This window comes from Microcebus murinus, chromosome 25 (assembly GCF_040939455.1).
Source record: "Microcebus murinus isolate Inina chromosome 25, M.murinus_Inina_mat1.0, whole genome shotgun sequence".
In the NCBI taxonomy this organism is placed as follows: domain Eukaryota; kingdom Metazoa; phylum Chordata; class Mammalia; order Primates; family Cheirogaleidae; genus Microcebus; species Microcebus murinus.
The window spans coordinates 13,958,863-15,082,846 of NC_134128.1; the positions used below are offsets into that span (position 1 = coordinate 13,958,863).

At 45.0% G+C, this 1,123,984-nt stretch overlaps 7 protein-coding genes, 1 long non-coding RNA gene and 1 pseudogene across 29 annotated transcripts; 5 read left to right on the plus strand and 4 right to left on the minus strand.

The window, feature by feature from the left end:
• Positions 1–8,148: 8,148 nt before the first annotated feature.
• On the plus strand, positions 8,149–195,673 carry FAM107B (family with sequence similarity 107 member B). Of its 7 annotated transcripts, XM_012738003.3 has the most exons (5): positions 8,149–8,562; positions 81,708–81,765; positions 185,293–185,476; positions 192,189–192,339; positions 192,885–195,673. In XM_012738003.3, the coding sequence occupies exons 1-5, from the start codon at positions 8,149–8,151 to the stop codon at positions 192,999–193,001; spliced, it is 924 nt and encodes a 307-aa protein (XP_012593457.2). In that variant the 3' UTR covers positions 193,002–195,673. The 7 variants fall into 7 exon arrangements, with proteins under 7 accessions (XP_012593457.2, XP_075853580.1, XP_020139667.1 ...); XM_075997465.1 differs by lacking the exons at positions 8,149–8,562; positions 81,708–81,765 and adding an exon at positions 127,810–127,830; XM_020284078.2 differs by lacking the exons at positions 8,149–8,562; positions 81,708–81,765 and adding an exon at positions 128,447–128,623.
• A 115,668-nt stretch (positions 195,674–311,341) lies between these two features.
• FRMD4A (FERM domain containing 4A) lies at positions 311,342–862,813 on the plus strand. 9 transcript variants are annotated; one of them, XM_020284197.2, is made up of 24 exons: positions 311,342–311,425; positions 312,091–312,216; positions 690,558–690,623; positions 730,683–730,777; positions 742,879–742,971; positions 750,126–750,210; positions 763,347–763,403; positions 764,331–764,353; positions 776,760–776,843; positions 779,761–779,826; positions 780,079–780,136; positions 783,608–783,694; positions 810,093–810,169; positions 814,816–814,954; positions 820,734–820,875; positions 834,792–834,925; positions 839,185–839,307; positions 842,954–843,182; positions 845,285–845,341; positions 849,179–849,416; positions 850,234–850,401; positions 851,645–852,534; positions 854,595–854,691; positions 859,394–862,813. In XM_020284197.2, the coding sequence occupies exons 2-24, from the start codon at positions 312,172–312,174 to the stop codon at positions 859,494–859,496; spliced, it is 3,156 nt and encodes a 1,051-aa protein (XP_020139786.2). In that variant the 5' UTR covers positions 311,342–311,425; positions 312,091–312,171; the 3' UTR covers positions 859,497–862,813. The 9 variants fall into 9 exon arrangements, with proteins under 9 accessions (XP_020139786.2, XP_020139785.2, XP_020139789.2 ...); XM_020284196.2 differs by lacking the exon at positions 311,342–311,425 and adding an exon at positions 311,437–311,666; XM_020284200.2 differs by lacking the exons at positions 311,342–311,425; positions 312,091–312,216 and adding an exon at positions 436,647–447,661.
• A 3,046-nt stretch (positions 862,814–865,859) lies between these two features.
• On the minus strand, positions 865,860–909,098 carry PRPF18 (pre-mRNA processing factor 18). Of its 2 annotated transcripts, XM_012738009.3 has the most exons (11): positions 908,876–909,098; positions 900,241–900,318; positions 900,099–900,125; positions 897,526–897,630; positions 892,455–892,568; positions 888,999–889,145; positions 887,513–887,581; positions 885,983–886,123; positions 885,785–885,856; positions 882,949–883,104; positions 865,860–869,916 (listed from the first exon to the last, which is right to left on the minus strand). In XM_012738009.3, exons 1-11 carry the CDS (start codon positions 908,939–908,941, stop codon positions 869,836–869,838), a joined length of 1,056 nt encoding a protein of 351 aa, XP_012593463.1. In that variant the 5' UTR covers positions 908,942–909,098; the 3' UTR covers positions 865,860–869,835. The 2 variants fall into 2 exon arrangements, with proteins under 2 accessions (XP_012593463.1, XP_012593464.1); XM_012738010.3 differs by lacking the exon at positions 900,099–900,125 and having other exon boundaries at positions 908,876–909,096.
• A 33,560-nt stretch (positions 909,099–942,658) lies between these two features.
• On the plus strand, positions 942,659–1,008,456 carry BEND7 (BEN domain containing 7). Of its 7 annotated transcripts, none has more exons than XM_020284082.2 (9): positions 942,659–942,789; positions 944,991–945,074; positions 964,938–965,240; positions 968,025–968,147; positions 971,335–971,600; positions 976,128–976,353; positions 998,266–998,385; positions 1,002,447–1,002,500; positions 1,004,195–1,008,456. In XM_020284082.2, exons 1-9 carry the CDS (start codon positions 942,729–942,731, stop codon positions 1,004,221–1,004,223), a joined length of 1,266 nt encoding a protein of 421 aa, XP_020139671.1. In that variant the 5' UTR covers positions 942,659–942,728; the 3' UTR covers positions 1,004,224–1,008,456. The 7 variants fall into 7 exon arrangements, with proteins under 7 accessions (XP_020139671.1, XP_020139670.1, XP_020139672.1 ...); XM_020284081.2 differs by having other exon boundaries at positions 1,006,093–1,008,456; XM_020284083.2 differs by having other exon boundaries at positions 1,002,450–1,002,500.
• Positions 1,008,457–1,022,106: 13,650 nt separating this feature from the next.
• Positions 1,022,107–1,031,834, minus strand: LOC105872003 (uncharacterized). The gene is made up of 3 exons (XR_012914908.1): positions 1,031,495–1,031,834; positions 1,025,484–1,025,603; positions 1,022,107–1,023,326 (listed from the first exon to the last, which is right to left on the minus strand). It is a non-coding gene; the product is annotated as an uncharacterized LOC105872003 (long non-coding RNA).
• A 7,566-nt stretch (positions 1,031,835–1,039,400) lies between these two features.
• Positions 1,039,401–1,040,190, minus strand: LOC109730031 (small ribosomal subunit protein uS12-like; annotated as a pseudogene).
• Positions 1,040,191–1,047,122: 6,932 nt separating this feature from the next.
• On the minus strand, positions 1,047,123–1,047,607 carry LOC105872011 (small nuclear ribonucleoprotein E-like). The gene has a single exon (XM_075997699.1). It carries the CDS (start codon positions 1,047,574–1,047,576, stop codon positions 1,047,298–1,047,300), a length of 279 nt encoding a protein of 92 aa, XP_075853814.1. The 5' UTR covers positions 1,047,577–1,047,607; the 3' UTR covers positions 1,047,123–1,047,297.
• Positions 1,047,608–1,059,166: 11,559 nt separating this feature from the next.
• Positions 1,059,167–1,086,377, plus strand: SEPHS1 (selenophosphate synthetase 1). The gene is made up of 9 exons (XM_012765712.2): positions 1,059,167–1,059,457; positions 1,062,008–1,062,275; positions 1,068,458–1,068,561; positions 1,070,913–1,071,020; positions 1,072,071–1,072,225; positions 1,075,316–1,075,406; positions 1,078,253–1,078,352; positions 1,081,983–1,082,195; positions 1,084,438–1,086,377. The coding sequence occupies exons 2-9, from the start codon at positions 1,062,083–1,062,085 to the stop codon at positions 1,084,650–1,084,652; spliced, it is 1,179 nt and encodes a 392-aa protein (XP_012621166.1). The 5' UTR covers positions 1,059,167–1,059,457; positions 1,062,008–1,062,082; the 3' UTR covers positions 1,084,653–1,086,377.
• A 5,224-nt stretch (positions 1,086,378–1,091,601) lies between these two features.
• On the plus strand, positions 1,091,602–1,108,474 carry PHYH (phytanoyl-CoA 2-hydroxylase). Its single transcript, XM_012765706.3, has 9 exons — positions 1,091,602–1,091,780; positions 1,093,145–1,093,203; positions 1,095,581–1,095,691; positions 1,096,614–1,096,785; positions 1,098,655–1,098,736; positions 1,100,273–1,100,454; positions 1,103,050–1,103,199; positions 1,106,687–1,106,818; positions 1,108,292–1,108,474. Exons 1-9 carry the CDS (start codon positions 1,091,706–1,091,708, stop codon positions 1,108,343–1,108,345), a joined length of 1,017 nt encoding a protein of 338 aa, XP_012621160.1. The 5' UTR covers positions 1,091,602–1,091,705; the 3' UTR covers positions 1,108,346–1,108,474.
• The last annotated feature ends 15,510 nt before the right edge of the window (positions 1,108,475–1,123,984 follow it).

A 1,123,984-nucleotide genomic window follows, 5' to 3' on the forward strand; every position in this document is an offset into this window, starting at 1 on the left:
TAGATTTTAACCAATTTAAATTTAAGATTTAATAGCCGCATGTGGCTAGCAGCTACCATACTGTGTTGTGCAAAGTCAGAGGGCAATTTGTGCCTTTAAATGTATTTATAAGAAAATAAATCTGATGAGTTTGATCACTTTAAAAAAAAAAAAAAGAAAATAAAGAAAGGTTGGGGAAAATGAGCTTATGTTTAGTTGGCAAAAGCAACAGTGCAGACCCCTTTCCCGATAGAGATAAGGGCAGAAATCAAGAATGACAACAATAAAGAAGATGAACAAAATCAAAAGTGAATTATTTGAATAGATTAATAAGATGGAGGCCGGGCGTGGTGGCTCACACCTGTAATCATAGCACTTTGGGAGACTGAGACAGGAGGATAGCTTGAGGTCAGGAGTTCGAGACCAGCCTGAACAAGAGTGAGACCCCCATCTCTACAAAAAGTAGAAAAATTAGCCGGGCATGGTGGCATGATGCCTTTAGTCCCAGTTACTCAGGAGGCTGAGGCAGGAGGATCACTTGAGCCCAGGAGTTAGAGGTTGCAGTGAGCTATGATGACACCACTGCACTCCAGCCTGGGTGACACAGCGAAACGCTGTCTCAAAAATAAATAAATAAATAAATAAAGGGATTCCAACAAAAGAGGATGTGAATAAACAAAATCTAGAAATACTAGAATAAAGAGCCATAGAGCAGCAATGGCAGCAGACAGAGGCCGGTGTGGTTGGACCCTTGAATATCACTGTCCTTTATGTAGTCCATTGTTGGCTGAAATGTCATTACGCAGAGCATGAGTGTACACGTGGCGGGAGAGAGAGGATGTGAAACTAAACAATGACACCTTTGCTGGCCTTACCTAGACGACAGCTGTGTTTTTGGGTCTTATACCCAGGTCCCTTATTTTCTGCCTCTTCCCTGGCCCTCCTGTCTTGGGTAGGCGACCTTCTTTCCTCCCACTTAGAAAGGAATGGCTCTTCCTGCTACTGCTGTTACGTGTGCTGTCTTGCTGGGACCAGGACTGTGGCAGGGGGGGAAGGGGACAGCCTCCTGTGGGGCAGAGGCTGTTCCCAGCACGACTCACCCAGGAGCAGGAAATGACTAGAATGTTGACTCTCAGGAGAGAGAGGGAACTCAGGGTCTTGTCTCTTTTTTTTTTTTTTTTTTTTTGAGACAGAGTCTCACTCTGTTGCCCGGGCTAGAGTGCTGTGGTGTCAGCCTAGCTCACAGCAACCTCAAACTCCTGGGCTCAAGCGATCCTTCTGCCTCAGCCTCCTGAGTAGCTGGGACTACAGGCATGTGCCACCATGCCCGGCTAATTTTTTATATATTTTTTTTAGTTGGCCAATTAATTTCTTTCTATTTTTAGTAGAGACGGGTCTCACTCTTGCTCAGGCTGGTCTTGAACTCCTGACCTGGAGGGATCCACCCACCTTGGCCTCCCAGAGTGCTAGGACCACAGGCGTGAGCCACTGCACCTGGCCTATTCCTTTTTTTAAAAATTGGATTAGGTAATACTTGCCCATGATTTAAATATAAGAGTTTATAATTGGAGGAATCATCTTCTGCCTCACCTATAGCCTTACTTATTAAAGGCAAGCTCTTACAAGTCTTTGTCTTTAGTTTATCTGCTGAATAACACCATAAGTAACATGTTTATACTTCTGTTTCTTAATTTATCAACTGAAAATAGTACCTTTTGAAATTCGATGAGGATTTATCCCACTAATTAATATGCTTATGCTTCTATTTATCTATCTATCAATTTCAGACATGATTTATTGATGTTCCAATAAGATAGGTGAGCTGCTCATTCCACCTATGCCCTCCCAATAGTATTCCATCTCTATTTGCAATTCCCCCCCGCCTCTTGTCACCTCTGCAACCTCAAACACCATACTTAAGACTCTATTTCTTTCTGTACCAACCATAAGGAACATCTTTTGACTTTGAAATATACGAATATTAGCAAACCCAAACCTTCCCCGTACTTATATCACTCCATCCACATTGACCTTTCTATCTTTCAAAATAGCTCAGCTGTCCCTTTGTTTTTCCATTGTCAAGGCTGATAACATTTTCATTCTGTTCTGTAACCATAACGAAGCCTTCTGCGATCTGCTGACATATGTGAGTCACCTACTGATCAGGACTCTTTTCTCGTAGCAAGTGACAGAAAATTCAACTGAAAGCAAATGAAGCAGGAAAGGAAATTTATTTGCTCACAACACAAACAGCCAGGTGTAGGGTTAGGTCCAGCCTCGGGTAAAGATTCATTTGAAAGTGTTATCAGAAGCTGATTTCTCTCGCTCTAGCTCTTAAATTCTGCTTCGTATTGGCTCCGGCCTGGGTGAGCTCATCCTTTGGGGGAGGAGGGGACAAGATGATGGCAGCTGCTCCATCCTTTTCCTTTCTCAGGTTTAAACCCAGCAAATGCAGTGGGAAGAAAAGAAAGTTTCTTCCAAGTAGTCAAATTCTGGGATTTATTCTGATTGGAACAACATGGGAGCAGGCCTGGAGCCTCGCTTATAGCACAGAAGGGGTTTCCCAAGAGGAAATCAGAGTGCTGTTGTCAAAAGAACAGGCAAGGCCAGGCGCGGTGGCTCACGCCTGCAATCCTAGCACTCTGGGAGGCTGAGGCGGGAGGATCACTCAAGGTCAGGAGTTTGAAACCAGCCTGAGCAAAAGCAAGACTCCCATCTCTACTAAAAATAGAAAGAAATTAATTGGCAAACTAATATATACATAAAAAATTATCCAGGCATGGTGGCACATGTCTGTAGTCCCAGCTACTTGGGAGGCTGAGGCAGGAGGATTGCTTGAGCCCAGGAGTTTGAGGTTGCTGTGAGTTAGGCTGATGCCACGGCACTCACTCTAGCCTGGGCAACAAAGCAAAACTCTGTCTCAAAAAAAAAGAAGAAGAAGAAAAAAAAGAACAGGCAAAGGGTGCTGGGCACCAAAAATAATAAATATCCACCCTACCCACCCTAGACAACAAACTCTAACAATGCCTTCAGGATTCTGTTCACATAAATTCGTGAACTGCCCCAGTGAAAGCTACAGAGAATGACTATCACTGTGGTCTAACAGTTGTGCAATCATTTTTTTCAAATGTCTTTAGCCAAATAAAATCTATCTGGAGGCAGAATTTTTCTTGGGAGTCAAGTATGCAACTATTGGTCTTGTATCTGTTCGTCCTGAAAGTTGAAAAAATGTGAATAGCATTTATATTAGTATGGCTATGTCAATGGTTTTTGACGGCAGTGTGAATTAATGTTTTGAAATTCTCTATGATCCCCAGTGTGGTGCACTCAATGAGAATATTCCTTGTATCAAATTGCCAAGATTCACCCCTCCTTATGTTTCCTCCGGGATCTTTGCTCACAACCAAGCTGCATTGTAGCTGACTCCACACTTGCACCAGACTTTAGATGTTTCTTATATATTAAGAGTGGCAGAGCCTGTTGCCTACCCAACTATCATTTCCTTCCTCCTTGCTAGGGTCTTTTCTTTTATTTACCTTGGTTGTTGTCATGTTCGTTGCAGTTCCTCTAAACTGTCTTGTGATGTCCTAAGATCCATTTGTATTTTTACATGAGAGAGGAGTGCGAAGATTGACTGGAAACTCTGTGGATGTTCGTGGGATTTGGCAACTGATAGGTTTAAGGTAGTTGGTAGAGAGCTATCTATTACGGCAGGGCCCTAAATACCAGAACGAGGGGGTCTTTGTTCTTGGATTCCAACATCCATGCTAGCTATGCTCACTAGTTCATAAGACTAGTCACGAAATAATTTTAGATAAGATTGACCTCCCCCCTGCCTTAATATTTTTTTATTTACTTAGGACTGGAGGGTAAATACCAGTTCGTATGCTGTCTGCAGATAGGCAAGGGTTTAGGAAACATTTGTCTTCCATAATGAGAACTTCAGTTAATTCCCTGTTTTCAGACTTTCTTGTAAGTCCCCTTGCTGCTGTTCTAGTCTATGGCTTCTATGGGGCTGTGCTCAGCATGCCGGCTTTTTGACTTTTTTTGTTTTCATTAATTAATAATATATCACCTGATTTTTGTTTTATAGAAATTGGTTGAGTTTTCTTATATGGTAATGACCCTCTTCCTATTCTCTTTAGTGTTGTGAATTTAAGCCTTCAAAAGAATTCCATTAGTGTTGTCTTCATTGTTTCTTAGAAGAAGATATAAATATACATGCTTAACCAACATGCCTTATTCAACCTGATATCCCCCACATCTTTCTTTTTCACAGCTGCATAATATTCAATTGTTTGGATGTTTTCTTATATATTAACTGTCTTCTATGGATTAACAATTATTTTTGTGATTATAGACACAGGTGCTATAAACATTCTTAGATACACCTCTATGCATAGGGTATATCTACAGAATAAGCTCTTTTTTTTTTTTTTTTTTTTTTTTTTTTGAGACAGAGTCTCACTCTGTTGCCCGGGCTAGAGTGCCTTGGCATCAGCCTAGCTCACACCAGCTTCAAACTCCTGGGCTCAAGCAATCCTTCTGCCTCTGCCTCCCAAGTAGCTGGGACTACAGGCATGCACCACCATGCATGGCTAATTTTTTCTATAATTTTTAGTTGGCCAATTAATTTCTTCCTATTTTTAGTAGAGACGGGGTCTCACTCTTGCTCAGGCTGGTTTTGAACTCCTGACCTTGAGAGATCCTCCCACCTCAACCTCCCAGAGTGCTAGGATCACAGGTGTGAGCCATCGCGCCCGGCCCAGAATAAACTCTTAGAGGCAGAGTGTTAGATTAAAGGCTACTGGAAAGTTCCTCTTTTGAGTGGGTATGTATGTTTCTTTGGAAAGAAGTGTTGGATACTGATAAAAGCATGAGCTCTGGGGCCAGGCTGCTTGGGCTCATAGCCCTGCCTTTCTTCCTTAGTAGTGCTGTGACCTTGGGCAAGTTACTTAAGTTTCTCTGTCTTCTAATGGATAAGCACAGGAAAAATAATATCACCTTTCTCCTAGGTTGATGGGGATCAAATGAATTACTTTTGCTAGGATTCATGTCTGATACTAAACACTCAATAACCATTGTCTATTAATGTTATTATTCTAGGACGGAATTAGCAACCATACGAGTCAAAAAAGCCACTGTGCTCAGTGGGCCAGTGCTGGGATTCCAGTTAGTTCAGTCATGCTACTCTAAGCAGCCCCCTTGAGGGAGGTAAGATGATCCATCCCCACAGTGGGGGCGGTAAGCCTGGGGCCTCAGCAGACGGGAGCGAGGGGCTCTGAGCTTTCTTACCCAGTGGTCTACTGAATGTACCAACTTGCAAGCTGCATAGTTGTTTTTTTTCTTTTTTTCAGTTTATTTTTCATTTGTATATATTCATGAGGTACAAGTGTGATTTTGCTACATGGATGTATTATTGCATTGTGGTAAAGTCAGAGCCTTTAATACACATGTCACTGAAGCAGCACACATTGTACCCAGCAAGCAACTTCGCACCATCCAGCCCCCATGCACCACCCCACCCCTCCACGTCTCCCCTGTGCCCCATTCCACACTCTGCTTCCACATTCTTCAGCTGCCACTTGTGAGAATATGCAGTGTTTGTCTTTCTATGTCTGAGTTGTTTCACTTAAGATAATTTAAGAGGGAACTTCTAGTTCCATCCACGTTGCTGCAAAAGACATGATTTCGTTCTTTTTTATAGCGTGATAGTATTCCATTGTGTATATAGACCACATTTTCTTTATCCAATCCTCCATTGATGGATACCTGGGTTGATCCCATATCTTGGCTATTGTGAATAGTGCAAGCCGCATTGTTAACTGCTGCCTCTCTAGTTCCAGACAAGGTTTGGCACGTAGTTGAACGAATTCGTAGTTGAACGAATAAATGAATGAGTGAATGAAACCAGGTTTAAGAACTGATTTTGCTTTAATGCCATCTTATTAGCTCCAAGCTTCCAATAATGTCTTGTGACCTGTCGCAGCCTAGCTTTACTTTGAGCACTCTTGGTGAGACACAGCATGGGGGACTCTGCCTGAGTGGACAGGAGCAACCAGGGTGGGCAGAGACAAAATGCAGTTCTGAGGGGTCCCCAGGAACCTGGTAGAAGCCTGGGATTCCTGCTCCCTTGTGGGTGGGGAATTGGGACTTCTTGCACCTGGGCGTTGAAAGGAGCCTGCTCTTCCAACCCCAGGCACAGGGCCTGCTACAGGGTAACCTCTCAATAAATGGCAGCTTTCTGTAGTCTCCTTCTAACTTTTGGCAGAGACTAAGATGCCGTGTGCATTTGACACCACATGCAGTCTTTTGCAAGTAGTGTATGCAACCCTGTGTCGTGGATGTGACTGCCCATTTAGAGCCATCTTTCTAGTAGGGCTGTGACGTCAGTAAGGTGACTGTCAGACTGAATGAGACTCAGAGCCCAGATAGGACAGCAGGGCTCTTGGACTTCTAACCAGCCTTTCTCAGTGGCACAATCTTGCCTAAGTCACCTGAAATTTCAAAGAATCTGTTTCTGCCTCTGTAAAATGGAGACCAGCACCATAATAATTAACACCTGCCTGGTCTGGGGACTACATCTTGACATTAAATTAAAAGAGAGAGCAAACAGATAACTTAGACTGGGTAACACGCCCTGAAATCTTGACCCAGAAGTCACTATTAATGGTAAAACCATTACAGTGTTATGTTTCTCTAACATTCCTATGAAAAGTTTGGCTAAGGAAAAAAAAATCTTGATTTTGAATTGTGTTAGAGTATGATTTTAATTTCTTCTTCTTTTTTTTTTTTTTACCATTCACATATTCATGCATTGAGAAATAGAAGAGCTATGTTCAAAAACATGTTAGTTTCTGAAATTAGGTAATATATACTGCAGATAGATAGACCACTCCTTCACACATACATGATTCCATCGCAAATAATAAGGTAACGCATAATGATAATTGTTTTTTTTGTTGTTTTTTGGGGGACAGAGTCTCACTCTGTTGCCCAGGCTAGAGTGCCATGGTGTCAGCCTAGCTCATAGCAACCTCAAACTCCTGGGCTCAAGCGATCCTCCTGCCTCAGCCTCCCGAGTAGCTGGGACTACAGGCATGTGCCACCGTGCCTGGCTAATTTTTTTCCTATATATTTTTAGTTTGCCAATTAATTTCTTTCTATTTTAAGTAGAGACAGGGTCTTGCTCTTGTCTTGCTCAGGCTGGTTTTGAACTCCTGACCTCAAGCGATCCTCCCGCCTCAACCTCCCAGAGTGCCAGGATCACAGGCGTGAGCCACTGTGCCAGGCCCATAATGATAATTGTTAAAGTGGGGCTCTTGTTTTTGTTTCTTGGTGTGGTTGAAAACTAATCAAGAACTTAGCACGCATAGTAAAAAAAAAAATAAAATAAAATAACAAAGACCCATGTATGGTTATCAGACTGGGCAATATGGACTCTGAAACCAGGAAGCTTGTTTGTGGGGAGGATTCAGGAAAGTTCTGGGACATCGAACTCAAACAGGGATATCGCTCCAGATGAGAGATTCAAGTCTACCACCTATTTTAATAATGAAACAACTGCTAGGGTCGTGGCCCCCTCTCTAGGGGTCTTCATTTGTGATGGGGAACTGGGTGGATTTTGTTTTGTGTGGGGGAATAAATATTTGAATGGGGTAACCAAAGAAGGTTTTGCAGCCGTTATGATGTTATTGATACACAGGCCGGCGCTATTATGGCGGATGCTATCATGCTACATTATCTTTATGCCTCCAAGGTAACCTGAAGCAACCGTCTATTGACTTGGCACTACCTTACACAGAAGCGTCTGCCCTGCCTGGGGACCGTAACCCGAGCCAGCCACTGTCCCTCCCAGACAGCTTTCTGCAGCCACTGACAGCATTGAGAAAGGAAGAGCGCGAAATTGCCCGGGATGGGTGCTTGGAAAGGAGACCATGCTGCTGAGTGATTCTTGGGTGGGTGGTCTTGCAACTCCTCGACTTCTATTTTGGGGTTCCTTCTCTTGAGGCAAGCAAGTTGTTTCTCTAAGGGAACTGGAGGTGATCGGGAAAAATTGGAATCTTGGAATCCAAGACTGGATTGGATTGGAATCGGATTGGAATCCAATTGGAATCTTGGAAAAATTTCCTTTTCCCCCTTGCGCTTTGCAATGCTCCGCTGCAGGCCATGTCCACGTGGAAAGCCAGGCTCGCCAAGACCCTGAAGGCACCGCCGTCTAGAAGGATGCATCCGTTTCCCTGCTCAGCTCTGCTCGCCTGCTTTGGGAACACAAGGGAGAATGCGCCCTTCGATCAGCCCAGCACGGCTGACACGCATTCCACCGTCTATGTGCAGCCCGTGGCCAAAGCGGGCAGACACCCGAGTCGCCCGAGAGCAGAAGGAGCTCCAGAGAAAAGGCGAGATTCCAGCGCCCCTGCAGAGAGAAATGGCCGGGCGAATCGGAATGCAAGTGACCACGCTGCCGACCAGCCTGCTGAGACGCCTGAGGACCTGCCCGGGTCCCTGGATGATGAAGGGGACCGTGAAGCAGTTACTTTTCAGACTTCCATCCCCAGACCGTCCATTATTGACATCCCAAAGGTGAGTGAGTCTTCCCCATGCTGTCATAGACGGGGTGGAGGTGGAGGAGAGGTCTGGCCCCTGGGAAGATGCTTCAACAAACAGACTCGGTTAACCTTATTGTTGAACAAGACATTGTGAGGAATTCTCACTAGTGAGAGGAAGTGTAGAAAGCCTTTCTCATTCTTGGAATGTTCTAGAAAGATGTGGAGGGAGACAACCACAATTAGCACTGGAGACAGAGCAATGGTCAAAATTGACCTTGAATTAACTGGACGTGGTGCCTCAGAGCCAACAATGGTTCAGTAAAAGATTAGGAGTAATATAGTCTGGGAAAGCATTTTTTTCTTTTCTTTTTTCTTCTTCTTCTTCTTCTTTTTTTTTTTTGACTGATCTGTAAATTTATATATATGAAAATCCACAATAGGAAAAATTGGATTATAGAATTTAAGAAATTGCCTCTACTTAAAATGAATCACATGGAAAAATTTGGAAATGCTGATCAGTGTATGCACGGTGGTACAGAAAGGAACTGACCTATAAAACTATTTATAATATGTGTTTTTGTGATAATTTTCTGAGAATTGAAGGCAAGAGGAGGAAGTTATTTGAAAAAATGATGCCCCTGCTTTAAAAGGTAGCATCTTGGATTATTTATTTATCTATTTCTTTTCTCTCTTTTTTGGCATTACTGATTTATAATTATTGAATATTTCTATTGGCTTGAGACACACAGTTATTTCAAAGTTCCTTGTAATCCCAACTTAGAGAGACATTGTACTCTGAAGATAGAAGATATCCCTTTAGCCGTTTTTTGGTTTTTGTTTTTGTTTTTTGTTAGCCTGGCCAAGTAGCTTAGGACCAGACTTAAAAAGCTGAGAGATTTTGGGGGAATCACTTACTAAGATATTCTGATTTTTTAAAAATAGTTTTTTCTCATCTCGTTTAACAAATCATTTTTGGGTCTGACTTGCTGACTTGAATCTAAGAGGCCTCATTAGCAATGAAAACTGCCAAACAGTAAGGATAGGGTTAAAACATAACTTAAAAGATAGTTTCTTTTGATACTCTGCAGGTTGATATTAAATGATTGAAACTCAGCTCTGTTATCTGTATCTTTCTAAAATTAGGCAGAGGTTTTCACCACGTCCTCTGTTAGAGCAATAACTAATTTTTTTTTGCACCACCAAATCAAAGCCCCAAACCAACCAACAAAACCCAAAACATTAGCTGTTTGATTTTCAGTGTACACAACTATATCCACATTAAGATCTTTTTAGTAGTACTGTAGTTAGCTGATTAGAATTCATGGCCAAGTTTACATTTGTTGGATATTCAAGGAACCAGTAATGATATAGCATTTTAATGAGCCGGAAGACTTTCTGTTGGGTAGACATTCCAGCAACCCAAGACCAACCTCATATTACTGAGGAGAGCAGCAAGGACGAAGGGTTGACTTGATGTTATCTTTCTGTTTTAGAGGCGTAGGTGACTCAGGGCTCAAGGCAAGGAAGGACATGTATTCAAATAGAACCAGTGACACATACAGGGGCAACGTCCGTGGTCACTGTTCACTTGGCAGGAGCCAAGCCCCGGTGGGCTAGAGCGTAGGATGGATTAGAGTCAGGAAGGCTGGAATGGAGAAGCCATTGGAACAATCCAGACAGAAACAGCAGGGGTCCCTAGCCATTCTTCTAAGTGCTTTCCATGGCATATGTCATCAAATCCTGGTGACAGTGAGGGGCATAGTCTTATGATGCCACTTTACAGAAGGGGACATTGACACTTAGAGAGGGTAAGACACTTGCCCAAGGCCACAAAGACAGGGTGTGGCAGAGACAGGATTGGCAGACCAGTTCTGTTTGATTCCAAAGTCCAGCCTCTGAATTATAATGTGCTTCTACTAATAATTAATTGTGTAGTGTTTGAGCATTTACAGTCAAATATTCCTACGTGATCTCGCTTGATATGCAATCAAACTTAAATTCCATATATATTTGTGTGTATCTATTTATATGTAAGTGTATATATGTATATAATTATCCTTTGGTATTTATTCATTCGCTTAACCTTTTCCTACCATAGCATGGTAGTGTAGAACAACACAGACAGGGGTACTTTCCATTTTGCATCCTACTAAGGGCAAAGCTTTGTTGATAACAGCATGGGAGTGGCTTTGAGATCTTGTGATCTAAAGTGCCAGAGGACAGCCTAGATTTTGCATTTCCAAGTAATTCTGCAGTGTCCCTTAGCAGATGATGGATGACATGCTTTTATTACAATCTTACCTGGTGGCAAAAATATTTCCCTTTCGGATGTACTGATTTTCATCATTTAAGCTGCCTTGGTAGAGCCCACACATAATATCTTTTTTTTTTTTTTTTTTTTTTTAAGTTCAGCCTCAGAACATAATGATAGTTAAGAAGTAGGGACAAATTTTAGTTACCTGGTATTCAGAAAAGACCACAGCTCATTTAAATGTGAAATAACAGCTGGTGGGAGAGGGAAAGTTCCAGGTAATGAAGCCGAGTGAACTAAGTAAAAATGAAATATTTTTGTTTTGTAGAAATACAGGTGCACTTGTCTGTACTTAAAAAGTGATACCAATTAGTCTTTCATATTTTTGTGGTCATTTCTTCCCTGCTTGAGGCCTGAATTCAAGGTGATAACAACCCTAAAATGGGCATGTGTTTTATCATTGCTAGTACCGTTTATACTTTTTTTTCCTACTTAGCAATCGTGCAATGGAAGCGTCTTATAATTGGTGGAATTGTAGAGTCAATGAAATACAATAGTATTGCTGTTTATTTTATTTTAGTTTATTTTTTTAACAATAATACTGTGCTTTTACTTGGTGAGGACAGCACTGGCCCGGGGAAAACACTGGATAATTGAGGTTCTTTACATTCTAGCGCAAGACACAATTGGGTAAATTGGCAATATCAATGCAGTTTGAGAAGGCTTATGGGTTAGCAATGGATGTCATATGAACACAGGAGGCTGCCTGCTCAGCCTTGGGAAGACAGAGGAGGCTGAAATATACGGAGAAAGGGTTTTGACCTTATTCTATTATAATTACATATCCAGCCCAGCACTGCACCCTTCTTAGTTGAGTGGTTCTGTTTTCTCCTTTCTCTCTCTCTCAATGATGTAGCAGTGTGAGAAAGATACAGTTCACACACTGGTAGTTTGAGAAAGTCTTCCTACAGCAGTTGTAAGTTTTCATCTAGTTCTTACTCCAACTGAGAGTAGCCAGCTAGATGCAGAAGGGGAGAGGAATTGTGGTTTGGGAAATCATTCCTGGGTATTGTAACAAAAAGGCAATTGTACAAAAATGAAGGGGAACGGGGCCCATCTTGGAGTTGACAACTGCATTGCTTTTTGCAATGGACTGGTTTTGCAATTAGGCAGGGACGTGGTAATCAAGCCATCCCTGCCACCCCAACAGTGGCCTTGGTGAAGATGCACAGGCTCAGCTGGTCACTGCTTTCTAGGGCCTAGGCCTTAGCATTACTGTCCAGAAACACAGTATGACAGTCATCTTTCTGCGAGAGATAGTCTCTTGACACCCAAACTTACAAGAGCCTGACGTGTAACTCAGAATGACTGTGTAGTGGGAAGCTCAGAGAACCAACTGACTGAGCCATGTATTCTCCCCATTAGAAAATCACAAGTTGGTCTTTGACATATTTTGAGTTAATTTTTGTATACGGCACAAAGTAAGTGTCCAACTGCATTCGTTTGTATGTAGATATCCAATTTTCCTAACATCATTTCTTGAAAACATCCTTTTCCCTATTGATTGGTCTTGGCACACTTGTTGAAAATCATTTGACCATGTATGCACTGGTTCATTTCTGGGTTCTCTATTCTGTCCCTGTGGTCTATAGTCTGTCTGCCTTTGTGCCAGTACCACACTGTTTTGATTACTGTTGCTTTGTGGTCTGTTTTGAAATCTGGAAATGTGAGACCTTTAACTTTGTTCTTTTCTTGCAAGATTGTTTTGATTATTTGGGGTTTCTTGGCACTCTATATGAATTTTAGGATGCATTGTTCTATTTCTGAAAAAAAAGCATTAGAATTTTGATAAGGGTTTCATTGAATATATATATGGCTTTAGGTAGTATTGACATTTAACAATATTAAGTCTTCTAATCTATGAACATATGTCTTTCCATTATTTGCGTGTTAATTTCTTTCAGTAATGTTTTTTAGTTTACAATGTATACTTCTTTTGCCTCCTAGGTTAAACTTATTCATAAATATTTTATTCTTTTGATGCTATTGTAAATGGAATTGTTTTATTAATAATAATTTCCTTTCAGATTGTTAATTGTTAGTGTATAGAAATGTAGCTGATTTTTATGCAGGGGTTTTGTATTCTACCATTTTGCTGAATTCATTTCTTTGTTTTAACCTTTTTTTTTTTGGTGTATGTGTAATCTTTAGGATTGTATACATGTAAGGTCATGTCATGAACAAGCAGAGATAATTTTACTTCTTCGTTTCCAATTTGGATGCCCTTTATTTCTTTTTCCTGCCTAATTGCTGTGGCCAGAACTCCCAATCCTTTGTTGAATAGAAGTGGCAAGAGTGAGCATCCTTATCGTGTTCTGGATCTTAGAGTAAAAGCTTTCAGTTGTTCATCATTGAATATGATACTAGCTGTGGGCTTTTAAAATTTTTATTTATTTATTTATTTTTGAGATGAGTCTCACTCTGTTGCCCAGGCTGGAGTGCCGTGGCATCAGCCTAGCTCACAGCAACCTCAAACTCCTGGGCTCAAGAAGCGATCCTTCTGCCTCACTCTCCCAAGTAGCAGGGACTACAGGCATGAGCCACCATGCACGGCTAATTTTTCTATATATTTTTTAGTTAGCCAATTAATTTCTTTCTATTTTTAGTAGAGACGGGGTCTCGCTCTTGCTCAGGCTGGTTTTGAACTCCTGACCTTGAGCAATCTGCCCACCTTGGCCTCCCAGAGTGCTAGGATTACAGGCGTGAGCCACGGCACCCGGCCCTAGCTGTGAGTTTTTAAAAATATGATCTTTATTCTGTTGATGTAGTTTCCTTTTATTCCTATCCATATTTTTTATTATGTAAAAGTGTTGAATTTTGTTAAGGGTTTTTTTCTGCATCAATTGACATGATCATCTGTATTTTCTTTCCTTCATTCTGTTGATGCAGTATGTTACATTGATTGATTTTTCTATGTTGAACCATCATTACATTCCAGAAAGAAATTCCACTTGGTCATGGTTTGATCTTTTTATTTTTTTTAATTTAATTTATTTTATTTTATTTTTGAGACAGAGTCTCGCTTTGTTACCCAAGCTAGAGTGAGTGCCGTGGCATCAGCCTAGCTCACAGCAACCTCAAACTCCTGGGCTCAGTCAATCCTCCTGCCTTAGCCTCCTGAGTGGCTGGGACTACAGGCATGTGCCACCATCCTTGGCTAATTTTTTCTGTATATATTAGTTGGCCAATTGATTTCTTTCTCTTTATAGTAGAGATGGGGGTCTCACTCTTGCGCAGGCTGGTTTCAAACTCCTGACCTTGAGTGATCCGCCCACCTTGGCCTCCCAGAGTGCTAGGATTACAGGTGTGAGCCACTGCGCCCGACCGGTTTGATCTTTTTAATATGCTGTGGAATTCTGTTTGTTAGTATTTTGTTGAGGATTTTTGCATTAATATGTTTTAGGGATATTGGTCTATAGTTTTCTTATAGTGTCTTCATCGGACTTTGGTATCAGGGTAATACTGGCCTCGTAGAGTGAATTAGGAAGTGTTCTCACCTCTTCAATTCTTTAGAAAGAGTTTGAGAAGGATTGGTGTTAATTCTTCTTTACACATTTGATAGAATTCACCAGTGAAGCCATGTAGTCCAACGCTTTTGTTCTTTTTTGGACAGTGCTTATTAAAAACTATAGATCTAATCCCCTTCCTAGTTATGGATCTATTCAGATTTTCAATATCTTCCTGATTCAGTCTTGGTAAAGAGGGGCTACTTTGATAGCATCACTGAGCTATGGTAATTACAATCATAACTGCCACTCATGGAGCACTATTCATAGACAAGGCATGGTGTTAAGTGCTTTACACGGGTTAGGTCATTGGATTTTTCTAATCCTCTTACAATGTTGCTTCCTAATAATCTCAACCACTCCTCTGCTCAAAACACTCCCATGGCTCCCATTTCCCTTGGAATAAAAGTCAAGTCAACACCTAAGTGGACATATAGGAGTAATATTTATGGGGTGTCAGGAGGGTGGGAGGGGGGAGGAGGGGATGGGTGTGTATACAACCACAACGAGTAAGATGTGCAACGTTTGGGGGATGGACATGCTTGAAGCTCTTACTCGAGGGGGAGGGGGGCATGGGCAATATAAGTAACCTTAACACTTGTACCCCCATAATACGCTAAAATAAAAAAATAAGTCAAGTCCACATATCCTATGCTAAGTATCTCCCATTGCTTCCCTGTACTCACCTGCTGCTGTTCTGAATGACGGGGAAGCTAGGGCTCAGTGGGGTTAAGCATTTGATCCATTACCACTCTAAGGATAACCCTCCCAGCAGCCTGGGAAGCCAGATCAGCTGGTCAGAGAATGAGTTCCACAGGCAGTGCAGAACTCATGCTTCAAATAGCTAAATAGGCTCTTATTTGCTGTCCTTGTCTAGGCTCCATGCCTGTCCTTCCTCTTTTCTTGGCACAATCTTTGTCAACACTTGGGGAATCATTCAATAAACTGAGTTTCAGCTTCCTTGGTCCAAACCCGATTCCAGCCCTGCTGTCCTAAAGAGCTCTAGCAAGGCCATATTCATTGGAACTTGGTGTTGGAGAGACTCCCAGGATACTTATTAGCAGAAGAGCTCTTGGAGGTGTTCATCTCTGTAGGCAACTGATCTCATTCAACATATTGATTTTTATTTTCAACGTCTTGAAGTTATCTTGCAGCCAAGACTTGGGGGTACCATCTGTAGGTGGCAGTGCTGCTTAGAAACTCATGTATTATCATCATTCTCCCTTATCCTACCTGCATCCTACATCCCCCTAATTTAATGGCATCCCTGGGGGCAGCTCTGCTGAGCCACATTTCCATTTTCTAATGCAAACTAATTTTTCCTGCATTTCTTTAGCATGAAATCTTCCTCTTATTTTCCATGGGCCCAAATGGAAAACAACAGAATTCTAGCCTACCTATAAAAACAATTACCCTATTGGCAAAGCTCTCTGCTGACCAGATGATTTGACATAAATATTTTTTAATAGAAAGCAACTTATAAATCCATGCAGTCAAATGTTAGTTTTCTAGTTCCTTGTTATGCTCCCGAACAAAATCATTATACATCCCTCCCTCCTCAAGCAAGGAGGATATCTGAATGAGCTAGTGAGAATCCGGTCTCATTCTCTGTAAGCCCTGATCATTTTTTATTCCAGGTTTCTATTTCCAAAAGACGTTAAGCATAGCGACATGATCGTGCATGATATACCCTGTATCCTCAGTCGGGAATTTTCCAAGCTGGATATTCAGTTGCATCCCAACCAGAAAGGAGAGAGGCAGCTTCTTGGCTTCTCTTAGAATGAAATAAAATGAACAGACCTCATAAAACCATGAAAATTTACATCGTACAGCTTTGGCTATTGGAAACCATCCATGAAAGACTGCAGACAGGATGGCACAAAAATGCAGCATTTTCAGATAAATCAGCATTCAGGCACGTATACCATATTCCAAACTAAGAAATAAAAGGTGGGTGTGTAATTTAATCAAATTTTAAAGCACCATTTTTCAAGTGAGGTTACCACTGCATTTATCGTTCAGTTAGAAATGATAAATATTCTCTAAGTAGGTATTAATACGTTGCAGGGAGAAAGGTACAAAGAGAAGATATTGGCCCATATATTTGAGCAGTACCTACTCCCAGCTCATCATAGAGAATCAAGCAATCTGCCTGTGACCTAGTTGTTCCTTTGCCCTCAATTTTCACAGATAGTGAATAAAAGAGCAGGGTTTACTTTGTTCATAGGCAATGGCCTAGAGTGTCTAACCAAAGAGCCACCCAAGGCATTCCATCCAATTCATTGGCAAAGACCCACTTCCCCAAAATACCTGCGTTTGTATAGTTGGAATTTCTGTTCTCTTGATGAAATAGCCTGTAGAGTTGTGTTTCAGTTTAAAAAGATAATTTCACTATTCTACTTGCTGGGTATGCTGGAAACTTTAAAATTTCTTATGTTCCAGGAACTACAGGGGCTGGATGAATAGATGTGCTATATCGATCATGGGAAATTAGATTTTTTTTTCCCAGCCAAGGACATAGTTAACCTGATCTGAACTGCCTTGAGTTTTCCACTCATAGTTCCTCCTGTCCAAAGAAAATATGGCTCAGCAAGTTAACACTTTTTCCAATATGAGGTTGACACACTTGGTTTTGTAATTCCGCACCAGGGGAGGTGAGAGGCCGGAAATTTTTAGGCAATTAGAGGAAGGAGGATCCTCCACAAACAGCATTGAACCTGCCATGGGAGGTGTTTATGATCTTATTGTGGAAATTTGGTTTGCATGTATCCATTTTTCCATTCAGTTAAATGAAAAAAATGACAAGTCAGGTAATTGTTAGAGCCTGAGCCGGTAGGCATGACTTGATTATCCATTGTAATGGGGAAATTTCCCCTCAAATGAGCTACCTGCAGGGGGAGAGTCAGGTCCTGCAACTTAAAACATCATATCTCAACAAAAAAGGGATAGCAAGGCGTGTCTTATGTAATGTATTATTCATTGTAATGAATGTGATGCAATTTGCAAATGATGACCTAGCTTAAAAAACGTAAAAGTTTTCTTTGTGATATAAAACAATGCATGGTCTTGTACAAGTTCAGACGTTTTAGATGGATACTTAGAGTTGATTTAACATTATCTCTTTTGTAAAATCACTCTTATCGATTGATCCGCTTTCTGGTGTCCTAACTCAAGGCGGGAAGACAGGAGGCAGTAGAGATGGGGAGGTGCTGGCCACCAGGAACTGCGCGCCATGTTTCTGCTCATGAATTGTGGCGTGAGAAAAATCACGTATACAGAGGTGGAATAAAGGGGAATCCTGTCTAAAGATGCTCTTAAATAGGAGCAGCTACATGTATACCCCTAACCAGTAATAATTCTTCTCTTATCTGGAAATTGTTTTCCTTTTTGACCAAGCTGGACTCCTCAAAGGGTTCACCCATGATGGAACAAGAAGACCAGTCGAAGAGTCCCTTGCACATAGTGAGGTGATGGGTTGCCCAGATGCCTCTCACTCCTGGGCCTTTCCCGAGGATTCCAGAAGTCCTGTCTGTAGGAAGGACAGTCCTTTTGACACAGCGTCTGCCAGAACCCATGTAACTAGGATGCATAGGACTTGAGTGTCTGTAGGGAGAAGTAAGTTGGTGTAGTGGCATATTAACCTGAGTTATTCTGACCATTTCAGACTGTCCAGGAAACATTGGTGGTCTCCAGGAATTAGAGGCTCATGAGTGCTGCATGTCTGCCCACCCGTAGCTTGCTCCCTGGTGATACATTACAATAAAAAATGTCTCATGTGAATTCTGCCACAAGCACAAACATCTGGTGGCAAGCCAGATCAGAAAGAGTCATATTCGCTGGTCCCGAGTAGTGGAAGAAGTCACGAGATCCTGTCCTTTTAAATAGCAGCCCGTTGCCTGAATAATAGACAGGAACACAACAATATTCTAATGGTGAAACCAGCAAGCCATCCAGTCAAATGGGTAAAGGATCCCTCTCTTAAATGTGGCTTCAGGACCAAATGCAATTCAAGATCCAGAGTGTTTGTGTAAAGGAGTTGGACTTCTGCGCTGGCCACATTCTTATCCTTCATTTTGCAATGGCAAAGACGCCAGTCTGTCCTGTCCTTTGAATACCATTCATTGCACAAATGCAAAAATTATGTCCCACATCTCTCATGCTAACTCACACAAGCCCTCCTGGTCAGACTTGGCTAGGCTCGTTGGAAGTACTTGCTGTAGCCGCCTCCGCCTACAGACTACTGATTAGGGGCGTTCAAACACTAACCACCGACGAGTGTAGACTCCAAAATTTTCTTTGCTCTCAAGAAGGAACACAAGGCAGAATGTGCTCGAATTTGGCCCTTGCAATTTGTTGAGTGAGGATGAGATACTGGATGCTACAGTCACCATCCCATGAGCATGAGAACACAAGCCTGCAAATAAAAACAATCTAGAGGTGACAGGAGAAGGCAAAAAAGAGCCTGGGTCTTGGATGATGGCATGGAACCACTTCAAGTACAACTAACTATCCTTTGTGGATAGATGCTCATTGTGCTTACACTTAAGTGTTTTAATTAGCTCAAAACTATCAGAACAAGTTTATGTTTTCCAAGGATAGACCCAGCTATCCCTGGGAAATCTCTAGGTGATTTCTTGCCCATCACAAATTCAATGTATTCAAAAATGAATTATCTTTCCTCCCAAACCTCCTCTTTGTATCACTTAGGATGCTTTTTTTTTTTTTTTTTTTTTTTTGAGACAATCTCACTCTGTTGCCCAGGCTAGAGTGCCGTGGCATCTGCCTAGCTCACAGGAACCTCAAACTCCTGGGCTCAAGCAATCCTCCTGCCTCAGCCTCCTGAGTAGCTGGGACTACAGGCATGTGCCACCATACCTGGTTAATTTTTACTATATATTTTTAGTTGGCCAATTAATTTCTTTCTATTTTTTAGTAGAGGCAGGGTCTTGCTCTTGCTCAGGCTGCTTTCGAACTCCTGATCTTGAGCGATCTACCTGCCTCGGCCTCCCAGAGTGCTAGGATTACAGGCGTGAGCCACCGCACCCGTCTGAGTATCACTTAGGATGCTTTTAGCTGCAAAACCCAGAAAATCTTACTCAAATTACAACAATATGCAGGTGTATTATCTCGCTTAAAAATAAGCCCCGATGTAGGAAAAATAACTGTGTATAATTTTATAAAAGCTTTTAACAATAAGCCACAGAGATGAGATAAATATAACAATGCCATCTTAGCATTTATTCCCTTATATTGCAGCTGCTTGTGAGCCTGGCTCTTGTAGCCAGTCAAAGGCAAAACCAGGGCTTTTATCATTGTAGCACCCCAAGCACCTAAAACAACACGTTTTAGGCCCCCATCAAAGTTTGGTGACTTAAGACATGCATTCCCACTCTAAAACTTCAAAGTTGGACTTCACACTAATTACTGAGTAAGCACAAAAGAAATAACCTGCTAAACATTTTATTTGAAGCTATGCATTCCTCATTAAATCAAATTGTGTTTTTCTCATTAAACACCCTCCAGCTTAACTATAATATATGTCTTTGGCTTTGCTCTCAGATTTAGAAAGTAACCCATTAAGTGCAAAATCATATCCTTCATACTTAAATCAGATCACTTAAAAACATTTTTGAGATATTGAGCTCTCTGTAAATCAGAAAAAAAAAAATCAAAAGTGTTACAAAGGCAGAATTGTGAAAATATGTAAAACCATTCCTGGCAATGTCCTTAATATAGCTAGGTGTCTCATTAATGTGAACAACATCATTTATATGCTTCTCCACATGCTATTAAAGTCACAGAGAATAATGAGGTGTATGTTTCCCTTTGTTTTCTTCTGTTCCTACTTTAATGGTATCATTATTTGTGTTATTAATATTTTATATTTTCTCCTGTAATGCTTAAAGTTCTATATAAGAAATCATTCTTTCCAGTACAGTACTAGAATCATAAAAGCTATTATCCTGATTTTGCAAATAGAAAAACTGAAGCATAAAGAGGTTAGATATTTGTCATGCAAGACATTTCAGTGAGAGACCAGATGCAGTAGCTATAATCCTAGCACTCTGGGAGACCAAGGCGGGAGGATCGTTTGAGGTCAGGAGTTCAAGACCAGCCTGAGCAAGAGCCAGACCCTGTCTCTACTAAAAACAGAAAAATTAGCCTGGTGTGGTGGGGAGCACCTGTAGTTCCAGCCACGTGGGAGGCTGAGGCAGGAGGATCGGTTGAGCCCAGGAGTTGGGGGTTGCTGTGAGCTAGGGTGATGCCTCTGCCCTCTAGCTGGGGGAACAGAGCGATACTCTGTCTCAAAAAAAAAAAAAAAAAAAAAAATTGAAAATGGGTGAGGAGGACAAGTGAAAGGAAATTGCTTCCTCTGGCTAAGTTCACTTGAAAATAAAATTTCCTGGGTCTTCTGTCTCAAATCTGAGTAATACACAGTTCATTCTTTAAGGAAAAAAGATTATCTTGGACTATACCCCCTGGTGTGGTCTTAAATTATCTCCACCAAGTTTTAGAATAATGCATGAAACCCAAAGATATTGGTGGTACTAAGCAAAGATTCAATGATAAGAATACATGGAGGCTCCATGCCGTAAACTCCTCCCCTGATTTTGAACATCCTTTCATTTATTCAGTACACATTTATTAAGTGCCTTCTCTGTGTCAGGCATTGTTCTAGGAGCCAATCGTAATAGACAAAAAGACAAAAGGAGCTAGTGGAAGAGCCGGGCTCAGAAACAGATCTATGGTAGTGCAGTGTATTGAGTGCTTCAACCGAGGTGAGCCCCAATTTCCAGGTGCGTCCAGGAGAGGGCGCCAAACCAGAATTGGGTGCTGGGGATGGTGTCAGAAAAGGGTGACATCGCAGGGGACAGGGCGGCAGCTATATGAGTAGGAACAAAGACTGCGAGTGTTGACATGAAAGCATTTAAAGAACAAATAATTTTTTTTAAAAATCCATTTGCTGGCATTGTTTGTCCTGTTTTCCTTTCACCTAATTGAGAATGCCTGTGAGCAGCCTGGCTGAGACTTTCCACGTCAGGTGACAGTTTCCTCCTCCTGGGTTCCTTAGGGGCTGGCTCACTGCTCCACACGGGGATGCCCTCTGGGCATCTAAGGCAGCCGGGGCCACGCTCCCTTCCCACCCCCTGCAGACCGCTGAACCCCTGCCCTGCTCTTGGGGGTGCTCCATAATCACTTGGGGAGCTTTTAAAAAAATTGCTAACAATATTGCTAATACCCCAGAAATCGGCATTGAATTGATCAGAGATGGGACTGTAGCGGCAGCATCTTTATAAAGCTCCCTCCAGAGTTTCTAATGTGCAACCAAGATTGAGAACCGCCAATCCGCCCCACGGGGAACAGGAGAATTTGTGAACCCCGGGAACTGAGAACTGGCTGACGTGGTGCTGTGAAAACTCCCACTCAACTCTACATGGCAGCTCCCTGATTGTTCTTCTATCCCCAACATTTTCTAAGATCCTTAAGGAAAACAGTTCCCACCACCAGGTGTGAAGGATGCCTGCCCATTGTGCTGTCCAGTCAATGGCAGAACAAAGTTAAGAAGGGAAGAGGAAGTTTCCATGACGCACTGAGGGTTTTTGAATGACTCTTTCGCAATCCGTAAGTCATGCCTTGTCAAATCTCCTTTGAAACTTAAAACAAAAATGGCCCCACCTGTCAGCACTGTGGGTAGATTTATTTTTTCCCTCCTACTGTGCAAATAGAATCAGTGGCACCCTTCAGATATTAGTCTGGATAGCATAGTTATGTTTAATACTTGGCGACTCAGTGGAAATCTCTCAAATCTCACCTTCAGGCTCCATGGCTTGCTTCCCCAAGAAAGTAAAACTCAGATGGTTTTGTATAGATAATAAAGAAGAAAAGGGTAGGAGGGTTTTATCCGTCTTTCCCTGGAGTTGATTCCAACCAAATGATTTCAGCTGGAGACCTTGTTTTTCCTTTACACTGGACATTATCAGGAAAAGACTCTGCTTACTTTGAGAAACCCTCAAAGGTGACTTTTTTTTTTCCTTTGGCTACTGGATATTGCTTCTCGGGATTCACTATATGACATTGCAGTTCTGAGGTCTCATTTGCACCTCACCACCTCCCTGTAGAAGTCACCGGGCAGTGGTTTCTTGCAGCCCAGAGATTGCCCTTTCAATCTGTCAGCTTTCATCAGGGAAATTTTGGACCAGCTCTGTGTGGCTCATTGAATAGTTTATCCAGCCAGGATCTCCCAAGAAACAGCATCAACAGAGTGTGTGTGTGTCGAAAGAGGGAGAGAGAGATTTTAAGGAATTGACTCATGCGATTGTTGGGCCTATATCTCCTTTATTTAAAGTCAACTCATTGTGGATGTGAACCACCTCTACAAAACACTTTCTCAGCAACACCCAGATTAGCATTTGATTAAATATCTGGGTACTATGGCGTAGCCAAGTTTGCACTGAAGAATACTTATCACAGTTTGATGGAATTAAATTATTTCCAAAAATTTCTAGGATAATGAATGAACCACAAAAATATTCGCAATACTAAATGAAGATTAAATGATATGAATGTATAAATGCTCCAAACCATAAAGCTCTCCCCTGATTTTGATTTTGTTGATTCATCCTTTCATTTATTCAATAAACATTTATTAAGTGCCTTCTATGTGCCAGGCATTGTTCTAGGTGCTAATCATAATAGATAAAAGAAAAAGAGCCCCTGTCCTTAAATTCCTCATAGTCTAGTGGGAGAGTGAGTCACATTAACAAATATATTTTGGATTTTGGAGTCAGAAGACCTGAGCTCTACTCTCTCACCAACTTATTAAGTGGGTCTTGAGCTCCTCTCTTTAAACTTTTAGAGCCTAATTTTACTCTTCTGGACATTTGGGGATGGGATATGGATAAGACATTTCTAAGGTAGTGATGTCCCATTTGACTCTAAAATTCTGAGTCTTTCAAGATAATTCAGTATCCTGAATGCTTGTCTTCCTCATCTTAAAAATATGAACATCCTGTGGTTAAGGATTTTGTGCTAGAGAGTTTCAGTAGTGAAAAGGTGTTCTCTGGGGAGGAATGGATGAAAAAGGAATTGATGGTGAGATTTCTAGAGAGAGCAGTTATAAGGGAATTGATCAAAAGGATTTTTGAGGATGACACCATAGCTTTGTGACTACAGAGCCTTTGCTTGGGGGATCTGAGTTACTTTTGATTCTTTTGCTGGTAGCTCTACCCTCTTGGACCCGACCCTGGCCTCTTACCTAGCGTGACTTGCTCATGCCCAAAATAAATTTCTCCAGGACCTTGGTTAACATTTTAAGCTTAATTTTGACCCTCGTTGGTGTTAAACACTCTGTAGAAGTGTCAAGTCATGAAACCTATATGTTTGCTGACTTTGTTCAGACAGTTGGTTTCCAAGTTTCTATTCTTCTAAAACATGCTTTCCCCTGGCAGTGAAAATGTTGTTAGATACATTAAACTGCCACCAAAATAGCTCCTCTACTCATGTCCTGGCACTCAAAGCAGAGATGACCTCAGATCTGTAGTTAGGAATCAAACCCAAGCTTTGGTGTTAAGAAGCATTTTTCATTTTCCCCAGATCTGTATTTCATCTTTGATTGAATAATTTTAAAAGGAAAGAGGTTTGTCATTTTTCAGTGTATAATGGATTGTTGTAAGAGAAATAAAGTTATCTGTATGGTTGCAGAGATTTGGCAAACACGTTGTACCTGGCAAGGTGCATTTGTACCTTAGTGGCAGATGTCACAACTCAAACCATCAAGGAAAGTACAGGTTTATTACTGAAAAGTCCAGAGTCAGTGGCTTGATATGGTGGCTTGAAGGTGGCACCAAAGACCTTTCCATGTGATCTTTGCTTTCATGGTGTCAGCTCGTTGTAGAAGCGACATGAGCTACCAGTAGTTCTTTATGGCTTTGGGTGTTCACATCCTTGTTCAGCTGCGAGAGAGAGAATTTCCTTTCCAACCACAAAACAAGTTGTGGACTTTCTCTAATTTTCCTATGTCCAAGGAAATGAGACAACATCTGCTTGGAGTAATCAAGCCCAGAGCCTACTCCAGCTGGGAGCAAGACAGTCCTGCCCACAGTACATTGCTTTTTAGCAGGAGTGGGGCATGGGGGGTTCAGGGGATACTCAATGACCCATTCATATGGATTTCAAAAGTTACTTGCATCCATTTTTCCTTTAAAAAATTTTCATCTGTGCTATAAAAAGTTGGTTAGTTGGCCGGGCGCGGTGACTCACGCCTGTAATCCTAGCACTCTGGGAGGCTGAGGCAGGTGGATTGTTCAAGGTCAGGAGTTCGAAACCAGCCTGAGCAAGAGCGAGACCCCGTCTCTACTATAAATAGAAACAAATTAATTGGCCAACTAATATATATACAAAAAATTAGCCGGGCATGGTGGCGCATGCCTGTAGTCCCAGCTACTTGGGAGGCTGAGGCAGCAGGATTATTTGAGCCCAGGAGATTGAGGTTGCTGTGAGCTAGGCTGACGCCATGGGACTCTAGCCTGGGCAACAGAGTGAGACTCCATCTCAAAACAAAAACAAAAACAAAAACAAAAACAAAGCAAAGAGAGATCCTTTAGAAATTCGCATTGGTGGGTTTGTGTTGGAGCATTCTCTTTGAGGAGGCCACCAGGGTGGGGTCTTTGTGTCCCGACTCAGCCTCTCCCCAGGGACCCTGAGAAGGAAGGGAGGACGCAGGTGTGCAGAGCCCATCTGCCCGGCTGGGGCCGCCCTCATTACCTAGCGGATGGCAGTGGCAGATGGGGCCAGTCTGTTCACACAGATGTGCTGACGCAGAAGCAAGGCCTTAGGCTGACCCGCTCTGAGTAGCAGTGGGACTGGAGCAAGACTGAAAAAGCCAAAGGTTTGTGCCACCCCCAACTCTGCCTGGCACCTTGAGGGGCCCATGTTCCCTGCAGCCTGCAGGTCCCCTCTCTGTCCCATCCCTCCCCAAAGAGCTATACCCCTTGAGCCCCCTTCCTGGCTAGAGGTGGGTACACCTGCAGGGGTCCACCAGGAGCACAGACCCCAGGAAGGAGGCCCCACCTGGGGGGGGGGGTTGATCAGGGAATCACTGGATCTCTAGCACGTGGAACTGGGTCTACAAGGGACAGAGGTGCTGGTTTGGCATGTCCCCCTGGGCTTGAGGATGCTCTGAGTGGGGTTCTCTCGAGCAAAGTGCTGTGGACAGAGGCCCTGGTGGCCTGGGTCTAAGGACTAGATTTGGAGTCCTACAGCTCCACGATGTCCACGATTCAATGTCAGTGAAATAGCATGCTATGTTTGTACATTTCATAGATCTGCATATTTTTGCCATTGATGGCTTTGCAGTGCTTTAAAAATGCATTTCTAGGGAATTCCATTGTTATGTCTCCCTAGTATGATGGTGGCTCCCTTGGTCCCCAAGAAACCCTGTGTCCCAGGTCTTGGCTCTGACCACAGTCAGTACTCATCTGGGGAGGATAAGAAGACGTTTGTGAATGGCAGGACTTGGGGATGCTACCAGTGGGTTTCGTTCTAGCTTGGCCTCGCCCCAGGTGGTTTTTCCTACATGTTCTCCTCGCTGGAGCTGCCCACTCCCTTCTCCTGGAGTTCCCGGGTGCCTTAAACCCCGGCCCTGGAGTCCCTCCGCCATGATGGGCTTCCTGGTGTTCCCAGTTGGGATTGGACCTGCCTTTCCTCCCCTCTTCCCTATATTAGGGTCCATCTCCTTGAGTTCTAGTCTCTGTGGATGTGTCCCTGACCGTTCTCGATTCCCCCTGGGAACACATTGGCATTGGAGTAACATGGTTTTGGAATTATGCCTTATCTCAAAGGACATGGATGCTGGCAATTTCAGGGACTTCAGCAGGACAGGAGGGAGGATGCTATTGGGAGGAGCGGGCTCTCAGTGGGTGTCTCTGCTGCCTGGGACGGAAGAAGCCCGTGGCGACACACGGTCCAGATGAAGTTATGTGCCTTGTAGCAACTCTGTCCTGCTCGCTCGCTTTGCATCTTGGTGAAGACCTCGCTGTGGCTGAGATGCAAACTTTGGCCATGCCTCGGTTCTAATAAAGCTGTTACATTATTCATTTGACCAGGGAGTAAAGATGCTGGAGCCAGGGGACATTATTATGAGATGAAGTATGTGTTTTGCTAAACAGATGAACTCGCTCACGGCCCAGCTTTGATGTGCAGAGTAGATTTGAACCAGGAAGAAAGGAGGAGGCGCTGGTGTCTCGATGCCAGGTTGATCGCGAGGGGCCGGGAGGGAGGACCTCGCTGGGGGTGCAGAGCCAGCAGCACGTTGGAGCACGTGGGAGGGAAAGTGCAGACACCCCCACCACCAGCCACCCTTCGGAGTGTCCCTCAAACTCCAGGGCCTTAGACAAGCTGGCTTTCAAGAGCCTGGCAGATCACACAGTCTGGGCTTTTGTTTCTTCTTCATGGCATCGTTCCCTGGCTTGCAAAACACAGCCATTCCACCTCGGCGATTCATCCTTTCCAGAAAGGCTGGACCACGTGGCAGCTCTCTCCCCGCCCTTTAACACATCTCATCTGTTGCTGAACTCTGAGCACATCACAGAACACACGGGCTGGGGCTCTGTGACCACCATTCCTGAATTTTTTTTTTTTTTTTTGTCTTAAAGGAAAGTTACTCTAGATCCCAAAGGTATAATCAGATCTATTCTTACACCCTGCTTGGAGAAAGGACAGGGGTAAAAATCCAGGCCAGTTGGCACTCAGCAAGCAGGCCACATGGTCCCGTTTGGGACTGCTGAGGCTTTGAGGGCCCTGGAATTTTACCTGGTTTTCATTGTGCTACATCTCGGTTAAATGCTGTACCTTTCAAACCTCTGGGGACCGGTCAGGGTTTGTAGTTGCAAGCAGCAGACGCTGCAGCCAGATCCTCTGATTCTGCTAGTGGGGGACACTCAGACCTCTCCTGTTGCTGGCCCAGGAATGTGAATTGGCTTAACTGGCCATTGTTTCCAGTTGCTCTGCCTTAAATTGCTGGCTTCCCATTCAGTGTTCCGGGAGGGCATGCCTCTGGCTGTAGGAATTCAGGTTACAGCCATTGCCACAGATGCAAGAACGATGGGGACAGAGTACTGATGTCTTTAGCACCTGCAGAAGGAGGTATTCTCTGCCTCCAAGTCCAAGTGAGCAGTTTCCTTGACATCAGAAGAAAGTTCAGATATGGAGTGGCCAAAGAAAAATGACAGATGGCCACTACACTCTATTAGATCTCATCTTGACCTTCATGTACCAGTTCCTAGCTTGGGGACATTCATTCATTCAATAAACATTTACTGAGCATTTATTAAGACCCAGATACTGTGATTATATCTTGGAATATAGGTATAAGAGACAATGACCTTTTTCTCAAGTAGCCCACAATCTAGTTGGGAAGGTAGACAGGTAAACAGAATGAGAATAATATAGTAAGTGCTTTGACAGAAGTATGCATTGAGCTACCTCATCAGAGAAGGTGACATGCAAATTCAATCTTGAAGGTTAAGTAGGAATCGCTGGAGGCAGAGGATGGTGAGTGGCTTTCAGGAAGAAGGACTTCACTGTGGCTACATGTGGTTGCAACAAGGGACCTGCTGGGGCTTAGGGATAAAGGGACAGGAGGACAAATTGTAAAAGCTTTGCATGCCTTACTGAGGAGTTAGCATTTTATACTGGAGATTGTGGAGAATCATTGGGGAAATTTAAGGCAAATCATTTTAGAAATGTCACTTTATCATGGGAAATAAATTGCATGGGACAAGATTGAAGATAAGGAGACCAGTTAGGAAGTTAACTATAGGAATCTAGGGGAGAAATAATGACAGAGAGATTCAACAATGATATAATTTAAGAGACATTTTGGAGATAGAGTTGGCAGCATGTGGTAACTGATGAAGTGTGGGATTTATAAGAGCCGGAGAAGTTGCAGATGAGTTCTAGCTTAACAGCTTGGGCAAATAAGTGGAAAGTGATGTCATAGATTTGGAGGAGAAAAGATGTGTTTGATTTTGGAAATATTGAGTTTGAGGGACTGCGAGGCATTGGAGTGGAGACAGCTGGGGCAGAGGGACATGAAGATCTGAATCTCAGAAAAGTTCTGTAAGCTGGAGATAGAGGTTGGAGACCGTCAACATCTTGGCCATCCTCAAAGTCCTGGAAGTGGCTGAAATCACTTAGGGAGGCTCTGTAGTGCAATCGGAGGACAGAGGTCCAAGGACACTACATAGGCTTGAGTCACGGGCATTTAAAGAACAGAGTCAAGGGACCTGTGACAGAAGGGTCATAGCAGAGGCAGGAAGAAGCCCAGAAGCATGTGAAAGCCAAAGGAAGAGAGGACTTTAAGGAGGAGGAAGTAGAATGATCAAGAAACACAGAGACTAAGAAGTGTGCATTTGATATCAGCAGAAAGACGTCATCGGTGACCTTTATGAAACTGTTTCAACAGAGTGGTGACCCAGAGGAGTACAGTGAGTGGAAAAGCAAGGGAAGGTTCTACAGTGGAGATAAGGAGTGTAGGCTGTTCTTCGGGGAGTTTGGTTATCAAGAAGAAGGAATGAGATAGAGCAGGAGCTAAGGGGTGATAGTGCATCCATGGCAGAATTGCTAAAACCTGGCCAGCCTGTCATAACTAGGGCAGATACCTACCTTTGAATGCATGCAGTCTACTGCTCCTTTTCTCTTTCTCTTTCCTTATATCAGCCAAGGAGGAAAAGAGAAAGAACTTATCCAGCATTTAGCAAATATCTAGCGAGCATCTACCATATTCCAGGCACTGTTTTCAGTTCATTAGTGAACAAAAAAGGCAAGGATTGCTGATGCCATTCAGCTCAAATTCTGTGAGGGGCGGGGCTGTAATAAATAAATAAATTGTGTCGTATGCTATTGACAAAATGCCAAGGAATAAAGGAAGAAGGAGGGCACGAAGGGAGACTGGGGATACCAATTAGGTGACATGCGATTGACGTATTAAATGGTCTGGCTGGAGTGGGCTTCACTGAGAGGTGACATGGGAGCAAAGCCTTAAAGATGAATCTAGTTCAGGTTAGCTTTTCTTAACCCTCGCTAGACAGGTAGCAGAAGTTAAAGAAAGAGTGGACACTCAAGATGCCAGCACTCCCCCCTGGTTCAAAGAAGGACACCATGGCCAAGGGGGCTTCTCTTTGTTCCTAAATCTTAGGAGCAATGTGTCTTTATTCGTCTTCTTTGTCTTGGGCAGTGGTTTTCATGGCTTTTTAAGGAAAATCAGTGGAACCCCCTTTTCAAAGGAAATCTTATTCAGAAGCCCAATACAGAAAGCAGATAAAACAACATCACTCCCGGGGCTCAGAGCTCCTCATCACCCTCTGAAGGTCCCTGGGAAACCCCTCCGAATGCTTGGTTCTTAAATTTGAAAAGCTTCTAGAACTTTCTCTCGTTCTGTTAAGCTATAGCTTCATTTCGAATTATCCTGCCCGCCTTACTCTGTTCTATCGGGTACGTGTGGCTTTATATTTCTTGGGCTTGGCTTTTTTTTTTTTTGCATGGGGGAGGGGATTGGTAGGCTGTTTCACCTAGCTGTCTCAACATGACCGTCCACTCATTAAACCAAAGCCAAGGAAAAGAGGGTGAGTTTGGTTGCTTAGCAAGAGTGTTCTTAATTATGAATACAAGCAGCATCGATAATGCACTTTGTTGGCATTGTGTGGCGCCAAACTATGCACAGAGCCCAGTGCTGATTGGCAGGCCTTTTTGGAGAAGCAGTTGCGACATTACCTGCAAACAATTCTGTAGAGCTTGTTAATTCACAGGCAAAATGCATTCAGAAAGTTGGGGGGTTAAGCGAGGAAAGGAGGGGGAAAGGAAGAATAATAACACCATCTTGTCACGTGCAAACATTAGAAAAAAAAATGGCGCTGGCGACTGAGTTTGAAGGAATTGATGATTTTTTTCAAGAATAGTATTTAAAACAGACTCTTCTTAGGGCTCAGACCTGGATTCTGGGGTTGGCGGGGCAGGGGGTGCCCTCTGAGCCTTCTGGAGATGCGGAGATTCCCACCTTTCCCCAGTCAGTGCCCCTTCCCCTCAGAGATGTCCTTGGAGGCCAGTGCAGCGATCTCAGAGGATGCTCGGTGCAGCCTAAAACGTGGGGCTCCTCTCCTGCCCTCCTCCCTCCTTGCTCTCAGTGGGGCCACAATCCCTGTTTGCAGGGTCACTCTGCCTCGCTCCCAGACGGCGGGCTTTAAGCATCACTAGGCTGACACTCCGAGCGTTAGCCCTCTCTTGCTATCTGGTGTTGCCTTGTTCCCTGGGCCAGATTGTCTTGACAATCTGTTCAGTACCTCAGCCTCTGCCTCGTTCCTTCCCTTCCCCTTTCTCTAGCCCAGAGTCCTCCCTCCAGACCCTCACCTGGTACCTCCATCCTGGCTGCCATATTGCCTGCCGCGCCTCTGACTACCAAAGCCACGAGGAGCCCCATCCTAGCTCTGCCTGCTACAATAACCCCTTGTGGATTATTCTCAGGGCTTAATGAGTCCTGTTGTAGTCTTCACATGTCATTTCCCAGCCACCAAACTAGATTTCCTCTCAAGGGCTCTCAGGACATTTTTGATCACAAGGCCCAGAAAATGAACAAAAGCTTGCTTAAGCTTAAAATAGAATGCGTTGACTTGCAGGTGGATATTCCAGGGGACAGACTCTTTTTTAGTCCCCGCTGTATGATGAATGATGTCATCAGGACTCTGTCTAGCTCTTTTTTAATAGACTCTATTTTTCAGAGAGTTTTCAGATTTACAGGAAAATTGGGTGGAAAATACAGAAAGTCCCCATATATTCCTACACTCCATCCCCCTCCCCCTTCAGTTTTCCCTATTTTTAATATCTTGTATTGGTGTGGTACATTTGTCACAATTGATGAACCAGTACTGCTACAGTGTTATTGACTAAAGCCCATAGCTTACATTGGGGTTCATTCTCTGTATTGTATAGTTTCTATAGGTTTCCACAAATGCATAATGTCATGTATCTACCACTACAATATCCTACAGAACAGTTCCATTGCCCTAAAAATCTTTTATGCCCCACTTCCTCTTGAACTTATGGTAACCACAGCTCATTTTATTGTCTGTAGAGTTTTGTGTTTTCCAGAATGTCATATACTTGGAATCAAATAGTATGGAGCCCTTTCAGACTGGCTTCTAATTCACTTAGCAGTATGCATTTGGGGTTCCTTCATGTCTTTTTATGCCTTGATAGCTCATTTATCAAATCCGAATGATAGTCCACTGTCTGGACATACCACAATATGTTTAAATAATCATTTATTGAAAGACATCTTGGTTGCTTCCAAGTTTTGGTGATTATGCATAAAGCCGCTATAAACATTCATGTGCAAGTTTTTGTGTGAATGTGAGTTTTCAGCTCATTTGGGTAAGTATCAAGGAGCATGATTGCTGGACCATGTGGTGAGCCTATATCTAGCTTTGTAAGAAATGACCAGGCTGTGTTCCAAAGTGGCTGTACCGCTTTGCATTCCCACACGCAATGAATGAGAGTTCCTGTTGCTCCACATCCTCACTAGCATTTGATGTTGTCTGTGTTTGGATTTTTGCTATTTAGCTGACTGGTCCAGTGGACAGACTCACTTTAGGCACAGGTGGATGTCAAATGGTGTCATCAGGACTCTGTCTTGCTGTTTTCACCTCTCAGCTTTCCTTTCCCCTGGACTAGCTTTAGTCTCTTGCGAGGCTTTACCTCATGGTGTTTCTCATCAGCTCTGGCGTTGCATGCCCATGACTCCAAGATTGGCATAAGGAGAGTATCTCTTTCTGGTTGTTCTAGCAAAAATCCTACAATTTCAATCATGTATCCATCCCTGAAAAAATCCTCGTGGCCTGGGATGAGATATTTTTTATTTATTAAGTACTTAATTCATTTATTCACAGAGAACACCTGCTACATGGTGGGCATGGATAATGATTGATCAGGCCCAAGCCATGGGCTCGTGGGGTAAAATTGACCTCTACCCAAACCCCACGGACCGTGGGCTGAGGAAGTAAGGTTCCCTGGGGTGCTGTTAGCAGAAGGAAGCTGAATGGATCATGGTTGCTGGGCAGGAAAAACCAACTTGTCCTTCCCTTACAACTGCGGAGTCTGCCCACAGAGCAGACCCTACCCAGAGGATGGGTATAGTCTAAGTCCTGGATCATTCCAATTTCCCCAAATCCAGCAGTTCACTGGGCCCTTTCTGGCCAGGTCCTGAGGTCGGGCACCATGGCAGATTAACACTCCTGTCCCTGCCTCCCCCCTTGTGAATCAAGGCCACTCTGTGATTGCTTGGCATGACAGAGTATAATAAAAAAAATTGCTCTTCTACTTCTGGGGCCAGCCTCCAAGAGGGCAAAGAGCTTTTACTTTTGGTCTTTTAGGATCCATCCAGCATGTTCAGACTACGCTGAAACTAGCATGCTGGGAAAGTTCTAAAGCGCAAGGAGTGTCCCCCAGGGATGAGATGCCACGTGGAGACAGGCTCCAGGTGTGCAGATGAGGAAGCCATGGTGAAAGGTACTGTCAGCCCAGGCCACCCCAGCCGAAGCACATGGATCCAACTTAACCCTTTGCACTCGGATGTCGAGTGTGGATAATGTCGAGTGGATAATGAGAAAAAAGCAAGCGAGTGCAAAGGGTTAAACAGCCCAGCCAAGACCTTTCCAAATTCCTGGTCCACAAATGGCTAGCAAAATAAAATAGTTGCTTTAAGCCACTAGTTTTGGGGTTGTTCATTACCCAGGACAGACGGCAATTGGTATTAGGATATAATCAACCGAAACTTAGCACCCCAGCCCAACAGGCCCAGTTCTTTTGTTAGTTGTAACAGCTGGACACCTGGATTCCACTGGTCGTACAGGTGCACCCACAGGTACTGCTGACCCCATTTTGTGTTCTCTCCTCTAACCTCCTTTTTTGGATGGCGTGTGACGCGTGACACACTGTAAGCTACCCAGAAATAGGTTAGCGCTGAGAGTCCTAAGGGAATCTCTTGGAGCTCGAGGGGCCCTGGGAGACCATCTCATTTTACAGCTAAGATTTAAAGAGACCCAAGGAGGCTTGAGATGTGGCTGTGGTTGGGAGGAAGCCTGGCCAGCAGCTAGCTACACGACTTTCCAGTCAACAGCCGGTTCTCTGTGTCATTGGATGGGCGCAGCGGGTGTCGTGGATAATTCCAAGTTTTCTCCAAACTCTGCCTTACCTTTTCCCTACCTCCCACCCCCAACAGATTCCCTACTCTGATTGCTTTCTCTTATCTCATTTAAGAGATATTTTATTTTATTTTAAGACAATCTTTTATTTTATTTGTCCTAAAATATTTTATTTTAATATAATTAATATTTTAATATAAAAATATTTTAATAAAATATTTTATTTTAAGACAATCTTGGCTCTGGAGTCAAGTGTGGCTTTGGGTCCCAATTTAGCCATTTGCAACCTTGGGGAAGTTACTTACATTTTCCTGAATTTAAGCTTTCTTAGCAATAGGGAGAATAGGGAGAAAGAATAGGGAAGTGTTCCCCCATGCATGGTTGCTATACATTCGTGCATAATATTGCTAAATTCCAATGAGATCAGGCATGCAGGTTGGTCTTTGCAAGGCCAATGTCCCACGATGGTGACATTAGCTACAGCTGTGTCCCGGGAATGACATGCCTAGAGACAGGGCTTTTGTGCACGAGTAGGTTTTGCTCCCAGCTCACCACCCATCAGGGGGATAAACTGCATTTTCAGATGGAGAAAAAAACAAATAAATAAATTGAGGCACGGAGCTGGTGGTGGTCATTCCAAGTTTAGCCAACGAGCTAGTTTAGAGAGAGCAGCACCCCCTAGGACGGGCTGCGAACTTGGGAAGCGTTTTCAGAGATAAAAATTTATCTCTGGGCATTTCCCCGTGGAAATGAAATTCTTTTTCTGTCGAAAGGAAATGCCTTTCTTCATTCTTTCTCCCCTCTCCGGTCTCTCTTCCTACTTCCTTATCCCAGCCTCTATCATCCCGGCTCCGGCTGTGTGATTTATGAAAAACCAGAGAGACCAGATGAGCAGAACAAGGGCCACTTCTGGAAAGCAACGACACATGGAGTCTCTCTGCTTTTTTCTCAGAGGGTTTGACAAGATCTCTGGCCCCGTGGTCTTCTGAGAATTCCTCTTGCCTCACTTGTTTTTCGCTTCCTTTCTTCCTTGTCCTTCTGCGGGTTCCCAGACCTTCACATGTCTCTCTCGTGCTCAGACAGTGAAGTCTGGTGGGTGGCCTTTCCCCAGCAAGGCCATCTGGCATGGAGCGCTGGGGGACGTGGTCACCACGGCTGCGGGTGGGTCCCCCCGCAGCTGTGAGCCACGGCATTCCCGTTGGCAGTATTTCATGTTGCGGTCATCGCGAGTCTATTTTTAGATAACCCCTTCCAAATTCCAGCATTGACTCTTCTGAAGTCATATTGCATGCTGGCGAGTGGAAATACATCCCAGTAATATTTATCTCTGGCTGGAGCTCAAATAAATTTTTGGAAATGACCAGTTAATGATTTATGATGTTTGTACTTAAGTGAAGGCTCTTTGAGTATATCTTGGACTTAGAAGATAGCATTGATTTATGGAGCCAGTGGAGGAGGAATGAGTGATAATGTATTTTGGGGGTGGGGTAGCAGACTCACTATGCTTATATAAGGGATTATTCACTTTAGTGCAATAGGAAGTTGAAGAGTATACAAATGGATGGGGTCTTCATTGTGAATCTATAAGAAAGCTGTTACAGACAGCTTAGTTTGTCCCTCATGTCCTTAGAGACCTGCTAAAAAAATAGGATGACAAGTTGCCATCAAGATACTGTTTCTTTTAAATTTCACAAACACCACGGTAGAACATCAGTTTTGGACTCTACCTGTGTTTTTTTCTTTGGCTCTGCCTCTCTCTTGATATTGGCCTGATATTTTTCCCTCTATGGGCATGCTTCTTCACCTGAAAATGAGAAAATAAACCTGGGGACCCCTCAGGTCCCTTTCAATTTGTCCATTTTAAGGCTGGCTGTCACGATAGCGTCTCGCCGCATGTGCTATTCCAGAGGCTTTGCCAAACACGGGACATTTTTCTTTGGGAACCGTCACCTTTGTCACCTGCCCTCTCCCCCTCCCCCCAGGTACCATAAATGCAACCTCTTATGGTGTTTTATTGCATTTAACCTATAATCACATCCTATTGTCCTCATGGGTTTCCTGTAACAATAAAATATGATAATATTAATACATATATAATAGCACTTTGGGAAATTTTAGAGTTATACCCCCAAATTCGATGTTAACATTGTTACGTTTTCTAGAGAGGGACTCTAAGTTCACTTAGTAATGAAGCTAGGCGGTCACAGGCTCGTGGAAGTTGGCTAGGAAGGGCATCGCAGGCTCCGCTCTGGCTCGGAGAAGCTTGGCAGAACACCGGCCTCTCTTTTGCTTTAAATTCTTAAAGAAAAAGCCTTCCCAATCTCATAGAATAATGCATCCCAGGGCCTCACCCCCTTGCAGCTGGGGAATTCTTCCTGGACTCACTCTAAAGCACGTCATCTTTTGCCCCACATTTTCTCGCTAATCTTTTAATGATGAATTTCAGCAAAATGAATCTGGCACTTAAGCTCCTTCTCCTTTACTGGGTACATAGACATCCTCTTGCTTGGGCTTGCAAGGCTTCCCCCCAGAATAGCTCCAACAGATGACAAACTGGCCTGTCACAAAAGGCCATCAAGGGCCGGGCGCTGTGGCTCACGCCTGTAATCCTAGCTCTTGGGAGGCCGAGGCGGGCGGATTGCTCAAGGTCAGGAGTTCAAAACCACCCTGAGCAAGAGCGAGACCCCGTCTCTACTATAAATAGAAAGAAATTAATTGGCCAACTGATATATATATAAAAAATTAGCCGGGCATGGTGGCGCATGCCTGTAGTCCCAGCTACTCGGGAGGCTGAGGCAGAAGGATCACTCAAGCCCAGGAGTTTGAGGTTGCTGTGAGCTAGGCTGACGCCACGGCACTCACTCTAGCCTGGACAACAAAGCGAGACTCTGTCTCAAAAAAAAAAAAAAAAAAAAAGGCCATCAAGTCTTGGAGGACAAATACTACTTTTCGGGATGCACAGGACTTCAGAATGACCGAGCACTGAAATATAACCCAATTTTGCACTAGAAGCCTGGGGACGGCAGGTGGGTGACATCTTGCTGGACACCAGCACGTGGGGCAGCTGATGCCTGGCTGGCTCGAGACGCCACCGACTTGGCAGATTAGCATGCAACAGATGGGCCTGTGTGAGCCACAAGAGGAGATTACATGTATTAATTTGTTTTCTTCCAGGGATTTATACGACTGTGCTCACTGCATTTCACTACCAAGGTACCACTTGACAAATGAACTATTTGAAAGCGCCAGGCTGTAAGGAAACGCCAAGAGCAATGTTAAATGTATGGACCCAGATTGTCACTCAACCTGAGCAATGGAGACAGGTCCGAAGCTTTGGAGCACAAGTCCTGCTCATTCTTAGTAATCACTTTTACAATCATTTAGTAGATGCTTCTAGCTCCCTATAGGTCAGGAAGGGCCAATACAGGCGAAGCATAACCGAGCTGTAGTTTGTGACCGGCAGCCTTGGAGCTCAGCATTCATTACCGGGGAGAATCTTCAGCTTGCCTTTCAATTCACCGTCTCCCCACGGCTTACTAAGCCATGATACAATGGCTCTTTGATGGTGTGTGTGGCAGGACATTTATTCCCCTTGTTATCTTAACATTTTAATCTCATTGCAAATTGACTAGTGTTATTTTCAGCGGAGAGGCCTCTATTGAAGGAAGTCTGAGTGTGTGAGCTTAAACCAATCGAGCCCCACGTTTATGTGGGGGGTGGCTAGCAGTCCATTCACCAGATTCAGTGGCTTAAGCCATGGCCACATTGGTTGGGTCCCAATTGTCGTCCCAAACCCCTCTCCAAACACCAGGAAACCAGAAACTCATTGAAAGGACATTCACCAAAATGACTTCCAAAAGGCTTATGCAGTTAAAATTAAAAAATCTGTTGAAGCAAATGACAAGCAGCAGCGTGGTTTTTCTGGAAAGAATACAAACTCTGGAGTCAGACAGACTTGGAGTTGAATCTTGCCTTGGCTGCTTACTTTCTGTGTGACTGTGGGCAAGTTGCATAGCCTATTTGAGCTGCAGATTTCTTCTTGTTGAATGGGAATGATAAACTCACCTCTCAGGGTTGTGAGATAAATTAATTAGTTTATAGGAGCTGAATTAACCATAGTCGACCTTATCGCTATTGTGGACAGCCTCTTCCCAGTTCTGTGGGTAACTATTCTAACATTGAAGAGCCCTGTGATGTAACATTTGCCAGTGTGATTTCCCGGTTGTGACAAGCAGACTGTTGTCACTCTACCCTGCATTTAGGAACTAGCTTGTCATCATGGGTAAAACAAGACCATCTTGCTAGATATCATTTCTGCTTAACATACAACTTCAGTCCGGTTTGCATGAAACTTGGTGGCATTTTATTAACCAAATACCTCAGTAACCTTTGCATCGTGCTAACAAAATTGAAATAAAACATGATATCTGCTGATGAAACTGAATCAGATACGTTATAATGACTCTTGGGCTATTTGATTTTGAAAAGTTCTGGGAGGTTGGTTGCATAGATTACAGCTTATATTTTTTTCTGTTACAGAAGTTACAGTGATGGCCAAGAAAATTCAAATGCTTTATGTGATTTGAATAATTTATTTGGTTTCTGAATATCTAATATTTTATTATACATAATGCTATGCTATATATTATATAAAATATATTATTAAATGTTATATGTTTAGCAATATTATTAAATAACATTATTAATAGTATAATAGTATTATCATATACATGTCTTCTAAATATTTGTACTTTACACACATTGTGTGTTTCCATCAGCAAGAGTCATATTTTGAATTAGCTATAACAGTGATAATATGAAATATCAGGTGTATTCTATTTTCATATTTAGAATATCTTACATTTTGTTTGGCACTTCACAGCTTAGAAATACTTTCACATACGTTTGCTTCTCAAAACACCCCTCTAAAATAGTCCAGACGGATATAATTATTCCCATTTGAAGATAAGGCCACTTATTGGGGACCACTAAGTGAAACGATATCTAGTAAATGGCCAAGCACCATTGCAAACAGCTCTTTCTTTGGATTCCTGGCCGAATCAATACTTCCCCGCTACCCAGCACGGCCTCCCTGACAAGTTGATTAATTGTGGATCTCTGGGAGAGGCTGGTTTATAGAGTGGAGAAGTAGATTCGTTTCATTCCCCTGCTCTTGCTCGTGGGATGTTGGGAATGCAGTCGATACCTGCTGAGCGATAATGTCCGCACGGAGAGATAGCGGCTGTAGGAAAATGAACACAGAAAATCAATGGAGTGATGGAGGTGGTATAGAGAGGGTGGTTATAGTTAGGTCATTACATACTCACCGTAGAAACTGGGCCGCTCCTGACAGTGGGAGGTGCTGTGATGATTAATGACATGGGTACAGCAGGTCTAAGCTGGTACTTTTCCAGCGAAAGCACATGTTTGGTCATCCAATAAGTAGTAGCATTACAGGAGAACAAGTGGCGGAAACAGAGAAATATAGTCATGCATCGTTTAATGAGAGGGACACATTCTGAGAAATGTGTTGGTAGGCAATTCCACTGTGTAAACATCACAGAATGAGCTCACACACACCAGACCAGGGGTCCTCAAACTTTTTAAACAGGGGGCCAGTTCACTGTCCCTCAGACCGTTGGAGGGCCGGACTATAGTTTAAAAAAAAAAAAAACTATGAACAAATTCCTATGCACACTGCACATATCTTATTTTGAAGTGAAAAAACAAACGGGCAAAAACACCTGCATGTGGCCCACGGGGCCGTAGTTTGAGGACGCCTGCAACAGACAATAGAGCCTCCTATATGCCTGGGCTACGTGGGATGGCCTTTTGCTCCTAGGTTCCAAACCTGGACAGTGGGTTACTGTACTGAATACTGCAGGCAACTGCAATGCAACAGTACGCATTTGTGTATCTAAACATAGAAAATGTATAGTAAAAAAAACACAACTGTATTATAATCTTACGAGGCCACCATCATCCCTGCGGTCCATCATTGACCCGAATGTCATTAATCAGGACATGACTGTATATATGCTGGGAAGTTAAAAAAAATTCTTGTCAAATTATTGATTGAATCCCTCTCCCTCACTGAACTGAGAGCTCCTGAAGGGTAAGCACCTCCTCTGTCTCGTTTTATCAGCACCTGGCACCTAATAGGTGCTCAATAAATCAATCAGTGCATTGACTAATATTTGGGTACTGTTATCCACATTTTGGATTTTTGCTTAGATACATCAAAGTGGGCAGGTTCAAAACAAAGCCTGTGCTACCTGCCTGTGCACACTGAAACCCCTCCCCCTCCAATGTCCCAGCCAAGGTGACAGTAGCCATCCACCAGAAACAGGCAATCGGCCTCTCCCTCCTCTTCCTCACCGCTCAAGTCAATTCTTTCCCCCTCATCTCTAAAATCTGTCCACTTTGCTCCATTTGTGCCACCACAGTGGTAGCCTAGGTAGGGTGACCAACTGTCCTGGTTTGCCCAGGATTGAGGAGTCACTCAGGACGTGGGACTTTCGGTGCTAAAATCAGAACATTCCCAGGCAAGCTGGGGAGGTCGGTCACACTGGGTCTCGGTCATATAATTTCTTACCTGGTCTACTGCGGTAGCCTTTCCATGGCCAGCTTGTCCCCAGCAATCCATCCCACATTGATGCCACATCATCTTTGTAGACACGAACCAGGTCATGTTACTGGTCAAAATCTTTCAATGACTACAAATCTTCAACCTGCCACCTTGTTGATCTGGTCACCCACCACCCCACCCTCCAAACTTATCCTTGTGTTCTCTCCTAGGTCCCCCAGTTCTTCCCACACCCCATATTCTCTGGGCCTTCATAATGCTGTCATCCCTGTGTGAATTGACCTGAGACCTATATATGCCTATAGCTCCGAGCTTAGCCTTTAAAACTCAGCCCAGGAATGTCATCTCCGGTGACAGTCACTGGGTCTGGGTGGCTTCACCATAGATCAGCAGTTCTCAGCCATTGCTTCACTCACCTGGGAGAACTTCCAAAAATCCTGATGCCCATGCCACGTGTCGGACCAAGTCGATGCCCATCTCTAGATATGGAACCAGGGTTCATAGTCTAAAAAGCTCTGCAGGTGAGTCTGCAGAGGACTGAGAAGTGCTGGTCTGTGGCGAAGCTTGCCTGCTCCTGTGACTCTTCCTACTCCCGGTGGCCTGTGTGGATCCTTGTCACTGCCAGCTTCACCTCTATGTACCTTTGATGCTCATCACACTGCTGTCAGGGTGGGGACTCTGGCTGGTCCATATTGGTTGGCATCCCCAGTGCCCTGTACAAAGCCTGGCTCATAGCTCAGGTTTAATGCATGTCAGTTGTATGTAGCAATGACCTTGGGCAACTTACGTATCCTTTCTGGATGTCATTCTTTTCTCTGCAAAATGAGGGTAAACATATCTACTTGGAGGAGTTGAGGATTGGACGATTGATGTGGAGCACCTCGCTTGTGGTTTACTTGCTGTTATAATAGATTGGTGGCAGATTCACTGCGGTGACCATTCCTGCCATTTCCCCTGAGTCTGAGCTTACTTTTAGCAAAATATGAGGGAAAATGTGCCCAGAATGAATGCCCACGTACTCTATCTCACAGGTAGGCTGAATAAGATCATGGCTTAAACGTGTTGAGAGATGGTTGAGAGGTGAATATAAAAATAGCATTAGGATGATGGCCGGACACTTGGGAAGAATCTGTGCCCTCCCCAGCTTATTGCTATGCAAGCCTGTCTGTGACTCGGAGTTTTGCAAATAAATCACCATGCAGTAAGAGGGGAGCAACATGACCTTCCAACCCAACATTATCATCTATAAGGACACATCGGGGACTGCTGAGTCACTTGGACAGGGGGTGGGGTGTGGGTCTCTTCTGCTTCCCCTTCACTTCTATTTAGTGTGTTCTGTCTTTATATTTCCCATTGGCTTTACTTTCAAAAATTATAACTTCTACCACTAGCAGAAAAAAAAGAAAAACCTACATACACACACACACAATCAAAGAAATCAATATTAATAATAGAAAAAGGGAGAAAGATAATTGTTGGCTGGTTTTCAAGAAAGTTGATGGATGACAGTGAGTTTTGATCAATGGAAAAACTTGGGCTATAAAACAATGCAAATGCAATTGATCTTAAAGATTTAAATAATGACCCAAGCCATGGCTTTGACCCCAGATCTCAGGCCACCCACAAACTCACAAACATTGTGTTGGCCAGACGTTCCATTTTACTTTGTAGGTTACTCAATGGGCTTTTAAACACCATAAATATAAGAGGGTATGGGTGGCAGTAAATGAGAGAGAGAGAGAGAGAGAGAGAGAGAGAGAGAGAGAGAGAGAGAGAGAGAGAGAGACAGAGATTGATTATGATAATAGGTGTTACCAATCATTGGCATACTTAGCCAAGTCCTTCTTCCTGTGTTTGGAATTTAAGAGTTTGCTACTAGGATATATTTCAGGTTTTTTTTTTTTTTCATCTGTTTAGAGCTTTTCTGTTTACCCCGAATGTTCTGAAATCATATTTTAAATTTTCTTACTTAAGATTAGGAAGTGAGGTGGGCTATTAAAGCATGGAAATGTAGCTAAGCATTTCGGTGTCTGTTTTAGCGTGGGCTTTCCCAGAAGCCCCAGTGTGGAGGTGACCTAAGGAAGGGAAGTCTGTTATTAAGTCAGTCACCACAGGAGACACCTGGAGAGTGACCCCGTGGGGAAACTCTGGGGAGCATGTGAAACACGTGTTTCACTGTGCCGGAGGGTGAGGGAGCTGGGGTATTTACACACCAACTCCCAAGAGGCATCAGTGGAGGGCTTCTCATGGGAGGTGTCAACTGAGTGGCACTTCCAGCCTTCTGAGTCCCAGGCTACCATCTTCCTTGGCTCCAGAACAAGCCCTATGACACGGCCATGCATCTGCTGATGGCTGAAGTCCAGGCTGGAACACACTGTATGGTTAAGATCCGAGAGCTGTGGCTCAGTCAGTGTGACCAAAGCCCAACCATGACTGTGCTATTTCTAGAACAAGACATGCCTGCTTTTGAAGACAAAAGTCAGAGTTTCAAGGACCATTAACGGGGGCAGGCACAAGGAGGGCAACTGATAATTTGAGAAATATGGAAAAGTCATTTCATCTGCCCTGATAAGTTGGGGCAGGACTTCCTATGCAGGATCAAGACATTTGCAGAAATTCAGCTGCATGGATTTCAAGTTGCCATGTGGCTCAACATGGTTTCCATGGGGAAGCATGACACTACTGTTCTTAATCTTGGAATATTACCCCCCAAAATTTAGTCCTGGAGATCTGACAAATGCCTGTCTTTCAAGTCTGGCTCCATGTTGCCCTAGGCTATGGCTTTGGTCCTTTCTTCCTTCAAGCCTGATGTAGATGTCCTATCTTGCTGCATCTGTCCTGCTTCACTCTGAAGCAGGTACACAAACTACACCAGGAGATGCCTCCCACTTACCATTTTCATGTGTTCACTTTGCCCCAGTCTTGAATGTTTTTGTCTTCCCAAAATTCACATGTTGAAGCCCTCACCCCCAATGTGATGGCATTAGGAAGTGGGGAGTTTGGGAGGTTATGAGATTTAGATGAGGTCATAAAGGTAGAAACCCCATGATGGGATTTGTCCTTATAAGAAGAGACATGTGACGATGCAAAAAGAAGGTGGCCACCTGGAAACCAGGAAGAGGATCTTCAGTAGGCACTGGATCTGCCACTGCTTTGATCTTGAACTTCCCACCTCCAGCACTCTGAGAAAGAAAAATTTGTTGTTTGAGCCACCCAGCCTATGGTATATTTGATATAGCAGCCCAAAATGACTAAGCTAGGAGCTTCGAGTGAGCATGAAATCCAGAATAAAAGACATTTTTTGGTTCATAAACCTTGCCTTTTGAGGGGACATCTCAATCTCTTTCTCCATTCCCCTTCCCTCTTCCGCCACCTCCCCCATTCTCATTAAGAGACCCCTAAGTGTCTCTGATTGCAAGTAGAGGTTCCCTGGAAAACTTAGCCAAGCTTCATAAACCAGTCCAATGAGCCTGGCTCTGCAGGGAGGCAGGAGGATGCTGAGAGGTCTGGAGAGGCTCAACGCTTCCTGTAGGCAGTTTACAAACGCAAAGCTCCACCCAAGGGCATCTGGCCCTCAGGTGCTGTTTCTCTTCTCCCTTTGGAGCTGGGTTTATTTTCTTGGAAATCTAAATCATATGTTTCTGTTTCATTTACACCAAATTCAAAGCAATGCTGTTTCCTTGCAGCCTTTTGAAGTTATGGGAGCCTTATGGATTGAATCTGCAAATGTTTACTTTTGAGCTTTCATTCTCAAATGAGCTTTAGAAATGTCCCTGCTTCACTTTCTTACAGCCGGGGGTCCTGTAAGGGAAGAGACAAGAGTCTACTTCTTTAGGACACTTGTGTTTGGGCCCTGGGGACTTCTCCACTCTTCAGATGTGGATGAACTTCTGTCATCCCTGTCTTCAACCTTCTTTCTGACCCCACTATTACTGTACTCCTGGGAATTTGTGTGAAGGCCGTTTGGGGACTGATTTTTTTTTCCTTCTGGGAGGGTTCTGGTCTAAGTTTCTCCTCCTAGAGAATGTTCTCCTCTTGGAAATGAAAATGTGAGCACATGCTCCAGAAAATTGCTAGTTGATCCATAAGTTTCCCAGTAGAGCTGTGGTTCTGTGTCGTGCTAGTAGATAGACCATTGGAATATATGGAATATCTGCAAAACCAGGCTAGCAGCTCTCTGTAAGCCCTGAAAGCTGAAGATCACATCTTAAAAATAAATGCTGAACTGTCAAATGTTTAATAAGATGGAAGTTTATTTCTCACTCATGTAACAATACTGGTAGGCAAAGAAGTCTGTGAGGCAGCTTCCTACCCATAGTTGCTTAGATATTCAGGGTGATGGAGGCTTCGTCATCTTCAACACGAAGCTGCCAAGATCTTCCTGGGAGTCATGTATATTCCCCAGCCAAGAGAGAAGAAGAACACGGAGAAGTTTTATGAGCAACCCACGCAGTGGAATCACTTTTCTGGACACTTCATTGGCTTAAACTCAGTCACATGGCAGCGCTCAACTACATAGAATTGGGTCTTTGGCTGCAAAGCCACATCTCAGTGACAGCTCTCTCTATAGGAAGGGAGCATGAATCTTGAAGAACAACAATCTGTCTTTGCCACAAAAGCCAAAAAAGTCCACCCAGAATTCCAAAAAAGAGATGGTGAGGTAGGTTCCCACTTCCAGCCTTAAGAACGCATAGGAGTTCTTATGGGGATGAATTATCCCAGGCGGGGACAGCACACCTTCCCCCCTGCACCTCCAACTGTGCAAACACTGTCCAGCAGCAGTAAACATGAGAGTCCCTCTCAGGAAACTTGTGTAAATGTGTGAGAGGAGCTGTTCATAAAATCTTCACTGAGAAATCTGTTGTTAGACTAATGGGTTTTCCTTTGTATGTTAGTTGTTGCTTTTGTCTTGCACCTTATAGAATTTTCTACCTCATTTTGACTTTGGGCAGCTTGTTGACTGTGGGTCTTGTAGATATCCTATTTGCTATGAATCTTCCCAGTGTTTGATGACCATCTTATATCTGGATATCTCAATCCCTGTTGATATATGGGAAGTTCTCCTCATTCCCTCAAATAGATTTTCCATGCTTTCTGCTTTTTCTTCTTCTCCCTCTGGGATTCCTATAATTATTATATTATCTCATTTCACATAGTACATATTTCTCTGCATGATTGTTTATTCTTCTTTATTCTTTTTTCTGCATCTTTGACTGACTAGGGTATTTCAAAAGCTGTGTCTTCAAGCTCTGAGATTCTTTCTTCTGCTAGGTCTCAACTGTTCTTGAGGCTTTCTGTTGTATTTTGTAGTTTCCTAAATGACTCTTTCATTTCTTGAAGTTCTGTTATAACGTTTCTTATGTTGTCTATCTCTTTATCAAGTTTTTCATATTTTTCATTCATGTCCTAAAATATTTTTTTGGTTTCTTTGTGTTGGTTTCAACTTTCTCTTCAATTTGATTCATCTTGTTTGCCATCCATGTTCTTACTTTCATTTCTGACATTTCAACAATTTCCTTTTTGTTTGGGTACATTGCTGTAGATCTATTGTCATCCTTTGGAGGTGTTGACCTAGCTTGTTTTTTCATGTTGCCAGAATTTTTTTGCTGGTTTCTTTTTATCTGAAATCTCTTCTCTTAGCTCAGGGCTGACAGGTTAGCAGGGCAACTATTCCCTTTTGCTAGGAAGTCTCCTACTTAGTGAGAAGGAGGAGAGGTCCCTAGATAATGATTTTGTGTCCTATTCCAGAGGACTGACCTGGCAGGAGAGGGGTGGGTGCACTGAGAACCTGTAACACTTGCTGTTCCCCTGTGTTGTCTCAATCCCCTGAGGTTGTCACAGTCTAAGCTGGTGCTGGGGATATTCACTGGGACTAGTGGTTTGGTCCCCAGGCCACTGTTGAAAGCTTGGGCAGGGGGCTGTGAAAGTCCCTGTCCACTGACATGGGTGTTATGGGAGATTGCTCTGTCCAGGTCTCCTCATGGTGGTGGCAGTAGCTATTTGGTGAGGCTATCTGGGCATTGGCCACAGGTGTCAGGGTATAGGCATTTGCTCTATCCAGGTCTAAGTATAAGGCAGTATGTGGTGAGGGGCAGCTTGTAGACCTTCACTTGGTACCCAGGTCTGCAGACACTCACGGGCTCTGGGGCTTGTTTCTCTGGTCAGCATGCAGGGCCATGGGGGCTGGGCTGCTGGATGGGTGGGACTGTCTCCTCACACATGTCCCACTGAGGCTGCTACCATGGAACCCCTTGAACTCTGCTCTCATTCCCTTGTGGTGGTGGTGGTGGTGATGGGGCACCCAGCTCCCAGTCACCAGCATGTGAGAGCATCTGCTCTCCCTGCTCCCTCCCCAACCTGGCAAGGGGCGATATAGAGACAGCTGCAGTGAAGTTGATCCCTGTGTAGACCTGGGAGCTCTGGACATGAGAGCTCAGAATGACATCAGCTGGGCAACCCAGGACCCACTGAGGCCAGTGGGTCCCTGTTGGGCCTGGTCTCTGATACAACCTCACTCCGAGCAGTTCCCAAATCAGCACGAAGGCCTGCAATGGTGGTGCCCCTACCCCCCACAGCTGGAGTCATGGTGTCTGCATGTGGGGAGTGTGTGGTCCTGGGGCTCCCTCGTTTATTCCTTCCCCATGTGCAGGGGCCTCCCCCAGGTTCCTTCAGATCTTGGTGACTGGAACTCTCTGTCCCGTCTCCTTGATGCCAAGTGTCTCCTGTTCTCTAATGATCTACCATGTTCTCTCTAAGAGGGTCCGTCTATAGGTGGGCATCTACTTGCAGTTTTCGATCGTCTCCTAGAGAGTGGCATGCGTGGGCTGCTTCTATTAGATTCCACCATCTTGGCCTCCATCTCTAATTTAATTTAAAAATGTCTATCTCTTCCCTGAGGACAGTCCAATGAAGTAGGCCAGGATTCTTATTTTAGAGGCAAGAAAATAGGGCCAAGAGAGAATTTGTCTCTCTGGCTGAAACTCTGAGGCCTGAGTGTATATCAGTTGGGTGGCCTTAGTCTGGAGAACCCCAAATCAGTTGCTCTGACCCCCTCATGTGACAGCTGAAGCCCATGTGCCTGTGAAGACTCATCCCATCCCATCACTGGCTAAGTGCATCTGATGGGCTGGTGATGGAGCAGCCCTAGATCCCAAGAGGGCCTGAACAAACAAGTCTTAGTTCTGGTCTTAGTTCTGCACAAACAAGTACGATCTCAGGACTTCACCTGAGTCTCCTGATTCTGTATCTGTAGATGTAGGAATACCAATTTGACTCTTCCAATCTCTCAAGGTCATTGAGGATCAACAACAGTAATGGCCATGGAAAGTCAGAAGGTAAACACCAACCCAGGTGAACATTATTAATAACATAGTCCATCTACTGCAATAATGAAAACCAACATTGCTGCAGAAAGCTGCACAGCTTTCCCATGTCTTGCATAGCTGATTTCACAAAAGCCAGGGAGATATAACAGAGATGCACGTCTTGTACTGAAGGGTGGATGGAAATAGTTAGGGTCCTATTTAGTCCAGAGTGCCAGTCTTGTTGGCTGAGTTTTGACTCCAGGGTGGTGGATGCCTTCTTCCTACCGTTCGCTAACTCATGCTGTTATTCACTCTGCTGTGAGGTTGGGGATTCAAATCTATTTCTTCTCCTGGGTGTCCCAAGAACTAAAAACCAAAACATGACCTTTTGTGCAGCTGAAAAGTTTCACAGATAAATCCATGAAACACGTATTGCAGAAGACTTCTCTAGGCTATACACAGAATACCCATCGTCATTCAGAAATGAAAATGCCATGCGTTCCAATTGTGTAACTGTCTGTTTCTGAGATTGTTTGGAGAGGGGGGGTTTGCTGGTTTTTCTGAGTTCTGGTTTGGGCCTCAGGCAGGACATCAGAGCAAACCACATACTCTCCATCTTACTCAAAGGCGTCTCAATATTAGCAATAATATCTGTGATTTATTGGGCACTTACTGTGTACAAGTCGCTTTAAACAGTTGACTCTCAACAAAACTCTGCACAATGGCAATATCATCCCCATGTTATGGGTAAGGAAACTGAAGTGAAGTTAAATAATTTGCTTGAGGAGGGGCCAAGATTCAAACCCACGATCCTTTGACACCAGATCCTGTTCTCTCTCCGCCTCACCACACCACTGCCTGGCACCACTATGGGTCATCTCGTTACTGTCAACCCTTTCTAGCTCCCTCTGTCATCTCTTTGAGCCAGACTTAGGGACTCACTTCTATCAATAGACTGTGATGGAAGTGTCAATGCATTATTTCAGAAATGCCTGGCTACTTTCTTCTTGCTCTCTCTCTCTGTTGCATCACTTGCTCTGGGGGAAGCCAGCTGCCATGCCATGGGGACACTCAGGCAGCCTTGTGGCAAGGTCCGCATGACAAGGAACTGTGCTTCCTGCCAGCACGCAGCGAGAAACTTCCCTGTGAGGAGCCATCTTGGGAATGCATCTGCAACCCTACAGAGTATCTAGTTGACTGTGGTCATGGCCAGGTCTTGACCACAACCTCAGGCAGGCCCCAAGCCAGAAGCACTCAGCTAGATGCTGGGCTAACTGCAAAGGCTGCATGGGATAATAAATGTTTATTCTTGGTTTACACCACTGTATTAAGGTTTTCCGGAGAAACACATAGAGGGTGTATCTATATAAACGTATGTATGTAGATACATAAGAGGGAATTTATCATGGGAATTGGTTCAGGTGATTGTGGAGGACAGGAAGGTGCATGATCTGCCACGTACAAGCTGGAGAACTAGGAAGGATGGTGTTGTGTTTCATTTTGAGTCTAAATGCCTGAGAACCAGAGAAGTGGATGGTGTAACCCACAGTCCAAACTCAAAGGCCTAAGAACCAGGAGATGCTCATGTAAATCCTGGAGTATGAGGCCCCAAAACCAGAGTGCTGAGGTCCAAGAGCAGGCAAAGATGGATGTCCCAGCTCCAGAAGAATGAGTGAATTCCCCATTCCTCCACTTTTTTGTGGGTGCTCAGTGGTGGGTAATGCCTGCCCACATTGGTGAGGATGGATCTTCATTACTGAGTCTTCTGATGCAAACACTAATCTCTTCCAGAAACACCCTCCCAGGCACACCCAGAAATAACATTTTACCAGCTACCTGGGCATCCCTTAGCCCAGTCAAGCTGACACATAGCATTAACCACCACAGCCACTAAGCATTGAGGCAATTTGTTACAGAGCGATCAATAACTAATACAAACTCCTAATCATCTTCTATGTTTCTATCTTACTGATCTTCCTCTGTCTTTTTGTTTTATTTCTTGGGGGCCTTCCTTGACTTTGACTTCCATCCTCTTTTAATCTCAACTGTCATAGTTTTATTTCTAAAGGTTCTTTGTTGAGCTCTGATGGATTCTGTTTTGCATATGATCTGTCCTTGCCTTTAAGGGTCTTCTCCTTTCTCCCCGAAGATGCTAATGATTTTTTTTTTTAATATTCTCCCCCTACTCTTTCTTTGATTCTTCTGAGTTCTTTTTTTTTCCTCCTTTTTCTTTCTTGCGCTAGAAGCTCTTCTCAAATATCTGCTGACACCCACTTGTCCATTCACACTTGGAAGAAAGGGGGTTGGAAATTCTTGTTCTGAAGGCTGGAGTTTGCCAATTAGCGATTTCACTATGGGATGATGGGTGGGCTACAGCTCCCCACTGTCAACACCCAAACATCCATATCTTCTGGCTTTCCCTCTGGTCTGTGAAGGAGGGTCCTCCAACCTTCTGTATTAAGGATAAACCTGACTATATGTATGATAAATGTAGTGGGTGTGAACATTTAACACAGCACTACTCAGATGAACCAATAAACATAGTTTGTTTTTCGTCATTGATCTAATCCTGCTTCTTTGGCCTCCATCACTATTTTAGGATGAAAATAAAAATTCTCCCAGGAAAGATAGTCCTTTTAAGGTCAGTTTCCTTGGACAAATGTTGAGTTTTCCAAGTTTCTTCCCCCCATCCTCAGCTCCCTCCTGAGATTGAGTTGGAATATCTATGGGGCAGTGGTAAAAGGATTTGGGTCCACATGCCACCATCTGTGCCCTCATCACCCTCTAATGAAGAGTGCAGGTCTGGATTTGTCCCGGGTCCTGCTGTTTGCTGGGGTGTGGCAGTCTCTTAGGGCCTTTTGAGTCCATATGTGGCTCCTACTACTGGATGTCATGGTTCCAGCCATTTGCATCCTGTCGTGGGTCCCAGCACACTGTCCCCTCTGTGTCCTGAGCCAAGGTCTCCACCAGTCCACCATCCTCTGTGCCCACACTGAGGCTCACAGAGACACACAAAGTCCTTGAGCTCACAGAGGCTGGGGGGATCCATGAACATGGCCTTGGGGTCCTCTGGCCAGCTCCCTCCTCCCACCAAAGCTACTCCAGCCTTGCATTGGACTAGGCTGAGTAAGAACCTTCTCCCTGACATCTGCAGGAGCCCCCAAGCTAGGAAATCATGAACCCTGATGTTTTCTTTCCTCTCAACTCATTTAACACCCTCTGTTCCAAAATTTTGATGCAGAACAGGGAAAAAGAGAATACTAGCGTCTGACTATTTCCTCCCCCAGCTGAGTTCTCCACTCCCTTCCCCCACCTCTAGAAATGGCAAGAGATTTACACTATTTCTTCCTGATCAAAGACTGTCCCTGGGTCACAGATTCTTCCCCGTCTCGATGGCATTCCATCTCCCTTCATCTTGGAGCCATAATGGGGAGGGGTTACAAGGAGCTTTTTGTCTGAGGACCTGTCACATATTTTTAAAACGTTTTCTGCGTAACAGTACCCATGCTGTAAAGTGAGCGTCCTTACAGGTAAAGCGTCAGTGGCATTTACGGAATGGCTGGGTCCAGGGACATGAGCGACACGGAGGCTTTTGATGCATATTGTCAATTGTCGAGGGAGGTAACCTAATAACCCATTATCCTCCATTGCAACAACGTGGTCTATTTAATCTGATTAGCCAGAAGAGAGCATGGATTTGAGTGAGATTCCAAACCCGTCCAGTAGAACAAATCATGGCAAGGAGTCTGGTGCTAGGAGAGGGGAGGGAAGAAGACCCAGTAAGCAAGGACTGGACTGCAGCAGAAACCTGGAGTGTAGGAAGAAAAGTTCAAAAAGGAGACATGAGGCCCCAAAGTGAAAAGAGCATACATTTTTAAGTTTTTGTCGCCATCAAGGAAATTGTTAGAAACTAGAGCCCAAGGCAAATATGAATTTTGGACTCGTGTTCTAAAATAAAGCCCTTCCCGGAGAGTTCCAAGAAAAGGAAATTGAAGAAAGAAAGAAAAACAAAACACACTTCATCTGAATCTCTGACCATTTTGTTTCTTAAGCCTTTTTCCCAGCAATGGTTTTGTAACTCACTAAGCCTTAGACTCACTGTACCAATGGTTTTGGATTTCATCCATTTATCCCAACTTCTGTATTAATAAATCTGTTTTTTTTTTTTTTCTTAAGTGATGCTGACTGGTTAGGGTTGAAAGTACTGTCTTCTTTACTTTGTAAAACCTGGGGGATTTCTTGCTGTTTTAAGAACCTGTGGATTTAAGCCTCAGACTATTGCATAGAAGCACACATGTACCACTGAATGCTAATTACAGTCGTGCATCACTTAACAATAGGGATACATTCTGAGAAATGCATCGTTAGGCCATTTTGTCATTGTGTGAACATCATAATGCATTTACACAAACCTAGACGGTAGCACCTGCTACGCACGCAGGCTCTATGGCATAGCCTAATTGCTCTTAGAATACACACCTGTATAGAGTGTGACTGAATACCGTTGCCAATTGTAACACAATGGCAAGTATTTGTGTATCCCAAAGGAGAAAAGGCACAGAAAAATATGGTATAAAAGATAACAAATGGTACGCCTGCATAGGGCACTTAGACCATGAGTGGAGCTTGCAGGACTAGAAGTTGCTCTGGGTGAGTCAGTGAGTAAGAGGTGAGTGAATGTGAAGGCCTAGACAGGTGTCCTCCAACTACGGCCCGCGGGCCACATGCGGCCCGCCGAGGACATTTATCTGCCCTGCCAGGTGTTCTTGCCGCCGCTGCCTGTCGTGCTTAGCAGCCGACTCGTCCCAGGCCCACAGTGCGCATGTGTGGAATGTGTGCTGCACTCTCCAATGGGGCTGAGGGACAGTGGACTGGCCCCCTGTTTGAAAAGTTTGAGGACCCCTGCTAGGACATTCACTATACACTACTATAGACTTTATAAACCAGGTGTCCTCAAACTGCGGCCCGCAGGCCACATGTGGGTGTTTTTGCCCATTTGTTTTTTTACTTCAAAATAAGATATGTGCAGTGTGCATAGGAATTTGTTCATAGTTTTTTTTTAAACTATAGTCTGGCCCTCCAACGGTCTGAGGGCCAGTGAACTGGCCCCCTGTTTAAAAAGTTTGAGGACCCCTGTTATAAACACTGTGCATGTAGGCTATACTAAACTTATAAAAATTTTTCTTTTTTTAATAATAAATCTTAGCTTACTATAACTTTTTAGTTTATAAACTTAGTTTAAAACACAAACACATTGTTCAGCTGTATAAAAATATTTCCTTTGTTTATATCCTTATTCTATAATCCTCTTTCTATTTATATTTATTTTTATTTTTTTACTTTTTTGTTAAAAACTAAGAAACATACACATTAGCATAGGCCTACACAGGGTGAGGACCATCAGGACATCACTAGGTGATAGGAATTTTTCAGCTGCATTATAATATGAGGCCACTGTTGCATATGTGGTCTGTCATTGACCCAAAGGTCATTAGGTGGCATATAACTGTAAATCAGTATCTCTGGGTTGGGGTCTAAGTATTTTTTAAGCATTTCCCAATGTGTATTTTTTAATTGATAGACTTTATTATTTTTAATAGTTTTAGGTTTATAGAAAAATTGAGCAGAAATGTACAGAGAGTTCCCATATACCTCCCTTCCTCCTTTCTATCGTTATTAACATCTTGCATTAGTGTGGTACACTGGTAACAATTGCTGCTGAGCCAATACTGGCACATTATTATTACCTAAAGTTCATAGTCTACATTAGCGATCACTCTTGGTGCTGTACATTCTGTGGGTTTGGACAAATGTATAATAATGCATATCCACCATCATAGTGTCACACAACACAGTTTCACTGTCCTAAAAGTCCCTGTGCTCTGCTCATTCTATTCTTCCCTTTCTTTCCCCTTATCTCTGGAAACTGCTATTTTTTTCTGTCTCCATAGTTTCGCCTTTTCTCTAAAATGTCAATATAGTTTGAATCATATAGTATATAATCCTTTTTGGATTTTTAAAATTTCACATAGCAGAGGGCCGGGCATGGTGGCTCACACCTGTAATCCTAGCACTCTGGGAGGCCGAGGTGGGCGGATTGCTAGAGGTCAGGAGTTCAAAACCAGCCTGAGCAAGAGCGAGACCCCATCTCTACTAAAAATAGAAAGAAATTAATTGGCCAACTAATATGTATAGAAAAAATTAGCCGGGCATGGTGGCGCATGCCTGTAGTCCCAGCTACTCGGGAGGCTGAGACAGGAGGATTGCTTGAGCCCAGGAATTTGAGGTTGCTGTGAGCTAGGCTGATGCCACAGCACTCACTCTAGGTTGGGCAACAAAGTGAGACTCTGTCTCAAAAAAAAAAAAAAAAAAAAAAAAATTTCACATAGCAGTATGCATTTCATGTTCTTCCATGTCTTATCTTGGCTTGATAGCTCATTTCTTTTTATTACTGAATAAAATTTGATTGGACATACCACGATTTTATCCATTCACTTGTGGAAGGACATTCTGGTTGCTTCCAGGTTTTAGCAATTATGAATAAAGCTTCCCATGCAGTTTCTTGGGTAGACGTAAGCTTCCTCTCATTTGGGAAAATACCAAGGAGCATGATTTTTGGATCATGTGGTAAGAGTATGTTTAGCTTTGTGAGAAACTGCCAAACTGTCTCCCAAAGCAGCTGTACCATTTTGCAATCCACCAGTAATGGGTGAGAGTTCCCGTTGCTCCACAACCTGGACAGCATTTGGTGTTGTCATTGTCTTGGATTTCAAACTTTCTAATAGTCATGTACTTGTATCTTATTGTTATTTTAAGTTGTAATTCCATAATGAGTATCTTTTCAAATGCTTATTTGCCATCTGTGTATTTCTTTTTTTTGGAGAGATGGTGTCTCACTCTTGTCACCCAGACTGGAGTACGGTGGTAGGATCATAGTTCATGGCAGCCTCAAACTCCTGGGCTCAAGTGATCCTCCCACCTCAGCCTCCCTGATAGCTGGGACCATAGGTGCAAACCACTGTGCCTGGCACAATCTATACATTCTCTTCTAAGAAGCATCTGTTCAGATCTTTTGCAATTTTTAAATTGGATAGTTTGTTTTTTTTTATTGTTGAGTTTTAAGAGTTCTTTGCATATTCGAATATCAGTCCTTTATCAGCTACGTGCTTTGCAAATATTTTCTTCCAGTCTGAGGCTCATCTTTTCATTCTCTTAACAATGTCTTTTGCAGATCGGAAGTTATTCATTTCAATGAAGTCCAAGTTACCAATTTTTTTTTTTTTTCAAACATACTACTGGGTAGAGATGCAATGCTCAAAGCAAAGAGTCAATCTGTCCCCACTGCATGTTTGCCTTCCCATTGATCTCAAAGTGTTTCCCAGGGGAATTTGGCTTCCTGGACCCTGAGTGATAAACTCCGCATCATGTCCTCGTTGTTGCTGTCTGTCTGATATGCACACAAAGTCATGAGAAAGGTGGATGGTCAGGTTGATCTGAGGTTTGAACCTCTTAAGGTGAAGCGACTAGGCAGGGCCAGAAACAGAAGGGTGGGAGCATTTATCAATATAGCTTGGAGCTGAAGGCTGGGCCATTTGTAGCTATTTCAGCATGCGCTGTGCCTCCCACACCCTGGTCTGAATTTGTATTTTTTTTTCCCTTATAAGCTTTCTGTCTCCTCCACAAGCTGGGATTCATTGAGAGACTCATGACTTCTATTTAAAGTGCTTTTTGCAAATTCCAAAACATATGCATGTTTTATTAGTATGATCAAGTGGGAGTAGGGTGCCGTGTTTATGGGTGGAAAAAGCAAAGTGATATGAACAGAATGAAGCATGCAAAAGAAAAAGAGAACAAATACTTGGGCCCTCCCACTGAAGGCAGTAATGGGGCGCCTTAATCTATCCCAGCTGCCACTGCTCTCGGGGGGCGTGTCATAGGTGTCCCCGTGAGACCTGTGTAAGTTGCAGTAGACGCCCACAGAGATCTCCTCTGCAGTTCCGATTCACCTCTCTTCCATCTCAAACATCCTGCTGGGAGATCATCATTCTTTTTGTTCTGGTGACTCCATTCCTACTAGAGCTCTCTGGGAGGTACCTGGGCTTACAAACTCTCTGAGCTGCTGGGAGTGATGATCCAGTCACTGTCTGTGTCTTTGAGGAGAATCTCATTGTGGGAACACAATGGGTGTGAAGTAGATGAAAGATTACGACAGCCGGTGAACTCCCCTAGGAGGTGGCTGTGATTGAATCAGCGCTAGCCCACATGAAACCATCTTTACTCTGTTTCCTTTTGTTGCAGTGGTGGTAAAATACACATAACATGGAATTTACCATCATAACCATTTTTAAGTGTACAGTTCAGTGTGTCATCCAAAAGACCACCAGGATGGCTAAATAATAGAAAGGAGAGTTTTATCGGGGATACTAGTTGGCAAACCAGGAAGAGACAGTCTCACTTACAGACTGAGGTGCTCTCTCTTCAAAGAGGCAAAAGGCAGGTTGGGTTTTATGCCTCACAGGGTCTGATTATATAATAGAGCCATACATATTCATAAGGTTGGGGGCGAAGCTATACATATCGATGAAGGGGTTGAGGACATGGGCAATGGGTAAACATATATGTAATATACATCCCATGTTCACTTTGGAGCAGGGTTTTGGCATTAAAATGAGGTGGAATTTGGGTCTTTACATCATAAGGTAACAAAGATAGTTTGTGTGCAGTCTCTATAACGTGGCTGAAATGGGCTTAAGGTCTACAGTTAGCTTATCAGAAAAGAATGTTGGTAAGGTCGGTTCTCTATCCAATGAGAGTTGTAGTATAACTCAGAGTTAGGAGGGGTGTGATAATTATTCTTCTTGGTGAATTTGTCTGGTCTTTATGTAGATAGAGGAAAAGCCTCTTTCAGTATCTGCTGATTTCTAAGGGCTTTTAATTCAAAATAATCATTATACCAGGGAGCCATGTTTTGGGGTGAAATTCCCTGAGCTCCTTCAACCCAAACCTTACTCTATTGTGGGAGAGCTAGTCTTCCTGCTGGGAAGCACCAAATGCTGGCTTTCTACCTGCATTTTAAGAAAAATGATACATTTAGGCCGGGCGCGGTGGCTCACGCCTGTAATCCTAGCTCTCTGGGAGGCCGAGGCGGGCGGATTGCTCGAGGTCAGGAGTTCGAAACCAGCCTGAGCAAGAGCGAGACCCCGTCTCTACTATAAATAGAAAGAAACTAATTGGCCAACTAATATATATAGAAAAATATTAGCCGGGCATGGTGGCACATGCCTGTAGTCCCAGCTACTTGGGAGGCTGAAGCAGGAGGATTGCTTGAGCCCAGGAGTTTGAGGTTGCTGTGAGCTAGGCTGACGCCATGGCACTCACTCTAGCCTAGGCAACAAAGCGAGACTCTGTCTCAAAAAAAAAAAAAAAAAAAAAAAATGATACATTTGATTATTAAGTCAAAAACTTTATGGAAATGAGCAACAACATTCCAACAAAAGGTTAACTGAGTCATATTTGTCTAATAAAAATGTTGAGCATAAGATAGTCCTTAGATACACACATACACATATTACATCTACATATAATATTGTGTATGTATATAAGTAAGCCATGTAATTCTCTTTTTTCCATTAATGATTTCATGGAATCATTAATGGAAAAAACAAATTCTATAAAACAATGTAAAGAAATTTATTCTGAGCCAATGTGAGTGACCATGGCCTAGGTGTATACAAGTATGCAAGGTGTATACAAGTCCAAGAAGCCTTGAATAAGTGGGTGGCTGGGTTACAGTTCGGTTTTATACATTTTAGGGAGACAGGAATTGCAGATAAAATCATAAATCAATTCAATGGGAGGTATATACTGGTTTGGCCTGAAAAGGCAAGATATCTCAAATCCAGGGGCTTACAGGTTATAGGTGGGTTCAGAGATTCTTTGATTTGTAATTGGTTAAAGAAATAAAGCTTTGTTTAAAGGCTTGGAGTCAGTAGAAAGAAATAACTAAGTTAGGATAAGGAAGTCTGCTAGTTATAGAGCAAGCCACAATATAGGACTCAAGGTGATCTGTTAAGCAAATCAATGGCCTGCAAGTGTGACTTAACCTTTGCCTTGCGTGACCTTAGGTCTTGTTTATAATTTAGTGTCTTATTTCCACAAAGAGTCTGTCTGGTTGGTCTTGTGGTCTCTATTTTAACATTAATGCTGGTCAGTTGTTGTGTCTAAATTCCAAAAGGGAGGGGTATAAAGAGGCGTGTCCAACCTCCCTTCCCTGCATGGCTAGGAACTCAGTTTTCAAGTTTTTCTGGGATCCCCTTGGCCAAGAGGGGATCTACTCCGTTGGTGGGGGAATTTAGGCTTTTATTTTTAGTTTACACAATGCTCTTAGTGGTGGAACAAATTAATTGTCATAATTTCTGCATTTACTTATCAGTGTATTTTCTGTTCTTCATCTGAAAAGAAGAAATATAAGAATTTTTATTTCTGTAATGTGTCTTTGGGGTGGGTAGCTCTTGCCAGCAGCAGGAATCCTGAACCTCTGAGAGTTTGTTTTCAAACACTGCTACAGTTACACTGATGGTTTTGTTATGCCTGTTTGCTGAAAAGTAAATTTGAATGTGCTTAACTGCTGTGGAATCTCTTCAAACCCTCTTCAGGCTCTAGGGCCACCCTTGCTGATTTCAAAGGCCAGCAGCATTTTGCAAAGAGTTAGTGTTCCCAAGGGTTACCACTCTGACACCACACAATTTCTACTTGCTTCGTTATTTTTGTTGGAAAAAAGAAAAAATCTTTGCCTAGGGCCAGTCATTTCATCTTTCTGGTCTCTGTTTCCCGAGGTGTAACTAACACAAGACAGTTGCTTTGGATGACCTGCCTGTGCATTGTTTTGGTTTCCACATTCAACGATCCTACGAGAGACAGGCAAATTTTCTTGGAGCTGCTGTGACGATTTAAAATGAAGGGCTTTGCCTGGCATGAGGCTTTTAAAAAAAAATAAATCTATTACAGGGAATTAAATGAGATTAGCCTTGTCCCTGCCAGTGTCAGGGAACGTGATGAGGTGAAATTAGGACGTTAAAGAATGGTTTAATAGAAGTGGCTTGAAATCCGATGATGAACTCAATGCCTCCATAAGGAAGCAGTGGTAGAGAGAGAGAGTTTTCCAAGGAAAACATAACTGGGCTTCACTTCTGGTCCTTGTCTTGGCATCAAGAAGAAGCTCTTGCTGGCCTACAGCACCCCAGGGCCACGTCCGGGGCAGGGCGTGATGTGTGTGTGTGTCCCACGTGTTGGTCACTGTCCTGATGCCTTCCAGGAAGGCCGATTAAGGTCACGAGTGAGCACAGCTCAACTTGTGCGCTCACCCCTCCTGCCATGTTCTCCCCCCTGCAGTCCGCATGCAAGTGACCAGCTGGGCCTATAGTCCGTCCAGGGCTGGTGCGATTTTAAATAACTCGGGCTGTCCGCGTTGCCAGTGGAAGGTGGTCATTTAGTCTATTTCAACAGCACGAGGGAGAGCGTCATTGTTGTTCGTGGCAGAAAAGGGCTGGCCTGGGAGCCGCAGCAGGACACACAGCGCGGGTCTAGCTCAGAATGCAGAGAGCAGCACCGCCCCCCCCCGCCCCCGCCCCCGCCCCGATCTTATTGTCATTTCTGAATCAGGACATTCATCTCGTTATTGGATCTCATCTGGTGTTGGTGCACTAATTACTCTCCCTGCGTTAAATTCTATGCGAACACTGAAATGCCCTCAAGGGTTCCAGATGGAAGAAAACCACCAGCTGCATTTTTCTTGAGTTTGGAAAGTTACAAGTCGGGGAGCCAGGGCCCCTGTCAACCCCCAAAGCGCCCTAGGAGATGCCAGGCTCCATGGCTGTTCATTGTGATTGTGTTTTCCTTGGGCTCCGCACATGATCCAAATGGCTCATCGTCGAAGAGCAGTCTGTCTACTGGGGGTTATTTCTGGACTCTTTGCAGATCTTCTTCTGGGTTGTGCTTGTCCCTGTTTACTTGGCTACTCTCCCTGCATCACAGATGTCACTACCGCTTTTTATTAAAGGGACTCCCCGCTGTTCCCTGTGCTCTCCACTCGCCAATCCGGCTGCACACTGTTGCCAGACCGGCCTTCAGGAGGGGCATCTTTTTGCTCCATTGCACGCTTCCCACTGCCTTGAAAATTAGGTGAAAACCTTTACCGTGACGCTCAAACACTGTAGGATGCGTGTGATGGTTAATTTTAGGAGTCAACTTGACTGGGCTAAGGGATGCCCAGATAGCTGGTGAAACATTATTTCTGGGGGTGTCTATGAGTGCGTCTCTGGAAGAGATTAGTGTTTAAGTCAGGAGACTGAGTACAACAGGTCACCGCCACCAATGCGGGTGGGCATCCACCCATTGGATAGATGAACTGGATAGAGCAAAAAGGTAGGGAAAAGGCAAATTTGTTCTCTCTGTTGAGCTGAGCCTTCACCTGCCCTTGGGCATCAGTGCCCTTGGTTCTCGGACTTTCAGACTTGGCCTGGGACTTACGCCCTCGGACTTCTGCTTCCATTCCCTGGGGCTTGCACTGGGACTACCCCACTGCCTCTCCTGGGTCTCTAGCTTTCAGATGGCAGCTTGTGGGACTTCTCGGCCTCCATAATTATGTGAGCCAATCCCTCGTAATAAATCTCCATCTGTATCAATATATCTATATATCTCTACCTCTATCTCTCTATGTCCTGTTGGTTCTGCTCCCCTCGAAAGAACCAGGGGAACCCACTACAGTGTAGTTCAGCCTATTTCTCCCTGCTCTACAAACGCCCTCTCTACAGCCAGAATCTGTCACTTCGTAATATCATCTGGCACCAGATTTGTCTTGCCTTTGCTCACACTGTCCCTTAGTTTTCAATGTCCCCCCTGCTCTCCCAACTCTCAAACCTATTTCTATCATCATGATTGTCTTCGTGTCCTCAGAACCCCAACAGCCTGTAGAACGTGCCTGTGTCTCGTGTATGGCACACACCTGCTTTGGGTGGAGAGTTGTTTGTGCATATGTCTCAACCTGAAAGAGGACAGGGCGAAGCTTTCTCATCTGTAGTTTCCCTGAAAAGCCGACGTCTAGCGTGCATAAGGTCAACCCGAGCGAGTTAGCGGGGATATGGCGGAATGAACACCAGGTAGAATATCAGGCAGGTCCGGAGCTGAGTATTAGCACGTGATCTTGGCCAAGTCACGTGTGCTGTTGAACCCTACCATGCACAGGTGTAACATGAGTACCCCTCAAAGGGCTGCTACATAGCTCATGTGAGATAATATATGTGAAATGTCTTTTCAAATTATTAAGTATCATGCACCTATGTGTAAACAGTAACTATCTGGGTAATTAAATTTTAAAGTTTGCAAATGGTTTCCAAAAATCTCTAGGGCACAGGTATTCAGATAACCCTGTTGGTGTTCTATGAGCTCCGCCCACACTTGTCAGTGCATTTCTTTCTCCTTTTGCTCAAATAGCTCTTTCAATTGGGCCTTTGATCCCTGCACTAAAAAGAAACAGGGAACAGCACTCAGTAGATTTTTACCTCCCTCCTACCAAAGCCAGGATGATTTAAGTTGGCTTAGGGGTACTGCTGCATGAATGATTTGTTCTTGTGCATTTTGAAATTACCATGGACATACATTATTTTCAATCTTGGTATTCATGTTTCGAGATGGAAAGTTGGATTAGGGTTGGGTCAATGTGTGTCAAGTGGTCCCACAGCAATAAAGGTACAAAATTGTAGACCCAGTCTAGGTAGAGCCCCCGTTGAGACCTAGGGTGTCAGGAACTCTGCACACACAGAAAATAGACAGTGGCTGTGATAGTGGGCAGATAATGGCTGCCTAAGCGCCCCAGGAAATGCATCTTGCAGAGGAATGAAATAGCTTCCAAGGTCACCTTTATTTCTCCTAGAAGTGAAGCCTTCGGAAAGTGGTTATTTCTATTTGCTCCATCCCCGTTTCTCTAACATTGCTGTAAGAAGAAGGAAGACAGATTCTGGAACACAGTAGTTTACAAATTGTTTGCAGCCAAATTCAGCTTTGGCCTGTGATTAATTCCTGCTAGCGTGGCAAACTTTCCTATTACACAAACGCAGAGCCCTGCGTTATTTCAAAAACACATGGTACTGGATCTGGAAATGATTCCAGATTCCAGACCATGGCAAATCTGCAGGAACTGCCCACTGCCGTTTCTGGGACTTGGTCAGGTTTGGAGAAGGCTGGGCTGGGGGGAGGGGGTCTCAGGCTGAGGGGAGAGGAGGAAAGAAGCTTTGGCTACAAGCTGATGAAGGGGCAGAGAGAAGGAGGCAGCCCTTTCCAGCTCCTTTTCTAAGGCGCTGAGATAATTACATCCTTTCAGTCCATAGTCTCAGCTAGAGGCCCAAGCACAGGACTGGCTCCCTGTCCAGGCTTTGGGCCAAATATCATGTGCTTTGGTGACTCTTTCTTTCTCCCTGTGCCTCCCCACCCTATTCTCTCTCTAGACTGTCAAGTTTTCAGGCATCATCTGGATAAAATTGTTGGGCCTTGTTGAGTAGTGGGGTTTGGGGACACAGTTGACTGAGGCCAAGAGTCAATAGAATGTAGAGGAGCAGACCTTTGACACTCTTTAGAGACACTAGAGGAACAAGTCACTGAAATCCAAGCACAGTGGCCCTGGGCATAGCCAATGGGCCCTCAGGCCCTGATCCCCCCACACCACCCTTCTCTGTGTAGTCAGATGGTTGAGTTGGCAAACACAATCCACGTTCAGAAACGTCTGCTGAATTTAAGTCAGACATTCTACAAACTAAGGCGGTTTGTTAACAGGGGACTGAGATCGCTGGATATTTTGTTATTGTAAGCACATGCAAATACCAAAATTGTAATAAAAATTTTCCCAACAAAGAAGAGCCCAGGACCAGATGGCACCATGGCTGGATTCTACCAGATATTCCAAGAAGGATTAATACCAATACTTCTTAAACTCTTCCAAAAAAAAAAGAGCTAGGAGGAATGATTCCAAACATATTTTATGAGGCTATCATTGCCCTGGTAGCTAAGCTAGACAAAGACATCACAAGAAGAGAAAACTACAGGCCAATATCACTGATGAATGTTGATGCAAAAATCCTCAATAAAATATTAGCAAACTGAATCCAGCAACACACCAAAAAGATTTTACATCATGATCAAGTGAGATTTATTCCTGGCATACAAGCCAGGTTTAACACATGCAAATCAGCCAATGTGATACATCACATTAACGGAATGAAAGATTAAAAAACACATGATTATCCCAACTGAGACAGAAAAAGCATTCAACAAAGTTCAACATTCTTTCTAGATACAATGTCTCAATAGTTTAGGTACAGAAGGAAAGTTCTTCAACGTAATAAAGGCCATTTATGAAAAAACCATAGCTAATAATATAATTAATGACCAATAAAAGAGAGTGTTTTCACTAAGATCTGATATAAAACAAGGCTGCCTACTCTCACCACATCCAATCAACACAGTACTAGAAGTACTAGCAAGAGCAATTATACAAGAAAAAGAAAGAACACACATCCAAATTGGAAGGGAAGAAATCAAAATTATCTCTATTTGCAGATGACATGATCCTATATGTAGAAAGCCCCAAAGATTCCACAAAAAAACTGTTAAAACTAATAAATAAATTCATAAAATTGCATGATACAAAATCAACATACAAAACCAGTGGCATTTCTATGCACCAGCAACAACCTAGCTGAAAAAAAAATCAAGAAAACAATTCCACGTATGACAGCATAAAAAAAATACTTAGGAATCAATGAAACCAAGGAGTTGAAAGATCTGTATACTGAAGACTATCAAACATTGATGAAAGAAATTGAAGAAGACTCAAATAAATGGAGAGGTATCCCAGGCTCATGGATTAGAAGAATTAATATTGTCAAAATGTTCATACTTCTCAAAGCAATATGCAGATTCATTGTAATCCCTATCATACTCTGAATTGCATTCTTCACAGAAATAGAATAAACAACCCTAATACTTGTATGTAATCACAAATGATCTCAAATAGCCAAAGCAATCTTGAGAAAAAAGAACTGGAGGTATATTACTTCCTGATTTAAAATTCTATTACAAAAATACAGTAGTTAAAACAGCATGGTACTAGCACACATAGGCCAGTGGGACAGAATGAAGAGCCCAGAAATAAATCAAAACATATATAGTCAACTAATTTTTGACAAGGGCACCTAGATGACACAATGGGGGAAAGAGTAGTCTCTTGAATAAATGGTGCTGGCAAAATCGGATTTCCACATGCAAAAGAATGAAATTGTACTCTTATCTTATACAATACATAAAAATCAACTCAAATTGGATAAAAGACCTAAATGTAAGACCTGAGACCATAAAATCCTTGGAAGAGAACACAGAGGGAAAGTTCCATGACGTTAGCCTTGGCAATGATTTTTTGGATATTACACCAAAAGCTCAGGCTACAAAAGTAAAACTAAACAAATGGGACAACATCCAACTAAGAAGCTTTTGTGCAGCAAAGGAAACAATCAACAAAATGAAAGGACAATCTAGGAATTGGGAAAATATTTGCAAACTATGCAACTGATAAGGGGTTAATATCCAAAATATATAAAGAACTCAGATAACTCAAGAAGAAAAAAACAACCTGATTTTAAAAATGGGCAAAGGACCCAAATAAATACATCTCCAAAGAAGATATAAAAATGGCCAACATATGACCAAGCAATCTCTATTCTGGGCATAAACTCAAAGAAAATAAAATCACACTTGGTAAAGACATCTGCACTTCCATGTTCATTGTAGCATTATTCATAATAGCCAAGGTATGGAAACAGCTGAAGTGTCCACTAACAGATGAATGGATAGAGAAACTGTGGGAGATATATACATTGTGGAATATTACTCGGCCTTGAAAAAGAAAATCTTGCCATTTGCAACAGCTTGGATGAAACTGGAGGATATTATGCTCAGTGAAATAGACCAGACTCAAAGAAAACTATCACAGATCTCACTTATATGTGAAATCCCTCCCCCCCAAAATGGCAAATACTGAATATAGAGATTAAAGAATAAAATAGTGGTCACCAGGTGTGACAGGAGTGGGGGAGGGGGAGGAAATAAGAGCATATAGTCAGTGGATACAAGGTAGCAGATATGTAGGATGAACAAATCTATCCATCTAATGTACAACATGATGACTATAGTTAATAAAATTGTATTTTGTTGGGGATTCCTGCTAAATGAGTGAATTTTAGCTGCTCTTGCCACAAACAAAAGCAACAATCCACAAAAAAAGGGTAACTATGTGAGATGATGGATATGTTAATTTGCTTCACTATAGTAACCATTTTAATATCTATATGTATCCTGTAACATCCTGTTGTATACCTTGAATAGTCACAATACAATTCGTGTTTAAAAACACACACACACGAACATAAGCAGACTGATTGGAAGTTAGAATTCCACTTGATTAAAAGCTTAAGTCCCTGAGACATCAGCTCTCTGTGCTGTAGTTCACCATTTTGGGGTTGATTTGCTAAATTTCTCCAAGAAAACAGAGGACCCGAGTGAAGACTGACTACGTCACCAGGGTTTTTGTATGGCCCTTCAGTGGCCTGTGCACCAAATGATCTCCTGAGGTTGTTTCTAGCTCTAAGATCAATAACTCCATGAATTACCTTTATTTGTTATGGCTCGTAAAAGTCACTGGCTGCATATTTTGTTCATAAAATATGGCACATAAAGGATCAGAGAGGTTAATTGAATAACTCAGACCCATGCAGCAAGACCACATTCGGCCTGCAACCAGACTTGGGCTATTTGAAGCTCAGAGACCCACTGCTTCACCCTTCCTTTGTTGATCAATTACATACAACACAGGGAGGGTGATCATTAATCTTCCAAATCGACACTTTGGGGAGTAAACCGGGACGCCATTAATATTCATGCTGAGATGACAGGCGTAAACCATGACATATGGGTACTTAAGCCTAGCGGGAGAGAGTAAGGTAGTTTTTTTTTTATGAAGGTATCAACGAGTCTTAAATTTGAATTCTGCAGAATTTATGGGGTACTTGAAATTTACAAGCATTTGTATTGCCTGCCACTCATAAAAACCCTCCTGTGTGATTAGCTTGGCTGTTCTTGTGCCCGAAGCCAGCATATAGTGAATCTCAAGTAGAACAGCCACAAATTCCGAACGTGTTTAATTCCCTTCTTAAACACATACCCCAATCTCTGCCACTGTCTCAAAGCAATAATTAGTAGATAGTTCAAAGGGAAAAGAGTGTCCACAGAAGCTAATCTTTGGTGTGCCCCTGGGGTGCACCTTGTTCCGCTTGCCCCTCTACTTTCTGTCTAATCCCAGAGCAAATTGTTAGCTGAGGTCTGATTCAACCCCGGGGAATCTGAGGGGGGTCCCCTTTTAGGTTGCTTCCCCAGCCTGTTTCTTACTGTGTAGACATAATCACAGGGATTAAACCAAAATTGCAGGATAGCCCTTTGCTTCCAAACCTATAATTGTCTCTTATTCTCCAAACACGCTTTGGTCTTGGCCAAAGCGGACTGTCTATTCTTGGGAGAGATGAAGCCATGGCACGGTCTAGAGTGGGGGTCTTGGGTGCAGACTCCGGTGCCAACCCAGCTGCTGTCTGCTCCTAGCTGTTTCATGTTTTAAGCCTCCATTTTTCTCTTCTGCAAAACAAGGAAGACAGCACCTTCATAGGGTTGTCATGAAGAATATTTAATACTGGGTGTAAAGCTTTCAGCTCACTGCCTGGCTTGCACCGAGGCTTTGTGATTTAGGAAAAGTTGGATCCCAAAGCTTTGGTCTCACTACTCAGCAGGTGAGGGAGTTTGACCCAGTGTGTGACCCACAGAACGCAGATCTGGTACTGATTGGGTCTGAGATTTCTTCCACTTGCTCTTTTACTGACGTGGACTTTGGAGACCTGAGCTAGACGAGATTGTACCCTCTGGGAATACAATCCCATCTCTCTCATTCTCCCATCACCCATAGCTATGGAGACTATATTTGCTGAACCTCAAATTAAAATATTACTATATGCTCTGAAACTAAAAAGGGATGTTGTAACTAACACTGTCTCAGAAAAGCCAGGAAGTGTGGGTTCCTTACCCACTGTCCTTTTCATGTCGTTGGCCATTGGTCAATAAATACCCGTGGAACGAATGAATGGACCAATCAGATATCATCACTACGGTCGCTGGCACAGATGCGGTTTTTGCATCCTGCCCTCCTCATTGTGTTTGCTGTATCAGTCAAAGTCCCTACAGGAAGTGGATGGCCCTGAAATGAGAATGATTCAAGGAGAGCTTAATAAAGGGACTATTTATGAAAGGGCAGGTGGGGCGTAATGAACTGCGAGGGACACTAGTAAGTGGGAGAGCAGTTAGCACTCCTGGGCCCAGAGGGATGAGGGGAGGAAGTAGAAACAGGAACCTAAGACAAAGAGCCTTTCATAGAGAGGACTGCCTTGCTGGGAGCCTTGGCCGTCAGTGACCTCAAGGTGAGAGCCAGTGGGTTAAGCACCTTGACCTTGCTCACATCTGCTTGTGATTCCCATGGAGACTGGACCCAACGAGACACCAGAGGGCAAGCGAACCCCTGATGTAATCCATCAACAGGCAGGAGCAGAAGGATGGGGCACATGAATATGGCGGGTACATGTGCTATCTCTGAGATGCAAGGTGTATTTCTTGGTTTTTGAGACAGAGTCTCGCTCTGTTGCCCTGGCTAGAGTGCAGTGGCATCATCATAGCTCACTGCAACCTCACACTTCTGGCTCAAGCGATCCTCCTGCCTCAGCCTCCTGGGTGGCTGGGACTACAGGTGCATGCACCACACCTGGATAATTTTTCTATTTTTTTGTACAGACAGGGTCTTGCTCTTGCTCTGATCTTGAACTCCTGGCCTCAAGCGATCCTCCCGCCTTGGCCTCCCAGGGTGCTAGGATTACATGCATGAGCCACTGTGCTCAGCCTGTATATTTTTTAAAGAAGGAATTAAAAGAGAAAAATATTATCAGAGGATTTGTTTCCTTATGAACCTCCCTACCTGGAAGCTAAGTGGGTACAAAGAAGATGGCGCATGTCACCCCCTCCACCTTCCCGGCACGTGCCATCTTCCCTGAGACGTCTTCCTCGTACTCTCCTCTCATCACCTTCAGACAAGAAGGTGTCCCTCCTCTGTACTCCTGGTCACCTTACCCTTCAGTCTACCCTAGCACTTCCCAGTTTGTAATGATTGGTTTCCTTCTCTGGGAGCTTCTTTTTTTTTTTTTTTTTTGAGACAGAGTCTCACTTTGTCGCCCAGGCTAGAGTGAGTGCCGTGGCGTCAGCCTAGCTCACAGCAACCTCAAACTCCTGGGCTCAAGCGATCCTCCTGCCTCAGCCTCCCGAGTAGCTGGGACTACAGGCATGCGCCACCATGCCCGGCTCATTTTTTCTATATATATTAGTTGGCCAATTAATTTCTTTCTATTTATAGTAGAGATGGGCTCTCACTCTTGCTCAGGCTGGTTTTGAACTCCTGACCTTGAGCAATCCGCCTGCCTCGGCCTCCCAGAGTGCTAGGATTACAGGTGTGAGCCACCGCGCCCGGCCTCTGGGAGCTTCTTGAGGACAAGGACTGCGTGTTGGTCCCCTGGTCTCTCCCACACTAGCCCAGTGGCATGCACATAGCAGGTGCTCAGCCACTGCTTGCTGAATGGCCGATGTTTCCCAGGGAATGGAGGAATGCTTGCTGTTGGATGGCAACAAAGTTCTCCCTCGGTTTTCTAAAGCTCAGAGTCGACCTCCTTCCCCAGTAAATCTCTCTCCTCCCCCTCAGAGCAGTAGGCGTGTTCAGACCCACAGAAAGAGGTCAAAGGGCACTGATGGGTTTGGACGTCTGGATGGAGTTAGCAGTGGCTGTGGGAAGCAGCAAGCTAGCAGGAAGGTGTGGGTGGGGAGGGTGGTCAGACTGTGGAATGATGTCTGGAAAGAGGAGACTCCCTTTATTAATTTCTTGTAAAGGCACCTTGGGCATGACTTAAATTTACTGAAATTCCCAGCAACACCCCCTCCCTTTCTGGAAGCTCTGAAAAAAAGAGAGATTGCAACAAATGGCACGTCTCCTGCTATAGAGATCAGAGGTAGCAACAGGAGGCGTGGGAAGGCTGAGCAATTGAGAATCTCTTCAGCAGACTTGCTGGTTGTTGTTTTCTTCACTTTTGGTTTGCTGCACGAATGTGTATTTGAGTGTGTACCTGCATGTGTGTGTATGCGTGTTTGTGTGTATTTGTGTGTGTATGCATGTATGTGTGTATATGTTTGAGTGTGTGTGTGCGTATGTTTATTAGGTGTGTTTGTGCATGTGAGTTACCCCAATCTTTAGTTCTAGAATAGTTCTATCAGACTCTATCCAGGAGTTAAGAATTGGACAGAGAAACATTTACAGGCAGAAAAGGAATGAAAATGGAAGTAAGTAACTCTTGGAAGTACTTTTCATTATAACCCATCCTTCTCCACCTCCACCTTCTCATTCCCTGGGTGGATTTTCCTGGGTGCTTCATGCAGACTTGAAACGCTCTGTAAGGGTGAGGTTAGTCCACTAACAAGAAATATCTGCTACATGATCGCTGTGCGCAAGGTGACCGGGATTCTATTCATTGTGTTGATTTTGTATTTGTCCAGAAATGCCTGGGTTCTGTTGAAGCCAAGAGATAAATACTGACCTTTATAATTATCTCCTTCCAAATAACAAGAGTGTTGAGCCTTCTGTTGTTCCAAAGAGCTCAGGATACGGTTCATGCTTCCTCTCTTCTTTCATCCGTAGCTATATTTGACCACGAGGCTGCAAAGAGCTGTTGTTCTTTCCTTTTTGTTAAGGATAAAATGAAGCCCCAGGATGTGTGAACTTGGTCAGGTTCACGTAATTATGTTAGACTGGAGTGTGGGTCTCCTGGCTCTCATTTTCCATGAGATAACTGTCTTTCTAAAATGAGGTCAACAAGGATTAATGGAAAGAACATCATTTTTTACAAAAATTATTTTATTACCAATAGCCTGAAAGGTGAGAGCTATATACTCACCCAAGGAAATCCTTAATCCCCTTATGAGGCTTTGCCAGGTTTGCTGAACATAAGTTTTCTTGAAATTCCTAAAAAGCAATGAGTTGCATGGCATGACTATAATTAAAAGAGCTGGCATAATTATATTCAAAAATAACATTGTTTTAAAAATTGCATTAAGAGATATGCTTCATCAGGGCTCTGTGTATTAGTGGGGCCTGGAAGACGGCTGGTTCTCTCCCTCTCTCTATTTCTGATTCTTTAGTCGGCATTGGACAACCCTAGTTTAGCATTTCTTCCCAGGATGAATTCAGACTGTATTTTCAGTTCACATGGGCAATTTGTGAATAGTATTTTGTTTCAACTCAAGCTTCAGGCAAGGAGCTTGGGTGTTGGAATTGAAGTCTACACTTCTTTACCATAACTCTAGCTTCAGCAAGGGCTAGGAAAATTTAGGGAAAAAAAATCACCACCAAGCTTCCATTTGTTCTGGAAGGTTCTAGAAGAAACCAAAAGCATGGTTGAATATCACTGCCTAGGGCTGTGGACTTCTGCTGGAAGACACAATTCCAGCTTCCACAAACACCAAGGCTTAGAATAAGTTCCGAGAGGAAGATTGATCAGGATATGGAAGCTGGAACTCAGAAATAGTCTCCAGGATTCTCACGAAAGCTCCAAGGATATGCTCATCCTGGGGCAGTTTGAGGCTCCTGATAGCTCGTCTCCTACTACTCTCTGCCTGAACTTTGAGGGAGCAACAGGTGCCCACTGGAGACTATCCCACTGTGCTCCCCCAGTGATGTGTGAGCAGGGGGGCCCGTCTTGCCTTTCTTTACTCGTGTGTGGTTGTGGGGTTCAAATTCCTCCTGTGGAAACTGGGGACAACCTGCTCTTTCCATGACACAAAGTTATTGAAGCAGTCAAAGGAGATCATGGATTAAGTAGCACCTTATAAATGGAGAGGTACCCAATAGATATGAGGTATTACTAATTTTGTGAACCAATGTGGAGACAGAATAAAAAATGGTGCCCCAGTTTCCAGCAAAAACCCTCATTCTCTCATGCACGATGTGTTTATGAAATCCTTTTGGCACCGTACTGTAGTCTGAATGGTTTTTTTTGTCCCCCAAAATGCATATGTTGAACTCCTAAGCCCCAAGGTGATGGTATTAGGAGGTGAGGCCTTTGGAAAGTGATGAGGTTATAAGGATAGAGCATCCATGAATGGAATTAAGTTCTTTTTAAAATTTTTATTTCAAACTATTATGGGGGTACAAATGTTTTCAGTTACATGGATTGCTTTCGTAATGCTTGAGTCAGAGTTAAAAGTGTGCCTGTGACCCAGATGGTGGGGTAGGTACCCGTTAGGTAGGTTTTCTCCCATCCCCTCCTCCCCCTCCCTTCTGCTTGATCTCAAATTAATGCTATTTTAAAAGAGACCCAAGGGAGCTTATTCACTCCTTCTTACATGCAAGGATACAACTGAGAAGGCACCATCTGTGAACAAGGAGGGCGGCTCTCCCCAGACACTGAATCTGCCATTGCCTTGATCTTGGACTTCCCAGCCCCTAGAACCATGAGAAATAAGTTTCTGTTGTTTATAAGTCACCCAGTCTACAGTATTCTGTTAGCAGCCCAAATAGACTAAAACAGACATCTCTCTAAAACTGTGCATTGTTTTCCAGGGATATGTAGCAGTGTGCCCTAAAGCACTTGAAGCCATGTGGTACGCGTGCATAGCTTCCTAGATCTTCAGTTTTACACAAAAAGATTTTTGGGAGAAATGTATTTCTTTAAAACAAACATAGTTCATTCATTTATTTATCTATTCATTCAATAAGTGTTTACAGAATGCCTGCAGAGTAGAATGAGATGCTATAAGTAGCCGAAGAGCCACGATTCTCTCTTGTCACTCACTCATGGTCTATAACACATACACTCCATGCAATATATTTAATTTTCAGCTTATCGCTAAAGGCAACAAGTCTCACTTCTTCTATTCTCCAGGAATTTGAGAAGAGTTTACTTTAATTCAGATAATTTTTGCAATCGTTGTGGAACTTTGGACTTCAGAGTAGGAGGTTGAATTACAGCCAAAAGATTGTGTCAAACTTCCCTATGCAACTGGGTATGAAATTTCCACCATGTGATCAATGTTGTTTTGCTCCTGTGGTTTTCTTGGCGTGGAGCTCTCTAACCCTCAAAACACACAATAGTCTGTCTTTGTAAAGGCCTCTCCTAACAGTGAAGAACAGTCCCTCATTCCTTTGCAGAACTGTGCCACCTACACTCTTCCTTACCTTGAAGTTCTGTTCAGTTAATCCTTCCACTAAGAAGAGCTATTCAACAACTTTGCTTTTCTTCCCACTGAAGATTAAATTTTTCAAACATCAAAATAACACTACCAAGGAGCTAACATTAAGGAAGGCAGTGTGATATTGATGAAGGAGCAGGTGCTTTGAGCCAGGCAGATGGCATGAATTCTTGCTCCACTTAAAAAGCATGTACTCTTAGACAAAAGTCATCACCCCTCTGGTCCCTCTTCTGTATAATGGGGGCACAAATGTCTACACTGCAGTTGCTCAGATAGTGCTTTTCAATCTTTGCTATAGGAGTGCTTTGTATGTCAGAGATCCCATGTCCAAACTTCCTTGACATTTCCTGTTTATTCTACACATTTGTACCTATTCTATATACCCTTCTGCACTGGAGTCAGTCTTGTTTCAATGTACAAACAATGTTCCCCCCCCCCCCAAATCTTTGAGTAAAATCGATGCTCCCATAAGAGATCTTGCATAACTCCAGCACATGACAGCATAACTCTAGGATATACGTATATTCTAGAAGTATGGTTATTAAGATGATGCTCAAGGCTGAAAATTCTCAACAGGTGTGCATCTGTAAGAACATATTGGCTGTTAAAATATTCAATCTATTTGTTTCCACTCATAAAATTGGTGCTTCCCGGGCCCTTGAGTGATGCCCATTTCCTGTATCACCCCCCCTCCCTGGACCCCTGAACTCTGCATGGTCCAGGGACTAATGTGTTAAGGTCTGTACCCCAGAAACTCCGGGAACCACCCTGTTCCCACTAGCCTGTGCCATTCATGCTGTTAAATGTTTTGAATGCCATCCCATATTACATGAAACCTGTATGAAGCCCCTGGGATAAGCAAGTCACTAAATAAACAGGAGATATCTTTAGTCTCATGGGGGTGATTAGAATTCAGTCTGCTTGGGAGTAAACCATTGTGTTGTGCATGTTTATTTATTTTTTTATTTATTTGAGACAGAGTCTTACTTTTGTTGCCCAGGCTAGAATGCCATGGCGTCAACCTAGCTCACAGCAACCTCAAACTCCTGGGCACAAGCAATCATTCTGCCTCAGCCTCCTGAGTAGCTGGGACTACAGGCATGCACCACCATGGTTGGCATATATATATTTATATATATTTTGTAGTTGTCCAGCTAATTGCTTTCTATTTTTAGTAGAGATGGGGTCTCACTCTTGCTCAGGCTGGTCTCGAACTCCTGAGCTCAAACGATCCGCCCACCTCAGCCTCCCAGAGTGCTAGGATTACTGGCGTGAGCTACTGCGCCCAGCCGTGTTGTGCATGTTTAGAACAGCACTGTGGCCTGTGGCCGGCGTCCCTTGCTCCTCTGCTTTCGGAGACAGTCTTCTTTCCCTTGGAGAGCTTTGCCTTCCCCATTCCATGAGGTTCTGGGAGGCTTCCAATCACAGCACCCCCTTTCTCCCTCCAGGGGCTCTGGAAATGGGCAGTGATTTGGTTCTGGAAAATCAAAGCCCCCACCAACTCCCCACTACTGGGAGTAGTGATGGGCATGTGCCTGTGGCTCAGGGTACATGTGTGACCCAAGATGGACCAGTCAGAGTCTTGTCCTGGAACTCTGTCTATGGATGTAGGGACTGAGAAGCTCCTTGTCCCCCTTTGAAACATGAGCCAAAAGGATGTGACCCCAGAGCTCCTGGTGACTTTGACCGTCCTATAAAGGAGAAAGGCTTCTTGGAGGAACTGCTCCAAGAAGTACCTAGAGTGACATGTTTGAATTTTTATTTTGGGATGTGTTATTATGTTGGGCATTAAACACAGATATGAAGTAGGGGAACAACTGAATTCATCCAACAGTTGTTTGGTAAGTTTGGTAAACACCTATTTAGGGAGAGGATAGACCCTGAATGCAGCTTGAAAGAGGAAGCCCAGGCTCTGCTCTGGAAGAACCTATAATTTAGTGGGATAGAAAGGGCTTAGATATGGGATTCCATCAAAAATTAAACATATTTTTATTAGTCACAATGCAACACAGTAAGAGAGACTCTTGGCGTTAGAATGGTGGGTGTTGGATATCAGTTTCTAAAATGATTTCCAATAAGAGACTCTTCATATCCATCAAAATGTGGAATTAGCTGCTACTAGAGAGGTCGTAATAAAACTTTCAGACTTTAACACATTAACTGGCTGAAACATTTTTGGGGATAATTTTGAATCTGCATCAAAGGCCTCAAAGCTACTTGTGGTCTTTGATCCACAATCCTACCCTTGAAATGCTAATCTAAAATTATTTGAAATGAGAAAAAAAAATATTAAGTAAAAAGCTACACACCAAAAGATGTTCTTTGTAGTATAGCTCATCATAGAGAGAACTTGAAAATTGCTTAAGTATTTGGTGATAGGGAAATAATTATTTAAAATTAAAATTCAATCTTCTTAGAAAGGAATGAGTCATGTTTGGACCCATTTTCCAAATGGAGGAAGTTGAGGCCAAGAATCAGTTACAGACTTGGTACAAAGGGTGGAGCCAGATAGAACCAGGTGATGTCAGGAATATGGAGGAATAGAAAGTTCCTGACCCTTCTCCACCCACAGATGCACCAAATAAACATCTGCCCATGGACTGATTCCCTCTGCGAGAAAGTCAGAGACCAGTTGAGAGGCTCCTACGCACCGGGAAACTGAGAAAACATTCACAGTGAGTGGGTAGGAAAAGCTGAGGGACACTTGGGCATGGATCCCTCCCTGGGCACTGTACCATCAAATTGGGAAAGGAATTCCCAATGCCCAGCTTTTGGGTGAAGGTCTGGGCCCCACATACAGGGCCCTAACCCTAAAATTTTCCCATAGCTTGACACTTAATTCACCAACCTTGACAGTGGAGGGAATTACATGCATGTTTGTCTCCCTAGACTGTAGAGGGGAAAATAGTTTACTATGGGCATGTAAGAACTTTCAGGGACTTTATACCCCTGGGATCAGTGCAGAGAAGGAGATTAAAAGCACACACACAGTACTTTCTTTTTTTAAATAAAACACACCTTCAGAGGCTATCTGATGGGCTGGATTCTAACTAACTTGCACGGAAGAATTATAGAGAGTCAATTATTAACCCACCAGCAGTCAGGAAGGAGTTTGCACTCACACCAAGAGCCTCAACCCTTATAACATCTACCTAAAAGACTGAACACCCTAAATCTCCTAGCTCAGGGAGCAGAAAGGACAGGCAAACACATGTCTTTCTAGATTGCAGGGGAAAAAAAGCAGTCCTTTTTTTATATACCAGTGTGCAAGCTCTTCAAAGCTGTGGTCCCCAACCCGTGGGCTGCAGCGCTGTACAAGTCTGTGGCTTGTTACGAACCGGGCCACACATCACTGCCTGAACTCTGCCCCTTCCATCCATGGAAAAAAATGTCTTCCATGAAACTTGGAAACTGGGCTATGCAGCAGGAGGTGAGTGGCAGGCAAGTGAGTGAAGCTTCATCTGTATGTACAGCTGCTTCCCATTGCTCATAACACCACCTGAGCCCACCACTCCCCCAGACCATGGAAAAATTCTCTTCTATGTAACTGGTCCCTGGTGCCAAAAAGGTTGGGGACTGCTGCTTTCAAGGATTCCATCCCCTACAGAGTACTGCCTAGAAGGGGCCTAAAAATTAGAGCCCCTTGTATATTCTGGATATTAACGCCCTGGTGGATGAATACCTTGCAAATAATTTCTCCCACTCTGTATGTTGTTGCTTCACTTTGTTGATTGTTTTCTTTGCTATGAAGAAATCTTTTAGTTTAATATCATTCCATTTGTCTATTTCCACTTTTGTTCTGCTGTGTTTTTGAGATATCCATAAAATCTTTGTCAGGAACAATGTCCTGAAACATTTCTCCTATGTTTACTTCTAGTAGTTTCATAGTTTGGGGTCTTATATTTAAGTCTTTAATGCATTCTGTGGTGATTTTTGTATATAATGAGAGAGAGGGGTCGAATTTCATTCTTCTGCATATGCATAGCCACTTTTCCCAGCACCATTTATTGCATAGAGTCTCCATACTAAAACAACTCAACAGCAAAAAAACCAAATAATCCAATTAAAAAATAGGCAAATGATCTGAATAGACATTTCTCAAAATAAAACATACACAATAAATAAATCATACAAGTGACCAACAAATATATGAAAAAATTCTCAACATCACTAATCATCAGGGAAATGGAAATCAAAACCACAATGAACCAGTTAGAATAGTTATTATCGCCGGGCGCGGTGGCTCACGCCTGTAATCCTAGCTCTCTGGGAGGCCGAGGCGGGCGGATTGCTCAAGGTCAGGAGTTCAAAACCAGCCTGAGCAAGAGCGAGACCCCGTCTCTACTATAAATAGAAAGAAACTAATTGGCCAACTGATATATATATATAAAAATTAGCCGGGCATGGTGGCTCATGCCTGTAGTCCCAGCTACTCGGGAGGCTGAGACAGAAGGATCGCTCGAGCCCAGGAGTTTGAGGTTGCTGTGAGCTAGGCTGACGCCACGGCACTCACTCTAGCCTGGGCAACAAAGCAAGACTCTGTCTCAAAAAAAAAAAAAAAAAAAAAAAAAAAGAATAGTTATTATCAAAAAGATAAAAAAAATAACAAATGCTGGTGAGGGTGCGGAGAAGGGAAACTCTTATACACTGTTGGTGGTAGTGCAAGTTAGTATAGCCACTATGAAAAACACTATGGAGGTTCTCAAAAAACTAAAAATAGAACTACCATATGATCCAGCAATCCAATTATACAAAGGAAAGGAAATCAGTCTGTCAAAGAGATATCCGCACCCCCATGTTTATTGCAGCACCATTCACAATAGCCAAGATATGAAATCAACCTAAGTGTCCATCAATAGATGAATGGATAAAGAAAATGTGGTATAAATGCACAATGGAATATTAGTCACACATAACAAAGAATGAAACCCTATCATTTACAGCTATATGGATGGAACTGCAGGTCATTATGATTAGTGAAATAAGCCAGGCACAGAAAGACAAATATCACATGTTCTGACTCATGTACGGAGCTAAAAAAGTTGATCTCATAGAAGTAGAGAATAGAATAGTGGTTCCCAGAGGCTGGGGAAGGGTAAGGAGAGAGGAGGAGAGAGAGAAGTTAACTAATAAGTACAAAATTATAGTTAGACAGGAGGAATAAGTTCCAGTGTTCTATAATATAGTAGGGTGACTATAGTTAACAGTAATTTATTTTGTATTTCAAAATAGCTAGAAGAGAGGATTTTGAATGTTTTCACCACAAAGAAAAGATATTTGAGGTGATGAATATGCCAATTATCCTGATTTGATCATTACTTGCTTATACATGGATTGAAATGTCACATGTACCCTGTAAATATGTGTAATTATTATGTGTCAATTTAAAAAAATGGAACCATGCCTCCTTAATCCTTGGTCAGGATTTCTATCTCTTTCTCACACAAACTACCTACTTGCTTCTAAACCCGCTTCCCTGGAGTGAAATGCTGATTGCCAGTATTGCCAAACTATGAGGCCAAAGTAAAATGAATTATTGTTAGTGATTTATATTAGTGAAATTATTTTGTTCATGTTTTTGAAAGGTTTTTTTTCCTTTTCTGTTTTCTTTTCTTTTTTTAAACACAATGTCCAACCAGGTGAATCATAGGAAAAGGAACTAATGTGTATCAAAATCATACCTTGAACTCACTAGGTGTAAACTCAGGTGTGGGTTAGTGTTGGCCTTTCAATCAAACACCTTGGGATTAGTTCTCAAAGGAGATATAGTCATGTACCACATAACATGTTGGTCAACGATGGACCCCAATACCACACCATTCCCATAAGACTATATAATGCTGTGTTTTTACTGTACCTTTTCTATGTTTAGATATGTTTAGATGCACGAATACCTACCACTATTTTACACTTGCCTACAGGGTTTAGTACAGAAATATGCTGTACAGGTTTGCAGCCTAAGAGTGACATGCTGTACCATATAGTCTAGGTGTGCAGTAGGCTATATCACAAGAGTTGTGTAAATACACTCTAGGATGTTCACACAATGGCAAAATTGCCTAATGATGCGTTTCTCAGAATATATCTCCATTGTTAAGGGACAGATGATAGTAGATGAAAAGTCCAATTTTTTGATAAACTTTAATAGTACCCTCTTGGTACATTATTACGGTCACATTCAATTTAGTGGCACTGCAAAGCGTGATGGAATGTGAGGTACACAACCAAAGATCCGCACACCTGACTCCTGGCTTCCCAGAGCTCGTGTTCTTACATTGACAAATCAGCTAGGACTTGTTCTGTTAGAAGGGACAGAAAATCTGATAGAAATTAGTTTGATTAAAAAAAGAAATATATACATTTAAAAATAAAAGGAACATATTAGCTGACTTATGCTGAAAAGCCCAGGATGAAGCCTGCATCAGGCATGGCTGCACTGGGGGCTCAATGGATGTCACCAGGACAAAATATCAGTCCATCTCTTGGCTCTGTCTACTGTGTGGGCTTCAGTCTCAGCCCCACGTGACAGCAATTTGGTGGCAACAGCCACAGCTACAACTTCTACAGTTGTCTCTGGTCTCCAGTGTAAGAATAGGAGCCATATTCCCAGAAGTCTGGGTCACATGACCGCTCTGTACCAATCAGAGGGAGGTGGGCGTAGGCCTGGGTCACAGGCTCCACCCCTGCAGTGGGGGGCAGGGAGCATGGGGCCAGTTTCATGGACCACAGGAAACCACAGAAGACCACAGTTCCTTAAGAGTGGGATGAGATGGCTTTAAAGAGGAAATCAGGACACACTTACTAGACAGAGAGTGAGTGAATGCCCAGCAGTGAAATCAAGAGATGTCTGCTACAGTTGGACTGTTGTCATTTTATTCTAGCCTTGCTGGGAAAAAGCTACTAAGAACAAATTCAGCAAATCACAGACTTTCACTGAAGGGAAGAGACACAAGGATCTGAGGAGCTCAGCCTCTTTTCTTTAAATAGAAAATAGTTTATGCTATCGAAGACAGATGTTTGTTGATCCTGTGCTGAGAGCTCTCCAGCCAGGAGGATTCCAGACACTCTTCCCCCTACAGATTGTCTCGGGGCTTTGAAACTCTTACTAAAGAGAAACCTCGGGATGGGGCTATTTAAAATAGAGTAATAAATATGTTTGGAAGAAGGCTAAGGGCTGTTCTTTCACAATTCTGGAATTCAGAGCAATAAAAAAGTAAACAGTCTTATTGGCTCAAAGGGGAGAATCTTTTCATCTCTGAAACAACTTTATTTGGATTATTTTGACATCTCAAGAGACTGTCCCCGTGGCTGTGTTATAAAATAACTCCTCGTGTTTTTATCGTACACTGTTCTGTTGGGCCTTGTGAAACAAGAAATTACTTCCTGCATTTAGTTGCTGTGTGGTGGGGGCTTTTCTATAATTTATGTGTCCTTTGGTATACTATTAATTCACACCCTTTTTAAAACATGTAACTTTAGAAGCAGGTTGCATTAAAATTTCTTATAAGAAATAAATTTGAGATAATTGGACTGAAGCCTTGTTTACCCAAATTGCCCATGCCAACACTATTACTTCATGGGTTTTAAAAGTAGGACAAATTTCTGGAATTGGTCTTTGACGATGACCATTTATTTGGAGATGATTTTTGATCATCTGGAAAAACATTTTTTCCCAACACAGGTAAAATTAATTCCCTTATGAGCTGATTCTGACAGGTGTTTAATGAAACTACTCTTTATAAATTGAAGATGACATCTCTTTAAAATTTTTTTTTATTGATACATAATATTTGTACATATTTATGGGGTACATGTTATATTTTGTTGTGTTCATAGGATGTGTAATGATCAAGTTAGGGTATTTAAGACACCCGTGACTTTATTTGTCATTTCTATGTGTTGGGAACATTCCAGGTCCTCTTCCTTAGCTATTTTGATACAATACAGTGTTGTTAACTGTAGTCACCTACTCTGCTATTGAACATTAGAACTTACTCCTTTTACCTAAGTGTGTGTTTGTACCCATTAACCCTTTGCACTCGGATGTCGAATGTGGATAATGTCAAGTGGATAAAAAGAAAAAAAGCAAACGAGTGCAAAGGGTTAACCAACCTTGTCTCATCAACCTCCTACCCTTCCCAGATTCTGCTATCATCTCTACTCCCATGAGATCAATTTTTTTAGCTCCTACATAGGAGTGAGAACATGTGATATTTGTCTTTCTGTGCCTGGCTTATTTTTTGTAACCCAATGACCTCCCGTTCTATCCATGTTGCTGCAAATGACAGAATTTCATTCTTTGTTATGTCTGAATAGTTTTCCATCGTGTAAATATACCACATTTTCTTCAGCCATCTTTTGATGAACACGTAGGTTGATTTCATGTCTTTGCTATTGTAAGTAGTGCTGTAATAAACATGGGAGTACATGTTTATTTGTACTAATGATTTCCTTTGAAAAGGACATTTTTTAAAAAGCTTCATAACTGAGCTCAAGAATCTGGTGGTTTCTGATCCAGATCAGATATTACCTAAGAACTAGCAAATTTTGAGCAAATTTGGGAGTGTTTCTATCATAGCAAATATCAGTTTTTGAGTTCAATTGTTCCACTCTGGTTACAGAATAGCCCCAGTTTTATTTATTTATTTATTTAGAGACAGAGTCTCACTCTGTTACCCTGGCTAGAGTGCCATGGCATCAGCCTAGCTCACGGCAACCTCAAACTCCTGGGCTCAAGCAATCCTCCTGCCTCAGCCTCTCAAGTAGCTGGGACTACAGGCATGCGCCATCATGCCCAGCTAATTTTTTCTATATTTTTAGTTGGCCAATTAATTTCTTTCTATTTTTTGTAGAGGTTGGGTCTCACTCTTGCTCAGGCTGGTTTCAAACTCCTGACCTTGAGCGATCCTCCCACCTCAGCCTCCCAGAGTGCTAGGATTACAGGCATGAGCCACCGCGCCCGGCTCCCCAGTTTTTATTGATGGAACCTCACATCCATGTGCTTTACTATGGCCTAGAATATCTTCTATTGAGTTAATTTCTTAGAAAGAACAAAGTATGCACAGAAAGCCTGTCAGGCTAGGAAAGAAGCCGAGTAGGCAACCCTCTGCAGTGTAATTCAAGAGTTGTTAGACAGGATCTTGCTTAAAGATTAAGATCCCTTTGAGATAGCTCATAACAGGCACTCAACAAATATCTGTTCAGTGAAGGGAAAAATAAAAGAATGAATCAGCATAAAGTCATCTTGTAGACAAGTTAGAAAAGTATCATTTAGACATTCCTCTTCATTTACTTCCCTCACTTCTAACAAGGTCCACTTTTATCAGTGTTTTAGCAGTGACAATTGTCATCAAAGAATATTATGCCAGGACTGAGAAAAGAATGTGTATACTCACCTTCCCAGAGATAAAAATAACTGTGGACAGTGAGAGAACTTTCAAAAGTACATGAATCAGCTCCTTGAATTGCGAAAAATAAAACTTTCTTTGTTCCACCGTACTGGCAGAACTTCTATGTCATAGAGAGACACACCACCATGATGCTAAGTGATGAGGGCCCCCAAATGTGTTAGTCGTAGGGGGACCCTGGGTTTTACTACTCCAATGACAATATTCATAGACACTACCATGTGAATGGTACCCTGGAATTGTGTAACCTGACATCCCCATAGTTACTCTGCTTGAAACCTGTTGTTGGATTTGTAGCTTGTCCAAAACCTCAGTTCTTTAGGGCTTGGTCTAATTTTTTTCAGGTCTTGATCTCTTAGGAATTAGAAAGTTTGCAGAAAGTATTATTGCTTTAAATTAATGCATTATTTTTACTTTCTCCTGTTTTTCTGGTTTGTGGGGCTGGAATCTAGGAAGAAGGATTTCAAGAAGAACCTAAACGCCTCGAGTCAGAACAGAAGATGACCTCAGGTAGAGTAATTCAGTGTGATTTCCACCTTTTCTGGGCTGCTCTTGCTGACAGCATGTCTCAGAGGCTCTGCAGATCGCAGAGGAAAATCTGCATGTTCCAAATGATTGGAAACACGACTAGAAATGTCACATGTGATGGATTCCAGGCGCAACATCTGGGCAATCTGCTCATGGTGCAGAAAATAGCTTGTTCTCGTCTTTGTCTTCTTTCTTTTATTGATTACAGTTCTTGATGAACAAACGCTTACAAAGAAGTAGATGATGATAATGAAGAAGAAATTTCATATTCAATAACGCTAAAATAAGGAGTGCAGTTATTTCTTGAAATATTTATGATTATCTTGGAAAATGTTATTTGGATAAGTTTGCGGGGGTTTTTTGATGTTCGTGGATAAAGTATGCAGCTTTGCTAAAGTGATTTCCCCCATAATAGGACTTCCTATGAGATAATGTGAAAGGAAACAAATGGCGAGTGAGTTTATAACTTAGTTTATGGCTAGGATCGGTAATGATAATGAGATGTAACGGTCATAAAAATAAACAGCAGTAGAATGGACCTAATCATCATGAAAGCTAAATCTTAATACTCTCAGCCTCTATTTTCCATTGGCTTTTAGTTTGGTGTTTTCTATGATTCAGTGTTAGAGGATAACTCCAGATGTGTTTGGTGCTGGCTGAAGCGCATGTTCTTACAATTTAATGAAAATGAAGAAGCAGAATTAAGAAACTGGAAATGGTGGATGAACAGACTATGCAAAGTGAGGGTGGAAGTGGCTCCCTGCTCTGGTAGAGGTGGAAGAGAGAGAGTTAGCAATTAACCAGCTCCACCATTGCCTTCCACACCTGTCCCCTCCCACATTGCCTAGGGGTGGGCAACTTGTGCCTTGGAGCCACATTTGGCCTTCTGGATCCCTGAGTACAGCCTTTTGACTGAACCCAAATTTTACAGGACAAATCCTTTTTTTTTTTTTTTCGAGACAGAGTCCTACTCTGTTGCCCAGGCTAGAGTGCCGTGACATCAGCCTAACTCACAGCAACCTCACACTCCTGGGCTCAAGCAATCCTCCTGCCTCAGCCTCCCGAGTACCTGGGACTACAGGCACGTGCCTCAATGCCTAGCTACTAATTTTTCTATTTTTCAGTAGAGACAGGGGTCTCTCTTTTGCTCAGGCTGGTCTTGAACTCCTGAGCTCAAGTGATCCTCCCGCCTCAGCCTCCCAAGTATGCTAGGATTATAGGCGTGAGTCACTGCGCCCTGCTGACAAATCTTTTTTTTTTTTTTTTATTTTTATTTTTTTTTTTTTTTTATTTTCATGGAACATCACAGAACTGAATTTTTTCTTTTTTTTTTTTATTTTTTTTTTTTTATTTTGACAAATCTTTTAATAGAGGGATTTGCTCTGTGAAGTTTGGATTTAGTTGAGGGGAGACACTTGGGGATCTGGAGGGCCGCATGTGGCCTTGAGGCTACAGGTTCCCCACCCCTGTGACACATTTTCATATGTTTCATAATGCTTTTATTCCAATCCAAAATCCTCTTTCTGTTGATCTGTGGTTTATTAACTTATTGTCTCCTAGAGAGCAAGGACGTTGCCTGTCTTGTTTAAGGGCACCCCTAGCACCTTGGACAGTGCCCGGCACATAGTAGTCATTCAGGAAATTCTTAAGTGGCTCACTCGTGTCCACCATGGGCAAAGCACTCTCTTCCTCTCTGTAATGGGGACACAGCTGGGGTGGGTCTGATAGGGGCCAACTCTATGCCCATTTTAGATTTCTGGGATATGAAAAAGAATATGACATGGCACTTGCCCTCAAGACAACAAATTATGTTTGCAATGTGAGAAATAAATGGAAAAGATTGATAGAATCGAAGAGCTGTTGGGAGCACCGAGGAAGGGGCGATGTAATTTGCACCGGGAAGTAGGATCAAAGAAGGTGCCTTGGGGTTGATGGTGCTTGTAATGAAGTTTGAGAGTAGAGGAATGGCAGGGGCAGAGCTCTGGAGCTTGCATCTCATCCCTCTGAAAATTGTTCTGGGCACCACTTTTGCACACTTAGCTTTGATTTTCAGTTCCTCAGCAGGTTAAGAAGGCTGGGAGGATGGGCGGTCATGACTGTGTCAATGCAAATTCAACCACGCCAGAGAGTGTCCCAGCTGTTGTTATACATGATTTTATTTGCTGTCTTGGCATAGCACCTACTATGGGGCAGGATACAGGGTGTGCTGAAATGGAGACAAAAGCAGAGGCTTGGGAGCGCCAGAGAGGGGAGAGAAACTCCATTTTGGGGGGATCCAAGATGTTTTCCAAGAGAATGTTGCATATGAGCTGGACCTTGAAAGATACAGATGAAATTCTTTTGTAAAGAGAGACACAGTAGCCAGGGTATTTATAAAGTGAAAAGCAAATGCTGTAAATGTAAATCGAATCCGAAGTGGTACCTGTTTGGAGTTCAGCCTGTATATTGGGAGGGCATCACTCCTCGCCAAGCGTTTGACTCTAAGACGTGAGTTGACCCCGCTGAGTTCTCCCATGACATCTCAGGGTGAGAAATGAGACATCCCATTCTCAAAAGTCTGCTCAGGTTCCCAGATCTTTAGACCCTCAGAGCATATTATTAGACATCCTGCAAAGCTGTATAGATTTCCCTTAGCAAATGCATTTGTAGTTAGACATCCCTGTGAACAATATTTCTGCAGAAAAGGAGAAACAAGGATTAGTTAGAAATCAAGAATCCCAACTTCTTTGTGATCAACTGGTATGGTTTTAGATTTTGGACATGTGAAAAAAGGGCTTGTTTCCCTGATTTCTTCAAAAAACATATAATAATCCTCTTCTCTAAGCGGACGTTTCAAGCAGAAAATGCAGTTTCTCGCTATTTCTAAAAAAAATGCTGAGGTCAGCCGCCCTGGGAGCTTGCTATAGAGTCCCTCTTCTTTATTCGGGATTTATTCCCACATGTGTGTCTTTGCATTGTGCCTTTCCTTAGTGCACTTGTCCCATATATATTAAACATTCTTTGAAATCCTGTTAGGTATAAGTTGTGTCTACTAAATTCTTTGAAAAGTATGAACATATTTTCACGCAAGTAATCTTTACTGAGTATCCACTTCGTGCTAGATACTTTGGTAGGAATTATGCTATATAGTCATGCATTGCTTAATGACAGATTCATGTTCTGAGAAAACACATCATTAGGCAATGTTGTCGTTGTGCTAACATCAGAATGTATTTACACAAACCTAGATGGTAGAGCCTGCTACGCACCTGGGCTATATGGTGCAGTGTCTATTGCTTCTTGGCTACAAACCTGGACAGCATATTACTGTACTGAATACTGTAGGCAATTGTAACACAGTAAGTATTTGTGTATCTAAACATATCTAGGTGCAGTAAAAGGTGCAGTAAAAAAATCGGTATTATAATCTTATGGAACCATGATTGTGAATGTGGTCTGTTGTTGACCAAAATGTCATTATGGGGCACATGGTTGTATATATAGTGGCAAATATAATAGGCATGACTCAACACCTCGTGGAGCTTAAGGAAATGAGAAATGCATCCATTAAACAAATCAAAAGAAAACCTAAGTTATAGAGGAATGATAGCCTTTAAACAGATATAAGGTGAATGTCAGAGGAGAGGGAGTTAGGCAGTCTTGCCTTAGCTGACCATTCAACAGGGTTTGCAAAACATGAACACACAAGGCTAAGACCAAAGGCAGGATATAGGACATGTTGAAACAGAGCCATGAACAGGAAGCTCGGGGCACTAGAGAGGTGATAGGGAACCCAATTTGGGAGGATCCAGGAAGTTTTTTGAAAGAAGGTGGTCTATGAGCTGGGCCTTGAAGGATAGATATGAAATCGATTTGTGCACAGAGACACATTAGCTGGAGTATCCATAAAGTCAAAACCAAACACTGGAAATTGAATCCAAAGTGATACCTGTTTGGAGTTCAGCCCATTTTTTTTTTTTTGGCTGGTGACCTAATCTTTAGGCATCTGACACTTTATCCTGAGGTCTATAATTTATACTGGCAGGGGCCACCCCGGGGGCAAAAACAGACTAATTAGGAGTGTGTGTGATCTTTTGTGGCACTGTTACCTACCTCCTGCCCTCTAATAATTCAGTCTATATACCTTCAAGGGTTTTCTCAGTGGGTGACTTGTCTGTAATAGATAGAACCCTAATGCCCATTTGAACTCAGGTGGCATCTCCCCTCCACTCCACGGATATATCCGTTCCATGGATATATTAGCCTATTTATGACAAGTCCCTCCTAATGTGATACAGTGTCAGTTGCCATCAATGGGTGCCCTGTTTCAGCTAGAGAAGCACTGGGAAGTTTCTGCAAGTAGATGGAGTTGACCTTTGTCCCCACCTGCCCTTTCTGTGTCCTGCTTCTCCTCAGTGGGACCCCCACCCTCACCACCTGCGGTTCCAGTTTCTCTCCCATCAGAAGGGCACGACTAGGCATGAACACTTTGGCTACATGGTGTCACACTAGTGTTGTGATTCTAGTCCAAGTCCCAAGGCCTGAGACCAGGGAGCTGATGGTGTAAGTCCTAGACCAAGGTCGGGGGGAAACTGATGCTCCAGCTCAAACCATCAGGCAGGAAGAAAAAGGGGTAATTCTTCCTTCTTCCACCTGTTGTTCTATTGAGACCTTCAACAAAGTAGATGCTGCCTACTGAACACTAGGGAGGGTAGTCAACTTTACATAGCCCACTGACTCAAATGCTAATCTCATCCAGAAACACCCTCACAGACACACCCAGAAATGTTTAATCTGGGCACCCCATAGCCCAGTCAAGTTGACACATAGAATTAACCATCACACTTACCCTGGGTAGCCTCACTTTCTCCTTTTTGCCCTTCCACTGAACATGGTTCTTTCCCAGAACCTTCTACAGTTGCTCTGCCTTTTTTTTATCTCAGACAGAACATTTTAAGATGAGGTTCCATTTAATCTCTTGGAACAACAAGCCAAGCACCATGCATATATACAACAGCTTACAAAACTAACTAAAGATTAAACTTGGACATTTCTTTTTTAGTACAAAGACTCAGATTTATAGCTAACCTGCAGAAACTACAGATGCTGCCCTTACTAACTTTATTTGTAGCTTAATGAGTAGAAAGGAGGTTGTATCACTTTTCTAAAAAGAGGGAGATGAGTAGTCTTCCAGAGGTGGCACATCCTAACTTTATTCATGCATTCATTCCCTCATGGGCAGGGAGACAGCTGAATGGGCCAACCATGCTTTCTTGAGAGAATTCTTTTTGTAAATGAATTGCATCCTTTCTTGTGGCTATGTCTAAAAACAAAACCAAACTAAAATGTGTTTGCAAAATGTGGGCACTGTCTTGCCGTTATTCTTGCTCAGGCATTGCTTTAGAGACAGGCTGAGTAGTTTTGAATGCTGAAGCAACTTTCAAATGTGTGTCAAATTCAACAAGACCTTGTGGCACCATTATCTTTAAAAGGTTACACTCACCCTGGGCTGCCAGGGCCTCAAAGATGACAACACTTGGTCACATGAAGGGAGAAACCTGCAAGTTGGAGCTCTTTGAAAACAGTCCTGGGGTTTCAGCAGAACACCCCCCCTTTTTATTTTTTTTGGCTAAAGTTCACTTAGAGCTGAGTGGGGCCCAGCACGTTTGGAGGGTTGGCTGTCTCTGTTATCTGCAGTTAGTTAAGTTTCATTTCCTGTGGTTTGCAGGTTTCTTAAGTGTGAAGTAACGAACCCCAAACGATTAAAATCCTTCAGCTAAAAATGGATGCAATGATGAAAAAATATATATATGTATTTTTGTAACTTCTGTGGGGAAGTGAGACCAACGGTCCCTGGTGCAGTCCCTTGTGGCTGCACTTATGAGACCAGCCCCTCTAGGGGACATCCATGTGCTTGGGGGTCAGGCCTTCTTGATAGGCGAGGCAGCTCAGGAGGTGGAAATGTGAAACCCATTTTCTGATCATTCAGACAAATAAAGTGTCTGCTTTTAGTTTCATGTCATGGGAGACCAGTCAAAAGTGAGGTTGTCGCCAGAACCAACTATATTTCAATCAGACTCTTCTTTGATTTTGCAGAAAAGTTAACTTATCTTCCACAAAGACTTCTGAGGCTCTGGCCAAGGAATGAATCGAAAACTGTTCAGCTAGGGAGCTTAGGAAAAAGAGAAAGAGTATATTTCCTTTATCCTGAGTTTTCTTTCTTTCTCTTAACCTTACGACAGATGGTCTGAAGGTTTGTGGGAGGCTGTTTATTAGGGAAAATGCTACAGGGGTGGTGGATGTCTGTCAGTGAAGACCTTGTCCCTAAACTCCTTTTTTTTTTTTTTTTTTTTCATTTGAGACAGAGTCTCACTCTGCTGCCCCGGCTAGAGTGCCATCGCATCAGCCTAGCTCACGCAACCTCAAACTCCTGGGCTCAAGCGATCCTGCTGCCTCAGCCTCCCGAGTAGCTGGGACTACAGGCATGCACCACCATGCCTGGCTAATTTTTTCTATATATTTTTAGTTGTCCAGCTAATTTCTTTCTATTTTTTTTTTAAATAGAGACGGGGTCTCGCTCTTGCTCAGGCTGGTCTCTAACTTCTGAGCTCAAACAATCTGCCTGCCTTGGCCTCCCAGAGTGCTAGGATTGTGGGTGTGAGCCACTGCTCCCTTTATACGACTCCTTTATACGACTTTTTGGTCTGCAGTTCACTTGCTTTTTGTTGGTTTTCCCCTTCCAAAAGGAAAGCGCCGTGGAGACAGGGCTATTTGACCATTTCGTGTCTTGCTGCACACGTAAAGAATGACTAGAGTAGAGCCTGAGGTTGTAGCCAGTGCTCAGTACACAGTCATCGAATGAGGAATGAATGCCTTTTCTTTTTAAACTCCTGCTGAAACAATTAAATGAGTTAGAAGCTGAACACTGCGTCTTTTTCTCTTTGTATTTTTCTCCCAGCTCCTAGCACAATGCTTGCCATATATAAGAACTCAAAATTAACAGTTGTTTGACTGAAGTATGGGTACATGACTGAAGCATCACGTCTGATTTACAACCCAACTTGTGATATAAAAACTGTTGTTCATTTGGGTATTTAAGAAACACGAAGCAAACCATGACTCCGTGGGGGATCAAAGATGATTCAGACGTGGGGCTTGCCTTCAAGAAGCTAAAAATACTTTCTTTTTTTTCTGAGTTTACTATCTTTCCATTCCCTTAACCCTAGGACAGACACTTCTGATGGTTCGTGGGAGGCCTTTTATTAGAGAAATGCTACTGGGAGTTGTAGGCGACTTTTAGCAAAGACTTGATCCCTGGCCTCTTTTATGAGACTTAATTATCATACCTGTATTTTAATCTAAAGAATCTTACTATTTTGTCTCTGTTTCAAATAACAGTGACTGGATTTTCATTAAATATAATTAATTAATAATCAATTATTAATAATTAATAATATTAATAGCACTTAATAATGATATTATTATATAATTATTATTATTATTTTAAATTCTTCTCAAGAAGGGAAGGTGACAACATCCCTCTCACTGGAGATTTACTTAAGGAACACAGGCTTGTGAAGGTGATACAGTCCCTATTGCAAGAATTTAAAACACTACTGGAGGCCATGGGCTCTCATATATATTACTGAGTAAAGAGAAGGTGTTTCTAGAATGTACTTATAGGCCTTCTGTTATCAAGTGTGAGTAGCAGGAGAAAGTTGTTTGGTTGTTGTTGTTGTTTTTTTTTGCCTAGATTTTTTTCTACCTGTTCAATCATTTGGATTTAGAATGCAAGGAGATGTTTCTCTGGTGACCAGGGGCAGCGTAATGTCTGTCGTTGGCAGGAGAAGGCAGCCATGGTTTGCTCAGTGTCTGAGGCAGAGGGAGACTTCCTGGCCTGCCTATGAGGGAGGCACCAGTCTGCCATTTTGCATTGAGAAGGTGTCAGGCTGATGAAATAGGGTTCCCGTGTTCTCAGCACTCTCTTGGGCCCACTGTGTTAAGCGATGTCACCACCCATGGCTCTGAAGCTACAGCATCTGTCCCCCCTCAGGGTCATCTGGAGAGCAGCCCCTGTGCTTTGCCCTCTCGCCATGGGCAGAGAGCTAATTGTTCCCAGAATTTCTTAAATTCAGGAAATTCAACAGAGCCCTGACTGTTCCTAAATGGAACGGGAAAATACAAATATCAATGAAAAGGAGATTTCAGTTTAGTCCTCTGTGTTTGAGATACACCTGTTATGCCGTGGATTGGCTGGACACCTGTCCCTTAAAGGAAAGCTGGGCTGCACCTGAGTAGTGAGCTGTTCAGTCTTGACCTTGTGCCCACACGCCCACGGGACACCTTGGTAGTCCTTTTAGCATGGCAGACTCGTCTGCATCCAATCCTGTGTTCTCTTAGCACAGTGGAAGTGGAGAAATGGAACTTTCTAGAACTGTACCCGAGCTTCAAGGTGCATTGGTTATCAGGAATGAAATTTTCAGTGTGGTAACACTTGCAGCAGAATTGCCTGTTCTGTTTGTTTGTTTTTTGTGCCACAAGATGGGTTTCTACCCAATTTCACTTTCCTTTAATATTATCTTATGTGTTTAAAATTTAATGTTGGCCCTTAGTAAACATTTTTTAGAGGAAGAAGAATTGTGAAGGTAGCATTAACATTCAAAATCAGAAGTAAAGCGATGGCCTAAATGTTTCCACCCTGGAGGAATCTCTCTACCCACTTCCTCCTTCTCACTTCCTTCCCCCAAAGATGAATAAAAAGGCAGAACTGGTGTTGCGTGCCATGAACTTGGACGTGCAACCAGCCCTCTCCTTGGAGTGCACCTGTCCTCCCATTCTCGGGGCGTGGAAGGCAGAAGTCATCATCTAGAGATTCCAGCTGATGTTCTTAAGAGACAAAACCTGAAGTTTGCAAATCTTCAAGGTTGTTGGTGTCAGCATTGTTTTTGCTATTTATGCGTGTTTCTCTGCACATCTTTAAATGAAGTGACAGTTTTGGTCCTAGAAGTCCCCTGTGATGTCAGCTTCCTTATTTCCCCCAACTCTCCATACTCAGGTTCAACTTTGCTTAGTGGCCACCACACCTTACTCTATGCCACCTCATGTCCTGGTCAGTCAGTCACTGCTCCAGAATTTGCATGCAGGAGGGGCACAGGGCCAGCAACACGATTGAAAAGACATTAAGGGACTAATGTCGTAAAGTCGTTCTTGCACAGCACTTTGTGTAATACTGGGAAAACGTCAATTGTCATGTCAAGGATTGGGGGGCTGATGAAGTTGGGATGTGTGGCTGACACTCAGCACCCCAAATTGTCCCCTTGTCCTTCAGCTTGGTGCGCACTGGCCCTACTTCCTGCACCTGCATGTCTCTCCCTTAAGCCTTTCCCTTACCTACCCCAGAGCCTGCCTCAGCCCCTGGGGACCAGCCCTCACCCAATCCCCGATGGGACTTGGTGACTAAATACTGACACCTGCTTGCCCCAGAGTTGGTAGCTGTGGCGCATGCTCCGTGCCGGCTCCCAGGGCTTCCCCTCCCGGGTCCCCACTGGAGTCGTTGGCTGGGTAAACCCTGTCCCAGTGCCCATCCCTCCTCCTGCTTCCTTCACCTTCCACAAAACGGCTTCCATCTCAATCTGCATCTCAGCGTCTGCTTCCGGGGGAACCCGAACTAAAAGAGGGTCCCATGGGGCAGTCACTGTGTTGAACACAATCACAATACATTGAAAAGCGTCAGTGAACCTGATGGAGATAGCACATGCACACAAAACTGTCAAAAAGAATTAAAACACTAAATACAAAATAGCTTCTTTGGCCACTTACTTAATGCCTCACTAACCAGTCAAACTGATGGCATTCCCAAGCTTCTTAAAATTCACTGACCTTTTTCTGAATGCAGTGTTTTATCCTGTGTGTCCATTGGGGGGAGGTTTCATGATTAAAGGGGACATGATTTTTCCATCTTGAAGTTCATCATCGCAAAGCGTATCTGCCTACTTACTGCCATATTGCAACTCAATTCGAACATGCTTGATTTGAGTTTAAGAGTGGGTTTGAATCACAAGATCATTTATTTTTGAGCCCCCAAATGTGGGCCCTAATGTTCAGCCTAGTTGTTGACTGTTCTGTGTGAGCTTAAATACGTAATCACACACTGTTTTGAGCCTTTGTTTTGTTGCTGTTGTTATTTTAAAAACAGCTTAGAAAAGAACACCTCTGATGTCTTATTATTCATCACAGAGAGATGACGAGAGAAAGGAATAATATTTTGCATCTTTCAGCTGGCACCTCCCCGTCCTGCCTGGCTTCACCTGCAGGCATTTGAAATTTCAACACCGGGCTTATGCCATAAGGAAAAATTTGAGAAAAAAAGGAAGGGACACAAACAAATGATAAACCTTACGATTTTCAGGCAAGGAGAAACTCTTCCTCGCGTGTTTATAGTTTTATGAACAGTGTGGTGTTTTAGCTACTTTATCAGAAATCTCTTCTTTGGCTGTGGTTTGAGTAGCAGGTAAGAGTGTGTGTGTGTACCATCGCCATGGAAACAGGAAGAAACACTTAGCATCACGATGCTTACCTGGGCGGGTGATCTTTGCACCCAAACTTTCCTGCAGTTACATTTTACTCTGTGTAAGAGGCTAATACCATACTATTAGGGACTTTTCGTGATTTGGGCAATAGAAGATTACAAAACATTTTGCAATGGCTGGGTGTGGCTGAACAGCTAGACAGTTCTAGCTTGTACCATCTTGGCACAGGTAGTTGATGTCTCAGGGAAAGTTCCAGAACCCTGAGCTTCTCCCCTAAGCCTTCTCCTTTAAGAAAACTTAGAGGCCTCTGTGCTCCTGAGAGGACTGGGATAAACAACAGCTTGTGGCCGGGCTCACGCCTGTAATCCTAGCATTCTGGGAGGCTGAGGTGGGCGAATTGCTCAAGGTCAGGAGTTCGAAACCAGCCTGAGCAAGAGCGAGAACCCCGTCTCTAGCATAAATAGAAAGAAATTAATTGGCCAACTAACATATATATAGAAAAAATTAGCCGGGCATGGTGGTGTATGCCTGTAGTCCCAAGCTATTTGGGAGGCTGAGGCAGCAGGATTGCTTGAGCCCAGGAGTTTGAGGTTGCTGTGAGCTAGGCTGATGCCACGGCACTCACTCTAGCCTGGGCAACAAAGCAAGACTGTCTCAAAAAAAAAAAAACAAAAAACAGCTTGTGCTCCAGCTCAGCAAGGCTGATGAGGTAAAATTGCCTTTGTGAGCATTTGCTCGTCTGCCCGTGTGCCCTTTTAGATGGATTTTGATCAAGCATCACTCCCATGAAGCCACGGAAGCAGAACAGATCAAAGATTCAAACAGTCAGGGCACGTTTTGCAAAGGCCCAATTCTAGTATTTGGCCTTAATTATAAATACCGTGGCATTGGTCCATTCAATCACAAGTTTAATTTGCCCATGTGGTTGGTTGAGCATTTATGGAGTCTTCTCTCTGTGCAGGCCACTAAGATAGGGCTGGAAGTTTTGCCTTCTTGCTTTTATGTTCAGTCAGAGCCAGTTACCGCTTTCAACCCTGATGGTCAGGTTTCCAGAAGTTGACACCTTATGATTTCCCCTGTGCCTGAATTCTTTTCGTGACTACCCTGCTATAAGTAGGTTCACCATATATAGTTTCCTCCAACAACTTGAAAAGGGTCTGATTGTGTCCTGAGTTCATCTGGTCCAGCTGCCATGTTAGATTGGAGCACATTCAGGATCATATTATCTTAGTTGGTCTTTTCTCACAACTGAACACGAGACATCTGGTGTCTGCACTTGCTTTGATACTATAGTAATAACAATAGCTGATATTTATTAAGTACTGTACTTGCAATGCAAGGGCCACCCCACTAAGAGCTTTACATGGATTTCTTATTAATCCTCTTAACAGCCCTATGAAGTAGTACTATCTTATCCCTACTTTGCAGACAAGAAAGTTAAAAAGCTAATTTATCCAGGGTCGCACACCAAGGAAGGGCTGGAGCCAGGACTCAGCCCAGTCCTGGTTGAGTCTAAAGTCCAAAATGATGAGTCTTCATCGGTTGATTTTATATCCGTCTGATTTGAGAGAGTTTATCAGCAGGGATCTCAGATCTACTACCCTTTAAAAAGCCTAACCCTCCTGGTTTCCTGAAATGGGGAAGGTCTGGGGTAGGGTGAGTTCTTGGAATTTCCCCTGAGCATATAAAATCATGTTTTGATTGAGATAAAGTATAGAAATGAGAGTCATGACCTAAAAAAAAATTTTTTTTAGATATGGTGAAGTTGAGTAAATGCTTTAAATTTTACTCCCTTTTTTAGGATACCATATTTTAAATAGATAGAATCAATGAAAAAATAAATATCCCCTGAACTTGGCTCTTCTCTCTGTACCACTTCTGTTCATGGTGCCACCATCCATCCTGGCTGCCAGCTTCAAGATTGTGTTAGATTCCTTTTTTTCCACTTAACCTCTACATCAATGTCATTGAGTTCCTTTGCAGTATTTCTCATACCTATTCCAAATCTCCAATCTTGGTGCCACACTCTAGGTCATTATTCTCTTATACCCAAACCCTCCTTTATCATTTATTAACTGGTCTTTCTGTGCATGCTTTGCCTAGTCTTATAAATCCCACACACCACTGCCAGAGTAGCTCTTCACTTAGTAAAATCACACCTAGACTTGAAGGTCCAAGTCAAATTCTGTAGTCTCCGTGAAATAATGAAGTACCTATGAAAAAGTGATCTCTCCAGTACCTCTCTCTCTTATGGCCCATAATTTACAGTGATGTGAGGCTATGTTTTATCTCCCATGGCAGAGATGGCCAGGATATTGTTTACCTAATATTTATGTTCTCTTCCTTAGCTACAGATCTTGATATGGTTGGGTGCAACTCTAAAACTATACTTCCCAATAGTGCCCTCCCCCACCACCTCATAGATGGGGTACATATCTGGCCAACGATATATGAGTTTGAAGTTGTTAAGGGGTGTCTTCATTCGGTTCCCCCCGAAGTAGATCCTGAGATAAGGCTTCTAGTACGGCTTGTTTATTTTGGAGATTGTTTCAGGAAACACAAGTAGTGGAAAGCAAGAAAACAGCATAAAGAAGACAGCCAGTAAAGCATTGCTTTTTTCCAGAAAAGAATCACTTTTAATGATTAGAGTTTCATCCTACTGGGGAACTCCAGGATGTATCTCAGGTTCTAGAAGTTTCCACCACTATCATTAACGCTTAACACCCAACTTGTCTTTAAGTTGGGGTGGTGTGCACTGAAGGGGTGAGAGCAAGAGAATATGCTGGTTTTTTTTTTTTAAATTTCATTTTTACTATGAGCATATATTAAATTTAGTAAAGTGGCCAGGTGTGATGGCTCATGCCTATAATCCTAGCACTCTGGGAGGCTAGGAGGATCACTTGAAGCCAGGAGTTTGAGACCAGCCTGAGCAAGAGTGAGACTCCATCTCTACAAAAAATAGAAAAGTTAGCCAGGTGTGGTCCCAGTTACTCAGGAGGCTGAGGCAGGAGGATGGCTTGAGCCCAGATTGAGGTTGCTGTGAGCTAGGCTAACGCCACAGCACTCACTCTAGCCTGGGCAACAAAGTGAGACTCTGTCTCAAAAAAAAAAATGGAACAAAAGCTAATGATTTCATGCTGTGTGGAAAAAAGTAGCATAAAAAATTGTTTACTGTAGTTATAAGTACAGAACACAGCAACTGATGCATAGCTTTACAAATTGAGGAAATAAATCAGAATGCTCACCGCAGTTGCTCACCTTTGCAGCGCTGGCTCCCAGCACAATACGTATGCAATAAGTATTTGTTGTTCTTAAAGTACTGAGATTAGGCATGAACACATTTATCTTCCAGATTTGCAGTATGAAATTCTATAACCTTCATAATGACAAAAAAAAAAGGAACTATATACAAATAAGATTGACTTTACAACCCAAAACAACACCACGGGCAAAGAGGCCTTAATGTTGTTGCTAGAAAGACTTCAGACATAGCATCTACTACAGTGGGGCTTCTGGAAAGCTCTGTCCAGGGAGCACACCCTTCCTCCTTCTTCCTGTCTGGAACACTGACAAGATATTATGGCAGTCACCTTGGACCAGGTGGTGATGTCGAAGATGAAACCCACGTCAAGGATAGTGGAAGGAGAATACCAGGAGAAGGCTGGGTCTCTGATGACCAGGAGCCACAAAACCGACTCTGGACTGCCTACCTGCAGGCACCTCTTATGTGTAAGAACCAAAAAAAATGCGACCTTCCATCTTGTTGGCGCCACTGTTACTTGTGTTACTATTGTTGGTAGCCAACCTAATCTGCACTTGTGTTTCTCTTGTAAGATGTCGAAGCTTCTTCAGGGCAAGATTATCTTTGTGTATTTCTGCCTGCATCCCCACTCCTGCACCGTGCACCTAGTCCTCCATAGACCTTTCTGGAAGGACGGAGTTGAACTCAGTGAACCTGGAGAACCACGTGTAACACAGTTTGCTGGGTGGTGTGGGGTCTGAAGACGAAGGAATGAAACTGTGTGCGGGTGTGTCACTGTTTGTCACCAGCACACACTTGGATAGGAAAAGGCAGGAGGGCTCAGTCTTCCATGTCCCTGAATAAAAACAAGATGCCCGTTCACGTCTGGTTCTCCTCTGGCCCCATGGGCCCCGTGGTGTCTGCTGGGAAAGCAGGGCTTTGCCTGGGGTTACCATGACGTCTGAGCTCTGAGAGCCGTTGTCCCCTCCCCCGCCCCGCCACCCCCAAGTCGGGGAGAGATTATTCCAGCAACATCTGAACAGCTAGAGTTAGCTGTGTATGAACACAGAGGAAGTGGTTCCCTAGCAACAGGCACCTCTGAAAGCCTCTTAGCGCTCAGCACTTCTCCAGCTTTTTGTTTCCCCTCCTCCGTGTCGCCTGTCAGCAAATGTCCGAGTGATTGCACCTGCTCTGAATAGGGGCGGGACAGTTCAACCCCAGCCGTTGGGTTTTACTCAGTCAAAGCGCCCTCTCTGTTCCTCTCATGGCCGCCTGTCCCTGTGAGGGGTCTGGGGCCTCTTTTGCAACCTGGTCAGACCATAGTCACCTCAGACCAGACTTCCTTCTTTGTTGTTGAGATGTTGGCCAGAAATAGAAAAAACTGAAGTGACTGAAGAAAATCTTAATTGAATTGTTTAAATAATGCTATTTTTTGGGGGGTGGGGGGGCACATGTTTGCATATGTGCTAAATCTCCTAAGAAAATGTTTTATTTTAGTAATCCTTTCCCCCCGCCCCCACTTTGGAAAATGGATTCTCACCCCATTCTTACCTTCAGCGTTTTCCACAGAAAACAGCACAAATTCTTCAGTCCTCAAATATGCCAGCATCTGAATCCATATTTGAATATGTGAGATGGTTGGGGCACTACCAAAGTTTCTTCTTAGAGTGTGTTTGCCGCACTACCTAGGGTTCTAGAGACAGTCCTACCTGGGGGCATTGGTCCATTTGTACGGACCATAGCACATAAGACTGGCATAGGTCCAGAACTGCTGACTGGAAGTGCCGTGTTTCCTTTTCCAACAGCAATCTGTGTGAGAACAGCAATCTCACAGGAGACGTTATGCATCTGTGCCTACCAGTTGACTAGCATCGATATGTAGCATTGAAAACCTGGCCAAGATTGCCAGTGATGAACGACTGCATGCAGCTAAATTATAATGGAGCCTAACAGCCTCCAGAATTCTTGTCATCCATATACCTTCGAAAATGTTTTTGTGTGTTCATTCAACCCACAGATATTTGTTGTTGGGTGTCTCCTATGTGGAAGACGCCATGTTGTGTCTCATGGGAAAAAAACATGAATGGCTGGTCTGTAGCCTTAGGGAGATCTCAATTTACAAGAGGAGGTAAGATATATACCAGCATAGCTAGTAGCTATCAGGCAAGATCGTAGCCCCAAGCAAGGTACGGCCTGCATTATAGACATTCTCTTGAATCTTTTCTTCCTCTGAGACCAGGAGTGGTGGTTTAGGGTGAATCCACCTTTCAGAGGAAGAAGGAGAGCTGAGGAGCTTGTGTCTGTTCTGTAAATAAACAGAGGGCTTGGTTTCCAAGACTGTTAGTCCAGTTCTTTTTATTAACCTTTCATTTATTAAAGTAACAAAACAGTAAAATCCCACTACTGCATCACGATATTCTGTTTCCACCCAAATGGGCTATTTTTAATCAAAGCTAAGAGCTTGACATATGTCAGCCAGAAGTGACGTAAAACAGAAATCTGGAAGAGAATTTATCTGGAAGCTGGGAAAAGTAAAAAAATCAATAAATATATAAACCCTCGTTTAAGGGCCATTTGAATTGCCACTGTTTATCTCATTTTCCTCCCAGTCGTTATGTTCAACGAGTAAATGAGAAAGGAAGAAAAATCTGTCTCGGTAGCCAAACCCTCTGGGAGCGAGGCTGTCTCTTTAACAGCCATGTCCCCAACAAGTAGAGGCGTCTCTCTGGGGTGGCGTGCTCACTTATAACCATGGTCACGGTGAACCGGAAAAAAAAAAAATGAGTTATAAATGAATGGAGATGCGGGGGAAGAAAGGAGCCACTAAATCAGACAGCCACGGTGTGTGCTTTCTCAGGCTCGCTTAGACTAGCAGGGAGCAGAAATCTGAAAGCCATTCTTCACGTACACAGGTGACAACCCTTTGGGGAATCATTCCGGATTTACTAAAACAGCCACTGCCTTCTGTGCTGTTGTCACCTCTTGAAGATTTATGAAGTGGAGGAATGGGAGACAGGCAATAAAGGAGCTTTTTGTAGCCCAATAAGTGATTTGCACCCTCGGGCAGAAAGGACAGTGATGTGTCACCCCTGAAAAGAACCCGAATTTCCCCAAAGACATGCCCTGAATCATGAGGCTAGAGCTCTGATGCAACTCAGTGGTTCCTAAGGCAGAGTTCCTTCGTCCCAACACACTCAGCATTTTCAGTTTTGAATCTGATCACTTATAAGAAAGATCATGGCTGGTGATTAGTTATACTGCAGATGGATTTCCCGTGACCCTGGGTGGGCAGGTGGGTACCAGGCTGTGCCTACTATGCCCGTTCACACGAAGCAAGGAAATTAACATCTATCTAACACCTACTAGACCAGACATTCTACGTAGATCCTTTCTTATAATTAGGAAGTAATTTATTAATAGCTCCTGCTTTGCACGGGTGGGCAGGAAGATGATGAGTTAGAGGAAGACTATAAGAAAGGCCTCTTCTATCTGCCACGCAAGAAGAAGGTTTCTGTGTTTTGTAGCAAGCATGATCATACCAACATCCACATATGTATAACATTCTTCATAACGCTTTCAGAATCATTTTATCTTCACCTGTCATTAAAATACTCAACGCAGAATGGGACAGATACAATTTTTACTTTACAGGTAAAGAAACTGAGTCCCAGAGAAATTAAGTGACACGCTTAAGGTCATATGGAGAATTAGAAGCAAAACCAAAATGAGATCCTCACGTGTTCTGACTTCCAGCCTAGAGAAGTGTATCGACCATATTTGTATTAATTATTTCTGCTCACGTGCATGGTCCTCATGGGTCTTAGCAGGGATGGGCAACATAGTGTGAAAGAACATGGGCTCCCTGGTCAGACACGCTGTACACAAATCCCAGCTCAACTTCTGGTTTGTCATCTGACTTTGTGACATTTCCTTAACAGTAATATAGGATAATAAGACCTACTTCCTAAGCTAGGTGTGAGGATGACACAATATGCTATGTAGAATGTACAATGCCAGTTATAGTAAAGGATTGAATAGTGAATGAGAAGAGTGCTTGGAACATGGTGAGCATTCGATGAATGTCAGCCTTCATCATTACTATTGTTATATCATTGTAGAAACTCAATATATATTGCTGTTCCCCCTACAAGTCTAGTATTTTACTGCACTAACAGGATTAAGTACACAGAGGAAGAGAGAATAAAAATATGAAGAAGGAGAGGAAATACCATTCATTCTCATACTTGGTTTCTCCTTCTCAATTACTGGTATCATTAGGTAATTTCTAAATAAATGATACAACAACAGCTTTAAAAAAAAATCTTAAATGGGGCAGTTGTTTTCTTCTGTCTTTTCCCAAAGTGACATCATTTAAATTACCCTCTGGGATTATTTCCTGGAAACCTGCGGTGGCTGCTGAGTACTGAGGCCATGCCCCTGAGGATCAGTATAATGGTTAATTTTGTATGTCAACTTGACTGGGCCATAGGGTGCCCAGACATCCGGTCAAATGTTATTCTGAGTATGTCTGTGAAGATGTTTCTGAATGAGATTCATGCTTGAATCAGTAGCTGAATAAAATACACTGACCTCCCTAATGTGGGTGGGGCTCAACCAGCCCACTGAAGACTTGAATAGAACAAAAAGGGTAAGGAAGAGGAAACTCCTCTTGCCTCACTGCTTGAGCTGGGACATTGGTCCTTTCCAACCTTTAGAAGCAGACTAAAATGCTGTCTCTTCTTGGGTCCTGAGCCTGCCAGCTCAAGATGGACCGGAACTTCACCATAAGCAGCGATTATACTTCCTAATCCCATGAACTAATTCCTTAGTATCTACCTATCGTCTACCTATCTATCCATATATCACCAATCAGTTCTGTTTCTCTGAAGAACCTTGATATCAATTTTGAAACCAAGTAGTGGGAAGGTGCTATCACAGATACCTAAAATGTGGAAATGACCTTGGAACTGGGTCATGGGTAGAGGCTAGAAGAATTTTGAGGTGCGTACTAGAAATATGAACATTAAAGGTGATTCCGGTGAGGTCCCAGGCAGGAGCGAGGGTGGTGTTATTGGAAACTGGAGGAAAGGTAATCCTTGTTGTAAAGTGATGAAGAACTGGGCTGAATTGTGGTCTCGTGTTTTGTGGAAGGTAGAACGTGGAAGTGATGAAACTGGATATTTAACTGAGGTGATTTCTAAGTAGTGTTGAAGGAGTGGCTTGGTTCCTCCTGGCTGTTTATAGTAAAACGTGGAAGGACAGAGATGAATTGAAGGAGGAATTGTGAAGCCAAAAGGAATCAGAATTTGAAGACTTAGAAAATTCTCAGTCTATCCATATTGCAAAACAACAAGAAAGCATGTTCCAAAGAGAACACTGAGGGTGTGGCTGGGCTACCACTCAGCGATGAATTTGTAGGATTATATGAGCAGAAACACTGCCAGTTTGAACTGAAAGGGGTTGAGAGGGGACAAAATGAAGGAAGACTGTTGGACTTCTTGGATTTGGCAGGTCATTAGGGTTATTTGGCTGCAAATGTGCGTTATTCTGCAGGAAGAGGAAAAAATGATCTAAAGCAATTCAGAGAGCATCAGGGCCATGACCTTGGGTCTAACAGGATGAACAGCCTCTACCTGGAACCCTGGGGACAGAATCTGCCAACAAGATCCAGCACCTGGAAGAGCCACAGGGGCAGGACCCCTGCCTAGAGCCATGGGAGTGACGCTACTACCCCAGTGGGCCTGGACGGTGGGACATTGAGCCTAAGAGGATGATTCTTCAGACTTAAGATCTGATGGAACTTGCCTTGCTAGGTTTTGGGCTTGCTTGGGGCCTGTCACTCCTTTCTTCTTTGCAATTTTCCCCTTTTGGAATGGGAACATCTGTCCTGTGCCTGTCCTACCATCGTATTTTGGCAGCTCATAACTTGTCTGGTTTCACAGGTTCATGGCTGGACAGGACTTTTGCCTCGAGATGAATTGCACTTCAAGTTTCATCCATATATGATTTAGATGATATTTAAATGACTTTGGAATTTGGACTTTAGCACTGATGCTGGAACAAGCTGATATTCTTTGGGCTGCTGAGATGGAGTGAACGTATCTCACTCCATGCAAGAAGGATATGAATTTTGTGGGGATGGGGTGGAATGTTATGGACTGAATTGTGTCTCCCCTGCCCCAAAATTCATATGCTGAAGCTCTAATCCTCCATATGGTGGTATCTGGAGGTGGGGCCTTTGGGAGACAATTAGGTTTAGATGAGGTCATGAAGATGGGGCCCTCATAATAGGATTAGTGTCCCTAGGATAAGAGACACCAGAGAGCATTCTCTCTCTCTCCCTTCCTCCCTCCCTCCATTTCTCCCTCCCTTTCTCTCTCTCTTTTTCTCTCCACCCCCACCCCATGTGAGGACACAACAAGAAGGCAGCCATCTGCAAGCCAGGAAAAGAGTCCTCACCAGAAACTGACCATGCTGGCTCCTGGATCTTGGACTTCCAGCCTTTAGGACTGTGAGAAAATAAATTTCTGTTGTGTAAGCCACCCAGACTATGGATTTTGTTATGGCAGCCCGAGCTAAGATATACAGTCACCTTAAACTGGCCAAACTTTGGTTTGGCATCTATTTGTCTAACTTAAGTACTATGCTCAATGCAGCCATTTATACTTTCCCAAGCCTATGTTGGCTCAAATTATTCAGAATTCTCACATGCCAGAGGACCCTGAACTCTTGAAATGTGTTTTATGTATTTATCTATAAAGATTGGTAGTTATCATAAGCTTGGTGATTATAACGATTAGGAATGGAAAGTACCGACTTGGTTATTTTATCTTCCTAAAAAGAAACTACAGAGGGTAGTACGGCTTTGTTGATGATCAATTATATTATTTAAGCAAACACATTTGGATAAAGCACATTTCCCCTTCTGCTAAAGCTGCTGGTAAGGAAAGCAAAGCAGTCTCTTCATTTGTGAGACAAAAGAACATTCATCTGGTAGGATGTTATAGAACCACCATAAATCCTTTGAATCTAATCCAACTTGGATGTGGAAGCCATAGATAATTATGTTAGGTAAAGGGTGAAACAATTAAGTCTAGATTAAGACTCCTTTAATGCAAGTTTTTTTCTTTAAAAAAATGGGGGGAAAATGTCAGAATTGGGCATTGCCCTTGAAGGAAAAGGATGTGCCAATAGATTTTGGAGTATTTTGTCCCCTTTGGACTCTGGCCCAGGAATCACTAACTAGCTGCGTAACCATGGGCAGTTTGACTGTTTTGCTGTTATGAGCCGCAGTTTCCGTGGCACTAGAGTAAGGAGTTGGAGTGCATCATCTGTAAGGTCCTTCCAGCTCTGAAATCTCCATGATGCTAGCTAGGATTTCTGCAGGGTGCTATGCTAGGAAGTCAACAAGCAAAAATAAAACACACTGGTTTTATTTCACTTGCGGGAGAGCACCTGTGTATTGGCCAGTATCTGCCACTCAGCTAGGTCATATTGGGCTCATGTTGGAGCTCTGTTGATCCAGGGTTGGCCAGTCCTCTGCTTTTCTTCCAAGAGAACTAGAGCAAATGAGAACCTTCCTTGAGAGATGAGAACCAAAGAGAGTTTGCTTTGGATGTGCTAATGGGAGCAATGAAGGCATATGGGAACGAAGAGTTGATCACCACCTACCATTCTGGAGAAATCGTCCATGTGTGCACACATTTATTTCACCAACACTTATTGGGAGGCAGTATGGTACATGGCTAATGGTTCTGGCTCTGGAATTATTCATAGATGCCCTGAGTTCAAATCTCAACTTGTGTGCTTTGTGGCCTTGAGCAAATACCACATTTCTCATTCCCTTCTTCTGTAGTCTTCATGTCAGAGGCTTGTTGCAAGGGTTAAATGAGTTCATGCATGCAAAATATTTGTAACAGTGCCTCACAGATAGAAATCATTCAGTGGATGTCATGTGTTGCCATGGCCAGCTCTGCGTTAGATACATATGGGAACTGAGAGATGGCGCTGTGGACAAGACTGCAATTGATGTACAAAGAAGGAAGTGGGTGGCAGTCAGGGAAAGCCTCGTAGCAGAGGTAATTCCATCCGAATCTCAAAGTTGAGGTTGAGATAAGCCTTTGTCAGACAAAGAAAGGTTACTCCAAGTCGCAGAGGCAGTGTTTGCTGAAGGAGGAGGTACACATTCTGTGTATGTTCAGATAACCGTGTTGGGTATGGCTAGAGTTAAGGGGGAGGGGAAAGGTAGGTGGGAGGTGAGGCTGAAAGAGGAAGTGATTTCATGGAGGGCTTCATGGGGATGGCAATCTATGTCCCATGGAAGCCACTGAAGTCATTTTAAGATGGAAAATGCCATAACCAGGAAACCCACAGGTTTAGAGCGAGGCTGGAATGGGAATGAGAAGGGAAGTCAAAGAATGGGGTTGGGCTTGGATCCAGGCTCTGGTGGATCTTGAAGGTAGGCTTGGGGGACATGTTCTCTCCAAAGGGGCATCACTCAGTGAGATGCTTTTGAGCAGCTGTGATTTAAAGTCAGTTGCTTGTTCCTGCAAATGGGCACTTCTATTGCCTGTGCTCCCTCATCTCTGTCCTCTGCTTGTCAGACGCTCAGTGCCTCTGCCACCCACTGCATCTCTCCTTCCCTTTCTCTTTTGTACCTACCCTTTCCTGGAGAAAAAGTTACTCTTGGATTTACTTTACTTAATAATTCTTGCATGCAGATTTCTGAATCCTATGGGAGGATTCCAATGATGCCAATGGCTCAGGATCCTGCACCTTTCTACACTGGCTACAACCTGTGCAGCCCTACCGGGACCTGCCCTTGGAAGAGCCCTCACTTGACTTCATCCTCTGCTCTCACCCTCTGGAAATGCTAAATCATCTTTTCACAAAGGACCACATATTTTCATTTTGCATGGGAGCTCATAACCCATGGAGCCAGCCCTGCGTTAGAGAGAAATGCTCACGGGGTTGTGATTCATTGTGGAGCAAAAGGGAAGAATCAGGGCTGATGCTGAAGTCAGTGGGGTGAGGTCAAGGAGGCCAGAGGAGATGGGAGGAGGGCCTCTTTCTCCTTGGAAATGTCTTTACATTGCAGGGCCACGTTTGGGGGACACGGTGGCAGACTTCCTGTAAATCAATCAGGGAAATGTCTATATGATCACAGTCAATTCTGATCTGCTCCTGAGGAACCTCTGCCAGTTTCCAAAGAAAGAAGCTGTCTCTAAAAATAGATGGATTCTACAAGTCATTTTGTGGAATTTGCATACTGGTCCATCTCTTGCATCTAAACAGGTAACTGAATATAAAAGGATAGACAAGATTATTTTCCAGGAAAGCGATGAGCAAAAACATGTCCTGAGATGGCACTTTCTATGGATTTTGGTTATAAGGAGATTTTATCCGGGGGGGTCAGGAGAGACATCCTAGGAGACTAAACCAGGAAGAGGACTGTGATATAGACCTGTCGAAGCAGAGTAGGATGGTACCCGGGCAGAGGATGGGGAAAAACATCGAGACTCATATGTGAGAAGGAAACAAAAGAAAACGTGAGATAATTACAAACTGTTCTGGGGAAAAAAAATGTCTATGTTGATCCTAAGAGGAAGGTCTTTGTATTGACCAGTACAATAGAAAGAGAGGCAGGGTTTAGATTACAGATTCATGCCTTTCTGTTTGCTTTGTGCTCAGTGCTTTGTTGGCTCTCAATAAATGTAAAATAATAATAAAAGTCCATTAGGTAACCATTTCAAACAGACTCAATCCCATTATAATTCATAGAATTCAAACAACAGCATTTGAAGGTCCTTTACTGATGTTCTTTTTATAAAAAAAAAAAAAAATACACAAAATTGACTGCCCTTAAAGAGAATTAATTTCAAAACATGGGTTTGAAAAGGGGAAGCTAATGTAATATATATACATATGTATGTCAAATCCAGCTTTGCCTAAATGCATTGTTTTATTTATTTTTTGTTGGAATTTTTTGGGAGCATTTGTAGGCAATTCTATATTTTGCTAATGATCACTATGGTAAATCTTGCAATTCAGCTATTTTTTTTTCCTGCAATTCTATTTCCATTGTTTCTTATAGCACCAGGGGAGAAGTAAGGCCTAGTAAACTTAACAATCATGTCTTAAACATCGTGTATGGGCCTAAAGTGTTTATGTTATAGCCAATAGCTGAAGTGAGCAAGAGAAGTATATTTTGTAAGTTTTCTTGAAAACCTTGATTATTGTACTGACATTTAAGTATGAAGAACAAGAAATTCTTCAGTGAAGGAAACCCCTAGCATCCTGTGAAAGGGGATAAAGTTCCATAAAAGTTTTACCATGCATGATAAATATTGTCCATTTATTGTATAACCTCAAAGAAGATACATACATTTTTCATGTGTCTTAGGTGGAAAGATAGTTTACACTTTTGTAACTTATGTGTTTTTTTTAATATTAACATTTGATTTTAAAAAGTAAATTTAAAAATCATGATTTTTCCTTAAGTTTATAAATGTTATACTATAATAATGCTAACAAACTTAAATAATTACTTTTATGTCCTTCATTAATATTTGGTACCACTTATAAAGCTAAACTCCTTCAAACATTTTTAAATTACATTCATATTTATAGAATTTATATATTTAGCTTTCTTCCTAAGTCCTTCAATTTTTTAACACCAAGATTTTTCCAGACTTGTAAAATAAAGCTAACACAGATTAATAGTATTTACATTTATATAACTTTAAATTCTCCTAAGCTTTTCAATACTGTTTACAAATGTAGTTTTACTGTGTCAGCTTAAAAGCATGAGTCTAAATCTGTTAATCATGCCAAATTGTTTTAGATAATATTAATACAAACACTTAAAATGTAAGGCACATGCAAATATTCCCCATCTTCATACCAAAATTATTAACACTATGAGTGTTATTTATTTAATCATCTTTAGACTTGGTTTTAAGCTTGTGTGGGGTTAAAATACATACACCTACCAAGGAACCAATTATAGTACCCCAGACATTCATTCCATTTGTCTTTCCAAGGAATTGGGGAATATTCTTCCAAGGAAGTTGGGGTTTCCATTCCAAGGCACTGGGGTTACCTTCTCGGAGCCTGAGTCGTGCATGCCTAGAAAGACTGGCCTGGCTCTGAAACGTAGAGCCTCAGACTTCCAGCATCAATTTTCTTACCAACAGACTGCTGTATTGGCCTTTGGACCGTAATGGCTTGCACAAACTGTGGACTCCAGGTCAATGTCCTATACCCTAGGCCCCCTCAATTCATTCTCATCCTTTGTAATTACTCTAAATTGTGTCCTGTGATTAGAGCAAACGATATCATGTAACTTTCCCTCCAAAATCCAATGCTAATCTCCCTCTTTGCTTCACTTCCTGATTGGATTCAACCCCTCTGTTTAATGCTTATTTCTACTTGAAATTCTTTTTCCATTCCTTCTATCCAGCAGGGCTATTATGTTAACAGATACGTGCATGATTTTAACAGATATTTGCATGGCAACCCTTTAGATTTTGTCTCCTCCTGCCTGTTTATCCATAGGGTCAGTTTCTAAAGTCATCCTAATGATAATATTCTAAACTTAACGTTACAGAGATTGAGACATAGAAAATTAGGACTGTGATAAAAGTATGTTTTGGTAGAATCAGATTACAGTACTTTAGGAATTAATACTATTCATTTAGGAAATTTTCCTTTTTAATCCTATGACCACAATTTAGACTTTGCTGTTCAAGCAATGGCAATTTTCCTAAATTGCCCAGTGGTAATTGGGACCGGGAAGGGGCTCGGCCACCCGTGTTTTTCTTGTAAGTATCCTGTCTGAAACTCACCTTCAGGCCATGGTCATATCTAATTAGGAGCATCCTGAGAGGGGAGAGAGGTTGATGAGAACAGGGAACAGAGCCAATGGGTGCAGAAAAAAATCTGTATAATAAATGAAGATTTATAAAGGATGGCCAAAAGATGGGATGAAGTACAAACAGAGCTTGCAGGCATAGATGGGAGGCTAATTCAGAGGCTGGTGACCACATTTCTCAGTGGTGCTTTTTATGCAGGGCCCAAAGAGCTTTGCTGAGATGCACAGAGATTCTTACAGAAACCAAGCAGAGTAAGGTAAGACACCTAAAGCTGTAAAACGATCCATCTCAAATGCCAAAATGTGTTTCCATAAAAGTCAGATCCTGTGATAACTGGGAACCCCAAATGAGAAACCAAATAGCAGAAGCGTTGTGGGAGAAGATGCTCTTTTGCACTTAAATTCCAAGATTTCCAGCTCTTCAACCATTGCACAATTGAAAACTCCCAATTGCCATCCAAGGATAAAACAGCATTGTTTTGATTGTTTCTCTAATGAATTGTATATTGAAGACAGAGGAGAGGGGAGGGACCTCAGTTAATTCATGCTACATGAAGAGAGGCTTCTGTCACTCTGAGGCCACCCAGGGGCTGGCGGTGACCAGCAGTGAGCAGCCCTCAACAAAGCAAATAAAATCATCACCATAACAGGAGATGGTTTTTCTCTTCCCTTCTGCTTTGCCAGCTTCAAAACAACCACTGTCTTAAAAGAGCCCCAAGTGTACCTTGGGGGGACACCATGTCCTGAGCCTCCTGCAGCCCTAATGAGGGAGGGGGATGTGCTTTGCTTTGATGTACAGCTGCATGTTTTCTAACGATGCAGGCAAGAGATCAGATTCCATTAGGACTTCTCCTTTTAAGCTTTGATTATTCAGCAGCCCTGTTGAAATTAGCTGTTCATTTATCCACAAGCAGCTGCATGGAGGGTTGGGTGGTTTCGCTTGTAGTGTCAAACCGAGTGGGTCTGGGCTAAAGCACTCTTGAATATTTATTTAATTCAATTATGCTTCTGTGCTGCTTTTCTTTTTTACCCTTCTAAGCCATAGCACTAGATTCTGCAAGCACTAGAATTGCACCATAGAACAAGACCAAGAAATTTGATCTGGATTGTAAAATGCAGCTCAGTTCTCATATGAGACAAATAATTTCTGTCCCTTCCGCCTGTTTCTCCTGCACGCGACATTAATGCCTATTTTGGCACGGCATGTCACAGCTGCAAAGCAGAGCTGGTCCCTCCTGTTTCCCTATTCTGATGAGCTCCCGCAGGGCTGCCAGAACAGTCGTGCTTATGACTCTCGGGCATTGGCTGGAGCAGTTACAAAGTCCTCATCCCAGAGCAGGGGCCAGGCTTTGCTCACTGCCCTGGGGACGTGTCTGGGATTAGATGGGGCTTTGTCAGGGAGTCGAAGAAGAAGAAATGAAGGATGACTCTGGGGCAGGGCAGAGATTTAGTGCCAGCTTGGACAACTGGCAGGGTGGGAAGGGATTATCACAAACACACACACATACACATGCATATACACATATACACATGTATGTGCATATACATACAAGCGACATTCTGATCAGCAGAGCTATTGTCATACATTTAGATCAGTGGACTTCTAGGAGTACAGGAGTTTCTTACTCTTGAATATTTACTGATCAACATACATAAACTTTATTATGTATGCACTTTTTATCAGACCTCTGTATTATTGATTTAATAATTCCACCCACCGTGTTCTTTTATCCCCATTTGCCAGCTGTTTCTGTTATTATATCGCATTTGTCCTAAGGACAGCTTGTTGTGCCCAAATAAGGAAAACTGCTCAGGAACATTCAAATTCCTTGGGAGTTGACCCCCAAGTTCTTTTGACTTTGAGATGAAGGAGGGTAGACTAAGTCTTGGCCATTTCTTGTCCAGTTTTTCAACCAACACTGGGGCAGCTTCTACATGTCTCACATCTTCTGATGGGTTTCATGGTCTTATTTCTTGCTCTGATGGCTACTACATTTTGTGTATTGTCGATAGATCTCTTTCAGGGCTTCTTTCTAGTGGTTTTTGAATGGCCCTCCATGTGTTTTGTGAATCAGGCCCCAGCTTCCCTCACCTGCCTCTGCGCTGTCTTACCTGAGCTAGGAACCATTTAGGGGTGAGTACCTCGGTTGTTAATGACACGAGCAACTGATATCTTAGGATGCTCCATTCGTCAGAAGAATATTTTATAACTGATATTGGCAAGTTCATTAAAAAAATGGTGTCTTCACCAATGTTTAGTGCTAATGTTGAGAAAGGTGACTTTGACATTTTCATTGAACAACAGAAAAATTAAAGAAAATGGGCCATCTTATATGCCTTACAGTGATCAGCTGTGAGATCTTTAGCTTGAAGCCTGAGCCTGTCCCCTTGTTCTCTCATCTATTTGTGCTTCTTCTGTGCCCATCTCATGTCTCTGTGTTGGTCACCCTCCTTTGCACATCTGTGCTTCTTCTTAGTACATGTTCTTTTAACAGATCTCTGCTCAGCCACCACCCAGATCAACTGTCCCCTAAATCCAGGACCTGCTGGACTCTTGCAAGATGGACTATTCCCCATACACTTCTGCTCCTACTGGTCGAGTTGTTTGCTTACAAAGAATAAGGTGTGTTTGCTTCAAACTTGTTTGTGCTACTTGTACTTGTTATTGTCATACTGACATATAATTAAACATTAAGTCATAGGAGCAGAAAAAGAAAGAGGATTGTGATGATAAAAATCAAGTCAAATGTTTGCAAGAGGGAGCTGTGTAGGATGAATTGCTATTCAGTTAGGTGTGGGCAAGAGAAATGTATCAGACTGATGAACTAGCATCCATCAAGAAGGATTCTTGACTCAGATGGCTTTGCAATTCTCTCCCCACCCTTTAAAGAAACAGACATGAAATGATGTAGTTGATGCATTATGGGGAAGGAAAGAAATGCAGGAAAGAAAACAGGGAACTCCAATTAGAAGGCTTACATTTAAAGAAAAACCCAGAGCCTGCAATCAACTAAAGTGGGAAACAAATGCCCAGTAGGTTTACATTAAATTAAGTGTTTAAGGCATACATTATGTTTCTATAAATTCCTGTTCTGATTAACTGACCATCTACCTGAACCAAAACAGCTGGCATGAGGGTTTCTAGTGTCTGGAATCTTTAATACAGTGCTCAGATGCAATCTCCTCCAGGAAGCTTTCTGACCCCTCTCCAGCCTGGGTTACAATCCCCCGTGCCGGCTCCCAGGTGTTTGTTCATCACAAGCATTTTATTGCATCGTCTGTGTTTGCTCTGTTGTCTTTCTCCTCTGCTGGGCTGTGAGCTTGCTGAGAGCAATGACCTCATTTTTTTTTTATCATCTCTATATTCTTAGGTCCCCAAACATTGCTTGCACCCCAGTGTGGATGCGTCGATATTCAGTGAAGGAATGTTGAAAGATGGACGTTATTAAAGGTGTTGATGGAAAAGCCAATATATTAAAAAAAAAACAGGTCTGTTACTTTATGGACAGACTGAAAACAAAAAGGCTTTGTTGGTATCGTAAGGGGGTCATTTTTCTGGTATTTAACATGTGTATGATTAATTTCAAGAGAAAAGATATAGGGATCACAGAGAAACTTGAATATGTTTTATTGTTTAGCGTTCATTGTCTTGGCAGATTTTCTCTTAACTGCAAGATATTTTTGTATGTCTTTTTTACCCCGAAGAATTTTTCCTGACTTTTCATTTTGCTTTCCATGTGTTATACTCTGTCTCTAGCAGCCAGCAGGCAAGCCGGGCAACAGGGCTGGGACCACCCCGCATGGGCTGGGAAGGCCTCAAAAAAATCTGAATCCTTCTGTTTCAAATCTTGTTTATGCTCCTTCCTCTCTTCCCCAACCTCAAATCAACAGATGCTTCTATTCTGGAAACCCAGGGGAGTTCTGAAGGCCATGTATCCTGTTTCTTTTAATAGCGTTATAGCCTAACTAAGGTAAGAATTAGCTTCTCTTCTGACCTTTAGATTCCTTAATTCCTTGGTCTTGACTCTTTAATCAAATGTCTTGCTTTAATTTTTCCTTGCCCCGGAGCGTTTGGTTTATGTCTAGCCACAAAATGTTCCATTTTGTATACATTTTAAAAAGTGGACCACAGGAGGAAACATTCTAGCCAAGGGGAACATTGTAGTTTGAACCACTTAAGAGCTCAGAAGGAAATAGTCTGCAGTAGGAGTCAATCACAAAACACAAATAACACAGGCACGGTTTAACAGAAAAATTTAAAAATGAAGCCGTGTAATATAAACAGCAGTTAAATGCGTGTTTTCGAGGTTATTAGATAGGAAACTGAATCTCATTCCCCTCACTGGCAGCAGGCATGCTCCCTACCCTTGAGTTCTCTGAAAGGAATGGCAAATTTTTAAAAATAGAGAATCTAAGAAATATTAATAAAATGGTCTTCACTACAAATGGCACTAGAGTCTACCTTAAAAATCCCAAGGGATTATTTAAAAAACTACTACAAACTAATATGTGACTTTGTCAAGTTCATTAGATACAAGGTCAGTAGAAGGGAATCAACTGCATTTCTATATATTAGCAATAAATAGTTGGAAATTGAAATTTTAAAAACGTATCATTTACGATAGCAACAAACCAAGAAATACTTAGAGTTAACTTTAACAAAATATGTGCAAGGTTTTCATGCTAAAAAATACAAAACATTGGTGAGAGAAGTCTAAGAAGACCTACACATGTGGAAAGATATACCATGTTTATGGATTAGAAAACTAGATACTGTTATGACATTGGTTCTTCCCAAATTGATCTATAGATTTAATATAGTTTCAATTAAAGCCCAGTAAGTATTTTGTAAAGATCAACATGTTATTCTAAAATGTATATGTATAAAAAGCAATGAACCTGGCACAACCAAAATAATTTTAGAGAACAACAAAGTTAGATGACTCACACAGCCTGATTTTTAGACTTACTGTAAACCAAGACAAATGAGACAGTGTGGAGTTGATGAAAAGGAATAGATATATAGACACACTGAACAGAATAATAAGTCCAGAAATAGATCCACACTTACACAGTCAATTGACTTCCAGTAAAACTACCAGGATAATCAATGTATAAAACATAGTCCTTTCAACAAATGGAGCTGGAACAATTGAACAGCTGTGTGCTTAAAAAACCAAACTCAACCCTTACCTAGCACCATATGAAAATATTAACTTGAAATAGATCATAGACAGAAGTTTAAAAGCAAAAACTATAAAACTTCTAGAAGAAAATATAAGAGAAATTATTTGAAACCTTCGCGTGGGCAAAGGTTTGTTTAGCTAGGACACAAAAACACAAGCTGTAAAAGAAAATATGGATAAATATAATCATCACATTTAAAGTTTTTTATTTTTTTCTCCAAGACACATTGTTTACAGAATAAAAAAAAAAAAAGAAGTCACAGATGGGGAGAAAATGCTTGCAAAACACACATCTGATAAAGGATAAAAGAACTTTTACAACTAATTAATTAAGAAAACACACACAACCAGTAAAAACTAGATGAAAGACTTGAACAGAGGCTTCACTAAAGATACATGGTTGCCAAATCGCATATGAAAAGATGCTCAACATCATTAACCATTAGGAAAATAAAAATTAAAACTACTATACATCTATTAGAATGGCTAACGTCAAAAATACTGATATTTAAGCAGAATCTTGGAGGTAAAAAAAATAAAAATTAAAATTAAAATAAAACACTGATAATACCAAGTGTTGGCAGAGGCCCCATGCATTGCTCGTGGGAATGTAAATACAGGCACTTTGGAAAACAGTTTGGCAGCTCCCTACTATGTGAGATATACACTTACCTTGAGCATTATTTTCCTAGAGTTGCTGTAACAGTGTAGCACAAAGTGGGTGGCTTAAAACAACAGAAATGTATGGCTCACACATCTGGTGGCTGGAATTGTGAGATGAAGGCGTCTACAGGACTGTGCCCCCTTTGAAGCTTAGGAGGAGACGATTCTTTGCATCTTCTGGCTTCTGGTGCTTGCCTGCAATCCTTGGCATTCCTTGGCTTGAAGATAGATCACTCCAATCGCTGCCTGTATTGTCACATGGCCATATTCTTCCTGTGTGTGCCTGAGTCTCTTCTCCCCTTCTTATGAGGACACTCGTCACATCGGATTAAGGGCTCCCCCTGCTCTAATATGACCTCATCTTAATTAATTACATCTGCAATGACTTTTTTCCCAAAGAAGGTCACATTCTGAGGTCCCGTGGATTAGGGCTTCCATATTTCTTTTTGGAGGGAGGGACAGACACAATTCAACCCATACCACTATCCAACCCACCCCAAGGTATTTATTTACCCAAGAGAAATGAAAACATACGTTCTCACAAAGACCTGATAGCAGCTTCACTCATCGTCACCCCAAACTGGAAACAAGCCAATCGTTCAATTAACTGGAAATGGATGAATTGGGGAACATCCATCCAACGGACTACTTGGAAATAAAAAGAACAAACTACTCATGCATCCAAGAACACAGCCGAATCTCAGAAGCATTATGGGAAGTGAAAGAAGCCCTACGGAAAAGACTGTAAACTGCATAATGTCATTTCTTCCACCTTCTGGAAAGGGCAAGACTATGGAGCAAAAAATCAGAGTGGGATTGCAGTGGGTCAGGGGAAGAGTGTTCAGCACCAAAGGGATTCAACTTTTTCAGGGGGTGAAATGTTCTCTGTCTTCATTGTGCCGATAGTTATACAACTCTATTACATTTGTCAACAATCATAGAATGGCACATTAAAAAGAGTAAATTTTACTGTATGTAAATTACACCTCAAGAAAACATTCACAAAAATCCTTAAATACTACGATTTGAAAATGAAAAGTGCTTAAAAAAAAAAAAGACCCAAGATTCTCTGAGATTCAAAGAATGAATGAATATCAAGATTTGCTATAGGCAATCTATATGTAAACTATTCTAATTTGAGGAATTATAGTTCCTAAAAACGATTGTTAGACATATTAGGGTTAACTGAAATTCATAAAAAAACAAATCAAGAAATAAAATATAAGAAAGAATATAAAAGGAAAGTGAAAAATACAAAAAAAAAGAAAGAAAAACAAGGAAAAATGCAGGAAATCTCCAAAGAGGCAGGATCTGCAGGTTGAGAATGGTCCTTTGGTGACTATAGGCAATAGCCCTAAGGACAAGCTCAGGTCTGGGAGCAGCAGCTAGGCTCCCAGCTCTGGTTCATATGCATAAGTCAGGCGATGTCTTTGGCATCTATTTAAATTGTTCCCTAGTTCTCTACTCCTCACAGCCCTTTCCTAGACCTGGCTGTGTTCTGCCTTCCCTCCCAGGACAGCTGGCTCTTGGATTACAACTGTCTGTGGCTCTGGGCTCACAGTCTGACTTTTGTCTGAACTCAAATGTATACAGCTACTTCCACGTTTCAATAATTCGAAGAAGCCATCAGCAGAGAAGTCATGATCTCTTAAGCTTCAAATGCTAGAATGTACAGTGTTATATTAAATCATACTCAGTTTATACCATTTATACCATCCTCCCCAGGAATCTAAGCCAGAAAGGGCCCCATCCTTCAGGGGCAAACTCCTTCTCTTTGCAGATACTCTTATCTTATACACAACAATCGCTAGCAAGGTGCATAACAAGAATTATCCACATGCCTCAACAGGAAGGTTTGTTTCCTGAGTCTTTAATTCACAGTGAAAACCAGAGCACGACCTTCCACAAATATCTGAAAATATCCCACTTTGGCTAATTTCCTTTTCCTTCCCTCCTACCCCATTCTTGTCTATGATTAGGTCTTCCTCTTCATCTTTTTTCTTCTTTTTCCTCTTTTTCTCTTATTGGTCCTTCTTCTCTTCCTCATCCTGCTCTTATTTACCCACCTGCCTGCTTTATTTTTATTTTTATTTTATTTTTTACTTTCTTTACTCCCATTAGCTGACTGTCACAATGGCTCATGCATCTTTCATTACCACTGTTCTTATTCAAAAAAGTTTTGTGTTCTCCGATAAGACTAGAAGAAAGTCTGCCACAAACTTGCCAACAATATACTCATGAGGTCTTTCCATTTTTTTTTTTTATACCAGGCTGACCTAGGCAATGGAACAATACCTTTTATCGGCGTCTTGGTGTGATTCCAGCTCATGCATATTCATTTTGTACCTCATTAGTAGTCCCCTGGGCTTACTTTATGTCACTGAGAGAGTGGTGGAAATCTCAGTAAAAACAATGTCTCCTGTCTTTTCCTTTGCCATGGTATTTTTTGAAGCTTGAGTTTCTAATAGCTCCAATGAACTGCTAATCAGATTGTTTTCCTGTACATAAAACTTGAGTCTTAAGAACAGTCTCTCTGTCAAATGTCCAGCATGCCCTAAGTTCAGCTTGATCAAAATGTCCCATAAAGACACACAGTTCTGCCATCCACAGGCAGATCAGAATCATTTTTGAAAAACCCTGCCCTTAAGGATTTTTATTGAACCCAACAAGCAAATATCTAACCTCTTTTAGAACGTTTTAAAATAATCGTCATAAAAATGTTTGAGGGAATAAAATATTAAGCTAAGCTTTTGTGATTGTTTCATGTAATTGAGAAGTAGTAGAATGATACCTTAAGTAATTCCACTGTGCTGAATTTTAATATAATTCAATGAATATCTACCCAGCTCCCAGGATGAACCTCTCATGGTGCTAAATGCTGAGAAGATTAAAACATTAGCTCCTGCCTGCTTTCAAGATGTACAGGGTAATTAGGGGAAAAGAAAAACATATGTACAAAAAATTATTTTATAGGACAGATATGTTTGTTAGCTTCTTGAGTATAGAGACTGGCTAGAATACAAAAGTTAGGGAAGGCCTGGTGGCAGAAGTTCAGACTTGAGCAGAAACTTGATGTATGGGGAGAACTTTTGCATTTCTGCTGGAGGGAACATCAGGAATAGAGAATGCGAGGAGGGAGGAAGCGTGTTCATGCCAAACTGAGGGAAAGTGGCTGAAGCAGAGGTTCACTTCAGTGAGGCCACAGTTGAATGTCTAGAAGACCAGAAAGGATATTCATGCATCCTCTCTCTGCAAGGTCATTTCAGCTTGCAGACAATTATTCATTTCTCCCATTTGTGGTACCGTATTTCCCTTAATCTATTACCCTTGGCAAATGTGGTGCTATTAGCAGCATCCAATTCTTCTCTTGCAATCCTTTCTTGAAACCATCCTGGCCAGGCCTCCCTCTCCCCACCCTGTGACTCTCTGGTTGGTACGTAGTCCCTTTCTCGTGTGCCCTGGTGGTTGCTTTGACAAAAGTGGCCACATTCTCCTGCTTGAAACCCAGCCCTGCCTGGCTCCCAGGCCCCAGGCTTCCTTGTTCCATTCTCCCTCACCTGCCACTCCTTCTCAGTCTCTTTTTCTTGTCCCCAGCAGCTCCCTGACCCCTATATGACAGGGTGGCCCCCAGGGCGCAGTGCTCTGTCCCTCCCTTGTTAGTTTACACACAGGCCCTGGCTGTCAACGTCCCACACACGCTGATGAGCCCTGAGTTTGGAGCTCCAGCCTAGACCTCCTGCCCAGCTCCTAACCCATATCCAACTGTTTCCTTGTTTTCCTTTTCATTTGGGTGACCGATGGCATCTCAGACCCAACATTCTCAAACCTGGACTTCTTTCCCACGGTGGCTTCTCTCTCAGCCTCTTCCTTCTTTAGAAGAGGAGACTTCATCCTTCCAAGCCCTCAGCCCAAAAACATTGGAGTTGCCCTTGACTGTTTTTTTTTATCTCCATTGCACCTCTGATCCATGAGCAAATCCTGCTGGTTCTCCCTTCCAAATATCTATCACATGATCATTTCTCAACTCACCCCCTCCCTCTCTGGCTGGTCTCTCTGCCCCCACCTGTGTGCCCCTAGAGTCTATTTTCAATGACAGCCAGGTGGTCCTCTTAAAATGTCCATCAGACCAGATTTCTCTTCTGTTCCAAACCTTCCAACAGCTTCCGATCTTGCTGAGTGTAAAAGCCAGAGTCCCTAAGAGCCCACAGGGTGCTCTGTGCTCTGTGGCCCTCGTGCCCGCTCCAGGGCTGACCCCAGCATCTGGCCTCTGTCCCTTCTGGCTGCTGTCCCTTGAACTCAGAGGGTGTGCTCCCCGCAAGACCTCTGCGCTTGCTATTCCAGCTGTCTGGAAAGCTTTTCCTCCAGGTATCTGCACAGTTGACTCCTTTGCCTTCTTCAGGCGTCTGCTCAAATGTCACTTTCTCGGGGAAACTGTCCCTTGACACCCTATTTAAAATGACACCCCTCCCACTTTCTCTCCCTATAGCGTAGCAATAGTGAATACTATCTGACATCCCGTAAGTATTTCTCCTTTTCTTATTTCTTTTCTTCTTCCTTCCTGCCATTCCTTTTCCTTTTGGACTTGCCTTTTGGACTCTGTCTTCTAGATGTACCTCCCATACTGGCAGGGATTTTTTTTCTGTTTTGTTCCCTGCTGTGTCCTCAGGGACCACAATGGTGCCTGGCACAAAGAACGTGCTTGCTAAATATCATTTGTTAAAATAAATAAATAAATGCACAAATCTCCATTTTGCTGATGGGAAAACTGAGTCTTAGAGAAATTGAACAACTTAAGGTTACTCAGCTGATAAGGGGGGAATATGGCACATAAGCTCGTATCCTTTGGTCAGTGGACCTAATCACTATACTATCTGGCCCCTCTAATAGGCAAAGCAAGCTTTCTTTCCTTTCTTTTTTTAATGACAGGGTCTGGCTCTGTCACCCAGGGTGGTGGAGTGCAGTGGCCTGATCATAGCTCACAGTAACCTCAAACTCCTTGACTCAAGCGATCCTCCTGCCTCAGCCTCCCAAGTAGCTGGGATGACAGGTGCGTGCCACCACAACTGGCTAATTTTCTTTCCTTTATCTTACACAGATATGGTGTTATCCTCCAAGGCATTTTTAATTATATTATCTGATGACTTCTCTATAACTTGAAAAATGTATGATTTTTTTCCCCATTATTGAGCGTCACAACTTGCTCAAAAATAAATAAGGGCGATAAAAGAACATATGAATTCCAAATCCACATGTTACTTTATAGATTACTAAAGGTTTTATTTGGGGATTCATTTCTAATTTGAGAAGACAGAAAAAAATCAGTAATTGAATTAAATTCATTATCCTAAGTAGTAAAGCAGATCAGAAAAATTTCATGAAAGTGGTGTTCAGAGTCTTCATGACTTGGCTTGTCTATTTTTATCCTAAATTTATAGAGAAAATAGCTAATTGGGGAAGAATGATCTAGACATATGTTTTGATAATTGTTCATAAGACCCAGGTCTTTCTAAGTCATTACAGAAGATACTATTTCTGAAGAAGTATAAAGTTTTTCTTTGAAAGTGATCATTCTGACCAGTCACTATAATTCATGAGAAAATGCATTATTCTGAGAGTGAAATTCTCCTTCCTCTGTGTATTTTCTCAATTGTCCTCTCAGCTGAACTCATTTGCATTGGTTCCTTAGGACAACTGTTTAGGGGAAAAGAAAACCATTTCTATCTTTCTTTCTTTTTCCTTTGTTGTTGTTGTTTGGTTGATTTTTTATGTCCTTTTTTTTCTCCATTTATTTTTTATTGTAGATATTCATGGGGTACAAGTGCAATTTTGCTACATTGATACATTATATTGTGATGAAGTCAGGGCCTTCAGTGCAAACGTCATTGAAGCCACACACATTGTACCCACCAGGCCACATCCCATCATCCACCCCCCTCCCACCCCACCTCTCCAAGACTCCATTGTCCATTGTTCCACACTCTGCTTCTATGTGTGCATGTTATTTAGCCCCTACTTATAAGTGATGGAAAGCCCTTTCTTTAAAAAAGAAGCAACTCTGCATTTTAATAAAAGAGAAGCCAATGGTCTGGCTTTGAGGGGGAAGCATTTTGTCATTTGTTTTACTAGCTTAGCCGAGCTGATGTGGCCTCCTTGGGAGATGGCTTGAGTCATAGTGTCTACTGCGTGGGGCAGATGGAAGCAAAGCTGTAGTAGGCAACAGGCACTCAGTGAGGATTATGTGTGTGTGGGCCAGGTGGAATTTGATGGAGAGAGAGAGGAAAATGTGAATGTGGGAGAAATGATAGAGAAAACAATAGCTTGGCTTTGTCACCAAGGTAGATGCGGGGGCCTGAGAGAGGAAATGAAGATTATCTTGAAGTTTGTGCAGCAAAGAAACCGTCAGGGTGTTCTCGATAAGGGACTACAGGGGTAAGTAGGGAAATGAAGAGTGAAAAGAGGCTGGGCACAATGGCTCACACCTGTAATCCCAGCATTTTGGGAGGCGGAGGCGGGAGGATCGCTTGAGCCCAGGAGTTTGAGACCAGCCTGGATAACATAGCGAGACACCTGTCTCTAAAAAGTTAAAAAAAAAAAAAATAGCTCAGCATGGTGGCGCATGCCTGTAGTCCCAGCTACTCGGGAGGCTGAGGCAGGAGGATCGCTTGAGCCCAGGAGGTGGAGGCTGCAGTGAGCTGTGATAACACCACTGCACTCCAGCCTGGGCAACAGAGCAAGACCCTGTCCCCTCCGCCCCCCCCCCAAAAAAAAGAGTGAAAAGAGAAGTTCTGCTTTTGATTAGTCACACTGATAAACTGTCTCTTACAAGACTATCAATCTTTCCGACCAAGCTAGGAATTTTTATGAGCAAACCATTACTAAAATCAACATTCATAGCACTAGGTTCCGCCTATTCTGCGAGAAAATTTTAATTTCCAGTCCAATTTGTTGAAAGTTTATGGCACTCTCTAAGTTACCTATTTCATCCTAAGTCACTTGTAGCAGGCTGTATTTTTCTAAGAATTCTTTTAAACTTTCCAAGAAAGTTGTTCATAGTGATTTTGTATTCTCGCTTCAGTTTGGGGTATCTACAGTTATGTCTCCATTTGCATTTCTAGTATTTTTTGATTTGTTCTTTGTGTTCTATTGTCTCTCAGCCTCTTTTGTCCCTGTGTCTCATCATTTTGGACAGAGGTCTGTCAACTATTGGGGGCTGTGGAAGATAAAGATGGTGTCTAGCATATCTTCCCATTTCCTTCTTTCTTTTATCCTTCTGAGTAGTTGTGTATGAAGTGGTGTGGATGACAGCAAATGGCTCCCACAGTTGTTGTAAAGAGAAATGAGCTGGCGAAACAGGTGCCTGTCAAAGTACAGTGTCCTGCAGTGTGTTTCAGCTGTTGACTTAGAAAAGCGAGGTCACCGGGGCAAGTTGGAATCCGAGGACAGGGCAGGTTGTTCAGAGACCTGGTGGTGACTGTCTGAGAGGGCAAGAGGGAGAACAGGGAAATGTTGCCAGAAACTGCCCTCAACTGCACCAAAAGCACTCTGCCCGCCTGTCTGTCTTTCTCTCTCTCTTTCTTTCTTTCTCTCTCTCTTTCTTTCTTTCTCTCTCTCTCTCTCTCTTTCTCTCTCTCTCTCTCTTTCTTTCTTTTTTTCTTTCTTTCTTTCTTTCTTTCTTTCTTTCTCTCTCTCTCTTCTTTCTTCTCTCTCTTTCTCTTTCTTTCTTTCTTTCTTTCTCTCTCTCTCTCTTTCTTTCTCTCTCTCTTTCTTTCTTTCTCTCTCTCTCTCTTTCTTTCTCTCTCCCTCTCTTCTTTCTTTCTTCTTTCTTTCTTTCTTTCTTTCTTTCTTTCTTTCTTTCTTTCTCTCTCTCTCCTTTCTTCTTTCTCTTTCTCTTTCTTTCTTTCTCTCTCTTTCTTTCTTTCTTTCTTTCTTTCTTTCTTTCTTTCTTTCTTTCTTTCTTTCTTTCTTTCTTCCTTCCTTCCTTCCTTCCTTCCTTCCTTCCTTCCTTCCTTCCTTCCTTCCTTCCTTCCTTCCTTCCTCCCTCCCTCCCTCCCTCCCTCCCTCCCTCCCTCCCTCCCTCCCTCCTTCCTTCCTTCCTTCCTTCCTTCCTTCCTTCCTTCCTTTTCTCTCTCTCTCTTTCTCACTCTCTCTTTCTTTCTTATAAAATTCAAACATTCATTAATATTAACATTATCTGGCTGTTGCTAACATTTTATTGTTAGTTATGATAACATCATCTGGCTGTTGCTAACAATTCATGCTAACATGAATTTTAGTTCATGTTCAATTTTGTGTTGTCACTTGAAATGCAGTTTTAAAAGTCCACTAATCATTAGCCGTTCAAATGTGTGGGTGGCACGCTTCTATAAGCGGAGTTAATAAGCAAACCTCCTCTGGCAAGATTTAACCCTAGCTGCAGTTTGGACTTTACTGGCAGGCTCCGAGCGGGTCAGACAGGCCCTCTTTCTAGCCAAGTCTGGGAGGCAACACTGCTAGTGCCACACTTTTTATACATACGAGGACTAATACATAAATAAATAAATAAGCTACAAAAATCACTTACCATGAAGTCCAGAAGAAACTGAAGGCTACAGTGAGTTAAGTATCTTATCCGAGTTCACCAAGCAGATCTCTTTGGTCCTAGCCTAGTCTTCATTCCATTGCTCCATGCACTTACTTTATTACAATGAATAAAAGGCAGGTGAATATATAAAAATGATGTTCAAGTAGTTATTACTAATCCAAGCATTCCATGAGGTACTTCATGAGCTAATGGAAATGTGTGTATCAGGAGTAAATAGCAGAAAGGAGAAGTTGGAGCACATTCTAGAACATTCTCAGTAAAATGGGCATTTGTATTACATGTTAGTTATTTGAATTAAATACATAAGAATTATCTTTATTGTTTTTAAATACAGAGATGGTTTGTTTGCTCATTAATGTCCACTAGTAAGATATCTTCATATTTTTGGGAGGCTGAGCATTTGAGGATTTTTTTCCTCTCTCTGCTTTGTAGAGATTTTAGTTTTAATATGCAGGAAGACTCTCAGGAAATCCTTTTCATCTGCTTGTGGATTCATGGACAGAAAAAGACATAAAACTCAGATCTTTGCATCCTGCACAGTTTATGTGACTAACAGCAGTTACAAATGAGAATCACCATTTTACAGAGTCCCTTTAATTTTAACATTGTAAACAACAAAGAGCAAGTGTTCTGCCAAAACCCAATTAAGCATTGTAGGCAATACATATATTAAAGGTTTTGAGATTAAAACTCTCCTGAATTATAAACTCTCTAGAAGTGGCAAAGTATTCGGCCACATTATGAGATACAGCTCTGTCTGGTAGAGCTTGCGAAATGCTTTGTGTATAACTATTGCACGACAGACTATCCATCTTTATTACTGGCATGATTAGCATATTTAATGAAATGATTCCACTACTTTGCTCACGAATGCTCATGCTCAGAGGCATGAGCATTTTAATGTAACAGCTTTTCGTCTAGTTTATAACACAGCCATTCAGATTTGAGTGTATCATTTGGATCCCTTTTAAGTGCTTCTATTTTTAAAAGGTAGATAATGTGCTATATGCACTCACCAAACCACACATGTTTTCACAAAAAATTTTCCGCGAATGAGTTCTAGAAATCTCTTCATTGAAAAGCATCATCCTTCTGGGCTAGGGAGCTTTACATTAATGCTACGGAATAACCGTGCAATCTAGTTAAGCAAAATAAAGGAAACGCTATTATATTCATATTATTATGCTATTTAAGTGATGAAATGAGGGTGTCCTAGTCTTAACTTTGTTTTACTTTCCGTATTTTTTGAGCATTCGGATTGCCAGAGTTCAGCGAAGACTGGACTATCCATGAAGCTGTGCAGGAGCTTGGTTATTACTCATTAAGAATTCCTTCTGGCTCTTGGCTTAGCTGAATAACCGCTGGGCTCTGTATGCAATGCCTCTGCAAGGCTCTTACCTTCTGCCTGCCCTCACATTCTACAAGTTTTATTCTAAAGAGGATCTGTCTGTCTGCCTATTCATCCATCTGTTGTAGAATTCTGAGACAGCCTCCATGATTTCTGGCGCCTGGTATACACACACTTTCTCTAGTTATTCAAACATGTATTAATACTAATCTAGGTATTGCTATGAAGGGATTTTGCAGATGTAATGAAGGACTCAAATTAGTTGACTATAAGATAGGAAGATGATCTGGGTGGGGCCTGACCTGATCACATGAACATTTCAAATCTGAGTCCAGAGGAAGTCAGAGACTGGAAGCCCAGAAGGATTTGTCGAGCCATTGCTCATGGGGAAGACCACACAGTGAGGTATGTGGGCAGCCTGTGACAGCTGACAGTGGCTACCAGTTGATAGCTAGGAAACTGAGACCTTAGTCCTAGAAGCACAAAGAAAGAATTGAATTCTGCTAGCAATCTGAATGAACTTAGAAGAGACCTTGAGCTACAGATGAAGTGAACCACGAACCCTGCCAAGATCCTGATTTTGGCTTCAGCAGAGAACCCAGCCATGCCATGCCTGGATTAACAATGAGCTAATTAATACATGAGGATTATGTTAAGCCACCAAATACATGGTAAGTTGTTAAGCAGCAATAGCTGTCTAATGCACCATTTTAGAACCTGGTCTACTTTAGTTCCATTAGAGTCCTAAAGCCTTTCTTCTTTTTTCTTTCCCTGCTCCTCATTCTTATTTTAAATCAAAGACAAAAAAATCAGAAATTAATTATTTTCTTTGATCTATCAATTCAGGACATGAACACCAATTTATCGAATCTGTTCTTACAGGTGTTATGTTCAACGGCAAAGGGCTTTTGTCTTGTTTATAATCAGAGAGATTTCCCTTGAGACTATTTTAGCAGCTGTTACTGTCACCCTCCACTATTAGTTCCTCATGTCTGATTCAGGGGAAGATTATTTGCAAAGAGGGCCACACCAATTCCTCCTATCCCAGGACTGTACTCAGGTTCCTTTGCAATGTGACTACTGCTTCTCCCATCAAGGGATGGAATCTATGTCCCCAATGCTTGGATTTGGGCTGGCTTTGTGATGTTCTGGAATGAACAAATGCAGCACAATGACCTTGAAGCTAGAACCTCACCACTTCCTCTTTCACCCACATGGACCTGGCTGCCACGTGGGGAGGTCTCAGCCATCTTGCTGAGGAGGCCCTGGCTAGGGGATCTGAGATGCCAATGCCAATAGCTGCAGTCACCTTCTGGACTTTGAGGCCACCAGGACAAGCCAGTCCTCTGGCCAACCTCCCAATTGACTGCAAATGCAAGACAAAGCCATGCTAAGGCCACGTGGAGCAGAAACACGATGTCCCAGCAAAGCCTTGTCCAAACCACCAGCCCACAGTATTGGGAGCAAATCATGCACTCTAGTTTTAAGCCATTAAGTTTTGAGGGGATTTTTTAATCCAATAATAGATAATGGGTACAGATATTAAATGACATGGCTTAAAATACATGATTTTAAAATTAAAACTTTATTTCTGTTTGAATGTATTATTGCCTATCCAAATGTCCCTGTACACAGTGCAAAATTTAAGACACAAAGCATACCTGTAATAACAAATCTCCCTCCTCTAGGACATTGTTAAGCTTTTCTCATCTCTTTGGAGCTTTTCAGGATGATGGTTAGAGCATAAAGCAACAAGATTATGTATAGGGAAGATGATCAAAGTGGAAGATAAAAAAAAAAACAACATATCTTATTCCAAATTGATTTGCTTTGCTCCATTTTATGTCCCCAAATGCTCATTTCTGCTTTCATCAATTTTCCTTAGGAATCAACATAAAAGACACCCCCATTGTCAAAGCAAAAGGATGAGGTTAGCAGGGTTAGCAGGCTAAGATGGAAAATTGTTCTGTAGTTTTCCAGTAATGTGAGATTAGAGATCGATGGGTTAAATGACTCAGACACCCTCCAGAGGAGTATTTTCTTTGCATTGTATTTGGAGGAAGGAAGTCACTAAAGGCCCTGCCTGCCACCTGATAAATGGTGTCAGCCCAGAAATAAAAACCTAAGCACAGCACAGCAGGTTCCTAGGCCACCGGTGCCCGTGACCTTTTGCAGAGTGCTGTCCACATGCAGGATGTGGAATCTACAGGACATGAGACTCTGGTTTCCCTGGAGTAGCCCTGGGAAGTCCAGCTGTGTCCTGGAATGCCAGGCTTCCTCATTCAACGGACACCTACCACACACAGAGTGATATGTTGCAGGTGTTGTCATAGATGGTATGGGCACAAATATAGTAAATATCACCCTAGTCCATAACCTTGAAGTTCTTATTTCTGGGGTCTACCCACAGTGGCTCTAGGGGTCCCAAATCAAATTGGATACTTGATCTTACCTGGATCAAAATCCCCCTAAGATTCCCCTAGGGATGTGAAATAGCCCCAAAGAGTGGATTTAATAAATTGGTGTTGGCCTCCTGTCTTTTAATAAAGCTTTGAATTGGGAAATTCAAAGTAAATATTTGCTCTCCACTTATTTGTTTTTGGTTTAAGAGAAACTGTGGTTATCAGTGCAGGGGGTAAGGTCATGACTTCCAGCCTGTAGGCTTTTGGCCCCCAGACCATGGAACAAGCTTCATTTATTTCTTCCAGAGGACAGGAAAAAGACTGTGTGGTCACTTATCACACACAGACTCTCTGCCCCGTGGCTTGGTGTCACAGACGTTTGTCCAGGCTGTGTTTTGCAGACAAGTCATGCTCAATGGTGGGTGAGTGCTTCACCAAGGTTGGAATCTAGAATCTAATGCACGCTTCTTATATCAGTCTGATGGGGCTGCCATGAGACAGAACAGCACAGGCCCGGTGGCTTAAGCAAGACGCTTTATTTTCTCACAGCTCTGGAGGCTGGAAGTCCTGAAAGTTCTGGAAATCCCAGATCAAGGTGCCAGCAAGGTTGGTTTCTCGTGAGGCCTCTCTTTGTGGCTTGCAGACAGCCACCTCCTTGTTGTGTCCTCACATGGCCTCTTCTCTGTGTGTGCACAAAGACTGGAAGAGCTTTGGTGTCTCTTCTTCTTTTGATAAGGTCACCAGACCTATGGGCTTAGGGCCTCACCGTTATGACCTTATTTAGCCTTAATTACCTTCCTACAGGTCTAGTCTTCAAATACAGTTGTATTGGGGCTTGGGACTTCAATATATGAATTGTAGGAGGGCAGGTAACGCAATTCAGTCCATAACATTCCTTATATGCCAGATATTGCATTAGGCACAGAGTTGTAAAGATATGTATATATGTCCAGCACAAACTCTGTGTTCAAAGGGGCATATATTTATACCTTGCAATAATGACAATATTATGCTAGGGATGGAAGGGGCAGAAAAGACTCATTCAGTGAGCAGGTCAGGGAAGGCTTTTCGGAAAAGCCTGAGTCTTAGAGAGGAGCTGAGCTTTTGGTGGTGGAAGGTGGGGTAAAGGTATGTTAGGTAGAAGTGGAGGGACCTTAGAAGAACATAAGGAGTTGACATACTCAGTAGGCCAGCCAGTCGTCATCATCACATCAAAGAGCAGGGCCATTTAGCAAATGTGGCACTCTGGCTGGTTGGGGGGTGGGGCCTGGGAGGGTTGGGGGATTGTTTAGGAAATGTAGGAAGAACTCACAGAAGTGGTCAAGGTGGTATCAGAGAAGTAAGCTGTACTATGGGCCATTACTGTCCTAAGGAGCTAGGACTGGATCCCGTAGCAAGAATTGGGCACTCATTAAAGAGTATTAAGCAGGGGAAGGAGCTGAGCAATTTGCACTTGCAAAGTTCACTGGGGAAGCAGTTGGGAGGAAAGGAGTGAGTGAGATCAGAGGCTGGGCCAGTTAGGAACCCCTGGGACAGTGTGGTGACAGGGTCACAAAGCAACTGTGGCAGCGCGGGTGGACGGGGGAGAGGCAATGCCAGGCATCTTGTACAATGCACGGGACTTGGAGTGGACACCAGTGTGGGGAGGGAGAGGGAAATTCTAAATCGGATGCTGTTACTAGGTTCTGGTTTGGTGACTGATGGACCATTGTCAAGAACAGACACACAGGGCAAGGATGGGGAGAGAGGGAAGAATCGTGGGAGACACCATAGATAAGTTCACATCTCAGCTTCTTGGCTGGGAAGGAGCTTCTCTCTCCAAATCTTGTGACAGATGACCCCACCTTTTGGGGGCTTCAGGGACCTGGCAATGGCCAGCCCCTGTGGGGCTGTGGCTTAGGGTGTTGTGTATGGTAGATATCCTCAGAATAAGTAATTTGTTTACGAAAATCCATGGCGGATACGACTTTTCTGTATGACTGTGGCCCGAGCTGTTTTAGTCAGAAAAGTTTCCCAATAAATAAACCCTTAGTCATCCGTTGCCAAGACAATGAAAAAGCTTCTGATCTAAATTCCGCGAACCTGTTGCCCTTTTGGCTGCTCTGAAACAGACACCGATTCAGGTCCTGGTTTTGTGCCTGCTGCGATTCAGGTAGATGGTAATCGCACGCAGAGCCCTGGGCTTGGCCAGGGAAGCAATCTGCCCTAAGAGAGCCGGAGAAAATGCAAAGCAGAGAGAAAAAGAGGTAAGAGAAACCCTTTCTCCCTCGCGCACACATTTAAATCTCTAATTACCCTTTGATGAAGGGAGTCGGTGGAACCTGAGTCAAGGTCACTGGGTTTTGAGTCCTTGCTTGGCATTGGATTCGTGCAATTACAACAAATCTGCTTCCTTTTGAGTTTTCTTCCCAGACGTGTTGGCAGGATTTCAGTGGGGACAGGAGCACCAGACACCAGGTGGCCGAACACTCCTGAGAATGAGAGAGAGACAGAGGGAGGTAGAGAGGGGAGAGAGGGGAGAGAGAGAGAGAGAGAAAGGGGGGTAGAAAGAGAGAGAGAGAGAGAGAGAGAGGGAACGTGAGCATGAGGGCGCGCAGGGCTTTGATTGTGACTGTGAACTTGTGCCTGTCACCGTCCCATTTGCCTTCTCTCCTGGTGACGCTCGGTGCTTTCCTGCACCCGTTCCCTGCCCCCTCCCGCGAGGCCCCGAAGCCAACCGCACCGAGGCGACCCGGCGCCCCCGCGTCTCTCCGGGGCCGCGCGGCGCACGCGGGCGGGCGGGGCGCAAGGAAGGCGGGGGCGGGGCGCGGTGGGCGTGGCCGGGGCGTGGCCTCCCCGGGCTCGCCCCGCCCCCCGGCCCGCCCCGCCGCTTAATTCGGACGCGCGGGGCCGCGGGGTGCGAGAGCCGCCCTGAGCCGGACGGGCTTGCGGGCCTGGCCGCCGCGGAGCCGCCCTCGCCGCCGCCGCCCAGCCGCACCGCCGGGGCCGCCGCGGGGCCGGGAGCCGCGGAGGGAGCCGCGCGCCTTTGTGCGCGCCGAGGTGGGTCCGCCGCCCGCACTTACTTTGCACACAAAGGCGAGGGGCGCGGGAGGCGGGCTGCCCGCGGGGAGGCTGCGCGGGGCGCCCGGCCCGGCCCGGGACCCTCCCTGCGGGCGGCCGGCGAGGGGCGGAGGGGCCGGGGTCCCTGGCGCGCGGGCGTGCGGGGCGCGTGCGGGGCGCGTGCGGGGGGCCGTCACTCCGCGCCGCGCCCGGGCCGGGCGGTGGCCCCGGCCGGGGTGCCCCGGGGGCCGCTGTCAGGGACGGGGGCCCGGCGGCCGCGCGGCTCGTCGTCGCGCCCTCGGCCCTGCACGCGGAGCCCCTTTCCGGAGCGGGGCGCCTGCCGGCCTGGAGCCCCGGGTGCGCGGCGCGGCGCCGGCCCCTGCCCGGCAGACAAAGGCGGGGCCGCGGGGGTGCCCGGCGCGCGGGGTGGCCGCGACACCGCGTCCGGTCTGCGAGCAACTTTTCCCCTTTCGGCTCTGCTCGGTCGCCACGACTCCGGGGAGCCCGGCGTGTGGGTGGCGTCTGCACAGCTGAAGTCCTAACGTTTTGGGTCCCATCATTTCCCTCCAAGCATCCTCGGGTCCCCGGGAGGTGGCACTGATGCGTAGGCCCAAGTTTTAACGTCCTGCGTAGGGCATGGTGTCAACCAACCCCTTGTGACATTCGAAGAGAAATCCTACTGAGAGGATAAATTGCAGACCTTAACTCTGCAGCAAAGTGCCCACCGTACCTTTCTTTCCTTGGTGGGGAGGATTTTAGTCAGTGACAGAGCAAAGTTGCTTGCTTGGAATGGGTGAGAAGGGGACATTCAGAAAAGCAGAATGAGGCCTGCTAGCCTTTGCGTTCCTAGACTTGAGATTTCTTCCCAACAGGTACATCAGATCTCTCCTCTGGCCACGTCCCCTCTCCTCCCCCTCCAGCCTTAACTTTGGAAATTTTAGCTGATGACCGAGTTACTTTAAATTGATAGGTAATGTCTGGAGTTGCCTGTCTAGAGATTTCTTCCTGCTGGTAGTTTCAAGTTTAAAACTGCTAAGTATAAGATTATATTTAAAATTGTAAAAAATACAGAGAAAAGATCACCCATGTGCCCATCACCCAAACACTCCCGAGGATGAAAGCATCTTTGCTGGATTTGTGGTTTGGGGCATGGTGTGTTTGTGTAGATAGAGACAGACACGGAGACTCAAGGAAGGTGTTACCCATCCTTACCTGTACCTGTCACATCTTTAATAATGATAGCTCTACAATAATGGTTTGTCACTTTCACACATGATTAATAACTGACAAGTTGTTTTGAAATATATTTTCTTATAGGCTTGCAAATAACCACCTGTACAGAAGGGAGCGGGAAGATACAGGAAAAACAATGTAACTTCCACTTTATTTAGAAGATTGAGTTGACAAAAAACTTTGATGGGCTGTAGTCTTTGGGTTTCAGGAGTAATTTGGGATTGACTTCTTTTTTAAAATGAAAATGCATTTTTCAGCTTTTAAAATATTTAGAAAGTAAAATTGTGTTCTGATGCATGAGAAATAATGTGGTGAAAAGGAATTCTTTTTTGGAGATCAAGGAATGGCTATTCCGTACAAGGAATCTACGGCTGGCTGCATGCTCGCTTCTGAAAGACTTTATACTGAGAAACTAAAATAAGGGCTCCCTGTGAATAGTGAGTAGTGCTGAGTGACTGTGTTTGGTGCAAACAGATTTGGCCACTGAGCACTTTTGTCATCACATACTTTTATTTTCCCTTTGTAAAATCTTCAGACATTTGAATTCTCTAATATGCAAAGTAAGAAGAGGTCCTTGAAGGGGCCAGGCGCTGTGGCTCGCCTGTAATCCTAGCACTCTGGGAGGCTAAGGCGGGGTGATCCCTTGAGGTCAGGAGTTTGAGACCAGCCTGGGCAAGAACAAGACCCCGTCTCTACCAAAAATGGAAAAAATTAATCTGGCCAAGTGGCGTGCAGCTATGCTGATATCACTGCACTCTATCCAGAGTGACAGAGTGCACTCTATCCAGAGTGACAGAGTGCGGCCCTGTCTCAAAAAAATAAAATATAAAAAGAGGTCTTTGAGACAGCAGCCCTTTAGAAGTAGGCTGATTATTAGGATGATGCAGTACTTTTTACTTTTGTAAATTAGGAGAATGTACAAGAAGGAAGTTGCGGTTATGTACTATCAGGTGCATTTTTACCGGTCCTGACACTTGGGGCTGATCTGCATGCACGCCTAGGGCGGTGTGGCAGTGTGGGCGACCTGTGACTGAAGGAGTCGAGCGTGTCGTCTGCTGTAAGGATCAGCATTCCTTCAGGAGCCATGGTACCTTTCTCCATATAAAAGTCAAAAGGAAATGTCAGAATCTCCTACCCTGGGAGACTGGAGAGTCCATTCTTGGGATGGTTCAACGTGAATTTGGTTTGTACTGCGGAGAAGTGATATGCAAGAACTTGTTCCTGAATTGTGGGAGGATGGATGCTGTCATTCATTCATTCATTCATTCATTCCCATGATTTTTTTAATTTAAAATATCACAAGTAAAGGTGGAAAAGATTTTCACTGATTTTCTTTGGGATTGGTTGAGGGGTAGAAGACTATTTTTTTCCCCCACTGAAAGAGGGAACACAGAAGATTAGTAATGTGGTTTAATGTCACCACTAACGTCCCATCTGCCCCTTCCTTCCGGAGTTCTGTGTGCAAGTGTTTTGAGAAAGTGGGTCAGGGAGTTTGGTTAGGTAAGATCTAGACTTCGAGCATTTGTAGAAGCACCTGGATTTGCTGGAGATAGTTGTCACCCTTTAAGTCCCTTTAAGCTATCTATTCAGCCATAGATTTGGCCACTGGACACTTTTGTCATTGCATGGTTTTATTTTCCCCTACCAAAGATGTGGGTTAAGCACACCTTAATAGTAAAGCAGGATGTATGGTCTGTGCTTTATAGTGGCGGCATAGGTGTGTGTGTGTGTGTGTGTGTCACGTGATTTGGTGACAGTAACGTTCCCTCCATACAGCGAAGTCTTGGAGTTCTGGGCTGTGGCAGTAAGAGAGCTGGGGTGTAAGCAAAGCTCCCCTTAGAGGCCATGGGAGGCCAAGCCTTGCTTGGGGTGCTCTTCTCGAAGGGCTGCCGGAGAAGTCCTTAGCAGCGTGAGACTTAGAATCTGTCTTTAAATGGGAGGGACACTGAGCCTTGGGAACCTTCTGGGTTAAGTTCGTGTTGTCAAGTCTTCTCGAACAAGGTTGAAAAAAAATGCAAGGTGCAGACCATCGTGGCCATTGGGGGTACCTGTGGCTGGAGGATTCTCTCTCCTTCCTCTGTTCTCCTTTCTGTTATCAGTGCCACCTTGAGTTATCCGGGAACATCCATGCGTCACAGCCCTGCTTGGCCATGGCTCTGGGCCCACAGAGGAGTGGGCTTATAGAGTAAGGCAAGGTTCTTCATTTGGGGTAGAGGAGAGGCTTGGAGCTTTGAGTCAGGCACATCGGAGTTGGAATCCAGGCACTAGCTTTGCGACCTCCGGCAAGTCAGGTGAGGCAGCGGTCTCATCGGTGAGGCCAACTTGGTGGTGTCTCCCTCCCACGGCATGGCAAGGACACATGTGAGGTCGTGAAGTCCCAGCACATGGTCCCAGACTTGACAGGTGGTGGGTGTTTATGCTGCTGTGTCAGTTCCCAAAGCCTTTTAAAAATGTTCCTTTAAAAATGTTATTATGGAGAGAACACTTAACAAGAGATCCACCCTCTTGACAAATTTTTAAGTGTGCTTGGTAGCATTGGCGACTGCAGGTACAATTCTGTACGGCAGATCTCTAGGCATTGTTAATCTTGCTTAATTGAAATTTTGTGCCTGTTGATCAGTAACTCTCTATTTCCCCCTTATCCCAGACAACCACCATTCTACTCTTTGAGTCTGTGAGTTTAACTATTTAAATACTTCATGTAAGTGGAACCACATACTATCTGTTTTTCTGTGCTTGGCTTATTTCACTTGCATAATGTCCTCTAGGTTCATCCATGTTGTTGCGTATGGCAAAATTTCTTTTTTTTTTTTTAAAAAAAATAAGTCTGCATAGTATTCCATTTTATGTCTTTACCACATTTACCCGTTCATTTGTGGGTGGACTGTTAGGGTGATATCCACAAAACTCTTAGAAGAAATCACAGGGCAAGACCTTCAAGACATTGGCCTTGGCAGTGATTACATGGCCATGACAACAGCAGCACAGGCAACAAAACCCAAAGTAAACAAACAGGAGGGCATCAAACTGAAAAGCCTCTGCACAGCGAAGGAAGCAATTGATTGAAAAGCAGCCTAAGGGATGCGAGATGATATTTGCAAACCATGTGTCTGAAAAGGGATTAATATCCAAAATATAGAAGGAACTCCTACAACTCACTAGTAAAAAAAAAAACAAAAAACAAAAAACAAAAAACACTAATAACCTGATTCAAAATGGGCAAAAGACTTAAATAGACATTTTGCCCATAGCATTTCAACTCAGATTTTAGATACAGCCGGCATTGATGTTGAGATGCTGGCATAGGGACACTTGGGAAGGCGACAGGCTTTGTTCTTTGTCCTCACCTGGCTCCTCAGGGTGTCTTCATGCTTTCAGGAGAGTTTTTTTGAGACAGAGTCTCACTCTGTTGCCCAGGCTAGAGTGTGGTGGCGTCTGCTTAGCTCACAGCAACCTCAAACTCCTGGGCTCAAGCAATCCTCCTGCCTCAGCCTCCCGAGTAGCTGGGACTATAGGCATGCACCACCATAACCACCTGGCTAATTTTTTCTATATATTTTTAGTTGGCCAATTAATTCTTTCTATTTTTAGTAGAGACAGGGGTCTCACTCTTGCTCAGGCTGGTCTCGAACTCCTGACCTTGAGCGATCTGCCCCCCTCGGCCTCCCAGAGTTTTCAGGAGAGTTTTAAAGATAACCTGGTTTCGATATTAGAAATAGCATGTTTTATTTTGTTCTTGGACACAAGTTGTGACATTTTTCCTAAAGTGTTATAGGAGGAGGGCTGTGACACCGTGTCTCTGTGTCATCAATAATATATGAAACAACTTACTTTGTGAGGGTTAAAGTTAAAATTCATGCTTCAGGGCGGGCACGGTGGCTCACGCCTATAACCCTAGCACTCTGGGAGGCTGATGCGGGAGGATCTTTTGAACTCAGTAGTTCGAGACCAGCCTGAGCAAGAGCGAGACCCCATCTCTACCAAAAATAGAAAAAAATTAGCCAGGCATGGTGGCGCATGCCTGTAGTCCCAGCTACTCGGGAGGCTGAGGCAGCAGGATCGCTTGAATCCAGGAGTTTGAGGTTGCTGTGAGCTAGGCTGACGCCACGGCACTCTAGCCTGGGCAACAGAGTGAGACTCTGTCTCAAAAATTAAAAGAAAATATACATATAAAAAAATTCATACTTCAGCCAGGTTTGAAGGCATCTGGGCCTGATGGATGCTAATGACTTTACAAAAACCATCATGTTATATTATAAAATCCTATAAAGTCATATTATAGAGTCCAGCGGTATAATCAGAAGTCATTTATGAATGTCTAATACAGATGGATTAAAATCCCCATGTCCTGGAGGAAGTTGAGAAGGTTATTGTGGATATGTGTAGGTGGAGGGACTTATAAAACTCTTTTCCTTATGACTTGATACCATTTGAAATAGGTAAAACTGTGGTCAGGGTTCTTTTTTCTTCTTTTCTTTCTGTGGATGCTCAGAGTAGTCTAGTGCATTGGAAAGAGAGAGGCCTAGACTTTTACAATTTTCAGAATCTTAAACCTAAGCTCACCATGAATTAGTATTTGATCTTGGAGCAGGTCCTTATTTCTGTTTCCCAGCATTCTCCTCTATAAAAACAGAGAGAATCACACGTACCTACCTCTTAGAGGTGTCTGGAAGGTGAGATGGAAGCCTGCGTGCACTATACCTGGTTGGCCTTCTCGGCACAATTCCGGTGCTCTGGGATTCCGATAACATGTGGGCCACTGTCTCGCACGGGTGAGAGGAGGCAGGGCCCAGAATGGACAGAGAAGCGGCCGTATCATCTTTTAGGTTCCTGCTATGATGAGTCCGTCTTGTTAGTCTGTGCTCATGGGTTGTAGGCGTTGTAGGAGTAATAGACAGTTCAAGTTTGACCTCTCAGGGCTCCCATATTCTTACCTGTGAAGTACAACAATGATAATGGCAATATTTTTATTACCAACTAGCAGTTCTTGAGCACTTCCTATGCGGCCAGCCATAGTGTTAAGTGCTTTATGACATTTCATTCGTTCAGCAAATATTTAACGAATGCGACTGTGTTCCAGGCACTGTTCCAGGCTCTGGGATCTGAGGCTAGGATGATGGCGAGGACAGACAGAATCCTCGTCTGCGTGGAGTTCTTATGCTAGTGGGGTGACAGACAGTAAACAACTGCATGGATAAGGTGATTCCTGTGATCGGCACTATTAAGAACACTAGGTCAGGCCAGGGGGCTGGAGTCTAGTGGGAAAGCAGGTAGTGTTTGTAATAGGGTGAGACCCCTCAGAGGAGGGGACTTTGAGATCTGGGTGAAGCAAGGGGGCGAGCCTTGCGCCAGTCTGTCTGTGCAGAGCAAGTGCCAATAACAGCCCAGGGCCCGCAGGAGCCTGGGGCGGAAGGAATGGGGAGAAGGCTGGCATGGAGGGAGCCAGGTGGGCAGGGTGGGGAGAGGAATGTGAGGTGGCTTCTTGCAGGCCATGGGCAGGACTTGGTGGATGGGGAGGCTGTGTGGGAGGGTTCTGAGCAGGGCCTGGGATAGATTGGCCTTGCATTTTACAGATGTCTCCCTGGCTGCGGAGGGCAGCAGGGACTGCAGAGGGCAGGGTGCAGGCGGGAAGATCACTGGGCTTGGAGCTGGTCCCATGGATGAATGCTGATGGCTTATGTTTGAGACAGAAAGGAACTGTGAGTGACGCCAGCCACTGGTGAAAGATGGTGCCATTTACTGCTGGGAAGTACTGGTGGTGGATTATCTACATGGTACTCACCACTGCCTCTTGACGTATTGTTTTATTCCCATTTTACAGACCTGGAAACCAAGAGTGAGAGAATTAAAAAGTTTGCCCTAGGAAGAAGTTGAGCCAGGATTAGGATCCGAATCTGATTCGGGCCCAAGCTTTTCATTTTCTACCATTCTGCCATGCTCTGTAACTATCCAAATTTATGATCATGCCAGATTAATGTGAGCATACCTGTGCAGACACTTTGGAAATGCAGCTACTTGGTTTTTTTGTTTTGTTTTGTTTTTGTTTAGCTTTATTGAGGTATAACATATTTCCTGCAATTCACCCATTTTAAGTGTACAGTTCCGTAATTTTTAGTAAATTTGTAAGGTTGGGCAACCTCCCCACTGTTCAGGTTTAGACTTTGCAGTCTCTTCCGCCTCCGATTCCCAGATCTTTTTTTTTGTCTTTAGAGTTTTGCCTTTTCTAGAAGTTTCCTACAAATGGAATCACATGACATGGCCTCTTGTGTCTGGCATTGTTGGTTTGGCATCATGTTTTTGAGGTTCATCTGTTGTTGCATAACACATCTGCTTTTGAAGAACGTCCCTGGCCTTTGTCAGAAAGAGGTACTCTTTGCTAATGAGAAAAACCTTCCAGTGAGATGTGCCTTGAGATGATAAAAATAACGCTAGCTAACATTTACTGAGCATTTATTATATGCCAGGCATGGTTACCTTCATTATCTTCTGTGGTCTTCCAAGCAACTCAATGGGTGCCATTATCTGTGTTTCACAAATGGGGAAGCTAAAAGCATTGAGAGGTTGAAAAGTTTGCCCAGGGTTTTAAGAGCTGAGATCAAACTTGGGTCTCCTCTCTGCAGAACTGCCTCTCGAACACTCCTTGGTGTTCCCTTAATTGTGTATTTAGAGCTTGTGGCGTCTTAGCTTCAGAAAGGGATTGGAATCCCAGTTGGAATAGTGCACTTGCCAGGTAAATCTAAAACTGTAGTTTTAGGGAGAGTCGTTGTACTGCATTTTTATTGTAACATTACCATATGGAAATTGGAGTGTCTTGGAGGGAGTGATCCATTTGTGAAGTAGTTTTCTTATACGAAGTGTCAGGATGGCGCCAAATTAAAAATCATGTCATTATAACCTCTGAATGTCGTCTATTTTATAAAAAAAAAAAAAAAAAGAAAAAGAAAAAAAAATCATATCATTAGGCAGAGCTTGTGCGTTTGAGTTGTGTTTTAAATATTGTGTTTACCAGAAATGCCATTTTTGTACAAAGTATCCCAAGGCTGTTACCTTATTAATGCATGGAATTTAATTAGGCATCATGCATTTTTCAAAATGTTTATATAATTGTATTACATATTAATACATTTTACCCTCCCTCTAACAATTCTATAATTAAACAGTATTTTATTCCTATCCACATATAGTCTGTATTGGAAAATTTCTTATTATATATTGCAGAGAGATTCTTCCTAATTTTTTTCTCCTTCCTAACTTTCTAAAATGGAATTGTGCCATTGTTTAACTATTCAGATGTAGTACATCTTCCACTTTGGAGGACTTTTCATTATAATCCCAGTTTACTAGTTCAAAATAGCAAACAAAAAAAGCCGCTTTTTATTTTAGAAAACCTGGTTTTAAGTATAAAGATATTAATAATTAGTAATACTAAATTTTAATTTTAAAAGATTTCCATCAGATCTTTGTTAATCTCTCTCTATGTTTGGAACCACAGAGAGTCTACCATTTTTTAAAAAGAAGATTAAGTGGTGAAATGCTAGGCTTTTTGAAACAGGTGGAAGAGGACAGTCATTGTTCCATACCTGTTGGACGGTTCTGGGCAGGTTCAAGCTAGAAGCTTGGGGGAAAGTGGGATTTGGGGGCAGAGGTGGCGACTTAAATGGTGCAGTAAAGAAGCTGTTGTTATCTTGTAGTTGCTGCCGGACATGGTTCAGCTTTAATCTCTGTGCCCTGGCTGGACAGCGTATGTCAGCTGCTCGGGCCACCAGCACCAGCATGCAGGTCACAGACGGTGGAAGCAGGTCCCAACCTGTTTCTTTTTCCATTCCCGACTGGCTGCTGATGGCACATGTCTGCAAGGGAAGGGATACTCGACATTGCAGAACCAAACCAAACAAAACTGACATTGCAGGGAGTAAAAATTGGACTCTGCATGTCCATGCATGTGCTTTATGCAAGTTATGTCACTTAAGTGTCCAAAAAAAGGTAAGACAAAAAGCAAAACAAAAACCACAAAACCTCCAGGCGTAGAGGTGCCGGGGCGGTGCCCTGTTAAGGTTGCAAAATCAAAACTGCCACTTTGATGGTGTGCGTCTCTTTTTCTCCTCTCCCACTTCGTAGGTACCTTGCTTGCTTCCAGTGCTGGTTTCTCTGCTCAGAGTGGTGACTTTGTGCTTTTTACATGAGTGGCTTTTTTTTGGGGGGGGGGGGTGGCTGGATGTGCAGTTTGGGAAAACACAGGGCCAGGGAGGAGGGAAGCCCAGGAGTCTGTTGAATTCTCACCTCCCATGTTGATTTTACCCCTTATTAGCTTAAAAATGGCTTTTCACAGTTGGTTTCTTCAACCTAGAATCCTAACAAAGTCCATGCCGTGCATTTGATTATCATACCTCTTAAAGCTTTGTACATCTAGAACAGTCCTCCTTCCTCAAGCCTTTTTTTGGCCATGTCATTGATTTGTGGAAGAAATCAGGTCACTTGTCTAGTAGTAGAATGTCCCACATTCTGGATTTCGCTGCTAGTTTTCTTTTAAAACTTGTCCCACTAGACCCCGTGTTTCGGTAAACTGGAAGTCGGCCTTCAAGCTTGATTAGATTCATGTTTGGCTTTTCGGCAGGAGTCATTTGTTGGTGGCATCATCTACTTCATGTTGCATCATCTTGGGAAAATGTCTGGCTGTCTTCACTTGCAGGGATACTGAAATTGATCACTGGGGTCCTGTGGTGGCAGCTTGATCTTTTCATTGTGAATTTCCCTACTGACATCTCTCCCAGTGCCATTGGCATCCATTGATAAACTGTTGCTTAATTATTTCATTGGCGATTGTTAATTCTTCTCTCTTAATGAGTCGGGAGTGAGTGTGAGATGAGATTTAAACTGGCCGGGATGTGAGGGGAAACTGTCAATGTTGATGCAGCTTAGGGGCATCTAAAGAATTAATAGGAAAAAAACAAAGATTGGCTTGGTTCTTATAGTCATTGTGAGTACTACCTATCACTAATGCTAATTACTATTTACACAATCTTCTATAAATGTTGTGTCAGGTTAATTTTATTGTAAATCTTGTTTAATAGCACTATTAGAGTCTTTGCACTTATGCTAATTCTGTCGTTTATATAACTTTAGGGGCCTGCTCGCCGCCTAAATGAGATCATGACCTAGGTTTATGAGATACAGTTCCATGGGATGGTACAGACCATGTGACAGATGATCTTTTTCAATCATCATTTAAAATTTTCTGACACGTAAGGACATTTACGGTCAGTCTTTTCTTAGAAAAAGGTCAGTCACTGGTGAGAGGAGAGTGATAAATCTGAAACAGTTTTGTCTTCTGCTAAAGTGTAAGAGACAGACCTCTAATGGCAACCTTCGACTTCATTGTTAAGAGTGTTTGGAAAGGCTGGATGATTGCATTGTTTCCAGTAGGAAGTAATTGAGAGTTCCTTTTAAAAGAGCGTGGTCATAACAAGTGAATATAATTTATGTATGCTGCATCACTACCAGGCCACATCTGTGAAATACTACAGCAGCAGTCTGACTCGGGGGACAACCTCGATATCTGAAGTCCCCCGGAATGGAAATACATCGAGTCCTTCTATCATAGGCAATGCCTTCCTTTTGCTACATTGTGTTCCTTGTGTGAAAAGGATTGTCATGAAGTAGGTGCTAGGATTCACAGCGTCATCGTCTCATAAGTTGGAGTTGTGCTTTTGAACATACACTTGGTATCCAATAAATCATGGCTGTGACCATTAAGTCATAAAAGAAAGATGAAAGCTGGAAACCTAAAAGACTTTGAAATTGCAAACGATGGTGTGTCGTCAGAGAGAGGCTTGAGCTTGGAGAAGCCATAGAAATCAAGAGATCATCTAATCACAACTTCTCATTTTTTGTGAATAAACCGGCACTTAGGTGTGTTAAATAGCTTGCCCAAGACCACACAGCTAATGATGGGTAGAGTTGGAATCCAAACTCATCGCAGAATAATGACCATTAATACTTGAATGTTTCTCATGCACATGGTAAATGCTTTTTACATGCATCATTTTTTTTTGATCCTCACAACAGCCCTGTGATGTGGGACTATAATTGGGTGTATTTTCTGGGGAGGACACTGAGGCATAGACACATTCAGTAACTTACCCAAGATCACGTGGACTGAGATGTATTCACTACAGAAAATATGCTCCTGTCCCCCCTGTGGTACTGCCTTCAGGTTCATTCATTTTTTCATTTGTTCCTTTTTATTGTTATTTTTAAAACTTCATTATTCCTTATTAAAGAAATGCCTTATTCTTTGGCCCATAAGCATTGCTTTTCAAGGGCCTTTCATATACTCATAAGATCTATTTTTTAAAAAGCACACTGGCTCTATTTTGTAAATGTGGTCAGTGGAAAGTGAGGCACTAGCTGTAATAAATATTATTTAAACAATTAGTAGTTTTGCTTGGCTTGTTTAGCATTTGAAAGAGCTTTTGCTGACAGATGGTTTAGGACTCTTAAAATATATCCAGGTAGGTTTGAACTAATACCTTCTTTCTTTTGATAAGTGCCCTTTGCCAACCCAGAGCTTTAAAAGTAATTCCTTTGATCATTCTCAAAAACACCACCACCACCAACAACAAAATCAGCACTTATCCTTCAGATACTTGAAAACATCACCAAGGAATTGACTTGATGGGTCTGGAACCCTCACTGTCTCTTCTTTCTCCTCCTCCTCTTCAGCGATATCCCAGCCTGTCCTAAGGCTGAGATTTCATAAAGATCAGGTGGACTTTTTGGGAGATAGTGTGTGCGGTGGTGGGTGGGGAGGAATGAGGTGAGAAGTCACCCTGTGGCCATGGGACAGGGTGTTTGGTGTTGATATCAGAGTGTCAGCCTCTTTGTCGTAAGATGGTTTGGTAGACTCTCCCTATCCCTGTCTATGCTGCCCACTGAGATCCCAGCGTGGGTGTTTATTAGTCTCGGCTACCTGTGTTAGGCAAGCACACAGGCAGGGGGCGGATGGGAGACCCTGGTAATGTCCGGGGAAGTGTCCACTTACACCGGGTTTGTACTCTGATCCATTGGTGACTTTAAACCATCTGTGACCAGATAACACAATTGGCTTTGCAGCTATCCATATGTATGCCTGGAGTAGCTTTGTTTGTTTTGTCTCTTTTAAATGCTTCTAAATTGCAGTTCTTCATGAGCTTCCTATTTCATACTTACAGTTGAAATATGTGATAATTGACTCTACCAAGACTGTTCCCCCCCACCCACCCCCCTTCTCCATTTGTGCTAGAAAGAAAGCAGCTTGCACGTACCGTCTGGAACATGCTGCATGCATGTGCTTCTTGGTGTGGACCATAGCACATAGCTGACTAATTTCAAAAACTGCCTATTTATAGCCTCTTTAGAATCATTGTCAGACATTAGGCACTGTGTCTACTAACATCATGTTCCTTAACGTGGCTTTGTAAGTGGAGGCAAATTGTATTTCACTCACGGATGAGTCATTGGATAGTCTTCTTTAAATGCACACCCCACCAGTGCTCTAAAATGTGTCACCCTGGTAATCGGCCCATGCTGGGGTTTTCAGCAGTCGTCATAGGATTGAATGAGGGACAAGGCCTTAGAAAACACGTGAAACCTTCTTATTGTACAGATGTAATTGCAGCCCAGGGCTGCTTAGTTCCCCAGAAAACAAAGGCCCTTAGTGCATATCTAGGACTCCTGCAATGTCCCCTTGACTTCTAATTTGGTTTCCTTTGCTGTCACCCTACCTACCCCATGCACCGGCATCTGCCACCGTAAAAGAAGTAAAACAAGAATAGGAAACAGAACTTCCTAGTGACCGAGATGATGGCCATGATTTTATTGCAGGAAAAAAAATAATAATGTTTAAAATTCTCTCATCCTAAAAAAACTGTCTTTTTGTTTTTTATGTGTAAGACAGGTTCTTATTCATACTAACAGAAAGTCTTAAAAACATTAAAAATAGTTATTCATACCATAAACAAAACTTTTCTACACCTGAAGGACCAGTTTTGTAAGCGGTGGTAGAACAGAGAGGTGAGTTAGGAAGCTTGTCGGGCTGGAGGTCCCGACTGGAGCTCTGGGGTCTAATTGGAGAGTGGAGGGGAGACCCCGGGCTCAAAAGTGTGGATGGGCTGGGCGCCTGTAATCCTAGCACTCTGGGAGGCCGAGGCAGGAGGGAGGATTGCTGAAGGTCAGGAGTTTGAGACCAGCCTGAGCAAGAAGGAGACCTCATCTCTACTAAAACTAGAAAAAAATTAATTGGCCAACTATAAATATATAGAAAAAGTTAGCCGGGCATGGTGGCGCATGCCTGTAGTCCCAGCTACTCAGGAGGCTGAGGCAGGAGGATTGCTTGAGCCCAGGAGTTTGAGGTTGCTGTGAGCTAGGCTAACACCAAGGCACTCTAGCCCGGGCAACAGAGTGAGACTCTGTCTCAAAAAAAAAAAAAAATGTGTGGATGGCTGCTAGTCTGGGCTGCTGTAACAAATGCAACAGACTGTGTGGCTTAAGCAGTTGACATTTATTTCTCCTCACAGTTCTGGAGGCTGGGAAGTCCCAGATTAAGGCGTTGGCAAGTTCAGTGTCTGGCGAGGGTCCATTTCCTGGTTTGCAAAAGGATGCACCTTCTTGCTGTCTCCTCACTTCAGGGGTCCTCAAACTACGCCCTCGGGCCACATGTGACCCCCCTCCCCCCACATGTATCCGGCCCGCCAGGTGTTTTTGCCGTGCTGCCTGTCCTGCTTAGCAGCCTACTCGTCCCGGGCCCGCAGTGCGCATGCGTGGAATGTGCCCCCCACTCTCCAACGGGCTGAGGGACGGTGCACTGGCCCCTGTTTAAAAAGTTTGAGGACCCCTGCCTCACAGGGTAGAGAGAGGGATCGTCTCGCTCATGTCTCTCTTCTATAGGCTGTGTCCTTGTGACTTAATTACCTTCCTACAGCCCCGCTTCCAGATGCCATCACATTGGGGGCGAGGACCGAAGGGGTGTGAGGGAGTGGACCCGGGTCCGGGGTGCCCTCTCAGTGCTGTTAATAATTGTGGGGAGACTGTTTCTTACTCCCTTTGGGCCTGGGTTCTCTGTGCCTTTTGGGAAGAGTTGATGTACTTCCTTGAACTTCCGCACCAGCCGTTTTGTTTGGATACCGTCCTCTTACAGGCGGTTGTCATGTTTTGGGGCTCCCTCGTGGTGAAACGGAAGGAAAGACGGCGAGTGCTGAGAGCTGTAGGATGAGAAAGCACCCTTCCCATCTGCACTGGGACCAGGGACGTGCCCGTCCACCTTCGGGATTTTTCTGCGGTCACTTGCATATGTGTACTGTGCCTTTTCCATATCTGGTTGGGAACTCTGCGGAAAGGGGCCGTGGCATCCTCATCTCGGTGTCCCCTGTAGGGTCCTGCAGAGAGTAAGCACTTCCTCCCAAGTACTCGCTGCTGTCCTGAGGAACCCACGGGACTCAGATCCCAGATGTAGCTGTTTCTTTAGGTGGGCTGGGCTGGGTGTCGTGAAGTCCTGTCCTGCTTGGCCGCCCCGGTCAGTCTCCGTTTCTGATTCAGAGTGCGTCAGCGTGTGGATCTGCAGGAGCAGCTGGAAATTCCTGTTAAAAGACAAGAGTTTCGTATCATTTTAGTTCCACATTTCCTAAGGACTTTCCGTGAAACACCGACGGGGACAGGAACAAGTCCCTTTGGGGGGCAAGCATCGTCTTGTGCTTTGCATTGTGTCCCAGGGCCTGGATCCTGAGAGGTGGCCTTGGGGACATCCAGGAGATTGTCCCTGCAATGTCGGGATACAGGAGATTCTGCCGGTGAGTGGACGAAAGACTGTGGGTCTGTGCGGTGGTTTCTTTCCCTTCTCCCCCCTCTCGCTTTCTGCCGGTGTGAACTTTTCCCCTTCCTGCATCGTGGCAGATGCTGGCAAGCAAGTGCCCAGGTTGGCTGGGCAGAGCCCTGTCTTCTTCTGTCCCCACCCACCCTATCTTTATGACTCGGGTGGGGCGGCGTGTCCGGCCACAACTTCCGTGACCCTGTTTTTAAAAAATAAAACAAGTGGAGAGCCATGCCACGTGCCTGTGATCTCCGGCAGGTGCAAGAATATATTCAGATGTAAAAGGAGGACGGCCGACAGTGAGTGGCTGGTTGTGGCCCGGCGAGGGGAGCTCGCGTCCTGTGTTCAGAGTTCCGTGGTCTCTGCTGTGCTTCTGCGTTTTGTGTCACTTGTCACTAATGAGCACTAGATTCTTCCCCTGCAGGATATTTAGCTCCGGGTTACATAGATCTCCCCTCCAGGATCTTGACTCTGGATCTTATATAAGACATTGACTTACTCTCTTATTAGCCAACTGGAAAAGGATGTGATGTCTTTTCCTCTCTTCCTGGGTAACTTTTGCCAGATGGACGATTTTTCTGTTTCCAGTTTCTTTAAACCGAGAAGCAGTATGAATCGACAGGCTTTGGCATTAGACTGCTTGGGCCCACCTTCCGGGTCTGCAGTTTACGAGCGTTGTGATCTTGGGCAAGGGAATTACCTGCCTTGAATTTCAGCTTTCTAATCAGTGAAACGGGGTTAATAATAGTGGCTCCTTCAAAGAGTTTCACAGTAATAAAGTTACTGCATTAGCAGTGGGCCTGCATGCAGTAAGCACCCAATAATATGCTAAAAAATGTGGGTGTGCTTTTGATAACATACCTCGATGAAGCTCTGGCCCTGTGTTAAGAAGGACTGTTATTTGCCTCCTAGAGAGGTGGTCACGATTTATTCTGTAATCATGATCAGAATGAATTGTTTGAGAACCACGTGTGCATTTATGGGGATGGCAAAGAAGGGTATCCGAAATTGGGGGTGTCGCAGAAAACCTGGATCCCTGTGGTAACCCATGGCCAACAGGGTGATGATAATATTCTTTATGGTTGGAGACAGGATTTTACTCTAACGTACCATTAACGGTGAGTATTAACTATTGTCACCAAGAATGTGTCAACAGCATGCCAAAATTGATACTCTTAACCTGGGGGAGCATCCTGCACAGTTTTAAACGATAAGGCTAAATGCCCAGGTGTGTCTCTGTATGTTAAATGGGCATTGAATTTTTAACACTACTCCTGGTGCAGACACCTGCAGGTGACACCAGTCAGAGTTAGATGTCCCCCAGGAGCATCCCAATGGCTTGGTGAGGTTGTGGCAGGGATGGCCTCGAACATCTTTCAGGCCAGTTGATTTCCTATAGCCAGTGGCCTGGAACTGAGACCTGCATCAGCCGTTCCTCGAATCATGGAAGGGAATTTGGAGCCTGGCTTGCCCGCCACCTCCATGACCCTCTGCCACCTCCCTGACCCTCCACTCTGCTGCAGCCCCACTGGCCTCTTGGCTGTTTTCCCTAAGCGGCCAAGCACAGGCTCACCCAGGGCCTCTGGGGCTCTCCACACCCCTCTCTGGAGAAAGTTCGTACCAGACGTGCTGCAGAGACCTCCCCGGGCCTCCCTCTTGCCCTGCTCGTTTTCTTCCTACCACTGCATCAGTCCCATCGCAGATACTCCTGTGCTCATCTGTGTGTCACCTGCCTTCCTGCCCCCCTGGCCCTGCTGCTGCAACGTGAGTCCCACGGATTCGGTGTTTGGTACTTGCCATATCCAGCAACAGAGACTCGCGTTAGTTCCTGCCGTGGTTTGCCGCGACTTTAGATGCCCTTTGCCCGGGTGAGATGCTTCTCATACTTGGCCGAAGTGACACAGAGCATGAGCCCTTTAGGTTTGAGTCTCTGAGGATAACTGGCTCGTCTGTCTTCTCGACTAGCTGGCAGAAGGAAACGGTGTCTGGGAAGAACATTCTGCAGAATACATTAAATTCCGTCTTGGTCAGGATCCTGGGAGGCCAAGTGTGAGAATCCTGTTAGCATTTTCTTTCAGTGGATTGAAATGGATTAGGGGCTAGTGTATGGAAGGCCAGGCATAAGCCTGTGCCTTTGGCCTTTAGCAGTGGGTTTTAAATAGAAAAGGGCCATGTGTTCAGTGTGCTTTTATTTCTGCGTGAAAGAATAGAGGATATTGTCCATACTGTTGCTCGTTGTCCCTTATTTAAGGTTGCATCTGGAAAACTTCTTCTAGACTATCATGCCATGATATTCTTTTCTTTCCCTTGAGAAGATGGATACTAATTTTTTTCTAGTAATGAAAAGTATGTAACTTTTTTTCAAGTGGGTGTAGGGGTCCTGGCCTCTAGGAAACTCAAAACCACATTCAGTACCCAAATCTGGAACTTATATTATCCTTAGGATGTTAACCCTTTTGCTGTCTCTTCTGTAGGGTGGCCTTGACTTTCTAATTATTTACCTACTTGCATCTGTGACTTTCATTTTAAGGTGCCCAGATCTTCTTTGGGAAGAACTGGGGAATGACGAAACAGTTTTATTCCTCTTTCATCTCCCGCTGTGTGGTATTGAGTAGCTCACTTGGTTTTGAAATTCTGTTGCTTTTGTGTGTCTTTACTTGGGTAATGCTACTGACAGAAATTTCTGTATTTGCTTAGTGGAATTTCCATTTCTTTGGCCCAGGCTAGCAATTTTGGGGTAGTTGCCAGCTGGTTGAAGAGGTAGGAACTTGTAAATAATCAGAGTTTAGTTTTGCGGTGAATCTTTCACTGGTTTTGCTTGTTTTATTCCAATGGTGAGATTTTGGTTATTTTGCACTAAAAGGCTTTTAAATAGGCAGTGTTTTAGGGAAACTGGGTAACTGGCTTCTGAATATTAAAATGCAATTTCTTCTGTATTACAGTTTCAAAAGGACTGAAGTTTTTCTCACTTAGCGCCTTCCTGTGTTCCAAGAATTCCATTAGTTCACGCGGATGTTTACAAAGGATGCTTCAGTTGGGCTGAAGCTACTTTGGAGAAGCTTACGTTTTTGTAAATGCGTTTTCAAAACGGGTGTGTCAAATGGGTAACTATTTCAGAAGCAAATTAAGAAAACATCCTAGAAAATCAGTTTACTTAACCGACTTGAGGCTTAATGCTTCATACGAAGAATGGGCCTTTTCTTAGCTGTTTGTTACCAGGAGTTTTCCTGAGAGGCCTGTGCACATTAATAGAAAATGGGTGTGTTTCTTTTTCTCTTTTGTTATGATTTTGGTAAAGGCTTAAAGTGCAACATGTGAACAAGGCTCTCATTTTTCGTCTGCCTTTGAATGAAAACATTCTATTACTCGTCAGAGAGTCTGAGCAAGCATTACTCAAAGTAGTGATAAACCACAGTTGAATTAAATCGCTGCATTCTTTAGATTAAAATTTGATTGTGTCATTGTTAGTTTCAACAGTGATCTGTCAGGCACAATGTGCCCTAATTCTCTTCTGCCCCCTTCTCCCTCATTTTAATCTCTTCTGAACTAGTCCTGGCTTTCTTTTGTTGAACAAGAATTCACAAGTAAATGATTTCTTTCTCGTGACTGGGGGTTACAGTGTGTGACGTTTTCTCGCCTGCTGAATGGCCAGTAGCTGCTTTCTGTCTATAGGAAGTATGTCCTCAAGGAAGACTGCTATTATTTACTATATAAACAGGACCAGAAAGGGAACACTTTGGCAAGATCCTGTCTCTGGGCAAGTCTGAGATGGATTTTTTTTTTTTTCCCCAGTGAGGACTTGTCATATTTATAAGTCAGTGATGTTATTTCAAAAACTTAAAAGGAACTGCGTATCTGTGATAGGGAAGGAAATTGTTTATTCTAGATTTTTCTTCACTGTGTTTCTAGCATTGAGAAAATTACTCAGAGAGGTTTGGCAAAGACGACAGATGAATAAAATTGGATTGAGTTTGTGGAATTGCATTAATTCAGCTGATACTGATTAAGCTCCTGATGAAGGCCCCAACATCCTGAACCCAAATAAGTGTACAGGATATCTATCCTTAGGGAACTTACATATCATCGGGGAGACTAGCTCCATCGTATAGTTAACAAAAGTGTTAAGACGAAGAAGTCACTCATTGTGCTTGGAAGTGAAGTTGTTGCCATTTTGTTTAATGAACTTTTCCTAATTGAAAGACAGATTTGTACCCCCCCATCCCCACACGCTCCCTGGCTTTGGCCCTAAAGCCCTGGGAAGCCTTAAGCATTTAAGATAGGGTTAGCTTTGGAACTGAGTTCAGTTCAGCCATTTTTAGGTGTTATTAATGATAGTATTTTTAGTAAAACGTGGTTTAACTCAATGTATTTCCTGGCCTGCTGCAGTCACAAAAATATTAACTCTCTCAAAATGTATATTTTGGAGAAAAATTGACTTTAATGTTGGAGAGGCATGTGAATAGAAAACTTACAGATTTTAGGTAAATACTTTTATTCACATTTGTAGTTAACAACATTGGTTCTCCTTAAACAGAGTCACCAATGGGGACGTGTGTTGTCATGTTATAAGTAGAGGTTTATAGATCTAAGTTTAAAGGGCCTGACACTTGGGAAAGTGGACCCAAGATTAGGGAAAAAGAACAAGGCCTCTCCTGCCATCTTGGGAACTTAAATCCTAGGGTCTCAACCTAAAAACCCAAGGGCAGACACTGTGATGTTAATCAGCATACCTTTGGAAATAAAAGGAGTTTAATAAAAGCAGCAGTTTTTTTAATTAAAAAAAAAGCCTTGCATGATTATATCTTCTGTTTGAAATCAGTGTTTAATTTCTTTTTCCTGGTTTGTTTAATAGAGGCAACACGTTACTGATCCCAACATACTTTGGGAAGATTTATTCTAATGAAATGCCCTTTCTCTATTCAGTGATCTGATCATTTCTGTTCTTCTTAATAACTAAGTTTACATAGTGTTCTCAATGTTGCTGTCGACAACACTTGTGTGTGTGTGTGTTTGTGTGTGTGTGTGTGTCTGTCTGTCTGCATCAGGTTAGTAAAATGTTTCTTTTTTAGCAATGGCTGTCAGAAAAGTTTGGAAACCACGCCCTAAAGGTCCTAGACATTGGGGTTTCCCGGGCCCCCTTGCTTGTGTGCACCTGCGTGAGCCCCCTTGTGGTGTGTGGTGTCCCCTGGTGCCCAGGTTGTCAAACGGAGCCCTCGCTTCGCCATGTTTGTGTCCTCTCCAATGAAAAGCAGCTGCCTAGCATGTGATACCTCGTATAGGGAAGTATGAACCACTTCAACTTTTAAAAAATACACCTTCTGCTTCATTCAAAGCAAGAAGCTCAAGCCCTTTAGTGCCTATTATTGATTCATACAGATAACTTAGTTTTATGAGCTACTTATCTCAGAGGTCAGCAAAGTCAGCGTTTTTATTAAAGGTAAGCATGAAAGACCATGCTCATAAAGGGCGTCATATTTTTTTTCCTAGTGTTGTCCGATAAGATACAATCTAGTGTAGAGTATCAGGATATTCGGAGTAAAACAAACCGGAATTCAAACATCCTGTTCCTTACTAGCTGTGACTAATTATACACAAATTAGGAAGAGATTCCACCATCTTTATGCAGAATTTATGGGACCATCTGTGACTTGTTTTGGAGGTGGACGTGCACTAGGGAAATGTGTGATAGAATGTTATTAAAAATTTATAGTATTTGATTTCCTATACTTCTTGCTAACTAAGAATATAATTTCCTAATTCCTTTTCTATGAGTTGACTAAACTGTACTAATAATCTGTAAGAGATCCATACACTAAGTTTTTTTCTTATTCCTCTGTCTTTGCCAGTTTTAGTCTATGGGATAAAAACAGTAGTGTCTGGCTGACTAGTCTGATTGTCTGCCAAGAGCTGGACCATTGTGGTCACCTGTACCTGTTTTGTTATGGGGACGTGATGGCAGTAACTCTTGATTGGTAGGATCTCAGAATAGGAATTCTGCAAGTATAGGTGGGAGCAGTGTTTCCCAAATGATGTTGGTCAAAGGCACATTTTTTTTTACCAGTCTGCAAAATGTCCTGCGGAAGATTCTCCTTAAAAATGAGTGGATTAAAACAACAACAACAACAACAACAAAAACCGTAGCTCACTTTTGAGATATTGTATAAATTGCATCCCCATGCATACATACTTTTAATGGCTCATGGTACAGAATTTAGAGAGTAACAGTTTGTTCTTACAGATTCAGCTGGAAATAACTGTGTTAGGATGTCTGAGAAAAATATTAACCTGTTATCCATTTATTAAATACTAATTAAAGATTTGGGGGAAGGGGTTTGCATATTCAGTTGTGTGTGTGTTATATAATACTAAACCCTGTTCTCAATGAATTGATTTTTTTTTTTTTTACATTTTTTATAAGCATAGTGGAGTTAAACTCTTCAAGTATGTACCTCTTAATGTGACAGTTTTCACATTGAGAGCTATGCAGTGTTTCCTGTGTCGTGGGAAGGGCAGACTATGAAAGAAGGAGCAGGAAAAGCAGATAAACTCTGGGGACCTAGTGGTGTGTGTGTTTTTTTTGTTTTTTAGTATTACATATCCACAGTGATCACTTAGAAGGAGTCCAAGTAAATCAAATGTGAGCCAGTCAGCATTGTTTGTGGACAGTGTTTTACTCCATTCTGTGCTGCTATAACAGAATATCACACACTGGGTATTTTATAAAGTAGATGAGTTTATTTCTTACAGTTCTAGAGGCTGGGAAGTCCAAGGTCAGGGGCCTGCATCTGCAAAGGGCCTTCGTGCTGGGTCTTCCTAAGGTGGAAGGTGAGGGGGCAAAAGAAGGGGGCCTGAGCACCTCCTTTTTACCAGGAACCCACTCTGGGGATAACTAGCCCCCTCCCACTATAATGGCATCAGTCCCTTCTAGCTTACCTCTTAAAGATCCCACCTCTCAACATCCTTGCATTGGGGATTAAATTTCAACACGTGAACTTTGGGGGACACATTAAAGCCATAGCCGACATTTCAATGGCTTTCCATAGAGCTGCTCTGTCCCCACGGTGGCCTGAGCTGTGTCACTGGGCGCTGCTTGGCATCTGTTGTGCCTTGGGCTGGATGTGGGAGTTTAAAAATACCTGTGAGGCCGGGCGCGGTGGCTCACGCCTGTAATCCTAGCACTCTGGGAGGCTGAGGTGGGTGGATTGCTCGAGGTCAGAAGTTCGAAACCAACCTGAGCAAGAGCGAGACCCTGTCTCTACTAAAAATAGAAAGAAATTAATTGGCCAACTAATATATATAGAAAAAATTAGCTGGGCATGGTGGCGCATGCCTGTAGTCCCAGCTACTCGGGAGGCTGAGGCAGGAGGATCGCTTGAACCTAGGAGTTTGAGGTTGCTGTGAGTGAATGCCTGATGCCACGGCACTCGGCACTCACTCTACCTGGGCAACAAAGTGGGACTCTGTCTCAAAAAAAAAAAACAAAAAAAACCTGTAGACCAGACGCCACCAAACAGATGTCTATGTGTGTCTCTGCAATCGATTTCACACTCTTTGCTTTGATGTGGATTTGATATCTCCTAATAATTTAGTAATAATCTAAAACTAGAAGGAAACCACCTTGTTTTAGAGAGGGTGACCCTCAGCCCAGAGGTCATGCATATATTTCTTCTGCTGGTGATTTTTTCCACCTTATTAACCACCCCCCACCCCCTCCAGGAGAAAACTCTGAGCACATTTTGTAAGTGAACTCTGATGCCATGCATCACAGCCCTTAGGAGTGCAGTTCTGATTTGTCCTAAAGTCTCTGTGCTGTAGGTATCATGGTGATGTTACAGCAAGTATGAAAACGCAGCCTCCTCTGGTCGGATAGTTGGCTCAGACGGGTTTCCTTCCGACGGTTAGCTTGGGCGAATGTTGGGATGGGGATGGTGGCTGTCCAGGGCTGGGGAGACCCAAGTGTGTATTTGCTTTCAAGTAGAGGAGCTGGTTTTTTAACATACAGGTAGTTTTCCTTGTGATTCCACCCTGTTTTTGTTGGTTTGGAAGGTCAGTTACCGGTCCCAGAGTTGGTACAGTTTGTTTTTCATTGTTTGCTCTAGTTTCTGTGTTATGTGAGGTCATTCGGTTACACACAGTTCCTGCTTTCAGAAGTTACTAGAGTGTCTTCCTTTGAACTCCAACTGTGACTTTTTTGATTTCCAGAAAGAGAGCTTTTTGCGGGTGGTGGTGAATTCTTGTTTTGGGTGTTTTCTTCACCGCTCTAGGGATCTGCCGCAGTTGGGAGGTGCCTTCTCCCCGTGATCTTGTCTTTTGTTGTCTTGGATGAGGAGCCTGCTGCTATCTAAAGAGGTGAGTTCAGTCTCGGCAACTGTTGGTCACTTGTGCCTTGGTGGATGGTAGGGATGGGACCATTTTCTGGGCAAACTCTTCGCTTGCTAAAGGATGATTTTTTTCACAACCTTGAATGCTCGTGATTAGAGCATAAACAGGAAAATATGCACCTGCAGTAAGGAATAAACGCTGGGATCTTGCTGTGGTCTGTCGAATGATCTAGTCCTTCTCTAGAGAATGTGTGAACGTAGACTTGTGGGCTAACAGAGCAGCACACGCCTATGAGATGAAATAAAAGTTACGCATTGTTACAGTGAGTGGTGTTGGGTGTCCTGTCTGTGCCAGGAAGAGAGCTGAATAATATGCTGTCTCATTTGCAGTCACGAACCATATGTTTTTTTTTTTCCCCTAAGATGTCTTCAGATACTCAACCATGTCTTGTCAAACTCTGGACAAGTTGCCCTTTGCTTACCTTTGAAAAAAGTCTTTTTATGTTCAGTAACTTTTATCTCCATCATTTTATCCATGCTCTGTTAAGGGGTCTGGGATCTTGATGACTAAACTGTGCATTTTTTTTTTTTTTTTTTTTTTTTTGAGACAGAGTCACGCTTTCTTGCCTAGGCTAGAGTGAGTGCCGTGGCATCAGCCTAGCTCACAGCAACCTCAAACTCCTGGACTCAAGCGATCCTCCTGCCTCAGCCTCCTGAGTAGCTGGGACTATAGGCACAAGCCACCATGCCCCGCTGATTTTTTATATATATATATATTAGTTGGCTAATTAATTTCTATTTTTATGGTAGAGACGGGGTCTCACTCTTGCTCAGGCTGGTTTTGAACTCCTGACCTTGAGCAATCCGCCCGCCTCGGCCTCCCAGAGTGCTAGGATTACAGGCGTGAGCCACCGCGCCCGGCCTAAACTGTGCATTTTATTTGAAGATATCCATTTACAGTAAAATATGACTATCTGGTGAGGAATAGTGGGACTGATAGATATTTTGGGGTGTTTTGTTATGGTCTGAATATTTGTCCCCCACCCCTCCCCCAAAATTCATATGTTGAAATTCTGAGCCCTAATGGGATGGTTTTAGGAGGTGGGGCCTTTGTGAGGAGATTAGATTAAGTCATGCGAGCAGAGCTCCCATGAATGGGATTAGTGTCCCTATAACAAGAGACAGAAGGGCCCGTTCTCTGTCCCTCTGCTCTCTGCCATCAAACCAGAAAGAGGGCCCTCACTAGGCACCATGCAGGCACCTTGATCTTGGACTTCCCAGCGTCCACAATGGGGAGAAATAGGGCCGGGCGTGGTGGCTCATACCTGTAATCCTAGCACTTTGGGAGGCTGAGGCTTCTTATTCTTTGGTTGGGATTAGGAGAGAGTTTCTTGGGTGCCTACTCTGTTCGTATTTCCAGCCCCCGATCCTGTCTAAAGAGATTTAAATGCTCTCCTTCCTCTTGGTGTAGTCATCTTCACAGTGGCCTTGGCTGGCCTTGCTACTTACCCTGCTTAACCACCCTGTCCTGTCCTGCCTGACCTGGGTGTGCACAAATATGAGTGGAACATCTAATGGGTGTGAAAATCTAATATTGACCTAGACAAATGGCTTGTACACACACACACACACACACATTTTCTTTTTTTCCATGGGTACCTTTGCAGTATCTTTTCATTTGGGAAAATATACAGGCTACCCTTACATGAGTTAGCATAGGGCACTCACCTACCTTGTACACATTCACATTTATTTCTGTAAAATAGGATTTTTCAATAGGGGTGGTCAGTGCCATCCTGAGTAGAACTCACTTAACATTTGATAGCTTCGAAAAGTATTCTCTTTCTGTAGTTAACGAAAATGATTTACACATGTCTATTTGTTGGTGACTGTAGAAAATGAATTTAGTGGGCGTTTCTGCATTCTGCTGTCTGAGGAGCCTCTGGGCTTGCCCGGGACTGAGACTGGGGAAGGTGCCCAACTCTGTCGACATCTGTGGGGCTCTCTGGTCACCTTGCAGTAGGGCCCAGAGTTCCAGTTCTGGTTTGGAGAAGCATAGCCTTGCATTGAAGGGGGCGGGGGGAGAGACAGAGAGAACTCAGCTGCATGGGAAAGGAGGCAGAGGGCCCTTGGTTTCCCTCCACGACCCAAGTATCGAGAACCTGTCACTTCTCCTGGGGCCCTGTGAACCTACTGAGTGTTAGGGCCCCACACCCCCCCCCAGGCCTGGCCTCACTATTTCCATCTTCCCCAAAACTTGAGAGGAAGGTTAGACTGAACAAAAAAAAGTATACGAGTTGTTTTGGAGTTGAGGGATGTTTTTTCTGCATATATCTTTTTTCTAAATCATGCTAAAGGGTTTTTGCTGAAACAATATGTTTTATTGTTGAGTCTGTCCAGGCTCCAGGGGACTTAACTCACCAGATGGTATAATATCACGTAACACACGTGTGCGTGCGTGCACTTGCACACGCACACATGCGGACACACACTGTGCAAGGGACAGCTCACCACGACACAGCACTCACCCTCCCCTTCCAAGAGGATGCAATGACCTGCATCCATTTGGCTTTTGTTGTCAAGAAGCGCTTTTACTCTGTATGTCTGTGTTGGTTATTGGCGGTTACATCTGCAGATCAAGAGGACGCTCTGGATCCTGTTAACCAGCAGGCATATCGTTGGTGAGATGGGACTTCAGGGGACCTTGGCATAGATTTGAATAAATATCAGAGTGAGGTTGATGATTTGTGAAACAGACATCTGAGAATTGAGTTCCAAGAGGAAAGGACTTTGAGACAGGGACCGAAAGGAACCCCATTCTGGAGCCCAGAAAATTCCAAACCTTTTCCCTTCAGGATGAGTATATAATGTCTTTACGCCAAACGGCGATCTCAGTGTGTTGAAACGCGCCGGTTCCTTGTGCCCCTCAGACGCCGTTGGTCACCAGCTCCCCTGTGGCCGCCACTCCCTATGTCACTGAGGATTTATTTGGGGGTTCAGGGTCCCACAGATCACCTGGGGTGTGGCTCTCTCCCCCATGTCCCATGCCCTCTCCATCCTCATCCCTCCGGCCCCTGGGACTGTGCTCCCAGGACTGCTTTGTCCTTCTCCTCTGACGCCACCCCTCCTCCCTCTCTGTCACAGTCTGCCACCGTGTGCTCTGCTCCTGCCCTGTGGTCAGCCAGCTCTCGTCCCTTGCCTCCCCCTTGTGTGGAGACTGCATCTTCTCCCACCCCCGGGTGCTTTGGGGTGTGGAGGCAGGAGCCGGGGACCCTGCCCGCATGGCCGCTTTCAGATCATGCCCCTTCCCCTCCCTGCTCCTTGGAGGCTCATCACAATCATTTCTGCCTTCCACCCTCAGTGCTGTCGCTCACCTGATGGCAGTTTCTGCTGCAGGCATGAGTGTTTGGTAAAGCTCACCAGTGGCTCCAGGAGAGCCGCAGGCCGGGTTAGCCTGGGACTGGGATGATGGCTGGAGCTTTCTGGGATGGGGACATTCAGTCTCGGGGCTGAGGAATTTCCCAGGATACAGGAGTGGGTCACCTGAAAGAGTCTAGACCTTGTTAATTCCAGGACCTGCTTCTGAGCGGGAATTCAGAGATCCCACTCGCCGGCCAGAACCTTCTGTCCTTCTGTTCATCTGCCAGATTATCTCAGGGCACATCAGGTTTTTCCCTTCCGGGTCCTTTTCCAAACCCTTTGCTCCTGCCCGAGGCTGCCTCTGCTCTTGGAATCCCAGCATTTCCGCCGTGCACTTAGCAGCGGCCCCTGAAATCCCCTCTGTGTCTGCTGTCTTGGCGGATTGGGCAGCCCTCCGTGCCTGGCCCTGGACTTCGAGTTCTGCCAGAGAAAGGAACGCAGATGCCTCTGTACGATCCCGGTCCCCCCTGACGGCAGCCTCAGCGCTGCCTGGAAATGAAACGTTTTCCTCATCAGCCCTCTCCCACTCCATGATGACTTTTCCAACCTTCCCCACGTTTCTCAAATCTCCGGTTTCATCCTCAGCCCCGTCCTCCCCTCTGGTCTGCCCTTCTCAGCACGTGTCTTTCCGCTGCTAATAGGACAGTCTTGGGAAGGCCGTTCTCCCGTCTCCCCGCTGCCCCTGTGTACATCCGCCTGCTCCTGGACCTGTCCTTTCCTCATCTTTCTGTCTATAGTGAAAGAGGAATCCTTCCCACTTTATGAAAATCAGTTTCTCCTCTGCCATCCTCTCCCACCTCCCATTGCGACTCCTGTCCTGGTGTTTCCTACTCCGGAGCAGTTAAAAGGGCTCAGGTCTTTCGCATCTTAGGACAAAAACACAACAGAATGGACACTGTCAACCCAAACCTTTCCTCTGCTCTGTTTTTTTCGGCTGCCACTTTCTGTCTCCGTCCCTAGATTAAATTTCTGGAGAGGGTCTTCTCACTTACATTTGTCACCCATTGCTGCATAACATAGGATCATACATGTAGTGACTTAAATGGTGCCCGTCATTGTCTCGGTTTCTGTGTGTTGGGAGTCCAGGCACAGCTCAGCAGGGTTCTGTGCTTGAGCAGGGTCCTGCAGCCCCCGTGTGCACCAGAGCTGCGGTTTCATCAGAGGCTTGACTGGGGGAGAATCTGCTTCCAAGTTCATGCAGGTGATTGGCAGAATTCATTTCCCCCAGCAGTGGTAGGACTTGGGTCGCTTGCAGTTCCCTGCTACATGTAGGCTAATAGCATCCTCACAGGTGACAAGGCAGGGAGAGGGACTTCACCATGATGTCATCACCTTTGCCGTATTCTGTGGTTAGAAGCAGGTGACACGTGAGCAGCAAGGGAAGAGGAACTGGGGTCCACTTTAAAGTCCGTGTGCCACCTACCTGTTTGCTCTTTCCCCATTCACACATCAAACCTCTGCATTCCGTTTTTTATCTCTACCGCTTTCCTGAAACTGATACCGGAGAGGCAGGATTGGCTACAGAATTGGCCGGGCCCAGTGCAAAATTGAAAACAGTGGGCTCTTTGTCAAAAAATTAAGCAACTTCAAGATGGCAGCAGGAAAGCATTAAACCAAGTGCGGGGCCATCTGAGCCCGGGGGCTTCGAAGGTCCCACGCCCACCACCCATGAAGCCACCAGCCTGTCCTCCCCGCCACTAGATGCAGAGGGCCGCTGTACGCCACCTGTCTGCTCGCCAGGTACATAACCACTGTGGCCACTTCTTCCTTTTTGAGACATTCCCCTGTCTCTGAGCTCTGGAGACACTCTGCTCTTCTGGGTTTCCTTCTCCCTCTGGACACCCTCTTCAGCCCCTTTTGCAGGCTCCTCTTCCTCTACCTTTATGCCTGGGCATTTTGGGGGCATTTTAATCATCCTGCCTGCTGAAAGATATCAGCAGTCTCAGTAGCTTCCTTTGGTTGTAGGTTTTTGGCTTTCACATCTACGTATCCAGCCTGTACCTGACTCCTGAGCTCACGCACCTGTGTCCAGTGCTTTCTTTATATGTTCACTTGCGTGTTTCATAGGTCTATAAAGTGCAACGTGTCTAAGACCTATTTTCTTATTTTCTCTGAGCCACCAAACTCGGTTCCCCTCCGTGTCTTGCATTGCGGCAAATGCCCCACTCTCTACCCAGGGGCGTTTGGATTTCTGCCTGTGCTCCACTCCTGCTCTTTTTTTTTTTTTTTTTTTTTTTTTGAGGCAGAGTCTCACTTTGTTGCCCAGGCTAGAGTGAGTGCTGTGGCGTCAGCCTGGCTCACAGCAACCTCAAACTCCTGGGCTCAAGCGATCCTCCTGCCTCAGCCTCTCAAGTAGCTGGGACTACAGGCACGCGCCACCATGCCTGGCTAATTTTTTTCTATATATATTAGTTGGCCAATTAATTTCTTTCTATTTATAGTAGAGACAGGTCTTGCTCTTGCTCAGGCTGGTTTCGAACTCCTTACCTTGAGCAATCCTCCCGCTTTGGCCTCCCAGAGTGCTAGGATTACAGGCGTGAGCCACCGTGCCTGGCCCACTCCTGCTCTTGAACTGGCTCGTCTTACTTATTCTCGGAGTCTGTGCTGAGGGTCCTCCCCTTGGACTGTATTTCGTCGGGATGATCTCCCTGGACTTCCGTGGTCTGTTCTCATGGTGACTTGGGCTTCCCCTGTTGAAACCCGGCACACTTCCTAGCTACTCCTTTGTTAAATGTCTGCTTCCTGCATTAAAAATAAGTTGCTATCATGAGTGCATGATAAGCAGAGATAAGTGCATTTCAGGTACCATCATCTGAATTACTCTATTCTTACCCCCACTGTAGTTTGATAATATTTTTATTTTATATTCTTTAAGCAATAAGGGTTGAGGTAGCTATGGTTAGAGATCTACATCTCTAATTCTCGGAGGCCCTGTTTCCCCATGAGCCTGCAGGATCTTCTTTGAAAAAGCATTTGGGCATAAAATGATGAAATGTGTTAAGTACTTGGGGGCCTGATCATTCGGGGACTAAATGTGGGCCAGAAGAGGAATGATTCTACCCAAGGAAGATGCTACTAATCTGCAGTAGAGAAGGTCTTGGAGCAGCCTCATTTTAAGCAGAAGTCAGTAGTAACAAGCAAACTAAATAGTAAATGGATGTATTTATCTGTTAAAGAAACTATTTTATAACCTGCTGGGTCTCAAACTTTTGATCTCAGGAGTCTTCTAAACCCTCTAATGGGGTGTAAGGGCCCCATTAAAAAGTATTTGAGGATCCCAAATAACTTTTTTTTTAGGTTGTATCTATTTATATTTAAAATATTAGAAATTAAAACTGAGAAATTTAAAAATTCATCTAAAAAATAACAAACATAACAATAATTTCATTACATAGTAACAAAAAGATCATTTGTAATGAAAAATACACTTTATAAAACATAAAAAGGTGAGAGGCAAGTGTTTGTCATTATTTTATTATGCACATCTCTTCAATGATTTTTTTTTTAAGGAAAACTATTTTCCAAGCCAAAAAAAATATTTAGTGAGAAGAGTGGCATTGTTTTCCGTTTTTGTAAATAAATCTGTTTCATAACTGGCTTTAATAGAAAATAACTAGGTTTTCTGTTTCTGTAATCAGTCTGTTGTGATAGGTTGTTTTTTGTTTGCAGTATATGCAGAAAATCCAGCTTCATGCAGAGATGTGATTGGGATAGGTAAGGGTATTGAAATCACCTTTTTAGATAATTATAGATATTCTTCCTGAATAACACACCAAGATTTAACAAGTGGCACTGTCTTAAAAGCTAGTGACAATGTGGATTCTGAAGCCATAACAGTGAAATGTAACTTTGTTACATTAAAATTCCTGAGTCTGTCTTGCATTTTGAATAGTGCAATAGAGGAATAGTTAAGTCAGTTATAATACACTCATATAATGACATATTTTGCAGCCATATTGAAACAGTATTTTATCACAGATGAAATGCTTAGAAATGTAATACATTAACTATTCACCATGATCCTAGTTTTGCTAAAAGATGAAAAGAGGTGTATATTTTTATTAATTGAAAGGAAATATATCACAGTATTGGTTTGTTTAATGATATGTTTGTTCATGGGTGATATTTTATTTTCTTTATACTTTTCTGTATTTCCAAAATGTTGTATGATCATCACATTGCTTTTAAAATCCGAGGAAAAATTAAGTCTTTTTTTTTTAAGGAGAGAAATAAGTATGTCTGTTAAAACTGTTACCCTTATCTGTAGGTTGCCTTTTACATGTAAAACCCCAGTATTTCCACTTGGAATGTAACAAAGATCAGCCTCACATGTTTTTATTTGTTTAATAGATTAATGTAACCTTTCTATGGCTATTTTAAGCTTTACAAGTTTTCCTCTTTTATTTTAATAGCAATCCATTGATTTAGTAGAGAAACTTATAAGAGTTGTTCAAGAAAAGTAGGGTAAATTGACCTTTTACATATAGCAAAGACATAATTTGCTTTTTCTCAATTTCCGTTATAGCTCAGGCAAGCACTATTTCTTATCCAAGGAAAATGGCAAAAACGTCTTGTCCTACAGTGATAATAGTTGAGAAATAACCTGGAAATTAGCATGTAGTCGACTTCTGGGTCCACGTGTCCGAGTTGTTTGCCAGAGGTGTGACCATTGCATATTTCCCTTCCCGGTTTCATGGCTGGAAGTTGAGGTGGCTTCAGAAGTACAAAGGGCAGCTCACATCTGGGGATTAGTCCCCTGCCTGCCCCTGGATTTAGAAAGGATGCTCGCCAGCTATTAATGTGACTGACGTGGCATTGTCATAAAGGATTGCCACTTCCAGGCTTTTGTCCTCTCTCTGTGGACGGGAATCCAAATTCGATGATGGTCTGTTTTCCGGAAAATGGAGGATTCCATCGTGTTTGTGTATTTCTTTGTTTTATGTTTCTCCTGATGTGAGTAAGTGATTATTAAGATGTCTATTGAAGCTACAAAGAATCCACAAAGCAGAAAATGGGCAAGCAGCTGTGCATCCACCGCTCACGTTAAAGCTGAGAACATTATTGCTTTGGCATTTCCAGGCGAGTACACGGTTCCACCAAGGCTTTAGCTAAAGTGGCTTTACGCAAAGTGTCAGTGACTCTTAGGGTTTGGAATCTCTCCCAAGACCATTCACAAAGACACGTCTCCCTTTGTAGTGTAAACTCTGATGGAAAATTACTACTTAATTGCGTAGTCTAATATTGCTTTGCATTAAAAGATCATTCTGTCCTCTGCTTAAAACAATCGAGGATAATTATCCTTGAGGGCATCCCTTAATAGTTAAAATGTCATCATTACATTTGGAAATAGTCTAAGCCAATTTCCATCAGATTTTATGGAATGAACATTTTTTGGGGGGAAGAAAGTGTGCTCCACGTATACCTAGTGGTTTCTTCTTTGTATTGTTGAAACCACTGTTTACATCGAATTATTTCTTGGGTCTCTCAGTGTCTTTTATGCATCAGATGGGGGGGGGTTGCTGGAAGGATTTGCAGATTCTAGATTGGGAATGAGGAGCGTTGTTGTTATTGTATTGCCACATTCACCAACTGCAGGGGCCGGTTACCCTGGCCTTCCTGTGGTGCTGAGACTAAAATCGGGACTCCTTTTTACCATAATTTGGTTCCTGACTGCGTTGTCTATTTTCCTTCCCTGCCACCGTCTTCACTGGGCCTCCTTGCTCTTCCCAGCTTGACCCAGGTCTCTGTGTTTGCTGCTCACTCTGCCCGAAGCTCCTTCCCTCCTTAGCCCCTGGCTCGCTCCCTCACTTCCTTCAGATCTCTGCTCAAATCCCCTGCAAGTGTCTGCTCTCTGCTCAGCCAGGTCTTCTGTGAGTAGCCCAAACGGCACAGCCTGCCTCTGTTTCCTCCCACGTATGTTTCCCCCGTAGTACTGATCACCGCCTGGTGCTACATTTCAATTTCTTCTGTCTGGTGACTGCCTGCCCCAGGAACGTAGGCTTCCCGAGGGCAGGGGCTCCATCCCCTTTGCTGCTCAGTCCACGTTGTTTGGAACGGTGCCTGACACTGAACAGACGTGGACTAAAATGCTTGATGAACTAACGGAAGAATGACTTCGCCAGATCTCTCCCGTGGGCGGCTGTATACATACAGGTCGGCATTTGATCTCCAGGTGTTAAACCTCCTTTGAAAGGCGAGGGGATGGCTTGTTCTGCTGTGGCTCGACTGGGACAGCACCACACACTGTGCCTGACATCTGGCAGTCAGATGTTTGCAGAACAAAACTATAATTGGACGGCCAGATCATTGGCTATGTATGCTTGTTGGCTCCCAGAACAGAAAGATGCTCTGTAGGTGAAGAAATTGGAGACATAGAAAGCCCAGGGGGGTTGGCGAGAAGTAGTTTTGAACTTCGAACTCGTAAACACTGGGACTGTGGCATACTTCGACATGGCTTTGATGATAGAAATGGAAGTAGTGTGAACAACCATGATTAGGTTCCCCATGGAGAATATTGGTGTGTCAGGCATTTATCATAGGTGGAATCAGAGGGTTAATGGTAGGTGTTTTTATTTTTATTATTATTATTATCATTATTAATCCACGTGCCTAAACAGTTTCCCTCATGCCTGTGTCACTGAGGAACATGTCACAGGTGAACCACGTCTGATTTCAGAGCCCTGCCTTCGTTGCTCATTTTACCTCTTCGGCCTTATTTCCTGTTCTTACCTGGTGAGTCCTCCATGATTCAGTTAGGCGGTTTCTCCCTCGTTTCCTCCGTCTGGGGCCGCTGTGCTCTGTCACATGTCCTGGGTCATTGCTGGCCACAGCCTCGTTCCCAGGCTTGCCTCAGTGGAGCTTTCACACTTTGGGGTATTTTCCCTACTGCTTTATCCAGCTGGGTTCCGAATTAGGATATGATATTTGGTGATACATCTTATATATCTTGGTTTAGTTTTTGCAAACAGACCAAGCACTCTTAAAAAGGGATCTGGGAGTTCTTCTTGGGCATCTTTCATACCCCCTAAGCCTGTGATGGACATTTGTTCCAAATGGAAAAAAAAACAAAAAGAAGAGGAGAAAAAATAAGAGACGCAGAGTGCTGGAGCGCAGGGAGTGAGGTGGGGCAGAGACCGGCGTGGGTGTGAGAAGCAGGCCCAGGTCAGGGAGGGAGGGAGGGGCGGCCGCTGCCAGGGCTTTGGGGAAGCTATGCAGTGGACCTGACAAATGCAATGGAAGAAAGTCAGTTCTTAGTGCATGCTTCCTTCTTTGACGTTTTTCTATCCAGTAATGAAAGCGTGGGCACCACTTTTGTTTTAGTCATGGAACTGTTAGTAGCTGGGTACGTTTGAGCAGTGGCAGTGCCGACCGAGGTGACCTTCTGAATTCTTCCCTTGCACAGTTGCATTGCAGGCTGGGCCGTGAAGCCAGGCGTGGCCCGCGGCCCAGATGGCATCGTGCAGCGTGAGGGGCGATGGCACGGAGCACACAGTAGGCTGCCCGTCAAGTCTGGCAGTTGCTCGCGGCTTTGTGTTGTCCGGAGCAGAGCTCTCGTTAGGTTGGGGCTGGGACAGACGTGAATATTACAACCCGGGCCAGTGTCTGGCATGCTGAGTGCTGACGGATGTGTTTGCTTTTTCAACCCCAGAATCCTGGCCAAGTTCTGAACAATCCAGAAACTCTGAGATCAGCACTTCTAGATCCTCTGTGCATTTGGGAAGAGTTACCATGGCTGCCTTTATCAGTTGTGCATTTCAACTTGCTAGCCTTCAAATCAGTCAGTTCTGATGACAGGAAGGAAGGACTAGGGCTCTTTGGAAGGTCATTTTAAACTTATCGTTGTTAGTCACTTAGCTTTCCTTTTTTTTTACTGAGTATTGAGAAAAGAATGCAATGCTCTGTGGCTGCAACGTGCCTTCTCTTTGTGTTTGGTCACCTCCAGGTCCTGAGAGCCCCAGACCAAAGGCATTGCAGCCACAAGCTTTAATGTGATTTCCTGTGAGTCGTAGATCTCTTACGGGTCACCCTGTTATTTTGTATTATAGCTGCAAATGGGCAAAGAAGAGATTTCTCACGTTTCCTTTTTGGAGACTGTGTGTGGGTTTGGAAGGCTTGTCCCACATGGCCTGATGGCGCTGCCCAGTGTAGTGGGTGAGAGTGTGTGTTTTAAGTCTGCTGGTTTGGAATCAGACTGTCCCGGCTAGTGTGGACCTCTGATCTGCCTAGTCCAGGGCTCAGGTGAGGACATGTTGACCCCAAGGAGTGAAGTTACTTCCTGAAGACGCAGAGCCTGTGAGTTGGCAGAGCTGGGATTGTGCCTGGCATTTCTGACACCTGAATCTGTGCTCTTTGACAAAGCCATGCCTGTGCCATTTAGTTAACTGTAAAGAAAAGGGTTGAGCGACAGATGTAATGAGGAAACAAAAATCACCCAGTTATTCCAAGTCACTGAATTGAATCTTTTTCTTTCTGCCGTGAACAATTTAAGAGAAAACAAATTTGTGTCTTGCTAATGGGGTAGAAACAGAACTTATTTTTAGAAGATAAGAATGAGCAAGATAAAACTAGGTTAAAGTTAGAAATAAAATGTTAGTCTAGGGTATTTTGTATGTTTGTTTTATAATCAGGCTTTAAATTATGATGTTAGTGGGAGTATAATTCCAAGTTCATAATGTCATCAATATGTAATTAAAATAATAGGTATATTTGTAAATCTGCTTTTGTTAGGTAATGTTATTTAATCTAATAGTTTTATAATCAACTTTCTTCCTTGAGATAAAAAAACATTGTATCTCTTCAAATTATTAAATACCTTTGTAATAACAGTGTCCTGTTTCCTAAACATTTATAAATTCAATTTATATCATTTAGGTTTATGGGTGCCTTTTTTCCAAGTCAAGATTATAGTTTTGGTCATAAATCCCTCTGGTTTGAGAAAGTAGTGATTTCTTAATACTTGGAAGATAGTTTTGTACTAATTATTGGTGTATGTGTAATGCAAAAGCAAATAGCTCAACTGCTTAATACCAATCTGAAAAGGCATTGTTGTCCACTGTTGCTGTGACAACTAACACTTTAAGTCTAATTTGTAGCTAACTTGTTATATACCATAGGAGCACACATACAGATTTATTCTATACTTGCTTTAAAACATGCCTTGCTTCAGTCATTAGGTGATGTTGTATTACTGGCATGTCTTTCATCTATTTGGTTAAATGAACTTGGTTATGCACTTTGGTTAATTACATTTACCAGTCTGTCACTGCCTCTGTTTACCCGCTGTTTTTGGTGAAGGATTGGAGAGGATGGGATGGCAACTGTTAACTAATACAGGAAAGAAAGGGACAGGGTAACCCTCTTTTGAAAAATTCTGTCGAAACTTATTAGCTACTTGGTACTGGTACTTCCTGTTTCCAAAACCAATGTTTATGTAATTCTGCGCTCCACTGAGAGATTGTTTATTGCCTGGAGCTGAATTCCTGGCATATTTGAGGCCCTGCCCCTCTGATTTCTGCCAAATCTCCAAGCCACAACTGGCCCGATCACATCCCTCTCACACCAGCAGTACCTGCCTCCGGGTGCCTCAGTGGTAAAGACCTTGTTGGGTAAATAAGTTTAACCCTGATGGGTGTTGCTGAGCATTCCTGCTGCCTAATCTGAGTCCTGGCCCTTTTGGCTCTCTGCATGACATTGTCTTGGCTTTGAATTAAGCCTGACAAATTTGCCCCATCTGACCCATGTTAGAAACCCACCTCCCTTCCTTTAGTAAATATACTAATGATGGGTATCGTATTACTCACACCCACAGCACTGATGAACTGGTCATATTACCTAAGGTCGGTGAAAAGTATTCACACGGGGGAGGTGTGTTTGAGGGGTGCAGGTTGTGGCAGGGTGGAGGGAAAAAAGACAAAGCCTGTTCCCGACTCTGAACAGGTGAGGCCAGCTTACCTGTGATGATATTATCTAATATATACGACACGTGTATGGTTATGAGCCTTATGTGACAGGCCAGGGTTGTCAGTCCAGACTGCAAGTCTGGGAGGTGAAGACAAGGTGCTCAGCTCAGAAGGCAGCATGAACCCGAAAAAGAGTTTTGAAATGAGCCAGCCTGTGTTTGAATCTTGGCTTTCCCATGATTAGTTGTATAAAATTGGCAAGTTTCTTAGCCCTTCTGGCTCTCAGAACCTACCTCGCAGTGTTGCTATAAAAATTCGTGAGCTAATGGATATGGGCAGGCAGGACTGTGCAGCCCACAGCTAATATTTATCGAGCAATTATTTTCCTTGCTTTTATGGTTGAACTCAGGTTAGCTACTACGTGGCATAGCTGGGCTGCTGAGCTGCTCAGACTGCAAGGCTGAGGCTCTTCTGTTCCTCACTGTCACTGTTGGCCCATCTGTTTTTGCCAGGAAGAAAAACAGATCGATTCTTCGTGTCTCCCCGACCTTTTCTCACCCCATGTCCTGTGTGGTGGGGACAACTGGCCGTTGACTGTTTGGTTCCTGGTACCTGGGCCTTGAGAACTTCCTTCTACCCATTGTCAACTCTGGCTAAGGGTGTGGAATTTTGTTCAGCTTATTAAAAAACTATACAAAGAGAATTATTGTTTTGGCATTAAGAAGCTTATTAAGTGTTGTTTTTTTTTAAAGGCAAATGCAGTTGAAGCTGATTTTAAATATTTGGATGTACTATATTAATTTATTTGTGGATAGAGAAACTACTGCAGCTGCTTTTAAAAATTAGTTTAATAAATGGGGAACCCCCCACCCCTACTATTTTAGTCATCTTTATTCCTCAGCTTCTATCACAGCAGGGAAAAAAACGTACCTAATCATAAATAAATATAATTCTTGAAGTAATCTTTAATTTGAATTCCCTCCCTCATTTACACAGATAAAGGGATTTGAGGTTATTCTTTAATGATTGGAGTAGGGATAGTTTAGAAATTAGGCAGAAGAGAAGATGATGTACCAGTATCAGTGATACTAACCCAGATAAAACTTCTTCAGGGTGTCCCATTTGGAAGGGACGGTGGCAGCTGGCATGCAACAGCTCATCCCGTTGACATTTCTGTTGGATGTCTTCACGTGGTTTTGCTTTGCTCATCTTAAGAGACCTGCCAGATGATCATGGCAAGTAAATGAATTAGGACAGGCTCTTTCAAGCTGCAAATAGGTCCATTAGTGGGTCGTGAAATCAGCTTAGTGGGTCACAACGGCATTACAAAAAAGTGAAAGTGAAATAATGAACATATCAGGGTATACAGTGTTGTAAATGCTGTTCGTATTGCTTCTGAAAACTTTTGCTTCATCTATTCTCATTGTGTGTGGAGGGTGTGTATACTTATTGTATATACACTCTATGTAACTCACTGTGTATAAAGTGGGTTATAGGAAGAAAAATTTAAAAGCCACTGATCTGGGATGTTTTAGAAAATTTATCCAAGTTCTTTAGAGTGAGTCTAATTGTACACAGAAGGAAAGAGCTTATAACTGAATCTTAACTATCTTTCCATCCGAGTGGATTCATTGTGACCCTTCTAGGGTTTAGGACTTTGGTCATCACAATGGCATTGTTTTGCAGCATATCTCTGACTTCTGTGGTTCCCACTATGATCATCCCAAGCATGGTGTCTAGATGTGAGAGTCACACTCAGCCAAGCCAGTTGTCACAAACACAATTACACAGAGTAGATATGCCCACATAAACTAATTTTCAAATTAAAAATGTGTTTTTGTTTCCCTTGAAGTTGTCATTTTTCATCTCTCTACACCAAATCCATATCCTTTACAATAGAACCACACTGTATATATCACAGAAGGGAAGCCTCCAAGGAGGCTGTGTGTGGCAGAAGTGGGCAGAAAGGGAGGACAGTCCAACCTCTGTAGGGTTGAAATATGAGAAACTAGCTTCTCAGCCCACCAAGAAGACTCCAAAGCACAGGGGAGCTTTGGGAGAATTTGGTAAAGCAAAGAAAGCTAGAAATAACGACTGCTGTTGAGACTGGCATATCAGAGGATTAAACTATAGAAGAAAAACAAGAGATTCCTTAACATTGGCAATAATATATTGCTATCAGGCATAATAATTTTTAGTAATGGTAATACAGAGATTTTTTTTCCAGAGCTAATACATTTTATAAATGGAAAGTAAGTTTTATGACTTCAATTCTGAAGATTCATAGATGAAATTAGGAAAATAGAGGCCTTCCTAAGCGAACATGCCATGTGTACCATTTTGTTTTTCTAATATAATTTAATATAAATGTATTTTCTAATATAAACCCAACTTTAAAATCTTAGATAAATTGTACTCACAAATACTTGGGATATTATTTAGTTTGACATTTATAAGATTACAAATGGAAATAGAATTTATTTCCAGATTTTGTTCTTTGAACTCTGAATCATCTTGAAAAACTTTTAAAAGAATTGTCTCATTTTTCATGGCCCTTCTGCAACATTTTACTTAAAGTGCTTAATCCGTTTAAAAAAAATAAAACTATCCTACTGTAATTAAGCTTTTCAGATTCATTTTTTACAAAAGGAGTAAGGGAAGTAGTTAGCTATCATGATACATTTCTAATTTCGTATTAGAGAATTATAATTGTTCTTCCAGAAGTGATTAATGGTTTCCTTTATAACCAGCTGTCAGTAAAAGACAAGTTTTCATTATGAATATATAGACATGTCATTTGTCCTTGTCCTTTTCATTTAATTAAAGTGACCAGTAGCCCCTATTAGTGTGAATTAAAAAATAGGTACTATTCAAATAAAGTTCTAATCTTTGTGACAGGAACCGTGAGAGAAGTGAAAGCTGATGGGAAGTTTCTGGATGCTGAGTTCTTGGGTAATGAATCTGGTTGCAACAAAAGAAATGAAAACATTTACAGCTTGTGTAACTACAGGGAGAGAAGCAGAGTTCATTTCATGTGGACCCGGTATCAGGCAGAGCATTTACTTAAGAGTTGCCACCCTGTTCCATTCTTTCACTTGATCATTATTGCTACTGTAGGATTGAAGTCTCTTGATGATGTGTTGACACTCTGGGAAAACAGTATTTGACCATAGAATTATTAGGTAGTAACAGATTTGACTGAAATGCCGTGACTTGCTGATGAAGGGATATGTTGGTATTTGGGGCAAAAGTCATACCACCTGGTGGCTGTGGACTTGGGGAGCTGTAGACTCAGAGATAGGTAGTTGCTGTTCTCACGTGCTTGCATAAGGGGAGGAAGCAGTGACTATTTAGACTTTATTTTGAGAGAGAGAGAGAGAACTTACCTGAGGATGGAAGCTACCAAGTAAAGATGAGTCTGATCACTCAACTTCTGTAGGATCTGGATTATAACTGATGTATCCGTTCCCTATCATTATAACTAAGTGATTACTTCTCTAAGACCTCTTTTAACTCCAGAATTATATGAATCTTTGAAATATTGAGTATTATCTAAAACAATGAGCCCTTTCTAATTCCCATAAGAATAAAGGTTGTTATGCTTTATAGACATCGTGGCACCTGCTGTCTGCTTGTTCACGTCAGCTCCTTGTTTTCAGGCTTTCATTATTGTTTGTTTCTTGTTGGCCAAGTACGGTTCTGGCATTTTTCCCCATTCTAATTTTGAAGGTTTTCCTGTGCCTGTTACTGTCCATACAGATAGTGTAAGGCTTCAGCTTAGCCCCTTGGGGAGATCACTTCCAGTTTCTGGATTTGGATGGCTGAGATAACTGTTTATGGTAACTGGTTTCATGGAGCTGGAGTTGCCTTTTTTTTTTTTTTTTTTTACCCCATGACTCTGTAAGGCAGCCTGTGGGAAAATGGTAAGGCCTGGAGTTTTGGAACAACAAGCTTCCAGAGGGAGTTGAATTAATGTGGAGAGTTCAAGCAAAGAAGGGTTGAGCTGGTGTAGTTGACTCTCTTGTTCCGGTGCCTACGCCCACTACAAATGTGTTTGTGTTTGAACTTTTGCCCAAACCCCCTTCGTTTAAAAAGGGAGGTTTTGAATAGATGGAAAAGCTAAGGCTGAAAGGGCTTCCATTAGCAAGTCTCCCATCTTTGTTACTCTTTACAGCTTTCATTATAGATGTTGTGATTACTAAACACTTCTAAGAAATTATCATTGCTGTTGTTTCCCCTTCAGTGTGTAGCTGAGATCCAGAGTAGCCAAATGAGGGGCCCCGTGATCCCCTTGTCGGGAGACTGGCATGCTTTTGAAGGCAGTTGAATTTATTGTGTACCTTAGTCTGTACAGGCTGCCATAACAAAATACCATAGACTGAGTGGCTTCAACAATAGGTATTTATTTTTCAGTTCTGGAGGCTGAAAGTCCCAGTGGAAGGTGCCAGCAGATTTGGTTCCTGGGGAGGCCTCTCTTCCTGGCTTGTGGATGGCAGCCTTCTCCCTTCTCACTGTGCCCTGGCGTGGCAGGACATGGGGCAGGGGCAGGAACATTGAGAGAGCCAGTGAGCTCTGGTCTCTCTTCCTCTCCTTACAAGGACACTAATCCCATCATGGGGGCTCCAGCCTCATGAGTTCATCTAAACCTTACTACCTTCCAAAAGCCCCACCTTCACTTTAGGGCTTCAACACACGGACGCCAAAGGTCACAACTTTCAGCCCCTGTCAACCTGTGTGGGGCACAATTGATTGACTGCCAACAGCCATTGCTGCTTCCTCTTAACTGGTGACAGTGCCAGACCACGTTTTCCCAGCGGTCTTTGTTGCCGCATGGTCACGTGGCGCCGTTCTGGCCAATGAGGTGAAAGCAGCCCCCCACCTGACCCCGGGGGCCTCTGGGAGTGCCCTCTCGGCCAGCTGCCTAGAACAACTATGGCGGCCATCTCTGCCGTCTCCTCCAGTGTATTGGGGAGCTGCTGAGGCGGGGCCAGACAGTGAGGAGAGCCCAGTTCTCAGGGAACACCCGCACCTCTGAAGCATCTGTGGACTGACCGCAGCGGACCTAGTCTACCAGGGAGGACCCTTTTCTACCTGGAGCTGGCGGGAGGTGCCTGCACCCCACCCCCTCGGCGTCCGTGTCACAGGGTTGTCGCCGCTCTCGCTGTGTTGTGTGTGCCCGTCCTATCCACTGAACTGCGAGCTCCCTGCACATCGGGGACCCTGTCTCGTTCCCTCCAGATCTTTAGGGCCTACCCTGTCCTCACAGGGCTCCCTTGGCTCCTGCTCTTGTCGACAGCTGCAGGTTTTCTCTCCCTGTCTTGCTTTCGGCGTCCTCTGTAAGAAGTCCGGCTGTTTGTTGTTCACAGAAAGCCCATGAGGTACCCCGAAGGGAGGTAAGTGGGAAAACAGACTTTAATTAAAAGTACCTGGGCTGTGTAAGTAGCTGCTCTCCGGGGTTTAGTTAGAGACAGACAATTCTCCAAAGACCGAGACGTAGACATGCTCCACTCCTCACACTCGTTTTTCACTGTGCAAGCAGAAATCAAATAAGAGCTGACTTACGTTCTTCTAACTATGAAACATTTGAACCATGCAGAAAAAATACCTGGTAACCATTGTTTCTGGCATGAAGGTCTCTCTTTTAAGAGTGGAAAATTAAGCTTTCCAGACAAACACTTAACTGTGCAGTATTTTAAATTGAAATGCAGATTGGGCATCCCAAATCTGATATCCAGAATGCTCCAAAATCCAGAACTTTTTGAGCTCTGACATGATGCTTAAGTCAGATTTTCAGAAATATTTGCAAATATTCCAAAGTTTGGGGAAAAATCTAAAATCGTAAACACTTCTGGTCCCAAGCATTTCGGTTTTTGTTTTTTTCCAGGAGTCCATGGAAAGACATAGTCCCAAACATTACAGATAAGGAATACTCAGTCTGTAGTAAGTGAGTGGTTGGAACTCAGAAAACATTCTTCCATAGAAACAAACCTGTTTAACCCACAATATGGCAGACATACAGAGATTTGACATGAAAAGTTGTAAAATGATAGGATTCCTGGCTGTCATTTTACCAGTAAGGAAACAAACCCAGAGAACTGGTAAGTCAGGATTTAGGTTTGTGGACCTTTTATTTAAGGTTCTTTCTACTCTACCATATGTAACTTAAGACAAAAATGTCGAATTTCATCAGCCAAAACCCATGAGGAACATGTGCAGTTGTATAGAAGTTGGCTTCATTGAGCTTGCTTCAGCAGGGGCAAGTGTATCCAGAAGAACCTTGGGATTATCTGGGAAAGGCAGTTTGGGGTTGTGCTTGGACTGAGTGATTGGAAGGTGGGATTAGGGAATTGGAGCCAGATCTGGGTCAGACATGGCCGGGAATCACAATTCAGTGATTGGGTATCTTAACGATTTTTATCTAGTGGAATTAGAGTGGCTGTTTAGTAAAGAATTAGCAATCACACACGTTAGTGAATAAAAAGGGGTTGGTTGGTCCTTCTTAGAGTGATAGTATGATCCCTTCTGTTTCTCATTGTGAGCATTTATTGTGTTCTGTTGGGAATACTGGGATTGAGTTGTCAGTAAAGCTGATCTTCCATGGTTGTTGGTGGGGCTTATTTCTCATTTGTTTAATATTTTATTTAATTTTATCCTGAATGCTGATTCTTAAGGAAGGTTAAGTTTTCAGGGTCTCACTTTATCACCCAGGCTAGAGTGCAGTGGCGCAATCACAGCAATCCTCAAGTGATCCTCCTATGTTGGCTTCCCAGTGTGCTGGGATTACAGGAATGAGCCACTGTGCACAGCCAGGAAGGGTAGTTTTAATAGGAGAAAAATGAGATGGTAAGTAGGCAGTTAGAGGATGTCTAAATGACTGTGTCTGAGTGGTCACTATTTTTTAACATTGTAATTGCTCAGTGGTAACATCTCAAATTTTAAGAAAGGCAAATGGGTGGTTTTCAACCTTGAGAGGCTTTAAAAAAAATTATCACAAAATGACTTTGTACTGTCCTGAAATTTGGCAGGACACAGAGGCAAATAACTGTGGTGCTATTGTAAAGTTTAATTTAAACATTTTTGTAGTCATCAAAAATGCCATACAGTTATTGATCAAGAGGTAATGTTAATTGCAGTGTTATTGATAGTCTCAAAAATACCCCCAAGACACTAGAAAATGTGGAAAATCAATTTAGAAAATTAAGAAAGCAGTTGGACGTGGGAGCAGCAGTGTGGGCTAGTGAAAGAATGGACCAAAGCCAGCTCTTGGTCTTAATGTTCAGGCTTTGCCACCTTGTGGTCCAGAAAGGCTTTGAACTTGGACATTTCATCTCTCTGGGCCTCAGTTTCTTTATCTGTAATAATGAGGAAGTAGAACAAATGGTCTCTGTGTTCCTTCTACAGTTTCTGTCAGTAAGTCCTTTTGAAGATAGAGTCTCTTCTGTTGAAAATAGTAGTTTGTTTGGTCATTTGGGCCAGGTTATACATTTTATTACTATTCAGCTCTTAAAGACAGGAATATTTAAGGCTTTGAAAGCTAGTCCAGCAGGAAGTTTTTTCTGGTCTCTTTAGTTTCCTTCCTCTCAGGAATGACTTGGCCTAAATCAGCCATCTTCCCCGTCCATCCCCTTTGTAGTTTCCTGAAATGAATAACCGAAGTGTTTCCTCCTCAGAAAATAACATACAAGAAAAACGCCAAGGGTGTTTATTCAGGAATTTGCAGTTTAGGAATAAAGTGTACTATATTTTGCAAAGTTTGATTTTGTGAATATAAAATAACATAAATATTTAAGTACTGGCATTACATGCAAATCTTGAAATAATGCAGAAACCAAAAAAGTAAAAGAAATTCATCATTTCAAAGATGGTAGGCCAAGTTGTTTGGAAATTGTGTTTATGGGTTTGCTACATGGCCACCCCACGCTAGCAGGCTGTGGCAATGCCTTACTTGTTCAGCATGTCATGTCCCATGCTGTCGCTGGTTGTATTCAAATTTCTGCTAATGTGGGCTGGTATTTCATGTGCACTCGGATCTAAGCATCTTTTTATAGTCTTCAATGATGTCAGCCAAGTATTAATCAAGAGATTTGTTAATGATGCTTCTAGTGATAGTGCCAAAACACCCTCCAATCACAATAGCACTTTGTAACAGAAGTGGTCAGCCTCTGTGAAGATCAAACAACAGGTGGGATGCATCATGCATCATGCATTTAGAGAAAGAGCACAGAGCACACTTCCAAATATGAGAGTTAATAGAGAGAGGCACTGTTGCAAAGTAGTTCAGAGAGTGGACTCGGGAGCTAGCTGCGTGACGCTGCCATTTGCTAGCTTTGTAGACTTAAGCAAGTTACCTAGCCTCTCTGGGCCTCAATTTCCCCATCTGTACAATGGGGTGAATTTAATATCTATCTCAAAGGTTGTGGGGCACATAGTAATCATTATGAAGACAGAGATTCCAATCTGGTAGATCTCAGGTAGGGCATTTGCATTTAACAAATTCTGTGGTAGTGCTGATGTTGCTGGGCCTGGGACAACACTTTGAAGGTAACTGTGCTGTGCATTTCTTTTTTTATATACACAAATGCACATGTTGGCATTTGCTTTGCCAAGAAAAACAACAAGCAAAAAAATGGTATACTGTGTTGGTACCTGATATTTTTCTCCTACTTAATGCATTGTGAATATTCCCTTTTATTTATTTATTCTAATATGTATTAATATGATTTTAAACTGCATTGTAGGCTGGGTGTGGTGGCTCACGCCTGTAATCCTAGCACTCTGGGAGGCCGAGGCAGGAGGATCGCTCAAGATCAGGAGTTTGAAACCAGCCTGAGCAAGAGTTGAGACCCTCGTCTCTATTAAAAAAAAAAAAAAAAGAGTAGAAGGAAATTAATTGGCCAACTAAAAGTATATAGAAAAAAATTAGCTGTGCATGGTGGCGCATGCCTGTAGTCCCAGCTACTTGGGAGGCTGAGGCAAAAGGATTACTTGAGCCCAGAACTTTGAGGTTGCTGTGAGCTAGGCTGATGCCATGGCACTCTAGTCAAGGCAACAGAATGAGACTCTGTCTCAAAATAAATAAATAAACAAATAAATAAATAAACTGCATTGTATTCATTATTAGGTATTTAGGTGATTTCCAATTTTTTCACTATATAGATCATGCTGGAACAAATACTCTTATACATACACACTTTTGTCTATGTCTCTCTATATCTCTTTGGGGTAAATTCCTACAAGTGGAATCACCAGGCTCAAGGGTGTTCATGTTAAGGCCTCCTGCCACACACTGCCAATAAATTCTTTGGAAAAGAAGTAGTAGAAACTTGTGTTCTTATAAGTCATCTATGAGAGTAGATACTGGAGGAGAAAAGACCTTGTCATTAACTTTTTCCATGTGTATTTGGACTCTGTGGGAATTGTAAGAAGAATATCTGTGGATTTAGACTAGGCAAAGATACTCCAGGAGAACTAGGGGAGGAGGACTAGGGCTGAACTGTGCTTTGAGTTCAGGGAGTTTCTGGGGGATTCAGGTGAATTAATTTAATGATGCTGTAATATATGTTTGATATGGGTGATTTTATGCAAAGAGGAATAAACATTGCTTTATTTTTATTTATCATATATGGTATATGTAATTACTGCTGCTAGTCCAAGGGTCTCGATTTTTACAAAAAGTGTTTCTTGACTATGATACCTAGGAGCACCTTTGGTTTCATGTGGTGTGTTCCACTCTCCATTCCTGTGTGAGCCTGCCTGGCCCTAGGCCGGGCAGCCTAGGCTCTTCTAGGGGAACTTGGAATGAGGCTGGATGCAGCTGGGGAAATTCAGCATCATTCCCCCCAAACCCACTGACAGCAGGTTTCATGTGGTGAAGTCAGGGATTCTTGGGAACAGGGGTGTGTAGAAGTGGAGGCCAATGTGGGTTTATGTGGAATCCAAGGGGAGCCCCCTCCGCAGGTCAGGCTGGCCCTCACCGTGGGGCTGGAGCTCCACAGCCTTTGATTGTAAGATAAGCTGAGATCTTCATTATCACAACATTTAACAGGTAAGGGATCTCAGGGGTCATCTGGCCCAGCCTTCTCTTTTTACTGATAAGGAGGTTAAATAATTTATGATTTTTAGTGCAGCTTCACCATATAAGAAGTTTTTTTTTGTTGTTAAATTTTTAGAATATAATAGCGAGCCTTGGAACAGAGTTGGCTGCTTTTATTTCCTTTTTCTGGATGAGCTGAGGTTTTCAGAACTGAAGCAGCCACGTGGTGGACAGGCAAAGCAGGAAGGACAGACAGGGACACAGAGAGCGAGGTACCCTGTGGTCTTCTCACCCAGCCTGGGGATGGAGTTAATTTCAGGTCCACTTGTGCTGCTCCCAAGGCAGGGGTCCTGCACCCCCATGCCTCTCTCCCAGGGCAGGCCGAGCTCAGAGCTGCACAGTCCTTCCTATAAGGTCCCCAAAGGCTTCAGAATGACCTTGGAGGACAAGCAGCTCTCTTCTGAGCCAGTCTCGCCTTTCTTATTGCGATTCAAAAAATTTTCATCATTTCCTTTTAGTAAAGAAACACTTGTGACAATTCCTTCTTTAAAAAGCAGTAGCTGCCCTGAACACAAACTGTGCCTTTTACCACTGGGTGACACTGTTAGACCTCAGAACACTCACTCTTCAGTGGTAGAATCAAGAGTCCTAGAACTTCAGATTTCAACAAGCTCTTTTATGTAGAAGACAGAAAAAATCCAAATCACTTAATAGTCATCTGTCAAATGTTATTTGATAAGTATAATTTATCAGTCTAAGGCAATCTTAAGGCCATTGAGTTTAAGGCAGTCAGTTATTAAAGGAATCCATTAATTGGACATCATTTCGATTGCTTAGAGGTTTATGCAGATTAATGTGCTGCATTTCAATGAACTAATAATTTCATGAGAATATTTACGCAAGTCAATGTATTAGTATTTATTTCCAACCAGATAAAAATCTGGGTTATCTTTCTAAGGCAAAAGACTCATTGTTTTGCTACATAGCAATTAACCTTACGGATTTTCAGGGGGATTTTATTGAACCATTTTATTCAAGACAAGGTATAATCTGCTAGTTAGAAAAATGGGCGTTTGGTTCCTGGTACTGATCTGTATCAAGAAGAATGTGTCCCTAACTAGTTCTGGGCTCCTTCAAGGTCACATGAGGACAGAGAATTTGTTCAAAGCATGAGTTGACCTTGCCTCCCCTGTTTTTGGCTCCTGTAACTCTGAGGTCTACGCTTCCCAGGTTTGACCTGAGCATTAACTGGTCAAATTCAGGTGAACAGTATGTGACTGAGATGTTTCTGAGGATTAGAAATGAGTAAGAGGCTTTCCCTTTGCGGGCTTAACAAAAAGGATAAGAAAACTTCAGATTTGATCTTAATAGCAGCAGACTCTAGTATCCTAAGAGAAGTATTAATAGTGTCCCATAGGGATGTAAAGGAGGAACACGAAGAGGAATCAGGACAGACTTGGTGGAGTGAGCTCCTCCATGTGGGCATGAATCCTTCAGCATTTGCTCTGTTCAGTCAATACACTGTATAAAGCACCCATGGTGTGAAACGCCACCCGGGGCTGGGGAGTGCGATTGGAGTAAGACCAGAGGTGGTGTGGGTCCCCATGCAGCCCAGCCAAAGGCATCGGTGGCTCCAGGTTTCTACTCGTCACCATGTGGCTGCTTCTACTTTGTATGGCTTCTGTACAAGGCCTTGTGCCAGAGCTGTCAGGGAGATGATGGGTCTCACTCTGCAGGCTCTTATTTTCTTCAGAGATTCGCATCTGTACCCTTGCAGGGGGACAACACAGAAACACAGATCAAACGAGAGGAGATGGCTCCTGAGGAGGGGGCGTGGAGGAGTCGCCGAGAGGCAGCTGCAAGCGAGGTCTTTGCTGGCCTGGAGCTCCAGGGAAAGAGGGACAGAGGTGGAGTAGTTGGGAATGTGTGTGGTGGCCAGGTGGGACGGAGGCCAGGGAGCCAAGGGCGGGCTTCTGAGAACGAGAAATGAACATGTGAACTCGGGTTCTAACAGTGGTGATGGGGGGGGGGAGTTCAAGTACATTTATGAAAAGGAATCGATGATTGATTGATCTTCAAAGCTGAGGACATTGTCAGAAATAAGTTAGATTTGAAACCCCTGGTGGGTCATGGAAACTTTCAGAAAAAGTAGTCAGGGGAAGGTAGTGAGGGATTATTTCAGTGAGAAGTTGGTGTGTGTGGCGTCTTCTCTGTTGCTTTTTGAAAAACAGTAGCTTCACCTTAGATTTGCCTGTACTACAGTGTGAGCTTCGGGCGGGGGGCGGGTGTCTGGTCTGTCCTGGGTCTTCCTCACCACCTGGTGCCCCAGAGGCCCTCAGGAAATGGGCAGGTGAGGTGGAGCTCAGCGTGGCACATGCTCATTCTGAGGTGGACTATCCAGGAGGCAGTGGGAATTTTGGAGCCAGAGCTCTTCGTATACATTTAAGAAATGGCTCACATAGTGGAAGGGGTAAGAATGTCTGAGGTCTCCGGAGGCAAGGCAGAGAGAAGAGAACAGGGAGGTGGACCTATTCCTGGTCAGCTGTTGGTAGTGAGGGGCAGGAAGGGAAGAGGAATCTTGGGCAGAAAGCTGGGGGGAGGACAAGGAGAGGGTGCTCCCAGGTGCTGGCCTTCAAACCAAGGAGAGGGACAACAGCTTTAAATGCAGGGAGAGGCTGAGGAGGATGTCACTGAAGAAAAAGCCCCCTGGACGTGGGCTGTTATTGCGGAGAGGAACATACTGCTGTAAATGTTTGAAGAATGGCATTTGTTTTCTGTTAGTGACCATGGTGGCTGTTTGTCCTTGGCTGCCTCACGGATCACAGCCCATAGGGACAGACCTTGAGGGCCAGAAGCATGGGCACCTCTTATCTGAAAGAACATCTGCCTGGCCCAGTGATACAGCCAGCTCCTAGATAACAGTTGGTCAGGAGGATATTTGCCAAAGCCCTTCTCAGGGTGAGATTTCTCTAGATTAGTTCTCAGTGCCATTCATTTTCCTGGAATAAGCACTGGTTTGGATGATAAGCCACTCTGTACTTTCTGGACTTCAGATGGGACTAAGCAGGCGGGGGCGTGCAGAACTGCGGAGCTGAGCAGGCTCTGACTTGCAGCCCTGGTGTAGCTGTGCCATGTGTCACCTATGCACGGGGTGGATGCCAAACCTCTGGACACCTTTCTCACTTCTGGCATGGGTGTGCTGCTGTAGGCCAAGGCTTAGGAGCACTTCTCCCTCCCATCATGCACTACTCACAGAAGTAGGGTAGTTCCACAACCTACCAGGGAATTCTAGAATCTGCACTGGAGTGGAGGAAGTGAGTGTGCAGAATTGTGTCTTATCTTAAATCCTAGGACTTGTTTAGGGAACTGAAAAAAATCCCCAAGGATCAACCTCTTGCCCCAGGGCAAGGGGATGTTATAGTTGGCTCAGGCCCCATGAGAAATTTTACTCACCTCTTAAATCATTTTCATTTCCTCCCTTGACCCACAACTTAATGAGTCCTTATTTATTTTATATTAGTTTTGTTCTTTCTAGAGACTTATTTTCTTATACCTGAGTGTTTTTCATTTCTCTTTATGTTTTGTCTTCAGACGTTTCTAAGTTAGTTTGAAATCCAACTTTCTAGCAAAACTGGACTATTCGGGAACTACTTTGTGTTTTTAACTTTTACTTTGGCTTTAATCATGATATAATTGGGTGATGCAGAAAACACCTCTTTTGGGAAATTGTTGGACTTTGGGGAGCTAGAAGGCAGAAGGAATTTAGTTGCAGGAGCATTTTGCTAGTTTCCATGGAAAGCAACCCAAACTTTGGTTGGTTGACCCTCAGCCTTGCTTTCTGATCCTGCAGCAGCAGAGTTTTGGGTGCCCAACTTTGGCATAAGTCTCCCTGAGATCAGCTTCAGTCATTATGCTTTCTGAACAACCATTGTATTTGTATGAGTAATTTTTTGTTGAGTGTGAATGTAAATGAATTGTTAATAGTACAGAAGCCTGATTTTAAACGTGCAGGAATAGTAAACTGTATGTCAGATGCAATAGAACAAGGTGTAGAAAAGTAAACTATTATAGTACATTGTAGGATATTTTTGTTATCTGTCCCCAGCCCCTTGCTTTTCCACAGGGTTTGACTGAAAATTATGCAAAACATGCCTCTAAAAGGATCTCACTTAATTTCTGGTAGGGCTTTTCTGTGACATTGTTCTCTATCAGCAGGTGATTAGTTCAGATTCCAGGATGGACATGGGAAGGAAGAGTTAAACTCTTTATATCAGGCTGAACTAAGAGATGTTACGTTTTTGTAGATCCCTCCTATTTATGTATATAATTGCTCTGCGCTCAAGATAGTTATTCACGACAGATTACCGAGAAATCTGAGAGGAATGGCCATCCCACCTTACCGGTGAGAGGACTGAAGTATTGAGACTGGGAAATGATGGGGTTTTCGAGGCTGCCGGCCCCACCCTGTGGTTTGGCCTTGCCTGTCAGGGATTTTCTCTTCTCCCCCAACACTTCCTCCTTGTACCCTCTCTGTCACCATTCCATGTCCAGATTGAAAAAATGAACAGAGGCCAGGATTGGGATTGTCCATTAAGATTCTTTGTCGAAACTAGTATACTACTAGTATTTGGTCCTCCATTTTCATGTATGTGGGACATGAATTAGTGGAGAGTTAGAGTAATGAATTAGTATGTTAGGACTATTTACCTGTCCAGTTTGTTGAGCATCTGCCAGGTAGGCAGGTGCTGTGTAGGGTAGATGTTTTCCCTGAGTTTTCTTTAATGCTTAGAACAACACTGCAAATACAGGTATGCTAGCTCCAATTTCCATTTGAGGAAATCAAGCCTCAAGTTAGGTAATTTGTATACAGTCAAATAACTGATAAGTGACCTAATCCAGCATTCTAAGATAGGACTGGTAGTCTTCAAACATGATGCTCTTTTGCGTTATACCATGTATCTTCTCATGGTCTGAGCAGGGTTTAAGATGTCTCCATCTTAACATTATGTTAAAAAAATTGTAACAGTGTTGCAGCAATGAAATAATTTCTAGATAGTAATTTTAATAGCTGTTTAGTATGTACTGTGTTTATCGAGGTATAATATGCATACAGAGAAGAGCATGCATCAAGAAAGTGTACTGAGTGATAAATTTTCAGAGTGAACACCCCTGGGTAACCAGAATCCATATCAGGAAACAACATTATCCAGACCCCAGGAGCCCCTGTTTTTACTGCCATCGACTCAGTAACCCCGCCCCAAATAACCGTTACCTGACATGTAACACTAGAGATTGGTTTTGCCTGATTTTGAACATTATATACAGGGAATCATCTTTTGCATCTGGCCTATTTTGCTCAATATTGTGTTTGTGAGATTCCGCCATGCTATTGCTTATAGTTGCTGTTATTTTTCATTGCTGCATAGTATTCCATTGGATCAACACTCTATGATGTATTTATGCATCCTACTGTTACTAGACATTTGGGTTGCTTTCAGTTTTTGGCTATTATGAACAGTACTGCCATGAACATTCTTATAAAAAAATTATATCTTTTAATGAAAATGTATCTTTTCTGCCTTCTGTCTCACTTCAATGTCATCCTTTGCAAAATGTTTTCTGTTTGGGATTGTAAAGCTATGATGTTAAAAAGTTTCTAGAATCTTGTTGAGAGATGGAAGAAATTGTCTTGTTAAAGTCAGACCTGGTTCTTCCATTCATCCATGGAATGATTAAGAGCTTCCCTCTGGAATCAGACAAACTCAAGTTCAAATTTTGGTCCTGCCCTTTAGTAGCTACGTAAACCTTGAGCAGCAGTGAAAGCGTTATTGTTACCAATTTTTTCTTCATTGTTAGTGAGTACACTAATAACTATGTTCTAGGCACTTCTGCATTTCTTTTATTCTTTATAACAACCCTATGAGATCATCTATCATTCCTTTTTCTTTCTTTTTGTTTTGAATAGGCAAGGGCACTTGTCCAAGATCATAGTTACAGTAAGTGTCAGCCTGATCTGGAGCCCATGGCCTCGAAGGTGTCAGCTTTTTTCTTTTTTTTTTTTTAAGACTCTGGGGAATAATGACTCCTATCTCCCAGGGCCGTATGAGGACTAAATGATGGGAAGCAGCTTACATAACATCTAGTGCACACACACAGACTCCAAAACGGATTCCTTTCATCGCACATCTCTAAATGGCAAAATGCTTTCAGTGCGTACTTTGGCTGACGGTGCTGGGGTCAGGGTGCGTCATGGCTGCTCTGCCCTGGCTGTCCTCAGGGAAGCAGACCTGGCATTCCGACTCTGGGCGCCTCTTGTTACTTGTGGAGCCATCGCCACCTACTGGTTGGTTCCACCTCACAAGGGCCAGCCTATCCATACTGGCTTGTGTTCCGTCTGCCTGCCCGATGTTTCCTGCCTGCCTCAGTCGTCTGTCCTTCCTCCTTTCCTCTTTTCTAAATATAAAATCTGTGCCTTATTTGTAAGAATACATTTTTGAGGGATAAAAAAACTTATGAGAAAATGAGTTTGATATTTTCCCAGGAGCGTCACTGTTTGGCATTTGTACAGCAGCACATTGGCAGCAAATTTGTTCTGAGTTCGTTGTTGTTTTAAATGACCGGCTTGGGAAGCTGCAGAGAACTTTCCTTCAGCAGCAGTGGAGCTTGGCAGACTATGAAAAAATGACATTTCTGCACTTATGTAGATTACTCCAGTGGGACATGCTCTCTAAGCCTTGGTGTCTCAGGTTTGTGGCCACAGAGGTTCTCCGGGTACTTGTCTGCTGCCTTTGGGTACTGGAGGATGTCACTATCCCCTGGTCCAAGACTGAAATTTTAGACTGGCCGTAGGGGCAGGCAAGCCAGGAGTTTGTCAGATAAAATCAATTGCCATTGGGAGAAATTCTTATCTGAACTCCCTCTCCTGCCTGCCTGGGAACTGTGGGTGCTTTGGATCCCAGAGGTGCCTTTCCTTTTTCAGGGTGACCCAGGGCTGGAATTTGCCAGCCTGCCGTCTTAAGTGACTCTTGGATTTCTCAAGATATTGCTGGAGGGGAGCCCAGAGTCCCTTAGAGACCGCCTGGGAAATAGATTCTCTGAGGAATACCTTGGAATTACTTTTAACTTTCTAGAAGTTGTTGGAGCAGTTCAAAAGTTGAATTGTTCACTTTTGATTGGCTGTGATACACCTGTAAACTGTATACATTGCCGTGTTCTGGGTGCTTATTTTAAAAAGGATTCAAGTATTAGTGCTTCTAGATAGAATTAGATTTAAAGTATTTAGGTACACATGAGACTTAGCATAATCTCTAAATTCCGATTTTTAAATCTCACAGGATTAGTTGTGAATTTTATCTGTTTGATGTAGAAGTATGCAAATGTGAAGCCAAAATAGTGTGAAAGGGAAACTCAGCTACGATAAATGTCTATTTTATTTGCCCAGTTCTGAAAGCTTTCAGTGCGAATAGTCATTGACCTCTGGGAAAGAGTCAACACAAAATACCTGGCACGGGCATGGAGCTGGGCCCAGAGTGAACCTTTGAAAGAGAAAAAAATGAAAAGCAAAGACTCCAAATCCATCTCTATGGATGGGATTTCCTTATCCTCTGGGATGGTGGGGTTTGATGATGATTTCTACTTGTTGATTAGCAGAAATGAAAGGCAGGAGTCTCATCAGGCGACATTTTTCAGTGTGTACTGTATCTGTCTAAAATGCAATTCTCTGTTATTACTCAACTGCTTAAAACCTTTTAGTGAGTCCCCTCCAGACAGGGCAGCATAAAAGGCCCTTAAAAGACCCCCATCACCAGGCCCGTCTGTGTCTTGCCTCACCCCTGCACTCTACTAGAGCCATTCAGAACTCCGTGTAGCACCTTGTCGGTGGGATAGACCTTTGTATACTTTCCAGACGGTTCTTATGTTTATAGCCTGAATGAGTCTTAGAGTCATTGCATATCATGAGAGAGAAAGTCTGTGGGCCATTCAGTTGAACTCCTGTTTTCAAAGAAACCGAGGCCATGCCCAGCCTCCCATCAAGGCAACCAGACCTTCTGAGTCACGCAGGCCACACACCCCTGAGTTATCCTTGATCCCTCTCTGTGCCTTTCACCCTCGTTTCCGGTCCTTCAGGAAGGAAATCCTAAGGATTTCCCTTCAAACCGTGTCTCGAATTGGGCTGTCTGCCCCTGTGCCCTGCAGCCTCCTGGGCTGAACCATCTGCCCTAGATTATACCCGCTGCCACCTGATTCTACTAGGTGCTGAAGTGGTCTAACACATGCGTCAGATCTTGTCATTTGTCTGCTGGAAGCCCTGCCGTGGCTCCCATGTCCCTCAGGGCAAAGACCAGAGTCCTCACGCTGGCCTTCGAGTTCCCACACTCTGCTTGACCACCCTGGCCTCTTAGCCATTCCCCATCCTCCCAGGCACGTTCCTGCCGGCCTGTCTAGAGTGCTGGCCTGGCCTGCACGCCCGTCTCTCTCACTCCTGCAAGCCTCCGCCCCTACTGCGACAGAGACCTTGGGAGGCAGTCCTCTGTTAGGATGCGTCGTCATCACAGAGATTACCTGAGGTTTAGGGCAGAGAAACAGGTCCTTTTATGGAAGTGTGCGGCCTCCTTGTCTACTGATTAACTGCTAGAATGAAACGGCTGCTGGCTTTTAAGAGATTGTGACCGAGTAGAGGTGTGTATAGTGCATTTAAGACTTCAGCCAAGGAGCACATTTTTCCACGGGGCAGCGTGTTGAAGTCAGGCTGGCTGCGATGGGTTCACTGACTCGCCCCGTGCAAGGTTTGTCATTCTCAATTTGATTAAGGTTACTGGTGTTATTTTAAAATATCAATGCAGATATCGTCTGAGGGATATTTGGTGTAGTTTGTTGCATATGCCTTATCGTTCAGCAGTTTTGAATCTTAATCATGCAGCAATACTTAAGATATTTAAACAAATGGTGCAGCTATGATTTTTCTATTTTAGTTGACTTTTTGGATTTTAATTCTCTTTATTTTCGTATTGATTTTCAAGAGGTATTGCTTTAAAAATGTTAGGCATCATAGTTTGGTGGATAGAACAATAAGAAAGGGAAGTGCTGGGGGTGGGATTAGATTTTTTTTTCTAGCAGGGTGGCCAGGAGGTCAGGCCTCCCTGAGAAGGTAACATATGAGAAAAGACTTGAAAAGATATGAGCAGGATGAATCCCACAGGGCGCTCAGGGAGAGAGAGAAATCACTGTTAGACTCATTCTCGGCCAAGTTTGTCCCGAAGTAGGTTCCGTGAGGCACAGCATATGTACATTTTCTAACAGGCACAGAAGGTGGGGAAGTGGGTAGTGAGTGAGGCAGCAGCTGCATTCTTGCGATTCTGACTGGTGCTCAGCGACACCATACGTAAGATAAGGTAAATATGGTAAATATGTGGCTGAGTGCGGGGGAGAAAGCTTAGGGACTGGTGGAGACTAACTCCATGTCTTTGTTCTACATCTGATAAAGGTTTATAACTAGTACCTGTCAGTGAAATATTTAACAAACTCCAGTTACATAGGGAAAAGTTCAGCTTTAGCTGATAGGCCCAGGTTTTATTACACATGCACCCAGCCGCAGCCATCGTAGGGCACTGCTAAAATTTTTTTTTTTTTTTGGGGGGGGTGATTTTTCCATTTTCTGAACATGCCTGAGTGCTCGCTGTGAGGCTGGTGTTAAGACATGGCAGCAGGAAGCATTGTGTATGCCTGGAACTCGGGGCAGTGAGGGGTAGGGGCTGGGGTCAGGTCACAGGCTGCTGGTCTTGTGATGCCCCAAAGTGGGCCCAGGAAGACAACATGTCTTAGCACGAGCTACCAAGCACAACTGTGTGCATCTCTGCATTTGTGAGCGACGTCTTAGCAGGAAAAGACCGCAAATGAGTATTTCCCATCTTCTGTTTCAGACGGCCCACTTGAAGATACTGACCCTAAGGACTCATATCTCATTCCAATAAACATCATGGCTGAGCCGGACTATATAGAGGATGACAATCCCGAACTAATTAGGCCTCAGAAACTGATCAATCCTGTCAAAAACTCGCGGAACCATCAGGATCTTCACAGAGAACTTCTTATGAATCAGAAAAGGTAAGATGGTTCCTTGAACACAGTTTTTCTTAGAGAATTTCTAAGATAGTGAAGTTTGATTTTTATTGTGTTTACAAAGGCTTTAAAGAGCCCTTCTTTTCTTGCCCTTACCTGAGGTTGGCTTATTCCCTGTTACATCCTAGAGCCAGGCTGTCCCTCTGTGCAGCATGGTCTCTGTAGGCAGCTGCTGCCACGGTGGCCTGAGTCCTTCCAGACTCCTGCAGTCCTGGGCCCCCTTCTCAAATGGATGCATATTTTAAAATTCTGATGGAAGGGGCTGGATTAAGGATAGAAGAAAGTGTCCTAAGTTGAAGAGAAATATATTAACTTCTTAAATTTCAAATCTCTGAATTTTCCCTTTTCACTGGGGAAAGAGGAATCAGACGTAAACGCTGCCTACTCTAAGTAGGTGGGAGGGAAGTGGCAAGGAAAAGTGGCAGGGAAAAGTCTCTAGAGCTACATTAGACTTAATAGGTAAGGATACTTTTTCTTGGGTTTTTGTTTTTAAGTAGCATTTTAAGTTATTATCATTTTTATTATTTATTTTTTTGGAGGGGAGCAAAACACTTTATGTCTTCTTTGCAAAAGCATTTGTTAGCTCCATCTGTGCCATAAAAAATCTTAGATGTTGGGCTGATGTATTCTGCTTTTTAAGTAACTTTGGGCAGGTCCAGGAGACAGGGAGAACTGAGGATGCAAGGTTACTTTATTTAAGAACCAGTAAGCTTCAACTAGGTCTATTTTCAGATCTTGTAAGACTATAGATCATTCATTCACCGACTCTTTGCTAAGCCCTGGTGAAGGGTCTACCATTGGACTTAAAGATATGCAGACAAAGTTAAGCATTTGGGTGATTTTTGGAGGGAGGCCAAATTGCAAAAATTTTTAAGTGTTTTAAAAAGGGCCACGGGGGCATTTTTATGGCAGTTCTCCTACCTAAGAACTGTACCTGAGTACATTCCTGTCAGAACTAATGACTCTTGTCCCAGGAATTCTTTGTAAATTCTCCCTCTTGATTATAGGAATGTGGCTTATTCCCTTTTTGTCCCCAGTATATACTAGGGTGCTATTGGACCAGTGTTTATTAAATTGAGTATAAGTTTGATCATTTTTTAATAGGTGTTTAGCTTCTACCTGCCTTTGTCACACAATAGAAGACAGAAAATATGGATTTGGTATCATCATGCCCAAAGCAAAACAATCTTAAGTTTCTAAATAGACCATAGGATTTGGAAGCAATCCTGCCTGGGAAATTATGTCTGCATTTTGGTGGAAAGATAATCAGTTTAGTAGACCAAAAGCAGAGTGACAGCAGTCACTTACTGGTTTTCCGATTGTCTTTACCTCTTGGGGCTCAGTCCCTTACCTGTATAATGAGGGTGGGGACTTAATAAAAAATGTTTTAGCTCACACTTTTTTTCTATGAAATCTATAAAAGGGCTCCAAGTTAGAATAGAGGCAAAAGTAAAACCAAAATTTACAGAATAAATGTTCTCTTAATTATAGGCTACAAATTATTCTGCAAAAATGTATTTAGTAGCCTGTGTCACATTGCTATGAAACATACAGATTTGTACAATTGAGTCTGTTTCTAAATTTTTTAGAGAATCCACCTCCCTTCTATCTATCTTTCTCTGGCCTGGTCTTTCTTTTCCTTGTCAACACAGCTGACTCTTTAGGCTGGCCCAGCTGAACTAATTTGGGAGAATGTTGATTTTCCCTTGGGCGGCATGGTGTAGATAAGATGTGGGCTTTGAGATCAGAAAGAAGTGATATGAATCCTGGTTTGCTGTTTAACTTGACCTACCTTATGATCTTAGCTAAGATATTCCCTCTTGAGATCTGTTTCTTCATCTTTAAAGTGGGGCATAATATCTTTCTCACAAAAAATAAATAATAGCATTTATTGCAATACCTACCAAACTGCCTGGCATATCATAAGTGATCAGTTTTAGTCCCATTCATCGTTACTTCCCATGTGGCATCACTGGAAACTTCTTGCCCCCTTTCCTCTTTTTTTGAAGGATTCTGGTCTGGCTGGAAGTACATTAAAAAAAAAGAAAAGAAAAGGCAGGTTTAAAAACCCAATGAATATATCTTGTCGTATGTCTTCAGGTTTTTTAAGGTAATATCTTAGTTGGGTAAACACTTATTATTTATACACTGGTTTCAGAGTGAAAACATCTCAAGCAGTTTCTCTCTGTTTATTCATCTTTTATTTAATATACTTTTTAGAGACTGTAGGATTTTTATTTCTAAATTTTAGTGCCAAATAATAGAAAGCATCAAACTGATAATATATATGTTTGCTTAAGGGATAGCTACTTAATTACTGATTTGTACTGTAATGAAAGTCTGCTTACTTTACTATAATTTATAAAGGATCTTTCTGCATTTCATCTTATCCAGTGACCTTTCTAATAACCCTGTGTGTATCTTGAGATTAGCCCACTTTTTTTTTTTTTGAGTCAGAGTCTCACTCTGTTGCTGGGACTGGAGTGCCGTGGAGTCAGCCTAGCTCACAGCAACCTCAAACTCTTGGGCTCAAGCAATCCTACTGCCTCAGCCTTCTGAGTAGCTGGGACTACAGGCATGCGCCACCATGCCGGCTAATTTTTTCTATATATTTTTAGTGGGCCAATTAATTTCTTTCTATTTTTAATAGAGACAGGGTCTTGCTCTTGCTAGAGTTGGTTTCGAACTCCTGACCTTGAGCGATCCTCCTGCCTCGGCCTCCCAGAGTGCTAGGATTATAGGCATCAGCCACTGTGCCTGGCTGGAGAGTAGCCAGAGATACTTTGACATGTGAGTAAAACTCAGAGTAACAGGTTAAAGAATCTTCTCAAGATCACACAATTGTTTTTTTGGAATAGTTTTTAGAAACAGACATAGGATTTGAGGCAGTTTGTAGAGATAAATGTAGTAATATAAATTAGAAAAAGAAGTGAGAAAATGAGAGGGAGCCAGAGTGAGATCAGCGCAAAGCAACTTATGCAGAGACTTGGGCCTTTGTTCTACATGCCACAAACAGGGCTCATGACTCTGTAGCAGCCATTTCATGTAGTTTTTCAAGTTACGTTTTAGGGATCTTAAGTTAAAAGCAAAGTCACTGCTTAGGGGAACTAACACCCATTGATCTTCTAACTCTGAAACTATGCTGTTTCAATTACATATTGCCACTCCCCCCTGTTTACCATCTTTTGGACCCAGCTAAGTTCCAGGTTAAAAGTCTTTAGGCCACTAAGTCTGATTGTTAAGACTGTATCAGGTTCTCAGCATCCACAGGTATTTTTAGCAAAGGCAGATTTCAAAGGGCATCATAAAGGCATTATTTTTATAGTTGAAAGATGAGTATTGAAGAGGTCTTAAACAATAAGAGTATTTCTAATATAATTTAGAGAGATTCTGTCTTCTACAAGAGTACTTTTGGAGGGCCAGTAGGTCAGTTATTTAAACATATCCCTAAAATTGGTAATTATGGCTTTTATGTTTCTAAGTCAGTGGTTTCTAGTTCCCTGTTTTTAGTTGATCTTCTTTTGGCATGCTTTGCTGGGCACACAGTTCCTCAATAAATACTTGCTGCTGTACAACATGGGAAAAAATATGGGAAGTTCTAGTGAATCAGGATAGAAGTACTTGCGTTTGAGTCCACACAGGTAAAAATGGCTAAAGCAGAAATGCAGATGAGGCAAGCCAAACCAGAAGGTCCCAAGATTAAAGATCAGGGGCTGAGATCCAAAGGCAACCTTTCCCTCTATCCCAAGGGGAAAAAAAAAAAAAAAAAACAGGCCAGGAGCTGTTTGACCAAGTGGGCAGGCAAGCATGTTCTGTGGTGGTGTGAGCCCCAGATCCTGTCGTCTGCGTAAGAGCCCCCCCCCCAGGTGAGAAGGTGCCTTCATTTATGTGGGTGTGTTGCGTTCAGGTGGAGGTGGCATGGATGTGGACAGTGGACATCCCTACCTGCCCCTGAACCTGCTCAGTAGTTCATGTGAAGTGTGAAACATACCTTTCAAAGTTGTCTGTATCTTTCATGCAATGGGAAGGAAGATAAATCATTGTGGCCTTTTTGGAGGGCTGTTTGGCAGAGCTCATCAAAATATAAAATATGCAGGTGCTTAGCCAGCACTTCTATTTGTGTGACTCTAGCCAACAGGAACGCTTATGTAGGAATGCAGCTATAAATGCACACGGAGGTTCATTGCCTCATTGTTTTTAATAGTGGACAATTGGAAACCAACTACATGGCTGTCAGTTCGGGTGTGGCAATGGCAATAGGGGTGTGACAAAACTATGACACTTCTGTACTGTGATGTGTTATGCAGATGTCGAGATGTTTATACAGGTATAGAAAATATGGAGGAACATAGACCAAACCTTCAGTAACTGTTCTCTCGGGATGCAGGAGTAGGTAAGGGTTGATGGGGGGCAGGGCTTCTAGCTTGTGTAATTTAGGGAACCACAATTCACATAGAATACAGCGTAAATGGTGCTTACAAACAAACAAACAAACAAATGGTTTGTTTCACGAGGGGGGCTTGGGTGTGCTTTCACTTTATTTTACATATATGGATATGTTACCTGACCTTTTTGGTGTGTGTATGAGAGCACTTAATAATTTCATAATTTTTTAAATTGGCTTTGCCCACTGTAATAGTGTCAGGTAGCTCCATGACCAGGAAGCAGACTTGGGAATTATTGTTGGTCTGGGCTGATACAAAGCCTTGATCAGCCATCATAAACAGATTGAAAGTACTTGTTAGCTGTATATGTCAGAACTGATTAAAGAAAACCAGCTGTTCTCATGCAAGGAATGATATTGTATATAATTAATTATGAAATTTGGAGAAACTCATTTCTGTCTGTCAGCACTATCTTTGCAGTCTGATCCATATTAGACTTAGAGAATTGTACAGGCAGTGCTTGACTTTCTCTTTCAGAACGAAAGTTAAGTGATCCACTGTGATAAAATATTAACTAACTTTACATGACTTTTGGACTGCCATAAGTGCAGAATATTTATCATGTAAGCACCATCTCCCTGAATTTTCTGTTACTAAATATTTTATCTTACTGTCACCATTGTGTAAAATTTTTGAACAGAAAATGAATACTGTATAAGAGTTCAGCCCATTCATATGTTGCAATAGGCTGTCACCCTAATGTGTCATACATCAAGTTTGTTCAGCAGCTTTTGCATAATCCAGAAGAATTTAGTAATAGTTGAAATGAATTTTGCCAGTGAAATATAGGGAAGGAAAAGTGTTTGAAATTATAATTACTGAGATAGCTAGTCTTAATCCTAAAATTTAAATCCTTTAATTCTGTTTGTTGTGTCATACCAAGACAAGATTTTTTAATAAGTCAAAACTGAGTGGGTCTTTATTGTGGTTATTTAAAAATAATTTTAAATTTTCCTGTGGTTAATGACACCTTTATTCTGAACTATTAGAATACTCATACTCTATTGTGCTGGTTAAAGATTTAATTTCCAGAATATTCTGTCTATACTTTTTCCCCCTCAGATAGTCTTGATAACTATGAAAGAAACCATAATTAAATCACAAAAGTAACCTATCTCTTTTGTTTCATTGGAAATTTGGCCAAATTTCATTTTCTTTTTGTTTTTTTAACCAAAAGTTCTGGTAATGAAAATTGGGAAAGTGGAGACATATATATTATTTTGACTGTGTCTTTTATTATCAGAGATGGACTATCCCGATTTTTACTCTGTACAAAACAACTTTGAAAACATTTTTCTTGTGATGTAAAAAATATCTAGATAGAAGAGTTACCAGAATTTTTAAACATTTAAAATCAACAAGGAAGTGTGAAATTGAAGATTAGTTTACAGATGTGATTCTTTGAACTTGAAAGGGATTGAGGTGGGTATGCTGGTTGACTTTCTCTGACCAGAGCACACTTTTCTGAAATTGTTATTTGATTTAATAGTGATTCAGGTGACTCTTAGTCAGTTAGTCTAGTTAGTTGATTGGAGTTCTTAAGAGAACAAACCTGTGACAGGCACCCCTGATCTACAGGTAAGTTGCCAGCAGCAAGACAAGTGTGTGGGAAGGTGCATAGGTCCATGCTAGAGTTCAAGGTCATCTGAAATGGTTTAGGTACAGGAGCACTGGACTGGGAGTTCTATCAGGTTCTGGGTGGCCATGTCCCTCAGTAACCATATAATCTTGGAAATGCCTTTGGATGTACGAAAATGCTCTCAGCTCTGACAAGTGAAGGGTGGGAAGGTTTCCAGGGCCGTTTTGCTGTGTAAATTTCTGTGCCAGCCTGTCTCTGGGTTGCATTTAGTGCATGAAAGTGAGGCTAGATCTTGGGAAGCCTCACCTGAGACTCCAGGTGGAGTCACTTCATCTCTTGGGTGTCTCCGTCCCCATCATGGGTCCCCGTCATATGGGCATCCCCACCCGTTCCCACCCTCCTTTGCATAGCCTGTGTCTTGTGCACAGTAGGTGTTCAACACACTTTTATTGAGTGAATGGATTTTGCGTACTCTTTAGAAGATGCTCTTGCCCTTACTTTCATGCTGGTGAATTTCTGAAATCACCAGCATTGCCTGTTAGTAGTAGGTATCATGATCATGCTGATTTCTTGGACCTCTTTTCTGTGGCTTATCCCTTAAATGAAATTTCTAGTCCTGAAAGATGTATCCATTAGATTATCATTTTTTATTTGTGTTAATGCTTTTTTGCAGAGGTCTTGCACCTCAGAATAAACCAGAACTGCAGAAGGTGATGGAAAAGAGAAAACGAGACCAGGTAATAAAGCAGAAGGAGGAAGAAGCACAAAAGAAGAAATCTGACTTGGAAATAGAACTATTGAAACGGCAGCAGAAGTTGGAGCAGGTATGAGTGATTGGGTAAAAGCTGTCTTTTTTGTCTTGGAGAATAAGTGTTAGAACAGGCAGAATTTAGTAGACATGTCAGGTGTCCATGTTTCTACCATGAAAGAAAAATAGGACAGTGGGGTCAAATACATTCAAGGCAGGGCACAAGGATCCTATTGAGAACCTAAAAGAGATCCAGGAGGCAAAAATAAAACAGGGAAATAGCACTGACTTCACATGGAATATTGCAGTAATTTAATGAAATTGGCCCTCACTGAGAGTCCAGAGGAACTGTATATTGATCTCAGGATTTTGTTTTCCTAGCCTTGTCTCCCTACAATTCCTGTCATCTCTTGGTGTTGCTTGCAGTAACAACCAGTTGCTGCTTCTGTGCAGAATTACCCCGGACCTACATACATACCTTTTTAATTTCTTTAAGTGGGGGATTAGGAGAGACTTTCTTCCATTGGGAATAAAGTTCTTAGGGACTTGGAAAAGAGAGAGGGGTGGTTTAAAAAGCCTGTTGGTTTGTAAATAATTTTCCTATTTCTGAATTTGGTTTAGCTTGAACTTGAGAAGCAGAAATTGCAAGAAGAGCAGGAGAATGCCCCAGAGTTTGTGAAGGTGAAAGGCAATCTCAGGAGAACAGGCCAAGAAGTTGCCCAAGCCCAGGAGTCCTAGGCAGAAGCTGTACCAAGACCTCATGTGTCCTGTTCCCGCTCTTCACCGCACAGAGTTGTGTCTGTAGGTGCCTCCTCAGCACTTAACCTCAGGGCAGAAGCCCCTGGAGAGAGTTCCAGCCAGCAGAGACGTTTGACTTTAAAAAGGATTCGGTTTGATTTTCCTACAATCTGGGTGGCTAAATTGCCTTTGAAACAGTTGCAGTTCCTATTCGCCAAATGAGGGGCATTGCCCAGCACATTAGTTGAAATAATAGACCTGCGTTCGGAGACTTCAAAAAAACAAGACAAATAAACAAGAAAATGAAACAAGCAAAAAGAAAAAAGGAAGAGGACACTGGAATAAACTCTTTAGAGTTGCACTACTTGGTTTTTCTTCCATTCCAAGTTTAGTGGGGGCACAGAGCCTTTTTCCTCTTAAAAGCTGAAAAAGAAATGTTTCTTTTGTTTTTTGTTATCTGTTAGATAATTTAGATCACATAGAAATGCATTTAATCTGTTACATCCAGTATTTGTAAATTTTATTTTGAGGACCCCAAATTTCTTGTTTAATTTATGCTTTCATCCATGTTAGGATTAGCACCAGAAAATGTTAATGTTGAGCACAGCCATGACCTTCGTTGGCACTAAGATTTAGAAATAGGGTACAGAAGGTTAAAAAACATGTAAACATCCATCTTGATCTTATTTTAATTCCTTTTGGTTCTCTGTAATAATGGTATGCTCCATATCAACATTCCAGTTCCAAGAGGGCATATCATGTAAATTCATTCATTACTTTGATAACTAGTAGGGTTTTTGTTCAATTCTGTTTTGAAATTTCTTGCTGAGCTAGTTTTTTGTTAGACGAAATCATCTCCTGATCCTTTGGAGAGTGGAACTAGTCCATATAACCTAGCTTCAGTGTCAAAATCTTCAGGGTCCAAAATCTTTGCATTTTTTCTCTGAGAGGAGTGTGGAGAACATTCCCGTGAGGATCTGGACAGTGAGGACTTGTTTAGGTATTTTGATGTGAAACAAGTGTAGATGGGGTCTCAAGGAACCTTCGTTGGAAGACTTATAGGATTTGAATATCTAATGATAATGAATATCATTAGAATCCATGCTTTGAAAATTTCTGATTAATGATCATATATTATTACTTTTCCCCTTTTTTTCATAGCAAAGAAAGACTATTTCACGACTATCTCAGTGATGATGCTGTTGCTAATGATGTCGATGACTACTACGTTGCATCTCTCAGGAAAAGCTGAGACGAAAAGAGGGCCCAGCCTCAGTTTCCTCATTCTAGCTAGCATGCTATTCAAAGAGAAGCCCAGTTACAAGTAATAGCAACATTCTCATGCAAAATCAATTTTATACTGCTGGTATGAACATAGGTACCTTCGATTTGGGGTGATACGGAAGGATTTTTGTGGATTTAGTATGTTCTCCATAAAGACAATTCAGCCAGTAATTTCTACATTGGAGACTCTTACACTTTCTTTAAAGACTCACAGAAAACTGGATCCAGAGCTTTTGAATCCTTAACTAGCATAGTAGAAATCCGCTTTCTATGGGAATGCTTTAGTTCCAGTAGTTGGCAATTAGGCCCATATTCAATCCTGATGTGAACAAAAGTAAATGTGATGATGACATACTGCTAGTTAGAGAAACATGTTAGTTGATTACACCTGAAACGGATTATTTATCTCATCAGCAAGTATTATTTGAATAAAATAAGAGATGCTTAAGATAAAATGTTGCTCTATAATAGTTTGCTTTTGAAGAATGGAGTGATAACTTTTTCCCATCATTCTTCCTTTTGAGACAAGAAAGTATGATAACAGATCATCTTGAAAAGTACATTTCAGATTGCACATTGACTTGAGCTCTTTCTTGTGTATATGGACTAATGATGCTGTTTGTAAAATGAAGATTTGGGACTGGCTCATATCTTTTTATCTAACTAGATATTAGATCCTTAGATCTGTATCCTCAAAGCAATTCTGCCACTTGGTACAATTCTCAAGGGCCCTGACAGGTTCCCTTCAGGAATTCTAGGAATTCTGTTCCTAGAACTTAACTAGAATTCATTCTTCACTGGGAAAAAGTTAATTAAAAGGCTTTTCTTTCTTAATCTCACTGAAATTCCGCAGAATTATTTGTAGTTAGTAATACAAGATCTGGCCAAAAGAAGACTTGTAAATAGCGTGGAGTGGTGTCTTATGCTACAGTGTACAGGTAGGGAAGCTCCTGGAAGTTGTCAGGTCAGCTGGGCTCACAAGCCGCAGTCTCCCCTCCTACCTTAATACCATACAGTCCAAACCCTTAGGACTCTCCAACAGCTGAGCAATTTTGTGCTTTGAGCCGCTTTTTGACAGAAATGGCTCCATTTTTCCACTCTGTGGTTTTCTTAAAATAGTTCTGTGTTTTATAGTCTCATAGTCGTAAAGGAGTGTTGCTTTCTAAGCTACAACAGTTGACTTTATTCTTCTACTCTGAAAAATCTTGACTTGTTTGAGTGTATATAATATATATAAAGGGAGCCTTAATGGATTTGTTTTCATAATTTAATATTTTTTGTATTTGCTCTTGTATAATTGTTTTTAATGGAAAGTATTACAGAATTGAGGGTGGAATTCTTAGAACCAAAGTTATTCTTAATAAAAATCACCACATGCTTGGACCATGCGACGTGTTTGTCTGATCTCTTTAGTGGACATCTGGGTAGGAAGAGGATTGTGTTCAGTTCAAGGGTGAGAAGGTGGCTCCAGGGTCTCCCTTTGGTGACTGTCCTCTTCGACAGTCTTCCTTTCTAAAATCAGTTATGTCCTTTCGCCCTGTGTGAGTCAAGGCTGAGAGTTTGTTATGTCAGATAGATTCACGCTAAGGAACTGATGACACTGTAAATGACACTTTGCACAGAACATACGGCAAGCGCTATAGCAGCAGCCATCAGTCCTCAGCTCACAGTATTCTGAATTTTTGGTAGCTTGATAGAATGGTGGGAGGCATAGTTTGGGAAGGGCCAGTTTTTAGTGCTTGTGAGCTAGTACATAGGGCATGTCTAAAGTGATTTTGAATTTTTTTTGTTTATTCGGCTAAATTCATGTTATCCTCAAAGAAGTTACTTTGGGAAGCTATACACTTGATTGCATTATACTACTGGTTAAAATATTAATAGTTTAGAGGTTCAAGTTTCTTTATGCCTTTATTTTCCAACCACAAATTATTACTTAGCTTGATCACCCAACTTTTAGTGTCTTTGGACTCTTTTCAAAAAGTTATATCTGGCCAGGTGTGGTGGCTCACGCCTGTAATCCTAGCACTCTGGGAGTCCGAGGTGGGAGGATCGGTCAAGGTCAGGAGTTTGAAACCAGCCTGAGCAAATCGAGACCCCGTCTCTACTAAAAATAGAAAGAAATTAATTGGCCAACTAAAAATATATAGAAAAAATTAGCCGGGCATGGTGTCATATGCCTGTAGTCCATGCTACTCGGAAGGCTGAGGCAGAAGGATTGCTTGAGCCTAGGAGTTTGAGGTTTCTGTGAGTTAGGCTGATGCCACGGCACTCTAGCCCTGGCAACAGAGTGAGAATCTGACTCAAAAAAAAAAAAAATGTTATATCTAAGTTATATCTACACAAGAGAGTAAGATTTGCTATCTGTAAGATTATACCATGAGCTATAAAGCCAGTGCAAAAGATGGATTCCAAAAATGATTTGAGCAGTAGCTGCACTCTTGGAATAACTAGACAGTTTGCCAAGGTGACAATTTTAAGGCTGTCAATCCATTTAATTGGACCACTGTATATGTGTTTGTGTGTGTGTTATAGTAGTGGTAATAGATTTGAAAGAAGACAAGACAAAGTGTTTGAGAAGATTTAAAATGCTGTAGTACAGCTAAAAGCATTAATGCTATCAGGCCTAACATTTACTAGTATAACAAGCAATGAAGTATTTTATTTCTAAAGTCTTAGGATAAATAAAATCTTTATGAGCTAGCTTCACAATTCAATTTCTATTTATTTATTTATTTTTTTGCCTCATGAGAAAATGTCGTCTGATTGTCAATTGGGGGAATATTTTGAATATCTTCTCACTCATTCCTGGATTTTCTAGCAAGATGGTAATTACCAACTGAAGTCTAGCAGAAGGGACACTTGGTTACTGATGGAAAGTTATGTTCATTGTTACTGGGGTGTTGCTGCTCCCAAACTCTATATGTATGTGTGTGTATAGGGGTAAATACTTATGTGCACATTTGCACTGATACTTACTTTTATATCTGTATTTATTGAATATCATTAATTCACATCAGTGTCCCCAGTTCCAACCCAGTAGCACCTTCCACCCTTCCATGTTTGTCACTCCCTTCTCTGGCAGTGAAAACCCCAGCTTGCCAGCCCTTCTGTACTTGTCTTCTCAGTCCTCCTGGGTGTAACCAATCCTCTGACCCTCCTCAGCCTCTTTTGTCACTCAGGACTGCCTAGTGGCTTTTTGACTGACTTAGGAAACAAGAAAGGAAACACCAAATTTCCTTGAGCATTTAAACATTTATTGTACATTAAGTTAATTAATTAAATTGCCACACACAACCTAAACTGCAACTACAGATTTAGTATGCCTGATTGTTTGGAATCTTTCACACTCCATAAACATTCTAGGAACCGTAGTGGATACAATTAATACATTTAAAAATGACATAGGTAAACCTACTTTAAAAATCAAGCTTCATGTCCATTATTTTTACACTTTAAAAAATAGTTTCCTAGTACTATGGCCATGTTTATTTTCGTATCCTCCTAGGGATTCAGTTGTTCCTGGGCTTGTAGTAATTTTACCAAGCCTAAAAGAAAAGGGAGTAGTACCCCCTCAGACTAACTGAGGGGGCAACATCTGGGTTGGTGACTGATTCTCACTTAGCAGAGTCCAAGGTGATGGAACCAGGAGCCTGTAGACTAAGTCCTTTTTTATAATTAACTCCTACTTGCTTTGTCATGGAATTTTTAATACCTTGCCATTTGTTTTACTTGAACTTTTGGAAACTTGGTGTCTTTCCCAGAGATGGTGTGTGCTTTCATTTTTCATGGCCAGCATGACCTCCTCATTGTCCTACCTTTGTGATCTATTGATCTTGTCCATTAGCATTATTGAAAACCTAACATGTGCCTTACCAATACCTCATATAATTAGTAGGGTCGTTTTGAGATTTTTGTCTACTGAAAGTCATCAAGTCTGTGTGGTGAATTCTTTGGGATGTTTGGCTATGGTCTGGTACATACTGCTGGGTCTTCTTTAATTTATTGTATATGATCAACTAGACTTCTTTTCTACTTGGTTATTATATGTGGCCACTGGTGGTGGTCAAGTCTTGTCTTTTCCTTGTACTGCATTTTTCTAGTTTATCTTAAGATATCCTTTATCCTTTCCTGCGTGCATAGCTAGAAGCAAGCGCATGCCTGTGCTTTTGTGAAAATGTATGTTCCTCACTGAACAAACAAAATGCCCACATGTGACTATTCACATAAACATATCCTATAATCTTTATTTTGTATTACAACTCCTTTTTCTCTTTGTATCATTATGAACCTGTGGCCCTTTATAGACTCAACTTATAATTTTCATTTTCTTTTTTGGATACTTAGAATGTTATAGATTGGCCAGTGAAAGCCCTTCAAGCTTACTTCATTGTTTTTGTGTTTTGTTTTCCTTTAAAAGTATTGTTTCTGACAGTTAGGACAGCATCCTTTGTTACAACAATAGAATGTTTTGGGCCATCATATTTTTTTTGCCAACACAAGACTAATAGAAAAATTAGCCAGGTGTGGTGGTGCACACCTATAGTTACAGCTACTTCAGAGGCTGAGGCAGGAGGATCCCTGGAGCCCAGGAGTTTGAGGTTGCTGTGAGCTGTGATGACGCCACTGTACTCCAGCCTGGGACAGAGCGAGACCCTGTCTCAAAAAAAAAAAAAAAAAAAAGTATAAAAGCAAAGAAAAACTTGTGAAACAAGTGTGCTTAATACAAACTTACTTAAAATTTGAATGTGATTAATTTCACAATTATTGGTGTATACAGTACATGTACAGTGAGAGATCGCAACAGAATAGTCCAATGTTCTAAAAACACACAGACCTGTAATTGACATAGTCATAGGGAAAAAAGGCCCAGTGCAAGAAATAAAGAGAAGTTTGGACTCCGGAATGGCAGTGACGAACTTTCCCTTTGTTGACCCCATATGGCTACAACAGAGACCTCAGCCAGGGCTTCTCAGAAAGATTCGAGTGGTGTAGGCTCCATCATGGAAACAGCATCGCCCTTTAAATTTTTCCTCTGCTATTGGAATGTAAGGTAATGTGGTTTTTCCTGCTGTGGTTTTTGTTGGCTGGGGTCAAGGCTGATTTGGAACGTGAGGCAATGGCAGGTCCGTAATGAAATACCGGCTCTCTCTCTGTGCAGGGCCTTGGGGCAGCTTTAGGTTGGCCAAGCAAGGTCTTCCTGGCAGAGGTCCTCTCTTGGATGATGGCGAAACTTCCATTTACCTTCTCCCTTGATTCCAGGTGGAGCCTTCATCATATTACTAAGACTACATGTATTACTCTTAGTGCTCCTTCTGGTTGAATACTTGACATACAAACTTGGAAAAGGAGCTAGCCAAGAACTGGAGAAATGCTGACTCCTGGCCCTTTACGAGGCCGGGTAGAAGCTCTATCAGAGGCTGGCTTAGGACAGAATTAACAGCAGAGAATAGCAGCTGCAGCTCCTCTGTTCTGACTTCCCGATGAAAGCTTGAGGTGCAATCACCTGGGTACCTCTGTTGCCATTTGCCCCCAGCTATTTATTCACTCAATAGGTTTCAAGAAGCAGTTGCACCTGTTAGCAAGAGGCCCTCCCCCCCAAAGAGGGAATGCAATGGGATTAAAAACATCTACAGCTACCCACAGGGGCATTGATCTTGCTATTATTGATCTTACACGATGGGCTTGTAAACCAGAACCAGGGTTTCTAGGCAGCCTCCTGAGAGCGGATCACCACCCAGGACCGCGACGAGGAGAATGCTCACTGGGTCAACTCAGATGAGCGAAGGGAATGTTTTGGCCGCTGCAACTTGGCTTTAATTTGGTGAGTTGGTACTCTTGTTATCTGGAGCGGCTGTCCCGGTTAGCGTTAGCGCTTTTTCTTCCCGTTCCCTCTTCTTTCCTTAGTGATTTCAGTGTTTCTCGGAGATAAGCCTCATTTCAATTGAGTACAGGCGCTCACCCAGTATGTTTACAAGATACCTTGCTAGGAACCAGTTCCAGCCCTTAAGGTGTTTATAATCTTGTTCAGAGATAAGGCGTTGCACAAGACGTAATGAATGATAACAGATATTAAATAAAAGGTCACATGGATACTTGGAAGATAGGAGCAAATTAAGACAACAAAATACACACACTAAATCGAATGGTTTTATGGCTAGATAGATGCTCATATTAATGTTCTCCAGGGGAGGCAGTGGAAGTTAACGGTTCAAATGATGTTTTGAATTAAATGTGAATTTTGTTTATTCTTGATCTTCCTCTCTGCTTCCCAGACTGTTCTTCAAAAAATACGACGGAGCAGTTTGAAAACACAGGTTCTTAAAGGAGCAGTAATGGGGCACAGGGGGGTAGATAAAGCAAGAAAAAGAAACAGGAAATGAGCCTCCAGCTTGCAGGTTGCTAGGTAACACCTGTCGTTTGTTTCCAAAGAACTTCCTGAAGTGCAGGGCGTTAGGCTATGGGTGAGTTTTGACTTGTTTCCTGGCAGTGAAATCTGAAGCCCTGTGTGGTTTGCTGTGGCGTAGGCAGTAACAAGCAAACGGCAGGCTGTCCCCGTCACGGGTCTGTGGTCACAGGGATGAGTGGGGCACTAGGGAAGCATGCATTTCCTGTCCAGCCTGTGTGCTTGTCCATTTTTATCACAATGCTCAGCACTGGGAATACCACGGGGAGCAAAACTACGTTCATTCCCTGCCTTTTTGGAGCTTAAAATCTAGTGAGGAGGCAAACATCATTCAAAGAATCATGCAAATGAATATATAAAATGACAAATGCGGCGAGTGGCACGAAAGAGGAGGACCGGCGCTTATGAGAGCAGGTGACTTTGCAGATGCTCAGAGCACCTGTCGCCAGCCACCACTGCTCTCCGCGTGCTCAGGGGGATCTACTGTAGCTCTCGCCATGTAGTTCACAGATTGGAAGAATTGATATTGTTAAAATGCCCTTAGTACGCAAAGCAATCTACGGATTCAGTGCAATATCCATTAAAATTCCAATTTCATTTATTTATCTATTTTTATTATTTTATTTTTGCAATTTAAATTATTTTAGTATCTGCGTGAAAAAAGTAAAAAGAAACAGGTACAGTTAATTTTAATAATATGTTATTTAATGTAACATATTCTAAGCATTATCGCTTCCACATGTAACCAAACTGAAAAATTATAGAAATGAGATACTTTACATTCTTTTAAAAATATATAATCTTCAAAATTTGGCGTGTATTTTGCATTTATGGCATATCTTAATTTGAACTTTATGAAAAGTGCTCAACAGACAAGTGCAGCTAGTGGCTGCTGTGTAAACAGCACAGGTCTACATGATATATCATAGTATGATATATCATTTTCATTTCATTTTTTTTTAAATCAAAATTGAGAAAACAATCCTAAAATTCACATGAAACCACAAAAGACCCCCAGATAGCCAAGGCAATCATGAGCAAAAAGAACAAAGCTAGAGGCATCGCATTCTCTGATTTCAAACTATACTACAAAACTATAGTAATTAAAACAACACGGTGATGGCAAAATAATAGACATATTGACCAATGGAAAAGAATAAAGAGCCCAGAAATGAACCCATGTATGTGCATAATAAAAATAATGCAGTTAATTCCATTCTGATTGGATCACCAGCAGGCCGAGTTCATTGGTTTAATAATAGCCCACGATCAATGAATTGACCTAAAGTATTAAGGATGTGAATTTGTATGATCAAGTTTTTGCAGGAAAAAAAAATTATTTTCTCTTGTTGAGATACATTGTTTCCTCCAAGAAAACGAATATCAACTCTGGGGTATTGACTTCCTGCTAAAGGGGGTTTGGAGGCAGTTGTCTTTCCCCAGTAAAAAAAAAATATCTAGGCTTGAATTGTTTCAACAAGCTCAAAGCACTCCAATTAGACACTACAGATACTTAAGGGTACATACAGCACTTAAAAGTAAAATGTATCTACTCTGGGAACTGGTAAGTGGTTATTTTGCATTGCAAACATGCCATAAATCTTGTTATCTATCTATGTGCTAGAAGACACCACCTGTGACCTTAGAATTCCATCCCTGAGTTCTCTCTGTGGATTGCTATGGGGTTCATGAAGCCCCTAAGCCCCTCAAAGAAGAAGGAACCGGCAGGGCGCAGTAGCTCACACCTGTAATCCTAGCACTCTGGGAGGCTGAGGAGGAAGGATTGCTCAAGGTCAGGAGTTCGAAACCAGCCTGAGCAAGAGCAAGACCGAGACCCCGTCTCTACTAAAAATAGAAAGAAATTGATTGGCCAACTAAAAATATATATAAAAATCAGCCGGGCATGGTGGCACATTCCTGCAGTCCCAGCTACTCGGGAAGCTGAGGCAAGAGGATTGCTTGAGCCCAGGAGTTTGAGGTTGCTGTGAGCTAGGCTGATGCCAGGGCAACAGAGTGAGACTCTGTCTTAAAAAAATAAAGAAGAAGGGGGAGCCCAGGTGTGAGGGGGAACCCACACGGCAAGTCATGCAACAATCCAGCCAAGCAGATACCACTAGACACCACAGCCAAGGTCATGGCCAAGTCTGGGTGGCACAAAATGGAATGCACATCATTGCCCGTTCTTGTCCACATTTCATTTTTCAGGCAAGAGAATTTAATATGTAAGGACTTGGCTGATCTTAAGAGCAGGCTATTTATTTACTGTTATTGATAAGCCATCAGTCTTAAGGATAAGTCCCCCCTCCCGTCATCCTCAACACAGCTCCTCGACTTTCCCTCCCTCCATCCTTTCTCTTTCTCCTCCTGTCTCTCCTCCTCACAGAGTGAAACAAAAGAGATGTCTTAGCTGCTCATCATAAATTGCTATTCAGCCAGGCGAGTCCTTTTTTGCAAACGCTAAGGAATCACCGTTCTGCCTCGGACAGTTTATTCCTGTATTCTGTGTGATGGTCTCTGTTTCTTACCCAAGACCCCACGGCAGTTCAACAAAGCCCCGAATTCCTCCGGGCCGGGCTGGCGGTTTCCCTCCTACCTGACTGTACGCCCGGTGGCTTTGGCTCTGGATGGGCACTGTCACCTCGCTCTCCCTGTGACCGAGCAGTGACGCAGGACAGATCTCGAGCCCCTGGGGGAAGCCCGGGAACAGCCAGGCCAAGGAACAGATGCCCGGGGAGCGCAAGGGTGGAGAGAAGACCGTCCTCTCCTCTCCCTAGTTGTGCTCACACTTTATTTTGTGTCACTTAACGTTTCTTGAGCCCCTGTCTCGTGCCGGTCCGCATGAGGATGGAGAGAGACTAGCGTAGAGCCCCCGCCTGTGGGCTCCTCTGCCTTGGGAAGCCCCACGGGCAAATGACTGTCCCCAACATGCAAGGGGCTGCCTCGTAGGTCGACCTTGACAAAAAGTGGGTGCAGAAGAGTCATCAGGCCCGTGACAGTGCAATTCAGATTCTCCTAAGAGTATGAGGGGAAAGCCAAATCCAGTTGTCACAAGGCAGTGCCACGGTCTTGTCTGTGTCACCATGCGGACACACCTAGAGGCTCTCTCTCTCTCTCTCACACACACATACTCTTTTTCTTTTTAAGCTAATCCCATGACAGATTAAATGCACGTGTTTTAAGAGCAAAATGCAATGAGCCCAAAGCACGAGCCACTCCCAGTTATCCGTGGCTTCCTCTCTCCCTCTGTCGGACTGATTCTCACTGGCTGATGGCATGAAGCCAGGGGGAATCTGGGGCTGGTCTCCTGTGACAGTAGGAGTGTGTGTGTGTGTGTGTGTGTGTGTAGGGGAGGGGCTGCTGCTTTCCATAGCTAAGGTCCGGTGGAATCCACCCTGGATGTTGGTTTGGATTTCTGGGAAAAATCGAGTGGGCCACAGAGTAAGGTTAAGGAGCTCAGACTCAGGAATCAGACAACTTGGGTTTGAATCTTAGCGCCACCACTTTTCAGCTCTGTGATCCCGAGAAAATAAATTCTCTGGCCTCAGTTTCCTCATCTGCAAAATGGGCATAGTGATTGCGTCTGCCTCGCTGAGTTTTTGTAGGAGTTGAAGGAGTTAATCCATGTGAAGTGCTTCCTAGACTTTCGTGATGATTATTGCCGTTGCTGTTTTATTTATATTTGCTATCTGTATGTTGTATCTATGAGGTTCGAGCAAGTGAAGGCTCAGAACCCTGTGGGGCACAGACTGCCCACATACCCAGGGTCCTCCTGGGTGTAGACGCTTCACCACGTGGTATGATATGAAGCCATGATGTCTCCCTGCCCCCAAATTCCTCTTCCGAAAGCCTGCAGCATTAACCTGTGAGGTCCCAGCCACAGTTTCGATCTGTTAAAGTTCCAACGTGCCGTTGCCTGGGAAAGACGATGCATTTACCCTTTGCACATGGCAGAGACACCCTGATGCATCCTCGAGCACTGGGTGCAGCCGGGACAACCGCTTTTGGCTTGGGGAGGGAGGAGACAAGATTAGGCCATGAGCAGTCCGGCGTGGGGAAGCCAACCAGGAGCCCCATGAGCCTGGCACAGAGGAGGGATGGTGACAGAGCATGTGAGGATGAGGCATGCGGGATTAGACATTGGTGTTTGTGGCATTAGTCCTGGCACATAGTAGGTGCTCAATAAACATTTGCCACTAAATGGGAGGCCCTGGAAAGAGGGGGCTTGTGCACTGGCGGGCGTGGCCTGTCACCCGTGTGCCCAGGGCTGGCTCAGCCCAGCTGGAGTCAGGTTCCAGCAAGGAGGCAGATGGCACGTGGTACCAGCCTGTTCTGAGACCAGGGGAAGCCTATGTCTGTTGCAAGAATCGATAGTTAAGAGGCTTCTAGAAATCGAGGCTTCTCCTAAGGGGCTTCTTCAGCCTCGAGGCAGCAGACACGGGTCCCCAGAGAAGGAAAGAAACCTGTTCCCATGCTGGTTCCGTTGGTGACATCAGGATTCAGCAACTTGGGATTTGATCCCTTCTGGGATTTGATCCTTCCTGCCAGGATGTTTAAATCTGCAGTAATGAGCGGTTGGGAGGCTTGAATGAAATAATATTTAAGAAAATCCAGTGCCCGCCTATTGCCTGGTCTCTACAGACCTCCAGGGTCGCGGCTGCTGCGCCCGCTGTCCCTAAAATGATGCGCGATGCTGCCATCTAGTGAGCGTCAGCAGAACTTCTTAATTTTTAATTTAGAATTGCGATTCGTTTATGGGTTTTTTGTTATTGCTGCTGTTGTTGTTGTTAGTATTTATTATATTGGTCTTAGCTTGCCTCCCCCAAACCCTAATCTGTTCTTGATCTGAGAGGAACCAATGTAAACAATGATTTGTAAGTATTATGATTAAACCCGTTGGTTTGATATGATGGGTTCCGGCACCAAGAGTAAAGAGTGTCCTTTTCTGGTCCCCGTGCTGGGACAGTGGGACAGTCAGGAGGCTCCTGATGTTCAGTGTTCTGAATCTGTAGAATGGGCTAACCATCCTGTTCCCGTCCCCAGCTGAGGACTGTGGTGACGATGGCAGCTCCACCCATTCATTCTCCCTGCAAACGGGTGCTGGGCACGGGAGCCCGAGGGGAGTAAGGAAGTCAGGGATCCTGCCATCGGGGAGGTGGCTTTCTGCAGAGGACTAGATCACACTCACACACACACTTGCACGCTCACACGTGTGCACACATTCACACGTGTGCACACACTCACGGGACAAAGCAATAAACCATTCGTCGCATTGACTATTATAAGGCTCACTTTCTTCATTCCTTGCATCCTATCTTTCTCCTCTTGTGACATGCCAGCTCTATCCTGAAACACAAATCAGAGCATATTTATTACTGCCTTGCTCAGAAACTTATCTCTTGTCTACATCATAAAGTCCAATCGATTGATCGTGGCGACTGTAGTCCCAATGGTACTGTCCAGCTGCCTCAAGCTCCTTGTGGTTCTCTGAAATAATACGTGCTTTGCTCAGTGCTTTATCAGTTCATCTTTACAACAACCTTATGAGCTGTTTCCTCTTCCTGTTTATTTCCATGGAAATCCAGGCAGAGAGAGGTTAAAGGAACACACCTAAGGTCACACGGCTAGTACACAACAGTCTAGAACTCAAACCCCGGTCCCTGTCACTGCGCCCTTGCCCACTGGGCAACACTGCCCTACTGGTACCGGCTTCATGCCTGCTACGTCTTCTCTCTTCCCTCCCCTGGCATCTGGGGTGCTGCCTGGCCTTTCGATTGCCTCCTGGTGAAATCGCAGCAGCTGCACACAACCCGGCCCACCAGGACGCTCCTGACACCCACACGACACACGTGCCCTCCGGCTCCCAGCTCCGGAAGACTTGTCGCCCTGTCGTGCATGGCAGAGGCTGTATACCTGCTTATCTTTTTTGCTCACGGTGAGGGTCTTGTAAACATCTGCCACAGTCGGAACTAAGTAAAGGTTTGCTGAATGGTAGCAAATGAAACAGCACAGGAGAAAGTGCTTTGGAAACCGCAAAACATGAGAGAAGCATGAGCCAGCAGACGCTCTTAAAAGTTCTTCGTAAAATGTAAACAGATTTGGAATATGGAGTATTCATTTGTGCATGAGCATTTTCTGCTTTTTGATTTTAGGTCACTTTCCAGACCAACTGAGGATAGCTTTTGCCCTTTTAACTAGAGGTCACTGTATGGGCCGATGTTCCTGTTATTTGCTGAGAGAGAGAGAGATTTGAAGCTGTCCATCTGCAGACTTTGCACAAAAGCAAGCTTGTCCCTCCTGAAAGAGCTTTAAAAAAGCATCAGTTCAGTGGCTCCATTGGAGGAAACTCTCTCAAGGTCATGCAACCTGGCCTGAGGGTCAGGCTCTTCATTCTGGCTGCAGCACATTGAACTTGGAGGAATGAAGGAGCCACAAAGTGATTTCTGGGGTCCCTTCCAATCCCCAGGTTCTTATATTTGAATCTAGACTCTGCAGCCTCATTACTTGGAGCCACTTAATTGATTTTGGAAATCAATTTCCATGCTTATAAATTGAGCTGGCCTAACTGATCAGAACATTGTGAGCATTGCAGAGAAATACGAATGCAAATTGCTCATGCAAGTTAAAAATCTAGTAAGTGCAGGGAAGCACAAAGGAACCTAGTGTTGCCCAGAGGTTAAGTGAAAAAGGACGGCTCTCTAGCCTAGTGGTGGAAGTTCTCTGGTTTTGGTAGATGAGTTAGGTAGGTGGGGGCCTGAAATCCATTCTTCTTTGGGATGATAAACTGAGATTTACACAATCTGTCACTAGAAACTATGTTCCTTGTTCTCTAAGAAGGCTGTTCTCTGCTTTTCTCTGAACAATAGTTCTAGACTAAAATGCTAGCAATCATAACACCTTCCAATAGAAAACTGGGTTGAAACATGTGAACAAATATTGCACAAAAGAAAGGAAACTCAGCAGCCACAAAACATATGCAGAGATGGTCAGCTTTATTGGAAATGACAAAAAAGCAACTAAAACTATAGTGTAATGAATACCATAGAGTTTCTGGCCTGCCCATGGCCGCCTGTGCTATTTCCCAGCACTGTTTTCTTCGTCTACTTTTATGATCTTTGGTTGTTCCGGTGGGAGTTGGAGAGGAAAAGGATGTCCCAGCCACAAAGAACAGTGGTGATCTGGCACCTCTTGTATTACCCTGGATGGAGCTGGAGCCCATTCTACTAAGTGAAGTATCCCAAGAATAGAAAACAAACACCACATGTACTCACCAGCAAAATGGTACTAACAGATCAACACTTATGTGCACATGTAATAATAACATTCATCAGGTGTCAGGCGGGTGTCGGGCGGGTGGGAGGGGAAGGGGGATGGGTATATTCACACCTAATGGGTGCGGTGCGCACCATCTGGGGGATGGACACGCTTGCAGCTCTGACTTGGGTGGGGCAGAGGCAACATATGTAACCTAAACATTTGTACCCCCAGCATATGCTGAAATTTAAAAAATTATTTCCAAGATAGCAAAAAAAAAAAAAAAAAAAAAGAAAAAAGGATATAAATAGAAATCTGAAGGTGATTCTAAAAGGAGAATTCCAAACAGGCAGCCTCATTATACTAAATGTGCTCTGATTACTTGGAGGATAAAAACACTCATGTGGGCATGCCAAGTCTGTGACTATACATTTGCTAAGAAGGGAAGCCCCTTCGTCTGAGCATAGCAAGCACGCTTCCCCAGGGCCTTTGCACGGCTCTTCCCACTGCTGGGCTGGGTCCTCCCATAGCTCATCCCTCTCTTCCCTCGGGTCTTGGCTCACCTGTCCCCTCCTCAGAGGGACCATTCCTGAACACCCTCTACCCACCCATTGCCGACTCCCACTTGCCTTGCATTATTTTTATTTATTTTTTTTAGCACTTACCAGTCCTTGACATTGTATTCTGTACTTATGTTTGCTTTTTGACTTTGCCCTCAACAGGAACAAACTCCAAGAGGACAGGGACTTTGTTAACATCTCTTCCCTCAGCTCCCAGACCAGTGTCTAGCACACGGGAGCACTCTGTCCATATTTGCTGAACGTAAGGCCACGGTTTCCTTTCACTCACCATCTGTGACAGTGGAGACAGGTGACAGGTTAGGCTCAGTGAGCGTAACCACATCCTCTCTTCACTTTCTGTCGTGTCAGATTCACAAATCAACTTCCTTAGCCTTTTAGTAGTTTGTCATTATTGAATAATAATAATAATAAAAATCCCTTGCATTTTCTTGTATGGTGCTGAATGGACATTCTGGTTGACACATCAGCCCTCTACGGTATTGAGTTGCAAAAGCTGGAGATGTAACCGTGTCCAAAGCCGAAACAGAGCTGTCAGTCTTCTGGGTGTCTAGGGTGATTCTCTGAGTACAACCTGATGTTTGTGAGCACATAGCTCCGACCCGCCAGCCGGACGATTGTTCAGAGATGATAATGCAATCCAATGGTTCCCAGTGGCTGGGTTGGGTTGGTCCTGTCCTCGGCTGACATGATTTTATTAATCACAGCAATCGCTCCTTGCCAGTCTGTTATTTCCCAGTGTGATTAATGGTGAGAGTGCACGGATGGAGGGAGCTTTACAATAGCAAACGATCGGTTCAGTTCTGCTTTGAGTACCGCCAGCTGCCTGTTCAAGTAGAAACTAAGTGCTCAAGGTGGAAAGTGCTCAAGGTGCAGCAATTGCTGCGTGGAGAATTTAAGTACCAAGAAATATTAAGGTGGGAAAAGAAGGCTTCCAGGGGGACCAGGCAGACCTGTGTATGGCAGTGTGACCTTCTGCAAAGCCGTTTGGGCAACCAGAAGGGTTATCCGGTCTCACCAGCCTTCAGTCTGCTGGTACTGAAATTCCTCCAGGGCAGAGGCATAAGCGTCAATAAATAACAGTTGTAAGGAAGGAAGGAGGGAACAGAAGGGGTAGAGAGGAGAAAAAAGAGAAGGAATTGTTTTTGTTGGGAAGTAATAGACTATCACAACCATAGCATTCCCTCACGGACCTCAGTACAAGGTCTTCTATCTAAAAACACTTAGGGATTCTTCCCAACTAGAGTTAAAAAAAAAATAAATAAAAACACTTAGGGAGCGGGGCAAGAATCCGTTTTCAATTTGCCATTGACTTCCGGAGATAATGACACAGAAGTCAATGGGGAATCGCCACAAAGTGCTTTGATGTTGCCCAAATTGCCCTGGACATTTTGCTCTCCAAGCAGCGTTTCAGGGCTTCCGATTATAAGCAAAGCTGGTGCCAATGGGCAGATATCATGAACATTCTGGTGACTGCTCCCGGAATCCCTCCTTTGCCCTTTACCAACGGCGAGTCTTGAGTTACTGTCGAGAAGCCGGAATCTACCCTGGCTTCCAGAATGACTGGGATGTCTTACAGACCTCACGATGCCAGCTGCCACGTTGGAGCAGATCATGGGTACGGATTAAGACTGGCCCAAGGGGAATGTTTTCATAAAAACCACGTTAAAGAATAAAACCCCTTTCTCACTGAACGTTTCACAATTCCCTCTTGGTTACGTGCCCTTTGTTGGCACCAAACCCTGCTGCTATAATGACTGATGGGATATGATCAGAGAAGATGGATGCAATGTCACAGTGCAAGTTCCGCCTCCATTTGGCCTTGACGCTGTCTTGTGTTCTTCTGGAACTCTCCACCATTATAGCACAGAGCACTTTCCAGACTTCAGTTAACATTGGCGAGAAAGATATCACTTGAATCTTGCCCCTTACCCATGTCCAGTAGTAAAATCTCAGCCACATAACACCGTGGCATGAATTCTAGCACAAGTGTAGATCACCAACAAGGGGTTAATGAGAAGAAAATAGAAGATTGTAAAGACGTGGGCTTGGGGGTCCTGAAAAGTCCACGAGCTCCTACTTCGTAGTTGTGTGAACTTTGGCCAATTACCAAGCCCCGGGAGCCTCCATTTCTTCATCTGTTAAGAGGGGAGCCCCTCTCATAAGGGACCCCACGTAAATCTCTCCATACCAGGCCTTGCATGTTCTAAATGCACAGCAAAGATCTGCCATGTGGTGGTTACCACCATTTTCATTCGTTTGAGAGGATAATGGGGAGACATCGTAACCAAAACAGAATTTACTCCAGGTCTTCCCCAGTTGGGAGAATTCCCCAAAATGGAATTCAAGAATCCCTCTGTGGTTGCAATTGCAGTCACTGCAGAGGGGACTGTTGTCCCTCCTTCATGCAGTCACCTGTTGGTGTTTAAAAAAGTGAAAATCGGCCGGGCCACAGTGGCTCACGCCTATAATCCTAGCACTCTGGGAGGCCGAGGCGGGCGGATTGCTCGAGGTCAGGAGTTCGAAACCAGCCTGAGCGAGACCCCGTCTCTACTATAAATAGAAAGAAATTAATTGGCCAACTAAAAATATATATACAAAAAATTAGCCGGGCATGGTGGCGCATGCCTGTAGTCCCAGCTACTCAGGAGGTTGAGGCAGCAGGATCGCTGAGCCCAGGAGTTTGAGGTTGCTGTGAGCTAGGCTGACGCCACGGCACTCACTCTAGCCTGGGCAACAAAGTGAGACTCTGTCTCAAAAAAAAAATAAAAATAAAAAAGTGAAAATCTCTCTATGTTACTTCCTGTCCTCTTCTCCAGAGTCCTGTCAAAAGGCCTATAGATCTCTTGACGGGGGGACCCAAAGGACCCAAAGGACCCTCTTGGCCACCCCCATTTCTATAGGTCTTGCCTTCAGGAGAGACTCGAACTCTAGCTGGACACTGGTCAGATGGAATCTCTTGCATGGAGCCCGTCGAGGACTGCCTCCCCCCAAGGCATCCTCCTCTTCCTCTCTCACGTCTCCTCTCCATTCTAGGTACCTCTATTCAGCCTTTAAGGCCGGCCCTTGGCTCGGACATAGCCAGCCACTCTCCCCGCTGCGCTCGGATCCTGGCGTAGCTCCCGCTGTCTCATCTCGCCGTCCCATGGGTGGCTGCTTACCTGTCTCTCTCCCGCTAGACGGCAAGTTCTGGAGGGGTTCAGACCACCTCGTGCTCACCGTGGTGGCCTCCATGCATGCCCTAGGTCCTGGTGACAGAGGTGCCTGGAAAGTTAGTTGAATGAGGTGACTCATGACAATCGGTGCCACAGGGAAGAAACTGGCCGCACCTCTGTGTGCGACCCCCGTTTCCCATGGATGCCCCACGGGAAACCCAACTTCAGCCAGACCGAGCAAAGCCAGTGCTTCCCTGGCTCCTCCTTGTTCAGGCTTTTAAACTCCTTGGTCTGGAACCTTCTTCCACCTCCTGCCCATCTTTGAAGCCTCAGCTAGAAGTGATGTGTGTTTGAATATCTCTGAGTGTTGGTCATAATGTGTCTGCTTCCTCAGGTGGCCTCTGGTCCCCCAAGGATGTACCTGTACATCTACGTCTTTGCCCCGTGTCATTTAGGGCCTAGTCAAGTGCCTGGAATGTGGGATTTGCCCCGTCGATGTTGGCTGAGGACAGAAATGACAGGTTAGACGTGGGACATCCTCGCTGCCCATTTGGGACTTACTTACTGCTGGTATTTTGGTCGTCTTTTCATATCCTAGACCTCTTGAAATTACTATTAGTACCTATCTCAAGGCCAAAGATTTAATAGGCCCTTAATAAATATTTGTTGGTTGCTTAAGACTTTTCCTTAATCTTGTATGCTACAGCCTGTGTGTGGCCATTCTTAAATTTCTTAAAGTTGTCCCGGAAGTGAAAGAAAACTGCTTCCTTTAGACATTTAAATCACGAATTTCTAAGAGAAGCAGTGGTGTGTCGTCACAGACAAATAGGCAGTATTGCTGGGTGGCAGAAAAACGTCTCAACACTAGAGGTCCCTCTCCCCATAGGATGCAGCGGCTCTGCCCGGCACTGTCGCCAGCTGCTGACTTGGAACAAAAACTGAGGAGTAGAGGGAATCTGAACCAGTGAATTAATTCGTGGTGGCCTCGCAAATGAGATCTCAGATCTCAAGGCCGCATCGCCGGAGCTCTCAGGCAGCCACAAAAAAGGGCTGTTTTCTTCCCCCAAATCCTAGCTCTAGTTTCATGTTATTCTATTTCTATCTGGTTCTTGAGTTAGCCATGTGACTTTATTCAAATTCTTTGATCTCATCCCCATCTGGGAAGAAATCTGGGTTGGGTTGGGAGTTTTACACTGAAATATCTCCGCAGCGTATGAGCAGGGAATAGAGTCCCCCTGTCCCACCCCCCAACCCCTCAGAGGGGCAGGAGGGATCTGGGAGTAAACTCGAGGGTTAAGTGGGCGGTGGGCTCATCTGTGACTTCTCCAGGGCCGGCCTCACAGCCGCAGGGACAGGGCTCCTGCCAGCCTTGAAGCGCCTTTCATTACTCGCATGACACGTGAGCACGAGAGGAGAACCCAGGCAGGGTGCGCTGTTTTTGATTTTTTTTTTTCCACCAAGGGTCATAAGAAAAGAAATCAGAGGCCGGGCACGGTGGCTCACGCCTGTAATCCTAGCACTCTGGGAGGCCAAGGCGGGCGGATTGCTCAAGGTCAGGAGTTCCAAACCAGCCTGAGCAAGAGCGAGACCCCGTCTCTACCATAAATAGAAAGAAATTAATTGGCCAACTAATATATATGGAAAAAATTAGTGGGGCATGGTGGTGCATGCCTGTAGTCCCAGCTACTTGGGAGGCTGAGGCAGGAGGATTGCTTGAGCCCAGGAGTCTGAGGTTGCTGTGAGCTAGGCTGACGCCACAGCACTCACTCTAGCCTGGGCAAGAAAGCGAGACTCTGACTCAAAAAAAAAAAAAAAAAAGAAAACAGACACACAAAAGGGACCATGACAAGGTTAAAGTGTGTTTCTGAAACGGGACACAGAAAGTGCCACTTATGCTAGAAAAGAAAGAACAGAGGATGAAATAGGAACGCAAGGGTTCTGCTCGTGGTCTTAGTGGTGAGGACACGGAGAAGAAGAGGCGTGAGACGTGGCGGGTTCTCCCGTGGCCTCCTGGTGGCCGAAGGCTTCATCTTATGTGACCTCCAAGGAGTGGTGCAGCAGGGCCGGGGACACAGGCTGTCCCCACCCCCCCCCACCTGCACACACACCTCTGGGCAGCCTTTGTGCCCCAGGCGATGCTTGTGGGGAGCACAGGCCACTCCGCAGAGCACAGAGTGGGGACAAAGCCAGTGGTGGCCCTGGGAGCGGTCACCAGGCCATGGAACCAGGGACTTGCAGGGGCTGAACGTGGAGGCAGGAGCTCCGGGATTTGGGGTCATCTGCTTGGCTGAGGAGCCCCCCCTGCCTACCCTGAGGGGCTCTGCTGGAGAAAGACCAGCCCAGCGCCCAGCGCCTGAACCTGGCTGCTCAGGTATGGGGGTGGCACTGGTGCCCCCCAGGTCTCTGTTCTCAGTTCGTTTGTCTTCTGATCCCACGCCCGGGGCTCCTGGGGTTAGAGCCTTCCCAACCTAGGCCCAAGGAATACCCTGTGACTAACCCAGCCAGAGCTGCTTTGAGGATTTTTGCCAAACCCAGTGGCTTTGCAGTTGGCCCAAGCTGTGTGCAGCAAAGGAAATTCGAGGCAGCAAATGCTCAGGGGACGAGAAGCAACTTCTGATGGAGAGTTTGGACCCAGTTTGTTAGTGGCGGGAAATAGCACAGGCGATCGGCGCAATCCGGCAGTCCTCACTGGTGCCCTGACCCGCCCCACGTGGATCACGCAAAGGGACGCGATCACACACTTGGGGACCCTGTAAAACCAATGGGTTTTGGAGCCATCAGGCTCCCCGATGACGGCCACTGTCCCCCTTGCTTTCCCAGACCCATCCCTGCTTCCGGAAATTTCTGACGCCTCAGTTTCAAAAGCCTCATGTCAGATCACAGACATGTTAGTTTGCCACCCTGGAATTCCGTTCGAGGTTTCTGGCAGAGCCTTCCGTCTGGCTGTGACATGGCCACAAATTGGAAGGAAATTAATGTGTTTCACATGCTATTGGCAACCCAGGGCCCACCCAGAGCAGTGAAATAATCCAAGACATTCCTTAGCTGACTCCTTCCTGCTTTCAGTTTCCCTACAAAGAGACACAACTCAGAGGCCCCCCAAGATCCCCAAATATCAAGAACAGCAACACCTGTTTGTGGCTAGTGGCTTGAAACTTTGGGGAAAGTCAGACCCTGACAATGGCATTCTTGTTCATTTAGGGATAGGCAAAGTGCCACTTTGAGCCCCGGGGCGGGGATGGAATTTTCTGAGCAGCTTGCACCCTGTTTTGCTATGAGCCTGTACCACGTCCTGTGGGGTGCACCGGTCCTGAAATGGAATCCAATTAACCCTTAGCCGGGTTGCAGCTGGGAGGTTGGAGGGCACGTTTGTTTCGCCTAATTCTGCAGTTGTCACGATGCTAATAGATGATAGCACTCAGGGACCTCATAGTCGTTGCATTTTTATAGCCTGACAATTAACTTTTCTGTTTTTATAGCAGCCAGCGAGGCTGGGACGTTGCAGGCAGGGTTCTCGGTGCTGCTCTGCTTCCTTCTGAGGTGCCAGACGGGTGTTTTCTCTGCAGGTGCCGGGAAAGCCTCCCCCACCCCTACCCTGACCCCCACCCCGACCCCCACCCCGACCCCCACTCCAATATCCTCTCCAACGTGGGATGACAGCAAAGCAATAATGAACGTCAGGAAGAAGAATGCAGGTTTCAAAACATTCCGATCACTTTTCTACAGGAAATGCATTTCCGCGGAAGTTATAGAACCTCGATTTGTGCTGGTAATTTAAAAAGATAAATATTTCTGGAAGATCGGTTATTATGGTTCCAAATCCCTAAGTAGTCCATTACCCCAAAGCTTTAGTGGCTTAAAACACTATTCTCTTGGTGTCATTGCATTTGTTTGCTATAGGTGGCGTAACCGAGCACAGCAGACTGGGTGGCTCAGACAACAGGAATTTGTTTTCTCAGAATTGCGGAGGTTATAAGTGTGAGGTCGAGGTGGTGGCAGGGTTGGTTTCTTCCATCCTCTCTTAGCTTCTAGATGGCTGCCTCCTTCCTGCGTCTCCGCGTGGTCCCACGGAACTTTGCACCTGTCCGTGTCCTGATCCCGTCTCATGAGGGCACCGGTCAGATTAGGTTAGACCCACCCTAATGGCCTCATTTAACTTAACTCCCTCTTTAGTGTCCCCATGTTCAAATACAGTCATGTTCTGTTTTACGGGGGGTGGCGGGGTGGGGACTTCAGCATATACATTTTGGGGAGGACCCAGTTTTGCCCCTGGCAGTCCTGGATGTACAATTTGGGCAGAGAGGCCGGCAGGGGACGACCCAGCTTTGCGCCATGACACCTGGGACCTCAGCTGGAACGATCGGAACAGCTGGAGGCTGGAACAGACAGCTCGGGACCCCTGGGCCCTTCTCGCTCTCTCTCCTGTGGTCTCTCCGTGGTCTCTGCAGGTGCTGTCGCCAGCGCTGGCTGTCCAGGGGAGGCAGACGTCTCACATGCTGGGGCACGATCCGAGAAACCGAGGCAGAGGCTGCAGGGGCTTTTGCGACCCAGCCTTAGAAGCCGTTGTTGTCTGTCCCCATTTATTTTGTGGGTCACCCAGCCCCGAGGCAACATGGGGGAGAAGCAGCAAGCGTGACAGTGCAGGATCCTCGGGGCCCTCCGTGGAGGCTGGCCACCATGAGGAGAACGTGAGCGTGGCACACAAGGCCGACAGGGGACACGTTTGCGACTGCTGCTGATTCCCAGCCGCTCCGTGACACAGAACGGTGAGGCCATGCGTGTCCCCCGGCTCTCTGCCCCGGAGACGACGATCTCAGCGTCAGGGCTTCCTGGCTTTGCAAGAGGGACTGCAATAAGCAACACGATGCACCGACACCCTTAAGGCGACATCTGCACCCGGGTGACCAGGACAGGGAACAGAGAGTCTAGAGCCCTGGCACACCCTGCAGACAGATACTCGTGCCTAGCCCGGGAGTTGGCACTAAGAGTCCAGAGACATTTATTGCAATTGGACAGAGCAGTTGAAAGCTGTTGGGCTTAATATTTGTAAATGTGGTTTATTTTTATGCATATGCAGGTTTTTTCCTCCCACCCTGAGTCACAGCCCCCCGTCTTCCCTTGCTTGGTTTATTGAGTTGTTTCTGCCCCAGAATGTACCACTGCCTTCTCCATTCCCTTCTGGGCTTTTCTGCCTTGTCTGGACTATTCTTGCCATGCGCCTCGGGACTGGCTCTGGGCCCCCACTTCCCAGTGCAACTCCCCACCTACTTGGTCAGTTCCGCCAACATTTCTAGAACAATCCTCATAGGCCGGGCACGGTGCTGGGTGCCAGGGATGCACGGATGGTCTCTGTCTATGCGGGCTCAGGGTGCAGGAGTGACAGGGACAGAGAGTTTCTGCGGGATTAGTGGAGAGCCAGGTGGATGGGGGAGGGGGAAGAGCTTTCGTGGACTGTCGCAGTGTGGACAGGTAAGAGGTGACAGCTGTGGGGTTTCTGGATGGAGGGGGAGGTGGCAGATGTCCAGCCTGCAGAAGACCCAGCTGGGCAGCCGCAAAAGCTGCCTGAGGATGTGCAGCCAATGAAAGGTTTTTAGACGGGACACAAAACAGTTTATTTTGCTTTTGCACGCATTGCCCTGGGGTTGAGTGAGGGGTTGGAGGGGGACTCCAGGGGGAGGGGGACCTGCTGGGAGACCCTTGCAAGAGTGAACTAGGGCAGTGGGCTCAGCAACAGGAAGGACGGAGGGGTCTGAGGGATGGTTTAGAGTTAGAATTGGCAGGGCTTGGCCGCTGGCTTTGGGGTGAGGGGTGGGAGTGTGTGTGTGTATGTGTGTGTGTGTGTGTGTGTGTGTATGTATGTGTGTGTGTGTGTGTATGTATGTGTGTGTGTGTAGTTCTAACACGCTTCTACTGTTTCCCCCACGCCCAGCCAGCTGTCCTCTTGAGCGTCAGACTCTTTCTGGAAGGTTCTCTCTGGCCCAGGATGCAATTCTCTCCCGCTCCGCTGAAACCTCCCCTCTGCAGGGCACCTGTCCTAACGTCACAGAGCGCTGAGGTGGGCCCCCTTCGACAGAGAGTCTCTCTTCACCAGAGTTCCCACTCATTTAATTAGCCATCTGATAGACTTAAATTACAATCATCTGTGTGTGTGAATAAAAGGCTTTTTGTGTGTGTGAGAGAGAAAACTCATTCCATGTGTTTTTTTGGAGGGTGAGGGTGTGCATTGCTGGTTTTTTTTTTTTAAATAACCTTTTTATTTTGGAATAATTCTGGATTTACAGCAAAGTTGCAAAGCCAGTGCAGAGAGTTCCCGTGTATCCCGCACCCGTTTTTAGTGTCCTCTAAGGTCACGTCCCATTACTGCGGTGGCACATTTTTCCGAGCCAAGAGATCGCGACAGGGGCACGTCACTACTAGCTCAGCTCCGGGCTGTGTTTGGCATCTACCCGCTTTGTCTCTACCGTCCTTTTCCGATCCACAGTCGGGTCCAATCCAGGCTACCGCATCGTGCCTGGTTGTCACTCTTCAGTCCCTCCTGGCCGGGGACCGTGCTTAGTCGCTCCTTATTTCCCACGACTTGACAGCGCTGGGGAGCGCCGGGCAGGTGTTTTGGAGAAGGCCCCCCAGTTCGGGCTTGTCTGCTGCTTGTCCTGCTGAGCTGGGGCTGTGGGTCTCTGGGAGGAAGACCACAGAGGGGAAGGGCCCCTCCGTCCCACGGTGGCAGGGTACGGGGCATCCGAGTGGCAGGTGGCTTTGCAGATGATGTGGGCTTCGGTCCTTGGATCAGGGGTTCGCCAGGTGTCTCCGCCGTAAAGCTATGCCTTCCCCTTGCCCTACCCCATTTCTCGGAAGTGATGCGATGGGTTTTTAATGCATGAATTTAAAAAATGCCGGACATGTATTCTTCCTTCCGTCTGTTGGACTTTTGTGCCGAGCTTGGTGCCAACTGCCGCTTAAGCAGTTGCACTCCTGGAGTCTCAGCTATTAAGCGGATTGAGGGTCATTGCAGCATCTGTGGACTCAGGTCGTTCGTACCCGGCCACAGAGTCACGGGCGGCTACCTACCTGGAAGCAACGACGCATGCAATATGAGCCTTGCAGTCGGACCTGGCTTCGAATCCCAGCTTCCTCGTTAGTTGCTGTGTGACCTAGACCAAATTACTTGACCTCTCTGATCAGCTTTCTTCTCTTTCAAATAGGATGAGCTCAACCTTTGAGGGTGTGCCAATTAGGGCGTCACCTCTGAATTGGGGGACCATTCTTCGTTCCTCATCACTTCAGTAGAAGAAGCAACTTTGGGGCACAGCGATTTTCCTTAATGTTTCTTCCCTATTGCTGCCTGGACACTTGCATTTCCGTGTGTTTAAAACAGACACTCCTCACGATAACCTACAACACAGTCTGTCTTTGAATATTTTGCCTTCATGTTCCCCCCTGCGTGACATAAAGGTTTTGGGATCTCCATCTGACTGGGAAAATAACAAAGGATCGCAACGACTGAGTGTGGCAGGTTGACACAGAGCGCCCTCTTGAGGAAAGAGAAGGTATCTCCTGGGACCGATGTCGCTCAGCTGGGGGCAGTTTCTGAAAGTAAGAGCCTGTGTGTCCCTAATCTCCCCATATCAGGTTCTCCAACCCTCCCAAACACAGGACCTGGGCTGCCCATGTCGGGGTAGGACTGAAACCATGAGGGGATTGTGGAATGAGAGAGGAGTTTGCTTTTTCACGGACGAGGAGTCTTGGCCAGAATGTTCCTAGGGAAGTCCCCATCCCATGCTACGGTTTCCATGATGTCCAGCTGACATGGTATCCACGCAACCTCCTTGGAACACCTGGAGCCAGATCGGTTTTAGCCTTTAAATACCCATGGGACCCCAGAAGTCTCAAGATATATTGAAAAGAATCTTGGTGCTATATAACAATGACCACTTAGCAGGGTTTTCAAGAGGATTCCATGGGGCTTGTTATATTTATAGGAAGGATCTCGTACCTGCTAAGTGATCCACCAAAGTTCTTTTCTTTCCCTTCATGCTTTTTGTTTATGGTCTTAAAAAAAATAATTTCTTATCAAAGTAAGATTTTAAAATAGTCACTTCACTGCCCTAGCAATTTCAGACAGTTTATTTTAGGTGCAGGCACAGTTTATACAACTCTATATTCTAGAAGAACCAGCAAACTACCATTTAGCAGGGGGTTAAGGCATCACCATCACCCCAAAGGTATTTGAAAACTAACTTGTGAAAATCCTTTTCACAATCACAGCAACTGTGTTTTTTGAGTCGGGTGGAAAACGCGTTACAAGCAAGTGAGTAAAACGGGATCCCGGAGAGATGATAAAATCCATAGGGAAGGACATCAAGAGGCCGGTCTCCTGCCTGCCACCCAAAAAAAGAATAAACACGACAGTCTGCCTGGAATCCGAAGCACGGCTTTTGGAAAAATAAAGATTTACGATCTGGGTCTCGACGGTGATGAATCGCTCAGCGCTACATGTTTTCTGGCGCAAGTTGTCAAAAGTAACGAGCCGTGGTCTGTTCTAGAGTTCATCTGGTTGTAATGTTCCCTGTAAAATATGGAATATAGCGGGACGCAATTTGTCTGCGTCTTCGCACAGCTCTCCTCCAACTGCTGAGCTGCTGCCCCTGTCCCCAGGGAGAATAAATGGGCTGATAATTACAGCCTCAGACGCTCTTGGAGCCTGCATTTCCCCAAGCTAAGCCCGCCTGCACGTCTAATGGGGTCACATTATGAGTTGTAACTCAAATTTTATTGTCTCTTACCAAGGCCCCCTTGACCCTTGGCGCCCTCCAGTGACCGTGATTTCATTGCATCTCCGAATCTCCCTGGGGAATGCTTTCCTCGCCCTTGAGTAGACTGGCTCCTTGGCTGTGAGCAGGGCGTTGGATATGCCCAACTACCTTTTGCTGGGCTTTGTGATCGTCCAATGACACCATCACAGCTTTCTCTGGGCATTGCCCCTAATTCACTGGGATGCCCCTGGAACTAAAACAACGTGGTGGTCTGCAGCAGGACGGAGGAAAACCAACACCTCTCTCTTTGTGTTCCTCTATGATGTGGGAGTGTGGGCACACACGTGTGTCTCTGTGTGTGTGTATGCAACCCGTGACGCATGCACCAGGAAGTCTTCCAAATCTTTTAATGAAACAGCCTTTCTGCTTTGACTCGTAGCCTTCTTTCTCTCCACCACCCAAGGAAGAGTCCACCCGCCCCACCACCTGCTTTCCGGACTTGCTGTTTCTCCCCCTGGAAAGAAGTTCTCCCAGGAAACGCCTCGGTCCTCAGTGCAAATAGTGGGTCTGTCCCACCCACTTGCTGGACAAGTTCAACACACATAAAGCCCAGCTGGGGCTCAAGCAGGGACCTGCGTTATGTTTTCCTTTGAATGAAAGATTTGCAGTCCTTTGGCCAAGGTTTTCCATGGTTACCCACGAATCCCTTCTTGGAAGGTGGAGGAATGGACTGGCTGGTGCCCAGGGCATTGGGACACTCCCCCGCCTCATCCGTGTCACCCCCGGGCATGCCTGAGTGTTCCCAGGAGACCTTGACCCTGGCTGTGTTGACCCTGGTGTCCAGCAGACAGCTGACCCCTGCCCTTCTATGTCCAGCTGGCTCTGTTAGGGCTGGTGTCTATTTCCTAGGAAAAGCCACTCTGAGCTATCACAGATGCATTTGGAGGAAATGTGAGGGCGGAACATCGACTTCACATGTTCTGATTTATTTTGCTTTTTTTTTTTTTTTCTCTCATTGTGATTGGAATATTTTGCTTTTTAACGTTATTTATGTATCTAACTTCAACGGACAGTCTTTTTAAAAAAGAATGATGGATGGGGAAATTGAGCAAAAAATCCAGGAAGTTTAAAAACTCTGAGCCTTGCCAGGGTATCTTTCTTACGATCTTCAGTAACCCTCCCCGCCCCCCACTCGGTGATAAATTCGCAAACGAGGTTGAAAACGGAGAAGACATTAGCACTAAACTAAGACCGATGCCTGTTTCCTTCTGAAGTTCGGGCCCCGTTCCAGGATTTCCGCACCCACTGTCTGTCCCCTGCCAGGATGACTTCACATCACACCCCTGGTTTTCACGAGCCATGAAGGACACAAGCCCAGGTCACAGATGGCTGGTCACCACCATGAATGCTTCCAAGTTCCAAGATCTCACTCTGTGAGGATGATTGATGGGTGGTTAGGGAAAACTGCACTTAACCTTTGCAGAGGTCACCATGGAACCAGCTAAACCAAGCGAAGCTCTAAGAAAAACAACATGGGAACAACTATCATAGCAATGGCATACTATCATAGCAGTAACAAGAGATTTGTGTGTCGTTTTTTTAAAAAAATGCACCCAGAATCTCAATATCTTAATAAATATTTTGGGTTTTTTTTTCTGTGTTCACTTCTAGCACAAGAAGTGAAAACAAAAGAAGAAAGAGAAGGAGCTTGAGACTTTGAGATAATCCATGTACTAAATTGACCAGCTAAACATACATGTAAGTATGTTTACTACTTGAGTAAAAAGCTATAGTTGATATCAGATACTCCTAATTTTATTTATTCAAAGGGATTTTTAAAAACTGACATGGGAAAAATCTGTATTTTCACCCATCCTGGTTGAGTTCCTTTTTGTCTGAAAGGAAGAGGTATCTTAATTCATTTCATTTTTAAAGGGAAACAACCAGCTTATTGCTTATTAAGAACTTTTTTCCTAATTATAAAGTAATAAGCACTTATGGTAGAAAATCAGTAAAAATAAAGAGAAGAAAATAAAAATAACTTGTGATTTTACTACCTGGCATGACAGTTATGTTTTGTTTATTTTTTTATAGTATCTTCTCTGTGCATGAGTTCATTAAAAACTAAATTTGATTATACTCTAATGATAATGTTTATTTCTGCCCTTTTTCCTTTTGTTATTTCCATAGCATTTCCTCAATGCCCTTAAATATCATTTAAGGGCATCATTTTAAATGGCTATATAATATTTCACCACACCAACAGGGATTCTCCTCTTGCCGAACATTTGATTCCAATGTTTGTTGTCATAAATATCACTACAGTAAATAAGTTTGTACATTCACTTTTGCCTGAGTTTCAGATAAATTCTTTAGGGAAGGTTCTTAAAAGACATTGATATTGCTGTTCTTTTTTTATGCATTCTTTTTTTTTTTTTCTTTTTTTTTTGAAGTTTATATCACGTTGGTATATGCATTCTTTTTATTATTATTTCAATGGTTATCTTCAGTTTTACAAGGTCATCCCTGACTTCTCAAAGCCTAGTTTTACCTGGTACTTTCACTTCTTTTTGCATAAGTTCAGGTCCTTATAACACTTTTCTAAATTTAACCCCTTTCTAACTCATATGCCATCATTGCTCAATATTTTAATTCTCTGTTTATATTTTATATCCACAAATGGCTATTCAAAGCTCCACTGGTTTTCCCATTTTCCAGTGAAGTCTCTAACTGTATCTACCCAGATCCTTGCTCTGCCTATTTCTAGACTTAGCAGATGCCCAGTGAGGAACGTGGCCGCTGGTCTCTGGTCACCTAGGAAGGGCTCAACACTTAGTTCCTATAGACCTCTTTGCACTCATAGGAACCCAATGTCTTTAAAAAACAAGTGACATTTTAGCTTATCTACTTTCCCCCTAGTCACTTTAGCAGGTGTGTTGGTCCAACATGAGCTTTTACACACTACCTAGAGGCTAGGAGCCTGTGCTTACTCTTCCAGTCCCTACACGCCCATTCCCTCCTGACCCACGGGACTCTGGCATCTGTTTCCACCACTTCCTTGGCATTATATTCCATAAGGTGGCCCCATATCCAACTGTCCAGAGGTTTCCTCCAAGCATGCATCTAAAATATTTGACATCATTCATTCCCCCCCCCTTTTTTTTTTTTTTTTGAGACAGAGTCTCACTTTGTTGCCCAGGCTAGAGTGAGTGCCGTGGCTTCAGCCTAGCTCACAGCAACCTCAATCTCCTGGGCTCAAGCAATCCTCCTGCCTCAGCCTCCCGAGTAGCTGGGACTACAGGCATGCGCCACCATGCCCGGCTATTTTTATATATATATATTAGTTGGGCAATGAATTTCTTTCTATTTATAGTAGAGACGGGGTCTCAGTCTTGCTCAGGCTGGTTTCGAGCTCCTGACCTTGAGCAATCCGCCCGCCTCAGCCTCCCTGAGTGCTAGGATTACAGGCGTGAGCCACCGCGCCCGGCCCACCACTCCCTTTTTAATCTCTTTCCTTATTTTGCTTTAACCAGCACAAAGTATCTCTCTGCTGATTAGTCTTGTACTTCTGTAACCAGTCCTATCCTTCAACATTTTATTTGGATGTGTCTTTAGTGTGCATTTTTATCAAGGCCTAGTTCTTGACTTTCTCATCTTTTTGCTTATATTAGTGCTTTAAAAATCTCTTTTGGGGTGTGTTGGGGGGTGGTGGACAGGGTAGTCATAGACTCTTATGAAGGTTAGGGGTTCTCTTTTCAGACAAACACACACAGAATTTTATGCATTGGTTCAAAGGGCTCAGAGTTGTCTTGAAGGATTTCCCAGTTAAGAAGCCAGAGGGTGGCCGGGCAAGGTGGCTCACACCTGTAATCCCAGCACTCTGGGAGGCTGAGGCAGGAGGATCGCTCAAGGTCAAGAGTTTGAAACCAACCTGAGCAAGACCAAGACCCTGTCTCTACTAACAATAGAAAGAAATTAACTGGCCAACTAAAAATATATAGAAAAAATTAGCTGGGCATGGTGGCACATGCCTGTAGTCCCAGCTACTCGGGAGGCTGAGGCAGGAGGATCGCTTAAGCCCAGGAGTTTGAGGTTGCTGTGAGCTAGGCTGATGCCATGGCACTCACTCTAGCCTGGGCAACAGAGTAAGACTGTGTCTCAAACACAAAGAGGCCAGAGAGTCTTCTATCCCACCACAGCCAATAGGCACCATCCTCCTCCCAACACCAGGAGCAAAACTGTATTTTATTGCCTTACCTGAAATTATTTATCCACCTGTGTCTTGAATGTCAACTCTTATTGTTTTTTTTTTTTTTCTTTTCCTGCCTTAAAATCAAACCTAGTGAAATACCATTCTTGATGGCAATGTCTTTGATGCCTCTATCTTTGTCTATCTGCTTTAAGTGGTGGGTCAGTTTCTGGCTGGGTCCTTTCCCAGCCTCATATGTATTTAGGGAAGACTGTCAGGGGGCAACCTCGGATAACTAAAAGCAGAAAGTGTGAGGCCCAAACCACAGCTGGCATTATCAAAGCGGGTCACAGCCCTGGTTGATCTCAGCTCTGATGTGTTCCAGATTCTCAAAATACCACTTGCTTTATTTTCCTCCAGTTCCACCAGCCGTGTCTGACCTTCAGAGCGACAGAGAAAAGCAGCACACTCTCAAGAAGGGAAAGGTGTGACCTCAAGTCTCACTGTTGCTTTTTATCCCTCGCGGGCAGCATGGGACATTTGTCTGAAAACCACATCGGTGCTTATCTTAGCCATGATTTTCCCCAAATTTCACAACTATTAAGGCCCTGGAAGTACAAAAATGCCCTCAAATTTAGGGTAGGCACAGCCTGACTTCTGCTCTTATTCGTGCTTGATGAAATATCAGGCTGCCCAAAATGTCAATAGAAATGAAAGGAAGAAAACACAAGTGAGAGCAATTGGCATTTTTTTCTTCTGCTTCCTTTTTCTCAAAAATTATTTTCAACAGAATATACCCAGCAGCTAGAAGTGACCAAGTGGGAGCCAAGAACACAGAGGGGTGGTTGGAGAGGCTTGGCCACACCCCAGGAAGTACAGTCTGATGGAGTCTGCAGAACTGCGCTGGTCCTGCCCACACTTCGTTCTCTGTGTGGACTGGCACATTCACTCCTGGCCTCTAGTGAGTGCTTGGGGCCTGCCTGCAGAGTGGAGCCGGTCTTAATGACATATGATGGAAATAGGCCACCATTGGGGTGTCTGTCCCTCCACCCCCAGGACTGGGACCTTGGTTCTGGTTTCCGTCTTGTTCTCCATTGTTCCCTGTTAACTGATTTGAGTGTAATCTGCACCTGGGACAAGTGTACTGCCAATGTCATCTTCTGTCTCCATTCTGCTAGCTGCCCTGCAGCCAGGCATGGCCTCACACCAGGTGTTGGGATCCAATGATCCTTCCTTCCTCCCTTCATTCACCCAACCGGATTATTTTAAATGTAAATATTCAGAAAACTTCTATCTCTTCTAAAGTTTAACATGCATCAAACACTTCCAGAGTTACTCTCTCCTTAAAATTAGAGCTATTTGATCTGGAAAATAAAATGAAATAAATTACTTCCTTCCACGTGTTACAACTTACAATGCTCCATTGAAAAGGAAATAAAAACAACAGAGTAGATTTTAAAAATATTATTGATGCGTTGGCTCCTATTATAACCAGGAAAATAAAATTATATTAATTATAAATCCTGTTTGAGGAATAAAGACATTATTTAAACTTAAAATAATGTGAGTTTTCATACATATCCACTGTTCAATTTTTCAATATTTTGAACTACTTTAATGATCTAAAAAAAATGTTACCATTAAAAATTTACATAAAACCTATATAGGGAGGTGCACAGTTTTCCTTCAGCCTCTGGCACCATTGTAACGTGGCATGGAACTGCTGTGTCCTGTCTTTACATAAAATTTTGGTGTTTTGTTTATCATGATCATGTTTGCCTTAAATTCAGTTTTTTTTTTTTTTTTTTTTTTTGAGACAGAGTCTCGCTTTGTTGCCCAGGCTAGAGTGAGTGCCGTGGCATCAGCCTAGCTCACAGCAACCTCAAACTCCTGGGCTCAGGCGATCCTCCTGCCTCAGCCTCCCGAGTAGCTGGGACCACAGGCATGCGCCACCATGCCCGGCTGATTTTTTCTATATATATTAGTTGGCCAATTAATTTCTTTCTATTTATAGTAGAGACGGGGTCTCGCTCTTGCTCAGGCTGGTTTCAAACCCCTGACCTCGAGCGATCCGCCCAGCTCGGCCTCCCAGAGTGCTAGGATTACAGGCATGAGCCACAGCGCCTTAAATTAGGTTTTAAAAACAATGTTGCATTGAAATATTATTTGTCTCGATTGCTGCGTGTCTCAATACCCTTTTATACTTTGCGTCCTGGGTGAGCCTCTCACAGGCACCAGCCTGTGGGGGACCAGGGTTTGGTGAGACTGTTGCAGCAGCAGCCCAGGTGACAGGGACAGTGGCTTAGGCCAGGTGGTGGAAGTGGGGCCAGGGAACACTTTGGAAAGGGAAAATTAGTGTCGCCCCATCGGCTGGTGGCACTAGAGTCATTTCTTGCTAGAGGATGCTGATTACTGCTTCTGCCTTTGCCTTCTCTGGCCACGTGGAGCAAGGACTCAGGCTGGCTTCAGTGTTAGGGTTTGGTGAAAGCTGAACTTGGATACCCCACATCCATTTTAAACTTAGGCCAGCTCTTTACACCCACAAATTTCTCTGCTTTTGTTCAACGTTCTGGATGTTGGAATAAATAGGAAAGCAACGTCGTCTCCAGGCGATGCTCTTTCACGGTCAAGCAATGCAGAGCTAACAAACGTGCAGTCAAAGGCAGCTGATCACAGTCACGACAAGGACCTAATCCAGCCCATTAAAAAGCCCTGTGCCGTCAATAAACCAGCGTGCTCCTGTCGTCTTGCGGGCGTTGTTTCCCATCCGAGATTCAAAAGCAGATGTAAACACAGCCGTGGTGATTACTACACGGGTATGATGAGTGATTTTTATTAAATCTGCTAAAATTTAAAGAGCGGCGGGTGAGAGGTACACAATAATAATGATTCTGTGCACAGGCTACCCACGGACATGGTCATCTGGACATGGATCAGGGCGTTTCTGGGTGATGTTTTCTCTTCTGAATGTCTCATTAATTTTTTTCCTTTCATTTTCCTTTTTATTATTTTTTTAAAGGAAGCGTATTCTAGTTTAAATAACATGCTCCTGCGGAAAGAGCATGTGCACATTATCTTTCGTTAGAAGCAAAAGGTCATGGCATCAAATGCTTTTCTGCCATCGGGTTTCGAAGAGTCCATTCACTCCTCTGGGCAGAGAAAGAACTGGCTTTCGATGAACTGTGCATTGAAGATTAAAACGTAATTTTTAGAGGAAAGATCTTTTGGGTACCTTACCTTTCAGGCACAGGTGGGCCAGGGCTGCCAGTTTTTTCCTTCTCGGTCCAGGTGCTGCTATTGGCCGAATCCTTAGTATGTATCAAATTTCAGGCTCCCCCATGGCAGTTTTCAAATTGATGGTGACTTTATCATTGGAAACTTCCACTCTCCTTTGAGATTCCGTTTTGGAGCTTAAGAACTATAAATTCCCCAAGGCCACTGTGTCTCAGGAAAACCGGTGACACCAAACTCTTGTCTTTTTCTTAATGACATTTATTTAACAGACATTCATCACGTGCCCACGGTATGCCATGCTTAGTGCTAAGGCTGCAGGTGCAAGACTTACTTAAAGGAATGTTTTGGGAAGCACCTGTGGATTTAAAGCCTAAGGGTGCACTTTTTGAGGGGATCTATCAGATTGTGCTTTGTAGAGAGAATACTGATGTCACAGACAGGTGACTCCCAGTGCTGGGACTCACTTGAAGTGCAAGTGGGCGCTTGGCTTCGCACAGGAAAGAATTCAGGAGCCAGCCAAGAGTGTGAAGTGAAAGCGAGTTGTATTCAGAAGAGCTACTCCACAGACAGAGTGGAGGAGAACAGCCCCAGGTTCCTCTAGTTAAGCAGTGCCTTAATTGTAGGCTAAACAGGGGGAGGAATATTCATATTAAAGGGGCGGGGCTTTACTGGAATTAGGGAAATGCCCGCCTTTTGACTAAATATGGTCAAACCGGAAGAGTCGTGGGGTCAGGTGCATGCTGGGAGTGGGAGGTTTCCTCAGAAAGCTGACGGGAGTGAGCGTGTGGTGAGGAGGCCCTGGCTTTGTCTGCCATCTTGGTTCTAACGGATTTGCTCGTCCTGAGGTGTGAGTCCAGCTGGCCAGGTGTGAGTCCCAGCCCTGCCACCTGTCAAGAGAGTGGCCTCAGGTAAGTCACTTCCCCATTTCAAACCTCACATTCCCGTTTGTAAGATGGAGAAAGTAGGACCTACTGGGAGGAGTTGTTTCTGGAATTTACGATTCTAACCTCTGTGAGAATGTCAGTTACAACCTCTGTGAGATTTCCCTAGAGGCAGTGACTCACCATTCACTAATTCAGAGTCTGTGGTGGCTTCGTGGAATGTGACCACCATGAATGACCAGGATGGACTCTGTCCCCAAATGCCGAGCTGGCCTGGGACCCTGCCGGTTGTCCCCTCCCAACTTGGAGGGGCATGTGAGGAACACAGCTGGACGGGCCTCGGACCTGTGCCCCGGAGGCCCCCAGCAGCACCCCTGCACCCTGTGCTGGGTCTGCACGGTGGCAGGGCCACCTAGTGTGGTGGGAAGTGATGCCAGTCCAGCCAGTCGGGTGGGCGGCTCCGCTTGCTGGAGGGTCAGAAAATCCCTTTCCTTCCTGAAGAACCTGCACACGGGAGGGCTCAGCTGAACCAGATCACCCATTTCTACTCATGACTTTAGGATCTTGGGCTCAGAAACTCCTCTGGGTTTGAGTCTTTTCTGTTCCTTTATGGATTATGACCATTTGAGCATTAAATGTCACTGTGTGTCTTTGTGCACGTGTGTGTATGTATGTGTATGCATGTGTGTATGTTTGTATCTGTGCACGTGTGTATGTGTGGGTGTATGTGCATGAGTGTATTGTGTATGCATGTGCGTGCATGTATGTAGCTGTGTACATGTGTATTTGTGTATATATGTGCACGTGTATACATGTGTTTCTGTATGCATGTGCATGTGTGTGAGTGTGCACGTGTATTTGTGTATGCATGTTTGTGCGTATGTGTACATATGTATATGCATTATGTATGTGCGTGTGTGTATGCTTGTGCATGAGTGTGTGCATATGTGTATATGCATGTTTTGTGTATGTGTTTATGTGCATGCAACTGTTTATGTGCACATAGTGTATATTGTGTATGTGTGTATGTGCATGGATGTGTACGTATGCACACATGTATTTGTGTGTTTGTGGATGATTGTATGCATGTGTGTGTGTGCACTTGTGTGTTTATGTGTGTACATGCATGCACATGTGTATCTTGTGTGCACGTGTACATGTGGTTGTGTGTATGTGCGTGTGTGTTGGAGGTGGGGTGTTAGGTGGGAGGGGAAGGCAACCAGTAAACGTGGAGAGTTCATAGGCATGAGAGAGACGGGGACTTCCTCAGCGAGGCAGCTCTTGCAGCTGGGACTGACTCACGAGCTGATGTCAAAGGCCCTTCACAGCCCTGCGTCTGCCCCGGCGCCCAGATGGCTTCTGGTGATCAAAGGAGAGCTCTGCCTCCTCCCGCCCTCCCCTGCCACAGTCCTCCCTCTTCTTTCTTCCGCCCTCCTTCCCCTCCTCCTCACTGGCTCTGCTTTGTCCCCCGTCCTTCCCTGCTCCTCCCTAGTACCCCCCCAACCCAACTGGATTTCTCTGTCGCTGTTTGTGGCCTTAAAGCCAGCTCCTGTCACAAGTCTTGCCTGTGCCCAGCTCACATCCTATTTCCTTTGTAGAGAAGGGGACCGAGTGGCATCCAGGGCCTCCCTGATCCCCTTCCCCGCCCTGGTTCTTGGACCTGCCACGAAAAGCCAAATGCACAGGAGAAAGTGGGTGGCAGAGAGGGACACAGCGAATGCACACCTTCAGCCCCTGCACGGCGCAGGGCAGTGAGGGCGGGAGCGCGGCTCCGAGGCCAGAGCAGGCGGATCGTGGACCGGCCAGGACGGCCGTGGGCAGGGGCTGGTCCTTGAGGTCCTTGTGGCCGCGGTGACCTCGGGCCTGCCTCGGGGTGCCACCTCCAGCAGACAGGGAGGGAGCAAATGGGAGGACACCTGCCTCAACCTCACAGTGCGAGAGACAGGTGGGGCGTCGCACTCTAATGTTTGTTCATTCAGTCGAGAGGGGACAGACCGGCCTAAGCGGGTCTAGGGTGTAGACCCTAGTGGAGAATTTGGTGTTTGGTAGTGTTGCCCCTTCAGTATGCATTCATTTGTTCAGTTCTTTGTTCGTGCCAGATGATCACTGAGTGCCTACTGGGTGCCAGGCGCTGTTCTCGGTGCTGGGGACCCTGGACCCTCCCTGACATTGCCACCTGGGGAAATTACCAACAGTCCTTGGAAAAAGTGGCTTTGTGTTGGGAAGGAAAAAACACTGTACCATTTGGTGTCCAGCCTGATGGCTTGGACAGCCTCTGACTCCCTCCCTGGCACTTTCAGCAACCTTCAAGGTCAGGAAGGGTCTGTGGGCTGCCAGGGCTATGGGTGTGGCCGTCTGTCCCCCAGTGCCAGGGAGGGGACTGAGCTGACTGTCCCCAGATCTTCCACACTCAGGCCAGAGTCACTCAACTTCTGACTGTTTTATTCAGGCGTCCTCAAACTATGGCCCTCGGGCCACATGCGGCCTGCCGAGGACATTTATCCGGCCCACCGGGTGTTTTTGCCGCCGCTGCCTGTCCTGCTTATCAGCCGACTTGTCCAGGGCCCACAGTGCGCATGTGTGGAATGTGCACCACACTCTCCAACTGTCTGAGGGACAGTGCACTGGCCCCCTGTTTAAAAAGTTTGAGGACCTCTGGTTTTATTGGTCAATAATTTGTGCGACTTTATCATGCAAAGAGTTTTTTTAAAAATTGAAAATCTGCTATGTCCTACTGAATCAGCCTTGGTTTAGGAAGGCGACTTGAATGCGATTTTCTAACCCTGAGTCAACATCTAACCCATGGCAAGTCCCCTCACTTGTAACTGCCTCTTGTATTTTATCTGGGTGATGAGTTAACAATAATTAGTAACAGCTTACATACATAAAGCTATCTCTTTCTATAGTCAAAATAATTTTATACACAGTAAGTTATTGAATGCACATTTTCTCACGGTTATATTAACAATAGACAAAAGAGTTTTTGGAAGAAAGCAAGGGTAGGAAGCACTTCCAGAAGACAGTTTCTTTGTAGTGACAGAGTAGGCTCCAAGAACATATTTTTCTATAGGGCACAGTCACATTATTAAGAAAAAAAGCCCATATACATTTGGGCCCCCAACATTTCAATAATTAAACGGCGTCATGGAATAAATATTGCAGCAGTCTCCCCTCCCCTTCTTCCTTTCCATGTGGGCACTTTGACATTTTGTGCTGCCGGAATGCCTGACAAATTTGTTTACCACTGAGAAATAAACTGCCTCTCTAACCCAAAGGGGTGCCAAACAGCGTCTGCTCTTGTGAGAAGACGTCAGATATGTGCTTTGATTAAAAGAAAATGTCAACTAGGGGAAAGCTTGGGCTTTCTTCTTGACTGCAGCCGGTAGCCCTAAGGCAAAGGTTGAGACAATGAGAAATTAAAAGCAGTGTCCAGAAAAAGGCTACCCAACCCCCTGACGCAGCATAACACAATGTTCTGTTGGTATATTTTCAACAGAAGCAAAACCTAAATTTTTTAGAGCAGAACTCTAAATTCCGTAGCTGTTCATTTCGTCTTCATTTTTTAAAAATATTTTTGTTTCTTAATTTTACAGTGATTACGATCTAGTTCTCATGTAAAAACATCTATATTACATGTATTTAACGTATGAAGAGATGATTAATAGTCATGTATTCATCATCTGGCTTCAGAATACAGCTAGTACTTTATGGTCTCTGAAATTTATCCCCAGGGATAAACAGTATCCTAATTTTTGTGCTCAGTGTTTTCTTATTTTTTTATTACAGTTTCATTACCTAAGTATGAATCCTTAGATACATTAGTTTTTGTATATTTTTGATCCTTATATGAATAAACTATCATATTGCTTTTATTCTGTGACTTTTTTCATTCCATGTCCCATAGATGCATTCTTTAAAAAAAATATAGTGATCTATGTAATTGTAATTAATTTTAATTATTCTATAATATTCATGGACCACATAGAATTAATGGACCACAATTTATCTGTTTTGCTATGGAAGGGCACTCAGTCCAGCTGAGGTTTTATTTTATTTTATTTTTTTCCATTACAAATAGTGCTGTTCTGAACATTCTCGATGAGCATATTCCCTAGAGCTCCAGTGCAAGGTTTTCTTGAGGGTATGCTTCCTAGGAGTGGAATTGCAGGCTCATATAGCACGTGCGTCTTCAACTTTAATACATAACGTCAAATTGCTTTCCAAAGCGATTGTTAACAATTCACACTCTCAGTTGCAATGCGTAAAAGCTCCCAATTCTAATTCTCCACGAGCTTCCTAACATTGGGTATTGTTTTTTTTAACCTTTTGAATTTTTGTCTCTCTCCTATAGTGATTTTGATTTTCACTTCCTGTCTTCCTGTTGAGGTTAAAATATCTCTTTGTCCTCAACTAGGTGCCATTTGCGTTTCCATTTCTAGGAAAATGTGTGTTCATACCTTTGTCCATTTTTCTGTTCGTTGTCTCTTTATTAATATGCTGGGGGCATCATCTTTTGCCGGTTATATGTGTTGCATATCTTCTGGTTTGTGGCTTGGTTTTTAACATCTTTAGATCGTTGGTGGATGAAGAGAAGGTCTTAGTTTATAACGTCAAAATCGTCAGTGTTTACGGTATGGTCCACTGTCTATGCATTTTGTGCCAGCATGCCTTTCTTACCATAGCTGTGAAGATATTTGCATGTAAAAAAATTTTAAAGTTTTGCTTTTTCCGGTGTTCTCAGTTCCACCTGGAATTACTTAGTTTTTGTGTATACTGTGATGTATATGTCAAATGTTACGCCCAGAATGATGGCAGGTGTTCCATCCTGTTTGCATAGCCCATTCTCTCCCCATGTCTGCAATATCATGTCTGGGCTTTCTGTTATATTGCACTGGGTGAAAGACTTCTCCCTTCATACTCAGGCACCGAGGGTGAAGCTAATCATTGTGTCACTCAGTTAATGGTGATTATTATTATCAGTTGTGCAAGCTCTGCTATTATCACCTCTCCTCCTCCCTCTCCCTTCCTTCTCTTCCTTCCTTCCTTTCTTTCCCTTTTGCTTGCATTTCTCCAATTTGCGTCTGCTTCCCATAGGCAATCTTTCCGCAGTATAAGGTGTATATCCTTTTGCTTTTGTTCATGTGTTCTTTATACATACATATATATACACATACACATATATTTAACTTTTTTCTTCATTTCAAAAGTATTTTATCTATGCTAGGTCTTTGCATTGCATGTAACTTGCAGAATCAACTTGAAAATATCTAAAAAAAAAATAAATAAAAGGCTTTTGGGATTTTAATAATACGTCTTTCCATCTGTGAAATGGTATATCTCTCCACTTATTCAGGTTTTCTTAATTTTTTTCTCAGCAAAGTTTTTCAGTTTTCAGTGTAAATTCACTTCCTAATTTCCAATTGTTTATTGATAATATATAGAATTGCAGTTGGCTTTTGTATCTTGCAGCCTTACTATAAACCCGTTTGTAAGTTCTAGTAGCTTTTTTTATAGATTACTTAGAATTAGATCATGCTATTTGTGTCAAAAAAGATAGTTTTCTTTCTTTTTCTCCAACTCTGCTCTTTTATTAAACTGGCTAGATACAATATTGAATAGAAGTGGTAGGATGGACATTCTTTCATTATTCCTAAAATGAACACATTCCTTTTTTCATAACTAGGCAGCTAACATTAGTTAGCTGTAGATTTTTAGAAGATGTATTTTATCAAATTGAAAAAGTCCCATTGGCAGAGAGTTTGTTTCTTTCATAAGTAGGTGTTGAATTTTGTCAAATGCTTAATTGGAGATGATCAGATAGCTTTTCTTTTTAAATTTGTTACTATGGTTAATTACATTGATTGGTTTTTTAAAAATGTTAAACAAATCTTCAATTTCTGGAATAAACTTTGCTTTTCATGATATCATTTTTATAAATTTCTGGATTTGGTTTGCTAAAATTTTGTTGAGGTTTCATACAATCATGTTGTGTCAGTTTCCTGGTGCTCCTGTAACAAATTGTTGTACATTTAATGGCTTGAGACAATACAAATTTATTCTCTTATAGTTCTGGAGGTCAGAAGTCCTAAAGCTGTTTCAGTGGGATAAAGTCAAGTTGTTGATGGGGCCAGTCAGTTCCTTCTCGATTCTCCGGGGGGAGAATCCATTTCCTTAATATCTTCGGCTTCTTGTGGACCCTTCCCCCATACTCAGAGCACACCGCTCCAATCTCTGCTCTTGTCACCACCCTGCCTTCTCCTGAGTCTGACTCCTCCTTCGTCCCTCATGGAAAGACTGTTGTGGTTGTATCAGTTCCAACTGGATAACCTAGGATAATCTCAAAACCCTTAATGTAATCACGTCTGCAAAGTCCTTTTTGCCATATAAGGTAACATTCACAGGTTCCAAGATGAGGACAAGGCCATATTTGGGGGGGGGGCATTATTCCACCTACCATACATGTTCATGAGGGTCTCTAGTTATCTTGTAAAGTTTTATAAAGTTTTGATATCATGGTAATGTTGACCTCATAAAACTAGTTGAGAAGTGGTCTGTCCTATTTTCTGAAAGTGTGTGTGTTGAAGTGGCATAATGTCTTTCTTAAGTTCTTGGTAGAATAATTCATCAGTGAAGCCATCTGTGTCCCCACCCGGGTATAAGCAGAGAGTGTGTGTCTCTTCCACCGATAAATCTCCAGGGCCTACCACTGTACCTGGCACATGTTAGTTACTCAGCATATATTTTTTTAGTGAATGAATGAATGAATGAATGAAAAACTACATTCCTGTCCCTTGAGTTACGCCTGTAATCTTTTAATAAATTCTCTCTTCCCTCTTGTATGATTATGCCGGCTCAAGTTGGTTTCTCTTTCTAGCATCTGAAAGTGACTTAGAAATTGTCAGAGGAAGGCTGGTACTTTGAAGAAGGGTGAGGCTGATATTGTGAGTCCAGTGAAATCTAGACAGTGAGGAGGCTCCAGTAGCCTGAGATGGATGGGGAAGTGCCTGGGAGGAAGCAGACAAGTCGCGTGCTTTTTGCTGCATTCATTCCACTTAGTCGGGCTCAGAACACAGGGGCTGCCCTGAAGCTGCCCTCCTGGGCATGCCAGTGAGCAAGGCCACAGGAGGAGCATATCAGGGATGTTGAGCAGGAAGGAGAAGAAGTTGGGACCAAGGCAGTCTGCAGGCTAGATTCCTGTAGACATTCCCATCTCTTCAACCTTGCTTCTTTCTGTAAGTCCATGCATTGCTCTCCTCTATCACCCTAACTTGTCTTCTTCCTTTCCTAAAGACAGACAGACATACATGCACATGTACAGACACTCACACACGCCTCCAACTTTGCAAGCGCACTTTCAAACGCAATAGATTCAGTGGCAAGAAAGAAGGTCTCTACTGTTTATGTCACCAAAGCGTATTAAAACATAAAGAAAGGAGGATCCGCTCAGACAGATCTGTTACTTTCAATTTAATTATTTTCTCTGTAGAAATTCATGTATAGCCTCAATTCCCCCAACTAGGCGTGCTCAGGATGGTTACAGTGTACAGAGAATGTCTGCTGGTTTTTGCGGTCAGACTCGCCCGACTCATTGCTGCTGTCCTGAGAGAAGCCATCAACTACCAGATCTTGACAATTTGCAGGGAATTGAAAAATCTTGTGAAAAGTCAAGGAAAATAAATGTGTCCTCAGATGCCCTTTGCTCACTCAATCTGACAAGCATAGATTATGTTGTTTGAAATACTTTGCACTCTGCTGGGGGGGAAGTGTCCCCTAGTGGAGTCGATGAAGGGAATAAAGTCTTTGTATTGTCACACACTGCTCTGCTACTTATGAGATGACATGGATTTGAAATGCGAGACTTATTAAGTCATCTGCTCTACTCTGCCAGGACAGCCGTCTTTCCATCTAGTACTTCTCCATTTGTCCTGTAATGTTTGGGCATTTTAGTGTCCACTAGAGTTGCCCAGGGCCAAGATAGAGTCCAGTTCATCTTTAAATCTGCAGTACCTAGCTCAGGGAAAGGCACCCTGTGGATGCTTAATTAATATTTGTTGGGTGGAATTACATTGATATTTTATCTAAAGCCAAGTCTTTGGCATATCAAATATTTTCTACTTTGTTTATTGAATTGACATTTATTATCTATGATATATGAAAGACTGGGTTTTCAAAAAAAGTTTTTTTGATGTATGTATAAAAAATGTATCCATCTTAACAAATAATTAAGATGAAACACATGATACAATTGAATGCTTAGTAATGGACTTCTTGCTGACTAGGTAAAAAAAAAAAAATAGAATCAACTGTCTTTTAAAAAGGAGAGAGAAATATGTAAAGAAGGTGTCACCTTGTTCTTGTATCCTGTTTTTCCTAAAAGCAAGTCCTAATAAACCTCACAAACAAACAAAAAAGAATAACGAGAAACTGTGAAAAATGCTGCACTTAAAAAGTGCTCTTTATACTGTAATATTGATGCAGAGCATGTCCCAGTGAAGGGAGGAGGGGCCCTTGAACTGGCCAAGTGGGTTCTTGGCTTCTCATGGGAAAGAATTCAAGAGTGAACCAGCTGGTGACAGAAAGTTTATCGAGAGACGGATGATAGACTTATGGGGCAATGGAAACGTTTTTAAATGTTCAAAAACCCTGTTAGGAGACAGCTGTATGTGACCAGCATTGTCTTGTGAACAGTTCATAATGGTTAATCATAAACTGCTGTGACAAAGTAAGTGCAAACAGTTTATAAGGCTTAGTAATTCATCCATCTGCAGGTTGGTGACTTCCTTGTCCAGGAAGGTCGGGGTCTGGTAGCTGCCAAAATGGCTGCACTCGGGCTCTCTGGACCTTCCTTTTTTACCTTATCCCTACATGGATATGACAAATCTTAGAAAATACATAACAGTGTATTCACAAAGGAGAGATCGAGATAACCAAGGGATTTTAATTTTGTACTCTACATATGTCTACATCATTGCTCAATATTTTACCAATGGAAAAAAAAAGATCTCTTTTAAAAATAAATACATAAAAATGGTCCATGTGCAAGATATCTAGAAACAAATGCTGCAGTTAGATACAGTACTCTGATTCTCAAAGACTAACCTTAAAAGGGATTACTGAAAGGCGACTTCAGTGTGCTTTGTATATTTGTTCATCTCTGGCGACTGCAAGAGGAAGCAGTAGAGATCTTTGTCAGGCAATATGGAAGGAGGCATGTGGGAGAATTAAAAATTGCAAAAGCAGAGACTTGACCACCTATTAAACATCCCAGAGCTGTTCAGCATTCCTTGGTGGTGGTACAATTTGGTGCCTTTAGGTTTAAAGAGAATTCCTTTTTTTGCATGAATGGCTTTCCTTAGTGAGTCTACAAGAACTACAGCCTCCCGATTCTCCCAGAACCACTTCCCTCTTCGCTCATTAGAACTCAGCTGGTCCAGTCCATAGCCTTAGCCCTTTTCACACTTGCTGTGATACCTTTCGAAATCTTTGCTGATATCTGATCCCATCCCTTGGTATTAGTTAGCAGCACTTGGGAAATCCAGATCCTTAAATCATATCATCATGTCCTACTACGTTTTTCCTTGGAGTCCGCATTTTTGATTCCGCCACCGTCATGTTTTTATTTGCCGTAAGAAATGCTAAGTGAGAAGTTGCCTTCTTGTATCACCATGCGCGGCTGCCTTCCCGGACCACATTCCCCAGGAGTTCTTTGACTGCTCTGCCGTTGCTGGCTTGAAATTCCTAATACTTACTGAACAAGGGATCCACGTTTTCATTTTGTACTGAGTTCTTCCTCTCAACACCGCCCCCATCCATTTCTTAAGACAAGCAGAAAGCTGGAATTGGATGAAACACTAGAAAAACCCGCACTGATGTGGCTGAGGGCACAGCCTGGATTTGTGCTGTGTTTGTTCATATTTGCTGAACAGAGCATCTCTGGGTAATCTCGGTTCTTGCTGGGAAATGGATATGGGGGTCCCTCGAGCTATTGGCTGTTATTCCTTACAATGTACCTGAAGTCTAGTGCATGTTGCAGGCAGCTTGAAAGAAAGAGAAAAGATAGAGAGATGCACACGGAAGCTGCTTCCTGGCCTGCTCAAGCTGTTCATGTTGCCACACTGCTTTCCGACATTTCACTACCCCAGAGCACAGAGTATAGCCGGCCATTTCGCCCCACTCTGTGTTAAATTCTGACATACAAAGGTAAATTCCATCCATATGTTTCTGAATCAGTTATACCTAACTCCTCAAAATATTATTCTTAGAGAACTTTGGGGGTTCTGAGAAAAATCTCAGAAGTGCATAAAAGTTTTCATGACCTCTTGTCATTAAAAGTAAGAAAAGAAAATTGAGGACCACACCAGATATGTGAAAAAAGGAAGCTATAGAATGTGGTTTGGGACTCAAAATGTGGTCGACAGTTGTAGCTTTGCTGAGGTATTGGACCTCCCCTCTGCCCCCCCCCCCCCCCCCCCGCCCAGCCCATCATTCTGCCAATTCCTGCACAAACAGGGCAGCTCCTTCTAACTCTGGTCGACTCCCACTGTGTGCAAACCAGGATAAACCAATCCTTCAAGGTTGTTTTCTGTCCCTAACACCACCACGATGGATCTAAACAGAGAGAATAAGATATGGTCTCTGAAGATCAGGTGGCAGACACTGGGCATTCCATTCCTGTCTCTGGAGTTTTGGTGACTTTGGGTGGGTCTTAGCCTTTTAGGACATTGGTTCTCAGGGCCAGGATTAAATGACACTTCTTGCCAAGCCACCTGCCTTTTGCTCTTTGTTTCCCATGTTGTTCCCCATGGTGCACACATTTGAACCACAGAGGGCTTTTATTTAGTGAAAGGTTGAGTCACAACGCTGTACTCTGTTTAGTGGACGTTCCATCAGTAGTATGGCGTTGCCCAACCATCGTAACATAAAGACGATAATTTTTCCCTTTGAAACCATGGCGTGGGTGGCACCCACCAAAGGTCGCCCATTGGCAGATATGTCTCACACACGTTTACACCCCCTCATGCTGCTTAGCACAATCGCTTACTGAGGAAAATCTCTCCATGTATATTTCTGATATGGATAAAGTGCTCTCAGTACCATGAGTGGAAGCAGAGATGGTATTTTTTAGTGGCAATCTCTAAAATTTGTGAAAACTCTGTTCTTTTTTTTTTTGTGTGTGAGACAGAGTCTCCCTCTGTTGCCCCGGCTAGAGTGACATGGCGTCAGCCTAGCTCACAGCAACCTCAAATTCCTGGGTTCAAGCAATCCTGCTGCCTCAGCCTCCCGAGTATCTGGGACTACAGGCATTTGCCACCATGCCTGTGCCACTATATTTAGTTGTTCAGCTAATTTCTTTCTATTTTTTTTAGTACAGACAGGGTCTCGCTCTTGCTCAGGCTGGTCTTGAACTCATGAGCTCAAAGGATCCGCCTGTCTCGGCCTCCCAGAGTGCTAGGATTATAGGCATGAACCACCGCGCCGGGCCAAAAACTCTTTTGTAACCCTTGACACTGTCATAAAATTTTACACTCAACAGAAATAGGTAGGTCAAATCATCAAAGAGCATCTAGAATCCTATTTCAGAATGTCCTCCAGAAAGGAAGGATTGTTGTCTGTTGTGATTTTCAATGTATTTCAAGAGTCTAGAACAGTGCCTGGCATGTATAGGTTCGAAATTAAAAAATATGTTGGATGATTGTCACTAGGAACACGTGGTAGATGTTTCTAGAAGCCGTGACTCCTCACTAAGGGCGAAAACTGAGACTCACCACCTATCTTAATCCCGTTTCCTCTCACCCCATATAAAAAGAAACCCTCAGAATAAAAATATTCCTCTGTTGCAGACCACCAAAATTAAGTCAAATGTGCAGTTTAATAGCTTTGGAAAATGTTACAATTAACAGTAAAACACAATTACTTGAATTCACAGCCATTTATAGGCAAGTGCAATAGTGAGCAGATTGAGGCTTTGGAAATACATTTTATTTTTCAATAGGGCCCAAATTATTTTTTTTTTCTGATACACATTTTCATTCATGTCTGAATCAGCCTGTCCTGAACATCATACAGAGACAGTCACTGTGGTGTCGGGGTAACACACACACTTTACCACGCAATGTATGTGGTTATGGGGGGAGATTTCTTTTGCAGTCTTTTGACTTCAACCTCACTATTAGCCTTTTCATTTGTTTTCCCAACTAGGAAATTTCACAATTCAGAACAGAATCACAGGACCAGCAAGAGCGCGATTGAATTTTCTCCCTACGTTCTTACTGGTTTTGTTAATCTTAAGATAAATATTATGTCGCATTTCTGATCAGATGCTTTAGATAGAGGTTCATCTAAATATGAATTTTGTCCCCAAAATTCGATCACTGCAGATTGTGTTTGAGGAGGCAGGGCAGCAGTGGCCCAGGATTTAGGGTGAGGACGTATCAGTCCTGGCTCGCAGGTGTCCCCTCCCTTCCCGAGTCTGTGCACACGATGTCCTGAGGTCCCCCTCGGTGGCTTGTGGCCTCAGAATCCTCAAAATCGTGCTGAGGTTTTCCACCCAGTGACTGGAGTTGGCTGTTTGACATCCTCGGCTTAGACTCTTTTCAAAATGCCACTTTGGAGGACACATTGTTGAAAGTAGTTTTTTGTATGTTTAGGCTCAGGTTTAGTGGCGGCAGAGCAGATTAGGGCCATTCAGCAGATGTTCTGGTTTGAGACTGGAGTATCCGGAAGCTCTCTGACACAAAAGCCTTCTTGAAAACACTCCCCCCGTGTCTTTTCCGTTCAAGTAGGTTGGTATGCTGCACGATGATGAACCAAGGCCAGCTACTGGTGGCACGGTTGGTGTTTACTAAATGTCACATTGGCTCTGTTGTGCTCCCCAGGCTATACGATCTTGCAATTAGGTTGGGCCATGTCAGTCATCCTGGCCATTGCACTATGTCACCTCTGGGCTAGGACAGTCGAGAGCCACTCCTTTCTTCTTCTAGTTCAGTGGCCTTGTCACCATTGTTGAGATGGCAGCATCGTAAAACAGAGGCATCTTAATCCCTGAGCCCACCGCCAGGTGGAAAAGAGTCCCCAGCAGCCTGCATGGGACCATTACTGTGCTAACTCATTAAGCCTCTACTTCATCTGTTGATGCCACTAACATTAATACACTGCGTGGCGAAATGTCACAAGTATAGGAATGGGAAAGATTGACCCTAAGGTTAATGTCAGGCTGAACTTTACCTGCTAGGTGAACCTATCAAAAGCCGGGAACATGAACCCATATTGTCTGCCTTAAAAATAAAGAACAGAGGCCATATGCCCCAAAGAAGTGAAAGCAGGGACTTGAAGAGATGTTTGTACAGCCATGTTCAGCAGCGTCATTCACAACAGCCAAAAGATGCAAACCACTGACGCGTCCATCAGTAGGTAAATGGACAAACAAAATACAGGATGGGCAGTCCCCGGATTACAGAGGACCCGACTTACGGCATTCCGTACTTTTGAATGGGCTCTCAAGGCTCCCTGTGAGGATAATTTATAAATAAATTAATTATTTAATATATAATTTAATTATATAATTATATTTAAATTAATTAAAGTTAATAATTTGGGAACTAGTTTCTTCCACGCATGTGAGCAAACTCGCACGGCGTGAGCGGCTCTTTGGCATGGCATCTTTACATTGGCAGCTAGGCTCGTGGATGGAGAAGCAGCGATCGAAACACAGGAACAGTAAGAACCAGGGGATCCCCAGCCAAGAAAGTTTATGCCAAAAGAACAGGCTAAAGCCTTTCATATCATCAAAGTAGGATTTGCTAAGTGTGAGGAGCAAGATCCTAACACTGAGAGGTTCATAAAGGCTTCCTGTGCAGTTGGTGAGAACGTCAGCTGCTACGAGGCCATTTATGGTGGAAAAAAAGAACGAGGCTTTGTGCAAACAACCCTAGATACCTGTTTCAAGAAACCCACTTCCGTGGTGAGGTCCCCTCCTCCAGCAACAATCGCATCCTGCTTCTACAGCTCCGTCTCACCCTCTCCGACGCCATGTCCACCATCATCTCCCGATCAACGTTAGCCCGACTTCAAAAATGCCCCTTCCAGTAAGCAAGACATTGATGCTACAGTAGCTGAGTGTTAATCTTCAATGTTCTTTCTTGAAATTTCTTCTATCGCCTATCTAAACTTTTTATGAGTTTGTTTTTATGTTCTGTTTATTTGAATTCAAAGAATAAGCACAATAGTTTCTGTAACTTTTTATTACAGTACAGGGGTATTATAATTATTGTTACAGTATTATACTGTGTTGTTATTACCACATATGGGCCATTATAGTATTGTTACAATTATTATTATTACTATTTTCATTGTGTATGCGCTGTTCATTAGGAATCCGAGTTACACACAAATCTGACCTAAGGACGTTTTCAGGAACATAGCTTATCTGTAATCTGGGGACCCTGAATCTGCATACAATTGAATATGATTTAGCCATAAAACGAAATGGAATTCTGATACAAGCTAGTGCATACATGAACCCTGACAACATTATGCCAAGTTCAATGAGCCAGACACGAAAGGACAAGTATTTTATGATTCCATGTGGACGAGGCACCTAGAATAGTCAAACATGATAGAGGCAGAAGGTAGGATGGCAGTTTCCAGGGTGGGGGGGAGGCAGGAATGAGGGTGGCGGTTTCTAAAATGACCATGAGCTGCTTGCTTAGCGGTAGCACATTAACTCTGGAGATGGCTCTGGAGATGTTAATTAATATTTCTTAAGAGCCAGCGAGGTGTACTCAGCTTGGTGCAAGGCAACAGAGAAAGACGTTCTTTGCTTCTAATATTTGTGGAACCTTCATCCCATGAGAACTCAGTCATTTCCACTGTTGAATTGCTAAATGAAAGCTAAACCATTTTGATATAGACGGAAAGCGAAAGGAAAAAGATTCCTTCGTGGTATTATTCTTTTCAATCAAGCTGAAGACTTTGGAAGTGCTGCTAACACAACTAAAGCTCTTTCACTGAAACACAGAACGATAGAGTTGGCTGTGACCTTAGATCTAATTGTAGCCTCTTGTGTTTTGGGGAGTTGAAGCTTCAGTAAAGTGGCCACCTGACCAGTCCAAAGTCACATGGTAAAGGGGGCTCCATCCCTAATAGCACCTTTGCAGGTGACGATGGTCTGAAGCTGTTGGGTGCTCTCTAGGTAGAGGAGAAGGTTGCTAGGCAAGAGGGCCTGTCAGTATTGCAAACTGGAGAGGTTGTTATCACATTATTTTTGGTGCTTCCTTAATTAGATACCTTGGTTAGGATTCTAAGAACGCTGGACAGTGACCAACTTTGTATTATTTTTGCAAAATCACATTCCAGCGTGTCTAAATGTGTTTGGCAATTGATGTGCTTACATTACGTCCTTTTCGGTTTTTATTTTGTAGTTCCAAGTTTGTTTTTGTTTTGTTTTTCTAGGAAAGCAAAACAAATTCAAACAGTTACCTGGGACTATAAATCATTTAAGCAAGAGCTAACCAGAAATAGGACCCATGTATGTAACTAACGAAATAGCAAATGAAGAAAGGGTCCCCAAAAAACAAAAGTAGAGGAAAGGCCTCCTGAATGGGGAACAAAATAGATTTTAACATAGGTCAGAAGCATTATACTATAGTCATCTACTTTGTTTTTTTAATAGAGAATATTCTAAAAACAAGTACATACAATTGACTAATCTTAAGTGTTCATCCGGATGCATCTGTGTGTACGTCCATATATATATTCACGTGACTGCTCCCCAGATCAACACTGCCAGCATCTCATGCAGGCATTTCTTTCCACCGCTGTACCCTGTCTACTGTTCTGACTGGTAGCATCACTGTAGAATGATGTTTTATACTCAAAAGGAATTGAAATTTTAAACCAAGAGAGTCTCATAAGCCGTTTGCTATTCATTCATTTAACAAATACTTACCGATTGCTCTACCCTATAGTAAGCTTCACACAGGCACTGGTGACTCAGTAGTGAACCAAAAGCATTTCTCATCACCATAAATAATGCTGGGATCCTTCTTACTTGTGTTTCAGAAGTCTTTATTTACTTCAATTTTATTTTAATAAAATTATGCATCCTTTATTCTAATAAAATTGTGCATCCTTGTAAAATACATTGTAAATATCAATTGATTTATCTTTTATAGTTTTCATGATGGCTTTGAATTTTTTTTTTTTTTTTTTTGAGTTATAACAGACTTCCAAGGTAGAGAGGATTAACGAGAACAAGAGAATGCAACTGTTCCTCTGTGAACTTGTTGGGGACTCCGGCTGTCAGCACCAAGCAGCAAAAGCTGTAGCACGGTTATTAGCCCAGGGCGGCACATGCCAGCTGAAGGCAGAGTGTCCAGAGGGGGAAAAGTGTGAGTCCTTGTTGTGAGCTGTGCTGTGAGTTGCTGAGGTGTAGGAAGAGAGTGGCCTGAGCAGGTTGCAGGGAGATGAAGATGGAATGTCACAGGGGAACTCTGCTCGGGCAGAGACTCCTGTGGGTGGAAATACGTCTCCACACCTCATTTCAGTTTTGAAATAGATTAGGTTTACTCTGCGGGTCACGCAGGCAGGTAGGCTGTGACTGTTGTTGAGACGCTTCCCTGCGATCCCGTAGCCAAATGGTGACTGGCTGCCTGCTGAGTGGATTTCCCAAGAAAGGAAGAAACTCCAAAGGTAACTGTTAATTCCAGGTACTATCCTGGGCTGGTGCTCTTGGAGCCTTCAGCCCTATCCCAGGCAGTCAACTTACAACTTTCCTAAATTAAAACTGAATCTAGATGCCGTTGTTCTTAGAAATGAGAAATGTACTTTTCAGTTTTTTACCAAAAGAAAGAGAGACGTCTACTCTCTTTCTAATACTCAATGGGCATGTTTGAAAGAAAAAAAAAATCTATTTCCATAGGAAATGGCTTCTGGAAAGTGGGGCTTGGTCTATATGGATTTATGGGAGCACCACAAAAAAAAAAAAAAAAAGCAATCACTAGACTGACCATTTACCATTTACCAAAAAGGTTTGGAAAGGAAGCAGTGGACGAATTTGCAGATCAACATCCCGAGGGGCTGTTGAGAGTTTCCTGTCTCTTATCTTCTTAGAAGGAATGGTGAGGTTCCCAAATGAACACTTACTGCAGACAATTAAATAGAAGGACTCATGATTGACATGTTTTCATGTTATTCTTTCTTGGTTTGACATAGAGAATCTACTGGAATGGGGCTAATTTACAAATGAAGGGGTTTATTTTCTCTTTGGTTTGTGGACATAATTGTCTCCATTAACTTAAATGGGAGCTTCAGGGGCTGGGGCAGAAGCAGGAATGGGCGTCATTGTCATGTGGCTGCGAGCTCCGTGTTATTAAATCCATGGAGAAGAAATGCAGTGTACATTTCAGCACCCAATTCCTGCACTGTGAAGAAAATAGAAGCGGTTTGAAAACATTCACATTTCCCTTTTATCAATGCCTTACAAAGAAATAAAATGAAAGCCCTGTGTACACAAGAACAGTTTTATGTGGCCATTGAAAAGATTAAGGGTTGTCTTAAAAACATTGTGAACGTTTCGTGTTGAGTAATGGGGTTGTGAAAGCAATAAGCGCACACCAGCAACAGGGAGGCTAACTTCTTGTCACCAATGAGAGGCTGTTCCCAAAAGGTCAGGTTGGCCAATAAAGACATCCATAAAATTCAGAGGGTGGCAACCTAATCTCCTGGGAAATGAATATGAGATATTATCAGGGAGGTATTTCACAATGAGGGTCTCTGTTTTGCTCTTTCTGAGAATGTTCATCAAAAGTGCTATAGGCATTTGGATAAGATAATGAAGCTCACATTCAATTATGAAGCCAGCTTAATTAATGAATTAAGCATCACATGGCGTTATGTACTCTGTGAAGATGACAAAAGGGCTCTGGGTGAACGAAACTCTACTTAGGATTTATTTCATTTCTACAAATGTTAATTGTCTCGTTCACTGTCTAGCACATATTGGGCACGCAGCAGCATTTGTTGAATGAAAGAATAAATGACTGAGTGCTTTTATGACATGATCAAGAGAGTCAAATATGGCCCTTGATTTCAAGGAACCACAATGTAAGAGCTACACTTGCAAAACTACACAGTCCTTTTTTCAGCTTTATTGTTTTAAATCCAAATACAAAGCATATTGTGTGGTATTTTTTTTTTTTTAAGTATAAGCCAGATATAATGGGACGATATAGAATGGGATGACAAAATTCAGTCTGAATAGTTCCGGGAAGGCTTCATAGAGGAAACAGTGGTTGACCTAGGTGTCTGATAAAAACAAAAAGGAAGGGATGAGTAGAGAATCCTAGGTGTGGAGGTGCACATGCTTCTCAAAGAGTCTAGTCTTCACTAACTAGTCTTCACTAAAGCTAGTTGATTGTGTTTGGGAAGACAATGTAGATAGCCAAGAGGTAGAGGTGCGAGTTCTAATCAAATCGTGAAGGATCTTAAATATCGTCTGCAGGACTTGGATGCATTTTATTTTTTTAAACGATGGAATAACTGATTTAAAAAATAAAATAGGGTGATTCCATGATTCAATGTGAGTTTTAAAAGGGACTCTTACATCCATGTAGAGAATATGCTACGAGGAAGAAAAACGATTGTAGACAGTGATGTTCATGTAGAGACCATTGTGATAACTTGCTGAGATCATCAACATTATCACTTAAGAGTAGGACTAGTGGTTGGGTTAGGGGCGTAGTCTTCTCAGCCATGCCTCTATCTACCTACCCATCCATGCCCCATCCATTTACTCAATCAACAAATCTCTATGAAGTTCTGCACCCAACACCAGTGCTTCCTCAGCAGTTATTTTGTGTGTTTTATTTTTCTAACAAACCTTGATTTCTTTCTGATACCGAGTAGCCACGTACTGTTGGAGAAACTAGACTCTTCCTCAGTCCCAGGCAGTTGGTCTCCATTCAACTATTCACTCATTTATTCAGCCCTTATCGAGCATGTTCTAGGTCATAGGCATTGTTTTGGGAAAACCAAGGATATAGAAGTGGGATGAATCATTGTGACTCCGCTGATTCAGATGCTCACACCCTCCTGTTGGGGACACTGACTTGTACGGAGCTACATCAGAATTAATTGCAGCCAGGCTTGCAATGCTCCCCAATATCTTAAGCTTTTCTCCTAGGCACAGACTCTCCCTTTGCAGTCAGACAGGACCAAAGAGCCCATTTCTGGCTGACGGGCAGTGGATGTAAGTGACGGCATTAATTCCGGGCTAGTGTTCTCCTCCCCTGCTGTTGGGAATGGGTAGGCCTCACATTGCAGACGGTGCAGTTATGAGCCCCATTGTCAGGCTGGATCTCTAAGTCAGCGTAGAGGGTGGGTGCCCTGCAGAATCGGCGTCACTCGAGTAGGCTTGGCTTGAAATAGAAATCAGCCTTTGCTTACACGGTAATGGAGACTTTTGGTGATGACTGTTACTGCAGCATAACCTAGCCTAAACTGACTGATACGGTGGTGAATGTCAGTGTGTCGGTGTGAGCTAAGTGCTGTAGGAGCCCAGGGAAAGGAGAAACAGTGGAAGGGTGTCCAAAAGAAAGAGGACTTTGAAGATGACACTCGAGCTGGGTCATGAAAAATGAGTTAGCTCAGCACACAGGCAATGGGGAGGCTTCACTGTAGCCTGGGCAAAAGCTTGGGGGGCTTGAAGTGGCCTGATGTGTTGAGGGAACCAGGCAGGGATTTCTTGGGCTGCAAGTAGAATGTGTGGCCGGGAGAATGGCTTTTGTCACACCAAGAGTTCAGCCCATTATAGCCGAGCCCTTCCCAGCATGCTCATTGTGGATGGTGGAAGACAGCAAGACTTCCAAGTAAAAGGAACAAATCAGATGTCAGGGCTTCTACTTAATCACGATAATTAGCGGTAGAATTAAGGGTTTCCTTTCCACTTTAGGCTTTCGGCCTTTGCTGTCACTAAATACCATCAAATGAAGTGATACAACCTATTAGGGTCTTTCAGACTATTCCCCCCGGGGCCCCATGGAGGTCTCTTTGGAAAGATTAAAACTTTGGAACCAGTGGTGTAAACAGAAATTATCCAGGCAGAATTTACAAGAGTGGGCGGATGCCATTCGAGTTGTGTATATTGAGAGTCTAAAAAAGGAAACCTAAAAATACCCTTGGAGCAGTGACATGTTTTGTGGCAGATTTAGTCCTGTAGAGAGGGACAATTACACCATTTACCAGGCATAATTATTTTTAAGATGTCTTCCCTATGGCTCACAAACTTTATAATAAAGAAGTACATGCTGTCATGGAACTCATTTGATGTCTTACGGAAATTAATAGGCTAGAAAATGCCCTTTGGCTACCTTGCAGAACTAAAGAAAATTTTGCTTTTTCCCTTTATTTGTTGACATTTCTTAAAGAAAAAAGTAATTAATAAGCGACTTCCTCACACTCAAGACAATAAACTCTTCTATTTGAAGGCAGAAGTCTGCTAGTTATTTTTATATTTCTCCTGAAGCCTGTAGTGCAAGCCAACAAGAGAAATGAATTTATTCAATCTCACAACAAGTATTTACCAAGTACCTCCTGTGAGCCAAGGAGTGTTCTGGGTGCTGGGGAGACACAGTGGTCAGCAAAATAGGCAGATTTTCTGCCTCAAGAAACTTGCATTTGAGTGAGGGAAAGACATAAGCAAAGTAATGAGAATTAATTAATATATAATATCAGATGTTATTAAGTGCTATGGAAAAATATATATATACCAGGGAAGGAACAGGCAGCATTGTGGGTTGTTTGCTACTATATGATACAGGGAGGGTTTGGGGAGGACCTTACCTTAACGAAGGGATATTTGTGCAGAGACCTCAAGGAAATGAGGTAGAGACCATGTGGATGTCTGAGAAAGAGAGACCCAGGCAGAAGGAGCAGGCAGTGCAAAGACCCTGATGTGAGGTGTGCTTGGCACGATTTGGGGACAGCAGTGATGGAAGAGGGTGGGAAGAGAATTGAGAGAATATAAGGTCAGAGTTGTCACGGGAACTGACCCTGCAGGGCTGGCGGGGAACTCTAGGAGCCTTGGCTTTTATTCCAACTGAAAGGTTTCAAGAGGGCTGGGTGGTCTGACTGTTATGGGCTCAACTGCATCCCCCGAAATTTATATGCTGAAGTGCTCACCCCCAGTTCCTTGGAATGTGACTGTATTTGGAGACAGTGCCTTTAAAGAGGTAATTTTGGTGAGAAGAAGCCATATGCAGGGACTGCGACCCAGGCAGTCTGGGGAGATGGGGACACAGACGCCTGCCCACTCCGAGGAAAGACCATGTGAGGACAGAGGAAGGAGGTGGCCAGCCACACCCCTTGTTCTTAGGCATGCAGCTTCAGAACAAAATCAACCTTGAAAATACCTTGACCTTGGTCTTCCAGCTTCCAGAGCTGCGAGAAAGTAAATTTCTATTGTTTAAGCCACCCAGACTGTTGTGCTGTGCTAAGGCAGCTCTAGCACACTGAGACGCTGACCTTCCTCTTAAAGCAGGTCATTCCAGACTCTGTGTGTGGGGTGGGGGTGGGGGGGGAAGCTGGAAACCCAGGTAGAGGCTGTTTTGATAATCCAGGTGAGACTGGATGGCCTCCCCAGAGGGAGAAGTGGAGATGGTGAGAAAGGGCCAGATTTGGGATATATTTTGAGGGTAGAACAGACAGAATTTGCTCTTGAATTAGATGCTGGGTGTGAGACAGGGGAGTGAGGACTGTCTCCAGGGTTTTGGGTTTGAGCAACTAGAAAAACAAAATTGCCATTTACTGAGATGGGAAAGACAGAATGAGGAGTAGACTTGGGAGGGGGCACGGGAACCAAGGAAGGGTTTGATCTATGCACGTGGATGGGACGTGCCTGTTACAGAGCCGGGAATGACTATCGGAGGCCAAGTATTCAGAAATAGAAGGGCTCTGAGAGCCTTTGTCTGCAGAGTCCTTGCAGGTTCCTGTGCATGCTGCTGAATGAAGGAGCGAATGCATTAGAAAAGGAAAACTTTGGCTTTGCTCTTTTTGACTTTGGGAAAAGCATATTATCTCTCTGCATCTGAAAAAATTATAAATATCTGCAAAAATTTAAATGCAACTGAAGAGCTCTCTTGCTTTAAGCTAGTATGGTCTTTTTACAGATTATAATGTGATAGCAGGTCATGGGCTCACATTATAAAAAATATGTGCTGCATTTTTGGGAGGGAATGTTCCGAATGAATTAAAATAGGACAGATAAATCAAACAACAAAGTGTTTGATGTTCTATAACCTTTCTGGAACAGTTCTTGGTCCTTCCCTCCCTATAAATTATTTAGCAGACCATGTTCCTTGAGGTCTGTCTATAGCGAGACCTCCTAGAGAAGCACCCTTCAAGGCCATACCCTATGTTGACTTGGCTCACAGTGGCCACTCCAGTGACTGTGTCCAAATATAATGAATATCTGCTCCACGATGATGTGCAGTGTCCTCTGGAGCGGATCCAGCAGGCTAGAGAAATTTTAAAATTCCTCCCAGCTCACATGCCGTGACACTAATAAATACTTGTGGATTAAATTTTTTTCCAGCTGTGATTTTTTTTCCTTGATATTAATATTATTTTGATAATATTTTAAATTTACAAAAAGGCTCAAGGTAGCACAAAGAACTCCTGGATTCCCTTTACCCAGAGTCACCAGTTGTTTATATTTTGGCCTACTCTCTGTGTGACTATATATATACACAAACACACACACACACATACATATACGCATGTGCATTTATTTTTTTCCAAATTATATGAGATAGTTGGAGACATCATACCCCTTTACCCCTGAATACTTTGGTAAACATTTCCGTAAAACGTGAATATTCAATTTTTTAATTAACTATGGTTATAAAATATCAGAAAATTTCACATCAATATAATACAGTCTTATTATTTAATCCACAGTTCAACCATATTCAATTTTTGCCAGTGGTGACAATAATGTCCTTTATAGCCATTTTTTCCTAGTCTGTGATTCAATCCAAGATCACAGATTGCCATTATTTGTCATAGCTTGTTTTCCCTTAATTTGGAATAGTTCCTCAGCCTCGATCTTGATGTTTTTTGAAAAGGAAAGGCCATTTATTTTGTAGACTGTCTCTGTATTTGGTTTTTCTGGTATTTCTTCATAACTAGATTCAGGTTGTGTGTTTTGGGTAGGAATAGCACAGACAGGATGTTGTGTCCTCCTCAGGGCCTCATGTCCGGGGCACATGCCTCTTTGTCCCAATACTGGTGATGACAGCTTTGCTCACTTGGTTAAGGTGGCATCTACCAGGTGTAAAGTCGCTATTGCTCCCTTTGTAGTAAACGAGTAATTGTGGGGAGATGCCATCAGACAGAGATAACCTGTTCCTCATCAAAGTTTCACCTGCTTATTTTAATATCTGTTCACAAGTTCCTGTCTTCCAGCTGATTGACTTACATTGACTATAAACTAAAGAATTCTCTTCCACAGTTTTTGATGAAAGCTTATGGCATCTATTGAAGCGAACACAGGTAGGATGATTCCTTTCCAGGTCCATCTGTAGAGCCCCGTGGGTCATGACAAAGGCACTCATGGCTTGCCTTGGTATCCATACCTTGACTAATTAGTGCTCTGGCAAGGTTCTCATAAAGCTTATGGACCTCCTGGGAAGCTGAAAGTGTTTGTTTCAGCCAGTATTTAATATTTGAAGACCATCTTCTATAGATTACAGTTCTCTATATGCAGAATTTGCACCGTCTCGTACACTTCCAGACATCATAAGTGTTATAAAATCAATCCCTGATATGAAATTTGGTTTATTTTCATTTGCATTTTGTTTTGAAAAGTATACCATAGCAATCTTCCAGTTATTTGAAATTTCATTTATGTTCTCATAAATTGAAGTATCGCTTAGCTAAATGTAAAAATGTACTTTTAAGCAATTTTAAGAATCTTTCTTTTAATAGCATAGAAGTATATACTGTCACCCATATATATATACACACACACACATACATATGTATATGTATATATGATGCCCTTTTCTTCTTGTTTCATAAACCTTATAGTGAACATGTATTACACTTCTTCCCTCAGCTTTTCATAAGTAACAACTATGCAGTATCAGGCAAACCAAATTAAGGTACAAGTAATTTATGTGTTTAAATGATAATCCATATCAAACAGTGAATATCCTTGACCCAAGAACATTGGATTAATTCATAAATGATAAAATTATTTTTAAAATAGTCACCGAAGTAGAAAACAAGATGCTCTCAGACGTTCTCCATTCCCCTGTACAACTCAATGGCTCCCAGATCACCAGGTTTTCTCAGGTGCACTATAATATTTAAAGATAAGTTCTTCATGGGCTTGGGTCAGGCTAAGTCTGGAGCAACCCTGGCCTGGCCCACTCAAGACTCTGTTGACCAGTAACTGGCCCCTTCCTAGACTCTTCAACCTCCTGCAGGCACGAGAGGGCTCGAGTGAGAGGTGTGAATGAATTAAAGAACAGCAATAGCACTTACCAACATGGGTGCATCAGAACACTCTCATCTTGTCATTTGCTAAGGGCTTTCTGCAGGACCACATGCTGAGCGAGGTAGGATGGGGTTTCTGTTTGTGTGGTGTCGTAGGGTTTGTAAGCGAGCCTCAAGCATTGCTTCCAGTGAGGAATGTGAGAGCCTTGGAATTTTTAATGTGCTCTTATATTGCAAGATCGAACTGCAATATAAGTCTGCTCAGAGACAGCGAGGGGCAAGTATTAAACTCTGAACTTGGCTGTATGTGTTCAAAATGAGAACTCCTGGGCTACGGTTGGATTATTGCGGCAATGATGGGAATGTAGAAACCTACTGGGGTGGAGGAACATTTCATTAGGCTGGCAGCCCAGGGTTATATCTTTTTATCAGATGTGAGATCCAGAAGATCTTCAAGGGGGTTTGAGCTGGGGTTACCATCTTAAAGAACCCCTAGTTTCCTGGATGTTATTCCATCACAAAAGGCTTCCCTTCCGATGTGTTTCTGGCTGTGCTTTGTTTATGGGAGTAGCGTATCCAGCATAGGTGGTTTAATTGTTTCGTGATGTTTGAAGTATGGCTAGGATATTGAGGAGTCTTCTGAGATGAATATGTTCTTTTTACGTCTGTGTATCCATACTTGCTAAAACTTTCAGTAGTGCCTTTGATGCTTTTGAATAGTCACTGCTATTTGGAAGAACTAAGTTATAGTTCAATCGCTCAGTAATTTCTTTATGCAAAACCACACAAGGCATCTATAGATCCGAAGTGAAATCTTTACCCTCTTTGGGAGATTGTTCATGGATTGTCTGGCTGCCTCGCATTGGCTGTCCCCACGGCTACTGCTTCCTTGAATGCTTGTTTATTGAACTCGTGGGCTAACAGGCCACTGTTTTATTAAGTGGAAGGGTTTATGGGAGGCTGGTTGGTCAATAACATTGACCATTCATAAATCAAATAATTAAGTCAAATGAAGTCTACATGAGGTAGGCTGACCATTGCATATAAAGTAACTTCCCAAGGGCACTTGGATTGGTGCGATTCATTTTGCTAGACTCCAGGTTTGCTGGTAGTGGCAGCTGTGGGATCTGGGAATGTGTAGTAGTAATTCACACATCACAGACATGACTGGGCATCTGTCTTGGTTTCCCACACTTGGGAGAAATGGGACAGTCATGTTTACTGAGCTGCTCGTTCCCCCGAGGGTATGCCACGAGTGCTCTGAGTCTGCCAGGACTCAGACAAGAAAACTGAAATCACCACACACAGTGATTCTTAAAACCTTTTATTACCTTTTATCCATGGCCATATGAAAAGCAGGAAATCAAGGAAACAAAAGAACCCCCATTTAACTCAGTGGCATCTTTAGCTTTTAGAAATCACAGTGATGATACTGTTATTTACCATTCACAAAGAGCCGGTAATGTACCAAGTCTTGCACTGTCATCCTTACACACATTCACTTAGTGCCTTAAAACACCTTTGCAGGACAGGGACTGTCCTTGTTGCACAGATTAGCTAGGCTTGCAATAGAAACCCCTGAGGCTGGGGTTCCATTGCCCTGGATCCAATTGCCCTCAACAGATTTGGGATGGATGCATAGGCCAAGGCCAGATGACTCCGAAGTCAGAGTGATGCAACTTCACTGCAACACACATTTCTAAGGTTTAAGCTGGAGCTGGGAGGGTGAAAAGAGGACACTTAGAGTGTGAGGACATATCAGCCTCACAGACCTCTGTGGTCCCAAGAAGACAATAGCTATTATTCATGTAGTGTTTATAGTATATGCCGGTCGGTGCTCCAAGCTCTAGTGCATATAATTATGCAATTGACCCTCACCATGACCCTATGAGACAGGTGCAGTAGGTCCTCCCTTAAGTTGTCATCAGTAGGTTCTTGGAAACTGTGACTTTAAGTGAAACAATGTACAGAGCAAGTCCCTGAATAACACAAACTGTGTCCTTCAACAGCTTTCCTTATAACGATGAGAAAAAAAATTGGCTTTGCTTAAAGTCACAGTTTCCAAGAGCCTACTGGTGACATTAAGTGGGGACTTTCTCTGCTGATAGGAGTCCCCGTACATCTTCCTAGGTAGCCAGCAGTTGCTATAGTACCCAAGTCTTTGTCCCAGCTTTATTGAGGTATAGTTGACAAATGAAAATTGTATCTATTTCGTTTAAGGTGTACAATGTGATGATTTGATATACATATACTTTGTGAAATGGTTATTACAAACCAGCTAACTAACCTGTCTATCACCTCACAGTTCTCCTTCCCTCCCTCCCTCCCCACCCTCTGTCTTTTGTGGTGAGAACACTTATAATCTTACTCTTTGAACAAATTTCAAGTATACAATGCAATATTTTGAACTACAGCCCGCATGCTGTACGTGAGATCTCCAGAACTTATTTGTCTTATAACTGAAAGTTTGTATCCTTTGACCAAAACCTTCCTATTTCCCCCTTTCCCTTTCTCCAGCTCCTGGTAACCACCATTCTGCTCTCTGCTTCCATGAGTTCACTTTTTTAGATTGCACATGTAAGTGAGATCATGCAGTATTTGTCTTTCGGTGTCTGGCTTATTTCACTTAATATAAGGTCCTCTAGGTTCATCCATGTTGTTGTAAGGGCAGGATTTCCTTCCTTTGTAAGGCTGAATAATATTCCTCTGTGTGTGTGTGTGTGTGTGTGTACACATACACCACAGTTTTTTTATCTGTTGACGGATGCTTAGCTGTTTCTGCATCTTGTTTGTGAATAGAACTGCACACGGTGCTCTAAATCTTTACGCTATGGCTGAAGCTCACTGAAATCTGCCAGGAGTAAAAACAACAGCTTTTTATGTTCATTGTCACTATAAAATTCCATTTGTTGTAATGCTTTTGGGTCAGTATGTACATTGCCTAATAAAATCTATGACAGCTGTCTCCCACACTGCTTTTGACTTTTTTTTAAACATTTGTTTTAACTACAATGATGATTTTTAAAAAACTAAAGTTATTTTTAAAAAGTATTTTCTACCCAAAGGCTTTTCAATGGGAGGGCATGGAATCTTAGAAAATCCTCATTCTTTGACTAAATCAGATTGTTCAGCAGAAATTGAAGGAAGCCACTACATCTCAGCTGCCTGATGCTTGAATTACTGAATAGAGGGGGTCATTGCTGTAAATGGAACTTGTAGAACACAGACCTTTAAAGTGAACTTGTTCCCTTCCAAAGGGAACAAGCAGGTACTCCAAAAACTGTTGATAAAAACTGTGATTGTATTTCTGAGTTACACGGTAATGTGGTAACACACCTACAGGATTTCTTAGGAAGATTAAGTAGCCTGTAGTAGTTCATCTGTCACTAGATATAACTATCAAGTTATTAATTTACATACAATAATGTATACCTCTGAGTAGAACAGTGGTAAAAATATCACAAACTATACCTTCCTATGCTGTCAGTAAAAAAAAAAAAAAAAAATCACAAACATGTATCACCCCCCAAAATAAGATATTATAAAAACTTTCAGAGAATTATTTGCAGTTTTCTTACTCTTTGAGTAACACAGGTCTCTTTAGAAAGAAATTAGAAAATTCAAATAAACAGGAATATTTTTTAAATTGTCCATAATCCCATGACTCAGAAAGAATCTTTGATGGTGGTTGTTTTTCATGGTTTTATTTCCAGGGACATCTGTGTTTTTCTGACACAGATCAGCGACTGTGTGATTCTGCTTTGGCTAATTACTATGGTGACTCAGGAACTGTCCTGATTTCTAGTCACTTCCAACAACCGCCCTGCTGAAGGTGGCTCAGCAGAAGGTGGGATGATTGTACTGTTTTTGGCCAAATGGTACGAATGGAAATGAGAATAATAAAATGTGTTGGTACTTAAAGATGAGCCAGTTGAGTGACAGATAAGCTGTTGCCTATAAAGTGACACCACAGATCAAGGACAAAGCCAGGACAAAGCCAAAGTCTGACACTTTCAATGTTTGATGATTCATTCTCCACCCTCTTGGATGGCATCAGGGATTTTGGCAATGACGTATTCTCCAATGTGGCGTGATTTCTTTGTCTTCACCTCAACTTGAAGCAGTCACTTCTCATTTCTTGTCCCAGATCCTCAGATGAATGAATTGGTTCTGCTTAGCAACCTCTCTACTTACTTAGATATTTGGTGTTATAAGTGAAGAGTTTTGGGTCAAGATAGAACTAGTGTTTATGTTTCAGCTTTTGGTGTCCTTTTTAGCTTAATTCTCCTAGTAACAAGTGGAGGAGGTAGGGGGCATGTGAAGAAAAGAACTGGTAGAGGTAGGCAAAAAAACCAGAGTCTGGAAGAGGCAGGCAAAAAAACAGAGTCAGCCACAGGAGGTCAGAGAGGTCACAGGCCATGGCTAGGGTGTAAGCAGCGTTCACAGGGGTGGTGTGAGGGTAGAAACACCGAGAAGACGACCCACAGGCTGAAACAAAAGGGAATCAAGAAGGCAAATCACAGCCTGAGCAAGAGCGAGACCCCGTCTCTACTAAAAATAGAAAAATTAGCCTGGCGCCTGTAGTCCTAGCTACTCAGGAGGCTGAGGCAGGAGGATCACTTGAGCCCAAGAGTTAGAGGTTGAAATGAGCTATGCTCATGCCACTGCACTCTATCCAGGGTGACGGAATGAGACTCTGTCTCAAAAAAAAAAAAAAAAAAAGTCAAATGAGAGGGTCTGGACTCCAGGGAATTCAGGACAAGACATTTCTTCCATTTAGTTTTACAACTTAAAAATAGTAGTAGAGTATTGATTTTTATTGAGATGTAATTTCTTCTATTTTATTTAGACCTGCCAAAGACGGCCCATTGCCGTCTCCCTCATCAACTCATAGTGAGTTGTCTAAATGTCCTATGATTTTTGTAGTCTTCAAGCTTGTTCCATACAGTGTTACTATATTCAATAATAAATATCCTTATTTTATACCAATCTGCAGAAATAGGCTAACACCTTAGAATTCAGTGGGGTTGTGTCAAGAGTGGAAAATGTTTTCCGTTAATAAAAAAAAGGAGTCCTTGGTCAAACGACTGTTAAAATATAAATAAGAATGGAATGAAAAATAATCCAGAGAGGGTTATAAAATGTACTGGGTTGGCAATGATGCTAGTTAGGATTTTGTTGGCCAGGAAAAAATTATAGTGTTTCCCATGTCGTCTAAGAGCTAATATCACGATTTATAGACCACATAAAATGTTTTATTCAAACTCCTGGGAAATTTCAAAACTATATATACCAAGATAATACTTGAGAAAATAAATAATTCTATGAGATGGTGTAAAAGTTATTTACTTGAGGGAGTTCATAGCTCTCTGCTCCCCCCATTCCTGTGTCTTCTCCAATCCTGCCTTTTTGGAGGAAAACAAAGACGTATACTACATGAGTGGATTCTTGTAGGAAAAAACCAAAAAATATATACGTGTGTGTGTGTGTTTATAGCATGTGCCATGGAGAAGAGAGAGAACTAGGGCAAAAAAGTGGGACCAGGATGGGGTGAGAGGAAGGTTTTGATTAGAGCAAGAGTGAGCAAGCCTTGGGAAATTTGGGAGCCAGAGAAGGATAAAGGGGTTGGCAGGGGGAAGGAGAAAAAAATCTTAATATGAGTTGCACGGACTCAGTCTCTGACCTGCTTTACGTATTTGAATGAGGAGTGACCACTAAAATTTCTACCTGGGCTGTTCTTCTTTCGCTGTGACGCTGACCCACAGCTCCACGGTGAGGGCTGGGCTAGGTAAGGACTGTTAAAGCGAAGTGACAGGAGACTCGCTCCCCCTACGCTGCATCCGTGTCGGAGGACACAAGCTGCTGGTGCCAAGCTTTCCCTTCCTTGTCTTCTTTAACCCTCGTAGCAACCGAATACTGCTACTGTTAATCTCATCAACAGGTAGGGAAAACTGAGATGTGGACAGTTGTACGAGTTCACCACCTGCTGATAGCTAGTGTCCCATAGCCAGTATCCAAAGCCAGGCTGACCCCTGCCCTTTGCTTGACTTGTAAACAAACTTGAAATCAGTCTCCATTTCTTTGGAAATGTGTGGGTCCAATGACAAGTCTTTTCCTTGTCTCCCCCAGTAATGTTGGGCAGAAAAGGGTGATGAAATGCCAGTCGTATGTGTGGCTTTGCTAAGTGACTTGGTGGACCTCGGGGGGCTTAAAATCTGCCTCAGACTGTTAGGTCTGGCGGAGGGTAAACAAGTGGCTAGTTAGCGGCTGTGGGCAGAGAGCGAGAACCGAATTGTAGCTAGGAACCAAACTGCAGCTAGGAATAGTTCCCTGGCGGGAACATACACGTTAAAAGTTCCTAGCAACCTTTAACTGACCTGGAACTCATTACTACCTAATTAGCATAACATGGATGGAGCTTCATGAAGGATTCTGGGGAGGACGCATGCGCAGAAAGTGAACCGGTTACATAACCTGATGTGTAACCTGTTCTATAACCCCAACATGTCTGTCACCCGAAAGGACAGGGAACAACAACCAATCCCGCCAGGGGGAAGGCGGAACAAACTCGTGGCTTATAAAAGGTAGTGTGTGCTCAGAATTCGGAGTCTTTACCCACTGGTGGAGATTGAGCCGCTCCGCTTTCGTATAGTGTATTTTCACTGTGTGTGGCTTCCTTTGTTACTTTCATTTTTTCTTTTATGTGATAAACTGCTTGGATAAAATTGCTCTGTGTCTGTGATCACTCTGTCATCAGCTGGACTCAGTACCAGTGCTCATTCTTGACACTGGGAACCGGGGGACCAGGGGACACGCACACAGACGAACCTAACGAGACTTTCCCAAATGAAAAGCAGAAATCAAAATGTTCTTAGTCTCACAGAGAGTTTAAAGATACATAACTCAAGGCTGCTGTACAGCCCCTTTGGAGAAAAGCTCTTAGAATCAGCAAGAATCATTGTCCATTCCTGGGTCATCCAACGCTTTCCTGCTCCTCTTGTAGATGATGCCTCGCAGGTCAAAACCCGATCAAGACTCTGGTTCTGTTGCCGAGACAGAGTTCAGGGACTGAGTTGAGCTTCTGCTAGGAGAGCGCTGAAGGTCAGAACGGATGGGCCCAGAAATCCTCTCCCACATGCCTGTCTAGCAGGCTCGGTTCTTTGAGTCGGCACCACGGCATGCGGACTGGAGCGTCAGGCCCTGCAGAAGAAACCCTGTGCAAACACAGACGCGTGAATGCATGGGCCCCGTAGGGACACCTGCTTTATTACACACACCAGCAGTCCTTTCTTAGCCTGCCCTGTCTGGGGTAAACGGCAGTGGCAGTAATATGGATTTAAAGTGTAGGCCTCTAATCAAACAAATTCAGTATGAACTCTCTTGCCCATATTGATTTCAGAATAAACACATCCAGGGGAGGGGCAGTTCTTCCTTTGGGAGCCTCCCTGTAACTCTGGGATTGCGTGGAGGGTAGTTATTCCTTTGATGCCAGGAATTATTCAGAACTCATCCCAAGAATAAGAGAAGTCAAAATATCTGACAGGGGTGAGGACACCGGACATCAGATCTTGTCATGTCTTTGTGATCAGGCAGCATCATGATGGCAGACCACCTAACTCTCCAACAGCCGTCTGAGACTAAGAAACTCTGATAACAAAATAACTCCGAGAGAGTAACAGTGGTTTTTGAAAGAAGCTCCCTTTCTGTTAGAGCTGATCCATGGCTAATGGGATCCAAAGGAAAGGATGATTGACTTGGGGTCCTCTCGCTGAGTGCAGGGGCATTATGAGGGTGACCTACCAAGCACTCTAGCCAAGTTTCTAGTATTTCAGCAAAAGACAAAGCAAAACGATGCACCCCAGAATCCTGGTGAGATCCCAGTGGGCAGTCCTGGGCATTCTGTCCTCTTATGGGAAAAAAGTTCATTTCAATCAGCAGGTCCTTTCTTCAAGGCTCTAGAAACTCTTTAAAGGGCTTCTTCCTCTCCTAGGCAAGTAACCTTTTACCCTTTGCAGACCCTAAGAAAATGAGAACATTGATGGCAAGTTCAGTGTCTCCTTAAATTCCCCCCTTTATTTAAGCATTAAATGTTGTGCTGTTATTTTGAAACCAGAATTCTTATCCATCTTTACACCACCTACTTTGGGCATCCACCGTGAGACAAGGAGCAGAGACAGAAATTAATGTTGGCTGTGGATTTCTAGATGGATGCACAGGGTCTAAGAATCCTGATGTGCTCTAAGGATTATGTGTTGCCTATATAATATGACACAAACATATATGATGTTCATGAGTTTTACTGTAATAAACTTGTTTATAAACATTATTAAATTCATAGTAGCCTTTTCTTATTCAGTGTGTCCTAAAGGTACGGTAATTACCATGATCTATTTTTTTAAAAGCACCCAAGGATTTTAATAGTGGAAGAGGGTAGACATTAGCAGCACAGAAGAATAAGACTTGGGGCAGCAATCACATTTCAGACCTTGCGTCTCTTTATTTGGTTCCTGAGGTTAGAACCTGTTTTCCTTCCAGGAACCAGCAAGGATGGATGGTGGAACTGCATGGCTTGGGTTTGAGTCCCAGCTTTGCTCTTCCGTTTCTTGCTATGTTACCCTGGCCAAGATCCTCAGTTTTCTCATCTATACTATGGGAACAATAACAGACCTATTTAAAGTGTTTACCAGAAAGCGTGGAATGCAGTTAATATTCAACAAATAATAGCTATTTTTTTGTTTTTTAGTATAACAGCTGCAACTTTTCTTTAGGAGGCCAAGAAGGTGCAATTTCAAGTTGATTAGACAGAACCCTGTTAGGGTCAAGGGTGCTCACTGAGGTTGCCTTGCCTGACGGGAATTGTGTGGGAAAAGCCCGCCTTCCCACAATGATTGAAGACACTAAAAATGATCCCGGGGAAATGAGGCTGATGAAAATGTGTCGTCTTGGTTATGATCAAACAAACCCAGCTTGTGTTGATTAGTTCCTTTATTTTTTAAAATATAAAGGGCAACTGGAGAAACCAAAGGCTTCCGGGTAGACCTGCCTGGCAGTGTGGGGCGGCCGCGACCAAGAGTGGCCGCCAAGTGTCCAGCCTGCAGGCTCCCTCGGGCTGCCTGCCTGTGTCCCCAAACCTTGACGGCAGGTTCTGCAGACAACCTGGCAGCCCTCGCGGCCCATTAAGACAACAGACGCAGACACGCCCGGGAGCCAAGCGCTGAGATCGGGGTCATTCCAGCCGCCTCCTGCTCTCGTCCCCTCCTGGCCTGTGCCATCTTGACCCAGAACTTCGTGAGGTCGGGTCACAGCAAAACTCCCGCCGATGGACGTTTCTCAGCAGGGCACGGCTGAAGAAATGCAAAGCTGGGCGGCCGCAGAGTTTGCGTTCAGAGGAGAAATTGCCAGTCTGTCTCCAGGAGAGTGAAGCGGGCTGGAGCATTGGAAGTAGGCGCCGATGCATGCGCAGAAGTGGAGTCGGGTATATAGGAAGCGCCCCCCCCCCAATCTGTGTTCATTTCCTGGAAGATGCCATTGTTTCAGGAACAGTGGACTTAATTGGGTGATGTGATTGGAGTTTCCATGAAACAATGCAGTCTGTTTGCATTTTGCCATCAAGGCAGTGCAGTCACCCGCCAGACGACAGCAGTCTGGTTTAGGATCATTTATCTTCTTTTTCTACGTTCTGTCTTGCTTCCTTAGCTACCCAAGTGTGTACTCAGCATGGAGAAATTTCACTGTTAGGCTCTCTTTTGTGATTCAGAATCAAAGTGATCTGAAGTTACCTTTGGGGAAGATGAAAGAAATTGAAGGTTGCTGTATTTATGGTAATAATGACTCGGCCCCTTCCCCTCAGGGAAAATGCCTTTCTGTTCCTGTGCTAGAGAGAAGGACCATGCTTTTCCTCTCCCACCATTAAATTGCAGATGACTGGCCCAGCGATATGGCTCAAGCCTGTAATCTTAGCACTCTGGGAGGCCGAGGCAGGCAGATCGTTTGAGCTCAGGAATTCGAGACCAGCCTGAGCAAGAGCGAGACCCCATCTCTACTAAAAAAGACAGAAATTAGGTGGACAACTGAAAAGTATATAGAAAAATTAGCCGGGCATGGTGGCACATGCCTGTAGTCCCAGCTACTCGGGAGGCTGAGGCAGGAGGATCGGTTGAGCCCAGGAGTCAGAGGTTGCTGTGAGCTAGGCTGACACCACAGCAATCTAGCCCTGGCAACAGAGTGAGACTCTGTCTCAAAAAAAAAAAAAAAAAAAAAAAAATTTTTTCAGATGACTGTGTTCGTCCAGTGGGCAAGTCCTCTGCCCACCCTCTCTCTAATCCTAGCTGGTATCTCTCCTCCTCTCTCCCCTCTTTTCCCAGCACCCAGTTCAGTGCAGCACAACAAATGGCCACGTGCACCTGCTGGAGGCGGGGCACCAGGCTAAGCAGCTAAGCATGGGGTCTTTGAGATAAAGAAGTCTGGTCCCTGCCCCTAAGGAGACTACAGTCTAGGAGCAGAGGACTTGCCTGCCTGCAGAGGGGCAGGGCACACCAAAGAGAGTAGCAGAGTCCTAAGCAAATGCTCTGTTAACCTAGGACGTACCCTAGGCTCATTTGAGTGCATGGATGAGTGTGAAAGGTGAATGGAAGTTAACCAGACATTTTCAGGCATGGTGGTTCAGGTGGCAGTCGGTGCTGCTGTGGTTAAGAGCACACAAGCTTTGGAAATTATACAAGCCTGGCTTGGAATCTTGGCCCTGACATTCATTGCTGTGTGACCTTGAAAAATAAGCTTACCCTCTCTGATCATCAATTTCTGTATATACCAAAATGGGATAACGACAAGTCCTTGATAGGGTTGTCAAATGAGATGTAGTATGAAGTGCCTTGCAAAGTGGCCGGCATATAGCAGGTACTTAATAAATGGTGGCTATTACAATTTTCTGGTTATTTATGTTTGTGAGTGAGTTCATTCATGTCTGTGTGAACGGTCGGGCTGTGGCCCTGGGAGGAGAAGACAGCTGGCACGGTGACGCATGAGCCCAGCGTGGGTGCCCAGGAGTCAAGGTGGGTGCGAGGAGGTTGCAGAGCAAAGACAACATCTTTGCTTTGGCAGCAGCTGGGGTTCCTCTTACGGAAAGGAAATGTCATGTTTATCCAGCCAGATAACCAGGTTGCCTCCGTCAGAGAGCTTCTAAACGGAGCTTTGCAAATGTGTTCTGCGCGGCCTGCGGTAATGAGATTCATGCTTCTTCGCCGGTAATCCTCCACTAGACAGCATTTGAAGTCTTTTTCCTATTTGGTGCACCGAACTGAGGTCCAGGAAATACATATTTCCAAGTGTCGTTTTTAATTTACTGCTTGATTGAGCACATTACCACTGGCACAGCTAAATAGTTAAACCAGAATCCATCAATTTGTCCCGAACTGTTGACATGCAGGGTAACGCCATGGTTAAATTTAAATATAAGAAAGAGAGGCAGCTTGGTTTCCTTGGCAGCCCTGGGGCCTGTCTGGCTGCAGGGGGAGGCGACATTTTAAAATACGAGGTGCGTGTCTGGCCGCCCCTCAGTGTGGCTCTGGGAATGTGCCGATTTGCTTGCGTTCCTGCTCGTTTTCCCCGGCTGAGTGGCGAAGCAGACCAGGTGTCTGGGTCTGGCAGAGGTACAGCGTGGAGATGAGAAGGAAAATCACCGTCCTTGGGAAAAACTTGGTTTGCAAATCGTAACATTTCAGAAGAACAGATCTGGGAGACCCCCCTCCCCCAAACGTCTGAGTCGGGGAGATGGGCCAGAGAGCCTTGGTCCGGCCCAGAGAGGTCAGGCGACCTGCCCCAGGACCTCTGGGACCAGCGCCTGGCGCTCGGACTCAGAGAGTGTCGCCAACTCTGCATTTCTCACGCGTGAGTCAAAGACGTGGCCGAGTGGTGTTACCGCCGCTCACTCCTGTAAGAACCCCAGCAAGTAGGAGAATCACTCTGTGCTCCGTTCGCTTGTCTGCAAACCAGAGATAACGGGAGCTGTCTCACGGATTAAATGAGTACACTGGATGTGAATTGATTAGGGCCCTATATGGTGCTTGGTGAGCGTTCAGTGAGTCTTAAATTGTTCTTGTTGTAATAGTTAAAAATAGCTTATTTTTATTATTGACCCAGTGTTTGCTTAGAATCGTTTTTCCAGGCATGGGGGCACCCCGGGGTCCCCTGGGTCCTCTGGTGATTCCTTGTGGGCAGTGCCCCGCAGTCCGAAGGTGGCCTGAGCATCAGTCTCCGGGGGCTGCCGTCACCGATTACCCCAGGGTTGGCATTTGGGGTGTTCAGACAGTAGATGCTTCGCTTTCACAGTTTGGGAGGCTACAAGTTTAAAGTCAAGGTGTTGTCTGAGCCATGAGACTCTAGAGGAGGGTCGTTCTTTGCCTCTTACAGCTTCCTGAGGCCCCGGTGTTCCTCGGCTCGATCCTACCTTGCTCCAGTCTCTGCCGCCACCTCCACCTGGCTTCTCCTCCGTGCGTCTGTCCTCTGCGTGTCTCCTCTAAAGACATTTGTCACTGGGTGCAGGGCACACTCAGATGCTCCAGGACCTTGACTCATCTCTGATCTCATCGTGAGAAACTTAATTCTTGTTTTTTCCAAATAAGGTTACATTCACAGTTCTAGGACATAGACATACCTTTTTTTTTTTACGGGGGGGGGGGGGGAGGAGGTGGTCACCATTCAACTCACCTCAGCCGGCCATCGTTGGGGTGAGAGGTGGGTGTCGGAAATAGAACAAAACTAGAAGGAATTGAATCCACAGACTTGGCTTTGGTTGAACTTTGTCCTAACCTGCCATAGTCTCTGGTACGTGGGCAAAAATGGTAGAAAGAGAAACATGTGAGTGGGAAGATTTATTATTCAACCGATCAAAAAGAAACATGGATTGTGACTGGTGAAGAAGGTGGATCCTCATTCATTCATTCATTCACTCACTCACTCAACAATCACTGAGAGCCTACGATGTCCTGGCATAACCGTGTGCTACATGCCAGAGACACAAGGATGACCGGGGCCCCCTTTCCTACCCCGATGGAGCCCGTAGTCTAGGGAGGAACAGATGTGTAAATAAAAAAATTATAATACGATGCAATGAGTGCAGAATTTGTGCTCTTCTCAAAGAATTACAAGTGCAGAGAGGAATTACGCCACCTGGTCAGGTGGGGTGCAGGGAAGGAGAGGGGGTGAATGGCGTATGCAGTCAGGCTTCCTGGGGGAGGTGATGCTGAGCAAATCTGAGAGGGAAAGGGCTTCCCGGACTCGGGGGACTGACCACACGAGCAAAGGCACAGGGCGAATCAGCACGCGTGGGGACGTAGGGGAGCCCTACACGCCACGCTAAGCACAGAGCACGGCTCCTAACCGACAGGGAGTCTTGCAGGGTCCGAAGTGTTTTAAGCATCTGTAGAGAGTCAGATCCATGTTTCTGTCCTAGTTTCTAGTGGTGGCACATGGTCCGTGGAGTCCCTTGGCTTGTGGACATATCACTCCAGGTTCTGCCTCTGTCCTCACAAGCCATTCTCCCTGCACCTGTCTCTGTGTCTCTTCTGCTCTCATAGGGACACCGGTCACATTGGATTTAGGGCTCATCCTACTCCATAAGACTTCATCATAACTAACTACATCTTCAAAGACCCCATTTCCAAGTAAGGTCACAGTCTAGATTCCAGGAAGCCTTTTGGAAGGGACTCTGTTCAGCCAAGACAACGCTGATGTGGTATTTAAAGCAATGGGAGTAGGGAAGGTCATTCAAGGGCTGGGGTAACTCAACGAGGACGAAACACCGGCATTAGGAGACAGCACAGACAGAGGAGCCAGGGAATGAGAGGAGAGGCGGGGGACAGAACCAGGACAGGGTGCACGACAGAAATGGAAAGGGGGAGTTTCAGGAGACAGATGGGAGGGGAATGCTGAGTTTGTAAGTGGAAGAGACAGAATCTGGAAATGTCATTTAGGGGAAAGGGAGCCAGCCGACCAGCATCAGGCCAGAGACATTGGCAAGGCTGAGGACCCTTTTCAGGTGTAGACCATGACTTTGTGGACATGCTATGCAGTTTTCATCATTGTGAACTTTTTTCTTCCGTGTTCAGAAGCAAAGAAGGTGGAACATAGTACTGACTCAGGAACAAGGTCTTGGTAGGTGAATGGCAAGAGGGACGGGGTGCAAGAGAATGGGGTGGAAGAGGGCGGAGACGCTAAGCTGACCATCACGGAGTTGAGGCTGGTGAGAGAGGAGAAGGACCAGGAGACGCTGACAACAGACAGGGCGAGAAAGGTAGCGATTGATGATATTGTGGGATGTGGCAAAGAGAGCTGCCTCCAAACATGGGACGTCATGTAGTTAGTTATTAACAAGAACTTGTGTCTTCTCATTTTAACCAAGATAACTTCACATTGAGCCAACTGAGGGTGTCACGGTTAAAGAGATGTTGCTAAAAGGAAATTTAGTGGAACGAGGAATGGACGTGAATCCAGAGGATTACCGATGTCTCCTAAAACCTTTTCTTGGAGCTGAATTGACTTATCCAAAGTCACACCAGATAATTAGTGGCAGAGCAGAGGCTGGAATGAGGGCAACGTTGATGTCAACCACCTCGGCTCGTACATGGACCAGCAGCAAACCCTAGTGATGTCAACCACCTTGCCTCGCACATGGACCAGCAGCAAACCCTAGTGACTGTCCCTTCTCAATGCACCTTGTCCCTCATTCCTTCCTTTCCTTCCCGTCACCCACACCTCAGTTCACAACCTCCTCTCCTTTTGTGGGACTTGACGAGGAAACATCCAGGTGCTGCCCACACTGCTGGTTCCTTCTCTGCCCTGGTTCACATGCCATAGAATCATAGAGTTTCCAGAGAAGAATAATGAGGACTTTGATGGATTAGAATGTTTCTGTAGATCTTACACCTTCACCCCGTTCAAATCTCTTTATGGCTTTCCATTTCTACAAGGCAGAATCCACATTCCTAGCCTGTCCCATCCAACTTCATGTCACCTTTGTCAGATTATTCTCCTACAAGTTGTTCTTTATAGCCAGACTGGCCCAAAGCATTCCCTTCCACCTCAAAACCCCTCTAACTATATTTTCATATGATGGAATTACCTACTTCTCTCCAACGATAATTTATTCCATACATTTTTAAGCTCCAGCTCATGTCCTATATCCTCTGTGAATTCTTCCCTCACCATTCCAGCCTTCCACCAATTTTTTTTTCTTCTGACTTACTTTGGCTTTTATTGACTGTGCTGTTGTTATATAATACTTTGCATGAGTTATTTTTTGCATTTCTTCTCCTCCTTGATAGATTCAAAAACATCTTGGGGTTTTTGACATGGTAGCAAGTCCTAAAGACAGATTAAGAGAGCCTAAATTATAAACCTGGTATCCCACGTTATTAATTCTATGGTTTTGAGTTAACTCACAGGGCACCTGCTGTTGTCTCTGTTTATTACGTAAGACTCACACTGGTCTCTTGGGCCTTCATCATGAACTTGGGAAAATCAAATGAAGTAACATACAAGAAGCAACATGCTGCACTGGTTAAGCACTTTCGCATTCTTGGTGCTCAGTATCTGATTGAAGCTTTATTCAGACATTCCCCTTTGGTAATTATAACATTCTAGACATGCAGAGGCTAGGGGCCACTTCTATTTTCCATGTGCCTTAGGAATGCAAGGGCCCACAAAGATGGCCTGTTTTAAAATTTAAAAAACTCAAATAGATTCAATTTGTTTCGTTACTGATTTTTTTCTTCCTTGTAGTACCTGCTGCCAGAGTAACCTCGTACCTTATGTACCTTAAATAGGAAAAGGAAGGTCCAGTTGCACATTTTCATTAAAAGGAACAACAATGTTTGCTAGGGTCCCTGGAGTTTTCAAATCCAGGCTCCTTTGAGACTGTCTTAGAAGAGAGGACATTATTTGATTTGGGCCAGAAACTATATTCAATTTCCTGCTTTCAGAGTTGCTTGGCTTTACAGATTTTGTCTCTTTTGAAGCTCAAACTCCATGGGCCAGAGAAAAAGGAAGGAGAGGCCAGTGGACAGCTGGTGGCCCCGCTGAGCCTGCTGGTTGGAGTATTCAGGGCAAGGGAGGCAGCCAGCCCTGGCGTGACATTTTCAGCCCTGCAGCTGTGGGCCCTGGCAGGCTCGAGCTTGGTGGTGGCCTTCCAGCCACCAAATAGCTTTTGATTAGGATGAGATGCCCAGCAGATGAGTCAGATTTAAACCAGGCTGCCTATGGTCAGGAGCTGCCGGTTTTATCATTGTCGTATGGATGGAGATTTAAGCACCCCCTAAGATCTCTTTAATTATTTTGGCTTCTGACCTTTAAGATGACAATCACATTTGGTGAGATTTTGACACTTTTCTTTTTATAGTCACCATTTCCCCAGACCTATGCCCTTGACTCCTCTCTGGAATTAGACAGGACCATTGACGGCATCAGTTCTAGGACTGATTTCGCTGTAATTCTGGAAGCTGATTTCCGTACCCTGTTCCTCTTATGGTACAAGAACCTGGAGTGTTCTGGATCCGAGAGGGAATTTCGAAACAGCAGAGGCAACTAATAAAACCGTGATCTAGGGTGGTAGAGAGGAAATTGATGCATCCAATAAGACAGTGGTAGCACACTGGGTCTCCTGAAGTGACCTCAAGGTCACCAGGATGTCCACTCACGGCCATCAGGTCGATGAGTCCTGAAACTTTACCAACAGAAAATCATTCTTTTGACGTAAGCCTGTCTTTTCATTGATGAGCAAGTGCTGCTGGGAGGGGTATAGCCCATTCACCTGTTTTCGGATGTGTGTGAGTTTGTCGCATCACTTCCTGAGGTTAGGTGGTGTTGGGTGGCCGAGAGAGAGCGGAGGAGGACCCTGGACACCTGAGCGTGCGAGGAGTCAGGAGAGGGACAGCCGGTGAGGGAGGGCAGAGAGAGAGGGAGGCTCGCTTCGCACATTTTCCTAGGCCTGGCTCTGCCCAGGAACAGAATGATGGAAAGTCAGGACAATTTGGATGACTGGGACAGAGGGAATGAAGGGCACGGTTAGAATTCTGCTTTCATAGAGACAGGCCTCTAGTTTAAAATACAGCAGTGGATTGATTAAGGTCCAGATGCACATCTAATATGAATACAATTTATTCTGTGCATAAAACAGGCAGCCTAATACTCTTCCAAACATTCTCCCTCTCCCTACTCCTCCCACCCCAACAGAGCATTTCATAGACCATGGTCCCCTTTCTCAGCTCTGTTGATACCCTATGAAAGCACAAGGACTTCCCGCTGAGTCACACTCAAGAGGGTTAATTCATGGAAAATATAATATGGCACCTTTATTAAAAATAACAACTATGAACTGCCCTATATCCCTTGGAGTATAAATATTACTCTGTTTCCCTTATTTTTCCAAATTAAATTAAAGCTAGTTGCCCAAGTGCAAATAAAGAATGATAAACAAAATCATATTATTATAGTCTTGGTCACAACTAGAGAAAAATAAGCTTATGAGGGCTTTGATGGGGTCAAATCTTGAAATAGAATAAATTTTGAGTTGATAAAACTAAGAACTCAAAGTGCAAGGCTAAGTAATTACATATCTCACCAGGATTCAAGAAAGATTAAGTTAAGCAGTGCTTATATTTGGTGGCCAATAAAGTACAATGTTCAAGTAACCCTCAGCCAAAGGAGGAAACCTTGGGGAAAGTTGGAAGCGGGGAGTGGGTTGAGAGAGAGAGACAGAGAGAGAAATTGATTCTGGGAATGGGCTCACATGCTCACAGAGGCTAAGAAGTCCCAGGAGCTGTCATCCTTAATCCGAAGATCCAGGAAGACCTGGTGGGGCGATTCAGTCTGAGCCCAAAGACCTGAGAACTTGGGGATCATGAGAGTCCCAGGCCTGAGACAGGTCTGATCACAGGAGAGTTTGCACGTCTCAGCTCAAGAGGACAACATGGATTTTTTTTTCTCACTTTTTTTGTCCTGGTCTGGCCCTCAAAAGAGTGGATGATGCCTGCCCACCTTGGGTGAGGGTGATCGTTTTTTTTTTTACCCAAACAACTCACATGCTAATTTCTTCTGGAAATGCTTTTACAGACCCATCCAGAAATAATGTTTTAGCAGCTATCTGGGCATCCCTTAGTCCAGTCAAGTTGACACAAAAAATTAACCGTCACAACCAGAGAGTTATGGAGTCTAAAATGAGGTCTGTCAAACCTTGTTCTTAATCCTGCATGACAGTACTGTACTGCCAGAACCTAAGACCTTGATACCTGGTCTTGTGGCTGCCGTTGATCAGACAGGGGGTGCTGAGGAACTGCATATAGTCCCCCCTAAATCAGTCATGACAGCCTCACTGAACTCAGTGAGGTTAACATGGGTGAATGGGCCATTTGCCCATCCGCATTCAACTGGGACTCTGATTCATTTTACATACATAAATGTAGGAAGCCAAGGTTGTATAAAGCAGATAGGGCATTCTTTATAATCACCCAGCATGCTTATGGATACCATGTTCTGTATCATTGGCATAAGTTTAGCCTAGTAAATTGTTTGTTTGTGCATATGTCTAAGAGAAAGGGGTGGAGTGAGCAAAGATTCCTTTAGGATTTCTATGGTCCTTAGGATTCAATATCACTCACACAATTCTGAATGCACATTCTCAGTTCTTGAATAATATCTTTCTGGTTTACCAAATAAATGCATAAGTGATCATTTCTGTAAGTAAGATCTTAATTTTCTCAAGGGGGTCCAGTTCAGCAAACCAATTATATCAATAAACTCGAGATTGCCTTGGGGTGCTGAAGATGTTCTAAATTGGAGACATGTGCATTTGAACATGCATTAAAGTTGAGGTTTTGGCTTATGGTCTTCAAATGAGTGTTCTCATCAAACTCTTTCAAGGTCATCATCACCATCCAGTCAAGGTTCCAGTTAGCCACACCACCCCCCTTCCAGAATTGATCACAACTCTTCCCCGAGGAAGGAGAGAACTAAGAGGCAATATAAACGATCCCACCTGGAGCTGCCCTCCTGTGAGCCTCTGTCCCAGCCCTGCTTCTCCAAACACCCCCTTCTTATGTGGCAGTGTGGGCCCCTGAGCTTGGAGAAAGAGGTTCCACTCAGATGTAGGGACATCATGCCTCCAAAAGCTGTGAAGACCATTAGGGGGAGGGGGGAGCCCTATCTATTACACACAAGCTCAAAATTTCCAAAGCCTTGTGTGGGAACTGCTGTTATAAATCTTGCTATCTGTTAATGGGATTTGGGCCTAAAACACCCACATGCTGCTTTGAAATTTTCCTCCATCTGTTCATCTCTGCAGAGCTTATTTATTTATTTAGGGCGGGCGACGTAGCCTACTGGTGTCTCCAGCTGAACAATTTGGGATTGTAGATCTGTGGAGAAAATAGAAACACTGCTCGCTGGGGGCTTCTTGGTGTGTGTCATCTTATGGCCACTCCGCTGGCGTCTTCAGTTGAGAAGGTTCTGGTAGAAGTGCCATAGGAGGAGCCGTGAGCAATACTGTGTAGACTGGACAAGAGGTGTCCACTCAGCCATGGAAAATAAGATCAGATAAACACTGGAGAGACTCATTTGGGAGTTGACCCGACTTAGACCTAGTTTAGGAAGAACCTGGTTCCTTAATTCATCTTTGTAAAATCTCACCATAAACATAGGCATATATGGTACTAAGTCTTACAGTTATTTCATAATTATAAAGCACTTCTTAGAACTTAACAACAAACATTTCCCGAGGCCTGGAATGCACCCGCACACTGGTGGTCTCTGGGGTTACAGAGGTAAGAAGATAGAACTCTAAGGGTTTTGCCTCCAAGGAGCTTACAGTCAAGTGGAAGAACCTAAGTGAAGCAAATATATGTATGCACATATTTTCCAGTTGTGATATAAGTGTGATAAAGAAAAGTGCTGTAAAAGGTTCAGACTGGAGAACTCAAGATGGAGGGCTTCCCAGAGGAGGTGATTTTTGGCATGAAAGGCATTATTTCTCTATTATGTTTTCCATTAAGGCCATGATTGAGAATTAAAAGAACAACAAAAGTTCCTGTTACTTTAAAAACAAATTGGGTGTGTGTGTGCGGGGTGAGGGTCGGGGTTTGCTTTCCATCCCTCTCCCCTTTGGAGCTTGATTGATCTATTATTTCTAAACCACGTTTTCAGTGTCCAAGGAATGCATTGGAAAAGCGCTGGGTTCATAGCTCTTCAGATCAGCCTTGTCCACAAAGGTGATGGGGTCTCAGGGGAAGGAGTGGGATGGGTGGAGAGGACAGGAGGAAGACGATGCTGACATTGAGGCCCCATTGTGACAATGAAGGGACCCTTCTCCCCGCTGACCTGCGGAGGTGGGGAGTTGATGGAGAGGAGAGGAACTGCTTGGGGACCTACCAAGGAATGCTTTGAGATTTGCTCCTTGGGAACCTCAGCCCTAGATGAGTGTTTCTCTAAGACTAAGTGAAAAGGGGGCAAGCCCTGGGTGGGAGCCAAATGACACCATCTATATTTTACAAATTGGGATGCGCCCAGGAATCTGTATTTCCATCTAGTTCCCAGGTGACGTAGGTGCTGAGAATTCCACAAGCCACCTCCATGATCTCTCTCCTAGTTTCTCTCTGTTCCCCTCGAATTTTTCACTTCCCATGTGGACACTTCCTCCACCCACACCTCTTGTCATTATTCCTCCTTTCTATAACTGCTCGGACCCAGCTTCCATGTCAGCTCACAATTGGGTCATTTCTGAAATGAGTAAAACAAAGACAATGTGTTTTCTTTGAAAGCCCCATAACACTGTCAGTGCAGGGCTTAGGAGAGAAAATAGGGTTAGTCAATATCTAAAACTGATACCATTTTTTTTCTTGTCTTTTTTTGTCTCTATCAAAATTGTTTCAGCCTTATAGATTTCCATTGTTGAAGATGGAAGCTGAAGTTGTTTTTCTTTCTCACACACAGTTTTAACCTAAACCACACTGGTTATGAAACAAAATTGCCTAACGTCTACCCAGGTGCCCGTTCACAGTGCATTTTCATCATAGTGAGATTCACTTTAATGAAAGTTTTCTGGATTTGACAGTGAGTTTGGAGAACTCAAAAAAGGATGTAGAAGCGATGATTTATGCATTATAATCTGACTTGTAGCTGAACTTCAGGACTAGTAAGGGCATAGAATGGCGCTGTCCATAATGCAAGTCACATGTGTAATGTTAAAATTTATAGTAGACACATTAACAAATAAAAAGAAATGGGTCAAATGACTTTAATAGTGCATTTTATTTAACCTAAAATATCCAAAATATTATTTCAAAATGTAATCATCATAAAAAATTATTAATAAGAAATGTACATTTTTTTGGGTAATATGTCTTTGAAATCCAGCATGCGTTCCGTACTTACAGCACATCTCAGTTTGAATGGGCCGCTCAGTAGCCACATGTGGTTAGTGGCTTCTGACTTAGACAGCATGGAGATAGAGCATTGCTCTCTATTTCCTCTTTGGCTGCTCAGTTTTAAATAACGTTGCTATAAAGCTAATACAGTCTTCAATGTCGTTTAGCCCAAGTCTCATATCTTACGGATACGAGAATTGTCTCTGGGAGAGGATGGTGACTTGGCGGAGTGCACAGTGAGCTGAGCATATAGTGGCTCTGGGTCCACGTCTGCGGCTCCCTGGCCAGGGCTCTTTCCAGGCCAGGCTGTGTCCCTTGGGTGTGGTGGCTCATGATACTTGTCTAGACAGGGAACCAGCCAATCTTTGCCAATGCTGCATTCTGTGCTCTGCCTCTGATTTGAGATAGGATCTGTTTCAAATTCTTCTCCTGACAAATTCACTCATTCGCTGGTTCATTGATTCATCCATCCATCCATTTGTTCCTTTGACAACCTACTGCCTCCTAGATGCTAGGAATGCAAATAATACACCTGGGAGAAACCAAGTCTGTGGGACACAGACAGGCACTGCAGCATTCATTGCAGCATTACCAGACAGTGTGTTAAAGTGTTCGACCGGAATGTGCGTACGTTTCAAATAGCTCTGAGACCGACAATGGAGGGAGTCACCGAAAGCACATTCTGTGAAATGGCAGGAGTGCAGGGGGATCTAACAGAATAGACGAGCACCAGTGACAACAGGCTGAATTCAGACCTTGATCATTCATGCAGTTAATGTTTATTGAGCTTGTATTAGGCACATTAGGGAAGTGCAGTGACAAGCAAGACACCCGATTTGCATATCAAAGAAGGTTGCCATCTAGGGGGGGAACATACCAAAATCACTGTATTAAAATGAATAAATAAGCTACAAACTATGGAGAGAGTACAAGAAACAACATGGTTGGGTGGAGCATGATGGAAGGGCCCAGCTTTTCGACACTGGTGGACACAGAAGACCCCTGTCTGATGTTTGTGTTAGAGTACAACTAGATGCTTTAACCCTAATAGGAATTACCCCAAAATGTATAATAGCTCAAAGACAAGTTTTGATCTCATTCATGCAAAATCCAAAGTGAACTTTGCCTGGCCAGTAGGCGGCTCTTTTCCATGCGGTGATTCAGAGGGACCCAGGTTCCTTCCATCTTGTGGCTCTCCAGTTTTTCACATGGGCCTTCCATGAGCACTTGTGCATGAGCTCTTGTGCATCGGGGTTCTTTTCCCAGAGTGAGTAGCAAGCCTGGAAGTGATGCCCGTGATTTTTGCTCACCGTCGCTGGACACATCTATGTGCAAGGGAGGCCGGGAAGGAGGACCAGGTGTGCCAAGGAAAATAGGTGTGTCCAGGTATGAAAGGAAACCGCTTGGTGCACGTCTAGCTACTCTGCCACAGATTCAAAGGATTAGAATAACTTGTCCCCGTAGAGAATAGAGGAACAAATGTTTTCAACAGAGGAAGTGATATGTGCAAAGCTTTTGAGGCACAAATGAATGTGGCATGTTTGAAGGGCTGAAATATTAATGAAAACAAGGGTGGCTGAAGTGTGGAGGGCAAGGGACAGAGGAATAAGAGAGAATAGTAAAGAAATGGGAGGGGCCAGGCAGGAGCAGGGTTTGGGAGCTTTAAATTTTTTATTGTGGTAAAGTATATATAACACCCAGTTTGCTATCTTATTCTTAAGTGTACAATTCAGTGGCAATAAGGACATTCACACAGTTGTGTGACCATTGCCACCATCCATCTCTGGAACTGTTTCATCATCCCAAACTGAAACTCTGTGCCCATTAAACACTTAACTCTTCATCCTTCCCTCTCCTGAGCCCTGGTAACCTCTATTTTATTTTCTGTCTCTCTGAATTTGACTATTCCAGGAAAATCATATAAGGAATTATACAGTATGTGTTCGTTTGTATCTGGCTTGTTCCACTTAGCATAATGTCTTCAAGACTTATCCATGTTGTAGCCCGTGTTAGAATTTCCTTCCTCTTTGGGGCTGAATAATATCCCCTTGTGTGTATGCACTACATTTTGTTTAACCATTGGTTCCTCCACTGGTGTATGTTTTGGCTGTTTCCACCTTTTGACTATTGTGAGCAATGCTGCCGTGATCTTAAACGTGTACCTATTTGAGTCCCTGATTTCAATTCTTTTGGGAATATACCCAGAAATGGAATTGCTGGCTCACATAGTATGTCTACGCTTAATTTTTTGAGGAACTGGCATGCATGCAGTTTTCCTTAGCAGTTGTACCATTTTATATTCCCATCAGTGGTTCACAAGGAAGCCCCGTTCAGATGCAGTTTCAATAACACAGGTAAGCAGGGGATGGCTGATGGGATCAGGATGTAGCAGGTGAAGGTGGTAACAAGTGGTCAAGTGGTAGAATTTTGGAGATACGTTGCAGGAAGAACCAACAGAACTGACTATATTTTAGACATGATGCAGGGGAGAGAGGATCAAGATTGACTCCAAGATTTTTGACCTGCGCACCCAGAGAGACAGAGTTGCCATCACCCCGGACGGGGAAATCAGTAGAAGCCTCAGGCCCGTGGTCTAGCTGCATGCCCAGGGAAAAGGAAAGCAAGTTATAGGATGTAAAAGAAAACCGCTAAATCCTAACCCCTAAACAGAGCTGATGTTTATATTTTCATGTTTTCATGATTCTTTCCGTTCCTTATTCATCTCCATTCATATCTTGCAGATAGTAATAATTAATGTTGAGTGGCTAATGTATGACAGGCGCTGTGAAAAGCATTTCATGTGTATTATCTCATCGGATCTTGGCAACAGCCCAGGATCAAGATGATAAAATCTGAGACAGGTTAGGTAACACCCGCTAGTAATTAGAGGAGGTGGAACTTTCTCCCAGACTTTCTGACTTCAAAAACCTGAATTGTTTCCTACCACACCACATATTTTTGCATTCCTTAAAAAAAAAAAAAAGATCTCTGTGTAGCCCAGTGATTTCTAAGTCTTACAGCTTTGGGGATCAGTCCTCACCTTCTACACTAGTCCTGTGTATGTTTGCCGATGACTTTCCTGAAATATCTGATGCAATAAAGCCAGAGAGACCACAGAGTGAGGTTTATAACAAGGGCAGTTGCTCCACGAGTCCCCAGAGGGACTCCTCAAGTAAGGGGAACACAAAGTTCTTCTGGGGCTTGGAGAAATGATGGGCTTTCACTAAAATTTCCAATGAAGCAGTGTTGTGATGTGCGCAAAGCAAAGCAGGGCCGTGTGTACAGGAATGAACATCAGGTGGGCCCGGGGAGCTGACTCAGGGTTCCGTTTCCTTGGAAACCAGAGGGTTACGAGAAATGTAGAATGTTGTGCCCCCTGCCCCCTTATCGGAAGCTCTGCACCTGGCTTGGAAATCCAGGCAGCGTCTCTGTGTCAAAGAGACCTCAGATCCCCCAGGCAGGAATGCGATTATCTATTCTTACCGAGATGATTTTTGAACACGAGCGTGTCAGGAGGTCTATAATTTTCGAGAATAAGGTTTCTCAAGGCTGCGTCTCTTTGCTCACGCACAAAGGAAGTTTTGTACAGCTTCCCAGGATGGATCTGGGTCCACTGTGCCTGGCCCTTACTCCTGCAGCTGCTGTTTTTCTTGCCAGCCGTGGGTTGCCCAGCGGTGGCCCGCTGTCTGCTCACCCCCAAAGTTCCGCTGACATCAGGCTGCTGGGTTGCAGAGCTGGCTTGAGTGTGTCCGGTCCTGGCATGGGATTTAAGTGCAGTGGAAATTAGTTAACAACGTACGTTATTCAGGAGATAGAGCCCCTATAAAGCTCTGACTTGACTGCTCTACAATCTATGCGTGTAGCAAAATTGCACAGCTACCCTACCAATTTGTGCAAATAACAACGTATAGTGGAGATGACATGGCAAGGTTGGGATGTTAAGATGAGACTGTCTTAAAGAGCATTACCCGCCTACACGACATTGCTCCTTGGCCGGGTCCTGCTTGCTGCCGTTTTCTCAGGTTTTCTCTCCTCCCCATGGTCTTCTCCTCCCAGCTCTCTCCCTCTCCCCCCGCCCTCATTTTGAGGCTTCTTTCTTGTTCCTTTTGAAGTAGGTAGACTAAAGATGGCTTCTGTAGATCTAAAATGGAGTCAGTCTTGCTTCAACTATTAGTAAAAAGTCCCGACTGTGTAGGAAAGTTCCCAGAGAAAGTTCCCAGAGGAGGGAGGAGGGAGTCGAGGAGGCCTGTTCCCAAAAAGAATAGAGAGGTCCTGTTCGAGGAAAGTCCCTTGTCCCTTAGTGTACCTTTCCATTGTTTGCTTAACAGCTAACTGTTAATTAACAGCTAACTGCACAGTTCTGCTTCTGTGATTGCTCACTTGCATAGCTGCCAGCCCCCAGGGTATAAGAAAAATGCAAAGGCTTTGTTGGGGCTGCTTCTCCCTCCTTGCATGGAGTGGTGCCAGGCCCTGCACAGGTATCAATAAACTAATTTGGCTGATCGGATTCTGGTGCCCGAGTCCCCTTGATCCACTGGTTTACAACACTTTCAACAACATATTCTCAGATACACCCCACTGTCCTGTCCAGAGCAGTTCCGCTATTTCTTTTTTCTCTTCTTTTCTTTTCTTTTCTTTTCTTTTTTTTTTTTTTTGAGACAGTCTCACTTTGTTTCCCAGGCTAGAGTGAGTGCCCTGGCATCAGCCTAACTCATAGCAACCTCAAACTCCTGGGCTCAAGCAATCCTCCTGCCTCAGCCTCCCGAGTAGCTGGGACTACAGGCATGCGCCACCATGCCCGGCTACTTTTTTCTATATATATTAGTTGCCAATTAATTTCTTTCTCTTTATAGTAGAGGCAGGGTCTCACTCTTGCTCAGGCTGGTTTTGAACTCCTGACCTCCAGCAATCCGCCCGCCTTGGCCTCCCAGAGTGCTAGGATTACAGGCGTGAGCCACCGCGCCCGGCCGTTCCGCTATTTCTGTCCCTTCTCCTTCCAGATCAGGACCTGCTGGCGGGTGTCTCCCTCACCTCCCACAGGTAAAGCAGCTTATCGAGGTGGAGGGGTGTGTGACAGGTCGCCATTAGGATCATCTCTGCAGATGCCAGAGCAGGTGGGGCATAGTTGTATTAATATTTAGAATACAGGTGTTTTTCTTAGAGTTGCAATAGCATTGCATCAAAAAGATAAACCTGAATTGGGATCGATGGGCCCAGAGTGAGTAGCCGGCATCTTTTATCTTAAAGACAGGTTCATGAGGAGCAGATTGAAGAGCTGGCTCAAGCAGTGGTGTCACCAGTACCTGGACAGGGACCCAGAACCTCACAGGCTTGGCTCCTGCCTTCAGTAACAGAAGAAGTCAAACTGGGCTGCAGGGTCCACGTCATCTAAGCAGGGGAACAAGTACTGAGCTTGTTTCAGAGTTCTTACTCATTGAACACATTCTTTTATCAACTACTTCCTTTGGTCAGGTACTATGCAAGGCTATGGATAGAAAGATAAATAAAACGTAGACATGCCTTCAAAGAACATAACTTAGTGGGAGAGACAGACAAGGAAACAAACAGTGCAAATAAAATGCACAATTAAAGCAAAGCGAGAAGGACTTTAGTGGCAGGGTGTCCAGAGACAACTGGACAGCAATCAGAGAAGGAACGTAACTTATTCTGGACGAAAACTGCGTGCCACCAGGAGGTGCAGTTTGGACTGAGGCTTTAAGACATAGAGGGGGAGGGGGGCAGTGATCGGAATATTCTGGTGGTTTCCACATCAGCGGCAGCTGGGGAAGGATGGACATGGGGAGTGGCCGGGAAGGAGGGTGGAGGAACGGAACAAGCGGGGGCCGTCTGTGCAAGAACGTTTGCAAACTGAAGACCCCTCGATTGCCAGGGAGCCACTGACGCGTGTGAGCTGCCCTCCTTGGGGATGGGGTGTCTCCCGCTCCCCTTTCTCCGTCGTCAGGCCTCACTGAGCGAAGTGGCCCATTTGTCCTGCAGGAAGATCGTCCTGGACGCACGTGGACAAGGAGCCGGAGGCAGGAAGACCAGTCAGGAGGTGACTCCGGCAGTCGGGGCTGCGTGTGCGAGAGCTGAGCTGAGAACAGAGAGGAAGGAGGACCTAAAACCCCAACAACAGCACACACACACACATACACACACATGAGGAGCTAAGCGTGGCCTCTAGGGAAACACGCCGTGGGGCGTCCAGGGCCTCCATGAGAACAGGAGCCCGGAGAGGGAAGAGCCCGGTCCTCAGACTGTGAAGATGGGAGCAGAGACAAGTGAGCAGGGCCGGGTCCCAGGGGGCCACTATGAGACACTCCCAGCCACCCACGTCGGAGCCGGCTCGGGCACGGGAGGGACGATTGCCGGTGGTTTCTGTCTTGTCGGGCGTATGTGTCTGACTTGGTAGGTGGGCCGGGCGGGTTATTTCTCCCTCATTTCCCATTTCTGCGTCAGCCGCCAAGTGGACGTGCCCATCGATGGGGCACCGGTGCTCTCTCTTGGGCCACCGGGGCTGCAAGGGCGTGTGTGGCTGTGTCACTCGTGACTGCTGACGGCCTCATTGCAACACACACGCGACAGTAAACCAGCATCTCGGTCTCCGCAACACGAACCAGGGGCACCGTTTAATGAGATGCTGGAAGGACTCAGAGAAATGCCTGTGATGGAGGTTGACAGTGGCTTTTCTCAGGTGCCGGGGTCACTTGCTCATTCGGTGACAGCTCGCGGAGCACCTCCTGTGTGCCAGGCGCTGGGCACTGGGAAAGTGGCACAGAGAGCGGGGAGCGGAGTCCTGCTCCGATCATGCCCACACCGAGCACAGAAGGCGGACAATGAACGCGTAGCCAGTAAACAAGCGAGACAATTAGATTGTGGCACATTTAACAGAGTGAACCGGGCAGCACGATGGAGCGTGTCAGGCAGGTGGTCAGGGCAGGACCTCGGGATGAAGGGACCCTGAGCCCAGAAGGATGAGCAGCTGTCACCCCGTGAAGAGCCGGTGGACGAGGCGCCCAGACAGAGAACTACCTTACTGAAAAGATGACGTGGAAATCCTAGTTGTGGATGTTCTTATTGTTACAATTGATATTAACAAATTCTGCAAGCATGGATTAAAGGAACAGAAGTCATTAAATTTCATCTTCCATTACATTAGAAAGGATTGGTTGGTTTTAGAAGTTTTTATTCTGTTTCCATAATCAAACATCATGGCCCCAAGGAAACAAATTATTTTCTAGCGTGGCAGTGAACGTGTTGAACAAGCTTCAGAGCAGACAGCAAAATCTGACTTCATCTGAGTAACCAGTTCAGACCTGACTGTGGCTTTGGATCGAGCCGTGGAAGGCTTGGTTGGAAGCTCCAGTGTTCTGGGTTTCAGGCCACTGTGATCTGGAATGTCGTCGGAGCTCAGAGTCATCTTTTCCTTGCTTTGTTCCCAGTCCCTGCATTGCCCAGGCATACGGGTTGCCTCCGCCTTGATGAGTCACGGGCATCTTGAAAGACTCCAGACTGTATCTGGTATGACGCCCTCATTATCAGCCAGGGAAATGGACGAAAGAGTCGCACGACCTCCCCAGGCCTCCTGGCTACCATGGGAGGAGGCCACGAGGGCTTTGGACCTCTCACCCCGGCTTCTTCCTACTCCAGCTGCAGACCCTGAACTGCCCATTAGAAAATCCTTTTCCGGCAGCATCCTAGGGCCTCATGGTTGTGTTGACAGCCTCTGTAATCTTCTCGCTCGTCGTCTTTTTCCTGCAACAGTATGCCCTGGAGAGAAATTATACCTAGGACTGGAGAGTTTATTATTTTATAGCCTTTCTAAAAAGGCCACATGGCAGCCAGCATCAAAAGTACACAAAATCAAAGATATATGTATGCGCATGTGCATATAGAAATATAGACCATTTATACATATTTCTGAATGTATATACATGTATATATGAAAAAGGATGATAAAAGATATTAACCATTAGGTTACCATAGAAGTTAAATAGTTTTCAAATGACTGTCCTATGGCCTTGTTGTCAAATATAAACCAACTAGGCAAGCGTGGCTTTGGTGGAAGGGCACATGCTGTGTGCTCACAGCTTGAGCTACAGTGACCAGGTGTTCCGGTTGCACCCAGCTGACCAGGCCTGAGTTCACCTCCAGGCTCGTGACATAGGTCCGTGTCAGCTGCGTCTCATGCAGGGGATGAGGCCAGTGGGCTCCAGGGAGGTCAGATCACCCTCTGAATGGAACACAGGACATTACAGACTTTGAGCACAGGAGCCACCTGGTCAGACTTAGCTGGGGAAGCATCACGGTGGCCCCTGCATTCAGGATGCAAGAGCGGGAAAGCGGTGGGATCAGCTGGGAGCTTGCGGCCACAGTCCAGGTGGAAAGTGACTTGACAAGATGCTGCAAAGAAACACAGAAAAAGGATTTGGGGACCCTGAAGACAAGAAGTGCCACCTTCTTCATAACTTTGTGCCCGATTTTGCCTACTCTGCCCCCTCAGGACACACCTGGCTTTAGAATCACCTGTGAGCCATTGGTGGGGTCACCCGCTCACCCTGCTGTATCAGGTCCTGGGCGTGGGCCAGTCCACCCCGCCACCCTGCATGTCCTCGGGCAGCAGCCGTGACTTGCAGAGATCTCGCCGCCTCATGCACAGGTGTGTGGCACTTTGGGCTTATTTGTGACAGGTTGAAGACACCAACTGTCCTCTAGTCCTTGATAGTTCTGGTTTCCGTGTGACCGTGGATATGCTGCTTGCTCCACATAGAAGCTCCCCAAAGACTAGCTTTTGTGGGATGGAGGATGTTTGAGCTACTGGTTTAGGTGCCTGTCCAGGCGGGTGGCAGGAACTCGGAAGGGTCCCGGTGCCTTGGGCTATGGCCCCGTCCCAGCACATTTGCTGAGGTCCAGAGAGCCAGCTTCCATCTGTCCCCCTCCCCACCGGAGGACAGGAGGCCACAGATGGCCTAGCAATTTGCTATGCCGTTTTCAGCACTCCCAGAGTGGAACATGAAACTGAATTGCATGCTTCCAGGAAAGTGCCTCCAATGTGAGAAATTTGTCATTTCATCTCTAGCTCCATTAAAAAGCTTTGTAGTGGTACAAACCCCAGGCAGAAATGGCCTTTCTGTAAATGCCAAGAAAATCACTGGGTTGAGATGCACTGTGTTTGTAAAAAGAGCAAAGCTGCAGTGATTTCTCACACCTGGTGCCCACCCTAATCCACTTCGGATGTGACAAAACATTCTGGTGACAATGAGAAGATTTGCCCTGATTATCCTCAGGGTCTATCTCCTTAAAAGAGATTGTTTTTTAAATGCTCAGAAGATAACCACCTTCAGATTAGGTGCTTTTTCATTAAAGTTTAGGAATGCCATGCCACAGTAGCTACCAAAATGACAAATCCATTTACACTTGCATGCAGAAATCCCACTTTTGGAGTTTATTTTATAGATTCACTTCCTTGCATATGAGGTGGTATCTTCAGCATTGTTTGTAATGACAAAGAGAGGACCTGTTTAAAAAAGCCATGTCCCATCTGTACACGCAATGGCGTACCTTGCCCCCAGAAAGGGCGATGAGGAAGTTCTCTTTTTACTGGTGTGGTGAGGTTGCTAGGATATGTTGTTCAGTAGAAAAAAGCAAAAAACAGAAATGCAGGAAAATAAGCATATATTCATATTTGTACATGCATAAAGAATCACTGGAAGATAGAAAAGAAACTAATAAAAATAGCTCCTTTGGGAGACAAGAGCAATAAAGTAGATGAAGATGGATTCAAAACCACATGGTGTTTTCCTTTATTAGAGTTTTGGCACTAAAGTCTTGTAAGTGTGCTCTCCCCACAAAAAATTATTTTATAAAAGGAAAGACACCCTCCATCTTGTCTGGACCTCAGTGACTCACAGCTTGGCTTCTGACAGTGGTGCAAAGAATTTTGATAATCACATAGTTTTCAAACAACTGCCTGGTTAGGCAGGAGCTGGGGGTGGGGTGCGGAGGAAAAGAGAAGATGACAACCCAGGACCTGCCCCAGAGGTGCTTGCAGCCTGGCAGAGGACACTGGTGAGCAAATGACTAGTGTCTTAGTTTGTTTCGTGCTGCTATAACAGAATACCCGAGACTGGGTAATCTATAAAGAACAGAAATTTATTTCTCATGGTTCTAGAGGCTGGGAAGTCCAAGGTCAAGGCGCCAGCACATTTGGTGTCTGGAGAAGGTGTTGCTGCATCCTCCAGAGGAGAGAAACTCTGTGCCCCCACGTGGTGAACGCTGTGTTGAAATGGAGACAGAATCACAGAGTAGCTCAAAAATGTCATGCCAAATTGCCAGGATTTAAATCCTGTCACTCACCAGCTGGGTGACCTAAGTTATCTATTCTCAATAAGGCTCAATGTCCCCATCTTTAAAATGAAGACACTAACAGTCCTTCACAGCCTTGTTGAGAGGATCAGCTGATTAATGCATGAAAAGCAGTTAGCACAGGGCTTGGGGCACTGCCCACAGCTGCTACGCAATCTATGGTCTTCCCCTTTTGGGACACTCTCAGAACATTTGAAACATAGTCTCATCAATCGTCAAAATCCCCACCCAAGTCATGTCAGTAAATTGTATTTATCCTCTCTATATATAGGTGTACAAAAGGTGAAATTGTATTTCCTGCAAAGCCTGAACAAAAGTAGAGCCAGGTGACTTATGTTCCAAGATTAAAGATAACACATGTGAAAGGGTATGGTTGGTTATTCAGAGATTTGTAAAGGGAAGATCTTGGTGTTGTTTCCTTTCCCTTGTTTCATCTAAATGGTAACAGGCAGGCACCGTAGCGCTTATCCTTTACTCTTGTAATGCTATCACTGTCCACCGCCTTCTTATCTGACCCCATGGATGACGGAAGCATTGCTGGAGGGTAGAGGAGGGCCCCCCCCCTCGGCTACCACCATCACCGGTTACTGAGTCCCCCCAATCAACACTGGTACAAAAAAATGGAGAAAATGGTTTCTTTTAGCCGGGCATGGTGGCGCATGCCTGTAGTCCCAGCTACTTGGGAGGCTGAGGCAGGAGGATTGCCTGAGCCCAGGAGTTTGAGGTTGCTGTGAGCTAGGCTGATGCCACGGCACTCACTCTAGCCTGGGCAACAAAAGCGAGACTCTCTGTCTCAAAAAAAAAAGAAAAAAAAGAAAAGAAAATGGTTTCTTTGGGTGTGTGTTCTCTTTGGCAAAAAGAACAAGGTGAGAATGAAATGTTCAAGATAGAATTGTGTGCATGGACATGTCTCAGGGCTGACATGCGGGGCTCCCAAATAAATGGCTCAGGAGATGCATGTTGGATTTTGCATCTGTTACCCCTGAACTTAGCGACACTGTGATGAAGACTTGGAGTTGTAGCGTGCGACTGCTTGGATCCAGATTCCTGCTCTGCCACTCCCTTTCCGTGTGAATTTGGGCAAGTGACTGACCTCATCTATAAGTAGGGTTGACAGTCCTGCCCCCACAGAGCGAAGGTGACCCCAGGAGAGGCGCCAGTCCTAAGGCATGTGCTTGGCACAGCACCTGGTCCCTGTTAAACATGTGATGGATGTTTGCTGGGTGGGAGAAAGTGATGTCCTTCAGGGACAATGGACGATGCCCTTCCATGAGGACTTCTCCAAGTACTTAGCCCTCGTTGGACTCTTAGCTTCAATCTGTGTGTTTCTTTATACGCACAAGTCTCTCTGCACAACTAGATTATGGGTCCTGTAGCTCCTTTCTTTTATTAATCTCAGGATTTCTCTGCAAAGCCTAGGATGGCACCAGTATCAGGTAGCTTTTGCTGTGTAACAAACCATTTAAAACTTGGTGAATTAAAACAACTGTATTTAGCTCATCATTTTGCAGGTTGGCACTTTGGGCTGGGCTTGGCTGGGTTCTGGAGGTCTCAGCTGGGCTGGCTCATGTATCTGTGGTCAGTGGGAGGCCAGCTGGGAGGGCTGGCTTGTCAGGGGCTCATCTCGGACAGCTGGGTGGCTGCATCCTTTTTCTAAATGACCTCTTGTTCTCCAGAAGGCTGGCCGGGGCTTGCTGATGATGTGCTGATAGCAGAGTCCCGAGGTGCAGGCGCTGTTTAAGTCCCCACTTCTGCCACATGTATCGAGTGTCCTATTATCCCAAACAAGTCACATGGCCGAGCCCAGAACCAGCGTGGTAGGGGACACCCAAGGACATGAGTACTGGGAGCTGTAAGTTGGGGCCGTTCCTGCACTAGCCTTCTGTAGCACGTCATAGTAGTTTCTTCACGACTGTTTGCCATTTGAACAGTTACAATTTGGCCCCCTGTCCAAGCTGGGGAGCTGTTAGAAAGCACTGGGTCCCCACTTGATTTTCTGAGACCAGAGTCCTGGTCAGCTGTCCTCAGCGCCATGAGCTTCACACTGGCAGCCAGGTGTGGCATGTCTGTGCCTCTTGTTGGCTCCACCTAAGAGGACAAGTTGTGTCCCCTTCTTCACGGAGATGTCCACGGATCTATGGTTCAAGATTGTGGGTGTGCCATCACTTAGTTGTTTGGGTTAATGCACTCCCCTAATTGTGCAGTGCATAGCCTGTGCAACCGTAAGTGCCAGTGCTGAGACTCTGCAAGTAAAGAGTCCCGCTCTGGTGACTGCGAATGGTTTCCACCCCTCCTCCCCCCCCCCCCCCCCCCCCGGGGAGCTACGCGACTGTCAGGCAAGAGAGAAGGGGAGAGTTTGCACAGCCACAGATTCTTCTGTGTTTTAGGAGGAGGTTGTTCTCTAGTGTGGTCTTCACCATCTATAAACTGAGCAACTCGCACCAGAAAGTCTCAGTAAGTTCCCTTCCAGCTCCAACCTTCTCAGTGGTTCACCAAACAGAAAACGCTCATCAACACCACGCTAGTTGAGGGGAAGGAATGGAAGGGAACTAGAATTTACACGAGCCCAATTCAGTGCCAGGCGGTTTATATATATATTTATATATATTATCTCCTTTCACGCTCACACCAAAAACTCTGTGAGATGGGAATGATTAGCCTTGGTTTTGCAGAAGAGGAAGCAATTCAGAGAGGTTAAGTAACTTGCCTGAGGTCACACAGATGGTAAATGACAGGACTGGGATTTGAACTCCGGTCTGCTTGGCTGGTGCCAAAGCATTTCTGCTGTGCTAGGCTGCAGCAGAGCCCAGGTGAGCAGCAAACAACCTGTCCATAGCACTCCCCGCGAGAATTCTCCTGACGCTGCCGCTTGCCCGAGGGGAGGAGCATCTTCATCTTCACGTCAGTCCTGGCCCGGAACGCGGCCACGGCAGGTGACGGAGCACCCGGTACAGCTGATCGCCCAGGCCGTGGGGCATTCATCGTGGGCTGAATGCCGGCGCAGGGGAAAAGCGGCTGTTTACGGGAGATAATAAAGCAGGAAATATCTCAGCATTTAGGGATATGAGTTTTGGCAGGGAGAGGTTTGACGGCGGGATGATGAGCGCCGGGGGCTAATTTGAAAACAGCAGAGATCTCCATCTATAACTAAAATAGTAGGCTGAGCTATTAAAACGAAGCACGCCGACAGGCCTGGAGACAGCATTATTTAAATTGGATGGGACGGAGGATGCTCAGTGCCAGGTGACGGCTTTGATTTCTGTTTAGGATTGATGACTGGTGCCAGGTCTTTTCGGGCTATACAGCAGGCGGGGGCAGGGGGGGCACCTCCTGCAGCCTCTGGAGACTGGAGGGGCTGCTGAGCCCGGTGGAGGAGCCGGAGTGATCAGCTCCAGGTGACCTGCTAACCCCTGCATGCCTCCTTTCCTAACCCGCCTCCGGGACCCCCCCCCCCCCCCAGCCACCTCTCAGGGTCCCGAGCTGCAGCTGATTCGACGTCTCCAGCCCAGCCGCTGGTCTCCCAGGCTGGGCGTGGTGCTGGGAGGGCGAAGACGGAATCAGCACCCATCCTCCTGCCCCCCCCACCATGGTCTGGTGTATCGGAGGAAGGGGAACAGACGGCGTCGGTGTGACAAGCAAAGTGACTGGGTAGAGCCCTGCGTGGAGCGCAGCAGATGGGGGTGGTGGTCCAACAGGTGTCACGCTGTGCGGCATCCTGGGGAAGGTGTAGTTCCCGTGGGTAGGCAGGTGGCAGCGAGTGGTGGGGACCTTGGGCATTTGTCTACCAGGGGTCCAGAATCATCCCCAGGGCAATCCTCTTCCTTGAACCATCGAGCTCACTCTGGCTAAAGTGGCTCTCGGGGACAGGAAGCCCAGGGCAGTTGGGTGGAGCCACGCGGTGAGCCCAGGCTGCAGCTCTTTACCAAGCGGACGGTGTCGCAGTCCTGGGCTTTGGTCTTTTAGGACATCCCAACCGTACCTTGTGTGCAGGTTCAAGGTCAGGAGGAAGCAGCATCTGGCCCTCCTGGGGCACTGGGGAAGGCTTCTCTCGGGAGAGCAGACAGACAACAAAGGAGAGTGAGCCTGTTCCAGGAGGAGCGACCAGCTGGTGCAGTGGCACCGGGCTGGAGGAGGACCATGATTAGTGGGGGGTGAGGGGAGAGGCGCTGAGGACATAGTAGGCACAGCTGGGCCACCTTGAGTGCTGCTGGAAGGAGCCCGGACACTTTCTCTAGGTGCTGGCATGCACTCTGAGGGTTCTAAGTAGCCATCAATAATCTTAATAGTTGCCGCTTAATGAGTACTGACTATGCGCTGTACAGCACACTAAGTGCTTTGCAGACCCGCTTCATTTGGGAAATAAGCTCATAGTTGAGAATTATCGTCCTCCATTTTACAAGGGAGAAAACCACAGCACCGATAAGTCAACTTTCCACAGGTTGTGCAGGTCGTGCATAGAAGCACCAGGGTTCTTACCCAGCTCTGGCTCCGGAACCCACACACGTAACCCATTTCCTGTGCTAGCTCCAGTAGCAAAGGGCTGAGCCCAGACACGCTGCCTGCGGGGTGAGTGGGGAATTTAAGGTGGGCGGGATCGGACGCTGCTGTCCACTGAGCCCTGCGCCCGCATACAGTAGGTACTCATGAGATGTTCATTCAGTGAAGACACCACTGCAGGTGGGGCCGGTTACAAGGCGACTACCTGGAGGAGAGTCTTGGCACCTAGACAGATGTGAAAGGTTAATAGGTGGCATCTCTCGGGCCCTGATTACAGAGCGGTTTAAGAAGGGAAACTGTTGGCCACTTGAAGCTGAGCTGGGATGTCCATCCTCTTCGCCTCATGGACACCTGAGCTCCTGGTTGTCAGGCCTTGGGACCCCACGACTTACGCACATACACGCACTTGTTCTCAGGCATTTGGACTTGGACCGAATGACACCCCTAGTGGGGTGGGACTTCTTGACCTCCATAATCATGGGAGCCAATTCAATCAATCTCTCTCTGTATGCATATTATATTTTCTTTCTTTCTTTCTTTCTTTCTTTCTTTCTTTCTTTCTTTCTTTCTTTCTTTCTTTCTTTCTTTTTCTCTTTCTCTCTTTCTCTCTTTCTCTCTCTTTCTCTCTTTCTCTTCTTTCTCTCTTTCTCTCTTTCTCTCTTTCTCTCTTTCTCTCTTTCTCTCTTTCTTTTCTCTCTCTCTCTCTCTCTCTCTCTCTTTCTCTCTCTCTCTCTCTTTCTCTCTCTCTTTCTCTCTCTTTCTCTCTCTCTCTCTCTTTCTCTCTCTCTCTTTCTCTCTTTCTCTCTCTTTCTCTCTCTTTCTCTCTCTCTTTCTCTCTCTCTCTCTCTCTTTCTCTCTCTTTCTCTCTCTCTTTCTCTTTCTTTCTTTCTTTCTTTCTTTCTTTCTTTCTTTCTCTCTTTCTTTCTTCTCTCTTTCTTTCTCTCTTTCTCTCTCTCTCTCTCTCTTTCTCTCTCTCTTTCTCTCCCCCTCTCTCCCCTCTCTCTCTCTCCCCCTCTCTCCTCTCTCTCCCCCTCTCTCCCTCTCTCTCTCCCTCTCTCCCTCTCCCCTCACACCTTGATATCCATGGGGGATTGGTATCAAGACTCCTACAGATACCAAAATCCCCAAGTGCTCAAGTCCCTGGTGCAGAATGGTGTAGAATTTGCATATAACCTACACACATCCTCCTGTACACTTTAAATCATCTCCAGATTATTTATAATACCTAATACAATGCAAATGTTATGCAAGTAGCTATTATAATGTATTTTTATTTGTATTATATTTATCACTGCATTGTCATTTATTATTAATATTTTCAAGTCCATGGTTGGTTGAATCCATGCACACAGCACCCTGGGGTAAGCAGTGCCAACCCTATATGGATTTCCCTCTTGCTTAATGTAGGTTCTTTAGACATCCTAAGAATCTCATTCTCTCTCTTTCTCTCTCATGTGGCAAAAGGGTTTATGTGTGTATGTGTGTTTGAAGGGAAAGCTTGGTGGGTAGCATATCATTTAGGCTCAGTTGCAAGAAAACCAGAAACTTTTCTGACTAAGCAGAAAGAGATTTGATATAAAACTGTAGGCAGCTCACAAAAAATATTTGGGAGGCGCAGAGGAGCAGACAGTATGCTAAGCCCATCTTGGGGTCATGCTGCCTCTGCAGAGACCGGGGATGTCATTGCTTCTGCCGCAGGATAAACGTGAGCCAGGAAGCCCCTGCGGAGCCCTCCTGCCGCTGCCTCGGTTTGAACCCTCTGCCTCCTGTCTCCCCTCCAAACTGGCTCTGCATTTCTGCCTGGCAGGGGCGCACCGGGTTGGTTGAACCTAAATCACACCCAGAACTCTGGATGCAGCAGGACAGTCTGAGAAATGGTGTCATTTTTTTTTTTTTTTTTGACATTTGAATCTCTGCAATGCAGCAAAACACACAAAGAAGCAGGCATGGATGTCACATGAGTCAGACTGTAGCACCCACCAGGGGTGGGAGGACATTTCTCTACTGCTGTGGTCTTTGTCAAGAGGAGAAAGCCCTCCAGGTGAATCCAAAGAGATGTCCCCATTGCTCGAAACCTCTCCATCCTTCCTCCTTTTGGAGTACTATGGTGATCTGCTACTTCTCCCTCTAACAGTCTTGAATTTCGAGAGTTAACTCTTTCCTGCCCTTTCCTTTGAGAAGGTTACATTAGCACGCTGGCTTAAAAAGCCCTGGCAATGCATTGTAGCTATTTCCCGATCTACAAGAGAAACTACCAGACGGTTGGTTGCTCTGTCCTCCCAGCGTGTTAGGGGCAAAAGGCAATTCTCTAAATCTCCAAGCACCACACCCCTCTGCTACGACCTTTGTTCTTGCACTTTGATTCCGGGGCCAGGCTGCAGGGCTGTCTAGCAATGACGCCACATGGCAGTCCACCTCCATACGTACCTCCGATTGGTTCCCCATCCCCCTCGGCCCTGGTGCAGCTGACTGTCGGGTCCTTTTGAAATAGGATCAACAACACATGCTGCTAATTGGCACCGACACACACTCACACATATGTAATGTGTGTGGTCTGGCCACCCTCCGCCACTATTGCAGCTGGGCACAGGCCTTCCCAGATGGCCCCCACACAGCCCTCGGCAGCCAGTGGGGTGGATGAGAAAGGGCTCTGGCGACAGCCCCGTGTGTGATCTGGTGTGGAAGAGCGTGAGGTGGTGGCGGTGCCCAAACCCAGCAGCCAAGCGTGAAGATGGCAGGCGGGCTGAGCTTACCTTGCCTTCGCATTGCTCTGGAGTGACGTGAGGAGCTGGGGGCCTCAGTGCACCCCTTGACTGCTGGCTCCAGGTCTCCTGAAGAGCAAGAAAGCTGCACAGAAAGCTGCCCTCTGGCCTTCCTGAGCTCTTGGCCAAACACAGATGTGCAACTGCTCAGATCATATCGAATCTCGGGAGAAGCACATGCATTGGACGGCAGGGTGTGATGGGTGCGTCACACTGGCCGTTGGTTTTTTGGTGACTCAACCTGAGTTTGTTTTTACTAAAGGTATCACTCAGGGTGCCAGCTGGAAACAGATGGAATACTCCAAGGGAGTAACTGCAGAGAGTTCATTAAAGGGACTCTATTTATTTTTAAGATGGCTAAGGAAGATTGTATTCAAGTCGGGGGCAGTCTTCCGCAATGAGTTTTGCAGTAGGGCAGAAAAATCGAACTCGGCTCCAAACACGACAAGGACAAATGGAGATGTTTAGCCAAGGGTGGGGCCAGGGGAATGGGAAGTTACTAGAGGAGACATCTAGGGCAGGAGACTTCTTGCTGCAGGGAGGCCAGGGGGATCAGATATCAAGGGTGGGGATTTTTGCTAAACTGACCCAGCAGGATTGTTGCTAAATAAAACTGGACCAAACAGGTCAAGGTCAGAGCCCAAGTGCAGGGACCTTTGAGGGCTTAGAGGACCCTAACTAGAGTTAGGTCAAGGAGAGAGTCTTTGTCAGTCACCCCCCCCCCCATTCAAGGAGAGGAGAGATTCTCTTTTTTCCTTTGGACAATGCGAGTCCATTTTCTTGTCCTGGTGCCCTCGGTTCATTGAGGATCCGCTAACCAACGTGTTGAGAGTTGGTGGTAGATGATATTCTCTGGATGGTGTGGGCCATCCGGCATTGGATCTTGTACTTCAGTGGACCACCCTTCGGAGCACTGGTTCACGAGTCAGATTCACAGATGGATTTCCGATCAGTCCCAGGAGTGAAGCCAAGGCTTCAAAGGTGTGCACTAGGCTCTGAGAGAGAGAGATCTGGGGACCCAGCAATGACCCTGGTCCTATCCAAGCCAGGGGTGCCATGACTATTAAAAAATTTCTCATGGTACTTATTACAGATAGGAAGGAAGACTTTGCTCAAGGGAGGCCACTGTATTGGGGTTTTGTAGTAGGGAAGTGAGATCGGGGTAAACTCCCAGTTGGACTTTCTATAAAGCGAGGAGGAGGGATTTAGCAATACCAGCAAGAGGCAGCGAAGTGCCCTGCAATGAACTGAAGCTGTTACCTCCCCTGAAGGGCCAACCCAGTCAGAAACCAGGGGACAGGGAGCCATGTGCACCCTGCATAGCTCAGCCTCCGGGGGCGTCAAGGGACGGGAGAAAGTAGATGTGGAAAAACAAGTAGAAAGTCACCAGCAGCAATGGTAGGAATAAATTTGCCCCACTATGCCTGGGCACAAGAAATGCTGCATTGTCTTATTTTTTCTAAATCAAGCTAAAACTGGCTCAAGGTGCCATTGTCATCGTATTAAATAATTCATAAAACAAACATCTACCATCAGAAGTTCCCCCTATTTGACACTGGGTCACATAAAAAGCCCAGATCTCATGTGAGTATGGAAAAAATCAGAAGGGGTGTTTCCCTAAGTTCATGGTGGTCACCATCTGTCGTGGACACCTGTGTTTTTGCCAGCATGCTCCCTTCTTGTAGCAAACAGTCCCTCCCGTTCCTCTGGGTACGTACAGAAAGCTTGGTAGGCCTGGCAGTTAAGTGTCCTGCCCTTCCTGGGCCGATATTTGGGTGACCAACCCAGCCAAGCCAATCCCATTATATTCTGGGAGTTTGAATTGTAGCTGAGTTCCAGACACCTGGAGAGAAAACAGGTGGAAGCTCATGTCCCCTCCCAGTGGATGCCCCCCAAGGGAGTGGACATGGCTGGTTATCTACCTCTCCTGAATTGCTCTGGTTGCTTTCTCTTCTGAGGCCCCATTTTCAGTTTTCTCCTTGATTCTGAGATTCTCCTTATCCTTTTTGGTGGCCAGCGTGGTTTGCTTAGCACCCTGGCAGGTAAACCATTGTTGCCATGGCTGCGTCTGCTACGTGATACTGTCTTTGTTGCCCTGATCTCTCGATGCTGAACTGGCTGCAGGAAGCTCCACACAGAGACCTTGCCTGGAACGCAGGCTGGGCTGGGGGGGACCCTTGCTGAAGCTCGTAATGCTGCAGGCCTGGTGTCCAGCCCCCCAGCCATCTCTAGGGAGCCTCATGGAGACAGAGGACAAGTCCTCACCACTTGTGGGGCACACTCTCCCTTTCCCTCCTTCCTGTCTTGGGGAATTCCTACCATCTTCTAGGGTGGGCCAGTTCCCTCTCTTTCAGTCCTCAGAGCTCTCCTCTTTCTGTACAAGTCACCTCTTTTCCCTTGGAAGCCTACATTTTTGAAAACAGAATCTGTTCATTCCACCCAGGCAAGATAAGTCCTGATTTCTAGGGCTCAAGGGCCTGGGACTGTGTTCTTAAATGGTGGGGTGTTGGGAAGAGAAACATCACTGTTGGGAGGAAACTTGAGCACAAGAAGAAAACCAAACGAAACCAAAACATAGTTATTTTCTTAACTGTATTATCCTATAACATGACATTCCATAGCTTTTGACAGAAGAGAGCTAAACCTACATGTACGAGTATCTGTGGGATTTCCTTTCTCTTTCTCTTCTGTGCATGGTGTGTATGGGATTGTAATACATTCATGATACAAATATGTATATCATGCATATAATTTACTAAGCTATAAGGGGTTTTTGTGCATGTAAAATAGATTGTATTTATCCATAATTATATATAAATAATATTTCTCTTACAAAGGCTGGCAAAATGAATGAAATAATATCTGTAATAAATGAATCCCTACTAACTTTCCGGCATTGATCTTTAAGGATTTTAATCAACATAATTGAGTGAAAATAATTGAGACTGAGGCTGGCTGCTTTTCTGCTTTTCTCATCCTGCCCATCTGTCTTCACCCACTCACCTGGCTATGGAACTCAGCCCTCCTTCTTCCCTATCCCTCCCCGTAAGCCTCTCTTTTTGCCTGGGTGACCTCCATCTGGTCAGCCTTTCGCCCTTCCCTTATGTTTCCTGTCTAAGTTCTATCTCACTGCCTGTAAGACACTTTCCAGAATCGACTGGAATTTTGCCTTGATGCAATATGACTCCAAATACATGTTCGCCCTCTCTCCTCCTCTTGTGTACTTGTGTTTCTCTGTCTACCTTGCCACCTGTCATCTATCACCTCTATACTTATACAAGTGGAGAATTTATTAATGTGCTAAAAGCTAATCGTGAATAAGATCCCATATATAACAACATGGCAAAGGAGGAAGCTTGGAGAAGAGTGATTCATTCCCACAGAAAGAGCATCTACAGGGTCCTGATGTCAATTGCCTGCATGGAACCTAGAGAGCATTGGAGCCCAAGGGCAGGAACATCACGGGAGCCATGGACACAGACTGCCCTTGGCATGACTTTGCTTAGGATAGGCGCTGTGGATGAGTCAGGGTTCCCCAGGGAAGCAGAACTGATAGGACAGGTGCAGTTGGCCCTTCCTATCTGTGGATTCTGCATCTGTAGATTCAACTGAGCATGGATCAGAAATATTCAGGGGGGAAAAAAGGCAATAAAAATAACAGTGCAAGAATTAAAAGTTGCAAATAAAAAGCAATACAGTATAACAGCAATTTACATAGCATCAACATTGTATTTGGTTATAAGTGGTCTAGAGATGGTTTAAAGTATACAAGAGGATGTACGGAGGTCATATACAAATGCTACACCATTTTGTATCGGGGACTTGAGCGCTTGGGGATTTTGGTATCCGTAGGAGTCCTGATACCAATCTCCGATGGATATCAAGGGATAAGTTAGATAGATGGATGGATAGATTGATTGACTGATATATAGGGTATATAAGCTATACATATGTATATATATATATATAGAGAGAGAGAGATTGATCGACTGATTATGGGGATTGGCTCACATGATTATGGAGGATGGTGAAGTCCCAGCATCTTCGAGCTGGAGAACCAAGAAAGCCAGGGGTGTCATTCAGTCTGAGTCCAAAGGCCAGAGAACAACTGCGTGTATGTGTGCAAGTCCTGGGGTCCCAAGGCCTGAGAACCAGGAGCTCAGGTGTCCATGAGACGAAGAAGATGGACATCCCAGCTCAAGAACAGGAAGAGAATTCGCCCTCCTCTAATCTATTGCTCTACTGGGCCTTCAACAGATGGATGAGGGCGGATCTTCTCTACTCAGTCTTCTGATTCGAATGCTAATCCCTCCTGGAGACACCCTCTCAGACACACCCAGAGATAATGGGCATTTCTTTCTTTTTTCTTTTATTTCGGCATATTATGGGGGTACAAATTTTAAGGTTTCAAAAAATGCCCTTTCCCCCTCCCCCCACAAGTCTGAGTTTCCAGCATGACCATCCCCCAGATGAGAGACAGATATCTTTAAAATAAAATGTAACCAGTTTACATTCCCACCAAAAGTGTGCAAGGGTTCTCTTTTCTCCACACACTCTCCAGCACTTGTTATCTTTTTTCTTTTTGTCATCCTAACAGGGGTGAGATACTCTCTCACTGTGGTTTTGATTTGCATTTCTCTGATGAGTAGTGATGTTGACCATTTCTTCATATACCTGTTGGCCAGATAATGGGCATTTCTACTAACCAGCGATCTGGGCATTTCTTAGCCCAGGCAAGTTGACACAGAAAAAATGAACCATCATGGCCTGTGTACAAAATCACAGATGGAATAGGAACTGGTTGTGAACACATGGCCTGGCATTTTAAAGCTGGCCTCCCTGGATGGGTCTTCATGGAAACTCTGTATGATGCTGGAGCTTTGGAGTCCAGAGGTGGGGTGTTCGCAGCGTCTGACGTGTCTGGTTGGCAGTTTCCTCCATGGCCTCTCTTGCTCTACAGGCCCTTTCCCTTCCTTTAAGAACCTTCTCGAATTCGCCTTGAGGACACTGGTGCTACTTCTGCCTCCTAGGCTTGTTCTCCCCGTTTTAAGATGTCAGTGGACCCGCCAGCCGGGCAGCTGGGAAAGTTCAGCAGCCTCATGTATCTCTTTCACTTCTGCTCATTGGTCCCAACTCAGTTTACAGATATTTCAGCTAATTTCACCTTCTGTGCAGTGTGTATGCCCCTAGAATTTCCCTGTCACTCCAAGGGTCCAACCAAAAAAAGAAAGAAAAAAAAAAGGGGAGGGGGAGGCAGAGTGGGGAAGCAAATTAAAAAAAAATTGTAATATATTACATTTCTAATAAGCTCACTGTCTGTTAGATGTCTACTAGGGCATCAGTGGCTTTTAAATCCTGGGCCTTTAGGCCTTAGGCCCAGATCCCTTTATATTTGGGTTAAGGAGTTGGTTTCGGATACTAGGAATAGGAAGGGACTGAAGCACAGCACTGGTTGTTGCAATTGCTAAAAGGATGCTGCCTGCATTTCCACTCTCCTGGGCAGGACTCATGACTCAGCATCTGTTTTTTTTCTTTCTTATGGATGCAATTGGTCCTCTGTCTTTACAAGGTCAAAATGCAGGAAACCACAGTGGACTCAGTGCCCGGCTGGCAGTCCTGTCCCCTGTCCCCAGTGCAAGGCTGTGCAGAGGGATCTGTCCCAGGCAGCGAGCCCGCGCACCCCCACGCTGGCACTTGTCCCTGCCCAGAGCCCTTTAGCTCTCTCCCCACACAGAATGGCCCTGGTGTTCCTGGGAAGAAGCTGGTCCCATGACCCACTATGTAAATGAAGTCCTTGGAATGGACTTTCGAGGCTTTGTAGGTTCTCAAACGAGGGCTAATCTTGTTTATAAAACTCCTTGGAAAGTGTGTGAGCCTGGGAATGGCTTTAAAAGGGCCTTTTAAAGCAGATAATTGGGACATAATAAGTCGTGTTTGGACACTTTGGGGGAAAAATGAGAGGGCGAGATAGATATGATTGAAAATTAGTCTTAATCACATTCTATCTACATACTTAATACCTATCCCCAACTGTCGCTATAAACTAAATGGACAAAACTCTAGTAATTAAAGTAGAATTCCCAGCACATGTATTCTCTCTCACTCTATGTGAACAAATAGGAGCATTAATATTTAACATAACAGCATGGCTAAGACTATTTCACAATAAATGACTAGAGGAGCCTGAAAGTTACCGTCTAGTTATTGACCTTTTGGGCATTTGGTATTAATTATTTTATGTTGAACATTCTCTGCATTTTTTTCAGGGTCTAATTAGGCTGCGTTTACGTTGCCTTCTGGGAAACCTAATGAGGAGAGGGAGAGGGATCTGCCTTTGGCCACTCTGTAATTAATTCCTTTTTCTTATTCTAGCTGTCCTTTCCTCAACTGTCTTTCAGTCTTGCCTTGGGACAGGGTCAAGTTCTCCCAGGTCCCTCTTGTTAGCCAGCCAAGAGCAGTGAGGTGCTGGCTGCCAGCAGCCGCCTCCTCGGTTTCTCAAGTAGAAAGATGACATTTGACTTCCAGGTTAGGAAAAAATGGAGGACTAATGGTGGCCTTCCGGCTCACTGCTCCCAGGGTAGGAGGTCAAGAACGCGCACGGCTGGCTATGCATGAATGGCTCGTGTACCCACTGTCAAATTGGTACCAATTGATCAGCACTCAGGCGCACATATGGAAGTAACATCCATCGGTGTAGAGCCGATGGGAGAGGGGAGGAGGGGACAGGTATATTCATACCTAATGGGTGAGGTGTGCACTGTCTGGGGGATGGACATGCTTGTAGCTCTGACTTGGGGAGTGCAAAGGTGATATATGTAACCTAAACATTTGTACCCCTGTAATATTCTGAAATTAAAAAAAAAAAAAGTTCTGTTTTGTTTTTTTAAAAAAACAGTAACTATTGCAAAAATGTTCTTCTGGCAGTAATAGCATTAAATCTGAAGTAGCATACAAAAAAAAAAAAACTCCACACATTTCATGTTATCAGTTAAATTATTACTATGGATGCAATCTATTTTTGATTCATTGTGATTCCTGTTTTAGTGAGCGAATATTTTTATCATGAGTGATCTCATAGCTGCTAGAAAGAGAAGATAGTTGTTATTAAGCTTTCTTTGATCACTGTACAATGTGTGATTCTTCACACAATGAACTTAGAATTCTTCATTAATACCCCAGATAAACTTTAATGGAAAATCGCTCATTTTACTTTGGTAAAATTAGTCAAATCCCCTGCTTTGGTCCACAGTCATGTAATTTTTCTGATCTCCAGTGGGACCTGATGGGAGAGGCAAAAATTCATCAGAAATGCATAAATGAACAAATATAGTAAGCAAATAAGCAGTATATAATGACAAAAATAAAAAATAAATAAATTCCAGGTTAACACTGGGCTTGCCTATGGGCAACCCTAGGACACATCATTACTGAGATGGGGATTAACGGATGAAAGGACAAGTGACAAATGTGGAAATAACACGCTCATGGCTGCTAGTTCATGAAGTGGTGTAATATTTAGGAGAGAATCAGGAAAGCAATGTTAGATTTTTTTTTCTCTTGGATTGTTTAGATTTTTTTGTGCTTATATTTTTTAATATAAATAATATTTTTTAAAGTTCCCACCACCCCCCATACCATGTGACTTGAGTAATTTTGTTTTAAAAAAATAGTCTGCAAGAGAAAGTTTTCCTATATTATATATATGGTTAACTTATTAACTAGTTTCCCTTTTAATATTTTTAGTATCATAAGTAAACTTCTTTTGAGACCTTTAGTACAAATATCACATTCAGTGCATTCTTATGAAATGCTAATATTGCTACCTTTTTACATTAGTGAATATTGCAAATATTTAAAATATAAAAAACTCTCTTAAATAGGAAGTCAGTGGAGGTTTCGCTTATGGTCATAAAAGCTAGAACTTTGGAAATAACTCCTGAGGTTCCTTCCCAACCCCTACCCCTGCACCTTCTTGTATATTAACGCACCTTGCTAGGGGACGTCTGGTCCTGGTGCTCCCGTGAGGGGCAAGTTGGGGGTAAACCCTGAAAGATACAGACTTGGACAGTCACACTTTGGGAATTTGTCTTCCTAACTTCACAGTGGTGCTGAGCTACATACCCCAAACTTTCTTTGCTCTCCGCTCTTTGCTTGATGTTTCCATCTTGACACTAGCTCGGGGTGATGAGTTAAAAATGCTGATTTCTTGTTTGGGGTCTTATGTGTTTAGTTTGTCAGCCCTTTAGCACCTACAAGATGGGGATGGATTTATCATCAGTTGGCAAGTGCAGGAAGTTTTCCTTCTGGCTGGGGCTCCTCTTCTGGTGGTGCAAGTGGACCCACCATGCTCTGATCTTTGTGGTGGTTATTTAGGGGGCTGACAGCTGTTTTCTAGGGTGATCTGTGGTTTGACATCCAAACTACTGCATAGTTTTCTATTTGTAGAGCTCTGCACGGCTTTAAGAAAACATACCGGACAAAAATCAAGATGTATGAAGAGAAAAATTCAATACATGAAGTGTTTAACAAAATTCAGCACCAGTTCCTAACCTAAGCCCTGAAAGGTAGGAATAAAAACATTCTTCCTCAATATGATAAAAAAAAAGATCTACTTGATATCATAGATAAAAATCATACTGAGCTTAGATATTTCCAAGTGACTCACCCTCAACCTTATTTGAGAGATGTGCTTTCATTCAATACAGTTATTTATTGAGCATCTATTTTTTTCTTTTTCTTTTCTTTTCTTTCTTTTTTCTTTTTTTAGAGATAGAGTCTCACTCTGTTGCCTGGGCTAGAGTGCCAGGCAGCAACCTCAAACTCCTGGGCTCAAGCGATCCTCCTGTTTTAGTCTCCCGAGTAGCTAGGAATATAGGTGAGGACCACCACACCCAGCTATTATTTTCTGTTTTTAGTACTTCTGGGGTAATTTTTCTATTTTTTTTTTTTTTTTTTAGTAGAGACAGGGTCTCACTTTTGCTCAGGCTGGTCTCAAACTCCTGACTTCAAGCGATCCTCTTGCCTTGGTATCCCAGAGTGCTAGGATTACAGGCACAAGCCACCACACCCAGCCAAGCATCTATTTTCTAATGCTGAGGATACAGTAATGAGAGAAACAGGGAGAAATCCTTGCTTTCTGAAGCTTATACTTGAGTTTGGTGGTGTGTGTGTGCAAAGAAGATAGAGAGATGAGAAATAAATACATACATAGAATGTGAGGTGGTGAAAAGTGCAGGGAAAAAGAAATGGAACAAGACAGACATAAGGAGCAAGAAGGAGGAGGATGCAAGTTTAAGTTGGGGAGTCAAGGGAGGCTTCACTGAGAATCTGATATTTGAGCAAATGCCTGGAGCGGGGAGGGGGTGGGGGGGGATGGGCTGCACAGATACCTGGGGGAAAAGGCTTTCTAGGCGGAGAAAGCAGCAAGTGCAAAGGCCCTGGGGTAGGGGTATGTTCAGGGAATACCAAGGAATCTCCTGTGTCTAGAAAGAAGTGAATGAGGGGCATAAAGTAGGGTATAAAGTGAGACAGGTGGAGGCGGCAGACCCTAGGACTTTGTAAGGGACTGCAGGGACTTTAGGGGTTTTTGAGCAAAAGTGTGATAATATCGGACCTAAGTTCTCAGAGGTCTCACCAGCTGTTCTTTCAGATTGTGAATTGGAGGCCAGTGTGTAATCCACATGAGTGGATGGGGCTGAGAGCAGGCTGGGGAAGGGGGAGATGGCCAGAAGGGGTATGATTCTGGAACTTTCCTGAAGGGGGAGCCAGCAAGTTTTTGCCGGCAGGTCAAACGTGGGATGGGAGTTTCTTTTTGGCATGAACAACAGGAAGGATGGAGGGAGAACTTCCAAATGACTATTTTATAGAGATTTATATTTTCTTATCTGCATAATCAACTATGCCAAAGAAATAAGATTTAAAAAGAACATTATAAGAAGACTCTATGATCTTTCACCTAGAGGAGTTAAAGAAATCAACCAAAGTAACAGTGAAGAATTAATTGCTGGTCAAAAATTACAATTAATACAGATTAGTCTAATACTCAAAGCCTTTATTGGACAGCTAAAAATATTATAATAAAAGACTTCCAATTTATAATAGCCACAAATTGAATTATGGCTTAATTAAACTTGTATAAGGTTTTATAATACCTATCCAAAAAAGTCTACAAAATTTTAATGGAGAAAAAAGGCTTAAATACGTAGAGAAATATATCCTACTCCTAGATAGGAAGACCAAATGGATGTGGCAATTAATTCTGGTTTAATTTGTAGTTTTAATATAACTTCAGTTAAAATACCAATGATATCATTGACACTTTATGGAATTCAGAATGATCAATTCTGCAGTTTTCTGGGAAAGATAGGCAAGAATATTAGAGCACTAGCAAAGGAATAATAATTATCTCACAAAATAAACTGCTTTACAAAACAACAATAACTGAAGCAATGTAATGCTGGATTAAAAAGAGAAATATAGTCCATAAAGAGAACATGTATTCACAACTTTAAGTACATATGAAAACATAATATATGACAAATGGGTATAATAAAATTATAAAGAACATAATTATTTTATACATCCTGCTGGAATAACTTTACTTCAATATAGCAAAAAACAAATTTACTTTAAAGAATTACACTAAAAAATTAAATCATCTACAAAGAGATAGTTTATTTAACCAAATAGGGGAACCAGCTTTTTAGATTATCAAAGATGTTATGAAGAAAAGATAATAAAAGGTGTTTAAATAAAATTCAAACACTTGTACAATTAAAATAAAGCCAATAGTAGTAAAATAAAATATTTTTAAAGTAATTATAGGAAGTCCAAGTATCATATGGGCACTGTTACTAAATATTATTTAGAATTTCTGATATTTTCCTAGTCTGCTAATGTAACAGATGGAAATTTAATATATAAAATAAAGAGCTTATAAAATTTTACACACAAGCAAGTCATACAAAAAAGAAAAAATACTTAACATCATTTGTAAGGAAAGAAATGTGAATAAAATTAGTTCTGAAGGAAATTACATGCCTATTAAGTAAGCCTAAATCTGGGGGAAGTACTGATAAATCTTAAAGGAACAGGGTCTTCTGCAGTAGAAATGACAGTATTAATGGGTTCAATACTACAACAGGACAATATTTCAGGCAGTGTTAAAATATTTTTAGTTTTATTCTGGGAAACAATTTTGGGGAAGTTTTTATATGAAAATAATTTTAAAGAAGATAAATACTACTTGTACAAAGATGCATTATATTAACAGTAGCACTGTGCTACCTGTAACAGTGAACAAGAGCTAGAAACCAAATAAATGTTTAACAACTGGAGAATGATGAAGTGATCTATAGTGTAATAATTGGATGCATAAATCAGATTCATGTTTGCTATGTTTTCATCTGTATGAATTCATATTTAGTATGAATCTGAGGTAGGAAAATATTTATCACATAACGATTACAGGGAAAAAAACAGAATGCAAAATTTTTACCATGATCCAAACATAGGAAATGTTTACCTATGGTAAAGATGGAAGATATCACTGAGAAAGGTAGTTGAGTCTAGATGAAGAAATTGGGGAATGTAATTTATGTAAAATCTCAAAAGGCAAGATTAAGGAATTAATGCAAACATCCACATACCATGTTAATGGACCAGCTGGAGAGAGGTTTAGATATTGCAAGAAATGTATCAAGTTGTCATTTTCTATGCTTCGACTTCCTTAAGTGGTGGTGCTCATTTCAGTTTGGAACTGGTCATTTTCAAGTCTGTGGACACCTTCTTTCTGTGGGCGCTTGGGACAGGACAGTCATGGGGTGGGTGGGACTGGGGCAGTTGACCAGGGCTGCTGTGCTGCGTGCGAGGCACTTGAGCCACAAGACTCCAGGTCTTGGGGGAGCGGCCAAGCTGAGCTTGACTCTGGCAGGTGTTGCCATCTGAAGACAGGTCCTTGGCCAGCAGGACAATGGTCACTGGTGGTGGTGGGGGGAGTCTGGTGGAGAGAACAAGGACAGAAGAGCGTGCAGCCTGCCAGAAGAGGCAAGAGTTCTCCAGAGTTTGGGGACAGGACTGGAGTCTGGCAGGACTGGAGCGCTTGGTAGAGGACAAGAGCACAAACACTGTATGACTCTAGCTGCCCTAGCAGGGGTGTGGCCAACAAAGGCTGCAGGGACCAGGTCCCCTGGGGATAATACAAGATAACAGTGGGCCCCACACTGGGGTGTAGACTGACTCTGAGCTGAAAAGGGCTGCGTGTGCTGGCGGCAGACAGCCATAGCCCTCCGGGGAGGCCCAGCAGAGGCCAAGGTGAGCTCCCATGGACAGTTCTACTTCTGTGGGGCAGGCAGAGGCCTGGTATCTGAGCCTGGGGCTGGGCTGCAGCAGGACAGGTCAAGCTCTGGTCTGGGCCTGGGAGAGACATAGAGAGAGTGCCCAGGGAATCTTGGACCAACCCAGGCCTTGGATTGGGCGTGGGGGATCAGACCTTCCCTTGGCTCCCAGGGCCCTGGGCGTGCAGGGCAGGTTCCAACCAGCAGTGTGGTGGCTGCTTCTGCATCTGCTCTGGAACCCTCTGCAGTCCTGTTAGGCAGCAACTCCGAGGGAGGGGCCTGGCATGGGGGCAGGTGCTGGAGGGCATGAGCCATCGCTCTGGGACCTGCAGCTCCCAAGGCACACTGTCATCACGGTGCAGGCAGAAGAGAGCGTGCAGAAACATGCAGACCTCTGCTGAGGTCAAGATTCTTGAACGAAGGTACCCTCAAGTCCCTCCCTCCCAGATTAAAATATGTCTGTTTGCACCCTTCCATGTTTTCTCGACAGTTCTCTGCAATTTCACCTTTCTTTTCCTTTCTTCTCATCTCATGGCAATAGGCAACCTTCTTCCCTAGGAAAAATAATTTCTCTGCTTGAGATTCCACTTTCCTTTGCCTCCTTCAGGATTTATGGAACCTTTTTCTTTTCATCTTACCAGCTTCTTGTGATGTGCCTTAAATATACCTGGGGCTCTTCTGCCTTCCACAGCAACAACAACAACAACAATGGCATCTTCTCTAGACTCTACTAGTTTTCCAAGCCTTATTTCTTAAGTTTAAGTTGTAAACTATTTCTAAACACATTGAAAATATAATGTAACAACAAGTTAAAAAACTTAAGAAATCTACTCTTAATCCCTTCATTCTAACAAAACAGATACAAAATTTTGTATCTTAAGTACAAAATTTTTTTTTGTACTTAAGATACCATTCATGTGTCTTAAAAATAAAACAGCTTTACTGAGGTTGAATTGACATATAAAATCTGCACATATTTAAAGTGTGGCATTTGATAGGTTTTGACACGTGTATGTACCCAAGGAACCATTGCCACGATCAAGATGGGGAACATAGTCATCACCCCAGAGGTTTCCCCGTTGTAATTTTTCCCTCCTGCCCCATGCTACATGTTCTCCTTTTCTTACCCTGTCCCTTAGTCCCCAGGCAGCTACTGGGGACTGCTCTCTGTCACCATGGATTAGTTTGAATTGTCTAGAATTTTATATAAATGGAGTCGCACCATATGTATTCTCTTTTTGTCTGGCTTCTTGCAGTCTGCATAATTATTTTGAGATCCATCCAAGTTGTTGACTGTTATCAAAAATTCATTCATTTTCATAAAAACCCCAGCTTTTTAAAGGTGTAATTTACATCTTGTAAAATGTATCCATTGTACGTGTTCAATTCGATTTATTTATGGCAAATTTGCAGAACTGTGCAACCATCACCACAATGCAATTTTGGAAAACTTTCACCACTCCCCAAAGACCATCTGTGCCCATTTGCAGTCACTCCCTGTTCTCACCTTTGGATACAGGCAGCCATCACCTGCCTCTATAGGTTCGTCCTTTTGGGACATTTGATATAAATGGAATAAGCAAGCTACTGTCATTTGTATCTACCTTTTTCCATTTCGCTTAATGTTCTTGAGTTCATCTGTGTGGTAGCATCTACCAGTGCTTCGTTCCTTATTATTGCTGGATAGGGTTCCGTTATATGGATATAGGACTTGTTTATACATTTACCGTTGATGGGCATTTGGGTTGTTTCCAGGTTTTGACTATTACAAATAAAACTGACACAAACATTCACAGACAAGTCTCAATGTGGACGTAAGTTTTCCTTTTCCTGCAATAGCTAGATTATAAGGTAGGTGTATGTTTGACTTTTTAAAAAACTGCCACACCGTTTTTCAGATTGCCACATGCGGTCTAACACTTGTTGAGGCCAGTCTTTTTCATTGTAGCCATCAAAGAGGTGTGCTGCGGCATCTTGCCGAATGAGTTTAATTTGTTTTTCAGATTTGTTAGGAAGATTTGGGTCAGTGAGCAATCCATGGCCAATTATTTCTTACCATGAAGTCAAGAGCCTCCTGAATATTCTAATAATGTGTCCTCATTGCATTGTGATGTCCTCCAGTCTCGCTGGTGTGAACGTCACTATCCCTGGCCCTGGGTGAACGCCGGTCACCATTCCTTCTAATCCTTTTACCTGGGTCTTTCCCCAGCCTTGAGTGGCTTCCCCGTGTGCATGTGGCGATCAGTACTCGGCTGAATGGATGGTCAAGGGCAGTCTGCAGATCTCTGAAGTTCTGTCTTTCTGTACCTTTCCCCTCTTTGGTGCTCTGCCTTGTAAACTCTGGCCATCTTCATCCTCCCTGACTCTCAACTCTGTCTGCTCAATTTAGGAAGAACCCTTGATTCCATCTGGTTCTCCTCTCTGTTCTGCAGCCCGGAAGCACTCTTAATTCATTAATCTGGGACAATCGTGTAAGGCTTATCTCATTTGTTTCTTTCCTCTCATGAGTCACTGTCATTTGTCGTTTTATAGCCATTGTCTTGCAAAGTGTTGTTTCGTATATTTTGTTCATTTTTGTTTGTTTGTTTTATTTCAAGGGTAAATTTGGTCCCTTTTCACCCTCTTAGCTAGAAGCAGAAGTTCCCTCATATTTTCTTAAAATACAAACATTTACATCATTGCTGTTAGAGTATATGTACCATTTTACAGTCAAATCATCATTATATCTCTGCCATTTGTGATACTTCTAAATAGTTTCCTAATTGCAATTTTAATAGCTGCACAATATTTCACAGGGTGCCAAATTTGAGAGCAGTTTATATGTTAAAGAATGATTTATGCCCCATCTTCTCTTTGCAAAAAGGAATTTCAGATGGCTTGCTGACTAAAAGGCCTGCTCCATAAGAGGAATACAGTATGAATTAAAAGGAAAAACAATGTTGAGAAAAATGAATAATAATGCCAACTATGATAATATCTGCTGTAATTGAAAGTAAAATTAGATTCTGGGCATTCTGGCAGTCAAATGTGCCAACTGTGATTAGTTACATCATTCTCATTATCACAATGAAAAGGGGACTAACGATTATTGAATGCCTACTATGTGCAACTTAACAAAAGTGTGTATATATATATATTTTTTTTTTTTTTTTTTTTTTTTTTGAGACAGAGTCTCACTTTGTTGCCCAGGCTAGAGTGAGTGCCGTGGCATCAGCTTAGCTCACAGCAACCTCAATCTCCTGGGCTCAAGCGATCCTCCTGCCTCAGCCTCCCGAGTAGCTGGGACTACAGGCATGCGCCACCATGCCCGGCTAATTTTTTGTATATACATTTTTAGTTGGTCAATTAGTTTCTTTTGATTTTTTTAGTAGAGATGTGGTCTCGCTGAGGCTGGTTTCAAACTCCTGACCTCAAGCAATCCGCCCGCCTCAGCCTCCCAGAGTGCTAGGATTACAGGCGTGAGCCACCACGCCCAGTCAACAAAAGGTATAATCGATAACATTTTCTTTGAGTTTCACCTCACCCTCGTGATACTTGCCCTGGATTGTAAAGCAAATGACAGGACAGGAATTCAGATTTCTCACATTAAATTTGCCCAGCAGATTTTCAGAGGCCAAAGCCACGTACTGCACAGGCTAGCTCAGGACGGCAGACATTTCCTTCTACAAAATTCCCAGAGAAATTTCTCACGTGAGGCAATGTACACAGATGGTGGTGAGTGATCTCATGATCAGAGCTGAACAACAGCTTCATGCTCGATACAGAAGGGGTTTTTAAGGGCTATTTTTTTGTCATGCCTTTTGGTGAGTGTGACATGAACCCATCCTTCACTTGAGGACTTTTGAGGATGAGCAACGTGGAAATGGATTACGCGCATTGCTTTCCTGGCAGGCAGGAGTAGCCGAGGATGGAACTTGGGGACTTAGCGGACAGAATTGCTGTGCAAGGTGCTTCTGTGACCTTGAACAAGTTTTTGAAAGGACCCAGAGAGCTCATATTTCACTGCTTTTGGAGGAGGGTCTATATAATATGACTGAATGCCTCTTCCTTGCAAACTGCTCCATAATCCCTTGCAATTTGATTTCCACGTCAATAACTCTACTGAAATTCCCCACTCCCAAGCCATCATTGTGGAATGACATTGTCACTTGAATTCTGAGGCTCTCCTTTCCCCCCTGACAGACAGCTCCTTCTCTGTCACCCCGTTACTTCTCACAAACTCCCCATGTTCTACACCCGTCTTGGGGTGCTGTCATTGCCTCCCTCCTCTTTTTGCTTAACTTTTTGGCATCTCCATCAGAGCCTAATTTAATATTATTGACTACCGATTGCTATTTGAGCTTGATGCGTAGAGCTACAACAGTAAACAAAGATGAACAAAACATCGTTCTGACCTTAGGTTTCCCCTCCTAGAGAGAGGAAAGAGGATAAACAGAAGTGAATAACTATCAGTTTTTGGAGGAAAAAAAAAAAGTAACCAAAAGGCTCTACCAACAAAGCCCATTTGAATGCCCGAATAGAAGAATCAGGAAAAATTTCATAGACTTTTGACATTGAAAGTTGTGTAAATACATATATACTTTCATCAGACTCAGTTTATGTATTTCTAAGATTTATGTGCTCCCCTCCGCCACCCCCCTGGTATGTAGCCACTTGCTCGCAGGGGGGCCCAGCTGCCGTCATTGTCATTTCAACCCCTAGCACTGCCCGCCGTCCCCACCTCCTCCAGGGCCCCGGCAGGCTTTGGGATGGCTTCCATCACATGAACTGAGGGAAGAGTGGCATCACCCCGAAACCCAGGTCCCATCTCCTGACTCACAAAGGCTATGGCTTCTCCTTCCTCTCTGGGTTCAGATGCTACGCCTTTTACGGCTGCCTGGAGGAGCCGGTATAATGGTATAACCCAGAGGGACAAGAGAGTTAATGTCTGATGGGGTCGGTCTGACCAACAAGGGTCAGCAAGAGGGCAGCGCTGGGCTGCTGGCTCCCTCTGCCTTCTTCTCCTTGATGCACTACCCCAGTGAGTGGAGGTTCCACGCCGGTCTGGAAGCCTTTCCCTATGACTCAGTCACTGTACTATGGCTGGCTTGGTGGACACCCACTTGCACCTGCTCTCATTCCACCCCTGCCTCTCTCACCTGCTCCCTCCCTGTGTCACTCTGTGATTGCACCTCCATCCAGATGGCGTCGCCACACACAGGTTTGCAGCAGGCTGTTTCCTAGAGAATCTGGACTGTGCTTCCGGCAGACGTAGGATGAGACTCTCTAGGCAAAGGAACCATGACCGAAATACTGAGAGAGGAGGGCAGGGGTGCTGAGGGCCAGGCCCACCCCTCCCACCTGAGTGTGTCCTGGACTCCTCTCCCCTCCCTTCCCCTGCAGGTCTCTCCGCAGGGTACGCCTCCCTCTGCCCATATCCACCCGTTGAAGTAGCTCCAATGTCAGCTTTTCCTCTTATGCTTTTAGTATTTTTCAAACACATGTGGAATCAGAAAACATCATGGAAGAGATGTCCTGCCATTCCTCAGGTTCTAGTTCAAGGACTATATCATGCCTTTGAAGCCAGAAGTAAACTCTTCCTACTCCGTGCTATTCAAACTATTTTTTTTAGCAATTGTAATATCTTGCCTGGTATCAGCAATGATTCCACCAGATTAAAAGTTCCTTGAGTGCAGAGGTACAAAGTGGCATTTCTGCAAATACCAGCTGAATACGTTTAGAAATCTGTGTGCAGTTAGGCTAAGATAAGGTCCCTTAAATCATTATGATACACGTGCTTCTTAAATCATCATCATCGTTACTATTTTTGAACACTAGTATAAATACTGGTTTTGAATATTATTTTTGAAGCCACCAGTAGCTCTGACAGCTCTGTGCAGGGACATGCTCATGTGATTCCAGACCGTGCCTTGAATCGCTGGGCACTGAGAGCAGGAAGTGAGTGATTCCCTCGGGGGTTCCAGAGATCAATGACATCGGAATCCAATCACACAACCTGGAATACGGTTCTCAAGCTCACTCGGCCATCAGAGGAGAAACAAGTAGGGGAGGACTCTGCATTCATTTAATGACTATTATTGTAGCGCTTATTCTGTGCCAACCTTTTCAGATACTTTGAAAAGTATAAGTTAGATAGGAACAACATCTATCCTTGTGCATAGGAATGTTTGAAAGTTATTAATTTCTTCCCCGTAGTTTCTCATTTAGAAAGCTGGTCTCCATGTGTGTACGTTTCACACTGTCCAGTTAATTTCAAGGAATTTTTGGAGCCATAATGCAGGGGCTGGGGGTGGGAGGTGAGTGAAGGAAGAAATCAGAAAAGGACATGAAATCTACCATGAGCAGTGTTAGCAATCACCGTTTTTAGTTGAATGCGTGGACTCCTTAAGAGGATATAAGCTTGGCAGTGCTCATAAAAAAGATGCCTAATTTTCTTAAATCCGCGACTCTGGGAAGCCCCTTTGAGCCTCTTGTTATATAACAAGACCGGCAGGCTTCTTTCTTCTTTTTTTTTTTATTGTATTTCCATTGACATCTTCCAGGGAAGATGCTGCATAGTGTGATTTTTTTTTTTTAAAGGCTGATTTGCCTTTTTGTCTGAAGCAGTGTCCCTTGCTACAAATTAGCCTCCTGTGCCTTCCTGAGCTAAGGAGTCTCCTTCAAAATTCCTAACAGGCAGCCCTGTGGAGACATGGGAGGGGAAGCAAGGGAGGGAGGGCGGGAGGGAGGGAGGGAGGGAGAGAGAGGTAGAGGGTGTCTGTATGCGGCGTACATGTGGTGCAGGCTGGGAGACCAGAACGCTCACAGAACAGGCAGTGTAATTTCCATGTTCCTCGTAAGTATGTTAGCCCTGCAGGGGAACTGAGCTTGCCAGTCTACTTGCAGAGGAAAAGTAGATTTGGAAGGGGTCAGTTCATAAGTGACTTCCCCCTCCATGATAAGGGCATCTGCTAGTCGCCAGTGACTGCCTTGGTGTCTCATGGGCACACCCGGCTGGCTCTCACTCCCAGATATTTGATTTTGCGAAAGGGACACACCTATCTGCAGGAAAGAAGACACTGGCCAGATTGCAAGCGGTAGGTTGTGACATTCAGCATGTTTATGCAGCAGAATTGCTGAGAGAGGCAGAGAGATGGGGGTTGCTCGGGCTGGTTGATTTATCTGCAACAGGGAATGTTTTATTTTAATTGTCAGCTGAAAGAAGAAGAATTGCTGCCTAGGCTAAGGTAGCAGTGAAAAATTCTGTGTTTTAAGCGTTTACATTTGTGTTGGATGTGATGTCTGTGTTTGTGCAGCTTAGCGAAACCAGGGAGGGCTCACCTTTAAATAACCTGCAGGTTCCTATTTTCCTCCCTTTTTTTTTTTTTCCTCCCTAAGCACAGTCCCCACCCATCCTCCCAACGTCCTCCTGTCCTCTGCCCCACCCCATGTGAAATGTGGCCTATCTTTACCCCGAGCCTTTTGCACCCTAAGTCTGGATTTCTGGCTGGTTTGCTGTAGGTGCTTGTGGATGCTTTGCAGCTACCCGGGGCCCAGGCGGACTGACTCTGCAGGAGCGTTTGTGCATGGGAATTGGAGACCATGGCAGTGCAGCTGGTGCCCGACTCTGCTCTCAGCCTGCTGATGGTGAGTTTCTCTGGCTTGGGGAGGAGGTGGGGCTGCAGCCACCCCTGCACCACCGCTGCTGCTGCTGCTGCTGCTGTGGCTGCTGCAGACACACTCTATGTTGCTCTGCTTCCTCCTGCAGGCCCTTTGGAAATGATTTCTTGGGTCAGAGCATCAGCATGACAAAGCATTCCCAGGGAAAAGAAGCCCTGGGTTAGGTTTGCCATTGCAGAAACTTGTTGCTGAATGCTATTTTGAGAGACAGTGCTTGCAAACAGGTGCCCAGAGCCCCTCGAAATAGATTGCTAGGATGCTGCCGCCCCCAGCTCAAAGCATCATTTCCCCCCTTTTGAATGTAAATCCAGCGGATCATGTTTGTTTGTTTTTTTTATATCTTCTCGTGGCAACTGTGAGATTTTCTGCCCACAGGGTGATTGAATAAGATCTCTCTGGGCGCCCACATTATAGGGGCGGCCGAGGGGGGTTGCTGTGACCTTAGTGGCACTTGGTTACTGAGTTGGGGGGAGCCCTCGACGGGGAGACCTTGCAGGCCTCGTCCAGGGGTTTACCTATGTGTGAGCTGCTCACCCACTCTGCGGCCCTCTAGGATTTTCATGATGTTAAGGAAGCTGTCGCTGTTAGTATATTAAAGCAAACGGGGACAGCTGCACTGTCCTGTTTTACCTGGCTCGATTTGTTGTTTGACATTGGGTTTGGAGTTTGTTCTTGCCGTGGTTTCTTGTCCCCCGCCCCCCGCTGGGGAGCCCACACGCCAGAGTTAACGCTGTCGTCGAGTAGCTTGTGCCAGGCTTGGTGTGGAACGGGTTCCAGCATTTACACGGGAGAGTCTCTGAATGAGGCATAAGTCCTTCTCCTCCGTGTACTGATCTGTGCCTTCTGACTGAGGATGGGAAACGCAGCTTTGCAAGGCCCGATTAGTCTGGAGGCTGCTTGGAAGAAGAACCGGCAGCCAGCCCGCCCAAGTTAAGAGGGACAGGTGATCTTGGTTCTTTGTTGCCTAAAGTGTCATTGGGTCCATAGATTGAGTTGAATTGCCTGAGAGCTCATGAGCCTCTGCTGACTTCTGATTTCACTGGGGAGAAGGATTAGAAGGAATGAAAGTTGTTTTAATGGAGAAATGACCTTTACCTGTCTTCCTTCTCATTCCAATTCCGGGATCTAATGATACTTTCTCCCCCATCGTCTGTCTTTGGTCAAATAAGTGGATAAAAAAGGCTATGGATATTTGTGACAGTGGCTGGTACTAAGATGTAGTATCCACAAGGACCAGGGGACTTCTGGGAACCTGGGAGTCTGGGGTTTGCGAAGAAAAATACAGGCGCACATACACATGCATAGTGTGTAGTATGGCTCAGTAGTAATCAATCCTGCATTGTGTTAATATAGAGGAAAAAAGTTTTCTTGAAGAAACAGCTTTGAGGAGAGCTAGAGCTGCTTGCTCCGTCTTCTGCTTGGAACTGTCCCCTGTGCTTAGATACGTGTCTGTTTTACTCCAAGGTCCTAAGGGTAAATCCTTGATACCCAAATCTACTGGAGCTCAGCACCGGCTCAGCTGTTCCTGCCATGCACAAACACTCACACACACACACACACACACACACACACACACACACACATGCACACCCTCACAGACACACATGTACACATTCATACATGCACACATATGCACATGTGCACACACACACATACACACAGTCACACACACTCAGGCTCTCCTGTCCCTGGGCCCCCCAGACTTTATGGCTGTTGTCCTGGTATCTGCAGCCCAGACTTTATCCTGCCTTTGTCAGCGGCCTCTGCCCTTAGATCGCTCCCTAGCTCTCACCTCCTGGCCGGATTAAAGGATTGTGTCCCTGTCTCTCTGGGAAGCTGGGGGAAATAGCTCTCGACACCCTGATGCACCCTTAGATTAGAGCATCCTGGAGCTCCGTGTGTAATCAGAGTCCGGGCACATTTTCTGGTCGGTGTTCAGTTCAGGGAAATTTTCCCCTATGGACTTTGGTGCATTTTTTCTTTTTTAAAGGGTAAACCCCAAAGTAATTGCTTTTCTGACATGTTGGGCCATGAGTCTTAAAATTTATAAGCAAGCCAAGGAGAAGAGAAAGGAGGAGAAGAGGCCATTTAGCAGAGCTGATTTGGCTGTGAGTTCAGGAAGGAAGCTGTATACAGTATTATTTATTAGCTCGTCAATCAGCCAATCAGTTCACAGGTTTTATCGAGTGTCTGCTGACGGCAGAAAGTAGCATGGTAGGATGGCAAGAGCCAGAGCCTGTATACACACGGTTTGGGGAGGTCGATACCAGGCTGGCTGATGGCAGTTCTGATCTGTGCTGGGGAGTCCGTGGGCTGCAGGGACACCGGGGACATTATTTGGCCATGCCCCTTGCTTTGGGGTAAGGAGGCAGCCAGAGGTTAGGTTCAGTTTAGATGCTATATGGTTCAGGGCAGAGCATGTTTATTTGGTTACAGAAGCAGCCACCAAGTCTGGAGGGTGGGGCAGCCCCGGGCTCTGTTCCCAGCTCTGCCGCTCAATGGGTGACCTTGGGGATGTCACTTCCTCTCTCATTTAGTTTTATACCATTTGCTAACTGATCTCCAGGGTCCCTTCCAGTTCTGTTAAGCACAATTTAAGGTCCCTAGGAAGGGTGTCCAGAACAGCGCCAACTCGAGCGCTTTATTCAGAATCATGTCTTTACTTCCAACCTTGCACTCGAACAGTGTTGCCGTGGGAATGGTGGAATCTGTGCCCACCCCTATGGCTTTTATACCAGGGCAAGTATGTTTCATATTATCAGCTGAAATGCATGGTCATGCATTTCAGGTTTTGTCATACTCTGTCGTTAGGAGTCCTACCCCACAGGAACCTAATTTAGTCTGTCGGACAAAAGCCAGTGACTTTTGGACAGTGCCCTGAAGGCCTTTCCGAGCTGGTGCTGGTCTTAGTCTTCTGCAAGGGTGCCCGGTTGTGAGGATGGCCTGACCATCGTGAGGTTGGAGGATGTCACTGATTCCTTCCATGGGAACCTCACAGTGGGGAGTGATGTGTGTCCATGAGAGCTGGAACCCCTCAAATGACCGAGGAAGGGGGGAGCTGGAACATGGGTGCTGGTGGTGGAGATGGCCTCACGTGCCCTTGCAAAACTGCCTCCCCAGCTTTGCAAGCATCTCAGGAAGCAAAAGAACATACTGCTGTGATCACCAAACTGTTAGGAGCCTTCAGACTGATGCGACTAATTGCAGAGTAGGAAGCTCTCAGCTATGTGTCATTTGTTGAAGTCATGGGAGTTCAGGGAAACTTGCAAGGACGGCCAGAGCCAGGGGTTGTTGGTCATTTCCTTAAAGCCAGGATGAGGATGCATAACTGTCAGGCTACAGACGTGGTATTATGTCATTTTGTTCTTAGATTCTGAAAGCTCACACCTTAGGGACACCTAAATTAAAATAGTTTTTAATGTTAAGTTTGCCAGCTAGGTAATAAATAATGCAAAGTATGCTTTTCTGGAAACAAAGCATCTTTACTTGTATTATCTCATTTACTCCCTTCCACAAACCAATTTTTAAGACAAAAAACATAATAGTCAGAATTTGGGAATCTATCAATGGTTGCACAACTGAAATTGATGAGACAAAGTCTCAAAGTCTAGGTCCTCTGAGTTTCAATCCAGTGCATTCTCTGATACCATCTCCAAGCTCGAGAACTTCACTCCAGAACCTTCTAACACTTTGGATTAATTCCTCAAGAAGGTCTCACCTCTGAGCCAGTCTACATTTTTCATGTTTCTAGGTGGGTACTCCTGGCTTCCTGTTTATCATCTGTTCTTTTACATGTTGCAGTATAATATAAAAAAGTGATATCATAAGTCCAGCTCAAGATGCCTGGTTTGACTCTAGCAGGAAGAAATATTTTTATATCCACAAAACACTTACTATGTTTTCAGGGTCCCATTCTCTTGAACTCTATTTCTAGGAAATTATTAAGTGTCATGTTTTAAGATAGGAAAATCTAATATGTGAAATCTCTAATTCACCAGTCAGAGAAATGAATGAGTGATTGTTCACAATGAATGTAGGATGGGCATTTGATTACCCTGAAGGTTCTTTCCATTCCAGAAATTTGACTGCAGATTTCTGGGCTTCTTCTGAATAGATGAGTTCCCTGGTCTATTTTGAATAGATTTTGTTGACAACCTGCTGTTCTATAACTTTTTCTCCCAGATTTCATTATAAATTCTTCTTTTTATTTCAACCATTTTCTTCCTCTGGACATATTCCTCTTTTAACTAGGCAACAAATATTTGCTGAGTATCTATTCTGTACAAGAATAATATAAGCCAGTCACTGGCTTTAGCAAACTTACAATGTAACTGGAAAGGCAGGCTAGAGATACACCAGAATTATAACAATGAGAAATTTACAGGACACCTTCAGAGAATCACATAAGAACTGTAACAAGATAGTGCAGAACTCATCACCAGGTGAGCGCCAGAGAGCGCTGGTCGTCAGAGTGGAGGAACTGTTCTCGAAGTTTAGGTACGATGTTGAGTGATGGATGCGTTGAGAGTTGATTTTGAGGTGAGAGTATGGTTGAATCACAATGGAATCTCCATTGTGTTTGGGAGATGGTTAGTAGACTGGTTTGGACAGAGTTCTTGCAGGTTGCAAAGGGTTACAAGGTCAGAAGGGCAGGTTGGGGGGTGTGACCAAGGTCCTAGTTGTATTACTATAACCTAAACTTCCTCTATGTCGGGCCTGTGACATTCAGAATCTCTAATGTGACCACGGATTGTCACCAGACCCCAACTGGCCAAAGGGATTGAATGAAATTGGATTCTGTCTTGAGGACTTTTACTCTTGAGTTAATAATGACAGTCCTTATGTTTTTCCTAAACGTTTGTTCATGAGCGTTTGTGTCTGTCATCTCACCAGATGTCTTCACCTCTCCAGGCATGTCAGGTGCTGTATCTTCATATCACGTGATGCACCTGAGGTCCAGAGAACTTACAGGGCTTGCCCAAGATGACTCAGATAATTTGCGATGAAATTGAGATATCACCCAGGTTTTCATGATGGTTCACGCATAAGTTTTAAAAAGTCATATTGATAACCTTTAGGGAAACTTAGAGAATAATAATTATGTGATAATACGGTATAGCTGCTTAAAGCACTGTACACAGTATCGGGCCCAGAGTGGGAGCCCTGGATGTTTAGGTCTGAGGGAGGGACTGATTCTTAGTGTCATTTATCTTTCTGGTTTATTTACAGCAGGATAAGTGTCCAAAAGTCTCTGGGAAATGGTCGTCGTGGTTAACGTCTAAGTCAGTAGCTAAAATCCCTCTGAAACTCAATTATCCACCTTCTAAGGTGCAATTTCCCAGTGGGTATTTCTGAAATCTCGATGTTAATAATTTTTTTCGTTAGTGTTGAATGTACAAATGTATCTGTGTCAAAGGGTGAAATTTGAAGTCAATGACAGTAAAACAAACTCTCTCGGATCATTTTTGGCTAAATACATTTCTATTTCCTTTTCTGTCAAACCCAACAGAGGCTAACTCAGACTGCTAGCATTAGCTAAAAGGGACACTGATGCACCGATGAAACTGGGCAGTCCCAGGGATGAAACAGCTCCAGGAGAAGCTGGATGGAGGATTTTGAATGATGGCATCGGAACCCTGTTTATCTGGCTCTGCCGTGTCGTGGCCTTGGCTTCTGTGTTGACCTTTCCCCAGAAGCTCTAGGGTCCTTTGCCCTTAGAGTTAGTGAATGCAGATAAACGAGCAAGTCACTCGTTACATGGTCATCTCTTACACGCTCTCTTTGGCCCTCTTGGATAATAGGCTAATCTCGGACCAGTTACTGGGTCCAGGGATGGGACTTCCTGACTACGCAGGCTAGTTTATGTGTCTAGACTGGTGGGGAGGAAGGAAGGGAGTCAATTGACTGATAACTCCGCCTGAATCACATGGAGTGGGAAAGGGAGGTCCCAGAAGGAGAAGAACTATTTTATCAGAAGGGGATACCAGCAAGGCAAAAACCACAGATGTCCATGACAATGGTCCGTGCACCTTGCACACCATTATGGGGCTCCTACACAGCCAGTCAGGGAGGTAGGGCATTGGCGAATTCCAAATTATGGCTTCGGTTTCCCTCAAAATAAATATAAATGGAGAAACACAATTGTCTAAATATTTTATGCTAGGTTGAACAGGTCTCACCATCTGCAAAATGGGATAATAATAGCTACCACCTAAGATTTGGGATAATTCAATGAGATGTGCATGGAAAGCCTTTAAGTGCTATTCTTGGCCCAAAGCGTATGCACAGTACATATTGATAGTCGCTTGCTTTATCTTTAAATGATATGAAATGACCTCATCTCATTGGACTCTTGCATGAACCAAGGTCAGTCTTAAAAAAAAAAAAAGTTTCCCAAATCCCTCTGCATCCCAGTCTCTGGACAAAAAGTGACCACTTCTGTTAACTAGCTGAGGATTTTAGAAAAACAGATGTTCCCATGGTCACAGGAACCATTCTCGTCATGAGCGAGTTTAAATTTGCAATCCTGTCTTGAAGAACTAACGAAATTTTCTTACCCTCTGAAGGGAGATGACTAAAATATGGGCTGCAATATGTTCTCTCTGGCAGAGGCAAAGTGCGCGCCTGTCAGGCCTGCTGCACATGATGGGGCAACTGTGAGTGCGTCTCTGCTAAAAATTAATTGTACGGCAGCTTTGCAAAGCTTAATGGCGGTTTCGAGAACATATGTTGCTGGTGCAGGTAGCGGTTTCTCGTTGGATTCCATGCCAGAATTGGAAGTCTAATGGAACATATGGGATTTAGCCTGGTCCTAATCAAAGGTCCTGGAAACACTCTTGGCTAAGGCCACATAGTTCATATCGAGTGGGGAGACTGGATTCCAATGTCAAGGTAATACTGGCCTCCAACTCATGCTGCGCCATAATGAGTTCTCTTTATAACCCTGGATGTTGAAATCGTAGTCTCACAGTCTAGATCAGGGGTCCTCAAACTCTGTGGGATGAGTCGGCTGCTAAACAGGACAGGCAGCAGTGGCAAAAACAACCGGCGGGTCAGATAAATGTCCTCGGCAGGCCGCATGTTGCCCGCAGGCTGTGGTTTGAGGACGCCTGGTCTAGATCTAAAGAAGCCATTTCCTAAGTGGTAGATCCAGCTCATCTTTCCAAGCAGCTCATCCGTGTACACCTGTAGTTTGAGCTGTCATCTGTGCTCTGGTGACTCCCAAATCCTGTCTTTAGATTGGGCCTCGATTCAGGCTCCTACTGACGGTAAATCCAAATGCTGCTCAGATTTGCCCGCCTGTTGTCCCATGGCTACTGCAGCTCAACACAAACAGAGGATTTATGATCTTCTCCCTGGTCTCTATCTACCGTGGTTGGTGGCAGCACCGTTGAGCCTCTCATCCTGGGAGTCCCTTCTTTCATGCGCCTTGTCTGGTTAGTCATGGGCCATGCTGCTTCTGCTGCCTCAGTTTCTCTCTGATCTGGTCCCCACCCCCACCCCCACCCCATCCCCTGCCTTAGTCCAGGCCTCCCATCTCCCACCCCTGGGCCACCTGCGTAGCCTCTTACCTGGCCTTCCTGTTCCTCGTCTCTTTTCACTCCGTCTGTCCTCTGCACTTTTTCTAGAGTGGTACTTATAAAATGAAGGTCTCATTTCTCTACCTAAAACCCTCCAGTTGTACCTGATTTTACATAGGATAACGCTCAAGCTTATTAATAGACCACATTCATCACCTAAAGATCTGGAGTCTCAGAATCTGGAAGAATTTGCTTTAAAGAAAACAATCTGTGCTCTGCCTACCTGGCCAGACTCATGCCCTGCTGTTCCCTTGCCATGCCTTCAAGTTCATACTCTAGCAGCACTGGACTACATCTGTCCCCCACAAATGACATGCGGGCTCAAACTTATGCACTATTGAAGGTACTCTTTCTGCTAGTTGGATTGCAATTCTTTCTACCTTCTTCACTTTCTCCTTTGTCTCATACATATGTATTAACTGTTTCTATTATTTCACTCATTGTTGCACGATATTTGACACTTGTGTCTGCTTTCACTAGTAGATTGCAAGTGCCTCGTGAGTACAGAGCATTTCTCATCCATTCACTCGACTCACACTTACCAAGCACCTGCTGATTTCTGCACACCGTTTTAATGGGATGAACAAGACAGACAGGGTTTCTGCTTCCGTCAAGCTCGTATTCTCCTGGGGAAAGACAAAAAAAAATAAACACATTAAAAATTAGAAGTACAGGTGCCCTATAGTGAATTAAAAATGATGATTTGGAGACAGTGCTTGGACGACAGCTTCGGAGTGGGTGATGGAGGAAGCCTTCTTGGAGGAAGTGGCATGTGAATTGAAGGGTGCATTGCAAGAAGGAGTCAATGGTAGAAAAGTTGTGGGTAGCAGTTTCTGACCTGAGCAAAGGCCCTGGGGCAGGAAGGAGTTTAGCAGACTCCAGTGCCTTGTGCTGTACTCAATATATTTGGTAAATTAAGGTATTGACTGATTTCCTGAGAGTTTAGCACTGGAAGAGGCTCTGGGAGGAATTTTTGGTTAAGTTCAGGGCATGGCTTATAGCTCATTAGAGCAACCAGAAGCCACAGAAAGTGTTTAGGTTACACTGCATGATAGGAAACGGTCCCGCATTGAAGGGTGCGGTGCTCACTAAGCACGTGCGGGGAGAGATCAGGGAGCAGAGGCAGGGGAGCAGGGTCTGGAGAGCTGGGCCAGACAGTCTGTGGAAAGAAGGTGGCCTGGAGCCATTTAGAAGAGTGCTGTCTTATTGATGGGAGAGGGGAGGGAAAGAGCAGCTTCCCAGCAGAGGAACAAACTCGAAAACCCGGGGGAATTCAGGAGGAATGAGGATGAACAGCCGAGGGTAGGGGTGGGGCGAGGGCAGCAGCTGAAGGTCTGGTCGGAGGGATATTGGGCTGGAGGAGGGAGAGGCACCGTGTCTTGGAGGAGGCGGATTGCTGGCTAAATGATGCGGGCAGATGTTGCAGACGCACCTGGGAGGACCTGGGTTGGAGCCTCCAGGTTCTAGGATGGACTGATGGCACGGGCCAGGGGCCTGGCAAGTTCGACTGGGGGATTAGAGGGTTGGGCTGCAGGGTGCCCTGTGGCGCCCGGAGGGAGAGCCTCAGATTAGAGCCAGTTCCAAAAATTCTGGTGGGAGGTGAAAAGGCAGCAGTGGGGCGGGGGGTTGGCGGTGAGACAAGAGGGAGGTTAATTCTGGAACGTTCCGAAGGGACAGTCATCAGGACAAGACAGTGGATGAGTGTTGGCTGTCCGAGTCACGGCGGCCATGACACATACAAACCACTTTTGGGTGGGAAACACCCTTTGAAGGTTAGGCTGCCATTGACCCAGGGCTACCATGCTGCAGGCACTGCTGGTGTGACAGCGAGATTGGCCGGCAGAGGTCGGAGGTGAAGGCTGGGTTAGGTCAGCGGCTCAATCTAGGTTGGGGGCAGACCCAGGAGTCTAGAAGCACACGCTAGAAGCACAGGAATCCCGTGTCGCCAAGGCAAGGCCGAGCGTGAGAGGCGTGTTCTGACAGCTGTGGTTAGAAAGCATTTGTATCACCTCATGGTGCAAGGTGGAGTTTGGATCAGATCAATGTTACCTTGACTTCGGAATTAATTTTCCTCACATTGAATGTACCACATGGACTGACTGAAGCAGCTTGGAGCTTTTTAGCTAGATGCAGGTTAAATGCAGTTCCATCAGAGGATGCCATCTCTTCGCGGATTTCTGTAGGGCGTGATGAGCTAGAAGCATACATGAGCAAACTGTTACTAACCTCCCCAAAGCAACTGCTTGTATCTGTTGTGCGTGCAATGGTGTGTGTGTGAGAGAGAGATCTAGTTACCACTGTGCATAATAACAAACTACCGCACGCTCTGTACTTTTTGAAGCCAAACAACCATTTTGTTATGCCCACCAAGTCTAGGGTGAGGAATTCCAGTGGGATACAGTGGGGATGGCTTGTCTCTGTGCCACGACAGTCTCATCTGGGAAGACTCAGTGGCTGGGGTGACTGGAGTCAGCTGGAGTCTGGAATCTTCTGGAGGCGTCTTCACTCACATGTACGGTGGCAGATGGTGCTGTCAGGTGGGCCACAGTTGGTTCTGGGGACCACAGCATTTACTAGAGCCTCTCCGCGTGGTGTGGGCTTCCTCCTAACATGGCTACTTCAAGGTAACTGGATTTACATGGCGGTCCAGGGTCCAACACTGAGTCTGTGAGCTAGCAAGGCAGAACTGCGTGACCTTTCGTGACCTAGCCTCAGACGTCATGCAGACTTGGTTCTGTTGCGTTTTTCTGGGTTACAAACAAGTCTCTTAGGCTAGATTCAAAGCAAGAGAATGTAGATGCCTCTTGATGAAAGGGTGTCAGCGTAGTTTAGGACGTGTTTAAAGCTATCACAGTGCGTGTTCATTCTGTGTAACTTGATTTCATGTTCCTTGAAGGTCTTTTCCTTTTTGAATTACTCGAAGCCTGTCTATGAGATTTTTCTCAGAGGAAGCAATCTGTAAATGTTAATTGATTAAATGATTGAATGCTACATTGATATCTGAAGCCAATTTTTTTTTTTTGTCTGCTAACAAAGAGTTGCTTTTGAGTTTTCAGATTTTCATCCACACTCTCAACATCTGGAGGCAACATGTGTTCCGTGCATGTCCTGCCTTCAAAGAACACCCAGAGGGTGTATAAATCCTAAGAAATGGTCTGGTCCGGCTGCTCTGTGACCCCTGAGGTCCCGGGTTTAGTTCTCATTGATGATTGGGAGCTGATAAAGCCATAGCATCGCTTCTTTTACTTGCTTGGTCTTTGGACTAATAACTTGTTTTGTGTCTTTATTGCCTATGTGTCAAGGTAAAAGAAGGGACGTAGCTTGGTATTAGGACCGAAACGCTTTTATTTTTTTTTCCTTGTGAGGCGTGTGAGCGTAATTGAGCCGTAATGAACATGGCTGGGGTCATTTCCCAGGGATTAATGAACAGGAGAACGTGTTTGTAGCCTGAGGCTGAGTCTTTGGTCATTAACCTCGTTGGTCATTAATATTGTCCTGGAATGCTTTATGTTAGACCATTACAACTAGCGCCATATGCTGCTACAATTGGGAAACACGAACATTACCTGTATCAACAACTATTTGTTTTCTCTCCCTCCTGCAGCACTCGTGAGTGTGGCAGCCTTTGCAACACACAACCGGAAGGCAGGAAGCATGGGGGAGGCGTATTTGAGGCTGAGTCCCTTTGAAGTGTGCATCCTCTTCTACATTTATTTATTTATTTTTTATTTTTCTGGCAAAGAATTCCTTTAAAACTCAGACTCTGTATCTAGATGGAGCAGTTAGTTATGTGGTCTTTTTCAGAGTGAAATCTGTGATTATTTTGTGCCCTGCTTCAGCCATCTTCTTTCTCCCCAGGGAGCAGGCACTGGCGTTCTTCCTTTTCCTTTCTTAAAATTTTAAAGTGTCTTAAAATTTTTCCTTTTCTTCTCCTCTCCTCTCCCCTCTCCTTCCCTTCTCTTTTTAAAAACACTGGTGGAGGGTCTCAGAGACATTGTGGAAAATACTGAGGATATGTAAGTATATCTATAAATACCACCTGGTCCCTGCTTGCAAGAAGTTTACAGTTTAGGTGGAAAGGCCAAAAACAAAACAGACAGGCAAACAATTCCCACACGATGAGGTCAAAGTCATGGCAGAGAAACAGTACAAGGATGAGCAGGGACCTTGAGAGTGGAGCTGATGTTTTTGGTGAGTTTTGGAGAATCCTCCAAGGGTGAGAGTGGGTGATGGTGGGGAGTAGTTCTAGGTATAGGGAACAGCAAACCAAAATGCCAATGGGAGAGTCGCATGTTCCCGAAAATATGTGACGTTTAGGTATGGGGAAGGCAAAAGAGAATGCAGGAAGAGCGACCAAAATCCTGGCTGGGGGCAGACATAAAATATCTTCTGAACAAATGGTAAGGAGTGTGAACTTTGTCTTGAATTCTGCAAATGGTTGTTGATGATTTCAGGCAGGAAAGGGCACTATCGGAGTTGAGATGTAGAAATATCATGCTGGAAGTAATACGGAGAATGGGTTGAAAGAAGGGGTGAGGCATGGGAATTTGGATAGGAAGATGTTGCAGGTGTCCAATTGAGCAAACAGTGGCTTGAACTGGTGCCGGCCAGTGGGAGTGGGGGGGAGAGGGCATATTCATGAGCTGCATGTGGGACTGCAGGTGGGTGTCACGTGTTGACTGCCACTAATAACTAACGTAAACCCCCGCTGGGAATGGCTTTAACCCAGGGAACTTCTCTCGTTCATGTATTAGGTGCGGAAGTGGGGTCGTTTCCGGGCTCTAGCTCCACCCGCCCTCTTCCGTCAGATCTTGTGTCTCTGTTCACGTCTGTGAGCATTGTCTTCTGGCTGTCTTTCCTCCTGTGGTCCTAAGATCACTGTCAGCAGCAACTGTTTAATACTTTTCCTTGTTAAAACCCAGAAGAGAATAAATATTTTGTTTCTCAAAATGGGAACAGTACATTCTTTCTTTCCTTTGAGAGGGCCAACTCAGGTCATTTGCCCAACCTAGGAGTCAAGTGCTGACTGGCTTAAGCCTGGTTTCTTAGTCTGTTTTGTGCTGCTGTAACAAAACACCACAGACTGGGCAATTTGTAATGAGCAGACGTTTATTTTCCCATGGTCCTAGGGGCCGGGAAGTCCGAGGTCGGGGGGCTGGGCTGCATCTGGTGAGGACCTTCTTGCTGCACCATCCCATGATGGACGGTGGTGGGACAGGAGAGCAAGAGGGGGCTGAACTTGTCCTTTTATACAAAGACACCAATTCCACCCATGAGAATAGAGTCCTTATCACCTCTTAAAGACACTACTTCTTAACACTGTTACAATGGCAATTAAATTTCAACATGAGTTTTGGAGGAGACAAACATTCAAACCATAGCACCTGGGCTCCTGAGCTGGTCACTGGCCCAGAGACGTGGAATCACCATGATTGGCTTCGATACATCGGTATCTACTGCTGCAGCTAGGAGTGGGGCCAATTCCCACTGTCTCACATAAAAGGGAAGGAAGAAGGTGGGTGTGGTTGCTACGTAAATAACCAACAGTGTCTCTTACTAGAGCACAGAGGACACCCAACCCACCCAGGAGAGAACTGGAGGAAGAGGAAGGTCAGCGTGTGGATGGTAACTCTCCTGAGAGCTGGGACCACCTCTCACCCACCACTGATCCTTTTGCTTTTAGCTCAGTGCCTGAAACATGGTAGATGCTCCATAAACATCTGCGGAATGAGTAAAGGCATCTAAGAAGAGGTAGTACCTGAACTTGAAGGTACAGACCAGGTGATGAAGTAGAGCAAGTTTCAGGCATTACTAAAAGTATCAGTGAAAGCAAAGAATCATACAGTTTCGTGACACATTTCAGAAAACTCGAAAAGCTTAGAGACAAAAAGCTTACGGACAAAAATCCCAGGCAGGGAGAGACAGAGGATGGGGTTAGAGGGATTAGGGAGGACAGTAGTCTGCTGAGGAGCTTCGTCCATGTCCTGCAAATAATGGGAAACATTTGGTAAGTTTTAGGCAGGAGAACAAAATAGTCACATTTGCATTTTGGCTAGATCACTCTCCCGTGACATTTAGAAAACTGCTGCAGGAACACAGGTGAGAAATGATTAGGAGAAATCAGCAGTTGATTAGCTTTGATTAGGTATGCGAGGCAGCGGGGGGAGTGAAGGATGACGTCAGATCTTCATGTCGGGCGAGGAAGCAGGTGGAGATGGCAGGAGGGACAGATTTCGGAGCACTAAGGATACCTTTGGACATGTTCATTTTGGGGCCTATGAGACATTCTAGTGGGCACGTTTAGCTGTGGTTAGATGCACATGTGTGAAACCAGGGAAGACTCCTGAACTGGACACACATAGTCAGGGTCATCAGTATTCAGGTGATGGTTAGAACAGTGAGAAAGGGTGGAAACCACCTGGAGACTGTGTCCTGGGAGGAGCCGTGAGCCACAGATGGGGCATTGAAGGAAGTGGAGGGGAAGGAGGGCCCACGTGAGAGGCAAAGAAAAGATACTTACCAGAACTTACCCCTTTTACGTTCTAGTATTCAGTAGCACGGCAGGGAAATCATAGCTAACTATAATTTATTGCACATTTCAAAATAGCTAGAAGAGAAGAAATGTGACGCTCCCAATACAAAGAAAAGGTGATATCTGAGGTGATGGGTATCCCAATTACCCTGATTTCATCATTACATATGGTGTACATGTATGTACCCTGAAAATACGTACAACTATGATACATCAATAAAAATATACAGCAGGAAAGGAAAGAAAGAAAACAGAAAGATAAAAAGTCCAGGAGAGTATATCGTCTTGGATAAAAAGGGAGTAGAGACTTTCAAGAAAGACAAAAATGAAGTGATCAAGACTTAAGTGCAGCAGAGAGGTTAAGGAAAATAAAAACTAAATAATACTTACTGGGTTTGCCAATCAGTTGGTGGTGGAGCTTACGGCGAGATGGTTCATGTGTGTGACAGACTGAGAGCCAGGTTGCAAGTGAATGAAGAGGGAATAGAAGGTACGTGAGTAAATGCAGTGAGATGACATTTCTAAGAGATGGGAGGAGAGAGATTGGATGGTGGCCTGAGGAAGAGGAGGAAACAAGGGAAGGATTTTAGAGAAGGGGAAATCGAGTGCATTATTGCAGAATCAAGAAAGGGGTTCAGAGAGATCGAAAGATGAAAGTCTGAGTTGAGGGGGCAGAGTATTGGCAGTGTTTCTCCTCATGGCACCAAGATGGCTGCAGCAGCTCCAAGCATCGTGTCTCTTGTATCTGTGTCCAAAAGCAGAAATTAAAGGAACAGTAAGGGAAGCTTTTCTTGTGGCTCCCTACTTTTATCAAAGAGGAGAATCTCTTCTAGAACACTGTCCTTTATGTTTCACTGGCCAAAACAGGGCCATTTATGTGACATGTTGCAGGTTAGCACACTGAGACCCCTCCTGTAGCCCCTGGCCAGAATGCCTTCCTAAGCTATAGAGGCCGGGGCTCTAAAAAATGCATTCCCCAGCCTCTCTTGCACCTCGGGTTCTGCATGTGGTCCGGCCCCTGCCATGCAAGCTAACTGGCGCCGGATGTGGAGAGGTAAGGTGAGCCACTTGAAGTGGCAGTTGCAGGTCGGGTTTTCTTGCAGAAACGTTAGGTTCTTCTGGACCAGCTCTTGTGGAAGTGCCAGTGTCTGCTCTCTAGTGTCCAAGGTGGTGGCTCAGTGGCAGCAGTGCCACCTCTGCTGTAACAGTCCTGAGGAGTGGCTGGGCGTTTCTCTTGGCTGCATGGAAATCATGCCTGGTTATCTGGGTTTCCCATATGTTCTTAAACTGTCCAATACCTCATACAAAGTCCTTTTTTGCTTAAACTAATTAGAGTGTTTTTTTTGTTTTTTGGCTGCAACTAAGAACCCTGAACGATACACAAGGCCACTGCGGCTATCATGGGAACTGGGGAAGACAGTAGCTGGTATTTTTAGGGTCTTCCAGCAGGGAAGAAGGTATAGGGTAATGGTTGCTGTGTGGACGACCAAAAGGGTTTTTACAGATAAGTGTGGACATATGTCTATGAACAGAACAGATGACGTGAGTGTCGTCTTGGTACATGAGTTTCTTAGGGAGGTATCAAAATATTTAAAATATAGCCATCATCCCATAAACCTAGGCTGTGTGGAAGAGCTATTCGCACAAAACCTAAACCTATTTCATCTCTGCTCACATCACTGACACCAGCCAAACCACCGTCCAAATCTGAGGGATGACAGTTACAAAATAGTTGGCATTTGATGAGCTAAAAGAAAACAAAAGGAAATAAAAAGACATGGCGTCTTATAAATAAGTATTATAATTTCAATTATGATTAGGTAGACAGACACTATGGTGAAGATGTATCTACACTCTTGGTGTAGATATTTAGTCATTCCAATCTTGGATCCAAATCTTTTCACCTACTATTACCTTTTATTTTTGCAAATTAATTTTGTTAGTTTTAAAAAATAATACTTTTACATGGCAAAGAAAATTAGAAAGGCAAAGGGATATACAAGGAAAACAGGTTTGCTTGCCACCTTAGGTTCTCAGTTCTTTGATTTTTTTTGTGTGTCCTTCTGGAAAATTCTCTACACACACGCAACACCTTTCCTTGTCAATTCCTGTAATGCTACCTCATTCTTTTTTAAAGGGTTTCCAAGTATTGTATGAATGACTCATAATTTATTTAATAAATCCCTTATTGACAAACATTTAGGGAATTTTCAATATTTTTTAATTACAAACCATTCCGCAGGGAGCATTTGTGTGCCTACATCTTTGTACAGATGGCTTGAGTATACTGTAGGATAAATTCTTAAATAATCCTGGGGCAAGGGTATAGCATTTTCAATTTGTATAGATATAGTTAAATTACTATCTTCAAAAGGCCACCGTGCACATTTGTTTTTTAAAACTCTATTTTTGAAGCTCTAGGAAAATAAGAATCAATTCTTACCGGCTAGTAGGAAGCGTGTGAAAAGTGAGCTATTCTCCAAAGGGCGTTTAGAATCTTACTGTATAAACAATCACAGCATTAAATGTCTGCAAAATTCAAGTGGCAAATGAGCAGTGAATATCAATTACACATCTGCTGCATCTCAAAGGCAGATGGCCTTTTAATTTTATATCCCCAAAATTATCCCCAAATTTCATTCCCTTCCTCAGAATGCTCCCCCTTCTTTCTTACTTTCACTGAGAAAATGGTTTATTACACTCTTCAAATATCAAATTAATTTTAACCTGAAGCACAAAGAAACTATCTAGCACATTTTGCTAAGCAGAGATCCAGGATGGGGATTTAATCCATGAATACATATCGAGCCCTGATAATGGTTTAGCACCAGGGAATTCCATATGGGAAAAGCTGTAAGACATGGTCCCTACCTTCCATGACCTGACCATCTAGGTTGAGAAACCAACACACCGTATAAAACTTAAATGGTGAAAGGCAAAATGAAAAGGCGTATCTAAGTGCTAAGCTGCATAATTTACCTGCCGTGCTTGAAAATAAAAAGAAGAAGATTGCTTTGAGCAGGAGCTGCTGGAGACCCCCAGAAGACCCCCAGGAGACAGATGGGTGTTGGCTTGGCTTTTGTGGCAAACGGAATTGAATGAGGCTGGGCTGGAAGGGAGCTGACAGTGGAGCAGGGACAGAGAGTGTGCACGATGACTGAAGCAGCTTTGGGTGGGTGTGGGGAGCCACGTAGCAGAAAGCCATACTTGGCAGGAGCACTATAAAAAATACTATAAAATAAGTGGGATATACTGGAAAGGATGTTTGGGGGAAAGATGACATGCATTGTATGCAGGAGGGTCCTGTAGCACCAAGAAAGATCACGTTCTGGGCTCTCACACTTGGCTATTTGAATTGGCATTGGAATGTTCTTTGTGTTCCACAACATTCCAAGGCTTTGTGAATTTCTCTACGCTTGTCGAGCCTGCAGAGTTCGAGATAGCTGTTTCCCAGGACTTGGAGAGATGTTCAAGAAGCATTTCTTCAACTAGAGAGTGGGGTGGGAGGAGGAGCAGGTGTATGTCGGGGAGACAGGCGGCGGGGGGGGGGGGGGGGGGGCTCGTGCTAGATCCCAGGTGTGGGCCACAGAGAGCTGTGCTGGGGGTGTACTGGTGGAGACGGGGGGATGCACGAAGGGCTTCCAAGCCTGGGACCACAACCTTGGTGACAGGTGGAAAAGGTGCAGGGAGGGTCCATGAGGCAGTCTAGCAGGTATTCTCGGAGGGTCTGCTGTGTTTGAGCCCCACACTAGGTGCTGGAGGGGCGTGAACAGCTGCCCAGGAGAGCCCCTTCATGCCAGGAGTTACAGTTCTGAGCAAATTGAAGGACAGCGAAGGGGAAGTTGGGTGTGTAAAGAAAGGAATGACAAAACCAAATAAGTGAGAGCCCAGGAGGGTTTCAAAGAAGAAAGAGATCCCATCCCAGCTGGCTTCAGAGTCAGGTTGACACCCAAGGTGGGGGACCTCAAGGATGTGTTAAACTTGAACTTGCAGGGTTGGAGAAGAGGGACTGGGAGTGCAGCCCCCTGCGTAGAGCAGGGAGGGTGCAGGGCATGGGGAGGAAATCAGGCCAGGGCTTTACTGGGAAGAGGAGATGGTGGTGGGCTGACCAGTCAGGACATGGTCACAGGAGTTCAGAGAGGCGTCAGGAACCGAGTGGTGAACCAGTGTACCCGCTGTTAGCCACTGAGCCAGGCGAGGCGCTGGGGGCTGGAGTTCCAAATGCCAGCTTGCTAGAGTGGACTTGGGCTACCTGGGGGCTTCTCAGAACTTAGATAGCCCCAGAACCACCTTGGGAGTTCATTGAAAATCCAACTTTCAGGACTTAACCCCTGAGAGTCTAATTCTCTGGGTCAGGATGCCTCCAAACATGTGTGATTTTAAAAAAAAAAAAAACCACTTCAGGTGATTCTGTGACAGGTGCCCCAAGGATCTCACGTTGAGAAATAATTCTCTGTCCCCTAACGTGGATGTGTGAACCAACTATGATTTGTAGCAAGTCTTGCATAAAGTGCTGTTTTGTTTTGCTTTGTTTCGTTTTTAAGGAAAAATGAGATGGAAAGAATGGCAAGTCGGAGAGGAAACACTACTGAATCCTTGAACAACTCTTCAGACACATAAATGTGTACATCTGCTTAATGAATTTTCACACTTGTTCCCCATATTAGCCGTGGCCTGTGGCCTGCAGACCATGCCTGGTAGGATGACTAATCAGTGGGTTAGTTGATAGGTCGTATTTTCAATTTTTGTGAAAACAATTCGACTCCTTCCTCAATGCCATCCTGATTTTGTCAGTACCCTGTGATTATGTGGTGGTGGGTTTTTCACCTATATCTCTACCAGGAAGACAATAGGGTATCTGTGTATTGTTTCCTAACGACATGCTTCCCTTCAATGCTTGAACCTCTCTGAAGAATGCCCTTGTCATTAAGCCTGAAAATAAACTCAAAAGAGGTATAGTAACTACTCAGAAGTAAAAGACTTGTGCAGAAGGGGAAATTTTTTGAGTTTAAAAAAGAGTGAGCTCTATCCTATGAAAGCAGGCTGTATCTTCCCCTCAATCTGCTCCTGCATAATTTTAGTCACTTTTTCTAATTACGGTAACAGAACAAGAAAAATCCAGACTTCTGTTCTCATTCTCACTATGTTGCTCAAGGAAAAAATAATAATAATAAATTGGTAGCCAGTATCTATGGCAGAGAAGATGAAACAAAGACGAGATGTCGATTTCCTTTGTGCGAGTTATCTCCGGCACGTTTGCTCTCCCTTCACTTCCCAACGTCATTTAAAAGAGTGCTGTTCAAGACCAATTAAAGGGATTTGGATGAGAAGCATTGCATTTATAGTTGGTATCAATCAACAGTGCAATTGAGTCATACATAGGTTTTGAAATGCTCTTCAAAAATGGCCTCGTTTAACTACAGTTAAAGGATTAGGGAGGAAATCTCATTGAGCCGGTTCTCCTTTGTTTGGAAGACTGAGCTTCGGAGCCCTGAAAATCAGTATTTCCCTTTATTGTGTGTGTTTCAGAAGTTGTTGATTTGGTGAGAAGAAACTGTGTCTGTTGGGCCTTAGAATCTTTGGCACATAGGTTTTGCCACCAACTTTCACCAGCACGTCTCATAATGAATCCAGGGAAGAGAGGAAGAGGATGGTGAAGGTAGGGAGTGAGAAATTGGAGGGAGGACTCCAGTAAAGACCTAGGACCCAAGACTAGAGTTGATTCTAAGATGAAGGCAAACATCTCTTCCCTCCCTAGTGTGCCTGTAACTTAAGACTCCATGAAAACTACCTTCTGAGAGTGGATGCTCAAAAAGGCAAATAAATGTTTCTGGACAGAAACTGTCCTTGGGGGTTTCTCAGCCTCTTCCCTTTATTTCTAAAAGACCCCAGTGGAATCCGATTATTCCTATCACATAAGTTGTCACCCAGGGAAGGGACCACTTTTGTTTCTCTCCCCCTTAGGTTTCCTTCTGCAGTTAGCAGAACATGAGTAGCCAGGGAGAGAGCTGTTCCAACAGGAAGGAGAAAGTTTAGGTTCGTAGTTTAGGCTCTGCAAGGTGGGGAACTAAAAGGAAACAGAGGTTTAGCATTGGCTCTTCAAGATAGATTTTGAAGGCATTGTGTAAATGTCACAAGTGACAACCTCAAGCCAGGACAAGTAGGACGTGTCATGGGCTCATATTCTTTTTGTTCTCATGGCTCATTTTGGGGGAGGGTGACACCTCACCTAGGGACATTCTCCTCGATTAGCTCACAGGGCTTCCTGCAAAGCCCTTCGCTTTCCTGAGGTGTCAATTTTCTTCTCTGTGTGATTTTCTCTGATTCATCCTTCGGTGCTGAATTAGTAGCTTTCCTAACACATATTTTGTTTCTAGTGACAAATGAGAGCAAATGTTTTTATCAAAGGGAAGTGTCAAAAGTCAGAAACCAACAATCAACCGTGTTGGTTGCCTTTTACCAACATGGTTGCATTACAAAATATTTTGCATTTTCCTTTCTCCTATGTTATTTATAGGAGTATGGTCTTATTGGAAGCTAAAGAATGTTCCTTTCTAGGGTCATGAATTTGCCCAATGTTGTGATCACTCTTGTTGGTTCCTCTGCCTTCTCTCCCCCTCCCTTCTCCCCCACCCTACATACTAAAATTGCTTTAGGTTCAGCGTTTCAGGTGTATAAAGTAAAATCATGGCTTTTGAATAATGGACAAATCATTTTACCTTTTCAAGAGCTGGAGAAATTTAAAATAAAATTTTTAGCCCCCACCCCTTAGGAGACTTCGCTAAATGTTTACGGGGCCATTACCCCTACATTTCTTCTTTTTCATAACTAGCACGTACCCTTCAGGGGCATAAGTTCAAATTATGCACTGAAAATATCAAAACAGGCTCCCTTAGCTCTTTTCCGTGGGGAAAATGAGCAGATGCCTGGTAGAGACGGCCTCTGTCCCCATGTACTTAAAATTCAGAGTCACTCGGAGCCTGCTATTGTCATGTCCATAACCTTGAAACAGAGCATTGGAAAGATCCGGTGTCATCTCAGTTTGCTCAGCTGTTTGCCGTATGATAAGCATTAACCGGTTACTATTTCTGCCTCCTGTTTGGACCAGTCCGTGGGCTTCTCTTGGGTAAACTCTTACTTTCCCATGAGGAAACAGCTCTGGGTTGGGAAAAGACATTTCCTAATGTCTTTTTTCCTTATCCTTTTTTTCATTTTGAACTTGGCTACTATTTAATGTTCACTCTGCTGCTTTGAAACATGTATGTAATTCCCTACAGGAAAAGCTTTTGTGAATTGCTTTCCACAATCTCACTTTCTGTTGGACAGTGAAGACCAGGTTTTTGTGAAGGTCCAGCCAACCTCCAAAGGGAGCCCAGCAGAGACAACATCTGGCATTCAGGGTCACCTGAATTCAGCAAGCGTACCACCTCATTACAAGCATTAAACTCTTTTAAAGATGTTTCCTCGGCATGAAAGATATATGGACTCTATTAATAATACATGTTACGTTTTTATGCTGGGGACTCAAGTATTTTTGACAGCAAAGGGTCCAAACCATATTACTTACATATATAAACTGCTTTGCTATTTCTCAGCAATTTCGTGTGTGCAGTGTGCTACCTAGAGGTATCCTATAACTAGAAGGGGGCGTGTGAGTCACAGGAATCTCCCTCAGGCACAAGCATATTTTAGGAAAATGCAAATAATAGCTTAAGGGAAAAGCACAGGCTCTCCTGAGCATTTTTACGGCTCTCAAACTTTTTTCCACGAACTGTTTTGCACGCTGATCAAGACCAGGCACCTGTTAATGGTGAGTATTTGTAGTTGAAAGAAGTGCATTATCGTCTGTATCGATTTGGGGTCCCCCAGAAGCAGACCGGAAGAGAAGGATTCGGTGTGTGTAGTTTGTTTAGGAGGTGGTCCCAGCAAACGCTTGTAGGGAAGTTGGGAAGTGAGGTGGGGGAAAAAAGACAACCACAAAAAGGAGGCGTCATCAAACCAGTTTCCACTGTGAGTGTCTGCCAATCTCTGGAGCACTGTGGGAGACAGTGTAGGATATACCCCGGAGTTTGGGCAGCTGGGATAATCATCCACCAGCTTTCCAAAGCCATCGGTTGAAGGGGCTGTGGGACCATTCATTCCCTGGCACTGGTAACACGCTCTCTGGGGAAAGAGGATTCTCCCACTGCCTGGCAACACAGCCCCCGGGCAGTCAGTTTTTAAGCTGTAGCGTGATGGAGGAGGAAATCTGGTGGGACACGGGCAGTCCCTACCGCAGGATCAATGAACACTGCAGTCACTCTGAGTGTGGCCAGACTCCAGGTGCTCCCAGGCCACGAGGGAGAAATGGTTGGTTCAAGCATTCTGCAACCTAACTGGAGACTAAGACTAACGTTCATGATGGGCCTGGCAGGTAGCACAAGAGAGCATATGATGAAGTAGTGAATCCTGAGATGCTGTCTATAAATGAGATTATCCATTTTTTTTTCTTTTTTTTTTTTTTAACCAAATCTGCTCTCAGCATCACTAATCATTAGGGAAATTCAAATCAAAACCAAAATGAGATCCCATTAAGATGGCAATGATCAAAGAAGAAGAAGAAGAAGAAGAAAAAAACATGGAAAATAGCAAGTATTGGCAAGGATGTGAAGCTAGAACCCTTGTGCGCTGTCGGTGGGAATGCAAAACGGTGCAGCTGCTATGGAAAACAGGATGGCAGCCCCTCAAAAAATTTAAAATAGAATTACTGTGTGATCCAACAATTCCACTTTGGGGTATGTACCCAGAAGAATTAAAAGGCTGGGTCTTGAAGAGACATTTTTATACCCATGGTCATAGCAGCATTATTCATGGCAGCCAAAAGGTAGAAGCAACCCAAGTTTCCATCAGTGGATGAATGGGTGAGGAAGACGGACATCTAAGGGAATGTTATTCAACAATAAAAAAGAAAGGAAATTCTGACATATCTGCAACATGGATGGACCTGGAGGTCATCCTGCTAAGTGAAATAAGCCATCTACAAAAGAACAAATACTGTATGATTCTACTTACATGAGGGACTAGAATAACACAAGTCGTAGAAACAGAAAGCAGAATGATGGTGGCTGGGGGCTGGGAGTGAATGGAGAAGGGAAAATGCTGCTGCTACCACATACCTGATTCCCCTACCCCCTCTCATTTTCAATCTTAGGTCCTTTCATCCTGGCTGCAGATGCTGCCCATGCCAGCCCATTTCTGCTGCCCTGTCCCTAGCAGGGGACTTCCCCACCTACCCCTGTGCTCAACTTCATGCCTGCCCCAGAGTCCTGAGAAGGGCGCAATGCATTTTAGTGCTTCTTCCTTCTTGTCCAGTAGAGTTTAGGATTGAGGCACTTTTCCCAATCCAGGGACCTGGTAACCAAGTTGCAATGACTTAGCGCCCACTTCTGGCTTCTCTCCAGACACCGCCTGTGCCACCAGCCCTGGCGCCCACGGTCTGCTGACCAGCTGCTGCAGCGGCGCCAAGGCACTTGTTGGAAGTGCAGAATCTTGGGTCTCGCCCTGACCTACTAAATCAGAATCTGCATTGCAGCAAGAAGCCCTGGTGACTCCTGTGCATGGTAGAATTTGAGAAGCAGTTGGGTGCTGTGGTTCTCAACCTAGAAATGAGGGCCTGGAGGAAGCTTTTAAAAATTGGCAGTTCTCAAATTTCTAACTGGTGGATCATGGCATTGGTCTTTTTATAAGCTTTCTGGGGGATTCTGTTGCACAACCAAGACTGCGCTCCACTGTAATAGGGAAAATGTTGGCACCTTGGGTCAGCCCTGTTTAAAGACTAGGATTGCTGCCTGGGCCATCCTTCTTTTCCATGTCTGATCTCCCTGTTCCTCCTCCTCCGAGATTAAAGTCATCTTCCTCAGTCATCCTGCTGCTTTGGAGAGTCCTCTCTCTGGACTTGGTGCCTTGACACAGGGCTTATCCCTGACCAGGTTCTGTCCTTGGGGACAATGTCCTGGGATGGTGACCACCTGCCCACCAGTAGTCGAGATTCACAGGTACTGACTGACGCCCAACTGCTGAGAGGATATCCTGATATTAACAGCTTCTGGAATTAGGATTTAAACTGTTGTGACATATTTGGATGACACAATTACTCCAGTATCTGACTGAATAGAGAATGGTGTCTTTAGCCCACCAGTCTCTGTCATCCTAATAACAATGATACTAATATCTTTTGTGCAATTATGTGCTAAACAGTGTTCTAAGAAGTCTGTATGTGTTGACAGTTTTAAACCTCACTACCATTATCTCCATCATGCATTGGAGGGTGTTGAAGCACAGAAAAGTTCAGCAACTTGCTCAAGGTTGCACAGCTGGTTCATGGCAGAGTTGGAATCTGGAGTCTGACTCCAGAGCCCATGATCTTAACCACGATGCTGTTTCTGAACAAAGTTCCTCTAACACAAAGTGAGAAGACCTTGGTCAACATATTTTATGGAGTCAGCAGGGTTTACTGCATAGCTTTTTTTTTTTTTTTTTTTTTTTTGCCAAATCCATCTTGACATTGCATAATGTATAAGTTTGGTTTTTAATAGTTGAAACTTGTATTTTTTCCCCCAACCCAGCTAGTGCAGCCTACAGTAGTCAAGATTTGTCAGCGTCTTAGAATTGGCTTCAGGCAAGTGGGTAGAGAAAGGAGTCCTAGAGTGAAACCTGTATCTAAGGACAGGACTAGAGACGTTAAGAAATCCATGAAGGGGCTTAAGAAGAATGGCCACCTCATGCACTATATAAAGATCAGAGCCTTTCCATTTTGATGAGGTCTATTCCATAGCTTTGGACCTTGAGGTGTTGGTTTCAGAGTTGTCTTTCCCAAGATTTGTCTGCAAACTCCCCTTGAAATGACTCTCCTCTCTCAAGCCTTTTCTACCTGGCTTCCCTGGGCCACTCCATGTCCTGCTTTCTGCTTCGCTACTCACTGAGTTCCTCCAACCTGTACTGGACCATCCAGGGTTATGCCTCCCACTCTCCCGTAACCTTTTTTTGTAAAATCACTGGTTCAATTTCCTCTTCTTGAATTGCATTGTCAAATTATGCTGCCTATAAATCTTTTCTGATCCTGTGTAAATTAGCATTTCTGAACATGGCAAACATGTTTTCTTATAGGAAAGTAAGAACTATACCTAAAGCATAGTTTTATTTATAGGTCTTGAAATTATAGGAAAAAGATCATGTAGAAGAAAAAAACAGGAATGATTAGATGCTGCATTTTTTTTTTATAATAGCCAATATACAGTCAATTGAATAAAAGAGCGAAGCTTGGAGTTATATTCAGAAAACAATTATTTCTATTGAGAGAAAACTGGTGCAATGCTAAAAGTAAAAGAGAAGGCATATGTCTCACACCCTGCCCTTTGCCTAGGAGTCTTTTCCTCTTTCAGCACTTGTGAGAATGCAGAGAGACAGTCCTCACTGGAGACCATCCCACTTCTGACACCAGTTGCAAGTTTGGGGTGTGGAGCTCCCCAAACCACCCTCCTCCAATTCAATTACATTCTAGAAGGACTCACAGAACTCACTAAAATACAGGGAAAGGATAAGGATTAACATCAGCCAAGGGAAGAAGCACATTGGGCAGAGTCCAGGAAAGGTACAAAACGTAAAACCCCATTGTTCTCTCCATGAAATCATGAGAGTGTTACTTTCCTGATGTTGACAAGTGACAATATACACAGTATTGCCAACCAGGGAATCTCACCTGAGCCTTTGGTGTCTAGAGTTTTTATTGGGGGCTTGGTCACCTGCTTCCTACATGGCTGGCCTTTAGTCTCCAACCCTTCTGGAGGTTGGTGAACTAATACAACATGGCCCATAGCTCCCATCATAAATCACGTCACTAGACTTTTCGGTGGCCAAAACCCTCAGGCCAACAAAGATACTGTTATCTAACATGATGTTCCAGGAGCCCAGACATCACCATCTAGTAGCTAAGGGAAGAAGTGAGACCTCTCTCTGAGTAATGTTCATTTTTCCTCATATCTCCTACCTAGCGTTAGAGTCTTAGTTTCACCTTCCTTTCCTCGAGGAAGCCCTTCTGTCTCCTTGGATGGAGCTGTCCTCTTGTTTTAAGGCATCCTAAACATGACATTCTTTACCTTCATGGTATTTCACACATTTTACATCAATGCTCTGTGTAAGTATCGCTTTAATGTCCACCTCCCTCATTGGATTATACATCCCATGGGGGCAAGGACGAAGCCTCCGTTGGTCAGCTTTTAGCCCAGTGCTTGGCTTGCAAAATTACCTTAAGAAACAAATAAGTATACAATGGGGCCTGAATTAAAAAAAAAAGTACTCGCAGACTCGCTAACCACTTACGTGATCTTGGGCAAGTGAATGAGGAATGAGATGTTTATGCAAGGCTTGGTGCAGAGCCTGGCATGGTGACGTTAGCCCCCCACACCACCAAGCCTGCTCTCTCTCGGGTAATTAGAATTGACTCTAGATAGAACGAAGCAGTTCAGTGCCAGATGTGAGAGACCTGGGGGAGCCTGGAGAGACATGGCAAGGACCTCGAATTTCATACTTGGCTAAGGAAATACATCCTACCTGGGAAAAGGTAAAACAGAGTTATTGGGCTGTTATGCATGGACTTAGTGTGCCTAGACTGAGTTACTCTCTGGATTCCTGGGCGCAGTTTGTTCCTTGGGAGATCATTCTCCAGCATTCCCTTTGCACTTCCTCTTTCTCATGTCCTGCTCCCAGCTTTGCTTCCTGGGCTTAGCGAGCCGAGAGCCCACACATTCTTCACCGACTTTGTTCTCTCACGCTCCTCCCTGGCCCCAGCCTCCCCCTCCCCGTGTCTCAGCTTAGCCAAACTATACATATTGAATTCTTCTAATCTTTCCTGACAGATCAATCCTTCTCGGCCCTTAATTATTCATGTGGCTCTCCTCTGAATTCCCTTCAGGCTCCCGGGCTCCTTTCTGGCAGTGGAAGCTCTGGCAGTGGAAGCGTCTTGTCTGAGGCGGCTCATTTAGTTCCCAGGAGGGGGGCGTCCGTGCTTGTGGCCGGAGCCCGCAAGAGGGCAGAGGAGCGAGGACTGTGCAGTTGGAGGAGGTGAGGCGTGCTGCAGGCGTGGAGGTTACAGTGACCCTCCGTTTACATGCTGCCTCCCATACCTCGTAGCTGTGTGACTGCAGGCAAGTGTCTCAACCTCTGCAGCTACCTCAGTTGCAACATGGGGTGAAAACAGTACTTTGTTTTTAAGAGTTATTATATGCATTAACTGAAATACCAGGTTATAGCAAGTGCTCCCTCCGTGGGAGGCTTTAATAGTATCAGCAGCAGCGAGCTGCCCTTCCTGCCCCCAACGGCGGCTCCTCACCAATAGCTGCCCCTCGCTGGCCGGACGTATGGCCACGTTCCTGCCACTCAATCAGTACAGGCCTTCGGGATGAGGTTTCACAGCCGGAAGGTCATGGTTAAAATGCATCGGGAACAAAGCAAAGCAGGTATTCCCTTCCACAGAAATGTGGACAGGAAGTTTTCCATCAGAACAGAATGGGATAAAGACTCCTCGGCTTAGCAATCTTGTCGTCTTCTATGTGGACAACAGGAATAGCTTCCTGACACGTCTTCTTATCTCAGTGAGGCTGGCCAAATGTCCCATTTTCCAAGGATTGTCCCAATTTGAGCACTTCACACATCCTGTGACCAAGGAAATGGCTCAGTCTCAGGCAAATGGGCACCTTTGGTCGTCCTACAGTGAACTCCCCCTTTTCCCAAAACGATAGGTAACTCCGCCATGAAATTGGTCTCAAGGAGACTTCTTTCTCCTTGCTTCCATCTGGCAATCGGAGCCAGCCCGAGATAGCCCCCTTGCCTCCCGCCTCTGAGACATCCTCATACCCCCACACTTTGCTCTTAGAACTCCTCCCTGTTCTCATGCCCTTCCATCTGTGGGCCTTCATCCCACTCTGTTCTGAAGGCTTTTCCCTGGCAGGTCTACTGACACAAACCCAGCCAAGCAGCCAAGAGTTAATCCAGAGATCACAAAGTAGTGGTCATAAGGCACTCGTGCCTTGCGGACAGTTTAATTAATTCCTAAATAGACTGAGAATTTATATTTTCAAATGGAGAGTTGTCACATAAAAATCTATATTTCCAGCTTCTCTAGAAAACATAGACCCCAACTGCCCCAGGTCCCGCCCAGAGCCTGCAGGTCAGCCGCATTCTTCATTGCGCTTTGCTTCCAGTGAGAAATAGCCCTCTCTATTCACGTTTCTATGGAAACTGGGAAGATGTAAACTAGACCAAGAGGATTTTTCTTACACCTGTCCTGCTTCACTGATGAATGTCACTTGTCTGATGCATACAGCATTTGAACTTGGGACTTGTGATATAGTGCAGGGGTTGGCATATTTTTTTTCTGTAAAGGGCCAGATAGTAAATATTTTAGGTGTTGTGGGACACAAAGTTACTGTCGCAACTACTCAACTCTATCTCAGTAGTGTGAGAGCAAACTTAGGTAAGTGTGTGAACATGGCTGTGTTCCAATAAAACTTTATTTATAACAACAGGCATTGGGCTGGGTTTGGCCCTTAGGGCATACTGACTTCTGATCTAGTTCTCCCTCATTTTACAGATGAGAAAACCCAGAAAGATCATATTGGTTGCTTCTTTGTGGCAGAACTGATGCTGAGATCTTAGCTTTTCAACTCTCAAAAGCCCAGCACAAACACCACCACTTCGTGTTCCCTTTCATGGATGCCCTAGTCTCCCATCACCATGAAGCTCTCCCTCCCTGGAGTCCCAGAAGCTCATCCCTGGGAAACTCACCTGGGCCCTCAGTCACAGACAGTCTTGTATCTTACCTCTATTGCCATGTCATAAGTCCTTTGCCCTATATATTTTTCACATCATCCCACACTGCTTTACAAAAAGTGTCTCACATAGAGTAGATTCTTATTAAACACATGCAGAAACTTGAAAGGGGGCTGGGGTCCAGTCACAGGGACACAAAATACCTGGAATGGGTTAGAGTGGGTGTGGACAAGGTGGGGGGCATAAAGATAATCTTTGTCCACATCACAAATTAAGTTTCCTGGACCATAATAATGATGATTCCATCTCTGACTTCACTACTGGGTCAATCTCCCTCCTGAGAATTTATCCCCTCCCTGCTGGACACAGTGATATGATTGGAGCTGCAAGAATTAGAATGGAAGGTAGAGGCAATGGAATTTAGCAAAACATACAATTAGGTGCTTTTCTGCCCTAGTCTGTAATGACTTGACTATGATGTGCCTTAGAGGTACAATACCCATCACTTTTGCTCCAAGTATGATTTCCTGAAATGGTAGCCTGAGTGATATGCACATTCCTCTTTTATATCTTCTTGACCTTTCCAAGAAAAAAAACATTTAGAGAAAGAATATCTCAAAAGAGTCCATGGAGAGAGTTGACATTCTCTGGATGTGATGGAACTGTAGTTAGTAGGAGATGACAAATAGGTTTTACCTTGTAAGCTATTTCTGTTCATTTGTCCCTGATGCCTGCAGCACTGTGATGAGAAGTCCTGAGCAGCTGTATCCTGGCTCAGAGGGCTCTGTGATTGACTAGCAATGTCTGCCCTGGTGCAGAAATAAGGAAATGGGCGTGGAGGCAACATAGTTGGCATCACTAAGGTAGGACAAGAAGATAACTGGGAAACAAAGGAGTCGTATTAGCTTTCTTTCCCTTTGCCATTCCTCCCAGGGATGACAATGAAGACAAGGATATAAGGAAGGAGGATCCTGTGATAGAGAGATACCCATCAGGGGACTGAGGAGTGGGGGAGTGGCTGTAATTTATGCCACGTAATGACTCAAGATTATAAATGAGAAAGTAGGAATTCGTGAATGGATCCCCTTTTGGCAGGAAGTACTTGATCTCTCTTTTTCTCATTTAATTTCCAATTAGCATTTTTACATTAACAAGGAAGCATAGGTACTGACCCACTTCACTGGTGTGTCTGGCATCACACGAGTGTTTCAGACACTGGCCGCCTCTTTCTCTCTGCGTGTTCCTGCCCGTGAGCGGCCTTGTCGGGTCAGGCTGGGATTGTATTGCTTTGGTCAATGGCCTTTGCAGGAAATATCCTTGCCCAGCAAAGTGCTTGTGACTTTACATACATCACTCAAGAACAGTCCCTCTTGGCTCTATTTTTCTTTGGGTGGGAGCAGGAGGTGAGTTAAGATTATGGGAACCCTCCCCCCACGCCCCTGCCATGCCAGGTGATTCATTTTTGCATTGTCTCTTTTAACTATGAAGGCACTTCTTGTTAAGTGATTTAAAAGGTGGACACAGTAATAGGAAAAACGTTTTCTTGATGCAGTGCTTAGGTAAACAGAGCTGTATAACATGTCGTGGCACTTCCAAAAAGATCATTTCGCTGTTTTGTTTTGACCCAGTTTAGTCTGCTGCATCTCAATCCCTGGAATTATTTTTGAGATAATTGGAATAGCTATTTGGAATAATTAGCTATTTGGAAAGCTTGCCATATTGAATGTATGTTCACTTTAGTACATGCAGAGATTTCTTTTTTCTCATTAGGCAATAAAATGTATCTTTTAAAATGTGAATTAGACAAAAAAAATTCTGTAACCCCAGCGCCCCCTCCCAAACTCAGTGGAAGGGAGAGCTGGCTACCCACGTCACCACGCGCTGCACCGTGTCTTACATGTTCTGTGTGTTGCGTGTGCTCCCAGCGCCTCTCACCACGGCCCCCTGGACAAGGGGTAGCCCGGAGTTTAGACAGTGCCTTTGGCGTAGGACTCTGACAGCTGGCCGTAAAATATGAGCTGAGTGCAGCAGATTCCTTGGTCTGGAATTGGGAATTGGGAGACAAGGAGAGACCGAGTCAGCAGAGTGAAACAGAAAGTTCAAGAAGTTCATGGGGACAGAGTGACCACTACACACCTCTTCTTTGCATCCAAACAAGCAAAACAGAAATGACACTGCCCACACTTTTCTCTTATAGTTTTTAAATTACTTTATATATATAGAATTATTTTTGCCTCCACTATATCTTGGAATGGGATCCCTTTTACTTTTTGTCACACCAGAGTGAATTAGATCTGTAGCGGAAGTTGGGTATTTTGTCAGCTCTTGTAACTCCTCCCAGGAAACTAGAGCATCACAGAGAGGCATGTGTGTGTCCCACGACAGGAGGCAGCCGTCCCACGTGCCTAGTGCAGCTCAAAGGGGCTTACCCACGAGGTAGCCGGGGAGGTTTGCAAAGCCCTATGTCCTATGGTGTGTGGGTTCCCTCGCTTTTCTACTCTACGCAAAATTATGCCAAAGCCTGAGTTCATGGAGCCTGACCCTTTTTGGAATCACTACTTTAAGGAGGGAGAGGATTAATTTCATTACTCATAATACTGTGTCTCCGTGTCTGGCTTTATTTTCCCCACTCACAAAAAGCAGGACTCCCGGCTTCCCCCCATCCTCGCGGTACGGGTGGGACAGGCTGCACATTCGCCTGCGGCTGCGGAGTGGGTGCTGAGTGATTCCGCGGGCAGACGCCATGCAAATGCAAGACGCAATAATAGCCACGCTCCGCACACCTGAGCCCGCCGTAACCTTTGCATGGCCTTCTCAGAAATAAGACGAGAGCTGATATTTAATAAAGCTTGTGTTTTTGAGGAGACCGTGGTAGCGAATCGTGCCGAGTGGATTTAGACTTTGGTGACCTTTCTATGCCATTACAAATCGTGTCAGAGGGTTAACGCGATGCAGAACGTGCTCACTGTTGTAGAGAAAAAACCTTTATGTCTTTATTAGGCTCTTTTTTTTTTTTTTAAGGATACAACAGACTTCCATTTCACTGCTTTGTCCATTTGAATCTGCTGAATTGGGGGCCGGTTTATGCTACGCATGAAGGGAACACGATAATCACGCCCATATCAAGGGTCAGTGAACTATGGATTGCAATCCTTTGCAGAGATATTGCATTTACTGCAAAGCCAAGAGGCATGGCCTTATTATTTTATCTACCTCCAGCCATGCGGACGTGGAAGAAAGCTAATATGCTTGTTTACTTGTTTCTGTTTTATTAGCCCACGTTAAGCCATTTGCACCCCTGACCTGTGAGACCCTGCCTTTCAGCATCACTGGTGGCTTAAAGCAAAACCTGGTCATTTCTTTTATTAAAAAGTAGGGAATACATCATACACACAATATATCAAACCTATGTGCAATTTAAAGAAGAAGAATAAGATAAACATGTACGTACCAGTCTGGTTGGGAAAGATCAGCAGTATTTAGAACTCCCTGGACCACACACACTCCCACCCCACCTGGAGGTATCGACCAGCCTATACTTTGCATTCCATTGCTTTTCTTGGCAGTTTTATTCTATAGTTATTTCCAAATAATACATTTAGTTTTACGTATTTTTGAACTTTATATAACTGGAATTGACGTGTATATATTCCTTTCTTCTTTAACTTAACATTATCTTTGAGGTTCCTTCGCATTGTTATGATGTTCCATGGTGAATCTATTTATTTATTCAATGTATTCATTCTGCTGTTGGTGAGCGTCTGGGTTGTTTACAGATTTTTGCTAGTATGACAATGCTGCGTGCACATTCTTGAATTATGTTTCTTAATGCAAGAGTTTCTCCAAGGTTATTTTACCAAGGAGTCGAATTGCTGAATCTTAGCATAAACACAACCTGAGTAATGCCAGAATGTTTCTCAAGAGGTTGTGCTAATTTAATGTCTAACCAGCAGTAGACAAGCATTGCCTGTTTTCTTTTCTGTAGCTTCATCAAAACTTAGAACTGCCAACCTGATATTGTGAAATGATAATACAACTGCAAGTGTGAGGTGACTTTTGTTATTTGTGTAATTGTCAGTGCAGTAGGGTATTTTTGTTTATAGGACCTTTGTACTTCCACTTCTGTAAAATTCCAGTTGTTGTCTGTCTTAGTTTGTTTTGTGTTGCTAGAACAGAATATACGAGACTAGGTAATGTATAAGCAATAGAAATTTATTGGGCTCACAGTTCTGGAGGCTGGAAAGTCCAACAGCATGGTGCCAACATCTGGTGAGGACCTTCGTGCTGCATCATCTCATGGCAGAAGGCAGAAGGGCAAGAAGGACAAGAGAGCACAAGAACACGAGACTGGAGAGGGCCAAAAAAAGCCCACTCTCATGATAACTCACTCACTCACATGATAGATAATGACATTAATGCATTAGTCTTTGTTCTCATGATCTAATCACCTCTTATTAGGCCCCATCTCCCAAAACTGCTGCATTGGGTATTAAGTTTCTAACATATGAATTTTGGGGGGATACATTTAAACCATAGCATTGTCTTTTGCACATTTTTCTATCAGTTATTTTTCTTCTTAATTTTTATCAGTTTTTTACACATGCATGATACCTATCCTTTGTCAGTTATAAATGTAATGTCTTCATTTGGTGATTTGTATTTTCACTCTTCTTAAGATAACAGCATTTGGTGAACAGAAATTCTTGATTCTGATATAGTCAAACTTAGAAATATTTTCTTTATGGATTATACATTTGTGTGTTGTTTAAGAAATTCTACCTAGAGGTCATAAAGATAAAATCCTATTCTTCCTAATTTTTTTTTTCCATTTTTCCTATTGAATTTGATAAAAACTCACCAGGGAATTATTTTTTGTAGTGTGTAAAGAAGATACGGCATTAAATTCTTTTTCACATGGAGAGATGTCACTGCATCATCCATTTGTGTATCATTTCCCTGCTGATATGTAATGCCCTTCTGTGATAAAACAAATCTCTATATAAGCATAGGCATATTTTTGAGCATTCTGTTCCATTGGCCATTTTCTCATACCCATGATAACTTCTCACTGTCTTTACTACTATAGCTTCATCAAAAGTGTGACAAGTCCTCCTTCCAAGTTATGTCCACATATAAACCAGAGGATCAGCTCATCCAATTCCACAAAATATCCCTTTTGGGATTTTTAATGGAATTTCATTGCATACATGAATTTCTTTGGAGAAAATTAACACTTTTACTATTTTAGTCTCCTTATTCATGAATTATTTATTTAGGTCTTTCTGTAGTCCTTCATTAAAGTTTTCTCATTTTCTTTGGAATGCACCTATATGTAGTTAGATTTATTCCTTAGAAATATGTGTGCACGTAAGACTCTTATGATGCCTTAACAGATAATGTTTTTAAATGATTAAATTTGAAAACTTATTTAGATTAATATTTTTAAACTCACCTATTAATCATTTATCCACAGACTGGAGTTTTATATCAATGGTAAATGATGAGAGTTTGTATTTTTTTAAATTCCATTCCTATGTATGTATATGGTTTTTATCTTACTCTGTTCACTAGGACCACCAGTAGGTATAGTGATGGCGGGAATTCTTAGCTTTTCCCTGCTCTTAAATAAAATGTTTTTAACATTTCACCATTAAATATGTTATTTTCTAAAGTTTTTATATAAATATACTTTATAAAGCTATTTGGGTAATGAAGTTCCCTTATATTCCTAATTAGCTTAGATTATTTTTATCATGACTAGTGGTCATATTTTGTGGCATTATTTATATTATTTTATATCTATGGAAGTGATAAGATGGTATTTATCCTTTAAATTGTTAAGGAAACTATTAGGTCAACTTTTCATTCTTGGCATAAAACCAAGAAAAACATGATGAAGAGCCATTTTTATACATTGTAGTACATTAGAAAGTTCTAGACCCTGAGTCAGAATATTTATATTTCATTCTCCCTCTTGCTCACTCCTTTTATAACAAAACCCATGTGGTATTGTTAGGTGACCAGACTTTAATTTAATACATAAGTTTCCTTCTTATTTATCACCCTCTTATGTTCATTTTCCTCATTTGTTAAAAAAATTTGAAAGTCATTAAAATTTTTAGATGGTATTACAAATGTATGAATTTATAATATTTTTTATTATTTCCATTATTCTGGATATATGTTCAGAAAAAGTAAATGTTCTCTGTTCTTCTTATCTTGATACAAGTTGAAAATAGCAAGAAAATAACTGGTTTAACTTCAGTCTTCCCTTTCTTCATGGTATCACTCTCTGGATATAAAGGTTGAGTGACAAATAATCATAGTATGGGTTTTTTCGTTTTGTTTTTCTTCCTAAGTTGCTATAGATAAATCTGACATTCCTAAAGTGTTAATTAATTACAATAGGGTAAAAAAAAAAACAATTTCAGTAGGGAGTAATAGACATCTTTCTTAAGTTCCCATGTGCCAGACAGTAAGTCATTTTTCATGTATTTTACATATTTTGGAACCCAAGATATGTGAGGTGTAGGTATCATTATTCCCATGTTATAGATGAAACTGGGTTTAAAAGAGGTTGAGTATTCTTTGCTTGCAGAAGCTTTTTAGTTTGATGTAGTCAACTTGGTTAATTTTGCTTTTGTTGCTCGTGCTTTGAGCATCATATCCAAGAAATCATTGCCAAGCCCATTGTCATGAAGCATTTCCCTTATGTTGCCTACTAGGATTTTTATAGTTCTAGGTCTTGAATTTAAAACTTGAGTCCATTTTTGAGTTTACTTTTGTGTGTGTCTGATAAGGTCCCAATTTTATTCTTTTGCATATTCAGTTTTCCTAACATCATTTATTGAGAAGACTTTCCTTTCCCCATTGTGCATTCTTGGCACCATTGTTGAAGATAAATTGTGTGTACATGTGTGGATTTATTTCTGGGCTCTCTGTTCTCTTCCATTGGTCTATATGTCTGTTTCTTTAATGTTTGTACCATGCTGGTTTAACTTATAGCCTTGTAATATAGTTTGAAATCAAGAGGTATGATGCCTCCAGTTTTGTTCTTCTTTCTTAAGATTGCTTTGGCTATTTAGGGTCTGTTGTGGTTCTATCTAACTTTTAGAATGTTTTTTTTTCCTATTTCCATAAAAAATTCCACTAGGATTTAGATAGGTATTACATAAAATCTATGGATTGCTTTGGGTAATATGGACATTTTAATAATATTAACTCTTATAGCCCATGAACATAGAATGCTTTTCCATTTATTTGTGCCACCTTAAATTTTTTTTCATTAATTATTTATAGTTTTCAGTGTACAAGTCTTTCACCTCCTTTGTTACTTTTATTCCTAAGCATTTTATTCTTTTTGATGCAATTATAAATGTGATTTTTTGTTTTGTTTTGTTTTCGAATAGTGCATTGCCAGTATATAGAAACACTGATTTTTGTATGCTGATTTTGTACCTTGAAATTTTCCTGTATTTATTAGTCCTAAGATTATTTTTGTGAAATCTTTAGAATTTTCTATGTATACGAGTGTGTCATCTGAAAACAGATAATCTAACTGCTTCCTTTCTGAATTGGATGCCTTTTATTTCTTTTTCTTGCCTAATTTCTCTGGTTAGGACTTTCAGTATGACATTTGATAAAAGTGGTGAGGGTGGGCATCCTGCCTTTTTCTTGCTCTTAGGAGAAAAGCATGCAGTTTTCATCATTGAGTGCGATATTACCTATGAGCATTTCATATATGGACTTAATTGTGTTGAGGTAAATTCCTTCCATTACTAGTTTGTTGTGAAAAGGCAAGCTATAGAATTGGAGAAAGTATTTGCAAGCCATATATCTGATAAAGGATTAATATCCCAAATATACAAGGAATTCCTACAATTGAATTGTAAAACAAAAAAAGAAATAGACATTTCTCCAAAGAAGACATACAAATGGCCAACAGGTATATGAAAAGATGTTCAGCGTCACTAATCATCACTGAAATGCATATCAAAACCATAATAAAATATCACTTCATACCTGCTAAGATGACTGTTATTTTTAAAAAAGATAATAAGTGTTGGTGGGGATATAGAAAAGTTGGAATCTTTGTATATAGTTGGTAAAATTGTGTAATTGCTATGAAAAACAGTATGGTGGGTTTTCAAAAAATTAAAAATAGAATTATCATATAACTCAGCAATCCTAGTTCTGTATATACCCAAAAGAATTGAGATCAAGATCTTGAAGAGATATTCTCACGTTCATTGCAGCATTATTCACAGTAGTCAAGATAGAGAAACAACCAAAATGTCCATTAAAAGATGAATGAAGAAAATGTGACATAGACATATAATGGAATATTATCCAGCCTTTTAAAAAGAAAGAAATTTTGTTATATGCAGCAACTTGGGTGAACCTGGAAGACATTATGTTAAATGAAATAAGCCAGTCAGAGGAGGACAAATACTGCATAATCACAAGTTACGTGAGAAATCTAAGATGGCTGAACTCATGCAAACAGAGAGTAGAATGGTGACTGCCAGAGGGCTGGAAGGGAGGGGGAAGCAGGAAGTTGTGTTCGATGGGTATAAAGTTTTAGTTATGCAAAAATAAGTTCTAGAGACCTGCTGCACATTGTTGTGCTTATAGTTAACAGCTATATTGGTAACATGTGACAATATTGTACACTTAAACAGGGTAGATCTCATGTTAAGTGTTCCTACCACAATGAAAAATTTAAAAATCAATACTTTTTTTTAGAAAGATTACATAAATTGCTTAAAATCCTACAAGATGAAGCCATGCAAAAGTACTCTCCTTCCACACTACAATGCTGCATCCCTCAGTCTAATGGGAAATTATTAACCCACGGTGATGATGTGTTTAGACTGCAGAAAGTCTAAATTCCCAGTGCACTGTTGCACATATTTCCTTTTGTATGCTGAGTTGCAATTTCAGGTAAGCAAATCAGTCTCCCTTTCTCCCTTCCCCCTAACTCCAGGCAAACCACATCAGTACATTCCGAGAGGGCCAGAGTCTCACTTTCAAGTAGGATCTCACCATTTCTGTTTGGGAGCAACGCAGCGTCCTATCGCTTCTCTGTTGGGAAGTTGGATGGTGAGCTTTGTTACGACTCTCCCCGTTCTTGAGTACCTGGGTAAACACTCCAGGTCATACATTTCTTGAAAATGAAGATGAAAGATGAAACAGCTGATGAAAGGGAACGAGTTGGCGGAAGTCTTTCTTCTCAGGGCCGGTGTCTGTTCACCCTCATTTCTTCACTGCAGAAAGCCATTTCCACCTGGAGGATCCATTTTCTCTGAAAATGGAAGATAAACACCCTGCTTCTCCACGGGAGTGTAGGAAGACGTCCTGCGGTTAGTGCGTGAGCTTTTTAGGGCTGTTATGTCATTTCTGAAGTTAAAAATTATTGTTCTAACGTGCTATTTCTCTCAAACCTGGCATTTATCATTCTTCCATTTGCTAGGTCGCTGCCAAAAAAAAAAAAAAAAAAAAAAAAGACCTCAGGGACTGGCAGACAGGAAAGTTAAATAACAAGGCAGAGGTGGGGAGAGACCTTGTTTCCTTACTGGGGAAAAGACAAATATTTTCACAATGGGAACCGTCTTATTGATAAGACTTGGTGGTGGCTGTCAGTACTTTTGGGTCTGAGAAGGTGTTGATTGGGGTCTCCTGCCTCCACTGAGTCACATCTCACTCCCAGGATCCTAAAGGATTTGTGGTCCTTTGTCTTCTCTCAAAATATTAAGGTGTTATCACCTAATATCCTGATTAATGTATTCAGCTCGTTTTTTAAAAATATATTCAGTAATTACTAAGGGCCGAAATCCATAGTAAGGTCAGGGGGTACAGAAAAGGAAGGAAACAGCCTTTCCTCCTAAGGACCTTGCAGGCTGGCGTGGTACACATGAGAGAGCTGCCATACCAGTCAGCAGGGGGACCAGTGCCTGCGCACAAAACGTGCACCGTTTCTATAGAAACACAGAAGGGGGACGTCACAATGGCCAGTCTACACCATCAGTCTATACCTGATGACCATCTGAGAGTGTGAATGGGTCACAGGGAGGGAGGCCTGTTTCAAAGGATAAGGTGGCAGCAAGAAGGAATACTGGGACCCTAGCAGGGGATGTTATGAGATAAACTTTGCCTGTCTTGCAACATTATTAAAGATCAACCCTAGCAGTACTGAAGTGCAGAGCTCCCAGAACAACTTGAAATATACTCTCTGTGAGAATGTGCGTGTATTATTCCTCCCATTTAACAGGAGGCCAAGTGACCACTGCCATATCACGTCTTTCTGTGGCCCCACCAGTAGCGGTGACCAGATTCCCATGCCTCCATAGTCTGTCCTGACAAGGAAGCCTCCTAGTGTAGACTTAGTCTCCCTCCACCTCCTCCTTTCGCCTGATCCCTGCCTCCGAATCAAATGGATTTTTTTGAAGGGTGAATTTTTTAGGCTTACTTTACACTGAGAAGATTAAGGGTTTTCCATATTCCCCGTGTTGGGCAAAGATGATGGCATTTGCAACAAGGCAAAGGACGCATTTGCAGCAATGAAAGTGACTTCCGGAATCCGAAGCAGGTGTGTGCTCACAGCCTCTTGCTGGAAAACGCAGGTGTTTGACTTCTGGGCTGTCATTAGCTACACAGACTCACTGAGGAGTCGGGAGGTTTGTTTCTTTTCATGAAGCTCTTTTCCCTTGTTGGTTTTCCTGGTACATTGTTTCTCAAGCCATTCCTTAAGAGACAGCAGCAGCCTGAGTATGAATAATGCAATTTGAGCAAAAACTTGTAAAGGCAAGAATCCAAGACACCAAAGCTGGCTCAGCCCAGGGCAGTGTTGCTGAGGAACACAGGAGGGTCTTGTCCTTCCTGGGCTTTGATTTAAGAGACAGACTAAGAAATCATTAAGCAAGAATAGATTCAAAAGCTATAATATCCTTTCTTTCTCTTTTTGACCAAGTTTCCCAAAGTTGAGAGGATGAGAGGAGGAATATCTATGGAGCATTTGCAATTCCTTTTCTCAGCCAGCCAAATACAAATCCATTTACTGAGTCCAAGAATAGGAGTTTAAATGAGAATGCCAGTGCTTTGAAAATCAAAATAAGTAAGGACAATTTCTGGTCTTAAATTAGCACCGTAATACATGAGGAGAATTCTAATGGTCCGCATGTGTTGCGCGGCTGTCCTATTTTAAGAACTCGGAAGTTCTTTCACAGATTCACCATTTTGCATTTTACGGATCTGCCATTTTGTGCTTTATGGATCCGCCATTTTGTGTTTATGACTAGATGTGTAGCAAACGAGTGTCTCCCAACCCTACCTGTTGGGGTCAAAACATTATTACATTTGATTAGTTACATCAACATTAGTTACATTACATCATTTGATTAGTTTACCAAGCCTTAAGGCAATTTGAGAATATGATCTATTGGTTGACTGATCTAAGACTTTGAACCACGAATTGGATTACTTCAGAGAGAAAGCTAGTGTTGGGGAAAGGAGGATAGTAGGAAATTAATATTTATTGAGCATACTCAGTGCTAGGTGTTTTATATAATCCTCACAACAACCTTGAGATGTATTAATATGATTCTACCCCTTTTACAGATGGTCAGATAAGTTCACGCATTCAGTTGGAGTCTCATAGGCAGCACGTGTAGAACAAGGGACAAACCAGTGTCCCTCTCAAGCTGCTCTTTCCACGACACCAAAGCAGGGACAGGAAACACCAAGGGCTGCTGGGATTCTGCCTTCCATCCTTCCATCCTTCTGTCGCTGTGGGCGGGAGCTGTCCCCATCATGGAATCTTATAAAATTCCATTCAGGTTACGGGGGGAGCCTGCCTCAAAGCCCCTGGCGGTGCCCAAGTTGGAACCTTGCTGCCCAGGCTAGTGTTCTCCACCTTCAACTGTTCTCTTGCCTGTAACTGGACAGCTGCTGGGGTGGTGTGCTGCTCGTTGACGCAACGCAACCAGGAACCCCAGAGAGGGGTTTGTGAAGGCCAGGGTTGGGATAAGACCCGGGATTGTGACTATGGAAACCAAGCCAGGGGAGGTGGAGGAGCCCTGCCGAGTGGATTCCCTTTGGGAGGTCTGTGGTGTGCTTTCTTCTGCTCTGTGTGTGGCTCTCGCTCTCGGCATGCTGGGCGGTGGCATCACTACTCTGATGTGGAAAGTCTGATGACTGTTAAAGGACTTTGTAACACTTCCATATTAAACCCAACTCTGTATACCTCAGAGAGTCAGGCTGTTAGAAATTCAAAATCACGCATTGAAGGTGTTCTTGCAACAGATAAACAATTATTGTACACCTTCTAGGTATCTGGCCCTATGTTGCACCTGGGCATCAGACACTTCCTAGGATGCAGACCGTACTCTGGACTCCCATCTAGTGGAAGTTTATGCTAGTACAGAGGAGAGGGCCTCTCCTTTCTCCTGTGGGCTTAAGAAACAGCATTTGAGTGGGATCTTGAAGGATGAATAGGAGTTTTCCGGGAAGGTAAGACAGAAATGAGGACTGGAGATATGTTTTTACCACACAAGCATATAGAATAAGTACTACACAAGTGTATATAGCACTACACAAGTTTTACAGTCACTGCACTTAGATTTTATTGCTGAGAAATCCTAATGTGTTTAGCCGGTAGCAATGTTTTTCATTTGTTTTTTCTTGGTACAAATTCCATTTACAACCATCACTATCTAAAAGTGTTATTTGGCATACCTACATTAAGCTCTTGTCAATAGAGTCTATTCAATGGTAATATGCATCCTGACAATCTCGGCTACCTTAGGAAGGTGAACAATATTAGCAACCTAGTATATTTTGAGTCCCCACTGTGTACCACCCTCTGCAGTATTGGTTACATTTGTAATCTCATTTACATTTTACAATAACCCTATGAGTTGAGTATTTCCGCTCCTGTTTTGCAGTTGACAAGACAGAAAAGTAACATAGGGTAGTTGGACCAACTCCTTATCAGCTAGCTGACCATGAGCAAATTACTTAATTCCTCCAAGTATCATTTTCCTCATTAGCAAACTTGGAGTAACAACAGCATATTTAACAAAGAGTTGTCAAAAGATCAATTGAGATGATCTATGTTTGCCCTCTAGCCCTGTGCCTGGCTCTATTATAAGTCTCAATGAAGGATAGATATTTTAAATTATTATCATCACAGGGGTTCAGAAACTTGTCCAGTGTTGATTACTGTTCTGTCTGACCCCAAAGCATATGTGGGTATTTTAAAACCAGAGCTCAGATTGAATAAGCCACAGGCAAATTTGCAAAATAAATGAAATTGTTGAAAAATAGCACATATTATAAATAAATAGGTGAAGGTCAACCTTACACACAATCAAAGGAATTCTTGTAATTATGAAGTGATGAGTAAATGGGTCTGAACAGAAGAAAATATAAATACTCAAGAGTTTTGAATACCAGTACATGGAGTCAATCCACAACTTTCCTTTTCTTGGATTTTTTTCATGGTTGGTTTTACCTGTTTTGTTTTTATTCCCTCGCTCTCTCTTTTGCATCTTCACCATGAATATAGGGATATATAGAGCAGAGGGATAAAATAAGTCAGTAATGAGGTCTGTTATGTTATTTCTTTTACACTCAGCCTTCCGTCTTTTCGATGTCAACTTTGCAACCATTGCCAATTTGCACTCTGCCAATTTAACAATTACAAAATCCAGGGGAAGTCTTTCTACCTTGAAACCATTTGAACCCCGAATTCTTACTAAATTAAAGTTAGCTTCTACTAGGAATCCAAATCTGAGTTTGAGAGATTCAGCTGAGAATTATCGTTGAAGGAGCATCTCAATGACATTTAGCAAATGCCGTTCTCTGGTGACACTGTTTCTTGAAAATCCCTTCAAATTGGTGCGTTTGAGCTTCAGGCTCACTCTTGACACTCACAAGAGACACCAGCGTTCCTTGAAGACACAGCTCTTAAGTGTCCGGAGGCGATGTTATTTTGACTTCAGCTTTCACAGTCCTTTCTAGAGGGATATACTTCAATGTCATTTCCAGCCTAAGGAACCACTTTTTCTGGTTGTAGCTAAGACTGAAGCAGAGAGTCTCCAAACTCAATCTAGGAAGAAGAGGACAGGAGGCTCTGCCAGTCTGTGTGATCAGAGGTCTCCAAGAGCAATAGGCAGAAGGAAGAAGGTTGTTTGTGTAAGTTTGTGCTTGTAGGACCCTGATTTTAAATTCCCAACACAGTTAAATGATCAATCACATGGCAAACAAACTCGTACCGATCCCTTTTCAGATGTGTTCTTACCAAAAATGTATCTTCCCAGTTGCAAAGTTCCTTGATAACCTGGAGTCTGAGCTCTGTTGGTTTCTCAGTTTCTCTGCTGTTGGTCCTGGAAGGTCCTGTTGATCCTGGAAGGTCCCCACAGCCCTGGAAGGTCCCCACACTGTTTCAGACTGTGGTCAGCTCCAGTTAGTATGAGGATAATGAAAGAGAAACTCCCGTAGGAGCTTGTGACAGGGCTGTATTAGAATGTATTTGTTTCCTTCCGTCTCCTACCTATACTTAACCTGCTGAGCTGTTGTTGCTTCCTCATGGCTAAAGCAAAGGCAATTACTCATTTTATTAGCGTACATGACTGGAGACGACGGAGCCTTCTAGAAGGATAGATGAGTCGCGATTGCCAGTTTTTCTTGTCTGCGAGCAGTAGAGTTGACTCAGTGGACTGTGAGCTGCTTGGTCTGAATCAGAGTCTAGAGTCTAGACCGGGCGTCCTCAAACTACAGGCCACATGCTGCCCGCCTAGCACATTTATCTGGCCCACCGGGTGTTTTTGCCACCGCTGCCTGTCCTGCTTAGCAGCTGACTTGTCCCAGGCCTAGAGTGTGCACTCTCTAATGGTCTGAGGGACAGTGAACTGGCCCCCTGTTTAAAAAGTTTGAGGACCCCTGGTCTAGACCAAGCCCCCGTACCATTTGAAAGGGCACTTACCAGCCTCTAATAAATACCCCCACATAGTTCCCTTAGTGTATTGATTATGAGTTTGTCACTACATGTCCACATACGAATTTGCCCCATCCGGGCTTAAATGGGGAGGTGCTGTTTAATGGGTACAGAGTTTCAATTGCAGAAAAGGGAAAAGTTCTGGAGAGAGAGGGGCGGTGCTAATGGTGGCACAACAGTGTGAGTGCACTTAATGTCCCAGAACTGTCCACTTAAAACTGGTTAAGTGGTAAAATTTATGTTATATCTATGTTGCCACAGTTGTATCTGTTTGCTGGGGGTGACCTCATGACGTTCCACACACTGGGTGGCTCACACAACACGGATCCATTTTCTCCCAGTCCTGGGGCTGCAAGTCTGAAATCCAAGTGTTGCCACGGTTGGTTTGTCCCAAACCCTCCCTCCTAGGCTCGTGGGCAGCCATCTTCCCTGTGCCTTCTCCCGGTCGTCTGTCTGTGCCCTAATTTCTTCTTCCTAACAGGAAACCAGTCAGTTTGGATTCCGGCCCACCTGCATGACCCCATTTTAATACCATCTCCTCTTTAAAGGATCTTTCTCTAAATACGGCCACATCATGAGGTCTGGGGTCTAGGGCTTGAGTGTATGGATTTTGAGGGAACACAACTGAATTCACAAGAACAACAATCACAAAAGGGTAGCTTGGACTTGGTTAGTAGAAGAAGCCAAACACTTCAGACTTTTAACTCAGTGGTTTCTCAGAGGAAGCGTGAGAATGGCCTTTGAGCTTTTTCAGAACTCACAGGTCTGCAGAGTCTCCATGCATAGACCTGGGTGTTCTGAAATACCTTCCTGGGAGGGTAGTCAGGCAGGACAGCAGGGTGGCAGAAGGGACCCCAGTCACGTTTACAGCTGAAACTCGAGCTGTTAGTCCGTGGAATCTGTTTGGGAGTGATAATCGTCTCTCATCTTTAAAAATTGATTTGTGTAAATGTAGATTATGTTGTCTCTACCCACAAATCACTCACATGGCCCTTGGTCGGTCTGAGAGAGGAAGGATTTTATGATGTGGTTGAGCTAGGTCAAGGTAGAATAAAGCCAACGCCCCCGCACCCCCAGTGGGGGAATCGCTGGGAATCTTTTCCACCTGGCTGAGGCTTCAGGGAGGTGGGCTTCTCCCTCCCTGCCCCCGTCCACCCTGCCCACTGCCACATGGCCCTACCCTGCCCCAGCCAGTGCTGTCCTTAAAAAGTAAATAGTCAATTGTGTCCTGGGCGAGCCACATTCTGCTCAAGGTGGGTAAAGAATTGCCCTTTACCCCAACTTTTCATCCATCATCCTGTCCCGCAGCATGGCATAGTGGAACAGGGAGGAAATAGAAGGCAGGAGCCCTGGCCTGGGCTACTCACTCTACCACTAGTTAACGTGGTGACCCCTCTGAACCTCGGTTTCTTCATTTATAAAATGTGGAACGTGTGCTAGACGACAGTAACGTGCAGTGGTTACAGATGCAGGCTTGAGTCAGAGTGCCCTGCAAGACTCGTCATCTTGGATAAGTTATTTAGTTTTTGACCCTCAATTTCTTTGAAATGGGGAAAATAATAGACCCCCTTTCATAGAGTTGTCGTGTGGATTAAATGGGATCATGTGTGCAAACGCTAGCCTAGAGTAAGGACCCGGTACTATCGCCAAAGTCATTCTAAGTTCCCAATTCTGCTGCTAGCTCAGGACACCCTTGCTCTAGGATTCTAAATCATAATTAAGAGAATCTGATCTCGTTAGGTGAGCAATGGTCTTTCTTGGAAGAAGCATGAAGAAAGAAGTATGAGTAGATATATAGACTCTTTCCCCGAGTTTTATAAAAGCTAGAAAATGTCATTTCCTCAGTGAAATAGTTTGCTTTGATAGTGGGTTTGGGTTGACCCTACTGCGTGCTTTTTGAATACCCACAGATCAATGTCAGAAGGTTCCCTGAGACAGAGTCTAGGACAGGTGGTCAACATTGCCTGAAATGGCAATTGCCTAAAATGGCCTTGGAGAAAAGAAATATCCATCCCTTTTCCAGGTGATGAGCCAAGGACACCAAAGTACTGAAGGAGAGAGGGGAAGGGTTACAACAGCACAGCTGAGATTAACTAGAAGAAAGAAATCCATACATTTCCTTCTGAGAACACAAAATTAAAAGCAGAAAATAAAAAGATCGCCCTCTCACTTTCCTAGCTGCTGCTCTCCTTGCAACATTTGTCAGACAAGAAGAATCGATGACTTCATTAGACCAGGCACAAAGCTCGGGAGATGTAGAGTGTCCGCAGCCTGTTTCTCATGGTCAACTGGAAAACGCACGCCCCATTGACACGCTAAAGCCTGGGCAGGCGGGATCCTTTTCCCATCCTATCCATAGAACTGCTCAACACGGGCCACTTCTTTGGGCTTTTGTTTCTGTTTCTAAGAAAGTGGAGTCTGGCCCTAGTTACTTATTTCAACAAAGGGTTGCAAAAATAAATGTCTTCAGAGCTGTGTAGAGGAGTGGCTGGAAGGTGGACTTCTGGGGAAGTGGGGAGATTGCCGAATTTTCATGTTAAATCATGCTGACCTTAGATAAGTAGCTTCAAACTATTAGGAAGAAGTAAATAAGTGATTGCATTTAAAGCCACATTGAGAGCCTTAGTCTCAATAGCCCAGCTGGGGATCTTGGGGACCCAGATGGAAGTTGGGGACAGTAATGCGGGGAAGAAATTCAATCTTGTTTTTGGAAATGATGTGTAAGTTAGGGAAACAAGGGAAGGGTAGAAAAGGGAATCTAGAAATAAGTTATTTAGCCAGTAGCTGCTCAATCCTTGTGAGTTTCAAGAAAGGGCTACTCCTTGGACTCAGCTACTGAGCGATTTGAGATTCAACAGGGTTGCCCAGGGGGGAGTACCCAATTTCAAAGCCAGAGAGCCCCCCAACTGGATTTGAAATATATCCTCCCAAAGCGTGAAAGAGGCCCAGAGCACCAGGAGGGGTGGCTGACACTGTGGGGTGGAGGAGGGCTGTTGCTGGGAGCTGGGCTGGTAGCACAGGCCAGGTGTCAGTGGGGGACACATACTGGGATGACTGGACAACATCCAAAACATGACAAGTCATGGCCCAGTCCCTCGGTGTTGGGTTTAAACTGCCACATTCACAACCAAACTCACAACCAAACAGCCTCGCTCATAAAAGGGGCTTCAACCACTCACTGGGAGGACATGACCTTGAGAAATCAGAAAGTGCCTGAGCCCCCCTGTCCTTGTGCCCTGCTGGGCTGGGCCCCCTTTCCCTGGCAGGCAAAGAACTTAAGAATCAACACAGAGAGTCCTCAGGAGGCATTTGGGTGTGAGGGCCAGTGAGGCAGAAAGGGAGATGAGAGAGAAGGGAGAGTGTCTATGGGAAGGGCTGTCCTCAGGCTCAAGACCTGACTTCTCTGCCTTGGTCTGTTCAGGCTGCTGTAACAAAATGCCATACACTGGTGGCTTAAACAGCATGAGTTTATTGCTCACGGTTCTGGAGGCTGGGAAGTCCAAGATCCAGGCACCAGCGTATTTGGGGTCTGGCAAGGGTAGGCTTTCAGGCTCACAGATGGCACCTTCTGGCTGCATCCTCCTATGGTGGAAGGGGTGGGAAGCTCCCTGGGGCCCCCTTTTAGGAAGGCACTCACCCCATCCCTGGGGGCCCCACCCTCATGACCTATTCTCACCTTTCAAAGGCCCCACTTCCCAATACCATCACCTTGGGGGTTAGGATTTTGACTTATGGAATTTGGGATGCAGGGGAACACATACATTCAGACCATAAACCCTGCATCCTTCCCAGGGCTGAGATTCAGGCTCAGACCTATGTTTCCAACAGTTGTGAGGGCTCCTCCTGAGAACCTCGTTTGGTTGGGAGAGCAGGACACCATGAGCAACCGAGGGGAACAGGCACTCCACTGAAGGGGACCTTAAACCCCCCCCCCCCCCGCAGAGAAGCAAACAAGTAAATAAGAAGGAAACAAATCCCCCTCTGGCTCTGGTAACGTGAGAGTTCTCTTTTGTCTTTTCCTCCTGCCTGTCGGGACTGGTGACCCAGGGGCCAGCTTTTCTCACACAATTGCATCCAACTTTGTTTGGGCTGCCCTGGGCAGGAGCGGAAGGAAGCCAGGGGCAGAGGGCCAAAGTGGCAGGTCATACCTTGAAATGAGGACACGGAGTTCCTGTGCTGAAAGGCCACATGACCGGGGCCTTCTCACTGAGACCTTCTGAAGGGAGCTCTCTCCCTGAATGGGTTTCCCGAGAGGCGGGAGGGAGGCAAGCCGTGTTGTGGGGTTTGTGCCAAGTGGCTCTCTGGGTGGTCTTGGGCAGGCTGCACAGAGAAAATCTCCAAGTTAAGTCAGAACGGTACCAAATTGTGAAGTGGGTCACACTGAGCTTCTTCCCACCTGCTCCTCTCTGGCTGTCAAAACACCTAGTGCCCATGATGGCCAATGTCACCGGCCGTCTCTGACAGTCATAGCACCAAGGCACTAATTTCAGCAGGACTTTTAGAGCTTCAAGGGTCCTTACAGGCTAATTAATAAAAAATACCTGTTTTCCAGTGGGAACAAAATACCCCCTAGCAGTCGTGCAATTAGGCCAATGTCACACACCAGCGGGGCCAAGACCAGAGTCAGGTGCCTTAATCTGGTCTGCCATTTTGTATTTTTAAAGACAGGAGTAGAATCCCCAGTGGGAAAAGGCTTAACCCTTTACCTAAATGTAGAGATATTTGCATTTAATGACCTGATTATCTAATGACAGTGTGGCCGTGCATAAGAAAAGGCAAAACTTCAAAATGATCCAAAACAACTTAATGCCATCTGAACGTGCAAACTGGCTTTATTCACTGCTCTCGGCCACTTTTCTTGGTCCTTCCTTTGCACTGCCTGCCATCTTTGCATAGTCTCAAAAGGTTCAAATGGCCCCCAACCACACGGGTGCTTAGGGAAATACAAGTTGTATCCGAACATTTTGGTTAAAAAGAAAGACAAAATTTCTTGTCTTCTGCCCACCTCTACCATATAACAGTGCAGTGTGGATATTCTTCTAATTCGTTTTAAGTGGATTTTGTAATGTTTAATTTTGCACGGGAGAAGCTGAGATTCTGGCAACCACTGTGGCTGTTTTTCAGTCAGCCTGCTTGCTGTGTCCTGACCGTAAGTCATTGGGGGTCAGCGTCCAGGACAGGACCCTGTGTGGTCTTCACATGCCTGGGTTGGGGCAGAGAGCCTGGAACCCAGGAGGACTCAGGCCATCCCTCGTGGGGACAGGGAGGGACAGATCGCACCGCCAGTAGCTGATGTCAGAGTTCGGGTTGTGTAGGGTTGACCAGTGCAGGAAGTGCCTACCAGAGACTGTTGGAAACAGGGCAGACCTGCTAGAACAGTCTGAGGCCAAGCTATGAGTGAGAAATAGGGGTCACCCTGGGAACTAAAATCGCAATGCCAAGACCAGAGGGCAGGAATAAGAACTGATTCAGGATTCAGGGACCAAACTAAGATAGACCTAGAAAATGAAGGGCTAGGCGACTCCTGGGGCCAGCATGGTGCCCTCCTGTCCCGCCAGCTCAGCTAGTGCCAGCATGGCATGGAGTTGGGCTGGACAGAGACACTGGTCACATGTCAGTTATTAAGTCTCTAAGGGGTGGGAGGGCATTATTCTCCTCTGTCCCTTTCTTTCTCCAAATCCCTCCTTCAGTACCCCTGTTTGAGGCTCAGCCCTTGTTTTTCCAGCTGCAGAGAGAAGTATTGAGGGTCCTGGTACAGTCTGCATCTTTGGCTGCAGCCAGATTGTGGCGGTGGCTCTGATGACTTAGAACATTTGGGCTTTTCAAGGGCCTGCCTGGGCTCTCCTTTCCCCTTCTCTGAGCTTCAGGGTCTCCCGCCAGCCTCTCCTTCCCTCAGAGAGAAGCATACCTCTCCTAAGGGGAAGTGGAAGAATGGATGAGAGACCTGGCTCTAGCACTGTGTGGCCCGAGGCGAGTTACCGCACCTCTCTGTGCTCTACTTTCCTTAGCCATAAAGCAGATTCAGGCATGTGAAGTGCTTAGAGCCAAGGTCAGTCTTCACGAATGTTTGCGGTGGTCACACTCTGCAGAGATGGGGTGGAACTGTGCCCCGGGTCCCATCTGCCCCTCCAGGAAGCAGCTCATGTGGGTGGCCACCCTGGCCTGAGCTGGGGGCCCCCTCCTGTCTTATAACCCACAGCCAGCCCTTGGGGGGGCACCTGACACCGCTCCCCAGGCAGGACACCTGTCCTTTGTCCTTGACTCTGCAGGGGACGTTCCCTGTGCGTGCACAGCGCCTCCCTTGGCGTTCTCTGCGTGAGCGCCATCTTTATTTTCTCCACGGTGCTCAGCATAGTTCATAACTATTTTATTGGAGTTTATGTGACTGTCCCACCAGCCCCAGCATCATCTTTCTCACTAGCCTCTAACCTTCAAAGGTCATTAGGGAGGATGTTTTCCTCTTCATTGTTGCAAAGCAGATTCCAGCACAATGCCCGGCATTAGCAAGTGCTCAAAGGCATTTGTTGAATGACTGAATAAATCTTAGCTTCTCTATGAGACAGTCTCAATCTTGATATCTGTCAATTTCATCAAAGGACCCAAAGTCCCCTCCCTACCCTTCACAGGGGACATACCCTGGAGCCCACTTTGACCACCCAGAGACCCAAGCTGTAGGCGTATGAAGATAAGATCCCATCGTGTGTCTCTTGCTGTGTCTGTCTTGTGCTTGCATCTAGAAGAATCTATGAAAAGCTTAGAGTTCACTTCTGTCTCAATCCACACCATATTTCAATTTGAAAAGGTGAGCAGGGAAGATTACTAATTTGCTTAAAAAGAAATCACCAGCTTACCTGAGCTGGTATGTTTATTGTACCAATTTGACTATTCCATTTGGAAAAATAATGTTTTAGAGTTTGGTAGGAAGCAAGTGTTATGACTAAGAGACAAAGGTTGAATATTTAAACAAAGATCAACAGAGTATAGGGGCGTCTTTAACCTGGAGAACTGGCATTTCTCAGTCTGGCCGTGTGACTTCAAATCACCAAAGGTCTCCACGGTGGCAGAACTAGTTATTTTATTGCCCCCCCACCCCCCCCCACCCCCGCAGAAAACGATACATTTTTAAAAGGCAACAGGAAGGTGTTTCAAATACTGAGAGATACTCTAAGGAATGTGTTTGCAAAGTAAATGGATTCAAATATTGACCTCAAACATATCTGAGAAAGTGGAACTCAAGCCCCTTTGTGGAGCATGAGCTAGAAGCAAGTCAATGTCACCAACCACCCTCAAGGAAAACCAGACAAAAACACATGATGTGGCTTCAAAGTGTCCCATCACTGAAACTGCCGTGACTTTCATGGAAATCAGTTGTACTGGCTAACCTTGAGAGACTTGGGCTTAGAGAGGAAAAATGGTCCTACCTTCAGAAAATTCTGGAGCTGCAAAATGTCGCACTAACGGGCATTAGGATGGAGAGTGTCTTGGTTAATTCAGCTACGATCACTCCTATGTCCACTTAGTCATTGTCCACAATGAGATTAAGGCGAAAAAGTGGCAGTGACAAGCAGCCTTCACCAAATGACCATGTGCACCCCTGGGTCACCCAGACACCTCTGGACTCAAGTTAAGGTCACGTGACCATTTCCAGCCAATGGTCATGAGGGCAAGGGACATGTGTCCCTTTCCAGTGTGGGTAGTTAAGAACTGGCATGCCCTCTCCACCTCTTTCCTCTCGGCCGGCCAACTGTACCTTCCTGGGGGCATAGCTACAAGGTGGGGTAAGGTTTCCTGAGCTGCATTGGGCTTTGCCTGAGGAAAAAAAAATAAACCTTTATTTTATTAGAGTTTTTGAGATATCAGGATTTATTTATTGCTATAGCATAGCCTGTCCCAACCTGATCAATATAATGGGTTTTGGTAAAGTAACCAAAAAATATAATTATTAATTAAATTCAATTAGTAAAATTAATTATAAATGTACTAATTAAGCTAACTATTAGGTAACAGGTATAAGAGTTCCGCCAACAAGACTTTGTCAGTGCCATGGCATTGGCCAATCTGCAATTTCCAAGAGCCCTGCAAGTTAATTTTATCCAAGCCCAGTGCTTATAAAATGCATTTTTTTTTTTAAATGCAGATCATGCCACGGGTCACCTGGAAAATGCCTCAGTGCCTTCCCCAGTTAGCTTTACATTTTTCTACAGAGGCTGGTCATTAAATAAGAAAGTTATTTAATGCAAAGTTATCTCCAAATCCAGCATGGTAAGATGCAGTTCTTAAGAATGACAATGGTAGTAATAGAACATAGCGGCACAGTGGGTCTCTGGACAACATCGTTTTTGTTCAATGTCATTTTGTTATAATGTTGATGAGAGAAAAAAATCACTGTCCGTGTAGAGTTGGCACCTTCTCCCCATGTTTCCTTGGGGTTCTTCCCATGTCCCCAAACTGTGCATATGAGGTTCTTTGGTGTGTCTGAAGCGTCCCAGTGTAGGTGAGTTGGGGGGGGGGGTGAGTGAGCCCCACGATGGGATGGCAGTCTGGCCAGGTGGCTTCCTGCCTTGCGCCCTGAGCTGCTGGGACAGGCTCCGGCTACCCAAGACCCTGAACTGGAATAATTGGGTAAATAATTACCTTCCTTTTAAAAAAAAAAAATCTTCTTTAAATGTATATATAGCTCACATTTATTTCAGCATTTAGTTTTAGAAGCGTTTTGGCCTTTATTTAGAAGTTTGGTGATGTTCTTGTAACCAGAAATGTGCTCTCTGTAGGAACTTAACTCTTGTTTCTGTCGATTTGCCTATAGGAAAATCGGTTGTCATATGTCATTTTGCTCAAAGTCACAGTTTTCAAGAACCTGTCCATGACATTAAGTGGGGACTTACTGCACTTTAATGGTTGTCATAATGGCATCTGTCCTCAGAATCTTGAGCGTCTGTTATGTAAATGATTAATGACAACAGTAGGTTCTCAGGGCTAATACGCAGCAGGTAAAATCGCTTCTGCAGTTACGGTCTAAGTGCAGATGGCTCACGGCAGTGGGTGGGAGGAATTCTCCATTAAAGTAGGTGGATGGGTAAAGGATTTGGAAAACTCCAGATCACAGACCATTGTGTAGATGGGACAATGGCCTCCCAAAGATGCCTTTGCCCTAAACTCCACGCTCTGTGACTATGTTACCTTCCATGGCAAAAGGGACTGTTTCAAAGTTCTCAGAGAGAAAGAACTGACAGCGTATATACTGAGAGCTCTGAGAAGGAACTTACTAGGGAAATTGCTCACCCGACTGTAGGGGCTGAGATACCCCAGGACCGGCCATCTGCAGGAGGAAGGAAGCCCGTAATGTGGCCACTCTAAGTCCAAGGGCATCAGAACCGGGGAAGCCAATGGTGTGACTCTCAGCCTGAGGCCAAAGGCCCGAGAGCCTGAGGGGCCGCTGGTGTGAGTCCCAGAGTCCAAAAGCCAGGGGACCTGGAGTTCTGAGGTCCAAGGGCAGGAGGAGAAGGGGGCTCCAGCTCTGGAAGAGAGAGAAGCAAGAATTTGTCCTTCCTCGACCTTTCTGTTCCCTCTGGGCCCCCAGACGGCTGGGTGGCTCCCACCCACATCGAGGGCAGATCTTCCCCCGTCTCCATCTGCTGACTCACCTGCCCATCTCCTCTGGAAACGCCCTCGCAGACACACCTGGGGCAGCCCAGCCATTCTAATAAAACGCCAAACCACTTGGGGTCCCCTTTCGGCATAAGAGGTACTGGCTCAGTCCTACTGAAGCACTGAGAATAATTAATGCAGTGACTGAGAATAAATAACTCCCTTAATGATTATCACCTAATTCCATCAGTTGACACCCAAAATTCACTGTTCATAGGGGCTTTGCAAATGTGATTAAGGTTGAGAATCTGGACATGGGAGAGTAGCCTAGATTATGCACGTGGACTCAGTCTGATCACATCAATGCTTAGAAGTGGAGACCTTTTCCCGGTTGGGGACAGAAAAAAAGATGTGGCAATGGCAGTAGGGGCAGAGAGATGCCGCGCTGCCGGCTTGGGAGATGGGGGAGGGGCCACGAGCCAAGGAATGCAGGTGGCCTCCAGAAGCTGGAAATGGCAAGAAAACAGATCCTCTCCTAGAGCCTCCAGAAAGGAACACAGCCCTATTGAGAGCTTAATTTTAGCCCCACGAGGGCCATGCCAGACGTCTGACCTAGAGAATTATAAGACAATATGTTCAAGTTGTTAAGCTGCTAAATTCGTTACAGCAGCAATAGAAAATGAATACAACCGTGGAAGAGGCTGCTATTTCTAGCATATTCAGGAGCCCGGGAGTAGAGTGGCGTTTGTGATGTCGCCTATACAGTTACCCTCACCCCTTCAGAAATAGCCACTACCCCACCCACGGCTTTGCCCAACCAATGGCATCCCGGAGCAATTGTGTGACTTCATGAGACTCTGTATAGAATCTTCTAAATACAAAGAGAAATGTATCAGGTCCTCCATTCCTCCCCTAGTTATTTTTCCCAAACCTGAGAAAGTTTTGTCACTGGCTGCCTGTTGTGAGCTTTTATCCCAAAGGGATATACTTTGTGGACAACCATTACCCAATGGTTGCTTCAAATATGGGGCTATTTTTTTTTTTTTAATGCAATTGGCATTTAGTTTGGAGCATTTGCAAATTGAGGATAAGCACAAACTATATCGAAACTCTGAAAACTTAGCCTCAGCTCCCTGGGTAGTTTGACCTTGCAGGAAATGCTGGCTTCCCTCGATTGGCTATTGGCTTAGCTCAGGCAGAACATCGCCTCGGACTGTCCCATGCACGCACACGCATTGCAGACGGAGAGTCCCTCAAGCTTTGCACTTCCATAGGGATATGCTTTAGATTTCATAGTACATCAAATATTTCAGGCTTAAAGTGGCTTTCTCAAAATATTAGTTAATCTTCACTAGTGTGTTGGAGCCCTTGACAGGTAGGTAGCGTGTGAAGAACTACAGCTATTTCGCTGCTATATGTTTTTTATGAAGATGAATGAAAAAATAAATAAATTGAGGGATTCTTACAGTATATCACATTTGTAGTGTTTAGTGCTATTCACAGAAAATAAATAGATCTGCGGCTGAAGCAGTGTGGTTGAAGGTCATCCAGTGTGTCCATTGATTAGACTGAAGACATATGCAAAAAGAAATCATGTTCAATGATCTGTCCGGGATATTGTCATTGATAGCTCAAGTGGCCTATGGCATTGGGAAAAGCTGCCCTTTGTTATATGACCTTTTTATGGAAAAGTATTATTTGTTTCTTAGTTTATAATGCCATGAGTTAACAGTTTTTGGATTTGAAGCAAAAAACAAAACACATATATAGAGAACATAGTAATGATTTTTTCCCTTTTTTAGCCAGTAAGCTTACATACACATTTAAGTAATAATAATGTAATAATCACACACATTTTCTCAAGAACTCTGACATATATTATCCCATATGATATCCACAACAGAATCATGGCACAGGTGAAATAAGTACTATTTTACAAATCATAAAGCCCAGATGGGTTGCCCACGAATAAATGACTAGACTCGAGCTGGATTTAAGATACAGGTAACTTCTGTTTAATGTTAGGTTGTATTCTAACATTTATAATTCAGTTACTTAGAATCCAGAATGCATTATTTCCTATAAAAACAACCCCCTTTGGTGATTAGGTATCTAGGCTTGGTCACCAAAGTTTATTTATGTCATAATATGGCATTTGCATCTCCCAAAAGCAAAGTGACATTTTCCAGGACGCATAGCTGTTAAACAAAGGAGCCAGGTCTCTCTACTCTAAAATTCAGAAAACATGCTTATCTATGTACATTTATTTACTCTAACCTGTACCTGATTTATAAGTGTTGAACCAAGAGGTGTTGTAATTTTAAAAGAGGTTGTTAACCTAAAGGAATTCCTGATCGGCTGAATTGCAGACGCTGAACGAAAATGAAGCGTGTGGTCCATTCTGGATATAAAATAGATACATTCTGGCCAGGGAGGCTACTGCCAAGAGGCTTATTAGTGAGCGGAGGATCTTGAGATTTGACAGACCTGAGTTTAAGCTGGGGTGTCTTTACTTCCTCACTTGACATGGGACAAGTTACTCCTGGGCCTGTAAGTATCTTAATCTTTACAATGGAGCCATAATGCCTCGTTAGCAGGGATATTAGGAAGATGACATGAGATGACAGATGGAGATGCCCCCTCTGGGCTGAGTCTGTTTTCCTTTGTTTCTTGTCTTCCTTCTTTTAAACCCCCAGACGTGTGTTCACAAGAACCAACCCCCGCACGCACAGAGCCTCAGTTGTCTGAAAAAAACGTGATTTATAAAATAATGACTTTAAAAAATCCCAAGGTCTTGACCTTATACCTTTCTTAACCTCCCTTTCTCTCTTCAGCCATAGACTTTATTGGTAGGATTCAAGCCTATTTATGCCTTCTTTGTGTGCATTTATTAACTGTGCCTATCTGCCTGCCCCAGGCACTGCTTCTCTCCAATAAAATCTGTTCTGTCGATACACAGCACTGGCAACACTAAAACTTAAATGCTTCTTAGGAATTCCAAAGAAGAAACAATTCTTGATCATTTCCGTGATGCAGTGTGGGAACTCATTATATTTATGCTAGCTCAGTGATACAAATCGTATATTGACTCCCACATGTATTTTTATACACATCCATTCACCCTAATTCTCCTGCTGTTCCCCAGAGAGTAGTAAAAGGATATAATTTATAATAGTATGATTAACTTTTAACTATATTTGCAATTGCGTTTCTTGGAGTATCTTCATGCTAAGAAAGAAAATAAAGGCAGTTCCATGAATGTGTACTCCGAAGTATGAAAATATGGGTTTTTCCCCTCCTTCCTCATTTTTTCTCTTTTATGAGTGTACTCTATGTATGTCATTAATCTTTTGGGGCACATCTTTCAAACAGATCTTTCTGCTTTATGCTTTTCTGAGTGTTTGTGTAAAACAACCCTATGTAGCCCCCAACACACACACACACACACACACACACGCACACACACAGAGCACAACACATACCAAGAATTTTAAACATCCAATGAAGCAGACATAAGATCATTTTATTCAATGGCATTTTATCAGAAAATATTATTAATAATTTTAAGACATGCTCCCAAACTGCATCTGACTTTGAGAAAAATGTACTTAAGGGATAAACAGTGTTTTTGTAATTGGAGGCTATTTTGTGTACCTCCACCCCAAGACATTTGTCAGTATCTGGAGAGATTCGGGGTTGTTGCAGTGAGGGAGTACTACTGGCACCTTGTTAGTAAAGATGGGGATGCTACTTAACACCCTACAATGTACAGAACAGAGCCCCCACCAGGACAAATAATTAACCAGCCTAAAAGGTCGGTAGTGCCAAGGTTGAGAAACCTGCGCAAAACCTACAGCCAGTTCAGTTCATTGGTTCCAGCGACCCCACGGTATTTACACTGGAGATCTTCAGTGTGTTGTCTTTGCTTCCAAGTCTTGAGTCTGCCTCCCCCAAACTGCTGCTGTTGTTCTGGTTGGCACCTTGATCATTCATTCTCAGTGACTGTATGTGGCCAGCTCTGTTATTCATGATGAGGCTGGATAAATAAATACTCCTGTTGAAAGAATAGGCGGATACAGACATGGCTCACTTAATAAGGCATTGTTATCATGGCTTTGGGGCCGGGAGGGATGATGCCTTTGTACAGCATGAGGAAGGCGTGACGAGGCTGCACCAGGAGGGGTTTATTACGAATGGGTCCCTCTCCCTTCCTGGCTGCTCTGGCGTCACATCCAGGTGAGGTCACGTTCCCAACCTGGCTGGCAGGAGCTGACTTGGGATTTTTTTTTTTTTTTAATTTTTTTTTAGACAGAGTCTCACTCTCTTTCCCAGCCTAGTGTGCCATGGCGTCACCGTAGCTCACAGCAACCTCAAACTCCTGGGCTCAAGCAATCCTCCTGCCTCAGCCTCCGAGTTGCTGGGACTGCAGGCATGTGCCACCATGCCTGGCTAATTTTTCTATTTTTGGTAGAAAAGGGATCTCACTCTTTCTCAGGCTGGTCTTGAACTCCTGAGCTCAAACAATCCACCCGCCTTGGCCTCCCAGAGTGCTAAGGTTACAGGCGTGAGCCACCGCACCCAGCCACTTTTGATATGCAGATCTGAGATATCTCTACTCCCTAGAATTCCATAACTACATCCTGTTGCTTAGAACCATTCCTGTCTCCTTCTCCTGTTGATAAATGGGCCACACAGTTTCAATCCCAGTGGGATTATCAGAAATCCCCACAGAAATAACCAGTTTTGCTCTTCTACCCTCTGAATCCACTAAATTTTGAAAATAATTTATATTCTCATTGTTGCTATTAATAGCTTCTACAAACTTGTGTCTGTGAGTCCTTGTTCCAAAATTTTCATGCATTACTTCTTAAAATTTTAATACAAGAAGTCATGGGTTTTTCAGTCTAGAGCATAAATGTGTCAAATCTTTATGGAAACTTTCCGGTTCAAAAAAAAAAAGCAAAACAAAAATCTTATTACTATGATCCTAGAGATAGAGCCCAAGATAAGACATTATCTCATTTTAATTAGGCATAACCTTAAACGAAGGGCATTGAATGAGAAAGTTTAAAAAAAAAGGAACCATGATAATAACGAAAATTAACATATTTTGTTATAATTATATAGAGCTTTAAAATTTAGTGGTTTACATTTATTTTGTGATTGTTATGGGTTAGGCATACAAAACCCACATAAAATGTGGGTCATTTCATTTAATCCTCACCACCATCCTATGAAACACTACTGCTCTTCTTCTGTTTGGGGAACGGAGAAATTGGGGCCCTGGAGCTGCTAAATGTGTCATTGCGGGAGTGACAGTGGGGAATTGGAGCTCAGACCCACGTGATCATGTTCTGGATCTGAACCAGGTGGTTCCCCTGGCCCGTCCCACCGGACTAGGCAGGGCCTGGCGTCGGGAATGTCTACCCCACAACACATGTCTGGGCGGACCACCTTCCTTGCATCCCTCTGTTTTCTTCCTAACATATGAGCATCCGGTCTCTCCTACCTTGACCTTGACATGTGCTTGGTGCCGCAGGGCAGTGACGTCTATGCGAGTTGGCACCTTTGATCTGTGCGCCTCTAACTCCAGCCCTGATTCTTTCAGAAGTGCTGGCTCAGATCGCCCCCAAAATCAGAGCTATGACATGAGAGATTCCCAACGTCACCACGCTGTACTCCCTGTGCCCTTCACGGTGGTCAGGCGGCTGAAGGAAGGGCACCGCTAGACATTTCCCGAAGGTCAAGTCCTTGCGCTTACTCCATAATCTGGTCCTGCTTATTTTATGAGAAAATTAATATTTTAAATGACTTACCAGGTAGCTTACTTAACTTCTGTCTGCCAAATCTTTGGCAACGACCAACATCCTAGGAAGTCGCCCCACGGTTCTCCTACCACCTTGGCGGGAGGAGCCAGGCTCCCCTGAGGACTGCCTGGTCCCCTTTAGGTATGGAAGGGAGAAACGCCTGCTTGTCCCAACAGCTAACAGAAGCGGCCGCAGGAAAAAGTTCAAAGCCATTCATGGGCAAAAGGCTCCTTTCTTTTCTAAGACGTGGGCTGATGTTGATGGATGACAGTGTTAAACAATGAGCTCTTTCTTGTATCCATGAAGTCTAGAGGAAGCACAAGTTGGCGTCAAAGGGAATATAAAACAATAGGTATTTTAATTAAATAGTCTATAGGAATTCCCTGTATTTAGGTTAATAAGTGGCCTTACAACAAAATCAAAGGGACAGCCACGTTATTTTTTTCACATTAAGTTAGCACTGTGTGCAGTGCATGGTTTGCAGTATAGCAAGGCATTTGATAAAATCTGTTGCTCCAATTAATTCATTGTTTTGGTTATAAAATGGGCCATCCGCTAGAGTCCAGCAAGAGTTCACTTACAAAACAGTAACTTTTTTTGGTTTTTAGTAATGACTCCTTTAAAGGGGAATTAATCAGCAGTTGCGTAGAATGAGGATCCGGTTCATCTGCCTTCCACCCTCTTCAGGGATGCTCTCTCAATACGGAAGGTGGGAGAAAAGGAAAAACAGAAATATTGCAGCCCAAAGACCCGAGCGCTGCCCTGCAGAGCAAGAAAGGGCTGTGCCAGGCCCAGGGATTTCAGGCAGTTGCTTTCTCTCTGCCCACTTGCCCCATCTCTGAACTGGGCATCATACTAATTACCAGCTTCACGGGAGAGCAGGTGGATTAATGAGCTAATCTTGTAAAGTGCTTGGCAGGTGAAAAGTTCTCGAGAGGTGCTATGATTGCGCTCATTAGTTTCCGTAGACAATCCGGGAGCGAATCTTAGCGAGGAGACGTGTAATTAATGCAGCAGCTCTCTGCGGTGAGCAGGATGCTCGGTCACGGAGCGGAGCCTGCTGCCGCTTTTGCTGGTGGTGGCTTCTCTCTCTCTCTCAGTGACTTCTCATTCCCCGGCTCCCGTCCAGCCCGAGTGCCCTCCTCTGGGTTGCCTTTGCTGGCAACTGACCCAGCTGCTGGAGTGTTTTTGTCAGCAATGAAAACTAAGTCCCCGAGAGGTAATCTGATGACTCAGAGAACCTTCTGGAATGTTGTCCACACTCTTCCCATGCCCTAAGTCTGCCACAGTAAGGCGCTTTAGAGAGTCCAACTCCGGGATCCGAGGATCCCATCTTTGACTGTGACACCTCTGTTATTGCCCCTGCAGTGTCTTCTTGGGGCAGTGGGAAGACACTTGGTCATGGCAGAACAGATTCGGGAAGCTCAGAGCCGATCCATGGTGGGCAAGAATGACTTTCTGGTGATGGGTGAAGGTGATTTACAATGAACAACATGGATATTTTTCAGGTTCCAAAGCACGTGGAATAGGTACACTTATTAAAATTAAAAAAAAAAAATACAGCTCATGAAACAAAGGACGATGATGGAAATTTGGGGCGATTCTTAGCAGCAAGTCTGGCCGGCAGCCGTGCAAGTGATGTATGTGGCCTGTCCCCTTCCGCCTCTGGCGCTGGCTGAAATCAAGGCCATATGTCCCGCTTCTGTGCGGGGACCTCGGCTCCACCAAGCAGGCCCTGCACTCGGACGGGGCTGGCAGGGAGGGAACCAAGCTGGGCCACCAGGCTGTCGCGCCAGCTCCTAAAAGTGGGTGTTGGCTTCCTGCTTTCTAGAATGAGGTCGGTCCAGACCTTACGGCTCCGTTTCCTTTCGTGGTTTCGTCAGGAAATAGCACGTGGGTCCCTTCCACAGGCCGTTTTTTTTTTTTTTTTCCTGAAAGAAAATGTCTGAGCAAGTTTGGGAACGGATCCCAGCCCGCAGAACTCTGGGCTGGTTTATTTACCCCTCTGGCCCTCGCTGACGGACAGAATGAGAGCAGTGTGGACTGCAGTCATTGTTTGCAGTTTTGTGGCTGGCTTTCAGGTTCCTCTCAGGAACTGGGGACTATTCAGTACGCTCACTTATTTAATTTACTTGTAAAAGGAGATGTTCTCTAAGACAGGCATGAATTGTACAGCACCACGCTGAGCACTCCCAGGTCTCGGTGAACCAGCACAGTGGTCTGAGACCTCAGGTTCGAGGTGTTCTGTCTGTATTTCCTACCATTACTGTGGCACTGTCATTTGTCTCTCAAGCTCCCCAAGAAAGGCAAGGGGCACAAACTCCAAACTCCTTCTCCTCACCACAAGGAGCTTTTTGCACATCTTTTTTTTTTTTTTTTTTCAAAACAACCCCATGAAGTGGGAATATATATATTTTTTTATTTTGGCATATTGTGGGGGTACAAATTTTAACGTTTCAAAAAATGCCCTTTCCTCCCTCCCCCCACAAGTCTGAGTTTCCAGTGTGACCATCCCCCAGATGGTGCACATCTCTCTCATTATGTATGTATATACCCCCCCCACCTGCCCAATACCCAATTACTGTAGTACCTATGTGACCATGTAGGTGCTGCTCAGTTAATACCAGTTTGCTAATGAGTATATGTGGTGTTTGTTTTTCCATTCTTGGGATACTTCTCTTAGTAGTATGGGTTCCAGCTCCAACCAGGAAAATATAAGATGTGCTATATCACCGTTGTTTCTTAGAGCTGAATAGTACTCCATGGTATACATATACCACATTTTATTAATCCATTCTTGGATTGATCGGCACTTGGGCTGTTTCCACAGCCTTAATTCAAGGGTAAGGGTGACCTGGCCCCACAAGGTAAGAACACTCATCCTTGACCTCCTAATGCCCATCTGATTGAGCTGACAGAACCACATCTCCTTGCATTTCAGAACCTTCTAGATATGTCTCATCACCCCAGACAGGTTATTAATATCATTACTAATATTTGTGTATAGTCATTACCAAGAATTTACCAAATACTGCAATTTTAACACCGTACGACAACCTCACGAGGTGAGTATTTTTGCCCCATCTTCCGGAACCAGGATTCAGAGAAGGTAGCTAACTTGCCTCGGGTTACCTAGTCAGTGTTCAGAGCCGACAGAAGAGATGGGCCGGCTAGGTAGCTGATGGAAAGCATATTTCCACCCAGTGTTCATGGAGAAATTTGGAGAAAGCCATAGATCAAAATATGACATCTGTCTGCATTTCGTGATTTGCTACTTGAAGGTGGGTTTTCTCTAGAACTCTTTACATTTCTGCATCAAAGATTACTCTTCAAATTTTGGAATTACATGGAGGGGGAGGAAGCATGTCAAGAAAAGATGAAAAGACATAGAGAAAGAGACAGGTTGCCCTCCTTCTTAATGTGGGTAGCCCCCGTTCAACCAGATGAAGGGCCTGAAAGGACAAAAATGCCAATTGTCCCCCGAACAGCAGGGAACGTCCCCTGTCTGAGTGCCTTCAGCTGGGACATCAGTGTTTGCTGCAGTCACACATCCGGTTGGTTCTGCTTCTCTGGAGAACTCCGGCTTACACACCGAGCTTCCCGTTCCCAGCGTGCCGTAGTGGGGTTAGTTTCTCTCAGAAATAGGGGGAGTGGATGCTCCCTAAGAGTTTTGATGGTTTCATGACTGTACACATATATCGAAAATCTTCAAAAATTGGACACTTGCTGTCTCACTCAGCTTCATACCCTATACCCCACCCCGCCCTGGGTCCTGGAGGAGCCAAAAGCAAAAAAAAATGAGTGGAAGGAGAAGGAAAAGAAGAAACAAGATACAGGAAGAGTGAAACACACCAACACACTCTGTTCCCACCCTCCATCCCTGCCCCCTGCCGTGCTCCGCTACAGGTCTGGGAAGGAGAGAAGCCGTTCATCGAATGAGTGGTTGACATTTTTATTTCTACCGGAGCTGGACTTTTGGAAGCCTCATAATGAGATTCTTCTGATACCAGGAAGGACTGGTAAAGCTATTGGATCTGCCCAAGGTTGGGGAAAAGAATTAGACAATTTATTTAAGGGAAGTAGTTTTGAAAAGAAAAGTTGGTTTCCCTCTTTGCACCCTCTGACATCAGTCTCCTTGCTGTACAAATTACACTTGCACAAAAATATATCTAAAAAGATAATCATGTTGGAGATTTTTGCCAAACTACTGGTAAAATATCGGACTAAAACCAGGTGTCTTAAATTCTTAGGAGAGATGTTCACTATTTATCTTGACTGTTTCTTGCTGTCATGTTCTGGGGGAATGATTAATAAGGATGCCAACCCCATTTCTCAGTCTTTAGTGGTGCTAACCTTGACCAGAGCATGGACAAAGACAAACAACAATTTTCAATGTGAGCAGAATCTCTGCTCTAATAAAAGAAAATATGCCTATGTCTTTTAGAGATGAATATATTTTTTCTTGATCAATGAGTGTTATCAAAGGAATATGACTCAAAGCTTTTCAGATTTATATTTGATTTTGACACAATTTATATATAGCAAAAAGACTGTAACTTACTGAATAAAATAGGAATCACGAAGGAAGGAAGGAAGGAAGAGCTTTTCCTTATATGTAGTAGCATACTAACTGAAGAATGAATGATGGAATTAGGAAAACACCATTTGAAGGAAGGAAGGAAAGAAGGAAGGAGGGAGGGAGGGAGGGCGGGCTTTTTCTTATACGTGGAAGAATACTAACGGAAGGAAGGAGGAAGGAAGGAAGGAAAGGAAGAGCTTTTCTTTATATGTAGTAGAATACTAAAGAATAAATGATGGAATTAGGACACCGCCATTTGCCAACCAGCATAGTAATAATTGGTTATAACACAGTAGATAAAATTTTGAGGACAAAAGGATATTTACATGATCTCAAAGTGTATCCCCATCAGGTACTTTTTGTTACAAAGGGTAAAAAGTAGCATTACAGTAGAGAGATGTGGCGCATACCAGCTTGACCAAGGATCAAAGTTAACATCACCAGAAGTGGCATGATGGACAGCCTGGGCCTCCTGATACAGTGCACCGAGGAGAACTCACCCTCACTCTGGGGGCATTTCTGCCAAAGAGGCATAACCTGAATCTAATTGTGAGTAAACATTGAGCAATCCCAAATTGAGTAATATTCCCCAAATACCTGGCCTGTACTCTTCAAGAATATCAATATCATAAAAATATTTAAAAAAAGAGTCAAGAACTGTTAAAGATTAAACGGGTTAAAGAGGCAGGATCCCTGAGTGTAGAACATGATATTGGATTTTCTTTTGCCGTAAATGATATTTTTAGGGCCATTGACAAAAATCTTAAAAAGATCTGTAAAGTTGATAATAACACCTCAGTGTTCATATCGCTATTTTGATGATTTTCTGTGGTTATGAAAGAAAATTTCTTGTTTTATTGGAAAGATACACTGGAGTGTTTCTGAGTGCATTTTTCGTTTAATCAATCTAAAAATAAAATAGGAGCAAAAAAGAGAAAGAGAAGGCTGATGAAAATGTGATAAAATGTTGACATTTAAGGGATTTAGGATAAGGGCATTTGCAATTCTTTTTTCTGTTCTTGCAACTTTTCTGTAAATCTGAAATTTGTTCAAACAAAATATAAGCAATAAAATTGTAAAAATTAAAAAATATATAAAAATACAAAATATACTGATGTCGTGTTCTCTATTATGTTTTAATAATCATCATAATCACATATACAGCATTTACACTCTCCCAGGCACTGCTTTAAGTTGTGTGCATGTGTGTGTGTGTGTGTGTGTGTGTGTGTGTGTGTGTGTGTGTGTACACATACTCATTGGACCTTCCTCTTACAAGCTTAGCAGTATTATTATTTCCATTTTCAGACCAGGAAATAAAGGGACAGAGAAGTTAGGTAAATTGTCTGTAGTTCATGCTTCTCAGTGTTGGAGCTGGGATAGGAAGTCCCAGGAATTTGGGTCCAAAGCCCATGGAAGGACTAAGTGAATCAAAGAGAATTCTTATTTTTAAACTCCTCACTACCACCTGGAACTCCTTTTTAGAAGTTTTTTATTTGGAGTCTGTATTCATTATCTATTTATTCTGCATAACACATTACCCCAACACTTACTGGCTTGAAACAACAGACACTTAGCATCTCACAGTTACTAGGGATGGGAATTTGGGTGCAGTTTGGCTGGTTACCTCCAGCTTAAGACCTTGCACGAGGTTGCCGGGAAGCTGTTGGCTGGGGCTGCGGTCTCATCTGAAGGCTAGACTGGTGGGCACTTGCTTCCAAGATCTCTCACATGATTGTCGGCAGGCCTGGGTCCCTCCCGACAGGAGCCTTCCACAGAGCTGCCTCATGACACAGCAGCTGCATTGCCCCAAGTTTGCGATGCAAGAAACAGTGAGCGAGAGCATGCCCAAGGCAGAAGCTGCAGTCTTTTTATCATCGAATCTCAGAAGTGACAGCCCACCACTTCTGTTGTGTTTTATTTATTAGAATCAAAACAGTAAGTCCACCCTGCTCTCAAAGGATGGCACTCAGGAGTAAATACCAGGAAGTGTGAGGGTCATTCGGGGCCATCTTAGAGGCTGCCTGTGCAGAGATTAAGTACTAGTTGTGTGCCTATTTTGTCTATTCTTCGTGGGCACTGTGATCCCTTGAAATAGGCCAGTATTTGAATGCAGCTAGAAACCATGTAACTAGAGCACAGAATGCTAACTGTCTAAGAGGCTGCTTTGCTTCTACCTGGCAACGAATACAAATTGGCCCCATGACACCTTTTTCAAGCCAATACCATTAGCCCTGTGGGCACTGGACATCACTCCCAGAGACCAGCAAGTGACCAGCCCCACTGGGGCCCCAGACAGCGCCCGTTCCCACCCTGCTAACTGTGCCCGTATCTTCATCAGCACGCCCGTGCTGGACTCCAGGACTCCCTGGGAGTAAGGAATGTGTCGTTTTTGCTAAATCTGTCACTTTCCACCTACCATTACCCCGAAGCCAGGGACCAGATTTCTCTAGGAGAGCTTGTTTGATCATTGGCCCCAGCAGAGGATGTGACATGTGGCCAAGTGGTTTACACACTTTGCTGGTTCTATTACAGAAGACAGGCTATTATACCTAGGCAGTTAGTTGTAAGGGAGAGACCAGACAGATTATGGGCTTGATAACATCCCAGGATTACAACCTTAATCTTGTTCTCTTAATTGGAAAATCCTTTTGCAGGGCAACACCTTTGTAAAGAGTAGAGTAGGCAACAGCTTAGACAACAAGACACTTTTTACCACTAGTTATTTCTCCTGCCATTCGTTGCTGCTTCTCTCTTTGGCCCCTAATTCTCACTGTTGGAGTTATTCCTTTGGAAGGGACACGGTTTTGTGTTTTTTTTTTTTATATATATATTTTTTATTTATTTTGAGGAGGGTAAACAGAACAGTAAAAAATAAGAAAATAATTGTATTCAATTCCATCACCCGAGATTAGCGAAATCATTAAGTTGTCATGCTTCTCTCTGGCCTTTTTGACACACGTATACTTTTCTTAGAGAATAAAGTAAAACGAGAATCATATTATACAACCTCTCATTTTTTTCCACTTATGATTTCACAAATATTAAGCTTGGCTGCTTAGTATTCCATTGTGTGCATTTAGCTTAGTTTGATGCATTCCCCGTTGTGCATGTTTAGTTTGCTTCCAAGTTTTTACCCTTAAAATTAATACTCTCATGAATATCCTTGTGCTAAATCATTTTCAGGATTTTCTTCAGAGAAATTCCTGTAGGTGAAATTTCTGGGTCAGAGGAGGAAATGGAAGCCAAGAGCAGCAGGAAAGTTCTGGAAAGGGAGGTGGCCGCAGAAGTGGACAGGAGGCGAGGGCCACATCAGGAAAGCATGGGCAGTGCAGTCTGGTGGCTCAACGCTTGGGCCCTAGAGTAAGACAGTTGTGGCCTCTGGTCCCAGCTTCATCTCATTCGAACACTAGCTCTTTGATTTTAGGAAAGTTACTTCAACTTCTGAACCTCAGTTTTATCATCTGCAAAATGGGCTTAACGTTTCATGTAAGTCAGAACATAGTTCCAGTGTATTTTGCCCAGCAAAGGCATTTCCGAACATAGGGATCCTCATCGAGTGTCTCAAATCGTGGGATGCTCTCTCAGTTGCTTTACGCAGTTGAAAACGCAGCATTGTCAGAGGCAAATACACTGGCCTGAAATGACTTCAATCAGGGCTTGCTTGGGATGCGTGCTGCGGTTTCCTAACAGAATTAGCAAACAGAAGGGAGGCAGATGAATTGAACACAGATTTGGCAATTATTTCTGGGAATGCAACCTCGTGAATGCAAGTATTGGATGCCATCGTAAGCAAGCCTTCTGAGGGGTCCTCTTAAAGGCAGTAAGGCACCTGGCTATAGTGTGGACCTCATAAACACACACCTGTGGCTTGAGCAAGTAAAACAACTGTCCCCATGTTACATGAGCGCTTATTCATTCACAGCTTGAGATAAAATTTCCAGTGACAGAGTGCTGTATCTCAGACAATTGACATGGAAATGAAGACGATGTGTCCTGGAAAAAAAAATGAATTGAACGACTCTAAAATTGGTTCCAGAGACAACGAGCACATTGACGAATAAAATTATGTAATGAGAAGATGGCGGACGAATAACACGGCCAGACAGAGGGTCTCTGCAGAAAAGACCGATTCTAGCAGAAACTAGAGGAAAGAAGCAAGAAGATGAGCATACAGCGGACAAGGGCCGGAAGGAGGGGTACCTGAGACCCCGGGAGACTCCACGGGAGGAGGCTGCGGAGGAGAACTGGAGGCTGAGACCACCGGAGCAGCCCGGAGACCAGCGGCAAGGGTAGGTGGATTCGCTGTTTCCCCTCCCCTGCATTCGGGACTGCTGGTGGGCTCCCAAGCGGGTGGAGAGACCTGCGGACATCAGCCCAGAGACTGCCGCTGCCTGCCAACGGTGAGCCTGTAGCAGACGTGGCACCAGGTTCCCAACTTCCTCTGGGCACCTCCGTGTGCACGGAGAGCCGCGCGGCAGGCGCCATATTGCCTCCTCCTCCCCTCCGCCGACCCTACCCGCGGCTGCCCAGAGAGACAATACAGCCACCAGCCGGAGGCACCTCCAGGGAACGGGACCTTCCCGTTTGGGACCCCGCCCGCCCTCCCAGGTGCTGCTGGCACCGTGTTCCCAGGAAAACGGTGCCGACTCAGAGGCTGAGAGACATAGACCCAGCTTGGGCTCCCTGTGGGTGAATTAGGACCGGAAACCCTCTCCCTGGTGGGAATACAGTTTGAACTCTGGGACCCAGAGGTCGGACCTGCAGACCAGATCCCCTGCACCGAGGGCTAGCATTGCCCGGGGCACAGAAGGATTATACGTGAACAGCCTACTGAGGTCTGTGTGCCTCCAGGGGCGGATCGGAGTCCTAGAGGGCAACCCTCCTCCCAGGAGGAGGCCGTGCGCCCAACCCAGGTGGCGTTCCTGTGCAGGGAACCTCCCCGCCGGCATCACAGTCCGGGGAGGCCTGGTGGCTTGTGGTCTGGCCTGCTGGCAGAGGCCCAGGAGTAGCTGCGGAGTTGGGGAGGGTGGAAAGAAGTGAGGCCTGCTGCAGACTGTGGGTCTCAGACAGCCCCACCCCCACACCCAGACTTTCTGGCTGAGCGGGACCATTCCAGCCCCGCCCTGACAGCAGAGAACAGAACTTTGACCCCTGCTAACGGCCTGAGGGCAGGCTTACCCAACCCAGCTCCGCCCAGAACGAGAGCTGATAACAGGACTCAAAATCAACACCATAGCCTGTTCCTCCAAGCAAACGCCACCTACTGACAGGGACGGCATCTTGCACAGCCTTTCCACGGCACCCACTGACTCAATATACAGGGAGTGGTCCAATTTCACCCACAGGCACCACCTAACGCCTCAGAAACTAAACAAGGTGTGTGAATACCCAAACAATAACCTAAGGAAAGAAACAACAACTGATCGACATGGGAAGAAATCAGCGAAAGAACTCAGGAAATATGAAGAACCAAACGGAAAACACACCCCCAAGGAGGAGCACCAGCCCCCTAGAAACGGACACCGACCAAAATCAGGCAACCAATATGACAGAAAAGGAATTTCGTATGTGGATCATAAGAACACTCACCCAGCTGCAACAACAACTCAATAACCAACACAAAGAAAACACAAAAAACCTCCAAGAAATGGAACAAAGGTTCAACAAAGAGATTGACACAGTGAAGAAAACTTTAACCGAAGTCCTGGAGATGAAGAATCAACTCAGAGAACTACAAAATACTGTGGAAAGTCTCAAGAACAGGGTAGATCAAGCAGAAGAAAGAATCTCAGAGCTTGAAGATAACACCTTCCAATTAAATAAATCAGTCACAGAAATAGAGCAGAGAAACAAGAGAAAAGAGCAAAGTCTACAAGAGCTGTGGGATTATGTGAAAAAACCTAACGTGAGGGTCATAGGTTTAGCCGAAGGGGAGGAAGACAACACTCAAGGGCTGGACAAGCTTTTTGAAGATATAATAGAGGAAAATTTCCCAGGCCTTGCTCAAAATCTCGATATACAAGTTCAAGAAGCCCAGAGGACCCCTGGGAGATTCAATGCAAACAGGAAGACGTCACGTCATGCAGTCATCAGACTGACCAAAGTATCAACTAAAGAGGCCCTTCTAAGAGCTGTAAGACAAAAGAAGCAAGTGACATACAAGGGAAAGCCAATTCGAATAACATCAGACTTCTCTAATGAGACTTTACAAGCAAGGAGAGACTGGGGCCCCATTCTCACTCTTTTGAAACAAAACAATGCCCAGCCTAGAATATTATTCCCTGCAAAACTAAGCTTCATATATGAAGGAGAAATAAAAACATTCGCAGACAAGCAAAGGCTCAGAGAATTCACCAAGACAAGACCAGCCCTACAAGAAGTACTTAAAACAGCGTTATGCACGGAACATCATAATAATAATCCACGGATATAAAAACAACCAAAACCCAAAGATATTAAAGGCCAGATATTACAATGGCTCAAGACAGAAATCATAGCAACAACATCCAACCCAACAGAATGATCAGTAATCTACCTTACCTATCAGTTCTCTCAATAAATGTGAATGGCTTAAACTCTCCACTCAAGAGACATAGGCTGGCTGAATGGATAAGAAAATACAGGCCAAGTATATGCTGTCTTCAGGAAACACATTTAACCTGCAAGGATGCACATAGACTAAAAATAAAAGGGTGGAGATCAATATTCCAAGCAAATAGAAGCCAAAAGAAGGCTGGTGTGGCAGTTCTAATTTCAGATGATTTAGTTTTTAAACCAACAAAAGTAGTAAAAGACAAAGAGGGTCATTATATAATGGTGAAGGGCACAGTCCAACAAGAAGAGATAACAATTTTAAATATATATGCACCCAACTTAGGTGCACCCAGATTCATAAAGCAAACCTTACTGGAGCTAAGCAAATGGATTAATAGCAACTCCATAATCGCCGGGGATTTCAACACCCCACTGACGGCACGAGACAGATCCTCCAAACAGAAAATTAATAAAGAAATAATGGACTTAAACAAAACTCTAGAACAATTGAGTCTGACAGACATCTACAGAACATTCTACCCAAAATCCACTGAATATACGTTCTTCTCATCAGCTCACGGGACATTCTCTAAGATTGACCATATCCTAGGACACAAAGAAAATCTCAAGAAATTTAAAAAAATAGAAATCATACCATGTACCTTCTCAGATCACAGTGGAATAAAACTAGAAATCAACCCTAACAGAAACTCACATTTCTACACAAAAACGTGGAAATTAAACAACCTCCTACTAAATGATTACTTCGTAAATGAAGAAATCAAGACGGAAATAAATAACTTCTATGAAGAAAACGACAATGGAGAGACAAGTTATCAACTCCTCTGGGACACAGCTAAAGCAGTTCTGAGAGGAAAGTTTATCTCCATAAATGCCTATAACCAAAAGGCAAGAAGATCACAAATAGACAATCTAATGAAACGACTCAAAGAGCTGGAAAAAGAAGAACAGACCAACCCCAAACCCAGCAGAAGAAGTGAAATCAACAAGATCAAATCAGAACTAAACGAAATTGAAAACAGGAAAGCTATTCAGGAGATTAATAAAACAAAAAGTTGGTTCTTTGAAAAAATAAACAAGATTGACACGCCGTTGGCTAAGCTAACGAAAAGCAGAAAAGAGAAATCTCTAATAAGCTCCATCAGGAATAAAAAAGGAGATATCACAACTGATCCCAAAGAGATACAAGATACAATTTATGAATACTACAAAAATCTTTATGCACACAAACTGGAAAATGTGGAGGAAATGGACAAATTTCTAGAAACACACAGCCTCCCTAGGCTCAACCAGGAAGAAATAGATTCCCTGAACAGACCAATCTCAACAGCTGAAATAGAAACAGCAATTAAAAATCTCCCTAAAAAGAAAAGTCCCGGTCCAGATGGCTTCACACCTGAATTTTACCATACTTACAAAGAAGAACTAGTACCTATCTTGCAGAAACTATTCCACAACATCGAGAAGAACGGAAACCTCCCCGACACCTTTTATGAAGCGAATATTACTCTGATACCAAAACCAGGAAAGGATGCAACAAAAAAAGAAAACTACAGACCAATATCCCTAATGAATATAGATGCAAAAATTTTCAACAAAATCTTAGCTAACCGAATCCAGACACTTATCAAAAAAATAATCCACCACGACCAAGTGGGCTTCATCCCAGGGATGCAGGGATGGTTCAACATACGTAAATCTATAAATGCAATTCACCACATAAACAGAAGCAAAAACAAAGACCACATGATCCTTTCAATAGATGCAGAAAAAGCTTTTGACAAAATTCAACACCCTTTCATGATACGAACACTTAAGAAAATAGGCATAGAAGGGACATACCTAAAAATGATACAAGCCATATATGACAGACCCATAGCCAACATCATACTGAATGGGGAAAGATTGAAATCATTCCCACTTAGAACTGGAACCAGACAAGGCTGCCCACTATCTCCACTTCTGTTCAACATAGTGCTGGAAGTCTTGGCTACAGCAATCAGACAAGAACATGGAATCAAAGGTATCCCAATAGGGGCAGAAGAGATCAAACTTTCACTGTTTGCTGATGATATGATATTGTATCTAGAAAACCCCAAGGATTCAACCAAGAAACTCCTGGAACTGATCAATGAATTTAGTAAAGTCTCAGGATACAAAATTAATACACAGAAATCAGAGGCATTCATATATGCCAACAACAATCTAATTGAGAACCAAATCAAAGACTCAATTCCCTTCACAATAGCAACAAAGAAATTAAAGTACCTAGGAATATATTTAACCAAAGAGGTAAAAGACCTCTACAGGGAGAACTATGAAACACTGAGGAAGGAAATAGCAGAGGATGTAAACAGATGGAAATCCATACCATGCTCGTGGATCGGCAGACTCAATATCATCAAAATGTCTATACTACCCAAACTGATCTACAGATTCAATGCAATACCTATTAAAATCCCATCAGCATTCTTCACAGATATAGAAAAAATAATTTTACGCTTCGTATGGAACCAAAGAAGACCCCGAATATCAAGAGCAATTCTAGGCAACAAAGACAAAATGGGAGGCATTAATATGCCAGATATCAAACTATACTACAAAGCTGTAGTAATTAAAACAATATGGTATTGGCACAAAAACAGGAATATTGACCAGTGGAACAGATGTGAGAATCCTGATATAAAACCATCCTCATATAGCCATCTCATCTTTGACAAAGCAGACAAAAACATACACTGGGGAAAAGAATCCCTCTTCAATAAATGGTGCTGGGAAAACTGGATAGCCACCTGTAGAAGGCTAAAACAGGACCCACACCTTTCACCTCTCACAAAAACCAACTCACGCTGGATAACAGACTTAAACCTAAGATATGAAACTATTAGAACTCTAGAGGAAAAAGTTGGAAACACTCTCCTCGACATCGGCCTGGGCAAAGAGTTTATGAAGAAGTCCCCAAAGGCAATCACAGCAGCAACAAAAATAAATAAATGGGACATGATCAAACTACAAAGCTTCTGCACAGCCAAAGAAATAGTCATGAAAGTAAACAGACAGCCTACAGAATGGGAGAAAATTTTTGCATCCTATGCATCCGATAAGGGACTGATAACTAGAATATACTTAGAACTCACGAAAATTAGGAAGAAAAAATCAAATAACCCCATTAAAAAGTGGGCAAAGGACTTGAACAGAAATTTTTCTAAAGAAGACAGAAGAATGGCCAACAAACATATGAAGAAATGCTCAACATCTCTAATCATCAGGGAAATGCAAATCAAAACCACAATGAGATATCACTTAACCCCAGTGAGAATGGCCTTTATCAAAAAATCTCCAAACAATAAATGCTGGCGTGGTTGCGGAGAGAGAGGAACACTCCTACACTGCTGGTGGGACTGCAAACTAGTTCAACCTCTGTGGAAAGCAATATGGAGATACCTTAAAGCGATACAAGTGAATCTACCATTTGATCCAGCAATCCCATTGCTGGGCATCTACCCAAATGATCCAGTGACACTCTACAAAAAAGACACCTGCACTCGAATGTTTATAGCAGCACAATTCATAATTGCAAGGCTGTGGAAACAGCCCAAGTGCCCATCAATCAAAGAATGGATTAATAAAATGTGGTATATGTACACCATGGAGTACTATTCAGCTCTAAGAAACAATGGTGATATAGCACACCTTATATTTTCCTGGTTAGAGCTGGAACCCATACTACTAAGTGAAGTATCCCAAGAATGGAAAAACAAGCACCAGATATATTCTCCAGCAAACTGGTATTAACTGAGTAGCACCTAAGTAGACACATAGGTGCTACAGTAATAGGGTATTGGGCAGGTGGGAGGGGGGAGGGGGGCGGGTATATACATACATAGTGAGTGAGATGTGCACCATCTGGGGGATGGTCATGATGGAGACTCAGACTTTTGGGGGGAGGGGGGAATGGGCATTTATTGAAACCTTAAAATCTGTACCCCCATAATATGCCAAAATAAAAAAAAAATAAAATAAAAAAAAAAATAAAATAAAAAAAAAAATTATGTAATGATATGTAAGGCTGGCAAAAGGCAATATTTCTGCAGTAATGTATTATTTAAATAGTATGTGGTTTTAAATCTGCACATGTAACTGAATTAATAAATTTTCTAAGTCATATTTGTTTTGTTTACATCCCTAGGAGTTTATACAGTCAACTGGATTAAAAAAGTATTGATGAGGGATAGTCTCATTGGGCAAGATGGGTCTCATTGGGCAAGATGGGTCTCCTTGCGTCTGGACAGATTGGTTAGTTATTTAGCGCGTGACATTGTACGAGAATAGAAGTGTGATGTTAGTAGGTGCTTAGTCCTCTGTCTAGCATACAGCAAGTACTCAATTAATGCTAGCTCATGTTACCTGGGGAGTCAGACAGCTGCAGAAGTGATGGATGAGTGAACACCCACAGAGGTGCTCGGGGTTGGGGGCCAGCAAGAAGGTTCTAGAACAAGAAAACAACCTTTGCTTATTTTTTAGTTTGTTTTGGGACAGGACTTGGCCGTGTACTGTCACCTGTTTCCAATTTTTTTTGTTGTTGTTGTTTTTAACTGATGAAAATGCTATTTTGTATGAGGGTCCGACAGCGCTCCCTGACTTTTATACAATGCCTGGAAGCATTTTAAAAATTACAACCAAGATACCCTATTCACTCACAACAAATAGGAAGTGAGGCTTGGGCCAAGGCTGAGGCGTCCAACGATCAGAGACCCATCTTTTCCTTCTCCTCCCTCTTCTTCATGTGAACTTTCCTAAGTGGAGCTAATTTCTCCAAGCCATTTTGAAAGGAAGAGAATTAAATGTGTTTTTTGTGCCGGCTTCCTCTGCCAGGTTTTGACATATGGATCTTTGGGCCACACTCCAGGAAACTGACTGTGGAGTTGAGAAAGAGAGAGACAGAGAAACAGAGAGACAGAGAGGGGGAGAGGGGGAGAGAGAGAGAAAAAGAAGGAAAGTGCCTATCTGCATGTTCACCTACCTAGTGTAGCAGAAAAAAAGAAATGGCAAGAATTTTAATGTGATCTTACTTCTGACAGGTGGCATGAGCTGCATTTTCAATTTGCCCTTCTTCTGGGCGCCATGTAAACGTCTGTATCCCAGGGCCTGAGGCCTGAACACAGTCCTTTGGGCGCCGTGCTTAGCAGCCGGGACTGTTTGGGATATAACGGATGGATGTCTCGCTCCAGGTGTGTAGTTGGCAAGCTCGCTTCCGCCAGGACAGAAGTGAGGTGACTCTGGGCATGGCCATCAGCCTCCCAGGGGTGTTTGGGTCACTAGCCCCTCCGTGTGGCCAGTAATTTCCAAATGTGGATGCCAGCAAGGTGGAGCTAAGAAGCGGTTTATATTATGCCCCAACCCAAAAGAGCTTGAATGTCCCACCTGCACACAAAGGGAAACAGAGAACTATCTAGAGCATCCAGAAAAGCCTCCTTTGCATGAAAGGTTCCCAGAGCTTGAGATGTCCCTAAAAGCGGCCCAAACCTTCTCTCTAACTGTGTCCATGTTCACACCACACAGCTGTTCTTCCTGGTAACCGCACTTCTTCTTCCCGGGTGCCTTTCTCTTCCTTCCATCCTCTTCCTCCCCTGCTGCCCGAAGCCAAATCTTTCCTCTCCCTTAAGTTTTTAGTCTCCCACATTTTCCCTCTTTTCCCTATTTCCCTTGAGGGAGGGTCCTTACCTCCCTCTCTTGCTTTTTGAAGCCACCACATTCTTTGGGAATGGTGTTGAGCACTTTTGCCTAGTGGACTTGGTGTTATGTCAGAGTAACTGAATTACTCACAGCTCATTGTATCCGTGGCATAAAGGGTGTATGCGTGTGCACATGTATGTGTGTATGTCATATGTGCGCATACATCTTGGAGCATTGTATGATGGGGGGGGTGTGTGTGCATGTGGATGTATGTTTTCTTGTTTCTCAACTACCACTTCTTGGGCCTGTGTAGGTGCTTGAAAAGTATTTTCCTGATGCTAGTAACATTCCTTAGGTTTTACGTTTAGTTGCAGTATGAGGTTTTCTCTCGATAAATTGATTTTGCCTCCATCTCTCCGTAATATTCTTAAATTGAAGAGGTAGCTCTTGAATTAGACCTGGGAAATCTCTGGTGAGTCAACAGGAAACCGAGCATCAGTAAGGAGCTTCTCCAGCAGGTGACTGCTGAGCCCGGGGCCATCTTGGTCTCTGGGAGCCCCTGGCAGTGGTGGATCAGACAGCCCTTGAGGCCTCCTTTGCCTCAGTTTACAGGATCCTTGCGGCAAAGACAGAGGAGAGTGGGAGGTGATTCGTGGCTGACGGGCTGCCGTGCCCTACTGCAGCCGTGTGGCAAAGCCCAGCTCGGCTGTCCAGCCTCAGTGTCTGATGAGGGGGTTCAGAGTCGCTCTGACCGTGGCAGTCGGTGGGGGCCTGTATCAGACTGCTCAGGCTGCCGTAACAAAGTTCTGCAGACCGGGCGGGTTAAACAACAGGAAGTTATTATCTCACTGTTCTGGAGACCAGAAGTCCAAGGTCAAGGTGTCAGCAGGGTGGCTTCCTTCGGAGGCCTCTCTCCTTGGCTTGTATTCATGGATACCCATCTTTTCTGTGGCACCATTCAGCCCATAGCAGGGCTCAAGCAGCTTCCAGAAAGCACTTTCCTCTCTTCTAATGCCACAAGCACTCCAGATGCCCCTCTCTGACTTATTCCCGGGGAGTGTCGTATAGGTGTGAACTAATTTCCTCTACCTAGCAATCCCTTGGGACGGGTCCCTTGGGGGGCATCCTTATTTACCTGAGGGGAAATTGCAAAGAGGACAAACAACCTACCTGTGCCTAAGAGCTCCTACCTGGCCAATGAACCCCAGAGGCCTGAGGCCAGCTGCCCAGAACCCCCGGCACGTCCACCTTCCTCACCGCTGCCGATGCAACCTCAGCAGCCGGCGCAGGGTCCCATGGTCACTTGCTCTTCGGGACCCAAGCGTAAATCTGACGCTGCAACGTCTGCGCACAAGCTTGTGATAAGAACGAGCATTAGAGTCGTTAGCACTGTCATTTTACCGCTTGGCTACCAGGAGGTTGAGGCTTTCATGCAAGATGCTGTACTCAAGGGATCCAAGAGCTCAGAAGGTCTCTGCTGACCAAAGATCATTCTTCGGGAAAGACTGTGCCTATCCAGAGGCTAATAAAGTGAGGCAGAGAAACCGCTTTTTCCCTTTTGGGCAGAAAGAACACTACAACCATTTAAAAGAGACAGAAAATGACTCATGATGGGTTTCAGTAGTCAGACTAAACATGAGCATTAAAAGAAACTCCGTATCCTGGTGTGAAGAGCACAGGCCTGGGAGTCAGATGCATTTGCATTTGATGTAAGTGCTGCCTTCCTGGGTGTGATGTTTTACCCTCAATTGCTTCATCTGAGAAATGGGCACATAATATCTCCTTACACGGTCATTGCAGGATTATAGCTTATATACCTGAGGTTCCCACTTCAATGTTTTGGTTGGTTTTTATTTTGTTTTTGTAGTAAAATTAGGCCAGTCATCAGGCTCCACCTAACCACGACGGGGCCACGAAGGGCAAACATTCCTAGCCCCTAGAGGGGGGAGGCCGGGAGAGGTTGGTGGACAGCAGTAAGGACACTCCCCTAGCTCGGAGGAGGTGTTCGGGGAATGGTAACAATAATCAGCTCACCCTGCCTTTTCTTAAAGCAATTGGGTTCTGTTCCATCTGATCTCGTTAACAAGACTTACTTCATGCTAGTTAACTGGGCTGACTGATTTGGTCACGTGTCCTCTTGCCCCCTTCCCTTTGCGGGAAATTGTCTCCGAATATCCCAGAGTCGGTTGTCACTCTCTGAGCTGTCGAGGTGGAGCTGTGTCGTTTCCTTGGTAACGAGGAGGCGTTTGACCACAGCTTGAGGTGAAGAGTGTATGCATGTGTGAAGTGTCGCAGGCAGGAATGGAATGAAACTCAGAGATGGGCACTTGTATCCTAGGTGTCCAACTGAGGGTCCCACTGCTTTTTGGCGCTCACTTGAATGTAATTAAATGGCAGGGTGGTTTTATTTTTTTTTAAATTGTGGTAATATATGCATTACACAAAAATGTACCCTTCTAACCATTTTTAAGTGTTCAGTTTAGTGGCATTAAGTACATACATGATGTTGTGCAACCATCCCCTCTATCCGTTTTCAGAACTTTTTTATCTTCTCCAGCTGGGTTCTGTAGCCATTACACAAGTCTGCACCCCTCCTCCCCCAGCCCCTGGGAACCACCATGCTGTTTTCTGTCTCCGTGAATTTGACTACTCCAGATACCTCATATAAGTGGAATCATATGGTATTTGTCCTTATTTTTTCAGGCTAATCTCACTTAGCATAATGTCCTCAAGGTCCACCCGGGTTGTAGCATGGGTCCGAATTTGCTTCTTTGTTCAGGCTGCATAATATTCCAACGTGTGTATATCTATATATTTATATACCACATCACGTGTGCCCACCCACCTACAGTAGGTATGTGGTTTGCTTCTACCTTTTAGCTTTTAGGAATCATGCTGCCATGAACACGGCTGCCTCGAAATATCTATTGGAAACCTCACTTTCAATTTCTTCAGACATATACCCAGAAGTGGCATTGCAGGATGCTATGGTAATTCTATGTTTAATTGTTTGAGGAACCTCCACGCTGTTTTCCACAGCGAATGCACCGTTTTACGTACTCACCGGCAAGACCCTTTTGACTTTTAACTCCCCATCTGACCTCCCTGTGGAGCTTGGGAGCATTAGCTGCTTATTTGCCATGGTTTGTACAAAGGACAGAGTCCCTCTTGGATCCTATCTGTCTTGGCTTAATTTGGCATTTATTGCCTCCTTACTCTTGTTGCACTTTGTAATTTTGCTCAGAGGTCATATGTTAGAGGCATAGGTCACACTTTAAATCCTTACAAAGAACATGTGAATGTGGATGTTATCCTTTGTATGTCTTTATTGGACTTTTGTCATTTTTTATTACTACTTATATACTACCTATACCTGTGGGCTACTTTTCACTGCATTTCTCCAACATCCTTAGCAACGGCGTGCAAGAAATATCTGCAAAATAGAATAATGCAGTCCCTTTGAGATTTGTGAGAATAAAATTAACTTGCAGAATGCTTTTGGTTTCCGTTAGCGTCTGACTTTTAGGTGTACTACATGTATCTAACGACATGTTGCTATATTGGAAAAGAACACATGGGGAATGGAGGAACGAAAAGAATCTTCCAAAAGTTCTCCTTCCTCTCTCCACCCTCTCTCTGACTCCTCATGGCAGTAAATATCCGATCGCTGGAATCTGTGTTTTCTCTGTATCGTCTTTCTCCTTTCGCTTTTGGAAGGATGACTTTTTTCCCCCCATATTGCTTAGGTCCCAAGCCCAAGGGGATTTTAATTTCCTAAGGTTGTGTTCTTAGCTTGCGACTGCAGGTACAAATGCTTTGAGGAGTGAGGATGGAGCTAACAGCGGCAAGACCTCCTGCAGTCTGAGATCCAGTAGTGCGGTCGTCTGGCTGTTCTCATCAGTGTTGTCTAAGAGAACAGCAGTCCCCTCCTGCCCCTGTGCTCAGCATCCTTAGCAAAGCACCTTGGTGGTGGTACAAGCTTAGGAGAACAAACTATATATCCTCAGGATGGCCTGATTCTTCCTAAATCACCCCCCAAATCCCTAGCCAATATGGCCTTAGGGTCCCCAGAAAGCCACTCTTCCCATCCTCCGAGGCAGAGATAGACATGCAAACACCTCGACAGCTCTTCTGTTCCTTGTATCTTCATCATTTCTGTTCCTTACAACAACTCTATTTAATTCCCAGTTGCCTTTTATTTAGAAGGAAAAAACAAATTCCCTCCAATACTCTGTGGAAGGGGATTAGAATCACTGTGGAATTCTGTGTTGCCTAATTAAGTGATTTGAATGTGAATTATATAAACTCTGAAGATAAGTGTCTGAACACACAGGTGTCCTTCAAGCCAGTGCACTTCCGCTTTGCAGGAATAGATGCCTTTTTTTTTTTTTTTAAGAAACCAAGACTTAAAAATAAACCCATAAGTGAAATCTCTCTTACGCTAAATGGAAATCTTAATTATTGTTGAATAGTCAGCCTCCCCTGAATGCAAGGTTGTCCTAACATTGCTGACAATCGCAAAAAAAGATTCTAGTAGTTATTTCAAATAACAGGGTCAGATAGTTGTAACTGAGTTGCTGTTGAGTTGTTTTATGCAAAGAACTCAGGTCAAAGCGGATCTTGCTTGGTATTCATTCTATTTTCTCTGAATGCGGACCGACTGGCTATTCTTTAAGTATGGCGACAGGAATTATGTTTTATATTAGCTGGGCTATTTTATCATAAGCTGTTTTTATAGGCTCTTTTTAATGAAGGCTATTTTATTATATGCTTTGGAAGCACTGGATTTTGGTGGAAGATATTCAGCGCTCATTAAGCCAGCAGAAACCTACGTAGACTGAATTTAATAGCCAGGAGAACAGAGGTAACTGCTTCTTCATGTACAGAATGCTGGTCTATTAAGAGAGATCAATCAGGAGACAGTGGTGTGAGGCGCCAGCACAGACATTTCCCGCGTGGTTCTGTTGGTGCATCTGAATGCAAAATAGTCCAGGATTTTTTTTTTTTGAAGTGCATTAAAATGAAAAGGATACCAGCAGGGGCTTCAAAAGGATTTTTTTTCCCCCTTCTGTTTTTACTTTTTATTTTTATGCCGGTCTCCGTAGTTTGAAAACCATTTTGAAGTTAATGTTATGAATATTAAGTGGGGAAAGGAATGAAGCCAAGCTGTTACCTTACAATAAAAATCAGTTGCTAACCCTTTCCCACTGCCTGTGTGGAGGGTGTGATAGCTTCAGAATGGCAGTTTGGATCTTGTCAAATGGGCACATGGAGTAATAAGGGTTAAAGCTTGCACAGGTGCAAGGGAGATTGTAACTGGGGTGGGTTTGGGAGGGGATGCTAGTGTCCAGGGCGTAAACTTGGACCTCCTTCAGGAGACCAAAGATGTCCTGTAGCCACTGAGTTAAACTAAACATGCTGATGTTGCCCATAACAACAGTTGCTAGGCGACCTTTTGCCAGGATGTGGAGGGTGGGAATCACAGCAGATCATGGCACTATTTACCATCATGCACCAGCAGTCTTGTTTAGGGTAAAGTCTGACACATGCGTTGAGTGTGCCACATGACAGAAATGGCATCCACACGCTGGGAAAGGGAAGCATTTGGGGGGAAGGTCTGAAAAATCATACACTGTCACGCAGCTGCCTGTGTGATTTCTCACCAAAACTTCCAACAGGGCCTTCCAGTTGCAGGATAGCATCAGATTTACTATGTGACCATCCTGTCTCTTTTCGGGGAGGTCGGAGAGGAAGGGAAGAGAGCGTAGGAAAGAAATAATGAAGATGTCATTGCTACATCAGTATTAGGATTGTGACTCTATCAGCTACCAACATAGGACCGTATACTATCAATATGCAGCCCAAGGGAGCACAAATTCAGAGCATCCTCGAAATCTATGATGAAATAGATGATCTGATTTGCAGTTCACCAAATATCTCCTGGTGTAAAATTCACTTTCTGGGGTCCAAAGGACTCTGCAGCATGACTATTTTTTTTTTTAAGGTGTTATGTAGATTCCCACGAAAAATGTCACCACGATTCTTTAAATAGATTGGCTGAAAGTTATCAGATCCTAAGTGGGTATTTCCAGAAAAAAATCACACCACTCTGAGATGAGCAAATGCTCAGACAGCTTCTTTTTTTTTCTTTTTTCTTCCCATTCTTCATGCCACTTGGCCAATCTGTGCAGCTCAGCAGTTGGGCTGCAGTTGATGTAGTCTGGGTGGTTAGATTTCAGATCAATAGAAACCTGCCTGCCCCACTGGCTTTTGCCAGTTTTAAAGGAACAATTCTCAAGACATGTTGTTTTTGCCAATTAAAAAGGTGTTTTTAATTAGAGCAAATTAAGAAGGTTCATAAATTTATTAAGCCTCGTGCAGTTACACGACCTAAGCGGCATTTTTGTTTCCAAGACTTCGACTCTTAGGTGATCTAGCCGTATCACACAGATGAGAAGAAAAGACGGGCATCTCTAAGACATTTTTCCAGGAATGTGACAGATAATTACAATGACAGCAGCTTTGGGGTAAATGCCATGCCTAACTTCCCGTGTTCTCAATATTAGAACTGTATTTATAAGACACTTTTTATAAGTCATGAGGAAGGAAAAGTGGGAATAAATCAATAATTTTTAAAAAGTACTTCTTGCACCAAAAAAAAAAAAAAAAAAGGGAAGGGGAGGGGAATAGAATAGATATTTAAAAGGTCCTTTGGAGGAATGATGAGGCCAAGTATGGAGTTATTTTCCTAAGGAAGAAATGAAGTTGGTGACAATCCGATGTCTTGGCGGAACATCACACAGTGGTTACGATTCTGGCTCTGGGATCAGGCCTGGACTCATATGTTGTTTCCAGCATTTAGTGCTGAGGCATTGTAGACGAGTTATTTAATCTAAATAAGCCTCCACTTCTCCTATATATTGGGAACATAATGATATCTACCTGGCAGAGTTATTATGTGAACTAGATGGCATGCAGTATATGAGGCACTTAGTCCAGAGCCCTGGCACACTGTAAGGTGGGAACAGTCGTTAGTGAAGTGTAGCTGGTGCCTTGTTGTTACTGTTCCATTGCTGGGGAAAGTTCCTAGGCAGAACTCCAGGAGGGAGCCTGGGTGGCATTTGACCTCAGGGGTGGCACTGACCCTGAAATCGGGACGTTAACACCCTCCGGAGCAACCCCAAGCCGAGCCGGAAGGGGAGTCGGTGGATAAAGGGGTCGGTGTCCCGTCCTTGAGGGGACAGTTTTAAGATATGTTCTACCAGGCTCCTTAGAGGGTCCCAGCGATCCTGGCCCCACCTGCCCATGGCGGTCCTCAGCGCAGTTGCAAACCTTTTTCTTGTTGGGTTTCCTTCCTTCCCCGCCCCACTTTCATGCCCACTCCCTGCTGACCCTTGGGGACTTGCCCCCAGATAAATGGCTCACACCTTGCACTCAGGAGACCCAGACAAAAGACCGTTTTGCAAACCTTCAACAAAGAAGCTCCAAAATCAAGGTGAGGCTTCTATAATCAAGCAGGACAAAGGCCAAAATGTTAGGAAAGTGCCAGTTTCATATTCACAGCTAATCATCTTGCAGATTTTGTAAGGGAGAAAAAAAAGGTATTCCCTGGGGATCCAAAATTCAACAAGGCGAAAGGGAGACCTGCTTTTGCTGTGGGTTGTTGAATGGGTTTGCCTTCCCTGGGGCAAACATGGGTTCCCAGAGACCCACGTGGCCCGGGTCCCTGTGGATTCGCCGTCCCTTGACTGTGGTCCGTCCCAAATGCAGCGGCCACTGCAGCACAGCCCAGAGCCCCTTTCTGCTCCCATAGAGCCAAGGCCCTTTGCGGGATTCACACGGAATTGTAAGGCTGGTTCTTCCCTCTCTTCTGCTCTTGGGAATCCCGCCACAGAGCGCTGTGTGGAAGGGCAGTGAGGGTGCGTGGCTGTTTGGAGAGGGCTGAGCTCCTAGATCCGGCCACGGCTCCTAGGTTCGTTTCTCAGTGGGCTGAGCGTGGGCGAGAACACCCAGGCTGGAGTCCAGTCTCCTCTCCCTGACTGCTGTGTGGACACAGGCAAGTCACCTGTGCTCCAGAAGAGAAGTTATGATGCTGAAGACACAGGTAGACCTCATGGGTTTGTAGGCGCAAAGTAGAGATAAATGTGAAAGGACTCAGAAAACTAAAGGGTACTAAATAAAATTAGTTAATTTCTAGGAGAAAGGAGAAAAAGTGGGAAGAAGAAAGGTAACAAGACTCCTGCCTAGAAAGTTCCATCCCCTCAGCATGCTGCTACCTCTGCCTCACCACTCATGTCCCCTCTGCTGCCAGGTTTGCCTGGATCACTCCGCCCTTCCTTCGAGTCTCAGCTTAGAGGTCACCTCCTCCAGGAAGCCAGCTCTGACCACCCCTCCGCTAAGTCTCTTTGTGCCCTCGTTCCACCCTGACCTTGACCTGTGTCACAGCCCCTCCTCCCACACGGAGCTGTGGTTTGTCTGTGTTCTCTGCAGCACCATGAAGACAATGCCCGCATCACCACAGGGTCTCTCCCAGTACCTGGCCCAGGGCTTAGCACGTAGCGTGTGCCCCAAAATATAACTATCTTTGATAAATGACTAATACATGAATGGCCTGTGTTCTTCAAATCACTCCATAGTTGAGAATTTTGAGGCATAACATACTTGGTCTGAATCATCTTCACCTTACTAGTAATTCAATCCTATAGTAACCAAAATGTCAGGAGGCAACAACCACTGGATACATTAATAATATTTTTCTAGTAGAGGAACTCATCATTTTACATGTGAATATGCATAAAAGTTGCTTCATCCGAGTTCACGGTGAGGACCCAGCCTTCCCTGAAGGGTAGGCAGCTCTGAATATCACAGTCCCGGAGATTTGATCCATAGCGTAAACTCTGCCCATTGAAGACATGTCCACGTACAAAACCAATGCCATCGGTGGCTTTTCATATCAACATGCTATGTAGGAAACTTTAAGAAAGGAAATAAGGTTCCCCTCCATCTAATTTCACCTAGTGGGAGAAGTATTTGTCTCTCTTTAGTGCTGAAGTCACAGGAAGCATTATGACAACGAGTAGATAGAATCTTGGGGAAATGTTGGTGCTTATGTAATGTACATCTTTAAAAAATATCTTACCATTTAAGTGTCAGAAATGATACCGCTCTGTACTTAGCAACTACATCTTTTCATCAATCAATCAATCAATCAATCAACTCATCGCATTTTCCTTAGGGCAAATCATGCTTAGTGAAGTTCCAGTCCAACGGTGGTGACCGCGGTGGCTTCACACACGTGTATGTCTTCCTGGGCTTTGCCATTTGTAGCTCATCTGAGCGGTAATGAGTATGCGAACTACTACTAATAGCTCCGTGACAGCTATTGATCTCTCCTGCCAGATCAAGTGACAGAGAATAAGAAGGGCGTGAGACAAGCCTCTCATGTCAGGTCACGGTGGATGGGTGCTGCTACAGCTTGGGAGGGCTCTGAGCCCTGGAGGTGGCAGAGGCCTGCCAACCACATCTATGTGGTGACGAAGCCTACGGTTGGATGGACCCATCCAGAGCTCCTGAGAGAGGCCCAGGACAGAGAAATGGGATCTGGGCCACAGCAGCACGCCCCTGCCTCTGAGAGCCGCAGGCGGGAGCGTGGCTGGAGAGGGGAGGAGTCTCCGTGAGGCGCTGCAGCGTTCAGCAGTGACCAGGTGCCCCTGATGTGCTCTGTCTGGGACCACGGGGCTCCTCCTCGGTGCAGAAGGGGCCAACTGCAGTGTCTCTCTGGTCTTGGAGAGGGTGGTTGCCAACCTTAAGCCAGACATGGTAGTCGGCGTTGCTACCACGGAGCCTTCTTTGTAGAGTCCCCGCCAGGACCAGCAGGGTTGCTGTTCCCTGGGTCTCACCTGCATCTGCTCCTGGAAAGGGAGGTCTCTGAAGCCTTCCAGAGAACGCTGTGGAGAACCTGCTCCATCTCAGACACACTGGGCCGGGGCCGCCTGCACTGGGAGGAAAGCCAGCCGGAGACTAGCAGAGGTGGCCCATGTTCCAGCAGCAGTGCCAGGCATCCAGTGGCGTGGGCTCCGCAGCCACGTCCTAACTGTGACTCTGGGGACCTCAGCTGTCCCCTCTGCCACCAAGACCCCAGTTCCAGCTCATCCTCTGACCCTCTAGTCCTCTAGTCTCACTCTCAGTTCAGCGAGTCCCTCAAATCCTTCTAACAACACCTCTGTTGCTGGAATCAACCAGAATTGTTCTCTAGGGTGACAACCAAGAGCCCTTCATCCACACCGCTGAGAAATCCAGCCGCATTCTACTGACAGGGGTCGGCCCAGGGAAAGATGTCCCCCTGGAGACCTGCAAACAGGGCTGGGAGTGAGGGCCAGGGTCTACTCTGCCATCGCGGGTGAAGGCAAGTGTGGCAAGGAGAGCGCGGCTTCCTGAACATCCTGGAGGATGTGACAGATAGACTCACAGAGGACAATCGTGGGTGAGGCTGGCTGGAGTCTCTTCTGTTTCACCTTCTCCTGGCCCAGCCAAATTCTTCCTATGGGATTTGGTGAGACGTAGTCTCTCTTTTGGCCTGGGTCAGGGGTGGGGAACTTGGGGCCATCAGGCCACATGTGGCCTTCTAGGTCCTTAAATGCCACCTTATGACCAAATCCAAATTTTACAGAACAAAGACTCTTATTTTTATTAATACATTTTTTAATTATTATTATTAATACATCTTTGCTTGTTGTTTTATTTTAAAAATGAACGTATTTAAAATACCAAAGAATAAAATAAGTCTTAACAAAATAATCTTCCCAGATTGACCGGCACAATTAGAACATTAGGAAGACATAAGGGCTAAATTGGCAGCTGCTACGTTCATGGTTTAGTTCTAACTTCCCCCACCTGACTGGCACTACCCCGCACAGGCTTGTTGTCGAGAGTTTGTGGGGGTCAAGCCTGCCAGTCTGTCATCAGCCTTTGAAAACAATGCACTGTGTATCTGTTTGAGGTGGGAGTTGTGAATAGTTGCACAGCTCGACAGTGTTTCTTAATTCTGTCTGCTTAACCACTTCGGTACGGCACTCCCCGGCTGTGAAACCTTGTCCACAGCCGGCACTCACAGTCCGCACGATAGTCTGTGCTGTGCATTGACGACGAATCCGTTTTGCTCTTGTGTGATGAGGAAAGCTTTAAAGCACTGAAAGCTTATTTTACTTTACAGGCAGCTTTACTTGTCATGTAAATCAGAATAGGTAGCATATACATATATGTTTTCATTATGTTATTTTTAAATGTTCACAATTTTATTTTGATAAACGAAAAATTAGAAAAGTCATATCACAGCTGTCGGCTAAAGTCGATGCTCGGCTGGGCGTGTTCATCTGTGGCTGTCGACTACAGTCGACGCTCGTACTGAAGTGTTTAACAGCCCGTCATGTCAAAGAAGACCAAGAGAACACTGAAGAAAGAAAATAGATTTTTTTCATGAGGACTGGGAATTGCAATATTATCTTGTTTTTGCTAAAGATAATACTATTTGCTTGCTTCATTATACTGCAATATCAACATGAAAGAAATTCAATGCTCATCAGCATTATAACACTCGTAAGAACCACAAATATTTTAAATTAGAGGGAGAGGTGCAAAAGGTTGTATTGCAGAAATTAAAAGACGAAAAGCAAAGACAATTCTTTCAATAATACTTGGAAATAATGCCATTGAAACAACTTATAAAGTAGTTTATACAGTTTGGGGGAAAAGGGAAGCCATTCAGTGACATAGAAATTGTGAAAGAGTGCATTGTCAAAGTTGTAGTATACTTAGACCCTGATAATCTTTCAAAGTACAAACAACTGCCTCTTTCAAGGAGAACCAATAACTGAGCAGCATCATGCATTAGCCTTCAACTTTACAACTTCATGCAATACTTCAAAAGGAAAAAATATATTATTCAGTATATCAATTGATACTACTGACTTGGCACAGGTTTTATGCTTCAATCTGGTCATAACAGAAGGGTTTCTTTGCTATGAAGAGTTACTCACTTTGGGCACTTTTGCAAACAGAAAATGGGAGAATAAATGTCTTCAATAACTTTCAAGATGAATGTCATGAAGTTGGACTGAATTTGGTAAATTTAGTGAGTGTCTGTACAGACGGTGCACCTTCCATGACAGGAAAACAAGAAGGGTTTATTGCACAGATTAAAAAGGTATTAACAGATCAAGATGTTCTCATTTCTTTTCATTGTATCTTACATCAGCAAAATCTCTGTGCTTAAACCTACTATTTCAAGTGACACTTTGGAACAAGTTATGTGTTGTTAACTATATTCTTGCAAATGCAACACGACATCATTTCATAAACATGCTAAAGTTGAATTATGAGGTATTCCAAAGTGCATTGGCTATCACAGGGACAGGTATTAGTCAAAATTTTATCTCAGTGAGAACAGGTAAATTTTATGAAGAACAGAATCAGCAATGTGAATTATTGAAAGAAGATTTCTATAGGGAGGCAGCATTTCTGTGTGATGCCATGTCAAATCAAAATGACTTGAATATTTCTTTGCAAGGTAAAATTAAGTCTGTATAAGATATGTGGCAGAAAATGCAAGCATTTTGAAAAAAGCTCTCTTTTTTCAAAACACTTCTTCAAAAGGAAATTTCGGATGAACACTTTCACCAGTTAGCAAAGGCCATTGATGATCAGAATAGTATATGCAAATCATTTAAAGAATACACAGCTGTTATAGACCTGTTAATTGGAGAATGCAATGAGAGATTCACTGTCTTTGAGGATCATGACATCACACTCAAATTAGCATTGCAGCCTCACCCAGTTGATATCACCAAGGCACCTAAAGAACTGCAGATGGAATTGATTGAGCTCTCAGCAGATGACATTTTAAAGTCATTGTTTGATGCTAAGAAAGATCCAATTTTACTATGGAAAAATGCAGTAGAATACTCACACCTTTGGTAACATCCCTGAAAATTGCTTTCTTGCTTTTCAGCCGCTTACTGCTGCGAATCTGCATTCTCCTACCTAACCCGAATCAAGATGCCCCTAAGGTCACAAATGACTGATACCCGTTTAGAGGATCAACTGAAACTGCAGCCCTTCATGCTGCAACCACGATTTCAAATACTTTGTACCACAAAGCAGACACAACCAAGTTAATAAAAACATTAGTTAACTTTAAAATTAACAAATCATTTTCATTTTTCGAAATTAAGTACATAGTCGTTAGATTTTTATAAAACGATGTACATTTTAATTGGAATTTCTCGAATGCAACCTTATTTGATTACAGCTAAATTAATGTGGCCCTCTAGCATGAAAACGGTTCCCCACCCCTGGCCTGGGTTATTGCATCTTTAAATGTCAAAGGTTGGATTTGCTGCCTGATTCTTGGAAAAACCATGGGTGAATATAATTTGGAATGGGGATTATTATGATCTGGGCTTATTCTATGTAGTACTTAGGAAATCATGGCTGCTCAATCCTGATGATTTCCTTTGCCTAGCCGGCGGCAGTACCAACAAATATTCCCAAGGACAGAAGATACTCTGCTGTACTTTCAGATTCTCTACTCGTTTCTGTAAGTGCTGCGACGGCACGGCTGGCTCAGACCAACCAGAGAGTCGAGGGGAAGCTCGCCTGCTAGACACGTGGCAGTGGCTGATTCTGTAACACACATGGTAACAGGCATAAGGAATGCTCAGTAACAGTGGCCCACTACAGCAACAAATGAACAGGTGCTAATGTTGGTCTGCAAGATTCTAACGTGATACAGTAATCATCGTAAAGGAGAACACTTCCTAGCAATGTAGAGGCGAGTGTATACGGAAGAATGGTGGGGGCAAGGGGTGCTGTCCAAAAGACAGATTAGGTTACCCCCCTTCCCCGCCCTGTTGACACAGCACAGACCCAGAAAATGTGTCGTGCCAGCACAAACGACTACAGGTGGACTAATTCTAGAACTGGGAAAGAACTACCCCTTCCGCCTCTGCATGTATCTACATAGTAGCAAGAAAAAAAAAAAAAAAGAAAGAAAAAAGTAACGAGAGCTACAAAAGTACAGTTGCTAAAGATAAATGCTTGAAAGCCAGAGCTTGGAGCAATTTTAGTGTGATGCTAAAAATTCTCTGTCATCCGTGGCTCCTGCATGAGACATGGAAGAGACTGATCTAACGCAGAGCCACAGGGGCTGTTAGGAGATGTGGGGCGGTGAGGATGTGGCATCTGATTATGAAAGGGGAAGATCTGAATGCCCCGCATAGAGACATCTCCCCAGCTGCTCTTGGCTGAAAGTGTCAGCCATGTTAATAAGGCAGAGTTGGTCTTTAGCATCAAGCACACACTGTAGTTACCATGTTCTGTTTCCAGAACGAGGCCAGCGCTTTGCTAACTCTGGCCCACATTACAAATCCACAGAGCATAGCCACATGAGACGGTCTTTGGCATTAAATGCGCATTTAGAACACTCAATCCCAGCCCTCTGTGGCATTCCAAAATAGAGTCCCAAAGAGCTGGGATTGGGCGTTTCAAGGCACATTGGAGCCACCTTATACCAGGATACTCAGACACAAGTCTGGGCATCCCAGCGTAAATCCGGCTGGTGGCTGCCTATGAGAAACTCTCTTCTGCCTCATTTCTCATCAGTCCCAGCATCCCTGAGACCCACTGGACCAAAGGAAGAGAGAAAGTTGCTGATAAGAACTTTATGAAAGCAGAAACATACAAGAGTTGGTCTCTGATGTTTTGATCAATGTCATGGGCTGCCTCAGAACTTACAGACGTTTCACCAGGGACTGACACAAACCAGTCCAGAGTTGCAGTGGTTGGCTCATCCATTGCTGCATTCCCCCCGCCACTCCTTCCCTGAAGTCCTAGCGAATAGGGAATCAATAGACTAGATGCTGATCTTCAGAGATGCTGTGTCAAGAGTTCAGACAAGAAAGATGCCATTTCATTTATCTGCTCGTCTGCGGCCGAGCGCGGGGAGAGGGCGTGCTCCCTGCTTCGTCTTGGGAGGGAATACATTAGTTTTCTATGCCATCCGCCTGGGATTTCTTTCTTAGTCCTTTATCTTGGCGCAACAGAAAAGAAGAGATATTTAAATTTTCAGCAGCGGCAAAATGTTGCCCATTTAGAATCTTTTCCCTGTGTCATGTTGATTTATTATTGCAGACTCACTTTCAAAAACATGTCTCCAGCCTCTGAAATGCTGAATTAGAGTCTGAAGCGGATTCCGATTCTGACTTCAGCTCTCCAAATTGCAAAAACCAGTCAGCTATGTGGCTGTGCAGACTAATTGCAGCTGCCTCCACTGTGCTGAGCACATCTTTTGTGGATGGGAAAGCAAAGCCAGCCAGTCTTTCTCAGCTTGCCTGTTTTTATTCTTTTCTAGACTGTTCTTACTTGTGAATTTCCAAAGCTCTCACATCTTATACTGACTAGGGCCATAAAAGTGCCCCAGGATTGTTGATTTTTGTATAAAGAGAATTGCATGGAATCAGATGGCTCCGTGGATATGTTTTTGCTCCTCCGTGGCAGAAGATGAACTAGAATGTCAATAGGGGCCATTTAATGACTTCTTGCTCTCTCCCAGGTACCTTCATATTCATTACCTTTAGTTCACAATGATCTTGTAGAGTGGATATTATTCCCATTTTACAGATAAGGAAACTGAGTCTTAGAGGGATTAAAGAAATGCCAGACAGTCATGTCACTACTACTGTGAGTCAGAACTGGGTTGGGATACAGACCTGTCTGATCATAAAGTGTGTGTGTGTGTGTGTGTGTGTGTGTGTGTGTGTGTGTGTTGTACTATATGCTCTCTCTGTACAACTAAAATTACTGTCTGGGTTTAGGAGTGTCAGAGATAGCTGTTGTGAGAAGCAACAAACACTGACACAACAATAACAAAAGACAATAATAATAACCTCATATTGATTGAGCAGCAACCACATCCCAGGACCTTTACCCGCATTATTTTCATAATCCTCCCAATACTTTTGTGATTGAGAGATTATTTTTATTATCCCTATTTTAGCAACAAGGAGGCTGAGCCTAGAATAAGCTAGTGAAATGTGCTCAGGACACACAACTTGTAGTTGGTGGAGTTGATTCTTAGACCCAGGTCTATGGGATCTGGAATCTGAGTTCATAACCATTCCTCGGAGGTGACAACCACTGGCAAAAGCGTCCCTAAATTAGGTGTTTTTGTCCCAGGATGCCTGGGGGAATGAGGATTCCATGTTTCTGACTTAGGGAACGAGCAACTGTAGTGAACCTCTGTACATCGTGAAGAAGGGGGGCATGCCTTCACTTGTGTTTCATTCCGAGAGGGGCACACGGTGCTGCCATTACAAAGAAGGGCCGTGACTACTTACAGGAAGCTCCGAGAGCAGCTGAGGTCTGAAACCTCTCTCACAATTAAATCAGCCTGCCTCTGTAGACAGAGATGGAAAGGAGCAAATTGGATTTTCCACCAATTCTCAAAGGGCATGAACTCAACTTTTATAGTTCATAGGACAATTCAAGTTTTGATGTGGGTAGAATGACCCCATGGAGTGAGGACAGGCTAGCTGGATTGTATCAGCCTTCAGCTTCATTTCAATGCGGTAGCTTTGGGGAGTCAGAATTTTAGTTCTATGTGTTATGTAGAACTTGTTGATGTTAAATGGCTTGGTTTGGAAATAAAAATGTGTGTGTGTGGTGGGGGGGATATATTAGGACAGCCATGTGTCCTAAATAAAAGCATGTTGCATTAAAAAAAAAAAACAAGATATTGAAATTTATTTTGTAAAAGTACCTAAGTTGCTTTGATTACCGTACCTCCACACCTGGCTTTAGTTTTAAAAGTGGGGCTAAAGAAGTGCAGTGTTTTGAATAGCATGAGTTTAAATGATAGTGTAGACATGTGCAACCCATATATCCACCCACGCAACCAACCTGGCTTTAAATACTGTGTTTAAATCCTGTGTCGATGCTTATGTAGCGAGTCTTCAGGTTATTACCTTTATTAGAATCCATTTTTTTGAGTGTGCTTTTAAATTTTGAACTATTTTAGTGAAAAGATGAGAAAGTAATCTTATCCTGGAAATGAATCCAGGCTCTCTCTCCCAGTCCCATCTTTCCAAAGGCCCAATTTTAGCATCATAAAAACATTTCTCCAGTCTTAGTGCAGCTAAGAGGGAAACAAAGGCAAGGAAAATCCACATGAAGGGATCATCCCAGCAGGGCTTGCATTAGACCGTGGGGCGTACTCGAATGCTTCTGTCATGCCATGGTTAAACTGGTATTTTGGGAATACTCAGCACTCAAAACCACACAAGAATGTAACCTTGGGCAATCCCACACAGAGGCTCTAGAAAACGGACCTGTATCCCCTCTCAGCTGTCTGCTTTTGCACAGTGAGGGCTTGGCCATAATTTTTCTTAATATAAGAAATTAATTGGAAATATTTTTCAATTACTAAACAAACAAGCAAATAGAAATCAGTGATTTGTATTAATCCAGAACCTAATCTACTTTAACTCAATTACTCCAGCTACACGAATTCCCCGCTGGGTTGGTTGCAAGTTGAATCAAATTCATTGTTTCATTTTTGCTTTAAGTCCAAAGTCTGAATCTTACAAACCTTAGCTTGTTTCTAAGGCCCCATTTCCTCAAATAAACTTCATTGTGCATTTTGGATAATAGCTCTTTACTTTCTTCTAAGAAAGCAGGCTTAGCAAAGTGGCGTTTTCATCTACAAAATTAAAAATTTGTAAACTGGCTTACGAGGAGGTGACCATGTAATTAATCATCCAGAGCAGAACACTTGTGAGAATCAACAGGAACATTATTAATAATTGTGCTCAGGCAATAGGCAATGTTGTTTTAGAACATTGGCATGCAAGGAAGGAGTATATAGCAAAACGGGGATACCAATAGAATGAGAGACCCATCACCCTGCCAGAGGCCAGCCCTGGCTTCCCTTTGGGTTAACAAATTGCCTCTTTGAGATGGTCTTAGAACACACTCCGAGATTCCAGTGCACACAAAATTTATGAGAGACAATAGCTAGAACCCAAACACCAAATTATTAATTTCTAATGGGAAGTAGAACTGGTGGGTGGAACAGATACACATGTCTAACTAGCTTCTTCTATCACATAACAGAATAGCTACAGAGGGAAACGAATGATCAGAAGGTTGTTTGGTGCACATGGAATGAGAACAAGGAAGCTGGGTTAATGATGTGAATTTGTAATGAGATCAGCCTCCAGTAAGCCTGATCCAGGGGCGACTGCCCCCACCGGCTATCCGCTGGCTGCCCTCTGCCCCGGCCCGGGTTCGGAGGCCCTGCCAACTTTTATCTCTGCAACTTTCCTATTATTGTGTCTCCATGGATGCTCTACCCCATGGCAACAAAGGCACAGTTTGCCTTTGGAATATTAATATCTTCGATCAGATTAAAGACTCCTCTGGCTACCGTAGAACCCATTCATCTTCTGTGAAATAATTCTGTCTCTCTCTGCTTTAATCCATTATGTGTTGGTTTTAAAGTTTCTTTTTCCTTATTTCCACATTCCTGCCCTTGGGGGTGGAGATGAGGATTGGGGATAAGGCCTCACTGTATTTCTCTTTCAAATGTCTTGAAGAGATATAAATTTCATATTTCAAAGGTACCATTTTGGTCACGATTATTTTAGCTTACACATTTTTTGGTGCTTTTTCTTTTAAGATGTTGATTTGTAAAATATGACTAACCTACTACCATTGGGTTTATACCTACCCTCTCTCTCTTTCCTACTAATTCTAACAAGAATGCCAAGTTTCTTTGTAGTCAGGTGACACTCCCACTTTTAGGACGTTTTAGAATTCAGGTGATAATAGTATTGTGATGGGAGAGACAGTGCCCGTTTATTTAAGGTTTGCCATTGCATTTCTTTGAGACCTCTTGAATTTTTTCCTTCACCTTATTAAACAGATGAATAATTATTTCCCCTGGGGTTGATTTTCACTAGTTGGGAGTTGAACTTACAAGTTGAGAAAACTTGAGGGCTTTGTCCTCATAGCTCCAGGCCAGTGAAATTAAATCAGCCAAGTCTCTCAACACAGTCTGTCACCTAAATTCACGTGCCCCAAGGAGACAAATGGGTGGCTTTTAAGCTTCCTCTCTTATCTTTTGTTGCTTCCAGATTACATACAATCTGTGCGGGGCCCCAAATGATTGAAATTTACAGTTGAAATTTTATCCACATAGGCTGATTTGCAAGATGTGCTGATACTTTAAAACTCTTCCCAGGAGAAATATTTCAAAACTTAATCAAGGCACAAACCAATTTCAACAAAACTTCCCTGGTAGTGTTATTAACTAGTCTTTTAAGTGACTCGAACCAAAAAGTCTTTCTTCCTGGTCTGAGCAGGGGTGAAGGTGTGGGAAGAAAGACCAAGTGAAATAAACACAGCCATGCTCTGAAAGGGCCCCCACCTGGCGGGGAGGTGGCTGCATCACTGTGGCACGTGCTCTAGGGGGCTAGGAAGGACATGCTACAGCAGAATGGGACGGGTGGGGAGATCTGCTTGGAGGATGGCGGCAAATCTGCAGGTGTCTGCAACACTTTTAGAAACAAGAACCTTGATTCCTAAGACGTTTCTCAGAAACTAGGTTATTTTTGTGGATTTGGCTTTCTGCAGTCTTTTGTTTTCTTTTTTGGCAGAGAAGGGACGTGGATTTGAAAGAGGAGCTAGTTCTTTCCATCAGATGGGGCCCAGCAGCCCTGTCCTATGTGTGAGAAGAACAGGGCTTCTCCCCTGAGCAGAACCATGCACGAGGACAGGCCCCAGGCACAAAGGCAGCTTTTCAAAGGGAGAGATTGGAAGGAACACAGGGCAGAGCTCCCGACTGCTGCAGATTATCCATTTTAGAAAGGGGTCCCCTAAAATCTTTTCAGCTAGCCCCATGGCAGAGATGAAGCCATGGGGTGGGTGGTGCAGAGTCCATGCCACAGCTGAGTTGCAGGGGAGAATCCAACCACAGGGAGAGTTGCCGGGATGTCTCTTGCCAGTCACGATCAATCGCCTCTGCCCATATATCGCATTTGGCTCTTTTTGAGCCAAGAGCCCCAAAGAAAATGCAGGGGAGCCCATGGTAGTGCAGTCTGTCGCCTTCCAGAGAGCAGCTCTTCCCAGACAAAAGTCTTTCCTTAATCCTCTTGCTCCTTCCTACAGTCAGTACGATAAGGTTGCTGCTCCTCACTCCAGTCAATACGGTAAGATGACTGCATTTGGCCTGCAGACTGGGTGTGGGGAAAGAGAGGAGGAAGTTTCTCCTTGCTCACACGGTAAGGCGGGGCAGGTGTTCCTGGTCCCGATGCAGAAAAGGTGGTGCCAGGCAGAGGGCATCAGCTGAGCTCCCCGAGAAGTTGCACCTGCTTCATCCAGAGGTGTGGACCCCGGAAGTCTTCATTTCAGGGGAAGCGAGAATCATTACAGCAGTGGCAGTCACTGATTTATTCATTTCAGAGCCCATTGCAGTCACCAAGAGCCAAAAGTGCTGCTCAAAATCAATAAGGAAGCAATACAAAAATGTTTATCTTTTCAGGGTGATTTCATTCCAGTTATCTCCTACTCAGTGCCACAGTCTAATTCTGCAGTGGGAAGGAGAGAGAGGGGGAGAGACCCCAGTGGAATGGGAAGTGGTCATATGCAATGAGAATCACACTTCGAATGTCATTATAAGAAGTTGCTTCTGATTTCTAAGTATTTGTTCCTGTTCTCAATTTAGAATATCTGCTGTTACAGATGGCTTAGTCTCTCTCTCTCTCTCTCTCTCTCTCTCTCTCTCTCTCTCTCTCTCTCTCTCTCTCTCTCTCTCTCTCTCTCTCTCTCTCTCTCTCTCTCTTTCTGTCTCTCTCTTTCTCTCTAATCAAATCAGGCCTTCAGATCTTCTCTCCAAAGATGATTCTGATTACTCGACCACTGGATAGCTGCCACTTACCTTTTCTAGGTATGCTCAGCCATGGACACCCGCTTAGCTATGCATTTTCACATGCCCAGAACACCTCCACTTCCCAGTTCAAAGCTGTGTTCTCATTGAACAAGGAGACCTTTTGCTAAGCGAGGCTTACTGAGGTTTGTTGATAATTATTCCGCACTGCCGACAAAGAGCCCAAACACACAGGAGTTTCAAATGATTTCACAGCTGATTTATATGCACAAAGAATAATTAGCATCGTGTAGTTTGCCTTGCCAGATTGAGTCTCATTTGAATATCGAAAGATATGTCATTTAAAAATAATTTCATACTTGGCTGATGAACTAAAATTGAGACGTCGGACACATATGGCATGTGTGTGCCAGTGGGCAAGCTTGCTGCCATTTCCCCTCCCAGGAAGGCAGGGACAGCGTCACCCACAAGCAGTCATTACCTGCCTTCCAGGGAAGCAACCTCCCATCATCGTGAAGCTGTCCCTCACTACTCAGTACCCAGCTGTGGCCCCTCCGGTAACACAGATGACTTCAGAAGCAAAATCGTTGACATAAAAACTCCACAGATTGGCCAGGCGTGGTGGCTCACGCCTGCAATCCTAGCACTCTGAGAGGCCGAGGCAGGCGGATCGCTCAAGGTCAGGAGTTCGAAACCGGCCTGAGCAAGAGTGAGACCCTGTCTCTACTATAAATAGAAAGAAATTAATTGGCCAACTAAAAATATATATAGAAAAAATTAGCCGGGCATGGTGGCACATGCCTGTAGTCCCAGCTACTCGGGAGGCTGAGACATGAGGATCGCTTGAGCCCAGGAATTTGAGGTTGCTGTGAGCTAGGCTGACGCCACGGCACTCACTTTAGCCTGGGCAACAGAATGAGAGACTGTCTCAAAAAATAAAAAATAAAAAAAGCTCCACAAATTAAGAAATATAGATATAGTAGAGTTTTCCCTAATCTGGAAAGTAATGGTGCTAGGGCTGTAGCAAACACATTTAGTTTTGAAGAAAGCCAAGTGCTGCCCTTCCCTTCTCCAGTTCACACCCCCCAAGGCCAGCCCTAACACATCGGGGTGACAGAGCCTGTCTTTGGTGTCTGCCCCGTCCCACTCCCTCCCAGGCTCCCTTCTCCACGCTTCTCCAGACTGTGCAAGTAGGCCTCCATCTGCACCAAGGCTCCCCGAGTGGCTCCCTTCCCCCAGACCTCTCTGCCCCCATAGATGGAGGGAGGCCTCTTCCTGGCCCACAGCAGCAGGTGCTGAGCCAGCCTCCTACAACCGTGCTGACCTAGGCCAGAGGAGTTAAGGCGCCTCTGGTCACTAGGGCAGCACCCACAGCCCCAGATCCGCTGGCTTCTGCTCTGCTCCGCCTAGGAGGAGCCTGAGTTTGCACCTCACCTCGCTTCCCTGAGCCCAAGCCTTGCCACCATGGGCTGTATGATCTCCACAGTTATTCAGGAAGTTTTCCCTTAATCCCCTTGCTCCTCCCTCCAGTTAATACGGTAAGATTATTGCTCCTCTTTTCAGTCAATACGGTAAGGTTCCAGCTCCCTGACTTCACCATGTACACAGGGCCCCAGCCCTTGCCATCTGTCTCTGAGCCCCGGGAGCCCCCAGACAGCTCAGCCAGTTCCTCTGGCTGCCTCTTGTGGGCCAGGGGCTGCTAAGCCTCCCCCAGGCCCCATCCCTGGGGTGATGGTCCTGTAGGGCAGCAATCCCCAACCTTTTTGGCACTTGAGACCAGTTTTTATAGAAGACAGTCTTCCACAGATGGGGGGCAGGGATGGTTTTGGGGTGATTCAAGTACATTATATTTATTGTGCAGACAAACCTCTCTGCTAATGATAATCTGTATTTTCAGCCACTCCCCAGCGCTAGCCTCACCGCCTCAGCTCCACTTCTGATCATCAGGCATTGGATTCTCACAAGGACACACTACCTAGATCCTGCGCATATGCACAGTTTACAGTGGGGTCCGGCTCCTGTGAGATTCTAACGCCATGCTCCTGTCACATGACAGGGGGTGGAGCTCAGGCGGTGAGGCCAGCTATGGGGAGCGGCTGTAAATACAGAGGAAGCTTCCCTGGCTCACCCGCCGCTCACCTCCCACTGTGCCGCCCAGTTCCTAACAGGCCACGGACCAGTACTTGGCTTTGGGGACCGCAGCCTTATGGGGTGACTCTGGTCTGACGTTGCCACTCCTCACTTGAGGTCAGAGAGTTTAAAAGTCACTTCCTGCAGAATCAGAATGCTTTCGAGATAACTGGACTTCTTCTAATTGGTGGGATTTCAGAGAGTATGGCAATGTGAAAAAATTTAGGAGTTCAAACGCACACAAATTCCATTCAGTTATTGGCATTGATGGTGGGGGTGGAGATGGGGCCACCCTGGCACCCCCTTGGCAGCATGGAGGGAGGTGACTAATGGGGCCCTTCGCTTCCCTAGAAGTCAAACTCGCCCTGCCCTGCCCACAGGGGGCTTACAAGCGTTCATGTCTCAAAGACATTCACAGAGGCAACTGAGTTTATTTTTGGTTGGACTTGACAAATCAGTAATATTAGCAATGTGCCTAGCTAACTTTGCTTCCTGGGCTGGGGCAGTAGAAACAGGGCACTTTGAGGCTGGACTTGGCGGAGGTGACTCACACTGACATGGTGTTTGTGGGCCCCTTTGGAATGAGGATGATGAACTGCAGTTAGTCACTGCTGGGCAGCTTTGTCACTTAGAAGGACAAGAGTGAACTGACGTGAATCTCTAGAACAGAAGTGCTGGGATGACAGCAGAGGAAAACCAAGACCCAGGATTGTCAGGGCCACATGGTCACATAGGCAGTAGACAGCCGGGCTTGAAAACTGCTCTTTAGCTTTTACATAGTCTCTGGGGTGCAATTCATTCATTCTAGGAATCTCCACATCTCCTCTCTCTACTTGAAATCAGGGTAAAAATACTTTTATCACTCTCGATAACAGAAACCTCAGGGTTTCAGGCAGACTAATCACTATAGCTCGTGATGAAGCATCTCAAAAAATCAGGCCTCCACCAAAAACATCCTTTCTCCTCCCTGTCACCTGCCTGTGTCCCCTAAATGAGTCTGGACCGACGGTGCCCACAGGTGCCCTCCACTTTCCCTGGACATTTCTGAAGTTCTCTAGCCCCTCTCTGAAGGTATTGCACTGGGCTCAGCTGTCTCTGTGTCCTCTCATGTCTTGAAAACCAAAGCCTATTCCTTGGGGACAGTCAGGATCCGCCTTGGTGGGGAGAGCAAAGGTTTGCAGCTCTAGACCTGATGGACTCCGAGGTCAGCCTCACCTGGGACTGTGACCTCACATTGCTGCCTCGCCAGCTCCGAGCACCGTTTCCTCCTTTGTGAATTAGGAGGAGGAGTATTCACTTTGCAAATCTGTGGGAGCATCAGAATGTGCTGTCGCATAAGTAGTAGGTGCTCAGTGACTGTTTGTGGAAGGTTGTGGATTAGCTAGTTTCACGTGTCAGTCCTTGTCAAAGGCATCAGGGAGAGAGGACAGAAGGGATGTCCTCAGAGAAGAATGGCTGCTTCTAAGGCAGGCACCAGGGACTCAAGGTGCCAAGGGTCACAAAGAGAACTCACCCTAGTGCTCAGACAATGCAAAATAAAATGGAAACACTAGCTTATTGTGTTTGTTTCCCTTGCTCACACAGACTGAGCAACATATGCCTGGCTGTCTCGAGATCATCTCTCTCCCCTGCTTTCTTTTCACTTCCTACCTTCCAGGTCTCTTTTCCTATCCTCTTCTTTCTCTCATTAGCAACTCCATAGCCAAGATGCATCTTAATCCAGCCCTGTGGCCTCCTGCCGTTTAGGGGAATCACCTGAGATGACACGAGATTCTATGAACAAAAGAACTCTGTGAACTAAAATATTATACAAAGGTAAGGGATTATGAAGATTCTTCTGAATGCAAGCCCATGGGCTCATCCCGTGGATGATCACTCAGCAGTTTTGAGTCCCAATCTGGGGCAGATAATGAGCATTTAAACAACTACGCCTACTGGGTGAAAGAAGAAATTAGTCCAACTACACGATTAAATTCTCTGCTGGTGTGAATGGGCAGATGGATAAAAAGGAGATGAGTGTGTATAATCTTTAGGAAAATCTTCAACTGCATTTCACACCCATTTAAACAAAGTGAATCATCATGGAATTGGGAAGTGTTTGGATGTAGAACGCAAAAGAAAAGGAGACAGTGGAAATAAGTGATTGCTATCTTCCTAGTCTACACGGCGCCCTTACAAGAATGTTCAAAATGGTGGTCCTTCCTTCGGGTAGAAAGATCCCTGTCCCAGGAGAAGGGGGCCCAGGTGGCAGAGAGCCAGCCCCATGCCTGGCTCCCTCGTGTGGGTCACCACCTCTCTACCCTGCTGGGTGGTCCAGAGTGGAAAGTGACCTCCAAGGATCCATATTTGGGACTATTTCATTTGACATCTTTTAAAATTGTTTACAGGAGAGTGTGCATATTCATTTGGAAACTTATTCTGTGGAGTAAAAATGTTTCAACCAAAAAAGATGACTGAATCAGGTACAATGACAGAGGAGTGAGGAAGTGAAGATGACACTTGAGTGAGTCACGTGGGGTCGATGCCCATCCGTCTGCCAGCTGTCAGGAGGACATCCCAGCATGTCCCTGTGTCCTTGGCAGCCACATTTTAGGGACAAGGTAGACACTTAGGAAACATATGTGAGAAAACTAAAGGAAGCATGGAAAATCAGAAAAAGGAGAAAATTAAAGAAAGAGGTTCTGGAGAAAAAGAGTTTAAGGATTTGGTCCCTGTCTTGGAAATATTAAAATCTCACCAAGGAGAAGGACTTTCTGGATGATAGGTGGTTGGTACAAGACTGAAAATTTGTATTCTTGTTTGAAGACCTTTTCCAGGGCCCAGAGATGTTTTAGACAAAACCAACAGTCCCTTCTGCTTTTGAGCAAACCCAGCTCCTATACTACTTGGAAATGCAAGTGTGATTCCTGTTACTATATCTCAAGAAGATAAATCAAGAGGGAGCCCTAAAATACTGGGGTGCTTAGGAAGAGAGGAGAGACATTGGAATTGAGTTCGAGAAGGTTTAGAGTCAGTACAAACAGGAATGGTAAGGACGGGGTGAATGAGGCTGACTTAGCAAATCTCAAGACTGCTGGAGCGAATTTTGGAATAATCATGGTTTATGCAAAGCTTGTGGGATTTCAGACACTCAAACATAGAGTGCCTGTCCCAAAGCAGCAGAACATGGCCTTAGGTGCCACCCACAGAAAGCATCGTTGAACTTCTTTTCCCAGTGGAGACTGCAGTCACAGCCCACAGGATTTTAAAGAGGGAAGCAAATCAAAGTGGTTTCATTTTCCTTTCAAGAAGAAAATGGAACGACTTGTTTAGGACAGTAAATTCCCCACCCCCACCCCTACCCCACCTTTGGGATACAAGGCAGCTGTGAAGCAAGGACAGTAGCCACTGAGACTCCCATGACAAAGTCCTTTAGAAGTGTGAAATGGTTAATTTCACGGTAGGCTTTCCTTGTTCTTGGGTTAAACTTGGTGAATTTACTGGCTGATTAGTTAATATAGACCATCCCTCATATGTGTGTACTATTCTTTTTAGGTTTCCCTGAGCTCCTCAAATAGAACCTCTAAGAAAAGCTTTCAGAATGAGTGGGAGAAATAGCTGAACACCTTGCCATCGTATTCTGTAGGGAATCGTGTCATTACACGCAATTTTATTCAATTTGCTTTTCCCCCACTTACTTAATGTTCTTTTTCTCTAAAAGAGGGAAAGCCTGAACAGTATAAAATCACTTTTGTTACTTTTAGTTTATGAAGTTAAAAAAATGACATAAAGAAAAGAAAGCTGTTCTTTCATGCCTTGGCAAAGATTAAGCCTTCCATGGTCCTGATAATTATATTTGGGTGTTAAATTAATTTTTTAACCATACCTTGCAATTCAAGTAGCAGAAGGCAAAGAAACCAAATTGCACATGTTATTTCATTTTTTTTATGAGTAAGAAATATTGGGTCCTTTCGATCCCTGAGTAGTGCATATTGATGGCTTTAATTATTTTAGGACCTGGCTTGTTTTTTGCTTAAGTATACACGTGGAATTTAAAATAACTTTTGAACCCCTGGAATGTATTTATTTTCCATGTCTTTTCTGTTAAAGTCAAGACAATGGCTTCTAGAGTTGATGGCATCTACCTATTTTTCCTACTTAACTGGCTGCCATTTCAATAGTCCAACTGTAGTTGTTTTAAAATTTTGTATGTCTTATCTTAAATCTAATCTGACTAAATGACCCAGTTCATCATGCTTGCTCTAATTCAGTCTCAATACTAAGTTGCAAAATAATTGGGATAATGTGCTTTCTTGCCCATGCCTGTTAGCTTTATTGGTGCAATTCATTCTTATAGATTATGATGTTAAAGTGTAAATTAGCAAGGAGGCTATTACTTAGATAGTTCTTCGTTTACATGTAGGTGCAACACAAAGCAGATTTTTAAAAATCACAGTAGGCCAGGCGCGGTGGCTCACGCCTGTAATCCTAGCACTCTGGGAGGCCGAGGCGGGCGGATTGCTCAAGGTCAGGAGTTCAAAACCAGCCTGAGCGAGACCCCGTCTCTACCATAAAAATAGAAAGAAACTAATTGGCCAACTAATATATATAATATAAAAAATCAGCCGGGCATGGTGGCTCGTGCCTGTAGTCCCAGCTACTCGGGAGGCTGAGGCAGGAGGATTGCTTGAGCCCAGGAGTTTGAGGTTGCTGTGAGCTAGGCTGACGCCATGGCACTCACTCTAGCCTAGGCAAGAAAGCGAGACTCTGTCTCAAAAAATAAATAAATAAATAAATAAAAATCACAGTAGGTTTCCTTCCTTTCTATTTTTCTCAGAATGCTACAATTTTTGTTCTAACTATGTGGCAACATGATGGTAGATTTCTAGGCACATGGAAAATATGTCAATTACAAGCTTATCTGTGCATGGTGGGACTCTAACCACCCCCAAATCAATAAGTTATTTATTGAGAATCTAGAGTTCTTGCGTGAAAGAAACTCACCATTTATAGAAAAATATGATAGAAATGGAGATACATGGAAATAATAATGTTGTGCAAGGTAATATATAAATACTAAGTATAAATATTTTGAGTTAAAATGAGGCTGGTTATAGGATTTTAGAGTTTACCAGAACTTTAGACTCACTTAGTTCTATTTCCTTATTTCCCAGGGAGAAAACTGAGGTTCAGAAAGATAAAGTAACTTGTCTAGATCATTCAGCTTGTATGGGGCAGAGTCAAAGCTAATGTCTACTAACTCTCCTACTGTGACTTCTTGAACCACGACTGCCCAGACATGGGACTTGGGTTTGGCTCTGAAGACCACATTTAGGATCTCCAAGTAGAGTTGTGTAGGTTGGGCGCTGCATGACAACTCCAGTAGGTGCCATTCCCATGGACTCCCATGACCACCATCTGACATGCCAAATGAGAGTGGCATTTAAACAAACAGAGAACAAGCTGGTGCATTGGGATGCTCTGGCTCTCCTGTTTCCTGGGGTGCTTTTGTTTGTGTAGACCACCTTGACCTGGGGCTATCCCGCGGGGCAACTGGTCATATCAGGATGGGTCACTTCGAGAATCATAGGTGTTGGTGAAAGCTTGACCAGAGCTTGAATACAGCTCCAGTGCCTCCTGTTTGTGTGACTTGGCGCAAGCTACTTACCCTCTCTGAGTGCTAGGATAATCATAGCACCTACTTCACAGGGGTGTTGCAGAAATTGAGATTGGACTCAAAGCAATTACCAGAGCACCATGTGTTCTCTAGAACACATGAAATAAATGTTCACAATTTCAACGACAAGGACTCTGCTCCACTATAGATTTCTGTAAACAGCCCCTGGTTTGCCCTGAACATCTCCTCTGAGTACTTCGTGGCCTTGGGGAACATCTACTCCACTTTCTTCTTCATGGCAGCGAAGTTAAAGGCAGAAAACAAAACACAGTAAATCTGTACCAAGGTGAAGAATGGATTCCTGAGCAAAGCCCTTCTAGCATCTCCCCATCAGCTACCATAAAGCACTTAAATAATTCGTTCTGATGGCACTAAAGCAGTTACAGTTATCAAATTTTACAATACCTTCTTTAAAAACAGCTCATTTGTTAGCCGGGCATGGAGGCACACACCTGTAGTCCCAGCTACTCGGGAGGCTGAGGCAGGAGGATCACTTGAGCCCAGGAGTCTGAGGTTGCTGTGAGCTAGGCTGATGCCACTGCACTCACTCTAGCCTGGGCAACAGAGCAAGACTCTGTCTCAAAAAAAATAAATAGACAGCTCATTTATTGCCCACAACAAGTACTGGTCACAAAAATTACCAAGAGTCATCCTCCTGGTCTCCTACTCTGGCTTGAAGGCATCTTCATGTACTTTAAGATAAACTGTATCTGTATCATTCCCCTCCACCCCCACTCCCCGCCGCCATGTATCCGGTTTCTAGAGCAGGAGAGCTGGGCTCCTGGCTGGCATCACAGAGACTAAGGACCGTCAGTGTCGGGAGGGAAGATGGGTTTTTCCATTATTGGGGGGAAACCGGATCACTGGATGCAGGGAGCTCCGAGCAAACATCTGATTCCGCCCCTCTCTCCTGCGACAAGCCTGAGGCGGAGGGGAGGCGGTGGGGAGGTCATTCAGATGAGGCTGAAGGGACAAAGGGAGCTGTCCTACTGCTCCCTGGAAACAAAAGGTCTACAGAGGCCAGGGATGATGATGCGCCATCTCTCGTCAGGGATGTTCTCCCGTGGCTTTCTTCCTGTGCTGCTAATGCAAAGGCCCCGCTGCCTCCGGACTGTGGTGTAGACGCCGCTGCGCAGCCCCTTGTTAGCGGGACCCCATGGGGAGTGAGAGGGGTGGGTGCCTCTGAGAAGCACCTTGCTCCCTCTCTCCCCCCGGGAGAGGACGTCCAATTTGGAGCACTGCTTCCTCGGCCCCAGCAGAGACGTATTGTCTGGAAGCATCAAAGGGGATGTCTGTTCATACCCCAGGCGTCATCTGGGAGCTCGGTGTGACTTCATTATGCAGCACAGGTTTCCAGTAAAGAGAGGATGAGAAAACCCGTTTCCCCGAGCTAAGGCATCATCGAGAGGTGGCCGGGCTTTTAAGCCCTTCCAACTTAAATCTCTGTCATGCAGCCCCTTCTGCAACTGCCATTAGGAAATGAGTTTATAATGTGCTATAATGGGTGACAGTTTTTCACACTCATTTGAATCGTTCTTGTGATTCTTACTTAACTGTTAGATCCCAGGCCCAAACCCATCAAGGGCTTTGGAACTTCGAAATACATTACTACCCAGCCTGGCACGCAAAAGACACTCCATTGTCATTTGCTCTGTCGGAAATAATGGGTTAAGCTGCAGGGGACCTGGGACAAGTGGAGCACAATCTTTGGCCCCTAAAGATCTTATCCCAGCAGGGGAGAGGAGGGGGGATTTAAAAGAGATAGTAACTGGCTCTTTACAAACAGTATGCACAATTTGGCTGCTAGCATAGCTCTGAGAAGTAGCTGAACCTCTGTGTTCTTGCAGGTGCAATAGGCATTGATCCCTTAAGAGGCTGTTGTAGGGCTCAGTAATTAAAAGCACAGGCCCCCAAAGCAGACCACGTGAGCACAAATCTCAGAACTGCCTCTCACTCGATTGGGACCCTGCACAAGTTACCTCACTTTCCCAAGCTTCAGTTTTCCCACCTGTCCACTGGGGTTTATACCAGCACCTGCCTTATGGGGTTGCGGGAAGGATTAAATGGACTGGAATAGATTGAGTACAGTGTAAGCTTTTGCTACAAATTAGATGTTAATATTATTCATCTTCTCCAACATTATAAATTAATGCATCTGACTAATACTAACATACTAGGGAAGTGTGGCAGGGGCAGGAACTCAGTTCTTTTAAACTAAAAATCCCTTTTTCTGTCCCCTCTGCAATAACACTTCCCTGACATCTGAATAGCCACGGGCGAGGCCCAGCCTGAGTGCCCCAGTGCCGTTGGGGACAAATGAGCCTCCTTGGGAGCTGGGACCCTGCCCCAGCCATCTGTGTATCTTTAGCACTGACCACAGCGGCTGACGCATAGTGTGTGCTCAGTAAATGGTAGTTAAGGGCAGTACTGTGCTGTTGAGTTTGAGCAAATACAAGAAAGCAGAAGGTTCCAGGATGTGTTCAGGGGCCTTATTCTATGACGTCTGGAATGTAGGGGTGGCGTTTGTTTGCTAGGGCCATGTCTTAATCTATGTGGGGTGCCATAACAAAATACCACGCACTAGGTATTCTGCTTATAAACAGCAGAAATTCCTCATGGTTCCAGAGGCTGGGAAGTCCAAGGTCAAGGCACCAGCGGATTCAGTGTTGGGACCCGCTTTCTGGTTCACAGATGGCACCTTCTCGCTCTGTCCTCATGTGGTAGAACGGGCAAAAGAGCTCCATGTTTTATAATGGGACTAATCACCTCCCAAAGTCCCCATCTCCTGATACCATCACTTTGGGGAGTCAGGGTTTCAACATGTGAATCTTGGGGAGATGCAAACATTCAGACTATAGCAAATTGTCACAAACTAGCACCCACTTGGTGGCTGACAACAACAGAAATGTACTCTCTTGCAGTCACAGGGTCCATAAGTATAAAATCAAGAGGTCTGTAGGGTTGGTCCCTCCAGGAGGCTCCACGGAAGAGCCCTTCCTTGCCTCTTGCCCACGTTCCTAATGCATATGGCCCCATCACTCCAACCTCTGCCTCGGTCCTCTGTGGTGTCTTCTTCCCTACACTTCTCTGATAAGGACACCTGTCATTGGATGTAGGGCCCAGCTTCCTGCAGGGTGATCTCATCATGAGGTGTTGCATGTAATTGCATCTGCAGAGTCCTTCTCCAAATAAGGGCATGTTCACAAGTTCCAGGTAGACCTATCTTTTCAGGACCCACCACTCAATCCACTGCGTGGATATTAAAATGTCTCACATACAGCCTCCCAGCCCGGGCTGTGACCCATTCACTCATTTGCTGGTACAGTCATTCATTCAGTCAGTCCTCATCACGCATACAGCGGAGCCTGCAGTGGAAAAATCAGCCCAGAAGGTACACAGATGAGGAACCCATGTTCCTTCCTGTCCACCAGGGGATGACCACACAGGGGTGCCTTACCAGTGTCACAGGGCCACCTCCCTGGATGGCCCAAATCCCCTGCCCTCTCTGATGGGGTGCGGGGTGGGCAGGGGTCCAGCCACCAGCACAGGCACTGGCCAATCCCACAGCTCTGATGCCCACAGTGCTGGCCCAGAGTCCTGGAGGAGGGGGTTCAGGCAAGGGGTGGGGACACAGGATGGCAGCTCTTTTTGATCCACTCTGGGAGTATTTCAATATTCTAACACCAATTCCAGCATTCCCTCGTGTGCTGGCCGAATGTCAACCTGCTGCAGGTCTCAGTTCACCTCCCTGCAAAGGGAGACCTCGGCTTCAGGGACGGCCAGGGGCAGAGGGCCACTGGCCTGCAGGAACACGAAGGCCAAGGTCAGGGGAAAGTGCAGCAGTGAGTGGCTTCCCTTCAGCCCAGTTAGGAGGATCGTGGAGACACCTCTTAGTCTTCCCCAAGGCAGGAGTTACTGCCATGAGCTTTAGGCTGTTGGGCTCTTGGAACTAACTAGGGTGTCACTCTCTCTGCAGTGGCCACAGGTAGATAACATGAGAGTGAGTGAGTAGGAGTCGGAGTGACCGAGGCCTGGGGTGGCCTGAGCCCTGGGAGGCCTGAGCATTTCTTACTCTTTGGCGTTTATGACCAGGACGCTGGCAGGTGACCACCTTGAGACAGTATGTAGTCTTTAAGCAATAGCTTTATCATACTAAGGTAAGGTTTGTAGTGCCTTCCTCTGATTACAGAAGCAATACACACGCGTTGTATAACCTGCAAAATTCAATCAGCATAAGGAAGGAGACTAAAAGAAGAAAATAAAAACCACTAATGAGCTATTGTCTACTGATAGGTTTATGTGTTTTTCTAGTTGTGCACGTGTGTGTGTGTGTGTATTGTGTCACATATGACAATAGCTGGCATTTATGGCTCTCCTACCAGTATGAAGCACTGTGCTAAGCAATTTACAAGGTTTATTTTATTTAACTCCTGCAGAAAATCTAAAAATAAATAAACAAACAAAGGAAGGGCAGTACGATTAATAGCATTTTACGGATCAGAAGACTGGGTCCTGAGTTGAGGTCACATTTTATGTACAGGATTCTATCGAGCTTCGGACACTAAATATAATAACATGAGCATCTTTCATGGCATTAATTTATCTTCCAAAGCATGATCCCTAAAAGTGGTGTGACATTCCAGAGTCTAAACATAATGTTCATCTAACCACTTCCCTCTTTGGAGCATTTCAAGTCTCCTCGCCAGCTGCGTAGCTTTGTAAATAATCCTGTGACGAACCCCGTTGGGCAGGAACCCTGTTCCCTAGAGGTGGACACATTGGTCCAAGGCTATCAGGGACTTTAAAGCCATTGACTGGTCTGGATGAAACTGTTTCCCAGAGATGCTGCGCCATGTTGTTTTCCCATCACTGGGGCATCAGCCTGTTGACCTCACTTCCAGTATTTCAATCAATTTTCACAAAATATTTTCTCTCTCTTTTTTAAACATTAGGTTTTGAAATAACATTTTCATTTGGAATGTTTGGGTCTACACCTAAGAGACAGTGACAAGAAATAAGAATTAAAAGAGGCAACAGAGCAGACAGTGGTTGAAAATATATTAAAATTCAAAACACAAGCTTCCGATGTAAAGACAGTGGCTGGAATCTTTTTTTTTTTTTTTAACCTATAAGTGGTAGATTCTTCTGTTGATTAATTTTTGCCCCAACTTAAGTGCTGGCTGGTTGTCCGTTTGTTGGTGGGATGGAAAGAGGACGTGTGCACATTGAGTTGGGAGGGTGTGAGAGCCTTGGGCGTCCCTGTGATTATGTGAGTGTCTGTTCGATGATTCCAAATATGGAGCTTTGAAAATAACGTAACAGCCAATGAATGAATTGCTGGGCTTCTAGTGGCAGTAGGGGCACATGCCTAGAGCACACGGAGAGGCAGATTGGTCACTGCCAAGAGGGTTGGCCCCTGGGAAATCCAGCCAAGAGCCAGCTTTTGTGTCTGAAACCACTCCCTCCAGAAGACACTGTGTATCACAGCAACAGGTCTCAGGAAGTGAGACTCTTACTACAGTGAGATGGGGATTGGAGGACACCACTTTACAGATTAGGAAGAGAAGTATTCTCTCGTCCCCAAACCAAGCAGGGGACTAGAAACCTGCAAGACTGAACCCAACAATCACCCAGGCCCTGGGGAATTCCTGGTCTCTTAGTACACATTCAGGAAGCAGGTTAAACAAACTATCAGAATGTCAGCAAGCTCCTAGGAATACCAGTGCATTTGCATACTGGAAGCTAACTTCTGTAACCCTATCATGGCCTAGAAAACTTTCTACGATGATGGAAACGTTCTATGTCAGAGCTGGCCAATATAGTAGCCACTAGCCATGTGTAGCTATTGAGTCATTGAACTGTGGCTAGAACAACTGAGAAATTACATTTTAAATCTTATTTTATTCTAATTAATTTTAACTTAAATAGACATCTGTGGCTATTGGCTACTATACCGGATAGCACAGAGATTCCAGAAAAATAAAATGCTCTTTTTTGTTTCAATGGCTAACATTGTCGAAAGCCCAAGTCCTGGTTTAGGGAAACTTTTGATGTATACAGTCTGGAAGAAGGAAAGCAAAAGAGAAGAATGAGAGCTAGAACATTGGTAAGGAAGGGTTGGGGCAAGATGCTTAACTCGGGATGGGGGGGACCACATCAAGGAATTTGGCTGAAATGCACCCCGAGTCTGTGTGACGCTCCATGTTTGCTGAGGCACTGGTTCCCCTCCTTGCTGGTTGGAGCGGTTATTTTGGTGGCTCAATGCTTTCGTGTTCAATAGGCTTGATTTTCCACACAGCTGAGTTATGAGTATGAAAGCTCCCTGCTTAATCTTCCCGATTTCTCCCTTCTCGTTCCGCCTGCACAGATGCTAGCGTGATGCCTTCATCTCTTTCTCCAGGCTCTGATCAAGTCTGACAGTTTCCCTGATGTGCCCACATAGAGAAATAAACAAATCACAACTTTCGGAAGGAAAAAAGAGAACCCTGCAAAAGGCACCTAGCGGCCCCAAGTCTTGTTTACCTTTCTTATTCCTTAGGGACAGACGTGGGTCCCAGTTTGTTCATCATGTAGGTTTGAGGAAAGGAATGAACTCCGACTATGGCAATTCACTCATCATTTAGTCTGTTGTGACTTTCCACTCTTGTGTAAAACCCATTTATCCTAATTAAGAATTACTGATGGATAGATCAGTGATAGTTTTGAGTGAGTCTCTCCTTTATCCTTTTCAGGAATTTTTCAAAGCAACTGGTGCCTGATTAAATAAGCAGGTCGAGTGGCTTTCCTAATGCCTATTAAATGAAGGACTAAAGATCTTCTGTGATTTCAGTGAAGGCCCTTCCAATGGCACTGAGCCACTTGGTACCCACAAGGCTGGTGAGAGCTGAGGGTCAGACGACCATCGGCAAGTGGCTCTTGTTCAAGAGGAAGAATGATTCAGTAAGATAATCCCTCAGGCCACCTGTATTGACCTTGGATACAACTAAAATAAATGTTTTCCGAGGAGGAGAGTTTTAAAAGTTAAGGGAAATTCTAATCAGACAGCAATTCAGGATAAGGCATTCCCATCCTCAGAATCATACTGACTATAAATGCAGAAATGGGAGAAAGGGAAAACCACAAGGGTTTCTAATTATGATGGAAGAGAGTCAGATGACAAGATGACAAACAAGGTGACCCCCGTGGGAAGCACTTAATGATTCAAAAACCAAATAGTGAAGAGTATAGGAGAATAAGAGTAAATGTAGCTGAGTTAATATCTGTTCTTTATGTTTGTCAGAGGGGGGCAAAAGCCACTTGACATTGCTGATGTTAGTTAACTAACATCCTCACCACCTACTTCCTAGTGAGTAGTCTAGATGCTTTCTAGAATCTCGTGTTAACTTACATCAGATGTTTATCGGATGTCCTCCATCATGCAAGCGACATTGCAGAAACATTCTACATTAGCCCCAGCAAGATGGCCAATGTCATCATTAGGCTCACTTTAGGAAAACCCATCTCTACCAAATGTCGAGATGAAAAATGGGAAAATAATGACGTTGGTTGTGTCAATTTCTTCTACGTTATGTCAAATGTTCAAAGACCTGGTTGCTTTATTTTAAAAATGTATACATGCTACAATACACTTTTAAATTTGCTTTGCTTTCTTTGAGGCAAGAGGAAGGTAAGGGAAGCAGCCAGTTCATGTGTCATATGCCACCATGGTTCTGCATGCCCTGGAAGTGCCAGGCATGAACTTGACTCTGCAATATTTAACAGCCACAGCAAAGAGAAAACATCCCCTTATGAGAGGCATGGTGGACCATGAAGTCAAAACTAACCACGTGCTTGGGATGAGGACAGCTGTTCCCATTCAGATACTCCAGAGAGCTTTACTGTGTCTTCTCCTACCTGAAGGGACATCTCCACCTTCTGCGTCCTCACCAACATCAGGCCAGGGCACAGACAGGCAGGTGTCTGCCTGGTTATACGCTCCTGTCTGCCACTGTCTTGCAGGACATCATTGACTTGATTTGCTAAAATCCAGTGGCCCTAAGTGGATTTTAAAAACATGAAGGTCCTCATCGATGGAACGGTTAGTTTCTGAAATGTTAGGAAGCAACCCACTGCCATGTGGCCCTGTGCCACCGGTCTAGAGAGACCCAGACCCACAGCTTTGGGGAAGCATGAACCCACGGGTCTCCCCCGTTTCTCAGAGTGAGGCATTCTGAAGGATGGGTTGGGTAACAGCTGAGGGCAAGAGTAGCAGCTTCCTCGGTTTGGTGAAGGTTCTCTCCTCTCAGACCACACTCTTTGCTGGACATTATGAAACATAAGTTAGGCAACAGAAGCTAAAGGGAATGGAAGAGGGAAGGCGGTATTAACACAACTCAGACATGGCAGTGTTCTTACGAGAAGCCTGTCTGATTTCCCCCCAGCTAACCCCGAAGCAGCACTCAGACGTGCTCTGCATTCTCTCCAGAAGCAAATCCACTTTTTAGGCCTTAGTAAACACATCAATCAGGGTCCAGTTGGGAGACCGAACCCATGCCAGTTATTTCAACAGGAAGAATTTGACAAAAAGAATTGTGAACTAGGTAACGCAAAGAGCAGAGAGCTCTAGGGAAGAAGCAGAGAGGCCGCCGTTACAGGAAAGCAGCTCCCACTTTCAGGGCTGGGGCTTCGCAGGGCAGGGGCTGGAATTACGAAAACAGAGGGGTTTAAGGGAAGAGCCCCCCAGAGCTGGGACTCGACCTTCTGGGGAGGGGTGCTGCGGGCTGGCAGCTAACTGTGGTTATCAGGGAGTGAGATGAAGCTGGTTCTGCCCACGGCGTTGCAGAAACTGCAAAGTGGGGTCAGCTGTGCTGCTGCTGCTGCTACTGCTGCTGCTGGGAGGAATTGCCCCTGGCAGGTGGCAGCAGCCAGATGGCCTTGGCTAGACAGGAACTGGCCCCAAACAGGAAGACACTGGTGCTCAGCCTGGCAGCCTCCCTCTGGCGCCCCCTATAGGCGGAGCCCGCAGAGGAGTCACAGAGGAGGCTGTTCACACTGCCCTGAGCTCCACGTGTTTTCAGATTCCTGCCCTCTCCGCATGAATCCCCCCTGCACATCTCTCTCCCTTGGCACCTCTGCTGGGCATCCTTTGCTGTGGTCCTCATCCCTTTCCCAAATGAAACCATGTTATCTGTTCTACTCTTGCAACTCCAGGCCCATCCCCTGTCAGTAAAAAATTGTCAGAATACACTTTCACTGTTTTTACCAAGAAAAAAAAAAAAAGATGTGCAAGGTGATGGTTGTGTTAATTAGCTTGATTGAATCATTCCACAGTGTAAACAAATACTAAAACATCACATGTACACCATAAATATATCATATATGCAATTATTATTTGTCAATCAAAAACAGATTTTTGAAAAGGTAAAAATAATTTAAAAATTGTATCTTCCTTAGAAGGTAAAGGAAAATATAAAATATATTTTTATGTCAAAATTAATATCTTTTATTCACAGCAGCATAAGAAAAAGAATAAAAGGTTAAGATTAAGATGAAACATTGTAATGAGATATAAGGAAGTTAAAAGGAAGAAAGGGAAATGTCTACAAATAGGAATATTAAACCTCTAATAAACACTAATGTAAAATGATAAAGAATGAATGACAGAGAAAAGCATTAAAACAATAACTAGAACACAAATGAGATTGACAGTTTTTAAAATGAAACTTAATGCAGGAAAATTTTTAAATCAACCAATAATCCTTTAACATAAAGCCAGTAAAATACAAATATTGCTTTTTGGATAAGAAGGGGAGATTCAGTGGATAGAGAAATTAAATTAATTTTAAGGCAAGAAGAAGACATGGAAAGGTAAGACCAAAACAAAGAGCTCAAATGTAACAGCAAATAATAGTTAACTACCATCTGCTAAGCATTCAATGAGTGACTCTGTGTTAAGTGTATTTAATGTAGTGTCTCATTTAAACCTCACTTCAACCCCACAAGACAGATACTATTATTCCCACTTTTCATAGAAGAGAAAGCTGAGCATTTTATGAGCATTCTCACAGCTCATAAAATTACAGAATTGTAATTTAAATTCAGCCAGACCTGCCTAGATGCTGCAGACCTCAAGTGTTTTAGGAAAACTACAAGATAATGGAAAGTAGCAACAGGAAAAGACAAACTCAAGATAACCAAGCCTGTGTTATGTCAACAAGATCCCAAACTCATACCGCAATACTGATTTATTCAACAGAACATATCTGTGATAAGATAAAATGAGGGAAAAATCAGAAAAGAGGATAAGGGGGATATGGAAGGAAACAAAACCACAAAACTCAAGGATCTGGGGGATTAATGAAGCCCCCGTGACCCCGGCTTGCTCCTGGAGTCTTTGCTTTCCTGTCATGCAGTCCCCTGGCCACCAAGGGCCTTGTGCATTTCCTCTGCCCTTTGCCTCTTCCTCAATGAGATGGCCCAGGCCCCATCATCTCGCCTTGCGTCTGTCCCGCGTGCACAAGAGGATAATTGCATGGCAGTTGCCTCCAGCGTCCTAGGTCTCTCCAGCCTAACATCTGAATGAGGTCATGTTGACATGAATGCCCACATCTCTCTTGCCCCAAGACCCCGGGCTCACGTGAGAAATGCAGTCCTTGTAGAGGTCTGCTCCTCTGTTATACCTGGGAATGCCAGAGACGGGATCTCCTGGGTGGCCAAGCAGCTGCTTCCGCTGGTACCTACTGCTGTGAGCTGTGCCCCCATGTCAACTCTTATGCTTTGGGAGAGCGGTTTGAGAGTCTGGGCATCCCAGGAAACTCAGCAGGCATGTTTCCTAATGGCATGTGCTTTGCTGCGTGGAAGGTGAGCATTGGAAAGCACCCAGTGGGCCTGGTCTGTCCTGCAGACGCTCACTTCACCAAAGGGCCAGAGTGGAAACTTCAGGACACAAGTTTGAGCTGGCATGATGCACGGTGGGTAATGCATAAGTAGGACTTTTCTGTCTCTTGGAAATGGTTTCAGGATGTTTATTTCTCAAGGATTGCATACATGATGTGCTTGTTTTCTAGGGTTTAACAAGCGATGGATAATTTGTTAGGTAATAACGTGAAGTTGGCATTTTGGGCACCAAAGTTCACATGTATGTTTGCATGCAGAACAAGTTCTGGGCAATATAATGGTATAAAATAATAATAATACAATAAGCCTTGTCCTAACTAGAGTGATCACGTATCTTGTTTACCCTGAATAACGTTGGTTTATGTCTTGTACTTCAACATTATTATACATAGTATCTCATTTTGCCCTTAAAAATTTTCATGTGGTCGGGCCGCAGTGGCTCACCCCTGTAATCCTAGTACTCTGGGAGGCAGAAATGGGAGGATGGCTTGAGCTCAGGAGTTAGAGACCAGCCTGAGCAAGAATGAGACCCCATCTCTCCTAAAAATAGGAAAAATTAGCTGGGCATGGTGGCGCATGCCTCTAGTCCCAGCTACTCAGGAGGCTGAGGCAGGAGGATCGCTTGAGCCCAGAAGTCTGAGGTTGAAGTGAGCTATGATGACACCACTGCACTGTAGCCCAGGCAACAGAGCAAAACCCTGTCTTGAAAAAGAAAAAAATTGTTCATGGTCATCGTAGCCATAACACAGTAAGTGGGGTTCCAATTTATAAATCATATAAAAATGTGGGGTTCACTCATTGTGAGGTTAATGCATTGAACAAGCGAACTTCCAGCCAGCTAGGAATTTCAGGGTCGGGCTGCTTGCCCAGCCTTATTGTGGCGCCACCTGGTGGCAAGTTTCTGAGCTGTCTTAAATATCCATAGAGGTCATTGTAAGTCTGCAAGCTGGCAAGGACTTTGAGGACATTGGTATTCTGGGATTCTCTCAGTTAGTTGCTTTCCAATGCATGGAGATAGGGCTGGCAGACTGCTGAGATCTCACCGATCCGTCCCAGACTGACTGGGTTACCTGTCTTCTCCTGCCTGACCTTGGCCTTCCTTCTACATCACTCCCCAAGATAAGAACTTTAGCCCACCCCATTTAAAGGACTAGGGCTGGACACAGAAGATGCCAATGCATCATCGCCTAGCACTTTATATTTCAATTCAAGTTATCCCAGTTACCACCAGTAATCCCAGTAACAGCTAACATTTATTGAGTGATTTCTGTGGGACAGCAATTTACATTAAGAGAGGCATTTCTCATCAAACATCAAATACACATAAATAAAGTACACCGCACACTCTGTTGTGGCACACTTTCTACAACCACACTGCGGTTGACATGCATCCGTATCTAAGAATGACACAAAAAATAGTATTTTTGCTTTGGGCTTAAATTCTTCTTCTATAAAAATAAAGCCTTCACATTTTTATTTGAATTGAAATTTAGCCTTTGATTTGAATCACTTATGTTCTTCAGGTGCCCCAAAGCTGTTTGATGACCAGGTACGTTTTCATGTTTTACAGTCGGTCTGGAACTCTTGCAGCTTGGGCTGCTGGTCTGTGCGTGAACGTCAGCCTGGCCGGAGACCCTGGGAGTTAGCCTTGGAGGGGAGATCAAGGTTGAGCCCATCTTAACAGCTGGTCTTAGCCAGCCTCAGCTATCTCAAGTTCCTATAAGTGGGATTTATGCCCTAGTTCATGACTGTGCATGTATACGGATGCGTGTGTGAGTGTACATGTGTGTGTGTGTGTGCCACTACATGCTTGTGGTTATACGGGAGAGGGTATAGTATGGGACCCAGAATCTGTTTTTGCAGTTCCTGGCCATCGCAACCAACTTGTCTTCCCTGGGAAAGTCTTTGTTGACACTGCCTCCCCTGATACTCCACGAAAAGCTAATAAAGAGACACAATCGCCGCTCCGTAAATATGCTGTAGGAGAAATTTCAGGCTGGCTCTCTTGCACCATGGATAGCACGTTGGACTTCTAGTGCCAAAAAATTTCACCATGTCACAAAGTGGTAACAAACAACCTGGTTTGGATTCCTAGTTTGTTCGTGTTTTATGTGGGCACAAGAAACTATGACAGTACACACAGCAGCCACCTTCTGAATGACATTTTCTGAGCCCTTTGCACGCAGGGGTCTTTGATGCACTTAAGCCAAGGAGCTGCTGCTATTAATTTTCTAATGGGACCCGTCCTCAGTACAGGGGCTGGTTTCACAGCGGGCTTTTGCAGTCATGAATGTTAGCACCTTCCTGCTGGCAGTCACGTAAGGAATTGATTAGTCCCAGCTTGCGTCCTTCTGCAACAGGGAACGCCTGGAGATCTCACCGCATGAAGAGTCAGATTCGCAGAACTGAGCAAGTTTATTTATTACCCGAGGAGAGAATGGCATAAATGCAGAAGCTTAAGGAAATAACTTTTCAAGGTAGTTTTCAGTCTCTAACTGCAGCCCCATCTCTTTGCTATTTCCTGATGGCAGCTGGTTTTTTTTTTATTATTATTCAAGAAAACACAGGGGAGACAATTTACTTTTGTCAGAAAGATTTACTATCTGATGCAGATACAGTTCTCTCCCAGGTCTGTTTAGTTTTTTGGTTTTCTTTTTTTTTTCTTTTTTTTAATTTCACCAATTTCCTGAGCCCAGATTTGGTTTCTAGTTCATGCTCCATGTCTAATTTATGGGATAATATTACAGGTAATATCCGTAACTCCGCTGGGCCTATGTCTGCTCAAGCAAGAATAAGAATTAGGACATCTAGCCTCCAGAAAAGGGAATGGCAAGGGAATGTGATAGATTATTTTTGATGCTTTGAGAGAAAGAAATAGAATATACTACTAATAATAATTCCCACTGTTCTATTTAAACCTGCCCTGAGAATAAGAATTGCTATTTAACTTTTAAGGAGTGAAGGAAAAATACAAGTGAGCAGAGAGATGTTCATTTCGTGCTTTGACGGATCTGAAGTGACATAGGGGACACTTCTTCTCCAAGACCTGCATGTGGTCCATGATTTTTGGCTAACAGTATCTGAAAAATCAGATGGGCTATTTTTCAAACGGCATTTGAAATATTAAATAGAACAATTTTCTTTTAGAACAAAAAGCTCTTACATTTTTTTAAGGAGATAAAAAAGAGTTGTAAGATAGGAACTTTCAGAAACTTCTTTCCCCTGACATCTCAGAAATTAAAAGTTCCCGAAGGTAGACATAAGTGAATATTCCGGCATCATCCGAATGCTTTGTGGTTCGTTTGTTTTTGTTTTTACTTGTTGTTGTTATAGTAGTTCATTGTAGGAAATTTGAAACATGGAGATAATTTAATTTAATTTAAATTTAAATCACAGAGGAAACTCCCCGGGGTCTTCATTTGCGGCTTTGCATCTTTGCCAATGTATATAGCTAGTTATGTAAATCTCAGTCACAAAAATTCTATTTCTTAAAGCCTAATCTTCAAGGAATGGCAGAAGAAAGGGAATTTCCATAGCGTGTGTGTATCAACGTTGATTCAGGGAAGATTTCAGATAAGCGAAGAACACGGGTCAGAGTGGATCAGTGTTCACAGCAGAACCAAACTGAGAAAAGGACCAGGAAGTCTTGGATAGACATCAGACATTTCCCTCAACCTCACCAAACTAAGAAGTGCACCAGTGTCTTAATAAGAGGGGCCTGGAGCTGACACTAAAACTTCACAGTGATATCTCTAAGCGTACATGTTTGTTCAAAAAACTACAAATAAAATGGCAATCTAACTGTGTAGCATATCATTTCATATCTATAACACATATAAATACATACAGACACACACATGTATATACATACCCATGTATATATACACACATATATGTCATTTTTAGTTTATTGCATGTGTGCTCGTGTTTCACATAACTGGTTAGCTAAATTTACATTATTCGTTCCATAGTATCCCATTTTTGCCTACGAATCATTTTTGCCTTTATAAAGCAGGCTTGAAAAATCCCTTTAATGATTGTAGAAGAAACAGACTAGAAGCATAGAGATCTAAGTGGCAGTTGTGGACAAGCACTACCCCCGTGCAGTGGTCCTGAGGATCAGTTGGCCCTGGCTGCACCTGCTGGGACTCTTGCCTGCATAGAGCTGTCCTTTGAGGCCACCCACTGTGTCTCCCACTAGTCTGTGTCTCCCTCTTGCGTCTCCAGATTCTGCCTGTTTGGAAAAATCCACCCAGGACCCTTGAAGTCTTTCTCGGTGCTTCCCATTTTAACTGATCTCTTGTCGTCTGCATCCCGACAGCCCTGCTGTCTCTACGCCATCCTCTTTGCATGGCTTCACGGGCCATCTTTTAATACGTGGGAATGGTTTCTGGTGTCTTCTCTATCCAACTAAACGATAAGCCCCCTTGAAGACTGGTCTCCGTCTTGTTCTGAATTCATCCCTATGGTTTCTCATTGACTCTACCAGTTTCCACTAAGACACTGGTAAGACATAGTAAGACACTGAGGGTTAAAAAGCAATGCAAGGTGACACTTCTGATTTCTAGGAGTTCAGTTTCTAGTTGATGAGAAAACGTCTGCAGACCTGAAAGTGTTAAGTAAAAATGTCAGCAAAGGCTCCCCCAGGCCCACAGTGTCCCAATGTAGGGGACATCACTTGGTGCATTATTTTTGGTTGATAGATTGATTAATGAAGAGACAACCTATTACAGGGGGGAAAAAGGTATGGTACTGTTCACTGGTTTCCAGACAGTTAAGTGTGTTTAAAAACCATCTGAAGTAGGAGTGTGTTCTTCCCAAGATCGTGTTTGCCAGAAATCCTATTCACACAAAAAACAAAATTAGCCGTGGTTGGCCCAGAGTGGAATTTTCTGAAAACAGTATTTAACTTGACCCAGATATTGACAAGGATAACAGGGCAGTCCTTGATATTGAAGTCTGCAAACACAGGCTGTTATTCTTTCTTTCTTTTTGTGGAGTTACTGTCTGTGCAAATATATTTAGTGCACGCCGCTGTGTACACAGCTCCGACAACTGCAGCCTATCGGGGCGATTACAAATGCAATAGGGACTACAAGCATCATCCCTTGGTGACCCCCGGAAGAAAACGTCGACTCGAAAATGCTGGAAAACTCTTCCAAGGAATTCATTATGATTTTAAATTCAGTAACCTGGAGGAGTGATGCTAGTGAGTTACCGGAAACTCACAGAATAAAAGTCACACCTTGGTTATGCCATGCGCGTTGATGGACTTGAGCTTACTGTCTAAGGCCGTGGTGAGAACAAGAAGGCTCTTCTTTGGAGAGGTTTAAAGAGGAGAATAAAATAAATAAGTCCAAGAGATCCTGAAACTCTCTTAAGGAAAGAGGTTCAAAGGAGAAGCCTCTTACACACAGCGGAAGATTTGAAGAGGCTCGTGCTAGGTGAATTAAAAGAATATGGAGGAGACTTACCACACAGCAGCGTCCTAACTTACCACGTTTCTTTTAGCAGAATTTCATTGTGTGAATTTATATTTCCTGATATATATATTTACTGTTTCCCATTTTTTCTTCCAAGCTCACTAGGTTATAGGAGTTGTTATTTTTAACACAATGATCAGTCTCTTTTAACATCTTTCCAATAAGATACACAAAATATCTGTGACTATGTGTGTGTGCATACCCACTTACGTTCAGAATGGTATGCACAGAGCGAAACAATCCTACCAGAATTCTGACAAAGTGGAAAATGATGTATCTGTTATTCTAGAGCCATAGAATGATTTTATACAAAACCTGGAAGTGTCATTAAATTAGAATCACCTTGAATAATAACGGGATGGCAACTTCAGAGATTTTAAAAAAGAAAGAAGCCCATGGGAAGTAACTATGCACTTTTGGCTGAGGCTTCGAACTGTTGGTTATTAGCAGCTGAGACTTCAAGCGTGATCAGTTAAGACCAGTGGAAATTAACACTCAGATGAAACGTCAACTAGGGATGTGAAAAGTGTAATCTGGTGGAAGAAGAGATAGGCAGTGAGTGAGAAAATAATTTTAATTATAGAATAAAGAGAACATAGGAAGCAAGAACGAAGGAACATCTAGGAAGTAAGAAAAGTATAGAGAGAGTTGCAATCACTCATCAGGAGATGGAGCGTTTACCAGGAAGGGGAAAAAAAATATCTACCCAGTTGAGTTGAAAAATCCCATCTAAATATGAAAGCAGGGAATGTATGCTGAGGCTGGAAATATTCGTCAATGTGTTAAATGTCACACATTCTAAAAATACGAGATAGATTTCAACAGCCCTATAGTTAAAGACCGATGATTGGGATTTTGCTTTTATGATGCCATTGAGATTCAGTTGGTTCTTGGGTCTCCATAGCAACCGCCCGGTACTACTTCTCCTTCTCTTTGTAGTCACGTGATGCCGGATACAGGCATAGGACACATAGAGAAGCAGGCGGTTGTATTTCCTAATTGGTGACACAGAGACCAGGGCCACTGGGGAGGACTTTTATAGCATTCCCTGAATGACCTTTCTTCTGGGAGCTGGCTCTTGTGCTGGGTGTTAACCTTGCCTTGATTAGCTGCGGCTTTGTATCAACAGTGTTGCTGTTTTATGAGTTGTACATCCACTGAGATGAAATTCCTTCAAGCAGAGGACCCCTATAACTTATGATGCCAAATTGTCTTAGGAGTTACCACCAAGGTCCAGGGTGAGCAACAGACTCATCTACTAGGGCAGGGGCATACTGTCGAGTCGTGAAACGTTTAGACAAGTCGCCGTAGTGATCTGTTCCTCGATTTCCCCATCTGTGAAATGGGAGCCTAACCAAAGCCTTTTTCTTGCTCAAAGGGTAATGTCTGCAAAACATTCAGAGAAGTTTTGTCAGACATGTTTTGGAATGTGATGTGTGTGTCTAGAGAACCCAAGTGCCTTAGGTTTATGTGTGAGAGGTGTCAGGGTGCTGCGTGTCTGAACCTAGGGCCAGGGAGCGCAACATGGAGTTTGTAAGCATAAGTAAGACAGACAGAAATCTCTCCTGAACTCTCATTACATTTACAAGGCTTTTCTTACCGAGGCAGACTCAAGCTCCCAACACTTGTACCATCATTCTCATTCGCGAGTGTCAGGCTGAGTTAAGGTCCATCCAAACTCACCTTGACTTTGGGTGTTTTTCAGGGGGAGTCAGAAGCTGATAGGCTCTAGTTCCAAGTGATGGCACTAACATTTGTTACCCTGACTGGACCAATTCACTCTTTTGTTTTACTTTTTTTTTTTTTTTTTTTAATGAGAGGATGTTTCCATAAGAACAAAGAATGTCACCTTGTCCTTAGAAGGAAGTCAATAAGTATTTTTATCTTTCTCTTTTCTCCACCTAAAATTTTTGCATTTCTGGTGTTTTGCCATGGAGATTGAAAAGGTGAGCCAGCGGTGTAAGCATGTTTGGATCTAAGAATGACATCATAGTGATGCTCCAACAGCATCATCGGTGTCAGGTATTAAGCTCCTACTGTCTACGGGGTACGATATGTTGTGATGGAAATACAAAAAAGTTATGAGACCGTGTGCTTGAGGGTTCAAATACAGTTAAAAGCTAAAAGACAACAATCACACCAGGTAACCTAAGCTAAATGTCAAACAGGCAGCTTAGATAAGCAGAGGTGAGCTAGATTGTTTCAGGGAAGGTTTCCTGGGAGGAAGACCGGTTGATGTGGACTTGGAAGAGAGCTGATATCTCCTGAGTGCTTGTTAAGTAATGGACGTTGGCCCTCTGCCTGCTCCATCTCACTGATTGAAGGTTAGATTCTTGATAAGGGAATACAGATGGAAATGTGGGATTGGCGGGCTAGAAGTGGAAACGATTGAATAGTGAGTTTGGCAGGAGGGGAGGCAAGTAGGAAAAAAGATGGCAGATGATTCTAAAAGCCAACGTAAGGAGTTTGGGGAATGAGAAGCCACCCTAGATTGTCGCGTCGGGAATGTTGTGTGTCCCAGTGTACGATTTCAGAGGAAAGCACTCAAGGTGCCAGAAAGCACCCAGCCCACTGCAATAGCCCAGGCATTAGGTCACAGGACCTCAGTGAAGGAGGAGAGGCGGAAGTCACGTAAGGGTGACCGGAGCGTCAAGTAATTTTTGATTGGATTCCAGGCATTTTGTGTAAAGAGTCCAGTCAATAATTAAATAAACCCTTTTTGCATCAAAAAATGAAAAAGGTTGACTGGAAGAATGATTTCACGTCGAGGATAGCTCTTGGAAAAGTACGAGGAGGGAGCTCACTTGGGGAAAGAAGGCTGGAGTTGGGTTTTGGATGCATTCAATGTGAAGGGACTGTGTGCAGGTGGCGACATCTTCCCTACGGGATGCGGGAGATGGAAATTTACACTGTGAGGGATGCTGGAATACAGCCCTCTCACCCTCTGCAGGGGACAGCTGGAAAGCCCATGGCCCCAAGGCCCATGAGGCTAATGGCATATCTTATATCTCTTTTTATATCTTTCTTTTCCCCTAGAGAGTTACAGAACCAAATAAAAACCAAATTCTCCAACGCTACTTCTAACCCCTAAAATACACCTTTCAGCAAGTATTTATTGAGTCCCTACTCTTTGACAGGCCCATGTCACTCCCAGCCGCCATACCTGGCTGGTTTTTTTTTTTTTTTTTTTTTTTAATGTACATTTGGGGGTGGGTGGAGAAATGCATTGGGTGCAGATCAAAGCAAATGTCCAAGGCTGAGCTTTCTAAGTCATTCCACCATCATGGCTTGGTTTCCTTTATTTAATGTAAAGGACATATGCAGCCGACAGTATGTTGAAGGAGAAAGAACATCATATTAGGAGGGCTGAGGACTTGTGTAATCTTAGGAAAGTCAATGAACTCTCTGGGACTCGATTTACTTGTCTGTGAAATGAGTGGATAGATGAGTTGATATATAAGTTGACTTTCACGTCCGATGGTTTGATGTCATGTAGTTAGGGCTTCTAATGCCTTTAAGAGCAGCATCATTGCGCTCATAGAATGTAGGCTGTTTCTTGTTGTAAGTATTATCAGAGTATTCTTTAAGGCCGCAGTCCCCAACCCCAGGGCCGTGGCCCGATACTGGTCTGTGGCCTGTTAGGCACCGGGCCGCACAGCAGGAGGGGAGTGGCAGGTGACCGGGGAAGCTTCGTCTGTATTTCCAGCCGCTCCCCATAGCTCTCATCACTGCCTGAACTCCGCCCTCTCTCAGATCAGCGGCGGCGGCATTATACTCTCATAGGGACACAAACCCTGCCGCAAACTGCACGTGCGAAGGACCTAGGTAGTGTGTCCTTATGAGAATCTGATGATCTGGGGTGAGCTGAGGCGGTGATGCTAGTGCTGGGGAGCAGCTGCAAATGTAATAAATGTGATGTGCTTGAATCATCCTGAAACCATCCCCCTTACCCCTGTCCATGGAAAAATTGTCTTCCATGAAACCCGTCCCTGGTGCCAAAAATGTTGTGCACTGCTGCTTTAAGAGTACACCTTGCGTCGGGGTCACCTAGAGCAGTCAAAGGCCACAGACTCCTTTGCTGGGTCCCCTGGCAAAAACACCTGGGGCTCACTCAACAGCTGCATCCACCGAGGCTGGGTAACTCTCTCCTATCATAAGGATGTGAAGACAGTTAAGAGGGAAGACGACGCACAGTCTATTCCCTGGGTCTCACGTGGGTGAGAGTGAACACAAGAGCAGCAGGGTCCCCGGACCGCCGCCCTGTCCCCATCACTCTAACACCTGGACCCCAGCCTGCACCCCTGCCCATTCCTGCGCTCCACTGACCACGGCCCCTGTGCAGCTGACCCTCTCGGCTTGCTCCTTCCTTTACCTGCAACACAGATATGGTTCTGCTCTGGCCGCATTGGTGCCTGCTGTTCTCTTTGGGGCTGCTACTAGGTCTGTCTCTGCCCTACTGCCATCGTCTCTGTATCCCGCTCTATAGGGAACCTGGCCACCGTTTCCTCTGCCACATCCCGCCCTGCTCAGCCCTGCTCCTTCCAGGACTGTCCTACCGCGTGTCCCCGTTGCTTCGGCTGGTGCCAGCCTTCTCACCTGCTGCCACCACCACTTCCCGCTGGCACTGCTGAAGATGTCCCCCTGCCTGACATTGCTAGGCTGACACCGCTGTCGTGATACTGCTGGCTGCCTGCACTCTCACCTGACACCACAGCCACCTCGCCCCTGTGCTGTGACCTCACTGATAGACACTATGACATCAAGCCAAGGCCACTGCAATCGGCTCCACCCATAGAGCTAACAGCTGTCCCCAAAGTTTCTCACCCATGAGATACTTTTCATCCCCAAACATTGTACCTATTTTTTTTTTTCCTACCAGCAGATGGCTTTGAGTTTTTGGTGAGGTAGTTCTATGCTTCCACAGACTGAGACTAACCTCCAGAGGTTAACTTGGATCAGGAAAACTGCACCACGTGGCTGGACTTGCTAGGACCCGGGGCACCTGCTTCTGCTGCAGTCCCCTCATCTTCAGTAGCTCCTCCTGTGCTTGGATGCTACCTTTTTTTCCCCAAGAACATTCTACAGACGTTGGGGTCAAGGCACACGTATCTCTCCTGTGGATGTCTAGAACTAAATGGAAGAATGAAAAGACCATCTCTAAATCCTTCTGGTAGGGTCTCTCAGGAAGCAAGAGCCTCGTGCGAACGGTCTCCAGGCTCCACGACATAGACACGCAAAGCCGACCCCCCAGTTCCGCCGTATTAGACACACTATAGGCAGAGTGGGATGGAAGGTTCTTTCTGAGCTGTAAGCCTCGGAAAAACCTGTCCAGACACAGACTCTGGCATAATCCGCGTATGGAACGGCCTTGGTTTGGTTTAACAGAGAGAAAGTAAGCAAAGTCAAGGCCCAGGGGCGCGGATTCAAAGCATTCCTTTCTCCTGGGCATTGTTTTCTTTCATTCCAAGCTCTCTGGTTATGTAACTGTCCAAACAAATCCAGACATGAAAGGGAAATACCCTAAGCCACTGAAGCGGTGCTGCTTGTTTACGCTCCGGCGTACCCGCGGTGGCATCTTGGCAGAGTTCGCACGAGCACATGGCAAGGAAATCCAGCACTTCCTTAGACAGAGGGAAAAAAAGAAAAAGAGAAAACACGCCTTCTCCTCTTTCATTTCTGACACTGAGCCCACGTGCCGCACATCTGGGCTCCTCTGAAAGGAAGCGCTAGGAGAGATTTATTTCATCGAGAGAGGACACACAAGCTATGCCTTGTCCAGCCTGGACATGTGCTTCTGTGACAAGGGGACCGCTCAGGACATGGGCACAGTGCCTTGAGTGAAACACTTCCTTCTTTGTTGAGCAAATGAATTTCCTTAAGTTGGAGGCAGGGCGGGAATCTAGCTTTCTTAACATTTGAGAAGTAGCAGTTTTCCCATTTTTAAATCTGACGGAATAGAAAGTTGCTAAGAGAAGCTAAGGTAAATAACCGAGATCACTCAGCAAGCCAGGTACAGAAAACACGGGTCCAGACATAAGAGCTCTGGTGACCTGGTTCTAAAAGGCCCCAACCTCTCTTCCCAGGCCTCAGCCCGGTAAAACATCCTCGGAAACCATAGCAGAGTTTTCCAAGTTTTCATTTCTTCTGCAGTGTGCACCAGATCTCGTAATTTCTCTCGGTTCTTACGATTAATTACCGTTACGTTTAAAGCCAATGCTATTCACAAAGTTTGGTTTCTCAGGTTCATGCAGAGGTTCTCAGAAAAATCACGTCTTCTTAGAATTGAGGTAGAAATATTCCTCCTGTCTGATCAAAATGCCAACTGACTTTGTGACCTCAGGCGTCATTGTCTCTTTTTCTGTTTGTGGGGGGCAAAAAAAAAAGAGGTGGTAGTTTTGCTTCTAAGGAACATACTTAAGATATCACAGTTAAGATTTCAGTTTGCAAAACAGAATGCATTTCCAGGTTTGGGGATAAAAGATGCCTATCGGTATCCATCATTCATTTCATTTATTTTGACACTGTGAGAAATTGAATCAAGCAATTATTTTCCTTTGTGCCTCAGGTTGAAACTGGCCAAGGAAATTTAACATACAGGAATTGATTTGAAAATCTCCTCAGAGCTATGAAAATAACACACATTTGTGGTTTGAAATGTCACATGCTAAACATCATTCCATTATTGGGCGATCCCACTCCTGTTAATTACAGGGACCTTCAAGTACTGTGCAAGTGTGGCCCATTCCAACTTGTAAAATTAAGTAACTTTCATAAAAGAATTTCCTGTAGATTTTTAAATACATGAACATGCAGCATTTCAAGACACCACTAACGGCATAAAGGGAACTCTGCCTGCATATGATGTCATTTGTGCATGGCATATAAATGTTTCCAAAGAAAGTGAGGTGCAAATTAAGAAAAATAAAGCCTGACACCGTATAACCTGGAGATCACTCTGTAAACTTCAGGGTTCTTCCTTTTGCCCTCAAATATATTATTTTCTGACTCTGTGCTTTTCGCGTATGTGATGGTCTTCCTGCCGGAAATCCTCTCTCAACTGTGACATTGCTCCACCTTCATCCCGCCGGTGACAGTCCTGTGCCCCAACGCAGCAACCTCCTCGAAGTGGTTGAAACCAGCTTCAAACCCTCTGTGAACCCTTAATCAGCAATCCCAGGTGAAACCAGCACCTCCCCCAACCTTTGGTTCCACTTTAATTGTTCAACTCTCATGCGAGTTCCCACTCAGCAGAATTCGGATTATTTAAGCGACCACCACGTCTAGTCCTTGGAGTGCTTCCAGAGCAGTTCCCGTGTTCCTCGTCCTGGTAACCTCAGGGCAGAGCCTGTGGCTGGGTCTGCCATGACCCCGTAGGTTCTCAGCACATCTATGTGCCTTGAAGGAACCCCCACGCACCCCAATACCAAACTTAGATGACTGCAGTGGTTAATGAGGTGCGTTTAGGGAAGAAGACGGAGTTTCTTTCACACCCCCAGAGAGCAGGGCAGGCCCATTGGAGAAACTAAATTCGCATTCTGTCTCTACAGCTTGAGGATTCAAAGATGCCTCAGAAGCACAAACCGTGTAGACTCTTATCTCCAGAGGCGGCCATTTTTCTTCCCTCCCAGCCGAGGTTTTGACAAACACTTAGGAGGCAATTTGGTACAAGTGTTGGGGTTGCTTCTTAGAAAAAAACATACAAATGAACAAACAAAACTTTTGAAAGCAATCTGTCCGAGGCCTGACACATCCTGAACGTTTCGAGAGAAATAGCAAGAAAAAAAATGTTTCCATGGTGATCGTTTCACAATGTATACATATATCAGAATATCATGTTTTCTACCCCAAATATATACAAATTTTGTCAAAAGTTAAAACCAAATGAATGTTTCCATACATAATTTCCTTCAGCACAATTCCTTATTTGGGAGCTTTGAAGTAACTACCCCGACAGGAGCAGGAGGTGTTAAAACGCTTCCCAACATGCTAGCTTTGCAGGAATGTCCAATTGCTTCTCTCTCTGTGAGGACGAGAAGGAAGGGGACATTCCTTCCACCCGGGTGCCTGGCTCTGAGCTTTCTCTTCATCTCTGCTCCCGAAGGTCTTCTCAGCAAACACAGGGGCAATGATCTGAGTCCACACCAGCTGTCGGTTTTCTTCTCCCTCTTAACAAAAGCATTTAAACCAAAAGCCTTAATGAAAAGAGAGAAAGAAAAAGTAATGCAAATACCTCTTTTCAAACACTACCAAATAGCACCACTCTGTTCTCTATGTGTATTTATAAAACATAAGGACAGGTAGAGACCCATTTCCAGCTAAAGTGTTTATGATAATAAAAAAAAAGAGCAATTTTATTTTTTTTCCCCCACTGTGTGGTACTTTTTCAGAAAGACAAGAACTGCTGAAGGAAGAAGTCTCCCAGGGCTAGATTCTAATTAACTTCTGTACCAATTGCTGATAACGTAGGCAATCACTGTTCTTTAGAAAATGGGGCAGAGAGTCTAAAAGATCATAAAGACAAGATGACTAATCAGCTAAGACATAGAACCTAATGTCTCTGTTTCCGCCAGTCTGCCACAATTTTAGAGAATGGCAAACAAAATATAGTAGATCCTGTATTTGATATTCAGTAACATAAAAGTGCTGGTGTATGTGTCTTGGAGCCGAGACATTGATCTGGAGGTATGGAAAATACTAATCCTGCAGTCCATTACTCTGCGCAGCCAGCTGCAGAACTGTGGTAGAGTCAGAAGAACTTGAAATTTGGAGTGAGAAGACGTGAGTTGGGGGTTCCAGTTCTGGCTCTCTTATTTAGGAACTCTGTGATTTTGGATCAGTTATTGTATCCATCAGCTGCATGAAAACCACAATGCCAGGTACCATGTAACAGGAAACCTCAGTTTCTCAGAAGTTTGCAGAGTTTCGCTGATCTAGGCTGGGCTCGGCTGATCTTGGCTGGTCTTGCTCATTTGTGATTCCCTGGCTTGCCCTAAGTCTATAAGCGAGGTTGGCTTTTTGCCTCCTGCTGGGATCAGCCTGGGTGTGTCTTTCCCATGGACATTTTCAAGCTTCTGTTTGCACCATATCTGTTAGCATTCTATTGGTCAAAACAAGTCACATAACCAAACCCTGAGAAAATGACAGAGAGTGACAAAGTTACCATGGAAAATGGCATGGATAACGAAGTGCATGGATAATTGGGACCAGATGATGCCATCTACCACCACACTTAATTCTGTCGATCTCAGGCCATCATCTATTAAATGGGAATAATAAAACACCTTTGAAAATTAAATGAGATGGTACTTAAAAGTACCTAGCTCAACACCTGGAAAAAAAAAAAAAGCTGATGCTCAATAAATACTACTTTCTTTCTATTCACCTCTCCAACCTTGTAAAATGGAAATTAATACCTGCCACACTCAATGGGATTATTGTGGGGTGCTTAAAAGGGTTAAACACGGGTGAAAACACTTTGAATGAGTGACAATAGCTCTATAGCATTTGTACTGCCATCGCTTCCAGAATGTTCATCTTTACACAGACACAAAGAAGTTCCAGCTCTTGGACGTTAAATCACAATATTCATTGAGCACTTGTTTAGCATGGAGTCAGTGGAAATTTTCTCTGTGCTGCGTTCTGATTTTTGTATTATAAATCAAAGCAAATATGTATGGCTTAGGATAAGGGTCAGAGAAAAAGGGGAAAGAAGGTTTGTAGTGTTAAGTTTCAGTAACTCCCTTAGTGTTACCCAGGAACTGGTTTAGGAAGAAGGACTTTTCTAGCTGTTATTACCGTAAAGCCTAAGTCTTGATGGTGATGTTTCCAGACAAGAAGTAAAGAGTGATGAGGAGGTCACAGAGGGTGAAACCTCAGCGGTTCTCGGGTAACAATCCTCTTACCTTAATAAATCAAGAACTGTTTATGACACAAGGCAATACAATCCTCGGATAATAAACCTTAATTGTGTGGCTCGCTGTGGTCCCCCGAGGCTCCTAGGGGCCTAGAGAAATTAACCTCAGAAAAGGCAGAGATGTGGCAAAGAAAAAGTCAGTGTCTTCGTGCAAGAGAGATGGAAAACCTGAGTCTCTGACCGTGACGTACCTAATGGCCTTCGTGACATTTACAAGTGCTCATAGTTTAGAGAAGTTTATTATGAGGTTATTATTTCTCTCTTTTTTAAAAACATGGAAATGGAGAAGAGAGTAGCTCAAAGGACAGGGCATTAGCTAAGAGAGGCTCCGTGGTGCAGGGACATTCCCTCTGGAGGTCAGAACCCTCCCCTGCCTCCCCCAGCACAGAAAGGAACTTCCTTCGCTCAGAGTTTCAGCTGAGATGAGTTTTCCCTTGCAGGGCAAACAATTGATATTTTACCAGTTTCTACATATTGGATATTTATTGACTTTTTTCCCCCTAAGGTTGGCTTAACCCCAGATCATAAGTTCTGCCCTTTTGGAGGCTAAAGGACCTTTCTTTGGACATGAAGTTGCAGGGAGAGAGTGCCCCAATTCAAAGAAATCTGGGAGGGGGAGACGTGAATTGCTGTTCCCACTTCTGAGTATTTTGGCGACAATGATCCTAGTCAAGAATATCAGGATGCCTAATGATCTAATGATCATTCTTCACTGACATCACACATTTATTGCCTAGGTTAAAACATTTCCTAAACCCCCCTGCCCCTCCCCGCCACCTCTCCCCTCAAAAAGTATCTAATTAATGACTTCATACATACACATAAAAGATGGAGTCATCAGTAAAGGACTTGGAAATGACAGGTAAAAAGTTTGGCAGGTGTGTTCCATTTTATAAATAACTATCTTTGATAAACACAGGACTTTGTGTTTGACGAGTCCCTCCTACAGTACCTGTCTTGAAGTAGATGGTCAATGAATATTGGTTTTCTAAATAAATTACTGAAAGTTAATGTAATAATAGCCTAATAATATGGTTTTGGTTGCTTATTTGGCAGCTGCTAATATAGAACAGAAACTTAAATATGTTTTTAACTTTTTATATGTCTTATGTCAGTGGTGTTTTTTGTTTGTTTGTTTGTTTGTTTGTTTGTTTGTTTAGTGAAGTAAGATGAAACAGATACAGTGCACTAGTAGAACTCATGAAACTAAATGCAGGCCCTTGTGTGGAAAATAGCAATGAGACTAGAACCTCCCTTGTGAGGGAGGGGCTTAAGGAGATCGTATGAGCTAAAGCAGGATAATCACATAGGTCAGTACCCAGCATCAGGTAAGTGTTTACCAGCCATCGTCATCTTCATCTTTATCATCAACATCACCATCACCTCAAGAGCTAATCAACAGTCTCTGGCTCCTCTTGGTTCCCAGGGGTTTGGTTTAGTCGGGAACCTCTTAGACTATTATGGAAATATGGTGAAAGCCCCAGAATCCAGGGATTGGAGGGCTCTTTGTAAACAACTGGAAGAGTTACACTTTCCTAAGGGGTATGATATTCAAAATTCACAGGATATTCAAAATTCCTTCCTAAAGTACCTTCCTTTGGCTCAGGAGGGCTGTTCTGGTTCCAAGACGTATGCTTGGAGTTCATCAGAAACTGACCAGCCTTAAACATGTAGTCAGTCTAGTGCTTTAAAATCTTTACACAGTCCCCCCTCTGTTCTACCCACTTTAAACAGATGCTTTGAGGGGGCGGGGTGGTGTCAGGGTCAGAGAGAGTACCAGGAGGTGAGTGGGTGATCAGTTGTGCCAAAGACAAAAAAGAAGAAAAAAAGATGAAGGAGAAAACTCTTGAGAAGGAGGAATAACTAGGAATTCTGGTAAGGAGATGTGTGGCATTAGGAAGGGGCCAAGGACAAAACAGAATGCTTCAGAAAAGAGTAGCTGAAAGTGAAACAGCAAATAATGAATGTAGCTTGCTCTGATCATTGAAGAATCGGTCAGGATGAAAGTCAAATGTAGGGCATGAAATGAGCAATATCTCAACCATGAATGGATAGCAAGCCCATTTTAATGTTCCAGGACCAATAACTGGGGGAGGTGAGGAGAAGCAGCTCTGTCTTGAATAAGCAAGAGAGGTTTCCCTCCCATTCCTCCCCCCCCCCCAAATAAAGCCCTTGAGAAGATAGAGAGTAAGGTTTGGGGGAAGAGGAGAAAAGAGAGACTTAAAGATGGAGGTAGAGGAATGCAATTCTTGGTTTTTAGTTTCATTGGAGAAAGTTGATAACAAGCTACAGGTAGGAGAAGAGTCACCGAGACAGAGTGAAGGTAGACTGGAAGTGGAAATCATGTCGGGGGGGTTACAGTCCAAGAGAGAACCCCAGTAACGTGGAGGCAGGTTGATAGAAATAGAGAGAGGACAGAGGGAGGGGCTCAGTGAGTTGGCTGAGTTTTGTGTCAAACCTGCTAGAGAATATAAGGGCCAAGGGGACAAAAGCTCTGTGTACCCTCTCTTCCACTGTGTCGTCAGAGACTAGAGCAGGTTCTAGCACATAGCAGGTGCATTACAACTGTTTGTTGAATGACCGAATGAGTGAAAGAAAAGATGAGGGCACCCCAAGCACTAGGATACTGGATAAATAAGTAATGTTTAAGACACTAACAAAGGAAATAAGGCCCAGATGTCCCCAGAAATAGCAAGAATCTTTTCTATAAGGGCAGGGCGTTGCACTCAATATGTTGGGGCTACTGAATATTAGTCGGGATGTTAAGACTCTGGTCCGAAGATGTGTCTGGTTAGGTGAGAATGAAATTGCTGCCATGCATGTAAGGTGAAGCACACAAAGGTTAAGAATTCGAGACTAGCCAAGGGGGTGAATGCCGGTGTAGCTGGCGTGGATTCTGAAGTTCTTTAGAATGCAGATGTGTGAACTGCAGGAGAAAAAGCAGGTTAATGAAGGATGAAAACATCCATAAAAGAGGAGGCAGGCTGGGGGGCAGGCTGTGACTCCATCTGGAAGACAGTGTGTGGATCACTCCTCCTTGAAGGTGTATTGGGTGTACTCGAGCCACGGATGGGAAGAGGAACGTGCTCCATCCCAGGGACAAGGCGCCGTGGACATCGGCCTTAAATAGACTTGACCAGTTCACATATGGCGTTTGGGTGTGTCACGTATATGATGCGAACTTGTCCTCGCACCTTGGTATTGGCATAGCTGTGCTTAGCGATAATTAAGGACTCGCCAGTTGAAGTAGAGAGATCGAATTATTTCCACAGAGAGGATTCCTCAAGCACAAGGAAGTTCGGGAGAATCTCATCTTTTCAACTTCACGTCTTTGCCATTTTTCTTTCATTGTCTGTTTTTTTCCAAGTGACCAGCCACGCTGAATGAAATCAGTCAATCCTGATTTATTTGGAGTCCTGGACACACACAAACCCACACACACTCATGCTTACTACTTAATGTTCAACTGTTCGGGAATGGAGTCCAGAAATCTGGTTTTGAAACTTTGTCTAAGAAGGGGCTATGTGTTTCTAAACATCTGTTCAAGCTGCAAAAAAAAAAAAAAGAAAAGAAAAGAAAAGAAAATCCATTTAACTATCCAGATGTTACATCTACACTGGGCTAAACATGGATATTTAGAAATATCCAAGCAGTGGAATTTCTTGCTCAGCTTTCTGCACACAAGTCAAAAAATCAGCTGAGTAATGGTGTCAACCGGACCCATTCCTATGAAGGGTCCCATTTCTTAAAAGAGGAATGAATGAATGAATGAATGAATGAATGCATGCGGCACTGGCAGCTCTAGAGAGAACAAGCAGTGGGTGCTCAGGCACAGCTCAGCCCCCGTCGCCTGCTGTCCTGGGCGAGCTGCTGCCCCGGGGGTGGCTTCAGATCACTTTCCTTGGCTCAAATGTGTTACCTAAGACGGGATCATTTGTCAAGTGAGCAGGGTACACAGAGAGCTGCAGGCAGATTATGGAAAGAGAGAGGGAGGAGAGGGAGGGAGGAGAGCGAGCGCGGGAGAGGGAGAAAGAGAAGGGGGACCAGGGCGAGGACAGGAGCCGCCGGCTGCTCCCCGAGCAGCAGCGCTTTGCTTGCGCTGGGGATTCAAGTTAGACCCGGTGGCAGGCGGTGGAGGCGCCACCCGGGAGAGCGGAGCCCCTGGCGGCTCCGACATGGCTCTTTTCATGTGGGATGCTTAAGGACACCGCAGCAGAGAGAGTAACTTGCAGAACAGAGAAACTGGCATGAGGATTCCGCCAAAATGGAAGGGCTCCTGTCTCCGATGAGGACGAAGGTAAGGGGGGTGGATCTCGATTTCTCTCCCTTCCTCTCCCTTCTGCTTGGAGGCTTAGAAACGGCTCCGTGCACGGGGAGGCTCAGGCAGCTTTTGTCTCATTTCAGAACTAGGCTGGCCGCGATTGCAACTGTGGCTCTCTCAAAGAATAGGCTTGCCTCCCAGGCAGCGATCTGGGCAAGGGGAGAGGCGAGGGGGCGCGAGCCATCTGTCAGCGTGGACAATGGGCGTCTTAGTAAATGAGTTCGCCTCTCGCCTGATTAGACAGCCATATTTTAGCAGGATTTCCAATCACTCTCGACTCGGGGCCGTGCAACCCCGGGAGCTGTGCGTTTGCAGGAAGTGCCAATTTCTCAGGTTGCATTGCCGTGTAGCAGGAAGAGTAACACGTTAGAGGCAGAGAGCATGCCCAGCTCCCACTTGAAATATCCTCCTTCCTCCTCCTCGCCTTCAGAGCGGGAGGACCGGGGAACCCTCTCGGTGGAAAGTAGGTTAATGCATTCTGGAGGCCGGCGTGTTCTCGGAAAACTAGCAGACCAACCGAAAGGGTTTCAGAGCGCTGCACACTAATCTGACATCTTGAACTTGGTCCTGTAACATTGAGAAATGCTCGCGGGGAACTGCGCATAGTCTCCTGAAGACTCCTTGGCTGGAGTTTGCTTTTCCACTTGACACAGGGATGCTTTAAACATGGGAGTTTTCCATTGTAAGCTCAGATGATGAGGGGGCTATTTGGTATCTGCTAGATCCACATATAACTCTAAATGGGTGGGTCAAAAGTTTTGAATGCTGCTGGACATAAGACTTTTCTTAATCAGAAATTTCCCTCCCCCCCCAAAAAAAAAAAACGTGGGCAAATACCTCTCTACAGCATTAGTGTTAGAGCCAAGAGGATAAAGCTTTGATTACCTTTATCCCTTTGATGTTCTGATTAGTGATTTGGACACAAATAGACTCTTTTGTCATTGGAGATTTCTTTTTTCTTGCTAGTTAATGAGCACGACCACGATGCTTTCTGGGAACGTTAGAACTAGATCTTGTGTTTGGGAGAATTCCCTGTCTTTCTGTCGTGTTCACCAATGGTCTGGGAGTCATTCATGGGAAGGACAGCCTCAACTGAGAGTTTGTTACAAAGGTTCTAACTCCAGCCCCTCGCTCGGCCGGCCACCTGCCTGGTCTTCTTGGAGACTCCCTTGGCGACCCATTTGTTCTTGCTGAACGTGTAGCTGGAGTCCTGTCACTTGCAGGCAGCACCCTTCCACCCAAGGTGCTGTGGAAACAGCAGGTGCTATTCCCATAACCCCTACCGCAGCACAGGAAATGGCAAATGGCACCGGCCTCCTAGCTCCTCTCATTGGCAGGATGAGGTTTGAATGCTTCAAGGGATGGCGTTATGATCTGTCATCTGACCAGCTTTTGAAATGACTGCCGCAGACAAACTAGCCTGGTATTGTGCACAGATGCCTGACAGACCTATGGATCTGAGCTCGTGACCTCACACAAGTGCATCTCTCATAGACTTCGAGAGGAGTTCCCTAGGCAAGTAAATCAGGACCCAGGAGCTGCGTAAATCACACGATGAGCCGATTAAAGTGCCGTGCTCTAGAAGGGGGGGGGGCATAGATGTCAGTGGGTCAGACTGCTCGTATATTATTAGGTTTATCTTCGGTTTCATTCCTATCTTGGCTTGTTCCTTGATCACCGTGTCATCTAACGAACATTGAAACTTATAGGGGTTTGGGTTCTACCAAAGTTCAAACATAAAACCTCTACGTAGCAAATCGACTCATTCAAAGCCTTTGATTCTGAGGTTTCGAAGGGTTTGTGTGTGTGTATGTGTGTGTTTTAAATTGCTTCTGTGAATTCTTTTTTAATCTCTTTATTTCTGATGCTGGAAATGGATTTTCCACATTGGAAATTCAAATCGCATTTGAATTCAGTAACCTACAAGATCATTATGACTCAGGCAATGAGACCCGACAGGGTGAGACTGCAAGAGGAGAATCCCATTGACGAGAAGCAGCTTTAGTTCCTGTTGCTGTCCTACGCTGTCGAAATTACCCGGTGTTATTTTTAATTTATCCAAAGGCATATATCAGTGACAATCTGTTGCCATTCTTCAACTTTGATCACATTATGCCTCGTTAGGTCTATTCTGGAATATTTCCTCCCTTTAGTGAGGATTTAGCTTGAAGTTTCTGATATCATAGTATCATGATGGGTTAGACAAAGAAAGTCTCCTAGAGCTACATTTTGGTGTGTTATGGTTACTTAGTAACTCACAGACAGTTTAAAGCAAGTGTTGAGGTAAATTGGACATCACACGGTAATTTCATTATGCCATGTAATGGACTTAACCAGTCTAAATCATGGGTGCTTAATGCATTTTTATCATGGGATTTGCATAATTGGCACATAAATATGCATGAGATTAACTGGAAGTGGCAAAATGGGGTGAGCACAATGTTCATGAGCATTGAAATTAAGGCGGCTGCAAACAGGACACCTGAACAGGCTCTGTCTCCTGGGTGGGCGGCCACACTTGACGTACCTAGAAACAGACAGGGTGGCAGGTGGCCTCCCCAATCACAGTGTATTGTCAGCGATACGCAGCCTTAGCACAGCTTTGGCTTCTGGCTGGATTCACTTGGGCACACTACTGATTCTTTTTTTATACATACAGTGCAATCTAAAAGCATCGCTAGGCTGATGGATATACTTCTCCTGGCCTCCTGGCAGGCCGTGACACAGGTCTTGGAATCGCAACCGTAACAAATGATGTTTGCAGAGGCAGGTGGAAAAAAAGAAAAGAAAAGAAAAGGAAAGTAGGGGAAAAAAAAGAAAGAAAGAGAAGCCGATTGAGTCATTTCTCCTGTAAGGGTCAAGGCAATAATTTTATAATTGATCATCTTTGCCCACTTTTTAAATGTGCCTCTTTTTTTAATTGGATTTTTTAATCCTTCGACCTCTGTAATTCTACCTAATCCTCTGAGCGCTGCCTCCAGTGAATGAGGCGGGTAGGAGATTCTTCTCGTGTTCAGCCTGGAGGTCCATCTTTTAATATCCAGACAAGATTATAGCTATGTGTTACCAAATGTTTGTGCAGTTGAGAGTGGATTGAAATTAACCTCTAAAAAGGATAAAGTCCTAACTTTTAAAAAGTTTAATAACTTTCCATGTGCTGATTAGAGTTTTTAGAGTATTCCTATACTCTTGCCTTTAATACCTGCTCTCAGTTTACAATCACTTACCTCCCCGGGGACGGTGTCTTTTTCTTGTCTGTCTGAACCTGTTTCATTTCTGCCATAAAGACATTGTATCCCTTACTGCACTTTAGTTACTTTGTTCAGCGAGCAGCTTCTGATTTGTAGCATTAAGTAACCTTTCTAAAGGAAATCTTCTGAGAGGGTCAGGCCATTTTGTGAAAGGGGGAATTGAAAGGGGAGGTGGAAACTGATCTTATAAAGAAAGAGCATTTGAAATTAGCACAAGAATTGCATTCAGTCCCACTCTTATGTCCCCAGAGATAACTCACTGCCGCATGTAGCTAGAATTAGTTCGAGAACGGTCCTTATCGAGACCACTCTGCAATTTTGGAAACACTTTAGATACAGATGTAAGATGTCAAAATTCTGAAATTACAGGCAATATAGATAGCAAAAGAATCAAACAAGTAAAAAGGCTCGATGGCTCTTTAGAACAATTATCACACAATATATGAAAGCTTAAAGTCACTTTAAAATTACGCTAAATCTGCTTGAAACTTTGCCAAGACTCCATGAGGAACAGCACCTGGAATGATCCATTGTGTTCTACCTACTTGATACGTGGATTTGGATAAGAAAATATTGGAATCACTCTTTTAGAGAACTCTGTGAACCAAAAATCACTAAAGGTTAAGGAATGGTTTAGCCTGAGTAGGGTCAGATTGTGGAGGGCTTGACAATTACTTTCAAATACACTAAACACCACGCAAGATTACACCCAAGCCGACGACAGCCTATGTTTTATATTAATGGAGACTTAATAAGAGGAGATGTTCTGTCGCTGAAGAATGGCAGGTGTAGATTAAATTCAAGGAAATGTTTCCTGATATCAAAATGTCTTACTAAGAAAGTTTGAGGCCACCTGGAGGCCTCTGAGATAGGTAAGGTGCCAGTCATCCTACCTGAAAATATATGACCCTACCTAGGAAGCCAGGGGAAGCTGATGTAGACATTCCATGTCTTTATGGTGCTGTGACCCTTTTAACCATAAAGCCAATAAAACCAGAAATAGGTTTGCGTATGAAGCATGTGTCAGATGCCCTTACAGACAGCTACGATGATGCATTTATTGAACTGCTGTACTCAGTTGGGTGCAAACAGAAAATGACTTTATTCTTTTTCAAAATGACCCTTCTCAAGGTATCTGTGAACTGTGGAAAGTTGAGGGCTGTGGGGCAATTTATTAGGTTAATAAAAAGGAAATGGAAGAGGTACCATGGCCTATTGCAATCAGACTACCTGGTTCAGATTCTAGCTCAGGCACTTACTAAGGTGTAACTTTTCTAAGCCTCAGTTTCCTCTTGTGCAAAATGCATATCGTAATAGGACCTATGTCTCAGGTCATTGTGAGAAGTAAATCTGTTCCTACCTGTAAGGTCTTGACACACCATAATAAATGTTAGCGATTGCTAGGATGACTGTATTAACAAATATAGGAATAAATACATGCAGAAATGCAAATCTCATGACAACTGTTTGCAACGCATTGTCATTGTCATGAATGTAAGTGGGAAAAGCAGGCAGTCTGTCCCCAGGACAATGCTGTTAGCAGAAACATAGAAGGAAGTTTCTATTGCCTGCAAGATCTCTATGAGATTAGGGTGCAAGTTTCCTGTCAAGGTGCAGCTCGAAGAGATCGGAATAAAACAGATGCCTTTGTAGAATAAATCAGCCATCATTACAATAAGGCCTTTCACAACACACAGTTATCATAGGTGGATTGTTTAGAAGAAAAGATTCAGTGTAAGCCAAAAGGTAGCTCCTCAAAAAAGTAATAACAATCTCTGTGCTTTAGATCTTACACAATTGGACATACATTATCTCATGTGATCATCATCAGTTTTACAACCTAAAAATCAGCAAACTGCAAATCACCCCACCCCAACTCCCAGCCCAGAGCCCATTGTTGAGCATTTACCAGCACGCCACTGCCTGTGACCCTCATGAGAAGGTCTGAGTGTCTCCCTGGACCTCTAGGCTATTCATGATCTGATCTTCACCCACCCTCTCTGCCTTATCTCTCCCGGTTCTCCCCCCCGACATTCTACACTCGTGGTTCAGGCTGCAGTTGAGGCTTCAAATCTATGAATGTGTTTAAAAGTGCAGTTCCCCCAGGCCTCTCTTCCAGAGATCCTGATTCACTACATGGGAGATGGGGCCCAAGGACCTGCATGTATTTATTTGCTGCCTTTTGCTATGGTCTGTGAGCCTGACAAAAGCAGACTTCACTGTGTCTTGTTTTTATTTCTTTATTTTTATTGACACATGTTATTAATAGATGTATATATTTTCCAGGTACATGTGATCATTTGATACATTCATATAATCAAATCAAGGTAACTAGGATATCCATCACCTTAAATGCTTATCTTTTCTTCATGCTAGGAACATTCAATTTATTCTCTTCTAGCTATTTTGAAATATATAATCAATTAATGTTAATTATAATCCACCCTATTGATCTACTGAGCACCAGATCTTATTTCTTCTGTCGAAGTGTATGTTTGTCACACTGTATCTTGTTCATCCTTGTCTGCCTAGCATGTGGCGTGGTGCAGAAACATTGTAGGTCCTCCGTACCTATGTATTGACTAAGCACATGAACACGGAGCACCTATGGGCTCCCTAAGGGCTCATGGGGTATTGATAAATAAAGGCCAAAGTAGCTGTTTCGATCCCATGTGGAACTAACTCCATCCACAAAGTAGGATAGGCAAATTCCCCAGTATGAGACCAGCATGCAGAATATTCAGGGGCAAATAATGGGCAGGTCATTGTTTTCCTTTTCCTGTCCCATCTTTTTGGGCTATTAATAATAATTTACCGAGTGTTTGACTGACTGCCAGGGTTAAGAGACTACAGTGGAGACACCACAACCAAAGGTGAACACTGACTTCAGTTTGGGTTTCTGTGTTATCCCTCACTTGTATTCAGAACCTTAAATTTAGAAATGTTTTAGTGACTTTACTCTCACTGAAAAAGCAAATGACTATTTTCCAGATAAAATAAGGCTATAACTTATAAGGCTGTAACTCCAGGCAAGTTGGAACAAATGCTGGCTTTATTTTTTCTTTTACTTCTAATGTATCTCAATAGGGCAGGCGTCCTCAAACTACGGCCTGCGGGCCACATGCGGGTGTTTTTGCCCATTTTTTTTTTTACTTCAAAATAAGATATGTGCAGTGTGCATAGGAAATAGGAATTTGTTCATAGTTTTGTAAACTATAGTCCGGCCCTCCAACGGTCTGAGGGATAGTGAATTGATCCCCTGTTTAAAAAGTTTGAGGACCCCTGCAATAGAGAGAGGAAATTAGGTAAAAATAGTAAAACAAGTTAGTTTCTTGCATGATTACAAAACAATATTAATCCATACTTTAACTGAGTATTAACAACAATAATATACTAGTACACTCTAATAATATGTAAATTGTTATAATAGCTATAATATTGATATTTAATATGTGTTAAGTTTTATATTAGATTAGTATATTTATAAAGCACATTAATATATTAGTATATAATATTGGTGTTGGTGAGATAATATAGTAAAATATTAATTGAATATTTTGATATACTAGTAATAAAATATAGTATTTTTAGATATTTTAATAATTACAGTAATTGCCATATATTGAACATTTACTATAAATCCAAGTCTTTAAAAATATCTAATTATAAGAATTTTGGAAAGTAGGTAATTTTGATTTTATTTTATCAATAAGAGAGCATGGCTCCAAGAGCTCAGTCCTAACATCTGCAGAAATGGAGGGTAGAGAACATGGTATTTGAACCCAAAGTTCTCTGCTCCTTTTCTTCCCAATGCCAAGTACTCCCTGGGCCAACTCAGAAGTGAAGGCTTAGAAGGAAGCAGCCGAATGCCCCTCACTCTCCTGGAGGCATGGGGTGGGCAAGGATAGAGACCAGGCATGGGGACCAGGCACAGAGACCTGACACAGGCACCAGGGACAGGGACAGACCAGAGACAGAGGCCAGGCACAGGCACCAGGAACAGGGACAAGGGACAGACCAGAGACAGAGGCTAGGCACAGGCACCAGGGACAGGGACCAGGGACAGACCAGAGACAGAGGCCAGGCACAGGCACCAGGAACAGGGACAAGGGACAGACCAGAGACAGAGGCCAGGCACAGGCACCAGGGACAGGGACCAGGGACAGACCAGAGACAGAGGCCAGGCACAGGCACCAGGGACAGGGACCAGGGACAGACCAGAGACAGAGGCCAGGCACAGGCACCAGGGACAGGGACCAGGGACAGACCAGAGACAGAGGCCAGGCACAGGCACCAGGGACAGGGACCAGATACTGGGACCAGAACCAGGGGCCAGGGACAGAGATCAAGATAGGGGCGAGGCAGAGGCACCAGGGACAGACACCAGGCACAGGGACCAGCACAGGTGCCAGGACACCGCTGCCAGGTCTCCCAGCAGAGCGCTCGCCTGCCTCCCAACAGTGCTGCAGACCACGTCTGGGCAGATACAGGACGCCAGCCCCACGCCCCGGGAGGCAGATGAAAGACCTGGAAACCGACCACGAACGCCAGCAGGTGCTGCTGGGCTTCCAAAGCCATGGCTGGTTTACAGGCTTTTCCACCACCGGCCAACAGCCGCCCTGTGGGCCAGGAGACCCTGTGAAGTCTGCGGGGGCTGCCTCGATGGCCCTGTGCAAGGAGAAAAGACACGGGCCATCGGCTCCATCAGAGGGGGAAACCGAGCCCGGGCAGCCTGTCCCGGGGGCGGGCAGACCAGGCTGCACTTGCGGCGCGAGATGTTCATTCAACGGGGGAAAAGGAGATGGCTGAGAGGCCCGAGCCAGTGACCCCGCAATGTATAATTCAGCTGGAATGGAGTGTAGCAGGAAGAAGGGAACATGCCTGGGGGGCGGAGGGAGGGGGGATGAGGATGTCTGGGGATTTCTACTGTCTCTAATTTGGAGCATTGATTTATTTGTAGCAATTCTGTTCATTTTGCGGTCAGACCTGTTTGCTACATCCCAAGCTGGGGAGGCATCAGGAAGCTGCTGAGAAAAGTATCTTGGAGTTTCTCCTATCTCATTTCCTTATGCATCCAACTAGGATTTATTAAGTGCTGGTATTGAGTGCCAGGCAATAAACACGTCTCCCTCCATCAGGATTGTACAAACAAAAGGGAAAGTGTGAACACGAATCCACAAACGAGACAAAGCCAGCCAGTGAGTTTCTCTTGAAGACACATCAGAGCGTGAGCTCTAGAAGCTGCAGACAGGAGATGGTTTTTCCAAAAGCTGCATTACTTTTCCCTAAGTGTGATGCAGAAAAGAACTTTTAATACAAGAGGGTGATAGCAGTTGGGCAAATGAACTCCACATTGATATTCAAAGGGAATTATGTTAATGGTAATAACTTAGCATCTTCAAAGGGATAAAAATGCCTTCAGGAGGATCCTATTAAGCCCCCAAAAGTCTCCTTTATCTTACACAAAGAGCGTGAACTCGGACATATTTTGTAAGTGGAGAAACTGAAATGTAGTCATTTCTTCTAAAATTTCAAAGTAAAGCACTGTCATTAACACTCGAGAAATCGGTTTAGAAAATACAGTGCAGGATACCGTGAAACTTGACAAAGATTAAAGCCTGACTTTTTAAAAATGAGCTTTGAGAACTAGAATACCCGCCAAGTACATACATGGACTTTCCATCATTCTTTGGTCTCCGTAGATTTTTGGCTGGAGATTCCTATTTAGCCTGTGTGGGTAGCTGTCATTCAATGTCAAAATTAATGCCCATGAAGGAGATTCTAAGAGAGATGCCAGTGTGTGTGGTGAGAATGGGGGGGGGTTTGCATGTGGCCCTATAGGCTCTAAAGCAACTTTTAATTTATTTTGTAGGTCGAGTGAATCATGGCTACCTCTTGGGGAAGGCTCTTGCGAGAGTCTGTATGGGTAGATTTGAAACATACTAACATTGACTCTAAGCTGAGCATGCTTCTACCTAGTGCCCCAGAACCTGCAGCAACTAGCTAAAGAAAATCCCAACAGGAATGCAGTAAAGTAAAGGAGAAATCTGATGCAACACTGCAAAGGGAAAAAAAAACAAACAAAAAATCCAGAAACTCAAGGTGAATATTAAATGGGCTGGAAGGAAGAGGTGTGGTAATGGGTCAAGTTCACGGGTTAGTTCAGCTCTGTTCTCCTTGTCCCATGCGGCCCCTTCCACCTCACCCTGCATCCCTCCTGCACAACCAGAGCGCTGAGCTCATCCGTTCTTTGCATGTGACCCTCAGCTCCCTCCATGGAGGTCAAAGCACTTTGGGCCTTTATCCCACCAAATATGCTTGTCCCAGAGGTCCCAGGCTGTGCCAAAATCCCAATTACAAAGTAGCACCCACTGGGGAGTGACTACACTGTCAAAATAAGCTATTTAGAGTAGCCATTGTAATTTACCAGCGTTAGACAAATCCCAGCTTTGTGACTGCTATCGTTGGGCCAGTAAATCAGCGCTTCCCTGTCTAGTCCAGTGGACACTAACCGCATGTGGCTATTGAGCACTTGAAATGTGGCCAGTCTGAGTTGAGATGTGCTGTAAGCATAAAATGCACACTAGACTCTGAAAACATAGTGTAAAAAATGTATAAAATATCTTAATAATTTGTATATTGATTATATGGTAATATAATATTGGATATATGTGGCAAAATAAATTATATAAAATATATAATATTCAAATATAAATATAATTTATATAAATATACTATTAGAATTATTTTTGCCTTTTTTGTGTTTTGTATTTTTCATTAATACACAATATTTTTACATATTTATGGTATATATGTGATATTTTGATGCATACATACAATGTACAATGATCAAATTAGGGCATTTGGGATATCCATCAGCTCAAGCGTTTATCGTTTCTTTGTGTTGAGAATATTTTAAATTTTTCTCTTCTAGCTATCTTGAAAGAAATACACAGTATTTATTATATTGTTTTTAATTATATTGTTAACTGTTGTCACCCGACCACGTATCAAACGCTAGAAATTATTTTTTCTATCTAACCATATGTTTGTACCCATTAACCAACCTCTCTTCATCCCTCTTCCCCACACGCCCTTCCCAACCTCTGCTATCTAATTGTTCTGCTCTCTACCTCTATAAGACCAGCTTTTTTAGCTCCTACATATGAGCGGGGATGTGCAATATTTGTCTTTCTGTGCCTGGCTTGTTTTATTTAACATAGTAATCTCCAGTTTCACCAGTGTTGCTGCAAATGGCAGGATTCCATTCTTTTTATGGCTGAATAGTATTTCGTTGAGTATATATACACCACATTTCCTTTATCCATTTTTTAATATATTTTTTTAATTTTAGCGTATTATAGGGGTACGAGTGTTACGGTTACATATATTGCCCAGGCCCTCCTCCCCTCCTTGAGTAAGAGCTTCAAGTGTGACCATCCCCCAAACGTAGCACATCTTACTCGATGTGGTTGTATATACCCTGTTGATGAACACTTAGGTTGATTCCATTTCTTTGATATTGATGATAGTGTTGAAATAAGCATGGGGGGCTGGGTATCCGTTTGATTTACTTATTTCCTTTCCTTTGGATAAATGCTCACTAGTGGGATTGCTGGATGGAATGGGAGTTCTATTTTTAGTTTTTTTCGAGAAATCTCCATACTGTTTTCCATAATGGCCGCACTAATTTACATTTCCACCAAGAATATATAAGAGTTCCTTTTACTCTGTGTTCTTGCCAGCATTTGTCATTTTTTGTCTTTTTGATAATAGCCGCTCTAACTGGGATGGGATGGTATCTCATTATGGTTTTCATTTGCATTTCCCTAATGAGTAGTGATGTTGAACATTTTTTCATATACCTGTCGTCCATATGTATGTCTTCTTATGAGAATTGTCTATTCGTATCCTTTGCTCGCTTTTTAATGGGATCATTTGGGTTTTTTTGCTATTGAATTGATCGAGTTTCTTCTATATTCTGTATATTAGTCTGTTGTCAGAGGAATCGTTTGCAAATATTTTCTCCCATTCAGCAGATTGTATCTTCACTCTGTTGATTGTTTCCTTTGTTGTGCAGAAGGTTTTCAGTTTTTTTGTCGTCCTTTTTGTCTATTTTTGTTTTTGTTGCCTGTGCTTTTGAGGTCTTAGCCATAAAACTTTTACCTAGACCAATGTCTTGCAGTATTTCCCCTGTGGTTTCTTCTAGTAGTTTTATAGTTTTGAGGTCTTACATTTAAGTTTTTAATCCATTTTGAGTGGATTTTTATATAAGGTAAAAGATAATTTCATTCTTTTTTTTTTTTTTTTTTTTTTTTTTTGAGACAAGAGTCTCACTCTGTTGCCCCGGCTAGAGTGCCATGGCATCAGCCTAGCTTACAGCAACCTCAAACTCCTCGGCTCAAGCAATCCTTCAGCTTCAGCCTCCCATGTAGCTGGGACTATAAGCATGCACCACCATGCCCGGCTAATTTTTTCTATATTTTTAATTAGCTTAATAATTTCTTTCTATTTTTAGTAGAGACGGGGTTTCACTCTTGCTCAGGCTGGTTTCAAACTTCTGACCTTGAGGAATCCACCCACCTCAGCCTCCCAGAGTGCTAGGATTACAAGCGTAAGCCACCGCACCCGGCCCAGTTTCATTCTTCTACATATGGATATCCAGTTTTCCTAGCATCGTTTATTAAAAAGGGTGTCCTTTCCAAAATGTATGTTCTTGTCACCTTTATGGAAAATCAGGTGGCTGTAAACAAATGGATTTATTTATATCTGGGTTCTCTATTCTCTTCCATTGGTCTATGTGTCTGTTTCTATACCAATACCATGATGTTTGGGTTACTATGGCTTTGTATTAATAGTATATTTCTGGCCGGGCACGGTGGCTCACGCCTGTAATCCTAGCACTCTGGGAGGCCGAAGCGGGCAGATAGTTCGAGGTCAGGAGTTTGAAACCAGCCTGAGCAAGAGCGAGACCCCGTCTCTACTATAAATAGAAAGAAATTAATTGGCCAACTAATATATATATATAAAAATTAGCCGGGCATGGTGGCACATGCCTGTAGTCCCAGCTACTTGGGAGGCTAAGGCAGAAGGATTACTTGAGCCCAGGAGTTTGAGGTTGCTATGAGCTAGGCTGACGCCATGGCACTTGCTATAGCCTGGGCAACGAGCGAGACTCTGTCTCAAAAAAAAAAAATAAATAAATAAAATAGTATATTTCGAAGCTGTGGTGTGATGCCTCTAGCTTTGTTCTTTTTGCTCAGTATTGCTTTGGCTATTCAGGCTTTTTTTGAGTTCCTTATAAATTTTAGGATTTTTTAAAATTTATTTCTGTGAAGAATGTCATTGGTATTTTGATAGGGATTATATTGAATATGTAGATTGCTTGGGGCAGTAAGGTCATTTTAACAATATTAATTCTTTCGATCCATGAGCCACGGATGTCTTTCCATTTGTTTGTGTGCTCTTCAATTTCATCAGTGTTTTGTAGTTTTACTTATAGAGGTCTTTCACCTCCTTGGTTAAATTTATTTCTAGTTATTTTATATGTTTATAGCTATTGTAAATGGGATTGCTTTCTTGATTTCTTTTTCAGCTGTTATTGGTGTATAGAAATGCTACTGAAGGTAGCTATTAGAAAAATTAAATTAGAAGTGTGGTTTGCATTGTAACTTGAATCATATTTCTTTGGCACAGCCCTGAGCTACAACAGAACATTTACTCTCCCACGTTTCCTGGCTAGACACCCAAGTAGTTTGTGGCTTTTGTTTTTGTGTCTTCCAGCAACCCCCTGGTTGCTCCAGAGACACTTTTTAACTTACTGTAAGTGTGACCTCGTCATGTGCCCCCCTCAAGCTGCTCCTTTCCACGTCCCTGGTCTCACTGAAGGGCAGCCCACTCCATCCAGGCACCCAAGCCAGAGGCCTGGCTCTACACGCTTGCCTTTCCCCTTCCTGTCCACATTCAGTCAGTCTCCACACCCCGTTACTTCAACTCTTAAGGATATCACATGTCTGTCCCTTCCACTTCAGCGACGTGGGTGACCTTCAGGAGCAAGAGGCCACCTTCTGATTGGATTATCACCTCCCCACTGGGCTTCTTGTCTCCAAGGCTCCCTCCTCCTACCTGCTACCTGGTGATCCATCACCGATAGAGCTGCTGTTCTGAGACACAAATGTGATCATGCCATTTGTCTTCTCAACGTTGTTCTCGAGCTGCTCTCATTGCCTATGGGAGGAAACGTCTCTCTCTGAGGTGACATTCAAGGCCCTGTGTGACGAGGCCCTTGCCTGTCCTTCCAGTCCCAGCTCCTGCCACTGCTTTCGGGAGGTCACGCTCTGGCACGGATGCTTCGCCGGAAGGGCTTGGTTTCCGTGCCCTCATGCCTCTGCCCACGCTGAAGCTTGTAACAGGGTTCCACTCTTCTCTTTGTCGGCCTGAAAATCCCATCGTCCCCCAAAGGTAACTCACCTTTTTCCAGGAATGTTTCCCCGGCTTGAACAGCAGACTTAGGGTCTCATCTTCACTGTCGTACCCACTACCCTCTGTACATACGTGTTACCCGCAAGCAGGTATTCAATGGACACTTGCTGAAAAAATTAAAACTGTCACCTGAAGATTAAGTTCTCAGGCTTGTCAGTTTCATGCATTAGGTGTGTGGCTTGTGTCCTATGTGTGCTATATAATAGAACACTGAAATTCACCCACAGATATGTGAGCACCAGATGCTGAGACCAGGTGGCTGTCCCCTCAGCCAGAGCAGCGAGGATCACTGGCAACAAAGGCCATGGCAGCACTGGAGCTGGCTGGACTCCCGGGCAGTGGGGACAGTGGTGCCGTTTGCTGAGTTCTGTCCATGGCTATCAGTGCACGAGTTAGATGTTACCATCCTCCTTCTAAAACTGATGAACCTGACACTCAGAAAGTGAAGTAACCTGCCCAAGACCCTGCAGCCAGTGAGGGGTAGAGCCAGGATCTGAGCCCTCGTGTGCCTGCCAATCCTACACGCTGTCTACTGAATCAAATGCCTCCTGCATTCGTGTTGTGGTTGGTGGCATTCACACTACGATATAGAAGTGACGGTGATCTAATTCCTCAGGAAGAAAGATGCAGGAGCGACCAGAGAGCAGGATGTCGTGGGCTCCACTTGGGCGCAGAGATGGACAAAGAGCCAGGGCGGAGACTCGGAGGCTTTCTGCATGAGGTCCAGGTCCCACAGCCTGGAAGCAACCGGCGTGTGACCTGGCGGTAGACTGCCCTTAGGGAGCACAGGAGGAGTTGATTTGCATCTTAGTTTTAGATCCAGTCTAGACTTTAGCTGCAGCTTTCAGAACTGAACCCCTCCCAGGCTCCAAGGGGCGGGGAGTTGGAAACATATGTGTCCCTCTGCTCTGACCTCAGGGGCTGTTCTTCTACCAAACAAATGAACTGCCACCACAATAAAAGCAAGCCCTTTGAACAAGGGTGCATCTACTTAAAAAATTAAAATTGTCTAGATTGTTGTAAAGCAGCCATCCCTGACCTTTTTGGCACCAGGGACCAGTTTCACAGAGGACAATTTTTCTGTGGGCCAGGGATTAGGGGACAGGGGAGGGGTAAGGCAGAGCTCGGGCAGTGATGCAAGCAATGGGGGACCGGCTATAAACACAGGAGACAGCCAGCTGCTGCTCACCTCCTGCTGTGCAGCCCAGTTCCTCACAGGCCACAGATGGGGCCAGGGGCTTGGGGACTGCAGCTGGAAGGTATATTTTGCCTTACTGACTCATGCTTTCATGAAGAGAGACTTGACAGAGTCCCAAGGGATAAAAAAAAAAAGCCTCTTTGATGGAGAAACGCAATGAGGTCATCGAGGCAGAGTTGCACTCGGGTTTATAAGCTGTGTCTCAGGGCCATCCAGGAGTCCATGGAAGCATCAGATGTTTCCATTAATGTGTTTTCCAAGCAGAGTTGAGTTGTACAGAAAATGACTAATTTATTAGAATGTTTTATTTATCGTGACTTATTTCAGGTATACCAGAACATACAAAGGATGCAGACGTACATGGGTATCACCCAGCTTAAGAAATAAAATGTTGCTGCTGGAGTAGAAGTGTTCTAAGTGTCTGACTCTTCTCGACGTGTTGACTTCACCCAGTGGTTTGTGTGTGAGAGTTACCAACATATGGGGGTGGATAGTCGTAGCTCATTCATTTTCTCTGCTGAACGAATTGCTGGGGTACAAAGTTGCACAAATATAGCACAAGTCATATATATCCATTGTCTTGTGGATGGATATTTCTTATCTTTTCTAAGCATTTATTATCACTCATATATACATCTCCTTGAGCTCATGGGCAGAAGCTTCCCAGTGTCTGTACCTGCAAGAGGAATTGCTGGGGTGGGAGGTAAGGGAGACCTAACATTTGCTAAATTGCTCTCCGAAGGCAGTGAGCATTAAAACATGTTTAATGTTTCCTTCAATGACACCTGTATCTTTACTGTGTTCTGTGACATGTGTATCTGGGCTCAATTAAGGATGATGTCGAAAAAGGAATGGTGTGTTTCTATGCGCAGCATATTTGTTATACTTGTTACGTTGTATCCTGAATGCGAAACTAAAGAGAGACATTTGATTGCTTCCCTCCAAAAACCTCCATCCACTATCATCCTCCCCTAACGTTTACTGTCGTTATCATCATCCCCGTCTCTCAGAGCCTTCTCTGTTAATCCTTGGAGTTTTAATTCCTTCTTCCAGAGGATTCCTCATCATTTATCGCCACCAGTGCCCAGGCGGGTCTCAGGGTCACTCTTGCTGGCACTGTCTCTCTAGATAGATAGAGAGGGCCTCTATGAGAACATTTGTTTTTTGTTTTCAGCACAATAATCTTTTTTAAACATTTGCAGAATATTACAGAGGTACAAATGTTTTGGTGACATAAATTGCTTTTGTATCATTTGAGTCAAAGTTATAAGTGTGCCCATAGTGTGCGCTCTACTCATTAGGTGTGAATTTACCCATCCCCTTCTCCCCTCACCCACCTTCTTGATTTCCATTAAGTTTTAATTTCATACGTGCACATAAGTGTTGATCAATTAGTTCCAATTTAGTGGTGAGTACGTGTGGTGTTTGTTTTTCCATTCTTGTGACACTTGACTTAGAATAATAGTCTCCAGCTCCATCCAGGTTAATACAAGAGGTGTTAACTCACCATTGCTTTTTATGGCTGAGTGGAACTCCATGGTATACATATACCATGTTTTATTAATCCACTCATGTGTTGATGGACACTTGGGTTGTTTCCACATCTTTGCAGTTGTGAATTGTGCTGCAATAAACATTTGAGTGCAGGTGAGCTTTTTTTATAGAATATCTTTTTTTCCTTTGGGTGAATACCCAGTAGTAGGATTGCTGGATCAAACGGTAGTTCTACTTTTAGTTTTCTGAGATATCTCTGTACTACTTTGCATAGAGGTTGTACTAGTTTACGGTCCCACCAGCAGTGTATGAGTGTTCCTATCTCTCCACATCCACAGCAGTATCTGTTGTTTTGGGACTTTTTGGTCAAGGCCATTCTCACTGGAGATAAGTGAGTTTTTGATTTGTGGTTTTGATTTGCTTTTCCCTGATGATTACAGATGCTGAGCATTTTTTCATATGTTTGTTGGTCATTAGTCTGTCTTCTTTTGAAAAGTTTCTGTTGATGACTTTTGCCCATTTTTTAATGGAGTTGGTTGATTTATTTTTTATTTTTTTTACCGATTTGCTTGAGTAAAGGCACAAGGAGTACAAGAGGATTGTGAAGCATCTGATGACCACTTCATAGTCGAGTGCTGGTCTGGGATTACACAGACCACCCTGTTTCTTTCAGGCTAATGAGAGAAGAATGGAGATTTTCTTAATAACAAATGATGTGGGTGAGCCAAATGCAGGCCCAGGGCATCTCCCTATGTTAGTCAGTGTTTTTCAGAAGTTTGAGTGGGGAAAAAATTGATACAAGTATGGACTCCTCACTCAGTATATGTTAACACAGAACCCACAGAATGGGTGTCAGAAACATATTCGTGCTAAGAGCATCAATTTCATGTCAGCCAAAAAGAAGCAACACCAGGCTAATGCAATGCTGTTAATTTGAATTTAATGCACTTTATGTATTTTTGCATTTAGAATTTCATTTGACTTTATAGTTATGCAAGAACTCTAAGCATAAGGAGATAACATTTTTCATTGTTTTAGACACATTTAAGGAACTAAAGATAAAAATAAGTCTGGGGGTTTGGAAGTAGGTTGTCCTTGAAAGGGATCCATACATTTCTAAAGTGAAAGCAAATGTCTCCATGTAGCTGAGACCCAGCTGAAGCATTTAAATAAGGCTGTCTAAAACCTCAGTGACAGCAAAAAGGGAAACAGATTTGCAATGGTGATCTTAATTACGAGGGTAACTCACTCATCTTCAGCTTTGGGTCCTCGTGCGGCCTACTGCTTGACCCCTTCTTTGGCAGAGACCCTCGGTCTTCATCACCCCACAGCTCCCTCAAAGCTGAGATAGGCTCTCAAAATCCATGCCCTAGACCTTGAAGCCGAGAGATCGACAGAACTTCCCTGCCTAACCTATCGGGGGTCATTGCCGGATACTTCCCAGCCAGGTGGTTCCAACACAGATCATTCAAGATGGGGAATGGGTTGCCCAGATGCTGGAAGAGCTAAGAGGGCAAGCAGGGGGCGGTGGGGCCACAGCAGGAAGCCACGACCCCCTTAAAGCCACAGGGACACAGCCAGGAGGGGAGGCTACCCAAGCACAGAAGTTGGAGCCATCTGTCAGGAGTTAGAATTGCAGCAGGGACCGCTGGTAGGAGCTAAGCCTGGGAGGGAGAGACAGTCCAGAGTGGGTGCGGAGCCATGAGAAGCAAAGAGAACGGCTCCCCCTTCTCTTGTTCTCTGATCTTCCATCAGCATTTCTCATTGATGAAACCAATTGGCAACAGAGCCTGGGAGATGCACTTCCTGTGATACAGAGCAAAGCTAGGGAGCAGAGGGGGACTGGCACATGAAGACAGGCCCCCCAAATTCTGTCTTCTTGCCTGGTGACTCTCCACTCGTCTCTGATAACTCTCACTGGGAATGAGCTCTGGCGGATGGCTCCGCATGCTGCACACTGCTATAGCCTCACCCTGTGGCAGGAAAGGCAAATCGAATGCCTATTGTGTACCAGTTCCAATTGGTTGCCGTGGCCCCTGGAGCCAGGTGCTGAAGTTCTTGTGGCTCCATCTTTGTGTGTGGAGTTAGGAAAAATGATTGATTGATTAATGATGTCTGCCATGAGTGCAGAAAGGGAGTACCAGCATCCATATTTGGTATAGAACATCCCTGTCTTCTGACTTCATCAGAAAAATCATTCAGGAGGCAACATACAAAAGTAAGCATCATCTATGGACCTGGTGTGAATCTTAATGCATCCTCAAACCCGGGTGTCCAAGAATCCCCATTTCTTTATTTTCTTAAATTGAATGAATTTGAATCTAAGTCATCATTGCTCTGCACAAGCAGGGATTTCAATCTCGTCACGCTTTTTATTTTTGTGGGAAATGGGAAAGATGTGTGCATGGCAACACATCATGGTCCCTGAGGACAGCTCAATGTCAAGGCCACATGACGGACATTGGGTAGCTCTCTGCCCCCCTGTGCGGGGAGGCAGAGTCTTTGCCTAGGGTTGTGGCCCCAGTGCTCCGTGTCCAGCATTCCCGGGGACCCCCTTGGGTCTTGTGTCCTCTCCAGGGCTCTGCCAGAGAGTGGGACAAGGATCTCTACTGCTCATGGAAGCCTGGGCTCTGTCCGCGTCCCAGGCTGGGGGGTCCTCTCTTCTCTCACCTCCTAAATATAGAGGCTCCACAAAGGGGCTCGGGAAGCAGAACGTTTGTCCCCTGGTGTCCCCTTCGTCAGTGCCGCCAACATGCCAGTCAGGTATTTTCACTGTAATTTTATCCTAGCTGAGTGACTATCTTTAGACTTTTCCTGTGGAAGTATGTCAGCATATCCTGGCATGGCTACATTCTTACTTACTTGCCAGCAAATTCTGGTCTATTGAGACAGACGACAAGATCCATGGCGTCACCTTCCCTTCACGCTGCGTAAAGTCCCACCCACTCTTCGCCTTCTCCCCCCGGGAAGCCTGGCAGCAAACACCTTCTCCAGGAGCTTGGTTTTAGGAGACTAGACGTTGGGATAGAAAGTGTCCCGCAAGCAATTTCTGTTTGGGGACCACAGTGGGAAGTTCCCTTAAGTGAGGAGCACAGCGGTCTGCTGCCTTTCTGAAACAGAGAAGGGAAAAAGATAGGGAGAGAAGAAATTAATTAAGGATCTCCAAAAATTAACCTACAGTGTTTCCACTGAATGTACCCCAGGGAGGGAAGGAACGGAGACAGAAAGGGCTGCAGGAAGAAGGGGCTGCCCTCACTGCAGAAGAAGCTTCTGTTTTTTCCATCGGACAGACATTCCCCTGCAAGGGACTGTCACCCTCCCGAGTCCGGGAGGTGAAAGGGAACCGCCACAACTTCCTCCTGGAGCTCAGAACCGGGAAGTGGAGGAATTTGAATAGCCTCAGTGTGAGCCTCTGAGCAGCGTGTACAACTTGTAGGCACGTGGCAAATCCAATAGCTAGGATATCAGACAGGATTCTAAACGGAGACTTCTCTAGAAAAAGCCCATAGTCTGCAAATTCCACGATCTTCCCATGAATGAGTATGAACTTGGTAACCTGCCTTTGAGGAGTAATTTCTAAAAGTGCTGATGTATTTCCACCTTGTTTCATTAGCGAAGGCTTATGGCGGGAGGAGGTGGGGAGGGTGATGGAAATTCGTAGTTTGTCGATCCCCGCTGTGAGCGTGTTTCCAAGGAAACCACCCGGGATGGAGAGCGGCGGGCTCTCTGAAGGGTGACAAGACCGAGAAATATGAAAGCGAATATGCACAGGGAAAAGAAAAAATAAATCACTGGCGGAGCCCCTAGGTATTTAATTAATAAAGAAAACACTCCATTCGCAGTGAAATCTTTTGAAACTGCTGATGAGGTAGAGGCAGGGGAGGAGGAAGGGGGTGTCGTACGGACGGGTACAGTGACTGGACAGGAATACGACCTAGCACAGTGCAGCCTCATTAACGTGTCAAAAATTAAGCAATTGTACAGTGAAATAATAACATCATGTCCATTTCAGCTTTGTATCATAAATGAAAATAACCATCTAATTATCCTCTGAGAACGAAGCTGATACCACTTCCCCACTATCAGCAGCTTGCAGACTCTAGTTCATTTCACCAGTGGAGGCCACGTGTTAAACATACGCTGTGCTAGGCTGGGCACAGTGGCTCACGCCTGTAATCCCCATGCTTTGGGAGACCGAGGCAGGAGGATCACTTGAGGCCAGGAGTTCGAGAGCAGCCTGGGCAACATAGCAAGACCCTGTCTCTACAAAATTTTTTAAAAATTAGCCAGATGTGGAGGCATGTGCCTGCAATCTCACCTGCTTGGGAGGCTCAGTCCTTGGGATCACTTGAGCCCAGGAATTTGAGGTTACTGTGATGTATGATGATGCCACTGCACTCTAGCATGGGCAACAGAGCAAGACTCTGTCTCTTAAAAAAAATGTGCACTGTTCTGTCCAAATTCCTTCATTGCTTTGCTTTTACGATCAAAACTATGGACTCAGGAACTAAAATAATGAAAGCTGGCTGGGATGGGGGGGATGGGTGCCACTTTGGGACGTGAAGTGCATTCACTTAACTGCCCATGTACATCCCTGACGGTCACCTGTGTACACCTGTAATGGTCACCACCCCTTTCCTCCCTTTCCTGAGGGTGGGAAATACGGTCTTGATGGACAAAGTGGAACTATGTGTTTACGGTGAGGAAGGGGGTAGTATTTAAAAGACATTTCCATTAATCCCACTAAATATTTCTGTGCCTCCAATATAACTAATACTTAAGAATCAAGTGCATTATGGGAGGCATCTGGTTGCCTGATGAATATTGTAATTTATTTTTCAACTGAAATACTGACAGCACATGAGTTTTAGTTTTCTGTGAAAGCAATGGTCTGTTCAAGTATGAACTTGAACTCTGAACAGGTGCAGCTCAGGATGTTTTGAGAACTCAGCTTTTGGCTAGCTCATGATGTTTATGAGCTCCTAGAATCATCTTTATCAATATTTTGTCATTTTTTGTGCTTTGGTGTGTGAATTAGGTTTATTTTCAGTGATGTGTATATAATTACATATTATAGCTCATTCATAATTGCAAGCATGTGAGCATTTGCACATGTCTGGGTATGTATGTAGGAAGTAAATTCTTAGTGTAAACCCCTGATAACTTATGAATTCCATTAACAGTATAAGGTCTTGCCCCAGATCTTAAAGTTCAATGTTCCCAGATCTATAAGTCTTCACAGAAACAGGGGGAAAAGGTTATTTTCATTGTTTCTTAAATAAGAGAAAAAGGCTTTCTCTTTGTTCTTGATTGTGAAGGTTTTCTCTTGACTCGTAATCCCTGTGAAAATGTTTCTCTGTTCATTTGCTGTTTGCAAAGGCAAGTTCCTAGCAGAGACGATGGTGGCCCTGTTGTAGTCAACTGTGTTAAAAGACGAAATGCTGGCGGGGCTCGATGGCTCAAGCCTATAATCGTAGCATTCTGGGAGGCTGAGGCGGGAGGATTGCTTGAGCTCCGAAGTTTAAGACCAGCCCGAGCAGGAGTGAGATCCTGTCTTTACTATAAACAGAAAGAAATTAGCCAAACAACTAAAAATAGAAAAAATTAGCTGGGCGTGGTGGCATGTGCCTGTAGTCCCAGCTACTCGGGAGACTGAGGCAGGAGGATCATTTGAGCCCAGGAGTTTTAGGTTGCTGTGAGCTAGGCTGATGCCACGACACTCTAGCCCAGCAACAGAATGAGACTCTGTCTACAAAAAAAAAAAAAAGAAAAGAAAAGAAAAGAAAAGAAAAGACAAGAAAAGAAAAAAAGATGAAAAATGCTAATTTCTATAAAAGAGATGAAAGAATAAAACAGTCATGACATATAAACTCTGTAGAGCTCATTAACCTAAAAACGGAAGAGCAATTAAAACATTTGATTTCCTTTCAACATCTGACTACATCTTGTGGACTCCAGAATGGTAGGAGGGCGTGGATGCCCATCAAATTCTTGGTGGGTCCGAGTTTTCTCAACACCTTCTTGGTGACATTGTACCAGTAGCACAATACACATGTATGCAGGGTGTCCCTCTTAAGGGAGCAATCTGAGCATATTCCTGGAATTGAATTATCCTTTAACACCTTGAGGTATGAATTACTTAGATCATTCACTGCTTTTCAGACAAGGTAACTGAGGCACAAAAATATTAAGTAACTGTTCCAAGTTTGCATAGTAAGTGGAAGAGCCGGGATTTGAACCCAGACAGTGTCTGGTTCCAGAGCCCACAGGCCTAACAGTGGTCTGCAGTATCTCTGGTCTGCAGATGAAGTTTGGCCCCAGCTTCTGCAGTGAACTGACCCACCGTTAGGAACATAACACCAGGAAGGGTTTGCCCTACACTGAATCCCACCTGACCTGCTTCGGTTCATAAGCTGTTCTTCCACTGCCGGTTGGCATGACGACAGGAAAATTTGTATCTTTTCCAAAAGATGATATGTCCTGGGCTCCAAAAATCTGCAAAATCCCAAGGTATCTCTCAATAAAACTGCCTGTCTGGCATTTGTTCATTTCTTTCTAATTTATACCTCGCGTCCAAAAAGGAGTTGAAGCAACTAATAATAAAGACATGTACATCTACACTTATTAAAACAAAAATAGAAAATTGCAAATGTGAAAAGGAAATGAAGCAAATAGATGATTCTATTTACTGTAATTAAGCATTACAGTTAGTTATTACCCTGGCATTTTCCTCCGCTGATTAGGAGCAGAACGGCGTATTTATTTTGAACCCATCCACTGACTCGTGCGCCTGGCAAGTGCTCCGTGCTCCAGGTGAGGCAGAGGCGCCTTGGAGGAAGTCTGAGAAAGTCAAAACTAGAGTGAGAACTAGATCGCCTGGAACTTAGTGCCATATTGAGTCATTAGTGTTATGATCAGGGTTCTGCAAGGTCAAAACTCAGGCATTTCTGGGAGAGCAAGCCTTTCAGGATTCTAACAGGTATAGAATTACCTTATCACATATTGATAATAGCCAGGAAAGAATCAACAGCTGTAAGATGAACAGAGAGAGCTGGCCGAACTCCTTGACATTGTTTAGCTATGTGCTGCATCCTGTTATGTTGTGTTGTGTTGCATTGAGTCATATTATACATTGTATGGCACCATGTCATATTGCATCCTACTGGAATGTTTCTGTACTCACAGATGTTAGGAGGAAACGGCCTTCCTGACCCCCTTCCGTACTATAGTGGCATCATTTCCCCCCTGTAACATTCCTGTCACATGATCTAGCTCCCACATTCAGTGCGGTAGAGGAATAATGACAAATAGAAGAGCTAATGTCTATTGAGCACTTGCTAGGAGCCATCTTTGAAGCGTTTTGCATATATCAACTCACTTAACAACAACTCTGTGAGGTATAAGTCCTGTTACTGTGCCCACTACAGAGATGAGGACATTGAGGCACAGGGGTGTTAAGTCATCTCCTCAAGCTCACACAGCCAGTGGATAGCAGAGCGCTTAGCCATTACGCCTTTGGAGGTGATTCTTTCATTTCTAGATCGCATTGTTAGGAAAACGTTCTGAGCTTCGTCCGAAGCCTGCCTTCAAGCACCTGTAGCCACTGCTCCTATTTTATTACCATGTCAGCACAGTATAAGCACACACTTTCTTCCAAATGAAATTGCTCCTGCCCTTGTGTCAGAGATGTAAGTCTTTGCTTCTAAAAAAAAAAAAGGTAAACACAGGCCAAATTTTTTCCCATCAGTTTCTCTCTCTCAGGCAGCAGGGTGAGAGATGAAGAGCCTGTCTGCTGGGTCTAGGCAGCACAAGTTCAAATCCCAGTTCTGCCTCCCATCAGCTGTGGGACCCGGGACATGTTGCCTTACCTCTCTGTGCCTCAGTTTCTATTCCTAGCAACAGTAAATACCATTTTTGCAGATATGACCACTAAACTAGTCACGATATCTGCAAAAATAGCCGTTTCACAACATTTAAGTCATTTGTGTGTGTAAAACAGCCTAGTGCAAGGCGAATACATGAGTCGTTATTGCTGACCCGCCTCCCCCAGCCTGAGGTCTTCCTCTGGACGTGTGTGGTCATCGGTCACTGCCCACAACCCCCTTGAAGAACACTACTCAGGAGTGGAGCAGAGACACTGAGTCTCCTGATGACCTATACATTGAACTCAGTTTTAAAATCCGTGAGCATTAGTTAATTGCATACATTATCTCAATACGGAGAAGAGAATGATGAGTTTGATCTGGGGGAGGTTAATTAAATGACTCTTCCAAATTTACTCAATAAATCAGTGGCGGAGTTCGGATTAGAAGTCCGGTTTCCTGTGGCTTCCTTGCTTACTTAGCAGTTCTCCCCCGTGCTTGTCACCATACTTACTGATGTGACACCCTCGTCCTTTATGTCCGCGTTGGTTTGCTCCCTCGTTCTGCTTCCCTGTGAGCTCAAGTCTGTTCGTGGAAACACCGTTCTCCGAGTCGCCCAGCGATGAATCTTGAAATGACCTTGGGTTCCGTTCTTTAGTCTCTGCCACCAGAATCTAATCAGCCACCAGCAGTCTCTGCCTCCGATGAGTGAACAAGCAGCAGGAGATGGTTTCTAAGGACCTCTCGATTCTATGAGTTTGGCTCTGCGTCTTTGCCTAAATCTAGTCATTTCTGTCTGCAGAATTTCTCTTGGCCCCATGTTCTTGTCCTGCAGTTTCACTGTCTCATCCACGGTCCTCCGTACCTGCCCCAGAACCAAGCATGGCATGAAACGTTCTAGGTGTTTCTGTTCAGCCCAATTCAGCCCAAATCCTGGGAAATCGCCGCATCTCTTGCAGGCTCTAGGTGGCCACTCCCACACGCATCCTGCACGAGAGCACCCTCCCGGTGACACCAATGGTGCTGAGACAGTGACCAGGCATGTAACAACACCGCAGACAGAAGACAGGAGGAGGCTGCTAAGACACCCTATTGCCAGCAGGGTGGTTACAAGCAGAAACCCATCGAGGGTTTTGTAATTTTCAATTTCTAGAATGAAACGTGTGTGGGAAGGCAGAACAAAGATAATTATTTGCCCCTTCTGGAAGATTCATCTGACCACCCTGCCATTTTAAGCAACAACAGGAGCAAGGGAAATAAGGAAGAATTCTTTGGATCAGCAGACTCTTTATTTGACTTTTTCCCTCTACTTCCTTCCTTTCTTCCTTGTCTCCCCTCAGAACTGGTTCTCAGAGGGGTTCCTCAAGGCTCAAGTGACATATTTTTTAAGAGCCTAACTTCTGGGTCTAGGCAGCACAAGTTCAAGTCCCAGTTCTGCCAGCCATCACCCGTGTGACCCAGGACATGTTGCTTAATCTCTCTGTGCCTCAGTTGCCACATCTACTGATAGGAAATATAATTTTTTTGCAGATATAATCACTAAACTAATCATGTTATATGCAAAATAGCGGATACTCTTGCAGCTCCCAAGAGTAATGCTAATTTGCATTTTAGCGTAACCTCCTGTCAAAAATGAATGAAATTCCAGGAAAGGAATGTTGAATATCATCCTGCAAGTGGGGAGGAGTGACCAGGAGCACACAGGGGGCACCCCTGCCCCTTATTTGTGTCGCTGCATACTTTAGCATCTCTTCAGTTTGAGCACTGTTTTGTTCTAGCTCTCAACCTTTTGTCCTCCGTAAACAAGATACATATATTCTATTTGTCATCTGTTTTCCAATTTTTAAAAATTTTAATTGAGGCAAAATATATGTAACATACAATTTACCATCCTAACCATTTTAAGTGCATAATTCAGTGGCATTAAGTACACATTCACTTTGCCGTGTAGCCATCACCACCATCCATCCATTTAGCACAATGGAGCTCTGTCCCTATTAAACAATAATTCCTGAGACTCCCACCCCGCCCCCAACCCCTGGCAACTACCATTCTACTTTCTGTGTCTGTGAATTTGACTATAATGGGAACCTCATGTAAGTGGAATCATGTAGGATTTGCCCTTTTGTAACTGGCTTTTTCCACTTAGCATAATGTCCTCAAATTTCACCCGCATGGTAGCAAGTGTCAGAATTTCCTTCCTTGTTAAGGCTGACTAATATTTCACTGTACGTGTAGACCACACTGTGTTTCCCAGTTCCTCTGTCAATAGGCACTCGGATTGCCTCCAACGTTTGGCTATTGCAAATAATGCTTCTATGAAAATGGATGTACAACTATCTCTATGTGCCATTGCTTTCAACTCTTTTGGGTCATACCCAGAAGATTGCTGGATCATGTGATAATTCTATTTCTAATAGAATTTTGGAAAACCGCTGTGCTGTTTCCCACAGTAGCTGTACCATTTTACATTCCCACAAGCAGTGCAAAAGGGTTCCAACTTCTCCAAGTCTTTGCCAATACTTGTTATTATATGTATTTTGGTTTTGGTCATAGCCATCCTAATAGGGGCGAGGTTACTGTGGTTTTGATTTGCATTTCCCCAATGATTAGTGATGTTGAACATCTTTTCATGTGTTTATTGGCCGTTCGTATATCTTCTTTGGAGAAAGGTCTGTTCAAATCCTTTTCCCATCTCTTCAGTGGGCTCCGTTTTTAGTATATAAACAACATTGCCTAGGCAGCTGGATGTAGTGGGAAGATCCAAGTTCAGATATTCTAGAAGGCTTGGATTTTAATTCTACTCATTAACATACTATTTAGCTTTAAGTATTAATACTTCTCTGTACCCACCTGGATTCAGTTTCACTTATCTTTAAATGAGGGCATTGGATTATATAATCTCTCAAGGTCTGTTCCAGGTTATAAAGCCCTGGATGGTGGTAATTATTAGACGTTGGCTTTGGGGTGCTCATTGTATGCAAACTCTTCAAATCCATGTGTTCGAGTCGGAATTCCAATTAAGGATGCATTGCTCCATGCTTCTGATTCTCTTAATTCTCTTAGGGTATATGATAGATTTTTGATGGTATTTAGATTCTAAGAAGCAGTCACCACGAGATTACAGCTTCTGAAGGGTCAGCATTTTACTAGGTCAAATTGTCTGCTTAAATTGCTTGACAGTTTCCCTTGATAGCAGAACAGTACACTTTACCTAGAAAACCTGTGCTCAACAATTTAGAGACTGTCACCGGAACAGGTATCTAAATGATGCACACATAACTGAACAACCTTTGCTGCATGACAGAAAAAAAGCATATTTAAGGAATTAAAAAACAAGAAAGCTGGAACAAAATCTTTCTTGTTTTGTTTGTATCACCTTTGTTTTTAGGGGCTTTTAAAAATGATTTTTCCATTCCTCATAATGTCTCCATCTGTAATAGATTATGTCTTATGTTATTGATTCTAATAAAAACCAGTCGCCCAAACCCTGCCTTTTCCCTGAAGCTTCGTTCGCGATGACATAGGCTGTTAGAGCAAATACACGTTTTGGGGATGCTTAAAAGGGAAATGAGATGTATCAGCCAACCAACCTTTATTGGCTTCAGTCACTATGCCAGTTCCACTCATCATCGCGTGTGACGTGTGTGACGCCATGTGGCATCGTGGCACCAGGTGCCAGAGGACCCACAGAGCCAAGAGGCTGGAACGTTGTGGGTGAAACACACGCACATGCACACGCCCACGCACGGCCCTCACTCTAAGCCAGAAAGGCCATGTGGTGAGGTCGCAGTGCAAGGAAGGAAGCAGTTAATTTGCTGGTGGGTGGGGGCGAGGAGTGGCTGAGGCTGGAGCGATTGTCCAAGGAGGCTTCACAGGAAGGAAACCTCAGAGGTGTCCTTAAAAGAGAGCTGGGGTTTCAGGAGATGCAGCAGGTGGGGTACAGGGGTGCAGAAGGGTGTCACGAGCTGAAGGCAGAGCAGTGTGCACATGCTCAGTGTGTTCCGCAACGTGTCCCCTGGGGCGAGGACGTACGGTGATGTCACATGACGTCACATGGGGGGGTGGCCATGCTGAATACATAATGCAGGGCAGGTGATGAAGGGGTTGTGTGCCCAGCTGTCTGAGCCTCATTTTATGGCTTTTAACAAGGTGTTAAAAATGCCTAGAGTGAGATTTAGATGCAATACCTGAAGTGACTCGCACACGTGGGCTCATACTGGGCGCCCAGTAAATATTCATGCCCAGCTTTGTGTTTTCTAAGTGGACACTTTAAAGACTCTTTCTCTCCCTATTTCCGGGGCTATAGGTACCTGAGAAAGAACCAGACTGCCACTGTCTCCCAAGGTCAGGAGCTTGCCCCATCCTGCATCTCCTCCATCTCCTGGCCCGTGTCCCCTCAGCAGGGCCATACTCACCTCCTGGTTGGCTCCCCTGGATGGTGCCCCTTGGGGGATGACCTGCCACTGCCTCCTGGATGCCTTTGGTGGCTGCGTCTCTGCTGTCCTTGAGCAGATTCCCCCCTCCCCATGCCAGTTTCTGCCATTTGCATGATCCAGGCCCCCAGGAAAACCACACTCCAAGGCAGACCCCAGACGCCTACTTTATGTGGGTGAGGGAGTGACAAGCTCTCTAGTTCCCTGAGGAGTGCAGACCTTGCTCTGTGACAAATGGGAGATGCTGAAGGGTGTTGAGTGGAACAATGGTGTGATTAAATATGTGTGTTGTTTTTTTTTTAAGACAGTCATGAGAGTTAAGGAAGGATGAAGTAATGGATACTCCTTCCCATTTCCATACATTTTTTAATTAGGAACACATAGAAGACCGGTGTATTCACAGAGAGGCTAGGGCTTAAGGAGAAAACTCTGGGGCCACCAACATTTCAGGAAAATACATGTGAAAAGGAAGTTGTAATGAATGATGGGGCAGAGAAGGAGACCCAGAGATGATGCCAAGGAAGAGAAGGGAAGAAAGAGTTTCAAGAAGGGATTCCTGCCCAGTTTCAGAGGTTAAGTGCAAAGGAGTTGTAAAACTTAAAATCGTATTAATAGATCTTCAAAGTTCTCCCAAATGATAAGGAGAAAGACAGCCCCCATCTCAACAGGTCGTAATGAATATTAAATAACATGTATGAAATGCTCAGGACATTTTCTGACATATGGCAGATACTTAAACCTTGTTTGAAATACAGTTTCCCTAGGCTCCCCTGAAGCTTTGGATTTAGATATCCTTCAAAATATACAGGCGTACAATTTAATGAGAATAATAAGAAAAGTAAACAATATGTTCATTAAAGCTAAACTTTCAGTTGTAGTGTTTCTAAGTTGTTTAGTTGTGTGTGAATATATACAAAATATAAAGAAAAAGAATTAAGTATATGCAGAAAATGCATAGAAATTAATATTTGAGGAGTTTCTGGAAGGAGAATTAAACTATGCTGGCCAGAAAGCCAGGAGTAATGATATCTTTTGTAAGAAACATGTTTTAAATAGAATTTATTAGCTTCTCTGCTCAGAAAAGGTAAGAGCAATGCTTAGTACTTGACCTCAGAAACCTTTCGTATAGAAACAAATTGGGTTTGCCTCAAATACAGACATCTTAAGATGCTCTTTATTTCATAGCTATTATATCTCTGATTTCCTACCATTGTTAGAGCCGTCCTTGGACTGCCAAAATCCAAACAATCATTGGCTTTATTTCCCATGCATATTTCTTCCTGCTTCTCCTATCTGTGTGCAGTAACAATACAAAGAAGGGTGATTACAGAAACATTAACGAACAATGGAACATAGATACTCACCACTCAGAGTGATGCTGTTCATGGCATTGGAGCAGGATCTTGGAGATTCGTGGCCATGCTGGATCACGTGGAGGTTCAGAGGTCCCAGGAAAGGTGAAGGGGTAGCTAGGCAGTCCAGGCTATGGGTACAAGGTCACTGTTAACAGAAAAAAGCAAAACTGTAAAATAATTTAAGGAGGTTTATTCTGAACCAATATGAGTGACCTTGGCCCAGGCATCCATATCCAAGATGCCTTAAGTGGTCCCAAGGTGGTCGGGTTACAGTTTGGTTTTATACATTTTAGGGAAACAGGAATTGCAGGTAAAGTCATCAGTCAACACATGGAAGGTATACATTGGTCTGACCCTAAATGGTGGGACATCTTAAAGTAGGGCTTACAGGTTATAGGTGGGTTCAGAGATTCTTTGATTTGTAATGAGTTAAAGAAATAAAGCTTTGTCTAAAGACTTGAAGTCAGTAGAAAGGAATACTTGAGTTAAGATAAGGAGGGCTGTTATCTGTCATGTGATACTATACCAGCATCAAGTTGGAAAAGAAGGCACAGTATACCAGCTTAATAAAAAAGAAAGCCATTTAATGAGATTTTTAGGATTTGTAAGGACTGACTTAACTTTTGCCTTGCATGGCCTTAGGTCCTGTTTGTAATACAGTATCTTACTGCCACAAAGAGTCTGTTTTGTCCATCTTATGATCTTTATTTTAACACTAATGTGGGTGTGCCTAAACTCCAAAAGGAAGGGGGTATAAGGAGGTGTGTTGAAACTCCCTTTCCATCATGGCTGGGAATTCAGTTTTAAGATTTTTCTGAGATCTCATTGGCCAAGAGGCAGTCCGTTCACTTGGTGGGATGCTTAGGATTTTTAGTTTATGGTATTCATGGGGCTAAAAGACAATGCTATCTGCACACCAGTGGGCAAGTGTTCCAGTGTTTTAACAGCCTGTCTACTGCGGCTGTACTAGCTGAATGTCATTGATACTAGTGGGTAGGTTCAAATTCCTCGGTCTCTAATTTTCCACTGGTCCATTATCGCAGTGGCATTAGGATGATAATAAAGCAGGTTGAGTTTATTTATTTTGCTATCATTGTCACCAAGCCTTTACTTCAGAACTAGAAATAGATCCTTATCTTTGTAAGAAAAGGAGTCACTTGCAAGGCTGTGGAGAGTCTTTTCCACTGCACAGAGTTGGACTCAGCTGCTCCCTCCTGCCCACCATGGTGTGAAATCTTTGAGAGCAAAGGCAGGCCTTGGTCACCTTGGTGTTTCCAACACCTGACACTGGGCTAGGCACATAGGAAGTGACCAATACTTATTTGTGAATGAATGAACAAGCTTATTCTCAATTCCCTTGGGGTCTAGAGCTAGCTGAAAATATGAGGACTTGTGTTCCATTCCCTTCGGGTAAATATGTTCTCAAGCTTTTGGCCCCTTGCCTTATCTGATGGGTTGCTGAGGATGTCTTTGCATCTAACACCTGGCTTCTTGTCGTGGAGAGCATGCACACACCTGCTTACTGGCAAAGTGGGTGGAGAGCAGCTCTGTGCACGTATTTCAATGTGCCCCACCCCAAAATGCTTCCCAGAGAAGAAGCACTTGGGGCTTCAATAATCCCATCTCCTAAAAGTGAAAGGGAAAAGGGAAAGAGGAAGGGATAGAAATGTGTTCAGATAGAATTAAAATTAAATTAGAGGGAAGAGAAGGAGGGTGTGGAATGCTTTTCCATATCCAGAGGTGGGAAAAGCATACAAGTAATTGTTGGTGAATGAAAAGAGAAATGATAAAGTGAAGGGAAAAGAGAGATCCGCCCAAGGAAACTTGGGTAAGGGAAATGTTTATATTCAATGAGAACGGGTATTCCTGGGCTATGTAGCGTGAATTTTCATCACGCCTCTCTACTTGTCTCTAGTCAATTTCAGTCACTTCACTCCTATTTGGAAAACAATTGCTTGATGTTGAAATCAGTATGTGCCGATCGCTCTCAAGCCAAAAGGCAACATTCAAAGAGAGTCTCACAGAGAGAGGAAGGAGGAGAAGAATGCACCAAACCAACTCAAAGCTTTCCTTCCATCAAATGCAGCACGTTTTCATCACCGTTCACTCTAAAACACACACATTACCAGGCAGAATCAGAAGTGCAGATCAAATAGCCGCTGAAAATGCACTTGCATGTAGACTGCAAATCTTGTTTCAGAGTCAGAATGCACCGTTTTTCTGGGGAGGGGGTAGCTATTCCCACAGAAGAAGGTGATTTTTAATGAATAAAGGTCTAAATGATACCCAGCCCATTCTAGTTGAAGGAGAGCAAAGCTGAAGTAATGAGAGCCACCCTGGAGATGTGAGACCTTATGAACATCTGTTTGTGTGCTGGGTCACCAGAGATCAGAGAGCAAGACTCTTGGTGGCTTTGCCTAATGGCTTGGCTCTTGTTGAGTTGCAATGATCAGCAAGTGCCAATAATTGAAGGGGAATGGGTAAGTGATATTAATCATAAAGAATTTACCTGGCATTGAGGTGAACAAAATATGTACATCCACAGGATGTTTGCTGAGATTTGGCATTGCCTCACTGGTATACCTGAGTTTTTATCACTGTCTCATTCCTGAAAAATGCATAATAACTAATTATGGGCACTTAGAACCTACTGATTCCTAAGGATTAACAACAAGACAATAGAGAAACCTTGAACAACCTGGCTAGACACAGCAGTGAGAGGATCAGAGCCAACCTGGATGACAAGAAGCTGTCAGGATTAGGGAGGAACCAGGGTATGTTCAGAATAAGTTGAACACACACCACAATATAGTATCTTTATTTAATTGCGATTGTTAGAATACCATGAGTTCTCAGAATTCCAGGAATAATTTCTATATTTTCCATGACCATTATATTCAGTCCAATGTTCTATTTCTGTCCAATCTTCCTTACTTAACTGGGCTAGATTCTGTGCCCAGAATAAATATACAAGTTATTCCAGACAGAATACTCTATCTCTTGGCTATAGCGGACAGATGCAGGGCCTGAAGGGCTAGAGCTCAGGAAAAAAAAGATTTTGTATTCATATTCAGTAAGTGGAATGAGGTGTTAATCTAGTTAAATTTGGTTTTTGATAAATGTTTTCATAGAAAATGTCATCTGGTGTTTCCACTTGCATCTCTGACATATCTTGATAGTTATATATATTTTTCTGTGCTTACTGAAACCTTGAATCCTCATCATGGCCCCCCATACCATGGAAGACTTGAAAAGGTGAATCAGAAAGCATAATTTCCAGTTCAATGGTGTTGATGGACAGAGTCCTCACTTTCTTATTTTAAAAAGTATATCTCCATGGATTATGGGAATAGAATGGTAGGTTACATGTGAAGCCTCTAGACCTAAAAAAACATTAAAAATTAGTCCCTCAACATCTCTTTGATTTCTTTTTTACATAATCGAAAAGGGCATTGTGTTCTCAGCCCCTGCTCTGACAGTGTTTGCGATCATATGTTCTCCTTAGTTGAGTCTTCATCCTTAGTAATCCTTCTATTTTTCTTGTGTTTACCTTGTCAACAGTCAAACAATGATGTTTTATACTTTTCTCCTCACTTTCTAAGTCTCTATACCTCCTCATCACATTTATCTTTCTGTATGTGATTGTCCTTGCATCCATCCATCCACCCATCTACCCATCCACCCACGCATCCATCCATCCATCCATCCACCCACCCATCCATCCATCCATCCACCCACCTGTCCATCTACCCATCCATCCACTCATCCATCTACCCATCCATCCACTCATCCATCTACCCATCCATCCACCCATCCACCCATCCATCTACCCATCCATCCACCCATCCAGCCATCCATCTACCCATCCATCCACCCATCCATCCACCCATCCATCCACCCATCCATCTACCCATCCATCTACCCATCCATCCACTCATCCATCTACCCATCCATCCACTCATCCATCTACCCATCCATCCACCCATCCACCCTTCCATCTACCCATCCATCCACCCATCCATCCACCCATCCACCCATCCATCTACCCATCCATCCACCCATCCAGCCATCCATCTACCCATCCATCCACCCATCCAGCCATCCATCTACCCATCCATCCACCCATCCATCCACCCATCCATCCACCCATCCATCTACCCATCCATCCACTCATCCATCTACCCATCCATCCACCCATCCACCCATCCATCTACCCATCCATCCACCCATCCACCCATCCATCTACCCATCCATCCACCCATCCAGCCATCCATCTACCCATCCATCCACCCATCCATCTACCCATCCATCCACCCGTCCATCCACCCATCCATCCACCCATCCACCCATCCATCTACCCATCCATCCACCCATCCATCCACCCATCCACCCATCCATCTACCCATCCATATACCCATCCATCCACCCATCCATCCACCCATCCATCCACCCATCCATCCATCCATCCACCCATCCATCTACCCATCCATCTACCCATCCATCCACCCATCCATCTACCCGTCCATCTACCCATCTACCCATCTATGCACCCATCCATCCACCTATCCATATATCCACCTAGTCATCCATCTATTCACATCCACCCACTCATCCTTCCACCCATCCATCCACCCATCCACCCATTTATCTACCCATCCACCCATCCATCTACCCATCCACCCATTCATCTACCCATCCATCTACCCATCCACCCATCTATCCACCCATCCATCCACCTATCCATATATCCACCTACTCATCCATCTATCCACATCCACCCATCCACCCACTCATCCTTCCACCCATCCATCCATCCATCCACCCATCCATCCATCCACCCATCCATCTACCTATCCACCCATCTATCCACCCATCCATCCACCTATCCATATATCCACCTACTCATCCATCTATTCACATCCACCCACTCATCCTTCTACCCATCCATCCATCCACCCATCCATCCATCCACCTATCCATTCATCCTTTTTAACTCTCATTCCAAAAAGATTTCAAGACATCCTACAAAACATATGCTATACTATAGAATAGGACTAAAGAAAGAAAGACAAAGAGAAAATGGTAAGAGGAAGCTCAAGACAAGATCAGTCCACCAGACTGTTTACCAGAAGCCTTGTAAAAATGATCCAAAAGTAGATCACAAATGTGGCTCTGAAACTTCAGCAGTCAAAGCAAATAGCAGGAATCAGCCTGGCACAGGGCTCACAGGCTTTGTAAGATAGACTCACATCAGGCGCTAAAGAGAAACATACAACAGAGAATGAGGATGACTGCTTTGTCTTTAGAATCCTAATGGTACAAGGAAATATTGTTGCTGAATCTGCATGAAACCCACTCCTGGTTGACTAGGTCACAGTGGAGCCAGACCATGCCTAACTAAGGCAGGATGAAACTGGTTTCCCCGCATCCATCGTGTGACTCACAAAGGGCAGGGCTGGGGTGATGTGGTGACATCTCAGTCTGTGGCTTCCCACAAACAGGCCACCAGCAGCGGGGCCTGCATCTGAGCTCGACAGTGGACGTGATGTGTCCTGTCCCTCAACTCCCCAGACAGCCCCAGCCTGCCCACCTGTCGTGTGAAAGTAAAACTCCCAACGTCAAATGAAAGGGTTTAGGGGAGAGGAATGGGGAATATTGAAAACCTGCCACCTCTGCTTTCCTTTTCCCCCCTTTCCATGTCGAGAGAGAGCCTCACAAATTTCCCAGGTCCCCAGGGGGAGGCTCAGAGCAAACAGGCTTAGCCAGGCTGGCACCCACCTCTGCAGGATCACGGATGTCAAAAGGTGAGCGCTTGCTGCCGTCTGTCCCCTGTGAAACCCGGGGCAGCCTCAGCCTATCCACAGTGCCCTTGCTCCGCCCTCCTTTTCGCTCAGTATTTCCCAGTCTGGTTGGAGGACAACTTGGAAAGGACAGTGTGGCTCTCTGGGAACTCCCACCTGGCTGGATGTTTGGGTTCTGTGCACCGCTGGGCAGGGATGAGAAAGTGGCAATTGCCTGTGACTGTAGACCAAAGGGTCCCTGTGAGCAAAGCTGGGGTCTCCAGTCTGGGCGGTGGAGGTGGGGATGTTTTGATCAGGAGTGAAGAGATGAGTGAGGGTTAGAAGGAAAGGCCAGAGTGCATGATTTCCACAGCCCAGCTCCCCACGAGGACAGCTGCTCACAGGCCCTGCAGGAAAGGAAGGTTAATGACATGCAGAAAATGACCACATCCGTCGAGCGGTCCGCTATCGTGTTTGTCGTTAGCTCTTGAGCCAAGATTTTAAAATGTGATTTTGTCCATACCTGAGTTTCTGATAATGGGCTGGCACATGCATCAGAAGATTCAGATGGGGAGTTGGGGCAGCCACACAGCGGAGACAAAGACACCTAACCAAGTTACGCTGTCTGATGTGTGTTCATGCTTGGATCTGTCTTTCCTAACAGTTCCCAGAACAGTCACACTTAACTGGATTTCGTCATCCAGGCTAAACATTGAACCAAAGGCACCCAGGGGAGATGCCATGTAGAAGAGACAGCAGGCTGGCCAGGGGTCGGTGACTTGGGCTAACTCGCCCCCGCAGTCAGAGCTTGGCTTTCCTTCCGCACCATGCTGCAGGCCCTCCCTCAGCAAACGATGCTTCCACATCGCCTGAGCCTCCCTGCCCTGGTGGTTTTGCCCGCCCTTGTAGTTTGGGTGTGTTGTAATTAGAGGAGAGAGATTCGTGAACTCTGCAACTCATCGTTTCCTTTGTTCTAGCAAAAGCATAATGTAGGCATTTGTGCGGTTCAATTCCATGTTGCAAGTGCTGCAGCCTGGAGCTTACGCAGCAACAGGATGGATTATAAGAGAACGTGGGATGTGGCATGAGAATTTTACAGTCTTTAGTGCTGCTGAACTTCTCTGAAAGACCAGCAGTCCTCCCCTTCCCCTTCCTGTGCCAGGCACACAAACCGAGGATGCTAAGACTCTACCTTGGTGCATTAAGCTCAGACCGGAGCTTGAGCTCTGATTTGGACTACAAGTTCAATCTCACATGGCAGAACCTTAATATTGCGGCAGCTTGGTCCCAGGCTAAACAGCTTTCAGGGCCTAATGGGAGCCAAGAGCTGAGGAGTTTTGAGATAAATGTATAAAGCGCCTTATTTCTTATGTCAAATAAATATACACATATTTACAAATAGGTACATGCAGATAGATGGCGATGCCTGGGCCTAAGTTTTGCAGCTTAAATACAATATTTAGATACTGTAATCATTGTGTTGTTTTTCAAGTTTGAATGAGAAACTATAGTACCAGGACCAGGCATGGTGGCTCATGCCTATAGTCCTAGCAGTTAAGGAGGCTGAGGCGGGAGGATCACTTGAGGCCAGGAGTTTGAGACCAGCCTGGGCAACATAGCAAGACCCATAGGAAGGAAGGAAGGAAGGAAAGGAAGGAAGGAAGGAAGGAAGGAAGGAAGGAAGGAAGGAAGGAAGGAAGGAGGGAAGAGGAGGGAAGGGAAGGAGGGAGGGAGGGAGGGAGGGAAGGAAGGAAGGAAGGAAGGAAGGAAGGAAGGAAGGAAGGAAGGGAGGGAGGGAGGGAGGGAGGGAGGGAGGGAGGGAGGGAGGGAGGGAGGGGAGAAAGAAACTACAGTACCAGCCATGTGTTAGAGTTTGCTCTTAACAATATCACCTGGAAATGCTTTTTGCACACCAAACATGGCACCAAATCCTAAGAATATTTACTGTGGCCAGTGTCACAGAGGAAGGGGTCTCCAGTTTGGTGGAGGACAGAAGGTCTCTAGCTATAGTAAGGACCAGAATGGGCGGCGTCTGTGTGTCCCCTCCGTCTGTAGACATCACCGGGAGCTCAGGGCTGGGAAACAACCAAGGCAGGCCCACAGGCGCTGCAGCGCGCAGAATCCAGCTAGAGGACGGCAGGCTGCAAAGGCAGGGAGTGCGGACAACCTGGAGCCGCAGCAGCAGGAAGCCCCAGCGGGCAGAGGATAGCACGGAAGGAGCCGGGGGAACGTCTCCCCACAGATCCAGCGAGGAAAGCTAGCCGCCAGGTGCCCGCAGTTGGAAACTTTGGCAGCCTGTGGGTTTGCCAACTTCAAATATCAACCACTGCCTTCTTGTTGTTGAGTGTTAATTAAAGCCATTAATATCACCCAGAGGTCAGAGTTCCTATCTTATGTTTCAGATACTCCCCAGGAGTACTAAAAGATGGGGGAATGCAGGAATATGTCAACTCAGCAGCAGTGCACAGAACTAATTACCCAAAGTGATCCATGCAAGACTCCACAGGTAGAGGTGTCGGAACGACCCTCCTTCCCGGATGGGTGGCGGGACGCCTCTGCTTTTTAGGGACGGGCCTGCTGCCCAGCGAACCTGCTGCCTGGGGCTTTTCATTCCCACCAGGGCATTGTCTAAAGTCAGCCTCTGCCTTGGGCGCTACTCTAGTACTGACCCTTTCTGCAACCTTAAGCTAGTTTTTAAATTAATGATTCTAAAATGTGTTCTCCCGTTCGTGTGTGTCTAGGAATAATAATGATATTGTTATAAATTATTAGTGATTTTTAATCAGTAAGCAACCCCTGAGGCTCTCAGGGGATTGTTTTGTTTCATTTTTTTCCCCTCTAATTTAAATCAAATGAATAAAGCAAAAAAAAAAATGCCTCTATGCGTTGGCGCCTTGAATTATTAACTAGATACACTGTAATAAGATGCTTCACTACTGTTCACAATGCGGGAGAAAGAGGGAAAGGAACATGAGAGGCGATGGAGTTAAAACAGCCTGATCCTTACCGGCAAGTGGAGGGTTTGGAGAAGACGTGGGGAGAGGAAGAAGAAATGCGGTATTTGGGGGCAGCGCCTGCATTGTTGCTACGCAAACTTGCAAGGGAAGTTTATTTTCTCAGCTAGAAAGCAAAACTTGTCACACGTGGTTGAGCCTTTCTGCAGCACCGGCACCTTCTAGCCAAGCACCCAGCACTTTTTAAGACCATCTTATCTGCCTCTTACAATCCAGGGGTAAGAAGGTAGCAGTGAGTTTAAAGGAGGGCTGAGCACCACGCTGGGGATGGAGTCTGATGGGAGATCCGTGAGGACTATAACGGTGGTGACGATGACAGAGGTGCTTAATATGCGTAGAGTGCTTTGCAACCTACAAAGCGTTAGCACATGCGTTGTCTCCTTGTAACATTAGAAGCCTTTTCTGCGCTAACGTATGGCCCGGTGAGTTGGGAGGCAGAAAATCTTAGATTTGCTCGGTTATGAGACGCAAAGCCGTGTACAAACAAGCAAATGTATTTTATTGTCACAGGGGAAACATAGCAAACTTTGCATCAGATTTGAGTGCCCGGGAACTCTTGGGATGTGATGACTATGCAGATGGAGCTTGCCCTCCGTGACGTCACATTTGAGTGGAAGGGGAGATCATAGGTGCCCGTGACTATATATAATAAGAAAAAATATACAGGAAGTGATGGGGAAAAGGGCCCAAAGCATAAAGTGGGGTAGGGGTGAGGGAGGGAGCCTTTATGGAGATGGAATTCGAAGTGGATTCTGGAGGATGGCTTGGATTTCAGCAGGAGGAGATGGACCAGTTATTCCAGGAAGGCACAATGTCTTGAGCAAAGGCTTGGAGAGGAACATTTGACCATTTTGAGGGACTAAATGACTGGTGCAGTTGGGATATGGCACAGACAATGAAATGCTAAGAAGGTAACCAAGGGCCGGGACTGTAATCCTAGTATTCGGGGAGGCTGAGGCAGGAGGATCGCTTGAGCCTAGAAGTTGGAGGCTGCAGTGAGCTACAGTGATGCCACTGCACTCTACATGGGGTGACAGAGTGAGACACTATCTCAATAAAAAAAAAAGAGGGGTCACCAGAGGAGAGGTGCTGGAAGCAAAGGCAGGTGCCATCATTATCCCATTTTTCTGATGGGAAAACTGAGGCATAGAAAGGCCAAGTTCGCAACACCAGAACGTGCCTTCTGTCCACCTTGCGAGAGGGGGGCTCAGAAGCAGTTATTTTGCTTTTGGCTGCCAGTAACAGACCCCAACTCAAACTAGCTTTAGAAAAAGGAAACTTATGACCTTGCAAAACATGCCAGTCCAGAGATGGGGCGAGAGCCAGATCTGGCCCATTCAGCAACTCCAAAGTAACTTCAAGGACTGAGGCATGGGTTCCACCTCTCCACGCCACCAGCCTCCCGGGCCGGCTTCCCCCCGCCCGCAGGCTCTGTCTCTGCCCTGCCGCCTTCTCCAGGGCAACCTGTCCAGACTCCCTCTGGGCTCGAGTCCACGTCCCCAGGCTCCTGTGGCCACCTGGGTCTGCTCCTTGCATCATCGCCACACTGTCCCTTCTCACGCGACCATCAGCCCTCCCCTCGACACTCCAGTTCTCCCCAGGAAGGAGCCCTGTGCAGTTTTTGCTTGCTACACCACCCCTAGTGGCTGCCACTCGGACATTTGTCAACTCTGTGAGTGATGGCTCCGCGTGGGGCCGAGGAACCCAAAACCACAACACACGTGAAATATGGCAAGTGACAAATTATGACTTGTTCTCCCCTGGCGCCTCTTCCCTGGGGCATGTCACTGTTGGCTTCTTCCCCCGGAAAGTGTCCTCCTCTTTCTCATTTGCTCAGATAGTCGCACGATCCCCCGTTGGAAGGAATTTGGATTATTCCACCACGTCGAGGCGTTTCTCTGGCAACTGCTATTAGCCCGGGAGTGGCCGGGGTCCGGAATGTGAGCTGACCCGAGTAGACTTGAAGAGGGGACTTATTCTGTGCAGATGGGAGAAGTTGCCTGGAGGTCCACAGGGTGCAGGCTTCCCGAGATCACCTTGCAGCCAGGGTGTTGCCAGTGCAGACGGAGAAAGGGAGGGCTTGGAGGGACATTGAACAGGTGAAAGTCAACAGGACTTGGTGATATTTGAGGAGTAGAGGGATGAAGGAGAAGACAGTCTTAGGGAAATGTCCTAGTTTTCTGGCTTGAACAGATAGATGTTCAAGGATTGACGGAGGTTCCCATCACTGGGATAGAAAATGCTGGAAGATACGAGATTCATCCAGGAAATCCGAGCCATCCCATAATCAGCACTGTAAGCGACAGCGAGTCAGAGCTCATCGCCACCTCGTTTGCTTCCGTCTACTGTGTTGGCCCCTCTGTTTGTTCTACTTATCACAGTCCCCTTGCAGCAGGCGTGTTTACTAACGTTTGCTCTGCCAGGATGGCAGAAGCCGTGCGTGCGTGTGCACGTGTGTGTGTGTGTTGGCGTGTGATTGCATTCCCCACGGCACAGTCTTGTTTCATCCATAGTAAGTGGTGGATAAGTATTTGCAGGATTCAGTTGGGATGCGGCATTGTGGAGGTCAGATAACCACGCTTGATGGAAAAGTTGCGTTATCTAACCTTGGAGCATATGACACTCATCAGCCCCCTCCCCCAAGTGGTGCCTTTTCTTAGCGGCTGTGTATGCAAAGCGCTCACCCAGCAGGCTCCTTAAAAACCGGCAGGGACCTTCACAAGCCGCAGGCTGTTTGGCAGGGTGACCGTGTCTTTGGAAGTCCCAGAGGAAAGCACAAGATCGTTTTGCCTTTGGGGGAATACACTACTCAGGAGGAAGGCAGGGTACACGCACTACCCCCCTTGTTGATGGGCTTGCAGTTATTTTTGGCAGATCGAAAATAGTATTTCAAAGGCAGTAGGGAAGCAGCTGGGGACATTGCTTATAATTGTTTGATATTGTTATCACATTTGCTTACAAGAGAAACGAGGCAGTCCACCATCAATCAAGGGAGGGAACACTCGTGGATGGTGATCGAGGCGTACGCATTGGGATGTCATGGCAACTGTCCCCCAGCCCCAGACTCGATTACTTCTGCCGCGTTCCTGGTCAGAGCTGAGTTGCTTCATTAACTTTACTTTCTTCAACCTCATGTGTTAAGAGGAAGCTGGAGAACGGCCCCGCACAGAGCTTCACGCGCTCAAAACTCGGCATTATCAAGGGAAGCACCGTCTTCGCTCTCTCTGCCCCCCAAATGCTGTCTCTAACCGTGCTCAGGGGCGCGTGGGTCCTACTGTGGGCTACTGTGGAAGGGCTCAAGCAGAGCTGAAAAATTGCACATATTCTAAACCTGTCCTTTTACAGGTGAGAAAAATGAGGCCAAGAAAGGGAAGTGCCTCTCATGTTGGGTGGAATCCTGTTTGGCGATCAGGCGCCCCCAGGGGTCAAATCCGGCTCTGTCACTTACTCCTGAGTAGCCACTTAACTCCCTCTGAGCCTCAGCGTATTCCTCTCTGAAATGGGCACAATAGCAGCTGCCTTGCGGGACTGTTGTGAGAATGACAGCTCAGGCAGGGATCGTGGTACCTGGCATAGAGTAGGTGTTTACTGCCCCGGTACTGTAATTATTATCATGCAGCATCATGTTTAAAGTCACAAAAGGAGTTTTCAGGAATGTCCGAACTCAAATTCACACCTCCTGACTCTGATTAGACCACACCGCTCTGCTTGTAAAGACGCCCTGGGGTCTCTCGGGGGAAGGTGTTTGTGACATCTCCTGAGGACACAGCTTCATGTATTTTGTAGCCAGAGGCTAGCGTTGTGCAGGTTGCTGGCAGATGCTCGTGTGGGTTGCGGGCTTCTGGTCAAATATTTGGCCTAAACCCAGATCTCTGTAGCATTTTCCAGAGTCTTCTGCGTCCTCCTAAGGGACATTGGGACAGCAAACGGTTTGTACGGTGACGTGCAAATAAAATGGCCCGTCTCAGTGTGAAAGACTCAGGGTGTCCCCTCAGTGAAGACGAAGAGCACTCCACTGAGACACCAGCACCGAGTGACCACTGAGTGGTAAGCTAAGTGACCACGGAGCACCGCACAGAAGATAACACCAGATGCACAGGGCTCGGTAACGGTCATGGTTATGTGAACTTGGACTTCGGTTCCAGAACAGTTTGGTGGCCTGTCTCCTGGGAATGGGAGGCCACGCACATCAGTGTTCCGGAAGGCTCTGAAAGGTAAACGGCATTCCTAGCCCCCGTGAAGACTCTCCCCTGGAGAATGCCTTAGAAAGGAGGAGCGTGACTTAGAAAGGAGGCAGGGTGGAGGCCCCTCCAGCACCATAAACAAAGGTGGGGACAGCCCTGCCAAGTGGCCCCGGTCACTTCCCAAGGAGTCCTGGGTGTGGAGAGGACTAGGCGGTCCCCGGCGCCATGGGTTTTGGGTTTTGTTTTCACAAAGCGAACACTCCCGGCTGGTGAGAGCAATGGAATTGGATGCAGCTGCTTTAAAGATTCAGCCAGAAACGCAGAGTCGCCGGCCCAGAGGAAGACCCAGGGCAGAGCTAGACCAAGGCACAAGCCCGTGCCGGGAACAGGGCGGACTCGAACCCACGGCCTCGCCGCAGGTGAGAAAGGCTGCGACAGGGCAGCCCCAGCCGACCGCCCTCCTGCGCCGCTTCCGAGAGCCTCGCGGCCTTGGTGGCTTTCTGCGGCAGGGCGGGAACGTGCGTGAATCTGGCCGCAGTCAGGCTTGCTGCTGTTCACGTCAGCAATGGCTATCGTCGAGCCGCGCGGCGCTTTATATGCACGTTCTCATTTAATCCCCTCAAAATCCTTACCCAGCAAGGGCTTTGACCTCCATTTGACAAAGGAGACAATAAAGCTTAGAGGGTTGAATGGTTTGCCTGGGGACAGGGTTGTTGGGAGATGAGCCACAGTTGGAACCCAGGTCTCTCTGAAGTCACAGGAAACACACCTCTCAATGGCATACTCGTCCTAGCTAATCCTGACGTAGACCCAGGCAGCTGCATTCCCGTACTTTCCGTACATTGTTAGCACAGTCCTTACAGCAGCCTTCTAAGGCCGGCGCTCCAACTAGCACCGTCCCCATTTAACTGATGAGGAAACTGAGGCCCTAGAAGGCTACGTGATGTGGTGGTCTACAGAGTGGTGGTGGCAGGGCCCAGGTTCAAAGCCAGCTGGGGCGGCTCCCAAGTGCACACTGTAGCCACCAAGCCAGGGGTCCTGAGCGTGTGGTCCCTGGAACCGCAGCATCGCCTCATCTTAGACTTGCTAGAGATGCAGATGCTCAGGCCCCAGCCCAGACCAGGAAAATCAGAGGTTCGGGGGCAGAAGAGGGCGATCTGTTTGCAACGAGCCCCTGCTGTGATTCTGAGACTCGCTGCTGCGACCATGCACCTTGCACACCTGGAGGGGGCCTTGGCTCCAGTGGACAGGTAGCCGATACCCTGCTTCTTACACTCTCGCTCCCCGGCGTTTCGTCTGTGAATGAGTGACATTGGTGTCACCTGGGGGCCTGTTGGACATGCAGAGTCTCAGGTTGCATTTCAGACCTACCGAATCGGGATCTGAGTCTTAACAAGACGCCCAGATGACTTACCTACGCGTTAAAGGTTGGGGCACCACTGATGTGGGCTGTGACAGGGTGAGATCACGCCCCGGCCAATGCTTCCCAGACAGGGAGGGGAGGAAACCTGCTCCCAGACAGGCAGTGTGCCCTCCCCTCGGCGTCACATGGGGGGTGTCAGCTGGGAGACCCCCCTCCTTAGCTAGAAGGTTTGTGTGCTGGTTAGGACAACAGTCGCTGCTGAACTAGACCCTTGAGTCTCAGCGGCTTCAAGTAAGAGGCGTTTACTTCTCACTCACGTACAATCAAAGCAGCAGGGAGAGCTCTGCTCCCCATAAGGCTAGAAGTGTCACCAGAACTTCCCCTCCCAGCCACTAACTGCTAGCAAAGGTGGAAAATGCATGCTCGGGGAGATTTAGGGAACAGCCAGCAATCTCTACCCTGGTTCACTGGAGACGTTTAGCTATCAGTTGTTCATGTTTTCATTCAGTGAATTAATGAATTACTAAGTAATGAATAAGATTGACTTATTCACCCTTGCATTCTTATATTCATTCAATGAACCTCTATTAGTGGCTGCTCTATGGAAGAACTTGCAATACCAAGGAGCTCAGCATCTAGAGGGAAGCACAGAGTTGACACCAATATGCTCTGGGGACACAGAGAGGGTTTTGTCATCAGACCAAAGCATCAGGGAGGGTTTCCTGGAAGAAGTGACACTGAACTGACTTCAGACATAGGAGAGGAGTAGCCTAAGCAGAGAAGTAAGAGGCGTTTACTTCTCATTTACATACAATCAAAGCAGCAGGGAGAGCTCTGCTCCCCACAAGGCTAGAAGTGTCACCAGAACTTCCCCTCCCAGCCACTAACTGCAAGCAAAGGTGGAAAATCCATGCTTGGGGAGATTTAGGGAACAGCCAGCAATCTCTACCCTGGTTCACTGGAGACATTTAGTATGGAGACTAAATAGATACTCCATGAAGTATGGAGACTCAGGGCTTCAGAAAACACAGTGTGCGTGACGTGGCAGAGGGACTCAGCTGGGGAAACTGAGACATCAGGAGGCTGAAGGGTGGTGTCAGGGATGAAGGAGGTACAAAGGCATAAAATTCAGAAAGAGCTGATTTGCCTGTCTCCTAGGAGATGCGGAGAAGCGGACCCATAGTCTGGCCGGTCCTGGCAAGGAAAGATGCAAATAGTTCTGTGCACACACTTGCCTAGTGGCCCTGGGGGTGGGGCTGAGTGGGGGGCGGGGAAGACATTGAACTTCCTCACCAAAATGCCCTTTGTTAAGTCTTCAGGAGTCAAGGTGCAAGCTGCTGTAAGTTAACCCATATTTTATAGTTCTGGGACAGCTGTCACCTGCTCTGCCCTGGGGACCTGGTCGCTTAACAGAGAGACTTGCAGAATCCACACATGCCCTCAGTCTTGGTTTGCCCTGGGCTCTCTGAGAATCACGCCTCCACCAAACTGTCACTCCCCAAATGCGTCCTTTGGAAGGTCTATGGGGCAGGACACAAAGCTCTGTCCTTCATAATTAGGGAGTGATTAATTATTTAATCAGAACAGATAGCAGCCCACACAATGTCACCTCCTCTCATTTGTTGGGCTTTGGGCGCCCATTAATCACATGACATTGTGAATGCAAAAGGGAGAGGTTGGCTTGAAGCTTAGGATTGTGGGAAGCTCACTGTTACTCCCTCATCTGCGTCAGAAGCACTGCCAATATGTCCCAGCAGACACCACTGTCACTGGGCAGGCTTTGCTCCAAGATGAACGTCTGAGGAAGGGGAACATAACATCCGTACACCATGGAATCGCGCCCCAGCCCCTCCTCTGCCACTCCGGGTCCTGAGAGCCACAGCACAGCCTGTGCACAGGTGGGGACGCGTCCAGATTTAACCCTGGCCGAGGAGCCGGGACCTCTGCTCTCCTGCTGAGCTTTGGCACTCTGTTTTCTGCCGATCACAGGTTCTTGTACTGCAGGTGGAGTTCCCAGTCTTGTTTGAGAGAACAATTCTCCCTCTGCAGACTCCTTATTTCTCTCCTAAAGATGCTCCTGATAAAGGCTTTTCTAACAGCTTTTTGTTTGCATGAGCCAGCAGCCCAGGTGTCTGCAGGGGTGAGAGTGAGTCATGCCCTGCTGTGTCTGTCACCCCTCTGAGCTTGAGGGCTCCCCTGGCTTGCCCTGGCTGCTGGCAGGTGACTCTTGTGCTCCTCAGCACCCCTCAAGGCCACTGCCCTGAGCTGCACGCTCAGTTGGAAAGCAAGACCTCCTCTACCAAATGACCAGTCAGGCTGGTGGGTCTCTTAGCTCGTACCTGCAGAAACACATCTGGCTGGTCGTGCGGAAGGACAGCTGTTAAAAGAGAGGCCAGTCAGGAACTCGGGATGTTTCCAAGAGAGCCAGAGAGAGGGTTGCAGGGATTCAGGGACACATGGCCAAGAAAGACACCCAAAGTCCTACCACCGAGTGGGTCCGATGAGGAGCACAGCTCTGTACCCACACCCAGCCCCAGAGCTGCTAACCCTGGACATCTGACACCCTCACTAGGCCGGCCACCACGACTGCCATACCCTGGAGCCGCACGCTTCTCCACCTGCTGCTGCCACTTGGACACCACTTGGTCCCCAGGACTTTTGACACGGCTGTGACTCCAGGTCTGAGGCATGTGCATCCAACAGGAGGGTCAGGTCTGTGCCCACACAACCCACCAGGGGGGCTGGGACAGCAAGTGAGCACCAGATATTGGGCAAGTGTCCTTATGAGATGGCACTTGCTTGCTGCTTCCTTTTAAAGCTGTCCAAAGTGGAATCTTTCTTTTGTGAGAAAACTGAGTTCTCCAACCACGGAGGCTCCTCTCTGCTCCAAGACCCTGCGAATCTGAAGCCCTCTCTCACATTCCGCTGGCCGTTTTGGTTATCAGGGCTTCTTCATTTATAGATGAGAACTGGGTAGATCTCAGGACAAGCCAGTGTTGGGGTAATTCTCAATATCTGCTTTCAGACGAGAGAGAAAAACACACACAATGAAACACTTGATTAGGTCTGTTCAACCCTCCCGTTCCAACGGGCCCGATTGGATCTTAACAGAGGAATGAACATGCAAAAACCACCCACCAGCGTGCATTCTCCTCTTGCATCCGAGGTGAAAAACAAGCTGTCGTGGCGGTTTTCAGGTTTCCCTAACAGATGCTACGCACGTTTCTGGAGTGAAACATGTCCCTGTTTTTTCTGTCGAGTCTGGCTCCTAATAGGAAAATGCAATGAGTCAGGGCATGAAATTTTCATAGCCAGCCCCTCCACTGACATGCACAAAGGCTGAGACAGCCCGAGGAGAAAAACAACTGAGGCATGCGCGCTCCAAAGTGTTTCTGAATGTCGGTGCCGTTTCCCCGATGCTTTGAAATTGGCACATGTGGATGGCTATTTCTTTAGCCGTACATTCAAAGCTGTTTATTGAGTGCCTATTATGGGCAACGCTTTTGTCAGAGAATGCTGTGCAGCTAATGATGCTGGTGGGTGCAGGGTGGGGTTTGGGGGAGATCAATGAAGTTTTATATCAATGTCTATTGAGGAAGGGAGAGAGGAGAACAGTCACAAAAGTAATATCGTCACCTGTGGTAAGGAGACTATAAAATGAGTCACAGTATAGCTAACTAGGTAAAAAAAGTAACTATATATTATTTTTCTATGTAGTTTGTGATTTTGTGAGATTAGCTGGAAATAGCCCAACCACAGGTGAGTTGAGTTTTGCATCAGTAACGATAAAGGAAGAGCCAGATGCCCCTAGGCCTGTTGCTGTGCAATGCAGTGGCCGCCAGCACAGGTGGGCATTGTCCGTTGGCAGTGGGACTGCTCTGAATTGGGGTGTGCTGTTGGTATAAATTGCACACTGGGTTTCGAAGACAGGGTTGCTCTAGACCGAAAGCTTCCAGGACACGGGTTCCCATAGGGTATCCTTAGAGCACAGCACATCCTGGCATGTACTGAGATGCTTGCTGGGAGGGTGGATCGGGGGTGAGGGTGCACTGCACACCCACTCTTTCTGTCCCATTCATTCTCTTTCTGCAGTGCTCCAGTAACTTGTCACACGTGTGCTCAGAGCTCACTCTGTGGCATCCAGCATGCAGATAGTCAGCAAGGATCCTGAGCTGACCCCATCCGCTGGTGCCCATCCCCGCAGCCTAAATGGGGGTTTTGCAGGCAGAGATGCCTCCCAGCAGATCTGTGGGGTTCGGGCACTTTCTGCAAAGGGTTTGTTTGGCCATTCTTTGATATATCTGATAGTGGAGCCTTAGGCAGTAGTTATATGGCCACCATCTCTGCGTCGAATCATCATTCCCACTGCTCCTCATTGTCGGGTTTTCAAGGGCCATTTCTTTCTGCTCTTTGTGGCCTGCTAAGTTACAGGCTATAAAGGGATGAGAACTCAGGAAACAGAAAAATGGGCTTGTTAGAATTATGTCTAAAAATAAGAATAAGTCCACAATAAGCAGTGACTTGCAGGTCACTCTCTAGGTGATGGGCACAGGCTTTGGACCGTGAGCTGATTCCACTTCTACTGGCTCTTCCCAGGGCTTTGCTTATTGCTGGTCCCTGGCTGCATTGCAGGGAAGTGGAAGTGAGTTCTGGAAAGTGAAATTAACTGATATCTAAGATGAGGCAGTATTTGGAAAGTATTTGGTAGCAATTGGGGTGAGGTTAAGATAGTATTAGGTCAGGGTGCTCAGACATACTCAACCAGACCTCCCAATGAGTGTTTCCAGGAAGATATGTGCACAGAGAAGTAACAGTAAGAAAGAGATACCTCAGTGCTTGCTGGGCAGTGGTGCCATGTGTCACTGCAGAGCTGCATCGAGACTCTCTCCCCCAAGCAAGGCTGCTGTGAGCAGTGGAAGGCCAGAGCACGTACGAATGATGCCTTAAACCTCTGCCTACACCTTGGAAACAGGACCCGGCTGGTGGAAAGGCCAGAGCTCCCCCCGACCCAGAGAAGAGAGCCTGAGAAAATAACAAAATGGAATTAAGAACCACTCTATCTTGTCTAAGGGAAGCTCATCCCAGCCACCTTCCCTGAATCTTTGTTGGGGTATACAGTGAGCAATGCACGACCTTTCACAAAAGCTGTAGGGAGAAGATAGAATTTCCAGAAGGAGCCATCCCCAGATATATGTTTGCTTGAGCCTTTGAAAGCACCAGCCACTGAGACACTAGCCCAATATCCGCCAACCTGAACTAGCTCTCAGCATCGTTGGCGATTGGGGTTGGTCTTGCTGTCCCAAGCCATGTTGTCCAATGGCTAACTGTATCATTGTTTTTATGGCTTATGGTTTTTTGTTTTTTGCTTTTTTTTTTTGAGACAGAGTCTTGCTTTGTTGCCCAGGCTAGAGTGAGTGTCATGGCATCAGCCTAGCTCACAGCAACCTCAAACTCCTGGGCTCAAGCAATCCTACTGCCTCAGCCTCCTGAGTAGCTGGGACAACAGGCATGCACCACCATGCCTGGCTAATTTTTTCTATATATATTAGTTGGCCAATTAATTTCTTTCTATTTATAGTAGAGACGGGGTCTCGCTCTTGCACAGGCTGATTTCGAACTCCTGACCTCGAGCAATCCGCCCACCTCGGCCTCCCAGAGAGCTAGGATTACAGGCGTGAGCCACCTCGCCCGGCCTGGCTTATGTTTTTGAAAAGGAACTTTTTATGCAATAGCAATGACGACAAGTAAAATGAAAATCGGAAAATCTTTAAGCTGGTTTTCCCCTGAAGAATGCAGGTCGTAAGTGTAGCAGTAAAAGGGATCCCAGTGCGACTCTGTAGTGGGCACACAAGCTCCTGCGCTGCAGGGCTGCCCTCTGGGTGAGCATTTCACAACCAGCACACACTTTCCCAGAGCCACTATTTAATAACCTCCTTGTCTCCATATGTGCAATAATCACAGACAGCGAGTGCAGAGGGCGACGGACGTGTCACAGGCTGTCCTTTTGCATTGGGAGAGAAAGAAAGTTTAACCAGTTCGGTGCGGCGCTCACCGGCCGCGAAACCTCGCCCACGGCCGGCACTCAGAGTCCCCACGGTAGTGTGTGCCGTGCATTGACGACCAGTCCATTCTGCTCTTGTGTGATGAGGAAAGCCTGCAAGCACTGAAAGCCTGTTTCACGTTACAGGCAGCTTTACTTGTCATGTGAATCAGAATAGGTAACATACACATATAGGTTTTTATTACGTTATTTTTTAAATGTTCACAATTTTATTTTGATAAATGAAAAATTAGAGAAGTCAAGTCAAAATTACAGACTAAAGTCGACGCCCGGCTGTGCACCTGCATGTCACAGCCGTACGGTCTACGCCCGGCTGTGCGCGTTCATCTGTGGCTGTCGACTATAGTCCACGCTCGTACCGAAGTGGTTGATCGTTTCCTTCCTGTACACAGAGCCTCATGTGAAGATGGGTGAGGCCCTGTGGAGCTATTGTTGTCTCCTATAAGCCGTTTCACTTTTTGGGAAATCAGCTGCGAGAAAATGCAGACACAGCCCCGTCTAGACCACACTGCTGACTGCTCTCTCGCTAGCATCGTCCTTCCCACGGCTCCTCCCTGCGGGGGGAGCTAGTCCATCCTGCGTACTGGCCAGATCAATGCCCCTAAAATGCCACATTCATCATGTTACTTCTGCTAACTGATCCTCGCAGCTCCTAATGACTTGGAGAATTAAATTTAATCCCGGACTTGATTGTCCCCGGCCCTCCCCACTGGGGCTGTGTCCCGTGGCTGACATCTTTCCATGCCTGTCCCCTCCTTCTCACAAATCAGTCTGATTCCCGTGTCTCAAATAAATCGAGAGCTTCCCCAGCACCAAGCGTTGGCTCATACCGTGCCCTGAGCCATAGATCTCTCCTGATGTTCTCTTCTCCCGTTCACATCCGCCTCCCGTCCTTCCCGCAGTCATCGTGGGGCACCTACAATGGACTAGGAGCTGCGGGTGAGTCCTACTCCGTCTTGCAACTGCCCCGCAAGGTGTCTTCCTTCTCCACAGCACAAACCACTTAAATACTGTCATTCATTTGTCAGTAGTCAAATTATTTTAATAGGCATCGAGTCCGCTAACACCCTCTTAGGCTAGTCATCGTTTTCAAGACTGTATTAACTTTATTAGTCAATGAGATTTCCAGTTTCTCAGTGCCAGGATCATGACTTAGGGTTTTTTGTTGTTTTTTTTTGTTTTTTTTTTTTTGGTACCTGACATAATGCTTTGCCTGGGGTAGGTATACTTCGCAAACATTTCTTGCAGGTGCAAACATTCCTTGTGTGGATGAGTTAATGGATGGATTAACTTTATTAAAAATCCGTCTTGATGACTTCTGTGCTCTAATCTTTCCCACGGTAGACCCAACTAAGTCCTTTAAGCTCAGCTATCCCCCCCCCCCCCAGGGAAGATGACCAGGTAGGACAGAGACGTCCCTGAGCTGGACATCTGGGCATTTTATGACTATCCAATGGCAATGACAACGCCTTGTGCCAAATCACAGCTTGGGATGCTCTGTCGCCGTTCTCAGCAGATCCCTGCCTCAGGGAACCCCCTGGCACAGAGCCTGTGATGTTAAAATGCAGAGTAAATAAATCGAGAGTAAAATATTGCCTATGTACCTGGAGGACATTATGCTAAGTGAAATGAGCCAGTAATAATAATAAAAAAAAGCAAATACTGTACGATTCCACTTATGTGAGTTCCTAGAATAGATTCAGAGAGACAGAAAGTAGAATGGTGGTTGCCAGGGGCCAGGGTAGGAGAGAAAGGGTTGCTTCGTGTGCACAGAGTTTCTGTTCTGCAAGATGGAAAAGTTTAGGAGGCTGGTCGGTCGCACAACGACATAAATGTCCTTGGCACTACTGAACTTAAAGACGGTCGATTTTTTTATCGTGTGTATTTCGTAGCACAGTTCTTAAAATTTTAAAAGTTAACCATTAAAAAGGAACTGCTTGTGAGAGAGCTCTGAGAGGGTATGTTTGGCGGATTAAAATCATTTCAACGATCACGAAAAGAAATCACCTAGACAGTGGTTTCCAGCGTGATGAAGGGATTCACAGGTGCTTTTTAAAAATAGGTGGGAAATCTACTTGAATATGGCTCAGGTGGCTCGACGGGCCCTTCTTCATTTAGTCACAGGACGTATCGGTGTGAGGATGCGTGTGTATAGTCTTTTAGATCAGTTGGGCACGTTGTTGGTCTGATTGAACCCCACGTTCTGTTGCACGGAGAAGGGGTAATGCAATGTCGTGCCAGGTGCTGGCGGTCTCTGTCCCTTTAGCGGTAGGGCCTGCTGCAGGCACCTGTGTGCAGGAGAGGCTTCTGTCATCGAGTCTCACACGAGCGACACCCACGTGGAACAAACAGTGCGTTTCTTCATGCGTCTCCTCCCGACGTTTCTCAAGCACTCTTGATTTTCTGTGGGCTGGGTTTTGAATTCGGGAAAATCAAGCTTCAGGAAGCGGCTGTGACAAGTTGCCCCGCGTGAAGCCTCCCGTGCAAGTAATCACTGCACCGGTTCTAATTGAGAGCTAATTTCAGATTTCCTGCATATCATATTGGAAAATTGAGCTGTCAGATCTATTTAAGGTCTACACACCAAAATGGGAACACCCGAGCCCTGCTCTTTTCAACACATTTCTGAGGACTTTTTTTCCCCCTCACCATCTTCAAGACTCAGTGATGTTGTACTGGATGCCGAATCCATCTCGTTGAGTGAGCTTTTGAAGTCCAGATATTTGCTGTGTATAGAATCGAGAAAACTTGCAGGGAAAAGCTCTGAGGTATCCTTCCCCATCAAAAAGCCCCTTAATTTCCAAAGCATTTTAAATTGTGGTTTGCAGTACGAGCCAGTGTCTTACACATGGTGGGAGGTTCCATTGGATCTTGATTGTACGTGGTCTGGGCGTCCTGACTTACCTGCATGATTAGGAGCCGGGTTAATAAGACAGGAGCAGGGCATTATTCAGTCCATCTCTTGAGAAAGATGAAGCTGGATGCTGTGGAGGAATATTCCAGAAGAAGACTCACTGCTGGTGCAGGGATCTTAGCGTCAGCCACTTACAAAAGAATCTTCCGATCTGTGGGCCATCTCACTTGTGTCCTTTTCACTTAGCTTTTTCTGAACTCACTGTCCATTCATGGACAGAGGTGTGTGGTGTTGTGTTTCATTGTGTCGTGTCTTAGAGGCCAGGCGTATTTGCAGGTAGACTCTCACAAGCATGGAGATGGCAGCCAGGTGTAGTGGCTTGTGCTAGTAATACCAGCACTTTGGGAGGCCAAGCCGGGAGGATCACTTGAGGCCAGGAGTTCAAGACCAGCCCGGGCTACGTACAAGCGTGGGGACGGGGATCTTGCAGACGAGGTCCACATATGAATAGAATGTTACATGGTGGTAAAATGTGTCATTGGTTTCCTCTTCCATCTCTTCTCTTCTCCATGACGTTCTTCGTCTGATGTCCCTTCCCCCTTTGTTTCCCAGTGTCATTTTTTCCCTCTCTCCTCCTATCTCAAAAGATCTGTTAAAACTAATGCACACCTAAATTATAATAAAGCATAAATGAATGTCATCGGCATTTCAGCCAATGGTACCTGAGGATCTTTTGAGGAGCAGATCGCATAGGCCTATTTTAGTCACTCATAAGACTAATGCTGCAGCAAGTAACACTTTTAAGGAAAGAAATCTGGGAAGTGTCTTAGCCAAGTTAATTATTGGAGATCAGTTTCACTAGTTTCATTGCCCCCAAGAAGGATAATTTAGGAAGTTCTGGGAAATCCTACAGTCATCCTGAGTTATAGTATTGGCAAAAGGATTATGAAACCACAGGTGAATAACTGTGTAGCTATCACCTAGCCCAGAGGTTTTCAAACTTTGTTATAAGTGGAATTATTTTTAATAGAAATGGTATGGGGGGTGGTTTCAGAAATGTAAAACATTTCACAGATAAAGCAGAGCTGTTTGGATAGAAACCAAGGTGGGCACAGGGCATGGGGTGAGGGAACACTGGAGATTGTTGCAGGAACCCCTGGGATTTGGGGCCTAGAGTCTGTGGAACCCACACACCATGAGGACCCAGACACTTGGGTTCATATTAAGAGATTTTCCCAAAGTGACACAGCCAGGAAGCATAGAGTGAAAATTGGATCTAACATTCCAAAATTCTAATTCAGAGTTTTCCTACTAAAGTAAACAAATTATTGTCCCTTTAGACATTTATTTTTTTCTAATTATTAGAAAGCCTAAAAAAAGTATAGGGTTGGGGTGAGAAGGAAAGGAGGGATGAAATCCATATAAAACCCTCTCAATCAGAAAAAAATATGTTCTATTTATAGCATGAACTAATCTTCAATAATCTTAACTTTAACAGTCTTAAACAGATATGGCTTTTCTCATATTGATTCATATATGTGGCTGATCCTTAAACCCAGTGAGTAGACAAAATAAAATGTCCTGGCCCCTAGACTATAACTGCATACAGAAAGGCTGGCTTATTCCTTTTATTTTTAGGGGGGAGAATATATAGTAGAAGAGTCTTCTTGGAGTAGCACTTTCTAAAAATCTCTCTAACTCGCTTTCCCAGAACCCGAACCCAGCTTATCCTTGTAGACAATGACAGACTCGTTTGGAAATACGTGTGATGGAATTTTCCTAGGCATTTCTTCCAAGGGTCCAAGTGTCTCGAGCTCTCGACTGCAGCGTGATGTTTTTAATGAATTCTTTGAAGCTCTGGCGTGAATGCCACTTCAAATAAAAAAGTGAAAGAAAATGGAAACGTTTCTTTCACCACATGCGATAAGCGATTTTAAATTCATAAGTTCAGGTGCATCAAGATGAGAGTGGAAATGAAGTCGACATAAATGATAGAACAAGCCGGCACAGCAAGCGGCTTTGCTGAGCTCACTGTAAAACAAAGAGTGGATGGATGACCAAAAGCTGGTGCACTCGGGTGAAGAGAAACCTGCTCTACCCAAGAGTTTGCATAAACATCAGGGACAGGGAATTGGGGGGAGAGTTAGAAAGTGGACGGGGGAGAAGATACTATCTCAGAACCCAGCCCCTAAACTAGGTTGCCTTGGTTCCAATCAGGCGCCATCCCTTCCAAGTTATTTAATCTCTCTAAGCATGAATGTTCCCATCTGAAAAAGGGGGTGCATTGAAAAATTGTACCAATCTTTTGAAAATTTAATAAGTCAACACAGTTGACCTTTGAACAACACAGGTTTGAACTATGCAAGTCCACTTACAGGTGGCTTTTGTTTGACCAAATGCTTTCAAATATACAGCATTCCAGGGTGCAAGAATACAGATGGCTGAATTGGTGTGAGAGAATTGGTTATACCTGAGAGGTCCTGGGACCAATGCCCCACATAAGCCAAGGGGTGACAGCAAATATGAACCCCAAAAGCAGGGTTTGATGCATAGTGTTCAGTATTAGCTATTTTGATCAGAATTTTTATCTTTGTCACTTTCCAATTTCTCTTCTTCCACCTCTCGTCTGTTTCCTAACTCCGTCCTATACATTTAGACCATAGTGAGTATTTTACTGGACACATTTGGAAGAGGCGACTCAGGTCACATCAGGACGGGGACTAGGAGGACAACTGGTTGAAGGCGTGGGGCTTAGTGGGCCCAAAGATCAGGCCTGAATCTGACATTAACAGAGTCTGAGGCTCGATGGAGACAGAGCAAGACTTAGATGCCTGGGTGTCCCCAAAAAGTAGATCCAAGAAAGGGTGTGGAGTTCCCCAAAGGAAAACAAACGGAAGCAAATAAAAACAGCTTTCGTTTCCCAAGCACCCTGAGCTTGGAGCCATGCCAAGGGGATGCATCTGTGATTTCACCGTGTGCTCTCGACAAAGCTGGGTTTCAGATGACGAAAACAAGGCTTAGAGAAGTTGCACTAGTCCAGGGTCACCTTGCTGGCTGAGCTGGGGTTCCAGTCCAGGTCCAGTTGACTGCAAAGCTCATACTTATGCCCACTATGCCGTCCGGCCCCAGGCAGGCAGGGCGAGTCGGGACTATGGCATGAGCAAAGGTCTCGGAGCTTTTGACCATGCAACAGAGAGGTTCAAATGGATGCAAGGAATATGCTAGGACACGAGGCTGGACGGCAGGGCACTTGAGAACCATACTCGGAAGTGTTTACTTTATCAGTCAAGTGAAGGGAGAGATTGGGAATTTTGGGATACTGGAGAGAATGATAAGACGTGCGTTTAAAAACCATAACTCTAATTGCAATTTACAGGGATGGATTTGTTGGAACAGAGACGGGAGTTACGTTGCCCAGTTTGCAGGCAAACAAAATAGTGCACTGAGGGCATCCTGGGTTAGGAAAATGGGAAGAGAAAAGAAATTTTATACATACAACTAAATACCTACGACACAATATAGCCATAAGCATAACAAGAACACTAAATTTGAGATCCAACAATCCAAAGTTTTGATCTCAGTCTGTCCTGTGTTAGCTGTTTAACCTTGGGCATTCAACTTGTGCCTTTGTAAAACAGAGAGAGAATGATATTGTCTTAAAGAGTATTCAGGTGAAAGGATGGTTCACTTGAAGGCATTTAGTACAGTGGCCTAGCGCATAGTTAGTGCTCATTAAATGCTACCTATTTTATTACCATCACAATAATTATCAATATTCCTTACAGCCTTAGTCCTTCCTGTCAACCAGATAACAAAGGCCTGCAGAGAATCAGAGTGAATGGATTTTTAAAAGTGTCATGACTTATTTCAACAACGAATGAAATTTTTCACAAATTACATCTCTAACATTTCCTACAGACCAGTAGGATAGAGAATTCACGGTGCATAGCGTGGTGTCTTCCACAAATGACACTTTTTTGTTCTATAGCAAAGGGATAAAAGGCTGTGCATGGGACATGGTGAATTGCTGTGATGTTCCTGTTGTACTGCGCCCACAGCTCTTACTCGGGTGGCCCTCCTACATCTAGGCCCTGTTCCTCACAGATGTCACCTCTGCGTGTCCTCACGTGACAGGAGGGGCAAACAGGCTCCCTCGGGCCTCTTTTATAATAAGGGCACTAATCCTGTCCATGAGGGCTCCACTCTCATGATCTACTCACCTCCCAAAGGCTCCACCTGTTAATACCAACACATTGGAGATTAGATCTCCTGAATTTCGGAGGGACACAAATACTCAGATCCTAGCAGAAGGCTTGGCACCTTTCTTCCCCAAGAACAGGATGATGAGGGCTATTTTTACAGCCTGTCACAATCGGATACATGTGATCCAAATCCAGAGCCTTCCTGTAGTGCCCCAGTTTTCGACTTTTACTCCTTATGTCTTCTTGTTCTTTTTCTGGTTTGATTGACTCATGGACGGGGGAGGGGGGGTGCGCTCTGGCCATGCCCCGCTGGTGTACATTGGGCTCACCCTGGAGCCAGGCCCCCAGCCTGGGAAAGAGGCCCCAGTGTGACTAAGCTCTAGAGGAGTCGGTCGTTGTTTAGAGAACACGTTAGCTAAGCTTATTATCCACTGCATCGTATATGGGTTAAATCCTCCACTGTGCTCTTTGTTTCATCACTTCATAGAGGTTTGATCCACCCACCATGCTGGCCCGCAGGCTGTAGAGTCCTGAGGTTGAGAGTATGTGTAGAAGTGAAATGCAAATCAAACCCACAATGAGATATCACTTAACTCCAGTGAGAATGGCCTTTATCAAAAAGTCTCCAACAACAAATGCTGGCGTGGATGCGGAGAGAGAGGAACACTCCCACGCTGCTGGTGGGACTGCAAACTAGTTCAACCTCTGTGGAAAGCAATATGGAGATATCTTAAAGCGATACAAGTGGATCTACCATTTGATCCAGCAATCCCATTGCTGGGCATCTACCCAAAAGATCCAATGACACTCTACCAAAAAGACACCTGCACTCGAATGTTTATAGCAGCACAATTCATAATTGCAAGGCTGTGGAAACAGCTCAAGTGCCCATCAATCCAAGAATGGTTTAATAAAATGTAGTCTATGTATACCATGGGGTACTATTCAGCTCTAAGAAACAACGGTGATAAAGCACATCTTATATTTTCCTGGTTAGAGCTGGAACCCATACTACTAAGTGAAGTATCCCAAGAATGGAAAAACAAGCACCACATATACTCACCAGCAAACTGGTATTAACTGAGCAGCACCTAAGTGGACACATAGGTACTACAGTAATAGGGTATTGGGCAGGGGGGTGGGTATATACATGCATAATGAGTGAGATGTGCACCATCTGGGGGATGGTCATGCTGGAGACTCAGACTTGTGGGGGGAGGGGGGAAAAGGGCATTTATTGAAACCTTAAAATCTGTACCCCCATAATATGCCGAAATAAAAACAAATAAAATAAATAACTCAAACTCAGAGCGATCCCCTGCGATGTGCTTAGGCTCTGTATGCATTGCGCTATTAATAGCTCTGTCCCCACGGATAGTGCAAGCATTCTGATTCAGTTGACAACTGTAAATTACAATAAATACGGCATCAAATCAGTGAGCGGCCCTGTGCCATTTTTGCGATGGGGCAAATCTTTTCTGAGTGTGGGAGTCGTGGCTAGCGGGAGGCCCAGAGTTCTAGGCAGAATCTTTTAAAACTTGAATTAGTTTCTGAGAAGAGAAACATTTACTCTGGAAGATGCCAGAGGGGAAAGATGCCATGAGCTTCATGGTCAGTGGTCTCCTGAGTGAAAAAATGGTTCTTAGAGTTTCATTTGGTCTCATTTAGTTATTGAAATCATTGGGTTCTTTGTCTTGGTTCTTAAGCCAGTCAACCTTTCCGTCTTTTTAAATATCACAGTCATTAAAGCTCACCCTTTCAGAAACAATGTACGTCAGTAAGCAACTCAGTGTCATCAGTTACTTAGTGTTCACACACACACATATATGCATATGCATGTGTGCACACACAAATATATGCACATGCACAGATATATAGTCATGCACATGTGTGCACACACATGCACAGATATAGAGCCAGACACATTTGTGCACACAGAAGTATACACATAGACATGCGCAGATACACAGGTGTGCACATGTGTGCACACAAGTATATGCACATATATGTACAGATATACAGCCAAGCACATGTGTGCACACACAAGTATGCACACATGCACAGATATACAGCCAGGCACATGTATGCACACACAAGTATACACATAGACATACACAGATACACAGTCATGCACATGTGTGCACACAAGTACACATACAGACATGCACAGATATCTAGTCATGCACATGTGTGCACACAAGCACACACATAGACATGCACAGATATACAGCCAGGCACATGTGTCCACACACAACCACACACAAGTGCACACATACATACACACATCATTCCAGTGGCAGTAGCCACTATGGATCTTTAGTGTTTCTTTCTGGGGGCTACCTACGTGTGATGCTTCCAACCTGAGCATCCACTTCAGCAGCAGGTGCAAAGAACCCGGGCAGAGCTGAGTAGCCAAAGATCACTCTGGCAAACCTCATGCCCAAAAGAGAGAGGCAAGGGGGACTGTGACACAGACAGAATGTTTCCAGTGTGGCCGCATTGAGCCAGGCAGGGTACGCTGAATCCGTACCACTCCCACCTCTCTCCTGAAGCTGTGCGCGTGTGTGTGCTGGAGGGACAAGCATCCTTTCAGCGCTGGGTGGCCCTGGGCAACCCGGGGCACAGGCCTGCTCTCCGTGCCTGCGGGAGATGACAGCCTTTGCGTTCACACTGGGGGCAGACTGGCCCCAGCCAGAGCTGGGCAGTGGGATAGCTGCACATTATTGCATTTCCGTCCTAATTACCGCTTCCTTCACTCCTGCGATGTTGATGGCCCCCAGGGGGCCTCGTTAACATAGCTCTGAGCCACCCACCCCCCGGGTACACCGAGGTTTCCACACAGGCCTCGCCTCCACGCCCCCTTTCTCTGCACCAAGCCCCGACATCTGCATGGGGTGGGCAACGCGCCCTGTTGCCCTGCGTTCGGGTCCCACCAAGGGGGAGTCAAAGCGGACCAGACTTTGATTCTATTGAGCCAGACTGTGTGGTCAGAAGCCCTGTGCTGTCATGAATTGCTCACCTGAACTGCTCCTTCCAGAAGCTTCCCCCAGACAGGGGCTTCGTTTATGTGTTCTGCTCCGATGGGCTGAATTTCCTTATCCCCTACCACGGTTTATTCCGCAAGAGACTCCACCCTGCTGCTCTGCTATAATGTGTCAGTGGAAGTCACTAGTTAAAGCCGTTGCCTTTTAAAAAGCATTTCCTTCCCAGCCATGCTTTCTTTCCCAAATAAATTCGCTAGGTGGCAGTGAACAGTGAGGGAAAGAGGGCTGCTTTTGAAAAGAATTTCAAAGGCAAGTGGAGTTAAACATTCTGGGATAGCTAATCATGAATTTTAAAAAGCCTTCTAGGAGCCCGGGTCTCTGACATACATAACTAATAGAAGACAAACTACGGCTTTAGGTGGAAGATCCAGTCTCAATTAGATGATGAAATACCAAGATTTATGGTCAAACCTCCTCTCAGCACTCTACTGATAATTTTATTCATAACAGGGTCGAGATCACAGATATTTATTTATTGCCTATAAACATATTTCCTTTATAGAAATTAGGGATCCAAAGTGGCTCACGCCTGTAATCCTAGCACTCTGAGAAGCCGAGGCAGGAAGATCTCTTGAGCTCAGGAGTTTGAGACCAGCCTGAGCAAGAGTGAGACCCTGACTGTACTAAAAATAGAAAATTTAGCAGGGCCTCATGGTGCATGCCTGTAGTCCCAGCTACTCGGGAGGCTGAGGCAGGAGGATCACTTGAGCCCAGGAGTGGGAGGTTGCAGTAAGCTATGATGAGGCCACTGTACTCTACCCAAGGTGACAGAGTGAGACTCTGCCTCCAAACAAAACAAAACAAAGCATGTCCTACGCACTCAAAGCCTCTGTTGTGTGTGAGTGGGTGGGAATGTGTGTAAGTGTGTGCTTTCTTCAGAAAGCAGCAAGACCTGCTCATTACCCCCAAGGACTTGTATCATTATTCTTGGATTAATTTCTCCATATAACTCTCATCCCCATTTCTCAACCAAGGGTGAAGGACCCTCCTTTCAGCCTGCTAAACCCAACACTACAGCTAACCCAGCCGGTAAAGCCTGGGATGTTGTCTCTGCTTTGAAAAGACCCTAGAACTTCAAATTTATTTTAAGGACATTAAAATCTTAGTGCATGCACTCTAATTAGTTTGTGGGTATGTTTCCCGTTTTTTGGCTTTTCTTTGTAAAAAACCTAATTGCACTTTGTTCGGAAGGGAAGAAAACAATTGCAAATCAGCTGAAAAGGCAGTTTGCAGGAGCTGTCCGGCCGTGCGTGTGGCCTGAGAGGCCGAGCTCACTGGGATCAGGAAGGCAGGCACAGCCGCTCCACGGCCCCGCCCTGGCCCTGGCCCTGGGCCCTTAACGGAGAGCTGCAGGGAGCTGTGTTTGTAGCCAGATGTCCTTGGACAAGGCAGCACATTGGGTCAGTCATGCCTCTGCCCTGACCTGACCTCGCACCCCAGGTCTCACGACTGGACTGGCCCCCCTCCCCAGCCCTCTCTCTACACCTAGGTCTCTGCCCTCCCCTACACCTGAGTCCCCTCTTGGCAACCCGCTGACCCTGCCTTGTCCTACCTCGCTCTTGCCAGATTCCCCAAGGCCTACGTTTGTGTCCCAGCCTCGTCCCGGGATCCCTGTCTGGTTACAGACTCCATGCTCCCGTGCCCGCTCCATGCCTCTGAATCGAGGGGCGTTGCTAAGCTCCGGGTCCCCGCAGTCTCTTCCACCGAGATGTTTGGGCACCACGTGGTTCCACGACGGGTCCCTTCAGGGAGGGTCACCACTGGAAACTCCAGCCGTGCCTGATGTCCGTCCCCAAAATACACCGATGGAGGGTCGCCATGTGCCGGACTCTCTGCGCTGGGCACTGGAAACAAGGTGGAAGGAAGACGTGGTCCCGGTCACCAGGGAGTTTGCAGCCACCTCCACATCTGTGTCCGGTCCCGGCATGTCCTCCTAAGGCCAGCGCCGGAGTCGGTTCCCAACCCTGCCTCTCCCGGGCTGTGCCTCGATTGTACCCCAGGACACCAAAGTGTCCAGCAAAACTGTCTCAATCGCTGACACCAGGCAGGTTGGTGCGACTCTTATTCAATGTGGGGAGGGACCCTGAGTGCTGAGTAGCTACCTGGTCGCTGTCTCCCAGGGTGTGCATGGTCAGGTGTACACCAAGTACAACACAGACGCAGGTGTGAGGAGCCTGCCTGGCTTGGGGCGGGAAACAGAGAACCTCTCAAGCTCCGCCTGTTTAACTTGCAGAAGATAAGAGCGATTAGAATGTCACGGGTATAAAGTAACCCTGCCTTAGCCTTAATAATGCGCGTGATCGATAGCTCTCAAGGTGGGGTTCAGGCGTGCGTAAGCTACCCCTTGCTAAGAATATGAAATCATCTGACACCCTGTTTCTGCCTGCAGTGGACAGTGTATTCTCCAGAATAGCTGTGCTTGTGATACTGTGTTAATTATCTTGGAAGTGAATAGTGTGGCTTGTTAAGAACATCGGTGATTCCAGTAGGGACTTAAAGGCACACATGATCGATCTTCCTAATATGCTAGCTGGAAAGCAAATAAGGAAGTGCCAGACTTCTCTTTGGTTCTCCCACTGAAATGAGGCAGACATGGAAAAATAAGTAACAAAACTAAGATTTAAAATACTGGTTTAGGAAGAGATGCTCTTTAAAAACAAAAGAAATAAAAAAAAAAAAAAAAACAAAACTTTATGGACACAGTGCAATTTTTTTTATGCAGCTATTTTCTCCAAAGTTGAATTATGGTAGTACGTTGGGTTCGTTTGGGGTTTTCTTTAATGCTGTGTGAGAGATACCTTTTCTGTTGTGCACATGCACACACACGCACCATGTGTTTGCTTTTTAATGTGCTTTTTTTTTTGAAACAGAGTCTCACTTTGTTGCCCAGGCTAGAGTGAGTGCCGTGGCGTCAGCCTGACTCACAGCAACCTCAATCTCCGGGGCTCAGCGATCCTACTGCCTCAGCCTCCCAAGTAACTGGGACTACAGGCATGCACCACCATGCCCGGCTAATTTTTTGTATATATTTTTAGTTGGTCAATTAATTTATTTCTATTTTTGGTAGAGACAGGGTCTCGCTCAGGCTGGTTTCGAACTCCTGACCTTGAGCAATCCGCCCACCTCGGCCTCCCAAAGTGCTAGGATTACAGGCATGAGCCACCACGCCCAGCCTTAATGTGCTTTTAAAAGATAAAATGTCTTGCTTAAAAAATTAAGTAAATTCTTTAGAGAGTGAGGAGTTTCTCTTTTTTTTTTTTTGAGACAGAGTCTCGCTTTGTTGCTCAGGCTAGAGTGCCGTGGCATCAGCCTAGCTCACAGCAACCTCAAACTCCTGGGCTCAAGCGATCCTCCTGCCTCAGCCTCCCAAGTAGCTGGGACTACAGGCATGCGCCACCATACCCGGCTAATTTTTTTCTATATGTATTAGTTGGCCAATTAATTTGTTTCTATTTATAGTAGAGACGGGGTCTCACTCTTGCTCAAGCTGGTTTAGAACTCCTGGCCTCGAGCAATCCGCCCGCCTCGGCCTCCCATAGTGCTAGGATTACAGGTGTGAGCCACCCCGCCCGGCAGGAGTTTCTCTTTTAAGAAGACTTTTAGGGAATCTGAACATTCTGCACTCTCTCTTTTCTTGAATCTAGCTCAGGCCTCACAGTTAAAATAGATTTGGAGCCATCTGGTGCTTTGCTGGTCACTGCTGGGGGGTAGTGACTAGGTTTGTTGGGAAATGTTAGTTTGGGTATTTCATTTGAGCACTTATCTCGGAGGAAACCCGAAGCACAGGAATTTACACAGAGGACAAAAGGATTCACTGCAAAGTACTGAACCTGTGCTGTGAAGTACACTTGATGCAGTTCATGTAGTTAGAATAAACAGAAAATTCCAAGCAGTGCCCAGGCCCCATTGCAGAGTGGTTGCAGTGGGAACTGAGAACTCCTACCCTCTGGGCCGTTGACGAAGGCTTTGGTGCAGAGCTGGAGCGAAAAATCCCATTCTTCTCATCCTGGGTCTACATTCCCTTCCCTTGCCTCCCTCGGGTCCCTGCAAAGTGACACCTTTGTGACGTCCATCCGCTAGCATGCTGACTGCAGAGAGTTCCGTGGCTCTGGCTCTCTCGCTCTGCGGTGGGCAATTCTCGCAGGAATTCCACCTTGACATAATTCATCAATTCTGCTTCTAATAATCTTGCTACTCCTCCTCCTGTTACCAAGTCCCGGCTCTCAGATATGGGACTTGGCACAGAGTTTTAGGAGGCAGAGTTTCGCTGCTTCAGGCTCACTGTTTGGTTACATGCCCCCCAGCACTGCCATCCGTTCTAGAACCATCTCAACCGTTCCTCTCGCCTAGAGAGTATCGCCCCTGCTCTGCCAGGATGCAGCATATTTATTTCATGTTTAGTTTTCGAGCTGCATACAAAGCAACCAGGAACTCTTGGGCCCATGAGGTTTAATCCATGGACTTACAAGAGGGTGGAAGAAACAAAGCAAGTTCTAGAAGCTCCCAGGACACCTAGACTGAGTGCCCCTGCCCGGTGGCGCTGGGTCAGTCCATTTCATAAATGCACAGTGTCAGGAATGGCATCTCTCTAGGGGCTGGGGAGGTATTTTCCCACCAGTGAATATTTTCCAGTAAAAAACTATAGCCCAGTTTTTTTTTAAGGCTTGAAAGAGTGAACATTTTTTGAGCCACAATTAGTAAGGTGTTTTGAGGCCAAGACCCTAATGAGATAGTCACCGCCAAAGCTGCCCCCGAAACCAGCATGTTTGAAAATTTACTGAAAACACAGCACGGGCTGGCCCTGCTCCCAGCACTCGGGGGGCGGAGAGGCGGGGAAAGAGGCTCTGTTTTCCCAGAGCAGGTGACGACGCGGAGCGGGACCAGCCCGTGCTCTCCGGGAGCCGCGCTCTAAGTGGCTCCAGCCGGGGAAACAGGGACTGATGGGTGGGAAGTCGGCCGACAGCCGTGTCGTGGACACTCCCCTCCCCACCCCACCCCCGGGGACACAGAACCTCCAGAGAGCAGCACCAAGAGCCCGTGGGAAACCAGGTAAAGTCAGAGGCAAGCTTCGTGGTGGGAAAGTCATCTGGGACGGTCAGTGGCCTTGACGTCCTGGGGACATTCCAAGAGAGAGGCTTCAAAGTGGTGGTGACCGTGACCAGCGGGTGGCTGAAGGAGCGCCGCTGGCTCCCTCACCAGTGGGGACTCGCTGTGTAGACCCGTCCCAGCCCCTCCCCGCCGGCCCCGCGCTTGCCCTTGTGTCTCCCAGGTTAGCCAGCGCCGGGCTCGTGTTGGAGGCAGCGGCAAGCAGTGACCGGTGCCCCGCCTCCAGCCGCAGCTCTTGCCCCCGTCCCTGACCCTCGCAGACTGGCCGTGTGAGCCTGCACAATGAGGAAAACCCGCCGCCCTAGCCCACCCTCCCGAAGCCAGTCCCGAACCGAGGATTTGATCGGAAGGGATTTGAGGACGTGCTCCTAGGAACCCCAGGCAGGAGCCGGGCCGGCTAGATGGATGGGGAGGAAGCCGCGCAGGGCTGCGGTTCAGGCGGGTCCCAGCTGCCGCTGGATCCCGTGGGATCTCTGGAGTGTAAACGGCAGCATCTCGGGGTTTCCCCCTTCTTCGGGAAGGGGACCCCCTCTCAGCAGTCAGGTCATGGCCAGGATGCAGGATGGACTTGAACTCCCCGTACCTGGGGCTCTCTCCCTTTGAGCAAGGCAGCTCCCGCAGCCCAGGGGCCATCCCCTGAAGAAGGTAGCACAGTGCAAAGAAGCTGGGGACAGGCACACAGACAGAGGGGATTGAGCTGCAGCCCCGGCAGAGGTGTCCCTGGCACCCGGAGATTCCCCGCAGCGTCACCGCAGCATGAATGTAAGCAGCATCCAGTGAGCACATACTGTGTTTCCCCAAAAATAAGACCTACCCATAAAATAAGCCCTAGAAGGATGTCTAAGCCCTTGTGCAATAGAAGCCCTACCCCGAAAATAAGCCCTAGTGATGGGCGCAGCTAGGCAAGCATCCGCACAACCCATGCATGTCGTCACGGAGCAGGAAAGAAGACGAGCAGCCCTTCGCATCTGCCCCATGGTGACAGCTACTGTCCCAGAGGTGACCGGAAAGGTGCGGGCAGCCCCACCAACAAGGCCGGCTCCCCCTTTCAGGTCCTGGCCATCCTGTGTGTGCTGCAAGCTGACGCTTTGAGGGGAAAATGACACATTCCCTGAAAATAAGCCCTAGGGTGTCTTCTTGAGGAAAAATAAATGTAAGACCCTGTCTTATTTTCGGGGAAACACGGTAGCTACAAAGTGCTGCCCGGGGGACCCACGTAGCACATTTTCAGCAGCTACTTCCGGTTGTGCCCAGCGAGCACCATGCTCCTTGTCTCAACCTCTTACCCAGCGTGCCGGGAACAGGAACAGCCCATTCTGCGTTTCCACCATCAGGACACGCTGGTCTCGGTGGCAGCGTTCACAGTGACTGCCTCACTCGCAGGATCACCCCTCAGTCGGGTGACACCCCTGGGCAGGTGCCGGGAGGCTGGTAGGAATGGGGAATCTGCTGGTGACAGAATGAGCCTCTGAAGGCCCCCACAGGCTGGGACAAGCATGAGAGAGGCAGGTTACCCGACCCCGTGGGCATAGTCCGCCCCGAGGGACAGGCATGGAGGAGCCGGCTCGCCACAAGCAACGCACAGTTGAAACCATCGAAAACCTTAGCACAGACATTAGCTCCGTCGATGAGACTCCCATTTTTTGCACACTACATACAGGGAGTGGTTCCATCAACTCTAAGCTCCCAAGGCCCGGTGTGCAGCTCCGGCGGGAGCACACACCACCTGCAGACCGTGTATAGGAGAGACACGTGCACGTGAGCAGGAGGGATTGAAGGGTCTGGGGGTGTTTAGCTGGACAAGAAGAGTCCGGGCAGTCAGGACGCCTGTCTTCAGAGATCTGAAGAACTGTCACAGGAACACGGGTGTGCGGCTAAGGAGGGGGAGGCTGGGTGGAAGGGAATTGGGTGAACGTCCTTCTCGAACTTTCCTTCCATCAAAATGTTCCAAAGATCTCTTGAATTCCCGGAGGGTTGGCAGGACAGGGCCTTTCCCACCGTCCAGGGCACAGGTGCAGGTGCTGACGGCCAGGGGAGGGGACCCGAAGGTGTGATAGAGCCCTCTTCCTGTCTCCAGCTGCCCAGAGCCCTCATACTGACCTGGGTCAGCGAGGAGTAGGTGAGTGGATGGTAGGAGGTCAGACAGACAGGTAGGGAGGCACCCAGGTGGGTAGACGGATGGACAGACAGACAGATGTGGAACACGGGGACCAATAGAAATAAACACAAAAAAAGTCTATTCCAACCTGTCTTGCTCCAGGCAGACAAGTGAGCAGGGACTCAGCTCTCAGTCACATGGGGTTGAGGGCTGATCCCAGTGCACTTCCTCAAGGCAGCAGAGACGGTTGGAGCCCTGAGCAGGAAGTCACGTGTCGTGGAAGCAGGTGGCATCAGCCCCAGGACTCCCGGGCTGCGTCTGGTGCACACAGACTGTGTCCTCTTCAATTGTCTCAGCCACATCTCACAGTGGCCCCGTTTTCTTCCCCCTTTTCGCAGATAAGGATCTCACTGTAAGAAAAGGCCAAACACATCAACAACCTATGCTGCAAAGTAGTCTCCGATAGCTCGCGCCCCCGTTCCAGACACCAAGGTGACTTTGCAGACGTAAAGGAATCCCGCGCCCACTCTCGTGAATGGCAAACAGTCCCCGGCTATGCTTTGCTCCTTAGTATCCAGTAGAAGCCACTGCAGTGCTAGCCTTCAAAGGCAGTCAGTCCTCTCTGCGTCTCCATTTTGTTTCCTCTTCTGTTGTAATAACAGGGCGCACATGGCACTATTGTTCAAATTAATCATTGATCGTAAGTTACTTTGAAATCTACGTTGCATGTGCTGTTTATAGCCACAAGTTAGGCCTTATGACTCCATATGAAATAGATTTTCACCTTTAGTTCCTATTTCTCACAGAGGTAAACTGAGGTAAGTATGCCAGGACTGGCGTCTGTTCCAGTCCCTTAACAGGAAGGGTTGGTTTCCACTCTGATCCCCTGGGACCCCTGGCCCCGATGAAGTCATGTCACCTGTCAGAGTCTAAGTGCTGCAGCCCCGCACAGAAATGCTGTGAATCTGAGATAAATGGTGTGGAAACGCTTGGGGAAAACATCGATGATAACGATAGCTAACATCGACTTGATGTGCTGCGCCAGGGAGGATGTGAAGTACTTCACCTGTATAGTCTCATTTTCACCCTCACCCCAACCCTTATAATTAAAAGTAATTAATAACACATCCCCATAAGTCAGAGCCTGTGCTCATACACACCAGACCACATGCCTGTTCTCCGCCAGGGTGGCCAAGTGGTCCCAATCTGCCCTGGACTTTCTCAGTGTTAGCACTAAAATTCCCAAGTCCCAGAAACTTTCCCTCCATTCTGGGCAAACCAGAATAGCTGGTTATCTGATACACCACACACACACACACACACACACACACACACACACACACACACACGCTAGCATAGGCACCATATAATCCCAGAATTCTGGAGCTGGGGAGAACCTCATAGACTCACCTAAGACATCAGGAAGCCAAGCTCAAGAGCAGTGAAATCATATCTCCAATTCCCTTTGTCGGTAACAAACACAGAGCTATGGATCTCCTGGCATTGGATAGAAGACCGAGAATGAGTCCACTTGGTGGTGTTGCTCTATGTCATGGTGATCACTTATAAGCCGTACCGTATATAAATAAATTGTCATAGAGGACTGATGCATGAATGATGTTCAAGATCGTCTTTCTTTGAGATGTTAAACCACACCCTGGTTAAGGAGAGCCACAAACTTTGCCCCCAAAAATGGCCCCAAAAGAGTGATAAATGCATTCAATCAATGTTGGAAATAGACACTTCCCTTTGAGCTAAAGATAAAGAGAATGTATGATAAAATACTTCCTAACCAAATTTGATCATCCCAAATTCTATGCATGGAAAATAACCCTACTTTGCACTTACACAGGGGGTAAGACACAAATCATAACAAATAAACAACGAAGAATTTTTTAAAATAAGTATTCTTCTGACATTTGTTTAGAAGACATGACAATTCGATCAGATCTTTTACATCGATAGATGGATGCTGACATGAGTGAATTTGAGGCTCATAGCTGAATTATCCAAGTTGATCACATGTTCAGTCTACTAAAGGCAGAAAAGTGGGCTGTACGTTTGAAATATTTTTTTATGAGGATTGAGACCACAGTGAGTTTTCTGTTTAGCCTTTAGTTAAGCAGATAATTAAATTAATCAGCCTATCCCATTCCCCAGTCTACCTAATTAGTTTTACTTCTTTGGTGATAAAGAGAAAAGCACCCTACTTCCATTTATTTTGTGCGTATATTAAACGTGTACATTTACTAGGGAAGTAAATGCCTTTAAATGTGATGGAGTGCTCTGGAAAGAAGCTACGCCGAAAATACTTGCTGGCAATTCACGTTAAATTTGAAGGCAGAGGATTTTGAAAAAAAAAAAAAAAAAAAAGGGAAAAATTGGCCGCAATGCTCATCAAAATGCCAGAGCCCGTCTCTGCCTGCTGCCATCCCAAAAAAGGTGCAGATTCTGAAAGCTGTGAAATGAACTGGTAATTCTTCCTGCTGAAATGAACAGTTAATGCAAATCCCTCCAAGTTCATGAATTACATCTGGGACCAGGCAGATGGTCCATCCTCCGAATCGTGGCTCCCACCAATTTCACAGAGAGGAGGTTTTCACAGGAGAGTGAGCGCAAATGAATAGATGGGGAGATAGCTCCCCACTGCGTGCTCTCTGGCCCCCGGGCTGAGCTCTTGCCGGCGTGTGAGGGGGTCTGTGTTCCCTGCGGACCCGTGGGCGTGGAGTCGCAAGGCAAGCTGTCCGAGTGTGAGCTCCCAGGACCCGTTCAGCCTCCAAAAGACTCTCGGATGAGGCAGCGTCCTCCTGCAAAGTCTCAGAGCGTCACCCAGCGGGGGCTGTCCAGTGTTAACATCAGGATTGCTGATTTGGAATAAAAGAACAACTTCTAAAAGCTCCGATTTGGGGGACTGCTAACTGGAAGCCAAACAACTTGCTGGGTTCTTTACGTACACCGTCTCGAGTGAACCCCGCCCGCAGCCATGGGAGGTGGCCATTCATTGGCATTGGCATTTTCAGATGACAAAACTGAGGCTGAAAGGGGAAATCTGCACAAGGTCACATGGTTAGTAAACAGGGGTTAGGATTCAACCACTTCTCCCCCTTTCCAACATCCAAACACTGAACCGTGGTTCCGTGATGGCACGAGGTGACCTGCCACCTGTGGAGGAAAGTTTTCGGAGCATGCCACCAACCCTTCCTGATTTCCGAGCAGATAGAGGAGTGACTCCCACCGTAAAACATAGGAGAATTTATTCCAGCTTTTCGTAAGGAGATGTTTCAAAATGTAGCCAGGGAATCATGTTTTTATTCTCGTATGGCAAGGCCACCAGATCAGGAGGCAATTGCCATCGAAAAGGAAGTTTGTCGTGGATGGTTACCAAGAGAGGAGGGCATGTCACACCATGCAGGGCCACACGGAGAAGTAGCAGGGTACGTCAGGAGAGAGTTTAGGAGAAAGCATGAGAAAGAGCCTTCATTGCAGGTTTTCATGAGAAGGAACGGTCCAGGCAGGATAAACAGCTGAGCAGGCCTAGGATTGGATAGTTTAAATAGTTTCAGTGAGCTCTAGGCTATGGTGGCAAAGGTGGGGAGGGGGGTCCTAGTTGTCTGCCACTTGGCCCTGCCACCACTCAGGGCTGGAGGTATGAAGGAGGCAGGCCGGGGCATGGACGCTGGACTGGTTGTGCTCATGGGCTCGCCGTCTCTGGAAATTAGCCAACCCTGGGAGGGGCAGTCTCTCCCCCATAATCTGCAAGGCCCAAGTCATCAAAACATCATAAAACATAGAAAATTTACAATACGATTACTACACGAGAGCACATGGAAAACCCTCTGTGCATAAGCCTTTTTACGTTCCCCCGTGACGACATACGCAGCAGTCACGGCTGTGAACAGTTTATGGGGCAATTCTGCCATTTCTGGAGCCCGCTGCAGAGGGACCGCTTCCAAGTCTTAGAGGGCTAAAATGTGTGCCCATTTACCATTTTCCCTGGGTGTAACCTCTCATAAATGAGTCTTTATTCGCCCCAGGGCTTGAATCACCACGTTATTTCTTTAGAAATACGATCCTCTGCTTCTTTAACAGCCTAAGTTGTAATCGCACCGAGGTGGGAGAAGCTGCCTAACAAAGCTATTGATGTCGTTATAGGTATTTTACAGTGTGATGCTCTTTCCAAGATTCCCTGTGTTTTGCCGTCGTCGGCCTGCTTTGCTCCCGTAAATGAGGGAATCGTGGCTAAGAGAGCAATCTGCTCAAAGCGTCTGCCCATCATTGGTGGGCACTGAATGGTAGCAGTAACTTGGCCAGTTAGAAATGCTGTCCATGTCCTCTGTCACGTTCACAACTTAGCTCTGCCCTGAGGTGTGTCCCCAGTCTGACCCCATGGCTGGAGGAGCTGCCTTTGTCAGCCTTCCCCCACCTGGACGACTCAGTTCTTTGCGCCCAAAGGTGCAAAACCCAGTGGAGACAATAAGAATCCTTCACCCTCCACCTGCCTCCCTCCCCTTCTCCTAGAGCGGTAGCCAAGAGCAGGCACCCCGCGACACGACAATCAGTTCCTCTCCTGGCTCCGCACCTTGCCAGCTCATGACCACAGCTGATGTCTGACCCCCCAGTGCCTCAGGTTTGGTTTTGTTTCTTTCAGTCTCTAGAATGCAATGATCATAAGAGAACCTACACCATAGGTTTGGTGAGAAGATTCCAAAACTATGCCAAGGGCAGATTAAAGGCTCAAACTGTCAGCTGTCATTCAAATGATCACGAGGACCAACTTTTTTCCCAAGCATGGCTCGTGGTCTACCTGCACCAAAATTATCTGCAGTGCTGGTGACAAGGGTCCTACAGAATCAAAGTCCCTAGGGAAGGTTCCAGAAGTCTGTACCCCAGCTGTGGTTGTCAGCCCACTGAAGTGTGTGAGAACCTCACCTTAGAATTTAGGGTTGCATCCGATTGAGTGACTGGGGAAGGGTCTTTGCAGGTAGATGGATCTAACTGCAAATCTCACCTCTGAGCTAGATCTGTGTGGTGTGCAACGAGCTACTGGATTTAGCTTCTGGGAATCTCTGTTTCAATAAGTTGAGATATTGATATCTGCTTTGTTCAACAAATATTTATCCGTGTGTGCTATGTATAAGACATGCTGCTAGGTGCTGGGGGTATAATAGGGAATAGTCTTGAAAAGACTATTTGTTTAGGTCCTTGTCAGACCTTACAGGGTACTACAGATCATTCACAATCAAACCCACCCCTGTTATTAATAATGAATACCTGTCATGGTCATCGGTAGGTCTGAAAATGCCATGGGAGTGATGACTTGTGGACTCAGTTTATGGCTACAAAGCCATTCCCTTTACATATTGGCAGTGCCCATGAAGACCAGTCACTAACTCAAATGCACTTGAGTGCATCAGTGGGTGGTGGCCTTCCTGCCTATTTTTGCATCTGAGGTGTCTGTCCACCCAGCTGAGTGCTTGCAAGACCCCCAGTGCTCACAGGCACCCAGACCCTGGGAGAGGCACACTACTGGCCTTAAGGCAGATGCCTGATGTTACAAGTTGACAAAAGTCACATGGCCCAGTTGTTCTGTGACTGGCCCTTTTGCTGTCATTGCACACGTGTACGGAAGGAAGTCTATATCAGAAATGCCACTCCGTACAGACCAAAGCTTGACTACTGTGGTTTTATAAGTCACGGAGAGTTTATTAACAGCTAAATTGATAGCTAAAAAGGACTCTGACTAGGAGAAGCCCATAAACTTAATGGCACTTATTAATTTATGGGCTACTATTACAACATGAGTAATCTTTATATAAAAGCGGCTAAGAGCTGTGATTTAGTTAGGATGACGCTTGCTGTCTCCACTTACAGAGATGACAACAACCCGCCACCAATGTCTGAGCCAGCGTAGGCGGCCAGTGGGGCCGTCCCGACTGCAAACCTGGGCGCCTTTCTTTTCTCAAAGCTTCTCTTTGACTTGACACATTTATTTCCTGGAGATCAGTCCTGTATTCTCATGGTACGAGCCTGGCACGTGGGCAGGGAGGCAGCAGGAGGAGGTAGAGAGGTCCCAGCCGGGCATGGACCACCCGGGGTTCTTTCCCCAAATCATCCTCTTCTTGACTCTGAGCTCAAGCTGAACGTTCGCCTCCCACGCTTCTGTTTCTTCATCTGTGAAATGACAGGGCTGGGTTAGTGGCTCCCAGTGTCCCTCGCATCATTGCAGCCATGGCCAGGATCCGAAAGGCCATCTGGTGCAGCAAACTGTTGGCAAATGGTCCCTGCGCCAGGAGAGGCTCGGTCCTCTTGGCCAGGGCGCTAACGTGGCCCGAGGCTCCCCGCTCGTCAAATCGCTGCTCCCCATGCGTTGGACGGGAAAGAGTCTGTGGCTCCGGGAGACTCACAGCGCCGTGGCCAGGGTTCCCTTCCTACACTGCCCCTGCTCCGCAGCCGGTTCCAAGGCCTGCAGGCTGCAAAACAACAGGGAAGAAAGAAAGGGGCAATGGAGAGGTTATAAATGCCTTCAGTTGGTGCATAATAAAAACAAATGGGAAAGTGGCAGGGAGTGGATTGTTGGGAAATGCCTCTCTGTAGACACTCCAGGTGCAGGGTGGGGGCAGGCTGGAGAGGGGGCCTTTGTGGGTGACAAGCCCACCTCCTGGGTCATCGTGGCCACTTCATGTGCTGCCAGGGGCTGGCCTACCAAGCACCTCTCCCTCCTGGGCCCTGGCGGGGCTGGCTAGGAGGGTGCTGTGTGCTCAGTTCCTGCTTCGGATCAGGAGAGGTTCAGGCGAGTTGGGTCTTTTCCTCCTACCTGGAGCTGCCCGTGGTGCAGTTTGTGCCAGGTGAGCTGGACACAGGGAGGGATTCCATTGTATCAAATGACCCGATGGCCCTTCTCCTCGACAAGTGCACAGAAACTCTGTGTCCTTTGCCCGCAGTCCTCACTACTTTTCTCTGTACACATTCAATAGGCCCCTCCGTCTTCTTCCTACCCACCTTCACATCCAGTTCTCAGCATCGCCGGCAGTGAACGTGGCAAAGTGAAGACACCTGGTTCTGAGTCTCCCAGCCTGGTCCCTGGCAGTGGGCTACGAGCACTTGGATTGCCCAGTGCTGTTGTCATGCGGTCTCACCGGGTGTCAGGCGTGTTAGGTCTTAGTGAGTGCCACACATGTTAGGTCTGAGTGCCACGCATGTTAAGTCTCACTGAGTGTCATGCGTGTTAGGTCTCACTGAGTGCCACGCGTGTTGGAGGTACCCAGGGACACATAGGATCGAGTCAACACAGCTCACGACACTCTGGCCACAGTCACTTTGCCGCCAAAAGGCAGGGCAGATTTCACTCCTTTTTCATTAAATACCATTACTGTGTAGGCTTGATCATCTGAACCTAAGTGTTGGACATCCAAAAGGTGGAATTAGGAATCATGGTTTTCAGGAAGGAAAATAGTAGAAAACACTTCTACCGGCTTTGTCCGGTTAGTTGTCCTTTCACTTTGGAGCTAGGAATACACCTCATATCTGTTGAGGAATGACTCCAGGTGCCTTTGGGGCATTTCCTGTTTCATCTTCACATTGACCCCGTATGGTGTTTGCTGTATGGGGATGGGGACAGTGAAACATGGGGATTTTGTGTACACAGGTGGCGAGTGGCCAAGCTGGGATTTGAACCACCTCCCAAGGATGTACTCTCAGACTCTCTACTGTACTGGGGGCACAGGCTCCAAACCCTGGAAGGTCAGCCCTTCCCTCACACTGTCTCAGGCTCTAAGGGACATCCACCAAGACCTGGGTTAGCCTAGTGTCCCCTTTCCAGTGGGGAAGTCCCAGCACTCATCTGCCATGTGGAGCTGGAAGAGGCTAAAGCAGACGCCCCCGTCCCCAGAGAGAGGGACAGTGATGCCTGATGCCGGGCAGCCCGGGGTCAGCAGAGGCCAACGTGGAAGAATGGGAGACACCCGGGTTTGGAGCCAGAGGTCCACGTTTGTGCTTTACTATCTTGGGTCTTTGGGCAATTCGCGCAACTTCTTCGCGGGTCAGTTTCTCCATCTGTCGTGTAGGAGTGCTGACCGTCACCGTGCCCTGGCACATGACGCTGTTGTGAGGGTCACATGAGAAGTCAGGTGGCAAACACTGTAAATACGTCCAGGAGAGCACCTCGCACATAATAGATGCTCAGTTAATGACTGTCGAAAGAGGCGGTTCCCACTTCAGAGGGTATGTCGCCTGAGCCACTGCTCCCGTGTCTTCTGGAGGGTGGAGGTAGTTCCCTTTGACCTGGATGTACGTAGACTGGCCTCGACAGGATGTTAAGATAGAGGTTACATTTGCCATACAAGCAGAAGCCTGCCTGACAGCCTCGAGCATGTCCCCGGGGGTGAGGGGTTGGGGGGGTATCATTGGGTTTAGTTTGGAGGTAATCTTGCTTGAAGACAAGGGACAAAAGCAGACTGACCCTTTGGGTCCTTTCCACCATTGGGATCCCAAAAGAATGGCTTTGAGAAGGTTGCAGCCATGGCTGTGATTCACTTGGGTTCCAGCCAAGCAGACGGTAAAAGCTGAACCTCTGGTCAGGGGTTGCATTTGTTGTGATTATTCATTCATGGAAATGGCTCCTTGCAGTGAGCCTCAGAGATCTAATAACAGGGCCATTAATTCCCGAAGGTGAATTGAAGCTGCAATGATTCACCATCGTGTAATAGTTTCCACAGTGAGATTTATTTTATAAAACCTTTCTCACCTTATCCTTCTCCTCCGCCCACCATGCCCGCTCACATGTGGGTGAGTTTACACGAGCACACGCACACCATGATACACGTGTGTCTCCCAGCAGCAAGCAATGGGAATATTCAAGACAGAGGTTGAGGCTGGGCGTGGTAGCTCACGCCTGTAATCCTAGCACTTTGGGAGGCTGAGGCGGGCGGATTGCTCAAGGTCAGGAGTTCGAAACTAGCCTGAGCGAGACCCCGTCTCTACCAAAAATAGAAATAAATTAATTGACCAACTAAAAATATATATACAAAAAATTAGCCGAGCATGGTGGCGCATGCCTGTAGTCCCAGCTACTCGGGAGGCTGAGGCAGGATTGCTTGAGCCCCGGAGATTGAGGTTGCTGTGAGCCAGGCTGACGCCATGGCACTCACTCTAGCCTGGGCAACAAAGTGAGACTCTGTCTCAAAAAAAAAAAAAAAAAAAAAAGACAGATGTTGAGCCTATACGAGAACGGGGCTATTTCTCGGTATTTCAGAGGATGCAATGTGGCATCTGTGATTCAATGATACAATCCTCTGAGCATGAGACATAAAGCCTGCATCCAAACAGGTCTGTTTCTCTTTGTGTTTGCTTCTAAAAATGAACGCATTCATCACACCTTCAGGGAAGATTGCTTCAGCAGATCACTGTTCACAAAGCGATGCAACAGCAAGCTGCCACGTAGCAATGGGCCTCTCAGCATCGACATGAGTGACCTCCTAGTAGCAGGGCAAGGAAAAGGCTCTCCACTCAGAGGGCCGGGGACGGTGGTGCAGAAATCGACATTTCCGCCGTGACTACTAATCATGGCTGCAAATGCAGCACACTTTCAGACCTTGCAAAGCACCCTTTTAGCCTCATAACAACCCTGAGAGGTCAGTGGGGTGTGCATTATCATCATCATCATCATCCTCGCTGGATGGATGAGAAGGCCAGAGCTCCAAGAGGTTGGGCTCCTGTCAAAGGCTGCACAGGCATCAAGCAATAGATGAAGAACCTGAGCCCCAGCTGGCCAGGCCCCGATCTCACTCCCCAGGCAGTGTCAATAGCTTTTGATAGAACCAGAACTTTGTTGCCCAGAATACAATTCTAGTAACACGCATGTTTGGTCTCGACCACTATCAGTTCCAGACAGCACCTTTAGCCCCCTGTGGTGCCCAACCAGGTTCTGTCACACCACCTAGGATTTCTGGTGTCCCCTTATGTCTCTAAGTGTTTGGGTGACACCAAGCTGGCCCTGACGGAAGCTGAAAAGTACTCCCAGGCTCAGGCCCCCAGTGAAGAGGATCAAAAGGCAGAGCTCCCAAAGCTGCCTTCTCCTTAAGCCTCTGAGCCCCTTCCCCCTGCTTTGGGCTTGCTCCACTACAGACACCTTCGCTGTCACTCTGGCTCTCACCTCCCCCCCCCTTCCCCCGCCCCCACCCCCGTCCCTGTCCCTGACCTGTGAGCTCATCGGGGACAGGGACCAAATCTCGTTCAGCTTTGCGTTCTAAGGAAAGTGGTCAGTGTCAGCATTCAGGGACTATTTGGAAAATGAACAAGTGGAGAAATTAATTGAGTCCTTAATTATTTGGGAGAAATACAGACAAGCATAGGAAAAAGCAAATTAGTGGATTTTATCCATGTTGACACTGTCTACCCCAAATTGATAGTGATGTGTTCAACAACTATCCACATTAAAATTTTAGCATCATAAAATGATGACTTTAACCCAGTCCCAGCAGTGACAAACCCAAGCATTTTTTAGTCTTCTACCATGCTCAAAATATTCTAGATCTTTGGTGAGCTCGCAGACAACCTGAGAAAGGCAGTTGGGGCGGGGGGGATGCACATGTGGGTCTTCGTGGCACGGCTGCACGTGCATGGCTGCATTCATGTGACAAGGCTGAGTGGTGGGTGTGGGTGGGCTGGCCTCATAGGCCTGGTGTTTTCAGAAGTCTACTTGGGCAGAAGGGCCCAAGACGAGGTAGCCATCAGCTAAGTTTGGTTGGGTTCTTCTGGTAAATATCAGCATCCTCCTATGGCTAGGGGTAACTGATATATATACTACAGTAAAAATGAGTCTTAGGCCAAATTCTACCCAACATACAGACATTACCACCAAGTGGGCACAGACAAACACACAATCAGTTCCTGTAACTTGGGGAAGTTTCAGCTTTATAACAAAGCAAGGACATGATCAAAGGAGGTTTGTGATTCCTAGATTAATGTTTAATGAACTATATATACCTATGCACACACAAGTATATGTAATATACACACATGCACACGATATATATGTATATGTACTATACAACATACACATATATGTATACATATACTATACATGCATGCATATATACAGCCTATATTTAAGAATTTTGCATCATGCATACCCAGTGAAATTTCACTCATTCCTACCTAAAATATTTCAGCTCCCATTGAGCTAAAATATGTTTTTTTTCACTGTTGCTTTTGAGAAGCAGCATGGTATGTTAGAAGGAGCAATGAGAGCAGCAGATAGACACAGTTTTCCCTTCTGTCTCTGTTCTTAGTGGGAAAGCTACGTAATCTCTACTGACCTGGTTTTCCTGATTGACAAAATAGCAATAATAATTAATAACACATAAACAATGTGTTCTGATGATTAGCTATAATAACGGAGTCGAGGCATCTGAGATGTTCCCAGATTGATTAGGTGCTAAGGAAACAATATTTCCTCCCTTCCTTGCATCTCCTCTTCCCAATATAGTAAGATAATCAGGTAGGCAAGATTTCACTGGAACATAAAGTGCTTACTGGAGAGAAAGATCATTTTTTTAAAAAAGATGTAGGCCATTTATTGATTGCATGCAAATTGATTGTGATTTAAAATAAGCCATATCTGGTCACGGGCGATGATCATGCAGGGCTTTCCTTGGCTGTGCTGTATTAGTACCAGAAATTGGCTTGAGTTATCAGAGGCTTTTAAAAAAATCCTCAAGGGCATCTTTCTTTGACTCTGCTCTGTGGACTATGTAGACTGTCGGCTAATTCTAGGTGATTTCTTCTCCCTCCCCGCAGGACTACAAGCTCCCATAGTAGCTAGATTAAACCGTCCAGGAGTAAGTTCCTGAAGGCCTGGGGGCTTTTCTCGTACACAGCTTCACTCAGTCACCCCCGTGGTCTGCTACGGCTTACCGGTGTCATCTGCTTAGACACCCTCCCGCCCCATGCGAGTCTTCTCATGGGAGTCAGGTTGTGGCCGAGACACACAGCCCATGTTGCCGCCTTGCGCAACGTGCAGAGCAGTTTATGGCTCTGGCAGGAGGTGCGGGGGCCTCTCCGCTGCTGATTCTGAGTGCTGTTGCCTTGACCATCTGTGTGCATCGAACCTGTCAGCCATGAAATAGCCTGTCATTCATCTTCCTGAAGACCCGGGTCTCAAACACTTCCACTGCTCGAATCTGGTCCTCACGTGCTGGACAAGTGGGAGCCTGGAGCACAGGACCTGGGCTGAGGGGAGATGGCACACTCGTGGGACACATGTCCCCATCCCCCTCCACCACATCCTTACTTGCTCTGTCCTCAGAGACGCAGTTCTATGACCTGCACCCTCACAAGTCACTTGAGCACCCCGTACTCACCACCTAAGTACTTTGTTGGTGCCATGGTACTATCCACACAAAATCTAGAAGGAACTTCTTATGACCCAACTTATACAGGGTTAAAGGTAACTATGGAGCGGGGAGGCACTGATAGGGGATCTCAGTGGGGAGTGAGCGCAGACAAAAAGCTTATTAGCCTGGCTTCCTCTCTTCTAAAAAAAAAAAAAATCCTTGCTTTTCCCAAAATAGCCAATAAATGATCCTTTGTGGAGATGGTTGTGGAGCAGCTTCAACTGTTGTCAGGCACCTACTTTACATCTTGCTGCAAATTAGGATGTGCATCGTGGTTTCTGGACAACAAATCTGGGGCTTTGCGTGGACACAGTAATACCGCTGAGGCTCAGAAAGTGCTAGGTGGTGAGTTGACTGCAACTCGTAGAATTTTAATCCTACAGTATTTTAGATTTTTAATTCTCCGAAGAATGCCTACATGTGAGAAGGGTGAGGGATACCTGAATCCCGTGCTGTGCACCAAACTGCACAGCCACGGTTGCTATTTTTGGCTTACTCGCATGGTCCCCTTACCCTGGCACTTTTTACTTCCCCAGGACATTATTCCGGAGACTTAAACTTTTTCTGACTGCCCCAGTGTCCTCCTGTGCCTGAACTCAGCCCAGCGTCAGCTCCACGACCCTAAGTCGCCTGTGTCTTCTTATCCACTTGGTCATCAAACTCTCATCGTTCCACTGCTCACCAACTAGACATCGCAAAGAAAGCAATCCTATTAAACATTCATCATACATGAATGAATGGTCAATTGACTTGAACCTTCCCAAGAGAATTTTTATTTTAAGGAGGAAGTTGTTAACATCAATCAACGTCTGATGGGTGGGATTTTAGGTAGCGACATCAACATTTATCGAAGGCTTATTAAATGTCGGTCACAGTCCTTTGTGCTTGGTGGCAAAGTCACAAAATTAGGAGAGGCAGCTTTGCCATACAGGGAAAGGAATCTTTCTTACCACTTCCTTCTTTGGCTCTTCCAGCCACCTCATCCAAGGGTCCACCTAAGTGTCTGCCTCACCCTCAGCCAGTGTTCCCATCGCATCTAATTCTCTTACATTCAGTACTTTCCTTGGAGAAGATGCCCACCAAGTGTGCGTCTGTCCACGTATGTGTGTGGTCTTCTCTCCCCCACTGCCACCCATGTCCTATGCCACAACAAACACCCAAGTTCCCGTCCACTTGCCTTCTAAGAACTGAGCTGAAGGACAATAATAATCTCTATGTTCACTTTTTTCCCCATGCCATTGCCACCTCTTTTTCTCCTTATTTAAACGTTTTTTTTTTTTTCAATCCAAAGTAGGTCTTTTTTTCCTACTAAAATTGGTACATGAAGTATTTTCAAATGATGGAAAATTATTACATCATTTACCAAGAAGATTTTTTTCCATTTTGAATTTTCAAATGGAATTCCTCCTAAACTGAAGTGTTCTCGTGTGTGCTGGTAATAGAGGCATAGGGTACGAAGGGGGAGTTTAGCTTTCAGCTGGAAGCAGGACTTACACAGTGGTCAGAGTTCATAGGAACTATTTAGAGGCCATCTGCGTTAAATAGACTTCCTCCCCTAGCAGATGCAAGATGTTGCTGGCCTGGTTGAATTTTGGTCTGTTAGAGAATTAGCATCTTTTCCAAATGTTGTATATAGTTTCAGAAGAGTCTAAGTGAACCTTGGACTTGCATTTGCCCTTGACTGGCTTCCAAGAAACGGAGATCTGAAAGTCCTCATGCATTAAATGGCCACATGGGACAGCAGAAAGGCAAATCAAGGAAGTGAAGAAGACACAAATGTCCAGGAATCTGGGCTCTCTCCCTAGCAAGGGACGTTTGCCTTGGTATGCCTGTGACCTCAGTGTAGCCTTTTCCCAGAGGAGAGTTACTAAAGCTTCACCAACATGAACCTTATCTTGCATTCCTTCCTTCTATTCCTTTTGATTAGATGCATCGATCTTGTCCTAACATCTTTGAATCTTTCTCTTAAGAAACTAAGGGAACTTCCTTTGGCAATGAATTTGTCAGCTCAGTGATCTTGACACATGCTCTTCTCCCCAGTCCTGATGATGCAGGGTCAGTATGAGCTGCCCAGAGCTTACAGAAACCATGCATGCATTTGTTCACTGCCCCATCCCCAGAGTAAAGTTGGCACTCAGTAGATGGCTATCGAATAAACAACTGAACCAAGATGTAACAAAGAATAATACTACAACCTGGATAACGGTCCATTACAAGATGGAGAAGTTCATCTTCCAAAACTCCAAGGGGCCTGCTGAGGGGAGGAGTTGCAGGGAAGGAATTGTACCTCAGAGGGAAGTGTGCAGGGTGGAGGGTCCCCAGGGGTGGGCACGGGGTAGGGCTCAGAGGGGGTGGACAATGCAGGGGCAGGTTAGCAGCATGAGGACAGACACTGTACAGTTCCGGTCAATGTACAATTTGAAGGAAGAAAAAGTCTAGCTGCAGTGTTGACTGTGTAAGGCGTCCCTGCCAAAACACCTGTGGTGAAGACTTCCTTGTTCTTCAAGCCAGGGGCTATGGATTTGTAGAGAATAGGTTGGCCCCAGAGGCAGCCTGGTGATGCTTAAGATTATTCTCAAAATAGCCAAGGACAGACAGCAGAAGTTAGAAGGGCAAATCAATGGCCAGGAGAATTCTCTCTAAAAAAAAAAAAACTGTAGTTTTCAAATATTTGGTTGCATGGGCCATGAAAATATTATTACGTTTTTTGAATCTAACTTTTAAATTTTGCCGAGAGAAACCACTAGGGCAAGGGGGAGGTAGAACTAACTTACAGTAACACTGTCATAGGATAGTAAATTGAACACCTCCAAAAATCAGAAAATATATTTTTTTTATTTTAAATAGAGTACAGTCTTTAAAGTTTAATAAATTTAGCTTTGTGGAGACCCCCTTAAAATTATTGCTGTAGCGTTTTTCACATGCTGTCATGGATCAATGAAAAATTCTTCGTGGGTTCCCAGGCTGGTGTTTGGGAACAGCTGCTGGAGACAGAGGTCCCTGTGAACACTGATAAAATTTATGGACCTTCTCCCAAGAAACATGCACATGTACATAGCTTGTGCAAAGAATTTCAGGGGGTTCATCGCTAAGGTAAGCTCCTATGTCACAGAGCACCCGTTGCTTTGGTAGAGATTGGACATTTCGATTAAACATACCATGGCTCTTAGTAGTTTTTTTATTGCTGTGTGTCCTAAGGCATGGCAGCTCAGTAACTGACAGTCACCACCATGTGAATTAGTGGCAGACCAAGGAATACGATTCACATGACCTAAGTCTGACATTGACTTAGCCAAACTATTTAACACCCTAAGGATATCACATAGAGGACAAATGGTATGTCCCCAACACTACAGAAAAGTAAATCAGCAAATCCACTTTCTCCCTACCCTGGAGGCCAGAGTGAGGATGAAGGGTGGGGGGTAGAGTTATTGGAAACAGACTGCCACTGAGGACAGAGAACAAAAGCTGTGCACTTTGACATGCGGGAATAATACACCCACAAATCATTCGGGGACATTTAAGAAAGAAAGAGAGTGCTGACTAAATAAGATAGCTTTCTTCCCTCATCTCACTTAATTAGCCCAGGGAGGGAGGAAAACAGGAAACTACTCCAATTAACCCTAATAAAATTAATGTCCTGATACGTAAATACTTAAGTTTGGCGACTGCAGAGTAGTGTATGATGATGTATGTGTGAGAACTGTGAATTCACACATATATAAATGATGTCAAATGTAAGATATCCTTGTTTCTGTATAACTTAATTAACTTCAATGAGAAAGGGAAGAAAAAATTTCCTCCCAACTCCCATACATAATCTTTTTCAGATTGCAAGGCCGAGAACGCTGACTGTAGCTACTCGGTACAATCCAAAGTGAGGCTTAAATACAAATGTAATGAACAAAACACTGTAGCATATACATTTACTAGGTTAAATGCAATCAAAGCTTTATCGAACTAAACTCTTCCTGTACCAGGCTTAGGTGATGAAATATACACTTCCTAGGAAAACAAATAAATGTTGGGGATTGGATATGTGTTAGCAGTTCTCGAGCAAAACGGTTCACTCTCCAGACCCTTCCCTTCAGATACGTGGTGTCACACAGCTGGAGAAGGCATCAGAGCAGTGGCATTCGTGTCCTCCATGTTGACGCCAGCTGAGCGTCCAGCCCGCCCCGAGGCCCAGACCCGGGAGAGGTTGACGTGGTAGCATGACATGTCATTGCTGCTAGGGCGTTAGTGGCTGAGGTCATTACGCCCCCTGGGCACATTTATACTCTGAAAGATGATGCTAGAAAGCACACTGTTTATATATATAAGGAAAGGTTTATATATATATATATATAAACTTGTAGTGGTGGAATTTCAGATGGGATAACATTTGGACGGAGAAGATATCTGGAGCCAAAGAGAACTTACCCAGCGCACATTAAGTCTCGCTAAGCTAGTTATTATTTTTGACACCTAGAATTAGTCCTGGCACTAGTGCTACTGCTGCTACTAATGAGATAACTGTGTATCTGTGTTCGGTTATGTGCTCGTGGCAGTGTTATCTAAATTAGCAGGCAAGGGAGCTAATATGTTTGGGTTATTTCATCACTCTGCTGTCATATATAAGGCTGATTGTTCTAAGTCTAGCTTTTTTTTTTTTAAGTTATATATTCCCATTTCTCCTCTATACTGGTTATTGTCATCTAAACATTTGTGGTTAATTTCCATGAGAGACTTACTGGGATTTTCTATTTGATTTATTGCATTAAAGTTCTTTGGATGGGCTCTCGAGGAGGGAGTTTGTTACCCGAAGGATAGAAGGTTAAGTGAGCATCTACTGATACACCCTGATAGTGAACGTTTCCCCCTGTTATTATTGGATTTTGTCTATTTCGTCAGTCAGAAGCTGGAAGGTGTGCATTTCAGTCTCTCCTAACAGTGACCATCGTGTTTCTCTCCATTTCTCTGTATGTGTCTTTGCTTTGCATGTGTTTATGCTAGGTTATTTGCCACACAAAGCTCCGTAACTTTTATCGCCATTGTCAGTTCCGTGTCCTTTTCTAATATGCTTTGACTTTAGTCGTCCTTTGGGAGCCCGTTGGCCATGAATTCGATGTGCAGCACATGGACACGGGTTCCAGCTCTGAATCCTGGGGGTGCCGATGCCCCCTGTTCCCTGTTCTTCTGCATGTTTTCATTACAATCCTCCCCCCACTTCCAACACATGCGCGCGTATGCATACATGCACACAGACACAAATACACACTCACACACTTCTTACCTTCTCTTCTGTTGTCTTCTGGAAGTTGCAGGATGCAGATGACAGCATAATGATGTCACCAGGGAGAACTGGGGGCGAGGACTCGGGGCACCTCGAAGCCCCTCCATGCAGAGGACAGCACTGTGACCACCTTTCCTGGTTCATTCAGACCCTGCGACTATGAGCCAGGGGCACACAGAGGAGGGACACAGTGTGACCTGTCTTCTTTCCTGGGGGCAGAGCTTCTTGGTTTTACAGCATTAAGCACGATTGGGCCAATGTTTATTTAACTTTAGTTCCGTCGACCTTTCTGATAGTGGATATTTCTCCAGATTCTGTTTCTTCATATTTTAGTTTGGGGAGCTTCAGCAAGTTCTTACCATTCTCTGTATCTTAGATATTTCAGTGGGGACTTGGAACAGGCTGCACCAAAGCCACCACCCAGACGCTACTCACAGGAGAATGAGAAAGACAATGTCCAAATGAATTAGGCAAAGCTACCGTTCTCCATCTGGCTCCTCTTGTTATTGGTAGAATAAAACATCAGTGGTGGGTGACAGCAAGGACCCCATGAGCCCAACACGTGGATTTAGCAATCCCCGCGATTCAAATTAGGTAGTATGTAGGAAAATGCTTAAAGACGGTATAGTATTCAATAAACATATGGTGGCATCATTATAATACGCTGTTATCACTGCACTGTTGCATTCTAATCCTGCCTCTGCTGCTGTTTCAATGAATGACCCATTTCTTCCTTGTTAAAAATAAGCTCAATACTCTCATTGCTCAAGTTCACCGGGAAGACCTCGGTAGCAGAGAACCACCAAAGTGCCTTGAAAAGTTCATGCAGAAGAAATCATCATTTCCCCAGAATGAGCATTTATTATTTCCCAAAGCCTTCCCCTCAGGTGACCATGGCAATGCGGGGCGGAGGAATTTGATGGTAGCTTTCACAGGGCACCGTTTTGCAAGGAGAAATATTTCTGAGACTACTGGAAGTGACCATAACGACATGTAATTTACAGGCACTGCAGAAGAAAAAGTGGAACTGTGAACACATGCATTCTTTCAGCAAGGCTGTAGTTAGGGAAAACACCAATATAAAAATAGCCTATTTTTTAAGGCCTCAATATCTCGGCCCTGTGAATGCTTCTGAGTCATATTACAAGGGTGACAGACACACTTGGCTACTGTTGGCCTGTAGCTCCCATCCAGCTGGGGGTGGGGGATGGGGGGAATTAAGTGGAGTCCCGCTGGTGAGCGCTTCCCGGTGAAATTGCTAGTGAGCTTCTGATTGCAAAATCTTTACCCTTGGAATTGACTTAAGGAGCAGCAAGAACATGACTTGATTTTTCAAATCCCTGGTTGACATAATGCTGCTCCGAAGCTTTTGAACCGTTCAGTAGGGGGCTCAAGAGTCTCAGGGAAGCTGTAAAATTTCCATTTTCAGATTCTTAATTTTTAGTGTGCTTAAAACTCCTGGGGCGGGTTTTTAATGACACATATATAACAAGTAGAGTTAATTCTCGTGTTTTGACTGCAGTGTCTTTTGCACTCAGGCAGATAGAAATCCTAAGGAGTTTAGAATGCACTGGAAGGAGAATGCGTACCAGATGGGAGTTAGCTAAATCCTCGTACAAGATTGTACGGTTGAAAATAGTTGATCCCTGGTCTATCCTTGTTCGATTGGATAATAGCCAGAGAGTTATTAAGAGATAATTGTGTGCCAAGATTCAGTTGAACCCTGGTAGGTTTCAATAGAATTACAAGGGGTGTATCCTTAAGGTGATACAATTAAAGCTTGTGACATCATATATATATATATATATATATATATATATATATATATATATAAATTTTTTTTTAATGAGGAAAAGTAGCATAGTGTAAAGGACTTTGGCTTTTATCTTGCTTGTAAGCTCTTTAATTTGGGGTATGTTCCTTGAACTCTCTGAGCCTTAATTTCCATATCTATAAAATATCCAGAGATAATAAAAATCCACCTCAATGTTGTCAAGAGAACAATAACCTAATAAATGTAAATGGCATAGCAAAATGTCTGGCTCATTTGGATGAGGCAAACCAGGGCTGCGGCTAGAGGAAGAATCTAGATCTTGCCTCCGCTTTGAAGAGTCAGAGATTGACACTCAGCACCGTCTGGGAGTCATTCAAGTTAGAACCGACCACTCGCTAACTGCAGCATGCAAGAGACTGAGCTGGACACCAACATGTTGTTAATTTTAAAAAGGAAAAAAAATAGATTTATTCCTTGAAATGGAAATATTCATGTCTGCAAAATACTTTTTCTCCTTTAAGAGCGTAAAGCTCTTAAAATCTTGTCTGGCCCATATTAAGTGCTTCATAAACCATCACTACGACATAAGTGGTCTAATTAGAGTTATCATGAGAAACACTGTCAATCAAACAGGAGACGTGCCATATCTGTATCATCAGCACATCATGTGCCTATAGACCAGGCACAAACTACGGCCCTCGGGCCACATGCGGGTGTTTTTGCCCATTGGTTTTTTTTTTACTTCGAAATAAGATATGTGCAGTGTGCATAGGAATTTGTCCATAGTTTTTTTTTAAAAAAAAAACTATAGTCCGGCCCTCCAGCGGTCTGAGGGACAGTGAACTGGCCCCCTGTTTAAAAAGTTTGAGGACCCCTACTATAGACTAAACTACTGGGAATCAAAACAAGGGAGATGGAATGAAATGAGAACCGGTGTCGTGGATTAGCGGACACTCTAGGTTGCCCACCCAGCATGCATGTGTCCCTCACCTCCTTCTTAACGGTCCCTGGTTTTGTTCAGGTCCCCACCTCTCAGGTAAAGCCAGCTTGCAGGTATATTCAACTGGGAAATGCCATTCCTTTTGCAAGCGATTAGTTCGCATTCAGCGGTGGGCATGTGACCAGTGAGATAGATGAAACTGAAGTCCGTCAGGAAGCCGCTGGGAGGAGCTGGAGGAAGAGGAGGCCTCTCTTCTGTCTCTGTGCAGTGTCTAGGTTGGAGGTGACACCAAGAACTTCCGCAGGCCTCTTGTCACCCCCCTGAGGCTGAGGCTCAAAGCTCTCTGGTGGTCTAGCGACTAAGACTCGTCTGAGGCTGAAACTCACACCGAGGATGACAGAGTGGAGACAAAAGAGAGGGCCAGGTCTTTGAAGAATCAATGGCACCTGGATCAGTCATACCTGAAATCCACCCCAGCTCAGGCCTTCAGTTCTGTGAGATGATGATTCCTCACTGTTGAAAGTCGGGGGTTCTGTAACTTGCAGCTGAAGGCATCCAAACAGAAGCAAATGACACCTGCTTAGACTGACGCACTCTCTCAAGGGGAGAAGATCTCACCAATGAGGGCAGAAATACTTAAAGCTCATTGATTACGATGCCTGATTTTAATCACCGTCTTAGAGACAGCCTTGGCATTGGTATAAAAATACTTGAAGTCCAATGGCCAAGACTCCCTTTCCCATGACTCTGTCTCTGGGAGGCTCATGTCTGTGCATCTATGGCTGGTCATGCCCCACCCCCACTCCCAATTCCTTCTACATGTGTATCTCTTTCATCAGATATGCATAGTTTTACAACAATGAAATCTTCCCTGTATGTGCACTTTTGTAATCTGCTTTTCCCCCCCGAAACAATATCTCGCATAACGTTTTTGCCTGTAAATATTAACCTTCATCATTTTGTCGACTCTATAGCAGTGGACTATGAATATTTCACCACCTTTTTAACCAATTCCTTTTCAAATAGCATTAAAGTGCTTTTCTAGTTTTTCACTACTGTAAATAAATGTGTCGTATACACTTCTGTTTACTTTTCTGATTATCTCCTTGAGATAAAGTTCTGGAAGTTACATTTTGGGTTCAAAGGGTATGCACATTTTGAGTTTTGGTTCATTTTGTCAGAATCCTTTCAGCTACAAAGAATAAGAGAGCCAATTAAAAAAAATTTTAAGCAATAAGAAATTGATTATGTCATATAACAAGAAGTTTAGAAGTTGGGGCATTCTGGGTTAAGTCAGAAACTCAGTAATGTCACCAAATATAAGGTCTTTTTCTCTCTTGCTCACATGGTGTCTCCAATGTATTGGGTTGGGTCTCATGGTCACACAATGGCATCACAGTTCCAGCCATCACATGACAACACCAGAGTGAAATAGAGGGATATTTCCTACTATGCATCTCTTTTTATTACAAGGACAAAATTTTCCAGAAGCTCCCACAAATTCCTTCTTGTTTCACTTAGCCAGAGTGGGCTGAGCACCGAACGCAAATCCTTAGCTAGAAAAGTCTCCGGTAGCGAGGATATTGACAAACCAGTCTCCAGTAAGATCACACTTACTGAAATTTCTATCATTACACCTGTTTTTCCACCCTTTGTCCTTCAATAATACATTTACAATGATACCTTGTTTTTATATTTATTTATTTATTTATTTGATATGCTTTCAAATATTTATTGGCCATTTCAGCTCTTGTTTTATAAAACTACATTATATCTTCTGCCCTTGGTTCAAATTTTTTTTCTTTATTGGATTGTAAGTGTCCTAAGTATATCAGGAAAAGCAAATCTTGTCTATTAGGATCACAGGTGTTGCTAATTTCCCCACTAATTGGTCAGTCTATTAACATTACTTATGGTAGGTTTTGCCATACAGCATTTTTAATTTGTATGTAGTTAATTCATCAATTTCTCCCATACTATTTTTTTGGCTTTGTTATCATGCTTAGAAAGCCATGGGAACCCAGAGATCCACAGACATTCACACTTATATTTTTTGTTTTAAGTAGCTAACCATTTGTCCTGGAAAACATGAATTGAATTATTCCTCTTCTTCCCATGAAGTGGAGTATGTCATCTTCATCACATACTGACCTTTCATGTATAGAAATGATTTTTGCATCCCAATTTTTAAAAAATGAGACATCTGACAAATGTTTACTGATTTCTCTCCAATGTTGCAAGCACCTTGCTTGAGGCTGACAGAGAAACAGAGATAAAATAGGGCCGGTTCTTGTCTTCGATCATCTGTGTGCCTTCTGAAAAAGAGTACAGGATCTGGAGCAAGAGTGCCTGGCTTGATTGGCAGGTAGTCCACCTGTGAAAGTAATCACCTTATCTTATCTCATATGCAAAATAGCACCTATTTCATAGAGTTGATGAGATAATTAAATACATGGATTCATATAAGATGTGTAGAGTTTGGCCCAAAACGGGGGCACAATAAATGCTGGCTATTGCTTAAACTTAGAGGTAGTGTCACAGCAGTTAAAGGCACAGACCTGGAACCAGACTGCTAGGATTGGAGTCCCCCTCCCAACATGCAATTGAGTCATCTTGAGTTAGCTACCTAACTCCACTATGCCTCAGTTTCCTTATCTGTAAAATGGTGTAATAATAATAGCGTCCACTTTCTAGGGTTGTTGTAATTATTAAATAAATTCACACATGGAAGAGGGCCTGGCACATAGTGAGTGCAAAATGCATGGTGACTATTTTTACTATCCAAGGGATATTGTCGCTTGACTCCAAACAATTGTCAGATCCTGCCCACTGACTGGAGGAGGATGGCGAATGATTTTGAGGTGCTCGTGGGAAACTGGCATTATGAAATCACCCAGCTAAATAGGCAGAGGGATGATGTCTTGGTCTGCTCGGCTGCCATAACAGAATCCCACAGTTCTGGAGGCTGGAAGGCCAAGCTCAAGGTTCTGTCTTGACTCAGTTCCTGGTGAGGGATCTCTCCCTGGCTGGCCAGTGGTCATCTTCTTGCTGTGTGCGTACATAGCCTTTCCTGGGTACATGTTGAGAGAAAGAGAGAGATCTGGTGTCCATCCCTTCCTTCAACCAACCCTGGGTTTTCTAACCATTGCTCTCCAGTTCCAAGAGGAACCAGCAGAAACACATATCTATGCCAAGCTCAGTATAAGGCGAGGTGAGGGTGAGTGAACTGTTTTATTTGCATATAACTTGCCCTGACCAAAGCTATTCTTTTATTGCAGAGCGAGGTTTTTTTTAATTTAATTTTATTATATCTACTAACAAAGACAAGCAAACTGAGTTTGGTTCCCAGAGAAACTGACACATCCAATGCAAGTTAAGAGCCTAAATATACACAGTAGATGGGACGGGGCGGGGGTGGGGGGATGGGGGGCCTTCCATTTCAAAACTGGCTGCAGTACGCGTTGACTTTTGTCTCGCTTAATTCAAGTCCTTCTTTCCTTGAGATTTCTTGAGTTGAAGCAAAAATGTAAAATAGCCATGCAGCCCGGTGTTTTTCTTCTCAAGTTGTCCGATACAGCATAGTCAGACTGTGCTGACTCTCTTTTATTGCTTTCATTCAGTGAAGAATCTTCCCTGTATTTATTAGAATTGGAAAAGTCAGGTGGCTGTGTGTTCTCTGGTAGTGTTGCCACACCCAAAGGGCAAATATTTGGCAATCTAGGAACTATATTGTCAATATTGCATTACATAACGTCCGCTGACCCGAAAGCAAAAATGCCTTAATTGCAAAGCTCTTTGAGGCCCCATCCTTAAGCCTGGCTGGAGGAGACCCTTGCATTTCTACCGTCTGCTGCTGCTTAGCCGAAAGAGACACAGAACATCGCCACTGAGCAAGGCTTCAAGGTTTCATGACAAAACAGGGTCTGCCAGACCTTGCAAGAGCTACAGATAGAACCACAAAAAAACTCACTTGCTACTTGGAGAGATACCAGAAACAAGGATTCTTCCAAGTATCCCACAGGCAATACCTTTTATTTTTTTGAATGTCTGAGGAGTAGAGAACAAGATCATTAAATAACATGAGCTCTTTTCTGTCTCTAGAAGAAACAAAGCGTCAGCAAAGAGCTGGGATATGAACCGCCTGACCATTTGCACATGAATGGGGCACAGCAGATGGCGGGGAGGTCCCTGTCCCCATAGGGTGGAGGCTGAGTGAGCAGCAGTTTAGAAAGCCAATAGCAAGTTAGTGACAAGTGACACCGGCACACCACAGGGGTCCAAGGAAGGAATCGCTGCTGGGGCTGAAGCTGCAACTGGAGAAATCCCAGAGGAATAACCCCTTTTTTTTTTTTAAACATTTTTCAATTATAAAAAGGAAACAAAGTTGGTATTTTAAAACTAAAAAGGGCCAATACCTTTCAAAGGAAGGCAGGCCCGGTCTTCTGAATCCTTCCGCTGTTGTTTCAGAAGCTTTGTGAGAAAATAAACAAATCTAGTGGTCATTCAGTGGCTGCTGTGTGTTTGCAACTCACTATTTCAGGTCTTGAGTGTGCGTGTGCATGTGTGTGTGTGTGCATGTGTGTGCACGTGTGTCTGCGTGTGTGCACATGTATGTGTGTGTGTGTGTGTGTGTGTGTGTGTGTGTGTGTGTGTGTAGCTGGGACAGCACAGGGACAGACGGTACCAAGGTCAAAAGAAAGGGAATTCAAGCCTCACTCTCTGTTACTGAGGATGCCTCCATGGGAAAACAGGAAACTGATCATACAGATGTGAAGATGAGGATGACATCTGGAAAGAACAGATCCACCCGTGCAAAGCCATATAGGGTAACCCGGTAACCTCAGCTCCTTGAATATTCCTTGGAAGATGATGGAGCATTGATCTATTCATTAATTTATGAACAAAGCGGCCGCGGTCGAATCCCTTAGGTGGCTGGAGCTGGGGTTTTCCCTGCAGCAAATCCATGCTCTGGCCTCCCATCTTCCGGAAGAGGCAGACATGGGAGATCCAACAGAGTGGATTTGAGATGGGTGTGGGAGAGAAGACTCCCTCTCTTGGTGTTCAAGGAGGCAGTTTCTCGGGAGACTGAGGCACGGAGAGACCTGAGCCTGTCGGTGCTGGGCAGCCTGGCCTTGTTTGTCAGAGAGTGAAGGTGTCACGCAGGATGTCGCTGGACATGCACCGACCCACACTCGCCGGGCAATTTTAATTTTTCTTTGCAGAACGATTGAATCTTCGGTAAAGCCTGATGAAACGTTTCATCCTGGTCTCAGTTGTCTGGGAAATGAGGCTAGGCTGTGCCTGTCATCAGGACAGAGTTATGCAAAGAAGAAAGAGCAGTATCCCTCCCCTGTCCTGCATCCAGAACTGGAGTAGCTGTACTGGGCCAGGGGAGCGACCTGTGTAGGGTCACCAAAGACATAGAGGAGGTGCAAGGCCGGAGCCAGAGGACCAGGGTGGCTTGTTCCTGAGTAAGCTGAAGATAGGGCCTCGGGAGGTGCTGAGAGCCCACAAGGTGTTTTGGTGGAGCTGGCAGAGGCTACACCAATCTGGATGTGCAAAGCAAATGTACCCGTGCCTCGAGGTCAGGGGCGAGCCTGAAAGTCCCAAACCTCTAACCAAGCTTGGGTCTTCCTGGTGACCAGCCCCATCCTGAAGCTACCTAGCCCTCTCCCTGTGACCCATCTCATTAGCATACAAAAGACAGTAAATTCCGAAGGTTTCAGGAGCTCTGTGCTAAGAACTGGGTATAAAGACATAATATGTCTTTTTTTATTATGCCAAATACTAATTCGTATTTTATGTATACTCTTGGCTACTCCTTTATCATCTCTGTTAGTCTTTGCAACCACCAAAGCATCACTTACAGTCTTATAAGCCTCAGTTTCACCATCAGCAAAATGGGGGCAATATTAGTACCTGCCTCACCGGGCCCTGAGGGAATTCAGTGAGTTCATTCACTCAGAGCTCTCGGGATGGCAGTGCCTGGCACATGGGCACAGGTCGGTAAGAGCAGTCACCACTTAACATGTCTTTGCTTCACCCAGACACTGTTCCGAGTGCTTCACGTGTATTCGTTTATTTAATCTTCACAACTCTGCGAAAAATAACTGGCATGGGAAAGTTCCAGGACTGCTTGACACCATGCAGCTTGTAATCGCTGGAGCCCCAGCCCACACTCAAACCCAACTCTTGTGTCACAAAAGCATGATCCAGACAGAGATGTGGTGAGCACGCCGGGTAGGACAACTGCAAAAAGGTTGGAAAAGCAAAAGTTTACCTTGTTGTGAATCGAATCTTTACACCGTAAGGCCCGACTTTTGGAAAGACAAAATCCACCTGCCCCTAAGGAAATCTGGGAGGAAAAGAGATCAACTTAAGAGCACTATGAATTATGAAGCCAGGAAGGACACACACCCTGGCTGGCTTCTATCCTAACGTGCCAAAAACCACACCAGGGGGGAATTCCAGTGTTAGAAGGTCAGAGGCCACCTTGGGTTTCGAAAGCTCTGGAATGCTTGCCAGCTCTGTGGCCCTAGCTTCCTGTTCTCCACCTGTTTTGAAAACCCCATCTAGTGGGAAATTCTGCACCTCACCCTTAATTACTTACTTACACTAACGATTATCTCCCCCTCCCCAAAGTCCCCATTGTGCTCTGTGTGATTTTAATTCATTTCATTGCTCTGTGTACTGGCTGAAACGTCTTTATTTGAAAAAGGTACGAGGTCCCTTTTCGAGGGTCTGGGGTCCTCTCATCCTGGGTCTGGAGCACACTAAACCCAGGAGTACGGCACTAGGCAAAGCCACGACTTCCCTCCCACACTGGCCTCTCCACTTCCTTCTACATGGTTCTACAAGCCCCAGGGCATTCCGGAATGCAGAAGCCGGTGGCAGTAGCCGCCGCAAGCCTCCTGCTTTTTGAACTGCGAGTGGGTTTTCCATGCTTTGCCAATAAGACACTTTGTTGTTGGTGGCCAAGTCCTACTCCCACCAGATTTCTGAACAAACTTAAGCCACCTGGGCGGATGGCGAGTGAATGGAGACCTCCAGGGCCAGCCGGAAAGAACTCTCTTTGTCTTAGCAACCACCAGGGAGACCCATATTCTGTTTACAAAAATGATTGTTTCCCCTACTATAAAAGTCTATCACAATGCAATAAGTGGGGGAGGGGGGTTCCAAAAATCCACCATGCAAAATGGAAGGATGTGCTGTTAAAAGGTAAATGAAATGAGTAAAGCAGCTCATAGTTTGCTGGCCAGAATCCCCAAAGGCCCTGCTTCTCCGTGCAAATGTGTTCCAGCCTCGGCAGCCCTCTGCTCTGGCTACAATATCCATGGGGACCATTCTGGGTCTTGTAGCCGGCTGGGACTTTCAGAGACAGCGGCATCCATCCTAGGAACAGCTCGGCAGGCTGGTGCAGGCTTCACCCTGATTCAGAGTGACTGGCTGTGGACCCCCTCTGCCGCTACTGCTCCTGTATTTATCCTCTGCCCTCTCCTCCTGCAGAAGCACCCTCCTCCCTCCCCCTTGTCTTGGGATCTTACTAATTAACAAAACACAATGATGCCTGTTTTGCATTGAGTGAGTGCATGGGAGGCTGTGTGCTAAATGCCTTTTATGGGTTTCATTAAATGGGCAAAACAGCTCAGTGCAGGGGGTGCTGCGGTCCTCACTCGGTGGTGAAGGAAGCTGAGCTCTGATTTCTAAGGCTCCGCACGACCCTCGGCTGGGAAGAGGCAACCCGAATTCTGACCCTGCCCTGCGCAGCTCCAAAGCCCCTTCCTGCTCGGTGTCACCACCTTGCCACTCACCGGGACTAAACTCCAAAGGGTCCCCTTCTCCCGTGCTTCCTGGACTTGGAAATCCCTCAAAAGAAACCATTTCTAAGATGAAAAGTACTTTTCAGCCCTGAAGTTTTTTGCTGTTCACTTTACAGTCAGTTTTGCTTTCTGGATTACTCAGGACTAGTACAATGGGGTTCTTCTCTGGGTTCTTGGAACACAGTGAGGAGAGAAATGTATGGGAATATTTAAATGATCTTTTCCATCAACAGATAATCAGCTGGTGAGCATTAAAGATTGAAATGTAGTAAAGGTTACGTAGAGTTTATATCAATCCCCTGAGACCCTCTGGCCTCTTAAATGGCTGGAAATTGAGCTCCAGTTTGGAAGAATGAAATTACCACACTAAATTCTGCTTCTTCTGTCCTGCCTGTCTTCTTTGCTTGCTTCGGTTTTCTGTCTTTCTGTTGTTTGTGTCTGTTTTGTTGTCATTGATGATGTTCTTCTTTTTGGGATCATGAGCCCTGTTGATAAGTTGATGACACTATGTCCCGTCCACCTGGAACCCCACATGCATTTATTTACCCAGATTTTGTTTATAGTCTTTGAGGTTCCCCGGCACCCTTGAAGCTAAAGGCCCAAAGGAAGAATGGCCGGAAACTCGACCAACATTGAGTCCACGATTTGTAAAAGAAGGTGTTCCCAGAGCCATTGGGCGGTCACACGCAGGCCCATGCAGTAGACAAAGTGTGACACCTCATCTCCAGCTTTGACACCCACTTCTTTCCTCCCTGATCATCTGCAAAAGCAGCACCAGGTTACTCCAGGCCTGGGCTCCAGAAAGTCTAAGCTACGACCAAAGATGACCTGTCACTTTGTTCTGGGCAGATGGGACGGGAAGCTCTGGGCCACCTCCCAGCGTAGTCTGCAGGATTCAGGGCCGGAACCTTTTGTCTCCACAAACGCATTTAGCCATCACTCGGATGAGGACATCCCTCTGCCTCACGGGGAGTCATTCCAGCATATTCTGAGAGTGACGTCGGGGACGGAAGCCCAACCACCCCATCTTCCGACAGACCGGGGATAGCAGATAACATGGCCCTACAGTTTATGGAGACCTCGTTCTTTCCCTTCCTTAGAGCAGCCACAAAATCCTTCCCCAGTCTTCTCCAGGCGGCTCCAGGACAGAGCTGGGCTGGACGCTAAGTCCCTGCCCATCAAAGCACCATGGCTGGAAGGACCATCACAAATGTCAAAGGTTTGAACATTGCTCTCGGCAAACGGAAGTGGTTTCCTCTATTAAGCCAGGAACCAGAAAGGCTAGAACCAGGAATAAAATCACCAGAAAAAAGAGTAGAGTTGAAAATGACCTCCACCTTGGCATTAACGAATACTAAAATAATTCTGCCTTTCGTTTTCTTAAAATGTCATCCAATGAGGCCCTTTGGGCTGAGTTGATCGGGAAATGATCTAAAACAGCTTTTCGTGTTTCCGTGTGTCTTTTTATAATATTATAAAACATTCCTACAGGGTAACATACGAGAAGGAGAGGAAAATAGTGGTTCTTCTTATTACATTGCCAAGTTTTCACCTCAGGGTTTTATACGGAGAAAAGTGTCAACTTATAATCCCACTTGGCAGCAGTAGTGATTGTAAAGTTTTCATTGTGTTTCAAGCAAATATTTGAATTCTTTTAACAAATTTATTTCAGCTAGCTATTTAACACATGTGGAGGAAAGTAAACCAGAATATATGAGCAGGATAGAACATATCAAATCTCATGATCCAAAAAGATCTGTTGTATTTGGCTAATAAACTTGAAGGTCGACTTCAGGGATCCAATTTACTAAAACAGCATTTATTTATAGTTACGTCTCACATATTTCATAACAAATTTAAGTACATGAATCGCTATAACACAGGACAAAATGCACACATAGGAGAGGTATTAGCAGTAGGTATTAACAGAGTGTACCCACACCTGGCTGAACCAAGGGAAGCTTCAGGAAGACAGTGGCATCTGAACACCTTGACAAAGTAGTACAGTTTCAGCAGGAAGAGGTCAAAGGTCACACCAGACTTATATATATATATATATATATATATATATATATATATATATATATATATATATATGGCGGGAAAAGCCAGGGTGTCCAGAAGATGGAACGCAAGCAGTTTTGCTAAGCTATAGCAGAGCTCACGTGAAACTGTAGCAGCAAGAAGGACCAGCAAACACAGCCTCACTGGTGAAGGTATCGCTTCATCTAATCTAGCAGGCCAGAGGGAGGCATTGAATATTCTTGAGCAGAGAAGTAGCATGGCTGAAAACGATGTTTTATGAAGATTACGGTGGTAGCTGTGTCACTATTTCCCAAGGCTTCCGTAACAAATTGGTACAAGCTGGGTGGTTTAAAAGAACAGAAATCTATGTTTCCACAGTGCCAGAGGCTAGAACTATGAAATCAAGGACTGGGCAAGGCCGTGCTCCCTCCAAAGGCTCGAGGGGAGAATTTGTTCCCTGTGGCTTCTACTGGCTGCCAACAATCCTTGGCATTTCTTGGCTTGCAGATGTGTCCGTCCAGTCTCTGCCTCTGTCCTTGTACACTGTTCTTTCTGTGTATCTGTGTCCAAACTTGCCTCTTCTTGCAAGGACACCAATCATATTGGAATCAGGGCCCACTTCAATCCAGGGTGATCTGATTTTCACTTGATTCCATCTGCAAAGACCCTGTTTCCCAATAAGGTGACCCTCACAGTTTCCATTGGACATGAATTGCGGGTTAATACATTTTGGGGAAGGGGAGGAGCTATTCAACCTAGTCAAGTAGCCAAATGCAGGAATAATTAGGACAAAGATGGCAACAGAGAGACCGGCAAGGAGCCAAATAGATAAAAGGAGGAGGTCCCAAACTAGCATAACCACACTGGGGCTGCAGAGTGCAGAAGAGGAGCTGGGCAAGACAGAGAATGACAAAGGCAGAATCAACTGGGTTGGGTGACTGATTTGAAATTGGGGAGGGGGGAAGTGACAGATAGTTAACCCGGAGACCTGGGACTGGACGCCTGGGTGGATGACAGAACCACCGACACACATAAGGAAGTAGAAAGCTACAGCTAGTGTGATGAGAAATTAGTCTGATTTTGTGTCCCATCGTGCAACGTGGCAAAAGTTGTCGCCGGCTGTGGCTGTCCCACAGTGGGCATCTGAGAGCGGAGAGATGGGCAGTAAGTAGAGCAGGGGATGGGGGGTTAGGAATAACCCATCAAAAGAGAAAAGAGAAATCATCATTAGAATGGACAAAATCCCAGGTGGCAAGCGGATAGAATAGGAGAGAGCGGAAGATGGAACTTTGGAGAATAGCTCAGTTGCGATATCAGAGAGACACAGAGCCAGCGGAATGGGAGAATTCAGGAAACCAGTGTGGAGGGGAAGAGGCTGCTAAAGGGAAGGAAAAAAATGGTTCGGTGGATAAGTCACGTGATGTAATCCTATTACACAATATAAACCTGCATGCTCAGACATCTCCTTTGAGTATCACCTTCATATCCGCACAACAACGCACATTAAATTTTAGAATTCCTTCAGAAATAACAGGGAGCATGTGGCCAGAATTTCTCATAAAAACAAACTCCCTCAGAAATATCTTTGTATTCCATCCTCGGCAGCTTTAATGTTATTTGTCCACATTTTTTTTTTGGCGGAAAAAAGGTTTTTGTCAATGCACCAACAGTTAACAGAGTAACCTTTTTTGGAAGTAAAAGTATACTTAAAAAAAAAATTTTTTTTTCCTAACTCCTGTCCTGTCATTATACCTGGAAGACTTTAACATTTTCCAAGTGTCTGGTAAAAAAATATATAGATTTTTGTTATGGGGATTTTTGTTGTGGGGATTTTGTTATGGCGATTGTACAAGTTGATTTTTCTCTTTTTATACCAGGAGAATTCCATGTTTTGTTTTGTTTCCAAATAAATTTCTTATTGAAGGATAACCTGTACTCAGAGCCCAGGTCACTAGAGTACAAGCTTGATAAATCTCCACAAAATGCACACACTGACGTAAGCCATTGCCCGTGTCAAGAAAAGGAGCATTTGACCAGCACCCTGGAAGCTCCCCTAGACTCATCCCAACCCCAATCCCCCTCCCTCCCCAAATGCAGCCCCTATTCTGACTTCTACTGGCGTGGTTTAGGGTTCCCTGCTTTGGAGCTTTGTATAAATACAACCACACAATGCTTACCTTTTCGTGTCCAGCATCTTCCGCTCAAAAATATATTAATAAGATTGATTCATGTTGCTGAGTCCAACAGTGGTTCATCCCTTTCCATTGCTATATTTTACCCCCGCATATGATTATACAATACGAGTAGACCGCATATTTATCTGTTCTACCTCTGATGGACATTCGGATTGTTTTCATTTGGGAGCTATTATGAACAGTGCTGCTATGAAAATCCAGGTCACATCTTTTGCAGCTCATATGGGACTCATTTCTTTTGGGTATATGCCTAGACATGGAATTTATTTGGAAATGTTCCCTAATTTTAACTCTTGTTTAACAAAATAGCTCAGGTATGAAAATCATAACGCGTTTCCCTTCGGGTGCAGAAAAACTAATTTAGTAGCAGACGGAAGAAAGGATGTGAGTGCGAATTTTCACGGTGGCACGTGAGTCTGGAAAACAAAACTGTTGAAATATTGGGGACACACAACAAAGCGAGGCTTTCTGAAGAATTTCCTGAGAGAGGCTTTTTGCAAAAAAAAGGAATAAGGACCCAAGTTAGGCTTCCTTAAAAGCGGCTCTGAGGACGGACAGAAAGAGCTCTGTTTTATTTGGAGAAAGCAGAAGTGTTCTGCCTTTGCTCTGATTGCCCAATTTCAGCACAAAAACTGAAAAACAAGACAAAGCGGAAAAGGAGAAACGAGTGTAACTCCATAGACTCCAGGACTTTTTCAAAGTGGTGAGAGTTGCTGTTTTTAAAAGCTTCATTATGATAAAATAAGTCATGCTGCTTTCTCACAGGGGAGTCATATAATTCCTTTAATTAAGAGGAAGTAGAACAGCGATTCCACGCTGCAGTCCTGGCACAAGCTGCTTTGCAGCCCGGAGAAAAAGATTTCTGTATGCTTGTGGGTAATAGGCATCTTGCCCGCCTTCTCCTCACACCCTGTATATTTCTCTTTCAACCACCTTTTCCATCAACACCTCATTAAATGGAACACCTGTGTACAAGAAGTTGCAACCCATGCATCCACCCCAGGGCTAAACTTGTGTCTCCGTCTGACCTTACTTCCTCTGCAGAACACATTTGCAGAGTGGGGGAGGAGAAACTCGGACCTAATCTATGGTGTCTGACCAGTCCCCAGTCCTGTTACTAAGGAGTGAGTAAGAAAAAGCACCTACCTACCTGCAGGTACAACGCCTGGATTCTGGTGGCTGCTCCGTGTATGGCCTTTAGCAAATAGGTCAAGTGAGGCCAAGGTCCCCAGGGCCTGTTCCCTCATCTCCAAAACGCAGCCAGTCTCAAATGAATGTTACACTCCTCCCAACTTTAAGGATTGCATCATTCTCTGTGTTTTTGCTCCAACATGCACTAAATTCCTTTAGTACCATTTAATGAATCTCTCCATGACACAATGGAGATGCTATTAAGATTATCTTGTAAATGAATACCAAACATTTTCCAGTGGCCACCCCCTGCAGCTCTGCTCCACACACTTCCCTAGCAGCTCTGCTTCCCCACAAGAACTCTCTCTGTTCCGGCCAACAGAAGAATGATTTTCCCTCGGCGACAGGGAGCGAGTGATTGTCCACGAGACCTAGAATGTTCTGCACGCAGAAGCCCAGTGTGGTGGTGATAGCACTGACGGGGGGCCAGGATGCTTGTGTTCATATCCGGGCTCTGCCATTTGGCTGGTCGTGCGGCTGTGAGCAAGTGACTTAAACTCTCTGTTCTTGACTTTGGACATCTGTAAAATGAGGATGGGAAAAATGATTAACTACCTTACGAAGCTATTGTGAGGATTAAATAAGTTGATATTTCTCAGGTACTTAGAACAGGGCCTGGCACAGAGTTAAGATTAGAAGAGATGATAGCTACCTAGGTAGGTAGGTAGGTAGGTAGGTAGGTAGGTAGGTAGGTAGGTAGGTAGGTAGACAGACAGACAAATAAGGATGTGGGAAAGCCATAGATCTTACTTGGAAATTAGAAGTGCAAATTCTTAGATATGAAAGAACTGCCTCTGCTATAGCATATATAACACCTACCCATTTGTGAGCAAAGAGGATATTATTAAACAGAAATACAAGTAAACAGTCTAAGTACAGGTCCCATTCTATCAAATGGCTTTCTAACAATTCATGAGTCTAAGCACTGGCAGTCACAGTATTAATAGCTTGATGCTTGCAGTACATGACAAAAATCAACCCAACATCGATGCAAATTCAATAGAAAACAACAAGCTCAGAACCTATTTAATGTGTTGAATGAATTAAGTTATTTAGGTCATTGGCTTCTGTTATTCTACAGTGATTTGTTTTTTTACATAACCTAAGAAATTAATGTGATCCATGCTATATCCCTTTCTAAAATGCCAAGAAATGGTGTCCTAAAGGTTGTTATCATCATTGTTTTGTCTAAACACAGCTAGTGACCTTGAGGGCAAGTGGAAACCTAAGCAGATTCACAGAAGAATAAAATAGATGCCAGTCATAAATCTAGCGGGGCCCTGGGATCAGCTCGACTGATAAAAGTCCCTGGTAACAAGACTTCTTCGCTCCACAAAGTCACAAGGGAATCTGCAGCCCTGGCACCCTAGTATGTCTCAGCACACAGGTGGAAACTCTGGGAATCTGTATTGCCTACGCTGCTGATCGCTGATGAGATTAGTTTCGAGCTTGGTAGATTTGAGTCCCTGTTATCAATTTTATGCAGTCCCCATCGGATCAAGTGTCGTGGTCCCAGGTCTTTTAAGAGTCAACCCTTTCATGGCTTTGGCTATCTCTTTTCAAGGCCAAAGGGAAATTTGACTAAGGGGAAATATTTGGATGAATTACCCTTTGTTCTTGCTTAGTGTGGTTTTAATTTTCATTCGCCCTAACAGGTGTGCTTTGGGTATATAATACAGGCGTGCATAAGGGAACGATTAGTAAAGATTCTCTTAAATTGCCTTTAAATACGGACTTCAGCGGGTGGATGTTTCTAACATCTCCCTGTTAATCATTAGCTTGTGTCCATCACTGGGGTGTTTATGAGACACAACCAGATCCATTTGGATCAATGAATCCTTGGTTCCAAAAAGGGAATTTGTATTAGAGAACTTTTGCGAACCAGCATGTGGGCTCATGAAAGGAGATTATAAATTGAAAATGAAAATGAGATGTTGTTCTTCACCCATCACATGGCCCAAGATTCGAAAGTTTGCTATTACACTCTGTGACTGATTTGAGGGTGCAGGGAGTCAAGCACTCTCTGTGCTGTGGGGTGTGGGTTGGTGCAACCCTCTGCATACCCGAACTAACTAAAGCTCGTTTTTTAAATACACGTGACTTTGGAGGCAACAATTCCATTTCCAGAAGTCTACCTTAGAGATGCATTGACATGTACACAAAATACAGTTCCACTTGTATTAGTGACAAATTCAAGTATTCACCTACAGGGGACTAGTTCGACAAAATATCCCAATGAAGTAAAATTTAAAGTTGTAAAGTGTGTTACTATTTGCATGTCTGTGTCTGTGAACGTGTGTGTATGTATAAAATCACAAATGGTAATGTTTTATGCCTGAATCTGATCAGAGTATCTCAAGAAACGCATAAAAGGAGCTGCCGTTGGTGAGACTGGGTGGTTGTCGGTCAGAGAGATGAGAGAGATTCACTTCTTATTTCTATTCTCTTACTAATTTTGAACCTTGTGTCATCTGTTTATATTACCCATTCGAAAATAATTAACAAAAAAAAAAAATTCTAAAAAAAGAGGGCCTCAGTCTTGAGGGTAGGAATTAGGTTGCTTCCTCCCAAGCACATTCTTAGAGAGAAGAATAGAAATCAGTGATTCCCTCGTGATGAGAAGTGGGTAGGTGGACAGCAGACACACGTACCTGCAGGCGATTGGATCAAGGAGCGAAACATGCATCAAGACATTTTGCTGCCCCTCTGTCTGGCTTTGCGCCTTCCCTGCAGCCCTGACAAGGAAGGCGTGGCATTTCTTTCAGTGTTCCCTTTCTGCCTTGCTGGCGTTCTGTCCTGTGGCTTGGCAGTGAGATGGTCAGAGAAGTAAAACGCATGGAAAGGAAGGTTCTGGATTCTGTTTCCAGGGACTCACGCGTTTGCTTCTGCGTGTCTGCAGTCTATCTCATAGAGCAGTGTGGGGACGTACTGCAAACTGGAGATAAAATCACAAATGTCACGGCTGGCTTGAGAGTGGCGCTCCACTGGTGCTCTGGTCCCAGACCAGTCCCCGATCTCCACCGTAATAAAGTCCAGGAGGAAAACACACGCAACACGGGGAGTCTTCTTTCAATCTGCATGCATTCCACTTTACATCCTGAGATTTTCTCTCTCCTGTTTTGGGTGTGTGTTTGAATGGCTTTTCTTTAATCAACTCATGGTGAGAGCAAACGAGATTTGGCTTGTTTTGTTTTGTTTGTTTTTAATGGTCCTGACATAGCATATAAGATATTGGCAACCGTATAGCTTGGTCCTCACGATATTTAATTTCCTTTTCAAATTGTTCTGTTTCATGACACTCGAGGTCCGAAGAACCCTCATCTAGTCAAAACCTGGAATTTGACACCTGGGGAAACTGAGCCTGAGATCCTCAAAGTCACCAGCCAGGTGACACCAGTGTTCCTACAGCCACCTGCGCTATTAGCAGGCACAGCTTCCCATCGTGAAACCACCCCCAAAACTGTAGCTGTGGCAGGAACGTCAGAAAGCACATGAGGGAATGCATCGTTTTCTGCCCTAGGGGAGGCCTGGGTGAGATCTCCGTGCCCGGTGGCAGGCACGGCGGTGCCACTGTGAGATACATTCAGGTCACTGCCCGCCCTGCCCTCTTTGAGCTAATCTTGACCAGGGATTCGTAAGCTGAGTGAGGAGCACACGTTCCACATTGGTCAGAGCTGCGAGGGGTGGGGAGAGATCTGGTCGTCCTTCGGCCTCAGAGGAATTCTTATGAAAGTATTTGTGTGTTGTCTTGTCTGAGCTTTACTTTTCTCAGGGATGGGGATTGTATATAATCATCACGTGGAGGGCGAAAGGGCAAGAGATACCCTCCCATTGCTGCTCCTCAGCCAGCTGCACCCAGAACACTCTTCCCGGCTGGGGCGTGGGAAACACAGGGTCCTGCGGCTCGAGGTTGGGGCAGCACTTGGGGGTCGAGTCTCCCTGTATTCCGATCACCCTGAACTCTGAGAGCTACGCTCACCTGCCGCCAGCCTGCCTCGGAGGACGGGCCCACCGGCTGCCCTGCAGCCCGGGAGCAAGCAGGGACATGAGCAATGCCACATGTGCATTTTGGGAGCTCCAGGGGAAAGGCGGGGTGCACAGTGTCCGGCCTCCCAGACTGTCCTTAGTGGGACATGCTGGGGACCACAGGGGCACATGTCCGAGTTACAGTAGACAGCTCTCGTTGTGGAGGGACATCCCCGTGGATATTTGACTCCATTCCAGCCCTGCCTGGTGAAGACGGCACGCTTGTGGTTTGCTCTTGGGTGTGTCTAGGAACGACAGGGGGGTACCAAGACTGGGAGGAAGAACGCACGGCACCACCCGTGCTGCTCAAGCGCACAAACACGCACAGCCGTGCTTCCTTCCCTCCGGGTCCCCGCTGCCTTTCAGCACTAGTTCAGGCCAGGGACGCCGACTCGCAGAAACAGACGGGGTGAGGGGACACCACGCTGGCGTCCAGGGGGTGATGGTGGCTGGAGCACGGGGACATCACCTTGGTGTAGCAGCTCCCGTCTGCAGCTCCCCTCACCGGCACCCCCTGCCAGCCCTAACAGGAGTGGTGGCTATGTGGTGCCCAGGCCGCAGCAGCAGGGCAGGGGGAGGTGGCCAGTGTGGGCCGTGGCACCTGTGGCTGTTCACCACTGAGTGACTCTCCCAGGAACGCAACTGTCTTGCAAGTCGCAGGGTGACAATGCTTCATTTTAGTTGGAAACTTCACCAAGAATTACTCACGTTCCAGGGAAAGCACTTCACTGATGGCAATACCGCAGTGGCATGTCAGTCCCCAACACAACTGGCCGTTGGCAGTGACCATTTGCAGCCCTGACCGCCACCACGATTAAGGCTCAATCGCTTCCCAGTGGCGTCTGATGTAATCGTGTTATCTGCAAACCTTTACATATTGTAATTCTTGTTATTTGATGATACAGTACTTTCATTTCTTGATTTCAGGACAAAGAAATTGTGCTGTTATTTTAAAAATAATATGTATATGTAGGTCACATTATCCATGAACTTCATCTGAGGACAATAAGGAGCATTCAAAAATATTTGTTAGAACAAAGGGCCATTGACTCTGAAAGGGTTAAGAGTCATTGATCATTCCTAGCCCCCATGGGAAAGGCTTTTGGGGGAGAGAAAACCCAGTCTAAGTCAGAGTCACACGAAATGCATAGTGGTTCTCCCAGGAGCATTCGTTTGCCACCAGCAGACTTGCGCGTGTTGGCATTGACTTTAATGAGCAAACTAAGTCACTCAAAAGTGCCCAACGTGGAGAACACGCAACAACAGTGACCGTCTCAGAGCCCCTGCTCCTACGTACAGCCTGTCATTTCAGATGAGCTCTAAGTGCTTCACCTGCAGATAACACGTTCCTTCTCAAAACAACCCCAGAAGGCGTGGGAGTCCCGTGTATCCGTTACAGATGGGAAAGGGTCACCGATAAACATCTGCACCCAATTACCCTGATTTGATTAACTCACATTGCATGCCTGTATCAAAACATCACGTGCACCCTTTAAGAATATGTAACTGTTATGTACCCATAATAATTCTTGTTTTAATTTTTTTTATTCTGTAAAAGGTTCGGGAGAATGTGGTGGGGTCTGTGCCTCCACAGTGTGCACTTGAACTCCACGTGGTGGGGCCGAGACGGTCCTTCCTGGCACATTCCAAAGGCACCCTTGTCGTGGTGGCCTCGCAGCCCCTACAAGCCTCTTTGACTCTGAGTGGCACAGCAAGTGACAGGTGGCGAGTCAGAGAGAAGACCAGACAAGTTGTTATGTGTTTCTGTCCGTCACAAGCCCAGGGCACCGCTGCGTGTGCCTGACACTGATTTCACTGCCCGTGAGTTCCGAGAGGCTTGGAATTCATCCTCGTGGGCGGGCAGGGGCTGCAGGGCAGGCGGGGTGGGGAGGCAGACGCAGGGGAATAGAGGCTTTGTGCTTGTCAGAGGGGCTGTCAGGATCGAAAGTGCAGCGTGAGTTGGGGAGACAAGGTTGGCTGTGTGAGCCGTCGGACACAGACGTGGGACCACCAGGGCAGGGCGCACACTGCGAGCCGAGATGCCCATCCACATGGTCTGCTGAGATCCCCAGACAGTGCCAGGCTGCAGGGTGGCAGGGGGGTGGGGAGGGAACCTAGAAAGGCAAACCTTTAAATTAACACATCTGTTCTCCAAGAAACAGCTAGAGCAGACAGGCCAGCCTTTATAACTAGACCCGGACAGGCAGCTAGCTGTCTGTAGGGCCATCAGAAGGGCCTGTTTTACTGAAGCAGGCATAATATCTTTAAAATCCCCTCTCCTTCTAGTTTCAAAGTAAGGCAGAAGCTTGACAGACAAGTGCATCACTAGACACTAGTATCAGTCGCTTTTACACCTATGGTTGAGCGTTTTCCCCCCATCAGTGTCAAGGTGTCATTGACAAACAACATTGTATATATTTAGTGCATATGGCTTAATGTTTCTGCGTATGTTTACATTGTGAAATAGTCACCACAGTCAAGCTAAGCAACATATCCCTCACCTCACATAGTTACCATTTTCTTTTTTTCTTAATTTTATGATGAGAACACTTGAGATCTACCCTCTTAGCAAATTTCAGGTATACAGTCCAGCCTTGTTAACTACATTCACATTGTTACCCAATAGGCCTCCAGAACTTGTTCATCCTGCATGACTGAAACTTTGTACCCTTGGCTAACACCCCTCCACCCTCGCTTCCCCCCAAGCCCTGGTAACCACGATTCCACCCTCTAATTCTATGAATTGACTCTCTTGGATTCTGCATGTAAGTGAGATCACGCAGTGTTTGTCTTTCTGTGTCTGGCTTATTTTACTTAGCATGACGTCCTCCAGGTTTGGGGAAAGGATAGTCTCTTCCCAAACTGGATGTCCACATGCAGAAGAATGAAATTAGATCTTTACCTCCCAGCCATATACAAAAAACATCAACTCAAAAGGGATTAAAAACAGTTCTTGAGTGCTTTTTTGCACTGTAAACTTGGTCTGTGTGACTCACTGAGTGATGAAAAGGAAAGATTTTGGTCTGGAAAAATATTTCAGTAATTATTTAACAATTCCATCAAATTGCCACGTAGATTCACCAATCCTGGCACTAAAACCGTTCAGCAGGTTATCTGATACCAGTTCTAAGCAACTGTGTGGTGGTCTGATGTAGTCCTTGGAACCTGGCCTTCCGATAAATGATCTTGCGGAGTAGAAAATTCCTGCTCTAGGGTGAACAGAAAGATGTTTCCAGAAAAACATTTTTGTGTATTCAATTGCCTACTGCCTTGGGCTTGCACACAGTTGTCCTTAACAGAGATTGGTTGGTATGAGTTGAACTGATCTGGTGGAACCAGCAGACCTCACCTTCGCAGAGTGCTCATGCATTTAAACTGGATGATTTGTTTTCAGGGATGCAGAAGGACACAGGACTCTCTAGCAGCATGATTTGCCCACTGATTCCCTTCTTAGGGAATGGATGGAGGGGAGACCAGTTTCATGTCTGTACAGAGAATTCAGCCAATCCCCACCCTCCAAAGACTTTATTATTTTATTTAACTACTTCGGGACCACGCTCACTGGCCGCAAAACCTTGCCCACAGCCAGCACTCACAGTCCGCACGATAGTTTGTTCTGTGCATTGATGACATGTCCGTTTTGCTCTTGTGTGCTGAGGAAAGCTTTAAAGCACTGAAAGCTTGTTTTACTTTACAGGCAGCTTTACTTGTAATGCAAATCAGAGTAGGTAACATATATATATAGGTTTTTATTACGTTATTTTTAAATGTTCACAATTTTATTTTGATAAATGAAAAATTAGAAAAGTCATATCACGGCTGTCGGCTAAAGTCGACAGCCGGCTGTGCGCATTCACCTGTGGCTGTTGACTATAGTCTATGATGGTACCAAAATGGTTAAATCCTACCAGCAAAATGTTAAGCCAGCCAGAGGTGTTTCATAGACAAGGGAGAAGGAGATGGCCGTCCAAGATTCGAGCAGAAAGAAATTTACAATTTCCAGATCTAAAAACCTACCCACAAATCTTGTTATCTAAATGTGCAGAACAAAGTCTAGTGTTCGCCTGCCGGATCAGGTGTGTTGCTGATGAATCGTTCTCTCCTAGCAAGCCCGGGCATGGTGATTTATGTGGGACCATTCTCAGGGGGCCACTAAGCTTTGATCAATGGTTAAAGTGTATCTTTATCCAACTGAGATTCATGCCATCATAATGGTGTCTCTAGATGGCGTCCAGATCCTGTGTTGTCACCTGCTCAAACCTAACGGTCCCTGGGCTCAGACTCCCTAGAATCCATCACAGCCCCAGCCCAATGGCCCCTGCTGCTTAGTGCTGTAAACCCCATCCTGGGGAGGTATACAATGCATACTTCCACCCTCGCTCTTGCTCATTCCCTTCCCCATGGGGTGGGAGCCCTCATCCTCCAAGCAACAGAGTGTGTGCCCCTAACACAGAACTATAAACTCTGTTCATATCCTCCAAGAAAAGATAGTCTATAATTACATCAACACATCATGCCTCATCTTCTCTAGACTGCAAAGTCTTGCAGAAAGAACCATGTCTTAATCTTCTTAGTAGACAATAGCACCTATCCTCCTATGTCTGGCCCAGTTACTAAATAGATATTTGTCTAAAGGATGCATGAATGAATGAACAATTGAATGTTCAGATTTGATATAAGCATCAATAAAAATTGACCATAAGTATCAAAAATATGTATAGAGTAGACAGAATATAGTTGCTAAGGGAACATCCGCAGTACATCTGCCCAAACCAGCCTGTACCATATTCTCATAATTGGTAAGCACTCCCTGCGGTGAACTTGCTTTGTGATAATGAATCGTAGGTGGTTTCCCTGTCTCGACACTGGTGTAGTCCTACTGCCTCCATGGTACTCAGCTATTCCAACTGGCTCATCCCATTAACTAGCACCAGAATTCATAATGAATGTCTCTTCCCAGTGACATCCACATCTGCTACTCATTTCCTGCACTTTCTTCAGATGAAAGCCCTTCTGGTCAATTTCTCCCCTTTGGAAACTATTAAAGTAACTTTGTTCCTAAAAATAGTATGTTCTGAATACATTGCCCTTAGAGCCCTAGATCTAGAGTACTGATTGCTTACACTGCCACAAATGATGTGGTTTCTTATCCCTGAAGTGTGCTGTTTGTACTCTAAAAGAAACAACTTCATGGGCTGTCCTTTAAAGCCCCCAAAGTTGTCTTAGAAAATAGACACGTAAAGTCACTGTTGTGACCAGGAGACTGACTGCTTCTTCTCTGTGACCAACAGTCTCTTCCTGCAGGACAGCTATAGTTTTAACCAAAGATGGAGACAGTGGCAAGAAGGTATCTTGTGTTGAGTTTTTGTTGCTGATCTTGTTGCTCTAGTTACTGAATCAGTTTCAGATGCGGCAAACACAAAGGCTGATAGGAAAGGCTGGTGAATGAGTTCACCCATCAGAGAAATATATTTTCTGTGCATGTCTGGCTATGGAAGCCATTCATCACAAGCTTTGCCAATCCACTCCCTGGTGCAAGAGACACCTGCCATGAGCCCACTGTGACTCCTCTATTAGAGACCTAAAACCAGAATAAAAATCATAACTCAAAGAACATTGATGTACACTTTATGACCAACTAAGCTAGTTTGATAGACTCCAAATCCGCTTTTAAAATAATCTGATGCTTTTTATCAGTCTTCTCTTTGTCCTTTATTTTATGGTAGCTTTGTTTAATTGTTAAAAAGCTGAATTTTATACAACAGCTTTCTCCTAGAAAAAAAAAAAAGCTGAATTTTATGTCTGCATGTATCTCCTTTGGGAAAAATGAAAATTCCTGGAAAGATACTAAATTGGAGGATCCTACCATTCACACACGAGAGAACTCTGACATGAAGGGAGGGGAGTTTTATTGCAAAGCAGAAACTTGTTATGTTTATATTTTCTTCTCAGTTTCATACGGGCTACCTTTTTCTTTGTCACCAGTGTTGACTCTTACATGGTCACCCCTGTTTGAAATCAAGAGACTAGGTTTTAATGGAAATTGTTTAGGGAACTAAGAGAACAGAACTCAGGCCTCACTTGCCTAGGTCAAGGCTGTTTTTGTTCATACGGTCACAGCAAGAATGGCCCTCAGCGTCTTGACAACGAGTGACCCTGAGAGATTTTTCTCAGGCCTGGAAAATGGTCCAAAGCAGTGGTCTTTCTTGGGATATACAATTTTCAGCCTTTAAAAGGCAAGCAATTTTGACACATGCTGCAAGATAGATAAACCTCAAGGACCTTATGCAAAGTGAAATAAACCAGTCACCAAAGAATAAATGTGGTATATTGATTCCACTTACATGAGGTCCCTAGAGTAGTCAAACTCCTAGAGACAGAAAGCAGAATGGTTGGTGTTTGCCAGGGGCTGGGGAGGAAGAAACCAGGAGTTACTATTTAATGGATACAGAGTTTCAGTTTTGCAAAATGAAGAGTCCTAGAGATGGACGGTGACGATGGTTGCGCAATAATAGGGATGTATTTAACACCACTGAACTGTACACTTAAAGATGGTCAACAGAAAATTTTGTATTCTGTATACTTTACCATAATGTATTTTTTTTTTTAATTCTAAGTTTAAAAAAAGGCAAACCTTTAGAGGCAGAAAAGGAGAACTGGCATTTGCAAGATTTCGTGGATGCTCTGTAACTGGCAGAAGTTCGAGGAGTTGACACAAGAGATTCAATTTTTTCCTTGATGTTTATCTACTCTAGCGGCAGAGGGAGGTGTGTGGGACGGAGGAAGGGGTGTACGAGATCTAATAATATTCTGAGGGAAAATGTAGTCCCCCGACAACTTTCGTTTCCTTGTTTTCCACAAGACTATGTGCTTTTCTGTCATCGCACACAGAACGGGCCCTGATACGTTTTTCACAAAGAACTATTGATGGCGTGTCTGTGTGAATTGCCCCAGCACTGGTGACAGCCAACTTCTGTGGGACCCGCTGCCCCACTCGACAATACGCTCCAGTGTGTTTGGCCAGCTACGAAAGGTCAGAAATGAACTGAGAAATGGGCTCGAGTCAAAAACATGTGGCTCTATAAATATCAGACGCAGACAGTGTATTCCATTCTCCACACTCTTGTTTTCACCTCCTCTCGTCGTCTTTCTCTCGCGCTCCCCGGCGAGGTTCTCTGCCGTTGGCCGGCACCTCGGACCGTGGCATTGTGCAGAGAAGGCAGTGGCTGCACTTGTCACCTGGTGGCCTTACTTTTGTGCCCGGCACCGTTATTAGAGTGTGTTGTGTTTTTTTTTTGTTTTTTGTTTTAGTACTTTACAATTTCTGGCTACAGATCTCTAGCAGCCCAGTCTGCCATGTTCTGTTTTGTTTTGAGGGTTTCCACTTCCCATTAGTGGCACCTCTGCCTTGTGACCAAATCGGGCTCCGACAGTGTTTTCTGGCTTGAGGAGTTTGCGGGGCTGGGCTGTCCGCGGGGCCGGAGAGCAGATCGGAACGTCCGTCATGACTTTAGCCGCCAAACTGGAGGACATTGAGGTGACGCTGGAACACTTGCTGATGGACGTGTTTGTAAGTAAAAGCTTTTCATGCTCCATGCACAAGAGCCTCTCCCAGCACGCCCAAAGTCCTTGGGACTCTGTCCCCACTACTGCATCTGACTCCAACCTGCCACTGCCCGGTTCCCATAGAGCCTCATTATTTCTTCTTACTCATGTGCCTTGTTGGGGGGTCAGGGTGGGGGGAGAAAAGCATAAAGTTTCTAAATGCCTGAGTGGCCTAGCATGGTCCATACAGATTCGATGGCAGAGTTGTGGCTTTTAAAACCAAGTCCCTTGCAGGACTCTGAATGAATGGGGTGAAGCAATAGAGCACATTTGCCAGAAGAGATCAAAGCAGCTTCTATCGAGGCATTCCCTGGGAGAACCAGATTTGTTCTGTGAACAATATCCGTTGTCAGAATCGCAGCGCCTAGGTTCTCACCACTGTCACAGGTGTCCAGTCCCCAAGAGCCCTTCAGGAGTGGATGTTATGGGATGAGGCTGCCGGAGTGATTCGCCTCTAAAGAAAAGAGTGGCCTTCAAGGACACTCATACTCCTGTGATGGTCTCAGCAACGCGCTCTTTGCAAACCTCTGTTTTTTGTTGCAACCTAAACATCGTTTCTGTCCCGAATCAGCCACACCGATCCTTACACTTCTCCCAGGGTTTTCTGTGGGTGACAGGTCTGCTGGTTTTGTGTTCTTAGGTAGGGGCTTAGGGAACTGCAGGCTGAGAAACACGCAGGTGGCCAGGTGGCCGAGAGGTGTTCTGGTTCCAAGAGCAACACCGGTGCTGGCCACGGGCCCGCGGCCGTGTCACCATTTTGAGGGCTGTGTCCCGGTTCTGGAAAATGCTATGAGGGGCTTGGCACTCTCTTCGCTGTACATCACCGGGTCCCTTTCAGCAGCCTTCCAGGGAATGGTGTGTTTTGGCAGACGTGAGAGTCTGGAGCTTTTTTTTTTTTTTTCCTTTATTCATTTATAATTTGTCTTCAAATTGAGGCAACATTGCACTGGCCGAATTCCCAGAGGGGACCACCCCGTCCAGGGCGGGCTGTGGGGATCTGAGCGAGTCGGGTGCATTCCGACCACAGCGACGGGACGTTGTGCCTGAAGGAGGAGTGATGAGTGTCCCAAACTTCCAGGGATGGGAGGTTCACGGCCAGGGCCGTTGCTTTATCAGGAGTATGAACAGAGCTTGAGCAGCAGGATGGGGGGGACGTCTCTTTGGTGGCTGATTTCCTCTGCCCACCCGCCACTGCCTGGGATGGCAGGCAGGGTGGCCAGTGGCAACAGGGTCACTTTTGGGGGTAGTCTATGATATGCCAAAGGGTTGGTGTGAGTTTGGTCATTTCAGAGGAAAGAAATTAATCAGGAAATTGTTTTATTTACATACCAGCAAGTCATTAATGAATTCCCCCTCTCTCTCTAACATCCCCTATTTCCACCTTATTCCTGCAATATTTTCACCACCTTGGTCTTGGTTCAAAGCCCCAAGATGCACTTGCCCTTGGGAAGGAATGAGTCCGCACGCTGCATCCTTTTCTGTACATACAGCTTATCGTGTCACAGCCCAGCCTGGGTCTTTCTACCTGTCACTCGAACGAACCTTCTAGTCATTCTCCCACACCCAGTCTTTCCCCTCCGATTCACCCCCCATTGTCAGCTCTAGCTCAGTCTCCCCACTCTGTGTTTTAAAGCCTGTACCTACCTATAGCATTTGCCTGCCCTCTGGAGCAACATTTTGCGCCCATATTTCCCCTTTGAAAAGCATCTTAAATCCTCCTAGGCATTGGCTAATATTTAAATTAAATAACATGATCCAAACAAATCCAGGCAACTAGACAAAAGATTCGGGCCGGATCACACGAGTCTTGGAAGGCCAAGTTCTCCTTGAAGCCTGATCCCCTACAACTTCCCATCCTGCGCCCCACAGTACAGACAAATGGATCAATAGCCGCGTCTCCCAGACGAAGTGCCCTTTCTCATCGCTGGGTCTTTCTGCTGGAATTCCACTCCCTCTCCACCTGGCTGAAGTCACCCATCCTTCAAGTCTCAATGAAATCTCCCTCCTCTGTGAAGCTCAGGCACGTGGATTCCTGCAGCAGTTCCCCTCTGTAGCCCTCATTATTCATTGCCCTTATTAGTTAATTCTCTCGTTCTGTGTCTTTTCCTTACCTCCTCAAGGCGATTCTGAGTTCCAGAAAGGCAAGAATGCCATTGTAGCCTCCATAGCAGCTAGAATATTGTATAAGTCAACCCCAATAAATACATAGCAATTACTTGCTTTTGAATTAACATAATATTTTTATTGTCATTGGAAAATTTAATTTTGGGCAGGGGCAGTAAGATGCAAAAGAAGGAGTTCTCAAAATCCCACGTGTTTCTTAGCAGGCTGTAGTCTGGAGTGTGACACGGTCATTACAGAGCCCACCATGGTGACAAATACTGGAGAAGTCATTAGATACAATGCAAAGAAGGGTGACTCCTTTCCTGTCTCTAATTTGTTATTGTAAGATACATGTGAGGTGCAGGAGAGTTCATAAGACATACATGAACATTCTAGAGAATCGTTTGCAAAAAACCCTGTGCAACCACCACCCAGATTAAAAATGGAATATTCTGAGTAAATACTCCGAAAGTCTCAGTGTACCTGCTCCAGATTAAAATTCTCTCCTTCCCCCAGAGGAAATGCACCCCCCCTCGCTTTATGATAAGTATTTTCTTGATTTTCTGTGTAGTTTCCCCAGCCATGTGCACATCCTAAAGAAAATTAAGAGTGAGCTTTAAAATCACATGGACTTGAGTCTCTAGCCCAGTTTGATACCACTTGCTAGTTGTGAGACTGCTAGCCAGTGTTTCATCTTTCAAAGCCTCAGTTTGCTCACCAGCAAAGTGCAGTGTAGACTACCCAGCTTACAGGATTGTACAGAAGATTTAGAAGAGGTAAATTAGCAGAAGTGCCCAGGATAAGCTAGTTCTCTCCTTCTGTGCCCTTTCCACATCTGGTTTAGGTCCCTTACTGCAAAAACTCATTTTTCTTTCCTCCACCTGTAAAGCTCTCTCCCACTCTTACCACCTAACCCTCCCCCTGGAATCACTGGGGTTTGGGGTTCTTTCGAAGCACAGCCTGCACCTGAGCACCAGCAACGTGTGGTTGCTTCTCTTGCCACCGGAATGGCAGGAGCCCTGGGGGCCCCAGCTGGCTTCCCTAGTGGGGCTTCCAAGCAAGGTGACTTGGGCAATGTGACTTTCCAGAGCCACCTCCCAGAAAGAGCCAGGGAGAGTGTCTGACAGCCACAGGGTTTGAGAAGATAAAAGCCTACATGAGAACAAAAGTGTACTTGCCATCTGTAGGCCGGTGTCTTCTGTCCCAGCCTTGCTGGGGACTGCGGGCTTTCTCACGTGAGTCTAATTATCCAGAAAGAATATTCGCATCGGAGACCCATTAGCCCTCGGTTTCCTCTATAGCTCACAGCCCGTTCGTTAGAATGTCATCCCACTATCTCAACAACAGCTGTTTGCAGACTGACACTTCCTCTCCAGGATTACAGAGGGCCACTGGGGGGCTTTGCGGGAATGCAAGACTGCCGCTAGATGAGATAAAAGGGACATATCAGACCTGGAGTTTCATAATTAGCTGTCACCAGGCAGGGGCTTCTCTAGCTGCTGCTATGCTGCAGGGCGCACGAGAGGAAATGACACGCGTGTATGTGTGCACGAGCATGCACACGCAAACGTACACACAGTTGCACCCAAGTTGAGAGTGGGAAAGGTGAGACTAGTCAAAGTGCATGAATGGCTCTTCAGGACTAGCTCCCAAATTGTTGGCAGTGGCCTCACAGATGTCTTTGCCCTGTTTCCTTTTGTCTCTCTGCATCTTGTTTCAGAAGATTTAAGGTGCTTTTCACAAGTTCCGGTGCGGAGGCTTTGCATTCAGCGGGATCTGCCTGATGAAGGTGTTTTACCCATTCTGACCATGAATGTGTGCTGGGGGCCCCTTTGGCATTTTGATTTATGGGATGTTGGGTGTCCTGTAGGGCACACTCGGCATAAACCCTATTCCCATGATGTGCAGCTCTGCGGCGCTGGGCTTTCTAACAGAGTCGAGATGCTTAATTTTCAGGCCAGGCTTGGTGGCTCACGCCTGTAATCCTAGCACTTTGGGAGACCAAGACAGGAGGATTGCTTGAGCCCAGGAGGTTGAAACAAGGCTGATACCTCATCTCTACAAAAAAAAAAAAAAAATTTTTTTAAGTTAGCCAGACTTGATGGTACATGCCTATAGTCCCAGCTACTCGGGAGGCTGAGGCAGGAGGATTGCTTGAGCCTAAGAGTTTGAGGTTGCAATGAGCTATTTAATATGATGATGCCACTGAACTCCAGCCTGGGCAACACAGTGAGACTCCATCTCAAAAAAAGAAAGATGCTTAATTTTCAAGAAAAAATTGTCTGCCTATCCAAGCTATTCATAGCTTCCTTGGAAAAATGTAGGCCATGTGGCTTAACCCCAACGCCGCTGGGCAAATGGGCAGCTGCCCTGAGGAGTGACATCTTCCTGAGCACAAGAGAGAAGCCAATCTGATGGCCCCCAAAGAAAGCCATTGCCCTTTGCAACACCAGAGGGGTGACTTAAACCAAGATGAACTATTCTGTTGAAGACAATTGCATGTTAAATTTCTCCTCCTAGAAAAAGGAAGCATGGATGTAAAAGTTAGAAGCAGATGTAAAAGTTGATCATTTGCCACCCAATGTTTATCTAAGACACCTGAACTTTGAGAGCTGAGCCTAGAAAAAATGGAGTCAGCCTGCTTTGGCTCTGTTTGGAGGTACACTCTATATATCCAGCTAATCCTGGGTAGTCGATACCTTAGATAGGGATATAATTTATTTTGCCATTGCAGGTGCAATTACACAGTTTAGCCTGTGCAAACTGTACTTCATAAACATGGCAAATCAATGCTCGTTATCAAGATCCATGCACAACTGACAGCACAAGAAAAAGGGCTTTGCAAAATGATCTTGAAAGCCAGTCTCCACAGCTAACCCCACATGGGTCAGCTTATTACCTGCTTAATCACACAGGTATCTTGCAATTGTGTTGAGTCCTCAGACGTGACATCCCTCTTAAGAGTACACACGATAAGCCATTAGCACCATGCAGAATAGCCCTTAGCCCAGGCTGCAGCCACAGCTGGGCTGACTTGGCCTGGTGCTGGGAAGGGCAAGTGGAGCTCTGATGGGGACGTCAAGCCAGGAGGTGAAGGACCTTCCTTTGGAGGAATAAAAGAAGCCCAAAGGCTTGTGAGCAAGACCTCTGTCTGCTCCCTCTCTCCGCAGGTAAAGAGTAGGACCATCTGCACCAGCTGATGTGCCTTGTGTTTGGTGTCCAAGAAGCGAGGCACACTAAAACACAACATAGACCAATTCTCCACATGGGTCGTTCATATTTGACATTCTCTATGGCTTGGTCCCTGCCATAAAGATGGAGCGAGACTCTGGGATGCCCAATTAGCACGTGAGGTTTCCATGCAGCGGAGATTCCATTTCCTTCCCTGCCTGGAGGAGTGTGAGGTCTGGTTTCCTTTGTGATGTGTGTGTTTGAGTTGCTGAAGACGGGGGTCTTCCTCTGGGCAGGTTAATTCTCTACTCCTAGTTACTCGTACTGAACAGGGAGCTATCGAAGGTTCGGGAAGAAGTCTCCTGACCACCCAAAAATAGGTGGCTAAGCCGGGCGGCCTTTGAGGAATTCAGACGGATGAAACAAGGAGCTCGTGGCAGAGCGTACGTGAAGAGGCAGAGGCTGGATGGCGAGGGACAGGGGGCCGTCGTAGCAACCGAGGTGACAGGGAAAGGGTGCGCAGCAGTGAGAGTGGAAGAGACGGGGGTGTGCGCACACGCGCGCACACACACACACACACGCACACGCACACATACACGTGCATTGTTCCCAAAGAACTTTCGCAGACAGTATCCCATTTCATCCCAGTAGCTTTCCAGACACAGACTCCAGTGTAAGGCCAGGGTGTCCTTCACCTCACCACAGAGACCTCATCACACAGAGGAGCTGAACTTGAGAAACAACAGGAAACTTTTCCCGTCAGCAGGAGTTTCTTTGTGTTGTTCCCCCTTCTGTGTCACACGGCAGTGAAACGGTAGAGTGCAGCCTCAGAGCCACGTGCTGTGTGACCCTGGGCAAGTCCCCTCACCTCTCTGTGCCTCTTCCTTCATCTTCATCCGGGGAAAAACAAGAGCACCTCCTTGACAAGGTGTTGTGAAAACGAAATAAATCAATATATTTAAAAACCTTTAGAATAGTTCCTGTGATAGAATATGCCATAGAGAGGGGTGGCATTATTTTACTGAAAGCTCCATGAAATGGTTGTTGAATGAATGATGCGGCCTAAGTGACTAAAGGAAATGATAAAACTGGCTTTGACAAGGATAAGGTCCCTGTCCTGGGGCTTAGTATAGAATACAGGAAGAGTACAGTGTCATCTCAGAAGCAAGTGGTTGACTGGTCTCTCCTAGAGCCCCACACCTCTTCCCAGCAGGGCTAATCAGGAGTTTGCTGAGCAATTCAGTCTACACTTCTTTTATCTTCTTTGCCTGGCTGGCAGCTCAAGGAGGAGAGGTATTAAATGAGGCAAGGGAAGGAAAGGAGGGAGAGAGGAAGGAAGGGAGAGAGGAAGGAAAGAAGAGAGGGAAGGGGAAGGGAAGGGAAGGGAAGGGAAGGGAAGGGAAGGGAAGGGAAGGGAAGGGAAGGGAAGGGAAGGGAAGAGAAGGGAAGGAGGGAGAGAGGAAGGAAGGGAAGGAAGAAGGAAACGAGAGGGGAGGGGAGGAGAGGGAAGGGAAGGGAAGGGAAGGAGGGAGAGAGGAAGGAAAGAAGAGAGGGGAGGGGAAGAGAAGGGAAGGGAAGGGAAGGGAAGGGAAGGGAAGGGAAGGGAAGGGAAGGGAAGGGAAGGGAAGGGAAGGGAAGGGAAGGGAAGGGAAGGGAAGGGAAGGGAAGGGAAGGGAAGGGGGGAGAGGAAGGAAGGGAGAGAGGGGAGGGGAGGAGCGGGAAGGCAAGGGAAGGAAAGAAGAGAGGAAGGAAGGTAGGAAGGGAGAGAGGAAGGAAGGAAGGAAGGGAGGAAGAGTGGGAGGGAGGGTTGGGGGGGTGGCCAGCCCGGGGCGTGTGAGCTCTGGTGATGGGAGTGTTGCTTGATGTCTTGGTCCTGTTCTTAGGGTTCTTGGGTTTCATGTTCGGCCTAAATTCCAGCCACTTTTCAAACAGAAAATTATGGATGGAGGCTGCATTTCGGTTTGCCTAACCTCCGTCCCAGCTTCCCCTAATAAGAGGCGACATGAATTACCCAGGTTAGCTGGGTCACGAATGGCAATGGAATGTTGAAGAAACACAGGGCTTCCCTCCCTCCTCCTCCGACGCTAGGAATTTTCCAGATTCGTTCAGAATATGCTTTTCTTTCTTTCTTTTTTTTTTTGGATGAGTTTTTCTTCTTTTTTATCGATACATAATATTTGTACGTATTTATGAAGCACATGTGATCATTTATCACATGCATAGACTGTTGAATGATGGAGTCAGGGTATTTAGGAAGAATGTGTTTTCTTCGTGTGTGTGTGTTTAGTTCAATTTCATCCTACTTCCCTGTTTTATAGGACAGTGATTAAAACCCCAAGTTTCATTCAAAGCTACAGCTTCTCCCATCGTCCCCCATCTGGGGGTTGGTTTGGGGTGATGGCCGCAGTGGGAAGGGGGTGTGTGTGGCTCATTCTCTGCGTCCTCCCCAATGTGTCCCCCTCTCCTGTCCCTGCTCCCTGAGCTTCCTCCAGCCCTCCAGGGTTGAGGTCCTGAGCTGTCATGGGCTGGCCTTGGCTCTCTCTGGGACTGAACTATTGTCCTTGTATGGCGCCAAGACCCTGCCCACCTCCCCGCTCCTTTTCCGTTGCTGGGATTTCTCCCTGCAATTCCCTGGCTTAAGCAAAGTCCCTCTTCCAACGAGTCATTAAAGGTTCCTCTCTTTGCCTGGCCCCACACCCCCAGCCTCTCCCCGCTGGGGTTTCCTGGCCCTGCACACAACACGTTGAATGTCTAAGTCAGCCAAGACCGACTCTTAGGCACCTGCACGGGCTCAGCATGGTGGGATCCCAGTGGCTTCCTGTGGGCTCTTCATTCCGTCCCCTTCCTGCCACCAGCTGCGTTGGCCAGTCTCTTTCTTTAAAAAGCTCGCTGTGCCCTCCACCCACAAGGCTCCTGAACCCCCTCGACTAGGCAGGAGGTGTGGGGCAGCACCTCTCACCCCTCCTCTGTCTCCCCCCGCCCCCTGCAGCCCCAGACAGCCCAGAGGGGAAGATCAAGTAGGGTTTCGAATCTGGTTCTCAGGCAGCCTCTTTGCAAGCCCGGCTTAGGGCCCTGGCCCCTTGCAGGGCACGTGGGAGAAGGTGGAGGAGCTGCCACCTCATGCCTGCAGACCTCCTACAACCCTGAGAAAGGGCCCTGTTTAACGTCCCGCAGATGTTACGAGGAATCATGGCTTGAGATGGAAGCTAGAAAAGGCATTTATGAAGGCAGCTTCGTGTTGTTTTCGTTTCCTTCACGTGAGCATGATACAGCCTTTTGCAAGAGAAAGAATAAGGAATAGAAAGATGGGTCCTTTTTCCTAACTGGCAAGCCCTTTTTTTCCAGAAGGGCTCTTCGGCTAACGTTCCCGACTCTTCTGCCAGCTCACGGTGCTCTGCCCCCTCCCCTTGGGGCTCTGGTGGCCTCTGCCTGGCCCCTGCCCTGGAGTGCCACCAGGACACTCACCATACATGCACCCTCAGTCTCATCCCCAGACAAAACCTCGCTGTCCCGCGACCCGCTCTTTCACTATTCTGCCCACCGGACAAAAGCAAGCAGTGCAAATGGGTCTGCTTAGTGCCAGCAAGTGACAGTCCTAAGAAACGCATCTGAGCTGACTTCCAGGGGACTGAAATGTTGGCCCCACCAGTGGGGATTTCAGGCAGCAAGCAAACAGTTGGGTAAACATTTGGGGCCAGTGCAGCAGGCTGCCCCGGGCTGCAATGCCCAGTCCCCATTTTGGTGCCAGGGCCTGGGACTCCATCGGGAAAGCCCTCCCCCCACGTGGCTGTTCAACACGCATCCACACAGCCACCGGCCTCACGTGTGCATACCCTCTCCTTCCACCCATGCACACACATGTCAGCCCGGCAGACTGTCCCCTCCCCTGCTACTGTCTCCACCAACGCTAGTGTTGCAAAAATGCTCGCTCTCTGGGGGGCCATGATCCCCCCTTTCCTGCCCTGTTCTGCGTGACCAGGAGCACCTATCTGCTCTGATGCTCCGAGCTTTGGCACGTCAAGACCGTTGACTTTCCTAAAATATGTGGCTCAATTGATTCCTATGTGTGTTCATTCCAGAGTTTTAATGCAAACATGTTCATTGAGACGGGAAGGAAATGTTCAAAACAAACAAGCAAAAGACTGCAGCAGCCTTAAGTGTGCAGCTCCCAGAGGCAGTGAAAGCAACAGCTTCCGAGAGTCTAGAAGCAGAGCTCATGTTCTCTGCAGCCCTCTCCTGCACGGGTCATGGACAGCCCATCACCCCCGGGGCATCTTCCCCCATCCTGTGGCCACTAGGCTGTTCCCTGATGCCCAGGGTGTCCCACCATCCACTGTCCTGACAAGAATCTGCTCGATGCCATAGGTTTTCCTCTTGCTCCCTGTTCTCTTTCAAGCCCACCTAAATTCACCATTTCCGTGTCCTTTGGTCCAACGTCTCGGTCCCTTGGTGCTGGGTCCCTGTGCACTGGGATCCATCCCTCACCCTGTCCCTGCCCTGGCACGACGCCTGTTTCCATCCCTCCACGTCCCCTGGCTGGAAGATGCTGGTGGGAGACAGGAGGGCAGTCGGAAGGGAGAAGCCAGGGTTTCCTCCTCCACCTCCCCTTGACCTTGGGTGGTGGCTCAGCAGCGGCCAGGTCTCCAGGGTTCCGGCCTCCACCAGGTGACCCTGGCCCGGGTCTCTCATATCTCAGCTCCCCCCTTGGCCCCCAGGCCAGGGATTGTACTGGCCTCCCGGGCTCCTTTGGGCTTCTTGGCTCCTCTGTCCCCTGTGCTGGCTCCTAGTGACATCCCAGAGACTCTAGAACTGCTCGATCTAACACTGTCCCCTGTCTTGCTGTTCTCTTATTGTCAAAGACAGAGAGTTTTCCATTTCCCTGTTAGGCCCACCAGGCAGATCTTCCTGGGTTTCCAAACTGCTGTCATCTGATCAAAGTCCCCCGTGACGGGCGAGAGTTGAATGGACAAAGTTGGGCCCTGAGATCAAACCAGTTGACTTTGGTTCTCATCTTAGCTCTGACATGTCTAGCTGTGCCGCCTTGGTCAATCTACTAAACCTCTCTGAGCCCCTGTTTCTTCATGTCTAAAACATGGATACTGAATCCCCCCTCTTCATGGAGGTAGCCTCTGGTGACCACGTGTCACCTGGCAACCCCTGGGTGCCCAGTGAGCATTCACTCCCCTCACCTCCCCTGACCCCCGAAAGCGGTCATATCTGCTAAGGCATGAGTGCGTACACCCTCCTAGAAAACACATATTTGTATTCTAACAGTGCAAATGAATACTTTAGACTCCATCATTAATTTCAAGTGTGTAAATCTCAAACACCCACAGCAAGACGAAGATATTTTTGGACAGGCTGACTCTGAAGCGGCAGTCCCCTACTCTGGAGGGGGACCGGGGAGGGCTCTGTTAGCTGATATGGAAACTGATCCTCTCCCCGCCCCCCAAGGGAAGCAGGCGGAATGTGTGGGAGTCTGGCCGTGGGTTATTTTCCTTCCCATTAACATTCTCTTCTATATGTATTTCAGCCTTAATCAAATGCATGTGTTTTTGTTTTATTTGCACTTAGTTCATCAAAGTGTCCCTCATGGTTTGAACTATGCCATGAAGCCTTAAGCTCTCCGGCGAAACCCTCATTAATACCCCTGGGAAACAGGAAGTCGCATTTAGTGAAATATAAATAAATTCAGCTCCCAGAGGCTTTTGCCCTGGCCTGGGTCAGAGAAGAGGCAAGCGGCGGCTTCTCGGCCGGACTGATCCGTTGCCCTCTCTCAGCCTGAGCTGGACGGACAAAACTCCCATGACACTCAACAGAGAAGTGTCTTGAAAATGTGCCTCCCTTTGTTCAAAACCATTCCACAGTCAAGTGCAGTTCCATGGGGGAAAGAGATTCTATGGATTTGGCTAAATCACCGGGTGTCGTTCCAGATTTAGTTCCCACCCCACCCCCCCTGGCCCCGACACTCTGAAACCAGGCGGTGCAGGCAGGAAGTGAGGAAGAGGGAAAAAAAGCAAATGTAAACCTAAACCAGCACCGCTCTGCGAGTCTCGGTTAGGAGGTTTCCCTTCTCACCCTCTCGCCGGCTCTCCAAGTGCACATATGGAACTGATTACGAACAAAGCCCGATTGTTGTATATTTGGAATTTCCCACATCAACTTGATGCTTTCTTTAACTGCCTCTCCATGTGTGTCTGCGGTGGAGACTGCACCCCTGTTTGCAGCCCCCGGCCCCCACCCCGCCAGCACCCCCCAACACCCCTCTCTTAGCTGGTTCCAGCTTCATTTTCTCCTGGTGCAAAGCTTCACTTCTTCCCTCTGCACCCCACTCCCACTTCCTACTAGGCTTGTTTGAATAAATGGGACCTTCTTTTCCACCGTTTGCAATAAACCGAGCACCGGTTTGTAGCGAGTACATTAAAGCCGGTCCCCAAAGCACATGAATAACAAACATCATGCTAACACCCAAAGCATGGGATTGCCACAGAGGAAATGGCCATCACCCCTTTCATAAAACCCACAGTGGAGAGGAGCAGTGTATGTAGAAATACTTTTAAAAAGAAGAGAAGGAAAATGCTTCACATCCTGGAAACCCCTTAACTTGATTTTCTTCATAGCAATTCTCTCTGCTCTGGAAATAAGCCTATTTAAGGGAGGAGTAGAAATGGGGGAAGTGGAGGAACAAGTTATCGGTTGCAAAATATTACAGAAAAGTTAACATTTTAGACCGTTTGCACCATCCGTCTGAGAAGGCTATCCGATCTGGAATTACACAATGTGATCAGAGACTAAATGACGAATGTGATAAATGAATGAAGCAGATCTTCCACAGTCTTTTCAGAGCCTTGTAAAATCAAATCTAACTTCATGTTGACTGGCACACACAAAAATAGATGTTCTGTAACACGGACATTTAAATGAGGAGGTACCACGTGCCCGTCCGTTATATTTGAATTGATTGATCAGAACCGTGTGATACAGTGTTTCCTTCTTTCTCTTTGTGGACAGCATTCACAAACTCGATGCATTACATGCGTGCATTTACTCTCTATGCATTAGAAAAAGCAGGAGGAAAGAAACAGATATGCACGCCTGATGCTCAGTTTCATAGGTATAATTTACGACTGCAAAGAGAAACCCCCTAAACCCCCGATGTGTTGTGTCGCCGGTCTTCAAATCCCGTCCCTGCGTTCAGAAGAGAGTGCAGTCTGAGTGCAGGATTGCACATTAATCTCCGCTCCAGATGCTGATATTCCAAACAGTCTTTTTAAGGTGAGCATGTGACCTACTGTACCGCCGAGGGGCTTGGGAGTCACGTGACCGAGTGAAGACTACGTCTGATAGAGCTTCGATCAGACAACTGACCTGGTTACCATCTGCAGCCACGGGGAGCACAGTTGACATTTCTGGATCACTCTCCCCGGAAGCGCCGCGAGCCCCCTTCTGGGACAGAGCCGTCTCACCGAGCCAGCCGCGCGCACGGGGACAGACGGAAGGAAGCTGAAGATGCCGCTGTCTGCACGCTGAACTTGCAGAACTCGGGCTGGTTTTCTTTTTTCCCCATCCCCCCACCTCCTGACAAACCACGTCTTGACTCACATGGTCGAAAGAAAAACTCCTTCGGTTATTTGATATTTGGGAAAACTCCAGGAACCATAACTTATTTTTGAGGAAGCCTCCCGATCTCTCCCTCCCTTTGCTGGGAATACACACACTCGCGCACACACACACACGCACACGCACACGCACACGCACACACAGAGCTCTACACCATGGTGGTTCAGGCTGCAGTGGCTCCGAATAGATCCCAAAGACTTCTGCTGAAAATACCTTATGGATCTCTGAGAAGGCGCAGCGTGGAGAGGGTAAGCTACGTGGCGGGCTGTTTGCTTTTCAGTTGCTCCAGAGAGAGAGGGAGAGAGAGAGAGAGAGAGATGTTGGTTTTCATTGTGCGCAGCTTTACCCCTGTTGCTAATGCTTTTCCTGAACAATTCGACTTCCTGGGACTGTAGAATACTATGTCATCTATAATCCTTTTTTTTTTTTTTTTCCAAACAGATAATGATGAGAAATGTAAAACAGAAAGTTTTGTCACTTGTGGATCTGGGGTGACAGGGGCTGCTCTTAGAGACAAAATAATCAGGGAAACTACTGGGGAAGGCACTGCTCCTTGGGATGGATCTGAAAGATGTGCTTGTTGAGAGACACATCGGGGCTGGGCTGCGAGACCCGATTTCTTCTATGTGTGTTGAAGCAAACTCATTAGTGCGGCAGAGCTGTGAATTCCCTCTGCCGGGTGGCGGTGTCTGTAAAGGAGGTGACGATGACGTTAGAGTGCTTCGAAGCTTTGATGGTTTAAATTATGCAGGCGGTAGATTAAAAGCCCCTTATGGTTTTTTTCCCCAAATACATTGTTACCGGTTTTTTTTTTTTGTTTTTTTTTAAGCTTTGTTTGTTTTTAATACCATGGATTTAGGCTCAAAATTACTCTGTTAATTTCCTGAAAGTATGCTTACTTTATGGTAGCCCCTAGCAGACAAGATCCTATAAAATAATAACAAGGATTTGCCCTTCTCTGGAGTAGTGAATTTCAGGTGGGGGCTGTGGCTGTAGTTAGTGCAAAGCTGGTTGTTGTTGGGATGTCCAGCTCAACGTGTGGGGACAGCGCCTACCCCCACATGGGGGTGCAATGGTTCGGTGGGTCTCAGAAGCTCCCAAAGGCCCTGTTTGAGTTCTGGCAAGTCCCTGCCTGAGCCATCAGCATCTACACGGGCATCTTAGGTTACAGTGTAGTCCAAGACCTAAGAAAGCAAATAGCATCACACAGTGCTCTCTTGATAGATATGCAACCTGCTGCATCTTATGAAGAACAGAGTTTAATTCAAGTGACTTTTCCTCATTGGTAGAGTGACTACTCAGTGATATTTAAATTTTTCAAAACCCCTAATTAAAACTTTAAAAACATGAGGGGCTATCTAAATATTCAAACGATTGACGGCCTGACTTTTGATAGTGACATTTCTTCTGCCATTTGAATAATGAAGAAAACTTCACTTGTGTGTAGGTCTTGATTTTGATACATGTTTCTTGGGCTCAATATCAGGGTTATCAACTGATATGTATTAAATGCCTACTGTGTACTACTCCCTTTTATAGGATTACCAGTTCTAGCAACATTTATGGACTTATCGGGCTTATGTTGAATGTGATTTTAGGTTCTAGCGAAAACTCTTTGACCTGTATGGTGGCTAAATTTTTGTAATATGTTCTGTTATTAAGATAGTCATTCACAAACACTCAAATGGAAATGGGAATTGTATGCCTTAGGGCTCTGCAACTTGGCAATATTGAAGAGACAGTTACCTGCATCGAAGCATGTAGAAACCATAGTCACCTTGTAACCTCAGATGATACCAATAGGATCTCCAGATAAATGTTCAATAACTCGTGTGTTTGCATAAATCCAGATGCATGCAGTTGGTACTTCTATCATGCACTGTCTATCAATTTAAGAAAAACAGGCAATGCAGGAGTCTAGTGATGGATATAAAACATATCTACTGTTGTATATGTTTGCACAATATTTGCGTTTGATCCACACAGGCCTGTTTTCTGCCCTTGAGCACACGCCCTTGTTACCCTGGCTTTTGGAGTGGGTTCGAAAGCTTGGGGGCCCCTCAGAGCAGCGTGCACCATCCTTGGAGAGTTGGGTCTTGCCTGGGAACCTCCCCCGCACTCGACAGTGAAAGTGATTGGAATATAGGATGTCCCATGGATTCCAATTGCACGCCTTACACATGCAATTGCACGCCTTACACGTGGGGGGTTCTGTGACAATTGTCAGTGTTGGAGTCGTGTGTTTGCAGAAGAGGAGCAAAGGGGAGGGCAGACCCTGAGAACGGCACCCTTCCTCGGGGACTCCCCGAACTAAAAGCAGCAACAGCTTGTTCAGTTCCACAGCGGCCGCAAGGGTGGCAGACATCTGAGCTGCTGTCTACTGTCTCGTGATATTCGGTGATGTGTAGGCCTTGCATTTCTGTGGCGTCCTCACTCCAATGCTCCGTTCCTCCATACTGCCGTGAGCTGCCAATGAGACGCAGAGAACAGGGGTTATTACCCTTGTCCTGTGTGAATAGGGAAACCAGGGCATGGAGAGGTTTAATCTCCTATCTGGGGAAATAACAGTCAGTGACAGAGCAGGACCTAAACGCAGGGACCTGGCGTGTCACGTCCCTGCCACTGGGACAGTTTCATTGCCTCTGCTCTCTGGGGGAGCTATGTCATGGCCCCTGGCCCTGAGCAGAGGGTTTTGACCTTGTCCCCAGTACATCACATGAAAGGAAATTTCGAGAACATACCAAGCCAGAGATGCTAAAAACCAGGAGAATGACACAGTAATGTTGAGCACTGACAGGTGTGTGGGCTTAGGTGTCCAGGATTCAACAATTGCTTCTGTTTTCCAATTGCCTAGAAGTTGAAAAAATACTAATTGCAACTTTGTAATTACGCTACTTAGAATCCATCAAATCCTGATTACTGAAACACTCACTCAGCATGGGAGGCCAGGCTTGGTTCTCGTTTACAGTTTTTCAGAGACTACCGTGAGCCCATCTCTGTGCTAGGCAAGTTGGAAAAATAAATAAAAGAAATATAAAATGCCATATGATAGGAGAAATTAGGCATGCAGTGTATACGTAAATGAAACAATTATAAATTGAGAGAATACAGGCTAGAACTAAACTACAAAATAAATCATAAAGATGATTTATTTTGGTGATTGAGTTGTTTATTTAGGTGATACAGAAAGCAGCACGATGGGTGGAGTGGGGCTGGAAGAACCCACAGCCTCCCTGTGTACAGCGTGTGGCCTTGGCCAAGTGACTCAGGCTGTCTCAGCTCCGGTTCATTCATCCGGCCTGTCCACGCCCTCACAGTGGTTGTGAAGGACCAGCAGTGACATGCGTGGCAACCCAATGCCATACCTGGCCATCATATAAGATTCCATCCATAATGATGGGTATATTTTTCAGCCTGCCTATCTTTGCATAGAAGAACACTTGGCTTGTATTTTTAATAACTGGTGGCATTTTACATACTTAGTCACACTTTCTTGCCACCTTGGGAAGTCCTTTGTTTTTTGTTTTTTGTGGGTTTTTTTTGAGACAGAGTCTCACTCTGTTGCCCAGGGCTAGAGTGCTGTGGTGTCAGCCTAGCTCACAGCAACCTCAAACTCCTGGGCTCAAGCGATCCTCCTGCCTCAGCCTCCCGAGTAGCTGGGACTACAGGCATGCGCCACCATGCCTGGCTAATTTTTTCTACATATATTTTCAGTTATCCAGCTAATTTTCTTTCTATTTTTAGTAGAGACAGAATCTCACTCTTGCTCAGGCTGGTCTCGAACTCATGACCTTGAGTGATCCTCCTGCGTCAGCCTCCCAGAGTGCTAGGATTACAGGCGTGAGCCACCGCACCTGTTCCTTGGGAGGTCCTTGAGCACTATTTACCTGATCAAGCCAGGACGACAAGTATGTTGTGGGGATAACTTCCCCTGAGCTCCCAGTTTTATGCAAGATACATGAAAAACAAAGTGTTTCAAACTGACTGCCCACAGATTCCAAGTAACTCAACTTACTGAAGCCTGCATATTTCTATATGGTCTCTTCCTTCTAAAGCCAGATGTTTTTATTCCAGAGATAAAGTAAAAAATGAACTTCATGGAAAAATCTAATAAACATAAGACCAAAACATATAAATGAGTTAAGGAAAGGGAAAATGTGGAAATTTTGTCTGGGAGTTTGCCTTGGGGCAGGGGGAACATTTTTATTAAACTACAATACATACAATCCGTACAAGATGAGGAAATGGGTTTATGTCGGAGATTACTCCTTATAGATCCAAGGCTGAAGGATGAGTGAGCAAACTTTTTATGCGGCACGCCCCATGTTGTTTTAGTTTGTGATCTTAAACCGAGGTGACTTAAATCTGCTGGGCTACTGCTGCTGTTCTCTGCTCGGGTTTGGGCTCCAGGAAACTGAGACGTGTGTATTTCTTCACACCCTAAGATACCAACCTTCGAGGGCTCTGAGCCATTCATTCATGCAGGTGCTGACCAGGTCTCTGCATCTCAATGTTCACCCGAGGATTTTCCAGTTGTCAGACCATCTCTTGAAGCAGGGGCATCGTTTCCTGCATTTATAGAAGATACTCATCTCCCCCGTGGATTTATCCTCTATAACATCCTCATCCGCACACTCTAGGGGTGGACTGGACATCTCAGTCCTCTTGGGTGTCTCAACGCATCGAATCCAGCACTTCCAGAATGGAATTAATTCACACACGCACACACCCCACCACCTGCTGCCCGATCCTCTTCTTCCTCTTACACGGCCAGCTGCCTGAATTCCCACCCAGACGCCACGCACCTTCCAGCCTGCTGCCTCTCCATCATCTCCCCTGTATGGTCAGTGGCCAACTCTGAAATGTCCCTCCCCTCTCTGCATTCCACCATTCCTGGGTGTGGACCACCTTCATCTCTGTCCCACTCATCGTCCCCAGTCTTGTGCCCCTCAGCCCAGGCTCCGTGCTGCATCCACTCTGATCTTTATAAAACCTAGGGGTGATTGCCACACTTGTCTACTTAAAACCCTTAAGTGGTTCCCTAAATGCCTAAACATCGTCACAAGGCCTTTTATCTTCTCCAGCCTCCCTTGTTCCCACTCCTTCCCCCGGGGGTGTTATATTCCAACCATGCAGGAAGGTGTCTGCTGTTCTTCCAAACTACCATGCCCTCTCTTGTCGCAGGGATTTTGCACGTGCTTTCACCTGCCTGCTTCTTGCTATTTCCTCCCTCCAGCCCCTTAACTTTTATTCACGTCCTTCACAACCTAAGGATACCATCCTGTGGGAAGCCTTTTGGGGCTCCCCATTCTCTCCCCATGTCTGCATAAGTGTTCTTCCTGGGGTCCCTGGTAGCACTCTGGAGTCCCGTTGCAGTAGCGCAAATCCTACCACTCTGAAACTGCTGGGCTTTGTCATGTTAGTCTGTCTCACGACGACGAGCTTTTTAGGGACTGGGAACACACCAGTCCCCAAACACTCCTAGGTCCCAGGAGTGCAAGAAACATTCCTTAGATGAGAGAATGAATGAAACCTGAAAGTTCTTACTTTCTAAACTTTCCTCAGTGTGAGTGAATGGAGAAGAGGCTCAGCGTTAAGACATAAACTGGAACAGCCTAATTCCTGTGCTGACTTACCACCCGCCCCATCACTGCTGTTGGAAATCATGTTCTCTCTCACATGTTAACACAATGCTGGTATTATATGTTCTGAACTCTAAGACCACTCCATACTCCTTTAAGTGGAACAAAGTTTATGCATGAACAACCAGCCAGACTGAACTTGTACGTCTCTTCACAAAGTAGCATAAATTTGACAGTTTTATTGGGGGGAAAAATAATGAAACAAGAAAGCATTCCCTTTTGCCACAATTATTCAAATATTTTAGGTGAAAGCTTTCTTTTTTCTTTTTTTTCCCTTCTAGGAAAGACTGAAACAGTGTGATATTTCTGGAGCGGTATTTTTAACGCAGCATAAATTAAACCTCTTTGCACCCACATCATTCATTATTTGATGTGTTATTCCAGGTTGACGTATTGCCGGTCTATTATTTTGCAAACCATTACATTATCCCAGCTGCTAAGCTGCATAACTTAAGAATCTGGAATACAACAGCGTCTCTATAGTCGCGTGCGTGGTGCTTACATTCTGAATGTATTCATGCAGGGAAGTGTGAGACGTTACCCCAAACACATACAGCGGACGGCTTTTAGTGGATATTTATTACCATTGAGAGCAGACAGCGGAGCACTGTTCAGACAGATCAGCGTCTTCACACATGTTATTATCCAGCCCCCTCATCCTGCCTACGGTTTTGTTCCTTCTATAAATAGACGCCTCTCTGGAGAAGAACACAAACTCTCAGGGACTCCAATTCTCTGGTTCACAGAATGCATTGAAGGCCATTTTCCCTCCGTTGGTTGATCCCTTGCAATTTTAAGTGACCCAAACTCGGTGAACCAGGGTTTATTTTATTTCTGATAGCAGTTTATGTCCCATTGAACCAGTGACTCCTCGGCTTGGGCGGAATGAGGTTGTGTGTTGGCTCGCGGTGTTGGGGACGAAAGGCTGTCCCTGCGGGTCCCACTCCAGGGTTTCTGTTGCTGCTATGAGGAGCTGGATTGCAAGTCCCTGTTCAAATGGCCAGGTCTCCCCAGAGCTTCATCATCCTGTGCAAAATGGCAACTCTCAGGCCATGCCTGAAACTGGGCTATGGTTCCCCTCTTTGGGTCACTTATCCCCAAGTCCGGAGTCCCTCTTATGTCTCCATGATGTCACTAGTCAAATGCCATGACTCATCCTGAAGCAGTCCTTCTCAGTCTTGGCTTCATGTTGGAAACACCTGAGGAGCTTTTAAAAACCCCAATACCCAGGCTATACCCAGACCAACATGCATCAGAGTCCCTGGGGACGGGGTCCAGGCATGGGTATGTAAATCTCCGCTTGGTTCCAGCGTGCAGCCAACCTTGAGAACAACTGCCCCGCCGTATGATGGTCGCCAAGACAGATCATCTGGGAGAGATCTGCTAGCTTAAGGAAGTTAGCTAGTTCTTGTGTTTTCTGGCGTCTTCCCATGAAAGAAAAAGAAATGGGTTGATTGCCTTGAATTTGGGGGTCAAGAATGTCAGTCTCATTAAGAGAAAAAAACATTAAAGCTCCTTGAAAGTTGGGTCCGTATTCCTGGAACATCCTATGCAGTGCCCAGCTCATGGAAGCCACTATCGGGGCAGTTCGGTGCAGCCCTCTGAAGTCGCGGGTCTAGTCTCACGCGGCACTTCCTTCCAGGCAATTTAGGATCAGAAGCACCCAGTGTAGCTTCTTCCCCTGCGTACTTCTCTGGGGAAGCACAGACAGAGTCCCTTCCTGGTGTATTTCAATATTGCAGTTATATAATTGTATCTGCAACAATCGATTGCACAAAATCAATCCTGTGTTCTCAGAACACTTTGTATAAGTGTTTGAAACAGGTGTCTTGTAAATTGCCCCAGTCTGTGTAATGTAAGAGTTTCTTTGAACACTTAGTTGGAAACAATTCACTTTTCTTTGTGTCAATTCATCAATGAGCCTCAGAGAACTACCTTACGTGTATAAAACAATGTAGACCAAACTATACCATGGATCTTTGTTCTCTAATCTGGGAGGGGACGAACCACATCTATGGGTTTTTAATGTTTTTTTTTTTTTTTTGTCTTCTCGAACTGGTCACTCAATAACTAATGGCTTCAAAGGACTTGGAAAGTTTTTCTACAAGGCTGTGGAGCCTAGGACCGTATCTGGCACGTAGATAAGATAAATAAGTGTTCATTGAATGAATGGTGACTAGATGAATAAGAAGAATGCCTTCATGTCATAAATTCAAACCTTTCATAAAACAGAATTGCCCTCCAAGGGATAGGATTGCAAGATGCCTGCCTTCTCATGCAGATGAATAGTCACGTCCTCATCGGTCCTAACAAAGTGACTTATTTTGGGATGCTAGCTGCTCTTGGTAGAGAACTTGATCATGAAAACTGCTTGAAATCCTTCTACATAACCAACACATCTGAGTGCCTGGGCAGTCTTTTCCCTACCCCATCAGAACGTGTAGGGAGATATTTTGAGATAGTCCATGAACATGCGTCCAATCATTTTCCTACACTGCTTGGTGACTTTTCTCAAAAATGCCAGGGCCACATTTTCACACAGATAGGTTGCTTCCAAATGGTCCCTCCAGTCCCTCTACTGGAACACGGATGAGGGACATCAATAAGGCTTAGAAGTGTATTTACCATTGCTGGAAAACGTGGTCCCGGTCCAACCAAAGACAATCACTCTCAGACCTAGGACCCAGCACCTTATTAATTAACGCTACAGGTGTTTATTTAACACCTGCTACAGGCCAGACAATGTCCTAGGCCCAAGAGAAACAACAGAGTGTCTGCTTTCATGAGTAGCTAGTATGTGGAGCAGTGCTAAGGTCTCTAAAGGATAAGAAGGCAGAGCAAGGAGCAAGGGGAGATGGGTGTGCTGCATTTGCATATGCCGTGGCTCTCGAGGACAGACAGGAAGGGAGCAGGGAACGAGCCAAGCAGCCACGGGGGAAAGAGCACCCCAGGCAGGGGACGCAGCGGGTACGATAGGTCTCACACAAGAGCAGACTCGATGCACGTGAGGGCTGGCAAGGGGGCAGCTGAGCTGGGGCAGAGGGAAGGGGCAGAGGCCAGAGGTGAGGACAAGGGTCAGAGAGGCCATAGGAGCCGGGAAGGTACAGGCTGTGGGGCCATGATAAGGACCTTTGGGTTTTCCTCTGAGTGAGACAGAAAAAGATCAGTGGGTGGGAGACCCAAGGATGACCTTAGCTGGCACTGCAGCCACCAGGTTGATGGACAAGAACCTGGAAGCAGGTGACCCATGAGGTCATTAGTGCCATAATCTGGGTGAGAGACGGTGATGGTTTAGGCCCGACATTGCGCTGGAGGTGGTGAGAAGCCAATGGGTTCTGGATTTGTCTGGAAGGGAGGGCTGATGGAATGGGGGGGGGGAGAGAAAGAGGAAGACAGGAGTTGAGAATGGTCAGTGTGTGGGTGTAGACTGGAGCGGACACTTACTAAGATGAGAACCTCCTTGGGAAGGGCTGGCGGCAATGATGGCATGGGCAGGAGAGATTGATTCTATTTCCCACGTGTTAAACTTGAGACAATGAGGAAAAATTCAAACAGATATTTAGTGGACATTAGAAACATAAGTTTTGCGTGGAGGGGAGAGGTCCGGACAGGAGGCATGATGGGGATGTCACCAGGGTGTCCCAGGCCTGGCTGGCACAGGCTCCCTGGAGCAGATTGTGCCCCCCTCTCCCCAGCTCCACACTCGGTGATGACATTTGGGGAGCTTGAAATGGGCCACAGAGGGGAATTTACACCATGGAAATTGGCAAACGCTCCAAAGCAGGGCTTTGTCCCCGAGAGAGTCGATGGTTACACGTTTACCAGCACACCACTGGAGGATGGCATTTCAGGCCACAAAAGTAGGTGGCATCACCTGGGGGGGTGTGAGGATGGGCGTAAGGACATGTCAAAAGGCCAGGCCTGAGGCCACTCCAAAGTCGAGAGGCCGGTTGCATCAGGCGGAACCAGCAAAGAAGTCCAACAAAGAGCAGCCAGTAGAGGACAGGGTGGGGGAAGAGGATTAAAGAGAACGTTCCAGAAGGGGAATGATGGACTTTCAGATGCTACTGACGGTCAAGTAAAATGAGGACGAAGAGATCACCTTAGTGCAGTGTCACCAAAAAGACTGTGCAAACTGCACATACCAGAGTCGCCTGGGTGTTTCTAAATCCGCAGGCGTGTGGCCTCCCCCTCAGACACACTGAATCGGATTCTTGGGGGCCTGTGACATAGACTAAGGTTTGAGGGGCAGTAAATTCATAGACCGTGTTCTGAAAAAGCAGGTACCAGTGGGTGCATAGAAGAACACAATGTGGCGCAGGGAGACTGACACGGGTAGGAAAAGAGAGAAACTTCCAGAACAATTTTGACTCGCCCTGCGGCCAGCACTGGATGGAGCAATTGGAGACCAGGGTGAGGATTAATGGCATGGAGGTCACGACAGCCAAGGCCACAAGTGCATCCTCCTCCCCGCAGCCCTGTAGAATCACAGTGTTCCTGTTTCAAACACCCCTCCCTAAACCACTGTCTCAGCTGCAATTGTCCCTTAGAGCTTGTCCAGTCCTGGCTTCTAGAATAAAGACAAGAGGCAGGATGAAAGGCAGAGTTCAATACCTTCCGTTGGCCACCTGTGCCAAAGGCCAGCACTCCACCGCTAAGTCTCCGTTTTGCTAAGATCTAGCTGAAGGAAAACCTCTTTTGTTTTGTTCTGTCTTTGCCTCTAAATTTTTTTTTTAACGGTTCGATGTCATCACGTGTCAGCCCTTCCTAACCCAGCTGAGTCCCAGAATATATTTAGAAAGTATAATTTAGGGTTGAGCCAGCCATCCGATGCCCAAAATGAGCAAGTCCTAATTTGAACTCCGAATTTGAAGGCTGAGACCTATTCTGTAAAAGCAAATGGATTTGAATTGAATTGGAAGAAAATCATATCGAAGTCCCCGGGGGAGTTCTCGCAGAAGAAAAAATCCGACTTTTATCTGCCAATTAGGCTAAAGGAAAGTGGCAGCTGCCTGCGCCATGAACACGGTCCCCTGCGTAGATCCCACCCATGAAAAGGCTTTCTATTAATATATGGGGTTCTCCTTCCCCAACCCCTGTTTAATTTTCCTTTAGGTAAGAGGGTGCCTCTAGCAAGTCAGCACGAATCAGCACGACTCTGCACTGGTGTTTGTGAAGTGGCCTGGTTTGTTAGCATAGCTCAGTTTGCGTGCCAGGGTGTGGGTGAGCACAGTCGCCGGAGCCCAGAAAGCAGGTGCGGCGGCAGCCTTGCTTGTCCCTTGCTGAGCTGCAGAGCCAGGTCCATCGTGGAGGCAGCAAGGCGGGTGGCAGGTTCCGGAATCACTGTCATTAAGATGTCAACCCAGGGTGCCATGGTCTGAATGTTCCTGCCTCCCCGAAATTCATGTGTTGAAATTCTCACCCCCTAAGTGATGATGGTGTTAGGAGGTGGATCCTATGGGACATGATCTTTGCCCTTATGAAAGAGGCTTCCAGAGAGCTGGCAGTGTGAGAACACAGCAAGAAAGTCCTATTCGTGAGCCAGAAAGTCTACCTTGATGTCAGAATTCGCAAACCTCCAGAACCATGAGCACTAACTCTCTGTTGTCTGTGAGCTACCTGGCTGATGGTGTTTATTGTAGAAAGCTGAATGGTTTAAGACACAATACTTAAAGGAAGGAGGAGGAAAGGGAACCCCTGTCTCCCAGCTCTGGGTTCTCAGGTAGCAGACCCTTTAGGGAGAGGAACCACTTAAGAAAACACCCCCTAGAAACACACCGGGGCCCCTGTGGATTTGAAATCAACAACATAGAATGATGCTCACACAAGCCTGCTGGGCCACTTGGCTCCCCAGCTGCCCAGGGCACGTGCCCTCCCACTCCCTGGATGTCACCTCTCAGGGGACAATACCTAGATCCCATGGCATTTGGTTCAGAGTCCATTTGCAGATCCTCTTAATTATGTTTTATGTCTAAAACAGGTTCCCTGGACGTGTGTTCTGTATTCTCCTCTAGACAGTATTAGATCACGATGCCCTATAGCAAACAAAAATATCTTTGGGGCTCTGTAACTTCCTTTTTTCTTCCGTCAAAAGGCCTTAAGGTGGCATGAGAGAAACATGTATAATGCGCCTTAAAAAAGTGTCTGTGCAGGGCAGGAAAAGCTCTATCCTTCTGAGACCCACCAATGGGCTATTTTCAAGAATTGATTTCTATGTCATATGGTACCCACAGGACGTAATCCTTTATCTGAACTCCTAGGGCTGTGCCTCTCTTCACCCCAGTCATCCTATAAAATAGCACCTCATACAGGCATTACGAACTCAAATGCCTACAGGAGCCAGGAAGGTAAAACAGATGTTGGACAATAAGGAAAGAGGCACACTGCAAACCGGAAAACTCGTATCCGAGCAAATGAGGTCAGCTACGACCCAGCTTTGCCACAGGGAAACTGGGGCTGGTGTTCCTGGACCTTCTAGCTTTGCAAAAGAAAATCTTTGTGCATTTTTCTTATATTTTAAGAAAAATGTGTGTATGTGTGTGTGCGCGCACACGTGTGTATGAGAGAGAGAGAAAGAGATCTGAAATATCTCAATTTTTATATGTTGGTGGTTCATCCAACTTTAAAGAAAAACATTGCATGCCAGAGAAAGCCTATGTAACAGGCTACATTTAGCCCACGAGATGCCAGTTTTCAACTTCTACAAGAAAATGAGCACTGTCCCACTCCAAATATCTATGTATTCTGTTTCCTCAGTCTCAGATTTCATAAAAAAGGAGACATCTCCGTACAAAAAAACGAATCTTGGAATACAAAACATCCCCCCCCCTTACAGCTGCATCCTAATCCTACCCCCAAATCAGAATATTATTTTACAAAAACCTCTTGACAGGTCACATGCAAATTTTAAAATATATTTAAATAAATTGAATACATGTCCCCCAGCTATGGGAAATAGGAAGATGACTTCCTCTTTGCCTACGGCATGGGTTTATTATCTAGCAAAAGAAATAGATCTTCAGAAGCAGCTAAACCTGTGGTCCAATTATCGCCTGATAGACCAGCTTATCATCAGTCACATTCTTTTGGTTTTGGCAGATGTTCCCCTGGTGCTAAAGTGAACCATACCAAACAATTTCATCCAGTAAAACAATCACCCCACCGCCTAGAGGTATATTTTGCTAACTCAAATCTGCAGACCAGCAGTGTGTGGTCCCAACTCTGAAGCTAGAGGTTGCAGGAGAACCAAACAGAGGGTCTTTTATGATCAAGGTGGTTGACTGGTAACAGCTGAACTAAAGCCTTTTCGTTCTAAATCGTCTCTTTCATGCGAGAGAGAGAGTAGGATTCTGGGGTCCCCGCCAAGTCCTTGAGCAAGAGCTTGAACGGATTCACAGCTCCTTTTCTGATTAAAACATTGGCTCTGCCCGTCGGAACTCTTGCTCTTGCTGTGATATCGAAGGGGCATGAGGATGCTCTAGCTGCAAGTCACACTTCTCAAATGTCTCTTCTAAATATCGGCTCTCACTTGTCATATCCCCAGCAGAGATTTATCTCTTCCATTTTAATCTCAGAGCCTCCTCACTTCTGCCTCTTGCCGGATAAGGCAGTTGTGAATTTACTGCCTTTCAGCACTTAGCCAAAAGCTTCCTGGGGTATCAGACACCCGAGAGAAGCAGATCAGTAGATATCTCGGCTATTCATTACTTTAATCTCTTTAGACTATATTCTTTCTAAATCAAATATCAGCATTCCTGAACTGTATTTTCTCAACCCCCTGCTGAAATTATTTTACGGAATTAAGATTTCATGCATCTTAATCGAGGGCTGTTGTTTCGTGTTCTTTTTTCGGGCTATGCAGTGACTCATTCTGGGCTTGAACTGGGGCTGGCCAGGTGGCCTGAGACTTAGGCGGGACGTAGAGGTGGGTGGGTGGCACTTATAGAATGTAAAAGCTGCTGGCCGTGATCCTTCCAACGAGCCCTGCAGACAGGCTATATAGGGCCATGATTGTTGGATGTGTAAGATGCAGCTGGAGAAATCGAGACTGAAACAAGCAGTTGGAAACCAGAGAAATCAGGGGAGAAGAATCCCAATCAAAGCAGGGGTCAGAGGAAAAGCCTAGAGGAACCACATGAACCACTGGCATAGCTACAGACTGCTCAGAAAGCCAGCAGAAGATATAGCTGTAAAAACACTTCGGAGGCTTTTTCAAAATGACCACTGAAGATATCATTCCATATGTTATTCAGTGACCCTTATAAATTCCATCCTGTTAATTCCTTTTAGGAGATAATAAGAAGTATGTGATTCAGTGTGCTTACCTTTTTCACCATTGCTGCCAGGAAACTCAAAGCTAAAGTTGGGGCCTGACCTCAGTAACGTGCTCATTCTAGACACCTTTTCACTTTTATCTCAGACTTTTAACTCGTTTTTTTTTTCTTTCCTTCCTTCTTTTTATACTATCCTTAATTTCCTAGTTTACTCTCATGTTCCATGTAAATATTTATGTGCACATATTTTGCACTCTTGCCAAGCAGCACGGACTCCTATAACTTTTTCTTCTGTCTGTGTTAGTTTCTGTAAGAGAAACCGACACAATGAAAACTTAGTCAATTGAGAGTAAAAAAAAAAAAAAAATAGAACAAAGTCTGCTACTTCCCTTCTCTTAGCAGAACTTATTGTCCCAACAGGTGTATCGAAAATGCTTCCAGGTAAGCTGAGACATGAGAACATCCTGCTCTGAACAAGGCCGCTCTTTTTCCCAGAAGGGAATGAATTCATGTGGAATGTTAGAGCCACTCCGTTCCACCCCATTGTGTGTCACTTGGGGACTTAGCACAGCCCCTCGTGACAGTGGCATTGAAGGGGTATTGCTGGGAAGAGCAGAGAATACGTGGTAGAGGGGTTTCCCTGGTGGGGGGCAGTAGGTACACATTCCTCTTCTGAATCTCTGTACCTGACACCCCCTTCAACACAAGCCGCGGCTGTGCCTGAGCCTGCCTGTTCTGCAGAGTCCAAAGTCACGAGGATGAGGGCTGGAAAAGGGGCATATTCTCATTTTCGGTTCCCACCAGAATGTTGGCAGCCTCCTTTTTGTCCTTTTCACTATACGCTTCTTTTTTCTTTCCCTTTCTCAATGTTGCTATCAGATGCACAGACAACAATAGCTTGCTGGGAACGATTCGCTGCCGCAGGTCACGGGCCAGTGCCGAGGAGCGTCAGGGACGCCCAGAAAACACGGTTTTAGGAAAACCACAGCATCTAGATAGCAGTTTCGGGCTAATCGCTCAATTCCATTAGGGGGACTGGCTCAGAGTCCGCCTCGGAACCTGGCCTCGGTGTCTCCTCCCCGGGCACTTTGAGGTCCTCCCCCTCCATACCTTGGCTTTTTTTTTTTTATTTGTTTATTGTTTAAGAACCGTCGTTGCTGGAGCCTAGTGTCTGATCGTGGTGTTCGTGGAAAGAGTGAAATGGGAACAGGACCTGAGGGACCGAGGCTTCCGTGGTGGGCCAGGTTTGCTCCGAGTGGGAGAAACAACACGTTCCCGAATGCTCCTGTTGGCGCTTAGCAGTTCCTGTGGATTTCTGATCTTGAGATACGAGATGTCGCCGTCCTGGGGCTTGCCCACCCTGCCCGGCTACTGAGGCTCCTGGGACATGGCTATGTGTCCAGGAAGCACGGTGTGGCTCCCTGGCGACTGGGCGTTAGGAGAGGATGCTCTGGGGAAGGACAGAGTAGGCCCTGCTTCCGTCCTGGAGTGAGTTAACTCAGTCAGCCGGGGGCAAGGAGCAAATATCGAGTTACACATCTTCCTCCTCCTTCCCAAGCACACCCCAGACATGCCCCACACAGCAGCAAGGCCAGGACCATGGGGGGAGAGAGGAAGACCCTCCCCTGTGGCTTCTCACCTCCTCCCTCCCCACCCCATGTTGCCCTCCAGATCACCCCAGCTCTCCAAGAATAGGACCAGGAGCAAATTCAGGCAGAAAGGAAGCTCTTGAGACCCACAAGAGCTGGCTTACATAGACAAGTATGGAAAGAGCATTTAATGAGCTCTTACTATGTGCTTAATGCATGCAGGTTTTCCTCCCGTGAGCTGCAGACCCGCCCCAGGAGACTGGCTCTTACGCCCATCCCCACTTTACGGAAGAGGAAAACAGAGAACGGAGAGATGAAATCATCTGTCCGGGGTTACAGCTGACAGTGGCAGGTCCAGGCTGTGAACCCAGGCAGTCTGACTGTAGAGAACTCTCTAGAAGGACTCTAACTGGGATCTGAACTGGAGTGCTCCCCTTAGAGCCCAAGGCTCTGACACAGTGTCCTTTGGGGGGAACTCCACATAGCATTGCCAGATTCTGCAAGTGACAATACAGGATACCCAGTTAAATTTGAATTTCAATAAACAACAAATAATTATTTAGTATTAAGTATGCCCTGATGGTGTTTATCTGAAATTCAAACGTAACTAGGGTATCCTATATGGTACCTGGCAACCTTAACTATTGGGACACTTCCATTTTTCTGCCCCTCTGCCCTGTCTTCCTCTCCTTGTGAGTGCACCATCTCCCTGCTTTCTTCCATTTCTCCTCCCATGTCTGTCTCTGGGACTCCTGAGCTCTGCTTCTCCACATATTCTTGCTTTAAAATCAATTGTTAGCAATCATCTAATATTGAGCACCCATGGTATGCCAGGGCTTGTTGTTCAGAGGCTCAAAGGCCCTAGGGGTCCCTGCCACCCCTAGAGAGACAGAAGCCACGGCTGCTAAGACAGGGAGGGGGTAGGTGATGCCACTAAGGGGGCTGGAAAGACAGAGACCCCTCACCCCTGCCTCGGCGGAGTTCTGCTTCCGAGATATCTCTTATGTCTCCACCAAAGATCTCATTTGGGAAAATATTTCCATAATTGAAAAAAAAAAAGTTATTGACAATCACTGCTCTAGGTTGTGCTCCAAAGCAGAGTTTCTTGAACTTCAGTTGTATAAAGGAATCACCTGGCGGTCTCATCAAATGCAGGGTCAATCTGTAGTTCCGAGGAGCTCTCAGAAGTTAGTTGTTGATGCTGGAGTCCATGGAGGGCACTTTGAGGTCAAGGGTCTAAAGTGTCCTCACTGATATACGTGCACACAGATTATTTTTCTTTCTCATCTTTGTTTCAGATATAGATGGATAGATGGAAGGAAGGAAGGAAGGATGGATGGATGGATGGATGGATGGATGGATGGATGGATGGATGGATGAGTGGGTAGATGGATGGAAGGAAGGAAGGATAGATGGATGGATGGATGGATGAGTAGGTTATCTATCTACCTATCCATCCATTCATAAGTAGATATCTTATTTATCTACCCACCCATCAATCATCTTTACCATGACTATTTTATACCAACATTTAGACAAGATCAGTAGTGACTACCCAGCTCACTCAATGGCAAATCCCCATGGTGCAGGGGTCGTAAGAGAGAACGGAAGGGACTGAGCACATTGAAATGTTCTGTCTGAAAAGCATTCCTTCCTTGGATACTGTGAATACTTAAAAACACAATCCACTCTGAAAAGTCTCTGCCTCCCTGACATCCTATCAAGGTCAAAGCGCCCAATGATGAGAATTTTGTGGTTGCCAAAGTTGGAAGTTCCACAGACCTGAACAGTCCTGGGCATTAAACACTCTGTAACCATTGCATGACCAACTGGGAGACTTTCTGGGTTGTGCATAACCCTAAAGACGTCCTCTGCTTGGATTAAGGGCATATCATGGGACTTTAGATATGAAGCAGATCATTTTCAATTTCCCTCTATGTTTTGTATAAATGGTAAATAAAATAAATAGGCCTGAGACACTGCCTTTCCCTACTGTCTGGTCAGATTTTTTTCCCCATTTTGGGTCATATCTCAAATGAACTTGTGATCAAGAATTCCATCTTTTAGAAAAGGAAAACTGAAGTGTTTATTTTTCATCCACAGATGATGTTGAGTGCTCCTGCCTTGGAATGATTTAATTTTTTTTTTCTCTTCCTTTACAGCTGTGACCTAGTTAATTGTAGGTGGGAAGAAAGTCTGAAATCATTAGACTTTCTGCTTTGCTTAGAAATCTCGCTCTGGTAAATTGCAGGATGTCCCCCTTAATAACAGGAAGTCAGGTTCCGAGATCAGCAACGTGTGTGCTCTTTGTGTCTTGAGATTAAGAAGGGTGAGTGTGTCTCTGCAGCTTCCTCGTGGTCAGGGAAGAAAGAGGAGAGAGAGATGAGTAAATGACCCCAGGATGAGTCACTCATTTCTAAAACCAGAGTCTAAATGCTCTTTGTTGGCTGCAAATTGTAACCTCTGAATCTTATGGCCTCCCGTCCACAGGGACAAAGGAGTGAGTGACTCAGGGTCTTGGTTTGGCTGCTTCGTTCCTTACATTGGGGGACTTCAGAACTGAAATAGCACATCCTTAAGAATCCATTTTAATTTAGAAATAAATGCATGTTACTGACATTCAGGGTTTTCAGGTCCATGAGTGGGTCCTAGCAGTAGGACGAAAAAGTCTATTTCTTTTTTAAAAAAATATTTGACTATTTAATTTTTTTTCACGGGAGGGGCAGGGAAAATTTGCACGAAAGGGTCTTAAGTGTTGATTTTCCATTCTGCACATGGGGAAAGGATGATGTATTAACCTCCTTCAGGGGCTAACTACTGTGCTGAAGCCTCCATCCCATAATACTTCAGGGGTACCATGGTAGATCTTTTGAAGCTATGTCAAAAAATGAAGCTCTACACGGTAAATACAGTGAATGAAATAGCTCGCTTCTACCTTTCTCAGTCCGAGACTTCAGGAGGGTCGTGGGCCTACATCCATGGCTCTGCAAGTGTGGTCTCAGGGCCAGAGTGTCATCCTCACCTGGGAACTTGCAAGAAATGCAAATTCCCAGCCCCTCTACTAGATGTACTGAGTCACAAACAGGGGTGCGGCCCAGAGATGTGGTTTACCATGCCCTCCAGGTGGGTCTGATGCAGTCTAAGCTGCGAGAACCACTGGTCTACACTTTTAGATCACATCCTGAGTTAAAGGAGCTCGTTACAGGAGGCAGAGATCTCACCATTTAGGGCTCTGTGGCAATGGCTCTTTTTCTTGGCATGCATTCATTAGAAACCCTGGGATGCATCTCAAAAATAATATGATACCCAGCCCCTCTCCCAGACTAATCCCTAGCGGTGGGGCTCAGATAATAGCTTTTCCTAAAGCTTCCCATGTGACCCTAATGGGCAGTCAGAGCTGACACCCCTGGGGCCATGGGGCAGGAGGTGCCAGGTGGGAGAGGTTGCTAACTCAGCTGTCATGGTGATGCCTGCAGATGGGAGCGGGCAGCCTGCTGTGCAGAATCCAAGCAGGCCCTATGAACTTGCTGTTCTTGACCATGACAATGACCAAAGTGAATGGTGGCTTCAGTGTGATCGGTGGGGCCAGTGGGGGTTGGGAGGGGTCCATTTGGAGCCAGTTGGCAGGGTCCTGCCAGACCTCACCTCCCCAGCCCAGCCCAGGTACAGGTGTGAAAAGCTGCCAACCTGCTCTGTTCCTAAATCAGCACTGGTCAGGGCTGGCCAAGTTCAGGAAGGGGATCTGCACAGGTAGGCAGAGTCTATCTGCTCTTAAAACCTGGTGGCCAGTGGCTCGGGGCATGCCAGGGATGCTCATGTACCCAGGTTGCGGTTGCTTCTTCTCAAACCCAGGCCAAGCCAGCGGGCTCACATCCTCAGCCTGGACCTGCTGGCACGGAGGCTGCAGACGAGACAGCCTGCCTTGTTCTTGCTAGAGCTGCTCCGGCTCAGGGTCCTTCTTCACCTGGGAAAGGATCCTGCTCTCTCTCTGGTATCCTGACCCCAGCATACACCTGGCTTTCTGGGTTCTTATGCCTGACCCGAACGTATACCCACTCCCTGATGCCCACCTGGGTTCAGGGGAACTTAAACGACCCCTAACACCACTCCAGGCCAGTGGGACATGCTCAGTGGGTCGCGATGAGCAGAGTGGCCAGGCCTGAGGGTGCAGGACAAGGGAAACCTGAGGATAAGGCAGGGGCAGGGTGAGCTGGGCCAACCTTGGAGCTCAGGAGTTGCCCCAGGCCCACCGGAGCAGGGCTGGTGGGGCCGAGCAGGCTTAGATGTTGGTGACTCTGTGTCTGTGGGCAAAGTCCCCGCCTGCCTCGGGAGCAGGCCAGGAGCTACACATGGCAGAAGCAGTGGGAGAGAAAGACCAGGACCTAACGGCCCGGTGGCTCTTCAACAAATCAAACACAGACTCACCGTGTGATCCAGCAATTCTACGTCCGGGTATACACCCAAAAGAATCGGAAGCAGGGACTTGACGAGATATTTGTGCATTAACGGCAACATTATTCACGGCAGCCGAAAGGTGGAAACAACCCAAGCGTCCATCAGATGGATGAACACACATGGTCTGTACATGCAATGGAATGTTCTTCAGCCTTAAAAAGGAAGCAGATTCGAGCACATGCTAAGTGAAATAAGCCATTCACACACACACACAAAAATACCATCTGATTCCACGCACATGAGGTGCATAGAGTGGTCAAACTCCTATAGACAGAATGTAAAATCGAGTTACCAGGGGCTCGGGAGAGGGGGAGAGTTATTGTTGAACAGGGGAGCAGAGTTTCAGTTTTGCAAGGTAAAAAAGTTCTGGAGGTGGATGGGGGTGAATGTACTTAATTAATGTCACTGAAATGCCACTTAGAAGTGGTTACGATGGTAAGTATTATGTTATATATATTTTACACCAGTAAAAAAAAATCAGTATCTGGGACCAAGAGGGTTGGGGGTTGTGACATCTCAGGTAGATGTTTCCACACACGGCATATGAGTCGAGGAAGGGCGTGTCAACTGGGCCCCAGGGGAGAACTCCAGGGCTGGGTCTGGGGTCTGGACACACACTCTGTTTCTAAAAGCCTAGCCACGTGAGCTGTTCTGGTTTTAGCACTTTGGAATCCATCCTGTGTCTTGGTGACGGAGCTGGTGCACCCTGATCCCAGCCACTGTCCCCAGTTTATTAAGAGACGCTAACAGAAAGTGCTCAGCTCCTAGGCGTGCCCCGGTCTCTGAATCTTAAATCTTCACCTTTGTTTCTGCATCAAGAGGGAAATAACCAAGACCCTGATCCAGTTTCCTTCTTCTCTAGTGGAAGTTTACCATAAACTATACAACCTGGAGGCTTTTTATTTTAAGTCATTCTGTTTTTCATAACGGATCAAACAATAAAAAGTCCCAGCTAGTTTTCCTTATAGATGTTCAGATGCTTCATGGCCTGGGAGGGTATAATTACATGTTTTCCTCTCTCAGATCGTTCGAGAGCACTATATTTCTTTCCACCAGTCATTTCCCTGGTCTTCCTGGCTCTGCCATTTCAGGGTTGCCTCGGCTCAGGGCACAATGAACTTTGCTTTATGCCAAAAGAGGAAAAGGAGCTCTTGCAAATTCAGGGAGACATTGAGCCTTGGGTTATAAGTAAATATTTTTACTTATAGGGGCCAGTTGGCAGATTGGCAGGACATAGAAGAGGTTCAGAGACGGGGCATTCTCTCCGTAGCCAAGATGTGTAGAACCCGGCAGGTACGCCGGCCTCACTTCCTCCTCATCCATCACAAGCCACCTTTTTCCACCTGCAGGTCACTGGGGCCCCACTGGGAGCTTGATCCCTGCCCCAACAGGAAAGAGAGAACATCTTTGGCACAGGCAGATGAAACAGGCTCTACCCTTCTTCACTGTCCCCCAAGTCTCATGCCCACCCTAGCTTGCGTTTTCACATACCTTTCAGTCTCTTTGTCTAGACCTCCGACACAAGATAGTTCTTGGTTTTCCAAGCCCTGTTGACAAATCCTAACCATATCGACCATCCTCTGTCGTCCCCGGATTCAGAGCAGAGCATGCCACCTATAGTAAGGCTAATTTAAACAGCTCCAAAGAACAGTACTCCAGATAAATATTTTTATCTAGAAGAGATCTTAGTGAGAAAGTACAGCTTAAATTCTTCAGCAGTAGTCTAGGCAACTAACTAAATTAGTAAGCTTATCCTAAAACAGGCCTGATTTTGTATAGATCAAAGCGTTTGCTTTTTGGCTCACTTTGAATTTGTAATACAAAAGTCCGATTCATTGACTAATCCAATCCCCATTAACCAACTCAGCGGAGATAATTCGTGGTTGCTTTATATTTTGTTTTATTTGTTTTGGGCTTCTCTGCTATTGCGGGTTTGGGTGTTGTTTCATGGGAAGACTTTTGTCCTTAACATAATAAAACATCTAGATTTTAAATTTTAACCTGTCACCTGTAATTCCTCCGCACGGTGCCTGAGATTTCTCTAGCAAGTAAAGAGAAGGCGGAGTGGAATAAAATGGAGCTCTGTCGGAATGCAGTCCTCCTGACACCAGGCATAGCTAAGGGTTTGTTGGAACCCCAGCCTCCGGACTCAGTGATGCCAGACTGCCAAGCCCTGGGGAGAGACAGCTCTGTGGTCAGCAGATAGTGTCCCCCAGCTGGATCCTTGGAATGGCCAGACATCCCTTACATCTCTGCTTTCCTTTTCCTCTTGCAAAAACCATTGCACTGCCATTCCTTTCCCATACTCCAAGCGTCATGCTCACCATAGCATGTGATGTTTTCATTCCCCAATAAGACAGGGACCGGGGGATGCCAAACCTCCTACCGTTTGCTCTTTGAGAAGCCAACCTGAGAAGAACATTGGCACTACCTATTAGGGAGTTCAAGTCTCGCCTGAGTCACTTTTATAGAGGTGTGGTCACCTAACAGCAGCAAGAGAAATCACAGCCAGTGTTTTTGCAGAAAATACACATTTTCATTCATTCTGTAGTCGTGACATTCCTATTGCGTTCAAGATTCTAATTTAAAAAAAAAAAGTAAGATTGCTAAATTAGAGGAGTTTTAGAGGAAAGAGATTCTACTGGAAATGAATAGCACATTAAAAAAATAAAATCCTTCTAACATCTTATTATAAACAACATAATACCCCCAAGTAGGTGGAGCGTTCAAATGCATTTAAGCTTTAGGTAAAACCTAAGGGTTATTATCTCTATTGACCTCTTAATAATTCCAGTTGCCCTCTTCTCGTCTCAAAGAGACATTAACTTTCTCCTCACTGAGCTCTCCTCAAACCTCTTCCCAGCTTCTAAACACAGATTTCCGAACCTCTCCCCAGTTCCTACTTGGAGGGAAAGAGTTAACAATTTCCTAAACGACTCTCCTGTGAGCATTAACTCAGCCGAATCTTCCTTTGTGAAAAGCAAGTGGCTCTAGGTAAACCTGCCCTTCCCCCTGGAGACGTGTTTTGCCAGCCAGCAAGCCCCTCTGTTTTGTGACCGGGACACCCACTTTATAACGTCACTCCTGAGACAGTCCCCACACCGTGGCCCTTCAGAATGTGCGTGACCCCTAAACAAAACACAAGTAGGTATTTTTTTTTTTCACCTAAGTCTCTGATCGCATAAACAGATGCTTGTGAAATATATATTCCAAAATCATCCTTGGCCCCTGAGTTCCATGGAAACCAAATAACAAGAGATTAAGAAGAGAGGGGCTGAGGACATTTAATTTCCGACTCGGGGCCTGGGCTGATTGAATTCAGGCTGCTCTGATTTTATTTCTATGGGAGCCTGGCGTGCATATCGGAGCCGACTTTCCTAATGGATAATGGCTAGATGACATCATTTTTACGGCCATAGGATCGCTTGTGTAATGGTTTGTAGAGCTTGGGGGAGTATTTCTAAACATAGCTCTTGGCCTGTTTCTGGGGACAGCTTAAGCCAGAGGGCAGAAGCCCCTGCCTCTCTTGTACTTTCCCAGGAACCCAAAATATTTTTATATCCACAGTCAAGAATTTAAAAAAAAAAAAAAAAAAAGAATGATTCTCCTATCCCCAAAATGAACATAGTGAGCTTCCTAGCATTTATATAAATGGGTCTTTTGGGTTCTCAGGTTGAGAAATGATGATGCAACGATGACTCTTTGTTGGAGCTGGGACATTTTCCAGACCCAAATATGGGATTAAATGTGTTTAGTGAGCAGTCCTGAAATGCCTCAGGATTTAAAAAAAAAAAACAACTCTTTGGGTTTGGGTTTTGCACATGGCCCACTCACTTAACCATACCAGGGCTATTTCTACATATCCTTTTCCCAGAGAGCTGGAACTGGGATTAGAAAGTGACAAATGAATGGTAAACTTCCAAAAGTGTTTGGAATGTTTTGCCCTAGATGGTGGGTGTGAGGGAGTCGGGAACAGAGGGGGACGGTAGGGAAGGGTTATGCAGGGAGGAAGAGGAAATGCGGGGCTCATCCACATTCCAGCCTCAGTTTCCCCGTGGTCTATCTGCTGCAGGGTGCTGGAGGCTAAATCACAGATCAACACTAGTCGGTCCCTCTAGAAGCAGCCCTTTCTCCACCCTACCCTACCCAAAGGCCAGGTCATAGAATCCAGTTAGGAAAACAAAAACGCTACCACTTCACTCCTGCCAGGATGGTGTGATCAAAAACAACATTGGCCAGTACATGGGGAAATCAGAACCTCATATACTGCCCGTGGGCATGGACCATCATGTAGTTGCTCTGGAAAAGAGTCTGACAGTTCCTCAAAAGGTTCAACATAGAGTTACCATCTGAGCCAGCAATTCTACTCCTAGGTATATATTAATACATCCACACAGAAATGTATATACAAATGTTCACAGATTTATTCATGATAGCCAAGAAGTAGGAACAACCCAAATGTCCATCAACTGATGAACGAATAAACAAAATGTGGTCTGTCCGTACAATGAAATATTACTCAGCAAGGAAAAGAAAAAATGTACATATTACTACATCCACGCAAAAATGTATACACAAACGTTCACAGATTTATTCGTAATAGCCAAGAAGTAGGAACAACCCAAATGTCCATCAACTAATGAATGAATAAACAAAATGTGGTCTGTCCATACAATGAAATATTACTCAACAAGAAAAAGAAAAAAATGTACCAAAACATGCTACACAACATGGATGAACCTTGAACTTGAAGACATTACGCTACATGGAGGAAGCCAGTCACAAAGACCACATTAATGTAAAATGTCCCCAAATAGGCAAATCTATAGAGACAGGAGGGAGATTAATGGTTGCCAGGTACTGGAGGAGAAGGTGAGGGGACGTGGGAAGTGACAATGACAGCTAATGGATATGGGCTTTCTTTTGGGGGAGGATGAAAATGTTCTAAAATTAGGTTGTGGTGATGGTTGCACAATCTTATGAATATACTAAAGAACAGTTGAATTGTACACCTTAAATGGGTGAATTGGATGGTATGTAAGTTGTATCTCAATGAGGTATCATTGTGTGTGTGTGTGTGTGTGTGTGTGTGTGTGTGTGTTTAAGAGCACTAGCAAACAGTTCTGGGCCACCTTCATTTAAAGATAAAAAGCTTAAAACTCAGGCCCCCGCCAGGCATTTTGATCTCACGTGGAGATTTCCTAACAAAGGCATCGGTGGAGGGAAAGAAAGAAATGTGCAATAAGTTTAAACCTCAGTTTGAGCCCCGTTGTTGGAAGGCAGGAGAGGAATGTGGGATTAAAACCCGGATTAGTAGCTAAGAGCTGAGAAAGTCCGTGTGTGACACAGATGTAGAGGGTGTCTGTGAACTGCACACAAAACCCGGAAGAAATCTGCCTTCTACGAAACCTAAAAATACGGTTGATGGCATTTCTGAGCACACCCCTACCTTTCCCCCTCGTTCTTGTGGATTTATTTATTTTTCCATCACTGTCTCAGCCTCTCTTTGGAATAAGTCATGTAGTGATCTTGATTTCTTCCAAAAGAATAGACCTTATGCTAAGGCGTAAGATTCCTGGAAGTTTCTTTATATTGGGCCACCAATGCACTGGGCTTTGAAGTTGGAGAAACCACTGTTTACCTTCGGATCCTATCAGTAAAAGATAACCAAACACGTCCAAAAGAATCTTTTTAAAAATGCTATTTGTGCTTCCCGGTAGCTGCCTTTGACTTATCACAGAGTAGGTGCTTCAGCCAATCATACGGCTGACATGCTCCAAAATAGACAGCAACGGATAATCACTGAATGATTAACATGGGTCCCATTAGATGGCGCTTCTGAATATGTTTCTTAGGTTGCTATAAATATACTTCTGTCTGTGTGCTGTTTCCTGTATATTTGCAAATTTCTTTCACAATTGAGTTATGTATTACTTTCAACTTCGTTTTTCCAAGTGCTTTTCCAGGCAGTAATGATGTGATGTCTTAAGATATTCCCAGAGTCAGGCAAAGGCATTTATTGCTTTTAAAAAAAAATTCCTCTGTCATTACAAAAGCGGTGAAGGAGGGTCTGGGAATAGCGAAACACAGAAGCATAGAGATAGGGAGGTGACACCAGCCGGACGGGGTGGGGGCGCAAGAAAGAGGGGCCGGGGAGGGTGCAGGCCAGTGTCTGCGTTGTCCACGTGCCGTGCAAGGTCCCACTGCCTCCTTTGCTCTGTCCTTGGGTGGGAACTCCCGGCTTCTGCACCGCATGCCTTCACCCCCTCCCCAGGCCAGCCTCTGAGTGGGGGTCCCGGCCTCAGCGCCCTCCCCAAACGTGGAGCCCCTTCAAGTTTCGATGTCCCCCCAGGGCAGGCACTAGGCAAACCTCAGCAGCTACCCCGATCCGGCCAACCCACTCCATCCCTGAGACTCCACTCAAGTATTAGCACGTGGAGAATTGCCATGGGAGGGGGCGTGAGACGGAGCTCGTTCCCAGTTACGTCTTCCTAGCGTCGAAATGCTGTCCCTCTCCTTTTGGACACCGAGAGGTCACCCTGCCCCGATCCATTATTCTTTTAAGTTTTGTGATCAGCTGTCTCAATGGTAAACTACCTAGAAAACTCCTATTTCTGTTACTTTCAAAGAAAGCAATTAAAAGGAATCGGTAAGACACATTGGGTCATTTGTTCACCTGCTAAGCCCTGGCGTCTTGCTCCAGGACTGTGTGCTGGGGGGCCCTCTGCCCCTCTGTGCTGGGGCACCCTCCCCTGCTAGCTGACGGTGTGCACACACACACACACACATACACACACACACACATAGACTCACACACATACACGTAGACAGACACGGAGACACATAGTAGAGACGCGTACACACAGATACAGACACACATAAGCACACACACACAGATATTCACGTAGACATAGAGACACACAGATACACATTAACACAAACACACACATAGACATTCACACAATCACAGAGACACATGCACATGCAAACCAGACACACAGGCACACAATACACAAACACACACACACACACACACAGATGCGCATAGACACACGATGACACATAGAGACTCACACACAAAGACACAGACATGCAATATGCATACTCATAGACACACACACACAGACATGCAAACCAGACACACAGGCACACAATACACAAACACACACACACACACACAGATGCGCATAGACACACGACACATAGAGACTCACACATACAGACACAGACATGCAATATACATACTCATAGACACACACACACATACAGACACACATGCAAACCAGACACACAGGCACCTAATACACAAACACACACACACACACAGATGTGCATAGACACACGATGACACATGGAGACTCACAGAGATGCACTTAGACACACACGCGCACACTCAGACACACAGACCTGCCCTCACACAGGGCACACACCTGTACCGAATTGCTCTGAGCTCTTAAATCCCTTTCAACAGCAAGGCTGCTGTGGCCGATGGCCGCTGTGGCCGATGGCGGCCATGCACCGCGCACACGGCTCTCCGAGGCCGTGGGGCGGCTGTCCCGGGCAGCTCTGAATTAGCAGAATCCGGAGGCAACGAAGTGATGGGGTCAGAGGAGTCGCCCGGCATCCTCCGCCGGCACTGAGCACTCCAGTCCTGTCACCCGAGCGCCCACGTCACCAGGCGCAGACTCAGAACAAGCCCCCACGGAGGATGACACTCGTCCCCCCAGGTGGTGAAGGTCTCAGGGCAGTTGGCGTAGGTCTCCCTGTTCTAAGGGATTCTTATGATGATATTCACTAACATTTTTAAAAAGCGTATTATAGCATCTTTATACTTAAAAGATTCTCAGACCACAAGCTAAATATATATTTAACTTTTTATTTTTATTTTTAGAGCCACATCATTTAATCACAGAATAAAACAATGTCTTTAGAGCAGTCCTTATCCGTCCCGTAACTGCACGCTTTGAATGCGAGCCTGGTTCGCAGCCCGAGTCCCCAGAGGACGGAGAAAGTCAGCTCGGGGCACTCAGGCAGAAGCTGACTATGATAGATCTTGCGCTTGCTTTTTCTTGAAAACACTGAGGCAGTTAGCTAATGCCAATGGAGCCGTCATTTTCTGCAGACTGTTTGCTTTTTAATTTAGTCTGTTTCTTTTCCTCCCTCCTTCCTTCCCTCCTTCCCTCCCTTCCTTCCTTCCTTTCTTTTAGATAAAATTCTTTCTGTCGATGGAGTATTTCTAGAAAGGCAAGAGTCTTCAGGATCCCCTCCCCTGCATTTCATTACCGGGGTGCACAAATAAAGGAACAGTATACAGGAATAAAATCATGGGTAGTATTTTACCCTAGAGCCATTCTTCATGGAAAAACGATAAAACTCCCCTGAAAATACTTTAAATGAAAATGGTCTCCATGTATTCATGAAACTAATTAGTATATAAATCCATGGCAAAAGGAGAAAAGGGATTCTTGAAAAAGATGATTGGGAGAAACATAAATTTTGATCTTAAGAGTTTCATATTATCAGCAGTAGTTACCAGATCATGGTAAGTTAGGGCCAGAAAAAAAAAAAAAAAAATCAGCCAAGTGCCAAGCTCTTCTTTGTCCACTTTAAGTACATAACCTCATTTAATCTCCACAACAATCCAGTGAAGTAGGTATTACTTCCATCTGACAGATAAATAAGTCAGAGACGTTGATCAATTTGTCCAAGGTCACACAGGAAGTGATAGGACCAAACTCAAACTCAGGTTACATCTGACCTCAGGACACTCCAGTAGGTTAGTAGATGATGCTTTACTATTTTTCTGATGCTATTAAAGGTCAGAGTTGAAGGAACAGGTAACAGATAAATTTTTAAATGTACAGGAAGCAAATACGCCTCAGTACCTACACGGTTTTCCAGGACCACGCAACCAAAAGGACATTAAGATGTAGCATGCCCCTTCTCTCGTGTGTCCAGTTGGGTTGTCCCAGCTTTGGAAGCTCCTCTTTTGGTGCATGCATAACCTATTGAATTAGGACGCAGATGCACTTGCAAAAGATGGTTAAAAATAATCAGTCATCACAATGACTTAATTGAAATCTCAAATAGTTGTAACACGTAGTTCAACTGAATGTCTTTCCTAGGGTTAGGTTCTGCCTGCGGCTCATCCGACGTGTAATAAGGTAGCAAGAGCTTTTGTAGGAAATACTCCACCACGGGGAAAACTGAGCTAGGCTGACTTTTCCTCCCACATCCTGAATGTTGGTGTTAAATCTATCAGATAGGGGCTTTTTGGGTTTTTGGGTTTGGGGTTGTTTTAACGGCCGTTTTAATCCTAACCTAAACTTGGGATGTTTCCAAAGTAAATGCCTGGCTTTTTCCAAACTGCCCACAGAAATAGCAGTTTCTCCAGTGCTGGTGCAAAGCTGGGCTCTTTGCTTGGCCATGCAGAAACCCTTGGGTTCTCCAAGTTTTTTAAAGAGTTAAGAAAATAGACGGAATGTCTCGGGAATGTTGGCGGTGGAGGCTGCAGCTCTCTGCTCTCGGGGCTTTCTCATCCTGGAGGGATCTCGGCACCACGAGACTCGGTCATGTCTCTGGGCTCCTGCTCCTGCCTGGAGTCCGTGTCCACCTGCCCCAAGGGCCAGCCTGGGCGCCGCCCGCGACAGTCCACCGGCAGGCAGGGATGTGCCCTTATCGGAACACTGAGGTTTATTTTTACCTCGGCCTTGGTGAGTCCCCAGAGACATGGAGGAAAATACTTCGATTCAGGAGCCTTCCGCTAATCCTCGAGGGAAAACAGTCCCCGAAGATTAGCGAGGGTGGTGGCGAGGGTAGGTAGGGCGGGGAGGGCCAGAGGAGGCAGAGTTATTTTGACTGCATTTTTTTTTCCTTGCCTGATTAAATCTTAGCGACATTGGAAGTCTGTGTGTCGCTAAAAGAACACAGCCTTGGGTGCTCGGCCTGGGAGCGGAGGGGTGCTGGCGGGGCCTGGAGCTGGCATGGCCACCACCGGGCTGCTTGGCTTTGAGGACCTGCCATGTAGCTGGGACCTGAGTTGCCGGTCACCGAGGACCTGCCAGGCAGGAAACCTTCGGGTCCTGCAGCTGATGTTGAAGCCATGGTGCCTCTCCAGGGCCATCTACCAGGTGGGACCTGCAGCCCCTCTTGCATTGCTTTGCGGCGTGGGAAAGCCGTGCGGAAGGGCGGGGAAGGGGCGTGACCGTTGTCACCCGCGCTCAGGACTCTGCGCCGTGTTCCATTACGCAGAGAGCAGGTTAGCATGAACGGAGCATGCTGTTCTGGGTGCCAGGCACGCCCCAGCGCTGCTCGCAAAGCCTCCCTAGCAAGGCGTTTGTGTGTGTGTCGCCGTTTTGAGATGAGATTGTTAAGCTCGGAGAAGGATGTCAGTGGTTCAGAGTCGACCGGGGAGTAAATGCCAGAGCTTTGTGATGTCAACTAAAGACAAAGGGATGCTCTTTGCACAGATTCATGCTCCTCTCACAAGGGACAATGTTTTCTCAAAGTGTTGGGGGTGTGACAAGTGACAAGCTGGTAAGGGGAGTCAAAGGTGGGGGCGGGGAGAGCCCCCAGCGACAATACTGAATCTCCTTTCCCTCCTCACCTCCCTCTCCCTCGCACGGTAGCTCTGCGAGCAGACATACACGGGCCACCCCAGATCTGAGCAAAGAGAGAAACTTGCAGCAGGAGACCACCATCTCGGCATCCGTTGGCTGGGGGTGCAGAGCACTGCACAAGGGGAGGACAGTAGCACCTGCCCCTCTGGCCAGCAGTCCCGGTTGGTGGCCTTTGCCCCATCCCTGTTGGCCACAGATACTGCGGCCCTGTCATCAGAGGCAGATGGATGTGGTTGGGGACAGGAGAGAGAACTTACTTCCCTAGCCTGGCTCCGGAACAGGGGTGGCACTCGTTTTTCCTCAGCTGACTGTTTTTTGTAACCCGGTTTATTTCATTAAGTCCTCTTGAGTGGCTTCGGCCCCCTCCTCTCTCTCTCTGGAACCGAGCAGGCACAGCTGGCCCTTGTATTTTTAGGCGTGATTTGGCAGTTCATAATCCCTGATGAACTACAATGGCTAAACGACTCTGGCCCGTGCAGCCGGCTGCCCGTTCCCTGCCCCTCCTCCCGGAATGTCTGGGCTGACAAGGAAGGGACAGCCCCTTGGAGTGCATCTTCCCCGAGACACTCCTTGAAGACATGCCCAGGGGTGTGGAGTCACTGTCAGGGCCAGGCACAGTCCCCAGGGCCTCTGCGCCTGCTTCCTCCTCTGCCCCTGGGCAGGTTGGTGACAACCCTTCACAAACTCATGGAGACCCAGATTTTTCCAGAATTCTTGTGCTTGAAGGGCACGTACCTAAAGCTTCACTGTAAACAGCAAGTGTGCCTGTCATAGATCATAGAGAAGAGAAACTCGAGAGAAATCTTCCCAACGTTGACAACCATCCAAAAAAATTTATACAAGATTTCCCATGACAAGTTGTGAATCTGAAATAATTCTGGGGGAGAAAAAAAAAAATTCTCAGCTGGGGAGATTCAAGCAGTACCGTGGCTGGTTTGTGCATGTGAAGCTTTTCTGAAACGTTGGTTTGGAGTCAAATGTCCCCCAGCTTGGTATTTGGGGGTAATTCCATCTTTCCAGCGATTATGAATGTGTCTCTGGACCCTGGCTTCTTGCCTCTGCTTTTTTTTTTTTTTTTCATCTCCCTCTTGGTTTTTTCTCCCATCTCATCAAGTTATATAAAAGCTGGACTTGTACATTTAATAAGCGCCGTGGGCTAGTCCCATGTCGAGGGAGGGGGGCTTTTTTGGGACTTCCATTAACGTTGTGAGGATACTGGGGGGTAAGGGGCATAGAATGATTAGCCACCAGGCATGGGAAAAAAATGTATTCCTGCTCAACCACAACTCGATTCAGTTCCGCAGCCCCTGACTGAGCAGCCACTATGTGCCTGGCGCTGTCAGGGACAATCAAAGGCTAATCACTCCGTGGGCTTGGCCATGGCTGGGGAAGTGGCCAAAGGGGAATGTGGGGGTCAGAAATGCTTCTGATCCACGCAGCCCAGAGGTGACCCCGCAGGTGGGTCTGGAAGCCAGTTGCAGAGGGAAAGCCGGGATAGCACGTCTACACTGGCTCACCCACCTGGGAGGCTCCGTTAACAACCAAGGCAGGTTAGCACCCTGCAGAGCCAGGCCGAGGGGCCGGGGGAAGGTGGGAAACCAAAAAGCAAAAGCAGCCAGCTGTGCAGCTGGCCCAGGGGGTGGTCTGAATGCATTCTGGACGAGACTCGCCAGCGCGTGGGCAGCCTGTACCTGCGCCCGGCGAGCAGGCTGCGTTAAGGGAACTTCTGAAATAATACACTGGCCCATCTCCAACCGCTCGTAGCCTCGTGGGGAAGAGTCAAGGACACGAATAATGGCATTTCAACAAATAGAGGCTTTGAGAAAAGTGCAGGGAGCTGGCAGCTTTGCTCAAGGAAGACTTTACCCAGTAGATCTTTCAATCTCTCCTCGACTTTTGCATCCGTTCTCCATTATAGGGTGGAGGTGATAGCTCCGTAGTGTTGTAGGGTCTAAGGGAGGTACATGAGGGTGTGTTGCGAATACTAAAGAATATTCCATTGTAAAATGTTGTTGCTTAATAGACTGTATTCTCACTGTTTTTTCGTCTTGGGGAAAATTCATCCAGAGTGCCTTTGTCTATCGGTGATACAGTGATGAATGATCACTTTTTTATTGATTTTGTTTAAGCAATGCTTTCGTGGTTGATGGTTTTTTGTTGGCTAAGTTGATGGCTGTCAGTCTCTGGACGAATTCACCTGAGGGGCTTTGAATAACTCCCACATCCAGGCCCAACTCCAAAAGATCCTGGTGTTATTGATCTGGGGCCTGGGTGTTGGGGTTCTCCAACCTTTGCAGGGGATCCTAATGTTACAGTGAGTGCTACAGCGACTGACCAGGGAAAGAACCGAGCGGCACACAGAGAGTCGGAGAATCGGCCTTTATTTCGCCGGCGGGCCCAGAGGGGCATGCCCCCAAATTCTGAGCACTGTTTCCTTGTCCTTCTCCAGTTTTATACATTTCTTGGGGTTACACACAACCAATCAGCTATGAGCTCCAGGGGTTGTCCAATCAGCGGTGGGATTCAAAAGTGACCAATCAGTAGCAGGACTGAGAGAGCACCCAACCAGCAATGAGCATATGTATGTATATCCAATCGGCAGTGGGCTATGCATTTGTTGCACCTCCTCTGGGCCCCGGGCACTTTCCCCATCTCTAGTACAGACCAGCAGGAGGCGCCAGCCTGGAGGGCCTCATTCTACTGTTGGGTAGTAGGTGGGTGCTTACAAAAGCCCAAACAGGCAACAACAGAGTCAATGCAGGGCCACTTAAAAAAAAAAAAAGAATAAAAAATACACATGCACACACACGCACACACACATACACACACACTTGTAGTGTCATGAGCCACACTACACTTAAACCTCAAACTCCTGGGCTCAAGCGATCCTCCTGCCTCAACCTCCCAAGTAGCTGGGACTTGGGCATGCACCACCATGCCCAGTTAGTTTTTCTATCCAGACTGGCTTCTGGCTCTCACCATTTTAAACCTTATTTCTTTTCTGCTGGCCACATACCTTCACAGCCAGGTGCTGTAAGCTGCTTACAAAAGCATCTTGATAAAAAGTCACATCTTGATAAGATCTCTGGTCTTTCGTGAGCAACACTTAGGGGTGCAGGCTGTTGCTGGAAGCCATTCCTGCACTGCGGCAGCTCCCAATAACTTGACTCTCGCTGGAAATGTTCGTGAACCTCATGAATATATCCCTCCCTCCAAAACTAAATGTACCCTTAGCTGAGTTCCACAAAAGTGTCCATGGCCATTCTGTTGTTACCTGACCAAGAAGGGAAGTCTAAAGAGGGAAGTCCAAGTAGAATGAGACATGAGTTGTAACTGATAACAATTAAAATATCTCATCCTTGCAAAAATGATCATGGGAACATATTGCTAAGAATCACCCCAGAGACTTGACAGAGATCTCAAGGATGTGGAGGAGCCTTGAAGTTTAAGCTTGATGAGCTTCACAGTGAGTCGGCCTCTGTGTTCTGCCAACCCCCATCGCTCCTGGCCATGCAGTATAAACTGGAGGAAGAATAAAATAAATACGACGAACATTCTGAGTTATTGGCCTACCATAAATTGCTTCTGGCCCCAAAGATGTAGAGCACATATGTCTGGCACATGTAAACCTGTTTTAGATTTTTCTTTTTAAGTTGGATGTCATTAGTTTTGGGGTGTGGTGTGGGGGGGGGTTGTATTTGGTTCTCTTTTTGGAAGTGTTTTTCTTTTGGTCTATTTGTAGAAACTTTATCCTTCATAAGAGCTGTGAACTTTCTGTTTTTGTTTATTTTCTAATGCCTGCTGACAGAGCACGAATGCTTGGTCCTCTTCTCCCCCTGGTTTGGAGATACAAGCTGTATCGAAGGTCACAGGACCCATCCCCACCTTCCTCTGAGCATGGATGTGACACTTGAATGTCACATGGTTTTAAGATCATCCCATCACTACTGTTTTTAGAAGGATATATGGACCAGTGGTGATAGTGACCACCCAAGTGTTAGAAATTTAAGGAGAGTGCTTCTTTAAAAAAAAAATCTATGCAGCAGTTCTAACCTCATGCACTAACACTGGCTCTTTGTGGACCAGGCCTGCCATGGCCCACAGATACAGAACTTTCCACAAACTGCGTTAAAAAAACAAGTGAGCTAATATGTGAGATCACCTGTCAACCTGGAGTAGGGTTTGTAGTCCCAAAGAACAGTTTATGTGTTTTCTTCTTTGTAGAAAGCATGCTTCTGAAACTGAGAGGTTCTAGAAATATGAATTATTTAGAAAATACAACTCCATCAACTATCTGCATGATTGCTTAGGATGGTATCAGTGGTCAATTCTCCCAATGAGATTGGGTTTTCAGTGATTCTTTTTTTTATATCTTCTGCAACAACTAATACAGCCAATCTGGGGTTGATGGATTATGCCATGATTCAGGCAAATGTTTCCACATGTGCGAGGTTGGGCTTTGATTCACAATTTGCTATTTTTGCTGTTGTCCTTTCATCATTTCGTTATGGCAACGTATGTTTTAAAGGGTGATGCCCCTTGTATTATTTAATGCCTACATATGGCGTGGACCTCGGCTTTTCTCTGATGATCTACAACACGTGTTATGGTTAAAGAAAAAAAAAAAGGCTTGCATCCATAAAGAACAATTAGCAAATTTATTAGATTTCTTTGTTAAGTCTGCGCATTTGTTTAACTTTCTCTTGTCATTCACTAAGGCTGTTGGTGCCTGTCGGCAAAGGACGATGTATCTGTATTTCTATCAGTGTGCTGGAATTGCACACTCTGTTTTTTGCAGCCGTACTTTCTTACCCTGATACAGAATCATATCTTTGCAACAGGACTGAAAGGAAAACTCTCATTTCTTGAATTTTCGTATTGCTCTTCCTTGATGTGGACAGTATTTGCAAACCATGTAATAGCTCAGTTTTTACTTTCTTCTTAAAACATTTTTGAATCCGACACAAGGGATGGTTTCCTTTGCTTTGAAAGTGCTTTTCTTTGTTCCGAGTGAGAAAGTAATGCTCAGAGGTTTAAAGTTAGCTGCCAGTTAGGGCATCAGCCACCACTTGATTGGGGTCTGTCCCCCCACCCCGACACTCAGATATGCTCATATACTGCCAAAGCATTGTGGGAATCACTCAGAATTTGACCTGTTGATCAACATCCAGCTACCTTTGAACAGTGAGGGTTTTTAAAGGTCCACTTAGGTGGAGCTCAGAGAAAGTCATCCTGCTGGAAGAGGAGTAGCCAGTTTTTGACTTAAATCATGTATTTTTTAGGGGTCTCTTGGGGTAGAGCTGATGGACACTATGGGGAATCTAATCGCTCTGCCATCGCCTTGAAAAAGTGATGACTTAACTAAATGGAGCGTCTATTTGCCTAAGAGCCTTGAAATTTTCCATTCTTCACCAATGGGTATCTTTTCAAAATTGCATCATTTGCGAGGCAAGTTTTCACACCAAGAAAACTACATATGCATGCCTTTTAGAAATGGACAGAGTATTTTCAAATGCATTTTCTTATGTTTGATTCTCAGTACCCCTGGAAGGTAAGTGGCATCATCTTCATTTTATAAATAGGGACATCACTTTGAGGCTCAGAGAAGTTAGTGGCTGTTATCCTCTGGGGAGGAATCTCAGCAGTTTCACCATGACATTGGTTCTATAGAGGGTGATGATCTGCTTCAGAAGTGAAAGTTTATTTGAAGTGGTCTCATTCAATGAAGTCATTTGGAAGCTTGGCTAGCAGCAGCTGCAGAACCAAGTCTCCTGAATTGTATTTCTAGGGTATGGAATAATTAGCTTCCTCTGCCTCTGCTTCTCCATTAATTCTATGAAGATACATTCCTTCATTCATTCATTCACTCCCATGTTTGTTCATTCACTTAACAAATAATTAATGGACACCCACCCGGTATTTGACAGACATTGCGCTATGTTCTAGAAATGGGATGGTGAACAAAATCGAATGGGATTCCATATTCTTGCAGAGATGGAGATCTGAGGTTTCCACGAGAAATTTGATGGAGATGAATGAGTGAATGAGTCACTTATTCACTCAACACCCTTAATATGATGATTGCACAAATTCACATAAAATTAAAATTGCTGGTCAGTGCTTTGAGGAAAAGGTGTCTATATGATGATCTAAGGTGCCAGGCAAGCCTGAGATGTTTACCTTTCCTGAGATGCCTGTTGAGCAGGCAGTATGTGAGCAGAGACCTTAAAGATAAGTAGAAGTTAACTAGACAGAAGGTATGGATGGTGGGTGGGCAGGAGGAACATGAACACCAAACCACAGGTGCTGCAGCAGACAGAACAAGATCACTGAGCAGCCACATGGCCCTATTTAATAAGTGTGATGTGTTTTAAGTCATTTACAATAACGTGGCCCATACTACCTGGCCACTGGACCCTGTCTTCGAAGCATTGTTATAATCTACCACTGAACCTTCTGGAAACTAGCTAGCCTGTTTTGGAAACCTCACCACCCAGCCTCAGATGGGAATTTCCTTCATTCTCGAGGGGATGAGCTCATCGCCACACCAGATGGGCTTCCAATGAATGATTATCATGCGTCTGATTATTTTCATGTCGTGCTAACTCCCTTTGAAAGATGGAAACACGGGATATGGGGAATCTCGTTCTCATCTTTGTTAAGTTAGAGGAGAATTTCCTAGTCATGGTCACATACCCTACAGATTGAGAGAGAGCATGCAGTTGGGAGCTAGGTGGAAATTCTGGCATAGGGGTGAACTTCCAATAACTTTTTCACTGTGCACAGTTTTCATCACAGAGTACATCACTAAAAGTAACTTTAGCTTCTACAGCAGATAACTTTGACATCCCAGTGACTTAACACGATAGAATTTTATTTTGTACTTATATAAAGTTCAACGTGCTCTGGTTGGTAGATAGAACTCTGTGGGATTGTTCGATGTCATCTTGTGACTCTGTCCCCCTCAAGGGTCTTAGTGGCCTTTTCATGTAGTCAGCAAAGGAAGACAGAGAATGGAAGAGCCCCATGAGAGATTTTTATGGGTCAGGCCAAGAGGTGGGGTTCATCCCTTCTGCTCAAGCCCATTGGCCAGAACTCGGTCACATGACCACACCCAACTGCCAGACAGGTGGAAGTGCAGGCAGGTGGTCCACCCTTTCTAGACAGTGGGGTTAAGGGTATGAGGGTTAAGATACAAGTCCCGACTCCAAGGGGATAAGTCTGAGGACAAATCACTTACCTTTAGGAGCCCATCTTCTCATCTATAAAACGGAAAAACACTGTTTCCCACATAGTGGGATTGAAAAATTAGATATAAAGTACTTAGAGACCAAACCTGATAAATAGTACATGTTCAATCCATGTTAAGCCATTATTATCAATTTCACTTCTTGCTACAAAAAAATCAAAGCAAAACTCAAGAAACCTGATCCTTTTGTGTCACCTCATCTGAGAAACGATGAGTAGACATACAAAACAATATCCCTTCACCTCTCAGAAGACAAAACCCTCGATTTCCAAAATATAGGATTGTTTTTGCAGTGTCATCACTGTCCCGAGCCTCCTTAAGGTTTCCACGAGAAATTCGATGCAGGCTTTTGACGGACATTTTGTCAGGAAGGAAACAAACCACTACCAAGGATTCTAGGCAGGAATTGGTGGTGTCTTCGGGAGCAGATACCTGCTGGAGCCTCACAGCAGAGTGGAAGTCACAAAGTTAGCAGTTCCTAGACATCTAAAGAGCCCTCTGTTCTCTCCTCCTCCTCCGAGGCTGGCTGCAAAGGCGGGGGCTGCCTCCCCTACACCACGCGGCTTTGTTTGTGCTTCCCAAGGCCAGAATTCTGTGACTCACCTGTTCTAGGGGCAGCCACGGTGGCTTGTCCACAGCATCTACTCGTCTGAGCCAAATAACCTGAAGCTCTCGTTCTCTCTTGGCCACATCAAGAGCGAGGGACACCCCCAAACATTGTCTGAGTGAAGGAAAGTGCAGGTGGATATTTAACCCTGGGGGGCAATTGCAGCTGACCCCCAGTCCAAGGGCTGTGATCCAGGAATGGCAGCGGAAGGGCAGGGGGTGCCAGCCCTTGCTGTGCCCCGGAGCAGAAATCTAGGACGCGGATGAAGTTGGAGTGGCCTCATTTTAACAACTGTGTTAAATTTGGTTTGCCTCCCAAGCTCATGAAGTGAGCAAACCCGTGAAAAAAATCAGCTCAGCTGTTGTGACATGACTTGGCCGTTGTCTAAAATACCCTCCTCCAAAAGGTCGCTGAAGGAGATTGAGCCTGTCACCTGATGATTTCAGATCTTTAAAAAAAATCCCAGCTTCCGAGTGTGGATGGACTTTATCTGATTACCATCGTTGCAGGGACGGTGGGCTTTTACTGAGAAGGGATTCTCATCCCAGTGAGTGCTCGAGGCTGAGGATCCCTGCCAGTGCTGCCCAGTAGAATCCCCATGTTTGATGCATTTCATAGAATAAAATACTTGGAGTGCTGGGGACCATTGCCAACTCAGTCAGTGTCATTCCTTTTCTTCTGTCAAGGCTACCTCTCAACCACGCAAAGAAACTACCAGTCTAGACTGGTTGTAATTATAAAAGGTAAAATAAATAAATAGTGCTCATTGAGTTTTGTTTTAGGTGCTTTACTCTCCCCATGCTTCTATGAGGGAGGCAGCTACTTTGATTAATGACCCCATTTTATGGATGGGAAAATGGAGGCTTAAGACGGCCCAAGGTCACACAGAGGCCAGATGGAAGACCACTCTTCATTGCTGTGTCTAGTCATTGTAGAAAACACGGATTCACGTATCGCCGTGGCAGCCAACTCCCTCGAGATTCCTTTCTTTTGCCCGCCCTTAGCACCCAAAGCCATTGAGTGAGACTCTGTCTGCCTTAGTCCCAGTGAGACTCCCGTCATTGTGACATTGGTACATTAGGTAGTCCTTAAAGTACAGCCATCAGGTTGCCTTCTTCTGTCTTCTTCTAAAACTATCTATCTGCAGTTTCTTTGCCGTAATCCGGGCCGACGGATAAAAACAAGGCTCCTTCCCACCCACTGAGTTCCTGTGAAATAGCCAACTTTGCTTTAACGCCTGGATCCATTGTTTTGTTCCAAGTTAGAGGTTCCTGGTAACAGCTGACATTGATTTAACTGGATGTGTATATACGTCACATGTATGCATTTGATCCTCAAGGCACCTTACGGTCCACCTTTATCCACGAGGAAACTGAGTCACGGGGAACTTTACATCACTTGCCCAAGATCTCACAGCTGGCGAGTTGTAGAGCCAGGATTCAAACCCAGGCACTGCGACTTAAGAGTTCAGGGTTTGCAGCACCGGGCCATGGGGCCTCTGCTCAGGGGTTCGTGGGAGCAATCTGCTGGCCACGGAGCTATTTCTGTAGGATCCACCATCTTCCTCCTTCCACTGAAGTTGGCCATTCGCCGTGTATTATTCCTTCAAACAGCCCTGCCTTGTCTCGTGGAGTAATCAAGTAATTCTCGATGGGGGCCGGGTGGCAGGGAGGTTGTGGGCTGAATCTCACCTTCAGCACTAACTAGTTTTGTGATCATTCTCTTGCTACTTAACTTGAGTCTCCTCCCCTGTAAAATGGGGATAATGAGACCTCAACATTTTGCTGGAATGAATGAGCTACTGCATGCAAAGCCCTTGGCATATTCTGGCAGGCAGCGAGCATTGCGTGAAAGTGACCGCTGCTGCTTTCCCATGGCTGCTGGTTTGCATTCCACGCAACCAGCGTTTGAGTTCCGCGCCGGTCAGCGTGCTGGCACCCAGGCAGAGACATAAAAGATAGAGGAGACGGTATTTGCGACAGCTTTCAAAGTAGCCGGGTAAACCAATCGGGTGAGTGGGGAAAGGTAGCCATCGGGGAGGCGTGACAGTGGCCAGCAGAGGCTGAGTGACAGGTTGGAACAGTGACAACCTGGGTTTTGGAGGAAGGAGGGACCAGTGCTCAGAGCAGGATTTAGGGAGGAAGTTGAAGGACAGACAGGATTTATACACACTGTTGGACAGGGGAGGATTTCCAACTAGGAAAAACAGTGCAGACAAAGGCAAAAGGGGTGGGGAAAAAACAGTGTATTCATAGTCACCACATAGACTCAACTTCCTAAGTACAGAGAGAGAGAGAGAGCGCACACAAGCACACACACACATCTTGGGGGCCAAAGTGATACAAGGAAACAGTAAGAAATAAACGCGATGGAAAACTGAAGATGCAAAAAGACTAACAATTTGCTCAATCCCGTGAATTAATATTGCTGGCAGAAATATTAGCACCAAGGATTTCCAATTCCCAGCGAGGGGGAGGGTGTACACTTCCTCCTTTTCCCTTTGGACTCTGCCTGTGCTAAAGTACTAAGCAAAAAGGAGAGACAAGGTCCATAAACACAGATGGTGGGCATCTGCCTATTTGTCGAATCTTTCAGGTTCAAGGCCGACCTGGCCTTCCCATCCACATCTGCTAAATCAAAGCCGTCAGCCAGGAAGAGGGCCAGTCTTACTCTTCACGGGCTGCTTTGGCTACCCTCTGGTTCGGAACCTCTGACTCTTTTCGCACCTTTCTAAGCCAGTTATTTAGCAAGAATGTTCTGGACAAGCGGACACGCAGTTCTCAGGCCTTGTATGGGGGCCGGAGGATCGGAACAAATGTGGAACTCATTGTGAATCTCAGTTTTCAAAAAAATGTTCAAAATCTACACTTTCTGGCACTCCCAGGACGTTGCTACGGGCCGGCCTTGGGAGTAGCCCCGTTTGTTTTATTTTCTCCTCCAACCTCCTGCTGTTCTACAAAATCGTTATGCTGCCCGAAAGCTGAAGCCAATTCATTCAAATCTTAAAACTCACTGCTAAATCTTCTAGTCGATGAATAATTTTCTCTGCCATTGGGAAAGTACATAGCCATGCATCCTCAATAATTTCTTTGTGTTCACCTAGTAATTTTAGATTTGCATCGTGGCGCAGCTGAGATGAGCTTCCGTGACTTTGGTGTCAGGCTGATACCGGCCCAAATCCCAGCCGCGTCATTCACCTCCCACATGAGCTTGGAAAGCTACTTCATCGGCCTGAGCCTCAGTTTTATCTTCTGTATAATGGGGTCAACACTGATTTCTTTTGGCATTGTTTTAAGAACGAGGAAACCCCCATAGATCACTTAAGCACGCTGTATAGCACATACGAGGTGCTCCGTAAATGGTAGCAGTTTCGTTATTAATATTTTATTCATCATTTAAACAGTCCCAGGAATCTGGCTGGCCTGGGAAAGCCCTTTGTAGCAATTTTAGAGATGCATTTGGAAGGGTTTAAAATAAAAACCACCTGGATATTTTTTCATACGCATTACCAATTTCAAACCAAGAACAGGAGAGCCTGAACATACAGGAATATTCTCTGTACGTACGGCTTTATGTACACTAATAATGTCCTCCTCCTCCCAGCCCCCACCTCCCTGTCTCATCGTGCTGTTCTGGATGGCTGAGGATCCCCACATATGGAACTCGGTTCTCCGTGGAGCCTTTAATACGCTAGAAATTCCAAAACAAAGTAGACCCCAGCAGGGCACTGGCTCCATGTTGGCAAATAAGCTTGCCATCAGGCGCCACCTCTGGAATTACAGCGTGTTTTTAATTAAGGAGGAAACCGCAGCCCCAGACTTCAAGGGTCCGCCTTATGCATAAGTCCTGCAGGCTAACGTAGCAGCTCATCTGCGGATTGGAGGTTCCTGGAACCAGAGAGAAACTCCTCCACCCGCTGTGTCGTCCGCCACCGGACCCTTTGTGCATTTATGCTTCGGTGACTTGCGTTAGGAGTGCCACACATGGCCCCTCGGGTGGCATTGGAGAGAAGAGTTATTAAAATCAGGTTGGATGACTACCTTCCCTTACTCGATTGAATATGATGTATGCTTTGTTAAGATCCCATGACATTTGAAAAATGGGGCCTGTCTAAGAAAGAAAATTGTGTCCGTGGCTAAAAGAATTGAAGTCAATGTCTTTTATTTGAATATTCAAATTGCTTTTAAAGACGATGCACCGATGGTCTCCAGCCCACCTACAATCTAGAGCATCACACATTAAAAGTGTCACAAGGGAGCCAAGCTTGTGTGAAGACCCTGCATTCAACATGGGTACCCTGAAAGGGTTTGCTTTCGGGTGCGGGGCCCAAGCCTGTGGGTCTTGCCAGAGCTTTGCCAATGACCCCAACGACTCGCACAGGCCACCAACAGCAAGGGATGGGAAAATGCCACCATGGGCTATGAAACCAGGGTCAGGGAGGGCTTTGATGGTGCCAGGGCCACATTTCTCATCTTGATTCCTCTTCCTAGCACTGTAGGAAACTGGTCAGAATGAGGGACTCTCCTTTTGCTTATTTCTATACAAACACAACCCAACCTACAGAGAAGCAGCAGAGGCTGAGTGGGGACCGAACATGGTACACACTTTGGGCTGGCCCTTCCCTGACGTCCTAGCACAGGGCTAGAGCCTTTGTGTTTGCTTCTGATTTGTTTTTTTGCAGAGAAGGAATAAGTCCCATGTGCTGCCCTGGGGTGATTCTCTGCACAGTCAGCTTCTGGTGTGATTAGGAATGAGTCCTTAAACTTTCAAAAGGGTAGAAAGGATAAAAATATCTGATACTTCAAGGGTAATGACAATATGCAGTAGTCCCTCCTTATCCTCAGGGGCTGCATTCCAACACCCCCAGTGGATGCCTGAAACCTCGAATAGTACCTAACCCTATATATGCAATGTTTTCTTCTATACACACATACCTATGATAAAGCTCATTTACGAATTAGGCACAGTAAGTGATTGACACTGACAACTAATCATAAAATACAATTATAATAATATGCCAGCATCTCTTCTCTTGAGCTTAGGGGCTGTTGTTAAGTAAGATAAAGAAAGGTGGCCGGGCGTGGTGGCTCACGCCTGTAATCCTAGCTCTCTGGGAGGCCGAGACTGGCGGATTGCTCAAGGTCAGGAGTTCGAAACCAGCCTGAGCAAGAGCGAGACCTCGTCTCTACTATAAATAGAAAGAAATTAATTGGCCAACTAATATATATAGAAAAAAATTAGCCGGGCATGGTGGCGCATGCCTGTAGTCCCAGCTACTCGGGAGGCTGAGGCAGGAGGATCGCTTGAGCCCAGGAGTTTGAGGTTGCTGTGAGCTAGGCTGATGCCACGGCACTCACTCTAGCCTGGGCAACAAGTGAGACTCTGTCTCAAAAAAAAAAAAAAAAAAAGAAAGAAAGGTGATTCAGCCAGGCACGGTGGCTCACACCTGTAATCCTAGCACTCTGGGAGGCCGAGGCAGATTGCTCAAGGTCAGAAGTTCGAAACCAGCCTGAGCAAGAGCAAGACCCCATCTCTACTAAAAATAGAAAGAAATTAATTGGCCAACTAAAACCATATATAGAAAAATTAGCTTGTAGTCCCAGCTACTCGGGAGGCTGAGGCAGGAGGATTGCTTGAGCCCAGGAGTTTGAGGTTGCTGTGAGCTAGGCTGACGCCACAGCACTCACTGTAGCCCGGGCAACAGAGTGAGACTGTCTCAAAAAAACAAAAAGGTGATTGAACACAATCTGCCTGCAGGGGTCAATCTGATCACTGTAAAGCTAAGTGACTAGTGGGGTGACACCGGACAGAGGGGGAGTTCACAGCCTGGGTGGGGCAGGGCAGGATGGTGTGAGATTTCATCACAATGCCACTGAAAACTTATGAATCATTTATTTCTGGAATTTGCCATTGAATAGTTTTGGACCGTGGCTGACCATGGGTAACTGAAACCTCGGAAAGCAAAATGCAGGTGGGGGGCTATTATCTGCGGTTCTGTCGCTTCCTTGGGTGAATCATGCCATAGCTCCCTTTAGAACAAAAAGGGAAATGTGCATGTTATGGGAAAATGTTCACAAGTTAATGGTAGGTGAGAACAAAACAGGATACACAACTGTTCATACAAAGCAATCCCATTTTCACAAGGGGAAGGACATCTGTATGGAAGAGCCAGGAAGAAAATGGCATTATCATGACAGCAGGCACTGTTGGTTGAGTCCTTCCAAATAGGCAAAGTATGAGGCTGTACGTTCCGGAGCTGTCGCATGATCTAATCCTCACAAGAGCCAGGCAGTGGCTGTCCCCACCATCCACACCCTACAGATGAGGACTGCAAAGTTCACATAACTTGCCACCTACCTCCGTAAGAAGGACAGTGCTTCATCTGAACCATGGCAGATGCTTCTAGAATTCATGCACTTTGTCACTACACTACAGTACAGAATTTATTTCTGGGTAGTGGAATTATAGGTACATTTTAACTTTATTTCACCTTTCTGTGTTTCCCAACTTTTTTTTTTAACAACGAGCCTATGTGACTCAAAAATTCAGAAAACTAAATGCACAAAAAGGGGGAAAAACACATATATGGAAGAAAAATCACACTTGCTTCATCTTGAAGATGTTAAATTAAACCAGATTTAATTGGCTCTAAAACAAGGCACTTTTTAATTAAGATGACTATCTTAAAGAACATCTTAAGAAAAGAACCCAAAACTTGGAAAAGCAAAGAGAACAAATATTCGCACCTACCACTTCTCTGTAAAAATTTTAGGTCATGATGCCTGATTATCTTAACATCTTTCCTGTTGGGCAAGAGGACACCTCCTCCATACTTGGTGGGATGAATCCCATCCCCTCCACTTCTCTCAGTAGCTTCTCCATCAATACAACTTCAATGCCCCCTCTTCTATGGTTTTCCTCTCCATCTGTATTTCAACTTAGATCTTCCCAACAATCTTAACAAATATCTTCTCTGAAGCCTGCTGCCATTCCAAGATTGCACACTCAGTCTCTCTCCTTCCTTCCCTACCAAACGCCAGGTGCAACACACTATTCCTAGAGCCTCGTGTCCTCACCACCCACTCCTTACGCCCTTGTGACCTTGGCCTCTGCCCTGCTGTCCCTCCTTGATCACCACTGGTGGCCATGCAGTTCCCCACCTGCCTCGATATTCCTGCAGCTTTGGTCACCTGTGTGTGTGGAAGGTCCAGCGCCCTTGGCTTTAGTCTCCCTGAGCTATCATCATCTTCCTCCTCCTTCTCTGAGCCTTCTCCAGTCCATGGCTGGCTTTTCTGTTGTTCCTCATCCCACCTACATGGATAAACCCAGAGAGTAATTCTCAGTCTTGTTCCTTTCTCTCTTCCTTCTCTCTTCAAAGCTCAGTAGTTTTTGAGTCCTACTATGTTCTTTGTATCGTTAACCTATGACTCCCAAGTATAAGGAAGCTTCCATTTCTACTGGGCAAGAGAGGTGATAAGTAAAGAAATGAGTAGTATAAGGAAACCAGGAGGGATTTCCTGGCATGATGACATCTGAGCTGAAACCCAAACGATGAAAAAGAATGAGCCAAGCAAAGTTCTAGGGAAGGAACAGAGGACAGAGGGAAAAGCAAGTGCCAAGGTCCTGGGGCAGAAACAGACATGGCTTATTGTAGGGACAGAGGAAGACAGTGTGACTTGAGCACGGTCAGTAAAGGGGAGTGTGGAAGAAAGAGAGGTTAGAAAGGCAGATTCGTCCAGGAAATGTGAAATCCACACATCACTTGCTACCCTGCCCGTTCTGCCTTGCGATGGCATTATTTGCAATTATTTACATCATGTCTTCTGTCTCCTGCCTACCCTGGGCACCTCATTTTCCTATCCTGCACAGCACTAGATCAACACAGCATTAAATTAGTTGAATTTCAGCGAAGGAGATAAGAGAAAACAGAAATGAATTGTGAAGATTCGGACTTTTCCCAAGTTCAAACCAGCCTTTGAGTCACTCATCAAGATTATGCCAGAAATAACATCACACTGAAACATCAGTAAAATTTAGTCACCTCGACTAAGGCCAAATGTCCCTTTCTTTTTTGCCTCCGCCTGCCTGGGAATTCAGCATTGCCCTGAAGCCACTCATCTGGGACAGGCTTTCAGGGCGTGTGCATGTTTTTCATCTCTGCAGGACCAGCTGTGGGTGGAGAGGTCTAACACAGGCTAAAGTCAGACCGAATGAACCCAAAAGGCTTTCCTTTTCTGGGGAAATGGTCTACACATTGCAGAGTCAGTAATGTCACTAATGAAAGAAACATTTTCCGAGATGCTGTGATCTGTCATAGAAAGTGTTGACTCCTGATGACATGGAAAATGAGAAGCATCTTACTTCACGCATTCCAGAGAGAAAAACACACAGATGTGAGTGACTTCTCTCCATACCCAGAGCTCCTGAAACAAGATGTTGTGAAATCTCCATACTTTAGGGTACAGCTCAGAGTCAGAAAACACATGCTCAAGTGTCAGCTTGGTAGCATTTACTAAATGCGTGGCTTGGGTTGTCCCTCACCCCCTCTGGGCCTCAGTGTCTTTGTCTATAAAATAGAGTTTTATAAAATCTATCCAATAGGGTTGATAAGGAAGATCACAGTTTGTGAAATTGCTTTGTAAATTGCAAAGAGTCTTATGCAACAGAAGTAAGTTTGAGGCTTTTGAAAAATCTTGGCAATTATCAATTCTGGTCTTCATGATGTGGAGCTTCAAGAACAAAATATTCCAAGAGTTCCTTTTGATTAAGTCTGGCCCTAGACCCTAGACGTGAGCTCTTAGGACTCATGCCTTATTTCCCACAACTGGAGGATGAGGACATAAAAAATACTCAACTTGAAGTCATGTCCAAATTCCCCTGTGAACCAAATTGTTGTGTAAGAAAGCAAAGCTGTACTTTAAAAGTTAAGTTTTGGAAAATGCAAGCATTTACCCTATCCCCCCCCCCTTTTTTTGTCACTAGAGCTCCTCTCACAAATTCCCCCATGCCAAAGCCAACAAATTCTTTCACCCTGAGCATCACAGACCTGCCTTTACTGAGTTCATAGATCTTGAAAATGAAAGGCCTTTAAAACTGGTTATGTAGTAATCAAAACATGGCATGTTTTAAATTGTGTCTGTTCCACAAAAGATTTAACCAGTACTAAAAATGAACAAGTTCCAGTCCCTACATGCTTAGCAGATAGCCATACTTTTGCAATAGGTATACAAAAGCTCGAACACCAATTGCAGATGTCATAATAATATTTGAATGAGCAAATAAACTATTTGCATTTTAACTTGTAAAGAATCCTCTCTTGCCATGAGCTTATCAATTCTGTAGGTGCCTTCCCTCCATCTTCACCATCTGCTCTCTGCTCAGACCCTTTCCCCATCCTGTACTTTGAGCTGCCCACACGATACTCCTAACTTCTTCCCCACTTTCATCCTAGCATCTTCACCTTCAATCCAGTTGAACCATCAATGCACAAGCCACTTGTCTGTTATGCTATCAATATCTTTATTGGCTCCTTAATGCCTATTTCAGGGTCAGATGTCTTAGAAGCAAAACCCTATGAACCCTATTCTCAACTCCCAATATATAAAATAGATTTCAAAAATGATACTTTAACAGCATAAATGAGTAACATTTATTTATTACATGGTCATTCAATGGGGGCCATATTTGGTTGCACGATAAAAAAAAAAAATCCTGGCACATTCTGATAAGTATTTTTTTTAATATGAGTAGACATGAATAGACTGGAATGTGTGAAAAGGCTAGTACAGGGTTTCTCTTGTTGACTCCTGATGACAGCACAGATTCCACACTGGAGGCCTCCACTGTGCTATGGTACATATTGGAGTGAAAATGGTAAACATGGTATAGTTTTTAAATATAGCGTGTGTGTCTGTGTGCATGTGTTTTTTTTAAATGACCCCCTGGGCCTCCCAGATAACCACATATCTTGGTGTAGTTATCCAAGATTTTCCCCACTCTACAAGGAGAGATAACTGAGTGCCTGGTTTTAGTAAATGGACCCTGGGCCCAGCCTCCATAGGTTAAAATTCCACTCCATAATTTACTGCTTGTGAGGGCTTGAGCAATTCAGCCTCTGTGCCTCAGTTTCCTTGCCTGTTTAATTGAAGATAACGACAGTCTGGTGAGGATGTAGTGAATAGAGAATAATGCACTTAGTGCTAATATTTGCAAACTTAACTCTTTCTACTAACATATCCATAGCCTCCGCTTAAGTCAAATCCCGCATTACTTGTTCTCTGCACCCCTGGAGCACTCGGATCTCTGCTTTTCATCCTGAGATTTTTTAGAGCCTGGAATGCTGGGAGCTAATACAATTCTTTCTTTCATACAGTTGGATTCCAACCCAGCCTTTCAGATGTGCTTTGATTAAAGACTTCGACGATGGCCCTACACAACCGATAATACTCCCATCCTCGGAAGTCCTCCAGCTCACACACATTCCTGAAGCCCCTAAACTCCCCCCGTACAAGCAACTCCTCTTGCTTGTAATCATTCATCTAATGTCTGTCTTTCTCCTCTTTGCACCGTAAGCTCCCTATACCGTAAGGCCAGGGCTGCGGTTGAGTGCTGCATCCCCAGCCCACGGCACAGGGCCAGGGGCAGGACAGACACGGAGAGGTCGACACACGGAGATGGACAGACAGACAGGCTGAATGCACCATTCACGCCGCACACACCCTCCTCCTCCAGTTCTTTTCATACGACCATGTTAGTCTGGCCATGCTGCTTTTCACTGATTGATCATGTTATTGCTTGGCAAGGAAAGGGCCAGTAGAGGAAGAGAAACGGAAGTTGGAGGGTGTGAAAGAAAAGACTAGAAAAAAAGAAAGGCTGGCGCACATTCCCTCAGTAAAGCACCACCCACCGCTAAAGGTTGGTGCCACTAGGGTTTGTAGACTGACCCAAGGGAAGTAGAATGTGTTTAGTAAATAAAAGACACATGGATATGACTTGGGAAAATTGTGTTAGGTAAATAAACAACTGACAGTCACACGGAAGGACCCTCAGCCTAAGCCTCCAGCGTTCGCGGACTTGCTCATAAGATGGCGGCGGTCGGGACGGGGCTTCTGGGTGCTTCAACTTTGTAGTTCCGGCCGCAGACCTCAACCCTTCAGAAAGGTTCCGCGTGTTCAGGGAAGGGCCTGCCCAAAAAGTCCGGCTGAGTTGGTTCTTCCGGCTCTGAAGTTCTGGAAGCATTTGCCCGGGTCTCTCACTTCGCCTGCCCTCCCCAGGAGTGTTGGGTCAGAGCAGGATCATGAGACAACGGGGTCCCTTGCTTTGCCCTTCCTGATCCCAACTCCTAGTTGTGGGACCTGAAATTAATACTGCACACTGGGGCAGTCCTACTTTTTACCTCCCTAACCGTGTGGGGGGGTGTTGCTCTGAGAGAGGAGAAGGAAATCTTAGGGGATGTGCAAATAATGTCTGGGCTCTGATTGATAGCTTTGTTTCCAGCCGGATGGAGGTGGAACTGAGGCCCCTGACCCCGACCTGGTCTGGCTTCTTCCTCCAAGCCCAGAGTAATAAGCAAGGAAATGAAGGCTCCGTTCCTGGGGACAACTGGATAAGGAGACAGCAACGACTGCCAAGTGCATAGTTCTCTCTCGCTGTGTGAAGGGGGAGGTGGCAAGATTTCCTGGGGTGACCCTGGCTCTATAATGGAGCGAGCTTTATTAAATGACTTGTTGCATGGCGCATGTAACGCCTCCCAGCCCGGCTTATATAACACACGGTTGGAGAGGCGGAAACCGGTTCGAATTTGAACCTCTGCAGCAGAGCCCTGCCTGGCAGATTTGCAGACAGCGGTGCCCATGAGACATCTCAAACTTTACGACTACATAGTAAAGCATTTATGAGACTTGAACTGTGTTCCATTAAAATTGGGGAGGGGGGGAGGCAAGGTAAAAAAAAAATCCGAGACTTCCAGCGAGGGTAATTAGGCCCAAATGTTTCATAAAGGGTTTGATACAGTTCTGGTTTTAAGCTCCTTTCCTGGGTCTGTCATAGGAGAGAAAGAGAAGAAAGAAACCTATTAAAAATTCACCATTGTTTTAAAAAAAATATATCACATGACCAAACCAAGCTGGAACCATGTTTAGAAGGAGTCTAACCACACAGATCCCATAGATTAAAATTTTACTGTGGAGAAAATATTTAAGACACGGAGTTGGCTGTTTTTGTCATACCTACCAAAGAAATCCCTTTCTTTTATCCCTCTGTCCATTCATTCGACTTCTTCCCTTTTGTTCCTGAGTTTGGCATCAGCCTCGCAGGCTTAGTGCCTTCCCAACCTCCCGCCAGGCGTGGGTCTTTTTCCCTCTGACTCCCATTGCACTGTTGCTGGTAGGAGGCAGGAGGAATAGCAGGGATGCCCGAGTAAAGCCAGTGTTAATCCCTGCCCAGGTGACATCACGTAAACAGGGCTCAACCTGGTCACACTGATGTCCCCACAGGGAGAGCCACACCACAGGGCTCCCATCAGGCTACATCTGGCAAAGACTCAGATATCCATTCAGTGTTCTTCATCAGAAGGGTAAAGAGTTGCTTTCTATGTGATCCTGGGTGCATGGCAGAGAAGCCACGTCATCAGAATGTGTTTGGTAAGCCTTTGCTTTTTATGAAAGGGACTTTCAAAACAATTAGTCAGTAATGGAGGCAGCACTTATCTGCAGAAATAACTCTGAATGGATCAACAGAAGAGTTTTCTATCTAATGTCAGGGAAAATACCTTGAACTTGATGCAGACCTCTGCTGATAGGTGTGTGGTCCTGATCTCATAGAAGATCCCCAAGAAATAGACAGCCATGATGGTTTTGACGTTCACCTGGCTAAAGAGAGGGCCTGGACAGGGACAGGTGGCCTCTTCTGGTTTGTCCAACTCCCCAATTCTGTTGTCTCTAGGGGGAAGGAGCATTCTAAGTGCTCTGACTGATGACCCACAGTATTCATGTTCCACTCGGGGTGGACCACCATTGCCGTGGTGGTGGACCTCATTGCATCATCACGGTGAAGACACCTTCCATGGCCACTCTGAGCCAGGCTTTCTGCAGCAATTTATCCCATCCATACCAACCTTCTTCCATGTCGGGTATTTTTTTTTTTTTTTGAGGCAGAGTCTCACTCTGTTGCCCAGGCTAGAGTGCTGTGGCATCAGCCTAGCTCACAACAACCTCAAAGTCCTGGGCTCAAGTGATCCTTCTGCCTCAGCCTCCCGAGTAGCTGGGACTACAGGCATGCGCCACTATGCCTGGCTAATTTTTTCTATATATTTTTAGTTGGCCAATTAATTTCTTTCTATTTTTAGTAGAGACGGGGTCTCGCTCTTGCTCAGCCTGATTTCAAACTCCTGACCTTGAGCGGTCCTCCCTCCTCGGCCTCCCAGAGTGCTAGGATTACAGGCGTGAGCCATCACAGCCGGCCTCATGTTGTATATTTTTAAAAACACAATCAACATATAGCTTTTGTATTATCTGGCAAGAATGAAAATCATTCACTTTATAGTTACACATAAAACATCACTCTTTGATTTGGGTCTCTTTTTCATCAAATTATCTATTTCAATCTGGCTTTTGCGTCCTCATCCTGGACATTTGGCCACGCAAAAAAGCTCAGTGCTTCACAAATGTAACAAAACTGTGCAAAAGGAAAGATCTAGCCCAGTTTTAGAGAGACGTACTATCATTTTATATTTCATGAGACACCCCTCCCCAGCCCCGGTTTTGTAGGATTGATCAGAGATTTCATGACAGAAACCACAACACATCTTGCTTCTCTCAAGGAAAATAAAAGCAGAAGACAGCAATCTCTCTCTTTTTTTAACCCTTTCTTTGCCAGCTGGGAAGAAGGCTTTCTGTTTTTGCACAACATTTAGAGATCTTGGTAAAATGACCTTAAAAAAAAAAAAACAATTTGTTCACATCTTTCCTAGGCATCTTGGGGAGCAAAATGCCAGCCCTGTGTCCTGTGGACTGTTCTAGTGACAGGAATCTAGGCAGGCCCTCGGCCATCCTCCTGGGGACCTATGGAGAGTTGGCGGTCTCTGTCGGATGCCTTCAGCACCAGCTTGCCTTTGGGTCGGAAGTCGCCCTTTGTTCACAGAGCTCAGCCCCTCTAGGTCACCCTTGCTGCTCACCCATGGAGAGCACGGGGCCATGGTTGCTGCGACAGCTTTGGAGACATCAAGATGTTGCCTGGATGAAAGGGAGCGCTCGTTGGTGTCTTTAATGAGCCTTCCCCAGTTCCATTTGTGGCTGAATCAGAAACTTTCTGAATCATTTACCCCGTCGCAGAGCCGTTCGCAGACATGTGCAAAGGGTAGGGCTGTTCCGTCACAAAGACACCCACGTTCTAGCCCCTTTCTTTATAGCAAGCAGTTCTCAAATTCTTAAAAGGATTTGAACCAGACACAGTGGCTCACACCTGTAAGTCCCAGCACTTTGGGAGAAGTGGTTGAAGCCAGGAGTTTGAGACCAGCTGGGCAACATAGTGAGACCCCGTCTCTACCAAAAAAATTAGCTGTGCATGGTGGTATGCACGTGTCGTCCCAGCCACTTGGGAGGCTGAGGTGGGAGGACCACTTGAGCTATGATCAGGCCACCGCACTCCAGTCTAGGAGACAGAGCGAGACTCTGTCCAGCCAGGGAAAGCAAGGGTGGGCTGGCTTTGGCCACAGGGCTTGAAGAAGCTGTTTGCCCATGGGTGGTGGCGTCAACCCATGACCTCGGCCTCAGTTGGTGCTACTCTGAGTGACACATCGTCAGACCCCCCAGGGAAGCAAGAACAGAGCACAGACTCCTTCAATGTCCCACCCATACATGGGCTGTAGGAATGTTTCTCATTTCCTAACTTGTAGAGCCAAGTGACTCATGGCAGACAGGACTTCAATGAGTATTAAGTTGTTTTCACATATTTATTTCAATCAAAGAGCTGCACTCTTGGCTTGGTCAAATAATTGGAAACTAATATCTTAATAAGCCTTACAAATGTGTATCCCTTCCCAGTTTAGAAAGTACTTCGACTACCAGGACAGAAAGCTTTGTTTTCCAACTAAGGTGATGAGATGGGAAAGTCTTCTCACTGCCGGGATGGGAAATCTGACTAGATACCGACTTCCCTTGTGATCATCCTGTTGAAAAGAAATGTGGCACATTCAGAAGTTGCCAGAGAGGAGAGTTACTGTGTGGCAACACCCATGATTCTTGCTGTTGTTATTGGCTCCGCAAAGTAACTCCAGGGTTTTGTTCCATTCTATATTTAGTCATGCCTGCTATTAAATCACAGATACTTTTATACCCCTGACCTTTGACATATGGACATTTTTCTGGAGGGGGGGAAAAAAAACATTCAAACTGTCACATTAATGTTGGGAAAGTACTAGCCTCAAAAATGTGGCAGTTTCGAAGTCAGTCAGAGCCAGGAACTAACCAGGCAGAAGTTTATATTACAAATAAATCCACTCATTATGCCACGAAAGCATGTTAAGGGCTGACAGTTAAGCTCGCCAAGCTCAAATGTTTCCTGAAAAATTAGAACTCCCAAATAATGCATGACAGCTCTTACCTTATGAAAAATGGAAGCAAATTGGGTTGGTAATCGCACGATAAAATAAGAAGTAGATCCAAAATATAATTAAAACCAGGTGGTTGACAATTCTCAAAAACCTCAAATGATCTCCAGGTTGGCTTCTCTCCCTAATCCCACCCTACAGTGATTAATCCCAGGAGACTCTGAACGACTGGAACCACGCCATTGGTACCGGAGTTGAATTCCCCACAGCTGTGTCTATGGTCTCGCATTGCCACATGGGGGCCGCTTCCTCCTGGCCCAGGGTTTCTCAGCATTGGTCCCATGCACAGTTTGGGCTATGTAATTCTTTGTTGGGACGGTTCTGTTCGTGGCACTGTAGAATGTTTAGCAACACCCCTGCCCTCTAGCTATTGGTGCCAGGTTGTGACAACCAAACACATCTACAGATATTGCCAAATGTCCCCTCATGGGCTGGGGAGGGCAGGGTGCAAAGTCACCCCTGGTTGAGAACCACTGTTAACCCCTCTGTGCTTAGTACAAAGCTTTGCCAAGACTCAACCTGAAATTTATGCCAGATGAATATATTATATTATACTCTATTAAGGCTACATAAAACCAGAACACAAAGTAGTAAATTAAAACCACAACAGGAATGCGTTCTGAACACAAGAAAAACTTTTCTAATATTAAGAGGGTTCATCATGAAATACATTCAGTGCCACTCTTTGATGGTCCTTAAAAATTAGATTATTAGATGATCTGTAGTGAGTGGTTTAGGGTCAAATAAATCCAATAGAATTCTCTTAAAGTCCTTGCTTAGATTTTTTTTTTTGGTTTGGTTTCTTTCATATTTAACAAAAAGGATGTGTAGACAAGCATGTGAGTATCTAAGAATACAAAGGAAAAGTAAATTATTTCACAAGAAGTTATTTTTTTCCTTCTTTAGGTAAAGAACTAGGCATAGGGAAATAAAACCACAAGAATATACTTAAATGAGAAACAGTGGAGAATGAAACCGAGAGATTAGTGGATCATTTATAACATAATAGGATGGTTACAATTAAGAGATTTGCCTACTGATAAATGTTTTGGGACGTACCATGGCACTAACTGCTCTTCCATCCCTTTCACTGGAAATGGATTTAGAGATTGAAGGGCTCTTTAAATTTTAAGTCCCTTTTACATTTCTGTTTTATTAATCTCCATCATAAATATTAATTTATGAGCGCCGATGCCCAGACAGCCTCAGGGTACTCACTCACAAAGGATAATGAATATCACTTCACAGTTAACCCAAACGTAGATTGAGCATAATAGAATTGGAGATTTGCTACTGGGTTTCAGGCAGGTCTAGACCTCAAAGGCACCCACTTTATTGGTGATCACATTTAAAGAAACGGCACCCTAAATATAAGTAGAGCATTCAAAGGCCAGGCTGGGAGGGTGGGTTGTAGTTTTGACTTTCACAGCATAAAGAGTTCTTAGCTAAACGCACATCCACCTAAAGTTGTTTTCCAGTTCTTCTGCTAACTAGCTATTGTTTGACCTCTTTGCTTTCTGCAATGTGATACATTCTCCACCGGGACAGTTATTTCAGACCTTGCAGAAGCCCCTGTGTAACCAGAGGGCAGTTCCTTCTCCACCCACCTGAGGTTTGCTGTTATCCGATGAGAGTTTCCCTTGCCTCTCTGCAAAGACACGTAGCTCTTAGAGATGGCAAGTGTTTGATGCTTTCCGGGGATAAAGGTGGTTACCTGACAAAAGGTTTGCAGAAATGTCACACCCAGAGAACTTTTGCAACCTCCCACTTGCTGTCAGGAGTGATTGCATCTTGCAGAGAACCCCAGACCCTTTCTGCTAGCACAGCCAGAAGTGCAATCAGTGCCTGCCCTCAGTCACTGGCCGCAGAGACCTCAGCAACGTCTATTAAGCGGATCAGAAGCAGCACAAAGAAATATCAAAACAGTTTCTTTAAAGGGAAAAGCTTAGTTAACATGAGTGTGCTGCGTAAATGATGAAAGTGCAACAAAAGGAGAAAGGTTTTTCTTTAATCAATGTAGCTCATAGAATCTCAGATCTCTGGGACACAGAGCCACCCAAGCCACCTTGGCTCCCCACTTATAAGGAAGAGAGTCCTAGCCCATCCGGGTTGCTAGAACAGAGTACCATAGGCTGGGTGGCTTATGAAAAACAGAAATTTATTTTTCACGGCTCTGGAGACTGCAAAGTCCAAGATCAAGGTGCCGGTAGATTTAGCGTCTGGTAAGGGCTCACTTTTTGGTTCATAGACGCTGTCTTCTCACTGTGTCCTCATGTGGCAGAAGGGGCAAAGGAGGCCTTTAGGGTCTATTTTATGAGGATACTGTTCCCATGCATGAGGCTCCACCTCCATGATCTGTTCTCCTCCTAGAGGACCCCTCTCCTAACACCATCACCTTGGGGGTGAGGATTCCAACACAGAAATTTGGGGAGAGTTACAAACATTCGGTCTACGGCACAGAGCCATTCATCTCGGACCACCCAAAGTGAATAAGAGACTGGGCCAAGGAGCCCAGTTTGGTTGGCAGAGTGGGGTCCTCGGACTAGAGCTCCAGGCCATTCTTGCCACTCCACCACCCCTGGGTGATTTAGAATGATGACTACTGTCCTGCATGTCACAAGGAGCCCCCTAAAGCTCTTCACTTTCCCCTAAGCTCGTACGCCACCCCTTTCAGGAAGCTCTCCTGGATTGTACACATCCATCTCATATTAATAATTTTTTGTGTCAAGCACCTATGGGGTAGGAATTACATCCACTTTCTTTTTTTTATTTCAGCATATTATGGGGGTACACATTTTAAGGTTACAAATAATGCCCTTGGCCCCCTTCCCCCCCTCAAGTCAGAGCTTCAAGCGTGACCATCCCCTAGACGGTGCACATCTCACTCATTATGTATGTATATACCCGTCCCCTCCTTCCCCCTCCCACCTGCCCAATACCCGATAAATGTTATTTCTATATGTCCATTTAGGGTGCTGCTCAGTTAATACTAATTTGCTGGTGAGTACATGTGGTGCTTGTTTTTCCATTCTTCAGATACTTGACTTGGTAGTGTCATCCACTTTCTTTTATCTTGCTCAATATGAGATCTTATATCTTGTCCAGTATAACTGAGTTCATGTCTGACTCAGTGGCTTGGACAAAGGAAAAGCTAAATAAATACTTCTCCTGCAAACACGCATTCCTTCATTCACACAAATCTACCACCGCGGCAGCTGAAAGAGGGTAGAGGAGAGAGAACTGCCCTAGCCATGGCAAGCTGGTGCAATGGAGCACACGTGGTGTGTAGAGTGAGACAGACTTAGATTCACGTGCTGGTTTTTCTACTTATAGAATGCATGCCTTTAGGGAATTCACGTAGCTTTCTGAGCCTCAGTTTCTTATCTGTAGGAAGGAGGGTAGCAGTACCTAAGCTGCCATGGCTGGCAGGAGAATCCAACATGACAATATGTAGGAAGAACACGACGTAGCCCTGGCACATAGCAGGTGCTCAGTAAAGGGCTCCTAGAGGCTGCTCCCTGCTTACTGGGACTTGCTTCACTTCACCACTGAAAAACAAACATCAGAGACAATAAACTTGTCTTTATCCATTTTCTGGAAACCATCGCACACTATCTGCAGCAGTATTCTTACCGAACACATTGCTTGCAGCTCACCCTAGAATTTTCTTGAAAAATCATTGATCGTTTGGTATCGCTTTAAAAAACGAGAGCTGCTGCTTTAGTCGTGGATTTACGTGGTGGTGTGGTCTGAATGTTTGTGTCCTCCCAAAATTCATGAATTGGAGTCCACCATCAAGAACGAGATTGGTGCTCTTGTAAAAGAGGCCCAGAGAGCCGCCTGGCCCTTCCAACCTGTAAGAGCGCAGCAAGACAGGGCCATCTGTGAAGCACCTGGAGGCCTCACACCAGATACCAAGATCTGCCGGCACTTTGATCTTGGACTTCCCAGCCTCTAGAACTGCGAAGAATACATTTCTATTGTTTGTAAATTACCCAGTCTATGGGATTTTGTTATAGCAGCCCGAAGGGACTAAGACAGGTGGTTCTCTTTCCTAACCTGATACGGGATTTTTTCCAAGGTCGTTAGCACGGGTTCCATTTCTAATTTGTCTGGAACAAAATCAAAGCGTGATTCCGCATTCTAATGTAAGGCTGCATATATAAAAGTGCTCTGCAGGAGATTGTCAGCCAAGGGACAAGCCAATTTATTGCAGCAATTGTGGAGTGAAAAAGCTTAGACTCTCAGGAACCTCTGACCTTTGTCAACATGGATTTAAGTGGGATTGTCCTGTGTTTTCTTCCCTCTATGTTTTGGTCAATGACTGTGAAAGGACAGCCAATGTCTCAAATTTTTATGAAACATTTTAAAATTGGTGGCTAAGATACTTTCAGATCCTGTTTTTCCAGCTATAAAATTAATCTGAGAATTCAATGATTAAAGTGGATTCCTAGGTATTTATGGAAAGGAAGAGTTTTAGACTTTTCTCCAAATTCTGACATCTACACGCTGAGAAGAATAGTTCTCTCAGTTCCACTGGCACAGTTGGAAGCTAGATTGTCCATACCTTACTAGAATCTATTCTTCCTTCTAGCTGTCATTTGATTCAGATATGATAATAACTGAGATCAATTGTCCCTAAAAACAAAGCACTTACTAGTCCTTTTTAAGACCTTTCCTTATTGCTCTCCACCCTTAATGCTGTCCTAGTCAATGGATTATTTTTAGGCATAGAACTCCTATATTTTTTCCAGAGTGTGAAAATTTAATTAACCCTGCCTACAGGTGCTTGCCAGGTTCTATAGTGCTTTTTTTTTTTTTATCTCGTCTTTTAGATCTTCATTCATAAGGGTTTTTTAATGTTCCTTTACTACCTTGGTTGATTCTGGCTGCTGCTGTGTTCTGAATAATAGTTATAGAGCTGTCAAGGATGCTGTATTTTCCCACACAGTTATACAGGCGATGTTTCTATATTTTGCCCAGAGTTCAGCTTCCCTGATGGTCCTTCAAAATAAGCTTTTCCTCCCCGTCTGTTTCAACACCTGCCTCCGTCTCCCTGGCCAGCTTGTCTGTTGCCCAAGTCCTTGGGGAGGCCACCTACTTTCTGGCTGTGCCTCCAGGGCCCCTGGGGGAAGAGATACAGGAGGAAGGCATCATGCATTGGCCATGATTAACCAAAATAGCCATGAAAACAACAAAACTGCTCTTTATGTTGAAAATCTGGAAGACACAGTTTTTAAATGTAGATTAATCTGATGTTCAAAAACATCTGGGCCTGTAATCCCAGCACTTTGGGAGGCCAAGGTAGGAGGATTGTTTGAAGCGAGGAGTTTGAGACCAGCCTGGGCAACGTAGCAAGACCCCATCTCTACATAAAATAAAAAAATTAGCCAAGTGGGTGGCACACACCTGTAGTCTCAGCTACTTGGGAGGCTGAGGCAGGAGGATCACTGAAGCCCAGGAGTTCAAGCCTTCAGTGAGCTTTGATCATGCCACTGTACTCTAGCCTGGGTGACAGAAAACTCTTGTCTCTAAAAGCACTGAATTAGTTAAAAAATAAAAATACAAAACATCTGTTTCCCCTATTGACATACTCTCTATGCCCGTGTGATAGATTGACTTCCGTCATGTACGAAATTTGGAAATCCTTCACTCTTCTAAATGTAGTCAGAAATATTTTTTAAGCTAGTGAGGTGTGGATTTTGGAGCTTGGTAGGGGGGGTGAGACATTAACATTAGTTAATCAGCTAAACAATAACCAATAGCCCTCAGACCAACTATTTTTTGAATTATAATGAACAAAGGCAATTACTTTTTTGAGTAATCATGCACACACACACACCTGTATATTACAACATATTATCTGCTATCATTTTATCTGTATTGTTCTTAATAGACTGTAAGTTTCTTGAGAGCTGTACCTTCTAAAAATACAGGATGGTCTTGAATGGCTTTGTAAGTTCAAGAGGAGTCTAGAGTGTTGCCCGGCAATTAAGAAAGGCAATGCAATTTTAAGTCGCTTTTACGGAAACACAGGGGACAGGTCATGGGAGGAGCGAGCCTGCCCCGCCTTTTCCGTGTGGAGCACAGTGTCGCGTCTGCAGAGTTACCAGCTAAACTGACCTCTGAAAACCTGTTAGTTTGCCCAGAAGAGGTTTTCTGGTAAAGGCTCTAGAAACTGTGAGCAACAGAAAACAGAGAGACGTTTACCTTGAAGTAGAAAAGACAGAGAGAGGACATGATCAGTTCTTAATTAATTAATATCAAGGCATTCATTCAACTTTAACTAAACAAACGTTTGTTGAGCATCTTCCATGAGCCACTAATTATGCTAGATCCTAGGGAAACCAAGGAAAGGGCAGAGGACCAGGTTATTACTTTTGCAAATCTTAGAGTTAGTCAAGGGATCCGGACAAATCGATTTTCCTGGGGGGCAACATGATTTGGGTTGCTGTGGAAATAAAAAAAGGCCATTTGCCTTATTATTTCTTAATTCTGTGTCTTTATGTTCCTATTGAACTGCTTAAAAAAAAAAAAAAAAAACTCCCTGAAGAAGAGGCGGCTAAGCCCCGTTTGAGCTGTGCAGTAGTCTGAGCTGTGATGGAGCCTTTTGCGGGCATGGGCATCAGGAAGTCCCTTCCTGGGGAAGGGACAGGGTGGCTTCTGGATGCAGAGACCTGTGGGATGCAGAGGAACTCATCGGAAGGCAGGGTCATTGGTATTCGCGTCCCCGGGGTGTGACGATGTGTTAAGCCTCACGGGAGAGTGGATCTTGTCAGTCCTAGAATTGCAGCTCTTGCTGGCGGAGAACTTGCAGGCAGAGGGTCCACAAAGGTGCGGGGCCAGAGGTCAGGGGGTCTGGACTCTAGTTCTGCCTTGACCTTGACTTAGCTCTGGAGCTTTGGGCAATGCATCGAGCTCTTGAGACTCAGCTGACTTTCCTGGCAGCATATCGGTGGCCTGAATTCTCTCCAATCTCGTCTCCCACCTGATCTTGGCATTGCTGTGTCACACCTTGGGTGTAACATTAAAATTTTAGTAAATTTCCCAGGGAACAATATAGTTTAAGAACCACTGCTCTGGGATTCTAAGGCAGGAAAAGGTCCATTTGCCTTTTTATTCTTAATTCTGCACTGTTATAGTTCTACTTAAGTGTTCTTTCCCTCATACAACATTTTCCCCTAAAGCTCAAATCTCTGTATCTGCCCTTTTTCCCTGCAGTCCCTTTGGGAATGCCTGGCAGTGACGCTCTTTGCGTGGGACTGGGTTTTCCTGCAGATTAGAGAGAATCTTCTTCTTCGACCCTGTAGGGACAAAGCATGCCTCGCTCAGAAACAATGCCCAGGCTGTGCCACCGAGTCTCCGAGGGCATCAGGGGGCCTGCGGAGCTGACACTTCCTTTCTGATTCCTTGGGAGGCCCACACAGGAAAAGTAACCCCTGTGGCTTATCTGGCACAGACCGGCATTATCAGACACTTAGCGGAGAAGTCGGATAGTAGCAGGAGCCCTCTCTTATCACTCGTCACCTCTTTATTACGGTTCTGAGCCAGAGCCACACACGCCACCGAGCCCAGTGAGCCGCCTTTGATGGACTCAGAGTGCGGTGAGCAGCAGAGGCGAAGTCTAGTTCAGCCCTGCGCACACCTGCCCGAGCCTATTGGGATTTTAAGCTGCAAGAACTCCACAAACGCATAGTTCTGTGCACCAGCGAAGCCATCTCTGTCTTCTTACTATATATGAAATATTGCATTATCATTGCGTATCCTGTCTTTCTGCAAATCCTATGTATTTTTCTTGGGCAAAAGGATTGATACTCCCTATATGTCCTGGCACCGAATAATAATAATAATAATAATCATTATAGCTAATATTGATTGCCTACCTCTTGTATACCAGGCTCTTTTCTGTGTGATTTTCATAGACTATAAAATTTAATCCTCAACAACAGCCCTATGAGAGAGATGTTTATTGTGCCCATTTTATAGATTAGCCAACCGAGGCACAGAAAATTTGACTTAATTTTCCCCCTATCATAGAACCACTAAGTAGCAGAGCCAGGAGTCAAACCCACAGCATCCGAATCCTTACCTACCTTACTGCTGTTTCACCTGCTGAGAACTCACATGCTGCAAGTTACAAATAGGTTGCTGAAGTTCCCACTTGGGAATGGCTTAGAACTCATAGAAGGTAGGTGTCCAGCTCTGGGGACTGTCCATTTGCTCTTTACCCCCCTCTTTTATTTCAGATGGCAAAATAAGGCCAGATCCCAGGAGTTAAACCAGTTGTCCTGAGTTCTCCTTCCAGAGGTGACATTAGTTGTCATGTTCATAAACCAGTCTTCACTCTGGACGTGACAACACTGCTTCTCCACCAGACTTCCCCATTGCGAGCTTCACGGTGCATCACTGCTGTGAGCAGGTGGCCCCGTGCACAGGCTGGCTACTGTGCAGGAAGGGCGTCGAGGCACACACCGTACCTGTAGGTCACAGTGGCGTTCGGCACGAACTCAGCCTGGAGCACGGGCAGGAAGTCCTCGCGACAGCCTGCTCAGCATTCCGTAGGGAGAGAGAATGGACCAGGCGAATCATGAAACATGAGCCTGTCACCGTGACTATATGATTACGGAAAATTTACAATTTGTAATGTCAAGTGGCAACTTAATTTAAAAATAAAAAAAATCGCTGCAGGCTGCCATCCCACAAATAATGTGTCGCTTGTGACGCGGGCAAACGTTCCTCCGAATGGTAAGGAAATAAAAATGTGGGAATGACAAAACGGCTTGGCACGGGAAGATAAGGATCCCGAGCATGTCCAGTCACTTTCAGACCGATTTCTAATATGCCACCAAATGCTCTATCGCGTTTGGAGCAAACTCGAGGCCTTATTAAATTAAGAATTCCATGTGACATTATTCCAAGTAGGCCTTCTGCTTCTCATTATTCTGCTGCACATCTCTGAACAGGAGGGGAAAAAAAAAGAGGAAAAGGGAAGTTAGAGAAGGCGCCCCATGACTTGTAGCCACCTGGCCCGCCATGTGGCTGAGTGCCACAGCTGGCCCTGAGCACTGGGGGGTGGGGAGGTGGGGGGGGGTGGCATGTGTGTCCCCGCAGAATCCCATCTCCTGCCCTGTGACACCTCCAGGCGTCCTCAGAGTGCGAAATCTTGGAACAGGCCATTACGGAGAATATATGATCTCCATTTATCTCCGAATGTAAAAAGAAATGAAATGGAGCCACTAAAAAAAACAACAACAACAACAAAAAACCAACTGCTAGTTTTCTGGAAAGCATCTTTGTTTTTTAATCCCACAGGGTTTTTTTGTGTTGTTTTTTTTTTAAACATGCATTTAGATCATTTGCCAGGATATAAATGCCAGTCCACATCCTGGTGCAAATTTGATTTTCATTGATCGGAATTCAGAGTTTAGGATTTTTTTTTTTTAGGTGGAAGTGAAAAACTCAGTTGTGAAATCGGCTTGAAGATGTGTTAAATAAAACCATCCTTTTTCTTCTGGCTGAACTCATTTTTTAAAATAGATCATGGAGCTGTAATTTTAAATCCTGAATACAATTCGGTTGAATTCTGAATATGGACTCTAAAAATGATACCAGGAAAAAAAAAATCAGTTCCATTTCTTATGATCTCTGGCTTAACTTACATGTTCCAAAAGAACTCAGATTTCTTGAGTTTCCCACCCTGCCAACTGTTTTAGAGTCTAAAGATCAAATGGTGTTTACTTTCCATATGTTCTTATGAAATTGTAGCCTTCTATATGGGTAGTCTCTACATTTACAGAATTTATGGAGTCTTTGGATGTATTATCATGTTAGCTTCATTTTTAAAAGAGGACAACCTACCGAAAATAACTAGACCTTTTTCCTGACTCTTTCCCCACACAGAGGATATTTCTTGGCTATTTTAAAATGATCTCGCTGCTTCTTGTAGATCCTGTATCTGGAGAAAAGAAAGAAACCACCTGAACCCAATTGAAATTCAAAATTCTTCTTGAATGGCATGGAAAAAAAAAAAATCAGATACCAGTGTATGACTTTATAAACTGTAAAAATCAGTCTTCAAGCAGAAATTCTCATGAATTTCTGCTTAAAATGTAGAAAACATTTCCATTATAATAGAATCTATCTTTCTGAATAGATGGTTTTATATGTTAAGGTAGGAAATGATGACAGTGGGCTTCATTCTCAATAGAAATCTTAAATGAACACTCACATAGAACTCCTTGGATTTGGGAGAACTTAGCCACGCTGCCCTCTTTGGAAGGGATTCAATGATTGGGACTAAAGATGGAAACTCCAGAAGGGACCCCGCCCCGCAGCAGAGATTTATTTCTTTGCCTTGAAAGTTCTCTGGGGCTCCGTGGTGCTTCTGGATGTCTCAACGCCCTCATTCTTTGCATTCTTGTGCATTAGGACACAATTCTCTTATTTGCCGATGTAAGGAAAGCATCTAAGTGGAAGATACTGTGCTCAGTGAGCTCCAAGTGAGACAAACTCCCTGTCTTAAGTGCTCCAGTCAAAGCTCTGTTTCAAAAGCGATTGTCGAACCACAAAGGAAACAATGTGCATTATGCTAGCCTTTGAAGGAGATGGCAGTAGGAAGCTTGCAAATAAGTATCTTTAATTTTGGCTTCTAAATTGCTGACTGATTATTGGCGCTGTCTTTGTGTTGCTTTTTATGGAGGACTGGCATTGCACCTGGTACTGCGTTGGCATTAATCAATACCCATTATGAAAGGGAACAGCCTATGACATCATCATCCTCCCCTCTTCCCCAGGCCTTAAGGGGTCCAGACAGGATCACTCCCTACAGTGAAATCTCAAGTATCGGGACCAGTCTGGCTGCAAATGCCATCCCCCCCGATGAGGTTTTCGGTGGCTCACAGGAGATCAGTGGTCACAGTCTGCCAGGGCACGGTGACAAATATTTCCCGATACACAGTCTCATTTTCTCTTCTGTTCTATGTCTTCACATCACTTCTATTTAATGCTTGTTATGCAAAAGCAGAAACAGGACAAAATTGGGTTGAATATATTCCCCTTCAATGTGGTTTTCAAATCTCTGCAGCCAAGAATTTCTTCTTGTAACCACACATGATTAAAATAGACACCTAAAAGGAGAAATGCAGAATTGATTTCATTGAGCAGCAAATTTTTACCACACATTATATTCAATCAATCAAATGAAGGAACTGATTGATACTAGCAAATTGCATGAGATAAAGGGAAACTTTATGCTAAAAAGAAAATCTCCTGCTACAATGGAAAGTTTCATTGGGCATTACAGTGTTACACGGAAAATGGGTTTTAATGGAAGGAGAGAAACTAAAATTAAAGAGCATTGGTGTGCTACCTCTTGAGCGAATGAACTTTTCTGGGAAAATGGTCTGAATAACCAAAGTTGGAAGTGGTAAGATTGGTGAGATGGAATTTTTTATACACAGAAATAAACATACAAGTACTTGTGGTTGACAGTAAATATTTGTGATAGGGGAACTTCTTCCTTTGATGCCTTTATTTCTCTGTTTCTTTTGGTCCAATAGCCAAGTTCAAGTCCCATCATTGGTGCAGTGAATGAGTCTAAATCATGGCCAGGGCTGGGGCAAGCACCACCATCTCGGTGATCTCTCTTCCTTGAAGGAAGTCACCGAGCTCTCACTACCTGTGCCACCAAGCGGACATGCAGGCTGCGTTAATGAAGAAATGCTCCAGCTGCATTCTCTATTAAGTCGTTGTTTCAACAGATGTCTTGCTGAGCACGCACACTGCATGCCGGGCACTCCTCGAAACAGCGGAGATAAAGCAGGAATAAAACTCGCCCGTGCCCACTCTCAGGGGAGTTCCATTTCGAAAGGACCCAGAGCAGACAGAAAATAACAAACAAATGCAAATCTGAGCTATTTTAATACATTGCATGATGGGCAATGGCATAAAGAAAAATAAAGCCGTCTGGGAGGATAGAGAGTAATGGCAGGAAAAGGATGTGGTTTCTACTGGGTGCTCCTCTTGGAGGGAAGGGACGCTGTCCGGGGGAAGAGGGTTCCAGGCAGAGGGAACAACATGTGCGGCAGCCTGGAGGTGGGTGCATGGCTTCACCCACGACTAGAATAAAGGGAGGGAGAGAGAAGAAGAGCGGAAGGAGATGAGATGCCATAGGGAGGAGTCAGCCAGATACCGCTGGATTTTTAGGCTGGTGCATGCAATTTGGAATTTACTCTTAATTAGATGGGAAGATATTGGAGGGATTTGAGCTGAAGCATAATGCAATCTGGTTTGTGACTTTAAAGGACTCTCGGACTGACTGCATCATGGGCAATATACTAAAGGAAGCCAGGTCCTATAGCCCTAATTGTTTTTAGTCATCCCCTAGTTGGGCAACATGGACAGCGTGTTCATGAGACTTGCAGATAGCATAAAACTGGGGAAATAACAATGTCAAGATCTAAAAAGGCTACTTCTTAGCTCTTGAAACCCGGCCAAATAGCAACCTCACTGCTCCTCCCCCAGCCCCTCCCCTCCCCCACTGTATGGTTAGTCCCTCCCGTGTGGCTTGTCATGCGTGAATGTTGGGTGCACGCCCACCTCTGGTACCACCGTGCTCTGTGACTTGCGGGCTTCCTTGTCCTTCTCCCCTTTGACACTTCTCCTGTCCATCCCCCAGGGCTGGGATTCGACAATGCCTCTTTGAATCAGTGAGTTCTTTAGCAATCTGTTAAGCACTGATCAGCACCAGTAAGATCAAATACATTAAAAATCAACTGCTTGCGTGTAAGATAAATAAAGCCTCCCTTTGCAATAGTCCAGGTTGAAAAAAGAGTTCTGGTTTTTAGCAGACCTTGAAATAAAAATCACATGGAGGCATAAGTGTAATATAGCTGCTTTTAAAAAAAAAAGTTAATGAGGTATTATGGTCTATACAGGCTTGGGTGATATGCTCATCAGAACAAAAGCATCCTATGGTATACATGATGCTGTACTAACTTACCTGATTTGTGTGTGTGTGTGTGTGTGTGTGTGTGTGTACATGTGTGAACAGAATCATCATCTCTTGTTATATCAGAACAAGGGCCCAGCCAGAAGACCCTAAGTCTGAAATTGTGATTCCAGTAATTGGGAAATAGAATATGTCACAGTTAGAAACAATTTGTACAGAGGCGGGGTGTTTCTTGGTCCTTGACTTTGTAACTTTGTAACTTGGTCTTGGGCTTTGTTAATCTCTGAAGAAGAAAGCCATTTATTTATGTGTACACTGCGGAATGTCCTTAGAATGAGAGGGAAGACCTTAAATAATCACCTTTAAGGAAATATGCATGGATGCTTCCAAAATTCAAACAAAGAGACAAAGATTTGGGGTAAAATTGCTCTGGAGAGCTTTGCTTGACCTAGACCCTGGACTCTGGGGTTTCCCATCATGCTGTTTGCTGTGTGTCCAGAGTATGCATTCCCTGTTATTTCCTTCAAGAAAATACATGACCACCCTAGGTTATCATTATGAATTGAATGCATTTTTTTCATTCCATTTTCTCACTCCGTGCACGCATAATTCAACCAAAGAATGAACTACTCACGGTTGGTTATAATATGAAATGGCGAATCAGTCCTGCTGCTTGAATACAGTCTATTTATTGCTGACAATTACTGTAGTCTGAAGAAGTCATAAATAGACAGACGTGGCAGAAATAGTCAACGTCTCTGTCACATGCCTCATTGTAACAATTCAGTTCTACTAACAGTATCCTAGAGAGAGAAAAAAAAGTTACAAAGCGCTGAACTTGTGAGTGTCTACATAATTTTTAACAGGCATCATGGGATGCTAATTTTATCTTATATTTTGGCTTTTCCTCGTCAGAAGCAGTGCGATCTTGTCATTGGAATAATAAAACAGGAATTCTACCTTCTGCTTCGAGTCAAAGCACGAGCTTCTTATTTTTAAAAGAGTCCACTTACCTTATAGATAGAAAACAATCTACTCTTACAAAATAAACCACCATCTGTCTACCACCTGTGCACACTTCTGTGTGACCCCGAACAAGTCATTTAACCTGTCTGAGCTTCACTTTCTTCTGTAAAGTTAAGGAGTTAGATCATACACATTTTCTGGCTCTATAAAGTTCTTTAATCCTTATTACAATACGCATATTGACATTGACCTTAAAGATGATTGCCCGTCTCTATTTTCATAGCACCTTAGTTTTTTATTCATCACTGCATGTCACTAGTGTCAGAGACAGACAGATGAATTGTCGCTGTCTTAACAAAATACCGTAGACAGGGTGGCTTAATCAATAGGCATTCATTTCCAAAGTCAAGATGTCAGCAGATTCTATTGCTGGCAAGGGCTCTCTTTCTGGCCTGCCAACGGCTGCCTTCTTGCCCTGTCCTCACATGGTGGAGACAGGAAGCTCTGGTCTCTCTTCTGAGGGTCCTCATCTCATCCTGCTGGGTTCACCCTCATAACTTATCTAAACCCAGTCACCTCCCAAAGGCTCCACCTCCAAATGCCACCATCACACTGGGGGTTAGGGCTGCAGCATACGTGAATTTGGCGGGGAGATACAGTTCACAGCCGTCATACGAAATTTCCAAATTCTTAACTTATAAGGAGGCAAAGGTTGCTACAAGAAACATCATAGACTGGTGTAAGGGCACTGGAGCCACACTGTCTGGGTTTGAGTTTCAGTCCTGCCATTTGCTAACTCTGTGACTCTGTTTCTTATCTGCCGCTGTGATCTGAGTGTCCGTGTCCCCAGAATTCGTATATCGAGCCTGGGCCCCAAGGTGATGGTACTAGGAGGTGGGGCCCCTAAGTCACGAGGGTGGGTGGAGCTCTCATGAAAGGCATTAGTGCCCTTTATAAAAGGGACCCCAGAGAGGTCCCTTGCCCTCCCACCATGTGAGCACACAGAGTGAAGGTGGGTGTCTGCAAACAGGAAGACAGCCCTCGCCGGAACCTGGCCATGCTGCTGCCCTGATCTTGAACTTCCAGCCTCCAGAATGGTGAGAAATAAATTGCTATTATTTATAAGACACCCATTCTATGGTGTTTTCTTATAGCAGCCTGAGCAGACTAAGATGTCTATAAAATGGGGATGTTACAGGATTAAGTGAATTAAGATAGATAATGTGTTTGGTGCAATGTCCGGCGCACAGTGAGAATGTGTTAAATCTTAGTTATGACCTTGCTACTGAAGCATCTATGCATAAAACCAGCCACATTCTAAGAGCTGTAGGGAAGTTAAACAGATAAAAATGAAAGCAAAGCATTAAACATGAAAAATTGGCTCCCAGATCCAAACAAACGTGATGGGTGGAAAAAAAAATGTAAAAGAACAATGAATGATCTCACAGGCCAAGTGCAAGGTACTTTGTCTAAAAAAAGAATGCTCCCATGGGAGAGCCCAGTGTTTAATTTATGACATCCTATTAATAACAGGAAATATCCTTTAGACATAAATGGTTTTCCACTACACGTCTATGATACTAAAGTTCAGGTTCTGTGAATTTGGGATGCAAAAATTTGGATGGGCCAGATTTGGGTGCAGCTGAAGGATATGGTGTATGGTAGGGTCTTACCTCCTAGAAACAATTCCTATAATCATCTTAAAATCTGCATTCTGGATGAAAGAGTTTAATACAATCTCTCAATGATCAGGCGTTGAGTGGTAGGGTGAAGACAGGCAGGGTGGAGGAGAGCCAGGGAAGGTGGTCAGGTAAAGAACCTCATCTTAGCTTTTGAGGATGGGATCGTCCTAGTGAAGCCAAAATATTTGGACGGAGAAGATAGCATGGGGTCAGTATCGCCAAGGTTTTGCTCCCACCAAAAAATGCCTATGTGTTAGAAGAATGTTAAAATGCCTGACTTTTTTTTTCCACCCTACTGGTTTCACAAAGATTGGGTGTGACTTCGTGACCAAGTTACAGGTGATGGCTTTTCTCAATTGCTATAAACCCTTCACAACTTTGAAAATCCTGCTCCCCTTTGGAGAGAGAGGAGAGATTTGGGACCATGGGGCAATGGTTACTGGAGTTTTCATTGGCTTCCTTAATATTGTCCATCGTGTTATATGAACCAGGTCAGATGTACGTGCAGGGGTATAGTTTCAACTCAAATTTTTAAAAAATTTCTTAGGATTTTGAAATAGATATTCTTCTACTTAATTGCTACTTTTTTTTTTTTTTTTTTTTTTTTTGAGACAGCATATCTCACTCTGTTGCCCTGGCTAGAGTGCCGTGCCATCAGCCTAGCTCACAGCAACCTCAAACTCCTGGGCTCAAGCGATCCTCCTGCCTCAGCCTCCCGAGTAGCTGGGACTACAGGCATGCGCCACCATGCCCGGCTAATTTTTTCTACATATTTTTAGCTGGCCAACTAATTTCTTTCTAGTTTTAGTAGAGACGGGGTCTCGCTCTTGCTCAGGCTGGTTTTGAACTCCTGACCTTGAGTGATCCTCCCGCCTTAGCCTCCCAGAGTGCTAGGATGAGCCACCATGCTAATTGCTACTTTTTAAACTTATTGGTCATATATATACATACATACATACAACTTTTATGTGTAATCGTTATAAATGTAATTGTGATGCATTTTCTATACTCCAAGTCCAGTGATAATATATTATCTTTTGAGATATCTGTGCCACAAATATGTTTCTAAAGGTTCTAAGATATTTCTAAGTTCTCTTTCTCTCTTGGACTCTTCTTTTCAAATTGTCTACAGTGTTAATCCCCAGAAATAAAGAGGGGCACATAATTGGAAAATACAGGCGTCTGGGTGCTTATTACCTCATTAGTACAATGATGAATGAACAGCTTCCTAAGTAAAATGATACCCAACTGCAGTATAAACAAAGTGGCAGACAACTGGCTCCTTTAACTCATCACACTAGAGCAGGGATTTTCTTTTCAACCCTTCCTGCCAAGGGACTCTTTTTCTGCATGTCACCTATACTCATTAACGCCATCTCTGAACGCTGCTTATCTTAAGAAATTGCAACTAGTTTAGGAGCAAATATGGAAAAAAAAAAAATCAGACATTACAGTACCTCCCCCTCAGCATTGAACTAGATGTCACTTTGGAAATTAAGATGAGCCTCTTAATTCTAAAAACCAGCCAGCAAAAGCAAAGGTGTCTGTCAATAGCCTATAAAGACACTAAATAGAATGCTTTGGGGATTGAATGGGGAATTAGGGGGACCCGTCATTTATATGTGTACTTGAAATCTTTTCTTTACAAAAACCATTCTGCTTTGTTTTACAATATTCTTGACTGATACTCATGACAGACACATAGCAGAGCCCAGAGCTTTGCACATAGTAGATACTCGATAAGAATTAGTCAAATGAATCAATAAATAGATAAGTGAACGGCTCTCATCCTGCTTCCAAAGGTCAGGTTCCTAAAACTCTGATTGTTTTTTAGCTGCTTATTCACAATATCAGAGCTAAGAGGTAGCATGAGGTCGTTTAGGCTAGAGATGCCATTTGGCATTCATCCATCCAACAAGGACTTATTGAGCCTAATGTGTGTCAGGCACTGTTCCAGGCTCAGGCAATACCCCAGAGAGCAAAACAGACAGAAATCCTGTCTTCACAGAATTCCCAGCCTCATACAGAGAAACAGACAACAGACAAATAAACACAACACGTAGTATGGGAAGTGATGAGAGCAAAGGGGAAACATAAACCAGCGATGGAGAAGAGAAAGTGTTGGGGGGCAATTTTAGATGGGATGGCTCCTTTTCAGTAGCAGGTCAGCTGAATTCTCCCTGTTGTAAAAAAGTCTGCTGACTAAGGTGACAGTAATCACTTGTTGTAGACTGGTATGCAATGTACAATGTGTTTGCACACATCGCCTCCTTGGAACTGGTCTGTAGCAAGTTCAAAGGTCCGGATGGTCCTCATCCTTTCAGTGATAAAACTGAAGGTCAGAAACTGATTAAGTAGCTTGGCCAAGGCCATACACCCAAGAGCATTGGTGCCCAGCTGTGGCTCCAATTTCCTGTCCTTTTGCCTGGAGGGGTGAAAAGAGTGTCTGTCGCTGTCAACCCTGCCAACGGGGGAATGAGGAAGCTTGTGCTGTTGTGTTTGTGTCCTGCTCAGAATAGCTCTTTCCTGGAGTTAGATGTTTGCACTTCCTGGTTGGTTGGTTTTCTCCGCAGGAGGAATAAAAGTACAGCATATGTTTATTATTAAATAAAATCTGTGATGAGTATTAAGGTACAAAAAGAGAGAAGAATTGGGGGAAATTGAAGAGTCTTCCACCAATATCAGCATCAGTGTGTTCAACCCTCCCATCTTTAACCATCTCAAGTCACACACTAGCTAGGGAGCCACATGCATTTGTCATCTGGGCTGTCACCTGACTTGGTATGCATCACACTGAACCCCTTCTTTGTGATGACAGTCTCTACCAGGAAGAATAAGTCATCCTGGCTATACTGAAATTTTTTGAAAAAACTTTTTTGAGAGCCAAGACTTCAGTTGAGCCCACAGAGACAATTCTTTTCCTACTTAGAAGGATCCAAGTATAAAACCTCAAAGCAGATTGTCAAACACAAAGCTCTCCTTTTAAATGCGCTCAGCCGCCATTTAGGTCAAAGCCATGGAAGATTATTGCCTGCTTTTCTTTTCCCTTTTTTTTTTCTCTTTTGAAATGAGTGGAGTATTTTTATTCATCCCCTAAAAACAAGCAAGCAAGTAAAAAAGAAATGATCAACACATATTTACTGAAAATATGACATCGTGTTTAGTTAATAAGATGCTGACCTAAAACAAGCACACTCGGCAGGGTACATTGGAGAAAATATAGATTTTAGAAACAGACGGAGGTTTGAATTCTAGTTCTGCTCGTGGAGTGACCTTGGGCAAGGTACTGAGCCTTTGAGCCTCAGGTTCCTCTTTTGTAAAATGGGTGAAACATTTGCTCTGAAATGTCACCATGGGGACTCCATGAACTATAGACTCCATGAACTATAGACTAAGTGTCTGGCACATATTAAATAGTCAATAAATGGCACCATTATGGGGCTAGTATGTGGCAATTACACAGCCGTTGGACCCTCCCTGCAGGGCAATGAAGACCTTGATCTGGCTAGGCTCCCCCAAATCCAGAGGGGGAGTGGGCAGGGCTGCACCCCAAGAGCACATGTAGAGCCAAAGGAAGTATGAGCCCACCCACCAAGGACTATCTGAAAGACCCACAGAAGAAAGGCAGGAATCAAAACCAAAATGAACCCTCTGTGGAGGTGATCGGGCAGACTGCAGTGAGGTTCAGGTGACAGAGCTGAGAAGGGCTCCCTAAGACACAGTCACAGGAGAGAGAAGATGGAACGAAACTTTCTAAAGGACTTCACAGCCAAAGCCATGGGTGGGGCCGGGCCAGGTCAGGGGAGCACAGGGTGTGTGCGGGGCTCGATGCCCCAAAGGCTCGCTTTTGTCTTGGAGAGACTGCGCATTTGTAAGGGACCTGTAGTCGGTGCCATTCCAGATCATAGTTTCTTCTCCAAGTCTGTGCCTTCAGCAGAGGTTAAACTCAGACAATGTTGTGTTTGTTCTCTGGATACAAATTACCAGTGTTGGGAAACCACAGAGCCCGAGCCAGCCACCCAACTGGAGCTCTTTGTTAGCGGTGCCTGGTCCCTGACTCCAGGGGCTACCAGGGACCTCTGAGGTCAGGAGTCCGGCTGCCCACCTGGAGCAAGGGATTCCCACCATTGCAGGAGCACAGGTGGTGCCCGACCTCTGCAGGGGACGCTCCCAGCGACAGGACGCCACCCTCTGCCTCCCAGAAAGCCATCGCGTCACCGGGCAGCTCTGAGCTGTGCAAAGCCCTTCGTGCAGTTGCTGTAAAATCTGCCCATTGCTAAGCCCCCTTCCTGTCCCTGCCACCTTGCAGTGGTTGGCCCTACTGTCATACACATCTCATCTGTCAGAGAACATCTCTCCAGGTAGCCGGCTCGTGCCTTCCCACCACGACAGCTATCCTTTTTGGGGCTAAACATGGCCATTTCCGTCAAATGTGAAGCTGGCCCTGAATGTTTCTTCATCCCGATTGACACAATCAAATTTGCAAACAACCATAATAAAACACAGGCCATGGAATGGAACCCCGGACTCCATATGATGTCTTGGACACATTGGCCCTATGAACGCCCCGTGAGAACACTGTGATTTGTTTTATATGCTAATACAGTGTTAGCTCTTAGGCCCGCCATACCTCAGTTCAGTCTCTGTTCAGGTTGCCGTCAATAAAATTCAGGATGTGTGGGTTTTGGGTTTGGATTTTTTGTTTCTTGGTTGGTGTTTTTTTGGTTTTGTTTTGTTTTTTTTGAGACGGGGGGTCGCTCAGTCACCCAGGTTAGAGTGCAATGGCATCATTATAGCTCACTGCAACCTCAGACTCCTGGGCTTAAGCCATCCTCCCACGTCAGCCTTCTGGGTAGCTGGGACTACAGGTGCACACCACCATGCCCGGCTAATTTTTCTATTTTTTTTTTTTTTTTTGTAGAGACAGGGTGTTACTATATTGCTCAAGCTAGTCCTGAACTTCTGTCCTCAAGTGATTTCCCCGAGTTGGCCTTCCAAGGTGCTGGGATTACGGGCTTGAGACACCATGCCTGGCCTGGTTTTTTTTGGTGTTTTTTTTTTTTTTTTTTTTAATATTAATTGCTTTTCTCACCCTCCATATTTGCAGTTATTTTGGTTCAATCTCCATTTCACATTGTTAAATCCATCTGTCTCTCTTTCCCTATCTTTTCCAATCCTGCTTTTTAGCTCTCTAAGTTGCTGTCATTTTAAAATTTTAAAGTCATAAATTTGGCCAAGGGATAATAAAAGTATTTATCAGCACATACCCACGTGCAAGCCCCTGTGCTACACAACCAGAGACCAGTGAAGCTCTTATTAGACAACCACTATTATTATTGTTAATAATATCGAGCTTTACTGATTACTGCCATTATTAGTTAATAATATGAACTTATCAGACTGTGGGCGTTATTATGAGTGTCAGAACTCAACACCAGCATATTGGGCACATTACTCATTATTTAATAAGTTATTTCATTCATTGACATTGTTTGCATGTGGTTATTTTACCAATTATAAGTTGACGTGTGGTAAGGGTATGCTTTTTCATCTTGTCCCCAAGTATATCAAGAGAAACTCTATAAAACATCTCACTGAAACCACAGTGTCCCACCCAGTAGCCCTGGCAGAAAGGAGATGACAGTAACACGTCCCCCAGCTTCTGACAACAGAGCCGTCTCCTGTCCTTTCCTCTGCTTGGGCGGGGCGGAGCGGAGGCAGCAGCTCAGTCACTGGGCAGGGCTTTCAGGTTGACCCCATTGGCTCCTTCCCAGTATGCGTAAAGGTGCTCCAGGGCAGGGGCAGGTGTCGTGTCTCTAGGTGGTTGAACCTCACCTGCCAACAAGTTCACCTGCCAGGCTCTTGACCCAGTCATGACCACTGTCTCTCTAAGGCCTCTGCCTGTCCTCCCTCCCCCAGCCCCAGTTCATGCCCACCCTATATCCTACGCATGTATCTACTCGTGTTTTCATTACCAGATCCCCACCTGGAACGTCAAGTTCAGGAGTACAGAGTCCCAACTTTTGGGGAGTCTTTTTTGTTCACTACCTATATCCTTAGTACTAAAGCTAGTGCCTGACATGCTATAGGATCTCAATAAGTTGAAATAAAGTCATTAAATGAATGAAGGGGGATCAGTTGCCTAATTGAGAGGATTTGGCTAGACCCCTCCTTGGGTGTCTTCAGATCGTTGTTACCCTCTAGCACCAAAGACCCTAATGACAGAGAAGAGCAAAGGCTGCCCCCGAGCCCGGGGACAGTGCCCTACAGAAAGCCAGATACTCACGCTTATTGTTATTATAGAGATACAATTCACGTACCACACAATTCTCCCACTAAAGCATGCAATTCAGTGATTTGTAGTACATTCACAGAGTAATGCAACCATCACCACAATCAATTTTAGAACATTTTTATCATTCTCCCCCCCAAAAAAACAAAACCCTGTACCCATTAGCTATCATCCCCCTACACGCTCACCCCATTCCCTCAGCCCAAGGCAAACACCAATTTACTTTCTATTTATATAGATTTAGTTTGTACTTTTCCTATAATGGAATTTTACAGTATGTAGTCTTTTATAACTGACTTTTTTCATTTGGTATAACGCGTTCGAGGTTCGTCCGTGTTGTGACTTATGTCAGTACTTAATTCCTTTTTGTGGCTGAATAATATTGTGTTATTTGGACCAATCATATTTTGTTTATCTATTCATCTGTTGATGGACATTTAGGTTTCTGCTTTTACCTGCTATGAACATTCGTGTATAAGTTTGCATGTGGACATATGTTTTTAACTCTCTTAGATATGTATGTAGGAGTGGAATTGCTAGGTCGTATTGTAACCATGTGTTTAACCATTTGAGAAACTGTTTTCTGAAGTAGCTAAGCCTATTACATTCCCACCAGCAGCAAACAGGGGTTCTGATTTCTCCCCATTTCTCACCCAAGCTGCTGTTGCAGACTCCTTCTTTTTAATCTCATAGTTGGTCTTACATTCCTTGTAAATTTTGCATGCTTTTCCATAACATAAAAGGTTCATTTATTGAATTTAAATTATTTACCACCAGGAGAAATAAAAATGAGAAACATTTGGATGGTGACAATTCATTTTGCCCAACTGAGTTGCATTAGAGAAAACAGAAGAAAGCCAAAGCTGTCACGTTCAGTGTCCAGAAAGTTTCTCTTCTCTGTTTTGGTACCTCTGCATTTTGAGGATCTAGACTCTTGTAAATATGCGGGTACAAACTGAAACAGTTATCTCCTTGCTGTACGTGCAGAACTAGCATCATCACTAAGGGGATTCCTTGGGCTGCTACCAAATGTGGAGGATCTTTGGGTTTCTGCAGATGGAAATGTCAAAAAAAAAAATGCATCTTTTTGCATATGGTGAACTGAACTCCAGTCCACCAGTCAATCTCTTTTAAATTTTCAGAAATTTAAGACTATTTCAGTGAATTAAGATAATGGACGATGTTTTTCTTTATTTGTACCTCCTGAACTGTGGTTTTTCATAACATAAACCAAACTAGAGTTATAAAATACTATAATAATTGTTCCCCATCATTCTTTTACATTTTTTTTTTTTTTTTGCAGAGCTTTATTTTTTGGATGGGATCTTACTGTGTACAGGGAAAAAACATAAGTTTGCTTTGTACTGGTTAACTGTGAAAGCTCAGCTTTGAAAAAAACTTTGTGAGCCATTCTTCATAATTAACGTTATTTATTTGGATTTCTCAAAGCTGTAGTCAGGATTTTTGATTGTGTGCATTTGCTTCCTGTGAATAACACTAACAATTCATCTCTGAGTTTGAAAACTCCCACCAGCACTTTCCCCTGGCCGAAGGAAAAGGATATTCTCAGAATACTATTTTTTTTAAGTCAAATTTCAGAGGCAGCTTTCATTTTCATAATAATTTCCTTTAAAAAACAAGTTTCCAAACCAGGAGATTTTTTTTTTTTTCATGCAACTCCCAGAGGCTTAACGGTTTCATGTTTTTGGTGAATGATGCAACGGTTGCTGGTGCATGCACAGGGTGGATGAGACGGTTGGATGCAGCTGTGTGTCTGTCATTGAGGGGTGCCCAGCTGTGCACACAATTGTTTATCGGTTCCAGTTGTTATTGTGCTCAACAAAATATCCACAAAATTTGTTGAAAAAAATAATCAGTTATTTTTCCATCAAATCCTTTGCACATTAAGATATATTCACCAATTTCATCAGCATAAATATAGCAAAAGAAAAGGAAATGAAATTAGCAGCTCTGCTTCTGCAGAGTGGAGAACTGAGTTAGACTGCGTCCCAATCATCACAAAATGCAGTGGCTTAAAATAACCGGCATTTATTTAGCTTGTGATTACATATGTTGGTCATTTAGGCTGGGCTCAGCAAGGCAGTTCTTCTGGCCTCCCTCATGTATCTTTGGTCAGCAGCAAGTCAAGCAGGCAGCGTTGCTGATCTTGGCTGCACTCTCTCACCTCGTTGAGCCCTCAGCTAGGAGAACTGGGCTGTCTTAGCTTTGATTTACCTAAGATTTATCTCATCTTCCAACAGGGTAGCCTACGCTTATTCACATAACAGCTAGGCAGTGTTCCAAGAGATCAATTAGATGCCTGAAAGACCTTTTGAGACATAAGTTTTGAACTTGTATATTATTACTTCTTCTGTATTTTATTGGCTAAGGCAAGTCAGAAGACCAGTCCAGATTCAAGAGAAGGGAAGATGGACTTCACTTATAGACATGACTTTACAGTCACATTATAAAAGGTATGGATACAGGAAAAGTGAGGAATAGTGGCTGTTTTTGCAATACACTACAATCTATTTCATGACTGTCCAAGAATGTATTAAGAACACATGGAAGTGTGCCATTTTGTTGTATCCTTTGGCTGCAGGACTTTCTTTATATATAGCTTAAATGCATCTTTTGGACCTAAAAGAGATTGACTGTATCTATAACAAAGGATTTTATCAGATTTTCTCTTTTGATATGAGCAGCATGTTTCTGGCTATTCTGAAACTGACCTGAAAGACCATGCCATGCAATTTGTGTGTGTGTGTGTGTGTGTGTGTGTTTACTTTGTTGTTCTTAGCCAAGACTTCTTCCTTTTTAGTTGCAAAATAAGTAAGGTGGTTTTTCTTTAAAATTTTTATTATGGGCTTTCAAATGTCATTGCAATAGTGATGGGTTTATACAATTTTTGTTTATTTTCTTACACAAAAGACACCATGGCTTAGGATTGTTTGCACATCTATAATAATTAACCCATGTTTTAAATGAGCACCTAAGAACATCCGACACATTTTGGATTAACAATTGCTGTTTATTTTGAGCTCACTAGTTGTAGTTTACTAGTGGTTATCTTATGTTTCTGTACCGGTTTCAGCTGTTGTTTCAAAAATTAAGGTGGCTGTAATTCCAAAGGTAAAGGAAGAAAGATACAGTGGATATTAGGGAATGTGGGATTTTTATGTTGCTGATGGGAATGGAAATTGGTTCAGTCACTTCAAGCAGCAAATTGGCAATACCTAGTAACGACACACACCCTACAGAAAGCAGTTTTGTTTCTAAGTGTTTATCCTAGAGAAACTCCCAGACAGTACAAAGGAGACATGTGCAAAGATGGTCACTGCTTGCTTTCATTCAGTTATTCATTCACCCAGCAAGGATTTGCCGAGCACAGACTGCTCTCTGGGTATTGTGGGTACAACAAGGGACAGAACAAACAAAAATCCTGCCCTCGGGGGGGCTCACATTCTAGAGGAGGAAGTCAGAAAATAAGCAAAATAAATAAGGAGGACGTATTGCAGGTAAATTGGTGATAAGGGCTATGAAGAAAAATAAAAGAAAAAAATAAGAAGTGTCGTGGAGGAGGTTAAAAATGTAATAGATTATGCATGGATGGCCTCCCTGAGAACATGACGATTAGAGGACTCCCACTTAAATTTTAGGTGATCAGTGAATTTTTGTTAATTACATCGTGTACAATATTTGCAGTATATTTATACTATACACTGCTACCTTGTTTGTCTGAAATTCAAATTTAACTGGACATCCGGTATTTTGTTTGGCAATCCTCCTAACAAATGAGCCCTGGGAGGAGCAGGAAGCAAATAAACTGGACGCGATGAGAAGATGGTGAATGAATGAATTACCGGGAGACAAGCATGGCGGGAAGAGGAAACGGTAGGAGCAAAGACGTCTGTAATAGCGAAAACTTAGAAGGTCCCTACGCAAGAGAACAGATTCACAACCTGTGGTGTATTCGCATGATGGAATCCCTCAAATGGACTACATCCAAATATGCCCATATTGATAAATCTCGAGAACCTTATGTTGAATGAAAAATAAATTGGGGAAAAATAAATCTGTTCTGGTTGCATTTCTGTAAGGTTGAAAAACACACAAAACAGCGTGTGCTGTTTATGGCTACATTCGTAGTAAGCAAGGGACAAAAATGAACACGGGAATGATATGCCCCAACTGTAGGAGATTGTCAACCTAAAGCAAAAAAAGCAGTATTAGTTACAGAGCGGTCTGATACATTCTCTGTGCTTTTCTGAATGCATGTAATGTTTCATTATTTAAAATATCTTTTGAAAAAAATGCCTTCAAAAAATTTTTTTAGAAAAAAAACAGAACTTTAGGTACTTTTGTATGGTGAGGAACTCACTGCAGTAGGAAGTAACTTATGACAGTGTGAACGTTTGATCTAGCAACAATCTTCCACCGACACTGGCAGGTGACAGCTATCGGGGACCAGTGCTCGTGACCCAGAGTGGGGAACTGGGTGTCCTCACTCGGAATGTCTCACAGAGTCTCCAGCACCCTTGGGCCAGCCTGGAACGCCTTAGTGCCCGTTTCCTCATGGGCCAGGCGGAGGTGTGGACACAAGCCTTCAACCCTCAAAGCACTACTAGGAACCACAAGTAAGACAACAGCCGCCGGGACAGTGCGGGTGTCCTAAGAACAAATGTCGTGGCATTTCGTTTTGTCTCATCTGCAACCCGCCCTGGGATTTTCCCCTTGAACTGAAGACGGAACACGCTTGTCCAAGGCACCCTCGTTTGCTATTTCTCGCTGCAGACGTTTTTCCTGTATGAGATAGACTTTTAAATTCTGACGACCCCTAAAACTAGAATAAGGCGTTGGGGGCTCTACGTCCGTTTTGGCGGGGTTGTCGCTGATTTGCCGAGTGGCCTGGGGGGGGGGGTGCAAGGGTCTGCGCAGGTGGAAGGAAGCAAGGCCACGTGGACGTGGACGTGCTGCCCCCCACACCTGGCGACCAGCTGCAGCGCGCCCAGGGGCGAATGCTCGAATTCACAGCGAGCGCTTTCGTGCGACGGGCACCTTTCCCCGTGCACCCGTTGAAAGCCAACATTGTACCCCCGCTTGCTGACGGGGGGGGGGGTGTGTGGACTATTTACATGCACTTGAACTCTCTCCTAAGTCAGTCACAGATGAGCAAGGTGAACATTCTCTACAAAGGAGCGGGCACACGGTGCACTCAGGGGACAGGGATGGAATAATGGGCACAATTATTTAGGACAAGGACGTTTCCTGTGATTTACTTACTGGTGTAACTCACCTGGCGTCTCATCGCCGCTCACGACACTCGCATGTAGGGCTCACGCCAAGAACCAACATAGCGTAGTGAGCAAGGTGGTACTGCATACAGACAAAAGCTGCCCTTAGTTGACAGAGAAAAATGCAAATAATACTGACAGTGTAAATTTCATTAATGTTAAACACGTGCTCTGTGCCAAACAGTCTCTCTGTATATGCGCTATGCAGTGGAATCGTCATAGCAAGCCTATGAATAGGAAACTGAGATTAAGAGACGTTCAGAGTTTGTTAGCTTAAGGTTCTGCAACTAGTAAGCTGCTGGTCTGTGGTTCGAACCCCGGGTAGTCTAGTACCGTAGCGGTTACTTCTAACCACCCTGCGTGCGACTGCTCTCTGCGTCTTTGGGCAGGAAAGTGGATTGTAACACCAGTTTCAGGCTGCTGTGTAGACAGATGTGGAAGGCCCTGCTGGAAAATTCTAGCCGACCTGTGCAAAGCCTCAAACAGGGAGGAGGGCGTCATCGGAGATGTGACCGTGATAGCCACCGGGATTACGTCCAAAGTCGAGAAATTCCATAGATGTCTGTGTTTAAAGTACAACCAAGAATTATGCCAAGGTTGTAAACAGAGGCTCAGCCAGGGTCCGGACATCGGCCCTGGTCCTGGGTGCAATGGCTCTGACTCCCAGCGCCATCAGCAAAAATGTTCCACCGCTGAACATGATCTTTGGTGTTTCCCACTTTCCGCTCCCTCCTTGACACCCCGGTGCTGCCCACTCCACCAGAACCGGTCCTGGGACTCTTCTCGCTGGCAGCCTTCTATTGCCCAAAGTTAAGCCACAGTGGAAAGAACACACTTTTGAGGTCTTAGAGACAGAGTTGGATTCAAGTCCCCCTCTTTCTTTGTACAGACTTTTTGGCAAGTTACTTAATGTTCCTGCGCCTTGATTTCTGGTTCTGTACAATGGGAATTAATAGTTCCTACTGTGGGCTTAGTGCGGTGGCTCATGCCTACAATCCCAGCACTTTGGGAGGCTGGGACAGGAGGATTTCTTGAGGCCAGGAGTTTAAGACCAGCCTGGGCAACATAGCAAGACCCTATCTCTATAAAAAAAAATTAAAAATTAGCCTTTCTCTTCACTGTATATTTTCTCTTCCACTGAGAACTCAGTTTCTTTCTTGAGAAAATACCTGTGTGGACCTTCCAATGGTGGGGAACGTGTGACCTCAAGGTGACATGTGGCCCTCCAGATCCCCAAGCACAGCCCCTTGACAGAATCCAAACTTCGCAGAACAACTCCCTAAAAGGATTTACTGTGTAATATTTGGATTCAGTCAAAAGGCTGCACTCAAGCATCTAGAAGGCCACATGTGACCCCAAGACTGCAGGTCCCCCAAGCAAGCACCAAAACAATTTAGAATTTACTAAGAAGAGACTAAGCGGATAGATGGAAGGATATCCATTTCAAGATAGAAATCCCACCTGCTCGATTATTAAGAGTTTTTATTAGGTCCCTAAGAATGATGCCAGGAATCTTCAGAACATATTGCAGATGTCCCCCAAAAAGTGGGCTTTGGTGTTGTTTGGCCTTGCAACATGCAGACTGGCCCTGGTCCATTTATGAGGGAGACAGAGCCCACTCAGGGTTTCAGGTTGCCTGTCCTTTCAGCTGCCTTACTTAAAACAATGATATGGAACTGCATATTAATACTGGACAGACACTGTTTCCTACCATCACAGACTTTCCTGGTTTTTATTAGCTGTATGGATTTAACGGTAAAAATCTACCGGATCATGATCGTACTACATAAGAAAGCAATAAAGCAAAATTAAACACTATACACGGTGTACAGATTACCAAGTTCTGGCCGGGCGCGGTGGCTCACGCCTGTAATCCTAGCACTCTGGGAGGCCGAGGTGGGCGGATTGCTCGAGGTCAGGAGTTCAAAACCAGCCTGAGCAACAGCGAGACCCCGTCTCTACTATAAATAGAAAGAAATTAATTGGCCAACTAATATATATAGAAAAACTTAGCCGGGCATGGTGGCGCATGCCTGTAGTCCCAGCTACTTGGGAGGCTGAGGCAGGAGGATCACTTGAGCCCAGGAGTTTGAGGTTGCTGTGAGCTAGTCTGACGCCAAGGCACTCACTCTAGCCTGGGCAACAAAGTGAGACTCTGTCTCAAAAAAAAAAAAGATTACCAAGTTCTGAGGACTTGAAATGCAATATTAAGATGAAAAGCACTGCGGCGATTCCTTGCTCTTGAAGAATTCCCGACAGAGCAGGATACAGACGTACGCAAAGAAGCTTATGGAAAAGTGCTAGCGCAGAGATGCGCACTGGTTATTTAGCGCTGGAAAGAGGGGACCTTTGGGGACGGGCTCCAAGGGAGCGGGGTGTGGGAGCTGAGTTGGAAGAGCGAGTGGGAGCTAAGCAGGTGCAGGGAAGGGCGGGAGGGCCTTCGGTGAAGATGTACAGCTGAGCAAAAGCAAGACGGCAGGAAGCAACAGGTATATGCATTATCAGCTTTGCATTTGCTGGGAGGTGACATGCCAGCAGGGAATGGTGGCTGCTGAGGCCGGACGGGCAGGCGGATCCTGTTTACAATTGGGGCTCTGAGCAAAAAGGGACAAGGGTCCCTCCACGTCTGTTCACTGCCATGTCCCAGCCCCAAGCAATGCCTAGCGAGGAACCAATGCCAAGGAAATTTTGGCTTCACCCTGGGTGTGAGAGATTGTTCAGAAGCAGAACAGCCCGCGGTCATACTTCATTTTAAATAGGGAGACAATCAGGAAGAGTTTCCATCAGAATTCAGTTCTTAAAACTGTAATTCTACATCTCAAGAACATTCATTCATTTCATTCACCACTCAGCAAATATCTACTGAATGATTAATATGTGCCAGGACTGTTCTAGGCTTAGGAGATTCGGCAAGAAGAAAATAGAGAAAAATTCCTGCACTCCTGGGAGGGACAGATAATACACAAAAGCACCTCAGTAAATAAACCATATAGGGTGTTAGCAGGTGATACAGACAATAGAGACAGTGAAACAGGAAGGGGTCAGGAACAGGAAAAGCAGCAGGAGGGCAGGTGGGGGAGTTGCTATTTTTAGTAAAGGAAGTTGGGAGAGAGCTCACTCATAAGGTGATATTTGGGCAGGGACCTGAGAAAGATGCAGAGCTGGATTCCTGCTGGTAACTGGGGAAGTGCACTCCCATCAGGGGACAGTGCAAAGGCCCTGGGGCTAGCAGTGTTGATGTCTTTGGAACCTGTTTAAAATGGAAATTATTAAGCCCAGACCCAAGCTAGGAATCAGAAGCTCTTGCGTTGGGGGTGGAAAGTGGGGTGAGACCTAGGAATCTGTTTTGACAAGTCTTCCAGGTGATTCTCACGTTACTTAGGTCTGGGAACTATTGCCTTGGAGCCAGGTCCTCCCTCTCTGTCTCTAGTATTTTACCTAATCACCAATTTCCCTAAGTTTAGCTGCCCTCCAACCTTTTTTATTTTCCACCCAGATATCTCTTTTTGGATTCTAATCTTGTGTATCTCCAATCCCCATCTCAGCAAATAGCCTAACCATCTTCCTATTTAGTAAAGTCAGAATCTTAGAAATTTGCTATTTGTTATCCTGAATTCATGTTATTATTTTATAAAAAAATTTTTTATATATATTTTAGAGACAGAGTCTCACTCTGTGGCCCAGGCAGGAGTGCAATGTCATCATAGTTCACTGCAACTGGTGACTCCTGGGCTCAAGCGACCCTCCTGCCTCATCCTTCTGAGGAGCTGGGACTACAGGTGTGCAACACCATACCTGGCTAGTTTTTTTTTTTTTTTTTTAAATTTTTTGTAGAGATGGGGCCTCAACATGTTGCCTAGGCTGGTCTTGAACTCCTGGCCCATAGGGATCCTGCTGCCTCAGCCTCCCAAAGCACAGGGATCATAGGTGTGAGCCACTGCACCCAACCTCATGTTATTCTTTAAGAACCAAACTGTTTGCCATTATAATCTGGAGTAGGTCTGACTTTTACTGGGTGGAAGGAGAAATCGTCCCCTCCCAAGTCATGACTTGGTGACAGTTTCCAGCCCTGTCCCAACTCTGAGAAACTGGCCTTTTCTGCCTGGGGCACGTATTCTCTTAAACCCTGGGCTCTTCCTTTTGGCTTTGGGGCTTCCTTTCAATATATTCTTGTTGCTCACTTGATAGATGATCGAGACTGATCGAATGATAGCACCTGTATATCAGCCTTCACACTGTTAGAAGTTACAACCGAAAAAGGAATATTTGCTGAAAATCCTTTCCATTCAATTTCACAAATATTTCTGCCTTAACTGCCTTTTGCAATGAGGCAAGCGGCCAATCAGTAAATAAAAATGATTTCTGCTGGGATCTAGGAGGGATGCAAGGCCTCCAAATGCTTGAGCATTGGAAGGGAACATGCGTGAAGGTTAAGAATACCAGCTCTGGAATCAGACAGCTGGAGTCTGACAATGGGCAGCTGCCCGTTTATGAACTATAAGGATCTGAGGTAGGTTATCAGACCTCCCTGAGTGCTTTAATTCCCACACTTATAAATGGGGTTAATAATAGTGCTTATCTATAGGGCTGTTGAGAAGATCGAGTTATTATATGTAAAACACATAATCAGTACCTGGCTCTTGTAAGTGTCAATTGAGCGTTAACTATTCTTATTAATGTATATTTCTCAGTAAATAAACTGAAAGGGTTTGCCAAGAGAGCTAACCTAAGGTCCTTGAGCATCCTTATAACGTAACCGATTTTATTCTGTGCTACTCACTATAATAGAGGTGCTCCCAGGGGCTCTGCATTGCATTAATTAGCTTGTGATATTTTTATTGATTCTTGTCCGTGTTTCAGAAAGCCTTACCCTGGGTTTTTATTTGTTTATTTATTTATTGCCATGAATTGAGGCAGGACTCCCAATCAGAAAAAAAATAATGAGCAACCATCGAATGTAGTGAGAACACAACAAAATTATATAGTTATTTTTAAAAGGACATGGCTATTTTTTCAAATAAAACACACATTAGATCATTTCTTCCTATACCCCAGGGACCATGGTTTTAAGGACTTGATTGCAGGCCACGGGAGGAGACGCTATTCTTTCTTTTTGATTGAAGTGGTTCAGAATTGGCCTTTCGTTGACCTGGGAGTGAGAAGAAAAAAGGATTGGGTATAAAAATATAATAGGGTTCACTTGAAACCAGCCAAGCACTAGAACCTTCCCCAAAGGGGTCTTTCTCTGCTCTTAAAACCTGGTTGAAATATGAAAGGGAAAGCATTATTCACCAGAAATATAGAACATGGCGCATAAAGCTATGCCCACATGGTGCAAGTTAGGAATTAATGGATCAACACAGCATACTGTCAACTCCCAGGGTCCATCTGACTTTGGGATTCCGTCCATAACTAATGGTTTATATAAAGTCAATCTGTGGCCGTGTCTCCTGTGATTGCCAGTGTATTTGGTGCGTTTTGTCCGTGGTTTGTCAAATATGGAAGATAAGAGCTCGGTGCCTCAAAAGGATGGCTCTGGTTTCAAATCTGATTAGCAGAATCATCTCAGGTATGTGGCTTCGTCTTTTTAAACCCTGGCATCCTCATCTGTAGAAGAGGGACACAATAGTTCCCACCTCCTAGGAACCCTGTGATGATTACATGAACTGATGTTTGGAAAGGTCTTAGCCCTGTGCCTGGGCACAGAGTAGGTACTCGTAGTAACTGTTACAGCTCATACAACGGTTCATCATTGTCCGTGGTGTGGTTTTGGAAATACTATGTGTTGAACCCATAGTCCTCACAAAGCTGGAGAGGTATTATTATCAGGCTCATTTTAAAGGTGAGGACAGCAGGCTTAATGAATGAAGACTCATTTGAAGTCTCGCTGGACGAAGAGTCCAGGGCTGACCCATGCTGCTATTGGCTCCTAGGACAGGATTATGCAGCCCGGGCTCAGGTAGGCTCAGAACCTGAGCCTGTCATCTGTCCTCAGCGAGCAGCCATGTGGACACACAAAAGCCTGCAGTGGGAGCCACCTTGCCCGACCTGCAGGACCCCTGGCTACAATAATATCAGGGCTGAGCAATTGTCTCCTAATGGCCTCGTGTACTGCCCCAAGCTTGTTAGGGACGCTTTGGCTTCAGACCCCAGACTTTATTACCCTTTGCACTCGCTTGCTTTTTTTCTCGGTTCCTTTATTCTACTCGGGATTTAATTTTTTAAATACCCCAGATTTTACAAAGCGCAGCAGTAGAATAAAAAACTGGAGTTTCTTTTCATACAAACGTATTTATTTGGATTTTTTTATATTTCAAATTATTGATACATTCAAAGAGTCATTTTAATCTCTATAATTTTTGCTAACTGTGTCGAGTCACACCCGACATCTGAGTGCAAAGGGTTAAGAATCTGGTACTTTTTATTAGTATAAAAGGTATCATTTTCGCTCCACAACTTTGGGCATAAAAGAAAAAATCACATTAATGTGTTTCTCTAAACCCAGTTAATTCTGACTACATCCTCACTTGTGTTCATCAAGATGGCCAGAGTTGGTTCCCTGTGTCCTCTTCGTCAGCTCACATTGTACCTCAAAACAGGGAAGGGGGCTCTTGTCATCAGGTGAACAGTTGCCACGAAGGTGCTCGGTGCCCAAGGGCTTGCAGGCCACTTGAAGGCCCAAGACTCTGCCCCTCCCAATCAAAGCCAGGGATCCTTTGTGGTGCCTAAGACACACCTCTGGGAATGCAGACACACCGAGACCCACATATTGTACCCTCAGATGACTGCCTCTCGTTGATGCCCACAGTAGGCAGAGTGTCTGCTTGTCATGTGCTCACCATCCCTTCCTTCTTTGGGGGGCGCTACCACCCTTCTCCATCCCATCTTGCCTCCCCCATTCCCAAGCCTCCTCTCCTTCCAGAGTTCAGCTCTTTGCAAAACAAAGCTCCTTAACTCTGTGTGAGAGAGGAAAGGGGGGGGGGCAGGAATCAGGTCTCAAAATCCTGCTTGCCACTTAGAATAGTGAAAAAAGAAAGGTATTTGTCCTTCTTTCTGACCCTTCTCTGGCAGTGACAGCAAAAACGCAAGGCGAGTGTCCGTAAACCAGCCTGCCACGCTTCTCTTTTCAGCAAGACTCTTGAAAAAGTATCCAACTCAGGCTGGAAATGCAAACACTCTATATTTTTTAATCACAACTACATGTCAGGGCTAGTTGGTGGCCCCACACGTTGCAAAAAGCCCTTTGATTCTTTATACGTGAATTCTCAGTGGTGGAACTGGCCACTCTTCGAGGAACCATTACAGACAAAACTTATTATCCATCGACTCCAAAGACAAACGCTGGTGAAACAGGGGATCTATTTCTTTCTTTCGGGGTTTCATTAACTTCCAGGTAACTTCGGTTTGAATTTCATTTCCTTCACCAAGGTTTACCATGGCCTGTTCCTCCAAGTACTTCAAATTCTTCAAATACAATTTTTGTTCCTTCACTTCTGATCCATTCTTAGACCAGGCTGCAAACACCAACGTCTCAGGGAATAAAGAGATCAAGTTCCAGTCGAGGCTGTGGGGCTACAGAGAGAATAAGATGCCTACAGGCTCTTGTGCTGGTATAGCCAGGCCCTGTTCTGAGTGCTTTACACAAATTAACTCATTTAATCTTCGTAACAGCCCCATTTCAGAGATGAGAAAACTGAGGCCCTGAGAGGTTAAGAAACTTGCCTAAGATTGCACAGCTAGTAGGTGGCCCGGGCAAGATTCCAGCCCAGGCAGTCTGGCATCAATGCGTGCCCTTAACACAGGGCTGTGAATAGTGATCTATGAATTGATCGATGGTGGCTGAGTGATAAGAAGGAAATAAACACGAAGGTGATATAGAAAGTTGGGGGGGGGGATGGGAATCAGCATGTGCTGATCACTGAAGGTTGTCCGGGAGGCAGCATTTGAGCTATTAAACAAAACCTGGAGGGTGACAAGGAGCTAGCCACCCAGAGAGTGGGGTAGGGAGGGTGACAGGCCTTCCAGGCAGGGGGAACAGGAAGTGGAAAAGCCACAGGAGAGCAAGAGAGGTTCCAGGGCAGACACGAGGCCTGTGTGACAAAGCACAGGGGGGGGGCCGGGAGAGTGACGTGTGAGGGAGACAGAGAGGGTGCGAGAGGAGCAGAGAGAGGGAAGCCACCGTTCTCTTTAACCAAGCACAGCAGGGCTGTGACCTGCGTTGCGTCTCCAGGCCGGGCTGCTGGGTGACCAGGGGGCTGGGAAGAGGGTGGCGTAGCTAGAGGAGGGGGGATGGCAGGGTCTCTGGTGTGGTCAGGTGGCAAAAGATAAGACCGGATGGACCAGGCAGGCCGGGTGCCCAGGACTATCTGAAGGAGTGTGCGACTCTGTTTCCAAGGCCAGGGAAGCCCTGTATAGGTTTTAAGCAGAGACGTTACGGGATCCAATCTGAGCTTTAGGAGAACTGCCCCAGCTAGCGCGGAGGATACATGCGAGAGAGACAAGACATGCTGGAGACATCCGGTGACAAGTGACGTGCACTGAAGGCGGCTGGGGACAGCGGTTACTCTTTCGTCCCCAGGCACTGTTGGAGTGAGTCAGCCAAGGGGCTGCTCTCAGGGAACTTTCAAGAGGTGTGGATGAGGACGGGACTGGCGATCAGTTGCATGTGAAGAAAGAGAGAAAGGAAGGAAAGAGATAAGACCCTTCTGTTCTTTGGGGGAGGAGGAGGGAGCCATGCAATTTAGTGAGAGAAGAGGATTTGCCAGTGGGACAAGTTCAAGTTAGGACACACAGAAAACTCCAGCGGCCAAGATGGAAAAGCAGTAGGTGTGGACGTAGATAGAGCCCAAAAACTCCTCTAAGGATGGGGAGGACATACTGGAAGAGAAAGAGAGGTCTGAACGTTTCCTCATTGCCTCCTCCTAGGTGTCGGAGTCAAAACAAACCAGAACTGTTGAATAGCAATAGTCTGCTTCCAAATAAATAATATTCCACCCATCTGAGGGCAGCAGCATGCCAGGAGATAGGGGCTTCCGTTGCATTGCAAAAGAACTGGGCTTTGCATGCAATCCATCCTCAAGAACTCCAAAAGCACCAGAAAAATCTCATTCAAACCTGGTTTCCCATTACTCAGATTCAGATCATTAAGTCAAGTCCCCAGGGACCCGTTAGGTGATCATGACAGCTTGCAAACAACATTGATCACCTTTTTCTCCAACCCTGATCTTACACGAAGTTTCCTTTCTATTGACTGTCAACAATTTTCACCACTGATCTTTAGGAAAAAATACAAGACCTAAGTCTGGAAAGAGTTCATCTTCAGTCGATTGGAAGGTAGAATGTGAGAGATCTCTTTTTTATTACAAAGTTTGTGAGACTTCACAGCCCACTGGAGCCCTGGAAATGAAGGTTCTAGATCTCCCAGGGCCTCCAACCGTGGGGGGAGGAAAACCAGTCTCTCCCTTCCAGAGTGGATGCACTTGCGGTGGGAGTTCGAGACTGGAGTGGTCCTGGAGGGAGATTTTTACCCCTGAAGCAAGTCAGCTTTTGCTCAGCGGATGCTGGCGCCTGCTTCTCCCTTTATTTTATCCCCGTGTTTTGACAATTCATGAAAAAAAAAATGTGTCTAAGAGCAAATTGAGCTGCTCAGGCAATAAACATTTAGACACAGAGTGTGAATTGAGTTATTGTTCTTGGTGGGGGTTTTCCCAGAGTTTGTTTCTCTTTTTTGGGGAGGAGAACGTGCCAGCCCCGTCCCTCCCCCGGGTCTGGCTGGAAATGGAAGTCTCCCTTTCGCGGTGATGGTCGCGAATCCTTGACAATAGCCCCATGACTGGGTCATCTCGCAGCAACTTCCATTTAGGAGTTGGGGGGAGATTCAAATTCAAGACAATCGGGCTGGGTCCCGGGGTCAGAGCTGCTGTGCCTTCAGCCGAGGAGTGTGCGTCTCTGGGCTCGCAGGGTAGGCGAGGGCCCCCCGCGGGGGGTCCGGGTGGGCTTGGGGCGGAGGGCGCAGGGGGTGCGCGGTTTGGGGACCGGCGCGCCGGGCACCCCAGGCGCGCGCGCGGCCGGCAGCCGGGCTGGGCGCGAACTTTGTGTCGCCCGCGGGTGCGGCGGGGAGGGGCCGGACGCGGAGCCGGCTCGGGCCACTCGGGGCGTCCCCGGCTTTGCGGGCGGAGGCGGGGGCGGGGGCGGGGACGGGTGGGCGCGCGCTGCGGTCCCGGATCCGGGGCGGGGGCGGCGGTGCCCGGCTCGCACACGACCCAGCGGCCGCCCGGGGTGGGCCGGGGCGCGGGGGGCGCGGGGCGCGGGGGGCGCGGGGCGCGCGGGCGATGGGCTGACGCGCAGGGCCCGCGGCGGGGACCGGATCGGGGCGGGGGCGCGCCAGCTCCGGCGGGCGGCTGCGGGCGCCGCGGGGCGGGAGGCGGCGCCGGGCGCGGAGGCCGCCTGCTAGGCCACGGCCTGCGCCGCCGCCGGGGCGGATGGGACGCCGGTTCCCGCGGACCTGCCGCCTCCAGCCCCAAGTTCCTCGGCTCCCCGGGACGCGCGAGAAATAGAAGGTAACGTGTCTTTGTTTCCCAGCGGCGATGGCGGGGAGGCATTGATTCTGCAGCGCTTCTCTTTCCGTTTTTTCTTTTTTCCTGCTGGGCCGGGGCAAAGGGACATCGCGCTAATTCCGGGCTGGGGGCTTGGAGTCTTTTATTTCGCGTATGTTACAATTTCGAAATGCACACCCCACGTGGGGCACATAGTACGCTGCCGTGTGCTGCCCTGCCCCCTCCACACTCACACGCTCTTTCCCTGGGCGCCTCAAATCGCACACGCTGCCTCATTTACCCGGGGAGACAGGAACGGACATTGCTGTGGGCAGAGCTGCATGGGTTCTTTATTTTTTTTTAATTTTTTTTCTGGAAGTGGCAGGGGAGTCCTGTCCTTTGGGTGCAGGAGGGGCGTTTCAGACAAGGGTGGCAGGAGGCCGGCCGCTGACCACAGGCTGCCTGGGGCCGCTGAGATGGGCTGACTGCCTTTTTACATTCCAAATGGCTGCAGCAACTTTGATGCAGAGAAGAGGGGAGTGGAGAATGGGGAGAACGGGGGGGAACCCCCTTTAGCACGTGCTCGTTTGAAATTGGCTAAATGCATCGCTTCTGTATCGGAGGCAGCTGCCCAAATGTCGGTGCACGCTGAATTCTGCACACATGACCCGGTCCTGCCCGCTCCGTGGGCGCTGCGTGCGCTGCCTGTGTGTAGCCAGCGAGCCGGCGCCTTCCTCGCTACCCTGTGACCGAGTAACTGCTCGGTAGATTCAGGCACATTCTGCGAAATTTCCCAGGGATGGCTGATCTAATAATAGCTCTGGCGGTGGCTTCTTAATACACATCCCCATTCTGAAGGATGCAGTCATGCCAGCCACCCGTCCCCCCCCCCCCCCTGGGAAGCGGGGCTTGCTGAGAAACGAGATCCAATGCCGGTAAAGGACTCCCTGACCCCGCCGTGAATGGAGGAGCCTCTGTCTCCCCTATGAATGGAACATCCCAGCAGAGGCTGCTACCGCCGTTCCTGGCTTCGTTCAGATACTGATGAAAGGGGTTGCTCAGAAAACCTAGATAGGCACATCTGTAAATGCAAGCTAGCCGGTGGTGGCAGCCTGTTCCATTTTGGACTGACATCTGCATCCACCTGATTGAGGGTCCCCTTCCACCCCCCGCATCCGTAAGTGTCGTCCTTTTCCAAAAGCCTGACTGCTAAGTGGGAAAGCACCGGAGAACCCAGGCTGCCAGTTTCACCTAGGCAAGCCAGTGCTGAGTCCCGGGAAAGTACCCAAGGAGTCGCAATGGTCTGCCCCTTAGACTTTATGGGATTTAGCTACATGTGGCATCTTTAATGCACACAATGTGCTTGGGCGGGGGTCCTGTGTAGGGGAAGAGGACACATTTCATTGTTTTATTTCTCGTCTTTAAATTGCATCAAGCCCATTCATTGCCATAGCGTTCGGCCTCGTTTGTGGTGGAGCGTAACTTGAACAGAGCCAGAGACCAAAGCCTCAGATGAGCAGAAATCTGGTTTTGAGTCTCAGAAGTGTTACTTGTCTCTTGCAACCTCGAATGTCAGGGGAGATGAGCCAACTTGGACATTGTTTCCTCTTGGAGCCATTCTGCTGCAAATGAAGTTTGGGTTTCTTTAAGGCACAGCAGGGATGAGGGGGGGTCCCCACGGCAGATAGGTTTGAAGCCATTTGGTCCTGAGAGGTTGAATAGCTCCAATTAATTTAATTGGAGGCAATATTTGGACATGCTTTGAAATCAGCTCTGCATTGTCCAACCAGTGAATAGAATGTGGCCTGCAGAAAACTTGGAAACTAGTAATGACTGATGGGCAGAGTTGTGTGGGTAGAAGTAACCTTTTAGACAAAAGTTAAATAATTCTTTCATTAAAGGGAAACAGTTTTAGTAGGAATGAAGATCAGACAATCTCTCCACCCTCTTTTGTTCTGGCCAAGTGTGATGTGCTACCGCCGTTGTAATATTCTTTTTGGCATTTGCCTTGGACTAATTTTATTAATAAGACTTGTTATTTATGGCACTAGGTCTCTTTGTAATTTGCAGACATTGTTGCGGAGTCCCCCGAGAGCCTGGCAGGTGGCTAGTGCCATTAGCATTATCTTGTCATTGGGGAAACTGAGGCCCCTTGAGGTTCAGTGAGTTGCCGATTTCAGAATCCATGGGAACTGTATCCCAGATGTATGCAACCCTGGGTTTTATTGTTACAGCAGAGTTGTAGCCTGAGGTCGAAGAAAGAGATAAGAAATGAGTCCTCGATTGGAACTTGGGAGAAAACGCGCAGTGGAATAGCGGGTATGCGAGAGCTGTCCAGGAAAGAACGCCGTCAACCTTGCTTAGGGGGTGAAACACGTGTGATTGGTTTGTGGTGGGAAAGAGAGTAATGAGAGGGAGATTTCAGGAAATCTCTCATTGGGGGGATGCACCAGGCTATCTTTGTCTTTAAGTAAATGTGGGATGAGACCTCCTTCAAAGATCATTACTGCCTTTACTGCATAAATATACCACTGGTGCTCACACTGTTTGCGCCGGCATGTGTGTGTGCAAAATGCTTGCTGTTCTGTTCACGTGTGTCCTGCAAACCATGTACTACTTATCCCTTACAAGAGCTGCATTTAGCCCGACACAGCACCCGGAATGAAAAAGTACAGTGGAACAATTTACAATCTAAAGCTTTGGAAGATCAAAGGAGCGGTATAACTTTTGGAGAATTTCTAGTTCGATATGTCAAAATGAGAAATAGGCTTGCTCTACCGCTAACTCAGCTTACGAAGTTCTTTTAAACTATGCTCTACATAGTTATTGGAATGTCTTAAGTCTGGGTTCACTGGTGACTTTAATTCATAGCTTTCATTTTTTGTATATCACTTGATGTGATTTTAAAATGTGTGGCAGAAATTCTCTGCTTAGGTTTGCATTAGCTTATGCATTGTGAAAAATCTCAGTATCTCAATTAGAAGTGATTTCTAATGCCTTCTGATACGAGGGCAATAATCTTCCAATGATTATTCAATCTAAACCCTAAAAACTATATTCCTCTTGAGCTAAACAAGGAGACAAAGAGGAGCTCCCTCACCTTAACAGGGTCACTAGGTCACCCAGATCCATGTTCCCTGTCATCCCCCCAGGACACGTTTGTCTGTGTGTCCCACCTTGTCCATTTCTCCCATCCAAGTACTAACCAGGCCCAACCCTGCTTACCTTCCGAGATCAGACGAGATCAGGCTCATTCAGGGTGGTATGGCCATAGACCCACCTTGTCCATTTCTGATTCTCTTTCTTCCATTGCTCTCTGAAAATGCCATGAAAGTTACAAAACAAGATATTAGATGTCTCCAAAAAGTTAGGCATTCCAGTGACAAAAGGAAGAGAAGGGATTATTGCATCAGTTGTGTAGGGTATGTAAATACTTGAATTTTTCCTATAATGAGCGATATCAAACAGTCGGAGAATCTGGGAAAAGTAGGCGCTAAAAATCTGATCTGTTGAGCAAGGATGAGCTGGGAGTATTTTATCTTGTGGGGTTCTCTCTAGCCGTCATCGGACTGAAGTACATTGGTAGTATTTTCCATTTTTTTGTTTTTGCTTTTCCTAGAACATTTTGTCTCCAGAGCTGGAATAATAGCTCTTGGAACCCTGGGCTTCAGAGTCACCCTTGCACACAAAGGCCAGGCAGTTTCACTGCTGTCTTCTGCAAGAAGTTTTCCACATCAGCATAAATCCAGCTTATCAAAAATTCTGTCCACAGCAATTTCCTTTTAGTTCCCTAAATCCATCACTGGCCACCCTTTCCTCTGTCCCATCGGATCAGCGTGTCTTTCTCCTATAAGGAATAATTCAAACACACCCTACATTGAAGGCAGCCAGCTCCACCATGAGTAGCATTATCCTAAAAGTATCTATCATTGTTCCTCTCTTGCTTTTACAGAAGATGATCAGAGCTGTTGTTACTGTGTAGCAAATTGCACTAATGCTTATTTTGGGTGCTAATGAGTGTGTGTGTGTGTGTGTGTGTGTGTGTTCAGTTCTTAATTATATCAATGGAAATCAGGTAATTTCCCCCCAAAGAGAAACACTCTTCTCTTTGAAGATGGAAATTACTGCTAAGAATAAAGACCACAGTTGTTGGAAAGTAATAGAAGAATATGAAAGATCTGGTTCAGTTCAGTGGACTTACTACTACCAAATAATTGAGGAAAAATTGAGCTGGTGGCCTCCATTTGAACTGAACGAGTAACCTCCTACAGATGCTAAATCATAACTCACTCCAATTCAGAGCTGACTCTCAGGGGATCTAGCATGTTCTATCACGATCTCTAAGCACGATCTCTATCACGTGTCATGTTTTCTAGGTTTTGGTTTTAAAGGTGAGCTCTGGACATCCCATGATGCAATGCAAGGGGCAACTTGTCGTCCATGGTCAAGAGCATTGGTAACACATACCTGTAGCTCCAAAGTCTAGCAACACGCACGTGCTGCTGCTTGCTCCTGTCATTTTAGCAATTATTTACCAATCCATGAGCTACTGCCTATTTTTTGTTCACATCATACTCAGGACATTTAACCTGCTGCTCATGATAAGTACTGATCCTTATTGAGTAAGCAAATCACAGAGCGAATGTATCATACCACACTCCAACGCTGATTCGTTTAGGTGTCATTAGAAACCTGAAAAGCCAGTGGTCCAAAGTATAATGTAACTTGTTCGGGACTCCTGCGTCTAATCTTTTCCTAATCTGTGCTGTGATGCAACTCTTCTTTCTCAGTTAGTAATGCATTGCAACCTTAGAGTCTGGATCCTTGATCCTAATGCAAAATACTAAACAGGTTCATGGTATTTTTCACTTCAGATTGGCCAAAACCTCTCTCCCCAAACTTGAGGCTGTAACTCCACAGTTTCTACCGGAATCAGCCTGTCCTTTGGTGATGCCGGCTTCCTCGCAGGGCTCTTGCCTTTCTTTGTCTTTGCTGTAGGAGGAATGCATGAAAAAAACGGCGTGTAATGGCGAATTAGATTGATAATGCATGACAGGGAATGGAAATAATCATCGGCCAGTCGCCAGGCTGTGCCATTCATAACCATAAAATGCACAATTACGCTCTCACCGCATGCCTGGAAGAAGTGTACAGATGTGACAGACCCGGGCTAGGAAACCAAAGAGTGCGGGGCCACGCGGAGCTGGGGGAAGACACACCTGCCAGGAGTGCTGGCTCACCCATCCCTGCTCCCGCTGGCTACGGCCAAGAAATACCCGGTATTTACTCCTCTACTGCTCAGGGAAGGGAGGGGTGACGAGGACATGAAGCAGACATGGAGCGGAGCACAATGGGGAGCAGTGTTCTGCCTTCTCAATCCCCTTTTATTGGGCTGGTTGAGTGTTTTGCAACAGAAGAACTGCAGAGTGACCAGTAGCACAGATGTAGCCCGCAGGTCTTGGCAGGAGGGAAGAGACATGTGCAGAAAGCAACAGTGGCGACGGCTACCGTGGGCAAGGGCTGCATGGCACGTTCCAAGTTCAGTGCCCTCTACAAACCCCGTGCACACGTGATTAGGATTATCGGTCAGGTCAAACTTTCTTTTTAAATTTTATTTATTTTTTTTCAGAATATTATGGGAGTACAAACGTTTTGGTTACGTAAATTGCTTTTGGACCATTTGAGTCTAAGTTGTAAGTGTGCCCATCCCCCAGATAGTGTGCATTGTACCCGTTAGGTGTGACGTTACCCTTCCCTTCCTCCCCCCTCCTGCCTGCTTGATTTCCGATGAATGTTACTTTCTTATGTGCAAGTAAGTGTTGATGGATTAGTTCCAATTTAATGCTGAGTGCATGTGGTGCTTGTTTTTCCACTCTTCTGATACTTCACTTAGAAGAATAGTCTCTAGCTCCATCCAGGTTAATACAAGAAGTGTTGGTTCACCATTTTTTTTATGGCTGAGTGCAACTCCATGGTGTACATATACCACATTTTATTAATCCACTCGTGTATTGATGGGCACTTGGTTTGTTTCCACATCTTTGCAGTTGTGAATTGTGCTGCTACAGACATTCAAGTGCAGATGTCTTTTTTATAGAATGTCTTGTTTCCTTTGGGTAAATACCCAGTAGTGGAATCGCTGGATCAAATGGTAGTTCTGCTTTTAGTTCTTTGAGCTATCTCCATATTACTTTCCATAGAGGTTGTACTAGTTTGCAGTCCCACCAGCAGTGTAGGAGTGTTCCTATCTCTCTGAATCCATGCCAGCATTTGTTGTTTTGGGACTTTTTGATAAATGCCATTCTCACGGGAGTTAAGTGGTATCTCATTGTGGTTTTGATTTACATTTCCCTGATGATTAGAGATCTTGAGTATTTTTTCATGTGTTTTGGCCACTAGTGTGTCTTCTTTTTTGAAAAGTTTCTGTTCGTGTCTTTTGCCCACTTTTTAATGGGGTTGATTTTTTTCTTGCTGATCTGCTTGTGTTCTTTATAGATTCTAGTAATAAGCCCTTTATGGGATATATAGCATGCAGATATTTTCTCCCATTCTGTAGGTTGTCTATTCACTCTAATGATTGTTTCCTTGGCTATGCAGAAGCTTTTTAATTTGATCAGATCCCATTTATTTTTGTTGTTGCTGTGATTGCTTTTGGGGTCTTCTTCATAACGTTTTAGAGAGATGGCATGTTAGGAATGCAAGGGTGTATGCAGATCATTTTTGCAAATGAGGACGAGCTTACAGGCATCGAAAGACCATGCCAGGGTCTCAGCTGCTGCACCAAGCCTGGAGTCCTGGGCTCCTGATGTGGATTTACAGGATGCAACACAGTGTAGCAGACAGAGGACTGTGACATCATCTCACCCTGGGTTTGATGGCCCCACCAGCTCTGCCACTTACTACCTGTGAGGACTTGGGTGAAGGACTGAATCTCTCTGAACCTCAGTTGTCTGATTTATAAGAAAAGTTACATTCAGAGGAGCAAATGAGATAATATCGCTGAAGCATAGGATGATCAAAAAGCATGAGAAACTCTTAGAATGAGAAATTTTGTCTCTGTGTTCCTCCTGCCCCGCTTGGCTTGCTTTTACCACTGGAAGTCTCAATGATGCAAACTTTGAGGGGACTTCGAACCCACTGAGGTTCAAGAAGGCAGCTGGCTTTGGGAGTGGAGATACTACAGAAATAAATGGTGCATCCTCACTTACAACACAGAAATGAGTTTTATAGAGAGAAATAGCATAATGGGAACAAATGTTAGCTTTGGTATTTCCTAAGTATCACTGAGCCTTCCAGAAAGGGCTCTGCAGGTAGAGGCATGATCCTAGGAAGCCTTATTTTATTAGGAGCAGGGAAGGTCGGTGAAGAATGGCAGATGGCAGCATGGAGTAGAGTCTCTAGGCTGTGAAAGGGAAGGAGAGGGCCCAGGGCTGTCCTGTGTCTGGGGTCTCCGGTGACTCTGTGAGATCAAAGTAGAGAGGGCTGGTTGGGGGAGGGGAAGGAAGAGAAGACAGGTGATTTTGCCTTTGCACTATTGGATCTTATCACCAACCTTCCTAAAAATTTTCAATTTCTTAAAATGATCAGAAACGCTCTTAAGGCTTTTCTCTTGAAAAAAATTCTAGAATAGAAATAAGAATGACCAAGGTTGTTGTGTCAATGAATGGCAATGCCATCCCTTTCTTAACAACAAAGGCAAAAACCCAATCACTGCATAATACTCTCTGGTTACTTCCCATTCATGGCCATTCATTAGGAAGATTTTCAACTCCTACTTATTCAATATATTTTACTCTAGTAATTAATGCAACAAGTTAATGGCAGAAATAAGCCTGGATCCTGAGTATACTAAATGCTTGTTGGAGTATTTTCGTACCAACCACTCAACCACTCTGGAAATACTGAGATAGGTTCCTTGTCATATGAAAAAGTCAAAGTGCCAATTTGCATAATTTGCATCAAAAATTATTTAATCACTTAATGACCTGCTAGGTGTTAAATAAAACAAATCAGAATGAGGGAGGAACCATCTTCTGGAGCCTGATTGAACAGGCAGCAGAAGAAAAACATTAAACAGCAAGTACAAACAGGGAAAGTATTTATAGAACACTCTCTCTGCGTCCAAGACTTAGGATATATTTTAGATGAACCCTAAGGGACAGCTTATGGCCATCTTTTGCCTAGACGGGGTGGGGCGTGTCTGTCATTTTATGGAGAAATTACAAGCTGGTATTTGTTTGTGGTTCCTTCCTAACTTTATTGTGGAAAATATGGCTTTTGTAATCCACAGCGATTTCGTTTGCCTGCTTTTTTCTGTTCCTAAGGTTACAAATTAGTCAATAGAGAGTTTGTGCTATTTCGATACAGAGATCTACAACTTCCAACCTGGAAAGATCACCAAATACTCGGAGAATAATATCCCAAAGCACAGCCCTTTGTTTCTTATGCAGCTAGATTCTTCTTTTCTTCTTGCCAGTAGAACTGACCACCCTGCTCGAGCACTGACAAAACTCAACTGAACCATTCCGGGAGCGGTTACGTTTCAGCTTGTGATTTTTGGCTTTGCGTTGGACACAGAGGGAAGTCAGTGCTCGGGCGCCCATGCTCCCTGTTGGTAGGGTAGATGGCAGTCAGGGGGGCCCAGGTCCTGTAGCTTGGCCAGCTGGGACCCTCCCTGAGTGGGGTCGTGTGTCAGGCTGGCTTTGAAATGGGTCACTCTGGGTTTGGCCACTTAGCGATGTTCTCTCAATACTGTTTCCCGAAGGATCCTCCCTGGCTGGGACTCCAGGGCTTGTTTGCAGCGTTCCCTTTGTTGTTCCTTAGCCCCACCTGTGGTTTTCTGATGATTGCTCTTCCCCTTCCTCCTGAGGCTCAGCCCTCATTGTCCTGTGGCGACTGAGTCACCTCTCTGTTCCGCTGTGGGAGGCAGCTCTGCCGTACGTAGCGAGCCTTTCAAATCACGTGTCTCCAATGCCTCGGTCACATGTCGTCTTCCCAGCTGCTCTTAGGGTGAGGTGCCCACTGCGTCCACGTCATCATAGCTCACGACCACCTGTCTTTCCGGAGTCATTGTGACATCAGTGCCGCTTTTATCCCTTTGTCACCTTCGTACCCCCCACCCCCACCTCTCTCTCCCCGCTGCCTTGTCCCCCTTCCTGCCTTCATTCCCTGCAGACCACTGTGCTTACTTAGCGTGGAACGAAAGGCCCGTCACGATGCAGTGGCTTCTTATTTCTTAAACTTCCTTTCTTATGTCACGCCTGCACCCTCACCTCTTCCTGAGCACATCTGACCTTATCTAGACCTCAGCCTTTGCAGTCACACCCTTTTTTTTTTGACGGGAGTGTCATCACTCTGTCCAGACTGGAGTATAGTGGTACGGTCATAGCTCACTGCAGTCTTGAACTCCTGGGCTCATTGATCCTCCTGCTTCAGCCTCCTGAGTAGCTGGGATTACAGGTGTGTACCACCATGCCTGACTAATTTGTCTATTTTTTGGAGAGACGGGGGTCTCACTATGTTGCCCAGGCTGGTCTTGAACTCCTGGCCTTAAGCAGTCTTCCTGCCTCAGCCTCCCAAGGCGCTGGGATTACAGGAGTGAGTCACCGCACCCTGCTTACCACTGCGGCTTTTTAAGGGAAGGACTGTGTCTTCTTTGTGGTCGATTCCACAGCAACCAATGTTGCGGCTGGCGTTGGGAAGTGCTCAGAATTGTAACTTAGTAACTGCTAGTCATGTTCGCACGTGCCTATGAGTGCTGTTTCCTGCTCGGCCCAGTGGCCCTCCCTGCGGTGGCTCTTGCCTCTGCTCTGGTCTCTGCCTTCTCTCTGCCTCTTTCTGTGTCGAAGGGCAAGAGAATTAGGACAGTGTGACAGCTCTCATTTCTTGTATGAAAGGGGCAGCCTGGGAACCCCCAGCTGGCACAATGGCAGAGTGTATTTGAGCATCACAAGTTCGTTCGTTCATTCATTCATTCATTCATTCATTCACTTATTCAGTCATTCCATGAATACTTGGTGTGCCTCCAGGTTCCAGGAATGTCTTGGGGAGGAAAATGGAGAAAGTCTTGTCCCCAGGGAGCTTGCCTTCCAAGAGAAAGGGGCAGACAAAACACACCATCAATAAGTAAAAGGCAGAAGATGCTAGAAAGTGTTGTTAACTGCTATAAAAAATAAGTAAATAAGCCGAGTGTGGTGACTCACGCCTGTAATCCTAGGACTTTGGGAAGCCGAGGCGGAGGATCACTTGAGCCCAGGACTTTGAGGTTGCTGTGAGCTATGATGACGCCACGGCACTCTAGCTGGGGCAACATAGCAAGAGCCTGTCTCCAAAAAGAAAAAAAAAAAAGAAATATAAAAAGTTAAGTGATTCCTCAGGGTGCAACAAACTCTGTTGAGATGTGCAGTTGCACAAATGGAACCTTCCATATCATTCTGCCGATGGCCTCTTTTTGACAAGTCAGATGTCTCTGACTTTTGTATTTTAAGCAGATTTATTGATGGATCATTGACATACAACAAACCGCACATATTTAAAGTGCACTGTTGGATGTAAGTTTTGACATAGGTCTACACCCGGGAAACCGTCGATACAGTCAAGAACTGTAACTCCAGACTTCTAGTCAAGCATTTTAACGGGGAATCTTTCGTGTGTAAAGCTCAGTGCTAGACACTAGGGAGGATGTGACATGTCACCATTGCCCTCCTTCATGTCTTGGTCCTGATTTAAAATTCTGGCTTTCCCTATACTGTTACCTAATCAAAGAATCACTTCCGGGTCTTTTTCCGAAGGTTAGGGGTGCAAATACAGTGAAGTTTGGTTACCGAAGGGCTTGGAGCGACATGGTGACCTGTTTGTCATCCGTGTTACCTGTTGCACCAGGAAGGAGCAAAAATCAGGAAGCTGCTGTCTTTTAATCAGCTCCGATCCAGGCAAAAACATCTCTCCTGTTCCTTCTTTCATGGAGACAGTCCAAACAGTAGGCTCGGTTTCAGCCTTTTTTCTTTTCTTTTCTTTTCTTTTCTTTTCTTTTCTTTTCTTTTCTTTTCTTTTCTTTTCTTTTCTTTTCTTTTCTCTTCTCTTCTCTTCTCTTCTCTTCTCTTCTCTTCTCTTCTTCCTTTTCTTTCTTTCTTTCTTTCTTTCTTTCTTTCTTTCTTTCTTTCTGTCTGTCTGTCTGTCTGTCTGTCTGTCAACACAGTGATTATCTCCTGCTGAAAGCTCTGAGAAATTGTTCTGTGTCCAATTAGAATTCTTGATTTGACTAACAGATACAACATAACATCTTTATTTCTGTAACTGCTCGCTAATGATGTGAGCCCTGGATATTTTTAGCACTCCTGTTTGCCATGGTCACTGCATTTCAAGGCCCCGAATTCTTTTCTATGATAGCATTTCTGCTGCAAGGCTTGTAGACCTCCGAGTGGACAGGACGGGGGTGGGGGCGGGTGGGGACAGGGGGAATCTTTGAGGTTTTGGAGTTTTCCTCCCCTCCTTTCCCAGCCTCATCCCCTGCCCTGTGGTTAAATGGTGTTGGGTAACAAAGAGAACAGCTCTGCGACTTGTCCTCTCCTGGGAGCTGCAGAACCAGGCGCCCTGGGCGGGTCTCTGTCTGGGGTGGTTCTCGGGGCAGGCGGCCAGTGTTGGAACCTCCCACAGGATGAATGGAGGGAGGGGTCTTCAGAGCAGCTCCTTGCAACAGTGAGAAGTCCCTGTCAATGACATTCCAGCAGAATCCTTTCCAAAGAACTCTCTTATGTAAACATAAAGGCGGCTGCCTCCAGCCCAGAGGGACTGTCCCGTACTGATGTCAAAGTAGCTGTCAGCCCTCCCCTCAGTGGAAGCACTACGGGCCCCCAAGCTCTCCTCCCTGCAGCTCCATAGTGAGGTGGGGAGAGCTAGGGGCTTGCTTTCGACCTCCTGGAGTTGGGACCGGGAGACCACCCTGCAGAGCTGGTGGGCTTCAAGTTCGGGGGCACCTCTATTTCTCAGATGTGTTTTGCTGCGATCCCGCTAGAAATTGGGTCCAATCTAAGAGTCTTGGTTGGGTCAGCTGTGGGGATGAGGTACTTCCTGCTAAATGTGGTGGAACTTGGCATCTGACCACCCAGGTGCTGGATTCAGGCGCCTAGGACCGGGGTGGCTGCTTTGGAACTAATGCAGATTCAGCCAAAGCAGCAGGTGGCCTGCTGGACCATACCCATTCCTTAGGTGGCCATTTTTCCCGCTACATGTCAAGAGTAGTCAAAGACCCAATGGTGATATTTGGAAAGCTTGCAGATGGTCTAGTATACCTACTTTCAGCCCCACACATCCCTGGCTGGAGGGAGGGGGGCATGGAGGGTTTGACTGTAGTATAGTCATACACAGAGAGGATCGTTTATGGGGACCGAAGCCCATTCTCAAACTCTCTTCCCTATGTGGCCCTGAGAGATTGACATCCATTCTACCTGACAGGTGGTCACACAGGTAAATGAGCTAAAAAGACTGCAATTATTCCTGAGCCTGAGTTTGGGGGCAGTTTCTACAGAACAGGCAAATTAAAACATATCTCACTCAATGTGCATTGAGTTTTACGATACCTGTATTATGAAATTGTCATTGAAATGATACATAAGGATACATGCTGTTTAAATATATATTTATTAATCCGTGTAAAATATTTATTGAGTGTCTATTAGGGCAGTCACAGCATTCTATTTCAATCATATCTATTATCATTCTAATGTCAACAAAATATTTACAACTGTGGAAACATTGTGCAATAAAACCCATGGTTGTAAATAGTGCTGTGTCTCTTCCCATAGATCACAGCATAAGCAAACTATTAAAAATTAAAATTTGAAATGACAGGTTAGATTAAACACTGGAGCAAAGTAGGAAAATTCCTGTTACCACCACTGTGGAGGTTCTTGGTTATGGAGCACGCAAATGCTTTCCCAAGCCTGCGACAGACGCATGCCACTGCTCCACACAGCTTTATGTTTTATATAGAGGACACTCAATTGCACATTTTTTTGCAAGAGAAATTGGTAGGACAAAAAAAGTCAAAAAATGGATGTGTGCCTATTAATCTATAGTGCAGTTTTTTTAAGCCTTCTAAAGCAGCGAGTGAATGTCGTGAATATTTGCTCCACGAAACAACAGGAAGCGGTACGAGCGATACATCAGTTACTAGGATGCTTGGAATTCTTGTCTTTAGGTAGATATCCTCGTCTTCTACATCACAGCTTATTCGAGAAGGGGAGGGGATCTTAGAGTGTGTCTGTCTGGTAATCCTTTCTGCGGCTACCCTGGCTCATGGTCTCTGGCCCCTTCCTGATCACAAGCCGTGATAAGGGGCCACCCAGTCCACGTTGAACAATGATGCTTGTTCAGAGGTTCTTCCTTCTATTGAATTCGAGTGTGTCTTCTGGAATTTCCATGCATTGATTCTATTTTTTGCACACCAAAAGCAAAGCCCTTGTCCTCTCACATCCAATTAGCAAGTCCTCACGCATGTCTCTCCAGATGTGCCCGGGACAGTCCCAGGTTATACCTGCTCTCTCCGTGTCATTGCAGTGGCCTCCTTTTTCACTCACAAAAGTGCCTTGGGGTGGCCAGTAGATCTTATGGTCACCCTGCCGCTAGAGCCTGCGATATCATAATCTCCACATGCGGTTTTTCCATCAGTCCCGGGAAGTCGTGGGGTAACGGGATACCCTGCCTTGGTCTTACTCCAGTTTCTTCCAATTTTCCTATGTAAAACATAGCACCCAGAGTTGGACATAGATTTCCAGAAACCATTTAGTATCGTACGGGGTGCCTCTTCATGCCATTCTTCTGGATGCTTAAACCTCTGGTGTGTGAATTAAGAGTGAGGCACAAAACCATCAATAGTATGGTCCCAGTTTTTACATTTCGAAGCTTGCATCTGAACCTCTCTGCCGTCTGTAAATTCGATTAGCATGCCTTCTGTGTATGTTTACAGATCGCTGGGGGAAATGCGTGTATTGAGACAGACAGCTTATATTTGAGTATCACGTTGCAGGTTTCCAAGTGCTTGTTGCGCATCTTGTTATAATGGCACTGAGCCCCAGCATTTGCCATGGGAGCCCTCTTCCCAGATTCCTCTCCTTTGGCCTCACTTATGGAAATGGATTTGATAACAACTTTCAGCAGCTACTTACTATTTTGAAAGTGATGTGGGCATCACCTCAGACCCTTGGATCTTCATCTTTGTTATCATAAGTTGGGTCTCCATACCTTAAAGCGATACAAGTGAATCTACCATTTGATCCAGCAATCCCATTGCTGGGCATCTACCCAAAAGATCCAATGACACTCTAAAAAAAAGACACCTGCACTCGAATGTTTATAGCAGCACAATTCATAATCGCAAGGCTGTGGAAACAGCCCAAGTGCCCATCAATCCAAGAATGGATTAATAAAATGTGGTATATGTATACCATGGAGTACTATTCAGCTCTAAGAAACAACGGTGATATAGCACATCTTATATTTTCCTGGTTAGAGCTGGAACCCATACTATTAAGTGAAGTTTCCCAAGAATGGAAAAACAAGCACCACATATACTCACCAGCAAATTGGTATTAACTGAACAGCACCTAAGTGGTCACATAGGTACTACAGTAATAGGGTATTGGGGAGGGGGGAGGGGCGAGGGGGCGGGTATATACATATATAATGAGTGAGATGTGCACCATCTGGGGGATGGTCATGCTGGAGACTCAGACTTGTGGGGGGAGGGGGGGAAATGGGCATTTATTGAAACCTTAAAATCTGTACCCCCATAATATGCCGAAATAAAAAAATAAAATAAGTTGGGTCTCCAGCTGTATTTGTCACCACTCCTTGCCCACCCACCACTCTGTCCTCCTGCTCATTGCTTGGCAGACGTTTCCAGAACATGCCATGTTCTCTCCATTCAAGCCCTTCTTCCCTCACGTGGCCTCTGCCAGCTGTTCTTTCTGTAGACACCACTTCTACCAGGTAAGAATTAGGGTCTCCCCTGACCCCCATGCCATAGCGTCTTGTACCCATTGTCACACTGATCACTCTGTACTTGACTGTTAACGTGTGTGTTTTCTCTATGGCACATAGAAGCACAAGCATAGTAACGAAATAATATTCAGCATTATATTACCATATCTAATAAGATGCCTGGCACATGATAAATAATCCATACGCACTTGAGTAAACACACACTGTGGTGAACAGCTTTACATACGATTCTTTAATTCCATTTCTCTGATCTCATTAGGATAAACTCCTAGAAGGGAAATGACTGAGCAAAGCGTATGAACTTATTAGCTATTTGCATTCTAGTTTATTTCCTGTAGGGTGTTAGTGGGCTTCTAATTAAGTTGTAATTATCTGCTAATTAAACAATTTCATCTTTACCATATTAATCCTCATTATAGGTGTCACCATCCCCTCTTGAAATTGGCACATACTTTCTATTTTTGCTTCTGGGGGTTTGTGGCATACAATTATTATTATTTAAATTATTTTTAATGCAGTCAAATCTATAGATTTTTCCCTTTGGGCTCATTCATTCCTATTAAGCTTAGATAAGTATAATATATAATCATATAGATATTTTTAAAATTTAACTTTATGAACCACCTGGGATTTATTTTGGGGAGACAGGTGCAGTTAGTTTATATTCTTTCAGTGCCATCCCTTCTTTTCTTGGTTGAGAAGGTTGAGACTAAACAGGAACTGAGTGGTTCAGCGGTTCATCTGTTAACAAAAATCCACTGGCTCCAAACAATAAGTCTATTTCTTTCCTTGCTCTTCTCGCTTTGAACATTGTCTTTAAAGTTCTTCTGTTGTCGTTAGACTGTCCTTGTTTTGAGTATCAGCTTCAACTTCCCAACTTCCTTCTTATAAACTTGGGGTGCATTGAACATAGTCCTCATAGATCGTGCGCCTTTGATAACGTTGTCTGTGTTTTACTAAAATCCAGTCTCCTTTGGGAGTTCTGCATGCACATAATACTTTGTGTTCTTAGGGTGTCTCAATCTTCACTTTCTCATTGAATTTTATTTTTATTATGTGACCAAAATTTTACCTTTAAAGTCTATATCTCAGACAAACCATATTCTTTTTCAATCTAAAGAGTCAACCTTATTGCTTTTTTTAACCTAATCTTTTTTCTGGACTTTTTTTTTTTTAAAAAAAAAAACTGTCTTCCTTGAGTCTGGGGTCTGGGAACCCTCTTTGTCTATTCTAAAAATTCCAAGTATAGTCATCAAAAAAAGGAAAGGATAAATATTTGCCTTTTCTGTTGGAAAAAGCCTCTTCATTCTACGCCAAACTAACAAACATATATACAGCCTCTGTCACTCGGTTACTGAAGCCTCAGCTCCAGTATGGCAAAGAACAGGGGTATCACTTTCTTTCCTCTTTTTTTTCACTGTCCCCCCAAGGGAGCAGCTGGATGGGAGGCAGGTGTGTACGTTCCTACTGCTTATTTGCATGTTCCGTGTCTTTGGAGTTTGCACCTCGCTCAGCTGGCCTGGCAGGATGTCTGCGTGGACACATGTGCTGCGAATAAGAATTCCATGTGTGTGTAAGAACCACACCTGACGTGTCATATATCAGTATACCTAAACCTCCTTTCTTAGGCCAACTCTGTCATTCCTTCCATCAGCTCCTTGTTGATCCCTGCTGCTTAGCACAGACAGGATGACCCTTGGGAGTCGCTGGTGCTGGGGGGAAAAAGAACTGGAACTCCAAGTCCCCTGTCTGGTGGAATCCCCTGTGTCTGTGTCCAACCAGGGCTCGTGGAGCTCCATTCTGTGAAGTCCCAGAGCCTGCTCAGTGCCGGGCAAAGCCACCCAAATGTCACCTGCCCAGAACCAGCCTCCTCCCCCCCCCCACATGACCCGCAGATCACCTGGCCTGAGTGCACAGAAAGCTGCACCCCCTCCCTGACCGTCCTGTAGGCGGGCTCAGCATCCGAGTTCTGCACTCGGTATGTGTATAGGGACCAAGGCCCTAAAAGTTTGCTGAAAATCACTGACACGAAGCAGATTGCTTAATAGGAGAAAAGGCATACAAACTTATTAAAATACTAAATGTGTATGCACAAGAGGCTTCAGAATGAAGACCCAAAGGTCCAGGGGGAATTGTCCATATTTATGCTTATTTTCAGTAAAGTATAGACAGCCATGTAGAAAGACGATTGGACAGATTGGGTATGATCTGGCTTCCTGTTTCCTGAAGACACTTTAGCAATGGCAGAACCTAGGAGGGACAATCCTGTTCTTATTTTTTTAGAGGAAGGCTCTCACTCTGTCACCCAGGCTTGAGTACAGTGATAGCTCACTGTGACCTTGAAATATTGGCCTCAAGTGATCCTCCCGCCTCGGCCTCCCAAAGTGCTGGAATTACAGGTGTGAGCCACCGCACCCAGCCATAGGCGTCCTGTTCTTCAGTAGCTGGTTGCAATGTCACACAGAAAGCGCTGCTGCCCCCCAGGAGCCCGGAGGCCTTCCTGCACCTGCCTGCCACCCACGTGTGGCTTGCTGCTCTGTGCTCTCCAACGTGGTGTCCACGGTGCATGACCTAACTCCGGGGCCCATGCAGTTGCACCTGCTGGTGTCTATTTCCTTGTGACCATTTAGCCAGAGCTTCCAGACGTGGGGAGGGTGATGGTCCACTCTGGCCCCTCTGTTGACATGCACCAGCTGAGCCTGGGGCCTTTCCCATCTGAGATGCACCTGTCCAACATGCACGCCAGTGACTTGTCCTCAAATTGGGATGTTGTGTTGCAAAGTGAAAAAAGCATGCCCTTCCTTCCCCATACCCTGCAGCTGAGCTTTTGGGGCGAGCTCCTCTTCAGTGAGATCCTGTTAGACCATCGGGAGAGCGTCCTCGTTCTACCCACCTCTTACGTGCCCAGGTGCCCTCCTTGATGGCTGAACTTTAGGCCCAGAGACTGATTATTAATGTTTTCCGGACACTGGGCCCTGCAGTACCCCATGGAAAGAGTTAAATTGCTTGTGCTAGAGGACTTGCGACTCGAACACACACAGACCACCGGATCTACACACCAGGACTTCTCTTTTGCAGTATCAGAGAAAACCCAATTTCCTCTGGCCGTGGGCGGAGAAGAGAGACCCAAGCAGCAGCTGGGTCACTCGGCTGCGCTTTCCAGAAATTCTTCAGGAAAACACCAGCCCCAGATACGACCTCATCGAGTGCAAAGTTGCAGGGAGCTGAGCTCTGATGAATGCATTGCTTTTCCCATCTTCTATGAGATCACATCGCCGTGTTCGTTTGTTTGTAGTGGAGCCACTCACTTAATAACTTTCATCTGGGTTTATAAACGACAACTGTATTCAGCAGCCAGGAACCTCAAGGACGCACCCGTGTATGTTCTTCTTTTAAATCCAGGAGGGTCATGATGAAGACAGAGGTGGAATAATTTGCCAGAGGTCGTGGGGCAAAACAGGGACAAAGTCTCTGTCCCCGAGTGAGGCTTCTATTCTAGGGTATCGTACCTGGATTTCCTTCCCTTTCATTACCGTCTTACACTGATGTGATACCATTCAAAAACAAGGAAAGGAAGCCCGAGATAATTCAGACAGAGGGAAAAATTATAATAAAAACAGACAATCTGCCTTTAACCTTTAAAGGTTACGAGTGGAGACCCCACGTGCCCGTAACCTTTAAAGACTGAAAAAGATTGTAAAGTTTCACTTGTGTGTCTGTTATTTCCATGGTGATGGCGAAGTGTGGGCAGGGAATGGGTGAATTTTTTTTAAATAAATTTTATTGTGTGTCTTCGAGGTTTACATGATAATATTATGGGATGCGTAGAGATGTATGTAGAGACATAGATGCAGAGCAGATATGTAAGACGAACAACTCTAGGGGTCTAATGTACACCATGAGGATGGAAGTTAAAATTGCATTAGGGGTTTGTTCAATAGGTAGATTTATGTGCTCTTATCCCACAAAAAAGTACCTATGTGAGACGATCAATATGTTAATCCGATTCCCCATAGTAACCATTGCATTAGCTATATGTGTCTATATGGATGGATATTTTTAACAAATTTTAAGCTGCCTGAGGTCCTTTCCGTCTGTGTATTTCCGGTTGGGTTGGATTTCTTGAGGCTGCTGTGAACGCGTTGGGTTCATTCATCTGCTCTGGGCAGTGCTTTATGATTACTGAGATTTTGTGGTCTTGCAACTTTCAGCTACCAAGAGTGGTCCTTGGGTCTTCATTTTTCTGAAAAGGAAACGGAAGTGGAGAGAAGGATGTGACACTTGAGGTGACCCAGAAAGCAGGAGTTCCAGGGGTGACTTGTGCTGGGAAGCTGTCGTCATGGCCTTGGAATTTCCTTCTGAGCCACAGAATGGCCCGGGTCAGAGGGCAGATTGTGCGGTGCTGTGGTCATGCATCCGGCATGCTCACCAGGCTCCCTGGCTTGAGGGACCGTCCCCGGGGAAGATGTGCTGTCAGTCTTAAGTCTCTGTGCTAGGGCCTTGGCTCGGATGCTTTTGCAATCGGAATTTTCTGTCTGATAATAATGTTTTAAAGAGCAGCATTTCAGGTTGTTCAGGGAGTATTGGTCATTTCCTAAATAAATCATGTCTTGAAGTGTTTGTTCTTTGTACAATTCTAGTGAGTTATTAATATTTTTTACTTTATTGAAGGAATACGAGTCACAACTCAGTAACTCCAGTTGCACAGAGATGTAAACAAGTAGGCATGCGGTAATTAGGTTAAAAACATTTTTTGCAGGCCTGAGACGATTATGGTAAACAGTTCTCTTCCCTTGACTGCCCCTTCCCCCAGCTCTACCCCCTAGCGTCTTCCCAATAACAGTTTTAGTGTAAATTAGCCTCAGGAAACTGAGGAAATATAACAAGTGTTGATCGACTATATTTTAGTTTTTGTTTTTTAAAAAAAATGCATGTTTTTTTCTGAGTTCAGGATCAGTTTGCACAACTGCATTACATTTCTACAGCCTGGGCAACATAGCAAGACCCCATATGTACAAAAGATTAAAAAAAAAAAAAAACAACCAATTACCTGGGCATGGTGGTGTACACCTGTAGTCCCCGCTACTCAGGAGGCTGAGGCGGGAGGATCACTTGAGCCCAGGAGTTCAGGGCCAGCCTGGGGGATATACTGAGACCCCACCATCTCAAAAAAAAAAAAAGAAAAGAAAAAATATTATAAACAGTGGTGGAACTCGGATTATTTTTTCTGAGTTCTTCTTGCACATGTATATACCATGATATATAAATAATTTGGCAAAAGACAAGAAAAGGGGGAGAGAAGACATCTAAGAAGTGTCCAAAGCAAAAGGACAGAGAGGAAAAGAATTGTAGTATGTTGAGAAATAGGTAAGAAGCAGCATATGACTTGCATTTGAATATGAAGGGAAAATATTCTTAACAAAACATATTTGGTGTTTTCTCAACTCAAAATATTTGTGCTGTCTTTAAGAGAAAGTGTGCCAAACCTTGAATTCTACTTTTTCTCTACCCTTTTGAGGTGTGGGCAGCAGAATGGTTTGAAGGTTGCCATCCTATGACTGTTTCCAATCTAAGCCTAAGCCAGAAAAAGTAAATTCACACCCTGAGCTCAGTACCCTGCACCTCTCCTGAAATGGCCATTTGGGGGTTTGTCATGGCTAGTTACGTTGTTTTTTGTAATGCCTGGAAGAGGGGACTCCCCTGCCATATTTGAACAACAGTTCTCTCCACCATCGTAAATATGTCAGGCAGCTGTAGACGTGTGGCCTCAAACATAGATATTTATAACCCTCTCCCTTTCCAGAATCTGTACTCTGGGAATCACTTCTGGTCACAACTGGCTTCCCATTCATTCTGCAGGGTGAGAATGTGTCAGTCATTCAGTCTCAAGTATTCAGTCTCTTATGTGACAACTCAAATTCTCATTTGTGTATTAAAAGATCTCATTTTATATGTTTAAAATATAGGCAATGTAAGCAAATTTGCTGGGAAAGAAGTTTGTGGGTCTCCATTTCCTATAGCTCACCTCAAACAGTATCATTCATCTTTCTAGATGCAGTTTCTTTTTCACACTTTTTTAACTAAGAAAAAAAAGGAACAACATGTTAAGTAATATTTGGGTGGGATGAACCTCCCTTAAGCCTAATACCCTAGCAAATCAAATCAACTACTGTGTTTTTATTTTTGCCTCTTAATCTTTGCCCATATGCATGATAATTAGCACACATATTCCATAGCCTCCTATGCTCACTTAAGCTAGTATCATAAATGTTTCCATGTTTACACATAGTCTTCGTGATTCAGAGTTTCGTTTCGTTTCTTTTTTTTTTTTTTGAGACAGAGTCTCACTTTGTTGCCCAGGCTAGAGTGAGTGCCGTGGCGTCAGCCTAGCTCACAGCAACCTCAAACTCCTGGGCTCAAGCAATCCTCCTGCCTCAACCTCCCAAGTAGCTGGGACTACAGGCATGCGCCACCATGCCCGGCTGATTTTTTTCTTTCTATTTTTAGTAGAGACGGGGTCTCGCTCTTGCTCAGGCTGGTCTCAAACTCCTGACCTCGAGCGATCCGCCCGCCTCGGCCTCCCAGAGTGCCAGGTTTACAGGCGTGAGCCACCGCGCCCGGCCCAGAGAGTTTCTCAACAGCCAAGTTGGATAAATTGGGGTGGACACCTCACTTTTGCACACACCCTTTAGAATCACAGTGACCTGGCAGCCCTCTGCTTGGTATAGAATCGTACCGCAGCGAGACGATTTATGGTTGGAATGGTCACCAGCTGACACCTCTGAGAAACCTTGTTCTCCAAAGGATTTCCTTTGAGGGTGATACCAGAGCTCCAAAGAAAAAGAAAAAAAAGAATAAAAGCTACAGATGTCAACCCTCTTTCTGTACACACCCAAAATGGGGCGGCGCCTTTTCGGAACTGGGGATAAGAACAGGAGACTCCGATCTTCCTTGAGTAGTGAACAACACACAGGTGTCCCTTTTGGGAAGTAAACCGTAGCAGTGCTGTCAAAAGAAAGTTGTGCCTTCAAAAACATGAGGATTCAAAGGTGAGCGTCTGTTTAGGCTCACCTCTCCCTGCTGACGTTTTGGCAGGAACATTGTGCTTTCTACGAGGGAGGCATGAAAATGTGGAACGTGCTTGCATTTTCCCCAGGAACTAGCGTTGAGGCTTTGTTGAAGAGAGAACTTGGAAGACCTTGGGCAGATACTAACGTCTTGATCATAGTTACTTCCTTACCTTGCGGTGAGATCATTTAATGTAAGGAGAAGTCATTTTTTGTTTCTCAGATGAAGATGAGAACCTCGGGGTAAACTTCTAAGTATGGGTGTGAAATTTGCGTGCTTTGAAATATTTTGAGAAAAATGATAATGGCGCTACCTCTTCTTTACTATTGCGATTAAAACTTTATTTGATCCGGTAATGTCTTCCAGATACCAATTTGTTTGCATAAACTTTATTAGAATGTGAATAAGTAACTGAATAGCACATTTATGCCCTTAACCTTTCACAAGCAAATAAAGCTGAAAACTTGGTGTTTTAAAGGTGCAAAGATCAAGCAGAATTTCTTTCTTGAAACTTTCCCCATTCCCAATTTCAGAGAATTCTCTCAAACTTATGATAAATGTTTTTAAGAGAATTTCAAAATAATATGCTGGATGGTTGTACCATATTCCTTCTTAGAACTTTTACTCTTTAAACCTTAGCTTCTTTCTAATGAGAACTGACTCGCTGTAGCTCTAAAATTATATCCAAAGCACCTGTGCAATTGCTGTTAACTGCCCTATTGAAACTTGAAATTAACATTTTTGGTGTCCTTTTTTGATGAAGGAATCATTTATATATGTTGGCATAGCAGCAGATATTTTTTAGTCTCATTTAAAATTGAAGTGGCTTTCATCGAACGAAGATGGGGGAATGATTGAAAGGAAGTTGATAGATTTTTTAAAATTAAGTCAATCAGTGCGGATGCTTACTGCTTGTCAGGTTGATAGATTCTAATAGGACTTGAGCCTGAAGGCAATTAACACCTGAAGTTACAAGTGCAATGAGTGAGTAAGGACTTTGCATGCAGCTGTCTGGTAGCCGTAGCTGCCTGTTTTGGCTTGTGTGTGCAAAATGGCAAGCATTTTCCCCCCATTTTAATCGCTTTGTTAGAATGCTTAAGAAGATGCGAAACTTTTCTTGCTAACTTTTCTTAGAGCTGGGGATTGCTGAGTCATTACCATAATTGAGAATTAAGAGATGGTTGAGATTTACTCCATGCAAGCAGGGCATGCTGTTTTGATTTAGAGCCCCAAACAAGAGAAATCTGACTTGATCAAAGCGTGATAGAGTGGTTTCCTTTGAGGAAGGAATAAGGGAATTTTCTCATAGGTTTCTAATGACAGCTTTAACCACTTTGGTAGGAGCGTCGACTATAGCCGACAGCCGTGATATGACTTTTCTAATTTTTCATTTATCAACTTAAAATTGTGAACATTTAAAAATAATATAATATGTTACCTATTCTGATTTGCATTACAAGTAAAGCTGCCTATAAAGTAAAACAAGCTTTCAGTGCTTTAAAGCTTTCCTCTTCACACAAGAGCAAAACGGATTCGTCGTCAATGCACAGCACAATCTATCATGCAGACTATGAGTGCCGGCTGTGGGCGAGGTTTCGCAGCCGGTGAGCGCCCTACCGAAGTGGTTAAACATGCTAATGGTCAAAGACTGTAATCCCTGGTGAACAAGAAGAGAAGAGGCTCTTTTCCATCTTTCTTGGAGGGGACACTCGTGAGAACTCTGATGGCCGGGCAAGGAGACAAGGCCAGGGTCTGCTCACGTGCAACTTTTCTTTTGATCTGTTCGAAGTGACCCATAGCTGAGGAAAAGGTGTCTTTAGTGAGATCTCTGGAGTCATGTAAACTTCTAAGGGCTGGAAGGGACCTTACGGCTCATCCGGTGCAGAAAGTCGTGTTGGAACCGGTCGACACCAGCTTAGGAGAGCCAATTGCTACATTTGCAGGAATTCGTGGAGCCAGTTGTAATACAGCGCCATCATTAAACTTAAATTAATGAACTTATACTTAAATACATTGTATTTTAAAAACAAAGGTAATGAATACCCAAAATCCATCCCTTCCTGATTATTTTACTACACTTTACCATTCTCTATGCTGTGAAGGTTATTTGTGCCTGTTGTATCTGTATGTTGGAAAGACCATCAGTGTTGTCATGACAGTAGCTTGCAATCAGATGTTGTGATTTCTGCAAGACACTTTATGGTTAGAGTGGTCGCCAGCTGCTGTCTCTGAGAAGCCTTGTTCTTCAAAGGGTTTCCTTTGGGGGACAAGCCAGGGCTCAGCAAATGCCACAAAGCAGGCTTTTTCCTTCCAGAAAGCCAGTTGTTAAACTCCCACCAGCAGCCCGCTGGGCCTGGCCCATTCATATTTGCATATGAGACTGGGGCACAGAGACCAAGAGAGACTTGTCCAAAGTCCTGCAGCTGCTGTTACTGGCAGGGCCAAGACGAGACTTGGGACTCCGGGTGCCTGTCCCAGGTGCCTGTCTTTCGGTGACACCGCTCAGAGACATCAATCCGGAAAGGCACAAGGAACTTGGGTCAGGTTTAGTTGCGGGCGCTTGTCTCCAGGGCTCTTCTGTTATCGGTGGCGGCGTTGTGGGGAATGGGGTCAGACCGGAGGACGGGGGGTGATTAACACAGAAATAAAGTCAATGCCAGATAGGTGGTCACCTGCTTGCAGGTGATCAGCTTGAGGGAAGAGGGGGAAGAGAGGGGATCCTGAGCTGTCCCTAACGCATGGTGCTACAATTACTGAATGGACGGACGAGTAAGGAATGAGTAACGCTTAGCGCCACCGGATCGCATGTGATATATGTATTTGCTGATTTATTTTATGTCTCCCCCATTGGAATGTGAGCTCCATGAGGACAGGCTGTGACTTTGTCCTGGGTGCTGCTGTGCACCCAGCTCCCAGGACGGTGCATGCCCCATAGCGAGTGCTCAATAAATATTTCCAAACGAATGAATGAACCTGCCCTGCCACTTCTTGGCATTGCATGATGCCAACTCCCAGAGGACGCTTTGCCCAGGGGAGCATGCCTGGTGGAATCCACCGTAGGGGACCCGGGAAGCCTCGTCCGGCTGCTAGACTCTCACGACCACCTGTTTCTCTTCCCCCTTAGATGACGGAGGGCCGTCGATGTCAAGTACATCTTCTTGATGACAGGAAGCTGGAACTCCTAGTACAGGTAAACCACTTTGGGTCAACTTTCTACGTTTCTGCAGAGACTGATGGGGTTGAGATGTTGATTCAGCTGGAGGGGGAGGGGGAGACTGTGACCTGTGTTTGAATATCTGTTAAAATCTGGGGGAGAATGACTAGGACACACACCAGGGTGTTTAGTGTGCGTGCTGTGTTTTCTTCGTTCTGTGTCTGTATGCACTGGAGCCCAAGGCGGTCAAGGTCAGGTGTGTATCTAACCTATTGCAAATCTCTAGAAAGGGAAATTGCACAACTGCCCTTAGCTATTCTTTCTGCTTAGAAGGAGTCAACTGCAACGTAACCTAAATAACTCCTTCTGTAACTAACTCTGATTTTTAGTCTTCCTTGCGCAGAGGGGATAGAAAATATTAATAGTTCGTTCTTTTCAAGTTTGCTTTTCATACTTGAGAGGAAAGATGGGCAGTCACTGTGCTCTGTCTTCCCTCTAAGGGCTGAGCGGCCCCTTCTTGCCCCACCCCGTGGGTCAACGTTGCCGTCCTTGGTTAGCATCTGGAGACACTGGGATGCAGGGAATCAGTCAGTTCGTCCCTAACTAAAACCATATCAGTGTCCCCAAGGTCAGAGAAGTAATAGGAATTGTAGACCCTCGTCTTGGTCAGTTTGCTCTTGGAGAGATCATTGTTCCACCCAGAGCCCTAAAAAGAATGGTGATGTTTCCAAACCTGACTTAAAGAGTTTGCCATTCCAAACCTGCTGTTCTGTTCCAACTTTTATTACATTTGCTTGGTATTCTCAAATGTCTGTGTCTGGTTTTCAGGGCGTTGTGTCCCATCCTCCGTCGAGTTTTCCTAGGAAGAAGCTATGGTTCATCAGGAACGGGGAGTGGGTTTGAAATGGTGCCCACCTGCTCAGTCACGGGGCACATGATATTGTTTCAGTGGGGAGATTCGCGTACAGATGCTCGTCTGGTGTTACCTTGTGCTTGCAGCTTTGATTTGAAAACATTCAAATTGATGACTTTAAGAGTTAATATTTACAATAGGAGTCAAATGATAAAAGCTTTAGAGATGCAATGTAGGAAATAGAGAAACTAGGAAAAGGCTCATAATTACACCTTACTGATTCAACTACTGTTCTCATTTGGGTAGGGTTTTTTCCCTAGTATTTTTCATATTTATATTTCTTTCATAAATATTTCATATTTATATTTTATTTTCATATAAATATTTCATATTTATATTTCTGTGGTTGTAATCATAATATATGTAGAACCGTATATATTTTGTTTTTCACTTAATGTTGTCTTTCACTAGCATTTTCCAAGTTACAGTAAATTATCATCTTTGTGAATAGCTGCATAAATTCCAGAAATGGATATACTATTATTATCTAATTATTGCCCCATTTGGGTATAGTTAACGTTTTTTTTGTTTTTATTTCGTTTTTTTACAATTTTTTCACTATTACAAGTAAATGTTGTGATTCTCTTATCCCTGTGTATAGAGTTCTCCTACACGTTGAATTATGGCCCTGTTAGGCTGGATTCCACAGCCTATATGGTCCTTAAAAGTCACACTTGTGGTTTGGATTTGGGGACTACGGCAAAAAAGTTGAGCAAGATCTCTTTAATTAGCGGAATCATTAACTAAGATTAAGAATCAGTGTGAGGAATTTATAGGCGAGTGACCTGGTGCGTTTTATATGCTTTTCTTAAAATCACAGCTTGTGGGCTTAGAGACAAGCTCCCTTCTGGAAGAGGGAATGAGACCTCCCATGGCAGTTCTCTGGGCCAGCCTGCCTTGAGAAGATAGGAATGGGGACAGCTGGGATGGACTTGAGTCACAGAAAATACATGTAATCGCTGATGTGCACAGTTTGGCAACAGTCGCCCCCAACCCTAGAAAATCAAAGAAATGTTGGCTTAAGCCAAACCAGACAAAGGCACGCTATTCCCACATGCTTCACGTGTTATTTCTTCTTCCTAAATCACTCCCCTTCCCACACTCCCGCCCCCGGGCCTGGTTCGTTTCCATTCAGTCTTTAGTTTACAACTTGGAAGACACTTCCCCGCCCCCAGCCAAGGCTCTCCCTGTCTGCCCCAGGTCCTACCTCCCACGCCTGGGTCTTCTGCTCCTCCCTGAGCATCTCACAACATGGCCACACCTCACTGTCGTTGCCTGTTTATCCTGTTGTCGCCATTCCCCGGGGCCTCCAACAGCATGAGGGCCAGGTCTGAGTCTCGATCCCCGTGTGTCCCCAGTGCCACCCCAGCGCCTGGCACACTGTGTCACTAAATAAAGGTCTGTTGAATGAAAGAAGGAACGAGCCCTAAAATGCCTTGGTATTACTTCCCCGAAGGGCTTCTTGCCATAGTACCAATTGCTCGCCAGGGGATTTAGCTTAGCACAATATATTCATAAAAGGAAAGACTCTTTTTTTGTTTTCTTGAGATGGAGTCTCACCTTGTCACCCCGACTAGAGCATCATTGTAACTCACTGCAACCTTAAACTCCTGGGCTCAAACAATCCTCCGGCCTCAGCCTCCCCAGTAGCTGGGACTACAGGCGCCCACCACCACACCCGGCTAATTTTTTTCTGTATTTTTAGTAGAGACAGGGTCACACTCTTGCTCAGGCTGGTCTCAAACTCTTGAGCTCACACAATCCTCCAGCCTCAGCCTCCCAGAGTGCTAGGATTACAGGTGTGAGCCACCGTGCCCGGCCCTAATAAAGGGAAAGATTCTAAACTCCGCTGCAGAGTGGGCTTCAGCAAAACTTGGAGAAACAAGGTTCAAACTACTGGACAAAAGCCAACTTAAATATATGACTCTTCTTTCTCCTCCACAAAGTTCTGTTACCCTGGCGTATAACCTTTTGGCAGAATCCTTTCTAAAGGGAGTTTCTATTCTCTAGCTCATTTGAACCCATCTCCAGGTTTTTAATGGCACCTTGACCTGTTATTGCCTTCTTTTTGATACTGTATATATGTAGACTGATAACCTTCAGATTCATTTATACTTTAGTCCCCAAAATATATGAAATGCTGAGAGCATTGCTGTTGTTAAGAACAATCTCAGGATATGCATAATAAGCCTTAGACCAAGCAATGCCTTTCCTGATCTCTTGGTCTAGAGATTTGGAGAAGGGGAGGGGTAGAAAAGACTCCTGTGTTGATCTGATGAGGTTTGTAGGGTGCAGAGGTGGGTTTGGAGGAAGCATTTATCTCCCCCAGAGAAGTAAAACAGGTTTGCACAAAGGCAATGAGAAGACATTAATAAGAAGTGTCAGAGGCAGGAGTTTAGTCTTTTAGCCACTTGCTAGGAGGCTAAGAGACTCATCGAAGGCTACACCTCGGATCATCAGAAGCAGAGAACCTTCCCTGGCGTTGGTGTTGGATGAGCAAACTGTCTTGGCCTTAAGAACCGACTGCCTCATGGAGAATTGCTTCCTGCCGGGAGGATGCTGGTGGCCAGACAGCCACGCCGGTCGTTTCATGCAGTGCGGTCAACCCCGCCACTCTGAGTGTATGTAACATTTCCCTTCTCTGGGCTGCGGAGGAAAATGGCCCTCACCCTAACGTTTAGTGCTTATTCTGCAAAGTGCTTGGAGATTATCTAGTGAAATCTGTGCTTCCAAATCCCTGATTACCCCGAGTGGATCGCACACTACCCGCGCCGGGGGAAGGGCAGACGGTCAAGGGTGATCTGCTAGGAATTAATACTCGAAAGGCTCATCCCTAAATCCATAGGCGATGCCCTGACACTCACGTCTTTATGATGTATTAAGAGCTCCGAACGTGAGTCCTCAAATTCCGCTTAAGAACAGCTGGAAGGTGATTCGAGCATCCAGCAGCAGACCAGACCTTCAACCTTGGCCGTGGACGTGGGGGCGGTGGGTTGCACGGCCAGACCACCCTGCGATCCAGCCTGCAGGTGGTGTCTTTTGCTCTGTCTTCCAGAATTGTTTCCACGGATTAGAAATGCGCGCAAAAACCATTCATTAAAATGAGAGAGGCCACCCCCGTCTCTGTCTCTGAGTTGGCCTCTTCTTGGGGCTGTTATAGCCAGATAAGAGGGGGTCAGGCATGTGCTATCTCAAGTGAACTTCCCAAGTCTTGTAACCTTACTCCTTTCAAATTATTTTCTTTATTTCTTTTTTTCCCCTGATCTGAATACACATCTAGGAAGAGCATTTTGCAAGCCAAGAAAGGCCAAACCTGTACTTTAGCTGTAGGGGGAATAATCTGAGGCTTTGAGAAGAATTTCTGAACGGCGAGAGTCGATAGATGGACTACAGGAAGCCGTTAGTAGGGAAGGTTCTGGACTCTTCCTCCTGGGCCTCTTAAAAATAGAAAAGATTTTCACAAGAATGGAATGGCTTGAGGTGTGGCCCTCCTTATTAGGCTCTCTCGGGGCTTAGGGTACCGTACCACGGCCTGTGTCACGGAACGACAGCCCGGCACAAGGAAAACACATGTCGCCTTCCACTCCTGGGGACGCTTCATTTCAGTGCTTTTCTTTAGATGAGCCGATGTTAGACTCCGTTGGCAGAATGTCCTCCCTTTGATGATGGAGGTTTGCACGTCGGAGTCCTGTCCCTCTCCCCGGATTCTGCACGGTGGACCTCACTCCTGGCATTGTGTGAGAAAGCTGCCCCTTGATGGAAGGCTCTGTCCCAAGTCCCCAAGTCCCAAGTGGCCCTGGGGTTACTGCGTCTTTCCCCCTCTGCCCCAGTCCCTCAGTGGCCGTCGGCAAGAGACTTGCAACTGGCTATTTCTCTTCAAATAGAGGACTAAAATGTCCTTGGGATTCTGAGAAGTGGAGCAAACATTAACCAGACGGTGTTTTCCAAGAGAATGAAAGATAGCAACTAGATTATTGCCACATATGACATGCTGCTCCTAATCCCGAGAGAGCCACTGGGAAAGAAGCTTCAGGAAAGGTCTGAGCTGCTCTGTATGGCATAGTAGCCACCGGCCACGTGTGGCCACGGAGCAAAATGTGGCCAGTGTAGATTGAGACGTGTGTAAGTATATAACACACGCCAGATTTTCAAGACTTTGGTATATTAGAAAAAGTAAAATGTCTTATTAATGATTTTTGTATTGATGACTCCATGTTGAAAGAATAATATTTTAGATATATTAGGTTAAAGAAAATATATAATAAAATGAACTGCACGTGTTTTTACTTTTTTATTTTTATTATTTATTTACTTTTTACAGACAGAGTCTCTCTGTCTCTCTGTTCCCCATGCTGGAGTGCAGTGACACTATCATAGCTCACTGCAACCTCAAACTCCTGGGCTCAAGGGATCCTCCTGCCTCAGCCTCCTGAGTAGCTGGGACTACAGGCATGCACCACCACGCCTGGCTAATTTTTAAATTTTTTTTGTAGACACAGGGCTTTACTTTGTTGCCGTGGCTGGTTTTGAACTCCTGGCCTCAAGCGATCCCTCCCACTTTGGCCTCCCAAAGCACTGAGATTACAGAGCTGAGCCACTGCAACCAGCCTCTTTTTACTTTTTTAATATGGCTATTTAAACAATTAAAATTTTATATACAGCTCACTTTTGTGGCTCACATTATATTTCTGTTGGACCACTGTCTCTGAAGGGTAGAGAAAAAATAAACAAGTGGAAAATTTTCCAACATAATAAAATTGTTTCGGGTTGCCTTCATGCCATGCTGGATGTTTGGCACAATAACGACTATATTTTACAATTCTTTATAGAATTTATATGGAGTGTATCTTATTTAATCCTCACACTAACTGTGGAAAGTAGGTGCCATCTCAGATAAGCAAACAGAAATTCAGAAAGGTTAAATAACTTGCTCAGGGTCACATAGCTAGCCTGAGTGTAGGTCTTCTGTTATTGTACCCCGTTCTCTTTTCACTGCGCCATAAAAAGTATATGCAATAAAAACCTGAGACAAGACACAGTTTGCCAGTGACAAGGCTGCCCTGCTGGCCCCTGACGCCAGCATCCTACATGAGGGCAACGAAAGACTTTGAACCTGGCCTCAGGTCTGCCCCTGAAGATGGGTTTGCCCAGGTCATTCATTTCGTTCCTTTGAACCCAGTTCCTAATCTATCTAGGAAAGATTTAAGCAAGTGACAAATCAGGATGAAGGATTTTCACGTCATGCAAAAGCCTCAGGCTATCAGGTGTGGAAGAAACTTCCACGGGAGGAGATGGAATGATTGTTGCCTTCCTATTACTTTTCTGTGTCTGTCAACGGTGATACTCTATCCTAAAGCTTATGAATGTTAACATGGGCTGGCAGTAAAGTATCACTGAGGGCACAGTCAATAGTCTGGCCTGAAATGGGCTGGAAAAGAAATGTCTATGACTTTTTAAAACATCTAGAACTCTAATAGTGCTACGTGAAATAAATGAATAGACTTGGGTTCCCTGGGTGTGGGCACACGCCCACGTCTACACAGCCTCGTAGCCCAAGTGCAGCCACTTGTGTGGCCAGTAATATTCTTCTGTAAAAATCGCAAGGGTTTGTTCTGTCCCAGGTAAACCAGGAATTCCCCAAGCACATGTTGCCAAGGGAAGAATACAGGGCTGACGCCATATCTTCCCGGCTGAGCCGGGCGGGCAGGTGGGTTTCTTCTGACCCACCTGCTGGGCCATCTACTGGAGCGGGCCCCAGCTCTGCCATCTGCTCCCGTCTGCCCTGAATTCAGGAGCCACACTCTCAGCCAAGGGCTGGGAAGCTGTGCACAGAAGCTAGGAGCAGACGGAGGGACTCAGCGGTAGGTACCTTCTGTCCGGGACCTCCCAGGCCACCAGGCCACCTCATAAAACAAGAGCCCGAGGGGTGTCGGGGAGCCCCGTTTCGAGCTGACCTCACACTTCTCCGTGATTGCCATCATCACTCATGAGCCTCCTCTCCGCAGAGCTGGGCACTCCACCAAATGAGCAAAACAGATGTCTTCCCAGCCCCTGGGGGTGGCAGATAAGATTTAACATTGGAAAGGCACATGGTGGGGAAAGAAATGTTAAGATAGGAAGTAGACACAGATAAGCTAATGGTAACTCCATTTAGAATCACAAGTTCATTTTGTGGTTTGGAGGAATAAGGAATAGTCCATGAAGCGTGTCCCCTTGGGGGACCCAGGCAGCTAAGTCCTGCCGAGGTGAGGGACCAGGGACGCCCTCCGGCTCCCTTCTGCAGCCGGTGCCTTTGTGGAAAAGTTTCTGCAGTGGCTGAGAACAAAGGCGAATCCCAGTTTCCCCGAGGGGCTGTGGGAGAGGGCTGGCGGGGGGGGGGGGGGGGGGGGGGGAAGGCAGATTGACTCAATGTCTGGGGACCTGACACACACACACACACACACACGCGCGCGCGCACACACACGCACACGCGGATCCCGACCATACAGGCAAGGGGAGAGGAGGCAGAGGCGGCCATCGATGTCTCCCCAGACGACCAACTGGTCCAGGCTGCTGGTTGCCTAGCAACACCCTTCCCCTCCCTCCTCCTTGCTGGAGCATCTCCATTTCTGTGCCCTGTTCACCCTGGATGCTAATCTTAACTTGTTTTAAAATGTATTCATTGGGTCCATTTGAAACTGCCAATATTTGGCTAACTTTGTCCTACTAAGAGGGCAATTCCATGTGGCTTGAATTGAATGCGAAGGAAGAGTGAGAAAAGAGGAAGGAAGATAGAACCTTCCAGAAAATTGTTTTTGTTGTTGTTGTTGTTGTTGTTATCTTACCACTGAGTTATTTTTTTCTGCAAATGCTTTACAAAATCATCTCCGCGTCTCCCCTAGAAGAGAGTGTGAGCAGATGAGGAGCCTCTGGAGGTGGCTGTTCAACTATGTGCACCTAGTTTCTGCCTTTCTGCTAAAGATGATGAGAGGAAGTGAGGAGAGAAAAACAGACTCAACACGAAGTTTAGGTGGAGCAGTGTTTAGCGAAGTGTGAACAGTTGTGTCTGCAGGGGAAAGGCACGCATTGAACACACACGTGCGCACACCTCTAGGATGAGTGTGGAAATGGGGAATTAACTGCAGGAATTCCTGTCACCCTATCCTTGGAAAGGATAGGGTGACAGGAACCTGAGTGTGTGTGTGTGTGTGTGTGTTTTATCCGTAACTCACAGTTTGATTTTGGGCACATTGCTCAATTCAAATACTTGCTTGTTTGATAAATACTTAGCATTTGTCTTCCACTGTGCTACGCAGATGTAACTGTCCGTTTGGGCTAAAAGAGTTCATGACTGGAGGTGGTAAATGATTACTTAGGCTGTACAACTTTTTGCAAGTCTAGGGGTGGCTGGTTCTTTCTGTTCCTAGGATGGGCTGGGTGTTGTCACTGAGCTCTGCCGTGGCTGGGACAGCTGCCTTTCCACGTGATTTCTGCCCACCGAGCCCTGTCCTCTTGTGTAAGGAGGGGTCCAGGAGGGTGTGGGGGTGGCAGATTTATTCCTCTGGCAGCCTCTGCTGCGACTTATCCCACCCAGCCCAAAGAAGGAAGGGAGGAAGCCCTTTTCCTGCGCTGTCAGGAGAAAGGGTGGAGAAAGGAACCGAAAGATGTGGGGAAATCTCAGCTTCTCTCTGTTTGTCCCCGACTCTTCTAGCCCCGGGACCTGCCCCATAGCCTGGAGACTCTCTGCTTTCTGGTTTCCTGCCTGGCCCCCGCACAAAGCTGACAGTTCAGCTGTCAAAGCCACGTGGAAAATTTCCAAATCTTGCCTAAGCCCCAGCCCCACCCCTCCGGCTGACTGCCAGGTCTTTGGGACGGACCCCCTAGGTGGCAGTGCCAGCGCCTCTCACCCACCCAAGCAGGTCATCCCCCTCAACCCCCAATCCGGGTCATCTTGTTGTCGCACCTGCTTGGAAAGTGAGCCCACAATTCTACAGATCGACCTCTTTGGCGTATTCCTTGGCCCCATCCCCATCCTTAAGTCCTGCCCTTGCTTTTGCCTCCTGATGAAAAGACCTTCCTTCTCCTCTCCAGTTGATACCCACTGTGGACATTTGCCACCCTGGGCTCAGCGCTGTCCCTGCGCCCATTGTCCCTGCGTTGTTTGCCTAGAGCCCTGGAGATGCTCCTTTCTGACCTCCTGCTTCTATGTCTCTGTTCACCCCAGTTTGTCCCACACGACACGACCAGACTGGTCCTTCTTACACACTGCCCTGTGACGTGTCTCTGCTCCAGAGCCTTCGGGAGCTCATCCTGTTTGAGCTCCTCCATTTGACTCTCATGTCCCTCTGTGATCTGACTGTGTCCTGTTTGCAAGAGACAGTGTATCAAACAGGTGAAGAGGGTAGTTTTGCCCCAGACTACCTGCTCTCTGGGTGGCATTACAGTCGCCACACTCTGCCCAGCAGAACTGAGGTCCTGAACTTTCCAGTTGCAGGGAATTGTGTCCACCGTAATGGACACAAGCCACTCTGTGACCAGAACAGGGTAGACCAGCAGTTCTCACACTTCTTTGAGCTGCAAAATCCTTTGTCCAACCACATGTAAATGGAGAGGGTTTCAATCCCACCGGCTTGTTCCTCCCACTAACAGGGGGCACCTGAGGGGTCTAAGCAGACTCCATCGAGGTTGGAAATAACTATTCTAGATAGAAACCAGAGGATAGAAAATATAAGTATCCTTTATGCAAATAACCACTCTCCTGAATAGTTCAGTGTAAATTAAGCTTTAATTATATACACCATATTTTAAATGCTTTGGGATGCTTTGTATCACTTAGTGATTGATCATCACATGAGCTAATTGAACACTTATTTTTATACCGGACTCTGTTCTAAGAGCTTATTATGTGCTGAGTCATCTGGTGAGCCCCGCAACTCTATGAGGTGGATCACTGTGCCATCACTGTGGGTAGACCCATTTTTCAGATGAAGAAGTTGGAGCACAGAGAAGTCAAGTAACTTACTTGGAGTTGCACAGCTAGTAAATGGTAGAGGCATGATTCAGAACCAGGCCGCCTGGCTCCAGAGTCAACGCGGGCTCCAGTCTATTGAGAGTACAGGCTCTGGGGCCAGATAGCCTGGCCTCACCACCTGACTTTGACACTCAGCTGCTCCGTGACCTTGGCCAATTGTACCACCTCTTGAAGCTTCGGTTTCTTCATCTATAAATGGGGAATAATAATTGCTTCCAGTCTTCCTGCTGTAACTTTTATCTGTAAAATGAAACTGGTACCTGCCTTGTAGATTTGTGATTAGGATTAAATTAACTAGAACATTCGAAGTATTCAGAAGACTCCCCAGCACATCAGAGCTGTCTCTTAGGCTAGACTACTTAGTAGCCATGGTAACCTGGGCAAGTCACTGGCCTTTGCTACCTCATGTGTAAAATGGGAATGATAACTGCCTTGGCTTTGGGGGAAAGCATTTAGGAGACTGAAATGCTACATAATTTACGGTGCTATTATTCCTAATAATTAGGCCTTCCATATGATTCTGTGCAAGGCTTCATGGAGTATTTATAGAGTTCAGTGGAAGTTCATTTGACAAGTGATGGGTTGACAGTCCATCAAAAAATGTCTTAACTGCCTAACCCTTCCAGGCTTCCCAACCCATCATCCCCGATGTGTTCGTGAACACTGGTTATCACTGCGCATCCTTCCAATGTCACAGATAACTCATGTGACAAGGTCATAGGATGATGGGCAGGAGATATATGCATGTATTCATACGATAACCATCTAGACAAGTGGATTAAGTTTTGCGCTCCAATTATGTCAAAGCATGCTAATCACTCATCATTCTTGGGGATAAAATAGAAAACAAAATGATTTTGATGGGTGCATCCCAGTATCTTATAAATGACCCCATCCTTAATGTTTACATTAAAATGACACTAAAGCACAATTATATACAAATGAATCCCATCGGCCGTGATCTGTAGGAAGGCGAAAACTGAAGGCTCATGGTGTCCTATACATTATCCGTTATAAACAAGGCAGGGGTTAGATTTCGCATTCTACTACTCATATACTGTCACCACAAGTTCACGTATGAACTATTGTCTCCCAGAGGGGCTGCAGCCTTCGCAGAGATTGCAGTGCCCAATTTTGTGGGGCACAGTGGGACACATGTTTAGGGGCATTCACACGCATTCTAGGCGACTGTACGAGGCTCAGAAACACACGTGACCAGCAGCAGAGCCTGCCGGAATGCCAGCGATCTTGGACGATTCCCTGGAGAACTACATTTTCCAGGAAGTGCCCAACTGCCGCTTCAAACTGGTTGAGAAGTGTTTTCTTTGGGGGAAGAAGGTTTTAAAATCTCACATGGAGTCCTTTGAGGATGGCAAGAGATCAGTGCAATGATTCTTAAATGGTTAATAGATCTTAAGATATATTACAACAACAAAGTGGGCCCTATGTTGGAATCATAAAAATCCTTGTTAGCATTCTTTTATTTTGGCCTTCCTTATTCTTGTAACAGTGTCAGCATTTCATAAATAATAGCATATCAATAGAGCAGTATCTGTATATTTCAGACAAAGTTATTTTAGAACCGTAATAATCCTCCAAAATATTTTATTGCATTTTACCTCATGCAAGTAAGAGAGTCAAGGAGGTGTGGGCGAGTCGTTGCCTTTCACTTGCCGTTTTGAGACTAATAAAGTGACGTATAGACTAGTGAGTGGTGTGGCAGTGAAATGCCCTCAGCATTAAGTTGGGTCTGTCAGCCACACCCTAGCATATTCACACACACACACTCACATATGTACTCATACACACATACATGCACACATATATTCACATGCACAATCACATACACATTCACATTCACACACTTACACTCGTGTAACACATATACGCAAACATACATAACACACATGTACATACTCATATTTACATACACATACACACATATGCACTTAGACTCACATACATACATGCACAATCATACACATTCACACACTTACATACTCATGTAACATACATGCATGCAAGTATACATGCATAACACATGCTCTCATATTTACATATGCACTCATGCACACTCATACACATTCACACTCTTGTATACTCATGTAACACATATATGCAAACATACACACATCGCACACATATGCACATGTACATACACACATGCACTCATACATACTCACATGCATGCACACATACACTCGCATGCATGCATTCACATCCACACACTTGCACACTCATGTAACACAGATATGCAAACATATGTACTCACATAACACACATATGCACATACTCACATATATACACATCCACACTCATATACCTTTATGCCCATATACATATACACATATACTCACAGTCATAGTCACATACATATTCACATGTAATACATATATGCACACATATATATTCACACACACATATATGCATACATTCATATATGCTCATATGCTCATGTAACATATATACACACATATTCACATACATATATTCATAGATGCACTCATGATACACAGGCACATACACAATACACACATATGCTCACATACATGCACACTCACATACATTCACACACTCATGCAACACATGTATGTGTACACCCATGCTCACATAACACACATACTCACATATAATGCATAAATCCTAGAGAGCAGAGCTGCCATGCAGTCCCTGGTTCAACAACGGTATTCTCGCCACATCATACTCATGAGCAAGAGAAACATGCTAGTGTTCGCATACGGTTTGCCTTTGTTTGAGCACAATGAAATTAAACGCAGTTAAGTCCAGGTGAGCTCTGCAGGCTCCTTGACTTCTGCGGTGGGTGGACCAGCCGCGGGCTCGCTTCAGCACCCCAAGCCCACATCCCCACACAGCCATGTTCAAAAGCAGGAAAGGGAGTTTCTCCTCTCGAAACTCTTTTATCAGGGAGGAACCAGCTCCCCACACCTCAGTTCCCCGCTGCACCCCCGACCGTGGCTGGTTTGTGTTATTCCCATATCTGAATCTGGCCCTGGCCCCGGGTAACAGAATCAGCATGATTGATGGGAACCAGGGATGCTCAGAGTGTGGCCCTGCACAGCATCCCTTGGGAACATGCTAGAAACACAGGTTCCCAGTCCCCACCCATAATGTGTAGAATCAGAGGCTGGAGCGGGCTCCGGGCAGAGCCAGAATTGCTCCGATGCAGACGGCTCTGGAGCGCGTGTGCTTACCCATGGCGCGGGGCGTGAAGGCTGCCGTGATTGCACGCGTAGGAGCACGCAGACGACGCCCTTGGAGGCTCACAGGTGGGGCAGCAGGAGCCAGTGGTTCCCAGACTTTAGGATTTAAGAGAAATTTAAATTTAAAGAAAACAATTGTTTTTTTACCAACTAAGGGTATGAAAAAATATTGTTATCTACTTTGACTGTCATTTGCACAATCAAAAACACCAAAAAGGATATAAAATCAGAATAAACGACAATCTTTCAAATAGGAGACCTTTAGCTTCATTTAAAGTTTACATAGATTAATACTATTGTTCTCATTTCCCGATGGACCAATGGAAAACACAGTGGGCTTAAGAGCCACCAATGTGGGAAAAAGCTCACCCTTTGGATAAAGTCAGATCCGAGTTTGAATCTTACGTGCCTCTTCCTGTGTGGATGGTGTGTGGCCCTGGGACATATTAACCTTTATGAATCTCAGCTTTCTTATTAATAACATGGGAATTATAATAGGTACCTTGCAGGATTTGGGTGAGAATTAGAGATAATGGAGCCAGAGACCTAGTCCCTGGAACACGAGTATCCTACAAGTGGTGGCTGGATCATCAGAAAGTTGACTCAGTGAGCTGGACAAAGGGGCTCACACCTCTAACCCCAGCACTTTGGGAGGCCCAAGCAGGAGGATCTCCTGAGCCCAGAAAGTGGAGGTTACTGTGAGCTATGATCGTGCCACTGCACTCCAGCCTGGGCAACACAGCAAGACCCTGTGTCTAAAAAAAAAAATGACATTAAACAAAAAATGAAAGCTAACTCGATGTTATTGAATGGGCAAATAAAAGGAACAAATAGCTAGCCAAGTCAAAGGTTCTTATTTCTTCAATTCACGACCTTTGTCCTCTTTTGTTTGTGGTAAAAGGGACAACTAAACTCCTTTTCAGTGAATCCAAGCGTATGGGCTAGGTGATACTCAGCAAACAGGAAGAGGAACATAGGGGTGGGTCACAGGCTCACCAGATTATACTTGGAATAATCATTTGAATTGCCAAAATTCAACCACCCTTGGGGGGGGGTTATTGGCCCCCAAACACCTCTACCTTCAAGCTCTCAGCTGCATATCAACCTATCGGTGATTGACAAAGCCCTGGCTAGTGACAGGCACAAGCGACACGGTGTTACTTGTCTAGTGAGTGGGCAAGAGGAAGGGCAGTTGTCATATTGCAGTGCAGTTCCAGCACTGACCACCTGCAGATAGTGCAGGCTCCACAGGTTTAAGAGCACAAGTCGCCAACAAGACGGCCCTCACTTCAGACGCAGCTGCAAGTTCAGGGGTCCACAGACCACCTGTACTTCTGACCAACCTGCTGCAAATTTGAGGGTCCTCAGACCCTCTCTCTGGCTCAGTAATTCACTGGAATGAATACCAGGATTCAGGAATGCATTATATTCACGACTACAGTTTTTATTATAAAGGATGCAAGCCAGGACCTGCCAGATGAAGAGAGACACACAGGGCAAAGACAGGAAGGGTCCGGGATGTAGAGTTTCCTGCCCTCTCCTGGCTCACTGATGTGTCCCCCAACCGGGAGGTTCCACCAAGCCTCGGCATCCAGGGTTTTTATTGGGGTTTCGTTACAGAGGCGTGATTGAGTGAATCACTGGCCGTGCCGTTGAACCCAGTCTTCAGCCCCCTTCCTCTCCCTGGGGGTTGGGCCAGTAACAGGTGGTCGAAGGCCCCACTCTCTAATCACACGGCTGGTGTTCCTGGTGACCAGTCCCCTCCCAAGTCACCATTAGTGTGCACAGATGGGTGATCCAAGGGCCTCACGAATAGCAGAAAGAATCCTATTACTCAGGAAATTCTGAGGATTTTGTGTCTCCCTCCCAGGAACCAAGGACAAAAGCCAATCAAAATTTTTATTATGAAACACTAGCTAACTTTGCAGGCATGCAACATGTTAAACCGTGGCCTGAGATTGTTGAAACAAGACCAACATTAATGTGTGAAGTGTCTCCTGCCGCCGAGCATGACATTAGACCACTTTTTAACGGCCACTGTATTAGTCAGCTCTAGCTGCCATAACAGAATGCCACGGCCGGGGTGGCCGAAATGCAGACATCTCTTTCTCACAGTTCTGGAGGCTGGAAGTCCAAGATCAAGGTGGCAGCAGGGCTGGTTTCTTTGAGGCCTCTCTCTTTGGCTTGCAGACGGCCGCCTTCTCTGTGCGTCTCCACGTGGCCGTTCCTCTGTGTGCAAGCGTCCCTGGTGTCTCTTCCTCTTCTTAAGAGGACACCAGTCTTACTGGATTGGGGCCCCACCCCTAGGATCTCATTTAACCTCAGTTATCTCCTTCTAGGCCCTGTCTCCAAGCACAGCACATTCTGAGGTATGCTGGACTTAGGACTTCAGCGATGAATTTGGGGGACCTGGGGACATGATTCAGTCTGTAACAGTGACCTTCAGTGAATGACCTCTTTAACCCTTAGAATTTATATCTGCTCAAGGAAGGAAGGGAGGGAGGGAGGGAGGAAGGGAGGAAGGGCATAGATAATGACTATGGATGCACAGTAGCGAGGCATAAGATCAGCAGTGTGAACAAAGCTGCCCACCCCAGAGTGTCCTGAGGCGGCCGTGGGCCTTACTCTATCGTTTTTACAGGGACACACTGTTTGCCGCCTGGGGTGAGCCTCTGTCTTCCCTCCACCCCTGGCGCGGGACGTCAGTGCTGCACGGGCCGCTATGCCCTGCCCCGGCTGCTCTGAAGGCAGCAGCAGACTCTAGACCCCGCGACTCTCCAGGGGAAGTCAGGCCTCTGGCCGTGCCAGCACACGCCACCCTGGCGTTAGGCACCTGCTCCTCTGAGTCTCAACCCCCGTAGGGCAGGGCTGATGGCTCGGAAGGCCGCCCTGCCCTCCTGAGCCGGGGGGCTGTGTGCAGCCAGCTGTGATGTGGGCCTGGGGCTTGGTGGGCCTCCAGCCGGAGTCCGTGCCGTGACCACAGGGCCATCTGCAAAAGCACCTGCCTCTTAAGCTCGCAGAGTTCTGTAAGCGTAAAGGAGAAAGCAAAGAAAGAAAGGTGCTCGTTGGACCCACAGCCAAATTAACTGAGGCCTCGCCGAAAACCTTGAGACTTTGCAATGACATCTGCAGACTTGCCCAGGATTATTTGGGGGGCATTTTATGGCAGGAAACCTGTTGGCTGGCATCACCAGTGAGGGAGATCATTCAAAAAGTATTTCCTTATAAATATAATTTCCTTAGTCTTCTGTCCAGATGGATAACTAAATAAACAGTGACCTCCCCAAAATGCCGTTAGACATGGTGATTCTTCCAGCCAAGCCTTGAAGTGATGTTAATCATTGTGTTTATCTTAATCATCATCAGATGGTTTTTGTTCACGGTCAGTATTTGAGGCTGTATAATAAAGGGAAACAGGCAACTTCCGCCTCTCCAAGGACCGTGCAATCTAAAGACTAAAGTATAACATCCAGGTATGTAGGAAACACTCCAGAGGAAGCAAGCCAGCAAACCAGAAAAGCAGCTCAGGTGACTTTAAACAAATAGATCATAAATGGGACATTGTCATTCAGAGATCTTGCCTGTGATGTTTTGAAAGGGGAATGGTGAGAGAGGAAAAGTTGTGCCCTGTCTTTCATGGGAAGGTTTCTAGAGGAGCTACACCTGCTTTCTTCCTCTGTCCCCTTGAAAGCTGCTCACTCGGGAGGTCACCCTAGGGGCCACCAGGTGTCCGACTGTCCCCACTTTGTCGGAGCAAAAAGCAGGAAGAAGAAAGCGAGGACGTGAACAGAAGTCACAGAAGGTGCCCGGTGCCTGGTGGTCCTGTGTCACTGAAGACACGTGTGGAAGGACCCTTGCAGGGGAAGAGTGGGGTTGGGATTGGATGTGACAAGAGCTGGGAGTCACAATACCACCACGCTCATCCCTGATCACTGTGGATCCGAGGTTGTGCTGTCAGGCCGAGCACCCGGGAGACAGAATGTCGTCAACACAGAGGTGAGATGGCCTTGCCCAAACAGGTGAAAAATTAGAAGCCGCCTGTTGTAGCGGACTATTCTGCAAAGTACAGTGGCCGACAACGTGACCCCGTGATCCTTTGTAACTGCCATGTGTTCCCCACTGCCAACTTGCTGATCTGTGAAAAGCTCTGATCAGTTTTTCCTTAAACAAGGTCAGGAATCTTGGCTAGAACTCCTGGCTTCCTGGTGCCTGGCGTGGCAGAAGCCAGGACTCAACGCCCAATCAGGGCCCTGGGATCCAAGTGTCGGGCCGCCCCCCCCCCGCCCCCCACCGGGCCTTGCCTGGCCCGGCCCAGTGCGCTTTGCGAGCTGTTTCTGTCCAGCTCGGTGACCTTATTGAGGGGGGAGAGAAAGGTGGAGGTCAGGTCGGCTTAAACTTGTAATTTTGGACAGTCCTCTAAAAGGGCAGTCCTTCCCCCCAAAGAAACCGTTTCCTGAAGTAGTATTTCCAAAAATGTGCTGGAAGAGGATCCATGTCAAGTACTTTTGTGAAATGAGTCACCGAATGTTCCCATTTGAGATATGGGCACATTTGCTTGTTAAAAGCCACTGAGAGAGCTGGCTGTGGTGACTCACGCCTGTGATCCTAGCACTCTGGGAGGCCAAGGTGGGAGGATTGTTTGAGATCGGGAGTTCAAGGCCAGCCTGAGCAAGAGTGAGACTCTGTCTCTACTAAGAATAGAAAGAAATTAGCTGGATCACTAAAAATATACAGAAAAAATTAGCCGGGCATGGTGGCGTATGCCTGTATTCCCAACTACTCAGGAGGCTGAGGCAGAAGGATCACTTGAGCCCAGGAGTTGGAGGTTGCTGTAAGCTAGGCTGACACCACAGCACTCTAGCCCAGGCAACAGAGTGAGACTCTGTCTCAAAAAAAAAAAAAAAAAAAACAGTGAGGAGCCCTGCAGTGAAGGTTCTGATTCAGCAGTCTTCCAGGTCTCCCTACCCCTGAAAAACCTGCCCTCCTAGACCACAGACTTTGGAGGGGGGATATACAGGGTACCCCGAAATTTGTCATATATAGGGAAAATGGGAAATGGTAGCTAAATGTACCTTTATTTACAAAATGTTTGTTACAAAAATTTTTCTTTGTATGGAGACTTTGGGGATACCCTGGTCTTGAACTCCTGAATTCAAGCAATCCTCCTGCCTCGGCCTCCCAGAGTGCTGGGATTACAGGTGTGAGCCACTGCGCCTGGCCATTTTCCTTGATATTGATTGCTTTCTTGAGAAGGAAGAAGAGCTGGTTTAGAAATAATAATTTTTTTAATAAGGAAAACAGGGGCAAAGTGGCTTGCTCAGAGCCACCAAGAAGACTATGCCCATTCCTTAAATGAAAAGTAATATTTTGAATTCTCTGCTCAGCTGGGTAATACCAAGTCCATAATAGGCACTTTCTGGATATATAGCGAATCCATGAATAAAAATATTAATACATGAGGATAAAACTCTATGTACATTGACATATTTTTATCTTTTTATATAACAGTAGATAAAATAGTGAATATTTATTTATGTGCCAGGCACAGTACCAGTCCCCTCGTGTGTTGTCACCGATTCCTTGGGACAACTCCAGGAGACCCTGTTACCCCCATTCTGCTGTTGAGGAAAAGGGGGCCCGAAGGGTTAAGTCAGTCGCCGCAGCTCACAACACAGCTTCCCGAGTGCAGGCCCTGGGCTCAAACCCAAGTTCGTCTGATATCACAGCCCTGCTCTTAACCATTACGTGTGCCGCTGTGCAGAATGAATGCGTTTTGAAAAGGAAAAGAGAGTCTATTTCGTTCGGGTGCATCCTCACCAACTCCGTCTCAGGCTCTTTGGCAGCCTGGCTCTTTAGTCTCAGAGAGGTGACACCGCTGTGACATGTTCTCTGTGCACGTTGGCATCACGGGAAAGGATCTGATTGTCTGGAAGTCCATTTGCCAGAGTGGGACTAAGGGAAAATCCGAGCAGAGAATTGCAGAGGTAAGAAGGAGGCCTCGTGTTGTCAAGAGGGGGGATGTTAACCCTGTCATCTTAAAAAGCCATTTGGCCTTCTCTCGCACGCATTTAAATCGCCCACTGTTAATGGCCTTCCTGAGAGTATGTCACGTGGCGTGTGGGCCTGTCTCAGTGGCCTGTTCCCCTCCGGTGGGCCCCTGCCTTTTTCTCTTGATGTGCTTTGTAATCCTGAAGACTGTTCTCTGGACCAGAAATCTCAGGCGCTTCAATTTAGTCTTCCCTGTGCCTTGGGGGAGAAAGTCTTGGGCTTTCAAATCCTGGTACCCTTTGACTATTCAGAAATGAATACTCGGAGGATCTAAAAGGAGCCTCCAGGGTACGCGCAAGCCGCCTCCCCGTTTTTCTCCCTCCTGGAGACCAGCACCAGGGCGCTGAGCTCATGTCTGCAGGCCGGTTGTATTTTAGGGCAGGCTGAGCTCATTTGTGTCTAGAGCCCAGTTTCTTTAGAGAACTGGTTCCGCTGCCGGGGTACTTGGTATTTTCCAAACCAGCTTACACAGTGTCAGGGAGGAGAACTTTCCTACTTATGGTTTCATTTTGGACTTGACTTTTCAGAGCATCTGTCTAAAAAGTCCCTAGAACTGGGGCTCTGGGAAGCTTGGGATTGGGAGAGGAATTTACCCATCACTGTGGATACCTTTTACTGTTTGAGTTTTTATCATGATCATATACCATTTTTTGTTGTTGTTGTTAAAGAAACTTTTATAAGTATGTTTCAATGGCTTTATTGAAGCCTAATGGCCATACATCAAACTGCACATATTTACAGCATAGAATTTATCATCTTCACCTGGGTAGATACCTGTGGAACCTTTAGAAAGTCTCTCACTAGTTCTGCAACCACAGCTAACTTATGTGTCTCCTGAACCCACCAAGACCTCAGCCACTGGATGTCCCTTCTCATTGCAGCTGTTGGTCACACCACGCCACAGTGCAGTTCCTGGATAACAGAGCCTATGTGACTTGTCATGGGGTGTTTATTCACAGGCTCTTGGGAAACCACGGTAGGAATTTTTTTTTTTTTTGAGACAAATTCTCACTCTGTTGCCCGGGCTAGAGTGCCATGGCATCAGCCTAGCTCACAGCAACCTCAAACTCCTGGGCTCAAGTGATCCTCCTGCCTCAGCCTCCCGAGTAGCTGGGACTACAGGCATGCGCCACCATGCATGGCTAATATTTTTTCTATATTTCTTTTAGTTGGCTGATTAATTTCTTTCTATTTTTAGTAGAGACAGGGTCTCGCTCTTGCTCAGGCTGGTCTCGAACTCCTGACCTTGAGCCGTCCTCCGTCCTCGGCCTCCCAGAGTGCTAGGATTACAGGCGTGAGCCACTGCGCCCAGCCCATGGTAGGAATTTCTAAGGGCTCTATGAAGGAAAGGCAAGCGTTTATTTCTTCATTTCTCCGTGTCGTTACCCCCATACTCTAAGCCAGGGTGTTCTGGGTCATGAAGGCACCACGGAGCGTTGTCCTGGTCTTGAAAGTGTCGCCCAAACTGTGGGCTGTTTGCTGTTCGCTGGGCTGCCAGGCTGCGCGGCTCCCTCGGCGTGGCTGGGAGCTTTCACTTCTCCTTAGGCACTAGGACAGGAAGCCTGGGCAGGAAGAGTCCTAGGAATGGGGCTTTTTCAACAGGAACCGAACCCGAAAATAACGCTGGGGAGGGCGCAGGCCACTGGCGGGGTGGACGGCAGAGCAGAAAGGTGACCTGCCGCCCCTCCCGTGTCGCCCGGGGGTCCCCCACCTTCCCCTTGGCGTTTGGATCGCACTGTCACCGTCAGGCTTTGAACTCCTGCGACAGCTCCTGTCGTCCTCCCAGGTGTGCAGGCGAGTAAGCCAGAAATGAGCAAAAGTTACCCGGGGTCTGCAGGTGTTCAAAGGTCGAGGGATACAAGTTTCATTTCAAACACATGGACCTTCCGGAGGCCTCTGGCGCCCGCGCGGAGGCAGTCATTTGAGGACAAAAGGGAACGCTGCGGTCTCATTGCCGCGCCGAGCGGCCGGTGTGGCTTTGCGTGCGTGGATGGCTTTGTGAACAGTCGCCGTCCGCACTGTGCATCTCACCTGCTGCGGTGGCCGTCGCGCCGGGTGTCCTCTGGGACGGGGCGTGGTTTGGACTCACTCCCTGAAGATGCCAAGTGTGCCCGTTCCTGTGGCTTGCTGTTCCGTATCACGGTTAGGATTTATTCAGAAAGAAACAGGTAGAGGTAAATTCAAACTCAGACCATTTGCACACTCCTATGTCAACTGAAAAATGGAAAGAAAAAAATAGCCAATGCACATGAGAAAGAGGACATGCTGCTTCAAGTGACGTCTGTGACATTTACCCCTGATTTAGGCCGAGAGGAAACGAGCCGGGTGTCAGATCTCTAAGATTTTCCTTTCGGGACTGCCCCTTAATTTGAACAGTTTCCATAGTTTTAAGGTTCAGTTTTAACAGCATAAAATGTGTGAACCCCTTCTTCCTAAGGCGATGGCGGTCTGCAAATGGAGGAGACACTTCCAGATCAGTTTCTGGGTGAATTAGTGGGTTTTCCGAACAACTGGACTTGTATATTTATTAAGGATCTTTCTTTCTTGCATTTTTATTTTAGTTGTTTGTTCATTTATTTTTTGAGACAGGGTCTCACTCTGTCACCCGGGCTAGAGTGCAGTGGCATCATCATAGCTCACTGCAGCCTCCAACTCCTGGGCTGAAGTGATCTTCCTGCCTCACCCTCCCAAGTAGCTGGGACTACAGGTGCACGCTAACACACCTGGCTGATTTTTCTATTTTTTGCATAGATGTAGTCTCACTGTGTCTCCCAGGCTGGTCTGGAACTCCCGGGTTCAAGCAATCCTCCTGTCTTGACTTCTCAAAGTGCTGGCATTACAGGCATGAGCCACCACGCCCCTGTTCCTTATGTTTTTACTATCTTGTATTCTTGCAATGCTGGCATGAAGGATCAGGCAATAGAAATGAGACAAACGAAGGAATTCTGAATTAACGATATTGAAAAAGGCCTGTAAGTTTGTGTACTTCACCTCCCGTCTTTTGGGCCACACCTGCTGAATTTTGAAAACATCACTGATTTAATTTAACTTGAAAATATACTTGATACCTTTATTAAATGAGTGTAGAGTTTCAGTTTTGCAAAATAAAAAGGGGTCTGGCGATGGGTTGCCCAACAATGCCAATGTCCTCAGCACTACTGAATCATACACTTCAGAAATGGTTAAGATGGTAAATTTCAGGCTATGTGTGTTGCACCACAAGTTTAAAAAATGTACCCGGATACCTTGCAGCCTTCTTGGAATGCATTTTGGTAGCCAAAACCTTCTAAGTGAGGGGCTTCCTGATGTCTGTGTTAATTCTCTCCTCATAAAATTTCACCTCATAGCCCCTTTGGGGGAAAGAAAGTGCTTAACGCCACCTGTAAAATGTGCTTTCTAAGCAAAAATAGGCTTCAAGAGTCACTTTGCTTAACAGCCTCCGAACCACTTCGTTCTCAAGGAGAGAAGAGAAGGACGGTTCCTTGGAGATCCGGGCCCCCACGGTGTGAGTTCGGGTCGTCTGTTGTGTAGACCTGGCTCCTGAGAGGGGCCGCAGAGTCAGCCCCCTGCCTTGAGAATGCTCCCTGGGAGAAGCCAGGGAATCCAGTGTGACATCACGTGCAAACAGCGCCGCTAGTGCTGCTGAACCCACTGCCAGCAAGACAGAGAGGCCGGGTGGAGCGCCCAGGCAGAGAGAGGTTGCCCAGGCAGAGAGGGGTCGCCCAGGCAGAGAGGGGTCGCCCAGGCAGAGAGAGGTCGGCAAAGCCACGGTGGGGTCGAGGCTGCCCCTTCCTCTGCCTCTTCCCACACACGTTCACGCTCCCTCCAGAAAGCACAGAAGGTTCCTGGAGGGCTCAGCTAAGGGTGGTACCCTCTGGCTTTCTGGAATGTTCTATTCCGGACTGAAAGCTCAGACTTTGGCGGTGGGATCCCACCCAGTGCACTGGTCACTCAGACAGAATGCAACAGCTTGCAGAGCGCAGAAAAGGCAGGAAGTTGCAGCTGCTCTCTGGAGTGGAAGCAGCGGTGTTTCCAGCATCCCCAGTGACAGGAAGCGGGGTCACACGGTGCTCGGACAGGCCTCGCAGGCCGCGTGCTTGGGTCTGAATCCGGACTCCAGCCCTGGCCGGGGCTGTGACCTTAGGTGACCCGTTTTGCCTCGGAGCTTCAGTCTTTCCAGATGTCACATGGGGGAGGAGGCTTCTCCATCCTACCTGCGCGCGAAAAGCAACGTTGGGCCCGCCGAGACCAGCGAGGTCAGGGTCTCCAGCGTCTCTGGCTCTTTAACCTTCCCAGCTGACTGGAGTGTGCTGCTAAGGCTGAGCGTTTGCTGAGCTACAACACTGTGCAGGTGACATTCCTGCACAGACCCCCGCTTCCCCTTCTGAAACCCCCGACTCTGAACTCAAAGCACGGGGTTCTGTTTTGGGGAGCACATGTTGAGAGTGCGGCGGACACTCCTTGGAGTTGTCACTGCTGTTGACTGCAATCTCGAGGTGGTTCTGGGGCGGGTGTCGGTGGAGAGGCTGGCAGGGAGCTGCCGGAGGTCGGCAGGAGACTCAGTGTGTGGGCTCAGCCCCCCGTGAGCTGGGGGCAAGCGGGGTCTCGTGGTCTAACCCATCATCAGAGCCCACCTCTGTGCATCAGAACCTAAGTCCAGGACAAGGTTTGATTTTTGCTTTTGTTGTTTGATTTTTTTTTTTTTTCCCTCCACTCTCTGGGCAAATGAAAGTCTTGAATATCATGTGCCAAGAGGAGATTTTGTTTTTTGCTTCGTTCTGGCTAACAAAGTCCGGAGCTCTTGGACTGGATGAATTGTGGCGGGGGTGGGGTCCGCCGGCGTGAGGACTGTCGCAACCCAGCTCAGCCTCCGCCCGGGCGAACGCCAGGGTGTTCCCTCAGAGTGACAGCCCAGGCACTCTCCGCCCCACGGAAGGAAGCGCAGGATGTTGCTACGAGGGTGACACGTGGAAGGGAAATGCAGAGTGGACGTGTGGAAGGAATTAACAAGGATTAAATGACAATCATGTGTCAAGAGCTGAGTTACAGCTCACGCATACTGTCTTATTTAATCTCCACAGCCTTCCAGAAGGTCAGTGGTATCATGTTCATGTTATAAAAAAGAAGCTAAAGCTCCGAGAACGTGAACCCCTTGGTCCTGATCCGAAAACAGTTCAGGAAGCCGTGATGCCAACCCAAGTCCCCGACTCCGAAGCCTTCCTGTTTCCCAGCAGTGATCTTGGGTCCTTAAGGCTGCGATTGGATGCCCAGGTCATCCCCAGATGGCAACCAGCAAGGTTGATGTCGTCCAGAGGAGCTCAGAGAACTTGCGTCTGGTCTGAAACCCGGCAGGGGCCGTGGAAGTGAGCAGCCCACCTTCCTCTCCGTGCCTCCTTGTCCAGCGGAGAAGTGTTAGGTCCGGGGTGATATTTACAAAGCAACGGTTATGATACTGAGCGAGCACGTGCACACACACAGGGACACGGTGTGACCTTGAACATGAGCGTACACAGTCGGACTTCCCTGTTCTTTCAGCACCCTGCTGGGCTTTCCCTGATAAGTAGAGTAGGGATCGTCACAGAGCACTAGATGGTGATGCCAGGATCGCGTGAATGTGCCACCTTGTGCTGGTTCTGCAGAGGGTCGGGCTAGGTTCAGTGAAGCCGTTGGAGTGGACCGTGGCTCCCACCTTCTCTCTCACTGCTTGGATCCCTGTGGCCAGTAGAGTCAGGACAAGAACCTTGACCTCTCATCTGGGCCCAGGGCTCGTTCAGAGTCTGCGCCTGGCTCTGGAGAAGCTCTGGGAGGAAGAGGCACGCGTGCGTATTTTGTGGCTTTCTCGGTCTAAAACCGTCGCCATCCCGGATCCTTGACTTCTTCGGAGGGAGTCTGTCAGAGAGACTGTGAAAGGCAGCAGCAGCGCAGACAGCACAATCTCTTTTGTGCCCGTGACCTGGACAGATGTCTGACCCTTCCTCCTGCAAATGCAGGGACGAGGGGAGCGAGGAGTGACAGCTCCCTGCCCCGCCTGGCAGCCTGCGACACTCGCCGCGGCGGGGTCGTGGCCCGTGATGATTTCTCTCTCTGCGGATTGACACGCTGTTATGGATGGAAAGCACATTAACTGTCCTCCAGAAAGGAACGCCGAGGCCTCCCGGGAGAGGGCAGCCAGGGGCAAGTGGGGGTCAGCTCCCCAGATGAGGTCACCGCGAGGCTCCGGTGTGGAACCAGAGACAAGAAGGGGACAAGGGTCTCCCGCACCGCATGCAAATCGTCTCCTCCAGAGGCTTCAAGTTCAGCATTTCGGATGGCCCTGCCAGGCCCCTGGTTTATTTCGATGAAACCCTTTCGACTGGAAGAGACAGGCAGGTGACACAAACAAAGACTGGGAAGCTTCCCACTGAGGAAGGGCGTTTGACACTAACAGGGTGACACACGCAGGACAAGGTGCTGGACCTAAGCCGGCCCCACACGTAGAAGGGCCCCGATGAACAAGTGCCCATCTGCAGTGGTTAAAGATATCAGTACTTCTGATGCCTTTGGGGAAAGAGATCCTCGCTGGCTTTGGAAGGCGCTTGACTTTGGTGGGAATTAGAACCAGCAGAAGGAAGGAGTTTCCTGAAGCCTCGTTGGAGATGGAGAAGGGCTTGGACGTGGGAACAGAACTCAGGAGGACACTGGTTTTTATCAGTCTGAAGGCTTCTCTCCATAAGATCCCATGCACCTTACTGTTTATGCCTTCATTCATAGGTTCATCTGGGCTGTCATTTAGTCTCGGCCATTTGGGCCACCTCTGTGGGAACAGAGATGCATGCATGCAGTCCCGTTCCTGCTCTGGAGGTGTCACCTTGCAAAGACAGGGGCTTTCGAGCCTCCCCCCGCCCGTCTCCAGGGGCGCGCTTGCAGATAAAGGCCATTCCGCGTCCTGGCTGGCTATACCAGTGAGTCCAAACGTGCATCTGCTTTCGCTTTCTTGAACGTGATTTTTCGAACATTCCTACCTCTTGGCTTATCGGTCAGCAGGATGCTGTTTCGCTTTGCTTGAATTGAAACCGACTTCATATTTATTGTGTGGTTTGGCTCAGGGATCAAGACGGAATGCCAGTGCCAAGCTGCCTAATGGCCGCCATTAGCATGTGCTAAAAACCTAATAAAACAGTGCCTCCAAAATCTCTGGCCAAATGCACTTATGTAAATATCTAACATCAGGTCTCAACCCAGAAGAGTGGGGTGTCAGGAGGTTGTTTTTAAATCTGCTCCAAGAACCGGTGCAGAGAGGAGGGGGCTTGTGCGCTGGGATTTATTGGGGCTAGAAGGTGAGACGGTTTGTGTCAGCCACGTTTCTGTGTTTCCCAGAAACGATGTGGAAGACATGCCGTCTGATGTCCCTTGGGTGTGCTTCTAGAGTCTGCTTCTGGGAAAAGTCTTGCCTCTACCTGTGGACATAGCCTGTTTCTTTTGTCTGCTAACGAAGCCCGTGTAAGCATCCTAGTGGGATTTCTCTCTGCAGGGTCCAATTCTGTTCCCAGCAATAAGAATTCATGTATGTTACAAATGCCGGACCCTCTTCGGTGGACTCTGTCTTATTTATGATCTTAATCCTTCTATTTCGTATGATTTAGAATTCCGTAAACCTCCTCTCAACCTTTGGAAGTAGGTGGCCTATAGGTCAATAACAGTATTTTTGGTCCAAGAACGAGGGCATTACAAACAACCCAAGTCCCATTTGCACCCATTGGTGCCTGGCCTGTTTTCATCATCCGTTTAATGAGCAGAGCGGAAGGGTGGGGGCTGGGCTGCCTTTGCATCCTTGCTTGTGTGACTTTTCATGAATCTGCTCTCTAGGAATAAATATTTTTCAGCCAGAAGTTGATCCTTCCTCCTTGGCCTCCTGGGAGAAACGGTATCTGTGCCCTTTTTCATTACCTTCCTGGCCCGGGGAGAGTGCCTTTTTAATTGCATTGGAAATGACATCATCTGCCGAGCCAAATGTGTCTCTCCCGCGTGTACCCGCCAGCGATCTGCAAGAGCTGCAGGGAGGTGACGCTCCAGGGACAGGGTCCATAGGGAAGGCACTTGGGGGACTTCCAAATTAAAAGGCTGGCAAACACTGAAAAGCCAGTGCCGTGTCTCCGGGCATATCCCCGGAGGAGCCAGAGGGAGACTTCTTTTTCTTCCAGCCAAGAAATGTAATTTTAACCCTTTAAAGACGCGGTAGGTTGGGCCAGAGGCAAGGAGGTGATTCCCTCTAGTGAACGGGGAGGATGGAACTGCGTAGACACTGGCAGCAAGAACACGTGCTGTTTAGGGCCTGGCGAAGCACACAGGTCTAATTCCAAGGGACGTGGTCTGCATCCCGTCCCCCTACTGTGTAGTGATGATTTATTCATGGCTCCTGAGATAAAGGATGACAGTTCACTGCAGAGAGGATTTAGATCCAGATCAGAGAAGGTCCTTGTCAGAGTGTGGAGGGGATAAGTAATTTTTATAGGGATTCAGTTCCTGATGAAAGAGAACGGGGGACTCTCCTACCAAGCACCTATCATGCACCAGGTAATTCATACGTGACAATTTATCGAATGCTCACACAGCCCTGTGAGGTTATTGTCGCAGTGGTCACGGCAAAGGTGGACGTGGTGATCGGTTTACATGCCAGGTGGAATGGGGTTTCAGAGCCCTTCGGTCCAACTGCAGGTCTGCTGCCCGGTGTCACGAAAGGCCACTTGCATTTTAAGAACAGCCGTGGTACCTCCAGCTCTCGGTCTCTGCAGGGAGTGGACCTCTCCAGGAGCCCTGAAGATACCCAAATCCTCAGCTGCTCACGCCCCTGAAATACAGTAGTCGCCCCTCTCTGCGGTTTCATTTTCCACGTTTCAGTTACTCTCAGTCAGCCGGGGTCCGAAGGCATTCGATGGAAAATTCCAGAAGTAATTCATAAATTGTAAATTGTGCACCGTTCTGAGTGGCGTGAGAAAAGCTCTCCCCATCCAGCTGCATCCCTGTGTCCAGAAGGATCCATGAGACCCACCCCTTAGTCACTTGGGAGCCACCTAGGTGACCAGTGATTGCAGCGCTCATGTTCTAGTCATCCTTATGTGACGTCACAATGGCCCCAAAGCTCAAGAATAGTGATGCTGGCATATTGTGAGAACTGTTGTATTTTATTGTTAGTTATGGTTGTTAATCTCTTACCATGCCTAACGTACAAATTAAGCTCTTGCCATAGGTCTGTGTGCATAGAAAAATAACATGGTCTGTATAGGGCTCGGTGCTGTCCACTGTGGCCCTGGAATGTGTCCCCCAAGGACACGGGGGACGGCTGCATAGTGGTGTGGTATTTATTTGCCTGTGACCTGGGCACACCTTCCCAGATACTTGAAATCATCTCTGGATCACTTATAATATTTAATGCAAATGCTATATAAAGAGTTTTTATAGTGTGCTTTTTATTTGTGTTACTTTCATTATTTTTTGAAAGTTTTTTTTTTTTTCAAGTCTTTTTGCTCTGCAGTTGGCTGAATGTGCAGATGGGGAACGCGGGATGGATGCGGAGAGCTGCCTGTGCTCTCGCCGCCGTCGTGCCGGGCAAGCTTCCTCTTGCCACTAGGGCGGCAAGAGAGCCGCGTGCTCTGGAGGCCAGCCTCGCCCTAGGCGGAGGATGGCAGGTGTCTCAGGAGCCACCCTTCTGTCCTTTGCTCTGGACGGGCAGCAAGCAGCCCACCCCTCCCTGAAAATAGCCCAACTCTCCGCCCAATTGCTCTACAGTCTCTCTGCTAATGAACTGCCAAGAGCTCCTAGCTACGGCCACCATCGACAGGTCACGTGATGGAGACCTGCCTAACGCTTCGTCACCTCTGCGTGTACCACGGAGAGGCCGTTTCATGACTGCAACTCCAGTGGCTGCTCCGTGTGCACTTGGACGACAACTTTTCTCCACTTTCCCTGAGCACCAAACAAATGGGATAACCCGGCGTGCAGTGTCATGAAGACATCAACTCGGGATTGGTCTTGGTGCCGTTTGGCCCCCTGAAACGTGCCAATCTGCCAGCACGTTGTTTTGGAGAACTTACCTCCCCCTCCCAGTGAATGCACTGGCAGTTTGTATCCAAAATAGTAATTTATTACTCGCTGTGGGACAAGATAGGGTTATAACAGAGTGTGCGGAACAGGCTCCTTTTTAACAAAAAAAAGAGAGAGGGAGAGAGAGAGAAAGAAAGAAAGAAAAAGAGAGAAAGAAAAAGAGAGAAAGAAGAAACAAAGAAGGAGGAAGGAAGCAAGGAAGGGAGGGAGGGAGGGAGAGAGAGAGAGAGAGAGAGAGAGAGAGAGAGAACTGAAGGTAGGAGACAAGCCTATCATCCTCATTTTCACTATAAATATCTCAGAATTTGGGCTGCAGACTTGACAGCTGGATCTGGCAGAGGCAAGTTGAGAACTGCCTGGCTTTTTGTGTTTCCCCCTCCCGTAAACTGCTACTGTTTCATGCATGAGAGAGGCTGCCCAAGGGGGGGGGGCACCACGGACTACCAGTCCTGGCGACATTGCCCCGAGCGAGAGCCAGCTAGCGGGCTGGAGTCTGGGGTTCCTCTGTTAATCAGGAGGCCCTCCCTAATGAACACCTGCCCGCCTCCCAGAGTCCCCAGGGACGGAGAATAAAATAGGCTCCCCCGCCGGCTGGCAGGCGCCCTGCACGTCTGGAGGAGCAGTCGTCATGCACGCCTGTCAAAGCCTTTGCACGCGGCGTCATTCTCGTGCGTGCTCGGGAAGGACCCCCTCCCAGACTCACGGCGCCCCAACTTTTCAGAGAACACCGAGACCAGGCTGTGGCTTAGAAAAATGCAGAAGAAACCACGTGGGAGGAAGAGGGAGAGACCAAGGGAATAAAAGCGTACAGGGGAAGGCAGGAGACCAAAAGGCAAACTGAAAAGGTCACGCCCAGGGTGTCCCTGTCCCCGGGTTAAAGGACAGAGTCCCTGGGAAGAAGGGGGGAGGGGACGGCACTGGTGTAGGGCTACAATAGGGACGTGCCACATGCTTTCTTGGGCACACGAGTGTGTATCTCAGGCCCCTTTGTGTGCCTGGAGGTGTGTGATCTGTGACCCAGCGACTCTCTCGTGTCACCAAGCACACCACGCCTGGTCCCATCTGGCTCTGTGTGGCCCCTAGTCCCCGGCCAGCACTTCTCTGCTCCCAGCCAGCCCCCAGAGAGTGCCCAGGTTTCATCCTTCCCCCAAATGTTCCACGCTTTATTCTAGCCCATTCTACCAATCAGAAACCTTTATTAGGTGCCGACTGTATGCCAGGCACTGGGTGAAGGGAGACACAAATGTCAATAAAAAGTGATCTCTGTCCTCTGACAGCTTCTTGTTAGGGTTAGGGGTTAGGGTTAGGGGTTAGGGTTAGTGGTTAGGCTTAGGGTTAGGGGTTAGGGTTAGGGGTTAGGGTTAGAGGTTAGGGTTAGGGGTTAGGGTTAGGGTTAGGGGTTAGGGTTAGTGGTTAGGGTTAGGGGTTAGGGTTAGGGGTTAGGGTTAGGGGTTAGGGTTAGTGGTTAGGCTTAGGGTTAGGGTTTAGGGTTAGGGTTCTGTTGCATTTAGAGTAAGTGACTTTAGCATTTTGACCTCAGAGAGGAGTCTGTCATTTGCTGGGTCTGTAGCCCAGCATACCCAAGCGAGGCTTTGTTTAGCAGATCTAATGTACCTCACGGTCACTATAGTGAATGACAGTGTCGTTATATACTTGCCAGTTGCCGAAAGAACAGATTGTAAATGTTCTTGCCACAAAAAAAAAAAAAAAGTGTGTGAAGCGATGGGTATGTTCATGAGCCTGATTGAGTCAGTGCACTAGGTATACATCATGTTGTACACAGCGTAAATCTACAATTTCTTATGTCGATATCGAAAAATTTAGAGGTAGTACGAGCGTTTGAGCTCAGGAGTTCAAAACCAGCCTTGGTAATAGTGACACTCTGTCTCTATAAAAAGTTTTTTTTAAGAATGTAGCTGGTCACAGTGGCATGCACTTGTAGTCCCAGCTACTTGGGAGGAGAGTGAGGAAGAAGGATCTCTTGAGCCCAGGATTTCGAGGCTGCAGTGAACCACAGTTGAGCCACCGCACTCCAGCCTGGGTGACAGAGCGAGAGTCTGTCTCAAAAAAATAATTAAGAATTATGAATCTGCAAATTTAATTAAACATAAAGCAAAAGCTTGGTAGGCCCTGCGCCCTTTGGGGGTTGTGACGTTGGGCTCACCGTTTAGCATTCCTGAACCCCAGCGTCCTGCATAGACTGAGGCTCGCAGGGTTGCTTTGAAGATTAAACGAGGTGATGTGAGCAAAGCTTGTGGCCCAGGTGCCACGCAGACGCCACTGGCACTGGGGGAGAAGGGACCCCAGGAAGTCTAGATTTGAGCATCCTTAGTGTCACCGGCTGCTTTTTCTCCTGCCAAGATCCCCTTCCATTTGTGCACTTGTATTTTCTTGCCTTCCCACTTCAAGGCTTTGTGACCTGCTCTGTCCACACGTGCGTGAAGTTTCCGGAGGGGCAGAGGACTGGCGTTGGGCACTTGGGTCCCGCCCTATCTATGCTAGTACCTCAGGTGACCTCCCTTGACCTTGGCCAGGCTCCTGGACCCCTGTGGGCCTCAGTTCCCTCCCCTATAATGCAGTGGACCGGGCAGACGGTCTCTCTGGCTCTGCATAATCCGGCATTCCCGTGTGACCTACGCCCTCCTTACCTCGGTGGTGCAGACGTGCTGCTTACTAGCTGTGCAAGTTTGGCAATCCACGTCTCTCCTTCTGTGCCTCGGTCCCCTCCTCTGTCAATCCCGGCGTCCACTGCACGGGTTTCCGGTTTCTAGCATGACGGAGTGAACGCACCTGCAGTAGCCAGTGCAGACCGGGACAGACGGCCGCTGTTTGTATCGGCCACCGTGTTTGCAGCCAGCTTCTCTGTGACCTTACGTGGCTGTTCTCTGCCAAGCTGGAGGTGGAGGATGAGTCTTGTGTCCACTGATGGGTCCGCATTCAGGCTGGATGGGGGGCCTCCAGGGTGGAGAAATGCCCTTTGGTCTTTGCTCTGAGGCCTCCCTTACCTATCCTGGGTGCTTCAGGCCAAGCCAAGTATAGGCCGCATTGTTCTGTGTGCAGGAAGTGGCATCATGTGTCCCCTGCCACGGGACCAGGGCAGGAAGGAAAGCATCCTCTCTGGCTACTCAGCAGAGCACCGCAGGGCAGCAGGGAGGGGAGTGGCCAAGGCCTGCTGTCCCTGTCCTGGAGGAGCTGCCCGGGCTGACTTCATGCCTGCCCCTCTCCGGGAATCAGAGCAGCCTCCGAGCACTTGCTTTGTCGGCCCCGGGGGAAGGGGAGGGAACCACAGTAACCGCCTTCAAAGAAGGTCTCAGGCCTCATTTACTCAAAGCTGCCTTCCTCCCCTCTCCCTCCCTCTTGGTTTTCAGAAAAATTAGCCCCAGCCCTTCCTGTTGCAAAAGACGGGGCAGACAGTCCAGCCACGCTTTCTGCCCCTCACCTCGCAGCTGCGACCACCCCTAAGGGGCAGGAGTCACCGTCCGTGGGGTCCCAGGGCCCGAGGCAGAGCGGGTGGGCGGGCAGTGCCTGGCACCCAATGGCACTGGGCTGTGGCTGTGCCATCGGGTCACAAGTGGCCCTTCCCCTGGCAGCCAGGCAGGTGCTGTGCGCCCCGCAGTGACAAGTGACTTGTCAGCAACACCCTTGCTGAGGAGGGGAGCTGAGAGGGTCGGTCTTCAGACTTGGCCAGGACTTTTCCCAAAGCGGCTGCTGCCTGAGGTTTTGTTTTGTTTATTTTTAATGCAATGAACTCAGGCAATTTCTTGGACTTAGAATCCGTGAGATGCCCCCAAGGGACTAGAGTCCTGAGGGCAGAGTCACACCCACTTTGCCCTGACTGCCCCAGGGCCGGCTGTGGGACAAAGGCGGGTCTGCCTGCCTGTCCCCAGTGTCACTGGTCCTGGGAAGAGGGGACACAAAGACCAGGTCACTCGTGTCTCAAACAAGCAGCCAATACTGAGTTTCCTCCAACGAGGAACTGTGCCCACGCACGCACCTCGACAGGGCCCTTTGGGGTTTGCGTCTGAGGGTGTGTGTGAATGTCCCGGGGCTGCCGTGACACGTCACCACAAACCTGGTGGCTGGGCACGGCGGAAGCCTGTCCCCTCACGGCTGGAGGGGAGGCGAGTCTTTGCCTTTGCAGCTCCCAGCAGCTGTTGACTTGCTCCTGTCTCTGTCACCCTGATCTCTGCCTTGTGTGTCTCTGTTTCAAAACTCCCTCTGGCTCTTCCTTAGCAGGAGACAGGTGACAACATTGAGGACCCACCTGAGTAATTGAAAATAAGTTCCTCCTCTCCGGTACCTTAATCCCCACCTTTTGTCGTGTCAGGTGCCATTCACAGGTTCCAGGGATTACGGTGTGGACATGCCTTTTGGGGGACCACCGAAAACGGCTGTAGCTTTTCAAAAAGGAAGAAGCTAAATTTAATGATAGCATGAAGACTGTCTTAGGGTAGGAATCCATTTTATCAGCTCTAGCGTGCCGATTATACAGAGGAGAAAACTGAGGCCCGGAGAGGCGGTACAATTTGCCCACGGTCACCTATCTGGACATACACATGTTTAAAGTTTAAAGTGGTGGCATAAAACGTAAGGGATGGGAAATACATTCTGTGAGGGGTGGGAGAGGCGTGCGGGCACCAGCAACCGCATCCTCTGACTCCTTTCCCCCAGACTTTGCCCGACAGGTGCAGAGAGGTCACTGGAAGGACCTTTGTCACGTGGGTGTGCCTAGAGCAGCTCACAGCCCCGTACACGTGTCCCTTACAGTTGGTCATGTCCCACTGGAGGAAAGCAGGCCAGAAAGTAGACGGTGTAATGGAGAACTCTGTGATACTCTGGCCGTGTGCACCGTTCCCACTGGGACCCCCAGAGCCCCCAGGAACTCCGATCCGGGTGGCACCGACCGAGAGCTGCTCTCCTCTCCTCGCTGGAGGGCGTGGCCCAAGCCCAGGATTGCAAGCTCGGCTGGCGCTGGGGACACTGTCCTCTTTAACTGCAGGAGCAGCTCAGCCAAGCCGTGCACTTCCAGAGGGATGTTTATAGGGAGAGTTCATTTGTCAGATAAAAGGAGGAATAAAAGCTTAGAAGGAGAATGAAAGACAGGGAAGAGGGGAAAAACTATTGAGTGGACAAAGTTAATTACAAGCTTAAGAGAAAGTCAGCCATGACCTCGCAGGGCCGGGATGGCCAAGGACCCAGAAGAGGCTATTTCTGACCCCCCCCCCAACGTGGGCAGAGCTCGCCTTGCTTGAGTGGCCTTTGGGCGCCTGCCCAGGTCGTCCTGCAGAACTGGCCCGGGCTGCGGGCCGCCTCCCTGGCTGTGCTCCCACCCTGATCCCTGCAAAGCGCCACAAATGTTTACAGCACGAGTAATTGGCAAATTATAATCAGCAGGGTTCTGTAAACATCCTTTCAAAGGACATAAGAGTTGACCGCTTTCTGCTTACCCGGCAACTTTCTCCAAAGGGGTTTCAGAAACTTTTGGAACGGTGTAGCGCGTTAATCACTGTCATGTCAAGGTGTGATGTTGCCTTTGTTTGCAAGACCAGGAAATCAAGGGGCTGATGCCTTGAACAGTTTCAAACCAACCGTGCAGAGAATTGGAGCTTCGGTGCCTGAGCGAATCAGGATAGGCTAGGTTCTGCTGCCATGACAAACAACCCTCCCAAATCTCAGAGACTTAAACAGTGAGGTTTATTTCTCACTCGCACTGCACGGCTATCTATAGGGTGTTGGGTGGGAGCTGTCGCTTTCTGGCCTGTGGCCAATCACCAGGACAGTGGAAAAACAGTGTGTGGCTTTTTAAAGGAGTTCATATGCAGGACTTATAACCTTGCCACCTTCTGGAATCTCTGCACAGCCTTCATGCCTGCATTTGTAAATTGTGGGTGATAAATGTAGGCTTTTCTTCCTCGAAGGGCTACGTATGATGTCTAATAACTGTTGTGTAAAGTAATGGGACTGACCTGTGTCGTGTCAGTTTTGATCTAATAAGCTTTGCGTCCAAGTGAAAAAGATTTCATTGGAAAGGATGAAGTTTATTCCAGCGATGGTGTTACTTACCGCTCAGCCGAGCCTTTTGGTTGGCCTTCGGTTTATGAGTCACCAAGGAAAGTCATTTTCTTACACTAGAAATTCCAATGTAAAAAAGGGCCGTGTGACAGGCTAATCCAGAGGGACGTGTCACCAGGAAGAGGCCAAAAGTCAGTTTCCACGAGGCTCTCAAGGTGGCATTCGTTCCTCTGGTGAATTCTTCAGTGACTCAAGCCATCTCTCTCTGCAGGCTCACAAACCTGATTTTTCATCCTCCAGGGAAGACTCACATTACCCACGTTCAAGGTAACTGATGTATAAACCCCTCATGCCAGTGTGCTGGTCTCTTGTGGGCCATATATAGCCCTCACCCAGCCTGGGGCCTCAAGGCACGTTACCCTTGACCTCTCACCCAGAGAGTGGCCTCAGCAGAGGAGGGATGGCAGAGGGGTTAGGCACGTGGGCTGTGAGGCCAGCCAGACCTCATTTGATTTTTTTTGGTTTTTCATTGTGCCAAAATATACATAACATAAAACTTACCATTTTAACCATTGTCGCATGTGCAATTTAGTGGCATGAAGTGTATTCACAGTGTTATGTAACAATCACTACTATTTCCAAAACCTTTTCATCATCCCAAACAGGAATTCTATAACCATTAAATATTATCTCTCCTTTCCTCCTGCCATCCGCTTGGTTACCTCCATTCTCTGGTCTCCATAAATGTGCTTCTTGTAATTACTTCCTCTAAGTGGAATTGTGACGATATCTGTCCTTTTGTGTCTGGCTTCTTTCACTTAGCATAATGTCTTCCGGGTCTATCTGTGTCAGAATGCCTTTCCTTTTTTCTGGCTAAATAATATTCCATGGGGTGTTGTCCGAACCTTGTTTTGTATCCTTCCTTTGCTACGAGACAGAGGACAGGCTGCCTGATGTCTCCAGGCCTCAAAATCTTCTTTGGCAAAGGGATGATAATCTCTGTTCTAGATGATTACGAGGTCAGCATGGTATCTGGGACACAGTAGTGCCACCATGACCTCCTTGGAAGGCATGGACTTAGAAGGAGAGTAAATGTAATACGATCAGCTAAAGTAACTCCATGCTTCCATTTCTGCCATACCAAAGGCCTTCAGGTGCTCAATGCCTGTCGGCTAAAGTCACATTTGCCTTCCTGGCTTCCTTCTTTCCTTCCCCAAACTGCTCTCCCAGCCCTCTCCGTACACCCTTTTCCATTCACCCTCCCCCACTCTATGGAGCAAAGAATATATTAAATCATGGTGTAGATACCCTATGCCAACCCTGGGAATCATTCTTTCTCTTCCTAGGAAAATTTATGTACCTCTCATCAAGCCCATTGAGACATTGGCTTTAAAGTTTAACCCTCAAAGAGAATGGAATCTTATTTCTGTCATTTCCAAGTTTGGGGTGGACCTCTCCCCATGATACCCAAGAACCCACGATAATTACTTTATAGTCATGCCTCGTTTTGTGAAACTGAGTTGACCCAGCTTGGTCACCCTGTCCTTCTCCTCCTCCTCCTCCTCCTCCTCCTCCTCCTCCCCCCCCTCGTCCTCATGCCCCATTGACTTGACTTCAAGTGACTTTTGACATTTTAAAAAAATCAAATCCGTTGTGGGTACAAGAAGATTTATTACCAGTGAAAACGCTTTTACAAATCTGACATAGACTTCAAGGGCAAACCAGAAAGATTATCAACAATGTTTTAAGAAATGGCAAGCTTCATGGAAATGCAGTGTCTACTTTGAAACGGAGGGCATTCATTTGGACAGGTAGATTATTGTACAGACAGTCCTCAATCTACAATGATTTGACTTAGGATTTTTTACCTTCACTACAGCTCAAAAGCTATATGCATTCGGCAGAACCTGCATTTTGGATTTTGAATTTTGATCTTGTCCTGGGCTAGTGACATGCGGTACAGTCCTGTCTTGAGATGCTAGTCCGCCACACCGTCACGAGACTAAACAACCGATGGACTACACTGTACTGTGTTCAATAAATTACATGAAATATTCAACACTTTATTATATTACAAAATACGCTTCGTGTTTAACGATTTTGCCCAACTATAGCCAATGTAAGTGTTCTGAGGGATGTTTGGTAAGTTACGTGTATTAAATGCATTTTTGACCCACAATATTTTCAACTTCCAATGGATGTGTCAGGAGGTCACCCTGTCCTAAGTCGTGGGGCATCTGTATGTTGCAATACCTCATAGTCAGAACTGACCCATCCAGCGCCTTGTTTGTGGGCAGCCAAATACCTTCCGGGGTGCGGGTGGGGCTGGCAGCCAAGCCTACAGCAGCCCATGGCAAACCCAGAATTTACTGGAAGCTTCTAGAGCCTTCATCTTGCATTCTGCATCGTAATCCGTCAGTGACTGGTCTGAGATGTGATATACTGTTATACTGATAGACTGTTCTAGAATTACCCCACCGCATTCCCCCTGGGACAGAAGCTCCACTATGAGTGAAGGAGGGTCCGACCTGTCACTTTGAGTCCCTGTTGGTTGCAAAGATTGCTATTACACGTTCCAGCATTTCGTGTGAAGGGAAGTCTAGACTCTGTTAGACGGTGTTGATTTGTCTTGATGGATTCTCCTGTCTGTTTCTGTCATCTGGATTTGAACCACTGCCAAACCACTTAGAACCAGTTCAGAACCAGTTTCAGCAAGTTTGGGCTGGTGAATTGATGGTCCCTGAGGCCCTGAGGCTGCCCCCAGGAGCCCAGGAGGGAGGCAGCGAAGGAGGGAGCATCTGCTTTGGCTTTTTAAACTGAGCCCTTGCTCCTCCTACTCTGTGGCTCTGATACAGTTTGAGGGCCGTATTGCCAGGTGCTGTGTCTTATTTTTGTATCACCTGCAGCATTTGGCTTGTGCCCTGCACGCAGTAGGCACTCGATTAATAAATGTCTGTTGTATTACATGGAAGTACACCTGTATCAGTCTGCTCTGGCTGCTATAACAAAATACCATATAGACTGAATGGCTTAAACAACAGAAATCTGTTTTCTTGCAGTTCTGGAGGCTGGAACTCCGAGATCAGGAGGCCAACCTAGTCCCTTCCTGGTGAGGGCTCTTCTCCTGGTTTGTGAGCTGCCACCTTCCTGCTATGTCCTCACATGGCGGAGAGAGAGAGAGGAAGCAAGCTTTTCCTTCTAAGGGCACTAATCTCCTTATAGGGGCCCCAGCCCCGTGACCTCATCTAACCCTAATTGTCTCCCCAAAGCCCCATCTCCAAAATACTATTGGAGGTTAGGGGTTCAACACATGAATTTTGGGGAGATAGAATTTAGTCCACAATAGCACCCAAAAAGTGAAGTAAAACCAAACTATCATGTAACATTTGATTTCTATCTTATCCACCCTCCTAAAATAGAAACGCCCAGCCACCAGAATAAGAAATATACTCAGGATGACTGAAAATAATGTACATAAATGTGTGTACACATGCACACACACACACATTGTCTCCCCTGGAATCTTTGTGTTTGCTCTGATCTTGGAGATACTCAATGAGTGTGCTTAGAATAGAGCAGCTGACACAGAATAAAGGCAATGTGTTTTTATATACATGGCCTGGAAACTAATTTAAACATAACTATTCCCTTTTAGGCCATGTATCTCATCAGACAGCCTTTTCTCTCCTCCCCCTACTTTCGTGCCTGGTGTTCTTTGATCCATTCAATAGTGATAGACCAAGGAGAATAACGTGTTGACAATACTGACAAACATCTACCAAGATTTTGTGCCTCAAGCTCTTGTGTACTTCTTTAAATTGGCAGAGATTTTAAAGAAGAGTTTTATGTTATTAATAAAACATTCTTAGGGGAAAGACTATTCTTTGAAAAGGCCGAGGGAGGGCGAATGTTTAGTTTATTCTTAAATACTATTCCCAAGGCTCTTTGGCCTTAATTTGAACACTTTTTGCAGGCGGGTACTTTTATTATTTGTGTTTAAAATTATAGGAACATACAGAGTGGCTGAGGATAGAGTCTCCCAGAGCCAGATGTCCGGGATTCAAATCCCAGTCCCAACACTTGCTTAATCCGTGGGTGTTTGTTTCCTCCAAGTGCAACAGACGACCTGGTAGGGTCATGATGAGGATTAACCCTTTGCACTCGGATGTTGAGTGTGACTCGACACAGTTAGCATTGGTTATAGAGATTAAAATTACTCTTTGAATGTAATTTGAAATATAAAAAAATCCAAATACGTTTGTATGAAAAGAAACTCCAGTTTTTTATTCTACCGCCACGCTTTGTAAATTCTGGGGTATTTAAAAAATTAACTCCCGAGTAGAATAAAGGAATCGATGAAAAAGCAAGCGAGTGCAAAGGGTTAAAGATAATAGTATTTGTAAAGTGCTCAGAGCAGTGCCTGCCACGTAGCAACTACTATATGAGTGTTTGCTAAATATGTTAACTTTTTAAAAAGAGGGCATCTTCCTGTGGATTCAGCTTAAAATACGGGGAAGGAAAGCCATGGGTTTGATGACTCTGCTAAAGAGCCAGTGTCATCTGCTCATACAACACAACTGCTCGGAAGCAAGACGGAAGGTCTCGGTCCTTTGATGGCCTTTGACTTGGCTGTTTGCTCACTGGTGTCCTCCTCGTCCGTTCCTCTGGGGTTTATAACAATCATTTGCATCGATCTACTTGAGCTTAGGGACATTGCATTGGAAAAATGGCGGCAGCCTGAGATGGCCCGTCTTAGGAGGAGCATTGTCATGTCACTTAACCCTTCTCCGCTGTGTTCTTCCCCCCTGCAGCCCAAGCTTTTGGCCAAGGAGCTTCTTGACCTCGTGGCATCTCACTTCAATCTGAAGGAAAAGGAGTATTTCGGCATAGCATTCACGGACGAGACGTAAGTACCGACGAGAGCACTCAGAATCCGACAGAAAAGGGCAGAACATGAAATGGCGCTGGCTGCCCCAGCTGTGTACAGGGGGATCAGCTGCAGGCCACTTGGTTCCCCTGGTCTGGGGTCAGTCCAAGGTCATGGTCCACGTTTCAAAGGCCTTGTGATCATCATGCCTGGAACGGCCACAGGATATAATTAGGGTGATGCTAATATTACAAAATTATTAGGTAAGCTAGTTCTTATAATCAAGCAGGTTCGTGTTCAGAATGAGATGTTTATTTAAAAAAAAAAAAAAGGAGATCTGCATGGGTTTGTTTTCTATTAAAGTTAAACGAAAACTTCTGGAAATGAAACATTTCTCTCCCGTGTTGGGATAACAATAACAGGAAGCGGATTTAATGATAAATTCACAATGAAAAGAATCTGTGCAGTTTCACTGTCTTAAGCTGAAATCGAGTGAATATGAAAGTCAAAAATTCAGATCCCTCATCTGTTGGGAACGGTATTTGCTTTGAATGGCCTTTTCCATTTGGCTCTGTCAAACGGTGTTTTATAATGCAAGTAAGGAGCATCTTTACTAGAATTTCAATTTTCTTCTTAACCCTTTGCACTCGGATGTCGGGCGTGGATAATGAGAAAAAAGTGAGTGCAAAGGGTTAATATACTGTTATCAAAAGAATATGGTGAATACCTGCGCAGATTCCTAGATAAAAATAAGCTGTTGTAAGCAAACGTTTCATGATTCTCTTTCCTCTGTACACACACACACACGCACATGCATTTGCATGCGTGTGCACACGCTCCTTTGCATCTTTGGAATTACAGAGATGATTTCCTAAACTCCTAGTAAATCAGTGTCAGGTTAGGCTGGGCGAGACAATACCGGGGTGCCGTGCCCCAGGAATCGGGGGAGCCACTGAGGCAGGATGGGTTCCAAAGCAAGACCAGGGTAGCCGCCATGTGGTAAGTGGGAGACGTGTCCAGGTGGATCTGCACAAGAATCATCCCTACGGGAGCTGCCAGTGGACAGGCGGGCCGTGTGATTTATTATCCAAATCGGAACACTATGAATAAAAGGGGTATAAATTGGGACTGTCTTGGACAAACGGCAACATGCGGTCGCCCTAGCGACGTTTTGGGCCGTGGAGTGTTCAGGGAGTGGGAGGCGGGAGCAAAGCCGCATCTTCCTCAAGAATCGAGGTCGGCCCCTAGGCTGGGAGACCGATCTGGAAGGGGGGACGGCTGTGGCTGCTCAGGAGGCGTCACCACACCTGCAGGAAGGGACGAGAAAGCCCTGCTGGGAAAAGTTCAGGGTTGTAGCAGAAAGGAGCCAGTGTGATAATTTAAAAAAAAAAACACTTTTAAATAAATACACATCTAGAACAATTACTTTCTCAAATGCAGATGTCTTCTGCTCTTTCTCCTTAAACTCCTTAAATTGCTCTTCCTGCTTTCTTCATTAATTAGAAGGAAACCATAAGTTTCAATGAATCATGTCCCCATTGTTCACGTTTCCCAAATAAGTTCACTAAAAGGTCCCGTGAACTTTAGACAGGCCCAATTAGACTTCCCTGTGGAGTAAACAAGAATGGGGGAGAGCGAGCATGTTATCGCGAGCCAGAGGGGAAGAGGGATGTCTGCTGAGTGTTCCAGATCACTGCCCCAGGGGCGCTCGCTGGAAGGGCCTGGAAAAGTCACTGTTCTCCCAGGACAGACAAGGGCACGAGAGCCACGTGTCATAGGAGGGGGTGCACACAGCAGGTCCAGTTGTCCCATCCAGCGAAGCCTGTATGCAAGGGGTCCATGCTGTCCTGGTTCTCTGTGCTGGCCAGGAAAGAGTGCATGTGTGCATGTATGTATGTGTGTGTATGTGCATGTGGAGGCCAGGCCAGGGAAGAGTACATGTATGCGTGTGTGTGTCTGTATGTGCATGTGCATGTGCAGGCCAGGCCAGGAAAGAGTACATAAATGTGTGCACGTGTGTGTATGTGTATGCATGTGTGTGTGCATGTGGAGGCCAGGAAAGAGCGCATGCATGCATGTGTACACATGTGTATGTATGTGTGTGTGCATGTGGAGGCCAGGCCAGGGAAGAGTACCTGTGTGCATGTATGTGCGTATGTGTGCATGTGGAGGCCAGGAAAGAGTGTACATGTGCATGTATGTTCATGTGTGTGTGCTTGTGGAGGCCAGGCCAGGAAAGAGTGCTCATGTGCATATATGTGCATATGTATATGTGTGTGTGTGTGTGTGTGCATGTGGAGGCCAGGCCAGGAAAGAGTGTGCATGTGCATGTATGTTCCTCTGTGTATGTGCATGTGAAGGCCAGGCCAGGAAAGAGTGCCTGCATGCATATATGTATGTGTGTGTGCATGTGGAGGTCAGGCTTGAGAAGAGCGTCTCGCCCTCTCTAGTAGTGGAGGTGGCAGCATGGAAGCTCTGCGGAGATGGTGAGGGAGAGGATGTGAGCCATCGTGGAGCTGTCTGGGGGACGGTGATGAATAGGATGTGAGCCATCCTTCTGGCACGGTCCAGAGAGAGTACAGCCGCCTCCATCGCCTGCCCAGAGTCCGGTGGGAGGGTCAGTGCAGCCGTGGTGGGAGTGGCAGGCAGCCAGCAGGAAGTCAGGGGAAAACAGCTGGAGCTGGCACACAGTTTCCAAAAAAGAACTGGCAGGTACGCCTGGTGCTCCAGGGGAAAGGGCAGGTGTCAGGGGCCCAGAGGAGAGGAAGAGCCAGCGCCTCCATGGAGATAGAAACTCAGGATGGCAGGGGATGGCTGTGACCCAGGGGAGTCAGTCCTGGCCAGACAGTCCTGGCCAACAGACATTGCTGGTGCCACTTTGCTAATCTGAACTGGTCCCTTTTCCTGGGAGCAAAGGGAAGAACAAAAGCTGCCCCTATAAAATAGTACCAGTGGGTGTCACGTGCTTGGGGTCGGTGAATTATGTGTCAGTAAGCACTGGCCTTATAACATGTCCCTGAGCCCACCCTCTGCGTCCCACTGACACAAGATCTTTCTAGTAACTATGTTTTCAAACTGTGCATGCGTACTTGGAGGGTGTGTGTGTGTGTGATTTATATAAGTGCTACACTGTGTTTTATAATAAAATGTAACAGAAGTTTCATTCTTTATAACAGCCTTTGGTATACCGCATGCATTTGCCTATTTCCTGATGCAAACCAAACAGGATTAACACTTGAGAAGTGCTTATAAACTGTAAAATCCTGTACAAGGGCAAGGTATTATTACCAGCAGTATTATCCTTCCCAATGGTAGAAGTTCTAATGGTAGGATACTCCTAGATCGTATATTGTCGGTGACTCCTTCAGAATTAACCGCTGCTGGCATTGTGTGGGATCCTGATGACAGTGGATAATAGATACATAAAGCTGGATGTAGACAGGAAATTGGTAATTTCTCTAGGCTTCTCTCACCCTGTAAGTTGCATTCATTAATAAAGTGCCTGAGTCCACAGTGCAAGGCTTTATGCCCCCGAATGTTAAATATTGTTAGTAATCGACAATGTTGTGGCATTGATACTAGCTCCACCTTCCTTTTTTTTAATTTAAGTTTTTAGTTGTAAACAATTAGACCTATAGAAGAATTGCAAAAATAGTAGAGAGTTCCTGTATGCCTTCCACCTGGCTTCCACAAATCTCCCCATCTTACAAACCATGCCCCATTTATCAAAACTATGGAATTAACATCGCTACTATATTATTAACTAAACTACAGACTTCATTCAGATTTCACCAGTTTTTCCATGAATGTCTTTTCCTGTTCCAGCATTCAGTTGCATTTGGCCTCCTCTGAGTTTTTCTAACTTGTCCTTATAAAAGGAGATACAGGTGGTCATCTATAAATGATCTGAACTGTGGTGACACATGCAAACAGTGACATTTGGGCTGAATTTAAAATGTTCTGAAACAAAGTTAGAGCCTGGTATATAAATTTGATCTTAGAATAATTATTTGTGTTTTGCCAGGGTCATGGGTCTCAACCTTGGCCGCATGATGGAATTCCCTAGGAGACTTTATAAAGTGCCAATGCCTGGGACCTACTACCCCCAGAAAGTCTGATTTAATTGATGGGGTGTGGCCTGAGCACTGAGCTCGTTCAAAGCTTCCCAGTTGATTCTACTGTGTTTCCCCCAAAATAAGACAGGGTCTTATATTTATTTTTCCTCAAGAAGACACCCTAGGGCTTATTTTCAGGGGATATGTTATTTTTTCTAAGCACGGTACAACAATCTACATTTATTCAAGTATAGTTTAAGTCGTCGTCTTCTGAAACATCATCGTTAACTCTCCAAACCCCGAATTCCATCCTGAATTTCTTGTGACTCTATTTCCTTTAGAACCATTGTCCCCAATCTCTTCTGTCCAGCAATAGAGCTCTCATGGAGCAGATGAGAAGGGCTGCTCATCTTCTTTACCGCTCTGCAATGAAATGCACGGGTTGTGCAGATGCACTGCGTAGCCACGCCCATCACTAGGGCTTATTTTCGGGGTAGGGCTTCTATTGCGCAAATGCTTAGCAATCCTGCTAGGGCTTATTTTATGGGTAGGTCTTATTTTCGGGAAAACACGGTAATGTACGGCCAAGTTTGAAGACCCCTGTTCTAGAAAGAGGGAATGTTGACGTTAATTTCCTTTTCTCCCTCACTCTAGAGCTAAGAGGAGAAGCTGATTTTACTTAAACTTTGAATGTTGGGGGCCAATAATGACACATCCCAGGGACCTGCCAAGTTATAGACATTGTGGGTTCCCTTCTCCGTTCCGTTCCTGACAGTTTGAGAACCAACTCTGAAGTTGAGATTTAGTTTTTCTATGTGTACAAGTAGTGTAACTGAGATACTCATTTATCAAACATTGGCATCCATCATTTAGAGAAAGTCATTTTTACATTTTATTTTTGAAATATTTCTATTGTTTAACCACTTGAGTTTTGATTTTTTTTTTTTAATTATGGGCTGGGGCTGGGTGGGAACAGAGGTTCCCATCATCAAAAGCTCTCACTAAACAATTTTTAGACTATTCAGCAGAAATCATCCAACACACTCCAAGTTGAAGTCATGATTGTCTTAATGTAGTTACATTTCAATTTGAATTTCCTGTCATAAATTTTAAGAATTGCTCATTGAATGCTATAAGTAAATATCCATCTTAAAAAAGAAAACCTTTAAAAAATATTTAAAAATGTGAGTGAGAAGGAGAATAAACTTGGTTAGCCATTATTGCATATTTTAAAAGCCATGCTGTAGGCCGGGCACAGTAGCTCATGCCTGTAATCCTAGCACTCTGGGAGGCTGAGGCAGGAGGATCACTCAAGATGAGGAGTTCGAAACCAGCCTGAGCAAGAACGAGACCCCATCTCTACTATAAATAAAAAGAAATTAATTGGCCAACTAATATATAGAGAAAAAATTAGCCGGGCATGGTGGTGCATGCCTGTAGTCCCAGATACTCGGGAGGTTGGGGCAGGAGGATCGCTTGAGCCCAGGAGTTTGAGGTTGCTGTGAGCTAGGCTGATGCCACGGCACTCACTCTAGCCTGGGCAACAAAGCGAGACTCTGTCTCAAAAAAAAAAAAAAAAGAAAGCCAGGTTACAGTTAGTAAGATTTTCACATACCAATTAAGAATATAAGTAGTTATTAACCTCTTATTTAATCACAGATACCTTTGCAATTTGTTAAGAAGTTACATTCACTGTCCTTCACAAAAGTTTATATTTAAAAGTTTACAAAGTAAATTTTCCTTAAAATTTTAGAGGATTCACAGGCACCCTTAAGCCAAGATTCTAGAAAGAGCCTATAAGGTAGACAATCAAGTTGAGGTTCTTCTGCCCCCCCAGCATATTGTGTCTTAATTAATTGAATTGCTTGATTGGTACTTTTTGGGGAGTCTGATTTACTGGAACAATTAAGGTATAAAATGGCCTGACTCGTTGGGAATTCACCTTTAGATCCAGAGCCAGGTGTGCTGGCAGTGGGAACTTGCCCTCTTCTGCTTTGGCGTCCTGGCATTTGCTCAAACCTTGACCAGCATTGGGCGAGGTATCTGAAAAAGGTCTAGCTGTTCAGCATTCCTGGTTTCCAAGCTCATCTACGATTTAAAAATAAACAACGTAGAAAAGCAATTTTCCAACTGCAGAAGAAACAACAACGAGAAGCCGCTCTGGGAAAGTCATTTATTGAGAAACGGGTTTGGGATTTCCAGTTATTATCTGCCGTTGGGCGAGAGAGGAGAAAGTCAGTAGTCTGGCCGAGGTGCTTGGCTGGCAGTGTAATAGCTGCTGCTGGGGACTTCGCAAGCCACACTCATGACCGCCCCGGAGGTGACCTGGGCTACGCTACCAGACGGTACAGCAAACGACGGTGGGTCCTATTTAGCGACCAGAGAGGGGCTTGCGTGCAACTCCCCTCTGTGTGCAGCTAAGATAGGTAGAAAAGAATGGTGCAGTCCAAGGAGGGTTTAGCGACCCAGGCTTTCTGTTCACCTGTTCCTTCCCCATGCAAATGGTAGGAGGCAACCGGAATTCCAGACCAGGTGAGCCGAGTGAATTCCGAACATGGAGCCTGTCGTTTCTTTAGGACAGGAGCGATGCCTATTCCTGGGTGTCAGTCCTTGAACCCACAAGAATATCGATCTGTGGGGCATATCTCGAAGCTGACGTCTTCATTCTCTTACCCAATACTTACTTAGCATCTGCAGGTAGCTCCAGGAGCTACAGAAATAGCTGACCTTTGACTCCTTGTCCAGTTTGTATTTGCACTTTAAGTGATTAATAAGATGCAGTGTAGGATAGGATTCAGCCATGTAACAAAAAACTACTTACTTGTACCCCCTAAATCTATTTAAATAAATAGATTGATAAATAAATGAAGAGAAAATTTGGAATAGCATTAAGAGCAACATAGGAGAGCAAACAATCCTTCCGTAAATAAAAAAAAAATTAAAGCCAGAACCTCAGTGGGGCTGGATGATTTAGTAATCTGGTCTTCCCAGTGTACACCCAACTTGAACCTTTCTCTGCTGTTGAAGGTTCTAGTTAAATCAGTGTCCCCGGGCTATCCTGATGAGCATTTATACTTCAGAGTCGAGGACACTGAATGGCTAAACATTTCTTCCATTCAAAGAGCCCCCAACCCCACCTGTATCCGACAGCATCTGTAAGAATTTCATACTCTTGTTTTGGCTTTCTGTAGAAGTTTCATATGAAATAACCCGTCTGCAATAAAAACATCCAAAAGGCAGGCAGCATGGTTCCCCCCCTGCCCGGTCTGGGAAGTGTGGGCTCAGATAGACTCATCACACTCCTCCACCCTCCAGTGACTACAAACAAAGCTCTCCCCGGGGCCATCCTGAGGGAGGGTGCCAACACTTGAACTAAAAGTCTATTTGTTTTCAATGTAGACGCTAAAAGCAATCAGTCAAATAAACGCATCCAATTTCTATTGCCCGGAAGCAACTGCATATTTATTACTGACCTGACATTTTTGACCCACTACCACCATAAACCAAATGAGTGTTGTCTCGCCCAGCCCTAAGGATAGTTACCAGTCCCGCAATAGCAAAAATGCTCTGTCTGCCGGAGTGCTTTTTTGCATTGTTACTGGCAAACGCGCTGAAATGTGAGATCTCAAACGAAAAATCAATGAGGATCATTGGAAACCAAGCTCCCGGGTGTCTCTTAGTTAAACTGTGTAGAGGAAATACTCCTTCATCTCTTGGCATTCCTTCCCACCCCAATGCAAAGGGAAAAAAATGAAAGTTCAGAGGGAGGCCCTCCAAGTCAGGACCGTGAACTGTTAAATAGGAAGGAAAAGGCCCTCTGCAATGTGGAATTCTTGACCCTGGTTGGGTGCAGGAAACGGTGACTTTGAGTCCAACTTGAAGAGAAAATAACATTTTAACAAGTCCTACTGCAGCCAAGCATAGGGGCCCCAGGATTCTATGATAGTTTCCAGTGTGCTTTTTTTTTTCATCTTCTTTATGATGCTTTTTATTTTATTTTATTTTTTTTATTTCAACGTATTACGGGGGTACAAATGTTTAGGTTATATATATTGCCTTTGCCCCACCCGAGTCAGAGCTGCAAGCATGTCCATCCCCCAGATGGTGCACACTGCACCCCTTAGGTGTGTATTTACCCATCCCCTCCTCCCTCCTCCCACCTACCCAACTCCTGATGAATGTTACTACTATATGTGCACTTAGGTGTTGATCAGTTAAAACCAACTTGATGGTGAGTACATGTAGTCATGTAGCGCTTGTTTTTCCATTCTTGTGATACTTAGTTTAGTAGAATGGGCTCCAGCTCCATCCAGGATAATACAAGAGGTGCAAGATCCACCATTGTTTTTTGTGACTGAGTAGAACTCCATGGTGCACATATAGCACATTTTATTAATCCACTCATGTATTGATGGGCACTTGGGTGGTTTCCACATCTTTGCAATTGTGAATTGTGCTGCTTATAAACATTCGAGTGCAGATGTCTTCTTTATAGAATGTCTTTTCCTTTGGGTAGATGCCCAGCGTGCTTTTTAATCTATCTTTTAGTCCAAATATGGGCAGTTATCATAAGGGACCTTGGACGAATCACCTGTCCCTTCAGTCTGTCCCTTTGGTGAGACACTTTTACAAATTCAGAGCATGGAAAGAGCCAACTTCCTTCCCGCCTGCCCCCGCCCCACACACCCACAGGGTGCAAGGGCTCCGGGTGTAGGAAAGTCCTCCTCCCCATCGGACATCGGAGCCAGGCCAGCTCGTGTGTCCCGCCACCCTCGCAGAGTTGGAGAGGAAGAGTTCAGCAGGGGACATGGAGAAAGGAAAGTCACTTGTCCTCAGGGGCCGACTATTCCATTCAGGGGCTCTATTCCAGCCTCCTCGTTCTCTTTTCTTCCTGGTCATTTTTTTTTCTTTTCTGGTCATTTAGTTGATAAATGCTAAACCAGTATATGGCTAGAAACAAAGGAATTTCCAGTTAAACCCATTGCTTAAAAAGTCATTCATTTAAGAAGTTTAATGTGAGGAATGCAATCGTGTAGAGAGGGAATACACCTATGTGGTCTGTGAACGTGAGTGAAGAATTGGCAAATCCAACAAAGTGGGATCCAAGTGACACCTGTCTCTGGCTCTCCTTGCAACATGTCCCCACCTTACGGTTCTTCCCGTGTGAGTGGCAGGGCTCAGAGATCCGAGTCTAATCCCCAGCAGGCTGTGTGGTCAGTAACATGGTGCTGGAAAAAAGTCCTGTGCTTTTTGTGCTGTTCTAGTCTGTGAGTGATCTGGAGATTTCTCTTGTGAGAATGATGTAAAGGTGGATCCCACCAAGCCATTTGTCAAGACATATTGTAAAGGCACAAGATGAATATTTAAATATCCCTGGTCGTGGGATGGATCACTCTCGTGGGTCATCCATCATTCAGTCGATGAACAAACCCTTCTTTTGAGCACCTCATATTTGCTAGGCACTGTGCTAGATTGTGGGGATAATTGTTTTAAACGGTGAAAACTTACAATTTAGTTGAGGAGACAGGTCATAGTTTTAAAATATTAACTCATTGTATGAGATGACACCAAATGCCTTGTAGACAACACAAACCAGGAGCTCTGGAGAAGTTTGAAAGAAACCCCGGACTTAGGCAGTCAGGGAACAAAAGTTGGGCATGGACTCAGCCTTGAACAGTGGCTGCATGTTCAAATAAAGAGGATAGAGACAATTCTCTGATTCAGTGAGCACAGCCATGGTGTAGAACGTGCATGTGGCATGTCAAGGAGAGGCTGAGCCCAAAGAGAGGACCCTGAGAGTTTGGGCGCATTTTCAGAGCCAGGAAGGGAGTGGCTGTAGCTTCTCATAATTTGTCTGACACCTTCCAGTCAGTTGATCGAACCTGCACACTTTTACCTTATGAGATAGATCTCCTGACATCTGCCAGGCCAGGTGGAAAAAGGCAGTTGGGGAAAAACGAATGCATCCACAGAGTAAGTTCTGGAAACTGGGAAGTGCAGAGACACAGGTGGGCGTGGGGTGGTGGGTCTGGTCATTTTACTTACAAATACCATCTTCCTTTTATTTTTGTGCCCTTCCTGTATTCAGAGCAAGGCAAGAAAAACATTAAGTTAAAGGAAAAAAAAAATTTTTTTCCCCAGCTAGAGATTGTTAAAAGGAAGAAAAAGAGGCGGGAGTTGCGCAGGCAGGCACCCCTATGAGGCAGACTCAAACATCACCAGCCTGACAGCCACAGGCCTGGGCTTCCCTGGGTGGGATTTATTTTCTTGTGTGACAGGTGCATTTTGGGTAAAGTCTCAAAAAGAGGGGATGGAAGCCTCTAATGTGTTCTCTCTCTTTGCTTTGTTGGAAGCGAGCATGGGCTTGGGGGAGCAAACATTTTTAGATAATGATGCAGGCAGATTTTGTTCCTTATTATCCACAGAGCAAGTGCTAGCCTTTTGCACACGTGTGTGCATTATAAACACGGGTGTCACACAGCGTCGGCCGCCTGGGGAAATGTAGTGAGGTCCATTGGGTCTGTGCAGTGTGAGTTTGCTCAGTAAAGTGATTTTAGGACTCTGTTCCCTCCAGGCTGTGGAATGGGATTGGTAAGAGAGGAGTGGATTCCTCTGCTCACAGTTGTTCCCTATCTCTGCCTCACCCTTCCAAGACCAGCCTCCTTGGCGTAGCCTCCAGTGCTCTCTCTGCGTTCACCCCTTTCCTCCCTACCTCAGGGCCTTTGCACGTGCTGGCCTCTCTGCCTGGAAAGTGGTTCCCCTTTCTCTTCGCCGAGTTACTTCCTGCTCTTTCTTCAAATCTCAGCTCAAACACCAGGAAGTGCTTCTTGGACCCCCAGACTAGATCAGCTCCCCCTTCTATGTCCCCCTAACTCATCCTAATGCCATTAGCAATTACATCATTCATCGTGGACGTGGGTGTTGAGTGTCTGTCTCCTGACAAGTGTTTCGGCTCCAGGAGTGGAGACTATGTGCGTGTTGCCGGCTGCCCGTCCCCAGTCGCTTTAGAGAGAAGGTGGCCGGGGAACGTGTAGGGAAGGAAAGGACAGAGGGCGGGAGGGAAGGAAGGAAGAAATGCATCAGCGACTCCATTCCTACATCATCGGTATCTCTGTGGTTCACTTTTTTAAATGGCATTAATGAGGCGTAATTGACATGCAATAAACCACATACCTTAAAGTGTATAATCTGATAAAATCGGGCACATGTCCACATCCATGGAAACCATCACCACGGTCAAGGTGGTGCATACATCCATCCCTCCCCAAACGTTTCTTCTTGTACCCCTCAGCCCCGCCCCAGGCAATGACCGGTCTGCCTTCTATCGCTGTAATCAGTGTGCGTTTCCTAGAGCTTTACGTAAATGGAATCCTACAGTCTGTACTTGGCTTTTTTTTTTTTTTTTTATCTGCCTCCTTGCACTCAGCATAATTATTTTGCAGTTCGTCATGTTGCTATAGATTACAAGGGCTGTCCGGAAAGTATCCAGCCATTTAATTGTTAAATATAACAAGAATGGGGGCACGGCTGGGGACTTTCCGGACAGGCCTCGTGTTTAATATCTCAATAGCATGTTCTCTAATCGCTGCACGGTATTCCGTTGTACGGATGCAACTCAGTGTGTCTGTCCATTCTGCTGTCGGTGAACATCTGGGTGGTTTCAAGTTGGGGGCTGTGACTGTAGCTGTGAAATGTCCGTTAAGCGTCCGTGAACATTTGTGCAAAAGTCTTTGTGGGGACAGATGTGTTCAGGTTTCCTGGGTGCAGACAGGCTGGGTCATACGGTAGGTGGAAGTGTGATTATTGGAGATACTCCGTGTGGTTTAGTTTTAATGTGGGTGCAAACAGACAGCAAAGGACTCTCTGATGCCTTTTCTTCCCACTCAGGGGGACCCAAGTCTCCTGCTGCTCCAGTATCCCCTAGCTAATTCCTTTAGGGTCTTCAAATCCCCAAAAGCTAATAGCGCTGGGGGGAAGGTCCGAATTTATCTGCAATCTGGAGCGTTCCATTCCACGTAGACCCCTCATCCCAAAAAGCCTCTGCAAAATCCAAAGCCCTAACCCATTTGTCTTTATCTTCCTCAGGGGGCACTTAAACTGGCTTCAACTAGATCGGAGAGTTTTGGAACATGACTTCCCTAAAAAGTCAGGACCCGTGGTTTTATACTTCTGTGTCAGGTACGTACACCTGGTGTGTCTGCGTTTTTGCTTTTGTTCTGTGTCAGAAAAGTTGGGGAGGGCAGGAAGGAAGGATTCAAGGGGAAGGCAGGTCAGGTTTGTCTTAGGTCATTGCCAGGGAGAAAGGTCATTGTTTAGCTGAATTCCTCGTAGATACAGATGCGGGGCGTGAGTGTGTAAGGCTCGTGGGTTTGTGTGCGTCGATTGGCATATGTTTGTGCGCTTGCACTATGATGCTCATGTGGAATGAACATAGAAACCTTTCTGTTTTTCTTGCTTTTTTTCTTGGGGGGGGGGTGTCATAAGAGACTAAACTGAGTCTCTTATCATATATAGCTCATGCCCTGGGATCCTTTTTTAGTGGCAGTTTGAAGCTACATAACAAATGTCTCTGCCCTCTTTCTTTCTATCAGAAATGCTGCTTGAATCTCTTGAAATTTGTGTGTTTTATCCCAAAAATAGGAGTCGTTGAAAACCAGCCTCAAACCACGGATCAGGATATCTCCTGATAAGGGAGAAGGTGGCCTAATAACGTATCAGATTCTTCTTGGCCTCTCTGAGCAAAATAAAATAAAAGATAATAGATCAGAAATCCTGGGCATTTTCTGCTCATGAATCTACTCTAAGAAATTTGATTTTGTGATTGCAGAGGGAACTGCCTTTGGGATCTAGGGCTTCAAAGAGTCAGCATTTGCAGCAGTCTTATGAAGAAAGCGGGTCTTGTCACTTCTGTTTGCAAAAGGCGGTGGGAGCAAGTCAGGGCAGGGCTTCAGGGTCAAAAGTATGACTCAGGAGCAAGGTCATAATCTGAGCCCTCAGCTCCCGCAGCACCCTGAGTACTCGGTCTGTCGACCCAGCAGGTTCTATCTTCTAGAACTTTGATTGCTACCCAGTTGCAGAAGCATCGGAGTTCTGACGCCTGAGTCTTCACATGGACATGAACACTTCCGCCCAGTGCATAGCTAACAGCAATGCAGGCGTAGGACACAAAGCACGTGCAATTCGGTTCCTCCTAGAGAGCACGGGCGAGGAACCTAAGAGTCAAGAGTCCGCCAAAGAGGCTGGGGCGTGTGTCTTCCCCTCCACTGGCGGAGTCAGTTCAAACTTGCCTTTGATGCGTTTTTGATTTGCTTACCAGCTGCGAACATATGCCGTTTCTATCACTGCTGGGAATGATCGCGTTGCCATGTTCTCTTGAATGGGGTCAGAGGTTTCTCGGGTCAACGGGAAAGTGACCATAGACAGCAAAGAACACCGATTGCACCAGGAGGGGCAGGTGGTCACGCTGAAGCAGCTTGTTAACCCGTGGCTGCAGGGGGGGTCGGTACACTGACCTCCCGTCAGCCTCTCCCCTTCTCCCTGGTGGTCCCCCCCCCCACATTAACCAGGAAGAGAAGATACTGCGCTTGGTTGCATATTAGGTGGTTTCATTTCCAAGAGTCTGCTGTGAGTTATTTGTGGGTTTGGGGAACCCAGGCCCTTATAGGAAAGTTTGGGGCGTGTTGAGATTGATAGGGAAGTGTTTTTCCCCAAAAATGTGCACATCCTCCCCACATGTCCCTGGTCCCTGAGTCTGTGGTCATGCAGTTTCTGGTGCCACTATACCCCTGGTCCCTAGAGGCCTCTAGACCCCAATTCCACGTGGCCCCTGTGGCCCTGGCCTCAATTGAACATGCTCCCCGAGTCCTGCGTGGCTCAGTGGCTCTGAGCTCTCCTGGTCCACCTCCTCCTGGGTCCCTCTGTCCCGGGCTTCCTGCTCTGTTCACCCATGAGCGCCAATGTCCACGACGTCTCCTCTCGCTTGTCATCTCTGTCTTACCCTCCCAAGGTGCGATTTCACCCCACCCATGAATCCTAGCACTGCTCTTCTTGGAGCTTCCCGGCCCTCTTGGCCCTCTGACCCTGTCCTAACCTCTCTCCCCGTCTCCGGGCCACCTCTGCTCACGGGCACACGCACACGGATGCAGCACTCAGGATCTAATGACAACATCATCTTTCTGCCCCCAGATGGGCTCCTCTCTCCATCCCCACATTGGGTGCCACCACCCACCCAGCCCCCTGGGCCGGACACCAGGGAGCCAGCCTTGACCTCCCTCCTGTTCTCTCCGTCACCACTTCCGATGGTTTCTGTGTCTTCGATGGCTCCGACACCCACCCCTTGCTCTCCGTGTACCCCTCGGCTATCATTAGGGCCCCCCTAAACCCTCTCGGACCTGAAACCTGCCCGTTCATCTCTGCTTCCGGTCCTCGTGCCTTCCGATGTCCCCTAGACACTGCGCGCCTCTTCTGAGATTCTCAGCTGATCTTTGCACCCTTTTTCTTCTGGCTCTCAGTGAGCCTCAGAAACGAAAAGGACGTCGTTTGCATGTCACGTGCGACGCAACTTCTGCCCACTCGTCCAGCCCTGTCCCTCCCCACCCCCTCGCCCCTCGCCCACCCAGGCTGTGTCCACAGCCAGGGGTCAGTTGACAACCAGGGTCATTTTCAGCCACACACCATTGTTTAGGGCCATAAGGCAGGTTCCCCACATTGGAGAACAATGACCAGGCAAGATTACGAAATAGGTCAAGAAAAAAATATAAGCACAATAGACCTACCCACCCAAGGAAGTGTGTGTCGTGTGTGTGTGTGTCGTGTGTGTGTGTGTGTATGTGTGTGTGTGTTTACAGGCACAAGTTTGCGCTCGTAAGGTTGTGTTCGTGTCTGGGCTGTTCCTTTAACTGTGTCTTCTTCAGCCAAGTGTCCCCGTAGCTCTGATCATCTGTAGCGTTTGCAGGAAAATAAATAGAGATTAGATTTGTCCGGGTTTCACAAACAATAAACCGAAGCAGGCAGTAGAAAAATAAGAAAGAGGGGAGATGCCAGGAAGCTTTATCTGGAGGGAGGTTGTGCGGTGGAGTCCCTGGGCCTGACTCTCCGTGTCTTCCCTGGCTGATTGAGACAGCAGCTGCTATTTCCTGCCGCTCACAATAACAATGATGGCACGGATCTAAAACGAGGTGGCTGCTACCCACAGCTTGCTATATTTCAGCTGGAGCGTCCCAGTTAAGATCTTAGAGCCATTGCCGTTCTAAACGCCAGAGATTCTGGCTGCAGAAACTCACAGCTTATTGTTCTCATTATTATAGTAATGCTCTTTTTTTTTTTTTTCTTTGCTACCAAAAGTCAGCATTTCAAATGTGACATTTGTGTTCGTTACGAAATGAAATCACTGGGCCATTTAATTAACACCCGCTGTAAATACGCAGTGCCTCCCAGGAGCAAAGGCGCTGGGGCAGCAGAGCAGGAGGCAGGGTTGATGCTGTCTGGCTGGGCCGTCGCCATCTGACTAGACAGGGCTCGGTCTGTCACAGTCGGGGGCGTCCACGAGTCAAAGAAGGGGAGGACACTCCCCCACACACACCCGGGCAAAGCCTCTTGAATATTTAATAGGCTCAAACATGTAATACAGGGGCCGGGGCACAGCAGCTCACGATTATAATCCTAGCACTCTGGGACGCCGAGGCGGGAGGGTGCCTTGAAGTCAGGGGTTCGAGACCAGCCTGAGCAAAAGTGAGAGCTGGTGTCTACAAAAAATAAAAAAAAGAATCAGCCGGGTGTGGTGGTGCACCTGCAGTCCCAGCTCCTCGGGAGGCTGAGGCAGGAGGATCGCTTGAGCCCAGGAGTTTGAGGTTGCTGTGAGCTTGTGATGATGCCACTGCACTGTAGCCAGGGCGACAGAGCGAGACCTTGTCTTAAACAAACAAACAAACATGCAAGCAGGGAGCACATACTCGCTCCTACTACACACGGTTGGACAAGACGTCCTCAGGCCTGGATCATCTGCGATGGCTTGAGCGTGACATTGCTCCGATCTGGAGTGAAGGAACCTCTTAGCTGCAGTTGCCCTCGGTCTAGAGGGTTGTTCCTTTTAACTCAGAAAGATACCCTACTATTTAGCCCTGCTCGATGTGCAGAAAAGCCTGTTTCAAAATACAGGTTTTATTGTTACTCAGCTGTGGTGAGGCCAGCCGGTCAGGAGAGGACTGCCATTGAAAAGATAGTTTGTTACAGTTTGGAAGGGGAGGGGCCGGGCCACACTACGCCAATCCATGCCACGCCACGCGCCACGCCACGCCATGCCACGCCACATAGGACAACACAGAGAGGAGCCAGAGGGAGTGAGGGCGAGTGTGGACGGGAGCCTGTATTGCGGTTTCCGTGGGAAGGCGAGGCAGACCCAGGATTGGCTGGTTTGAATGATTTCAGCAGGCTCTGGGGCACAGGGCTGTCCCTAGTCGTCTGGTACGTGTTCCTACAGTGATTGGGGCCGGGGAACAGTGGCCCTGGGTGTGACAGCCCCTCAGGGTGTTGGGAGGGAGGGTGGGCTCTGGACAGCCAGTGGGTCGCACTCGGAAGCCGTCCTCCCTGGGGAGCAGTTTGCTGTCTCCAGGAATTGGCCAACTCTGGCCGGACAGTCCCTCCAAGGACGGCAGGGCCCCTGATGTCAAAGCACCCTACAGACACGGTTAAGACAGAACCAGGCTTGGAATCGCCCGTGCAGACCCTCAGACTCCAAGAGCATTCGTTTCCCTGGGTTTTCCCAGAGACCTGGAATGTTCTTTGTGAACTACGGGAACCCTCCCTGCCCCACACCGCTCGTTACGGAAATGCAACATCGCCCCCTACTGCCAGAGAGGAGGAACTCATGAAAATCAGAAAAATGACTGAATTTTTGAAAAAGAAAGGAAAATCTTGACTCTGACTCCAAACCATCAACACTCCCCGTCTCCCTGGGCCCCGGTGTGACCGTGCCTCTCTCCCTGTGCACATGGAGGTGTCTGAGGTCTGTTTCTCTCCAGGCGTTGCTGAGTCGGTGGCTGGAAATTCAGGATGAGCTAAATATCCGAGTGTAGCAAACAATAACAGGACAGGCCCGGAACTCCCAGGGTTTCCAGGTGTTGTCTCGGTGAGAACAGGAAACCGCTTTCCAATTCTGTGTAAAGGAGGTGATTTTCTTTTTTCCTTCATCTCAAAATAAGCGTGTTATTTCCTGGGTCTCCTGTGCCCCTGTTAGGGCCAGGAGACATAGCCCAGTGGAAGTGAACGCTGTCCCCAAAGATGTGTCATTTGCTGCCTCATTTCAGTTTTCCATGACGAGAGAGTTGCAAAGACAAGAGAAGGGTTCTGTTTTTTAATACACTATGTAGGAGAAAATTGGGATGAGGGCATGGGTGGGATGTAGAATATCTTCACTCCTATATTCTTAAGAATGAAAGCAAATGAAATAAAAATGGCTGGTGCTGCCAGTAAAATTATTTCAGACCCTACAGATTTAGATTCAAAATTATTATTAGAGTACTGAGGTTGCCGTCGACCTCAGGAGGCCCCTGCTAATGTTCTGATATTAGGGTTACCCTCCCCCTCCTCTCCCTGCTCTGTTTTCCTTCTTTCCTTCCTTCCACTTATTTTGTTATTCTTATTACCCTTTGCCAAAGGCTCTTTGTAAAGGATATGGATTCACTTTAAAACATTAAATCAAGCTTCATTTATTTTGCTTTGAGATGTAACATGTGCTTCTGCCTTTCAGTTTTTCTATCATTAAAGAACTGGAAGTTGTACAGCTTTACCTCTGAGGCCATGGCGGAGGTGTATGCTGGCGTCCCTGCCTAAAACACTTCTCCAAAAGCAGGAGGCGTGTGCTTGCTTGGGGACGCAGGGCGTGTGGAAGGTGACCCCACTAGTTTGCTCGTTCCCAGGCTTTGCAAGTGTAAGGGCCACTTTGTAATCCCTTGAGAATTACAAACCCTGACATGATGGTAATTATGCTAATAATATCTGTGGACTGAGAAAACCTACCGATGTCTGAGGTTACTCTGGATTCCCTCACGAATTTAAGTGAACGGGTACTGTATTGAACACAGCAGCCTCTGCATGCATTTGAAAAATGACAGAAGACATTAATTATTTAGTCTGTAGACAAAAGGTGGCAAACCGGTAGGCCATGGTCTTGACCTAGCCCGGAGACACGTTCTGTTTGCCTTATGCAGTGTTGGCTGGTTATTTTTGCTGTTGCTGTTGTTGTAATTTGAGTTAGTTCCCCATATTTAAAAAACAATGGACTTCTTAGGTGGTGAACCACTGCCCTAGTCCCACTGTCTTCTGTTACAGTCTAGAAAACAGAAGCCCAGCAAGATCATGTGACTTGCCCTAAGTCACAAAGAGATGGTTCTAGGTCACTGGTCTTTGACTCTCTCCCCAGGAGTCTTGCGGCCAGATCCTAGTGCTGTTCTAGGTCATAGTGCTTGTTTCTTGTCATTTCACCTTCTGCCTCCTCTTGGTACACTTGGTTTCCAGGAGCCCGGTACCCAGTGCCCTCCCAGTCCGGTCCATGGTTGCCACCGCCCAGAACCTTCTTCTCCTCCTTCAAGAAGCCTCATCTCAACCACCCCCCACCCCCTGTTTCGCTCCTGTAGTGTGGCCGGTCCTTAGACAGTACAAGCACATCATCTCGTTAAAGAATTTAATAAACTCGGAAGTCGATGTGTAAAGGCGCGTTTAGTGTAAACCTAAACAACGTCCGCATGTTTCATCTCGGGGGGGAAAAATCCATAAGCTCCATCTGGATAGAAATCCAATCCTCATTTGGCTTGATGCGCATTAATATCTCACGGCGGGAACGCTCACCCCAGCTCTCTGGATGTGCAGAAATCAAATCACACTTCGCCACCCCCAGGAAGACACGTAGCAAACGATTTGAAAGAGACGTGTGATTAAGCAGAAGAAATTATCTTTGAAAAATCCAACTCAGCAACGATTAGGACAAAACAAGCAGTGGTAATGAAAACAAATAACATTCTGAGAAATTGGAAAGCAGGGAAAGGAAAAAAGTAGCCCGGTCGGATTTCGAGTCTGGGCTTCCAGGTTGGTGGCAGATAGACTTGTTTGGCTCTGGTGGGGGCTGTCGGGGAAGGCAGTCCTGAGCCACTGTAGAGGAACCTGGAGGGCAGTTTGCCCTCGAAAAGGAATCATAGAAAAGCAGTTGATGACCCCTTCCTCTTTTGCTCATGTAGGATTGGGCGTTCCAGTTGGCATCCCAAGTCCTGCAGCTCAAGAGAACAGCTGATCGGTGGTCCCGCTGCACCTGTGGTTCACGCTCAGTTTTTGCCTTTCAGGTTCTACATAGAGAGCATTTCGTACCTGAAGGATAACGCCACCATCGAGCTCTTCTTTCTGAACGCCAAGTCCTGCATCTACAAGGTAGGAGCTTTCTCTTCCGCTTCCCTGCTGAAATCTGAACGTACACTTTGAAGCTGGGAATCCCAAGGTGTTGCCCGTTGGGTGATTTTACCGATTAAGAGAAGCGATTTAGAAATTATTGATTATAAATAAATAGAACTCCATGAAGCTAAAGGCATCTCAGGTTAACAGTGGGGTTCCTTCCGATCCATCTCTGTGGTTCTGGCTTCGTGGTGGTGTTTCTTAGCCTAATTCTAAAGGTAGCCTAATTTTAAAAGTTTCTTTCTCAACTGAGACAAAGGGGGAAAAAAACTAGATAAGTGTGACAAACGCACTAGTCAAATTAGGCCTGGCAAGTACGAATGAACTTCTTATAACCAAAGTGTGAATGAACTTCTTATAACCAAATATGTGCATGGGTGACCATTTTGGGTGGTCTAGCAGTATCTTTCCAGGGGGTGCTTTTGTTACTTTAGGTGAAGCAATTCTTTATTAAAAATTGTAAAATGCACATATATTTTATCATAATCATTTTTAAGTGTACAGTTCAGTGGCCTTAAGTGCAGTCACACTGTGGGTACGGCCGTCACCACCGTTCACATCATCACTAACTCTTATTATTTTCTGTTGTTTTATTTTTTTTTTAAATAATAGCCATCCTAATGGGTATAAGGTGGTGTCTCCTTGTGGTTTTGATTTGCATTGCCCTACTGACTAGTGATCTTAAGTGCCTTTTCCTATGCGTATTGGCCTATTCAAGAGACAGTTCTTAACCCTTTGCACTCGGATGTCGAGTGTGACTCGACGCGGTTAGCATCGGTTATAGATATTAAAATGACTCTTTGAATGTATCAATAATTTGAAACATAAAAAAATCCAAATAAGTTTGTATGAAAAGAAACTCCAGTTTTTTTATTCTACTGCCGTGCTTTGTAAAATCTGGGGTATTTAAAAAATTAAATCCCGAGTAGAATCAAGGAATCGAGAAAAAAGCAAGCGAGTGCAAAGGGTTAATTGAGTGGGACAGTCCCTTGCGCTGTATCCGACTGGCCCATGTGCTTGGAGTGTTTCCTTTCGTGGGATAACCCGAACTGCCCCCACACCTCTCCAGCACTCTCTCTCTCCCTGGGGAGAGGAGCTTCCAGAACACCACCCATTTAAGAGCCACGACTAGGAGAACCTATTTAAAGGAAACACCCACCCCACTGGCTGCCCCACCTGCACGTGACGTCCCATGCGTGGCTGATTTTTAGCCACAACAGAAGAACGGCTAATACCATGAAACTCACGTAAGGTGTAGTCTCGTCACCTGCCGAGCACTTGATGTCCGTTGTCTGATTGCGTCTTCACACATTTTGAGGTGAATACTGCTTTTTATTCCCAACAAGGAAGTTGAGGCAAGCGGGTATTCACCTGCGGCCACATACCCAGTGAATGGCTTGGGCTGTGCTGTGCCTGGGGTCAGACTGTCCCTGTACGCCTGTTCGCAGAGTGGTGGATGGAGCTACTCAAAGGAGCCTGAGAAGATCCCACTGCCTGTACTTTCATATTTAACTAAACTAAACTCAGGTTTTGGGGGATTGCAGCAACCCCCTAACCCTTAAAACACACAGGCAAGAGTTGAAATGGTATCACTTTTCCTTCTGGAAGGACTCAAGCATGTTCGTTGCACAGAATTGTTCTACCAAGTGCAGATGTTCAGAGTAACGGCGGGCCTGGTAATGATCAAACTCAGTTCTGTGAAAAGACCTCACTCGGTGGCAGTTACTGAGCCAGGACTTAATCTGGACTCAAACCCGGAGCCCTCCGATGACAGTATTTTGGGGGTTTTGCTGAATGGAGGGAAACGACACTAAATGCAGTTCCAGGTACTTGCAAATTCCTTCCTCTCCCTAAGCACCCATTTTCTTGTTCTAAAGCGGAACTATTAATAGTAATACCAACCATAGGTACCTCACAGGCTAAGAGTGTCTGATGGTCTTTTGAATGAATGGGGAAAAGCACTTTGAAAAAGTTCAGAAATGAAAAGTGAGCACTGTCCACCAGGTGGCAGCCTTGGGCAGTGAAGTAAGTGGAAGAAAAGTCGCTTGAAGCCATGAAATCGCTCTTGAGCCTCTCAAGTGAACGGTGGCTCCAAAGCGTACCTGTGCAGGTACCTGGGTAAAGGGGGAGAGAGAGGAGGTGTTCAGTTCTGTCTTGTCCCACATGTGAGCTGAAGGTGACAAGGCTTCTGAACATCGTGCATGCTGCAAGGACTCTGGTATTCAGGGAAGACACAAAAGGAGAATAAATCTCAGAACTGAATATTACAGATTCCCCAAGTGGAGGTGACGATCGCTTTGTCGCCAGCCGCATTTAAGATCAAGGTGCCAACAGCCTCAGCCTGCCTGCCGAGTGGCATCCCAGAACCCAGCTCTCTCCTCTCACGATCTTCCCTTGAACTTGGGCCCACGAATGACCACAAAAAATGGGGGGGGGGGGGCTTCTCTCAAGTTTATATGGGAGCCCAAATAGCATCACGACGCCACTTGTCTTTCTCTCTTGTTCAAGAATAATTTTTGCATTTGCACAAATTGACGCTTAGAATTTGTAAAAAAAAAAAAAAAATTGCACCTGTAGTAACTTATTTGAACCTCAGAAACTCTGAATGAAGTAGAGCGAGAACCCCGGGTTTTCCAGGGGAAGAAGCTGATGTCGAGAGAAGTTAAGTGACCTGGAATTGGTTGGACAGGCCGTGTAAGTGTGTCAATATGTGACAGTAATGGGAGGCATGAAGCTGAGCGGTTAGGAGTGTAGCTTTTGCCCTGGGGCAGACTCGGGTTCCCTTCCCACCTCTGCCACTCAGTAAATGCAATAAATGTGGACATGTTCTGCAGTGTCTCCAAGCTTCATTTTCCTCTTTGACTGAGCAAGGATAGTATAAGACCCTGCCCACAACCTCCTTGGGAAGGTTCAATGAGATAAAGCATGGGTTCTTAGCACCGTGCCAGGTACATTACAATTAGTCGGATTCAGACCTGAGTTGTCTCTTGGCTGTGATTTTCTTTGTGCCACCCACGCTGCCCCCTGGCACTTTTGAGGCCTAGGAGAGCCCAGAGGGCGGGGCCAGACCCGGAGAACCTGCCATGGTGCACCACCCAACCGCAGGCTTGGGTTTACCAGGCATAGGTTTAATATCAAGCCCCTCCCTATTTCTTAGAGAATAATTCTTACCACGTATGAGAATCCAAGTTAACCCAGGTAAAACATGCCACTTAGTTTTGCTTCTTCAAAGTCCAATTTCATTCACTTTTTAAAGTATTAATATTTAGTTCTATCAAAGTCATATATGATGTAGTTTAAAAGTCAAATGGTTCTATGAGGCTTATGATGAAAGAGTCCCCTCCCCCCAAGTCCTGCTATACTTGCCACGATTGTAGCTGTTTCTTCTAGTATTTGCCTCTCTGTGTCTAAATAATTGACACAGACAGGATGTTATTTCTTGATGTATCCATTTTTAGATTTATTGAATTTCTGTTAAGATGGGTGAGTATTAGGGTGAGAATTCCCATACCATCACCTACTCTTTCCCTTTTCCCATTTTCTCAGTATGGCAATGACTCGATTCTGGGTTAAAGCCATAGTCATCAGCATGACATTACCATGACTAATCTAAGTAGTAGCCTCTGGTTGTGGTTCCTGTTTTAGACAGCCAGTTGTTTTACCCAGAGGGAATAATTGCCTTGATTTTACTTGCTCAGTTTCTATGCACCCATCACTTTTTTTTCAAAGGCTTCTATAATTTCCCAAACTTCTACCAAGATTAATTTCCAAACACATCAGGCAATTCTTCGGTTCCTCTCTTTGGTTGGATTCTGGTTGGTCTCGGTGCTGCTGCTGTTTTCTGAGGCCTCCCTCCTGGACAACCTCCCCCCATTCTCCCATGCCCGTGCAGAGCCTCACCCAGTGACACCCTTCCACGTTGGGGTCTTTCCTTCACCCCAGCTCTGCATGGGATCCTCTGTTTCCCAGATCCTGAGTCTTCCTGTTTTTATGTTTTACATCATCGTTGCCTTGGAGAACATCCTGCAGTAAATCCAGAGAAAATGCATATGAGAAGTAAAGTGTGTAGGTCCTGGCATGTCTGAAAAAGTCTCTATTCTACCTTCATATCTGATGAATAGTTTGACTAGATGTAGAAATAGAGGAGGAAGATTTCTCACGGAATATGAAAGGTGTTGCTCTGGGAAAGTCTGTTGTCCTAGCCATTGTATGTGACATTCCCAAGACCGTCCCTCAACAGTGGGACCTTTTAGGATCTCCTCTTTGTCCCTCTTGATCTGAGGTCTCAGGGGCTTTGCCCTCATATGGGTCTTTATAAAGTCATCATTCTTTGTATTCAGTGGGTGCTTTGGTCTGGAAACCTGTATTCATCTTCGGTTTGGGGATGGGCGGGATTGTTTTTATATTATTTCCTCAATATCTTATCCTCCACTGTCTCTGTCCTCTCTTTCTGGAACTCCTATTAACCAGATGCTGGACACAGCCACCTGCTTTGACACCTTGTCTTCCCAGCTGTCCACCTCTGTCTTTTTATTCTGCTTTCTGGGAGATTTTATCAGTATTCTCTTTAATCCCTATTCTGGACTTTTGAACCTTTGCTGTTGTGTTTTTTTAATTTCCAAGAATTCCTTCATATCATCTGATTTTTCTTTTTTTATTTTATGTTGTTTTTGTCTTAGGACCATCATAGCCCCCCTTATAGCTCTCTCTGATACTATTAATTGTCATCACGATTATTCTGTTGCCTTCCAGTTCTTTTTTTTTTCCTGTTCATTTATTTTGGGCTCTCTCTTGTCCTGTAGCAGGCGTTTCTCAGTTGTCTGTCGGTCCTGGTTCTGTCCGCTCATACTTAAGGGTGAGGCACTTAGAAGCCAGCCAGATACTGAAGTCACCTGGTGTGTGTCCCTGTGGAGTGGTCCGGTCTCAAGCTGGCTCTTTCCACAGGGAGCCCCAAGGATCAGAGGGGGACAGAATGGCCTCCCTTCTGGGTATGGAATTCCATTTATTCCCTGCACTTCCCGCCGTCTCACCTCAGCTTTCTGCTCGTCTTCTCCAGAGAGCAAACCTGTCACCTCTCTAAGAGCAGAAAGGCGAGGAAAGGTAGTTTTGCTTTGTTTTGTTATTTTTCCCAAATCAGGAATCCCCCCCTTCCCACCTTCCTGTCTTTCTTCACCAGGAAGCAGGAAACACGACCAGGGTGGCTTTCTCTCTTTCTTCCTCTTCCTGCACATCTATTTTCTACAAAAAGAGCAGGAAAATACAGTCCTCGTCTATCCAAGTTGCAGAAAATTAAAATATGTTCCTGAGAGCAGAGCTGGACTCGTTCGCTTCAGGGGAGTCAGGAGGACGTGTGGAATGGGAACCCCTGCCACCCTACTTGATCCGCCATTTCTGATGTGTTTTACTAAGGTGAGGTCTAGGTGGTGGAAAGAAAATTGATGGCCGAGGGTGGAAACCACTTGTTTAGAAATATGTGTGCAGGTCTGTGGAAGACTCCCACGGGGAGTCTGCCTGGAATGTTGTGTGTTCTCTGGGAAGAGATGCGTGTGAAGACCTTTCTGTCTGGTCTCCCTCCGTGCCCACCTGAAGGGCCCGTCAGGAGGAGGCAGCGGGTTTGTCACACAAGACGGGAGCAATTCAGTGGGCGTGGACTCTCATCCCACCTCTTCCTCCACTTCCAGACTGTAGGATTGACAAACGGAAACCACCATCAAAAATCAGTCATCAAGGCCGGGCGCTGTGGCTCACGCCTGTAATCCTAGCTCTTGGGAGGCCGAGGCGGGCGGATTGCTCAAGGTCAGGAGTTCAAAACCAGCCTGAGTGAGACCCCGTCTCTACTAAAAATAGAAAGAAATTAATTGACCAACTAAAAATATATATACAAAAAATTAGCCGGGCATGGTGGCGCATGCCTGTAGTCCCAGCTACTCAGGAGGCTGAGGCAGCAGGATCGCTTGAGCCCAGGAGTTGGAGGTTGCTGTGAGCTAGGCTGACGCCACAGCACTCACTCTAGCCTGGGCAGCAAAGTGAGACTCTGTCTCAAAATAAATAAATAAAGAAATAAAATAAAAATAGAAAATAAATAAAAAAGAAGGATTTCTACAAATTATATATCTTAAAGTTCTAAGGGAAATAAATCTTAGCTCCAGCTCCCAAACTTCTTCATACACAAGTCTTCAGAGAGATAAGGAAATTGGCTTTCACATTGAAAGAACTTCTGTTTCCATTCACTTCCTCAGAGGAGTAATTTGATACTTATTTGATTTAGGCTGGGTGGCGTGACTGGCTGTTCAGAATGAGAAATGGCTGTTAGGAATCTCGTATTTTAACTGTATAACTATGCCCTGACCCGAGAGGGATTGGCAATCTACCCTTTAAGTATATTTGTCACATTTAAATTATATTTGATCTCAACCCTTACCTTACCCAGTGATGATAGCCGAAGAAACAGTCCCCACGGTTGCCATGGAGAAGTTGGCGTCAGCATTTTTCTGAGCGGATGTTTAGGATCACTTTCCACAGCCTCTCACTGTACTAGGTACAGAGTCAAAGATCAGGAAATTGTTTTTAATTGATTACCTTCCAAAACTAAGGATTTGTGTATTTCCTGGGAAATCACCAAGTTCAGTTCCTCTCTGCACATACTGAGGGCAGATCGTGGCAGAAAAGCAAAAGCTTAAAATTTCTGTTTTATGTGTTCTGATGTGTGGTTGCGGGGTGGGAGGGGGAGTCTTGCTCACCTGAGATGTCTGCATCCATCCGGGAGCTTCACAGATTATTGAAGGTTAAGTGACCATCCTTGGGCCATGTTTGCTAGGTAGGTCTAAATGCTGTCGCTCTTACTGACAATGAAATCAACTGTCTTTATTCAAGATCTTCAAAGTACTCTGCTAATAAGCAGATGGTATCATCTCATCTGGGAGAAACAAAGCCCAGAATCAAGTCCTACAGGACAAAGGAACCAACATAAATATCAGCACTTTGGGAGGCTGAGGCAGAAGGATTCCCTGAGGCCAGGAGTTCAAGGCCAGCCTGGACAACATAGCAAGACCCCATCTCTATTAAAAAAAAATTTTTTTTAATAAAAAAGAAGGATTTCCACAAATTCTATATCTTAAGGTTATAAGAGAAATAAACAAATCTTAGCTCTGGAATCCTAGTTCTTATCTTTGAGTTTGATGGATGCAGGTTTAATGCATGCCCTTGTGGGACAGAGAGCAGTAGGAGAGAAAGACAGATGCGCTTTCTCAACTCTCTGGAAATAAACCCACATCAACCCGTCACCTTGGCTGTGCCCATGACTTCTAGCATTGCAATCCCTTAGGATCCTGACGTGGGCTGTATGCAGTGGGTGGGCAGCTCGAGAAACCGCAGTGCCACAGAACGAGGGTCTTGGCGCATTTGCAGGTAGCATGCGCCCCTTGGATCGTTAGGCAAACATGAAGTGACTTGACTGCTGAAAACCTGGCAAAGCGCGGAGAGTGGGGAATTGTGCAAGATCGCAGCAGTCTCATCCTGCACAGCAGCCCCTGTTGCCCCGGGGCGACTTCTCGTACGCAGTTACAGTGAGTTGTGCAACGAGGCAGCTACACAGCCAGGGGAAGGAAGAGAGCAAGTTGGGCTAAGTATGGGCACCTTGCGTGACCCACTTTAATAATATGCACTGTATTAGGGTTCTCCGGGGAAACAGTAAGATACACATGGACATACAGAAAGAGATTTTTTGTGAGGGATTGGCTCATGCAGTTACAGAGGCTGAAGAGTCCCCCGATCTGTCGTCTGTGAGCTGGAGACCCGGGAAAGTCGGTGGCCTAGTTTAAAAGCCTGAGAGCAAGAGCGCCAAAGGTGTGGGTTCTAACCCAGGTCTGAGGGCCAGGAGCACCGAGGGCAGGAGAAGATAGATGTTCCAGATTAGGGAGTTGGGCAGAGAGGGGATTCCTCCTTCCTCGGCTTTTGTGTTCTGTTCAGGCCCTCAAAGGATCGGGGGATGCCATCCACATTGGGCCTTACAGGTACATTCAGGGCATTACTGAATGTACCTGTTCCTGTGCACACTTTATCTAGAAACACCCTCCCAGACACACCCGGAGCCAGTGGTTAATTTGGGCACCCCACGGCCAGTCAGTGAACCATCACATACAGGGTGAGCAGTATACACACATGTACACATACACACACACGTACACAATGCCCATCTCTTAAAAAAAACAATCTTACTAAATATTCTGATAAATACTAAGAAATGCTGCAGAACAGAGGCAAAACTGTGGAGTTTGGATCATCTATAGACACCAATGAGTGGATTTGAATATAAATATGCACCTGATTTCGTAGCTTGTTTCCAAATCACCTCTACACTTACGCCTCGCCAAACCCAGTAAAATAATTGGAAGGGAAATTGTTACCCCATTTCTGGTAAGGAAAATGAAACTCACGGCGGTCAAGGGATTTAGTCAATGTCCTCAGCCGTTGGGCTTGCTAGCCAGACTAGAACATAGAACTTTCAGGTGAGAGTAGAAATGATCATAGGGAGAATGGCAAGATGCTAGTAATAATCTTTAGAGGTTTTGTGGGTAAGAGGAAAGGTGGTGGCAGTTGTCGAGCATTCGTTAGGAAAGGCCTTGCACCAGCCCTGCGCGTGGCTCTCAGTGGACTTTGCAATGATCATCCTCGTTGAAATCTTCTCAACCTACCGTATGGTTGTCACTTGCATTTTGTGATGGGATGACCTCATTCGCCTTTCGTGAGAGTTGAAATTCCTGTAATTTCGGACCATGAAGGAATGATTCACATTAAGATTCTTGGTTGAGCGTGAAGACCACCACCACCGAGTCCCCCAGAGCGGAGAGACCCTCTGGCTCGCACAACTTCTGGAGAACGTCCATAACACCTGCCACTTGGGGTTTCCTGTGGGGCCATTCGTTAGGACCACTTGGAGACCTTCCAATGGGAATCATCCTGAGAATGTTGCTACCCACGATGCTGCTGATAAATGACCTCAGGCCTCTTCCTTCAACCGCTTAGTCACCCGGGATAAGACGATGCTGAGTGGGAGCATGGGGGACCACCCCACCCCTCCTCGGAGCACACATGCACACACCTGCAGATGGTCACGTTCTGTCTTTCCATGCCATTTTTCAAGAGATCAAAGAAAGCATGCATTATTTGGTAGTAAGGAAGGCAGATGCCCAAAGTGCACACCCAATGACCATAATAACCCAAAGACTGCTCTTACCAAGCAGTCTGAAGGGGAAATGACTGCATGCCCACTAGACCATCCAAGATCCCCAGGCAAGATGCTTGCTCAGAAAACCACCCTGCAGAACCCCTCCCTAAATGGCACCAAGAGCCTTGGGGGCTTCAGCACAGAGCCCTGGATTGAATAAGCACAGGGGAACGTCACACCACCGCCTCTGTGCACGCCAGGTGGATGGAAACCACCCTGCATCTTCTGGAAGAGACTTCTGCTCCTCCTCCCTTTTTCCCATTTTTGTCCTCAGTTAAAGAGAAACACAAAGCTCCGGGAAAGGGTGGGATTTTTTGCACGCACCCTTTGTGGGTTTCCTTCTGTTTATTTCCTCTGCTTGAGCAGAAACTCACAAAAGAAGCCACCTCTGGGGTAGCCAGGGAAGTCAAAAGAGGCAAAGGTGGAGTTAGTTTTGATACTATATGGGAGCACATTTTGCACAGGAAGATCCCTGGAAACATCTCGTCGTAACTCCTCCAAGGGGCAGTCGGCTTCCAGGTTTTGAAGTTCAGTGGGCAATTTGAGGAGTGGCCAAAGGTCTGGGCCATGTGTGGTCACGGTGTAATCTTAAGCATGAAATCACCTCGGTGGGCAAGGTATAAATCAGGCGTCCTCAAACTACAGCCCTCAGGCCACATGCGGCCCTCAGAGGACATTTATCCAGCCTGCCGGGTGTTTTTGCCGCCGCTGCCTGTCCTGCTTAGCAGCCGACTCGTCCCGGACCCACAGTGCGCATGTGTGGAGTGTGCGCCGCTCTCTCCAGTGGTCTGAGGGACAGTGAACTGGCCCCCTGTTTAAAAAGTTTGAGGACCCCTGGTATAAATATTAATAAAAGGGGGAAAAGTAAAAGAGACATCAGGGAATCAGGCCAAGACTGCCAGGAGGCAGAAGTCTTCCTAACAATTAGGGGTATGTCTTCCCACCATTTCTAGATTGCTTCATATACACACCTGTCAGATGGCTGTGTTGAGTCCTCTGAGGACATCCAATGAGGTGATCCTTGAACTCAATAAATATTAACTAGGAGTGGTGAGACATAATGATACAGCTCTCTTTCCATCAGACTTTGCAAGTGTGTGCATTGTCTGGGGTACATCATTCTTTAATCCTTTCTTTTTTCCCTCTTACTGGCTACATTTCAACTCTTGCTGTTTTTAATGTCTTCACTGGGAGATTGTCAAGGTCAGGGAAGGTGAAAACTCACCCCAGTTAAAGGTGCTATTTCCTATTTACCCTGAGGGAAGAGAGAGAACTTGGGTCCATCAGGTTAGGCATTTAATGGTGCGTTTTTGGTAGCATTCCTGTGAATAATAGTACATTACAGTTAATATTCAAGAGCACTACCTCCCGGCAGCAGGGAATGGATTGTGTAAAAATAAAATAAAAGACTTTCCTCCTTCCCCCCATCCCCTACACAGATAGAGACATTTTCATGTAGCAGAGGAATCAAATAGCGAATTAAAAGCTATGTTCCCACTTCAAAGGGTTCTTTTCTGGTGGTTGGTGTTCAGTTGCAGATTAGATGGCGGATGTTAAATATTAGCCCGCCGTTGACCATTGGCAGCGACATAGACGTAAATGTTTGACGGGAAAGCACATACACACGGCGACATGCTAACGAGTGCATGCCAACGCCCTCAGGTGGGATTGGAAACAAACATAAGTGAGAGTGCAGATGATCTATCGTGGAAGCCCTGGTCAGTGTTCCTGTTAAGTCGTTTGTACACTGTTACATGATTTACATTCTGATGGGACGTGGTAATCCCAGGACTGCAATTCCAAACGTTCCTTCCCGTCCCAGCACTGACAGTCTGTATCCATCACGGTGGCTGTATAAAGCTCTTTCAGCTGCTTGAGCATAAAGCATGATCGTCCCCGGCTCTGCCGTGTGCTCCCGTTAGTCCTCTCAGCCCGTGCGTCTAAGGTGGTTCAGTAGCAAGTAGTAGTATCCATCTGTGAAATTCGCAGGCCTGAAAGGTATCCCTCCTTCAACAGATGCATGTTTGAATGCATTGTTTTAAATTATAAAGGGCCTGTTCTTGACTCCTCCGAAATGATTAGAAAATCCATGAATCAGAGTTCAGTGTATAAGGCAAGTGCATAGTGACTCTTTTACAGCTAATTTTGGTTATAGATATTGTTCTGAGAATATGTTGGCTGAAACTGAGTCGTTACTGACTTGAGCGAATTCAGACACTAAAGGAGGCCCCGTACCGGGCACGTAGTTGTTTGGTTTGTTCCTGGCCATATAACTGCCATTAAGGCCCTGGGGTTTGGGGCAAGTCCCTTAATGTTTTGGGATTTCTGTTCTCAATAAAAGCACAGGGTCAGGCTAGCTGGCCTCTAAATCTCTGTCATCTTGTCAGCCACCATAGGATCTAGTGATATTAGGGAAATAAAGATGGACATTTTTACTTTAGCTTGACAACAGAAATATGGTGCTAATTAATTTGTTTATTATTCTTGCTGATAAATTCCAGGTTTCTCTTTGTCTTTAACATATGGGCTCTATATAACTACACAGTATCATGCACTTGAAAAGTTTATTAAGAGAGTAGATCATGTTAAGTGTTTTCGCCATGAAAAAAATGAAAACACGAGGAAATCTTTGGAGGTGATGGACGTGTTTATTACCTTGACTGTGATAATGGTATCACGGGTACACACATATGTCCAAACTCATCATGCTGTGTACATTATACACGTGCAGTGTTTCAGGGTGTTTCAATTATACCTCAATAAATCTGTTTAAGAAAAGGATAGGAACTCTATACATTTTGGAAAAAAAAATGGATTTTTTTTTTTCAAAAACCAAGGAGAAGTTTCAGTTCTTTTAAGACCATGTCCTTCAATGACAATTAAGTATTTGGGGGAAGAACTAATAGGGCAGATGCATTTTTAAATTAGACTCTATAAAAGTGCTAACCAACAGAGGTTTCTACAATGATAGAAATGTTTTCTGTGTCTGTGCTAACAACATGGTAGCCACTAGCTGCAGTGAACTATTGAGCACATGAAAGGTATGTGGCTAGTCCGACCAAAGAACAATATTTTAAGATTTTGTTTGGGCCTGGCGCGGTGGTTCACACCTGTAATCCTAGCACTCTGGGAGGCCGGGGCGGGAAGATTGCTCGAGGTCAGGAGTTCGAAACCAGCCTGAGCAAGAGTGAGACCCCGTCTCTACTATAAATAGAAAGAAATTAATTGGCCAACTAAAATATATATAGAAAAAATTAGCCAGCCATGGTGGCACATGCCTGTAGTCCCAGCTACTCGGGAGGCTGAGGCAGGAGGATTGCTTGAGCCCGGGAGTTGGAGGTTGCTGTGAGCTAGGCTGACGCCATGGCACTCACTCTAGCCTGGGCAACAGAGTGAGACCCTGTCTCAAAAAAAAAAAAAAAAAAAAAAAAAAGATTTTGTTTAATTGTAATCGAAAGAGCCATAATCCCATTGTAGCATTTCTTTCAGTTAAAGTCTTGCTGCTAGTTCTGAAGTCGAGTTTACAAAGAAAACACAATTGGTTATCAAGTAACCCTCCTGCAGGATTAATAAGACAAACAGGTTTGTAAAAAGCTGAGGCCTGGTCCACCCCTTCATTGCTCATCAAGATTGAAAGATGAGGCCCAGGATCACGAGTCCAGTTGGGTTAAGGGCTGTAAAACATTGTCTGGAAGCATTTGCGAACAAGTAATTCAGCACAGTGGCTACAGGGACCCAAAATCTTCTATGAGTATTTGACATTCTGGGGCACTCCTCAAAAAAAGGAAAACCAGGCCTCTTTTTTAGAGAGCTGTCATTTAAATTAAAAAAAAAAAAAAAGTGGTTGTTAAATACCAATCTTGTCTTCCTTGTTGGTTTTTCCTTTCAGGAGCTTATTGACGTTGACAGTGAAGTGGTGTTTGAATTAGCTTCCTATATTTTACAGGTAAGTTCTCCCCTCACCTGCGTACCCCAGGGCCATAGACAGAAGAAGAGTGAGGAAATGAGACTTAGCACGCACGGCCAGCCCAGTGGCTCTATCCAATAACTATTTGTCGTCTTAACTTTGCCCAGCCACAAGCTGCAAAGAGCTTTTAGGGACACTGATACCATAGCCATGAATAGGAGCTTCTAGGATTGCAAAATTTTAAAAAGATAGCATTTCTCTGGAAAAGAAAGTTGTATATTTCACCTGAGCCTGGAAAAAACTGAGATCACTCCATTCTGGGAGGGTTTGGTGCCTCCAACCTGGGGAAGGCCAAGTAAAGAGCTAGAGTTAGTTGGCCAAAGAATCACCTTGTGCCCCTTTAAAAAAACGAGCAAAAGCTCTTTCACTTATATAGAAAAGATGTTGCAGTATATTACTGGAGCAACGACAAGATGAGTTGAAATGATATCATTTATTCCTTCAATAAGTATTTCTTGAACAACTCCTTTGTTCAAAGGACTGTGCTAGATTCACCAACGTTTACATTGTTTCTGCCTCCAAAGTCTTCAGTATGATTGGGAAATAGCCTACAATACAAAGCAAAACAAAGAATGACAGAAGAAATAGATAGTTCTATGCTAGCACACATTCAGATTCAGAATCTTTAAGCTAAAACAAGTTAGACTAGGGCTTACCGTTGGAGATGTGGCCTTTTGTCAATATGAATCAATTGCTTTGTATATAACTTTCTAAAGTTTAATGTCACGTGTCATATTCAAACGACAAATGCATGCATCTCTTCTCATTTGCTATACACCTATAGCAAATAGGATGTCAGCAGTAGGAAGCTGAACTTACCCTGTAGAGGAAATATCACGATTATAGAATGTGTTTTAAAGTCTGGCTTAGTGGGTTTCACTGATGTTGAATTTTTTTCTTCTACAGGAGGCAAAGGGAGATTTTTCTAGGTGAGTTTCCAAAAGTTTTCTTTTTGTTTTTGCTTAGAAATGTAATGCCTTGCTTCTCTATTAAAAGAAACGATTCTGCCTGTCACTTGTAGAATGATACTTTATTAATATTAAATATTAAGGATGAGATCCAACTCTCACCTTATAAATTGAGGCAGATAGAGAAAACATAGTAATAGCACGGAGAATATTCTATGCTATATGAAAAGCTCAGAGGTTACTGAAAAACTGAGATCAGAGCCCAGTGTCACACGTGGCCACTGTCCTGAGGTTTGTTCACAGGTTGCTCAGGTGTCTCATGGAGCCGGGAATCCCCTCTGTGGTGTGAATTATGGTTGCAGATGACCTGACAGTCCTAACGAGTATGGGGACACCTTCTTTTCCTCTCAATTTAATCCCTGCCACTCAAGGGACAAAATGCCATCTTGATGGGAGATTCCTTTCCTGAAAGTGTTACAACATAAATATCCCACCTCCACTTTCCCTTCTTAGGATATTGTGTTGGGAAAACATAAACAGACTTAACCACAGGGAACCTGGGAATGGCTTTGATCACCCTGTAAAACTGCAAACTCGAATCTTGTCAGTCACTTCCTTAAAGCGCTGTACGTTGACCAATATAGCTGAAATCGCCTCAAAATCTCTGCTGATCGTCATAACCTGCACAGAGCGGAGGGAGTAGCCATCCACCAGCAGGACTGTCTACTCCAAGACAGGTGTTAGAGTCCTGGGCATCTGTTTGATCAAACTCCTCTTAAAAAAAAAAAAAAAAAAAAAGTCCGGGACAGCCCATTCTTTAAAATCAGGGTCCAGAGGCCAAAAGAGCAAACCACGTTTCCAGGAAAGCCAAGTGTCAAGGCCTGGAGTTCTGGCCTATCAACAGGAAATTAGCAAATTGGTATTAAAAGGAAACACAAATTATACCTCTGCTCTATCTAAAACCTTGTGTGTTGTCCTGTGCTTTGAGGAATTTGATTTATAGATGCAGCATCAACCACTTCCATCGGTGGCACCTATACTTGTCCGTATAACACAGGGGCTGGCAGACTTTTTTTCTGTAAAGGGCCAGACGGTCAATGTCTTGGGTTTTGCAGGCCATCCAGTCTCCGTTACAGCGACTCACCTGCCCCTTTCTAAGTGACAGCCCCAGCTGAGAGGTAAATGGATGAGTGCAATCGTGTTCCAATAATACTTCATGTATGGACATGGAAATTCGAATGTCATATAAATGTTCATGTATCTCGAAATAATATCCTCCTTTTGATTTTTATCCCCACTGTTTAGAAATGCAAAAGCCACTCTTAGTTCACAGGCCGTATACAAACAAGCAGAGAACCGGATTTGTCCAGTGGGTTGTAGTTTGCTGACACCAATCTAAACGTCCCTTTTAAAGGCCCCCTTTATTTGGGTTTCCCAAGTTCTTGGCATAAAGAAGAAATCATCAAATTTTTAAATGGACATTAACTGTAAAGACCTTGAACTTTCTAGGTGGCCAGTAACCATCGACTGAATTTGTTGAATGAGAATGTTTTCAGGTTATAGAAACTATACTTTGTTATATATATTTTTTTCTTTGTCACTTTTTTATGACCTTCATTTGGCATTGGAATTTGGGATTTTGATAAGTGCAAGTCTCCGTCTACTTATAAAGATTTCTGGAGTCCCCTGGGGAAAAAAAAATGGTTTAAAAACCACAAATCCATTGGATTCCAGTGTCTCTTCTACTTACTCCGAAGATACGTTTTTCTCCCCCGTTTCTTCCCCAGCTCTGAACTCTGCTGTAAAGATTATTTATTTTGAGAGTGCCCTGCCAGGGTGGAATGCGAACTGGGAACAGTGTCATCTGGCCCCAGGGATCATGGGAACCTGTGGCCACAGGGATCCCGGGGGAGGAGGAAGCTCAGGCCTGGCCTCCCAGTAATGCATGGCCCCCTAAGGAGCTTCTGGAATACCAGCTTGTTGGCCGGATTCAGAGAAACAAAGGATCCTGGCCGAGCTTCATTTGTCAAAGTGCTACCTAGCAGTTTGTTTGTAAGGGCAGCTGTCAGGGGAGAGAAATCACTGCCAGGGGAAGGAGAGGTCAGACACCTTTTATCCAAAAGGTCAGTTTATCTCATAGCCTAAATCCCTCACCATGGAAGGCGGAAATAGTCTATTCCATGAGAGTTTCTGACAAACACTCGTTTTCTGTAGCAGGCCTGTGGTTAGCTATGCCCTCTTCGTGGGGCTAGAGAAAACAGTGTGCTTGAGTGGCCTAGAGTTTTTGGAACAAGAGAAGTCATTCTAAATTCCTTGCTGTCATCTACTTCTGGGAAGATCCCAACACATTCAAGTTGACCACATTTGGTTTGGTGGCTGAACATTAGTCATCTGAGACATCCCATTCTCACAGCTTATATAATTTATGTAAATAAATACCTACAAATGTATATAAATACACTTACACATTATTATAGAATGTTATTTTTGTTATATTAGTGATTAATGCATCACTAGACAGCCTTAATTGTGTTTAGCTGGGTGGCTTTGACTTGTAGATGCTTCCTGTAAGTGTGATGTGTTTTCTTAAACAACATCAGTAACACGTCAGCTTAGAACATACAGAACGAGGCCGGGCGCGGTGGCTCATGCCTGTAATCCTAGCACTCTGGGAGGCCGAGGCGGGAGGATTGCTCGAGATCAGGAGTTCGAAACCAGCCTGAGCAAGAGTGAGACCCCGTCTCTACTATAAATAGAAAGAAATTAATTGGCCAACTAATATATATACAAAAAATTAGCCGGGCATGGTGGCGCATGCCTGTAGTCCCAGCTACTCAGGAGGCTGAGGCAGGAGGATCGCTTGAGCCCAGGAGTTTGAGGTTGCTGTGAGCTAGGCTGACGCCATGGCACTCACTCTAGCCTGGGCAACAAAGTGAGACTCTGTCTCAAAAAAAAGAACATACAGAATGCTGAAGAAGCCTTTTATATATATATAACACAAGGTGGTCCAGGCCGAACTCTTAAGCTAGTTTAGCATCTAGGATCAAATAACCTTTTAAATTAACAGTCACACACAAAAGCTAAGTAACTCTCTCATAGCCGGAAAGGTTCTGAATCTATAACTTCCCAAAAAACTATTTCCCCCCGTGAAGCTATCATCTGATATTTACATTTCAATGACTATCTACAAATTATGGGAGCACGATTGCTTTTGAAGTACAAGAGAACAGGGGTTATTTTTACAAAAGAGAGAAGTCAGAAGTGCTGATACACTTTAGCAGAAAGAGAACTACATGAAGACAACCTAAAATCATCACTGCTCTTGTGAAACTTCCAGACTCTTCTGTTCCTTCTTTTGGGCTTGCTTTTTGCTCAGCAGATCCCTGAAGGCTTATTCTTATATAACTCTCTTTTCTTTCCAGTTGATAGAATTGCTCACTTCCTTGTCTTTTTGAACTTTACAATGACAAGTTGGGTTTGGTTAGCATTGCTGAAGGAAAATGACTAGGGGAGAGGTAGATAAGTAGCATTTTCTACAATAGGAAGAAATACAGGCCAGAAATGTTCATATTCTAACACATGGTGGGCAAATTTGTAGGATACCCTTAAAGATTCAGGAAACAGTCTTATCTAAAAATACTATATTTCTTTCACTTTTAGTAGTTTTCCTTAGCACAGCATGTAGTAATCTTATTTCATTTCCTGGTGCATATACTTGTTAAAAAAAAAACACACGAAAAAAACTTGTGTCTATCAGCAATCAGGAAATCAGTAGATGTGGCATTTCTGTTGAAAAACAATGAATTGAATAGCCTCAGAGCTATTAACCAAGGCACTTATTGGGACAAATATTAGGTGCCAGTTCAGTTTAAAAACCAGAAGTTCTCATTGGATAATCTCTGTTGAACACTAGTCAACTAACAGACATTATCTATGATTTATACATATTGTATTCATCACAAGCACTGTGCTAGTTTGAGTGCTGAGCACCGATGTATTCTATTTTAAAACTTAAAAAGAAAAACCTGTTGGGTTGTTGCAGACAAAATAATATTCTCTTCTTTAACAAGGTCAGTCCAGAGAATACCTCATTTACTCAACTGACCTGACATCCAGATTTTCTAGTTATATTCTAATTTAATTTAACAGAAGACTTATCACTACATTGTACTAAGCAAGGTATTAGCAACAAGAACTTGATTTATTTTGTTTGTTTTTTTCTCTCTAACTGAAAACCCTGTTGGTCGATTTCCTTACCCTGATTTTAAGTATCATCTTACTCTTCACCTTCAATCAGCCCTTCAGATCTTTCTGAAAGCAAGCCGTGAATTTCTTTTTAAATGCTAACATTTTGCAAAATCGGAGTGATTTCGAAATGCTTAGCGCTGAACACACACCATAACTGCCAAAATCACACTACCTTTGAAATAAAGAATCATCCATACATTAACAAGGACAAGTAAAAAACAGCTGTTCTATAGAATTCTTGGTTAACAGGATTTATTGAAACCAGATCAGCGAAGCTCTGTTCCTCTGGGCTGGCCGTGGAGACATGAAAATATCTTGGTTACAGAGGACCGGATGTCCTGAGACTAATCACGAAAGCAGGATTCCTCCAGCATGACTTTTTTTTTTCCGGCATATTATGGGGGTACAGATTTTAAGATTTCAATAAATGCCCATTTCCCCCCTCCCCCCACAAGTCTGAGTCTCCATCATGACCATCCCCCAGATGGTGCACATCTCACTCATTATGTATGTATATACCCACCCCCTCCCCCCTGCCCAATACCCTATTACTGTAGTACCTATGTGTCCACTTAGGTGCTGCTCAGTTAATACCAGTTTGCCGGAGAATATATCTGGTGCTTGTTTTTCCATTCTTGGGATACTTCACTTAGTAGTATGGGCTCCAGCTCTAACCAGGAAAATATAAGATGTGCTATGTCACCATTGTTTTTTAGAGCTGAATAGTACTCCATGGTATACACATACCACATTTTATTAATCCATTCTTGGATTGATGGGCACTTGGGCTGTTTCCACAGCCTTGCAATTATGAATTGTGCTGCTATAAACATTCGAGTGCAGGTGTCTTTTTTTTGTAGAGTGTCATTGGATCTTTTGGGTAGATGCCCAGCAATGGGATTGCTGGATCAAATGGTAGAATCACTTGTATCGCTTTAAGGTATCTCCATATTGCTTTCCACAGAGGTTGAACTAGTATGCAGTCCCACCAGCAGTGTAGGAGTGTTCCTCTCTCTCCGCAACCACGCCAGCATTTATTGTTTGGAGATTAGGACCAGTGAGCAAACAGCACCTGAAAAAGACTGATATGGAGGGAATTCTATGTAAAGACCCACGGGCCATGTCTTGCCTACCTGGTGGAGCCCATCACGTGCTTACAAAGTGACAGAAGCCACCCTGTGTCTTCAGCCTACCACTCCCAAATAAACACAGCGACCAGAGGAAAAGAAGTGAGGTTTTGATTGAATACCTGGAGGTCAGTTTATACGACATCTGTACAAAATTAAATGCCGGCCCAAGTGAGAGAGTGTCAGCTTATCAGAGTTCAGTGGTCGGTGACAAATCTTAGTGCGTCCCTGAAGTATTTGTTTCTTTAAAAAAAAAAAAAATCCTGCTTTTAGGAACATAGCAGTGCATTACTCAATCAATACAAACAAATAGCAGCCCTCCCTTAACAAGGGAAATTGATTTTCCTCTCCCTTTTAGAAGAGGAGTTGGAGTATTTATTTGTGCTGAAAAAAATCCCCATTAACTTCTACAGATTGCATGTTCTTGGGTCCCTGAGAGAGCAGTTAGAGGTGAGAAATGTAAAGATCTTTTAATATTTTATCTTCTATTAACCATGGGACGGTGTGGTCACTACTCTGGAGAAAAAGAAATTTTTACTGCAATTTCTAAAAGTGCCCTCTTGATTTTTCTTTTGTTTGAAATCCATTCTGCCTTTTTGAAGATCCATTTGTGAGCTGATGTAAACTCAGCTTGGCTTACTGGTCTTTGAAAATTCCAGGTTTGTCTTTTTGGTCAGGCAAGAAGATGCCTTTTAGGCAGTCATCAGTTAAAGGAAGAACTTTGATGATCAACATGAAAAGAACACAAAAGAGCTAATTTTCTCCTGAAAGACTTTTTTTTTTCTTTAGTAATATAAACGTTTGTATCGATTGCTATCTTTAAAAAGATGACCAAGTTATTTTCTTGCCAGCTACAGCTTTGAGAGTTAATTAATCTAAAGCAGCAGTCTGTAAATCACAAATCCTAGACTACTGCTATCATTACTTTGCACTTACATAAGTTGTTTTTACGACTACAATTCTGAGCAAGCTCGGTTTTAAATCACTATTAGATCATTGGAGTGTATTTTCCTATGATTTTTTTAATTGGCCACTTGAAAGGAAACAGCTGGCATGGATCATATGGTAAGAGAAACTGATTTGCTGAGACCATTAGATAATGAGTGAAAAAATTACTCAGACCATGATGTTTGAAATAGTTAACATTTGGAATATAACTTATGTAACAATGGTATCTTTAATGCCTAAACTTGCAAATTGCCCTATTGGAAATGTCCTAGGAGAAAAAAATCATTTGTTAAACTTGAAACACACCTATCAGCTCAAAGAAAATTTTTGTGGGAAGAATTGAAATTAATATAATTCTCATATATTACTTTATAAAAGATAAAAAAAAAAGAAAGAAAGAAGAGCATATGGAGTTTTCCCATGATTTGAAAATGACTTGAGGACCATAAGTAATTCAGGAGCAGCTGGAATCTTTCATGCCAGGGAGAGCTTTTGAAAGGAACAGAATCTGTGAAAATTTGAAGCAAAATGTTCAAGTGGAAAAGTTATAAATTCTTACAGGAAGCTTTGTTTGGGGCACAAAAGTCCATTTCACTGAGCTTTCAAGTGTGTAATTCACATTTTCAAAGCATAAAGAAGTATTCAGAGAGAGTGTTTTTGCAAGATTATATTCTTCAAATTCTATGGGAATTGCCTAGATTGAAAGGAAGGAGGAAATTTTGCATTATGACAGCTCTCCTCTTTCGTTAAGCATTTATTTATCATATTGAAATATATTTTGAGTTAAACCTGTGAATAGCACAAAAGTTTATGGTTATGGCACTATATTTTTCAGAGTTGAGATTTCTAATCTAAAGGGTGATATTTAGAAATACAGAAAATTACTCAATTGTTTCTTCTTTGGCTCTTTGAGTAAAATTATTTGCCTGAAATTGTAGACTTAGGAAACAGTTTTTTTCAACTTGTTTTTAATTTCTCTGTATTTACATCTAAATTAGAAATTCACAAAACTTGCCTTTCACCCCAGGAAATTAGACTCGCTAATCAAGGAAGACATTTTTACTTAGATAATTTAACAATTAGCTTAATAAATAAAGGCACGTAATTCATAAATATGTCTGCAGTTTTGCCCCTCTGAACAGTTGGTAAATTGGTGTGACATATTTATCTATGACACATGCCCAGAATCCCATGCTGGAAAAAAAAAAAATCTCCAAGGCTCCCCAGGTGCTTCCTGTTGTCTGCAAACGCTCGAATGCAATGGCAGGAGAAGTTTGTCAGACGGATGGGCCCAGTCCAATGGTGGAAGACCGCTATGACATGGCCCAAGCCATCAGCTTTGTTGAGCCCTACCTACATACCTGGGAAAAAAAAGTGATAGAAAGAAGAGAGGCAGGTAACCCCAACTTGACCTTGGTTCACAAAAAAAAAAAAAAAAAAAAAAGGGAGGAGGAAGGAGGGAGAGAGGAAGAAAGGAAAGGGAAGTGACTAAAGATTATCTCCTGCATGAATTTTAAAGATCGACAGATGATTATAGATAGATAGTTGTATTAATAGAGAAAAATCTATAACTTCCCTTATGAATCTATCTCAGAGTTTTCTAGGTTTATTGTACGATCTAATAAAGGAACACAGATCTACAATGCATGTCTGAAACGTTAGGGTCCCAATGTTTCCAAATTCAGAATTGATCGGGTTACTTAGACAGGTAGCTCAGCACCTGTACCACCCCCTGGGCAGGGGAAGGGGCTGGGGCAGCCCCAAATCAAACCCATCAACGCTCTTGCACCAAAACTTGGATGTTCACACCAAGTGGGAGAGATAAAAGGTCAAACACTTTTTGCTCATGCAAAAAGGTTAAGTTTGCTGGCAACCTGGTTAAGAAAAACTTGTTTCCCAGAGCTTCGTGGATTTGGGGATTGTGAATTAAGGGATTGAGGACCTGCCATCCTCTTTTTCACTTATGAAATACCTCTTCCTGGAGAACTTTACCTTTGATAATCCTCTCCTGAAATATGGAGGAGTTAGTCCAATGCCAGCTCATATTACTGTTTCTGAGTGTTGTGTTATCGTTTCTGTTACGCTAGTATTACTTTCTGGGTTTAGCACCCTATTATTTTTATACCAGTGCATATCAGAACAACTGTTTCAGGCATAATTCTTCCACACTCAGCATATTCTCTTTGCTCCCAGGTTTCTCCCACAAATTACAGACATTTCATTTGACCCAGGGGGAATCTCTTGAAAAAGTTATTTCCTAGTATTTTAAAGGAAAACAAATACTTGGTGGATTTTGCTAATTCTTCTCTTGCAAAAATCATTTCTGCTTTCTTCACTTTGTGGTATCTTGGTTAAATTTGTTGTTGTTCACTGTGGCAAATTCTCTGTTTTATGTATTGCTAGAAATCTTTGGTTTTCCCCAGTAGATCACTCTAACCTCCCATGTTTTATGAGCAGTATAGGTGGTCAAAGACAGGCACATCATCTCAAAAACAAAACAAAACAACGAAAATCAAGGACCAACACAACATCCTACATACTACTTTTCTGCTGGCAACATTAATAGCTACCTAAAAGTTTTGTATAAAATCCGGTTAATATTGGAGGCAGTAAGGCTTGCATTTTATTTTCAGTTTAGCAACTGGCTCTCTAAACGACCTTTTTACTTTTTTCTAAAAATGGAATAACAACCACAATGAACTGTTTTAAAAGCTGGTATTTATCACTTGCAGTGAACTCTGGGGAAAACATCAAAGTGGAAGACACTTGGGTAGGAAACTGGGAACTTCCAGAACATTTGTTAGGGCATAGCCTCACAAGTCTCTGGAGACAGAGTGACCAAGTTTTCCGTCCGGCAGCTTTCTGATTTTCAGCCACGGTGTTTGGCCAGATTGACAGAGCTGGACACCTCTAAGTTATTGCAGATGTTTATAAACAGCGGAAAGGCAAATAGAACATTGCTACGCGTTTGTCCTTCGGGAAGCATTAAGAGCCATGGATCGCTTCCAGAATATAATGGATTTGGAAGGGCTTCACGCCTTGGTGATTTCTTGTTATATTTTTCTGTGTAACCTTGCCCTGGGGGACAGCCACAGAACCGACTGCAAGCTGCAGCAAGGAAACCGAACCTGTGGCTGTCATCAGGGAAACTTGTTTGCCAACAAACAAGTGTTCGGTGGGTAAAAAACGATCCCTTCTTCCCTTAGTTCCTTCCTTCCCCAAATATACTTTAGATGGGATGGGTGTGAGTAAACCCAAACTCAAGTTTCAGCTCACTAAAAGATCTACTGATGAACCTTTCTCATTGTTTCATCCAATATATTTATCTGATGAAAGTACCTTTGGAACTGAAGGCAATACTCTAGATCAGGGGTCCTCAAACTTTTTAAACAGGGGGCCAGTTCACTGTCCCTCAGACCGTTGGAGGGCCGGACTATAGTTTAAAAAAAACTATGAACAAATTCCTATGCACACTGCACATATCTTATTTCGAAGTAAAAAAACAAACGGGCAAAATCACCCACGTGTGGCCCGTGGGCCGTAGTTTGAGGACGCCTGCTCTAGATACTGATGAACCAGTAAGTCAAATCCCTTTCCTCAGGGAACTTGCGGTTAAATAGGGAGAAAAGATCAAAAGATTCATCACTGTGGGCTTTCAGGTGATTGGCGAACTGAATATTTGCTTAAACCATGCTTTCATAGCATTTGAGTAAAAAGTTCTGCATCATACTTAGGGATGGTGTTTTTCTAAGTGCCAGGACCGTACCTGTTTGAAAACCTGCAGTGGCTGTCCAACTACCGACTAGATCAACTTGAACCTCTTAGCCTGGCGTTGAAGGTCATTTGGCCCATGACATACCACCCACTCTAGTCAGTTTCTTCAATTCCATTGACATGGCCGCCATGACTTTCTGAGTCCCATTTGGGAGAAAGATGCTATTCCTACCCTTTTCTTCATGCAGGTCTCCTGCAAAGCCTGGTCTTACCCCAGAGCCCTAAGGGGACTTTATTTCCTCTGGACTTTCAAGTTTGTCATTTGAATTGACACAAGCAAACACTGCCCTTGTGGTCAGTTAGCTTTGTGGGTGCACCTCCCGCCTTCTCAGTTAAATCATGAGCACCTTTTGGGTAAGGACTGTCTCGTTATTTTTTGTATCCCCTACAATACTTTCTATACGCTAGCAGAGGCTCCATAAATACCTTTAGCTTATTGGTTATTAATTAGTAAATACTTATTTTATCACTTAGATTATAACAGTCCAAGTACTCGGGTGTGGTGATTCAAACAATTACAAATTGAACTTTTCCCTCTAGTTGGTCATTTGCAGCCAGGATTCACAAACACTGTCATTGCTTCTGTATGCACTTGAAAAATGCCTTTTCTGGGAACAGCTATGCTGTCACTGCATCTCCATGTGTTTCTTTGTCACCATTCAAATGAACTTAAAGTGTTGGTATGGTTTTGCCCAGTGGGCACTGGTTTCCAGTGGTGGAGCTGCTGATCTCATTGTGATTGGCAATATTTCCCACCGGGACACATGGAATGAATGATACATCCTCCTGTTAGCAGCATGAGTGTTGGGGTGTCCGCCATCCAGACACCTCAGGACTGCCCCAGCTTTGACCGCAGTGTTCCTTCCTTCCTTCACATTTATTTCTTGAGGTCCTAGCTCACTGGTTTTTTTGGAGGGTACTTCTCAATGTCGTGGTGGCTGATATTTGTCTTGCTTTGTATGAGCAACACAGAAGGTGCCAGCACGGCCCAGGTCGTGGAAGGCGAGGTTCGGCTCCACGACAGGAGCCTTTGCAACCCCAGCTGAGGCTCTTTGCTGGGCCAGCACAGGGCGGTGCTCTTTCCATACCACAACCACCCCAAAGTGGATGCCACTCGTGGCTCTGGAGGTAGTAAGTGCCAGCGCCACAGATGGCCTGGCGGGCTGGGGGGATGGGGACCTGCTGAGTGTCTAGAGAGGGGTCCACTGTCTGAAGGAGGCTGGTTAAACTGGGGGGAGTATAAAGCATCTTTCAAACCTGAGCAGATGGGATTCTATGGGAAAAAGAATTTCTGGTCCCAAGCCTAGATAATAGTATAGGTTGAGTCTCCCTCATCCCAAATGCTTGGGAGCAAAATGGTTTCAGATTTTGTATTTTTGTTTTTATTTTGGAATATTTGCCTTGTATACTGACCTGTTGAGCATCTCCAAATCTGAAAAACATCTGGAAATATCGGATCTTTGATTTCTGGATATAGGATGCTCAGCCTGTAGTGGACAGTACATTTCACACTTCCTAAGTCGTTTGGGCCCTCTTCAGTCTCCGTGATCTGAAAATCTGAAATTCGAAACACTCCAAAATCTGAAACATTTCAAATGTCGACATGACATGCCACTCAAAGGAAATGCTCATTGGAGCAACCTCGGGTTTTAGATTTTGAGATTTTTTTTTTTCAGATTTTTCAGAATTTGGGATGCTCAACCAAATATCCCAAAATCCGAAAAAAATAATGAAATCCGCAATACTTCAGCTCCCAAGCATTTCAGATGAGGGAGACTCAACCTAAACTCAGTTTATTTACCATATTTCAGAAGACGGTTTCCAGCACACAATCAAGCTAAGGAAAGCAAACCGGCATTGTGTAGTAGCAAGGCGAGTCCCTCTGCAGAGAAAGCAGTGACAGTGCCCATTCTTAGACACTCTGAGCCTGACAGCGGGGCCTTGGGGAGCTGCTTCTAGGGTCCTCCCTCAGGGGCACCCCGGGGACCCTTCCCCTCCCGGATTTCTGCTCAGGGCAGCCCAGGGGTGCTCAGTCTGCACTGCTGACTATTTGAGAGCAGCATTTGGAAAGGCACTTGGGTCGTCCTTGGGCTCCCTGCCCTGCTTTCTGCCCTGCGAGAAGCAGCTGCAGGGGCTCTGGGTGTTGTGCCTTCCTTTTTCATCTCTGTTAAGTAAATAAATAAAAAAAGCATGCCCCTCCCTCCCACCGCTCTTCATGAAAGGGAACAGATGTGTGGGGTCTCTGGGACAAGTCGCCGGGCCAGGTTGGATGAGAGAGTATGGCTATTTTTTTCAGAGCGAGTGCATTTCTGGGCATTTCTCTCTTGCAGTAATGAAGTAGTGAGGAGCGACCTAAAGAAGCTGCCGGCCCTTCCCACCCAAGCCCTGAAGGAGCACCCTTCCCTGGCCTACTGGTAAGACCCCCTGGGGTCGGTGACACTCCTGGGTGCATGAATTAAGTCCCTGATGTCTTCGTGAGACCGGTTTCTGCATGTATTGCTATGATGTACTGTGTGTGAGACCTCTCCTTTTCTGTTGTTTCTATTAAAAAAAAAAAAAACCCTTCTAGAATTTCACTTTGGAAGTTTCGCCTACTTGGAGAGCCTTTCATGTGCTGCTCGGGTTTCATTTGGAGCCACTGTCATTTGATGGCAGGATCTGTGAGGTTTTGAGATGTGGGAGAACCACAGGCTTTTTTTTTTTTTTTTTTTTCATTGCAAAAGAGAGTGATTCTTTTATTTTCCTGCAGTGTTTCATATCTCCTGATTGAGCTGCCTTGTAACAGTAAGCCCTAGTTCATCTGTCGGGCCCTAAATTACTGAGTCTGAATGATCCAGGTGTTTGAAAGGTTCCCAGAGCGCGGTCTGGCCCAAGGCCGAGCGGGGCTTGCGTTCCTGGGGTGTTGTGTTGACATCCTGTTGGGCTCCTGAGCTCTGACCGTTGCCATTTGACAAGGACAATTCTGCTTCTCCAGTGTTCCCTCTGACTGCTCAACAAAAGTCACTGTAACCGTTTTTATTAAAACAAAACACAGGTTGGGCGCGGTGGCTCACGCCTGTAATCCTAGCACTCTGGGAGGCCAGGGCGGGAGGATCATTTGAGCTCAGGAGTTTGAAACCAGCCTGAGCAAGAGTGAGACCCCCGTCTCTACTAAAAATAGAAAGACATTAATTGGCCAACTAAAAATATATAGCAAAAATTAGCCAGGCATGGTGGCGCATGCCTGTAGTCCCAGCTACTCGGGAGGCTGAGGCAGGAGGATCGCTTGAGCCCAGGAGATTGAGGTTGCTGTGAGCTAGGCTGACGCCACGGCACTCGCTCTAGCCTGGGCAACAGAGTGAGACTCTGTCTCAAAAAAAAAAAAAAAAGAAAAGAAAAACACAAAGAACAAGTCAATCCTAATAGACTACAGCACGTGACTTGGGTCTACACTTTCTGAAATACACGGATTACACTAGCGTTTCATCTTGTCTGGACCCTTTTCCAGGCAGTAAACTGACTGGACAGCCATTCGGGTGGTTTGAGCAGACCCGCCTGGCATGCAGGCTGCACACGCGAACACCAAAAAGTGTTGGACGTGTTTCCTGGTTCGTGGGACCCTGTCACCCTCCACCCCAGTTCCTCCTGCTCCTGGGCCCTTATCTTCTGTCCCCTCCCTGCTAGCCGTTTGCTTCCAGGAAACCAGTGGGGAAGGACATGGGGGTGCAGGAAGGTCACTCGAGAGGCCGGATGTTCCTGCAGGGAGGGGTCATCTGCCACTGAGGGCTGCCATGTCGGTGGGTCCGTGATCACCTCTTTGTTTCTTTGGTTCCCAACCTGTGACACCCCCGTGTGTACTTGGGAATCATGAATTCTTCTCCTCTCTCTCTCTGCCTCTCCCTCCCTCCCTTTCTTTCTCTCCGCCTCTCGTTCTGGATTTTTCTTGCGCTGTCTCCACTATCTGCTCCGTGCTCACACATTATGGGGCCACCAAAAGAGCAAGAAAAATTGGGGACGGAGAAGGTCGCCCTTGTGGCCTCACAGGTGGTCTCAGGCAGCAAGAGGTACAGGCCCAGGTGGGGGGGGGGGCGATAGATTCCTGCAGCTGTTGGGCACCAGGAGACCCTGGGCAGGCAGCGTGGCTGGTCAGCAGCTTTCTGATGGTGTCTCCCACGGCCTGTCTCTGCTGCTTTGCATGAGGCTGGCGTGTGCTCGGCCCGACCTTGACTTTCATCTCCCCACCTCCCCCGGACCCTCTGCCCAGCGCTGCAGAGGAAACAGGAGGTTGTCCGCGTCGAGTTGCTTGACCCTGATCTAGGCGCCGACCTCACAAAACCCCAGACCAAGTGACAGGAAATGCACCAGCGAGGCTGTGGACTCGGGGGGGGGGGGGAATGGACCCCGAACCTCTTGCCATGACTCCGAAGGCCTGGCACTGCCAGGGCCGTGCCTGGAGACGGTGCCCCTTGGGATTGTCGGTCAGGAGAGGCCTTTGTCACACTCGAACTTGAACTTGGAGTTGCCTGTAGTTAGGAGGCGGCAGGAGAGCGAGAACTGAGGCTCCAAGGCCGGCTCTGCGGGTTCCATCACCGCAGCGGGCACAGCCACTGCTGCCACCCGAGGGCGCCAGGGTCACCTCCCAAGTAGGGACACGCCGCCACCCGGGCCGCCCTGCGCACCGTCGGAGACTGCTCACCTGGGTTTTGGTTCTTCTGACTTTTGGTTTGCTCGCATGGACGGGCGGACAGTTGTTGAAGTTGGTGTTCGTGTGGAGGGACGATGGCCAGAGGTTTCTGTTTGTCCGTCTTGCCCCGCCTTGAACCCCCTGAAAGTCTGAGTGAGTTCGGAAGCGGGTTCTCGTCCGGTCGGGTCTCCATGTGCGAGCTCGGCCTTGCCAGGACCGTGACGTCAGCCGTGAGAGACCCTAAGTGGAGGATGCAGTTAAACTGTGCGTGGACTCCTAGCCTTCCCCACCATGTCAAAATCGAAAGTGGGAGAAGTGACGTTATTGATCTCTTTCACTGCGAGCGATGCACGTCTGGTCTCTTCTCCAAGATGTTTAATGTCGGAGAAGCTCAAATGTACTCCTTTGGGACGTCATGAATGTGGGTACAAGTTGTTAAGGCGGGCCCTGGGCCGGCAGTCGGCATGGATTCCCCCTGGCTAACTGAGGTGCCCAGGGTGTAAACAGAACCAGGTGGCCCTGGCTGAAGGAGCGGTCACGTCCTCTGTGTTCTCGGAAAGATCGGAGCTTCTCCTGAAGTTGCTCGGGCTCAGAAGTGTCTCACTAGCAGGAGTCTTGGCCGTTGACCTTGGCACTCCCGTAACGGAATTCTTTTCTTCTCATTCTAGTGAAGACAGAGTAATTGAGCACTACAAGAAGCTGAACGGCCAGACGAGAGGTCAAGCAATCGTGAAGTAAGTGGCCCTTCCCTGCGCTCGTGGAGACTGTGTGTGCGTGTGAGTACATGACATGTCAGCATCGCTCCGTTCTTCTTGGAAATGGAGCCCATCTCCCAGGCAGGGGTTGGGGGGACGGGTGTATGTTTCATTTTAATTTGCAAGTAAGTAGTCACTCTGAGAGGTTTATCACACACGTACACACAGATATGTGTGTGACCCCAGTTCTGCCGAGTAACCACCCCGTCTGTGTGCGTGTTGTCTTCCCAGCTACATGAGCATCGTGGAGTCCCTGCCAACCTACGGGGTTCACTACTATGCGGTGAAGGTGAGTGAGCTCATTTGGCCCTTAAAAAAAACAAGTAAACAAAAACTTCTCATTTTTTTTTTACTTTGATCTTACTAAAGATTGTTTTTGGTAGGAGTGGGGAACGGGGAGGACCAGGCAGGAAGATTGCATGCTCGGGGGAGCTGGGCCTCTGCATTTTACACCCCCATGTAGTGAGACTCAATAACAGTTACGCTTCAAAACTCAGGCTTCCTCCTGTCAAGTAATATGATAAACCCTGACTTCCTTTTGGTCTCAGAGGAATCTTGGCAGAGGAGACTACTGAGTGCATCAGTAGGAAGACTCCATCCAAATGCAAGAAACTATAGAGAAAGTACAAGAACTTTCATCAGAATCTTTGTTTCTCGTGGTGGTCAAACACCACAAAAGCAGCTTCATAGGAGGAGATCTGGGATTATTTATAGGCTGACAAATTGAGTACGTGACCATTTATGAAGACGCTATCTGTCTTCTCGAATGTTGTGATGGCCAAGCCCAGTGCTGACTTTGGCCCCGTTCAAAATTCTCTTTTGTTTTATCCATAATATTCCAGGCTGCAAACTCTTCTTTGAAACAATAGATAAAGATGCCCTCCACCATGAGCCTCTCAGAAGGACAAGTTCCCTTCCTTCTTCTGCCTTAATTTGCCCTCACATGAAAAGTATAACTAAGTCATTGCCCAGAGTCTGGCCACAAAAGAGCAGAAAACACTTCTGAACTCAAGACAGTTCACCCCCCAACCTGAGATTCTCTTTCTTACTCATCCACCAGTGCCTTTCCCCATGTTTCCACCCAACTCTGTTTTTAATTCCTTTAGACTAGAACATGCACCATGTTTCATTCATTTTTGCACCAGCCATGGTAGCTCGAGTAACGCTTTGCATGCCATTGGCATGCACTGAATTGCCTCTAGCATCTGCTAAACTGCAGGCTTGAGATGGCGAAGGCTATGTAGCTGCATTCTATTGTATAGTCCCAGAACCCAGCGTAGTGCCTGGCACATAGTGGGTGCCCACCCAGTAAATATTTGCTGAGTAAATGTTCTTGAGAGTGGAATGGAGTGGACGGATATATGTGTTCCCATGGTGGGAACACACGTTGGAACTACACCCGGAGCTGTGAGGCATGTGAGGGTGCCCAGTCTCATCCCACAGCTTGGCTCAGGATTGTTTAATGCCTGCAGTGGTTAAATTCCTCCCAATGTCCTGCCAAAGCTCCTCTCTCCCATGGACGCTCTGAATCCCTGTTCACCATCATTGCAGGAACTCCTACAGCCATCACAACCAGCCTTGCCCTTAGCCTAAGCTACAGTCTGTCATGAGCAGTGTGACCTGGCCACCTGGGGCCTTCCCTGTCCCGTACTATTGATAGAAAGGTGGATCCTCTAAGGAGATGACCCTGTGCAAGGCTGTGCCGGGGACATGGCCACTGCAGTAGGGGACAGTCGGCTCCCCCAGAGGAAATTCAGTTCTTCATGAGAAGAGGCTGGAAGTTCATCCGTGCTGGTGGCGGGTGTTAACAGCACTGCCAGGGAGAGCTTCTATCTCTCCATCTCGTTACCGTACAAGAAACAGAAGGCTCCCACAATAGCTTTGGACATTCTGATAAGAGGCATTTCATAGAAATTCAACTGTGAGCTTTTCTCTCAATCGTGGAAAGACTCCATGGTGAGGAATAGCCGGGAAGTCTATAGTCAAGGATGGGAACCAGGAATTTAGGAATCCCTGGACTATATTCTCTGGTTTGCTGTTTGTCCTACATTTTAGCTCGCTTCCATCTCATGCGATTAAAAGAGAGATTGAGAAACTGGCCTCCCCGACTACCCCTATAAAAGTCTTGTGAACATTGGAAGGATATTTGAGATAGAGCAAACTCCATCTGGTCTTTCGTCTTGCTTAAACCTATGCTCTGTTTCTTTCTCGGCCCTAGAACTTAACAAAAAAGCTGTCTCTGAGATACGTATATATATACATATACTTTCTGCATTCCAATAAAACCTTAGAAATGTGCTCTTATTTCAGTTTGTTAGAGACCCAGAAGCAGGGCTTGTGTTTTCCAAAGCGCCAAGTCAGTGTGGGTGCTTGGCTCTGGGAATCTCAAAGCGAAAGCAGTCGCTCTGCTGCTGACGTGGAAAAAGAGCACGAGCCGAGCGAGCCTGACCCAACTGTGCTGGGCTCCCTGTTTGGTGGCCTTGCGATCTCCTGGTGTAATGACAGCATTTACCTGGTCCACCTGCAGTAGCGGCATTGGATTTCTAGTCTCTGAAACCATTGCATGCACACAGGTACTTCCTAGAGACTGGGTTATAAGACAAGGATTTACGCTACCTTTCACATTTTTTAACAAAATCATACACCCTGAAACTTTAAAAAAATTTCAAAATGTGTCTCTTTTGCCTTTTGTCTTTGTGCTCATCTTGAAATAACTCACACCCCACAAATAGTTCAAAACCATTGCGCCAATTTTGAGTTTTCGAGACACCCATGACAGGGGGGCGTATTAGGTTGTTCAGAGACTTGGCAAGTAGGACAAATCTAGGGAAACACTGCTTGGTTGTCCATACTATAATACATTAGCATTTGGCAGCTTGCATTAATGATTCAGAATCATTCCGTTTGAGTGTAGAATTGCAACTTACACTCAGGCGATGAGAGGTCTCTGTTAAAGGCACACACAGGGACTTGGTGTTTCTAACTCGGTCCTGAGAATGTTTGGGCTGCGGTTTTGCCTCCTCGTCCAGCCTGGCACCCAGCTGTGCTCCGGGGCGAGCAGGACCTCAGGGGTGTCACACCTTCCAGCCTGCACTGCCGTCGGCTGGCTGGGGTTAGGGAGGGTCCACAGTGAAGCCGGGCCGGCTCTTTGCTGCGATTTGCCCTTAAAATGAGAGGAGTCACTTTCCTTCGCCCCCACAGCCCCTCTAGCTCTGACGGCTGGCTGGGGTTAGGGAGGGTCCACAGTGAAGCCGGGCCGGCTCTTTGCTGCGATTTGCCCTTAAAATGAGAGGAGTCACTTTCCTTCGCCCCCACAGCCCCTCTAGCTCTGACAGCCGATGACAGTTTCTCCGCTCAGAAGGTCCTTTCATGAGAATGTGCAACAGCTCTCAAGTTTTCCTTGATGGCGAGTAAGGGGCCCGGCGTGCAAAGCCTAAAGTCTTATTAAAAAAAAAAAAAAAAAAAAAAAAAACAGGGCATTTGCTCCTTATTTATAAAGGGGAAGGGACCCTGCTGTGTACCTGGTTGGGAACAGAGCCCAGTCCCCAGCCCTGGACACTTCCCATGTCCCCTCTATTCGCATAACGGGAGTGTCCTTAGATACTGGGCACAGCTGTTAAGGTGGAAGGCAGACAGGTGGGCTCGGTCCAGTCCAGGGAGATTGCATTTCCCTCGTCTTCAGCTGGGCCTGGAATCTCCTCGTGGTTGGTGGTGTCCTCCTCCGGCCGTGTATTTACTCAGGCTCCTTTCGACATCCTAGGACAAGCAGGGCATCCCGTGGTGGCTGGGGCTGAGCTACAAAGGAATCTTCCAGTATGACTACCACGACAAAGTGAAGCCAAGGAAGGTAAGGGTGTTCGCTCGTGTGGGTTTGATGGCTCTCAGATGGAGAGATGGAACACAGGAAGGGTGGGAAGGCGTAAAAATGCAGCCTACAGACTCAACAGTGCCCGGCTAACTTAAGTGTACACAAATATCCACAGTAATCCATTCTGAGTTCCCTGGGTAAATATTCTGTCTCCCTGTCTCTAACGAAACCTGAGCTGTTACAGTTACTTAAAGCAAGGTGACTGGCTTAGGCCTCCCCCCACCCCTAGAGCAGATGGGCAAAAGAACTTGTGAGGCGCTGTCGTGTTTCTTAATTTACAGGGGGTGGGGGGCCTGGAGGTGGGCTGTATAACTTTGGAAATACAAAGTGGCATCTGTCTCTGAATCCTGAGGCCAATCTGAGTTCTCCCGAAGGTTTTTGGGGATGGGGTAGGGGGAGATGGAAGAGCTTAAAAAAAAAAAAAAAAAAAAAGATATTATAGGTCAAAAAGAGGTGAAAAAATAAAAGACTTCCTGGAAATCCGGCAAAGTCCTGGTACACCCAGAACGAGGTGTTTAAAGAGGGCACAGAGTTTGAATTTTCAGTTACACACATTTTTTCAGACCAGAGCAAATTGAAAAATTATAATGGCAAAATACCTTCGAGGCGAGTGCTGTCATTCTCTGGCGGAGAGTGACAGGGAGGTGGGACGCAGTTCGAACCTGCGATGTGTATTAAGAGCCTATCGAAACCACATTTGGTTTAGCAGAGAGAAAGCAATGTCGGGCCATTATGTCATTCCAGACTGCTTTCCAAGCCGCTGTGGATTGAAACCCACACTGCATATCTGAGTTGATCCACTTAACATCGGTCCTTAGCCAGCTTCTGTATTAAGTGGTTAGGGGGAAAATGGCCTTATGTTGGGCAGGATTTTCACTCAATTGATCAGTAAGTCGTTTATGCTCTAAGAGAAGATGCTGAGCAAAGGAGGGAGAAATTGTTCACTGGGGACTGTTGGAGGGGTGTGTTGTGCGTGGCTGTCTCCAAACCTGTTGGTTTCCATTTATGCGCAACAAGACTGAATTGGACGCCGTGTTCTGACTTTTCTTGGTCGTGGGGTCAATGTAGCTATTTCTCCCTGTATCTGTCTTTCAGTTTCCCCTGAGCCTTTTCTCCCTGTGGCCTTAATTTACCGTGCCTTTTCTTCTAGAATTCTCTCTTCCCTCCCTCTATCTTTTTACGTCTACTCTCTTTTCTTTTCAATCTGCCTGTTTTTTCTGCGTGCAAAAGCCAGGAATACTCCTAGAGCCTTTCGCAAAATCCTGGCTGCGGTACATCCAGCTCTTTCGTGCCCAGGGCGGTGGAAGACCTAGGACCACGTGGATAATTGAGATCTATACCAGAGCTCATTAAAATCCGGGGTTGAAATCTCCTTTCCCTCTAGGCTTATCGAAAGACATGCTAGCAAGTATTCATACCTGTTTGGTTCAATTGATTATTAATAGGTTTAAACTGTCTTCATTTCTCGAATTGAGGTTCTAGTGAAGATTGAGGAGGTCATGAGGTGGCACCTGTTATACATAAACCTAGCAAGGGCTCAGGAAATTCTATTAGTACGAGACTCTAAAAGGGGCTTCAAGATAAGGAAAAGCAAGAAGCCAAAGCATGAATGATAAGTCATCGAATGAGAGAATTTATAAAGATCTGTGGAACTTAATCCAGGTCGGTGAATTAAAAATGTTAAAAGGCCAATATAGTTTTCCAGGGCAGTGGCTCTAACTCAAGACTGTGTTGTTATTTAAAATAATTTGTGTTTCTGTGGCCTTTGAGGAGGAAATTGGAATTCCTAGGCCTGTTACTAATTGAAAGACAACGGAGGCCGGGCTCGGTGGCTCACGCCTGCAATCCTAGCACTCTGGGAAGCTGAGGCAGGCGGATCACTCGAGGTCAGGAGTTCGAAACCAGCCTGAGCAAGAGCAAGACCTCGTCTCTACTATAAATAGAAAGAAATTAATTGGCCAACTAATATATATAGAAAAAATTAGCCGGGCATGGTGGCGCATGCCTGTAGTCCCAGCTACTCGGGAGGCTGAGGCAGGAGGATTGCTTGAGCCCAGAAGTTTGAGGTTGCTGTGAGCTAGGCTGACGCCACGGCACTCACTCTTCTAGCTGGGCAACAAAGTGAGACTCTGTCTCAAAAAAAAAAAAAAGACAATGTAGCTATCAGAGCCGCCATTCATTCATTCATTCACTCACTCATTCATTCATTCACTCATTCATCCATTCAAAAATGGCCATTGTTTTCCTGTTGTGTGCCAAGCACACCACTGGGCACTGAGGTAAATGAGACATAAATCCTGTCCCCCAGGCCTGCCCCGTCTGTCCGGGAGAGAGATACGTGTGACAGCCGAGCCGGGGTCTGAGTGCCACCACAGACGTCCCCGCGAGGGTCGGCGGTGGGTTCCAGAGGGAGGGAAACGTCCTCACAGAGGGAGCGAAGGGCAAGGAGCAGCTTCGAGGTCTTGGAGCTTTGCAGGTGGAGGAGTGGCGTGGGGAGGCCTGCGGGAGCGAGGCCAGCGTGCTCGAGAAGCTCAGTGAGGGGACAGGACGGTGCGACAGCGGGGAGGGGACACAGCGCTGTGCGCACCGGAACCTGGTGCGAGGAGAGCGGGCGGGCTCCTGGAGGCCTTGGGGGCTCCGCCAGGAGGACTCCGTCCTCCGTAGGCGGCAGCAGGCCGTCCCCGTCAGGTCTGCACCGTCGCAGAGCCGTCCTCTGGCAGCTGCGTGGGTGGGGACAGCTGGGGCATCGTTCCGGGAGCGCAGGCCACACCTGGCGGGGCTGGGGGCCGCCGCTCAGTAAGGGGAGTGGAGAAGGGACCCGGGACATTGAGAAGGTAGGGCTAGTCGTCATCCGTGTCGGGGAGAGGGTGGCCGAGAGAGGAGGAGGGACTCCAGGCTTCAGGTCGACCAGAGTGTGGACTCTAAGAAAGGAGGAGACCTGGGGCGACAGTGAGTGCAGTACATAGGACGTGCAGATCTGGAGTTTTCAGGGGACCTCCAACTTAGGTCCAGTAAGTTGGAGCTGTGACCAGTAAGCAGTTGGGCCTTCAAGTCGGAGCTCAAGAGCAGCAGAAATTTCCAGAGCAGAGCTGAGGCAGCGCCTGGGCAGGGGGAGGAGGCGCGGGGGCAGGTGGCACCCCAGTGGCTGTGAGTGCAGCGTTCAGTGCCCCGTCCTGACAGCCGTGGCGAGGCGCGCACAGGCCCTGAAGCTTACATAAATTTGAGCGCCCTCCCCACTTAGGAAATGAATGTACCATCTGAACATGAAATTAAGAACAGGCCTTTGAAGGGCCCAGGAGGGAAAGCAAAGCCTCAGCTCCATTAGCTTCAAGGGCACCCACCTCTGCTGGGACGGCACATGGACTTAAAGGCAAAGCCAGCTCTCAATGGGAGCCGCCGTTCCCAAGTCCCGGCCACAGCAACGCCGCACCCGGGTGTTTCTTCTTTTCTTGTCGCCAACACCATCACCATCATAAAAAAAGAAGCCATATTTGTTACATGTGAGGCTCACATGTGTCTCTGTGAGCCTCAATACGAAAGGCACACACCCTGGTTCCCGAGCTCTGCAACTAAAGAGATGCATGCACGTGACAGTGAATAGTGTCCATGCGGGTTCTCACCCAACGTGCCAATGTCTGTCTGCAATGCCTCTGGGCCAGTGGTTCCTTTTGTTTTGTTGTAACAGACAAAGTCTCATTCTTTCGCCCAGGCTGGAGTGTAGTGGTATGATCATAGCTCCCTGTAACGTCACTTTGCTAACTTTTTAATATTTTTTGTAGAGGTGAGTTTTCTCTCTATGTTGCCCAGGCTGGTCTCGAATCTAATTTTCCTATCCCATGACACTTGACATGCAAGGATTGCTTTATATTTATTTATTGCCTTTGTTTGTTTGTTTGTTTGTTTGTTTCAGAGACAGAGTCTTGCTCTGTTGCCCTGGCTAGAGTGCAGTGGCACCATCGTAGCTCACTATAACCTCAAACTCCTGGGCTCAAGCGATCCTCCCACCTCAGCCTCTGAGTAGTTGGGACTACAGGTGTGCGCTGCCACACCTGGCTAATTTGTAAAAATTTTCTGTAGAGCCAGGGTCTTGCAGTATTGCCCAGGCTGGTCTCGAACTCCTGGCCTCAAGCGATCCTCCCTCCTCAGCCTCTCAAAGTGCTGGGATTACAAAGTACTGGCCACCGCAGCCAGCCTGGGCCAGTGGCTCCCAACCTCAGCTGTACAGCAGAAGCTTACACGAAACTGCCAGAATATCTAGATGCCACTTCTTCCTCTATGAACACTCACTGTGTCTCTGGCCACTGAGAGTGCAGAAAGCCGCGCGGTGATTCTGATGTGCAGTTGGAGACCAAGGCCACCATTGCAGCCATCTGTGCTTCCTTGGACAGCTCAGACTTGGGAAGGTCAGCCTGGCTCAGCAGGTGTGACCAGCTGTGTCCCTGCACAGGGAGGGCTGTGGGGGCCCCAAGCACAGGACTCAACACTGCCAGGCGGTGTGGGAAGGGTGGGGTGGCCCTCAAGGGGGCGGCACACCCTCCTGGCTCCGGTGCCTGGCACAGCTCCGCCACCTGGAGCCTCCAGGGATGTTTGGGAAAGGGAGTGGTGCCCAGTGCCAGTTCTGTGCGCCTGGAGGCTTCTACAGCGACAGCTGCATCTCCAGCCCAGGCAGCTGCTCCCACCGGGCGGCAGGCAGAGGCCCTCCCTGACATTCTGACCCAGTTACGGCGGCTCTGTCACATGGCGCTGCAAGAAGAGCCAACATTCAAGTAGAGGCAGGGGCAGGGTTGGGCCTGCACCCTTTGCTTTGCAAGGTCTAGAGGCTTCTGCTGGCATGCACAACCTTGATAATGTCTCAGCCCATTAGCACAACTGGAGTCATTCAGCAGCGCCTTGAAAATCCACTCAAGTGTTTCCATGTGGGCCATCAAAAATAATAATAGTAATAATACTAAGCCACTCAGGAGGGGTGGCTGGGGGCTGTCCACAAATGGGCAACACTATAGCGAGTTTCTGGTTCTCCAGTTGGGTTGCAGTTTTCCATTCTAGTTTCAGAGTTCACCCTGACTCACTTAATCCACACCCTGGAGTTGGGTGGCTCTGGGAAAATGGAGTCAAATGCAAGGGACCTCACAGGTAGAGAGGGAAAGAGAAAACAGTTGGCCCCCGCATCGGCTGCCTGGACGTTCTAAACAGACGGGCTCCCTGCTTTTCCGAAGCACCACCCAAAACGCAAGCTGCTGAGCTTTGCAAAACACAGAAAAGCAAAACAACACTGCTTCTTTGCCTTCGGGGAACACGTGTCGGGCACAGCTAGACACATGGGGACACCTTGCAGACTGGGTTTTGGCTTTTGTGCGTGCTCAGAAGGGTTCAGAAATGTTGAACTTCTGAATGCCAAATTTGATGGTATTTTGGGAAAACGTGTTCAGAACAGCCCCCAAAATGCCCTAGCAAACAAGACTAAAAGACATCAGAATCTATATAATACACGCCTATTTTCCAGAATAGTGGCCCTCAGTTGCATCTGAGTTCTTTTTAAAATGCCAGGCAGACTCTAAACAGTACCGGATAGGTTGCAGGATTCTTTATGAGACATGAACTGTCTTCTCCTCTCACCAGCCCGCAGTATAATCCTACTTCTGTCCGTCACCCGTGGTGTTTTCCCCTCACTCTGCCTGCCGCCCACTGCCGAGCTCTTGTTCCCACTCGGACACCATGTGGCATTGGCGACGCCCCTTTGGGGTCTTGAACCTTCCTCCCTGTGGCTGTGGATGGCCGTCTCGCTGCACGGTTGTGGACGCAGCCTCAGGGTCCCAGGGCGGACAGCATCTGTACTTCTAACTGCCTCGGGTCAGCCATGGTGAAGGAGGAGGTAGAAGGAAAGTGACAGTGGCATTAAAGCAAATCTTGCAGCGATCACTTGACCCCGTTTTACCCTAGTCACCAGATCCCATTTTAGCACATGGGTGCATGAGGGTGTCTACACAAGCTCTGCCTAAGTGACAGGGTGTGGACTGCAGGAAACAGTGAGACAATGTCCGATTGGCACTTGGACTCTTAAGGTAAATGGAGCTTCACCTTAGTTTGCATTTGCAGTTGGGTAGAGAGACCTAAACCATCAGGAAAAAATGCCAGCCGTGGAAAATGGGCATCAACAGCCACATGCCTCAAATCCGCTATCCCGAAGGTTTGGGGCACTCGTGCTGGTGCCTGAAAGAGGTTTTCCTCTTTCTCCCCTGAAAACATTTGAATGAAGATTAAATGATGCATATGGAAGAGGCATTGTTTACTAACTCCGGCAAGATCGGGATCCCAGGGAGCAGAGATAATAAGGCTAGATAAAATCTGTCTCCCGTATGCTTCCTCTTTAGGGGAGGAGTCCCTTGCATTCCTTAGATCAAAGCCTGAGAAAGCCTGAGAGCTCTGATCTCTGGGACAGGCTGCCTCTCCTGCAGCGTCCCTACCAGAGGTGTGAGACGAGACCGGGCAGTAAAGACTGAACTCAGGGCCAGCACCAGGCTGAGCCCCCTTCTCTGCCAGACCCCTGTATTTTGCACCCTGCAGACCTGTGGACAGAGCAGCTCTCTCTGGTCATCAGAAGCCGTTGAACAAATACTTTCCAAACGGGGCACTAAGTCCGAATACAGATCCCTCCTGCAGGCTGTGTCTGAGGCTGTCCGCATGTACCAGGAAGCCTGTGACAACACAAAGCCGTCCCTGCCAGGGATATCGAAGATCTGTAAGCCATCACTTACAGATGCAGCCACTCTCGGCCCGTGTTTGATGAAATCCGCCCGCCTGGGACAGAATGGCAACGCCAGTCCTTGTTACATACTCAGCAGACGGCATTTACTTATTTATTCGATGTGCAATTAGAGGGGCTTTTATGGACACTTAGATGCACACTTAGGAGCACTGCGGGGTCCCCTCTGAGGCACTGGGGGGAGGAGCCGGAGTAAATGGTCTGGCCCCCTGTCCCCAGGCGGCCGGAGTGGCTTGCTGTGATTCCTGAGAGCGTCTCAGAGGCAGGGGCGTTGGCTCTGGGAGTCGATGCATTACTTTGCCATCCCCAGATGAGTAAAGATTTTTGCACTAAATGAGATGATGAGGCAGGAAGGGAAAATAATGTTTACAGGAAATATTCCATTAGCTGCGCGCCGACTCCCCGGGCGTGGCCCTGCTGCACGGCGGCGGCGAGGAGCACGCCCTGTCCAGCACGCCCTGTCCAGCGCGCTGCTGACGGCGGCCCCTGTCGGCGGCGCGTGCTCCACGCGTGGTCTGGGCGCAGGGCCCTCCACCTCGGCGGGTGCTGGGTGGCCGCCTCCCTCCTTCCATCGTGGATGTTCCCCTTGGAAACCGCGCTCTATGCACACTTGGGGGAAATCTCCACTTCGTGCACTCGGCCGTTCTTCGCATTTTGCAGCCTTCCCCGGCTCATTCATGGCGTAGGATCAAAGGGCCACCTCCGTTTGCATTCAGATCTCGGGGCACTGCTGAGTGGCCCTGGAAGGGTTCCCTGCCTGTGGGTGACAGGCCCTGGCCATGGGTCCTCAGCCTGCTGGGGGGCGGGGGGTGGGATGGGGGGGCTGAGGGGTAGGGGGTAGGATCTGCTATTTAAAAATAACTCTCCAAGAAAAAAAAACAAAAACAAAGGGAAAAAGCATAATGGCATTCTGTGCAAATTGAGATCCCATTCTGGAAGTGTCGATCCTAGACGTGTCTCTTCTCCAGCAGCAGAGGGAGGAGAACCCTCCCCCTTTGGGAGAAGGAGCCCAATCTCCCCTCCCAGGTGAGAATTGCAGTCCCAGCCTCAGTAGAGGCTGTTGAATGTGACATCCTCTCGAGCCACATGACCCCCGAGTGAGGGTCCCCCGGGGAAAGTCAGACTTCCAGGGAATCTCATCGAGGACTGACTTGAGTTCCCCTGCAGGGAGGATGCAGAGGCAGGGTCCCGGGTGCAGACCCGGGAGGCCAACACTTCCACGTGGGCGGTGTTGGCCGCAGGCTCCTGGTTGAGCCCATCGCTCCCCCTAACCGTAGCTGGTTTCTCCCCTCCCAACCCTTGCAAGTGACCCCTATTTGTAGCAGTATGGGGTTGCTGTACATATGGAATGAACTGCTTTCAAACAAACAACATAAAGCACTAAGCAAATGTAAGGCATCACCAATTGCAGGCAACACTTTTGAAAGCACCATCCATTTTCCTAGACTTCTCAGTTCACTAAAACTCTCAGAGTTGCTTGTGAGGACGTGAGGCTCTTCCCGCCTGGAAGCTCGTTCGCTTTTCGAGAGACAAGGTCCCTGCCCTCGCTGGGCTTACAGTCTAGGGGGGAAGGCAGCGAAATGATAACACTAGATGAATCTGTAACATCTAGCGTTGGGACATTAAATTCTATGAAGACAGTAAATGAGAGTAAGCAAGAGTGGCAGGGGTGGCGCATGGTGTCAGGAGTGGTCTCTCTGAGCAGGGGCCGTTCCAGTGACTGTCCCCCCCCACGTGTGGGACGTCAGGCTCCCTGGGAAGCAGTCCAAGATGGATTCGCGCACGCACGCAGCAGGGAGCGTACTGGGGCGTGCACTGGGATCAACACCAAAGGGGAAGGGGACGAAAGCAGGGCCAGGCGCAGGGAGGAGCTGAGCTGCGATGCAGTCCCAGCGAGGTGTCCCTCGACCTGGGACGCAGCGCTGGAGCAACCCTCTGAGCTGCTGCCATCGTCATTGAGGCTGGAGGTTGTACCTGATCCATTTGCATCAACCGATCGTTAAATCCAGGTGACCCCCAGGGAGGGGGGCGTGACCCTGGACTAGGTGGCTCCCCGTAGCTGAGAGTGTGACTCCAGGAGAGGGCACAGGTCCTTCAGTCTTGCCGGTCCATACAGCACAGCATCCTCCCTGCCCTGGTCCTCAAAGTGTGTTCCTTGGACCAACAGCGAGTTCATCACCCGGGCGCCTGTCAGACACCCCAGCTCGGGGTCCCCCAGCTGAGACTTACAGACTCAGAAGATGGGACCCAACAGGGTCTGTTTCCACAAACCCTCGAGGTGACTCAGATACATGCCATGAAGTTTAAGGACTGCTGCCTCTGCATACAGGCAGTTAACGAGGACCTTTATATGGGATTCTACTTTGTTGTTTTTGTTGTTGTAGAGACATTTTTAGCCTGAGTTAAATTCCTCCTTAGAGCGGTTACACCTTTAAAAAGGAAAAATGTTTTGGAAGTCAGTGAGCTCTACATCCACTCCAAGGCCTTAAGTAGAATTCTTCTCCTGACCAGAGAAGAATTTGCGTGCCATTAGCTCACCTCTTGTATAGTTTGAAAAGTCATGATCAACAAGTTATTTTTCTGTCTGTGCAGTGGGGACTGCAGGACACAGGATGGAGTCTGATTTTCTTCGTCTTGAATCAAGTTTTGCTTCTCAAAGCGTCTGCCATCCCCCAAGATAAAAGCGCCATTGGCCTTGACATAGCAAATGCCGTTACAGTCTCTCTTATCCTGAACGCAAGGGGCAGGATCGCCTGGAAGAGCAAACAACGTCTCTTTGTTAAGAGGATTAATTTTTTTCTTGGTCATCGGGTCTGGGAAGACAGGGTCCCTGGTTTCCCACAGGTTCCCAGGAAGGCCGTCCGAGCCTGGCCTGGGTGAGCCAGGCCTCCAAGGCCACCCGCTCGTGGCCTGCTGTGTTCTTGTTGGAGCTTGTGCTGGTGGCAGACGGTCACCTTTGAGCGAGGTAGATCTGTGAGCAGAAAAAAAAGTAAAAACGTTGCCCCGTCCAGGTGGGCGATTAGAAGCTTCTTAGAAGCTGTCGTGCGGGAGCCATTTCTCTGCAAAGGTATAAGGAGGAAAGAAATGTGATTGTCCCCAGGGAGGGGCGGGTCCAAATCTCTCCCAGGTGGCAGGATTAGAGGCATCTCTTGGAGCGGGTACAGTCAAGCTCTGAGGATCCCCCCCCCCAAATCGCCTCTGGAGTCAATCTCCAGGCCTGACAGTGTCCTTGGGTGCTACCTAACTGCCCCACCCCAGGCACCCTGCCATTATTTGCAAGGTGTCTGGCCCAGCAGTCAGGACACCTCTGTCTGGCTCCAGTTCTGCAAGACAAGTCACTTCCCTGGGCTTCAGTTTCCTCCCAACAAGGTAGTTGATACTCACGGCCGGGAATCTTTTTTTTTGAGACAGAGTCTCACTCTGTTGTCCGGCTAGAGTGCCATGATGTCAGCCTCAGCCTAGCTCACAGCAACCTCAAACTCCTGGGCTCAAGTGATCCTCCTGCCTCAGCCTCCTGAGTAGCTGGGACTACAGGCATGCGCCACCATGCCCAACTCATTCATATATATATATTCTTTTTTTTTTTTTTTTAGTTATCCAGCTAATTTCTTTCTCTCTATATATATATATTTTAGTAGAGACAGGGTCTCACTCTTGCTCAGGCTGGTCTCAAACTCCTGACCTTTAGAGATCCTCCTGCCTCGGCTTCCCAGAGTGCTAGGATTACAGGCGTGAGCCACCGCGCCCGGCCCGTGATCAGGAATCTTGACGCTGAGGGAATCTCAAAACTAGAAGCAGGAGGCGGCGGGATGGAACAAGAGGGCCAGCTTATTTTAAAGCCAGAAGTGGGGAGGAATGAATGAAAGGATGAAAGAAAGGGGCAACATTTTTCCAGAAGGAAGTGGTAGGCGGGGAAAATGCCAGTTTCGAAGCAGGTAACCCCCCTGTGTGTCTTTGTTCTCCGGTTCAGGCAAAGCTCAAGCTAGATCTAGTTCAATGACCAAAAAAGAGTTTTTCTCCCCCAACTCGTGTGTCTTTTGGGGAATACGGTCTCTCCCAGGACTCATCTGCTTCCCACACCAGTGCCTGGTCTCCTAGACATCTCGTCTACCCTGTCCCTGAATAATGCCCGTACCGGCACCAAGAAGGGCCACATAAACAGCCACGTTGATCGTGTGGATAGCAGAGGTCAAACACAACACTCAGTATTTCTGCCATGCAAATAAACACCCAGCCGGATGACACAGCAGCCCCCATGGGACTGACTAGCTCCTAAATAACTCTGCAGACACGCATTCCCGCATTTCCGCTACTCAGGGAGCCCCGTTGACCTGGGTTGCAATTTGAAGCAGCAAATCAAAACCAAATGCTGTTGCTGGATTCCAAACCGCTGCGCAGCAGCATCCAGCGGCCTCACGGGCTCCAAAAGCAACCGTGAACCAGTAGCAACTTAGGAACAGATCTGGTTTTTCTGGCTGAAAAACAAAAGCCTTTGATATTATAAGAATATTGAGGCCAGGCGCGGTGGCTCACGCCTGTGATCCTAGCTCTCTGGGAGGCTGAGGCGGGAGGATTGCTCAAGGTCAGGAGTTGCAAACCAGCCTGAGCAAGAGCGAGACCCCCGTCTCTACTAAAAATAGAAAGAAATTAATTGGCCAACTAAAATATATGTAGAAAAAAAAATGAGCCAGGCATGGTGGCACATGCCTGTAGTCCCAGCTACTTGGGAGGCTGAGGCAGGAGGATTGCTTGAGCCCAGGAGTTTGAGGTTGCTGTGAGCGAGGCTGATGCCACGGCACTCTAGCCCAGGCAACAGAGTGAGACTTTGTCTCAAAAAAAAAGAATATTGACTGCTAGGGACTCCGAGGCAAATCTCTTTTTGTCTCCCACTGTTTGTTTAAATGTGTCCCGGTACAAAGTCACGCCGCCACTTTTAGGGCAAAATGAGCTTTTATGAAGAAATTAGAAATCCAGTCCCTTATGGCAATCAAAGCTCCAAACTGGGTGTAAAGTTAAGTCACTCCCTTCTCCAGGGCATTTCCTCTAAAAATGCTCTTTCAGTTTCCATTCCCCATCAACCTTTTACACCCCACTTGTGGGGGAGAGGTTTCAGAGCCATCTAACCTGCAGATTTTTTAAAAATCTGATAAAATTCACACGACGTAAGATTTACCATCTTAACCGTTTTTCGGGGTACGGTCCAGGAGTGCGAAGCATATGCACACTCTTGTGCAACCGGTCTCCAGAACTGTTTCCATCTTGCAGAACTGAAACTCTACCCCTTCTACAATTACTCCCCACTTCCTCTCTTCCCAGCAGCCGGCAGCCACGATCCGACTTTCTGTTTCTATGCGTTTGACCGTGCACATAAGTGGAATCGAAGTTCTTTTGTCTTTGCTGACCACAGAGCATTAATAGCCAAACCAGGACACTTTTGAGAGTGAAAAGGGTCCTTGTTAATAATTGTCCCATGATGTCAGACAAACCAGGCCTGTTGCAGGCAAACAAAGGCACGTGGTTTATTTGGGGGGGGGGTTGTTTGTTTTGATTTTAATATTCTGTATTCTTTTATTTTTAATTTTTTTATTTCAGCCTATTATAGGGGTACAAATGTTTAGGGTACATTTATTGCCTTTGGCCCACCCGAGTCAGAGCTGCAAGCGTGTCCATCCCCCAGATGGTGCACACTGCACCCATTAGGTGTGAATATACCCATCCCCTCCTCCCCCTCCCACCTGCCCGACACTCAATGAATGTTATTCCTATATGCACACTTAGGTGTTGATCAGTTACTATGAATTTGATGGTGAGTACACGTGGTGGTTGTTTTTCCATTCTTGGGATACTTAGTAGAACGGGCTCCAGCTCCATCCAGGGTAATACAAGAGGTGCTAGATCACCATTGTTTCTTATAGCTGAGTAGAACTCCATGCTATACATATACAACATTTTATCAATCCACTTATATATTGGTGGGCACTTGGGTGGTTTCCACTTCTTTGCAGTTGTGAATGGTGCTGCTATAAACATTTGAGTGCAGATGTCTTTTTTTATAGAGTATCTTTTGTTCCTTTGGGTAGATGCAAAGGCACGTGTTGACCTGTCTAATCAGCATGGGGACCTTTCCCACCAGCATGGTAGCCCGCCTAACCAGCTTTTCGCCTCTCCTACAAGATGGTCTGCTCACAGCACTCTTTCGTGATGTTGTTCATTTTAAAGTTTCCACCAGGACTTCCATTTTACTGTCTCGCGGCTCTAGTTACACAGTGGCGAAGTTACCCACAGGAAGCATAATTCATAATGCAGTGGGTCAGGTCAGTGACTGGGGACCTTGACAGAGCCCTGGCCAGGGAAATAGTAGATCGCCCAACCAGCCAGTGGTTTCTAGCGTGTCCAACAGGTGTTTCTGATGGCCACGTGGGGTTTTGCAAGTCTCTTCCCCGGCCCCTGTAATCATTCTGGAAGGCGTGTGCTGACATCTAATAAACTCCGCAGAAATCCCTCTGCCCCCTGGAGTGTGCCCAGCCTCCTTGTAACGGGTGTTCCTGTTCTGGCCTTTTAACAAGAAAGCAAAGAGCCAAAGGGCCTCCAGACACCTCTGTCTCCAGGTCCTCACGTTGGACTGGAAACCCAACCCCAGTCCGACCTTTAATGAGCATTAGAAGTCACAGCTGAGTGAATTTCCTCTGCGCGCATGTGTGTATTTTTAGGCACGCACATGTGTATTTTTAAGTACATAATTGAGTTTATGTTTGAGGTTTGCAAACCCATTAAAAAAAACTGGTCCCTGGCCAGATGTCTCACTCGAGAGTCTGTGAGCCGTCTCGTGGTCACATTCCGGGGGGGCAGGACGGCACCCTGAGGTCCTGCTGGGGCCGCCCTGGTGCCGATGTGTTGGGGGAGGGGAGTCGTCATCTGTAGAGGCCCCCAGAGCAGATGTGAGAAGACCACCCTGGCGGGAGGGGACTCCTTTTGCAGGAAGGGTGTACTGAAGACTCTTTTGTCCCGGACTGTTGGCTCCTGTTAAGTTTTAACCAAAGACCGTCTCGCAGTCCATGATTAACCCAGACTAGGGCTGACCTTCAACACAGCAGAAAGCCACAGGGAGCACCTCCTGGTCACTCCCCATTTCTCCTCAATCCCCAAAACCCTACTCCCCGTCTCTGTGGGTTTGTGTGTTCTGAACAGTTCATACAAATGGCGCCCTGCAACGTGTGGCCATTTGTGTCTGGCGTCTTTTGCTTAACACCGTGTTTTCAAGGTGCCTGCGTGTTACACACGCATTATTAGCACTCTCTTCCTTGCTTAGGGACGAGTAATGCTCCGTTGTCCTTTGATGTGTTCCGAGGCGCTTTCTGCACTAACAGCAAACACACAATGGTGCCCTAGACTTTCGTTTTTAATCAACAGATTTCTGTTGACAACTCTGTATACTAGGCACCATCTTAAGCCCTGGGAATTGAAACAGTCAGATAGCCTCACATAGAGATTTGGCACTTTCTTGTAAATAATTTTTTTTTATTTTTTTATAATTTTATGTTTCTTTCTCCTAGAAATTATTTTCTCATGTGTTTTTTTTGGAGACAGAGTCTTACTCTGTTGCCTAGCTCACAGCAACCTCAAACTCCTGGGCTCAAGCGATCCTCCTGCCTCAGCCTCCCGAGTAGCTGGGACTACAGGCATGCGCCACCATGCCTGGCTAATATTTTCTGTATATATTTTTAGTTGTCTGGCTAACTTCTTTCTATTTTTTAGTAGAGATGGGGTCTCACTCTTGCCCAGGCTGGTCTCGAATTCCTGACCTTGAGCGATCCTCCGCCTCGGGCTCCCATAGTTCTAGGATTACAGGTGTGAGCCACCACCACGCCTGGCCCTATTTTCTCTTGTTTTAAAGGAAGACCTACAAGTTCTGATAAATACTTTGCTTTTGAGTTAACAGTCTTTAGGGCGCTTCCGGTGATGGTTAAGAAATGGAGCCTAGGCTGGGCGCGGTGGCTCATGCCTGTAATCCTAGCACTCTGGGAGGCCAAGGCGGGCGGATTGCTCAAGGTCAGGAGTTCGAAACCAGCCTGAGCAAGACCCCGTCTCTACTAAAAATAAAAAGAAACTAATTGACCAACTAAAAAATATATATAGAAAAAATTAGCCAGGCATGGTAGCGCATGCCTGTAGTCCCAGCTACTCGGGAGGCTGAGGCAGGAGGATCGCTTGAGCCCAGGAGTTGGAGGTTGCTGTGAGCTAGGCTGACGCCACGGCACTCACTCTAGCCTGGACAACAAAGTGAGACTCTGTCTCAAAAAAAAAAAAAAAGAAAGAAAGAAATGGAGCCTATATCCGTGCTATTTTAACTGTGCTACCTCTCTAAGCCCCCCTCTCCCGAGTGATGTTCTACCCCCTTCTCCTGTGTTTCCTTATGGGCATTTATTTTGCCACTCTCCGAAATGATTTATTTATCCCTTTACACATCCTGCTCATCTTTCCTGCTTTGGATGTGAGCTCTGCGGCCACAGAAGTCTGTGTCTGGTTGGTAGAATGTTATCAAAGCCAACAACGGCGACTAGAAAACAGGAGACACTCAACAAGCATCTCTTGAATGAATGAATACATGCATGCATGAATAAATATTGGCCATGGATGTAGGAGACATGAACTCTGCATGGGATGAGAGGTGCAGATGGGCACCCCAGAATGTTGTATCTGCCGTCTCCCCTCGTGTAGCTGCACAGCTCTGCCCTGGGTTTCTGTCCGACATTGACTCGATAGCACATCAGTGTGCCCTGACCACCTGTTAACAGTGGCAACCCCCGTCCTATCCTCCTTTCCTGCTTTCCGTTTGTCCTGGGAACCTGCTATCCTGTGACTTACTGCACTGGGTAGTTTTCCTATTCGTTTCTTATTTATCTGCCTACCTCTCCCCTCCCGAGAATGTACTAGGCTGTTTTAGTCACTGCTGGAGCCTCAGTGCCTAACACACTGCTGGACCCGTGGACTCAACACACACTTGTTGAATGGATAAAAGTAGCTAAAGTGAAATATCTAATAGCTTGCTGCGATGTGCTGCTGATTTTGAAGCCTTCTCCATGTGTCTGTGGATAGTGGCCTCATAGATTTAAGTATAAGTAGCGTCACTCGTACAAGGAAGGTTTTGCAAGAACGCCCTGTAAACAGCAAGACGAGAAGGGAGGAGGAAGGCACCATACTTTTTTACAGCTTTGATTTATTGATGGAAAAACAAAAACCATACAAAATTGCTCCCATCTGGGCTCTGCCTTGATTTTTCCTCTTTGTCTATCAGACACAAAGGAAACCTAAGAGCTCATCATAATCAGATATCAAGAGTGAATTGCTCAAGTGCTGCAGATTGTTGGACAGTTCTGGTTAATCTAGACTGCTTTCTTAGAAGCAGGAGGTGTGAGTTTGGGAAACCCTGCTTTCTTGAATTCTAATAACCTTCTCTTTGTCTTGGGCAATCTTAACATCTTGTTTCTGCTGAACCATCCAATACTTAAGAGCTCTGTGAGGTTGGCTTTTTCCCCCCCCCTTAATGAGCTTGATTCAAAGGGGAAACCCAGGCTGAATTGGCCTTCCAGAAAATGTAAACCTGTCTGACACTAAACCCCAGCATAGCCTAACATGCTCCGCCTAACTCTCCCTGGTGCCTCTGAACCAGCCCCTGCAGGTAGGGCAGAAGACTCTCCAGGAAGGGTCCCACCTGGCCCAGGCCACTCCTAACCAAGAGCCTCAAGCAGACCAAGGCAGTGTCTAGGCAAGATGAGTTGTGAAGATTCACCGCAGGCTGGGACTGGCATTCCGGTTGCAGACCATGAGCTGCTGGGACTGTAGACTTACCCAGCTCGCTGTGGAATAGTAGAGTTTAGTTCCAACAGCGCTGCCCAAATGACGCTGTGGCTCCTTGGTTGTGGCTCTTCCACTCTCCCTCTGTGGGCTGTCCCCACCTGCCACTTCCTTGTTGCCATGTCCCTTGTAGGTTAGAAATGTATTTTTAACAACAACAAAAAAAAAAGTGGATTCCATCAATGGAGTTTCTTCACCTTGTGGACGTAGCATGAATTTGAGCAAACACATGAGGGCCCAGATACCAGCTCCCACCATACGTTATCTGTGTGACCTTGAGAAAGTGACTTAACCTCTCTGAACTTCGGTTGCCACGATACCTACGCCATAAAGCTCTTCACTCACTCATTTTTTCAATCAACAAACTATGGTCAAGTGCCTAATACGCCCCCAGGCATTGTGCTGGGTGCCAGGAAAACACATTCAAAGAACTTAAGTGTGTTTGGGGCAGACATTTAAGTGAAAAAGACAATTATTATACAGCACAGGGGGATAATCGCTGTAGCAGAGGTGTATATAAGCATGTCTGGGAACACTAGCCCAGGCTGGGACTGGGAAGTTTGGGGGCTTGGGGACAGGCCTGGTGAAAAGAGAGTGGTTTAGGACAGGCTGCTGAGTAGGAGCCTCAGTGTCCCCCTCTGTCCCCACCTGTCCTCCTCCTCCTGACCTGCATTTCCCCAAGTTGACCTTCCAAGTTCAGAATTCCCTCTAGGGAAGAAAAGCCTAGCTCTGAGTAAGACCAACCCTCCTGGAAAGAGAGAAATTCTGGACTCGAAGGTCCTCACTTCTTTCAGGGAAGGAAACTCCCCGAACTGATATAGAACCAGGGCCCCGCTGCCAAGGAGGTGGCCCGGCCCCAGGCCCCTGCACGCCTCAGGTCCAGCCGAGGAGGCTCCGGCCCTCCAGGTGGAAAGTCGAGGCCGAAGCCGGGCAGGCCGCCACCTCTCCCCTTGCTGGCTGCAGCCACAACTGCGGAGCACCCGGCCACACCGCAAGCGTGTTCCTGCTCCCAGCTGCAGCAGCCCGACTTCAAGAGCAAGCCACAGACCCCTGGCCCGGTGCCCACGTGCCCGTCTTGCTGCCTGGCACCTTCTGCCCGGGGGAGCTGGCGCTCACACAGGAAGTGTCCGTGACAGGCGGTCTGCTCCCGCCTGGGACCCACCGGAACCACCGCCTGCCCGACTGCGACTTTGGACTCTGGGGCACTAGGGTGTTTTGCAGACAAGCTGCTGTCAAAGAATTATTCCTGAAGCCCTGGCTGCTTTGCTTTTTTACCCCCCTTCATGCACATAAGACTAGGGGACTTAAGAGAACTGTTATTTTTTTTTTTTTCCTTTTTGGTTGATAACGCAGGGTGTTAGTTAGCCGTGCATATCTGTGCTTCCCTGTGGAGCTGGTTGCCACCCCAGTCTCTTCCATCGCGTCCCCCTCTTCCCTGGAGTCCCACAGCCTCCACAAAGGGGATCGGGATGCTCCTGGGATGCCACCCCTCTGGACAGAGCCACCAGGCATAAGAGAACTGCCAACATCCCCCCAAAAATAGAAAAATACATGTTTTTCCCCAAAGTCTGCCCTCCAAAGTAGTCAAATCCGGATTTTTTAAAAAGATCGGAAACTTTACCACAATCCGAAAAGAGCTAAGTCTTTGCCAAAACAGGTGACATGGCCCACGACCATCCTCCCTCCCCATGTGCCAGGTGCTTCTCAGGTTCATTCATCCCCCCTTGGAAGCATCCCGCTGGGATAAGTCACGACAGGCACAACTGGGCTTGGCTATTTGTTTTGTTTTTTTTTTAAAGGAAAGATTGGAGCTGGGAGAGGTTCGGCCACACATCACGAGGCCACAGTGCTCAGGGCTGGAAAAACCAAGGTTAGACCCAGACGTTGGAGTCGCAGGGTCGTTGCAGCCATTCAGAGACGCTCGTCAAACCCCACAGGGGCACACGGCAGCGAGGAGGGAAGAAATGACAGCAGGAGGCAGAGGATGAGAAAAGGAAAACTCTGTAAAGTATTTGCATTCGCGAAATCTTTACAGCTCAGTCTTTCTGCGAGAGAAGCTGAAGCACACACCAGAAAAATAATAGCCAGGCCCTCTAGGAAGAAAAATAGAAGGAAATCAGGTCCGGTGGGGCAAAATAAAATTGCCTGTGTCTTGACAGGCTTGTTAAGCACTTGTTGGGCTCTTTCCCCCTTTGCTTCTAGCAGTGACTCTTAAGCCAAAGGAAGCTAAGAGGCTTCTGATGGGTTAAAAGGAGGCCGCCCATTAGAGGGTCGAGGCCCGGTGCTCTGGGCGCCTGTCACCAAAGTCACCAAATCGATTTAGAGCTTGTGTTGTCCGACAGCGAGGAGGACGGGGCTGTGGCCGGAGGAACATCTCGATTCCACCAGGGCTGGCTGCGCAGGAAAACGGGCCGTTGTCTTCCTTTGCTGGGTACCTGGACGTCTCTGAGGAACACAGATGCCAGGGAGCCCTCTTTCCATGCAAGTGACGGGGGACATCCTCAGACCCATTTGGAAAGCCAGTGCTCTGTGGTCATAGGTGGCATGTTTTGGAAGGCCTCACTGGTGGCCAACATAGCCCATTCTGCTCTGCGTAAGGCTGGGTCGTAGTCCTTTGCAGGGTGAGTGTTTTGAGATTAGAAGTCACAGCAGGAAAATGGTCACAACTGACCATTGGTCAGAATTGGCAGGGAAGTTGGCTGGGTGAGACCAGGAATGAACGAGCAAACGCCAGCGTGAACGGATGAGCGGGAACCCTGGGTTAGGCCAATGCTTGCATTATAAAAAAAAAAAAAAAAAAACCAGTGTAATCGAAAACATTTCTTTTTAAAATGCCGATGGCAACATGTTCGTCGTCTTGCAAAGAAGATTACACAAACCTGTACTTCGGGCTGATGTGTGTTCAGAGTTATTCAGAGCTTTTATTTTTCACACGAAGAATAATATTGGCATGTCCATGATGGAGCGGAATGGACAAAATCATAGCATTTCTTGAGGGTTAACTATGTACTTAAGCACCATCTGAAGCACTTTGTAGGTATTCATTCATTGATACAGCAGCCGTGAAGTATTACAATGAGAATTATTTCAAAGACGAAAACACTAAAACACAAAGAAATTAAACTGCCAAGGCTACACAGCCATGAAGTGGCAGGCAGTGTGACTCTTCTTGGGCACAATTCTGTATTGTCTCCCATGAGTAGGAAACATTTAAGTCAAGCTATTTTTAAATTCCGAAGTGTTGCAGTGTGACATTCTCTAGATTTACAATGCTGACCTTCAACCCAGGCACAGAATGCCTGTGGCATCCAGGAATGCCCACCCACCCCCTCGGATTTTTTTTTTTTTTTAATTTTTTTACGAGGAAGTCAAGAAGTAGAAAACCTTACAGAGTCGGGGCTGGGAATAGGGGGTAGTTCTTGACCTCCAAGCCAGGGTTCTTGCTCCTAAAAGTAATGAACCGAAGCCATCGGGAACCCACGACGGTCATGAATATTGATTATCTGAGACGGAAGCATGAGACCTATCTTAATGAGGCAGCACAGTGCCTCTATAAGAGTTTTAAAAGCCTGGGACCGAAACCAGAAATGATTTTAAATTCCATCATGGAGCTAATTGTAATACTAATGGCATGAACACGGGCTACTTTGTGTGTGTCTTGTCTTCCCAACTAGATTGTGAGCTCCTTACAAATACAGACATGGGTTCGGGCACTGCATCCTTCCTCTTGCCTGTTAGCTCTGGCTGGTAGAAAGGAGACACCCACTCCATGAATGGTTGGAAAAGGAATGCGGATTAGATGTTGCCTAAAACCCAAGGGCCACGCTCCTCTTGTATTTATGTGTAAAGTAAAATACATTAAATGCCTATGGAGCTAATTTAAAAAAAAAAAACAACCCTCTGGTATATGATTTCAACCCACTAAAAACGTCTATCTGCTTCTGTTGCCCTTTGGAACAGATTGTGCCCCGATAGCAGAACCTTACCAGAGCACCCCAAATAAACCCTCTGGGAGCACAAGCTGGGGGTTTTCTAGGGTGCTCTCACATGTGAAGCTCCATCTGGTTCGGGTTCAGCGACTCCCTTCTTTTGTGTAGACTCAGCCTTTTTTGTGTAGCAACTCTGGGCAGAAATGAAATAAGGAAGCGAGTTTTTTTTTTTTTTTTTAGTTTGTATGTTTCATTGTGAGCTTGGAGCGGATCCCTGGCCTTGAGTCCAATTCTTCTTATTAGAGACCCAGTATAAGGAGCCTGGAACAGTGTTGCTCCCCTTCATTGTCAGAGCTTTGTGGTGTGTTAGAAAGAGCCCAGGACCAGAAGTCACAAGTCCTGGGGCTCAGCATCACTTGTGTAACCTCTGCCAGTCCCTTAGCCTTGCTCCACTGCGGCTTGCTTTATCTGTGAAAGGAGGAGGTGGGCCAGATGGCCGCTGTGATTCTGTGTAATAGCCCCTGTGGAAGAAGCAGGAAGTTACTCATCGGGAGGTCATTAAGAGGCTGGGTGACTCAGCCTCAGGGACAGGAGGAGGACAAGAAGGTTCTCTGAAGCCCTGCTCGAGAATTAGAGCCGCTAGGCTGACCTTCCTCTCAAGCCTTTCTTTCCGCATCTTCCCGAGAGTTCACCCACCGCTGCACACTCTTGCAGCGCCCGCCAAACGCCGCTGGGGCGGAAGTCCAGCGGAGGCCAGGCGCCTTCCTCGGCCCTAGCCCGTAGCCGCACACAGGATGTGGGGACCGGCAGCCCCGCTCATAGAAACCGGGACCCAGGTCCCTGCTCATTAAATATTTATAGCGTGCCCTGTTGCACGCGGGGCCCACAGGCAGTGTTTATTAGCCACTCTCGTTGGCTCTCTGTCTGTGGATAAATGTTTTCCATCTCCTGTTTTATGCGTGAGGACAATGGGGCCCCGGAAAGGGGAAGCGGAGGACCCAGGATCACATTGGGAATCGCAGCGGCAGGTCTAAGCCAGAAACCGAGAATTCGCATCTAGAGTCAGCCAGAGCCCCAGCCGTGGGGACAGACACTACTGTCTCCATGAAACCACTTCCCGATGGTTTCCTCCAGGTTTTTTTCTGTGCAAGCCCAAGTCACCCCAGGCGCCATGAAGGGCACAGCTACGCCAGGTCCTGTGCAAAGGGCAGCTGCCTCTGTCCCCATCTCTGTCCCCACCGCCTTAGTATTCCTGCTTCCCAGCCCCCCACCCCCTCTGGGGTTTCTGTTCTTAATTGTGATCATTTTTGGATTTTAGTCCCTGAAGGAAAGCTACCGAATACTGAGGCATTGCTGTGCAGAAAACCAGAGGAAGCCAGGTCTCTAGGAAAAGAAAGAAGTGATACTTGTTACTTGATACTCTTGGGCGAGAAAGCAAAGCCATGGTGTAGGACTAAAAAGATTGGGTTTGATACTTTCCTTCCTACTTGTAGTCACGTTGTTGCTCATTGTAAAAATCATTCTGCTTGTAGAGTTAACCACCCATTAGTGAGTAAGAGCTGTTCCCACTAATTGGGGGGCCCCATGGGGAAAGCAACATAGTTAGAGGTTAGAGTCAGGGAACCAGCTGCCCTTGAATTCTATTTCTGGTTCCTTAGCCAACTTGCTGTGTGGCCTTAGGCGATTTTCCTTCATTTCTCTGGGTCTCCTTTCCCACAATAAGAAAAATCCTCACTCTTCTTGGGGGATGGGAAAAGATCAAAGAAATTTTGTTTGCAGAGTTTTGGTTTTTTTTAAAAAAAAGATGCCTAGACGAAGTGTATTAGAAAGGCCTTGATTTCATAGGTATTAATGAATACATTCTTTGGCTATTGATGGAACTACCTATTGTTGCTTTTAATCAGCTGCATAATTGGCTGTAGGAGTTACACAAATCCTAAGGGAGCCAGCCGGGTCATACTGATGCTCATTATGAGTGTCTGGTGTGTCTTTAATGTGGCCTTGCAGAGCATGTTGGTATCTTGATGTGGTGGCAGGTGGTGACGGCTGCACCGATAGCCAGTGCCCAAGCCAGGGGGGCTCCCCTGAAGTGGCACAGTCAGGGGCTGCCCCGAAACCAGCATGGTCGGAGCCCACCTTACCTTGTTTCCACGAGGTCGGCAGGTGAAGTGCATTCTGACTATTGTTCTGCTTGTTGTTTTCGCCGTGCCAGCCTGGGTGGGGTGTTTAGCAGGCAGGGCCTCCGAGCTGCGGGGTGCTGCAAGGGCCATGGGCAGAAACGCCCCAGACGCCATGAAGGGCACAGCTACCCCTGGTCCTATGCAAGGGGCAGCTGCCTCTGTCCCCACCGCCTTCATATTCCTGCTTCCCAGCTCCCCACCCCCTCTGGGGTTTCTGGATCCTTCTAATGTCCCAAGGCAACAATCCTATTCTGAAAAACAACCCATTCCTTCACCGCTCCTTCCTAGGATTGCATTTGCAAAATGAAAATAAAATAGGAAATTCATGCTTAAAGCAGACATCAAAGGGAATCCACTGTTCTGCGCCCTGTTATAAAAATCTCTACTGACAGTGGCTCATCCTAGAGAGACGCCAGGGAGCCGGGACTGCAGGGCCGCCACTCGGGGCAGAGGCTGGGGCGGGGCCCGCCGCTGACTGCAGGTGGTTCGGTCCGGGTGCTCTGGCAGACTCGCGGCTTTCCACGCCCAGCAGCATGAGGGAGCACTTAAAGGCTTCGTGTGTGTTTTATTTTGCATGGAAAGGAGGGAAGTGGAGCTGCCAGGGAACCGAGTCCTCCGAGCATCCTGCGCTGGGGCTCTCCGTCAGCCGGGGACGGCACCGCTGGAGTGTTCTCGAGCAGCTCACACCTGGCTTTGCTTTCTTTCCTCCTTTCGGAGAGCTGGAGACCCTCCCCGGGTCTGCCCGTCTAACCCCACGGGCTGCCGAGCCCAGGACGGAGCCAGCTGCACGCCGTGTGAACCCCAGAGCAAACTGGAAATGTGGGTGCCTGGGTCAAGACGTAAGAATGTCCAGATGGCAACAGCAGAGCACGAAACCCAGCCTGCGCTGTTTCTGAGAAGGGTCACACGCCCGCAAGGCTGGTCTCGCCCAAGGTCCCACTTTGCCTGGGCAAGGGACCCCCGCAGGGTCCAGCCATCTCCCATCCACCTCCCTTGCTTGAGAGGAAAGGGAGTGGGAGAATAAGTCTTAAAGATTTCCAGCACACACATAATCTAATTTCATTTTATTTTTTAGCCCCAAAGCAGGGCTTGAGGTAGGACATCTAAGAAAAGAATCATTCTGGTTGTTGTGGAGTTATTCTCTTTTATTTGCCTGGATTTGGGAGAAGTAAGAACAACTAGGAGTCTCGGTAAGATCTGAGTTCACTCGCTCTGTGCCAATACTGTGCTAAGGATCTGTTGCTGCCAAGATCTACCTTAGAGGGGGCATTGTGGCCATTTAACAGATGGGAAAACTGAGGCTAGGGGCAGTGCTGTAACTTGCCTTAGGTCCGGCAACCTGGAAGTAGGGGAGCCTAGATTCGAATAGATGCGGCCGGACTGCAGAGCCTGCGTGTCTGCCCACTTTGCTGTGTTTACCACCCGGAGTTCGTGAGGCCAATATCACGGCATGTGTTAGTTCTGGTGTTTTTGTGGCTGCGTTCTAAGTTCAGGTGGAATGTCTATAAATACCTAACAGCTGGGGACCAGAGAGGAACTTTGGGTGCTTTCACTAGCGATTTATCGTGGCCGAGCATCACATAGGAACATGGGACCCAGACCTGTGTATCTGAGTAACAAAGGCTCTATCAGCCTTGAATCTGTGACCAGAGACCAAGTTGTCTGAGCCAGCATAGAGCTTTGTCCATTTCATTTCCTTGAAATGTCTCTCCACCCACTTGGATTTGACCCTTAAAAGAGAAATAATAGTTTCCTTGGGCTTCAGAGCAAAATGCACTCTGAGCTGGGAACAAAAGAGGTAGCTCTATAATAAGAGAAAATAGATGAGCCAGGCATGGTGGCTCACGCCTGTAATCCTAGCACTCTGGGAGGCCGAGGTGGGAGGATCACTTGAAGCCAGGAGTTGGAGACCAGCCTGAGCAAGAGCGAGACCCTGTCTCTACAAAATATAGAAAAATTCGCCTGACATGGTGGCATGCACCTGTAGTCTCAGCTTCTTGGAGGCTGAGGCAGGAGGATCGCTTGAGCCCAGGACTTGGAGGCTGCAGTGAGCTGTGATAACACCACTGCACTGTAGCCTGCGTGACAGAGCAAGACCCTGTCTCAAAAAAGAAAAAAAAAAAAAAAGAGTGAGAATAGATATCCTCCTTCCTAATATTTACACAGACAAAATAATTTTCAAATTCTGGCGAGGAGATTGTGAAGATAAAAGAATGCAGCCAGTCTGGAAATAGTATTTATTCCAGCCCAGTTTGACCTGGGGAATTGGTGCCGTTGGTCAGCCACTGGCTGGCAGTGTCCTGGCGTGGAGGGCGGGGTTGGGTGGACACAGCGAAGTGGCCGTGGCATTGTTAGAGGGGGAGGAAACATGAGCAGGTCAGAGAAACACAGGAGCCTCAGGTCTGAGGTCCCTAGATCTGCAACGAGACTCCCCAAAAACCAGATGCCTCAACTCTGTCTGTGGGCAGAAAAAGGGCAGGACCCCGGGGAAGAATCAGCCCTTCCCAGGAGGAAAGACAAGAGCAAGGTCCCTGCTTTACCCTTGCAGCAAAATAAACTCCAAGTCTATGGGAAGGGGACGCAATACCCATCCAGTATAAAGACAAGTGCTGTGCGTGTAACTTGAACCTCTTGTGGCATGTCCCAGAGGGTCAAAGTAACTTTCCTTCTCATCCGATGGAAGGAGCTCTGTTCCTGGAGCAATCAGCTGGAGCCCTGATTACTTGCAAGCATCACAGGCAGCTTCTTAGTTGCGGGGCTCACTGGTGATGGAGGGTGACCTCCAAGGAGGGCCCCCCATTCCTCGTCTCACCCTCCCCCCGGCCAAGCCCCAGGGAGCCTCTGGCCACAGTGTCCTTCCGGTGGCAGCAGAACTCTTGGTGGTTGTTTTTGTGTGCGTGTGTGTGTGTGTGTGTGTGTGTGTGTGTGTGTGCGCGCTGCAGCAAGAAGAATGGGCTCTGACAGGCTCGCACTGTTATCCTGAGCCGGCCTGCCCAAGAAATACGGTTCCAGCAGCCTCCGCCCTCTGCGAGGCTCTCGCACATTAGTGGGCAGGAAGTGGAGTCCCGAAGGGAGGCTGGGAATTTGAACGCCTTCCCATTTCAGCACTTGCAGGGAGGAAGCCGGCTCCGCTCTGCAGGCGGACGCCTCCTGCTCCCTCCTGAGAGCCTTTCTCTCCCCTCCGCTGCTCCAGCCGCTGCCCCTGCGCTCCCCCGCTCCCCCTCTCCTCCCCTCTCCTGGGAGGGAAGAGTCTGCCAAGCTGGGGACCGTCATCGTGGCCAGTGCAACAGAGGCGGACCCAAGGGGAACAACTTGAAAAGAACTTGTTTTGTTCCCGTTGAGAAACCTGCAGGAAAATCCACACCCACGGTGCCTGGTTTTGAACTGGAGAGCTGTGTGTGTGCGTGTGTGCGTGTGTGTGTGTGTGTGTGTGTGCGTGTGTGTGTGTGTGCGTTTCAAGCAAGAGGAGGAGGAGGTGCAAACAACTGCAGGGTCTCCACTTTGATAAGGAAAGTGCCAGCTGTTGGTCTCCACTTTGACAAGGAAGCTGCCAGCTGTCCCGAGTTCACCAGCAGAGCGGGGAAGACGCCGCCGGGCCGGCCCCGGGCACCAGCCGCTCCTGAATTTAAACAACGTTGTTTTCTGTCCAGATATTCCAGTGGAGACAGTTGGAAAACCTGTATTTCAGAGAAAAGAAGTTTTCCGTGGAAGTTCATGACCCACGAAGGTAAGCTGACAAGTCCTCTTCTTTCGGGGGAGGGCATGGCTTGGTGGCCGGGCATGGGGGTTAGCTTACTGTTGGGGGGGCTGCCGTTGGGGAGGAGGGTCCGTTCGGGGCAGGGAGAGAGGATGGTGGCTTGTGGAGAGCAGAGTTCACAGGAGACAGGAAAGCTTTGTTTTGTGACGGTTCGTGTTGATAAACGCAGCGTGTGTGTGTCTGTCTGTGTGTGTATTTGCCTTACCTGGGAAGCTCCGTGGCTCTTTGTAACAAACAGTGGCCCAAGTCCCCTTCCTAAGTCCCCTCTTAGGAAGCTTTTGCCACCAAAGATGCTAAAGACTCCCTTGTCAGAGCTTCTAAGAGCCTTTCAGGCAGGACTGTCAACCCCAAAAGCTGTCTGTGCCTGAATCGGTTGCACTTGATTGTTTTATTCCGGGAGCTGTAAATGTAGGGTAGTGGGTGGATGTGAAGGCAACACGGCTCTGGTTCCCTCCATCCCACACGGTACCCCAGGGAGCCCCGTGTGTTGTAAAAATCCGTGCTCTCCACATCAGAGGGCAGACAATGGGGCCCCGGTCTGGAATGCAGCGAGCCCGGCGTGGCCCGGGGCAGGGCAGCCTGTGCCCGCTCTGTGTCCCTCTTTGTCTGCTGTCCGACCTGGAGTGGCAGGCAAGCCCGTAAACTGCAGCAGAATTCCCCAAAACCAGGGCCTGGCACCTGAGGATAAATCACTCTCCCTGGGTCTGAAAACAGATTTACAAGACGGTAGCCCTGGGGAGACAGTAAAAAAAAGAAAAAGACTTTATGGCGTAGCAAAGGTGGATTTCAGGCGCCGTTGACACCCCAGCCCTGGGCTTGGAAAGAGGTCTTGGCTCCCTCTGCACCTCACACGTGGCTTCTGACGCCGCAGACAAGCTGCTCTGCCTCCCGGTGGGCTCTGGGCACGTGGAGAAGCCATCAACACCCCCTCCCCCGCCACGGCGAGAAAGCTCGTGCCTGTGCAGTAGCCTCCACCCCTGCGGGCCGCGATAACCCGGTAGGAGGATGTGCTGCCCTCCCCGCTGTGTAATCTGCCGGGAACAGCCGCTGCCTGTGCAGAGCCAGAGCTTATCCCGGCCCGCAGTGACTGCAGGGCTGGCCACGGGAGAGGGTTATCCAGTTCCCGTCCCTGCAGTCAGCTGACGATGGTGGCCTTGAGCAGAAGAATAGTTGGTGCAGGTTCTGGGGGTCCTGCAGAGGGTCCTGGGCTCTGAAGCCCCCCCATTGGGGCTTTATTAATTATTAATATTTTTATTAATTATTTATTAATTATTAATACCATTCCAGCCAAGAAGAAACGCACCGTTCTGTTTCTAGGTGAACCACATGGGGCTGGGTTCTTAGGGGTGTGAGAGGAGGGAAATCTTAAGTGTGAATGTTGCAACAACGGGTAGGGCGCAGAACGGGATGTTTGATAGAATAAAAATGAGCAAGTGGGTAATCTAAGGAACTGAGCGCGATGGACAGACCCCTGTGTGCCTGTGCTCTGGTGGGAATTTTGCAAATTCCCAGGCACCGTGGACACCTCCTTTCCCTGTGTGTGTGTGTGTGTGTGTGTGTGTGTGTGTGCGCGTGTGTTCTCTCTGCATTTGTCACCCTGCCAGCAAGTGACACTAAACTTCCTTCTCTTTCCTGAGGCCCAGAGACGAAGGAAAGGATCTAAACCTCACGCGTGACTATTAAGTGGGCTTTGATATCATGTTTGTCGAGAAGCTTCTATGCTTGGGTGCTGTGTGAACTGAGGCAGGGCAAGGAAGGAAGGCTGAAGCAGGGTCCTCTTCCTTGAAGAACCGCCAGCATGTTTGGGGAGACGGGCGGAGGAAGGAACTTAAGCTCGGGGGAGTGTCTGCCATGCCTGGGCCCTGTTCCAAACACAAGCACACAGTCCCTCACTGGGTCCGCCCTGGGAATGGGTACCGCTGTTAGTCCTATTCCACACGTGGGAGATGAAGTCACCTGCTCTAGGTTACAAATAGTACGTGGCAGAGGCGGGATTCGAACCCAGGAAGTCTGTCCACAATGCTCACGCACTGGACCTCCACACTGTACGGAAGGGCCACGTGGCACAGGCCATCGATGGTGAATGACAGGGTCACCAGAGACCTGGCTGGGCAGGGAGGAGAGGTCTGAGCTGCGTTTGTACAGGTGACTGGGATCAAAGCCAGCAGTGGGCCCTGGAGGGGATGACGGTGGCAGGTGGGTGTTCCTGGACTGGGACAACAGGAGGTAGGGGCATGGTCATCTCTCCTCCGACGCAGCACTGCCCTGAGTACCCCACGTGATCCTAAGGTCAGGCAGGGAGGTGACAGAGAGGCCCAGGGAGGCCAGAGTGGAAACCCAAGTTGACTTCATCATTAAAGATGCCTTTTCCAGACTCCCAAGGAGGGGGAATGGCTTTAGGGCAGCCACTTACTGCTGTGGCTAAGCCAGAGATACGAGCTGTGAGGTCCGACTCCCACCCGGTCCTCTCGGTGCAGCCTCGTGGTGCATTTGGGTTTTGGCCGTGCCCACCTGCGGCGTGTTGCCTTGCTTGATTAGAGAGGGAAGGTGACTCTGCCTGGCCGTCCCTTGCGATGGTGTTCAGCCCCCCTCCCCCTCCTCAAGCCAGGCAGGGAGTCAGAACACAGTAGAGGGGTGGGAAGCGCCAGATGCAGTCGCTCAATGAAGATGTCATCGGTGGAAAGTGCGACAACAGGGACTCGCTCGGGGCGGCAGGTGCTTTCTGAGTTGCTCGGTGCACGTGTGATCACCCCTTTCCCTCTTGTCTTTTTTGCTCTGGACACACCTCGGACTTTCTCCTCCTCTACATCCTGATTCGACCCGTACCTTTGCTTCTGAGGTTCTCCAGGCGTGGCAGATATTCCATTTGTAAGGTTTAGGCAAAATGGCAAGGGCTCGAAGGGAAAGATGAGGAGATAGATTAATAACAGAGCAGGAGAAAAACTCTCAGGGTATCTGATGTAGATGTTCCCAAGGAACTGCCCAGACCTGACCGGCCACTTGGCTCCTCCCCTCTTGCCGTACCTGCAACGTGGAGGTACCCCACCTCGTGCAACTCTCCCCCCCTTTATTAAATACGTTTCAAGATACTTTTCTTCTTTGATGCAGCTATTCTGGGGGCAAAAATTCATTTATTCCCAGGAGCAGCCACTGCTATGAAAATCAAACGGGGAGCTCAGATCTCTGTTTCTTTTTAAATCTACTAAGATCCCTTGGGGATTGGGGGGTCCCCCATCACTTTCTTGCTGCCTCCTTTTCAGTGATTTCCAACTGTGTGGTCTTTCATGGACTGGCATTTCTTTCCCCTTAACTTTTGTTTAAACCAATGGGAGGAAAAAATCTGCCTAAAATCGGTATCATTACCCACACACCAGATTTGAATTTCTCCCTAAAGGTGGGCGTGGAGAAGACCCCACTGTTGAATCTCAAGTCCTCAAAGTAAGACGATGCAAAGCAGCTTTCGATTTTCTTTGAGAGAAAATTCGCCATGAAAAAAAAAAATGCTGCCATTCACAAGTCTGGATTACCCTAAGTTTCTTCCAAATTAGATAGCTCCATCTTGAGAACACACATTTATCCTCTGACGTTCAGGTCAAATGCTGCAAATGCCACCACACCTTCCGGTCACCTTGTCACACACACACGTACAAACACATACACAGGTGCACAAAGATGCACGTGTAAACACACGTTCTCAGATTTCATTTGCAAGATAGTCTCCCTAGCCCATAAAATATACTTGCCTGAGAATACAATCACATAATGGTTTTTTCCCCCTCACTCTATTAATATGGTATATTAAATGAGACCAGTATTTCTCATTTTTGTTTTCATTTTTATTTATGTATTTATTTTAGAGACAGGTTCTCCCTCTGTCACCCAGGCTGGAGTGCCGTGGTGTAGTCATAGCTCCCTGCAGCCTCGAACTCCTGGGCTCAAGCGATCCTCCCGCCTCAACCTCCCAAAGTGCTGAGATTACAGGCGTGAGCCGCTGTGCCTGGCCCCATTTTCATTTTTCAAGTCCATCTGCTTCTCTCTGCTCCATACACGGGGTGGGGAACTGGCTGGGCTCATTTTTCTCTGCCTTTCCTCCCTGCGGTCTGCATCTATTTGAAATCGATAAGCAAACTTTCAAGGAACACTGAGTTAGAGCGACTTAGGAAGTCCTGGTTCCTTGGCATGCTGTGCCACATGCCCATTAGAAAGGACTTTACTCATCCTCACCGCAGGCAGCATCCGTACAAGGAGCATTGTCAAAGGTTTTCCTGTCTCCAAAGTTTGCCTTGGCCCCGTGCCAGGAGCTGACGATCAGAAGGGACTGTCCAGTGACCCAGAATGACCCATCTTATCCCAGACAAGGCACACAGGCTTGGCGAAATTCTGAGCCCTAAGGAGTCTGTAAATCAGAAGTGGCCTTTGCCAGCCAGCGTCCCTGAGCGTGTCTGCCCGTGAGTGTGAGTGTGTGTTTCTTCCCATGTTTATGCATGAGCTCACCTGTCACCTGGACGCCAGGGCTTCTAGGACCCAGTTGGTTCTCTACAAAAGCTGCTGCCTGAGAAATGTTTTCCCTCGTAAGAAACGTGGTCGAACCTCGTGATTCTTGCATTCTTTCCCAGGGCTTCGGTGACCAGGAGGACGTTTGGGCACAGCGGCATCGCGGTGCACACGTGGTATGCGTGTCCGGCATTAATCAAGTCCATCTGGGCCATGGCCATCAGCCAGCACCAGTTCTACCTGGACAGGAAGCAGAGCAAGGTGAGTGGCCAGCCCTTGCACCAAGCTGTGAGCTGGCCTGAGGCCAGCCGCTCTCTGAGTTTGGGGATGAGAATGGGATGGGTCCAGGAACACCGTGTCCCTTCCCTGAGATGCACGCGGGTACAGACTTGCCTTTTAGGGATCCAGGTAGGAGGAATGAGACTAAGTCTCCGTGCACCTTGGTCTGGGGGCTGCAGCCCAACACCAGCTGCTCAAGCCATGTATTGCAGCCAGGTAGGGCCCTTCCCAGCAATTCCCACCGCAGGGGACCCTCCCAAACCATGCACTGAGGCCCTTTCTGGTGTTTGAACAGTGACACATTGTTTTCTTCTTGAAAAAAGAAAAAAAGTAACCGTTCTCAACTACTAGACACCACCTAACTGTTTAGGGTAATTGCTGTGAAAAACCCTCCAGGCTTTTCCAACTGCCAACTCTACTTTTGGAAAAAAAAAATGCAAAACTGGAAAAGTGAAAAAAAAAAAAAAAAAAAAAAAAGCAACCACCCGGTTGGCCTAAGGGAGACCTGAGCCCGAGGCCTTGGGAAACGGGCATCGTGCCGGGAGATGTTGCCGCCCCGGCGCAGGCACCCAGCCGCCTGTCTGGTGGGTGAGAGGGTGACGTCTCCCCGGTTCACACACGGCTTATGTCAACACTCTGCCCCCTCTTCCTCCAGACTCGTCTCCCCGGCTTCCCCATCTGGCCCCGCAAGCCACCCCTTTTCGTTGCCCTTCAGGCGAAGCGCCCTGCCCGGTGGCCCTGCACTTTTCCCAGGCTCCTGCGGGGCGTGGGGTGGCGGGTTGTGGGGGGGGGGCACCTTGGCCCCGGGGCCAGTGGGTGCCAGCACCCGGGGAGGGTTTGCTCTATCGAGAGAGTTCTCGGAGGGAGGTGGCGGGACCTTGTGCTCAGCGGGTCATTGGAGTCATTGGGTGGGTGCCTGCTTGGGTTCTTTCTTTTTTGCTGTATTTTCAGGGAGTTTCCCTTTCCCTGGCAGGGGAGGGAGAGTAGGAGAGAGGGGAGAAAGGGAGAGTAGAGGTCAAGTGGGAGCTGCTAAGAGAAAAACAGTAAGGAAAGAGGACAGAAAGGAATGAAACAGTCCCTCTGGTCCTGGTTGAGGTTCGAATCAGGGTCTGTCATGTGTGACAATCGTTCTCCTTTGTAAAGTGTTTTTTCCTCTATGAAGTCTTCTTCCTGAACCCCTTTTGGGTCATTTTCTGGGGTAAATGAGTCCAGGGCAGGGGATGGGAAGGATGAGAGTATTCCACTGCCCCCCTGGTGGCGATGGGCATCGGCATGAGAATCCAAACCTGATTAGATCAAAAGGAACCGGGCCAGAGCGTCTGAGTCATGCACTTCACTGAGGAGGTGGGTGGGCGTCAGCATCCTGCGCTCCAGTGCCGAGAGCTGCAGGGCCGGAGGAGCCTTCGTGTGTTGATTTTGTTGGTTTTGCACAGAGGGTCTCTCGGGTACCCTAAGAGGCCTGATCTTGGGGCTATTTCGCCCCACTCTCGAAGGTGGTCCCATTCTGCAGTTGTGAAGCCTCATTCCACAGGCTTATAGGTCAGCCCACCAGCACGGCTAGTGTGCCTCAAAAAGAAATTACTGTAGATCACTCAGTGTTCTAATAAGAAGTGTCGTTTAGGAGGCAAAACCACATGCCGCAGTGTTGGGAATATTTCAGCTGTCCCACTTGGTAGTGCTGGGGACTGAAGAAAACGCCCGCACTCCCCAGGGGTGGGGGACTCCTCTTCCCCAGGGAGCCTTGGAGCTTGTAGGTGCTCCAGGGCACTTCTCGTGGGAGCCAGATCTTTCCCCTCCGGTGACAGGTGAGGAAGGGGATTCCCCCCTGTGTAGACGCTGGAGGAATCTGTTTTCTAGCTCTGGGTAGGTCTTTGATGGTCTCTGCTCTGGCTTCCCCAGTTAGAGAGCAGAAAAGAAAAATTCCTGACCTGAATTATTGCTTAGTCAGATGGCACAAAGTTTATGAAGTTGCCTTAAGAAATAATCTACCACCTTTTATTAACATCATTATCAATCTGTCATGCCATCCCCTGGCCAACACTTGCGTAAAGTTTGAATTCTCTGAAAGGTCCCCAAGTTAGATCTGAGATGATGAAATCTCCCCCCCCCCCCCGTTAGGAATGAAATTACAACACCTTTCGTTTCTAGAACGTTCTTCATTAGAGAACAGGGATGTGATCCTTCTCCAGTGGGCAGCGCTGCCTCCGGGCGAGTGATGCCCACAGACCTGGGGCGGAAAGCTTCGGGGTGTTTCTGGACAGCCGGTGTTGGCTGGCGTCCTGGCCACCGCCCACACTGTCCGCATCGGGCCGTGCCAGCCGTTCCTTTCTCTGAAGCCCTTCAGCAAGGCCCGGGCCTGCCAAGCGATGCTTATCAGCCCCAGAGAGACGAGTGTGGTCTGGTGGTCTGAGTCAGCAAGGGGGGGAGCCAAGAAGGCTCATGTTCTTCCCTGGCACCAGGTTACTTTCTTCTTTCAGGATCGTTGTGATAATCATTTAAGGAAACCCCCCCTCCCCCTCCCTCCCTCCCTCCCTCCATCATCTCCCCTTGCCCGCAGGTCAGGGGACCCTCCAGTCTCAGAGACAGAGCGTAGGAGGCCGTGCCGGTTGGTTTCCTACGGCTCCATCGGATCGAGCATGCCATGTAGCACCATTTATAATGGGTAACTTACATGTGGCGACCTCCAAGGTCACCAGTGTTGTCAGCTGGATCCCGGCGGCCTCTGTAGTCCGGAGCCAACAAACATCTTGTGGACTTCGGAGGAAAATATCTGGAAGCCCAAACTGTTTAGAGTAAACATTAGACCCTTTTCCCTCTGAGCTCAGAGTGGGGACTTCTTGAGTTGGCCTCTAATCCAAACGTCGCTGCTGCTTCCTAATCGTTTGTTTTGTTTTGTTTTGTTTTTCCCGATCCAGCCTGTGATTTTTCCTTCCTTCTAGTGTCAACAGCAGAGTGCAAGCGTGATGGGGGGATGGTTGAACCTTGTTCACGGGTTGTCCATGCTAAAACTGACCGACGTTTACCGGGCAAGACGCTCAGAGCAAAATGTTCGGGAGTCTGGACGCTCCTGGCTTGGCCCAAAGACAAGTGGACGTGCCAGGGACAGGTCCCTGTGGGCCCTCACTTCCTCTCGGTTCTCTCTGTCCCCCGAGTCTGGAGGTCATTGTGATGTTTCCGTTCCAGAAAGAATTCAGCAGCTTCCTAAAGCCTCTAAGAATCTAGCCTCCCTTGGGAAGGATGTCTGTTCCTTCCATGTTTTCCATCCAGGTTTTCTGCCTCTGTGATCAATATGTGACAAGAGTCGGGGACAGGGGAGAGGACAGGGTTTCCATGTGATTAATGAGATCCCCAAAATACCAGGTTGGGCCATCAATCTAAGCTCAGTTAGCAAATTACTGCCAGCCCCGCATGTATACCCTGTTCCTCTTACAGTGGCCTTTACATACATTCATTCAGTCCCTAGCACAGCTCCGTGGCGTAGTAGGTCTTACGATGTCCGTTTTACAAACGGGAGTCTGAGGATCAGACAGGCTAAGGATGAAGGCACAGCAGCGATTTGCTGGGAAGAGCCGAGATTCTAATTCTGGTCTTTCTGACCTGACCCTGCAGCCCTGAACTGAACGGGTCCAGGTCTTTGTAGTTGTTATTACGTAACGGTTTGAGTGTGGGCTCCTTTTTGTTAAAACACGGGTCTGGGTCATGCAGAGAGGCAGGAAGTCATGCATTGTGCTTGCAACACTGGCTGGCGGGGCGAAACGCGGCCCGCTGGGGGCTGTCGTTAGGCGGTGGCAAAGCAAAGGCCTTTCCTCCTCCCTGGCGTGAGCCAAGATCCTGCGACAGCCCGGCCACCAGGTCGCTCCGGGAACGAGGAAGCCCTCCTGGCCCGAGGGAGCTGCCCCGGGTCTGCATGCCAGGGGCAGAGCTGAGGCTAGAGAGAAGGCGCAGCTGAGGGAAAGCCCACGGGGTGCAGAGGAGGAAGAGGGGGAGGAGGAAGAGGGTTCACAGCAGGTGAACAAAACAGGCACCGGGTCACGGTGTTTCCTGCGGCCCCCAGGCCTCACCTCGTGTTCACGGGAGGAAAGTGCGCGGCGTCCGGAAGTTGTCGCCGTTCCCTGTGTGACAGCAACATGGGGGGCACGGGAAGGGCAGAGCTGTGCGTGGGAGGTCGGACGGCCCCTACAGGACACCCTGGGCACAGAGGGACATTGTGCACAGGGAACGCTGGGGCGGTGGGCCCTGCCCCTCCACAGCCACCACGGTCCCTGCCGGGGCCTGCCATCTCCCGTGCCCGGGAGAGAGCGTGTCTCGCCCAGGCCAGGTGTGAACCCAGCATTGGGTGACAAGAAAGCTCAGTGGTGACCCTCGCCCAGTTCCGTCCCTATGTGCTACGGCCAGTGGCCACAGAGAGGAGGAGAGAGGAGCAAATGTGTGGGTTATACCACCGTTTACAGTTGTTGTCACGAAGTTCACGGTGCAGGCAAAGCCTGTTGCCTTAAGCACTCAGAAAAAAAAAAATCGATTTCCTGAAGAACGAAAAAAAGAAAAAAGAGAATGTTGAACCCATGTGTAGGAAATGCAGACACGTTGTCTCTTACCGAAGGCGGTAACTGAAGCAGAGAGCTTTGCTACAGACCGTCACTGTTGGGGACATAAATGTGAATAGAGAACCCGCTTCTGACTGTTCTAAACTGCCGTGATTATTAGCCAAATCGGGCCAGTTTAGGGACCCAATGGAGTCACGATCGAACCATAATACAAAGACTTTGGCACGTGCACTCAGGTGTCAAGACAGAAGCAAAGCGCCTTGTCAGACCTGAGTATCCAAACAGGCAGTTGTCCGAAGACTCCTGTCCACGTGCCCTGTGATTGCAGGTCTAGAGCCTTGTCACGCATCCATCAGCTACACGTTTCATGGCAACACGGCTCGTCATTTAAGGCTTTTGTTTTTGAAACAGGGTCTTGCTCTGTTGCCCAGGCTGGAGTACTGTGGCATCATCGTAGCTCACAGCAACCTCAAACTCCTGGGCTCAAGCGATCCTCCTGCCTCAGCCTTCCTGGTTAGCTGGGACTACAGGTGCATGCCACCACGCCTGGCTAATTTTTCTATATATTTTTAGAGGAGGAGTCTCACTCTCGCTCAGACCGGTCTCGAACTCCTGGCCTCAAATGATCCTCCTGCCTCAGCCTCCCAGAGTGCAGGGATTACAGGCGTGACCCACCACACCCAGCCTACTTCGGGGAGTTTAAATCACTTCCAAATGTATTAGAACTTCGTAAATTTGTCTCATATGTGTCTCACATCACTCAGAAAGCTGAAAATTATTTTTTCCTCCTTGTTTAAGGATAAAATAATGATAATCACAGCTGCTTATTGGGAGCGGTGTGTCAGGCAGATGAGGAGGGGGAGAGGTCGCCCTCCCTTCCCCTTCCCTCCTTTGACCCAGACCTGGGTGGCAGGCGACAGTAGGAATAATGAGGCTCACTCAGTGAGATTAAGTCACTTTCCCAAAATCAGCACATTCTTGCAAGTGCTCCGGGGTAGAGCCTGCAGAACCCTGGGTCCAGCACGTCCATGACTGGTGCAGCTCCTGAGCCACCTCTGTCCCTTCACAGCGTTTCAGCGGTGACAATCGGGCCAAGGGACGCAAACAGAAAAATGCCCGTCCGGGAGACGAGGCTATTTGCAGAGTGTCAGGACCGCAGGTGGGAGCAGGCGGGTGGCAACTGTCCCATGTGTGACCTGCCTGCCTTTCCCTTCCAGTCCAAGATCCATGCGGCGCGGAGTCTGAGCGAGATCGCCATCGACCTGACCGAGACGGGCACGCTGAAGACCTCCAAGCTGGCCAACATGGGCAGCAAGGGGAAGATCATCAGCGGCAGCAGCGGCAGCCTGCTGTCCTCAGGTAGGCGGCCGGGCCCCCCAGGCAGGTCCCGGGAGGGCGGGGACAGCCACCGCACGGTGCAGGCGGCCGCCGGACACCCTCGCCGGGGGCTGGCTCCAGCTTCATGACCGAGCTAGGGAGCCAAATGGGCATCTGAGAAAACCGCCCCAAAGTATTACAGGGTGGAAGAAGAAAAATAAATAATCAGAAGCACACAGTGTGGGAAGGACTGTTGGTGACACTTAAGTGTCTTCACGTGACCCCCCCCCCAGGGCCTGTCGGAATGCCGGTGGCTGGCTCTCAGAAATGTCAAGTTCAAGGGCAGAAAGCGGGGTCCAAGTGTGCGTCCTTAAAACGGGGGATTACACTAAGGAAGGGCAGATGTTCAGGGTCTGGTGCCGAGAGATGCTATGTTCTATTCCCAGTCGAATTTTTTGGGACCTTAGAAGGCACAGAACACTCTCGGTGGTGCAGGAGAGGAGAGTCTTGCTGTCTCAGGGTATGGTGTCTGGATTAAGCACCTTTTGAAACTGAGAGTTGGAAGATCTGGTTCCGTCGCCTATTTCTGCCAGCCTTGGGCAAGTCATGTTGTCATCCAGTGTCAGGAGGGACCGAAGAGTTTGGGGCCTCAGATCTGGCTGACTTCAAGAGGGGTTTGGGGGTGCCATTCCCCGAAATGGCAGGAAGAGGGAGCAGGTTTGAGCAGGGATGGGAGGAGAGGGAGGTGGCCGTGGTTTGAAAATGTTAGAAAAGTGCAACAGGGGAAAAGCCACGTTGATTTGGGAGCTGGGCAACCTTACTCTCAGGGAAGCAAATAAGGCAAGAAGTGTCTACCCTACCTCACCTCCCTACCTCACCTGCCTACCTACCTCACCTTCCAGGGTAATTTGCATAACTCTATATAGTGGCTGCAAACAGCAGCAAGTAGTAAAAGAGGGAGAGACAGGCAAGGAAGAGGAGCTAAAGTTGGCTTCTGGGCTGGTGTCCGGTCATAGTCAGGAAGAAGTTTAAAGGACCAGGGAGAGGGCAGATGCCTTTCCTGGACTGGGAGGTGGGTGGTTCACTGGGGGTGGGTGGGTGGAGCGTAAGTCCAGGCCTGTGTTCACCGTGAGGGCCCTAGCAGCATGTTCACGTGGTCATGTGTTTTTGTAAAATCTGCAAATGCAATACCTTTTGTATCGTTTTTCTTAAATACAGCCACCAAAATGATAAAAGCTCTGGGGGTCCCATAAAACCTGGATCTGCCTCTGCGAGGTCACTGTAGGGTCTGCTCTCCACCCCTCCCTGCCTTGGATTCTTCCAGAATGTTTGCTCCCCCCACCAAAAAAATGGGCCCAATCCTCATTCTTTATGGGGCTTGGGAGTGTGCAGTGAAGGCTGCGGAGAATGTTGTCTTCCTGTATCAAAAAGGATGAAATTCAAAACCTAAGACCCCCTGCCTCAAAGTACAGCCACTCCCAGTCTCCCCTGCTGAATGAATAAGGGCAGGGCCGAAACCAGCACCTTAGTTGTCTTTTTAGACACCACATGCGATAGTTTCTCACTCCGGCCACCTGCTGTTCTCCATGTCACGGAGAACCAAAGCTTGGTTCTCCAACTTGGGTTCTCCAGGCCCAGTGGTTCTCAGGCTTGGGTGTGCGTCAAGCCACTCAGAGGAGGTGTTCAAACGCAGGTTGCTGGGCTGTCCCCTCCGAGTCTCTGGTTCTACAGGCCTGGGGCGAACCCTAGAATGTGCATCTCTAACCAGTCCCTGAGCGACACTGATGCCGCTGGTCCAGGGACCTGGCTGTGGCTTTGAGAGCCACTCCTCTGGCTAAAGAAGAGGTGGCAGCTTCAGGTGGGGGTGTGGCTCAGGGTCACAGAACCCAGATAGTCCCACTGCCTTTGTACTCGGGTGTCGAGTGTGACTCGACACGGTCAGCATTGGTAGCAGCTCGTATGTCGGTCCACACTCGACACGTAGTTTCACCTCTCGAGGGGCAAAGGGGGATTTTTGTCTATTTTTCCAGTGTCTTTTCTTGTTTTCATTAGCATGAAAGGACAAGTAAAATGTAAATGCGGAGATGGTACACTAACTTCCAGGGGTGGATTATTATCCACTATCTTAGAGCAATGTTTAGATGGGAAGCTCCATATAATCACACCTCACCCTAACAAAAAACACAAAGATTGTGTTGTTTGTTCGAACAGAAAAATCAGAGGAGGAAGAAGAGAGACGATTTGTATTTGCGAAACATGTGAACCAGGTCTTCATGTGGGTGAATGTTTCAAAAAATATCACACCATGAAAAATTAGAGAGATTAAAATGACTCTTAGAATGTATCAATAATTTGAAATATAAAAAAAATCCAAATAAGTTTGTATGAAAAGAAACTCCAGTTTTGTATTCTACTGCTGCACTTTGTAAAATCTGGGGTATTTAAAAAATTAAATCCTGAGTTGAATAAAGGAATCGAGAAAAAAGCAAGCGAGTGCAAAGGGTTAATTAAGCCTGTATCCTGGTCCATCCGCATGGGCCCCCATATCTGGCAGCCTCCGGGGGACCCAGGCAATATCCTACCGGCAGCTGCAGATGAGTTTATGGACCAGAGTCCCAGCCTCCCCTGATGAAACTGACATCACATACCCGTCAGAAATGAAATCCATCTTTAAGACTAGAAAGCAATACGGCCGGGCGCGATGGCTCATGCCTGTTAATCCTAGCACTCCGGGAGGCCGAGGCGGGAGGATTATTTGAGCTCAGGAGTTCGAGACCAGCCTGAGCAAGAGTGAGACCCTGTCTCTACTAAAAAAAAAAAAAAAATAGAAACAAATTAGCTGGACAACTAAAAATATATAGAAAAAATTATATGCACCACCAGGCATGGTGGTGCATGCATGCCTGTAGTCCCAGCTACTCGGGAGGCTGAGGCAGGAGGATCGCTTTGAGCCCAGGAGTTTGAGGTTGCTGTGAGCTAGGCTGACGCCACGGCACTGTAGTCGTGGCAACAGTGAGACTCTGTCTCAAAAAAAAAAAAAAAAAAAAGACTAGGAAGCAATACATCTCTCTTCTTTCCCACACGTTGACATTGATGATCAATCATATGGGCTAGAAGAAAAATCACAAGAAAATCTTCTGGCTGAACCGACCCCTACACCTAACATATAAGCATCTATATCCCAAGATATCAAAGTGATTTTCAAGAGTTTGAAAATTCAGCAATGGGGCCCCAGGCTAAGGTGTTCAGGAGCTGATGGAAGCAGCAAAGGCCACTTGCAGGGTGGCTCTGCTGCCGTCAGCCCTCTCTGCTGCTGTACGGCTGAGCAAGAAGGAACACGGGCCGAGGAGGCCTGGTGACTAAGCCAGAGAGCACGGCCGACTCTCCCAGCCCTGCAAGTTCGAGCCTGAAACACTCGCCCTTCCATGCCAAGGTCACGGCTCCTCAGGGACGCCCCACACCCGCCTCCCGTGACTCGGGAGAGACAGGACATCCCATCAGTTGGACAAAGGGCATTTCTGGGCTCCACAGAGCTTGTCCTCCCTTCCGCTAAGACTGTTGACGACCGCCGCTGTTGTCCCTTGTCCTGGGAGGAGGAAGCCTTCATCTGGGCAAGGCCCGTGGCAGTCCCCCCTGGAAGGGACTGACGCCACGTCCCCCACACTGGGGGACTCTAGCGCTGGGCCTGCGAATCAAGGCAGCTGGCCAGTCTCCCACCCCTGTCCTCCCGTCCTCTTGACTCAAATGTGAGGCTAGGACACACGAGGACAAGCCCCCAGGCTTGCTTTTCCAGAACAGCCCTGATTTTTAACACTCTGCCGATTGCACCTGCCAGACCGTGTATTCTAACTGTCGTTCAGAAAATCTGCTAAGTATAAACCAGTGTCCAATTTGGTCAACTCTTTTCTTCTCTTTCACCTCCTCATGAGATGGTGTCTAATATAAATATATCTTAAGAGCATTTGGAGAAACGGGTCACCGTTTGAAAATTCTCAGTGCGTGACACCCTGCAGGCGCTCAGTGCCCAGGCATCAAAATTAAATGTTGATGAATAATAGACTCCTGCACGAGCTGCACTTTAAGAATCTTTTATGTTCCCAGAGCGTTGTGGTGTCTTGCGCCTTGCGAAGAGCTCTCCTGTGACCTGCCACCAACATTGTCCCTCAAGTTGCTCTGTGGCCCTTCGTCTTGCTGGCCTGAGGCCTTTAAAGGTTAATCGTGTCAGAGCAGGCTCCTCTGATAGCATTGATCCTTGTCATCTTTTGTCACCCTTCAGCCTTTTTCTGTGCCAGATCGTCGTGCCTCTGAGCCTTGTAACAATATTTCTGTGGTGGTAACGTTCTTTCTAGCTCCCAAACTCTGCTAGCTACTATACACAGCATTTTAAAACGTACAGCCCCTCTCTGCTCAGAGTTTGCATATACTGTTCATTGATGCTAAAACAGAGATAAAATACGTCCGAGCTATTAGTAACTTTGCAAGTGATTTTCCTGTGTAAGGGCGCACAATGACCTCTAAGATTATTACCAAAGTCTAGTATTTGGTATCTGAGGCCTCGAGATGCTAAAGAAATGAAGAAATGTCATTGATGTCTCTTAAAACAGTCAGAAATCCATACTTTCCAAAGCTCTGGGCCATGGGCTAACATTTCCAAAAGAAAAGGTCAAAATGATTTTTTAAGGCTTGGGGCCAGGACACGCTGAGTCCTGCAGCAGTGACACACAGAGCTGTCCCCTGGGCAACCCGTAGCCCTGTGTCCTTGTGGGGACTCTGAGACGTGGGTATCGGACTATCTGAGTCAAAGCCCTCAGCCCGTGTTGGAATAAAAGCCATCAGATTGTCACCTCCTGACTGGCGTTCAGATCTGAGCAAGGGTCTGGAACCCCCGTCCTAAATCTGTTTGCAGAGGGCTCTGCAAATCTGGCAGTTGGCTGCTCCAGTGGACAGGGCACATTTTATTCACGCTGTCCTGTGAGAGGGACTCACTGTTCCCTCCCCGTCTGTAGCTGCCTCTGTCCAATTGCTTTTGCTCACAAGTGCTTCAGGCAACAGCTTTTCAGGAGGTTCAGATAGGGTTTGAGAAGACAACCATGCATTCACGCCATTTGCTTAGGATGTTTTCAGGGTTAAAACAAAAAAAAAAAAAATCCAAATCTATTTTGTGGGAACTTTAAAGGGTTGATCCCTCCGTTCCTTTTGCCCATTACTTGAAATCCCAGAAAAGATGGGAAGGGAGGGAAAAAAGGCAGTAAAATCGACAGCAAAACCCACGACGGCGTTTGTCATTGTAGCTGAAGGCACGTGGCCTTTGCTTCGCTTGTCTAGAAGTGCGAGAGTCTAAGATGTGTCGGAAGCACTGTTTCAGGAATTTGCCATCGCAGGACAATTGATTTCGGTGGGTGTTAGGGGCCGAGGGAAATGTTGTTTTGCTCTCAGGCTGTTTAAAGAAAATAGCACAGCACTGCTTAGGAAATGCTCCATGTTCCGTAGGGCCGTGTGGCTTGTTGCGTGAACCACCCAAACAAAACATGTCACCGTGCGCCGTTTCTTAAATGGAACGATGAGCGCACTGTTGGCTGCTCGAGTGCAAGTATAGAGGCGCAAGCTGCCCATTCTCTACCCAACTAAAGGACCTGTTGTGTTTTCAAGTGGGGATTTGGCCGTGTGTTTAATAACCAGGCAGCTGTTGAGTCATCTTCAGTGCGATCAGGATTGCGAAGAATCTGGTGCTAGATCTTTGCCTTAAAAAAAATAAATAAATAAATAACAAAAATCAAACCAAACCTGCAGTCCGCCCTTGTCCTCTTGGCTCCGTCACTTCCCATTCTGGGACAAAACAGGTCGTGCTAAAGGCGCGGCCTGGGGTCCGAGCACGTTCGTTCCTCGGTGGCTCGCGTGCTCCCATTCTCTCAGGGCTGGCACTTCCTCCCATTGTGGGGACGTTTATTAATAACTAACGCAACAATGCGGGTGCCGGCTATCTGCCATCTCTCCGCGCAGGGCGGGGATCTGATAGCCGGTGCCAGCTTTGTGGTCGCAGCCGTATTGGGCTGGAGATTCACTGGCCCGCGCAGGTGTAAATCACACGATGGTTTTTGGGTTTTGTCCCTATTTCTTCCTCTACGCCCCGCCTCCCTCTGCTTCCTCTCTCCTCTCCGTCCTTTTAAAGGTCTCTGGCCCGGTGCCTCTCCTTTTAGGACCAACGGCGAGCAGGATCTCAGGGGCCTTAATTTTGGTCATCACCGCCCCCACCCTGCCAGTGGGCACGGCAGCCCAGCAGGCACTGCCAAAGGGGGCAGGTCCCGCCAGGGTTTGTTTATGCTGGACCCAGCGCCCAGCGAGGGAGGGCTGCGAAATCTCCTTGTGTGGAATGGATGTTTCTGGACTTGTTTGAGCAGGACTGGCCTGAGTGAAAACCGAGGAGGAGACAGAAGGGTTATCCCTTTCCGCTCTTCTTTTGGAAAAATAACCTAATAAAGTCATTTACACGCTATTTTTATGTGCTAAGGTGTTGCTAGTAAAGGGATATTTGCCTACTAAGAGAGACCCGAGGTACGATGACGATGTGTTATCTAAATGAACACATTTTCCAATGTGGAAGTTTTAAACGCTGAAAAAGAGCTAGCCCTGCCACCTCCCATGGGCATTTCTCTGTCCCCAGCTAGCGAGCGCAGCCCTCTCTGGGCCAGGACCCCTTGGCTGGAACGGAGAATAAATGTCCTTGAAATACACAATCCATCTCCAAACCTCGGTATTGCAACAGGGTAACAATCCTAGAGCCAGAAAGATCAGCTGCCTCCTTTTATAGTCTATGAAATGGAAACCGTAAGAGTTACAGACAACAGTTGCAACTAAATATTTTGCCAGATAATTTTTTAATTGTTCGATTTTCTTTTTACTCCCTCTCCCCCCGCCTCTCTCCTTCCTTCTCCCTGCATTCCTCCTCCTCCTCTCTCTCTCACTCACTCTCTCAAATTACATTCCTACTGGTCACCAAGTGCCACTGAGCCATGGACCGGAGCCAGGAAGTAAAGTTATCCCAGAGACCCCTGCCACCATCAAAAGGTGTTTGCTTTCAAAGAGCTTCCATGTCAGTACTCTCTGAGGTTCACTATTTTATTTCTAAAATTTCTAAGCCTGATGAAAAGTTTTCCAAGCATGCATTTTTTACCTTAAAAATCACGTTTCATCCTCTGAGACGGTCCCCAGAGGTGACCCGCTTATCCCCGCAGTCTGCAATGTGGCATTCGTTCCCATGGTCCCCTAGGACGCCTTTTAGGTAAGGAATTCATCACTGAGGATTTGTCAAGGAAATAAACATCTTTTCATCATAAAGAGGAGTTCAAACCTTTTTTCCCCATATTTATTCGTGGAGCGTCTGCCAAAACTTTTTTTTACAGCTTTTACAGATCTACTGGGAATATGCCTTCTTCATCTTGTTAATTTATTTTGTTCCCTAAAGTCCTAAGTAGATTGTCATTTCCTTCCTTCTAGGACAACAGATTTCTTTCTTTCTTTGGAGCACTGTTGGTTTTGAATTTCCCCCTCCTCCCAGAGAGGAAAGCACCCTTCTGTCCTCTGAAATCAGTGAGCTGGTCGTCACTGTCCCTCTGTGTGAAGGCACATGAGCCATGCACGGTCCCCGACAATGTCCCCCTCCTCCCCCGGCAGGATGCGCTCACATCCGGTGCTGAGTCGCCGGGGTCTCTTGAACGATTGGAGCAAATTCTCCACTGCAGCTGAAGGGGAGGGTGTCCTCCCACGTGTTTGCTGGCCAGGGGAAGCGGGGGAGCCGCTGTTGCCACTGCTGCCACCGCCACCCCCACGTGGGCCCCTCCACGCCCAGCTGCCCGCAGGCCTGGAGTCTGGGCTTCCCCGGCTGGAAAACGGGAAAACCCACAGAGAGGCAAGGGGCAGCGTCTCCTCCAACGTCTGTCGTGTCGGGAAGCTCACTGAACAGATTGCCAAGCGCCCCCTAGAAATAACTTCCTCACTTTCGGATGAATCACTCCATCTTTCTCTGTCTTTTCTTTATAGTCAGCTCTCTCCCCGCCCCCCACCCCCCGGCCAAGCGATGAGTGTCCTATTGCAATGAAATCTTTTGCATTAGGATTGAAACGTGATTGTGAAGTAGCCAAAAAGATCCTATTTTCAATCTAATATTCAAACAGGTATTTTACTGAGCAATAGCTGGGAGGAAGGGTCTATGCTAGACAACTGATCTGACACCCTGTCTTCCCGGCAGTAAGTCAGAGGGAGTCTTAACCTCAGAGAGAAAGAAACACCCACTAGAGGTGGCTGGCAGCAACCCGGGTCGATTACCCAGTAGACGCCAGCGAGCTGGCTTCTGTCTTCTATAGCGGCTACTTCCTCTCCCATTCTCGTGGCCTGACTATCTCCTGCCGCCTCCTGGTGGGCACTTTGTCATGGCTGGAGCATGTCTGCTGTGCCTGTCGCCCCCACACCCCCTTGCACATGGAAGGGGACTCCAGAGAGTCTCTTGTCACTGGCAGATCTGAAGGGGCCCTTGGCCCTGTCTCCTTCTCCCTTCACCTGCGTTTTCAATCCGTGCAGCACCGTGGAAAGAGCCCAGACTTGGAAGGCGAAGGGATTGCATATTCTACGCAGCGTGCAGTATGGCAGCCCAGCCGTGACCATGACGGGAGGCTCCTATGCTGGTGGAGTTTCCATTCAAGGGACAACACAGACCAAACAGAGCCCCGGTGGCATCTCGGGTCTGCCTCCCTTGCCCCTGTGACCTCTTCCATGAAAACGAGGATGAGGTTTCTGCAAGGAATGAATGAAGTGTAGCATGTAGGAAGCCCCTGCTTTGGAGTTGTGCTCAAAGTTCATTTTCTTTCTCTCCTCTTCCCGAGCTTCCTGGATTGATAGGGTCGCGGTGGTGCCCCGACTGGTGTTCCGAGTTTCCTTACTTGTTCGTTAACTGCGCTTCCTCTTTTCCAGTGGGAGGCTCTCTGGAATTGGAGTGCCAATTCCCAAAAAAGGCTGGGGACACTTTTTTTTTTAATAAAAAGAACTAGTATTCATATAGCACTTGATGTTTTCTGAGCTCATCTTCTAAGCATTATGTCTTCTAATTCTCCCAACTTTTGAAAAAAGTCCTGTTTTCATTCCCATTTTGTAGGGGAGGAAACTGAGACTTAGGTTCCATCACCTTCCCAAGTCCCTGCATCTGGTAAGTGGCAATGCCACCACACACACCCAGGCCCCGTTCACTCGGAACCACTAGACTGTAGACCTCTGCTTTAGGTACAGTGCCAGTTTGTGTTTTCCAAAGAATATTCAGAACATTCTTCCTTATAAACTTAGGTGTTGCTCGAAAATTTACACCCCCCAAGAAAGTATTCAAATGTTATGTGTATCTTTCAAAAATACTGAAATCACACCTCTGTTTTTCCTTTGTCTCCTGTGCCAACTCATTATACTTGGGCAGCCCTTTCCACGTAGCACTTGATTACTGCCTTTTCGATCCATAAATTTAGAAATCTCCCTCTTCTAGGCATAGTAAAGAGGTTCCATCCATCTTTCTGCTTCATTAATCCCAAAGCCAGCTCAGATTAAGCTCTATTTAGCATTCAGGCTTACTAATGTTTGCTTTGGTCTGTTGACAAGAGGAAGAGCTGAATCCTTTAGGCACTGGCTGATAATTAGACACGCCGTTCCAAGCCAAGGGAGGCTGCGGCCGTAACTGGAATGAGAACAGAGCTGCCAGAAGGCTTGTCTTTCCTAGAGGTTGGGATGGTGAAAAAGAAGGGGGGACTGTACCGTGTATAAGGTTCCTTCTGTAAAAATTGCAAAAGTGACTGCTAGCCGCAAGAAGGAACTGCCTGAGGAAGTTGTTTATCAAAGAATCTTTTCTCCAAGTTTGGAGGCATCTTTGGAGGTTGGTCAATCAGTCACTTTATAGATGGGGCCGTGAGGTTAGAGACTCGAGGCCTTAGTCCATTTAATAGCAGACACGTGATGAAAAGCCACTGGTCTTTTCTGTGAGTCACTGCCCTCCCAGAATAGCAGATTTAAACCCTTTTATAATTACTAAGGGGCTAAACTCACAACCTTGGAGAGGTCTTGCATGTGCAAAGGCATGTGTGTGTTCTAATAATTAGAAATGGACCCGTTATGGGAACCAAGAGCTTCCGTTCCATTCTCCAAGTCTAGGTGCTGATTCAAAACTATGTCTGGGTCTAGAATCACTTTCTATATGCTCGGGAACCTTTAGTTTATGAGATGCCCATGGACCTGAGGCCTGAGTCTCTAACCTGCTTCTGTTTCTTCCTGGAGTCATTCTACCACGTGAGAGGACTCAAATGACCAGCCACAGAGTGAACAGCCCCTGCCTCCTGATTTCTCGCTAGCTTGTGGCCTCTTTGCTCCTTCCCTTGTAGAGCCAACCAGCCCGTTCAGGGGGGTGCCTGGAGGGCATCCTTTTGAGCTTCCTCCTGTGGGATGTCCCTGGGCACCCGTGTCACTGGGCACTCGGCCACTTCGCCTCTCGATGGCCACGTTTGCCTCATTGCAGGTGACAACCCACAGCCTCCAATCACATGAGCTCTGTGAGAACTCAGAGCCCTGCCTGAGAACAGTGGGAAAACAGGCAATGGGAGCCCCTTTTCAATGCAGCATGACCCATGAAACAGGTTAATGCGGAGCTGCTCTGGCTTGAGGAGTGGGGCGTGGAGGCCACCCAAACCCACAGAATCTCCTTAACCCCATCCTCACCTTCACCCACAGCTGCCCCAAAGGCATATCTGCAAAACCAGGGTCTCAATAAATGCAGTTTGAAAATACTGCCTAGACCTGTATCGCATTTTTCTAAGGGTGAGCTTTGGAGCTCAAGTCTTACACTGCATTGCACAGACAAGTTCCTTTCTTTGACCAATACCCACCTTGAGCCACAGCGAGGAGGTACTTCCAATGATTTCTCATTCTGATTCCACAAGGGGGGGTGTGTGCGCGTGCGCATGCGTGCACATGCGCACTGGTGCTAAATCTGCCCTAGGCTGAGGGTTTACCTATTTATTCCAGGCGCGCTGCTGAGTGCTGTGCATGCTTTGTGTCATTTAGTCTTTACCGTGAATCAAGGAGGGCAGGTCGCATACGTACTGAATGGTTTAGGCTTCTTCAAACCCAGATCTGTTTGACCTTCTACTTCGCTGTCCTCTGACCGTTAGCACATGGAAATCTGCGTGGCCAGGCCAGGCTGGCTAAATGACTTTGCAGGAGTTTAACTTTGAACCCAGGCACCATCTTCCTCCTCGAGTGACTGCCAGGCTACAGGCGTGACACAGAGCCAGCCAGCATTCGTGGTGCCAGACGCAGAGAGGGGCTCTGCACCCATCCCGCCTGCCGAGACTTTCCTGCCTGTCTTATGTGGGTTTGGTGTAGGCTAATTATTATAAATCATAATAATTTAGGTAGCATTTATGAGCCCTATAACTCAAGGCCAGTTCTTAACTAATCCCATAACTGGAAACCCGATCATCCAAAAACCCGTGCGCTTTACCTCTCTGAGTTTAATATTGTTGTGATTGTTGCCATTCTTAAGCACAATTAATTCTTAGATTTGATGTAATAAATCATCATTTCCTATGCAGAGGTTAGGTGAGGGTGAAAGGGAAAACAATGAATTTTTCACTTGAGCTAGAAAATCCTTTAATCTTCTTGGACCCGAGTTCCCCAGGCCTGTTTTTTAAATCTGAAATCTGACTTCCTTCCAGTATTGTTTTACATTCTTATTAATTCTTTGATGAAACAGAGAGGACCTCATTAAATTTTCCTGTGTCTTCAAATGTGATGGGTGACTATTACTAAGAGAATCAGATTGAGATTCAAAATGATTTGGCCATGTTGCATTGGACGGACAGAGACTGGGGATAATTTAGTACTGATAAACCCAACATAATTGACTTTTGGAGGGGGAAAACCTGAACCATTTCAGAAAGGGGAGCCTGCAAAAATATTCAGCAGCGTGTTGCATGAATATGACGCCGTGTAGATTTAGTATATGTGAGCCATGAGGTCATGGAGTCTCTCAGCAAGGATCAAGCTTTCGTTTGAGTTTTACTATTGAATTTGGAAACCTGCAACGGAAGCATGTTAAAATCCAGGAAAGAGCTACAAACATGATTCAAAGCTTGCAATGTAGGGTCTATAAAGGAACCACTTACGCGTACTAGATTTACCAAGAGGAGGTACAACTTAATTAGAGCATTCAAGTTTATGACTGAAAATGTTTGTTTGCTCATTCAAACTAATATTTATTAACTGCTGTGGCAGCGTGAAGATAGAATATTTCTACGGTGGTAAATATATCCTCTATTTTGAGCTCAAATAGGGTGGGGGAAGGAAAGAACAAAGCCCGAGTCAGAGTCCAAATGTACTTAGGACACTGAGAGTTCTTGATTATTAGGGTTACAAGAGCCTTGATACATGGTAATTGGGCGAATACAGGGTTTCCTACTCAGAGACTTTAAATAAAAGAGTAGAATAGTATGTTTGTGGGAACAACTTGGGGATCACAGAGCTCTCTGATCTAAAGGCATAGAAGTTCTTTCAAGCCTTAGGATTGATTCTAAGACGCCTCCTTTACCATCGGAAGAAACAGAACCATTGACTCTGGGAATTTTAATTGTATTATTCTCTAATCCCCATTTACTGAATTGTCCAGAAATTCAGTTATTTCATATGGAAATGCAATTCCTATTACCTTCCCCCCCCCAAAAAAAAAAATCCTGCTGGGATTGCATTGATTGTAGTGTTTAATTCATAGAGAATGGACGTCTTTACCACATCAATCTTCCAATCCATGACCACAGACGGTATCTCTCTCTATTGAGGTCTTTAATTTTTCTCAGCAGAGTGAAAATTTTCACGGTAGAGACCTTGCACATCTTTAATTAGATTAATCTCTGTAGGTATGTGAGGTCGTTTGATGCTGCGTCAGTGGCTGGCGTGTTGTGAGCCTCTTGAATGCACACTTAATAACATTTGTCCGTTTCTAATACTTCTGCTCACCATGAGCATGGAAAGAAAAGTAATAATCAGCTTTTCCTTTTCCAGGGAGGCCAAGGCACCTTTTCTAACCCATCAAGGTAGAAAAACTGTAATGGCTTCACTGCAGGAAACCTATTTCAGAATCCAAACATTGCAGCCCAGAAATTATTCTTTTGGACTAACCTAAACTCCTCCCGTTGGCATTTCAGTTTATTTTCCTTTTGTTTGGTTCATAGTTTGCCTTCTACAAAGGTTTTCTATCTAGCACTCTGCTATTTGAATTGTCATGCAGATATTTTATCCAGGAAAGCATGTAAAAATGTGAATAACTTTTATTAGGAGGGAATTTGTGATACAATATGAAGTTAAAAAACATAATAAAATTCTAATTTTCTTTTTTAAATATATGTGCTTTTAAAATATATGTGACCTTAATAAAGGTCAAAAGAAAATGCACAGCAGTGGTTTATTTGTAGGTGATTAGTTTATGGACTATTTTTATAACTGTCTACATTTTCAAAGTTTACGTTATCTTTGCACTAAGCAAAAAGCATTTTTAAATGGACAAAAGAAAATTAAAAATGCATATTAAAATGATACTAGCATGAACTTCATTTCCCCCCACGTTGTATATAAAGTCTGTTAAAATTTCCTAGTGAAATGAAAACAGGTATGTGGCCTATCTTAAGATGATCAAGAAAGATAAACTTTATTGTCAGGAGTGTCCATTTCCCTGCCAGTCCTTCCGACTAGCTGTAAATTCCATGCAGCTCTGGAATTTGCTCTTCACACTTGGAACTCTGAGCACCTGTTTTATTTCACACTCCCTTGGTTCCCGAGGTTAAATCCCATGTCCACGGCGTGGGCTCCGGTGAAATTCATTAGTGGGCCAGATGTGTGTCCCCCGCCGGCTGGCCTTGGTAACCCCGCTGTTTATTTGACAGGGTCTCAGGAATCAGACAGCTCCCAGTCGGCCAAGAAAGACATGCTGGCTGCCCTGAGATCCAGGCAGGAAGCTCTGGAGGAAACGCTGCGTCAGAGGCTGGAAGAGCTCAAGAAACTCTGTCTCCGGGAAGCGGTGAGTGGTTCGTTCCTCGTCCTGTGGGAATCTGGGTTGTCCGAGACATCACTGACCACAAATTATTCACAAAGGGCAAAGGGCGGGGTTGATAAAGAGCAGGGATCCTCAAACCACAGCCCGAGGGCCACATGCGGCCCGCCGAGCACATTTGTCCGGCCCACCAGGTGTTTTTGCCGCCGCTGCCTGTCCTGCTTTGCAGCCGACTTGTCCCGGGCCGGCAGTGCGCATGTGTGGAATGTGCACCGCACTCTCCAACAGCCCGAGGGACAGTGGACTGGCCCCCTGTTTAAAAAGTTTGAGGACGCTTGATAAAGAGAAACATCCACACCTCTGTAATACGCCTTATCCGAATGAGGGGACGTTGATGAAACACCATGACAACCAGTTAAAGCTGCTGCTGGCCAGATCCTAAATAGGACCCCTCTAGAGGCCAAGTGACAAGTCTTAATAACAGTCCCTTGTGCTCATATAGCGCACCATAGCTTATAAAGCATTTCCGCATGTGTTGGTACCCTGTCGAATATGACGGCTGGCCACCACCTTCCCAAGACTTTTTGTGCCTGAGTTTATTGTTGCTGCAGCTTTTGTTTCTCTTAAGGATGTTTCAAATTTGGCTTTTGGACATCATGTTGAGGAGCACTGGCGGTCCAGGGTTTCAATAGATGCACAGTTCCCTTTAAACCTCTCGATCTGGTGTTTGCTTCACTCGTTTACTATTGTTTAAAATAAACTCTTAGCCCAGTGATGTTTTTAAATTGTATGCAAAGGAATGCTTCCTAGGGGCTGTGTGTCTCTGCTAGTTTCATAGAGGTTGCTGCAGGCTCTTGTTTATATTTATTTAAATGTCCATTTCCACCTTCGTCTGTTTCTTCCTTGACTCTTTGATAGCAATGTTTGGAGACTTCATGTTTGAAATGTGGCATGCATTACTCTGTGTGTGTGTGTGTGTGTGTGTGTGTGTGTGTGTGTGTGTGTGTACACTTGCACATGGGCATCGCGGAGGGGTGCTCTCCCAGGAGAGATCTCGTTCTGTGTAACATTGCAAAGATCTCTGTTGGTAGACAGGTTACGATGGGAGGTACGAAGCACTTCCCAAACCAAGTGGAAGAGACGTATTCCCCTCCCCCAAATAATGCCTTGCAGCAGGAAGAATGAAAGGAGGGCCATAGACTGAGATCACATTACATTTCAACTTGGCTTAATTATGGTCTGGATTGATTTAAACCGGAGCCTGCTCTCAAAGCAGAACCACATTAGCACAAATCCATTGGAACTCTCAGGAAAGCCCATTGTCCTAGCTGGGAAATGTGCTATGTGATACTGTTAGTATTAGCCACGTTTTTATAAAGACCATGCTGGAAGGATTGGGAAAATGCGGGTTTTGGTGCCTGCCTTTAATAATTTGTAAAGCCTTGTTTTGTTTTTAATAAAGGAAACGTCCCTCCTGACCCCGGCAGGGAATCCACATTAGGAAACGTAAGAAACATGTCAGGGCAAGATCAGCATGCATTCTAAAAAGTCTCCACCGTCTCTCTGAAAAATAAATGCAAGACAAGGAAAACAAAGCTCCCACTTCTTATAATGTTGACAGCAGAAAATGCGACTTCAGTGGAAGAAATAGCCCGGCAAGAAGTCAGGCGCAGGGTGACTTCCCTGTGCTTGTTCAATGTCATTCCCGCCTTACTATGGATTTCCCTGCAGTGAATGGTGGCAGTCTTCTTGCCAACTGTGTGCTGTTCACGCACATTTCTCCGCTCAGCTCATATCCAGAAGCTGTTTGTTGGGAAGGCAGCTGCCAGAACAAGGTAGGGTGAGAGCGTTTGGCAGAATCTAGAGGCACCAAACCGAGCACCCCAACTACACAGCGTTAAATGACTTCTTCGCCATGCAGCTCCAGTTACATATGAAACCAGATTAAATATCTGGAGAATCAAGACCTCGACTCATATACCTTCATGCAGATGGGGGAAAACCAGTCCCCTCATTTTTAAACTATATTTTAAAACCACAGACACTGGAGAGTAATAAATCTAGCAGAATTTTAAGAACTTTTCTCTCCTCTTTATAAGTCTCTAGGTAAAAAAATAATAATATAAAGTCCTGACAGTATAAAACCCGCAATAGGTTGTGTTAAATAAATACACAGATGTTTAGGAAAGCAGATTAAAAAAAAAAAAAAAGTTGCCGACTAAACACATAACTACTTTGGAGACATTTGAACCACATTTTTTTAGAAAAGAAAGAAAAAAGCCAAGGAGGATAATTGCAGAGCATTGCACACTCAGAGAGTTGGCCATTGTGCTCTAAAATGCTTACGTTAGGGAATAAAAAGTCCACAGGGTCATTTCCCAGTGATGTGAACGCAGAAGGGAAGAGGCCCGGGAGAGCAGGGAGGAGTGTGTACGCATGCGTGCTCACAGTCTGCACACGCATGCGCACACACACACGGGCACGCAAACTCACGCATACCTGTGCACTCAGCACACGGCAGTGGGAAAGAGGGATCAGAGTCCCTCTCCCAGAATTTGGGTTGTCTCGCCAGCTGGACACTCAGGACTGGGCTGCCCCAACAAAAGCTCTCTGTACGGCCGATGGATGTTCCCAGGAAGAAACTTCTGGCCTCTTCCGTGTCGGAGTAACCCTTGAGTCTCTGTACAGCATCTGCCTTGATCTTGGGGCTAGGAACCCAGAGCTGGGCTTTGCTGGAAGTGCCCACGTTGCCATTGGAGACACACAGTGGGTCCCCCAGACTTCTCTGGTCTCTCGAAGTGACTTCTTGCACTGGCTGCCTGGCCTTCACGCCGACTGTTAGCTGCTAACTCAAACCTGATCTTTATTCAGCCCAAATATAATGCATTCGTAGAGAGCCTGATTCTAATCCCAAATCCTTCCCCAGAGCCATAATTGGGAAAACCCAAATTATGGGCGAGTAACTGATCCTTCCTCCCCCGCTGCCATGCACGGGTGTGCGTGTGTGCTAATGTACGTGCACACGCAGACTGTGAGCACGTGCACACGCACCCCTTCCTGCTCTCCCGGGCCTCTTCCCTTCTGTGTTCAGATCGCTGGGAAATGACCCCGTGGACTTTTCATTCCCTAATGTAAGCATTTCAGAACACAATGGCCCAGCTTTTGCCTGGGATCTAAATTCACTATTCTTGTCCCCACAGTAATTAGATTTCTTGAACCCCAGATACACAATAGATTTTTTCAGTGGCCTTGTCAACAATACGGATTATATTTTCAGTTGTCCGCTAAAACTCTTATTTTGTATATAGTTCAGTGTCTTTTCATTGCAGCCCATTCCCATAGTGACTAGCCAGGATGGAAGAATTACTACCCATGTTCAGTTTCTAAATTATGTATTAATGCACTTTTCTGGAATTTGCCATCTAGCTACCACTCCTCTTAAATTCATTTGAGGTCAGGCACGGTGGCTCACGCCTGTAATCCTAGCACTCTGGGAGGCCAAAGCGAGTGGATTGCTCAAGGTCAGGAGTTCGAAACCAGCCTGAGCCAGAGCAAGACCCCATCTCTACTAAAACTAGAAGGAAATTAATTGGCCAACTAAAAATATATAGAAAAAATTAGCCGGGCATGGTGGTACATGCTTGTAGTCCCAGCTACTCGGGAGGCTGAGGCAGGAGGATCGCTTGAGCCCAGGAGTTTGAGGTTGCTGTGAGCTAAGCTGACACCACGGCACTCTAGCCCGGGCAACAGAGTGAGACTCTGTCTCAAAAAAAAAAAAAAAAAAAAAAGAAAAAGAAAAGAAAGGAAGAAAAAGAAGCTCATTTGAGAGAAATGGCAAACCTAGATACTGGAGGGGAATGTTCGATGCTGTGGGAAGGACACAGGGTTTGGAGCCGGGGAGACACGAGAATTCGTGTCGACCGTGGTCCCCACTGGTGGGGTGACTCCCTTGGCAGAGAGCAGGCACACAGGAAGGACACCTGTTAGATTAACAGATGGGTGAGTGAAATTCAGGTTTATAATGAAAGCCAATGACAATTTTACTGAGAAGACGTTTACATTTGAAAGTACATCTCTAAAGAAAGGACTACTCTCAAACATCTTTAGAGAAATGACATTTCATTCCATGAACTCTTATTTAGGGTTAGTGCTCCGTGTTTCTGATCTAGGCATTGAGTCTGCGCATTGGGGGGTGTGTGTGCGTGCGTGCACACGCGTGTGCATGCAAGGAAACAAGCATGTGCCCCAGTCTGATGTGTGGTCTGAATACTCTCTCCCGGATGCAGGAGCTCACGGGCAAACTGCCTGTCGAATATCCCCTGGATCCAGGGGAGGAGCCGCCCATCGTTCGGAGAAGAATAGGCACGGCCTTCAAGCTGGATGAGCAGAAAATCCTGCCCAAAGGAGAGGTGGGTCCTTCCTTCTGCTGCCGGGCTCTCCCGCCTTATCCTCGTTTTTCCCATTTGTTAGGGCTTCCGGGCTTTCTGTAATGATGTCCTCATTTCTGCCCAATGCCACGAGGTTCCCTTTGACCTTTTCTTGAGCGAGCCCGCTGGTCGGTGCGTGGTTCCCCTGGGTGGGACTAGTTCGCTCGCATTAGCAGGCACTCGGGTTCCCGTGGAAGTTGCTTGTCTGATGCTGTGGGCCTCACGCAGGCGGCTGAGTGGAGCTGGGGGAGAACATTCCAGTGGCGCTCATGAATATTTGTCTTTTGAACAGCCTCCCAGCCCTGGGTTATTCAGAGCCAAGCCTAATGCCTGGTCTGTGCAACAAAACTATAGGTGCAAAGAGTCCCTTGTCCCCTGGCTGGGGATGGATGTGTAGGGCCTGCCCTGCGTGGTCAGGACCTCAGCGGCTGCTCAGATCCCGGCAAAAATAGGAGCAACACACCTGGGCCGTCTGTGTTTGGAGGAGCCACTTGCATCCTCTTTGGACTGAACGCTGGTGGGGTTGGGGCTGGAGAGTTCACACTTGGAGGGGGAGGGGACAGTAAGAACTTGAGTCCCTGGCAGGTTAATGAGTGTCCAGCCTCAGACCAAGAGATGGTAAAAGCCAGGTAATAACTGCAGGCCTCAGGGTCACGTCCAGGAAGTGTCTTCCCACATTTATTCTCAATACGGTTACTAATTAACATGCTCGTGAACAGAGGGCTTAACAGGTCAGGACTCAAAGGCAGCGGACAAGGGAATACAGCGCATTTTTAGTCTTTTAAGAGAGAGATCGAGAGAAACTGACGTTCTCACGGAACACCTGCCGTAGGGTTGGTAGGGACAGTGTGCCGGTGAATTCAGAGGGGGACCCAGGTGCCCGGGGCCAAGCTAAGCGTTGGATCTCCTGAGATCTGCGGTCACAGGTCCCGGGAACGCTGGTGGACACACCAGCGTGCTTCCTCCAGAATTAAAGCTCCATCAGGCAGTTTTCGTCTTCTGTAAAAGGAAGCTCATAGCCCTAACTCGTGGGGGTTGTCACTAGGGTGAAAGGAAGCCAGTCTATGCAAAACACGGACTCGGGACTTAGCGCCTGCGCGGTGCTCACCCACATTAGCTGTCTGCGGAGCCGGGGAGGGGTGCAGCGGCTGTGCGTGGGGGTGCGGGAGGGCAGGACTGAGAAATCTACGTGGCCGGGTATTCCTCAAATGCAGCTGATCATCAGGAACTTCAGCTTCCCTTGCTGGGCAGACACCTGGCACTTTAAAAAGCAACCCCACTTTTAGTGAGTGTCCCCCTCGGGCCCCCGCTGATCTTCCCAGAGTGTCACTGCACCTTTGGCACTCTTCAGTAAAGGAGGACTTCAGTTCCCCGGGAATTCCACGTGTGTCCGTGTTCCCTCACCTATCCCTGCGTGTCTTAGTCTCTCCTAAGTTCATAAAAAGGAGCCCGCACAGAAGCAGCGGGTGTTCCAGAGAGTTCCTCCCGGAAGGAAGAGAGCGGCCTGCCTGGGCGCTGCTGCTGCCCCTCGAGGTGCGCCCCGCACCCTCGCTCTCCCGGCAGGCAGCCTGTGCACACGCGGGGCGCTCGCCCCTGCACGTGTCTTAGAGCAAGCGGTGAGAATTCGGCCCGGGCTCCCGCGAGACTCTGAGTCAGTGTCTGGGCTCAGCGCTGTCGTAACGGCCCACGAGCAGCTGCCTGGCGGGGTCCTCACAGAGCAGCCTTTGTCCCCGGGTGACTCGCCTGTTTCGAGACACCGGGCGCGAGTCCATTTCGACATTCCCCTCCCTCCCGGGAGGACCAACGCGGCCGGCATCCGAAGGACTGGGAAGGAGTTTATTATCTCTTAAGTGGTTCTGATTAACCTTCACTTTTTCCTCTTACTCCTGGTCCCTGCTCCCTTGAGACTTAACGTGCTCAAAAGTAAATGAAGGCCGGGCGAAGTGGCTCACGCCTGTAATCCTAGGACTCTGGGAGGCTGAGACAGGTGGATTGCTCAAGGTCAGGAGTTCGAAACCAGCCTGACCAAGAGCAAGACCCCGTCTCTACTATAAAAGTAGAAAGAAATTAATTGGCCAACTAATATATATAGAAAAAAATTAGCCGAGCATGGTGGCGCATGCCTGTAGTCCCAGCTACTCGAGAGGCTGAGGCAGGAGGATCGCCTGAGCCCAGGAGTTGGAGGTTGCTGTGAGCGAGGCTGACGCCACGGCACTCACTCTAGCCTGGGCAACAAAGTGAGACTCTGTCTCAAAAAAAAAGTAAATGAAATCAGGCTCAGAACGTGTGCCCACTAGCCGGGGAGATCTGATTCCAGCAGACGTGGGCACCTCCCCTGCCTGGTTAGGGCAGCTCCTGTGACCGTGAATCTCCTTGGGCGAGATCTGTGGTCTCCTGGCCTTGCTCGCCGGCGTTTGGAGAAACTGCTGATGCATGTGTCGTGGGGTTATTAGGTGTGGGGTGAGACAGAGAGTCTGCATCTCCTCCAAGCTCCCTGGCAATCCCCAGCCTCTGGGCCCTGCACGAGGAGCCAGCCTGCAGCTCTCTGCTCCAAATCATAACCTTACAGGCTGCTATGGACAGCTGGCTTTGACTACAGGGGTTTCACTAGGCAAGAGAGGAAATAGAAAAACAGACTAGCTGACACTTTGGGGGATTCTGCACTCACCCCCATATCCTCGCACACACACGCTTGAGCTGGTGCGCACACATCTGCAGCAGGGCGTGTGGTCGGCAGAGAGCAGACATGCTCTATCGGGGTGTCACCCTCTGGGTCCCCCAGGCATTTTCTGACAGCCACAGCTTCGCTCTCCCCAGGCCCCAGAGTCTGTTTAAGGAGAAACTCGTTCATCGGCAAGTCCTGGCCAAAGGGAGGGGGGTACAGGTGGGAGGGGCCGCAGGAGAAGGAGGGGACACTCGTCCAGGGAGCTAGGGGGAACTGGCTCCACCCCCCCCCACCATCCGTGCCCATGGGGGCCCTGGCGGAGCCCGAGCAGGGCGTCCACGAACGGGCAGGTGTTAGCAGCGCAGCTAGAGCATGCAAAAAGAGCTTCTGAAAGACACGGGTGAGTGGGGACATGTCCCAACACGAGAGGCACAACGTGTGTGACTCAGAGGACGTGTGGGTTAGATGTACGTGTGTGGGCTCCCTGTCGGCAAACCCACAGAGAGGCATGACAGAAAGACGACTCTAAAAATAATGCCATGTCCTAGGCCTGAAATGGAAAGAAAATGACAACCAACGGGGCTCTGAAGGTCCAAGGTGGCTTTGGTTTGTCTTGATGAACCTTGCCAGGGACAGGTGACCCCAGGACGCTGCTCAGTGGTGGCGCCAGTGTACAGAACAACCCTTGTCTCCAAAAGTGACGGGAGCCCAGAGTCCTGACAGTGGCTGTGTCCGGGCCAGCGGCGGGCAGAGACCTGAGGGGTGGGGCCAGTCTCTTACTACGGCGGGGTGGGGTCAGGCAGGGTTGGGGTCAGGCACTGGGACTCTTGGCTTCCTGGTGCACGTGTCTCCCAAGGAGCCGGGCTCACCTTACGCAGGGGGCTTGAGGGAGGGGAGGATGGGTGTCCCCTGTCCCCTGCTCAGCATCCCCGGTGACGTCTGCTGCGACTGTCCCTCCCACAGGAAGCCGAGCTGGAACGCCTGGAGCGAGAGTTCGCCATCCAGTCCCAGATCACCGAGGCCGCCCGCCGCCTGGCCAGCGACCCCAATGTCAGCAAGAAACTGAAGAAACAAAGGAAAACCTCTTACCTGAATGCACTGAAGAAGCTGCAGGAGATTGAAAATGCAATCAACGAGAACCGCATCAAGTCCGGGAAGAAACCCACGCAGAGGGCTTCGCTGATCATAGACGGTCAGTGCCGTGCGGGCGGCCCACACCCCGTCCCCGCCCCCGACCCGGGCCTCAGGGAACCAGACGCCAGGTCCCACGCGTGGTCCTTGCATGAGCTGAGTGGATACTTAACCGCTCTGTGCCTTAGTTTGCCGTCTGTTAGCACATGAGGGCAAACACGCACACTCAGATGCCCGGATGAAAGCGACTGCACACATGGAACCGGCATTCTCCCTGGGGACTGCCTCCTGGGGAAGCCACGGTGACGAGGTGACACTCTTCTCAGCCTTTACTCTGAGCTGAGCCAAGGTGACTGGGCTAGCCCAGACTCTGACCTGCTCGGGGACATGAGTGCCCCCACCTAAGTCTGGGAGGAGGTGGGTGGCTGGGGTACGCAGCAGCAGTGACACGCCCCTCCTCCTCCTCAAGCAAGCCCTGCAGGCCCGCACCTCCCCGACAACCCCCAGTCTGACTCCGTTTCCAGGGGCCTCCTGTCCCAAGAGCCTAGGCTTGGGAGGACCGGAAGGACCATCCCTGTGTCATTGTCCAGAGAGCCCTGAGCTCTGGTCAGGAGTTAGAAGTTTGGCTGAACTCCTCTATTTGGTAAACTTTAGAGGGGAATGCCCCTAAATCCACCAACAAACATCAAGTCCCCCAAACTGTTGGAATCCTTTTTCTCTAAGTCAGCGAATTCTTGAAAACCCACGTCAAGTACGCTTTCCTAGGGTGTGCATGTCTCAGATACTTTTGCTCTAGGAAAACAGGAAGTGGAATAGCGGTGACCAGGAGCTAGGGCCAGTGGGGAATGAGGGGGGATTGCTTAATGGGTACAGGCCTTCCGTCTGGGGAAATGCACCTGTCATCCAAGCAGAAGATGGATGGTTGCAGAACATTGTGAATGTTCTTCATGCAATGGACCCACACGCTTTAAAATGGTTAAAATGGTCAAGTCGATGTCATGTCTGTCTGACCACAATGATATTAATATATATATCTGCAACCTAAATGTGTTGACATTTACTAGGGAAGCAACAATATGCGGGAGGTTCCACAATGCCAGAGTCAAGGTTCTCAGTTCATCAAGCAATAGGAATAGAGTGAATTCCTAGTTAAAAAGAGAGAGACTTTTAAAAATTCGTTTGCTGTAGGAAATTTGGAATAACCATGTTTCCCTGTTTCACCCTGTTATCCTTGGCCAAGACCGTGCAACTTTTCCCTACTTCCTAACGGAGCCCGCCAGCCAGCCCTTCTCTTACGCCCTGTTGAAGACCTCTCCCTGCCACCCCAATGGCATTTGGGGGTTCCGAGCTCTGCAGAAACATCCAGGGGCCCACTTGAACTAGAGGAGCGATTAAGGTTCTTGCTAGTTCCTTAGCATGGCATTTTGTTTGAAGCGATAAAACACTAAACTTGCAATCTGAGGACTTGGGATCTTTGTTCACTTTGCCGTAAGAGCAGAACAACCACCTTGCAGAAACCACTCTTCCCTTGATGTGTGTATACATCTTCCCTAGGTGTGCCTCGGTTTCCCCAGTGGTGAAACTGGGAGGATTATTTAATGTCTCCTTCTTGGGTGTGTTCTGGTTAATTGAATGGTGTCTATAAAAATAAGCTTCGGAGAGATGGAGTCTGTATTTAGCACACTTGTTTTCTCTACTAATGGCTTATGAAGTTTATTGAGAAGGCATTTATTGCCGCATGAGCAAAGCTAAGTTCCCTTCCCTGGTTTCGCCATTTGTAGAATAAATAGCAGTTTGCTTCCTTTGGTTTCGTCGGTACATGCCCTAAGTTTGTGCTGGGACAATGATGCAGCTTAACTAGACCAGGGCAGCCTTTATATCGGATGTGAAGCCACGCTGCTCTGCAGGATCCTACGGAACAAGAACACAGAAACACAAAAACCGGGGCACTCCGAGAAGTCGGGCGGGGAGGATGAGCTCACGGCCCAGCCCAGGGGCTGTCAAAGGAAATGCCCGACAGCATTTTTATTGTATCTCATGGCTTCTTTCTGATTAGAAAGGGAAGAACAGGAGGGAGTGGTGAGCACACTGTTTTTTACAGACAGGGCTTTGTTTGAAGGAATGTGCTAGACTCACAGACGTTTGCTTTTTTGTCTTTCTCAGATGGAAACATCGCCAGTGAAGACAGCTCCCTCTCAGATGCACTTGTTCTTGAGGATGGTAGGTCTTCCTCTTCCGGCTTAGAAGCCCAGAGCTCAGACTTAGCAGGGCTGACTCCGCAGGGGGTCTGGGGCCGCAGGTGGGGAGGCAGGCGCATTCCCCGCAAGCCCCTCACTTCCCGCTGCCCACCCATCTGGCCGGGAGCGGGTGGGTGCTACAGAACCCCATCTCTATCAGAGTTGCAGTATTTCCCGTGGCCCAGAGGTTAAGATTCAAGGTGATTGCCAGTGAGTGGTGCTTCTCTTTTTAAATAGCCAAAACCACATTTTTAACTAGATGGAGAATTCTAAACACTGTGTATGGTTTCTTTTCAAGTATTCATAATATCTGGAAGAAAGGGGTAGAGATTGATGTGATCACAAATCGAAGATGAAAACCCACGGGGAGAGCCTGGGTGTAGTAGGAAGGGACAAAAGAAACCCTCGGTACCTTCCTGAGACAATAGTGACAATGAAAGGGGGCAGGTCCCTGTAGACACCTGGTCAGGCCTTGAAAATTGTCGTATTATTTCCCATTGCATTCTTTTTTCTTTTTAAATAAAGATGGGAGTTTATCGGCTTATGTGACCTGAAAGTTCAAGGGACCATAGACCATAGGGTTCAAAAGAGGTCATCAGGACCATGTCCCCTCATGCTACTTTTCTCAGTGTTGGCTTGCCCTTCGGCAGATTCTCATTCGTGGGGATGTCCAACACGATAAGCCTTGTGTCACAGCTCCAGTTCTAGCAGGAAAAGAGAATATACACCTTTCTCGTCAGCTCAAGCAAAAGTACCCAAGACCATTGGTGTAGACCATTGGCTCTGGCGGGATCCCTGGTTCGTCTTAGAATTCATCAGTGTGACCGTCGAATTGAATGCTCTGAATGGCCAGTGTCGCACCCAGAGCAAAAAGGTTAACACCAGACAAAATAGAAGAAAGCAAAATCAGGGAGCAGTTAGCAGGAGGGGGTTACATGGTAGGCAACAAAGTGACAGCAAACGTCCACTACTCATCCGTGTGCCTGTGGAGGGGACACATCCTACTGATCTTAGGATGACTGAAATACTTGCCTTTGCAAGTGGTCCCCTGACTTGTTGGCACCAGGGATCTGTTTCATGGAAGACGGGGGTTGGGGGGCTGTCTTAGCGTTTGGGGAGCAGCTGTAAATACAGATGAAGCTTTGCTCCCTCACCCCACCGCTGCTCACCTCCCGCTGTGCGGCCTGGTTGGGGACCGCAGCTTTAAACTTACTGAGTTTCCCTGAGTCTTCCTTTTGTGGTGTCATATTCCACATGCGTGTGGTTATCATGTCTTCATGTCCCTTGACTTTGAGGGCAGGCAACTGTCTTTGCACTAGAACCTACTGATCATGAGTTACCTCGTAATAATTACCCTTTGCAGGCGCGACTCTGTAGTTTTAATTTTGCAGCCCACTTCCATTTTCTGTAACTTCATGCTACTCTTTATTTCCACTGCCGATGGATTACTTTTTTTTAATTTCCAAACATTGCAGGGATACAAATGTTTTTGGTTCTATGTATCGTCAGGGTTATAAGTGTGCCCGTCACCCGGAGGTAGGTTTTGACCCATCCCCTCCTCCTCCTCCGTGCTTTATTTCCACTGAGATTTACTTCCCTCTGTGCACGTGTGTGCTCATCGGTTAGTTCCAGTTTAATAGCGAATGCATGACACGTGGTGTTTGCTTTTCCATTCTTGAAAGCCTTCACTTAGGAGAATGGTCTCCAGTTCCATCCAGATTGTTGCAAAAGGTATTCATCCATCTTTTTTTTTTTTTAAATGGCTGAGTGCTCTTCCATAGAACACACTGGATTCTTAAAACCTGGCAGTTACCAGGGTATTTTCTTGGGACATTCTTAGAAAAGCAGAACCGATCACCCACTGCTGCCACCACCATCGATAGGGAAGCAGGAATTCCAAACACAGAACCATGTCTGAGAACGTTCCTGTGATGTTAAACCAAAACACTGGGAGGCAAGGGCATTAATTACATGGCAATATATTAAGTGGCAGTTAATCTTTTTGCCCGGTAGGGAAACCTCAGGCGGGCAATGATAAGTGCCTATTCAGATGGAAAACATAAAAGCTCTACCCTAGTTATGGTAATAATCATAATTGCAATAATAATGATGATGGGTCTTGATGGTGGGGCAAGCCTGGCGGGTGATTTACAGAGTTGGCTTGGCCCTGCTGTTAGAAATCGGATTGTGATATTTTTATCATCTACTTCATTCCCTGGGTGGGGCAGCCCTGGGGCCACAGACGAGCAGGGGAGGCTTGCTTTGAATATCAGAGATCCCAGCCCTGTTGCTGGCCTGTGCCTATCCCAGTCTCTCCTGGGGAGGGAGCAAGAACAATCTAGGGAGATTCCTTTGTCACAGAGAAGTTGCCAGAGCAATAGATGATGTCGTTAGCTAATTCTGAGACATCACCGGTGATGCCAGTTTCTTCCCCAAGTTCCAGACCTCGGGACTTCCTGAGGGGCCTTGCCCCCCCCCCCATTTGCACCCCACACTTCCATCGCAGGTCCTTTTTCCCAGACTCCTCCTTAACTGATTTGAGAGGGCAAAGGAGGAATGGAAACATAGTGGGTGTCCCTGGCTGGGGATTGAGAATCAGGCCGAGAAAGGCCTAATAGCTAGGAACGGACTTAGGGACAAGTGAAAGGTGATTGGGGCTTTGCTTTTTGTGCATTTTTCCCTCTCCCAGAAGGTTCAAGTGTTCCCTCCTCTGTCCTCTAAATGCTGACCTACCCTACGTCTTCACGGGCCACTCCCCGCCCGAGGCCCTCTCCCTACCTCTCTCATTTTTGAATGCTGCCAGGTGACTAGCTCTCACACAGCATTTTTGTACCCTGATGCATCTGAGCTTAACAAGTTGCAAAGTTTTCCCGGGGCTTGAAGACCACATCCCAACTCCTCTCATCACAGAACACACCGGAGGGGCGCTGCGCTGATCGGAGCTCCTCTTTCCACGCTCTGGCTCAAGTTCTCTCCCCCCTCCTCCTCTCTGCCCGTCCACTGCTCAGTGCCCTTCCCCCTCCCACGGCCCCTCCTAGACTAGCTGAATTCACAGTCTCCAAAAGTCCTGTAGCACCCTGCTGTGTGTTAGATCACCACCCCCCTGAAGGCAGAGAATAATTCTCTAGTACTTAATCTTCCCAGCCCATCTCCTTCCCAAAGAATTTAAAGCAGTTCCAACATTAAAAATATACAGGAACCTAAGAGAATACAGATACCTCTGGGGAAAAAAAGCGGAGTAGAAACCCAGATTCACCCAGCAGATACTTACACGGGACAGATGCGCTTTCATTCATTTTTTTTCCCCCAGCCAGTGCTTACTGAGCACCTACTGTGTGTCACCTGCCATTTGTGGCCCTGAGCCATATAGCAATGAATAAAACAGACAAAAGTCTATGGGGCTTAGAATGCCCCAAAGCAAAAACAGAGCCCTAGTGTCTGTTGAAAAAGAAAACTTACAATATGGTAATAACTACGTTTTGCTCTTTGGGATGAAGCCATCGTTTGTTGGTGGCATTTCATAATATTGAGACTTCGCTCCATCCGTGTCTAATCAGAAGTGGTAGGAGGTCTCTTCCCATGCATTTCTGCGTGCAGTTGGGGTTTGGTTTGCTCAGGTTTGGCTTGACTGGTCTTGACTGGTCTTGGCAAGTGGGGCAGAGTCCCCGGGTTCTTTGTTCCATGGGAGAAGGAAAGGTGTGGATTTGGCTGTGTGGCCCCGAGCTGCCAGTGTGGGGTGCAGGCGGGTGGGGGCTCTGTCTGGGGTCTTGCGGAACGCATGACGCGTACTCAGTCCCTCTCTCTCTCTGTCTTTGTGCAGAAGACTCTCAGGTTACCAGCACAATATCCCCCTTACATTCTCCTCACAAGGGACTCCCTCCTCGGCCACCGTCGCACAACAGGCCCCCTCCTCCCCAGTCCCTGGAGGGACTCAGGCAGATGCACTATCACCGCAGCGACTATGACAAGTCCCCCATAAAGCCCAAGATGTGGAGCGAGTCCTCCTTGGATGAGCCCTATGAGAAGGTCAAGAAACGCTCCTCCCACGGCCATTCCAGGTGAGTCGGGTCGTGAACGAGGCCAGGCGAGGTCACCCTGTCTGTGCTCTGGAGGAATCAAAGGGCAGGCACAAAATCCACGTGCACCTGGTTTCTCCGCCTGCCTTCGCCTTCCCTGGTGCTGTGCCCACAGCGCCCCCTGCTGCTGGCGCTGCTGAGGTGCAGATTGGTCATTTGGTTGGGGAGAGGGGAGCTGGGGTTTGGCTCACCACCACGGTGATGGCAGATGGCTTTAATGCTGTTAAATGCCACAGGAATTAATTAGGAAATCTCAGGCAGCGCTATTCCGAAATGGCAAGCGCGAGTCCACTCGCAGGAGTCCCGGAGTGGTTCAGAACCCTAAGCCATCCTCCCGCAGAATTCTGCAGCCAAACAGCTGTGATCGGAGCTACGCCCCATCAGCTTGTCCCTGGGCTGACATTGTAGAGAGGGGTTTTTTTTTTTTTTTTGAAGGAATTTTTGGTCCAATTCTCTGTTTTTCTCATTTCCTTTAATTGCACCCTATAAAGTTCTAAGTGGGTGAGCCGACAGGTAAATATTTGTCTCTCCGAAAACAGAAACCGTGAGGGCAGGGGACTGACAGGACAGTCACACTGTGCCTGTTACAGAGAAGGCTGGTGAGGGTCTTCAGCTCATACTGTCTAGGGGTGTCAGGGACCAGGAGCCCCACACACTGCTGGGGGAGAGGCTGAGGTCCAGGGTAGAGATCCGAGGGAGTGAGGTGGGAGTCCCCACCCAGATCTGCGTCCCCAGCTAGCCAGCCCCCTGGAGGTGCCATCTGTCTGGCAGTGACAACATGGCTTCCTTGGGTTTGCAGCAGCCACAAGCGCTTCCCCAGCACGGGAAGCTGTGCCGAAGCAGGAGGAGGAAGCAGCTCCTTGCAGAACAGCCCCAGCCGTGGCCTCCCCCACTGGAACTCCCAGTCCAGCATGCCGTCCACACCGGACCTACGGGTCCGGAGTCCCCACTATGTCCATTCCACAAGGTGAGTCCGCCAGGCTTTCGGGCCACCTCCCTCCTCAGACCAGACCTTCCTTTTTAAAATGAGGCATTGCTGGCCCCAAACTGGCCCAAGTGATGGGTGAGCTGGAGACAGACCTGAACCTGTGAGGATAAATGAAGCGGAATTTTAAAAACTGAGGTGGCAGAGGTTGGCCCCGGTGAGCCAGGAGACCCATTATAGCACCCTGTCCCCGTCCCAGGGGGCACTTGGAGTCGGCTGAGATTCCTTGGGCTCCTGGGGACAGTCAGCATGGAAAGAGCTCCCCTGATCAGGATGCAGGCAGGAGAGGCTGGCCCGGTTAGCACCGGAAGAGCTGGGGCCAGAACCACCTTGCCCTGGTGGCACGATCTCTATTTGATAGTCCTCTCATAACTTTCTACTGAGACCTAAATCTACACTGGAATTCCTTTAATGCTTCAAGGTATAAATTCCTAATTAGCAAAAGAAATACGCTAAATTTAGGCTTTGGTGAATCATACCTTTATTTTCTGAAAAAGAAACCAGGCCATTGAGGGCCATGTGGCATAGGGGCTTCCGATTCCACCCTGAGTGACAGTCAGAACTGGTCTTCTGTACTTGGCCAAGGGGGCGCTGTGAACTTCCCATGAAGTTCCAGCGTCTGGCCACATGGTCTGCCAAGTGCTGGTGATGAATATCAGTAGTGTGGACACTGTAAGCAGAATGGGTTACAGACAGAGTAACAGCATGGCCAATATTTGCATCATTCTTTTACGTGTTCCACCAACCTTCCAAGTTTGCACGGGAAATGGGAATCTATTTATGTGGATTTCTTAGTAGTATTTGGTTAAATCATATGAAGGGCCTCTGTTGGACTATCTTTTGATCTACAAAAATGGTCATTTTATCTGTTTTAATGTAACACCAGAATAGTGATTCTGGAGTTATCTTTGTATCTATAAAATCATTTTTCCACCTTAAGGAAGAAAAAAAAAAAAGCCCCAGCTATTGGCATACTTTCCCCAGAGGAAACCCTTATGCCAGTCCTGGCTTCACTTCCCACTGGGAATGAAAGCGAGGCCCGGGGTTCACCTCCAGGGACCAACCCTGCTCAGACTCTAGGTCCCTAGATGCCCCCCGCCCCTCCATTCGCTGGCGGCTTCATAGCCACCCATGTGGATTTTGCTCTTCCTCTCGTGCAACGCATGTGGGTCCCCAGTGCGCCCCTCTTGGGTCCCCCAGACCAACGGAGGCCGTCTCCCCACAGGTCGGTGGACATCAGCCCCACGCGACTGCACAGCCTCGCACTGCACTTTAGGCACCGGAGCTCCAGCCTGGAGTCCCAGGGCAAGCTCCTGGGCTCGGAGAACGACACCGGGAGCCCCGACTTCTACACCCCGCGGACTCGTAGCAGCAACGGCTCGGACCCCATGGACGACTGCTCGTCGTGCACCAGCCACTCGAGCTCGGAGCACTACTACCCGGCGCAGATGAACGCCAACTACTCGACGCTGGCCGAGGACTCGCCGTCCAAGGCGCGGCAGCGGCAGCGGGCGCGCGCGGCGGGCGCGCTGGGCGCGGGCAGCTCGGGCAGCATGCCCAACCTGGCGGCGCGCGGCGGCGGCGGCGGCGGCGGCGGGGGCGCGGGGGGCGCGGGCGGCGGCGTGTACCTGCACAGCCAGAGCCAGCCCAGTTCGCAGTACCGCATCAAGGAGTACCCGCTGTACATCGAGGGCAGCGCCACGCCGGTGGTGGTGCGCAGCCTGGAGAGCGACCAGGAGGGCCACTACAGCGTCAAGGCGCAGTTCAAGACCTCCAATTCCTACACGGCCGGGGGCCTGTTCAAGGAGAGCTGGCGCGGCGGCGGCGACGAGGGCGACGCGGGCCGGCTGACGCCGTCGCGCTCGCAGATCCTGCGGACTCCGTCGCTGGGCCGCGAGGGCGCCCACGACAAGGGTGCGGGCCGCGCCGCCGTCTCGGACGAGCTGCGCCAGTGGTACCAGCGCTCCACCGCCTCGCACAAGGAGCACAGCCGCCTGTCGCACACCAGCTCCACCTCCTCGGACAGCGGCTCGCAGTACAGCACCTCCTCCCAGAGCACCTTCGTGGCGCACAGCAGGGTCACCAGGATGCCCCAGATGTGCAAGGCCACGTCAGGTGAGAGGGGACGGCGGGGCTGCGGTGGGGGAGGCCCTCAGACCTCACATGCGGCGAGCCAAGGAAGTCGTCAGCTCTGGGGACTTAGCTGGCAGATGTGGGTGACGTGAGGTCTTGTGGCGCACGGCCGAGCCGTCCCATTCTCATGCTGGCCTTGCACAGCCACCTGCACCTGACCCCCCAGAGCGTGCTGGGCCAAGTCCCACATCCGCTACCTTAGCCACTTCTTGTCAGAACAGAAATCTAAGACAGTCAGGTGAAGTCGTGTCTCAGGGTTTATGCAGCCAAAGGCTTTACCCTAGTGACAAGCCACGTTCTGGTAAACTAGGGACCCAGGCCTGAGTTGTACCCTGGAAAGAAATGCTGGGATGGGGATGGGCTTGGGTCTTGAAGCCGAGATTTAGCCAGTGTCTCCCCAGGTGGGGACCGGCTGACTAGGGTGTGAAGTCCTGGAGCTCCACATTTGACACCCATGTCTTGGTAGATGACCCTTGACTGCTCCGGGCTTTCCAGTTTCAATGATGTGATGCAGCCACAAAGTGATTTTTGTAAAGTGATTCAATACCCTTGATATTATGTCTGAAATTTTCTATAATCAAACTAAGAGCATTGAGCAGTACTGAGTCCAGTAAAAAAAAAAATGCAAGAAACCATCGTTTTCCTTAAGAAGTTACATTCTCTTCCCTTTCCCTCAGTAGGAAAGAATAATAGTGACAGTAACTGATGTTGATTGAGCAGTTACCTTGCACACTGGTGTATCCGTCTGCATTTACATACGCCACTCAGACCGGCGGGGTGGGAGGGTGGCGGGGGCAGGGGTTGAAGGGACTCTGCACCCTGACTGTAGGAAAAGTAAGTGTTGAGATATAACAAAAATGGTAAACATCACAAGAATAAGCAAGTGGGAGGAAATCCAAGGCAGGAATTGGACTTAGGGAAGAAAGAAGGTCGTTTATATGAGGGCAACGATCAGGGAAAAGAGGGAGTGGCCTTAAAGGTAACAAGCGGGAGGTCATCATCTGGGAACTGAAGGAGATTCTTGGAGCCTGGAGCCAGCAGGGCATTCTGCCCCCACGTCCCCATTTATTATGGCACATTTTAGCCAAAGGATAAGCTCTAGAGACCAGAATTAAAATGATTCGGGTATTTGTAAGCATATCATGGACTTCAGGGTCCTAGAATCTTCTTCATGTCCCTTCTTCATCTGTAAAATGAAATTTGCCATTGACGCCCCAAGGTTTTGAGAGTGCATAAATTACCTGTACCATTTAAACAGCATGATCGTCTGTGACCCAGCAGTGGTTTGTAAATATCACTGGTAAGGCACAGGAGTGTTTCTGTTCTATTGAAATTGTAGTGCTCGTCTAATGAATTTGCTTTACATGAAGAGGATAGGTAGATCTTTTGGAACATATTTTATACTAAAAACTTTAAACAGCTCTGAGGTTTACTGATGAAGATTCCGTTCCCAAGAAAGCCAAGGATGCATTTAAGTAGGATTGACTTCCTACTAGATTTTTCCCAACTAGACTTCTATGCTGCCCACATCAGTAAACTGCCACTAATCAGATATGGATGAGCTTCTAAAAGCCCTGCCCCCTTCAAAATGTACTAAAGTAGCAAATGATAAGCCTGAAACAGCAAGGAGGGCAAGCGCTGAGGACCCTTCTGGAGGCCCCGATTCATAAGCGAGAGCATCTCGGTGACATCTGAAATTGCTCTGGGGCCAGAGAAAGACGCCGGCCCCGCATGAGGCCTGCCCAGGGTTTTTGCTGCTGCAGAAGCTGCCCCCATCCCTGAGGCCACTTCTGGTGGCAAAGCAGTAACCTAGGACGCCAGGTCAGCTTGACTTGGAATGGAGGGCATGGTTTGGGGGAGAAAACATAATTGGTAGGGTGCAAAGATGTTCCCCCACTGAGCCCCTGCCATGGGACCATCTTCAGTATGCTTGGAAGTAGTGACTCCTGGCCGCTGGGTTGGTGCAGGCCAGTGAGTCATCAGCTCCTCCCCGTGTCTAATCCCTGTCTTCTCCCTGCCTTTCCTGCGCCACCTGCGTACAGCTGCCTTACCTCAAAGCCAGAGAAGCTCAACGCCGTCAAGTGAAATTGGAGCCACCCCCCCAAGCAGTCCCCACCACATCCTAACCTGGCAGACTGGGTGAGTTCCCCTTCCAGGCCTTTAACCTGGTTCATTGGTTCTAGACTGCATCTGCTAGAAAGTGTTGTAAACATTAAGATCCTGGTGACATTAGAATGTATTTCAGTAAGCAAACAGTGAGGATTCATGACAGGGCAACTCCTTCATAAAATGCTGTCACCGTCTACCCACTCCTTTCTGTCGCTGTGCTTTACAGCGTGGGGAGGTGGAAGTAGAATTGTGCTTGTTCGGTCCCGATGGCAGATAGCAGTTGATTCGGGTTTGGATTATACCCAGGCTGACTCAGAATGCCAGGCAGGAATGTTGGGGGGAATCATAGAGGTGGTAATCAAGCACCTCCGTGTGCCAGGCCTGGGCCAGATGTGTCACGCGCCTCTCAGTGTGCCTGCTGGCTTAGTGTCAGGGTGCATCTTAAGAAAAAATGTTCTGTCCAAGCACTTACTCTTTATCAACAAAGTAGAAGCTGCACACAGCAAAATAAATGAAACCAAAAGCTCCTTTTATAGCTTTAAATATAGGCAGAGAGCATCATAATTTCATAGCCACTTTGGTCATTGTACCGAATGGAGGGTCCGGCAGACACAGGTACCTGGCTTGAGTCTACAACACCTGCCTCTTCTGTTGCTCCTGAGACATCGCCTCTCAGTGGATGTTAGATTCTGTTAATACCTTTTGGTTAAAGGAGTGAGGGGTCCCCTTACCCAGTTTTTTCCACAGTTTCTGGCTGGGGGCATGTCTGGAACAATCTGACAGCTGTGTGGGTTGACTCAAAAGAAAACCACAGTTCTGGCATTGGCTCTGCTGACTGCCTGCCTTCAGGCTCCCATGCTTGGCGTTTTCATTCCTGCAAGTTTATCTGTAGTGATTTTATACTAGGCTTTTTGGAGCCCTAGTTTTTGACCAGAGAGAAGGGGAACTAACATGTATTGTGTGCTTGCTGCGTACTCAAAGGCTGGGAGCTGCTTCTATATATGAGCTCACATAATCCTCAGTGCAACCTTGCGAGGGAAACAACTGGATCTTTTATAGATGAGGCTCAGAAAAAATAAGTGCCGTGCTGAAGGGAGCTGGAAATTTCAGCCCTGCTCTCTGTGACCCCAAACCCTGTCTTTTCCCACTTCACCAGTGGTTCTAAAGTGTGGTCTTCAGACCAACAGCATATGAGTGAGACTGGGGCTCTTGTCAGAAATGCAGATTCTTGGGCCCACATCTGACCTACAGAATCTAAATCTCTTGGGGTGGAGCCCAGCAGGTTGTGTTTTAAGAAGACCTTCAGGTAATTTTGGTGCACATAAAAACTTGGCAGTCACTGAACTCTGCTTTGTTGCCTCTTATTCCTTGGGACTACTGGATTCCTTAATTCCAAACTACAGTCTTATGTCCACTCCTACTTCTTGGTCTGTCTTTGGGGCAGTAGCTACTACTCTGTGTTTCTGTATATATACCCCCAGTGGCTAACTTGTCTCCTCTCATAAGAAACTTCACATCTCAAGCTACTTCTCTGGATCATGCCTAGTCTCACTTGATCCAAGTATATGTGACATTTATGAGCAAGTCTCACAGGCCTATGCACTTACTCTGGTCTTGAAACTTGCCTGTTTTAGCACATGTAGTTAGTAAGGACTGAAAACTAATGTGAAACAAAAAGATATTTTGGTCCTTCAAGTCAACTGTTTTGCCAGATCAGCGTGAAATATCATTAACTGATGCAATAAGAAAGTTCTGCATAACATGTGGTATTTGCCACTAACTCTAAAGCTACTAATAATGTCTGTGTCAGTTCCTGTCTTTAACATGACATCTCTTCTCTTCTTCCTCCTGCTTTCCTTTGTTCAGAGAAACAACAGAAAACTCACCCATTATGGATGGGTCTGAGTCTCCAACTCACCAAAGTACTCATGAATAGAGGTATCGTAAGGGAATGTTTTGTTCTTTCTGCCCATGCGTTTGTGATCCCAGACGTGTTGCCTCACCCCATGTCACTGTTTCCAGAAGGAACCCTGCAAAGGGTGTGGAAGCCATTATTTTTATGTCTTATTTCTAGATACATGGGGAACTGTATGTTAATACATATGTTTTTATGTTAGATGTGCCCAATGCTACCTCCCAGAAAATGTGTCTTAGACATACAAATATTTGTAGAGGTTTTTTTACTGGTTTAATAATTGGTGTCCATGAAAAGAACAGCATCAGTGAAGTTTCAAAGCACCAAGGGCAGACTTAGTTGATTCAAGAGTACCTGAAGATCGCCCATAATTTCATCCCAGCATTCTTGAGTGACAGCCATGCCTGGTACCAAATGCTGCAGGGCTCTGATTTTCAAGATGTTGTCCATAGACAAGCATCATCACCTGCACCCGCTAGAAGCTTCGAAAGACAGACTTTTGAGCACCCCCCTGGCTTACTGAATCCCAATCTTCCCCCTGCTGCCCTATGTCAAGCAGTTATAAACCACAAACTCCACTAAGGTATGGGTGACAGAGGCTCATGAATTTGCCATCTGTCTGGCATCAGGCCTCAATCTCTGTGTGCCCCTCAGTAGAACAGTAGGAAGGGCATTCCAGCAGTGACCAGAATCAGAAGTCACCACTCTCGGACCCCACAGTGGCCCAGAGTGCCTAGATCTAAGCTACTCTCCCAGGTCACAGCTGAAGAGCATACCTAGATACCTTCATCATATCCCAGTGCATGACTCACGTAAATTTACTAATGTGACTACTTAGTTCTCCCCCTACCTTCCCCGCGGAACAAATGTTCCTAAATGGTCTCTTTTATGTTCATTTGGCTTTTTTAGTACATGACATGTCTTGACTATTAGCATAGAACTGAATTTATACTGAGCAGCCAGAACATGGGTTTCTTCCCCAAACGTGAGAATGAGAGACCAACACATCAAATAACATTGATAGCTTTAAAAACCTTTATGGTTTATAACTACTTGACATAGGGCAGGGTGAAGACATACCACTAAGATCGTGGAGGGAGGACTTTCAATGGCATTGATTTTGTAAATGTATATTTCAGCATGCTTCCTCTTCATAGCTTGCTAATATTTGAGAAATATGATTTAACTGGGAGGCAGGAGGATTGCTTGAGGTCAGGAGTTCGAGGTTACTGTGAGCTGTTATGACACCACTACATTGTAGCCAGGACGAGACCCTGTCTCAAAAAAAAAAAAAAAATACACATTAGGTACCTTTCTGATAATGGAGGAGCATTAAGAAATGGTCTGTGTAAAACACTGAAAGACATGTCTTTTCTTGTAGCTTCCTAGTTTTCTCGTTTATTCCTTTAGTAAACAATTTTTAATCTGAAAAAAATACACGTATCAGACTAGGCAGCTGTTTCTGGGTCCCTGGAAGTCTCACGCTTCTCAGGGGCCACGCGCAGAACAAACCACCAAACCTAGCACCTCCCATCCCACCCCGACATTAGCTTATTTATAAGCAAGCCAAATGAAAAGATCCTCTTTATCTCGGACATGGGATTCTGTGATGCGGAAGCCTCCCTCATGAACCACAGGACAGTAGTGTGGTCCAGCCAGGGATGAAACTGTGTCTTCACACACGGAATGAACAAGACCCCGTCACCTAACCTACTGCCTTACACACACACACCAGCACTTTGAACTCAATGGCCTTTCCTCGAGGTTCTATGATCAATCAATACTTTAGTTCCTCTGGAACAGATGATGTTGTCACAAAGGCCCTTTGTATTTGTGATACAATTATTACTCAACTTTTTAACAGTAATGGTTTCAACCAGAAACTACTTAGGATACACCATACAAAAGAGTCAAACACATTCTATAATATCAAGCTATTTAAGATAGTGTTTTCTAAAGTACGCTCTGTAGATTTTCATAGGCGATACTATTTGGGGACTTCTGAGTAGCGCAAAGTAATGCAGGATTTCTCAGGGCCTTTCTGCAGTGCTCCAAAAGGCAGAGTCCTCAAACTTGCTTGTCCATGGAACCTTCTTTTATTTCCTCAGAGCATCTCACAGAACTACTTTGGGAAACACTGGCTGTGGTGGTTCCTTATATCCTGTGAAGCCCTAAAGAAAATCAACATACTGTCATCACTTCTTGATATTTAAGAATTAGTGATGCCTACCTAAAATAGACTCTTTATAATCACAAAACAGTACGTGTTATTTAGAATAAAGCAGAGTCAGCACTGATTTGGGGGGGGGGGGGGACTTTAAAAACTAAATTCCAAAATATCACCTCAATTTCACTCTAGGGAAACCTCACCTTTTGAATGTCCTAGGACGGAATAAAAGTCCACTAGTGAGATCCGCTTACCCCTGGGTCTCACGCAGGACACCCTAAGCAGCTGCTATGCAGGAAGGTCGTCCTTAGGGATCTGGCCCAGGGGGTTCTGGGCCTCGGCTGCATCTGAGAATCACTTGGGAGCTTTGAAAGCTCCCAGCACATAGACCCTAGACCAGACAATTCTGGGCCCCACCCCAGAGATGCTGGTTTGAGCATTTTCAAGAGTTTCCCAGGTGATTCCAGGATCCAGCCAAGCTTGAGAACCACAGAATTGCTGCATTAAGTGTGAGTGTGCATTTTCCTTTTTGCAATCGTATTAGATTGATGTGGATTCTGTTGGTCCGCATGAGCCATCTGTATACAGGCACTATTAAGTGGACACACCTTCCCTTAACTGTCACCTCTCCTCTCTCGGGTTCCCCACAGGAGCTACAATGACAGCTGTTTCCTGGATTCCTCCCTTTATCCAGAACTAGCTGACGTCCAGTGGTACGGGCAGGAGAAAGCCAAGCCCGGGACCCTCGTGTGAGCCAGCCCGGCCTGATCTGACCGCCTCAACGCCATTCTGAGATCACCTCACTGCCTCTCATTTGCCTTACCCAGACACACTGTCACCCTGCACCAGCTTTGGCCCTCAGCACTTTTTTTTTTCTCCTGTCTCCGCATCCCCTCCCCCTCAAAAACCTGACTGAGGAGACATTCTGGAAGGTTCCGGTCCCACTGTGTGTCCCCTGGCTCTCTTGCCTACAGAGGGCCAGACACCAATCCTCAATGGCACCTTGGTGGCTTCCCCCTGCCATGACAGAGCCCCCCAAGGCCAGGAACCGTCAGGGAGGCCGGCTGGCATCGCATTCCTGCGGACAAGCAGCATCGGTGGAGAACAGGAAGGGGGCTGAGTACAGGGTGATCCGGAAGGACCATTAAGCTGTGTCCAGCCTGCCACCCGTAGGCCAACCAAGCACTTCCTTGGAGAGGACGCCTCGTGGGATATTCAGCTCGTACCTGAAATATTCCTTAACGGGACAGCCTGGAGGGAGAGTGGCTCTGGGGAAGGAGGGATGAAAAGGAGGCTCAGCACTGCAGACATGCATCAGAGGATCACAATCAGTTCTATGCTGCCAAAGATTAAACAAAAAAATAATAAAAACCACAAACAAGAGGGGCCAAGAGGAAGACATTCTTTCTGCAAGGAAATTTCTTTCAAATTCTAAACCGCTACTACACACAAGTGAAAGTCAACCATCTGTAAATTGGTGTTCCCTCTCCCATAATGGTCCACTTCACTCTCCGTAGAAAGCCTGAGAAACTAACCCAGTGTGATGGTAAAGACGAGGGAGTCTTGGGTGCCGCAGACCCTCCACCGGTCTGGACACGAAGGAACAGAGACCCGAGGGGAGGAGCAGAGTGTACTGTCACCCTGGCCTACGCAGGTGGTTCAGCCCAAGACTCAACGCTGCTTTCCTTTCAGGATTTGTAGTCAACATAAGGTGATTAATTGCCAAAAGTGGTTCTCTCTCATTAAAACAACCAGTAAAAGTGTATCCTATTTTTTTGCACAAGGTGTTTCATTTTCTTTTTTATGGGAAACCAAGGGAAAAGCACATTTGCGATCCATTCAAGTGTTTTCAATGTCGTGGCTCATTTTATGTTTGTTAGCACTTGTGTGACAAAGAGCTCAGATCCGACTTCTATGTGTCACTTATTCTAAGAACCCAACTATGCCCTTAGGTAGAAAGATTTGACTCATGTGTCTACTAGCCAGCAGGCAGAGCAGGGTTGAAAAAAAAAAAAAAAAAAAAATCAGCTCCCAAAGGGCCCCTGTACCCACGCCCTTAGCAGTTACTTTGATGCACGTTGTGTGCAGACACCAAAAGAGGAAGGAAGAAAAATAACATGTGTGGGAGCTGCACGTTTACATGTGTGTTGAGCTATGCTTAATACACAACTGGAAAGCCATCAATCTTCAAAGGCCTCAAAAATACTTTTATAATAACTAACAAGTGCACAATCTTAGTTGGGTTATTCAAGATGGCACAAAAAGGTCTCCACGGAGGTGGTATGCTGTGCTTGTTGGCACAAGTGGGGGGCGGGGGGTATTTTTTCTCACTTGTGATGACTTCCTATCGGAAAGGCATTTGACAGCCAGGGACAGGAGCCGGGGTGGGGGTAGTTTTGTGGGAAAAGCAGAACTGAAGCTAGCTTTAGCGTAAAAAAGAAAATCTTCGGTTTTTTTTTTTTTCCATGTATGTGTAATCCAAGAATAACAATAGACTCTACCAGACCAGGAGGGTAAGACTGGATACTAAAACAAAACCGTTACTCACGGTATCCCCTCTGCTGCAGCCCGGAAGGCGCTGGGAGCTGAGCTGGAACACGCACACGTGGCAGGGACCGGGCGGCCGTGGCCTCCACTGGCCTCTGAACGACTCAGGGCCTGCTTCCCCCGGCTCTGAGCGCAGCCGGGTTGATGATTCCAGCTTGTAGAAGGGATTAAGATTCCCAGAACACTTTGGGGGTAAACCTGCAGGAAAAATAGAAACCCATTATGAACTTACTAAATGACTCCAGGGATTAACTGGGGGATGTTTTTGTTGCTCCTTATTTTGATGGTCAGAGCTATAGGTTGTTTTTTTCCCCACTTCCCCATTTGGAAACATTATATATTGGGCCATTTTCCTTTCTCCCAAGAGAAGATACATGAATAATCAGACTGAACTATGTGCAGCAGGAAAAGTCACATGGGAGCTAGAGAAGGTGATGAGGTTACACGGTTACGAGCTATACAACATGGATCAGGGGTCCTCAAACTTTTTAAACATGGGCCCAGTTCACTGTCCCTCAGACCGTTGGAGGGCTGGACTAAAAAAAAAAACAAAAAACTATGAACAAATTCCTATGCACCCATCTTATTTGGAAGTAAAAAAACAAATGGGCAAAAACACCCCCATGTGGCCCATGGGCCGTAGTTTGAGGATGCCTGACATGGATAGTAGTTTGAAGCTAAGTTTTTAATTGGATGAAGCTTTTAGCTCAGTTGAGTTATAAGAAATGAGAGGCAAAAATTCTAAAACCTTGGGTTATGTTTCAGATTCAGGGGGCAGAGAAGAATGGACTGGGAGCAGGAAATGACAGTTCTAGCAAACATCACGATAGTCTGGTAGTAAAGACAGCGATTAAGTAAAACAGGTTTTACTGTTTAGCTGCGTTCAGTTATTACAAAATGTACATAAAGTGTTGGTCCTTTGACTGACATAATGAATGATCAGTGTGGTGGGAAATGATGTAGTTATTGTATACAAGCACTTGCAAACTCTTTATATAGCCCTATTTCTTTAAAACAAAAGATGATGAAATATGAAGTCCCTGGTCTGATATAAAGTCCCTATTGGATTCTTTGGATACGTATAAGAAATTGCCTGTTTAAGCCAGAACACTGGTGAAAACACATACATCAGACTATGCTGTGAGCCAGGTTGATTTTTTAAAATTTTCTCATATGCAGATGAGTGTTGAAACTGTTAAAATTCCAACTTGTTTTCATTCAGTATTAGTTTAGTTCTAAATATAGCAAACCCCATCCAGGTGCTATCAGACGACCAGTTACTGCTTAGTTAACTAGGTGTAAACTTTTACATATACATTAATGTCAATAGTTTATTACGAGTTGTGTAAAATGGACTCTAGTTTAATAATGGGGAGAAAAAAAGATTAGGTTGCTCCTGAAACTGACTGTAGAGCATGTAAAATGATTTTACTGGATTCTGTTCAACTGTAATCAATGGAAAAAAAAAAAAAAGATGTATGTTGTAGACAAAGTTGCAGAATTAAAAAGAAATCTGCTTTTAATTTATTCTTTTTGTATTAAGAATTTGTATAGTACCTTTACATTTTGCAAAACAGTGTTGTCAACACTTATTAAAGCATTTTCAAAATGAAAAGATCCCAGTTGCCTCTTGGAAATTGTGTGTGTTTGGGTCTAAGTGATAAATGCTTAAGCACGTTCTGGGGATTTGTAATTCACGTGACCGCACTGGGCTCCTTTTTTAAAGTCAGTCCGTGGATGGTATTCTTACTGGTTTGCTAGATGATACAGGTGAGCTTGGTTTGTTTGGTAGAGGCGATTCCCTCTTATTCTAGTTTCCTTTTGTTAAATATATGAGATATTATAGTCTAAATTATGTATTCATCCTACTACAAAGAAGGACTTTAGATTAGAGGTCAGTCTTTGTCAGCATACTATTTCAGTTTTTGTTATCACGGCTCATTATAAACAGTTGCCCTTGTATAATATGTGCCAGCCATGTGTACTGTCCCCACGGGACAGTCCTCAATAGACGGAACGCCTAGGGAATCTGGTCTTTGAGGGACTGTCGTCAGCCTCTGTCTCCATGTTGTCTCTGGTTCTGAGTAGGATGCAAAGAGTCAATCGCACAGGACGCCTGGGCTCACTGTGACCATCGCTCTTCACTCTCTGTGCCCACCCTGTAAATCATATCACCAAAGCAAGTGCCCACTGGGCCGGCAGATACAAAAGTCCCCCATTTGTGGGTAGACTGGTGACTGGCTGAGTACAGACTGTGCTACAATCCAATCCCTGTCCCCCTAACCCAACAGGCATCTCTTCACTAGCAGGAAACTGGAAGGCTGGCCTCCAAGAACATACCTGGATAGAGAGTCCTCCCTGGACGGGAAACCTTGCTAAAGCTTTGGCCGCTAGAGCCAGCTGACCCTGCCAAAAAGGAAAAGGATCCGGTGAGAACCCAAAGTACGTCTGGAAGTGAGCCCATCGAGACAATGTCCTCTGCTTCCTGAGCCCTAAAAACTGCCCATGGGAGAACCTGAAACCTCCTTTCTTTGGGGAAGCAACCAGGGCATCGCAAAATAATCTATACTCAAAAAAATAGGAAAAGACCTTCAATAAGTCTTTTACATGTAAATATATACCGCTCAGGAAATTAACCTATTATCTCACCATTAAGGTCCATCCCAGGAAGACAACTGGCACACAGGAAAATGAGACTATTCCCATTTCTTTTCCCACTCCCCCCTTGGCATAGTGCCGACTAGGTAATGCCTAATAGTTACTATTTTGATTATTAGAGAATACAAAGTAAACACCCCAATCCCAGTAGAAAGTACTAGAAAATACCAGTTTGAAATGCTCTGTGTGAAGCTGTAAAAAGAGGGCATGAAGGAACCGCAGGGCTAGCAAGGAGGCCGTGGGCCTGCGTCAAAGTCATTTCACTGCCTGCTCGGTGCAGTCCCGGTCCGTGGGGAGGAGACCAGGCGGCACACAACCACAACACATGGTTTGGAAAGGGGGCCACCAGCATCAGACAGACAGAAGAGACTACAGTGATTCCCACGCAGCAGATCAGCAAGTGTGTACACAGGGCATCTCTCACCAGCACCTCATTCAAGGCACCGCGTGGTCAGAGATGGCAGGGAAAAGGCAGAAAAACTGCAGGCAGAACCTCTATGGCCTGCACGAAGCCATGCACCCCGCAGAGCCAGTATCTACTCAGGCGAGAGCCAGAGGACCTGCACTACACTCTCGGGAGAATAAGCAGTGGAGAGTCATTGCTAGGGCCCGTGCGTTTATAATGCCACCAAGATTTTTTTCTAGCAGAAACCCACTTTTCATGAATTTTGATTCCTGCAGGCTACTTGTTTCCTTTTATTTTTCCTTTATCCATCTGAAGTCTCTCAAACCCCCTCCAATCATGCTTTCATCCCCTCCACTCTCCCAAACCCCCTCTCAAGGGTGACTCTCTGCAATGCCAAAGCCAATGGTTAATTCTCTGTTCTTATTTTATGTGACTCACCGGCCACACCCGGCACATTCGGTCCCCCGGCTTCACCGGAGCACTGTCTTCTCTTGGACTCCAGGCCACCTAAGGAACTTTCCTCCTATCACAGTCCAGGGATCTGCTTTTCAATTTCCTTGATAGTTTTTCTTCCCTGACTTCTTAGCGTTGGAGTATCCCAGGGGCTCAGTCTTTGGACTCCTCCTCTCGATTACTGACAGTCACTCTCTGTAGCTCCCATCTAGTCTCATGGGTTTTTATAAGCCAGCCACACGCTGATGACATCTGTATTTACCCCCACATCCTGGAGCTCCTCTCTAAAATGTGGACATTCTACTGCCTACACACATTCCCACATGGACGGCTAAGGTGCTAATGACGTCCACAATGGAACTCCTGTCACCTCCAAACCTGCCCCACTGATGGCTGTCTCAAGCTCAGGTCCAGGCAACTGCAGCCAACACAGCAGATGCAAATTCCCTGCCCTTAGCAGATTTATATTACATTGGGAGTGGAGGAGGAAAATAAAACAGTTCTATGTCATATTAGGTGATAAGAAAACAAGGACAGTGGAAGATTTAACCTATGACAAGAGGAGGAACACCTTTTCCTCCAAGTTGCATAAAAAGAAAATAAAAGATGCTGGTAAATGTGGAGGTAGAAGCAAACCTAAAGATTGCCTTTGTATTTAACATAGGAGGCGGAAAGTAGGTGAGGACACCCAGTGAGATGGGAGAGGTGGCAGGGTGGGGCCAGCATAGAGCAGAGGCACAAAACATCAGGAACGTGACAGCAGCAAGGGTCCAGGTGACACAGGATACTCACAGATTGTGACTTTGGCCCCCGGCAGCACCTCTTAGCCAGAGCACGGGAGGAGATGGACGTTGGGATGATCCTGGCTTGGGTCTTGTCACGGGATGTGGCCTGATCCAGGGGAAGGTCCCTGTGTTGTGCTGCTGAGCGCTCATGGAAAATCCATCTGAGGATGGGTGGGGACTGCTTAGAGGAGGACCTGGGTCTCCTGCTCCTTTTCCAGGAGCTGAAAACGCAGTTGCCTGTTGTATGAGGGACCAAGACCACACCAATTATTTCAACAGAGATGATTTAATACAAACAGCTGTCGACCAGATAGCGAAGACATGGACATGGACACAAAGGGGCCATACAGGTGTCACAGAGATGGTAACTGCAGCGGGCAGCTGCCACGAAGGCAATTTGGTTTTGGCAAGCTGTAAAACTGAGAGTTCAGAAAAGCAGGGAGAGCAGACTGCAGGGATGAATTGACTGCCACGGCCGGAAGCTCAGTGAATGAATCTGAGGTCACCAATGACACTCAAAAAGTAGCTCAAAGCTTAGCTGCTCTCCATGGTGAAAGCATGTGTTAAGCTTGAACGCTGTGAAGAAAACTTGAGGAAGCTAGTGCATAAGGACAGGGAAGGAGAAACTGAACAATAGGAAGTGGCCTGGTTAGACTTAACCATCATTGGCAACCCAAGGATTGGCTTAAGCAAGTTGTCTAAAGTACCCCAGAGTTTGCAATGGGGGAAATACATAGGCAATGCTTTCATAGTAAACTATTTGGGCAAATGTAAAAAATATCTTGTATTTCAATGAGTATGGTTCCAGAATCTCAAATGGGGTCGGCACATACCACCGCTGCTCCTACTGGCCGTACCGCATTGCCCTGGTCGATCCACACCACCACCAAAACTTATTTTTAAATTTCAAAAGATTTTAAGGTTACTGGTAACCATTAAAGGAGTAACATGTGGTTATAATTCAGCCAATGGAACTGCAGAGTCTGTGATGAAAACCACTTGCCATAACAGTGTTCCCACAGCGACCCTCTGGGGACTGGCGCTGGCCCTCGCGCGCTAGACAGCTGGAAGCTCTTACATCCAGATGCCGTGAGAAAGTGCTTTTCGGCTCAAGACTGCCAATGCGATGCAGTAACATAAATTTCTATGGGATAAAGTTATTCCTTCAGGCCCTTCATGGGAGTATACTGGAGCAGAGAGGAGACACAATCCATTAAGTTACGGTCAAGATGTTCAGACAAAGGGAACAGCCGCATCTCAACATAATGCCTCCCTTCCTTGAAACTGCCCACTCTACTCGGAGACACTAAGGGGACAGGGGAAGGGGATTTTGTGGCTGAAAAGGAGCCAGTGATACGGGATCCTCAAATTCAAATCTACCAGCTCAAATCTACCAATCTACCAGAGACTCTAAAACACTCTTCTTAGTTTTCCAAGCCGTTTACTTTCAGAATAAATTACAATATTACATTCTTTCCAACAAAAAGATGGTTGCACTTCTATTATTTACTGAGATCAAACCCTAGGGTGCTCTGAAGTGCTGGAATAGGTCAGGAAATCGCCAGAAGGAAGAGCTTAGCATTAAGTAGTCATACTGCTATCAATCCTATTTCCTAGTCCTCGGAATTCTCCCTGAGCGTCTCAGCCCACAGCAAATCACCAAGTTCTGTTATTGGTGACAGCTGCCTGCCTAGCTCTGGTCTCTAGGGACCCTTCCCTTCTTCCTACAAGATCTGGACTGTCCCCCATTTCTCCCTATGTGTCAATTATCTTTGGCCTCAGCTTTATTTTCTTAATTTCCCCCCAAAGACTGAAATCACAGCCCTGACTTCCAGACTGCTGCAGGCTCTGTGTTGCAACGCTGAAAAATACTGCTCCATCTTTGCAGTTGGCAATGACACTCCTAGGAAATGCACTATGTACTAGAGGGAAAACCAATGTTTTACTAAATTTAAATCCAGAAATACACATCACCCGTGGACAGGAGTCTGGGGAGGCAGGGAGTTTGACGAAAGAAGGAATATAGTTCTTTCAGGATTATGATTGATTCAAAAAGATATGTCTTTATTGTTTTATAAACAGCTAAAAACAGAAACATGTAGTTTCTGCTGAAGTAAAATTTTCACAATTTGGAGAATGGGAGAAGTCATTTTTCTGCATATCCTCATGATATTTGCAGCCATCTGAAGATCTTTAACTTCAGGAAAATGGAAAACTTTTCTCTGAGGGGATCCACATCTTTGAACCTGCTTCCCTCCACGTCAGCCCCCAAATGGTTAACACTCACAGCCTCGTAGAGTATGTTCCTTTTTTTTTTTCTATCATCTAATCACACTAATCAACGTGAGGAGGTACTGATGTTATGTGATCCCGTTTCTTCTTTATGTGGAATAGTAACTAACAGCAAAAGGGAGGACCGCAAGAAATTAACTATCATGCTGTGGCCTGACTGTGAATAAAGAAAAAGTAATCATACAACACTATTCACAAACAAGTCCTATTAAGACCACAAGATGAAAGTCTAGATTGTTATCTTACGGAAGTGTGTCTCCCATTTGTGCTGTTAAGTTCCCCTAAGTGCTAAATAATCATAAGAAAAGGTTTCCAAAATGAGAGGTGGCAGGCAGAGAACCCCATTCAACTCAGGGCAGTGGATCTTAGCCAGCAGCATGCAAGAAACCAGCAGATACAACCCGGTCTATGCACACGGCTAAAGAACACAGTGGCCAGAACTGGTCTTTGAGTCTTCCCAACAGGGGCCGGAATAAACAAGTGTGAATCTACACCCGCCTGCCCAGCAGCCTCTAGCTCCCACCACATCCTCGCCCTTCTAAACTCAGAACTGGCCGAAAGTGGGGGCAGCCATCGGGCCCAGATACAGTGAATGTGTAATCAATGTTTCCATGATTACTGTTGCTAACACCATCATTACTAAGATTAGCGCCATGTGAGTACACACTGCCACCAACCACAGGCTCATCAAAGGTAGTTCAGCTACCCTCTAACGACGACGACACAACTCACACACTAAGCTCTGAGCATTCTCCAGTGTGCTAAGCGTTCTGTTTTACTGAAACACAACAATAACACTATGAGGAATGCATGTTATCATTTTAAACTGAGGAAGCTGACACTTATTAGAAAGATTAAGTTACTTGCCCCAAGTCATACAATTGGCAGGTGGGGAGCTGAAACGTGAAGCCAGGAAGTCCTGCCTTTGGAGCCCCCACTCTTATCACTGTCTAGTACCGCCTCTTCCACCTGGCCAGGTAACAGCCCATTTACCCGCGTTACTATGAGTCTTCTCAACGTCCAAAGCACGCTGAATGGTCACAATGATCTAAGTATGACACTGCAAAATCAGAACAAGTCCTCACTTTGTGGAGAACCAGAACCAGGACATGTTGTCTTGGGTGGTGGCATCAGTACTGGCACCTTCCTCCTCTGCCTGGCAGGGTGTGCTTGGGAACAAAGTCGGCCACGGGTCTACCAGCATCACCACAATCCCCTACTCTCACTGGCTTCGAGACCCACTGCACCACCTTGAACCTGGGGTTACTTCGTTTTGAATTTATGTTGGTATAATACACCATATGTGTTTTTTCAAACTTCTACTTACTGTTAAATCTTTTTGTCTGAGACATGACAAAACTAAAATTTATACTCCTTAGAAGATAAAAGCAAGCTTTGAAACACAAAAACATTTGAGCTAACTGCAATAACATTTACACTCAAATTCTATTGCAAGACGGGCAAAAGTTCAGCAACATTTAAGGACTACAAAGTTTCATTCAATGGTTCCTTATTTTTGTTGAAATATATAAAAATATTTTTATAAATATTACATAAAAGACAATGTGCAAATGTCACATTTTACCAAAACCATTAAGTCCATCCTTAAATGTTTCTTTTTAATCATCTAACCACTTCTTTGAAGTCTAGTGGGAAAAGATCATTTTAAGTCCCCTTTTCTGTTGTTTACACATTTAAACTGTGAATAAAAAGTCTTTAGAACTTAATTTTTCGACTATTTAAAATGAAGGCAAGACACAGAATCAGTTTGTAGTCAGATGTGATATGAAAGCCATCGCAGTTCTTAAGACCAATCAAGTGGCATCAGACAGAACTCAGAGACTGGCAACTGCAGTCTTTTTCTTCTTCCCTCATTCCTGTTGGTAATTGCAGAAGTCCATACCCTGCTTCCTTAAGGTTCTTATTGTTGTTCACACACCATACGCCGATCTCATAGTGCATTGTACTCCACACATTTTGATGGATCTGTAGGAAAGTGTTTCTGGCAAATGGTCATTAACCTCTTCAATCCCTAAGAAAATAAAGAACATAAAGGTTGGTTATGATATGGCTGAACTATTCTTAACTGCCCTCCTCTGGACTCACTCTAGTTTGTCAATGTTCCCATTAAAATGCAGCAGTCCTCAGCAATTTCACTTGGACTTATATCCAGAGAAACATTTATTCGTGTGCACTTGGAGATATGCACAAGAATGTTCACTGCGGTATTGTTCATAATAGCAAAACAAAAAAACTGAAGCAACCCAAATTTCCATCCATAGGAGAATGTATGAATAAACTTTAGTGTGCTCCCAAATGGAATATTTTATAACAGTAAAAATGAATTAACTATAGCTACATGTAACAATTCAACGAGTGTCAGCCAGGCTCCAATAGAGAATTAAGCTCTAACTGTTCAGCATAAAGCATCCATTGTATGTAATGAGGTAACTTCTCTCCTAGGCATCTAAAATTTCGGGGATTACTTATGTATCAGCCTTGGGAGAATTGAGAAAATAGTCCTCAAATTCTTTTCTGTGTTCTATGGTACAGAGAAGGAACTCTGATAGAGAAAGGCCAATATATATGAGTCTTAGAAACAATGTTGAATGTAAAAAGCACTGAACATACTACATACACGACATACACTATTAGACCATTTTAATAAAATTCAAAAACAAGTAGAAAAAAATATTGCTTAGAAATGCACACATAACATGGGAAAACTATTTTGCAAAGCAAGGAAATGCCAAACAAATATAGGATAATGGTTACTTCTGGGGTAGAGGAGGAAAATTCAGATTCAGTGGTCTTCCAAATGTTCTAGTTTCTAAGCTGGGAATAAGGCTTTCAGATGTTCATTTTATTATTTATAATTTATGTTTACATGTATTCTTTGTTATGTACAAATATCACATGATAACACCCTTTAATGTAACAGTAAAAACTAAATATAACATCCCAAACATGACCTGGCCATTCCTGCAAATTTCAGTAGAGGCAGTGACCTGCACACCTTTGCTTTAGACTTTGGGCATCTGTAACCGTGACCTTTGACTCTTTTTGGACAACTACAATACACACAGCTAATTCCCCTTGATCTCACAAAATTCAAATGCTTTCTATCTCTTCTGCAATTTGGCCAGTTCTTCTCCAGTGTTTAACTTTATAGTCAGAAACTGATGACAAGAACTATCAATATTAAATTTCATTCAATCTCTTTCAATTCATCCTTTGGTCTGTGATCTTTTAAACCCTGTAGGTGACATTTAGTTTTTAGTTATTCTTCTTAGCTTTCTCGTCCATCACTGAGTAAATAGGTCCTCTAAGTCATTATCCAAATACCCAATATCCTTCGCAAGCAGGCCAGAGACAAGGGCAGACACCTAAAACATGCCCCTATAGATCTCTCTCCAATACAATCTTGGGAGGAGTTTGTAACCATCAATGAATCCTATGAACTGTTTCATCTTCCAACCTACAAATTTCCTCCTTTACAAAGTAACTTTTGGCACAATTTATTATCTTAAGGTTTCCCACCGTGGGTTCACATTAGCAGAACAATGAAATCCTATTCTCACAGGCCAAAGGCTATGTTTGGACCTAGAATAAAATCAGATATTTAATATAAAGTGCACATTGCCTGCTACTTAACTAGTATTCCCCCGAAATTCCTTTTATTCCTTCAAAACGATACATTGAAATATCAGCTGCTCATTAAATAAGAGCTTCATGACCCAGTGGGAAGAGCAGAGTACATGGCCATAGTTATACAACCCAACAACAGAAGAGAACATCTGGAAATCTGGGGAGGAAGCATGGAAAAACTGCTTCAAAATGTATGCTAATGTAACACAGGTATGTAAAACATCAAATATTTATAACTCTTATTCTGTAATTACCTAAGTATTCAAACAGCTCTTAAGCTCAGTGAAATCACCAAAAAAAAGTAGCAAGAAAAAATCCCTGCAAAATCTGTTTAGCCCAATAGTAAGTAGACAATACAAATATAAATCACAGTTGCCTCTGAGTATCAATGGGTTACGTGCTCACAGATTCAACCAATCGTGGACTGAAAATATTTGGAAAAAATTTAAAAAGTAAAAATACAGTATAACAACTACTTACATAGCACTTACATGGTATTAGGTATTATAAGTAATCTAGAGATGATTTAAAGCATATGAGAGAATGTGCACATAGGTTATACACAAATGCTAGTCCATTTTATACAGAGACTTGAGCATCTGTGGATTTGGGTACATGTAGGGGTCCCAGAACCAATCTTCAGAGGATACTGAGTACGACTATACTTCTATGAATTCAGCTATATTCTAACAGATTCAAAATCAAAGAAACACGATTTTGAAATATTTTACTTAAGTCCTTTGTGGATTCAAGAATTGCCTACATTATGCCCTTTAAGAATTAGGGGTATGGAGGGAGGTTAGCTTTTAGCTGATTTTGAAGAAAGAAAGAATTCTGCAGGCAGTGCAAAAAAAGAACATGTAATTTCCTTTGCTCTTCATTTTTTTTGTTCCCTGGGCTAATCAGGTATCTGCTTTAGGATAAAGACCATTCCTTCTCAGAGCCCAGCTTCTCCTGCTGTGAATTCTAATCATGTATGTGAGAACTGATCTGTAGCCATGGAAATACAGGTGAAATGACTAATTTGGCATCCTAAGTTTCCTGGAGGAATAGGTGAGAAGAGGTAAAACCAGGAAAAAGAACACCCTGATGAAATACAAATAGCTTTAGTTAGCAGCAAACATGGCAAGAACTGTCAGGAGTATGCAGAAGGCAAACTGACGGTAAGGCTGCTGGAGGTGATTTTCCTTACGCTGTAAAACTGGAATTGTAGGTGCATGCTCCTTACAGAAGACATTTGTGATGCTTGCTTACACTCACTAACCAAACCCTATCACTTAAAAATATATGCTAGTATTCTGCCCGACATCTTAGCTGCCAAAAAGTGGTGAAGCTCAACAGTCTGAGTCATAAATAGCATCACAATCCATTTTTGCAATACGGATGGATAGGACATAGCACAGATATTTCAAGGTGCTATCTCAGGACAGCATATGGCTATTTCCCCAATGGAAATGAATAGTCTCAATTAGAGCCTGCAGGGTTTTAGTTTCACATTGCTTACACCAGGAAAACAATGAGCTGCTTAGCTCAGCTTACTGCATGCAAATAGCTTAAAAACAGGTAGCATTATTAATTGACTTTTTATTTTTATAAAGGCAACACATATTTAACAAATATTTATTCAGTGCCTACTATGTGCAAAGCATGGTTCTGGGCTCTAGGAATACAGAAGGGAACAAACCAGAAAAAATCCCCACCCTCACTGGGATTATATGCTAATAAGGCAAAGCAGACAAGAAACACAATTTGCAAAAATAAGGTTAAATGATGACTAAATGCTGTGAGGAAGATAAAGCAAGGGAGGGTGTGTGGAAATGTGTGGGAGAACTAGGATTTTGACTCTGTGAACCAGAGCTAATGTCACACAATTCTTCTAACACATAATAGCAGTCCTCTGCCTCACTGTTTCCACCTCCGCTGGGGCAACCATTTTCAAATCTTTTAAGTGTCTCCTCTGGTATTCACTGCCATATTCCTAAATCTACATTGACAGTGCTTGGATTTTCTGTTTGAGATATGATCGACTGACCCGCTGCTACGAAGGCTGAGGATTTATTCTCACACCACGCTCACTGGCCCCACATACGCACACACACACCCTTAAAAGGCACTTTCTCTCCTCTATCCCCACCCCAAATCACTATTCTCTGGGTGGTGAAATCCAGGGTTTACATGACAAAGGCTACGCAAATATCATTCAAAGCAGAGCCACATCTTATGATGACCTCTCCTTTCACAGTTTATTTTCCCCCAAGTTTTTGCTCGTCTAACCCATTCTCCAACAGTGAGACTACTCGCAATATGACCAAACACCCCAGGTAATGTAACCTTTGCCATTTCTTCCTGGAGCCTCTGACCCTCTGCTCCAGTCCAGACCTACTTGTACTGCGATCGCTCTGGAGCAGCCCCTCGCCTTTCACCTGGGAATTCCTCTCACCTTGCTCTGTGCTGGATCTCGATTCCCAGATGTTTTTGTTTGTCTCTCTCACTTGGGTGGAGGACATCCTCAGGCAGAGCTAGTGTAACACAGTGGAGTCAAGACTTCCTAGGTCCAAATCCCAACTGTACCACTGACTAGCTGTGTGGTCTTGAGACTTTGCTTCTCTATGCCTGTTTCCTGACTTATGAACAGGAAAATGGTAGTGTCTATGTCATCATGTTGCTGTAAGTGCTGGAGTTAAGCCCAGCGTAAGCACTATGTATAAGTGTTGGCTACAATGACAATGCCAGAGACGCTGTACATGTGAGGTCACATTTTTGAGACTCTGTCAGAAAACATCATTGGCCTATATTTTCCCTTGATTTGACAGTTCATATGGGAAGAGAATTCTGAGTTGGAAATTATTTCCCTAGCCATGGCAGAGGTATTGCTCTGCTGTCTGCTAGCTTCTAGTACTAATACTGAGAAGATGGCATTTTAATTTCTGAGCCTTTGTAACTGACCTATTTCTTTTCTCTGAAGCACTTAAAAATCCTCCCTTTAGCCTTGGCCTTCCCACATTGCATTATATCATGCCTTGATGTGAGACTTTTCTTATTCACTTGCTCTGTCTTAAGTGTACCCTTCTTTTCATTCCAGAAACTAGTGTCCATCAGCTCTGGAAAGTTTTCCTGCATTAATTCTCTATTGTTTACCTTCTAATTTCTCTGTTCTTTTCTGAAATTCTAACAGCTACAAATATTACAGACTGACTCATTTTCTTATCTTTCCTAGGTTCGATGTTTCCTCAACTTTATCTTCTAGCCCTCCCACTTAATTTTTAAGTCTCTACTACAATGCCCAACTTTTAAGGGTTCGTTTTGAATTTTATTTTTTTTTTTTTGTAGCACAGTATTCTTATTTCATGGCTACAACCTTCTCTAAGGATAAGGATATTAATTATAATTTTTAATTGAATTTTTTTTCTGTTCCCTGTACTATAATTCTTTTTCTCTGAATTCCTTTTCTGTGTGTTTTGGTCTCTGTCTTCATGTTGGAGACTTTCTCCAAACATCTGATGACTCTTAAGAGAATATTCATGCCGCTGAGTAAGGCACTGCAAAGCTAAATGGAAACTCCCTGAATGGGCCAGGCTCATCAATAGGACTTCATTTGAGGATGCTATGGCAGCAAGCTCGGCTTTTCATTGGAGGAACACTAAGTGTTAGTAATTTAGATCTTTTCTCTTGGGTCAGTTTCACAGAGAAGAACCCTCCAACGTCCCAACTGGGGAGTAAAAGCCTGCCTGCCAGCATCCGAGGAATCCAGCAGAGAACAGGAATTAGAGGTCTCATTTGCCGATACATAGACTTCCACTTAATTCTCGTTTTCAGTATTGCAACTCACTCTGCCTGAGTAGTACAAATCTCTCAGAAAGTAAACCCATTTTCTGCTAAGGTGGAAGAAGGATGGGGAGACCCGCTTGTGCAGGGTTGAGAAGCAACCCCTGGACTAGTCATCCTAATTCTCAATCACTCCGTTTTCAGCCCCTCCCATGGCCTGGCCTTTTAGAAGTGTCTAATAGCCCCATGTCCTGAGCCTCTCCAGATTCTACCGTGGAAACTGAATGACTTCTTAATGACTTCCTCCCACACAATATTGAGCTATATTGATTTTTCAAAATCAATATGTTTTTAGGAAAATGGTCCGCATTTAAAAGTCTAATTGACTTACACTTTAAAAGACTTAAAAATGGTTAAGATGGTAAATTTTATGTTACGTGTATATTATTACTACAATAAAGTTTAATTGGAAGCAATATAGAATATACCAGATATGGTATAAAAATATCAAATATAGATACAGTTTGCTGTATCACAGCCTGTGATATGGGATACATATCCTGGTCCTTAGATGAGAGTTGTTTATATCCAGAGAAATCGATGGACAACTGAAACAATCAACCTGCATCCTCTAAAAAACCTGCAATGTTTTTTATTATTGCAGAAAACAAAAACTTTTAAAAACCAAACCAAGGTACAATTACAACTCTTCACCTAGATTTGTCTTTTCTTTTATATCATTAGTTAATAGAACTGAAAAATATATTTTCGGTTTATAAGTAATCTTTTCACTGAAGTATAAAGACATTTTATTAAATCAATTATTTCTGTATTTGTCATCACTAATCTACACTATAAAACAAAGTCTTAAAGATGAAGCATAGATCCATTTAGTGGTATATCCACTAAAAAAGGATGAGAAGAAGAAGGGATAAGTTGAGTAACATTTTCCACCTAGCTATTTAAAATTCTGTTATGAACTCTGCAAGTTCTAATAATGAATTAACATGTGATACTTAAGTTATAAATTAATCATAGCTTCAGACTAAAGGAATGCTCATTTGACCTGAAATGTGATGTTCACAAAATGTGGACTTAATGCTTATTTTAAGTTAATTTCTATAATTTCAACCAATATCTGTAGTCATGCACAAAAAAAGGCCAGTATTTTAAATATTATCTACAGGAATTCTTTTCACATAAGTATTTCATTAAAATTGAATTCATCTAAATAACACATTCTAGACTTTTAAATAAATGATCTGGGTCTAGCCACTTGGGATCATAGCAGATAAAGGTAACTAGACACTGCTACTAACGAAAAGCCCTGTTGCAAGTATTAAATATATTAAAAACTTCAGTATCTGAAAGGCTTATTGGAAAAATTAAAGAAAACTGATAGCTTGGGACTAACCCAAACCACTTACATACATAGGTTATGGTAAAAAAAAAAAAAAACCACAGAGCTGCTTTTTACTTATCTGTATGTATGTTTTCTATATAAGAACAAATTTCCAAGGCTCATCATTTCACAGAAAGTAACAACAAATTACCATTACAAACAATAATTCAAAAGTTAAGTAAAAATGTAACCCTAACAAATTTAGGGGAAGATTTTATTTATTTGACTACCAGGCTTTCACAGTGGAGGGTGATAATGGCATTTTTTTTCAACCATGTGGTTGAGAAATGTAATATTTACCATCCTAAAGTAAAACGACGCCTACTTCCCATCCACTAAGTTGCCAGCTAGAAAGCAGCACAGCCAGGGTAGCTCAGCATTCCCCCAAATCTGTTTCCAAAACACACTAGTGTTCCATGATATTAAAAGGTGTCATTACAAGATAAATTGCAGCAGTATTTTTCTCCAAAAATGTACTGTTTTAGTAGGCTGGGAAATATTAAATGGGTAGACGGCTGTTATCATGCACAAACTTGCCTTTAGGAAATGGTTTATCATAGCCAGGAATGCCAGGCTGTGGCATAAAGCCACTAACCCCACAAATGTGTGGCATATATTCCAGCCCCATGCAGGGGAGCATTTACCAATAAGCAGGATGTTTTGTGTACAACATGCAGACCAAGCTGTGATCACTCACTGCAGTAATGAATGTTTCTGTTACACCAGTTTGGGCAATACATACACACATCATAAATTTACAAATGTTCCATGGACAAATAAATTTGGCAAATGCTAGTATAGATGAAATATGCCAAAACGTGAAATATGGATTGAAATAATTGAAATAAAACATTGACATCATGCCTTTACTAGGGAATTTACAAACTTAAGGTTATTGAAAACATCTTGCCAGAGAAGAAGATTATAGGATATTTTGTCTTTGGTAACAGCAAAAGCTTAAGAAAAATTTAGAAGAATATCATTCCTTAATCTTTTAACTGCCCCCCCCAAGGAATCTGTGTGTAACAGTGCACAGCTCAATTCATATACAAGTATCAAAGAGGATACCGGCAGAAAACAAAAGGCACATTCAAACTAGATGAATTGATGGTAACAGTTTCGACGACATTACAAAGGAGTGGGCAGGACTTGGGACCAACGAGAGACAGCACAGCACCCTAGCGCTGGCCATCCTGGGAAAGCTGTGGCCAGCCCCAGTTCTGGAGGGGAAGTGAGGAGAGTGGGTACTGGAACCCAGAGAGGGGCCTGTCGGGAGAGACAGCCCCCGGGGAGAAGCGATGGCCAAGGGCAGAGGGGTGCGGTCACCCACAGGAAAGAAGCTAGGGAAATAAATATCCCAAAACTTGTTCTTTTCCCACCTACAAAATGCCTTCCAGTTCCTCTCACTGCCTGCCCCAACTGGAAGCCAGAGGGCAGGGGAGTCTGCCAATTTTGTCCCCAAGAGTCAGGTTTCCAGGGCACAGAATACAGTGAGGAAGCGGGAGAACAGTTCCCAGGGCCAACAGCTATCTGATGTGTATTTCACTTTATTTTCCTTCTATTTACCTTCCTTCTCTTCTTTACAAGTAAAGAGTGCCCAAGATGTGAACTTCTTGAAGAGATGTCTGGAAATGACTGAATTTTAAAGTCTTTAAATAATCAAGAGCTTCCTATAATCTGTGTAAAAAAAGCTTTACCAAAATCTTGGCCAAAGGTTACATCTGTATTTGGCAGCATGAACAAAGGCCCTGAATCTACTACCACCAACTTCAATCTAACCCTGGACTTGAGGCACACTATTAAGCTATAGAACTTTCCTTTGATCTGCATGGTGACAAAACCCAACACTTAAAACAACTTCCACTGTTTACATTCTACAGAGGTTTGCATAAAACCAAAAGATGAATTTCTCTTCCAGTAAAATAGCCCCTTGTTTTCTACCATATTCATAAAACATATTTCTCACCAGTATTTCTAAATAATTATTCCACACATTGCAAGTTTCCATTTACATGATGTCCAACCACAGGCACAACTAATCAATAATGACATGTCAGAAGAGTAGTTACTTCTGATGGGTACTTAGGCTGGGAGCAGGCATGAAAGAACCTGCTGGAAACATTCTAGATGTAGATCTTGCTTTATAGCTTGCTATGTATCACACGCATTAAAAATCATTGAGTTGTACAATTAAGGTTAGTACACTTCAAGCACTACGCTACTGAGGTGTATTATACTGCAATTTAAAAAGAAATGATTACTCTATTAAATGATTTTCACAATTACCTACTCAGCAAATGTCTGAATGTAAAAAAGTTTTGGGTTTATTCACTTACTAGGAGTCAGAGAACTATGGTCCCCAGGCCACTTGCCCCTTTTATAAATGGAGTTTTGCTGGAACACAGCCCAGCCCAGTACAAGAGCTTTCACGCAGCAGCTGCAGGGCCGAGTAGTTGGGAAAGAGACCGTACGTATGAAGTGCAAAGCCCAAGATACTTGCTACCTGACCCTTTAAGAAGTTTGCCAACCCCTGACTTAAACTTCAAATGATACACTGAAATTTTACCTTTTTTAGGATAATTCAAATCAACCTCACCTAGATACCAAAGTGACAAGAGGGTGATTCATAAGACAGCTTAGTAAATTATTCAGTTGACTGTAACCAAGAATTTCACCTAACCCTAACCGGGGTGGCAGCATTCTTTTTCTTGAGCTAGCTATAGGTTTAAGACACAGATCATAAACTGGCATTTTCTTTAGCCTTATATAATGTTAATATGTTATTTTTTTTAATGTGCTGACAATACTTTAAAAATAGGAGAGTATACTTTTCTAAAACCCAAGATCTTAGCTTCCAATTTAAAAAAAGACGACAATGACTGAGCAACATTGGAAACATATTCCTATAGGGAAAGAATGAGTTCAAGTGACTCCTAACAAGAGAGAAGCTAAAAACATAAGCTGACATTTAACATTGTGTTTGCATTGTTCATTTTTCTTATAGCAGAGTTGAGGAAAATGAAATGCTGCCTTTATCTGTGCTTATATAAAAAGTAGGAAAACAGAAGAGAGACAGAAGGCCAGAGGTTTCCTGTTATCTGACTGACTCTTGTGGGCATGTGAGTGGCAACTTTAGGTTTAAGCAATGGCCTATAAGAAAAATGGCAGATGGCCGGGCGCGGTGGCTCACGTCTGTAATCCTAGCTCTTGGGAGGCCGAGGCGGGCGGATTGCTCAAGGTCAGGAGTTCAAAACCAGCCTGAGCAAGAGCGAGACCCCGTCTCTACTATAAATAGAAATAAATTAATTGGCCAACTGATATATATATAAAAAAAAAATTAACCGGGCATGGTGGCGCATGCCTGTAGTCCCAGCTACTCGGGAGGCTGAGGCAGAAGGATCGCTCGAGCCCAGGAGATTGAGGTTGCTGTGAGCTAGGCTGACGCCACGGCACTCACTCTAGCCTGGACAACAAAGCGAGACTCTGTCTCAAAAAAAAAAAAAAAAAATGGCAGAGAAGCATCAAAGAAATTTAAGGACCAGACTTGGCCCTATTGGCCCAAAATGGCAAGAGGTAAATCAGTGCTTGTAGAAAGCTATGTCCCCCATCTTCCAAGTCAGCCCTGCTCCTACCTTCGGACAGTTCTGCCTATTAAAAAGCTTCTTCATATTATTTTTACAACTTCTTGTGAATCTATAGTTATTTTAAAATAAAAAAATTTTTAAAAAGCTTTTCTTTACACTGACCCAAAATCTGTCCACTTAGACTTTATTGGTCCTTAATTGTATAGGATAAGTTTAATCCTCTTTTACCACAAAGTTCTACCAGTATCTAAGGACCTCTTGCCCAGATTTCCACCAAATCCCAAGGACTAGAAAAAGAACTCAACTGTCACCTCTCTTGTTCTATGGAGCAGTCAATCAGCAAATATTTATTAAGTACTCACCAGGAGCCAGACACTGTTTTGGATTCTAGGGGTACAACAGTGAACTATGCTCTTGTCCTGTGGAGCCTACACTAAATTATTAGGTCTAATAATGGAGCATAAGCTATCATTAGCCTTTCTGGTGGGCATATCATACTACCAACTTTATTGTGCTTAATTTAGTCCACTAAATTCCCTAATTCTTTCTTATACCCACTGCTCAAATTGTATACTTCACCAAGTGGGTTATGGATCCAAATTTTCTTACGGTCATCCTTGCTAAATATTATATTTTCAGAATCTGCCCTTCTCTCTAGTCCGTCAAGAACTTCTGGAGTATCAACTTCTTTTCTACCCAAATATAAAATATACATCCTTATCTCTTCTAGTTTCTTGTCTGCAAACCTGATAAACCCATCTCTCTGCAAAGTCACCAAAGTCAGTCATAAAAATGTTGCACAGCATAGCACTGAGGTCACTAAGACCCTGTGGCATATGTCACCAGCACCCACACAAAGAGACGTGGGTCCGTTATTCATTCAGTGTCCCATGGCTTTCCTCTGTCAAGGAGCTGAGTCCACCTCTGACTGTGCCCTGTCCCCAAGAACATTACTGGGTCTGTCAATAAACTTCAGATACAATGTGCTCACCAATTTTCCCTAATTACTATGGGAGAAAAAAGGAGAATTCTTTTTAATGGGAAGAGAACAGTTAAAGGAAGAAAAAGGGAGAAAGGAAAGGTCACTATGTAGCTTCCAAAATAAACCAGAAATCTTGAATAAACACTAGGTATTCTTTAAAAATGAAAATCAGTCTATGGGGTGGGGTGGAAATCAAACCATTATTTACAAAAGGAAATGCTTTAAGACAATTTATCTAAAATCACATGGACTTTTACATTCTATAGCTTTGGCCACGGTATACACGAACACAATTAACAAATTTAAACCCCGAGAACTGTTTTCTATTGTTACAGCCAAACAACACTTTTTCCCCAACTAAAATCTTCTGCCTTTAATAAAAGTCACTGGTGGTTATTAAGAAATGGAAATGTGCTTGAGTTTCCAGAAGTATATTTGAACTCTATAAAGTCTACAGTTCACATTAGGAAGTCAGATTGAAATCATATTTTAAAATGCTAATATATGTGAATAAGGCATAAAGCATGACACAAATTAACATTCAGCACTTGGAAGTGAAATACAAACAAAAAGATAATTCATGAATATGGTAATGACTGTGTTCTGGCACGAAATCTGGAAGCACTTTATGCATTTTAAGTGAACTTTAAATTTTAAGTAAACTTTCAGAGTATCATCTTCAAGTTTTAGAATTACCATCCAACAAAAGTCATTATACAGTGTGGCATTTATGACAATTTGGCAAGGGCTAGATAGTTGATATTTTCTTTCCCCCACTAAGGAGAAAAGTTTAGCCCAACAAAAATGCAAACAAGTTTAGGTGAGACATGCATAACTTTAAGAAAATAAACTATAAACACTTTAGACCTATTGGCATGACTAAAGAAATATTGTTACATGCTACTTAAAAATGATTATATGCATTAAAGCCAAGTCTTTATTCCCCATACCTATTTAGCCTAATAGATGTTAGATCCATCTTAAATGCAACAAATCGAGATTTATTGTAAAATATTCTACATTTGTTGCTCTTCATTAAACTCCCAATTTGAGAGCTTTCATATATATGTCAAATTTTTTGCATTAGCTCAAGTTTTACTTGTTAATGTATATTTTTTTAACAAAAGCAAAATGTTGGGCATTGGTGGCTCATACCTTGCACTTTGGGATGCCAAAGTGGGAGGATTGCTTGAGCCCCGTTCAAAACAAGCCTGACAACACAGTGATACCCAGTCTTTACAAAAAAAATTAAAAAATTAGCTGGGCCTGGTGGTGCACACCTGTAGTCCCAGCTACTCTGGAGGCTGAGGCAGGAGGATTGCTTGAGCCCAGGAGTTTGAGGTTGCAATGAGCTATGATCGCACCACTGCATTCCAGCCTGGGTAACAAGGCAAGACTTCATTTCTATTACAAAAAAAAAAAAAGGTGGGGGGGCAATAGTTTCATTCAGTGCTAATGTAATTAAAGTACAATACTTAAACCTGTCTTCCATCATATATGAAAGTTAAAAGGTTTTTACTTTATTCAGTGAAGGTTTCTTAAATGCACTTACCCAAAGAGGACTTGGATCCTATCATAGTATTTCCTATTTATGACAATTCTTTGCCTCCTCTCGAGACTATAGTTTTGGGAATCAGAGAATGTCAACCTCCAGGACAATTCCTGTCCTTCCAAACCGCTTACCTGAATGTACTTCCGCTGAGTTTCGTCGTTTAAAACATGTGCAACATGCTTGGAAAAAATCTTTTCCCGACCAGTTCTGGCATGGATACCAACCATAGTGACACCAATGGGCCAAGGCGCATTTCCAATGGCCATCTGAAGATAAGCATCATTCGCCTGAAAGGAAAAATTGAGAAGAAATCAATCAGAAAGGCAAAAATATTGTGTTGGTCCAAATTATTATTTCAAGTATTTCACAGCCCTTTATGATATAATTTTCTTCCAAATCTTGGGCATAGTGAAAGTATTACCATTCCTTTATTCAAATAAGAGATTAAAATATGGGGTGACTGACTGCCCTGCCCAGGACAACAAATGTCCACGAAAAACAGAAACCAAAGTTAGGTTATGAGTGAAAAAGACAAACATTCCTTTGAGGCCTTTGTGTGTTAGAAATTAACATATTTCAAATCTGGAATTGGCTGGTAGATAATGTGATGCACTGATGGAAATTCAAGTTTCAGTGTCCTTTAGACCCAGTCTTCTCCATAGGTGGTCATGTAGAAGACAGAGGATAACTAGTTTTTAATAATCCAACCTAAAACGATAGCTACTTCCTGCATAGCACCACAGTTCTCTGAAGGCAGTAGGGGGCTCTGTGTGCTGGGATGACCACACAGCGTCCATAACAGATGTGTAAACAGAGAGGAAATACTGGCCCTAGAGTCAAATAGCTGAAGGGTGAGATCAGTTCATTTTGGCCCCCCTAAACCTCCCACCTGCCAAGAACCTAGAAAGAAAAGCTACAAGAAGTAAAGACAGAAACCAATGAAGACAAATGGCTCTTTTTCTTAACCAAGCATGACTAGTTGTGAGAAAAGGAGGAGGATAAAAATAAATAGCAAGTAAATTCTAAAAGACCCTGAGGGTTTCAGAGAAACTTATAAGTCAAGCCTCAAAGAGATTTTAACCTCAAAAATCAAACACTTACATGATTGATATGTTGAGCTGATTTTTAAAAACTCAGGTACTACACTGAGGTATCTGGAAGATCATTTTCTAACTAAAAGTTGAACTTGAACTTGCTCTGCTCAATAGATTTTATAAAGCTTAATTTTTTAGAAGGGCATATGTATGTATGTATCACTGATCCTCATGTGTGTAACTTTTTTTTTTTTTATAAACTTCCTCTTCTACTGGATTTTTTTTTTTGATTTTTTTTTTCATGTGTGTAACTTTTAACACTGGACTTTAACTGATAAAAATTCCAATATTTAGTTTCCCCAAAATTCCAAAGAAAATTGTCCAAACAGGTTATTAAAGTTCCTTTGTTCTTTTTATAGTTCATGCAAAATAAGCTTGCATCTAAGGTCTGATTTGATGAGAAAAAGCAAGAAGAGCAAAGGCAGCCACTCTCGCAGGCAGGTGGTGGTTTGTATTCTTTCTGTAGTGGTGGTGACCTTGTCCATCCAACACAATCATCCCCAGTAAGAATCGTGCAACTGACAAAAACTAAGAATAAAATTTATAACCATAAGGCAAAAATATTTTCTTTGAGAACACTGACTGGCTCTTACAAGGCGTAAAATCACACAATAGCTTCATTAGCTAAGGCTCTGAACAAGCAAACCACCCAGTCACCCAGGGATGCCAGCATCCCTTCTCCCATGAGTATACAGATACAGCACCAAATAAGCAATGCCATTTCCACTTTTCTACTGCTCTGTCACTGCGATGGCTGCACTGAAATGCTCCACTCCTAGTCTCTAGAGAGGCACAGGAACAAGAAGCCTCTTCAAACTCTGTTCTACCTCAAATCCCCACTATGGATGCATGGGACCCTTCTCTTCCTGTTCTGCTCCACCAGTGGATAGTCCTCCACCCTCTGCTTTCTAAACTCCACCCGAAGAGCCCTGGCCATCAGAGCTCTTTCCCTCTGCAGCCTCCTCCCAGAGCCCATTCAGGAGGGAAGAGACTGGAGCAAGGGAGAAAAGTCTTTCCCTGCATGGGGTCTACTATTGCTGCAGTACTGAAATAGAGGAGAAATGGCGGTCTAACTTGGACCATTTCCCTATAGCAACAATTACAAAGAGTGGTTAAATTCCATGGTATCATCAATATAATAGCTCAACTATGTTATAGATTACACAGACTTTCATAGCTGCCTGGGAAACTAATCTACATAACATTGTTTCTATGGGAAAATTTGTTCCATGCCATAATCAACCAGTTACACACTTCAAAATTCAACCCCATTCATAAAATGAACACTGCCTACATACAGTTTATGTTCTGAAGAACCTTTAGACCTACTTTTAAGAATGACTAAGAAAATACAGTATAGTCCCAAGGTCTGTTATTCAATGCCTAACAATAAAACTTTTTTTACTACTAGCTCATTTCACATTTATCCTTAAATCTACTATGTAAAACCCTCGCAACCCAAATAAACATATTATGTACATAACCTAGATATGCTCATAACAATTTCTTTTTTTTTTTTTGAGACAGAGTCTCACTTTGTTGCCCAAGCTAGAGTGAGTGCCATGGCGTCAGCCTAGCTCACAGCAACCTCAAACTCCTGGGCTCAAGCAATCCTATTGCCTCAGCCTCCCGAGTAGCTGGGACTACAGGCATGCGCCACCATGCCCGGCTAATTTTTTTCTATATATATTAGTTGGCCAATTAATTTCTTTCTATTTATAGTAGAGATGGGGTCTCGATCTTCCTCAGGCTGGTTCTGAACTCCTGACCTCGAGCAATCCGCCCGCCTCGGCCTCCAAGAGTGCTAGGATTATAGGCATGAGCCACCACGCCTGGCCAACAATTTCAATGCACAACATGGTAACTAACGTACCTTCACATATTCTCTCTGCAACATGAATTTAATAATATCTGTTATTGATTCTTTAATATCAGCAGGAAGATTCTGGAAAAGAAAAAATTAATTTTAGAAGCTACAATGGGTAGTGAAAAACAGACTGCAAAAATTCTAAATCTATATATTCTATTTTTTAAAAGTCAGCTAATGAAAGCATTTTCCAAGAAGCCTCACCCTTTTCCGTAGCTTTCTGAAAAGTGGTCTGAGGTAGGACTCAGTCTGCTTCTGAGTAGCACTGTTCAGTTTCCCCTGCACGCTGCGTTTCACATAATCTTCTCTGGCATTCAATTCTTTAGCCCACACACCAAGAAGAAACTGTTGAAAGAATGGTAAATTTAGACTACGATGCCACCCAGTGGTTCAGTAAGTTTAAAAGCTCTCAAAAGGACAAAACAGAACACCATCATCCTTAAAGTAAATGTTTAACTGATTAAAATAGCATCAAATAATAATTAATTAATGAGCTATTTCTGTTTAAGTTGTCACGTATGTTTTATGAAGTAGTGCCTCTGGCAAGTGACAAACTTCCCTAGTCTATACATATTCCTAGCTCAAGATAATCTATTCCCCCTCCCATAAAAAAGAACTATCAAATGTTATAGCTAACTATTTGATAGAAATAAACTTTTACTTGTACTTCTATTACATAACATTAAACCAACTTAGACTTATCATCCACAATATCATATGCACTGTGACATTTAATCAGTTTTCCAAGCTGTAGTATCTGGACTTTCTACTTAGGCAGTAGAGACCAAAACAATTTAAAATTCCCACTAAAGCACCTGACTAAAGAAGGAGGAAAGAAAGGAACAGAAATAAAAGATACCATGACCCATTCCTCTTGCTCCTCACCCCCAGCCCCAGAAAACTACCCCAGGGCCTCTTGGGTTTAACTGCATAAAGAGCACTTCTCTTGAAGCTGGCAACAGAGAAGGCTGAGCAGGACGCACGCCCCTGCATACGTTGCATAAGGAAAGCCATCATTCCAAGGGGAAATTCCGATTCTACTAGTTTCCATGCCCTTTCTAGTTCTATGCCATATCCTCAATGTATTCAGAATCTTGATGACTAGTGTGTAGTGTTAAACTGCACATTAAGTAAAACCATTTCATGCATTCAAATCTCTTAGCCTGAGCATAGTTTATAAGTAAATGTTAAAATGAATTCGGGATTTGCCCACTCTACCTAGACCACTAAAGAGAGAAATGCTGAGAAGAAAGATGGAATTAGCAAATCATAGCAAAAAACAGGCACCGATCTGTAGACCTGAAGAAATGAACACCCTGAAAGGTTGCAGATGCAGTTACTTTTTTTCACTGCCAATGTCCTTCCACCTACTTCCTTTCCTTGTCAGCCTCTCAAAACAGCTTCTGGAAATCTCCATTGCACTCCTTCCTAGGGTGTTTAAAAAAAAACAAGAAACTCCCCCAAATTTCTTGTCCATTCTGCTGTTGTGATTCTTTTCTGTGTTTACATTAATAAGCTAGCTTTAACAAAATGTGCCACCAAGGAAAGTAAATACACATTTCCTTTCATTAACTGCTATATCCAAGTACACAGCGATATCATAAACATAGTGCACATACAAGAAAGTTTACTGAGGGTTTCCCTTTCCAGCCTTTAACCCTTGATAATCCAAAAGTATAAAAGAGGTCTTAAAGCATCTAAAATGTCCTTTCTTCCCTAGCCTCAGATACTCACCTTTAGGAATTTGGTGATGATGTCCATGTCTTTGTGATCATCACCTTTCCCTAAGGACTCCCCAAGGGCCTGAAAAAGAGCAAAAATGCTTTGGTTCATTAGCACCGAGAACAGCTGAATATATATGATCGACACCAGTCTACACGTGGCTCTTTGTCACATATGCTGTTCAATTTTTATTTAAAAACCTCATGGCTTTGCTAGATAAGTTAAAAAAAAAAAAAAAGTGCTGATTTGCCATTTAAATTTAGACAGCATGTTATCTCTTATGAAAAAAAGACAAGGAGGGGTGAGGGGAGTGACTGCTAATGGCCATGACACTTCTTTTGCAGGGTGGAAGCAAAAATGTTCTAAAATTAGATGATGATGATGGTTGCACCACCTTGTGAATGTATTAAAAATCACTGAGTTGTACACGTTAAATGGATAAATTGTATGGTATGTGAATCTTAATAAAGCTGTGACAAAAAAAAAAAAAAGAAGAAAAAAGCCCACAAGTGGTTACCCATACCAGTTATTGTAGTAAAATTCAGAAACCATACAATAGATATTGGAGAAGGGAGGGGATTAAAATGACATCCTCCTCAACTATGATCTCAGAGAGACAGTTTCGTGCGCAAGAGCCAGGAATGAAAGGAAACAGGAAAGTAACAGTTTATGCTTCATTAAGCATTAAGAGCTTAAAACTAAGCCATATTTTTTCACAAGCTAGATGTTTACATGATACAACCACACTTCTTAATTAAAATTACATATATCACTCCATATGCAACACTGCGGCACAAATTAGAGAACAAAGCATTGCCAAGTGTTGGCAGGGATGGAAGGACACAAGACTGTCACATGCTGCTGGAGCGGGTACAGACTGGGACAGCCACTCCAGAGAGCAACTTGGCAGCACTTAGACAAGTTAAATACACATATACAAATCCCTCAATCCCACTTCTTTAGCCCAGAGTGCTTATACACAAGATTGTTTGTCACAAAGCTGTCTGTGTTAACAATGAGCTGGGATGGATCTAGCTGTCCGTCATTATGGGGGAACAAAAAGTAAAATGTAGTGAATGCCATAATATGTGGAATATTATGGAGCAATTAAAAGCAAAGGATTAAATGTACATAAAGCATCAAGGATGGATCTTAAGAACATGGTGCTGAGTGTAAAAAAGAAAAGCAAAAAAGAATAAAGAATTTCACAGCACAATTATCATTCCTATAAATCAAAAATATGTGCACACAAAACACCACAGGCTTTTGCGCATCTAACATATCAGAATGATTACTTTTGAAGGTAAGAAGTAGAGGACTGTGAGTGGAGACTGAAAAAAAGAAGAGTATATAAGTAAAAGCAGGAAACAAATGAAGGGCCTTTGCACTGACCAAACATGGCAGGGTGCTCTGCACAGAAAGATGTGATCCACTCACCCACCTGCTCCAGAAGAAACGGGGTGGGGAGGGAAGGGGCTGGGCTGGGCACAGAGATTACCTCTAACTCTTCGATTGTGGTGTTTTCTTCATGAACTTTCAAATCATTCTGTGTGTCTTCCTCTCCGGGTTCCTGCCCACCCACGATCTCGTTGAGGTACTGCTGATCAATCTTATCCAAAGCTGCTTTCAGGTCATTTCTCAATCCCTGAGAAAAGTACATTATGACATTTCATTGATGTTTCCTCTGTGATTTTTCATTAACAATATATACAATTCATTTTTTTTCCCACAAGCAGTTAAGACCTTGGCAAAACTAGGGACTCAAATGACATCAATTTATTCTACAACTAAAATTACTGTCCATTTAAAGTTAATTCTTATGAACACACTTAAAAGAATGTATGAACAATGGCAAGTCTGATAATGGGAAAAATAAAATAGATGTGAATGACAATTCCAAATGAGAATCTTCATCAATGCTGTAATTTCCTAAGGAGGATTAATGAAAGTGACCAGGTCTCCATCAGAGTCCCCAACCCATGTTCCCGGTTCACTGACAATGTCTAACCTCATTTCAACTACTCTGAACACCCACAACATTCAGAAATGTCAATGGAATACAACTGGTGTCTCATCTATATCACAGGCTTCAGCTATGTTTCTAACAAACCAGCAAATGCCATGTTTCAGGCATGTCCAGTTTATGATCATTTAATAAAAAATGGAAGCCTCCAGTTCCTACACATGAGTGGGAATCAGCTGGAAGGTTCGAGAGCCAGGGCACCATGGCCATGAGACGGCCATAGGGCAGCAGTTGAGAAAGTGACAGGAAAAAATCCTTGCCACCTGGGTTCAAATCCTTGCCACCTACCCACTCTTGGACAACTTATTTAATCCCTGTATGCCTGTTGCCTCACCTATAAAATGGGAATAGTAGTACTATTTACATGATGGTTGTTATGAGGATTTTTATTTTATTTAACACTTTCTATGTACTGGGACTGTTCCAGTGCCTTACAAACATCAAGTTATATAAATCAATTCATAAATGTATAGTACGTTTTGAACAGTCACTAGAGCACAGTAAGCATTCAACATGTGTTAACTCCTAATGTTACAGTATTAGAAGCATTTAATCATTGTCTACTGTCCTTTCATAAACACAGAAGAGAAACATTCAACTCAAAACTCTTTTACCATTCACTGAGCACCTGCTATGTATGAAGTATAATGCCACATGTTCCCAAAGGTTTTCTCATTTAATTCTCACTATACCCAGTGAGCCAGGTATGACTGCCTGTGTTTTCCAAAGGAGGATTATAAGGCACAAACAGTCACATAATTAATCATCCAGAAATGGAATCCAGACCTTAGGCTCCTGTGCTCTTTCCTAAAACCCTCTACATTCAAGGTACTAAACTTGGCATTCAAAAATAAAACAGCCCTTGCTCAAAAACAAGATACATAGGCACGTACCCTAATACTAATGAAATATAGTAAGTGCACTAACAGAAGTTTAATTGTAGGAGCACTGAGAAGGAAGCAATTAATTTCAAATGGGATCAAGGATAGGTTCAGAGAAGAGACATAATCTTTGAACTGTGTCTGAAAGCGTAAGGACAAGATTTCAGCCAAGGCATACAAGAGAGGAACACAGCAGGCATAGGAAAAATCATCACTGCGGTCACAGAGGACAGAAAGTGCTCAGGCAACTGTCCGTATTGTGGGGCTGGGAGGGCAATGCTGAAAAGTGAGGTTGGAGAGGGGTTCTGCAATGAATAAGGAAAGCAGTGAGAGATCCCAAGCTAGCAAACAGCATGTGGAATAAGCAGGGCCCAGCCAGCTTGGGTGTCCCTGCCATTCCAACTGAGATGCCAGGCATGTGGGCAAAGACACCAGCTTCGAAGACCAGTCCACGTGAGGCTTCAGATGACTTCAGCCACAGCTTTCACCTGGCTGCAAGCACACGAAAGACCCCAAGCAAAAACCTGCCCAGTCCAGCCCAATCAAACCACAGAACTGTTAGAGATATTAATAAATTATCTTAAGCTACCAGGTTTCAGGGTGGTTTGTTACAGTCACCAATAGTCAAACAAGATTTTATAATAATAAATCCTTTTACACTACTAAGTTTTGGGTTGGTCTATTACATAGCCATAAATAAATAACTACACCTGTCTCCAAGCAATTGATGGAGTAAGGAAACAAAAAGGCCACAGAAGACCTGAACACTGTCTTAATTGACATTGTAGAACTGCATAACTAAGGCAAAAACATTATCTTTTCAAGAGACCATGGAATAGACCCTATGCTGAGCCATAAAACAAGATCAGAACCTTACAGGCTTAAATGTAAAAGCAAAAACTTAATAAAGCTTTTAGAAAAAAAATTAAAAAGACTATCTCTTTGAGACCTTGGGACAGGCAATGATTTCTTAAGGACACAACAATCAATAACCATAAAAGGTAAAACTGATAAACTAGACTTCATCAAAATTTAAAACTTCTACTCAGCAAAAGATTCCATTAAGAGAATAGGTAAGCCACACACTGGGAGAAAATAGTCACACAACACAGCTGTATATCTGACAAAGGACTTATCTCCAGAATACATAAAGAACTATAATTCCTTAACAAAAAGACAAACAATCCAATTAAAAAATGAACAAAAGACTTTAACAGACACTGCACAAAGAAGATAAGTATATGAAGAGGTGCTTATCATCTTTAGTCATCAGGGAAATGTGAATAAAGCCACAATGAGATACTAGTGCACATGCAAGAGAACGGTTAAAATGAAAAAGACTAACAATACCAAACTCTGATATTTGAAAATAACTGGCATTTCTCATACAGTTAGGCATACATATCCTTTTATTATTCAACAATTCTACTTCTAGGTAGTTCCCCAAGAGATATAACATATTTCCCCAAGAGAAATAATGAGTTCCAAAAAAGATGTGTGTAAGAATGTTCACAGGAAGTTTTATTCCTAATAGCCCAAAGCTGGAAAAAATTTGTGACATATTCATACAATTGAAGATCACTGGGAAATGAAAAGGAAACTAGTGATACCCGCAATGACACGGATGAAGCTAAAAGCTGTTCCATTGAAAGACAGAAGCCAGACATGTACTCTATGAATCTATCCATATGAAATACTAGAACAAGCAAAATTTAATCTGTGATGATAGACTCCAAAAGGTGCCTGGCCAAGAGTGGAGGAGGAGGGCTGTGGGGACTGGCTAAGAAAGGGGCAACAGGGAACTTTCTTGGGTGCCGAAAATGTTCCATACCTTCATAACGGTAGTGGTTATATGCTTGTATGTGTTTACTGAAATGTACCAAACTTAAGGTATGTGCTTTTTAAAAAATTAATGAAAATTTACATTAGCAGTAGTAATCTGACAACTTTATCTTTCCATTTTTACCTGTAATAATGCAATCAGGCAGACTCCATTCTAGTTTATGTGATACAGTGGCATTTTTCTAGCTTTGTTCTGATTTGTTCTTACCTTGTTAACTTCAGGTGTGAGGATCTCTATTTTTCTTAAACGTTGAAAAGCATCATAATCAGTTTCTCCAAATAGTCTGATTGGTTCTCCTCTTTCTCTCAATCTTCTGATAACCTATAAAGTGAAACAAATGCCCAGTAAATTTAACTTGAGAGGAAAAAAAGAATTAAGCTCTCAAAATAATCTGTACAGTTTTTACCTCAAAACTGAAACCTGGGTTTAATAAAACTAATTTAATTATCCAAACACATTTCTGAGTAAAATATAAAATCCTTCAAATATTTTCATCATTTCAATTACGTTAAATGAAGATGTCTAAGAATGAAAGAGAAAATCAAGTACTTTAGTTAAAAATCTATTAATATTTTGACTCAAATGTCACTGTTAATTTATGATTAAATACCTCCTAGAAAGTAGTCTATGAATCTACAATTCAAATCTAAAGCAAACCCCTAATATAAACCATCCCTTTTTCTGTAAGACAAAAAAGAAATTACTTTTTGGGGAAAAAAAGAAAACTGAGGGATGAGCTTTTGGTCATTTTACATAATTATAACTGCTCTTAGCCTTCTTTTAAAAAATCAAAAGACAATAGTAGTCCCTTATGTTAACATATTTTAAGTGATCAAACACTTGTTTTGAAATACAGATGCTTGCCACCAAAGGGCGGTGCCTCGTGCCTGTAATCCCAGCACTTTGGGAGGCCAAGGCAGGAGGATCAAGCCCATGGCTTAAGGCCAGGAGTTCTAAGACCAGCCTAGGCAACAAATTGAGACCCTGTCTCTACAAAAAAAGTAAGAAAAAATTAGCTGGGCATAGTGGCGTATGCTTGTAGTCCCAACAAATAAGGAGACTGAGGCAGTAGGATTGCTTGAAACCAGGAGTTCAAGGCTGCAGTGAGCTACGATCACGCCACTGCACTCCATCATAGGCAACACAGTAAAATCCCATCACTTAAAAAAAAGAAAGGAAGCAGGCCGGGTGCAGTGGCTCACGCCTGTAATCCTAGCACTCTGGGAGGCCAAGGTAGGAGGATCGCTCAAGGTAAGGAGTTCGAAACCAGCCTGAGCAAGAGCGAGACCCTGACTCTACTAAAAATAGAAAGAAATTAATTGGCCGACTAAAAATATATAGAAAAAATGAGCTGGGCATGGTGGCGCATGCCTGTAGTCCCAGCTACTCGGGAGGCTAACACAGAAGGATTGCTTGAGCCCAGGAGTTTGAGGTTGCTGTGAGCTAGGCTGACGCCACAGTACTCTAGCCCAGGCAATAGAGTGAGACTCTGTCTCAAAAAAAAAAAAAAAAAAGAAAGGAAGCAGAACAAAACAGAAAATATAATTAAGAAAATAAAGGTTGATCCAACATTTTAAAAGTAACAAAAAACACCCCAAAAACTTTATCTGAGAGCATAAAATAAATAGAAACCATCGGGTTCCCATTGGGTTAACAGAAGTTTGAGATTAAACTAGAAATTTAAGAGGTCATCTAGTGCTATCTCCCATCAAATACACAAATGACCTCAAAAATGTGCTTGTCAGATTTGTATCTGACAAATGACAGGAATCATCTCACTTTATGAAACATTCCATCCCATTTTTGACAGATACATTTTGCTTCTCAAAACTGAAATCCACTTCCCTCAAACTTCTATCCATTTATCCTACTTCTACTTTATGAAACTGCAAAGAATATTAAAACTTGCTCTAAAATTAGATCTGTTTTCAATGGACTTTTTAAAGTGTCTCTAATAATTCTTCTCTTCAGGCTAAGTATTCCAAATATCCTTCCCCTAATTTTCACATCATGGTTTCCAGAGTCAGTCATCATTCCTCCGAAAGTTACCTTTTGTGTAATGGCCAGCCTAAAAATGTGATATGCAGAACTAAACAATACTGCTAACGTGTCAATCTGTGAGAAGTACAAAACATGTAATCTTTTCACCTAGACATCATACTTCTATCACTTACATTTAGCCCTATTCACACTAGAGAGGGACACAACAGGGACAGACTGCTGAGGGTGCACAAAGATTAAAGTCGATTGACTGAGTCAGGGCCAATCAAAGATGAAAAGAACCTAAACAGAAAAAAAGGGAATTTGAGCTAGTTATCACTTTAAAACATTCCTTAAAATTAGGGGCTAAAATAACTTAGGCCAAGTTATGTGGATTATGTAATTTTGGGGGGATATCAGAAATACATTATACATATTAATAGTATAAACAGCTAATTCTCATCTATCTGGGATTCTATAACAGTGGTTTTGCCTAAGGCCAGGTAATAAATGATCTGACCTCAAAATTCCTTTTAGCAAGAATTCTATTAATTTTTTCAATAAAGAAACAGATTTAAAAAAAAAAAAAAAAGGTGCCACAGAGAACAAAACGGGTATCAGCGAAAGAACTTAAGCCTCTGAGTCCTCTTTTACTATTTCAATAAAAGTTCCTTGCATGTAGGCAGGAACCACATCTTCACCACATTTTGTTCAGTGTTTGACATACAACTATTAGTCAACAATTTAAAAATATTGGTGCTTGTGAAAAGACCAACTTCTTAAAAGTACTTTGCCTTTTAATCCAAACTTTTCAATGTTCAAACATATAAAGAAAATTCTATATAAAACTTTTTGTTAAATCATAAAGTAACAGAATTCTAAAACATGTGAATGACAAGAGATTTTAAATATTTCCATAATTATGAAATTAATACATGCTCAATTTAAGTGCAAATGAAAATATAAAGAAAATATTTCCTATATATAAATATGTGCTCATAAAGGCAGCAGAAAAAACACTACTACATTATTTTTTTACCTCTTAGGAATGGGGAAAACCTTTCTAAGCATGACACCTAAGGAAAAAACATAATGAAAAAGTCTGGTGGTCACATAAAAATTTAGAACTTCTGAATGTCAAAAAGCAAATGTCAGACTGATAAAAAGTATGCACTAGGCCGGGCGCGGTGGCTCACGCCTGTAATCCTAGCTCTTGGGAGGCCGAGGCGGGCGGATTGCTCAAGGTCAGGAGTTCAAAACCAGCCTGAGCAAGAGCGAGACCCCGTCTCTACTATAAATAGAAAGAAATTAATTGGCCAACTGATATATATATATAAAAAAAAATTAGCTGGGCATGGTGGCGCATGCCTGTAGTCCCAGCTACTCGGGAGGCTGAGGCAGAAGGATCGCTTGAGCCCAGGAGTTTGAGGTTGCTGTGAGCTAGGCTGACGCCACGGCACTCACTCTAGCCTGGACAACAAACCGAGACTCTGTCTCAAAAAAAAAAAAAAAAAAAAAGTATGCACTATATGTACATCTAACACATATACACTTATAAAAATAGGTTAACACCTTTAATATATAAACACATTGACTTACAAATCAATAAAAAGACCAATTTAATGTTATAAAAGTAGCAATTCCACAAAAGAAGAGACATTAGTGACCAACAAACACATAAAAACATGTTCAATTTTAATAATCATTAACAGAAAGTTTCAAGTTAAAACAAGGTATTTTTTTCACTGCCCACTCTGTCAAAATTTAAAGTAATGATAAGACTGCTTTCAGATTGGCAAAGGATAAAACATTTTAGAATAAAGACTTGACAGAGTTGCTAGGAAACTACTTAATACTCTTACAAATTTATGGGAATTAAATTGGCACAGCTTCTTTGTAGGCCAATTTGATATGCTATAAAAAATGAAACAGACCCTCTTTGCCTAGAAACTCCTTTTGTAGGGAATTATCCTACTGGTAAACTCATACAAATGTATCAAGATATATGCATAAGGATGTTCACTTTAGCATTGTTTATAACAGCAAACCACTGAAAGTAACTTAAATATCCATCAGTAAAAGGGTAACTTAAATTACAGAACTATTAAAAACTATCTAAATTTATTGGTACTTACTACTAAGTACTATTCTCATCATGTATTACCTCATTTAATCATAAAAATCTCATGAGGTAGACCCTATTATTGTCTTCATTCATATATAAAGCAATCAGGAAATAGACTGGGTAACCTGCCCAAAGTCACATACTTACTGTTAAAATTTTCATCTATATATACACACCCTGACATAAAATGGTCTTTGAAATGTATTCTAAGTGAAAAGAACATACAAATGCATATAATCTCACTTGTGTGCAAGAGGGATAAAAGTGCACACTTGCATACTGCTGCTAAGTGAATGACTCTGGACAGCAGAAGGGCTGAGAAGTGATTCAGAGTGATGGCAGAAGACAGGAGGAAGGTAAGACATTTTTGTTTTATACCTTTCTGTATACGTTTGAATTCTTTGAGTCACGTGAATATCGTGAAATCTGGGTTTGTTTTTTTTCTTTTTTAAGTAAAATCATAACTGAAATTGAGCAGGGTATGGACAAACACTACAAGTGGAAGTATAAACTGGTACAACATATCTGATGTCTACAGAGCCATTTGGTAATATGTATCAAAAGTCTCAAAAATATGTATAGTTTTTGCCCTAAAAATCACACATTTATAAATTTTTCCAAAGGAAATAATCACACATTACTATGCATGTAATGATGTCTATACAAGGATGTTCATCTTAGTACTATTTATAATAGGGATATGCTGAAGCAATCCAAATGGCTATTAATAAAGAAATGATTTTTAAAATATTGTCATACAAACAATGGGAAATTGTCATTAAAAATTACATAGATCTCTATATTTTTATCTGGAAAGATGTACTATTAAATAAGGGAGAGAAAAGTAGGTTACAATATACTAAAATAATTTAGACAGATAATTTACATATATTTAAAATATATACATTTAATATTTATCTAGAATAGTCATGTTTATTTTTTAAAGTTTACAAAGGATATACTCTAAGAAAAGATAATACTATTAAGAAAAGCAGAGATTAATTTACAACTTCATGAAGAAAACTGTCTAGCTGCACAGTATTTTTAGGTCAGTAAATCATTTTATAGAAAAATAATGACATTTAATTTACTGGAAAGAACTGGAGATAAATGTAAACACTGTGGAGATTTTTCTTTTTTTTTTTTTCACGAAACACTCATATATAAACTTACCTCTTGCCTAGAAAGAGTCATGGGTAATTTTTCTTCTGCCAGTTCGAGTTCTAATACCGGATTTGATGAAGTTAATGGTTTCTGGTCCTCCTCTTTTGGCTGTATCTATATTAATAGCCAAGAGAAATGAAATTCAGCTTTTAAAATACAGTTAATATTTATCATTCCATTACCTTAGCTTTTCATGAAAATTAAACACGTATTAAATATTGAAGGCTTCCTAAGGTTCCTCTGAGGAAAGAGCTCACAATAAATGTGCATGCTTTTAAGAGCTTATCAAACGTGTCTGTTTCAGGGACATCACAATAAACAGCATGCACACAGGAGATGGCATTCTTGCTATAAAAAAGTGGCATGACTATCAGAGTTTCTAAAATCAAAATTTAATAGGGCTAAAATCTGCACTCACTTTCTCCCCAGATGCTAAAGAATTCTACTTTTTTCTTAAAAGCAACCAACTTGCTCTGTCCCTTTTAAGAAAAACGTCTTACAGAGTCTTGCGTTCTGGCTCAGCTTCAAAATGAAGACTAAAGAACTGCTTTCCAACAGAAACCTGTGAAGCTTCATGCGCTAGCTTTTCCCATCCTGTTTTTAAAAGCTTATTATTCCAAATGCACAGAAATCGCTGTTGGACATACAGAAAAATTCAGTGCTATACAGAACTGGCCCACAAACTGAGCTAAAAACCTTACAGAAAAATAATGAAAAAAGTACCTCTCTACTAATGCCACTCAAGGAAAGAGTGGACTCTCTTGTTTATAACAACCTACAGGGGAAAAAAAACTCTTCACCTATTTTCTCAAATTTTCTGCCCAAGTCACAGTTTAGGAAAACAGCTCAGCAATTCATAAACCCCACTGCAATCTGTGAACAGATACTGAAACATGGTTTCCCACCTGACCATGAGATAAATCTAAAATGCTGAAAGGAGTATGACCAAAAGAAGAATATTAAAGATCAACATTAAGGAAAAAACTCAAATTCAATTAGAAAGGCTATATGGTGAAAATCATATAAGTCATGATTCTATAGTTTATGCTTAAAGGTTATAGTTATCATAACTAATTAATGCTGAAGTAAAACTGAGGTATTAAAAAAACCTAAATTTTCATATTTTCACAGGCCAAATCAGCATCAAGCTTTAAAAAGTGGTAGTTAGTGTCTGTAAAGGAATAAAAGTAATGCATAGTACATTGCTATTACTATCAAGAAGGAAATATTTTAAACATCTTTATTAAAAAAAAACTGTGCTTACATTTTTAGCACAGAAACAGGTATTTCTCAAAAAATCTCAGGACAAAAGCATGTTTAATTACATAATGGCAGTGAATAGCTCTGGGGAAAAGATCTAAAACAATCTGTCAGCTGGAATCAAAAGTTACAAGCAATTTTCCTACCTTATCAAAAAGTTGAAAAGGTTTAAATTTAGGGATCTGGAAATGCAGCAAGCTAGCAAACTAAACCTATGTAAGTGATTCTTACTCCAAATCAAGATTGAATTAGACAATGCTGGGCAAGGTAAAATGAGAACTCTTCTATCTACTCAATGGTTATTTACATAAAAGGTATTTTCATTTCCTAAAATAGAAGCAAATAAAACAAATTATCTTTATGGAAATTATCAAAACAGAAATAGTAGCTTTTGTATTCTAAAAACCTATCAGAAATGTAACTACGTTTTTCTTTAATACTTGCCCTCTTCCAACACTACAAAATAAAACCAAATGCATATACATACCATTTGCATTCCTCATGCTTCCTTTTAGAGATATTATGCCAGATAAATTAACTTCCAGAACTTTCCCCATTACATGCACAAGAGTATTAGTGTATATGTTTCACAAGCAAAAAGTTGATTTCAAATGTATGAGTTGACAAAAGTATTTCAATAGAACCTCATAACTTTGAGTTAAAAATTATTGTACTAGGTATAGGTTATTTTAAAATAATTTAAACATAACTTCTCCACCTCATAACCTGTAACCCCTCCCAATAAAAACCCCAATATATTATTAACTAGGTAATTTCAAAGATAATCTCAGTCATGCTCCTAAAATACACAAGCAAAGCCTTCCAGATAACTCATTTGTTTTTAAAAGTATTTCAAAATTACATTTTCTATCCAATAGACTAAAGAATGTTTGAAATGTGATACCTTATTACAACAAAAGCATATAAATGTATATGGTGCTATATTTCAGGCAGAGGTACTTAGGGCCCAAAAGGAATTCTTAACAATGCAAACATAAAAGTGATGGCTTAAAATATTCAGGAGAAAGCAGAGGAAATACCACTGCTAATATCACTGTTGCTGAATGAATAAAATGTCTGAACTCTTTCAAAATCTACTCTTTTATTGGGAGAGGTGAGGGAGAGCAGTGGTGGTGGAGGTGGAAATAAGGTAGTCTCAGATCCAGGATTTAATTTTTTTTTTTTTTTAATTCAAGCTTTGATCTCAAGCCACTGCATGCTGTCCACAAAAAGCCAAACCATTCCAAGCCAAAAGTCATGCATGTATTTTCCTAAATTCAAAATTAAAAAAAAAAAAGAAAAGCAAAAACCAAAACTCATACCTCTCCAGATGGCTTCTCATTTATAGGCTAATGTATAACATCGATAAATTAAACAAAGATCAATGATTTTGTCATTTAACAATAGCTGCATAAATTTAAACTCAGAAATATATAATTTTAACATAAAAGCACGCATTCATACCTTGTAGCCACATCTTTCAAAATATGCTTCCTCTTCTTTTTTTGCAAGGTCACTACGCTTGAAATATTTTTTATTTTCCTATTAAGGGAAAAAATTAAGTTAATAATGTATCCTTGGGAAAAATTTCATGTCCCATAGTCAACAAGCACCTTTAAAAACTTTCTGAAAATACTCTTAGATTTTCAAGAATTTGATTTTCTTATTTTTTTTTTTTTTTTTTTTTTAGTTCCAGAGACAAACCACCCTTCCTCCACCATGGGTCTGTCTGGGTACTGATGTATGATGAATACTGGTATTTTTCTTGCAGTATTATTTTAGTAAGCATGTCCAACAGCAAAGAGAAGAAACTAAAATGCCTTCCAGGCCTGGCGCGGTGACTCACGCCAAGTAATCCCAGCACTCTGGGAGGCCGAGGCGTGCAGATTGCTCAAGGTCAGGAGTTCAAAACCAGCCCAAGCAAGAGCGAGACCCCATCTCTACTATAAATAGAAAGAAATTAATTGGCCAACTAATATATATGTAAAAAATTAGCTGGGCATGGTGGCACATGCCTGTAGTCCCAGCTACTCGGGAGGCTGAGGCAGAAGGATTGCTTGAGCCCAGGAGTTTGAGGTTGCTGTGAGCTAGGCTGACATCACGGCACTCACTCTAGCCTGGTGGGCAACAAAGCGAGACTCTGTGTTAAAAAAAACAATAATAAGTATACCATTTTATGTGTTTCATAATGAATCCATTTGAAGAAATTATCTTTGAACTCAAACATTAAGAAATTAAATCCAAACAACATGAACATTTGGAAAGCATTTTATTTATTTATTTATTTTTGAGACAGAGTCTCCCTTTGTTGCCCACCAGACTAGAGTGAGTGCCATGGCGTCAGCCTCACTCACAGCAACCTCAAACTCCTGGGCTCAAGCAATCCTGCTGCCTCAGCTTCCCGAGTAGCTGGGACTACAGGCATGTGCCACCATGCCTGGCTAATTTTTTCTACATATATTAGTTGGCCAATTAATTTCTTTCTATTTATAGTAGAGATGGGGTCTCGCTCTTGCTCGGGCTGGTTTTGAACTCCTGACCTCGAGCAATCTGCCCAACTCGGCCTCCCAGAGTGCTAGGATTAAAGGCGTGAGCCACCATGCCTGGCCAAAATGGTATACTTTAATTATTTTCTCCTAATCAAACAAAAATTATGGCATATGCAGCCAACATTTGAAATCCCATTTTCTAGGAAAACTCCAAGAATGTGTCTAAATTCATTTTTGTCATCTGGAATCTTATTCTATCATTCAATTCTTAAAATAATCTAGACATAGAATGGTCTTGGTGAATCTTTTTTATTAAAAAGATGATTTAGGTACTTGTTTTAACATGATTTAATGTAAAGAGACAAGCTCTAAAATCTTGTATATAAAATTATCCTCATTGTTAAATCTACAGTCCCTAATTTGAAGGCATGTTATTATCTGCAGTTCTACCTCTTGGATATTATTTCATTGTTAACTTTGCTCAAAGATATTGCCCTACTTTATTAATAGTAACTATATTAATAGTACCTCAATAATACCTCCACACCTGTACTTAGCACCTCATAATTCATTCAGGCGATGATCATCAACAGATGCTGAAACCACTGTGAGAAAGGCTAATGGTGACAATGGAAAGATCAGGCTGCCAACATTTGAACCCACTGACCAAGCTTGGCATCAGTAAAAGATGATGTTATACCATAGGAAGTGCCCAACATCATCTATAAAGTACTCTTGTTAAATGCAGAAAATAGAGGAATTAGCTAAATGGCAATGCCAGGAAGCAATCAGACAAATCTAAGACATTTTACAAAACTAGCCCCATTTCTCTAACAAGTAAATGACATAGAAGAAAAAAAGAGAGAGTTGGAGAAATGAAAATGTCCTCAATTAAAAGAAACCAAGAGCCATAAGAATCAACTGCAATAAGCAGACTTTGAATCTGACTTGAAAAACGAACTGTAAAAACATTTATATTTTCATTCAGTTGGGAAATATATGAATGGGAGAGGAGTATCTCATGAGATTAAGGAACTAATTTTACTTTTGTTGGGTGTGATCATATTTTGGTTATATAAAAACGTGTCATTTTCTACAGTTACATGTTAGGGGAAGAATATACAAGTGCATGATACAATTTTCTCTATTTTTGTGTTGCTTAAAGCTTCCAGAAAAGTTCTTCTAAGAGTTCATTCATTAATGCAATAAACATTTCTCGACTCATCCACCATACTCCAAACACAGTTTTACAGATATAAAGATGATGATATTACCTGGGGTAAAGAACTGATGGTATTACATGAACATTAAAACTACCCTAAGGGCCAGGCATGGTGGCTCATGCCTGTAATCCTAGCACTCTGGGAGGCCAAGGCGGGCGGATTGCTTGAGGTCAGGAGTTCGAAACCAGCCCAAGCAAGAGTGAGACCCCGTCTCTACTATAAATAGAAAGAAATTAATTGACCAACTAAAAATATATATACAAAAAATTAGCCGGGCATAGAGGGGCATGCCTGTAGTCCCAGCTACTCGGGAGGCTGAGGCAGGATTGCTTGAGCCCAGGAGATTGAGGTTGCTGTGAGCTAGGCTGATGCCACAGCACTCACTCTAGCAACAGAGTGGGCAACAGAGTGAGACTCTGTCTCAAAAAAAACCCCAAAAAAACAAAAAAACACCACCCTAAGAATGATGAAGACAAATTGTATTAATCCCCTTTTAGAAGTGAAAAAGCCAAGCATTAGGTTAGGTAACATTCCCAGGACTTAGTAAGGGGATGAGTTAACAGCTAGGACACAAACTCTGGTCCTCAAATCCGTTATACTGACGTAGTCTTCCAAGCTATAGTTCTTCACTTTCAAAATGTTATTTCAGCATCCAAAATTGTTCCTTTTGACTATGTAGTATGTAACTCTTACATTTCAAATAAGCTGACAAATACATAGTGGTATCCTCTCAGATAGGACTGATAAGTAGGAAGAACGATAAACAAACTGGGTATATTCATACAACAGAATTCTGCTCAACAATAAAAGGATAAACAAATGCATGCAGTATCATCAAAACATTCTGATAAAACAAAACTCGACATTAAAAAGCACACAGTATGTATGACCCCATTTATGTGACGTTCTAGAGCAGGCAAAATTGAGTGGAAAGAAATCAGAATAGTGGTTACTTCTGGAGCAGGCAGTGGCAGGAAAGACTCAAAGGTGGGATGAGGGTGATTATTACGTATCTCAAATAGATGGGGTTTACATGGGTTACACACACACTTATCAAAACTCATTGAACAGTACACTTAAAATTTGTGCACGTCTTTGTATGCAAATTTGTGCATATACACGAAAAGAAATATAAGCAAACATTGATTCTAGTTAATGATATGTATAGCAAATTGTTTAGAGGTAAGTGTACTGATGTCTACAATATGATATGAAATGCATAAAGATGAGCAAATTGTTTTTGTTACCCTATCTGCAATTGAAAAACACCTGTCTCTGTGGTACTGCTATTCCTGCAGAACTGCCTCATCTGTGGTGATTTCAAATGGTATCCCAGCTTTTTATGGTTAATCTGTGATTATCAAAATAGTCAATACACTTCTATCACCTGTCCTAAAATGCCCTGCCTGGTATAACTCTTTTCAAGTAAATGAAGTTTCTGCATTGCTAGATGGATTGATGAATGGTCAGCTGGAGAGTTACATGATAAAGCAAATACAGTAAAATGTTAATTACAGCTTTAATTATAGAATCTAGGTGAAAGGCATATGGGTGTTCACTGTATCATTCTTGTAAGTTTTCTTTAAGTTTGAAAATTTTCATAGTAAAATGTCGAGGGAAAAACTCTACTTTGCAGATGTCAAAATGTGGTATCAACTTGGCAACAAACTTCCTGTAACACTGTTTTTTCACAACCATAAAAAAAAAACTTCCAAAAGATCCTTGTATACTACTACTGAAAGACAGGAACTGGAGGATTACAGGAGACTGTTCCACGTAAAGGGATAAATAAGTGTGAAAAAAGGCAAGTTCAAAGAACTGAAAAAATGAAAAAGGGTCGGTAGGGCTGGAACACAGTGTGAGGAATAATGACACAGAGAATTGGAGTCACCAACACAGAAATGCCCAGTTCTTAACCTTTCTGAGTCAAAGACCCCTCTAATAACATCATAAATAGGGAGAGGGAGAGAGGGTCATACACACACATACATGCTAAATTTTAAATAAAATTTCAAGGAACTGATGGATACTGACTGGGAAGTCTATCCAATGGCTCTATTTCTTAAGAAATCCCCCAATACAAATGGTAACTAAAATCACAGAGATGAGTATAAGATTTGCAAAAGAGAATACTCAGTGTGAAGGGAAAATGGTTGGGCTTGAACTTTAAGAAATACCAACATTTTTAGGGACCAAAATAAAATGCAGCAGCCTGTAAGGGAGATCAAGAGTAAGCAGCCTGAGAAGTAGAAGGAAAAACAGGAAGTTGTGGTATAAAACATGACAAAGGAAGAGCAAAAGAAGATGACCAGTCAACAATGTCCAATACTGTCAGGTGAGTTAATAAAACACGGAGGTCACTTGATTCCCTGATTGGAGCAGATTCAATATAATGATGGAGGCAGAAACCAGAATGCCTCAGGTTAAGAAGTGGGAGTTAGAATTTATTTTAAGCAGCTGGCTGTAAAGAAAAGGAACAGTGTATGTATCCTTTTAGAGATGGGAGACATCTGCATGTTTCAGTGCTGATGGCGATAAGCCAGTAGAGAGACTGGGGACACGGGGACAAAAGGAATAACTGATATTAAGGTCCCCGATGATGCTGAAAAAGATGAGTTGTGACCCAAAACACAGATGGAATGTTTGACCCAAGATATAACTGAAACCTCATCCATTTTAACAAGGAAACACTTGAGGAATTTCCAGCCTGTTGGTTTCTATTTTCTCTATAAAACTGAATGTATGTTCCTTAAGAAAAGGACCAAGCATTACTTTATTAATTAAACCTCTGAGGCACTGTATAGTATCGTGCATGTAGGAAACATTCAGCAAATATTGAAGAAAAACGCTAAACTTTTACACAAAGCTCATCCTTAGAATTACAAGGAGTAAACCTAATTACTCCCCACTGAGTTCCTAGAGCAGCCTGGTTTTCCACATAAATGAGGCTTTGCCTTAAATGAAGACTTAACCAATACCAGGCTAGAAAGCATTGGTATTCTAGCAATGCAGACGCTACGCTTACCTCAGGGTAGTTATACCAGTAGGACATTTTAGGACAGGTGAGAGGAGGATACTTTAGTAGTTTCTCCACAGTTTGACAAAGTGGCACTCAGTAGTTAAGCATTTGACTATTTCAACAATCCTAGATTAACCATAAAAAGCTGAGATACCACTTGAAATGACAAAAGATGAGACAGGTGTTCTGGAACAGCAATACCATGTAGACAAGTGTTTTCCAGCCACAGATAGGTGGGGAAAGCCGTTTCTTGATGCCCACGCAGTGATTTGTTTTTTTAAAAAAATGGACTAAAACATATGATAGAATCATATGTAGTAAAATTTTTCACATTTATATCAATCAAAATATAAAAATTTATTTCTTATTATGAAGCAGTGAAAAGTTTGAAAGTTACTGACATTATGATGCAGAAAGATAAAAGCTATAAAGCAACTGATTCTGTATAAAACTATATAGCTGCAAATCTAAAGACTGTCTTCCCATGCATACAATATGAAAAGATGTCTAGTTATCTACGTTCTCTTAAATTATGCAAGAACACTCACCCCCCCAAGCTGGGTCCGAGACTTGAGATCTACCCTGGCTGGCCACAAGTACGAGAAAATCATGTAACCTTCTAAGTCTCAATTTCATCATCCACGAAAACAACATAATAATGCCTGCCTTCTGCACTAATTAAGAGCTGTTAAGTTCAAATGAGATAGCATAATATAGCGCTTTGAAAAGTATACAAGACATATGTTAATCCAATTTTCAAGTGCTTTAATTCTCAGAGTAGACCTATCAAAACTAGGTCTATGTTCATAAGGTGAATATAAATCCATTCTGTATGTAGCCATTAACTGAGCAGGATTTGAGGTGGGACAGACCAGGGTACAAACTCAGGCTCTATCTGTTGCTAGCTGTGTGATCCTGTAAATCATGTAACTTCTCTTAGCTTCTGTTTCCTCATTTGTAAATGAGAATAAGAGTACCTTTATGCGGTTGTTGTACAAACATATGAAGTATGTTGCATAATACCTCACAGATTACTATTAATAAAAACTACGATTTTCAGTATTTTTATTCTCATTTCATATATGCTCTTTGTTGGTCTGAACTGTTCTATAATTGGGGAAATCAATCTTCTCTTCTGACTGGGATTATCTGAATAATTAAATCAATGACCAAATTAAAAACCAAAGACACACCAGAAAAAGTTTATATATGATGATAAATTAAAAACAACTATGAAAAATCAAAGATTTTTAAAAAATTGATCATGTTTATAGATTGGTCCATTTCCATGACAAAGATCGTGATTATGCAAATATGCACACTATAAACCCTTAAGCTGAGCTGAATATTCTGTGATTCAAGTTTCCCTTTAAAGCACTCTGACTGAGGGGAGCATGGGCAATATATGTATGTAACCTTAACACTTGTACCCCCATAATACACTAAAATAAAAAAAAAAAAATAAATAGAGCACTCTGATTTCAACACTCTGGCCCTTCCTAACATCAACTATGCATTCCAACACCTGAATTAGTTTTTAAAATACTGCCAAGCCACTCATCAGAAGAAAAAAAAATCCCTAAAATATAGATTAAAACATTAAGTTACAAATAAGAACTATCTCTCCACTCACCTGCTAAATAACATTCTATTTAATTAGTGCCACTTTTCTAATTGTTTTTAAAACTTCAATGATACAAACATCTTGATTACATTAAAAAAAAAAAAAAACTTCAATGATTATGAAATTTGCCATCCACCAAGCTAACAACCCTAACTTACACGACATTATATACACCAATCATACACTACATCCAAAGATCTATGTCAGATGTTCTGTGGTCCACAGACCCCTACAGGCCCTGAAGACCCTCTGAGAGGACCCATGAGGTCAAAGCTATTTTCAGTACTAAAGTACGATTTGCCTGTTCACTCTGATGACATTTGCACTGTGGGTGGAAAGCAACTGTAAATTTGCTGAAACCTTAGCAAGAATTAAGGCAGTGGCACCAAACTGTCACTGCATTCAGAGAGAGCCAGTTTCACTTAATCTGCTTGATGAAGTGGTAAAATTATTAATTTTATTACGTCTGGATCCTTGACTGCATCTTTTTAATATCCTGTGTGACAAAACAGGAAGGGTGCATAAAGCACTTGTCATTTATGCCCAAGTATGATGGCTGTCTGGAGGAAAACCAATTGTGCAACTGAGTTGCAAACGAAACTACCTGTTTTTCATGGACTATCATTCTTACATGTAAGAATACCTGACAAACTGTGATTATTGAGACTTTGGTATTTGGTAGACAAATTCCCAAAATGAACAAAGTGAGATGATCGCTTCAGAAAAACAACTGATAGTATTTGTTGCCTATGATGAAACTCCAGCTTTCAAGTCAATAAAGTTAAAGGAGTAAAGAACTTACACCTGTCACCATGGGCTTGATGGTTTAACCCAAAGGTTAAAGAAGTTTCTCGAGCAATCAGTGGATATTAAAGTGATTTTTATATTGTGTAATGAAATGTGTCAACAGTTGGGAGGCCTGCAAAACTTATTATCCAAATTATCAGTGAATATATATTTTTAAAGTTTTTCAGTTTTAACTTCTAACATGGTAAATATTCATAGAAATAGCACATAATAAAAAGTCCTTTGGGATCCTAACTTTTAAGAGTGTAAAGGGGTCCTGAGATCAAAAGTTTTGAGAGTCAGTCGTCTAAGTTATTGTTATGCATGCAATAAAGCAATGGAAATCAACTTAAGAAGTTCCTAAATCACATAATTCTTTTTCTTTTTCAGTTCCTCTCCAAAAAGAGTTTTAGCCTTCCCATCAGTGAAGAGCTGACCTATAGACTTTGTACTGGAGAAGAGGAAAGAAGGGGGAAGAGAATAAAAACATTGGGATTTACTACGGGGAAGAAACTTTAAAAGGAAGAGTTCTGAGACCGCCCTTTCTCCATGCTTCAGCTGGGTACAAACGCTCAGTGAGACGGCAGAAGTGAACCACCATCAGAAGAACCGGGGAACGCCGGCAGAATACCGACAGATGGGAGTGGGGACGGGGGCAAAATGCGAAGGGGAAAAGGGCAGTCGGGGGAGGAGAAATAGCCAGAGCCTTGGGTTTCCCTGCAATCCCTCACTTCCATCCCTAAGGCTCCCGAGTGAGGTGCCAAGGGGTGGACCTGTGGAGAGCGCGGGGGCCTCCCGGGTATGGTGGCAGGGCTCTCGCTAAGCCCCCTCCCCGCCCCAAATCCCTTCAGTACCATCACCCCCAACACCCCGACACACATACGTATACACACATGCCCCCCCAAACACACGCACACACTCTTCGATCCCCAACCCCCACGACCACAGGGGTCCTCACCACCAACAGGTTCCTGTCCTCCACCAGCTGCCGCTTCCGGAGGATCTCTGACTTCAGAATGTCCATCCCGCTGCTCGGGTTTAAGGCCGAATTTCCCCTCTCCGGCTCTCAGACCCAGCCTCACCCGGCCGGCCGCCGAGAACCCACCGTAGGCAGCACAGCCAACCCCAGACACCGAAAGACAACAACTGGCGGCGGCCGCTTCCGGCGGAAGCTGAGGTGAGCGAGAGAGGAGGGAAGAAAGCCCTCGGTGGCGCCTGTTATTGGCGGAGCGGCTGCGGATGGCTGCCCCCTGGCGGCGCCCTCCGGAAGCGCGCCTTGGTATCCCCCGCTGAGAGGTACAAGTGAACGCGGGTTGAAACCCAAGGGTTCTGAGTCGTGTTGAGGTTGGTGTGCTGCACTTTTTATTGTTACAGTACCCGCTTGCACCTGCTGGTTCAGGTCCAAAAGCCTCCTCGTAGAACACCCTGATTAAGGCAAAATCCTTACTTATTATATTTAGAAGTGCACATCAGGATTTCTGAAGTTGCTTGCAAAAATTAACATAACAGAGTGAGGAAAAACCTAAATAATAATACTAATTCATAAGTACATAGTGAAAGGGCAGTGTGCATTGCTGGCCTGTTAAATTTCCTGGGAAGTTAAACAGCTACATCCATTTAAGGCATTTCAGAAGTAAATTCGTCTCTACTCCCTAGTTTAGTTCTAGATTGCTTACATGTATCTTGGTGATAATTGAGTATTTACCTCAAGCTAACTGAAGTCGTGTTTTTTGATCATGTGTTCAGCAATCAAGATGCTCAATGACGTGATTGCAGATGTAATCAGAAATTCTTTTTTTTTTAAAGTCCAACCCAAGAAAAAAAAAATTAAATTGGAGGAAAAATAATTATGTCAGAGATTTTTTAAAGACCCTAAAAACTGCTTGCATTTATCTTTGGTTCCATGCCATGGAAGCATTTTTTTCAAAAAAAAAAAAAAGTTTAGTTGTTATAATTAGACAGTATTTGACATGTTAGTTTTTCCCACTTAAAAAGGTGAGGAATATCATTCAGTTCAGTGACTTGATAATGGCTGTAAGATGCTTTATCATAATAAAAGATCATAGAGAATTGTTCATTTCAATTTAGGAAGTTTGGGGTTGGGGTATGATATTTCAACTAAACGATATCTGACTTTTGCCAGAAATAAACCAAGATAGGAAGTTAATTTGCTCTTTTACCTAACATGCTTTGCTGAATTTTAGGGCTCTTGAAAGCTTAAGATATTTTACAAAGAAAATGTCTTGGAACTAAACATAGCGGCACTTTTGCATGGATATCTGTTTCCTAGGTCACTTATAATTGAATGAGCAAGATAATAATTTATTAGCATTTTCCTGATTTGGGGATTAAATGGTATGACACAAAAAACCTGAAGGGTTGGGATAGATGACTGTAACAGTAATGGAACTTTCCAGGGAATACAAAGGAATAGCTGGCCAGATGGGAGATCTTTTAAATTTTGATTTTCATTGATTTTGATATTTATGTAAACATGTGCATTAGATCCTGATTAAGGCCTGAAATCAAAGAGTGATAGACATGAGTTCTTGACCAAGCAAACTGATGAGCAAGCTTTTCAATATAAAAGAGGAAAAAAAGATTGACCAGGAGAGTTTAGAAACACTCAAAAGGACCAATCAATCCTGACTCTAAAAGGGAATGTACTCATTTAAAACACATGTATCCCATTTCATCACGATAGTTATTTAAAAAGTGAAATACTGGAAACAACCCAAATGTCTTAAATGGGAGAATAGTTAAATAAATTATAGTTCATACATAACACCAAATAACATGGAACCATTAAAAACCACATTTTAAAAAATATTCATTGATATGGGAATGCTCATGATATAATGTTTAGCAAAAAAGTAGAATATTCTCTGTTTTGTAATAAAAACTTATAAACACAGAATAACGATTGGAAGGAAACATACCAAAGTATCAAGTTGTTATCTGGACAGTAGAATAACTGGTGATTCTTATTTTCTTCTTTATGCTACAATTTTGTACAAATCCCACAATTTGGGGGGAAAAAATCCAGGTATCATTTTCTGTTTATTTATTATTCAAATTAATTATAAATTTTCTAGCATGTCTACTTTGGAAATTACATATGACAAATTTTAAATAATGCCTGTAAAGAAAAGCAAAGGATTAGACAAAGAAAACTTTTTTTAATTTTCATAAATTTTCAATCCAGTATTTAAATGTCTTATATATTAGCTCTGTACTACATTAGGTTTGGTGGTCCAAGCAAAAACATCGTCCCTGCCTGGAAGAGATTGACAGCTAGTTGAGGAATCAAGAAATAGATCATGAAAAGTTAAATTTTGTAAGATGTATATGATTTAACAGTGTATGCGAGGCTATACTAGTCAGAGAAATTAAAAAATCAGTCATCTTCAAAAAGAAAAAAATGGTAAAAATCAATATATGATTGCTGAGCTTTTCCTCTGTAGGAGTAACTCATCCTAAGAAATTATCCATCATTTCTGGAGTCTAGAGGGAAATGCCAAATTTAATCAGGAGCATCTGGATTTGTTCTGCTGCTGTCCCAAAGGATAGTAGGTGGCTTTAAAAAAAAAAAAGAAGAAGAAGAAGAAGAAGAAGAAAAGCTATACAATTTAGTACCTTAGCATGCCTCGGGATAAGCTGGAGGACTTTTCAAATCAAAGACTGCAGGTCTCCATCATCACAAATTGTCTTTCGGTATGTTTGGGGCAGGACACAAAAATTTGGCTGGTATTGATCCAGGGACCACACTTCCAGAACCACTGATTCCACATTTTATTTTGTCATTTCAGGGGTGGGGGAAGGACGAAGGTGGGTGAATCAGAAATTCAGTCTGTGCAGAGTCTCCAGGATCGGAGTGGGGACGGAAGCATGTGGCAGTGTGTCTGCAACACTGTCACGGACGGGCACAAGAGGTGCCTGTCCTCACGCAGTGAGGCTCCTTCTGGTAACTTCCTAATGGGGAGGGGGCTGGCTCCCTCGGGGTCCAGGCACATTTACAGGATGGCCTTGTAGGTGTACACCATAGCGAATACCTATTCCTACCTGGGACCATCAGAGTCCCTTCTCTAGAAAACTGAAATTGTAACTGAGCCAGTCTTTCCAAGACATGGGATATATAAAATGTGAATTTTTGAGAGTGGGTGGTTGATAGCCATTTCGGTGGCTTGCCTGAGCCAGGGTGGTCCATAATGACCCACAAGAACCGACTGTTACATTTTCAAGAATTTGCATCAGTTGTTAAACATAGCCATTATTAAAAATTAAATAAGTTTACTTGTAATTAAATAAATGATATTACAAACATAGGTAATAGATACACAGAACCTATTACTAATTGTTTTACTGTTATTTATGCTCTTGGGGTTACTGATGAGTGTTGTATCTTTAGGGTGGAAATGTTATATGACAGTGGCTACTCCACATCTCTTACCAACCCCATGCTTGGAGATATCACACTGGTATCCTGAAATCTGCCACCGTGACTGTATTGGTTAGGGTTCTCCAGAGAAACAGAACCACTAAGGTATATGGATATTTACAAGAGAAGATTTATTATGGGACTTGGTCTCACAATTATGGAAGCTGAGAAGTCCCACCATCTGTCATCTTCAAGCTGAACAGTCAAGAGAGCCAGTGGCGTCATTCAGTCCAAGTCTGGTGACGGAAGGAGAGTGTATAAGTTCCGGAGTCTGAAGGCCCGAGAACCAGGAGCTCTGATGTCCAAGGGCAGTAAAAGGTGGACGTCCAGCTCAAGAAGAGAGAGAGAATTTACCTTTTTGTTTTATTCTAGTCCTCAACAGATCGGATGGTGCCTGCCCATATTGGTGAGGGCAGACCTTCTTTCCTCGGCCTACCAATTCAAATTCTTCCAGAAACACACTCACAAACAAGCCCAAAAATAGTTTTGCCAGGTATTTGGGTATCCCTGTAGACCAGTCAAGTTGACGTATAAAATTAACTATCACAGTGGGAGTATTTACACCACAGAAATTGGTAAACACTACCAATCTTGGTTTGATCTGTTGTTTTCTTTTTTTTTTTTGAGACAGAGTCTCGCTTTGTTGCCCAGGCTACCAGGCTAGAGTGAGTGCCATGGCGTCAGCCTAGCTCACAGCAACCTCAAACTCCTGGGCTCAAGCAATCCTCCTGCCTCAGCCTCCCGAGTAGCTGGGACTACAGGCATGCGCCACCATGCCCGGCTAATTTTTTCTATATATATTAGTTGGCCAATTAATTTGTTTATATTTATAGTAGAGACGGGGTCTCGCTCTTGCTCAGGGTGGTTTCGAATTCCTGACCTTGAGCAATCCGCCCGCCTCGGCCTCCCAGAGTGCTAGGATTACAGGCGTGAGCCACCGCGCCCGGCCTGTTGTTTTCTTGATTGTCTAAACTTTTAAAATTTATGGAGAAAATGTTAATAACCCAAATCAGGGTTTTTCAACCTTGGGCCAGATAATTCTTTACTGTGGGAAGGATGCCCCTGGCGTCAACTCATTAGATGCCAGTAGCGCCCCTTCCCTAGCTGTGACAACCAGAAATGTCTCTGGATTGCCAAATGTCCTTTGAGGAGCAAAATCTCTCTCCAGTAGAGAAGCAGTGATAAAAATTAAATTTAAATGTATCATATGTGTAACTATTACTTAGTAAATAGGACTAAAAAATCAAGGAAATATTCTTCCCATATTTGAAAACTATTGTCTCATTCAATAAAGAGTCTCTCTCATCATTGAAAAACAACTGATGTCCTTACATTTATCTTCATTTTTTTTTTGCTTTTGTCTTATTCATTAATTTAAGAAAAAATTTCAGCCAATACTTGTCAGAGCTGGACTTGTTCATCAATTATAATCACAGGTTGGCTAGGGACATATAAGTTCCGCAAAAATCAACATTCTATGAAAACCGATTGCCTGTATGAGATTTATGATGAAGAGTATGGTGTAGTTTATTATTATTTATAAATTCTGTCCTCCACATCCTTTATCACAATAAAAATTATAATGTTTTTCCTCCCACAGAGAGCTAGTTTTTAAACTTTTTTTCCTCCCCCAGAGAGCTAGTTTTTAAACATTCACCAGCACAGCACTGCCACAATGCACCTCTCGTATTGGTTGGTTCCTGGAAAACCGTTTAGCAAAGAAAGTTGGAATATCAAGAAAGAAGAGAAAAACAGACTTGCAAGAAGAAACACGAATGGCAGACAAGGAAGAATCATCCCTGGGGGGGGGGGGGGCCTGTATTTCCAGTTCTCTGGTCTGGCTTGCTTCTCTGTTTCAAAAAACACGACTGAATCTTTTTACCATATTTCTGCCACTGTAAGGTGTACTTTTAAAATATACTTTAATGTTTCTGAATTTGGGGTGCATCTTACATCTATAGTGAGGACTATGATGCTGCCCAGATACCCTCTTCAGGCCACTGCACTCATCCTGCAACTGCTGGGACTTGGACTGCTGGGGGCATGCAGTGGCACCCTTCCCTGGGCAGGCAGGGACCTGCCTCTGCCAAGGTTACTCCCCTCCCCTCCCCACGGGCACCTCCAACCAATGACCAACGTGAACATTCAAAGGCCCACCGCCATTGCCTCGACTTGAAGCGATTCTAAAGGGTCTTTCTAGCTCCAGGGCTCCCCAGCAGATGACAGGCGGATCTCAGTCGCAACCTCATTGCAGTCCAGCTTCTCCCTCTGCCAGATCCTAACTTCCTCCCTTCCTTACCAATGCAGCTCCGAGAGTATTCCCTAAGAAACCACAACTGCTTTATGCAAAGCAAAGAAATGCTTTGACCAATGGGTGCAGGTATTCTAATCCATGTGGTAGGGAATTGTGAAACTGGCATTCTAGTTTTTACACCAGTCATTTTTGTGGATATGATTAGTGAGAGTTACTCACGAGCCTCACCCAAGTCTGGTAACACCAGCAGAACTGAATTTAAGAATGTTAAAAGTGGAGAAACAGATCTTGGATCCCAGTGGATCTACAAATATCAATCAGCCCAGTGGAGCCCAAGCTGAGACACCAGCTGACAGTCCCCTTCTTTTCTGGAACGTTCTCAGGGACCAGCTGAGGGGGCATCCCATGTGCCACAGCCAGGGCCTGCCTTGACCTTCCTTGATGCCTCTTGTCTACTCTTGTCTCCCCTTCTATTTTCTTTCTCCCAAAGCTTCTAGACTGTTTTATGAATGGGATGTTTGAAATCAATGAAATAAAGAGAGAGTTCAGGAGAAAAAAAATAAAGAAAAACTTCAAAATTAGAATTAAGAAAGGAAAGAAAGCCAAGGGCACAAAAATGATGGAAGGAAGTATGAGAAATACTACCTGCAGCTCAGTAGCAATGAACTTGAAAGCCTAGAAGAAATGGATGATTTCCTAATGAAAACTTAAGCTACCAAAATTAACAATAGACAAGTTAAGTAAATAAACAGAGGGAAAGAAAGGTGGCTGTAAATTCCCCCATTTAAAAAGGCAAAAGATCCAGATGTTTCCACTGTTGAGATCTATGTTATCATTAAAACAACAAATAACGCTGATGTGATTTAAGCCAGTTGTTCTCAAACTTTGTGGTCTCAGAACCGCTCTCCTTTATTACAATTCCTCAGGACCTCAAAAAGCCTTTGTGTATGTGGGTTATAATAACTATTTAGTATTTGCCATAATAGAAATAAAAACAAATTTTTTAAAAGTATTAATTCATTTTAAAATAATATAATGAACACATTATATATTAATGTAAGCAACATGGTTTATGAAAAAGTAACTATATTCTCAAAAAAATCTAGTGAGAAGAGTGGCATTAGTTTGCATTGTCACAAACTTCTTTAATGTCTAGCTTAATGGAAAAGAACACTGAATTCTCTTATCTACTTCTGCATTCAATCTGCTGGAATATATTATTTTGGCTTAAGTATATGAAGAAGATCTAACCTCACCGAAATATGTAGTTGGAACAGGAAAGAGTATCTTAATGAGATAATTGTGGATATTCTTCTTTAGTACTTCACCCAAACTTGACTAGCAGTAGTTTTCTAAAAGTTAGTTGCAGTGTGGAATCTGAAGCCATATGGATGAACTTTTCACACTCTGTTACATTAAAATCCACTGTATATAAGTGGTCTATATTAAAGTTCGCATGGACTTTTACTCATGCATGATTTTGTAGCATCGTGCATTGGTCATTTTGGAAAATATTAGTTCAGTGATTTATGCAGATCTTTCAAACTTTGTCACATTTTTATTACACAATATTTTTAAAATAACATTTATTAATATCACTTCTTCCATCTCATCAGACAAGCCTTTTAATGATTGCGAAGACATCGGGCTCATGGTGGCAGATGCAATTTTCCAAAATGTTAATTTTTACTGAAAGCTTACATTTTATCCCTTGCAACAAATATTGTCAGATGTTTTCCCTAAGTGATTGGCTCGCTTCGTTCCTTTGCAAGAAGATGTCCACAAAACACCCAACTCTGCTATTTGTCTATTGGTTGTTCTTTCTAGTAAAAGTAGCGTTCCGTGACAAAAGAGCTAGTTCAGTTTGCAATTCAGTCACAACATGCTTTTCCGGAAGCGCCAACCATCATACTTCTGTATGCAGCGGAAGTGCTGTAGGTGTACTTCCTGTCTCATCACACGGAATATTAAAAAGATGCCTACTCAAGTGTCAAGATTTAATAAAATTAATATTTTTTACTGCTTTATTTAGAACATTTTTAAGAGAAAACGACCTCTTTTTTTTCTTCCTATGAGCATATGAAGTGAAGACTATGACTACTGGTACAGTTTGGTGCTGGTGGTTTGATTCATGCTAATGTATCAGCTAGTGGACTGTTGCTTTTGTACTTCTAGTGCAAAAGTCAACATAGGGAAAAGGGCAAAGAATGTTAGTGTTACTGTAAAAATAGCTTGGATTTCACCAGTCCCCTAAGTGGACCACACTTTGAGAATGGCTGATCTAAAAACTATTCTAGACTACAGAAAAATGTGGATAGCTTCTCCACTTTAGGAAATCATTATACACTTAATAGTAAAACCTGATATAGGGCCAAGAAAAAATTATATATGTATCATGATTGCACTTATGAATGTAGATTAAAAAGTTGTGCCTAAAATGTTAGCAAATAGAATTTAGCAGTGTATGAAAAACTACACTATGATTAAGTAGGATTTCTTCCAAGGAAATCTACCTAAATAATTAATTATATCAACAAATTAAAAGAGAAAAAAGAAAGTACTGTATTTTTTTTAAAACCCCGAGAAGGCATTTAATGCCATTTTATGGTCATTATTAATAAATCTCTGAGTAAAATTAATAGAGAGGGAAATTATTTAAATATGATAAAGATTGTTTAACACAATTCAAAAGAAGATACTATTCAAAATGGTGAAATACTAAAACAATAAGCTGTGGATCATCAGTGTCACGATAATAATTCCACCTTGCTTTGGATGTTCTATGAAATAAATAAGAAAAAATAAAATACAAATATTGGAAAAGAAGCGATAACATTATTAGCATTCTACTGATGATTAGATTATTTTCCTGGAAACCCTGTAGCCATTGGCTTTTTAAAAACTAGAATTAACAAGGAAACATGGTAAGATAGCTATATTCAAAATAAGTTTAAAAGTAATGTCTTTTTATGTATGCAATAATGAGTTGGAGATGGAACTAGGAAAATGTTTCGTTCAAAAACCATAAAATCTTGTAAATAAATTGAACAAAAAATTCTGTATTACATGGGGAAGATTTATAAAATGTTATGGAAGGGTATAAAGCAAGACACAAAAAGAAAGCAAATATGTGCCTGGCAAAGGAGGCAAAATAAAATAAAGTCAATTTTCCAAAAACTAATATATTAACTCCATGTTTCACTTTTATTTCATGTGTTGAAGGGTTTTGTAATAGAAGAAAATGATCTTAAAGATCATATAGGTGTAAAAATTTCCAATAACAGCCATGATAATTATGAAGAAACATAGTGAATTTTTGCTGCTGACCTGGAGGACTAACTGGTATAAGAACTTCCCTCCTGCCATAAACAACTATGACAAGAAAAAAAAAAAAAACAGACAAAATGTATGAAACAACTATTTTTCCAGACATTTGATAATAGGTAAGCAACAAAGGACTGTGATCCCTGAGAGAAGAGAAATAAATGAGGTGAGCCCTCACCTGTATTGCTACCTGGAGGCAGTTTCCAGAATACAGCACAAAGCAGAGATACTGGAAATCCAAACAGAGCCCAGTTGAGTTGAGGACAAGAAAGATGGCTGTTCTAGGAGACTGAGGAGATGACATCTTGTCCAGAATACTGGACAAGAGAGAGATGTAGAGAGGGAGATCTCCAGAGATCTGAGGAGGGATCCCTTCAAATCATTGGCTAAATGCTGATATGCATTGGGTGAAACTCCCAATACTGAGTAAAGAACCACAATAAATCAGTAGGACATATAATGTCCTCAGCTCACACGGGGATGAGCATATACCTGGCATAGGCTAGAGTTCTCCAAAGGGATTTACCCAAGTAGTGGGGCTATGTTATTCTTAGACTAAAGACTGCTCTGACTTTAAAAGACTTAAAAGGCTTTTTAGACTTAAAAGCTTTGAAAGGATCAAACTGATTCCAAGGGACTTAACTGCATGTCAAATCAAAGATCGATATTTTAAAGGAATGCAACAGAATCTAGCACCCAACAGTGTAAAAATTTAGTGTTCTGATATCCAGACAAAATCACCAGGCATGCAGGAAAATGTAATCTGTAACCAGGAGAAAAATTAATCAATAGCAATAAGCCTAGAAATGACAGAGATGGTGAAATAGTAAAGCCTCTAACACGGCTATTGTGCTCCAGATGCTCAAGAAGGTACAGGATACATTCTCTACATAATGATTAGTAAATATAAACATAATCCTTTATGTTTAATGTGAATATACATAAATATAATTATGAGAGAAAAGGAAGAAAACAAGACCCAAATGAAATTTCTAGAAATGAAAAATACAGTATCTAAAATGAAAAATACCCTGGATGACATTTACCACTGATTAGGCACAGCAGAAGAAAATATCAGTGAACTTGGAGACTTAGCAATAAAGATTACCAAAAAAAGAAAGAGAAAAAAATGAAGAGAGCAACAGTGACCCATGGAACAGTATCAAGCAGTCTGATGTATCTGTCATTGGAGTGCCAGAAAGGTCATAGGTGGGAGAATATTTCAAGGAATAATGGCCAAAAATTTTCCAAGTTTGATGAAAACTAGAAGATACACAGATCCAAAAAGCTCCTGAACCCCAGCAGAAAAGTACACCAAGGTACCTCATAATCAAATTTCTGAGAATCAGTGTTAAAGAGAATGTGTTAAAAGCTGCCCCCAAAGTCATTATATAAAGAAAAACAAAGAAAAGAATGACTTCAGACTTATCAGAAGATGCTAAACATAACTATGAAGACTTTTTCTCATTTTGTTCTCTTTAAAGGAAAGGTAATTAACTGTTTAAATCAATAATTACATTAAGTGTAAATTGACTAAACAGTATAATTCAAAGGCAGAGACTATCAAACTGAATTTTTAAAAGCAAAATCAACTGTATGCTGTCTACAAGAATCCTACTTTAAAAATATAGTAACAAATAAGTTAAAGGTAAAAAGATGGGATAGGATATATACATGCAGCCATTAATAAAAAGAATTTGAGGCCTGGCATACCTGTAATCCTAGCACTTCGGGAGGCTGAGGAGGGAGGATCACTTGAGCCCAGTGAGCTGTGCTCGCGCCACTGCACTCCAGACAGAGCGAGACCCTGCCTCTAAAAAATGGAAATTTAAAAAAAGAGAGAGATAACACATAATGGGCTAAAACAATGTCTGGTATATGGTAAATACTCAATAAATTTACATATCATTATGGTCATTTTCATAAGTGTTTTACAGTTCATTTATCCGTTCTTTTATTCTTTCAATGAGCATTTATTTAGCAGTTATGATGCTATGAGCTAAATAGTTCATTATATTTTGTTACAGTTCTTTATGTCTTTTTTTTTTTTTTGAGACAGAGTCTCGCTTGTTGACCAGGCTAGAGTGAGTGCCGTGGCGTCAGCCTAGCTCACAGCAACCTCAAACTCCTGGGCTCAAGCGATCCTGCTGCCTCAGCCTCCCGAGTAGCTGGGACTACAGGCATGCGCCACCATGCCCGGCTAATTTTATATATATATTAGTTGGCCAATTAATTTTTTTTTCTACTTATAGTAGAGACGGGGTCTCGCTCTTGCTCAGGCTGGTTTCGAACTCCTGACCTCGAGCAATCCGCCTGCCTCGGCCTCCCAGAGTGCTAGGACTACAGGCGTGAGCCACCGCGCCCGGCTTCTTTATGTCTTTTTAGTCTCCTTAGAATGGCCAGTGCAGAGAACCAATTCCTCATAACTCTTACTTCCCCTCTTCAATGTATTTTATTTCTGTTTCATCATCCTGCCCGTTAAGCAGTTCGTTAAAATAGGGCCAAAGTTTTTACTCTTAACATTAAAAAGCAATACTATTGATTCATCATAGAATATGTCAGATTTTAGCATGACACCAACGATCTAGAAAAACACAGAAGACTGAAAAACAAAGTAGAACGTGGCTTTGTCACTTCAGGAGGTGTGATATTAGGCCAATCATTTGCAAAACAAAGCACACTTTACTAAACCAGCAGAGATCTGGAGAAAAACAAATGAGATAAAGTGTATCAAAATGCATACATTTATTATCATAAGTGGACTCAATCATAGCAAGTGTCTATTATCAAAAATAACATAATTGGCCGGGCGCTGTGGCTCACGCCTGTAATCCTAGCTCTTGGGAGGCCGAGGCGGGCGGATTGCTCAAGGTCAGGAGTTCAAAACCAGCCTGAGCAAGAGCGAGACCCCGTCTCTACTATAAATAGAAAGAAATTAATTGGCCAACTGATATATATATAAAAAAATTAGCCGGGCATGGTGGCGCATGCCTGTAGTCCCAGCTACCTGGGAGGCTGAGGCAGTAGGATCACTCGAGCCCAGGAGTTTGAGGTTGCTGTGAGCTAGGCTGACGCCACGGCACTCACTCTAGCCTGGGCAACAAAGCGAGACTCTGTCTCAAAAAAAAAAAAAAAAACATAATTTTCTTTTGGTTGCTGAAGATTTTCAGTAATTAAATATATTTACACAGTCATTTCCTAATAAAGAACTCTCAATTTTCAGTGTTAGAATTCTTCAGAGATGGCTGGGCGCGGTGGCTCACGCCTGTAATCCTAGCTCTCTGGGAGGCCGAGGCGGGCGGATTGCTCGAGGTCAGGAGTTCGAAACCAGCCTGAGCAAGAGCGAGACTCCGTCTCTACTATAAATAGAAAGAAATTAATTAGCCAAATAATATATATAGAAAAAATTAGCCGGGCATGGTGGTGCATGCCTGTAGTCCCAGCTACTTGGGAGGCTGAGGCAGGAGGATTGCTCGAGCCCAGGAGTTTGAGGTTGCTGTGAGCTAGGCTGACGCCACGGCACTCATTCTAGCCTGGGCAACAAAGCGAGACTCTGTCTCAAAAAAAAAAAAAAAAAAAAAAAAAAGAATTCTTCAGAGAGATAAGGGACAGAAATGATGTATTACTCTGAGTTTCTATGCACCGCTGAGAGGAAGTTATCTAAGATTTACGACTTCCTGGAATTGCATTTCTCTCCTTGGGTTCTTAGTCCCTTAACCTTCCAAAGGGGAAAACATATATAGAGAACAGAGGTTCTCAACCCTGGCTACTTCCTCAATAGCATTATTTTGGAGCATCTGAAAAACACTAATGCTCAGGCCTCATCCCTGACCTATTATAGCAGAATCTCTGAACGTCAGGGCTGGACATTAGTAGTTTTAAAAGCTTCCCAGGTGATTCTAAGCTGCATCGAGTGTTCAGAATGACTTGTAGAGAATGAAGCATCAGCTATGCAAGTTAAAAATCAGACACTGCCCAATGTCTGCTTCTCTCTGGTTTTGTGAGTACCTGCTCTATACAGGACAGACATAGCACTGTGTTGAATGCTATAGTGTCATTTTTTTTTTATTTCGGTATATTATGGGGGTACAGATTTTAAAGTTTCAATAAATGCCCTTCCCCCCTCCCCCCACAAGTCTGAGTTTCCAGCATGACCATCCCCCAGATGGTGCACATCTCACTCATTATGTATGTATATACCCACCCCCTCCCCCCTGCCCAATACCCTATTACTGTAGTACCTATGTGTCCACTTAGGTGCTGCTCAGTTAATACCAGTTTGCTGGTGAGTATACATGGTGCTTGTTTTTCCATTCTTGGGATACTTCTCTTAGTAGTATGGGCTCCAGCTCCAACCAGGAAAATATAAGATGTGCTATATCACCGTTATTTCTTAGAGCTGAATAGCACTCCATGGTATACATATATCACATTTTATATACTGTCATTTTTGTGTGTGTCCCCACTACCTTTATTTGTACTTTGCTTGTTGTGGTTAATGATCTACCTTATTTTATAGTTATTTTTATATGTAAGCCGTCTTTTAAAATATGCCTTTCTTGAAAGCAAGAACCATTGCAGCGCCCTCTAATGGCAGTTATTTGCTCATGTTCTAGTCACCCACCTTGTAACTCTGCCTTGGAATGGCTCTATGGCCCATCTTTCCACTTGCAGTCCTTCCCTATGAATGTTACACTCATTTGAATGTTACTTTTCCTATTTTTTATTTTTTTTAAGGATCTCACCCTATTGCTCCAGCTGGAGTGCAGTGGCGCCATCATAGCTCACTACAACTTCAAACTCCTGGGCTCCTCCTGCCTCAGTCTCCCAAAAAGCTGGAACTGCAGGTACACACCACCACGCCCGGCTAATTTTTCTATTTTTTTGTAGAGATAGGGTCTCGCTCTTACCCAGGCTGGTCTTGAACTCCTGGCCTCAAGTGATCCTCCCACCTCAGCCTACCAGAGTGCTGGGATTAGAGGCATGAGCCACCACACGTGGCCGATCCAGAGTTTCTTGATGGAAGATGGAGCTGCTCAGTGAGGTGTGCAAGAGTATCCTGTCCCCATCCTGTAGTCTGTGCCCCTCCCACTGGACCAGAGTTGGAAGTGGTCTTGGTGGTCATGGGCTACATCAACCCATCATTCAACATTTTGGGCCACATATGAAATTTTTGGGGTGAGTCCTTAGAGTGTATCATCGAGGTGCTGAAATTTGGGGCACAATGGCATGCACAAGGAAGAGCTATGAACTTTGTACTCATCAAGGGTCCTAGACTCCCTGGCAAGGACAAGTGTGAAATGTGGTAGAAGGAGAGCCAGGAGACTACTGAATTATTCCCTTTGCTCTTTGATACTTACTGACCATGGCCCTGCATTGTAGTGTCCCCTTGTGGTGCCCAGGGGAGTCCTGTGCAGACTGGGCTCCTACATAGATCTGACCAGTAGCTGGGCTCCCAGAGGTTCTGGAAGAAATGAGGAAGAGGTGATTGAAAGGCCATAAATACCACAAAAGGGAGTATTCAGAGGAGATGAGTTCAGAGAGCTGTGTTTTAGAAATTAAGTGGTTGTTTCTGAACTACCTGCTTACATCTTTGCCCCCATTAAGGTTTACAAAGAATGCTGCTTTTCCTGCCTCATCTGAAAATCGTTGTGCCTTCAACCCCAGTACATTCTGTAGCTGCATCAGAGGGTCTGGGTGCCGGGTGACAGTGACTCCCAAACTGTTCAGGGAGAGTCACAAATACAGGCAGCAGTTCAGAACAGGTTGAGGTGCAAGGTATAAGGTCCTTGTGTACAGCCCTGCCCTGCCCTCCCCCAAACAGGAGGTACAGGGTCCACTCAGAACCCAGCATCCTTCTCCCTCAGCAGCAACTTGGTGAGGTTGGGGAACAGCAAAATTAGCTCTATCAACAACTCTTCCTTGGTCTCACTACAACCACTCCACCATCCTGTAATGTACATAATATCACCCACTGAGCCCATGGAGGCATGGCATGGTTAAGTAACTTGCCCACAGTCACACAGCTATGAGCACAAGACCCAGAATTTGAACCTATGGACTGTTTCAAAGTCCATGATCTTATCAGTTGAGTTAATGCCACCCCAAAGTAGAAATGAAGAACAAACAGTATTAGGAGGAAAAAGCCATGCCAGTCAGTCAATGGTCAGGGCTTGTTGACTTTGACTTTAGTTCTCATCATGGCCCACAGGGAAGGAGAAAGTGAGTATAAGTTGGCACTGGGTGGTCTGGAAGGGAGCTGGGGCCCAAATATGCTAGAAATCAATATAAATCCAACACACAGATTTTCAGTGAGTAGGTCTTTGGGGTGCCTGGAAAATGATGTTTTGTTGTTGTTAACTGTTTTTATTTTTTTCATCAAAGACCAAACCTGTTTTTGGTGGTTAAAGAATGACTTTCTCAAAAAGGCTATGTTTATACCCTCCCAAGTGTCATTCCAGGATGAGGGAGACATCAGGGCACCAATAAACTTATGAAAATGATCTCTTAAATCAGACATAGAATAAGTTAGAATTACAGAATCTTTATGTAACCATATTATAAGAATTCAGAAAATAGAGAAAATAAGATCACACATAATTCCAACTCTATCACACATTCACTGTTACCACTTGATAAAATGCAGGTGCATATCCTGTATGCATATTTATAGCCTTTGTAATGCTTGTGCACATTTTGTCTTGTATCCTGCTTTTTTCTTTTACTTAATATATCACATCCACTTTCTCATTTTGATTCATAGTTGTCATAGTGGTTTATTTAGTTAGTTATATAATACTTCACTATATGGGCCATAACCAGAATTTATTTAAATCGTTCCCCTGCTGTTGGATATTGGGGTCATTGCAGGCTTTTGCTATTATAAATTATACTGCAGTGAACATCTTTATGCAAATAGCATAGTATTTGCATAAAGTGTTTTAGATTCATTACTTCTTATGTTCACTACCACCATCTTAGGTCAAGTCTTAAGCACAACACACCTCAATTAATGGATTAACATTCTGGCAAGTGTCCCCTGCTTCTGATCTAGCCTGCATAACACTAGGATACTAACCATCCTAAAATGCTACTTTCATCATGTCGATTTTTTACTTACAATAGCCTTTATGCTTATTGACCCATCTTCCACGTGTTATGATTTGAGTACTTCATCATCACTCTTATAGACCAAAATGTGAAGCACATTGGGGCCCGAAGGCTACCTACCCCTCAGGAGCCAGGGAATAAACTGGAGCTAGTGGGACTAGATTTAGGATACATCAACCCAAAAACAATGTTGGGTCGTAAGATGCAGTATCCATCAGAGCAGGCGTCCTCAAACTATGGCCCACGGGCCACATGCGGGTCGCCTAGCACATTTATCCAGCCCTCTGGGTGTTTCTGCCCCCGCTGCCTGTCCTGCTTAGCAGCCGACTCATCCCGGGCCCACAGTGCGCACTCTCCAACGGTCTGAGGGACAGTGAACTGGCCCCCTGTTTAAAAAGTTTGAGGACCCCTGCATTCGAGCAAGAAAAACGTGGGTCCAGTTCAAGTTGCATCTACACAGGAAGTCTCACCTGGTAAGTGGGAGCACAGCATCCGTAGTTAGTAGTGGGAACACTCACAGTCACATAGAACCAGGATCCGAATTCAAGAGAACTTTATCCAGGTTGAAACAGACTTAGAAGTCAAGTGAGCTGTGTTTCCGGGCACAGAAACCAGCAAAAACTAGACAGAAAATCACAGCCCAGGCAAATAGGCCTAGGCGTGTGGCATGGTTCTGGAATCATCAAATCACTAGAGCATGAACAAGGAACCAGGGCAGAAGCCCAGCTGCATAAACTAGGGGAGGTTTCAGCCTACAGGAGCAGGCAGGCTGATAGGAAATCAGGTTTTGAGGGAATCGCCATATTCAATGTCTGGTTTAGAGCAGCAGACTAGGTCTGGAACTAGTAGGCCTGGGTTCTTAACCTACTACCCATGGTTTAGGTTTTCCCAGTGTTTCCTTGTGATTAGACTCGGGTTATGAATCTTTGACAGCAATATCACAAAGGTGGTTTTGTGTTCTTCTCAATGTGTTCTATCAGGCGGTTCTGATTTTGCTTTAATACTGGTGCTATTATCTTTGACCATTTGATGAAGATGGTGTCTGCTAGCCTTCTCCACTGTAAGGTTTCTGCTTTTCCCATTGTAATTAATATTGTTTTATCAACAGGTAAATTAAAACTATGTAAATAATCTGTTCCTCATCTAATTTAAAAGTTCTTTGAGGACAAACATGTATTCACATGTTTATTTATACCAAACGTGGACTCTGTGGATTCCTGTTTTGTTCAGTGGGCTACGATTTGTTACTATTATTATTTATTTTAATGTTATTTGTCCCAGGAAGCCCATGGAAGCTAAATTCTCTGTCCTTTGACAGATCCCCATTAATTCTTTGGGGATTTCCATACTTTCTGGAATAAAACATTCCAGGCTCATTTTGTAAGTTTCTTGCCTGGCTTTGAATTAGTCATTCTTTCAAAAAGCCTTGGTTCTTTTGGTTGAGAATGGTTTTCAGAAATCAAGATTGGGCCTTAGGTGTGCTCAATGCTACCTAAGGCCCAAGGTGTTGATGCTTGGGCCATGTCAGTGGGCAGAACTAGAAATTATATGTATGTGTATATTTATCTACAAATATATATATATATATATATTTATAGACATATACACAAGTATATACATGTACACATACTACATGTATATTTGTGTATATTGAAAGCCATGAATTCACACCTAAAGTAGTTCATAATATTCTCTTATCTATTTGATGCCTATAGGATCTGTAGTGCTAGCCCCTCTTTAATTCCTGATATTGGCAAATTATATTTTCTCCTTTTTTATCTTAATAAGTCTTGCTAGAGTTTTGTCTATTTTATGTATCTTTTCAAATGACTACTTTGGGTTCTGTATAATTTTCTCTATTGATTGCTTGTTTTTCTATTTCACTGATACCTATTCATACTATTCTCTTCTTGCTTTGGGTTTAATTTGCTTTTCTTTTTGTAGTTCCTTAAATTGGAACTTAGATAATTTAAGTTTTTCTTACTGTCCAATAGAAGCACTTAAAGATGTACATTTCCCTCTAAGTTCTAGATGCATTCCACAAATTTTGTATATTGTATTTTCATTACATTTTTAATATCTTCTAATTTCTCTTATGATTTTTTTGACTTGTTTTTTAAAAGTTTGTTGCTTAATTTCCAAATATTTTGGATTTTTCCAGATATCTTACTGTTATTGATTTCTAATTTAATTCCATTGTGGTCAGAAAACATACTCTTTAAGAAATCAATATTTACCCAAAATCTATTAAGACTTGTTTGATGATCCAGCATTTAGTTCATCTAAGTGAACATTCTATTTGTGTTTTGAGAGGATATGAATCCTCCCTTGTTGAGCATAGTGTTCCAAAAGGTCATTTAAGTCAAAGTAATTAATGGTATTATTTAGACCTTCTATATTCTTAATGGATTTTTTGTCTCCCTGGTTCTATCAATTACTGAGAGCGAGATGTAAAAATCTCCAACAATGGTTGTGGATTTGTTTATCTTTTAATTGCTTTATTCCTGACAGTTTGTCCTTCATGTATTTTGAAGCTCTATTATTTAGCACATAGTCATTTATAACTGGTTGGTCCTCCTAATGTATTTACACTCTTGTCATTATGTCTCTCTTCATCTCTGCTAATGCTCCTTGTCTTGAATTCTACTTTGTTTGATGTAAATACAGCTGCTCTAAAATTTTTTATGCTTACTATTTGCATAGTATTATATCTTTCTCCATCCTCTGACTCTCAACCTATTGGTGTCTTTGTATTAAAATGGTGAGAGTATGCCTCTTTTAGACAGCATAGAGTTAAGACATGCTTTTTCACTTAGTCTGGTAAGTTCTGCCTTTTTGTTGGAGTCTTTAGTCCATGTACATCTAAAATAATTATTTATAGGGTTGGATTTAGGTCTACATTTGTTGAACTGACCAAGGAAGCCTTCAGGCAATCCCTACCCTGGGTACACAAGCATGTCACCTGTTGGCTGAGTAGAGAAAAGACAAGCTGATGCCACCAACTCCTGCCCAAAATCCAGATGCACGAGAAAAATGAATGTGTTTGTTGTTTTATTAAAACCCAGGCTGGGCGTAGTGGTTCACGCCTATAATCCTAGCATTCTGGGAGGCCAAGGTGGGCGGATCGTTTGAGCTCAGGAGTTCAAAGACCAGCCTGAGCAAGAGCAAGACCACGTCTATACCAAAAATAGAAAAAATTAGCCGGGCATGGTGGCGCATGCTTGTAGTCCCAGCTATTCGGGAGGCTGAGGCAGGAGAATCACTTGAGCCCAGGAGTTTGAGGTTGCTGTGAGCTAGGCTGACGCCACAGCCTGTAGTTGAGGCAACAGAGTGAGACTGTTTCAAAAAAAAAAAAAAAACTACTAAGTTTTGGGGTAATTGTTATACACTTACAGTACACTTACAGTAACTAGAATACCATCATGTTACCTTACTAAGATAAGATGTGAGAAATTCTGAATTCCAAAACCTTTCAAAGGTTTCAGATAAGACCTATGCACTATAATTTTGCATTTGTACATCTATTTTTCAATGGAATTTAAAAGTTCTTTGAGGACAAGAACTAAGATTTTTCATCTCGGTACACTCAAAGCAAGTATATAAGATTTGGCGGATCCTCAAGGCATGTTTGTTGAATTAATGTTGAATGAATGGAAGAACAAACAAATGAATAAACACAGTTCCAAATAAGTGGTTATTTTGAAAAACAGTTTTTTAGGAGTTTATACTTTTATTCAACTAAATCCATTGCTCAAGAGTGTCTCATTTTTATAATTATTTTCAGCTTATGAGCTATTAAAAGTTTCATTACTTTTCCTATCTTGTTTTTATCCAAAATTATTATCTATGAAGATTACATACTTTATCTATCAAACTGTGTTCCAAATTATCCTTGGCCGTTTCCTGAAGTCAAATGCATCTTTAAGGATGAAGTATTTTTCCATTACTGAGGATAATCAAAACAATTTAACATAAACTCTAAAGATAATTCCAAAACAGGAGATCCCATTGTTCTTGCAGTGTTCAAGTTGCAATGCAATGCAATGATACAGAGATGCAAAGATTTTAACAACCATGGCAACACCTCTGAAAGTTAAAAAAACAAAACAAAAAACCCCCACTAATTTGGAGTGTAAGTTCTACTTTGCATGACAAAAGGAGGTAAAAAGAAAATCCATAGTGTCATAACCGCATGAATAGATAATGTCAATTTATTTTTTAACGTTCCCATTGGGAATACTTATTTTAGCTCTTCCCAGGGAATGTTATAATGATGGGATAAATGAGGCGCTACTATCACAGTGTTGCTGCCCAACATTGGTGTGACCGACATTAATGCATCCTTGTTGCCCTGCTTCCCTTCCCCCCTTCCTCACGGTAGGTCAACTGCTGGAAGCTGAGTTGAATGTAGGAGTTTCTTGGCATAACTCACATTCAGAGGAAAACATCAATGTGCCAGCAACAAAAGTCACGGAAATAAATATAATATAAATATTACCCACAGACTCTCAAGAAATGCCTCGAGGGGGATGAATCTTACGACCCACAGCAGAACTTCTTGGAAAGCTTCTTTGGCTATCTACTTCTCTCTGTGGTGGTACAGAGCCTGGCAGGAGCGTGCCTCCAGGTCCCCTCCTTCTCTCCCTAGTCCTGATCATCCAGCCTCTGTCCACCCCCCTCCTGCCCTCACCCCCTCCACATGTGTTCTTCTTCCTGCCCGACCTGTCCCATCTTCTGAATCTGTTCTTTTCTCGTGGGAAACTAGCTCACGGCCTTTGCTCTGTCAACTAACCTGGCCTTGACTTCATTGATTCCCTTTCTCATCCATTAACCTGGTCCTGTACGATTCTGAGCCCAGGAACACTGCGCAGGTGACAATAGAATTCTCTCCTCTTGGAGGCGAGGCGGGGGAGAAGCTGTGAATCTTTATATACATATAAATAAATATATGTATGTACATATAGTCCTCACATCTTGCTGGTGGAACGTTGGATAACCTCATCCATGTATCCATACAGTTAGCATATCATAAAGACTTATGATATGGCCTGACTATTGACTCCAGCTCAGGAACCACTGATATATTTTGCAGCTGCCCTGCTGGGGTATGGGGGAAATTGGTATTGACTTAAATGGATGCATGACTAGTCTGATGCAGAGCTGTCTCATCCCCGGGGTCACCTCATCCCTGGGGTCCTCCTCCCCCTGATCTGATGTCTCAGCACTTTTCTAGACTTGGAAGTTGCCAAGGGCCTGGCAATGAGTGCCAAGTATGCTCTCTTACACCTACCCACCCCCACCCACCTCTATACTCTGAGCCCTGGGTGAAGTTCTGCAGATTAAAAGGTGGAGAAGCTGCAAGAACAGAAATTCCCATTTGATAGGGTTGCCAGAAAACACATACAGGATGCCCAGCTAAATGTGAATTTCACATGAAGAATAATTTCTTAGTGTAAGTATGAAGCAAATATTACATAGGTCATACTTATACTTAAAAAAAAAAAGTACTCATGATGTGAAATTCAAATTTAACTGAGTGTCGGTTGATTTTTTTTCCTCTCTAGATCTAATAACCCTAATTTATGACATTCAGTGGGAAGTATATCAACCAGGAATGAATACCTTATGCTTCAAAATGGGAATTCTTAGGAATATGTTGCCTCTTGAGTGGCCCACCAAAGTGTACCTACAATGTCAGAATATCAAAAAAGCAGTTTCTAGAAACAGCAGGTCAGACAGAAGCAGTCTGAAGCATGAAGATGCTTAAGTAGCTGAAAATGTTTTATTGCTGTACGACAGACAGAGACCAAGTCAGCTTGTCCTTAAAGAGTATATGAGGTTGTAGCCCTGTGAAAATGTACTTGTCAGCATAACTTATATAGATGAGCTCAAGGTCTCTTCTCATTTCCTGGAAAAGGAGTTGGGAATTTCAAAGCAAAATACTTGTTGGAATGTTTAAAAATCTGAAGGAACTCTGCATTGCCAAACAGAAAACATATAGACCAAAGATACTATTCTAAAACGTAACCACATTGATGAGGAAAACTTAAGGGGGTGGGGTAAGCATCACAAAAGTGCCCAAAAGCTCATGATTATTTTTCTTGAAAAATCCAATGCAGATGGAGTAGAAAAGTGAACACTTGAAGTGATAAATACAGTCTAATCTGGCTAATTCTCACTTTCTCATCTGCAATCCTGATCATTCTCATAAAAAAATGAAAAAAGGAATCTCGCCCCATTTCTTAGCGGATATTGAAACTATGGCAGTGTAACTTCATGTGACTGAATCATTATTTTAAAAGCTAGTGTGGAATATATTTGCATTTTATTTGTTCTATAACTAAAAACGATGGAATGGAATCAGTAAAAAATTATTGGAAGTGTCTAAATGTATTTATGTAGATAATTAGTTACTAATAATCAAACTATGAAATGAGAAGAATCACCAAATCACCTAAGTTTCATGAAAGATGTCCCATTTGTTGTTTTGTTTTGCTATTTTGAAAAACTGAATTATCCCATAAGGTACAGATCTCATCAAAGCGTTCTTGAATAAAGAGTCAACCACAAAGGATTCTGCAGATGAAATGAGAGCCTCTTTGGTCTCCCCAGTTGAGGATGGAATAAGGTTCAGTCAACAGCAGTAGCCTGGTGGGTGCTGAGTGCTTAAGAGCTTCCTGTGCCCGCCACCATTCCCCACTGCCTGAATGGTACAAGCACATGGGGACACAGTGGAGGTGGGGGTGTCAATGATGAAAGCAGAGTTCCCCAGAGAACAGAGCAGAGAACCAGGGAGAGGCATTTCGAGTGTGTTAAGAGGAATGGGACAAGATGGAGGCGCAGCTAGGGGCAGGTGACAGACTGTCTGGCTTACTTCTCCGCTGAAGAATCCCCAAAATTATTTGGGATTTTCAACTGTCGCTTTGAAAGGAATGTTATAGTACTGAAATAGGACTTCAGAGTAAACATGAGTCCGTTAAACGTGATGGAGGGAAGTAAACTTGTACTCCCTGGACCTGGCCACCTCCTTCTGCCTGTGCCCTCTCCCCCAATCATTGACCTGTCTTCACTGAGCTGTTTGAATCCCCTTCCAATTTCCCCTTGGGGTTGTAGACGTGATGGCCCATGTAAAAGACAACCTGCTGTTCTAAAAGCCTGCTGAACTGTGTGCTCACTGAAGGCAGGAACCATCTCCCAGAGATCTGTATTTCCTACAGGGTCTGCAACCCACAACAAAGTACTTTGGACGTAAGTAGCAGTTTACATGAATTAACGAATGCCATCTCCAAATGGCTACCATTTAAAAATAATAATTAGTATTATATTTTTAATCTCAAAAAAATAATACAAAACTGAATCACATAGAGATCATCTTGCCTTGACAGTTCTCACAGATGCCTTTAGAATGAGACAAAGTCAGGGAAGTGTATAATAGACTTCGGTCTCCTGAGTTCTCAGTTTGGCAACCTGCACGAGCATTAAATTAGCCGTAAGAAAATGAATGAAAGTCTGCCAACATGTTACACATGGTGGGAGGAAGGAACAAAAGGAAATCATATTGACAAAAATATGTCTCTCTTTTCTATAGAACTGTTCATTTGATGTTTAACCAAACCTTCCCTGATTGATTAACCGAAGATTGAAAATGGACGATATGAGACACATAAAAGGCTGTTTGATTGCCTAGTCCAATGATTAGGGCACAGGTAGAAGTATGAGCTCCCTATAGAAATAGTTTCTAGAACTTTCTCTATTCCATTTCTGGTGCTCTAAATGTTTTAAAGTCTTTTTCTGAGGCGTTTATTTCCAGTTAGGCACATCTTAAATACCTGGCAGGTTTTCTGAAACTTCTATTTCCATTTGTCTCATTTAAATTTTGCCCCATTACTCCTGGTGAGACCCTCTTCCCGTCACCATCTTGTAGATAATTTTCATCTTCATTTTTAGGCATAATTTAACCATGCTTCACACATTAACTCGAGTAGACAGTATATGGTATAAATTACAGAAAACGGCGATGTGTGAAGACATTCCGTGGTGAATAAATTAAAGCATTAATTTCAGACTTATCAAACTAACACTTTTTAAATTTGTGGTTCCTATAATTTTCAGACCTGTTTCTAGAGTCTTGGGAATGGGGGAATTAAATGAAAGAGATTAGTCTGAAATTTCTACCTTATATTTCATAGGCTGGAGACCAGAATGTCAAAAAGAGAATTTAGCATGGAGGTCCTGCTCAGATGTAAGGAGATGTTGGCATTTGGACAGACACGTGAAAAAGAGTGGGTTTAGCAAAACATCAGATGTAACTGCCACTAGCCTGGCAGTTGGGAGAGAAAGGCAACTGGGAGAGGACTTTATCACCCACTGAGTGTATGTGCGAATTGATACGAATCCAGATAGAATGAAGAGCTCAACATGTTTATAACATGAAGAGAAGATGTTTAAAAAGGAGAATCTCAAGCACATTTAACCAAAATCTCTATGTGCAAGGGAAAAACTTCCCCAGCCCAGGTTCTCCTGGGATCCTGGGATTTTAGATTTCTGCAACTGATACAGAATTGAAGAATATGCATGGAACTGTCACCAAAATAAACGCACACGCCCTTCTTTTGAAGTAGTGAAACCTGAGAAATAATCGAGTCTATGTTCCCAGTTTTATTTTCTCCATAGCATGTATTTGTCACTGATTTTTTACTTACTTTTTTACTGACTTTATTTATTGCCTGTCTCTTCCAGCTCCCCACCTAGAACTTCAGCTCCATGAGGACAGAAATTTTGTTCTATTTTGTCTTGTTCCCTTCCGCATGCCCGAGGCCTAGAACACTGCTGGACCCATAGTAGGTAGTCAATAACAAACTCATTCATTTGGCACTGAAAGATATCGTGCATACTTCTCTGCTATAAAAAGCTAGACAGAAACCCCCCAAAATGATTACACTATAGAAAGAAGTTCTTTAAATTCCTAAAGGTAGGCTTTGAGATACTGAGTAGTAATCCTTAAAATATAAAGTGGGAAGCAGCTCCAATCAGACAATCTTCTAAAGGTATGAAAGATGAGGCTCCTGAGGGTACAGGCTGTATCTGACTTGTCTTTCTATATTATTTCATTATTAATGTGTTGTAACACAGGCCTGGTGTGATATAATAAATAAGAGCCAGTTGGAAGAGCGGACACAGACCGTGCAAGCCACTGGGTAAAGAACAGACATCGGCCTAGGGAAAGAATTTATGAAGAAGACCCCAAAGGCAATCACAGCAACAACAAAAATAAATAAATGGGACCTGATCAAATTAAAAAGCTTCTGCACTGCCCAGGAAACTATCATGAGAGCAAACAGACGACCTACAGAATGGGAGAAAATATTTGCATGCTACACATCCCATAAAGGGCTGATAACTAGAATCTATATAGAACTCAGGAAAATCAACAAGAAAAAAATCATTTGCCCATTAAAAAGTGAGCAAAGGACATGAACAGAACCTTTTCAAAAGGAGACAGACTAATGGCCAACAAATACATGAAAAAATGCTCAACATCTCTAATCATCAGGGAAATGCAAATCAAAACCACAATGAGGTATCACTTAACTCCAGGGAGAATGACTTTTATCAAAAAGTCCCCAAACAACAAATATTGGTGTGGATGTGGAGAGACAGGAACACTCATACACTGCTGGTGGGACTGCAAACTAGTACAACCTCTATGGAAAGTAATATGGAGATACCTCAAAGAACTAAAAGTAGAACTACCATTTGATCCAGCAATCCCACTACTGGGAAAAAAGACATTCTATAATGAAGACATCTGCACTCAAATGTTTATTGCAACACAATTCACAATTGCAAAGATGTGGAAACAACCCAAGTGTCCATCAATACATGAGTGGATTGATAAAATGTGATATATGTATACCATGGAGTTCTGTGCTCAGCCACAAAAAAACAATGGTGATCTAGCACCTCTTTATATTACCCTACATGAATCTGGAGCCCATTCTACTAAGTGAAGTATCCCAAGAATGGAAAAACAAGCACTACATGTACTCACCATCAAATTGGAATTAACTGACCAACACTAAAATGCACATATAGTGATAATATTCATCAGTGCCAGGCAGGTGGGAGGGGGAGGAGGGGATGGGTATATTCGCACCTAATGGGTGCGGTGTGCACCGTCTTGGGGATGGACACGCTTGCAGCTCTGACTCGGGCAGGGCAAAGGCAATATATGTAACCTAAACAGTTGTAACCCCGTAATATTCTGAAATTTTAAAAAAATCCAGTTACTCGGCACAATAATTCTGTGTGGGAGGTACAATTACTAACCTCAGTTTCCAGATGAAGGAAATAAGGTATAAGAGAACATGTAACTAACTGCCAGATCCACCCTTCTTTGCCCTGTTCTGTGACCCTGGAGCTGGCGGGACGGTTAGGCTTTGTCAACAGAGGGCACCAGAGGGGCGCAGCAGGGCCACAGCCTCGGGAAGATGCTTCCCGAACACGTTCTGACCCTCCCTTGGGTTCAGTGTGGGATCCCAGAGGCCAGCTTGGAGGAGCTCCAGCTGCACGCTTGGGCCACTCTGTCCTTACAGGTAGCTGTTTCTGCAGACCAGCTCAGGCCCTCACCTTCTGGAAAGTCTCTTGCCTCTAGCAGGCTGTGTGTTCTTCGCAAAGGGATCCCAGCCTGGGGTGGGGCTGGGGAGGGCCCTCCTACTCCCTGGTTACTACCCACTCTTCCTCAGCCAACAGAAAGCGGTTCTAGTTTTGCACCTGCTAATTCTGTACCCCTGAGACACCTTCTTTACCCCTCTTAGTAGCTAAACATCTTCTACGAGTTAATTCTTTACATTAAGTGTTCCCTGGATATATTACTGGTATGGTACTACACTATCTCAGACCCTGAATTGCCCAAGATTATACCACTAGGAAGCAATTTTAAAGCTGGGTTTCAAACCCGGGAAATCTCCAGTGTATACACGCCAACCTTCCAGCTACACTGTCTGAAATGTTTGGGATAAAATTCAAGTTAACATTCCCTACACACCTTGAATGCTGCAGGAAGTATTTACTTACCTGGAAGTTTCATTCGATGGCAAAAATGAGAATTACAATGCAAGGGTAAGGTACTCAATATCATCTCAAGTAATGGCATGGACTAATACTAAATGACCCTAAAATTTTAATTGTGCAAACTCCTTTTACATACAGGATTTCACCTGCAAACAACTTTGTAGCATGTACAGGGCATATGTTATTATTTCTATAGATAAAGAAACTGAAGCCTACGAGTAGCAAAAATTTGCATGTGTGGTGGTACTCAGGTATCCTAAATCCCAGCCAGCACCTTGTCTATAATATCACTGTCTTGCCTTGAAGTTTAGTTGCTCTGGAGTCAATTTTACTGGGAGGATAAAAAATGGCTCCTTAAATGATCTCCATGTCCTAATCCTTGGAACCTCTGAACGTTGCCTTATTTGGGAAAAAAGGATCTTTGCAGGTGTGATTAAATTAAGGGCCTTGAGAAGGGAGATTTTCCTGGATTATCTGGGTGAGCTGTAAATGTCATTGTAAGTGTCCTTTGAAGAGATGGGAGGAGATTTCCACACACAGAAGGTGGTTTGAAGACAGAGGCAGAGATTGGAGTGATGGGCCACAACCCAAGGAATGTTGTCAGCTTCCACAACCCAAGGAAGAGGCAAGTAACACGAAGAGGCAAGGCACAGCTTTCCTCTGGAGCCTCTGAAAGGAGCTCAGCCTGGTGCACACCTTGACTTTGGCCCAATGACACTGATTTCAGACTTCTGGCCTCTAGAACTGTGAAAGAACAAATTTTTGTTCTTTTAAGCCACCAGGTTTGTGGCAATTTGTTACAGCATCCTTGGGAAACTAATACACTGAGAAATTCAAGTTTAAAAGCAAAGTTTATGTGGGTAGAATATAATTTCTTAACATAAATAGGTTTATAAACCCAACTTTCTTAAAATTGAGACCATTCAGAGTGAAAACACAAGCTACAGATTGTGAGAGGACATTAGCAATACAAAAGACTTATATCCAGAAAATAGAAAGAACTCCTTTAAATCAATATAAAGAAGACCATTACCTCAAACATTTTAAAACAGGCAAAAAAAACTTAAACAGGCCCATCACAAGAGAGGATGTCCAAATGACCAATAAGCATGAGAAAATGTGCTTAATGGCATCAGTCAGTTGGGGGATGCAAATTAAAATCCCAGTGAGATAATGAGATATCACTACACCCTCTCCCAAATGGCTAAAATTAACAGGACTGATAATACTAAGTGTTGGCGAAGACATGGAATAACTAGAGTTCTCATGCACTGCTAGTGGGAGTGTAAATTGGTAGAACTACTTAGGAAAACTATTCTGATAATCTACTAAACCCAAACATGTGTGTGTTCACACATATATGTGTGTGTCACACACACTAAAATTCAGTAATTCTACTCATGGATATATACACAAGATAAAGGGTGCTTGTGTGTACCAAAAGACATGAACAAAAATGTACAAGAATATCCATCAACAGTAAAATGGATAAAAATTTCATATAATGAAATAATGTACAGCACTGAAAATCAATGAAGTACTGCAATAGTCAACAACATGAATGAATCTCACAAACACAATGTTAAGCAAAAGATACAAGATGCAAAATAGTACATACTGTATGATTCCATTTATATTCAATTCAGGAATGAGCAAACCCAAGCTATGAAGACAGAGGTTAAAACTGTGGTTTCCTTTGGGGTTTATGTACTAAGAGGTGCCTTAGGGGTGCCTGCTGGTGTGTTGGAAAAGCTCTATGGGGGGTTACATGGATGTATATGTAAGTAGAAGAAATTAACTGAGGTGTCCACTTAAGATTTGTGTTCTTTTCTGTACATAAGGTAGCTCTTAATAAAAAAGAAAAAGAAAAGAAAAACTTTATTTTAAAGAAACAAGAGAAAGATACTGTTTAATGCATTATATTTAAGAGTCAGGAAACCAACATGCCATTCTAGTTTCACTAAAACATGGTCTTGTGAAAACTGATTTTTCTATTTGCAAAATTGGAATATATTAATATATACCAACTTCATAGAGCAATTAAGGTAATTAGATAATGTATAAAAATCCTTGAGTTCCTATCAGAGAAGCCTCATATAAATATAAGGGAATATTATTTGTGGAGCATTCCAAGTTTCATTTTCACTTAAGTCATCTCTCATAAATACTGCCTCCTTTCTCTTAAATTACAATCACTAAAGTCAGTGAAGTAGATGAGTGTGAAAACTTATGTTAGGCCGGCAACAATACAGAAACAGAGTCTAAAAGTGGGGCTATTCTTTCCATGACCTTTCTGACGGGTGATTGTCCTAACACTGAAAAGAGAGTATTTATACTTATTAAATCTTCCTGAAGAATTCCCAGAATCTACTTAGTGACAGGATATTCAATTCCAGAGAATCCAATCAAAGATTATAAAAAGCCTCAAGCCCAATAATGCCGTTCTATTCATCTCCATTTTGAGGGTTATTAATAAAACATTTAAACAATAATCCAGTTGTAGTCCTATCTATGTACGTAGCATGGTTCAAATCATAAAGTTCCTCTAAATCCGAGCTGTCCAATGTGGTCGCCACTAACTACATGCATTATAGCACTTGAAATTTGGCTAGTTTGAATTGATTTGTCCTTTAAATGTAAAATACATACCAGCTTTGAAACCATACAAAAGAATGGAAACTATCTCAATAATATGCTTTTATTGATTGCATGTCAAAATGATATTTTTAATGTGTTCAGTTAAATAAGATAAATTATTAAAACTAATTTAATCTGCTTATTTTTACTTTTTTTCAATGTGGCAAATAGAAAAGTTTAAATTACATATATGGTTTGTATTGTATTTCTGTTAAACAGCAGAGCTCTAAATAAAACTCCATAATGCTATTCCTCTCCGGATAGAGTTTTCAGAAACAATTAAGGTTAAGGTTATTTAATGTTTTCTGGCCAAATTACCTGTCTTGGTCTATGATGTCATTGAATATTTGACCACTTTTCCCTGGGCTCTAGTAACATGTAAACTTGTGCTTCTGAAACTTTGGAGGGTTTTGAAGTATGAGGCAGAGAAATTACCTTTTTTTTTTTTTTTTTAAAGACAAAGTCTTATTCTGTCACCAAGGCTAGAGTGCAGTGGCATCAGCATACCTCACTGCAACCTCCAACTCCTGGGCTCAAGTGATCCTCCTGCCTCAGCCTCTCAATAGCTGGGACTACAGGTAGATGCCACATCACCTGGCAAGTTTTTTTGTTTCTTGTAAAAACAAGGTCTTGCTCTTACTCAGGCTAGTCTGAGAAATTGCTTAAGTAGAACTCCTGGAGAACTTTCCAAGACATCCCAACACAAAGGCTATATTTGAACAGAAACAATACTGCTATGGACTGAATTTTGTCCCCTCCCCATATTCACATGTTGAAGCCCTAACCCCCACTGAGACTGTATTTGGAAATCACACCTTTAATAGGAGGCTAATAAGGTTAGAAGAGGTCATAAGGGTGGGGCCCTAATCAAATGGGATTGGTAGCCTTATAAGAAGAGGGAGAGGGAATTGGGGGGGTGGGGGACAAAAAGAGAGATCTTTATGCCATGTGAGGACACAGAAAGAAGCTGGCCGTGTGCAAGCTAGGAAAAGAGCCCTCACTAGAAACTGACTGCCAGACTACAACTCCAGAACAGTGAAAAAATTAATTTCTGTTGTTTAAGCCACTCAGTCTACAGTATTTTGTTAAGGCAGCCCAAGCCAACTAATACACTTGGCCCCCTTAGCCATGGTTTCAGTTACCCCAGTCAAGTGAGAGCTGAAAATATTAAATTAAGAATTCCAGAAATAAACAATGTGTAAGTTTTAAGTTGTGCACCATTCTGAGTAGCATGATGAAATCTTGCACTGTCTAGCTTCATCTCACCTGGGATGTGAATTATTCCTTTGTTCAGCATATCTATACCGTCTAGGCTACCTGCCTATTTAATCATTCTGTAGCCATCTTGGTTTTCAGAACAAAAAAATGTAGTATTATATAGGATTTGGTACTATCCCCAATTTCAGGCATCCACTGGGGGGTCTTGGAACATATGCCCTTGAGGAGAAGGGGGAACTACTGTACAGATACCTACCACTTAAAGCAATCTCATTTAAATGCAATATTATAATTAATCTTAATGCTAATTATGGATATATGCTTTCATTAGATAAAGGCATGTTGATTTGTACAAAGTGGAGAGTAAATGTTTATTGAATTTCTCTAAAAGTTATAGGAAACACCTAGCCTGTGAGCTCTGCACACCATCTTTGGTAAAAAGGTTCATAGAAAAATGACTTTGATTTAAAAATATTATGACTTTGACATATTTTATTCTTAGTGATACCAAAAATCTTCTCTTCAGTAAATGGAAGTCACATTCCCACTTGAACTGAAAATGCTAAGTTGTTAATATCTTCCTTAGGGATTTGCTTCTTGGGATGACACCTTCACTGATTTCATCATACTTTAAGCATAATAAAATCTCATTTTCTGCTCCAAGGCATGAACAACTTCCCAAGTTCCTTAATCAGTGTAGTACTCAGCCCTTATGGCTTTGGGAATAACATTTTTAAAAGTATGCTTTTTTTCTTTAAAAACATCCAAAACATCTTCGGGTTTTTATGTCTGGATTTAAAGAGAGGGGTGGAGTTGTGAGTGAGGAAGGAAGAAACCCAAATAGGGTAGCTGCTTTAATTACTGTTAAAACTTCTACTCCCTTCTACCACTCCTTAGAGTTCCAAGGGGTCTAAAACTCCAAGAAATCTATACAAAATTTTACTTGTCCCACGCGTATTTTCTGTAGAAAGGACCCTGAGCTTTGGAACCTCATCTCAAAGAAGACAGTGACCAAAAAGGTTGAAAGCTTTTGTTTATGGGTTTGTTTTACTGAACTGAAGGCACTGTTCTCCCTCTCACCTGCAGGCCTGGTGTGCTGCACACCACCTAAGACCTCAGGATGGGGACTCACGCCTGCTGCCCTAGTTAGCCTGTCGGTTACCCTGCTCTTTGCTTTTGTTTCTGGCTGTATGTTTATGCTAGCTGCCTCCAACCGCCACTGCCTTGGCAGTTGTCCCACTCTGTATGTCCCTGTTGAGTAAGAGTGGCCCTTGAGTGGCTGCCTCCTCATTTGGGTGGGACCCACGGTGGAACTCACCCCACTTATCAACATACCCTTTTCCCTCTTCTCTCTCTGCCCTTTTGGGGCCACCAGAATCCACCCCGGGGGCTGGATGGGTGGCCCACCTCCTTACCCTTTCCCGTTTGGGTTTGGCGGTGGTACTTTCAAGCATGTCACATCACGTTCCTGCACTGCCAGTCCCAGGTGGTGTAGAATTCTTTTCCTTTCCCGCTCAAAAGATGTTGTGGAAAAGAAATGATGCCTGTAGTGCGCTCTCTGCTCCCCTGAGAAGAATATTACAAAAAACTAATAACAGCTTTCTGTTTAGGGCAATTATTTCGGCATATTCCCTCCAGCGTCAGAGGCCCCTGCACCTGCCCTGCCCTCGGCCTCCCCAGCAGTCCCCAAAGCCACTGAGCCCACGTCCCAAGTGCTCTGCCCGGGTGCAGCTCGGCTCTTCCTGCAGTCCTCCTGGGATGGGAGGAGGAACTGAAGCTCACTCTTCTCTATACTCTTCTCAACAATAAATTCTAAAATCTCTTTCCATGTCTTGCAGAGCGCAGATGGGTAAGTTTTTTCCTCAAAAAACTTGCCTACAATCGGTGAGCGTGGCCCTGAGGCATCCGGAGCCCGGGGCAGGCAGGGGGCCGGCCGGGGAGGGTCCGCGGCCGCCCGGGCTGTCCCCAGCGCGGAGCTCGGCCCCGGCGAAGGCGCGGCGAGGCCGGCGGGCGGCGGTGCGAACCGAGGCCCGGGCGGCAGCGCCGGCGTCCCCCGGGGCGGGCGGCCGGGCCGGGGCGCTGCGCCGCGGCCTCCACGCCTCCTCGGGGCGCCGCGCGGCCAGGCCGGCGGCGGCGGCGGCGGCCCCTGGGGATGGCGACGGCCCCGCTCCGCCAGCAGGTGGCCCCGGGGTCCCGGCGGCACCGCCCCCTCCGCCGGCGCCCCTCCTCCCGCGGGGGCGGTCAGCGCCCCGGCCGGCTCCGCGCCCGCCGCTGCCGCCGCCCTCCCCTCGGCCCGCCCGCCCGCCGGCCGCCGCGTCCCCCGGGCCGCCGCCGCGCCGCGTCCGCACGCTGAGCCCAGGCGGGCCGCGGCGAGCGCCCAGGGCGCCGGCACCCCGACCCCGCCGCCGCCGCCGCCGCGCCCCCGCCGGCCCGCTCCCAACGGAAAGTTGGGCTGCGGCGGGCGGCGCTGGGAAGGAGCCAGCCGGCATGAGCGGGGCCCGGGGGGGCGCCTAGGGCTCCGGGGGCGGCGCCGCGCGGGGGCAACTTCGCCGGGAGCCCGCGCCGCCGGGCCCCGCGCCTCAGCCCCCGAGCGGCTCGCGGTGGTTGCTGCCGTCCCGCGGCCTCCCCCCGCCCGGGCGCGACGCGGACCTTGGTCCCGGCGGCTCCGCGGCGGTGACACGAGCCCGCGCCGCCGCCGCCTCAGCCCCGCCGCCGCCGCCGCCGCCGCCGCAGCCCCCGCCGCCGCCTTCCCGCACCATGGAGTTCTCCGAGAGGAAAAGAAGCAGGAAATCCCAGAGCTTCAAACTGGTGAGCCGAGGTAAGCGGCCGGCGGGGGCGGCGGGAGGAAGGACCGGGCGCCGCGCCCTCGGCCCCGCGCCCCGGCCGCCCGTGGGGGGCCCCGCCGGGGGGCGCGCCCTCCCGGACCCCGGTGTCCCCGCGCGGGGAGGCCCGCGGCCGCGCACGCCGGGCGCGGGGAAAGTTGTGCGGGGGGAGGCAGGCTGTTATTTAACGTAAACAAGTCGGAGGGCACCTCGGGAAATTAGCAAACAATGACAGCGGGGGGCCGAGCCCTCCTTGGGGTGCCGCGGGGCCGGGCTGGGGCGGCCGCGCACCGCCTGGCCGGCAGGCCGAGCGTGGACCGTCGCACCCATGATTTGTTGTTTTTGTTTTGGTTTTTCTTTTTCCCCCAAAGAGAAGGGGAAAAGAGAGAATCGGTGTTGTTCTTTTTAAGAAGGAGAAAGAAGCTCATTAGGTGTCCAAGCCCAAAGCAGGATTGTTGACATCCAGCATCTTTTCTGGCTGGCTGGTTTGGGGGTTAGAAAGGTGTTTTAGGCTAGATCACCCAGCAGTCAGATAAGTACCATTAAAAAAAAAAAAATTCAGCTAGTTCCTGACGATTTAACAGGTGTATGCCACACTCTCCGGGCTTTTATTTTGCCAGGGGAGGGGAAAGTTGAATACAGTCTTGTCTGTGTTCAGTGACTCGTTCTGTATCTTCCTGATTTGACTTTTTAAAAAATGAGAACTCAAGGTAATAAGAGCAGTCGTGCAGATATGTCAAAATGCATTGTGTCACCTTAAATTAGGGGCAGGTGACTGTTTTTCATGGTCGAGTCACAAGTCCTAATGCAGAGTTTTAAACCCACTCTGTTTAAATGCCGTCTGTGAGTCAACTTGAGGTCAAAGCCAAACCTCAGAACCTGTCCACTTTTCCCGTTGTTTTATCTGGCATTGGCATCAGAGTAGAGAACAGAACGACTGTTTCAACAACTTGCAGAAGTCACATGTAAACTGGTGAAAATTAGAGAGCAAGTGCAAGTAATCTGGGTTTTTCAAACTCAGCTAAGCTGCAATGTGGATTTGGTGGTCTGACAATGGTTTGATTCTAGACAGTTTGAAGGTCTGCTCTTATCTGCTTCCTGTAATTTAGTTTGGATACTATTTAATCAAAGAGGCCTGAAATAGTTTTACATATTCAAGATACTTGGCTCTTCCCTCTTTCTGTGTAAATTTTTTTTGCACATGAAGGTTGATCACTCAGTTATTTGTACTTTAAAAGTGTTTCCCTGGGTGACTGCCATGTTGGTGTTATCTGATTCATTCAGGAATGTAAGCTGCTTTCTTATTTATGACCTCAGAGAACTTACTACTTTATCTGAAAAGTGAGAGTAGTTCTGTCGACATTGCCCTGCGAAGTCTAAGGCCAAAAGAAAGGAATAGCTGTTAAGAAGGAACCTCTGTTTTCATACCTAGTTTTCAGAAATAGGAAATTGTCAAAGCACAGTAGCTTCCGTAGAGAAGCTTGTAAACTATTGTATTTTAAACTTTGACTGACATAGCAAGTTTTTCCTTTTCTTTTTATTTTTTAAATTATGGCTCTGATTCTTCTTTCTCCTCTGCAGGTGCATTTTCAGAAAATAAACTATTGCATATTAAATAAAGGCTGAATGCAAAAGAGTCACTTGTGTGAAAGATGAAAATCTTCCTTTCCTGTCCAAATTATACTATATTTGGAATAACTAATCAGTATTTTTCGTGTGTGCTTGCCTTGAAACTACTTAAAGGCTGAGATTTTTCTGGGTAAACTGAGATAACTAGAGTGCTGGCCAACTCTAAAGTATATTATTGATACGCTCATGAAAATGGGTTGTGAAGATAAATTTGGAAACCTCCTCTAGTCTGTGATTGGGCAAGATTTTTATTTTTCCTACAAACATACTTGCCATCGCAAAGAAAAGTTGAATAATTGGCATCTGTGGGCACAATTTACCGTGAAAACTGTGTGATCAAGCAAAAGGCTGTTTTTTAAAGTCAAAGTAGCATTTCAAGTTGGTGTACTTCAGAGTAAGCAAAGTTTTAGGGATATTGACTACAAATTCTATGAATAACTGAGTTCTCGAAAAGTAAATTTATAAATTATAACTTATACAAACTATAGAGAATGAGATTCCAGTCTTAGTGCTTATTCCGATCTTGAGGTCATTAGAATTCTAATTTTTTGTTGTTTTCTCATGCCAGATTATCACCATGAGGTATATAAGGTCTCAGAATTCAGCAACGATGTTAATGGGGAGGCCAAAGAGACACAACCCATTTTTTTAGGTAGGTTCTTATGTCAATTAATTTCTCAGCAAAAACAGCGTGGCCATTTGTAATTAGGGAAAAGGGGAAAAAAAAGAAAAGATTGTGCAAGAACGGGAAATGTCTGCCATTGCTTAATGTATGACATTCTTTTCAAGACCTTTTATTTTACAGATTGCCAATATATCCCTTATTAACATTGCTAAAAGTTGTAATTTCAGACATAAATGTTTATTAGTGTCTATACACAGTGCTAATTATCACTCACTCACAGAGCCAGATGCTGACTGGGCAGTTTTGTCGCTCTGCTCACCCCATTTACATTGCATATTCGCTGGCATGCTTCGCTGGCAATAGTTTGTGTAATTGGGGTATTACATCTTTGACATCTGGATAACAGAAATTCAATTTCCAGGAAGCTGCTATTTGTTTGGTTTTGCTTCTGCCTTGGGTGGGATAGAGGATTAATGTGCTGTCTTATTATAATGTCCCTTCACCTCTGTGGCCTGGTTGCTAATCCTGCCATGACAAAATTAAATTAAATCTACAGTCAAAAAGTGTAAGGAAAATAAAAGTGTGATTGTCTGCCTAACTACTTCTTGATAGTGCTTGTTATCACTGAGCAGCTCCTCGTTTTCTCTGGCTTTGTGTTCCTTTCACACCAACATTTTGGGACAGGGGGAATAGTCATGCTTTCTGTCCTTTTGCCATCCTGGTTCCCAGCTCACCCCAGGGACTAGCAGAGCCAAAGTAGCGTCTCCAAGACCTTCCGACAAGTGTAGTTTCATGGCAGATGGGTGGGTAGCCATAGACGTTGCCACCCTTTCCGTGTGTCATGTTGGTACCAATACTGTACAGGAAAGATGAGTCAAAAATGAAATCCTAATCTATTGAGAAGTTTGACTTCAAGAGTGGAGTACTGGTAAAGTCAGTGTGGAGAGTAGATGGTGGCATTTGGCTTCAGCCTTGCCCGTCCTGGGCACCTCTGCAAGCCCAGGTGGTAGCGTGAGGGCCGGGTGTTGCAAACAGAGGCAGAATGTGAGAGCAAGTAAAAGCAAGAGCGATTAAAGCCAGGGTCAGAATTGTCCCATCCCAGTGACTTCAGGTAGCAGCACTGCTGCTCAGACCTGGTGTGGGTCGTTTTTCAAATTAAAATATCTTGAAAGCAGAGGGTATATAGTCTGCTTTCACCAGGGTCTCTCTGTTTGGAGGGATAGAAAGGGTGGGTTGGAAAGGACTGGGAAGAAATCAACTACATACTCAAAGAGGTAAAACAAGAGGGAAATATCAGCATTTCTTACGAGAACAATCCTTGAAGGCTCATGGATCTTTCCGCCTAGGGAGAGAATATTACTGAGGCAAGCACTGCTCCCAGCACCTGTTTACTGTTAAGAGAACTACAAGCCAAAAGGTTAATAATCAAGTGAAATGCTGTGGCCCAGAAAGAGAATATTCTGGGATTGCACTCTTTAGTTTTCTAAGCTTGATCAGTTGGGATTCAGTATTCTGAGTTTTTTAAACTCGGTCATTTGGAATTCTGTATCTGAGCACCACTCGTTATAGCCATTTGAAATCAAGAATTTGCCCTTTAGTAGAAAAGGCACACTTGCCATACAAATGGAACATCATGTCCTTGATTCGGTTCTCCAGTGAGGCAGGCTTTCCCCTCCATCTGCTATGCACTGGGAAAGTGGGAAGGACACACTGAAGGCAGTGAACTTTGAGGATGACAGAGGGGACGCTGAAGAACAGGAGGGTGCTGGAGCTCAGGATTCGGTGATATGGGAACTCTTGGAGGTGGCAGACATTGCTGCTTTCCTTTTTCCTCATCGAGGTTTTGGAAGAAGATACTAGAAAACCACTGAAAGACCAGGCTTGAGATATGCTTTGAAAATGGTTGGTTAAGGTGGCCTTGAGCAGCCAGAGACAGAAGATCACACAGCCCAGGAATGTGCCAGGGGGTATTTCTCAGGCTTTTGCTTATTGTTGGGACAGTCCAATATGGTGGGTTCCCAAAGAACATTTTTATTTTGTAATCTCCAGGTCAGTTAAAAAAAAATGGTGGAAGTGATTATACAAACATGATTTCTAGAACAACTGGAAATAGTTGCTGTTGGGAATAAGAAATTTTTTTGTTGACAATGTTATATTTATAGTTACCCTTCTCAAAAATAGATTTAAATCATATTTTTATAAATTGCTAGTCTGTCCACAATATACTACGTATTATGCTATAGAATCCTTTGTGAAGCTTATGAGGCTAGAAGTTTCATATCAGAATACAAGAACTGTGTCACCTGTGTACCTATACTGAAGTACTAACACATGGTCCTGAGGATGTTATATATGATTTTCTATATTCAAACATATGTGTTATCTTTGATACCATCATCTATAAGATTAAAGTTTATGATCTATAGGGAAAGAGAGTATTCCAGAATTTGGTGGAGGCTCCCACATCAAATCTGTTTCTCTGGAATATTTTAGGCTGTTAACTCTTATAGCTTATCCAACATGATAGGGCAGTGCAATAGTGTGAGTGGCTTGGCTGAGTGCTTTGGGAATTCCTCACACATTTTTAATTTGATAATAGGGTCAAAAGAGGTTACTTTAGCCTGTGGACATTGACTTTCTGAAGCTGGCTGAGATGGGACTACAATAAAAATTTGAGCACTGTTTAGAGGAAAACAATTCATTTTAATCAATTCAACGAGTGTCATTGTGAGAAAATACTATGAATTCAGCATTTTTCTAGAACAAGAGTAAGGTCAGGGATAGTGACAAAAATGGATAGGACTGGGACCCTGCTCTCAAGAATAAAAGCCCAGTTGATGGGCAGATAGGAAATGGTCATGGAGCTGTATTCAGCAATCAGAGCCAGGCACGGTGGCTCACACCTCTAATCCCGGCACTTTGGGAGGCTGAGGCAGGAGGATCATTTGAGGCCAGGAGTTCAAGACCAGCCTAAGCAACATAGCGAGACCCCCGTCTCTACAAAAACTTTTTTTAAAAATCAGCAATCATAATAGCTACAGTTGTTTGAGCACTAACTATGTGGAAGGTACTGAGTACTTTGCTCATCACAGCAAATCTGTGTGAATTATCATCGTCCCCATTTTGTAGATGAGGCTAGAGGTGTTAAGGTAACCTGCCAAAGGTCTCCCAAGTAGCAAGTGTAACACAGGTGGGGTTCCAGTGCTGATCTGCCTGGCTTTGATTACCCGGCTTTGAAATACCCGGCTTGGTATTTCCCAATACCCCACTGTATTGCCTGTCTGTGTGAACAGTAATTAAATGACAGATGTGAATGATCAGGGCAACAGCAGAGGCAGAGTTGGAAGGGGAGAGTGGAGAGCTCCGCGAAGCCTCCAGACCTTGAACTGTGGGAAAGATTTGCAAAGGCAGAGGAGAGTTGGAGAAGATTCCGGGGGGGAAGAGTGAGTGAACCCGGGCAGAACAATAAGTATTATAGTGAGACTTTGAATGTTGCACTTTATAGTTTATAAAGTGCTTTCACAGCTGTTTTCTAAGGATTCTTACAGCATACCTGTGAGGTAGATAGGGCGCACATTATGATTCCCATAATAATAGGAACCAAAGCTCTGAGTTAAGTGACGTGCTCATGAATAGCAGAAGCTGGAGTGAACCCAGGTCACCTGTCACAGATCTTTGCCCTGTGCCATATTGAGCCAGGCTAAGTCAAGGCACATCGAGGAGACCTTAGCTGGTGGCTGGGCTCTTTTATAGCATATTTTAATGCGACAATTTATTCATAACAATAGTTAATTAATACAAATATTAACTGGAGTCTCTTTTTATGCATTGGGTTTGGGTTTAGATTTTCTATCATAGTATATACATTTGAAGCATATTTATTTTTCAGGTGTTCAGTCTCATTCATTTATTCATTCAACACATATTTATTGCATTCCAATTACGTGCGTGCCAAGCCCTGTTCTAGTTACTCTTTTAAATATTCAGCTCAGTTAGACAACTTTCAGGAGATGAAGCACACTGCGTGGTGGCCCTGCCAGTTTGGGCAGGGTGGAGATCTCTGAATTTTTGAATCTCTCTTTAGTGGCTTTCTTGAGGGCAGCTGACCCCACCAGGCCCCCCAGAATCTCCCCAAAGAGGACTCACACTTTTATAAGTTAGAGCATTGGTCCCCAACCACAATGTAGTTCTTCTCCCTGGAGAAATGGGCAGGTCTGTGTGTAAAATGGGGGGCGGGGGGTCTTCACCTAGAGTCAAATGCCTGGGTCCCACCCAGGCTCTTACTTGGTCTCAAGGGGCTGGCAGGCTGGACCCCTCCTCCCAAGAGGAAGGATGCTCTGACATGTTGCCATGGCTGTGGCAGGATTTCCAAGAGTGACAGGCACCCTTGGATAAAATGAAGGACCAAGAGGGCAAGAGAGAGGAAAAGGAAGAACCCCCAAATCCCATTGTTTGGAACAACATGCTTCACATCTGTTCCTCCTCCCAGGAGCTCCACCGTCAGCCCCTGGCCCTGCTGTGTCCTTGTGTCCCTGTCCTCTTTCTCAAAATTTCTCTCCTGTTTTGGTGGTGGAGTAAAGGGCACAGAAAACTAGGAGGGTCTCTTAGGGCTAGAATGTAATAGTACACTAGGAGTGTCTCTCTCTTAGGGCCAGTAATAGTAGGTGTCACTTACCCTGAGCTTGCTGTGTGCCAGGAACTATGCAAGGACTCTGTCCATGGTATCCCATCAATTGTCCCGAGAAAGGTGTTGATATTCCCTCTTTACCGGTGGGGCACTTTAGGAGTTGGTAGCTTTACTGAGTGGCAAGCCAGGATGCAAGCCAGGGTCTGCCTGTGTCCAGAACCGTGCCCTTAGCCACGTGACATGCTTTGTTCACATGGACGCTTGTGCAGCACTCCAGCGTGTCCAGCAGATCAAAGGGGAGCAGAGCTGCTTAAAGAACCGTCGAGAAGACCCAGAGTGCCTCATATGCACTGCTCATTCCTCTGCAGGCCTCTGCAGAACGTGCGGGCATCCTTATTTAAAACCCCCTGGTCTAAACAGCATCTAAAAGTTTCATGCAACACCCAAAATATGTCTAATTAGACTATGGGTCCAGAAAAATGGCTTCAAAAATAATTTCAAGCAAAGTCAAAGTTTAGAAAGCCTCTCAAGGCTTCTTTAAATATATGTGCACACAGAAATGTGTTTCAGTAGCTGTGGATGCAGACTTAGTCATTCTTACAAATTGCTTGTTGCCCAAAGTTTAGGAGGCATTCGTAGTTAGGCCATCTAAATACTTTTGTCATTTAGGTACTATTATAGCTACACCCGGAGGCCAGGGTTGTATTTGCTTCATGTTTTACAAGTGGGAAGCTGAGCTCAAGAGATGAAAGTGGGCCAGGTGCGGTGGCTCACACCTGTAATCCTAACACTCTGGGAGGCCGAGGCAGGAGGATCACTCAAGGTCAGGAGTTTGAAACCAGCCTGAGCATGAGCAAGACCCCTTCTCTACTAAAAATAGAAAGAAATTAATTGGCCAATTAAAAATATATAGAAAAATTAGCCAGGCATGGTGGCGCATGCCTGTAGTCTCAGCTACTCGGGAGGCTGAGGCAGGAGGATCGCTTGAGCCCAGGAGTTTGAGGTTGCTGTGAGCTAGGCTGACGCCACAGCACTCTAGCCGGGGCAACAGAGTGAGACTCTTATCTCAAAAAAACAAAAAAAAAAGATGAAAGTGATTTGCCAAGGCCACACCCTGGTCGTAACTTTCAAGTCAGGTCTTCTGACATCAGTTCTGAACTTGTCACTGTGTCAGAGCTGCCTGGAGTCCTGGCCTCTCGCCTGCCAGTCTGACCACGTGGGCGGGTCTTAACGTGCACATCCTGGTCCTCTCCCCTGCGCAGAGACTTCAGAGGCCTTCTCAAGGATTTCAGAGTCAAGTTTAAATCCCTGCACTCAGGGTTCAGTATCCACAGTCCGACACTCCCAAATGTGTCTCCCTGTCTGCGACTTTCATGGAACCGGCTTCCCTTGAACCAGCAGAACAGGACATCCAGATGTGAAGGGGGCACCCAGGGAGAAGGAAATGGGTGGAAGGAGCTTTGACCTGGGAAAGACTGGAACCCACAGGCGGTGGGGGGGGACGCGGAGAAAGGGGCTAAGTTGTGTTACCGTCTCCTGCATGGCTAGCACTTGCTGTACTTGACGTCATTTAACCTCGCGCCAGCTCTGAGAAGGTTTTCTACTTTTAGATGAGAAAAATGAGCCTTTAGAAATGTTAATTTGCCTTGGGTCGCAGAGCCAGTGGACAAGGACCTGGATTTGGTGCCTGTGCGGCACCACCTCGGAGAGAGCGAGACCCCCTTCCGCTCCTCCTTCCAAGTTCACTGTGTCTGGGCTGCCTTTCCAGCCCTGGCTCCCTCTCGCCCTCCCTGAGACACGTGCCCGAGTCAGGCTGTCCCATCATCCCTCGTTCTCCTCTCTGCCCTTTCACCCTACCAGTCTCCTCCTGCATCTCACCCCCTTTCCAGACTCCTCCTGGTAAATCCTCTCTCTCCTACTGGTCTTTAAAGCCCAATTCAAATATTACCGCAGCCTGTAAGCCTTTTCGGTGTGTATAGCTTAGGGAAGAGGCGTCAGATTTAGAGTAATAAAACCTTGCTTTGAGTCTCGGGCTGGAGCTATAACACCTTGGATAAAACTCTTGAGGGGTTTTCCTTATTTCCTATAGTAGAATAATAATGTTGGCTCTAACCACCTTATCAGGTTCTCCTGCAGCATATAGGAAATCCTGTGTGGTTAGAGACTTTTCCAAACTGGAAAACACTGTATTCTTATTTTTATTATCCTCTTCTCCTTTCCCCTTCCAAGTTAGAAGTTATCTTTTCTTCCAAACACTCGAGTGCTAAGTAGTGATATTACTCTTTTCTGGCACTCACCATGTGCTGCCTGATATTTATTAATACTTATTTTTGTGTGTGGCTTTATCACGCCCCGAGTCGGCCTGCAAATCGTCCCCAAGCCCTAGCAGTTACCACACTGAGTTGTGGTTGTTTATTTACATCACTCTCCTAATGTGAATTGTCAGATCCTAGAGGGCAAGTGTGACCTGAATTCTTTTTTGGATTCTTCGGAGCACCTAGCACAGTGCTGTTTCCATGATGGGTACTCAGCTGATAGGTACTCAAATATCTGTTATTTAAATGCATGAATATATTGGACATTGTCGTATAGGACTCTGAGGATTTATCATAGAATATACTGCCATATTGAGATGTTAGAGACTTTTAGTGAGCCAAACTAAAATATACGTCACTTACCTTGAAGAAGCTTTTGTAACATACTAATTAGGGTAAAATTTGGGATTTCTGGTACTAATTTGTGAGATACAACTTCTTTTTCAAATCTAGAAAAGACCAAAAAGGAGAAATCACATATGAAAGCCAGGGACATGTTGAAAACCAAAATTGAAAAGTCACATGTGTTCTGCCTGTTCCTTATTCTGCGATAGCACTGGTACCACCTTATAAAGGTCCTTAAGACAGTGTTGACCTGTCTGTGAACCGATGTCGATACCGTCTACTCAGATTCCACACAAAGCAGGTTTTTCTACCTTAACTTAGGAACATAAAGCCATGCATTAAACAACACCAACAACAAATCTAGCGCCTGTCATGTTTCTGAAGCGGCGGGGCCCTTGCACGCGGCCACCCTAGTTGTCCCTGCCCAGGGGTGCCTGGCCGGCGTGGGGGAGGAGGGCTGAGGTCCAGCCTGCGGCCTGCTCCCCAAGGCCCATGTGGGGCAGCATCTGTCTGGAGGAAAAGCTGCCTCTCTCTGTTTCTCAGGAGGGCTCAGCGTGGGTCAGCAACTGCCCCGTCAGTGAAAAGTGTGATAGATTGTAATAGTCTACTTTTCCTACACTGATCATGGCCAGATCATTAAAAAAGAAAAAAAAGAAAAACCTCCAAGCAGGGCAGAGTCTCAGGAAACAATTGATGATTTAGCCTCTCTGGTTTCCATGGGCATACGATTTTACTTTGGGGAGAAAATAACATGGATGTCCATAAGATAAAAGATTTCAGAGCAGTGCGTTTTGCGTCTCAAAATAGACCTAGGATGTGAAACGGGAAGCCTGATATTCTCATAAGTGGCAGATTATTGGAGAGAAAGTGACCGGGACAGGAAGGCATCCACGGGGGCAGGGAGCTATACTGAGGAAGAGCCGAAGCCCCAGCCTGCGGTGGTTCTGGACGCCGGGGCTGACCCTGGGTGCCTTGGGGGGTAATGTGCGCAACTTGGGCTGTGTCTTGCCCGAAATTCTTTACCATCTGCTACTTTACAGTGGAGACCCATGCTCCTTTGCATGGTGGCTAAAGCCCTACATGAACTGCCACCTGTCTGCTTCCCCCGGCCTGTTCCTGACACCTCCCTTCCTGCCTCCCGTGCACAGTCTTCCCCTACTGCTCTCACTCCTGCAGCAGCCCTGCGTCCTCCGTGCCTGTGCCTGTCACCCTCTGCCTGGAGCTCCACACCTGCCCCGCCCTCCCTCTTGGCTTGACTCTGTCCTCCCTGAGACTCCAAGCTAGTGTGCTTCCTCCAGGGGGTCTTCCCTGATCCCCCCGTCCCTCCCCTTCCCCAGGGTGCTGTGCACACCTCCAGCAAGGCAGAGACGTTACCAGTTTCTTTGCAATCATACGTCTCTCCCACTGGGCCGTCAACTCCCTGTGTGCCACTACCCGGCACTATGCTGTCACATAGCAGACATCAGTAAGTGCTCGAGGAATGAATGCAAGAGGAGTCCAATTTTAAATTTAATGTAAAGTGGGAAAACCAGCTAACCTGAAACTTTACCATCCAACTCTTTTACCTCTAAGCTCCTGCCCTGGCTCAGCTGGTGAAAATGTGTACATCCTTCTTTGTAGCTAACTGGACCTCACATATCAGGAGTGAAATATGTCAGTACTAGCAGTGGAATGTTTATTTTTATTACACATGTTTTCTACTTTATTAGGGTAGTGGCAGTCCCCCCCTTTTAAAGTCTAACCGCAAGGCAGGATGCACTGCTGCACCCTTGTGTATAGCCAGCCGCCACCCCCGGGGCCTCGCAGACTGGCCCCTGGAATATGGCAGCACGGTGGCCCTGGCACATCTCCGCCGGTCTCTGCCTGGAGTGACCTCTGCCACCCTCGTCTCCAGGATCCTTTGTTTATCCTTCCAGCCTTAGCTTGAATTCCTTCAGGGCAAGACTTTGGTTTCAACTGTTAACTGTATTCCTAGTATACAGTGCTTGGCGCAGAGCAGACTCTTGATAAGTGTTTCTGCATAAATGAATGAGTACTATGGTAAAGCATGTTAAAATGTAATTTGCCGCCAGTTGTTAGCTGATCCGAGTGGGAGTTTGTTGAGATAGTTCCCTGTCCAGGATTTTCCCATGCAGCACCACGAGGTCTCCATCCCACCCTCAAATGAATGTTGGTAGCATGAATATACGTCTGTGTCAGTAGCACCCCATCTAGACATTGTGACAACCCCAAACGCCCCGTACATATGTGAGCTACAGCCTGGTCCTTAGCAGGCCATAGTTGTGGGATCAGTTACCTTCTGGGCAATTTAGCTTTGAACAGAAAAAAACTATTCTGTCGCCATCATCGGCTGATCACACCTTCCTCGCCGCCGTGTCGCAGATGCCAGTGTGGGGGGACAGATGAGGGGCTGCGCTGAGCCAGCGTGGCCACGTGACCACAGCCCAGAGAGAGGGATCAAAGGGCACATTCCATTCGTGGTCAGGCTCCTGCGCCTCCTTCCGTACAAAGGACAGCTTATTACATGCGTATTTGATCATATATTTTACAGTCATTGCAAAGTTTAGACAGCTTCTCTTTCATTTATTCCAGACAATCAATATCCTTGTAAATGAAAATCCATAAAATTGTTTTCTTAGTATTGCATTCTTCTTTTCAAACATGTGCGAATATACTGTGTTATTTGGATTCCGTGGGGTTTTATGACGTTTTTCACTTGAAATCAAATTATATATCTGAAAGGTTAATGGAGAAAACTAATTATGCTATCTGGTAACCAAATGTGTGATGAGACATTTGTCTCTGTAATTAACAGCAAGGAACTTTTATAGTTTCATAAAATTGAATGCTACGTGGAGTATTCGGCGAGCATTTGTTTGGACGAGGTGTCCAAAACAGAGATGTTTATGGATGATATAAAGTGGAACTGAAATGTAATGCAGGTGTCTGCGCGTCTCACAGCATTTCTCATTGTTGAGATGGAAGCCAGAAGATTAATAACTTGACTTTGTCATGATAAAATAAGTAATGTGTTCTTGGAACAGTGGTACGGTACATAAGTTACTCAGTAATTCCAAGAATTTATTCTGTTCCAGGAATAATATCCTTAACAATTTATTTTTACAGAAAAAGTGGATGCAACATAATAGACAATGAAGTTGCTTGTATGTTTAATGGGATTGTATCTCAAACATGACTGCACACCTACATATAAAATGAAAAGAACCCCACACAAATGCAAGGTTAACGTACAGCTTTCAAAAGTCAGGAGATGCAAAAGTTAAAGTTCTTCTGTTAACATTAACTCATTCTCCCTGCACATATATAATTTTTTCGATTACCAGCAAGACTTTAATGGGTGCCTTAACATGCATGGCGTGAAATACGGTGAGGAGTTGCTGCGGGAATGTTAGCTTTCAAATTTCTCTGCAAGTTCAGTGTTCCTCTCCTTGCTCTGGGAGGGAGAGCCACGGAGCTGTGTGGCCCATATCCGACCCCCGCTTCCCTGGGTTTACTTTGGTCATTCCAGGCGAGGAGCTTAGTCCTCTGGTTTGTCGGGTGGGAGGACTGAAGTCCTGTCTGTGTCTTTGATGAACTGGGAAGAAGGTGAAGACGAGACGTGCTCCTTGGGAAAGCTTTCGTAGGAAGACAGGGTTGAATTTAGGCACCACGTGGCCTCTGCTTGCCACCAGCCCCACCCCGAAGGGAGAGATTCTTTCATAGATGCCGCAGATGTGGGTTTATCTCTTGCAATCCGTGGTGATGTTTTTTTCTCCAGCTTTCCTCCACTGTATTTTCCCGTGGTGTCTGCTACTAGAATTTATTTTTATATTCATTTTGTAGCTGTTTGTTGAGTGCCCACTAGTGCCAGGCTAGGAGGTTTTAGAACCCACTAGGTTGCTCTAAGGGAAATAAATGAAGGATTCTGTGGGAACATAGAACAGAGGGGCCTGCCTGGGTCTACAGGATTAAGGATAAGAATATGACCCTTGAGAAAATGCCCTTGTAGCTGAGACCTGAAGGGGTAGGGCTGGTGCAGGGGCTGAGGACACAGAGGGGACCAGCAGATGAGCACACTCCTGAGCAAGTGGGATACCTTGGTCATGGCTCAAGCTGCTTAGCTTCTGGGGGACTTGCTCTGAAGGGAGGCCTGGGCACTGGCATTTTAAAAAGTTGCCCAGGTGATTGGAATGTGTGGCCAGATGACAGGCAGCACCATAGAACAGGGAGATGCAGCAGAGCCAGGGCTAGAGAGCTGGGCAGGAGGCCAGATGTGGAGGCCTCCGAGCCCTGCCAGGGAGCCGAGGCTCTACCCTTAGGGCATTGGCATTCCACAGAGGTACGTGACGCAATTAGATTTGCAATCTTGGAAGATCACTGTAGCTTCAGGGTGGAATATAGATTGGAGGGGAGCAATACCAACAGCTTTTTGGCAGTAGCCCCATCCAGTGATAACGGGAACAGGGTGGTGGGGGAGAGAGGGAAGGGGAAGGACTCCGAAGTAATGTAGAGAAGGATGTCTCTTTCTAAAAACTAAATTATGAACATTTGATCTCTCGTTGAATGAAGGCAAGATTTTGGTTATATTATTGTAGGAATTCAGAAGTAGCTCTTAATCTACAATCTTGTTATACTTTTCCTATGTGTTTTGACAGCCTTTGAAGACTCTCATTGTGTGTTTCATAGAATCATGAACACATATAAATTCTTATTCCACTTGTCTGAAGTTTTAATCTTTGGCTTTTATAGAACTAGTGGGATTCATGTGAGCCCCATTTCCAAACTTTTTTTTTTTTTTTCCTTTTAAGAGACATCTTGCTGTGTTGCCCAGGCTGGAGTGCAGTGGCTATTCACAGGCATGATCCTAGCTCACTGTAGCCCTGAACTCCTGGGCTCAAGCCATCCTCCTGCCTCAGCCTCCTGAGTATAAGTTTCCAATTTAAAAGGAAAATAGCTGAGCCTCATTCTTCTTCATTTGTAGCAGCTAAGTCAGAATCTAAACAGATGGTTTGGTCCAATGATTTCCTTGTTCCTGCCTCGTGTGCCAACACACCTAGGTGGTAGGTGCTGACCAGTCCCAACAGCAGCCATGTCACATGGTGACAGCTCCCTGGACACCAGAGATAGGTTGCCTCCCGAGGGGAGTCCCCTCTTCGGTTCGGCTGGTTCCTTGAGCAGTTTAGAAGAGCAGTGAAGCACGTGAACCCAGGAGCATGATACGTCCTGTGCAGATCTCTAACCTCGCAGTCTCTGCTTCCTCCTGAGCACACGCAGCCTGTTCACAGGATTAAATGTGGGCAGAGTGCTTGCCAGAGGGCCCTAAGTGGTAGCTTTAACTCTTTCCCTTAAATACATCCATATTCCTTTAAAAAAAAAATTCATGGCTTGTAATGCATTTCAAGAGAAAGTGATCTCAGGCAAATATTCCAGGGTTGCAAACCATGCCACACCCCAGCGCCTCCTTTCTTGACTTTCTTTTGCTGCCATCTCCTGCTGCCTGTTGGTTATTCCTGCCCAACTTCGCCAAGATGTTATGTTCAGAGCTGCCACTACCGGTTGCCTTATACCCAGCTTTAGAATATCACAGGGAAAAGAGTGTAAATAATTCTTCTAGATTATTTTTTCCTTCAAAAAGGTAACTCATATTCATTTCAAAGCCATTTTTAAAGTTAAATTTTAAGTTAGAAACAAGACACAAAGTAAAAAGCAAAAGATCCTGTCCCAGTCACACTCTCTGGTGAGGACCCACTGTTAACAGTAGAGGCATGTGTGATATGTGTGTATCTGTTACAAAAGAAGAAAATGGAATTATGTTATATGATGTGACGCAGCTTTTTTCATTTAACGGAATCTTTGTTTATTTCACTCACACTGAGTGCCTAGTTTGAACCAGGCAGACTTAGGCCCTGCTTATCAGCAGTGAATGAGATAATCACGATCTCAACCTTCCCGAGTTGTGGTTTGTCTTGCACATACTTCCAAATATGTAAGGGTCCGTTTCACTCTTTACAGATAAGAAATGATATACCATAACTTCACCCTACTGATATACCATAATTCATCTGATGCCCTGTTGATAATGCTCTGTTTGCATTGTTTCCGCTGTTTCCTCAGTAAAACAATGCCGCAGGGAATGCTGGAATATTTCCGTAGGATGAATTTCCATAAGTGGAATTGTCAAATTCTACTCCAGAAGGTTTTGCCAAATTACGTCTCCACCAACACCATATGAGTGTGACTGTAACTGCATACCTTCACCAAAAAATGGGTTTTAGACATCTAATATGAAATCATATTACTTTTCATTACCTTAATTATTAGGGAGGTAAGAGATTTAGAATATTCATTGCTCATTTTTTCTCTTGTGAATTACATGTTCGTGTTCTTTGCCTGTTTTTCCATTATTAGTATTTGCCGTCTTCTTTATTGATTTAGAAGACCTTCACCATGTATTTGGGATTTTAACTTGATTATTCTAGAACATTACGTGAAGTAGTGGTTTCAGACCGAGTCACTCAGTGATAGCTGCCATTACTCATCTGGGGAACAGGGCACCCGTGCTGCACTTACTATAAAATCAAACTGTTTTCCATGCTGTGAGAACACGGGGGAGAGGTAGGTAGACAAGCTCTTTGAGTTAGTTGGGTAGTTCTAATTGTGTCACATCGCACTCATATGAAAACCTTCACTGATTTCCTGCCACTTAGGATGAAGTCAGAGCATCAAGGCCCTTTCGTTTTTGACTTTGCCCTGTTCACCCTAGCTCCAGCTGAATTAGCTTACTCACCACTGCCCTCTTCGTTTTTCTCTGCCATCAGCTTTGTTGGATGCTGTTCTGTCTTTTCTCCTCTCAAAGTGCCCGTGGGACACTGGCATCTTTTACTGACCTCCTCGAGTGTCACCATCTTCGTGAAGCCGGCGGGAGTCCTCTCAGTTCGGAATGATCGCTTCCCCTCCTTTCACCCCTGAGACACTTGTCGCATGATTTCGAAGGCGTTTATCATGTATCGCCTTGGCTTTGTCTGTTGAATCCCAGACACTGTCAAGTGTATTCCTAGGAACTGTAGCTGGTGACGTGTACAAGCCTGACTTAGGCCACCAGCCTCGCCTCTGTGGTGCCCGGTCACCTTCTGTGGCCTGTGCTTTCCCAACGGGCAGGTATGTCACTCTGGGTACCCTGTGTCTTTCAGGGTCTGTAGGAAGCTGCACATCTTGGTGGGTAGATAATTATTTTAAAATCAAACTCAGAAACAAGGAGAGTATAGTTTAATATTTGCATATACTTTTAAGATAAAACATAAGGACATCAAAGAAGATGGCTTGTTCCTTATTCCCCTTCTGGGACTTTGCCCCCGTCTTCTCGTGGGTAGTTATTCTCCTTTGGCCTTCAGGGTTCTTTGGGGGAAAAGTTTGAGAGGCAGCATGCTGGCCTGTGTCGAACAGCTGCTCCTTGCTTCATTTCCTGGTATTTCTTTGCTCCTTTTGGTTCTTAATACCCATCTCAAGCCCTTCTTGCCCTTTTTTCTTTCAAGGCCTATTTTCCAGCTCAGGTCCCTGGCACTCCCTGTTGGCACCTGTCCCAGCTTCACACCTCCAGCTGTGATTCGAAGGTGCTCCTGCCCTGCCCTGGCTGTGGCTGTCCCATTCCAGCAACGCTTGCTCACTCTTTGTCTCCCAGGCTGCACTGGAAACTCCTAAAGCAAGGAGACTATGTGTTAGTTATATTTCTTTTCTTTTGCTCACACGGTGTCTCGTACTTAGTAGCAGTGTGATAAATATTTATTAAATAAATGGATGCATGCATCCCACCCCGTGGGAATGAAGAATGGATAATTTCCCTGCAGGGGCTGCAGGGAAAGCAGGACACGCAGGGAAGAGCCGGCGTCAGCTCTAGCCAGGAAGGAGAAAGCGCCCTCCGCAACAGTGGGGCAGTTTGCTAATGGGAGTTCTGGGCACACAGTTAAAAGAGGTAGGGGTTAATCTGGGGAATATCAGGACCATTTTTCAGAGCAACAAATCATATAAAGGGATTTGGTAAAAACATGTTGAGAGATTTGCGGGAAGGGAGGGGACCTTTCAGTTTGTACCCAGTGATCGTTGTATCTCTGAGGCTTACGAAGTGCTTGATAAATGGTTGTTGAATAATTTATTCCTGGTACCTTTTTACTCTTTCCTATTGTTTGTTTAGTGTTGCGTTTAATTCTACTGGACTTCATTCGGTTTTTGATAAGCCATTTCTTTCAGTTACTAAAAGGATTATGGAAGGCCTGCTATACATCAGCACTAGTTCATTTGTAGGGCACAGAGATGGTGACTGTTCTTCATGAGTTTTCATAACGAGAAGGCCATACATATTAATAGATGGACATACAATATTTGGTCTGTTTTCAATGAAACTGTTGGAGCTTCATTACTAACTTAGCTGGTAACTATCGTCCTTAGCAGCCCCTGGAGGCCAGAACAGAAGAGCTCAGGCAGGGATCCACATGCGGGGGACCCTCCAGGGTGGCCTTATTGGATTATGGGCACCAATGACACAAACACAGTGTAAAAGGCCTAGAGTTTTAAGTGCTTATAGACCGGGGAGGGGGGGTCCACGGGCACACCTGGAGGCCACACACACAGAGTCAGATAGCACAGGCAGGGAGAGACAAAGAGGGACCCGTGGACCAGTGCCATTACTGGGTCCAGGGTGTCATCCAACCAGGCTTCCCACAGGGAGTTTTAAAGCAAGCAGGCGCAAGATGCGGGAGGCCACATGGTGACCAAGAGGTGGTGACTGACGCCAGGGCAACGTAAAAAATTATAACATTCACTGCACTCTCTGTATGTGTGTGTATATCGTCGTCTTTTTTTCTTTTATCCTGATTAACACTGTCATGTTCTGTGAAAGTGCGTCCTTCCCTCCTGGCCAAGTTAAAGGAGACCCTTCATGGTGACTTCTGTGTTCAGCTCCTGCAAGACTGTGTATCACATAATTGTTTTATGTAAAGGAAAGTGATCTAGTAGAGCCTTGAAATTCAGTGATGGGGAGAATTCAGTCCACAGTCTTTTTAAAATCTTGTCCAAGAAGCATAACTACTCAACTCTCAAAAAGGTTTCAGTTAAGTTTATTTTACCAGTAAGGCAGCAACATGGCATGGATCCATTTTAGTAAGATGTCTTTTTATTTGTTTTTCCTAAAACGATTCAGCCCCTTGAAGTTGAGTGTAAGTGAAGACATATTACAGGCTTAGAAAGAAATCAGGAATTGCTCCCAGGAGCTTCCTCTTCCTGGTATCTATGTGTGGGGAAGACATGAACTGATTAGAACTAGAAAGACAAATAGAAGTCAGCTAATGCTCCCAGTGTCAGGCTCATACTTTCCACTGTTTTTGTTAAAATCACAGGACGTGACCCACCCTCTGACAGGGTGGGAACCTGTGCACAGCCTTGGGGCCACATGTGGCCTTCTGGATCCTTGAGTGGGGGCCTTTTGACTGAATCCAAATTTTACAGAGTAAATCTCTTTATAATAATAAAGGGATTTGTTCTGTGAAGTTGGGATTTGGTCGAGGGACCACGCTTGGGGGTCTGCAGGGCCGCATGTGGCCTTGAGGCACAGGTCCCCCCCCCCCATACCCGCCCCGTGCAGTTCAGGAAACCGAAGTCTGAGAATATCGAGTGACTTGTGTGACGTCCAGCAGCAAGTGAGTGCAGTGGAGAAGTGAGTCCCGGCCTCCGGGGTGCCCGCTTAGCCATCCCTGTACCGTGCCCACGCCTGCCATCGGGGCCTGTGCAGCTGACTCCACTCTTGGAGGCCTCAGGCCTCCTTTCTGCCCCTCTGTCCCCTCTGTCCTCTCTGTCCCAGGCGGGCAAGGGAGCCTGTGTCCTCCGAGGAATGGAGCCCGAGCACCTCCTCCACCTTCAGCCTCCTCCACCTCCAGCCCAAGCCCTGCCACCTTCTCTCAATCTTCCTCTCCGAGCAGAGTGATTGCAGTTTCCTATTTTCTGTCCTTTCAAATGCCCTGCAGGGAGGTAGGTCGTGAGCACTCTTCCACATAGGGTCGGTCAGGCCTAACCCCTGGCCTTCTGGCATCTTCCAAGTTATTGGCTCCGTTTCTTTCCTCTCTGCCCCCGGGTCCCTGTTTTGTCGTTGCCGTTCCGTTGTTTAGTTCTTGTTTTGCCCATGAAAGCCATGCTTCCGAGCATCGTGGGGCAGCCCGCCAACAGAACCTCACTCACACCTGTCGCCTTCTTTCCTCCTCTCCGCCTGCTGCGTAGAATTCTGGTTGTCACCTGGAAAATACAAAGTTAAGCGAAGTTCAATTTGTGTAATATTTTTAGTCTTCTGATGTTCGTAGACCTAAGTTCTGGAACTCTGAAACTAAAGTCATGGCAAAGCAGAGTTGCCCTTAGAAGGGTCCAGAATCCCTGTGACTTTTTCCTTTTCCTAATGATAGCAATTTATCATAGAATTCTATCTGCAGAGCGGAAGTGGAACCTTTGACAGGAGACGCATCCCTTTTCCTGGGATGTGCCCGGCGCAGGTGGAGCACCAAGTTGGCGCTGGCTCAGGGTGCCTGCTCCCGCGTGGCCTGGCGGTGGTGGCTCTTTCCAGGGGGCTCCGAGGGGGGCGGCCACCAGCCTGTGCCAATGGAGACCTGCCCCAGGGTGCAGACTCTGGTGTCACCTGACCAGCCACATCGAGAGGGTCGAGGGTGGAAATGGCACAGGAACGATGCTTCCTCTTGCCGGAATGGTGCTGCTAGCTAGCCGGGAAGGTTACACGTCTGGATGCTGAATTAACACCGCATTCGCCTGTGGGTTCCTCTTTCTCAATTCCCCTGGGAGCCCTTCCAGACACACCCCGCTCCAGACACACCTCGAGGAAGTTGTAAATTGTGCCGACTCCGAGTTATCTAAATCGCGCTTTGGTCATTCGTTCTCATAAAATCTGGAATATGATTTATTGCTTCTGTATTGTCATTTTCACAGGTGTTTAAAGTAGAAGTAGTTTTATTGCAAATTAAAACGCTTCTCTCAAGCATATGCCAACACATAGCAGTATTATAAATGTGGAGATCTGTGTTGTTTCTGTATTCTCCCATGTTCAATATTAAAGACCAAATTAATGTTTTTATTAGCATTTTTAAAAATTGAAGGTACTTATCTCAAAATAGTATATAAATTGCCCCATTTAGTATTGTAATATGTATATAATTAATAAGCTAAATATCTAGATAACACAAAATACCTAGGTTATTATGCAATTAGCAGTTCTGCGTAGAAATCTGGGTCATTATGATCTTAAGTGTGTTAAAACATCATTATATCAAATGTGCCGTATTCATTTATAGGAGCTGTGTTTTTCCTAATAGATACTTTCTGTTGGCCTTCTCTTTTTCTCACAGTCTAAATTTCAGGCATTTAGTGGAGTGACTGCATGAGTGTGTCTATATCCCATGGCCTAAGACTTTTATTTTAATGCCTGGGCTAAAGGAAAAAAATCTACTGGCTGATGCACAGTTAAGAAGAGAGTATGTTTGAAATAGTTCCTAATAGGTATCACCATCCTCTAATATTGTTAATAGAAAATATTTCATATATGTACAATTTTTTAGTGATCTTAAGTAATATTTATTAAGTACCCCTAGTGCAGGATAGAAATATTTTGGTTAAAAAAAAAAAAATCCCCTGAGGGAAAAAGAATCTTAGAAAAAGAAGTCACTGTAGGTGAGGTGGGATTTAGACACAGTCTCTTTCTTTACTCTTGCGTGCAGTTGGGTAGTTAAACTTTAGAGGAGATGGCAGTGGGTTTGGCGTGGGCGAGTCCAGGGTGGGGAGTTTGGCCTGGGAGGAGGACGGGCGCGGAGGCTGCACTTCTGTCTCTCTGGTACCCATGCAGCCAGTCACCTGGAGCGGGCAGGGACCCCTTGATATCCCCAGGCTGATGTGATTGAGTCAGAGCACGAGACAGACAAAGCCCTCGTTGCTTGCAACGCTGACACTTGGTACATCTCTGTCTCCTCTGTCATTCTTCTTGAAGGTGATATCTCTTCCAACAGGGTGCCATCCTGCTGGTTTGCCACACAGCCCACTCCCAGAAGGCCCCGAATCCCAGCGAATCCCATGCGTTCTTCCCTGTCTTCCCCCTGCGTGCTGAGGCTGACAAGCCCAGCCTGCCTGCCTTGGGTTTCCGTGACAAAGGGGTGGCCGTGGCAGATCAGAGCAGAGGAGTTCAGCATCCCAACCCCACCCTTGGTCTCCCAGCTCAGCCTGTTTTCTTATGACAGCCTCACTCTGAAAATACTTCCAAAGAGGGAATTTAAAGTTTATCCCTGTTGACACACACTGAGGAAATGTCTTTTATCATAAGAGAACTTGGCCAGAAAGAGATTACAGTGACATTGCACAGGGAATATGATTGGTTTCTTCAAACCATAGCCAGTTTCCCTGCTTTGATTTTTATGGATTATTTACATTTAAAGAATCAGTCATCTTTCCCATTTCCAGAGAAAGGTGGACCTTTTAACTTTTTTCTTTCTTTCTTTCTTTTTAAATAGTAGACTATTTTTCTCTTTTGCTAATTTACAGTGCTAATTCTGGACCTTTTTCCATTAGGAGATGAAAGCATGGAAATTAAAAAACAAATTACAGGAATGAGAAGATTGCTGAATGACAGTGCTGGGAGGATTTATCAGCGAGTTGGCAAAGAAGGAGAGAAATTAAAAGAAGAGCCCCAGGATGTGGACTTAGTCTGGCCCCCACGTCTGAACTCGTCCACTGAGGCCCCACCGAGCCTCCACCCGTCTACACGTGGTGCGTGGAATGAGCTACCGCCCCAAAGCGGGCAGTTCTCAGGGCAGTACGGCACCCGTTCTAGAACCTTCCAGACCCAGCCCCACCCCTCTGCGAGCTCCAACGGTATGGTTATCATCAGACATTCAGAATGCCCTCACGAGGGTTTGTACTGGCATGTTTTATTTCTGAATATTCAATATGTTCTATGAATTGAATTTATTAAACCCTTCCCTATTTTTGTGTATGTGTTTGTGAGAGACAGTCTCACTCTGTTACTCAGACTGGAGTGCAGCGGTGTGATCACAGCTCACTGCAACCTCCAATTCCTAGGCTCAGGGAATCTTCCTGCCTCCGCCTCCTGAGTACCTGGGACTACAGGTGCACACTACCACACCTGGCTAATTTTCCTATTTTTGGTAGAGATGAGGGTCTTGCTATGTTCCCCAGGCTGGTCTGGAACTCCTGGCCTCAAGCTGTCCTCCCACCTCAGACTCCCAAAGTGCTGGGATTACAGGCATGAGCCACCTGTCCCAGCCTAAACCCTCAGTCACCTGCCTTCACTGAGTTATTTTAACAGGCAAGGAAAGCATAAAGGAAAACGTTGAAGAGTATAAAAAACAGCATGGAAAATCAGGAAAGATTGGGGGAGGTTTCAATATTACCAATGAAGATTTCCTAGTAGAGATTTCAGCCCTTTAAGAAGTTAAGGTATCATTTACCTACATACAGATGTTATTATCACAAAAGGCTGAACATTAGGGCAGAAAGAGCTCCCTGTGGCCATTAAAAGAAGCTCCCTGGTCATATGGCGAATTGTTAATATGCCTTCTTCTCTACTTCTTGAGTTTTCTCATGATCACAAGAGTTGTAGGTAAAGGCAGATAACCCAGTACCCCCCTACGCTGTGGCTTGAGCCTCCTGTTCCAGTACTGAACAAATGATCCATATTTTATAACTAGCTTCATTTGCATTGAAAAATTATCCTTTAAAGTTTCTTTAATTTAAATTTCCTGATTGTTAAGAAAAAAATCAAATGACAATTTTTTTTCACAGCTTAAGGGGAAAAAGTTGATGCTTCTGTTCATATTAGTTTTCCATTGGATGGTACTTGTTCTCTAAATTATGTATAGATGTGCAGATCTATAGTTTTCACAAAGAGAACAAGAGAAACAGAAAGGCATTTTCAGTTTCTTTGAAAAGCTAAGGATTTTTTTTTATTCATTGTCATTTCATGATATCCTTTAAGAAAAAAAGAACTGTTTTGATTTTAAAGGAACAACCCCTCATTTGCAGTAACCATTTCAGAGGCATGAAAAGCCACCTGAGACACCAGTGAGGTAGCGAGGGACCCCAGAGGTGTACGGGTGTCTTCTCTTTCTCTCAATATTACATAAGCCAGTATCAAGTTCACGTGCTGGCTGTCTTCCAGGTTAGAGGGAGATGGCTCTTTAAAGACTCTTCCATAAAAATAAAAAGTCAATCCCCTTTAAAATTAGAAAATGATTTATAATGAGCTGAAAAAAGGTTGGTTTTGTCCTTCAAAAATGATAAAGACGTACTTAGAATGGTAACTACGAATATTTTATAAGACCTTCCTAACTCTACTACCAATAAGAGAAATAAAATACCCTTAGGTATGTATAAAGTTAGTAAACCCCACATCGATAGTTGGGTAAACAGTGTTCTATTTGCCAGTATACCTGGTGGATTTACTTTGGAAAGTGTTATGAATGTTAATAAAAGTTACAAACGTAAGCTCCCCCATTATCAGTTTGAAAACAGAGATATTGGTCATATACTTTCGATAAAAACGCATTATGTATAACCATGACCACTCAGGTATTTCATTGACATTTTTTGTGATTTTAAAGTTGTAAGCATCCCAGTTTGCTATGATTTTGAATGTAAACAATTATACTACAGGCATTAAGTTATCTTTAAGTATTTCATGGTTTTGCCGTGGTGAATTTTTCTATAGTATTCCCAAATAATGCATATTATAGGACTTAAGTTATATTTAATGTGCAGTAAATCATACAATTGGAACTAAGCCACAGAGCTCGCCTTGCTCCCCTACGAGAACACCAGCCGCTCCTTTTGCGGCAGTGGGGAGGACAGTGGGGCTGGAGGGAGCCCCACCGTAAGAGCAAGTTGCCAGTGTTCCATTTTGTTCCAGGGACAACAGGAAGATGTTTGTTTACATATAAGGGAAACAGGATAGTTTTATTAAATTGAAACAGTGAAAAAGAGGCTGTGGTGAGCGAAATATAATAAACGGAACTGGAGAAAAGTTGTAGGAGGATTTCCTTCAGTACAGTGTGAGCAAAGCCAACCCGCCAACATCCTCCGAGCCAGCAGGTTACGATACATCCTCCCACACATAGCCCACTCCTCTGCGCGTCCCCACCCCAGACAGCGACACCCAGGGACTATTCTGAAAGCTTCACTATTTTTAATAGTTAGACACTTAATTCTTGATATGATCTCTCATACACAGCTACCAATTTTTGTAAGTCTGTTCTTAGAGCTAGTTTTTTATGCAAACTAGCATGCATGTGGTTAAAGTGAGTTTTGCTGGCATTGGTATGGGAGATGAGCTGGTCTGACAACAAACAGGGAGGCCTGCTGTGCCCGCACATCGTGTGCACGTGTTCACGCGGGCTCTGCCACCAGGACACAGCGTGCACCTCACAGTGTAGGAGCCTGGGTCATTAGATAAAGTTGGACTCCAAAATTTAGGTTTTGAAAATCATTGGGCACCTTTTCCTTAGGCACAGCGTCATAATAATTGCACATGCTTCAATATCCTGTCAAGACACTGTCTTTTTTTTTTTCTCCCACTCTTTATGGTTTTTTTTTCTTTTTTTCGGTTGTTTGGAGTATGTCATTCTTTTCTTTCGTGCTCAGGAGAACTTCCAGTGGTGAATTCATCAGGTGGATCAAACTGCTGCACTTGTAACTGCCAGTCAACGTTGCAGGCCATTCTGCAAGAACTCAAGACCATGAGGAAATTAATGCAAATTCAAGCAGGTACAAGGATCATGCCTCAGAAGGAGCCCTTTGAGTTTTAATGCATATCTGACGTCTTCCGTTGGGATGTTCATTGTGCTTTTATTATAGCGTTCTTCCCACCTTGCTGTCTTGCTGTGCCTCTCCAAGTATGTGTTCTCGTAGCCTTTTCTACAACCCATTTTTCCTTTAGCAAGTCAAACAGATTTGTTAGCGATACTAATACAACTCATGTACTTACACGCATGTCCTCAGTATACTTCATCCCGTGATCTTCTGACACTTCACAAATGCCAGTTAATTAAATTTTGGAACAATGACACATGGAGGAGTCCTTTAGGAAGCCCGGCCTCCACTGCTGAAGACGTTCAGGGACGTAAGCAGACAAGAAATGCTGAGCCCCGGGCTTGGCTTGTGGCTTTCTCTCCCTGTCCAGGTTACAGAAGCTCAGAGCTGTCTTCTTGATTTATGTGACTCCTCTCGTGTTCTCACTACAAGTTAGGCGAGTTTGCAGTTTGGGATTGGACACCCAGGGTCTCCTCTTTATAGCTGCGTGACTTCTCTGAGCTTCCGATTTCTCTCCTGTAAACGGGGTATTAATATCTAACTCAGGAGGTTGTTTTCGAAATAGAATGAGATAGTAGGCGTAAACGAACTTTGTAAGGCTTCATGGAAGTGTGATCTATTTCAGTAGTGTCACTTAAAGACCTTGGAACACTCCATGGAAGTTGGCAGTCTAGGCCTTCGTTATAGTGACTGTATTTTCTAATCTTCACAATGGGGGGAAACAGTTTTTCTGTCACAGGTACAAGAAATATTAATATCATTTCATTAAGGCTTCCATTTTGTCAGGGGAAACGGCTCCTTGGTCTCATTGTAAGGCAGGAAAGCTGACAGCACAGTGTGTCAGGCCTGGCTTTCCCACCTGTCACAGTAATGGGATTCAGGAAGGTCATCATTCAGAAACTGCTCTCGGTGCCATTTGGTGAATTCTAGTAAAATTTTAATATTCAGTGATGTGGTTTTGATATAGAAAGCTTCATACTTAGACGTATCAGTCACCCAGGATCACATTGAAGTAAGGTGAGCTACTTTCTGAAAAGTGGTGGCTTTTTAAGTACTGGATTTGGTTTTTTCCCAAGGAAATAATAAGCATTTTGCTCAAGTCAGTAAGACCTTGTTCCACCACGATAACCTGTGTTCTTATAGCCCGGCAAAGGCTAACGTCTCCTAAATAAGGAACTCAGAAAGAAAGGTTACTTTATTATACATGGATTCTTTTCTCAGAGGAAGAATTTTTTAGCACTTAAGGAAATATGCATATGAAATTGTAATGATTTATTTTGTCACCTAAGCTCCTTACTACTGAAATGGCAAACCACAGATCACAACCATTTAAATCCTTGACTGAAGCCCTTTTAGAATCTATTAAGTAAATGCCACTTTGTCACTGTGTTTTCTTTTCTGAACCTTTGCAGATTAGGGAGGTAAATGATTCCAAAGCTGTGGGCTGGCAGAAAGGATAAACCGAATAAATTGCTCTCCTTTAATTTTCTTAAACTTAAAAAATTTGCGTCTTGCGGGTAGATTTACTTAAGGTTTATGGCCTAAAGACTTAGATTTAAATTACATTTCGAAAGTTTCACCTTTATTTTAAGACAAGCGTTAAGATCTGGATGCCAGAGGCTTGGGCTATGTCTAGATGCACAAAAGGAGAAGAATAACTTAAGATAGTCCCTGTGTTCTTTAAACCAAAAACATTTTCACTTTTCATTTAGAATCATGAGGCTTAGGGAGGCCTGTGGCCTAGATCGTCACGATGTTTGCTTCGTGGCCCCTTTAACTCCGGGGACACAGACAGCAAGAAGCTCTCAGCTCTGGCCGCACAGTGCTGAGGTCCCAGCCCCACCCTTGGAGATGCCGACTCCCTCCCTCTGGGCTGGGGCTAAGATATCCGAGTTTTTTTTTAAGTCCAGCGTAATTCGGATGTGCAGCCAAGGTCAAGAACCAGGGCGTTCTTTACACCAGGCAAATTACTGGTGTGAAAACTTTTCTGTGTTCTCACGTAGTGCAACCATGTTTGTTCCTAATACTTATGAATGGCTTTCTAGTCTGCAGCCAAAAATATCAGGATCAAAGTGTACATTTTCTATATTTTCAGACTGATAGGAAACAAGTAAAAGTGATCCATGTTCATGTGCCTTTGGTTTTCACTTGACTTACATGTATGAGTTCATTTCTGTTAAAAAGCAGGTATATCCTGTGGTCGTATTTAAGAAGCTGTATTAATACATGAGGATTTAAATAATGATGGCCTATCTTCCAGGCACGCTTTCTCTCAGTATTTTTTTAATGGTTACAAACATTACTTCTCAGAGTGTACCTGTGAAAACTGGATTTACCATCCTGGATTTAAATATATATTTAGTTTGAGTAACTTTGTACTGTGCTTTTCATCTTTGGAACTCAGACTGTTTGTAGATCCTACTGATTGGCTTGATTTGCACAGAACTATATTGTTTGTATTTTTCAACTGTGTAAAACCGAGGTCCAGAGAAGTGGTCTGATCTGAAAGCAGGTAGCAGGGTGCTCCGCAGATAGTTGTGTGGAATATTTGTTTGGTGAAGAAGGGGTTACCGGCCCCAACTAACAGACTTTTCCCCGTGCTTACTGGTCCCTGTTTCAGAATCCTTCCAAACCTCTTCTTTCAATCAGTCTTGACCAAATGATCATCATCTCATCTTTGTCAATCTTGGCACCTGTAGATTGTTAGCAAGCGATCAGTTTTACCCCAGATGACAGTAGGGGTATTCCCGCAATGGGTTTATCAGAAAGCATGGACCTGAATGTAAGTTCCCCGAGTTCTCGTTTATTTAACAGTGTCGCATGAGTAAAGTCGCGCTCAGCGTCTTCTCATAGCCGGTCATCCTTTCCCTCCATGGGACCCGGCAGCAGCAATGCACCGCAACGATTCACGGCACTTAGAGCAAAGTTTTCTCCTGGGTGTTTTTCTGCCTTCAGGACTTTAAAGTGCTCTGAGGCTGCGTTTGGGAGCCTTTAAGTCCACTGGGCCGTTTCTTTGGTGTGCTTCATCCTTGAGCGAGCCGCCTTGCAGTTTCGATTCATAGATCACAAGAGATAGACCGGGGATAAATTTCCCTAAGTTAGACACAACTGCCTGTACCATATTTTTGTTTATTGTTCACAGTTGGAACTCAAAACAGACAACAACCCCCAATTTCCCTTATATGCTCCCAGCGAACTGCTGTCTCACGCAAGAGAAATAAAAAGAAAAAAGTTGCCCCGAAGACTGTCGAACCTCTTACTGTGAAACAAAAGCCCAGCGTGTCGGAAATAGAGAAGAAGACAGCTGTGGCCTCAGAGCAGTCCGGTCTCCACGCGGCCGAGCGCGCCCCCACGGAGGACAGCCACGTTGTGGGATTCGGCATTGTTCTGGAATCACCTTCCTCAGATGTAAGTCGATATTTTCTGGCTGCTGTCTCTGAAGTGATGTAACTTTCAGGAATTTTATAGTAGTGATCCATTTTCCCCTTGACTAGTTCTGCCCAAGACAGCTAGAGAAACTTGCAGAATGCATGTAGGAAAGAGAGAAAGACAACTAGTAATAATCTCCTTGCCTAGAATGTTCGTCTCTGAAAATGTTATTCCTTATTTATTTCAACATGTTTCCATTCTTTATCCCTGAAAAAAAGAAGGTCTGTGGCATAAATAATCTGCTCACTAATTTCCTTTACATTTTTAATTTCGAAGTGGCAGTTTTCAATTTCCTTAGTGTAGAGAACTAAAAGAATATAATTAAATCCTCTGTAGATGGGCATAAATGAACAGACCCATGCAGATAAGGTCATACCTTTCTGGAAACACAAACTAATAATAAAAAAGGAGCAGTTGTGCTAATTCCATTTTATAGATGCAAGCCACACTGCTAATTAGGTGGCAGTGCCATGCCATTTACTCTGTGTAATGATAGGTTAACGCTCTGCAAAGGTTTTTCTATTTTAATACCATGGCTAGAACATTGTTGCAGTCCAGGATGTTGGATGACATCTGAGATAACCGTCTGACTTGCCATTTTACATTCATAGGACCATAAATGAATTTCTTTAATAATGTGCTATATTGGCAATTGCATTCTCTGTTCATGATAGCTTTATCTAAGTGCATTTATGTCGCGAACCCCAACTTGTTGAGAGAGGTCTTAAAATAAACAAGAATGAGTGATCTATTATTATCAGATTGCATAGGATGAGAACCCTGGGGAGAACTCCCACGGGCCTGTACAGGATTGGAGTTCGGCCCTACCTTTCAAACTTTAAGTAGGAAACAAATTGCTGTTTTTTTTAAAAGTGCTCCTTTTCAAATTGTGGGAAGACAGTTTGCCAGCAGATATCCACATTGACTATTTAATAAAGGGAGATGACAAAAATAATCATTTTGTGACTTTTTTAGATTAGAAAATCATTTGAACTTTTATCCAATCCTTGGTGTAAATGGGTATTTTTCAAATCTTTGAACACATGCTAAAAGAACTGTTAAGAAGTTCTTCTAGACTAAAAATTTAATTTAAAAAGCCATTAATGATGATAATGTTCTACCCTGGACTAGTCAGCTCATTTATCATGTTGTGATTGCAACTAAGGCTGCGGTTCAAACCCCAGGTAGATCACAGATTTGGAAACAGGTAAATTAAGCCACAACACAACACATTCAGTCCTAAGTAGTTTTCATCATATTTTATATTTTCTTTAAATTTTCTAGGCACTTTTTCTATAGACATTGATGGAGCAATAGTTTAAGTTGTATAAATCAACCCCCAGATGGTTGATCTAATGCTAATAACTGAACCTTCTCCTTTGTTTGATTTTTAAGCTCCAGATGTACTTCAGTGATAAATTGAGGAAGGTCTAATAAAGGCTTTATGTACATTAGCGAAATAGAAGAGAATACAATTTTTATTATCTTCACCAATATCAGTATTGTAATTTTATTTATATAGTATATCAAAATAGTTTACTTTTTGTTCATGATTTTTGTTAACAAAAGCTATTAAATTTGATAAAGCACATTCAGCACTGTTGTGAAAACTCAGGAGAATAACATGCTTCTAAAGAAAAGCAAAAGGTCTGTATGGATCTTATCTTCACATTGCCCAGCAGACACCCATGCGATTCATCTCTCCGGCAGAAACTATAACTGTTCTAGAAAACATGCCACAAGTCCCAGCGTCAGATGAGGAGACGCTGTCTGTGGGTGGCGCTCACGGCCACTGTGAGGCTGACCCCCGCAGCCCAGGGCCAGGGTGGGAGTGGGGATCAACTCCCGCAGGTGAAGGGACCACTGATGCCAGGGCATCCAAATTTAGGTGTCCTCCCATCTTTTATTATTTCTTAGCCATGAATCTTTGGATGTTTGCTGAAAGTCCAGAGGAGAAAACAGAAAGCAGATAGTAACCTCTCCTGTAGTATGTATCACGTTCTATTTGTAGGACAGGTATTGATGTTATGTCTCACCTGCAGAGCCAGCCTTCGGATTCCTGCACACAGAAGGTGCTCAGTGAATAGTTAGTCGGGTTTGTTTTCTCCAGGTAGCCTAACTCCTGGAGTTGGCACATGAACTATTCTAGAAGTCAGTGTGCTAAGCCACGGCGTCGCAGACTTTGAAACCCACTTCCTTTATATAGGGTTAAAAGGTCTCTGAATCAACACTTATCATTTAGAATGAATTCCTGCATAGTGTTTTGTTTATTCTGACAAATATCCACTAGACACTATCTGGGTGGTTGGCACTCGAGATACAAACCCCATTCCTGTGAGAAACCCAAACTCGCAGCTAAGTGCATGCAGTGTGAAAAGTGTCAGCGTTCATAGGAAACGCCGTGAGTGCATGAAGACGGGAGTGGCTAGTTCTGCCTGAGGGATCATTCAGGCCAGGGTTGCTCAAGTCCAAGTTCCACAGGATAAATCAAAGCAGGTGTCTCATAGGTCAGGCGGCTGGGTTTTAAGCACACGTTTAATGGCATCAGAATCAAACTAAGGGTTATACGAATAAGTTGATGTCCTTTTCTTCCTGCTCTTGCAATTAAGAGTTTCTGTACCACCCTATGCCCTCAAATAGCTGTGAGTAGCTGCTTCTAGAAGATAAACTTGGGTTTTTTTAATAGCTTTCAAATGAAACAGGAGCGGCTTAGCAAAAATCTGAGATGAGTTCCTTTAGAACAAAAACTCTACAGGCAGCCATAGGAGGTGCAGAATAAAATTGTGGTTATAAATAAAACTTTATCTTAGATTATGATGGTAAAGTTCTCTTAATCCTAATATTTCTGCACTGACTCATTCAACAAATACTTACTGAGTGTCTGGTTTGTGCCATCTCTGTTCTAAGAATTAGGGACACAGCCTCTGGCTCCAGACAGTCTCCTCTGCAGACCTGTGACCAGTTGGCAGCAAGATGCAGAAGTCAGAGAAAAAAATCTGATGGCACAGTTTTTATAGTGATATTTACCAAGCATTCAGAGACCACACGTTGAGTGGCAAAGTGAAGCGGAGAAACGAGATGACTTTCAGGATAATTCAGTCAAAAATGCCATTTTGAAGGGCCCCAAACTCCTTCCTGTGTCATCCGAATAATTTAAGTGCTCCAAGCACTGTTTGCTCTGACCATAGTGTGCCGGACACGTTGAAAAGCAATAAAAGAAAAACAAAAATAATCATTCCTATTCTACAGGAGAGAAACTAATCCTAAATCCTGACATTTCTAATATGATTTAGAAAATCTAAAACAGTGCCCGGTTTGCAAAGTGATAGGTACAAGATCGGAGAATCAGCTTTGATAGCATGTCTGACGTTTCTCCTAGTAGAAGTTTATCAATTGCATTTCTTCATATTAAGGTTATTATTCTAAAGCTACCACATTATAACCAGCACTAAACTCATTAAATTACTTAGTAGTTTAGATTATGACTGATGAACTATTATCTGTCCAACAAGAATTTATTGAGTGCCTACTATGTGCCAGATTTAATAAATAATTCCTATACAGTATGAATTAATTCAGTCACGTACATCTGTTAAACGAACAGTGGGAACAGAGCACATAGCCATCTCCATGAGTAGGAATGAGTTAGGAAAGGCTCTGAAAAGGAAAGGAAAGGACATGAGCTGGGTGGAAAGATGAAAAGGCGGGCTGGAAACCTCCATGTGTGCCGATGGAGACTGCATTGTTGGTGTCGTATGGTAGAGTCCAAACTCAAAGGCACCAGGTCAGGAAGTCCCCAACAGGGAAGCAGGGTGACTAGTGCACTGATTTTCCTCTCTAAAGTAGGGGTGGGGGTGGATTTAAACTGCCTGGGAACCTGCTCATATTTTTACTTATGTATTAGTTTACATAAGTTTTCATTGGGGGAAAACATAATTCCACAGCTAAAAGCCACTGGCATAGTAGAAAGAGCCAGGGGGCTGTGAGGTAGCCCTGTATTTGTGTCCTTAAGGAAAAGAACTTAAGTTCCTAAGAGAAAGTGATCTGTAAATTGTAATGTACCAAGCACACTTGGATTATTTTTAAGTCATTTTTGTTACGATCTCTTTGAACCTTCGTTCCTTTGTTTACAAAATGAGAATGTTTGAACCAGAAGTCTCAATTCCCTGTTAGCTCTAGAATGGTATGGTTTTGTAGTTATCCAGCCTTCTCTTGCCTACTTCCTTTCCATTGCTTTTGACAAGACTTAACATTGGAATTAGAGCATCTTGTTTTGTGAATTATATCTACTCACTGGATTTGTAAATTGCAAATATTGGCGCACAGAACTGAAACTGTTTTATTTGTGGGATATGAACACTTCAATAGCTAGTGTGGTTGGTTGGTTGGTTGGTTGGTTGGTTGGTTGGTTGGTTGGTTGGTTGGTTGGTTGGTTTGTGGTACATATGCCCAAAGTCAAATGCTTCAAATCTTGCTTTTAATGAAATATTTATGTTCTTTTGGTAGCCAGAAGTGCAACTTGCTGAAGGCTTTGATGTGTTTATGCCTAAATCTCAGCTGGACTCTATATTGTCAAACTACACTCGCTCAGGAAGCCTTCTGTTTAGAAAACTGGTGTGTGCATTTTTTGATGACAAGACTTTGGCTAACTCCTTACCTAATGGGAAGAGGAAAAGAGGACTCAATGACAACCGGAAAGGACTAGACCAAAATATTGTGGGTGCAATAAAAGGTTGGTCCGCATCATTTCATTTTATGGGTTCTTTGTTGAACGTTGCCTTCATTCATAAAGCCACAGCTGAAATCAAAGGAAACTGACTAGTGGTTAATTTTGCTTTGGGGGGTGAGCTCTGTAACTTACCATCCCAAATACCACTAGAAGTTGGTATTTCCAGGTGATGTTAATTTGTTAAGATAATAATTTAAGAGCCAGTTTGGTTTGCTACAGAGCCAAGAAGTTTTTTCTTATTTGACTTTTTAAATGAAGGTATTTTCTTCTCTGTAATTAAGAACTTCACCGATACTTTATTTCAACTTAAATTTTTAGTTGTACGTAAGAATAAAGGTATGGTGCTTTAAACAAAAATAAAGTAAAACAGTTCTTTCTAAAGTTCATAAGTCGCTTTGCTAGATGTTCGCTTCTAAAGACATTTTAAATCTAAGTGAACCCTGTGCCTCCCACACGTGCCTGGCCTGCTCTGCTCCCTCCTGTTCGGTGACGTGGAGTCATGCCGGCTACACGCAGAGACCACGTGGGTCTCACCTTAACACCTGTGAACACATGTCTGTATCCCACTGCAGTACAATAACCATGCAGGGGCATGTAGGGGCGTGTATCTTTGTTGATGTCCAGTGCCACATTCTAGACCTAGTTTTTAACTTTAGAGTGTCCTTTTTCAGGACTCTGATGAATATAACTTTAAGAAACAGAAGTATGTTAATATCGTTATCAAGAAAAATGTAAATGAGTCTCAAATCTAAACACAACTACCATGTAAATGAAATTTTGAGTCAAGCCTTAATTCAAACTAGAATAACTGATAAGGATGTTCCTTACTCAATTCCTGCATTGTTTGGTTTGTGGAATGGGACTTTGACAGAGAGCCTTTCCTGCCCCCTCCTCTTGCAAAATGAGTAAATGAATTTACTAGTGCTTAAAGGCTACTTGGAAATCCACAATTAACTTTACAAAATAATACGGGTTTTCAGCAGAGTTAGCAAGTACCAGACACCTCTTGTTCATGGCCAGAAGGACATAAGCCTTCATTAACAGAAAATTTCTCATGCTCCATCAGAATTTTTTCACTTAAAATGACAGTTGAGTTGTATTAAATAAGAAAAGCTACAGAGATACCACTATCTGTGCCATCTCTGAAAAGATGAATCAGCTTAAAGTGACACTAAAAACAAGATTACAGGATTTGAAAAATGGTCAGTGATGTAACTAGGACTTGCTGAAGTGAAGAAGGCCCCTCTTCCATTTCATCTGGCAGTCTCGAAACACGAAGGTCAAGGCTGCTGGGGCTTTTCTGAAATATAGCCAGGAATCGTTTTAATTTTCTTTGTTTCTTTCAGAGTAGCACGTTAACATTACGAAAGCATTTAGAAATTAGGGAACCATAAATGACTATGTTCCATTTTAATGACAGTAGAAGAGTTACCCAAATAATAGGTAGGAATGAAACAGATCATGGCAAGTAGGCTGACAAAGGTTTGTTCTACCGTTTTCCATCTAGACTGGACATCATACAAGAGTTGGAAAAAGTAGATTACAAACAGGAATAGAGGTCACACCTTAATTTCTGTCACTACCCCACTCTTTAGCTAGAAATAAAAATGGCTGCGACGCCTTTGTTCCTAACACAAAATTATTCAAATCAAACGACTTAAAATTTCCATGCACTTCTTTTATTGTTGAATTAAATCTGTCATTAAAATTCTGCTAGAACAGTACAGTAACTTAAAACAGATAGAAATCCACTCATAAGCCACCAACAACCTAAATGAACAAATATTTTATATTCACTTGCTTCCTTGCAGTGTTTATTCACAGACATTTGTTTTGATTTTGATTTTTTTCCTGATTACAAAAATAATATATATTTCTAAAAATATCCAAATCATCACATCTGAGGGATGTAGTGAGCATTGTGGAGGGGAAGGGCATACCTCTAACCCTAGCTAGGGAGAGGCAAAGGTATAAAATGCAACCAAAATGTTTGTACTCTCATATTTTCTTGAAATAAGAAAAGAAAGTATAGAAAACTAAAAGGCCCTATAATCTCACTCTTCAGAGGTTATGGTGTATATTCTTACAGTCTTTATTCAAGTATGAACGTGGTATCAGGTTTGTCTTTGTTGTTGTTGTTTTAGAGACAGGTCACACTCTGTCACCCAGGCTGGACGACAGAGTGTGGTGGCACAATCGTAGCTCCCTGTAACCTCGAACTCCTGGGCTCAAGTCATCCTCCTGCCTCAGTTGTCTTTTTTATAAGAACACTGTGTTCATAATGGCCATCCAACCTTTTTACCTGATTTATTCTGACAATTTTTTTATAAGCTCCTTGAGGACAAGCTTTGTCTTAAATATTTCTAATTATTTCCTGTTGCACATGAAAAAGTTTAGATAATGCCATCCCAAAATATGCCTCTTCGGTATGCTGATTAATTCCAACTGAGGGCTCTTGGGGACCAGCACATGCAGGCAGGGGCTTTTCTCTGAACTCGCCTTTCTGCCTAGAGACAGATCCTCCAAAAGGAATTCGTGAACCAGGAGGAATTAACTCAGATCACAGGCGAGGACACGGGAGGTGATACCATGCACAGAGTTTGTCACAGGCCAGTTGTTCTGAGGGCTCTTTGGTCTTTCCCTAAAATCACTTCTCCCCTAAGTTGCCTGCATTCCCCACCTTGTCCCCTGTGAAGAGGGTACATAAGCTTCTAGATCTCACTGGGTTTGGATTTTCACTTTTCTTTCCTATGATGTCCCCGTGCACACGGTAAATATGTTCATCTTTTCTCTTGTTAATCTTCCTGCTATCAGTTTAGCTCATGGACTCAATTATTACACCCTCAGAGGGTGGAAGGAAAGTTTTCCCTCCCCTACACACTTCACTGAGCACTGTACACAGACTAGGGTTTCCATAAATACGTGTTGGGTGAGCGAATAGGCATAGATATTTTTTTTACCTTGACTTAGAGCTTAATTTATTGGCCTAATGGGTCTAGTACTAAACATCCATCCTCATGTCTTCTCATAACTAATTTAGAATGATTGCCATGAAAACATTGTTGTAAACTACTACCAGTTAATAAAATGCCAATGAAAGTTAAAAATTGGAACCCAAGATAGAATATAAATTTGAATACAACTCTCTTAGCTCCCTGCTACGCTTTTCCTTTATTTGCTTTTCCCAGCTAAAAATTTGTCGACCTCTATATAACAATACAAAGTAATTTTTGGAAGTAGCTTTGAATTGAAAGTCTCATAGAATAACTATATGCAGTTTTTTTTTGGGGGGGGGGGTTCTTTTGCTATTTGTAGAGATAAAAAGAGAAATTTATTTCCCTAACCCAAGTCTTTTGAATCTGAGTGAACTGGTAAGGTGATAAAATGGTTTCTTTCTACGTAACAATGCCAAGGCCATCTTTGTTGTTTATTATTGCTGCATACTACACACTTAGAAAAGATTTTGTAAATATTAAATACTCAGTCTTTCTCACTCATATGGAAAAGTGTACCAAGAGTGCATTAATTTGAAACATCCTATTACCTGGGAAATAAGACTGGTTAATTTTATAAAATCTCAAAAGTGAAAATAATAGTAGAGGCTTGATTTTTGTTTCAAACAAAGGTGATTAGATTGGTTAAAACAACAGTGGGAAAAAGGCGAATGAAAAACTGTAAAATGCTTATAAGTAGGAACAGAAATGGACTGGAAAAAAAGTTTATTGTGAGGATTATTAGCAAAGCTTTTTGTAGTGACAATTAATATTCCCCATGACAGCATCTTGAAAATAAAATATAAGCCTCTTTTGTGGAGATCATATTTTTCACATAATCTCATCTGTTTTATGGGGACTACCACTTAATGGTAATTCATTAAAAATTGCCTGATAAGTATGACCCAAGGCACTGGTGATGAAAGGATCCTTAATTAGAAATGCTCACCTGAGCACTTTAACTCTGAGAAGAATCAACTTATGATCTTATTAAGGGGAAGTCTTGGGTTTTAGTGCTGAGGATAAGGCTTAGTATCTTGGATTTGATTCAGAATCGACTTCATGCCCAGAGCTTAGAGTGGAGGTTAGTACCCAGGTATGTTCCCTCCACCTGCTGTGGCTGTAATTGGTCCTGTATCCAGTTCTTGCTATGATACAGTAGACCATGCAGCCTGACTTGGTTAGAGTTACCTACACATGGTAGGATCATTGAATCTCTGAATGCTCTTCGGAAAATATATTTGCAGTAAAGCAGTTTGTAGAACCCAGTTAGGCTTTCTAATTCAGCTTTGTGGTGTTTTGTTGAGAAAGTTTTATTGCTTCCAATCTGTACTCGAGTCTTGAATCCTCTTGCATTCAAAGGAAATTACAGTTGCATATCAAGTGAAAGACCTGGTTGGCAGTTCTTAGTTCACTCCATGCAACACAAAGGGTTTTCCTCTGGAGAAGGCAGTGCTGATGGTCTGCCTAGACAGCCGCAGGGATCACAATTTCTCTGGGAGGGAGCACTCCTTAGTTGATGGTACCCCAAAACATTAAGGATGCTTCTTAACAAGATTAGAATGCCTCACTGCATTGGCTGTCCATCCCACTTTTATAGCTCTACAGAAATGACCACCAAAACCCCTCTTTTTATTCCTGCAACTCTAGAAACTTACAGGGTCCATATTCATCATTCATTTTCTCGGGATTTCATCAAGAAAAGGGAATAACTGTTTCCTATGTGACCTCACATAGATTTAAATGGATTGGGTTGGTGGTGTAGTTTGCATCTGATGTATTTTTTATTTTTTGATAGTAACTTCTCTGTGTTCTCAGAACTCCTTATAAGAACAAGGCTGAAACATTAGCTCGGATTTGAATGCCCTTACAATGTTGATGACTTTATTTCCATTTATAGGCGAGCACACTGAGGCTCAGAGAAATTAAGTAAACTTACTTAACTTAAAGTTAAACAGCTAGTAAGTGGCAGAATTGTGATTTAACTCTAGGCCTCTCTGACTCTAAAGGGATGTTTTCTAGCACACTCCACTCTTTTCTAAGAGGAGTAGAAAAGAAAGGCATCCTTCCTTTAAATTTCTATCTCAAAATTTAACATTTTGGATTCATAAATCCCACTGCAAAGGGGGCCATACTGATGATTTAAGACGACCCGTTCGTTGTTTATGCAAAGCATATTCAAAGTGAATTTCTGGTTGAAATACAGCTATACTCCAATCCATTTACCAGCTTTGTGGGCAAGTCTTTTCTTGCAGATCGTAAGAATCAGCCCCATCGTGCCAGGGAGGAAAGTAGGACTGTGATCCTTCCCCTCAGTAAGAGACGCTTCTGAGACTCCTCCAATACATAGACCACAGGAAAGAGCTTGCAAGTAAACACTGCAGATAGCTTGTCTTCCAAAATTGTATGTAAATTAAATTCTCGTTTCAATGTTTGGCTTGGAACCCATTGATGAATGCATTACTTCAAGAATCCTTTTGGAAGATAATCATCTGTGAATGTATCTGTTCGTATTTTTACACATTGGATCTGCTTGAAACAGGATATAACTATATAACAACTATATAATTACATTGAAAACATAGCTTCTCTCTCAGCTATGTTTATAACAATCACCTAGTTATTGTTGTATTTCCCCACTTTTTTGGAGGCCCGGTGACAAATGGATCATGTTGAGTCTCACCTGTTCTGTATGCATAGCCCTGTATTTTCAGCGTCTTCCGAAGTGTGTATACTTTAGTGTGCATTCTCACACTTTAGTGTGCATCAGAATTACCTGGGCTGTTGGTTCAAAATTCGTATTTCTGGGTCCCCTGCTCAGAGATTGATTCAGTAGTTATAAGGTAGTCTCAGAAATCTCAACTTTGAACAAGCAACCCACAGTAGGTATAAGGTAGTCCTGGAAATCTGGATTTTGAATAAACAACATGATTGTTTTCAGACTGCCACCCTGGAGAAGCAGCCTTCTCCCAAGCCTTGACTCTAACAGGATGTATCTCAGCAGCACACAGCTGCCCAGCTGTGGAACCCAGTCTCCTTCGGCTGCTCCTTGTAAACGCCCAGCTTCTGATGGCTGCTCTGCTCCTCTCCTGGAGTAGATGCCACAATAGCATTGTCTCGACGGCCCTCATTCTTTGAACGTCGCGTGAACTCATGGCCTGCTTCACCGAGGCGGAAGAAAGGCGTTTCCAGACTTGAGCGCATCTCTAACTTATGAATCACTACACAAATACCACAGGGCCCTGTCACTCCAATCTGGAAGACATATTATCCGTTCTTGGCAAGCTCCTGGCCAAAGTCACCTTGATTGCATATTTGAACCACTTGTGTTTAGCCAGCTTCTTCTCACACCCAGACAGCATGATACCAAAGACTTGATCTTTGCTGCTCTTCAGATACTGGACTGAGTCATGAGAGCACTAAAACCTTTGCAATATTTTCATTGACATGGTAAACCTAGAAATCACCAGCAGGCATGAAGTTTCTGTTAACAGCATAAGTGTTTATTACCCACCCACTGTGAGCCAGCAGCTGGTGACATAAAGCTGTGCGAGGCATGGCCCCTGACCTTAAGGAATGTGCAGTCTAGTGCAGACATGTAAACAATGACCCATAACACAGAACCATGCTCCAAGATCAAATAAAATAAATGTCAGATGCCCAGTACCTAACTGGGGAGGAGGTATAGAGGATGTCAATCTCACTAGAATAGTCTGAACTAGTCCTATCAGATGCAAAGAGAATGGAAAAGGTTAACTATGGAATGCGTTCTATGAAGCTTAAATTCAATAAAACATTGGATCAGAGCCTTTTGCCTTTAGACCTGTTTAACACCTATTCTCATTCTCCCTTGAGGCCTTAGCAGCCTGTTTACCTTAAGTGTTTAACTGCAGGAGTATAATGCCAGTGAAATGGATCAGATGCAGTTTACCCCCCAGAGTTTTCATCCGGAGCTGTGCTGCTTAAAGCTGCTGCTTAATGCTCCCTAGACCCTATCCCCGACCTTGTGAATCAGGATCTTCGGGCTTGCGGGGGCCACAGCGAGTCTAATGTTCATCCCTGCTTCGGTCTGCCCTTCCATAAGCTCAGAAGAGGAATCTCATCTTCCTTAAAACTATAAATCCACGTCTTGGCTGCGTAAGGAGCGAATGGAAACGTGTAGGAATTTGTTGAGAAGAAGGTTGTAGCTCTTATCGATCTTTTTTGAGCCTTTCTTGTAACAGACAAGAACCACTTACGGATTAACTTGCAAGGATTCAATTCTAACTCTCAGTTACTGAATTCTGACAAAACCTGCATTTTAACACCACCGTGAGGGTGGACAGAAACAGTCTCCTGTCCAAAAGAGCTAAGTTTCTGTCGCATAAACAGGGCCACCACAGCAGTGCACAGCGTGATGGGCACCGTTGTTGATGTATGCATTTATCATGACAGTTTCCCTGCAAGTGACAGTAAAGTGTCTTGAGGAAGGACACCTTTCTAGTCTGCACAGTGGCACCGTGGGGGTTGGCCGTGGCCTTGAAAAGAGAAAGCAATGTTTCCTGCACAGCCCACCTCCTTTTTATTTAATTCCCTGAGTTGTTGGGCTGATCCAAGATACTCACCAGCTTCCTAAGGCAATGCCACATCCTCCTATATTCTCTCTTCTTGTAGGGAAGCAGAATAGTATGATAAATCCAGAATTGGTCCAGTTATATTTTCTTGTAGCTTTTCTTCTAGACCTACAGTTGATGCCGGAAGTCTAGCAAACGTTTCAATCAGTTCTGTAAACAGATATTGACTATCTTATACGAGGAATGCATTAAAAATCTGAGAGACTCAGGAATTGGTATTTGCTAGTATTTCTGCCCTAAAAGTGCCTATGCAAATGATCATAGAATATTTACAGGCACTGTAGTACTATGGACTTTAAGAGAGAGGTGCTACCTTTTGCAATTAGATCTTCCCACCAAATGGTCCCTGCAGTCAAGTCTTCTGCTATGTTGACTGTGTTTCCAGGTTGTGTTTTTTGCATCCTGCTCTTAGTTATATTCTGATGCCTCTCCTAGTTCAGCTCATAGTATTTCTCAGAAACCCTTTTATACTCAACCTTGACATCCTCTCATCAACCCTGTCCCTTTGATCACAGAGTAAATCCAGGATTTGTTATTATAAACACCTCCCTCCCACACCCCTTCCTCACCACACGTACCATTTTGAATCAGCTTTGCCAGGTGCCACTAAGTGGGGACAAATCCCAGCTAGAAATGTGGGCAGAAGCCAGGACACTGGGGACGTAGACATGCAGGACATTGGCAGCTTCACTGCAGGGCCTGGGGCCTGTGCCAGCCTCTTTCTGATGGGTCATAGATGGCCCTTGTCGCCCACGGGGTGGTCCCCCTAATGGTGGCACAGGCTGCCTAACGCTGACCCCCACCTTGCGGCCATGTCATTTTTAGCAAAGGCATCAGTACTCTACTCTTGAAGTCCGAAAGCTCAGAACCACCTTCAAAGCCTTTTTGTCTTTGGGACTAACGCCGCTTCATTCTCCAGCCCTGTCAACTCTCTTTGCCCTTCTTCCTTCTTTGAGTGCTCTTGGGCTTCTCCGACACCATCGTAGTCCTGCTAGGCATCCCCTTGTTCTGGAAATTCTGCAAAAGACTCTTGAAATACCCTTCCCACCTCTACTTTCCCTCCCAGTGCAGACTTCACGCTAACAGCCAAGTGACACTTGCGAAGCGACATTTGATGACATCATCTTCCTACTCACCTCCCCTGGGCCCACGAAGTCAGGTCCAAACTCTGGCCTTTTCCACACCCTCTGTGACTTGATTTCTCTCTCCTTACAACCGTATTTCCCAAGCGCTTCCTACCAGGGGAACCAGCCCCGTGTTGCTGATCTTTCGCAAACATCACATACTTGTTTTTGACTTTGGGTTATGCGCTTGTCCCTGGGGCTACAATACTCTTACTTTTTAGACAAATCCAACTCTTCCTGGTTCAGTCCAAGTCTCACCACCTCTACCTTGAGACTCTCTCCAAATGCCCTAACCTACACTCATCGCCCCTTCCTCCAAATTCCAATAGCATGTGTTACCTTCGTAAGGTTTAGCAAATAAATCTTAATTCTTTGCTTTGCTCCTCATGGTTTATGTGGAGGGTGATCCTGTCCTTTACTGCCCAAACTGGGACACCTTTGAGAGTAAAAATGGTGCTGTTAATTTGGGAAAACAGGCTTTTTAAACTTAACCCGTCCTGGGCAAATCAGGATATACAGTCTCCTCTTCACAGTTGGGCATCTTGATTTCCCAACAAGACTGTAAGCTCCAATAGACATCAGGTTTTAGATTTGCTGTGGCTATTCCTTGGCATGTGAAATAGCACCACTCACATAACTGATGATCAACAGATACAGGAAGGAAGGCACAAGGGAGGGAAGAGTCAGACAGACAATCTATCTTCACTGGAAAAGATGGTTTCTTAAAAATCAAAACACAGCTTTGCCACATTGGGTGCGTATAGGACAGGAATAAACAAGATAACTACACAACTTCCCCATGACATGTTGGAAAAGGCAGCTGAAGTTCAAGAAGGCAGAATATAAATTTGAAGATTAGAAGAAGCAGCAGCAACAGACAGATGAGATGGTGTGTAGCAATCGAGGATTGTATAATCTCGTTGACAAAAAACATCAAGGTGATCCTAAATATAAAACCAAATTTGTATTCAGCGGGGACTCTGAAAGCATCGATTATTGCTAAAGATCAAAGAACAAGCCCTACAATTTGCAGAATAGAAGGTATATGGAAGGTATAGTTTGTCATGCTTTGAAAGGCAAAGTATAATAATTTAATTGTGGAATTTTGGTTTAAATAAATCCAGTGATGGAATCCATAGTCAGGCTACATGTGCCATTTACTATTTTCACTGTCTCAAGACTTCTTGTTACATCAGCAAACTTACCCATACCTGTGGGTTTTTTAGCATTCGTCATGGCAACGGGTGTCTCAAGAGGGGATCAAATAAAAGTTGGGGAGTACTTTTTCATCAGCCTCAAAATGTGAACCCCGAATTTTCCTAAAGCTGATCTCAATTAAAAGGAAGTTGCCGCTGTGTGAACAAGAGCAGGAACTATAGTCCTTCCTCCGGGGCACAACCCAGCACCTTCACCCGTTGTCCTCTGAGCAGCAGCCACCGGGACGTGTGCAGGCGTGGGACAGTGGTCTGATCCGGTGGGCGAGACGCCCCCAGCTCATTGCTCTTTGTTCTCCAGCCCCTGCCATGGCCGGATGTGGGTGGCTGCCAGGTGCAGGGTGGGACCGAGCCTCCTGCACCTGCCACAGCCTACCTGGTACCGGAGGCGTTAGTACTCCCAGACCTCCCTGCCGTGGGGTGGACTCAGCACCGCATGGAATGACTTCGAAAGTTCACATACTGAGAAGCCCACGCTTTAAAAGCTTACAGCAAAACTCATTACTGTGTCCTCAGTCATTGCTCTAGAAAAAAAATAAATGAATGATACTAAATATTTCCAACGTGCCTTCCAAGTAGAATTACTAGAAACTTGTGATTTTGAAACTTTTTTTTTTTTTTGCTAAAATAAAAATGGAGTAGACAGTAAAACACCATTACATCAAAGCTTATTGTCACCCAGATCTTCATACTTAGCAGATAGGATTTATGTCCTTGAAATACACCAACCGCGTTAAACAAAGGTGGTGTCGCAGAGCTCACGAAAGGAAAGTGTCAATCACATTTCCAATAGTTGTATTAGAAATGAGCGCTGCTGTGGGCTTCCTTAAATCGATATAAATTAAAATTAACTTTCTTTAATTTAGACAGAGATGTAACGACAGTGAATGACTGAAGACAAGGGATGTGGTTTCCTTCCAGATGACTCTGGCCGAAAGGCTTAGAGGATCGCTGTGATTAAACAAGATGGTGCAAACCTCAGAGTCCCAGCAGTCTGGGGACAGTGAGGAGGAGTATGGTGGCGTGTAGATTTGCTCCTGCCATTTAGGCTCTTAAAACATGACCTTCTCTAGCAAAAGATGTGACTTGACTAATTTCCAAAGTCTCCAGCTCGGAGATTCTATGATTCAGAAATTTTAAAGTCCAAATTCTCAGAAGGAAACCTACAGAATTAAATAAATATATCTGGGATCAATTTTATGGATATCGAAGGCCCTTTTCATGGCAACAACCAGTTGACAATAACAGCCCATTCAGTAACGACGGGCATGAAATATTCTGGTCATTTCGTTCAGCTTTCCCTGTACTTGACCGTCCAGGCTGCAGGCTCCTGTGACACTCTTGGATACCTAAGTTTTCCAGTGAATACCTTACTGTGTGTAGTACTCTAGTTCCTTAATTTAAAGGCATTATTTTTAAATCCATTAGTGTGGTTTTTAGGTGTTAATTCTTTTTGTTAAACCAAACCTGAAAGGAACTTCAGGGCCCGGTATCTTTCGGTTCCTTCAAGTTAAGCGACAGGCCAAAGGCAAGTTTCTCGGGTTTATTCTATCACCGGCCATGCGTTCATGTTTGCCTGCCATGGGCCAGCGGTGTGTGGTGTGGGAAACCCCAACTCTGCCCCTGCTTTGAGCTTGTAGTCTAAATGAACACTGGGTGCTGTTGCTTTAAAGATCACAGGTTAATGAACTCAGGGAGGCCTTATTTGAAAATGTCACGTTTCAGTTGAGACTGGAAGGGCGAGATGGACTGATGTCTTCACTGTCATTCTCTGAAGGCAGATACCGAGTGCTCCCCTCACTCCCTTTTAAAGATGGCTTGTGTTTTGTACTGCAGCTGGTGTCTATTTATTTAAAAAATAAATAAATAAAAATAAAGATGGCTTGTGTTGCTCCTCCCAAAAGAGAGTGTGTGTAAGTATAATTGAGATCTGGTCAGTACTGATGTTTCTATGGCAGAGCCCTAGAAGGAATTTTCTGCTTTGTCTAGAGATTGGCTGAAGACTGACATTTGTCCCTGTATGCAGTAGTCTTTGGATTAAAAAATAGAAATAATAGTATTCCTCTTCATCTTGAATGTGATGGAGACATTTGCCAAGATTTGTTTTCTCTCTGCCTTACCCTTAAGATTTAAAACAGATGTTCATTTACTTCATATCCGCTCTCTTCTTTATTTTTTTTAAGAATCAAAATGTTCCTCTACCTTCCATTCTTTCTCCCCCCCTACCCCCAAAACCCAGAGCAACCTGAAGTTGATGTGAATCTTTCCTGTCCATTCTTATTCTGTCTCTTACATGTGTATACATAAATCCATTTCACTGTGGTTTTGTGTCCTTACAAATCTGCACACACTGCATCGTACTGTACTTTTGTAGCTTGGTTTTGTTTCACGTGTCCTTTTTTTTTAAAAAAAAAGATGTGTCTGTATCAATACATGGTAACACTCGTTTATCCATTTCAGCTGCTACCCACTAGCAGTTGACAAAGCCCATTCTTTCTCCATGCTCCTGTTAAGAGACACTGAGACTAGTTCTTCTCTTCCATTGTCAATCCAAGGCATTGGTCATCTGTGTTCCCGGGTGCACAGGTGTGAGTTTCTCTAGGGAAACACCAGGCAGGGGAGTGGCCACGTGCAGGGAACAGCTGCTGCAGCTTCACTGGGCACTGCCACGTGGCTCTCCGCGCTATCATCCACACGTCCGCCTGCAAGGTAGAGCGACCCTGTTTTCCCCATTCCTGCCGGCATCTAGTGTCATCAGATGGATTTTCACCAGTCTGGTTGGTCTCAGGTGGCACCTCAGTGGCGATTGCTATGAGGGTGAGCGTCCTTTCCTGTGTGTCATTATTTAAGTACACTTTTCTCTGCGAATTTCCATCCTTTTCCTATTTTTCTTTTATGTTTTCTTACTGATTTATCTGAGTTCTTTTGTCAGTGAAATGTGTTGCAAATATCACCTCTTATTTTCCAACTTGTGAAAACTGCCTATGATGCCTTTTATCCTACCAAAGTGGAGATTTGACAGTCAGCTTTCTTTTCCTTTGTGCTTTTTTTGTGCCTATTTTTAAAAGTCCTCCCTACCCTGATAACATAATGGCATCCTCTTATTTTTTTTTCCAACAGAGATTTACTTTTTTTTTTTTTAGATTCAGGTCTTTAATCCACCTGGAATTTGCTTTTGCCTAAAATGTGAGGGAGAGATTTAATTTAATTGTTTTTCTCGATGGATAGTCATTTTAACACCATCGTTTTTTTGTTTTTTTTTCACTCATTTGTAATTCCATCTTTGTCTATACTGAGCTCCCTCTCTCTCTCACGTGTTTACACTTGGTCTTTTCTCTGCCTTTATCTCTTATCTGAGCCAGTGCTACGTAGTTCCCGTGATTCAGGTTGTAATCATCCCTGATGTCTTGGAGGTCACGCCCTTCTTCCTCCTCTCCCCTCGTCTCCTCTCTCCAGTTCCGGCCTTGTGTGCTCAGTTTTCTTCTTCCGTAAGCACAGCATCTAGTGATTCTTGGAACGAGGGTCTGTGTGGTACATCCCTTGGGTCTTTGTTCTAAACATTTCTTTATCTCACCAACGCCGAAGGATGTGGAGTTTATTGGGTCATTTATTCCAGATCCAGGATGATGTTTTCATTGCAATTTGAAGATATTCCAGCATCCTCCAGATTCAGTTGTTGCCGGAATCTGACCGGCCTGTTGCTCTTTTGTAGATAACCTTTCTTTTCTCTCCCGTTGCTTCCAGGATCTCTGCCTTCGGCAATCTCCGGTTTTTTCATTACAGCAGTGTACATATGGGTTGAGGTGTATATTTATTTTTATTAATCTGCTTGGTGGTTATACGTCTTAGAACCAAAGGTTCATGACTCATCAATTCTGGAAATTTTTCATCTATTAAATAGTATCTATTTAAATTTTGCATTTCTTTCATTCTTCTAATTCTCTCCCTCTGAAGCATGTTAGTGTTTATTGGACCTTCTTATTCTATGCTTTGTATCTTCTCACCTGTCTGTTACATTTCTCTTCTGTGGACCTGAGACCTCAGTTCCCTTCCCTCACTGGTGCAAAATCACGAGTGTCCTGGTATTGAGACTGCGACTGCTTTACCCACCCCCGGCCCCCTGCAGCGTGTGCCTTTGGTATGCGCGTGCTCTTCCCCATGTCTGGAACGTTCTCCACCCTTTTTTTCCCCTTTCTTTTCTGGAACGTTCTTTATCTGGCCTTCACTTCTTTGGTTTCAGCTCCAGCCATGACTTTCCCCCAGAGCTTTCCCCAGCCACCCTGCTCCACCCAAGAGTGGGAGACTTGTCCCTTCTCCGTGTACCAGGTCCTTGACTTCTGAAAGAGCAGGTGTGCCCTGTGCTGTTCTTGACTCTTTATTTGCTTTTCCCTCCACTTCACTGCAAGCTCTGTGGGGACAGGGCCCATTTGTTCATGAGCACGCAGCGTAGTCCAGGTGCATTGTGGATTCTGGATACGTATTTCCTGAATGAATGCCTGTTACCCTTGCAATAAGGGCACAGTGGGGTTAAGGTTCCAATATGAAAGAGCTCTCCCAGGGTGTATACAGGGTCCGAAAACATAGTCCACCGTAATTGCTCTTAATAGGAATCAACAGAAGCAGGTGAGAGAAACCACATGCTGCAGCTGTCACATCCATGTGTCTCATGATGTGCTTCTCAGGCTCTGGGTGGCCAGAGGCCAGCGACAGGAAAGCAGAGAGACTGGCCCGTGCCACTTAGGGTGCCGAGGTTGAGGGGTGTCTGAGCAAGTGGTCGTGTGTCATCAACGGTGCATTAATAGTCAGGATTGCTGGGTGCAGGGATGTGTGGTCGTAGTCCAGCTACTCAGGAGGCCAAGGCCAGAGGATGGTGTGACTCCAGGAGTTCAAGACCAGCCTGGGCAGCATAGCAAGATCCTGTCTTTAAAAAAAAAAAAAAGCTAGGCATAGTAGCTTACACCTGTAGAGGATTACTGAGGCGAGAGGATTGCTTGAGGCCAGGAGTTCGAGACCAGCCTAAACAAGAGCAAGAAAAATTAGCCAGGTGTGGTAGTGCTTACCTGTAATCCCAGCCACTCGGCACTCCGGAGGCTGAGGCAGGAGGACTGCTTGAGCCCAGGAGTTGGAGGCTGCAGTGAGCTATGATGACGCCACTGCGTAAGAGAGCAAGACCCTGTCTCAAAAAAAAAAAAAAAAAAGAAAGAAAAAAGTCAGAAACTTTACTCCAACCTGTATAAAATGCACCCTTCAAGAAGGCTGTTTGGTTTCCAGAGCAAAATGTCACTCAGGTTCCCTTAGGAAAAAGATGTCTCGTGGCGCTGCCAGTGGAGATGGTGCAGCACAGAGGCCACCCAGGGCTCACCTGCACCCTGCCGCCCTCTGGTCCCTGCTTCTCTTTGCACGTCTGCTCCATCCTCCTCTCTCTAGCTGATGGTTTTCCCCACTCGTCCTCTGCTCCCTCGAGGTTCTGGTTTGCACATTACCCGTCGTGGCTACTCACAAGGTGACATTTTAGCTTTGCACGATGTCGCTTAGGCCCTCGTTCTGTCGTTGCCTGTGGTTCTCAGGGGGAGGCTGGGAGCGCACCCAGCATGTCCTTTGGCTCAGTCGGGCTGAGCTTCCCAGAGGGCATGTCACCACTCGGTCAGGCTGTGGCTTAGGGGGCAAGGTATGTAGTCCCGCCCACTCTGGACTCAGGGACGAGGGTGGGCAGGTTCCCGCAAGCACCCTGCAGCGTGGCCAGCCTTCACCCTGGCCAGCTGCCCTTGGTCCTTCCCCACATTCGCCAGTCAACCTTCATCAGATGTTTTAGATTCAGAACCCACCACCCCACATCGCACATTGATTCATCGTCATTCTAGTTGACTTACCAATCTCTTATAAGTTTAGGTATTGCATATAGATTTAGGTTTAGGTCTGAAGCCCCCCGAGGAAGTCTGCTAAAGGCAGATTTCTGAAACTGCACGGCTGAGAACACGTCCTCAGACCAGGAACACTCGCACCAAGACGTGGAGAGGACCATCGGGCCCTGCCTGAACAGCCAGCCCCGACTCTAGATGTTTCCCTCCTCCCACCGCACTTGAACTGCCGCAGTTGTTATTGTAGTACAATATCAAGATGGAGATTGAGCCTACAATTTATGTTTCCAGTCTTCTTTGAAATTAGGGAATGATGTACCAAATATCATCAAGGAGAATATATATGCTATTAGAACCACATAAAATTCGGGGCAGAGTCATCAAATCTCAGAGTTCAAAATACCTGTGCATTTCTCCTGCCCACGGCCCTGTCTCCACACACAACTTCCCTGGCGTGTGCTCACCTGACCTCCTGGGCCTGGGGGGAGGTGACCAGCCAGACCCCAGACTGTTCCCTCCCCCTGTCATCCACCAGTCTTCATGTTGGTGTGGTTGGAAGTGATGGTGGCATTTTTAGCGCCAGCATGGGATGGGTTTGCCTATGTTTACAATTCAACCATGTTTCTTTAAATTAAAAGTTAAGTTATTTATGTGGAAAATAATCCCTACGAGCTGTGGAATGTCAGGCCAGTTATTTAACTGCCCATACTGTGATCTTGTCTCCTATGATTCAGGGTCGCCATACCCCTACCCCCGTTGGTTGTTGTGAAGGTTGAGTGAGATATATATAAGCTGCTTAGCCAGTGCAGAGTTTCAAATAATAGCTTTAAGGGAGTAAGAGGAAAGAGAGGAAAACGTGGAAGGACACGGGTCGTGTGACACTCAGATGTGAGGACAGAGCAGCTTCCCACAATTCCCTCTCCTTTTGCACATCCCTGGCTGCAAGCAGTCCCCAGTTGGGTCACTGTGCTTGTCACCTGGACCCCTACTATGGAGACTGCTGTCCCCAGCCCCTCTCGAGCTCTGGGAGTTTGCAAGATCTAATGAGGGACCTGGCTGTGGGTTCCACTAGGTGTAAACCTTGATTTCCACTTGTCTGTTTGACCGCAAGGTAAAACCGAGTCATCGTATCTGAAGTTGGGTCATCACTGCTGGCCGGAGTTTTTAGAGGATTTCCTGGTGAAATGAAAGCTCTTTAAACCGACTCCTGCTTCTCAAAGTGTCAGCGTGACACAGTGACTTCCTTTCAAAGTTCTTACCATGTTCTGCTTTGTCCAGCAGAGACAGCCAGAAAAATCCAAATTAAAAATCCCTTAGGAGCTACTCTTTGGGGCGCGTGGCCAGTCCACCCTGTCCTCAGAGTGGCACATCCTGCATGTCGTACACGCCCCATCCCACCGAGTTCGCTGAGGATTACACCGAAAACCGCACTCTTAGGGAAGGATCTGCCCGGCCACCACAAGCTGATTCATTATTTATGTACAATTAAAGGGCAGGGTTCAAACGAATGCCAGCATCTGGGGACAGTCATTATTCATGTGTGGATCAGATGGAGCACTTGTCATTTCTTTGGTGACTTAACACACTCCCTGTGCCTTGGGACCTCAAATCATATTAAGCAGAGGAGACGCCTTCTCTCTCTTTTTTAGTTGAATTATTGGCCTTATTCTGCTTTCTCAGATTATTTGGAGGCATTTAAAATGAGCCCCCGCTTCCCCTTAATATATTAAAACAGGAAAGGAGGGAAATTTCTTTTTAGAACCTATTGCATTCTAAAGAGGAATGCAAATTATTGTACTGTGATTCTTAATGACCCACTATTAACATGGTAGGAAGCCCCATGCGTGGATGCAGTACCTCTTTTCACATCATTACTCCTAATGGAACTGTTACCAGGATAATAGCTCGACCTTTAGCTATAGATTCAGGTGGCAGGAATGTATTCTGCCGCCTGCATACCTCTGTTCACGTAGCCTATCGACTGCTTTCCGATCAATGCAATGGCAGTCTTTTGGCCTTGTTCTCAGACCTCATCTGCGATTGTAATGGAGAGAATAGGATTTCGTTTTCAGTAGGTAAATTCCAGTTAAAAAGTCCCTTTTAAGTTGGGATGTAATCCATGAACTAGAACGTCAATAACCTGCCCAGTGGAAATCTTTACGTGTATGGGTATTTTTCGAGAAGCCCGTCACGGCGCCTTCAGACATAGACCCACGAGACAGCGATTCTCTGAGCTTCTTTCTATTGAAACAAGATAAGTTTTAAGGAAAGGAGAGAAAAGTAACAAGAAACGGTTGCCTTTTTAGTGAACAGCAGAATACCTGAGCTCACGGTTAGATTAGGAAGCCCCTGGCGGCCTGGGGGAAGACGTCCCACGTCCCCTCTGGCTGTCCTAAACTTGCCACCCATGGAGTCATTTTGATGACGCCACAGTCCAAATCTACTTTGTTAATTTGGAGCCACTACTTTCTAACGTGTGATGATTTGAACACATGTGTTTCACAATCCAAGGAAAGAGAGGTTGCTGTGGAATTTAATTGTATAAGTAATGTCACAAGGGAGATGTTTACCTGCTAAGACTGTGTACCCAGTCATTTTCATATAAACAAATAGGGTGCTAAATATGAATTTTTTTCTGTTTATTAAAACAGCACTTGAACCTTTTCAGAGTTCTTTGATTGGTAAATATTATTATGGGCATTTGAATATAATAAGGCCTTGTTTCTTTAAATACATCCTATTAATTAAGACTTCCTACTAATGCAGATAGACTGGTTTCCCCAATTAGTCTAAGTTTGTGAGCTACTGTCTTTGCTTCCATTAGAAACAAAACTGGACAATATGTTTATTTATTGAATGTTTATTGAGTTCTTATTCAGAACAAGACACTCTAATAGGTGCTTAGAGGGAGAAAAAAGAAATGAACACCCTGAAGGTATTTATAACCTGGTGTCAGATTTAAAAGCACGCCCACTCCTAGGGACATGGCTCTCTTCTCTACAACATCTCTCCCAGGTGGGGGCTGCTTCTGCCCTCTGCCTGGCTGCATGCTCCCTGTCGTAATTCTGCTTCCTGACTGTCACCCCTGCTCAACCCGGGCAGTGATGGGACATTTCTGCCCAGGCTCTTATCACGGCTGTACGTCTCCATCTGCTCCCAGGTCCTGCTGTCATCTTTGATAACGTCCCTGTCCACACCAAAGTGTCATTTGACCCCCTGGCCACATGGTTTTGGGGCCTCATCCATGGTGACATCTGCCTCTCTGTAATCCAGCCTGCACCGTCAGCCTCGCTACTGCTGAGGCCACGTTGTACGCTCCAGGGTCTTGGGACAGTTCCTCCAGCTCCACGGCCCCCACCAGCCAACCCCATTGCCGCCTCCATTCCCCCATCTCTGTATACCTCCAAGTCCACGAGCCTTGTTCTGGCTTCGCTTCCTTCCCAGATCTTGGGGGTGACAAACAGGGGAGGTAGTGGAAAGCTGGGTTAATTCATTGTAGGTAACACCTTCACCAACATCTTCAAGGGCTTTGTATTCCCTGTTCTTCGGCCAGGATTGTCCAGCAAAATCCCGAGCCTAGACCAGCCCTGCCACCCCGTGTCCCAGACAGGAGCTGCAGCCATCAGCCCCCAGCAGGTTCCTTCCTCCTCCTTTCCCACGCCCTGTGTCCTCCTGCCACACGCTGATCCGTCAGCACTCGGGTGGCTTGAGCCCTTGTCCTTCGGCCATCCCTGTCGGGGCCAGGTGTCCTGGGGGTGTTATCCGTGGCCACCCTCCCCAGCCCTCACTGACCCTCAGTGGGCATGTCCCAAGCTGCCTTCTGCCCCTCAGACCACTTGATGGCCTTTATGAGGCCACTGTCACTCCTGTCTGGCCGGACTGTCCCCCCCCCTGCCCCCAGCTCCTGCATGGCCGCCTCTGCCTTCTCCATTTTCTCAGCCTAGGCGTTCTTCTCCATTCCTGGCTGGGCCCAGGGCACTTTTCACTCTGTGTCCTCTGTGCTTAATGTTCTCTTGTGTTAGTGACGACATGTATTTGTGCCTTTCAACCCAGTATCTTCAACCTGGCCCCTTCCCAGAACTGTAGCCTTCTCTGTCTAAATGTGGTCGGCCCTCTGTGTCCGCGGGTTCCATATCCACGGATTCAACCAAGCACAGATGGAAAATATTAAAAAAAAAAAAAAAAAAGGAAAGAAAATAGCGAGAAATAATAACACAACAATAAAAACTACAAATAAAAATATCATAATAACTATTTACGCAGCATTTACATTATGTTAGGTATTAAAAGTAATCTAGAGATGATTTGAAGCATACAGTGCGTAGGTTATATGCAAATACTGCCCCATTTTACATCAGAGACTTGGGCACTCGAGGATTTTGGTATCAGCTAGGGGTCCTGGAACCAGTTCCCTGTGGACACAGAGATGACTGTATCTGCTGGTCACCTCCACACAGGTACCCACAGACACCCTAAGCTCAGCATTGCTCCACATCACGCCTGCTGTGTCCTGCTATGTCCCCATATCACATGATTAACTGAAACATGCCACTTATTCGAGAGGCTCTAGAAACTTCGTTAGCTCAGACGGTTGTAATAGCCTCCTTAAAGGGGAGTGCCCCCCAACCCCCCGCTGCCTCTCTGGCCCCCTCAAATCTGTCCACCTCTGTCAATAGCATTTATCTTTTCCTGCACAATTAGGTTGTTCACATTTGTTTGATAGAAGAGATCACATAGATGACTTCTTTCCTTCTTTCAAATTATTTTCTTGGGATTAATTTCTAGGAGTAAGATCACCAGTCCCAAGGGTGTGACAGTTTCGGGTCTCTTATCACATAGTGCTCCTATTTCCCAAAAGAGTTTTGCCTCGTTATGCCAACAGTAGTGTCTGCATGTACCACGTCCCTGCAATTTCATCAATATAGCGTATTAGCTTTGTAACGTTATTCTAACTTCATAGGAATACAGTATATTTTGCAGTTCTTAGGTTTACATATCAGTTCAACATTTTTCCTAATGTTTTTTATTAAATATGCTTTGCCCATTTATCTGTGGGTACTTTCAAATGAGCTTCTTACCCAGTGGTAGAGATTAGACTTTTTGGGTCCTATTTAATGCAACTATCTTTTCTCATCCTGATGTTTATTTTTCATTCAACAGAAATTTTACACGTTTCTCTAGTTGAATCTGTCAATATTTCCCTTTGCCGTTTTCTTTTTAAGAGAAACCTTTTAAAACATTAAAATCACCAATATTTTAAATGCCAAAGAGGCAGCGTGATGTGACTACATGCTAGATCTTGACCTCACGGAGACCAGGTTGGAAAGACGATTTAAAAAGTGCTCAGGAACGAGCGGGAGGCAGAAATGTCAACACCAGCCCCTCGCATGCGGTCACACGCTGTGCTGTGCGCACGTTCATAAGATAATTGTTCTGCCTCCCTTTTGTTCTGTCCTAAGCTCCTCCATAGCTTCTTTTGTGCTTAACAGGGTTAGCTCTTTCCCAGGAGCTGGTGCAGCGCGCAAGGGGCTGACTTGAAATAGATTTGGAACTTCCTTTGCGACACCAACTGCATTAGTATTTATTTTGAGCAACAATTGGGTGCTCAAAATAAATAATCAGTAGGAACCACCATGAAGACATCACCTTTTGTGTAATTTTTGCATTTGATTTTGTACTGCCAATAAAAAAGTGAAATCTTTTAATACGTTTGTTGACCCTTGTCATGGGGCCAGTGGACCCTTAAGAAGCATTTTCCATCCAGACCGTTAAAACTCCCTCGGTATCAAAATTTAAAAAATAAATAAATAAAAACAAAAGAAGTAAAGAAGAAAAATTATATATATAAAAAAAATCACACACACGGAAGTAGAAAGAACTGTTAATACTTACTTAGCGTTTGTAGCCAGTTTCATTGTGAAGCACAACACTTTGGATGTAGCCAGGGCTGCATCTTTGCCAAAGGAATATAATAAGGATATTGAAGATATGCCATGCAGAACTCACATCCTTTAGAAATACACTTTTTTTTTTCTTTTTGGGATATATTCCCATTTCGGATCTGCATATTTGATTTGTTAAAGTATTTAACGATGTTTCACATTTTCTTTCAGTCTTCACAGAAAAGTACTGTACAGCTAACCATGTGGATAAACTTCCTGGCCCCAGAGACTGGGTGCAGATTCTACAGGATCAAATTAAACTGGCCAGAAGAAGGTTAAAAAGAGGCTCAGGTATGAATAAGGTGCAAAAAATAACTGCAGAGGCATTTGATCGAATTCTTAGATTTTATAAAGTACAATGCTTTGCTCTAGGGGATTTCAGTGTCTTTTGTCTTTTGAAGAAGAAACTCTGTATACTACGCCAGGGTTTGCTATTGTAAAGTCTTATTCCAATGGATTGTGAAACTCATTTTAGGATTAAATAGTAAAAATTATGTCAGGACGTTTGCTTTGAGTAGCCCAAGTGAAAAAGATTGCTAATCTCATTCGTGGTCTAATGTGCCTTGTGTGTAAAAACTGGATCTCTCTTTTGTGGTTTGTTTCAGTTTGCCTGTTGATTTTTGCTTGTTTGTGTCTGCATGACTTTATAAAAGTACTAGTTGCTTAAGGTAAAAAAAAAAAAAAAAAAAAAAAAAAAAAAAAAAAAAAAACACCATATCTCATAGTGATTTTAAGTTGTGTGTGTGTGTGTCTATGTTTAAAATTCTGGGCTTGGCAATTCTGGGATTATTCTTCCAGGAAAAGTGAACACCAGTTGAATTGTGATTATTGTCCGATGCTGAGATCAGTTATTTTAAGTTCTGATCTCTCTTCCCTTCCACCTTCCCACCTGCAAACACGTGTGCACGTAGTAGGGACGAGCCTGCACGTGCTTCCTCCTCTTCCCACGAGCATCCCGGCCAGCGAGCACATTTCCTGACCTCCTCTCATTTCTATTAATAATCCACACTGCAAGTGCTCATTTTCCCCTACATTTGCCTATTTCTGCATAATGGAACTCAAATGGTAGTCTGCCCCACCCCCACCCCCATCCCCAGGCCTCAGAATATGACCTAGGACGTCGTAACTTTTGGCCACTGGCTTAGATCGTCTGCCTAGATACTTGAAATGGGGACCTTGGTCCTTCTCTTCTGCACTTTCCAGCAGGTTCTATTCATGACTGAGAAGTGGAAGGCACTTGTAAGACAAAAACCAGCCCTGACATGCAGACCCAAATGATAACACATCAGCAATGACCTGCCAAATAGAGTTTGTCTCCCAATTTTGTCAAATACTGTTGCACATCATTCTCCCTGAGCAGTAGAACAAGCAGTCCCCTAGCAAACGGAAACCAGAGCCACTTGCATTATTTCCTTCGTGACGCTGATAGGCACTGAGAGGTCTGGATCAATACTGTGACCTGTTCTCGTGCTTTCTGTCTTGATTGTTTTCAGTCTAAATGATAATACAAACAGCGCCTCCTAGACACGGCCCAACTGCAACCTGATTTATCCTATTTGGCTCCATCGTTGGAATTAGGTTCAGACTCTGCAATCACCCGACAGCTTAAGGAAGCCAGCGATGCCTCTAGAAAAAACAAGTACCCCACACAGATGTGAGGGGTCCTTATGCGAATCCAAACAGAAATTCACTGGGGGCTCTCTCATCACATGTAATGATTTTTTTTTTTCTATAACTGGAATGATTCCTTTCCTGGTGTGAATTTTTATCATTTTCATTAGATGATTTCCTCAGAGCTGAAATCACAATTGATTATTTGTGTTAGATCTCAGAGAAAGATGTCGCTGCTATTAAATTTTTATTGGATTTGCTCAATCTTTTCCAAATTTCACAACTTGATTGTCACCAGGGAAGAAATATTGTGAGCTTGCTGGTACAGAAAGATGTTATAATTAAATTTGAATAGCACAGTGATGTTCTTCATCCATGTCTCTGAGCCTGTATTTATGCAGCTAGCACATACTAATTTATATATATATACATATATATATACATACATATATATTTGGTTGTGTGTGTTCTGTTCTCATAAAAGCATATCATTGCACAGTCCTGTTATGTAAAAGTGAGGATAGCTGAATCACATAAGGAAGATCAGTTTATACACCAAAACTGATTTTTGTTATAATTAAATGAAAAGCAATTATACATGATTCATTTTAAAGTATAAAATGAACTGAAACTTGAAAAATGTAAAAAAAAATTACCTCATAATAATACATATGGTATGTTTGGACTGTTAATAGCAAAAAGAGCCCAGACATTAACTCAATGCACATCCTTGGCATTGTCACATACTAGCTATGTCACCACAGTAAGTTTCATAACCTCTTTCTATCCCAGCTTCCTCATTTCTTAAAATGGGCATAACAACAGAACCACCTTGGAGGTTTTTCTAAGGGTTAAATGACACATTGCTTGTAAAGTACTCCGTAAATGGTGAGTATTTAACACATTACGTGCCTTGTGAGTTGTATTTAACTCACGCTAGTTTTGAGCCTGGGGCCTCATAAAGCGTATGTAACTCATATGTCTCTTTACCTTGGGGAGCTACACGAACTATTTTTCAAGTTGCATATAACTCAAGCACAGAAAATAATAAAAAATAACAAATTTTTCATTGAATTAAAAAGGAATTTTTTTTTGAGACAGAGTCTCTGTTGCCTGGGCTAGAGTTCCGTGGCATCAGCCTAGCTCACAGCAACCTCAAACTCCTGGGCTCAAGCGATCCTCCTGCCTCCTGAGTAGCTGGGACTACAGGCGCATGCCACCACATCTGGCTAATTTTTTCTATTTTTAGTAGAGATGGGGTCTCGCTCTTGCTCAGGCTGGTCTCAAACTCCCGAGCTCAAGTGATCCTCCCGCCTCGGCCTCCCAGAGTGCTAGGATTACAGGCGTGAGCCACCGTGCCCCACCAGTATGTCCTGTATTTTTTCTGTAAACCTATTAACAAAACTTTAATCAGTCCATTTATCCTGGTGTTTGACTTGAATATTTTCATGTTATTAAATACTCATCTACAACGTTTATTTAAGTGGTTTCTGATCTTCTCCAGCCTAAATTGGTCTGGAATATTCTGCCTCTTCTCAGCGATTTCTCTTTGTGGTAAATCTGGCAGGTCAGCAGAGAGGGGTCCTTTCACTCATGCTGGTGTATGTCCAGTGTGAGGACAGGATGTTAGGGGGTGGCCGAGAGTGTCTCTAGCCATCTCTAAGCCCTAATTATATTTAAAGCCACCGCAACAAAAACAAGAACACTGTGTTAGTTATGCTTTCCACCAGTTCAGCGTCACAATGGATACCAGTGGCAGCTGTCACTGGACTAGCCTCCCTGGGTGGCCCTGTGCACACATACGCAGTCAGCAGGAAATGTCAGTGGGGCCCACTGACCCTGGGCCATAGAGGGCCCCACCAAAGTCATCCCAGTGGCCACGGTGCAATATTTTCCCGTTCCCAGCATGTTAGGGGAGACTGACAAGCCCATCAGTTCTCGGGAGACACATGGGAACCTTCATTCTTGCATTGAATGGAATGTTTTTTGGCAACTAAAGGATCTACCTTTGGAGAACTCCTAAGGAGATTGAAACATATCAAAAATAAACAAAGGTTTGCAGTTTAAAACATAGAAATGAAGGATCTTTTGAAGAAATAGATACATCTTCCTCCTTCATGATTTTCTTCATGACTAAATTGATGCCAAAGTTAGATTGGCAGCTCTGTGATCTGAAGTTTCCAGTCATCTCCAAAACAAGGTTCATTCTCCCGTTCAAGTACGAACCGGGCCCTACCCTGCTTGGCTTCCAAGATCAGACAAGATCGGTGCATTCAGGGTTGCATGGCTGTAGATGTCATTCTCAAGGTTTCATAGGCCACTCCACCCCCCAACGGTTCTGGGAATGACAAGTGCAGTTCTGCAGTAGAAATTCACTGACCTGGGGGCCTTCCATGAGCATATTTAAACAACTCATGCCAGATGCTGGTTGCATATTTAAGCCTATGTGAATAAGTGAAAATGAACTGTAATCATCAATGATCAATAAAATAGGTTCATAAGATTTAAAATTTTTTAATCCAAATTGATTTGATATCATCATCATGAAAAAATATCTTATTTTAAATAACCACACTAAAATCAGGACTACCAACCAATATGTACAGCTAAAAGGGGGGAAAAAAGGCGAAAACCTTCCTTTGTTATGTATACTGGAGGTTTTTTTAATTGTGTTACTGTTTTCAGCAAAATGAATGTGCTCCCTGAAACTAATGAGATTTGTGTTTTGTGTTTGTAACCAGCAGAGGTAGCTGACGGTGATGAAAGACTGGACGGAGTTTCTCTACCACCAACAGGTAAATAAAATGCATTTACATTTTCAATCCCCGCTGGAAAATACAGCACACAAAAATATTTGCATTGAAAATGCTTTCAACGTGAGAGATATGGATGATTGAGCCATTGCTTCTGCAGCAGACCCAGAACCCTAGTGTTTGGAGCTTCTCGAGGCCATGTGTTCAGAGATATTTTTCACATTGAATGTAAAACGTATGAAAAGCTACATTTTGCTCACTCTCTGTTTCATAGGCATAATTTGCTCTCAGAAGAGCAAATCCTAGGAACTAAGTGTCACATCTTGCCTCTCCAAACCTTTGGATATTCAAAAATATCTTAACACAAAATGATATCTCCCTTTAGAACAGGGATCACCAATTTTGTGTGATCTTATTCACGCTCACTCTGTCCTCTCCCACCTCCTCCAAAAGGTGGTGGAGCCTTAAGAAGTTGGTCATGAGACACCCAGTGAATACTGTGTTTTAACTGAGTCATTGAATAAGCCCATGCATCCAGCGCGAGTGGCACATTCCTAACACTGTGACCACATCAGCCAAACACAGCCTTTCACTGAGGCATCTGCTCACACGGTTGTGTTAAGCCATAGGCATAATTCTGACTTCACATTATTTGACTTCTAAGTAATGCTTCTGCCCCTGGCCTCCTGCGTGTGTCTTGGTTCATATCTGAGAGCCGCAGGGACAGGTGTCTGATCAATGAGCCATGCGTTAAGCAATTTATTCCCTCAGTTGGTCTCAGGACTCTTTGTTGACTGCCCTCAAAAGAATACTGCAAGATTCTCTGTCCACAAAAACCCAGACACCCCAAGGAACCCTCTAACCGAAAAAGCTCAACTCGTGTTTTTTTCTCTAGATTGGGGGGGGGGGGTATATTTTTAATTAAATTCAGCAAATGTTAGTGGAGTATCCAGTCTGTGTAGGAACTCTACTAGGTCATGTGTCCATTGATAGCACATACCCCAAGATGGCAGCAAAGGCCAAGTTCATGGGTGCAGGGTGGGCATGTGTTAGTGAACTTCAGAGCAATAAGAAGTGTCAGCCATGTAAGTGACACATGGCTTTCTCTGTCATCGAGTAGCTAAGCAACAGATCGATGGACAAGTAAAAGAAATGAGCCACGTAGTGCAAAAAGGACCTGCTTATATCAAGTCCTTGCCATAGACAGTCATTACATGAAAGGGATTTCTCTTCATTTGCTGTGTTTCCACATGTGTGAATTAAGAGAATTGAAATGCATGCTCTCTGTTGTTCCTTCCCAATCTGTCATTCTCTGAATACCGGGGCAACTCATCTCAGCCTCATTCTCCTCACCTCTCGTCCTTTCCCAGTAGATGCATGAGTCACTGATCACAGCAATGAAACAGTGGGGGTCAGGGGACCCCCGGGGGAAACATCCCGCCTTTATAACTGTGCCTGCAGGGGCGGTCTCCCCAGCTGGCTGCAGGCTCTGCACTGCCTGTCCTCCCTGTGTCCTGTGACACAACGGGCTTTGTTTTATTATCTAAAGCCACTCCCCTTGAAGCGGTACCTTCGCGTGCTCCTATGTGAACATGGAGCTGGCGATATTTCAGATGAGAAAATTGAAGAGCCCCCGTGGAAGTGAAAAAAATTGTCAAGGAATCTGAGAATGAGAAGGAACTTGAGAGATTGTCTCGTCTCATCCCTTCTTTTTATCCAGTCCTTTTATTTTACAGGCAAAAAGCCCGAGGCCCAGAAACATTAAATGACTTTCCCAAGTTCTCACAGCTGGCTGATGGGCTGGCCGGAGCCCAGCTCCCTCGACTCCCAGCCAGGACCGCGTGTAGCCCTCTTAGACCCAAGCCAAGGCCAGCTTTCCTCTCTGCATGTCGCTCAAAGATTCCGAGCCGATGGATGTACTAATCCCTTTGAAGATTCCATTTCAGTGTCTCAGTTTTCACAATGTAGAATATTCGTCGCGTAGTCTACTCAAGTTCACCGCAGTTTAAAGCTCATTTATTCGAGTCCTTTCTCTAATTTTGCCCAAGGCTGTGAGGTCCCGATGAAGAAAGTAGTAGTAGAACACAGCTTCAGGTCTTTTCGCCAGACTGCTGATAGATATTGGATACAAATTGCTAAACAGCATGATGAATAAAAACGTTTATCATTTAGAAAAAGGGGGAAAGAAGTCGCAGGTTGGTGCTCAAATTTTGCAGTAATAAAATTCAATAATCTTGATAGTCTAGCATGTCTGTTAATTGCCTCTCTAAAGTAAAACCCCCTAGTCTGGTTGGCTTCTTTGGAAGTGCTGCTGCTACTAATAGCCGCTGCTCACATGTGCGCCAGTTAAGACCGCCGTTGAGTGGTGAATTCCACTCTCCTTGCACATGGAGCTGCATCCTTGAACTTGAGCCTCACTGGTTCAAACCACTTGAGCGACCCACGGGCTCTGATCCAGACCTTCATTATCTCATTTATCTGAGCTGGCAACAGTTAGTCCTTTTTAAAGATTCAACAATCCCTGTATTCCCTTTTTAAGATCTTTTTTTTCTCCTTCCAAATTTGTGTGTGTTAGGAAGGGGCAGTGTTTCTATGAATCAGAAGTGACCAGGCCAGGGTTACAGTCAAATGGTCAAATGACATTTGTTTCGATCCATTCGATTAAAGCAAACTTCTGTGTGTCATGTCAAGCTTTCACAAAAATGGAGGCAGATTCTATAGTGGAGAAATATATTTTCTTTATTTATTTTCTCCTCAACCCTGTTCACTAAGCCTTTTTGAGCAGCTACCAGGAGCCAGCACTGTGTTGGGTTTTGGAGTCCACTTTCCCCACCCTCAGATTATCACGAGAGGCAGAAGCAGTTACACAAATTCTGCAGCCCAGATGTGCAGAGAGTGCCTGGGTAACCAAGAGAAGCCACCCAGGAACTGGGAACAATTTGCATTTGAAAAGTATCCAGAGAGTAAAATCGAAACAGTACTGTCTAAAATTTAAAACGGGGCTTCTGAATTTGAAATAGGGTGATGTTCATCTGGGCTTAGCAATTATTGTCATAAATTCTTATAAATACTTTTCTTTTTAAAAGTTAACAAAAGTATAAGGAATAACATTTAAATAGATTTTACCATCAGAGACAACCACTATTGGATGTTTTTTTCCCAGAATTTTCTCTATATTTATTCTATTTATACAATGGAGATGTAACGCATAAAATTTTGTTTCTTGAGTTTTTTTGTTTTTTGCCTAACAGGCATTTTTCATTGTATTACAGATCTCCATATGCCTTATTTTCATAGCCACATGCTGTTGTTTTGCAGGTGAATCATATTTTATGTAGCCATTTTCTATTACTGGGCAATATATGGACATACTCTAACAGTAATACTCATTCATGGGTTGTTTTGTAAAAAAAAAAAAATCATTTATAAATTTCTAATTTCTACTGTTGGTCATTTAGTACAACTAAAGGCTTGGCTGCAAACTTAGTGACTTAACTCGGAAACACGGGCACGTCCCCAGTAAGCTCTCACTTGTCCAGGACGCCCAGCTGCAGCCATGTCCCTGTTGTAGAAAAGTGTACAGTTCTTCCTTAGAGGAGTGGCTCCCCCCTTCATTGTCTTGTCTCTGTTGTAGGTAATATATTTGACACCAGGAGAGAAAACACGGAGGACACAGAACCAGGTTTCGTTGCCTAGACCTCCCTTTTAGTGACACTGTTCAGTAGCAAATGTAACTCTTCCGTTGGAATTTGCTCAGAGATCCGTGTAGCATTTCAGGTTCCTGCACAATGTGAGTGTTCTGTGAGGTTGACCTGTCACGTTGGGATAGTCTCATATGCTTTCTCTGTCATATGTGATCATCAAGCCTCCAATTTGGTGTAAGGTTTTTTAAAATCCTTTTTAGAGTTGATTGGTTACCCTTTGAAGACCCAGCATACGATCCAGTTAGTTCATTGTCCTTTCTGAAGAAGTGGTTCTCTCGTCCCTGTTTTTATCCAAGACCTCAACGTGCATATCCGGAGCCTTGAAGCATATTTATTTTAGTGTAAATTGCTCAATGTGGTATACAGAGGCTTGGCTCTCGAGGGTGCAGAGAGAGCAGTCATGAAGGCCAAAGTTAATCAGCCTTTCATCAGCTTAGAAGATGAGAAAGTTGTTCTGGGAGACAGGAGAGCTCTGACCTGTGATATGAAATTAATTTATGACGTCAGTGCCCCCCAAAATAGCCATTTGTAACTGAGTCAGTGTAAATGACATGAATTTTTAGGAAAGAAAAAATTTTCACCTAAGTTGCAGCAACACAAGGACAAATTAACTAATGAAAAGATAAAAAAAAAAAACTCAACGTAATCAGTTATCTACATGATACCTGACTACCATTTGAACAGATGGTTTTAACTGAGTGGTCCAGGGTTTTGGCATTGTGTGACAACTGGCCACAAATACCCTTAATATTAAATAGTTTACTTGGTTCCTAGTACACTCACCCTCTACTTGCATAAAACCAACATATGAAAATCTGGATTTATTTTAAAGAGATATCTTGCCATGTGAATATTTGTTTTACAGAAATATTTACCTCCAGATATTTTTTCTCTAATAAGATGGTGAATTTAAAATACTGTTTTATTTAGAAATACTGTATTTACACCTCATTTATTATATAAAGCAAATTGCCTTGAATGTTTGATGTTTGACCCAAAGGCCAAAAATTGGCATGAAAGAAATTTGGACTGTAGAGCCACCAGGCCAAGGGTTCAGGACTGCTGGGCTGGCAGTTTAACTCCTTCCCCTAGCTCTGATGTCATCAAAGCACAGAAAGTCGGATATCAAAGTTATATCCAACTGGAGGCCACTCATTCCCACCCCTCAGGTGGGGAGGTTGAGGAAGAGTGAGGGTCGTGATTGCCTGGGGGCCACTTAATTTATCAGTGGCCACCCCGGGTAGAATCCGAATTTCATTACTACCCTGTGCAAGGTACTAATGTCATCACACTGAGAACCTAAACCCAGAGAGAGAGAGAAGAGGGGCGCTCTGGAATAAATCTGTATTCCACTAAAGACCAGCTAATCAACTGAAGATGAGGCCAGACATCCCTGTAATGTGACAAAAAGCTGGTTTGGGGTGTGGCCTGTGGAAATAGTCTAACTACTAGACAAGTCACATCTCGTATATGCGTGTCTTTTATTTTTCTCCTTCTTGAAGCTCTAAGGAAGGTTCAGAGAAATTATTTCCAGCCTATCTTTTAGTTAGTCTTTTCCATCTCTGGCCAGGAAGTAATCCTTCCCTGAAAACCAGTCCCTTTGTTTCATCAAGTGGCCCGAGGAAGTGCTGTGAGCCTGGGCTTTTGTTTCTTTGCAGCATATGTTTTAAAATTTGTCTTCTGCCTCCCAGAAGGAAACATCTCTCGCAAGGGAATAGAAAAGATTAATTAGCGACCTTTCACTCTCTTAAAATATGATGAATATGTTGCTAGTAAAGGTAAAAACATTTACTTACAGCTGTGTGTCTGTTCAGTATGCACCACGAACCTTCAGACAGCACTTCCTTCCAAGGCTGGCCCGCAGCTTGGAGCTGTCAATACGTGAGGAGGGGCGGGGACTGTTCAGCTCCCAGATAAATGTGCAATGGATCCACACATTGGAAATACATATCAAAACCACGACCCTAAAATCATATTTTGTAAATTAAAATTGTTATTTGTGTTTACTTACTGTGACTACTGTTCAGACTTTATTCAGAAATCCTTTTTATAGGCTTTCTTAGCAAAATAAATAAATTCCTTATCTATGTATGGATACCGTCTCAATCTTCTGTATATATGTTTTATGAATGTGTAAATATTTAGATTTTTTTAAAATGACTCTGTTCTTTCAAAAAGAAATTCAGCGCAAGGCTAGTTGTGAAAATGGTGTGTAACATTTGTGTTGTGATGTCAACTCCCAAGATGCTCTTTAAGTCCCTTCGGGAAGATTACAATAAATCACTTTAATTGAACACGCCTGTGTGCCCATCTTCCTGTGTTTATAAGACGAGTTAATGCTGTTCATTAATTAAAAGGAATATATTAATACTCTGGTGATCTTCCACAGAAGTTCTGTCTCCTTATGAAGTCAGTTTTTAAAAATAATGAAACCGAGCAGATTTGCTACCAGACAAGAGCCTTCCAATTCGGGCGAAGTCGCAGGCGGTTAGATCAATGGCTACAGCGGGTCCCACAGAAACACTTGAGCATTAAGTACCGAGATGCTTGAAGCCTAATTTTAAATGAATTAGGTAGCTTTATAATCTTCACTTAAAAGGTTAAGCCCTGCTTCTATGGAAACAACACATCGGAAGGACAGATCAATCTCTTCTGATGCAAAGTGGCTGCCCAAACCTAATCTCTGTCTTCCCCTCTTTGAACACAGGGGGGCGCTGCTCCCCACTGGGCCTGCCCAGCGCCGGCCCTGGGGCGTGCGGCACCCCGCTGGGATCTGGCTCCATCCAGTCAGTCTGAGGTTCAGAGTCTGTCCCTCGGACCCTCATTTGGGCAGCAGCCAGGGGAGGTGGGCCTGGGCGGGGCAGGACAAGGGAAGGGGCGCCGCAGGGGAGCTGGAAGCCTGGCTCCTGCCCTCCCCTCTTGCCACCATGTCCCCCGCTTCACTGTCCCCTTCATGTCCATGAAATTGCTTGTTAAGGGGCCCATGTCATACTGTCTGGCTCAAGGGCCCTGGCATGCCCTTCCCCCACACGCTGGCAGGGATTATGTTTTGTAGGTAGCTGGGAACAGCCCAAAGGCCTCGCTAATCCAATGGCGTGGGGACCCGTTTCGCCATTGGAGGCTCTGGAAGGTGATGCTGGCACACCTGCCTCAGGTGTGACCCCTCCTATAGGCCTGGCCCTGCCGAGTGATGGGCAGACACAGCTAGCTCATTTCCTGGCTGCGCCCAAGCTCAGCTCCACCATTTCCTGGACTCCAAGGGCCAGACATGGTGACTTAGGGTGACCAGGGCTGGGATGGGAGGGACAGAGGGCGAGAGCCCAGCTCCCAGGCCTGAGCGAGCCATCCCCAGAGCTTAGGACCACGGGGCAGCCACCGAAGCATTCGAAGTAAAGGGTCTTGCTCAGGCTCCGGTTCCGTATCCAGCCATCTGGCGGACCTAGGGGGCGCCCACTGGGAGTGGCAGGGATGGGAGCCAGGAGTCCCACGAAGAAGCTGCTGGAAAAGGCCCCAAACCGGAGCCTGAGAAGGAACCCAACCCGCAGGACCTGGTGACTATTTAGCCGGGGCTGGAGAAGGGAGGAGGCTTCAAAGCTGACACCCAGGCTTCAGCCTGGGGACCTGGGAAGGTCACTTGCACTAAGTTTAAGGACCAGGAGGAGGAACAGCCTGGAGAAGGAGGACAGGTGAGTTCAGGTCCAGATGTTGCCCATCCATTCAGCCCACAGGCGCTAACAGTGGGCCCCGTGCTGTTCCAGGGCTGGGAGTACAGCAGTGAGCAACACGAAGTCCCTGACACCGTGCCACGAGAACAGGGACAGACAGACAGCGGGACTCTGCGGGGAACACCAGCTCGTGAAGCCTGTTAGTTCCCCGAACAGCCTTACTAGAGAGGAGGGGGCTTTAGACTGGGGATCTTTGTCCCAGACAGACACTGTCACGATTTGAAGCACCATTCATTCTTCATAATTCAGGTGTCGGCTAAACTTGACCATCCGAGAGGGATCCGTGACTGTCCCCTCACAGGTAGCACCAGGCTCCGTCAGATCAGCCTTTACCTTTCACGCCATTTGCCATCCTCTGAAATGCTCTTGCTTATTCATGTGTTTGATTATTATCCATTTTTTCCGCTGGAGTCTAAGTCTCATGATGCCAGCAGTCTTGTCTACGAGGACTTGAAGATTTCGGGCACTGGTGACACCACGTTCAGGACACCCCCTCTCCCCTCCTGCCAGACCTAAAAAAGTTTGACCTGAGGTTTCTACACAGCCCAGTCTCCCGACCACAGAGAACTGATCACACGGATGTCCCTTTCCCTGGGACACCCACCACTCTTCATAAATGGGGAGAGATCGTGTCAACGGATTGGCAGAGGTGCAGGCCATGCTCTGAGAATCTGGTAACGCAAATGATTCAGAGCAATGCTTGAAATTCACACCCATCTACTCCTTTTGTATTTTGTAACATCACATGCATGAAATTGATCACCCCCAAATGATATATACACATACATTTTATATAGTGTTTCCCCAAAAATAAGACCTATCCATAACGTAAGCCCTAATAGGATTTCTAAGCATTTGCCCAATAGAAGCCCTACCCCGAAAATAAGCCCTAGTGACGGGCGTGGCTGCGCAGCGCATCTGCACAACCCGTGCATTTCGTCTCGGAGCAGGAAAGAAGACGAGCAGCCCTTCTCATCTGCCCCGTGAGAGCTCTGTTGATCGACATGAGAGATTGGGGCCAATGGTTCTAAAGGAAATAGAGTCACAAGAAATTCAGGATGGAATTCGGGGTTTGGAGAGTTATGATGATTTTCCAAAGAAGATGATTTGACTATATTTGAATAAATGTAGATTGTTGTGCCATACTTAAAAAAAATAACACATCCCCTGAAAATAAGCCCTAGGGTGTCTTCTTGAGGAAAAATTAATATAAGACCCTGTCTTATTTTCGAGGAAACACGGTATATATCCATGTTGGTGTGTATATATATATATATATATATATTGTTTATTGTTTATTTATTTCCATTTTGTTACCAGTGAAATTAAAAGAATGTGTAAAGGAGTCAAAGTGAAAAAGCCAAGGAATGATCTAGAAGCGCCGCCCAGATGGGGTGGTGCCCCGAGTGCCTTACACACACTGATGTTCCCATGCCTTGATACCGAAAGCCCTTTTCAATTGTCTTTTTGTTGTTTTTTGTTTTTCCCCCATTCTGATCTGTTCACTGGGAAATTGAAGGACACTTAAAACCTAAAATTTCGAAACCAGGCTACTTTGGATCCTTCCTTTAAAATACTTTGCAAGAGTGGAGCTGACGCAGTGTGTTAAATGGAAGAGCTGGTCAGAAACCAGCTTGCTTCCAGTTGTGCGTACCCTCCACCATGTTCATCATAATTTTACTGTTAGATAGTACATTCACTTCAGCATGCTCATATTTTTTTAAATTTCAAAAGCACATTTACTTTTGCAAAGTTAGGTATAATTGGGCGAGTAACTACAAACACAGAGCAGTTGCAGCATGTCCAAAAGATACATACCAACAGCCACCTGCAGCTTTATAAAGGTATAGACAGCGTGTTAATTCACCATCAGCTTGATCACATTTTGGAAAGAAATATTTGGCCGGGCGCGGTGGCTCACGCCTGTGATCCTAGCACTCTGGGAGGCCGAGGCGGGCGGATTGCTCGAGGTCAGGAGTTCGAAACCAGCCTGAGCAAGAGCGAGACCCCGTCTCTACTATATAAATAGAAAGAAAATAATTGGCCAACTAATATATATAGAAAAAATTAGCCGGGCATGGTGGCACATGCCTGTAGTCCCAACTACTCAGGAGGCTGAGGCAGGAGGATCGCTTGAGCCCAGGAGTTGGAGGTTGCTGTGAGCTAGGCTGACGCCACAGCACTCACTCTAGCCTGGGCAACAAAGCGAGACTCTGTCTCAAAAAAAGAAAGAGAAAGAAAGAAATATTTATATGTATGCGCAGAAAAAAAGGACAGAAGGAAGTTGTTAACAGTGGTTATCTCTCGGCTATGTAACTTTATATGTATCTTTATATCTCTGTCTATGTAACTTTAAAAAATTCTTTGTGTAAGTTTTCTAAAATGAACATGTGTCATTTTCTAAAAAGAAAAAAATAAAAGCAAAAGCAAGAAAAGGCTCAGCGGTGTACGTGTCTGTATGTGTCTAGCGCTGGATGCTTGGATACTGTTATGAAAACCTGAAATACCTTGAACTGTCTCGTGACGCAGGCTTGTCCCACATCACATAAACTCCAGCGAACACAGCTTCCGGGTGCTTGTCACTGCAGTGATACGTGCAGCATCGAGCCCGTTTACAGGACTGTGCAGGTTAATGCTTTGCTTTGAAGGGGGGAAAAAATCGTTCCGCAGCTTCACAGGAAAAGGATATCCTCTCTGTAGCTTGCAAGGAAACTGGAGACAGTGCTTTATAAAATATGTATGAGCCGCAAGCCGAGGAGAAACCCATCCGAGGTGTCAGTGTATTTTGACGCGTCAGTTCCAAACACAATACCGTCGAGGCCTTCGGGATTTGGAAAGACTGCCTGGCACAAGACGTGGGGTGAGACGTTGTAGCAAGTAAGTCCAAGAACCTCACCGGTTCAGGCCAGGATAGGCATTTCTCTCGTATGCTTCTTCTTTTTTTTTTTTTTTGAGACAGAGTCTCGCTTTGTTGTCCAGGCTAGAGTGAGTGCCGTGGCGTCAGCCTAGCTCACTGCAACCTCAAACTCCTGGGCTCAAGCCATCCTCCTGCCTCAGCCTCCCGAGTAGCTGGGACTACAGGCATGCGCCACCACGCCCGGCTAATTTTTTCTATATATTTTTAATTGGCCAATTAATTTCTTTCTATTTTTAGTAAAGACAGGGGTCTCGCTCTTGCTCAGGCTGGTTTCGAACTCCTGACCTTGAGCAATCCGCTCGCCTCGGCCTCCCATCTCATATGCTTCTTATTCTTCTGTGCAACTCTACCCCGACCGAACAGGCGACGTGCTTTGTGACCCGCAAGCCCACACGCAGCGCCAGCTCTCTCTTGAGTCCTGGCACGCGGTGTTGGACGCGCAGTGCATGCCAGCCACTGTTCTAGTGCTTCATTCCTACAGTGTCACTCAGATAATCCTCAAAAACCAGGCTCTGAAGCAGAGACGGTTACTGTCCCCATTTAACAGATGGAAAAACTGAGGCAACTTGTTCCAGCTCACATAACTGAAGAGCCATTTCTAGCCAAGATTTGAACCGAGTGAGTACGACTCCAGTTCCTTCATTCTCACCATCTATTATGCCTCTCAAGTAGCCTTATTAGTGGAGAGAAGCTTCCAGAATAACCTCCGTGAGGGCCCAGTTTACAGGATTTGCCTTTGCAATGTTCTTTACACTTCAGTTTGCACAAAAGCCTTGAGCCAGGAACGACAGCTCACATCTATTGAATGTTTCTGATGAGCCGGGCACTGTCATGGGTATTTTACAGGTAGCAATTCAGTTAATCTGCATCATAAGCCTGGAAGTGCTGTTATGATCACCTGCATTTTATAGGTGAGGACACTGAGTTACAGGGAGCTCAAACAAATTGCCCAGAGTCACAGAGCTCACGAGCAGCAGAGCCAGGACGCAAGCCCAGGCGTTGTGGTCGAAGGCATGTGCTTCTGACCTCTGGGCAGTAGGACGCACTTCCAGGGAAACATGTTGGATACGAGTGACATGGCAGGCCTCGTGTTAAGGGTATTACTTGAACAATCTCATTGGAAAAAGCCCCAACGCACTGTCAGAAAGAGGCAGGGAAGTGGCTAGTATCTTCAGATTCTTTATTAAAATGTTGCCAAGGGAACCTGGCAGAGCGATCAGAATGACCCAGGGTTTAAAATGCAGGCTCAGGCCAGGCGTGGTGGCTCACGCCTGTAATCCTGGCACTCTGGGAGGCCGAGGCGGGTGGATTGCTCCAGGTAAGGAGTTCGAGACCAGCCCGAGCAAGAGCGAGACCTCCGTCTACTAAAAATAGAAAGAAATTAATTGGCCAACTAAAAATGTATAGAAAAAATTAGCTGGGCATGGTGGTGCGTGCCTGTAGTCCCAGCTACTCGGGAGGCTGAAACAGAAAAATCGCTTGGGCCCAGGAGTTTGAGGTTGCTGTGAGCCATGGCACTCTAGCCTGGGTAACAGAGTGAGACTCTGTCTCAAAAATAAATAAATTTAAAAAAAATATATATATATATATAAAAATAAGGGCGCTAATCCCATCACCAGGGCCCCACCCTCATGACTTAATCACCTCCCAAAGGCCCCACCTCCTAATACCATACCTTGGTGTTAGGATTTCAACATGTGAGCCTGGGAATGGACACAAACCCAATTATAATCCTAATGGATTCCTTCTTTTCAATGGTCATTGGTCCAACTTCAGTTTTCTGTGCTATAATATTAATACGACACAGCGATGTGGATAAAAGAAGATGAATATAATTATAATGGTTAACATTGAATTTGGAAAGAAAGTGGGCCCCGGTCATTTAATTCAGGTGGGTCTGCTCATCTTGGAATTCATAAGATCTGACCTCATACGATAAGAATTGCAAGCCAAACACCGAAGCTACAACGAGGGAGGCAGAAAAGGCTAAACTCTGCATGTGTCTTCATCCTGCCCCACTAACCTGCGCCTCCCTCCTGCCAGCTCCATGCTGGGGGGGGATGGGTGGGGGAAGGCATCCTCCCTTCTTAGAACTGATCGGAGCACATGCCAGGGAGGCCTGAGACTTACTCTTTTTTTCCTCCCTCCAACAAACTTAATTCTCTTCTGCAGATGAAATATAAACATGCGAAGACTCTCTGTAATAATGATGACATAAAAGCTGACATTTATTGGATTCTTAACCCTGGGAGGGTGCGCGCAGGTATCTCTGCATGCATTATCCCATTTAATATTTACAGAAAACCCTGAGTTCAGGACCTATGCCAGAGATGAAGAAAATGAGCCACAGACGCGAATAACTTGGTGAGAATTATAATACTGCCCCAAAGGCAAAATTCTCAAGCATCCATCTCGAATCTAAATTCGAGATTTAGACTTAGGTGTGTGGCTCGGATTTCTGGCCACACACCTGAAAAACAGTTTCAATAAGCCCCACCATGTGTCATCTACATATATTCCCACTGGGGGAAAAAAAAATCTTTCTCAAGATGGTTTTCCACAAATAAGTCAGGTACGATTTGTCATCCTCTGAATGTTAACAAATTCTGGGGCTGCAAAACCTACAGTATATGTGTAAATAGTCTGACTCAGCGGCATAAATATTGATTCGATGCTTTTTTAAAAAACAACAAACAACCTTGTTTCTCTAAGTTGTGTTACTTCTTCCCTCCTCCTGGATTTTTGTATTGGCTCACAGTGCTTGGTGTCTTTTGTATGCTAAACACGTCTGGTTCTGTGATTCCAAAGGCCAGTAGAACCAATTGTTTGTAACTGGTCAATTTCAGTTCCTGCGAAAGACCACTGGAAGAAGTGGAATGTGAATAAGATCTGAATAAAGCATATTATTAGATCTCAAAGAGAATCAATAGAATCTAACGTCGTTTTCCTTGCATTGCATCAAGAGAGCAATGTTGTTTTGAAGGCATCGCAACCTTGTCCGTTTGAAAGCTTGTTTTTTTGTTGCTGTAGGTTGACCTCTGGCCCCCTCTGTCCTAAGGACTAATTCGTTTGGGTTTGTGATACATCATCGCGGCAACCGGAACGTTAAGGCTCAGAACACCCAGGGAGAGAGAAATAGAAGTTATTTTTATTATGTGTGCTTTATAAATAAATTTTAACCTGGAAAGATGACGTGGCAGGCCCTGAGTGCCACATTCAGCCGCATTTGGAAGGTTGAGCACAGTTCTGAGCTCAAGAGGAATCTGGGGGTTCCCAGGCTCAGCCCTTACTTTACAGCTGATGAAACTGAAGCCAGTAGAGTTAGGGACAGTTACGGGCTGAATTGTCCAGCGCCCCGCCCCCCAATCTTCCAGCCCCCAGAACTGTAAGAAATCGGGGTCTGTTATGGAAGCCACCCAGTCTGGTATTTTGTTACAATGGCCCAAGGTGACTGGGACGCTGCCAATGGCGACCACACAGTGTGTCCAATGTGATCTCTACCAGCAGACATTTCTTCCTGTAGGTCTTTATCAAAATCTGGCTGGGCGAGGGCTCACGCCTGTAATCCTAGCACTGTGGGAGGCTGAGGCGGGAGGATCGCTCAAGATCAGGAGTTCGAAACCAGCCTGAGCAAGAGCGAGACTCCCGCCTCTACTAAAAAAATTACAAAGAAATTAATCGGCCAACTAAAATACATAGAAAAAATTAGCCGGGCATGGTGGCGCATGCCTGTAGTCCCAGCTACTCGGGAGGCTGAGGCAGGAGGATTGCTTGAGCCCAGGAGTTTGAGGTTGCTGTAAGCTAGGCTGATGCCACGGCACTCTAGTCTAGTCAACAGAGTGAGACTCTGTCTAAATAAATAAATAAATAAAAAATAAAATAAAATAAAATAAAATCATCTTGTGTGCCCATGACATGGGGTGGGGAGACAAAACCAATTCATAGGACACAAGGTGCTGCGTCCACCCACTTCTGCAGCCCAGCTGGGCAGCCAGGGCTCTCTTGTGCCCGGCCACCCCCACGGGCTTCTGTCTCAGCGAGAAGGGGGCTCATATTGCCTTCTTCTCGCAACACTGGTCCCACACGAGGGCCAGGATTCCTTCTAGAAACCCACAGCCTCCTTCCTTAGCAACCTTCGAGCTCCATATAGCAATAGTTCCTCTCTTCCTTTGCAATAAATAGCAAGTTCCATTTTTCCACATGTGTAAAATAAATTTCGTATCAAGAAAAACATCATTTTTATATATAGCACAATCTGCACGCGACTTATTTTTGTTTGTTGATTTTAGAATAGGGCCCAGATGCTTTCAAAGTTTATAAACAGCCATCCCCACGCTTTACGACAAAACTAAGCCTACAGCTTCGCCTATTCGTTTCTCAGTTGTCTGGGGAGAAATGGCCAGGGAGGTCGCTGCGGGTATGGGACAAGCACCTCCAGACTGGATGGCAGGAAACTGGCCTTGCCATGAACCACAGAGTGACCTCGGTCAGCTGCATAAACCTCCCTGCACCTGTCACCCCACAAGGGTCTGGGGCATCTTGAGGCAGTCACCCCTCCTGCCCTTTTGATAACCAAACAAGCAGCAGATCGGCTGAAATAGACTCAGATAGAGCATGACCCTCGTCCCCCTCTGTTCTTGAGCCTGTCGTGCCAGCAGGAAAGCAGCCAAACACAAGCAGGAGATAGAGGGAAGAGGCCCCATCGGGAGCAATCAGTCCATAAAGAGGCTCTTGCCCCAAGACAGTCTGAACTGTGGCTTTAGCCTCCTGTCTTCCATCTTTGCAGTTGCTCCTGTCCCCAGGCCTCTGTCTGTCTGGCTTCCACACCAGCCCGCTTAACTTCCCTGCCCAAGAAATGCCTGTGGTTTCCATCAGCCTCACGCCACTCCCGTCCTGAAATGCTTCAGGAGGTCGCACTGAGCCCCTTAGACAGGCTTTTCCTGTTGTGCTATGTCCTTATTGTTTGCTATCTTGACAGTGGCCCATGGGACTCGGTCCAGGGCCCTGGAGGCCAGTACCTGCCTTCAGGGTGCTGGAGGAAGGAGACCTCCAGAAACATGTACCCCAGCTTCTCTCGGCTCCGGACTTTTAATCTCCTTAATTGAAATTGATTGGTCTCCTGGGAGGCAGCTCCGCATTGGCCCTGAGCTTCAGCACGTGATCAGCTTTTGCTTATTTCTTTTAAAGAGCAATTGACAGACCACAGCATCCAATCTTCTCCCCAGATACCCACCCTTTTTGCCAAGCAGGAGCAAAATCAGAAACATGCCCACTTGCAAAAACAGCTCAGGAAAGAAAAAAAAAAAAGCACCTGATAAAAAAAAATAAATAAAGGGAGAATATTCTGGTCTCATGGTGGCTTAGCCTTATACAAAAGGCCAGTGAAAACCCCATTACCAGGGAAAGATGTGATCGAATGGGAAAGGAGCCACGGGAGGGGGGTGGGAGGGGGGAGAGAGAGCCTTCTGAAGCTCACAAGATAAATAAGCTGGGAGGGAGGATATCTAAGAACCAGCTGCAAAGAAGATAAAAAGTGAAGAAAAGTGAAAGACCTTCTTAAGTTAAAAGAAAACCAAACATCAAGAGAATTGTTTGAGCATCCAGATTTGTGTTCACTGGGACACACCATAATCACCCCAAAGCGGCTAGAGCTGGTTTACAAACCGGTTTGGCAGGTCCTATCTCTTGGCAAAGCCTCTGATAGGGGCCCTTACTTACCAGGCTGATCATATATTCTGGAAATAAGCCTCAGCGGGCCATGCTGCAGGGTCATTTCACCAAGTAGGCATTGTGCTCGAAAAAGGCTGTGCTAGGGATAAGGCGGTTGGGGGCATCAGGCCACCTTGTGGCCTCCAAGCTCTGGGTTTCGTTCCTGCACCAGCTGTATGGGGTTGGCACCAAGACAAAAGAAGCAGGGGGCGGTAACTTAGAGCCAAGGAAGCACAGCACCGACAAGTCAAATAATCGTTATTATGAATGACGAACTCATTCTAGTACCACCTTGCTGCCTGGCCTTCTGAAGATCAAGTCCAGAGACCCAGATTTTAAAAGCAGAAAGATGCAGCTTGTTTGCTGTTGGAAAACTTCACTTTCAAATCAATGCAAGGAGGAAGTGGTTCTTAGTCTCCATTTCCCTGTGCAGAGGAAGAAAACCTTTTTGTCTACCCTTTTATGGTCTGTTACTGAGGCCTGCAAATTAAACTGACGAAAGCCAGATTAACAAGAGAAAAAGCATAAACATTTTATTTGATGTTAATATTTCTACTCACATGAGGGACCTCACAGAAAAGAAGACCCCCCCCAAAGAAGTGGTCAGACTACAGGACATATACCATTTTAACAAAGGGTGATAAATTCTGAAGTGACCAGACAAAGGAAAGGGAATGATTTGGGCTTCTAGGGGTGATAAATGGTAGAAAAGTGACTAAGGAATATATGGTAGATAGTGTTCTTTATTAAGATTTGTTATGCAAACTCATCTCAGTGCTGTTTCAAGTGATAAGAGTCATCACCAGTAAGTAAGAGTTGTTCTCTTCCCAGTACAGGAGAGAGGGAACCTTTACAAAGGGAAATTTCTGTCGCAAATTATTGACAAAGGGAAATTTACACGAAGAGTTTCTCCTGTGTCTGCATTTTCTGAATCATCTCCAGCGCATTCAATAGATATTTGTTCACTGAGTGAATACATCAGTGGATGGATGGATGGGCATTGGCTAAAATAGTATGGGAGCAACTGCAGCATGTTGAATGCAGGCTCCAGTGAAATGCCACCAAGTCAACCTGTTAAAGCAAAGTTCGTGGCAGAAAGAGAGATCACCCCTTTGGCAGGCTTGACAATGTCTCAGAGCAGGGCAGGCAAATTCAGGATATTTGTGATGTTTGGGAGTCTGGTTGAAGGTGGATCTTGCAGTGTGGGGCAGAATAAGATTGAGTAAGTATCGTGATATAACGGCCCTGGATCGTGGATACAGCAAGATGAGTTAACAGTCATTTGATGTTGCCTATCAAAAAGGTGAGCGGTTTTAGGCAGGTTTGGGGGGAAGTTCCTAAAACAAACAATAAAATTATTTGCAACCTTTATCTTCCTGGGCAAGCGTTTCCTCTGTAGTAAAATCATACGTGGTGACGACTGCATGAGAGAAGTCATGTCGATGCAGATGTGGGCGAGTTCTGTGGGTGTCTTCAGTCCTCAAGTCCTTAAGCGAGTCATTGTCCTGCCACGGTGTGGCATATATGGACAAGTAAACCATGTTCATCCACAAGCAAACCTAAGTAGGCTCCAGAATAGATGTGCTGGCTACTTTCTGGTCGTCTAGCACATTCCATAAGAAGTAGCCTAGAATTTCACCTTCTTTGGGGCAGGTTGGGGTTGAGGGTGTGCCAGGGAGACCCTTGTAGTAAGAACCCCTCTGCAGGAGTTTTCAGCAGTGACAGAGTCTGAAGGCAGGAGCTGTATGTGGGCATGGGAGGTTGGGACATGAGAGAAGCTACTAGCAAACCCAGTTGAGAGCAGCCCAGTGCCTACTGGAGGTAGATCAGGGCAGGGGATCAAGAACATCTCAGCATGGGAAACTTGACCTTACTCTTGGGAGATTGGAAAACTCTTAAGGATAGGATTAAGGAAGCATTTGGTTCTTGATCCAGAATCTTCCAACTTAGGTAAAGGATAAATGCCAGGCCGGGTGTGGTGGCTCACGCTTGTAATCCTAGCACTCTGGGAGGCCGAGGCGGGAGGATCGCTCGAGGTCAGGAGTTTGAGACCAACCTGAGCAAGAGAGAGACCCCCCCACCCCGCCTCTACTAAAAATAGAAAGAAATTAATTGGCCAACTAAAAATATATGTAGAAAAAATTAGCTGGGCACAGTGGCACATGCCTGCAGTCCTAGCTAATCGAGAGGCTGAGGCAGGAGGATCGCTTGAGCCCAGGAGTCTGAGGTTGCTGTGAGCTAGGCTGACGCCATGGCACTCTAGCCCGGGCGACAGAGCAAGACTCTGTCTCAAAAAAATAAATAAATAAATAAATAAAGGATAAATGCCAAAGGAGAGACATACCCTGAAAATGCCCGATCCACCTGCTCCAGAGTAGCAAACCAGGACTTAAAAACAGAACAACTTGTCCTTTAGTGCCTTGTCACAAGACCATCGGACCCTGCTGAGCTATTACCAATGGCAAGTTCAGCTGGGACATATCTGAGCCTCCTGCTAGCGCCATGTGTGCGCACACAAACACGGACCCTGTGGACAGAGAGAGCCAGGCCCGCGAGAGCACCTTGTCCAGCAAAGGCCTGGAGGGACGGTGCTGAGCGGGCAGACCCAAGTGGGTGTCTTGGTCCATTTGTGCTGCTGCAAAGGAAATGCCTGAGGCTGGGTCATTTACAAAGAAAAGAGATTTGGCCGGGTGTGGTGGCTCACGCCTGTAATCCTAGCACTCTGGGAGGCTGAGGCAGGAGGATCACTTGAGCCAGGAGCTGGAGGATGCTGTGAGCTAGGCTGATGCCACGGCACTCACTCTAGCCTGGGCAACAGAGTGAGACTGTCTCAAAAAAGAGATTTATTTGGCTCACGGTTCTGCAGGCTGCACAAACGTGGCACCAGCACCCACTGCTAGCGAGGGCTGCAGGGAGCTTCCAACCGAGGCAGAAGGTTAAGGAGGGGCAGGCGTGTCACCCTGCGAGAGAAGGAACAAAGAGAGAGGGAGGATGTGGTGCCAGGCTCTCGCGAGAACTCGTATCCCAGGGAGGGCACAAAGCTCTTCATGAGGGACCCAACCCCATGACTCAGAAACCTCCCACCAGCCCCACATACAACACTGGGGACCAGATTTCGACCTGAGATTTGGAGGGGCCAACTGTCCAAACCGCACCAATGCACAAGAAGGAAACGCAACCCAGACGGCTGGGAAGAAGACGGAGGCGCCCAAGAAGCGAGCGGCCCTGAGGGAGAGCCCCACGGTGGGTGTGCCCTCCCCGCGCCCTGCCACAAGGTCACTGCTGTGCTCCTCCCAAATCGTGTCCTCTCAAACACTCCTGGACCCCAAATGGTCCGTAAAAGGATTCGCCAGCCCTGCTGTCAGATGTGGTCGTGCACGCCATGAGACTCACCACCTAGAGCATCGAGCATCGCTCCCCCTCCCCTGCAACGTGTCTCACAGGGAGGGTGTCGCCTGCAAGCCCTGGTTTCCACGGATCAGCGGAGGCGACACCAAGCCAGCGACTTCCACCAGCCCCATCTGTTCAAATGGTCCCCGACAGGCCCACATTTGTCAGCACCGTGAGCCAGTTCTCACAGCCTGCACGTTGCCTACTGCATCGTTGCCATTGTCATACTCTTGAGCACCTTTGGGGTATTGCATGTCGCACAGGCCATAAAACTAAACACTCAGATTATAATCTTACCTATAGGCGGCTCAAAGGCCAGGAAAGCTAAAGAGCTGTTCTAAAACACACCAGAGATCTAAACTCATCAGCTTTCAGTGTTCAGGACTGAACTACGTGGAATGTGTTCCCTGCCTCCTACAGTTTTTAATCTCTGGGTGATAGACACACTTGCCCTGTCTTCACTCTCTCAGTTCTTCCTCCAGCTTTGTAACTTCATTCCCTGTATTAAATCCCTCTCTGTTTGAAATACCTAAAGACGCTTCTGCTTTTTCGGACCAAACACTTACCGATAAACCCTTTTTCAATTATTATTTTTCACCTTTTATACATTTGTAGAAATGCCAAAGTTTTCGTGTTTGGGTCCTTTTTCTGTGTGCTTTTTGCTGAGTTCCTCAGGATGATCCTTTCTAGTTTTAATCTTTCGGTTGTCGCTGTTCCTTCCCACCACCCGCCCAACAGGCAAAATTTGATACTTGCCTTTCATTGTGCTTCTAGGCTTGCAGACCACTGTTGCATTAAACCGCAAAACAACTAAAGCACTGAGCAGGCCCTGTCCCTTCCTCCGGGGACCCTCCGAGCATCGCTGAACATTTTGTTCCACTGGGTCATTAAAGCCAAGGTCTGCCACAGCGGGACTCCGCCTCTGTTGGTGGGAACTATGCATAGCTAATGAACAGGCAAATTGCTATCCACGTGGCCTGATCAGTCTCAACATGTTTCTAATAACTTCCAAATCTCCCAATCTTCATTTCCCTGCACAGTTTCTTTCCTTCCCGAATGAATACTCCAGATCCTCATCGGCCCGCTAACATTTCCCATCTATGTTCTCTCTTCCCTTCCTCCCTGTCATATGATTTTTTGTTTTGGGCCCCAGCGTCTGGGTCACACCGCACACATTTTAAATACTAGTTGGCTCTGTCTCTAGTTATACATGCTGAGACGTCCTAGACACCCAGAAATCCAGGAGATTTGAGAGGCGACTTCATCTTGTAATACTGCAAATACCACACGGGATAGAGGCCAGATCTGTGTTTTAAATACGAGGTAAATAACATTTCGGAAGAGTTTACAGCTTGTCCAAAGTCACACAGATGGTAGGAGGCAGAGGCAGATCCGAACCCAGGTCTTTCTGAGGCTGCAGCTCCTGCCAAAGACCAAGAAAAAGAGAAGCAAAAGCATGGGTCTAGCAGCACAATTCACAATCGCAAAGCTGTGGAAACAACCCAAGTGCCCATCAATTCATGAGTGGATTAATAAAATGTGGTATCATGGAGTACTACTCAGCTTTAAGAAACAACGGTGATACAGCACCTCTTGTATATTCCTGGATAGAGCTGGAACCCATTCTACTAAGTGAAGTATCTCAAGAATGGAAAAACCAGCACCACATGTACTCACCAGCAAATTGGTATTAACGGATCAACACCTAAGTGGACATATAGGAGTAACATTCATCGGGTGTCGGGAGGGTGGGAGGGGGAGGAGGGGATGGGTGTATACAACCACAATGAGTAACATGTGCAACATTTGGGGGATGGACACGCTTGAAGATCTTACTCAAAGGGGGAGGGGAATCACGGGCAATATATGTAACCTTAACACTTGTACCCCCATAATACGCTAAAATAATAAATTAAAAAAATCGCAAAATAAATAAATAAAAATAAAGCAAATATTTTCAATTTCAAAAAAAAAAAAAAAGCATGGGTCTTACATCCCAGCACGATGCTGTCTCTGCTCTGTCAACCTGCGGTACTTCCCGGAGGAACATTCCACTCCAGAAGGATTATCAAGAAAACGTCCAGGTTAGAAGGGTCTCCTGGAGTTCATTTCCCCTGAGCCCTCCATACCTGCGGAATGCAGTTTCACCAACAAAGAGAGCAGTGTGGCAGGACACGCAGGGAGTAGAACTGAGGGGGGGTGACAATTTGTTTCGCCTTTATACAACTATGTTGCACCCATTACGATAAGCATGTACTTTTATTTTATTTTTTTTTATTTTATTTTTTTTTTTTTGAGACAGAGTCTCACTCAGTTGCCCTGGCTAGAGTGCCATGGCATCAGCCTAGCTCACAGCAACCTCAAACTCCCAGGCTTAAGTGATCCTTCTGCCTCAACCTCCCGAGTAGCTGGGACTACAGGCATGCGCCACCATGCCCGGCTAATTTTTTTTTCTATATATTTTTAGTTGTCCAATTAATTTCATTCTACTTTTAGTAGAGATGGGGGTCTTGCTCTTGCTCAGGCTGGTTTCGAACTCCTCACCTTAACTGATTGCCTGCCTCAGGCTCCCAGAGTGCTAGGATTACAGGCGTGAGCCACCGCGCCGGCCTAAGCATGTACTTTCATAGCTAGGAAAAAATCAAGAGCTTGTGGCAAGGACAATACTATATGTTCACCAAATCTCATTCTATTTTCTTCTTCCTGCATATACAAGAAGACTACATTTCCCAGCCTCCCTTGCCCTTAAATGGGCCAATGTAACTGGGTTCTGACCATAGGAGTGTGGGCAGAACGGTTGCATATACAACTTCCCGGCCTGGCCATAAAATCCCTTAAGTCATCATCCACACTCTCTCTTCCTCTTCTGTGGCAAATTGGTGAGGCTACATGATGGAGATGACACAATTGAAAGATGAATGGAGCCTAGATCTTTGAGCCACCAAGGAAGGCCACATGAACCTACATCAAGCAGTGGCCTGTTGCATGAAGCCACTGAGAACAAGGGGTTTCCTTGTTACTGCAGCATGGCTTTACCTATCCTGACTAACACGGGGCTCATATTGACATATGCCATGGATCTCCATGTCCCACGGAAGTCATGAGAGAGCCTCTTAGATACCTCACACATAGAAGGAGCCTTACAGGCCGGGCGCTGTGGCTCACGCCTGTAATCCTAGCTCTTGGGAGGCCGAGGCGGGCGGATTGCTCAAGGTCAGGAGTTCAAAACCAGCCTGAGCAAGAGCAAGACCCCGTCTCTACTATAAATAGAAAGAAATTAATTGGCCAACTGATATATATATATAAAAAATTAGCCGGGCATGGTGGTGCATGCCTGTAGTCCCAGCTACCCGGGAGGCTGAGGCAGAAGGATCACTCGAGCCCAGGAGTTTGAGGTTGCTGTGAGCTAGGCTGACGCCACGGCACTCACACTAGCCTGGGCAACAAAGCGAGACTCTGTCTCAAAAAAAAAAAAAAAAAAAGAAGGAGCCTTACAGCATTTTTGCTAACTAGATTTTTTTCAGATTCTACTTTTGCATGAACACATAATTCTGAATATAGTTCCATTCCCTTCTTCTACCTCCGAATAGTCTTCTCATTCTTGCTTTGTTGTGGCGTGTTTGTTCCAACGGGAAATCAATCAAAGACTTCATCAGAAAACATACAGTACACGTGTTTCACATTCTTATTGAAACAAGACCTGAAAAAGGGAGGAAATTTTATTACAATTTTATTCCCCCTCGGGGACCATTCTGAATTTTACCATCCTAATGTTTATTTATTGTTATAGTAAAACTTCGGATAAACTTACATCAGGAACTGAGCTGTTCTCGACAAACGTTTCACGTAGCCAGAGTTTACGCACTGAGGCATTAAAATGCTGTTGACTTTTAAATGTTTTGAAGAAAATATTAAATATTGAATACGAAGCACAGTGAATGAAGTACGGTGACATATCTTACTTTTGCACGATGATTCAGAATTAACCTAAATTTCTTGAATGTGCCACGCTCCCCGCAAGGGGTCCATGCGGTCACCTCTGCCTGGGGCCATCTTTTTCTTCCTTTGCCTAGTTAAATCATTCTCATCCTTTGGATGTTGGCTCAAAGACCGGTTCCCTCAGGCACGCTTTATAAATTTACCGAAACTCATTGAACTGTTCGCTTAAAACAAGTGAATTCTGTGGCATGTAAATTACACTTCAATAACGCTGTGAAAAACAAAACACGCTGTCAAGGACGTGACACATTCACCCCCATAACTCTTCTTTTTTATTATTTTAGCGTATTATGAGGGTACAAGTGTTAAGGTTACGTATATTGCCCATGCCCCCCTCCCCCCTCGAGTCAGAGCCTCAAGTGTGACCATCCCCCAAATGTTGCACTCATTGTGTTTGTATATTCTTAAATGTCAGAGGGACATAGTGACTTCCTTCCGAATTCCAGGAAAGGGGAGAGAAGAATTACTTCACAGTGGGGCTCCCAGGACTCAGGTCACCAGGCCTCAGGTGACCAAGGTGGTTGGTCACCCATAATGATAAGTCATGTTGATAGCACATACCCTTTACACATTGAGATGACAATGGCACTTCACTCTGTGGCCTCCCTTCCCAAGACTCATAAGCCTGAAATCAGCATGAGGAAGACATCAGACAAATTCTTATAGGGGGCATCCTACAAAATACCCAACCAATACTCTGCAAAACTCTCAAGGTCATCAAAAACAAGGAGCATTTTGTGAAACTGTCACAGCCAAGAGGAGCCCCAAGGAGACATGACAAATAAATGCAATATGGCTTCCTGGATGGGATCTTGGAACAGAGAAAGGACATTAGAAACAAACTAAAGAAATCTAAATGAATTATGGACTTTAGTTCATAGCAAGATATCAATGTTGGCTCATTATTATAACAAATGTACCATACTCACGTAAGATGTTAATAACAGGGAAAACTGAATGTGGGATACATGGGAACTCTCTGTATTATCTTTGTGATTTCTTTGTAAGTCTATAACTATTCTAAAAAATCAAGTTCATTTATATTTTTGTAGGGAAGGGGTCTCACTATGTTGTCCAGGCGATCTTAAACTCCTGGACTCAAGTGATTGTCCTGCCTCAGCCTCCCAAAGTGCTGGGATAACAGGGATGAGCTTACCATGCCTGGCATGAAATTCATTTAATTTACATCTTTAAAAAAGTTTCTGGCCAGGCACAGTGGCTCACGCCTGTAATCCTAGCACTCTGGGAGGCCGAGGCGGGAGGAATGCTCAAGGTGAGGAGTTCAAAACCAGCCTCAGCAAGAGTGACACCCCGCCTCTACTAAAAATAGAAAGAAATTAATTGGCCCACTAAAAATATATAGAAAAAATTAGCCGGGCATGGTGGCGCATGCCTGTAGTCCCAGCTACTCGGGAGGCTGAGGCAGAAGGATTGCTTGAGCCCAGGAGTTTGAGGTTGCAGTGAGCGAGGCTGACACCACGGTACCCTAGCCCAGGGAACAAGAGAGAGACTCTGTCTCAAAAAAAAAAAAAGTTCCCCAGTTCCTGAAACCAGATCAGGTTCCCCTGCTCTATATTCATATAGCAACCTAGACTATCGATTCAAAGAAAGAATGCATCGCTACCTGCAATCTTATGTTTGTGCGATTTGCTCAGGTGGTATCCTAGTGCAAGGTCGGGGCCTGGCTCTTGACAGGTGCTCAGTAATAGACATACAGCAGGTGCAGTGTTGTGGACTATACCCTCCATGACAACAGGATCTCGTCCATTCTGTTCTCTGTACTCCCACCACCTAGAGGGTGCCTGGCATATGGTAGACCCTCAGGCAGGGCAGATTCCCCCCCAAGATGAGCCAAGGAATCCTTTCCCTAGTGGTGTGAGTTTGGGACAGAGACATTTCAGGTCAAGCTGCCTGATTTCTCCAACAGAGCATGTGCAGGTGCCAATGGCAGCAATGTCTTCCACCAGCTTAAGTGAGAGGCCCAGGGGTTGGTCTGTAGCAAGAGAGGAGAATGAAGCCACTACACAGAGTGCAGGAAAGACAAGAGACAGGACAAAGACAAGGGACAGTTCCCAACAGGGATGTCCCCTCTGGCCCCCGCCAGTTCTCGGGGTCCTGTGTGTCTTGGGAAACCTTCTGTTCTGTGTAGTCCAAAACTCCCCAATGTCAGATCCTGCCACTCAGGTTCAAGTTCATCAACAAGACTTTCTCCAGGTCCTGTTTGTCTAGTCTGTGTTTCTGTTATGGAAGATGTTGAGTCAAGTTAACGTAAGGGCATGTCATCTGTGATTCGATGATCTGTAGGTGCAAAGCTGGAATTCGTCAGCCTGTAGTTAGCGTTTCAAACCACGGGAACGGTGTACAGCCACCACAGAAGTCAGCGTGGCAGTTCCGCAACAGATCAAACACGGAATTACCGTTCGATCCGGAAAATTCCTTTCTGGGTGTTTACAAAAGAACTGAAAACAGGGTCTCAAGAGATATTTGCAGGCCAGGCGCAGTGGCTCACATCTGTCATCCTAGCACTCTGGGAGGCCGAGGCAGGCAGATTGCTCGAGGTCAGGAGTTCGAAACCAGCCTGAGCAAGAGCGAGACCCCCGTCTCTACTAAAAATAAAAAGAAATTAATTGGCCAACTAATATATACAGAAAAAATTAGCCAGGCATGGTGGCGCATGCCTGTAGTCCCAGCTACTCGGGAGGCTGAGGCAGGAGAATAGCTTGAGCCCAGGAGTTTGAGGTTGCTGTGAGCTAGGCTGACGCCATGGCACTCACTTTAGCCTGGGCAACAGAGTGAGACTCTGTCTCAAAAAAAAAAAAGAGAGATTTGCACACAAATGTTCATGGCAACATTATTGACAATAGCCAGAAGGTGGAAGCAACCCAAGTATCCATCGATAGATGAAAGGATAAACAAAATTCAGTCTATGATGGGTAATATATGTAACCTTAACACACGCTAAAAAAAAAAAAAAATTCAGTCTGTGCATCCAGTCGAATGTTATCCAGCCTCAAAAAAGAGGGAAATCCTGACCCATGCTACAACTGGATGGATCTGTGGACACTATGCCAAGTGAAATACGCCAGGCACAAAAGGACAAACACCATATGATGCCACTTAGATGAGGTCCCTAGAGTAGTCAGATTCACGGACACAGCGAGTAGAATGGCGGTGGCCAGGGGCTGGGGGCGAGGGGAATCTGGAGTTGTTTACCAAGCCCAGAGTTTCTGTCTGGGGAGATGAAGGTTCTGGAGACGGATGGTGCCGATGGCTGCACAACAATGCAAACATACCCAATGCCACAGACCGTGCACTTAAAAATCGTTAAAATGGCAAATTTTATGTTATGTGTATTTTACCAAAATAAAAAAAGAAATTATTTTGTATTGAATACTTACTTCTTACATGCCTAGTGCTTTCTGTGTTTCCAACTCATATAATCCTCATAACAATATATATATATTTTTTTGAGACAGAGTCTCACTCTGTTGCCCGGGCTAGAGTGCCGTGGCGTCAGCCTAGCTCACAGCAACCTCGGACTCCTGGGTTCAAGCAATCCTCCTGCCTCAGCCTCCCAAGTAGCTGGGACTACAGGCATGCGCCATTATACCTGGCTAATTTTTTCTATTTTTAGTTGTTCGGCTAATTTTCTTTCTATTTATGGTAGAGAGATGGGGTCTCACTCTTTATTTTTTATTAATAATTTTAAAATTATATTTTATTTCCTTTTTCTTTTTTTTTTTTTCCAGAAGTCTCTAAACATTGGGCAGGGGTCTCACTCTTGCTCAGGCTGGTCTCGAACTCCTGAGATCAAGCAATCCTCCCGCCTTGGCCTCCCAGAGTGCTAGGATTACATACATGAGCCCCAGCGCCTGGCCCTCATAACAATTTTTAAGGTAGGTACAATATTATCAACTCCATTTTACAAACAAGGGAAGTAGTGACCAGAGACGTTAAGCATAGGGCCGAAGCTCACACAGCTTCTAACTGGCCAGGCTAGGAACTGGGCTCGGGCTATCTGGTTCCAGAGCCCAAGATTTTCATTTCACACGCTGTACTCCCTGTCAACAGAGACGATGTCGTGTACCCTAGGAATATATGTTTTACATTAAAAACTAATTTTTTTAAATGAAAGGCTGAATTTATAGCCCACAAGCGGCGAGGCCTTGGCCTTTTACCACATGCAGATGGCACTTCCCGGCACAGGGCCCTGGGCTGCCGGGTGGTTATCAGTTGACAGATCATTTTATCATCTCTGAAAAATTGCCCTATGGCCAGAGACACCCCCTAGAAATGCAAACCGGAGGGTTTCCTGCTGCGTGTGAAAAGGCCAGAACCACCCTCAGCCCGCTCTTTCTCCTTGACCTTGGGGAGGATTTGGCCTGGACTCAGACAACCCTACGGGCCAGGAGGGCAGAGCCCAGATTCCAAGACAGGCAGACCGGGGGCGTAGGTTTGCAGTCCCTTGGCGGTCGGGGGGTGGGGGGAGAGATGTCTGCTGTGCTATTTTGGGGTTGCTCCATTATAGCAGCCATTAAACTTCTCCAACAAAAGCAATGCCAAGGCCGAGCGCGGTGGCACCTCCCACCTGCTCACCCCCCACCAGTGCAACCCCCACCTACCCACCTCTCACCTGCTCACCCCCCACCTTCCCACCCCCCACCTGCTCACCCCTCACCTGCCCACCACCCCCGCCTTCCCACCCCCCACCTGCGCATCCCCCCACCTGCGCATCCCCCACCTGTGCACCCCCCACCTGCGCACCCCTCCACCTGCACACCCTTCCACCTGTGCACCCCCCACCTGCGCACCCCCCCACCTGCTCACCCCCCACTTGCACACACCCCACCTGTGCACCCCGCACCTGTGCACCCCCCACCTGCACACACCCCCACCTGCTCACCCCCATATGCTTACCACTCCACCTAGGTACCCCCCACATGCACACCCTCCCACATCCTCATCCCCACCTGCTCACCCGCCACCTGCGCACCCGCTACCTGTGCACCCCCCACCTGCTCACCCCCTCCACCTGTGCACCCCCCACCTGCTCACCCCCTCAACCTGCACATCCCCCTCCACCTGCGCATCCCCCACCTGCTCACCCCCCACCTGCTCACCCCCACCTGCGCACCCCTCCACCTGAGCACCCCACCTGCTCACCCCCACCTGAGCACCCCCCACTTGCGCACCCCTCCACCTGAGCACCCCCACCTGCGCACCCCCATCTGCGCACCTCCCACCTGCGCACCACCCTACCTGCCCATTCTGCAACCTGTGCACCCCCAATCTGCGCACCCCCCACCTGCTCACCGCCCCACCTCGCACCCCTCCACCTGCGCACCACCCCACCTGCACATTCCCCACCTGCACACACCAAACCTGCGCACCCCGGGCTCCTGCCCTTCTCTCCAGCTGCACCTTGGGTGGGTGCACGTGACCCTGAACTGAACGGTCACTTCCCTCCCCGCCCCTGCCCCCAGCCACTCCCAGGTCCTCCTGTCATTTCCCCTTTTCTCTGGTTCACAGAACCCTTAAATGATAATCCGCTTTTATTTTCCTGAACTTCTGAACTCCTCCTGCGTCTCTTACCTCCCCTGGTTGGCAGTCAGCCTGGGATTCCTTCATCTGCCCTGGGCTTGGCGGAAACTTTCGCCAGTGGGGAAAGTTCTGCCGGTGGAGAACGAAAGAACGCTAGATTCAGCGCCCAGTTCTTCCTCTCCTACTTCTTCCTCTCCTACCTGCCGCACTGCGCCGTGCTTCCCCCTTTGCTCTTCCTCCTCCTCTCTGATCGGTACTAGAGGACGATCTGGTGTTCTTGCTGGTCTCCACTGTCTGAGTGTCCCCACCCGCCTCTTCTAGGCTGATCTGGGCAAACTCCAATTTTAACCCAACAAGTGACAGTGATACCATCTCACCACCTCCCCAGGGGAATTCCCGGCCACCTGGCCGTTTCAGGAGCCCCAAGTTTAAGTGCCAAGAAACCTGTGTGTGCAGGTCATGTGACTTCCCAGCTCCGCTCAGCAACCCTGCCACCTGGCTCTGCTCTCCACGGTGGAAGGATCATTCCAGCATGTCCCCGCCACGGGCAAGCCCGCATTCTTCTGCCCACACCCCAGATCAACTCAGTGTTTTACTTGGCTGGCGTCGCAGTGCCTTGTTAGCCATACTAAGATAGCACCTTGAGTGACCGTGACCATTGTATTTCTCATTTAAGAGGTAACAGTGTTTGTTTCTTGTCCTGCCTGGCATGGGGCAATTGCAAAATTAAATCAGAGGCTTCCATTTTTTTGTGCCCAATTGTTTTTTTAAGGTGTGTCATGAGTTCTCCCTTTTAGTAACACACTTTTTCTAGGAACCTGCAATTCACATATCTCTTGAGCCATTGTGGTAAAAATAATAATAATAAAATTTATGAATGTGTCTTTTTGGAATGATAGTGGAGAGCTTTTGTAATCTCAGTTCGCTTCACAAAATTCCTGCCTTGGAATATTTTTCAGATGACAAAACATCCTTTCTAAAGGGTGGGTGATTGGTTCTCTTCAAATCAGCCAACAACTGTGTAAGTCCCTTTCCATTCAGTAGTTTCCTTTTCTTCTTCTTCTTCTTCTTTTTTTTAAGAAAAATGAGAGAAACTAATAATAGTGTCTCTTTCTTGGTACCTCTGACCCTTCTCAGGAAACATATTTTTTCCTCTCCATGAGTCCCACCTCAACATCTGACTGTTCCCTGCTCACTTTTCTGTTCTGAGTCTGTGACTACAATTTGTTACAAGAAAGCCGTTCCCAGCTGCTTCTTGTTAGCATGTCTGTCGGCCATTCAGTCAACAGGTATTTATCTACTAGGCAATTTTGGTGGATGGTCACCACAAAAGCAGCCTTGGCAAACTCCTATGATGCCCAAGCATTCAATCGAGTGTCAGGGAGCACTCCTTGGCAAAATGCAGAACGTGCTCCTCTGGGTTGTCCACTCATACTGTAGGATGCATGGTGTCAGAGGATCTTTCTCTCCACCCTCTTAAGTCCAGTCCCCAGGGGCCTGCAAATTAAACTGGCAAAAGACAGATTTACAAGAGAAAAAGGCATATCATTTTTATTAATATTTTATGTGCATGGCGATTCATAGAAAATAAGTGAAACTCCAAGAAACAGTTAGACTCAGGGGCTTATATACCATTTTAACACAGGAAAGAAAAGGGTGGGTTTGGGGCTTCGAGGGAAGACAAATTATGGGGAAGGGACTATGGAGGAATTAATGGAAGATAAAAGTTATTTCCGCAAGGTCTGTTTACGAGGACTCAGCTCAATGCTGACTCTGCATGTCTCATGAAGAGTCACTCTCCCTTTCCTGGTATCTGAGAGAAGGAAACGTCACAAAGAGGAACTGTGCCCTGTTTTTAGCCGGAGAAGGGGAAGGCAGAGAACTCTTCTCAAATCCATTGCTTTTCAGGTGCCTTCAGCTCAACATAATCCTTATGCCAAAATGGCATATTTTGGGGTGGCCTGTCCTGATTCCCCTTCAATTACATCACCCCTAAGTGCAACTAATGTTGACATTTCCTGCTGGCACCCTACATTGGACAGTGCTTTCCAACTATCCTTCCCATTTTTCAGTTGGGTAAACTGAGGCTTTGAAAGGTCACTGCCCTGGCTTCCCCTGTGACTACAATCTGACCCGCAAATGACTCAATGACCTCGTGCAGTTCTGCATTCTCACCTTTCTTCCCTCCTCAGCTCGTTCTTGTCGTTGTCGCTGTAAGTTCTGTTTTAAAATCTACTCTGGGCCGAGCGTGGTGGCTCACGCCTGTAATCCTAGCTCTCTGGGAGGCCGAGGCGGGCGGATTGCTCAAGGTCAGGAGTTCAAAACCAGCCTGAGCAAGAGCGAGACCCCGTCTCTACTATAAATAGAAAGAAATTCATTGGCCAACTGATATGTATATAAAAAATTAGCCGGGCATGGTGGCGCATGCCTATAGTCCCAGCTACTCGGGAGGCTGAGGCAGGATTGCTTGAGCCCAGGAGTTTGAGGTTGCTGTGAGCTAGGCTGACGCCACGGCACTCACTCTAGCCTGGGCAACAAAGCGAGACTCTGTCTCAAAAAAAAAAAAAAAAAAATCTACTCTGCACTTGACCTTCATGGCGGGGTACCCCTTGGTTTCTTCTCCCAGATTCCTCCAGCGATCCTTGTCAGGAAGAATGAAAGGAAAGAATCAGAAGCGAGGAGAGGCCCAAAGGGATGTAGCCAGTGGCCAGAACCCGCACCCCCTGCTCTGTAGGTCCCCGTGTCCTGGGGCTCAACCCCGTGCTGTCTCTGGGGACCTCGTCCTGCCTTCTGTCTCAAGTGTTCCTTGGCGTCTAAGCCATGGCATCCTCGTAGTTGCCCCCCAAGGGGTGCCCCTAAGTTGATGTTCCAGCTGACTCTTCTCATACTCTTAAGATTTTTTTTTCCCCAAAGGTGCCAATAAAAAAAACAAAATTGAGCACTTACTTCCAGGCAGAAGTAAGCTAAGAACCACAGAATGACAGGTGTCTAGACTGGGAACAGCGCTAGGGCAGGGGGGATTTTTCCCCCTGGGACGGAAGGCAGGCTGTGTGGGGGCTTTCACTGGGGGTGGCAGCAATTTGACAAGAGTCCATGGGTGGCCGTGTGGGACCCGCCTCAAACATGAATCCATTTCGAGGCTTCACTCATCTCTGTTTCCTTTTGCCAATAATCACTCATAGTCTCCAGATCTCATGATGCCATTTGAGTGGCGTTAAACCGGGACAGCTTCCATCCTATGACTAATGACAGTCAGCTTTGACTACGGTGACTAATAGGTCAACCTGTCGGTGTAACATTCTGCCCGGTCGGGAAGCGGTGACATAATGCAGCGAAGGGCTGCTACAGCCATGGGTCTGTTAGTATCTGGACAGCAATTAGCTTTAACTTTGCTTTTAAAATACCAGGAAAGGCCGGGCGTGGTGGCTCACGCCTGTAATCCTAGCACTCTGGGAGGCCGAGGCGGCAGATTGCTCCAGCTCAGGAGTTCGAAAACAGCCTGAGCAAGAGCGAGACCCCGTCTCTACTATAAATAGAAAGAAATTAATTGGCCAACTAATATAAATAGAAAAAATTAGCCAGGCATGGTGGCGCATGCCTGTAGTCCCAGCTACTCGGGACGCTGAGGCAGCAGGATTGCTTGAGCCCAGGAGTGTGAGGTTGCTGTGAGCTAGGCTGACGCCACGGCACTCACTCTAGCCTGGGCAACAAAGTGAGACTCTGTCTCAAAATAATAATAATAATAATAATAATCCTAAACGCAATCAACCAAGTAAAAAAAATAGATAAATAGGACTTCATCAAAATTAAAAACTTTTATGCTTCAAAGGACACTATCCAGAAAGTAAAAACGTGGTCCACATGGCCGGGCGCGGTGGCTCAAGCCTGTAATCCTAGCACTCTGGGAAGCCGAGACGGGCGGATTGCTCGAGGTCAGGAGTTCGAAACCAGCCTGAGCAAGAGCAAGACCCCGTCTCTACTATAAATAGAAAGAAATTAATTGGCCAACTAATATATATATATAAAATTAGCCGGGCGTGGTGGCGCATGCCTGTAGTCCCAGCTACTCGGGAGGCTGAGGCAGCAGGATTGCTTGAGCCCAGGAGTTTGAGGTTGCTGTGAGCTAGGCTGACACCACGGCACTCACTCTAGCCTGGGCAACAAAGCGAGACTGTGTCTCAAAAAAAAAAAAAAAAAAAAACGTGGTCCACAGAGTGGGGGAAAGATATTTGCAAATCATATATCTGATAAGGGTCTAGTGTCCAGAATACATGAAGATCTCTTACACCTCAACAATAAAAAGACAAATAACCCAATTGTAAAGATAGCAGCGGACCTGAATAGACATTTCTCCAAAGAAGATAACATGAATGGCCAATAAACACATGAAAAGATGCTCAATATCATCAGTCAGTAGGGAAATGTCCATCAAAGCCTCAATAAGGCACCACTGCACACCCACCGGGATGGCTAGACTCAAAAAGACACACAGTAGCAAGTGTTGGTGAGGACGTCGAGAAATGAGAAGAACCTTCATGTGTTGTTGGTGAGAATATAAAAAGATGGTGGCCTCTTGTCCAGGCGCGGTGGCTCACGCCTGTCATCCTAGCACTTTGGGAGGCTGAGGCGGGAGGATCGCTCAAGATCAGGAGTTTGAAACCAGCCTGAGCAAGAGTGAGACCCCCGTCTCTACTATAAATAGAAAAACATTAATTGGCCAAATAATATATATAGAAAAAATTAGCCGGGCATGGTGGCACATGCCTGTAGTCCCAGCTACTGGGGAGGCTGAGGCAGGAGGATCGCTTGAGCCCAGGAGTTGGAGGTTGCTGTGAGCGAGGCTGACGCCACGACACTCACGCTAGCCTGGGCAACAAAGCGAGAGACTCTTGTCTCAAAAAAAACACATGTGGCCTCTTTGGCGATTCCTCAAAAAATTAAACGTAGCATGACAAAGACAGGGAACTGGCAGGCCCTGCTTGGTAAGGCTTCATGAGGCCAGAACCAAAGTCTCTGATAAAACAAAAGCTAGTGGAGAAGCTGGCCAAGACCAGCTAGAACCAAGATGGCGAGGAAAAGCGACCCCAGGTTACCCCCAAGGCTCATTATACCCTGTTTATCCTGTTTACAATGCACCAGCAAACTAGAGAAACCAGCGCCATGACAGTTTACAATCGCCATGGTAACTCCCAGAAGTGACCCTATATGGTTTTAAAAGAGGAGGGACCCTCTGTTCCAGCGGAAATCCCCACCCCTTTCCTGGAAATCTTATGAATAATCCTCTCTCTGCTTAATGTAAAATTAAATAGAAGGTATAAAATAAGACCCGGAAACTCACAAGGTGCTGCTCTCTGTTGCTCTGAGAGATAGCTCTGCCCATGGTGTGAGCCTCGCTTCTGTCTCTTTGTTCCTTTCATAAACTTGCTTTTGCTTTACTCTGTTGGTCAACTCTTTTTTTTTTTTTTTTTTTTTGAGACAGAATCTCACTCTGTTGCCCAGGCTAGAGTGAGTGCCGTGGCGTCAGCCCAGCTCACAGCAACCTCAAACTCCTGGGCTCAGTGATCCTCCTGCCTCAGCCTCCCGAGTAGCTGGGACTACAGACATGCGCCACCATGCTCGGCTAATTTTTTCTATATATTTTCAGCTGGCCAATTAATTTCTTTCTATTTTTAGAAGAGACGGGGTCTCGCTCTTGCTCAGGCTGGTTTCAAACTCCTGACCTTTGTAGGGCAAAGGAAGGGCAGAGGAATTTGTAGGACAGAGAAGGGCAGAGGAATTTGTAGGATAGAGGAAGGGCAGAGGAATTCTTCCAGTTGTCGGGAATCTGCTTGGGTGGGGCAATGAGCTAACCACAAACCTTTGCTTCTGGTCATTGCTTGCTTGCTGCACCGCTGTAGGGGGAATTATGGGATAAGGTCATTGAAGCACGGGCGACTGGCCCATCAGGCAATAGAGGGCAACCAACCCGCCAATTATTTCAAAAGGCAATAGTGGGCAACCAATCATTTTAAAAGTCAACGCATGATCCACACGTGATCAGCTTGCTTGTGGGCAGCTTGTGCACCGTGGGGATAAAAGGCATGCCGTTGTTCCGGTCGGGGTCCTTGCCTGCGAGAGTGGCCACTGCGTTGGTGCTCTGGGGCTTGGACCCTGGCTAGCCAGAAAATAAACCTCCTCTTGTGTGATTGCATCCTCGATGTCTCTGCTTTTCTGTCCGGTGGGGCTGTGGAAGGTCAGTCCCTAACACCTTGAGTGATCCTCCCTCGTCGGCCTCCCAGAGTGCTAGGATTACAGGCAAGGCGTGAGCTACCAAGCCGGGCCTGTCAGCTCCACTCTTGAATTCTTTCCTGCGTGAAGCCAAGAACCCACTTTGGCCTTCAGCCCAGACTCCAGTTTTGGGGTCCACTTTCTGGTATCGTCACCATGTGTCCCAGATATTTCACCCCTAAGTATGTACCCAAGAGAAGCGACACGCTAACCGGGAGGAGAAAGGAAGGAGAAAGGAAACAACAGGAGGTCACAGGAACCCCAGGTGGGTGCTGACAGGCCCCTGATGACAAAGCCCCTGGGACTTTTTGTCCCATGTTACTGTCTACCCCTCTCTTGATAGGCCACTCTCCCTGCCCACCTTTCTTCCCCCACTGTCAAAGCAAAGTAACCCCAACCTCAGAAGGTAAGTAACCCAAATCAACACTCTGCCTTAAAAGTTGTTCCAGGAATCAAAAACCAGACAAGAGACTATTGAAAAGTGCAACCAACAAAATACCTATCTATTTTTCTTACAGCAGAGAGAGAGAAAAGAAAGATACAAGAAATCCTGGCTTCAGGAAATGCTTGCATGTCAAAAGTGTTGTTGAAAGTAGGTGGTTCCAACTCTGTTGCCTGGGTCTACACACCACTTCCAAGATGACCAGCCATAAGCTGTGCGTCTTTGCAACAAAACAGACCCCTCCAAGCCCCGCAGCTGTCTGTAGACTTCCAAGATCAGCGACAGGAGAGCTATTTAGTTACATCACACTGCCCACTTGAACTTGGTACTTAGAGCACCCGCAGGAGAGCTACGGGCTCGGATCAGGTGTCTTGAACCTGGCTGGAATAATTACACACCTTCGGTTCATAACCAAAAGAGATATCCCATTCAGTAACCTTAGAGGGGAGATTTGACTTTTAAATTGTTAACAGACATCGAATCAAGAGATCTATTTGACAGGGAAAAAGCAAACATTCTTTGGATGAGTTTTAGAGTGGGCTGGAAGTTTTGAAAAAACTCATCGTCTGATTCAAGTCATGCCACCTACACACTTCGATCGAGCAATTATCAGCACCGGGTGAGAGAAAGGTCTTTTAACGTATGATCATGGTTCATGGTACAATTAGGCAGCACTAATAAAGAACCAAATTGATTAATATGCCGGATCATAAAACGCCCTTGCAAAGGCAGGTGAGAGGAAATCTTTCAGAGCCGGTTGGGAGGGGACCAGATATCTCCAGTGTTTTTTTTTTTTTTTTTGAGACAGAGTCTCACTGTGTTGCCCAGGCTAGAGTGAGTGCCATGGCGTCAGCCTGGCTCACAGCAACCTCAAACTCCTGGGCTCAAGCAATCCTCCTGCCTCAGCCTCCCGAGTAGCTGGGACTACAGGCATGCACCACCCTGCCCGACTAATATATATTATATATATTTATTTATTTATTTATTTATTTATTTATTTATTTATTTTTGTTTTTTTGTTCTCAAATCTCAGTGCTATATATATATTTTTTTAGTTGGCCAATTAATTTCTATTTTTTTTTTAGTAGAGACGGGGTCTCACTCTTGCTCAGGCTGGTCTCAAACTCCTGACCTTGAGCAATCCGCCCGCCTCGGCCTCCCAGAGTGCTAGGATTACAGGCGTGAGCCACCGCGCCCGGCTGGTTTTTTGCTTTTTTGGATTTTTCTGCCTATGAAAATTTATTACTACTGTGTTTTCACCATCAAAATTTATGATCTTGCTCTTTCCTTCTTGCCTTTGTATAGAGCCAAAAGAGAGACACTGGCTACTTTGACAACCTTGAAGGGGACACCAGGAATGTCACCAACAGCATGACCTTTTCTACCACATCCAGCAGCCAGAACTGCATCATTTTCCCCAATAAAGTTCGAGCGATGATCATCGTTGGGGACAAAGGCTGTGATTTTACTCCCGTCCCTGCAAAGAACAAAGGCTGTGTTTTCTAATGGATCCGAGGGACCATGACACATTTCTTGATGGCAGAGTTTGGCTGTTTGGCTTCAAGCCCTACTTCTTCCCTTCCAGCACATTCCCTTTGCCTGGGAAGCACTTCTCAGAGGCTTGGCCCTAACCGGCTTTCTAACACTGCTAATCAGGCCACTGTTGGTCTCATCAGTGACCACGGAGCCTCCTGGCAGCACGACATCCACGACACTTGCCCAGCCTGGCCGTGCCACAAGCCTCCGTTTGCTGGTCTTTTGAAAAAGGGCTCAACAATCCACAGCCTCCTCCTACAACACACAGAGGCAACGAGTCAACTAGAATTCGAAACAACTAATAAACACAAGACCCTACCACCTCCTGGCCTATACCACTGTGCCTTTCTTCATCCTGGCCAGGGGGGTATTAAGAGAAAAGCTGGGAGTGGTCATTAACTTTCAGCAAGCTTTTATTTTTGCCTAACAAGAGTCCAATTTAATCCTAAATTAGCCGTATTGTCACTTAAGCCTTTACCCTGGACAGCCTCTCTGCTAACATCTTGGCCTTTAAATGAACCTAATTGCACCTTGTATTTGTTCCCATTACTTTCCCTGGAACTTCGTGGTGACTTTTCAGCTTCCACTTGGGGTTCCCTTTGCGACGTGGAGTCTCTGAGCTGACACCATCCAAGCAGCTGACGGCAGCCGCTAGCCACTTGTGGCTACGGATCACAGTTGAGATGTGGTCTGGCCAAATTGAGATGAACTCTAGATGTAAAACACACACCACTTTTCAAAGATGTAGTAAGACATTTTTAATGATTTTTAAAATTGTGGTTACATGTTGAAATGCCTCTATTTGGGGTATATTGGGTTAAATAAAATATTTTAAATTATTATTAAAATTCATTTCAAGGCTGGGTATGGTGGCGAATGCCTATAACTCATACCTGTAATCCTAGCACTATGGGAGGCCCAGGCGGGAGGATCGCTTGAGGTCAGGAGTTCGAGACCAGCCTGAGTAGGAACAAGAACCGGTCTATACAAAAAATAGAAAAATTAGCCGGGCATGGTGGCTCATGCCTGTAGTCCCAGCTACTCGGGAGGCTGAGGCAGGAGGATCTCTTGAGCCCAGGAGTTTGAGGTTGCAGTGAGCTATGATGACACCACGGCACTCTAGCCAGGGTGACAGACTGAGACTCCGTCTCAAAATAAATTAAATTAAAAAATTCATTTCATCTGCTTCATTTTAATTTTTCAACATGACTACTAGAACATTTTAAATTGCAACTGTGGCTGACATTATACTTCTACTGGACTGAGATTATAATTCTATTGGACAAAGCTGCTGTGAGCTTTTAATACACTAAAATGCATTAGGAGTCGCTAAGAGGAGGCCGTAGCAGGCAGAGTTGCCCAAACACATATGACCACGGAATCATTTTTCACATAACATCTTGTTCTAGTTATCTATTTATTTTCCTTCATGGGGTCCCAAAACATTACCACGTCCATTAATTCCCTCGATCTGCCTGGAGTCCCATTTAGCCAGTGTCTACCCAGATGCTGCCCAAAGAAGTTCATTTATTGAAACAAAGCCATTGAGCCAGCAAGCACATGGCTCATTGTCCTGACAGCGTTCATGAGCAAAAGACCTACAGGAGCATGTTTCACGTAAGTGTCCAACGCACAAATAAGTGGTTTTAGCAAAAGCAAAACGAAAGCACGTTTTATCATTTCGTTGTATTACACGGAATCATAGAATTTGAGATTCAGATGGTATCTAATCCAATACCCAAGGTCATACTTTTGATTAAGGACCAAACACCCAGCAAATAATATGGCAAATATAGGCCAGCGAGGTGGCTCACACCTGTAATCCCAGCACTTTGGGAGGCTGAGGCGGGAAGATCACTTGAGAGCAGGAGTTCGAGACCAGCCTGAGCAAAATCGAGACACCTCCCCCCTATCTCTACAAAAAAAAAATTGAAAAATTAGTTGGGTATGATGGCTCATTCTTGTAGTCCCAGCTACTCAGGAGGCTGAAGCAGGAGGATCGCCTGAGCCCAGGAGTTTGAGGTTGCTGCAGTGAGCTATGATGATGCTGCTGCACTCTATCCCAGGTGACAGAGCGAGACCTTGCCTCAAAAAAAAAAAAAAAAAGAAAAGAAAAAAGCCAAGTGTTTGTTGAGAGCTCACTTTGTGCCAGGCACTTGTTCCGTACTCACCGACAAGCTTGCCAAATTGGCTCTATTACGGTCAGTCCAATTTTACCGCTACTGGGAAGATCAGAGAAGTTGGACCACCTCTCTGAGGTCACACAGCTGGGGAGAGGGGCTGATTGGCTTCTCCACTAGGCTTTGCTGCTTCTGGGAGGAGACTTGCAAATACATGAGAGGTAACAGTCCAGCCGCAGATAGCAATGTGCAGTGTGTGCCCCAGACCAAGGACAGCTGTAGTGTATTCCAAAGAGTAATAGAATCACTTCTGACAATTTCGGAGTACTAAGATTATAATATTGAAATGGAAAAATCCTTGCTTTTCTATTTTTTCGTGCCTACAGGCAGAAGTTTGTCATGGTGTTTCTTTGAGTTTAATTCAATCTACATACTACATCTACAAGGTATCTTTCCCTAACTTTACATTTTATCTCTTTTGTGAATTTACACACTAGACTTTCCATTGACAAACATGGGAATGAGAGTCCGTTTTTGTTTTTTGTGTTTTTTTTGAGACAGAGTCTCACTTTGTTGCCCAGGCTAGAGTGAGTGCTGTGGCATCAGCCTAGCTCACAGCAACCTCAAACTCCTGGGCTCAAGCGATCCTCCTGCCTCAGCCTCCCGAGTAGCTGGGACTACAGGCATGCGCCACCATGCCCGGCTCATTTTTTCTATATATTTTTAGTTGGCCAATTAAGTTCTTTCTATTTTTTCAGTAGAGACGGGTCTCGCTCTTGCTCAGGCTGGTTTTGAACTCCTGACCTTGAGCAATCTGCCCTCCTTGGTCTCCCAGAGTGCTAGGATTACAGGCGTGAGCCACCGCGCCCAGCAGAGACTCCTTTATAAAAAGCATTGAGCTTTTCACATTCCAGGGCCAGGTCTGAGAGCAGCAGGGCGGACAGTGTCATCATCAGCTGTGGTTTCTGCCGGCCGCGATGCCTGACACTCCCGCGGCATTGCATGTTTTGCAGACGTCTAGCTATCAGCTCATTCCTGCCTTTTGCAGGATGCAGAGAAGGAAACATAAGCGCAGAACTGATAGGAACTATTCCTCCCCCCAGGGCCAGATCTCTGACTCCAGCACCCAGGATCCTGACTTAAAGCATTGGGTTATGCTGCCTCCTACTGGTCAGAGTGCACCTCTGCACCAAACACACAGGTCTCTTGAATTTTTTTTTTTTTTTTTTTTTTTTTTTTTGAGACAGAGTCTCGCTTAATTGCCCAGGCTAGAGTGAGTGCCGTGGCATCAGCCTAGCTCACAGCAACCTCAAACTCCTGGGCTCAAGCAATCCTGCTGCCTCAGCCTCCCCAGTAGCTGGGACTACAGGCATGCACCACCATGCCCGGCTAACTTTTTATATATATATCAGATAGCCAATTAATTTCTTTCTATTTATAGTAGAGACGGGGGTCTCACTCTTGCTCAGGGTGGTTTCGAACTCCTGACCTCAAGCGATCCACCCGCCTCGGCCTCCCAAAGTGCTGGGATTACAGGCGTGAGCCACCGCGCCCGGCCAGGTCTCTTGAATTAAACACACTCTTTTTTTTCGATAGGGAAAAATATCTCTTTTAAATACATCTGCAGTCCCCAGCTTGAAAAACACCATTCTAAATCACTGGAATGATGAAATTTAAGCAGCAACCAAGCCATAAATTCTAAAAGATACTTTTTCTCTTTTTTTGAGACAAAGTCTCACTCTGTTGCCCAGGCTAGAGTGCTGTGGCATCAGCCTAGCTCACAGCAACCTCAAACTCCTGGGATCAAGCAATCCTCCTGCCTCAGCCTCCCAAGTAGCTGGGACTACAGGCAAGCGCCACCATGCCCGGCTAATTTTTATATATATTTTCAGTTGGCTAATTAATTTCTTTCTGTTTTTAGTAGAGACGGGGTCTTGCTCTTGCTCAGGCCAGTTTCGAACTCCTGACCTTGAGCGATCCTCCTGCATCAGCCTCCCAGAGCGCTAGGATTACAGGTGAGAGCCACCATGCCCCGGCCACCACCGTTCCAGCCCTAAGCATCTTATTCAAACATCTTAGTCAAGATTTCTTGAATAACACTGAGCATGCTTTCAAATTCAAGGGAAACAAATATGTGCATTTTTTAAAAAATATATGCAAAACACAGTCTCTTGTCCTTAAGTCCTTGGAGGTCTAGGGAGTGGGGCAGATCTCTGAACACGGTGATAGCAGCTGCCGAGAGCTTAGGGCAGGAGGAGGGAAGGACTGATCCCACTTTGAAGAGTGAAGGAAGGCAGATAGGAACAGTTTATGCAGAAGGGGACCCTGGATGCTTTTGGACTGGTATGACCTCATAAAAAGAAAGTGCAAAAGGACAGACTGCTGAGAAAGGGCAGACACATCCTCCCCTAGTTTAGGCGGGAAAAGACAGAAACTTGGACAAGGCAAGGAAGAGAAATGAGTACAGTTTCACATAAGCCAGAGGAAGAGTATGCTTCTCTAAGAACAGCGTAATCAAGAGCATCAAACATCAAGGAAACAGGTGCCCAGGCAGGAGGTCACCATTCTTGCAAGATATTGCAGGGACTATACAAAGTACACGATCCTGACAACAAAGTTAACACCTGTGTTTTGCAGGGTCACCCATGGAGGATCGCTTGAGCCCAGGAGTGTGAGGTTGCTGTGAGCTGGGCTGATGCCACCGCACTCACTCTAGCCTGGGCAATAGAAGTGAGACTCTGTCCCCCCCCCAAAAAAAAAAAAGCTGAAACGAGAGACAGAATGTGATAGCTAAAGGTGGGTTACAGGATCTGATAAGCTCTGCACAGTGTGAGCACAAAGGAAAAGCAATTGCTTCTGGCTGGAGAAGGAGGAAATGGCAACTGAAGCTAATCGGAATTGATAAGCTACCTGTGGGGGGGGGCAGTCATGGAGGGAAACCATTCTGGACAGAAAAAAGAAAAAAATGAAATAATATAATAAAATACAATAGAAGCCTCTGAAATAAGAAAATGGGAGTATGTGAGTATATGAGCAAGAGGAAGTGCTGTTTTTCTGGAACTTAAGGCAATTCAGGGAAGGGAAGAGAGAAAGGCAGAGGGGGCCAGTCACTAATGGCCTTAAAATTAGCCAGACTGGCCGGGCGTGGTGGCTCATGCCTGTAATCCTAGCACTCTGGGAGGCCGAGGCGGGCAGATTGCTCGAGGTCAGGAGTTCCAAACCAGCTTGAGCAAGAGTGAGACCCTGTCTCTACTAAAAGTAGAAAGAAATTAATTGGCCAACTAATATATATAGAAAAAATTAGCCAGGCATGACGGCGCATGCCTGTAGTCCCAGCTACTTGGGAGGCTGAGGCAGGAGGATCGCTTGAGCCCAGGAGTTTGAGGTTGCTGTGAGCTAGGCTGACACCAAGGCACTCACTGTAGCCTGGGTGACAAAGTGAGACTCTGTCTCAAAAAAAAAAAAGAAAATTAGCCAGACTGGGGCATGTAGCAGGAGCTGTGTGTAGTGTCTCCAGCAGGTGGCGCCCGGGGACACCCGTCTACCCAGGTAACGGGCTGCATGCCACTTTTCCGTGGGAGCTGCAGTATCTCTGGGAAAGACTTGAACTGTCACTGGGGTTGGGCACATACAGAACATGAGCCGACGTGGGCAGCTTTGAGTGGGGATCCACAGAGCTCGGCTAGAGGGAAGAGGGCTGACCTGGCAAAGCAGGGACAGCCCCCAGGCTGAATGTCACAGGAGGGGAGCCAGGCTCCCCAGCACCTCAGGGTAGAGCGAGGGCTCTTCCTCAGGTGGCATGTGCGACCGTGAGGACAGGGCTGCACACAGGAGTCTACAGAGAATTCTCTTTCCCTCTGGAACACTTCAGCAACTTTTAGAGGGACACCACTGTGCCACTTGTCTCAGATTGGGTACAGAAAGGAGGCCACGTTCTCTTCATTATAGGAGAGCAGTGACTGCCAAACTTGAGTGTGCACCAGAGTCGCAGGGTGGGAGGGGCATAGACTGCCACCCCCCAGTGTCTCGGTCAGCAGGGCAGGTGGAGCCCCGAAACCTGCATTTCCAGCAAGTTCCTGGGTGAGTAGATGCTGCAGGTCCAGGGACCACCCTTTGGAAACCACCACTGTACAAGAACATCCCTGGGAGTCCAGTCACAGAGGCTCATGCCTGTAATCCCAGCACTTGGGGAGGCTGAGATAGGAGGATTGCTTGAGGCCAGGAGTTCAAGACCAGCCTGAACAACATAGCAAGCCACTATCTCTACAAAGACAAATAAATAAAAAATAAATAGAATGGCTTTACTAATTTATATTTGTACCATCAGCATAAGAAAGCTCTAATTTCCCCCCCCCCCGCCCCCGTTTCTGTACCTGACGACATTTGGTCAGGACTCATTGGACTTTAAATTTTTGTCAATGTGGTGGGTATAAAATGATATCTCATTTTAATTATTAATAGCATTCTCCTAATTCTTGGGGATGTTGAACATCCTTTCATTTATTTCTTAGCTACTCAGATGTCTTCTTTTGTGAATTCCCTTTTCATATCTTTGTCATTTTTTCTATTGGATTTTTTTTATTAATTAGTAAGAGTTCTTTACATATTCAGGAAAGTGTTTCTATATTCACAAAGTGTTTGTGAATATATGTGGTATAAATATCTACTTCTACTCTGTGACTTGTCTTTTAGCCTGATTTAAGTATCTTTTTATTATAAAGAAATTGTAATAAGCTTTAATATAGTCAAATTTATCAAAATTTTCCTTCCTGATTTGTGCTTCTTGAACCTTATTTGAGAAATCCTGGCGGGGTGCGGTGGCTCACGCCTGTAATCCTAACACTCTGGGAGGCCGAGGCGGGCGGATTGCTCGAGGTCGGGAGTTCGAAACCAGCCTAAGCAAGAGTGAGACCCTGTCTCTACTATAAATAGAAAGAAATTAATTGGCCAACTAATATATATAGAAAAAATTAGCCGGGCATGGTGGCACGTGCCTGTAGTCCCAGCTACTTGGGAGGCTGAGGCAGGAGGACTGCTTGAGCCCAGGAGTTTGAGGTTGCTGTGAGCTAGGCTGATGCCACGGCACTCACTCTAGCCTGGGCAACAAAGTGAGACTTTGTCTCAAAAAAAAAAAAAAGTTAAAAAAAAGAAAGAAATCCTTCTCCCTCTGAAGTCATAGTCTTCTACTTCTAGAAATGCAAAGGTGTACTTTTCTTTTATAAACCTCTAATTATCTTGTAACTAGCACAATTACATTGCATTTTTGTGGGTGTATGTGTGTTTGTGAAAAGAATTCAATTATTAGATATATACATTTTATTATTTTAATTTTTTTAATAAAAACAATCACGCAGTATTTATTGTCATTTTGAAATAACATAAGGGTAATCAAAACAATATGAACAAATGTTTTAGAACTATAAGCCTAACAAGTACACCTAAAAGACCTGTATTGCCATCTCAACAATATCTCACTTCATTGATCATTTCTAGTTGGAGACACTTTGTAGCAGACTGATATTATCTCCTTTTAGCATGATCCGACCCAGTTGTTTCCTTGACTTTGTTTTAGAATGAATCTCTTCTGCATCATCTAATACAAGGTTCATATACTCATCAAAACCAATGATACAGCCCTCTATCCGAATATTCACTTGCTCATAGAGCCACACCTGAATCCGGGATCTATTTTGTAAGTATCTGAAGATGAGGTTGATGGGCTGCACCATCACCTTCTGCACTTTCTGGCCCTGGCCACGGTACGCCATGGCAGAAGCTCCCAAAGACCACACGGACCCTCGCGCCCGATATATACATTTTAACTATACCACTTCTGTTTGTAATTTGGGCAGTTTTAATTTGTTAAATTAAAGCTCAAAAGCTCAAAAACTGGAAGAGGCACTGGCTGTTCTTGACCTCTATGGGTCTCTGGTGCTCACCGTTCACATTTCTAGAGTGAGGACAAGAGTGTCTGGCGTTGGGGTGGTGGTGCCATGAGCCATAGTATAAGCTGTCACTAGCCTTGATTTGCCAGGCATGCAAACACCCTGGGCATTTCCAGGAATTTCAGAGAGGGGGACATTGCAAAAGGCAGGACTTTCTTTCAACAGCCAAGTAGGGTCTTGAAATCTTGACATCGGGTGTTAATAACAATGGGACTAATGCATGGTTTCACTACTGGTGGAGCATGGTTACTTGGGTTCATGGATGGGGGTGGAGACCCCCAGCTTTTCAGGCTGGGGTGTGGCCTTATCTGAGTCAGGCTATAGGATGGAACTCAGGGCAGAGGTATAAGAGAGTCTGGACCAAGTACAGAAGGAGAAACATCGGTTTCGACACCATTGTAAGTTGTTCAGGCAAATGGAATGTGAATTAAGGTAAAACTCTTGCAGAAGGATAAAAATGGATGGATTTGAGCTATATTCAAAAAACGTAGAATAAACAAGGAGCCAGACTGAGCAGAGGAAACCACTAACAAATTGGGAGGGGGTGCACCTCCCCCCACCCAGGGAATCACGTGACCTGCAGACGGAAGAGGATCTTACTGCCCTTCCAGTACCATGATGCACGTGTTACTTGGACCTTCCTACCAAGCCTCAAGCCTCAAGCCTCGGAGTGGAAACGTTCCCCCTGGCTCTCCTTGAAGAAAACAGAGCACCATGAAGGTGGCGGAGGACCAGCTGTGCTCAGAGAAATTCTGGCCAAAGAGGTCAAACCTGAACGACATCCCAAAACAGAAAGGATCCCTGTGTCACAGATGTGGGCGCGGTGAGAGTTAAAACCTCTTTTTGCTTCTACCGTTATTTATTTATTATCCTCCTCTTGCATCCTGGCCGGGTCTGCTCCCGAACTGTGTTCAGCGTGAGGGTTCAGCACACTGCTAGTGGGGACCCCGGAGTGTCCAAGGACAGGCACCGATGGGCAGGATGAAAATGATTCTTCACAAGTGGCCTCTAAACAGAGGAGATAATTAAGGAGGATGGCATGTTTTGGGGCAAAGGGCAAAGTCTGCCGGGGACTAAATATTGGAAATAGAGAATGTGAATAAACAGCTGCTCCTTTGCTTGCAGAACAGTGGATTCTAATTAACATTGGACTTAGTTCTGGATCCAATTTTTATTTATTAATAATAATAATTTCTTAGGCTGGCTCACACCTGTAATCCTAGCACTCTGGAAGGCCAAGGCGGGCGGATCGTTTGAGCTCAGGAGTTCAAGACCAGCCTGAGCAAGAGCAAGACAGAAACCCCCCCCCCGCACCCCCCCACCCACCCCCCCACCCCCCCCCACCCCCGTCTCTACTAAAAAGTAGAAAAATTACCTGGGCATGGTGGCGCATGCATGTAGTCCCAGCTACTTGGGAGGCTGAGGCAGGAGGATCTCCTGAGCCCAGGAGTTTGAGGTTGCTGTGAGCTAGGCTGATGCTACGGTATTCTAGCCTGGGCAACAGAGTGAGACTCTGTCTCAATAATAATAATAATAATAATTACTTAGAGCAGAAAGTAGCTAGTCAGCCTGAAACACACATCCGCACATACTGGTCCCTCCCTTCTTCACTTCTCCCTTTCTTCCCCTACTCTGCCCAATAAATCCTAGCGAGGAGCTTGGCATCTATAATGACAATCATCCTTCATTCGTTATAATACGACCACTGTGCAGATGTCTTTAAACACTGGGGACAAAGGAGAGCCAATCACTTTTTTTTTCTTTTTTTTTTTTTTTTAATTTTAGTTTACTTTCTATTATTTTTCTTTTTTCTTTTTTGCAACCCTTGGAAGTTACCCAATAAGCCAATCACATTTAATGCTGGAAAAAATGTGAAGGAATGCACTTGAACCAAGGTAACCAAGACTCTTCATTTATCACAGTTCAGAGCCCCTGCAGGACAGGAAGCTGGAAATGCCAGCGGTTGGTTGGAATGGGCTATCTGGCTGCACGGCAAGAGCAGACTTGGGGACATGAAGAGGGAACAGAATGTTTGAGCGAAGGACTTGGAAAATAATCAGGAGGGGCTGGCTACCAAGGTCTCAGGCCTGGGGAGGGGCGGGGTCTGCATGTTCTTGAACCAATAAGCAAAATTTCATTCATTCTAATCAGTAGAGGCAGGAAGAGGGGAGATGTGAAAACGCAATCAAAGAAAATAAACTGGTGGGTTTTTTCCAGTATCAAAAAAGACAAAGGGAAACAATAAGTTTGTGGCCTTTGATACTTTCTGGATGCAAACAACGAAATCTTCATTTTATAGCACCAGATGAATCATTGTTTTGTGTTTTAAAGGAAAAATAAAAACGGAATTCACTGGGCAAAAACTTGACAGGCACGGTGGGATTTTTGAGCAATGTGACTATATCCGGGGAGGTTCAGAGCCAGAATGTCAGAAAGCATCTTATTATCAGTTGTATTTCAGTGGAGAATACGCCCCTTACCCCATCACACTCGGGGTGTTTTTGTCCTCCTCAGCATAGATGTCCCTGTGTCACAGGTGCCCGGGCTGCCGCCGCTCTGCCACTGTGCGGTGGCTTGAGATCTTCCCTGAGCCCAGCTGCACAGCTCTGCACGGTGGGCACCCCTGCGAGTGGGGACAGGGGCGCCACTCAGAGACCCTAGAGGACCCCGGAGGGAGCTTCTTAACTATGGCCGTCTCTGTGGAGCATGCTTCATTTACCAAAGGCATGAAATCATTAATTCACTCCTTCTGAAATCAAACACAAAAGTGCCAAGACCAAGCCTTGAATTTCTTGCGACCTTTCTTTTTTTTTTCTTGCCAAAAAAAAGAGAAAAAAAGTGATGGTCTTACCGAAGATCATAAAAGGCCACAGCTGAAAATGAATGATGAGTATTGAAATTACCGTAGCATTAAAATGAATTAATGGAACAGTCGTGTCCTCCATCTATTTCAAAGGGCTCCCTGAAATGCAAATTCTGTTCTCTTGGCACCCTAGTCAGACAGGGAAGTCACAGACCCTTCTAAGGAGCCGGTGAGAGCTGGGAGCTCTCTTCCCAGAAAGGCACGTGTCTACGCGATTGTGCACATCAGTTCAGAAGGGTCATAGATTCCCCTCGTCTCCTCCAAAATACAAAACCAAACGAGACCCTGAGACTTCCACTTACCCCTTCACCAGCAATTCCCTTTCATTAATTTGGATTTTGACATGTTCAGAAGGTCCCAGAATGAGCCCAGTGCCTGAAAACTAGCAATTGCTCAGTGGTAATTTAGGCAAGAGTGGTGGAATGAGAGAAAAGATATTTACAAGTAGGGAGAAAGCTTACTTATGTTGTTCAAGGAAAAATTAAAAAAAACAACAACACTGTATTGGTCTTTCAGCTGTTTCCATTTTTTTTTTTTTTTTTTTTTTGAGACAGATTCTCACTTTGTTGCCCAGGCTAGAGTGAGTGCCGTGGCGTCAGCCTAGCTCACAGCAACCTCAAACTCCTGGGCTCCAGCCATCCTCCTGCCTCAGTCTCCCGAGTAGCTGGGACTACAGACATGCGCCACCATGCCCGGCTAATTTTTTCTATATATATATTAGTTGGCCAATTAATTTGTTTCTATTTATAGTAGAGACGGCGTCTCGCTCTTGCTCAGGCTGGTTTCGAACTTCTGACCTCGAGCAATCCGCCCGCCTTGGCCTCCCAGAGTGCTAGGATTACAGGTGTGAGCCACCTCGCCCGGCCAGCTGTTTCCATTTTAATTGGGATTTGAACCAATTGGAAATTTCATAGCATGAAAAAAACAGGGCCAGTTTCTCTTATACAGGCAGGGATCCAAAATCTTTGTCCTTGGAAGAGTTCAATTGATCTGAAAAGATGTGCAGTTATAAGAATAACCCTAGGCAGGGGCCTAGGGGAAAACAGAGACGACCTCCCCAAAAGATTAAGATGCAGTCTAAAATTTTCCTTGATAGTCTTGTTCCTGAATAGCAGTGGTCCCCAGCCTTTTGGGCACCAGGGACAGTCGGTTTCATGGAAGACCATTTTTTTCCACGGGTGGTGGGGCTGGTGGGGAGGAGGGGGGGACCGTTTCAGGATGATTCAAGCTCATTACATTTAATTGTCACTTGCCACTCACTGATAGTGTTTTGATATAAGTCTGCAAGCAATCGATTTATTATGGTCTCTGTGCAGTCAAACCTCGCTGCTGATGATCATCTGTATTTGCAGCTGCTCCCCAGCGCTAGCATCACCCCCTCAGCTCCACCTCAGATCATCAGGCGTTAGATCCTCATAAGGCATGCGCAACCTAGATCACTCGCATGGGCAGTTTACAGCAGGGTGCACGCTCCTATGAGAATCTAATGCCCCGCCCCCTCATCTGACAGGAGGCGGAGCCTATGCAGTGATGATGGGGAGCGGCTGTAAATGTAGATGAAGCCTCACTCGCTCACCTCCTGCTGTGTGGTCCCACATCTAACAGGCTACAGACTGATACTGGGCTGCAGCCCGAGAGTTGGGGACCACAGCTTCACAGAATCAACCCCCCAGGAATGCTGGCTTCAAGAGCACAGACAGTGGGTGGTCCCAGGCACAGGCCCTATCTCTGTCATAGTCCAGGACATGTTGATTTCCAACCTGATCTGCCAAAGCCCCAGCTCCCACCTTCCCAGTTTCTCTGGCCACCCTTAACACCGGACCTCCTGGTTCCAAATCTGAATTTCTGCCTCCCTCTTAGACACCTACCTTCCGTAAGATCCTGACCTGCCCCTGGTCCTAAGCCCTGCTAGCAGACAAGTAACTCCAGGGCTGCAAAGCCAGGTCTATGGGGTTACGAGCGTGGTCGTGTAGAAGGAACCAGCCCTGAGGCCAACAGGGACCTCTTCAATCCGATGGTCTATTTTCAACTGCTCATCTTTAATTTTCTGTAGATTTGGCAATGTCCACTCTTCTTACCTCCTTAAAATTCTGTGTCCCCAAATTCCACCATTCCTACCACATTCCAGGCAAGGAACTGGGGGGGGGGAGGATATTTAAGACGTAGTTTCCACAAGACATGCACAGTTTCATGGGGGCTGCGAGGCAGAGAGAGAAGGTATACGGAATATCATTGCAAACCAGGGGAGAGTTTCCGTGATGAGGATTATATTATACAAGGTATACAGTAGTGCATGGAGGACAGGATATGTATTTTCTACGACTGCTCTAAGTAAAGGCACAAGCTTTGTTGCTTCAATCAGCACAAATGTATCCCCTTACAGTTCTGGAAGTGGGAAGTCTCAAATGGGCGGGCAAGGCTGCATTGCTTCTAGAAGCTCCAGGGGAGAACCTACTTCTTGTGGCTTCTCCTGCCTCCCTTCTCCCACTATAAGGACCGTTGTGATGACACTGAGGTCACCTGGGGGTAGCCCAGGAGACACCCGCCCTCCACCTCAAGATCCTTAGCTCAATCACATCTGCAAAGTCCCTTTTGCCCTGTAAGGTAATATAGTCACAGGTTCTGGGGATAGGATGACGATATCATGACCTTGCCTACCAAAAACAGGGTGTTCATTCTCCCTAGAGCATCTGGAACTCTTCAGAGAGAAGAATCTTGGAGCTGGATCCTGTAAGTCTGGTTATCGTCCTCGCTCACCAGAAGAAAGGCAGGGGGATCAGAGAGTGTAAGCAAAGGAATCAAGGAATCATATTTGCTGGAACATTGGGCAAAGGAAGAGAAGCGAGCCCAGAGATCTGGAAGATTCCCAGTGTGGAGGAAGAGAGGACTTTCTGGCACTTACATTACAGAAGAAAAGTAGAAGCCAGATCATGATGGGTTTTTGTTTGTTTGTTTGTTTCGTTTTCTACCCTATTAAGGAGTCTGAAACGTACCCCATAGCTACTGTTTATTTGGCCAATGCTATTAACATCAGTCTGCGCTATTGTTTCATTCAACTTTTCTTTCAATTGACTTCAATTGCCACCTAAACTCATCAGCGCACAGCCATGAGTGAGGTTCAGACTTTGAGACACGGGGCCGCAGACGAGGGGAGCCCCTTCCCGATGGTGAGCAGGGGAGAGACGAGATTAGCTTTGCCTTTGATACATGTCATTCCGGCAGCACGAGTCACTTCGGGCAGATGGAAATGAGCAGAACAGCAAAAAGGCTATCAGTTAGGCTACGTCCACAATAGTGGGGGTGAGAGAGGAGGAATGAACAGAGCCAGGGGCCGTGCGGGTGGAGGAGAGGACCTGAATGGGGAAAATATCCAGGAGATAGAATCAACTGATGATAAATTAGGGACAGTCTCGAAAGAGAGGGCAGAGTTGGGGACAAGGGCCAGGGTTCTAGCAGGTGGAATGTGGCAGACAATTGTCCATTAGCCAAGAGAGTGGACAGAGGGATAGTAGGTGGGGGGAGAGGTAGAAGGAAAGTGATTACTTTGGTCTGGAACATATTGACTTCGAAGTGCTAGTGTTTGTGGAACATTCTAGTAAGGACTCGAACATCTGCTGCTGGGGCTCCTGGGCGTGGGAATCCCCGTAGGGCAGTGGCACGCAGTGGAAAGGGAATGTGACAGCATGCTGCATCTCAGATGCCCAATGGCCACATGTAGAAAGTGAAAAGGAACAGATGAAATGAACTTTAATAATATATCTTATACACCCCAACATTTCCAAACTATCCTATTTCAAGAGGAATCAACATGCAAATTATTGGGATATTTTATGCTTTTTGTTTAAATTCTTGGAAATTTGGTGTGTATTTACATGTAGATCACTTTCAATTCAGACATTTGCAGTGCTCAAAAGCCGCAGGTGGGAATGGTTGCTGTATTGGACAGGACCGTTCTAGAAGCCACAGGCAACCTAAAAAGGAGACTGGCTTTGTAACACAACTTATTCACTGTGTCCAGGGATTGAACATAGACATCCTTGGGTGGGCCACCACTCTGCCTACCACCAGGGGTGTTCCATAGAGTTTCTCAGATAGACTCCAGCTGGGCCCAACTCCAGTGGCCCGTGGGGGGACCCCACTCTCTGGCTGTTCCCCTTCCCTGTCTCATTGCCTACTTTGTGACCTATGGTTCCTGGGATCACCTCCCAAATCAACTCCCTTCTCCCTAAGCCTCGTCTCTGGGTCTGCTTTGGGGGACCCAAACCAAGGCAGTGACCTTGAGCAAGTTACTGCATTAGTCCGAGCCCTGGGTTTCCTCCCCTGTGAAAAGAAAATACATATAGTCTCTTCTTCATGGGGCTGTAGGGAGAGCACACTTTGTACAGTGGGGTGTGCTATCAGTCCTCAACAAGGTTAGCTGTTGTTGGGGGGGGTGGAAGCTGGGGGGCAGGCAGGGGCCAGCCTAGGACAGACAGACAGACAGCAGTCCTGCCTCCGAGACACTGACCCAGGTGGCCAGAGGCATGGAGTGGGTGGGGCAGGGGGTCAGGGAGGTTCCTCCAAGAACATCCATTTTCTCCTTAAGGTGCATCTGCTCTGTTTTTTTTTTTTTTTTTTTTTTTTAGAGATAGAGTCTCACTTTGTTGTTCAGGCTAGAGTGCCGTGTTGTCAGCCTAGCTCATGGCAACCTCAAACTCCAGGGCTCAAGTGATCCTCCTGCCTCAGCCTCCCTAGTAGCTGGGACTACAGGCATGTGCCACCATGCCCAGCTAATTTTTTCTATATATTTTTAATTGGCCAATTAATTTGTTTCTATTTATAGTAGAGACAGGGTCTCACTCTTGCTCTGGCTGGTTTCCAACTCCTGACTTTGAGCATCTGCCTGCCTCGGCCTCCCAGAGTGCTAGGATTACAGGCATGAGCCACCGTGCCCGGCCTCATCTGCTCTTGAAGGCAATAAAGTGTGGACCAGCCCTTGAGAAGAATCGCGAACATCAGGAATAATACACTCAAGGACTTTGGAGCTGTCCAAAAAGCCCAGCTGCCACTGAAGATGACACATCCATTAACAGCTGGGTCTCCAAGCTCTTTTGCTCCAGCCCTGTGACAGGACACAGAAGAAGGTGGGCAGCGGGACCTAAGGCTGGGCATTTGGGGGTGAACATGGTCAAAGAAGGGGGCAGCATGGGAGTGAGGCTGCAGGGCTAACCTTGGGGTCCAGGCTGGATGGAAGATAAAGGGACCACTTTGGGAGACTGGTGGCCCCCATGAGGGTGGAGCACAGGTGTCAGGGTTTAAAGAAAGGAGGGGACTGCTAGATGGGAGACATGGTGTTGGCATTTAGGTTCCCAGGGTTGAGAAGGTTCACAGCACTGCCACGAGAATGAGTGGCTGAAGTGAGCGAAGGTGACGGTAATGTTCATTAGATTTGCATGTCCATCCCCTACCAGGTGCTAGTCCTGAGAATAAATGTCCCCTCCCACAATGACAGCTCAGAGGCCACTTCTTCTGAATGGGTGTGACTCAGAGAATGTAAGAGAGTAACAACCCTAGTGACAGATGGTGGCAATGCTGGACAGCACAAGCCTGGATGAGAAAGGCAGGTGACAGGAAGGTAATGTCACCAAAGCTGCTTTGGGGCGAGCAGAATGTGGGGTGCAGAAGAACAGGCAGACTTTCATCCCTCTGGGTTTCAGAGGAAGCAGAATTCTCAAGGCAGCATTCCTCAAAAACATCGGGATCACCCGAGGAGCCAGATTCTTAGCTCTCCCTGCCACATCCCTCAGACCTGCGGGGTTCCCTGCCTGGGGCTGCCATAACGAAGGACAACCAACTGGGTAGTTTGAAACCACAGGACTGTGTTCTCTCTCACACTTGCAGAAGCTGGAAGTTGGGCATCAAGGTAGGAGCAGGGCTTCAACCCTTCCGAAGGTTCTAGAAAGAGTCCCTCCCTGCCTCTTCTAGCTTCTGCTGTTGCTGGCAACCCACGGTGTGCCTTGGCTTGTGGCCACGTTCCTCCACGCTCTTTCGTGGACAGGAGCGTTGGATTCAGGGTGCACTCTGATCTAGCATGACTTCATCTTACTTTGAGCACATCTGCAAAAGACCTTATTTCCAAATGAGGCCACAGTCACAGGTACCAGCGGTAAGGACTTCAAAACATCTTTTGGATGGAGGGACACACTTCAACCCATTCCACCTGCTAGATGTAACCTTTCCAGTAGGGCTGGTAAATGTGTATTTTTAATAAGCCTCAGCCGGGCAATGCAACCCAGGGGAACCATCGCTCAGACGGAGAGAGCAGCACCTGAGAACCCAGGCAGGGGGTGGGAGGGTGACTCCCCAGAATGGGATTCTGTTGTGTCCTTTGGGGAGGACTCAGATAGAGGACTGTCTGGAGGGAGCACGAGAGCAAAGCAATACCCCCGAGAGAAAGAAGTTGCAGTCTGGCGCAAAGGAAGGGAGGGGCGAGATGATCTTGATCTGGGGCCAAGGTTGTAGTCTGGCTCCAGATGAATCGAGGCGTGTGTGGCTGACAGCCGTGCTCCAAAGAACAGTTTCAGAGCTGGTGGAGAGCCCCAACCCTGGTGGGGGATGGGGGAAGGAAGAGTTTGGTTCAGAGGATGCTTTTGCCTCCAGCAGACTCTGCAGGGATCAGCCTCTGGCCAGCTTCACCACTCGATTGATTTCCAAGTCCTGCAGAGCACTGTCCAAGGTCTCTTTCACTTTTTTTTCCGGAGCTCTCCCTCTGAGTTAATCTCGCCTCTTTCTGAAGATTCAAACACCATTTACATGCTGATGGAGCCCAGATTTGCATCTCAAATCCCGAGCCTCACCCCACCCCAGACCAGTTTCCCAATGACCTTCGGTCTGGAGTGCTCTGCCGACCAGAAATTTAACATTTCCAAAGCTGAACTCACCCCAAAACTTGTTTGCCTTCTGGTAGATGCTCTGTCAGTTATTAGCATCACTACCCACCCAGTCCCCCAAAAGTAGAAACCTAGGGGTCATCTTTATGCTTCTTCTCCTTGATACACCCCAAATCACATCGGGTCCTTGTCGTTGGAGCCGTCCCCCCTGCTTTCAGCACATCTCCAGGCTTGACTAGTACAATAACCTCTTAACTGCAAACGTGGCCCTGTTTTCCCTTCTGAAGAGGGCATCTTCCAACATCATCGCCAGAGCTGAACTTGTAAAAGACAAATCTGACAAACTGCTGGTTATGGCATAAATGCTTATTAGCTCCTCAGTGTGACACACAAACCTTCGCATAGGGCCCTACTCGCCTCTGCTATATCACCTTTCCCCTGCCCCACAAAGTCTCTTTTCCAGTTGTGATTTTTTTTTTTTTGCTTAAAAAAGAAACTCTCTCCCCTCCCCCCAAATTCCTATGACCCAAAATGCAAACTCTATTTTAAAAGGGGTAGGAGGAGGGGAATAAAGAGAATCTGTATCCTCCTTTCCTGATTCCTGGTGTCCCAGAGGACTTTTGTGTGTGTGTCCTTCCCGGTGATTCCGAGGCGAATCCAGGTTTGTCAAGCACAGGGTCATGCCGTTCTTACAGAAGCCTGATATATCACATTAAAGAACGCAGGCTGCCACGTTCTTTCCAAACTTACTGTAGGGGATGGAGAAAGGACAAAAAGACAGAGGGAGCCCGCATCCACCTGGCCTTTCCAGGTGGCATCACGTCGCGTCTGCACTGACACCTAGATTAAAACCCTCGGGGAAATGGCAGGCACAAGTTTTAGGAACGAAAAGGGCATCTGCGCAGCGTGCGCCCGGGAGCGCAAACCACTTCTGCCCCCGAGTACATCCGTAAAATGCTGACCCACCGCCTGGAAAAGTTTGGCCGGCATCCCCCCACGCTGCGCAGTTTTAAGGGAAGCCCTAAAAGACGTCGTCTTAAAGCACGTGTTTTCTTTTCATCAGCGATGCATGAAAACCCCAAAACCTCCCGAGGAGTTATTTCGCCAAGCCTAAGCCCCTCCCCGCCCCCCATTTCGACGTCAATTCAAACACACGCGGGATCGGGGCGCCACGTTTGCTCGGACGTGTGAGGGGCAGTGTGACGGGGGGACCTTAAGAGCTTTCCGCCGAGACTTCCTCCTAAGCACCCCGAGTGTTCGAGAAACTTTGCAGGGCACGTCCGCGTTTCCCGGGGCTGCAGGCGCTCCGGGGCCGAGCCGAACAATAGGAGGGCGAGCGGACGGGGTCCCGGTGCACCGAACGTCGGTGCCCGGGCTCCTCTGCACACTGCTTCACGGCCATTGTCTCGCGGGCCGCCGGGGCCGCGGCGCCCGGGGAGCCGGGCAGCGTCCCGGCCGGGCGGCGGGAGCCGCTCCCGGCCCTTCCAGCGGGCCGCGGGGAGGGAGGTGGCCCCGGCGCCAAGCGCTGCTGCCAATGCAACTCGCAACTTTTGAAATCAATCCTTTCTGCATCATGCAACGGATGCCACCGCTCCCCGGGCTCGCAACCCCCCACCCCTCCCCCGAGACCAATCATTGCCGCGCTCGGGCCTGCACAGCGCCCCCGCCCCCTTCCCGGGCCGCACGCAGCCACCGAGCCGCCCCGGCCGCGGCCCGCCGCCTCGGACAGGGAGGCGGCCGGCCCTGAGGCACCCTCGGCGCCCGGCCGGCGGGAGCGCGGCCGCCCGGTTGGCGCAGGGCCGCGCCGAGCGCGGCGAGCCCCCGCGGCGCCCCGGCCTGGCCCGGGCCCGCCGCCGCCGCCGGAGCCGCATTTTTATTCAGGCGACGCTTAAGGGCGCCCGGCGCGCCCGGTGCATTGTGGGAGCGGCCGCGGCCCGCTCTCGGGAGGAGGCGGAGGGCGCAAAGCGAGCCGGTAAGCGGCGGGCCTGGCGAGGGGGGGCGAGACACCAGGCTTAAAGGGGAACGTGGGTCCGCAGGCCCGCGGCGGCCGTTGCAAATCCCCCTCCGGGCCGCCCGGGACCGCCGGGGAGCGGTGCACGGCCGCCCCGCCAGCCCAGCCTGGAGAGGGGCAGAGCCGGGCTTGCTGGGGCCGCTTTAAAAAAGAAGCGCCGCCCGCGCCGCCGCCGCCGCGCGGGGCCGGGGAAGGAGGGAGGGAGGGCGGGGAGGAGCGGAGGGGAGGGCGGCGGCGGCTACGCAGGGGTTAATTTTTTCGCCCGCCGACATTTTTGCGCGGCGGCGGCGGCGGCCCGCGCGCGCGGCGGGGGGAGCCGGCCCGGTGTCCGGGGCGCGGCGCGCGGCGCCTCCGGGCCCTCCCCGCCCCCCGCCGGCCGCGCCGGCCCCGGGAGCCCCGGCCGGGTCGGCGGGCCGCGCGCGCCTCGCGCCCTCCCCGCGCCGGGGGCCGCGCGCGCCTCCCGCCGCCCCCGCCGCCGCCCCCGGGCGCCCGGCGCGGCATGGCCCGGCTCGGGGCTCCGCGCCGCCTCCGAAGGCGGCAGCCCGCGACTTAAGGTGTCCCCGAGTGGCGTCCCCCGCGCTCGGGCCGCCCCCGCCGCGGGCTTCATGGAGAGCGCCGGGCCCCGCGCCCACGCCGCGGGGGCCGCCCCTTTGTGCGCTCGCGGGCCGCTGGGGGAGGTAGGTCTGGGCCGGCGGGGGTCGCGCCCGTCCCCGCCCCGCCTCGCCCCGCCGGCCGGGCTCCCCGGCGGCTCGGGCTCCGCGCCCCGCGCTCGTTTGAACAAATGGAAACGTGCCCGGGCTAGAAAGGGTTAAACGCTAGCTTTAAATATTCATGTCATTGTTTTAAAGGTGTAAACATGTGGCTTCTGGGTCGGTGTAGACCCGGGTCTTATTTTGCCCCTTTTACGTCCCACCCCGCTTTGTGTAATTACTCCAAATTTCCCCAAGCGCCCCCTCCCCCTCCCCAGCCCCGCCACAAATGTGAGAATTTGTTCTTCTTTGAGGTCGGGGTGTGAGTCTGTGATTCGCGTCCCTCGTTCCATTTGGAATTTTAAAACTCCTGAGCGCCTTCGTGATCCAAGGTGTTTTAAACTTTTTCCCCCTCAAAACTCTGGGAAAGTCAGTCTCCCCCAATTCGCCTCCCCACTTTTTGAGGGTGGGGAGAGGAATAGGGCTTGGAAGTAGGAAAATAACTGGATGCCTCGTGAGTTGGATTTTTTTTTTTTCCTGGTAGTGGTGAGGCGGCGTTAAATGCAAGGCATTTTGTGAGGGAAGCACTTTTGTTGTTTTTGTTCCAAGGCCTTCCAAGTCAAAGTGGTGTGTTCAAACTTTTTCCTAGCTCCAATAAGATGGCTTCAAAAGTCCCCTGTCTGTAACTCCCTTTGCTCGCCTGCTCGTTTTGGGCAGGTTGGTTTCTGGGGATCGTGTTGGAAGGTTTACTCCTGTAGAGTTGTAGGTTTCCCACTGACTTTCCTGCTCAACTGTTCATCCCAAACATGTTTTTGTAACGAGGACAGTCTGGATGACTGCCCATACTCGGGCTTTGTGAGATTTATTTTAAATGAGTGATATGCTTCCCAGGGGATGGAAAACTCTATAAATGGGAATTATGTTCTTAATCATAAATTTTATGGGGAAAACTGACCCTAAAACTTGGGGTGTCTGTAATTCTATGCCCAATAAAGCATCAGTCTGGAGGTTTGTAAACCCTAGGAGCACATGTTGGTGTTTGCATGAGCCCCAAAGGCTACAAAACTTAGAAGGTCTTAGTCCAGAAACTTATGGTGGTACCCAGTACTATAAATGCTAGTGGTTTAGTATGGTTAAATTTACTGTATTAGTTCTGCAATGAAATGGTAATGAGCAGTAGCATGTTTTGTCAATGATGTGTGTACTGGTTTGTTGGGTGGGATGTTTGCTTTCTAGGAAATAGCATTGCATTAAAACATCAGAGAACTTTCCAAGCGTTCTCTTGAAGAACACAAACCTTGCTGTGCTAAACAGCCATTCCAGTTTTTAAGTTGTGCCCTTGAGCGAGGCCTCCTGTTCGCTTTGGATGGTGTTGAATACTCCTGGCTCGGAGGGAAAACGTGTTTTTCTAAGATTAGGACTTGGCATCAAAAGGAATTTCGTCCAGTGCATTTGCATGATTGTCCTTTTCCACTAAGTTTCTGTATTAGGCGGTTCGCTTTTTGCTGCGTGAGATAGCAAAAGATACCAAAAGGTTTTCCAGAAAAGTCACCTTAGTGGGAATCTCTACTTTCTAAGCCATGGTGCTCCCTGGTTGACAGATGAGGGGACAGGCAGTACAGTTGTAATGCTGCACCCTAGAAGAACCTTTGGGACCTGCTTACTGTTCAACCTACTGTCCTGTCTGTATGAATCACTGTGATGAGAGGATCAGGAGCCCTGAATCACATTTACTTTTTTTCCCTGTCATATGTTCACCCGATCCTTGACAGCACCTTGGGAATTCTTTGAATGGTGTCTTTGTGTTTTGGCAATACCTTAGGTGGATCTGTCACGAACTCAGCCAACCAGGAGAGGGAGGGGAGGGGCTGAGCTGTGAGGAGTGGGCCCAAGAACCATGTCTACGCGGGAGTCCTTTAACCCGGAGAGTTATGAGTTGGACAAGAGCTTCCGGCTAACCAGATTCACCGAGCTGAAGGGCACGGGCTGCAAGGTGCCCCAAGATGTCCTGCAGAAATTGCTGGAACCCTTGCAGGAGAACCACTTCCAAGAAGATGAGCAGTTTCTCGGAGCTGTTATGCCGAGGCTTGGTATGTATACTGTTGTTTCTTTGACGGTCTGCAACCCATCAGTGAGTCAAAAACCAGATTTCTCTACTTATCTCCTCCCATGTTGGGTTTTTTTTTTTCTTGTTTCAATTTTGGTAAGGATTCAGAGAGCAATCTAATAATAACTATGTTATGTTGTTCTAACTTATTTGGAGGAAGGACTTGAAAAGCATTAAGATATGCGCTATAACGATTTTTAAACTGTGGAGTATGCAATTGAGATAATTATATCACAGTAAAAGCATGTTTTAATTAAATTAAATTTTCTGCTTAGCTGAAGATTAAGCGGAAACTCCTTTATGCCCTTTTCCTGAAATGACCCCTAAAATGCTTACATTCTGTTCATTGCTCTAGGAAAGGCATTACTTTAAGCATCCTCCTCAGTACTTGGAGAACAGTGACTGTTGGGGAGGAATTGGGGGTACTCTGCAGTGTGCATTCATTGAAAATTTTGGGGTGGAGGGGAGTGGGGGACAGGACTGCACCAGACACAGAAGGGGCAGAGATGACCAGATGAATTTGTACTTGACCCCAGATTGTCATCTGGGATCCAGGGCAGTGTTTTTTTCCCTGTTAAATTCCTGATGTCAGTAGCAGTTTCTTTTTTTCCAGAGAGCTTGGAAAGAAATTCTGGGTGCTTGGGATATTGTTTATTAATGTTTATTGTGTGGCTTATTAAGTACCTGATGCACCACCATGATCACTTTGCCTGTACATGTTTGACGTGTATTCTAAGGATTTGGGTATTCTGTAGTGACCTTGTGACTTGATCAGGTTTCTTACCTAAGGTTTTCATTTTCTTTTTGCCCATTATTTTATTGTAACATCCTGTCTGACCACATTGGTTTTGAGCTCAGGGTATAGATAAAAGCAGAGTTGACTTGGTTGGGAAGGAGGAAAACTTATACCCCAGGCTCTAGTGGCCTGTAGGACTCCAGGAGCTCAGTTTGAAAACTGTCCCTCTTGTCCAGCTGTAAGCTGTGGGGAAATAATAGTGAGTGAGTTTGGTTCCATGTCTGCTTACTTGCCAAGAAATTAGAATTCACTGAGGAAGCTCTTAGGTCACTATCAAGAAAGATAACTATTGGCCTGGCGCGGTGGCTCACTCCTGTAATCCTAGCATTCTGGGAGGCTGAGGTAGGTGTATTGCTCGAGGTCAGGAGTTTGAAACCAACAGCCTGAGCAAGAGTGAGACCCCGTCTCTACTATAAATAGAAAGATATTAATTGGCCAACTAATATATATAGAAAAAATTAACCAGGCATGGTGGCACATGCCTATAGTCCCAGCTACTTGGGAGGCTGAGGCAGCAGGATTGCTTGAGCCCAGGAGTTTGAGGTTGCTGTGAGCCAGGCTGACGCCATGGCACTCACTCTAGCCTGGGCAACAAAGCAAGAGTGAGACTCTGTCTCAAAAAAAAGAAAGATAACTATTTAATGTTCAAAAACTAAATCTTGGCCGGGCGCGGTAGCTCACGCCTATAATCCTAGCACTCTGGGAGGCCGAGGCGGGCGGATAGCTCGAGGTCAGGAGTTCGAAACCAGCCTGAGCAAGAGCCAGACCCCGTCTCTACTATAAATAGAAAGAAATTAATTGGCCAACTAATATATATAGAAAAAAAAAATTAGCCGGACATGGTGGTGCATGCCTGTAGTCCCAGCTACTTAGGAGGATTGCTAGAGCCCAGGAGTTTGAGGTTGCTGTGAGCTAGGCTGACGCCACAGCACTCACTCTAGCCTGGTCAACAAAGTGAGACTCTGTCTCAAAAACAAACAAACAAAAAAACTAAATCTTAAGGATGAAGTAATAATTCCTACTTATAACTCCCCGGCACTGTCACTTAGTAGTCAGTAATGTTGTTTAACCCTCCTGAGTCTCAGTTTCCTAATCTATGAAATGGGATAATGGTACTGTTAGACATTGTGTGGGTACCAGAAATTTTCTGTGTATGTGTACAGTGTGCATTTGGTATTTGTACCTGCGTGCATAATACATGTGTGTATTTGTATGCATTTACATATAGGTTTTATATGTATACACACATATGTATGTTTATGGTTTTAATTTTTTTCTAATTGAATGTCAATATTTTCTGGATTCTGAGATGGTATAATTGAAGGGTGAACCAAAACAGCTTTTAAACGTGTACATGTTTATTGGATGTATCGTAATTAAAGAAATGTTAAATTTGTTGCCTAGTACTTAAGAGCTATCACGTATTGATTACCGATGGTGGTGGTGGTGGTAGAATGATGACTTGAGTTATTTCTCTCAATGGAGGTGTCAATCTTGCTAAAAATGTTCTAGAATTCCCATTGCTTCTTTTTTTTTTTGGAGATAGTCTTGCTATGTTGCCCGGGCTAGAGTGCCGTGGCGTCAGCCTAACTCACAGCAACCTCAAACTCCTGGGCTTAAGCAGTCCTTCTGCCTCAGCCTCCCGAGTAGCTGGGACTACAGGCACGCGCCACCATGACTTGCTAATTTTTTCTATATATTATTAGTTGTCCAGCTAATTTCTTTCTATTTTTAGTGGAGATGGGGTCTCACTCTTGCTCAGACTGGTTTCGAACTCCTGAGCTCAAGTGATCCTTTTCCCTCGGCCTCCCTGAGTGCTAGGATTATAGGTGTGACCCACCTGCAACTGGTCTAGAATTCCCCCTTAGTTCTTGGTAATTAAACCTTAACTGTCTGATTAAGGCTGCCCCCAACTCTGTGGCATTTTCCTTCGGTCCTGCTTGCCCTCTGCCTGGACTGCCCCTCTCTTTCAGTTTGAAACCCTAGTTTTCCAAGGTCTATAACCCATCTCAAGCTCACCCCTCCTCTCTTCTTTCCTTGAAATTTAGTAGGTGATTTCTAGACTGATAGTTAGAGACCAATGCTGTCCAAAAGTAATACGGGCAAGCCACATGTGTAATTTAAATTTTTGCTAGTAGTCACATTTCACTATTTTCCAAAGTAAATCTTATAGACACAGAATAATCAGCTGTTGGAATTATCAATTTGGGGATAATCCATTCAGTTAAAGTGTGATTCTTACCCTATTTCCATGGAGGTGCTAAAGAGCATTGTTACAGAAATTTCTGAGAGACTGCACACATAACTGCTGTTTGATATGAATGAATGAATCGTATGAATTATACATGTTCTTGTCTGACAAATGAAAACTGATCACTAGTAAAGTGTGGTCCTGTTGTCTCAGATTTGTGAGACTTGATATTCTGAAATTCTTCATTCTCTAGCTGGGTCTTCCACCAAGTTTCTGTTTTGCCATGTAGTTTAGTAAAAAATCAGCCTGTCTTCACAATCTGTGGCTTTTTGTTCAACTTGATTTTATTTTTGCATCAGGAAAGATAAGGTACTTGCATGGCCCGGCCTCTGTTAGGGCTGTCGCTGTCATGATACTAGGGTGGGGGTTCCCAGTAGTTTTCTTTTTCTTTTTCTTTTTTTTTTTTTTTTTTTTTTTTGAGACAGAGTCTCACTTTGTTGCTCAGGCTAGAGTGAGTGCCGTGGCATCTGCCTAGCTCACAGCAACCTCAAACTCCTGGGCTCAAGCGATCCTGCTGCCTCAGCCTCCCGAGTAGCTGGGACTACAGGCATGCGCCATCATGCCCGGCTAATTTTTTTCTATATATATTAGTTGGCCAATTAATTTCTTTATATTTATAGTAGAGACGGGGTCTCGCCCTTGCTCAGGCTGGTTTTGAACTCCTGACCTCGAGCAATCCACCCGTCTCGGCCTCCCAGAGTGCTAGGATTACAGGCGTGAGCCACCGCGCCCGGCCTCCAGTAGTTTTCTTTAAGCAAAATATGAAAGGTCATTTTATTTTATTTTATTTTATTTTTTGAGACAGAGTCTCGCTTTCTTGCCTAGGCTAGAGTGAGTGCCGTGGCATCAGCCTAGCTCACAGCAACCTCAATCTCCTGGCTCAAGCAATCCTCCTGCCTCAGCCTCCCAAGCAGCTGGGACTACAGGCATGCGCCACCATGCCCGGCTGATTTTTTTTTTTTTTTATTATATATATTAGTTGGCCAATTAATTTCTTTCTATTTTTATGGTAGAGACGGGGTCTCGCTCAGGCTGGTTTTGAACTCCTGACCTTGAGCAATCCGCCCGCCTCGGCCTCCCAGAGTGCTAGGATTACAGGCGTGAGCCACCACGCCCGGCCTGAAAGGTCATTTTAATGTGGTTCAGATATAATTAATTCTTCTTGTGTTTGGAATTCCACGTTTATGGGGTAGAGTCCAACATGTGACTTGCTTCCTTTTGTACTTCTTCCTTGTTTTTTCTTGCCTGTTGGATGGCAAAGTACAAATACAGCCAGCCCTTCGTATCCAAGGGGTCCTTATCCGTGGATTCACCCAACCACGGACTGAAAATATTCAGGGAAAAGAATAGATGGTTGCGTCTGTACTGAACATGTATATACCTATTTTCCCTTGTCATTATTCCCTAAATAATACAGTATAACAACTATTTACATAGTGTTTACGTTGTATTTGGTATTATAAGTCGAGAGATGATTTAAAGTACACAGGAGGGTGTGCATAGGTTATATGCAAATACTGCACCTTTTTATATCCGGGACTTCAGCATCTGTGGATTTTAGCATGGGGGGTGGGGCTCCTGGAACCAGTCCCCTGAGAATACTGAGGAACAAGGGTACTTTGTGAAAGGGCAGAAGGGTGTCCCTCCGAAGGGGGTGTAGGGAAGCACTCAGTATTCAGCTTACTTGGTGGGAATGCCAGTCTGAACTTGTAAAATGCCAGCATTACAGGTGAGTTTTAAAGAAATGCAGCCTACGGTAGCTAGTCTGGACTACTTCAAAACTGATTTCAGGAAAAAGGAATTTCTTTGTAATTAGCCCATCAGTTTTCCATGCTATCTTTCTAACTATTTAGAAATACCTTTTATTTCTACCTTTTATTTCTAAATTTCTCCTTGGCTTATTTCGCCGTTTTCTTTTTTAATGGGCAGAAGTTAAACTTAAGACCAGTCCCTGTTCATATTATAGGAGGTGGCATTTATAAGGTTTTTTTTTTTTACTAGGGGAATAACATGAAATCTGAAGATTTCCTCTTAAAAAAGGCTTTTGGGAACCTATAAAAACAGATGGATTACATAGGTGCCAGAGTGGTTATATACATGCTTAATTGGAAATAAGTCGCTGATCTGGCTTTGTCCTTTCCTATTTTTGTCATTTTTATTTTTGACTAAAATGTAAAAGTAACAGCATTCTCTATATGTAAAATATTTTACAGATTTTCTGTTGGGAAAATAGGATAACATCTAAAGATGTAGTCAAAGTAACTATAGATAAAATAACCTAAGTTCCATTTTTGCATGTATATGTTTTTTCATGTATACACACATGTGTGTTTATGGTTTTAATTTTTTTCTAATTGAATGCCAATATTTCCTGGATTCTGAGATGGTATAATTGAAGGATGAACCAAAACAGCTTTTAAATGTGTACATATTTACTGGACGTATTCTAACTAAAGAAATGTTAAATCTGTTACTTGGTACTCAAGAGCTATGATGTGTTGATTGCTACTGGTGATGATGGTGGTGGTGGTAGTATGAAGACTTAAGTTTTGAGTTATTTCTTTCAATGGAGGGTGTCAATCTTGCTAAAAATGTTCTAGAATGACCCATTACTTCTTTTTTTTTTTTTTTTTTTTTTTCTGGAGACAGAATCTTGCTTTGTTGCCCAGGCTAGAGTGCTGTGGCGTCAGCCTAGCTCACAGCAACCTCCAACTCCTGGGCTCAAGCAATTCTTTCTTTAAAGAATTACAGTTCCTTAAAGAAAGTCTGTATGGTGCCAGGAACATGATACAATAATACAGGAAAACAATACAAGAAAAAATAATCTAGTAAAAAGGGAAATTTTTATTCAAGGCATCATTAAGGTTTAAAAATTGCACCATGTTGAAATTAAGTCTTTCTTGGTGACTACCATTTTTATTCCTATTTTCTATCTCAAGCTAGTTATGTTTCAGGTTGATTTCAGTTAGGCTTCTTGATAGGAAACACATGGCCTGGTTGGCAGGGCGCAGTTTCCATACGTGTCTGGCACAGGCCCTTCCTGTGCAGGCGCTGGTGCTGGGATAGGAGATGGCTTTCCCGATTCACGTGTGGGTGCTGATGACTTCCGTCTCCGCAGGCATCGGAATGGATACTTGCGTCATTCCTCTGAGGCACGGCGGTCTTTCCTTGGTTCAAACCACGGATTACATTTACCCTATCGTAGACGACCCCTACATGATGGTGAGTTTGACCTAATGCGTTCTGTAACTAGAGCTGCTTGTGCGGTCGGTTTTGGGTTGTGGCTGGGGTTTTGTGCCGGTGTGGGTGGGCTTTTGGTTTTGTTTCTGTAACATCCAGATTACACTGACCCCGCCCTGCTTTCGCAAGGGGCCGTGTGACCTGTCCCCTACTCACACTTGGCACGATGCGTAAAGCAGTTACAGTGGCCCCGGGGAAGTCCCTCAGCTGCCGTGGCTGAGGATCTCTGTGTGAGAACACCTGTCGCCGAGTGTCTGCGGACAACACTGTTGTCGTTTTCTTCCTTCTTCCCTGGGCCTTTCTTTCTTTGATGCTCCTGTATTTTAGGATGCAGATGTTGCTATATTTTGTAATAGGAATGATGCTAGATGTTTCCTTCTAGAAATACAGCTTAGCATCTCATCACAATTAGACTTCTTGAACATTTATTCTGATATCTGGTCACTCCACCCACCCAGCCACATACACACCCACCCACCCACCATGGTGTTTTACGTTGCCGTGTGTGATATGTCTCGGAGCCCTGAATTAAAGTTCCCAGCTGCTGATCATGCGCCGCACAGGTGTATTTCCCAATTGTTCTTTGCATGATTGCAGCCAGCCACTCTTTGATCCACCCAACCTTTAATCCCACTTTCCTGCCAGCCAAGAGGAGCCGATGAAGAGATTGGGAATATTCCGTTTGCTATAAAATGCCAGATGTCCTTCCTGGGTAGCAAGGACTCTGGGATTGAGCTGCGCCCATGGGGACTTGAGCACGAGGTAGCCAAATGGACGCTCATGTCTCAGGTGCCAGTGACAAGTAAACAGTTTATTGGAAACCTATACTCCCTCCGCAGATCCATCTGTTCTCTCCTCTAGAGCAATACTCTGGAGACTGGGCGGGTAAGCCACACCCTTGCCCCACCTGACCAGGTGGCAGAGATGGGGCTAGAACCGGAAATGGTCCTTTTTGTAACATCTCCTAAAGTGAGAGTGCCCAGCACAGAAGGGGCAGTAAGTCACTGCCATGCTAACCAGTCATTGGCATCTGTAAGTTGCAGGCCCTGTCAGGCTTGGTGGTGTTGAAAGTGCATCTACAGGAGGTTATTGAGCTGCATTGCTGATCTATTAGGAATCCATAAGAAAGCACAAAACAAGCAAATAAACAGCTATCGGGAATAATACTGCTTTGGAGTTTGATTGTCCTTGTGACAGAAGAAGAAATTGTCATTTTCTCTTTACTGTCTTTAAAAAAATAATGATTTAGACAATGGCAGTGTACACTTTAAAAATCTCCAATGGCAAAAAAATCTTACATTATCACATTTCTGTTGAATTGTATTTTAAACCTCCTAATAAACTGATACAGTTTACTGGAAACTGCTTCTCTTTTTTTTTTTTTTTTTTTTTTTGAGACAGAGTCTCGCTTTTGTTGCCCAGGCTAGAGTGAGTGCCGTGGTGTCAGCCTCGCTCACAGCAACCTCAAACTCCTGGGCTCAAGCAATCCTGCTGCCTCAGCCTCCCAAGTAGCTGGGACTACAGGCATGCACCACCATGCCCGGCTAATTTTCTATATATATTAGTTGGCCAATTAATTTCTTTATATTTATAGTAGAGACGGGGTCTCGCTCTTGCTCAGGCTGGTTTCGAACTCCTGACCTCGAGCAATCCGCCCGCCTCAGCCTCCCAGAGTGCTAGGATTACAGGCGTGAGCCACCGCGCCCGGCTTGCTTCTCTTTTTCTTTCGAAAATAGTATGACTTCAGCCCTGGATGTCTATTTATTTATTTGTTTGTTTCTCAAACAAGATGATTTTCCTGTTTATCTCCTACAGCCTTAAACAGAAGCTATAAGAATTTCTCAATGCAAGTGCACAAACACCATTTCCTTCTCTATAACCACTAAAATCAACATTTTTTAGAAGTGGCTGTTTCTAAGTTTGCTTTGGGACAGTTGTATTCAGACATTTTTACTGCGTACCTCTCTCCCTGAGACCATTGATTCTAACCTTGTCTTGTCATTACTCACCCCACATATACTCCCTCCCCTGTCTAAATAAACCTCGGACTCCTCCCAGTATTTAGAATGGGAAAGAACTTGTAAATTTTCTGTTCTGCACAAGAAAGAAGAGATGGTAACAGAAATATCTGGGAAAAAAGTGAATGGCCTAGTGGTTCTGTGATTAAACAAACGGAGTGTGTAAATCGTGGAAACTGAGGACCATGTCCCAGTAGCTGCTCTTCCTGGAAAGTCCCCTGGCTCTCCTTGGAGGTCATTCTGTGGGCTCACTCTTTGTCTCTACAGATGGAAAGTCCCCAGTTGTCCTTTCTCACATGTCTTCTCTCTTCCCAGGGCAGGATAGCATGTGCCAATGTCCTCAGCGACCTCTACGCGATGGGGGTCACAGAATGTGACAATATGCTGATGCTCCTTGGAGTCAGTAATAAAATGACCGACAGGGTGAGTAGGAGGCGCCCAGCTGCTCACTGGTCTGCGCGGTTGTGGTCGCATCGCTGGCCTTGGTTAGACTTCGTTTCCCATCTGGAAAGTGAGGCGCCCAGGCCATATGGCTTCCAGGATTCCTTCCGGCTCTCCACTTTTTGGCAGTTATCAGTAAATTAAAATGAGGGAGTCTGGCCTGTTCATCTTTTCATCTCTACCACCTGCTCCCTGTCTCTCCTCCGGGTAGACTGAAACCAAGACTTTTCTGTGTATTGGTTTTAACAAAGTTCTGGCCATAGGGATAGTGCCTCAGTGCCAGGCCCGGGGGTCAGGCACCACCCTACGAATCCGGGATAGGTGGCACTTAGGGCCAGGCACCTTCTCTCTTGGTGGCTGGGAGTGTCACTGGTGTAGACAGTGCCGAGGCTGGGCCATCACCTGTTCACGTGCTCGGGCCTCGGTGTGACCTGGCAGTGTCGGTGTCCTTGAACCAGAGGTGAATTTAGATGGTTTTTGACAGGTGCTTGTTTTTTATCCAAAAAGACCCCAGCGGTTTGCCCTGCCTTGCAGAAATGCGAGTTTTCAGTAGGCCCTTTTCTGCCCCATCATGTGTGCTGTGGTCATTGCTTGTGCACTGTGGCTCAGCGAGGGCTTTGCACGCGTGCGTTGTTGGCAGCCCTCAGCCGATCCTCGCAGTCCTTGATAGGATAGAAGCCTCTAGAGCGGGATCCCTGTGCATAGTGAGCTAGCTGGTCTTGGGATCCTTAAGGAGCATCAGAGAGCTAATTGACTTCTCATGGTCGTCACACTTAGGGCCAGTCCTGCGGACTGGTCACATACAGTGTTGTCCCAGCGTAGTTCATATTGTTACCCAGAACATCTTCCAGCATTGATAAAGTAGTTAGGGTGTGAAGTATTCCCTAGCTTTTGTTACATTCTGCCCCGTGTAAACTTTCAGGACTTCCTTTAGGATTTTGCAATTCTTTTAGTAACTACAAATGTAGTACCTTCTTTCTGGGTTTTGAATAGAAGTATTTGACTTTTCATTTGTGTCCTTTTAAATCCTAGGAAAGGGATAAAGTGATGCCCCTGATTATACAGGGTTTTAAAGACGCAGCAGAGGAAGCAGGAACATCTGTAACAGGTGGCCAAACAGTATTGAACCCCTGGATTGTTCTGGGAGGAGTTGCTACAACTGTCTGCCAGCCCAATGAATTTATCATGTAAGTTGATTTTTTTATATAACATACAATTCAGCATTTAAAAATATGCAAGTTACTGGTTTTTAGTATTCACAAGGTTGTGCAACCATGACCACTATCCAATTCCAGAACATTTCCATCACCCCAAAAAGAAACCCTGTGTCCATTAGCAGTTACTTCCAATTCCCTCCTCCCCCCATCCTCTGGCAAACACCAATGTACTTTTTGTCTCTAGGGATTTGCCAATTCTGGACATTTTATATAAATGGACTCATGCCACGTGTGACATTTTATGTCTGGCTTCGTTCACTTATATAATATTTTCAAGGTTCATCCAGACTGTAGCATAAGTCAGTACTGCATTCTCTTTTGTGGCTGAATCATCCATTGTATGGGCATCTCTCACATTTTGTTTATCCTTTCATCAGTCGGTGGACCTTTGGGTTGTTTCCACCTGTTATACTGCTGTGAGCATTCAGGCGCAAGTTTTTCGTGTGGACATAAGTTCCAGCTCTCTTGGGTCTGTACCTAAGAGTACACTGAGTCATATGGTAACTGTGTCTGACTTGAGGAACTGTTAGACTGATTTCCAAGGTGACTGTGCCATTTCGCATTCCCAGCAACAGTGTATGAGAATTCCCGTTTCCCCACCTCCCCTCCCAGGCTTATTTTTAGTCTGTCCATCTGCCTCTCGCTGTCCTGGTGTGAAGTGGTATCTCGTGGGTTTTGATCTGTGTTTTGCATTTGCCTGATGACCGGTGATGTGGAGCATCTTTTCATGTGCTTATTACCTATTTGTATATCTTCTTTGGAGAAGTTTCTCTTAACCAAAGTCATCACTTTCCATATTTGATGTTTTGTTAAGAAAACCTACCTGTTCTATTTCCTGAAGGATGTGGAAACTCCAATTATTTATTTTATTTTTTGAATAGGTACTAATAAGGTGCTATGTTCACATGGTTCAGAATTCACAAAGTGTAGAAAGGACTGTGATGCAAAGGCCCTCACCTGTGCCGGGGCCCCCAGTTTCTCTCCCAGAGGCAGCCTCTTTGCCTGTCCCTGTATATTTTTAACTCACCTACTACTGACATTTAGGATATTTTCAGTTATTTTGACATTACAAATAATCCTCCAGTGAGTTACCTTATGCTTAGATCATTTTTTTGAACATATGAATCCGTAGGTAAGATTTTGTTTTTTAAATGTAATTGCTAGGTTGGATGGTCTGTGTGCTTCTGGTTTTGCTACCAATTTATGTTCGATGAGCAGTGAATGAGTGTTGGTTTCCCCTGCATCCTAACCAGCACAGTGAGGTAACAGACTTCTGAGTCTATACCGTCTATACCGATCTGTTGGGTGGTTTTAACCTCATTCTTGTGAATAAGGTTGAGCGTGTTTTTCATGTATTCTTACCTTTTACCCATTTTTTTAATTGGTGGGAGCTCCTTTTAGGGTCAATATCTGACAGCTTTCCTATTAAGGATCTTGCATTTTACTGAATCAAGGTTTTATTTTCCCAGTGCACATTTTATGTCATTAATTCTCAAACTTTTCACTTAAATGGGACAAAAGACCCTGAATTCCATCTGTCTCACACATTCCAGCTTTCTGGTAGAAAAAGAACTTAATGGTAGCAAAACAGAGAAGGAAAAAAGGGATAAAACCAGTTTTAATGAATTTTTTGCCAGTGCGTGTATGTTTACTCTGTAAAAGATGAATGAGCCTATATGCATGATTACATTTTGTCTAATATTGCTCATAAACTTAAAAATAACCAAACAGCTTTGTCAGGCCAGCACGGTGGCTCACACCTGTAATCCTAGCACTCTGGGAGGCCGAGGCGGGCGGATTGCACGAGGTCAGGAGTTCAAAACCAGCCTGAGCAAGAGCGAGACCCCGTCTCTACTATAAATAGAAAGAAATGAATTGGCCAACTAATATATGTATAAAAAAATCAGCCAAGCATGGTGGCGCATGCCTGTAGTCCCAGCTGCTCGGGAGGCTGAGGCAGAAAGATCGCTTGAGCCCAGGAGTTTGAGGTTGCTGTGAGCTAGGCTGATGCCACGGCACTCACTCTAGCCTGGGCAACAAAGTGAGACTCTGTCTCAAAACAAATAAAACAAAAACAGCTTTATCACACCTACCCTATTGATATGAACTCATAGATTGCATAAAACTATTGAAATGCAAGAACATCAGCTTCATGCTGAGTCCAAATTGAAAGACATTCCTGTCTTCAGGTCTAGTTTTTGGAAAACAGGTTTCTTGTATAGCATCACAAAATTATATTTTTCAAAGCTGAGAGTAGATACAAATAGTATAGGTTGAGCTGGGAAACAGGGTGTTGGTTTGGAGGTCTGTGCCCTGGCTTTTGTTTTCACCAACTTTGGTGAGCATTTGAGGAGTCCAGTGTCAGGCTGTAACAGCTACGTGGACAACTCCTCAAGCTGGGAAAGGGAGAACTGGCAGACCTGTGTCTTGGCAGTGAGGATACAAACACGGTAGATATTTGGGGGATCAGTCGTTGTCTTTTCAGGGTTGCCTTTGTCCTATTGCTGTCTATCACAGAGACTAGCTGGGAGTCTGGGTACCAAGTAGGAAACTCTTAAGAGGTCAGTCTGAGTTTGAGAACCTGGATTCAGAATCACCAAGATGTCAGACCCACAGATGCCAGCCAAATCCCATAACCCGAAAGTCCCACCTGAGCCTTTCATATAAATGATTATAAACAAATCATTCTTTACTACAAAAATCTTGTTGCCTCAAATCACTTTGGAGCTCTGTGGGTCTGTATTGGGAATTACACACGTGCTCAGAGATACTCGGAGGGGAATGTGGGCCTGATGAAAGCTTTGACTGCTGAGTGATTGGCGTCTTTGTACCCTTTTTCTTTAATCTAGTAGGGTTAGGGTCATATGTTTAATGTTTTACTCCAGCAATAGCCTTAGTATGAAGTTGCAAGGCACAATCTAGTACATGCTGGTAGTTGGCTTAAATTTAAATGCAAAACTAAATATATTTCGTACAGAATTTTCCCTTTCCTGTTACAGTAATCATGAGTTTATCTCCTCGGTTAGTTTGACTAGAACGTGCTCTTTTTCTTTCCTTTAGGCCAGATAACGCAGTGCCAGGGGACGTGCTGGTGTTGACGAAACCCCTGGGGACACAGGTCGCTGTCGCTGTGCACCAGTGGCTGGATATCGTGAGTAAACCACTGCGTGTGACGGGCGGGAGGGTGAATGAGTTTTTGGTAAAGTAAGTGCAAGTTTCATGTATTGAATGCTTGATCACAGTAGGTAAGACCCAGCGTGGGGCTTCATGGATTTTCTATAAAGAATTTGGGAGGCTTTGTCTGTTTATTTGGTGCCAGATAGCTTTGTCTTTCACATCTTATCAACATGACTAAAAAAAAGGTGGAAGAGAATTTGTGGAGAGTGTAATGGTTTGGATATAAATAAGGCCAGGGCTGTTGACAGTTTAAATTGTTTTAGTCATGGGGTTTGGGATAGTTTTTGTTTGGTAGTTTTGTCTTTTTAAACTGATTAGTAACTCAGAACATTTTAATAAATAATTCCCTTATGGAGAGTAAATCTAGAATATGAGGATATTTCTCCTGAGCCATTTTCCCACTGAGCTGTAATCTTATTTAAGATTGACTTTTTTTCATTGCCATAACAACTCACAAATTAATAAGATTGTGGTATATTCTCACATACCATGGTGCATTCAATTTCTACAACTATCATCTGAAACTACTAGTCCCGAGAAGCAGTTGAAAAAGAATAATCAATAATTGTATGTCTTTCATCAGCCCTGGTGTATCTTAGCTTGAGATAGCAGAGTAGAGAAATTCTTTAAGGCTGTCACATTCTTTTGCTTTTTTCCCCTCCTTACCTGGTGATGTAAAGTGGGGTGGAAGGTCAGGTCATCACCAAGGATAAGCCAGAGAGGTGCTTCCCAGCACGACTGCCCAGGCCCACGTGACCTGGTTGGGGGGCTGGGGGCAGGTGAGGCAGGGCTGCCAGAGACAGGGGCTTGGGGTTCCCTGAGTTCTCTCCACTCCTCAGTTGGCACCGCCTTTGCCTTTTTTTTTTTTTTTTGAGACAGTCTCGCTTTGTTGCCCAGGCTAGAGTGAGTGCCATGGCATCAGCCTAGCTCACAGCAACCTCAAACTCCTGGGCTCAAGCAATCCTTCTGCCTCAGCTTCCTGAGTAGCTGGGACTACAGGCATGCGCCACCATGCCTGGCTAATTTTTTCTGTATATATTAGTTGGCCAATTAATTTATTTCTATTTCTAGTAGAGACGGGGTACACTCTTGCTCAGGCTGGTTTCGAACTCCTGACCTCAAGCAATCCGCCCGTCTCAGCCTCCCAGAGTGCTAGGATTACAGGCGTGAGCCACCACGTCCGGCCGCCTTTGCCGTTTTTTTTTTTTTTTTTGAGACAGAGTCTCGCTTTGTTGTCCAGGCTAGAGTGAGTGCCGTAGCGTCAGCCTAGCTCACAGCAACCTCAAACTCCTGGGCTCGAGTGATCCTTCTGCCTCAGCCTCCCGAGTAGCTGGGACTACAGGCATGTGCCACCATGCCCGGCTAATTTTTTTTTTATATATATATATCAGTTGGCCAATTAATTTCTTTCTATTTATAGTAGAGACGGGGTCTCGCTCTTGCTCAGGCTGGTTTTGAACTCCTGACCTTGAGCAATCCGCCCGCCTCGGCCTCCCAAGAGCTAGGATTACAGGCGTGAGCCACAGCGCCCGGCCTGCCTTTGCCGTTTTTTAACCAGTATTTCTTAAAATGCTCAGGATTGAATAAAACAAGTTCTAAAGACTGTCTAACAGCACAGTATACTTTCTGTAAAGGTCAGAAACAACCAAGGGCTATATCGCTTAGGCATCTGTTAGGAGAATACTATCTTTCAAAAGGCTGGGGAATGAGTGCAAAATTCAGAATAGGCAACAGGATGAGGGTAGACAGAAGTTACTGCTCATGTCTAGTTACTGCATTGGGTGGCAGGTAATTGGATTTTCGTAATAGTATTAAAAAATAAACAAGTGGGCCGGGCGCTGTGGCTCCCGCCTGTAATCCTAGCTCTTGGGAGGCCGAGGCGGGCGGATTGCTCAAGGTCAGGAGTTCAAAACCAGCCTGAGCGAGACCCCGTCTCTACTATAAATAGAAAGAAATTAATTGGCCAACTGATATATATATAAAAAATTAGCCGGGCATGGTGGCGCATGCCTGTAGTCCCAGCTACTCGGGAGGCTGAGGCAGAAGGATCACTGGAGCCCAGGAGTTTGAGGTTGCTGTGAGCTAGGCTGACGCCACGGCACTCACTCTAGCCTGGGCAACAAAGCGAGACTCTGTCTCAAAAAAAAAAAAATAAATAAACAAGTGAATGGGCGCACGAGGGTAGTTAATGGACTGTGATGTCAGTGTATCCCCGCATCATGACACTAGATTCTTTGAAAATCAGACTGAGGGAAAAAAGAGAATGGCTTTTTTTGTCCTCCTTCTGATGCCTTTTTTGGTCACCAGAGGTTGTCCTCAGTGTGTTTGCAATTAAACTTGTTTTCACTTTCATTGATCCATCAACATAGCTTGACTCCTAAATTCAGTTAAAGTCAGTAAAAATATAATTTGGAAAGTGAAAGCTGGCAGTTTAATGTGGGAGATATGGAGAAGAAACAGGACACGCAAAGCTGTTAATGATGTGATTCACACGCTGCCGTGGAGGGACAGGCTGCAGCTGTGTGCGCGGCGGCACAGCGACGTCCTGCCAGGTGTACGTACCCAGCGACCGTGATACTTCATTAGAGAAATACGGGCTGAGGACAGAAGGACACTATACTGACAGGTCTAATGCAGACTTCAAATACTAATCGCGGAAAAACCAGAGAGTTAGAAAACTGACTTTTCTGTATAAAATTAGATAAAGCTCTCCAGAAGATGACTAAGAAAAATTTGTTGGTCTTTTTTGCCCAGTGGCTAGCAGTAAAGAGTAATCACATTTTCCCGTCTTTTCTCCCTCACTTGTGTTCCTATTATTAGCCTGAAAAATGGAATAAAATTAAACTAGTGGTCACCCAAGAAGACGTGGAGTTGGCCTACCAAGAGGCGATGATGAACATGGCAAGACTCAACAGGACAGGTACGGCATCGGGTGAGGCAGGTTGACAGACGTCCTCAAGTGCTGAGACAGTAAATGTTCCAGGCTTTGCAGGTCACTGTGGTCTCAGCTTCATATTGGTCCCCCCCCCCCCAAAAAAAAAACTCTTAGCTGGGGACATATTTGGCCAGTGACTTTAGACCATCTTCTGCTAGCACCTGTTTGGCTTCCGTAGGTGGTGGGCCTCGACTTACGATGGGGCAGCTCGTGGTTTTTAATCCCACTGTGATGTGAAAGCGTTACACACCCCACAGAAACTGTGCTTTGAGTGCCTGCACAGCCATTCTGCTTGTGACTGTCAGTACAGCATTCAGTATATGACACGAGACACTCAACACTCTGTTATAAAGTAGGCTTTGTGTTCAGTGTTTTTGCCCAACTGTAGGCCAAGTGTTCTGAGCGCATTTGAGGTAGGTTAGGCTAAGCTGCGATGTTAGGTGCAGTAAACGCGTTTTCAGCTTACAGCAGGTTTATCAGGACCTAACCCCATCGTGCCCAAGGAGCATCGGTAATGGGAACCTAAATACATGATGTGTCCTCAGCAGAAAGGAGTGTTAAATGTGACTTGTACTAGAACAAAGCTCGCCAAGGGAATCACCTGATGTAGTTTAAGCACCATATACTCACAGTTTTTATCGGCTTTCATATGTGTATAGAAAGCGCCAGTTACATTTTTATAATTTAGAAGGAAGCACTTCTTGTGGATATTTTGAAGTTCTGACCTGACATGCCAGGCGAACTGTTTCTAGAAAACATCTGTCAGGTTGCTCTATGTAAATGATTTGGAAGCAGACCAACATTACAATGGAAATTGAGAAAATATTTTATTCTGGAAGTAATTTCCAGAACATGGCCCTGAAAGCCCAGAGGTGCCTGCACCCCATCTGCATTTCTGCTAAGGGTAACCACTGAATTTTGTGTATTATTCTCTTGCATTTTAGAGTATTTCTTATCACACAGGCTCATGTCCTTAAACAATAAATCAGTTTCGCATTTTTTTTTTTTACTTGTTTCATCCACCATTTAATGTTCCTGAGAGTCTTCCTTGTGTGTGGCTGTGGTTCAAACATGTCCACATATGTATTTTCCACAGTGTAACCGACTCACCTGGTCCACTGTGGGTGGATGTTGGATTATTGCTATGAACCTCTTGGGCAAGCTTTCTGATGCTCGTGGGAAGAGGGCAGTACTGCCTCAGCTTTTCCAGTTAGTGCCACATTGTTTTCCAGAACGTTCGCCACAGTTTACAATGGTGCACTACATTTTAAAACTTGTTTTTAAATGTATCTTATTTTCCCATTTATTTTACATATTTTTCTATTGCAAAAGAATTATATGCTCATTATAGAAAAGTTTTTAGAAAATGGAAAATAGTAGAGAAAAAGAAATGGTCCATAGTTCCATATTCCCACCACCCAAAAACAGCTTCTGTTAGTATTTTTATGTATTTTTCCCAAACTTTTTTTTTTTTTACATTTGGTTGATCATTTACTGTTGTTTTAAACTAGTAGTTAATATAATTTTTTTATCTATTTGGAGTCTGCTTTTATTCATTTAACATTACTAAATTCTTTTTTCTATATTATCATATGTCCTAGTATGCATACTTTTTAATGGCTAATGTTCTCTGCCAGAGAAGAAGTGCCAATAAATTAAGTTTCCTTTTGCCTACTTCGAGAGATTCATTTTAAAATAAAAATTTTCTGTATTTTTCTAACTTGTAAGTAACTTAAAAGTTACAGATCAAAGGAACAGAATAGAGAACCCAGAGATAGAGCCGCACAATAATCAAACTGACCTTTGACATAGGAGGAAAGGCAATTCAATGGAGAAAAGTCTTTTCAATAATTAATGTTCCTATACGTGGACATCCACATGCACAAAATGAATCTAGACAAGCCTTTACACCATCCATAAAGATTAACTCAAAATGGATCATAGACCTAATTGTAAAACACAACAATATAAAACCCGAAGAAGATAACAGGAGAAAATTTAGGTGACCTTGAGTTTGGCGGCGGTAACTTTTCAGATACGACACTAAAAGCACTATCTGTGAAAGAAAAAATTGATAAATTGGGCTTTATCAGTATAAAAAAACTTTGGCTCTGTGAAAGACACTGTTAAAAGGATGAAAAGACGAGCCACAGACTGGGAAGAAATCTTTGTAAAACATACCTGATAAAGACCTGGTATCCAAAATATACAAAGAACTCTTAACAATAAGACGACAACAAAAAAAAAACAATTATAAAATGGTCCAGAGACCTTAACAGACACCTCACCAAAGAAGAGGTACTAATGGCAAATAAACATAAAAAGAAGCCCAGCATCATTTGTCATTAGGGAATTGCAGATTCAAGCACCAATGAGATATCACTGCACATTTATTAGAATGGCAAAAATCTAAAACACTAATAACACCAAATGCTGGCAAGGATATGGAATGAAAGGAATTGTCATTTATCACTGGTAGGAATGAAAAGTGGTACAGCCACTTTGGAAGATATTTTGGCAGTTTCTTACAAAACTAAATATATTTACCATGTGATCCAGCAATTGTGCTCCTTGGTATTTACCCAAAGAAATTGAAAACTTATATTCACACAGACATTTGCACACAGATGTTCATAGCAGCAGCATTCATAATTGCCAAAGCTTGGAAGCAACCATTTGTTCAGTAGACAAATGGATAAACAAACTGGTGCATTCATACTACAGAATATCGAGCAGTAAAAAGCAATGAGCTATCAAGCCACGTGAAGACATGGAGAAACCTTAAGTGCATATTGCTGGGTGGAAAGAAGCCAGTCTGAAAAGGCTGTACAGTAGGATTCCAGCTACATGACATTCTGGAAAAGGCAAAACTATGGAGACAGCAGAAAGATCAGTAGGGGCCAGGGGGAGGGAGGGCAAATGGGCAGAGCACAGGGCATTTTAGGGCGGGGAAACTGCTGCATGATCCTGTAATAGGTTAGATACATATCGTTACATATTTGTAAAAACCCACAGAATTGACAGCAGGGTGAACTCTAAACTATTGCCCCAGGTAATAGTCACGCGTTAGTATTGACTCAGAAGATGTACTGCCAACTAATGTTAATGTATGCGAAACTAAGGGAAGGGTTATATGCCAACTGCCTGTACTTTCTACTCAATTTCTCTCTAAACCCAAAACTACTCCAAAAATTACACATTCTTTTTTAATTAAAACACAAAAAGATTAAACTTTTAGGCAATTAATCTAATTCATCCCTAGCGAGAGTACCTTGATTTTAAGTTAGGCATTCTTAAAAAAGTCCAGTTCTTTGATTCTAGGACAGTTTTGCCAGGTTTACCTTCCATTGAGATTATAATTCCTCTGTATAGTTTTTTTTATTAACTGGAAAATTACTACTGACTGAAGCTTCTGATAGTTTCCAGGTGGTTCAAGTTGAAATAAAAAAAATCAGAATTTCACTCTGGTTTGGTTTGATTTTTCAGTGTATTACATTTTCACTATTCCTGTATGTCATGTCCCTGGTAGATGAGGAATTTTCAGATCAGTTGTGTGTGTGACTTGAGTTGAGAAAGGCATTTTTCCCTCAGAGTCACCCCTCTGTCCCCTCTCAGCCGCAGGACTCATGCACACGTTCAATGCCCACGCGGCCACCGACATCACAGGCTTCGGGATCTTGGGCCACGCGCAGAACCTGGCCAAGCAGCAGCGGAACGAGGTGTCGTTTGTGATTCACAACCTTCCCGTGCTGGCCAAGATGGCCGCGGTGAGCAAGGCCTGCGGGAACATGTTCGGCCTCATGCACGGGACCTGCCCGGAGACGTCAGGTACAGGACGCTGGGCCCAGCCTCAGGATTAAGCTAGTGAGGCTGATGGAAAGTTCCATGAGGAAGAAGCAGCCCAGGCCATGCCTGGGACCCCACTTTGTAGGGCAGCCTGGTGGCCTGGGGTCCTCCTGCCTCCCCTTTGCTGCAGTCCCCTTTGTCCTGGGTGTCCTCGAGCAGTGTTAAGTCAGGTGACCTGTGCTCTCCTTTCTCATGTCAAAATGCGGAGATGGGCTTGGGAGAGGGAGAAGATGGAGGAAATAAGTCATTATTCAATTTTCATCGGAAACTTAGCATTTGAAATAAATTCAAAGTGCCATTTTTATTTTTGCCTTCTTTTCCTCTTTTCTCTTTACCTTGAATCCTGTTTCATCTTTTAAGGCTCCCTACTTTTTTCCCCTGTTTTTAGTTTCTCTTATTTCTGTTTCCTTTTTTCTAGAATACTAGTTTTGTATCTTGGCAAAGGAGTGAAATTACCTGGGAATTTTAAAAATCCACAGGCCTAGACCCAGCCTCTGAAAAACCTGGTGTGATCTGCCCGGGGTGGGGGTGGGGGTAGGGGGGGAGAGATCTAGGCCTCAGTGACCATAAATGCTGCCCGGATGATTCGGGCGTAGGTCAGAGGCGGTGACCACACTGCTGGGCCACAAAGCCCTGCTCACCTTAGCCCTGGACGGTGGGTGGCGTGGGGTGTCAGGGCTCTGTGAGCCTCTCATAGCCTTTAGAGAGAGAAGGCCCTTTAGATTCCCATTTAAGAAACAAAATGTTTTCTAGAAGTAAGCCCCAAGAGGACAGAGATTGTTCCCTGCTGGTTGAATATCTGGCTAGAACAGGGTCTGCCACCTAGTGGGAGTTGAATGGATGTTGAATGAAATAATATCGCCAATTTGTTTCCTTTATAGATATGAGAAGTTTTTACTTTTTTGTAGAGTAGGATATACATTTTTTTCTGATTGTGTTATTTCTACCTAGAAATAAAATGTTTCAGCCTGGCTGCTACAAATAGCAACAAAGGTTTAATTTAATTAATTATTTAATTTTGAGACAGAGTCTCTCTTTGTCACCCAAGCTGGATTGCAGTGGTCCGATCATAGCTCACTGTAGCCTCAAACTCCTGGGCTTGAGTGATCCTCCTGCCTCAGCCTCACAAGTAGCTGGGACTATCAGTGTACATACTACTGTGCTTGGCTAATTTTTTCATTTTTTGTAGAGGTAGGGTCTCACTATGTTGTCCAGGCTGGTCTTGGACTCCTGGCTTCAAGCAATCCTCCCACCTTGGCCTCCTGAAGTGCTGGGGTTACAAGTGTGAGCCACTATGCCTGGTTACAAAGGTTTATTTTAATGTATTTTTATTTTCTCTGTTTTGAAGATAATCCCAGAGTCAGGACTAGAATCTAAATACTTTGAGGCAAACACTCTTTCATGAGTCTTAAATTTTAAAAAAAAACCCAACCGCCACCAAAAAAATGTTCTTGGTAAGATGAAAGAAGCCTTGTAGACAGTCAAATTAAAAAGCAGAAGTCACTATTTCCTTCAATGTAGCATGGAAAAAAGAGCTACCACTATCTTACTTATTGAGCCCTAAACATCTTCTCCTATGAAGCATTAAATGGTTCACACATAGGTCATTTCACAGTTTAAAGTTTGTTAGTTTGTGGCCGGGTGCGGTGGCTCACGCCTGTAATCCTAGCACTCTGGGAGGCCCAGGCGGGTGGATTGTTCAAGGTCAGGAGTTCTAAACCAGCCTGAGAAAGAGCGAGACCCCGTCTCTACTATAAATAGAAAGAAATTAATTGGCCAACTAAAATATATATATACAAAAAATTAGCCGGGCATGGTGGCGCATGCCTGTAGTCCCAGCTACTCGGGAGGCTGAGGCAGGAGGATCACTTGGGCCCAGGAGTTTGAGGTTGCTGTGAGCAAAGCTGATGCCACGGCACTCATTCTAGCCTGGACAACAAAATGAGACTCTGTCTCAAAAAAAAAAAAAAAAAAAAAAAAGAATGTGTTGGTTTGTGAGTGTATGTGTGTTTTAACAGAGTGAGAGTTTACCAAGACATTGCCTAATTCCTTGGTAGTTCTGCAGAACGGAGCAGGCTTCTTAGTTGATTGGGAAGAGCAACTTGCAAATAGGAGCAAGTTGTTGATGGAACTTGGAACCGAGCAGAAGCTTTTTAGAAGGATAGAGGCAGAGAAGCTGCTCTGATGTCACAACTCATGGCATTTCCTTCTTTTCCTTTGCCAGGAGGCCTTCTGATCTGTTTACCACGAGAGCAAGCAGCTCGGTTCTGTGCAGAGATAAAGTCCCCCAAATACGGCGAAGGTCACCAAGCATGGATTATTGGGATTGTAGAGAAGGGCAACCGCACAGCCAGGATCATAGACAAACCCCGGATCATCGAAGTCGCACCGCAAGTGGCCACTCAAAATGTGAATCCCACACCCGGGGCCACCTCTTAATCTAGACAGAAATAGCTGTTTGGTTTTGTTTTTAAATAGATCTATTTCCTTTATCATCACTTCAATTAAAGACTATAAACAACAAAAATCTCATTGTGTCTACACATCTGGTGACCTTAGGTCGATTTGTGAGTGGATACAATTAATAAAATAAAATCCATTGCCTTTTTTTCCTGTTACATTAACTGAAGATGCACCTAATCTTGAGGCAGCTTCTGAGTTGAGAATTATATTGTTATCCAATACTGTTGATTCATTTTGAATCTTTAGACACTTATCTCTTGCCGCATAGGCTCTTTTTAAAGGTGCTTTCACATAGCACAGACATTACCAATAGTAGTGTCAAATAGCAGTTTGTGTCTTTTCATTTTATGTATATTTATCATATAAGTCTGATCTTTTTTTTAAGTGTCTTGAATGGTGTTCTGGAAAGACAGCATTGGTAAGTGGCACACAACAGTATCCCAGTAGTAAGAGGGTTGCATGATTCCTTTGAGTCTTTGATTTGTAAAGCCTGATCTTGTCATTCGAGAGCATCTCGGACCCAGGACATTGTCCAGTAGTGCATTCAGTTCCACAAGGCAAGTGCTTCACGCTGCATGGAAAGCACTTGGAAGACAAAAAAGAAATCCTATTTCTTTTTTTGTAGCCTTCCTGATATTTACAGTAATACCATTAACTGTTTTCTTTGATAGCAAAAAAAGGATACTTTTTGCAATGATACTATACTGTTCTATAGTGCAAGAAGGAATTGCCTTCCAAAAGGGGGTTCATGTATAATACTCATTTACAATTCAATATATAATTACGCAAATAATTTTTAAATATACTCAATAATAAAGACTGTTCTGTGGATGGTAGTGTTTAATACATTTTATATTTTGTATAGTAATTTCAAGCCTTTTGTTTTCTTAAAATCAGCAGCTATTTAGCCGAATTCTTAGCATTATTTTGTCCTTTGCGCCAGTATTTTTTGTGCACGCTTTTTGTGATCTGTGTTAAAAATCTGCATTGCCAACATTGCAGCTTGAACTTAAAACTTGTTATTCAAATAAATATTTAATTTTTTTAATTGCTCTTGTATAATCAGATGCCCCTTTTAGTATTATTTTAGAAGCATTGGGAGGATTTTTGCCTAAAGTACAATTTATCGGGGAAAACTAGATTTTAGTTTTATAAAACTTTCAAGTCTTTCATGGGACCTATATTTTCTTGAATTAAATTTTGTAGTTCTAGAATAAATAGGCAACCTAAAAAGGTGTTATCTGTGTTACTTAAAACCAGAGGCTTTCTTATATTTTAACCTACTAAACAATCGTGAGGGATTCCTGTCACTAAGCACAAGGGCACCGAGTCCTCAAGTGTTTTGTCTTCGTAAGAGAAAAAAACACCACTTCTTTCAAGTTTTCCGGATGCTTCCTGGTTGCAGGCACCAAAGCCGAGCGTGTAGACCGATCCACTTCTTGCCAAAGGAAACCACCGCTGGAAAGATGAAGCTCCCTGGCTTTAGCATGGATGCCCCTCCGCCCTCAGGAACCATCTAGCAGCCTTTATGCATGTGCAGCTGGAACTCGGGCCACAGCATGGTGTGCAGTACAGAAGAGGCTGCTGCAGAACTGAAACTAATGGGACATTTTATAGGAATTTATACAGATGTTGGTCCTCCAAAGCTACAAACCAGTGGTCTGCAAAATAAAATGTGTGGAAACCTCTGAGTAAGATAAACATACTGTTGAGCTTTTTTTTTTTCCCTCCACCCCCCCCCCAAACAGTGATGACTAAATCTGAACCACTTTCAGTATGGAGTATGTCCTGAATGCTGTGCTTTCCTTGGTGGCTGGCCTGTGGAGAGGAAGTGAGCTAAGTGGAGTGTGCACTTAAGGATATCAGCTTCGTGAAGAGTCATGATTATAGACAGTGTTGGGTACTTAGAAGTCCCTGTGGTCTCTGGAGGAAGAACTGTCTTTAAAGTGTGTTTTAGAGAGTGGGGCAGACCCATCCGCATTAGAATCACCTCGGGGTCTTTGTCAAAAGCACACTCCTCTGCCTGGTTCCCCAGACCTCCTGACTTAGGGTTTCAGGGCTGTGGGACTAGGAAATATCTTTTAAATGAGGACACTATGGGCTACGCCCCCTAAAATTAGAAAACCTCAGCTCAAAAGGAATATTGCAGAGGAAAGGGAGGAAAGAAAGTGGAGTTACTTTTGCAGTATATATATTTTGCAGTAATTTTCCTCAGAATCTTGACCATTCTGTTTATTTCCCATGTCTGAGCTATGGCCCAGCAAGGGGGAAAAAAGACCTGTCTCTTGAAAGTTCCTTGAAGAATGAAGTAATTGTCACTGAGTATAGTATCTTGAGTTCTTGGCAAAATTGGTGTAGGGCATTTTAAATTTCAGTGAACAATAAGTAGACAACTATTTGACTTCCTGGTAGCACGTTCAAACCTCACATTGCAGTATATTTATCTTGATGTACTGAATTTATTTTCTGTAAGTCCTATGATACAGTTGCATCCAAAAGTACAGTCTGTTAGAATTCATAGAATTAGTGAATACAGCCTTATCCCTTTTAGGCATCAGGAATTACTTGCAAAGGAATATCAAAGCTTAGCTGATTACTTGCACAGGCTGTGTTGAAGCATTGATTGTGTCTCAGTCCAAGAAAAATAGAAATATTGTGTAAGCAGTATGTACTTTTTGGCTCAGTTTTTAAAAATAAGTATATTATAGTCTTCCAAGTTCTGCATGCCTTAATGAATAAATGTGAATGATTTAAGTTCTGTTTATAGATGTATGAGCCAGCCATTTTCAGTCTGAATTTTATATTCCCTTTAAAAGAGTTATATCTGAGTTCTAAATCTTGGTTTTATTCAGTAGAAACCCAAATAGCTGCACTATACTATAGCTATACTATCCTGTATTTTTAGAAGTACTAGAGCAAGATCGACATGGATGCACATATGAATCATGAAACATGCCAGGGTTCACAAAACAAAGTCCTTTTAAAAGAGCCTGGGAATATCATTTTGCCTGTGCTTAAATCTCTGTATCTTGAATGAGGATGGGGGAGTGAAGGATTGCATAAAGCCTTCATTAAGTAAAATGGTAATAAGGGTGCTCCAAGGCGTCTAGACATGTTTGAGGATTGCTAGAGTCCAAGTTGGCTGTCCGTGCCCAATGCTTCGGTTTAGTCTGTGAATGCAGGGTAAATAGGTGTTGAAGCTGTTCTTTGTAGGGTTTCTCATATTTCACAGTTCTTAAATATGATTTACAACTCTGTGAACACAACTGATGTTTTCAGTGGTTTTTCTCTTTTTTTAATTAAAAAAATTTCTCCTTCCAAATTTGCCCAGCCTGGACTCAGAACTCCTAGGCCCAAGGGACCCTTCTGCCTCAGCCTCCCTAGTAGCTGGAATTACAGGTACATGCCACCACACCTGGCTTTTCAGTAGTTTTTAATTGTCCTAGGTCCTGTTGCCTTTAGAGAGAGTTTTAGGCTTAGGAGAACTGCATGTAATAAAACCTATCAAACCTTCATTGAACAAATAGAAAATTAACTATATCAGTGATCTGATTGCAGAAAATTCAATTATTTTTTGTTGTATTTCTATGACAAGCATATGTTCATAGAAATTTATGGGGACCGGCTGGGTGCGGTGGCTCACGCCTGTAATCCTAGCACTCTGGGAGGCCGAGGTGGGTGGATTGCTCGAGGTCAGGAGTTCAAAACCAGCCTGAGTGAGACCCCGTCTCTACTATAAATAGAAATTAATTGGCCAACTAATATATATATACAAAAAATTAGCCGAGCATGGTGGCGCATGCCTGTAGTCCCAGCTACTCGGGAGGCTGAGGCAGGAGGATTGCTTGAGCCCAGGAGTTTGAGGTTGCTGTGAGCTAGACTGACGCCACGGCACTCTAGCCTGGGCAACAGAGTGAGACTCTGTCTCAAAAAAAAAAAAAATAATAATTTATGGGGACCTATAAAATGTTGATCTGTATCCATTCTCTACTCCTATATTTTGCCTAGTTCTTAAGCAGAGTTGTATAAAATTTCTCTCTAGAAAGAACATAGCCCTATTTTGGTCCATTTTGAAAAACTAAGAAGATTGCAGTAGTTGAATTTTCCTGTTATTATTTTTTAAATAAAAAGCTAGATTTCATCTCTAGCACATTAGGAACTAATAAAAGAAATCTGAAAGCCATACTTATAAATAATTTCTCAAGTATTAGAATAATATAGTTCACTTAGACAGTCTTAAAAGTTATAAAATTAAACAGCCATGGCCCATCTTGTGCCAGACGAATCAGTCTAGTAAACCTGCTTGCATTAAGTTTTGCATTGGTTTAAAGTCCAGGTGACACAATATTCCTCCATCTTTTTATTAACATTTTGAAAAATTTTAAACATACAGAGAAACCCAAAATATACCTGAATGTATTCTCCTAGGAATGTTGATTTCTTGGTATTTGACTACATTTGCTTTCTCCATATGTAACATGTATGCACGCATGCTTGTACATACATACACACATCCTTTGGGTGGAACTACTGCGTCTAAGTACACACTGTCAAGTCAGGGTGGGAAACATCCACTCTGTACTGACATGAACTCTCCTCGGGTAATGCTTGCCCTGCACCTAGCCATACTGTTTTCATGGCAGTTATTATAGTTATAAGGGAAGAATAAAAGAATTTTCATCTTTCTTTCCAGTTCTAAATTAGAGCGAAAAAGAAAAAAAAGAAATTTAAAAAAAAAAGAATTTTCAGAGTATAAAATAACCGAGGTGAGCAAAACTAAGAGAAGTACCCAATGGAGGCTAGGGCTTTGTAAAAATGGGTATCTACTGTATATTGTTGTGCAACTCGCTTCTTTTCGCTTAATATATTCTAGACGTAATTCCCTATCACGTTTAAGGATGGAAAGGTTCTCATTCATTTACACCCTAACATGATATTTTAGTCCAGTGTGCGGCTGTAGGATACCCAGTCACTGAGATATAGGTATGGAAGATGTCTCTGTGCCCCGGTTCTCTCACCTTAAATTTTGTTGACTCATTTAGAGGTTGTACTTCCCAGCCGGGCACTATGGCTCACACCTGTAATCCTAGCACTCTGGGAGGCCAAGGCAGGAGGATTGCTTGAGCTCAGGAGTTCGAGACCAGCCTGAGCAAGAACGAGACCCTGTCTCTACTATAAATAGAAAGAAATTAGCCAAACAACTAAAACTAGAAAAATATTATCTGAGCATGGTGGCGCATGCCTGTAGTCCCAGCTACTCAGGAGGCTGAGGCAGGAGGATCACTTGAGTACAAGAGTTTGAGGTTGCTGTGAGCTAGGCTGACGCCACGGCACTCTAGCCTGGGCAACACTGTGAGACTCTGTCTCAAAAAAAAAAGAAAAAAAAAAAAAGAAAGAAAAAAGAAAGAAAGCTTGTACTTCCCTACCCTAGGTAGTAAGTTTGAGGATTTTTCAAAAGTAGCTATTTACCTAGCCCTCCATGGCGGCACGACAGAATGGATTTCTGTTCAAGATAACAAGTGTTGGGATCTTAAGTGAAAAATGTTAAACCCTGCATCCCTCTGATTTTAAAAAGGCAGCTAACTGACAGCATTCGAGGGTTTCCTTCACGTCTCAGTAACCATCATAACGTCCATGCGTCCTTTGGAGCTACTGACTTCCTAGTCTGTTGGAGAAGGGCGAGCTGAATTCACGTCCTTCGGTTTAGCCGCTCTCAGCAATGCCCGCTTTCCACCACGCGAGGGCAGTAAGGGGACGCGCGTCGCGCAGGGCCCCGCCCGGGGCACCGTTCTCGCGGGCAGGAAGAGGCGGACTTTCTCCTGCTGCCCAACCCCGGGCCGCGGTTCAGAGAGCGGTAAACAAATAAAGGCCGGCGCGGGGGCGCGCCCGGAATCCCGGCTGTGGGAGGCCGAGGCGGTGGCGCCGCCGGAGTCCCGGGGTTCGAGGCTGCAGTGAGCTACGATGACGCCACTGCACTGCAGCCTGGGCGACGGAGCGACACCCTGTCTCAGAAAAAGCAAAAGTAAATAAACACAAGCGAGTCCCCCTGAGAGAGAAGGAATCATGGAGAGAGGGGCGAAGGACCCAAAGTGGGGGCCGAGGGTGGAGCCCAGCAAGCAGCTGGTAATGCCGAGTGCTGGCCTGGGTCTCTCCTGGAGCGCTACCACTGTCACCAGGTCCTCTAGCGACATCATTTAAAAAGCAACGGCGACGCGAGGCGGACATCCTCAGAGTAACTCTTTAAGCTAAAAGCACATTGAGAAAATGAGGGAAAAAATGAGATGCTATGCAAAAAAAAAAAAAAAAAAAAAAAAGCATCGTAGCTATGGAATGGGAAAGAGAGCTTAGAAAAGATCAATTTCCAGTTCTGTAAGGAATGTAAAACTATATATTAGTCTGTGTGAATCAGACGTTTTGGGGAGTCATTAATTTCATTAACTTTTTTTTTTTTTATGACCAGCCAGACTGTTTCTAACATTTTGGGCTAGATTCCCACTAAATGGAACGTTTCTTTTGAACAGTATAGCTGACTTTTGGGGATCGATCTTTGTGTTTTGGTTTTGGTTTTGGTTTTCACTGGGGTCCGAGGAAGGCACAGGCCCGGGAGGAGACGGACAGACAGAAGCTGTGGAGCTGGGGGTGCGGGTGGTCGGGTCTCCGCTCAGCCGCCCGCCACCGTCCGAGCCCGGCCAGAACTCGGGGCCGCCGGGCCCAGGAGCCGCGGGCGGGCAGGGTCCTGGCGACCGCGAGAAACAGGCTGAGGGAGGGGACGGCGGCCGACCGCGGGCGGGCAGGGTCCTGGCGACCGCGAGAAACAGGCTGAGGGAGGGGACGGCGGCCGACCGCGGGCGGCCGAGGGCGTCTCCGCGCACTCCCCCGCAGGCCCGGCTCGGGGCGGCTCTGCCCGGTCCCTCCCGCCCGCGTCCCGGCCTTGGCCCCGTGGCCCTCCGGGGCCGGAGGCGGGGCCGCCCGCACAGTTAAATCGGAACCCAGGCCAGGCCCGCCGGTCTCCTCGCCACCGCCACCGCCATGAACCAGTCCCGCGCTGCCACGCGCCTGCGGACCCTGCTGGGACACCTCGGGGGCCCCCCGGCCGAGGCCGCAGTATCCTTTGGGCTGTGCGGGTCTCGGGCTGGACGCGCCGCCGCCACCGCCTCCGCCGCGGCGCTGGAGGCGGCCGGGCCTGGCGGAGGGGCGGCCTGCGGGCGCCCGCTCTGCGCCTTCCTCCGCGCGGCCGTCACAGCGCTTGCCGGAGCCCGGGGAGGGGCGCGGGGAGGAGGCTGCATCCCCAGGCGCCGGTGGCTCCCACGTCCCCAGAGGGCACCTGCCCGGCCAGAGGGTGCTGCGGGCCGTCCTGGCCTCGAAGGCCGGTTGGGCGCCTCTCCACCGTTCTGGGCTCTCTTAGAGCCTCTGTAGCTGGATTTGTGGACTGTGAGGGTGGCAGGCCGTCACGAAGGGCCTTGTCGTTTCTCCCCTTGGCCGCGCGTGGTGACCTCCGCAGGGACCCGGAGACCTGGAAACGAACGTCCAGGCACAGTCGCTCTGTAAACAGGGGCGCAGAGCTGGCTGAAAGGGACCAAGTCAGGGGCAGGTGACAGGGGCCTTCCGGGGAGGGGACAAGGACGCCAGCCCTTCGGGACAGCGCTGGACTCACGGGCACACAGGCCTCCCAGGCGGAGTCCCCTTGCCCTCCTCCTGGACTGCCGTGTCCTCACCAAATCATCTAAAGACGTCAGTTAAGGACTGATAGCGCGCTTACGAGAATTGAATTTCCGAGAGTAACAATTTAAGCTAAAGAAATAATAAGAGCAACCACAACAAAAGAAACCATGAGGGGCTATGTCAGCCATCTGCGGTGGCTGGATGGAAAAGAGATCTATCTTACCAAAAGAATTTCTTGTTCTTTCAGATATTTACAGTTTTTCTCGACTGTGTGGATCCTGCTGTTCTTGCAGCCATTCTTGATTTTATAGACTTTTTTTTAATGACCAGAAACAGTTTCTCATATTTCAGGCGAAAGTCCTGCTAAGTGAAACACCTTTTGTGACTAGCAGGTGTTTCTCCTTACTTCTAGAGTTGAACCTTGGAATTTTTATTCCTTCAGCAGTTGAGTGGAAGGGACAGTCCGTGGGATACAAGCATGGAACTATGAAGTAGAGTGTGGGTCAGGTCCCCTGACCTTGGCCAGTTACTGAGCAATCCAAACCTCGATTACCCACTCTGCCCAGCAAGGGTGATAAGAAAGCTCTGGATCTTTTGGCCACCTACTCAGGTCATCAGGAAAAGGAAATGAAGGGTTAGAAAAGGGCTGTAGCAGCCTTTAGTTAGTAACTGTTAGTGGTTGTCAAACTGAATTGTCTCGTGTCTATTTAGGAAAACTCCCTCGAAGAACCCATCCAGGCAGGCTGTTGTTTCTAGAAAAGGTCGGCTCCTACATTTTACTTTATTTGCCTTAATTCGCATCCTAGGTAGCTCATCCCACTTTAGGATCTAGTTCCTTTGCCAATTTCCATCCTCAGCAATTCCAGTAAGTAGCTCGAATTTTTGCTTTGAACTATACTGTTGTGTATGTGAAAAGTTTTCGAGTGGTAACTACAATAGAATGTACAATATGTTGCCTGATTAGAATTTATTACACAAATCCTGTGTGTCCAGGATTTTTCCTAATTAGTACAATTGTGGAAAATTTCGAATACCTTGACTTTAATTTTATATGTGTTTTAAAATTCAGCAGGAAGGAAAAATACCAGAAAATATATAATCTGACTTTTAAAAATCCAGGCATGGTAGATCCCATTTAAATTAGCTTGTAGTTTGTTTATGTTGCCACAGTAGCTAGCTAGCTAGCATCTTTGGCTTACCTTAATTCACCTTTTAGGGGGAAGACCTTGATTTTCATAAATTTTCTCACACAGCCACCATTCCAGTCTTAAGGAATGGATTGGGTGATTTGGATTTGTGGCTATGCTATATATTTATTTAGATTTTGTTATTTTGATTACTTCTGAGAATGCATCAATGAGACAATTAAAAATAAAAAATTTATTGAATTTTTTTGCATGCAAAAAACTATATATATTCATTACAGAAAAATTTTAATCAGAGAAATAGAAAGAATTTAAAAAATTATCCGGGCCGGGCGCTGTGGCTCACGCCTGTAATCCTAGCACTTTGGGAGGCCGAGGCGGGTGGATTGCTCAAGGTCAGGAGTTCGAAACCAGCCTGAGCAAGACCCCGTCTCTACCAAAAATAGAAAGAAATTAATTGACCAACTAAAAATATATATACAAAAAAAAAAATTAGCCGGGCATGGTGGCGCATGCCTGTAGTCCCAGCTACTCGGGAGGCTGAGGCAGAAGGATCGCTGAGCCCCGGAGATTGAGGTTGCTGTGAGCCAGGCTGATGCCACGGCACTCACTCTAGCCTGGGCAACAAAGTGAGACTCTGTCTCAAAAAAAAAAAAATTATCCATAATTCCATTACTGGGCAGGGCGTAGTGGCTCACGCCTGTAATCCTAGCACTCTGGGAGGCCCAGGCAGGTGGATTACTCAAGGTCAAGACCCCATCTCTACTAAAAATAGAAATTAATTGGCCAGCTAAAAATATATATAGAAAAAATTAGCTCGGCATGGTGGCACATGCCTATAGTCCCAGCTACTCAGGAGGCTGAGGCAGAAGGATTGCTTGATCCCAGGAGTTGGAGGTTGCTGTGAGCTAGGCTGATACCATGGCACTCTAGCCCTGGCAACAGAGTGAGACTTTGTCTCAAAAAAAAAAGTAATTTTGGCCGGGCGCTGTGGCTCACGCCTGTAATCCTAGCTCTTGGGAGGCCGAGGCGGGCGGATTGCTCAAGGTCAGGAGTTCAAAACCAGCCTGAGCAAGAGCGAGACCCCGTCTCTACTATAAATAGAAAGAAATTAATTGGCCAACTAACATATATATATATATAAAAATTAGCCGGGCATGGTGGCGCATGCCTGTAGTCCCAGCTACCCGGGAGGCTGAGGCAGAAGGATCACTCGAGCCCAGGAGTTTGAGGTTGCTGTGAGCTAGGCTGACGCCACGGCACTCACTCTAGCCTGGGCAACAAAGCGAGACTCTGTCTCAAAAAAAAAAAAAAAAAAAAGTAATTTCATTACTCAAAGGCAATCACTGTTAAAAAAATATATATATAAAAGTATATATATATATATTTTTTTGGTGTATTTCTTTTCATGCTTTTATTTTCCAAACAGTGTTGTGTTTCACATCATTGTAATCATATTTTATTATAATAAGCATTGGCCATACTATTATTTGCCCTTCTTTTTTAATCCCCGAGTCATATTCCACTGAGTGGCTAGAACATCATTACTTTTCCTCCATTAATGCACATTATTGTGGTACCATAGATAATATTTTGAACTTCAAGCTTTTTTTTTTTTTTTTTTTATTGAGACAGAGTCTCCCTTTGTTGCCCAGGCTAGAGTGAGTGCCGTGGCGTCAGCCTAGCTCACAGCAACCTCAGACTCCTGGGCTCAAGCAATCCTCCTGCCTCAGCCTCCCGAGTAGCTGGAACTACAGGCATGCGCCACTATGCTCAGCTAATTTTTTTTAATATATGTATTAATTGGCCAATTAATTTCTTTCTATTTTTATAGTAGAGACGGGGTCTCGCTCAGGCTGGTTTCGAACTCCTGACCTTGAGCAATCCGCCCGCCTCAGCCTCCCAGAGTGCTAGGATTACAGGCGTGAGCCACTGCGCCCGGCCAACTTCAAGCTTTTTTTACTTTTTCAGATTATTTCCTTAAAGTCTTAGAAATGGAAATGCTGAGTGTGAACATTTCTCAGGTTCTTGATACATACTGTTAGGATGTGATTTAAAAACTTAACTTATTTGGGGATTTCTTTTCTTCTCCTTTAGGTATACTTTGGATAATAATGTTCTAAGCCTGGAACAGAGAAAATTTTATGAAGAAAATGGGTTTCTTCTCATTAAAAATCTGGTATCCGATGAGGACATTCAACGCTTTCAGTACAGTAACCCTTTTTTATTTTCCAAAACTACATATTATATGCATGTCATGGAAATCCAAGTTAGATTAGCTCTTGCATATTCAGATAATTTTTGTTATTTGGTTTGTTGGGAAGTATTTAGGAGCCCAGGCTCTGGAGCCAGATTGGTCTGGCTTTAATCTCAGCTCTAGCACTCAACAATCAGTGTCCTGGGCCAATTTATCTAACTTTCATACCTGTTTCCTCATCTGTAAAATGGGGATAACATTATAATGGCACTTGTGTCCTAGAGTTGTTGTTAGGACTAAATGAGGTGAAATACAAGGAGACTATTTTGAACAGTCTGTCACATGGTAAGTGCAGTTTGCTATTAGCATCATCATGTAATCCAATCATAAAAAGATTTCCTAACCTCAGTATGCTAAACTGAGGAATGTTTTAAATCCAGTGGAGGATTCCAGCCTGACAGTTAGGAGCCAGGACTTCTGAGTTGGCATTTTCTTTCTATTCATTTATTTATTTATTTATTTTTGAGACAAAGTCTCCCTCTGTTCCCCAGGCTGGAGCGCCAAGGCACTATCATAGCTCACTGCAACCTTGACCTCCTGGGTTCAAGGGATCCTCTTGTCTTTCGAGTAGCTGGGACTATAGGTGTGCACCACCACACCTGGGTAAATTTTTTTTAAAAAGGGTTTTTTTTGGTAAAGACAGGGTCTTGCTATGTTGCTTAGGCTCATGTTGGATTCTTGGCCTCAAGCCATCCTCCTGCCTTGGCCTCCCAAAGTGCTGGGATCACAGGAATGAGCCACTGCGCCCGGACCATTTATTTTCCATTTGTAGATATTCATGGGGTGCAAGTGCAAATTTGCTACACTGATATATTGCATCATGGTGAAGTCAGGGCCTTCAGTTGCATCCCACCTGCACGTTTCATTTTCTAGGAACGAGTTTGAAAAAATCTGCAGACAGGAGGTAAAACCACTAGGGTTACATATAATGAGAGATGTGACCATTTCGAAATCAGAATACGATCCAAAAAATGAACAAATGGTTTGCAAGATCCAGGATTTCCAAGAAGATGAGGAGCTCTTCAGATACTGCACTCTCCCCGAGGTTAGAGACCATCCTGTGCTTTGTTTGTGTCATAGCCCAGGTGCACGCCTGCCTCTAAAGTCTGCTCTTTTGGTTTGGTCTGACCCTGTTCCATGGAAGGCTCTAAGAGCAGTGGTTTTCAACTGGAGGGGATTTTGCTTCCCAGGGGACATTTTTCTGGTTGTCACAGCAGGGGACAGGGTGTGCTACTGGTTCCTAATGAGTAGAGGCCAGGGAGGATTGCTGCCAGGGGACCCAGAGGTCCTGTAATGCACAAAACAGCCCCCTCCCCCAAACAAAACATGATCCTACCCCAAATGTCAGTAGTGCCAAGATTGAGAAACCCCGTTGTAGAGTTTGCCAATTCTCTTGTTGAGAGAGTTGAGGATTCTGTGTTAAAGAGAAAGATCTCTTCTAACACTCAACAGTGGCGCATGCACAGCGATGAAATTGCTGAGGGTGTTACTTGTAAATCCATTTATTTTTTTCTTTTTGTTTTATGAATCTGGTCAATAGAAGTGTGAGTTTGTTTTTAGATTTAAATTAGGTTTTTAAAAATTTAGCATTCTTTGAGTATCTCATGTTTATGAAAAAAATCCAAGCAGTAGCCCATAAAGTGAAAAGTGAAGTCTTCCTCTGCCCCCCAGACTCAATTTTTGGAGTCAGATAGAATCAGGGTGTGAATGTCATGTTTTTCATTTAAGTGACTTTGCCAACGTGGGCAATTTATTACTCTCAGGTTTGTTTGTGTGGGACATGAATGTGAAAGGTTTATTAATTAATGGGGGCTTGAATTTCAGGCATTGTTATGTGGCTCACATGGGCTGATGTCTAGAGCCCATTTGGGCCTCAGCAGGAGGTGCATAGTAGGTCCTCAGCAAGGAATCCTTTCTGCTTCCCATGTGCAAGGCAGCAGCCTGGCTCCCAGGCCCGGTGACTAGTTAGCACTCCCTGTCACCTTCTTCATAATGTTACGTCTCTCATCCACTATGACCCATGTCACGAGTGGTTTAACATCTTTCTTCCCGCAAGATGAAACTCCACGGAGACAGTGACCTGCTTTTCTTGTTTGCTCTTGTGCCTGTTTCCCATCCCTCTGCCTGGTTCATAGATCTCAGGAATGAGTCATTGAATGAATGGCTGTACCCATAGTCAAGTGTCCCCAACACACTATTCTGCTTTCATCTGGCAGCTGCCAGTCACATGGAGTCTCCAAAAAGGAAGAGGAAACTGCCTGGGCACCCTCTGTGGCTTTGGCTGGCAGAAGAGCCGTTCTTGTCCTTCCTTGTTGATATCTCGTAGAAACTCCTATCTTTCTTTTTTTTTTTTCTTTCTTTTTTTTTTTTTTTTTTTTCCGGTGGAGACAGAGTCTTGCTGTGTCACCCAGGCTGGAGTGCAGTGGTGTTGTCATAGCTCACTGCAACCTCCAACTCCTCGGCTCAAGGGATCCTCCTGCCTCAGGCTCCTGAGTAGCTGGAACTACAGGTGTGCACGACCATACCTGGCTAATTTTCTTTTTCTACTTTTAGCAAGAATGGGGTCTCATTCTTGCTCAGGCTGGTCCTGAACTCCTGATATCAAGCAATCTTCTCGCCTCCTCCTTCCAGAGTGGTAGGATTACAGGTGTGAGCTACCGTGTCCAGCCAAAACTCCTGTCTTTCTTGCAGATAAAAAATGTTTCATTTTCAGTTGGCAGAAAAAAAAAATTCATTCAGAGGGTTGTAGATTTAGAATGATTTCCAAATGCTTTGTTTACAGTGTTGTGAAATACCAATTGGTTTTTTAAACCACTGCCATCTTGGTTCTTGTATGAGTTGAACTGTGTGCCACTTGCTTGATACTTCTAATTTCCCTTGAAGTTTGTTTTGCTTTTACTTTTCTTTTTCTTAGATTCTGAAATATGTGGAGTGCTTCACTGGACCCAATATTATGGCCATGCATACAATGATGATAAACAAACCTCCCGATTCTGGTAAAGGAAAAAATTGTTTCATTAAAATAAGTAAGGTCGATGTTCTTATGATAGTTGTGTGTATAACTGCCAAACTTTGGATAAGTGAGTCTATGTACTTTTATTTAAGTCTTGAAATAGCTCACGTTACAACAACATAGAAGTGCAATGGTGATTTCAGATGTTATTGCTGAATTTTCAGATGACTGGCTCCCACCACCAAATTGAGTTTAACAAACATGACTGTTCCTATATCATAGGCTTCTGCTATTTACTATCTCTAAATTTGATTGACAATTCTTAGCTGTGATAGTGTGGATTTTGCATTCCTGGTCTGAAGGCATTGTTATTATTATGAATACTAACAAAATTAAAATTATTATTGTGAATCACACACTATGGTTGTTCTTTAAATGTCTTGTGCTGCCTAAAATGTAGAATATAAGACCTCACTCTTAGAGAAACTGATTGAGATATAGAACCCAGGTCTTTGCATTTTAAAAACACCCTGAGGCCGGGCGCGGTGGCTCACGCCTGTAATCCTAGCTCTTGGGAGGCGGAGACGGGCGGATTGCTCAAGGTCAGGAGTTCAAAACCAGCCTGAGCAAGAGCGAGACCCCGTCTCTACTATAAATAGAAAGAAATTAATTGGCCAACTGATATATATATATATAAAAATTAGCCGGGCATGGTGGCGCATGCCTGTAGTCCCAGCTACTCAGGAGGCTGAGGCAGAAGGATCGCTCGAGCCCAGGAGTTTGAGGTTGCTGTGAGCTAGGCTGACGCCACGGCACTCACTCTAGCCTGGACAACAAAGCGAGACTCTGTCTCAAAAAAAAAAAAAAAAACCACCCTGAAAAAGTCTAGTGCAGGTGGCTCAGACTGCACTGAGAAATCCTGCTACACCTGCAGTAGACACCAGCCATGAGAGAGTCCTTTATCCTTTTTCGCTTTTTCTTCCTGTTGATGGTGGGAGGAGTTTATGGCATAGGACTGAGCTCAGCACCACGCCTCTTCCTCCCTGATATCTTGCCTGGAGAGATCAGGTGGGGGGGGGGTGGAACCAAGCTCAGAGAACACAACCAGGGCCAGATGTCAATGCGGTCATGGAGACTTTGACCAGACACTGTGCTCAGAATGCCTACAGTTGTGTGGAGGAAAACCTCTTAGAGCACTTTTTATTTTGACATCAACCACTTGGAAGGGGAACTCAAATTTGACTCTATACGACTCTTTTCAATTTAATTAATCCAGCTATTTTTAGAATACTTATTTCATGCTAAGCTCTTGGCCAAATCCAGAGCTACAAAGAAATGAAGCACAATAGAGATGATTGGCATATGTGCGAAAATAGTGTAAACACTCAGTTACCAGCAACCCAGCACTATAGGATTTGGAGCCACCATGTTGATTTGAGGCTGCAATTTGGTGCTTGTCTCTTGGGGCTGTGGCTTCATATGTTGGGTTTCTGCAGGGCTAGGCCATTGTTCTGGTGTTTCAGGCAAAGGGTAAGAATTCTGAGACCGCAGCATCTTCTAAGAGCAGGTTCTGTTTCAGGCAAGAAGACATCCCGTCATCCCCTGCACCAGGACCTGCACTATTTCCCCTTCAGGCCCACCGATCGCATCGTTTGCGCCTGGACAGCGATGGAGCACATTGACCGCAACAATGGTTGTCTGTGCGTGATCCCGGGCAGCCACAAAGGCCACCTGCAGCCCCACGATTATCCGCAGTGGGAGGTAGGTGTGCCTAGCAGCTGCGTGTTAGTCAGAGTCTCTTTCTCTGTTGTTATGTCACATCAGTATACAGCAACAGTTTACCAAGGAGGTGGCATTTCCTTTCTTAGCAAAACATTGTCCCAAGATTTGCATTTAGGATCAGGGAAAGTTCAAGGATGGCAGGTAAAACATTCATCACGGTTGTCTTTCCAACATGCGTTTTTAGCTGTTATTACTGAATTTTCAGATGACTGGCTCTCCCCAAAATGCAGTTTAACAAACATACCTGTTCCTATGTCATAGGCTTCTGCTATTTACTATCGTAGCTGTGACTGTGTAGATTTTGTGTTCCTGGTCGAAGGCATTATTATTACTAACAAAATTAAAATTATTTTTGTGAATCACATGCTATGATTGTTCTTAAAATGTCTTGTGCTGATTAAAATGTAGAATGTAAGACCTCACTCTTAGAGAAAGTGATTCACAAATAGAGCCCATGTCTCTGCATTTTAAGAACACGCCTGAAGAATCTAGTGCAGGTGGCTCGGACTACACTGAGAAATCCTTGTATACTTGCAGTAGTATAGAAGTGGCACCAAGGTGGGGAACTTGGGCAGGTGCCGCTTATGGGATCTGAGATTGTAAAGCCTAATTACAGAGGTAAGACATAAGCACTTCAACCCCACACATGTGTGCTATGTGCAAAGTAAGCCTTGCTCACTGATGGGCACTCTCAGAGTAAGGAAGTGGCCGGAGAGTGGGAGGAACCTAGGGAGCTCACAGGCTAGCTGGGGGAGCATTTTGGAGAGAGCAGAGGTGAGCCAGGAAAGGTGTAATAGGACCAGATTAGGAAGGAAGGATGTTGTTTGTTATACTAATGAGTCTACAATTTATTTGGGGAGGAGAACCGGGCCTTTTCTTTAGGATGCTAGAAGAGCTTTTAATTTTTTAAAAAAACAAAACAACAAAAAAAAAATTTTTGAAAAAACACTTCTATTGAGGTGTAATTGTTATGTAATAAACTGTACATATTTTGGGTGTATAGTTTGATCATTTTTGACACACATACTCCCACTCCCTGGGAAATCATCACCACAATCATGATAATCACTTCGTCCTCCCCATACCCACCCCAGGTAACAACTGAGTTGCTTTCTGTTACTGTAGATGAGTTTGCATTTTCTAAAATGTTATATACATATGATCCTATAGCATATACTTTTTTCTTTTTTGTGACTTCTTTCACTCACAGTAATTTTGAGATTCATTGATGCTGTTGCATGGACCAACTGTTCTTTCCCTTCCATTGCTGAGTGGTGTTCTGTTGCGTGGCTGTACCATGGTTTGTTTATCTGTTCAGCTGCTGATGTTGGAACTATTCAATGCATTTGAGCCCTTGAGTGATGAGATCCTAGCACTTTGGGAGGCTGAGGCGAGAGAATCACTTGAGGCCAGGAGTTTGAGACCAGCTTGGGCAATATAGCGAGACCCTGTCTCTATAAAAAATGAGAAAAATTAGCTGGGTGTGGTGGCATATGTCTGTAGTCCCAGCTACTGGGGAGCCTGAGGGAAGAGGATCACTCGAGCACAGGAGTTTGAGGTTGCAGTGAGCTATGATGACACCACTGCACTTTAGCCCAAGCAAGAGACCCAGATCCTGTCTCAAAACAAACAAACAAAAAACCCTGAAATTGTAAAATGCAATTAAGGTTTAGTGCAAGGGGCAGCATTGGGCTCTGGCTGACTGGAGGCAAAAGGAATAGTTTGGGGGCTTTGGGAGCATATGGAGTATCTGAATCTCTGCTCAAAGTAGGGGCAGTGTGTCATCTGATTAGGTTAGCTTAGGTCACACATCCACCTTGGCCAGGCAGAAGGTCAGAGTGTGAACTCTCCCCATGAAGGAAGTGGTCATTCTCCAAAAAGGAATGGAGGAGGAGGAATGGGAGGCTCCCCCAACCCTGACTCATAAAAGCTTAAAAACTTCAATTGCTTCTCCCTTCCGTTTCCTTAATAAAGATATAACCCATTGCCTAAAGCAGTAATTAGCTTGGGAAATAGCTATAAACAAACACAATGTTTTAATTTATTATTATTTCATTATTCTGATGTCACATGAGTGCTTTTGAACTCAGAAAAATTGAGCTTTTTCTCTCCCCCTGTTTTGGGAGAATAGCTTCTCAGAGATACTCCTGGGTAACAGAAGAAGAATTTGTACAGTATTCTGGGTGAGGAGACATCATGCCGGGGAGGAATGTTTACAGATTCAGACTGGAAGCACCTGGGAGAAAGGTGGTTGCCTGCATGAACCACAAAAGGCGAAGCTGAGCTAGATCTTCATGTATAATTAAGTCATGAAGAGTAGGTGGAAAGTCTACATTTTTCATTTGGTCCGAAAAATATATGTATCAGCGATTTTAATATCCACATGTGACTTTTTAAAACCAGACATCTGAGAGGCCTTTTGATTTATATAATAAAGACATTTTTAAGAAATCTAGTTTAGGTATCTCTTTCTCTTGGGAGAATTTAGCGAGTTCCTACTTTCCTGGTGAGTCCTTGACAATGTTTTTAACTGTGGTGCTTCCTCAAATATAGACTCAGTTTTGCTGCTTCTAGGGGGGAGTTAACATAATGTTCCACGGGATCCAGAACTTCAAGGACTATGATGCCCGCGTGCACATCCAGATGGAGAAGGGGGACACCCTTTTCTTTCATCCTTTGCTGATCCATGGGTCTGGTCGGAACACAACTCAAAGATTCCGGAAGGTATGTATTCACATTGCTGCGCTCTCTGGGTGAGAAAGAAACATTGTAAGATACATTAAAATGTAAAAGACTTGTGATTTCACCAGGAAATAGTAATATATTTGCCTACCTTCTGCTTGTTTTGCTCTTATGGCAAGAAGCCAGGTGACCACTGGATTTTGACTTTGTCAACAGTGAATGATGAACATTCATGGACTTGCTTCCAAACAACAGCTCACTTGCCAGCACACTGCCCGTGCTTTCTGAGGCAAAAACAATGGCTGAAATACTAAAATGTGGAATTTACATTGCTCATGGTAATCATGACAAGAGGAGAGTTTGTGATTATCTTTATTATTCGGAAAAATAATAATTGATCCAAAACAAACATTCTGAATTGGCTGCCCAGAAATCTGATTTAGCAGACAGCCATGGTTTCTTCCCACCACTCAGCCTCACAGTGTTTTAAACTTAATAGTGTCATTGCTGCCGGACGCGGTGGCGCGCGCCTGTAGTCCCAGCTACTCGGGAGGCTGAGATGGGAGGATCGCTTGAGCCCAGGAGTTCTGGGCTGTAGTGCGCTATGCCGATCGGGTGTCCGCACTAAGTTCGGCATCAATATGGTGACCTCCCGGGAGCGGGGGACCACCAGGTTGCCTAAGGAGGGGTGAACCGGCCCAGGTCGGAAACGGAGCAGGTCAAAACTCCCGTGCTGATCAGTAGTGGGATCGCGCCTGTGAATAGCCACTGCACTCCAACCTGGGCAACATAGCGAGACCCCGTCTCAAAAAAAAAAAAAAATAGTGTCATTGCTTACATTTAAAAATTGACAAAATTCCATGTAAGTTCTCCAATCCCCATTCCTCACTTCTCTTAAATTCAGCAGATCTGACAGAACTGTGGGCTTACACTCCCTGATGGTAATGTGGTTGTCCATACTAAATATTGGGGCTCTTTGGGGGGCTTCGAGGGTCTTTACAGTTGATTGCACAGTTCCTACCAGTGGCTCAAGGGTTAGGTGCCAAATTTCATCTTCCATTCATTCATTTAGGCACTCTCCTCTGGAGGCAAAATTTCAGGGGATATCAAACCAAACAAAACAAAGCCTTCAGCAATCAAGTTACATAATATTTTAAAAAATCAAAAATTATGCAGAAAAAAATACACACTGCACACAATACTGAAATTTTCAATAAAAGACAGGATCATATCCTGCACTCGCAGAGAACCCCCAAAGCCATGCAAGTAGGGAAGTGCAGGCACAATGATGCTAATAATGTTGTGAGTTTTAATATATTGGCTTTGTAGTTTTTCAATATTTTTTTCAATAACTGTAATGGTCTGGAAAAATATTAACTGTTATTACATAAAGATATGGATATAGAAGGGCACATTTTTCCTTTTGCCACAGGCTCTGCTACTGCTCTGCGTGGCTGCTGGAGCTCCCATAGGCAAGGAAACTTGTGACTCCACTCCCCAGAAATTTGATGTTTGGGCAAAGTGGGAAGCCCTTCTGATGGGTATAATCACCTTAAGATAATTAACTTGTGATGAGGAAGATGTGTTTTAACTATTGCCTTGCAGCTTAGATCTGTATATAACATTTTATTTTTTTATTTTTTTTGAGACAGAGTCTCGCTTTGTTGCCCGGGCTAGAGTGAGTGCCGTGGTGTCAGCCTAGCTCACAGCAACCTCAATCTCCTGGGCTCAAGCAATCCTTCTGCCTCAGCCTCCCAAGTAGCTGGGACTACAGGCATGCGCCACCATGCCCAGCTAATTTTTTTCTATATATATTAGTTGGCCAATTAATTTGTTTCTATTTATAGTAGAGACAGGGTCTCGCTCTTGCTCGGGCTGGTTTCCAACTCCTGACCTCGAGCAATCCGCCCGCCTCGGCCTCCCAGAGAGCTAGGATTACAGGCGTGAGCCACCGCGCCCGGCCTGTTTATAACATTTTCTACATTGGGAAGAACCAAGTAGCTTCATCTTTACCTCCCAAGCAAGAACCAAGATGGGTAATACATGTCCGTAGTATTTGCCTTGAACTGTCCTTTTGATTTGAGAGGTGTGTATATTATTTTCCCAATCTATTGCCATTACGTAAAATAACAACTCATCCCAAGTTCACCTGGGTAACTAACTTTTGTGACTAGGGAGAGGATAAACTACAGTGAAATATGTTCCCTTTTAAGAATGTGGATGTCCACTCATTAGGAAAATCAAATGCTCAAAACATTAAAGACCTTTACTTAACATGATTACACTCCCTGTTACATCCATACCTTTTGAAAATAAATATCACAGGTAGTTAAATATCTTTTGTAACTTCTCAATTAGTCTTTAGCTGGGAACAAACAAACAAAAAAGGAGGCTGAAAGAAACCGTCAAGAGAGCAAACAGACAACCAACAGAGTGGGAGAAAATTTTTGCAAGCTACACATCTGATAAAGGGCTGATAACTAGAATCTATTTAGAACTCAGGAAAATCAGCAAGAAAAAATCAAACCCTATCAAAAAATGGGCAAAGGACATGAACAGAAACTTCTCAAAAGAAGACAGAATAATGGCCAACAAGCATATGAAAAAATGTTCAACATCTCTAATCATCAGGGAAATGCAAATCAAAACCACAATGAGATATCACTTAACTCCAGTGAGAATGGCCTTTATCAAAAAGTCCCCAACAACAAATGCTGGCGTGGATGCGGAGAGAGAGTAACACTCCTACACTGCTGGTGGGACTGCAAACTAGTTCAGCCTCTGTGGAAAGTAATATGGAGATACCTCAAAGCGATACGAGTAGATCTACCATTTGATCCAGCAATTCCACTACTGGGCATCTACCCAAAAGATCAAAAGTAACTTTATGAAAAAGACACCTGCACTCGAATGTTTATAGCAGCACAATTCACAATTGCAAAGCTATGGAAACAACCCAAGTGCCCATCAATTCATGAGTGGATTAATAAAATGTAGTATATGTATACCATGGAGTACTACTCAGCTTTAAGAAACAACGGTGATATAGCACCTCTTGTATATTCCTGGATAGAGCTGGAACCCATTCTACGAAGTGAAGTATCTCAAGAATGGAAAAACAAGCACCACATGTACTCACCAGCAAATTGGTATTAGTGGATCAACACCTAAGTGGACATATAGGAGTAACATTTATCGGGTATTGGGAGGGTAGGAGGGGGGAGGAGGGGATGGGTGTATTACAACCACGAGTAAAATGTGCAACGTTTGGGGGATAGACATGCTTGAAGCTCTTACTCGAGGGGGGAGGGGGGCATGGGCAATATAAGTAACATTAACACTTGTATCCCCATAATACACTAAAATAAAAATAAATAAATAAATAAATAAAAAAGAGGCTGAACTACAAAGAAACTCATATGGGACTTTGAATTTAGAAATCAAGCAGCAAGGGAGAAAAGGACTCTTTTCTTGGTTGCTGGTATTAATGGGATGTTTTTCTCCAATATCAATTTGTTCCCTTTCACAGGCAATTTCTTGCCATTTTTCCACTGCGGATGGCTACTACATCGACGTGAAGGGCACTACACAAGAAAACATTGAGAAGGAAGTTCAGGGGATAGCAAGTCGACTCTATGGGGTTGATAACACCAACTTGAAGGTATGTTTGTATAAAACAATGTGGTAAAAGTCTAATCTTTTTTCTGCAGATGCTTCATAATTCTTTTTTGAGACAGAGTCTCACTCTGTTGCCTGGGCTAGAGTGCTGTGGCATCAGCCTAGCTCACAGCACCCTCAAACTCCTGGCCTCAAGCAATCCTCTCGCCTCAGCCTCCTAAAGTGCTGGGATTATAGGCATGCCCCTGCACCCAGCCTAACACCCTGAATTTTAAGGCAGAAAAATAAAATGTGTACATTGTGTTGGAGGTTTGTCAAGGTTGTGCTAAATGAATACCTCCTGTATTTATTTATTTTAGTTATTGTATAAGTTAAGGTTTATCAGTTTTATTTAGAATAACAATGTTAACTTCTGCTATGTAATTCTTTGTAAGATACAAAAGCACTTTCATGTCCCTTTTCTTATTTTCTTCCCCAAAACCCAATGGAGTAGTCAGTAGATCTCTGTGCTGTTAATGAGAGGGTAATGAATCCCAGAAATTGGCCTAAGTTATGTAAGAGACAGAGCTATAGATTTCAGAGTCAGGTTTAATTCAAACATCATCCTTTCCACCATACCTTGACGTTTGCTCAAAAATAAACAAAAATTAGGATATAAGAACATTTAAATGTTTTATTAAACATTTTTTATTAAACTTTTATTAAACATGTTTTATTAAAGGCTGGGCGCGGTGAGCGCCTGTAATCCTAGTACTCTGGGAGGCCAAGGTGGGCGGATTGCTCGAGATCAGGAGTTCGAAACCAGCCTGAGCAAGAGCGAGACCCCGTCTCTACTAGAAATAGAAACAAATTAATTGGCCAACTAATATATATAGAAAAAATTAGCCGGGCATGGTGGCGCATGCCTGTAGTCCCAGCTACTTGGGAAGCTGAGGCAGCAGGATTGCTTGAGCCCAGGAGTTTGAGGTTGCTGTGAGCTAGGCTGACACCACAGCACTCACTCTAGCCTGGGCAACAAAGTGAGACTCTGTCTCAATTAAAAAAATAAAATAAAATAAAATAAAATAAATAAATTGTTTTATTAAAAGCAAAGGGGAAACAAAACCCAAATAACCCAGTAACCCATGACACCATTTTCACAATTATGCTCTAATCAGAGGTAGACCACTCAAAATGGTTCAGTCAAGTAGCATAAAGGCAAGGAAGAAAATGGTAATGAGCTGTTTGTAGGTGACCAGACGTAACACAGACCCAGTTACACCATATGTGATCAACAAGTGCATGCAATGAAATGGGGCTGACAGCTTGGGGACTCAGTGACTTTGTTTAGTTAACACTGTATTACATGTCGGTAAGTAGATTAATTGGAGTCTCAGGATATGTTTTATTTAATAATCAATATATAACTGTTATATACATTTGCTTTTCCTATATAACCTAGAGTCTAGAAATCTACTTTGTCTCCTGGTGAAATTGAAGCATTCCATAAACTCATTCTGTTTGGCTTTATTTCCAGGATTTTTGGATGTTTCGGGCTCGACTGGTGAAAGGAGAAAGAACCAACCTTTGAAATAGCCCTTTGCTACAACTGTTTTAAAGGAAACCAAAATGAAACAGGGTCTTTAAAATTTCCACAATTGTACTAATTAGGATAAATCCTGGAAACACAGGATTTGTATAATAAATTCTAATCAGGCAACATATTGTATTGTCTATTCTACTGTAGTTACCACTCGAAAAACTTTTTACATACACAATAGTATAGTTCAAAGTGAAAATTGGAGCCACTTACTGGAATTGCTGAGGATGGAAATTGGCAGAGGAACTAGATCCTGAAGTGGGGTAAGATACCTAGATGTGAATTAAGGCAAATAAAGTAAAATGTAGGAGCCAACCTTTTCTAGAAACAACAGCCTGCCTGGATGGGTTCTTCTAGGGAGTTTTCCTAAATAGACACGAGACAATTCAGTTTGACAACCACTAACAGTTACTAACTAAAGGCTGCTACAGCCCTTTTCTAACCCTTCATTTCCTTTTCCTGATGACCTGAGTAGGTGGCCAAAAGATCCAGAGCTTTCTTATCACCCTTGCTGGGCAGAGTGGGTAATCGAGGTTTGGATTGCTCAGTAACTGGCCAAGGTCAGGGGACCTGACCCACACTCTACTTCATAGTTCCATGCTTGTATCCCACGGACTGTCCCTTCCACTAAACTGCTGAACGAATAAAAATTCCAAGGTTCCACTCTAGAAGTGAGGAGAAACACCTGCTAGTCACAAAAGGTGTTTCACTTAGCGGGACTTTCGCCTGAAATATTAGAAACTGTGGCTGGTCATTAAAAAAAAAAAAGTCTGCTTCGAATTCATTGAAATTACGTAGAAGCTAAATATCATTCTGCATTTAAGAACCGTGTTCTTAGTGTTATATACAAACACTATTTTTAGAACGTCAATAGCTCAGGAGGTCTGAATTTTACTGGAAAAAATATTCCGTGAATGATGTGGTCTCCTCAGCGCTGACACCAGTTACGATTCTCGAAATCTAGGGACCACCAGTGACTGAAAACGGTGGTTCCTGTGTCAGAGGGTGTCATCCAGCCCTTCCCTCCTTGCACAGACGGTGACGGGCAAAGCCAGAGAGACAAGTGACACCCCCGAGGTCAGACGGAGTGAGATTGTACCGGATCTGTCCGTGTTCGAGTCCAGACGTCTCAACTGCACGCACGGCGGGCAAAGCCGAGCGGAATAATCAGCCAGCTTGTTCAGGCGTCTACACGACCACTTCCTACGGTTCGGTGGCGCCTCTGATTACGTCTATAACTCGCTAAAGACTCCTTAGTTGGGAAAAAAATGCTCCTTTTCACATATCTCAGATTTACTGAGGAAACGGATAGGATGCCTGGGTCAGTCTTTTGAGACCACAGCGTCCGACGTAAGATCCTCAGGGAAGGTGTGAGGGCAGCAGCGGCGTGTGGGGCGTGTGGGGCGTGCGCGGCGGGTGACGGTAAATGTCCCGGCTTCTCTGCATTCGCCGTCCCCTTCACCTCACAGAGGCAGAAAATGGGGCTCAGACAGCCCGGAAAGTGTCAGGAATTCAGTTCGGACCTCAGGGAAAAATACCGCACGGGAAGATTTGAACTTCGCGCGCGCGCTGGGAGGCGCCAAACACCCTGTTTTACCTCAGGGCGCCTAAAGCGGCACCGACCGGAAGTTCCCTTGCCCTTAACAAATATGGCGCTCGATGACGTGGACCAATCAGATTGCTCGGCGGCCGGGCAGTGTTTCACTCTCTCCCTACACAGAAATGGTCACATTCTAGATGAATTCTAAGGTTAGAGCCCGTAGGACTGCTGGGACTCTGGGTTTGTTGGTTATGTATTGCGAGAGAAAGAGAAGAATGGAAGAGTGGCTGTTCTAATGTGGATTTCACACAGCCAAGATTTTCGACATTACTTATCTCCTGGGCTCCAGAGCCTCCTTCGAAGTTTCCTGTCATGAGTGTCCTCCTGACAGCATGGATGGTAAGGCCTGGAAGTTCTCTCGATTCTCTGTTTTAAGGAAAACCACCCTTTTGTCCATGGACTTGTTATTTATTTTGTTTGAAAAACAATGAAAATGCACCCCTACCCTGAGGTATTGTCCCAGTGGTTCAAAAGAGATGTCACTTCAGCTTGCTGTCACTTGTTTTAATCAGGTGAGGTTTCTGCTGGCAACAGTGATCGTGTCTCATGATAGCTGGCAGGTTCACAATGTTCCAAGCACTGCTCTAAGTTAGTATGCTCATGCGTGTGAACTGATTCCGTCCTCACACAACTGCATTTTGTACATAAGAAAACAGGGATGTTCAGTGATTTGTCACTGGTCACGCTGGCATGGCAGGGATTTGGACCCAGCCAGGCTGACTTTGGAGTTCACGTTTGGTATTGAAATCTGTTGAAGTGCTTTTAGTCTAGCTCCGACATAAATTCTTATAGTCCTTTCTAAGGGGTGTGTGTAAAATATTTAACTAGTAAAGAGATATGAGCAAAACTTAGCCTGAAGCAGCACAACAATGATTGTGCTGGTTGTGAAGAGACCCTGACAAATAAAATGCATTATTTTTCTAGCCCCATAATTGAGCTCTTTGTCTGAAACTGGATTTTTTCTTAATTCAAGTTTATTACACTTTGCCTTAAAAAGTTGAAACTCATCACACTGTGAAGGGACAGTAGTCCCACCTGGGTAACCTGGGGGTACGTTCCAAGACCCCCAGTGGATGCCTGAAACTGAGGATAGTGCCAAACCTTATGACTATAAGTTTCTTCCTATATAAACATACCTATGATGAAGTTTAATTATAAATCAGACACAAAGATTAAATACAATAATAAAATAAAACAATTATAACAATATACTGTAATAAAAGTTATGTGAATGTGATCTCTCTCAAAATATCTATTATACTATACTCACCTATTTTCAGACCACAGTTGACCATGGGTAACTGAACCTCATAAAGCAAAACCTCGGATAAGGGGGGACCACTTATGTGAAGCTCATTGCCCTGTGGTATAATGACAGTTTCCTGTTTCCTAAAATCACCAAATTGCCTATAAGGCAGTGTATGTAATATAAACTATAACTTTTCGCTATGAGATGGACATGAAAATAAATAAGAGGTGAACAGATGTGTGTGTTCTGTAAGAAATCCTAAAGTCTAGTAAGAAAATTATATTGCCATGTAAATGTTGAATTTTTGGAATCAGCTATTCTTTTCCTTCTTTTTCCCCCGGGGAGGAAGATGATCTGTCTTTCCTGACCACACTGCTGGAGGAGAATAAATCCGTCTTGGGTTCTAATTCAGAAGAGAGTAACTCCTTGAGCCAGGAAGATGGTGAACCTGACGCCTTGATGAGGTGTTTTTTTTTTTTTTTTGAGACAGGGTCTCACTTTGTTGCCCAGGCTACAATGAGTGCCATGGTGTCAGCCTAGCTCACAGCAACCTCAAACTCCTGGGCTCAAGCAAACCTACTGCCTTAGTCTCCAGAGTGTCTGGGACTACAGGCATGTGCCACCATGCCCGGCTAATTTTTTCTATATATATTAGTTGGCCAATTAATTTCTTTCTATTTATAGTAGAGAAGGGTCTTGCTCTTGCTCATGCTGGTTTTGAACTCCTGACCTCGAGCAATCCTCCCACCTCGGCCTCCCAGATTGCTAGGATTACAGGCGTGAGCCACGGCTCCTGGCCTTGATGAGCTTTTTGATACTGATGGTGACGGCGAGTCCTACACAGAAGAAGCTGATGACAGAGACGTGGAGAAGGCTGACGACCAGAAGGAAAATCTGGCCACTCTCTTTGGAGATACCGGGGACTTAACAGATAAAGAAGCTCCTGCATTGCCACTTGCTTCTGCCCCCTGACAAGAGGAAACAAATCAGGAGTTGCAAGGTGTCCTAACTACCTGCCTTCTCTAACCTCTTCCTGATAAACTAGATGGAGACCACCAATCTGACAGTTTGTATCATAATAGCTACTGTTGCAAGGGTAGGGACAAATGACTGCAGAAAAAAAAAAAAAAAGAAGAGAAAAGAAAATTGTGTGAGTTGGCAGATGATATATTTAAGGCCAGCCTTTAAGGACAGGCCACAGACTATCAGTGTCAGCCAGCTGTCATTGATTCTCTGCAGGATGGCCCCAACTCCTTTCATGTTTTTTACAGAATAATAGTACTTTGGGGGCTGTGTTTGCATGGGGAGCCTGGGACGGGCTATAAAACTGTGACATACTATATTTGCCAGAAGACCATTCCTGAACAGAAGTTTTGAGGCATGCGGTGTGCCATTTTCTTATTCCTGGCATCTTCTCATATATATATTTATATTTTAGTTATAATAAAATGCAGTGATTGGCTATTTCTTCTAGTATATGAGCCAGCATTTATTATATTAGTTTTGATATTCAGTTTATGAAATAAGTATCATTATTTCTTGACTCCTAAAAACTTAGTAGTTAACTGTGGATATGTATCTATAAGATCTGTCAATGGTACAAATTTATAAATAGCTTTGGGGGTTAGGGGTTTGATTACTGGAAATAAAAGTTTATCTCTCTAGGGGACCTCTTTGAAGTATAAAAGTTAATTGTGAGGTTAGGTATGTGATTACATGGTGGATCTGAAGGGTTTTGGGTGGGGAGTAGAAAATGAAAATATTGCCAGCATTTATGACATGCACGTTTTCTTCTTCCTGGTTTCTAAATGACTATATTTTTGTTTCCCAGATGAATTAAGGAAGTTGCAAGAGCAAATGAAGTCCTTGCAAGAACAGCTCAAAGTAGCAACAATTAAACAGGCTGCAAGTCCAGCCCTTCCGTGTAACCCCCCTGGTAAGAAGCCTGTCATTCTGGCAATAGTATGCATTTGTGTGATTAAGAAATTATGATACTACTTCTGCACCCAACTCCTGGCAAGACAGCCTTTGAGCCCCTTTCTAAATTTGTTCTACTAATTTCTTTTACTTTTAATGAAGTAGATAAGTCTCCACGGCCTCCCCTTAAGGAAAAGAAAGTTTAAAGAACTCAGGAATCAGCATGCTTTTCTGCAGAGCTTGATGTCCCTGTTCAACCAAGAACCAAGCGGGTGGCTCGGATGCCAAAATCTTCACCTACAGTTGTGTTGCTTGGGGTCGCGTTGCTTCTCACTGCTCTGCCTCTGTTTACAATACATTCTGGCACTGTCGTGCACGTGTGTTTGTCTTTGTGTGTGTGTTTGTGTGTGTGTCTTTGGATCTCTCTTATTTCTCCATTGAGACAAGTCAGCTTCTTGGGAGTGGGAGGTGTGGTATATTTTGTGCTCTTCCACTACATCTCAAAGTGCTTAGGAAATCCTTAGGTCCAGAGTGGGTATTTACTAAACCCTTAACAGGTTGAACTTTTAAATTCTATAGTCTTATAGTTTTACTAGGACTATATTAAGTATCACCACTAGAATAAGTTCTTATGCTGGAAATCTAGAGATTTAATCTTTAAGCTTGTAAGGTTAAAGCATGTATTTCCTTGTGGAGGGGTCAAGTTTTATTTGAAGCCAGGCTGCAGTAAACCAAATAGTCAATTTTTCAGAAAAGACTTCTTTGCCAGTGTAGAATGGCACTCAAATAAAATCCTATGTCAGCATACACATATATATGCACAAAACAGAAATGAAAAAGATTGAAAAGCTCTATGTATTGGTTTTGTTATATTTTCCCAGTTTGCCCAAGGTGATTATTCTTTGGCAGACCTAACACAAAACAGAGATCACATAGCTTAGAGGAAGCAGCATTTTACTGGCAGCATGTGTTCAAAAGGCTCTTTTGAATAGCTTCAGCTTGTGCCATAATATTAGAGAATAGCTGCAACCTGCGCGTTCATTTTAACTTGACAACGTATCATGCATTCAGTATATCCCTTCATGAATAGCATGCAACCCTTTAAGACCTTTGGCATTACTAGAGTGTTTGATCAGGCAGTGTCCAAAGTTTGGTTTTGAGGGGGTTGGATGGGCATAGCTTCTAGGTTCTAAAGTTCTAGCATTGCCCAGGGCCCCAGCTTGAGAGCAATGATCTAGGGTTCTTCTGAGGGTAAATAGCACAATGTTTTGTAAGAGAGAGTGACATTTCAGTAAGCAAAATACCCCAGCCTTCTGAGCTTTAGGAGTGAGCACTTCCAAAATAGGAAAAGTAACTACATCTGGGGATATTTAACGCAAGCTATTGGCAGTAGAATACCCTGGACCCCTAACTTTCCCCCACCCCACAAATAAAATGGAATAGAATGAAATGAAATGAAACAAGAAAGGAAAAAAGAAAAGAAAGGGGAGCAGGCTTTGGCTTTTCTTATATAGAATTTGATCTGTGCACAAATCTCCACCACTTATTCACTCCAGAAGGACTTTTACTCTTTTCTAGAACCTACCCCAGTGCTTCATATTAATATTTGGTGAATACTCAGTTAATGTCTTTGCTTAGCGTTGCACTGTCCAACGCAGTAGCCACAAGTCACATGTGACTGTTTAAGTTAGATTAAATTTAGTTAGAAATTTATTTCCTCAAAAGTACTGGTCACGTTTAAGTGAACAGTGGCCACACGTGGCTGGTAACTGCCAGTATGTCAGACAGCACCAATACAAAACATTTCCATCATCAAAGAAAGCTCTGTTGGATCATACTGCCGAGATTTTGAGGGTAGGACAGAAATGGTCTTGTGGTCTTCCTTTTTATTCTCTCAAGATCTTGGTATTGCATATGTCACTTGTAAAAAGGAACAATTCTGTACAAACAAATTTTGTGGTTATCAGTGTGGCTTTTCTTTTCACTGAATTCTTGTGTTGATTTTCTAGACCCCAAAAGTTCATCTTCGAGGATGACAAGTGCACCCTCCCAACCACTGCAAACTATTCCTGGGAACAAACCTAGTGGAGTGACTCGAGATAAGAATGCAGGGGCCCAGGGGAGCTCTGGGGAGACGTCTCAGACGGTGTCTGTGGAAGCCTTCTCCGGCCTGCGGCTCAGGTCAGTAGCTGGGACGGCCCTCTGGGTTCCCACAGCCACTAGATGGCGCGTCCTCCTCTCAGAAGATGAGTCTTTGGTGTTGTGTACAGCAGATCCGCCAACACCAGCAGCTCTCTAACTGGAAGAACTCTCTAACAAGCTTATTACTGGCCTGCCTTATTTTACCTTTATCTCTAAAGTGAAAAGGGTAATCTTAATATAATACTACAGCCTAGAGAAAGGACTAGTTTATAATTATCAGACAGTCTGATGATTGCATATTTAGGGTAGATTATATTTATATATTTTGACACAATGAAACACTTGAACAATAGTGGAGACAGTGTAACTCACAATTTGAAAATTGTTAAAAATAAGAATAAATATTTGTTCCAGGGGAAAACATTCAGCCCAGTACAGTTGAATATAAAATGTTTCAGGAATACTTTTCCTTGTTTATATAATGAATAAACAATATGTATCCCTAAAAAGGAAATGGACAAATGATAGCATTGATAAACACTGTTTCTAAATTTGTCTTCATCTTTATTGGGGTATTTTTAAATACATAAAGATATATAGTTTAACCAAGAGAATAGTGTCTTACAATCCATGTTAAGAAAAACAGCTGAGCTGTGTTTCTCTCTAATACCTTTTTAAGGCGAATCTTTGCTTCTGTTATGGGGAGAAATACAAGGTTAAAATTGGAACAAATTTCAGGCTCACTTCATTTAAAAGCCATATTTAAGTCCTGGACTTTTAAACCATCTGCACTGTGTGTCACTACTCCATTGCATCTCCGTTATTCTGTTTAAGCCTAGGACAGAGCAGTAATCCTTACTGGATTTCTTTGAGTATAGACCATCTAGGAGCCAGGTGACCCCTCTAACACTCCTAAACCTTGTCAGTCTGAACATCAGCAAACAACTAAAACTGCTGGGCTCTTAAATTATATATTACTAAGCAGGGGAGAAGGAAGAGTTGCGAATATGAAAGAAAGGTGTATTATAAAGACTCCATATTCTCCAAAATTGAATGATGTACTTAATATCTTACTTGCTTTGGAGACAGTCTTCGGGCTGGACTACAGCAGTAATAGCTGCTGTACTCAAAAAATGTTGGATTTTGGAGCTTCTCATGGTGGGGCTGCAGGCTTCCTGCTCAAGGTCATCATGCCCTCCTGAGATGGTACTGACCCAGCTGTGGCCCAGGGGAAACTCCCTACGGGTAATGAACACTGGTGCTGATGGGCACGTATTATACATGCCAATCAAAAGGAGGTAGAAACAGTTTGAGCTACTTAGCCTAAGCTTCTGAGTGGCTTACAACCTTAAGGGATTACATAATTATTGGAGTCTTTGTAATTATTATACCTAAACCTAAGGCCCTAAAATATTCTGAAGGAAATATTCTTAGAGATGCCCTGATACAGGTTGAGTATCCCTTATCTGAAATGCTTGAGCCCAGAAGTGTTTCAGATTTGGGATTTTGCAATATTTGCATTATGTACTTAAGCAGTCAGCATCTCCTCAGCGTCTCAGGCTGGACCCACTGCTCCGCGGCTCTGCCTCTTCCTCCGCGCGGCCGTCCCCGTGGTGGGGACAGCGCTTGCCGGAGCCCGGAGAGGAGGGCAGGGAGGAGGCTGCATCCCCAGGCGCTGGTGGCCCCCATGTCCCCAGAGGGCACCTGCCCAGCCAGAGGGTGCTGCGGGCCGTCCTGGCCTCGATGGCCAGTTCGGCACCTCTCCACCGGTCTGGGCTCTCGTAGAGCCTCTGTAACTGGATTTGTGAAGTGTGAGGGTGGCAGGCCGTCACGAAGGGCCTTGTTGTTTCTCCCCTTGGCCGCGCGTGGTGACCTCTGCAGGGACCCGGAGACCTGGAAACGTCCAGGCACAGTCGCTCTGTAAACAGGGGCGCAGAGCTGGCTGAAAGGGACCAAGTCAAGGGCAGGTGACAGGGGCCTTCCGGGGAGGGGACAAGGACGCCAGCCCTTCGGGACAGCGCTGGACTCACTGGCACACAGGCCTCCCAGGCGGAGTCCCCTTGCCCTCCTCCTGGACTGTCGTGTCCAATCATCTAAAGACGTCAGTTAAGGACTGATAGCGTGCTTACGAGAATTGAATTTCCAAGAGTAACAATTTAAGTTAAAGAAATAATAAGAGCAACCACAACAAAAGAAACCATGAGGGGCTATGTCAGCCATCTGCGGTGGCTGGATGGAAAAGAGATCTATCTTACCAAAATAATTTCTTGTTCTTTCAGGTATTTAAAGTTTTTCTCGACTGTGTGGATCATGCTGTTCTTGGAGCCATTCTTGATTTTATAGACTTTTTTTAATGACCAGAAATAGTTTCTAATATTTCAGGCTAATGTCCTGCTAAATTAAATACCTTTTGTGGCTAGCAGGTGTTTCTCCTTACTTCTAGAGTGGAACCTTGGAATTTTTATTCTTTCAGCAGTTGAGTGGAAGGGATAATGCGTGGGGTACAAGTTTTACCCATAGTAAGGAAAAGTGGTGTTTCCATTTTAAATGTGTTTTAAAAATATTGGGTGATGGTACAAAATGAAATTTGTTGCTGTTGGGTGCAGTCAGAAAGTATGAAGTCCTCTTGCCTAGTTCATGACTCACACTGCATCCTTTAGCTCAGAGTGTCATAACAAAACACTGCAGACTGATTGGCTTAAACGGCAGGCATATGCTCACAGTCCTGGAGGCTGGAAGTTCAAGCTCAAGGTGCCGGCAGGAGTGGTTCCCTGTTTGACTCTCTCCTTGGCTTGCAGATGGTGACTGCGTCTTTTCTCTGTGTCTGTGTCCAAAGTTCCTCTTCTTGCGAGGACACCAGTTGTGTTGGATTAGGGTTTACCCCAGTGACCTTATTTTATCTTGGTGACCTCTTTAAAGGACCTATCTTCACATACAGTCACATGCTGAGGAACTGGGGCTCTACAATTTGGGGGAGTACAGTTCACAATACACAGCCTGGAACTTTCCGCTGGTGAAGCTCCGTGAGCTCCAGGCTTATCTCTGCCGTCTCTGGCAACTCTTGCCCAGCACGACTACAGTTTCATTAACATGCCTTTGTTTCCTCAACACCCCGTTCTTTCTCAGCGACATTGCTATTCCTTAGTGTACAAACTACCTCTTATGAGACAGCCAGTCTTTGTCCTTGGCCTGAGATAACTTAAAACAATTACAGCAAGGATGGAGTTTGGGGACATCTCTCACTGGAAAAGGGAGTTCAAGAAATTGCAGGCAGCAGGACATAAATAAAAGAGCTTGACTTTTGTCTCCCTGGGTCACTGATTTTTATGCCTCATTTCCAGAACAAAAGGCCTCAGAGAACATAGCCTTTATTAGGATAAAGTGATTAGCAGTGTCTTCAGCAGAGTATAATTTACTATGCTTTATGGAGTTCAACATCCTTTCATAATGCGACAAAGGGAACAGTACATGGAAAAGTGGATGGGCTTGAGGTCAGACACACATGCACTTAATTCCAGGCTCTGATATGAACCAGCTGTGCACCCTTGGGTAAATTGCTTAACCTTTCTGGGCTCAGAGTGCTTACTGGAAAAATGGAAGTAATGAGGCTTATCTTCAAAAGCAAAGGCGGGGTCAAAATCTCACGTCTGACCTCTTTACTGGGAGCGCAGTCCCAGAGCTGTAAGAGAGACGGCCGGCAGGGAGGACAGGAAGCAGATGGGAGCTGGAGTGACCTCAAATGAGCCCTAGCTGGTTGTTTAATCACAGGGACGTTTACAGAGGGTCCGAATCACTGCTGTCGGGGAGAAGGTGGGGATGTCAGGCATCTTCCTCCAAAACGACAAACACAGAACCACCGCTGCATCTTCCCCCATCACCCATCTGCAAGTCCTCAGGTATTCCCATGCCCTCCTGTATTATCACAAGAGTGAATGTAGGCCAGGCATGGTGGTTCACGCCTGTAATCCTAGCACTGTGGGAGACTGAGGCAGGAGGATCGCTCAAGGTCAGGAGTTCGAAACCAGCCTAAGTAAGAGTGAGACCCCATCTCTACTAAAAAAATAGAAATTAGCCAGACAACTAAAAAAAAAAAAAATATATATATATATATATATATATATGTGTGTGTGTGTGTATGTATATATATATATATATAATTAGCCGGGCATGGTGGCGCATGCCTGTAGTCCCCGCTATGGGAGGCTAAGGCAAGAGGATCGCTTGAGCCCAGGAGTTTGAGGTTGCTGTGAGCTAGGCTGACGCCTCTGCACTCTAGCCCCGGCAACAGACACTCTGTCTCAAAAAAAAAAAAAAAAAAGAGTGAATGTATAAAACAAATGTTTTCAAGAACACCTGGGTGACATACAGAGTACGTGATGATCTGCTTATTGTTTTGACAATCTGCCTCATGAAACTCAGGTGACCAAAAAGCGATGTGGAAAACATGGGCAGGGTGAGTGGGAATGAAAGTAAGGAAAAGGTTGGAAGCCAGGACTTTGTACATGGCAAAGGCAGCTTTAGGAAAAGCTCTTGGTCGGACCAACATTTTGAATAATGAGAAAAATTTACGCATGTGCCTTCCCGGCTTCTGACTCAGTCCTCGGAATGTCGCTCCCCACAGTCTCACTCCCCGGCTGCTCAAACAGACTCCCTTTCATCCATCCTTGCACGGGCGACTTCCCGCACACAAGCCCACAGTAACCCGCTTGTTAGTGCTCGCGCCGTCCACACAGACTCCCTTTCATGCCATCGCCCCGCAGAGAGGCGCAGACGGCAGTCACACGTGTGCACACGCTTCCTCTCTCACCATAACGCTGGCCCTGGCACCCCAGCCCTCGCCCCTCAGATGTGTTCCTGCTTCTGCCGGCCGTCAGCCAGGCTGCCCACATCAGTGTCCTTCAGTAAATATTGACTGAGTGACCACGATGTGCCGGGCAGGGAGGTGACCCCTGGGAGAAGCAGAACTGAACAGGACTCGGTCTTTGCTCTCGAGAAGCTCCAAGTCTGCTGGAGAAGAGGGCTGGGGTCAGGTAAAAATCTGTGTGCACGGAGTGAGTCTGGACCTAGAAGTGAGGTAGGGTACAGGGAACAGCTAAGGGCAGGAGGAGGAGAAGGGAGTGGGGGACAAGGGGGAGAAGACCACTTCTGCCTGGGGAGGAGAGACATGACAGGCATTGAAGAGAAGAGGTGCTTGAGAATAATCTTGGAGAAAGAGAAAGGTATATGGGAGTTACTAAACATTCAGTGGTAACTCAGGATGCTTTTGGTGGCAAGTAACAGAAAAAGTTGATTCTGCAGGTTTATTCAATAAAGAAAATGTACTACCTTGTATAACTGGAAGCCCAGAGTAAAGGCACAATATGCTCAGTGGTCATCAAACACCCTGGTTCTTCTTGCCTGTTTCCCCCTATTCCATCCTCATTATATTGACAATTCTTCTTATGACCACAAAATGCTGCAGTGGCCCCAGGCCTTGCATCCTCACACATCATCATCCAGAGGCAGGAAATAATGACATCTCTTCTTTGTGTCTCATTTTAAGTACTAGGAATCCTTTCTTTGTCTCTAACACGTTAACTGCCATGTGAGTTGTTTTTAACTCACGCTAGTTTTGAGCCCAGGGCCTCGTGAACTATATGTAATTCACGTGTCTCTTTAACTCAGGAGCAGCATGAACTATATTTCAAGTTGCACATAACTCACGCACGGAAAACAATAAAAAATAATTTTTTCATTAAATTAGAAAGGATCATTTTGTTTTCGATGTTTTTATTCTATTTTCATAATAAAACACTATGGTGCCATGGAAGAAAAATTTTTTTCTAGAGTGTCAGTCAATGTGTTAAAAACTAATACGAGTCCTTTCCTGGAATCTCCCCCACTTTCTCAGGCTTCCTCCACACCCCAAGTTCATATGCCCCTCCCAAGTCAGTGATGAGTGAGGGAGTCACTAGACTGGCTTGACTCATCAAGACTACCTGGAGATGGGTCTAGATGTCCCTGAAGCACACAGCTGGCAGAAATCTGGCAAAATCTGAGCTCTGTCAACAAAGAGGGGGCGGCAGCGCGCAGTGCGCCACTGGAGGGATTCGGGTGGTGGTGTACCGTGATCAAATTTGCGTTCTAGAAGGATGAACCTGATGGTAGTGGGTGGGATGATGAGAGAGGACAATGAGACTCAACACAAGAAAACCTTTAAGGGAGAGTTTGAAATGACAGCCTTGATCGGAGCAAACACATGCAGGGAAGAAGGGGCGATAGTGGGTCGTATTTAGGACGTAGAAGTGATGATTGATGGGTGGGTCACCGTGGTCCCTGAAGGATGCTTCCGCTTGCCTCTGACAAACTCACCTGGCAAACCCCACCAAAGCCACTGCTGGGTGCCCCCAAGTAAGGGCTTTCCATACCTGTGGAGGTACCATTGGGAATGTTTGCCTGTGTCCCTCAGACGCATGTGGTGTCTTCCGCCATGAACTTATCTTCCTGGAGCACCCCGTGGCTCCTGACCAAGTGGCAACACCTTCCTTCTCTAAACACCATGCTGCCTGGCTCTGCAACAGAACCTGCTCCTGACCCGCCGCACCTCCTTCCCCATCTCCTCCGCTGCTTCCTCTCTTTGTCCCTGATCTTTGCATCTGTGCACGCTTAGGCTTCTCAGACCTTTTCTCTTCTCTATCTACTCATTCCCAAGCTCAGAGAACAGATGGGGGAGCACGGAGTCTTGTAGGTGTAGAGGCCACAGGGAGTCTAAAGGGATGAAGTTCTAACTCCTTGACTTCTGGGTCCTGTTTGCTGAATCTATTCTGCCAGGGAATGTGCCCCCTGGGGTGGAGGTGTGGGTTCTCCAACCCTCCCCACTTTTCTTTTTTTCTGAGACAGGGTCTTGCTCTGTCCCAGGGCTGGAGTGCAGTGGTGTCATCATATCTCACTGCACCTTCAAACTCCTGGTCTCAAGCAATCCTCCTGCTTCAGCCTCCCGACGAGTAGCTGGGACTGCAGGCATGTGCCATTGAGCCTGGCTAATTTTTTTATTTTTAGTAGATACAAGGTCTCACTCTTGCTCAGGCCGTTCTGGAACTCCTGAGCTCAAGCTGTCCTCCCACCTCCACCCCACAGAGTGCAAGGATTACAGGCATGAAGCACCATATCTGGCCCCTTCCTACTTTTTAACAAACGACAAGCATCAAAATGCAAATCAAAACTATAATGAGATACCACCTCACACCCAGGAGGATCAGTAATATCAACCCCCCTCCCCCAGAAAATAGCAAGTGCTGGCAAGAATGTAGAGAAATTTGGAACTTTTGTGCACTGGTGTTGGGAATGCAAAATAGTGCAGCCACTGTTCCTAAAAAAGTTAAAAATAGAATTATGATGTGATCCAGCAACTCCCCTTTTGGATATATACCCAAAGGAAAGAAGGTCTTGAAGAGATATTTGTATACCCATGTTTATAGCAGCATTATTTATAACAACTAACATGTAGAAGCACCCCAAACATCCATCGGTAGACGAATGGTTAAGCGAATGTGGTCTACACATGCAATGGAATATTATTCAGCCTTAAAAGGAAAGGAAATTCTGACATATCTACAGCATGTATGAACCTCAAGGATATTATGCTAAGTGATATAAGCTGTTCAGAAAAAGACAACACATGATTTCGCTCATATGAGGTCCCTAGTAGTCAAATTAATAGAAGCAGAAAGTACAGTGGTGTTTCCGAAGGTCCAGGGGAAGGAGAATGGGCAGTTATTGTTTGATGGGAACAGGAGTTCAGTTTTGCAAGATGAGAGGAGGTCTGGGGGCAGATGGTGGCGATGATGGCAGGACAATGTGAATGTGCTTAATGCCACTGACTGTACACTTAAAAACTGTTAAGATGGTAAATTTTATATTATGTGTATTTTACTGCAGTAAAAATAATTGTATAAAAAGAGAAGCGGTACCCCTTTAAAATATCTGAACTTTATTGAGGTTCATTCCACAGGGAGTAAAAACCTCCAGGGGTATTTGCTTCTGAGTAGTGTATGGCGAGAGAGAGCTAGACAAGAACCAATATTAGGGAAAAGTTGTAGACAAGAGATCTGATTACATCTCAGACAAACTCAGGGCAGGACTCTGGGCCTTACCGATTCACCTTGAAGCAGAAGTCAGAAGTGACGTGGATGTCACAGGAAGTGTATTTGCAGATTTATTTAGTCTGAAAAATAAAGTTAGACTTCTGAGGACAACACAACATCAGTGGGGGCTCATTTGACTCTATGATGGGAAGATAAAATAGGCTTTGCAATGCGGTGAAGTGGCACAATTTCTTCTAAACTCATCAGCAGAATATACAGCTCCAGTGTTTTATTAAAGTGTGGTTGCAATAAAATTTTTGTTACGAATATTTTATTAGCAAGTGTTTAATAATAATAATTCTAGAAGTCTTGATAACATCCTTCTTATCCGACTTTCCAGAAACAGGTGCGCAGATGACTTTAATGACAGGTAGGTAACAAATTCTTTTTCAACTCTGTCGTTTCCAATTCTTTGCTTTTGTTAAAATCAAAAGAAGATCTAATAGACCCGTCAGCTGATAGGTGCTTATAAATAATATTTGATGATAGATGACTATGTAGTTTTTGGCATGTAACTCAGAAAACTTTCAAAGAACTGAGCGACATTGCTATAATAAATTATTTCTGCCTCACCATCTACTTATTTATGAGAAACAGTT

Coding starts and splice junctions, on each gene's coding strand:
- FRMD4A (XM_020284194.2), top strand. CDS start 573,762: ATGGTGGTTCAGGCTGCAGTGGCTCCGAATAGATCCCAAAGACTTCTG. Junction 780,137..783,607: donor TTCACTACTATGCGGTGAAG/GTGAGTGAGCTC, acceptor TCGACATCCTAG/GACAAGCAGGGCATCCCGTG. Junction 850,402..851,644: donor CACTATGTCCATTCCACAAG/GTGAGTCCGCCA, acceptor GTCTCCCCACAG/GTCGGTGGACATCAGCCCCA.
- SEPHS1 (XM_012765712.2), top strand. CDS start 1,062,083: ATGTCTACGCGGGAGTCCTTTAACCCGGAGAGTTATGAGTTGGACAAG. Junction 1,062,276..1,068,457: donor AGCTGTTATGCCGAGGCTTG/GTATGTATACTG, acceptor CCGTCTCCGCAG/GCATCGGAATGGATACTTGC. Junction 1,071,021..1,072,070: donor GTAATAAAATGACCGACAGG/GTGAGTAGGAGG, acceptor TTTAAATCCTAG/GAAAGGGATAAAGTGATGCC.
- LOC105872011 (XM_075997699.1), bottom strand. CDS start 1,047,576: ATGGCGTACCGTGGCCAGGGCCAGAAAGTGCAGAAGGTGATGGTGCAG.
- PHYH (XM_012765706.3), top strand. CDS start 1,091,706: ATGAACCAGTCCCGCGCTGCCACGCGCCTGCGGACCCTGCTGGGACAC. Junction 1,098,737..1,100,272: donor AAACAAACCTCCCGATTCTG/GTAAAGGAAAAA, acceptor GTTCTGTTTCAG/GCAAGAAGACATCCCGTCAT. Junction 1,106,819..1,108,291: donor TTGATAACACCAACTTGAAG/GTATGTTTGTAT, acceptor CTTTATTTCCAG/GATTTTTGGATGTTTCGGGC.
- FAM107B (XM_012738003.3), top strand. CDS start 8,149: ATGTCCACGTGGAAAGCCAGGCTCGCCAAGACCCTGAAGGCACCGCCG. Junction 81,766..185,292: donor AGAACAGAAGATGACCTCAG/GTAGAGTAATTC, acceptor CTTCTGTTTCAG/ACGGCCCACTTGAAGATACT. Junction 192,340..192,884: donor GGCAGCAGAAGTTGGAGCAG/GTATGAGTGATT, acceptor AATTTGGTTTAG/CTTGAACTTGAGAAGCAGAA.
- PRPF18 (XM_012738009.3), bottom strand. CDS start 908,941: ATGGACATTCTGAAGTCAGAGATCCTCCGGAAGCGGCAGCTGGTGGAG. Junction 900,319..908,875: donor AGGACAGGAACCTGTTGGTG/GTGAGGACCCCT, acceptor TTCCCTTAATAG/GAAAATAAAAAATATTTCAA. Junction 886,124..887,512: donor TCATCACCAAATTCCTAAAG/GTGAGTATCTGA, acceptor TTCTTTCAACAG/TTTCTTCTTGGTGTGTGGGC.
- BEND7 (XM_020284081.2), top strand. CDS start 942,729: ATGGAGTTCTCCGAGAGGAAAAGAAGCAGGAAATCCCAGAGCTTCAAA. Junction 942,790..944,990: donor CTTCAAACTGGTGAGCCGAG/GTAAGCGGCCGG, acceptor TTCTCATGCCAG/ATTATCACCATGAGGTATAT. Junction 945,075..964,937: donor GACACAACCCATTTTTTTAG/GTAGGTTCTTAT, acceptor TTTTTCCATTAG/GAGATGAAAGCATGGAAATT.